The sequence below is a fragment of the Camelus bactrianus genome, chromosome 1 (assembly GCF_048773025.1).
Source record: "Camelus bactrianus isolate YW-2024 breed Bactrian camel chromosome 1, ASM4877302v1, whole genome shotgun sequence".
Taxonomy (NCBI): domain Eukaryota; kingdom Metazoa; phylum Chordata; class Mammalia; order Artiodactyla; family Camelidae; genus Camelus; species Camelus bactrianus.
The window spans coordinates 101,966,835-103,050,621 of record NC_133539.1 but is presented as its reverse complement, the minus strand read 5'-3'; the positions used below and the strand labels follow the sequence as shown (position 1 = coordinate 103,050,621).

Here is a 1,083,787-nt window from a genome sequence, read left to right as displayed (position 1 = left end):
CATGACAAGGATACAAAATGATCAATTAGCCTCTTTGCTAAGGAAAACAGCTCCAAGGTGGTCTTTATGTCTAAGGGTCCAGAGATGACATAATGTATGCCGAATAAAACCAACTCCACTCACCTGCCCACACTGGAGAAAGACGTCAGCAGCTTTTTGCTGTTTGGATGAAACTTTGTCCAGTGGAAACACTCCATGATAAATCATCATCATCATCCCTAACTTTTAATGAGTACTTATTATACACCAAGAACTCTGACATAAGTGCTCTGCAGTTATGTCTCATTTAATTCTCTCAAAAACCCTGTGCAGTAAGAGAGATTATCACTATTTTACAGGTGAAGATTCCGAGATTTATAGAGGTTAACCACTAATCCAAAACCTGCGATGTGTAAATGAAATGCTTGGATTTGAACCCAGGCTGACTGGAAATTTCAAGCTCTTGATCAAAACTGCACACCCATCCAGCAGAGCCTCTCTTGGGACCCAGGAGTGCTCAGTGTACATGGAGATGGTGTGGGTAGTGGATGGATAGATGCTGTGCATCCACTTGGGACCACTGATCCCAGTCATTTCTCCTCCAGCCCATAAGGCACGTGACCAAGGACTGTCCAATCGGAGAGCTCTCCCAGGACTTTTCTACTGGAGGTATTGGGGGAAAGGGTCTCCTACCCTCTTTCTTTCCCTGGAAGCAGCTTGTAAGCAAGTGTTACAGGATAGGAGGAGCAAGCCTGAGATGAATGCTTCTGAGTAATAGGACGCCCAACTTCCACGTGAGGATAGCCCTACAAGAATTTGAAAAAGATTCTATTGAGAACCCGGATTCTACCATATAACATGGAGACCTGAACGTGTGAAAAAGATGCAAGTGCTAATCAAAAAACTAATTTGATCCTAAAAAATTGATGGTAATAAGGGCCATGAAGTGAAGTGTATAATTAACAACACCGCCAGATCAAACCCAAACACTTGGAATTATTTTATTATGCTGACTTTTGGGGATAAATCTTTTCCTATAAGAATGATTAGTATTAACTGTAGGTAAGAAATGTATTTTTATTTGTTAGATACACTCCATATTTAAATAAGCTCATGGTATAATCCCCATATTTCAGTAACCTCAATAGATTGATCCAGTTAGCATTTGGGTGCTCTTTGTAGCTCACTCATCTGGCTGTCTCACTGGGACTCAATATTACTCCTAATCTTGAGTCCAGGCCAAGCTGGTAGTTGTCTTCAAGGAAAGTAATGCAATGGGGTCCCTTGCAGGAAGGGCTGGGACTCCAGAGATGAGAGGAACGCCATGATGACTGCCCACTAACAAGGACCCAGGAGTCTGAACCAAGAAATGCCCGAGTACCAGAGGGTGTTAGCCCAGATCTCGTTATCCCAGATGACACTGGGGTCCCTCTTCCCTCCTCAGTGATTCTCAAAGCTCCAGGCAAGACTTTGCTGACAGCACCCAATGCTAACCAATGCCCAGCAATGAAAACTGCAGCTCTCTCTCAAGCTGTGTGGGTTTCCATCTTTGGTCACTGTCTCTTCTTCTTTTTGTTTTTTAAGTAAAAATTGTCCTGAGGATAAAGGAAATACATGCTTATTACATAAAATCGAGAAAATATTAAAAAGAGAAAGAAGAAAATCACCATGAACTTTGCCACCCAAAGAGGACACTAGTGTCACTTTAGGTTCCCGTCCTTTCTGATGGGCTGCTTCTACTATATAATTATATCTCAGGATTTGAAGAGTTTGCTTTAAATCCAAGCCCTTCTTTGATTTTAGGAAAGTTACCAATAAAGAAAATCAATGATAACGATTTTATAGTGTTAACATTATTGCAGTGACAGACTGAATATGACTTCCCGAGGAATGGTAGTGGATCTTTTTCCATTTTAACTCCATTCACAAGTAACTTCCTGCTTACTCATCGCTCTTCTAAACTGCTGTTTGGAGAAGCCAATTCTAATCACAGGCAGAGCTGACAAATCTACCTCAACTCAAAGAGTCTTCTATTTGTTCCTCAGGGAAAAGATTCACATTCCTTGCTCATTAAACATCTAGAATAAAAGAATTTGTATTTCCAATATGAACTTGGTTTGTTATGAGTTGCAAGATTGCTCAAGGGTTATTGTTTTTGGAAAAGTAAGATAACTACCTAAAAGGCATTATCCAAATAAATACTATATGCAAACAAAGACATTAGAACTATGAGCCTGAGTCATTAAGAGAGTCTTTAGAGTTCTATGAATTTGGCAGTTAGTTTTAAGCATTTCTGTAGAGTATTCCAGATTTAAGAATCAAAGAACAAAGGGGAGGGGATTGCTCTGTGGTAGAGTGCCTCCCTAATATGCACAAGGTCCTGGGTTCAGACCCCGGTACCGCCACTTAAAAAATAAGTAAATAAATTAACTTAATTACTTCTTCCCCTTTAAAAAAAAAAAAGGGAATGGAAGTTAAATTAAAATTTAAGAATTTATCCAAAAACTTTTAATATAAAGAATATATAAATATAAAAATCATATGTAAAGAATTTATATGTAATTAATATATGTATATATAATATATAAACTTATGGGTATGAACACAGTTATACATCCACGCTATTAATAAACCTAGTTTAAAGTATGTGTCCTGAGTCCTTCACCCTCAGAGTTCTAAAAACATTTTACAATCATGTAAATGCTTTTGAAATAATCCCAACAAAAACTTCATTTTTCCTAAGAAACAAGTCGAACTCCGAATACACATTTTTCCACTAAGATAATTGCAAAAGAAGATATGTGTGGAAAAATACCACTTTCAGTACATTTTAAATAAAGCCAAAATGCTGGAACATCACCACATATTTATTGTAGATATTAAATGGTGATTCATTTTAAAAATTAGCAGGAGACTTCTTTGATGGAATTTAATAGGACTGCTGCTCCTGATACAGTCCAGAGCCTTTTCTCAGGGATTCTGCAATTGCCACTTCTTAACTGAGGGATGTTTGCCAGACGCCTGTGACAGGAGTAGCCTGGCCTGCTGTGTAGAACTAATTGCCCAAATGGGAAGTTGTAGCAACAAAAGTGCTGTGTCTGGGCCTGGAGCTGGCGATGATCTGTTTTCTCAATTGGGAATGTTTCCATTGGCTGTTCTAGAGGAGATTTTGTTGTTTGTTTCATTTTCTTTTACCTTTGTGGTATGTTTAGGTATTATTGGCATATACTGAGAATTCTGAGGAAAGGAAAGGGTATATGAATGTATGTGTGATATACCTATTATTTCCCGCAGGTTATCATTTACGTGCATGTAGATGTGGATGTAGGTATTAACGTGTGCATGCATCTGTGTGTGTACACAGCCTCCCCAGACAGTGCCTCTCCAGACACTAACCGATTTTTACTTTTTGAAGTTCCCTTCTCTATATTCCAAACTGACCACCCTCTTCTGTCTACATGTTTTTCCTTCTAATGCTACAGTTTGTTTTTTTTTAACATTCATGAAAGCTTGATTTGCTTTTTAATCCCAGCTCACCCCAAATCTTCCCTTCCTGCCTCCCTTCCTTTCATGAGTTTTTGACAGCCTGTTTCATGCTTTGTACCAACTGCTGCACCAGGACCTGGAGATACGGTGTTGAAGAGAACAGATCCAGGTTGTGTCCTCACAGTGGAGAATGCCCTTCAAGGTTATTTCTTTAAGTGGTTAATCACATTCATTTTGCCTTGTGTTGGTTCAAGTCCTCTGGGAGGCAGACAGCAATACAGACTTCGATGTGCAAGAGATGTATTGGGAGAAACGAATGGGGAGGGTAAAGGGAAGAGGAGGCCTGAGTAGGTGGGGAGCCTCAGGCTGCAGTGCAGGTCTGGCACCTGGGAAAGGACTTAGAGAGGAAAGGGGAATTGGGTTGGAAGAACGTTACATGACAGTACAGCCCTGAGTAAAATAGCTCAGGCGGGGCAACGAGGAGCTGGAGCCAGGAGCCTGTGAGAGGAGACCTGTGTTGCCTAGGAACAGCCCGGCTCTAGTCCTCCCGCCGTGGGCTGGGAATAGCCTGGTGGCCTTGGCACACATCCTACTGTAGATCCCTAAGGTGCAGCAGCTGGAGGCTGCCAGCTCGTGATAGTTCGTTGTTGTTGTTGTTGTTGTTGTTGTTGTTTTTAATTTTATTTTTTATTGAAGCGTAGTTGATTTACAATGTTAGTTTCAGGTGCACAGCAGAGAGGTTCAGTTATACATATACATGTATATTTTTTTCAGATTCTTTTCCTTTATAGCTTGTTACAAGAAATTGAATGTAGTTCCCTGTGCTACACAGTAGGTCCTTGTTTTTTTAATCTATTTTATATATAGTAGTGTGTATCTGTTAATCCCAAACTCCTAATTTATCCCTCCCCCACCTTGCCCCTTTGGTAAACATAGTTTGTTTTCTATGTCCGTGAGTCTAATTCTGGTTTGTAAATAAAATTTGTATCTTTTTTTAGATTCTACATATAAATGATACCATGTGATATTTGTCTTTGTCTGACTCACTTCACTTAATATGATCATTTTTAGGTCCATCCAAGTTGCTGCAAATGGCATTGTTTCATTCTTTTTTATGGATATATACACATACCATATCTTCCTTATTCATTCATCTGTCTATGGACATTTAGGTTGTTTCCATGTAAATAGTGCTGCTATGACAGTGCTGATCTAGATGGCTGATTAGATTTTAAATAAATTGTCCTGGTATTCAGACAGTCAAACAGCTTCTCACTTGCAAATGGTTAAATGGTGCATTTGCCTTTACCAAATGCTTATAACCTCTCTCTTTGCTGTGAGAACTCCTCTCCTTGCTTTCCTTCCTCCCTTGTCTTTCTTTCCTTTCCTTTGTTTATTCTTCTGCTGTCTAGTAAATATTCTCAACAGGTTTCGCCTGCTCCTCCTGCGTCTGGTGTTTAAGCCCAAAGGAAAAGCTTGACTTTAGATCAGTTAGAGTTTCATAGTAACCAACTGGAGATTTGTACCTTTCCTCTTGGAAGTGAGCTTTCCTTCTAGGATAAATTCAAGCTTTTCAAATTAAACAAAATCATATTATCTTAATTCCCAAGTAAACATTAAAAAATTATATGATTTATTTACCCAAGTAAACATAAAAAAGAGCTTACAAAAAAAGTATATTAAAGTCAGGAAAAACAGCTTTATCTTTTCAGAGGGGAGAATTTTTTAAAAATCAATGACTTCTTTCTGAAGACATATTTCTAAAACTTTTTACAATGTGTAAAAATCTTACCAGCATTTTAAAGAAGTCAGAAATATTTTTATATTTACTTTGGTCAAATGTCACATTAGGTTTATTAATTAATTAATTAATGGAGGTTCTAGGGATTGAACCCAGGACCTCATGCACGCTAAGCAGGCACTCTATCACTAAGCTATACCCTCCCCAACCCCACACTAATTTTGAATGGAGCAATCTTTACACGAGTAAAATCATTCATTTATTTGATCAATTGTGCAGAACCTTATAGTGGTAGATCTAGATGTCACAAAAATGGAACTTTCTCTTCTCTTCTACAGCTGACAGGACACCATCTCTCAAGCCCTCAATTTCAGAAAGCCTCATTTTACCTATTGAGTCTAAACCTAAGCCATTACCAGATTCTTCTCAGTTTATTCTGGGTAGTTACTCAGGCAGTTCAGTGGTCATCACTTCCCTTCTCTTCCTCTTCTTCAAGGAGTGATCTCATTCATTCATTCATCAAACAGTTAGTGAGCTGCTGTTTACCAGGAACTAGGCCCTAGGGATATGGTGGTAAATAAGACAAAGTCCTTGCTCTTATAGAGCATATGTTCCAGTGAGGAGGGAGGACAATGAGAAGGCAAACAAATAAATTCATGAAAAATATTGACCGTAGTAAAAGCTCTAAAGAGAACTAAACAGTATGTTAGTGTAGGGAGGCCTGCGTGAGCAGAATCCTCACTCGTAGTACTTAAGCTGAGAACTGAATAATAAGAAAGAACCAGCCATGAAAAGGGGGAAAGAGAGCTTCAGGTGAAGGGAACAGTAAGCAGAGACTCCAAGGTGAGGAGGAGCATGGCTTCTGGTCTCTGAAGGCTTTGATGGTTTCCAGTACTCACTGAGGGGCGGTGCACCTCCTCCCTGACCCAGAGCTGCGCATCAGGCTGCCTCAGTAAGGAAGGGACTTGGGCAACTAGCAGCTTTTAGGGAAGAGAAACTTTAATATGATCTTAGACTTTGACTACCACACAAGAGTAAACATTCTTTGATAAACTTGTGCTCTTCTCCCCTTTTATTTTATATTCCTTGCATTGCTTATTTTTGACTTTTAGTAGAAAATAGAAATAATATTAGGAAAGTCTAGAGCTCGATATAACATAATTTGAAGTAAGAGCCGAGATGATGCTTTTTCTTTCACAGGAGCATCATCTTTCTTGCAGGACCACACTGGCCGATTGTCACTTGCCTCAGTCGAGCACCTGAACAAAACAATATATATTACAAAGTTGTTAGGAAACTTCTTTATGCCAATGTGAGTTTTTAAAATATGTAATTAAAATAAATCTAATGTTCTCCCTATAGTCTTTATATTATTATTTATTCCTTGAGGCCGTGTCATCCATCTATCCATCCATCCATCTATATACACATCTGTACATCCATCTACCTTTTGGGCAGATTACACTGAACATCCAAGGGTGAGGTCCTTCTCCACTCAGTCCTCCTTTAACTCTTACTTCTCTCCCTTCCCTAAGAACCCATATAGCCCTTTGTCCATGTGGCAGTGTAGCACTTTTTGATGTTTAATACAGGCATTATCCATTCTGATCATTGCAGTGGTGGCAAGAATTAGAGCAGATGTTATTCCCATCTTGCTACAGGAAACCAAGGCCTGGAGTGTTGACATGTATGAGTGCTTCTATTCTCTGTTAAACATCCATCTGCTTAGTTTTAAAATTAATTTATCTTTCCTTGAAGTATAGTTGATATATAATATTGTATTAGTTTTAGGTGTATAGCATAGTGACTCAGTATTTTTATAGATCATACTCCATTAAAAGTTATTACAAAATAATGCCTATAATTCTCTGTGCTGTACAATATATCCTTGTTGCTTTGCCTAGTTTCTTACAAAGTTAAAATACACCTTTGCCCCAGAAACCCCACTCTTAGGTATTTTCTCAAGCAAAATAATAATGTATGTCCACACAAAGACTTATACGGGAAAGTATATTGTAGCTTTATTCTTAATAGCTGAAAGCTGAAGGGGCCCAGGTGTGCTGGATAAGCAAACTGCGGTTTATGCATTCAATGGAAAACTCCTCGGTCATAGAAAGGAATGGACCCCGGATATTTGCCAGAACATGAATGAATCTCAAGAACATTACGCTGAGCAGGAGAAGCCAGACGTAAAAGAGTACATATTAGATTCCATTTGTATGAAACCTTGTATCAAGCAAAACTAATGTGGAGTGGCAGAAAGCACCTCAGTGGTTGTCTGGGGCCAGAACAGGGATGGGTGGTGGGTGAGTATAGATTGCAAAGGGGCACAAGGGGACTTTCTGGGGTGGTGGCGATGTTCTATATCTCAGTTGTGATCGTGGTTTAACGGGTGTATGCTTTTGTCAAAACCCACTGAATTGTACACTTTAAATGGGTGCGTTTTATTGTATGCAATTTATGTCAATAAAAACAACTTACAAATACATATCTACCCATAAAGTGTAGATATATGTGTGTGTGTGAATAATTTTCCCCTCATCTGTATAAGAAGGGCTATCAGGTTATAGGGAACAGTATAGAAGTCAGAAAGCTCCAAACAAGGAATAAACTGTACCAAGAACGAAACCATGTCTTAGATTTGAGGATACCATGCAATGAGCTGGTAGAAATAGGTTCCAAGATATAGGCGTGAGGCCACTGCACAAACCTGAAGCTCAGCTCCTGGGAGGTGAAGCCTCAAGCTGGTTCTACTGTTTGCTCATAGATTCTAGTAAGGTATAATAGGAAATAGAGAACTGAGGTGGCACTGCCTGTGGCCTGGCCCTGGCAGGTCCTGGGAGTTGGCCAGGCTCCCCTGAGACTCCAGGGACCACTCCAGACTGCAGCTGCTCGCTGGCTCGCCTCAGAGGTGGGGGCTCTCTGGTGGAATGAAGAGAAAACCTTACCCCAAGTGTGGACTCCAGAGTAGACGATGCTTACAGGAGACATGACCAGAAATTGGTCCTTTTGAGAATCAGACTTGGTGCTGGTCACCTGGGGCTCTGTGGTGTTGAATTGCTTGGTTCCAGGTTCCTGGTCAGAATGACACCGAACAGTGAAGGTCAGCAGGACTGATGCTGAAACAGATGTTTGTGGTCAACTCCCCTTTCTTGTGATAATAGTGCCCTGATGGTCCTTCCCTACCCTTGGTCCAAGTTGTCCTGGTGAGGACAGCTCCACCCCGGCTCTCTGGAGAGAGCAGTGACTCAGGCCACAGTAAATCAGAGCTTCACACTGCCCTGGCCATCACAGTGACTTCAGGGATGGGGATATGACTGGTCCCTCCCTAGAGGCCATGGGTTGCCATGAAACATTTTTGGAGAATGAGACATTTCTGAGAAGAGTGGGACGTGGAGTACTTTTGGCTCGGAAGCTGAAACCTAAGAGGATGTAGGGTCGGATCTGCTGTCACCATCCCGATGCTACTGGAGCCACCGCAGAGAAGTCAGATGAGATTTCCAGAGAAACTGTTCCATCACCTTCCACAGAGAGCTCGAGTCCTGAAGACAGGGCTTGAGTCCAGCATCCAGCCGTGCCTGACAGATCCATCCTTGGACTTTTGTTTTCTCACTCAGTTCCCTAGTACATTCCCTTCTTGCTTAAACCCTCTGGGCTCAGACTTTCTGTCACACACAATGGCAGTGGCAAGTTGTTCTCCACCCCATGCCACCCCCACCGACTGGCACATACGTCCTTCTCTTTCAAGACTCACTTCGAGCACCAATCATCAATGAGTTTTTCCTGGCTCTCCTGCCTTAGGTGGAACTGACCCTCCCTCTATTTCCCCCCCGCTGTACTCTGTACACATCTGTATCACAGCACCTAAAGTGCTTGAGAATCCTCACTCTTCTGATTGTGGCTCTCTATTTAGGAGGCTGCAAAGCTGTTGAGGGCAGGGACTGTCTGTTTGTGGGCTTTGTATCCTTAGAGTCTAGCCCAGTGTCTGACACACAGTAGGTGCGTGACTAGCACTGGTTACAAATGAATGAATGAATGAATGAGGTAAGAGTCTGCACCCAATATTTCCAATAAGTGATATTCACATCCCAGCAGGTAGACAGAGCAAGGTTGTGGAGAATTTGGGATCGACAAGGGAAAGAACTAATCTGTCGGTTAGTCAGTCATTCAGTCAGTCTTCTGTCTGTCTGAATGTTCTCGGGCATCACTCACAACCCGGACTCCCAGGCTGGGGGAGTGATGCATGCTTGGGAATAGGAAATCCAGGGCTGTTTAAATGCCACCCACGCCTAGCACTGATTTTTGTGGCAACTCTTGCCCAACTCTATTCTCTGTCAGGTGGGGATCTGAGTGAGCAACTCTGGAAAGCCAGGGGCACAAAAGCTGAGGGAATGAGGTAGAAGGTGATGGAACAGTTTCTAAGCGTTTTATAAATTCTTATTGATCAATGGAATTTGTTTCTTCCAGGTACTTTTTGGCTCTGTTAATGTGAGAAGCTGCATGGGGTTGCAAATATGACCAATGACAGAATAAGATGACATTAGTGGATGTAAACAGAAAATGTTTGAAGCATCAGATACTTCCCCAAAAGTATTTTCAAGACAACACTATCAGTAAGTAGGTCTGATTACCTATCATGCTGTGGCTTACTCGTCTTGTTCACTTTTCCTCTTTCCCAAATCAGAAGGTCACTAATCCCAAGTTCTATCATCTACTAGCTAGGAAACCTTGGGTAAGTCATTCAGCATAACAGAGGTATAATTTTATCACCTTTTCAATGGCTCAATAAAATCGCCACCCCTATTTACATCTCATAGTTGTAATGCAGATTAAATGAAGGGAGAGACATAAACTGAAGTGAGTTTGCCTACCTTTTCTGTTCCTTACCCTGTACTGCACCTGTTGGAGACTGCTTATGTCCTGATTTTTTTGGTTGCAAGTGACAGAGAAAAACAACCTAAATAGCCTTAAGTGAAAACAAGATACATTGGCTCTCATAACCGAAAAATCCCAATAGATCTGGACTCCAATGGCAACCCTGAAACCCAACCCCTCTCTCTCACCTCTGTTCTCCTTGGTGTTGGCTCCGTTTCCATATATTACTGGCCCTTGTGGTCACAAGATGTTTCCAGGAGCAGCAGACCTCATTCATGTCTGTTGGAAAGGAGTAATTATCCTTTTCCTAAGATTCTCAGCAAAAACCTCATTGAGTTTTATTGACTCTTTTGATCACATGCCCAATGCCAAACCAATCATTGTGACCAGAAAAAAAGTCATATTTTTTTCTGATTGATAAGGTAGTCACCTGACCATACCTGGAGCCAAGGGTACAATCCACTCCACCATCATTTTATGAGGAAGAGTTGGTGATCCCCCAAGGGAAATTGTGCCCTGGTTACCAGTAGGGAGAACAGAGCTAAGTGACAAAATAACAGATGTTAATCACCCATGTGTAACTCCTTAGACCTCAGGCTACACAGGAGTGGTGATAGTGGCCGGAGGCAGATGGGAGAAACAAAGTGAGTCATGAGAGCATGCAATCTAGGATTCCTCTGGCTTTATCCCCACCTGCTGTGTGGGAGCTCCAGCCCATTAGCTTCCTCCCAAATTATTCTGGGAGACTTTAGCGAAGAGTCCCATGTGCACTTGTGAAACAATTCTTTCGATAACGCTCGGGACCTGCAACCCCTTCCCCCTTTGCTATGGCCTCCTGTGATGTTTCTATGGCTGCCAAGGCCAAGGTACCCCAAACACAGTGCTGCTGCCCCAGGCCCCAATGCCCACCAAGGCGGCAGGGATGGTGTGACTGTTTGCTGACTTTGTTCAGCAAACCCTGTAGAAGATGGTGTCTCTTCTCACTTCCCCCAAAGGACCCCACATGAGGACAATACCCTTCACTCCCATTTCTGCCATCCAGTCCCTCTCACCTGATGGATGGGTGATCAGGTGGTATGTGCCTAGCCAACCTGTAAGCCAGGGGTTAGGGCCAAGACACAACCATTTGTGGTTGTAAAGCCAAGGGACTGGATCCACGGAGCCAAAGGAAATTCCTGGATGCAGTGCCCTGTTCAAGTCCCAGTTTGTAGCCTAAGTACAGGGATGTAGGGGAGCAGGTAGCTGAGAAGCGCCCAGATGGAGAAATGGACTTGAGCTTGAGTTGATGGCCTGATGTGTACCCCCTTTCCCAGAGATGCTGGCTGGGCAGGCATGGTATTCTGAGACAGGCTGTGCTTTTTTGGCCACAGAGGTTAGTCAAACCTCCCTGTGTGTTATTCCATACTCTTTCGTGCAGTCCCCTCATGCTGTGAGTCTCTGGAGGCTGGGCTGACCATCAGTGCACAGGGTAGACTACTGAGAACCAGGCTTTTCCTACAGGGGTAGGTGATGATTGCTCTTGGGCCAGTCCCAGAGTTCCAACTCTTTCTCCCTTGGGGGCTGCCCTCTTCATGTAAATCCATAACTGGAGAGGGGATGGTAGCAGTAGTGTTGACTGCCCTGCTGGTGATTTCTTAGTGTCTTCTTTTTACCTTTTCAGCCTCCCAGTTAACAACTTTATCCCTAGTCAACGGGTTTTTTTTTTTTTTAAATATTAAATTCTCATTGCCCAGATAACTGGTATGATTTCTTGTCTCTTGACTGGCCCCTGATGGACATAGCAGTTTTCCATTTTATGAATGAGAAAATAGGGGTTTGTGTTGGTGAAGGACTTCCCCAAGGTCACAGAGTGGTTCTCTGGGAGTTGAGCCCAGACCTACCTGATGCCAGCATGGTGTGGGCATACTCTACACGATATAAAACAGCTGAGATAGGACATGTGGCTTCCACTCCAGGTCACCCTTGGGTTTCCATCCCTGCCTTGGCCTCACCCAGTTCCGTGATGGGATATACTCAACCCACTGCCCTGGGGCTGGGAACTCAGGATCTGGCATGGCTGCTGCACAGCTAAAAATGGGACATTGCCTCCAAAAGCTGTATTCCTCTCTAAAACCCTCTCTTTAAGATGATTATTTGAACCAACTTCTCAATTTTTCATTTATGTAAAAAGACGTAAATAATAAATCAGTGATAAAAATTTTAGGTGCTAGTGAATCTAGAAGGATGTGCTAAGGGTTATAAAATGATCTTGACCGAAACTGATTCTCTGGGCCTGACCCAGAATTCTGTCGAGGGGGAAGGAATCTCAAAACACAGCTATTTTAATCTCACTTTTGTTTTTAAAAGTGTTTCAGGAAACGCTTTTTGATGGAAGACAGGTGGTTGGAGAGAAGAAAGAGAGGCCAAAAGAGAAATCTTTCACATCAGACAAGGATGGAGTGCTCATCGTTAAAAGATGAGGAACCTCATTCTGATAGACTACTTGGGGGAAAGGCACAATGACATTACTTGGAATCTGGCCAAAGAAGGGACTATGACCGGCCATTTCTGACTTTGTTCAGCATATTCCTGGATCTCAATGTCTTTATAATGCCTTAGAGATAGAATATTTTCCCCCTAATATGAAGAATGCCACAGTCCACTAGCAGAAATTGAGCTATGTTTTAATTTCATCCTCATGAATATCTAATTAGAACTGGTACCCCAAAGAAAAATGAGTGGTTAAATAATGTTTGTCAAGAAATAATGAGTAACGTTATTAGATGAATGGAAAAAGGCCAACCCAGACGTGTCTGTGAAAACAGAAGAGACAATCCAGCTCCTGGATCACTACCTAGGAATGAGGGCAGGGCTCTCATTCCAGCCAGTGATAAGTTGTTTTCCTTGATGTTTCTCTAATAGAAAAACACAATCATATGAGCAAAGAATCATTTTCACAAGTTTGGAAAACGAAGGCCACCTAATTTTGTGTCACCATGAAAGAATGTTCCTAGGATACTCACTGACAAATACAATTTTTATAAAAAATTGGTGTTCAGAATCAGGCCAGGGAGTTGAACATTCAGAATTTATTAAATATTAAGTGTTGCCAGATAAAAGCCCCAAGAAAAGTGAGTATTTCTCCTGTCTAGTTCCTTCCCTCCCTTCTGGTATTCCAGTACCTTGCTTTCTCAGTGCCTGTATTCAACTTGACTATTTCTCAGAGGCTCCTGCTGTTTATGCTCTTTACTCATTACTGAATTTTAAAGAGGGAAAAATGACAGAATCCATGACTTTTCTACCAGTCGGAAAGAGCTTTCTCAAGTAGCATATTTCACAATCTTTTGCATGACTGTTACTGAGAGCACTGTTGGAGCATTTTCTAAAATTGCCTTTCTCCATTTTTCAAATCAGCAGTGAAAGCAGAGAGAAGACAACAATGTCACCGTGCTGTCCTGGAGAAGATCACAAGCCACTAAGGGCCAAGAGATCTGAACTTGGAGTTTTGGTTCAGCCATTCACTAGCTGTGTGACCCTTGGGCAGGTTACTTAACGTCTCAGAGCCTTAATTTCCTCATCTATAAAATGGGGTGATGAACCTCATAGGTGTGACGGGTAAAACAGACTCTATGCCTGACACATTGTGTGTGCCCACGGAGTCACTATTTAATGAAAATGCAGGGGCTCAAACAGGATTGGAGTGAGGGTCACCTCTTGCCAGGGCATCAGCTGTGTATGATAGAGAAACACTTCCATGAAGTTCACTGAAACTTTTCATTCATATTTGTTGAACTCTTACTGTATCAAAAGTGCTTACAAAGTGCTAAGTAAGCTACAACCCATGCTTTCAGAAAATTTGTAGTCTAGAAGGGTCATGAGGGAAAGTCCAAGTGACTTAGGTACAGAAGATAAGAAGGGATCTGAGAGTGGGACAAGCAGTGAGCTCTGGAGAGTCTCCGGATGGCATGTCGTTGGGTCCCGAGAACCAGAGGTGGGTGGTGCAGGTGGCTAGGGTTGGACCAAGGAGACGTGATGGGGACATTTCAGGGGAGCAAACAGTATAAACAAGACCGTGCAGTTTATCTGCCGAGCTAACCTGTTTGGCCAAAGCACAGGGTGATGGTGGGAGAATAGTAGGAAATAAAGCTGGTTGGAGCCCAACTTTGGAGAACCCCGAGGAGTAAGTGGATTAGGGAGTTTGGTTGATTGGTTTTGTTTTTAAATAGGTGGTAATGCGGAGCCACTGGTAGCATCAAACATGCTCAAGTCTCTGTTACTTTCTTTTTCCGCTCCAGCTAGACCCGATCTCTCTCTTCTCCCTTTCAGTCCTGCTTCTTGAAAGTCTTGCGTAAGTACTTTGTCTGAAACTCAGATGCTTCGGAACCACTGCAGCCTGGCTTCTGTCCCATCATTCTGCTTGGAGCTGCCTAATCAAGCATCAGGGACATTCTTGGTGCCACTTCGCAGTCGTATCACACTGACACACTGACTCTTCCTCCTGCACTGTCTTTGCTCAGCTTCCAGAACCCAGCACCTCCTTGGATTTCGTCTAACACCTGGAGCGGCTCTCTCTCATCTCAGCTCCTTAGCAGGCTCGTCTCTCTCTGCCCATCCTGAACTACCAGCATGCCTCGGGGATCTGACCACAGGCCTCCTGCCTCTTCCTCCGCAGCTCTTACCACTGAGGATACCCAGATCCTCATCTGCTTTCGCATCACATTTCCTTCTTCCCTTACAGACAGCTCCACTTGGGTGTTCCTCACGCACCTTAATCGCAGTGTGTCCAGCTGAACTCATTGGTTTCCCCCATCCTGTGGTCTCTACCTTAATAAACGGCGCCACAATCCACGCGCTGCCTAAGCCAGAAATTTGATGTCGACTGAGCCTCTTTCCTCTCCTTTATTTCCCACATTCAGCCACCAAGACCTATTGCTTCTGCCCTTGCCTGTTCCTTGAATCCATTTGTCTCTCTTCCTCCCCACCGCTATGCTCTTCTAGCCTCTGCTAGTCCTGAGTGGTCTTCTGTTCTCTGCCATCCATTCTTCACATTGCAATCAGTTGGTGTGTGTTTTTTTTTTTTAAATTGAGGTTTATTCAATAAATGGTTTGTTGACAATTGATCAAGAATTTTTTTCTATTTTACTGTTCTTTTTAATTGAAATATGGTTGATTTACAGTATTGTGTCAATTTCAGGTGTATAGCAAAGTGATTCGGTTATACATATATGTGTATATATCTGTATTTTTTTTTTATTATTTTGTTGGGGCTTTTTGGAATGCAAATATTGTCCCCTAATTCAAACCCTCAATAGTACCTATTACTCTTAGGGATGAGTTGCAGACTTGTCACGGCTTACAGACCCTACAGGATCTGCAGAACTGACCTTGAAATGTCCAATGGGTTTTACTCTAAGATTCTTTAATGATTCCCATTGCCCTCAAACGCAGGGAGTTCATCAGATCTTTCATTCCCTGGCTCTTGTCTGCCTCTCCAGCTCCTCCCTGGACTTTCACCTATGTGCACATTGCCCTCCAATCATCTTGAACCTTTTCTAGGTCCTGGGATGGGCTAAGGTCTCCTCTGTGCCCAATGGTGTACCTGCTGCTTCCTCTGCATGGAGAATTTGTCTTCCCTTCTGCACTTGGCATGTCCTGTTTATTTTAAAAAATTATTTTCCTTGGTCTCTTCCTCCAGGGAGCCTTTCCAGACTTTCAAGTATAGGCTAGGGGCCCTACTAAGTGCTCCAATTGTTCTTTTTGTTTCCTCTAGCATTTATGCTTCTGTATTGTGATTGTCAACTCACCTGCCAGATTCCTCTTTTAGACTGTAAGTTTGGTGTGGAAAAGACCATGTCTAATGTATTCATTGTCGTATTTCCAGCACCATTCACCAGTGCATGACCATAGTAGGTATTCAACAGATATGTTTTAGGTGAACGAATGCATGAATTCAACAAAAGTTATGACTATAATGACAAAAAATTAGACACAGCAGCTATTAAATTTTATCATTCATTCATTCAATCACTGTTTACTAAGGATTTATCATGTGCCAGGCACTGGGTTGAGAAAGTGGTCATGAAAAAGCTACAGTAGAAATAATGAAAACATGTTTGTACTGCAATATAATGTAAAATAAATAACTAAACAAAACCAGAATACCAAACTGGGTATACACTATGATTCCAACTCTATAAAATATGTGGGAGTCAGCCTCGTGTTGTGCAGTGGTTTTTAAGGTTTTTCTATTTTTAGACAAAGGCTTTTTGTCCGAATGAAATCTTAGAAGCCCAAAATATAAACCAGGAAAAAAAAAAAAAAGCAGAGATTTTCTGCTTGATAGAGGGGTGGGGGCCAGGGCCCCTGGTCCCCACCTGCACCCCCCAGCCGGAAGGCAGCCACTGCGGCATGTTCAGAGAGGATTATGTGAAAATCCCCAGAATAGACTTCTGGTTAAACACTGCCATTTAAAAACATGCACTTTTCTTTGATCCCTTCCAAAAAAGCCACTGAAATGACAGCAAACAAGCCCAAACGGTCCAAATCCACAAGGACAGAGGGAAGCGGTGAAGAGTCAATGTCAGTTCTGTGGGGAAACAGGGACAGGGGCTGGACCAGGGTGACTAACCCAGCAGAACTGAAACACAACAAAAATCCGGGTGTCGGCAGAGGGAGAGCTGTTAAGAGGGAAGGCAGCTCATGGCACCGCACCCTAGAAAGGCCCTGGAATTGGCCTCTTCTGAAAGAGAGGATAGGGGGCAGAGCTGCAAACAGGAGGTTTATGGAAAATCTTGAAGGAGCAGTCAGCAGCCAAATGGCTACCTTTCTCCCACCCCAGCAGACACCAGGTTTACTCTTTGGGGAGAGTGAACTGGATGAGGCTCCAGACTCAGGATACGGGCCAGCAAGGGTGGTAGACACACCTGACTGGAGGAGAATGAACTGATTGGTCTAGAGTTGGACATGAGACCCAAATTAGGTCAATTAAGTCCATCCTTGGTGTTTTTATATTCTGGAGTTTGTAGAGAAAGGCAGAGTTAGAAGAATGAAGTCAAACACAGATGAGAGAGAAAGAGAGATTGTGTGTGTGTGTGTGTGTTTGTGTGTGTGTGTGTGTGTGTGTGTGTGTGTATTGAGGCCCTGGCTCTAGTCCTTGAGGTGACTGGCTTTGACTGGTTCCTGTAACCCTTCCTTCAATTCTGTCAACTACCCGGTACCCCTCTGTATTAGTTTGCTGCAGCTGCCATGACAAAAGTGCCACAGACCGTGTGGCTTTAACATCAGAAATGTATTTCCTCATGGTCCTAGAGGCTGGGAAGTCCAAGGTGAAGACATCAGCAGAGCTGGTTTCTTCTGAGGCCTCTCTCCTTGGCTTGTAGGTGGCCATCTTCCCCCAGTGTCTTCACGTGGTCCCCCCTCTGTCTGTGCTATCGGCATCCCAATCTCCTCTTGTTAGAAGGACGCCAGTCAGACTGAAGTAGGGCCCCACTCTAATGACCTCATTTTACCTTAATTACCTCTTAAAGCCCCCTCTCTCCATACAGTTACATTCTGAGGTACTGGTATTAAAGTCTTCAGCATATGAATTTTGAGAGCAGGGGTGGGAATACAATTTAGCCCATAGCAACAAATATGGACTGCAAGTAAGTAGTGTCTGTCTGTCTATCTTTCTTTCTCCCTCTCTCTCCCTTTTCCTTCCTTCCTTCCTTCTTTTCTTCCTATTTCTAGTTTAGTTTCTGCCACTTGGACCCAAAGAGCTCTGATTTACCATTCCCTCATCTCTGTGTACTGCCCGGTGGACATTATTGTCTTCCTTAACTGTTCTTTAGATCTGCACAGCCGTTCACCTTTCCTGGATTTATGTTCCTTAAAATGAGAAGTGGATCATAGTTTGCACAGAACAGAGACTGGCGTATGGTGTGTGTTATGCAAGGCTGTCTATTATTTAGTCCTTCAGTAGTCTCCACAGGGAATACATGTCATGTACATGGTAGATGCTCAGTAAATATTTATTAATTCTATTTTGCAGCTGTAGGTGCTGTAACAAATGGTTCTTAAAGATATCTTCATTAATCAGTATCTAGCTATTTGCCAAGGTAGGGATATCTTTTTTTTTTAGATATTAGTTATTATTTTATTTGGAACTTAAAAATAATCACACAAAGCTAAATATTTTGTTTTAATATAATTAAATGTATATAATTATGATTCTACTATTATGATGATACTCTCTTTTTTTTTTTTCCCCGATGGAAGATTTTGGTTTATTACACATATATCTACATATCTTATTTAGCATGCACATATATTTACATGCACACATACTTTTTTGTCTTCCTTTCTAAATTTTTTAACTGCACCTATGGGTTCAATTGCTTTTTTTTTTTTTTAACATTTTTTATTGATTTATAATCATTTTACAATGTTGTGTCAAATTCCAGTGTTCAGCACAATTTTTCAGTTATTCATGGACATATACACACTCATTGTCACATTTTTTTCTCTGTGAGTTATCATAACCTTTTGTGTATATTTCCAGGGATATCTTTATAATGTTCTTTTTCATTATTTGGTCCATGGCCACTATAGACAGTGGTAACTCTGGAGCACCTATCTTAAATACTTTAAGTTGACACAATAAACAAGTAAAGGGCATTTTCTTGCCATTTAGAAGTTCTGTCATTTAGGAGGAGAGCCTGTAGTTAAAAGTCACGGTCACTGGCTTCTGGCCCTGGGACTCCCCCTACACTGTGAGGCTGGACAAAAGTCTTACGTTCTCTGGGCTCTGGCTTCTTTACTGATAAACTGAAGCTGGATTATGCAATCTTTAGGGTCTTTAACATTCTATATCACTTATCTTTGAAAGAACACCTTACCTGAGCTACTCAGATCCTTTAAAAGTTACATTTGCCCTCCTTTCCAACTTTGAATATAACCTTTAGTAATTCTAATACATAGTTAGATGTATTTTCCAGCATCAGTTATATAAATGAGCAGTAAATTATTAAAATTTGGCAAAGATTAGTATCAGGTATATTATCTTTTAATAAGCCGATCATTTTATTTTCTAATGAGTAGCCCTCCCTCCAAAAGAAATCAGCAAGAGGGTAAGAAGACAATTAGAAATGCTATTTCGTATTGAGTTTTAACTCCTTGCCCATTTTCAGTTTCATCAGAATAGGGTTTTGAGGCTTGACCTTGTAGTCAATTAGTCAGTCTGCAACTGTAAAGTCTCTGGCACTGCCAAGAGGAAGATGAAGGTAAAGTGAGGGTTAATCTCCCTCCATCGGCCTTGTGGGCAGATTCACACCCCAGCAGCAGGGGGCAGTCTTCTCAGCCGAGGCAGCTCGCCCACCGCTGGCTCTGCAGATCTACATGTGATAATTTATTAGTCCTACCATCCTGGGAGGCAGGAGGACCCACTCTGTATCTGACACACAGAGCAAATCATTGTTTAACAGACCCTCCTCCCTACATCATTTCCAGTAATAATAATAATAAAGTAAAATGATAATACTATGAACAGAAAAAAAAACCACAGTGAGATTTTTCTTTTATTGAACTTGGTATACACAATCACACCAATAAAAATAAATAATTAAGTAATAAGATAAATTATTACAGGATCCAAAAAGAGGAAAAAGTAGTGGATTAATACTTCAAAATTACATTATTATTTTTCAAATGAATGTCTTGGTCTGCCACAGAAATAAATAACATTAAGGTTAATAGTAAGTGAATAAAAATTAAGAAAAATGATGATTAAAAAGGAATCAATTTCAGTTTTAAAGATATTATTCAAATGCTGTTAAGTTTTCATGAATGAACTAAAACTTGCACTTAGCAGACAAAAATATTACACCTTGCAGTTTGCACTCTTTCACTCTTTTAAATTTTAATCACAAATTAAAGCTCCAAGTGGTCACATAAAAATGAGACAATTAAACTGAATGAGAGAACTGAAATAGTTCTAGTTCTGTTGCCGTTGAGACTGCCGCTACTTATTTCAAATCTAGCGTTTAAATGCAGAAGCAGAGAGTTGCACTGGAGTTAAAGCCATAAAGTGTGCCCAAAGCAGGCATGAATGATTCTAAACCATTAGGAACTACACTCTCCAACAGACACATGTAGATAAGGCCATTTATGCCAGGGCTTCTGTGAGTGAACTTCCATGTAGAATATAATATTTATTAAAGGATAAGCAATTAAACATGCTAATATTATTCATTATAAAATTGAAGAGTAACTAAAGAATTTTTTTAGAATTTAGATAAACAAAAGACTTGGGAGGGAGAGTATTTCACATTGTATCCGACGGTGAGTAAAATTGCGAGTGTGTTATTTTTTAAAAGTAGGCCAACTTAGTCTGTTTTTATCATTGTTTTAAAAGTCTCTGCAGACAATTCACTCCCTTATTGCCTGGGACCACTCTTATGACTACTCTCGGAACACCAATGCCACAGGAAATTAGGAAAATTAATATAGGAACTATAAACTAAAGCCAGATGTATTCAGTTTGTAACACCCTCCCTCCTTCCCCATTCCGCAGCCACGGGAGCCCCGGCAACTCGCAGGGCAAGGAGCCTGCCCAAGGTTGCTTATCATAGACTCAGAAATGACAGCAGAGGCCGTGTGTCTACCCGTGAGTGCGTAGCAGGAGTTAGGGTGTGTTTGCGTGCAGACATGCATGTTTGCCTGTGGGCGTGAGGTTAGCAAGGCTGGTAAAGAGCCCTGAGAATACACATAAAATGAATTTGTGCCCTCTCCTGGAAACAATGGGAAATTTTGGTTTTAAAATTAATGTGGATTTAGACAGCTTCTCCAAGAAGTTCAGAATACCACACAGACACCATTTAATTCGTATTCTCAGTTTTCCTGTGAGTTTGGTCAGAGATTCCTATAAGCAGGAGGAAACTGTGAAGGTATATTCAGGGATTTTCGCCCCCACCCCACCCCAGGGTGAGTTTATTCAACAATAGCTGAGTTTTAGATATAACCGTAGGAAAGGAAAAGAATGAGACCAAGTCAAGAAGAAGAAATCATTTTGGAGTATAAAATTTGACAATACCTGGTACAGTTGAAGACAGTATTCCCGATGATCCAGCCATTCACTTTTTAAAAATCTGTATTTTAATATAATTTTTAAAGGTTACTTTTCATTTACAGTCATTACAAAATACTGGCTATATTTCCCGAGTTGTACATTACATCCCTGTAGACTGTCTTACACCCAATAGTTTGTACCTCCCACTCCCCCACTTCTGTATCGCCCCTCCACCTCGCCACTGGTAACCACTAGTTTGTTCTCTGTATCTGTGAGTGGGCTTCTTTTTTGTTATCTTTGTTAGTTTGTTATATTTTTAGATTTCACATTAAAGTGCTATCATATAGTATTTGTCTTTCTCTGACTTACTTCACTAAGCATAATAGCCTCCAAGTGCATCCATGTTGTTACAAATGGCAAATTTTCATTTTTTATGGCTGAGTAGTAGTCCATTGTATATATGTACCACAGCTTACACAGAACAAACTAGTGGTTTCCAGAGGGGAGAAGGAAGCAGGGAGGGGTAAGATGGGCAGTGAAATGGAGCAGGACCCTATGGAGCCTTCCCAGGACAGACCTTCCCACCATGTCCTCTGCCTGCCTCTTGTCTGTAGAAAGTCTTTAGTCAAAGAAAAAGTTTAATCAGAGAAATAAGAAAATACAGAAACAAAGGGAAATAGTCAAGTAAAGCAAAATGATAATAGTTCAGTCATTAAGCAAAGTCAAGGACATTTAGTTCCTCCTCAAGGGCTGTAGATAATATTCTGAGCCGTATCCTTTGAGCCATCTTGTAGATACTGAAATCCCCACTGGATGGAAGAAGTTAACTATTTGTTGACCAGACTGTGGCCATGACATAAGTCTCCACTTTCTGAGAACTGGTCTCAAAGAGAGGGGAACAAACTGACCCTGGAACTGAAGATTAACTGCACTTAAAACAATCAAGATGACACTGATCAGACCACTGCAGGACCAATTTTGAGATGACTGTCAGAGCTGACTGTGCTTTTCTGCATGTAGTCCCCTTCCTCTGCCTATACACTCCTGAAACCCCCCTTTAAAAGCTCTTGCCTACTGATCGGCAAGGGAGGAGATGTCCTCTGGACACGAGTCCTCCCTCTGCACCCCCCCCCCCGCTGTTGCCAGCCTCCTGAATAAAGCAAACTTTACTCTCTACCAACACATGTATTGGCTTTCGAGAGGCAAGCAGTGGACTTAAGTAGGGGATTAAGAGGCACAACCTATTATGTTTAAAATAAGCTAGAAAGACATATTGCACAATATAAGGAATATAGCCAATATTTTATAATAACTATAAGTGAAGTATAACCTTTAAAAATTATGAATCATTATATTGTACACCTGTTATGTATACTGCATATCAATTAGACTTCAATAAAAAAAAATCAAAGAAAATTAATCACTCAGAGGTAAAGGATGGGGAAGAATCCCTGGATAAATTCTCCTTCCTCTCCCCTAAAGTACTCTTTTGAGAAAAGTTTCCATGTGGCCTCTGGACACTTCCCATGTGACTACGCATCCAACTGTACCTTCTTGCGAAGTGGGGCCAGCTCAGTCACACACCACTTCCCATCTGCTTCCCCTTCCTCCTGCCTCATTGCCCCATTCCCCTTCTCACTTGTTTCCTCGGGTTTGCATTCTTCCAATAAAGCTTCAGAATGTAAAATCTGTGTCAGGTCATAATTGCTAGGGAACTCAACTCAGACAAAGAATGTTTACTGCAGCAAAATTGTCACAATGCTCAGACATTGTTTTATGGTCACAAAAAGTAATTAAATCATTAGCAGAAGGAAAAATAGAGGATGAAAAAGGGGAATTTCAAAGCTGGAAACTGAAATGAAAACAGACATGGACTCACAGGGCAAAGAATAGCTTCTGACGTGGAAGAGATCACTTCTATTATCTCTGCTGCTCACTTGCAAAATGTCCTTAAACCTTTTATTTTAAATGATCACAATATTGTGGAAAGCTTTCAGTTCTTTAAAACCAGCTTCAGTGTAAGGATGCTAGCGACTAGTCTAGAAAAGAAAAAACAATATTCAGAAGAGTAATCATTGTTTTAGGTACAACTTTAATACATTTTATTTTTGTGAAATTGACCAGAGTTTCAAAGGTTGAACCAAGAGTTCTGGGGTCAGGTGACCTGGGATTAAAAACCTGGATCTAGCCATCACTTAAAGGTTACTCTATCCCTTCAAGCTTCAATTTTCTCTTTGTTTAGATAAGGATAGGAGAGTACCTATGTCATACTGTTGTCATGGGTTTTAAATGAGATAATTCAGTGTCTAGCACATATTGCTCAATGATCATTATCATCACCCATTGCAGTCCCGATGAGGGAAATCAATTCTTTATGAGCAAAAACTGGTGCTGAACATGGCTACATCTATGCTTATCTTGAGATAGATGAATTCCAGTTGGAGCTTTTACCATAAGAAGAACATATGATTTTTTTTCATCATTTTAAGTGTATGCGTTTGTGTGTGTGTGTGTGTGAACTCACTCAACCCATTTTATTGAGCACCTATCTTAAGCCTGGCCTTTTTCTAGGCAAGAAGATAGACAGAGATCCAGACAGACGAGGTCCCTGTCCTCAAGGATTTCTTGTTCATGAAACACAGCTTGTTCTTGTTTTTGTTTATTTGTTTGCTGTTTTAGAAGGAGGTGGTCAGCACTTGACAGGGTGACAAGACTAACACTCCAGGACAGAAAGAAAACTTGGGGTTTGTATTTTTGATGCACCAGGTACTCTTTTGAAGGAAACCAAGAAATATCTGATGTCTAAGAAGGTCTGGAAGGGGCAGAAGGAGACCAGAGTCCAAATGCCAGAGGGCACAGGTGTGGACAGCATCCCTGGGAAGTGGTGGGGCTGGGCCGTGAGCAGGACCACAGCAGGGAAAGCACTGTGTCCAAAGTGCTGTCCAACCAGGCTCCTCACTGGGCTGTCTGGCCCTCGGTGGGGGACTTAGATCACAGGCCCCAGGTCCTGTCCCAGCTATAATGTCTGCCTCCCACAGTTAGGGGCTGGAGAATTGGCTCCTTCTATACCAGTGGGAGCAAAGTATAGTTCTGCCTCCGTCTGGTTGCCTGGGGCTCACCTCCCACCTCCCTGTCACAAACCACTTCACCAGAGCCTGGAAAAGACTTCCCCTCTTCTTGGGAATTACTGGTTCCCAAGGAAACTAATTATCCTAAACCATATGTACAGACTTTGCATATGAGCATAGGCCTTCACCAGACCATCTTTTAAAATGAAAACTTGTCTTCTATTTTTTCACTGTGCTCCAACCACACTTGTTTCCCTCCCCCCCCCCCCATTCCTTGAATATAACATGTTGCTGTTTCAGGGTCTTAGCACATGCTGTTCCCTCTGCCAGTAATACTCATCCCCAGATCACCGTATGGCAGGCTTCAGCCTAAATGTCACCTCTTCTGAGCAGCCTTTTGAGGACAAGCCTATTTCCTGTTAATCACCTCACCAGCAGCCCAGACACCAGCTAACAAATTATCTTTTTCCTTTCCCCCCTCCCTCCTGCTCCTCCATTCTTCCCTTCTGTTCTTTCTTTATTTTGCTTAACTCTTGGGTGGAAAGTCATATACTTCAATTCATGGTGTACTATAATTACTGCTTTTTCATGGATATTTCTCCCATTCATCCCTGGTTTCCATTTCCATTCCCTCTTCTTCCACGTATGCATCCGCTATAAAATATTACATATGTATCCTTCCACATAAGTGTAATATTGTAAAATATCAAGTTGTTGTGTATGTTTTCAATTTTTGTAAATAGTTTTGTGAAACAGAACTTGTCTATTTCTTGTCTTTCACTCAACAGTGGGTCTTAAACATCCAACTATATTTGCTATACATACCTCTGATTCATTGCTCCCAACTAATGCCTAGCACTTTGTAGTGTGTTTTCATGTCCCCTCAGGAGGCATCCAGTTCCCAGATTCCATATACAGCTCTGCACTGAGTATTCTCATCTTTGTCCCTTTGAGGATCTGAGTGAGAACTGATCTGGATAATATCCAAGGGAAGGATTGCTGGGCCACATGTATGTACATACTTATATACATATATGTTCTAAATGCTTTAAATGTGTTAAATTATTCAGTCCTCACAATAACCTCATGAGGGAGGTGTTAATATTATTTCCACTTTACAGATGAAGAAACTGAGGCACAGAGTAGTTAATGGCATACTTAAGGTTTTAGTGGCAGAGTGGGCTTTAAACTTATGGGTGACTCCCAGTGAGTATAAGAAGAGCCTGCAAGTGGGGAGAGTGTAGCTCAGTGGTAGAGCTGCTGCTTATCATGCATGAGGTCCTGGCTGCAATCCCCAGTACCTCCAGGAAACAAACAAACCGAATTACCCCCTACTCCCCAAAAACCAAACCAACAAAAAGGGAACAAAAGATGCAAAAATTTGTGATGACGTTCAGGAATTTTTATAAATGTGTATATGTAGAAAAAAACTTAAAAATAAAATGTCTAAACAAAGGAAAACAACATATCTCCATACAGAGAGATTCAAAATAAAATAACTAGAAATTGAATTGGATTAAAAGTGGATTGAGAGTAATGCCCTGTGGTCACATGCAAAGACGATTCAATCTTAGGAAGTATATCAACATAATTCAATATACATTATTAACTAATTAAAAGTAAATAATCTTATGTTAGAATAAATATATGCCCCTACAAGAGGAATTGATAAAATTCAGAAACCATTCCTAACATATAAAGAACTTTTAAAGTTCATGGAAAAAAATCAGCAACCAATTAAATTATTAAAATTAAATTTTAAGCAATTAAAAAATATGCCAAGGACCTGAAGAGGTTAATTGCAGAAGAGGAAAAGTAAGTGGCCAATAAAAATAGAAAAAAATTCGTATTGCTATTAAACTGTTAAGAAAACACAAGTTAGAGACTGAAATTCTTCATTTGTCACATCTGCAGCTAATATTCTCTTCTGGTCTGATTCTGGTTTTCAAATTTTTTGCCTTTTTTATTGACATGCAGATTTAAAATGTTTCTCATGTATGCAGACTGGTTATTCTTTTTATAAGCGTAGTATCATTTTTTAATCTTGAGATCGGCAAAAACTGAAAAGATTATGATAACATATATAATAACGTTGTCAAGGATGTGAGGAAACTGACATTCTCATCCCATGTTATTGATGGGAGTGCAAACAACAGATTTTGAAATACAAAAGCTGTATGGCTGTTAGCATAACTAACGCCATCTTGAGCTTGTTGAGTTCCTCCTGTCCCTCCACTGATGCTACCTGGGACTGTACTGTGTGGTAAATCACTTCTCTGTTGTCAAGGGCTTTGTAGTTAATGGAAATTGTTTAATAATCATTAGGAGCATGTGGCTTCTATGCTCTGTTAGTCCCCAAACAATGATGAAGAGCTTCACTGATGTATTCCTAGTGCTCATGGGACTAGTTACCCATTCAAAATCTTAGGAATGCATGTCCTCTTTCCAAGCACCTGCCCCCATACCCTGGATTAACTATAAAATTGTCCCAGTGGCCCCTTGGCGGTGCTGAGTGCAGCTGCAAATGCTAGATCTTTGTCTGCCAATCCTGATCCCACCCTGCGAGTAAGTTACTTACGATCAACAGATTCACTGATGATGTGGAGCTGTCTGCGTGTTTTTCAGTCTCCAGATGCCTTCCCAGGGTTGGTGGGCACTCCATCCTCCAGTATCAGGTAGCAAATATTAAAACATTAAATGTGTTCATCTTTTGAACTTTAGGAATCTATTTTGCAGAAATAAATGAACTAGACCATACGAAGATGTTACCTGCAGCACTGTTCCCTCTGTGGGAAGTGAGGGGGGAGCAGAGACAGCTGAACATCTGTCAGTAACGAAATGGTATGTTCTGTAGGGATTTACAAAAAATGAGGTGTTTTTTCCCATTATTGACATTATCTGTACATTGATTACTTTATAGGGAGGGATGTCCATGTGGTACTATTAAATAAAGAAAGAGAGATACAGGATATAATGGACAATATGTTGTTTCTGCTGACCCAAGATTCATTAACCTTTCTGGTAAATCAGAACCTGGGTTCTTTTGGGAGTGTTATGAATGGAGTGTTTATGTCCATGTTCCCCACCCCATCAAATTCATATGTTGAAAGAAATCATAACCACCAGTGAGATGATACTAGAAAGTGGGGACTTAGATACTAGTTCATGAGGGTGGAGCCTCATGAATGGGATTAGTGCCCTTATAAGAAGAGACATGAGAGCTTTCTCCATCTCCTCCTCCTCCTTTTCTCCCACCTCCCCCCTCCTCCTCCTTCATTTCCATCTCTTTCTCTGTCTCTGTCTCTGTCTGTCTGTCTCTCTCTCTGAGTCTACAAACCAGTCACTAGACATCAGATCTTCCAGTGCCTTGATCTTGGATTTCCAGCCTCTGGAACTGTGAGAAGTAAATGTTTGTTGTTTAAGTCTAGTATATTTTTGTTACAAGAGCCCAGACCCAGACCAGAAGCCTATTCTCAAACCATGTGTGCCCAGGACACATGCCTGGATGATCACAATGAGAGCATTCCTCTGGCCACAGGGATTGATTCAGGAAAAGACATTTGACTGATCCAATCAGTGAATTCAAAATCTCAGAACTTTTCATTGATTCTGTTGAAAGAGAAACAGACTCTTTTCTTCCTGGGTTTGGATCTGTGAAGATGTAAACTTGAAGCTGTAGCACCCCTCTTGCCACCACAAAGGGAGACTTGCTCAAGAATAGAACAATATAGAGAAGAACAGAGCTAAGGCAAAGCAAAGCCAGGTGCCAATTTAAGTCCCTAGATCCAGCTAAGCTTGAAGTCTTCTCAGTTCGGTGAACCAATAAATCCCCTTTCTTACTTAAATTACTTTCTGTTTCTGTTACTTGCAACCAAAAACCAAAAATGTAGAATGATGTAAATGATTTGATTCTTATATGAAACAGAGCCTCTGTAATCAGGCACTTGTGTTCAAATAAATGCATATGTACGTATTTGGTGTGGAGAATATATACTAAAATTTTAACATTGGGTTTCTCAGGAGGATAGGATTCAAGGGATGTAGGGAGGGAAGGGAAGTTTAATAACTTTTTCTTTACATACATCCATAATGTTTGGCTTGTACATAGGTGTTCATAGCTTGTAATTTTTAAAGCCCTGTAAATTTTTAAAATGAGTGTCATATATTTTGTGGGTTTTTTTCAAATATGGGTTTTTTTTTATAGAGGGGGAAATGACGTAAGTGATCTGGAAAAAAGGAAAAAAGCTTAAATTTGATACTAGAAACATTTTAAAACTAATAATCATAGTAGCTGATAAAAAAAAACCTAGAAAAGCTTTTCTGAGTAAATTATTGATTTCCAAACTTAAATATAATTTATTATTGCTTTTTATAACTTTACCTTTAATATGCATGATTAACGCTCTTTGAAATGTCCTTCTTTCTAGTTAAGTGGATGCACCTGTGACAATAATCCAATATATTTAGTAACTGGAAACAGGATTTCTCCTCAACGATTAAAATATACCCACCCCCATGTTAAGAAAACAAAAAATAAAGTATTTCACTATTGTCCTAGAAATTTGTCTTTCTCAGATTCTGAGTTAAAAACTAGTTATAAGTTCTTATAACTTATTGTGAAATATGCTTTGAATGATCCTTTATGATAATATTTGAGATTGTTTTTCCACACTGGCATCTTCCATTTCTTTTCTTTTTTCTTTTTTTCTATGTTAGGTCCACTTTATTTTAAAACATGTTTCCATGCAGAAATATGACAAACAGTGGGTAAAAGTGTTGGGCTGTCCCCTCCTGATATTGTCATGACTAGATACATCACCTTTCCACAATTCAGATTTTTAGCTTTCCTGGTGGATAATGAGTTATGGGAGTGAAAGTACCTCGTTTTAGCTCTGTGTCAGTACTAACTACTATTCATCACACATTTACTAGATTAAGCAATATATTCAAATAAGATGATGAATCACATGTTTTAAGAGCAGAATGGGCTCTCTTTGTTGAAGAAAACTATGCTAAATTTTCATCAGAAACATTAAAGAGTCATATCTTGTAGTGGAGTTAATTACATATAAGTGTTTCCTGGGGCTAAGATTTATTTTAGAAATAAAGTTCCTCTAAAGAATTTTATTTTTATCTAAAAGTAATAACAGATAATATAGTACATGTTATTAAAATATAAATAATCCAGATTTGTTTTTTTAATGTCAGCTATTTGATTTAAATTTCTTGAGTCTGATTTCAGTATATTATTTCAATCTACTTCACATTCATCTCTTGAATAAAAATAAAAACTATTTTCATCTGTTTGCATATGTGTTTATGAATTAGACTTAGACATTCTAATACTTACAGGGTGCTAGTAGCTAACAAAGCTCACCTAGGGCAAGTCTTTAGTCTTGACTTTCGTCTTAAAATCTTTACTCTTTAATGTCAATATAATTGATTCCTTAGTAAAGAGCTATCATGTCAGTGACTTCCTTAGAGCACCTTCCCTACAAATTGTTTGCAGATTTCTCATAATTCAACAAGTTGGAAAAATGTGGAATGAATGGGAGACTGAATATCTTTCATTTCAAAGTGGATACAAACTAAAAGATTTCAAAAAGTTCATTTCAAATTCTACATCCAGTTGGAACATACCTCTGTGATAAAGGGATACCTATCTTTTCCTTTCCAAAAATTAAAGTACCAGGTAACCCAAATATGAGGCAAGTGTGCTCTTAACAAGGTAACCTAAAGGTACCAGTGCATTAGTAATTTTTAAAAAGTGATACAGAAAAATAAATGTGGGGCATGAGAAGGGCCATGTGCCAAGTCTTGGTGGAGCCCCTCAGATGTGCCCTGCCAGGTGTGGGTCTTTGGCTTTGTGCAGGAAAGAATTCAAGAGTGAGCTACAGTTGAGTAAAGGTAGATTTATTCGGAGAGATACATACTCCATAGACAGAGTGCAGACTGTTTCAGAAGGCAAGAGAAAATCCAGGAGGTGTGGGGGTTGGGTGCTCAGTTTAAGGTGAAAGTAGATACACACTCCATAGACAGAGTGTGGGCTGTCTCACTCAGAAGGGAGAGTGACCTTTTTGTTTTTTTTTTTTTTTTTTTTTAATGGAGGTAATGGGCATTGAACCCAGGACCTCATGCATGCTAAGCACATACTCCACCACCGAGCTATACCTACCCCTTGGCATTTTTCATTTCTTGATTATGAATGTAACCAAGTATCTGATCTGCCTAAATGATCAAAAATCTTGATGTTATAATTTTATGAAAACACAATTCAATCTTATAGTTTTATGAAACCACAATTTGCGTATGTTGTTACAGTATTTACATTTGCATTATTTAGTAAGATGGTTTTTTCCCTCCTGGAGGTTGGGAAAGGGAGATCAGTGAGAGAACATAAGACAGAGCCAGGAGAAAACACTGCCAGCTCTTGTCTTCAAGTGGCATTTCATAGCTCTTTACCTCACAGCCCGTTTTAAACCAACAGAAGTTCATTTACCTTCTCTTACAAACCTTTAACTCACTTGAGGGATGGGCTTAGCCAAAGTTAAGCCCTTGTGAATTGGTAACCTGGTTTTGAGGAAAAACTTACATAGTAACTAAGGTGTTGGATAAACAGACACTTACCATTTATTTGCAAAGAAGCCCCGTGGCTAGGATTATTATTTTGATTGTTTCTTCATAGCACAAGATAGCTGTCTTGAAGCTCCTAAGTATAATTAGAAGTTGGGAACTGTTTCCTTAAATTTGGATATCAGGTTATTACACTGTATCTGCAGATCTGGTATATCAAGCTTATAAGTAGAAATAACTATGTCTGTTCAAAATTTATAAGGAAAATGGGCATTTTTAGCAGAATAGGACTTCTCATGTATCATATACTAAATATGACCCATTAAATCCATCAAAATGAAAAACTTGATAAATGACAGTGAATGAAGTAAGTAAATACTGCCCTCTGACAAAGCACAGTGATATGTAAATAATTTTTATCACATAAAATCTACCCCATAAAGACAGCATAAATGATTTTATTGATTTACAGTACCATCAACATTCTCATAATGTAAAATTTAGTAGCTAGCCTGAACATTAAATTTTAAACTCAGAATCATCATCAATCTTTTATTTAGATCTGATAAGCTTCTGGGGTTGCTCCAACAGTGGAATCTTAATATGTTTCACCCACATGGAGAGAGATTCACCTTCAGGATATCATGTCCTCTTTTACAAACCTATAAGCAGAAGTATTGCCTAGTATCATGGAAATAATATACGACTAAATTGTTTTCACTTTGCTTTGGAATGAGGATTATGTTGCTTTGATTAACAGCTTATACTTTTTTTCCTTGGCTTTATTAACTCTAACCAAGCCCTTTATTTCCATGAATGGAATTGAAAACGCTATTCTTTTAACCTTCTGGGTTGAATTCTGGGCCATGTAAAGATTAAGTGAAGTGATTCCAAACCTAAAATCCTGTAATTATGAAACATCTGTTTAAGCTGATGCTTGGTCTTCTTTTCCTGCTGCTTCTAAGTTGGGAAGAGAGCTTTCTGAACTGCAAATTAGGATAGTCTTGGCTTGTTCATTGTGGTAAAGTGAACAGATTTAAAAAGGCCATCTATTTAGTTACCATTTGTTTTGTTTAATCTGAGATTAGACCTAGGTTTACCCCCCAAAAACCTACTAAATTTAGAGCAGACAGGATGCTTGAAGACAGCATTACTTGAGAGTAGTTTCTTCCCACAACCTCTTCTGAATGGCTTGTGAATGAATGGCGGGGGGGAAGGTACATAAACTCTGACCAATTTGAGGATGCAGTTTTAGAGGGAAAAGAAATATCTATAAATTGATCCAATAACTTATTAAAGGACTTCTAAATGGCGGTATATGTTCTTTAACCAATTTTTAAAGACACTGGTAATAATTCCTCTAATGATCTACTGAATGTATGTTTGTTTTTTTTTCTTTTTTGAATTGAAGTGTAGTCAGTTTACAGTGTGTCAATTTCTGGTGGATGGCATAAGAGTCATACATATACATACATATATTCGTTTTCATATTCTTTTTCATTCTAGGTTACAAAAGATATTGAATATAGTTCCTGGTGCTATACAGAAGAAACTTGTTGTGTCATGTGTTTTCACCACTGACCATCACCTAAGGGAAGAATGGTCATGTGACTCATTACTGTAACAGCCCATGTAAAGAAACTCCCTGGGGAGGAAAGACAGAACTACAACCTCAGTTTTAATTGGAGTGCGGTGAAAACGACAACGAGTCACAACCGGAATGAGGGGTCAGGACAGCTGTTTGCCTGTCTGGGATACCTTGTAGTCTGCAAAGCTTTGCATCTGCATCTGAGACAATTTTTACAGACATAGTGTAAATTCTCAAAGGGACCTAATCAAGGACATTTCCTAGATTTAGAGTTTGGCACTTAGTTTACGATGGGTAATGTGACCTTCCACCTTGGAGACAGTATTATTAATTCATGAAGGGTATTAGTTTTATTTTTATAACTCTAATAAACTTAAAGAAATGTCTTAGTGGTCACTGAAAGTGGGAAAATGTATTTATGATGCTGTGCTTTTCTGCTTGTTGCTTTCTCTGCTTGGAGAGCCTGCTGGGAAAGGGTGAGGAAGGAAGGAAGGCGGCAGGACTCAGGGCCAGGCAAACAGACAGACCTGCGCTCCTATTTCAGCTCTACAGTTACTGGCTGGATGGTTGAAAGCATGAAACTGAGCCTCTCTGTTTCCTCAGGTGTTAAGTGGAATCAATGATAATTATATTGAGGGGATGTGGAAGTAATGAACATACACAAAGTACCTACAGCATAGCAGATGCTCCAAAATGTTGCTTTATTTCCTCTTTCTCTATGTCTGCCTGGTAAATCACTCATCTTTCAGAGTAACTCAACAAGTCTCTTACCTTCCAGCTCTCAAGATCCTTCTCTTATCATTGAAATGGAAAGGTTGGACTGCAGTTGGGATTATTATTCCCAGATGGTATTTGGAACACAGAGGACCATGGTCCCTCCAAAAGACACAGAAGCAACTGTTTTCAAACAGCCAAGATTTCATCCGAAGCTAGATCTTCAAAGAACTGGGTGCCTGAGTCATTTAAGAAATATCTCTTGTTCTCTTTTGTACAATTCTGTCGTAAGTTCTGTAAAGTCAACTGACTGATAAAAAAAGCTCTGCCTTTATCATTGACCTCCCAATCTAATAACATTTCACTGACTAATCTTCCCACTTGATTTGTCCTTTGGTCTAGTTTTCCACTGGCTGTTTGTCTACAGAATCTGACCGGTCAGCATTCACACCAACACAGGTTGCTACACTGGCCATCCTTTTGATAGATTTCCCCCTTCATCTCCGATCTCCAGAGTGACCCTCACTGCCCAGCATAAGTTTCCATCATACTTCCATGAAAAGGGACAGTTAAATCAATATTTTTCATCTGTTTTGCTGCCAGAATTCAATGATCTGTCACAGTTCTTGCCGAATTCACCTAATCATTATTGTTCAAATGGTTTTAGCCTTGTTTAAAAGTATTGGGTTAACTGGTTTCATAACTAAACTACGAAGTATAATTTTAGCAACATTTTCCACAACCCAGAGCACATACTATCTTATGCCTAATGGTTACTCATTAATTGCATACATCTTTTGCAACTACCCTCCAAGATTTTTCCAGTATTTTCTACCTGGGAAGGTTTTTAATGATAATCATGCTGTCCTGAATCAGCTCATAAATCCTTCTGTCTTACATTACGTTGCTCCTAACTCATAGACCAGGCACAGCTGACGCTAAATGATACTGAATAAGATGCTACAATTCTATAAAGTCTTTGATATTCATATCTGAATGCAATCACTTGTAGATTTTCATAAAATAAACTTCTCACTTCTACAGTTGGGATTGTTTATAAGTTGTTTAAGTTAAACAATTCGCCTAGCATGCTTTTCACATTAAATAAAGTAACCCTTTCAATTCAGTTTTCTGTGGTACCTATGATGTTATCATTTGATAGTATACGTCAGGGTTGGCAAATGTTGTCTGAAAGGCCAGATAGTAAAGAGTTTAAGCTTTGTGGACTGTACAGTCTCTGTTGCAACTGCTCAACTCTGCCATGTAGCAGTCACAGACAACTTGTAAATGAATGAGCATGGCTGTGAACAATATAACTTTACCTGTAGATACTGACATTTGAATTTCATTTAATGTTTGCATATCATAAGGTATTATTCTTCTTTTAATTTTTTCAGCCATTAAAAGTGTAAAGACTATTCATATGGGCTGTACAAAAACAGGCAGAGGGCCAGATTTGCTCTGTGGCTGTAGTTTTCTGATAACTATATATATATATAGTTGTCAGAAAACTACATATATATACTACTATATATATATAGTTTACCGTCAGAAGCAGGTTTTGTTAGGAGAGAGCCCTTTACAAGGGGACCTTCTTTTAAAAAAAGAAAAGAAAACAAAATTACAAATATGAAATTAGATACAGGACTTTGGGAAGGACCCAGGCAGTAGGGAAGCCCTTGACAATGAAGCTTCTTGGTGTCCTGGTGAATCTGCCTCTGGTGATACTTGGACAGTTCTGCTGCAGAGGTTCCCTGATTACTGGAGACACCAAGAGCATTTTCAATGACAGGTTTCAAAGTCCCAAGAGAATACCTGCATTAGAATCTTTGAGGAGGGAGCCCAAGAATCAGCTGTCTTGTGAAGCTCCCTAGGCAATTCTACTGTGCAGCCAGGTTTGGAGACCACAGTTTTACTAACTAATTTATAAATAGTGAATAAGTCCATTAGAACTGGTACTACAAACACATTTATGGCCTTAATTGTGTAGCCTGCCCAGAAATAAGTTTTAACTACTGTTACCTACTCCATAGCCCAAATGTTCAGTTTTATCAGGAAAGTGTTGGTGTTTTAGCGGTCTCAACAGAGCTTATATACATACTCCTATGCCAGCCCATCTGCTCTCTCTTTCATGAAGGTTAACCCATCAATAGTTGGCTGACTCTTCACCATTTGGGCTTAGTCTAATATTTTTATATATTAAGTTTTATTTTAAAAGCTCTTTTTAAAAATCTTAAATCTTTGAGTTCGCATTACATTTCAGATAATTTATGAAATAAATAAAGGCTGTTGAAGGACATCTGAAACTCACATTGCAGTTGAGAGAGTTTTTAAACCCAAGCATAAAGGTGGTAGCTGAGTCACTCGTCATTGCCTGATTAATCGTCAAACTTACAGAAGCCTGTTTTCATATCGCTGCATCCTGTATTCTTCAAATATAATATTATTGTGTCCAGGATGCTGAGAGCTCGTCTTAGTCAAAACCAGGTAGTTCTGTCTGTAGGATAGGTAGATACTACCACATGCAGTCATCGATTCGTTTGTTAACTCAACAACTCACACATATAACAAGTATTAAACAAGTGCCTACGGTATGCCAGGCACTGTGCAAGGTACTGAGGATCCAACTCTGCAGTCTTAGATCGTGGATTCTAAGAGGAAGAGAGAAACAATAAACAAGGTGGTTTCACACAGTGATAAATGATGTGTAGGAAATAAAGCAGGGTGAAGCCACAGGGAATGCGTGTGTATGTGGGAAGATGGATAGTCAAATGTAGTGGTGATGTTTGAGCTGAGACCCAAATAGTGACAAGGAATCTGACCTGTGCTGTCCAGCACATGGGAGATGGGAGCCCTTGAAATGTGGTGTGTGTCATGTTGAAATGATATTTTGAATACATGGTGGGTTAAATAAAATATATCACTGAATTTAATTTCACTTGTTTTTTTAACCCTTTTAATGTGGATATTAGAAAATTACACATATGGTTTGCATTATATTTCTATTGGACAGCACTGATCTAGAAAGAAAGTTAATTCAATTCCACTTTTTTCCGGAGTGCACACATGCCCCCAAGGATCCTTATGGACTGGGGATGTTACAGGTTCTTAAGAGTTTGAGCTAATATAACCCTACCTAAAATGTACTGGAGAGTTGCCGTGTGTCAGGCACTGAGTAAAATCTTTCATTCATGCACTGAATCCTCACACTACTATGAAGTAAGATATATTTCCAACTCGATTTTACAGACGAGGAAATGGAGGGGCCAAGTAAATTTCTAAGATGATAAGACGAAGATATCACGGTGTGAGAAGCAAACCCAGTCCAGATCTGATGATGCAAGAGGCCAAGAGCTGCAGTAGGAGGAGGCAGGTGCTTAGAGCATGGACAGGGTCAGGACCATCGCCAGGTCTCCTGTAACCTCCCTGGTCCTCGAGTTTCAGTCCCCGGGACCCCACCGCCATCCCTCCATCCTGCTCGCGCTCTCTGCTTGGCTCCCTCGGGTGGAGGCCGAGGCCGAGGCGCCGATCTCCCCGAGGTCCAAGCCGACCCCGCCGCCCGCGCCCGCGCCCGCGCCCGCGCCCGCGTCCCGGGGGGACCCACCTGTCCGGCGTCCGCCCTCTCCGCGGCTGCCCCGGGCGCCGATGCCCCGCGACCTGCGGCCGTTCAAACCTCGGTCCCCTGGTGACCTCTCCCGCGCGCACGCGGGGAGAGCACCCCTCATCCTTCTACTGCTCGAAATATATTCCCGAGCCCGCGTCGGCGCTGCAGGAATTCCTGCAAAAAGCCCAGCGAGAGCCATTTTCCTCTCCCTCCCAGCTCCTCATCTCCCCGCCAGCTCTGCCTGCCTAGGTTCTGAAAGAGGCCTTTCTGGGGATCTTGACCGCTTAGGGGTCATCTCGCCATCTCGAGGGACCAGGGTGTTTGAGTTTGGGATGTGTGTGTCCACAACTCTTTAGATACCACTCTCTGAAGGGGCAGGATCCCCACTTCCACACCCTCCCCCACAACTTGGGGGTCGAGCTTTTTCTTCCCGGTTGTCAGGAACTTCAGGCTGCGCCTCCGCAAGGTTGCCTGAGTAGGCAGTCATCCAGCTCCATGGCCGCAGCGGGGACAGTGGGGCCAGAGCACCAGACACAACAATCAGGCTGGACGCGAAGATGCCCCCGAACACCTGGGCAGCGATTCCAGATGCAGCCTCCTGTTTTATAGGAAGGCACTTGTTTAGGATCTCTTCGGAGGGACTGTGAATAGTCATCAGCTCTTGTTGGGGTGGGAGGGTGGGGTGGCAGCAAGCCAGGTAACACTGCGGCTTGACAGATGTCTTTATCAGAACTATTTATGGCACTGGACAGCAAGGACAGAAAGGAAAATGTTTAGTTTTTAAAGTACCCTGGTATTCATATGACGAGCCCCGTTGTGTTATGCTGGTGTTACGTTCAGAAAGAAAGGAAGAACTTCATCTTCACCAGACTTGAGTCTGACTCACAAGATAGCTGCGACTCATCCTTCTAGGACAGCTACCCCTGCCACGATGGAGCAAATGACCGCCCCGGAGCTAAAACTATTCAGTGGACCAGAAGGATGGCGAGACGGTGTAGAATTGCCACCCAGTGCTAAGAAAAGCCCTTAACATTTCCTTTTTAAACTATTATTTTAAAATTCACTTTAGCTTGATTTCTCTTGTGTAACAAAATTTAAGGGACCCTCGAAGATTTATACTGCTTACCCTGGATCTCTTTATGCTTTCATGTGATAAATAGGCACCTATAAAATAACAAGCTTTGCATCTGGTAAGATGTAGGTAACACTGGAGATCAAAATGAGGGGCTTCTGACAGGATTGCACATATACCATTTTTTATATTTGACCTTTTCTCTGAGATCTAAAAGTGACAAAAGGAAAACACCATAACCGAAAGCAAAAAATCAAATGAAAACCAAAAAAGCAAACCAAAACAAACAACAAGAGATAATGAGGACATGCATCTTTTTCTTGCCTTGTTTGCAAGATAAGATCATGGCCTTCTTATAGTTGGTATATTATATGCATCTATCTGTAGAATACTTATTTCCTTAAACTCATTTCTTTCTGTACTTTTGACATTTCTGTGTAACTAAAATATGAATATGACAGAATTCTAAACTAATATTTATAGATTACTATCAAAACAGATTTATAGAGAGTAAGGGTGCAATAATACAGTGAACCACTGAATTACGAACAGGAGCAAAACCCCACTCAGATCACCTTTAATTAATAATGTAGCTCTTGGTTGCAATGTAAAAGAACTGGGAAAAAATATGTATGTATGTATATGTATAGCTGAATCACTTTGCTGTACATATGAAATTAACATTGTAAATCAACCACAGTTCAATAACAATAATAATTTAAAAAATGTAGCTCTTAGAGAATTACATTTTGTACTGATAAGTATTCACATGCTTTCTCCCTACCTCTGTTTTCTACATATATATTTACAGTTATATAGATTCAGGATAGGAAGGATGGAAATTATGTGAGCAGGCAGGATGTGGGACTTCTTTTTATTAATCTTATGATTTTAGGAAGTACTTATAAATTGCAAAGTTAATCAGGTTTCTTAAATTTCCACCATCTTTTTGGAATTCTTTCAGCTCTTAAAAAAAAAAAAAAAATTGGAGGTCAGAAACTGATAGTGGACTCCTAAGACAGGAGAGAAAGATATGATTTCCAAAGGCTTCAAAAGTCATGTCATGTCTATGAGCAGAATTTCCTTTCTACAGATTTTGAGTAGGTGTTGTATCAGGCACTATGCTCTGTTCCTTTCTCTCCTTTTTCTCTGGTCGTCCCATTACACATATGTTACAATTTTTGTGGTTGTCCCAGAGTTCTTGGATATTCTTTTCCATCTTTTTCTCCAGTCTCTTTGCTTTTCAGTTTTGGAAGTTTCTATGGATGTATCCTCAAGCTCATTGATTCTTTCCTGAGCAGTGTCTAGTCTGCTAATGAGTCCATCAAAGGCATTTTTTTCACTTCTGTCACAATGTTTTTGATTTCTAGCATTTATTTTTGATTCTTTCTTAGAATTTCCATCTCTTTGCTTACAATTAGCCATCTGTTCTTGCATGTTGTTGACTTTTTCTATTAGAGCCTTTAGCATCATTGCTTTAAATTCCTAGTCTGAGAATTCCAACACTCCTGCCTTAACTGAGTCTGGTTCTGATGCTTGCTTCTGGCCCTTCAAACTGTTTTTGCCTTCTAGTAGCCTTGTAATTTTTAATTTAAAACTAGACTTGATGTGCATCAGTAAAAGGAACCCAGTACTTGTTCCCACAGAAGTTTCTGACTGTGGATTCCTAACGTGATAAGTTTTAATTCTCTGTATCCACCTGTCTGGATCTCTACTTTTGAGGACAGTGGTTTGCCCCATAATCTCACTTCTCCGATAAATCCAAGAAGAGTTGTTGACATTTTGTTTTATTCATATTTTTAGTTGTTGTTAAGACAGAGTGACATTTTGTAAGCTTCTTACATGCCAGACCAGACACTGGAAGTCCTCAGTCAATATTCTTTAGTTGGAGGCAGGGGGAGGGTATAACTCAGTGATAAGGTGCATGGTGCTTAACATGCATGAAGTCCTGGGTTCAATCCCCAGTACCTCTATTAAAAAAAAAAAAAAAATCTAATTACCTCTCCCTCCAAAACCGACAACAAAAGAATTCTTTAGTTGCAGGAAATGTAAACCTTCTGGCTAACATAAAAAGAAAAAAAGAAATAATTTATTGAAGACTATGGGTGGCTCACAGAATTGCATGAAAGCATGTGCAGGGAAGTCGTGGTAAGTACAGAATCTAAAGAAGCTCCGGGCTTGCAGGCCTACCTTGGGTCACATGCGAGTCCCACCTCCCCACCCCAGCCAAGGATAGCAGTCCCACCAAGGTTCAGAGAGGGACTCTCCCTAAAAGGAAATTTAGGGTACTGCTAGAGAAAGGAGGGGGAATGCATTACAGGGATAGAAGGAAGCCAAGGGAAAGAGAAAACCAAGCAGCTGCTGGCTCACTTCTGAGTGCCTTTCACTAGGATGGAGGACTACAATTAATTTTTTACATCAGGCACTTGTAGGCTTCCTCTCCAATGTTATAATTCTGTGTATTTTTATATTTAATGGGTTTTTGGTGATTAGGAGCTGAATCTCAATATAAAAATTATATAAACTAGGCTGATAAATGGGAATGTCTCTTACTATTTTATGGGTTTTGTTATTTTAGATTTCTTTTACTTGATGTATATGCTGAGTATGCATATTATGGCTCCTTTCATCTATTTAAAGTCAACATTAAGGGAAAAAAAAAACCTAGGTAGTTCTTTTTCCCATGTTCCTTTTTTCCTTTGAAATAGAATCTAACTCTCTGAAGAAGCTGCCTGATCCAGAATCTGCTTTGTCTTCCAAGGAGACTTAAAGGTAAAGAATCAGAGGCTTAATAGACTACTTGCCAATGATTGGTTTGGGGAATAAAGAGCTATAGCTTCCCATTTCCAGCACTCCTCATCACCATCTTTCTCTGCTTAGCTGATGTATCAATTTGGCATCAGTTGCAGACAACAGAATCCACTCAAGCTACACAAGCTACTTGAGGCTGAAGAGGATTAGTTAACAGGCACTTGTTGGCTAGAAACCCACTGGAAGGACTGGAGGAGTAGCAGGTTGAGCTTCCTGGGGCAAGAATGACAATGCCTCTGCTGCGAGTCAGAGAGCTGACAGGAAGTAGCAGAATCAGGCTGCTAAGTGAGCCCCCAAGGTATACTACCGTAGATGGTCTGTGTTCACACTTTGAGAAAATTGATGTCAGGCATGACCAGGGAAAGAGAAGTCAGCAAAAGAGGCTATGAAAGAGTAGTCACAGAGGTAGGAGGGAATCCAGGGAGTATGGGGTCACAGAAGCCAAGGGAAGAGTTTCAGCAGAAGGGAATGGAAAAGAGGATCTAAGAAACACCCAGGAGTCAATAAGGAGGAGGTTGGAAATCTTGTAAGAACTGTTCTAGTGAGATTAATGAAGCCAGAATGCAGTGGGTGAAGGAGTGAGTGGGAGGTATGAAAACAAAGACAAGTGTACACCACTCTTGCAAAAAGCCTGGCTGTGAAGGAGGAGAGAGCAGGGGGTGGCTGCTAGAGTGTGACACAGTGGGGAGAGGGTGACTCTTTTTGTAGAAGAAGGGAGAGACTAGTAGCACATTTTAAAACATTCAGAGGAAAAACCATATTGAGTAGAAGTAGTTGAACACACAGGAGACAATGTGCAGTAGATGGGGTGTGAAGAGATGGAAATGGTCAGGATGAGAGATTTGAGAAGTGGGAGTGAGAGGATCAAAGAGATGAAATACTTGCGATGGGGAACAGGAGGGTCCCTGGGCAGCACTGAGCCCTAATATAGAAATTTAAGAATGAATTATTTCAAACATCTAATATGCAGACCCTAAAATATGGAATTGTCTGAGTGAAGGCGGAATGGGGGTATGCAAATCCTATTATACATTCCTAGGATGTTAGCAAATCATATGGATCAGTTAAGATGCTTCTGATTATATGCAATAAATACAACTTAAACTAGATTGTATAACGAAGGGAATGTATTGACTCATAAGGAAAAGTTTAAAAATGGGTAGGCTTCAGGCACAGATTGATCAAGGCTCCCTTTGTGCTTTACTCTATTTGGCCCCACTCCATGTTCTGGTTTTATTCTTGTTCTGGCTTCTCTCAGGGTTACATTTGGACAGGCAGCAGCAGTCAGGATTAGGGATTCCAGAAAAAATTGGAACCACAAAGAAGAGTGGGGAGAGAAGGGTAGGAAAAAAATACCTGCCTTCTTCCTTCCATCCAATCCCCCACCATTTCTCCCCTTCGCAGGACCTAACAAAAAGTCAAGGGAAGGAGGCCTAGAATCAGCTCCAGCACAGAACAAATGATGGGAAAGATGGGGAAATGGATCCAAAGGCAAACAGGCAGATATCTGGCACAGGCCCAGGAGATGAAGTGGCCTTGGAGCGAGGTAGACAGAGATCCTCCCAGCACATGGAACCTGAGGAGCTCAGCCCACAGCCAGCTCATGGAGGGCTTCTCCTTCCGACATCAAGGGAGGTACAGCTGCCATGTGCTGGTGGCACAGCATGCTATTAGAAGTGTATGCTGTTGTGAGTGGGAGTTTGTCTCTCAGTGATCCTGTTCTTCTCTGCCATTGTGCATTGAGTTGCGGGGGGTGGCTGAATGTCTTGCTGAAAGAAATTCATTAACATGGAGAGCCTGGCTGTCGGGAGGTGGCTGCAGCTCTAAACGAGGACTTCGGGTTGACTTGGGGAAAAGGGGCAAGAACACAGATTACACAGGTAGCATCTGTATTTCCCACGGCAAGCATACAGAGAATGGAAAGTGTGAGCTAACCAGCCAGTCACTGGGCTGTGGTTGCTATAGTTCTGGATTTCAGGCAGGATTTCCCTCCTTCCTTCTGTAACCAGGTGCTCCAGAACTTGGACGGCAAGCCCACATTGGTAAGACACTGGGCTTGGACAAGTACTTTACATAGTACCCATCAGCCCAAACCTTCAGTCTCCCATCGTCCTTGTCCTCATGCTCCCCAGAAGTGGGGATTACAGAGGTATGTCTGTGTACAGACAGCCAAGGGGATGGATGATGCGGTGGACAGCTGTTGTTTTTGTCTGCCCATCACCCTTTCCTTTGGGGAAATAATCTTTCCCCTCTCCATGGTTCTGGAAAGGGCTGTAAATCACAAGCACCCGTACCCTCGGTCACCTGAAGAGCCATGTGACCTAAGCCAAACCAATCAGATACTCTCTCTCAGGAATCTGATTTGAGGACAGATATAACAGGGTCAGAAAACAGCTGAAGTTGGCTCTCTCTGGTAGCAGTACCCTGGGGAGCCGCTGACTTGGGGCAGGAGTTCCCAGCTGGAGTCTCCAGTTCTGCCCTGGTCTTTGACCTTCCTGAGGTCAGCTCTGTGCATTCTGGGAACTCCCCAGTATCCTGCCTATGAACCTTTACATGCTGAATTCAGAGATTTTTCTGTTCCTCATAACCAAAAACCCCTACCTGAAACAAAAGTCAACATGATTTAAAGGCTTAGCAATCACCACAGAGCTTAAGAACTGAAGTTGAATCTCCCTTGCGAATATTATTTGGGACCGAGACGATGCAAAGTTACGCATATCACAGGGTTCTGGGGCAGGCTGCATTTGCACAGAAGTCTGTGGACCACATGTACCCTTGAAAAATAGTGAGGTGTCAGGAAAAGCTTCATTACTGGGATAATGTAAGTATTTTCTTAGATGATATGGTTTCAAAGAAACTCATGACTTTTCTTTTTCATTTAACTAAAACTGTAAAGGTAATATCCTAACGGTGCTTCTTCAGGAAAAACTTACATTCTTCCCTTCTGCCTGCTGATATTGGTAAGAAAAATCTTGTTGTTTCTTTTTTTTTTTTTATCATGTTTATTAGTGTCATACATACTATTAATTTAGGAATAATCTGTTGGCTGAAGGATATCTTCTGAACATACACAGAGTCATACAAATGCAGTCCTAAACACGATGCTTACAAATAATTTATTCTTATTCCATACATTTGTTTTTTCAGCAAAAAAATGCATAGTTGATTGTTTCTACAGATTTTCATATTCAAGATCGTAGGGAACAAATGTCTCAGAAAACCAAAATCATAGCAAACTATACAACAGAAATGAGTCACGATTTTGTTCAGTTACATGCACAGAACTGACCAAGTGATATCTGTTTCTATGGAATATTTCCCTTAATTTATCAGGTAATGTGGAATTATGATTAAATAATGCTTTTCTGGCAGAATTCACCAACGGTTTGAAACCACACTGTAGTCCCTGCTGGAAGTCCACACATCCCAAGAAAGCATCGCCAGCTTGCTAAACACGGCTGTTTAGGATGTAGGTGGCGACTGGAGTTAAGGTAGCCTAAGAAGAACTGATTTAGCAAACAGTGGGAAAACATTGTTCAGTTTCTTTATTCGTGCCTGCATCATCTTTTACTTCCTTCTTCCTCCACTATCACCATTAAATGAACTTAAAAAAACAAAACAAAACACTGACACCAGGAGGTCTCTATTTGGTCACTATTAAATCCTCCCTCTGCCTCTGCCCTGAGGAAAAAAAAATGAGTATGGCCCTTCAACTAATGCCCTTTACTGCAAAAGGGGACCTGCTGGTTGTACATTCTGGTAAATCTGAGTACAGTAATTGTGTTTAAATCCTTCGTTTAGAAATGGATGAACTTCCTAAGGCAGATGGTTTGAGAAGGCTTAAATACACAGGGGGCATCCTTTTAGAAACCTTCCGTCTTCAAGGCTGAGTTTGTGGAAAGTGAAGGCTTCAGGGCTGACGGACATGGTCTGGTAGAAGGCTGAAACGGGGAGAGTTCAGGGCTTCCATGCGCTTTACTCAGAGGAAAGCGTGGCCACGGCATCCCCCGACCCGTCCCCCAGCCCTGAAACACAGACAGCATTTTCCTGGCCTGTGGGATGATGGCTGGGGTATTATTCTTCTTTTTGCTCCAAAGAAACACGGAGCAGAGAGTCTGCGGCAGCACATTTCACTGGCTGTGATATTCACTGTGATTGCACCCCCATTAAAGTCAACTGAGCCTCATTTCTTTCTTGCCTGGGTACTCAGTTGCTTAGTTGGAATCATTTGGCTCATAGCATCCATAAAAGAAAAGCTCTGTAGAAAATTAGACCCTCTGTGCTAAGCCTTGCTGGGAGAGTGAATTTAATGAAGTTTCTAACTATAATTTTAAAAAGACTTAAATTTAGCCTTGTTACACACCTATGACATAACTGACCTATTTTCTTCTTTTTTAAAAAAGGGTTTTATCCTTCTTGAAACTATACATTATTTACATTTTTAAAGACCTACTAGGTCTTTATCATTTGGGTAAGAGCTCAAGGTGATTAAACTCCCAGGACAAAAGATGAGGCTTTCCAAAAAGCTCGGTTCTCATCTATGTGCTAAGGCCTGTTTTTACAAACAAACTGCTGCTATAAACTTTTAAAATATAAAATTAGAATACTTCTCTAAAAATTTTTCCTGTTAAGTTTTCTTTTTTGCATCCAGCATATTAAAAACAGATCATGCTTTCTAACTAGAGATGGAACTAACAGAAGAAATGAAATTAACATTTCCCTGTCCTCCCTTCATCCAGAAACGAGGGTTTATTTACATGGTGTCCTTTCTCAATGTTGGGGTGAGCCGTGAGGAACAGGGCTGTCTCTACAGCTTGGTTAAAAAACCAACTGAAGACCCTCCGCTCCTACTTGAGTGCTTATTGCATATTTTAGGTGGAGTATAAGGCATGAGAAAGGTGGCCAGCCACTTTTACACATTCGAGAATAATTCTGCACAATCAAGAAGTGCCACGTTTGCAATAGCTTTCAGAGATTGTTCAAGAACAAGAAGTATCAAAGATCATGCATTTCATTTAGAAGCACAATACATTGGAGAACATTTTCAAAAGCTCAAACCAAAAGCTGTTCTCCATGGAGGTAAATAGTCAATAAGTGAGCATTTTGCTGCATCTAGGTATGTGTTCAGAGCCTTCCGAAGTCACATCCTGCCACAATTAACAGCCAAATGAGCATTTTTGGCCTCGACCTATAAATAAACACTCTAATTCTGCAACGCACTCACAGACTCTTAAGAAGCTGGTCTGAAAAAAAAGCCCACCAACTGGTTAGAAATCTGCAAACCAGAAATACAATCCATTTGTCCTTTTTTAACGGCAATAAAAATTTGTACTAGTTTTGGAATAGTGACTAAGAAGAGTGGACATCCATTTTCACAATGAAGAAATAATTATTCATCATTATTGAAGGAATAAAATCTTCAGTAGGAAGATGTGCGTCCCATCACAATGGAATACAGTGGTGCTCAGCGTCCACCAACGACTGCTTCCTTTTTTCCGTTTATCTAGACTTGTGCGCTTTTTCTCTGGCGACATGTCAGAGAATATTGGCAATCCTTCAAGAAAACGACTCAAAAGGTGATTTACAATTGGCTGGTGCTACCTCCTAATGCCTTTTTGCTTTATGCCTTAATTTTATCAAAACAAATTAAGGACATTAAACCAGAGGTAAGTGTGCTACTCAAAATATACCTAGGCACTAGAGCTCAGGTATATTGCTACAGGATGTGGTCAGGCTGCCAAACAGAATTCCTCGCTTGCCTATTTGAGTGCTAATGCCATGGAGGTGCACATGCTTTTCCAGGGACAAAATATCAAATTGTTTATGGTTGAACTTATTGTCCCACTCTAATTGTTTGAATCTAATCCTCCTGGTTCCCTGCTTCCCACATCTTCTTCCTATTTTAACATCTGATACTTTTTCGTTATAATTCCCTCCAGATTAATTTTTTTTCTATGACAGTTTTCATAGGTTACGACACAAAGACCTTAAAAGAGGGAAAAGGCTAAAGAACATGAGTTAATGTTAGCTAATCTTTGGAGATAGCAGCATTTAAGCTCGCTTGTTTGTTAGCTCGCATTTTTTAAAACTTCATCATGCTATCTATGAAATGCAGACAGTTCATGATGACGTCGCAGTTTAGGCACTTTGGATGAACCTTGCTTCATAGTGCTGTGAATACTACTAACCTTCCAAAAGTGATCGATAGTAGTGTCTTTGTTAATTAGGAGTCACAATAAATTTTTCAACATTTACGTATGCCTGCTCTCCCTTCATGTGGATTATACATTGACCTTTCTAGTTATTTTTACCAATAAAATTCACATAGGCCTAGAAGCAGATAGAAAAAAAAATAAAGAAATTGACTGTGGGTAAGTTAGCATGTTAATTGAAATAAAATACTATGCATAGCTCTTAAGCTAACAGACGGAGAAACAACCAAGCTCAGCAGCTTAGGCACCGTGCTCACGGCCAGGGCCAGAGCTTGGTCCCTGGCCAGAGGGCCTTTCTGGTGCACCTACGTCTCTCCCACCAGCAGACAAAAGGGTAACCGCTGTAATCGTACGGATGGATCCTTGCCTTGCCTTACATGCAAAAGCTGCTCAGTGATCACTAAAGGGGTTACATAAACCAACAAATGAAAAGCAATGGAAAGGACCCTGACAGAGTGAAGTCAGCGATGGCAAACTTCAACAGATGAACAATCCAAGGAGATAAAAACTACCTAAGTGGCTGATCACATTTTAAAACTTAAATTCAAGGATAGCCATATTTTACTTTGCTCTGTTTTATAATTAAAGGGTCATTTAAGGGGAAAAAAATATATATATCCAATTAGTGTTGATGTACTTGGCCAGGCATCACAGCCATGCGAACTACGAAGCACACCATCACCTCCACATTCTAACTCTGTCACCTTGGACCAGCGGTATAAGCTTGAAATGAAGATAACTCCTCCTGTACTTGTTTCCTGCTATAGCTTTGTGCAGATTAAATAAAGTTGTGAAGAGATTTGAAGATTAGAAATCCCTGTTTATTATTGCTGTTGGCTCTCCAATTCAGCACCAAATTAGAAAAAAATTACTAATAATCACCACCATCCCCCAATTTTGCAGTCTTCAAAATGATGATGAAATTAGGTGAAATGGTTTTTGACTGCCATCACTTAGAGGCAGGACTTATGAATGGAAACACAAGAGGGCCACTCAGGCCAGCTCTGAAGCCCCATCCTTTCTTCCTGGGCTATTTATAGAAAGTGTATGGCCAGTGGAAAACATCACGTTTATTTTTACAAGCCAGCCATGACGTGACCAAAGAACTCACTTCCTCTCTCTGGGAAGGTCATCCTCTTCACCTGAAGGTGCAGATACAAGAACGAGAGAAGAAAGGACCCCCCCTCCACCTTCCTTAGCCATCTAAATCAGCCTGAGTCAACCTCAGAGACCAACCCACAGGGTGACAGGCATGGAAGTCAAACACCCTCATTTCCCAGGCATGACTCTCTGATTCTGCTCTTTGAGATGTCATCTAGATCATGACTAACACGGGAAAAGAAGATGCATTACATAATAGGCTTCAAAATTCTACTGCCAAAATCGTTGGTACAGAGAGAATGGAGTCATTTGTCCTACATTTCAAACAGCTAACCACAATCAACCAAGCCTGAATTTTAAAGGATGTGGCAAAATGGACAGAGTGAAAAAATATTTTAAAAGAGATTTTATCCAGCTTGCCCTAGTACCCCTGAAATATGTAATATACCTGGATAGCTCCATGTGAATGTGGAGACAGAGTAAGTATTTGCTGATTCTAAAATATCATTTATCCTGACAGAAATCCGATAAAATTTAGCAAATAACACCTAAAGCTGCACACATCATCCCTGGTCTTAGGCAGTGTATACAGTACCTATTTGGAGATATGAAGTGAAGCCAAACCCCTGTTTTCAACTAGAATGTCCTCTGTCAATGTTGTGTGTGGTCTATAAAAGCTAAGGTGGAATGAGAAAGGGGAAGTGCAGGAAGGAAAAGTCTAGGAAGTAAAGTGAGCTTTCGCTGCTGAAACCTTCCAGGAGAAAAGCGTGTCATCTTACTGGGCTCATGCATCATAATCACTGGAAAGTGATATGGGTATAATTTTATCCTTAAGTGGCCTCTGCTTAAGGACAAAGACACAGAGCAAGAAGAGAATTCCGTCTGAGGACCCGGAAGTTCTCCAACAAAAATTTAAAATGACAGATACAGGGTTTATTTCCTGTTCTCAAACTCATCGACTCTTTTCTAACAGTCTGTCTCTAGAAAGTTTCTTTTGAAAAAGAAGGTCCCATTTTACAAGGAGGATCCAAAATACTCCTCAACCTGTTTTTCTAGTCACCAAACTAACAGTCTCTGGGGCTCCAGAAGAGACAACAATGACATGCAAGTTAAGTTTGCCTGTGGAAACATCCTGATTTCCACAGTTGTCCTTGAATGCAGGTACTGAATTACTTCACAGCTGAGGAATAACAACCGTGGCAGGCACAATTATTCAGCCTCTGTAACCTGAAAAGAATCTCTTGCACTTTGCGAAAGAGACACTGACACCCATCAGCAAACGTGCAAAGTGTTATTTGTGATCCCATTAAGAAGTCCTAAGTTAAATATAGCCATATATAGTTATCTTCTGTATGCAAATGAACACACAAGGATACTGGTTCCTCCGGGGAATTGTGCTGAGCCTCCCTGTTTACAAATACAGTAGGGATTAAAAGCATAAACAAAAACAGCAGTCTTGGTAGGAGTGCCAGCCTACCGCTGCTGAGGTAAGTGTTCATCCACCTTATGTGCTTTATCTAAATCATACCACTGAAGTCAAGGCTTCCTCATTCAATGACTTATTCGGCTCTTAACCAAAAAAACTTGTCAGGAAGTGCGATAAGTATTTAAATTAGCCAACTTCGTGGTTTGTGTTCATCTAGAGTTGCCACTTCAGGTCCTGGTTAGCGCTTATTCTCGTAACACTGGCCAATGTGGTTGTCAGACAGGATCTCAGGAGCGTGTTCACTAATTTTCCAGCGATTTAGGGTGCCTGCCATTCATCTCCATGGTCTGGATCCAAACAAGAGTTTAGTGCTTAACTAGGCCAAGGTAACCTTATGCAGCTCAAAATTTTCAGTTACGACCCAAGTAACATCCTCCTGACTTTCATAATATAACTGCCATATTTATTCCTGAATATTACAATTTTAATTTTAAGCAAGGCTAGATGGGCTCAGTCTAGAACAGTGTCCTCTCACCTTTCATGATGGCTGCATTAAGAACCACAGCCACAGTAGTGGGCTGGCGTCTTCCCCTTGCAGAGAAGTCAAATGCTCTGCATGTCCTGGTAAGCCACTTTCGGTCCTACCCCAAACTGACAACCAACAGCACCTTCCTTCCCTCCTGGGTGGAATGTCAAACCTTGATTTGTAAGGAAATACGAACAGCTTACTCCTACTGCTCTCCCCATGCAAGAAGCTGTGTGTGAGGACCAGTCACTTGGGCATTGCTTCAAAAGGCACATTTATTCCAGTGGCAATTTAAATTAGTAGAGAAGGAAAAATTAAGATTAAAAACAAACAAACAAAAAAATAGGATGGGATTTGTGGAATACATGAAAGTAAACAGGAAACTGGGATCTATACAAACCGAGCTCCTTTCCAATAGTTTAACCAGAGTTCCTAAGGTAGGAGAAATCACAGTTATATCATGACACACACAGGCCTTCAAAAAATACTGTTTAAAAAAGTGAGAACGCTCAAGCAGCTTGCCCTGATGTCCAGTTCAAGAGTACGCAGTGCAGACGGGCTGCAAAAACTCAAAACTACATGACAAAGAAAATTCAGTGCAGATCACGGGCTTTCATAAATTACGAAAAATCGTTGTATATATTACTATTTAAATAATGTATGAGAAACATTTTGAAATAATTAACGTGTGTTCACATTCCATGCATTTTCTAGTAGGTTAAGCCCTGGGTTTGTGTCTTCATGCTTGCGTCCTACAAAGCTCTATTCTTTGACAAATCCAAGCATTCCTCAGACTGAAATGGAAGTAGCCAGGGATTTTGTCTACTTACCGTCTTTACCGCAGGCCTGACCTCACAAGAGCTACTTGTTATTACCTCTGGCAGAGAAGATGACGGGAAAATCGAAATGTTTGGGGTTTTATTCGCTGCCTTAGAAAAATCCCTGGATGTCACAGACACCACCTGAATTTTTTTTCAGGGGCAAGAACCAGCTGCTCTCTCCCTCCTGATTAACCCACCTCCATCTTCCAAAGGCCCAAAGCACTGAGACCCCCTTGAATTTTTCCCTGTGGTTTTGCAGCACCGTCCTGGAGCAAAGAAGGAAACACAACAAAACTTGAAAACAAACCAACAACAGCAACAACAGAAACTCCAAACAAACAGGTAGGCTGAGCCGGCCGCCTCCTCGGAGGCGGAGGCTCACTTTTTACTGCAGAATTCGGCGCTGCTGAGGAACTTCTTGATGACCAGCCCCAGACAGACGACCAACAACAGCATGTAGCCCACGGTGCCCAAGAAGGTGGGCGCGTCAGGTGGCGCCTTGAGGAACTGGCGCAGGCCCTCCTCTACGTAGTACACCTGGTCGTAGATGCTGAGGAAAGTGAAGATGTGGAAGAGCTGGTGGCTGTGGCCGATGATGTCGAAGAGGCCTGGCTGGATGCGCTCGGGGATCTTGCTCACGTTGAAGAAGGCCGCCACCACCAGCCAGAAGTAGCGGCGGTAGAAATGCAGGAAGAGCGTGGGGTTCTCGCCGCGCAAGTCGAAGAGCCAGCTCTCGAGCATAATGGGGCAGGCCATGCTCAGGGGCATGATGAAGACAAAGGTGCGCAGCGCGAACGGGTAAGAGCACCAGTCAGTGCGGCTCTTGCAGCAGGCCACCGTGCAGGTCACGGCCAGCACGAAGGCCACGGGCAGCACGAGCGCGCGGTAGGCGGCGATGAGGCCGGTGCAGTCCACGTGCCAGCCCAGACGCTGCTGTACGTACGGGGTCATCACCCTGGCGTCCAGCAAACTCAGGCCCGGCAGCAAGTAGTAGTAGTATGCCACCGTGCTGCCGAAGCCGTAGTAGCTGATGGACGCGTAGTCCAGGTAGAAGAAGGCGGCGCGCAGGCGCAGCGACAGGCAGCTGAACACGTGTGCCGTGCAGCTCATGGCGAAGGTCAGCAGCACCCCCGACGCGTAGCACCACAGCGGCAGCAGCCATGGGTGGTGGAAGGGCACGTCGCGGCCGCTCAGGAAGAACAGATGGCAGAACTTGCTCAGGAACAGCAGCAGCGGGATGAAGTGCGTCCAGAAGTTGAGCGTCTCGTTGGTAGGCTTCAGCACCGAGGCTAGGCACTCCTGCGCCGTGCACGGCAGCCGCCGGTAGCCCGACAGGATGAAGCACTCCACGAAGTCGTCGGGCACCTCGTCCCAGCGCAGCAGCGGCTTGGCGGATGCCGGAGGGTCCCCGGGGGCCGAGGGGTGGGGGCGCGAGGCGGCCTCTGAAGCCGCCGCGGTCGTGCCGGGCGGGCCTTTTGTGCCCGCGCTCCGGGGCTGCAGGCGCCGCGGCATGGTGCCCGGGGCTTGACTAGGGCGCGCACAGGCGACCTCTGGCGCCGGCTCCCGCGGGCTCGCCAGTCCCCGCCGGCCGCCGTCGGAGCCTTTGTGCACGCGCCGGGCGCGTCGCTGCAGGTTCAAGGGAAGACCTGAGCCTCGGAGCAACCGTTCCTAAATAAAAAAAAAAAAAAAAAAAAAAATCATCAATTTCTAAGCCGCGCAGCGACTGGCAGGAGCGCGCCGGGCTCGGCGGCCCCTTCGCCAGGCTCCCTGCTACCTGCTCGCGGCCGCCCGCGCTGCGGCAGCAGCGGCGGCGGCGCGGCTGACTGCGGCGGCGGCGGCGGCGGCGGCGGCGGCGGCGCTGCTGCGGTGACTGGGCATCGCGCGGTGCGGGCGCAGCCGCCGCCGCCGCCCCCGGCGCGGGAGGCGGGGATGTGGGAGCCGAGGCGCTAGAGGGAGGGAGGGAAGTGCGCACCGAGGGAGGGTGGGGACCTCCCCGGCTAGTGTTTCGTGGCCGCCTCGTGGGATAGAGTTGTCCCCTGTCTCGAGTTCTGTACCATCCCCCCTGCTCGGGTCGCAGAAGCCCGAGCTGGCCCGTTAATGATAGATGCGGGGGCCAAAGTCTCCGCCGGCGACTCGGCAGCCCGCGCAGAGGGCGAGAGTCGACGCGGGGATTCGAAACCCGACAGCCACTTGGGCGTTCGAGAGGACACTGGGGAGCCGCGTTCGCGGTGGGCGGGGAGCTGCGGTCTCGGGGTGGGGGGTGGTAGGGGAGGGCGGCCGGCGAGCGGGAGCTGGGCCAGGGCGGAGAGATGTGCTAACAGGAATCTCCGGAGGGGGTCGGAGCGCTCCAGAAATCGGGGGTAGGGGAGAGGGAGCTTTGAGGCCGTGTCTGGATTGGGACCATATCATTGTCAGATACCTGGGACTGCCGTTCTTTCGGGGTGTGTGTGTGCGCGCGCCTGCGCGCGCGCGGTTCCCACTCGGCACCATGTCAAGCATTAATCTCCTTTCGTCTAGCGGACTTATTCAGGTGCGTCACTAACCTTCCTTAGTCCTTGTCCTGTCCAAACGAACCGTCCTCTAAACTGACCTGTGGTCGCGCTCACCAGCCCTCAGGGGCCGCAGCTCACCCGTACTCCTGTTCTTGTGTCTTTAACTAGGAATCTTGTTTGGAGCTCGAAGTCCTACCATTCAGGGCAGGCTGCTCAAACTCCACGTTTTAATGAAAAAATTCAGATGAAGTCCAGGCGATTCAGAAAGCTTGTAATGAGTTGTGAGATTTATTAAAAAGGGATTCCCAAGCAGAACTGTGCCCGAGTCAAGAGGTGATCACAACGGGGAGCGTTGAGAGGGAGGATTCAGGGAGGAGGTGCATTCTAACCTGAACTGAAAAGAGAACAGAGATAAATTCGTAGGGACTGGGAGGAGTGGCTTGAAAAAAAACTTTTGCATAATTAAGCAGAAGTACCTGGCAGGCTAGGTTGGATGGCTGGAGGCCAGAAGAAAGGAAGACTGAAGAATGGAAAACGGTTGTGATGCACTACGGTGTGAAAATATGCCCTTGAGCCTTGTGAAAAGAGGGGCAAAAAAGCCTGCCTCCTGTAAAATGTTTACCATTTCAGGGAAGTTTCTCTTAGTGATGCCCTGGGGGTGTGACTGAGTCTGCCTTGCATCACTGATAAGTGTCATGGGAGCAAGAGCTAACTTTTAAGGAACCAGGCACTATTCTAAGTGCTTTTACAGTTTTAAATCTTTGAGGCATTATTATTTTTCCCATTTTGCAGATAAGGAAGTGGAGGCACTGGGACCACAAATAAAATGCCCACTTGGTAGGAGGGGGATTTGACCCCAGCAAGCTGCTTCTAGATCTCATGTACTTAAAGCAGAACATCCAACAACCTGATTTGCTCAAAGGAAACTAGTAGGGAAAGGATAGTCTGGTTTAGGAAAAGGCTTTCATTTTCATTTTATAAATGAAAGGCTACCTTCATCACTACAACAAATCCTATAATTAGATCAAGGAAGATTTACTTATTGGTGGCTCAGAAGGACTTAAGTTATGGATAAGAATTATTTATAACTAAGAAATCATTTAGTATTGTAAATGTCTAAATTTACCTAAGGCTACTAGAAACAGTCTCTTTAGAAGTTTCAGCTTTCTCTTTCAAAAAATAAAAAAAAATGTTTTCCACTAGTTATTGATATAGCAAACTCTTACACAATTAGGCCAGAGGTACACTTGGGTCTTGTGCCTTTCTGAACCATCACAAATTCCTGATTAATGGATTTTAAATAAATGAGATACTGTTGTAGTTACTTAGCCAGTATTTTTGTTCTAGTAATTTGTTTTGCCACTGTCTATAGCCTTGTTGTTTTAAAGCCTTATTTCCTTTCACATCTGGACTAAGGACCCAGGCTAATTTGTAAAAGGAATTACGGTTCAGACATTTATAAATCAAGCCTAGGAACAATAAAACTGAATCCAGGGCAGACCAGAAAAAGATTTTTTTATATTCTCTTTGTTGCTCCACAAACAACCTGAGCTGTAGCCTTTAAAAAAAAAGTTGATCTTATAATAATTCCCATATTTACCAACCTCTTAGTTGTATAATCAGCTCACTTACATAATCAGGGAGGATATAATAGAAAGTTCACATCAAGTAAAATAATGGAATTGACTGTAAATGGATGTAAAAAAACTGGTTAGATAGAAAAACATTTATCTTTATGACTAAGAGTGGTGAGACTGGCTATAATAAGGTACTGTGTCCTTTAAAGCACTCAGTATTTTATGAAGTCAAGAAAATCTCGTAACATTCCTGTGAGTTTTTCAGAAAGTCTTTGTGATTTCTGCTTTTCTCTTTTCTTATCCATTGCCCACCCCACATGAGGCCTAAAATCAGTTGCTGTCATGACGTGGTGTTTCTGAAAGCTCTCTGGTGCCAACCAAGATAGGTGTTCTGGCTAAACCTTGACAAAGCCAAGTCAAAAGGAACTACAAAAGCAGCAAAATTGACCTAACTTATTTAAAAAAGCCCAAACCCAGCAATATGACTTTTCCTCAATTACTACCAATCTATTGGATTAATTTTTCTTAAGGTTTTTCAGATGCAAAACACTGTTCACCAAATCCTACACAGGCTGGGTTTCATAATTTATTTTAACTCCAGTAAACTAACTCCCTCTTGTCAGTGACAGCCCCAGTCATGTCCCCTGGGCTTGGCTAAACAGATAGAAGCAGCGGGCTGGCTGCCATTCCCCGAAGGTGCCCCAGGAGATAAGGCATCTCTAAGGTAACCAGAACTGACTACCAAGTTCTTGACAGAGAAGAGTCACCAGGTATCAGATTGGAAAGCCAGTGCCAGCGTTTAGAGGCAGAAACCAGCTAGTTCTTCCAATTGGAATCTTGTCAAACTAAGGCCACAAATATGTTTATTGCAATTCTGTGGAGGCTCTGAACATTTGGGTACTAAGGGGTCCTGGCTGCAAAAATCAATCATATATAGGAACTGTAGCAAACAGGACGAATGCTTTTGCCCTGATGGTTTGCTCTGGTGATGTTCTTATAGACCAACTATAGGTTTATTTGTGTTTCTGTCTATAGTAATAAGATAAAGCATATATAAAAATTCCACAGCAAATGTGATGTTTTCTAATAAGGATTACGACAGATTTGTAAAACTGCAAAAAAATAATATGCTAGGATATTTGTTAATACTCCAGCTGTTTTGGGAGGAAATAATTTTTTGCTAGCCTCATTTTTAGCCAAAACCAACCAAACAGACAGACAAAACCCAGTATGGACCCAGTGCTTAATTGCACCACGACTCTCTACGAAGAGAACTCCATAAGGTTCAATCCCTCTCTTTAGAATATGCAGCCGAAGCGGGAGGGTATAGCTCAGTGGTAGAGTGCGTGCCTAGCAAGCACAAGGTCCTGGGTTCGATTCCCCAGTACCTCAATTAAAAATAAGTAAGTAAATAAAAACCCAATTACCCCCCAAAATAATAATAAAACAAATAAATTTAGAACATACAGTCTAAGCAAAATGCTTCCTTTCCCTCATGTTGAAAACAGTTGTCATGGTATCATCCAAACTCTTCCATAGATATGGTCTCTACCAGATTACAGGGTCCGCAAGTGGCATCAGCTGTCACCATGGCAACTTTCAGGGCAAAATGCAATCCAAAGTCCAGGTAGAGGGCTGGAAGTGAGAGAGAGAGAGAGTGGTGGGAGACTGAGTTCTTATCTGACACTGTTCCTGCCCAGTTACTGACATGGGTTCCCTTTCAAAGAAGAGCTAAAGGAGTCCTGCAGAGGGTGTTTTTTTCTTTTGAGGTTCTATGCCGGGAGTGACAGCTCCATACTCCCCTCTCTCCCACACAAGTTCACCTGCTCTCTCCCAGTGTTCTCTAAAGTCGGGTGCACCAGAAGACTGATTCAGGTTAAGAATAACATGTCACAACTTCTGTTTCAAGAGAATAACATGTCACAACTTTTAAATGCCTGTACTCCGGGAAGGCTGTATCATACACTTAATATGGAGTCCATGCAGGTCATTTATAAATAACATGTTGGGGCACGAGGAACAGCTAAACATTGGTTGATAAAGGCTCACGATCAAAACTGTTTGTTGATTTCTGCCCTATAGTCCATTGCTCTGGTTTGTCCGGGTGCTTCCATCCCCTTGCCCATGTCCAGGAGGTACTCCGCTTTCCTGCCTCTCAGGTCACTGGAAGGGGTGTTACAGGGTCGCCATCTGTCAGCCGACGGTCCCTATGCTCTGACCAGAACTGCCCAGGCCTTCAGCCCCACCTGCAGCTTCCTTGAGCTAACAGTCTCCAGTCTGGAGTTACTTCTCCCAATTCTGCCTTTCCTGTTTCCTGACTTGAGCCTGACTTGTCTTCCAACAAAGGCCTCATATTTACATGTTATATTCACCCTAATTCACAGTTACTCTGTGGGGAGGAGGATTTCTGGGTAGGGCCATTTAGGTGGCTTCCATTTATTTAACTTTAAAAACAGTGATACAAGTGTATAAGCTAGATGATTGAGTTCCTGTTCCTCATTATTCGTGGACAGTTTTCCTTGAGACAGCATGCTCTGCACATAGTAAGCACACAGCACCTATTTGTGATTGGGGAAATTCTTTTCAGTACTGTAAATCTTTAACAGGTTGGAATCTTAAATAGGGATGTCATGTAATCCTTTGGTCATCCAGAGAGCTGGTCATCTAGTCCAACTCTCTTCCCATTTATGGTAGTTGATTCAATTTATTGATCGTATACTGTATTCAGGTACTGGGATAGACCCTTTACATATATTGTCTCTAATTCTCAGGATACTCTTTGCAGGATAAATCCACTCTCCCCATTTTCAGAGAAGAAACCAGAGGCTCTGAGATGTGAAGCAGTGGAGTGGCAGACCCAGAGGCAAACCGTTAATTCCAAACACTCCACTCTCCTTTACAGGGTGCTGCCTCCTGCGAGGCTGTTGTAACCAGCCTTGAACACCTCCAGTAAAGGCACTTACTCCCTCATATGGTCCTCACTTCCATTTTAAGCTTTTAAAATGGTTGTTGTTGGAAAACTTTATAAATACTTAAATAAGCACAATGGATGAGAAAAAAGAAAAAAACCCACTGTTGCACCTTGGCCTAAAGCTCAACCATAAGTGTTATTGAATGTGGTCACCGGTTTGATCTGGTTAGAAAGTCCCCGAAAAGAATGATGCCGAGTAAGGCTTGTGTGCATGCAGTATGTGACAACTATATATTGATCAGGCATGGCTGGAAGGTACATTTCATGTAAAGAGCATTTTCCTGTAAACAATTAACATCTGTTGTTACCAGGGGGCTTCCCATAACCCAGATCTCTACAAAGAGGCAAATAGCAGATTCTATGATTTTATAGATGATCATTGCATTGAGTTCAATATTATTGATTACAGTGATTGGTTAATACGGAAAAGAAATATTCTGCTGTGGTTTCATTTAGTTTTTTTTTTTTTTTTTTAAATTTTATTGAGGTGTAACTGACATGTAATGTTATATTAATTTCAGGTGCACAACATGATTTGCTGTTTGTATATATTGTGATATGATCACCACAATACGTCTAGTTAACATCCATCTCTATACATAGGTACAAAATTTTTTTGTGTGTGTTGAGGACTTTTTGAGACTTACTCTCTTGGCAACTTTAAAGTATACAATAGAGTATTAATTATAGTCACCATGCTGTACATTATATCCTGGATGCAGAAACTGGAAATTGATTTTTTGACCCCCTTCACCCATCCTACCCACCCCTACCCCATGCATATGTATCTGTCGTTTTCAGTCTGACTTATTTCACTTAGCATAATGTCATTAAGGTCCATTCTTGTTGTCACAGATGATAAGATTTCATTTTTTATGGCAGAATAATATTCCATTGTATATATATATACATATCTTCTTTATTCATTCATCCATTGATAGACATTTAGGTTTGTTTCCATATCTTGGCTATTGTAAATAATGCTGGAATGAACATAGGGGTGCAGATATCTTTTTGAATTAGCATTCCCATTTGCTTCGGATAAATACTCAGAAGTGGAATTGCTGGATCATATGGTAACTCTATTTTTAATCTTTTCAGGAAACTCCATACTGTTTTCCACCATAGCTGCACCAATTTACATTCCATTTAGCAGTGCACAAGGGTTTCCTTTTCTCCACAGCTTTGCCAACACACGTTATTTCTTGTCTTTTTGATACTAGCCATTCTAACAGGTGTGAGGAGATATCTCACTGTGGTTCTGATTTGCATTTCCCTGATGGTCAGTGATGCTGAGCATCTTTTCATGCCCCTGTACATTTGATTTTTTAATGTAATGATTTTCCTCTTCTTTGAGGTGCAATGTCTCTTGAAATTATTTATCAACATAATTATCTTGGGACTGATCACTAAACTAAGTGACAGTATCAAATCTTATATATATCGATTTTTCACAGAGTGTATTCCAGTGATGTTTCATTCACTTTTTTCCCCATTCATATGAGAACCACAAGAATGTAGGGTTACCAATAAGAATCTCCTCCTCACACTTAATTCATTTCTACACAATGAACAAGGAGCATTTTCTTTAGGAACATGGGTATTCTTGTGGTCACCCATTGGGACATTTCCTCTGAGCTGCCTGTTCTGAGAATTCTATGGTCAACATGCATTAGTTTTGTTTTATTCTTGGTCCCTGCCCTGCTCCTCCAATCTTCCTCCTTCCTTTCACCAATCTCAACTCTAGACCCCGTATTATCATGCACACTTAACTCACTGACTAGAGAGATCCCAGTGATGGGTAAGGATTATGGAATAAATCTATAGCGAACATTCAGGAGACAGGCCAGTTGTTTATTTAACAAGCAATCATAAACCCCACCTATGCACATGGCTGTCTCAGGGCCTGGAAGAGCATAGGAGCAAGTTTTGGAGCACAACAAAGGGAAGTGGGAACCATCCCTATCTCAGTTGTAGGGATGATGGGCCCACAATATTTTAATGCAACCACTTTGTGATTATTCATTTAATGTAGTCATTTTGAAACAAGGAACATTTCAATGCTGCTTCGAACACCCTTAAGCTTCCAATGTTTTTACTGTTAAGTAATGTGCCGGACAGACACCTGCACCCTGCCCACAGAGGTCAGGGCTGGGGCGAGGGTTAAGCACCATCTGGCAAGAAAACCATGTAAAACTAAGACTTCTGAGCCATCTGCCCTTGTTCATCTCAAAGAGAACTGTCAATCCTGGATTATTTGTTTGTCTGTCCCTTAGTTTGCATTTCGGTTCTCTCATTTCCCCTTCACCATAACAATGCCCAGGCTCACTCACTTCTAATTAACAAATAGATTTGAATGCTGGGGAAATGGAATTTACTTTGTTTTCCATGGTGAATTGCATGAATGGCCACTCCTATATTTTGGAGGCTTCCTGATTATACTGACTTTATTTAATTGGGTCAGTGTTGGGAAGGGAGAGGAGCAGGAATGGAATGGCTCGGCGGGCGGGCTACAATTCTATCTCATATTCCCAGCTCCAGGCTGCATCGGAAATCCTCAATGAACATTTCTCACCGGTCCTTCAGTAACGTAAAGACCTTCTATCCACTGGCATCAAACTCCTTTGTAATAATTTAGGGAGGCAGGCTAATCCAGGTCTGGCAGAAGTCAATGCAAGACCACACAACGCTTCGTTTTCTCATAGTATTAAAACAAATTAAAACAAATAGTGAGTAATTGGACCTGGGCTCATCAAAGCAGTAGATTTGTAAGATATTTTAAACAATTCAGAAATAGAGTAGAAAATGAACATCTCTCATAAAGAAGGAAGGGGGTTAGAGATGGAAGAAGGGGTGAGGAAAGGCTATTTGTCTTGTTTTCTTCTGTAATTTAAAAAACATTAGTGACTTTACACTTACGCCAAGAATATTTTGACATTGCTGCGCAAAGTGTGCGTCAGGAGAGACGGGCATGGTACAAATGCTATACAGGAAGGAATAAAATGTGGAAGGGAGGAGAGAATTGCTCTGTGTGAGATGGGCATGGAAATAGCCAGCCTGAGGTTTCCAATTTGGAATGATAATGTCATGAGAGCTGATGTGGTTCTAAAATTCTATGTCAGCCTCATGGTTGATGGCAGAAAACCATTGCCCCAAAGGGGGATAGAGGGGAGTCTACTTGGTGGGGTGGGGGTGGGGGTGGGAGTGGGGAGGCTGCTCCTAAATCCTGTCCCATGTGGTTGGTTGGTGGTTAGTTCATATGTGAAAAGGATTTTTAATCTAAATCACTCATCTTTTAAGACTGAGGTTGCTGGTTACCACTCTCCCTCATTCTGTCTTCTCTCTCATCCAACTGTACCAGCCTTCCTGCTGTTCCTCTAAAAACACATACCCTAGGAGAGGCTTTGTATGGCTGTACACAGGCTGTCCCCTGCACAGCAGCCCGGCAGAGGGGCAGTGAGGCCTGACAGGCAGTCCGTCATCTGCCGGCCACACCCTGGGCCCAGGCATGGCCTATCTGCCCAGAAGAAGGGGTGCCTTTTCCTGATTCACTGCTGGGCTGATAGCTGCCCCTGGATCCTTGCACTTGCTATGTCTCTCTGCCTTCCTCTGTCTCAAATGCTTTCTGCCCTGACGTTGTCCCTTCAGTCAGTTTTCTGTTCAGCGTCACCATCTCTTGGAAAACTCGGACACCCACTTGATCTAAAATGACAGCCCCATCACTCTCTGCCTCCTCATCCTGCTTTATTTTCTTCGTATTTCACTGCCCAACACCATGCAGTATATGACATAATATGTATTTATTCCTTCTTTCTCCCCTGCTGAAATAGATGCTCTGTGAGGGCGAGGGCTTGCTCTCTGCTCTGTCCCCAGCGCCTATCAGAGGGCCTGGCACATAGTAGGCACTTAATAAACATCTGTGGAATGCTTAAAAAACATCCATCCCCAAGGCTTTCTAAGCCCAGTTAGGCTCGGTTCAGAACATTTGTATTGACCCTGCTCAAGCAGACTCTTCTCTAATTAACTGATCTCCACAACCCAGAAAAGCTAAACCAAAAATAGAAAACACAAAAGCTGTTGGCTGTGAACCTCAGTGACTAGGGCCATGGTTTCTGCATTTCAGAATCAATCACTTGGGGATCTCAACAGCAGAACAAACCCCTACCCCTCCTCTCCCCTCAGCTGAACACTTGGTGGACTAGTAATTTATCTGGAAAGAAACAGTATATAACATGGGCTATTCTGATAGGAAAGACACAGTGTTTTGATTTGAATTTTAAAGGTCAATTCTAACAAAGTAGTTTGTATCAAAGAGAATTCCTCAAATCTCTTCTATTAATAGCATCATTTTGCACCGCGGCAGCTCCGCAGAGCCTGTTTAGGATTCTGTCTCACCATGGTTTCACCTTAACTGAGATAATAAAGAAACAAATGTCAGTGCGGATATAGTGCCACAGAGGTATAAAAAATTTACACCCTCTTTGCCTAAGGCCTGAGCTTTGAGAACGTAACACATCCTTTTCTTGAAAGTCTCGTTCGGGGATTTGCAAACGTCAAAGAGCTTTTAAGAACACTGCAGTAATTTAAAAAAATGTTTTTAATTGAAGTATAGTTGATTTACAATATTACATTAGTTTCAGGTATATGACATAGTGATTCAATATTTTTATAGATTATATTCCATCTACAGTTATAAAATAATGGCTATATTCCCTGTGCTGTACAATATATCTTTATAGTTTATTTTATATGGAGTAATTTGTACTCTTAATCCCCTACCCCTTTCTTTCTCCTACCCTCTTCTGTCTCCTCACTGGTAATCACAAGTTTATTCTCTATATCTGAGTCTGTTTCTTTTTTGTTATATTCATTTGTTTGTTTTATTTTTCAGATTCCACGTATAAGTGATAACACAGAGTATTTGTCTTTCTCTCTCTGATTTATTTCTCTAAGCATAATACTCTCCAGGTCCATCCATGTTGTTGCAAATGGCAAAAAATCATTCTTTTTTATGACTGAGTAGTATTCCATTGTGTATATATACCACATCTTTATCCATTTGCCTGTTGATGGACACTTAGGTTGCTTCACCACTGCATTAATTTTTGATCCACTAATGAGGGTGCAGCCGAGCTTGCAGCTACAGAGAGAAACTCTGCCTTGTACAGAGTCTCTTCCCAACTCAGGCACCAACACTTGGGGTGGCCTGTCTCACCAGCACATATGTGGCCCTGAGGCATCTCAGTTTGGGGAGAACGGGGGGAGTAGCCAAGCCTCGGCTGTAAAGTGAGACTTGTTGGGGGCCTTCTCCACATGCCCTCTCCCGGACGGGGCAGCTCCAACAGGTGCTAAGTGAGCTGACAGCCTCCCTCGGAGAATGGAGGCTAAAGGCTGAGTCTAGCCCAGTGCTGGCTGCAGATTCAGAGGGGAAAACATCTCTGGGAAACGGGAGAGGTGGAAGATTTGAGTTCTGCATCAATAACTGAGGGGTTGAAGCTGAACTTTAAAGTGCCTCCTTGAATTTTTAAATGCCTGATTGAGGTTTCATTTCATCTGATGTGCTTAATAAGAAACTTAGGAAAGTATTAGCCTTGTTTTCAAAAGGGGTGCTTTTATATCTGTGTGTGATGACACAGGAAGGCTGCCCCTGGTGGTAGCCCCTGGGAAAAGAACCATCTGTGCCTTGTTACCTGACCTTTCCAAGGCGAGTGGCTGGGATAGGTGGGGAATATTCCAGACGTAATGCTCCCTCTTGTTTGCATCCTGTGTATTTTCTTTGATGACAGAGGCTATGACAGTACTTAGGTGTGTGAGCGAAAACTACATCCAGATACATTTCTTCCTTCCTACCCTTTCAGCAAATTCAGAGCCTGTCCCAAGAGGACCTTCTCACCGCTAATTCTTCACTCAGGGTGATGGCAGCTAACGTTCCCACAAGGATTTTCCCCACATCATGTCCATATTATACGGGAAGGTCTTGGTATTGCAGGGCTTGCAATTGCCAGCTGAGAGCTCTCTATCAGAAAGGACTCTCTCTACAAGTGTGGAAAGAGTCCTGTGCTCATTTCTTCATGTGACAACTGGGGGAAGTTTGACGGTGCTGACCACCCTTAGCCCTTTCTCCTTTTCTCCCCTGTGAATGGGTAGCTGCCTGAATGGTGCTATTGGGCCCCTGTGGTGGCCTGGCAGTGGTCCTGGGATGAAATGGGAAAGGAGGGCCTTTGGAGACCCTTTTTGCCATTTCTTCATCCCCTTCTATTCCTTCCTACTGGGCAGCTTTTTAGGTCCAGTTCCCTCATTTTACATATGAGGAGACCAGAACCCAGAGAGGTTAAGAGTCTTGTGTTCAGCCACACAGCAGGGTTTCTGACTCCCAGCCCGGTGCTTTCTCTGACACTCATAGGGTACACATTGTGACCGTGTGAGGTGATTGAAAGGGCCCTGGCTTTTTTTTTTAAATTGAAGTATAGTTGATTTACAATATTGTGTTAGTTTCAGGTATACAGCAAAATGATTCAGTTGTATATTTTTTTTCAGATTTCTTCAATTATAGGTTATTATAAGATATTGAATATAGTTCCCTGTGCTATACAGTAAATCCTTATTGCTTATCTATTTTATGTATTGTAGTTTGTATCCATTAATCCTAATCTACTCCTCCCCTTCCTTTCCACCTTAGTAACTATAAGCTTGTTTCCTATGTCTGTGAGTCTGCTTCTGTTTTTTGTATAGATTCATTTGTATTTTTTTTTAGGTTTGACATAAAAGTGATATCATATAATATTTGCCTTTCTGTCTGACGTACTTCACTGAATATAATAATTTCTAGGTCCATCTATGTTGCTGCAAAAGGCAATATTTCAATATGGCTGAGTAACACTCCATCTTCTTAAGCCAGTCATCTGTTGACAGACACCTGGGTTGCTCCCATGTCTTGACTATTGTAAATAGTGCTGCTGTGAGCATTGGGGTTCATGAATCCTTTCGAATTAGTTTTCATCTTTTCCGGGTATATACTTGGGAGTGAGATCACTAGATCGTATAATAGTTCTATTTTTAGTTTTTTGAGGAAACTCCATAACTGTGGTTCATTGTGAGCCCTGACTTCTGAATCAGATAGGCCTGAACTTGAAATAAAACTTTGTTATATACTAACTGTGTGACCTTGGACAAGTTGTTTAACCTCTCTGATCTGCAAAAGGAACACTTTCTTGCAAGTTTATTGTAAAGATCGATGTGTCAAAAGTTCTAGACACAGACTAGGTATCAATAAAAAGCAGCTGTTATGTTGTTCCTGCACCCACCCCCTCACTTACTCAAGGAAAAACAAACCCAGCCACAGATATTACAAAACACTACTGAAGAGTATTTTTTAGTGGAAATCCTTGAAAATAAAAAGCCATTGGATATAAAGAGTTGAATGTGAGCAATGAGGTGGACAACCGAGCACAATCCAGCTACAGGCAGGGGGATGGGCTAAGTGGTAGGGAAAGGGTTTCCCCTGAAGGTGCCAGGAGGGGATCTGGGTGAGGAGGACACGTGAACAGGAAGACAGATAGAGTGGTGTCCAGGGCTCCAGTCAGCCTCAGGGGAGGTAGCCATATTCAGATCATGCCATCTAGTTAGCCTGAAGAGGAACACAGCACAGCAACCAGAGACCCAGAGGAGCTGAGAAGCACGCTTGCAGGTCTAACATCAGGGCGCTCTGTTGAGAGGTAGGGGGACCACAGAACCTGGTCTCATGTGTGGTCCTGGCGAGGCTGACGGTGGGCCGACTGACAAATCCCAACACACAGACAACTGCTTCTGGGCTTCCCTTTTAAGTCTAGCAAGAGTAGCTTGTGTAAGTCGATGTGTCAGTTGCCATTTATTTTTATTCTCATAAAAGCATTAAAAGAAATGGAGAATTCAAGGGGAAAAAACTAATTAAATTCTAAACCATTAGCAATATTCTAAATGCTCTTCTAATCTTTCTCAATAGTCTTACAGATGTTTCACATGATTACAATCCATGTGTGAATTCCATCTTCTGTTCTAAATGGAGATATTTCCGTGAATTAACATTGCACACATCCTTTCTATTTTTAATACCTCCACAAGGCCTCATCCAGATTATATCACTGTCCTCCACTGGACGGATTTAGGATGCTAAGAGTTTATCATAATTACCAATTGCACTATTGTGAGACTCTTTGGACATTTTTTTTAACATTGTTTCCTTGCCATAAATTCCCCTAAGTAGATTTTAAAAAATGTTTTTGTTTTGTTTTGGTGGGGAGGTAATTAGGTTTATTTATTTATTTATTTAAATGGAGGTACTGGGGATTGAACCCAGGACCTCATGCATGCTAAGCATATGCGTTACCACTAAGCTATGCCCTCCCCTAGAATTTTCTTTTTATGCTCAGCACTTTAATTTTTTTTTACATATATATATATATATTTTCAGATTCTTTTCCATTACAACTCATTACAAGAAATGGAATATAGTTCCCTGTGCTACACAGTTGTTGTTTATCTGTTTTATATGTAGTAATGTGTTAAATTCCTCCCAAGAAAATTATGTGATCAAATATATGAACAGTTTGGTGGCTTCTGTTATGAGTGATAAATTTCTTTTGGGAAAAAACTGAAATCTCTGTCCTCACTACCCTGTCAACCGAAAGCCCACATAGGTCTCACACCCCGTATTCCACAGGGACGTGCCCCCACCTTTGCCCTGGACCCCGGATAGACACACTTCATGTGTGCAGCAGGGTTTTAGAAGGCCAGCCTCGAGGCAGAGGCGAGACTTGGTGCTGGACAAGTTGACTCACAATGGCCTTGGCTCCAGGCTGACCTCAGCCTGGGAGAGAAGGCAGAGAAGAAATGCTGCTCATTCTGCTTAGAGAACGTGTGGAGAAGGGGAGCAGGATACAGAACTGAACTGGAAAGGGCCCTCCCCATGGATAGTAATAGAATTTCCTGTACTGTCCTGTTATCGGGTTGTTTCATGTTAAGAGACCCTACTTACTCATTTAGAAGTGGAGATAACCAATGCTTCATTCACCAATGGCTCTCCATTGGGTTGTTCTGAAGGAAAGTGATGAGTCCATCACAACTGCATCACAAATGTGGAGCACTCTGCTCAGTCCACTAGTCTGTAAGCTCCATGAGGGTGGTACCTGTCCAGTTGTGCTGCCTCCCTGTCCCCGGCAGCTGGTACACAGCTGAAGTGCAAGAGATCTTTGTAAAATTCATAAGTGAATGAATGTCTTCCTAGAAAGAGGAAACTTCCAATCAGCAAGACAACCCAGTTCTTTCTCTCCAGGGGACTTTCTATCCAAGCTGCATGTGGTGCTTTCTTTTTTTTCTTTCCTTCCTTTTTTTTTTTTTAAATAGGTAACAGTGACAGCACAACATTTAGGAGACTAAAGTGAACACCAACCATGCCCTGATGTAAAAACCAGCTCAAACAAAAGGAAATTCATTTCAGAAATTCTCTCGTGAAATGCAATTTACTCAGTACCTGTTAGGGAAAGGACAGGATGATTGTGAATTTGGTTGGTGCCACTGGTTCTGGTTGTGAAAATGAAGATCTGGTGAGTTAGCCGTGCACCCAGGACTCTATCTCTAAATGGCCTTTTTTGAATTAATCATTAGACGATACACAGGGCCCCACCCATGTGTACTTTCCATTTTCAAGATTATGTTTCACAAATCTCCAAATAACATAGAAAATAATTTTTTTCCAAAAAGCCTATTAAAAAAAATAAAACAATGGCATGAATAGGATTTTTCCCCCCATTTCCAATTCTAGCCGGTTGTTGTTAATGTATAGAACAGCTATTGATTTTCAGTATGATTGATTTTTGGTATCTAGCCTTTTTCCCCCCAAATCCTTTACTCTGGTATATTTTTGTTGTCGAATCTCTTCAGTCTTTGAATTATACTCTCATATCATTTGCTGTCATACTTTTAACACAGAGCTTGATTTAACTGGCTAATGTTTTATTTAGAATTGTTTATCCCTATCTTCAGAAGTAAAATTGTTCCATAATTTTTGTATTATATATTTTGTAGTCGGTTTTAGTGTTAAGGATATAGTAAAATCATATAGAGGACTAATGTGCTTTCTGCCTTTGTTCATGGTCTGGAACGGTATGGGAAACAGGAATAATCATGTAGTGCTTATTCCAGAATTATATCACTTTATAACATTAGGAAATATATCAACATAATCTAGAATATTATCACATTTAAAAATTATGTGATTATGGCAATAGAGATGAAAAGATCTGATAAAGTTAAGTAGGTTTTCTAATAAAAATTCCAAATATAATAGGAACAAAAGGAAACTACTTAAGCTTGCTAAAGACTATGACTTGCAATCGGCAACATCATATTATTTTGTGAAAAATTGAAGCTGCCGTTATGAAAATCAGGGACAAAGGTAGGACAGGCACAGTCACTACTATTCAATATGTTTTGAAATTTTTAACTACTGTAATGAGACTCCTCCATCAATTTAACAAGTGGTATAAATATTGGAAAAGAGAAGAAATTGTTTGTGGTGTACCTAGAAAATGCAAGCCTCCATTAAAAAACAATGAGAACAATTAGACATATTAGCTCAATTGCTGAATACCGGATAAATTCACCCAAATGACTCTTTCTTCTATAGTAGCTATTGCCTATTAGATATGGGGGGAAAATCCCATTCAAAATGATGACAAAAAGAGCAGCTTCAACGATAAAGGCACAAGAATTCTATTTTTAAAAACTCTAAATTTTCTTGAAGAACTTAAATAAATTGTACGTTACACCATGTTCGTGAACAGAGAGATATAACATATTTGTCAATTTCTGAACAAATTAATAGGCACATTTAATACAATCCAAATCAAAAAGATACATTTTCTTTGAAATTGAGCAAGTGATTTAAATGTTTGTATGGAATAAAAATATTTAAAAGTTTCTTGGATAAATTTAGAAGATTAGTGAGAGAGGACTTGCCTTACCCGACAGAGAAAACATACTATAAAACTACTAAAATTAGGGTTGGGGGAGGCTATAGCTCAGTGGTAGAACACGTGCTTAGCATGCATTGAGGTCCTGGGTTCAATCCCCTGTACCTCTGTCAAATAAATAAATAAATAAACCTAATTACCACCCCCCTCAACAAAAGAATTTAAAAATAAAACTACTAGAATCAAAACAATATAGTTGTGAAACAACTACAATAGAATCCAGAGATGGACAGACTCTATTTGAGAACTTGTATTATGAAATTCATGCTTCAGTTAAATTGGAAGGATATTTCTTAAATGGGAGTGGCATAATTAACTGTTCATCTGGACATTTAGAAGGAAGAGGTCCTGAGTGATGTTGCTGGGGTTCACATTTCAGTTTTGTGCTTTAGTGGCTGTGTTCCTTAAATTCTCTAACCCTTAATTTTCTTTTTTTTAATTGAAGTATAATCAGTTACAAGGTGTCAATTTCTGGTGTACAGCATAATGTCCCAGTCATGCATATAATACATGTATTTGTTTTCATATTCTTTTTCATCAAAGGTTATTACAAGATATTGAATATATTTCCCTGTTCTATACATACATTTATTTTTTTTTTTTACTCTATTATATAGTGGCTAACATTTGCAAATCTCAAACTCCCAAATTTATCCTTTCCCACCCCCTTTCCCCTGGTAACCATAAGATTGTTTACTATGTCTGCAAATCTGTTTCTGTTTTGCAGATGAGTTCATTAGTGTCTTCTTTTTTTCTTTTTTTAGATTCCACATGAGTGATATCATATGGTATTTTTCTTTCTCTTTCTGGCTTACTTCACTTAGAATGATGATGTCTAATTCCATCCATGTTGCTGCAAATGGCATTATTTTATTCTTTTTATGGCTGAGTAGTATTCCATTGTATAAATATACCACAACTTCTTTATCTAGTCATCTATCAGTGGACATTTAGGTTGTTTCCATGTCTTGGCTATTGTATATAGTGCTGCTATGAATATTGGGGTGCATTTATCTTTTTTTTTTTTTACATACTTTTATTGAGTTATAGTCATTTTACAATGTTGTGTCAAATTCCAGTGTAGAGCACAATTTTTCAGTTATACATGAACATACATATATTTACTGTCACTTTTTTTTTTTAACCGTGAGCTACCACAAGATCTTGTATATATTTCCCTGTGCTATACAGTATAATCTTGTTTATCTATTCTGCATATGCCTGTCAGTATCTACAAATTTTGAAATCCTAGTCTGTCCCTTCCCACCCTCTGCCCCCTTGGCAACCACAAGTTTGTATTCTATGTCTATGAGTCTGTTTCTGTTTTGTATTTATGTTCTTCTTTTTTCCTTTTTAGATTCCACATATGAGTGATCTCATATGGTAGTTTTCTTTCTCTTTCTGGCTTACTTCACTTAGAATGACATTCTCCAGGGACATCCATGTTGCTGCAAATGGCGTTATGTTGTCATTTTTCTGGCTGAATAATATTCCATTGTATCAATATACCACTTCTTCTTTATTCAGTCATCTGTTGATGGACATTTAGGCTGTTTCCATGTCTTGGCTATTGTAAATAGTGCTGCTATGAACATTGGGGTGCAGGTTTTTGAAGTAGGGTTCCTTCTGGATATATGCCCAGGAGCAGGATTACTGGGTCATATGGTAAGTCTATTCCTAGTTTTTTGAGGCATCTCCATACTGTTTTCCACAGTGGCTGCACCAAACTGCATTCCCACCAGCAGTGAAGGAAGGTTCCCTTTTCTCCACAGCTTCTCCAGCAATTTGATAAATTTGTGGGCGTTTTGAATGATGGCCGTTCTGACTGGTGTGAGGTGATACTTCATCGTAGTTTTGATTTGTATTTCTCTGATAATTAGTGATATTGAGCATTTTTTTATGTGCCTATTGATCATTTATATTTCTTCCTTGTAGAATTGCTTGTTTAGGTCTTCTGCCCATTTTTGGATTGGGTTGTTTGTTTTTTTCTTATTGTCGTATGAGCTGTGCATTTATCTTTTTGAATTAAGGTTCCCTCCAGATACATGCCCAAAAGTGGGATTGCTGGTTCATATGGTAAGTCTACTTTTAGGTTTTTGAGGAATCCGCATACTGTTTTCCATAGTCCTTAATTTTCTTATCTATGTGAAGTGTATTAAGTGCTTTGTAAGCAGTGAGCACCTGGCACGTAGGAATTGCTCAGTAAATGTTAGCTATTATTGTTGCTCATTATTATTATTTCTTCTCACCAGATAAAAATAAATCCCAGACAGGTTAAAGATCTACGTTTAAAACCTAAAACAAAAAAAAAGAACAAAAAGAAATATAGGAGAGGATTTGTCTAGCCTCAGTTTGAGGGAGACAGCCTATAGGAAGACAGAAACCCGAAAGCCATAAAAGAAAAATCTGATGAGTTGAACAACATAAAAACTAGAAACTTCTGCCTAGCGAAAAATGGTAATCAAAGTCAATACAGGACAAACAAGAAATTAATATCTTTAAAATACAAAGAACTCATACAATCTGATTTAAAAATAGGAAAAAAAATGGTCAAAGATATGAATAAGAACTAAGAATTCTTGAATTAAGAACTTTATATAGTAGATAAATGTATAAAAAGATGCTCAAATCTACTAGGCCAGGGAAATGCAAATTATCATAGCACTGAGATGTCTTTTTTTTACTCCAATAGACTGGCAAAAGTTGTAAATTTACGATGTATAATACTGGTAACATACAGCTCTGGCCAGAGGCTAGAAAAACAGGTGGTCCTCAATGTTGCTGGCCGGAGTATATCAGTTACAACTTCCTTGGGAAAGTTAGATCAGTTGACTAATTAGTTAAAATTAAACTTGCACATACCTTTTGACCCAGCAATCTCACTTTTGAAAATCTAGCCTGTAGAAATAAGAGCATAATTAAAGGATAGGTGTATAAGGAAATTTGTTGCACCATTAAAAAAATTTTTTTTTTGGTGGGATAATTAGGTGCATCATTTTTTGTACACCATCCCCTCAAAAAAAACAAAAACAAAAACAAAAACAAAAACAAACTGGAAATAAGCTGAAGGTTTCTCAAATAAGGAAATGGATAAACAGTTTAGGGACTCTCATGTCTACAGAAGAACACATTACATGTTCTGTATTGATCTGGAATAACAAGCAAGTTCCTGAGTCATGATGAGACAGGATGGAAGGGGGCAGGGCACAGCCATTCAAGGAATGCCACAGCAATTAACATCCAAATGGTGAAAGATTCAACCCTAGTAGGCCTTGAGGCTCAGGATGATGAGAGATTTAACTTCTAGTAGATCTTGAGCTTCATTATAAGACCCATTGTACTATATTAACATGGTGAATAACACACCCACAGGCACCACGGCAGTCCCAAGGCTAGCCACAGAAGGTCAAAGAGTGGGAAATGGCCAACTTCCTGGGAATCCCAGCCCCTTCCCCTTAGACTGGTCCTTCCACTTATTAGCATGTGAAACCACCAAGCCCATAAAAACCAGCAACACTGCGCCTCATAGCCGTCACTCTCTCTCCCTCTTCTGAGATGGCCCACACTCTGTCTACGGAGTGTGTACCTACTTTTAATCTGAGCACCCAACCCCCACACCTCGTGGCCTTTCTCTCGCCTTTCAATGTATCTCTCTTAATAAATTTATTTACCTTAACTCAACTGTGGCTCGCTCTTGAATTCTTTCCTGCGCGAAGCCAAGGACCCACACTTGGCAGGGCATGTCCCAGGGGCTCAACTGAAGCCTGGGACACAGCCCTTCTCATGCCCCACATCTGTTTTCCTGCATCAGTGACATAATGACTAACATTTACTGAGTACTTCCAGCGTGCTAAGCCATTTAAATATGGGCTCTACATTAAACACCATGGCCAGGGTTCGTTCTCACTGTATCTGTATCTGCATCCTCCTCCCTGGTGTATTCTGGGGTTTGGCTTTTTCTGCTGTTTTACCTGACTTATCTTCCAGAAATGATTGTCCATTGGTGGCATCCTCTCCTGTTCTCTTTGCTGTTTTAATTTTCTCCCTCCCTCCTACCACCCAACCCGCTGCCAGATTGTCTATACAGTAATTGTCTCTGGAACAGCAGGAGGCAAACGTCTGGTCCACTCTCTTGAAGCAGAATCCTTTAATTTCATGTTGTTAAACAAGAAATAGAGGGGAAAACCCGCCTTACATATGCGTCCACTGATTTGTACAGATTCGACTGAGGGTAGAGGAAGGTAGGGAAGGGTATACATGAAGAGTATTAACATTTGAATTGACACGTTGGTAATCTATTGTCCTTGAGTGGAAAGCTCTGATGATTTTGTAAATAATGCTATTTCACATTACCACTGTGGATATGACCTGAATCCACCAGGTACTGTATCTATTATCATCCCATTACTCTGTCAGTTTTGAATTATACACTCGCAGAGAAGGCAAAACTCCATAACTGCCAAAACAAATCATCTTAATTAAGCCCTCCAAGCCAAAGAAAGTCTTTTAAAATCCCAATAGCTAGGGATAACTCCTATTGTTTCAGAATTTAACAGCACTATTCCTCAGATTACTGTTTTAAATTTTAAAAAGATCTATAGAAAAAAAATTTGTAGGAAAAGGAAATTACATTTAAGAACATCTTTGTCACATATTCTGAGAGCGTAAGATTGAAAAACTACCTAATTTTTCTTAATGTGCATACATTTATAAAACAATTCTCTTTGCTTTTCTGCTAGTCAGCCAAATACGCTCATTGAAAGTCAGTGGAATTGCCTGTTCCATTATCAGCGCACTAAACTGATGTAGAAAAATGGATGTGGGGTGTGAGGATTGCCGTGTCCCAAGCTTCATTTGAGCCCCTGGGATGTGCCCCCTCAAGTGTGGATCCTTGGCTTCAAGGAAGAAATTCACATGCGAGTCACAGTTGTGTAAAGGTAGATTTATTTAGAGGGATACATTGAAAGGCAAGAGATAGGCCACAAGGTGTGGGGGTTGGATTAGAGCAGATTAGAGCAGAAGTAGGTACACACTCCATAGACAGTGCCGCTGTCTCTGAAGGGGGAGAGAGGGCAGCCACGAGGCACTGTGTTGCCAGTTTTTATGGGCTCAGTGGCTTCATATGTTAATAAGTGGAAGGACCAGTCTAACTAGCCCGGGGAAGGGGCTGGGATTCCCAGGAAGTTGGCCATTTCCCACCCTTTGACCTTTTGTGGCTAGCCTTGGGACTGCCATGGCACCTGTGGGCGTGTTATCCACCATGCTAATATGTTACAGTGAGCATATAACGAAGCTCAAGGAAGTCAAATCTCCCACTATCTTGAGCCTCAAGGCCTACTGGGGTTGAATCTTCCGCCACTCTGGTGTTAACTGCTGTGTTATTCCTTTAATGGCCATGCCCTGCCCTCTTCCTGTCTCATTACCCGCTCAGAGATTTACTCCTATAATCTTATGAGGTTGCAGAGGGGTGATAGTCCGTCTTCTGAAACTACTTCCAGGATGAGTAGGGGCGTTGACCTTGCCAATCAGGGAGTAAAAATCTCTGAATGTCTAATCTAGGGGCCCCAGGGATAGGAGAGCCTTTTGTTTTTGCGTCTGAGGGGAGTATGTGCTGGAATCCTCGCATAGCCATCATCTGACATGGGAGTGCTGTAACCCACTGTTTTCATTGACTTTTGATGAGTTTTTTTAAAAGATGAAGCATCTTTGTAACAACAGTTTGACAGTCTGTATCAACAAAAAAGACTTAAAAGGCATGGTTAAACATCTGTAATTCATAGACAGATTTGTTTGTAATTACTAGAATTATGACTGATTATATTTAATTTAACATATTAAATAATCATAGTTAACTTAACATCTAAGATGCCTCAGGTTTTCTTTGTAGCATCTTAAAGTGAACTGGAGCTGTGAAGAATTTTTAGAATTTGTTAAATACTTAAAATCCTGATTATGCATGAAATTTTTAGTATTTCTTTTTTACAAAACTTTTTTTTTTTTTACTGAAAACATACATCTTACTTTTCCACTGTATATTGAAATATTTCTTATTTTAGGAGCTTTAATTACATATATTATAATTTTAGCCCTTAAAAACCTTAAATCTCTGGCAAAAGTCAAGAAGCAAACAACTGTGAATTGGTTGTCATATCACCGTTTCCTGACTAGAAACTTACGTTTTAGTTTTTTTCTCCTAAGGCAAAGGTAGATAAACTTAGACCTGCCCAGCAATTAATGTTTTAATGTTTTATAAATGATGCAGGTAGTCAGCGAACCTTTTAACTTAAATTCAAATTTTAAGTACAATAATTTGGAGACAATTTAGTTAGATATTTCCAAAATAAAACTCCTATAGAGTTTACCCCAAATTTCTTATTTTGTTTACTTTTTTGAAAAATTTTTTTACATTGAGTTACTTTTTTTGTTGATAAATTTGTAACAGATATAATAAAGTCTTATTTGACCTGTATAAGCCTAGGCACAACAGAAGTATTATACTTAACACTGATGTCTCCAAAGACGTGTTTATATTAATTAAACCAACAAGCTTAAGTTAGTTTTAATACCAATACCAGTACTGAATACTTTTTAGATAATGTGAACCCGAAATTTATTTTGGCCAGTTTTCTCTGTGTTTGAGTATTTATATAAGTACTTAATTTCCTGTAAGCCAATTAAGGAGCTTTTTTACCATTTAATTTTGCCAATACAACACATCTATGACATACAAACCATACACCTTATAGTTTTTATTTTAAAATTTTAGTCATGAATCAGATATAACAAAGTAAAACCTATTGGCTACAAAAGAGGTTGGATTTAAACTGGGAATTTGGGCAGATGGAACAAATCAAAGTTGCCCATCTAGATGGCTAAGCCATTTTACTAATATTTGTGAAAAAGAGATACAGTTTTAACTTGTCCTTAGCAAATTAAGTTCCAAGTTGTTTATTCCCCCTGTTTTTGAGATTTGTATTTTAAAAAGATGGTGAGATCAGAGTTCTTGGAGAAGACAAGGTAGAATATTTGTATCTCAAAGGCATAGGAAGGCAAGTTTCTCTGAGAAAGACTGTTTCTTTAAGGTCAGAAAAAAATATTTTTTGAATACTTGTCTCTTAAGGTAAATACTTAGGGGAGGTTTTGGGAGTGGTAGAAGGATTGGTGGTCTTTGTATCATTTTGGGGGCCACACCTCTGGTCCTGTAAAGACTAGATTTGTAGTACAAAGACTTTTGCTTTTTCTCACTTAGCTTAGGGGAGACTTTCCCCAAAATTTTTTTTATTAGGCCCCAAATATCAGCTATGGTCAGTTTAGACCAACCAATGGCCTCCCATTTGGCCATCTATTTACAAACACTTTTGAGGAGCCTTTCTGGGTTTGAGAAATTTTTAAATTAAGGCTCTGGTTTGGCCCTTGATCTGAAGAGACTTGCCTATAGCCTCATGTGGTCCCATTTCTGATGATAACCTGACAATAGTAGCTGTATCAGGGACCTCAGTTTCTCAGACAGCAGGGTTTACCTGAGAAACAATACGGGGTGGAAGGGAGACCTCTTCTGGCTAAGGACTGAGGCAGGCTCCCAAAGCTAAGAGTAGACATTTTTCTTTTGGTGGGTGTCTTTCATATGAGGATCTTTAAATTGGATCATTTTTGGGGGTTTACTGAGCAAGTAGGTTCCTTTCCAATGAGGGGATGGGGCACTCAGCCACCAGCAAAAACCCAGGTGTATAAGTAAATTTTGTAGTAAGCACTTTGTTTGGGGACTTCTATTGATCCCTGTCAGTACACAGGATTGGGAAGACAAGGGTCCAGGGAAATCAGTCAGCACAGAGTCGGTGGCTCCCTTATCTAATAAGACAATCTTTTTTTTTTTTAACCTGCCACATCAAGGGTTACCCGAGGCTCCTGGGGAGAAATGACCAGGTGTCCTGTGGGAGCCAGGGAGGGTCCTGGGCCCTGTCAGTCTTTAGTCATCTCAGCCATCATTGGTTTGGGAACCCCAAGCCCCCTTGGGACAGGGGGCAGTCCCGCTTCCAGTGGCCTTTTTATTTGCGTATGGGGCAGGGTCCTGGTGGACTTCCCCCATACATGGGACATTCGTTTTCCCAGTGGCCCCTCTGGCTGCACTTAAAACAGATCCCTTTTTGGTGAGACAGTGGCTCTGATCCAGGCATCCTGGATCCTGTCCTTGCCATAGGTCTTTGTGGAGGGTAAGTAACCCTTAGGTGGTACAGGGATTAAAGCTCCTGCTAAGAATTGTGCCTTTTGCTGTTATCCCTGAATCCTTTTGGCCTCTTCAACCCTGTCTCTATTGTTAAATACTCCAAGTGCCAGATCCATGAGCTGATTCATGGGGACCTGGGGTCCCCAGCTGCCCAGAAGGGGCCTTAGGGGTAGATGACTGGGAAGGTTATCCCCACCTCAGAGTCGGGGGAGGTAAAATTCCTGGCTGTGGACCTTGAGGAGGTGGACCCATAAAGGGTCATCTAAAACACTGAGCTCCTGCGGGGAGCCGCTTTGAAGGGGCGTGAGCCAGGCGTATCCAACAGGAGTTCCATAGATCTGAGTCTTGGGATAGGGTCAGAAACATTTGGATGTATAGGACTTCCCCCCGTTTATCTCCTCTTTTACAAAATAAGTCTAGCTGTAAGATGGCATTGTAATTTAATGACCCATTCTTTGGGCAGACCTCTTGGTCCCCTAGTTTGTATAGGGGCCATGCAGTATTACAAATGAAAGTTAATTCCTTTTTCCTTAAACTACCCTGTTTAAACTTCTCCCAGTTTATTAATATGTATCCTAATGGGGAGTTCTTTGGGATACTTGTCCCCATCTTGGTTAGGATGCCCTGTCCATGAGCTTGAGGTGGCTCCTTCGGACTAGTCAAGGAGAGGAGCAAGGGCAAGCGGGAGAAAATGTGACTAGAGCCTCAGGGTCTAAATCCTCTAGAGGGAAGGAGACCCAGGTCCTGAGTCAACTAAGCGGATTACCTTCTGCGAGAGAAGGGGAAACAAATTAGCTTCAAAAGGTAGCAATCTAGGACAAAACAGGAATGCTATAGCCACAGTGTTTCCCAGACTAGAGATCCTTCAGCCCACTGAGGGAGTGCCTGCCTGTAATTTCCACTCAGTGGTATTGTGAAGGAAAAGCTGGGCTGGAACTCATAAATCTAAGTTAATAAGTGTCAGTTTGCTGATTCTCTGCTCGTGTTTTTTTTTTTTTTTTTTTTTTTTTTTTTTTTTTTTTTTTTTGCTAGCCAGCTGGATTTTCAGAGGGACATATCTGGCCTTAAAATGTTGGTTTGCTGCCTCCCTGCCTCTACTTTTGTGATAATGATGCTGCTAAAGCTGTTCCATGCCTACTGGCCAAATACCCCAAGCTTGTAATTAACCCTATAAAACCTCATGCGCATGTCTTGGAGGTGCTCAGAGCTTTGGAGCAGAAGCCCCTCTGAGCCCGCTGGCGTAATAAATCTGAGTACTCCAACCCTCCGAGTGGTGCTTGTTTCTTGGCTGGCCTGTCATTTCCATAACATTTCTGGAGGCCCCAGTGAGATACAACCACGCTGGCCCCTTGAGCCGCTGGACTAGTGGCTCCGGCCGACCGGGGGACAGGACTCCAGCAGTGAATGAGGTGGCGCCGCCCAACAGTATTCTGGGTTCTCTTTCGTGATGGTGACTTGCCCCCCCCCCCGGGTGGCTGGGCTACAACCAGAGCCAGACTCGGTGGAGGGACGGACAGACTTGGACAGACTCACCACGTGGCTGTCCGGACAAGGTAGGAACCCCCAGGGAGAAATCAGGTCCTGTCCCAGTGGACAGAAGAGGAGGCGGATCCCCTCCTACAGGAAACAGGACATTGGGATTGGTGGGAGGACTGTTGTTAACCTCTGTGTGTGCATGTGTGAGCGAATGTGTGGCTTGTGAAGCACGTGATCAGGCTCGAGTTTGTAGCTCCATGGCATTCTGCTATTGAGTTCGAGTGAGTCCCAACCTGCCATTCTGTGGTGATCTCATACGGCTCAGGGTGGTATCGGTCCCTCAGGGTCCCGATCGGAGTCAGTGGCTTATACTGACCCACCAAAGCTAAGAGGCACCTTCGTCCCCATGAGGGGAGTGGCCAGCCAGATGCAGCTAAAACCCTCCCTTGTCTTGTCTGCGACACCGGCACAAGGTGGCTACACTGGGAGGGAAAAGGACATAAAACAGCCAATGAGTCAATGCCCCTGTGCCCTCGGAGGCTAGGATGCTGTTTCTTTGAGAAAGTCTCCTACCTGGCTCTGTCACAGAACACCCGAGACTTATTGTTCCCCTACTGAACTGACCCAGGGAGTGCCCCTTTTGCCTAGCCTCAGACCCCCAGGACTTGAGTTTAGAAGATGAATTTCTTCAGGACTGGGCTCACCTGGCCTTGGAGGTTGCCTTTCTAGTCCATTTGTTTTGCCATCAGCTGTCAATTCCATGCCCTTGGTATGTTAGTTCAGGATATAGAGAGGATTTAATGAGAAAGCCCCTGGAACTGCTTGGGGCCTTGAGCTCCAGAGACATCAGCTATGACTGGAACCCAGACTCCCTGACCAAATTAGCCTTCAAATGACTCATAGAGCCAGCAAGAGAGCAGTCTTTCCGGGAACTCCAGTGTTTTGAAGAGTGAAGAAGGAAAAGACATAAAGGCTACCTTCCTAAACACCCAAAGCAACAGATCTATTATTCTTAAGCATATAGACAGAATGGGTGACTCGAAGTTGAAACCCATCATCCTAGACTACATGATTAAGAATTTCAAAAAGGGTTCTCAGGAGACTATGGAGTTTGAATGACCCCTGGCAGGCTCCACACTGTGTGAGCTTGAATGGCCGACCTTTGGAGTCAGGTGGCCCTCAGGAGGAACTCTGGACCTAGTGTGAGCAGTCTATCAAATAATCACTGGAACCCCAGGCCACCCAGATCAATTCCCTTACATTGACTCCTGGCTGAATATTGCCCAGACTCTACCCTCATGGATTTGGTTCTGCTCAAATGGACCTGGGCAATGCAAGATATTAGCAGCTCAGCCAGTCCAGGCCAAAAAGACAGACAAAGAAAAGCCTATATTCCAGGGAGACACAGAGGACGAGATGTGCCTGCCCCCTCCGTATGCCCCCGGGGCACCGCCACCCTAGTCCCACTGGAGACACCGCCACCCTCTGTGTCACCACCTCCCCAACCTGAGGACCCAGAGGCAGAGCCCAGCTCCCAGCCTGAGCTGGTAGGAAGGAGACTCTGCTCAGCACAAGCCAGGAGACCAGCACCACCGGCCCTCCAAATGCCACTGCCGGAGACACAAGGGCTGCAGCAAGTTGGGGAAGACGGGACTGTTCATCCTGGGCGCGCCGTACTCTGCTACCAACCCTTTAGCACTACAGACCTTCTCAATTGGCGCCATCATACTCCTTCCTACTCTGAAAAGCCGCAGGCATTTCAGTCATATTATGGTCTGAACAGAATTAAGAAAAAGAGCTTCCACAATAATAGCAGATGAAGAGCCACTGGTAAACTGGTAAATACTGAAGAGTCAGTATTTTTGGCCTGCCCTCCAAAGAGAAGGAGCAAAAAGTGTCAGAGCGGGCCGCGGATGACGTCAGGGGGAGCTGCGCTGAGTGGCGGCGGCCGGCGGAGCAGCGGATGCAGCCGTGGCCGCCAGGTGGCAGCAGCAGCAGCCCGTGCAGCCCCGGCACCGCCCCCACCTCGGCCGCCGCCGCCGCCGCCGCCGCCGCCGCCACCACCGCTGCAATGGCAACTGAAGGGGAGCGCCGACCTCTGCCCAGTCCCGAAGCGATGCTGGGACAGTCATGGGGCTCTGTCGTGAAGACATGCCAATGTTTGGTCTCTGTCCAGTCCACAATGGTGTGTGATGTGTGTAATCAGGTTGTCAAACCGCAGGCTATGATTGACCTTGTAGAGTCTGTCTTCCATTCTCACCAGCTCACCTGGGAAGATGTTCACCAGCCGCTTCTGACTCTTTTCAATATGGAGGAAAAGAGACACATTCTCACTGAAGCACGAAAATGGCTGCAGGACTAGCTCCCAGGGACACACTGGATGTTGAGGGGTGGGCCATGACACGGGCCCCTGACACCAGACCAGACTGGGACTTACTCTTGGAGTCCTGACTCAGAATGTGGGGCCATGGCAGTGCCCTGTGGCCTATTTGTCTAAAAGACTGGACCCTGTGGCATCAGGATGGCCACCCTGTCTACGGGCCCTCACTGCCACAGCCCTCCTGGTCAACGAGGCAGACAAACTGAGACTGGGACAGACTTTAAATGTAAAAGTGCCCCATTCCGTGGTGGCCCTCATGAATGGCCCAGGTTACAAATGGATAACTAACACAAGGATGACCCACTACCAGGGGCTTCTATGTGACAATCCAAGAGTCCATCTAGAGACTGTGCAAACCTTAAACCCAGCCACATATTTACCTGAAGGGGAAGGGCAGCCTTACCACAACTGTGAAGAAATCATCAAAAAAAGTATATGCAAGTAGGCCTGATCTAACTGACAAGCCCCTGCAAAACCCAGACCTGGAACTTTTTTACAGACGGCAGCAGTTACGTGCAGGATGGACAACAGCGAACATGTTACACTGTAACAACAACCCAAGAGGTAATAAAGGCAGAGTCCCTTCCCCTAGGATGGTCTGCTCAGCGAGCAGAGATTTGGGCACTGGTCCAGGCAGGCACTAATGGAAGGGAAAGGAAAATGAGTCAATATATACACCAATTCCAAATATGCATTTGCAACCTTACATGTACATAGAGCCATCTATAAGGAGAGAGGACTTTTGACTGCTGGGGGAAAGGAAATCAAAAACAAAGAAAAAATTTTACAGTTACTGGAAGCACTATGAGATCCAAAGGAAGTGGCCATTATTCACTGTAAGGGACACCAAAAAGGAAATGACCCTGTGAGCCAGGAGAACAGGCTGGCTGATCAAAAGGCAAGAGAGGCAGCCACCTGGGAACACCCAGTAATTAATTATGGCAGCGCCAGAGCTACCCACTGCCCCAGAATCTAGCTACAATGAAAACAAGTGGGCACAGGCTGAACAAGGGAAAGAAAGGAAAGGATGGATGGTGGATCATGAAGGATGGAAGGGTTTTCTTCCCAGAACGACTACCTTATTGCATAGTCTGACAACAACACGAAGCCACACATAAGGGAAAAACGGCTTTGGAGGCCCTCCTAAAGCTGTATTTCTTGATTTCTCATCTTCCTACTCAGTGCGCATCAGTCTCCCAATGCTACTTGCTCTGTGCTCAAAACAATCCAAAACAAGGGCCCACTGGGCCAACAGGAGTACAACAATGCGGATTGGCTCCCTTCGAAGATTTGGAAGTGGACTTTACTGAACTTGGGCCCAGTAAGGGGTATAAGTACCTGCTGGTTTTTGTCTGCACCTTCACAGGGTGGATGGAAGCCCACCCCACCAGGACAGAGAAAGCAAAAGAAGTAACAAAGGCTCTCCTCAGGGATGTCATCCCTCAGTTTGAAATGCCTACGTCCATCAGGTCCAACAGTGGACCCGCCTTTGTGGCAGAGATTGTACAGCAAGTGGCAAAGACACTGAGCATCCACTGGAACCTGCACACAGCATACCGGCCTCAAAGCTCAGGGAAGGTAGAACGAATGAACAGAACTCTAAAACAAATGATAGCTAAAATCAGCCAAGAAACCCAGCTCCCCTGGGTGGACATTTTACCCCTGGCTCTGTTGTGAATTAGATGCACCCCAAGATTTAATATTGGGTACTCTCCCTTTGAAATCCTCTATGGGCGACCACCACCTTTAGTCAGGATGGGAACTCCCACCCCAGAGATAGGAAATTTAGGGCTCCACCAACAACTGTTGGGACTAGGACAAGTACTACAGGAAGTCTGGGGTTGGGTAATAGAGAAAACCCCATTTGGTTAGGAGTCCAAGTGCATCCCCATAAACCAGGTGACCAAGTATAGGTAAAGGATTGGAAAAAGGAACCTCTCAAACCAACACGGAAGGGATCATATTTAATGGTATTAACTAGCCCTACAGCTGTTAAAGTTGCAGGAATCATCCCTTGGATCCAACACTCCAGGGTTAAGAGAGCAAATTCACCTCAGACAGAGGGTCCCTGGAAAATTGAGAGTGTCCTGGGAGACCCTCTCAAGATCAAGATCAAGAGGGACCAGAGAAAGATCGATGATCCCTGCTCTAGCCACACCCGGAAGCTGCCTAGTCAATGCACGGCCGAAGCTTGAGGAAGGCTCAACAAAACTGTTAAATGTATTCCTCTTGTGCTCCCTTGCCTCTTTCCTTGTTTGCTATACCAGCCTGCTTATTGGCAGTGGGGCTGGCCAGCACCGCCCCACCTGACTGGACTATAGGCCATAGGATTCTGATAGCGATTTTATACCTTGTTATAACTAGTGCCATCACCGCAGCATCATGTCTAAGATAATCATAAGGCTGATGATACTGATGCTAATGCCCTCACTCCCCTTGGCTGCACAATGCACCTGCATGGAACTGGGTGACAGGTTGTCCATGTCCTGACCTGTATTTTCAGCTTATACTTATCAGCTGAGTCGATGCTATGACTCTGCTTCAGAGTGCACATATCAGGGCAGATCCTACTGGATCGGCATGATTAAGGCTTATTATGTATCTGGCATCAAGTGCTATGGCACACCAGGCAAGCTGGTGTGCTGGCTCAAGCAAACACATTACGGGATGAGTGATGGAGGAGGGGCACAGGACCAGGCACACCGGCAAGCAGTCCAACAAGCAGTCCAGAGGCAACACCAGAAATTATTACCTACCTGGGAGCCAATAAACCTTCCATCTTTAGCCAAGCCTCAGGATCTGGATCCACAAATAAAAGGGTTGTTAGCTGCAGTCCACAGGATTCTCAATCATTCCAATCCAGACCTGGCTAAAGATTGCTGGCTTTGCTTGCATCCCGGCCCCATCCAGCACCTGGCTTTATTTACTTCTGACAAACCTCACTAAGACTTTCACTACGACTAATAGCGATGTTGCCTCTACCACTAGGAGTTCCAGGCTGAACTGGGTACAGCTCGCCTACAAGGCACCAGAATGTTATTTCAATAATGGAACTAATCCTTTAGAGGGCAATCTAACTATAAAACAATGTATTAAAACCTCACACTGTATGGGTCTAGGGTGCCAGCCCACACAAGGATGCTGTTCTAATAACGGGACTTATTTTGTGTGCGTCGAATTTGCCTACTGATGCCTCCCTGCTGGATAGGCAGGGTTAAATTCTTTGGCTTATCTCACTCCCCGAATGAACACTATGCCTAATAATCAAAGTCTACCTGTCCCTGTCATAACTCACCAGCATCCACGGAGAATAAAAGGAGCCATACAACTGACCCCCTTGCTAGTGGGGCTCGGAATGGCAACAAGGGTAGGCACAGGAGTCGGTGGCATAGCCTCATCCTCTTATTACTATTACCAGCTTACAGGTGAGTTCAGCCAAGATCTCCAACGAATAGCAGATACCCTGGGAGCTCTGCAAAATCAGATTGACTCTGGCCAAGGTGGTCTTACGAAACAGGAGGGGTCTGGACCTACTCACGGCCAAAGAGGGGAGAATACGTGTCTTCCTAAATGAAGAGTGCTGTTTTTATGCCAATCAATCAGGAATTGTCAGAGGGACGGTTCAAGAGTTACAAGCCGAGTGGAAAAGAGAAAACATATTTTAGACAAGAGCCCATGGACAGGCCCCTGGGGCTGGACCTCCCGGCTGTCACTGTTCATAAGTCCCTTGCTCCTGATTTTTGCAGTTCTGCTGTTTGGGCCCTGTGTCCTAAACTTCCTGACCTGCTTTGTCAGTGAGTGGATAGAGGCTATAAAACTCCAGATGTTAGCCTCCAATTATGAGCCCTTGCAACAGGTAAATGATGATGCTTACTCCAACAAGGTTGTGAAAGCATCAAGAGGTGGGAATGTGAAGGAAAAGCAGGGCTGGGCTAACTCATAAATTTAAGTTAATAAGTGTCGATTTGCTGATTCCCCTACCTACACATCACAAGAAAGAGGTAGGTTTACATATTCTGACATTAAAAGGTTTGCAAGACACTGGTTTTTAAAAATTTTTTTTGGGGGGTTTGGGGTAATTAGGTTTATTTATTTATTTTTAGTGGAGGTACTGGGGCTTGAACCTAGAACCTCCCGCATGGTAAGCACGTGCTCTATCACTGAGCTATACCCTCCCCCTTTGCAAAACATACTGTTAAGAAAAGCAAGTTGCTGAACAACATGCACACGCATATCAAAGTTTAGAAATACAAGGACTAGGGTTGGGAGAAAGGCATGAGAGGGCGGCCTGAGCGAGGGGGTGGGCTGGCCAAAGGGGACTTTCTTTTCAGTTGTGTGGTTCAATTCTTTTTTTTTTTTTTTTTTCCTGAGAAGAGCATAGTATGTATTGTTTATGAATGAATTATAAATAAAGGAATAAAAAAGATTTCTTGGGTGGGGTGGAGTGGTGCCGGGTGATGACCAGCTCAGTTTCTGGGAGTAGGTGGTTGAAATGAAGTGAGGGTGAGGTTGGAGTTAAGGAGGTACCAGAGATAGTCAGCCAAGCTGCATACCTAGAGGTATGCAGGTGGTGAAAAGCCCCAGGGTGATGCTGGGAGCTGGGGTTGGGGACACCTTGGGGCAGCGCTGAAGGCTCTGAAGGATGAGGAGGCCCCTCTAGTAGTCTTACTTAGGAGAGGCAGCTCCATGCCTCCTGGGAGGGAGGTTCTAGAGCTGCATGGCAGAGGTCTCCAAGGAGAGAAGTCTTCATCTGGTGGTGGAAGAGAAATACTGTTTAATATGGTGGCCACTGGCCACATGTGGGTCCTGAGCACTAGAAGTGTGGCTAGTGCAACTGAGGGAATGAAGTTTTAGATTTTATTCTGATACATTTAGATTTAAGTAGCCACATGCTATTCGTGTTTATCACATGGGACAACGGACTCAAGCTGTGTGAGGAATGGGTTCCGGTTGTTTGGGGTATAGAAGAATGAGTGGCCTGTGCTAGAAATGCCAAGGGACGGTGTCATGACCTTAGGAGTGGGCCTGGGTCCCACTGATGCCAGAAGAGGAAAGAAGTGCTCTGGGGAAAGACTGAATGTAGAGGAGGTTAGAGGGTATTTATGGGAACAAGGATCTGCCATTAACATCATTGCAGAAAGTTCTATTGGACAATATTGGTCTAGCCACCTGCTGCTCCTGAGCCCTTGAGATGTGCTGTAAGCATAAATACACAATGGATTTCAAAGACTGAGTCCAAAAAGAAGAATATACAATAGTAATGGTTTTTAATATTGATTACATGTTGAAATGATAATATTTCGGATGTATTATGTTAGATAAAAATATTATTAAAAGTAATTGCAACCGCATCTTCTCTTTTAATGTAGCTCCTAGAAAATTTTAAATTACATATGTGGGTCATGTTATATTTCTATTGGATAGAGTTGATCTAAAAAGTGCAGGGGGAGGGGGCAGATTATAGCTCAGTGGTAGCATGTATGCCTAGCATGCATGAGGTCCTGGGTTCAATCCCCAGTATCTCCATTTAAAAGACGAATAAATAGATAAACCTAATTACCTACCCACCCCCTAAAACTCCACAGTAACACATAGAAAGTGTAGGGGAAAAGGTTGAGAGATGGGGAGCAGGTCAAAGCAGGGCTGAGATTGTGGGGACGAGAGATATTCTGGAAATGATGGGTTCGCTTTGGTGCATTTTGATCCCAGGGGGTGTCTGGTCTTCTCTCAGTTTGATGGGGAGGGCTCCTACGAGACCTGCCAAGGCGCTGTGGTCCCAGCATAGAAAGCAGTAGTATGGCTTGGGGTGATGTCGAGGGCCTTGTTTACAGGGTCAGTTCAAGACTTTCACAGATTCTCTTTTCCCATGAACATGTCCTCCCCTCTGGTCTTAATATGGGTGATAATATCTCCACATTCTATCCCTTTATATAGTAGAGTTCACCTTGATTAAGACCAGCCTTTCCTTAAACATGTGAAAAAGAACTCAGCTCCCTTAAGTTAAGAGAAACAGAGCAAAATACAAGGAGATATTTTTCACGTAGGAGATTGGCCAAGATTTAAAAAAACAAATCAAGTACAAACTGTGTGGGCAAGGTACGGAAAAACAAGGTGGTAGGAATTTTGTTAGTACTACCTTTGTAGAAGACAAATTGACAGTCTATCTGAACTTTAATTGTGTATATGCCTTGACTCAACCCTGGTATTTATACTCCAGATATGCACAGTGCAAAACAACCTATGTGAAAGGGTATTCATTGCAATTGTGTTTATAAAAGAAAAAAATTGGAAGTAACTTAAATATTCATTTATACAGAGTGATGAAATAAATGATAGATATAATTTCAATAGTTATAAAACAATAATGTTACTTCAATAGCAAGCAGCCACTAAAGATAATAGGGCAGAAATAAGGTACAGAGAAGGGTCTCCAGGATATATCATTAAGTTAAAAAAAAAAAAAAAAAAAGAAGCAAACTGAGAGCTGTGTAGGTAGCACACTGCCATTTTTGTAGGGTGGGGAACTCAATATATATGTCCAGTTACATGTTTATAAATTGTAGGTTTGTTTGAAAGATATATAAAAAATTAGTAACAATGGTGGCTTCTAAAAAGGGGAACTGTATCGTAGGGAGAAGGGAGACTTACTATTTTGTACTTAAAAAAATTTTTTTAATTGAGGTATAGTCAGTTTACAATGTTGTTTCAGCACCATGCTTCAGTTATACACGAACATACACATATTCATTTTTATATTCTTTTGCCTACACTTCACAGTATAACTCTTTCCTGGTGCTGCAACTCTCTCTCCTTTTTCTTTTCTTTTCTTTTCTTTTCTTTCTTTCTTTCTTTTTTTTTTTTTTTTGCTTCCTAGAGAGTTAGATTTACCTTCTTACCACTTAGGAACTGAAGAGAAAAGTGTCTGCGTTTATTTATTTGATTGTCAAGTATAGTACCTGGATTTACCAATTTTTAGGTTTTGAGGATTTTCTTTTCCTTTTATTTTGGCCCTTTCTTCATGCTTAATCATTTACTGCTAGTTTAATGAAAGTTTTAAAAACTATTGACATTGAAAAACTCATTCTTCTTCTTATTCTTTGACATTCTCTTGAAATAAACATTTAAAATTTCACACAAAAATAAAAATAAAAAATTGAATTACACAGAATTAGAATAAAAGCAAAACAGCCAATGTAGTGTGCCCTCTAGTGGTTAAAGAAAACACTTTCAAACTTACAGCTCTTCATTTTCTTTTCTTTTCTTTTTTTTTGTTCGTTTTCATATTCTTTTCCATTAAAGGCTATTCTCATTTTCTTAAAAGTCAAGAAATTCTGTGTTTTAAAAAATCTGAGTGGGGTGAAGGGTATAGCTCAGTGGTAGAGTACATGCTTAGCATGCACAGGATTGTGGGTTCAATCCCCACGATCTCCATCAAAAAACAAAACCAACCAATCAAACAAACAAAAAAACTCACTACAAAAATCTGAGTGAAAATTCTAGGTTCTAAAGTGAAAAACAGAAAGCAATGAGAAACATAAACATAGCAGGTGTCTTAGTCTATTTGGCTAGTCATGGTCATCCTACCCACCTTGCCATCAGTTGGTTTAGGAATGGGCATTGACCTATTTCTGGCAAATAAGACAAGAAGAGGAAGCCTGCTCGGGTGGCTTTTAGGAAGTTTTTTTCTTAGTCTTTAAAAAAAAAAAGGCATACAAACTTTCAGAAAGAAAGGAACACTTCTTCCTCTGGTGTGATGTTTGGAGCTGTAGCAGCCATTTTGTGACTGTGAGGGAAATTAGCCGAGGAGCAGGCTGACCCACTGAAGATGGCAAAGCAGAGAGGTGGAAAGAACCTGGGTCCTTGATGAGACTGAGCCACTAAATTAACAAATCCTGGGACAGTCTTACCTCTGAACTTCTTGATGAGTGAAATAATAAAATTTCCTTGTAGTTTAAGCCGCACAAGTGATGAGACTCCCATCCATTGCAACTAAAGTGCTTCCTAAGTTGATGTAACTCCTCAAATATCTCTTGTGAATTTTAAGTCAAGAATGTGACCTCTGTATGGGCTAACCATATCCACTGCTCCTGCTCTGAGTAGGCACTGGGAGTAGGGGAGTGAACAGGGCATGTAGTACCACAGTTTTCATATGCCTGCCTTCTATCCCATCCCCTCTCATCTCCAAGGAGCTCCCTGTCTAGTAGGGAAGACAGAAAAAATGACGTGACAGTGGGTGAAGACTTATCTGAGACTCAGTGTAAACTACAGGGATAGCCCGAAGAAGCAAGAGACCCACTTCTCTGGCATGCATATCCAGGAACAGAATTGCTGGATTAGGAGGTATAGGCATGAGTGGGGGTTGGGGCAGGAGTGGGAAGAGGAAGAGTCTGGAGTTGGGTATTCTGCACGGGAACGAGCCAGGGGAGGGGCTGTGGGGGGATATTATTCCAAGTTGGGAGGAGGTGTGAGTTAAGAGACAAAGATGAAAATAGGTCTCAGTGGTGGAGCTGGGACCCTGGGTGTGTCTGGAGTACAAGGTGATCAGGCCACAAGGGGCAGACAGAGGGACTGAAACGAAGGCATTTTCCTGTTCTCCCAAAGAGGTGAAAGGAAAGAGTCTCCTTTTTTATGTGAAGTGATATGATATGTGCCTAAGTTAAAGAAAGTATGAAAAAGCTTCTTTGTGAGTAAGTTGTTAATGTATGTAGTACAGAAAAAAAAATTCATATGAGAATTTTAGAAATGAGCCTTTGGAATTATTGTTTATTGGAGGATATTAAAAATGTTGTTATCTGTCTCTTTGTTCATTTGTTGAATAAACAATAGACAGAAAGGGATCAAAGTTTCTACAGTAAAAAGTAAGTTTTCCCTCACCCCTGATAGCCAGAATCTTAAGTTTCCTTCCCTGGTGGGAAGTACAGTGGACACTGTTGAAAGAAATATATTGTATATATGCATACATTTATTTCATTAAGGTAGATTTGTTCCACTGTTAAACAGTTCTAGAGATTAAAAATTATTTTGCACATTGAGTTGAAATCAGAAGTCTGTTGTTCTGTGTCCCCACCCAACACTTCCTCATCTGCCTTATAGACTCCCAGGGGAAAAGTCTTTCTTCCTTGTAAAGAGGTCCCATAGCTTCCTTCTGTATGCTTTTCTCCAGGCTGATGACTTTATTTTGCATCATTCCTTCTTCCCAGGAATTGATTTCCAGAGGCACTACCGCCCTGATTCCTCTCCTCTGAACATACTCCTGTTCTAAGATTCAAAAAAATGTCAAGCACAAGGGCACCCATAGTGCCAGTTTTTCTGATGATCTTCATATGATTGTGAGTATACTTTTAAGACCATTGATTGAGAACATGCATAACGACAGAGAGCTGTTGTGAATTCAAGAGTGCTTTGATATAGAAAAACAACAGGATCTTACAGTTTAGCCCAGGGAACTATATTTAATATCTTGTAATAACTTACACTGATAAAGAATATGAAAAAGAATCTATATATGTATAACTGACTTGATATGCTGTACACCAAAAAACTAACACAACATTGTAAGTCAACTATACTTAAGTAAAAAAAAAAAAAAGGAATGCTTTGATGATGTCCATAGTAGCATTATTCACAATAGCCCAAACCCAGAAGCAACCCAAATATTTATGGATGGATGAGCAGATAAACAAAGTGTGGTATAGATGTACAATGGAATATTACTCAGCATTGAAAAGGAAGGAAATTCTGACACATGCTACATCACAGATGAACCTTGAAGCCATTATGCTAAGTGAAATAAGCCAGTCATGAAAGGACCAATACTGTATGATTTTATTTATATGACATGATAGAGTAGTCCAATTTATCAAGACAGAAGGTAGAATGATGGTTTCCTGGGGCTGGGAAAGGGAAGATGGGAAGTTAGTGTTTAATGCATACAGTTTCAGTTTGTGAAGATGAAAAACTTCTAGAGATGGCTGGTGGTGATAGTTTGCACAACATGGGAATGAATTTAATGCCACTAAACTGTATGCCTAAAGTGGTTAGAATGACAAATTTTATGTTACTTGTCATTTTACCACAATAAAACAAATTGTATCTTATCAATCCCAGCAGCATCTCCACACATTTGAAAAATAATTGCATATGTATTTGAGACCTATTATTCATACACTCTAGAGTTAGCTTTGGCTCCTCCCCTTGCCCCTCCCCTGAAATCTTCATTCGTCCTACAGTTAGCATCTGGGAGCCATTTGTACTATTGGCCCTATTGGCTGGGCACAGCTGATTAGGCCAGAATGAACAGCTAATCTGAGCTGGACTATTCAGAAACTCGCTGCTGCAATTTTGGAATTTGGTTCCAGGAACTTTTTATTAGTCTCTGTGTAGGGTGAGTGGCTCTGTGGCTGGTAGCTAGAAGGAAGCCATCTTCCATGTTCATTTCTTATTTATTCAACACAGGTTTATTGCTTGCCTACTGTGTGTACAGTAACAGCTGCAGGGATTCAGTCCTGCTGCCCTCCTCCAGAAGCAGGGCAAGCCCGACTGGAAAGAGATGATCTCTAGTGTCATCTCTAATATTTTATCTCTGATATTTTTGTGGACTGATTCTCTCTAAATGAACAATACATTATACCATTGTTTTATTGCATTTAACTTTCCTTTCTAAATTATTTTCAGCACTGGAGCTAGCACAACTGATCAGTGACAGGATATATTAGGAACATTTTGAATTGACCATAAAACCAAAACCACTCACAGATGTTCCAGGTGTGTTGAGCAGACACCTACAAAGGATGGTGGGTGTTTTTGTTTACCAGCTGCAGCAGCGCCACCATGTAGCTAAATAGTAAACGATGTTTGCCGTCCCTTGAGCCTGTCTGTGCAGAAATTACACAATTATTGAAAAACACTTTTTAAATTAGGGATGAGAGGAGCTTCGCATTATTTCAAAATTTGCACACGAAGGGAGACTTTTCTGTTTAAAATTAGCAAAATTTGCATTTTCTTAAAATGAGACAACACTGTACCAAGGTCTCCATCCTGCTCTCTGAGAGTCTCTAGTAAATCCTGGGAGTTAGTCCCAGAGGTGACCTCTTAAGAGCAGGACAGATACCCCTACAGGTTCTACAGCATCTTCACCAGCTCTTTCCTGACTCCTCTTATTCAGCGTCGATCTTCTGTGTGCCCCCCAAAAAACAGCCTCTGCTGTAGATTTCACTCATTAACAAATATTCACTGAGTGCCTGCAGGGTACTGACCCTGTTCCAGGCACTGAAGATACAGCAGTAAACACATCAGACTAAAATTTCAGTCTTTACTCATTACACGTTGTGACACATCTGGATCGTTTATTCTCTGTAAGTCCTCTTATAACAGGAACTTGTTTCATTCCATCTCCCTGGAACCACACCTTCTACCCATTTAATTCTGCAATAACAATTTCAGAACTCAGTTGCTTCGAGAAGACTGTATTTATTAGGACCATTCCCATGTCAGTTTTCTGGTTGGACCAAAGCTATGCCTGCCAGCCAGGGACAAAATACAGACACAGAGAGTTAATTTTAGATCCTATGGTAGGCTGAATAATAGTCCTCCAATGACATCCACATCTGAATCCCCAGAAACGGTGGATGTGTTAACTTATGTGGCAAAGGGACAGGGGTATCCATTAGCACCGTTCTTACTTAGTTACTCTGGAGATACTGGCTAATGCTATTACACGAGAGAAAAACAAAAGATAGGAAAAAAAAAAGTGGGACAAGATGAAGTAAACTTGTAGTTATTTGCAAATGAGATGGTTGTATACCTGGAAGCCCAAGAGAAAAAACTGAAAAACTATACCAAAAAATAAAAGAATTTGGCAACGTGGTTGGGCACATCATTCATGTGTAGTAATCAACAGATAAAGTCACTTAGCACACATATGAAAAATGGGAAAACGTTCTATTGCAGTAACAACAGAAAAGATTAAAAAAAAACACCCTAAGAATTAGGGTAACAAGGGATGTGCAAAGTGAACATGAAGGAAACTGAACAAAACTTGAAAGAAGAAAGGCGTGCCGTGTTCCTCGAAAGGAAGACTTTCCTGGACCATCCTAGGTTTTACTATCTCGTTGATAAATTGGTTGCTACATGGTAAGGGTAATCTCCCCAGGAACATAGCTGATATTTTTATTATCTTCAACATGTCGCCAGACCATTCTTGGGTTATATGCTTTAAAAAATTTTTTTTATTGAAGCGTAGTATTTTTATAATGTTAGTTTCAGGTGTACAGTGAAGTGATTCAGTTATACATATACACATACATATATTTTCTTTTCAGATTCTTTTCCATTATAGATGATTATAAGAAATTAAATAGAGTTCCCTGTACTATACAGTAGGTCCTTTTTGTTTATCTGTTTTATACATAGTAATGTGTATCTGTTAATCCCCAACCCCTGATTTATTCCTCCCCATCCTTTCTTTGGAGGTACTGGGGACTGAACCCAGGGCCTCCTGCATGCAAAGCATGCACTCTACCACTGAGCTATCCCTCTGCCCAACCCCAAAACCTGTTTATATACCTCTTACCTCCCTAGCATTGTAGTTTTTTTTCCACTAGGAAAATACAATTTATTGAACCACCAAATTGACAGCTTGATAACTTGTTTTACAACATATTACCCTTAAGCAACAGGTAACTGGTTATCTGAAATGTTTGAAAACAAGTTCATTAAATGAAGAGGGATATCAGTAAAGAAAGATATACTCTGAAAAACTTATAACCAAGTAGAGAGTAAAGGTGAAAAAAAAGACCTGAATTCCTGTCACATGACAATATAAAAGTCTGAACTTCTTTTTCCAGTTGGTAGGTTTTCTTTTTTCAGTTTTCGGTTTTATTAGGTCAAATTGATACAATGAGTGCACATATACAGTATATTGCATGTAAATACATATATACAATATACTACACGTATTTTTTAAAATTTACAATATACATACTGTTCATCGTTTCTAACAAGTTTAAGCTTTAGCTTTTTAAATTTATATAGTTATCAAAGGGACAAGCACTGTAGTTTTAAACAATACCACTGCTAATTACTATTGTCAAAGGAAATCCAGATATCATCAATAAGTTGGGGTGGGTGTTTTTTGGTGGGGGAGGAGAGTAAAGGGAGAAGCTGTTATTACCACTGAAATCTTACTCGTCAGGCTAGCGTTGGGGGCGGGGTGGGGAGGGCAATCAAGGTAATCAGGAGGACTCTTCCCTTCCACACAGACCACACCCTCCCCGGAGGCTGCCACCTGACTATTCCCAATGACAGCTAGGATCTCTCTTAGCAGAAAAGCTAAGTCAGATACTTGGCTCTCCCTTTCTCCCTTTTTATATTCTTTCTTCGGGAGCCTGGCATGTGCTAGAAAGTCATTAACTGCCAAAGGAACAAATGGATGGCACTGTCCTTCTACCAGCCTACGTCCTGAAGCCTAAAGAGCAGGGAGAAGCTGCTTAAAAATTCTCTAGAAAGAAAGTGCCACCAAGTAGGAGCAGGCACAACACAGATGTTAGCTCTGGGGCAATCGTTTTCGAGGTCTTGCTCTTTTATTGTGTACATTGTGAAATGCTGCTTTTCTTTCAGCCTCTTCACTCCGCCTTTGTTCCCTCTTTTTAAAAAATACATTAAAACATTTTGGAGGGCCCCTAAAAGTAGATGGGTCCCAGGCCCTGAGCCTTTGCTGCCTCGTGGGTAAGTCAGTTCTTGTTGCTGCCGGGGAATTGGTAATTAAATGTTTTGATCATCACCCCTGCTGAGACTTACATTACACCTGAGATATAGAAAACTCCTACGCCTGCCTGCAGGCCTGTGTGGGGCATCTGTCCACCCTGTGTGGTGAAGCCCTGATGAACCCAAGGCCTCCTTCCCAACAGCTCGGTGTGGCTCGCCTCCACTGGATTGTAGCCAGACTTCTTCATTTATCAAGAAAAATTGGAAATCCTGAGTGTAAAAAAGCAAAGTCTCCCAACTGAAAAATGCTAGCTCAAATTTCAAAGGAAAAGCATCCTCCCTGCCTGAGCCAATCAAATCTCCTCTGTGGCCTGTATCTGCCACTTCATCGTAATCTCTGTCCAACAGAGCTGCAGGGATTACGCTTAAAAACAGTTGACAGGTGTGGGATGAGAGATCAGGTCAGGAAGAGAAGAGTGGCATGGTTTTTAACGTGATTATAAAAAAGTAACACTAATTGCACTAAATTGTATGATTTTCTTACTATTTATGTGTAAATGTGGCCGTGGTAATTGTGAATCTAATTAAAAATTTCAGGTTCTGTAAAATTACACTTGTGTTTTTATTCATGCTATCTCATCTTCCTTAATTTGTGGTTTGAGTAATAGGGCCATGATTTCATGACTTGTATGTAATAAGGAAAACTCTAATCTTAATTGTGATTGTATTTTTAAGAGGGTACTTAGACCTTAATAAATAAATGCCTATGTATTACTTCTAGTCAGGTCACATTTGTTTGACTTCCTTTGGGGCTTAACTGTGTGAGAAAGAAGGGAGGGAAGAAGTCTATATTCCTTTCTTTTTAAGTCTTCAGGGGTAAACATTTAGTAAAAAGTATTTTTATGAGAAGTAGGACTTTAGGGATTTGAATGAAAATCATGTGTGTATACACACACACACACGTATATATATATACTCACTTTATACACACACACACACACACACACACACTCACTTTATAGCAACAAAATCAGCCTGCAGCATTGCCAGAACGTGACTAGGCACAGCCACTCCCACACTTCTCCCTTCATCTCAGCTGATGATTTCACTTTCTAATCCTAGATTGTAAACAGACAATTAAGGTCTAGTATAATGAGCACCTTGAGTGGGAAAGAGATTTCTATGGAAACAGAAGCAGAGTCTCTAACTCAGGCTCGGTGGGGGAGGAAATGATATCTTCAATAAGAATAAAAAAATGGATTAGCCTTCAATTAAAGGCCAGGATGAGGGTGGGGGGGGAGGGGAGAAGCCCAGAGCTGAAAAAAAATCTGGGCTTGAAAATAAATACAATAGCACTGGAAGTGGCAAAGCATCATTCCATTGTAATTTCTACGTAGAACACTTGTTACTTTCAGATCATTTCTTTTTTGCTTATTTGTTCACTGTCTGTTCTTCTACCCTTATCCTTTCACACAGAAGAGGAGCCCTACCTCACCTGCTGATTCCTCAGCACCTGACACACGGGACTGTTAATCTTTCCATGTGTCTTCCCTCACCACCCCCTCCAAAAACCTCCCTTCCACTACACACCCCCCTTACCATGCAACAGACAAAATTCTACTTCTTCAGAGTTGGCGCAAATGCCTCCTTCTCTGTGAAACCTCCCCCATCTCTTTACTCTACCCCTACCTTCAGAATTAATTTCTTCTTTCATTGCTACTGGTCCTTCCTTGAAGCATCAATTTAATTCTACATAGTGTTAGTTTGTTGTTCCCTTGTTTCTCTTCCCTATTCCTCATTAAGTTTTAAATCAAATGAAGACAATGTGTTTTTGTCTCTGTAAGCCACTCAACACTTTGGGCAGGCTTTTATAACACAAAATGCAGCTCAAAAATATTTTGAATAAATGAATTAGGGAGAAGGTCATGAACCCTAATTCTTCCTCCCTTCCCCCAGTGATCAGAGAAATCTTTTAAAACTTCAAAATCTGTTCACCCCATAACCCTACTTAACTGTTAAAGGCCACTCTTCATCCTTGGAATAGAATTCTAACTCCTATCTACACTGGTTACCTCAGGCCCCTTATGAACTTTCTCCTATCCATCTTTCCAAATCTGATCTAATAAAACGTGACTGCTCAACGTGACTGCACAGAGGGCTGTACTGATTCATGCCACTAGGCTTCTATTTCAACTCTTCACTCTGCCTGGAATGCCCTTTCCATTTTCTTTGCCTGGTTTGGCTCAGGAATGACCTTCTCAAGCAAGCTTTCCTTCTTTGAATATAGATCCTATTAAGAATTAAAAAAAAAAAAACCCCAAAAAACCTAAATGCAGAGAATTTTCTGGTGCTCCCCTCCATTTACGTGATTAAAAACGAAAACAATACTAAACAGTAAAATGCAATTCTTAAATGACATACAACTTACATGGATGCTAGATTTAAAATACTGTCTATTGTGGGGAGGGTATAGTTCAGTGACAGCGCATGCTTAACATGCATGAGGTCCTGGGTTGATTCCCAATACCTCCATTTAAAAAATAATTAAATAAATAAACCTAATTACCCCCCAAATAAAATAAATAAATAAAAAAAAACCCAGAAGAATAATAGACTGGAAGTAAAAAGAGCATAAAAAATAAAATAAAATACTACCTATTTATGATTTTTCTCTCATTCAACTTCTCTGCATGTACCCATTTTGTAGACGCCCTATACTGAGTCTGATTAACTCCACTGCTGGATTCTTAGATTGGGTCAAATATTCCCCTCCTGTGCTTTCTGGGCATTACTCTGCGTTAACTTGAACAGACTGCAAGTTTGCCTTTCCCACTGGGGTGTGAGCACCAGAGGTGGCGCGAACACTGTCTTTGTCCAGGGAGCGCCGGACGCCTCCCCCCCCCCCGCCCCGCCCACGGTCGGCTCTAGACTCGAAGAGCTCCTCCCCAGCTGATCATGCATTTCTTCTCTAAGGAGATTTTCCCTCCCCGCCGAACAAGAGCTACTGGCTCACATCAAGCGGTGGCGCTGGGAAAACACTGAAATATCAACCGGTCCTGAAGCTAGGACAAGATTCTCTTAATTCCCAGGCCCAATAGCGCGACCCGCTAAGGAAACGCCCACAAAAAATTCGGCAGAGAGGGCGGGGCCGGGGGAAAGACCGACACCGGAAGCCACGTGGGTGGCTCTCCTTGAATTCTCCAAGTCGGCAGTCGACTATTCAGCCTTGTAGGCGCCTCTGGCGGGCTCCACTGAGATCCACTCTTTCGGCGCTTGACTCGCCCGTGCTGCTGCCGCCGCCGAAGGAGGGGCAAAACTCAAGATGGCGGACAAAACGCCAGGCGGCTCTCAGAAGGCCAGTTCAAAGGTAATATCTTAGAGGACTTCGTAAGTCAGTGAGTCTGTCACTGTCGTCTGGGGACTACGGACGCTTCAGACCAGCGGGAGGAGATTGGGGTGGGAGTCCGCGTTCTGGTCGCGACGGTAGGCCGGGGCGCAGACGCACCGTGGTGCGCAGGTTGAGAGGCCTGGTGGCTTCCCTTAGTCCTAGCCTAGATTCGGCTCGAGACTGGCGAGTCCGGGGCGGTGGCGTGAATAGTTCGGCCCGCGCTTGGCACTGGAGTGAAATCAGGGACTTCGATTGAGGTCTGAAGCCGTGAAAACGCGCCTCTGTATTTCAGCTTGTTGAGCTCTGAGGCGGCGGACAGAGCTTGGGAGAGGCGGGAATCGCTTCCCGGTGTTTATGTGTCTGCCTCTATTTCCTCAGTTCTTTGGTTTTGGATTTCACACGCTTCCGGCCTCCCTCAATTTCCCTCACGTCCTTCAGGGACTAAATAATCTCTAGGGCCGCAAGTTGTGAGGGGAGGACCAATAGTGGAGGGACCCGGGGTGGGAAGTACAGGGGCGGTGTTGCATCGCCAAGGTTAATGCTACGGTCTACACGTGGTCTTACCTCACTTAAAAGAGGAAGTATAAAATGAGCACTTCTTTGGAGGGCTCATTTTCGAGGACTCGGGGTCTTCTGCAACTCCTGAAAGGACACCTTTCATAGACTTGGAAGCCACCTAAAATTAGTAAATTGCTTTTGAGTTTTCAGGAAAGCGTGTGTGGGTATTGCGAAACTGTTGAGCTGTAGAAGTAGTTTAGCATTAGTTAGGTAGTGGTTATCATCAGGTCCTAGTTGCCATCTTGGACGGGTCATTTAATAGTTTTTTGCTTCAAGTTTCTCATCTCCAACACGATATTAAAAGTAATAGGTTCTGCCTGAAGTAGTTGTTAAGCTTTTTGATGCTGATGCAAGTAGTTGTGTGATACTTAAAGGTTCTAAGGACTGTTACATCTTATAGAGTGTGTATGATTTTAAGTCAGTTAGGAAGTTATGTTTACGGTAATGGGACTACTCCCGTGTGTAGTTTGTTCTGGGAAACATAACCTGTTATATACTTGGCTTTCGCAGTTCCTAATAAATCAGTCTTTATGCCATTTGGTGAACGATGCTTATGATTAGTTCGTAATTGGTAATGGATTTACCAGAAATCCTTTAGTTACGTAGAAACTGTTAGAGGACCAGTCTTGGCTGCTTTACTTCCTGCGTTTACTCCTTGTTTCTTCCCTTCCCCAGTACATTTTCCCTTGGAGAGGAAGGAAATAGTTGAGTACATCACTGCCCATTTTCTCAGTAGACTAGTGACAAAAACAGTCCTCCTTACCATTAGGAAACTATTACTAAAGCTAGCTACATCCATAAAATTCATGCATAAGCTTCACTATATTTGTTTCTTCTCAAAGTAATATTTAAAGTATCTCCTATTTGAAGCTTTGGATACATTGAAAACATCTTAATGTATATGTTCAGGCTTTCTTCTCTAATAGTAGTTCACATGATTGTGAGTCTCTGGCTGTTACCTACAAGTAAATTGTTGGATCTTCCAGTGATAAATCTTTTCAGTTTCTTTTTCTTTAAATTATCATCAGTTGTTGCTATTAAGAGATTTCCTACCGATGTATGTAAATATCTCAGGACTCAAATGATAGTAACGTGGTTTTCTCCAATAATATGGAGGGTGCATGATATATTGGAGAGATTATGGATTTTGATAACAAAGAGATTTGGATTCAAATCCTGACTTGGTAATTATTTGTATTTGCGATATCAAAGCAGATTGTTTAAGCTTTTAAGCTTCAATTTCCTCGTTCGTAACATGGACATAGTCCCTTTTCTTAACAGGGTTGATACAAAGATTGAATGAGTGAATATAAAGTATGTAAAAAAATCTTAATTCCTGTCCTCTCCCCTTTTGTTTAGAGGAAATGAAAAGTACTTTTCAAAATATCAGGATAAGTTCTAATCTTGAGATTTAGAATCTAAGTCATCAGTTTTCATAATGACTTTCTATGCTGCTTTTTACTTCTAATGCAAGTCCAGAATTTATTGGAGAGAGTATAAGATCATTTTGGCTAATACTGTAGTATTTGGAATTTCTAGCTTTTGATCTCTGGTTGATTTCCCTTCCTCTGGGGAGTGCACATGAATGACATGTTCTGTGATACAGATGGAATGAACAGATTCTTCAGTTTAATGTTCATTTTTACTCTTTGGTAGTTAAGTTCTCATTTATACTGGTGGGGATGCTTGTTAATCATGTTTCTAGACACTGAGGAAAATGTTAATTTAAAAATGTACGAGGGGTTGTAATGTACCGCGTGGAGACTAGTTAATAACACTGTATTGCATGTTTGAAAGCTGCTAAGAGAGTAGATCTTTAAAGTTCTCATCACAGGAAAAAATTGATGCCTATTAACTAGACTTACTGTGGTGATCATTTTGCAGTGTATACAAATATTGAAGCATCATGTTGTACACCTGAAACTAATACAATGTTGTGTGTTAATTATACCTCAATAAAAAGAAATTAAAAATTAAATGTATAATAGACAGGGTTTTTGCTATTGACAATGGCAAAATTATTTGATGGATCTTGATTATAAAATGAAGAGATTAGATAACCTCTGCAGTTTCTTTTAGTTTTAAAAATTGCATTGTAAGTGTGTATAGTCAAATGATTTAACTTTTATGTGTAGTTTTCCCTATAGGGGAGACCCCCTTGTCCTTTATTTGCTGTGTAATTTTGCTGTACTTTTCATTTTTAAGCCTGGGAAATGTGGGAGAAATTCAGTAAATGTTTTAGGAATTAACTAAAAATTTCCTGTGCATTTATTCCTGTATCACCAGACTGAAATAATGTTTTGGATGAGAGGGATGTTGGTGCTATTTTGTATTTATTATCTTGGGAGGAGAGACAAAGAGCCATAATTGTTTGCTTAGAAAAATGTTAAACATATTTCCTTAGAATTTAATTTCTAAAAATTAATTTATTTTGATTTTAAGAGTTCTTTGCTCATCAAAATGAAGATATGAAGATAAATGTGGCATTATCATTCCTTCTGCATTTCCAGTGTTGATAATACTGCTAATATAATGGAATTGTGTGCCCTGATACTTCACTCTGACAGTGCTGTTTTTTTGCCATATTGTCAAAAATTGGGTTAGAGAGGTACATAAGCAAAGTAGAAAATAACTGCTGGATTCCTTGGACACCTAGTGCTAAATTGGTGTGGGAACTGTTTTAATTGACTGCTGATTAACAAAAGTGTTTCACTTGTATGAAATAAATAAAACGAGGATCCATTCAAGGCTTGTGATTCTTAGATGTATATTACTGCCTGTGTACTTTTTTTTGGTGGTACCTTAATATATGTAAAAATTAAATATGGGAAACTCCAAACAAAACACAGACCTTGAAAATTAGGCTCTTTGTAGTTTGCCAGTTTTAGTTTAAACTGAATCTTCATTATGATATGGTTGTAACCATAAGACAACTACCTTAAAATATAAAGTGGTTAGTTTTCTGGGTGGAAGGCTGTGTTTTTGTGTGGAGAGAGGAATTACAAACTTTTGTTTTCTTGATTGATGTTTTTTAGAAATTTGAGTATTTACAGCACTAGTACTTGTATATGACTTTATATGGTTTTAAAAAATTCCCATCTTGTTGGATTGAATTGATTGTTTCCTAAAAGTCCAGTTTTTTCCTTCAAGTTTTTAATTCCTGATTCTTTGTTTTTCCTGGAAAGTGAGTTGACAAAAGCTACTTCTTTACCTTGCTGGCAAAGGAGAGGAGAGTTCATTTGGTATGCAGGTTGAAGACTCCTGCCTCTCTCTTTTTATAAAGAGCATAATTTTTTAAAATAAAAAAACCTTCCTACAGGGTATTAAACTCAAAAACATTAATATTACAAATAATTTGCCTCATACTATTACTAAATAGCTTTAGCACTTATTTGCAGATTGGTCACATGCTAGATATTTTGCTGAAATAATTTTTTAAAAAGCAAAGTGCATTTGCCAGTAGCATTTGAGGCTCTTTGATACTGTTAGATGTCTCTTCCTTGAGTTTTTTTTCACTAGGCTCTTTCTCAGTTTAGATTAACTACAGATCGTTCAAAATATACTTATAACGTTTCATATATTGGTAGTGTTTTGGATGTAATTTTAAGTTTGTTAACTTTATTAATAGTTACAAATAATATTTTATAAATTAATATAAACTTAATAAATTAACTTAATTTTAGGTTATTTAACTTTATTAAAGTAAATCATGCATGTCTCAGTGATTTTATGAAGTTTTTTTGAGAAGTAGTCTTTGGTTTGTCTTGAAGAGTAGTGTTCAGCCAGGTACTGCCACTTGCTAGTGAGTGGACAGCAGCTTAGTATGTTGATAGTGTGCAGTGTAATTTTGTTGGGTAGGTACTTGTTCCAGCAGGTTAAGTCAACAAGTATATTGAGGCTCCTTCACTTGCCAGATCTTGTGCTTGATTCTGAAGAAGAAAACATTAAATAAGACAGTATTCTGTTTTCGGGAATATGCTATATAGTAGAGGAAGAGAGTCAACACATAACAGTACAAGGCAGAGCTATCAGAAGCATCTTAAAGTTTAGAGAAGGAAGTGACAGTTGAATGGAGGGTGATGGTGGGAGGGCTTCAGGAATAGAGGAGTTTGGTTAAGTCTCTAGAACAATGAGCAGAGTTTTGAAGGGTAGATATAGGGGTATGAAAAGAGATGGATGGGTAAGGTGAAGAAAATGAATCACTGGGAAGTGGATTGATAAATGGTCTGGTTTAGCCAGTGTATAGGGCACTTGCATAGGGAATAAAAGTTGCTGAGTTGGAGACGTAAGTTTGAGCTAAATTGTGTTTTCGAAAGCTGTGGAAAATTAGAGGCAGAGAAGTCGTTTAGGAAAGCTATTCTGGGGACATAGTTTTGGAAGGATTTGAGAGTGAGGAGGACTAGTCTGAAAATTTTTGCAGTGCTGCTGACAAATATTGAGGGTTCCTTCAGAAATCTCACCTCAGATACTCTACCGTCTCCCCACTCCTATTAAGCATTTCTACCATATCTCCACTCCCATTAAGATTTGCTTGCCCTCTGTGCTTTTGTGGTATAGCCACATTGTTCTCTCTTTTTATTAGCTCCCAAGGGCAAGAGCAATGTCTTGCTTTATATCTCTCATGCATGATGAAGTACCAGAAAGTGGTTGCCTAGTAAATGGTTGAAAAAAGGGAAGATCTGAACCACGATAGTGAATTTAGAAAGAAGAAGGGTCCCTGTAGAAAAGCTGCTATATTAGAGGTGGGATGAACAGAATTTGACGCAGTTGATTATGGGGATAAGGAAAGGACACCATGTTGACCCTGTTAGAATGCTGCTGGCTAACCCTCATTGAGCAGTTGTTAGGTAACGAACACGGTTCTTAGTGCTTCACCTGTGTTTGTCCTGCACAACAATCCTGTGAGGCAGGTATGATTCAGCTTTACAGATGAAGGAACTTACAAAGCCAGTAAATGCTAAAAACAGGAAATCTGATTCCAGAATCTGTGTTCTTAACATTTTACTACTTACAGATTATGAGTGATTGAGAGTTACCATTCAGTGTCAGGAATAAGAAGGTCAACAGGAGAAACCAGTTTGGGAGGAATTTTGGGTATATTAGATTTGAGGAGCTTGAAGACATTCAGGTGAAGATGCCCAGGAAGTTGTTTAAGAACATATTGGAACCCAGGAGAGTCATCAAGGTAAGGAATTAGGAGTCATCTCAGTATGATAAAGGTGTTGATATGTTTCCTGTGGGAGTGACTGTTAAACTTTTGGAGATGTAAATTGATGCTTCAAAGGATGTGAAGAGGGAGATGTGGGAATGGAGATCTGACTAGGCAGAATGGAGGTGTTGGAGAAATGTTGCTGCGGGTAGTTTGCTAATTTGAAAACGTAGGTGTAGGGGTTTTTCAAATGAAGTAAAGTAGGAGCAGCCAGAAAAAAAGTTTTATGGTATAATTTAGTTGACTTCACCTTTATCTGCTCAGCAGCCATCAGAATGATATTTTTAATTTAAAAAATTCTCTTGCTGTCCTTCCCTACATTTGTACTGTATCTGCTTTCTCCTGAGATAAATTTCTCTTGTGTCTGCTTCTTTATTGCCTCAAACCTCCCTTGTTTTACCCTTTTCATTTTTTGCTTTGGGTCTTTTCATTTGGATGAGGATTTGTGCTGTGGAATTCAGAAGATCTTTAAACATCGTTACTTTGCAGTTCCTCAGTGAAAACGTAAAACCCAAACCCAAGGCAAATAATACAGCACAGTTGCAGTTTAAGTAGAGGGAGAGGTTCAGCTACTGAAGTAGCATTACATTTACTGTTTACCTGGACCCATTTGCTTTAGAAGTTGATTATTCCTTTGAAATCTTTATTAACTACTATTTGCATCTCTCTAGCCGTTCTCAAGCCTAAAAAAAGTTTCATTCTGAATGCTATGTAGCTCTAGCTGCGTATCAGTGGAAAATGTCTGGTTTGCAGTAAATATGAACAGTGTCATCTTAGGTTAATTGGAGTCAGCTGATGCATCTTCCTCAGCCATGCTGTTATTTTTAAATCCTAGAAATGATTTGGATGAGGTGGCATAGATTAAAGAAAGAAAGGCTTGCACTTTCTTAGCTGCTTTGGGTGAACTTTGGAATTATTTTTGGCAATCCCTCTTGTCCCCTTGCAAAGACTTCACTTTGAGATTTTTGAGCTTTTGAATGAAAATGTATTAAATATATAAATAGCTTTACGTATAGTTGACTTTGTCTTAATAATGAGTTTTCGCCTCTAGGAATGTGGTGAATCTTTCCGAAAGGTGACTTGAATAACAACTCTTTCATGAAGTTTGTATTTTCTTCGTGTAGGTTTCATATATTTTTTAGTTGGTTTCTAGGTGTTTTATGGTTTTTTTTTTTTTTTTTTACTATTATGATTAGGGTGTTGTTCTTGTTACCTTGCAGGTTTATTGGAAGGCAGTTGAATTTTTTTGTCAATTCATTCAGTTTCTTGACTGAACATTTTTTCTTTTCTAGAGAAGTTATTTATTCCCTTGGATTTTCTTATTTCTAAGTGTCTGCAAATGGGCGTATTTCAAACTGTGAGTCAAAGTGTGTTTTACAGGGTTAAATTTAAATATCAAAACATTTCTTCCATGCCATCTTGCCTTTTAAGAAAGGTTAGCAGGGAGAAGAAAGTTAATGAGGAGGGACACAATAAAAGTTGGGGGAACAGAAAAAAGATGAGTAGAGAGAATGGAGATGGGAGATACCTTGGTGTTTGGTTGTCTTGGGCTGATTTGCCCAGGGCCCAGTAAAATGGAATTCAGAGGAATAAATTGATTCAGTATGAAAATCTGACCAGCTGTTCTTAGCCTTAAGTTTCAACAAGATAGGTAAAGCAGTACTGTGTGGACCCATATGAATCTTATTTACTCTTTTCTACATCATACAAATCTTCAGTTTTCTCTTAAAAATTAGTATATCATCTTGTGCACTTTATTTCAGATCTAGGACTGAGCTAGGGTCAGGTGAGATATTTGTGATCTCAAGATTCTTGATTTCACTTTTAAATACTTAAATGTATGTAGAATAAGTGAAATATCAATACCCAATACCTTAAAAAATAAAAACAACTCAGTGATAGAATTAAATTCTGGGCCTCCAACTAAAAATTTCAGAAAGATACCAGATATTAGTTAATAGCCCTGTAGCTTGTCTTCTTCATCCTTAGATGCATAGTGGAAAATCAAATGAATTATTATATGCCATATGTAATCTGAAATGTAGACCAATTAAGAAAAAATAAGATGAAGTTTAACGTTTGACTTAATGGGAAAGTGCCATTATGTGAAGACTGAACTCTTTTTTATGCAGCAGTTGGTAATAGTGGCAAGCTGACGTTAGAAGTGTTTCCCTAAAACAAGTTGCAAATGGTGGCCTTTCTAAGATTTCATAGTGAGAGTTTCTTTTCCTTGAAACTCTTTCCCCAATAGAATTTGTACCTTTTACTAGACATCAAGGGATTAGGTATGGGTTTTCTTGCTGTTGGAATCTGACTCTTAAGAGGTTTCTTTGTTGTGTAGCAAGAAGTTTTGACCATCAGTGTTATGGGAGTAAACAGTGTATCTTATGACTTGGAAAGAGCTATGGAACAAAAATTCTGTTGTAAAAATAGTTAGGTTTTCACTCTATAGTGTAAAAGGTAACTATGCCTCAGATATATCCCAGCTGAGAAGAAATTGCTACAGTGTGGAAAGATTAAGTCTGTGTAACGAGAAACACTTGTTTGTTAGTGTAATTCATTTTCTGATTATTTAAATGTTGACTTTTATTTTTAATACTTGCAGACCAGATCATCAGATGTTCATTCGTCTGGATCTTCAGATGCACATGTGAGTATAAAAAACAATCTTTGTCTTTTTTCTTTAAAATTTAATTTCTCTTTGTATATATCCCTGCTTGATATATCCCTTTTGATTTTACTTGATAAATAAATGTGATTGAATTGGTTGTGCCTGTTTTCTTTCACCTTTTTCTGTTAGATGTTCTGTGTCCTTTTTTGTGTTCTATTATTTACATAAGTTGGCCCCCTCAAACCATGTTAGAAACCAAATATGTATATTTCCTTTTTTATTGTACTTAAAAAGTTTTGTACATGCACACTAAGTGTGTACTTACACATTTTTTAAAATAAGGGTTTACATTATGCACAGTCACTGCACAATACACCTGTTGGAAATCCCTGCAGGTCAATAGATATAACTGTAATCTAGTCTTTCTGTGGGATCTTAATGTTCCATGGGGGAAGTACAGTTATTTATTAAGCTATTTCTTTGTTTATGGGCATAGACATTTTGTTTAAAGCTTTTTGACATTTTGAATAATATTGCAATAAACATTCCTTAACATGTGTTACTACAGCAGCACTCACAGTGTGGTCTTCAGACCTCTGGGGTCACTGAGAACCTTTCAGAGGATCTGAGTTCAGAAGTATTTTGTAACATTACTAAGACATTGTTTGCCTCCATTATGTTGGCATTTACACTAAAGGTGCAGAAGTAATTGGTGGGTAAACTGTTGACACCTTAGCACAAATCAAGGCAGTGTCACAAAATGTGCTAGTAGCCGTTTTATTCTCCCCCACCAGGCATGGTAAAAATACGCTAGTTTCATTTAAGAATGTTTTTGATGAAGCAGTAAAAATTACTAATATTAAAACTTGTCCTTGTGTATGGATCTTTTTAATGTTCTGAGTGATGAAATGGGAAGTACATATAACACACTTCTGCTTGCCAGACTGTGATATTTGTCCTGAGGAAAATTATTTATGGGATTATTTAAATGAAATAAAACTGGCTCCTTTTTTCATGGAATACCATTTTTACTTGAAGGTACAATGGACAGAAAACTATGGTTAATAGCCTTGGGTGTTTGGCAGATATTTTCTTGAAAACTGAGGAAATGAACCTGTTACTTCAAGGAAAACAGCTATTTGTTACCAATATCAAATCTGAGCTTTCAAATGCAAGCTAAAATTATTGAAAACTTCTTGTGCTTAAGCACTTTTCTGATGAAATCAGTGGTGGTATGAAAGAGATGGGATTAAGGGATCATTGGTGATATATTTTTATACAGTGTAATGAAGTTTGTCAGTATTTGAACATTTGAGTTGTTTCTAATTTCAGTGCTACATATATAAATTTTAAAAACTTGTTTTTACTTTTCCTGAAGATGGATGCGTCTGGACCCTCGGATAGTGATATGCCAAGTCGGACGCGACCTAAGAGCCCAAGAAAACATAATTATAGGAATGAGAGTGCCCGTGAAAGCCTTTGTGATTCTCCTCATCAGAATCTCTCAAAAGTAAGATGAATAAAGAAAGAAAGGATAGTTAATGATTTTGATCTGTCCTGGATTGAATTTGGTAGTTGAATATTTTGGTTTCGTACTTACTGTTTCATCTTGTACTATTTGAAAATAGCATTCATTGTTCTTTTTGGGTAAACAAGAAACTCAAACTCATCTAAGGAAATGTTTTTTAGCTCATATGTAAGATAGATTTCATTTAAAGTTTTAAAATTTGATTAAAAAAAAAACCAAGGAGTATTTTGATGTTAAATGGCAAATAAATTTATAATTTTTCCCTTATACCAATCATTTACTGAACCATGTTCTAAATGCTGGTCACTGGAAATACACAGATGATTAAAACACACTTCAAAGATGTAGTCCCACCCTGGGAAGCAAACGAGCGGGTGCTGTTCATTCTGGTCAATGCAGTGCCCAGGGTTACAGACAAGGAGCATCTTTACTGCTTGTGTCTGCAAAGTAGTCTTGTGATTTTTTTTTTTTGGTCCCCCCCCCCCCCCAATTTCAAATGTTTTCTTGTCATGATTAAATTTGGAAGATAAAATAAAGAAGACAGTCATTACCAGCCAGTATTAAAATTGATAACTTTTCTTTGAAAACCGATAAATTTATTTTTCTTGTTTAATATTTGTAAGCATAAATATATTTTTACTTTGCTGAGGTCCATTTTACAGGAATGCATTTTAAAGTATTCTTCAGTTCTGATTTTTTTTAATTTTAGGAAAAATTCTGTAAACAGACTTTTTAATGGATGATTAATATTTTTTGAGTAAATATTCCATAATTTCCTTAACCATTTCTCTCTTAGGTGTCTAAGTTTAGCTCTTAGGATATATATAAAATTGAGCTGTTTTGTAAAATTATATTTTTCATTGAATTTATATGTAACTTTACCATTTGTTTAAACTTTAGAAGTTGAAACAAAAGGTACTGAATGATGGCAAAACATTTTCCTTTCTATTTTGGGAAAATTTTTACTTTGTCTCTGTTTCTAAATCCCAATTTTGACTTTTGAATTATGAACTGCTTTATTTTTTCAAAGGGATTTTAATGTAACTTTAAAATAGTTTGCAGCAATATTTATTTTCCATTCCGTATCTCACAAGGGCAAGCCTGTTTTAATAACCAGGGGATTAATAGTCTAATTTTGTAATTGGTTAACTTCTCATTTTGACAAATGAGGGAGAAACCTTTAGATTTCAATTGCTGATTAGTATTTTAGGTTGTATTCAATAAACATTACTTTCTTAAAAGTTTATGAATCAAAATTAACATTCAAGTTAATAACTGATTAAGCAATTAAAGGTTTGAAATTTATTTAAGCCATATTTCAGAAGGAAATTGCTTTTAAGTTACATTAATGAAGACTTTATTAAAATACTATTTTCTCATATTCAAATTAAGTGATGACTGTTTACTTGCCTGAAACCTAAAACACTGATATTTCCCCAGCAATGAAAATGAAATCATTATGTTCATAAACATGAGTTTTATTGATGAAGAATAAGGTAATTTACTGAATTATAAAAGGAAGTGATGCAATTTGTAGTGCCTGAAATGGGGGTTCTAGATGGTAGTGATATCTGCTATTGAACCATGGAAACAAACGTCTCCTTCTCCCTATTTGAATGTCTGTTTTCTGTAACTGCTTCTTTTGCCCCAAAACGTCTGTACTTTCCCTCCTCAAGTGCTTTTATTCTTGCTGCCAGCAAGTAGCTTGAATGAGTTCAAAGCCTTGGTGTCTTTCTTTGTGTTTTATTTTTACTTAAAAAAAAAAGCCTTTTGTATGTTATTAACCCTGAGGTTATTAACAGTTAAGTTGATTGTGTTATAGATAGCATTAAGAATTTGTATATGAAGGTATGCTTTTTATTTCTTTTCACAGCCTCTTCTGGAGAACAAACTTAAAGCATTCAGTATTGGAAAAATGAGTACAGCTAAGCGAACTTTAAGTAAGAAGGAGCAAGAAGAATTAAAGAAGAAGGTAATGCTTTTTAAGTCTTTTTAGTTATGTTTGTCAATAAATGTGTCTAAGGGGGCATTAAGTGTGTGGACGATGGCGAAATGTTTTTACAAGATTCTTAACCTCCAAAGTATTCTCAGCTCCCACCCCAAAGTTGTCTACAATGCAAAGTATATTCAGAGGAGTCCAGCTTTATTCCTGTCCCGTCCACCATTTCATCTCTTCTCTGTAGCAGTTTTGAACATTTTCTGGTATATTCTTTTTGGATAAGCGAGTGTGTATAAGTATATGTTGTGCCTATTCTTTTTTAGATGAACAATAAATGGCATGCTATATACAGTATACTTTTCTCTCTTGCTTTTTTCGTTTAACTTTATATCTCAGATAACTGCAAGTGTATCTGCTTATTCTTTTACTATTCCTTGTTTTTTTTTTTTTAAGCAGTATAGATATTCAGTAGTTTTTTCACTAAAATCCTATGAGGGCATTTGTGTTTTTTCTTTTGCCTTTTCCAATAGTGCAGTTATGGATAATATTATGCATATGGGTTTATTCCATGTGTATCTTTTGGATCTATTCCTATAGGTGAGATTACTGGGTTGAATGGTACATGCATAAACATAGTTCTGCTAGATAGTGTTAAATTGGTCTTTATGGGAAGGTCCATTTTGCATCCCTGTAAGCAGTGTATAAGGGGTTGTTTCCCCATAGCCTTGCCAACAGAGTGTTTTTTGAAAAGGCTTTACCAATATGCTTGGTGAAAACTGGTACCTCATTGTAGTTTTAAATTTTCATTTCTCTTGTAAGTAAGGTTGAACAGCTCTTCTTGTGTTTCTCTGAACTGTCTGCTCATAGCTAAACCAATATTTCCCTAAGTTAGTAGATTATCTCTGTTTTTGAAACTCCTGTTGTCTGTGACACAGGGTATAGTGTTTTTTCTCAGTTAGATAGATTGCCTTTTTATTTTGCTTCTGTTCTGTTTTTTTTCCCCCCACGCAGAAACTAGTTTTTGTTGTACAGTCAGATTTATTATCAGTCTTACGATTTCTGGTTTGTCAGTTTAGGTTTTTCCATTCCAAACTTATAAAGGAATTTCCTCATGTTTTTTCTAATACTTATGTTTTAAAATTAAATCTGATTTATTTGCAGTTTCTCCTGTTATATGATATGAGGAATTGGTTCATTTTTTTTTCCAAATAGCCATCAGGTTATCCCAACATTCATTGAAAAGCCCGTCTATTCTTCACTGATTTGAGATGCCTCTTTTATTGAATACTAAATTTCCACATGCTGTTGGATCTATTTCTACATTTTCTATTCTATTCTGTTGGCCTTTCTTTTCATACATGTTTTGGGGACATTTAGAATAGTTTTAATTGTCAAGGTTTTTCTGAGGTTTTTTCCTTTAATGCCAACTGTCCAGAGATATTGCTTCTTCAAACTTCTAATACTCATGTCTTCGGTGGTTTGTGAAGGAGATCTTTATATTCACTGAATTAGATCATGCCTTGGTACTATCATAAACATGAATAGGATAATGTATTTTCTATAGTCAGTTGTCATACAGTTGGACCCTTAAATTGTCTCTAAGCAAGTTTACTTAGTGGATCATTTTCTGGTTCCACAAATTACCAGTAGAGTAGCAGAGCTCCTCTTAATTTTACTGTTAATTAGTATCTAATATCTATTAAGGATTAGATATTATTGTCTATTAAGACTGCTTACTAACCTTCTTTCCTCAGTGGAGGGAGAGGTTTTGTTTCCATTACTACTTGATGAGTTTCACCCTGTGTACAGTAATATCAAGTGACGTTAATATTTTCATGTGTATTTAGGAGGATGAAAAGGCAGCTGCTGAGATTTATGAGGAATTTCTTGCTGCTTTTGAAGGAAGTGATGGTAATAAAGTGAAAACGTTTGTGCGTGGAGGTGTTGTTAATGCAGCTAAAGGTGAGTGTGAATATTATAGTCCTTGAGCAAACCTAAAAGTCTTACTTGAATGACTGCGGGTACTTATTAAAGAAGTTTGATTGCTTGTAAATTTCATATTTTCCTTTCTGTCAGCACCCTCTGGTGGTGATATTAATAAAATAAATGGCCCAATGTGGATTAATGAGATATTGGAGCCAGTTAAGTTTTAAAAATATTTAGTACTTCTCAGGTTTCAAGATGGTAGAGAACTCTGCAAAAATTTTAAGGCATATGATTCAATTAGCATTTTTGAGAGTAGGGTGCTAATATTTGAATTTAATTTCATATTTTGTCACTAGTGATATACCTTAGTACTAAAAGCATTTTACTAATTTTTGTTTATTTTTAAATAAAAATAGTAAAATTACATAATGTTAAATAAGTTTTGAAGCTTGATATTTTAAATTTCAGAAGAACATGAAACAGATGAAAAAAGAGGTAAAATCTATAAGCCATCTTCAAGATTTGCCGATCAAAAAAATCCTCCAAATCAGTCATCCAATGAAAGACCACCATCTCTTCTTGTGATAGAAACCAAAAAACCTGTAAGTCATACTTAAAGAAGTGTCCATTTAATGTTCAGAGATAACACTGCCAATGATATTTTCAGTACTTCCACTGTAAGCAGGACTTTGGTTTCTTGTTTTTAATTATTTTGGGAGTAGATGTTGAGTTTTGATGCTTCCTAGATGAGAGATAATAAATTAGAACACATAGATGATACTCTTTTTATCTTCTTTGAGCACTGAACATGTGCTGTTACTTACTCATAGCATTTTGCAAGTAAAAAGTTAACTGTATTTTAGGTATAAATGTGAAATAATGGGATTGTCTTTTTGAGTAGTGCTGAACTTGGGTATTTAAATCATATCAGCATGTAGTATCAGTTACTTTGGAAGACTATATGCTGCAGCAATGTGTCTGTTGCCTGGAATATTTTTGGAATTTATTTGGAATTACTGTCAGACACTTTATATATACTCAGTGTTAGGGAAGCTTTATTTTTTGAGAGTGGGGTTTTCATGGGAGATGGTAGACAGACATGGGTCATGTCATTTGGAGCCAAAATTGGTGAAGAAATGTGACTGATATTTTGTGTGTGTGTGTGTGGTGTGTGGCTTTTAAAGTAATTCTTTCAAACTCAATAAAAATAAAATAAAATAGTTCTTTCAGAACTATTTAAAAAAATTAACAGCTCTATTGAGATATAATTCACACACCATAAAGTTCAGTGGTGACAAAAGCATTCTTTTTAATTTAAATAATTAGACCATAATTGGCACTAAAATAAAAATTTATTTAAAATGATCTGATTATTGAACCATTAGTTTTGTTTAAACTTGTTTTGTTGGGAGTATAACTTATCATATCCTTCATAGCCACTGAAGAAAGGGGAGAAAGAAAAGAAAAAAAGCAATTTGGAACTCTTCAAAGAAGAATTGAAACAGTAAGTTTTATAGTGCTGAGAATGGTATCATGGTATCATAGGTATTTTGAGCTGATACTTAATAGATGCAGGTATGGAGAATGTAGTCTACCAGTTAGTTTTTACTAACTGGCTTACCATGACGATGTTTTAGGTATTCTGGTGGTATTTTGTGGGGTACGTTTGAAAATGAATTAGCGTTTTGTCCAGTGTCTAGGTTGCTTGCATTATGTGGATGCAATTCAATTGATATAACTGATGTCCGGAGTCCTGTTTGCAGTGGAAACAATATAGTCACTGAGATGAGGTGAGGAGTGGTTGACCTTAGCCAAGAAAGAACAATTTCAGTGGTTTTAATATTGAATTTTCTCCTCATCTTAAAAGTAGGTGTTATATTCCATTACTTGTATGATATATCAGAAATTTGCTCATGACTTGTAGCTGAGGAACTCTCTAATGTGATTATCCGAACTGGCATTACACACAAATATTTCAGATTATTTGAAGATGGTATCTGGATAATGTCTGTTATTAAATATGAACAAACAAATTTTGGTTTATTATCACTGATTACATATATTTTCAACAGAATTCAAGAAGAGCGTGATGAGAGACATAAAACGAAAGGCAGGTTAAGTCGGTTTGAGCCACCTCAGTCAGATTCTGATGGTCAGCGTCGTTCTAGTAAGTGACATTTATTTTAATGTTTGTATTTGTGATGAAACTCTTCTAAAAACTGAGAATTGTTTTCTTTTCCCCCTTTTAAAGTGGACGCACCTTCAAGAAGAAATAGATCATCTGGTGGTAATACAGTTTTTTGCTTTTTCAATTCGTAGAAATTGTCCAACTTTTTTTTTTGCAGGTTATAATTTTTTTCTCTCTTTGTCCTAGTTCTTGATGATTATGCACCTGGCTCGCATGATGTAGGAGATCCAAGCACTACTAATTTGTACCTTGGAAACATTAATCCACAGGTAATATTAGAAAAATAAGATGAATGTTGGCTCATGTGCTTTATACTTTTGGAGGAAAACTTTGTTGATCAATTAAAAAATAATGAAGTCAAGAATCTGAAGTAAGCAGATTTAGTGGAACTAGATAAGTCTCTAAAATTATCTTTTAAAGTTGAGCCTTACTGGTATGGGCTGAATTTTTTGGTTGCAATTCTTGAGGGCTTGTCTCTTCTTTCTGTAACTGAACTGTACTCTGATTTTGAAATGTTTTATGAGGTGCTGATTTTATTTATCAAATCAGGATATGACCAGTGGTGGACAGTATTCTTTTGAGATTACCCCTTTCTGATGCATAGCTTGCTTCCTTATGGATTTCCTTTTTCATTTTTTTGTCCTCATGATAGCAGACTAGTATTTGTGCTTTTTTCTTTTATATTTTAAATATTTTCCCTGCTTCAGTGCTAATCGTTATGGGGAATGTACTGATTATTGTGCATAATATGATCTTCTAAAAATGTATATATTTTGGACCTCATTGCATATTTACCATTTTCTGTTTTCTTTGTTCTTGATTACACTGGTAGCTGGGTGCTGGAATAAGAAAAAGTTATCATATTATTTATTCTTTCATTGCCAGCAAATATTTCCTCCTTGACTTAAGTGTGGTAATCATTGCCTAAAAAGTATTGCTAAATGCCTGAACAAACCTTTGCTGTAGAACAGCTTATTTGAGATCAGAATCTCAAAAAGAGGAATAGTGAAGGTAAAGGTGTGCTTTTGATTTCTTCAGCCACCCAGCCTCTTTATTCAGTCACTTGTTAGTAAAACGGAATGTTTCTGGTATGAAAAGATTTGTGAGTGCCCCATGAGGGCATGATTTTTTTCTCTTTTTACCCTTGTAGAGGTCCCAGTACTTGAATGGATAACTGTAGTATTAATAAAAAACTTCCATTTTACAAAAACTACCTTGCTTTCTGTTGCATGGATTTCTTTTTTCCCTTTCTTTTTTTGCATACCAAAAACCTCTTGTGCCTTTTAATAGATGAATGAAGAAATGTTGTGCCAAGAATTTGGGAGATTTGGACCATTAGCCAGTGTGAAAATTATGTGGCCTAGAACTGATGAAGAAAGGGCAAGAGAGAGAAATTGTGGCTTTGTGGCCTTTATGAATAGAAGAGATGCTGAAAGAGCTCTAAAAAATTTAAATGGTAAGAAAGTCCATTTATAGAATTCAGACATTGTTTTGGTTTTGAAAAGTATTTGTAAAAACTCTAGAGGAAAGATGGACCAGAAATGTAAAGGTTAAAAATGAAATTTAATTCAAATCACTAGAGATCTTTTATTTTCTTTTGAGACTTATCAAGGTGACTTTTCTTTTCTTTTCTTTTAGGAAAGATGATTATGTCTTTTGAAATGAAGTTAGGTTGGGGTAAAGCTGTGCCTATTCCTCCACATCCAATATACATTCCGCCTTCTATGATGGAACATACACTTCCCCCACCTCCATCAGGACTGCCTTTTAATGCGCAGCCTAGAGAGCGGTTAAAAAACCCCAATGCTCCCATGTTACCACCACCTAAAAACAAGGAGGATTTTGAGAAGGTAATTTAAAAAATGTACATAGGGCCGCATCTAATTTGTAAATACTAAATCTGTGGTAGTATTTCTTTTCAACAATTTTATAGAAAATGTGTGTGTAATTCTGTTTGGCAACTCTTAAAGAAAAAAAAATAACTAGATGTGTTCCCGGCCTTAGCCCATGGAAACCCTGTATTGGGATACTAGGTCATATTTTTATTTGTGGCTACCATTCCTTTTTTGACCACTTATTATGTTTTTTTTTTTCCTTTGTCCACTGTTGTATCCAGGTTTGCTTAAGTGTACTATCTAAATTTGCTTTGTTTTGAGAAAGTGATACTTTGTATTTGGTTAAGTGCCTTTTCAAGTAGAAAGACCTCCTAAATAGTTAAATTGTTTGGATGGCAGCTAGATAATAGTTCTCAAGATCTGAGGTATTAGAATATTTGACAGCATATGTGGTTTTTAAAACGTTAACTACTCTAGCGAAAGCAAAGGGTGAGTATTTTCTTTTTATTAAACATAAAACCAACTTAATTTCAAGTTATAAAAATTTGTTGGTTCTATTATGAATTAATTACACTTAAAATGACAGGGCTGGTTTTAAAGGCTTGGGAACAAAGTAGCAAACTGTATGGTCAGAGTCAAACAGTTAATTATTTCACAAATTAAAATCTTTATCTGATAATTCTCAGTGTAGTACCTATTTCAGTGCATTGATGTGCATTCTGGCAGGAATGTTCTGATTCTTTGCATTTGGTGAACGTTATTGTTCACTGAACACATCCATTTGCATTTATGTAATTGCTTAGTATATGATTACTTCAAATGCAGTGATTGCCTGCAAAACTTGTGATTAGATGTGTAGTATTTTCAATGCATATGTATATTTTTGCTTGTTACTTGTTAACAATACTCACATATTCTATGTTTATTATCTGATGTGACTTCATATACAGACTCTGTCGCAAGCCATAGTCAAAGTGGTTATCCCAACAGAAAGGTACATGTTTTTCTTTATTATTACTGATCTAAATATAGACAATATCCCCTTCTGAATTAAAAAAAAATGGTGTTGAGGAAAAGGTAAACTCTTGACTGAGCAATGGTTCCTTCCCAATACTTTTTGGGGGGATATGTGAAATTTAACTAACTTTAGTATACTTTGCAATTTTATGTCATAATCTTTTTTGTTTTTTATTGTTACCAATGTAGGGTGTTTTATAGCTTTAGTAGTTAGAATGTGTTTAATAGATTTAATCTGGAGTTGTTGGTCTAATCATAATAGACTGTTGTGATGGGAAAATAAGTAGGTGTTTTATATGTATTTTAAACTTTAGGTAATGTTACAATTTGACCCAATCTTATTTTTTCTTGGTTTCTGAATGTTTAGTATTTGAATTTTCCTTATTGAAGACATAGCTTTTTTTCCCACTCTGATTAATTTTAAGAAGGAATTTCTATTATTTTCATGAGCACTGAACATACTAGAACCACTTTTTTCATGATTACAAAAGGGGTTTGGAATTCTTTTATTTTCCTTTCTTCTTTTTTGTTTTTTTCTTTTTCAACATAATGTTAAAGCAGAAGAATTCATGCTCTAGGTATGCTCTTGCTCAGTCAAGCTAAGCCTTTTCCCAAACACAGGAACACAACACTGGTTGAATAATAAATGAACACAAAAGAATACCAAATTCTCTTTGACATTGGCCTTGGTGAGCAACACCAGCTGAACTGTCTGCGGCAGCGGGGGACCAGGAAAACATCATGGGATGGATTGGGAAAGTATACAGTTTTTGACCAGACATTGGTACGATCGACTCCAATAAATGTGGTTTTATTATAACTGAGAGACAATTTTTGGTTTTTTTTTTGTTGTTGTTGCCCAGAATAAGATAATTACCATTTTAAAATAAAATAATGCACTTTAAAATATATCATCTTTTTGTACTACACTGTTTCATTTTGATAGAAAAGTCACCCTTTTAAAAATAAGAAACACAATCCTTAAGGAAAAAGTGTGATTACAATTCTTTAGTAATCTTGAGCTTAAGTTAGCAACAACTAATTGTCAGATTTTGATTTTAAATAATCATGAAAAAACTTAAAACTTTTAAACTGTAAAATTTCTAAGAATAGATTTATCAGTTACAAGCCTGTTTAAAACTATAGTGGGTTTTTTTTTTTTCCACTGATAAAGCACTCACAGGAGAGTATTTTTGTAGCACTCAAAAAGCATATATCCAGTATTAGCTTTACTTGTGGCTCAGCTTATTGCTATACAAAATATTGAGTATACATTTTGCTGTGAAATCTTGACTCACCATTACAATGAATCATTTGTTTTAAACTTGCTAAACCATTTTTCATCTATCTATAATATGCAAGTCAAGTTGCTTTTGACTTAATTCATACAAGTTTCTGGATATATAGCATTTGTCCAGCTAGTAATTGATTTTACGTATTATGATACATAAAATTTCCCTACACTTTAATTTGACACATACCAGTGGGAGTTTTGGAACTGAATCATAACTTTACATTATCTCCCTTCCTTTAAAACAATGTCATTAACCATATGGATGCTGAGAATACATTCTCATTTGGATATCAAGAACTGCACATTTGCAGAGCAATTAATACTTCTGTGAAAGAAAAATGATTTTTAGGTTTAAAATTGAGTGATGCTTTTGGTTTTTTGTTTTAACAATTTGAGGTTGAATTAATAGTTTTAAATATATAGTTTCCCCCTTGTTTAAGATTAGTAAACCTTCATATAATTTTTTGACCTGTTTTAGGAGGTCAAAAAATTCATTATTTCACAATGTAGAGATTTTGTCCACTTAAGTAGGTTTGTTTGAAAACTGTGAGAAAATAATTATAATTACCATGACATAAATTATTTCATGTACTCTGAAGGAGGGCATTATAGAGCCAAAAAAAAAATCTGTCTTATTCTGTAACTACATATTTATTTATGTTCTAGCAATTATATGAACTTAATTTGAGCTGGGAATGCTAAAGGTGTAATTTAGTGTGTGCCTTGTACCAAGAGCCAATATCCTTTTGCTTTCCCCAGTTGTTATTTGCCAGTTCTGTTTGCTGGGGGACTGGTGAAATGAGAAATCACAAGTAGCTGTGATAAGCTGAGTCAGTTTTGCCTGACACTGTAATCAATTATAAAAATGTGTTTGGAGTCTAATAAAGTATCAGCTTCAGATTTTAAAAATAAAGAACTTTATAACTCCAACCAATAACATGACTACTAAAAAGTTACTCACATGTTTACTTTTGGCTTAAATATTGGAAAGTAATTGTTATGAAAAATTGGAAGGGCATATCACTATGTCCCTTATTTTGGAATATTTTGGAAAGAGGACTCCATTCATTTGGCAATATAATTGCTTTATTGATTCATAACACACGGGCGAAATTATACATGTCATGAACTGTGTGAACTAGTTTGAAGTGTGATCCAAAGGGATGTTGCCTCATGAAAGGTCAGATTCAATAAAAACTCCATCTGCTATGTGTGTACCAGAAAAGCACAGGAGTTGGATGGATTTTTTAAAAATTAAATCAGGCCTTAAACTTGTTAAATAGTTTTATGTTTTTATAAATTATAGTTATGTATATAGCATTTCAATATTACCACAAAAGTGCTTGGTTTAGGAATGTTTTCTTTTAAAACTGAGATAGTGTGTAAGTTTTTAGATGGCTATAACGTGTAAGCTGTAAGTTACTGATTTTATGTATTTGCAGCTTTCCAATTAGTTGTGATTCATAATTTAATGTTTTACATTTGGAAAATAAAGTTAAGTGGCATTTAGAAATTGAAATCTTAATTACTATGAAGCTGTGTTGTGGTTTACCACCCTCCCTTATCTTTCCTTCCCCTCCCACTCCCTTATCCCCATTGCCCCACTCCCTCTTAATGCACAAGGTATTAACAATATGCTCCAGGTTACTTTCTTGGTATAAGATTCTGCATTAGTCAGCAGAATAATCTTTTCTGCACAATTATAGTAACTTAGGTCAAGTGTAGTTTTATATAGTGGTAGGTCTGAATCCATTTTCTTTAACTGTGTTGTTGTTGTAGGAATTTGCTCGCCCTAATACATCGAATGATAGAGTTTGTTGTACGTGAAGGGCCAATGTTTGAAGCTATGATTATGAACAGAGAGATCAACAATCCTATGTTCAGGTGTGTATTTTTTTATTGCGGTAAAATTTATATATAACAAAAAGTTATAATTTTTACATGTACAGTTTAGTGGCATTAAGTACATTCATGTTGTGCAACCATTACCACAACTTTTCTCATCTTCTGTAATGGAAACTGTATCCTGTAAACAGTAACTCCCCATTCCCTTGGTTTCTTAGCCTCTGGCAACCACCATTCTATTTTCTGTCTCTTTGAATTTGATTACTCTAGTTACCTCATCTAAGTGAATCATACCTTATTTGTACTTCTGAGAGTGGCTTATTTCACTTAGTGTAATGTCTTCAAGGTCCATCCTTGGTGTAGCATGTGTCAGAATTTCGTTAATCTTTTAAGGCTGAATAGTATTCCATTGCATGGATATACCACATTTTGTTTATCCTCAGGTGTACATTTAAAAAAACACTTGAAACTTATTTTTTGGAATTAAAAATACTTCAGAAATAAAGTTCTAGAAGTCTGAGGTTATTTTTGTAATGGGGTGAGGAGGCAATTTTAGTAATTAGACTAGAATGTATTTGAGTCAATTTTCAATAATTTTTCAGGATTTTAGTTAATAACATAGTATTGTTTTTAGCATTCTCTAGGAGGAAAATACTTTTTATTACATTTTCAATGAAAGAGTCTTTTGTAAATAAGGTATGGTAGAATAAATGAGGTTAATAGAAAACTGCTTAACTTCTGAATAGCTATGGTATCTAACACATTCATTTAACAGTTTTACTTAAGTCATTTAAAAACGACTGCTTTGAAATTATATTTTGGGAAAACCTCTCCATTGCCAGACACAGTAGCTGACACATAAGTGTTCAATAAAACTGATTATGAGACTCGGCAAGATGCGTACATACCTTCTGAGTATGAATGTCAGAAAGGCAGTCTGGGGTTGGAGTGAGGAAGGGGATAGATGGCAGTGGGTGAGGATTTCTCTTCAGAGATATTTGCTTTTGGCTTTATTTAGGGCCAGAAAGGCAACTGATACTTTCATTTGTTTATATTTACTTGAAGACCGTTCTCCATTAAAGAATATGCTTAATTTTTTGTTTTGTTTTAGGTTCTTATTTGAAAACCAGACACCAGCCCATGTTTACTATAGGTGGAAACTTTATTCCATTCTGCAGGCAAGTATAATCAGTTACTTTGTTAATTTTGACTCTGAGGTATTAGACCTTTCTAATAATATTCTGCACACTTACTAGGGAGATTCACCAACTAAGTGGCGGACGGAAGATTTTCGTATGTTCAAAAATGGATCTTTTTGGAGGCCGCCACCATTAAATCCATACCTGCATGGAATGTCAGAAGAGCAAGAAACAGAAGCTTTTGTAGAAGAGCCTAGTAAAAAGGGAGCACTTAAAGAAGAGTAAGATTTTTGCCTTTCTGTTTATATATTCAAAAATGTTGCTTTAATAATCATTTTAATTTAATGGACTTATAAGATGTGTTACTCCTAAAATAAAATGGTTTTCAAAATTTGTGAATTTTTAGAATAGTGACATCTCTTAACACATGCGTTGTAATTTTAAACATCTTGGCAAGTAGAAGTGTGTGTCCTACTGAACTTGACCTCCTCCTACTATTAAAAATTAATGATGATCCCTTAAGTAACTCTACTCCAGCAGTGGAATACTTCAGATTCTTACAGAAATTATCTCTGGGCCCTTATAATTCTTGCCTCTCTGAATGCAACGTAAAGAGGAGAAATTATTGTATGGCTTAGTGAAGTCAGATGGGTGACTGTGCAAAGCTGTTCCACAGAGTGCAATGTGTGGCCACCATGGAAGCATGTTGTTAGTGCTTAGTTAGTACTGGTACAGTGCAGTTAGCCTGGTTTAAGAGGCAAAAACAGATTTAACTATTGAAATATTCGGAGAAAGTTTTGTATACTTGATGGGAAAGAAAAAGGCTAAAATAATTTTTAGCATATAGGATTATATACTTCACTGTATAGTCTATAAATCTTAATGCTGGTTGCATTGATGCATTGTTTGTGAGAGCATATGCTAATGGAGAGCTATAGTATTTGAGAGTGTATTTGCTTCTGAAGGTGTATGTTCTTCATTACTTTTGCCCAGGGATCTGCAGCCTTAGCCCATAGGCTAAATCGGGCTGCCTCCTGTTTTTGTAAATGAAGTTTTATTTGAACACAGCCATGCCCATTCCTTTATATGTAGTCTGGTTACTTTGATGTTAATAGTAGCAAAGTTGAGTAACTGACAGACTGTATGGCGTGTAAAGCCTGAGATATTTACTATCTGATCCTTTACAGGAAAAGTTTGTCAGCCCTTGCTTTAGCCTGTCCTAATCCTATGCAGAAGTGCTGAAGTGACAGACTTCCTTCAAAGGAAAGTAAAGGACGTGGAGGTTCTTTTTCAATGTAATAGGATAATAGGACTGGCACACTCTCAAAGACTCTTGAAAAATGCCTGTAATTTTAAATTTACTTAATTTGTAAAGCAAAATTCACTCAAATAATTTATTAGTTCTTGGAAAAATATTCCTTCTCATATCAGTTCTTTTAAAAAATTACATTTGGAGTACGTAACACCAGTTAGACTTAACACAATTTAGTCTTCAGAATTTTATTTGAGTGGGTTTTAAAGAAATTAGTTTGTGAGCGGAAACTATAATGGCATTTGAAATTTGTATCTGTAAATATTTATAAGTAAAAAAATTTGTATTCAGACAGAGGGATAAATTAGAAGAAATTCTGCGGGGGTTAACTCCAAGGAAAAATGATATTGGAGATGCAATGGTTTTCTGTCTTAATAATGCTGAAGCTGCTGAAGAAATAGTGGATTGCATCACTGAGTCATTGTCTATCTTAAAGACACCCCTTCCCAAAAAGGTATGGGAATGATTTCTCTTTATGGAACATTTAATTAAGTGAAAGAGAGAGAATAGTTGACTTCTTTTTGGATTAAAATTGGTTTCCCCTTTGAATGAAGAACTTGACTGAAGAAATCTTTCCTATGCAGTTTTATTTTCCTTCTGCCTGGGTAACTTATGTCAGTTGACACAAGTTACCAACAGATTGAAATGTAAATGAATTACTAATTTTATGCCTGCCAAAGTCATGGTTGTGGTGATACTGAATTTCTTATACCTCTTCTGATTGAGATTATTAAATTATAGCTAGACATTGGCCTTATATCATTGATTTAATAAATTTCAGTATGGAATTTTTTAAGAAACATTTGCTGTTGGTTTTAATTTTTAATCCATTTTATGTTACCTTTTGGTATTCTAGATTGCCAGATTATATTTGGTTTCTGATGTTTTATACAACTCTTCAGCCAAAGTTGCCAATGCTTCCTATTACAGAAAATTGTAAGTATAGTGGTGTAAGCTAATATTCCTGAAATAAAATATTAAAGGCTAAGGAGGTCAGAAAAAAAGGATAGTTTTATTAGTTAATACCCTCAATAATAAATAATTTGAATTTCATCATAGTTTATAGGATTTTCTATAAAATTGGAATTTATTTATTGAATTAAACTGGTTTAAGCTAATTATCAGAATCTTTTGAAAGTTTTCATCTCAGTTTCTTAACTGTTGATGATAGAACAAATAGGAAGAGTTAAAAATAATTATTTCTATTGCATATTTAGGCACATGTATAATAAATAAGCTGAAACAATAGAAATAATGGCAAAAATAAAGGAGAAAACCAAAGACAAAACATTAGCTATTTATGGAATCATTGTTCTCTGATCATCATTGTATTGGTTGTAGTTCCTTGTTGTTGTTTTCCTAGGCATAGGGAATTATGTTGCTCAACTATAATTAATACATAACTCTTCCTCAGTTCCCCGTAGTTCCTTTTTGGTGTTTATTTTATGAATTAGGGAAATTTTTCTTTAGGAAATCACTCTGAAAGGAAATTTGGAGATGTGGATCCTAAGCTTAGCTCTGCTGTTTGTTTGTTTTTTGCCTTGGACAGGTCATTTAACTTTTCTGTTTGTATTTTATAAAACAAAAAGTTTGGGCTAAATGGCTCAAAGTATCCTAGATGTAAGTTTCCTTGCTAATCAAAGGAAATAGTTATTAATACTCTTTTTGGGGATTTTTGCAGAAGAAAAATTCAGAATAATAGGAGTTAAAGTTATAGTTTTAAATACCTAGTTCTTGATTTTTTTAAAGAATTGCTGGATTAATTTTTTTGTATATTTTTTTGAAGTCCAGGAGTGGTTTTCATTGGCTAGCATGCTGAAGTGGGTAGGGATTTTAAAACAAATTCTATTGTAATAAATATATTATTTGAATTTCAGTTTTGAAACAAAGTTATGTCAGATATTTTCAGACCTCAATGCTACGTATCGTACAATTCAAGGCCATTTACAGTCTGAAAACTTTAAGGTACGTGTATTATTTTTGCCCTAGTATTTTAAATGGGTCTTAGGGTCTAGGAAGCACATCTATGGAAGACAGGTATAAGACATAACTTGTATGTTTCAGAAATAATCGTTTTAAAATTGACTGCCATTTTATCTTCAGTATCAAAAAAAGTCTGAAATTTTAAAACATACATAGTGTTATTTTGTTGGGTGCCTGTTTTAGTTTTAAGCATATAGTCTCTACACAGAAAACATTCAGATCACTTCTTCTGTAGTGATATTAGGAGTATACATCTTAGTTACTTATGTTTAGAAAGTATATAAAGTTACTAATTTTTTATAACCTCTTAAGCTGTGGACCAATGTTAAAAAAAAGCTGAACAAAGTATCTTACTTACAGTTGAAAAACAGATATACTTTCATGGGAAGAGACTCATTAAAAATTTTTTTTTTTAACCTGGGAAGATGTCCAGTGACCCCACCATTCAGCAGACTGAAACAACTCCATTTAAAATTTTTTTGACCTTAAATTTTGACCATAAAACAGAGCTTATAGGAAAGTTTAAGGATGGGACAGAGAGAAGTGTTAGCCAGAATCAGGAAGTATTTTATTGGACTATAAAGGAATTCAAATCAAAATTTGGCTACCTTGAGATCTAGCTTTCTGTAAGTTTCTAAGGTAGTATTTCCCGGAATGTGGCCTCATGTACCACCAAGGTTATGGGACCTAGATCTTAGGTGACTAAGAGCAAACAGTTACTGTTTCTTTTTATCTTGTATTTACTCTTAGTTTCTCTCCCCTTTCATTTGGAAGGTAACATTGATTTTTTAAAAATATTGTAATGATAGTTATTTTTCTTAAATTTTAAAAAGAATATTGGTTTAAAGGAAAATTCAGATTGTGATGGTCATTATTATGAGATGAAGTTTGATACATATTGCCCTAAATAATAATTCGTTGTCTTTTTCCTATTAGCAACGGGTAATGACCTGCTTTAGAGCATGGGAAGATTGGGCAATTTATCCAGAACCATTTTTGATCAAACTACAAAATATTTTCTTAGGACTTGTAAATATTATTGAAGAAAAGGAAGCAGAGGTAGGTTCTCAGTGTATACATGCCTTAATATCTTAAAATTTATTTCTGGGGATGCTTTGGAGGTGTGATATATTACATACATGAGTAACACTTGTTTGTAAAAAATATGTACTGTTTGTCACAGAATAGGATTTTTGTTGCTGGAGCCCTGGAGGAATTCGTGATTTTGTGTCCTTATGTGAAGATTGGTGACTGGTTTTTTATTTGATTACATGAAATGATTATAACATATTAGAAAAAAAGCAAGTAGTAGAGCAATATATATACAGCATGATTTCATTTTATTAAACTAAAGATAGCTATATGTAAGTCAGTATTTACATAAGAAGATGCATCACAGTGGTGGCAGATTCTGTTCATCACCATTCTGTTGGATTTCTTTTTTTTTTTTTTTAACCTATTCAGTAGTTCTTAAATCCTTCATCTTCATTTCTGTCATCCTAATCCAGCTATCATATTTTCACTTTCACTTCTACAAGATACTCCTAATTAGCCTCCCTGCTCCAACCACATGGTCCTTGTTTCAGTTTCTTAAATATATGTTTCCTCCTACCATGGACCTTTGTACATGTTCTTTCCTCTTTCTGGGATATCTCTTTTTCTGAGACTCAGATGTCAGTTTGAGCATAACTTCATTGAGCCTTCTCAGACCTCTTAGGTGAAACCTACTTATTACACATTCTAATACTATGGCACACCTCTTGGTTGTAGTGGTCATCGTGTATTGTGATTATCTGATTGCCTGACTCCTTCTCCACCCTCCCTCCCCACCCTCGCTTCCTAAAAATTCTACTAAGCTCTGTGACAAGAGGGACTGAGGGACCAAAACTCATTTTTGCTCATCATTATATCCTCAGTGCCTCACATGGTACCTGGCATCTTTAAGTACTTGGTGACTATTTGATAAATATTGCACAAATGACTGCCTCTTTGATAAAAATATATTCTTATTTTTTTCCTTTTTCAGTTATATTAGGTAGAATTCTTAGTTTGACTGCACATATACATTATATTGCATGTAAATGCATATATACAATATACTGCACATTTTTTTTTAGTTTACATATATGTGTTGATCACTGTTTCTAAGTACAGATTAAAGCTTTAGCTTTTTAAACTTACATAGTTATCAAACAAATGAAGCCAACCACAAAATAAGAATCAAGAGAATGCGATAATCCAATCATAAAGGACAGTCAAATGTACTTATGCTTATTCAAGAAATCAGTCATCTAAGTTATAAATAATAAGTAGTTCATGTCCTTTTTTTTAAAGATCCCACATATAAGGAATATCATATGGCATTTTTCTTTCTCTGGCCCACTTCACTTAGAATGATGATCTCCAGGTCCATCCATGTTGCTGCAAATGGCATTATTTTATTCCTTTTTATGGCTGAGTAGTATTCCATTGAAAATGTACTTAACTGTGTCCTCACATTGTGCCTGGGAATGTGGATATCTAGCTGATTGGTTTATACTGTGTTGCAAATTAATCTTTTAACAATATGACCTTAGCATGCAAAAGAAAATTTACAGTAGCATGTGTTTTCATAGGATGTACCAGATGACCTTGATGGTGCCCCCATTGAGGAGGAGCTTGACGGTGCACCTCTAGAAGATGTAGATGGAATTCCTATTGATGCTACTCCCATTGATGATCTCGATGGAGTCCCTATCAAGAATCTTGATGATGATCTTGATGGAGTGCCATGTAAGTTGAAATTTTAAACTCATTAAATCTAGCTAATAAATTTGTTCGCAGAACTCTTTAATTTCCACACACACTGATAAGGGGAAAGGTTATAATTTCTGAGTAAGGTGTCAGTCATTAACTTTTTGCTGTCTTTTATTTCTGAGTTGTCAGATACTCAGTAATACATTGATTGTGCCAAGAAAAAGGTTTTCTTTCTGGTCACATTTCTTTGTTGGGACAGTCAGCCTTTTATAAAAACAAATTTCTTTTGTCTTAATTGTCTGGAAACTATATGCAGAATCCTGTGTTCAGTTGTATGCATGATCCCAGGTGCTTGGTTTTATTTTTCTGTTCTTATTATTAGTTTCCCTAACTTACAGGTTCAGTTTTCCTAGCTGCCTAAAATCATCTTTGGAAATAGGAAGGGTACATAATCTTCAATACCTTTGGATTATAAGTTAAAATATTGAATAATATATGAATTCTACAGTTTAAACAATAATTGGGTAAAGGTACTTCCTCAGCTTCTCCATTTGCTTGAAGTAACCATGTCTGTGTTCTGGGTTGGTTGAGAGAGACAAACATATATTATATACACACACACAAACACACATATATATGTATGTATATATTTATATTTAAAAGTTGGACCTCAGGTGCAGAGAGTTGAATTAGTCTTGAATTAGTCCTAATCCTTGTTCTTGACATTAGCATTATTAGTCCATGTGTGGCCTTATTTTACTTTTTAATAACATAGTACTCATGAGCTCTTTAAATCATCTTCTGATAGTCAGGTTAATGCCTTATGTTTCTTCAATAGTGGATGCAACTGAAGACTCAAAGAAGAATGAACCTATATTTAAAGTTGCTCCATCAAAATGGGAAGCTGTAGATGAATCTGAATTGGAAGCACAGGGTAAGTAAAAGTACAGCTAGTGAAGCTTTGAAAAATTGAGTACTTAACAACTTTACCAAGTCATTTGTTTGTACGTGTACGTTTTCCTTTTGTATTTTACATGTTTCAACCTTAAGACCCAGTGTTATATTTTACGTTTAGTGGCTAAGTTTTCATTGTGGTTGCTGTTAAACTTTTCTTAGATCCCTTCAGTTTGGATGCTTTGAGAGTAATCAGAGAGAGAAATCACTAAAAACCTTTTAGGTTAAGCCATTTTAGTAGAAAATGTAGATGGGAAGCTGTATGTATTTGGAATTTACTTAGAGGTCAGTTTCAGAAAAACCAAAGCTTTGTCCCTCCTGTATTGCTTGACTTGTTAGATGCAGTTTAGCCTTTCATACTTGCTTTGACATCTATCCTAGTGCTTATAATCTGTAATTGTTAATATTTGTAGGTTCTCATGAAATAGATCTTACCATCTAGCACAGAAATAAGAATGACAACATTATTCACTTCATGAATTTGAATAAAATTACAGTGTAGATGTGAGGAAAGAAATAGATTTAGCACATATTCAAGGAAAAGGTATACCTAGAGAACTTCTGTAATATAAACTTTCAGTTCTGAAGCTGGGCTTCTACTATGCCACTGCAAAAATGCTAATTTACCTTATGGAATTACATCCTTTTTTCCCCTTCCATTCAGCTGTAACAACTTCTAAATGGGAATTATTTGACCAGCATGAAGAATCAGAAGAAGAAGAAAATCAAAAGTAAGAATCTAAGTTTCGAATATACTCAACTTTCTTATTGCATGTACACTCCCTTTTTCATTAAGAAGTGTGCTTGAAATAATAGTGAGGAGGAAAACTTCACTTTTAAGAAAAACTTGTTAAGAGAATCGTTTTTAGTTCTTCATTGGTTTTCCTGTGAATAAAAAGCTTTTGGTTTCTGGTCTTGATGCATCTGGTTTCACTTTGCTTTTGAGTTTTATTTTTCTATGCTAGGTTATACATTTTTCACCTTGTAGTTACTAAATGGTCACCTGCATTTATTTCAAATCTTTGTCATCAAGTATTATTTTGGCTTCATAAAAAGTGATTTTAAAAATGTGAATGGCGGGGAGGGTATAGCTCAAGTGGTAGAGTGCATGCCTAGCATGAGCAAGGTCCTGGGTTCAATCCCCAGTACCTCCATCACAAAAATAAATAAGTAAACCTAATTACCTCCCCCTGCAAAAAAAAAAAAAATAGTGAATGGGAAGATTATACTTCTTTTTTGGGGGGATCGTACATTACTTAAATAAAGGCATTATGACCATTCTGTTACGTTGTTTAAATGTAAACATTTTAGAAGAACTAAGAATAAATAAAAGAAAAAACAGCACTTTCCTTTAATGTATAGAGAATGTATAATTTTGAATTTTGCTCTTTGGTAATTACCCCCAATTGTTTTTGAATTGAACACTGAATATGATTATAGGAATTCCTGCTTCCAAATTCTCCTGCAAGTTTATGATAGTAGTTTTTAGGTAGCTCTTGACGCCTTTTTAAATCATTGCAAAGGAAGTAAATTTTTTTTAAAGAGATGGCATCAAGAACATGAAACAGAGGTTTCTGGTTTTTTAAAAATCATTCTTCTTGTATCATTTTCAAATGGAAGAGTGAACAGGAGGAAAAGTCCCTTTGTGTCCCAGCAGTTTCAACATTTGTATGCATTCAGTAAATGAGTATTAGTAGCATTTAGATTTAAGGAAATATGATTGATCAGCATTTGTGGAAACACAGTTTAATATGATGAGGAAAACTTGGCAACAGTGATGTCTGTCCGGAAATGGTGTGATCAGAACAAGTCAACAGTGTAACATTGTAATACTGTAAATATGATACCATATATACGAAATACAGATGTGGTTCACTGATGGAAATTCCTATCTGAGGCTGTTCAGGAGTACAAGAATTGGAAATAGTCCAGTTTGCTCTCTTTTTTATGTTTGCAATCCCATCATTAGTAACATCTTTTACCATTGTAGAATTACTACTTTTTAAAATGATTCCGTGTACCTATAATTACTTAAGGAAAAGGAAGGGTAGAAAAGCCATTGTAGAACTTAAATATTGTTAAGTGGTTTCATTTCTAAAGGTGCTAATTTTTTCGCAATAAATTCGGTATTTATGTTAATATTTGAAATGTGAATGCTTTTTAGTGTTGATGGTAATCATAAATTCATACAGTGAAGCATGGATCACTGAAAATATATTTTTGATTTTTCCTAGGAGCTCCAAATAAGTCATAACATTAAAATAACTTTATGAAAGTATGAAGCAGGGAAAAAATACTTTTTCATGTGCAACTTTCTGGTCCCTGAGATTTTCTTAGGCCTCACTACTGCTCTCTAGTGGCTGAATCTAAAATGCCTTTTTTTACCAAGGAACTGCTTTTTGACACTAATAATTGTATTTGTAGCAGAAATGGTGATTTAAAAAGTACATATATAGCACTACTAATGCCCTGCAGAAAAGTTCCAGGTAGTAATTTAGTTTCGTTTGTAATGAATTCTGTATGTGTTTAGAGTCTTGAATTTCTGTTTCTTTAAAAGAAGAGCAAGATGAAGCTGTGGTGAGATCTGAATCTAGAAATAGTAACTAATAGCTAAAATCAAAACCAATTAAAACAGACTGCTCAGGTCTTGCAAAATTTAAATAGCAGCTGTATAATTTGTATATATTTTGAATCATCAAACTGCAACTGTAAAATTTGTATGTATTTTAAACCATCAAATTGTAGTGTGTTTCATTTTAAAGGTCCTAATATGATTAATGCTTGGCATCAAGCCACGTAGGTCCTTTCTCTGTATATATAAAAATGCATATCTATTTAAAACAAATTATTGCATGCTATTCTGTGATCCACGTTTTTCTCTCAGGTATCATGGTTGTTATTACTCCATGTTAATCCATATGTTAATCTGCTCTGTATTCATCTGTGATTGAAAAAGCAAGCTTTCAGATAAGTGTACAAGGAAATTTATCAAGGAATATTTCTAATTGCAGGGGGGAGGATATAGCTCAAGTGGTAGAGCATGTGCTTAGCATGCATGAGGTCCTGGGTTCAATCCCTAGTACCACCTCTAAGAATAAATAAATAAACCTAATTACCTCCCCCCACCAAAAAAAAAAAAAAGAAAGGAATGTTTCAAATTGCAAAAAAAATTTTTTTTAAATATTATAAATAACAGGCTGGAATTGGTTAAATAATTTCCATTACATAGATACCACAGTTTCATTAACTGTGTTGCATTTTTATTGATTGACTCCAGAATAATCCTTCAGTTAGTTAATATCTGTATTTACACACACACACACACACACACACACACACACACACACACACACACACACACACACATAGGAATTGGAATTGCATCTGACAAATTAATGAGAAATAATAAGTAAAAAGTTTATTTCTGAAAAGAATATTATACATATTTTTTAATTATTGGTTTTTGTCTTTTTTCTCTTTTTTTCCCCTCACCTAAGTATTATATTGAGTTGTAAGAATGTATGCTACTAGTCTGTGGGGCTCTGAGAGTATAAAATTTGTGGAGTATTTTATTAATATTCCAAAAAGGAAATTAAAAAGCTAGTAGCATAATCCTCTCCTTGTTTTTGTTTACCTTACTTAGTTTTCTCATTCAGTGTGTGTATCTTCTTATCAGACTCTAAAATAATTAAAATTTTATTTGGAAATAATTTGATTGTAATTGTTTTTATATTATTGTGAATAGTTTTAAATATATACTGAAAGAACTCCTATTTATGGTAGAGTGTATTTAGTACCCAAATACCAACTTGTAAGGGCTTATCAGGTTCAAATATTAAAGGGAGAACGGCACATTTTCTAGGCTATGCTAGTAGTGTTCATACCACAATATTTTTAAAGGAATTTTGTTTTTATATACATAAACATTCTGCATTAGTTTGTACATGGAAGACTTGCCTAGATTTACTATATACACACACAAAGCCCAGTCCCAGAGCATTCTATCTTTTTTTAAAATAAAGGTCCTTTCATTCCTTTTACTTGAAGAACATTGTTAATCCTATTTTAGCCATGATGAGCAGCTTTACAGAGCTGTTTGCCTGTCTTTTCTATTAGATTGTTTCTAGGAGGGCAGGAGAATTTTTCTTCTTTGTGTTCTTAGCTGTAGTAGTCACTTAGTTTTTCATTTTCTTTTTATCTGAGATAGAACAGTATAGCTTTCGTAATCGACTGACTTGAATACTAATGTGTGCTAATATTTAAAATTAATGCATTGTTTTGGTATTATGTGTTAATTAGATAATGTCTTTACCTGCTGCTTTGATTGTTTTATAGTAACTCTTGTGTGACTCAAACTCATGTATCTTCTAGTTAATAGGCTCTGCTAAAGGATGGGTAAACAGTTGGCTTTTTAAACATTAACTGTCATGAAATCGCTCTAACTACAAAATATGCAGAAATCACTGATTATTTATTTCATTTAACTGCTGCAAGGAGAGTTTGTTGTAGAATAAAGGCACAGAAATAACATAAGCAGAATTTTGATAAGTATGATTATGTTGAAGCTCAAACATTTTCTGTGGAGGAAACATAAGTTTATAAATTTGTCTATATTATTTGATCAATATTTTGTAAAAAATCTTAGTGATAAATTGTCCCTTATGTTTTTGTTAGCATTACTTAAGCTCTAAGGCAATCAAAAGCCAGACTGTAAAATGTAATTTTTTTTTTGCTGCCTTGACTTACGATGTGTTCTGTTTATTTCCAAAGTCAAGAAGAAGAAAGTGAGGATGAAGAAGACACTCAAAGTTCCAAGTCTGAAGAACATCATTTGTACTCTAATCCAATCAAAGAAGAAATGACTGAGTCCAAATTCTCTAAGTACTCTGAAATGAGTGAAGAAAAACGAGCTAAACTCCGTGAAATTGAGGTTAGTATTGCAGTGAAGTTTTAACTACACTACACTGGCCTTCTTTTACTTTTTCCACCAAACTGTGCTCCCTCGTGGCATCATACCTTGGTTCATACTCTTTCCTCTCTGCTTAGAAACCTTTGTACCAGCTGCCTTTCTTCAGGCCTCTTAGTTCAAGTGTCTCTTCTCTCTTCGTACCCTTTTCTTGACCTTCTGGATTTGTTTTCTTCTTGTTTATCTGTGTTGTGATTTTACATGTATTGTATGTGTATTATGTTTTTTTTCCTGCTTGCTTAATGTCTGTATTCCCCAGTAGGCTTTGGTTTCCATGTCTGTTGTCCATCATATCTCCAGTCCCTGGCACATAGGGGATCCTCTGCAGAAATTGATATAATGAGTAGATTATATCTTGCATTATGAAATCCATCACATTTTGAGTGTACATTGTATGTAACAAAGAAAAGTGAGATACTTTCTGGCATGTTCATGTTATGTGTACATTGTACTATAGTAGACTTCATTTTAAGTGTCTGTACAGGTGGTGGGGAGAGTAGACACTGAGTGAGGCTTAACAATACAAGGAGGGGAATAACTCACAGAGAGTATAAACTCTCAAGACTTTTCTCTCCATCCCTTCTCCTTTTTATAATGCCTTTTTTTTTAATTACCAAAAGTATTCAGACATGTCAGGGAAAGGAGGGTTTTGTAATGAAAACCTACTTTATTCCTTGCCCCAGGTGATGAAACATTCCCAGTGAATGTTAGCAATAGTGTAGTAGTCAGTCCAGAATCTCAAGTGTGTGTGTGAGAGGGAATTTTAATACTCTGTCCATTCATTTAATAGTATTTTATATGCCTACTCTGTGTCAGTGCTATTTCTCTTACTGACTTTTAGATACTATACCTACCATATTAATTACTTTACTACTACTTCTCCAGCTTCTCACTGTTGGGTTGGTACAAGTTCTTGCCCACCTTTGTCTCGGATACCACCAAACCAAAAAGTTAACAGAGAAAACGCTTTTTTTCAAACTTATGCAGGATCAGTATGGTGTCACTTATCAGTGACCAGGAGGGATTTTCAGAGTTAATAAGTTGATTCATTTTTCCTGAGATACATACATATACATTCTTTATAAAATGTTTAGGGGAATAAGATGTATATCAGTGAATGCACTCACCTGGGGACCTTTTTTAAGCTGCATATGCTCCTTCTTAACTCTGAGAACTCCTCCCAATCTTACTGAACTCTGCCTTACTGACCTGATGGAACTATTGGAGTAGAAACAAAGACTGAGTTCAATAAAAAGTATATTTTCTCGATAATTGAATTACCCTCTTGCAAATGTCAGAACAGCCTGATGGTTCCTAAATGTTCTATTTTTTCATTGACTTAAAAACAAAACAAAACAAAAAACACATGATTCAGCTTTTTTTGTTAATTTGAATGGTTCCACACTGTATCTGTATATATGTGTTGTACATGCATGCACATACATGTACACACCAGCACATCTTTTATACATACATACATACATACATACATACATACATTTCCCTGCTTCATATGCTCTTTGATAATCTGGCCTCTCTTTGTCAGATAAAGTTCTAATTAGTTTTTTTGTATACTATAGTATATGTAGTATGTATAATGTATATATAATGTCATTTTTCTGTTTAAAAACATATATGTATCTTTTCTTCTTTCCCAAATGTGTCATAATGAAGATGTCAATAGCTTAACCTTTTTTTTTTTTTTTAAACCATGGGATTAATAAAAACCAAAGGATTCATGTTATAAAATACTGGCATTCTCAGCAAAGCACATAGAAAACATGAGGCCATGTGATATTACAGTGTTTACTGGAAGGAAGTTTTTAATCTTTCAGATACCGCTTAGAGCAGTGCCTAGGTTGGCATTGTCTTTTCTCACTCTAGTGTTACGTCCATTTCTACCAATAAGGGTTGGAGGAGTGGAACACTAGGTAGGGAGCCAGGTGAAGACCCTTTTTTGTTGTTGAAAGAGGAAGATCCCTTTTCTGCTCTTTTCTGATTCCTGAGGAAAGAGTGAATAGTTGAGTGGGAAAGTGATACTTGGCACTGTCCTGCAGCAACCAGGGGATGGTTGGCTAACAAGCTGTTGCATGGGCTGCTCTGAGTTGTGACCCGTTTTTTTTGTGCTTGTGCCTGAGTTAGGCCACATCAGCAGAAACTGTAACTAAGGATTTTATAATGATTTTTTAAAAGGTGCTCTAGGAAGTAACCAATGTAACATTCTTAGAAGAGCAGTGGCCAGAATGCTGCTGCTGCTCTTTTTTTTTTGATAATTGTCTTCTGTGTTTTGCTGGCTGTCTTATCTTGCTGAAAGTATGCTTGCCTTTAGCAACATTGCCTTTCTAATTTGGGGAACCAGATACCAAATTCATTTTCACTGTGTTGAGGAATAAGTAGGTTCTCAAGGGTATATACCACAGGTCATGGTTTTTAGGTCGTCACACGGCTGTGTAGAGAGCCTGTGGGCCCACGCCTGATCACTTGAATTCTGTATCATCAGGCTTATCTGACAAATGGCCTTCAGATTAGGGAGTTACATGTTGATGTTATATTTTGACTGAGTCCTAATCAGTTACTGTCCTTATGTTTTATGTTGCTATATTTATGTTTTTCCTTTTTACACACTTGTTTCAAAGAAGAGAATTTTTTAAAACAGAGCAAAGTAATGCTTGAGAAGCTATAATGATAAAAAGATTTATTTTAAAAATATCTTATTTCACAGCTCAAAGTTATGAAGTTTCAGGATGAATTGGAATCTGGAAAAAGACCTAAAAAGCCGGGCCAGAGCTTTCAGGAACAAGTAGAACACTACAGAGATAAACTTCTCCAACGAGTAAGGAATAAGTTTACTCACTAACATGCGTTTTCCAGAGTTACTTGTTTGCCTACACCATGGGCATGTTGGTATACTTCAGGAAAAGTGTATTTCAGATTAAATCCTTTGTATAAATGCTGAATACTGGTAGACAATTAGGAACATTTGAAATTTCACGTTTTACAATTATTTCAACTTGGGAAAAAATCTTAGGGCAACAGCATGCTGTTTTTTTGTGGATACTACCTGTGCAGCAGAAAATCCTGCTAAGAGCGTGCTTTCAAAACTGGAAGATCCTATAGGAAGAGTCACATTTGTGACAGTGAGACACAACAACCCCGAGAAGTGGCACAGAGACAGAGGTGGAGTTAGGGTTTGGGAAGTTCATTTAGGACTCCTTTTCCATTGTGTCCAAGGACAGGTAACAAGTGGTAGAATACCTCATCTGTGAATTTTAAACTTTAAGAGACCTTATAGTCTTGTGCATAAAATAACATGTAGGGATATACAGAGAATTTTAGAACAAGGAGGCCCACATGATAATTGTTGAAAGAACCCAGGAATTACATTGGGACTGCTATTAATTTTTACCTGTATCTTGACTGTCATTACAAAGAAAGATTTTATAAGAACAACTAGAGAGAAATAGGAACAAGCAGAAGGGAACTTAAAGTTACACGAAGCTGTTAATGGTGATAGGAGCACCAGCCCGTGTGGTAAAGCAGGTCTGTCGCCACTCTGCTGTGTGCACCCAGGCACATCCCTGAAACCTGCCTTTTCTCTGTGACACTGGGTTATAGTCCCAATTTTTGCAGGATTGTGAATTAAATAATTGTTACTATCACTCTCTATTATTGAATTAAAATGTTTAAAATACTTCAAGTATTTTCACTGTAGCCTGATTCCTATAAAATTATCAATCAGGAAAATACATCCTGCAGATCACCAGAGGAAGTCAGTCTCCTCAGCTTCACTTTTTAAATTTGTACTCAATATGTATAAAAAAAGATGAGATTTAATTTAATGAGATTTAAAAAAAAAAGATGTTATATATCTGAACCCCATGAGTTCCTATGGAGATAGTGGCAGATTTTTGACCTGCGTGGAAGACTATACCTCAAGATGCCAGCTGGGCCTGTTGGTCGTAATACATGTATTACCATTTTAGTCTCCTTGCATCCCATGGTTGTAATTGGAGAGAAGAGTGGTTTTCGAAGGTGTATACCAGGGGTCAGCAGACTGGCCATCACCTTATTTTTGTGAATAAACTTAATGGAACACAACCACGTCCCTTCACTTATGTATTATCTGTGGTGGCTTTTGGACTACAGTGTAAATTTGAATACTTGTGAGAGATTGTATGTAGCCCACAAAGCAGAAAATATTTACTACCTGGCCCTTGACAGAAAACATTTGCCAGCATCTAGTATAGGCTTTTTATTAGCTGTCAGTTAGCTTTCTTGATGCATACAAATCATAGAGAAATTCATTTCCTGTTGGTGAAGGGTAAGTTGGCTCTGTGGGTTCATTGTCTGTAGCCATTCCTTTATATTATAAACAGAAGTCATAATTTCAAGTGATAAGGGGCAACTGTAGCAGCTGGGAATAAGCAAATGTTATTTTTCTGGTTTATATTGTTACGTAGTCCTGTAGTCAGTTTATACTTTTATAAATTAGGACTTAATATTTCCAATACGATTGGGAGGTGTTTCTCACTGGTTAAGATTTTCTGATGGACAGTTATTGTGAATAGCTATTTCTCTTTCTCAGTATATCACACCAATAAACACTTTCCTTTGATTAAATCAACTTGCTGTGCAATTAGAACTACTGACAGTTTTTATTGTAATCTGAGATGGAAAGGTCATTGGATTGTTAGCTTTTTCCAGTTTAAAAAAAAACCAAAACTGCATTCTATAGGTAGTTAAGAGCCCTGACTTTAGAGCTGGGCTCAGATTCTGACTTTACCATCCTTTATGACTGTGGGCATGGTACTTAACCTTTCTGAGCCATACTTTTTCATCTCTAGAATGAGGATACTATTCCTAGGCATGTTTTGAAGAATGACATGAAGTGGTATACGGAAAGTTTGTTAGTAATTGCTTGGCCTTCTAGTAATGGTGGGCACTCAGCTGCTGTCACTGGTATCACTCTTACTCAGTATAAATAGAAGAAATGATTAGTTTTCTGGAAGGGTGAGTATTAAAAAAATAGTATTAAACCTTTAGTAGTGATTTAAAAATAGCTAAAAAAAAGTGATTTTAAAATATTGTTACATAAATGAGAGTAACCAGATTGGTATTCTTTAATGACTAAATATTCTTTCTTTTAAAAAAAACAGGAGAAAGAGAAAGAATTAGAAAGAGAACGAGAAAGAGACAAGAAGGATAAAGAAAAATTGGAATCTCGATCCAAAGATAAGAAGGAGAAAGATGAGTGCACTCCAACAAGGAAAGAGAGGTATAATAATATTTCTCACTTAATGCCTATAACTGGTTTCAGGATTTGGAATCATGTTTCATTCTGTAATATTTTCAGCACTGTTGGTAACAATTTGGAAAAGTATTCTTTGTGATAAACATGTTTGGCTTCTGCCTGCAGGAGGCAGAATTAGCTGAGAAATGGGGCAGTAAGTTGGCACTTGGCTTAGTTATCTGGGCCATTATCCCTTTACATGGTTCATATGGTACCTTGGCCTTAGTTCAGTGCAAGAATTCAGTTACTCTATTAGGTATCGAACCTAAGGCTTAAATAACTAAACGACTTGCTAGATCTTACCTGTAGCCTCCAATACAAGCGTTTCTTCTGTGCTGAGGCTGCTACCTGTAAACTTGGTCTCCTAGTCCTGTCTTAAAGGGAGATGGTGTACGTAAACCATAAGGACTTGGTCCTCACTTTAAGTCTTTATCCTAATCAAAATTATTTCTCTCAGTTTTATAGTTCCTGAAACTCTGATTAGTAGAGAAAATTACTTCAGTTAACAGAAGTGAGGTTTTTCTAATACAAACCAAGCAAGTGCAAATCAAAAATTTTTGGCATAGTCATTTTACGTTACAGTTACAAATAACATAATTATACTAATAGGTTAAATAATAAATTTATTACTTTTTTGTTTTTTATTATTATTTTGATATAATTTCAGATTTACAGAAAAGTTACAAGAATAGTATAAAGAATTCCCAGATATCCTTCACTCACACCTCCCAAATGTTAAAATATTTCTCCTTTTGCTTTGTTTTCTTCTTTCCCTTCTTTCCTCTCTCCTCCCCAGCCATTTAAGAGTAACTTGCCAACATGATGCCCCATTTTCATACTTAACTGCAATAAAAGTTTCAAGATCAGGAGATTAACATTTAAAAAACACTGTTATCTAATTAGAGGCCTTGATGGAATTTTGTCCATTGTTCCAGTAATCTCTCTTAGAGCAGAAGAAAGTCCAATTTAGTTGAATTCAGTTTTTGTTTAGATCAGCCTATCTTTAAGACTTAACAATTGTTCTTGGTATAAAGGGCTTTGAATGTTGTTGGAAAATAACATTAATAAGGTTAGTGAAAATAAAGTTAGTGTAAGCTGGTAGGAAGTAAAAGCTAATTTAGTAAAAGGAAAATGAATACCTGATCCTTTGCTCACTTATGGAATGTTTTGGGGGCTTTGTTCCATAGGAAAAGGCGACACAGTACATCCCCTAGCCCATCTCGCAGTAGCAGTGGTAGACGAGTGAAATCCCCATCACCAAAATCGGAGCGATCAGAGCGTTCAGAAAGATCTCATAAAGAGAGCTCACGGTCCAGGTCATCTCACAAAGATTCTCCTAGAGATGTTAGCAAAAAGGCCAAAAGGTAAACACAAGTCATTTTCTGTAATATTTCAGTTGCCAGTTTCCTTGTCATTCCACCAGCTTTTGAAAATAATTCGGTTGGCAGCCATTTTTAAAAAGATTTCAGAAAACCAAAGAGATATACTTTCATTTTAGATTCTTCCTTCCCACCTCCTCACCCTAGTCTCCTCATGACTAAAGCACAAGAAGGCTTCCAACAAGTAAAGATGAGCCAAGAATTGTAAACATATCCAGTTTCCTGTGGAATAGGGATAGCTGCTTTACTTTTCTTTCTGTTCTTTAGTTTCTGTAGAATATTCTTTGATTTTTGTCAAGGCTGAAAGAAAAATGCATCTTCCTTTCCCACCCAACAGTAGTAGAAAGTTCTTGGGTAGAGACTTGTGGACAGACATACCATTTCTTCAGTGTATAATTTAGTGTGTCATGTACCTTTCTCCTCCGAGTTCCAGAAAGGTGGTTCAGAAATGTTTTATTTATCTGGTGTTATATAGAGGGATTTTCCTGAGAGCTAAAACTGCTTTTTATCCTAAAACTTTTTTATTATAACCATTTTTAGTAACCTCTCTATAAAACAGATAAGTCTCTCTTTCTAAATGGTACTTGCACATATATATATATATTTTATATATATATATATATACACATACAATGTATTTATTTGTTCTGGTAATTTTCATGAGCAGCACTTGCAAAGCCATGCTGTCGTCATGACTCCCTTGAACAATACTGCAGTAGTGGGTGCTTTTTCCCTCAAGGAGATAGGCTGCAGAGCTGCTGTGTTCCTAAAATTTTGTGGTTGATCTTAGATGCCATTTTGCACTTTGAAGCTTATATAATCTGGGCAGCTTGTTAAAATGCAAATTCCTAGTCCCTGCCTCTTGAGATTTTGTTTCAGTAGAGCAGTGGTAAGACTCAGGAGTCTGCCTTTCTAAGCATGTTTCCTATGCACCATGCATAAGAAGTACAAAATCTGTGTGTGTACAGTAGACAAAAGTATAAATTTGGAGCATTTACAACTTTTTTTTTTCAATGTCATTGTGCTTTGTTAGGGATTGTTTTAGATAATTTAAGGATAGTCAGTTTTGATCACATGAATACTTTGATAAATTGTTTTTGTTTGTTTCCTCAGGTCACCGTCTGGTTCAAGGACACCTAAAAGGTCTAGGCGATCACGGTCTAGATCCCCCAAAAAATCAGGGAAGAAATCCAGATCCCAGTCCCGATCTCCACACAGGTCTCATAAAAAGTCAAAGAAAAACAAACACTGACATAAATTTTTAAGATGCTGTCACTTATTGGAAATGCGATTTTGTTTTGTGCCTGAACGGTCTGTTTTTTAAAAAAAGCAAAAAACGAAAAATCTAATGAAAGAGCATTCCTGGGGTTTTTATTTGTTTGTGAATGCATGTGTAAACTCATAAGTAACTGCATCTGTAGACCTGTCGTTGTTTTATATTGTATAAATTACTTTTGTTGTGGCTGTTTCTCAAGATGAAATTTTTATTGTGCTAATGAATTTCATCAGAAATGTGTATAATGGATCTGCTGGCAGTAGTAGTATTTTGTTTTAGGATGTTGTGACTTAGCAAAAAATAATACAGATGTCTTCCCCCCTTTTGTAGCTTTGACAATTTGAATTAGATTTCAAATAAAATCTGCACAGAAAACTATAATGTTGTTTTTTTGCCCTATTGATAACACCAAGTCCTTTAAAGTCCTACTAAGTTTAGCACTTCTGTTGTGTTTCTTATATAAGTAATGCACTTTACAAACTCCATTGTTTAAGTAGCTAAAGTTTTGTAGTGACTAAGATGACTATCAAAATGTAAGGGCCTGAGCTACTCCTATTTGGTAGGTTTGCCAGCCAGTTTCTTTGATAAGGTTCCCTTGGATAATACTCGTACCCAGAGATCAAAAGACTAGGTGGATGTGACATGGTCTTTTGTTAATGGAAGCTGGGCTGAAATATATTTTTCTTTTTTCACAGGAGCAATATGATTTCAATACACTTAATTTGTGTTCTGAGCAACTATTTATTTTCAGGAAAAAGTAAATTTTCATCTTTTGATTTCATCTTCTGTCATTAAAAAAATTATTTACAAAAGAAGTTTTCTAACAATAGTTGGCCATAGAATTCTTTGTATAATAGTTGCCCTTTTATAGCCCTCTGTAGGCTGTCTTTCAAACATTGGTATCAGTATATTTCTACACGATTCTGTTCAAAGCACCTTAGGTTTCCTTTTTTCCTTTTTTTCTTTTTTTAAGATAGAATTTAGTTTTAGGTTTAGCTTTAAAAAAATTTAAAAGTAAAATTTTCAGGAAAATTGAAATCCAATGGTTTGTAAATTCAAGGTGCAAAGTTAATTTAAACCATTTGCAGAGTTGAAATCTTATACAATGGGAATAAACTGCAGTATGAGGAAGAAATAAGAAAACTTGTATAACATTAAACATACTATTGCTATAATGTAATAAAGAGTTATGTAGACTTGAACTGACACTACTGCTATTTGTGAATCTTGCTTTTAGGTTTTCATTTAGGCACCTTATACAGTGGTTTGATGTTTCTTCCCCCTCCTCCCCTTAATAGAGAGTAGAAAACTGTTCTAATAATGGATTGTTTTGAGTTAGCTTGTTTTTTAAGAATATCTTTTCAAGTTGTTTTACTTAATCTTGCCTAGTAGCAAAATAAAAAAAGTTATACCCGTGATTTTAGGAGTAGATATATTGGCTGAGCCAGTGAGGCATGTTATTTCCAAACTGGGCAAACCTGCAGTAGGTGTAGAAGTGAGCCAGTCAGATTATTTTACTTAGTGGTTCTTATCAACATGTAATATTGCTTGAAAGTTACTCCCTTATCATTCACTCTTCTGTTTGTCCATGTTGTTAGGAAATGTTAATTACTAATTGTTGCTCAGAATAATTAAATATGAACATTTGGTGCTGGTTTTTTAAAAAACCTACAAATATAGCCATTTTTGTGACACCTTTTTCTCCCCTGTTCATTGCCTGGGAGAACGGAATTTTATACAATTATTTTTCTTTGCAAAAATAATAATGTTGAGTTACTGGTGATTTGGGCATTCCATCATTCATTTGTGTCTAGTATAGGTTTAGAGATAATTGGTCAGGTAGTGATTTTGCCAGTTATGTTGCTGCAAAGAGTGCTTATTTTTCTGTCTTTAAAAAAATATACTGGAGAAGCAGGAGTGAGTAGAAATTGTTAGATCAGTCTGGGTGCTTATTTGTAGTATGTTTTCTACTGCAGTGGAATTTAGCAGTTCTTTTAATCTGGATGCAGATATAACGAACATCATTTATCTTAGAGGGGGTAAGACTGACTTCCTTTTGGGTGATGATGGGTGGGTATCATTTAGGCTTGCTAGAACATGTATTCTGTGAAGTTAATGTGCATATTAGATTGTATTGGAGTTTTTTACCCTGGAATTGCAAATGGTATTGTTAGATAGGTTATATCCAACTTTGCTTAATGAGAAAATATCTAGAGCAAGCGTGTTTAATTCTCCATAGATTCTACGAAAGCTTAACAGTCAGAAATTATTGTAAGGGGGAGATATTCTACCATATTTTTATAATAGCATAATATTCACCTGTTTCCTATCTAAAGAACAGTTAATTAGCAGAATTTCTACAGGTTGACTAAAATGTTCGTAGGCATGGCCATCCAGTTATAGGAAATACCTTGTTCAGCTTTATAAAAGACAGTTACCTTCCACCACAGCTACATGCAAGAGGAAATTCTCTGTTGTCTACTCTTTTTATTAAGGGTGTGGCTTAAACTCTTTCCCCTCTAATATTTTTATACAGGGATTCCTTATCATGTTAGTATCATTTAAGCTCCCTGTCTTCAACAGGTGAGAGAAAGTAAAGAAATGGTGGTCCGTTTCTTACCAAAGAGAGACCGATGATTAAAAAGAATCATGTTTGTGAATCTTTTCTTTGACTTTGTATTTTCTTATTACTGTTAGTAAGAGTACAGGCACTTCTGAGTTGTAACATGTTGAGAAGTTAAGAGACTAAAGAACTAAAACAACAAAAAGCCCCGACCCAAAATAATGCTTTTATTCATTGTAGAATGTCATTGGCTTTTCTGCTAAAGTTTGCAGAAATGACTACATACTGACCTAACTTTTCTTTATTGCAGACCATTCCTGTGGGCTTACCCTGAGACTTTTATCCCAGTTAAAGGATCTTAGAAGGAGGAAATACTTGCTTATGACTTCTGTATTTTTACCCCCAATCTTTAATATTTTTGTGCACTTGAAAATATTTTAAAGAAATTCTAATCATGACTTAATTTAGGTTATTAGAAATATCCTGTACATATTTGCTTCCATAGTGGTAAAAGTTTTGAAAAATTATATGGCCATGAAAATAGTTTATCATTATGATTATTAAAAATGAGATAGAATAAATCTCTATTGCCAAAGTGACATAACCTGTTCTGATGACCACAACAGTGTAATCTCTTTAGCAGAGAAAGTTGTTTTTAAAAATAAATAGTACCACTTTTCTAAGGAAATAAGAGCTTTTTTTCTTCAATTATATATTAATGGAAAAGCTATAGAAAATTCAGCACAGGTACTAATGAAGACACGAGTGTAAGTTTAAAGGAATGTGTGACTAAAAACTCACAAAGTGCTTGGTTTCTTTCTGTTTCACATGCATGTTTTAGAATAGATCTTAGGGGGTATTTAATTCATTTTCCTTTTGGCATTTTCTTTATTTTGGTTGTCAACTTCCCAGGGCTGAGATAATACACAGATACAAACCCCAGGGGCAGTGTTGTGATGCTGGACTGAAAGGTGGGAATGTGCTGCTGTCCAGAATGAGCCATGTTCCATTGTTGAAAATTCAATGCCTCAGTGTTTATTCAGTACCACCTCATGGAGCTTCAGAGTAAACAGAGTGTGTGTGTAATTGGTTATTTATATAGTTTTGTAGCTCTAGCGATAAAATGCCTTCATTCATTTTTGTATGTAATTGTGCTTGGGAGTATTTGTGTTTTATTCTTTGACTTCAATAGGCTCTTTGTATGTTATGTCTTTGGTGATCGGAAATATCAGGAAAGACAAATTTTCAGGAATGAGAATAATATAGTTGAAATCAGCTCAGCTGAGACATTATACGGCGAGACAGTTTCTTTTGGTGAACTGATTCCATAATTTAGTTACTCTTGATGTTAAGGATTACGTTTATTGTGGAGCTGCTTTCCAGACTGTCACTTTATAGTTTTTCTACATAAAGATTATATAGTTGCAAACAAAGGTTGTGAAATTTCCCTTTTGTTGTTGTTTTTTGACTTTTAATTACTTTAATAAAAATACATTGTTTTCATAGCAAACTTTTAGACTGTTCATGTAATTTTCTCCATATAGGTTGTCTTCTGTAAGCCCAGTGAACCGTGTCCAGATTTCAGCAGCTTTCTCCCAAGCGAAATAAGTGATGTCATACTTAACAGTTGAAGCTAAACTGCATTTTACATGTTTAGATCATAATAAAATATTTTCATTATAGATGATTCTCTTGATTAGGAAATTTCATTTCCTTATTGGTTTCACCTTTTTTTTTTAAAGAATTATTTTGTTCTGTTTCTTTCATTGAGGAAAATTTCAAACATACACAAAAGCAGACTAGTAAGATGAGCATCCCTAACACCCATCAGCCTGCAAATACCGACTTAATTAGTATGTGTCTCTAAATGTTTTATTTTTAAACCATAACCACAGTGTCATTATCACATTAAAGTAATCGATTGGTTCCTTTAAAGTTTTTTAAAATTGTGATAAAATACTCATAACAAAATTTACCATCTTAACCATTTTTAGGTGTACAGTTCTGTAGTGTTGTGTATTCATATTGTGCAACCTGTCTCCAGAACTTTTTAATCTTACAAAATTGAAACTGTATACCTGTTAAACAGCCTTTCTCCCCATCCCTGCCCCCCGCCCCAACCTGGCAACCACCGTTTTACTTTGTGTTTCTGTGAGTTTGACCACTCCAAACACCTCAAAAAAAAGTGAAAACAGGCAGAATTTGCCTTGTGACTGGCATGTCTCACTTAGCGTAACGTCCCTTCAGGTTCACCCATGCAGTAGCACGTGCATTGGTTCTTTTTTAAAGCCTACTTTTTCTTTAAAGTTTCTGTATTTCCTTATAGAACTTGAAAAATTTTTTCCTCAAATGGCACATTAACATTTTCTATTTTGAGTAAAAACTTAAAAAAAAAATCAAAGTAGTACCAAGTATATATGCCAAGTACCACTCGTTTAGACCATTTTGATCACTTTTTGTGCTGTGTTCTCTTAAATGTTTATGTATGGTGTGCTTTCACATCAGCACTCCATAGTATGGGGTGCAAAATATAATTTCAGAGCACATGTGATTTTAAAGTTGTAGTGTGTTAATATTAATGACTGTACTCAAATGCTTTTTTCTTTGTAGTTTTATTTATTGCCTAATGAAAAGGAAACTAAAATTTTGGGATTTAGTATACTCAGTGTTTAGATACTCATTTTGCCACAAAGGAAGGGGAAAAAAAACCTTTCTAATATTTCTTAGTTATTTTTTTCCTATCCTGAGAAAACATAAAGCATCAGACTGTTTGATTTTTAAATGAAATGTGGCATGGCACGGTGGAGGAAGAGGCTGCGGCATCATATTTGAACTTGAACACCAGCTCTTTCCCTCTACTAGCTGTGTGATCCTTTGGAGCTTATTTTTCTTGCCTATAATATTTCAATAATGTATGTTTATTTTAAGGATGAAATCGCATGCAAATCACCAGCACATAGTTGTTATTCAGTGATCGTTAAAATTAGTAACCTTTCAGTATTCCTGAAAACGAATGATGGGAACATCTTTTAACTAAAAGAGTAACACTACAATTCCATAGCACCTTTAAACTACCTTCAAAAGCGATTTTCTTGTACTTGATTTGTATTTAGTTAACATAATTCATGAATTTACACACTTAGGAATATGTTGTTGTGTTTGCACACTGATATCACTTAATAATTTGCTGTCCCAGTCTTACTGGTGACGTTTAATCTCCTTTGAGAAAAACACTTTCATTAAGTAGATTTTTAAAAATACTTTTTATTAGTTCTCATTTATTATTGTAGAATTCCTATAATCAAAGTTCCTGAAAGGAAGCTTGTATAGCAAAACCCAAACGGGAACAGCTTCAACAGGGTATATGTGGAAGAAGCCTGGCAAGTAGTGTAAGATAGGATGAAGCCCTGGATTCTTTGCCCGAGTTCAAAGTAAAAAACAACAGCAACAAAAGACTATACAAATTACCAGAGCTGAGCAGCAGTGTAATTTTCACAGAATGGACAGAGAACAGCATGAGAGAAGACTGGAAAAGAGGCTTGGTAATGTGAGTATAATTGAACCCTTGTATTTTGTGTATATTTGAAAGTTACAAATTTTGTATTTTCAGATTATGCAGAAATAAGAAATCTACCCTGAAACTACTTTTAGAATGGAGAGCTGAAACTATGTAGAATTTGAAAAGGGAATTGCACTTGAAATTCTACTCAGAAATAATGGCTTTGTAGTAGTGTCTTCAGGACATTTGTACACATCTTTGGAGTTCTTGCAGCAGCACAAACAATCTGGAAGAGTACGACTTTGATTAAAGACACTATTTGGTCCTCCATGTAGCTGAAACATTGAAGCTGAAAAGAATGAGTACCTCACTATACACCGACTACCTTAGCAGCTAAATAGCCCTATTACATGAAGTGCTATTAGATGATTTTTCTTTCCGCATATTTTGTTTTATTGTGCTGCAATAGCTCTTGGGTGTGAGCAGTTTGTTAAGAGCATTTAGGAAAGATGCTTTTCAGATGGTTTTTAGCCATGCTAACATTTTAATAAGGGATCTGTCAAACTCTTCACTCACTCCTGGGAAAGTTAGCTATCTGGGCCTAATATCGGCCTCCCTCACAGGGTATATAGTGCGGTATCAAAAAAACCAAAAGGTTTCTAAGTAGGTTTTTTATCTTTGTATTCTCCAATCACAACATTTAGCTAATGTGAATTTCAACTCTAAATTTCAAGACCACATATTACGTGTACCTTATGTATTTCATAGGGTGCTTATCCTCAACTTCTGATAAATCCATCTTATTTTAAGAATGTGTCCTCTCCAGAAAAACCTGCGGCATGTCCAAACCTGTGCCAAATCCTATATATGTCTGCCTCAAAGCAGAAGTATCACTCAAGGACTTCTCAAGAGGCATCGACATCTAAAACTTCTGGTTTAATGCTGAGTTGATTGCCCTAAAATCATGCTTAATTTTACTTAACTAGCAGGCCTATGTTAGAGAAAGTTTTTAAGCAGGAAATGATCTTCTTGTTTATTCTCTTGATGTGAAAGACGTGAAACTTGTCGAAATTTCTCAGAATATTCTTTATTTGCATGTATTAGCAAATCTAGTGTATTCTTATTCTATTATATGATAAAACCATGACCAAGAATGAGAGGAAGTTTTGGTGCTAAGATAAAGAATCACCCTGCCCGCTGTATATTCCAGAGCTTGTAGTAATAATAATCTTCGTGGTTAACCATCACAGTCCAGACACAGATACTGTCCTACCCAGTGAAGAGTTCAGATGGTTCCCTTCAGGTACCAGAGCCTATCACAATGGAATTCGAAGTACTTAGCCACACAGATCATCACATCATGGCTTTCCTTGTACCTCACGCGTCCTTATATAACTTGGATTATAGGGAAAAGGCCTTGAAGCTATTTTTAGTGCCTGAGTCTCCTAATACCTACCCCTCTTTATCCTAGACCTCAGCTTTTTGTCAGCGTATCTTAATGTCATCACACGCACCCACTGGGGATCCACAGAGGACCTTGCAAGACCTTGCAAATCTCCTTATGTCTGTGTGGAAGATGGTTTATGTCTGTGGAAACAGACCCTTGTGATGAATATGCAGGAGGATATAATGTACTTTTGGAGAAATAGAGGATTTGCCTTGCCCTCCTTATCTCTTCTGATTGCCTTATAGTGCTTCTTTTTTCCCCCTTCCCACTTTCCCTGAAGCTTTTCTGTGCAGAATGTGTTGTGGACAACAAGGTATATATGATAAAATGTCTGATCTTGGCTAAACGATGTTTCTCTCTGATTTGTACAGATACTTTGACCCAACACTGCCCAGTGCAAGAAAGAAGACTAGGGCAAAGGCACGAAGTATTAGATGTAATCACTCCCATAATCTCATGTCTGAATGAATCTAGCTGTCAAACCTCAAGACCTTAGGGCTCTTTAGATATTTTGGGTGGAATGTGATTTCTAAAGATGAGTTTCTGACCTTGGTCATCTTTAACAAATCTAGATGAGCTCCTTCAGGGCTTGATAGGCAAAAAGTTCACGGACACCGAGTGCCTCCTTGGAGACCCAGCTCTTTGTATTTTGTAGCCCAGCGGGAGTTGGCCAAACCAGACAACATAATGCCTGGACTCCAAAGACTCCCTTCGGCCTGGCCTGGTTGCAGAACAAGGCTTCCAGTCTCTTCCCTGCTGGGTGGCGCTGGCCAAGATGCCTAACTGAGGCATCCTGAGCCTGTGTCCTCATCAGCACGAGTGCACCATCCACTTTGCAGGATTCATCCGCAATCTGAGCATTTACTAAGCACCTGGCACTATTTTCTAGGCACGGGATATATGGTGATGTATAAAACAAGGTCTTTTGTCGGGAAATTTACATACTAGTGGGAGGAGCCAGGTGAAAAATCAAACAAGATCGTTTCTAATAGTAAAAGGTACTGAAAAACAAAAAACAGGGCAGTGAGACAGAAAGGTAGGGTAGTCAAAGAGGGCCTCACAGTGGTGGTAAAGTTTGGGCTAAGATGAGAAATAAGGTGGGGCTGGTGGTGTGAAGACAGTGCACTGACAGCTCCAGGCCAAGGGAGCTGCAAGTATGGACGGCTTAAGGAGGGCACAGTGCTGGTGTGTTGAGGAGGGAAAGCAGCCAGTGTGGCTCCAGTACAGTGAGGAAAGGAGGGTGCAGCAGGCAGCGAGGGGAGGTAGAACTTGAACAGTCTTAAGCGAGGGAGTGATGGAGTTTCAGATCACTGGCCACTGTGCAGAGGTGAGCGGAGAAACGGACCCTGGTTAGGAAATTCTTGGCTATGAAGATTAAATGAGATCATGTAAGTGTCTAGCATTGCCCCAAGCACAGAGCAGCTCTCTAATAAATAATTCAACCTCTCCTCTTGTCATTTTCTTGGATCTTGTGATTTCTTTCTTCCCAACAGAGGCTAAGCATTCGCTTTAAGATGAACTTCACTTGACCTCTCAAACAAATTCAAACCAGATCAGGACATAGCACCCCTGTTGCTCTCAGGCTGGTTTATGAGGAAATTATAAGTTGTGTAGACTACATAAGCACTCTTTCATATCTATAGTTTATTGCCCCCTGCTGCTACTACTACCGACTGCACTGCAGGGCGTTAATAGGCGTTGCTTGGAAAAGGGAGTGGTGTGGTCAAATCAGCTGAGCAACACCGGGCTCAATAGGCTTCTTTACAGCAGTACTTCTCAGCACCTCGAATATGGACTACGTATCCCCAGGCAGGCGACAGAACGTCCTGTTTCCCAAACTTACCTGATCTCAAAGGGCTAACGTTCTGCTGAACGTACTTTGGAAAACATTTTCAAACTGTGATCGGGAAACTTTATTTTTCCAAGTCTGACGATCTGATTCTTGGGTCAGAGTCCTTTGGCACAAATAACAGACTATCCCTAGTTAATTAAGCGAAAAGAAATTCAACGGAAGCCCATGTAGGCTCCGAGAACTGACAATGCCAGGTGGAGAGGCAGATGTGGGGGTCAGCAGGACGTGGAGGGCAGCAGACTGTGGGAGCTGGAATCACGGAATGGACGGTCTGGCCAGGCAACCACCACCCCCTGGCCGCCCCAGGAACCATCACGGCTCCCACCTTTTTTGGCCTCTTTGTACTTCTACTGGAGGTTCAGATTCCAGGAAAGAGGCAGCTGATGGACCCAGCTTTCCAGTCATAATCTTTTAGAAAATACAACTTTAATGGCCACAAACAATAATTTTCTATAGTTTGCTAAGACTCCATTGTTAGAAACTTGGGTTGTTTCCACTTTTTCTCTATTCTAAATAATGCTGTGATGAACATCACTGTGCATAACATTTTGGTTTTCATTCTTTTAAAAAATTTTTTTGGATTATTCCCAGATATGGAATAATTGAGTCAAAGGATGTAGGCATTTTAAAGATCATGTGATGCATGTTCCCAACCTTTTTTTCCCAAAAATGTACCATTTTAGACTTTTGTAATGTTGGATATTACACCATGCCTTTGCCAGCACTGGGAATTTGGGACATATTATTTAAAAAAGTGATTCGAATTGGATGAAATGGCTTGCTCCTGGCTGTGGAGATTTCTGGACTGTCTAAAACGGAGGGTGATTCTGGCGGGCTGTGTAGACGAGAGAGGTAGCTGATCTAGTCATCTGAAGAAACGAGTGAAGCAATGCCACTTGCACGGGCCTTACTGGGGGGCGACAGTATCCCTAGATCTGCACAGTTTCCTCTGACATCCGAGGCAGAAGGCCAAACACTCTCCATAAGGATCTATTGTAACTCAGTTAAAAAAAAATCACTATTTTCTGTAACTTTTAGTAGACAGAAGTTCTATAATAACTTAAATGTAAGTCTTTGCATGACCTTAGCTGTTTTCAATTTTTCATGTAATTTCACCAGGTTAGTTTTTCACATGCGTACGTGTCTAAGTATGGTTACGTGTTACAGGAGCAGGCCCGGGGGAGATAGAATGGAAGACATTTCTGGTACATTAAGAAATCAAGCAAGCAATGCTATGTATCCTCTTTTCCAGATAAGGGACCACCTGGGCGGGTTTCCATTTTTCTGCTCTATCTTCGCATGTGGTTAAGAAGAGACTTGTCCTTCTCCCAGGTGACTCAAGATGGAATACTGTGAGAGCCTCTTGCACTGAGTCAATAAAAATTTGGTCCTTAAGACTTCCAAATCTTGTCTTGTGTTTGATTAATCTAAAGAGTAGCAATATGGAACATCAAACCTGGTAGGTAGCAAGGCGGGAGGGCGCACCATACCTCCCCAAGCTTCCTACCCCCGTCACCATAGGTGATGAGACACCTCCAGCTTCTGGGAAGGGGGGAGCCAGTGCTTCCAGTGTGGGTTTGCCTCCTTAACAACATGGGTCAGGTTAGCGTGAACCTCCCTTAAGCCTCTACCCCCATCACCAAAGGTCAAGGAGAGGTCCTCATATCTCCTGAGGTCAGGAGAAAACCACAGACACCCAGCCCCCCCACCACCCCCCAACTCTCACAGCTTCTCACAACCGCTCCTACCATTGTTTTTCTTTAATCCACCAAGACTGAATGTACCCAATCCTTTATCCCAGGTTATGGCAGTTAGGAGAAGCCCCAGACTCCCAGGCCGCCCTTCACCTCCAACATTCTAGTATTCCTCAGGCTGAATATTCCCTATTCTGTCCAGGATTCACTGTCCAACAGAAGCAAAGCTTCCCATGTCCTCAGCCTCCTTTCTGCATGTTCCTGTTGCCTTCTGGTTTCCATTCAAGCAGAAGGTAATAAGAAAGTTCAGAAAAGATGTTGAGGATACAGAGGGTTTTGCTGCAGCTGGACTGTGAATCCTGGAGGACAACTAGGGAAGGTTTATGATCTCCATGTGGAGATAACATCGGAGGTCTTAAATTTGAATTCCTGTGTGCAGATGTGGCTCGAAATTCCCCTCCTTTACTGTAAAAGACACGGAGGTCCTCACCCATCAAGTAGCCCCATGGGGCTAGGATTACAGAGCGATGAAAGATCCTAGATCACTCCCAGGATGCCTTCGGACACGTGCATTTAAATTGGGTCAAAGCATCACATTGCCTAAGAGGGGACTACATTCAGGAGGAAGGGCGTTTGCATTCAACAGGCTGTCTATTATTCAGAAAAGGATCCTGGGTCAGAGTCGAGCAACTTGGGTTCTTCCATTAACTAGCTGTGTGAGCCTGGGTGAGAAATGTACTGTCCTTGTGCCTCAGTGTCCTTGTGAGTCAAACTCCTGCTTCCCAAATACCAGCCCACAGACTAGCTGCATCAGAATCACTCAGGACATCTCAGCACTCAGGTTCCAGGTCGCACCTCTGAGATCCTGGTTCAATAGGTCTGGGCTGGGACTTAAGACCTGATATATATATATGTGTGTGTATATATATATATTTACTCTTAATTATGGAAAATGCAAACATATGCAAAAGTAGAGAAAATAGTATAGTGAATCCCCTTGATGAATCACCCAGCTTCGATAATTATCCCTTCGCAGCCACTTCCATCTGTATAAATCCCAGACATTTTATTTTAATCATACGTATTTCAGTATGTTTCTTCTCTACAAGATACAGACCTAAAAAAAAAAAAATCCATGATCCAGTTATATATCAGAAAAAAATTAACAATAATCTCTGGATATCATAAAAATCTTGGTGTTCACAAATCCACAATTGCCTTCTTAAGATTTTTTTTCTGTTTGTTTGAATTGAAATCCAAGTAAGGGTCCTGCATTATGATTGGTGAATGTATCTCTTAAGTAAGTTTCATCCTTTGGTGTCCCTCATTTTTCTCTATTTCCCTTTAAATCTTTTGTGGAAGAGGCTGAGTTGTTTGTCCTGAAGACTTTCTCAGAGTCTGGATTCTGTTGACTGCACCCCTGCCTCCTGTTGTGTTTATTTTCTGTAAAGCGGTAATTTAGAGGATTTAAAGGTTCGATCTGACTTAGGTTTAAACGTTTTGGCACGAAAACTTTGTAAGTGGGGGTGTGCACTTCCATCAGGAACACATAATGTCTGTTTGTCTCTTTTTGTGACATTAGCGATGGTCGTTGCCTGTGTCCATTCATTCATTATGACTCCAGATGGTGACATCCTAAGTTTGTCATTCCTTTTTCATTTGTTAGTGGGGATAATAGAGAAACTGCCCCTTGTCTGCTATGCTCAGCCCAAAGTACAGTTCAGATGGGAAAATCAGCCTAAATGCTTGATTTTTTTCCCCTTTATTTTCCAGTTTTCAAAGTCATTTTGATGCAGGGATATCATGACCATTCTCCAAAGTGACCATTAAAATTTTATTACTACTATTATCATTAGCATCATTATAACCTCATGGATTTTAACATATTTGACGTGCCATTGGCTCCTGAGTCTTTTTGACATTGGTCTTTCATAGCTCCCTTGTTTTCTGAAATGACAGATTCTCCAGACTCATCTTGTACATTTTTGACTCCAGACCTAAAACAGCCATTTCTCAAGCTTTGGTGGAACTCATATTATTAAAAGACTCCTCAGGAGATTCTGATGTGCAGCCAAGTTTGGGAGCATCTGGGTTGGATCTGAGAGTCCTTCCAACTCCAAAATGCAATTTTTTTTTCCTTCTTGCCAGTTAAAGTAGCAAAAATATATTTGAAATGATTTTAAAATATTTATATGAAATAAAAATATATTTTGATAACTGAAATTCTTTTCCTTTGTCACTGTACTTTAAATTGGTACAACTTTTTAAAATGCCTTTTGACCATGCCCTGAATATTTCCATACACTTTGACCCAGAAATCCCACTTTTAGAAATCTGAGAAAATAACAGAAAAAAAATCTGGAAAAAGATGCATACACCAAAGCTTTATTTGCAAACTGTAAAAAATTAGACCTAGCTTGAAATTCCAAAAATAGGGGAGCAGTTTGATAGATTGTGGAGAATTTACTGGAAGGAAGATTATGAGGCCATTAAATGATGCCTGGGAGGACGATGCAGCCAGATGCAAAATTGTATTTATGACAGTATGTTAGAATATGCATACAAAAATGTTTAAAATGGAATATATCAAAATGATAGCAGTAGGTTAGTAGACTTATGGGCGATTTCTCTCTACCATCCCACTTTTCCAATTTTTCTTCCAAAATTACTTTAATATGTATTTTCAGATTCTATGAGTCTGTGATATGTCATGGTTAACTGACTTGCAGTGCCTTGTCATTTAGAAACAACAGGGCTTAGGGAAAAGGGGCCCAGAGCATAAGGCAAAGCCCAGAGTTCTGGGGGTTACCTAGGGAGGAGCGGGGGAGGGGATTTGAGCACCTGGCCGAGAAGGGGGAGGTGTTGACATTGGACGCTTCGATCTTGTTACGGGGGCGGGGGGTAAATTAAGTTTATTTGTTTATTTAACAGGAGGTACTGGGGATTGAACCCAGCACCTTGTGCCTGCTAGGCACTGACTCTACCACTGAGCTATACCCTCCCCCTGGGCAGGAATCTTTCAGACTCCGAGTCTTCTGGTTGGACACCTTAGGCATCTCATCACTGGGAGGACTGTGATCTGTTTTCACATGGAAGACTTTGGTAAATGTGACTTGATGGCAGGGACAACTGTTTAGCCAGGCAGGCTGAGGAATTTGGCCTCAATATATTCTGGAATCCAAGGGAGTCGATGAAAATTTCTTTGGGGTTTGTCTTTGTAATTATTTAGATTTAGAACAGGCTCCTTTGTGTTGTATTTTTTGGTGTGTGAAGCATCTTTTGAGAAAGACCACTCCTCGCATCTGGAAAGCCTTCCCAATTTTCTCTTTCTCTTGATGAGAGGTGGTGCTGAGGCTGAGGAAGGGGATGAACCCCGGCCACCTGCCAGCATCTAACTGGGCCTTTTTGACCTCATCTCTCTCTCTTTTTTTTTTAATTCTTTTTTATTTTGTTGGGGGGAGTGGGTGTGATTAGGTTTGTTTGTTTGTTTGTTTGTTTGTTTGTTTGTTTGTTTGTTTATAATGGAGGTACTGGGGACTGAACTCAGGACCTTGTGCATGCTAAGCACCTGCTCCACCACTGAGTCATAACCTCCCTCCCTTGACCCCACCTCTTAACGTCTACTCCTGGGTGCTGATCGCCCCAGCATTTCCCCCTCACAGGAGAGAAGACATTGTGAGGGGTTGGGATGGGAAGCAGATAGGTGCTACATTACAGGACTTGGAATGCCGGGATGAGAACTTTGGACTTTCCTCTGTGGCAAGTCTAGGGGATTTTGAGCAAAGGAGTGACGCCATCTGACCTGTAATTATGGAGAACCACAAGGCTGGCATAAGGTAAAGTCGGTCGGAGGGCAGCCAAAGCCGGGGGCCAGGTGAAGAAAGGCCACCAGAGTTTGAGCAGACTTGGCAGCAGCAGAAAGGGGTTCCCCACTGAGGAAAAGGCCGCTACTATTTACCAAATTCGGTTGCCTTTTCCTCCTTGGCTCAGAGCTAGACCACGTGTATTAGTTCCATTGCCACTGTAACAAATGACCACACTCTGAGTGGCTTAAAACAGCACAGATCTGTTCTCTGACAGTTCTGGAGGTCAGAAGACTAGAACCCAGGTGTTGGCAGAGCTTTGTTCCTTCTGGAAGCTCAGGAGAGACTCCATTTCCTTGCCTTTTCCAGCTTCTAGAGGCACCTGCGTTCCTTGGCTGGGGCTCTGTCCTCCACCTTCAAGCACGTTGCTCTGACCTCTGCCTTCATCTCCATGTCTTCTTTTCTGACTTTGACCATCTTGCCTCTCTCTTCTTAAGATACTGGGATGGCACTGGGCCCACCCATATAATCCAGGACAATTTCCTCATCTCAAGATTCTTAACTTAATCACACATGCAAAGTCCTTCTCGGCATGTAACATAGCACCCAAAGCCCTGGGGACGTCTTAGGGGGCCATGATTCTGTCTACCACACGACTCATCCCAGGCTCCAAAACACTGTGAGGTTATGACGCCAAGTTCTGGCCGTTGGAAAGTGACCGAAGGAGTGTGGTTCCTTCTCTTCCCTTCTGGGTCCGTCCGGCCCATCGAATCTGCCCTCCATGCTCTCTCCCTTTCTCTGTGCTGAGGACACAAGGGAAGGAAGGGCCAGAAGATGGCAGCACCTGGGGCCCTGGATGGCCAAGTAGAAAGCTGTCTGCCAGCGAGGAACGTCCACATTGGACCCAGCTGAGTGAAAAATAAACCTCTGTGTTAAGCCACTGAAATGTGGAAGTTTGTCGTTAGCTAGCCTTACTCACCCTAATATCTCAACTGACTGCCTGTTATTCAGGATTGAGAGTGAGAAAGAGGAATGGTTTAGAGCCTCAGGAGGTGGGGAGGCTGAGGTCTCTAGCGAAGATCAAAGTTCAGCTTGGGATGTACCTGGAGACACCTTTGACCAAAGGTGAGCTTCCTGACTCATACTGAAAGTCCAAACATGACAGTAAGGATGCACTCATCACGTCCGAGTGAGAGCTAAATAAGGCAAAAGATCTGAAAGGCATTCCATAATTGCTTCTTCGCCATTCAGTGTTCTTGTCAGGTTTTTACAGGAGCTCATTTCTGGGGAGAACTGAACACATTTAGAGGCAGCAGATTCAGCTTAGTCTCTCTTTGATCAGGTCCCTGAGAGTCTTCATGGCAACAGGAGCAGAGAGTGGCTGGGATGGGACATGTAACTTGCAAAGGACACTCTGAAAGGAAGAGGGAATGGAGAGGGAGCAGTCTGCATGGTGGTCCAGGTTTCTGGATGAAAACAGTTTTGGTGGGGTCTTAAGTATTTTTTAGTTCTACATTAACTCAGAAATAATAAACAAAGTAATTTTTAAAATTTAGAGTTTAAGAGTAAAAATTCCTAGTGGTAATGGCTAACAATGTATTGTTTAGATTTTCTAATTTTTTTCTATTCATGTGCTAACACACACATACACGCTTTTCTCCCCCCCGCCACCAATTCTCAACGCGCATTCTTTTTTTTTTTAAATTGAAGTATAGTTGATTTACAATGTTGTGTTAGTTTCTGGTGTACAGCATAGTGATTCAGTTATATATATACATGTTTGTTTTCAGATTCTTTTTCATTATAGGTTATTACGAGATATTGAATATAATTCTCTGTGCTATACAGTAGGACCTTGTTGTTTATCTATTCTGTATACAGTGGTTTGTATCTGCTAATCCCAAACTTCTAATTTATCCCTCCCCCACCCTCCTTTCACCTTTGGTAACCATAAGTTTGTTTCCTATGTCTGTGAATCTGTTTCTGTTTTGTAAATAAGTTATTTGTGTCATTTTTTTAAGTTCCACATGTAAGTGATATAATGTGGTGTTTTTCTTTCTCTTTCTGGCTTACTTCACTTAGAATGAAAATCTTTAGATCCATTAATGTTGCTGCAAATGGCATTATTTTATTCTTTTTTACGGCCGAATAGTATTCCATTGTATAAATAGACCACAACTTATTTATCCAGTCATCTGTCTGGGCATTTAGGTAGTTTCCATGTCTTGGCTATTGTAAATAGTGCTGCTATGAAAATTTGGTGCATGTATCTTTTTGAGTTAGAGTTCCCTCTGGGTATATGCCCAGGACTGGGATTGCTGGATCATAGGGTAAGTCTATTTTCAGTTTTTTAGAGAGTCTCCATTACTATTTTCCATGATGGCTGCACCAAACTACATTCCCACCAGCAGTGTAGGAGGGTTCCCTTTTCTCCACACCCTCTCAGCATTTATCATTTGTGGACTTTTTAATGATGGCCATTCTGGCCAGTGTGAGGCATACACATGTATTTCCAACTTGCTTTTTGTAGTTACTACATCTTGAGCACACTTCCTTGTCGTTGCCCACAAACCTGCTTCATTCTTTAACTACCATTAATAAACACTTATTTCCACCATTTTTCCTTCTTGCAAACACCCTGTCGGTGAACATCCTTTGAGCACTGTAAGAGCACTTCAGGGAATCTACCCACTGGAGGACAAATAGATCCCTTGGAGTGGAATTGCTGTGTCGAAGTGTAGAAACACTTTATAATTTTGATGGGTATTTAAGTTTCCCTCCAAAAATATATCAATACCCCTGTTTTGAGGGACAGAAGTTGTGGAGTCAAGGAGGTGGGGTGTGGTGCAGAGAGAGGGTGAATTCTTGTCTGAAGACATGAGGGAGATGGGACGATGGGGCAGAGAGAGACTCAGAACCTGCTGGTCTGCATGTTGGGGTTCAGAGACCCCACCCTGGGAATAAGGGGATGCTTGGCTTAATGCTCTGTTGTCACTGTACTGAAATTCTTAATTTTTGAATAAGAGGCCCATGTGTCCATTTTTGCATTGAGCCCCACAATTTAAAAAAATTTATTATTTATTTGGGAGGGGGATACAATTAGGTTTTTATTTATTTACTTATTTTGATGGAGGTTCTGGAGATTGAACACAGGACCTCGTGCATGCTAAGCACACACTCTACCACTGAGCTATATGCTCTCCACCACTGAGCCGCACAAATTCTGTCACTGGTCCTGGCAGGGGAGAAGACGGGGTGGAGCCAGCGAGCAGTTGTCCTAATGGTGAGGGGTTGCGGCAAGGACGGCACTTGGCCCTGAGGTCAAACGGAACATCTGGACTTCTGAGGAGGGGTGTCCACAGGGACCTGAAGAGCAGCTGGATGTCCCTCAGAGCCTGTATTCACTGGCCCCTTGAAAGTGTCCTAAAACAGGGACCCATCCTGGAACCCCACTGGTTCTGAAGTGTGGTCGCCAGACCAGCAGAGACAGCATCTCCGGGGACTGGTTAAAAAGGCAGATTTTCAGACCCTACCCCAGACCAAACTCTGGTGGTGGGGGGCAGTCCAGCCATCTCTGCTTCAACCAGCTAGCCCTCCAGGAGGTTCCGTTAGGCTCAAGTCTGGGAACTCCTGTCCAGACCATCCTGGAGCCTCAGGAGAACTCTCAGAGCTGGTTTCTAAAGCAGCATAAGCCTTTTGGTCTCTCAAGGGCAAAAGTGAGCCAAAGGAGAGGAGACACAGGAGCCTGACTCCTTCCTTGCCCAGGCTGGGGCGTCTCCCACCTGCTTCCCCCTGAAGGAGAAGCTTTGGAATATTACAGGTCTCCTGAGGGGGTTAACTTGTGTTCTTTCCCTCTCTATCATGAACATAATCTATTGGGCTAATAAAATGCCACGCAGACCTCGTTTCTGTAGTCCCCTGGTGGATCTAAGATATAGTCTCTAATAAGTCTTCCTCACATAGGGAGATGAAGGCTAGCTGCGCAGAGATGAATATCCTAAAAGCCTTATTAATGACGTGATTTCTGCTTTGGAGAAGCTAAAAACAACTGTATTAGCTAATAGCTCTGTGATCATATTTTAGACTCCTGGAAGTCACACATATCTAAGGTAAATATCTTTGTCAGGAAAGAGGCCCCTTGGGATGCCCAGAATATGAGAATATTAGAATTGGAAAGGGCAGCTGGAGATGGTAATAACGTTGTGTCTCATCTAGGAATAATATTGAAAAATGCTAACACGAATGGTTTAAACTCTCTGAAGAGTCAGGATGTACTGTATAGAGTGAAAATTACAGGGACAGGTGGGGCCCTGTGGTTGAGCCCAGGTCTGCATGGTCCCCTCCATGTCCCCACCCGCGGAGAGGGAGAGCGGAAGCCATTTTCACTCATACTGGCTGAAGCGCGGGGCTGCATGCATTTTGAATGCATGCAAAAGAAGTGCCCATCTCTGACTGAGTGATGGCCTTTCACTGTGTCCTGGGTGAGGAGCACAGCAGGCTGAGGGCAAACCTGGGGTGCCCAGTAACCCCTATTCTGGGAGCTAGGGCACCCCAGACACCTGGCATGGACCTGAGGCTAACCTGGGGAAATCACGTTCAACTGTGACTTCAGAGCTGCAGGGAGAGGTCAGAGCAAGACCCTCCTCACTGCCGGTCTTCCTATCTCTTAATTCTACAAGTGCTTGTGAGTTTGTCTGTCTGCTGGGCACTCCCTCCAGGAGTGTGGAAGGATGAGCAAACTCAGCCTCAGAGCGGGAGTACGGCGATGCTCTCCCTGCCCTTTGGGTCCTGTGAGAAGGGCCTGGTTCCCTGCAGACAGCGGGAGGTTTGCAGGTTTCCCTTCCGGGCACCCAGACTTTGACAATCTTTTGGTAGCACCTTCCCCTAAAAGGAGTCTCTGTGTTTGCCTCAGGCCAGCTGCTGATGCCACCTCTGTGCCTGTGCTGGAGACTTGCAGAGGGCGGGCTGGCGACAGACTGATTCACACAATTGTCTCCAAGCTGCAGGTGTGAAAAGAAGATGGGTTCAGAGTATCATCACTGAGAAAAAAGGCTTTGTGGAATAGAATCGACTTTCCAAGTCATTGACACCAGCAGGGAAATGTTACCTCTGGTCTGACGCCCTGCGCTCCCTGGGGCTCCCTCCTCCCCTGTGGGTGACCCAGGACGGGCTCTTATTCATTGTCTCCAACACACTTGCAGCAAGAGGGGACTCAATGCTGTTGGATGGATTTGCAAACAGAAGTGTGTGATATTCTCTAAAGGCTGCGGGTACCTCAACCTTATAGGCTTTGAAACAGTCTTAATGAAGGAATAGTCTCTGAATGCTCATTTTCCTTTTTCCTTTTCCCCTGCAAGTACCCTTTTCTTCTAGGAATGGGCTTCAGATGTGCGGGGTTTCCTTGTATTTGCTGCCTTTTTTTTTTTTTCTTTTTTCTTTTTCCCTTCTGGGCTAATACATCATGACTAGATTACCACGTCCGCAGCCTCTACCTTGGATGCTACAATTGGAGGTTACAGCTGGTGCGAAGAAAAGGCTCCAACAGATGTATTCTTAAGAGACCGTGGTTCTCTATTTATCTCAGCAGCTTGAAAAAGAAAACAGGGGAAGGAGACACAGAGATGCGGTGACACACGGGTAGATTTGTGGCTAAGTGGGATGCTTCTCTGAGCTTTAGATGGCATTGCTGGGTCTGCGAGAAAACTCTTCCCTTTCCTTAAGTGGCTCCGTAACTTCTGAAGTCCAGTCAGGCTGCAGTATGAGCTGGATTTCCACTTACTGCCTGAAGGACCTGGGACGCAGATGTGGAACAGCGTTTCTGCCTGGAGCCTTTTTTCTTCTCCTCTAGTATTGAAATTTGCACTCTGTTTAGTAAAATGCGCTGGTCCAAAAAGCTTGTACACGGATGTGTTTTGGCCATGTCACTTAATTCCAAAGGACGTTTGCATTTTGACAAATTATTCTTCTCAGGAATTCAGTGGAACAGGCTGGCGTTTGTAGCTGCATGTTCTAGGTGGGAAACAGGCACATTCGAGATCTGGAGTCTGAGCTCAGTGTTCTTGCTTTCCTGGATCAATAATGAACGAGTCAGGATTTTTTTTTTTAATTGAAGTATAGTTGATTTACAATGTTGTATTAGTTTCTGGGGTACAGGAAAGCAATTCAGTATATATATATATATATATATATATATATATTCTTTTTTATTATAGGTTATTACAAGCTATTGAATATAGTTCCCTGTGCTATATAGTAGGATCTTGTTGTTTATCTATGTATGTATAGTAGTGTGTATCTGCTAATCCCAAACTCCTAATTTATCCCGCTCCCAGGTTTCTTTTTTAAAGAGTCCATAAAAAGACACCGTTTATTAATAAATGATTTTAGCATATGATGAAAATCATATTATATTCTGATGGAAATCATATTATATTCGGATGATGAGCAGATGAATTATTCAGCAAATTAGGCTAGAAGAGCTAAATGGGTAACTAAAACAAATCTTAAGATTTAAATATAAAAACTGAAAGCATAAATAAATGAGGAAATGAAAGATTTTTAAAAAATTCTTAGAGAAAGACGGTTTTTCTAGAGATAATATAAAACACTTAAAAGCTATGAAAGAAAGGATATATAACGATATAAAAACAAAAGAAATATGAGAAGATAAGATGAAGAAAAAGAAATACAATTGACAAAAGATGGATTTTCTGACTACATTTAGTTTTCCTAAAAATGTTAATTTCAGAAAAAGACCAGTAACCCAGTAAATGTGTGACAAGACAATGAAGAAATGGTAGATAAAGGGGGAAATGCAAATTACTCTTAAACATGTAAAAAGAGCCTAAACTTCACACACAATGAAAGAAAAGCAAATTTAAACTGTAAGGAGCAAATGTTCATGTGTAAGATTGGCGGAGATTCTTAAGAAGTTGATACACTGTTGGTGACAGTGCAGGGAAACAAGCCCTTAGAGTTATTGGTAGAAATGTAAACTGGGACAGTTCTGTGGAGGGCAATTTGTAAAATCGATCAGAATGAAAAAATATACATATGCTTTCACCACCGATATTGCTTCATTGTGTGTGAAGTTTAGGCTCTTTTTACATGTTTTTTAGATTCCACATATGAGTGAAATCATGCAGTAATTTTCTCTCTCCTTCTGACTTATTTCACTTAGCGTAATAGCCTCAAGGTCCATCCATGTGGTTGCAAATGGCAAGATTCCATCCTTTTTATGGCTGAATAGTATTCCATTGTGTATATATATCTTTTTTACCCATTCATTCCTTGGCACGCGCTTAGGCTGTTTCCACATCTTGACTATTGTAAATAATGCTGAGCTGAACCCTGGGTGCATGTAGCTTTGTAAATTATTATTTTTGTATTCTTTGGATAAATACCAAGAGTGGGATTGCTGGATCACATGATAGTTCTATTTTTAATATTTTGAGAAACCTCCATACTGTTTTCACAGTGGCTGTACCAATCTACATTTGCATCAACAGTGTATGAGGGTTCCCTTTTCTCCACATCTTTGTCAACTAAGTCAGAGTTTTTAGTTGAATGCAACAGAAACTGACTAGTGCTGATTGAGGGGACAAAGAGTTACTGGGCAGCTCCTGGAATCAGTAGGAAGGCTGTGAGCCAGGGTCAGAGGATGGGTGGGAACAGAGGTGCTAAAGGCATAGACCACCGTCAGACTAGATTCTCGACTGCTCAGCATCTGCAAAGCTGGTTAGTTGAGCTGAAGTCACAGTCCTGGGCCATCCACGCAGAATCTGGGAACATGAGTGTCAGCCCTCTTTGGCTTCTTGAGCAGGATGGACCCATGTTGGTGAAGTTTCCAAATATGGGAAAGGGATTTGGTTGCTGGTGAAGTGTCTTTTCATATCTTTTGCCCATTTCTTTCCTGAGTCGATGACTCATTAAAAAGAAATTCTTTTTGAAAAGTCCTTTGTCAACATCTATCTTTGGGAAATTTCTGGGAAACAAGAAAAAGCTTAAGAAGCTGAGAGCTTATCCCCAACCATACATTTATAATTAAATATATTTATTTCTCAAACTAAATTATTTATGGTCAGCAGTGTATTATGTAGGCTTATTTGGGAACATTTGGTGCATAGAGTTAATAGGGAGCCCTGGGATGCCTTCATCTCTCATTTTTCTAGCTATCAGACACAATCCCAAAGGTGAACAAAAGTAATTAAACAATTGAAGGAAAAAAAGCATCTCATTTGCTGTGTTTTTGATTTTCAGGAAAGATAATGTGCTCAAGTCATAACCTCAGAAAATGAAGGAACACTTTATTTGGAGTTCATTATTTGAATCTCTTAGTTTTTCTGTAATTGTAATCAAACACTTAACCTAGAGTGCATTGATTTGCTAAAATTTCATACCACTTGCTTTAAGCTGCACAATCCATTCTTCCTACCACATCTGTTAACATGGATCGAACGTTCAGAACAACCTATCATTAAGGAGACGTAGAAACACCCAATCTCCAGGTACTTCCCAATTAGGTGAAGAGGGTCGGTGCCCCACGAGAGCCCTGCGTTTAGCTACTGCATTTCACGAAGGAGTGGGACTGTTCACCCTCCCAGCCTACGGAGAAGTCAGGCAAGGACCTCCCCACTCGATTTCTGCCTTGATGACCTGGTCGGGTTACTTCGCAGGCTTTCCCAAGGCGTACATCTTGGGCTCTCGCTGCCGCCTGGGCCCACCACCATTCTGGTCCTCCACTTTCTCCGTCACCGTTTCCCTCTTCAGACTCTGTGCTCGCCTGACAGCCAAGGGGCAATGGCCTCTGTCAGCGTGTTTTGTGAGAAGCGGGAAGGAGCCGCCCATCCTTAGGCTTAGAAGACCGGTGCCCTTCAAATGCAAACAAGGGAAAACTTGAAAAGCTCCCAGATCAAGAAAACAAAATCCAAGGACCCCTAGGGGACATCTAGGCATCTGGGTGGAGTGGCATTTTGCTAGGCTTAGATCAATGCTATTGTCCAATTGTAAGTTATTAGTTCTGTGATGGGTTATCTGGTAGAAAACTTGTAGGCTTGCATCCAGGGGCCCTGGGACCAGTGCTGTGTGAAGAACTGATTTCTGTGATTTCAACTCTGTATATTAAGACTGTGAGTTTGTGGGAACTGGTGTGTTCAAAGCGTAGGGGTCCCAAGGACTCCCAAGAACCCACTTATTCTCCCCTCTTGTCCCCAGCCCCTAGTAAGCCCCTCTCCTCCTGCCTCTCCCCACAGAAGGAGGGAGAGGGAAACCTCCCCATCTCGCTAACAGCTTTCTCCATCATCTCTCAGCTTCCCTCCGTGAGCACCCTCAAGGTGGTATTGGGCTAAGGACTGCAGTTTTTGAGCCCCTCTTTTGCAACTCTTTTGTGGGGGGTCTGGTACCAAACTGTGAAATGTGGGAGTCCTGGACACCTGCTGATTTGTTCTTGACCATGTGGAGTTTGGGCCAAAACTGAGACTGAAGGAGGCCCGGCTTAACATCCTGTTGTGTGTGTGTGTGTATTGTGCGTCTTCATCATTCTCTCCCCCCAACTTGGTATGTATCATATTTAAGGTTCCTTTCAAGGATACAATATAGCATAAAAGAAAGTAAGTGGAGTTTGGGAAGGGCTGATGGAAAGCAGAAAAACAAGTACGGATGTATAAAAATGGAACAAGGCTAAAAACCAGCACAGCTCCTATCAGTGGACCCAGATTTGGCTCTGAGCTTCCTAGTTAAACGAGGACAAGCAGCTGCTCTTAGAATATGAGCCAGAAGGAATTTCTTCTGGGTCCAGGTTATCAGTAGATTGTGATGATTCAAGTCTTTTAATTTATTTAAATTGGATTTATTTTTTAAAGTTGGACAATTATAGTGTTACTAATGTCCTCTGTGACTCAACCCTCCTCCTAAAAGTCTCCGACATCAAACAAACATAAAAATCCCTGCAAAGAACCAGAGCTGCCCCAAAGACAAAAACCGATTTCCGCCTTCAGTGTAAAGTTGGTGAAACACTCTACCCCTGAGTATTTCTGCAGAGGCAGTTTTCAGTTAAGAAGGAAACAAGAGTAGATATTGGGTTTTTTTTTTTTTTTTTTTGGGTGGTGCTGCATCTCTTTTATAACTGGCCCTGAACCCGTAGCTAAGAGGCGGGCGAGGGAGCCGAGCAGGATGATGGGAACTCCCTCCCCGGAATTTGAATCGCGTTTTGATTTGACGTAGAGACAGAAAATATTGGGTGTCATTCACTCCAGTGGCTGTGCCTCGTGGGGCTGGAGCACCATCTCCTGGGCACCTCTCTCTCTCCACCAGACCAGACCAGACTGGGACTTCTGTCTTCCTCTCTCTGGTGAGACCCGCCCACTGTGCCCCCAACCACCCTCACAGGGCCCTAATAACATCTTCATTTATGGGGCTCAGACTCAGTTCCCCTTTCTGGCAACCCCCATATTCTGACACGTTCCCAGTGGGGCTTCACAGTGAGATCCAGCCAGCGGGGTGGTTTGAGGTGGCACACAAAGGACATTTACATTCTTCAGCTGTGTAATTATTTTAACGCATATTGGGAAAAACTGTAGACAGCACATCAAACCCACCATGTCATGGATATTATTGCTTAGGACGAGGAGACATTTAAGTCAGAAAGTGAGCCATTTTTTTTAAGAAAAGTGCACAGCGATAGTACAGGTGACTGTGGCCGCGGAAAAGGAGATCGCATGGGCGGGGTGCAAAGAGCTGGTGGAGGTCTGTCCCGTTTTTGCAGGAAAGGGAGCAGCAGATTGGGATTTTGGGGAGTTCCCGCTGTGCCACTGTGGGGGTGGGTTAGAGAGAGAAGAGACCAGGGCAGGCCAGAACTGGAGAGGAGCCGCTGGCTGTGTCCCCAGGGAGAGGGGCCCCAGGGGTAGCAGCAGGGCCAGGCCCTCGCTGGAGAGGAGGGGCTGAACCCTTCTGAGACCCCGACCGGATCCTTCGTCTTCTGGCCTGCAGGTACAGAGAGACGAACAGAGGCAGGTGGGAGAAGGGGCACCTCTGGAATCCTCCCTGGGCTTTCCTTGTTTCCCTCTTCCTCCTCCTGCCGCCTCCCTCCTTGTCTCCTCTAGTGTCTCCTGACCACCTCACTCCCAGCTCAGGCTGCTTGGCTTTGCCAGCTGATCAGCTAGGGCAGCGGCTGTGGCAAGTGGGGGGCTTCCGAGGCTGCCTTGCCCCCAACGCTGGGATGGACGTGGAGAATGACCCCAGGTCCGCAGTCTCTCAGTTCAGGCTCAGGTCATGAGCGGGGGATCCCCTTGCTGATTTCTGTTGTTTCTCCCATTTGCCAGCCTCTGAGCTCAGGCTCCATGCATGAGGTGGGAGGTTCCTCCAGCATCTGCAGGCTGGTCCTCTCCACCCCCCACTGCCCACCCCCACACATTAAGATTGAGGATCCCGGGTACTTGGCCAAGTCAGGGAAGGGTGGGCAGTGTGACAGCTGCAGCCTGAAGCTGGACCTTTGCTCCACCTGCGGCTCTGGGCCCCTGTCCTTCCAGGGTAGGGTGGATGCAGGCCCCGCAATACTAGTGGCTCCCTGAGCACAGGCATTATTCTCTCTCTAGCAAGAGGCTGGGTCACAGTGGCTCTGTCTTAATTTTTTTTTTTTTTTTTTTTTTTTTGCCTTTAAGGACCTGGTGAGTTGCTTTACTTTTAATTCTTTAACTGTTGAATTAGTGGGCTGTGCCGTCTGAGCTCTGTCTCAGTTATGGCTGCTAACAAACCACACGCACCTCGGTGGCCCCCAAGTCGTGCAGTGCTGTGGGCGGACGGGGCTGGGGCTTGCTGGCCTTGCCCCGTGCACTGGTGACATCACTCAGCTGGTGCGTCGGCCGGGGGCTGGGCTCAGCTGGGACATCTGGGACGCTGGCTTCCCTCTTTACGTGACCTTTCATCCTGGGCTTCCTACTCTTTGGAGAGGATGAGTCTGGATCCTGTATGATCTCTTAATGCCTAGGCTCTGAAGTCGCACACATTTACTTCCACTACATTCGTTTGGTTAAAGCAACAGATAAGGTCAGTCCAGACACAGAGATCTCTAACATCCAGCTAAACAAAGTTCTTTAGAGGAAAGTGAATTTTGAAATCTGGTGAAGGCCATCAAACTGTTCTGTTCAGTGTGTTCCTATTAACTGCTTTTGAAACACTTTGGTGAAGACGAGAGGTTATCAATGTGATGATTCATCTTTTATTTTAAAGATTCCATAAAAACATATGCCTATGGTAAAATAATACATTTCAAACATACAGAAGAGTGAAAAAGGAAATTAAATACCTCCTACCTCAACTACCAGGGTCTTTCCCCAGAGGTAACCACTGTGAATAGTTTCTGCCGTAAGTTCTTGGGGCACTGACTACCATAACTTTATGTAATATGCTTATACCTCTGCTTCTTGACTTACTATCTTTTAACTCCCCTCTATGAAGAAAGAAGCCTTTAGCTCACTCATACATCTGTCCCCTTCCCGCTCTCCACCCCAGCTGCCTGTTGTTTGTAATTCTGCCCGAATCTTTTAGTGGTGCCTCCAACAGCTGAGAGAGTCCTGCAGCCAATCCTCCCATCTTGTCTTCTAACTCTCTGTCCACTTCTCTCTCCACCTCCCAGTTTATGTTTGTTATATCAGTGTCATGCTTTGCCACAACTCCACTCTGTTCATGGAACTATAAGTAAAGTTTCCATTTTCCCTTTAGCTTAATTCTAAAGCATGAAGGTCTATTAACCAGCATTTACAATCATGTCATTAGGTGCTGGTCATTGTAGAGTCAACTCTGATTTGAGTCACGTAGTAGAAAATACAATCCTTCTTTTAAAAATCTTTGCTCATCGAAGAGTTTTCCAAGCATCTCATCTGAATGGATTTCCCCTTAAGCTCTCCTAGTTTCCTTCACTTCTCTGAACTCATATTCAGTGGCCGATCTTACTACGCAATGTAGATTTATTTTGTTTCGTTTAATTTTGCTTGTTCTTTCATATGAAGTATGTGCGTGGTAAATCTTTTGGTACTTATTAGACTAGAAATATTTTAATTTTACTCTATATTTGACTCAGTTTGCCAGGGCGTAAAATTCTCTGTAGAAAATAATTTTTCCTTAGACTATGAAATATATTTCATGATTGTCTTTTAGAATCCAGTGTTGCTTAAAAGAAGCCTGATTTTTGTTCCTTTTTGGTAATATGAATTTTTTTTTCTAGAAACTTTTAGGATTTTTTCTTTGTCCTTGGCGTCTGGAAACAGCAGCATGTCTCCAGATGAGGGTCTTTCTCTTTAATCTTGTTGGAGACTTCGTGAGGCCTTTCGATCTGAAAAACCCTGCTTTCTTCAGTTCAGGGCATCTTCTTTTATTATCATTTTGATTATTTCTTCTCTTCCGGAATGACTGTACTGGAATTACTATTAGATACACATCAAACTGCCTGAATATTCTCGTTCTCTGCTTTTCTGTCATGTTTTCTATTTCTTTGCCTTTTTATTCTGTATACTCTGGGAGATTTTGACTTGCCTTTAAAATCAATGACTTGTTCTTCAGTCTTTCCCACCATCCTTCTACTTTTTTTTTATATTGATGATCATGTATTTAATTGATCTCTCTTCTTTTTTTCTGATTGACCATGTCCCACAGCTCCCACTCGCCCATATGAGTTAGCTTTGCAGACGTGTTGATCTGAGTTTTCCTGAAACAGGAGCCTCGTGCTTTCATATATGTGGGTGGGGCACATGGACAACCTGATAGGTGAGTTGACAAGTCAAGCCGGGCAGGTGGCTGTGGGAGAGCCGTGCCGGCCAGCAGTAGGTGGTCGTTCTGGGGTGGAGTGCTTTGCTGTGGTCGGCTCTCCCTGGCTCCGTTTCAGTGGTCACTGCCCAGAGCCCTGACCACCCTCAGTGCAATCTGATGACTCGCCCCAGGACAGCCCTTTGTCTCTGGCAGAACCTGGAGCTTCCCCAGAGTTCCCTTTGGCTGACCCTTACCCTCCACTTACGTCTACTCTCTGGCTCTGCCTTTTTCTCTGCTCTTTGTCCCACAGTCAAACCATTTCCCGGGGATTCCTCAAACTTCGGTCTGCTGATACCACCTTTCCTGGTGTCTGGGGAAGAGGGTGAGATAGACCAGTGTCCTTGGTCCACTGTCAGGAGCCAAAGGGTTGGAAAGTTTTTATCTTGTTCAAAATTCTGCTATAAAATCCTCCCCCGCTGGCTTGGAACACTTTCCACAAAGCACTCTCCAGTTTATCTGTAGGCTAAATTTCTAAGGTAGCAAACATGCCTGGCGTCTAGATGCCCAATTAGCAGGAAGAAGATGCAGCCTCCGCACATTCTTTGGTTAATTAGATCTGCTATGAAATCATTCATTTGATGTCCACCCTAATGAAGCTAATAAAAGCCTCCTCTGAAGCAGTCTATTCTTTGTACCTTAAGTACCATACCTCGCTCAGCAACGCTGGCAGCAGAGCTAACAGACTCATTATCTTCCGAATTCTGATGTCTATTTCCATGCTCTGTTGATTTCATTAGATACAAAATAAAATCACTGCCTATTAAAATTGCATTAAAGTACTAACTTAAACTGACAAAAGCTTAGAAATTTAGAGCTCGAACTGTTGTTCAGCCTCTTGTCTATGAGAAATTCCTGCATTTTGAAGACAGAGTGGACTGGGCCTGGCCCGTCCTTTATGGCCTAAACGTTCGGCATTTCCCCAGGCTGGGTGACCGAGCCAGCAGTGCAGGCTGCCAATAAACTCACTTGGTTTCTCCTTTGTTAGTGACTCTATAATATTTTAATGGTTCAGTGCTTATCTTCTGATTTCCAGAATCAAATGAGGCAAATGTGAGGATGGGAAGGGAGCTGGGTTTTCCGTGGTCCACGGCAGTGTCTTCAGAGATCACCAATGGAGACGTTTCCACGGTTGAAGCTTTGGGGCTGTTTCTGAAGAGGCCAGTATGATGGTTACACCTCCATATCACACGTCTTCAATGTTACTTTCCTCAGAGATTTAAAAAACAAAAATTAACCCAAACCAGCCTTGTTGCTTATAAAAAATGGGAACAGAAGATGAAATGGCCAGGACTTTTCAAAACCAATGTGGTCCCCGGCTGTATCCAGGGAAGAGAGGCAGAGAGGGAATCTCAGGGAGATTTGGAAGCGTGCAGCTAGCAGTTGCTCAGGGGGAAAGGTGTTGGTTGAGAAAAGAACTCTGTTCCTGGCCCAGATCTGGGTGAGCTGGTGACCTTTGGCCAGTTACCTTGTGGACTTTAGCTTCCTCAACTGTAAAATGGGGCTATTGCACCATGTTATACTATTACTCTCACCAGACAACTCAGTGTGTGTGTGTGTGTGTGTGCGCATGTGTGCATGTGGGTGCATCCTTGTGCATGTGTGTGTGTCCTTGTGCATGTGGGTGTGTCCTTGTGCATGTGTGTGTGTCCTTGTGCATGTGCGTGTGTCATTTTTAAAAGCTCCCCTCCCCCAAATTGAGTACCACACTTCTGTCCCATCCCTCCAGCTGTTGCTACCAGGGCATGTTCCCTTTGGGCCCCACATGAGGAGTTTTATTCTGATCACCTTGAAGATACTTTGTAGTTCTGACAGCCTCTAAATCTGTGTTCAGGAGGCTGGGTGGCTGGTGGTCAGGCATCAGAGGAGGGAACACTCCGCCTCCTCTCCTCCCTTCTTCCCACATTTCCCCCCCCGCCCCCCCCGATTTCCACTTAGACTCTACCAGCTGATTCCTGAAGTTGGGACCTCAGGGCAGGAATCCAGGAGATGACAGGACACTGTCCCCAATGTAAACACTGAGAACCTGGCAGGTGCAAAGCTGCTTTCTGGGGGCCGTGACATTCTAAAGAAAATTGTCATGCAGTTGAGGAATGTAACACAAAAATATTAAAGAAAAACTGACAACAAAGGCTCTGTTTATTGACCATGTGTTGTGTACGAGGCACTGGGATAAAAATCCTTACACACATTATCTTGAGTCCTTACAACAACCTAGTAAACATTATTATCCCATATTACAGATCAGAACACTGAGACTTAAAGAGGTCAGGCAATTTCCCCAAGTCTCAGAGCTTCCAAAATGGCTAATCCAGGACTGCAGAGCTCCTTGCCCCCTGACCAGACAAACCGGAATCACAGAGCAGAACGTTTTTCAGATTGTGGGGGTTGTAAACAATGTATGGGTCATGAAAATAATTAGGGGTTAAGGACAGTATTAAAAAAATAGAATAGACTAGAAAAGATCAGAGTGCATCTCATGTTTTGTGAATTGTGCACACGTGCAAACGAGTGGGGAGGTGTGTGTTTGTACAGGGTTGTAATGTAAAGTTGGTTTCCTACTGTGTTTTGTGATTTAAAAAAATGTTTATAAAACTCTGGCTTGGAGAAGTTAATGAATCAGATGGAGTCAAAAGGGCTAGGTGTTGGGGAGTCCAGGTTTTCCCTTTCAGAAATTGACCATTGACTAGTTTTGTGATTTCAAATTCTCTCATTACATTTCTCTGTTCCCTTCATTATGGTTTTTTTTTTTTCTAGCTCTGAAATTCTGTGCTCTTTTGAGAAGCACAGACAATTGATTTGTGTCTTAGCAGTTTAGAGCATGACGAGGTGATGGGCACTGAGGAGCCCTCCAGGGGCGGGGTTGCCTGAGCAGAGAGGAGAGGCTGGGGGCCCGGGCTGGGAAGGGCCACCAGCACGAGCCTGGGGGTGAAAGTGGGGCTCTGAGAGTGCAGGACTGGAGGGTAACACGGTTGGGGTAAGAATGCAGCGCCTCCCATGCTGGGCTAAGAGGGTTGGGCAAAATCTTGCTGGCAGTGGGAAGCAAATGAAATCTTTGTATCAGAAGAACCGATTGATAACAGTGCATCTGATGCTGGGGTGGCCAGTTTCTCAGAGGCTTGGCAGGTACCATGAACAGATGAAAGGGACCAGGTGGGGGCTCTGGGGAGCTGCTCATCACATGGCCCTTCTGAGGGGACAGCCAGCACTCGGCTCTGGAACATTATCTTACGAGCATACAGTTCCAGTGTCACCAGATCTTCAGATTTTTCAACAGAAATCTGAATTTTTATCTGAAATCTCCTGATTTGAGGTGTAGACAACTGTATTAGTTATGGTAAAAGGCAGTGCTGCTCTCCCAAAGACACTGCAAAATATAGTGGCTTTAAGCGGATGGACATCTATTTCTCCGAGGTGGTGGCCCAGGCTGGTGGGCTGGGAGACTAGGGGCCAGCTGGGCTCCATGTGGTCAATCAGGGACTGTGCTCCCTCCACCTTGCTCTGCCATGCCTGAGAGGACTGTCTTATCTGCATCGAAACAGGTCACAAGCCTGCCTTCTGTCCAGCAGCTGGGGTCTTTCTGCCTCCCGTCTCTCTCTCATTTTTCCCTCCCTCCCTTCTTGCCTTCCTTCTTTCCCCTTTTATTTCCTTTCATCTTATAAGAAAAGTACATAAAAATATATGTTATAATGAATACTGATAAAGACAAACACTCAACTACCACCATCTAAGTTAAAAAATATAATAATGAGAGTACCGGGGTCCCCTGTAAACACCCCCAAACGCCTTCTCAGTCACCATTTGCCTTCTCCTCCGCACAGGTAACCACTAACTGGCTTTTGTGGAAAGCATTTCCTTGATTCTAAAAAAACGTAATACTGTCACCCTATACATCAAAAGAACAGTGGAATTTCGCCTGTTCTTGAACTTCATAGGAATGAGGTCGTATTTCATGTCTTGCTTCTTTTTGACTCAATGGTGTCTGTAAGATTCATGTTTTTGTTTAGACTCTACTTCATTTCTTTTCATTTCATATTCCATTCTTTGACTGTACAATTTATTGATCTATTTGGATATTTTTAGATGTTATAAACAACGTTGTTTTGAGGATTCTGGTCTGTCTCTTCTCCAGAGATTCTCTAGCAAACATCCCCTATGAGTGGCACTGCTAAGTCATAGGGTATGAACTTTTTCAAGTTTATTGGATAATATCAAAACATTTTTTCCAAATTAGCAGTAATTTACGATTCTCACCAGCAGCAAATGAAAGTTCACACCCTCACCAGCAGTTGGTGCTGCCAGATATTATGTTTTCAGCAATTTGGTGGTGTGTAGTAATATCTTTTCGTGGTCTTTAATTGCATCTCCCTGATTACTAATAAGATTCAGCACCATCTTGTGTATATGGACAATTTCAACCTATTTCTTCGCGAAGAGCCTATTCAAGTCTTTTGCAGTTTTTTTTATTAGGATACCTGCCTTTTTCTTACTAAGCTATGGGAGTTCTTCGTACAATGTGGACTGAAGTCCTTTGACATTTACATGTGTTGCAATATCTTCTCCTGTTCCATGGTTTGTATTTCCATTTTCTTTATGCTATTTTTTTTGATGAACAGAAGCTCTTATTTTTTAATGTAAAGGCATATTTTTTCCCTTCATGGTTAGTGCTTTTGTACATTTACAATTTTTTTTATCTATTGCGATCACTAAGTTTTCTATATTACACTAAAGGCATTAATGTTCTACCTTTCACATTGAGGCTTGTAACTTAGCTGGCACTGAGTTTTAGGTATAGGTGTTCAGTGTCATTTTTCCATACGGACATTCAATTGTCCAAGCAACATTTATTGAGAGACTGTCTCTGTCCTACCCTTTGGCAGTGGCAACTTTGTCACAGTTCAGGTCCAGATATGCATGAGTCTGGGATGGATCTGCCTGGTCTCTTCTAGTCCATGGTCCATTTTTCTGTCCCTGCACTTCTGTCACCCTATCTGAATAACAAGAGCTTTATACCAAGTCTTTTTTCTTTTTTAAAGGGGGAACACTTACAGGGTTTTTTAAAAGTATTTTTTATTGCTATTTTTGTTTATTTTGGGGGGCGGTGGGGAGGTAATTAGGTTTATTTATTTATTTTAATGGAGGTGCTGGGGATCGAACCCAGGACCTTGTGCATGCTAAGCACGCACTCTACCACTGAGCTCTACCCTCCAAGAGCCTTACCAGGCCTTGTATCTGCCACAGCATGCCTTCTGCTTGTTCTCCTTTGAGGTTTGCTTGGTTTTTCTTGGTCCTCAGCACTATATAACTGCCACATTTTGTAGTTAGTGGGTGTGCTGATCTGAATAACCAAGCTGATCATTAGTGGAAGCCGTATCTCCTGAGTGGCACATTTTTAAGATTTCGATATATCATCCCCAAAAGGCACTCTGGAAAAGGTGATACCAGTGTGAACCCCCAGAATCAGGTCAGAACAAGATGGAGCATGGAAGAGGACTATTTATATGTTTTGTGATTTAATTAGGTGGTGATACAGTGTTGACCTCATGCCTCCAGTAGCTGCTCAAAAATATGTGCTAAATATATGAATCTTCTGCATGAATAAAAATGCCAAGTGTAACGGCAAGCAGAATGTGTTTTTCCTGATCATCAGAACCGCATGTGTGGTTCCCACGTGGCTTTGATGTTTGAAAATAATTGATTATATACTGTTCTGAAAAGAAGGCCTAGATGCTCTCAAAAGCAAATGAGTGTCTTTAAAAGCTCTTTCTTAACTATAAAGCTTAACAACAAAAGCAAATTGTATGTATGGATATGGTTCACAGAAGCATTTCAATGGAATTATCAGATTTTGGATGCACAGAGTTGCTAGCATCTTTTGCAATGCTCATGAGCCTGGAATGGAAATATTTACTGTTAAGTTAATAAGGAAATAGCATGAAGAAGTTGTTCAGTGAGCTGGAGCTAGAGCTACAGGTTGAGTGAAACTGCTTTTGGCTGCCCAGGCATAAACACAAACCCTCAGCCACAGAGAAGCTAGTGACTGGAGGGTTAAAATTAGACACACAATCCTAAACCAAGACCCGCACGTAAAAGCCAACCAGTGGCTCCCATAAACCGTGTCTTTCATGACCTAACAATAATGAATGGGGTGATTTGGCATACAAGATGGAAAGTGTACTAAACAAGCAAACAAACAACACCACTTCTGCCTCCGTTAATGAGCATTCTGACCGTAATCAAATCACATGCAAATCGGGTGCTGTCTGCTTGAATTGTGTAACTGGAACTCGCCACAAAGGGGAAGGAATTCACAGAGTAGAATTTGTATTGTACCACGGAGACACTGAACTGAACCACTAAAGGTTAATGGAGCAGTTAAACTGAAGAAAGTTGCAAAATCAATTTTACAGCTAAGATGTTTGTACATTCCTTCATTCGTTCACTCAACAAATATTTGTTCAGTGCACTCCATATGCAAAGCACTTGTTCTAAGTCCTTAAGCCATTTTAAAGATGTATGGGACAGTATTATAAAATGTTCTGACTGGTTTCTTAAATGGCAATACATCTACTTTTCAACTGTTACATTTCCCATAAGATAGTCTTTGAGAAACTTTCAGTTCCTAGGGCAGTGTTTCTTAAAGACTAGGAACCCTACCACTCATGGTATGTCAGATTGTTTTCAGAAGAATAAGGAATAATTTTCAGTTTCAGTCTGGGGCTGGTTTGTCTTTAACTGTTTTTAATACTTGCTAAACATCTCCTCCTTTAAAAATAGGACAAAACAAACAAAAGAAAACCCCAAAACAAAGAGAGAGCATGTTTAAGCCTTTTACAGGCTATAATCTAACTAGAATTTAATAACTTCCTTTTGTTTTTTGTTATGTTTTTTTTTGGTTACTTTTCATTTGTAAAAAAATGATAATGGTTTTCCATTTATGGTGGTGATACACAATTTCTATTTAAAATAAACATGGGTTAGGTCTTGAACAGTGAATCAGATAAAAGAGAATGTTAAATAAGCAATAAAACAAGTGGTATCCGTACATGAGAAGAAGGAGTAAAAATGAAGGAGGAATGAATGAGGTTTGGAAAACTGCCCAAGGAGAAGACAGACACACATACACAACTCTGCACAGCTAACTCAGTGGTTCAAACATCAGCTACAGACAGAAAGAACTCTGGACATTGGTTGTTCTTCTTCCCGTAGTAATCACGGAAACCTTCCTGGAGGAAGCTTTTCAGCGTGTCTATAGATGGGGATTGGAGCCAGGAGCCTTGCAAAATGGGGAAATGACTGAAAACCTGAGGGTCAAGGCATGCACTGCAGTTGACAGGGGTCCCCCAGTTTAAGTGTGCATCTGAATCGGCTAGAGGGCTTCTCTAGGACCCTACCCTTGGAGATAATGATTCAGTGGGTCAGGAGAGGAGAGTGTTTAAATGCCACTTTGAGAAAGTCCTTGGAGCACAATTTGAGAGGGGCTGTGAATCTAGAGAACAGATACAGAGCTGGAGGTCAGAACCCTCTGAGCACAGAGTCAGCATCCCTCTGGTGATCACAGACTTGTAATTCCCCTGGGTGGTTTCCCCTTTCCTGGGCTCTGCACTGCAACCCTGGACAAGATCAGTTTCAGTACGTGTATGTATCTCTCACATTGCCCATGAAGCTTAGACACATATTTGCTACCCATCTGGCGGTGTTTTTGTGGGAGAGATTGGGAGGAGAATGCTTGGATGTGGGAAGGTGGAGACAGAAGATCTTCTTTTTTGAGTCGTCATTTCATGCTTTCTCTATAAACCTAGTGCAGGGCTAGGCATCCAGTGGTCCTTGGAGGACACCATGAAATAAGGATGCTAAAATTCTACTGGACCTAGCTATTCATGGGCAAAATTAGTGCTTCATTTCCTGTCTTCTTGGAATTTCTACCCTTCTCTGGTGGGAGGTTGCCAGGGTGAGCATCTGTAAATTGCTTTGAAAGTGAACCATGATTGTGCAAAGAGATGACACTGTGTATCTTCTACTGACAGCAAGAACTGGTGATGTGGGGAGACTTGTAGGTGAATAAAGGCTTTCTGAATCAAGAGGAACCATGGGATTAGATTAAATGTGAACCCCCAAAGCACATAGTGCATATTCAGCACTTTGACTTGAACTACCAGATGGATAATAATCTGTTAGGGGATATTCTGAGTGGGTTATTTAAAAGGATGCAAAAGACTGCTGACCCAGGCTGGGACTGTGGGCAAGCTGTGGGCACATCTGCAGCGACTGAGCACATATTTCCGAGGGTTTCCTTCAGAACATAAGTAAACAGTTGCCTGCCTGAGTGACATGGGAGTTTCACAAGGGCTGTAAACACACAAGCTGATGGCCAATATGGTTGGACAAATCCAGCTGTTTGCAGAAACAATGCCATTCAGCCAAAACATACCAGATGGCACCATCTCTCTCAGGCTCTTCTCCAACATAGCACACTGAGCAGAAGGGCAAAACTTGAGAGATGGACCCCCAAGGGCTCTGATGTGGTGACACCGGCAAAAATGCTGCAAATAGGGGAAGGTGCTGTGGCTTCCACATCATTATAGACAGAATTCAACAGGCCAGCGATCCAGAAGCTTCCAGAGCAGTGCCATGCATATTAAGTGAGAAGAATTAATTTCACCCGAGGGAGAGGGCTTCCTTCTGCCATCAGTGACTGTTAGTTCCACTTTGCCAGCAGTCAGAAGCAATGCCACGGGTTATGATGCTGTCCATCAAGTCTTCATTCTCTGGGCAGAGTCTAGGCGGTGGCGATGGCTGGACGTTGGTTCTCCATGATGAGCAGAAAGCGATGGCCCGAAACAGGAGGTCTAAAGCCCACCAGCCGCCCACGCTCTGGGCAGAGGAGATTTGGGGGAGAAAGAAACAAGATAACCATCACTAAAATGGTAATGGAAAAATACACCTAGATGAACCCAGGTATTTGTTATAAAAATCAAAACAGATATGTTAGTACAATACATCCTTAATTTCTTGACGTTGCATTGGAATTTCAAGTCAATTAAATCCTGAAATAAAGAGAAATGAGGCATTGGCTGGAGAGGAAAAGAATGATATATTTTCATACGAAGGCTAGGAGTTTAGGTATTTATTGGATTGGAATTTGACCTGGGGTATTCAAAAGCAGATTGTCTCCCGAAACTGTAAGTGGAGCATGGATTTGCAGGAGAAACTTTTCTGCATAATGTGTTGCGTCCTAACAATGAAATCTTGCATAAAAATAGACAGTTAACAAGAAAAAGGAAAAGAAAACAATTCAACAAATCAACAAAACATTCTGTGCTCTCGAAATGGATGTGGCAGAATCTGTGCTTAAGCAGAAAGGTTGTTCCTTTGAAGTAAGTCAAACCACATGTTATGTTGTGACTGAGTAAAGAGAAATCTGGAGAAGGACAAAGCATTATGATCTGAAAATTAATGAGACGTTACATTTTGAGCCAAAATTGCATCCAACTTTTCGGCATGTAACAAGGCAAGATCTGAGCCAAAGTATAAAGAATTGACATCAAACTTTGGGAATTCAGAACTCAGATGCTGAAATAGATGATGAGTGTGGGGAGGACCAACCACAGACTGAGGAGATGCAGAATGAAACAATCTAGGTTGAGACCCCTTTTCCTCCTCTGAAATTTTTCACCGATTGGATTTTCTATCTTGTGACTGCCAAAACAATGTATGCGTGAAATTGTACATTCTCCCTTGTTCACCGATGCACCATAGAAATGACACACATAAGCACGAAGGTCATCTGTGGAAAATTGCTGTGTTTCTGCGTAATAACCTGCCTGTAAGTTACAAGAATGGAGGTAATGCTGCCCGGAATGGAATTTGCTTTTGTTCGTGGCAACGAGCACCATGAGACTCAGGAAGGGGCCCAGAAAAGCAACCGATGTACAGTGTATTGCTTCTGTAATTAAGTGCGGCCGTAATCTCTTTTTCTTTCTATTTAATGCAAGTGAGGGAGCTATTTCTGTTGTTTTTGGTAAATACAGAAGCTGAGAGTGATGGACGAGTTTTGGAAACGTGTCAGTATTACTTTACTTATTTTTGTGCCAAGAACAGGCCCTCATGTGGTTGTGCAGGTTTCGCTCTGCACGAAGGCTCCTGCTCACGAGCTGCGAGCCCTGGTCCGCACCTGGGGCAGGGACGGTGGGGAGGAAGGCGTTTCTTATTAATATGTGTGCTAGCAGCTGTGCCAGATGAAGCCTCTACTAGCCACCTGATAATCTTATGAAACAGAAAAAAGGAGTGATAAACCAGCCCCCTACCTGCGTGACCCTAAGTTATTTATTATAGATGTTTCCACTCATTTAAATACCAGAATGGCTGCTACCAGGCTCCCCAAACTCTGATGTGCAGATCAGTCACTCAAGGATCTTGTTAAAATCTGGATTCTGATGGAAGTCATCTCGGGCCTGAGATTCTGCATTTCTAACAAGTTCTCAGGTGACCTTGATTCAGCTGATCCACCGACCACATTTCGAGAAGCAAGTCCCAGGGGATGTCAAGTCCCACGAATCCCAAGGTCAGCTCCTGCTGCGAAGTCCCCATCCTCTCTTCTAACCACTGAACCCTCCTCCCCATCTTCTACCCTTGCAAACTTCAACCAGAATGCTCCCTACCTTGAAAAAAGCCCTCGCCAAACCAGACCCCCAAATGTCCCTACCGAAGAAGGGGTTGAGAAAATGATATGGCGTCCTTCTTTCCTGCAGACCCGGAGTTCATTCCTCCTGAAGGAGAAGAGTCCTTATTGTTTTCTGAGCACTCTGAGCCACGCCGTGTGCCTCCTATACCTGGATTTTTCTAGCCATTTGGAGAGACAGCTATTAATATCCTAATATTACAGATGGAAAATTGAAGCCCAAGGAGATGACAGACCTTGTCCAAGAACATAGAACTCGTAAGTCAACTTGTAGGAAATTTAATCCAGGGTTCATTTCAAATTCTGTATATGAGTCACTACATCTTGTTTCTGAATCTCAAGGAACTTAATTTCTTCTGTCAGTAAAGAGAGAGTTTTCCAGTTGATAGCCTTTTATCAGAGATAGTGGTACCTGAGGTAGAAGTCACATTGAAGGCAGGGGGTATATCACACTAGACAGCCCTTTATTTGTTTTAAACAGAATTCTATTACTGCACAGCCATGTGGATGTCCCATGGAGTTTCTATTAATGTGATGTTATCTCTGCTTCCTCATGACAGTTGATTTTGGTGACTGGTTGATTATTTTTAAAGCACTTATGATCATGGACTAAAACCTCAGTGTCAAAGCTCCTTCAGTTTTTCAAATATTGTGTTTCAAAATACAGTGAGAGCCGCTCCTGACTGATCAGGACCAGGTGAGAGATGGATCCAGGTGAGGGGTTGGCCATCGCCTAAGGGGTATAGAGAGGACGAACCCCTGAGTACCCAACTGTCAGGGGACAGGCTGTCCATGGAGAGAACAGGTTTGCTCCAAGGAGCAATTTCTGGGAACTGGAGCTCCAGTCTGGGGATGAGGGCGGTGGTCAGAGCAAGGCATGCTGCACACTCCCCAGTCAACCCCATTTAGTGTGTTCTTAACTCCTGAGTCCTGGGAAACTGAGGGGGGAAGTAGGGGGAATTAAATGATTTTCCAAATGCTTCAAGACCACTTTCTAGCTGAAGATAGCGCAAGACACAGCTCTGGCCGCTGCTGGGAGATGTTTGGCGTGGAGATGCAGGAAGAGTTGACAGAAGCTGAGTCTCTTATTTGCAGGCAGTAGTTTCTCCAAGTAGCCTCTTCCTAGAGGAGATTCATCCCGGTACACGTGGGCATGATGATAGCTTCACGCAGCCTGCGGAGATGGGGCAGCGGGCCCTACCATCGGAGGGTGGACGTAGCCCGCACTAAAGTACCTTTACTGAACTGAGCGTTGACGTTACAATGTTAGATTGCATTGACGGCCTATAAGAACCAGCACCTTCTGCCCCAACTCTACAGTTATTTTTATTGTAGAACATAGAGACATATTTAAGGAAACAGGGCACTTTCTATACTGCATAATTCCTTTTTAAGGACCCATAGTAAATTAGCCAATAAATATTGTTTGAGCACTTAGATGTCAGATACAGTGCCAGTGTTGGGAATAAAGCAGTGAAGAAGGAAATCACATGAATGCATTTTCTTGTATTTATCTTTGCGGGCTACCTCAAATTCCTACTATCTTTTTTGAATGTGGGGCTGTAATTAAATGGTAATAAAAGGGCCCAGTACGTCACAGGTTGAATAAGTGCCCCAATCAATCTTAGTGTGAGATAGTGAGAAATATATATATTGGTCTCTGCCCCAGGACACAGCACTGCTAAACCATTGTAGTTTCCTAAGTCAGAAGAGCACTAGGAACATCTTTTGTTCTAATGAAGTCACTCTGGGTGGGCTCCTGGGTGGCTCCTGGATGGGGGCTGGTCACCAGAAAGACCAAGCCATGATTAGACACTTAGAATTTCCAGCCCCAGTCCACATCTTCCAGAGAGGGAAGAGAGGCTGGAAATGGAGTTAACCATTGGTCATGACTACATGAGGAAGCCTCCTTGAATTCCAGTAGCAGGGGCTTCAAGAAACTTGCATGTCGTTGGTGGCACTGGGAGGTGCTGGGAAGACGGTGCGCCCGCAGGGGGCGTCTCCCCACATACCTTGCCCTTTGCATCTCTTCCATCTGGCTGTTCATCTATATTCTTTATCATAACCTTTTATAATAAACCAATAAACACAAGTAAACTTTTCCTAAGTTCTGTGAGCCGCTCTAGTAAATTAATTGAACCCGAGGAGGGGGTCGCCGGAACCTATTACTTATGACCAGTTAGCCAGAATCCCAGGCAACAATCTGGATTTGTGATTGGCAGCAGAAGTGTGGGGCAGTCTAGTGGGACTAAGCCCTTGACCTCTGGGCTCTGATGCTATCTCCAGGTAAATAGCATCAGAATTAAGTTGCTGGACACCACCTGGTGCCACAGAATTGCTTGGTGCGGAGGGAAAAAAATCCACACATTTGGTGACCAGAAGTGTCAGAAGTGAAGTAAGTAGTCAAGTGTTCTGTGAATAGTAAAGGAGAAAGACACTGGTGGAAAACTGGCTTTTTCCAGTCCAGTTGGTGATAAATGAGTCCAGAGAAAGGTGTGAGTGGTGAGGTCAGTGATGCTGATGCAGAGGCTGGAGTTTCTTAGGATGCCTGGCTGGCGAGATCCTAGAATTTAAAGGTGGGAACTCAAAAGAGAAAGCACTGCTTTAAGGGCAGATGGAGAACAAGGCACAAAGACAAAGCATGAATGAAATCAAATCTGGAATTAGGCAGTAAGTCACTGTGCCAACCACGAAGTTTTGTTTGTAAGTAACAGAAGTTGACTCTCACAAATTTAATGGGGGGATGGGGAGAGGAATTTGTGGATGCCTTTGGAGTAGCTCACAAAATTTAAAGAAAAACCAAATAGTGGGCTTAAAAGGGACAGGGTCCCTTCTGAGAGAATAATGGGACATCTCTCTAGGGTCCACTTTTGGGATGGGAGGGCAGCAACTGTTTTCCATCTTTTGGTCTCTCTGATGAAGATATAGATTGCCTGGGACATAGTAGGAGCTCAGTGTCTACAGACTGACTGAAAGAATGAAAATGAATGCAACTTTCATCTAATTTGCTGAGCCCAGAGCACATACATTCCCCCTGGGAGGAGGGGGGCGGGTTTCTTGGTCGAAGTTCCCACCAAAGCCACATACAATGGGGTGGAGTCTTTCAGACATTGTTACCAAAGGAAGGAAGAATGGATGTGGGTGGGCAGAACCCAAGGGGATGCCCACTACAGGCAGCAAGAAATGGCTGGCACACTAGAGAAGATGGTGTCTAGTCTGGCAGAGGAAAATCTCTCCTGGTCCAGTTAGCCCATCCCTGTCTGCCAACGTCTGGGAGGGAAAACTGCAGAAAGAAATGCCAAGGTTTTGTTGCCAATCTTCGAGGTGAGAGCCAGGAGGTAGATGGCTGGTCCAGGTCTCAAAGGCAAAGATGCAGAAAGGCTGAGCACATGCGGGTGGAGCCTGGGGAGGAGAGAGTGGTGCTCAAACAAGGACAACACCTGGGGGACACGCTTGGTGATGAGCACGTAAGTTGCCGGAGAAGTAAGCCTGAGCACTCTTCTTCTATAACATCGTTTCCGGGCTTCTTAACAGATGGCTTTTCGAAGTCTAATGTTAAGGACATCTCTTCAGGTATTGTAAAAATATCCCCAGGGCTTCTGCACTTGCTGTATCGTCTGCACGCAATGCCCTTCCCTCAGTTTTTTTTCTTTTTTTTAAAAAATGGAAGTATAGTTGATTTATGATATTGTGTTAGTTTTGGTGTACAGCAAAGTGATTCAGATATATATGTGTGTGTGTGTGTGTGTGTGTGTGTGTGTGTGTGTGTATTCAGATTCTTCTCCATTATAGGTTATTACAAGATATTGAATACAGTTTCCTATGTTGTAAGTAGGTCCTTGCTGTTTATCTATTTTATATACAGGAATGTGTATAATGTTAATCCCACACTCTGAGTTTAACCCTCCTTCCTCCCCCTTTGGTAACCATAATTTGTTTTCTATGTCTGTGAATCTGTTTCTACTTTGTAAATAAATTGATTTGTATTATTTTTTAGATTACACATGTAAGTGATACCCAGTTTTCACCTGGCTGCCTCCTTATTCTTTGCAAAGGTCACCTCCCTTTGCAAAGGTCACCTCCCTTTGCAAAGGTCACCTCCCCTTTGCAAAGGTCACCTCCCCAATGTAAAGGAGTTGCTTCCAGTCACCTGCAACATTGATCTATTTTATTTTTTCCATAGCACCTATCTGTTGAAGTGCACGTATACCAAGTCTCCCATTCCAGGGTGTAAATTCTGTGAAAGTAGGGACCAGGCCTGTCTGTTTCACTTTTGCTTCCCACAGAGTTAGACTAGCACCTTTTAGGTGCTTAATAAATATTTATTAAATCATTCTTATATTTCTAAGACAAACCTAGCTTGATTGCCACACTTAGATTTGTTTTGCTGATATTTTATTTAGGAGTTTAACATATATATTAATCAGTGAAAAGAACCTATTTCTCTGAAAACCCTCTCTAGTTATACCCTTGAATGAGCTGGAGAAGAAGTCCCTCTTCTTCTATTCTCTGGAAGAGTTTGTATAAGGTGGAAATTATCTAGCCCTTAAAAGTCTGGTAGAACTCTCCCATAAAGCCCTCTGGGACCGTTATTTTTCTTATTTAAAATGACTGACTGCTTCATTTCCTTCACAATCATAAGAGTATTCAGGCTATATCTTTTTGTTTTTTTTGCATTTAAGGCAAGCCCCCCCCCCCCCAATTCTTCCCCCTTGGACTTGACTATTTCATTTCAGTTTTTAAACTAAATTAAATAGACTGGTTACCTCTGGAGGTTCCTGGGCTCCATAATGAATTCATGAATATTCATTGTATTATTTAAAATCATATAAAATAGAAAAGGGCCACCCTCTAACTAATGGCAACTGTGGTTTATCCTTTCAATCAAGGATTATGATTAATCTAATTCTGTGCACTGAAGTTCCACTGAAAATGCATGTTTGCTGAAACTGAGTGACTGAATCTATCTTGATGTCCAGGGGCAGGCATTCCTGAGGTGAAACTTGCAGCTCCCCAGCGACACGGACAGGCCTGGACAGGAACTGTCCGGGCACTGCAGCCTTACATCTTTTCCCAGTGCAGACTATGGAGGAAGGTCTGGGAAGATCTGTCACATTTCACAGGTGGGGCACTGGGCCTAGGGCACCCCAGAATGTTAGGTCCCCTCTCTGCCCAAGATTAGATAAAAGCCACAGCAAGTTTCCAACAGCAGTTTCCTTTCCACATCCCAGATAGCAGAGAAGAGAGAGACCGAGGAGCATCCTGGAAAAGACTGAATTGCAATGAACTCAACAGTGAGCTGAAGGACAGACCTGTGGCATGACTGGCTTCGCTGCCAATGAAATCATGTAGCTTATTATATGCCTGGGTCATGATTGTACTAAAGGGATAAGTGGATTAAAATGAAAGGACTTGCTGAACAAATGTGGGAAGGAAGGCATTATCAAGTCTTTGGATGTCATCAGTTGTAACAAAGTTGGGAATTAACTGACATGGGGCAATATGGCAAAATATTTGCAAACAAGGAGAGGGTGGAGATGCTGGAACCTGTACATTTATGCCAGCTGAGCGCTCACTGTGGGGGCGTCTGGCAAATGGATTTTCTATTTTGCCAACTTCAGCGAAGTGTTACAAAAGTGCAGACAAAATTGTGTCTATGCAAACAATTGTTTAAAAAAGGGTCCATCCATCAAATAACTGCAATTCACATGCTTTCTGAGTAACCACAAAGCCAGGGACTAAATTTAAAATATTAGACATTATTTTTTTTGGAACCATGCTGAATACTAACACTGAGATTTTCTTTTCTCCTCAATTTCTTCTCTCTTCCATCAGTTTTTGAATGTGTCAATATCACTTTAGTTTTTGTGGGAAAAGAGTAGAGGGAAGAAGTGACAGGGATAGAGACAGCACAGGAAGGAAAGTGGGTGGGTCTAGAAATGCAGAGACGTGATGTCACTCAGTTAAACTATCATCTTCGCCTGAAGACAGCAGTTAAAAACGTCTGTCTGTCCTGAACGCTCCCAGAGATAATGCTATGCTACTTGGGAAAGCTGCGTTTAAAATTCGATCTCTATTATCCCACTATTTGCATAAAATCTGTCCTAGAAACATCTCATCCTTATACTTTATTTGAACCACAGGGGGAAAAATGATCTAAACTCTACTGTGGCATTATGGATCTTTCTGGGAAATGAGGCTAAGTCAAGTTCTTTGAATATTTTTCTACCCTGAAACCTCAAATGAATTAAGTCACTTTCCAAGAATCCTTGCACTTCCAAGATTCTGTAAGACTCAGTGTAGAATAATGGCACAAACAACATTTCAAATTTAGAAGGATCTTCTGGCTGAGAGACGCTACATCAAATAGTTCAAAAATAAATACGCCCTAACTTTGTCAAACTTCTAAAAAGTCCATCGGGACAGGACGCAGAAAAACGCCTCCAGGAGATCAGTCTGTTAGCTTCTGGCACCGTGGCGATTCGTAGTGATTCAGCCTGGGGCTCACGTGAGATTTAATCATCTGGACATCTAACTCCCCATCACTGTTCAGTTATGGAGGTTATTACAATTGTCTCCATTTCGCGGATGAAACTGAGCTATGGCTTAGTCTCCTTTGGTGAGGCGAGGCGAGGCGGGGCGAGGCGGGGCAGGGGAGAGAGAGCGAGCGAGACCCACACAGAAAGCGGTTCCTCATTGTCTTAAAGTACTTAAACCAACTGAAAATGATCTACTTCCAACAACGGCGTTTCCTTTAGGGTCAAGTCATTTGATCTCATCTCTAAAACCAAGAAGCAAGATAAGTATTTTACTGTAAATCAGAACAAAGAGTCACCCCCGACCCCCATCACCCCAGTTCCCGAGGACGTCAGTCACAGAGGACGCAGCATCACGAGCGGAGCTTGGGAGAGCGTCTGGCTGCTGGGGGCGTAATAAAACCGAAGAGGCCCTCTTCATAGGTGGAGTAAAGCTGGGAGAAGACGCCCCGCCGGCACACTCCTCCGGAAAACTGAAGCGTCTTCTTTGACCCCAGGGTCAGAAAGATTTATTACTTCCTCGGTGAGGGAGAAGCCTTACGCCAGCTGGAACGGGCGAGCTGGGAGCGGGAAGCCTGAGAGCGGCGCTCGGCGTCCTCGGAGCGCTCCGGGGGGCGGGTGCGTCCTCGGTTCCCGGAGGGGCCCGGCGGTGCCGACCCACAGGAAGAGTGGAGTGGGAAGCCGCTGGGGAGTTTCTGCCCAAACTTTATCGCTAACTCTTTCCGAGAGCAAAAATGTGCGGTTGAGTCCGGCAGCCGCACGCAGAATCCAAGTTTCCCAGAGGTCGGGGCGCCCGAGCGCTTCGAACCCCGTGTCCACGCCATGGCGCTTGGCGCACTGACTGCTACGGCCTCGGCCGCGCGGATGGCGGCCCAAGCGGCGCCGCTGTAAATCGGCACCCGCATCTCCAACCCCCAAGGCGGCGGTGGCGGGAGTTGAGTGCCGCGAAGGGGGCGGGCACGGGACGCGCGGAGGAGGAGGGCAGCGCGGTGAAGGGGAGGAGCCGCAGCGACAGACGGCGGCGCGCACCAACCCGGCGTCTGCTGGCAGGAGCCGCGCAGAGGCTGGCCCGAGCGCGTTGCAGCGGCTCGGCGTAGGGAGAGTCGGGTAGCAGCATCCTCCTGGGCGCTGCTTTCGCGGGGCGGCGGCAGCGGCAGCAGCGGCGAGGGCTTTCTCTGCCCAGTTACCTTATTGGCCTGAAGAGTCTGGTGTCGGGTGCGGGGTGGGCAAAGGAGCGCTGCGGACCCCAGCTCCTTTGCCTAGAGCTGTGTGTGTCGGGGGTTTCCGGGCCAGTCGGAGGCTACGGAGCGGCCGGGGCTGCCGGCAATGCCCGCCCGGGCATCCTCTGGGTGATGGAAGAAGCAGCTGCCGCCACCGCCGCTGCAGGGTCACGCTGCGCCCCATCCACCGCCGCCAGAGAGATGGGAAGATTCGGGGCGCGGAGGCCGAGAGCGAGAGAGGCGGAGCCGCTTTGCCGGGAGCTGGGTCCCGTATAAGCCCCCTTCCCCCCACCTCCCCCAGCCAGCTTCGTCCCCCAGAGCGAGGAAGGAAGCTACACTCCCGAGAGGGCGGCCGAGCGCCGCTGGAGCCTGGCTCACTGGGCTCAGCGGAGCCCAGAGCAGGGCTCCGGGCCCGGTGAAAGTTTCCTTTCCTCAGCCGCAGGGCGTCCGCTGCCCGGAAACTCTGCCCAGAGGTTGGGCTGCCGACTCCCGTAGCTCCCTCTGAGGCGCGGGGACCCCCAGCGGAAAACAGCGCTCGCGAAATCAAGGAACGAGTGACAGCAGGACAGACCGCCGGGCCGTAATCCCGGGCCGTTCCGGGGCGCGCCCGCGGCTCCAGGTGAGCGGGGGAGCCAGGCAGACCCGAGGGTGGGCGTTACTTAGGGGGAAGAGGCGGTTGGGGAGGAGGACTGGGGCGCACGGGCTTACTCTGCTTCTCCTGGCAGGTCCCTCTCGGAGCCGCTGCCATGGGAGAGCCAGCCCTGGGCGCCGGGGACCAGCCGCCGTTGCTGCCGCGCCCGCCTCGGAGCCGCGGCCCCAGTCCCCGCGCACGAAGCCGGGCCGCTACGTCCCGCTCCCGGGTTGCACGGCCGCCTCCGCCGCGCTGCCGGCCGGGGCAGTACCTGTGATGAGCCGCAACCCGCCGCGAGCCCTGCCTGCCGGCGCGCCCCCTCGTTTGCTCCCGGCCGCGCCTGCTGCCGGGCCGCGCGCCTTGCTCCCGCCGTGGCCCCGGCGCCCGGGTCGCCGCTGGCCCGCCTCCCCGCTCGGAATGAAAGTGTTTCGTAGGAAGGCGCTGGTGCTGTGCGCGGGCTACGCGTTGCTGCTGGTGCTCACCATGCTCAACCTCCTGGACTACAAGTGGCACAAGGAGCCACTGCAGCAGTGCAGCCCCGACGGGCCTCCGGGTGCAGTGGCAGGCGCGGCTGCGGGCAGCTTGGGACGCCCAGGGCCACCTCCAGCCGTGCCGCCCCGCGCACACACCCGCTTGGATCCCCGTACCCCGTACCGCCTTCCGGTCGCCGCCGTCGGAGCGGCTCCGGCAGCCGGGGCCGGCGCGGCAGGGGCAGCAGTCCCTCCTGGTAATGGTACTCGGGGCACGGGGGGCAGCGGGGACAAGCGGCAGTTGGTGTACGTGTTCACTACGTGGCGCTCAGGCTCGTCTTTCTTCGGCGAGCTTTTCAACCAGAACCCCGAGGTGTTCTTCCTCTACGAGCCAGTGTGGCACGTGTGGCAAAAACTGTACCCAGGGGACGCCGTTTCTCTGCAAGGGGCGGCGCGGGACATGCTGAGCGCTCTCTACCGCTGCGACCTCTCGGTCTTCCAGCTGTACAGCCCCGCTGGCAGCGGGGGTCGAAACCTCACCACACTGGGCATTTTTGGAGCTGCCACCAACAAGGTGGTGTGCTCGTCGCCACTTTGCCCCGCCTATCGCAAGGAGGTCGTGGGACTGGTGGACGATCGCGTGTGCAAGAAGTGCCCGCCGCAGCGCCTGGCGCGCTTCGAGGAGGAATGCCGCAAGTACCGCACGCTGGTCATCAAGGGCGTGCGTGTCTTCGACGTGGCCGTGTTGGCGCCACTGCTGCGCGACCCGGCCCTAGACCTCAAGGTCATCCACCTGGTGCGCGATCCCCGTGCTGTGGCCAGCTCACGCATCCGCTCGCGCCATGGTCTCATCCGTGAAAGCCTGCAGGTGGTGCGCAGCCGGGACCCGCGAGCCCACCGCATGCCCTTCCTGGAGGCCGCTGGCCACAAGTTGGGTCCCAAGAAGGAAGGCATGGGAGGGCCAGCAGACTACCATGCCCTTGGCGCCATGGAGGTCATCTGCAACAGCATGGCCAAGACGCTGCAGACGGCCCTGCAGCCCCCTGACTGGCTGCAAGGTCACTACCTGGTGGTGCGGTATGAGGACCTGGTGGGAGACCCCGTCAAAACCCTACGGAGGGTGTATGACTTCGTTGGGCTGCTGGTGAGCCCCGAAATGGAGCAGTTTGCCCTCAACATGACCAGTGGCTCGGGCTCCTCTTCCAAGCCTTTTGTGGTGTCCGCACGCAACGCCACGCAGGCCGCCAACGCCTGGCGGACTGCCCTCACCTTTCAGCAGATCAAACAGGTGGAGGAGTTTTGCTACCAGCCCATGGCCGTGCTGGGCTACGAGCGGGTCAATAGCCCCGAGGAGGTCAAAGACCTCAGCAAGACCCTGCTCCGGAAACCCCGACTCTGAGAAGGGTTCCAGGGAGACCTGACTCCCTGTGGAGACACCCTCAGGAGGATTGTGGTGTGTTTCAACAAAAACAGCCCAGATCCAAACTGAGGAAGCCCACATATTCTGTTATAGATACGTAATATAAATAACCACACAGGCACTTGCTGTCAATGTTTTGAGTCATTGAGTTTCAAGGAACAGCCACAGTACACACACATCTCAGAAAAGGCAAGACTTGAAAGTTCAGACCAGCCTCCCCTCCTCTTCTCTGCACTACCTTTTCTCCTTTCCCTTTGCTCCCGTTTCTTACCCTCTCCTCTACCTTCCATTTTAAAGTGGGATGTTGATTAAATCAAGATCCAGTAACCCCGATCTTGTTTACAAAATGTTCCTTTATCTGTGAACATGTAAAAGAGTCATTTGGATGTGGAGGTTGGGGTGGAGAAAGGGGAAGTGGTCCAGGAGCAAAATGCCCCATTGGGCAAACTAAACCAAGGAGGCATTCTTCTAAAGTAGACTTGTGTAAAAAACAAAGGTTATATGTGAGTATTAATAAAGAAGGTAATAAATAATATTCCTTTTTTTTATATTTGCCTCCGTTACTTTGGATTTACCTGTGTTACTTGTCCTGTGCAGCTTCAGACAGAATCTGCTTCCCCTCCCGCCACCCCTTCTGCCCGTTTGTTTCCTAGAAAACAGCCACGATGGGTGGGAACAGCTTCTGATTCCTTGATAAGAACCTTGGAGTTGTTTTCTCACATGTAAATCACAGCCTGTCAGGTGCCCAGGAATGGGAACAAATCTTCAAATTCTAAAGGCAAAAACCAAGCAGGGCAGCGGAGGAAAAAGCACAGGGCTACTTTCCTCTTCCACTTGGAGCACAGAAAGGAAGAAGCAACCTCTTAGGATTTGAAGGCACTCGGTTTTGATTACTATTGAGACGGGGAAACCTTGAAGCAGAGACTGATGTTTTGGTCCTGTGTTTAGTTCAGAAAAAGGATTTTTTTTTTTAAAAGTATGTGATTTAAGAAACTTACGATGATGAGAACACAAACCTCAAAAATTAGTGTGAACATTGTGTTGGCAACAGTAGCAACTTCTTTGATTAGAAAAGTGACAGAAAGTGTATGTGTTTGGAGTGTGTTTCAGCTTCTGGCACAGTCCATGGAGGCATATGAAAAGGGAAGTTTTATCTGAGAACTGTAAGGGCACCTACAAGCTTTTCCCCTTTTCTTGGCTTCCCAACCAAATTAGTGCAAAAGAGAAATGTGAATTTTTATTTATTTATTTATTTTTTATTGAAGTATAGTCAGTTACAGTGTGTCAATTTCTGGTATACAGCATAATATCCCAGCCATGCACATGTATACATATATTTGTTTTCATATTCTTTTTCAGAGAATGTGAATTCATACTGGTTTACCTGGAATGTCCGGGGGGCCCATTGCCTTTCCTTATAATGTTTCCTAAAAGTAAAATTGCAAAGAAGTTACAACATGTTGCTGACAGTATAAGGCTTCAACCAAGAGCTCCTTTTAGATAGGAAAAATAAGTTACAGGAAAGAGGAAACAAAAATGAATTATGAATTAGTATGTTGGATTTTTGAGATTTGTTAATTTCCAGGGGAAAAACCATTGCAATTTTCCTGCAGTGGTACTGGTGTTGCTGCTGTCCTGAGCCCATTTGTACTGAAGCATTCTGCAGAATGTTGTATTGTGATAAGCAGTTATGAAGCCTAAATAGGAACAAGAGAGTATAGTTATATATTACATTAAATACGGTACAAGTTCAAGCTCATTCTGACTTTATTTTACAATAATTGATTGTGAGATCTGTGCAAACCAATCTATCGGTTAAATGCTGAAGATTTTATTTCAAGGAAAATACGATGAAAAATAATATGTACATGGGAAATATTTTAACACAAGATGAATCTTAAGTATAATTTTCATTATGGTGTGCAATTAACTACACTCAATTTCTGAGATAAAGAAGCACAGAGGTTAAAAAAAGGATGTATTTAGCAGTGGATTTTATAGCACATTCTAGAATGGTTATTTCTTGATTTACTAAAATAGTTTATAGTGTGTTTATTAAGCCAGATTACAGCTTAGTAACCAGATTGATCATGGTTTCTATGATATTTTCATGGTAGTGTCTATACTGAATCATCTTCAGCAGCAGTGGAATATCTGTAATAGCTTTAATTTAAGAATACTTCAACATTAAATGAACAAAATAAATATTAATGTTCAATGACTATAGATGAAACAGGTTTAGCAGGAAATGAAGACAGCATCATTAAAAAGCAACCACTCTGAATAAAAGAACCATTTAAAAACAAATTTCATGTGGCATTAGAATCAACTCTTTTCACTTAATCACAGTAAAATTCGTGCTGAGTTTTTTGGAGTGACGGATTTTTAAGCAGTTGAATTAATTCATTTTTCTCTCAGTATATCCAAGGACTTTGCGTGACAGTGGAATTTAGCTCTTGTATGTTAAATCTTTTTGGCTCTTGTATATTAAAAAAACGTGAGATGCCACGTAGAGGCTTTGCAGCCGGCAGCACGTTCGTGGTCTCTGCTCAGATGAAATTTTAAGCAAAACATCAACAGTTCTCCCCTTGCTGTGTCTGTACGGGGTTTCCGCCTGTAATTCCCTTGTTTTGAAGCAGCTGCCTTCTCTCCCCCCACCACTCCCGGGCTCTGTAATTTGACAGGGTGAATTGTTGCTCCGGAGATTTGTACCAAGCTGCATTCTAGGAAAGGGAGACAGGTGTAGTTCCCACTAACGGCCAAGATAGTCATATCAATGACATTCAGCTTCTCGGGTTTGAGAAGGAAAGAAGCAGTTTTTGGCGTTAATAAGCTTCTGTCAGCCCTGGTACAGGCAGACCGGGGCCACACCAAATTGCTACAGCGCCTGTGACAATTTCTGAGACAGCAAATGTGAAAGAGATCCTTTCGTGGTTCCCGACTGGGCAATATGTCCACTGGCAGGAGGAAATATTCTTCAGGGCGGGTTATCAGAGTGATTTTTATTTTCTGATTCTGCTCCACTGATAGCATGCCTGACTTACCCCTTTGACTTTGGAATGCCTGTGTTAATTAGAAAGCTCTATTTATAAAATGAAGTCTAGCCAGTGCATTTAGCCAACAAATACGAGTTTGAAGCAAGGCAGCGGCCCGGGCTGGGGGCTTGAGTTTCAGGGAGCTCCGAGGTACTCAAAGGCCTCATTCAGGCTGACCCGTGGGTACCTGGCGGGTGGGGACCGGGGCAAATCCTATACCCTTCAGTGTCTACCACGCCCTGAGTACTTGATAAATATTCATTAAGTGAATGAAACAGGTAACTATCCAACCTGAAAGTGGTCGGAAGGGAAAGAGTGGGAGAACAGGTTACCTGTTGGGAGAAAGTTCCAGGCTGTTCATTAAGTTTGCTGAAGAGAGTGGGTGAGAGGAAGATCTTCAAGGTTTCCAAGGGGTCTATGTCTAGGCCCACTGATGAGTTAGCATTTCTGAATGTGGGGAGATAAAAGTTTCCAGATGAGGAATTCAAGTTTTATTATTTATTTTTCCCGTTGCACAAACAAGAGAAAGGTCAGGGATCAGAATATACCTGCAGACTGAATGCTGCCCTGGTGCTAAAGGGAGAACTGTGACGTTCATGATTACAGAAGCCTGTGATATTTATTTATTGTCTGAAGCGCTGTGCCTGTGAGGTTGGGAGGACTGTGCGGTGGATTTCACCCAGGCATAGACTGGCCCCTCGCAGGAAGTGAGTCCTGCTGTGGACGCTGAGCGAGACAAGGACTGCCTGTTCCCCTGCGTCTCTTGCCTGGTCCTGGCCAGTTGTGTCCAGATTTCTGTTGCACACAGGATAGTTGTGGCTGGATTACGCTGTCCATCTGAAATTAATATCAATCTGAGCGAGGCCATTAAATTAATATTACCTTGGTCTGAGCAATGAAATAAAGATTTCAGAAAAACCAAGAGGGAAGTAAAAAGGTGTGCCTTATCTGTAGTTGTGAATAAGGATGACGTGTCACTTTACCTCCCTCCCCACTCTTCTTCCTTCTCTATGCACAGCTCCCCCACCCCTCCCCATAAGTGAGTTTCTGCACTGTCTTGATGTCTAGAAGAGAGATTTTTTATTTATTTATTTTTTGTGCCAGCTAACAGTCTGTTGGGAGGGACACTTTTTGATCTCAGGCCTCTGAGAGCACATGAATGATTATTCTGTCAGAACTGGTGACAGTAAGGATCCAGTGTGGGCAGGTAGAAAATGACAGTTGCAATCGGAGGAATGGCTTCAGGTGTGTAATGGGATGTCCCGAGGTCAATGCACAGTTTATGGACTCCTCAAAAGAAGTCCTCACTCTCCTTGAGGAGGGCCCTTTCTGACCTGTCACGGCTAAGCACACCATTGGTTTCTGTACCTTCCCTTCTTTCTGGCTGCCCAGCTGCAACTTTCGCAGTTCAAGTACGAGCCACTGAGCTGCTTGGGTACAGGATCTGGTACAAGTGTTTAATAATTGAAATGACAGGGCTTGACTTTTATTACATCTGATGCAATTCTGCATACCCTTAACCAAATTATGCTAAGGAAATCGTTAAATTCTGAATAACACGTTAAGTTTATAAAATGGGAAACTTTATGAACCAGAGTTTGGGGGGTGGTATTGTTTATAAACTTGAAGGAGGCTTGAAGGAACAAGAGCCTGCCTGCCTACCTGGCAGGATGACAGGGGCTGGCCGGGGCCAAAGCTTAGCTTGTGGCCCAATCAGTTACTTGTAATCAGATGTCAAAAGAGTTTTGGGAATGTCTGAACTTTCAGGTTTTTGACAATCATCCTGCCAAGTAAACGACGTGAAAATGATCACCGTAACCAAAGGCTATACTCAGAACCATTCAGTAATGGCTCCCGTCCTGAGTGTATAGCCAGGGCTTGATAGCAATTCACCTTGAAGCAGTTAGTCCTCTAGACAGGACCAGCTGCAGAGTTTGTGGGGCTCAGTGCAAACTGAAAATGCAGGGCTTCTTGTTAAAAAACAAATTATTAAGCATTTCGATTCCGCAACAGCAGAGAATTAAACCAAGCCTGGGCCCTTCTGAATGTGGGGCCCACAGACTGCACAGTTCCTGGAAAGTGGCTGCAGGGGGTTGTGCATAATGCTAATTAAAACTCAGACATCCTAGTAAGACAAGTGCATTCTGCCTGATGATGTTCTAAGGAGGTGGTGCACAGACGACAGATAATCCTTGGTGACTGCAGCAAGCGATTGACATGCTCTCTGAGTCATCAGTTGGGCTGGAGACCCTTGGGGACCAATCCTGTTCAGGACCAGGACAGCCTGTACTGTCAGGGGATCCTTCTCACGAAGACAGATGTCTTCTGTGAGGATGGAGAGCTTGACCTCCTCGTCCTCAACTGGGGATGCTGGCAAGTTCTGCTGATGACGATGTTCCCTTCCTTCTGAAGCTACCGTGGGGCTCTCTCCATTTGCTTCATGTGTAACAGAGGGGAAGTCTATGTCTAGAAAAGCAGAAGGTCAAGTCACAATAAACTCAAGGAGTCAGGATGTCAGATGCGCTCAGCCAGCTGTTCTGCCTCCTCGTTGTGCTGAGTCTGGTCCACTGCGTGTACTTCCTTATGGGTGTGGTGTGTTATGGGTGTGGTATGTCTCGCTCTCCTCTGGGTGAAGTTCTCCACACTTTCTGCCCCTCTCCTGCCTCCCATGTCCTCTCGGCTTTGTGAATTCCTGCTCATTACTGAAGATCCTGACTCTCTTTGAAGCTTTTATGTATCAGCCTTGCTCCAAGATTTCGTCCCCTGGTCCCTCTCACCACCTGATGTGTTGATCTGTTGCTGTGTCTCCCTGCAGACTGGGATGCTTGGTTTCTAGCCTACATCCTTTCCTAGTCATGGTCCTTCAGGAGGGAAGAGACTGGATCCTGCTTGTGTGTGTGTGTCTCCCCAACACTGAAACAGTGCTTTGCTAGTAGGTCCTTAGAAGGTGAGTGCCGAGTAAAAGAAGGCGCCCAAGAAGTCTGAGCAGAAGGGACTGAGGGACTGACACTGTCAAAGAGGCTTTAGAGTCACTAGGTGACGTTCCACCATGGCCTGAGTTTCATATGTGTGGTAGGCAGAAGCTGAAATAGCCAGACAAATTAATATGGGCAAAAGAAATGCCACATAAGGCTTGTGGAAGGCCTCAAATGGGGACTTTCCATATTAATGTTTGAAACAGAGAAACAATAAATTGAAGCCCCCGAAAGAATGGTAAGAACTGAATTAAACAGAAATGATAGTTTTTTTGTTGTTGTAGCCATGCACCGAATGTATATATTTACACATTTAAAAATTTTTATATAATTTTACAAGTTACTTTCTATTTACAGTTATTATAAAATATTGGCTATATTTCCTGTATTGTACAATACATCCATCACCCTGTCTTACACCCAATAGCTTGTGCCTCCCTCTCCCCGACCCCTATATTGCACCCTCCCACCACTGGTAACCACTAGTTTGTTCTCAGTACCTATGAGTCTGCTTCTTTTATGTTATATTCACTAGTTTGTTGTATTTTTTAGACTCCACATATAAGTGATATCATGCAGTATTTGTCTTTCTCTGTCTGGCTTACTTCACTTAGCATAATGCCCTCCAAGTCTATCCATGTTGCTGCAAGTGGCAAAATTTCATTCTTTTTATGGCTGAGTAGTATTCCATTGTGTGTGTGTGTGTGTGTGTGTGTGTGTGTGTGTGTGTATCTACTTTTTTCCATTATTTTTTTTCCAGGGTTTTATTTTTTATTTTATTTAATTTTTTAAAATTGAAGTATAGTTGATTTACAATGTTGTATTAATTTCTGGTGTACAGCATAGTGATTCAGTTATACACATACACATATTCCTTTTCATATTCAATTTCGTTCTAGGCTATTCAAGATACTGAATTCAGTTCCCTGTGCTACATAGTAGGACCTGGTTATTTATCCAGTTCTTCTTTATCCATTTGTCTATTGATGGACATTTAAGTTGCTTCCATATCTTGGCAGCTGTAAAAAATGCTGCTAAGAACGTTAGGGTGAATGTAGAAATGACACAGGTTTTTAAGGGCCCACTAGGAAAACGTGTTACTGCCCTGCAGGCTGAACCTGTGTAATTGTTTTGATACCGTCAGTATGATCATCTTTTAACCTTTACAGGGACTGGAAAATTTTCAAGGAACAACGTGGAGTTCTGAATATTACATTTCTGTTTGCAGATGTCCCAGTTACTCTGGCAAGCTCTTATTCTCTCTAGGACTGAATTAGGTCCTGGGAGGAATGAAAATATTTGATGTTCTCATATTGGTGCTCAGTATCTTTAGATGGATATTGTGCTATTCCTTTTTAAAAGAAAAATAGAAATGAAACACATTTTCTTTCTGAAATGACAGCATTCACATTTACACTTTTTAGCCCTGTTATTTAACCAGCCCTCCTTGCTGGTGAGACCAGTATCCTCTTAGGATGTGAGTTCTGAGTGCACTTTTTGAGGTTAAGTCTTCATTTATATTTTTACATTTCCCAAGTGACTCCTCGATGTGCTGTGCTCGTTATAACTTTCTATCCCCATTTTAATTTCACTTTCAAATGTCCTAACAGTACTGTCCTTTACCCTTTTGTAGAGCATTTGTTATGTGCTGGTCCTCGTGCAAAGTACTTTATTTATTTAATTTATTTAAATAGAGATACTGGGGATTGAACCCATGACCTCTGGCAGGCTGACCACATGCTCTACCACTGAGCTACACTCCCACCTCCTGCAGAGGACTTTCTAGTATGATTCTATTTGATTCTCATAACAATATTGTGATATTAATAGAAGTATTATTATTGTCCTCATTTTTTCTTCCAATTTTACTGAGCTATAATTGACATATAGCACTGTGTAAGTTTAAGGTATACAACATAATGATTTGACTTACATGCATCATGAAATAATGACCACAGTAAGTTTAGTGAACATCTGTCATCTCATATAGACACAAAATTAATGAAATAGTAAAAAACAATCTTTTCCTTGTGATGCAAAGAAATATCCTCACTTTACAGAAAGGAGATACAGGTTTAGACGGGTAATTTTCCTAAGGTCACAGGGCTTAGTAAATGACAAAGCCTCTTTCTTTTTGCATGGTACAGGAAAGGTCACACTGTTTTCATTGAAGGGATAGCAACAAAATAGCAAAGGTTTTTGTCCCAGACTAATGCTTTCTGAGAAATGCTTCCTAAATGCTGGAGGCACTATGCCTTCAGCCTGGGAGCAGGTGTCATCCGTATCATTGGAGATGTTTTTTTTTTTTTTTCAGTAGAGAGAAGTAATTGTTGGCTTAAGTGCTGCTGGTTAAAATTCCTCTTAGAATGACCTTTGTTTAGCAAAACAGGTAATAGGTCATTCTGGTGGCAGAAGAATGCTGCGTAAAACCTCAACAGGCAATTTGGGGGTTGGGAGAAAGAGAGTTTGAAAGGAGAAGGGAAGAGGTCGAGGGAGGGATAATAGGAGACCCGCAATATGACAGGATGCGGGAGCCAAGGAGATGATGCTACAGTGATGCTCCTAGAAGAGAAGGGAAAGCCAGTGATGGGAAAAGCCACGTTCAGCATGGAGGTGTTTGCCCCACCAAGTGGCAGTGTGGTAGCTTCTGTTACCCTAAACTTCTAGTAAAGGCTGCTACGTGCTTTGCCTTGAGCGGGTAGTGCTTTGTAGCTGAAGGCGATGCAGGAAAAACGGATGTGGGGCATGAGGAGGGCCACATCCCAGGCTTCGGTTGAGCCCCTGGGACATGCCCTGCCAAGTGTGGGTTCTTGGCTTCGTGCAGGAAAGAATTCAAGAGCGAGCCACAGTTGAGTGAAGGTAGATTTATTCAGAGAGATACATTGAAAGGCAAGAGAAAGGCCACGAGATGTGGGGGCTGGGTGCTCAGATTAGAGTAAAAGTAGGTACACACTCCATAGACAGAGTGCAGTCTGTCTCTGAAGGGAGAGAGAGAGAGAGGGCGGTGGCCACGGGGCACCCTATTGCCAGTTTTTATGGGCTCAGTGGCTTCATATGCTAATAAGTGTAAGGACCAGTCTAACTAGCCTGGGATTCCCAGGAAGTTGGCCATTTCTCACTCTTTGACCTTTTGTGGCTAGCCTTGGGACTATCATGGTGCCTGTGGGCATGTTATTCACCACGTTAATAAATTACAATGAGCGTATAATGAAGCTCAGGATCTGCTAGAAGTCAAATCTCCCACCATCTTGAGCCTCAAGGCCTACTGGGGGTTGAAACTTCCACCATTTTGATGTTAATTGCTGTATCATTCCTTGAATGGCTGTGCCCTGCCCCTTTCCTGTCTCAAAGGAATCAGAGCTGTGCCTCCCAGGCTGGCACGGGGCAAAAAACTGCAGGAGGTGAAACGCAGGGAGGCGACTGCAAATTCAGTGGAAGCAGAAACTCAGAGATAGAATTGATCTGTGGATGCGCTGGCTCAGCCCAGGAGTCCCTGGAGGTGTTGAGCAGGGTGGGAAATTTCTCTCCAGTTGTGAGATGGGGCTTCTGGGCAACCTTATTTAAAATTTAAAGGAAAAAAACGTAGGACTGTCCGGGAGGTTGACATTGCTGGTGACTCTAAGGCTTTGCAGGTAGGAACTTAGTGGGCAGCTGGAGACCTAGCAAAGTTAAGTAATTCTGGTGTGTTAAAAGCTGATGAGATAGAGTCAGCTCTGTCATTTACAAGTGTGGAAGTCGAGGTGCAGAAAGGCCGAAAGATGTACGCCGAGTCTCTAGTCAGAGAAATTGTGCAAACTAGAAATCACAGCTCCTGCTTCCCAACTGGGGGCTGCCTGACACGTCCTCACCCTAAGGCTTTTATTTCTTTGGTTCCTCCCAGTCTTGGCCACTCCATGATTTCGCGGTATCTCTATAGTGTCTGGGGATCAGAGAAGAAGTGCCCTTTGGGATTCTGGTCGAGCTTTAGTAGGAGATGAGGTTGAAACCAAAGCAGACAGCTGAGATTCCGGGTGATCTGCAAGTGTCATTCTCAGAGGCATCAGTCAAGGTTCTTTTGTTGAAAAACTGACTCAGTTACATTAAACAAAACAGGAAATTAACCGGAAAGGATTTGGGAGCCCAGAGAATTGAAGAACAGCTACAAAGCAAGGCTGGACACTGGTTTTCTCATTTCTTTTTTCATTCCTTCCTTCTTCCCTCCCTCCCACTCTCCAACTCCCCTTCTCTGTCTCTGTCTCTGTCTCTGTCTCTGTCTCTGTCTCTGTCTCTCTCTTTGTCTCACTTCACACATTCAGAATTCGAAGTCCTGGAAGAGAGAGTTGCATTGGCTGAGGCAGGGGCAGGTGTCTTTCCTTGGCACCTAAGCAGGGCACTTTGACTGGCAGTCCCACCAACCTGCACACAATGTGGGGAAGTAGTTTCCCACAACAACAGCAGGGTGCAGTTATCAAAAGTACGGGAATAACTGTCAGGTGGCCTTAAACCAATAAAGATCTTCTATATTCATTTACACGCTCTCTTATACTCTCCTGTTACCTTGAATAACTGGGGCCAATCTGCTTTAGAGCCTGCTACGCAAGAGCTGGTTGACTCTGCGTTGCTATGTTAGGATGTGGGCAGAGAAGTGCCTTATTAGTTAATTGGGCTGCCCTGCTTGTTGGATGTAAATAAGAACATTTACTTATTTAAGTGACGGGGGTTAAATCATGGAGCGGAATTCATGCAGTTACTGTGTTGTGTGATGTGCTTTCGTTCAGGGTTTATAATAATGCTGCTTACATGTCTATGATGCTTTTTACTTTACCGAAAAGTACGGCAAATATTGCTGGCTTCCCACCTTCTCCCCTTCTTTCTTACTCACAGAATCTTAATTTTGTTCAAGGAGGCAATATGCTTGGCTAAAAATATTTCCCAGTCTCCCTTGCAGGTAGAGATGATCACGTGGCAGCTAGTGAGCTGTCAACAGAAATCTCCTGGGGATTTTTAGTTTAGTTTCTGATATAAACAGAGCTTTTTCTTGCCTCCTTTCTTTCCTCCCTTCCCTTTTTAGTTTAGTTTCTGATATAAATAGAGCTTTTTCTTGCCTCCTTTTCCTTCCTTCCTGCCTCCTTTCTGTCTGTCTGTCTGTCATGAGCCTGGAAGTGGGGTCTTTGTCTTGTGACTGAGAGGCAGCCACAAAGGTAAAAGCCACTTGCAGAAAGACAGAAGCTGGGGATACTGAGGCCACCATGAAGCCACCACACCAGCCACAGACCACCAGCCTTCCGAATACCTGCGGTGTGGGAAGAAGAAATGCTTAATTGTTTAAGCCGTTTTTGTTACTCACAGCCAACTACAATCCTAATGAATACACTACATAGTCTCACTAACATTTTATTAGATCATTTGAAACTTGCCACCACTAAGCAGAAGTAGGATTATGATCCACCTTTTATGGAAGAGGAAACTGATACCCAGAGAGGCTAAGTGGCTTGCTCAAGGTCAAAGTACAGTGAATGTCAGTTTTGACGTCCAAATTAGCACTCTTTCCATCAGCCAGTGGTCCTCAACTATTTCTGCAAACTGCTTGGAGGGGAGTATTGAAGACCAGTCTTTAGAAAACTGTGTGTGGTTATGTGTGTGTGTTTTGCCAGGACGGGGGAGTGGTAATGGCATTTGGGGAATGCGAGCAGTATTGCTGAATGTTCTGTTGAGCAGAGAACTGTCCCAGGTAATGAAGAATTGTCCTGCTCCAAATGCCAATAGCGTTCCTTTGAGGAATACTGAGCAAAATTAAGCCAAAGAGAATTATGTTCTTACTGATTCAGAGCCCACAACAAGGCTGCTGCAAAATGATATTCAATAAACGTTAGGTGATAATGATATCACCGCCGTCGTCAACATCCTCATCATCACCGTCATCAGTCATCATTGCTGTTTTGGGCATTTGTGGCTATAATGAATTTAAAGGTTGCCCGTGCCTGTAGCTACATTCTGCTGCTTTGGGTTAGGCGTAGAGAAGATGGTTGATTGGAGGATGGGTAATGGATAGGGAAGAAGTAGGAGAGATACCGGATTGAAACTTTTAATGAGGACAAAGATTTCAGATCATATATGTATATATATACACACACACACAGTTCTGGCAGGACAGAGTGTAGCACAGGTAGGCAGGAATTCTTGAGACCTCCGTTTCTGAGATGGTACATTTGTTCTTGGGTCAGGGTTAAGGGAGTTGTGTTGGACTGGAGCTAGGATGTCAGATGGGTTCCCACCATGGGTACTGCAGTCAGGGTGGGGGCCATAGTGGAGAGGTCATTGATCTGGGCACTTGTCCCTGGTGTTGGAAGATGACACTGTCCTCTTCTACAACTTGTTTGGTCCCTTCCTGACCCAGTATACAAGCCAGCTCACCATTGCATCTGTATTTTTTTTTTTTTTTTATTGAGTTATAGTCAGTTTACAATGTTGTGTCAATTTCTGGTGTACAGCACAATTTTCAGTCATACATGAATATACATATATTCATTTTCATATTCTTTTTCACTGTGAGCTACTACAAGATCTTGTATATATTTCCCTGTGCTATACATTATAAACTTGTTATCTATTCTATATATACCTGTCAGTATCTACAAATCTTGAATTCCCAGTCTGTCCCTTCCCACCCCCTCCCCCTGGCAACCACAGGTTTGTATTCTATGCCTGTGAGTCTGTTTCTGTTTTATATTTAAGTTCATTTGTCTTCTTTTTTTTTAGATTCCACATAGGAGTGATATCATTTGGTATTTTTATTTCTCTTTCTGGCTTACTTCACTTAGAATGACATTCTCCAGGGACATCCATGTTGCTGCAAATGGCATTATGTTGTCATTTTTTATGGCTGAATAATATCCCATTGTATAAATATACCACATCTTCTTTATCTAGTCATCTGCTGATGGACATTTAGGTTGTTTCCATATCTTGGCTATTGTAAATAGTGCTGCTATGAACATTGGGGTGCAGGTGTCTTTTTGAATTAGGGTTCCTTCTGGATATATGCCCAGGAGTGGGATTGTGCATCTGTATGTTTATGCCTGTGGAAGCTTCTATTCCAGCTCACAACAATGCCTCCTTTCTTTTAGGACAAATTAGTGCTCAGCTACACAGTATTTTTTGCACTGGCTTTCAAATATTTAGTGTGTTAATCTCGTCTATATTCCAGTTAACTCTAACCTCAGGAACAATGAAACCATACTTTCTACTTCTCAACTCCTGCACAGAAAGTAGTGAATGAAGTATTTCTGGAGTGACTGAACTATACCATGGCTGAGGTGGAAGGATGCAGGTGTTGTGTTAAAGGCCCCCAAGAAACCAATCAGTAGTCCTTTCCAGACTGGGCACTGTGTGCACTTTGCCTGTGGCTGGTGACACTCACACACGCACACACATAACACACGCGCTTGCGCGCGCACACACACACACGTTGTGATGGTATTTATCAGGCACCAGTGTTTTTCTCCATGCTCACTGCCTGTGATTCTATCACATCTCTGTAGTGGTGACTGTGGGCTTTTGGCTGCCCAGCATTCAACCTCTGATTCTTGTGGGAATCCACGCCTCCTGCCCTTTTGGTACATGGGGTTCTTTTGGCGCTAACTCCTCCCTAAACTCTAGGGCTTACCATGATGGAAGTCTGACTTCCTGGACACATAGATTGGTTCAGAGCTGAACACATGACCCAGTTAGAGCCAATGAGATACCCTGAGATTTCTGCTGAGACTTCCTGGATAAGAAGGCACACTTATTAAGAGGAGAAAACATATGGACTGGTATCTATGTTGCCTCCAAGAGAAGGGAGCCAAACAACAGGAAGCGGAGCCAAAAGACACAGAGAGAGAAACCAGGTGCTAGTGACATCATTTTAGCCCTGCTTCAAACTGGATCGCAAGTCACCTTACCCAGGCTTTGCAATTACAGGAGCCAGTTACATTTTTTTTTGCATGAGCCACTTTGGATGGGCTTTTCTTCCTGGTAATGCAAAAGATCCAAACAAATGCTGAACTTTCCAGTGTGTTGTAAGCTGTCTCTCCTATTGCACAAGCATCTCTGGGGCAAGACCCTTGCTTTATCTTTGTGTTTCCAGCAGAAGGCACAGTGCCTGGCACCTGGGATGCCTCCAAACCATGTTTATTTAATTGTGAACAGAAGTAGGGTCTTCAGATCCGCAGTACTGGCCCCTCCCTATCCTGCCAGATTGGAATCTGCATTCAATAGGAACCCGGTGATTGACGTGCACATTCACATTTGTGTAGACCTATGGGCAATTTCATTTTGCAAACATTGAGCCTGGCAGGGTTCTGCACAAGAAGCACCACCTCAGTTTAGTAATTCTGGCTGCATGTCAGGCTTCTTACAGTGGGCATCTTGCTCACAGGGTTCCATAAAGGTACAGATAAAGATGCTCAGAAAGACAGGAGCAGCATCCACAGTGGGTCCATTCCCACGGAGTGAGGGAAGTGCAAGCTCCCCACGGCTTCCCCGTGGATGCCTGGATCCCTCCCATCCTGGCTGCTCGTCAAAGGACCAAGTATTTGTTTACTTATGAATATGTTAACAACCCACTAGACTCTTCTTGGTTTTGGGAGCCTGAAGAAAGCTAATTGAAACCTGAATTCTGTCACAGTCTAGGGACGACTACATGTTAAAATGAATTCTGGGCTTCGGTCCTGCAGCATTTTTGACAGGTGGCTGACTCCAGAATTTTGATTTTGATTTTGAGTCTTTTTGAGTATGCATTTTTAAGAGGGCAAAAGGCAAGCAAGCATTGTATAAATAACAGAAAAAATGACGAATACTCTCCTTTCTTAGCTTGTTTTCAGGTGATAAGCATATTTGACAAGCCAGACCACATAAAAATTATGTTAGCTATAAATGACAATGTTGGTCTTGTTCTTTTTTTTTTTTTTTTCTGATTTCTGCTTGCCTCAATTTAGTAAGACTATATTTCTACCATAAGAATTTTGCACTCATCATAATTTGAATTTTGAGTGGATTTATAAAGGCAGTCTCATCTAAGGATCACATATGCATGTTTTATGCATATGTACATGTGACATAAATGATCTGCAATAACACAGGGCAGAAGGAATGAGTCATTTCTTTTCTGTAACTTAAGAATTTGTTTAAAAACAGCTGGTTGGAGACTTCAAGCTGGGAGCAGGAGAGGAACACAGTCATATCCTTCCTAGCTGCGGTTTGCTCTCCTGGAAGCGGGAGTGATGACTGACTCAGCATCGTCCCTTGGGGAACATGGTCCTGGCATTGCCTTTGGCAGTTGCTCTTCCAGCCTCTAGTGTCGAGCTGAGCATTGGCTGGGGATCAGTTCTCTGGGTTGCAATGATATGCTGGTGCCTGATAATACTCGAGGGCTTCTAGGAATTCCTAATGGCTTATAGATTATCACCTAACCCCTCTGATGGAAGTATCCCAGTGTGGGAACTTGAACTTTGATACCCAACATGTTACTCAGCCTTTGTTTCTTCGTGTCAAGTTAAGTGCCTTCATTTCCACCATGTCTAACAGCCAGCATGGTTTACAGCTCCAATTAATGGTCGAGAGCAAAGCACTGCAGATTAAACAAGACACACTGTGGGACACGCTGACCTGGCGGCAGCCTGGAGGAGGACTCACTGGGCGAGAGCTCGGGACAGCTGGCCACTCTGGTTCTCACTGCTGAGGGTGGAAGACAGCCCTCAGAGTGCAGGGGAAAATCAAGAGTGGCAACAGATAGTTATTGATATGCTATATCCATTTATCTGTATAGACACACACACACATATATATGTTTGTGTGTATAAATGTATTTTTAAGCTATTTCAGGGACAAATAGCATTTTAACATGTAAGAGCTGAGCAAAGAGGGGCTAAACACTCCACCTTGGGCTTAAGTACACCTAACAGCCAGCTGGCGCAGGCAGTGCTTCCTTCCTCCAGGATAGGTACCAGCCCCTTTAGATTTGCCAAATTGGTGGCTGGTTCACTTTTCCAAAGCAACTTCATATTGGCCGTGAATGGGTAGAAAAGATCCTTTGACCTTCAGAGGATGATCACTGCTGACCTCTACTGAGTGTACTGTTCCGGCCACTGTGCTGTGCATGTATCTCATCCCCACAGTGACCCTCTAAGGTGGCCACTAGTTTTATTCCGGCTCTCAGATGAGGCCCAGAGAGGTAGAGTAACCTGCCCACAGTCACACAGCTTGTAACCAGTAGAGCAGGCAGTCTCAGCCCAGAGCCCAAGATCTTACCATTTAACTCTTTTTTTTTTTTTTTTTAAAGAGTTTATAGTTGTTCTCATTTCAGGCTGACACGGCTACCTTTGGTCAAGTTGAAAACCTAGAACAGGGCTACTGATTTGCCAGGAAGAGGAAAACGTCACACAACCCCTTCCTTGAGTTTGAATAATTGTGGAGGGATCTTTGTTTTTTGCTTTTACAGGTTTTCTTTTTTTTAAAGAAAACTTCAAATTGTCTAATCCAGAGACCCAATTAGGATATAATTTCTGATCTGAATCATCATCATCATGTATTGTCCCTACTTTGAATCAAATGAACAGTTTTAATGGAAACGTCCTATTTGGGTACAAGAGGAAAGCAATTATTTCTGTTTTCATGCCATTTAGAATCAGCTGACATCGCATGATTTAGGAGGACTTATTTATGTGTTTTCTTAGTCAGACGTGTGGGCAGGGGACCTCAGTGACCGTGTTGTTAATAAAGATGCACATTGAAAACTTAATCTCACATAGATGTCATTTTTTAGAGATTGAATCCTCAAGACATTATGAAAATATCCTGTGATGTTCAGAGCAGGTTAAAAAATTTTTTTTTCAAAACTGTCATCTTCCAGAGTATCATGTACTTAAAAATAAAGATAAAGACATTGCGTTGGTGTGACAAGTATTACTGTTTCATGTCATAGCTCTGTTCACTGACAGGAGACAGTGGAGGGGCACAGATTTGGTTACCCAGGGAGTACACACAGATCATGCTGGCCTGTTGAACAATCAGTAAGAGGCAAGAAGTTGGGGGGATTTTGATTAAGAGTAGTGTTATGGGGGGGGGGGTGACAGAACAGACGAGTATGAGCCAAGGACCCAGAGTGATCTATGGGCTTATTAACTTCCTCAGGAAAGAGTCTTTGGGGTTCCCTTCACTTTCCCTGAGCAGCCAAAGAAAACATTAAATCTTGGTGTCTTTTTCCAGGTGGTGGTCTCTGATGAAGAGACACTGTCACCCACCAGCTGGGGACCTTTTTTAAAGCCTGTTTTGTTATTGACTTTATCTCATTGGCAAAAAAATTAAATGAGATGAGACTCCTTGTAGACCCTGACATGTAAAAGTGCCAGATGGTCTAATACTGAAGGAATTCTTCCAGAAACGAACAAAAGCAAGCCCTCCATGGACAAACTTGTTTAAAACTGATTTGGGAGTGAGGGAAATGGCATCAGGGAGGAGGAGAGGGTGCGCAGGGGTTATAAACCCGCGAGTAAGATGTGAGTTAGGATGAGGTTGAAGATTCGATTTCCTTCAATACAACATCCTTAGTGAGCGGTAACTTCTCTTGATCCTTCCATCCAAGCTTGATATTTTTCTCTCTTACCCTTTGTTGAGACTTAGGCAAGCAAAACAGCCCAGAACGGCATCCTTCACTCCCTTACCACAAACAAACAAAACAAACATTAATTCCACAAACATATATTTAAGACTCAGATTTGGAACTCACGGAAACGGTATCAGGCAAGGAAATTAGGAGTTTTGGCTGAAACGCCCCTTCTCCTTGGCTCCTATAGTTTTGCCTACAGCTTGCAGGGCACTGAAGGAATTAATTTGGGGGAAAAAAATCAAAGGCTTTTCACATTAAACAGCCTTTTCATGTTCATAAGCCATCTGTGCTGTGACTTCAACCAGCAGGGTCTTGATGTTGCCATGTTCCCTGCCCAGGAAGTGAGCTTGTACTGTCCTGAGGGCGAGGCGGCCCCCGGGCTGGCTGCGCTCACTGAGGGAGGCGCTGGTGATGGGGCTCTGTTGTCCTCCAGCCTGGCTAGATGTAAACAGGAGTCAGGAGCCGGACAAACATTCCCAGGGTCCTGTGAGGCCCACAGCATCTGGATTCCTTCTTCTCTTAAGCAGCGGGTCTGATTTCACTGATATCTTCTCTACTACTTACCCGGGTCCGGGGTGCTCCCGTTTATGCCAGGAATGTTCTTGTATTGGGCAAAGCTACAGTAGCTTAAAAATTCAAATATAGATTCTCAAAAGTATATATACAATAATTCAGCAGAAGTTTCAAGCGCTGTAATGTGCAAGGGACAAAGACAGATGGATATTCTCTGCCCTTTTGGAGTGAAAAGAGACAGACTAATAAACAGTTTAGACACAGTGCCACTGTAGGGCAAGATCAGGGATAGAGGAAGACTTTCAAGGAGGGAGGAGGGGCTAATCCCCACTGGGTGGGGGTGCTAAAAGGTTTCCAAGAGGAAGTGATGTCTCCTTAGGGGTCTGAAAAGTGAATGGGGATTCTCTGAAAGGGGTGCCGTTGAGGCTGGGCTAGGGCACTGGACAGAGGAAGCAGTGGGTGCAAAGACCTGGGAGAAGTGCTGTGGGGCCAGTGTCTAGAGGGGGAGTGATGAAGGTGGAGAGATTGGCAGGACTGCTGGTGGCTTCCCAAATGCATCATCCTCTTCCTCTGCAGTCACAGAACCACCAAATGCTAACAAGGCACATGGCTGCCCAGAATAAAGACTACATTCCCCAGCCTCCCTTGCAACTGGATGTCACCCACGTTCAAGTCCTGGCCAGGGAGGAGGAAATACAAGTTATATGCGTATCCTGTTGGCTGTGCCCTCTTTAGAGTGTGTCCTTCCTCTTTGCCCTTCCTGCTTCCTGTGGGCTTGTTGCAGCAAAGTGTGTTACAGCTCAGTGTTACAGCTCAGTTGTGACAGCAACCTGGATCCGGGCGAGAGACCAAGCAGCACTTGAAGGGTTGGAGAACGCAAGTTTATTACGCCGGCAGGCCCAGAGGAGTTAGCATTCCAAGCTCTGGACCCTGTCTGTAGGTTTACACAGGCCTTTATAGGCTGCCAGTCTAGACTTTGCAACATCATACACAAATAAGATGTAACAAAGTTGACTAATTAGGAATGAGCTTTGTAGAAATGGACCCATCAGGAGTGATAGAAATGGACCAACCAGGAGTAAGCTCCATGCAAATAAGGCACTACAAGTGGACCAATCAGGAGTTAGCCCAGGGAACCAATAGAATCTTAGGGGTAAGTTCCGCTTTCCTAGAAGCAAGCCTTTTCAGAGACAAAAAGCGAGATAATGCTGCTGGGCCAGGGAACTGGATGGTGCTGGCAGGAGAGTAGTGGCCCTGTCTGGGGATCTTGCCGTCTTTTTCATGGGGCGTCCCACATCAGGCTGGAATGTGAATGAGGTCATGAAACTTCTGGGAATGGCTCTGCCCCAAGAGAGGATCTGGGTCTTGTTCCTGGAAGCATCTTGCAGTCATGGACAGCTGATGCTCAGATGGAGATGTGAAAGAAAGGTAAACTTCTGTCTTATTTAAGTTACTGGTAGTTTGGGTCTCTGTTACAGCAGCTGTCCTTCTATTCAAAATAATTTAAGAGGTAAGCTGGGCCAGATGTTTCTTTCTTCCATTTGAGTAGCACATTTATGGAGGGTCTGCTCTGTGGATGGACTGTGTGAAGCTGGGACTATAGCGGTGACCAAGCTGGACAGAGTGCCCACTTCCATGGAACTAGACTCTAGTGAGGCTGTTTGTGGGGCTTTGCTAACAGAGTAATAATGATGATGAGGATGAGGATGGGAACGAATATGATGGTTAGAGTAGCCAAAGTTCATCAAGAGCTGTCTCTGTGCCAGACACCATACTAAGTACTTTTCATGTTATTTCATGTAATTCTCATGACAGCCCCATGACATAACTGATATTATGGCCCCATTTTATAGATGGAGAATGACGAGGTTAAATACCTTGTCCAAAGTCGCATGAAGGAGTTTGCTCTCCATTTTTGAGAGCTGTGGGAAGCAGGCTGGAATCTGAAGCATCTGTGGATGTAAATGGGTAAGTGTGGCCATAGGTGTGGGTTCAGATTAGTAGGTTAGTTTAGGGTTTAGGCTTTATCTAGACCCTGAACTTTCAGGTTGCTGCTACCTCCTGTTGGTGGCTGACCCCTTAGCTCTCTGACAGATCACACAGCTGGTCTCTACACAGCTGGCTATCCCTACTTGCCGACTCCAACCACAACTCCATCCAGAACTATTATGAACTTTTTCTTTATTTTTTAATGTTTAATTTTGAAATAATTTCAGACTCACAAAATGGTGCAAGAATAGCACAAAGAATTTTCCCCTTTACTCAGATTCCCCAAATGTTAGCATTTCATCTAGCCCCAGTAAAATTATAAAAACCAGAAAAGTAATGTTGATGCAATACTCTTGCATAATCTAGAGACCGTATTCACATTTCACCAGTTTTCCATCTAATATCTGTTTTCTGGTCCAGGATCCAATCCAGGATAGCATGTTGCACTTAGTCGTTCTGTCTCCCAGTTTCCTTTAATGTGTGACAGCTTGCTCCTTAGTCTTTGTCATTCATGACCTTGACCTTTTTTGATGAATACTGGCCAGTTATTCTGTGGAGTGTCCTTTCATTGGATTTGTCCAGGTTTCCTGGTGATTAAATTCAGGTTACGCATGTTTGACAAGAACAGCACAGAAGTGATATTGTGTCTTTGTGCAACATATCAGGAGGCACATGAGATTGATTTGATCCATAACAGGTGGTATTAACTTTGGTAACTCAGTTAAGGTGCTGTCTGACAGGTTTCTCCACTGGGAAGTTACTATTTCCCCCTCTGTAACTGGTAAGTATGTTAGGGGGAGATAATCCGAGACCATGTAAACATCTCGTTTCTCATACTCATGCCTATTAATTTTCACACCCATTGATAATTCTTGCTGGGAACAATTATTCCTGTGGTATTTGTCAAATTCTCTATTTCCATCATTCCTTCTACATTTATTAATTAGAATTCTACTGCAAGAGCTTTTCCTTCATTCTTATTTATTTGTTTATTCAATTATTTATTTATATCAGTGTAGGTTTATGGCTTTTATTTTATTCTATGGGCAATTATCTATTACTATCATTGTTTACTTTATGGCTAAAATTATCCCAGATTTGGCCAGTTGGTTTTTGTGTCATTTTGACATAGTCCCATCACTTTTTTGAGCCTTTCTTACTTTTTGGCATTGTAAGGTGGTCCAGGCTTGTCTTTTACTTTTCTTTCCCTGTGCTGGAATCAGCCATTTCTCCAAGGAGTCATGGTTCCTTTTATTGGAGAATGACATTTAGAAATTAAGATCTGAGTGCTAGATCTGGTCATCAACCGGAACGCTTGTATGCCTCTATACAAGGGGCTTTGGTTGTGTATTGCCATTTCTCATTCTTTCCTGCTCAGTTACTTCTTTATCATCAACTTATTTTTATGGCCCGTGAGAGGTTGAGATATAAGCTAATGTTCTAACAGTTACAGAAACTACCAGTGTGCATATTTATTTTTATTTACTCTATTTCAACAAATATTTATTGACTATTTACTGTTCTAACAATTCATCTTTTCCCCTGTGAGCACCAAAATTGATTTCTACTATAGCTGAAAGGAAACTAGATTATGGATAATCTAACTCTGCTTATGTACTTGTATGTTTTGGTATGAATAGACTAGATCTATTTAATTCCTTATCAACTGGTTAACTCAATCCATTTGCTCAAGCTACTGGACAATTTAGTGGAGGAAAAATCAGTGTGGCTGGTTGTTTGGCAGAATTAGACCCTAAACAACTAACTGTATTTTTCATTTTTTAAACAACTGTGTTTTTGTGTAGATATAGCTTTAGTTAGAAATTCAGTTGCCCAGTTTGTGATGTATTTGCCAAGATGGTTGAGTCATATCAAGTCAGCATAGCTTAATACTCTCCAGTACACCTTCCCCTGAAGGATATCATAGTTATATGCATAGTCAACAGGTGATTTACGAACTTCAAGGCCAAATATCCCAGTGCAAAAGCTAATCTGTTCTGTTTTGGTGAAGGATATCTCTATTTCATTTTCTATGGATTCCTCGTCAAATTCACTCTATAGATCAAATAAGAGTGCAGTGAGGAAACCCTTGGAACACGATTCAATCATGCTGATTTAGCCAACAATTTCCCACGTGAGTAGTGCTGTTGGAGCAGTCATATAAATCAAAACACTTAATTCTTCTTATCTAGAAAGTCAAAGACTTCCCTACATTGTATTTGATGTATTTGGTGGCGGATGACAGACTAAGGAGGAAAAATGCAAGATTTCAAAAGAGAAGTTGGGAGGAATTTTACATATTCTTATAAAAATTTTTTTTTCTGTTGTCCAGAGCCACTTCCCCCCAAAATGAGCACTTCCTGGTATGATCAAACCTGGGTTGTGACTATAAAAATAGTTGCTGATCAAGAGATATGCTTGAATGGGATGGCACCAGACTTGACCATGGCACCGTCCTTTCAAAGAGAGGGGCATTCCCAACAGGCTTAGAAAGGACATCTGGATATCTCTGATACTTCCTGTGTGCCTCTCAGAATTACTTCAACAGAAGAGTGCTTTTTATGAGTAGCTCTTCCCTTAAAATTGTATTCTGAAAGAATAAGATCCATTCCAGTCTTCCATCTTAGCCTCTCGAGACACAATGTGATACCATTCTGAAACCACTTGGGAGCATTATTTCTTCCTCCAGAGCTCTTGATGAAGAAAAAGTCAGCCCCTAGAGACTTGTCTTCCTGTTGGCTCCTACTGCTCCAGTGGATAGGCCTCAACTTCAATTCCCCTTGGTAGATTACCCCTGTGGGCAGGTATTATTGCCATCATGGGAATTGTGGGGCAGAGCAAAACTCGCGACTGACTCAGATCAGCCAACCTGGCAACAGAGTATCCTATCCCTCAGTATATGTCAAAAACCTAACACACAATCTGGCGTTTGTCAAACACCTTCTCAGGACCACCTCCCACCTCCCACGTACACTTTAATTCCATGTGTTGTTTCTGTAGGTAATTGCCCTAGAGGGTTTAGGGGGATTCTGCAAACCAGTTCTTGTACCTTGGAAATAGGACTTATGTTTTCCTCCTCTCCTGGGATTCTATGCCTGTATGATCCTCTAGCACTGCATTCACTTCTTCAATAAGGTGGTCGTTTTCTGCATTAGAAACATGCCCATGTTCTTCCTGGGAGAGCTAGGCCATCTGTCCAAGAAATGCTGCAGTGAGAAGATCTGACATGACATGGACCTGCTTTGACTGTGAAAGGAAGGAAACGTGGCACAGGCTCACCCCAGGGCCTTTGCACTTGTGGTACCTTTTGCCTGGAATGCTGTTTCCTGAGATTTTTTGGCTGTTCCCCTCGTGCCATTCAGGTTTCAGCTGAAATGTACCCTCTCCAGAGAGTCTTTCTTGACCACACAGGCACTCTCTTTCCTGTCCCAGTTTTATTTTCTTCATAGCACTCATCATTACCTGATATTTTGTTGGTTCCTTGTTTACTCGACACTTAGGGGGCTAGACTAGGAACCTCTTGGGAGCAGGGTTTAGAACAGGAATAGTGAAATCTGTCTGATAACAGGTTCATGATGCTTGTGTCTATTTGTAGACAGAGCCATCAACTTTACCTGGAAGGAACAAGTCTCTGGGCCTCCTTGACTGGTATGCTGTGGTCTCAGGTCCACCACCAAATTGTAAATTCACACGCCCCCGTAGCTATCTGCCTTGGAATTTCATGATTATGATCACTCTCTTTGTAGAAACTAGGAAAGATGAATTTGAGTGGCAGCGAAGGGTCGTCAGCCTTCTTCCCTAGCTGAACGTTACATAAATTAAGCACTTGCAGTGTGCAGACCAGCAAGTTGTCACCCGCATGTGTAAGGAACTGTAAGTCAGTTCCTAATGTGGGGGTAAGGATAAGATTTGCTTTACTCTGACATCCGGGTCTGGCTGCTGCTTCTCAGGGGCCGAGGCGGGTCTGTGCCACCCGGCCACCCCCCGGGCCAGCGGGGCGGAGCCCTGCCATCTGACAACTCTCCTCACCCCAATTACTATCACGAAAGGGCAATGTTTATGCAAAACCACATGCCGAGTGGCCTTTCGCTCCTAATTTAAACTATTAAAATGCCATTAAGACTGGCACGGCACATTTCAGCGCTGTTTTCCTTCATTATTTCTTGTTGAAGAACAGCCATGTGGAAAGGAATGCATTTTTGTTTCTGTGCAAAGTGGAGCTTTTTATTTATTTATTTTCTTTTCTTCAGGATGGTTTATGGTGCACAATGGTGGAATTTATATCCCCCAATCCAACCCCTCTAACTCCAGAGATGGAGTTAGTAGATACGATTTCTGTCAGTGAAAATAAAAGTGATCAATACAAACATACCAAGGCATTTATTTTAAACATTTGGCTGAATAAATCATCGTGGCCCCCACGCTGGAGACAACCTTCATTTCAACCGTGGAATGTTTTGGTATTTCTATTCCGCTGGCTTGTTTCTTCCTCCGTAAAGCATCTGCACTTACCCGACCACGGCAAGTACCTCCTCAGAGGCTACATCTGCTGCTCAGATGCCAAGCTGGTTATCCAAAGACCAGCTCCTGTGTCATGGGACACTCTTCATGAATAGACAGTCTACCCGCAGGGCTTGTTATTTTTGAGATTTTGGCCCAATTTACATTTTTTGGAGATTAAAACACACGCAGTTTGATCTCAGCTTTGACCTTTTAAGTTGCTACAAGTTAATCTTCGGCTAAAAGCATGGAGAGTGGGAGTAATTATATTTTGTGAAAGAAGCAGGTCATGTGCACAGAGGGTGACTGCAGTTATGGTAATGTGTCTCTTAGACGACGTTTCGATGCTAGAAATGGTATAAACAAAGAAAAACAGTATTTTCCTGCGTTTTTATTGAAGAAGTATGCTTAGAGGCTGGATGGCTGCTTTGCAAACAAGCTGCTCTTGGAGATTTTCTTCACTCTGTTTTCTTCGTGGGAGGGATGGTGCCCCTCGGCAAACATGGCCACGGCTGCTGTGACCAGAGGCAGGGATGTTCCCAGCTCCCACACCTGGCGAGGTTCATTCAGGGAGCCCGTGTGGTTCAGTCTAAAGTCAGGGTCCCTTTAGGCAATGTCTTGCTGACCTTTGAAGGGAGAGCAATTTTTGTCTCCTTTGCCCCGTGAAGTCCCCACAGTGGGATGGAGGTGACTCCTCTGGGACCCTCCACTTCCAGCTGGAAGGGCAGAAATAATGGGGAGCTCGCTCAGTGCCAGCACTGCGCTAAAGGCTTTGCAGCAGGAGCTCCTCCAGCCCTCACGCCCACCCCTGAGTTTCGTACCAGTTACTCCATTGTATTGGTGGTAAGAAACTGAGGTTTTCCACCAGGCAGGTGGCAGAGATGGGAGCTGGACCCAGGTCTGTCTGCCTCTAGAGCCCATGGCAGTCTCCAAGACATTGTGGCTGGTGGCCTGTCATCTAAGGGATCCAGAAGGTCCTTCAATCCCACCATCTGTTTGACTGAGGAAATGAGCAGAAATCCTAGAAGTCTCTAAGCCCCAGTGTCCATGGGAAAACGTCCTACAGAGAGGGATTGAGGATAATTCTCCCTGGGGACAAGGACCGCCAATGACATCTCATTTCATACAGTGACATCTCATGAGTTGTGACTGTGAAGTAAATCAATGGCTTTTTAACATACGTAGGTGTGGCTTCCCCCAAAGTCAAAACCTGAGCCAAGATGGGCTGATTCCAGTGATGCCCCCAATGCCTATAACATGTTCTCTTTTTCTCCAACTCCTTGGCCTCTATAACCTGTCCTGGACAATGAAGCTCTTCTTAGAAATTGAGGAAAAGCACGGGGTGTAGTGTTGGAAGATGAGGGGTCAAGACTGGGCTCCACGGATGACAAAATAAATGACCTCAGGCCCTTGACTCAAGCGCTGAGTCTTCATTTCCTCCCTCATAAACTGGAGATGATTACAACCTCATCATCGTCTCTAGTGACAGGCCAATCTTTATCCTTTGAAGGTGGGTTTGATTTTTGGAATAGAGCTAAAAATCCTTTATAGAAAGGAGCTGCGAGCAAAGTGAGCTTCCTCTCTGGGGGAAGTTGGGCGTATGCAATGAGACGGCCGAGTCACGGTGCTCCTGTCCTCGTGTGCCCTGTGACCTGGCTCTATGGAAATTTCAGAAGTGCCTTTCTCTTGGCACAATTGTTGGAAGAAGTACAGCACCTTCTTACTGGGGTGAAGGAGTTCTGCTTGTTCAACTCTCTTATGGGGCATGTGACGCCTATGGAGTTTGCTTTTCGTTGAGACGGTGGTTTAACGTTTACTGTCCCTCAGGTTTTCCTTGTGAAGACCTCAGGTCTGGGAAGGCACTTAATCCTTTCACAAAATGGTGAAAACTGGTGAACGGGAATACCGATCCTCCACCTCCACCTCATGACACACCTTTGGACAATTCACTTTAACCCCTGAAGGCTGTCTTTCTCAACGCAGAAATGGAAAAGTGCTGACTTTGTACAGGATTGCTGAAAGGATTAAAAATAACGTATGAGCAGTGCCCGGCACGCTGCTGGCATGAAGTAGTACCTACTTCGATCAATTATATCTGCCATCACTGAAATTCCCTGAGCAGAAAAGGATAACTATTTTCACAGCTGGCTTTGAAAATGTAGGTTATTTCCAACAAATGGTGACTCTCCCGAGCACTTAAGGACTGTAATGAAGTTTTTAATAAACATTTACCGGTGCCTATCATGAAGTGTTAAAGGAGGGCCAGGGTCACTTTAAGCAACGGGGAGGAGGGAGAAAAAGATTAAGAAGTAAGGATAACTGAAGAGCTGAATGAAGTCCCGAGATAAGGTGTCAGGAATAGCAGACGGGCAGTGATACAACGCACCGCACGGTGTCGTGGAAACTTCTACAAGGTGGAGGCAGAACGGAGCAGGGACTAACGTCACAGCTCCAGAGCCACTGTCTGGCTTTGAGTCCCAGATCTGTCGTTTACTGTGCAACTTTAACCTCCCTGAGCCTCAGTTTTTGCATCTGAAAAATGGGATGACAGCACTTACCTCAGGGTTGCTGTAAAGTTTAAATGAATTAATCTATGTCAAGCATTGAGAATCATGCCAAGGAATACTCAATAAATGTTTGCTTAAAAGTTGTTGGGCTGACATTCATTGGGTGTCTCCTCTGTGCCAGGCACAGGAGAAAGTGCTGGCAGGGTCCTTGCCCTCATGGAGCTGTTAGACATGTGAGCCACCCAGGTATGGTAGAAGCACCTGGTAAGGAAAATAAAGGAGAGCAAGGAAACAAGGAAACACCAAATGTGTTAGGGAAGGTGGCCGGCGAAGGCCTCTCTGAGAAAGTGATATTTGATAAGACATATGATGGATGCAGGGTGACCTTAGAGTCTACATCAACAGCTGGAGGTAGAGAAAGATGAACTTTCAAGAGAGTTTCGCCTGTGATGTAGTCCTGCAGTAGGATGTCCCTGAGATATTATGTCGTCCCATAGCTACTCCTTTTAATGGCATTAGAAACTGAATAATTATGGAAACAGGTAATCGCAAAGTGTAGACTCTATGAAGCTGTGGAGGAAAACTAAATCAGATACATGTTCCATATTGTTAGAAGGGCAATTTGTTCCTTCTCCTCACCAGATAATTCCAACTCTGCTTGGACCCATTTTATAGATGTAGAAAGCTGAGTTACTGATGAGACTAACTCGTATATGACACACGTATCAGCATTATACATTAATATAAAATGCCAGCATTCTTCTGACAGCTCTCTGAACTCAGCCGATTGCAACACTGGCGCTGAACCACAGACCTGCTAATTGTCTGGGCTGGTGCTCGTGGTCGTGTCTAGTACAAGTAGCCCAATCATGGCAATGGCCCTACTGTTGCTTCTCCAATACGCACTTTCACTTTATTGATAGAATGGTGATTTTGTGAGGGGGTGGCAATGTGTTCCACTAAAAACGCACACCTCTCAGACTCCCTTGCTGCTGAGTGGCCATGGGACACCACTCTGGTCACTGAGCTGTAAGCAGAATGCTGCTAAGGGATTTTTGGATAAGCATTTGCTTTCTGGATTCAAGTGCTTCCCTTTTCTGGTTTTTTTCCTCTTCTTCCTGCCTGGAATGTACATGTGATGACTTAAGATGCAGCAGCTTTTTTGGCGCTGTGTGGCGACAAGCATGGAAAAGGAGACCTAAAATATAAGGCTTGTGGAAGAGGAAGAAGAGAAGAGACTGGAGTCTAGACGCCAGTGTTGCATTTCTGAGCTATTGCTAGACTGAAGACTCCCAGACTGCTTATCGCCAAAGACCAATAAATCCTTATCTATTTAAGTCCCTGGTAGTCAGGTTTTCATTTATTTGCATCTGCCACATATTTCTAACTGATACAAATAGCTTCCATAACAACAGGCTAGCAGACAGCAATAAATTTCCCCTTTTTGAAATGGGCTCTAGATTTTATGTGAAAACAAAGGGTGTATGAGCAGATAATGAAAACGATACACAGTCTAGTTCTCTGTAGGAGAACTGGCCTTTCTAGCTACTGCTTTGTCTTAAATTATGGCATCTGGCCTCTTGTGTCTTGTGTTCCTTAAAAAAAAAATTTAAATGGAAGCAATCCTTTGTGAGGACGCCGACAGGCCACTTGCATCTCCAGATCTGGCAGGGTTCCCTCTGCTCCTATTTAGCCTAATTTCTTGTCCTGGCTCTTTTCCTCTTGGTCACATCCCCTGGCGTCTTCTTAGCTCTGTTTGCCACACAAATATTGTCCTCCCTGCAGTAATGGTTTCAGAGGCTGTCCTTGTCCCCTCATTTGACAGGGAGTGACCTGACCTAACTCCAGGAGAATGGCCAGAGAGAGGCCAGCCGTGGTCCTATTTGCTTTTCTTGGCCCCTTAAAAACAAAATTCAACAACCAAAGCATTCCTAGGTAATTGTATTAGCTTAACTAACCCCCTTATTTTAGCTGCTGATTTACTGGAGGAGAAGGAGGAACGTGGTTTTGGGCCAAGGTCTCCTGGAGTGCAGTTACAACTCGGGGACTGGTGCTCCCCTACCTGCTCCCTGGTGTAGCTTGGTAAAAGCCAGAGACTGCTGGAGACAGCATATGCCCGCTCCTTCAGCCGTCAGCAAACAGGGACTCTGATGTCTGCCAAGATGCGACCCAGCCTTTAGACTCCTCTTTGCTTATGCCTACATCTGCCCAGAGATTTCCCAGAGAAAAGAAATTCACATATTCCCTTTCCCAGAGTGATGCGAGGCACGTGGAGAGAGCCTGGGGTGAGATGCAGACGTGAATGTGGTCTTTATGAACTGCTCTTACACACGGGAAATAATCACCCTCTGAGTCTTTCCTTTTCCAATAAACATATAATTGCCTTCTAACTCAAGACGTGCCAATACCCCATACCTGCAAAGGCCAAAGAAAAATCAAATGAGATGGGCCTCTCCAAAGACATTTTGCTCTCCTTTGTGCTCTGGCAACCACAGCCTGCCGAAGGGCCTGCCTGCCTCATCTAAAGTCCTGCTTGTGCAAAAGAGATCTTTTTTCCCAGTCTCCAATTTCGTTTTCCTCTCCCCTTTGTCCTTGTGTTATTGATGGGATAAGGCTGGGAGTGAGTTGCTGAGGCACTTTTCAGCATATGCTTCATAAGTTTTATGAACCACAATTGAATTTGCTTTTTTGTCTCCCTAGTCTAGGCTGAATAATTCTTTTCCAGAGTATAACCTATCTGCCTGCTGAAGCCAGCGAATACACCCGCCAGCCCTCCCGGCCAGCCAGCCTAGATGCTTCCCAATCATTTGTTTCACTTCCTGATGCGATGGGGCACCTGAAATGGGGCGTGTCGCTTCAGCTGGAGGCTGTGGGACGGGGCATCCGTCATCTCCTTGGCTCCTTAGCTCAGTAAATACTCGTCTCATGGATGCCGCTCCCCGTGCCTTCTTCAGAAGTGAGGCTGCCTTTTCTCTGTGGAGCCTCCCTCCCTCCTTCACGTGGTTTGTGAAGTTCTAAGCTAACATGAAGTGCTCAAAAATCAGAAGCAAATGAATTTGTTAGACCTACAGGCAAATGGACAGGCATGTGGGACATTTTCAATAACCAGGTTACATCTGAGTTGAACCAGCCAAGTGTGGTTGACATTGATCATTGCTGGCTTTGTCAGTATCAAAGCACTCTTCTTATCTGAGACAGGTCTGTGCTTGTGGGGTCTTGGAGTTGGGCAGGTCCCAGATGTCTGTGACAAAACCGAGGAGAGGGACAGATGCTCTTTAATCCTTATTCCTTGTTTTCTTGGCAATTAAGATGCTTCCACCAGGATATGGAATTTTCAGGGAGTGATGCAAGGATGCAGGGTCCTTTGAAGAGAAGTTGAGGCAGTCAGAGGTGGGTGGCGTTGGCCTGGCTGGAGATGACCTGACAACATCCCATCTGGATGGAAACTTGTTGGTGTTCCTGGCTGCTCGGCTAGCCCTTTTCTATCTGTTTTCCAAGTCCATGCCTTCAGTTTTCCAGTGGATTCAGAGAGTGCCTCTGCCCTTTCAATACATCCCTTTCGGTATGACTGTAACTGGCTCATGAAGGAAAAATTAAATCTCCACTCCTCCCTCCACCACCCAACCCACTAGAACAAAATCAGGAGACGCTGGCTTGGTGCTCCCTTTCAGTCATCCTCTCTACCCGAGGTGAACAATAGCTCATTTCTCATACGAGAAGAATGGTGCTCCTCACCCATCCCTGTCACGGTCTCAATTAAGGTCAGGCTTATTTTCTTTATCCATTTTAAGGAGAGATTTGGAGGAGGTCACCCATTACTCCTATTTTTACTACACAAGGAATACAAGAATGCATAGTCCTCATGAAAGGTTCAAACAATGCAAGAATATTCAGAGGGAAACACGGCAGCCTCCCAATGGCAGGCATGTCCCCATCCCTCTTGTCTCTTGCCCCAGGGGACAAGCCCTGTGACCGCTGCTTTGCATTCGTTCGGTCCACACACTGTAACACATATAAATGGGACAGGCTATGGGCTTTGCTTTGAGACTTGATTTTTCATTAAAAATTTGTCTGGGAGGTTTTTCCCCAAAGGCTCCATATATTCTTTTAATTATTGCATGATATTCCATACCATGTTTTATTTAACTTCTTTCATTTACAAAATAGAAAAAAAATTTTTTTCACTAGTTGAAAAAGTGCTCCTGTGAACAACCTTGTATATTTACCTTTGTGTTTATGTCATTTTCTTTTCTAGACTAGATTTTTTTTTTTCCAGAACTGAGTTGTTTTTTCAAGAATGGAATTTCTAAGTCAAATATACATACCTTTACAATTCTGATAGGCACCCTCTAACAGGTTTTGAAAAAGGCTTTACCAATTTACAGTCCTACTAAAACAGCCTAGAACCCAGTTCTCCAGCCTTTTCCATGATTTTATAAGTACTCAATTCTCTTTCCACTTAAAATTGCCAAAGTAGCTTTGATTTCCTGCAACAGGCTCCTACCTGATATATCATGCTATGATCACAGGACTCCTCTGCTTAAAACACTTCTGGGTACCAAATTCAGTCCAAACTAAAACATTCTGTGCTTCCCTTGAGCCCTACTTTTTTCCTCAAGAACCAGCCACAGCTTCCCTTTCCTCTGGCATCCTGAACAACTCAGGCTGCCTTTCGGTCTCTCCAGAACTTGACTCCATTCCCAAATCAGTCTGTGTGGATCTGTTGTTTCCTCGCATTCATCCTGTGCTCCCAATGAATGTGCCTCCCACTGGTCTGCTTTTATCTGCAGAAAGAATGGAAAAATAAGTGGAGATAGCTGGCGTCCACCCACTGGTAATCCTGTCTTCACGCCTTTGCCTCTTCCTTAGTTGGGCTTCCTCCCCACTGCACCTCCCCCAGCCCCGCCCCGCCTCGCCCCGTCCTTTCCTAGCTGGTGCTCACCACGCTCAGGGCAGCCCCACTGCTCTAGAAGACCGCCCCGGGGGATGCTGGCCCGCATTTCTCCCTTCTCTACTGTGCGGGTTGTGCTCTGGTGCACACTGTCCCACTGTCCAACAGAACTCAGCATTCGATTGTATCAGAGTGTAAAGCTGTTCTTTGGTCGTTATTTCACACCTGTGCACATTTGGTCTCAATCTAGATTATAAGGCCCTGATGTAGAAGGGGGCACATTTTGTTCTCCTTTTGTATTCCAACATGTTTAAAACAAGAGAAGAGAAGAGAAAGGCTATTGATGGCATACCTGTGATGGATAAAGTGCTTTCTTAAGCATGGCCTCATTTAATAGGCACAACGACTCTGGAAAGATCTTACTACATTTCAGAGGTCAGAAACAACTTTCCCCGACCAGTTCCCCAAATTCAAATTCAGATCTGCCTCAGCCCCGTGCCCCAGTGCTTCCCAAATACAGTGCCTGACCAGTGTCCCTTCAGGGCTCTGTACTCCTGGGTGGGAGAGACAGTGAGTTCCTGCCATGAATTACTAACTCACGCAAAATGAAAGTGTGCCTTGTTAGCTTAGAAAGATGACATCTTGGGACTCTCAAAGTATAGACTTTGTGTGCTTTTGTTTTCCTTCAGATATTTAAAAAACGTTTAATTTTGAGATAATTTTAGACTGACAAAGAAGTTGCAAAAATAGTACAGAGAGTTCCATTTACCCTTTATCAGGCTATTGTAAATGTTAAAATCTTACAGAAATGTAGCATAATTATGAAACCTAAGAAATGGACATTGGCACAGTACAATGAGCTAAACTACAGATGATTGTAGAATTTCTCGTTTGTCTGCTAATGTCTTTTTCTGTTGCAGAATCCAGCCCAGAAAGCTACACTGCACTGAGGAGTAATGTCTTCTTAGTCTCCTTTGGCAGACTGGCAACCCCTCAGTCTCTCCTTGCTCTTCATGGCTTTCGGAGTCTGGAAGAATACTGCTCGGGGACTTTGTAGAATGTCCCTCTGTTTGGGTTTGTCTGATGTTTTCTCCTGACTAGACCGGAGCGGGGGATCATTGGGGCCAGCACCACGGAGCTGATGCGCCCTTGTCAGTGGGTCGTATTGGAGGGTACATGATGTCATAATGACGTCACTGGTGATGTTGGCCTTGATCAAGTGGCGAAGGTGGTTTCTCCGCTGTGAAATGACCATGTTTACCTTCGAAATATTTATCTGGGGGGAGATCGTTTGACAGTCTGGAAATATCCTGTTTCTCCTTAAATTTTCACTCACTAATTTTAACAACTATTCAGTGGGTTGCGCCTCTCACAGGTACTGCTGTGCTGTTCTAACAGTGATTTCCCATTCCCCCAGTTTCTCCTGCATTTATTTATTGGAATTCTTTTGTAAGGAAGCGTTGTCCATTTTCTCCCATCTGCTTATTATTTATTCAGTCAACCATTTATTTATCTTACTATGGACTCAGGGAATTTATTATTTTAATTTTTGGGCTATGATGCAATACTATTGCTATTTACTTTGTTACACAAATTTTTCCATCTTTAGCCTTTGGGAGCTGTTTCAGGTTGGCTCCTATGCTTTTTAACATGTCCTTATCTTTTTTTTTTAAAATATACATCACTTTTTAACTTTACACCACTGTGAGATATTCCAAGTTCATCTTATATTTTCCCCACTTCAGACCTGGAAACAACTACTTCTCTAAGGGACACAGGTTCCTTTTAGTAGAGTGTGGTGTTAGAAACCAAGATCAGGGCAGTAGGTGTGCTCATTGCTCCAGGGTTATTACTACTTCCAGGCCCTCTCAAGTTAGGACCCACATGTGTGTATAGTAATCTATGCATACACATACATCTATATTTCTTTGGCTGTACATGTGCCACAATTAATCATGAGGCTTGATAACAAAGCCAAAGACACTATAAGAAAAGAACAATGGGATAATGAGTATGTGTTTAATGGGTATAAAGTTTTAGTCTGGGATGATGGGAAAGTTCTGGAGATGGATAATGGTGATGGCTGCACAATAATGTGAATGCACTTAATGCCACTGAATTGTATGTTGTGTAAAAAAATAGCTGTAAATTCACATTGCTGCCTCCCACTCCCATCTAGCCAGACAGGGATTATTCTAGTCTCCCTCTTGCTTTATTTGTAACTTCTTTCTCTAGCAGCAGGATGGTTCTCATTATTAGCAATATATTTTCTCATTTGTTCAACGCTAGCATACATACAGAGTCGTTTCAGAATTGCTAACCCAATACTCCAGTGAGAAACAAATTTACCAACTAGAGTATAATGTTTATGTATAGTCTTTGTGTCTTTAGCCTTGCAGTACCCAGTTAAGATGATATTTACCAAAGTTACTTGGCTCTGTTCCTTTCCTCCCACCCTTTTCAATGTGGTTGTGTCATTCATTTGTAGTACCCTTGGACTCATTTGTCACGGGTGCCTGCTTGACGGTCAATGAGATAATGCATGTGGAGTGCCTAATGCACTACCTGGCATGGAGCAAGGTCTTAAGAAATATGAGCTGAACCAGTGGCAATGATTAGTGTTGTCCATCAACTTCATTGCTCCTGCCCCATGAAATGTCAAAAGAGCTTTGTTCAGGTTTCGTGTGCATTCTTGTCGGTGACTCAGAACTAAGGTACCCAGCCCACAAGTCAAGTCAGAAGTGCTGCCCTCATTAGCATCATGCTTTAGACAGCCGAGCTGCTTCTCGCAGGACAATAAATCACAGGTTTAAATGATGAGTAACTGTGAGAGGTGTGAATCATTCAAGGGATGGAGTATCTGTGGGGTGTAAAACTATGCAGAAACCCAACAAAATTAGCACTTGTTCCCTCATCTTATTGTCTCTCTCTCTCTTTTAAAGAAATCTTATTTATTTATTTATTGGGATGTTAATTTGGTTTATTTATTTATTATTTTAAGGGAGGTGGTGGGGATTGAATCCAGGACCTCGTGCATGCTAAGCACATGCTCTACCACTGAGCTCTACCCTCTTCTACCCCATCTTCTTGTCCTGAAACAGCCCCCAGTTCTCCACTCATTTGCTCTGTCACATCAGTTAGTCTGACAGCTTTTGTAGTGGACTCTGATGCTGAGATTCACCAGTCAGGAGATGCCTTCCCTTGGCCAACCTGAGATTCGGTTTGGGGTTTTTTTTTGGTTGCTGGCAACAGAAAACAACCCTAGCTACCTTAAGTAGAAAAAGAATGTGCCGGAGGATATACGGTTGCTCATAGAGTGGAAGAAAAATCTGCTGGACCCTGCTGCAGAAAGACAGGGACTTAGAAGCTCTGGGAATCTCCATGGCAGGAACCAACTGTCACGATGTCCAGGCCATGGTTGTAAGAATGAATCAACTTCAGAAATTTGCGTCTCTCCATCAAGACTCAGTTTCTGGGAGTGTCCTATTGGCCTAGCCTGAGTCAGGTGCCCACTCAGGTTGTGGGACGGCAGAGCACCTTTAGCAGAAACCCACCGATGGGGAGAGGGTGGTAAACTGCCAACAGCAGAGGCCTTCTACCCTCTGTGATGTGCTCATCTTCTATCTATTGTGAGCTCGGAGTTAATTCATCAGTAAAACAACAGAGCAATAGACTGTCTTTCCCCACATTCCCTACGGGTATTCACTTCATTTTTTAAATTTTTAAAAATTTTCAGATTAATTTTTTTTAGTTGAAGTATGTATTCACTTTGTTTTTTTTTTTAATTGAAGTACTGTCAGTTACAATGTGTCAATTTCTGGTGTACAGCACAGTGTCCCAGTCATGCATATGCATACATATTGTATTCACTTTAAATCCTAGATAGTTATCCCCTCCCTGCCAAGGTAGGTGTGAGTCAGATGGTGATACGTGGTTGGCTTTGCTGTCAACCAAAAGGTGCTCTGAGCCATCCTTCAGGGCACGGTCAGGGCAGGTCACTCAGATGTCCATCTGGTTTCTCTTGAGGTAGTCTTTTACCGTGGAGTTTGGGTGTTGGTTTGAAGCCCTGGGATCTCCCTGATTTCATATCTTATGAAATCTTCAAATAAAATGCAGATCAAAGTTAGGGTAGGTGTGAAAGTCAATTTAGTACAATGCCAAGTTGAAGAGCGAGGAAACTTGGAGTTAGAAAGACTGGAGTTCAAGTCCTGATGTGGCCCCTTCCCAGTTGTGTGTCCTTTGATATAATTATCTTCTCTAGGGCTCAGTTGTCTCACGTGTAAAATGTGGGGAGGGTTTAGTAGTTAAAGACACAATGAGATCAGGCACTTGGGTTGATTCTGTGGCCCACACTCCGTAGCAACAGGACCATGGGAAGTACATTTAGTGCCTTTAAATTTATTTAGCGTCTTTAAATTCTTTCCTTATCTATAAACTAATGACAGTGCGTCACTCCAAGGCTTGATCCGAGAAACAAATGAAATCGTTTACATCAGTTGCCATTGATATTATTATCATAGAATTTTTTAAAGGATTAAATTCCTGTATGTGAGGTGGTTGGCATAGGGGCTGCCCTACTGCACTAAACTTTTAACAAATGGTGGCCACTGATACTACGTGGCTTCATGGCTGTTTGTGAATTACCTGTCCTTCCTTTCATTTGTGTGGGTAATGAGTTCCTGTGTTGGACATACATTTTAAGCAAATTGCCTTGTATCTGGTGAGAAACTCCCTGTTGCTGTTATTGTCTTTAGAGGATAATAAAAGATTCCAAAGACCTGAGGAGAGTTTTAGAAAAGAAATGTTTCATGAATTGATTTGACTCAACAATCTAACTTTCTCTTAAGCTACTGAAGTGGTGAGCCTTGTGTTTAATTGCCAAGTTCTATTTGTTGAGCTCTAAAGGTAGAGCAGAAGATACATCCTAGTAATTCGGATGAAGAGAGCAACAGACGGTCCTTTCTTAAAAAGCCTGAATTCTTTGTGCCCAGTTTCCCAGAGATTTGCTGAATTCCCCATTTTGCTTGTGGAGGCAGAAATGTTTGTCTGTGTCCTGAGAGTAAGGGAGGTCCATAGATCCCAGGAGAATGATTTTAAAGCTGAATTCTTCACTGGTTTCTGCATTGGTTTCTCTCTTCCACTTAGATTTCATATCTTCATCATGAGTGCTGCCATTTTGCTTTTTTTTTTTTTAAATTGAAGTATAATCAGTTACATTGTGTCAATTCCTGGTGTACAGCATAAGGTCCCAGTCGTGGGTATATGTACATATATTTGTTTTCTTTAAAAGTTATTACAAGATATTGAATATAGTTCCCTGTGCTGTACAGAAGCCATTTTGCTTTTTAATTCCTTCTGAATTCTTGGACATTGTCCTTCTGTCCTTGATTGATCACCTCTATGTTTCTCTAGAGGCTGCCTTATCTCTTCCCTGGAGACTTCAGCCTCTGGCCCAGTCATCCCATGATTTCCTGCTGACAGTGTCTTTGGGATGGAAATCACTCCAACAACTCTTCCAAGGGGTAGGCAGTTTTGAAGGACTGATTTAACTTCTCAGTAACCGCATCATCCTGTGGGTGGGCTGTGGCTTCTCTGACCCCTATTCTCTGTTTTGTAAGTAAGTTCGTTTGTCTTTTTTTTTTTTTAGATTCCACATATAAGTGATACCATATGGTATTTCTTTTTCTTTTTGTGGCTTATTTCACTCAGAATGACAATCTCCAGGTCCATCCATGTTGCTGCAAATGGCACTATTTTATTTTATTTTTTATGACCGAGTAGTATTCCATTGTATAAATATACCACAACTTCTTTATCCAGTCATCTGTCAATGGACATTTAGGTTCTTTCAATGTCTTGGCTATTGTAAACAGCGCTGCTATGAACATTGGGGTGCATGTATCTTTTTGAATTAAGGGTTCCTCTGAATATATGCCCAGGAGTGGGATTACTGGATCATATAGGTAAGTCTATTTTTAGATTTTTGAGGAATGTCTGGACTATTTTCCATAAGGGCTGCACCAAACTGCATTCCCGCCAACAGTGTAGGAGGGTCCCCTTTTCTCTACACCCTCTCCAGCATTTATAGTTTGTGGAATTTTTAATGATGGCCATTCTGACTGGTGTGAGGTGATACCTTATTGTAGTTTTGATTTGCGTTTCTCTGATAATTAGCAATATTGAGCATTTTTTCATGTGTCTATTGGCCATTTGTATGTCTTCATTGGAGAATTGCTTGTTTAGGTCTTCTGCCCATTTTTGGATTGAGATTTGTTTTTATTAAGTTGTATGAGCTGTTTATATATTCTGGAAATTAAGCCCTCATCAGTCTCATCTTTTGAAAATATTTTCTTTAAAATTTTTGTTTAAAATATATTTTTCTTTTAAAATTCTTTTTTGTTTTGTTTTTTTGGGGGGAGGTAATCAGGTTTGTTTGTTTGTTTGTTTGTTGTTTGTTTGTTTATTTAAATGGAGGTACTGGGGATTGAACCCAGGACCTTGTGCATGCTAAGCCCACACTCTATCCCTGAGCTATACCCTCCGCGTTGCTCAGAGGAATTTAAATGTTGCAACCATTATGGAGAATGGTTTGCCAGTTTCTTACAAAGGTAAACATGCATCTACCCTATGACCCAGTAATTAGACTTGTAGATATTTATCCAAGAGATATGAAAACCTATGTCCACAAAAAGATTTGTGCAAGAATGTTCATAGGAGTCTTATTCATAACAGCCAGAAACAACCTACATGTCCTTCAGCAGGTGAAAATATAAGCAAATTGTGGTATTTCCATGCAATTAAATACTACACAGCAATAAGAAAGAACAAACTACTGATACATAATAACATGGGTGAACCTCATTATGCCGCGTGAAAGAGAACAGATACAAGAGAACATACAGCGTGATTCCATTTCTGCTAAATTATAAGACAGAGCAAGATGAATCTACAGTGATAGAAATCGAACAATGGTTGCCTTCGTGGGTGGGAACTGACTTGAGAGTGACCCAAAGCCATGTTGTGGGGTGATGGACATAATGTCTATCTTTGCAGGACTGGTGGTTACATGAGTGTATACAATTATCAGAACTCACTGAGCTGAACATCTAAAAGATGTGTGCATAGTAGTGTATGTAAATTATCCCTAAATCAAAAAGGACAAGGAAGTAAAGGGCACAGGGTAATATCTCAGGGGTGGTGGCTGTGGGTATGACAGGCATGGACAGCAACACCAGTGGTTTTAGTTTTGATCTGCTGCCCCAATAAATCAGCAGAGTTGTTAGCCACCCACTTTGCCTAGCAGGGCCCTCTGGACCCAGTTTTGGCAGATGTTGTGATGTTCTTATTGTAACCCACAACGACGCACCTGAATTCTTGACTCACACACACAGACACACAATCATGGACTGTCCATCCCTCCCTCCCTTCCTTCCTTCCTTCCCTCCCTTCTTCCAATTCATTTCTCATCTTTATCCCACCTCATTCCAAAGTCAATTTAATGTGGCTTATAAAAATACATGTCAGCCACTGGATAAAATGGTGTAGGAAGTAAATGTGAACCCAAAGCCACAAATAAATAGACACCATTTGGTCCTGAACCCTTACTAGACGCAGGTTTATAGATTTGGCTCCGAGCTTCCTAGCCACAGAGACAAAAAGGGAAACATGATTAGTTACTAAACAGCCCACAGAGCAGATTCACAGATGCACTCAAGCAGCGTCTTGAGCTGAGATCTATTATTCAGAACCCCAGGTGTCCGATTTGTTTGCCCGAGTGGTGGATTAGTGGTGAGGAGAGAAGGAACTGGAGATTTTTTTTTTTGTTCTTGGCTCGGTTTTCCTGGCAGGAAGACATGAAGGTTTCCTTCTGGAAGTGAGTGGCGCCAGGGCTCTCCCTGCAGTGGAGACGACATTATTTATATTCTGAACCTCTGTTGTCATCCTCTGTGTGATCAGCTTGCCCCACTGCACAGTTCATCCTCACGCTGTTTTTCTGCAATTTCAGTTTTAATGTTGACACCTTTTCTTGAGTTATATTCTGGCAAGACAAGCTCGCTGCTGAATGGCCCATCCCAGCAGAGGTCTCTTTCACTTGTCTTGGCTGTGTTTCTTTGATTATGGTAGACTTACCTTTTCCCTCCCCTTCTCAGTTCTTTCAGACTTTAAAATCTCCTCTTAGGGTTTCAGCTGAGCTCTCAAGTGCGTGGATGCAGGAATTTTTTTAGATGGAGTGCTCTCTCCCCTTGACCCTTTTAAGAATGAGTTTTCTAAGAGCAGGCAGTCACTGGCCTTGTGATATATTACAGATCCATCTTCCTCTTGTCTTAAGGAGTTACTTCCCTTAAGAATCTGCTGTTTGGTAGCTGGAAATGAGATTTTTGGACTGCTCACTGGAATTAAATCTTGACTTCCAAGAATGGGCAGATTGTAGCGTCAAGTAGACCAGACCGTCAAGTAGACCAACATAGTCAAGTAGACTATGTTGGGGAACATAGATTTCAGGTTAACTTCTGGGGCTGACCCGCTGTGTGATGTTAGGCAAGTGATGTAACCTTCCTGGGCCTGCTTTCCTCATGGTGCAATGGAAGAAGTAATCTCGGAAGGTTGCTGTGAAGGTCAAACAAGATATAACACTTGAAAGTGCTGTGAAAATCTGAGTGTTTGAAATTCTAAGTCTGTAATGGAGAGGGAAAAAGGGACATATATTTTCACTAGTATTGAATTTGCAGTTTGTATTCAGTGCCTTGGTGGGGGGCGCAAAAGTTTTAGGAAATACATTTCTTATCCTGAAGAGTTTTATATAGAGTTTGAAGGATGTATGCAGAATGTAAAACTTTTTTTTTTTTTGATCTGAAGATTTTGGAACCAGACTTGTTTCTTTAATTTTTCTTTCTCTAAATATTTAACTTCTTCCTCCTAGCACTGATATTGAGGCTTTGCAAACATAACTCTTACCTCTCTTGAGTGGAGTAGTATGTTTCACATAATGAATTTCGTAACTCGCCGTGTTTCTACTTTTGCTCTGGCTACCAGCAACCTCAAAGCTACCACTATTGCTTAGTCTAAATAATCGTGATACCCGAGGTGCTTGAAGCATTTCCTCTTGCTTCTTCTTTTTCCTACCTGTCTGATTTTTCTTCTTTTTCTTCGAACACCCTTTATTGACTATCTCTCTCTCTATTTTTTGTTTGTTTGTTTTTTTTGTCTTTTTTCCCCTCTCTTAACAGAGGCATTGGGAATTGAACCCAGGACTCTGTGCACGCCAAGCATGTGCTTTACCACTAAGCTATACCCCCGCCTGAATGTATCTCTTTTGCTGCAAGTTGTTACAGATCATTTTTGGAAGTGTAAATAATTTCTATAAATTAATTTGAAATACCAAGAAAGCCAATGCACAACAACATGTAACAAACCCTGGCCAATGGGAAAGTGCATTCTGAGTTGTAATTCAGCATTTTTCCTGCTGGCTCAGTGGTTGAAGAGAAGGCTGTCTTGAATTCCAAAGCAGCCGTAGCAGTCAATGGCCCCCACTGAGGGAACTAAGTGCCAGGTGGGAATTCTGAGAGCACCAGCCACTTGAGATTTCTCTAGGTTTATAGGGAAGGACAAGCTTAGGACTGAGTCTTTCTCAGCAGCTCAGAACGGCCCACTCAAGCAGATTTCCTGGTCTCCATTTGTCTGTGTAGTCAATGCTTGGCACTCAGACCTGGACTCCTCAGTCTTTAATATGCTTGTGAATCACCTGTGGATCTTTGTTAAAATGCGGATTCTGATCCACCATTTGTGGGATGCGGTCAGAGAGTCTGCATTTCTAACAAGTTCCCAGGTGATGCTGATGCTCTGTCTGTGGACCATGTTTTCAGCATGGAGGACTTAGAAGTCACTCAACACCATCAGCTAAATGGATGGCTCTGACCTGTGTATGAGACATCCTTCCTTATTTTAGAGCTGACTATATCGCTAGATCTGTCTTCTCTTAGGAACCCTAATTCTTCATCCCCTAATTTCTATCTATCAGTTGGGCATTTTCCATGAGTAATTTGTGATCTCTTCTACCTCTTGATGAGCTTTCTCCTTTCTTTCCTTCCCTCCTGACCCACATCAAACTCTGAAGTCCGTCCCTGAAGTCCATCCCCTAAAGGGAACATGCTGTGAGGTCAAGTGCCATGGGGTGAGTCCAGCCTCTCTGTCTTAGAGGTAGGCTGGCTTGTGCTTTTCCTTAGAACTGGGGTTGGGGGTACCCTGCAGGGTCTTGCGCCTAGTGGGTGCTTCTTAGGTTTTTGTTCCTTGATTGATTTGCCTGTGACGGTAAATGTTTTCAGTATCCGAGAAGAGACTGAGAAATTGACAAAAATTGTCTGTCTTCTGCCAGCCTCTCCCTGTTCACAGAAGCAGGCTAATGGATGCTGTGGTGATTTAATACATCACTGTGAAGATTAAGGCCCTAATCTGCAAGGGACCAAGGGGTGAGAATGGATATTGGTGTCCAAACACTGGTCCATTTGGGTCAGGCTCTCAGGCAGTTCTTATAATGCTGGTTCACCACATATTAGGTCACAGAGACCAAAGGCACTCACAACTTAGCAGCCGGAAAACGCTGTGAAGTGTGCTGTGAGGGCTGCATGTCTGGCACCATCCATACTCCCTCTATGCCACGTGCTCTTTTCCAGTCTCCTGATTCTCCATCACTTTCTTCCCTGCCTCAGAGAGGTGACTCAAAAATGCAAGGTGCGATTAGTCAGGATTCTTTAAACCTGCCCACGTGATACGTGATTTAGTAATACAAAGTAGTACTTAATGCTGGCATCTCAGCACTTCTATATCTGCACAAGTGGACCTCTCTCTACTGAGTTCTTCGCCTTGGAAGGAGATTGTAGTTGCCCCAGTAAAGGAAAGGTTCTATGTGTGTTGTAGAACATCAGTCATGAGCTGTGTCAAGTCTAACTTGTTATTCGTTGTGCTAACAATATATATTTAGAAAAATAAATTGGAGTAGATTTAGGGGTTTCTATGTAATAATTTTATTCTCATTGGCTGATATTTGATACGATCTCATGAGGGAGTGGGAGAGAAATGTTTTGTGGCAGTTAGTGAGTGGTAACTTGCATCTACACTAGATGCTGAATGGCACTTCTGCTGGCTCGAGAAATTCAACTAAACTCCCAAAGCCAATAATAATAATTGAATGATAAGTTCCTAGGGAGTTGCTGCTAGCCATGGTCCTGCAGCACCTACTAAGAGGGGCCCAAAGCACTTAGTATGATAATCTCTCGGTCCATCCATGTTGCTGCAGATGGCATTATTTCATTCTTCTTTATGGCTGAGTAGTATTCATAAATCAGAGAAAGACAAATATCATATGATATCACTTATATGTGGAATCTAAAAAGATGATACAAATGAACAAAACACAAAGAGACTCACAGACATAGAAAACAAACATATGGTTACCAAAGGGGAAAGATGGGGAGGGATAAACTAGGAGTTTGAGATTGCAGATACAAACTATATATACAGAATAAACAACAAGGTCCTACTGTATAGCACAGGGAAGGGAACTAGGTTCAATATCCTGTAATAACTGATAATGAAGAATATGAAAAAGAATGTATGTATATGTATAATTGAATCACTATACTGTACACCAGAAACTAACACAACATTGTAAATCAAGTCTACTTCAATTAGAAAAATTAAAAAAAAAAAGAAGAGGCCAAACCAGCCCAGTGAGCTTCAGCCAATGACCACCTTCAACTTACCTGAAGAGAAGACCAGAGCTTCAAAGGGATTAACAAGGAAATGAGTGATGCTCTGCGTGACAGAGTTTTGGCTCTTGCCTCTGAGCCTGGGGTGGAAGGTCCCCCAGGGTGCCAACACTGAGTCACAGAAGCATCAATCAGGGAACATTTGCATGTCCCCTTTGCACCATCCCCCTTTCCCTACTCCTACCATGGAAGAGAGCTGGGCAGAGGTGGGGGAGGCGGGGAAGGGTAGCAGAGACACACACCACTCTCCGGCCCACGCAGGTCTGGGTTAAGCTGGGGGGGAGGGGCGGTCAGTGGTTGAGGGAGAGGAGGCTGAGCGTTGACTGCACGGGACTGCAATTTCGATTTTGGTTGGACCAGGCCTTCACTATCAACATGAGGCTTGCTCTTAGAAATGTCAGGGAAGTTATGGCATCAGCCAAGAGTGTCGCCGGGGGGGAGGAGGGAGGTCTGCCAGGGCCCATCTGAAGGCAGCGGCTGGAGGACAACAACGCTGTTTCCTGTTTGAACCCTGCCTGCTTCAGTCCGTTCGATGAGCTGGTTTCCCACGTGAGCCTGGGTGCACCCACGGGAGGACGTTCTGTCAGTGACCGTCATCTGCACCCATGGGAGGACGTTCTGTCAGTGACCGTCATCTGTCCTGGGTGCCTCAGGGGGAAAAGGGAAGGGAAATCTGGGGCTAGACCTCCTTTATTTTGCAGGCCAAGCATCCTGGCATGGAAGGAGTGGTCTGAGGTGTATTTGGAGGCCCTGTCCCAAGATACATTCCTTGTAAGTGTTCTCTCACTTGACACTTGATGCCTATTTCTTTGGATTAACAAACCCTTTATTTATTTATTTTTTTGCCTTTAGGAAGTTTTTAATTAAAATATGAATATTTCCAGGAGGACCACCCCTGAGGCAATGTTCACGAGCGGCTTCAGGGGATGGTTTGGTGGGATGGAGGCTCCAGCCACCTTCAGTGGCCCCCCAGTGCCCACGTGATTAAGTCTGCACAGTCCAGCCTGGCACACAGTGGCTGCAAGAACTAGTGCCAGGCTCCTCTTCTGGATCAGACTCCTCCTGAACTCCCCGTCCTACCTTATGTGTGGACATGCAGCTCTCCTGGAGTCTGTGCGGCTCCTGGAAGCTGCTGCTCCCTTTCGCCATGGATTCCCATCATGCTGTGCCCCCATCACTGCCTTTAAAAAGTCTGCGCATTGGGCTGGATTCGTACACCACCTCCTACATAGTCTTCCTGCAGCCTCCCAATTCCTTTCTCTCCCCCTTAGTCATCCTTAAGGCGGAAAGCAGCTCCAACTTTCATAAGACGACCTTATGGAGTTTTACAGAAAGAAAACGTTTCAGCAAAATGAAAGCTCAAGAACATTTTGTTGAACAAATGCTGGGACTTTTTTTCAAGTGTACTTTCTTCAAACACTACCCCCTACCTCCTTCTTCTTTTTGTAAGCAGTTGTAAGCTTTGCTCTTCCTTCTCATATTGAGTCTAATGAGATCTCCTCTCCTCTGAGTGCCATCCTGGTCCCCTTTCCCCTGCTGATCACAAGGCTGTCCTCAGAGGGGCTCCCTTGTAATTCTGTGTGTTAACTGGCTGATGAGCCCTACTCTCCTCCCCTCCCTGCAGATCTTATACCACTAGGCTTTGAAAAATTCCTGTGTCTGTGGACTCACTATTCGCATCCCCAATAGCTTTGTCTGTACCCAGTTCTAGCACACAGTACCGCCTGCCCGCCTGAGAATTCTCTGTCTGTCTGTCCCCCTGACAGGCTGTGCACAGCTTGGCAGTCCCTTCACTGGGTACACAGGTTCTGTCTGCTTCGTGTGGAGGACTTTGTAGGGGCTTAGTGAATGTTTGGTGAATGACCACCCATGAGATATAAATCTGCAGAGGAAAAAGTCCAGAGAGAAGCTAAACGAGAGTGAAAAGAGAGCTGCGGGAGGCGGGGCAGCACGAGGAGCTCTGTGGACCACCTCCATCGTGCCGCCGTCTTGCCTGGGGTTGGCCTGGACTGGGGCTCTCCAGACATCCAGCCTATGGGGACTTTTACACCTCTCTCCTTGCGTTACCTCTTCATGCCCACTCAGGCACTCGTGTGTGTGTGTGTGTGTGTGTGTGTGTGTGTGTGTGTGTAAGATGGGGGCAGGCAGCACAAACGTGGGCATGGGAGTGAGGGAAGTTGCAATTTTGACCATTTACTCCAATGTGTCAGGAAGAGGGGTTGACTTCTCAGCCTGATCTAAACACCAGGTCTGTAATGCTACAGTCTTCCCTGGCTGGTTGGAAAAATGCACCACACAGGTTACATCTGGACCAAAGATTGTATGAGAGGCACACTAGTGTTTCCAGGGTTAAACTCTCCCTTCTCCATGAAGCCTTCAGATCTTTGCAGTCCACCCACATCACTCCTTTACAGAAGATCCTACAGTGCTTTATCCTTGATGCTACTCCAGCCCTTGATGATAGCTATTTTTAGTTAGTTTCTTTAATAACGTCTTTCATTCGCTTCAAAGCTCATCTCTTCCATCGCTTCCTGTCACATGAGGCAGAGTTGAACCCGTAGAAGGAACTCAGTAACTATTCATTGTTTCACTCTCTAATTAAACCCGCGTTGGGGTAGATACCAAAGGGTGCTGATTTTCAGGGGTGTCGGAAAGTAATTTGGGGGGATCATCTCCAAAGACCAAATGTGTGAAGATTAACTGAGGTTGCTTGTCTCTAGTCCTCAGGGGACTTGGTGCAGATCAACAGACTTTTCAAGAAATAAACCACAAGTAGCTGAAAAACACAAAAGTTCAAATTGCATCCGGTGTAACTCTGTGAGAGAATTTCTGCAGCAGAGGAAGTCTGTTACTCTTGACCTGAACTTCAGTATTCTGCAATAATGTGGGGGCTGCAAAAATGCTTCTATTCTCACTGACAAAGTTATATTCCTATCCATAAATCATATCTGAAATGAGAGGAGCCAACTGACTGATAGCAGGGAAAAGATTTCCCCAGCGACAGTAAACAGTGTATGTATGATGTGTGTGTATATATATACATATATATTTAAATCAAAGTAATTGGTTAATATTGTGGAAACTTCATCTCAGTTTTAAGTGGTGTTTTTCTTAATTTGATGTGCATTATTTTAAGAAACATGACACCGATGTAGCTTTTAAACCCCTCTGTGCCTCTGGCATTATTCATACCGAAGCTTTCAACCAGCCGACTTGGAGAGAGCTTTTAACTGCAGTTCACATCATTAGTGTTTCTGCTGTCTAAGCAGGAAAAATTGGGATGCGGCTTAGCAAAAGGCTGAGGAAAACAAAATATGAAGGGTAATAAATATCTGTTTCTCAAAGAGTTTTCCTATGTACCGAGCATCTTGATGATTTTTTCAATTAATATAGTTTCACATATCTCAAAATGAGAAACCCAAGAATAGATTGTTAGGATGAACTGTATTTCCTGAGACGTGTTTGCTTTGGAATGACTGGTCTTAGCTCTTGCTCTGCCAGGCAGCCCCTTCTGGGCCCTCAGAGCTTGGTGTCAGCCCCTGATCTTGCTTCTGGGGTCCAGACTGGGTTTTTCAGTTCCCTAAGAAACATTTCAGAAAAATCCTATTGGTATTTCTAACTCAACAAACTAACAGTGACCTCATGATATTAACTCCAACAATATTTGCATTAATACCATTGACATCCTCTACACACCGGAGTCAATCTTGACATTTTTCTGTCTCCTACAATCCATGGTGGACAAGACCTGTCGATTCTGACTTTGAAATGTCTACAGAATACTCTCTTTGGATTCCCTCTCTACTTCCACTGCCATAGTTCTTGCTTGCCCAGGCCAGGACAACAAATAATTGTCTTGGTTGGTCTCATGGGCTGCCATCGAGTCCTTCTCAAAAGTACCTTCACATTCCCTCTGGGCGCTCTTCCTAAAGAACGACTCAGATGCTGCCCCTCTCCTGCCGAAAACCTTGTGGTGGGTCCCCACTGCCTATTGAATCTGTTTCCAACCTAACACTTCAGCCTCATTTTCTGCAACCCTCCTGCGTTCTCCCCACACTGAACTCCAAAAGGCAACTCACTTTGCTCAATGAGATGCCCACAGGGCCTTTGCGTGGGTTGTTTTCACCCCTAGAGCCTCCAGCAAGACGACAAGCAAATGTCCTGCGTCTTCCTTAAGCCCCTCCCCACCGTCTTCCCCAAGCATCTCCCATCCTCTGTTTTAAAAACAACCCCCCTTGGCAGGCTTTATGGAGACTCTGCTTACATTTCTGCCTCTTTTGTACACCAGGCGTGAGCTCCCAGGGAGCAGGGGCTGTGTCATTTTTATCTTTTTGTTAAGATTTTACTTAGTGATGGATATGTATTAACTGCTCAGTGAGTCCTTGTTGAATGAATAGATAAATGAGTTGTACTTCCTTTGGGAATCTTTATCTGATCTTCCGAAGCAAAAACTATTTTTCTCCTTTATGGAACGATAACATTTGCCATATTCCTCCAAGTTTTTTCTCTTTGCATTTGGCTTTTAGCAGTTCTCTCTGATGTGGGTTGGTCTGTTCTTCTTTATATTTATCCTTCTTGGGGCTTGGGGGACTACTTGAATCTGCGGCTTACTGTCTTTTGTCAGCTTTGGAAAATTCTTATTTCTTCAAATATTGTGCTGACCCTTTCTTTCCTTCTTCTCTCTGGGACTCTAATTCTTTAGGTTAGAGTTTTATACTGGGTCCCATAAGTCTCTTTTAATATTTTCCACCATTTTTTCCTCCTGTACTTCATTCTGGATGATTTCCACTATCGCATCTTCCAAATTATTTGTCCTTTTCCCAGCTGTGTCTAATCTGTGAAATCTATTTATTGAGTTCTCAGTTTCTGACATCAGTTTTAGAATTTCCATTTCATTCTTTTTTAGAGATTCTAATTCTCTGATAAAATTCTCAATCTTATCATTTATCCTTATTAATCTATAAATACTCTAAATTTTCAGGTGTGTTTCTTTCTCCCATTTATGACTTCCCTGAGAGCAGGAACAGTTTTTTCTTTTATTTATCTTTTATAAAATGTCAGTTCATTCATTAATTCAGTCAATAATTTTTTTCTTTCTTTTTTTCTTTCTTTCTTTCTTTCCTTTTTTTAAGCAGCTACTGTGGGTCAAATGCTGAGGATACATTGGTGTATAAAATAGACAAGGTCTCAGCAGTTTTGAAGCTTATGTCCTGATTGGGGAGAAGGTACCCAAACAAACAAACCCTGCCCCCAAACCAAACAGTGAAAGATATTTTCCACAGGATTAAATTAGAATGTTGGGGTAGAAGGTGAGTCCCCATGAAGCTGAGACCTGAATGATAACAAAAAGTCAGCTATCAAGATATCTGGAGAATTCCAGGTAGAGAAACGAAGCAAGGGGCGAGGGAGAGACCCAGTGTGTTTGCTAAAGGGGCTGAATTTTGTGAGATTCTAAATTAAAAATTTTAACATGAGCTTTTTCTCTCCCCCCTTTTTTTTTTGAGAACATTATACATTTTGAAACATTTCTAATTTTTGCGAAATAACTGTGTCTGGGTTGTAAGCATGTGCCCTGTACAAGGTATTTTAACTCATTTAGGAATCACGAATGTTACTTATGAAAGAGTTAAGATACCTGTACTAGGCTTACGTCCCTGTAGAAGGGTCCCTCACTCACCAGGGCGGTAGAACTGAAAAGAAGCAATACTTGGCTTTTTTCTTACCTTTGAGGTTATAGATATGCAAATATGCTATTTTTGTTTAATAATCACATTAATTATAATTGACATGAAAGTATTAAATTTTTACTAGGGCTCTCTATCAGTCCAGATCCCAGCAAAAGCAGAATCCCAGGGACAAAAGTCAAGAGACTGCAAAGAACAGGCTGTTTACAGGGATGTGGACAGGGCTCAGGTCCCTGAGACTAGGAACAGTGAGCGCCATCACTGCAGGCTGGCAGGGCCACGGGGCTTTACGAGGCGCCTACTTGAGTCTGGTGCAAGCTAGAGTCAGGGAGGGATGCGGCTGCTGCGGGAAAACATGGCCTGGCACAGGGAGGGAGCAAAGAAGAAATGCCTTGTCTTCTCTCTCCTGTCTCGCTTTAAGGTGTCTCCCTTGGCCAGACCCTGCCAAGAGCCAGCTGGGAGCAGAGCCTGGTTGATGCAGCCCATGGGAGTCGGTCTGCAGGGCTCAAAGCAGCCTGAGAAAGACCAAGATGGCCCCGGGAGGAGGCAGCCAACCAGCCATAACACGCTTGCTTTTGCAGGCAACAGTGAATCCAAAGAGAGTGGACAGGCTTCATTGGAAGCTGCAGCCTCACTAGATTTGCGTGATCTGAAGTGCCTTTCCCAAACCAAGGGTAGAGAACCCAGAGGATTTTCAGTCATGTCTTTGAGGACAGAAAGTTATTTTGAAGGAAGCTGAAATGAGCTTGCGAGAATATGAGGCGATGGGGTTGGAGTGCTCAGTGGAGTTTTGAAGGATTATTTTAAGGCAGAGTCTTGCATTTGTGCTGATGGGGGAAGAGATAGACCAGGGGAGAATGAGCAGGAAGGTGCAGCCTGGAGAGAGGGAAGAAGGGGCCCGTGGTGGGGCACGGATTGCCCAATGTAAAATCATCGGTAGCCCCCACACTGAATCTAGACAGATGCTGAAAATCTGCTTATTAATGACGGGCTCGTGACACTGATGGTTTTACGACACATAGTTATCTTTTAAATCCAGCAATTAAAATAGCAAAATCTTAAAAATGTTATTGCCCAGTGTCTACAAAAGCACCCAGACATGCGGGCCTGCATACCCTCCTCCACAATATGTCAGGGTTCCCAGGCCCGAAGACTCGGTGGATCGTATTTAGTTCACATCGGATTATTTTCTCTAAAACATCCCAAACTGAACATTCTCTCATTCTGCATCTGAATATTGTATAACTTTTCAGCTGATTGTTTTTTTTTTTAATGTCTAACTCCAATTTCCACTGTTCCTTTTTCACATTGAAAACGAGACGGTTCTCAGACAGAGAAGGGCAATGGGACAAATCTCACTGGTTCAAAGGGTACGTACGCCATTTTGCTCCTGAGAGCTTGAAACGATTTGCATCACATACTACTTTCCGAAGGCTTAGTTAGTATTTACCATCCTAAGTACTTTATGCAATTTTAACTCATTAAATTTCAAGCAACTCTGTCAGCAGGGGCTATAATTATCATCATCTGCATCATACACACGGAGAAGCTGAGAACGGTGGCACAGAGAGGTTAAGTACCTAACGCAGGCTGCACAGTTAATAAATGAGATTAAAACTGGGATTCAAATGCAGGAAGTCTGGCTCCAGAGTCCGTGGCCTGAAACTCTATGCCAGCCTGTCTGCATTCAAACGCGGCTTGAGTTTATGATAATTCCACTACTGCGGGGTTCAGATGTCCGTATCGTGAACTGACATGTTTACCAAACATTCAAACCATGATTTTCAAAAGTGCCCAGTATATAAGTCCTTACCTTAAAAAGACGGTTGATTAGAATTTGACCACAAGAGACTCCATTAATGTTTCTCTGGGCCAATAAAAAGGAAAGACCTAATTAGCATTTCTCAAAATGTGTTCCTTGCAGGAATGCCCCTTCAGGATGATCCCTGTGAAGTGGTTTCTATCATCAAATAAGTTTGGCGAACTTCACATGCTGTATTGGTATATTTGAGATTCACCAGATACATACTAAAGGTACAGAAGCGTCCCTCAGGAAAGACACCTGGTTAACTTTTCTCAACCTAATTTACCAAGTTAAGCTGACCAATTTTTGTGAAATTATATTCACAAAATAATAATATCCTGTAGAACCAGTGTTATATAACTTCAATCTGATTCCTTAAAAATCAAAGAAGACAAGCAAAAAAGGGCTGGAAAAAAAATGACCAAGAAGTGAAACCATGATACACATGGTTGTCTTTTTTGCCTGTGAGGTCTAAATTCATCTTTTAAGGTCTATGATAATCTGCTGAGCTGACATTTCCCACTGTGGACTGACACTGTTGGATTTCTTCCCGACGCGGTCAGCTCTCGATGTGAGTTTGGAAGTATAGTGGTGGACCTCACTTGCCCTCCCTGTGTGTGCTGCAGCATCTCCTCAAATAGCCGTGTTTTTTTTTTTTTTCTTTTGACATTTTCAAGTGATTTCTAAATGCTCAAAAAGGGCAGATTCTAAACGCAGATATGGTGAGAAATTCTGTTACTTATCTGAGAGGAACAGCTATAGAGTGTGCACGTGTATGTGAAAGAGATCTTTTTAAAACACAGAAATGAGAGAGAGAGAGAAAGAGAGAAACTTGATGTAGGGATTTGTTATTTACTGAAGACTCTGTCATCATCACAATCACTTCATGTTTGAACTTGCCTACACATCTGGGGGCTGGAATTCCCAGCCACATTCTAAGACTATGGTTAAGAACTGTAGTCTATCTCTGCTACCATAACACTCACTCTCTCTTTCTGTCTCATCACCGTCAGGTTTAAGTTTACTGTATTTTAGACAACTGGTTCCCACTGTGTTCATTTCTTTGTTTCTTCTTCCTCTTCCTGGTGGGAGTCACCTGACACCCCTACCCCGGTCTCTTGGTCCCTCTGAACAAGCCAGCAGTCCCAAGAGCAGCATAGAGAACGACTTCCCCCTCTCACAGTCATCACTGTGGCTCCCGTTTCTCCCCCTCAGCCGGGCTCCCAAAGTTCGGGACGGTCAGGAACCACTGTCACGTGGACCCTCAGTGCTGTTCTTCAATTTTCCATTAGACTTGGGCCTGCTCTGGCAGGGAGGAAACTGCTCTCTGGAAGTAAACTTGTGACCTGTGCAAAATGAATTCACTTTTCCGCGGCACCAGAGAGCTATTTAGTAAATTACTTTCATTGCACAGAACACCACGTTGGTGTCCTGGAAGATGGAACTGGTGTCACACAGGTGAGCTACTCTCTCCCCAAGCAGAAGTGTTCCTCCACAAAGGGCTCGGGGTACCGACAAGCCTGAGGCCCCCAGCTGCCCTGAGGGACGCTTGGCTGAGGGTCTGCTGGGGCAGGGCAAGCCTGGGGAGTGTGTTTGACCCCTGAAGCTTCTAGAACTGGATGAGGAGGGTTTTCGGGGGACGCTTCAAATGGAATTCTTGACCACAGTTTGCTGCAGTGACATCAGTTGTGATGACAACAGCAATGGTAAGAACTTATTTAGCTCCTATCAAATCCCATCACAGTGGAAATACTTCACAAGCATATGTCAGTTACTTTAGCAACAACAGTGTGAGGTAGGTTTTGGAATTATTTTATGGATGATAAATTGAGATTTTGAGGGTTAAGCCCCACACTTAAGGTCATTCATGTAAGAGGGGAGAAGGGAGGAGAGTCCAGGAGAGGGGGGAGAGGGACTGAACTCAGGCATAACGGTAGAGGTGGCGGCAGCGTGACAGACTGTCGATCATGGTCTTGAATTTAGGGTGGGACCTGTCAGCCTGTTGGTGTGCTTTTCTCCAGCCACATCCAGCTGGAGTGTGTAGGCGGGAATCAAGGAGAGTGTGGGATGTCACTGGGCTGTGTTTTTTTCAGATGAAAAAGAAGAAAGGAAGAAAGGGAAAGGGAGTGATGACAATGGTGAACCATCCAATCTAAGTTGTGTAGGGAGAGGAGTGAGAATCTGAGCAGTAAAAATGGTAGGATCAATAGATTTTCTCCTGGTGGAGTCAGAGTTGTTGCAGTTGGAGTATCAGAGAGATGGATGAAGAGATATAATTGTTGAACAGACAGCAGGAGATTTAAACTGAGATCATAAAGAGCATGTGATTATTGTTACTGGCAAGATTTAATGTGTGACTATGTGCATGGATAGCTGAGGTAGGTCAGTGGTGGGGGGAGAAGGGGAGTTGGTCTAGGAATTGGGAAGCCAGAATATTGGAAGTTTCCTTTATGTGGATCTTGAAATCAACCAGTCTTAGGACAGACATGTGCTTTTTGTGAACTTGGAGCTAACAGCAATGAGGGAGTGTGACGAGGGTCTAGAGGTGACCTCAAGAGGAGAGGCAGTGGACGTCTAGGCTGCTGTCCGGCCACGCACATCTGGGATATTTAGGGAGAAGCGAGATATCAGTGAGGAGCAAGTCCACCTCCAGGCCCAGGGATATGATGACCATGAGGGGGAAAATAGCCCATGACATGTGAGGGCCGAAGGGAAAGCAGTGCCCTCAGAACACAGGCAGTTTCCGTTGGAGCGGGGAGGTGACGGGGTGTTCAGAAAAGATGTTGCGGTGTGCTGCGGGATTCTGTTGATGTGCAGTGAGTTTCAGCAGACACAGCAGGAGAGTCTCAGGAGTTGGGGACAGGTGGGAGAGAGAATCAGACTAGAGGATGTCTGAGGTGGGAGCTGGGGTGTAAGGGGTGACCTGGAGTCACCTGTCTGTGGAGGCTGAGAAGCAGGGGGGAGAAGTATGGTGGGATTCATCCAGATGGGCTCTCCAGCAGACAGTGATGTCGAGGCTGTGAGTGTTGGTGGTGGGAGGGAGGTGGGAAGGGGGTGTGGGTCCTTCCCAGGAACACACAAATCTCTGGGGGCTTTTCTTGTTCTTTGCCAATGAGGGGGTGGAGTCTAGGGCTGGGTGGGCGTATTCAGAGCACGTGAGCCTTTGACCTCGTTTGCATTCCTGAGGATGGACGTGATGAGCTGGGTGCCGGAGATTGGGCTCAGCAACAAGGACCACAAGGGGGACTGGTGGGCTCCTGGGCTACAGCGTGGTGAGACTGGACTGTCACAGTGGGTGTCCTGGACAGAATAAACACTGTTGCCTAGCCACTGTCTCTTCATTTCTTGACTCTGCTTTCCTCTGAGTTGTCTTCATATTCAGGAAGGTTCTCTCCATGCCGTGGTAAAGTCAGACTAGCAGCCCCAACCTTACATCCATTCACATAACCACATCTTAAGACAGAAATCTCTCCCCCAGTGATTCTCCAGAAAGATGCCTTGGGATCTTGTCTCTGCATGGCTTGGATCACATTCCCATTGCTGACTCAGTCAATGTGGCCAGGAAGATGTGGGGCTGTAACCGGCCAGGTACACCCTCACTCCTGGAGCTATTTCACATGAACTGAGGGTGTGGGAGGAAGGGTCCTCAAAGGAAAAGAAAACTAAATGTTTTGCACCACATTTATTTGGAGGAAATCTGACTGAGGAGATTGAGGCCCGTGGGGACAGTGTGTTCAGCCTTCCTCTGTTATCCTGAATGATTCAACATTGGCCCCAGTTTTGCATACACGTTCAGCCGAACAAAAGCCCAGCAGTTAATCAGACTTACCCACCTTGGAAAGCAACTTAGACATCATCCATTGTTAATTATCTCTTTCCAATATCAGTCAGGATAGTCTAGGTTTTGTCATTGGCACAAATAACCACCAAAATCTTAATGGATTCAGCTTAATTATTGCTCATACATAGTCCACTGTGGGTCGGCAGCCATCTGTCACTGATTCCTTGGGGATCCAGGATGCTTTGGTCTTGCTCGTTTCCCCATGTTGACAGGAGACCTCCCTAGGAGCATTGTAGCGGGATGGGAGGAGATTGGAGAATAGCAGGGGGGCTGTGACTGCCTCTGGGCAAAGTGACACACTTCTCTTCTACTCACATCTCCTTGGCCAGAACTTGTCATATGTCTGACAGGAGATGCAGGGACTCCTCTTTGCTTCCACAGCTACCTGTGCACACCTTTGTCATAGCCCCTGCATTACAGTGTGGGAACCAGCTTTTTCTGGGTCTGTCCTCCCCCAAAGACCGGGTTTCTAATTCATCTTGGTGTCTTTGGTGCCCAGCACAAGTGACAGACACATAAGAGCATTAGAAGATGTATGAATTGAATTACCCCAACTATTCATCTGGCATATGAGCCAAGTAAGACCCCTAAAGATGAGTGAGCTTGGAGAGAAGAAGTGATGGATCCAAGGTTGCAAAGTGAGAATCAACACAAGAACCCAGTGCAGCTGAAGTTCGGTCCACGTCCAGCAGGTGCCACCAGGGATGATGTGCAGGCTGTGCACTGTAGAGGGGCCCCTGGCTGAGCCCACATCAAGCTTGATGTCCTTGCTATAGGCTGTGTCTGCTCAGAGGAAGCAGGGCCTTTTTCTTCCTATTTAGCCCCATGTGCTGGTCCAGCCATGTACCTTGGAAGCTGCACCTTCCAGGAGAGAGTGTCTTTTCCTGATTTGCATTAGGGCACTGCTGCCACAGACTGAATGTTTGTGTGCCCCCAACATTCGTATGTTGAAATCTAATCCCTAATGTGGTGGTATTAGGAGGCAGAGGACTTTGGGAGGTGATTGGGTCACAAGGGTGGAGCCCTAATGAATGGAATTAGTGGCCTTAGAAAAGAGACCTCTGGGGGCTTCCTGCCCTTTTTGCCATGTGAGAACACAGCAAGAAGACAGCTGCCTGTGAACCGGGAAGTGAGCCCTCATCAGACTCAATCTGCTGATACCTGGATCTTGGACTTCCCAGCCTCTAGAACTGCAAGAGTAAATGTCTGTTATTTATAAGCCACCTAACCTATGGTCTGTTTGTTACAGCAGCCCAAATGGACTAAGTAAGCTGCACTGTGAAGACCAGTAGTGGTCACTTTTTGCTGTGAGACATGTCAACCACCTGGTTCCCTTGAATCAGCCAGGGTTGCTTGGCTTAGCCCCGGAAGAGAATGATCACCCTCTGGGCTTCCACGAATGGATCACAGATGGATGCTCTAATTCCTTCCAGCCAAGGAGAGATGGGACGAACACCCCCTTCACCATCACCCCTGACTTCGTACCTTTTTAAGGCTTGCATAGGAACCGAATTGCTCAGCAGAGAAGCTCTGAGGAGGCCTCCACCCTCCCCTAGACCCACAGATCACTTTGGGCCACAAGAATGGACAGCTGGTTCTGGATCTCCCTGAATTTCTTCTTGAGAGACTTTTCGGACTGACCTCTTGTGGGTCGTGAATACGTTTGCCTTAACCCTTAATCCCCATCAGATAACCCCTCACTGCATGTTCCCTTGTCCCCACCCTGCTCTGTGCATCCTGAAATCTGATGCTTCTCCCATCTGTCCAAGCCTTTCCACCATGCCCTTTGGAGCTCCTGGCTTGTCATTATCAGACATAAACCCCCCTTTTCCCCAGAATGCTCCCTTTATTGTCTCACTTGGACTGGACCCTGGTTCTCCCTGAGGACTCTGCTTCCTCTGCAGCCCTCTCAAGGAGAGACTTTGATTTCATGCCTGAAGGATCTTAAAGCCTGGAAAAAGGGGAAATCTCTTCCTTACTCGCTCTTTACTGCTTCTAATTAATCATTGCTCTTGCTTCCAACTTCAAAGACCAGAGCCCCTTTGAAGCACATCATCAGATGTTACCACCTGCTCCCCCACCTCGTTGCTGTCATTCACTGACCTTAGTCCTTGGTGCCTCCAGTGCCTGCTCGGCTGTCTTTGTCTCCACTGCCGAAGACAGCGACAAGGAGAACTTGCATTTGCCAAGCCCCCTCTCATCTCCTGGAATTCTTCTAAGCACTCTAGGAACATTACTGTATTTAATTCCTAGAACACTGGGAGATCGGTATGATCATCGCCCTCATTTTATGGATGAGTGAGCTGAGGTGCAGCGAGTCATCTATTTTTCTTAATGTCACACGCAGTTAGTGACAGAGTCAGGGTTGGACATATAGTCTGGCTCCAGAGCAGGTGCATACAAATACCGTGTTAAGCAGTTTTCTTGTGCACGTTCCTGGCAACCTTAACATGTCTGCAGACAACCCACTTGATACCCTGGCTATTCTGTCCTTTGATTGCCTTGGTTCTACCACCACGACCCACGCCTGTGGTCTTTGCTTCAGTTATAACAGCATTATCTCCAAATATTGATTTCAAGTTTTCCCCTCTCTGGCATCACCTCCTGTTTTTCCAACCCTCTACTGTAGTAATCCCACTTCAGAAGTTTCTTGGCCTCAAAAAAAGCCTCAAATCCAACTTTCCAGCATCCCTATATTACTTCACTTCCAATAACACCCCCTGAAGTCCTCATTTCCCTTCAGTGGACGATGGTAACAGGCTGGTGGAGCAGTTACCAATTCAGTTATTTAACCTGTGTAACAAATCACTCCAAAGCCTGGTGGTTCAAAACCATAAGCATTAAACTTGCTCACAGTTCTCTGGACCAGGAATTTGGACAGGGCTTGACTGGATGGTTCTTCTGCTCTGCATGGCATCAGCTGGAGTCTCTCATGAGGGTTTAGTCAGATGGTGACTGAAGTCAGAATGTCCCACATGGCTTCAGTCTTGTGTCTGGAACCTTGTTGGTGATGGCGGGGGCCTCTTCCTCTTTCAGTTTGTACTGCACTGCAGATGTCCGTCTTGGGCATCTTTACACAGCAGTTGGATCTCATGAGTGAGTATTCTAATTAGCAAAGATAGAAGCTGCAGAAATTGCACAACATCTGAAGTTACACAGCATCCCTTCTGCTGTATCACATTAGTCAAAACAAAATAAAAAATATGAAAACAAATATATGTATATATATACATGTATGATTGAAACATTTTGCTGTGCACCAGAAATCGACATGTTGTAATGGACTATACTTCAATTAAAAAAAAGAAAGAAAGAAAGAACAAAATATATGGTAAGCCCAGATCCAAAGGTAGAAGAATTACACTGTATCTCTTGGTGGGCGAGTGGCAAGATTACACTGCAAAAGAGCATGTCGAATAGCGGGTATTGTTGACGCCATCTTTGGAAAAAATTTGATCATGATGCAGCAATATAATTTCTCCACTGACAGCCCTCATCTGCTTCCCCTTCTTCCATGCCTGACAATATTCCTGACCTGGTCAAATCCAATTCTCAGTTGACTCCATGTATGCACCTGAGTAGCTGAATGTTTCCGGAGAAAGATCACACAACTTTCTAGCTAGTTTGTTTCACTTTTATTTTACTAACATGAATCTCAAATGATCTCTGAAGACTTCTAGACAATCTCAGCACAGTTTCCTGCTGTTCACCTTCCCACTCTCCAGCAGGACCATGTCACACGTCTTCTTCTTCCTCAAATCCCCAGCGTCATTCTATCCCTCTCACTCACCCCGGGGTTAGCTTCAGCTCACAATTTATATACGCAATCAGATGAGAAATGCCTTATTTTCCCACTACCAGACCCATCACCTTACAGGAATCTGCACTCACACACCTTGTCTTCCATTCTGCTGAAGTGGAAAAAGAATTTCTGGTCTGATCCAAGGCAAACCCTTCTCCTTGTGCATGGCATCCTTTCTCACCTCATTAAATATTTCATTCCTGCATCTATCCCTCCTTTCTCTAACATCATCAACTTCTTGATGTCTTCTTGTTTCTGTTTGCACTCTCTTCTTGGTGATCACATCTAATCTCCTATACAATCCATCCTCTGAGGACTCCTGAACTGTACCTCTCTCTAGGGCTTTCCTCCTGAACTCTAGGTTTTTATACCTTGCTGTTCATTTTATGTCTCCATTTGAATGTCTAATAGGCATTTCAAAATCAACTCAGCTAAAACAGAACAATGGATTTTAGCCTCCCACCCTGAACTGCTGTTCTTCAGCCTCCCACTGGAGCAAAGGCCAACATCTTTTCTGTTCCTTAGGATAAAGATCCCACAGTCCCAATAGATTCCTTACTTTTCTTCATCAATCTTTTCTTCATCCATCTGTCCATCTGCCCTTCTGTCCATCCACCCACCCACCCATCCATCCATCCTTCAATCCAAGTCTTTCCCTTCTAGCTCCAAATATTCTGAATTTGACTGTTTTGCCATCTCCGTTACTGTCATCCCAGTCCAAGCCACGATATCACCTTGCAGCTGCTCACCTTTTCTTCACTAATTGGGTAAAGATGTCACTGTGTGGTTAAAAGCACAGCCAATGGCCTCAGATTGCCTGGTGCAAATGGCAGACTCATCAAAGTGAGCGTCAACTTACTAAGGTGAATATCAGACCATCTCACTCTCCTACTTAAAACCCTTTCATTACTTTGTGTTGCAACTGAGCAAAATCAAATGGTTAAGCATGCCTTGAAAGAATCCAGCCAAACTTTCTAAACTCAACTGCTATTACCTCCCCTTTACCCATTCCGCGCCAACCAGCTGGTCTTTCAAGCCTGAGAAAATGCCAAGCTCCCTCCAGTCTCCATCCTTTGAATGTGATGCTTCTCCAAACATCTGCACGGCTGCTCTGAGAGCATCATTCACAGCTCAGTGCAAATCATCCCCTCCCAGAGGCCTTCTCTGATTACCGCAGATAAAGGAGATTTCACGTGGCCCCCTTGTTAAACTTGGTATCACATCCCCCCATTTTCTTCATAGCAGTCACTATCTAAAATTTGCTTATTCATCAAATTTCATGTTTACTCTTAACCTTCCTCACCAGAATGTGAGCTTTTTGAGGGCAAGGACTTTATCTTGTGATTCCTGGAAACTAGACAAGGCCTGGCACAGAGTATGTCTCTGTAAATATTTATTAACTGACTGGACCAGTGCGTTTTGATTTATTGAATAGTATGAGTAATTCAAGTGCATGAGAAAATTTTCAGATAACACCAAGGAATAAAATGAAAAGTAAAGTGATCTTCCTGCCTCTGTGCAGGACCTCCCTCTGCTGGTCCCACTCCCAAGAACTAAGTTGGTTTTGGAAGTTTGTAGAATTTAGCATTTACCATCACCCCTCTCCATTTCTTTGTCTGTTTTTAAAAGTTACATGATTGTTTAAAGTGTCTTCTTTTGGTTACCTTTTTAACCATAAATAGTGCATGTAAACCACTATTTCTTGTCTCCCCTTTATGGAAGAGGAGAAAATATACATAGACTCCCTTCCCCTACCCCCTGCCCTTCCCTGCTCAGCTTCAGTCGTTACTTTTACATGATCAAGGTTTATTACATTTATATTCTGATCTGTGACTATAATTAAGTCTTCTGTGCTTTGATGATAGGTTAGTTTCTTAAAATCGAATATCATTAAATGGCAATTGGAAATTATGATTATGTAAATATTACTCAGTGTAGAACCAAGTACTTTGATTGGGCTTGTAGAAAAGGAAAAATAATCCTAAATCACCAAACTCATGACACTCAAAGGAGAAAAATCCAGTCTTCAAGGTCAGATGAATTCTCTGTTTTCCACTCCATATTCCTTTACTTGCTAAAAATCACACTGCAGTTTAATTTGCTTTGATATATGACATTTCTTGACGGCTTTATTTTGTCTTTTCCCAAATCTCTGATTCCTTTGCTTTTTTTTTCTTGTTGATATGAAAATTATAACAATAAAAATAAACCTTTTTAGAGAAGTTGCTGAGGGCCAGGCACTAAATATGTTGCATGTATTATTTTGTTGAAAACCCACAATGAACTTATGAAGTAGAAATTATTTTTATACCCGTTTTTCAACAAGAAAACTGAACCAAAGAGAATTTAAGTGACTGCTCAAGGTCACACACATAGTTTGTAATTTGAACCAAACAGTCTAATTTTGGAGACTGAGATTTTAATCATGTTGTTATGTCTTTACTCAGTAAGCATCTCAAACTTCTTAATTGCATTGCTATTGAAGTAAATCTATTTTTTCCTAAGTGAAGACCTCTTGTGTGTGTGTAGGGATGGTTCTGACTCCGTTTCAATGTAAACTTTCAGGTTTAGTACTGCTGCATAGCTGTATTTTATTGCACTTCCGGTTTGGTCCGCGTCTTCCTCTTTCTCTTAGGTCTTTTAAATTTGTGCTGGCATGCAATGACAAGCAATTTATTCAGAAAGGGTAACTGGAAAGTAAAATTTCTGAGTTCTTGTATGTTTTAAAAGTCCTTGCACTGCATCACTCTCCCACTTGATTGATGTTTTGGCTGGATATAGAATTTAGGTTGGGATGAACTTTGCCAGTATGGCTCCACTCTCTTCTGGCATCCAGTATAGTTGATGAGAAGTCTGATGCCACTTCTTTTGTAGATATTTTATCCCCCCACTGGAAGTTTTATGTTCTTCTTTTTATCTTTTACATTTCAAAGTTTCATAAGAATAGATTCAGTCATGGGCCTCTTTGTTCAGTAATTGGTACATCCCAGACTTGCACTTGCTTCTGCTCTGGGAAATTTTCCTCTATGGTTTTTTTTTTTTTTTTATGATTTCCTTTTCTTCTAGTTCTTTTTTTCCCCTCTCTTACTGGAACTCCTGTTGAATTGGTGTTGGAATTCTCAGAATGAGGTTAGAGCTACCATATTGCTTAAGTTTTTCTCTTTTTTTCCCTTACACATTTCTCCTTCTATCTCTCTTTTTAATCCACCATCTTTCTTTGACTTTGTCTTCTAGCCCTTCTAGGATTTTTCTTTTGACAATTATGTATTTCGTTTCCAAAAGATTGTAGTTGTCTCTGCACATGTTCAGGTATCCTACTCAGTTTTGATGGGTGCAGTGTCTTTTTGAACCTGCATGTGCATCCTTGGGGATGAGTTGCTCTATTTCTCTTAGAGTTTCTTTCATGTTGTTGATTTCCTCAACCATTTGCTGAGTCTTGGCTGCTTGTTTGTATTTGTATAAAAGGATTGGATTCTCTACTGTAAGCCACTAAGGTAAGTTTCTTCTGGAGCTGAGTAAATCTGTTTCTACAACAGATCTCATGATCATTCCCTTTCAGAAAAAAAATCTCTGAACTATTTATACTCTAGGGGCAGATCACACTGCTTGCTCTCCATATATAACCCCTTGTACTTTTATCCAAGTGCAGCCAGAATAAAGTGAGTGTCGTGGGAAGGCTTAAGAGAAAAAGGCATTAGAAAAAGTCAACGTGTGGCTTGAGGGATAGATGTAAAGAAGGGAGTCTGTCTGTTAGGTGGTGGTTCTGTAATAAGTTGGTATTTAATGTGGCTGATTGCATACAAGGGAATCCTAGAGGTGCTCTTTTTTTTCCCCCAGACAATTTTTTGGAGCAGTTGAAGGTTCATAGCAAAATTGAGGGGACGTTACAGAGGTTTCCTCTATACCTCCTCTCTCCATACATGCACAGCCTTTCTCACTAGCAACATCCCCCATCAGAGTGGTACATCTGTCACAAATGATGAGCTTACACTGACACATCACTATCACCCAAAGTCCATAGTCTACATTACAGTTCATTCTTTGTGGTGTACAGTCTATGCATTTGGACAAATGTATAATGACATGTATCCTTTATTCCAGTATCATACAGAGTATTTTCACTGCCTTAAAAATCCTCTGTGCTCCACCTATTCATCACGCCTTCCCCCTAACTCCTGGCAACCACTGGTCTTTTTTATTGTCTCCATAGTTTTGCATTTTCCAGAATGTCATATCACTGGAATCATACAGTATTTAGTTTTTTCAGACTGGCTTCTTTCACTTAGTAATATGCATTTAAGTTCCCTCCATGTCTTCTTTTCATGGTTTGAGAACTTATTTCTTTTTAGGGCTGAATAATAGTCCATGGTCTGGATGTACCATTGTTTATTCATCCATTCACCTATTGAAGGACATCTTGTTTGCTTCTAATTTAGAGGATTTTTAATGATGGTCCATTTTTTCCTCCCCCTTTCAAAATTCAGCAGTCAGAACCATCTCCTCCGGCCCAGCCACAACCATTAGCAGCACGACAGATCTCCAGGACTCAGTATACAGAGCAACTGTTTAAATATGTGTTTTCTAGAGAAGGGGCTGGGCATGCTACCTCTGGACCAGCTCTGGCCTCTTCCTAACTTGGTATTCTATATTATTTTACTACTAACATTTTGTCTTGTGAGTATAAAATCATTGTGAAAATTTGAAAAATTCAGAGTTTAGAAGATTAAATATCACTCAATATGAAAGTTTACAATTTCAGTGTATATCTTTTCCAAATTTTTTGAGAAGAAATAGGTAGTCTGTAGTTTTTATTTTACTTTAGAAAAATTTGTAACTCATGTCTTTAGATATTCTTCCAAACATGATCCTTGCTGTTACATGATATTTATCACATGGCTACAGTACAGTTTATTTGGCTATTCTAAACTTTTGAGTTTGGGAACATTTCTAAAGTTTTTCTATTATGAATCATATTATAAGAAATATTCTCTTTCATAAAGCTTTCCCTCCTCTCGCTCCCCTCCCCCAATCTCTTAGTTCCTTGGATTAATTCTTAGAATGGCAGATATAGGCCAAAATGTTTCAACACATTTTAAAGCTTTTGATACATACTGCCAAATTGTCCATCTGTCGAGACTGTATCAATGAACACATTTTTTGTGGGTGTGTAAGCATTCCCTTTTGACTGAACTAGCATGTAACCTTGATATTATCCTAAAAAAAAAAAAAGAGAGAATGAGAAAAAAGATCTTTCTATAAGCATGATAGGAGGACATATTTTTCAATGTTTCTCTTTTGTGTTTTTTGGATTCCGACTGAGATTAAATATCTGTCTGTCAATCTATCTATCTATAATATTTACATTTCTTCTTTTGTAATATTTTTCTGCTCAGATATTTTTGCTTATTTTTTTCTGTTAGTGTGCCTCATTTTTAATTAATTTATTTCTAAGACTTTTATGGGTTAAATATTCTTCTCTTACATAGAATTCCAAGAATTCTTATAAATATATATATGTATATATACTATATTTATGTGTATATATGTATATATATTCAAACAATATTTTTAGTCTCTAACTTTTGTTTTAGTTTTGTTTAGGATTTTTTAAAATAAAGAAGTTTTAATTTTTTTGCATGAATCCATTCTCTTATGGCTTTATTTGCTTTGGCACTTTTGAAATTTAAATCTTTAGATCATCTGGAATTTACCTTTGTGCAAGTGTGAACTAGAGATCTAACATTATTGTTTTGCTAAACAGATGGCCAAATGTACCAACACCATTCACTGAATAATATTTTATGTAAAAGAACTGTTATTTTTGAAATATATTTAATTCTTACACGCATTAGGATTCACCTCAAGGATATCAATTCTTTCCTATCACTGTATCTGCTTACCAAAGCAGTACTACACTGTTCTAATTATTGTATTTTTGCAGTGTATTCTTAAAAGTAGTAGTGAAAATTCCAATGAGATGCCTTTTCCAAATATTTAAAAACAATTATTCTTTCATATGAATTTCAGAATAACTTAATCACGCTCTTTCCTATCCCCAGTCTACTGAACCTAATGTATTAAGCCTATAAATTAATTTGAAGAGAAGTAACATCTTCACATGACCCAGGCTTCTCTTCCCAACATGATCAACCTTCTCATTTATTCAAATAGCTAACTTGTTGTTAGGTATTCAGTAAAATACCTGTGCAATATAATACCTTTTTTTGCATTTAAAAATTTTTATTAAAGTATAGTTGATTTACAATAATTTACAATGTTGTGTTAGTTTCAAGTGTACAGCAAAGTGATTCAGTTATACATATACATATATATATATATTCTTTTTCAGATTCTTTTCCACTATAGGTTGTTATAAGATAATGAATATAGTTCCCCTGCTATACAGTAGGTTCTTGTTGTTTATCTATTTTATATATATCAGTGTGTATATGTTAATCTCAAACTCCTAATTTGTCCCTCCCACCACACCCCTTCCTCTTTGATAATCATAGTTTGTTTTCAATATCTATGAGTCTATTTCTGTTTTGTAAATAAATTTATTTGTATCATTTAAAAAAATTCCACATATAAGTGATACCATATGATATTTGTCTTTCTCTGTGATCTGATTAAATGATTTACTTCATTTAATATGATAATCTCTAGGTCCATCCATGTTGCTGCAAATGGCATTATTTCATTCTTTTTTTATGGCCCAGTAATATACCATTGTATATATGTACCACATCTTCTTTATCCATCCGTCTGTGGATGAACATTTAGGTTGTTCCCATGTCTTGGCTATTGTAAATAATGCTGCTGTGAACATTGGGGTGCAGGTATCTTTTCAAGTTAGAGATTTCTTCTGATGCAATATAATATTTTTGATAAGTATCTTTGATAAAATCACACAAACATGATTTTGTTAGTGGACAGAGAAATTTCCAAATTAGAAACCCACCAAAAGTGTGGGTCCTTGCCCACTGGTTGAGCAGGAATTCTCAGCAGAGGCAGAGAGACAAAGTGAAAGATTGCTTTATTGCTCAAAAGAGAGAAGGGAAAAGCAAACTCTCATTGCAGGGAGGCCCCACACAGGTAACCGTTAGAGGCAACTTCACCTCCAGATCGGGCTGTGGGGCTTTTTTATTGGAGGGTTTTGTCATCGTTACCTTTATTCCGGTGATGTGGAGGCCAATCACCTTCTCTCTATTACAGGCTTTTTTCCTCCCTTGGAGCTTGCCCTACAACAGAAACTTCGGAGGAAAAGAGAACAAAGACAAAGATGTTGGCTTATATCCTTGGGATCAAGGTGCTGGCTGTGGAACATAAAACGTCTTGTTACACGGCTATGTCCTTGGAATCAAGGAGTCAGCTGTGGGATAAAAGAAATACCGTAGTTTTTTTTTTTTTTTTTTTTTTTTAAACAGGCTAGGATTTTTCTTTTTTTTTCCTTTCCCTTGTTGATAATCAGCCAGGATCAGCAAGCCTGCCTCATCACCGCTCTCAATTTAACCCAAGCAGTCCTGGACCAGAAATCAGAAAACCTGGATTCTGGCTATTCCTGTTCCAGCCCTGCCACCAAATGGCTGTATGAACTTGGACAATGAACATCTTTGGGCCTCAATGTTTTCACCTGTAAAATGAGGAAGGCTTGAGATTTCTCCAGCAACAGCAGCCTGTGATTCCATGAATCATGATGCAAAATTTGTATAGCAAGTGGTCCCCCACAGGAGGAGAATGTTACTATAGCTCACTGTCACAGGCGTGCACAAAAGTTCAACTGCACACATCCACCCACCCACCACTCCTTAGATGAAAGTCAGTAAGAAATAGAAGAACTGTGCACACTATGGAATTAGTTTCATTTCTTACATTTTCTAGCTTTCAGTACTGTGATAAAAACAAATTTAAAACCACCGCACCATGCCATTGTTGCTGTTCCAAAGCAGGGGTGAGATGTGAGCTCTCGGTGGGAGGAGGTGGGCCTCACGTTGAAGGCATGGAGCCGTGGGCACTGTTACCATTTTGCAAAGCTCCAGGGAAGCGAAACAAAAGAAATGGAGCTGCTTTGAAGGTCCCTGCCAAACTCTTCTTAAGAGCAATGGGATTAGGAGGAAAATGAGGCTTCTAAGAGCATGACCAAACATTTAATACCCCCTAGGAACCCACAAAACAAAAACACAATCATCTTCATCTCACCATTAAAAAGAAAACACGAAAGACAGTGGCTTTGCTTGATCTCATTAACTGGATTATAAAGCTCCGATGGAAATTCTTTTTCAACCAAGTAGTAGCCCAAGCTTTATGTCCAGGACAGAATAACTCAGAGCAAAGCTTCAGGTCCACCCAAGATCTTTCACCCCTAGAGAAATGGGGCTTAATTTCTACATCATAAATTGTTTTAATCTGCACAACTTTCCCTATTGCTTTTGAAAACAATTTAGTTCCAAGAACAATGGAAGCTTGCACTCAGTTTGGTGTTGGCCATTAATAGCTCTCATTTAGATGGATATTTTGGAAAGCTCTTTTTCCCCCTATTGTCACAAAAATGAACTGGTGACGCATAAGCCAGCACTGGGAGAAGAGCTTAATATATTGGCAGATAAAGACACAGCGCATACTGAAGGAATGCATTATGGACATAAGCCATAAAAATGTTTTCAATTTCTTTTGGTGTTAAGCTACAGAGCAAGAAACTAGTCAATTTCTGGAGAGTCACTTGAGGCAATTTGCATACAGAATGTTTATTGCAGGATGGCAGCTGTGACTGTGAATAAATGCAGCCAGTTCTCGTGAATGCTGCCTCCCTTCTCTGTCCAGGCTACGAGCATCTGGAAGGTGTGGCCACGCTGCATTAGGAAAAATGATTCAAGGGACTGAGAGACAGGATTAGGTTTTCCCCACAAAGTTTATATAATGTTAACTCAATTTGCAGCTAATTAATGTAGTCCTGTTAGAGGTTTCTGTGAGGTGAGTCCTCTTCAAGAACTCTTTCAACATCAGGAAGAATGAATGTTTTATCGCAGCCCCAGAACCTTCCTTTTCTTTTTCTTTTTCTTTTTTTTTTTAAAGAATAGATTCATCCTGTCTATACACATTGAGATCCTGTCCCATTTCATTGTGGAAGATAGCTTACTGCGAATCTTCCTTTATAACTGGATTCTGGGGAAGCATTTAACTACCCACCAAGGGAGGAGGGTGGTTCATGTGGATAAAAGAGTGATGAAAATGCTATGAAAAGTGACAGGATTAAAAGAGAGGATAATATCGCCAAATTACAAAACCAAACAGACAGATTTCTTTGACTTCATTCTGGACCGGAGAAAGAGGGAGTATCTACAAACCATCTTGCAAACAGGATGCTTGTTTTCCCTGGGGACCCCGGGAAAGGGAAGGGGGCAGAGCCAGACCACAGGCTGCAGCCCCTGTGGATTTCTCGGTCCAGATTCAGTGGCAGCAGTGGACCAGCTCTACTTTCGCTTCCAGTTGCCTTTGGGGTCAGGTCCCCACAATGCTGAGCTGCCCGTGAGCTCTGCCGCCAGCATCTTCTCCTGCTGTCCACAGGCTCCCAGTAATTCCCAAGAGCAAATGTCACTCACTGAGGTTGGCCTTCCACAACCTGCCGATCAATCCCAGTCAGGTCTCCCAGTTGTATGCACTCCCGGCATCCTGCTGGCTTCCCAGCTGCCTCCCTCCGCTGTCTGTGGAATGACATTTCCTTGCGTGTTTACTGGTTTCTCTGGAAGGACTGTACATCCCCGTCAGGGCTCTTCTGCTGCTCCCCCAGCACCTGGAACAGGGCTGGCACAGAGAGGTGCCCAGTAAATCCTTGGTGACAAAGGACTGAACCTCGTGGTTTTCCCAGGAAGACCCATCTCCGCTCCCCTCCCTGCCTTGTGCAGGCAGAATTCACCTACAGCTCGATCTCCATCTGTCTCCTTTTTCACTTTCTCACTGCCTTCCTCTGTCCTTCCCACCTTCCCCTGTTCATTTGTTACTTTATTGGTTTCCTTGTCTTTTATTTCTCTCCCATGTTTCTCTAGAAGGAAACAGATGGGTAGAGGATTTCAGATGAATACTGAGTATCACATCCCCATTGATGAGATCATTTCAGAATTTTCTAAAATTACTCTTCACGGTTACATAGACAGGGAGAAAATACCCGCGGGTTTTCTGAGGGTGGGGGTGCTGGTGCTGGTGCCAGGTTTAAATCATTATTAAAGAGACAAAGACTCACCAGGATAAAGCTGCTGGAAGTTTTCTTTAGCAGTAGAGTGTATTCAATACATAGTACTCAGCTGGAGATGTGCTGGGCGAGAGCTCCTTCTTTTGTGTGTGTGGGTAATTACTTGTCACTGTATCTACATGTCATATCTGGGAGGAATTATCTTCCTTTAGACATTTCCAGTAGCAGCCACCTTGGGGCTGCCCTGGAAAGAGTATTTTTAATGGTACATATTAATAGCACACAATTTTTTTCTCCTCCCTTTAAATGTGTCAGAAGGGCAATGTCATGCCTGGAGCATATGAGAGACATTCCAGGTATTATTACCTATTACCTGCTTGTTACATTTGATTATCTCATCCCTTACTCTCTAGAAAATGAAGTGCCTGTGGACTGGGCTCCTTCAGAGAAGCAGTCTCAACTTCGTCAGGGTTAAGCCCATCAGCTGGGTGTTGAGCCGTCTCTGGCATTGATACTACAGTCTGAGATCTTAGCTGCAAAGAGCAAGCAAACACTGCCATGGTACTTGGTAGCTAAATACCCTCTCTTCCCAGTGACGTTCATAGCAATTTGACTCGAGGTCCGCCACCTCTCTCCCCTACCTTCCTCTCAGCCTGAGAAGGGCCGCCCTGGTGCAGAGCTGCAGCGAGACTCATTTCAGTGCAGATGGGGAGGTCTGTCGGTAACCTGGCAACGTGGCAACAGAAGCATCCTCGTGCTGTTTAGTTTTTCAAATGATGAAATGATAGTTGCAACATTTTGCATTTACACAGCACAGTTTCCACGAACCTTACAGTCTGCTGTAAAGAGGAAAAAGAAGTTACAAGGACCTGCTTCCCCCGGGGATGGCTAGCTCCATTTTACAGACGCCTAAGCCAGAGCAAACCCGCACAAGGGTGCATTTGACCGGAGCGGCAGGATGAGCTGGGAAGCATGCAGAGAGAACTTCCAACCAATGGAAAACGCTAAAGAAAAGGAGTTGTAAACCGGCTCATTTTTTCTCATTAAACTTTGCAACTCCTAGGGAGCAGAGAATGTGCTCTTCATATATTTTGAAAAGCACCTGCCTTACTGATCGCTGAATTATAGATGAAATCAGTGGGTAGGTGGTCTGTCTTGCAGCCTCACTGCTGGACGGAGACTCAGCTCCAGGAAAAGTTTGTGAGACGTCGTTAGTTTTCTAAAAGTGTGGTTATTCTGGGGTTGTTTTCTGAAAATGAAATTCATTTATGATCTGAAGGCAAATGCTGTTATTATTCTACTCCTTGTGTTTTGCTAACAGTGGGGGTTTTAAAAAGTTGCCACAACTCTTTGGATACTCCTTCCATCAAAAGATAAGGTCTTTGTAATCTCCCCTTGAAGTCTGGGTGGGCTTTTGACTGATTCAACCAACAGAACATTGTGGAAGTTATGCTAGATGGTTTTCTAGGCTGATTCCTAAACGGTGATACAGCTTCCTCTCTGCTCACGGGGACACTGACACTGGGAACCCAGGGAAGCCATGAGAGAAGTCCAACTACCGTGAGGCCGCCATGCTGTGCGGAAACCCAAGTCACACTGTGTGGCTCTGTGTAGGCATTCTGGTACCCACCCCAGCTGAGCTCAGCCTTTGCGTCATTCCTACCAAGGAGCCAGACATGTGAGCGAAGAAGTCTCCAGATAATTATTCTGTGTCCCCTCCCCCCACTGCCCCAGCCATTCTGATTGTCCCAGCTGAAGTCCCAGACATTGAGAAACATGCTAGCTATAAGAATAATCAAATCATTGTTGTTTTATGCCACTAAGTTTAAGGGAATTGCTTCAGGAACAGTAATAGCCAGAAGAGTGGCAGAATCCCAATTGTTCACTCTCTTCTGCATGTGTAGGACCTGAGGGAGAGTCTGTGCTCCTTTTGTGACTTCTGAGGATGAGTATTTATTTGTCTAAGGCAATTAAGGCCATCTCGTTTCTCTTACTAAGTGTTTAGATTGGGTATGCTCAGGGGATGCAATTCTGCTCAATACGGTGAGTGGAAGAGTTGGCTGGGGCTGGTTTTGGGAAAATTTCCCTTGTTCTCAATAGGGGTTGAAGGACAGGGTGGTTCTCAGGCTACCGTTGGATGCTGTTGTCTGCATTTGATGCCTCACCTGTGGTACCCATCCTAGGACCATCAGGGAGCCAACAGCCCAATAGGAGGAGCCACACACTGAAGGGGACAGGTCAGAGGGAAGGACGGAGAAGCCAGGTCCTTGATGAAACTCAGCACTGACACGGTCAAGGAACTACCTCCACTTCTGCTCTCCGTGGTTTTGCTACTTATTAGCTATGAAACTGAGTTATTCTGACTCTATTTCCTTAGGATAAAAAGGTTTCCATCATTGAATTCTTGTGAAAATACAATCATTCATGCAATTAAGTATTTCTTAAGTGCCCGCTGTGTGCCAGGCGCCATTCTCGGCTCTGGGGAAACAGCGTTGTGTGAGACAGATGAACTTCCAACCCTCCTGGTGACTAGATTTGTATGAGGCAGACAATGAGTAAGTACACAAGATAATCTCAGATAGTGACGAGTACAACAAAGATGAAATGAGATGAGATATGCGAACTGCTTAACACCGGGCCTGGCAAACTGGAAGGGCTCTTATCACCTTTATTACTAAAGTTAATAGAACTCAGATCGCCATTAGGGAAAGTTAAGTGGGCACGTGGGAACTTTGAGTTTGGTCTGAGGATCGCACAAAAATGAAGTCTGTTCCTTCCTTCCATTTCTGTCCATCAGAATTAAGTGGGTGGGACCCACTCTACAATGCGTTGGTCTGAATCTTTACCTTCGGGATCGCAGAACTGGCTCTTTCCTCGGCGCTGCCCCTCCCCCAGTGAGCCCAGGAGAGCAGTGTGGCTGGTGTGAAGGGGGCTCCGTGGAACGGCCCCCGCTGGCTCTGTTCTGACCCTTGGGCAGCCGTGGCTACTGACGCGTGTCAGATGGAGATGGCCAAGTGCCTGTATGTCCCCCGTCCCCTGCCACCTGCCCCGGGTGGTGCAGCTGTCAGAGTGGGCAGATGGGAGACACGGCTCCTAGTGTCCACGCCGAGGTCCTTCACTGGGAGATGCGAGGGCTTGGCTTGGGATGAGGCATGTTAAGCCTTTGAGCAGCAGTTCTCATCCAAAGTATCCCAAATACCTAGAAATTGAAGGATCACGACAAAAACAACTCAGTATGGATTTTTGTAGGGACCTGTGGGGCAGGCATTTGTGAAGTGTTTTTTTTTAATTGAAGTATTGTCAGTTCACAGTGTTGTGTCAATTTCTGGTGTACAGCATAATGTTTCAGTCATCCATATGCATGCATATCCTTTTCATATTCTTTTTCATTATAGGTTACTATAAGATATTGAATATAGTTCCCTATACAGTGCTATACAGTAGAAACTTGTTATTTATCTATTGTAAAGTATTTTTTAATGGTAGTGGTGTCCAAGAAAGATTAGCATAGGACATGTCCTGACTTCCAGCTCAAAGTAACAGAGCAAGCTCTCTCATGAGCTGGCCCACTTCTAATCCTTGTCAGTGACAGACTGGACCACATTTTTGCACTGTCTTATTTCTCTATGACGGCATCCAAATTCCCTTTTCTTGTTTGCTTTCTCCCTCATATTCACAGCTTGTCAATGATAAATAGTGCTGGAGAGCAGTTCTGGTACCTACCCACGATTCCATCTGAGAGACTTCGTTGAAGGGCTCTTTGCCTGTGTGTTTCGAAGCATTGCTAATGCCGTGTGCTGCCTTGACCTTGGTTATCCCGAAGAATAGCCCCTTCTTACATTTCAGCTCTCTGAGCCGGGTTGGAATTCCATCTGGCTGGCTTGCCGGGCAGCCCTTCAGACCTGACTGAGGTCTTCGGACGGCTGCTGTCAAGGGTGGAGAAGAAAAACAAGTCATGTCTGCCCAGGCCTGGCTGCTGGGCTCCTGAGAACGGCAGCTGTGCAGCCATGGTGTCCTGAGAGACGGACCACGACCACTCAACTGTGCAGTCTCATCTCTAAAAATGCACATGCAGCCCTTTCTTTCTGTGTTGGCATTTGCATCTGCTCACTGAGGCATGTCCCTGGAGCCCAGGATGGTGCAGTTTTTTTTCAAGGGGATTTTTGGTTTCCAGTGCTTCTTGCAGTCTTGCAGAGGAAACCTGCTGAATCACCATGGGTGGCTAAATGTAGTGGCCAGAGCTAGCATCTGATGGCGTTTCTGATAGAAGGATCACTGACAGTTCCAGCCTTAGGTCTCTGTCAAGGGATGAGGTGGTCTTACTAGGAAGGGGCGTGGGTAAGTGGTTGCCTTCTGGGATGCTACCTGTCACCCACTGTTTCCATCTCCTTCTTCTGTTACAGAGAAAATACCTGGGCTCATAAATCAGACAGATCTAGCTAGGTTTTAAAGCTGAATTTGCCATTTAGATACTGTTTGACCTTGGGTAATATACTTAACCTCTCTGATTCCGCTTTTTTTTTTTTTTTTTTTGCCTATAGAAATGAAAATAATGCTTAACTCACAGGGTTGCTGGAAGGATTACACGAGCTCACTGCATAACATGGGGCCTCAATAAATGTCTCATTGTAGATGCCCTCTTTGAAAATACAAGTGTCACATCAAGGATTCCTATAATACAATGAGTGCTTATCAGTGAGTACTCACTCATCACTTAATGATAATTAAAGCAATGATTGGCAGGAATTAAGCAGAGAGGGTCAAAGGGGAGAGATAGAATCTTGTAGGAAATGGGTGATAACAGCAAAGATATTGATTTCTTGCAGCTTTCCCTGATGTCAGGGCTTTTACGGGAAACATATATATAATAATTAAATGTATACATACATAATATTATATGTTATATATATATTCTTTTTCAATCAGTTCTAAAGTTTCCTAAGTTCTAAGGTGACTTTTTTTTTTTCACAACTTAATCTCTGAATTTTGAATTCATTTGACAATTTATGGCATTTATAATTACAGTTTTTTCCCTATGGTTATACAAAGTAAGAATGTAACTTGTAATTGATGGCATCTTAGTTTGGATGAATATGGTAATACTTTTTATAAAAAAACAAAGGTTTCAGGAATGTAGGGCCTTCATTAGAATCTCCTAGAACTGTGCTGTTCAAAACTGTAGCCACCAGCCCCATGTGGGTTTTGAGCACTTGAAATGTGGCTAGTCCAAGTTGTGATGTGCTGCAGCACAAAACACTCACCAGGTTCTGAAGACTTGCAAATGGAAAAAATAATGCTAAGATTCCCCTTGGAACTTTTTTATTGACTCCATGTTGAAGTGATAATATTTTGGATGTACTGAATTAAATAAACAGTTGATTTCATCTTTTTTTTTTTTTTTTTTTTTTACTTTTTAAATTGGCTACTAGAAACTTTAAATTTCCACAGGCAGCTCATGTTAACGTTTCTCCTGCCTTAGAACCAAGATCTCAGAGACGGGCTGTTGTGACCACCCTGCAGAAACTGGATGGACTTCAACCCCAAATTTGGTTCAGATTCTGAGACTGATTACATGCCACATAGCAGGAGGGCACAAAAAGTTTGCTGCCCAAGTAGTGAGGCTCTCTGGGGAAGGCAGGGTAGGTCCTAGGCAGTTCCAAAATAGCCTGAGAGCGCAGGGTTAGGGAGCTGGCTTGGGGTTTTTATGGCTGTTAGGGGGTGGGAGGGGGGTGAGGGTTCCCATGTGGCCGGCAGAGGCTTGAGTGACTTGAGACTCCCCTGAGGGAACATCTGGGTGTTCTTTTCAGCTTTTCCAGATGTGGGGCAGAAGGGGAAGTGGGAAGGATGAGGTTAAAAGCTGTCAATTACAACTGCTGCTGTTCAGTCAGACTTCTTAATACATGATCTAATCTTGTGCCTTCATTGTGCCAGAGAGGACGCAGACACAGAAAGGGGAGGGGACTTGCCCAAGGTCACACGGCCAGCTAGTGGCAGTGCTGGTCTTGGAATCCAAGCTTCTGGAGACCAGAGATCTTTCCTCCCCTTCACGGCACCTTATGGAACATCTCCTTGGAGGACAAGAAAATTCTTTCTCCAGGGGACAGTCTCCATGTTTTGTGTATCTGTTGGGAAGGCGGAAATGCTGGAGGGTGGTGGTCAGTTTCAGTAGCAGCCCTCCGGGATGCTCTCTTTCTCTCCCTCTCTCCCTGTCTCTGTCTGTCTGTCTGTCTGTCTGTCTGTCTCTGTCTCTCTCTCTTGGGCAGCTCCAGCCAACTTGGATGATGCTTGCTGACAAGCTAGCTCAGGAAAGTGTCTTGAAAAGTAAATATAAACTCAACAGAAAATGAAAAGGAAATGAAGAGTCTGAAAAAACAGAACAAAATAGAAAACCCCCAAACACAAACAAATCTGTGGGAATGGAGTAGGCATTGTGCGCTCACGTTTTTGGACATTAAAGTGGGTTTGAATCAAGCCTGGAATCTCTCACACCTACATTTTACATGAGGACTGAAAACTTCCAAGAGAGGTTATTATTCCAGTGACAGAGATCTCCCATTGCCGGTGCACAGCTTACATGCTTTATGAAGAAAAGGAAGTCAGCTCGTTAGGGTCTGTTTGAATACTTCCAGGGGAGTTGTTTTGAGTGTACAGCATGCATTTTGGAAGCCCGAGTACTTAAAAACATATTTGGGAAGGAATTGGTTTTAAAATCTGAATCTTTGCCTGGTTCTTGGCTTCTCTGGAGTGTCAGGAGTCTAGTGTTTTCTATTTATTGTATCACACAAACATCAATCTGAATTTGCTTTGATTTTCCTGATTTTCTCCCACCCTGGAAGGAAAGCAACGTTCCTGGTGGAAATGACTTTGGATAAAGTCTCAAATAATTACCAGTTCCAGATGATCACTTGCTGGGCTCCTGGAACACAGTCTATCTGCTGCCTTCCAGGAAGAGCAAAGGATGGAAGGAGTTGATTAAGGATGAGATAAAGAACTCTTGTATCAGGGCCAATCAAGAGAACTTCATCACTATTTGCATGTAGAGTCAGCCCACAATTGTCTGGCAAATGGGACATGACAGTTAGAAGAAGGTAGAAGCTGTGGACAATACCCAATTACTTACATTTAGCTTGGAATTGTCTTCTGTTGGGTACTGTCTTTTGAATATGGGGAATTTTATGGCTACAGCAATACCAACATCGATCAAACTATGTCTTCTCTGCCAACCCCGGGGCACAATTTGTGATATCATCTCTATGACTTAATATGTGAAAGGCTTTTTTTTGCTTGCAGAGGAACACTCACTACTACCTACCTTTCCTTTCATGCTCAGTTTATTCACTTTTTTGACTTTATAAAACAATAAGCATTAAAATGATTAAATAATTAATCTTCTTCTAAATATTTACATGCAATTTAATGTCAAAATGTAGGAATTTGAGAAGATATTTCCCCCCTCCACAAACTTAGAAAGTTATTTGATTGAACACTTTCACACAGTAAATCTTCACAAGTCCAAAGTATCAGGATTCTCTTAAATGATCTAAACACCCCGAGAGAGAGAAAACACTCAGAACAGCACAACGATTGTAGACCTTATTGTTACGATTACACAATTTTTAAAATTGAAGTATAGTTGGTTTACAATGTTGTGTTAGTTTCTGGTGTTCAGCAAAATGGTTCAGTTACACACACACACACACATTCCTTTTCATGTTCTTTTTCATCATAAGCTGTTACAAGGTATTAACTATAGTCCCCTGTGCTCTACAGTAGGACCTTGCTGTCTCTCAGGATGCGTACACTACTCATTTCAATGTTGTATTGTTTCTATCCATATCTCTGTCTTCATTCTCACTTGTATACTTTTATCTTCCCAGGGTAGCAGTGGAAGTTTACCAGACTCACTGAGATGGCAGGTTCTGGGAGGCACCAGTGGATTCTTTTTAAGCTCAAGATAATTTAAACCAGAATTGTGGTCAATGGTCCTGGCTGGGTCCACTTTTTAACAGTTTCTCTTGCTGGTCATGAGAGTTTAAGATTTGGAGGCTTTGAGGCTTTTGATATTTGTTGTCTTTCTCTCTGTCCCACCGTTGTTGCATACCGGCCAGGTCTTTAAATCTTATTGGAACGTAGTTACGCTTTCCCAGAATCTCATTCTTATTAATAAGTGCATTTAGAAGATTAGGTTTGTGCAGTCAGTTCTCTTCTTTGATCTACATGGGGGATGCTGTGATGTGCCTCCCGGCTCCTCCCCCGAGGACTGGGCATCCCTTCCCCATGCCTGCCGATGGCAGAGTCCTTCCTCAGGAGTGATCCTGGGGCAAGGGGAGCTGCTTTGCCCGCAGAACAGGTCAGTGTGGTGGTACAGAAGCCAATCCTCTTGTTTCCATGTTCCAAATCTTCAACATGGGAGTCATGCCAGGAGCTGTGCCCTGCGGTCCCGAAGAACATTTCCTGTCTCTGTTTCAAGCAGCTCCCTCCACGCTGTACGTGGGAAGTGTCATTCCTAAATTTAACTTCTCTGTCATTTTCTGAGCTTGATTTTGTACTGGCTTACACCATCCTAGGAGCAGGTAGGTCGTCATATGCCTAAGGCTGAAATGACTCTCCTGATAGTTGGGTCTGAGTGTGGCGAGAAAACGCCAAATCTCCCTTCTCAGGGGATGGAGTGGTGTTCAGATGATGGTACAATAACTGATGACCTTTTTCTGATCTACTGGCTTGGATGCTAAGGTTTGCACATCTTGTGGACAAGAACTGTTGTATCAGTTATAATTCATCCTCAACTATGTAATTGGAATTGTGAATCCAAGAATCCTGTCCAGAGATGGCCAGGCTCTCACTGCAATTCACATTATCTGAGGTAGAATATCTTATCTTTCCCTTATTAAGAGACTTGAGTAGCTAGTTGGTTTTGTCCTCAACTTGATTAGGTACTTTGGCTCTCTTCCCGGCTCACAATAACATGCTTTCATAGAGAAAATAAAGTCCTAGATTTGACTCACAGGCTCTTGTCCTGCCAGCCAGGTTTGTACTGCCTGACTCTGCCTCTCTGGCCACGGTTGGTTGAAACAAAAGTGGGGCACCTGATCCATGCTGAACCAACGGTATTTCTTCTCCTGGGAACTTGGAATTGAGAATGAAACCCGGTCAGTCTGGGCTGGTCTTTTGAGGAGAGAGGACAGAGTCTCAGGAGCTGGGATACGCTCACTTCCTGCTCATACGTGCAGAGAAAGCACCAAAGGCTGGTCTTCAGAGGGAAAAGAGAAGATTTCAGAGAGCTTCCTCCTTTCTGGCCTCCACCTCTCCCTGATCCTCCCTTCCTTTTGCTCCCTGAATATTCCTCTCTCTTTATAAACTACCCTTACCTATAAGCCCGCGTGAGTTATTTTCTGTGACTTCAAACCAAAGAGACGTACCAGGCAGAGACCCACTTTCCCGAACATACTTCTGGTGCCCACCTGTTGCTGCAAAATGTTCCTTCCTTCTTTCCTCCCTCCCTGCTCCTTTTCATTTTTTTTCTTTGAATTTCCCCCCAAAACTGCACTATCATTGTGTATTCAGGTTACAGAGAATCCCTGTTCTCACCCAAAGCCATTTTCTTGCCAGGAATCCCCTAGCTACAAACCCTCAGCTTTGAAGGCTTAATTAAGCTGAAGGGCATACCTCCCAGAGTACAGCTCACAACCTATTATCTGAGGGAAATAAGCAAAGGCATTGTTCTTCCCTGAAGGCAGCCTTCCCTGAGCTAAGTACGGATGTCGGGTTCCATTTGCGTGATCTTCAGCAGCTCTTTGAGCGGAGAAGGGGATAACAAACACCCGGGGACAGGGGATAGCAAGGGGCCTTTGACACGAGTCTCATCACCCGTTGTCGATGGGCTTCACTAGAGAAGCAGAGACAGTGGTCCCTCCACCTGCCTGTCAACGAGAGTTAAAATGTGACACGTTTATTTAAACTTGTTTGATAAACCTCCACTCAAATTCAAGTACTCTGGCCTGTCATGGCAAAGAGAAAACAGCAAAACCCGGGAAAGAGTGCACATTTTCAGAAATAAGATGGTTGGATAAACTGTGACACACCCACACTTTAGAGAGTTGAGCCACTAATAAAAAGAATGATGGGGTATTAAAAAGAATGGTAATTAAAATGGGTGACATGTATTATAGTAAGAGCTCCACCTGGGGCAAAGGCTGTGTGTTACCTCCCCCACACCATCTTCCCCAAAATAAATCTATCCCTTTCCATGATTTTTAGCTGGGCACATGGCTGCCAGGCAGAAAGACTACATTTCCCAGCTCCCCTTGCAGCAAGGTGTAGCCATGTGACCAGGTCCAGGTTAATGAGATTAGAGGGCCAGTGAGATGGGCAATTTCTGTACTGTGTTCTGGAAAGGAGGGCGGCGGGGCGTGTCCTTTCTTCCCTCTTTCCTCCATCTTATTCCCTGAACGTGGCTGTGATGGCAAACTTAGGCCATGTGGATGAGGGGTACTGCGTGGGGAGGGTGGGTAACAAGACAGAAAATGTTGGATGCCTGGCCCACTGCCTGGGGTGAGCTCCAGAAGGCCCCTTGACTAGCTACCCAGGAACTGTTAAGTCAGGTAGAAAGAAACTTCTGTCTTCTTCATTTGGATCTCTGTTATCTGCAGCCAGACTTACCGCTCAATTAATACCTTATATAAGCAGGAAAAAAAATACAGTTGTAGAGTAATATGTATAGTAGGATATGATTAAGAAATAGTTGTGAAAGAATCTGCCTTGTACATATGCACATATATTTGTAAATGTTGAAATGATCATGAAGAAAGGTGGGAAAGTATATGGCCAAGCTTCTAACTTTGATTTTCTAAGAGGTGGGTAAAGAGAAACTTTTACACTTTTTAAAAATTGAAATACAGTTGATTTACAATGTTGTGTTAGTTTCTGGTGTACAGCACAGCGATTCAGTTTTTTATATATAAATTATATATATATATAAATCTCTCTATATAGATTCTTTTTAATATTCTTTTTCATGATAGGTTACTATAAGATACTGAATATAGGTCCTTGTGCTGTGCAGTAGTTCCTTGTTGTTTTTCTATTGTATATATAGTAGTGTGTGTCTGCTAATCTCAAACTCTTAATTTATCCCTCCCCACTCTTTTCCACTTCGGTAATCATAAATTTGTTTTCTATGTCTGTTGATCCTGTGGCCAAAGCTCAGGGTGAGAAGGGGAGTCAGAAAGCCCTGAAGTGACTGCCCACAAGTTCTACAACAACGACACCCACAGGATGTGAAGAGATTTACACACTTGTTGATATGGCCCCCCCTCGGAAGTGGAAATTGGGAAACCCCAGACTTCCGCGTCAGTGACTGGCAAAAATCTTTCAAGTGCTTTTTCCCAGCGTTTGCTGAGAAAGTATTTTTTCCTTTTGTCCTCCACCTTACCTCCCCATTTCTCTAAGGAAAGAGTGATGCCACAAGACTACAGTTTGACAGTGGTTAAAACCGCATAATTCCTTGAGTAGAGGAGCTAATTAAAATTTTCCACTTTACCAAGGAAAGAGAAGCCAATAGCTTCCTTTGTTTTTTTCCATCTCTCGGTAAAGTGAACAAAAATCACCAAAAAGGGGAGGATGCGGCCACACATATTTAGAGACGCTTTTTCCCCAGGACCAAAATGGAGACTATCAAAAACGTACTAAATAAATTCTAAATGGCATCCTTAATTTCACACAGATAGATGTTTTCTGGCTTAGTAGAAAGCATATGAAGTTTAGAATCAAGTAGATGTGGGTTCAAATCCTGAGTTCCCATTAATGCCAGTGTAATAGGGTGTTAATACAGAACTTTTTTGCTATCAGTTTTGGCCAGGGCTTCAAGATGATGATATGAACTTATGCAACCAAGTGTGGTATGAAGCCACCACGCAGGACTTGCCAGGAAGTTCAAAATCAGTTTTGGAACTCTTACCCCCTCTGCCTTTAAGGATATGAAAGGATTGAACAGAGATTAGGATAGTTTTATTTGGAAAAGTGGAAGATTTTTCTTTTATCTCAAGCCTTTTACCTCAAGAAGGTCTTCAATGGACCCCCAGTGAGTCTGACATGTGTCCTAACCGATTGATGTTTGAGCCACGCTGGAGAAATCAGAAAAGCAAGAGGTCAATTTTGCTTCGCTTCACTGGAGAGGAGTGAAAAGATGTTGCAAAGGGGATGGCTTCCTGTCTCCAAGCTGATTTGGGCAAGAAGATACGTTTTCTTCTGATCAGATGTTGCTCATGAGGGTTGTTTTAGATGCCAACCAGGAAGGTTGCCTGGAAGGGCAGGGCGAAGTCAGCCGAGAGCGCTGGTGGGTCCTGCGGCATCCAGGTTTATGGGAGAAACCCAGTCTTAGGAGGAGTCTCTGAAGAACCCACAAAATTGCCACTCAAAACCAAGAATCAGTTATCTACAGCTGCCAATCCTAGGAAACACTGGTGTCAACTGCACTGATGGTGGCTTGTGAGGTGTGATCACTAAAGGAGGCTCACAGGACCCCAACTGTCAGTGCTTGCCTGTCTACAGTTCATGGCAGGAGAAGAAGGAAATTGAGCACCGGCATTAAAGCAAGGACATCCATCTCAGCCGAGGGCTGCCTCCCAGCAAGGGGTCAGGGGAGACCAGGTACAAGCCCCAGACGTCATTCTCCGTGAAGGCCGAGGTGGGATGCACCTGCCCTCTCAGTGCAGGAACCACTGATGTGTGCACAGAATACGTAGGAGCTGGGGAGCCCAGTGGAGAGTCTGGACCAGGGTTTCTTATACTCTGCTTGTCACTTGGGTATATTTTTGCTATGCAACCAGCCTCAATGGCCGAGACTTTCGGGGGCTCTCACCAAGACCAGGTGCAAATCATCAATGACACTGTTATCACTAAGCAATGCTGACAAGCTGGTACAAAGCACCGAAACTCCTCAGACACATGGTTTTAAAGTGACACTATTAATCATGCCTGGACCAGGAGTCAGTGCCACACTGGTGCATTTTTTTATTTGAGTAAAACAGCTCAGGTTTAGTCCAGGCTCGCTGGCATCAACCTTCTCCGTGCACAAGCTCATGACAGTATCTGTCTAATAAGAATGTTTTTGCCCCTGGCCTCTCCCTGCTCTCTAAGCCTAGACGAGGCGAGCACAGCCCAGAGAATGGAGGGGAACAGAAATTCTAGGTGGAGAAACAGAAAAGGAGTCAACCACATCCATTTCCTTCTCAAAGCATGTCTGACAGGAAGATTTCATTCCAAATGGAATCGAATCTTGTGACTATTCTATAAGACTAGATATTTTAATTATTGAACTAAGGCTACTTTCTTTTTTTTTCAAATTCGATAAATCTGGATTTTTTTTTTTTGAACTAAGACTATTTTCATGACTATAAGTAGCTGGAAAACTTTTTTTTTTTTTAAATTGGTGATGCTTGACCATAAAACCATGACACTTGTCTTAAATTTCATCTAATGAGCAGGGGGAAAATTAGGCCCCAGAGGATGGGTTTGAATAGGTAGGAGGAGAAAATGATCAAGCCACACATGAGTTTGAGTCTTTTACTGTTTGGCTGACGTGAGAATATCGAAGGCAAAATTGACCATGTGTGAAGGAGTGTCCAAGAAAAATAAGAGGTGCTAAGTAAGTAAATAGATGATTAAAACTCTTCCTTTCCCACTTTGAACTTAACTAGAAACAAGCACTGGAGTCTTTTTGCTTTCTGAAAGTAAAATGTTTACACACGTTGTTTGGATTTACAATGGAGGAAAAGGGATTAAGATACCAGTTGCATGAGTTTAAGAGCTGGTTTGCAGGATTAAGAGATAGCTTGGACAGTTGGGAAGATTGCAGGGTTGACATGTGAAACACACGCTACCAGGCCACTAAGGCATGGCCCCAGCAGCAAAAAGAGAGCGCCTTTTCCCCCGGGCCCCTGGCAGTTAGCTGGGTTCTGACCATCCGACGAGGGTGGAAGTGGTGTAACCGCTTGCAGACCCTGCTCTTCAAAGCCTGGCCGACTCTCCAGGTTTTCCTTTCTCTGCTACTGTGCAGTTTTCTAGATGAAGATGAGACAAAGGAAGTTCTCCTGATCTGTAAAGGGCTTTGTGTGGGCAAGCTCAGCCCTAGAGGTGCTGGGTTAAACCATAGGTTAAACCATCTTGATTAATATGTGGGAAAAGAACAATGAAGAAAGGAAATGAAGCAGTTTTCCCAAACACAGGCCTAGAGGTGGAATCAATATTTCTTTTCGATCAATGTTTGTTGAAGAGAACAGGGGATAGGGAAAGAAAGAAGAAACGACGTTAAATAATTTCACCTTGGGGTTACATTAAAAAAAAAATTGATGGGAGGGTAGAGCTTAGTGGTAGAGTGCGTGCCTAGCAGACCCCAGGTCCTGGGTTCAATCCCCAGCACCTCCATTAAAAAAATACATAATTAAAAATAAAAAACAAATAAAAGAATTTTAAAAAGTGACAATAATACTAAAAATTAAAAAAAGATAACATATATAAAGAAATGTACAAAAACCATACAATGCTTTACCAACTGATTATGTTCATGTAACTGGCTCAGGAATAATAATCACAATAAAAACCCCAGAGAATTACCAGGATCCTAGACGTTCCCTTCATGGCCCTTTCAGTCATGAACCCACAGAAATACCTCTGGCCTGACTACTAACGCTGTGGCTGCATGATGAATGTGAGCTCTGCTTGACTGTGTGATTAAAAAAGATCACACCCCAGTTCCACTTAGGTTTCTGTATTACCCAGAAACTCTAGGCTTCTTGAAATTGCTTAATTTTTTGTTTTCATAACTAGTAGGAAAAAAAAAATAAGACAGTGAGGAATTGAATGAAACAATTATCAAACTGATTTATTCTTAGTGAATTTTATTTTAATTAATGTTAATCTTGTTTTCTTTGGATTAATATTACACATTTTTGTATGTCCATAAAAATTTATAAAACTAGTTTTATGTTACCCAAAAGGACATCTTACTGCCTTTTAAAGGTAGAGATTTTACAAGGCAAATTGTGTGGTCATAATTCAATACAATTAAAAGCCAAGACTGCACGAAATATCTTTTTCCATCCCCTCACTTTCAATCTGTATGTGTCCTTTGCCCTAAAGGGAACTGTATTCAATACCTTGTAATAGCCTGTAATGAAAAAGAATATGAAAAAGCAATATATATGTATAACTGAATCATTATGCTGTACACCAGAAATTAACACATTGTAAACTGACTATACTTTGATAAAAAATTAAAAAAAAATAAAAAGCTAATTCCAATGGAAATAATAGATGAAAAATGTCGTATTGTAGCAAAGTTAATTAAAAAAAAACCCCAAAGACTGGGAAGTAACTAAAATATCACTGCATGGATAATAAAAATAAATAGAAAATTCTTGGTATAATCAAAACTCAAAATTGAATTTACAGTCTTTTTAAAACAATGAAAATAACGCTTTATCCTAAAACCTAATAGTCACTGCAAAAGCTATTCTCATAGAAAAACTCATAGCCTTAAATATCTTCATTATTATAATAGGACTAAAAATAAACTTATTGCCTATCTTAAAAAAAATACAATAAATCAAAATAAGCCATGAACTGAGGATTACCACATTTCATCTGTTCTAAGGCTCACTTTATTTATTTTGACATCTCTCAAATCAGAATATGTCCTCAATTTCTATTGACCATGTAGCAGTGTGACCTCATTACTGCCTATGCATGTGAGACCGTGGCTGTTCTTCCTGGTGGTATGATTGAAATCCCCTGGGATGTCAGTCACAAAACCATCTGAGCACTGTTTGAGAAGGGATGTGAATAATAGTTGATGTCTGAAATACTTTGAATGGCACTTCTAGGAAGAGAGAACTACCATCAGAACTTAAAGAATGAAGATCAGCAATTTGGAAGAAAGTCATAGAAACAACACTGCAATGCTATTTTAGGAAATGCTGTGTCACCAGCACAGAGGACAAAATTGTGTGGAAAGATTGGGACATTGATGACTGAGTGGATGGTGATTTTAAAGAGCCGGACTCTCAATGAGAAGACATCTTAGAAGTATCTTAAGTGATTTTATATTTTCTTTTATGAATGCATGAGATAAATATGATTAAAATGTATGCCTAGTGAGTCTAAAAGAGCTCATCCAATAAGTATAAAATAAACATTCCAAGTGATAAGAAAGCCTTATGTCCCAGATAATGTGAAAATGTTCTATTTTTCTTAGTGGTATCCAAAATAATGATGAAATGTGGTAACACAGCCAAAAGCTAAAGTTATGAAATAGAAAACTAAAAGAGCAGAATGAATAAATAAATACAAAAACTAGATTTTTGAAAAGATTGGTAATGTATACGTAAACTCTTCATGAGGCTGATTAAGAGCAAAAGTGACGTGTGAGAGCAAAAATACACAGGATTAAGAAGAGACAGCTAACAGAGAGTGCAGATTAAAACAGTAAGGGAAAATTGCATGCAACTCATCAGCAACCTATCTGAAAATCGAGAACAGGGGTTGGCAAACTCTTTCTGTAGAAGGTTGGGTAGTAAATATTTTAGGCTTTGTGAGAGGTAAATTGAGGATATTATGTAGGTATTTAAATAGCCATTTAAATATTTATAGAGAGAGATGTGGCCAATATGATGGAGTAGGAAGACTCTGAGCTCATCTCCGTCCACAGGCGCACCAAGGTTACCACTGCTTACAGAGCAGCTAGTTTTTCCCCCCTTTTTATTGAAGTAGAGTTGATTTACAACGTTGTCTTAGTTTCAGATGTACAGCAAAGTGATTCGGTTATACATACATATATATAGACTCTTTTTCAGATTCTTTTCTATTATAGGCTTTTACAAGATATTGAATATAGTCCCCTGTGCCATACAGTAGGTCCTTGTTGTTTATCTATTTTATATATAGTAGTGTGTATATGTTAATCCCAAACTCCTAATTTTTCCCTCCCCCCTGACTCTTCCCCTTTGGTAACCATAGTTTGTTTTCTATGACTGTGAGTCTATTTCAGGTTTGTAAATAAGTTCATTTGTATCTTTTTTTTTTTTTAAAGATTACACATATAAGTGACATCATATGATGTTTGTTTTTCTCTGTCTGACTTACTTTACTTGGTATGATAATCTCTAGGTCCATCTGTGTTGCCGCAAATGGCATTATTTCATTCCTTTTTATAGCTGAGTAATGCCAGGGGCTTACCTGCCCACCGGCAGGCTGGCACCAGCCTTGGGACCCAGCCCCACCACCCATGGGCCGTCACCAGCCTCAGACACTGGACCATGCAGCCAGCTGCACCCGGGGGACCTGGCCTCGTCCACCAGCAGGCTGGCAACCACTAAGCAAGGCAGAAGTTGGCAGCCAACTGGGCTGAGCCAGTTTCGATGGCCAGTGAGTCCACTGTAGTCAGCCTCATCAGAACAGAAAGGCCCATGAACCCAGATAAGGGCACCTCTAGAGAATATAGCTCCGGGGACCAGAAGGAAGTGTGCTGCTGGGCCCCATGGAATGTCTCCTATAGAAAGCCACTTCTCTAAGATCAGGAAACATAGCTGGCCTACCTAATATATACTAATAAATACAGCAAAGTATCAAGTCAATGGTGTATAGTAACCTAGGAGGAAAGGCGTGGTTGGATATTAAGAAACTTATCAATAATTAATCATATCAGCAAATAAGAGAAAAGCCATATGATCAGAGCAATAAATGCTGAAAAAATTGTTTAAGAAAACCCCCCAGCAGGGGGGAAGGGTACAGCTCAAGTGGTAGAGCGCATGCTCAGCACCCAAGAGGTCCTGGGTTCAATCCCCAGTACCTCCTCAAGTGGAGATCTGTGGAGATCAGTGAAGAAACTAGTTACCTCCCATCTCAGAAAACAAACAATACAAGTAAAAAAAAAAAAACAAAACAAAAACCCAGCAGTTATTCCTAAAGAAAAGCCCTCTAAATAAGTGACAATAACAGAAAGCTATTTAAACATCATTAATGATTAAAGAGAGTCAAAAGGTACAAACTTCCAGTTATAAAACAAATGAGACCTGGAGATGTAATGTACAGCATGGTGACTATGTTAATAATACTGTGTTGCATATTTGAGAGTTGCTAAGAGACTAGATCTTAAGAATCCTCATCAAAAGAAAAGAAAAAGAGGGGAAGGGCATAGCTCAAAATGGTAGAGTGCATGCTTAGCATGCATGAGGTCCTGGGTTCAATTCCCAGTACCTCCTCTAAAAATAAATAAATAAACAAACCTAATTACCTCCTCCTCAAAAACAAGAAAACAAAGAAATTAAATTGATATAAATCAGATTAACAGGAAAAAGAAGAGAAAAAACTTGTAAAAATGTAGGGGGATGGATGCTAACAGGCCTTACTGTGGTGATCATTTTGCAATATATACAAATATTGAATCATTGTGTTGTACATGTGAAACTAACATATGCCAGTTATACCTCAATTAAAGCAAAAGGTTATTTTTGAAAACAAACTAGGAAACATCACCCTGCGTACTGAAATGATGAACGCAAGCTAACGAAATTCATAAAAGAGGCACCAGTGACTACCTTTACTAGTCTGTGGTGTTTTGGAGGTTCTATTGTACAGACTAAGACAAAATAATAATCAAATAGTACGTATAAGCATTGGAGAAAAAAAGAGCTAAACCATTCATATGATTTGACACCTAGAAAAATCAAGAAATTCTAGTTTTAAGTATTTTGTAGGATTAATAAGAGAATGTGGTGATGTTGGGCATAAACTTTCCTTTATTCTAGAAATGAGATCTGGAGATGGGAAAGCATTTCAGTTATTACACCAACAAAAATTTTATTTATTTAAAAAATTTAAAATATAGGTAAGAAAGGAATAGAACCTATAAAATAAATGATAATATGAGATGAAAGGATGTAAGTCGACATCTGAATAAACGGGAGAACTTATGTTCTTGGATGAAAGTGTTAATATCACACATAACCTATTATGTCACTATTAATATGTCAGTGTGATTCCAATTAGAATTCCAGTGAGGGCTTTTGAGGGGATAATTGATGATGATGATCTAAATTTCATATGGAGGGAAAAAATGCCTATTAACAGTCAGTGAGTGTAAAAAGATGCACAAGAAGGAGGCATCTGCTTAGCTTGGTATTAAAATACTAAAAAGCCGCTGTAATAAATCAGTCTGATACAGGCATAGGGACTGCAGTACAGATCAGGACACAGATGGACAATTCAGAAACAGATCCCATTTTATAGAAGGATTTTATATATGAAAATGTGGCATTTCGATTGAGTGGAAGAAGAATGATTTATTTAATAAGTGATGTGAGCCCAACAGGCTATCCACCTGGAAGAAGATCAAAGAGGACTTGTGTCTAGTAACATTCATGAAGATAAATCCCAAATGAATGAGTGGAATGAGACTTGCAGGGTTTCTTTAAATGGACGGACCCCATATTTTGAAACTCTGCTTTGGCTACCAGTCACCCTGTTGGAAGTCCTCCTGGGAGGAAGGAGGAGCTGGGATCGATGCAAGGAAGTGGAGACTTTAAACATGATGGAGGAGGATGAGGAGAAGGCATACTGAGGGGATGACTGGTGGTGTCTGCTAGAGAGAGAGAGCACGCGCACGCGAGAGTTGATGTCGGATTATTTTTGTTATTGGCTGGGATCTGTTGCTGTTGCTACAAGACAGACTGGCTTTCCCTGCCTCTGATCAGCTTTGGCTTCCGGCCAGGTCTTTACTGAGGTACCTGCAGCCCCTAAAAGGACAGGGAGACGGACTTCTAGCTCAGCTACTGAGGGGAAAGAGTCCAAATACGAGGTCTGGGACCACCCTGCCTCTACCTCCATAGAACCGCTCCTCAGCAGGAGGGGAAAGAAATGTAAGCACCGCTGTCTCTTTCTTTGTACTTAAGTACTTTGAAGACAAGGGGATGGAAGCCAGGACACTAAGCAGAAGACCGGCTGCTTTCTGCATGCACTTTAAGGGACACCCGAGACAGGTGTGGGGTCGTTAACATCTCCCCAGCGGCCTGCACAGGAGGACCCTTGGATGGAGTGCCTGGAAGTGAGCCATGAACGCCCATCACTCTTTAAAGAGTCCTGTTCCCTGTACTTTTGGCACCTGGTCCTGAGAGACAGCCGATGACACCTGAGAAGCAGTGGGCGTGGGGAGAAGAGGAGAGGCTGGTGAGCTGGGTGAGCGGCAGAGCCTGGGAGAGGCCCGTCCACTGTCCCCTTAATTCTGGGGGCCGCTGGGGGAGCAGCTGACATGAGCCAGAGGGAGGGAAGGAGCCGTCAGCCATGCTGCTCAGGGATGTGGAGGACACTGAGCTGGATCCCCAGGCGGCATCGGTGCAGCTACAGACAAGTATCTGCAGGACGAGAGGGGCTGGTGAGGGCTGGGGTGGCGTTCTCCCCAGACGCCAGATAACCCTGCCCTCGTCAGAGAGATGTTTACTTAAGGGCAGAGACAGAACCCATCCGGAGCCTTCCAGGCCACCGTTGGGGGCTCTCTGACAGAGCTGGGGCCTGGGTGGGCCCTGTGTCCCCAGATGGTGACAAAAAGGCACAGCACTAACAGCCCCCCTGCACCCCGCCCTGCCTGCTGGCTCTGGCTCACACAGCTGCCAGCTCAGAGGACTTCCCGAGCACACAGCGGGCAGCGCTGGCTGCTCCTTAAGAGAGGAGAGAAGTGGGGTTTGGGGGTCAGGCAGAGCTGGGCTTGAGTCCCGAGTAACCCACTCGCTAACTAGCTGTCTGATCTCGGGCAGGTAGCCAGGTGGCCAGGTGTCCAGGCGCTTAAGCCTCAGTTCCCTTGCTGGTCATATGTGACCTAAGAGACCCCCGTCAAGAGGAAGGAATGACATAGCGCTTGGCACAGTGTGGCACGAGGTAGGCACTTAATGTGGATTTTCTTCCCTCTCTTTAAGGAAGCAAGGAGGCCTTCCAGGCATCTTGGACATCTGTTTTCCTTTCGTTGAGCTCACCTGGCCCTGCCTACGGGTTGGGGGGAGCATGGCTTAGTGACCTCCCCTTACGTTACATTGCTACCTGCTACCTTTCCTAACTTCTGTTGTACCCCTTTGCCTAGGAGAGCACCTAGTACATGGTAGGTGCTCAATGAAAGTGTTCAGTGAATGGATTCGTCTCTTTTATCCTTAGACTGCTTTGAGTGAAACTCTCAAAATTCTATCATTTCACCTGAACGATTATTGTCACTTAGAGATCCATCGCTCGTTTTCAGTTTAGAATTTTCACAAAGTAACTGTAACGTTCTGAGGTCAGCACCAGGTTTCAGACCACATTCAGACATCATATGTATTAATACACACATATGTATTAATTAACACATTAATTAACGTATCAATGTGTTAATATTAACATGATATCAGACATCTTATGTATTGATATTAATACATGCCTGCATTAAAAATACATCTTTTGCTGTAAAATAAGCAAAAGATTTCTTTAGAAATTATTGGCTACTGGAACCTTCCTTCGTTGACAATTTGCTAGGATTTCCTGGCAATCATCCTGCCTGCTCTGGAGGTTTTGCAAAGTGAGCAGATCTAACTTACAAATAGTTTTCAATGTAATGGAATTTTTATGAGTACTAAACTGAATTAAAATAATGTTGTATTTTGGAAATTAACATGTATTAATTTCCATTTTGCTGCTTTCTTTTCACATTTGGGAGTCAAGATTTTATATTCTGGCCTCAAACATTTTTACAGGTCCCCGAAAAACTCAGGTACTGGGCCGAGAGCGCCTGATGGAGAAAATAGTCTCTCAGGATTGTAGACTCGGTGCGTTTGTAACTTACTCCCCTCTGGATTGGGCCACTAGCTACCTTGATAAAGGGAAAGGACTGTCTTTTAGCTCTAGCCTCTTCTGCATTCAGCCCTGATTGTCCTTTTAGTGTCTTACCCCCAACTGCCTCCTTTTGGTTTTCACCCTCAGTACCGAAACCTATTACATCACCTGCCCTCAAGGCCACAGGTCCTGGCTGATCAGGCACGAACATCTGCACTATTAAATTCTTGCAGTGGTGGGCTGCATCATTCAGTTTTGTATTCCCTTAGAAAGGACAGTTAGTAAATGTAAGTCGAAGGTTAGAAATAGTAGATGAATCCTTTGCATCAACTAAAAGGCATCTTCCCCTCCCAGGTAACGTGGCTGCCTCCAATGGCCTTCTGGTGAAAGTGCGCCTACCTGGACATCCTCTCGGGGTCTCTCCTCCTCATCCTGGCAAAAGACTCCAGTCTTGTCCCTCTTCAGAGAGTGGACAATGGAATGACGGGGGAAGGAATGGAGAGCCAATATATGAGACCGGTTTATCCAACTGCCTTATGAGACTGCTACTCAGACTGTGGTCTGAGGATAAGTAGGCTCTGTACCGCCTGAGGGGCTTGTTATGCTGAATCTCAGGCTTCATCCCAGACCTGCTGAGCCAGAAGCGGCATTTTAACAAAGTTTCTGGGAGAATGTGTGTGAACATGAAGGTCTGAGAAGCCCCGTACCAGAAATCACAACTCGGATGTCCCTTAAGTACTCAATGTCCACTGGCCCAGATCTAAAATGGTCATCTGCCCCCATAACCCTGCCGCGTCCTGAGGTTCCTCTCTTCCTCTAGGTTCCTGCGGTGCTTGAAATTATATTTCATCATAAGACTTGTTTTTTGTCTATTACGTTGTACTTTTACTGCTTTCTCCCTGTTAGATTATAAGTGTCTTGAAGACAGGCATTATGTCCATTCATAGAAAATCACCAGCAGCTTTTGCTGAGCCTGAGACAAGTTTGGCTTCTCTGACCTCAGTTTCCTTATCTGGAAAGTGCAGGGGCTGGCCTCCATCTCAAAGACTCTGCCCAACGTCACGTCCTGTGCTTCCATGATGTGCCCGATGGAATCAGAATCGCAAGGTTGGGAAGCACCTCGGAAGACACCTGACTCAACAGCTCCCTCCTGCCACGCCCCATGCCGCTAGCGCATACGCCCTCCAGCACATCCACGCCTAACGACCGTCCGGCTTAAGCGTGGACATCTCCAGTGACAGAGAAGTTAGTGCCTCTGCAGTCAGTACACTCCATTTTTAGATGACTACATTTTTGGAAACTTATTTTTATATTTTTGAGGCTTTGCAGCTAACCTGAAAGAGAATGAATGACTGTGTGAGTTGAACAGACTCTAAGATGACCCCAGGACCCTGGTCTCCTGGTGTTCATGCCTTTGTGTACTTCTCTTTCCTTGAGTGTAGGTGAATCGGTGACTTCTAACAATTGAATATGGTAAAAGGAACGGATTGTCCCTCCTCTGATTACGTTACACTGTGTAGCAGGGTGATGTCCCTCCCTTCCTTATGTGACGCCCGTGATACTCAAGACTCCATGTTCCCAGCAGACCGCCTGCTATCTTCCATGCTGGCTCTGAAGAAGTGAGCTGTGAGGAATTCTACAGTCATGAGGAAATACATTCTGCCACCAACCTGAGAAAGCTTAGAAGTGGACCCTCCTCCAGACAAGCTTCCACATGAGAAGCCATCTCTGACTGGCACCTTGATTTCAGCTCTGCTGTGGACCCAGCTAAGCCGTTCCTGACCTCCTGACCCTCAGAAGGTGTGTAATCCTATACTTGTGTTTCTTTAAGCTGCTATTTGCACAATTTATTACACAATCAAGAAAATGAATAACATACTATACAATCTTGGGCTTTGTTCTTAACTTCAGTGATTTTCTGTAAAGCATAATAATATCTGCCACAAAGGGTTCTTGTATGGACTGGAGATTATTTGCTCGCTCATAGTGGGCGCTCCGTCCATGGAAGCTTTCCTCTTTGTTGTTATTGTCTTCTCCTTGTACCTCCCGAGGCTTTTCATAGCCACCTTCATCAGAGAGTTTTCTCTGGGAGCTGTCTCCGCTCCCTTGCCTCTCATTCCCTGCTCAATCTTCTCCCATCTAGTCATTGTCTGCATCATTCCGTTGTCAGGATAACCTCTAGTTTATAAGTCCAATGCCTCCTTTATTCTGTCATCTCAGATGCGTTTGTTATAGCTGACCACTCATTTTTTTCTTGAGATACCCCATTGACTTCCATGATACAACGCTCTTCTGGCTTTTCTCTGACCCTTTTTTCCTACTGTCCTTGGCTGATAACCCTGTTCTAATCAGACTCTTAGTTCCATACAGTGCAGTGTTATGCCCTCCTTTTCTTTACATATTCTTGCCTTCTATTACTTCATCCACTTCCCTGCCCCCCACGGGTTTTAACAGCATCCGCAGGCCCCCAGACACGTAGGTCCTCTGTACAATCCTCTGAGCTCTAGCCTCATATATCTAACTGCCATCTTGACTCCTCTATTTGGTTACCTCATAGACATCTCAAATTAACATGCCCAAACTGCATGCTCTATTTCCCAACCCCCGGACCTAATCGCCTGGCCTTCTTCCTCGTCGTGATAAATGGCATCACCAGCCACCAATTTGTTTCAACTAGAAATTAGAGAGTCACCCTTGACTTCTTGCTTTCACTCATCCTTCCTGCCCACTCCCACTCCCTGCAAGTCCTATTTATTTCAACTAAAAGAGTATGTCTTTTTTTCTAGAGGGAGTTAATTAGGTTTATTTGTTATTTATTTAATAACAATGAAGGCACTGGGGATTGAACCCAGGACCCTGTGCATGCTAAGCACATGCTCTACCATTGAGCTATACCCTCCCCCCACTAAAACAAAATGTCTTGAATGTGTCCCTTCAGCTCCCTCTGTCTTGCCAGCACCCTGTCCAAGCCTCCCCGAACCACCCATTCAGCAGTGACAACTCCCTCTGACTGCTCTCTGCTCTTTCCCTCAGGCCTCTCTTCAAACTGTTCTTCAGGCCATAGTCAGCGATCTTTCAAAAACTGAACTTGAATTATGTCCCTCTACTTTTAAAAAACTTTAAATGGCTTTCTTTGTATTTAACATAAAATTCAGACTTTCAGGTAGCCTAAAGCCCTATACGGCGTGGACCCTCCCACCATTTTCCTGTTCGTTCCTTCCCCATCCTCTCATTCACTTGGATACATGAGTCCCAAATCTCTTCGGCCCTTCCTGCCTCAGGGCCTTTGTACATGCTGTTATGGCACCTTAAATATTCTTCCCCCCGCCCTCTGAATAGTGTCTTCTTTTTGTGTTTTGGCTTCAGTTTAAACCTAACTGCCGCAGAAACATCGTGTGTCTCTCCGTTTACTTTAGAATTCTGCCCGTCTTCTCTCTTTCAGGGCCTTACTTCATTTCCTTCCTTGCACATTTTATGCTTTGTAATAATTAACTTGGTTGCTTATCATCCATCTGCCCCACTAGGCCATATGTTTCATGAGGGCAAGTTCTGGCTGTGAGGTGGCAGCTTGGGACATCTTTGTTGAATGAATGAATGAATGAATGAATGACAATAGTGTGTTCTAGTCTTACCCTCCGGGGCCACCCAGGAACAACAGCATCCTGCTCACACGTGCTGCACCTTCAGTTCCATGAAGACCCTGTCCTTCCCTACCCCAAACAGGGCTTCTTTTCCCCCAAGGTACAATATTATCCAACTTCCGCTTTCTTACGTGATTTTGATATCACTGTATAATCCCGGTTATTCATTAACAGATCCACTCAATAAAATAACAAATATCAGTCACTCTTCTATGAACAGGCCTCAGCCTTATTGTGCCAGGTTCTTCCTAACACATGCTCCGCTTCCCCTCATAACTGGGTGTTTCCTAGCTTGCAACAACCTCCTGTAGATGTTGACTGACTAGCTCGGCTCGGCGTTGACCAGCACTCTCACATCCCTCATTTTAGAGTCCGTACTTCTATTGACTCCTCCCAGGTGGGAGTTTCAAGAAGTCTAGAAGGCACGGTGGCACCTGGGAAGTAGTGGGGAGGGCAGAGGGTGTCAGTCACATGACTTTGGGTGCAAGGAACAGAAAAGCCAGCTGCTAACAGTGGGCTGAATAATGAAGATGCTTAATAGCTCATGTAACCAGAAACCAGTCTCTAGGCTTGGTTAAGAAAGTGGTTCAGTGCCGACGTCGAGGACTTAGGTCTTCTCCGTCTGCTTCCTCTGCCACCTTCAGTGCGTGTCCTGTCCTTCAGTTTGCTTCCCTCCTGCTTGCAAGCTGGCGAGGGCCACTCCAGGCATCACCAAGCCCAGAGATGAAATAGACACCTTTCTTTTCTTCTCATGCATCTTTTTTTTTTTTTTTTTTTTTAAGATCCTAGAATTCTTCCCTACCCTTCCATTCCCATCTTTTCACATCTCATTGGTCAGAACTGGGTCACATGCGACCCCCAAAACAACCAATGGGAATAAGAAGGACTCATCATTGTTGGGACTGATTTATGAAGATTCTCTGGAGGGAAGAAGGATCAAGTCTTCTGAAGCACAGGGCCCTTTAAGCATTGAATGAACTCTGGGTCCTTTTAGCAAGAAAGACAGGGTAGAGGCTGACAGCGAGCACCTGCTGCAGGGCGGGTGGTGTCTGTGAGTACTCAGACCTACCTCTTTCTCTAATCGAAGTCTGCAGGGGCTACTCTCTCCTGAAGTGTGAAGTTTCCCTTTTCAAATTCTCAAGCACATTAAAGAGCAGTTATGTGTTTTCTTGGAGGTGAAATTTATTCTTGAAATCCTGTATTTCATCAAACCTAAGAAACCATAGAACCATAGGACAAGGATCACCATTATCTTGTGAACTTCTAAGATGAAAAAGTTATTCTGAACTCATATAATGTCTGAACTGTAGTTCTGTATGGCCCAGGAGTCGGTCACACTAGCCTTCTTGCTGCTTTGAAATGACTTTCACCTCTTCTGAAGGAGTCATCAATTACTCCTGCTTTGAGTCCCATTACTGAATGTGGGGCAAATGTAACTGCTTCATTTCTTGTAGATTTCATCTTTTTTTAGGTCTTGAAAGTGGCTGATAGTTGCTTTGTGAGAAAGTACTGAACGGCAGTTGTTCCTGTAGCAACAAATATTTGCTTCACAAATGTCAAATTTACAGCCCCTACCTTTATTCCTTTTTGGATACACAATAGCTCACTGAACGCCAAAATATAGGATACTTTTTGGAGGGCCTTTTAAAAGCCATTGAACCTCAACACCCGTGGTTGCAACGATGTATTGAACTCAGTGAAGTGATGACAACATGAACAGCTGGGACCAATTTCGCCACAGAGGCAATGATGACGAGCTCATGATTGCTTTGAATGTTGGGGGGAAGCAGGTCTCAGAATCTATGAAACGTGGTCCATCTAAACAGCACGGTTGTCTGTGGCTTAATCAAAACTATTGATGGTTCCATATCCCTCATTAATGGCCAAGATGGTCACTGTGCAGGATAAAAATGCAGGGAAATGCTGGGCAGTGGGGGCCCGAGTGGTTCTAATTAGAGAGATGTGGAGCAGGGCTCTTTGCTGAGCTGGCTGTTCGACATGAGTGGTCATCACTGCACTTGTGATTTTCGCATTGCTAATTGGAGAAATGCTTGTGTCGCCTGTCACTTCCTGCATTTGTTTTCTGCTTCACTGCACCCTTCACCAACGCAGTAAGATACGGCTAGAAAGGAAGAGGTGTGGGTGTGTATGAGAGAGGAGAGAGGCTTGCCAGCCTTGAGTTTAGTGAAGAAAAATGCTCACCTTTAAAAAAAAATCGGTTCCTGAATTGATGGCATCCAGTCAGCCATGTGAAACCAAAGAGGCAAACATGGCCCTCGGTGGAGTTCTGGGGGAGGGGCTCGTCGGCACAATCTCCCCCAGGACTTCTCTCTGAGACGAGGTTAGGCTGGGTCTGAATGCTGAAAATCATAGAAAAAGCCCCAAGACCAGACTGCCCTGTGGAGACACATTTTTTTCCAGGGGGAAAAAAAAAGGAAGGAAAAAAATGTGTGACATCTTGTCTGATGTTAAGCAAGTGAAAGGCACTTTCTGGATGATTTGCTGAAGAAGATGCACTGTTTCAGCCAAGTTCTCCTCTGCCTCGAAGTTTGTGGTGTAGCATCTCAGTCCCTGGTCCACTCACCCTGCATCATTCTTTGTTATGTGGTGCGAACCATTCTAACACATCAGCAAGGGTTTGTCAGGTTCAGAAAGGAGGGACCAGACTGCGATCTGTTCCTTACTGTGCCCTTTGCGCCCCAAGCACGGGCAGACTGTGGCTGAGGTAGTTTCTGACTCGATTTAAGTAAACCATGCCTTTCTTCTTGGTTCTCCTGTCCTCTAAGTCATTGTTTCTTCTTCTAACATTTGCATTTTAAAATCTCACCTTTTGTCCTGATAAAGAGCAGAGGTAAAGTTCTTCTTCTTCTTCTTCTTTGCAAATAGCATGTGGTATCTGACCATCCCACGTCAGTTAAGGTTTGTGCTCTGCACTCTGACAGCGCTAGGTTCAAACCCAGCTCTTTCCCTCACTAACGTGTTACCTGGGGCAAGTCCTGTAACCTCCACAAATCTAGGTTTGCTTATCTGGAAAATGAGGATAAAAATGGGAGGCATGTCCCTGATTGTTGGAGGGTGGCGTGGGGTCACTCATGCACTGCCTGGCACCTGCTAAGTTTCAGTAAGAGGGAGCCAGCACTGGTCTATTATGTTTGTACATTTGGGGGCTTTGAGTCATTAGTCATTACAGAGTCCATCACTGTCAACCTTTGCTTTCCCAGAGGGAGGATTCTGGTCTTGGCCACCTTCTCATCTCATGAACACGCTTTCTGTGGGCAACTGCATCTCTCTCCATCCTGTATCCTTAGTTTTGTACTTCTACTGTGGTCAAGCCTCTCTTCCCAGTCCCAGATTCACAGATTCACCTCCTTTTAGGACCCAGCTTGCCACCAGCACTAAAATTGAACTCCCTGCCCTCTCCCAGATGTGCTTTCCTCCAAGGTTTGTCTCTCACCTCCACCCCCGGTCACCCAATGCGGAAGCTGGGCTCACCCCAGCCCCCTACTTTCTCTCTGACTCTCTCCTCCTTACTCCTGTCCTGTGCCCCTTGATTTCTGCCATTTTACGCAACAAGCATCCCTGACCGGCTTCCTCATTTCCATTTTCCCCATGTTCCCAATCCATCCTTCACTGTGTTGCTCTTATCCATTCATAACACTGTTGAAAGCTTTGGTGGCTCCACATGACCTTCAGTGTGAAATCTGAACTCCTTACTGGAGCCCTCAGAGCCTTTCCCGATTTGGTCCACCCTTCCTGCTCATCCCAGCTCTTTCCCTTTGTCTTCAAATTCCACACACTCAGCCATATTGGAGTGCCTGAAACACTCTTTCTGATTGATGGGCATCTCTTGGACTTTGCATAAACTCTGCCCTCTGTCTGAACTGTAATACCCATCATTTTCTCACTGGGTTACTCATTTCATCAAGGTTGATGCTCCCAGAGAGCCTTTCCTGACTGCACCCCTTAAATCTGGATTCAGTTCCCCTCCCACTGCTCGTGGCGTGCTAGGCATTCCTTAGTCACAACCCTTACCACGCTTTTTGAATGAAGGGATTTTTTTTTTAAGCTCTGCATTATCCACCATACCTATCATTAAGTCTGGCACACAATAGAAATACAATGTGTTTCCTGAAAGAGTGACTAGCAGAAGGAAGGAAGAAATGAATCATTCTGATGGAAATAAATCAAGAAAGTAGATGGTCCTCCAAGATACGATGTCTGCATCTCAGTAACTGCCACAGGGGACTGCATCATGAGACGAATTGCCTGTGTTCCCTCGGCTACCTGTACGTGGAGAGACCCTCAGTTGCTTACTGTGCTCTCCCGAATCAAATGACATTGCCCACTGGGGTCAGGTGCCTGGGCCTGGGAGGAAGGAACCAGCCTGCTTCCCAAGTTCTGTCCCCTTGACGATGGCGACCAAATTTAAGAGCTCACCTGGTCAGCTACTTGACCTGCGAGAACTGAAGACTTAGGAGGACTGAATCCAAGATACTGTATGTCAGCTCTGATTCTGGTCTTTCCTGCTAGAAATTATTGTTCGTTTTTGTATTGGTTTTTATTGTCAGGAAGCCTTGTCATGGTTAATAACTTTCCACTATCATTTCCTGTTTCTCTGTAACAAGAAAGACATGTTGACAATGCATGAATTCATCTGTACATATGGGGTGGGGGGGCTCTTTGAAAGCGTGTGGGTTTTTATGTTTTTTAACAGATTGTTGAGACTTGTGATTCTCTGATTTACCCTCATCATATTTCAACTCTGAGTGGCTTTGATCATCTTCATTTTCAAAGCATTTATCTGCAGCACATGGAGGGAGTTTTAATATATCCGTTACCTAGTTTCGTGCATTTTGTTAGTTTTGTCTTTTGTTGCTGCAGAGAGAGAAGGAAAGTGATGGGAAGGGGGGGTGGTCCCTCCATTTATCGGGGGGACCTCTCTTTCCTATCAACAGCTTCCATGGCCTGTTTTTATCATTCATTTATTATAGGTCAAAAGTTATTTTTAGATGAGAGCTAATGCCTTTTGTTTCTTCAAAGGATCTTTAAAGTGCCAAGAAGGCCCAACCTAGTCCTCAAGTGGGTAAACTTGACAAGAGAGGTTAATAGATTTATCTGAGGTCATATAGCAAATAAGTGTCAGAGTCTTTGAAGAACAAACACTTAAACACTCAGACCCAGAGGTGCCGTCACTGTGAGATTTTGCTAACTGTACCCTGATGGTCTGACCCTTTAGAGTTTAGGGGACAGACTTCCTTTATCAGTCAGTGTCCTCCTTTGTGACTAGACAGAGTATTTTTTTTCTCATAAGCACAGACGTTTGGGTCTCCTTTAAATCTGACCTCAGGATCCCTTAATTCATAAGCTCATCACTCTCAGGAACTCAACACAATGAGTGGGGCACACATTTCCTGGGACGTTTGGCAGATGTCTTTCTCTAGGTGACACCAGCCTGAGGATGAATCAGAAATGATGACCTGGACCCATGCCGTGGGAACCCCAGCTTCTTGTAATCAGTAGTTCTTAACTTGGCTGCATGTTTAAAAGAAAATTCCAGAATTTAGGCCCCAACCTTAGAGAGTTGTATTTAATTGGTTTGGGGTGAGGCTCTGACATGGTTATTTTAAAAATTTCCTTAAATGACTTTAACGTATGTCCAGGGTGAAGATCAGATGCTCTTGGCTAGCTCGTCGATTCGGTGGGTGGCACTTCACCCTTAAAAGCAGGCTTTGGGAAGGGATAAATTTGGGAGTTTGAGATTTGCCAATGTTAGACAAGATATATAAAAATAGATTTAAAAAATTATTCTGTATAGCACAGGGGACTACATTCAATATCTTGTAATAACCTTTAACAAAAAAGAATATAAAAATGAATATATGTATGTATATGCGTGACTGGGACATTGTGCTGTACACCAGAAATTAACACATTGTAACTGACTGTTTTTCAATTAAAAAAAAAAAAAGCAGACTTTGGAGAGCTGAGGACAAACGGGCCAGTACCTTGTTCTGTTTTTAATTTAAGCCACATGTATGGTACTCAGCAGAGGCTGAAGAAAGAATTGCATCCTTGGGAATCACAAACTGATGATACAGCTCCCCTGTAACGAGGCCGAGACAGACGAGGTAAACTGAATCACTCAAGAGTCTTCTGAAGCACCTAGATGGGTGGAATTTGAATGGAACAAGCTGGCATGCCTTTGGAGTGAGTAAAATTATGCCTCTTGAACCCGTCAGAAGTCCTTGAAATAAAGCAGTGGATAAAAGGGACTTGTTGCTATAATTTATTTAGTCTTTCTAGAAGCCTTTGATAAAGTTCTGCATAAGACAGGAATTGGTAAGTGGGGAGACTGCATAGCTGCCAGGGATTAAGGACTGATCAGGAGCTAGGACACTTCAGGTCAGGAACAAATAGCTGATCAGTGTAGCCCCCTTTCGTGGGGACCCGATCAATGATCCGATCAACAAACTTTGTGATTTTTAAGATTTTTTTTTTTAAACCAATTTAAAGCATCCTTTGACAAGGCTTCTCAAGCAAAGGGGTTAATTCCCAGCTCTCTGCCCTCCACCCCATGCAGGATAGCCCGTCCAGGACAGAGCCGCAAGTTTCAGTGGCTTTTTGTCTGGCTTTAACCCCAGATCTTGGTTCACCCTCTGAAGATGTAAGATCTTCTAGAGTCTTGTAAAGAAGATGAATCATGGGTTTTCTAGAGACTATTTTGAAAGGCTGGTGGGATGTGGTCCCCTGCTAATCAAAGGGTGGGTAAGAACTGTAAGCAGAGGAGCTGCTTCTCCTGGCATCTCTAGGAGAGACCACGGGTTGCTCAGACAGCCCAGGCCCTCTGAAGAACTGGCTTTTCTAGCATCTACTTCTGTTTCTTTTCACCTTAGCACTTTTTTCTTTCTTTGGCAAATGACTCATCACCCACTCAGTCCAGGTGGGAGCTGTTAATAAACAGCCTCCCCTACTCTGCCTATCTTAGCTCCAAGGTGGGCCTGTCCCGTCCACCTGGCCAACAGCATATTCCATCCCTTTGGCCCCGGGGACTTGTGTAGGGCTGGTTGCCTTGCCCAAGTTGGTCCAGTGAATTCTGACCGAGGGATTTTGCTGGAACTCTTGAGAAAGAGGCTCCCTCTGTCCATTGCGTTTGCTAATCTGGTGACCAGGGGCCACTCCGAGGAGGGTCACGTCTTGAGACATAGAAGAAAGTAAAAACAGAAGAAAGCAAAGCCAAGAGGTGGCTCATGACACTCTTCTTGACAACATCTTTGGAGTATCTGGATCTGGTCATATTTACCAGATTATGCCCACTGGACTTTTCAGTTATATTAGCCAACAAATTCTCCATCCTACATGTCTTTCCTTAAGCTTCTTAAAACTGTGTTTGTTACTCACAGGATCCTTTCATGAGAGGTAAGTACCCTCCTACACACCTTAATGGCCCACCCCATTAAAACTAGTCTTTCCTGCCCCCTGAGGGACAGGCTCCCAGGGCAGTGCTGATGGCGGGCTCATCTGAGCAATGAGTCTGTACTGCTGAGCCGATGGGGAGGGCCTTGTCCCAGGGAAAAAGGTTTACATTTTGACAGCATTTTTCTGGAGCCAACAGTTCTTTTTTTCTATTAACCCAACAGAGTGATTGTGAGGAATGCAGGGCAGAAGGGGACTAGGAGTGAATCGTCACTGAGCGTCTTCTACATGCTAGGTCCCGAGTGAGGTTTTTAACACGCAGTAGCTCATTTGTACAAATTGTGTGACTATTATTATCCTTGTTTCACCGATTGGAAAATAATATCAATGACGATAACAAATAGCTACTATTTATTGAGTGCTATATTCTGTTGTTAGCTATAATTCTACATTATTCATTGCAATCATAATAACCTGCAAGGTAGAGATTAAGAGCTATTTTGTATGGATGATGGAACCAGGAAGGTTAAGTTCACCATCACACAGCTAAAAACAGGGCAAATCAGTATCCGGACAGACCCAGGCTGGAAGCCAGCTGGATAGGAAGCAGGTCTTTGTTACAGGCTTGTGATGGGGTTGTCTGGGGAGACGTTTTGCGCTGAGTGTCTCTCAGCGTGGCTCACATTGGAAAGAGAGGCAAATCATAGATGATGTGCGATGCTGACCTGAGCTCCCCAGCTCAAGCCCTGGCAGAGTGACCACCAGCTCTAGCTGGGACCTCTGGTCAGATTACTTGCTTAACAAGCTCTAGAGGAGTTTCCTACCCTGGACTTCGTAAAGACAACAAGAAGGAATAATTAAGAACACACGGAAGGACACAGCTTTCATCCAGCCTATATATTATAAACTAAAACCCACCCAGACCCTAAACATCCTGGATGCTTCTTAATCTGGGGTGATTACCAGTTGGTGAATGTGGAGGCGGCTGGGATTCGGGGGTGTCTGCTGGGTGTTGTTAGTGTCCTCTCCCAGGTCCTGGGAGTTCTGCTGATCTGTGCTGACGTCCCGAGGTGATTTGTGTCCCACAGGGACCCATGCCAGCCCACTTCAGACATGCTCTTCTTTCTGAGTCAGAATCGATGTCCGAGGCACAAAGAATTCTCTGAATTTTAGAAGGCAGCCCCTTGGAGCTCAGTCTTTAAGGTTTATCAATTGCATTTCAGTTGTGCCATTTACTCCTGTTTCAACTGTTCCATGATTTAAACAAGGAGGCCATCAGACGGGCTCTAATGCCTTGATGACCTATATAAGCAAACCCATCTCTGAACCCGTAAATGCCTCCCAGTTACATATTCAAAATGCCGAGGCCCACCGATCACCAACAGCCAACCAGGATCTCACTCCCTTTGTGACATCACTCCCTTTCTTTGTGTTTGCACCATCCTTACCTAAGTCTCTCTCCGGCTTCTGTCTGCCAAGGGCCCCAACCACTTCAGGTTTGGTGCTGCCCAAATAGAATAGATTTTTGCTCAAATAAACTCTTAAAATTTTCACTCTGCCTCGGTTTACCTTTCAGTCCACCCATGGCTGTGATGCTTGCTGTAGGCTGAGAATGGAGATGTCCAGGCCCTCATCTCTGAAACCCTTGGACGTTACCTTGCACTGAGCAAGGGACTTTGCAGGTGTGATTAAGTTAAAGATTTTGAGAGTAAGCGATGACCCTGGATAACCCAGTGGGCCCGATGTAATTACAAAGTCCTTACAAGAGGAGGGATCAGGAGGCTCAGTCAGGAGAAGGGAATACGGTAACAGAAGTAAGAGGTTGGAGCGAGTACAGGGAGGGGTGATGGACCAAGGGCCGGGGCAGCAAATGGAGAACAAGGTGGAGATCCTCCTCCTGACCCTCCAGGAGCAACAGACTCTGCCGACAACTTGACGTGAGGCCATTGAGACTGATTTCGGACTTCTGACCTCTAGCACCATAAGATAACAAATTTGTGTTGACTTAAGCAACTGCACTGGTGGTAATCTGTTATAGCAGCAATGCTCCACACCGATGCTTACATGCTGGAGGGATTTTTTTTTTTCTTCCTCCAGCCAATGCCTTCTGCAAACATCTGCCACAGTGTTTGAGTGATGTTCCTGAAGGTGTACAGACAACTTCTCCTGAGCCACCTGGGGAGTGGCTTCCTCTGAGTTTAAGAGGAAAGAATCACTTTTGGTTTGTGTGCATCCTCAAAAATGCTCCCCTTGCTTTCAAGGCTTTGATTCTCCACTTGCTTCCTGTGTTGCACCAATAATCACCCCCCAACCTACCTCTGCCACAGCAGCTGCCAGGAAAATCTGTCCAGTTGCTCCTTCTCTGGGTTTTACCGTAATAGAAGAGTTTTTGTCAGTTGACGAATACGGAGTTAACCATTTAATTTTCACACTTCCATGTTGTAACTTGAAGACAGCAGTGGAAGGCCAGCTCCCACGAGGGTATCGAGGGCCTCAGCCGGACAGGAGGCTGACCTGACTTGGGGTAGGTCCTGGGAGTCACTGGAGCCAATTAAACTCCAAAGAGACTGATGACTAAGCAGGATTTTATGCATCCATAATTGGGCACACTGAATGCTGGTGCCTCGTACTGATACAATTTGGAGCCCCTTTACCTTTCGTAGAGAAGAATTATCAGAAACTTGCTTAGTAGCTATGAAGTCAGAGCAAAGGGAAGTATTAATATATCAGAGGTTCTATAGCCCAGGGAACTATATTCAATACCTTGTAAAAGCCTATAATGAAAAAATATGAAAAGAAATATGACTGAATCACTATGCTGTACACCAGAAATTAACACAACATTGTAAATCAACTATATTTCAGTAAAAAAATCAGAGTTTGGGGGCATTTAATTCAGGACAGTTTTCAAAAGAAGGCACATTTTTTAACAAGAGAAGTCTAGTATGTGTGAGTTATTGAGGGAGAGCTGTTTTGCGTGCATCTGGTGGGGGGTTTCCTCCCCACCTGTGGTGGCCCCGAGGGCCCTCAGACAGCACCAGGGCTCCGTCCGGGACAGGCCTGATGCGTCAGCCCAGGCCGTGGCACAATGCCCCTCCCTGTTGCCGCCAGCTTTGGAATCTCTCCCATCAAGCCCGATGGGCCTGAACAAACACCGTCAGTGATGGGGTCCCTGTGCTGCCCCTTTGGGAGCTCCAGGCCAGCCGTGCCTCCTGTGTTCCCGAGGCTGTTCTTCAGCTGGGTACAATACAATTGATTAGGATTGATGTTCCTAAATTACAGTTACAGTTCGGTTTTGTTTCTTTAAAATCACACACTGGTCCCTTTGACTGGAGTTTTGAATATTCCCAATCTTTGCAGTCACACATTTACAGGCTTTTGGTTGGTTTCCACAGACGGCTGAACTCCTGCACTGTGGAGGGGACTTACAGGTGGTGTCTCAGGGGGCAAGTTTACTCTTGAATGTTTGCTGGGTTCGACGGTCACTCCCGTGCTGTATCCACATGTGTGGTCCCGGCACACCTTTGAGCGGGAAACCAATCCATTAGCTTAGCCAGGGTGCCTGTGAGGGGGAGAAGACCGTAAGTGTTGAAGTTGGATCAGAACTACCCACAGCGTATAAACTCAGCCTCAGAACTTGAGAACGTTGCGTTGTGGCTCTGTTTGCTCTGCAGCAGTCCTAAATGCCCCTGCTTCTAACCAGTCTAGAACAGAAGAACAAAGAAACACAGGGAACGCTCCCAGGCAGCTCAGCTGATAATGACACTTCCATCCCCACCGCCCCTTCCCCGGTGTGACCGCGCTGACTCAGCTTTGCGCGGCTCAGCACCCATATTTCTCACTCTCTTTCAGTCCATTGCGATTTCCGCTGCGGTCTCGTAATTGTGCTTAACCAACATCTTTGTCGAAACAACCGTTTTCTTTGGCCCCGACGTCCTTCCGTGGCTGTGTGTGTATTACAGCTTCTGGTCTGGCCGCGCTTCCTCTTCGCTCCACCGCCACCCGCTCTGCCCTCACCTGGCTCCGGGTTCCCGTGAGAGGCCGCGGGGGAGGCGCAGCCGCACGGGCCACGCCCGACACGTGCTCCTTGTCCCGGCCCCCAGACACGGGAGTCACACGTCATAAGGCTCAAACAATTGTCGCGTCTCCCAGGGCATCAGTGTTGGTTCCGAGACCTCAGGGTTCCCGCCCCCTCTCCACCGAGGGCTCGCTCGCGTCTTCCGCAGCTGTGCTGCCTGCCTTCGTCACTTGAACTTGACCTACTGATGCTGCCCTCGGGGGGATGAGCGCAGTGAGGGAGAGGCATCAACGCGCTAATTACACATGATGGAGACAACTTCACCCTTCAGAGCGCGGCCTCTTCCGAGGTTAAAGCCACCACAAGTGCTTATGGAATGCTGATCACCTCCCCCTGGTTTCCAGGCCACATGAGAAAGCTGAGTCTAGTGGGTGTGGGAGGGAGAAGCCGTCGCTGTAACAAGTGTGATGGCTAGAGGTCATCTTCATTGAGCTGCTAAATGGAGTTGTGTGTGTGTTTTTCTTTTTAATGTGGACGGGTCACTGTTTTCATGGCTGTCCTTATTTCATCTTTCTTCTAACTGGCTTGGCTTATTGGCACCGCTGGGTGTTGAGGACTGAAAATTATCGCGAGTAATTTTTCTTTTCCTTCAAATGGAAAGCCTCCCCTACTTCTTCCTCTAGCTTAGCTGTCAAAAGTACTTAGTGTAACCTGACTGGCGGTAGGTGAGTGACTGAATTAGATTTACTTGTGCCTTCTTGGCATGTGTTTCTCAAAACCTTAGCCTATAAGAATACCTAGCAGCCGCTGATACACCCATGGCTCACAATCTTCAGAGAAAAAAAGATGGAACACAATTTTTAAAAAGTGAAGTGAAAAGTGCATTCACAATGAAGAACAATTGCTTTGTCCTAGCAAGAGACACATGGTAAGTTGACCATCCTTCACTGACGTATCCATATCTGTAGACAGATCCCTAGAACGTATCAGTGGTGGAGAGTCTGAGCCACAGATGAGTTTCCCTGTAGTCCATTGCTTTTTAGTTTGTATTTCTTCTAAATTTGAAAATCCTTATTCATAATTATGTGTTGGGTAGTGGAGGGTCATGAAGGGTGGCTCTGTTGGATGGTTCTGGGTATCTGACTAGGACAGGGACCCCGCATGACAGAGCACTTTCTCAGTGTCCTCATGTCCATCAGCCCCCTTGTCAACTAGCATGTCCTTCTGTGGCAATAGGGACTTTCAACCAGGGAGATGCTGGTGAACGGATTCCTTATTTATGATTTAGTTTTATTTGTAAGTTTTCTTTATAATCTTTTGTAACATTTAGATACAGCTTTTCAATATGCCATATATTTCTCTCTCCAAAGAAAAAAGAAATTGTTTTGGAAAATAGCTATTTCCAGGGATAGATTCGTCTGCACCACTGTTTATTTCTTAAACATCCAGATGTCTCATTTCTGATATTAAAAATATGGCATTTCAGCTCTGAAGTGATAGGTTCAGGTTGTTCAAGACATTGAATATGTGACTGTGACGTGTAACTTTAGCAATATGATTGAAATGATTAGTTATTGAAATGGTCTCCGCTAGAATCCAGCATCAAAGTTAAAAAAATTTTTATCATCCATTTTAAAAAAAACCATATAAGCCCCTTTCCCCTTGACATTCAGAGTATTTCGGAGCACAGAGGACTCACCACCACATGTACCCATGTGGTAGCTACAATTTGATTTGATATGCAACTTTTTTTTCTTGTTAAATCAAGATTATGGCTTAAAATACCATCTATATGCCAATGATTCTCATGAAGAGAAAATTCCAGGTCTACCTGCTGGGCCCAGGGAAAGATGGGAGGTGCAGCAAGGCTTGACCAGTGGGACTAGCCAAGTAGGACCCAGCCTGGATTAACAGACACCACCCCCCAACAACGAATCATGACACACAAGCTACATAAATGCTTACTGTTGTGTTGCTGAGATTTTGTAGTTGTTACGCAGCATTAGCTGACCAAAATACCTTATTTCTCTCATTACCTCCCTAGAGCCTATTTTCAACACAGTAGATGGAATGATCCTCTTAGAAACCAGATTTTGTCAGTTACTTGTTGCACCCTGCAGTTGGTTCTCATTTCCCTAAAAGTCAAACAAAAACCTTTATTTTCATATATAATGTGAAAATATAATTTCATATAATATGAACTACCTCCTTGCCCTACTAATTTCATCTCTGACTATCTTCCACAACCTTCCTCCTTGCTAGCTTTGCTCTAGCCACACTCACTTCCTTGCAGTCCTTGATCATTTGAGACAAGACTAGAATTTTCTCCCTGCAGGTATCTCCATGGTTTGCTCCCTCACCTTTGTCAAGTCTTTGCTCAAATGCCATCTTCTCACTGAAGCCTACTCTGATTATCCTATTTAAAAATCCCAACTTCCATCCTACTCCACCCTATATTTCCAACCTTCTTCTATTTTCCCTTCGTTCAGCATTATCCCGTGGTAATCTACCAGATATTCACTGTTAGAGTCTACCTTTCTCTGCTGGAATGTAAATGTTTGGAGGGGAGGAAACTTTGTTTTGTTTACTCAGTATTCTAAGCACCTGGAACAGTGCCTGACATAGTGGAGATACTCATTAAGTATTTGTGGAATACATAAGGGTCAAGAGGTATATTGATGATCACCAAGGTTCTCTCTGAAGAATGTGGTGAGTGGGTGGACTTTTCCATTTGCCGGAAAAAGCCTCCTTGACCACCTAACAACATTTTGTCAGTCTGATCCGAACACGCCTTTCCTGGTCTACCTCTTCAGGCACAAAACAATCGTTTTCGAAAGGGACAGTGTTTTCTGTAGCAAGGGCTTTTAGTAACAAAGAGAACAAAAACTTACAGGGCATTTTTACTTCATTTATTTCACATAAGCTGAGAGCTGATTTATATTCTATTTGTTGGTGCTGTTGTCCAACCAAAGACAAATATCCACTAGCAAACACAAGACCACAAAGGCTTTTCACCTTGCAAATTGTGTCTGAAAGTTCACTCTTGTCTTCCCTCTAAGCATAAGATTTGTAATGAAACTGGTTTAACAGACATTTTGGCAAAAGTAGAGTTCGATCCTTCTTTTTTTTTTTTTTTTTTTTGCTGTTAGGCATACAACTTTTAATGATGTTTCTCTGCCTTATGACTCTTCTTCAACTTTGGGCCAAATCTGTTAATTTTGTCCTGGAAGGTATTATTTTGTACTTGTTCTAGCAAAACAGAAGAATCTTACCACAGAAGTTAAAAGAAGTTTCCCTCCTTGCTCTGAAGTGAAGGTAAAGCTTTACGCTCTCTGACACGTCTTCTAACAAATGATGTCCCGCAAGGGAGGGGTGACCTGATGATTGCCGAGTTTCAGCTGCACCTCCTCTGGCTGCTTATGTGAAGCGGTCATCCTTGTGGCTTCACCTGCCTGCCCAGACACCAGCACCCCAGATCGAAGCTCTCCCTTGAGTCTTGTTTGTATCAACATGTATAACATTTTGAATCATAGTCTTTACATTATTATTTCTATTGCACTTTTGTGCTTCAATGAACTACTTCTGAGTCTAGATCCATTTTTAGGACTGTGGTGACGCCATACCAGCCACAAAAATGTGTATATGACAAATGCAGCCATTTTGCCCAAATAAGGAGAAAATGTATTCATCAAGATAAGCTCTGCTTTCTTACTGAAGATCAGATATCTGAAGGATTAGCTAACTGAGGAGCAGCTGGGGCAAACTCAACATTCTCATCCTTACCAGCCATGGACAAACTTTAAAAATAGAAGGATTTTTGTAAAAGTCACAGTTAATACTGCATTTCATCTGAGCGCCCTGGCTGTGAACCACATGGCTCTGTCACTTAATTTCTGAAACTGCCAAACTGTTTGCAGATCCCTTGACAGATAAGGACCACCTGTTAACCCAGTCTCAAGTCTGAGAAACACTGCTCTGGCCCCCGGTGACGCCAAGTGTGGTCCAGGGACCAGCAGATCAGCATCACCCTGGAGCTGGCTGGAAATGCAGAACCTCAGATCCCATCTGAGACCTTCGGAATCTGAATCTGCATTTTAACAAAGTTGTCAGGGCATTCAGATGCAGTTAAAATTTGAGAAGTGATGCTCCGGACACCCCTTCCTAAGACAGGCGTCAGGAGGGCGTATTTACTCTCCTAACAAGGAGCAGCAGGCGCACAAGCCCCTGAGGATGGCCGTCCACGCCGCCCGCACGGGCAGCCGAGGAGGGGCAGAATCGGCCACCCGAGGAGGTGCCACGCCGGCATGTGGATTCTTTCACGCTGAGGACATTTGGGGCCCGGCAGACTCCTAAGGAGCTTTGTACCTCCCACTTCACTGCCTAGAAGAATTTAGATAGGGGGCCTGGACCAGGAAGACGGCTATTACCAGAGAGAGTGTTTATAGCCGAAGGACTTATCTACACGGCGTGGCAAACATTTGTTCCCAAACATCTGCTCTTCCCTGCTTCTCTTGAACTGCCTTCCTCCTCTTTGAAGCCCCAGGCCCCCGCCCCCTTCTCCTTAGCTCGGGCTGGTATGTAAGCCTCAGTTACCTGACTGCTGGGGAGTCTCGTCGTTTTATGAGGCTCCCAAACGCACAACATGTGTTTTTTTCCTTGACTCTATCCATGTCAACTTAATGATTAGACCAGGCACAGAACCCAGAAGGGAAGGAGGGAAGCGCTCCCCACCCTACACAAGCCCTGAGTGAAGCAACAGGCATCTCTTCACTGGAGCTGGTGCAGACTGGGGGGTGGGGGGTGGAGGGCGGGGCTGGCTCTCTGTCAAGGTTGCACCGGGAGAAGGGTGCTCTTGGAGACCAAGGCCAGCCCCTGATGCAGTTCTCATCTTTGGATCCAGTGTTGTGAAGAGGAGACAATTTGAAGTGATTTGGCGGATGACGTTGTGTGGTCATGGGGGCTGGAAGGGAGCAGTTATTTTTTCTTCTTTTGTTCAGGCAGCAGCTGCGGCTCCCAAATGTACTGCACGCCAGGGATTTAAAACTTGATGATTCACAGGTTTTGTGAGTTGGTGCTTTTCTTGTTGGACAGTGGTCTCGGCAACATACTTAGTTACAGCCTGAGGGTTGAGAATTAGATGCAAACGAGAGCAGCATCCCCATCGCCTCTGTTACTTCTTAGCCAATGGGTGGTTCCTTGTTGCTCCAGCAGGCGGGAAGCCATCCCACCGGCCCTGTGGCACCTGCGGCTTGCTCCTTATCGTCCCTTTCCCCGACTGCCCCCCCACATTCCCAGCTTTTACAGCCCATTCCTGCCACCACTTCCTCTTTGACAATTTCCTGCACCTGGATGACACCTCGCCCTCCTCCAAAGTCCCTGCCATCTGGTGGTTGGAAACCTTGGCTACCCATTGGAATCATCTGGGAAGCTTTAAGAAATCCCCATGTTCAGGCTACAGCCCAGACCAGTTAAGTCAGGTTGGTGGGGGTGGACCCAGGCATCAGGAGTTTGTACAGCTCTGTGGGCTGTCCAGTGTTTGGCCAGGGTGGAGGATCAGTTCCATAATCCTTTTCCTTTCAGGGTTCCTCTTAAGCCTCATGCTGCTCTGGATTACACAAGAAACCACTGTCTTCACTTGTTGCCTCTGCCCAGAGTGTAAGCTCCCAGAAGTCAGGGGCAGAGTTTTCTCATCTCCTACCCCTCACAGCATCTGGCACGGACTCAGTGGACATCACACTGTTTCTCCATCCAATGCTTCACCTGCGGTGGGCCCCTTGGGTGACCACTGACCCTGTTCAGAGGGGATGTGGTTACTGCTGCTCTTGCTGTCACCATCACTTCTGTTTCTGGACTCGAAGATTAGGGGCAGGGAAGTCATATATGCATGAGATGAGGCTGAGAGAGGCAAGAGCTCTGAAATGCTAGGGTCTTTCTTATTAAGCAAAAGATTCGACTCTGCTAGAAAAAATTGTGCTTAAATGTATAGATGGCTACAAGCCTCTTTTCGTCTGTTCAGGAAATTTTCCTTTGAACGATCTATTGCTCCCTAACAAATGACTGCAAAATTCAGTGGCTGAAAACAATAGTGCACGCTTCCTGTCTCACGTAGTTTCTGCGGATAAGGAATCTGGGAGCAGCTTAGTTGGGGGGTTCTGGCTCAGGGTCTCTCATGAAGTTGCAGTCAACTGGGCCTGGGCTCATCTGAAGGCTTGACTGAAGCGGAGGGTTCACCTCCCAGGTGGCTACGCACAGGACTGGCAAGGTGGTGCTGGCTGTTGGCAAGAGGCCTCAATTCCATGCCACCCCACCTGCATACGACTGACTGCTTGAGTGTCTACGACATGGCAGCCAATCTCCCTGCAGGGTGAGCATCCAAGAAAGCAAGGCGGAAGCTGGAGTGGCTGTAAGAATTATGTGCTACCATCTCCACAACACCATATTGGCTACACAGATCAATGTGAGAGGGGACCTCTCAGAGAGGACTTTTTTTTCCTCCACTACAAGAGCTGTCATTTGAATGGTTCTGTTGGTCCTCCACAGGATTATCAGCAGTATACTGTAAGTGTTTAACAAGTATTTGTCAAACTGAATGATTGACAGGCTGATGGACAATATCTGGGAGGCATGTGGAACCTTCCACAGACAGGCCTCTTAGTCCTTGCAGCCTGCGCCACACCCAGCCTGCCAGCTGCCTGTGCTGGGTAACAAACACACCTGAATGCTTGGCTAATCTCACAGGCACTTCAGGATTGTGCTTTTGGACCATCTTTATGCCATCGGTTATTCTTCAACTGTGCTATAGATGGAGAAGGGGTAGGGGACCCGGTCAACACTATGATCAAATCAGAACGTAGTGTGGAATGTGGTTTGTTAAAGAAACAAATCCCCAAAGTACTCCTTTCAAAACTATTGGAATTTATCAAATAATCAACCTGTTTCATTTATTTTTGCATGAATGAACATGTCTTTATCTTTGTGTTCCAATCTGGAGGGTGAGGGGAAGAGAAAAAGGGAAGGGAGAGAGAGCTGGGGGAGGGAAGGAAATCGTGGCTCAGGGCAGGCATCAGAGGGGCCGCCTGGAACTCTCTGGAAGGGGCTGAAACTGCAGCCATAGGCAGAATTTCTTCTCCTCAGAAACCTCAGTTTTGCTCTTGAGGCCTTTCAACTGATCGAGTCAGGCCCACCCAGATTATCACGCCTATCTCCTTTACTTCAAGTCAGCTAACTGTGGATGCTCATCACATCCACAACATCTGCATTCACAGCAACACCTACATCAGTGCTGGATGGAATCATGGGGGATTATCAGTGAGCCAAGCTGACAAATGAAACCATCACAGCTGAGGAGAGTTAGGGCCATTGTATGAGGCCACCAGCACAGTAACAGTAGAAATCAGTACTTCTCTAATCTAGTTCCCTGTCCCCTGGGGAATGCTGGAGCTTCTTAGACTCTCAGTGAGGGCTTGTCTAGGGCTCTTTTCACGAGGGCACACTCTGTCCATTCGCTGAATGCAGTGCTTTTCAGCCTCTGTCTGATTCCCTCTTCTTCTTGTCAGTGGGTCTCCCCAGGGTTTGAATGAGAAGCATCTGTGGTACCTTTTGAAGAAAAATAGGCTTGTCTGCTCGGAGTTGCTGACATGGTCCTTTTGTGGGGAGGGAGTATTAGAATTTCTTTCTTAGAGAAAGGTGAGGGAGGGCATGTGGCATTTGCGAAACTCTTCAGTGAAGCTGGCATGCACAGCTCATCCCTCCAAATATACATCTCCAGCCTGGAGACTTCAGTTCCTTGTAAACCTCTGGACATCTGTCTCCACGCAGCTCTGCATAGGAACTTCAGACTCACCGTGTCCAGAGCTGAACTCATTGGCTTTTCCCCACACCTGTTCCTCCTCCCAATACACTTCGGTGAATGGAGCCTCCAACCTATTGTCATCTAAGCCTTAAACCTGGGACCGTTCTGGGCTCCCCCAGCTTCCTCACCTTCCATAGCCAATCAGCTACCAATTTTGTAGATTCTAGGCCTGAAACTTATCTAGAACCTGTCCTCCCCTCCATCCTCCTTGATTCTGCCTTAGTCTCTCATCATCTCTCTCCTGGGCTAGTGAAATAGCATCCTAACTGGGCTATTGTACCACCTCCAGCCTTAACTTGCACTCCATCTCCTCACAAAACAGGTCATTATCTTCCCTGTTGAAGAGATTTCAATAGCTCCCCATTCTCAGAGGATCATGGCCCAGACTGCTTAGTTTGATCTACAGCTCCAGAACTGTCTCATATTCTTCCATTTCCTACACTCAAGCCCCTCCAGGAGCCGTAGGGAATAATTTGTAGTTCTTCTAACATCCCAGGCTGCTTCACATCCCTTTGTCTCTGCTCATGCTGTTCCCTTTGGCTGGAATACTTTTCCATATTCTAGTGACCCACCCCACCTCCTGCCCCACAGACCAGAGCCAATCTGCTTGCTTTGTCAAACCCTCTCATCTTTCAAGACCTCCCTCAAATGTAGCTTCCTCCTTGAAGCTGTTCTTGACTACACTTTAATTCCCTTCCTCCATCTTGAAGCCAGAGCCACTGTCAGAACTGACTGTACATGAATGTGATCTCATTGTAAAAATGAAAATTAATGCAGATAAAACAAAAGGCTCTTCTGATTCAGCACTCCTATTCCCACTCCCCTTTTGGTTATCAATCTGCTGTGCAATCATTCCAGGCTGTTTTTTTTTTTTTTTTTTTTACTAGCAATTTATCTTGGAAATATTCCATGTTGAGTGCATGCATGTAAGTACATCTCTACACAGAGTACCATTGCTGCAGTGAATTCCATAGTATGGGTATAATAGTTTAGTTAACTCTTCTTCTATTGGTGGATATTTCCCCCCCTAATATTTTGCAATAATGGTGTCACAATAAATATATTGTGTGCCTCCTTATGCATAAATGCCAAGTATTTCTCTTCTACAGAGATGCCTAAAAGTAGAAGTCTGGGTAGAAGCTATACATATTTGATTCTACATATTCTTGACATATTTTTGAATTCAGTAGTTCCTATTTTTATGAAGTCAAATTTATCATTTTTGTTTTTGATTTGTATCTTTCTCAGGAAGACCATCCATATGCCAGAGTTATTTATATATTCTATTTTATATTTTTGTTACCCTGTAATTTTATTTTTTACACTTAGCTGTTTGAGTTATTTAGAATTTAATTTTGTACATGTTCGAGGGTACTACCTAGTCTTCTTTCTTTTTCCAGATTGACTATTTATTGAGTAATAGTCTATTCAACCATGCCCTTAAGTTGAAATGACATTTTTTATGAACCAAGTTTCTAAATATATTCATGAATCCGTTTCTGTCCTTAGTAGTAGATTTTCTTGATCTTTTTGTTTATTTCTGGGTCAATACTGTATTGTTTTGGTTACTATAGCTTTATCATATGTTTTGGTACCTTATAAGGAATCAAATGTATTTTAGCTGTCTGTCTTCTACTAATGTTGACGGATGGGGTTGAGTCATACGTCTTTGAATTTTAAAAACCTTTTACATAGTTTGCATCCATGTGTGTTAAACTGATACAAATGAATAAATCAGAAGATGTCGGTGCTATTGATCGTGTACTTTGCATTCTCAAGGTCTCAAAGATTGTGGTGAAAAATAACTTTTCCAGTCTTTACCTCCTTTTGTAGCTCAGTACCTCAATGGGTTATTTCGTAAGCTGCTTCTTACTATTATTATTTTGAATAAGCAATGCATCCACAGTGTACAAAACCCCAAAAGGTGTAAAGGTGAGAAGCTGCGATACAGCGGAAGTACCTTCTGTTCCGGCCTCTTGGTCTCGGCTGCAGAAGCGAGATGACGAAGGGAACGTCGTCGTTGGGAAAGCGTCGGAGTGAGACGCACACTGTGGGCCGCCGATTTGGCTGTAAGGCCCACCATCTTCAGAAGTCTACCTGTGGCAAATGCAGCCACCCTCCCAAGTGAACGAGGAAGTGTAACTGGAGCGCTGAAGCTGAAAGATGGGAGTACCACCGGGACCGGGCGAATGAGGCGCCTAAGAACTGTACGCTGCAGACTCAGGCACGGATTCCGTGAGGGAAGGGCTCTCTGAGCCCAAGAGGGCAGCTGTTGTGGCATCCAGTTCATCTTAAAGATTTCAACGATTAGCTGCACAATAAATGTTCTGGCTTTGAAAACTAAAAAAAAAAAAAAAAAAAAAAAAAAAAAAAAGTGAGAAGTCTCTCCTCAGTTCTTCAGAAGCAGTCATACTACCAGTTTCTTCTTTAACATTCCAGGATGGCGGCACCCCATCTACTGTGCGCCTTGCTCTTTTTATTTGATGATAAATCTTGGAGATCATTCCATATCAGTCCATATGATGCTCTCTCAAGAGGGGGCTGTGCCATGTTTTATTTCACCAGGATGACAATTCAGTAGTTTTAATAAATACCCTTTATATGTATAAAATTCTCCAATATCTGGAAAAATTTTTCTGCCCATGAAACTGCCCATGAAACGTATTTGAATGTTCAGCTTTGATTCATATCATTAAGTTATATTCCAGGAAGTTTCTAGAAACTTCCTGAATGAAGACTGTGATGGAATTTGCTCAGACATGTGCTGAGGACCCAGGGGAACACTGCAAAGGGGCCAACTGGGACCCTGACAGTGAGAGGAACTGTGTATGTGTACGTATGTGTGTGTGATGTCCACACAGTAAGAAGTTCAAGGAAGAACTGTAAGCCAATTAATGAGAGTCCTTTAAAGCTCTAATAATGAGTGCAAGCATTAGTGGTTTGAATAAAGCTCCTTTGCCTTTATTATTCATTAGGAACTGGCAGTAAATAATAGGTTTGAATTTCACAGTCCTGATGCTGCTAATCAAAGCACAGAGCATTTCTTAAGATCATAAATTATTATCCTTCACAACAGTAGCATCAAGGGAATTTGATTTTTATGAATTGCTAACTGGGACACTGGGTAGCCTCCATTTGGGTCTTGAGCTGATTCAAAGGGAAGGAATCTGTTTATTACATATGGAAGCTGGAACCTGCTCTCACACATTGGGTGGGACCCAATTTCCTTGAACTCACAATATCGTTCTTACCTGGAGTCAGCTGAGGTGAGCAGTCCAGCCCAGATCAAACAGTCATGCTCCATGTTGGTAGTGGGTCATGATATTCAACTGGAAAGAGATTTTTTTTTTTTCCCAAGCAGGAAGAGGGCTTTGCCAGTGGGGCGTGAGGCTATTTGTGCTCTGCCCTCTTAGCGAGTTGGTTCCAGGTGTGGACGGGGTACCTTCCCCTCCCCTCCCCACCTCACCTGCATCTGGTCTGTAGTATCTCTCCCCTTCTCTCCACTTCTGCTCCCGCTGTCTGGGGAGACCATCTCTTTCCCTGGTGTGTCTTTCTCCACGCCAAGGGAAAGAAACAGAACACCGAGCTCTCATCCCTTCCTTTCATGTGATAAGGGCAGAAATAAGATGAATCTTCCTCTTCTGCCTTTTCTTCTTTCTACTCTACAATCTCCTCCCTCATTTTTGAAGCTCTTCTGGATTTCTGGTCCCCTGCATTGTGAAAGAAGGGGATGCATCCCTCTGCCTGACCCAGCCTAGCCCAGCCCAGTGCGCTCTCTTCACTCGTCATGGACTCGGTGAGCAGCCCCTGCGGCTCTTCCTGGGTCAGAGGACCCCAGCATCTCCCTGATGTCACCTTTCGGTGTCTGCTTCTCCTGGCACTTTGAGAGTCAGGGCTTAGCACTGCCAGTTAGCATGGACAGAGAAGATGTCTAAATAAAGAACTGGCCAACACCATCTTACTGTATTACAAAATTTTATTAGGATTAAGTCAAATTAGAAAACTTCATGCTTTGCCATTTGCCATATCTACCTGGAATGCCAAGTTATACTTAGCTGAGTACAAAACAGTTTGTGCCCCTGGATTTTACTGTTTGGAAAGCAAGAGAACCCGTGTGCATAGTGGCGTGCCTGACACCACCATGGTCTGTATTTAAAGCCTGACAACTGGTCAGCAAGCATATGTTACTTCCAAACTTTGGGTCCCAGGAAGACGCCATTCTTGCCTCCCTCAGACGCAGACTCATCAAAGCCTGGGCACCCGTGAGTGGGGCCTGCTTTTTGGAGTCTAATATTACATCTGTATTTCAAGAGAAGCTGGGCTTGAGGTATCTTAATGGCTTAAAGGCACAGGTCATGCAGCTGAATTCAAAGCTATTGTGTTGGTCTCTCCTCCAAGGGCCAAGAGCCACACCGCATAAGGGGAGGTGGTCCTGATGCTGCGTCCTTGCCTCCTCCGTGTGGTCCCCACACATCCTCAGCCCTGCTCTTCCCGGTCCTGCCCTGCACTGCTATTCAGCCGTGAAAGTTAGGATTGGAGGACAGGTCCCGGCTCCTGCCCGGGGGAGAGTGCCCTGTGCTATGGGATCTCATCACCTCGCAGCCCCCAGAGGCACCTGCCGCAGAGCCAGTAAGTGACTCAAATGCAAGGACAGGAAGGCTCATTATTCAGGTGAAACACGGTACTGGGAAGAGAACCCAGCTTTCCCTGGACGGGGTCCTAGCGAGGCGGAAAGTGGCACCGTGTTTAGAGCAGAGTGCACCCCAGCTGTAGCCAGCCCCTTCACTCAATGGGAAAAGCGGTGTGAAAAGGATGCGGAGGAGAACAGGAGGTCCCCACGAGCCAAGGGTTCTGTGAGGCGTCAACAGTGCTGTCGGGCACGTATCCGGGCTCTGCAAATAGCCCTACTTCGTTAAGAGCAAGTGGGAGCCTAGGTTCTAAAAATAGAAAACCTATCACTTTCTGAACAACTGGGCATTCCCTTCAGTTTAGGAGCCACACGTTTAAGCTCAGAAACTCTTTTTCTTATTTTTTAACTCTCCCTAATGAAGGGAATAAAAATCCAAAATCTGAGTGAAGGAGAGCTGCCCACAGACAAGAAACCCCCTGCAGACACAAGCACATCCGTCTCATCCTTCAGCAGCTAGACTCCTGGCGCCCCTGCCCCTCTCCGCTCCCCACCCCCAAGTTCATGAATAAAAATGGCGCTGTCAAAATCTTAAATTCAGTTGCATGATATAGAGGGCTGATAATAAATTCTCATTTCTTCAGGCACCAGAGGATACATGTGACAAGGTTTTGAATCTCTCCAATTTATGCCCTCAATACATCTTCCAGCCTCCCCTCTGCGCGGCCTCACCAGCGGCTCGTATCCCTCCGCGAGCCTCGCACGGCCTGCGATCACCTCGGCGCTGTTCGTGCCCGTTAGTTCAGCTGGGACTGACCCGGAGTTTGCTGGAGCTTGAGTTCATAGCCTCCTAGGCCCAGGTCCCCCTCATAGATGTTCTCCTTGCTCGGAGTCTGGGGCGAAGCTTTCTGGTCCAGATCCAGCCTGGCGGGAGGACTGCAAGGTGAGGGGGCTTGTTCCTGGAAATTCATGGCCAGCTCGTCCTGATTTACGATGCATTCTCCATCATCCTCTTTTAGCTGCTCCTGGATTTTGGAAAGAGAGAGAGAGGTCACTTCCTGATAAAGGCAGAAAACAATAGCAGTCCTACGGTGTACGAAAATAGGATGTTCGTTTTCCTTTTTTAACGGCCCGGTCTTTGCTGAAGTTTCTGCTAGTGCCTATGCCCCCTGCATGTCGTGGGCTTTTGAAGCGTTTCCCCGAGTCAGCACTGGGGACTCACATCATCACATGGCCATCAGGGTCTCCAGGCCTAGCCGGTGAGAGTTAGCCGTGCTAACTGAGCGCCTCTGTGGGTTAAGGGAGTTGAAATTAAACGCAGTGGATGCTTTGAATTGGTACCCAATCTGGGTGAGAGGAGTTAGGAGTCTGCAGAATCCTGTGACCTCATAGCACCGAATGGTTCTCAGTGTGGGCTTTGTAATCCTCCTGCCTATCACAAAATTCTTAAAACACAGTTTCTCTTATATTTTCTTTGAAAAATAAGTCCTCACAGTCTGTTTCTCGGGATGAGGGTCACAAGGCTAAACATGGTTGGAAGTTACCATAGTGGATGATGGTGGAAATGAACTAGGTCTGGCCAACAAGTTCTCCTCAGACAGAGCTTTCCTTGAAGAAGAGAATTAAAATCTCAACTCTTCTTCCACTTGTTTGGGGAAACCCAAACAAAATTACTTGTAGAATGGGCCCTGGTTAGGTGACCTCAGGTCAGTGTTTTCCAAGTTTAGCCTGTACTGGAGTCACCTGGAGGGCTAGTTCAAGTACAGACGCTGGGCCCCTGAGACCGAATTTGCATTTCTATTAAGTTTCCAAGTGATGCTGCGGCTGCTGGTTTGGGGACACACTTTGATGACCACTGCTTCAGACTGTTGTGCCCTGAGCACATCAGAGACTTGAGAGGCCCTTTTTCTCTGTTTATATGAGGGGTCGACCAGCTGGACAACCTCCAAAGGTGCCACAAACTCCAAGATTCTGCTCCTCTCCAATTCCTGGCACTCTGATTTACTGGTAATGAGTCTAATTGCTTCTCAGTGGTTTTTTTATTCCACTCCCTTGAGCTACAAAGCACAGGCTTAATAGTCAAAACCTCAAAACACAGCAGTTTGTGAGGACACATGACTTCGTTTATATTTTCAAAATCCATTTTATGGCTAAAAATATTGGTCACCATAAAAAATCTGCATTCTTAAAAGAAGAATGAGCCCACATCAGCTACAACTGGAGAGAGAAGAGAAATGCTTCTTGGTGCAGTGAATTTTAACTCCTTCCTCCTCAAGCTGGGAAGTAATAGCCTCGAGGTTGCTGGGCTCATCAGTATTCACCAAGCCTGTCCCTCTCGGGATAGTTACTCACCCCATAGGCCTGAGGACTGGTGAGCAGTCTGGAAATTGGGCCGCACCACTCAGGTAACGTTGTGGTCAATGGAGGACCAGAGTGGGTTAAAATCGGTTTCAGGTATCTGCGAGGCCTGTTAAGGAATCCTTGCTGGAAGGAAGGTGGGGTTTAGTTTCTCACACAGCACTAACATTTGCATGCAGTGAAAGGAGACAGTCATTCTTACCTCGACATCCCTACTCCCCCTTGTAGGAGGTAATTTGGCCTGCAAAAATTACTATTTATAATCTTGGCTCCACACACTTTCCCAGCTCTCCTGGTAGCCTTTCATCATGGAGAAATGGAGCCTGGACTAGCCAGTATCAGAGAGATGTGGAAACGGTCCTCTTCCCTCCCCTTCTCCCACTCTGTCTCATCTGCTTAGAGAATGCATCCTTAAGCATTATCTTCAACAATAGCATAAAGGATTGTGTTTTCTTAAAACTGCACACACAGCTTAAACCACCAGTAATTTTCACCAAGAAGCAAGAGGCATTTCATAAAATGTTCAGTCATTCTCAAACTGGGTAGTGAACAGAGACTGCCAAAATACTTTATTTTCCCCATTCAACGCAGTCGGTTTATACTTCATACCTCAGTGCATCCTGATACAAAATGTATGTCAATGAGCTGGTGCCCGGTTTATTCTATTGTCTGTCTTTCTCATCTCTTCATCCCAAAGTGCTCTACCAAGTTAAAAGAAAAACCTGTCCGTATAAAGCCATTATGTCTCCCTCCGATCTATCAATAATGAAATCCCTAGAGGCTGCCTCAGGTGGCCTTAGTCCTTTTCTTTTTTCCCTCAAAGAAAAGTAGTGAAATTATTTCACCGTTCCATCAGAACTAACTCTTAGGCTTTATATAATTTCCTCTGCTGGAGAATATTTCACCTCATCAACTTTCTGAAATGCTGTAATAAATAGGGAAAGGGGAAAAAAATGGAAAGAGGTTAATGTTGGCTTGTAGAGATACAGTCACCCCCAGGCACTCAAGACAAGAGATTATCTTGGAGGTGGTGCTGCTGGAGCTGGTCCACATCTGGACAGTGCCACTCCGTCATTCCTGGGATGCCCTGAGTGTGTGGGTCAGAGGGCGGATGCAGCCCGCAGGAGCTGGGAGTCTGGTTGCCCCTGGATTCAAACCCACTCACCACCACAGTGGGGACAGATCGGGAGAGGCTCCTGAACGTAGCCTAGTTATGATGAGAGGACAGCAACTGAAAAGATGCTTAAGAGGGTCTGTAATTCCAACTGCAAATGGAATACTTGATAACTCCTTTCAGATGAGCAACTGTTGTGCTCAGTTAAGGACCGGGAAGATATTAAAGTTCAGAGCCTGGCATTCCCTGGAACACCTTGTAAGTATTTCTACAACTCTGGAAAGCCCTTGATGATTTTCCATTAATTTTGATTACAGAGTGTTATTTCCTTCATTTGTTGGATAAAGGAATTGAGGCCTAGGGATATGATGATTTTAAACAATCCAAAGTCTCCCTTTGCTATTTGAATCCACCTTCAGCATATCCCAGCGGAAGGTGATTTATCAGGGCAGAATCATGTGCTTGACCAGCTGGTCCTCTGGAGAGAGAAGCTTGCAGACCTCACCCTTGCTGGTGAGCTGCGGACCCTTTCAGCCCGGGGCACAGGAGGAGGACATGTGGTCTTTTTTTTTTTTTTAGTTCCCAAATCAACTATTTTTTTTTTTTTTTTTGCTTTTTAAAAAAATTTTTTTAAATTGAAGTATAGTCAGTTACAGTGTGTCAATTTCTGGTGTTCAGCACAATTTCTGGTGTTCAGCACATATATTCGTTTTCATATTCTTTTTCATTAAAAGTTGCTACAAGATATTGAATATAGTTCCCTGTGCTATACGGAAGAAGTTTGTTCTTTATTTTATATATAGACATGTAGTTGTCTTAGGGTTTATGGTGGGCATATCAGTTTTTTAGGGAGGTGAGGCAGACAAGATACATGTACAACTGGAGTATAAATCAAAGAAAATCCTACAAACTTTATTTCTGGATAGAAAAGTGACAGCAAGTAAGCAACATGTTTAGAGACGTTGTAGAAACAAAAACGAAGGGGTTTGTCAGGGCGCTAAGAGTTAGAAAGGCCCTGGCAACTTTCCCGGCTTGAGGGTCTTAATACACTGAAATATCAAAATGCCAAAATAATACTACAAAAGTAAAACACAAATTTAAAACTGTGTAATGAACATTTTCTTCTTTTAATCCTGATGTGGTATCTCTGTAACTCTGTGTGTAATGTTGTCAGAGCTAACAGTGAATGACTGACTTTGTAACTTTTTGTGAATGTGAGGCCTGGACCAAGCCGGCTACCATTTGTCCTCCTCTGGACAGGCTCTGTGATTTCTGAACTCAGCCTGCAGCAGGAGATCCCAGGCCTCAGCCTACTTAAAAGGCTAAAAGCATTTATCAACCTGACTTTAAACTGTACAAGTTTTTCTCTAGAGCTGTTTCCCACAGAACACCTTCTTATGCATTCTTTGTTCTAGGTACAAGAATATTAAGAGTCCCAAAGCTGGAGGTGAACTTCATACCCAGAAGAGGGAAGGGGACCACTGCATCTGCAAAAGCAAGAACAACTTTGCAACAATTTGTTACTGTGTACATGATCTCTATGGAAACTAGCTCTGCCCCTTGAACTCTTAAACTTTCCCTATAAAACCCCCTGCCTTCTCTCCCCAGCAGAAATAAAGCTGCCTTTTTCTACTTCGTCCAAAACTCTGTCCTTGAGTCTCAATTCGGTAAGTGGGGTACAGAAGCTGTTTTTATTTTTGGTGTAGCAACACTACACCAAAAATAGCAATTTGGGTTAAATGTTGTGTAGGGAGCTAGTGTGAGGTGGTAGGTGAGAGGTGGGGAGAACCTGTTCATGTAAGACTCTTCTAGGAAACTCGTGATGCTATTCTGGCTGCCCTGGTATCTCAGTAGCTGTGAGTCAGAGGAATAAAACATACACCGTGAGGCAGTGAACGGATTGCATAAGCACCATCCACAGACGCGGCAGGCGTGGGGCAGAGTCCGTTTTCTCTGATGTCTTGGTTTGCCCAGTGCTTGCTGTATATTATGGGCTCAATGGATGTTTGTTGAATGTGTAACTGAAACTAGCACTGTAAACTGACTACACGTCAATAAGAAATAAGAATAAAAATTTTAAAAAATTTAAAAAAGAAGAAAAAAAATATTCAGGAGTGTTATGAGTGATGGAGGTAGATTCTGAGTAACTATGCCAAGAATGAAGGGGGCAGATTTACAGCCAATGAATGAGGTTTTCCTGAGGGTAAAAGGCTAAGAAATGTCAATTCAAAGGTGGACTTCTTAGGCCTAAGTTATTAGACAGAGGGGATGATGTGGTAATGGCACAGAATAAAGAGGCTAAAAACAACTTTTATGTGTCACTCACTCAGTCCCTCCTGTGTTCTTGCATATGCTCATATGTTTTTGTTTTATGTGCTAAACTAGTGAGGCATCCACATAAAGAAATGAATACCTATATTATAAAATAGAAAGCTCCCTTGTCTCCAGACAGTGGTTTCCTTGAGGGCAGGGCTGTCTCCTTCACCTGGATACAGTGCTTGGCACATTTTGGATGTTCAAGAAAAAGTTGTTAAGTGAATGAAGACCACAGGCTCAGAGAGAGTAAAAGAACCACTCAGAGGAACCCAGCCAGTTAGTTATCGGCCGAGCTGGGCCCCAGACTCCAGACATTTCCACCACTTTGGGCATCCTCCTTCTGCATAGAGACACGGAACAACAGGTCTCATCTGACTGAATAACTGATTTGGAATCCGGGAATCCGTGACTTTCTCGTTCTTCACTACCGAGCAGTGTCTGGAAAGTGGCTGGATCTCTAGGTTTACCTGAATTATTAAAAAGTAAGAAAACTCTTTTGATCTCCAAAAAACCCCAACTGCCAATTTGGCAAAATGTGTAATTTTTCTTATCAGGTTCTAGTGTAGGTTTGGAGAGAGAGATTCCCCATTGGATATTTTTGGTACAGCTAGTTTTGCTTCCCTAATAAGCTAGAAATGCATTGAGATGAAATGTTGAGCTCTGGGGGAATAAAACAATAACTTTTCTCATCTTTAAAGGGTATAAGTTTGGAAATAACAGTTTGGTTCAGGAGATGTAAGTAAAAGCTGGAACTCTACCCGGAATTTAACATGTGTGAAATAGGGAAGACAATTACCTCAGGCCAAAGGAGAAAGTGCATTGCTATCATCAGGTTCAGAACTAAATTCAGTGCTTAACTGAACTAATATTTAAAATATGCAGTAACATGAATTTCTCGTTTTTGTTTTGATTAAATCCTCGTGTTTTGTCGATTGTAAGTTGCCAAAACAATTGGGTGCACAGCTTGCTCATGCCTATGCCTCGTATGACATGGTCACACACAGATTGGTGAGATGCAAAAGCCCCAAGCAAAGATCCATGCCCTCTACTGCACACTGAATGTTTGTGTTCCCCCCAAATTCACATGTTGAAGCCCTACCCCTCGTGTGATGGTATTTGGAGATGGGGCCCTTGCGAGGTAATTAGGGTTTAAAGAGGTCATGAGGGTGGGGCCTCTATAGAGGGATTAGTGTCCTTGTAAGAAGAGACTCTCTCTCTACCTGTCCACAGAGAAGGGGTCATGGGAGCACACAGTGAGAAGGTGACTGTCAGCAAGCCTGGAAGAGAGTTCTCACCAGAACCTGACCATTCTGGCATCCTGATCTCAGACTTTCAGCCCCCAGAACTCTGAGAAAATAAATTTCATTGTTTAAGTCACCAGTCTGTGGTATTTTGTTATGACAGCCTGGGCAGATTAACACACCCCTCTTGCTGGTCTTCATAAAAGTCTTTGATTTGAGAACCCTAAAGAGCTATGTTCTATCTTGGGTTTCTCTAAACTTGCCTGATCATGAAGATAATCTTGGCATCTGATAAAAATTCAGATATCCAAGTCTTCCCCTGGAGATTCTGACTTGGCAGTTCTGGGAAGTAGCCCTGGACTCTGTACTTTCAATACAGAGTTCCTGTATTTCAAGTGTCCCAGGTGACCAGTGATCAGGCAAGTATGGAGCACAGTGGTCTCTCTCCAGTGTATTGCCCTCTATGTGGGACTCAAATCTCAAACAGGAAGAAAAAGAACATGGCCTCTTATGTTGTAAAGCCATCATTTTTAGCGTAAGGATAGGCAGAAGACCCATCTGCCCAGAGCCCAGACCTATCCGGTGCCAATTGTTTCATATCATCTAGGGGATGGGCTGGCAACTTGGCTTAACAAGCTGAAGTCTTGATGATGTAACTCCTGAGAGTGGATTAATGAAGCATCGCACGTTGGCTTTTGTAGGAAGACTTTGTGTCTACCAAAAGCATCTGAATGTGTTTGTATGTATAGGCTTGATAAATGGTCTTCTTATCAGGATGAAATACTTGTTAAAGCAGAGGTGTGTACAGAAGGAAAGCACATTTATCTTTTCAGTAATACACCTTGCATCTTTTTAGTTATAAGGCATTTCTATATGTCTTATTTTCTCTTTACAACTATAGGTGGCTATTACAGTCCCATTTTACAGATCAAGGCAAGTGTAATCCGATGGCTTTTAAATTCTCTTCTAACCTACCTATACCTCACTTTCAAGAGTGCATTTAGCTTTTAGGGCTGACGTGCCACCAGTGATGGTCAGGGGTCAATGCCAGGTGGTGGGGAAGGATAAGCACATCCTGGAGTGGAAGCCAACCTTGCCCTCCAGGCCCGTATGTTACTGCAGGAAACCAGGTCCCACTAGCTATTGACTTGCTATGTCCCCACACTGCTATTTACACAGCACCCATGCACAGGACTAGCAGAGGATACCCCCAAATTGTACACACCCCATCACTCTTTGATTCCAATATACAAGTCACACCCTTCATGCTTTGTTTCACAGGAAACGGGGACTAACAAACTGAATGTGTTCTCCCTCTTTTCTTTGGATATGTTGGATTCTGTAATTGGACATTCCCTGTCTTGCCTTTTTGCTTAAGATTGTGATAAATCATTTTGCTGAGCTGTAGCTGGTGTTCAGATTGGAGCAAGGCTTTAAGAGTCCAACCAAAAGCCCTCCTCTTTAAGCTGTTTCATCAATTTGTTCTCTCTAGTTCAAGGAAGGACTTCTGATTCTGCTCTGCACACAAGTAGAGAACACATGAATGGGATCCTGTCTTTGCTGCAGCCACTCTATTTCAAGAACAAGCTATCAGGATGGTACCTTCTCCTAGGCTATGCATGAAGCTCTGGTTTAAAAACAAGGAAAAGGTAGAAACCCACTATCCACACACACAGGTGAACATGTGTTCCTTTGGTTGACCTTGCCCGTTTTAAAGGAAATTGCCCAAGACGACTGCTGGGGCAGAAAGGAAGCCTGAATAAACCTGCTGGGTCAGCAGAAAAAGCTGGCCAGGAGTGACTGCAACCCACTTCAGCCTGGTCTCGCTCTGCTATTCACGTCTGTTTGATGAATGGCTCTCCCTTCCAAGCCAAGCTGGTGTGTCCCTTCCTCCCCTAGCCTCCTCAGATCTGCCATGCCGAACTGTTTCAGCTCCATGGCAGCTCCAAAGCAACGTGTACATACCTGCCTGATAGCGTTTATCATGTCGGAGTGAAGCTAATTGCTTACATCTCCGTCTTCCTCTTTAGACTCTAAACTCCTTGAGGGCAAGAAATTTATTATTAAATAAAATCTTTTTATTGTAAAATGAAAAAGGGCTACATCAAACCTCACAGATCCAGTGTATATCTTTACATCATTACCTCATTACCTTATATCATTACAAGATGAGGAAATCTTCCAAGTTCCAGGAAATAGAACTTTGTCGCCTACCCTTGAAGCCCTTTCCAGGTGATTCATCCTAATCAAAACTTCTTTGTCTCCCCTAAAGCCAGTATGATGATTTTTATACTAATCACTTCCTTGAATTTTTAGTTACAGTTTTATCACTCAAATGTGCATTCTGGCACACTACAGTTTGGTCTTGCCTATTTAAAAAAATGTGTTATGTCTTTTAAGCTATAGATTCCTCTTCCACCCTTTTCTTTACAATTTATCTGCTGAAGAACCTGGGCCATTTGACCTGTGGACATTCCCGTGTTCTGAATTTCTGATTGCAAACTCATGTGCAGCCCAGCATGTTCCTCTGCCCTTGGTATTGCTGCAAATTGCCAGCTGGATCCGGAGACTGGGTAAGATTTAGGTTCTAATTCTATCCCTTTGGCAAGACTAAAGATACCATATCTGGTTGTCTCTTTTTGTGTGATCTTCACGGCCAGTGATGTGTAATACCTCTATCTATTTGCTCTCTGGGATGCACAAATGATGAAATTCTAATTTTATCTTTTTATTATTTTATTAGGTAGAATACTTCTATAAAGAGCCACTTTTCGTTTGTCTGACTGGGATATTCTGTGGAATAGTCAATATAGGAAGAGCAAGATAAATGTTTGATTTACTCCATCTATTTATTTGTTTTCCGGGTAATGATTGGTTATGACCCTCTGAAAATAATGGATTCTTTGTTTAAATATCACTATAAGGTAATGAATTTAAATGAAGTTTATTGTAATTATTATCACTATTGAAGCTCAGACTGACCCTTCTTTGGTCAGCGGGTGTCCTCAGTGTGGCTTCTGAGTCCTACTGACATGATACCAGTATCTCTGACAGCTTCCTGGTCATCTGTCTGACAAGGTGTTGTAGGCTCATCTTGTACATTTCCTGTTTCAGACCTCAAACCAACTACTTCTCCAAAATTCTCTGGATTCTTTTAGTGAGAAATGGTATTTTAACTGCACCATCTGGGCACCAAGGGTTGCAATATACAGTATTGGTAAATGTTTAACAACGGACTCTCTGGAAAAAAGGGCAGATCTGTAGCATTTCCCAATTTCTGTGGTGTAAATACTCCCATTATGGCTGATTCCAGTACACCAGCACTAAGTCACTAAATGTGGAGTTTGAACAGGATGTGTTCAGTCTGTTCTCACCAGCTGTTGCAAACCAGCTTTACCACACCACTGGTTATATATGTCATGAGTTCCTATGGATACTTCCAATTCAATTTCAAGCGTTTCTGATTCTCAAGGACATAGGAATGATAGAATAGTCCATAGTTACTCATTTGTTTTATCCATGGTATTACACTTACGGGGTCTCATAATAAGAATACTGATACTACCACCATAATAATTACATAATATGTTAACATTTTTTGCTTATCCTCCCTCCATTCTAACATCTCATTAAAAAAGGAAAATCTATAGTACAACTATACGTAGTTGGACTATATTTACATTGTCAGATCATATAGCCATTGCATTCCATACTCTCTCTCTCTCAGCTCTCACTTAATCTTAGCTCTACAGGTAACTGTATATTTAATGCTCACTTTCAGGCCTCTTGTCAATGTCTTTCTAGTCATTTTGATTGTCTGAAGCTTGTTCTTCAGTAGATTTCTCAGTAAGGACTCACGGGAACATTCTCTGAGTTCTTGAGTATTGATAACAGTTTGTACTCTTTATACATTGAAAGTCCATTTTTCTGGACATAAAATTGTTGACTTGCATTTTCTTTACTTGATTACTTAAATATGTTTCTAACTTCTTTTGACATAAGGAGTTTTTCCTGAAAAGTCTAATGAAAATATAGTTTTATTTCCCTTCTAAATCACATGTGTTTTTTTCTATAGATGCCTGAAGAATTTTTCTTTAAAGTTCAAGAATTTCACTAATTTTTTTCTGATGTTGGTTGATCCTAGTTGATAGTCTTAGGTACATGGTGTGTTCTTTCAATGTGTAGTTTCAAGTGTGTTAAATGTGTTGCATTTCAGAAAAGTTCTCTGGAATTAGGAATTATTCTGTTTCCTTGCTTTGCTTTTCTTTTACAAGAATTCCTATTTTCTGAATGTTCAATCTTCTTTGCCTGTCTTCAATATTTGTCATTTTTCTCTTGAATCCTTTTAATCTTTTTCTTCATTCTTTTTGATTCAAAAAACTTTTCTTTCTTTTCACCTGATATTTCCTCTCAAGATATTAGTCATTGTGTTGATTTGCTTTTGTAGTCCTTCTAATTTACTATTCATGTCTGAAAGGGTTTTTAAATTTTAAATTATTTACAGAGGTTCTTTTTTTCTAATTCAGATACATCTTATATCATTTTCTTAATGTCTTTTAACTTGTTTTAGTATAGTTTGTTGTAGTTTTGATACATTATGGGCACATCTCTCTGGCATGCTTCCATTGTTTGCAGAGATGTTATTCTGGCCTTTTTTCATCCTTTTTTTTTTCTTATAATAACACTGTATGGGTTTTGATTTCTTTTCTGTTGTTCCTTTTTATGTGAAATTAGTTCTCCTGAACTTATAGAATGAGGCCAGGTTCAGGAAAGCTTTTCTGACTCCATAGGGTTCCCTCTTCTGTTATTTTCATATAGTGGTAGACATGGTGGTCTACCAGAATTTGCATTCTGAGCTTTCCTGCCATGTTTCCCCCACTAACTGGTCTGGACCTTGTCTTTCCTTTATCACTATCGTCTCTATGCAGCTCAATTTTGATTCCACTCCAAGGATGTTTCTCCCGAGTGCAGGGCCCTGACCTGGAAGAGGGCCCTGGGGGATCCATTCTGAGAGCTCTTGGGAGTCTCAACTGCCCCGTCCCCTTCAGGACCTCTTCCTGGGGACTTTTACTTGCTCCTCTCAGAGAAAGCTATACCCTCACTCCCCACCCCAACACATGTGTTAGGAACATTTATCAAATTGGTCCAACTACACTTTCCAGGAAATACTATTGGCCATTTGGCAGATCTCCTGATTTCAAGTCCGTCAGATGCTACCTCATTGCTTCCTTTTCCTCCTGGATGGACACTTGAGCTATGGGTGGTTCATTTCTACTCACTTGTCATTTGGAGTTTGTGAGAAAACTTGCCCCTAGTTTTGTTGTAAATGTGTCCATGGATTTTGGCATTGTTATCTAATTGTTCTGCCTATTTTGATGCAGGGATTTGGAGGGATTGAAAGACTGCTGCTGGTACCACTGCCATCTTCCCAGAATCCTCCTGGAACTGTATTTTATTTGATCTCCTATTTTTGGTGATTAGTATCTAGCATATTACATGTGAATGGAGATGTGGTCTAGTTAGATTTGTAAATTGTGCTCTGTATGAACTGCCTTAACTGACTGGAAACTGTCTGTAATTTAACCAATGTAGCTTAGATCTACCAAAATGGACTTCCTATGTCACAGCTGGTGAGTCAGGTGGTACCTAGAGCCGTGATTCTTACCCTTCCCTGGCCTTGGACTGGTGTCTCTGAAAAAAATGCCCGTGTGCTCATTATTTGCATACAGTTTCACATGACGTTTCAAGTGCTCCCCTAGAGCCCCTGAGCTAGGAAACTCTGGTCAAGGGTGATTAAGTATTAAGCGTGAGGGCCGACTGAAGGCAGATAAAGCGGTGTGCCTGCTATCCTATTTGCATTGGGAGCCAGTTTTATCAGGTATCTATAGGATCTACCTATCAAATGTTGATAGTTCTCTTGGGCTCTGCCATTCCAGACAGACAATTCAGGGACAGAGAAAGGGCAGTGGAGTTCATTGGAAAGGTTAAAGGAAAGAAGACAGTTGTAGGAGACCAAAGCAACCAGCTAAGTAGGGCAAGTGGACACAAGATAAACAGGGAGAGATGTTGGAATCGCGAGGCTGGAGGAAACCTGAGAATTCACCTGATTCACAGCCTCAGCTCTAAATACAAAGGCAAGTCCAAACTTGGGGCTTCTCCAAGTGTGGTCACCTGATCATCTCCATCAGAATGGCTTTTGCTTGTTAAAATGCCGTTCTGGGCCCTTGACCCTGACCCCCTTGGGTGGGGGCCTAGTGATCTGCATATTAACAATCCCTTGAAAACCACTGGTCTAAGTGATGCAGAGGAGAATGGCACCTCTGCTTTTAAGGGACTCTGGATGTGGAGGGGCCACATCCACGAGCCGCACGGTGCAGGCATTCAACAGGAACAGTGACGACGACAACATTACTTTTACTCTTACTACTATCGCTTCTCTTCCTACTATTGTGCCCTTAAAATTTTTCCATTTGGGCACAGGATGGGATCACCAGATTTCCAGGAATCTTTGCTGCCTGTCAGATGCAGTGAAATCCATTTGCACCGTATGGAATGGGACATTTGGCACACTGTTTTGTGAGAAAGTGGTTCTGGAGAAAAATGCTGCTGTTACTCACATGGAGTGGGTCTTGGCTTTTCAAGGCCTTCTGGTTAGAGGAAGGGCTGCCCAGATCCGGAGCCCCTGCTGGCTCATGGTGATTTTGACAAAAGGACTTGACGGGTCACCTCCCTTGCAGCGTGTTGGAGAACTGGGCTCTCTGAAGTAACTGCCCCAGCGTTCCAAGTCTCCACGCTGGTTTGGAGGGAAATTTCTGTTTGATTTCTGCCCCCAACACTGATTAGATAAGGTCATGTGAGTATTGGAGCCTCAGCTGGCTCCCTTGGACGTCACATTTAAGATGGAGATGGCCAGGCCTGCCCGAGCCCTCTGTGGTTCCTTCAGTACCCCATGGGGCTGGGCCCTTCCCTCGATATCCAGAAGCGAGAGTGGGTTAGAGGGGCCTGGTCCCCATGTGGGCATGGGCAGCAAGACCATGGGGATGCGTGGCTCTACTCATCTCCTACCTCCGGGGAAACAGAGACAGTCACTTCTGCACTGGCAGCCTCAGTGTGGACTCTGTGGGTCAGGATGCTCAGAGCACAAAGCTAAAGAGGAAACTATCTTCAGTGCTTTCCTGGGGAAGAAGACAGCAGACACCAAACACAGATGGCTGGGGTTCTGGCTCTGTGACTGCTTCTCCATTTGAGCAAAGGTCTCCAACTCTTTGTGCCTCTGTTTTCTCATTACTGAGGAGAGACATGATGCTGTGTTAGATCTGGTTAGGTAATTGTTTAGAGATTACAATTATCTTGTGTCTTTGTTTCCGAGGGCTGTGTAACAAAGCACCACAAACTGAGTGGCTTAAAGTAACAGAAACGTATTGTTTCCCAGTTCTGGAGGCCCGGAGTCTGAGATCAAGGTATGGCCAGGGCTGGTTCCTTGTGACGGCCATGCGGTCCCAGGCCCCTCTCCTAGCTCCTGGATACGGCCAGAACTCCTTGGTGTTCCTTGGCTGGTAGGTGTACCACCCCCTCTCTGCCTCCATCTTCCATGCTTTCTCCCTGTCTTCACATGACTGTCTTTTTATGAGCAAACCAGTGACGCTGGATCAGGGACCCACCCTATTCCAGTATAACTTCATCTTAATTTAACAAATTACATCTGCGACGAACCTATTTCCAAATAAGGTTACATTGTGAGGTGCTGGGGGTTAGGACTTCAATATATCTTCTTTGGGGGGAAACTATTCAGCCCACAACCTCCTGCTCCTTCTGGATAATCCTAAATCTTCTGTTTATGTATGTATTTATTTTGGGGTAGGAGTTAAAAAGACAGACAGGCTGGGTTTGAATCACAGATCTGCTACTTCTTCTCTGAGTGTAAGCAAATTTCCTAAGCTCGTTGAGCCTCATTTTCATCATTCAAAAAATGGAAATAGCTCACAATAGTGACCTCAGAGGGGAGAGGATTAAGTGAGATAAAAATAGATCCATTTTTTAGCACAGGTCTGGGCACCTAATAAGCATAGACAAACATTAGTTAACATTATTATTTTTTTCCACTGTGCCCTTGGAGGAGTTATAAGTATTAGAAATCTATTTCAAATATCCCCAAGTCAATTTGCTCAGCCCCCACATGCCCTGCGGAGTTCCTGATTTTCCTTCTGCTGTCTGCTGGAGCCCTGAGAAAGAGATGTCCAAGTTTCTCTCAGAAGATTCCCTTCTATTCTTGGAGAGGTGCCCCTTACACGGGGGTGTCCAGGGAGGCTCTGCTCACTGCTGCATGTCAGCGGGATTTCCATGGAGTGCTTACAGTTCGAGGCTCCTCCATGGGAACGAGGCACTCACTCAGAAGGTGGGGCTTTCGTATTGGGCATCAGGCTTTTAAGGTCACCTTAGAGTAACCCTTTCTCATCATCCTATTTGTTTTTCTGGGCCCTGGTGGTCATTGAGGCCAATCTGACTTTCCCATCCTCTGAAGACACCACCTCTTCCAGGGCATTTAACAAACTCCTTAGTAGAACGCTCTTTGAAGAAGACAGATCGCTCCCTCTCTCCCTCCCCTTATCTCTCTCTCTCTGTCTGTGACTGTCTGTCTGTCTGTCTGTCTGTCTCTCTCTCTCTCTCTCACACACACACACACACACATTGACGGTGACTGCTTTAACCCATTGAGTTTGTTACGCGTGTGGGAGTCAGGATAAGTGACACTGGGCTATTTTGCACTATGGGATGAAGCCCATTCAGGGGACATCACAAACTCTATTTCCTTTGACTGAGAGGACACCAGGGGAGAGCCCTTTACTGTTACAAGGTCGCATGTCATAAATAATCTCATTCTTATCTCCAGGCACATTTTTCTCTCAGATGCAGTCACTTTCAAACTTTTTTTTCACCTCAAACCCCTACCTGGAAATACATTTTACAACTGCTCCTCAGTACATGTCCTAGCATCTGCTCAGTCTTACAACTAAAAATACTTCTGTGATGCACTTGGATCTAGTCCTATTCCTATTTTTATTCCTAGCCCTATTCTGTCCCATCCTACCCTGTCCCCTCTGACTGCTGTGTGCTTCTGCTCGGCGTTGCTGGTAGGCACTGGTATCCAGATATCCAGTTCTAGTGTCACTTCTACACTGACGCATAGAAAGCCAGCAACCCCCCAGCTGATGCTTTCCCTGCCACAGAGGCCCAAGGACGCCTCGGGTTGAGATGGTGGGGCCACACATCAAAGCTTCCTGGATGACTAGTTGCCACATGGTAGACTGTTGCCCTAGAGGCTCATGTACATCCTCAGCAGCCTTTAAGTGAGAGAGAAATAAAAGTGTTTGCTGGGCCCCTAAGATCTGGGAAGTGTTTGTTACCACAAGATAGTCTTACCTATTCTAACATGGTATTCTGTCTTATTCTAATTTTTCTTTTCTTTAAGAAATGCAGGTCTTGAGTTATGGGTAGCCTCCTACAGTTTGCAAATCATTTTTCCAAAGCATTTGCCACACTGATAGCCCCAAAGTTTAGACAGAGCGAGAACTCCACAGAGGAGGGAGAGCACGTAGCAGTGCCGTCTCTCCTCAGGGTTCCACCTTCCTAGGATTGGTTGGCTTAAGGACTGGATGATTGTGTGACTTGGGACATAGAGAGTCAGGCTGCAGTAGCTTTGACTGGGGAGTCACTGGGAACAAGTTCCAAAGGTGACCGAATCGTGGACTTGCCTTCCTGTGGGACTTTGCCTTTTGGCTCTATGTGCATCCAGATTCAGGCCTCATGTATTCTGTGTTTTATCAATAGGCCTACATGCACTGAGAACCCAAATTACAGGTGTATCCTGGCTATTACTAAAAGAAGCTGGAGTACAGATGCATGGTTGCTACCACTGTCCTGTGGAGTGGAGACGTCAGTGGCCTCCATCGCGGCCACGTCCCTTGCTAGACACATGAACTTCATTGTCCTCAGCTGATCCCACAGCTTTCCAACCTTGTTCCCCACACTCTCCTCAAAGCCTTAGTTTCTGGTAAGGGAAATTGGGCCCTGATTCCTGTTTACGTATCCCTTGTCCCCTTGGGGCCTTTCCCTCTTTCCTCCATTTGAACAGCTTTTCTTTGCACCTTGGCACTTGGAAATCCTAAATCCTTTCAGACACAGATCAACTGTCACTGCCTCTGAAACCCCAGGGATCTTTTACTTACTCCTCTCCTAGGACTTGCTACTTTCTACCTAATGGTTAGTAAAGTACAGTGCTCCTTGTCTAACCCCACCTTGAACTAGAGCTGTTCTCTTTTAGCGTTTTCATCTTGGGGTTCCACACAAAATTCCATCCAAATAAAAGAGTCCCTATGACCTTTAACCATAATAAACAACAATAACCAAAACACATACCCCAAAGTTAGGAAACCCACTGACCGAAAAAACAAGGTTGATCGACTAAGGCTGAGAGGCAAGGCCTTTGTAGGCTACTCACATTTCCCACATTGACTAAGTACTTTTATCTTTGCATGCTCTGTTTCCTTTACCAGGAATGCCCTTCCTCACTTTGTCTTTTGGGGAGGCCTATTTATTCTTTAAAGCCTGTGGGATAGATTGCTTTCTGCCTAGCCAATATCCAGTCTCCCTTTCCTCCTTACAGTGGGCAGAGATTTTATTTCCTCAGCAGATTTGGTGGCCAATGGAATGGAAGAAATTTGTTGGGTAGAATTTTGAGAGAAGCTCTGCAAAGAGAGCATCAGTTTTGTCCTTTCTCCCTTCTTGCCTGGAACTGGAATGAGCCGTCTGACGCTCCAGCAGCCATTTTGGGGCCATGAAGTAAACTTGAGGCTAGCAGCTGTATACTAAGGATGGTAGAAAAGAAAGATAGGAGGACCATAGAGATACTGATGACATCATAGAAGTCTGTTACCAGCTGTAGACTGTTTAATGCTGAACATTTATTTTGATTAAGCCATTGTTATTTGTATTTTCTTGCTATATGCAACAAAACATAGAGAATTTCTTTACTGGGGCTCCCATAGGCCTTCACTCAATTTTCTAATTGTATTTGTCTTAATATATAAGAACTATTTGACTATATATCTCCTGTCCTGTTAGACTGTGAGCTCCTTAAGTGAGGAACACATCTCATTCCTTTTTGTGTCTGCCGTGCTTAACGCCCAGTACTCAGAAATGAGTTCTCTCAATTGATGTTTGTTAAATTCAGTTAAGACTTGAAAAAGATTTGGGGTTTTCTGTTAACAAGCAAATTCTTTTGGAAAGGGTATTATCTGAAACCTGAACCTTATTTGGGATTTAGTTGGCAAGAAATAAAGTCATGAGAAATGACACTGGACAGGGCCTTTGGGATAAGGGTGAGAGGGATGAGTAGGGGCTGGGCCGGCCACTGAAGGAAAGGTGGGGAATACCGCAGCCGTGGACTCCAGCCTGTCTGGGTCTCCCTCGGGCAGCTCTTGTTTGCTGTTAGGCTTTCCAGTCCACAAAACCTAGCTCCCCTGAAAAGCCCTGAGAGGAGGCCGTCTGCACTAGGAAGGCTTTGAGTCGCCCCTCCTGCCTTTCTGAGAGGCAAAGCTTCTCTCCCGAGACCGGGTATCACAGATAACTGGCTCCTTGGGCATGCCTGCAGGGGCCTCCTGTGTGCCTCTACTCTGTCCCCTTGGTCCTCCCAAACCACTTTGGAAGGGCCTGTCACTCTTGAGTTGCAAGATTAAATGAATGCATGTTTGGATAAGATGCTTTTGGGCCCTAGATCAAAGTCTTCCCTGCCAGGGGCCCAGACCCCTTTCAGATCGAGTATAAAACCTGCCCCACCCTTTCCAGTGAATTAGGGGTGCAGAAGGAGAGAAGTCCTGCATACCCACTATATCAACACATCTTCTCAGGGGCAGAGCTCCGGGGGCGTCCTCGGAAACTGGTGCTCTCAGAAAATGGAAAGGTGCACTTTCTATTAAAGCTGCTGAAAAATTTTATTGGCATGGACAAAGATGATTCTGGCTAAATAAAACCACTGGACAGCAAATTAAACCATGCCACACAATATGATTATTTTTTCCTTGTAAAAATAATAAAAAATATTTTGGTAGGTTTTGTGTGTGTCAGTGTGTCTGCTTTAATAAGTGGTTCCAGGCACCAACCTGTTTTTTTTGTAAGTCATGGGTCTGGATATAAGCCAAACCAGTGGCAGGAGCTGTCCCGCTTGCCACAGAAAAGGAAGAAAAAGCACCGAGTCGTTACACAATTTCACTCTCCTAAATCAAACCTTCCATTTGCCACGATTATTTACCATTGCTTTGTAATTGTGAGCAGACAGCTGAGTGGAGCTGGAAGTCTATTCATTCTTTAAAGTGACATAAAGTGGCACTTGGAGTCCCAAACGATAATTGTTCTTTTCTCCTTGTTAATATCTAACCGCTGCTAGGAGTTCTGTGCAAGATTCATTTAATGCTCCTGAAATTTCTGTGGGATTTGGCTCTTGGCCTCTTTTTGAAACCCAATTTGAAATCACCCTGAGGAACTGGAAAGGCTGAATTGATTGTGACCTTCAGTCAGAATTCCTCCCTAAATATTTTAGCAGGATGGAGAACTTTCCCTCATTTACACCCCTCTATGACTCAGTAGGGTCATAGGTGAGAAATATTGGCAGTTTCTCAGAAATACGATCACTTTGAGGACATTTTCAGCTCAACTGGAATCCGAGGAACTGGAATATGGTAAGGAAACTAGATCTTATGAGATTTCCACCTAACCTAATTGGACCTCGGTGTCCAGACAAAAACTTGGAGCCCACGGGAACCACTCTGGAAGGATGGGATGGTCCTAGCTTTTTGGCTACTCTCCCAGGGGTTCCCCTGCCCCACACAGCAGTGAGCATTTATGGGTAATCTGCCAAGCCTAGTAGAACCATCTGTCGACAAAATGAGTGATACGAATCGGCCGTGTCCTTTGGCTCTACGTGGGGTTTCAAGTCTCTTGAGATTCCTGTTGCTCGACTACCAACTGGGTAGAGAAGGTGGGTATATGCTGGTGTTAGTGGGCCTTTCTGTAGTGTGGGTGAGTTCCTGTAACTCCTGCTCTCCAACTTCACGTTCTGTGCAATATTGTTGAGTTTCTGCTCTGGGTTAGAATCAAAAGCAGTAAGCTCATGCCTCTGGCTCAGAATTGCAAATTAGTGATGTTGGGCATTTATTAAACACTTAGGCACGTGGGCACTTCTGTGTTAAGTGCTTTACATGAATAATCTCCTTTAATCCTAGGAAGTAGCTCTATCATTATCCCCATTTTATGGGTGAGGAAACTGAGGCGCTGGGAGATGACTAGGAGGTGGTGGAGCCAGAACACGCACTCAGGCTACTGCACTGCCAGCCTGGCTCCCCATCGCTTTGACTCCGGAGCTCGGGGCCACACGGTCACATCGCTGGCCTTGGAAGGAGTCATCAGAGGTGCCTCTTAGAAAAGACCTTCCCTTTCCTGCATCCTCTGAGGCTGCCTCAGCACCATTCATACCTGAGGCCATCAACCCCATAGGTGACTGAGGCCCGGGAACTCTGTGGCATGATTCATAGGCTTGGTTTGGGAGCAGTATTATTGGTATGAAAAGATTTGCCATGCGGGAGTTTACTGGAGACTTCCGTTTGCAATGGTTGGAGTTTTAACATTTTGTCCCATGTATCTCTGGTTCCTTGAGGAAAAGGCGGAGAAGGAGAGGAAAATGGGGATACCCTGAAAGAGGAACTATGCTCTCTCACCCTCCCCCCTTTCTCTCTACTACTTACAGTTTTGAGGTTCTATTCACGAGCTGTAGTGACACTTTTTGAGCATTTTAGGAATTGAATACACCATTATGGAGTATGAGATGTGGCTTATAACCCAGAATCCAAGAGAGGTTGGAATATAGAGGTTAGTAATGTACCCGGAATGGAAAGATTCCCTTCTCTTTCAAACAGCGAAAGGGAAATCAAGAACATTCAAAAGTTGGTGACTTTGGAGGTTAGAGAATTTTCACATTCCGCGCACCATCTGCTGATTGAACACAATTAACATTTTCTCCTAATTGAGCTTCTTTTTTGTTGCTGATTTTCAGAGTGTTTGCAAAGAAAGGTGGGCATGTGCTCCCGAGGGGGAAGTGGGGAAGTGGTGGGGTTTCCACAAACCTGTGAGCTCCAGTCAGGCCCTGGGCCCGTGCACCAGTGTCACTCGACGCAGAGGAGCTGCGACTTTCCGGAGGATTTCGAGGAGGCCCAGCCAAGCATTCTACAGTTCGTTCTATTGGCTTCTGTGGGCCCACAGGGCTCCTGATGCCATGCAGAGCCCTTGGAATAAATCTGATATTTTGAAATGAGGCCAAGGCATTCTCAGTGCAGGCGGTGCCCAGGGTCCCTGGTGATCACTGAAGTTGACAGCCTGGTGACATCCCCTCCACCTCCCACCCTTCCATTCGCCTGGGGCCTCACAGGGTGTTCCTGATCAGGCTAAGGCTGCATTGTTTCGTACTATAAACTGACATTTTTTTTCTCCCATTGATTCTTCCCAGTTCAGGGATGCAGCTCCAGTTATGAGAGGAGCTGGAGATAGTCACCCCAGATCTCAGGGACTTCAGTTACCCATCACTGTGGCGTCTTCTGGTGTCTCCCCCAGGAAGGAAATAACTCAGATTAACTCCAAACTCTTTAGAATAAAACTTCACAGTGTCTGACAGACTGTGAACACTGGTGCCAATGCAGGTCCCCTTTGAGTCATTACAGCCTCGGTTGTCAGAAGTCTGAAAGCAAAATGTGGTCTCCCTATTTCTGAACCTCACAAGGGATGTGTCAGCCAAATTCTCCACCTCTCAGGCCCTTCTCCGTCCTGGTAGCTGGGCCAACGTGGGATGGGGGAAAACTGCTGGCAAGCAGGGGAGGCCCAAGAAGGCCAGCTAGGCAGCTCTCAAATGGGCCGTGGGTGTGACTTGCACAAGGCAGAGAAGCAGGTACCATTTCCCACTCTCTGTGTGACGCTAGGCTTGGCCAGCTCACACCTGGGACAAAAGTTTTGCGTTGCCAATTTGGAAAAGTGCTAATAAAGCAAACTATGAAGAATTTGATGACTCAGAAAATAGCCTGTTAAGAGGCAGACCTCAACTTTATCCTCCGGGAGCTTCTCGCCCTGAACTCACCATTGCCAGCTTCTCTTGTGACTTCGCATCTTGTTTCTAGGATTCACAAGAAGAACCGGGAGCAGATGGCCCACTGTTCTGAGTTATCCCTGCAAATTCGCTCCCTTGCCGGTCACAGTGAGGGAGCTGACGGTAGCTACTCCCTCGGGGTTTGGAGTCATTCCCGTTAGGCTATTCCTGCAACCAGTGCAATCATTTCCCCACTTTCTGCTCAGCACCTTGCCCTCCACCGGCCACGGACTAGCAGTGAGTTAGTTTATAGACTCCTTGTATCTATAAACCTTTGCACTTTAATTAGGAATGGCCTGGGCTAAGGGGAGAATTCGCATGAAGTGAATGCCAAAGGGGATTTTAGACATGAAAAAATTTCACAGAGGTGAACTATTTGGTTTTGCCAGAAGGGCTCAAAATTATGCCAAGTGCTGACACTCAAGTGTACCTAGGATGCTATCCTCTGGGAGGTTCTGGACGGTCCCAAAAAATGTCTTCCTGGAAGAAAAACAAATTTAGGCTTTTGATTGATTTGTTTTTATTCAGAAATGCTGAAATGGAATTAATTTTATATGTGGAGAACTGGTCATTGCTTCTGCTGCTGACAGTAAGTACTACAATAGGAAAGAAATGGAACATTTTCTTCTGAACACAATTGTAGTGAATTGAGAACTAAAGAGCTTATGGAAAATAGCTTTCAAATGATTATTTTTGTTTGCTTAAATGCTTGATTATGATGATTGTAGTTCCAGCTCTACACAGAGAGAGCATGCAAAAAAAAAGCTAAGCCCAGACTCCTGCTATAACAAAAACCAAGGAACACATCACACTTCATAAACTCCAAATGCTTATAGGTTTCTTGGGACTGCTAAGTAAAATATAAATACAGTTCAGGTTCTACTTGTTTGCATTTTCAGGGCCAAGAATTCTTTTTAGGCTTTCTTTAAAAAGTTTACCTTGGCCCTGGGTCACTGTTACAGCTTATGAAATGAAACTTGAACTTGGAATTTGCTTGCTTTGTATGCAAAGGCTGGCCCTCTGGACTACAACAGGAGGCCTTTGGGGGTGACTAATACATCTGCTGATGGCTCAGGGTTTCAGACAACAGAATCATTCCACTGCCTGGACCGGACTGTTTCGGGTGAGGTGATTTCACTACTGCTACAGAGGGAACGCCTCCTGCTACGGCATCACTATCAGGCAGAGCCCCGTTGACAGCCATGGAGCAATTTTTCTTGTTCTTTGCTTGGAAAGGGTGGGACCGTTACAGACATGCAGTCACTTGAACTTCTCAGGCCATGACCGAGATGCATAATGTTAATAAACCTTGAATCAATAGCTGAAAGACAAAAATGACTGGACAATCAAGCAGGGAATGCCATATGGCCTTGGAAGATCCAAGAGCTGCCATGGCAGTTTTAAGCTCTGATTCTCTCTGGCCCAAAGCAAACCAAATCCCCTTGTCTCTGCCCTCATCCAACCTGCACAATGGCCCTGGGGACAGTGAGGAAGCAGAGGCAAGAGAACTGACACTGTTGGTGGACGGCTCAGGGGGCTGGTGAACGGCTTCGAGAGCATTCCAGCGTCAGAAGGAAACCTGCCTCAGGCTGGGGAAGGACTGAGGCCACTTAACAGCCAGTCCGCTCGGGGGACTGTCCGTGGTAGCACAGGCGGCAAGTGGAGGGTCCTGTGCTCAGGGTGGGCGGGAGGGGTGCTCACAGGGCCGTTGTCCACACCTGCTCTGCTGCAGGGCTAAACAGAGGAGCTTGGTGCTGGAGGCTCAGTTCCCTGCCTCCCAAACAACAGCGGCCAGTGACACATCGTGCCAGTAACAAGGCTGCTCCGGTACGCTGTGACTTGGCTTTTTGTTTCATTCAGTTTCAAGAATGTTTCTGAATCATTTTAAAAAAAATGCCCCTTTGTCTTTACCCTTTTAGCCTTGAAGCTTTGAAAAGGCCAAGACACGCACATATGTCCTGACCAAAACTGGCCTCCTTGTCTCCCTCTCCCAAGACCTGTTCCTCCCCCTACACTCCCTGTCTCCTTGAAGAAGACTCCAGCATCCATGTTCATGCACAAGCAAGGGTTTCACCTTCAACTCTCTTTTCCCATCCCCACCACAGCCAATCAATCAATCAATCAATCAATGAAGACCTCCCTATCCATCCATCCTTCCATCCATCCATCCACCCATTTATCCGCCCACTTCTCTCCAGCCCACAGCTGTGGTCCTCACCCAGGCCGTCAGCTCTTCTCCCCTGGGTGGCTGCAGCAATCTCCTCACTGGTCTAGGGGCTCCTCTGACTGTTCCCAGCTCACTGCCCCACCTCTGCTCCCATTCACAGCCAGAGTGGTTCTTCAACGACGTTGACTCCATCTAGGCACCTCCTTGCCTACAACCCCACCAAGGTCTTCCCAAGGCCCTGAAAAGTCTCAGCTCCTTACCATGATATAACTGAACTCTTCAAGACCTGTCTCCTGCCTCCCTCGACGTAACCACATGTGCTGAGCCCTACTATCTTCTCTCATCCTTTGCACTTGCTACTTCTTCCACCTGAGTGCTGGTCCCACTGTTGTCCCTGGCTCCTCCTCCCCCTCAGATATTCAGGACTCTTGTCAGGTCCTCCCAGAAGCTTCCCCTGGCCCTCCCACCTCTGGACTTCCACAGCCTATAGCCATTATAACCAGGGGGACCTCGTAATCTAACGTCAGAACTAGGACACCTAAGGGAGCAGAAAGGGGGTAGCCGTACGCACTATGCAAGGACAACAGGCATAAACAGGGGCTGAGTCAGGCAAACCAGGGTGTGTGGTCACCCTAAGCATGGCATGGGCCACACACACCTTCAAACGGCTTGTTAACTGGCCAGGTCACCCCAACCCTGGCTGGCAGACTACAACTTCCCCAATGACAGAGAATGCCCAGTTTTCAATGTGGTTGCTTCCACAGCAGGTGCTCAAAACGTATTTTTTTAAGTAAAATGAGAGAAAGGATGAATATGATTGATGCAAATAGGAGTCTGGTCATGTGGTCCCAGACTCCAGAATCTGATGTGAAATCATTTGTCCCCAAACCTTCCATGTCTAATGGAGCTAGGAATTCTCTGTTTTCCCTCTGAAGAAGCCCTCAGCTATCAAGAATAGCACAGAAAAGGGGTGTACTAGATTGCCTTTTGAACACCGCCCAAATTCTGAATTCCAGAGCACATCTGGCTGAAATGAAGCAGACGGGTCAGGCCCCAAAGTGTGTTTCCTGGTAGATAAGCACCTTAGGATGTAAAACATATTAAATGGTAAATGGGTTCTGGGCCCAAATAAGTCACGGAAATTAAGCACGTCTCTTTACTGTTAAGACTTTTTTTTAAAACACTGTGAGAAAAGTAGCGTTTCTCAAATTTAGGTAGACAAAGAACCTCTCCCCCTTCCCTGTCCCATCTCCCAGACTTCCTGTTCCATGGAACCTGCTCTGAGAATCAATAAAGTCCTGTCGCCCAGACACCTCTAGGTAGATGAAAGCTTTCTGTCCCTGAAGGCCAGGGCTGTACTTGACTCATCCCTCCCCATTGCCTAGACCAGTTGGCACACAGTTGACACTCAAAAAAAGTTTGTTGCATGTGGCCTAGAATGCCATGCATTCAGCTGAGGACCGAAGAGCATGGGGTGGGGGAAGCCAGGTAACCTGCCAGGCCAGCACTGCAGGTGGCCTAGGAAACGGGAGGATGCCGACTTGCCTGAAAATGACATGGGGCACAATGAAGTTGGTGAAGCTTGTCTGTCACGCCCCACACCCTCCCTTCGAGCAGTGCCCTCCTTGGCCTCATACCCTGTTCCCAGCCCACCTCCCCGACGTCCACTCCCACGGGGCTTGGCTGTCAGTGTCTATTTACCAAAGTGCTAAGCTGATGAGGCTCAGCCTCACCCAGTGCTGTTTGCTTAGATGCTTCCTGCTGACTAACACCCTTCTGGCTTCAAGGGAGAGCAGCTCGAGTGGCAGGAGGCCAGTGGCAGGGCTTATTTTGAGCAGGGTCCTGCCGCCCCATGATGGGACATTGTATTTCTCACTCCACCCACTTGTGAGGTGAACCCTGATTAGGCACCCAAGCCCAGTGCCCTCTCCATCACCCCAGGGGGCCTCACGGGGCAGAAAGGAAGAGGACAAGGCTGTTGGTGTTCCCAAGACATCAGGAAAGAAAAGCCACTTAAAACCAACTTAACACCACCCAATAATGGAGGCGGAAAAAAAAAAAGATGGCACTCAGAAGTTCAATCCAGCTCGCTGGCAACAGGTTTAAAAAGCTTGTCTTGAATAATCTTTTTGCAAAATCTTTGTAACTTTGATTTTTTTTTTCTTCTGAGATACTATGCCTTCTTTCAAGTTAATTATTTATTCCAGAATGACAGAATTTCTTGAAGCTACACGCTGAGTCTCCTCCTTTTTCACTGTCCCTTTTCCAATCTAAAAGGGGAGAAAAATCAGAAGATGCTGTAGTGAAATTTTGCAGTTGAGCTGATATGAGGTGCAAGCCAGTCCAGCTGGTGGGATTGCCACCTGCACCGCTGCTCTAAGCCAGTGCGGGGGGGTGGGGGACAGGGGACCCACTAGGGGAAAGGGGGGTCCCTTCGCAGGGAGATGAATTACTTTAAGCTCTTGGGATATGAATCAGTCTGACTTCTCCCTGTGCCTTACTAAAGAATGCTTTAGACTTTCAGAGTTTAGATTTTGACACCGCTTCCCCTACCCCCACCCCCCCACCCCCGCAAAAAAGAAAGAAAGAAAGAGAGAAAGAGAGAAAGAGAGAAAGAGAGAAAGAGAGAGAGAAAGAGAGAAAGAGAGAAAGAGAGAAAGAGAGAAAGAAAGAAAGAAAGAAAGAAAGAAAGAAAGAAAGAAAGAAAGAAAGAGCGAGCCATCCTCTTGGCCTAGCCTACTCCTTCAGCCAGAACAGCAGGATGAGATAGGGGTTTAGAAGTATGGGAAGCCTCTTCACTGAGCACATGGGATGAGGACACAGAGCCAGTGCCCTTCCTGCACTGCCCCCGGCGTGGTGCTCGGCCGCGACAGGATCAATAACGACCATCTGCAGCCTCATCATGTCAGTCTTTACCTCCGAGTAAGCTCAGTCCGGGCTGACTTTTGCCACCAAAGAAATTAGGAAACACTTCTGGTTTTCAGGGCAGCTTGGATTTCTGAACGCCTGAAGACAGGTTGTGAATTTATACTATTATCTCCATCAGACAGGTGAGTAACCTGAGGACCAGAAAGGGTAGGGATTTGGCTCAGTTTATACATCTGTGATCTGAATACAACTCAGCCTGGTTCCTGAACCCTTGTTCTTTCTGTTACCTCTTGCCTCTTTCTGGCCACAGGGAGGTCCTCTGTTGCGTTTTCCTGTGTTTCTGGGGCAGTCTTTGTGGCTGGGGGATGTCCCAGAGTTGTAAACGAGAGCTGTGGATTGGATGATCTAGAAGTTTCCTTCTTGACCTCTCATTCCATAACTCTAAACAAACAAGTTCCACTGTCTAAAATGGGGTTCACATCTAAGTGGATGCCTAGGGAGGGAAATCTGCCTCCCTTTCTCAAAATGCAAGACCCTGGTGCTTTTTGGACCAAGTGACACACGTGAATCCCCTGATCCCTCTGTGCCCTGAAGGCACTGCTCTGGCTGTGGCATGGGTGGTCTTAACTGAGACAGGAACCCGGGGCTGGTTAATGCTACACTTGCTGGGGGATAAAATAGAAGGCACTGAACTGCATTAAGGCCCTGGAGCTGTAAATAGAGATCAGTTTTTTTTTTTTTTTGGAGGGGTCAGGGTGGGGGTGGAGGAAGAGACTCTTTAAATTGGAGAATGTGTGGGTATAAATGTCTCTTCCCATCTCTCTTTATTTTGGAGTATGTTTAAGGATAAGTGTAATATGCTTTCCTCTCCCCATGTATCTCTACGCTTATATCAATTCATAAATAATATATACAGCTGCTTGGCTAAAATGTATCACTTGTCTGCAAGATTTCTCCTGCAGGTTAATGTCTCCTGCCAGGGGAGCTGCCCTGGTTTGCATCGACTTACAGGGACCTACTTGTATGCACTAGTTCGGGCAGGGTTTAACAAGTGGGCTGGCAGTTATGTGCATCTGCATGTATTCCTCATTCTTAACATTATTTTCATATTATTTGCCTTCACTCCACCAAAAATCAATAGTATGTGCATAACGTTAGCTTTGCAATCACACCTTTGGATGGGAAACCTGTCATGAGTGGATACTTTTGGAAACGGCTTGAGAGGGGAGACTAATCCATGCTGTTTATCATTCTCTGGCTGTGCTGTTATTGTCTTAATCGGCATTTTCCTGCTAATTGTCTTCAGGATCCTCGGTGCTTATGGGAGAGAGGAACTTCAAAATGGAACCCACCTGAGGGCTGCACATCATTGTACAAGTTCCCTTTCTGTTGTTGAATGTGATCTGAGATGGAGGTTGGTGGCTGTGAAATTTAGTACACTACTGTCAATCATGGGAGCTTATCTGAGTCTTATCTGGGCTGGAATTGGAAATTCCTGAATAATGTGACACTGAAGCAGCGGGTAGTCTCAGAATCAGAAGGTGGTTTAATCTCCATGATCAGATTTTAAAATGTGATTCCTACAGTATTTATTAGTACTGAAGAATTCCATCTTTTAGCAAAAGCCAGTGTTTTGAATGCCTCTGTAATCCTTATGGGAGGTATTGAAATGCTTGGTTAAAACTGAACATTCAATTAGGGACCAGACAGTAAAAAAAGGGAAGAAAATTTTTATAATCTTCTTTTCTTATGCGTATCTATACAAACAAATAGAACAAATAAGATGAGATGATGAAACATAAATTCATATGAAATGCTGTAGAATATACTCAGCCAAATCAAGAACTTGGTGCCTTGTGAATAACTGTTTCTTACAAACTAAATTACAAAACATTAGATAAAAAAAATCAATGGACTATTAATTATGTTCCATTTAATCTAGGTGCTTTAATAATGTCTATCTGACCAAATACAATATTGATTTTTCATTGCTGTGGGATTCACTTAACCTCAAAGAAAACTAAAGAAAACTAAACCCCAGGTTTCTACCCTCTCTTGTAGCTGCTGGTGTTTACAGTGGGGAAGAACATGTTGAATTTAGGCAACTGATGGGGGAAGGGGAAGAGATGTAGGCACCTTGGCTTTCTGCCTGTTTTCAACTGACAAAACACCTATATTAGGTGTGAGATTAAAGGCAAAAAACCCGTATGTATATATATGTCTTTGACCCTGGTTCCTGACACAAGGCCTCCTGAATCCCCTGTAAATTTCTAAGGGATAAGAGCACTAGGAGCATCTTTTGTTCTAATGAAGTCACTCTGGGTGGGCTCCCTGGTGGCTCCTGGATGGGGGCTGGTCACCAGAAGGACTAACATGACTAGACACAGAATTTTCATCTCCACCTGACATCCCCCAGGGAGGGGAGAGGGGCCGGAAATGGAATTAAAAACTGGTCATGACTCCATGAGGAAGCCTCCTGAAATCCCCTCTAGCAGGGGTTTGGAGAGCGTCCAGATGGACAAACATCTACACCAGGAGGGCGATGCACCCCAGCTCCACCAGGACAGACGCTTCTGTGCTCGGACCCTCCCAGACCTTGCCCTGTGCGCTTCTTCATCTTCTGCTTGTCTGTATCTTTTATCATATCCCTTAACAAACTGGTAAATGTAAGGATTTCCCTGAGTTCTGGGAGCCTCTCTGGCAAGTTGATCAAACCAGGGGAACTTCCAATGAATAGCACAAGGGATAATGTGGGCTTGCGACCCGCATCTGAAGTGGGGTGAGGGGAGTGGTCTTGTGGGACTGAGCCCCTACCTGTGAGATCTGATGCTATCTCCTGGTAGATGGTGTCAGCACTGAGTGAACTGTAGGACACCCAGCTGGTGCCCAAGACTTGCTCGTTGCTGTGGGGAAGCCCTCCTCCACATCTGGTGACCAGAAATGTCGGAAGTGAAGTGGGCTGAGTGACTCACAGTAAAGGAGACTCACAGGGAAGAAACACAGAAGGGAAGAATTTGGCTTTTCCCCACTCAGGAAGGAAAAATCTGGGTTCTTCCTCTAGAGTCGGGTAACGCTCAAATCCTGACTGTGCATTTTCAAATCATGATAAGGCAAGACGACAGCCAAACAAGGGGCCCAGTGTGTGCCAAGGACGTGCAGAAGTCTAGTGCAAGAGCCTGCTTCAGACAAAAGTAGAAGTTCCAGTTTCTACTTTACATTCACTTTTTGAGAAAATAAGTTGTATTCTAAGTGGGATGTCCCAACACCCAAAGAAAAGAAATTTACAGATGAGGGAGGGTAGAGGGGTGGAGGGTGGGCAGTGGCAACCCCTAGAGTCTTGCCTGAGCTCTTTCTGATGAGCTTCGTATACTACAACTTCTAATAATTGCCTTATTTAAATCTTGTTTCAACTTTATAATTCACATGTCAATGTCTCCGTTTTGCAGACGAAGAAACTGAGTACTCAGAGAGATTAAGTTGCTTGCTTTAAAGTCACACCACTCCTACTTAGCAGGACTGGGATTCTAACCTTGAGTGGATGACATGTTTTTTCCTACACATGTCCCATATAGGAAATAGAATTATGTCAAAAATAACATTATCTGAGGATTGATATTGACAATTTCAATTAGTGTTTATCCCTTATTGTAAAATTTTTCATGTACAAGATGAGGAGCTGATCAGATCATGAAGTCTTATCTGTGATAAAATGGAAAGATTTGATGTTATTGGTTGAGAAAAAGCTGAAGTTACCTCTGGAAGTCCATGAACTGAAATTAGTTTGCAGATAGGTTTTGTTTTGCCTGTTGATGGAACAGGTAAACATCTGATATTTAAGATTTTTTTTTGAGCTAACATTAAAAGAAACTAACAGGAAACCTTATATGAAAATCTGAACAATCAGCAGATCTGGCAATCGAGTCTGCACTCCTGAAAGGTAACAAACAGTTGGTTCTGAGTACCAGCTGTTCACTTTAGATGTTGTCTATAATTTTCCACTTTGCCATAGTCCCCACCAATCCCTAATATCTCCCTGACACTGAAGCCATATATTGATTGCTTTTACTTCACTCCCCCCACCCCCTCAAATCTGGCAGCTTCCATTTATTTGCCCTGTCTCCCCTGTCCTTGTAGGCACTTTTAGGTGGGTTTCCTGATACACAAAGCAGTAGAAGCTAAAAGAAAGAGACCTGCATTCAAGGATCTCCCATGCCATTAATCAGTTCTGTAATCTCAGGCTAGTCCATTAACCACTGTGAGCCTCATATTCCTCATCTATTATGTGGGAATGATAAATGGTTTGGGAAAGATTAAATAAAACAGCCCATGAGACTATGCTCAGTAAATGTTAACAGACTCTAAGACATTCTTGAAAAATAGTTCTTAAAGAAACTTTGCCCCACCAACAATCCACCACTGACAGTGTATCTGCAGCCTCTCATATCCATTCAACAGCTAACCTTTTTAATCACCTATGCCCTTTTCTAGACCATTCTCACCTTTCATTCTTCTTTTAGTCAAGTGGTTTTTTAATTATACTTCAGACCATTTCCAATATTACTGTAATTACATAGCAACATCTTTTCATAATATGAAACACAACAATTGAGCTAAACATACAAAGGCTCCTGCCTCTCCAACACCCCCTCACATAGCTGCTCACGGCCCCTGCTACTCACTGGGAAATGAAGCCCCACATTCTCTGACATGTGGGTACCATTGTGGGTCTTTCCATCATCACTCCTGTTTCAAGGGCTTACAATTGTTAATCGTATTATTGTAATTGTACAATTGAGACACCATTGTCCATCATGTCTGAATAACTTTTTTCTTGACTTTGAGTCGGCCATAGTATGTACCTGGAAGGGGCAATGGGAAGTGGAACTTGGAGTCCCGATATTGGCAAGTACACGGTAACCCTTGCGCTGGATGCAGATTTTCAGAATCCCTGACTTAACCTCAAACAAGGGGGAAAACGGCCCATGGAGGTCCTTACAGAAATATTGATCTGCATTTTGACCAGAGCATCTAATCCAAATAAAATTACTCTTTGCATGAGTGAGAAGGGCTGAGACAAAACTTTCTCTGTAGAACTTATCTACCTGGACCAAGTGTCGGAAGGGCTTCTCACATCCTGGGGTCCAGATTAACCAGGGTGTGTCTGTCCCGTGGATGGACATGGCAGTCAGGAAGTGGGTGTTCAGAGGTTGTGCTGGGCAGGCACTGGGGCAAAGAGACAGGGAAGGAAGTCTGTACGGATCTGCAACCCATTGCTACCCTTTAACCAGACATCTGTCTCATCCTGTGGTTGAATTCACTGGTGTCCTTTTTGTTGTACTGGTTGGATCCTAGCTCAGAGCCTTGTTGCATTTAACAGCACGAACAAGAGCTCTTACTGGGGAGGTGGGGAGGCCATGGCTCACTAGCACTGCCTCCATGTGTTCCTTTCTCTTGGGAGTTCATTTCCCAAGTTTGAGATGTGGCCAAGAGGTTACCTGGTCTTCTGAAGAGCAAAGCTCAAGGACGCGTAGCAGGGTCTTGGCAACGCAGGACCTGCTGCCTTGGAACAGATGCTGCCGGTTAAGAACAGATTTCTAAGTGTTTCAGGGTGCTCGAGCACAGCTGAACTATTTCAGTTCTCGTGGTCGGTCTGTTCCATGCTTTGAGAGCGGCTTCCGTGGTGCAGTGAGGATACAGAACATAGGGCTGTTGAATGAGGCATCCCAGGGGCTTTGAGTAGGTGGAGCTGTTTTGGGAGCTTGCTCTGGGAATTCCGACCCAATCATTCCAGACACTGCGTGTGTCCTAAGCTCTTTACCTTTCCTGCTGGAGGGCGAGAAACACCAGAGCACAGGCTGTTGGAAAAACCCTGGGGCTACCTACCATTGCCACTTTGTGATTTCAGTCAAGTCGCTTTATCTCTCTGAACCTCAGTTTCCTCATTTCTCAGGCAGGGATCAGTCTATCACATGAGATGATGGGTGAGCAAGGCATATATGCTGTATCACAGCACGCCTGATGCTTGGCATACAGGAGGTGCTCAAGAAATGCCAGTTCTCTTTCCCTTTTCTGATGCCCACGTGTTTGCTGTCCTAGCAGAAAGTGGGCTGAAGGCATGGGAAGAGTGCTTAATATTTCATCTGTTATCCATCATTTTCTTCCTCTGTTCTAGAGCATGACAGTTCTTTCCTGTCATGGGGGTAAAGAAGCCCTAAGAAGATTAAATCAGCACTTACATTTCAGCTTGGTTCAAAGCTAAGCCCCGTAAGAAATCTTTATTTTGCAGAGAAGCTGCAGCCTGTAGCAGGGGCTCACGCCGGAGCCGTGAGCCCGCACGCTGGCCGGGCCGCTGGGGCTGCTTGCCTTAGTGCTCTGGCTCTCAGAGAAGCAAGCATCGGGCTTGTTAAACGGCTTGCGGGGTGGGACCTGGACATCTGCATTTCTCACAACCCCCAAATGCTGCTGCCGCCCCTGGTCTGGAGACCACACTTGGAGAAACGCAGCCTAGTGGGAGGAGACATCAGGCAGTTGGGATTCTGGGCTCTGGGCCCATCCTGGCTTTGCGAGGCTGCATGACCTTAGGCAAGTCTCTTAAGCCTTAGAAGACACAGCTTCCTCTTTGTCCGACAAAGGGCAACAAGTATAATTTGGAAAAAGTGTAATTTAGAGTGGAGCCACCTGATCTTTTTTCTGTAGTGGATGTCCCTCCTCCCAGGCCCCGCTAGACTGACCGGGGACTGAGGGCACCAATATCTTGGCACATCTGTAACCCATTTAGAATGTTCGGCTGGGAAAGTCAGACCAAGTGGTTAAGAGCGTGTGCTTTCAAGGCCTGGAAATCTTGTGGGGAGTCCTCCCTCTGTCTATTGCGTGGTCTTGCAGCTGTTCACCTAGGGCCGAGCAGAGTTGGGTCAGCTGTGAAATGGGCACGGTGCTTGTACCTGTATCATAGGAGGTGAATAGCAAACAAAGCAGGGCAGGTGGAGTGCTTGGCATGCGAAGTAGCTTGTATACAGTGAATGCTAATAAATGCTAGATACTATTTCTTATTACTAGCTGTTATTATTTCCATTTCTAAAATCCTGCGATTCACTCTTGTGCCTATTCCCTACCTTATTGGAAGAAGGAGATAAACCTCCAGTGTTTCAAAATGTAAAAACTTTTTTACTTCCTAAATTTTTTTACTTTGGAAGGAGCATTGATCTAAAAGAATGCTCCTCAAACTTGAATATGCAACCAAATCACCTGAGGATCTTATTAAAATGCAGATTCAGAGTCAGCAGGTTTGGGGAGGGGCCTGAGATTCTGCATTTCCAAAGGGCTCTCAGGCGATGCCCATGCTCCTGGTCCAGCTCCTGGTCCATGGAGCTATGCTTTGAGTGGTGAGGCCCCTCAGCAGCCGCTCTTGAACTTGGTTGCATATTGGAATCATTTGGAGATTTTTAACAACCGCAGACCACACCCCGAACCAATGAAATCCCAATGCAAACATCAGTCATGGTTGAAACTCTACAGCTGATCCCAGGGTGTGGTTCCGACAGTGCTGGTTCTCAAAGTTCACTGTGTATCGAAGGGTTTTAAAAAACAATGGTGCTTGGGTTCCACTCAGAGTTTCCAATCTGGTCGAGGGTGAGGTCTGAGCATTAAGGTTTTCAAAAGCTCCCAGGTATTTTAATGAGCAGTAAAGTTTGAGGACCTCTCTCTAAAGTCCAAAGCACTCTTTAGTGAGGCAAAAGAAGTCGGATTGATGCATATTCCAGGAGCTTGAAGTAATTAATTTCCCTACAACGGGGCCCGCTTTCCCTAGGAGACTGGCACTGAAATATGGCCAAAATAAGAACATTTTTACTCTTACTTTAATGGCGAAAACCTGTTTAACATCTGCATTCAGGAAGCTGTGTTGTACAGTAGCTCAGAAACAGGCCCAAGAGGGAGCACTCAGCCCCTAACCCTCTCCATCACGGCCTTCAGGGCGACCTTGGAAAATCTTTCAGTGCTTGTATTTCCACATTTTCTCATTTGCGAAACTTGGCTAATCCTACAAAGTGACCACAGGACTGGTGTATGGTCAGCTGTGGCTTCAAAAACACGCCTTCGTGTCTCTCAAATTGTTCTGACTTGCTGACTAAATCTGGACATCTATGCAAAATGCATATTTTGGGAGTCTTGAAAATCTGTCACATTTAAACTATAGGTGTCTCTCTCTCTCCTTTAAGGGTACGAATTCCTTCCTGTTCTATTCACGCAAAGTTTAGACTTAACGCAACCTGGAGATTCAGAGAAATCAACAAGAGAGCAGAAATGGTTTCTGAAGAGCCGTGGTGAGGAGACAGACAGGCCCTGCGGGGTCAGTCTTGTCCTTGACCCCTCGGTGGGAACGTCCCACAACTTTCCAGCGGCCCGCTCGGTCCCCCCGCCCAGGCTTCTCTGGATGATGGCCGTGCCCGGCTTTATGAAACAGGCTCCTGCATCTTCGTTTCCCTAGCACTTGGCACACTGCCTGGAACACAGCAGGGCTTAAGTGGTGCTGGTCCAACGAAGGGACGCAGTGGCAGAAAGAAGTCAAGTCAGGCAGCGTGGCAGAGCTGAAGGGTCCCAGAAGACAAAAAGGAAATGATATTGAAGAGAAAAGATATTCATGCTAGCAAATATTGAAGGGAATGAACTAAAGGGCTGAAAAAGCCCAATAAAGGAGATGCAGGAAAGGTGAGGGGGGCCTGAGTGAGGTTTGCGTGGGGACAGGGCCCCTGAAACAGCCAGAGGAAAGGGGGGAAACGACCAGAGAGATAGAACAGAGGTGACCAACACGGACTGAGGGCAGCGAAGACAGAGGACGGGAGCAGGGCGGGGAGGAAGGAGGCACGGAGGCAGGGAGCGCGGCCCTAGGGACACAGCTTCCCTCGGGCCAGGACGGTTGGTCCCCTCGCTGAGGATGGAAGGAGGGACTTGGCCTGATGAGGCAGAAGTGGGGGGAAGGGTCAAACTGGTGTGAGTGAAGTGGGTCACTATCAGGGTGGACCATGTTTTCTGGAACTGGAGATTTTCAAACTGCATAATCCTCTTTGTTCTCAGGGATCTTCTGTGAGACAGCACAGTCCCTCCCACCTCACAAATCCACCTCAGTTAAGCCCCAGACTTCCACGGCTAACACCACAGACGGCTCCTTGGCAGCCTCCCTGGCAACTGCCGGCCCTTTCCAGCCACCACATCCTGCCCCTCCCATCACAGAGCCCCCACTGGGTCTCTGGGCACCTCCCCTCCTGACTTCCAGGCTCTTCCGTCCACTGTGACACATGAACTCTTAAGCCACCTTCCTGTCCCCACGGACCCCCGTTCTTCCAGAGCCATGGGCTGCCTATCCGCGGCCTTTGTGCAGATTGGACACGGGCAGATGAGTTAGAGAAAGTGCAGGGAGCATAAAACAAGACCTGAGTCACAGAGCCAGAGACTCTGCGAAGACGCTGTGTGTGTGTGTGTGTGTGTGTGTGCGTGTGCGTGTGTGTGTGTGTGTGTGCACGTGCGCCCAGGAGCGTTGGGGGAAAGCTGCTCATTGAAAGTGATGTTTGAACTGAGTTTTCAAAGATAAGCAGATGTTTCCCCGCTGCAGGTGGCTTTTTGGTGGGGAAGGTGGGATGAGGGGAGAGAACTGCCGTGGAGCAGGAACAGCAGGTGCAAGGAAGCAGAGGTGGGAAACAGGACAACAGCCAAGGCTGCCGGAGAGTTTGTGCGAATGGCCGTTAAGAGGGGACCCAGTGGTGGGGATGAGGTTAGAGCAGGTGGGAAAGGCCAGGTAGTGAAGGAACTTGAAGGCCAGGCTCAGAGCCAGACGTCACCTTATAGGAAATAGGGAGTGTCCGGTTTGAGGCAGGGATGAAACATGGAATTTGCATTTGAGGATGGTTACTTTGGAATGGTATCACTATTTGTTTTTTATATATGAGCAAACTCAGCCTCAAAGGGGTATTTATAAATGATGTGTTCCACGTCACATCTTTCAGGTCATGGCAGAGCCAGAACCTGACTTCATTTTGTTGCGCTAAACCTGGTGAGATTTTCCCTTGTAGAGCTTGCTAGGCCCAGCAAGGGCTCAAAAGCCAAAAATTGCTAGATTCAGACCTGTTCAGATAAGGCCCCTTGGGCCCCTAAAGACGTGATTAAAAAAAAATCTAGTTCCTTCATTTCTCAACAGAAAGACTTTATTCATACCAGGTTAGTCTTTAGAAAGCTAAACCAAAATGCTCCGCTGGGTATGTACTGGCACTGATTTCCAGAAAATATTTATATTGTCAGCTAGAAGAGGGAAACTGGGGGAAAGAGGACTCAGTGAGGTCTTAGATCTCTGTGGGGAGACAGCAACTACAGTCAGTTCTCAGTGGCCACTGGAATGATGTACCCAATGGTTTTGGTTTGTGACTTAAACATAACTTCGTACGAGGTCTGCTTATGATAACAAAATGAAATTTCTTCAGTGTTTTTCTCCTTTTCCTGTTTCCTGTACACAGGTGAGATTTCTACCAAACAGCCTCAGGGAAGAGAGAGATGAGAAAGAGCCTTGAAAATCCAATTTCTGGGGTTAATCTTCTGAATCACTGGTGGCCGAGCCTTCCAGGAAACACCCACTCTAACGGCTGTGTCTGGGAAGTGCCTTTGTTTAACTCGAGAAGCGAGAAACATACGAGTTAACAGGGGACTGCATCCTGTGTCTGAGGTGTGAAACATAGAGAGGAACCCAAAGTCTCTCAATCACCTGGAGTTTTATAAGAGAGGCACTTTGGGGTAAGTGGGAATGTTTATACCTTGTTTACACTTGACTTCATCTTGGTGGCATTCAGGCCTTGGTCAAGAACTTGGCTGCAAGTTGACAGACTTGATAAAAGTCCAGCCAAGGCTGGTTCATAAATGAGACATCCAAGGTTTATCTTCAGAGTAGCCAATAAAATGCTATTATCACCGCTGATAAGGTTGAGTCTCTGAGATTTCTCTCAATAAAGATAATGCAAATAATAATGACTTCCCAGAATGTTTCCTCAGACATTCTAAATCTATCTCTTATCAGCAATTTTTTAAAAAGGCTGGTTTAACATCTTCCCTTCCTTCTAAAGTATTCCTATTAAAATTTAAGTCCAGTGACATTAAATGCCTCAGTTTTAAACACAGATCTTTCCAAAGATTGATTGTTTACAAGACCAGATGAAGAGGATTCCCACCCTTAGGTCACAGCTCCTCTATACACACACACACAGACACACATACACAGACACACACACAGACACACCCACACACACTGGCAATCTAACTCCTCCTGCTGGGTGCCACTTGGCTCTGCTTATACCTTTATTCCTCAGGGTCAACCAGTTGATTTGGGTCTATGAAGAACAACTTTGGAGAATAATTTATATTTTGATATCTGATCCTGGACCAGATGTCAAAATGATAATTTTTGGGATTAAGAAAAAGATTCCCTTTCCCTTTGCTCAGAAGGTGACAAGACAAAGTTACAGCTTTTATATCCATATCTGTGTGCTTAACAATCCTAATGCCGATGTTGTGGGCCATGTGGGTAGACTGGGAAAGGAAGAGTTGGGGCCAATTTTTTAAAACATCTCCACTTGCCAGTAAGCTCCATGAAGGCTGGGACAGCCTTCTCGCTGATGAATCACCAGGGTCTAGCACACGTATAGGTACCTGGTACAAGCTTGGTAAGTGTCTCTTCAAAGAATTACATAAAACCTGGCCCAGGACATAAGCATCTTCTACCTGGGATGCTGCCAACGCCTATCTCCCTGCTTGCCCTCTTGTCTCTCAACCCAGTGCCCACACTGTAGCCAGAGTGAAGGTTCTAAAAAATATGTAAGTACTATGGTCGTGGAAGCTGGGGAACTTGGCGCCTGCTCGGTCTGGTCTCTGCTTCCCCACAGCCTTGCCTTTCCCTGCTCCGGGCCTTTCTCAAACATGTTTTTTTTCCTTTCTTCTTCCTTCTCTTTCCTCCTGGCCTGAAAACATGCTGTTTTCTTCCCCTGGTCATGTCTCTGCCTCCTTCAGGTCTCAGCAGAAATCTTCTTCCCCCAGGTGACCCTCTGCTCTCCGTCCAAAGTTGTATCGACCTGTTTTCCCCTCTCCATCTACTTCTATAACACTTTTGGGGTCAGAGTTTGTTCTTTCTAGTAGAGGGTAGCTGGGACAGGCTCCTTAGAGCAGATTCAGCACAACTTTTCCCAGCTCTGTATTCAGATACCTCACATTGGTAGACTGACATCAGCCTCAGTGGAAATAGTTACATCATGGAAATTGGCATATGCTATAATGTAGTTTTTTACTTTTTCTCCAGAAAGCTGGTTGTTAAACATTTATTCGCACACCATTGGTTAGTCCCACAAGAGCTGAAGTTATCCTGGTCCCTCCCACCGAGGCTGGTTCATAATAGGGTTCTTTAAAATTTTATGGAATTAAATAAGCATAAACTGAGAGTTTCAGGGTCACCATATTGAATTGTGCTCTATCTATCTATCTTCATATAAATATGTGATCTTTCATTTTGATAATAACCTTATGAACTTAGTATTGTATCTCTTGTATTTCAAATGAGGAGGGTTAGGCTCAGCAAAGTCAGTGACTTCCCCTAACGTCAGAGAGTGAATGAGTTGAAGATCCCTTGAGTGTGCGCCTTGGGGCTCTGCTCCAGCCTCCTGCCTGCAACTCTTGGCTGACTGCACCCACGCTGTCTCCAGCCTGGCCAAGGTACTGAAGATGGACTGCAGCCTGACTGTTCCCACACAGACTGGTCTCTCTGGATTCACTTGCCTGGTCCCCAGTCTCACACTGACAGTGGGTTGACTGCCCACTCTCTGTCTGGGTCAAGGTCTCCAGATGGCTTTCTGGATGAGCCCTACCTTTGGGGATCTACATGTGGCCCAGTGGACAGAGGACATGGCACAACAGATGAGGTCTGGGAAGCCTCCAGAGCTCCAGGCCTGCAACTGATCAGTAAGCATCTCTTCCCAGTTTGCCCTGAACTTCCCCAATGTTAGCACTGAAAGTCCCATGTCCTGGGAATCCCCTACAGTCCCAGGTAATCTGGATGGCTAGTCACCCTACTCAGAGCACAGAGCAGTCTGAAGCCATCAGAGGAAGGGACATCCCAAAGGGGCTCTGACAGCACAGCCTCCACTTAGCCACTCCCTCGGTCCACCTTCACACTGCCTGTGACTCCGCGTGTCTGCGTCCCTACCTACATGAGTGGCCAGGACCAAGAATAAGCCATTTAATTTCTCTGTCTCTGTTGCTACATCTATAACACGGAAATAATGAGGACCAGGTACATAATTTGTGAGGCTCAGTGTGAAATGAAAATGTGGGGTCCCTTGTTCAAAAACTATTAAGAATTTCAAGATGGTGACTGCAGACCCAGGGCCCTTCTAGGGGGTGGGCCTCTCTGTGACTCCACTGGTCTCAAGCCCATGAAGCTGGACCTGGAGATGGATAACACCTCTCATCCAGAGTTGTGGGGCCCAAAGCATCAACAGCACTGAGCATGGTGCCTTGCCAGGGAATGTTCAGAGGGTGGGGTGACTGTTGCTGAGGTCTGGCCTGGCTTCCCCGGCTTGCTCAACCTCTTTTGGAACAGGTTCCTGAATTCTTACCTTGACAGTAATGTGAATTGGGTGATCTTTTGTAAGTCACTTCAGCTTTTCTAGGCTCAGATTTTTCCCTCTATAAAACATGGGGATTGCAGGAAATCTCTAAAGAGCTTACCAGCTTTAAATCTGTTTTGGCCAACTCCATGACATTTATACATCCGAGCAAGGTCTTAATGTTCTTTTGAAAGCAGTTTCTCCCTCCCTGGGTTTGCTGAGATTCTATTTGGCCTTCAAGCTCCGTTCATATCAAAGAGTCTCTCTTTCCAACCTTGAATACATAAATCAAGGGTTTTTAGATTATTCCTAAAGTTCCTCTAATTCAAAGGTCAACCCATTTTACACGTGAGCAGTCTGAGGCTTGAGTTGGCTGGCTGCCTCGCCTGGGGCCATGTAACAAGATGGAGGAGGGCAGGGATCAGCCCTGCTCCTCCACAGTACTATACGACTTCTTTCCTGGCTAAGGAAACACCAGAGGACATCTTTATAATCATACTTTGCCATTATTCTTTCCTGAAAAATTTCTCATAAAAACAAAGAAGTAGAAAAACAAAACAAAACAAAACAAAACAAAACAAAACAAAACAAAAGGAACTTCATTTAGGCTGGTTAGATGATTTTTTTTTCCGAGTATTTTTGTTCCTGTTTTCTCAAGCCTAGTCCACCTGACCCAGGCTTGCTTTCAGAATTTCTCTAATAGTTTCTACTTAGTAAGGACAAGGGTTTCCCCACTCCCCATCTGAGGGTAGGATTCCCAGACCCTTTCTTCTCACGTTTCTGCACTCTGGGGCGAACAAACAGATGTTTCTCTAAAAGCACATCTTCTTAACCTTTTTTTCCCCTCTATCTCAACTGGTCTTTGGGGGATATCTAATCCCCCCCTTAAGAGAAAAGGTTGAAATGAAAGAAGGAATGTTCTCAGCCATGCCCTGGGTCTGGTCTGAGTGAATTCCCACTAGATCTCTCCATGGGGCATCTGGTCATGTGCCTGGTGGTTGGAAAGTTTTGCTCTTCCCAGGGGTGAGAGTTAGAGAATAAAAAAATGTCTCTGTTCCTGGAAATACTGTTACTCCCTAACATTGTGCCCACCCTCCTTCGTGCCAGTCCTCTCACTGAGGGATCCTTGGCTGGACCATGGGCTCCAGCTCACTTTTTTAACTGATATATTTTTCAATTTAAGGTTGTGCTTTTCACATGAACTGGCTCAGGGCCAAACAAAACACGTATTGTTTCAGTGGGAGTGAAGACTGTAATTTTAGGCTCTTTGTTTCACCTGCCCTTCTTCTGCTGCAGTGGTGCTGAGCTGACAGATGCCACAGGGTCAGCCGAAAAGGGTTTTTTGTGCCACCCTCAGCATTCACTGAGATTTAGGGCAATATGCCATTTTCTTCATTTTCAAACAGCTTAGAAAGGAAGCCCAAAGGCTCACATTCCAAGGAACTCTAATTTGCCAACCAGTGCGGATCAGCCCGCGAATAAGGTTGTAAACTAAGAACAGTTTCCACTGGGCACTCTCTTCCTTTTCCATAGGGCTGGGTAATAATCTCCTTTCTAGGAGAAAGCCACATACAGCTGGAGCTGCTCTGAATTTTCAACTGGTATCAGGCCAACGTGAGGGCTGAGAAGCTTGGAGTGAAATGCGGGGGTGGTGTGGCCTTTACAAAACAAACCCAGAAAGTCTTGCACTTTTTTTTTTTTTTAAATGATCCCAGTTTAGAATCTAGGTTTGCACCAATTTCAGAAATGGATATTTCCTGCTTCCTGCTCCCATCCTGACACCAGGGATGCTTTCTAGTTGTAGAGATTGTAGAGTTGTGGAGTTATGGTTGTTTAGGTAGATGGAGCATCCCCTAGGGGACTGAAAAAACGAAGGTGCGAACCCTGTGTGTGCAGAGAGGGCAGCCCTGAGAACTGGTGTATCCACAAGGACCTGTGTCTCCCAGGCTCACGAGACTGTGTAAACACTACTAAGTGCAGGCGGTCATAATTTTCATGAATACAAAGTCAGAAGAAAAATTGAAGTTCTGGAAAACTATTCTCGTCCTCACATCCTCCAGGGATGCTTGAATGTCCTCAAGTCGGGCTGGATTGTTTATTTGGGAGGACGTCAGATGTCCTTAGCCTCCTCATATTAGAGATCAGAAAATGGGCACCCAGAAAGGTTGAGTTGCCCGAGGTTGTAAAAGCGCTCTGTGTAAACAAGATGATTTCCAGAGAACTTTCCCCACCTAGTACAGCCAAGACTAAAACTGGCTTCTTAAGTGCCCCACGCAGTTAGTGGGAGATGGCGGTCCTTTCTTTAAAAGTGAGTTTGCTGTGCACTCACTGGCCCTTGGTCAACTGCCTTGTTTCTAGTGGCCAGGGTTCTTACTCGCCCGACACCTCTCTCCTGTAGGAGGGTTTATACTTTAGCAATAAAGGGAAGGATGTCTCAGTGAGCAGAAAAGATAGTGAAACACTTTTAATAGCCAGAAACCAAAATAAATATGCCTTGATAGTTCAGATTTCAACCTTTTGGGTCTCCCTAGGGAAGAACTTACACGGCTGGTGAAGTGGAAAGACAGATTATTTTGATATGGGATCATAAATATTCTACATTAATAAATTAATGTACCTACTTTCCCTAGGTTATGACCTTCTCTTACAGTTAGCTGGGAAATTTAATGGAACAAAACTATTTAAATACCATGCACTCTCATACATTTGTATAGGACTTAACAGTTTAATGAGAATATGATGTTTCATCTACTCTAAATGTCTGTTTTGTGAGGTATGTGTTCCCATTTTCACAGATAAAGAAATTGAAAGCATGGGAAAGAATGACTTGCTCAAGGGCATACGATTAAATGGCAGATGTGAGACTTGACCTAGGGTCTTTTTATTCCAGCTCAAAATTGTCTTTCCATCTTAAAATAATGCAATTTTTCTAGGTTATGAGAAATTCTTCTCTTGGATCCGGGGAAAAGCAGCCTTCACTCCCAGGCAGGTTGGATGCTCCTACACCTTTTACCTTGTAGAACTAACAACAGGGGGATTAGGACAAGTGAAGTTGTATTAGAAGCAGGTATGTCGTGTCTTATTACATGAAATAAAAATATTGGGAAAATGCCTCTTTTAATTATGTTGACAATGGTGGGGAGAGGAGCTATGTTCTGAATGTTCTTTTGTTTTGCCTATTGCTCTGGCTTTGCTCCCCTGTGGCCTGAATACCAACACTAAACATTATGAGACTCGAGTGAGGGCAGCCAGTCCATAGTTCAGTTTCTCTGAGATCCTCCTAAGTTCAGTCTTAGAAAATATATTTCAGTTTCCTACCCAATGGGGAAAAGTTAAATGCATTAGTCCTATTGAGGGATGAGACACATTTTATTTGTCTACCAGAAGGTGAAAAAAGCATTAAGCTCCAATCCTCCTGGAGGAACAAAATCTGAATGCTGACAATTTGGTCTGTTAAATCTTTTTCAAGTTATAGAGAATCAACCCCTCTACCCCAGAAAAATACTCAGTTGCCCTCTTTCAGTGCCAGAGGATGTGGTGCAACCTACTTCTGTCATTTGCTGAACAAGGACTGATGGGTAGGTGTGTGGGTTAGGGGCAGTGCTGGATGGTTGAAACTGTATTGCAACAAGGCTCAATCCAACAGAAAGTCAAAGGAGCAGGAATAAACTTTGGAGGAAAAACAGAAATGGTTGCCAAAAAGTTGACCCTCAGTTGTAATGTCACAAAAGCACCTCTACAAAAGGTCTGGCTTTGATGTTTTCAGAAGCATGGGTATTTGTCTGGGAAAAGACTGTTCTCAAAGCTTTACTCCAACCTCCATCTGACTACCTCTGAACTTGTCCCAAAGGAGAGAAGCAGGTTAGCTGCTTGATGTCACACAAAGGCAGTACACATGGCCTTTCCAAGTTGGACACTGGGTGGTCAAGAGGCCAGAAGATGAGGGGGGACCCAGTGAAGTCATCTGTTCCATCATCCTGCCTTTCTGTCTAGTAGATGAAGACCTACCTTGCTTTCACAGCTGATAGAGAAGTAATATTCTATACCCTCCTCTGGCAACTCATTCCTTGGGTAGCAATCTCAGCTTCCTAGAAGATCTTCTAACTTTTAAAAGGGTCTCTCATATTGCACATGCCTTCAGTGCAGCTGGCTACTATTTTCTGATATTATTATTATTATTTGGGGACTAATGTTATCCCCCTCACACCTCTGACCATTGCTCAGCCCAAGATGGCATCTCATGCTTGTGACAACACCTGTCTTATGTTGCTGATTCAAAGAATTCCCCAGTCAATCTTCCATCCCAGAGGACAAGCTTTTCTTAAGATTACACCTCTTCTGACAACCTAAGGACTGAGAGAAAATATTTGCAAATGATGCAACTGACAAAGGCTTAACTTCCAGAATATACAAATAGCTCATAAAACTCAATAATAAAAAAACCAAACAATTGAATCAAAAAATGGGCAGACCTAAACAGACATTTCTCCAATGAAGACATACAGATGGCCAACAGGCAAATGAAAAGATGCTCAATATCACTAACTATCAGAGAAATGCAAATCAAAACTACCATGAGGTATCACCTCACACTAGTCAGAATGGCCATCATTAAAAAGTCCACAAATGATAAATGCTGGAGAGGATGTGGAGAAAAGGGAACCCTCCTACACTGTTGGTGGGAATGTAGTTTGGTGTAGCCATTATGGAAAATAGTATGGAGATTCCTTAAAAAACTAAAAAAGAGTTACCATATGATCCAACAATCCCACTCCTGGGCATGTATTTAGAGAAAACTCCAATTTGAAAAGATATATGCACCTCAATGTTCAAAGCAGCACTATTTACAATAGCCAAGATATGGAAGCAACCTAACTGTCCATCAACAGATGAATGGATAAAGATGTGGTACATATATCCAATGGAATATTACTCAGCCGTAAAAAAGGAATGAAATAATGCCATTTGCAGCAACATGGATGGACCTAGAGATGATCATAGTAAGTGAAGTAAGTCAGACAAAGACAAATATCACATAATATCATTCATATGTGAAATCTTAAAAAATGAGACAAATAAACTTATTTACACAACAAAAAGATTCACAGACATAGAAAACAAACTTATGGTTATCAAAGAGGAAGGAGGGAGGGATAAATTAGAAGTTTGGGATTAGCAGATACAAACAACTATATACAGAATGAATAAACATGGTCCTACTGTATAGCACAGGGAACTATATTCAATAGCTTATAATAACCTATAATGAAAAAGAATATGAAAAGGAGTATGTATATATGTACAAATGAATCACTATGCTGTACACCAGCAACTAACACAACATTGTAAGTCAACTATATATCAATAAAAAAAAGATTACATATCTTCTTTTTTCAAATTTCCTCTTTCAGGTTATTCTCTGGGCAAGAGGTCTAATTCAACTTGTGAGATTTTGATGAAGCTAATAATATTATACAGGAAACAGCACAAAGGCTGAGGAGGTTTTAAAAAAAAAAAAAGAAAAGAAAAAGAAAAAAAAGAAATAATTGATCTTCTACTGTGGACCAGGTAACCCTCACAGCTAATCCTCAGGATGGTCCTTCAAAGTGAGTTTGGCTGTTGCTGGTTGCGTAGTTGAGGAAATGGAACTTCAGTACCACTGTGAATAGAAGAACCACAGTTCAGTGTCTTGCTGATTCTAAGGCCAGACACTCAAGGAGGATGGGGCCCAGTGATGGGAAAGGGGCCCATCCCCAAGGTTAAATCCTGTCCCTGCTTCTTTTTTTTATTTTTTAGTCTGCCTGTAGCCATAGGAACATAGCTCCACAGGTAACAGAGCCAGGGCTCAGCTGCTTAGATCAGCAGAATGATCTAAGCTACAGCCCTGCTCCGTCCTGGAGTCACAATGGCCAGAAGGCAGGCCACTGCTGCCTGTCATAAGATTTCTTCACTTTCTCTTACCAGAATGTCAGTAGTTCTATTTTTTCCCTGAATCCTCCCCAAGTGTTACTACCATTCTACAGATAGAGAAACCCATGTCCTGAGAACAATGAAGGAGTGAAAGTTCATAATCTTTTGACCTCTTGGCTTTCAGGGAACACTTGGGTCTTCCTCATTCTTCCATTCTGGGTCGAGGCCGTGCCGCATGCCTTGCTTCTCCTGGATTGGTCCTGGAAAATGGCCCTGGCTAGGATGCTGGCCTTCAAAGTGGAACTGCCACTCATGGGAAGTGGAAGCACAGAGCGGGGAGGCAGAGAGTGGCAGACTCGGCCTTGATCCCACACGAGCAGAAGCTGTCTCCAGGGAGTGGCCATGCCCGGCCTCGGCATGGAGCTGATCACGCCACGAGACCTGCCTCTGCGAGACTGAGGATGTGGGTGTGCACAGGTAGGGTGGAGAGTGAGTTCAGCAATCCCTCGGGAGCTTCCGCTGTCCTTGTGTCCACCTCCATCACAGGACTTAACTCCCTGAATTATGACTTTCTAAGCTCATCTCCCGACTGGACTATGAGCAAATTAAGAACAAGGTTTATATCTTCTCATTTCCATCCCTAGCAGGAGGCATAGTTTTTAGCACATAGTAACCGTTAAATAAATAAGTATTGGACGAGTGGAAGGAGAAAGCTGGCTGCCTCATGTAGCTCACCTTCCTTACTGCTGAGGTCACACACTGCTCTGTGTCACTGGATGTCAGGGTCCCATGCCCCACCGGCTCGCCTACCTCTCCCCACAGCGGTCTGGCCCTTCTCCCCCTGAACTGTCCCCACTGAGGGCTGGCCCGGGAAGAGAGGGAAGCAGTCCAGCAGACAGAGTCATATGAATAGGCATTATGAGTACGCTTTGGGGGTGGGGAGCGAATGGTTTGAATTATAGTTTTCCCCATTTGGAAGGGGGGGGGCTGTGTGAGTGACACACAGCAGCTGTTTCCACTTAAAATTGATTAGCAAGTATCACTACAAATGAACTCAGAATTTAAAACAAAACTCCATGGAAACGAATCCATCTAAATCATTCTAAATGGGTTGCAGGAAAGAAGTTGCTCCAGCTGAAGCAAAAAGAGCTCCCTTAGTCCTGCTTTTCCCCTACTGGCCAGCCTGTCTGGAGGCTATGGTTCCCCATGTCACAGAGATAAAACGAATTCCGATTTTTTTTTCACTGGCTGCTTGTCCCAAATTTTAACTGGTCCTGAGCAAATTCCCTGGCACTATCTGTAAAGCTGGAAGTAAAATGCCACCTGAGACAGAGGCAGCCAGGCTGGCCTCACTCCGTTTTGGGGCAAGAGCCACACTCTTGTTGATGAACCTCAGAGCAGCCCTTGGGACTCTCAGAATTGGTCTGTTACAGCACTCAACAGTGAGTAGCTGGTAGGCTGGGGGGCTGTGCTGTTTCCATTAGCCCTTCAGCACCTGGGAAGTTAGACATAAAATACTGTTTGGCTTTTGAAATGTCCTTATTAGAGAATTAAGAATCTAATTCACAGAAACAAACAACCTCGAGGTGTGATACTCAAGGAAAGTTCAGAGAGTCCTGTGGTTATTAATGGTCATACAATGGGCAGTCTTAGTAGAAAGCCTGAGAGAGGAGGCGAATCAAATAAAGAAAATCAATTTTTGGGAATAAATTAAATTTAAAATGCATCAGCCGTAAGGCCCCAGCAAAGACAAGTTTATAGTACATTTCTGGTCGTCTAAGTAATGGAAGTCACATTTTATTCCCATTATACGGGGCACATATTACCAAGCTCTGATCTCTCTAAAATTAGATCTCTGCAAAGATATAGTTGGCTCATCCTGACAGGGCTGATGGGTGGTGAGAGCCTCTAGCAGCAACACACTCCATCTGGGAAGATTCTGTTCTGCTCGGCTGTATAAAGCATTCTTTGTGTTTCAAGAGTTGATGTACTGCCGCGTGGCATGACAAAACAAAACCCAGCGGTCCGCTTCTCTTCCCTCTGCTGCTCAGCGCGCAGAGTGCGTACACGGCTGGCCCTAAGCAAACATCCACGTCGCCTCCCCAAGGAGAGCTGAAAGAGGTCACCTAGTCCCTTTGCTACCTAGCTTTGCTTAAAACCATGTGTGAGGATCATGGCACAGGAACCGTAAGACAATAAAGACCCAGGGGGTCGCCTGTCCTTTTGTCGGAGACTTGACAACTCTTAGTTATTGTCTGCACCAGTTTCAGGCTTTCACATTATCTTCTTTAACTGGAAGAATTCCCACCTGGGCAGAGCGAAAATAAACCCAGTGTTTGATGCTTCCCTGGGGTAATGCTCAAGTGCGCATTAATTGCGTGCCGGTAGGGTGAACGTGATCCCACGGCCCCAGCTGGGGAGGGTCCTGGAGAAGGTGAAGCCTGGGTTCTAGACAGAGAGAAGATGCCTCCAAAGGGCAGCCACAGAGGATCTGCGGCTGATGAAAGGAGCCAGGCGGCAGCAAGGGGGAGGCCGTGACATCCAAGTCCCCTTGCCCAAGGCTACGGTCAGAGGATTCTGTGAAATGATCCTCCAACTGACAAAATGGGTTATACTTAGCTGAGGCAGCCTGCACTGAGGGACACTGAGGCTGGAGTTGAAGGGTTTGAAACTAGATTGAGGAGGAAAAGACCCATTGTTGAAACTGCACAGGCAAAGACATTCTTCCACCTTTGAACATCGAAAACCACTCCCCACGCACAAGACCACAGATTCGGCCACATGGACAAAGAGGGTTGCCAGCTTTATTTCATTTTCATGATCGATCCACCCAACATTTATGATGTGCAGTTACTACATGTCAAGGAGCTTGTTAGCCAATGGTGATATGACCATTATTACAACGTAGTGCTTGCCCTCAGACTTGCTCCTATTCTAGTGAGGGAGACAGAAAACAAACCGGCAACTTCAGTTCCTGTGCTCAGTGCTCTGAGCGGGGCTAGATAGGAATCTTTGGGAGCACACAGGACCAGAAGTTATTCCCAAACTCGGCGGCAAGAGGCCCTCTCCCACACTGCAGTGCTTCCCAGAAGAGCTGGCATGCAGCACAGTGCCCAGTAGACAATGCTCCATGCAGTGAATTGCCTTGGAGATGTGTCTTTAAGACTGCACAGACACCGATACCACAATGATATTAATAAAATATTTAGTTGGCCACCTACCAGGCATGTAAATATGAAGTAGTGCAGTCTCAACATTTCATAGAACCCTGGCCATCTCACATGGATGAAAAACAGGACAGTGGGGAGAATCAGCCCTCCTGGGAGTCAACAGGATGCAATGGACACAGCAGAGCAGGAGCAGAGAAGAATGGTACTGACAATATTAACAGCAAATGCATATTAAGACAATTCACTTAAAAACAAAATTCACTTAAAGCAAATTCACCCAAAACAGTTTACAAGTGTTACTGCATTTAATTCTCCCAACAACCCTCCCAGGAAGAAACAATCATTATTTCCATTTCAGAGATGAATAAACTGAGGCTCAGAGAGGTCAGGTAGTGTGCGTGGGCACAGGATCACACAGATACTAAGTGGTGAGCCTAGGAGTCAATCTTAGTTCTGATCCTCAGGTTGGTAGGAGAACTAAAAATGTTAATACTTGCAAAGTGCTAGGAATGGGCTCAAAATGGAGCCAGCACTCGGGTGAGTGTTAACTATTAATACCAACACAGACAAATCTCTCCTGCGGCACTCTTCCAAGAGAAAGAGAAATGATCTCCCCTCAACTAACCAACCTAATGCAGACCCCTCCGTGATTAAAGACATGAATTACCTGCCTCTGAAGGAGAAAAGAAATGAGGTAGGAGTTGCTAGCTCCTCTGGACAGCCAGGTATCTGGTTCTGGTGAAGTCAGAACATGATGCGCTTTGCCGGCTCCGAGGAGGAGATGCTCCCAGCTCACGGAGATCTCAGCATGGCTCTCCCGGAGCGCAAGGCTAGCCAACTCCTGCCTCAGTTGCCCCTTCCTTTTCTCTCAGACTGGATGTCTCAGTGTTACTGAGATTAAAAGACATTCTTTAGTCAAAATCCTCCTGATTCCCATGCCTGCAGGAGGGTGCGAGGTCTTTTGTGGGTGGGGACAGATGGGATTTGTTGAACCACATTTGACACCTTCCAAGACTTAGACACCCTGGGCAGTGAAGAAAGCAGACATCTATTACCTTTCTTGTAAAGAAAGCGGTGTCTACAAAGTTCGTTATTTCTAGAGATTTGACATGTTCTGTGTTTCATTTCTTCCTTCTCTCTCCATCCAATCTCTTTATAGGTTTTGACACTCAATGCGATTTCTGGAAGATTGTTACAACCACCAGCTGTGGGGCTGGATATTGATATAGTCACCTTTTTATTTTTACTTTTTAAAAAATAATCTACTTTCAAAAACTCTATTTCAGGTTGTTTCACCATATGACCAGTAAATGCTCCTAAATGCACTTTGCCCTTCTTTCAACAAACCAGGACTGGGATATTTCAAAGGGAAGATGAGAAAAAAATTAAAACTATTGAGAAGAGGCTGTCGCTACTGCAATATTTAAAATAAGAAAGATAAGCAGCATTTTTGTATTATTTCTTTGAGGAACTCAAAGTAACATTCAATTAGCCCTGCGAAGTAAATATGAGAGATATATTATTAGGTGTATTTTTCTTATGACGAAACAAACATGGAGAGGAAAAGTGATTTGCTTGTTCAGAATACTCAGTGCCGTCAAGCAGAACTTGTAACGACACACAGACCTCACAATTAGTCAGTAAATGTCATAGTCAACCGTCCGGAAGCATGCATTGGACCGAAGAAATCAAAACCACCCATCAGTCACAAACGGCTGCTCTTTATGGGGCATGAACTCTGGGCTTGCCAGAATCCTCGCCACTTCTCCCTGACGTGTGGTGGAGTCTCGCTCATCTCTCCTGGTCTTTAGTGAGCCTTTGATACCCATTTCTGTTGCCTGCCTGAGAAGAAGGTATAAACAGTGGACCCAGGTGACCGGATCAACCCAAACAACGTGACAGGGAAGCACAGGGACAGGCGAGGACTCAGCCCATTGCCGTGTTAGGAAAATAGAAACATAAAATAGGAGAGCATTTACCCACCAGCCCCTCCAGGCTTCTACTCTCTGTGCTACCATTTTGCCCTAATGATCTTGTAGATGTTTCTTGCATGATTTTAAATTTCAACTGCAACAGAAATCCTTAGTGGCTTGTCACTCTCACCACTTAGCTTTCCCTCTAGTACATCCATCCTTTAGGAATTTGCGACAGACTGCAAATGTCAGCTTGGGGGAAAGACAAATGATAATAATACACTGGGAGTTGCAGCCTCTGTGCTAATTCACCGAAGCTGTTTCCAGAAAAACACCGCCCGCTAATTAAACAACCCCCCTCCTTTTTTTTTTTCTTATTCTGACAGATGAAAACATGGGGAAGATCTTATCCCATCAGATGGAGAGCAGCCACTGCCCTGGGAGGCGGCCTGGTTTTCTAAGGGAATGGACTTCTTGGGAACAGCGGTAAAAATCTTTTACAGGAGATAAGCGCGCTGGTCTTCAAACCACTTGACAAACATTAACTAATTAATCTACACACACCCCGTGGGGCGGTATCATGCGTTAGCACCAGTGCTTCAAGGGCTTTGCTACCGCATGCCCGGTGACATCGGAGGTCCGCTCAGCCCTCCACCACCTGGATGGCCACCTGGGAGCAGCTGGGATGACAGTTCTCACCGCTCTCTGAAGTCACTCTGCTTGCTTGCTTGTTCACTCTCTGTCTCCCTCCACTGCACTGTAGAGGACACAGGGAATAAGGCAGGAGAAATAAGGCTGCCCCATGACGAGGACAGGCTCCTCGTCCGTCTTACTCACTATGGCATCCTCAGGGCCTGGGACGCTCAGTAAATATTGCCTGAATGAATTATTGCCTCTCCTCTACATACTATCATGCCGATGACAACAAGCTCCTGCTCAGAAGAAGAGAAAGTTTCTGTATTTGATGTATTGTGGTTGAATTGTATCCCCTCCAAGATACACATTCAAGTTCTAACCCCCTAGTGCCAGTGAACATGACCTTATTTGGAAATAGGCTATTTGCAGATCTAATCAAGTTAAGATGCAGTCATACTGGATCAAGGTGGGCCCTAAATCCAGTGACTGATGTCTTTATAAGAAGAGGGAATTTGTACATAGAGACACAACACGCACAGGGGAGAAGATGATGTGAAGGTGCGGGCAGAGATTGTAGGGAGGCAGTCACAAGCCCAGGAATGGCGGAGATGCCGGAAGCTGTCAGGCGAGGCAGGACTCTTCCCAGGAGCTCCTGGAGGGAGCAGGACCCCGCTGCTGCACTGATGTCAAACAGCTGGCCTTCAGAACTGTGAGGGAATACATTTCTGTTGTTTTAAGCCACCCAGTTTGTGGTACTTTGTTATAACAACCCTGGGAAACAGAGACGTGAGGGTTATTACAGATCAACAAGAGACCCTTCGGGGAGTGAGACAGGAAGCTCAGTTACCGCGCAGCCTCCCCGGCAGAGCCAGGCAGTAGGTCATCAGTCAGAGCGGCTTTGTCAGAGCGGTAACAGATGTGGCTGGGCAGAGAGGGAAGTGTGTGGAATTTACTGGGGCCGTTTCTTTGTGCCAAGGAGCCCTCTGACCCTTGTGGGTCAGTGCGGTCCTCAAATACGGCCATTGGAAGTCCTTCCTGTTCCAGGAGGCGTTTCTTCCAGGGTTGGCTTCCCTTGGCATGTTCACCATCAGGGACCCACCAGTTACCTATCGACTGGCTGCCTTTCATTTTGGAGCTTCAAGTTCTTACTCTGTGTGGTCTATTCTGTTTCCAGTGAGCCCAAGGGGTCGGCCATGGGCACTGTGGTCTGTCTGTCAGGCATGCTCTGGGACGCTCCCCCTCACATTACTCGTAAGCACTAAGGCCCAAAGATATGTCCACTGCTTTGAAGTATATCCCTCCTGGTAACTAAGGAATATTTAAAAACTCCAATTCTAGTAATTGTGGAATGTCAAAAGTTCTTGATTCAGATTTTTAGTTTCTCAGGGAGGCTCTGCTCACTCTGGAGCAATGATTCTTAGACTTGGTTTGGTGACAGACCCTTTGAGTGTCTGGTGACATTATGGAGTCTCCCTTGACAGGTGAACATCCACACAACATGTGGATGATGCTTTAGGCCCTGGATCGCGAGTCAGGAGCCCCTGCTGTGCCCCAGGCAGATCGTCTTCTCTCTCGTCTCAGCTTGTCTAAACGGGAAGCTGCTAGGCCCTTCCGCTGACTTCTCCGAAGAGGAGGGGGTTGCGGTGGAGTCCTGGCCTCTGGCTTTCAGGAAGATGGTGGAGGAGCCCTGACCTATTGGTCGAGCTCATCTGAGTCTTTTTCCTTTATTTACATAATTCACCAGTATGATGGTTAATATTAAGTGTCAGCTTGACTAGGCTATGGTTGCCCAGAAATTTGGTCAAACGTTATTCCAGCTGTGTCTGTGAATGTTTCTGTATGAGATTAACATCTGAATTAGCAAACTGAGGAAAGCAGACTGCCCTCCCCAGTGCAGGTGGGCCCCATCCAATCAGTTGAAGGCCTGAGTAGAACAAAAAAAGCTGACCCTGCCAGGAATAAGAGGGAACTCCTCCCACCTGACTGCCTTTGAGGTAGGACATCCATCTTGCCATGCCTTTGGACCTGAACTGAAACATTGGCTCTTCCTGGGTTTTGATACCACCAGCCTTCAGACTGGACCGAACACCATCAGCCCTCCAGGGTCTGCAGCTTGCTGACTGCAGATTTTGGGACTTCTCAGCCATGTGAGATGATTCCTTAAAACAAATCTCTCTCTCTCTCTAAATCCTATTTATTCTCTTTCTCTGAAGAGCCCTGACTAATATAGCTAGGGAAAGAAGAGTCAGGATCCTCATTTTGCCTGTGAACTGTTTCTTCCTCAGTGGATCTAGGCCTTTGTGTGTGTGGGTTTGTGTGCCTGCATGTGTGTGTGTCTTCAAAGGGTTACTTTTAGGGTATTAACTAGTACAGAATAGGATGCCTATAGATTAAAAGAAAAAAGATGTCTACTAGAGTGTTCCATAGGCCAAGACATCCCCTTGGGCTCTGTGGGGTGTTCATGAAAGCTCAGGGCCTCATGCTTGTCAAGACTATCAGAAGCAGCATCCAAGGGGATTGTAGTGGACTGTTTATTGGGGCCTTGTCAGTAACTGTTTATAGTGAATCCTGCTAACCTGGTCTCTGCCTATAGGATGAGCTCAGGGCCAGCACAGAGGGGTGTGTCAGCCAGCACTTGTGCGTGTTCTGGAATGTATTGACATGCCCTCAGTCAGTCCTTAGGCATCATAATGTGTCCTGGCTTAATATACTGCTTTAAGAAGGATGAATCTGTTTTTTATGGTTGAAGCTGTAATAGCACTTGGTATTGGTTTTCTGTTCATGCATGCAACTGTCCTCTGAGCACTTTATGTATCTGGTTGCACATGGATATTCATATAAAATTCAATAAAAGTTGTTAGTGATCATGGAAAAAAATCTTAGATGTGCAGTGAAAAGTTTTGACTGCCTTTGGATGTAATTATTGGAGAAATGAATACTTTGAAGGAGAAGGGGAAGACTTAGAAGAAATTTGCCCCTGCACCCCTCCTCTGTCCGTCTTCCTAGGCATCCCTGGATCCTGGGTACATTTCATAGAGAGCTTCTAGTCCTGGCAGGCATTTCTGAAGCTGCTTAGTGCCAGCACCTGAGCGGGGAGATGTTTTCTGGCAAGTAAAGGGGCTTTTTCTGGAGGAAGCAAGAAGGATCCTCTCTCTGGACAGCGTTGGAGAAAATTACTCAACTGAGTTGTGGTAACAGACCTCCTCTGGGTACTCAACCCTGCCACATGATCCTATTGTGTGTTTTTTTTTAAGAAGATTTACTTTTCTTCCCTGAAATGACTTGCTGTTCTCTCCTCTAGCTTCCTGCTCTACCCTCACTGTCAGCCGATGACCTTGTCACGTGCTGTGAGGAAGATAACAAGAAGCCACCCGATGGGGAGACAGGAACCACCTCCCCTTCCCACCATCAAACTCCCACCCGTCTGGGAGGCGCCCTCCTCCTCTGCGCCTCTGTCTTCTGAGTGTTTGTCCCGCCTCGTCAAAGGCCTGTGCCTCCCTCTGGGACCTGGATTCCATCCTCTGACACCTTTTCAGGGAATTCCTTTTTTACTCACTCTTCATCACTGCTGTCTCCCTCCCTCCTGAGTCATTTCCATCAGCTACATCCAAACGTGATCCAGTATCTTCCGTATTTAACTCTCCTCCATATTTTGCCCCATTTCTTTGCTTCCTTTTAGAGCTCAAACACCCAAAAGAGTTAATTTATGCTCATTACCTTCACTTTCTCATTTTTATTCACTCCTCAATCTACCCCCAGCCAGCTTTTTGTTCCTGAATTCACTCCACTGAATTTGCTCTTGTTAAGGTCAACCAATGACCTCTGTGGTGCCAACTCCAAAGGACTCTTCTCTGTGTCCTTCAGCCCCCGACACCATGACCACATTCTCTGTGCCGCGCCCTCAGGACCCTGCACCCTGCTGGCTGGCCCCCACCCTTGGGCCTTTCCTCTGAAGTCTTCTTGGCAGATTCCCGTCCCTCTACTTAGGTCTAAAAACTGGTATACCTGGATGGTCTGTCCTACCTTCTCTCTTCCCCCAAAACACCATCTCTCTAGATGATCTCATCTATGGCTTTAAATAGCACCTAGAGGTTAACAAATCACATGTACAAATGTTATATCTCCCTGTGTCTCCTGAGCTCTAGACTTGTATATCCAGCCAGCTACTCACCATTTCCACTGGCCAACCTCAAACTTATCCCTCCCTGAATTCTGGAGCCCTCCCTGCTCCGACCCAGCCCTCCCTGTCTCTGTAAATGGCATCGCCATCCACATGGTTGCTGAAGTCGGAATCCTGGGAGTTAGTCTTGATTCCTCCTTTGCCCTCTCCCCACTCCCCACACCAAATGCATGAAAGTCCTGTGATTCCGCCTCCAGACTAGATTCAAGGTACCACCATCCCCTGCATCCAGGCCACCACTGTCTCTTACCTACAGTTACACAGCCGCCTCCTAACTGGCCTCCCAGATGCCATGCTCATGTTCCTACAGTTCTCCACGGCATTCGCACAGTGATCCGTGAAAAAGGAAATTAGATTACACGATTCCTCTGCTTAAAACTCTCTGATGGATGCCTATCTCCCTTAGAATAAAATTTACCCTCCTTAGCCTGGCCTCCAGGCCCTGCGTGACCTGCCTTCCCCGCTGGTCATGCTCTCCCTCGCCACTTTCCAGCCACCTTGGGCGCCTTTCTGTTTCCTAGACACACCAAGCTCTTTCCCTGCCAGGTCTCTGCACATGCTGTTCCTTCTGCCCGAAGCCTTCTCCTCGAAGCCTTCTCCTCAAAATGTTGGCTCCTTCTCATTTTTAGTTGCAGAAAGCCCTTCCTGACGACCTTCTTTAACAGAGCTTCTCCCCTCCATGGTTCCTGTCCATCATGGTAAACAAAACAGTGCATGGTACTTGGTAGGCACTAAGTAAGTACTTGGAGCATCAGTAGGATGTTATACCTCGTGCACTTAAATCAGTGGCCACGTGTGTCTCTTGGTCAGGGGTCCACGTTCTCTTGCCTTGTGCTCAGAGTTCTTATCAGTGGTGACAGAGGCCACTCATTTATCTTGTGGTGAAATTAAGTAGTTTTTTTCCTCATCAGCAGTAACGATCCCCTTGAATCTGTCAGCAGATACACGTTTAGAAATAAGTAAGTCTTCTAAGGATAATTTTAGTTGAAAATGGTCCTTGCAAGTATTCTGAGAGTACAGTGGAGAGCTGGAAACATATTCCTCTAGAATTTCAACTAAAGCTCTCACTTGTCGGGGCTTGTTCAGACAGGAAAGAAAGAGGAAGGAAGTCTAAATTCTCCAAAAATTGCAACTGATAAATCCAAATGAGAGCTAAGCTTCCTCTCTTAAAAAACCACCACCTCCTACAATTAAAGAAAAAAAAATCTATAAAAGTAGACATGTGGGGGTGAGGTAGAGTGGGGTGAATGAACAGTAAAGGAACTTGCCTATTAAATGTGGGGAATAAAAAAGAAAACCAACTTAGACACTGGATCAGACAGTACACAGAGGAGAAGTCTCTTAGTACAGTGCCATCTGGAACAACTATGAATTTTAATTAAGAGGAGGAGACATAGCTTTTGTCTGTTTAACTTTTTCCATCTCTTCTTATTATTACTAGTAGATTGATTCCATTTCTTGCACCCTGAGGCTTTTTTTGTTTCCTATCGTTTGAACTTAGAAGTATTTTCCTCTGCCCCTGACCTCTCCGCCCCCTCTCCCCTTCACTCGGCTTAATTCTTCCACAAACATCCTCTGTCTATGGCCACCTACTGGAGATACAGAAATATCCCTAACATCTTTCATGGTCAGTGTACTTGGGGGTGATACTCTGAATGTAATACAGGAGTAACAGGACATTCAGATCTCAAAATTTTGGTGTGTTCCCACACTGTTCTGGGATATGGTAGTAACAAGATATTCCAGGCTGTCTAGGGGGCAGATCCAGTACCTGTAGCAATGTCTATGAGGAACAGTACCAGTTCTTCCAAATTTGTTCTAAACTCAGTGCTAACTAGTCCAATCCCCAGCTTTCATGTTCCACTGGAAGTTGCAAACCTAGATAAGCTGTTCTTGCCAAGAAAAGAAAGGTTCCGGGAGGCTCCTCCCTTGCTGCCAGCAACGTGTGTCAACAGAGGAAGTATTTCCACATGGACGTTTCTGCTGTGTGTACAAGTACTGTCTGTTTTCCCTGCCTACCTGGGTTTTCATCAATAATAGCTATCTAGAAACCAGAGTCTGAGCTGTCTTTGAAAAAGTAAACTATTACATGTTACTGTAACAGTGGATACACGTCCTTACATATTTGTCAAAACCCATAGAATGTGCAACACAAAGAATGGACCCCAAGGCAAACTATGGACTTTAATAATAATGTATCAATATTGGCTCATCAACTGTAACAAATGTACCATACTAACGCAAAATATTAAGAACAGAGGAAACTAAGTGCAGAGTGAGATGGAGTATCTGGGAACTCTGTACTTTCTGCTGAAAATTCTCTAAACCTAAAACTGCTCTAAAAAGTAAAGCGCAGTAATACAAAGTCGTTTATCATGTCTTTGGTTTCAAGATCTTCGATAATACTAACGTTTGTTTCACAGAACCATTCTGAACAGCCTGAAGTGACAACAGTGAGCCACAAAGAAGCGAGGAACTTCTGCCATCTTACAGGGGACACGAGTCGAGATGCCCCTGCTCACGTTCATACACCCCCTCCCTCCACCTCCGTGATTCAAGACCCTACACAGTATTCAAAGCCCAGTTCCTGCCCTCCCGTATGTCAGAACACCCAGTTCTCCCCTGGGAAGTAATCTCATCCTTCTTGCTCGAACTTTCCCAGCTCCCACAGGTTGCAGGCAGGGCTTCTCTTGCTTCTATCACAGGTTAGTGTTAGCTGCTGGAGGATGTCTGGGTTGTGCTCCCCGATTAGCTTGACCCCCTCCCCCATCACCCTATCTGTCATGGAACCGAGGGACTGAGAGAACAGTGCCTGGATTTTTCCTCTCTGGTAATGCTGTTCTTGCCTGTCTGCAAGTGTGCATGTTTTGTGCTGGTTTATATTTTGCATCAACCCTGCTTGACCTCATTTGACCCATTTAAGGATCTTGTCAAAGAGCCCTGAAAATATACCCTTATTGCCTGTTGGGGGCCCCAGACTTTCCACTCAAGTTGACCTTTACATGTGGTACTTGCTCTAAAAAGGTCAGGAATGTTAAGAGTTGGCTTTCAAGAATTCAACCATTTAGGAACAGGGAGTTTGTTTCTGAGCCTCAGTACAGCCATTGCTCCCTAATGCTCACAATAAATCCTAGCGTATAAGGGATGTTTCCTAGTTAGGGCAACTTTACAGATCTGGTAATTTATTGTCCCTTGAAGGGTGTGTGTGTGTGTTTGGGATGGAAGTGGCAATAGGGGAGTAGATGGGTTAGAGAAGAAAAAAGAGAATCTGAGACCAGGAGCAGAACAGGGTACTCAGCAGAGTCATGAGTGCCGAAATAGCCAAAATGAAAAAGTAAATGTTTGTAGACCCTGTAAAGAAAACTCCCCTCTGTTTTAGTATCAGTGGATCGCTAGTGGGATGAAATCTGAAATCACTGATTAGCAAAACAATTTTGATTTTCCATCAAGTCCTTGGAGGGAGGGGTGTTAACACTGGAGAAGCTGGGCTCACCCCATGTGACCCTCTGCTCCAGTGCTCTGCTGGCGCCTGGGCTGACCTGCATGGCTGCTCCTCTTGCCTGGTGGGGTCTCAGGGCTGATACAGACCTGCTTGCTTCTAGGCCGAGGAGCATGGTTTCCATTCCATTCATCTCCCCGGGATGCCTAGCAGTTCCCCTTTCTGGACACACCAGTCCCCTCCTCCCCAGGGACTGGGGTCCTCACTGGCGGGGCCTGGGAGCCCGATCCGGATCCCTCAGTGTTTTTCTCTTTCCCACTAGCTTTTCTTCAGCACCTTTACTCCCTGCAAGCTGGGCTGTGTGGTTTTTTTTCTCCATGATATAGTGGGGGAGGTAATTAGAAGGAAATCCTGAGAAAGAGCTTTTGAAATACTTTTTAAAAAATGCTGGAGGCGCAATTCTTGGAAAAGAGGAATTTGGCCGGGCTGTGACCCACCACACCAGGATTTGAGCCGGGGAGGAGGAAACAGCTGGGGAGGTGAGGGATGCTCTGTGCCACCTGATCTGGCCAGAGCATCGGCAGGGGCAGTGTGAGCAGAGGGCAGCCCAGCTGCATTTAAACCAGCATGGACTTTAAGGCAGGAGAATAAAAGGATAAAGCATTATAAATGGGAAGTCAAGATGTTTGTGAATGGAACGAGCTCGGTCGTTTTATTTTAAATCCAGTGCCAAGTGGTAGGGAGTGGACTTTAATAGCTTCAAGCCTCACTTTCAACACTGGGGACAGATAGCGCATCAGAAACTGAAAGGGACAGTCTTCAGAGAGTCTTCATCTATTTCTGAGGATTGTGCCCACGGGTCAACTAATCAGACCTGACTGTTAAATAAATGGCACCTGGAAATATCTCTTTTTCATTAATTTTCATTTAAAAGTAGACAAGTAAGTGGTTTGGGTATGATTATCAGAGAGTCTCTCTAGGTACAAATTTATTATCAATGGCAAATATTTTAGGATATGGTTAGTTACATTTTCTTGGGTGTGAGTACCTGCCGTTTCCTGAAAATCATAAAATATCTTCCTTCTACTCGTAGCAGCAGTGACAGATCCCATTGTCTTGTTTCCACAATGCTTAACTGTGTCATAGCAAACGTCAATAGCCAATTAACTATCCCTTTGAATGTTTCAAATGTGACTTTTAATTAAGCATGTTAACCCGATGGATCATCGTTTGAGCAGCAACTAAAATAAGATTATAGGCATTTTCAACTTTTGGATGCCCACAGAGCATGAAGAGCACTTTATGAAGCTTGCATTAATGCATAGTTCATTATAATGTAATTCTGTATTAGATATTCAGCTTATGCAGAGAGCCAAAATAGTTTCTGCTCTGTAGCGATGCCGATTTAAATGAGTAAACCACAAGGAATCCAGGAAGCTTAACTCTTTGTGCATCTCGCGCTTATAAAAGAATTCTCTTGGGGCAGGATTGCTCCTTTAGTTAGTGGAGAGAGCAGAGCAGTTATATTTCAGGTGGGAGAGGGTGAGAAAGGACAGATGCGACATTTCTTCCGCACAACAGTAACTGATTAGGGACAATCCTGAGCATACCCTGAGCGCCTTCCCTTTACTCTACGTAGACAGCTGATCAGTTTCACTGCACTGAGCAGTCAGGAGGCCGAGTTGCACATGAGAGGGACGAGAGAGGCTGGTGGGCTGCCTTGACCACATGGATAAGAAAGCATGTGCAACACAAATGCATAAAGAAACCCTGGGGAGGAGATGGATGGTGTTGTGCAAGGCTGCCATAAAGCATCCTGCACACTATTGTTAATAGACCTTTTACAATTTTTATAGCTTCCCGAGTTATTTTTGAATCAGTGCTAGCATTCAATTATTTCCTGTTGAATAAGGAACAAAACAGGCCTGAAGACTGAAAGGAAAAGCTGCTGTGGGGAGTGATCTCTCCAGATGGAAGTTTTCTGGCAGATTGTGATTTGTGACTCAGAATGAGCCCAGATCATGGTGCCATATGGATGGCAACGGAGCCTTCAGACACCAGCTCAGTCACTCAGCAGACTCCTGAGTTCCTACTATGCGTCAGTTACCAGCTGGGCATTTGGGAAACAAAGATGAGTAAGGGATAGTAGCTGCAGCCAGGGAGTCCATTCATTCATTCATTCACCGTTTACTGAGCATTAATGACGTGCATCGTATATTAAGGACTTGAATATATAAACATAGAGTAAATGACTATCTGGCAGTATGACAGTCAGCTATAAAAATGGGGAAAGGCTTCACAAGCATAGAAGTGGAGAGAGAGACTAATTATATCTGGCAGAGTCATAGGAATTTTCCCAGGTGACAAAAGGTGACATTCAGCCTGAATTTTGAAGCTGGATAAGGGGGTTAAGGGGAGGTGATGGGGAGGGGGGAGAGCAAGGGCCTTTCCTTTCCCAGCAAAGGAATAGTATGAGCAAAGTCATGGAGTTAAGGATTCATGCTTGGGAGGGAAAATAAGAAAATAAGAAACTGATTGTGGCTATAGCTTGTGGCTTCGTAGGTAGGAAATGGAACTAGGCAACCTCTGTAGGATCTTCGATGTCATGTTAGAGCTTCAGCTTTATTCTATATGCTGGGAATGGCAAATCCCAGAGCTCCCCACCTTCTAGCCCTGTGGCAGATGTCCCCAGTCTGCCATGAATGGCATTCTTTCTTCCTGAGACCGAGCCAACCCATGGAATCATTCTCTGCCAAGGACTTTGGGAAGCTACCTCCACCTTACTGGGTTTGGAACATAGGAAAAGTATATTTACTGTCTCTGCTGTAGGCAAAGGAAGCTATCTAAGGTTTTTAAATACAGGAATGACAAAGTCAGATCTGATTGTTGGGAAGACTATTTTACTAGTAGTTAGGACTACTAGTCTTTTATAAATACTAAGACTATTTTACTAGAGAATAGATTAGAGTGAACAGAATCTTGGTTGAGAAAAACCAATAGTAAACGTTTAATAGCTTAAGCTCTCAGCCCCGGGTGCACATTGAAATACTTGGGTGCTTGTTAAAAATATCACCTAGGTCCCACCGCCAACCAGTGAACCCAAATGATTCGCATGTGCCCAGGGGTTGAGATCCACTTGTCTTGGTATTAGTTAGGGAGAATATTTATTAAACAGAGAGGTTTTATCTCCCTTCATGATGAGCTTGGAGAGGAGAGAAGATGACTTGGGGAAGAATGGGGAAAGGACTGGCCATTGTTTGGCCTTTACTCAAATAGCACTGCTAATAGTGACTGTGTTTTCTTGGCCATCGACAATGTGTTTATGTGTTTGCTAACTTGTATGCAGATATATCGTTTCATTTGATCCCCATGTTAATCCTCTAAATAAGTATGTATCATCCTCAATTTACAGCTGAAGTGAACAAGTCTCAGAGACCTTAAGCAACTTGCTTACAGTCACAAGGAAATCCGATGCTAAGAGTTACAGTCTTTTCACTCCCCCACGTCACTTTCAGGACTTTAGATCACATGTAGAACACGGGAAATGCATTAGAAGAAATAAGAGCAGCTGGGGAGTATGTTGTTACTCTTACGTACGATCAAGTTCACTTTAGGAACTAAAACCTGAGCCTCTTTTCTGTCAGGGAGGCTGGGCTGGCCCTGTGATCCAGGAAATGGGTGATTTTACACCTACTGAAGTCTTTCTGGGGAGGACTGAGGGGAATGCGTGTCTTTCTGGTCCAGACAAGGTAATTCCCACCCACCAGGACCTGTGTTTGCACTTTGTGATCTGGTTGGCCTAAATCCTTACTGTACGCGCATCACATCACGGCCCTGACCAGGCGAGTTTGCTTGGTTGTGATTGCGGAACAAACGGTACAAAGAAACCTCTAAAATTAAGAGACACGTTGGCTCATTTTAAATGTCCTTTTGCAAATGTCTAGAAACCTTGGATTTGTTTCACCAACTGTTATTTAGTGACCAATCAACACTCTGTGGCTGCCTAACTATTTGGGTGGTTTCAGGACTAGTAAAGAGGAGACTGGTGATAGCAGTAGCACGCACAGTAAACGCTGGCCTGAAATGTCAATTCTTTTATCTCTGCACAACCAAGGCAGCCACATATGAGAGCCAGTAGCCGCGATGTGTGTTTAATTTGACAACCGTATCTCACCTACAAGCCAGCAGGCTGCTTCCTGGCCTGGGTGATAGACCTTGAAAGTTGGGCTTGAGGAGAAGCAAGTTATTGCAGTGAGGTGAGCCCCATGGCTTGCCCTGATAATGAAAGACCCCAGCAGAGGAACACACGACAGTGCAGAATTCCTAACTCCAAGTCTAAAGTCTTCAGTTATCAGATAGTATTAATTTCTAACAATGGAGCTAAGTAAGGGGTGTTTTATTTGTTTGTTATGATTTACTCCCTTGGGAAAATCTTATGCATGCCATTAGCATCTGCTTTTTTATCATTGGAAGGAGACCCTAGAACCTTGGCTTTCCAGCTGTGTTCCATGGACCTCCAAGATTCCTCAGTGTGTAAGAGGGACCTCAGTGGATGTCATGGGTGGGAGAAGAAGGTAGGAGAGAGGGCTGGGCTCTAGGCTCTAGGATGTTCATCCCATCCCATACCAACCAGAGAAGTTTTGCTTTTACTAATTTTACATTTGAAAACAAAGAAGAGCGCGGCACTAGACCTAAGAAACCCCTGGGTAGAGCATTTGCATATGTCGGTCAGTTGGACTTCTTTTAATTTTAATTGTCTGGAAATCCAATTTCGATTCTGTGCATGTCTGGAAAAAGTAGCAGATAAGAGTTGTCACAAAGCCCATGAACCTGACTCTCAGGAGAGCTCTGGATCTACCTACATGCTCTTATACCATGGCCATGGACTTAAAATGGGTTTAAAGACAAGGTTTTTGATTTAACAATCCTGGTTATTAAATTTCAACAGCATATATTAGCAGAGACCTGTTGGAAGCTGACGTGTTGAAAACGAATACAAGCCACAGCAGAAGAAGTGAGTTGAGACTCAGTTACCCACCGCATTGGAGGGACTGTCTCATAGTGGGTCAAAATGTGGACTCTGGAATCTAACAGATTTTGGGTCATGACCCAATTCAGACCTTTACTTGCTTTTTGACTCTGAGCCTCAGTATTCTCTTCTGCAAAATGGGCACAGTGGTCAGGCTCTACTTGAAACTGACAGAGGACTTCTGGACTTTCCCAAAGCTTTCTTTTCATTTGCTCTAGCAGAATTCCCTGGGATACTGGTTAAGTGTACGGATCACCCTGCCCTACCCCAGGCTCCCTGAATCGGAATCTTTAGGGGGACAGCCACCAGTGATCTGAACTTTTACTCAGTGCCCCAGGGGATTCTGAACTGCCTCCACAATTAGAAACTACTACGTTAGAGGCAGCCTGAAAAACGGTGATGAAGGTTCTTGTGAAACTAAAGAATGAGAGGGGAATCTCCAGCCTATGGTGACCTGGCCTTGTACCCAAGTCCCTTTCTTTCTCAACCCGTGTCATCTCTGTTGGCAGAGTAGCACCTGCCTCGGAACTTTGAAAATCAGAGCCCACTGCTACTTCTTGTCAGGGCCCGAGTGGAACCAGTCATGACCCCATGAAGGAGAGTCATGTGCTTTTTGCTTTTCTGTCCTTAAGAAAAAGGGTAAAAGAAGCCACGAAGGATACTTGAATATCATTTAAGTGACTTTTGTATATCAGAGTCTAACATGGACGTCTCTTTGAATAACAAGTCCTATTAAAACACATACTCCCGTGTATTTGGAGAGGTATGGAATGTCCTTCCTGGACCAGGCTGAAAGCTGGCTGTAATATCATAGTGGTCTTGCAGAGTTTCAAAAAGGGAAAGAGCTCTCATTTTTGACTGCAATGTCAAAGAGTTATGGTTGTCAACCCAGTTGTGTCTAAATACATTTTAAGAGGCTTCATTGTCAATAAAACTGAAGTGTAAACATTTTCGGCCCAATTTGGTCTGTGTTTTTCTGTGTCAGACTGAAATTCCTGACAGGCAGACAGGGCAGTGTTATATTAACAAACACCTTTGTGAAACCCTTGGAAAGAGAGGGGGAGAGGGAGCCAGTCAGCTCTGTTTAATCACTTACTTTTGATCTAACTCACTCCCAGCCCACACTGTGTATACAGAACTTGGGATATGCGTACTCATATTTTTAAAAGATCCTTTAAAAACGACAACACACCTGACCACACCCAAGCCAGGTGATGGCTTACAGGTGCTTGCTTCTATTCCCAGCAGCCACTGGGTAGAGGAGAAGAATCAGAATGGTGCAGGGCAGATCAGTCACCTTTACATTAAAAAAAAATAATCCCAAACTTATAGCAGCCTGAGGATTTTATGTCTAGGCTGCCAACTTACCAAAATAGTTATGAATGTGGGTATGGTGGTTGGCACTCTCCCATTATGGCAATAGCTTCTTCCCACTTTGGAGATTAGAAAAAAGAGATTTAAAAAAGTTAAGTGACTTGTCCAAGCCACTCAGTTATTAAGTGAAAGAGACAGGAGTCTTAACTCCTGTGTTTTGAATCCAAAGACCTTTTAAGTTGCACAAATCACACCACCTTTAACTTGTAACTTATGTGATCTGAAAGTTTATTCTCCTCTACTAGGCCTTCCTAGAATGATAACCAAGGAGTGGTTGAGACTGCTGGGAAACTTCAGATTCCATAATTTAAATCTCACGGACGTCTCCTACACAAGGCTCTGTGTCAAGCGACAGCCCGCGGGATAGAATTTGGGCTTCCCTATGCCACTATCTGCCACTCACGGCCTCACTCTCAATCACCATCAGTAATTCTCCGAGTCCCTGGAATGCCACCGTGCTCTACCTCACAGTCTCCCCATTAGTGCTCCTTCCCGGTGGGGAGGCTCCTCTTGCTGCTCCCTGGGCAGGTGCGCTCAGCCCCTTCACTGCTGGGCTGCACTGCTGTCATCTTTGCCTTTTGTCATTAATCACAATTTGCTGCATGGGAGCCGAGTGGCTGGGGGGAAGAAAGGCAGTTTCCAGCTCCCTTGCTCACCTACTCTCCTCCAGCCTTGGATGAGAATCTTCTCTGCTTGCGTCCCAGGCTGCTTAATTCTCGCTCAGAACACAGCGTTCCTTTCCCCTCCTGCCTCCCTTACATCACATTCCCTCCTGCATTGACTTACTACTTTGTTCCTAACACGGACAAATCACTTTTCAGATCCTTTGCACGGATGTTCTGAAGGCTTTCCTTCACACTGCATTGCCACGTCGTTGAAGACCGTTGTTGAGCCTGGTGAACAACAGTTAAAAAATTACCCAAAGAGCAGACTGTTGAGGAGTACTCCGGAGTTCTCAACAATCACATCCACTCGGATAATTTCCGTTCCTGTTCCGAAGCTGAGCTTGGCCGTGGTCAGTTCTGATCATTACGTTCACGTTAACAACTGTTGCTCAGTTCACTGTTTTCTTAACGATTATTAATGTAACTCTGGGAGTGACAACTGCTTCAGTAAAAGAATGGTGCTGCCTGAATTATGGGGTGTGCTATATACAATTACAGCTCCCAAAAAGGTGTTAACTGCCATGGCAAAAAAAAGCGATCAGGTCAAAGACTGATGCATAGGAGAAATCTCAAAAGCATTAAGGACCCACCATGAGAACTTCTGCATTGTGACATTGTAAACAAAATAATAAGTGACTGAGAATCATGGTTGATTACATTCCTGTTAGAAGCCCTCAGTGCTGTCGTATCATGCTTAGTCTCCCAGGCATCCTTGCATGTTGTTAGCCAACAAACTATAATTTCATGCTTGACTGGCCTAATACAGACTTAGGTTCCAGAAACTGTGCACAGCCATTCCACGCCACAAAAATGAAGTGAAAAGCAAATAAATAAATAAAATAGTGGGCAGAGGTCAAGAGACAATGCCCAACACTAACCTGAAATACAGCAAGTTGTTTGGTGGAATATATTCGTGTTTTTACTATCATTTAACTGCAGGACCTTTTTGATTACCTGCTGATAAGACATTTTTGAGAACATGTGCTATGTGCCAGGCATGGTGGCAGGCCTGGAGGCTAACTTGGTGAGAAAACAGGCACTAATGAGTGGTTGGAATTTTTCAGTGGAAAACCAGGATGGGTTTCCATCTCAGCCTCTCTGTAGCTGGTGGAGTCTTTGAAGAACTCTGTCAGTGAGGTTTTGCTTTGGGCCGTGGCGGCTTCCCCAGGGCTCTCTGTTTGCTCCTTCTTCAAGGTTTCTTCTGGAAAAGGGCACCAATCCTTTTTCAGATGCAGTTCATAATAATTATTTGCCCTTCGTCTAGTCATCTATCTGTATTTCAGAATATACTCAGGAAAGGTCTTCTGCCCAGATCTTATCTCCGCTCAGGAGAGAGTCTCTTAAGGTCCAAAAATCTGTCTGCAGGCGCCCTTTCATTTACCCTAAGATGACAGTACTAATGGGTTGGTATGAGGAATGTAAAGAAGAGAGACAGGGAGTTTGTTGAAATTCATCAGTCATCAGGACAAAAGGTTTTTTTTATTCATTTCTGCATATTTTGTGCAGTTAGGATCATCTGAACTTTATCACTCTTGTTCGTAGCGGAATCATAATTAAAATGGAAAAGGGTACTTAGTTTGAAGAAAGTTCTTTAAGAAATCCTTAATGGAATTCTTAAGACTATCCCTCCCACCATCATTTAGGCTGAAAATTCTGCCCAAATGCCTTTTGGCACTTACATCGAATACAATCAATTCTTTTTTCTGGGTTTATCTCAGGATAGTATTCATTTGCTATGAGTGGGAAGTAGTTTTCTTTGATTAGGATGGTTTTCACTGGTTTTAGTGCCTCTGTTGTGCAGGCCTTTTGGAGGAGAGGGCTTATGGGTGCATCTGAGAATGTACATCTGAGATGGGACCAGATTGGGAGCCTCCAGTGCTTGGTTAAGGATTTTCGGTGAGGGAGATTCCTCAGGAGGCCACTTGTAGAGCTTTTGTGGATGTATTCCCGTTTATCATTGAACTGCCCGAGATTTCAAACACGCCACCCTGTGCTGTTATCCATGTAGGCACCAGAGTGATATTCACAAATAGAATAACCTTCAGGACCAAACAGCTGCCAAAAACTAGATTCGTCAAGATTAACTTGAGCAAGTTGTTAAAATTGGGCAATGCTTGTAGACACATATCCCTGTGGACCCCATATCACCTTATTTCAAAAGCCCAAACAAACTGAAAATTAGCTGCAAAAATTCCTATTGGGTGATCTGTTTAATCACTTGGGTAGGCGAGGTTATGTCTACATTATGTTCCAGCTGGGACATACACACATAAACATGTCTGTCTTCGTGAAAAGACTGTTCCTTCTTTCTGTCTTCTCTCTCTTTGAACAAATTGTCAAAACAACCCTCAAATGCTAGATAATAAAATCCTCAGATGCTAGTAATATAAAAATGACTGTAATGATACAAGTGGTATTATAGCCATCCACAGCACTGACGCTTTTACTGTTTTTCAAATCTGCAACTATCCTATTTTCTAGTCTTTATTCTTTTATTCACTGAAATAACTGATATGGGCAGTTTTGACACCCAGAGGAGGAGATAATGGTTTTGACCTTAGTAGATGATTTGCTGTGCATCACATCTGGTAGGCTCAATACCAAAAAAGGTGAGGGATGCTCTTTTTCCTTGGTCTTCTCCTCCTTATTAGGAAAGGACTAATTCTGTGTGATCATGCACACACGAGCACATGTGTGAGAGGAAATATTAAATTTCTTTTGAATTTTTGTTTCGTAGTGATAGAAATAGGAGGCCATATTTTAAAAATTCTTTTCTAGGCAAAGTTTGGGAATGAAGGAATAGAGTAAGCCAATTTTCAGAATGAGATGTTCCAGCAAGATGTTAAGAGGGAAAAAAGTAATTTTCAACAGCTAAGAGAGAACTGTCACAAGTGGTAGTCGATCAAATCAATGACATGGCTTCATAATGTGGTCTTGGATCCGGCAAGAAAATGCTCTGGAGAGAAAACTGCAGGAGTCCCTGTTGTGTCCCCCCCAGATGAATTTAAAGGGTCCGCTGGAACTTGGAGGGCTGTAAAGGTGGTGTGACTGCCACTGATTCTTCCTATGGTGTCAAAGATGACTCATGGTTATGTATAAAAGGAATATACTTTTGTCTCCTATCCATACTTTAAAAATGACACAGGAGATACATTTTTATCTAGGCTATTTACCCAGCATTGCTTCCCAGGAGTTCCCATTTAACTAGTCTCTCTCTGTGATCTGAGCTCTGAAGAAGGTTCTGAGCCGTCTGTCTGAGCAACAAACAGTCTAAACTAACAGCCAGGTGTAGTGATCAATGATCTGAACAGCTTGCAAGTTATGGCTGAAAGAATAGCTTACCCATCAAACCCACATAACTCCCAGAATAATGATGATTCTAGCTTTGGGGCTGAAAATTATTTAAATGAAAGATTATTTACAAAGGGAACAGCAGGGAGAAGAATCATGTAAATTAGATTCATTAAGTGGACAGATTCACTCACAGTTCATTTCGGGATAATTTATGCTGGTTTTCTCTGATGTCATCTGTTGTTCAGGTTAATAATTAGTCATGCTCATTATTAACTGATGGAGGTTGCTTTGTATTTTGGCAGAGGGAGGCATATTATTTGGGAAAGCTCCTATGCATATTCAGCTTTCAATATAAGTAGAGGGTTTATTTGCAAAAACGCAAATCTCATTTTCCCAAACAATTCAATACTCTGATGCATTTAGTTCTATGTTCTCAGGAGGCTTTGCAGAGGAATATATCATTTTTTTTTAACTAGTGTAGAAACGATCAAGACCAAAAGAAAACAGAGTAAAATGTTCCTTCCAACTCTGCAGTGCTTTCTGCTGAGAAGTAAAGATAATATTTTAAAATATATTAAGAGACATCTCTTTTATAGGCCAAGTCACAGATCCCCCGAGAAATCCAATATGGTGATGATGACCATTTGCAAGTTTTTATGATCAGAAAATTAACTTTAAAATTCTGTTTTACAACTCTACCAAATGGAAGAAATATGTAGCTACGAAGGTGAGATATTAATCCATTTAGACCTTTTGAAATTCTTGGTGTAGCTTGTATCCTTTATGTGTCTCAGTTCTGTGTAGTTTAGTGACTCTGACCTTGAGAAGGTGACAAGAATGATGCCCACTATTAATGTTGTTTCTTTTTTAAAAAAACAGTATTTCCTGACATGTAATTGTTTTTTGTTTTTCAAAAAATACTTGACCCTGTGCAGTATTTTACACTTACATCATTTCCCATTTATAATTCTTTCTTGTTTCAGTGTGTTGGAGGGAAAAAAAAAAAGATGTTATGCAGTTCTTTTAAAACATTCAACCAGACAGTAACAATCAGAACATTCTAAGCTACCCTGAATGTAAATTTTGAAGGTAGTAAAACTGGTGAGAGATGATTTGCATAACAGCTGGATGAAGGGGAGAGTATCCAGGAAAATGCTTGAGCTTTTTGTCTGCATAACAGAATAGAGGGACACTAAACGTGGATTAGGTCTGGAGAGGAGATTCCTGAGTTTAAGGCATATAAGTGGAGACATCAAGTCAGTTGCATCTAGATACCTGGAGTTTGACAGAGGTTTAAATTTGTGACTTATCTCTGTTTCTCTGTTATTTTAATCCAGGAGTATGGATGGACACTTAAGGATAGAGAATAGAATGAGAAGAGAAGAGGACCTTGGGTAGAATCATGATTAATTTCGGCATTTAATGGACAAAGAAAGATGAGCCTGAAAACGATTGGCCAGAGAGATGGGAGGAAACTCAAAGGGAGTGTTGAGTCAGGGAAGACAAGGGAAAAAGCATTACAAGAAGGGAATAGTCGACAGTATCATATGCTGCTAAAAAGACACGTCGGAAGAGAACTGAAAAATACCTGTATGGTCTAGAGATACGATGGTCATGTTGACCTAACATACTGCTTTAGTGAAGTGGTTGAGACGGAAGCCGGAACTGGGTGGGGTGAGGGCTGAGTAGAAGAAGAGTAAATGGAGACAGTGAGTTACAGCCAATTTTTCTGAGAATTTTGACTGTAAAAGGGAAGATGAGTGATGAAGGGGTTGCAAGGCTACCGGAAGTTTTCATTTACATGGTTGGTATTGAGTGGTTAAGACTTAAGCGTGTTTAGAGGCCATTTCAAAGGATTCGGTTGAGAGGAGTGGTCAACAAAACAAAAAAGAGAAAGTGTGTAAGTAGGCTGATTTTCATGTTTGATAGATGAGAGGAGCTCCCATCTAGTGGCTTCTACTCTGTAAAATGAGGTGGGCTCATTTATTGAGAGTGAGATGGAAAGTGGGAGAGTTGAAGTTTGAGGAGAGCATATACAGGCTTGAAAAAGTAATTAAAGGTAAAAATTGGGAGATGTCAAGTAGGATGTGTGGAGCAGTACAGATCCATTTGAGATTGGTGATCAGTAGTTTATAAGAGAACCAGTCTTCCCAGGTGTGTAACTCTAACAGCTCACCTACTCAGATGTGATTTTCTTCAAAAGTAGAGAGTTGGGTTCATCACTGCTTGGGGTGTAGCCAGATGGGTGTACTAAAAGGATAATGGATAAATAAATCTAGAATTATTGAAATGATAGAGAATGGATTCCAATCTAGGTTAATAGAAGAGTGGAGAAAGGATAGACTTTAGTCAACTGGAGTCCCTATCACATCAGGGTGGGGTCCCATCTGGGCATATGTCCCCCTTAATACAGCTTGTCTATAGGAGAAGGAAAACTTATGTCTTGTTTAAAGTTATAATTATTTAAAGCCACTGACTATAAAGAACTTCTTTTTGATTAAAGGACAAAAGGGAACTAAGTCCATTTTTAACTACTTCCCCTTCCCACAAATTTGTAGGAAGGTCTAAGCAGAGACAAAACATATTTCAAAGAACAAGCTCAGACTTGTATAAGTTCTTATCTGAATGTGGGTTTCTCCCTACATGCCAGTTAAAACTCTCTCGGCATAATAAATTTGTGGAAAAATGCTCTCTTTTCATTTGGCTAAGGGTAAAGGCACACCACTGTGTACAAAGAACTGGAGTCCAGATGAGGGGAAAAAATGCAGAAAGAGGATAGAAAGCATAACTTTGCTCCAAGGGGAGCCTCATTTCATTTAATTTTCTCACTATTCTCAGCAAAATGAATGCTGAGCTAATTGTTAGAGAATGTTGATATTTTTTGTTGTGAAAAAGATACTTAAAAATAATCATACTAGTCTCATTTCTTTTTTTGCACTATGTGGGCTTTTAATATTATATTATTTTTATTAAAACCTTTGGATAAAATAAAAAGGAAAGAAAGAAAGCCCTAATTATTAGAAAACAAGAGAAAAATCATGAGAAAGAACACTGCATTCAATCTCCACAAAACTTTTCAGATGACTGTTGTCAATTTCCTTCACCAAATAATAAGTAATATCACGGCCAAGGTCAAGTCTAATTTTTTTTTTTTCCCAGAAGGGAAAATGACTAGTTATTCCGGAACAGCAAATGAAAGGAAACGGAATTTTCTTCTCACAAACTAAACCTCAAATAAACAAAAAGCATCTAACAATCCAAGGACCTGAAATTGGACCTGGTAGGAGACATATTGGAGCAATTGCTATTATTCCAGAATGTGCCAATCTGTGAGCCTATCAGATAATGGATAAAACTTTTCTCAGCAAGGAACGTCCAAGATGTGTTTCATCACCGAATTTGGCCATGTACTGGCTCGAGAACTTTCACAGGCGTGGCAACTAATCATCCTGGGCTTTAATAGTGAAGCAGCTGTATGTATGGTTTAATCAGATGGTAGCATGGGAAAGGAGAGGAATGGTTTTGTTCGTTTGCATTAACAAATGGAAATGATGAGATGGAGAAAAGGCGAAATCAAGAAAATCACTCAAGGAAACAGATTAGTGAAGGAATAAAAGTGAACTTCAAAATTCCTCCAAAGAGTGGGGCGGGTATAGGTCAGTGGTAGAGTGCATGCCTAGCAGGCACAAGGTTCTGGGTTCAATCCCCAGTACCTCTATTAAATAAACAAACAAACAAACAAACCTAATTATCCCCCTCCCCCGCAAAATTTCTCCAAAGAGAATTTGTTACAAGAAAATATAGACCTTTTTGGCTAAAACAGAAACCACAAGGGAAGCTCCTTCCAGTTGGTCCAGAGGAATAAAACACAAAACAGGGAAAAACCTCTGGATGGGGGTGTCCTACACCTTGGGTTTTAGTCCCTGTTATGTGAGCCTCAGTTTCCCCACCTGTGAAGAGGGAGGAGTGCCTCCTGCTCTGGGCTAAACTGAGAAGTCCACCACTGCTGTCACCTGCCCTCTCTCATCCACAGCCAGACTTACATGATAACCTTTTCCACCCTTTTCCCAAATACTTGAGATGTAGTTTAGAAGTACCCTGTGAATGAGCAGCCATTTCTAACTCTGTCTTGAAAGAACTGTTTTAAGATGAAAATGATGAAGAGGATCCAGTTAGAAAAAAATATTTGTAAAGTGACAGTTTAAGGAGCATTCATAAAACGATGAGTTCATCACTTGTCAGAAGTGATGCAAGATTTCCTCCTTTGTTTCTATCAGAAATAGGGTAAAATTGGGTCTTGCCAGCAGCTGGATGAGAACGTAAGCCACTGTTGATGGTAGCTCATTGGACTTTATTCCATTTATTTCTTTCATTTTCATGTATGCTTCCTGTGATTGAATCAAAGGAAGTTAATAGGTCAATTATTTACTTTCTGGGAGTCTTAGAAAATACTTTATTTACTACATGCCATCAAAATGGGATATTATATTTTGTTGAGTTTGCAAGGATAAAAGCATGACAAGTGTGCCCTATTTCTGGAAAATAGATTCCAGGTGTGCAAGAGACATTCCAAGGATGTCTTTACTTTCTTCACACAAAACCATGGGAGACTATACACTCCTTTTCATAAAAGTGGATTTTAGGGGGCCAAATTCTCACAGAAGAATTTAAGCACTTCCATTATGCAACATGGTATTGGTTGGAGGCATTAAATAGACATGAAAGACTGAAAAATGAGCTCGAATTTCCAACCCTATTAAGCCTATTAAAAATGTGGAGGATACTGTGTGGGACTCATGGGCTGTCAAGGCCCCTGGTTCCCAAACTCACGTAAGGAGCGTTGTGTGTTGGGGGAGTTGTTCTCCTTGTCAAAGAACAGGAAAGGGCACTTCACAGATGGGACGACTGGGGCTGGGAGGGGTTGTCTCAAGTCACATGGCCAGCAAAGCTAGGGTCCCAGACCAGGACTTCTGACTTGTAATCCTGCTGCTTTGTGACCTTTGGGACCCAACTGCATACTCTTTGACTGTAATTTCTGGTTTAGCTGGTGAATGTCTGACTTTCTCATAAGGAACACTCTGTTCACTTAAATCATTGCTTGAATGTAATTGCTTGCAATCATATTTTATGATAGAAAAACAGGTAGTTTATGTCATGGACAGATGGGATCCCCAAGGATTCTCCTGACCGTGGGACAGGACGAAGCCAGCTGCCCCAGGTCTCAGCTGCCTGCAGCCATGGGAACCCAGTCTTCCCACAGCACCAACCCCGTGCCCCCGGCTACTGGGCAACCCAAGGGGTACACACATAGTCCACTTACTCCTACTGAGGGACATGGTGGCATTTTTGGACTGTTGTTGAGCTGGAACAAAGTTATTTTGCCTAAAGAGCCTGTAGATGGCCTTCTAGATGTTCACCTGGGAGGAGAGGGTCAGGAATAGCCTTTTCCAGGTCAGCCCTGGAAGGCCCTCTGGGTTAAACCTCATCCCACGGAACTAGGGAAAAGCTAGTGTGTGGCTGGAAGGAATGTGGAACACATCAATCCATATTCTTGAATAGTAATAACAATAGCAGCCCTTTATTGAGGGCCTATTTTTCCTAGGCCCTATGCTAGGTGTGCCGAACATTACAAATCTTACAACAGTCCTGAAAGATAGGTATTGTTATGATACCTAATCATGATTATCATCACCATTTTATAGATGGGGAAATTAAGGTTCAGAGAGTTTGAGTAGATTCTGCAGTGTCACACAGCCGGTAAGTGGCAAAGACCTAAACCTAGCTATTTGACTCATCCTCCATGTTGCTCCAGGCTAAGGAGTTTGAACTTGACTTGGTAGGATATGGTATCAGGGCTGTGTTCATAACATAAGTTAACCTGAGGGTTAATTTAAGTGAAGTCTACAAATAGAAGACAGGTTAATGAGACTGAGTTTTCACAAAATACTACAATAAGTGTTCTGCCTTCTTTTGAGTAGAATATTAATTGCAGAATATCTCTCTGTGAGAGAGCAGCTCTGGAGAAAAAAACAAGTTCACTCAGAGGTCTAGCGAACTCCATTTGTGAGGCAAGACTGGACGAGTGGCCTGACTGTCCCATAAAACAGGCTCAGCAAGAACACAGAGTAGGTTCATATAAACAGGTGTCCACCTGGGGGAACCAACCCCTTGGCTTCTCCCCGTGAGAGTAGTCCTCCTGCCTTCCACTCCTGTGACTGGCAGAAGCAGAAGGTTGGAACCCCCCAGCGACCTGCAGCCCCCACCTCCTTACAACTGCGCCCCCCGGGGCGCTTCCTCTCTGTAGCCCCGATACCCCCAGTACGGCAGTGTCAGATTCTGTGGATTTGGGGCCAGAGTTTTCTAGCACCTACCCCTTTCCTTTTTGGTCCCATTGCCACTACCTTCATTTTGGCCCTTGTGACTTCTCCCTAATCAATGCTGTTAGATCAATCTTTCTAAAACGAGACTCTGCGTCACTCCTGTGTCTATAAATCATTTGATTCCCCATTATCTACTGCGTCAAATCCAGACACCTTCACCTGATACTCAAAATCTTTCCAGATTTCCCTAAGCAAATCCCTTTCTCTCTAACAGCCAGTCCCGTGCGTGCCAAGCTGCCGCCCTCACTTTATCCCAGGTACTTTCTCTTCTTTACTTGCGACCTTTGCTTTGCCTGGAGAAACTGAATAAGCATACCGTGTGTTTGCTTGGTAAGTCCTAGTTTTCATAACGGTTTCACTTACCTTATTCTATTTGAAAACTGTAGTTACTAAGTGGGGCAGATATGATTATATTCATTTTGCAGATTAGAAAATATTGGCTCTGAGCCAGCCTGGAACCTGAGGTTCCATGGCTGAGGGGCCGAGGCAGGCCTGGGAGCTAGGTCTCCAAATTCCCTCTGTCCACAGTCCTGTGAGGCTCTTCTCTCTCCTACATCTGGGCTTTCCTCTGGCCCCCTCCAGCTTCTCCTTGTCAAGTTCTGCCTTTTTCTCAAAATCCAGCTCAAATCCACTAACTCCACGAACTCTTTCAAAATAACCCATATGAGTTTATGGCTCTCTCATTCCTAAGCTCTGACAGCTCCTTGTCTAACTCCCCTGGCACTTAAAGCAGTTCTGTGAAAAGGCCTGAGAGTTCCTGGATAAGGGCTTGAGGCCAACATAAATCAAGGTTTTAAACCTTTTTGATTATGACCTCCACTAAGATACACATTTTATATCATAAACTAGTATCCGCTCACACACACACATGCAGAGCTGAAATAAGTTTCATGAAATAGCATTTACTTCTAATTCTGCTATGCACTATCATATTCTCTCTAGTCTACTTTCTTTTATTACAAAGTGCTGGTTAGGAACCCACTAAATTGATTTTGAGAACTACTACTGAGTCCTGATCAGCAGTTTGGAAAACTCTGGTTTAAACTGAATCTGGCCTTTCAAATGGCCTAGACAACACCGTCAAAGATTTGTAAAAGACTGAGCTAGCAGTAGAGCTGTGGTCATCAGGGGTTTTATCTGTAGTCCTAACAGGAACACCAACAGTTCTCACAATGGCTAGGCCAGGAAGGAAGGGCCTCAGCTGGAGAGCACCAGCTTCTACTTGCTGGAAAGTCAAGAATAAGGATTTTTTTCCCCCAGCTTTACTGAGGTATAGTTGACAAGCAAAAATTGTATCTACTGAAGATGCACAATGTGATGCTTTGATGTATGTATACATTGTGCAATGATTACCAGGAGCAAGGTAAGTAACAAATCCATCTCCTCACACAGTTACCATTTTTTTTTTTTTTTTTGGTGGTAAGAACATTTACTCTCTGAGCACATTTCAAGTGTACAATTATTAACTCATCACCATCCTGTAAATTAGATTTCTAGAACTTACTCACATGCATAGCTGAAACTTTGTACCCTTTGACCACCACCTCCTCAGTTCCCCCAGTCCCCAGCCCCTGGTGCTAATCACCATTACACTCCATGCTTTTATGAGTTTCACTTTTTTGGATTCCATGTGTAAGTGAGGTCATGCAAAGATAGGAACTCTTAATGAGCTAAGAGATGGAGGACTGGGGTACCTCCACTTCACAGTGGATCATCTTCAAAAGAGTGAGACTGTGAGTGCCAGAGATCGGGGGAGAAAGATTTCTCAATAGGGCACATCTGTAGACTGAGAGGAGACTTGTGTGCACATCATAATCTTGAATATAGCAGGAAATCAGCTAGAATTTAAAAATAATAAAAATGTAATGAAATTCTTTGTTTATATCTGCATAGTGAGTCTGAGGGCCTTCGGGCCTATAAACCTGTCACTGAATTTAGTATCTTTCCAACTTTATGAAGCACTTGATGTTTGCAAAGTGCTTGTACAATTACCGATTACCATAATGTTCATCTTTTGAACACTGCAGTTCAGAGAAGGCCCGAGGACTTCAGACTAAGAGTAAAAATTTAAAAATAAATAAATAAATAAAGGAAAAAAATAGTGGTCAAGCTAAAGATCAGGCTTCTGAGCTTATGCTGCTGGAGCTGTTCTGGGGTACCTGCCTCTTGCTTGGGGTCCTCTCTTCCTGTGGTACCTGCAGCTGGCCTTGGCACGCTGCTCTTGGGAGCTCCACACACAATCTGTGTCTTCGTGAAGCAAGGGAGGGAAAGGTACAGGGCTTGACACCTGCAACCCAGGTGCTCCTGGCGGTGAGGAATGAGGGAAGGGGTGTTTGCGGCTGCTGGGAACGGGTAGTGAGGAAAGGGACAAAGCAGTCTTTCCTGCTCCAGCTATTAAACATAATAAAGGACTAGGGACAGACTTGCTTAGGAGACTGTAGGTATAAGCCGGACATCAGCTCTGGCTCTGTTTATAGGCAACAGGTCGGTAAAACTCAACACACCGGTGGATTTCAAGAAATTTCAAGGAAACAGCTTCAAGGGATGGCAAAGCCAATGCTTTGAGGATGTGTCTGTTTCCACTGGAAGAAGGTTAGCTCTCCTGTGCTGCTTCCCCTACATTTAAAAGCATCAGTTACCACTGGCAAGTGGCTGACCCCAAGGCTGAGTGTGGCCTGAGGCCCAGGGGTATTCGAATTTATCAGTTCAGGAACAAAAAGCAGCCTTTTCTTTGAAAGTGATTTTTTATTCAACATCTTCTGTTAGATTAGGTAAAACCTCTGTCAGAAGCGCTGCTGTTTCTGACGGTGATAGGTCATGAGCTGAGAGACTGTGTTGGCTCTTAAATGGGAAAATGTCCTAGGAGACCCGCACAATTTCACCACTGGATCATTTTTCTTAGGGGAAGCTTAAGAACCAATCTCTTAATGAAATGATACCTCTATATTTTAACACATGTGTATTTTGAAATGCATACTGAGTGTTCCAAAATGTTTTTCAAAGAAGAATGAGGACATTCCTGTCCTCGTTTTTATCCGCATAGAAAACGGGTGGGGGTTTTCAAGAGCATCTGTCCAGAATCACTTTAAGTTCATCGTCCTCCCTGTCGCACCACCGTCTGCACAGCCACGAGTTCTCGTCATGATAACCAACAGGACTGTGTGACTCTCTGCTCAACGCGCTGTGTTGGTCTGCTGCCGTTAACAAGATAAAATCCACTTTCCAAACCATGGCACACATGGTCCAGCCTAATCTGTCCACACGATAACTCTCTAGTTTTACTTCTCACTGGTCTAGTCGCACTGAGACTCTTACCATTTTCCAAACACCCTGCACCTGGTTTGTGCCTTGGCCTGAATTGTTTCCATTGCCAGAATGCCTTTCACATCTTCAGCCCAGCTCCTCCTGGCTTCAAAGTTACTTGTATGTGGCTTCTCTGATTCTCTAAAGCTCATGAGTGAACTGACTATCCCCGCCTCTGGGTTCTGCAAGACTTTCTGTTCATAACTTTAATATAGTTCCTAGTGAACGGGTGGCTGCTGTCTCTACCTCGTTAGGATGCCGGCATCTTGACGGCAACCACCATTTCTTATTTATCTCTGTGGCTTCAGAAGAAGCTAAAAGACATACTTACATATTTTTTTTCTAGAGAAGAAGCTTTAAAGCTAAATTCAGTTAAAATAAAAAAATTAAAGAAAATGTAAACTAAATGCTTATTTTTTTCCCAGGGGATATATTAAAACTAAATTTAATTTTGAAAGAATTAAATGTGTAGATATCTAACAAAAGACTGTCATACAGATAAATCAGATTTGTGATTGAAAGGAAACTCTAAAGGCTCCTTAGCTGGTGACAGATTGTCCTGTCGTGAGCCACCGAGTAACCAAACCAAGAAATAAAATTAATACCAATAAGAGAGAATTCTGATTACGCGAGGTGTAGGGAATAGAGTTTCGGCCTTTGCTTCAAAGGCTGACACTTGTTCTCCAGAGACTCCCTCCTCTCTCTTTTTCCAGTTCTGTGCCCAGATTTACTTGGGCTCTGTTCAGCTATTCATGCCTCACCCGTCATGGAAACTTCCTCCACATTACCCCCTCTGCTCAGAACGCCCATCCTCCCTTCCCATTGTTTAATTTCATGTTGGGAAATCCCGATTCCTCCACAGACGCTTTCCCACGTGACTGGAAGAGCAGCAGTTGTTTCTGCTACAACCGCCCCCCCCCTCCCCCCCCGTTAACTGCCAGTGCATGTATCTCTGTGCCCGCTCTTATTTATGGTTTGGTTTGGCAGACGTTGAGGCTATGTCATCACCATCCACCTCGTGAAGTGAACTTTGATTAGCGCAAGGCCGTGTCTGCCCGTGTGCCTTGTGTTGTGTCTACCACAGCTTCACATGCAGACAAGGGCTGAGGACCGCAGTCCACGAGACAGACTCGGCCCCTGTCTCCCTGTCAGGTGATAACACGTGAGGCCGGCAGCCACGGTCCCTGCTGATAATGTGTCTCTGGTAGCTCATGAATTTGTTGCCAGCCTGAAAATGCCTTGGCTTCTTGAGAAGGAGTGACCAAGTAGCAGTTAAAGAACACTTACCCAAAATTCTCTTCTTTTCCCCTGGGGAAGAAATATTGAAACTGAATTCAAAACTAACAACATTCAGGTAACACATATATATATATATATATATATATATATATATTTTTGTCAGTCTTAACATTTTTTCCTTCTCCTTTATTTCTGATAAAATGATTCAATACGTACTGACCTAGAAATCTTCAAATATACCATCACATCGCTAATGATAAAATACGACGGCTTTGCCTGAAAGGTGCAATTAAAAGATTTCCTTTATCACAAGAAGGTGTAAGAGAAGTAATTATCATCAAAGGCTTGTAGCGCGTCCATTGTGGAACAGAAAAACTGCTGCACTTCTCTAGCAAGTCAAAAATTGCTATCTGTGGTGTAATTTTCAGAAAGATAACTATGGGCTGATGGACTATAACTTAGAAAACTCATAGATGAAACAATCATATGTGCAGAACAGGGGTCACAAAGGAAATGCTGAACACCTAGCTACAGCCATTTACTCAAGATCAAATTAGAAGAATTCTGTCTGATTTATAGCCTAAATGGAACCTTTTGTTTATGGAGACTGAAAACTTTCTTATGGTATTAAAATACGGCTGTTGCAACTCCAAATTATTATAGGCATACAGACAATGCATGCTTTGGTCACTCAGAGGTAATAAATAACAATAAATACTAAACACACTGCATGATGCCTCCCTTTAAGGGAAGCAGACATCAACAGGTAGTAGTGACAATAGAGCTAACATGACCAAGCATTTTTCTAAGTGTTTTGTGTCAACTCATTTAATTCTCAAAACAAACCTAAGAGGTAGAGACTTGTGTGAGAGACTGAGGCTCAGAGAGGGTAAGTAACTTTCCTAAAATTATACAGCTAGGAAATGGGTAGGCTGCAATAGCAAATCAGTAAATCTGGACCACTGAGCCAGACCTTCCTCTATTTGATTAAAAACCAATAGTGGGCTGTCTAAGTGTATCTTTCTTTATACCACAGTCATTTCCTGAAAAGACATCTGTAAATCAGAGACTTAAAAACAGAACCAGATTGGAATGTAAGCTCTGGGAGAGTCTGTCAACAGCTGCATCCCTAGTGCCCAGTAGAGAATATGGCTTATGCTAGGCTCATGATAAACATGTGCTGAATAAACAAATACATAGAGATAAGAGTCTAAAATAGTGCTTTGCCATGAGAGAGTCCTCAATAGATTTTTAAAAAATTAGTTTTAAAGGAATTTATTTTATGAATCCATTCTAGAAGAGGAAGAGCCACCTTCTGATTTCTTGTTTGGGTAAACCCAGATTTTCATACTGTTTGCTTACTGTGAAGATGAAATGAGTAAGCATTCTCATTTAATAGAAATATTATTAAAACTTTTACAGGGGAAAAACGCAAAACAAATTAGGGAGGCCCAAACTCTCATAGAATCCTAGGATTACTGTGGAAAACTCAGTTATCATCTGGGGACTCACAACTTTTCACATTCACAGTGGGGGACCCAACGTGTCTGGGCAACAATTCACAATATCATGACTGTACTCACTTGTCAAGACTCCAGGAGAGTTTTAGTCCAGTTATGGAAATTGCAATGTATTTACGCCATTGCGTCTTGAGAAAATGGCACTATTTAACTGTTTTAATCATGCTTTAGCTCTGAGAGGTAAGTGAACAAGTTATCATCAGTAGGAAGCTGTTTTAATAACTAGCCAAATTTTCCAGGGGAGTTAGCCAATACAGAAGATAGTATTTATTATTCCCATTATACAGAAGAAGAAATCATGGAAGACCCTAGTTATGACTTGAACAAAAGACAGCTCATGTTTCCACGTACTAATAACATCCCCCTACATTGGTTCTCACCAAAAAGTCAAGAAACACAATGATCCAGGAAGCTAGTGTTTTCTTCTAGTGAATTTCAATTTCATTTCACTTAGGTGGCTAAGTCAAGGGTTATCTACAAGATCTTTCTACACCAGCATTTGTGAGGACAAGGATGACCAAAAGCCAAGCTGTACACTCAATGGATTAACCACCTGGGAGGGAGTGCTGGCTTCACTACTGCCCAGTACAAGCTCAGCTCCTCCCTGCAGCCAGCTTTCCAGGAGGGAAGGAGTTATAACGCCATGGGAATCCTCATTTGGGATACTACTGGGGATGTCTTTAGAGAGAGTGTTTAGAAAGCTGATTGCTTATGTTTGTTTCAAATATTTTGAAATTTTGGTGTTTTCTGAAACAACTTGTGGAGTTATATGGTTACATTTTGCAAGGGAAGGTTACAAATGATTTTAATTTATGTCTCCCTGAAGAGTCCCCCCACTAAACTCCGGTGATGCCAGTGTTCCTCTTTCCTACACTAAGGACCACCTGTCATTTCGAGGGGTTTTGGGGCCATGACTTAATGAGTCAAAAAAGCAAGACCTCATGAGAGTCAACCATTCCTTCCCTGTTTGCTGTTGGGCCCTCAGTACCTAGTATATTGTCTGGCACAAAGTAGGCGCTCAGTCAAGTTGAACAAAAGGCATCTTAAGTTACATCCTCTGCTAGCCCTCTGGCTCCCTACCTCCAGACCGGTGAAGCTTTTGCTGTGCCACCAAAGAAGCTATCCCGTAAAACTATCTGACGTATGCCAGGCACACTTACAATAACGGCATCACACACATATTGATGCTGCCAGAGCTTAGTGGACGGGCTACCTGAACCAGGATTCTTCGGGTGGACACAGCCCACTCTTTGCTGATTATGAATGCTGGTTCCAAGTCCATCACTGACCTTGGATGTGTCTTTTCTGTCCTTTGGGCTCAGTTGCCTCATTTATAAAATGGGAATCACAGAGCTACAATTCCTTGCTCCTCTGAGGGTTTTAGTGAAGTAAACTCAAGTCATTCACAAGGCCACAGTACCAACCCAATAAATAATTCATAGCTGCTTTTCTTACTCTGATGCTACTCAGAATAAGAAAAAAACTGCAATGCAGTGATCATCATTAAAAATGGAAATTGCTGCTCACAATATTCATACCTGTGATCTAAAATGAGTGTGACTGTGTGGGATATAATGAATTCTGTCAAGTTTTAGGAAAAAGGAGTTTTTTTTTTTCCTTTTTGTTTTTTAAAAGACTATAACGCCATTACCTGTAAATCCATGAAATACTTGGTTCCAAGTATCGTTTTGAATGACCCTGAGATTCCTGAATGCAGCCCCAGCCTGGCACACTTTGGTATAGGAAGGGGTCTGGTATCTGCTACTTTCCTTGCCGGACTCTTTAATGGAAAACTCAAAAGCTACAGCAACCACACATCTGCCATGGGCCTTTCATTTTGCTGGTAACATCTCAGAGTGCAATCCATTTCAAACCAGGGATGGGAAGAAACTCTCCGTCCATGTGACTTTATGTAATTCTGCTACTGTGTCATCTTGCCAATCCATTGTTATCTCTGGGCTTTCTTTACACTTAAGTAAAATGTTGGCAACCACAGGATAACTCCTTATTTTCAGTTGATGTCGGTAGACAGCTAAAAATGATTTTAGGCTGCTTTGGAAAAGGTCATTCTTATCCTGTGTCACTCACATTTGTAGGATGAATATACAGACATGCTGAAGGAGAGAGATGATAAATGATAGACTGGATGGAGAGGGACCATAGGAAGCAGACGGTCCAGCAGGTCCATGAGTCACCTATGAATAAGGCAACCTATGATTCCCACCCCAGCTGTAACACTGTGAATCTAAGCAAATCATTTGATCTGATGTCTTAAAGTCTGACTAAGGGGGCATCAATTTCTGCTTCTTATCTCATTATAAGAAATTGTCAGTGAGGATGATAGGTGATTATAAAATTCTGAGTTCTGTATACAAATAAAATCAACACAATTGGTGAGAGAAGATACAGTCACCCAAACAGAATGGCTGCTAAGCCAGAGCCAGGCTTGAATGTATGAGATCAGATGTACTAATTAAACCTAAGGAAGGATGGACCAACCATAGCGAGGAGGTCAGTGAGGCAACAGGGATCCAAGTCTGCTGTGGTGGCTGTCCCTGCCCAGGGAGAGACACAGTGAGGCTGGAGTGGGGGTGAATGTCTACATGGGGTGTGCCTTTCATATACTGAAAGGCAGCCTGGTTGAAAACACTAAGATTATCTGCTCTGCCTTGCTCTGCTTTCAGACTCACTTGGCAACCTTCCGATAATTAATTGGATTTTTCTGTTATATCAATGTCTAGAATGAAGGTTCCCTGGATAGAAAATATTTCTTGCTTGCTTGATTCATTCATTCACTCAACAAATATTTATTGAGTGTCCACTCTGTGCTAAGCACTGTTGTATGTTCTGAGTACAGACTCAAATTGCTGTCCCCAGAAAGCATATATCCTGGTTGGAGGAGAGTACTATAACAAATAAATAAAGTACATAGGTGTGAGATGGTAGTAAGTGTAATGGTGAAAAAAGAAGCAGGGAACAGGTGAGGAAGCACACCTGTTGGGGCTGCTAATGCAAATATGGAGCCAGGAAGTTCTCACTGCCAAACTGGGTGAAAAAGGTGAAGGAAGGAGGCACACAAATGTCAGAGGGAAGAGCACCCCGAGCAGAGGGAAGAGGAGCCAGTACAACGCAGGAACGTGCTTGGGGTATCTCAGCAAGGCCAAGGTGGCTGGAGCAGAGTGAGCCAGGGAGCAAGAGCTGGAGAGGATGCTGGAGGGATGTAGGGACCAGATTGTGACTTGACCCTTCTAAGGGCTGGGAAAGAACATTCCTCCCCACAAGGACATGTGTGATGATTTAGGAATTTGATGTCTGGTTTATACTTGTGCCTCTTTGGAGTTTGGCAAAAGTGCATCCATCTCTATGAAACTAGGCCATTCTTGGAGTCTTTGGGATATAGAACTTTCTGCCTCTGAAAAGCTGAGGACCTAATTCAGAAACTTGGAGACTCCATTATGGTGATGTTCTTAGGGTGATCAACCAGGACCCTGAAACTTATCACACCATTTATCTTCAACAGATGTTTTGAGATGTGAGCTCTGCACTATATAATGTAAACAGTCAGAACGGTCACTGCTTTAACAGTGACATTCTGAACACATGGAGATGGGGTTTTACATGTAGATGAAGGATATCACAGACACAGAGCTGTTGATGATAAAGTTCATTTAAGTATATTTATGAACTTCACAGTGAGACAGATCTGGGCTTGAATTGCAGAATTGACACTAGCTATGGAACCTTAAGGAAGTTATTCAAGTTCTTGGAGACTTTGTTTCTTCCACCTCAAAGAGAGTGTTTGTGAGAATTAAACAAAAAGGGTGGCTATTAGGATTGAATGAAATAATGTTTTCGATGGCAAAGTGTTGGTACTGAGTACCGAGTTCCGTTTCTCATCTCCCCCTTCTCAATTCCTACTTTGCGCTGCATGACTCAGAAGTGCTGCGCATATGGAGCCACAATGAAATCTTAGTTAATCATCGATTTTGGCACCACAGGCTTCCAACAGCGTTCTTGACCAGGAGAGCTCAGGTTGTTTTGTTGGAGGCTGACATAATCAGCAGTCTATTTGGGTTGCATTGTACTCTTAGACTGTCCCACTCTCCTACAGAGCTGTGGAGCTGAAATAAAATTATAATGTAAAGTACTCAATACAGTCCTTGGCCATTGTTCGTCCTCATGGAATGTTAATTTTTATTCTTTGTATTCTTCTGTAGTTTCTGGAAAAAATTATGGAAATGTATATGCGTGTTCATTATGAAAAAGTGAAAAAAAAAAAGGCAAGAAAAACTATATGAGCAACAGTGGCTTGTTTTACTGATACCAGCGATGAATTAAGAGGATCCTTCTATCTTTGGGTCTGAATTTTGGGCATAAATTAAATGTGAATGGAGTATGGTGATGCTTAGTTGTACGTGTTAACTTGACTAAGCTACCTAGTTATTCAGTCAAACCCTAATCTAGGTGTTGCTGTGCAGATATTTTGCAGGTGTGGATGACATCTACAGTCAGCTGACTTTAAATAAAGGAGATAATTCTCAGTAACGTGGGTGGGCCTCATCCTATCAGTTAAATGGACTTAAGAGCAAAACTGAGGTTTCTTGAGGAAGAAGAAATTTGGTCTCAAGATGGCAGCATCTCAGCTCCTGCCTGAGAGTTTCTAGACAGAGAGCCTGCCCTACAAATCCTGGACTTGCCACCCCTACAATCACATAAGCCAGTTCCTTAAAATAAATCTATGTGTATATGTAGGTATCTGTATGTGTGTATGTCTAGGTAAACGTATACATAAATGTACGTGTGTGCACGTGCGTACCCCTTACTGGTTCTGTTTCTGTTTCTCTGGAGAATCCTGACTAATGAAGGTATGTATGAAGGCTTATTTATTCTTCTTTTTCTTTTGTCAGTAATTCTTTCTGATGCCTCATTTGCATGATGCAGTTTTACTAAAATGAAACTTGAGCAGCTCCAAACTGCATAATCCATTTCTTTTGGTCTCACGACAATTTCTGTTCTGCCCCGGCCGGGCAACCTGACCCCAGGGTGGGGGGAACCATCCCTACACTGATAGCGACTGGCACAGTCTGCTCATGGGGCTCGTGGGGCACATCACCTGAGTTCTGGGTGGACAACAGAACAAACATAAATGCCAAGAGGGTAACTGGTCTTTAAAAATACAGATAAATCAAGAGGTTACAGAGCGGAAACTGGTTGGTTTGCTATTCTCTGGGTATGAATTCAGAGCATAACTAGGATATAAAAACTCTGTTGTCTAAGTGAAAAATATATTTACACAGTGACGGTAGCCCTGCAATTTTTAGAATGAATGCACAGGAGGACAAGTTACCGTGAGAAGAGATATTACAGAGAGGGTAAGTCTGCTTTCATTTTTTGCTAGTCTGTCCATAATCATGTGGAAATCACCCCCTGATGAAATGTGAGGCAAAAACGATGACATCATCTGAATTTAGTGTAACTGCTCTGAGCTAAAAATTTGGGTGGGTTCCCTCTTTCATTTTCTTGTCTCCAAGTTGTTTTTTTCCATTTTGTCCTTTACTTCGTCATAAAGCATTCCTCACAACATTGTCAGAATTTGAACAAAAATATTTTTTACCTAATTTCTGATTTATCATTTTGTGATGTTGTGATTTATAACAAGAAATACATATTTGGTCTTCATCCCCTGCTTTGGTACAGAGCTCCTAAACCCCCTTGGAACTTTCTAATTGATGAAAACAACAAAGGCATCCTTTGTGATGTTAATGGTGATGTTTGGACCCCACTGTAGGTTGGGGGCTGGTTGCCAGGAGAACCAACTGTATGATTAGAAGGTTGTAACTACCAGACTCCGCCCTCCCTACCTCTGGGGAAGAGGGGAGGGGCTGGAGATGGAATTCAATCACCAATGATTAATGATTCATCAGTTGTGCCTATACAATGAAGCCTCCATAAAAACCCAAAGGATGGGGTTTAGGAGAGTTTCCAGGTTAGTGAACAGGTGGAGATTTGGGGACAGTGGTGCACTGAGGAGGGCATGGATGCTCCAAGCCCTTTCCCCATACCTCGCCCCAAGCACCTCTTCCACTTGGCTGTTCCTGAGTTACATCCTTTTATAATAAACCAGTGATCTAGTAAGTAAAATATTTCTCTGAATTCTGTGACTTTCCTAGCAAATTAATGAAACCCAAGGAGAAGGTCATGGGAACCTCCAACCTGTAGCTGGTCGGTAAGAAGCATGCGTAACAAGCTGGGCCTGTGAGTGGTGTCTGGGGGGTGGTGGTGGTGGTGGTGGTGGTGATGGGGAAGTCTTGCGGGACCGAGCCCTTTCCTGTGAGATCTGATACTTCCTCCAGGTATATAGCATAGGGATTGAGTTGAATTTTAGGACACTGAGCTGGTGTCTGGTGCATTGCTTGGCTGTGGGGAAGCCCCCGTTCCACAAGTTGGTCCAGGAACCCCCAAAGACAGTTTCTTACTGTACATCTTGTCATAACTAAGCAGCCTTTGTATGTACCCTTTAGCCAAGTTTTTATAACTTCCTATAAATTTGGTCATCAGATACTTTGAGCAGTGGCAGGGGAAAATCGTGTTTCCAGAGGAGAAATCAACCTGGAACATAAACCAGCATAACCTGCTAAGAAGCAGTTTCCTGCAAAGAGACTAGGAAGGCTTTGGGTGGCTAATGAGGTACCAGAACCTCCACGAGGCAATAAATGGCCAAGATGGACCGCTTTTAAGATGGTGGCAACCTACACTGCCTGTGAAAACGCAGGATTGAGGAAAGCAAGGTATTCGTGCATAGACAACGTTAGTGTGGAAAAGCAAAACTGTAGCCTCAAAACACCTCTACCTTCCACATCTCCATTTCATAATTCTTGGAATGCTCTACTTTTTCAGAATTGCTTTCTAATTTTAAGCTTGTTTTACTTTTGCTTATCTCTGCAATCTTTGGCTGGCTTCACTTCATTCTTACTTAATTTTTTTTTTCCTACAGTCATTCCTCTAATTTGCTTTCCTTTCCTTCCTGCTGTGAATTTCTTATATTTCTCTTGCCTCCTGTCCCCTTTCCACTTTTACCTCCTCTTTATCTTATTCTTTGAATGTCTTTCCCCCTGTTCTTAATTCTTCTTCCTCTCCTACTGATGGAGCTTTAATCATTGCTGAGCTGCTTTCAAATCACCCAGTGACTGGCATTTTCTCCCGGAAAGGAGAGGGATTTGTGACTGTGGAAAACTAACTACAAAGACCCAACACATTCAATTTTCAGCACAGTTCTCTCCTTTCTTCTGTAATGCTTTTGCCTGGGATTAGAGCTGGACCGCTTACTGCAGCTCACAATGGCAAAGCCCTTCAGGCCTGACTTCGCAGCCCTGTGAGTCACACGGCAAGGTGTATCCGAGCCACTATGTTGACACTGATTGCTAGAACTTTAAAATTGCCCTTCACTAGAAAAAGCTTACTCAAGGGTTTCCTGGAAAACAAAGTAGGATTATTTTACAGTGTGGTGACCAGACTCATTCTTCTCCTTGGGCCATTCGTCCTCTCCTCTACCCCCTCCAGCCACTTCATTGTTTACAGCGTGAAACAAAAACACATAAATAGGTTCCTGGGAGAAGGGTGAAGGAACTTTTCACCCTGGCCAACTCCGCCAGAAGTAAGATTTTTACAAAGGGACGAACGGTAAAATTAGTCAAAGAGATCAGTTTTTCAGGACTATGATTTCATCACCTGGCATTAGGAAAGAGTAGATTGCCATGAACGCACCAAATTCATTTCACTCTGAGAGATTTCACTGTCGCTCTTTGTAAAACCTAAGTATGGATTACACAGCTTTTTAGTTTTTGAAATCACTCTTTTTGATAAGTTTGGCTGTGAATTCGCTTTACCTTTCTGTGTTTCTTGATGAGCAGGAGTGCGTACCTCGTGGGTTAAGTGCTGGATGTTAGCCTCTGCTGTGCAGCAGGATCTGGGAGATCATCTTTATCAAAAAGGATACTTGTGGTCAAAGCTGTACCACATTCTGAAGAGCCAGGCACTCTCCGTTTTTGTCGTGCTTTTATCCAAGTCATTTGCTTCCTGGAGGGAGATAATAGAAAAAAGGCATTGGATAAGTAATCAATATAAATATTGATATATACTATAAACAGTAATATATAATGTGTATCTAATAGTATATTTTGTATTTTAACTATAAAAATACACGTCAAACCAAATTAAACTTAACCACATTTTAAAAAGACTTTCTAGACACAGGCATTTTCATCTAAGTGGTGAAGCAGCTGCCAAGCAAATTAGCTCATAGATCTTGCCATATGGATGAGGCTCCTGTGGCATAATTCAACATTTACTTTTCTTAATAATCCCTATTTTATTAAACAGCTAAGAAATGCCACTTTTTTGACACCAGTAAGAATGATATTTCTGTCAGATTGCAGTTGTGGGAATTTGGCAGTTACTTCTGTCAAATTTGGATGGTATTTATTTAGGACTTACCAAAAGGTCAAGACTAAAGGGATGATAACAGTCTAATAATTGTTAAACTAGTTTTCATTCATTTTCTTTTGGATAAATCACTACCAAAGGCTATGGTTAATTTTTGATATTTTCCCTCTTTGATTCTTAAGTTTCCTGCTAGAAAGTCTGTAATAAATGAACGTGCCGCTCTCTCCTCCAACTCTTTTTTTTCTTTTATTTTTTCCAAAAGGACCACAGCGGGAGGCAGGAAGAAAAGGAATTAGGAAGGACAAAGGAGACAGCATTTGATGGGCTTTTATGTGAGAGTAGAGGATGAAAATGTGACAAAGAGAGAAAAAGGTGAAAATTTTTTGTGATCTTCAGAGACAGATGATAAACATTGCAGTGTGGTAAGAAGGAGATTCAGTGACATTTTTACTTCTTCTGTGTATCCCATTTTGTATTTTAAGAAAAGAAAATTCCAGGCTTCAATTGGTTGTAATGATCTCTATCATTAAAAGTACTTATATCTGAACATCAGCCGCATTGTTTTGTCTGGGCCCTCAGTTTCCATTCCTAAATTGTATAAGGAGCTCACAGTCCAGTAATAACATGAACATTCTCAAGAAACCATGATGCCTGGAAGACAGGGACAAACCACTGACTGCTCCAAAGCCAGCCTTTACATGAACCCCAGTTGATGTCTTTCATTTTACTTTATTTACTTTTTTGCCCCTTCCCAGACAGCTCCACTGATGGTTAATGATAAATAACTGAACACAAAACGCTGCAGTCTGTTCTCTGAAACATGTGACAGCAGATGATGCTGTTCCACCCCGCACAGCTGAAACGGGAAAGCAAGAAAGCTACGTGTGGTCCATTTCTAGTCAGCCGTTTGTCCTCTGTCTAAAACGGTGGAAGCAGAGACACACTAAATTTAAAAGCCCAACTGGCGGCTCTTCTCATTGGCTAAGATCTCTGATTTCCAACACTGTACAGCTTCCTAAGCATTGTTCCTTAGTATGCCACGTGATGTTGATGGAAACTCTGTGCCAATTGTTCAGGAAAGGATGGGTTCGAGAGTGTTAAACAGGTTTGTCGTATACAGAAATTTTTGGACTCCTTCATTTATAAATAAGCAATGTAAATCTTCGAGATGGAAGCATTTCTCAAACTAACCTGGCCATGGACCAAAGGCCCCATTTCCAAACCCCATGGTGGGACATCTATGATCTTTTCATGGACATTAGAGTTATGCAGATCTGTTTTCTGAGAGACCCAGAGTACCATGCTCTGTTATCTAGACTTAAAATTTATTCATCATATGTTCACAAAAAGGAAACCAGGGTGTCTAGTTCAGTTTCCATCTTTCCCTGAACCTTTCTGTGGCCATTTCTACTCGAACAAAGGTGTCAAATTTGAAAAGTCACTGCTACACATTTTGCAACATTTGCGAGTTGCTTCTGAGTCACCATCTTTCAAACAGGTCAGCATGCTGGGGCTCAGTTGGCAGAGTAAAACTGTTCACCCTAAACTAGTTAGAAAGGTGCTGGGGAGTTCTCTCTCTCTCTCTTTTCTTAAGAACAATAAGGACTTACAGAATTCTATCCATCAAGAGGCACAGGTAATTTTTGATAGCTGATAGTACCTACTGATAAGATAGTGACAAGACAGTCATTGAAGAAAACTAATAGAAAGGAATGTAAGAAAATTCCTATTTTTGTCTGGAGCAGCCCACTTGAATGACATGGGTAGTACTGACAATCCCCAGCTATGGGATGCTCATTAACTCCTAGGCAGCATGCTGGTCACATGATCCAGTCATTAACTTTTTCAGTCATTATTTTTCAGTTTTCACAATAATCCATCAAGGTAGATTGTGCCATACCTGTTTTGCAAGTGAGGACATAGAGAGGCCCCGAGAAGGGAGGAGATGAGTCCAAAGTCACCCAACTAGAGAGCTACAGGGCTGGAATTTGGGTGCAGGACTGCAGGACTCCAAAGATGCTGTTCTTTCTGCTAGTGTCTCAGTGAGCCTTTAATGGGAAAGCACACACATTGTACGACAGGCTACTTGGGCTGCACTTTCCTCATCTGTAAAATGAATCAAGGAGATTGGACTGGCTGGTCTCTGAGGTCCTAATCATATGGAAAATACTGTATTTTCATTAATGACAACAACAATAACAGCTAACACCTCTTGAACGTATCATGTGCCAGACACTATTCTAAGTGCTTTTCATAGATTATTATTCCTATTTTACAGATGAGGAAACTGAGGCAACTGGGCACAGAGAGGTTTCCAGGCACACCTGTGGCCTCTCAGCAGCAGCTAAGATTCCTGTCATCTTAGATGGGGCACCAGTGAAGAGCAAACTAGGGCAAATGGGTATCTGAACAGGAGGGGAGGTCAGGATACTGGAGTGCTCATGGAGGGTGAGAGAGAGCAGCGACCTGTACCCCAAGACAATGAAATGCATGGCTGCCCTCAGCTGGGTGAGCTGCTGACGGCTCGCTGAGTGTCCCTACAGAAATTTTGGTGTTAGGAATTTCTCTAGACTCTTAGTTTCAGGGGTTTTTCCAAGGTCTTAGAAACGTTCACTGCCTTTCTCTTCCTTTTCCCTCTCCCTTTAATTTTATTTTATCTCCTGACGGGGGATGCATCAGAACTTATAAGCACTCCTGAAAGGGCTTATACTAAATTTCTGGTAAATCTTGCAGGGTTTTTTTTTTTTTTTGTCAGCTGATGAGAGCAACACATACTAGGTAGCATTTTGGAAAAATGGTCACATGTGTAATCTATTTTTCAAACTTTAATTTACTCAGGAGACTGAAGATGTTATTCATTTCTCTACTTTGTAGAGAGATAAACTAGGTTCCAATTAGAATAAAACATAGAACATGTTTTTCCAGGTGAGGGAAATACCACTGATGACCCAGCATTGACTTTTCTGCTGATCTTAGATAAAATGTTCAGTGTATGTCTTAAAGATCTGTCGGCCCAGTTCTGGATCCATTCATTTATTTCTCTGAAGTTATTGATGACTTAATAACTCGGTTATGAAAGGCCATCAATAAATGAGTAGAAATAAATGAGTTAGTCCACTGTGTGCTCTGCTTGTTCACTGGGGGCTGAAGATAAATGTGCCAAAGGAAGGCCAGCCTCTGCAGTCACCCTGGAACGGGGAAGGTCTCTGATGAGGCAGCACAGAGGGCAGGCCCCCGGGGGGGCCCAGTGGGCCGAGGACAGCAGGTAGCATCAATGTGCCTGGATTATTCTGAAGCAGAGATCAGCCCACACCCAAGGACAATGGATGTGTGCAGTCATCAGCAGTAGAATCTGGAACTTGGTGATATTTTCTTTATCACTAGCAATATATCTTCTCTTTTGAGTTCTGTGATCCCAGAGGGGAGGTTGTGTCCATGTTAAAACAAGCAGAAGATCCAGAAACTGATGACCAAGATTTGAGCTCTGACTCTCTACCATTAACCATTTAATAATAATGATACACTTTCCAACTCGGAGCCTCCTGTTTCACAGCTGTGCATGGGAACTGGCGATTCAAGGGCATTGAATCTTAGCTTTTATTTGCCCTTGATACTTCTAAGAAGCAGAGTGCTTGATATATGTGCAATTTCTGGTTCTTTTATTAGCCTCTATTTCTGGGAAAATGTAAAAGTGACTGGGGCATTTGATGTCTTTCCCTTTTCTCCTTAAACAAAGGAATAGGCCAGAGGCTGGGAAGTGACTGGGTGCAGCAGGGAGTGAGTAGGTGTCTTTCAAGTGACCCCTCACTCTTAGCACCACCCCAGAGAGACAGCAACAGGAAAATTATGAGGGGACTCTTTGTTTTAGACTTTTTTGGACCCCTGGGAGAAAACAAGAGGCTCTGGCCAGAAATCTGTGAAAACCAGACACTAAAGCAAGAGGGGATGTCTTGTATTAACCTTAATGAAAAAGAACTGAGCAAATGTAAATACATTCCTCTATCAATATTCAAATGAGGGGACTTTGCTAAGTGAACTGGATGAACTCTGCTCTGGGATAATCATATGGGATTGCTCCTCATTTCAGGGGGATTCAAAGGATTAAGAGAGCCAAGATTTTCCTTTCTATTTCTCAACCTTTCATATTCAATACTAATGTCAACGGAAGTTACACAGAATGATGACAAAGACAAATAATTAACGTAACAAATCTGTAGAGTTCCTTATGGGTTCCAGAGCACTTTTTCAAGTAGTGAGTGTGAATGGAATTTGATAGCAGTACTTTTGCCCTGCCATCTCCCCCAGTTTGGAATGTGTTCGTGGAATAACTTCAAGTTTATTGCCTTGATTTTCTGATTATCAAATAGAGGACCAGATTCTGTTCCCCTAAAGAGAAAAATGTCTGGATTTTGAAGAGGGAAAACATAATATAATTAAGAGTCAATAGGAATTCTTTAGGATTTATGTTTTAAAAGGTAAAATTAATCCTTAGCCTCCATATAAATAGTATTTTATACAAATATTCTCACCTTCCTCATGCCATGATAAACTCATAAATGTTCCCAAGAAGGTATGGTCAGATAATAAATGCTTACAGAGAAAAAAATGAAGAAAACAACTAGATAAGGATGGGTAAAACTGTCAAGAGGACATGTGGACATCACAGACGTCACAGATGTACTACAGATGGGCTAAACTCATGGTTTAGCTACCCTCCACCACCCTCAGCTCCCCATCAAAAGGCCTGGTTCAAGTAACTTTGTCCATTCAAGAAATCCAAGTTAATCCATGGAAAAATAAATTTTTTGGTTCATGTAAATATAACATGATATTTTGGTGATTAAAAAATGTACATTCACAAATTATTTGATATGTCTTCCTTTAAAAGATGGAGACTAATTTCCCTTCCTATTGAGTGTGGACTGTACTTAGTGACTCATTTTTAATAACAGAATGGGGCAGAAGTGATGGTGATATCCAAGACTAGGTCACAGAAAAGCACTGTGGTTTCCTCCTTGCCGTCTGTCTGTCTTGGACCACATGAGGGAAGTTAGTTACATGTTGTGAGGAGACAAACAACTCTAGGAAGAGATCCATGTGGTAATAAATTGAGTCTCTCTGCCAATAGTCAACAAGGAGCTGAGGCCTCCTGTCATCGTGGAAGTGGATCCTTCAGCCTCAGTCGAGCATTCAGATGACTGTAATTCTGGCTGACATCCTGACTGCAACCTCACAAGAGACCTTGAGTCAGAAACACTCAGCTAATTTGCTTTCAAATTCCTGACCCATAGAAACTGAGAAAACAAATGTTGGTTATTTTAAGCCACTAATTTTGGGGATAATTTGTTACACAGCAATAGGAGGCTGATACTACTATATACTAGAATCATAAGTTCTAGATAAGGTATTGGAGTGGGAATTGGGAAGAGATAATAAAATGGTGAGGAGTAACTCTTTGTAGTTTACAAAGTGTATTTGTAAAGGTAACATATTTGTGGTATAGAAGACATATTTTCCCCTTAAAAGTACATAAAAAATTATCCTAGGTCAAGTATACCATGTTACTGATTGCAGATTGAATACCAAGACATACAATGAGGGACCAGATTACAGGCAGGAGCAAGTTCATATCATCTCACTATACCTGTTTCACAGTATTCTTAACTAATGCCTGATTTACAGCATAATTTAGCTATTGTGCTCTTTTATATATATGCACACACACACACGTACACATGCACCCATATACACAACCACCTAATGGAAAATGGTAGATCCCACCCAGCTCATGCTATCCTCCAGTGACAGTGCCCCAAACCACAAATGCCATAGCAAAAGTGAGTCATATGTTTAGACTTATGATGTGAGTATACTGTATTATGTTTTTGTCTGAAAACAAAACAAAACGATGTTTCCCCCTAGAAAACTACTGCAAAGTACATACTGGCTGGCCATGATAAAATAATTGATATCATAAATATATGATAGAGTTCAGGTGTTGGGTAACAGGCAGCAAAAGACTGTGATCCTTGAGAGAAGGCAAAGAAACGAGGTGAGCCCTATATTCTTGTTTCTTTCTGCCTGGAGGCCCTTCCCCAGTTGTAGTGCAAGGAAGTGCAGTCAAGCAGAGAACAGTGCAAGCAGCGAGCAACAGTCTCACAGAGTTGGGGAACTAGACATTGGAGTTTAGGTGTTGTTGAAGTGGCTGGAAGTTTTTGGTGTTGTTGTCTTGGGAAAGTTACTTTAATTCTTTGAATTTTAATTTCATCATTTACAAAATGAGGTTCGTAACTGGTATCTTGGTTGGTCAAGGTAAAAATTAAATATGATTTTATATATGACATCTAATGTATAAAAAGTGTTTGCTAAATTGTAGCTGCTGTCTTCCTCCACTTCCTCTTCCTCATGATTATTTCTATTTTCTAGAGCGTGTAATTGTAGAATCTGAAGGTAAGAGATATATAATATATATATATATATATATATATATATATATATATATATATATATATTTAGTCCTAAGCAGTAAAAATGTAGTGAAGAGGGTGTATACTTTTGGGTGTATAAGCCACAAGTAAATATAACCCCAATAAATTCAGTGTTGGCCAAGGGAAAACCCAAGATATTTGCTCTGAAATAGTCATTCCATTTTCTCGAAGTACTATTAGTTGCAACAACATAAAAAAAAAACAAACCCTCATCTAGGTCAGATCAATTTTAAAGCCTAGGATTCTATTTCTGAAATATTTGTAGGGGTCTAGTGTGGAATTTACATCCTATGAGGCCAACTCCAACAGCTTAGGGACGAGTATGAAAAAATATTAATGATTGTTAAATCTGAGGTCATATATGTGGGAATCTTTATTCTGTTTTCCGTAAGTTTGTCAGAAATATTTGAAATATTCACAAAGAGAAATTAAATTTTATTTAAAGACTAGATGACCTGACTATTTGCTAAGTAATCTCTTCCCTTCCTGAACCCACTTGTCTCCCCAGCCCTTGCCACTCTAGATGACTATAAGTATCAATTGTACAGAAGAACAAATACTTTATTCTCCTCCAAATGGGCTCCTTCAGGTTTTAAGGGTACTCCAGGTTATGGTTTTCTTGGATTTGGCAAACAAGTCTCCATTCACCTGACTCACACACTTCATATTTTTACAGACACTTTGCTGTATCCCTTCTTAGTGCTGGGCTCTCTGCTGGAGAAATCCTAATTCTTTTCATCTCCCTCTACTCATGGAAGCTGCCCTCCTCTGGACCTTTCTTAGCTTTGCTTTGACTTTCTTGAGCTGCAGTGACCAGAACTGATCCACCCAGGTTACACACAAGCACAAGTGACAAGCAAAACTAGAATTTCAACAAAGGGACTTCCGGAAGCAAAAATAAAATTGGAAGTTAGCTTTAAGGGAGCACATAGAGAAGCCAGCATACGGTTAAAAGTAAAATTATGGCAGAAAAGATAAAAATTAACCTCATTGTAACAGTTGGCAGAGTGGAGATGGAAGAAAAAGGAGTTTTTAAAAAGGGGTGATTCCATTATTTCCAAGCTCCAGAGCTGCGACGAGAGTTCTTGCCTCCATCACACGTGGAATGAAATCAAACTCACCACCATGGCCAGTGATCTGGCCCCTCTCAGTCTCCCCCACATCACCTCCACCCACTCCCACCTCACTCACTCGGCTCCAGCCACATTGGCCTTCCTGCAGCACGTGGAGCACACACAACCCACTGCAACACCAGGGCCATCATCCCTGCAGTTCCATCTGCCTGGACCATTTTCACCCCAGAGGCCAGATGCACATCTCACTTCTGTACATCGTTCAGGACTCCCATCAAATGCCACTTCCTCACAGAGGACTGCCTTGGCCAGCCAACAGCCTCTCCTCCATTGTTCTCCATCTTCTTACCTGCTTCATTGTTACCACTCTCTGAACTTAAGACTATGTAGCTGTTTACTTTTTCTTCTCAGCATCCTGCATTAGAGTGTAAGCTCTGTGAGGGCGAAGACTTTGAATTGGTAACTGCTGCATCCTCCTCACACTTGGAGTAGTGCCTGACATGGACGCTGTATGAATGAATGCATGAATGAATGCATGCACGCACGCCAGGTAAAAGTGGACGATCTGGACCCGGATTGTCTGGGTTCAAATTTCACCTCTTCTGGGCAAGTTATTTATCTTCTCTGTATACAGTTTCTTTATTTGAAATATAAGCATAATAATAGTGCCCACTCATAGGTTTACCTCGGAAGATAAATGAGTTAATACAGGTAAGGTGCTGAGAACAGTGTTAACAGTACTCACTACTCCACAAATATTAGGATGATCTTGAAACATGGCAAGAAAGGAAAAAGAGAAGCAAGAGTGGCAGCCCTTCTTGGGTGGCAGGCATTTTCTACTGAAAGATTAAGGCGGGAGTGACGCTCCAGCGACTCTCACCTTCTCTGTAATGCTGGCTTCCAAGGACCCAGAATCGACTATACGGAAAACGTGGGGCAGAGGGTGTCTGAGGGTGGTTTGTTTGTTTGCTTACATTTAAGAGACATAAAAATTCACAACTGCAATACCTTCCATTTCTCCAAGTGGCACATTTGCATGGAGCATGTATTTGCAGTTTGATACCTGCATGTGGAACATGCTTTTTAAAGCTTCTGGGTCTGGTACAAGTAACAGCGTAATATGTCACACTTTCAAGGTGTGACAAGGCAAAAAGGAAAATCATGAGATTGCTAGATAGTCACAGCCACCAGTTCATATTTCCCAAAGGTTATTTTATTCTCCATAAACACAGAAATGGGAGATTCCTTCAAAAATATGTACATGTCATTACATACGGGTATTATTGATTTTGAGAGTGTCTATCAGTAATTGCTGTAATTATCTGTAGAAGTTTTTTTGTTAAGTAAGAAGAAAGTCTTTTGTTTTTTAGAGGTCGACCAGTGCAAAGATTATCCTATTTGTTAACGCAAGGCCAGTTTAATAAATGCAAACGGAGTGGGAAAATGCAATCCTGCTAAGAATTAGGTTTGTGCTCTGTAGTCAGAGCAACAGATGCTGATAATAAGCAACAAGCTGTCAGGCAAAATGAGGGCAGAGAGGTTCTTGACTCACGGTTTGGAAAGTACCAAAAAAACCTGTCTGTCCAGGCTGAGGGGCAGCTGCATGGACACTGTGGTTTGTTACTTCTGGCCTGAGCCCACTGTTTCCTGTACTTGGCATTGAAAATAAGAACTATTCCAAGGTGTGGAGAAAACCTCTTTCTAACATGTGGTCAATATCATGAATAAGAACACTTGCAGGATGCTTCTTAAAAATAAAAGTGTTTTTTAAGCAGCAGCAGATCAGTAGGAACCGTGCAAATGATCACAAGGAATCTCAACTCGTCCTCTCCAGGAAGCCCCAAGTGAGAAATTTCTTTTGAAACACTGTAGCCTGTGAAGTTTTGCACAGCTTAAGGAGACAGTATAATTTTTCCCTCTAATGATAATAATTTAGTGTATCACTGATTTTTCTCCCGACTTTGGCTACCAGAAAGCTTACTTGTGGTTCAACCCTAGCAAGCATATAGGACCTTATGAGCTGCTTATTCACGATCCTTTTTATTCCTCTGGTTTTGACTTTCTGCTCTTATTAATTATTATTATTTTTTTTTTACTGAATTTTACAATTCTTAAAAAATTTTACTATTTTTTATATGTGGTAGTGTAAGCTGCTTCACCAAATCCTTCATAAGATTGTTTTAACAAAATTAGTTAAGTTTGATTAATTAAAATCTGGTGAATGTAACAAATATCTCAAAATCTATAAAATACACGATATTCTGATTAATTTACTGCCCAGTTTTCATAAACATAATTTGGCTTGATTGTTATAACCACCTGGAGAAGTAGATGTTATTATCATTTACATTTTACAGATAGGAAAATTGAGATCCAAAGATGTAAAGCACTTGCCCATGATCCAAACACCACGTAGTTTTCACTGTAATATGTTGTACTATTTCACTTCTCTAACAACAAAAAAATACTTTCTACTGGTTTACGTATCTTCAGGTAAGAGTTATTACTGAATTGACAAAGGTGTGAGTGAGCTAAAATAAAATACTTTTAAATTATAAAAGAAAAAAGTTAGGCTAGCACATAATTATATGTGATTGTAAAATATTAGGCAGTTAGAGGAAGATGATAAATTTTCTTTGATGAGTTTTCTTTTTCTGTCTTTTTTCTTTTAAAGAAAAAGATGTAAGAGAAGGATACAATTTAGATAAAAGTCCTGCCTGAAAGTAGGAGGATGGATTTGTTGACCTATGGGAGATAAAATGCTTTGTAAAAATCGCCAGGGCTACCACCAGCCCTTCCTAACCACTCATTAGTGCCCACCAGTATAAGGAGATGGGCTTTGATCTCTTTTTTAAGGTCACTGCTCTGGCCCTAATCCCAGTTCGCTGACACTCCTGCTGGGCTCGGTCCTGCAGTTAGGTGTCTTTCCTGGGCAATAAAGTCTGTGAAAACAGCACCAGGCTGGCCTTGGAACACATGTGACAAAAAAATTCAAAGTACATAAGAGCCAGGATCGTCGCCAACTTAATTTTGCAGCCCTTTTTGTAGAGCGTAGCATCCTTCCTTTACGTGAACCAGGAAAGCAGCAGTATCTTGCCCAGTGGCACTAATCAGCTGCACCTCATTGGGCATTGGAGGGAAAAAGCAAGAAATAAAAGAGAGATGGCTCCTCCTCAAATCCAGATGTGATCAGAACCACAAGTCATTAAGCAGCGTCGCTTACTTACAACGTCGTTCCGGCATGTCTGTCTCCCTGTGATTTCAGCAAAAGGTGCAACATTTTTACACAATTGTTTGCTTTAAGTACTGAATTAAAAATGACTAGAGCAAAATTGCCGATGACGGGCTTTACTCTGATGTTAGATTCAAGACCAGAGTTTGGAGAATACACTTCCCTCACTTAAGGCGATCGCACGTTGTTCTGAACAATTTTCCCTAAGGATTTTCCGGCTGTGCTTTTGCAGATTTTTCAGTGTTTCTGTATTTCTCTACCCCTAGACCTGATACATGAGAAGTCACGCAGGAGAAGCAGGCCCTGTTGCGTGCCTAACATGCGTGCAACAGGCATCAAGTAAATTTCACTGAGACGGCCAAGCCAGCAAGTCGCTGGGCAGGGGTTTGAATCCAGGCTGCCTGATTCCAAGAGCTGTGCCTTTGCTCCTGCACTGCAGAGCTTTCAGGCTTCCTGTTGCCACGAGGAGGGCACACGTGTATGCTAGTTCTAAGCTCTCTAAATTTTACGCAAAGGTTATCGACACCTTGTAAGTCTCACATATATTTCAGCCGTCTGATTTGTTTTATCTGCAGAGGCAGCCCTCCCTTTAGAATGAGCCCCTCAGCCATGGAACAGAACATCTCCAGCCTCTATAAACTCTATGCATCGGCCTCTTTGACTTGCCTGGTGTGAGGAGGGCTCCTCCTTCCGATCTTCATCCAGGTCCACACCCACTCTGTAAAAGAGAACAGAAAAGTGGTCACGGCCTTGCCGCGGGTGAGACAAGACAGTCTCATTTGTCAGATCACCCGACCCAAATACGAAACAGAGGAAAGGTTTGGCAGAAAACCAGCCCACCTCTCCCTGAATCAAAAGAACTTCAGATGGATTTACGGCAAAAATGAAAACTTGTACATCTGGGCCTCAGCACAGCTGGTGAGATCAAGCACCAGCAGCTGTTCCTCGTTGTTGTCTTTCCTCGGCAAGACCAGGAGCCTGAGAACCTGGGCCAGGAGCCCGCAGAAAAAGGCTCCCAGGGAAACAGGATCCTGGAGGAAGGCCACCTGCTACCCCCGCGGGATCACTGAACAAACTGCTCTGGGAGGCGGGGGGGGGGGGCCCAGGCTGGAGCAGGCTCCCCAAGACAGAAGAAAATAGGTCCTTTGTCCAGATGCTCATGGAAGCTTTCGCTAGGGAGTATCCAGCTTTGTGGGGTCTGAGGCTTACACAATTTGGGGGGCTCTCTTTAAGAAAATTAATACAAAAATACAAATACAAAATTAGGTATGAGAGTGACTCTTTAGAAAGAGAAAATGAATTATAAAACACTTCATAAGTTTAAAATCTGGCAAATGCAATCGACATCTCAAAGTCTATAAAATACATAATGTTCTAATTAATTTACTGCCTGACATGTCTCTAAAATAACTTTTTCCTCATAAGTTTTGCCTGCATACTTTATATGATAATGGTTTTATATAAGAGAGAATAGGCAGATAAGGTAGTCTTTTCTTCCAGCAAGACTGATCAGAATTATTAATAACTGGGAGGCATTAAAGCATGCTTCCTTACACACAGACACGCTTGCTGTGTGCAGTACTGCTAAAGCTTAATACCCTGAGAAGACAAGATTTCTGATAAATCTCATTTCATGCAATTCTCAGAAACAATGCCCATTATGCTTATTGGGTATATGCTGCATCACTGAATATCCGTATCCCTGATTTCCATTTTGAAAGGGCATCGGTGAGAATGGAGTCTTCCACTTTGAATTTTCCACATCTCATAGTTGGAAGGATTATCCATAGACTAGCTTCTGGCTCAGTGCATTTCAAGCCTTGTTTTTTCCTCCACTACGCACAGACTTGTGAAGCCAGGCGCCACAGGACCTGTTCATCTTTGATCAAACCTTGTGGCACTATTCCTGCAGGAGGATGACCAGAAGTGACTTGCCCACACACAGAAGTGACTGCAGACCACACAGACGCATCCCCCTAGAGAGAAACTAAATGCACTCCCAATCTGGCTTTCCCTTAGTTGGATCCCCCAGACGCCCAGGGCCACTCCAGAGCCCACTGACCAGGGGAGAAGCATGATGGACAGGAAGCTGTGGTGGAAAGAAACAGCGATCATACCCAACAGTGGTTAAAATATATTCCTTTTGCAAATCTTACAAAAACATAGGACCATGGGAACACAATGCTGAGGCTCTTCCCAGGACCTTGGTAGGGCCAGAGCAAGTGGGGGCCCGGAGCTTGAACTTCCTCTGCTCGGGAGGAGAGTGAGCCTCTGTCTGTCGGGGGTGGGGTGGGGGTGGGGGCACAGCTCAGGGCCACCTGGCTCAAGCTCGAGCAGAGCCTTTCCTGAGAACACCACAGTCTGTAGAACTTTAGAGTCCTTCCCTCCACGCCTGCCCCTGGAAACACTTCTTTAGTGCCCTGGCTGTTAGGTTCTCCAGGTGGGAAGGGGAGTCAGGCCAGAAGCCACCAGCTCAGACGACAGACGTGTTAACACGTGAAAGGAAAGCAACAGTGGAGAGGCAGTGTGTTTAAAATACCTCTGATTTTTCAAAAATTAGTGTCCTCTGGGCAAGAAGAACCCCTTCTCTCTAACCCAGGGGGGGAAATGGGTAGCTATTTATCATATGCTGATCTTTTTGGCCTTCAGGTAACCAGAAAGGGACTTTGGTGAGGACTAACCTTTGATTTTTTTGAGTAGAAAGAGCTATTTGATCTATTTCACTGAAGTTGGAGGGAGAGAAGAAGGGAAGAGGGAGGAAGGAGGGAAAGGAGGTCAGGAAGGAGTAAGAGGAGAGGGAGGAAAGAGAAGTGAGAGGGGAGGAGAGGGCAGTGCAGGGAGGGGGAGGATGGGGGGCAGTGGGGAGAGAAGACTGGGGAAGGTGAAGGGGGAGGGAGGGTGGGAGGACAGAGGCAGTGAGAGTCAGGAAGGATCTTTTCCAGAAGGGCTGGGAGAGAGACAATGGAGGGGAGGTTAGGCCCAGCCTCCTAAGGTGAGTCTAGGCAGTGACCTTGGGGTCCGGTGACATGAGTCTAACCTCTGTAAACACTGAGGGCCAAGTTGGAGTCCCCATCCCCCTTTCTCACGGGGCTGGTCTACCTTCAAGCCTCCAGGGGCTCTGAGCTCTCTGGGGAAGCTGGGGCCCCCAGAGGCCTTTATTACTGAGTAAGCCAGAACCTCCCAGCCCCCTGCCCCCAACCAAGGGCTGCCTGGCACCCACGCAGGCTGTGAATTGAACTGAGGGTCTTGAAGTTCCCCCTGCTGCATCTGTTTAGCGCTTTTTTTTTCTTTTCTTTTCTCTTTCTCTCTAGAAAACTGGAGAGAACAGAAGTCAAATTTCACAAGAAACCCAACATTTAAAGTTTTGAGGTAGTACTGAAGTTTTCCATTAAAATTTAAGCCTTCCTCCCTAGCAGCAATCACAACAGACATTTCTAGTTTCAATTATTCCAGAAGCCAGGTGGAGCAGAGGAATGATAGCAGGGGATTAAGTTCTTCAGTTTCTGTGGGACTTGGTGACAAGCACCTCAGGGACCCAGGAGAGCTGCTCTTCTCCCGAACAGGAGCGCTTCTCCTGGGGCCCGGCCTGACTCCCTTCCTGCCTACAGCACACTGAACATCTCAAGAGGTTCGAGGAAAGAGAAACTCCCCACCCCCAACCCCGGGGCAGCTGGGGTGAACAAAGCAGGCAGAGTCCCTGCCCTCACATGGCATACAGTTTGGTGGGTTTCATTCGAAAAATCTAAACAGTTCATTATAATTTAAAAGTTCTGAAGGAAAGGCAGGCAAGAATGATACCTTCTCTCATTTGTGATTTTGGCTCCTTTTGATAGAAGTCATGCTAAAATATATTACCTGGCTCCCTGCCTCCTAAACCATAGTGTAATGGGGATACGCGGAACTTGACTAGAGGTCTCAGTATCACCGCTGGCCCCATAAAATCTAACACTCGCTGTGTTATAATGATTTCTGAGAGGAAAGTGAGCCTCTTTATGCCTACATTAAATGGTCCCTGGCTACTATTCTTTTGCTTTTTAAAATTCTTGTATCTGCCAGTTAAGAGTGCCGATTTCCTGTCTGCAACAATAGGTTAGCATATTGTCTCTATATGTCTTTAGTTTAGTACAGATGGGACTGATAGCCTGAGAGTCAAGTTTTGTGCATTTTTTTCTTTTCAAGTTTATAATACACACACACACACACACACACACACACACGCCTGCACGCGCACACACGCACATATGTAACAAAACAATACAATTGAAACATTATATAAGGGCTTACAAGAAAACATAGTTATCTTCTGCCACACCCTGCACACCCCCAGACTGACTCTCCATTGTTTCTGAGGGCAATTTGCCGGCCTTTCACAATTGTGACATATAATCTGACACCAGCATGCACAGCACATCACACAGCATCCCTACGGTTAAGCAAACATGCCAGCTGTGTCTGTATCTCTTCCTCTTCTCTTCCAGAAAGCAAATCAGAGTGTGAAAATGATATTCTTTTAGGATTAACCTCGAATCCACTCCCTTTTAAGCATAAAAGATCATTTACACATTAGGGGTTCTTGAGGGATTATCAGAAAGAAGACAGGATGTTGTCCTAGCATGTGGTGCCCCATGTGTATACAGCAGCTCCCCAGGTGAAATCACAGGTGTCTGGGATGAGGTCCCACTTCCTTGGGTGACATCTAAGGCTCTTAAGCGTCTTTCCCATAACACTGAACTACCCTTGCTGCTTGTCTCCTCTGGACCCAGTCCCCCAGGGCTGGTAACTGGACCTGTCATTGTTTCCGAGACCCAGTATCCCTGAGCTCTGGCCTTGCCTAGATCAGTGCCTCTTCCATCAACTGAATCCCCTCTCTCCAAACTCCATTTGGTGGCTGGGGCCCTGTTGACTATCACTGGCCATCGTGATGCCCCACCTACTTTCCTGAACTTCCCACTACTGCCATTCTTCTTCTAATCACCGTGGACCATTCATCTTGGTGCCCTAACTTGGTTCAGATGCCCCATTGCTTAAAGTTTTCACTGACTTGGACTGCAAGTAGCTGGCACCTTCTACTCTGTACTCTGCTTCCTGACGGAACCCCTCCTGGGGCCCCTATGATCGTTCTGCTGGGGCTATGACAACCCTGGCCCACCCTGGGTCCACCTGTCTGGTTACGCCATGACATGCTGCATCCATGGCTGCATGTCACCCTGGGGCTAGCTCTTCAGGAATCCCAGGACTCCCGCTTACCCTGTGGTTGTTGGGGGAACAGGGCTGGTGAGTGAAACCCAGCTGGCAAGAGCCTCTCACTGCTGTGTGACTGCATCACTCACTGCCTCGGCTTTCTTGTCAGTGCAATGGGGATGATAGCAGAGCCTGCTTCCCAGGGTTGTTGTAAGGATTAAAGGAGAAAACACTAATAAAGTGTTAGCTTAGGGCCTGGTACCTAGTGAGTGCTCAAGAAATGTTAGCAGCTATTGTCCTTTTTGTCATTTTTATTATTATCAGTACTTTTTAAAATCAGCGGGGCCAGAGCTCAGTACCACCATGGTCACTGCTCAACCCTTCTTGTCCCCAGTTCTGCATCGGGTAACCCTTGGATGTACACAAACAGCTCCAGCTGAGCCACAAGGAGTGGCCAGGGCAAAGCAGGGATTTCTGGTTTCACAGAACATGATTTCTATTCATGGAGGGCCACGTTTCCCGGATTGGAATTTACCTACAATTTACTGGTAGGCTCTGGAGGTGAGAGGGCAACAAAGGAAAGGAAGGTGTCTAAAGAGCAAGAGGAAGAGGGGGAAGGGAAGAACTGAGCAGAAGGAGAGCAAAGAGAAGGCAGGTGAAAAGGAAGCAGTACATTATTATAAAGAATAGGGGCAGGTGGTGGACGAATAACCAGAAAGGTACCTGCGACTATAGAAAGGGAAGCCCAGGGTGGATGGAAGAACCACCACACAGCTCAAAAAATTTTCTAAAAATATAGAGAATGAAGCGCCAGTAAAGATTACAAAGCAACTAAAAAGACTGGTTAAAATTTTATATGATGTTTTGCATTTCTGATGCACCTTTTAATTTTAAACAAGTCGAGTGCTGCCTCTATGGTATTCAGATGAAAATGAAAACGAGCTTTGCACATATTCCCAGCTGTGCCCTCCAACATCTCACTCTGGGTTCCTCATTTACAGCAAGCATATAGCTCCATTTTCAGAGCAAAACACATCTCTGTGCAGCACAATGCACCTCCCCTGCCATGGCAGCTCCATTCTTTGATGAGTCTTATTAGACGTATTAAAGTCTCAGGATGCTCCCATATCCAACCACGGCAAAAAGAGAGAGCTCCAAAGTTGGGTTTCTCTTAGAGGGGAAGCAAGGTAAGCAACTAACAAAAGGTTCACTTTTCCCATTAAAGCCAACAAAACCCATTCTGATCCTTATCACTTAGCACCTCCGGAAAGGCAGTGAAATATTACCAGGGCTTAATCTCATTGTGTGAATCCCAACAGTCTTATGTTCAGTTTTGGTTCTTCTGAGTCCCTGGCTGACAGGGGCGGGGTGGTGGGGAGGGGGGGTGGGGGAGAAGCCACTTCCTCTAAGAGCTGTATTTGATGGCTAAACATAAAAAATGACATTTTCAGTAAGAGAAGAGTGACTGGATACTGAGCACAATAAATACAGCAGGACAGTGGAGGAGTCTGAAAGACCCCTGCTGAGGTTTGCGGGCTGTTGGGTAGCTATGAGAACATCATGCCAAAATCTGGAACTTTGCCCCATCCCCACCTCGTATTATTTGCATAAATATTAGTAGAACTTGTGTATGACCCAAATTAATCTATTATAATTGATTTTAAATTTTGGGGGAGGGGAGATAAAAAAATGGACTAAGGTAAGTGGAAAACTCGCCTCAGTTCATTTTGTTATTTCGATGTGGCACAGTAGCTAAATGAGTTGGGACTTTGAAGCCAGGCTGTATGGGTTAAAATCTCACTTCTATCATTCACTATATTTGTAATTTCAGGACAAATTACTTAATGCCTCTAAATCTCAGTTTTCTCAACTGTACATGGGGATAAGTATATATTTACTTCCGGGTTATTTTAAGGATGAAATGTGTTAATACATATATGTGTGTAACATATTGGCTGCCACTTAGGAAGCACTCATGAAACATTAGCTGATGTTCTTGCCATTACTGGTGTTATTCTTTTAGGGAGGTGTTGATGTCCCCTACACCGAATGGTAAATACCAGATAGGGTAAAGCCAAGGGTAGGTTGTCTATAAATGATAGATGCTAGGATATAAAGGTTGATGACAGGATTCATGCCATCAGTGACCCCAGATCTAATGGGAAAGACAGCTGTTGGAAACAAAGAACCAGAATGTGATGAGGTAATAAGCATTACACACGGAATTACTGAAACACAGCAACAAAAAGTCCAACCAAGATGGGCTGTGGAGAGGTGGGGCACATTTCAAAGAGGAAGTGGGTATTGAAAGGGGAGTGTAGTATAGGTGCCTGACATTAAGTTTTTGATCACTGAGGCATTCACTTCTAAAGATATCCATCTTCCATAAACATATTGCCAGCCATACAATACAGCTCCTAGCAAAACAGCCAGATGAGGAGTTAGGCAGCCCCCACCCATAAAGTCTGTCTTTTGGAAAGCCCTGGATAACCCAGATGAGTAAGTGCTTGAAAGACCCAGATTTTCCTTTCCTGTGCCCAATTTCCTGCTCTTCTGCTTTATTAGCCAATAAGGAGCGAACACTTCAGCCCCCAACCTCAGGCCTAATAAAGGCAGAGCCTCAGGTCCACACTCTCTGTCTCCATGACCTTGCTGTGTGACCTCAGGCGTGCCGGGTATACCCTCCAGGACCTGTGAGAGCAATGAATCTTTTTCCTTAAAGTTCCCTGATGGTTTCTGGAAGTGTATCCTGCAATCATAACAAAACTCACAAGAGCTGGTCTAGCCACAACATTGGCCCTCGTGGGAAAGCATCTGTGGGGTCTCTGTCTAGAGAAATACGGGTGAGGAATGTGGGCAAGTGCCTCAGGCATTCCTAGCTCACAGCCTCACTATCAGTGGGCTGGGACTCACACAACAGTGAGGAAAAGTTTAACCTTTGGTGAAAGGGAGGTTGGGGAGGGCACACCAGGAGCAAAGGAGAAATTTGAAAGAAAAAAAGTAGACTTGGGACATGATAATGTGGGTAGACTGTGACGGTTATGCACGTTGAGGTGGGCAGAGTTGCTCTGGGTGAGATCAGAATGTAATTTGAGGCCAAATTATAAAGGCTCTTGAATGCTATGCTTAGGAAAGTATTTTTCATTTTGTTTTGTTCTCCTGTAGGCAGTAGGGGTTGAAATAATTAGATTTATGTTCTACAGAAACCACTGGGGGCAAAACTGTGATATTAAGAAACTGGAGGCATAGAGGTCATTTAGTAGACTTACAGCAATAGTCTGACCAAGGGTCTAAACTAAGACAGTGGTGGTGGACAAGAGATGGAATTGAGAGCTGTGTGCATGGAGGGGGGGTGGTGGTGGGATGTGGTGGACTGGCTGTGGAGTGGAGAGGAAAGTACTGAGATGATTCCGAGTTTCTACTCCTGCCCTTAATGTTTCACCCCTGCCATTAGCCGCAGACGGGAGGAATATGTGTGAGTTTTCCCTGAGGCATAGCCTCCTAGAAAGGTGGAACAGAAGCTCGGCATCAGTGAGTTCTGAGCATCTCTATTGTGAGTGTAGCAAGGTCAGCTCTCTACCTTCTTATCAGCTCAAGAAAAACAGCCCTTCCCACACCCTTAAGAGTTTTGGCTCTTTGCTTGTCTGAAGTGGAGGTTGAGACCAAACTGTAAAATCCAAGGAAAAAGGGAGGGGAAGTGGGTTTTCCAAGGGCAAGATCAGTGGCCTGGGAATGTTCATGGAAGATGGAGAAGGGTGTATCTCATTTAGTATTTGAAGACAGTTTGGACATCATATTTAAGAAAGGCTATAGAGAGGCTTAGGAAAGAGGCTCAGGAGAGTAATTTATCACAGTCTCGAAGAAGGTGAACATTTTCTGGATGAAAGCTGTGGCAATAGACATAGAAAAATTCCTGTTTGGATTAATATCTGTTATGTGGGACCATACCACATGGGAATTACCCAAATGTTATCAGTGTGGGCTTGGTATCAAGAAAAATAACCTCTCCCATTTCTTGTTTGCCTTCAAGCAAAGAATGATGGATCATGTCAGAGGTGTGATAGTGAGTCTCTTGGCCAGTAACTGGGTGGCTGGTTTTACACATCTATCCGAAGACTGGTTGTAGAGCACACAGGTTAACGTGTACTCAGAAGCAACTCTGATTTTGAATTTGGGGAGGGATAAGATAATACATCTGCCAATGCAGTGAAGGAAGAAAGAGAGGTTTTATAATTTGGGGACAAGAAGCATTTGCTATGACTGAGCAAACCGCAGAAGAGTAAGAAACTGGGAAGTCTGGGGATGTTGCTGAGAGCGGAGCTGTCCCTCTGGGTTTCCACCGGTGCCCGGATGCACTGGCGTCTGGTGGTCCTTCATGTGCTCTGCTAGGTTACACTTTCCCACCCCTGGGATCTGGCTGATTACCAACTTGCTAGATCAAGGGTTCATGTGACATTCCTGTGCTGGTGTCCTGGGGCTGTCCACATGACATTTTTTTATGAGATTATGGATATGGGACAGCTTCCTTAGGTCCCTGTTAGGCTGATCAGAATAGAGAAGGGTCTGGCCTCTCTTGAACTCTTTGCTGACATAGTTTACTAAAACTACTAGGTGACTGCTACCAAGAGGCACAGAGCACAGAGCATAATCATTAGGAGTTAGACACCTGACAAGCTGGTCCCACCATTCACCTGTGTGACTACAGGCGAGAAGCTGTGCCTCCCTTTCCCTTTCCCTTAAAATGGGATATAAGTAGTGACTATCCCACGGGGTGCTTGAGAGATGATGCAGGTAGGAGGTTCCGCACAGGCTGCACCAAGAATTGCTCAGGAGTGGCAGCTGCTGTTCTAGTGGTGGTGGGTGATGACGGTGTTCTTTTTGCTACGGAGGTCTTCTGAATTAAGATTGTACTGTGAGCATCTCCAGCATAGGAGCTGTGTTTCCGCCCTCCCTCTCTTGACCTGAAAGTCAGTTCTCCATGTGATGTCTGGTTCCAGTGGAGGCTTATTTATAGAGTTCAGACTAAGAGTAGGTGTGCCCTGGATGCAGAGATGAGTCACTGAGCTGGTGTTTCTCACCTCTGACGACTCGGAAGTATGCTCAGGAACATATACGTATGCTGAAAACATAATGTTCTTTGAAAAATAAACACTAATAAACAAGTACAAGTCACCGACACAAATGCAGATCTACATCCTGTTCTTGAAGTTTGGCAAAACTTCCCTTGAGTGTGCCATGTTTAGTTCTGCCAAGATGTAAGCTAATTTCAGGCTACAGATAAGAGTCAATTAGAAACAGGATTGAGACTGAATACACAGGCTAATTTCTTTTGACCCAAGCCGCAAGCACACTGACACACTTTGGTGAGAAGAGAGATGTAATAACTTATCAAGGCATCTGGCCTGTCTTCCCTAAGGCTTCACTCTGGGTGCCCTGTCTGGGCAATTAGGGATTTATCCTTTCAAGTGGATTAGCTTGTTGAAATTCTAGCGTGTTACCAGGTGGGGCGTCATCTCAATGTCAAACTGATGATGGGTGAGAAAAAAAAGAGACTTTTTACTACTGAATATAAAATGGTTGTAGGAGTCTGCTTTGTATGTTGGTGTGAAACCAAAAGTGGTTGAAAATAAATCCCAGACTGTCGGCGGTCTGAGTGAGAAGTAGAAAATTTAAAGCCTGGAGACTATTGTGGTTACTTCACAGTCAAACACATAGGCTCACATGACAATACCAGACGAGCATCTCCTTCCTTCACTCCAAACCACTCCGGCTACAAGGGACTCCAGGTGGAACTGCGGCAGAATCCCAGCTCTCCGTGAAGGCCCACACTGGGTGTGCAGTGTGGGTCTGGACTGCCACCCCAGAGCAGGCCTTCATATTGCTGTTCTCGGATGTGCTCAGACTTCAGAGGGAAGGGGCTGGGATAGGAATGTGTTCTCTTGATGCAAAAATCAACAATGGACTTTGACAATGAGGGGGAAGTATGTGGAACATACATTTAGGGAACCATTAAATTCTATTTACAAACTCTATTTACAAACCAGAAACAGACTCACAGACGTAGGAAACAAACTATGGTTACCAAAAGGGAAAGGGCAGGGAGGAATAAATTAGGGTTTGGGGATTAACAGACACACATTACTATATATAAAATAGATAAACAGTAAGGGCCTACTGTATAGCACAGGGAACTATATTCAATTTCTTATAATAACATATAATAGAAAAGAATCAGAAAAGAAAATATATATGTATGTATATGTATAACTAAATCACTTTGCTGTATACCTGAAACTAATATTGTAAATCAATTACACTTCAATAAAAATTAAAAAAAAATAAGAATGGACTTTGACAATGAGGGAGAAATAAATGGAACATATGTTTAGGGAAACGTTAAATTCCTCTAGGCAAAAATCCAGGAGAAAAGTTGACCCAGCCAAAGTAAACGGTGACAAGGAAACATTTATGTGGAATGATGTCCTGGAAATAATCCTGAGAAGAGAACAAAAAAGCTTTGCAAGATTGATAGATGTTTATCTACAGTACAGCTGAGGCAGAAGGTGTAATTTCAGTGGCTGGTTCTGAAATCTCCATCCCAGATTGGCTTTAGCTGTTGGTAGGGCAGGTAATCTACAAGATGTTTTGAGAAGGCTACTGCCCTGAATCATGACCATTTCTAACTTCTAGTGCCTGAACTTCCTTAGCATGAGATAAAGTGCTTCATTCCCCATTGAAGATCGGTCCTAAAGGCAAGGACTTGGTAGAGGCAATATTTGGACTTGTAGTCAAACAATGTACAAGTGATTGGATCAGACTTATTCCTGAGAACAGAAAGAGGTGAGAACAAAAGCCCAAGGGCAAAAGGTCACCACGGTATTGAGAGAGGATGTAAGGGAGGCAGAGTGTGAAAAGGCAGCTGGAAACGTAAACTTAAAATCATAGTAGCAGCTAACATACGTTGAGTGTTTATGGAGGGCTAGAATATGCACTAGGTAGCATTCATGTTTTATCTAAAGCATATGGAGGTTGGGAAGAGGATCTAAAGTTATCACTGTAACACCATGTATTTTAGTATTTAAAAAAAAACAAACTATAACCCATTTCTTAAGTTATCCATTCAAAGGCACTTGCGACTGGGTTCTGTAATAATTTTGCACCAGTACATCTGTTGCTTCTGGCTATCCATCAACAATGTCCTGCAGATAGTACAGAATTATTAATCATGTGGACATAAACCACGAACAAATAGCTAGAAAAGATTGTTTCACCAACACTAATAAATCACTAAAACTGAAATTAAAATAGATTTTGGGTAAATAATGATTGCCAAAACCATTACTTAAGCCCCAAACTGGAAGTAGATTGTGATTCATAATCTCTACAAATTAACAACTGAAATCTTATTTTCCTTCGGGGTGGTTAACACTTTTTAAGGCCATGTAATGCTGTTAATAGTTAATAATCAGCTTTGTGATATACATATATTTACTTTTTTTAATGAAAAAAAAATATTCTTTATTCTCAGAAGAGAGTGAAGTCAGAAATACCAGTCTCAATATTGCATTATCTTGCTTTTGCTAAGAATGAATAAATACCTTAATTTTTAGAGGGAAATTGACAGGAAGAGATAAAGGGTAAGCGAGGAAGCTGTTACTGCATGACTCATCAAAAAGAAGAAAATGATTTTCATTTCTTGGTGACAGGGATTAAAGTAAATCACTAGAAAAATGTCTTCTCTGGCCAAACCAGCAGCTATTAACGATGAGGGGCATGCTCATGCAGGACTGTGTTAAAATAAAATGAAATGCTTAAAGTAAAAGAATTCATGGTTAATGCTAGAATTACACTGACAACTGCACCTTGATTTCAGAATTAAAGGGTTAAAATCAGAGATGTGAAAACAGAATTAATGAAAAGGCTGTTGGGAAGAAGTTATCTTAGAGCATATGAGAAAGAGGAAGACAAAAGGAGTGAGTAAAAATCTGCTGTAAAACAGGGTTTCAAATGATCATGAAGACTACAGAAAGTGCACAGCGTGGAAAGAAAATTAGCATCAATTTGGCAGAAAATGAAATAATGAGAGTTAAGTGAATGCTGATGGCTAATGCAACAATCAGGCTTTTTGCCTATCATTCCAGAAGATCATAATGATATTTTAAACTGTTGTATACGAACTGATATTTTTCCTGACACCACACTATCCAAGCCCTGCAAGTAAATATCAGCTAGGACAGGAGGACTCCTTCATTCATTCCCTCCTTCACTCACTTATTCACTCATTCATTCAGGAAATCCTGGTTGAGGACATCCCATGACCATTATTACCTGCTAGATGTAGATGTTGTAATAGATATGAAAAATGTGTTAAGCCCAGATACATAAAGTATTTACAGTGAATTTAATCAAATCAAAGATGCCATCCATTATAAGGCACACTATTACTTCATATACTTCTAAGAAAAATGCTGCTAGTTGTACTCTGACACCATTGATTATAACATTGACTTCAGAAATGTTAGGATGTGAAAAAATGTGCAGTTGGAATCAATGACACCCCCACACAGAATAATCAAAATCCAGAGCTCAGTGCCCATGCTGGGCCATTAAGCACTCTAGCCTCTGGACACTTCACGTATAAGTAGTGTATTATCTGCCTGGTCCTTGGGGAAAAAGTCTAAGAGATTTGCAGATGTTAATCACTATATATAAAATGAGATAAAAAATAAATTTCTTTTGTATAGCACAGGGAACTATATTCAATATCTTGTAATAACCTTTAATTAAAAAGAATATGAAAATGAATATATGTATATATATATATGTATGACTGGGACATTGTGCTGTACCCCAGAAATTGACACACTGTAACTGACTATACTTCAATTAAAAAAAAGATATTTAAAAATTTTTAAACAAATGGTCTTTTTATACTTATAGACTAAAAGGTAATACATCTGTTTCTTAATTCTACTGCAAAGAATCAAGTCTCTCAGTGAAATCAGGGCTGGGACTAGGTGACCTCTCTCTCCAGGCTAGGCAAGTGCTGAAGGTTAGCTTGATCCTGAGAGTGAGCATCTCCTTAAATTGTGCATCCTAGGTACCCTGTTTGCCTCACCCTAGTCCTGATCTTGGGCAAAATACCTTCACGATTGTTTTTGCTGCCCCACTCCTGGATTTGGGAAATGTGTGACTTTTTCCATTTGCCCCTCTACATCTTCTCTTCCTCCTTCTCCTTACTGTTTTGGGCTCTGAGATGCTCAACAATGTGAACAGCGTCTCTTGCTCTCTGGCTTTGGAACGGTTTTGGCCAAAAGGAAGTGCTGGCAGGATATTGGAAAGAGGGAGAAGAGTGAAGACAGTATTTATTTCTCAAGCTCCCTTCTTGCCAGGTCACCATGGCGTCTGTGTCCCTCTTTCAAGGGGAGCTCCTCAGCTTCTAATTGGCAGCCTTCTCTGTACAGCTACTCTCTCTGGGTCCTGGTCAATATTCCCTCTCCTGCCCTTTCGGGTACAGAGTGGTAACTGGTCTCCACCGACTCTATTCCAGGGGTACTGCACTATCCCTTGCTGATTTTCTTAGGCCAGCCCCTATCTTTGTAAATACTCCTTTTATTAACTTTCTTTAAATGAGTCAACTTGAATCTGCCACTTGTTTCCTGCCTAAACTGGGGCTAATACAGAAAATTTTATATCTGTGAGTATGCAGCTGTAGAAAGTTTTTACTTGGCTGGGAACTTTGTTTGCAGGCACTTGAAATTTCTTAGGGAACTCCTGAATATAATAAACAAATCTTAAACACAGTTTCATTTCCAGCCATAAAAGTTAGAATTGTGCTTTTAACTGTTTCTCTAGGGCATCTGCATATTCATGCCCAACTTGACAGAAACTGCTCCCAGCCCTAGGCCGGCTCAGATTTTCACCAGGATAATCTGCTGACTGCAGATATTAGGAGCGTAGATCATACCACAGATGTACTAGGACCTAAACAGGAGGAGATAAAAGCATTCCAGAACTAGATCCATTTATTACAACCAAAGGCAAAATATGCTTTATTAAATGTTCTGTCTTAAACTACTGAATTCAGGAAAAATGTTAAAGAGCTGGCAGAAGTCTTTCTAGAAACTAAAATTGTAACCTAGTGAAGCCATGAGGTAGATCTCACCAACTCAGCAATCTGGCTCCTGCTGACCGTCCTGATGGTGAGCTTGGTAAAAACAGTTCACACCAGGCTCAGAAGGGACCTCAAATGGTATCATCCTACCACATCAAAAGATGAGACTGCCAAGACCCATACAGAGTATTCGGCAGAGGTAATTAGGTTGTAAGTAATAGAAATAAGACGTAAACCAGTTTTTAAACTTAGGTTGTTTCATTTCAACTTTCCATGCTGCCTATCTCAAATAAGCAAATGAATAATGATTGGGGAGATTATAAAACCTCTTTTATCCTTTGGTGAGAGGGGACTTTCAGAAGGAAAGATTAAAATGAAGAGGTTAGTGGAAGATACTTATTGTCTGAGACGTCAGGATAAAACAATACAGAGTGAATTTGAAATCTGAAAACAGTATTGGCTGTAATGTGGTTTGATGTGATATTTCTCAAACTCTAGTAATTCAGATAGCAGCTTTGTGATTGTTTTTTACATCAGTGAAAGCCACCCGTACCATTATTTCTTTAATATTTTCCTTTAAATTAACTTCTCTTCCTTCCATTCTGTCAATTTTGCTTTATGTATTTTGGGGCCTTGTTAAGAACATGTGTTTATAATTGTTATAGTTTCCTAATGAACTGACTTTTTTATCGTTATAAAGGAGTCTCTATCGAAGTGCGTGTGTGTGCGCGCAAGCGTGTGTGCGGTAGTCCATTTTGTCTGCTGTTAGTATACTGCTTCAGTTCTCGTACAGGTGCTATTTCCATGGTATATCTTTTTCCATCTTTTGCCTTTGAGCCTGTTTGTATCTTTGAATCTAGTTGGATCTTGTTTTTATTTTTTAAAATAAATCCAATAATCTCTGCCTTTTGATTCAATTGTTTAGTTCATTCACTTAATGTTATTATTGATAAAATCAGGTTTACCTGTCATTTTGCTATTGCTTTCAATATGTTTCATGTATTTTTTTATTCCTCTGTTCTTCCTTTATTACTTTATTTGTATTAAATGGATATTATCTTTGTATCATTTTAATTCCTCTAATAACTTTTAAAATATATATATATATTTTTAGTATTTTCTTAGTGGTTGTTCTGGGGATTACAATGTACATCTTAACTGATCAGACTACTTCAGATTTATATTAAATTAACTCCAGTGAGATATAGAACATTTGTTCCACTCTATTCCCACTCTTTTGTATTATTAATACAATATACATCATATCCATGTATGTTACAAACCCAAAAATATAGTGTTATAATTGGCACTTTATATAATCTTATATTAAAATTATAAATATAAGATTAGATAAGATTGATAAATTAAGTGTATTATAAATTATAAATTAATCTTACATAAAATTATAATTTATGAATCTTTACATGTCTTTTTAAGAAACTAAGGAGAATACAGAAAAATATATTTACAAAGTTTTTATTGTAATCTTCTTATTTACTATTTCTGGTACTCTTCATTTCCTCCTGTGGACTTGAGTTGCCATCTTATGTCACTTCCTTGGTCACTAAATGTAGTATCCTTCCCTCCTTTGTTCTTTGCATTATTGTTGTCAAATACATATCTCTATATGCTATAGAACACACAATTCAATTTTATAGATATTGTTTTATTGTGTTGTCTTTTAATAAGTTAAGAGAAGAAAGGAGAAGAAATACTATCCTCTATAGCTAATACATAATTTCCTCTGCCAGCATTTTTTGTTTTTCATATGGATTAAATTATGGTCTAGTGTTACTTCCTTTCAGCGTGAAGAATTTCTTTAGTATTTTTTTGTAAGTCAGGTCTGCTGGCTACAAATTCTCTTAGTCTTTATTTATCTTGGAATGTCTTTATGTCTTCCTCACTTTTGAAGCTAACTTTGCTAGATATAGTGTTCTTGGCTAACAGTTTTTTCCTTGAAGCACTTTAAATATGTTATCCACTAACATTTGGACTCTATTGTTTCTGATAAGAAATGAGCTGTTAATGTCATTGGGATTCTCGTCTATGTGATGAATGATTTTTCTCTGTTGTTTTCAAGATTTTCTCTTTGTCTTTGATTTTCAACATTTTGACTGTGATATCTTTAGATATGTTTTTTTTTTTGTTGTTGTTGTTTTCTTTTTGGAGTTTATTAAACTTAAATGTGTAGATTAATGTTTTTCATCATATCTGGGATGTTTTCAGCCATTATTTCTTTGAATATCTTTTCTGTCCCTTTCTTCCCTCTCCTTCTGGTATACTCACATGTTTGTGTGCTTAATAATGTCTCAGAGGATCTATTCATTTTTCCTTTTTATTTTTTTCTTAGTTCTTAAGATTGTATAATTTCTAATGCTCTATCTTCAAGTTTGCTACCTCTTTCTTTTTCCAGCTCAAATCTATGGTTAAGCCCCTGTAGTGAATTTTCCACTTCATCTATTATACTCTGCAACTTCAGAATTTCCATTTTAATATAATTTCTGTCTCCTTATTGATATTCTCTATTTGATGAGTCTCAGTCATCATATCCTCCTTTAATTTTTTAAACATGGTTTCAGTTAGGTGTTTCAACTTATTTATAATAGTGGCTTTGATATCTTTGTCTCCTTTCCCTGGACCCCCTCAAATGCAGTTTTTACTGTTTACTTGCTGTTTTCCTGTACAAGGGTCACAATATCCTGTTTCTTCCCATATTTCATAATATGTTGTCAAAAACTGGACATTATAGATATATATTGTACCAATTCTGAATTCTGATTAGCTCTCTCCCTTTCCCAGGGCATGATAATGTTGCTATTTTCTTAATTTGTTTGTTTAGTGGATTGCCTGGACAAATTATGTAAAGTCTATTTCCATTTTGGAAGTCCTGCTCAACTGATGTTTTACAAGCTTAGTTTATCTTAAACAACAGTATCTATGAAATCATGGTTTGATATGCTAGCTATATATTTAAATATCCATTTACGCTAGTATACTATCAGCATCCATTGGATCTAAATTTAGTTTTTGAGTTTATTTTTGAGTAGTTCTATTTGTAAGTGTTGCTATATCATGACCTTCTTCTTCTTTCTTATGTCTTCCAAAGGACAAAGGTAAATCTAACATATTAAAAAAATAAAATAATACTATTTTTTTCTTGAAATTACCACATATGTCCACTGGACACCTTTAAAAATCTAAGATATATTATAAAATTTTAGTGATCTTATTTTGCCTGTATCTTGAAAAATTTTGCTATTTTATCATCCTAGAAATTATGTCCTCATCACTTATTATTTCAAATGATGCTAAAAAACTACTGAATTAATAAGAAAACAAGAATACTGATGGGATCATTTAGATACAATAGTGAAATGAGTCATCATTATGTTATCATCCTTCAGTTATCTTATGTTGCCTAATATATTGCATCACCTGTCAAAAAGGTGTAAAAGACAGGAGGTACTCTCTTTATAGACATAGTCTGCTTGTAGCTTTCACTGGACGCAACTGAGAATTCAGAATTTTTTTCATTTCTCACCCATAATGACAAAAAGAATAAAATTTACAACAGAAGATATTTCACAATTATTAGACAGATGAGAAGACAAATGCAAAGAGACAGCAAAACTCTATTCTCTAAGGATGATGGTCAAACTGTATTAGCAAAATCTTAGACCATAATTTTTCAGATAACAATATCCTAGATGAATTGTTTTAAACTTAAGAATCCATGAGTTTATGAATTATGATGAATATAATTCTAAGAGCACAAAGGAGATGTGGTATTCTCATCCATTGAGTCACTGAACAGGAAGAACTTCCTCATGCACTATTTCATAACAAGAACTTGGGTTATCCCATGTTTCTAAAAGGACATATCCCTTATTTGTTTATACTTTATGATGCTTTTGTGCCAAAATTATTTGATATGATTTGTAAGTAGACAAATGCTGAATCAGATATGTATACAAAGATGAGTGGAAGAAAATTAAAACAATTCAATAGACATTATTCTAACTGCTATTTGTAAATCTAAAATGGAAATATTTTGTAATGTGAAATTAGAAATATGGCCTCTTCAACAAAATTATAATAAATCAAAATTATTAAAAAAACTTGAAGTTTTCCATTTTCATGATGAAAGTACAAAAAGAAGATCCTTAAGTAATTATAAGCTAGAACCTCTTAGCGATGCATTTGAAATCTGGAATATGTTTTTGGTACATGCATGACAGTTGACAAGCAATTAATTGAACTCAGAGGATGTTACTTAGTTCAGATTTCTCTCTCTCTTTTATGTATCTAAAGAGAGAAAGAGAGAGAGAAAAATATATAATAAAAACTGTGTTTGTGTTCTTACTGAATTTTTGAATTAAGGTGTTTTTCATTAGCTGTTTATTCTTGCAAAAATTATTTGTAAAATGTTTTACAGAAACAGACTCATAGACATAGAATACAAACTTGTGATTGCCAAAGGGGCGGAGGGTGGGAAGGGACAGACTGGGATCTTAAAATGCAGAATAGATAAACAAGATTATACTGTATATAGTACAGGGAAATATATACAAGATCTTGTGTTAACTCATAGCAAAAAAAAAAATGTGACAAAGAATATATATATGTTTATGTATAACTGAAAAATTGTGCACTACACTAGAATTTGACACAACATTGTAAAATGACTATCACTCAATAAAAAATGTTAAAAAATTATTTGTAAAATGTTTTAAAATTTAAAAAACAAAAGCACATTGGCTCTAGATGGTAAATAACAATGAGTATTTTCCCTGTTATAATAGGGGTTAAACATACACGTACAACTTAAAATATTTTAAGTTAATCACTGTACCTCCTATAATACTCTTGCATTCATATGTATCACACTTTAGACACAGGATGTGCTAGAATGCCTAATGGTTCTGGAACCAGGATGACCCAGGTTTGAATTTTGGCCCCATTCCTTTCAGCTGTGAAACCACGGACAAGAAACATCCTTTCTATGAATACTAGTTTATTTGTCTATAAAAAGAAGATGATAGAACCTACTCTGCAGAGTTAACATCACACTCAGAGATGAAGATAAGGCACCCAATGTATTTACTAGGAAACATCAGGTGCTCAATAAATAAATAAATGCTTAATTCTCCCTTCTTTCCTTTTTGGTATTAATAATCTTTGTTGAGGAGAATGCATGACTAGATTAAGACTAATGGAAAAAAAGGCTTGGCTCAAAAGAAACATTAAAAATAGAGAAATGGCATCGTGTGTGTGTGTGTGTGTGTGTGTGTGTGTGTGTGTTTAATATGCTTACTCATCATCTAAGGATCTTGTTAGGATGAAAAGTCTGTTTTAGGAGGTCCCTTAGATAGCTTGGGCTGCTATTACAAAATACCATAGACTGGGTAGCTTAAACTTCAGACATCTATTTCCTACAGTTTTGGAGGCTGGAATGTCTAAGATGAAAGTACTAGCTGATTTGGTTACTAGGGAGCTCTCTCCTCCTGGATTGCAGATAGGTGCTTTCTCACTATATGCTCACATAACCTCTTCTTTGTGTGTGTGCAAGAAAGAAAGAGCATGAGTTCTCTAGTGTCTTTTCTTATAAGGACACTAATTCTATTGGACCAGGGCCCCATCCTTATAATCTCATTTAACCTTAATTACCTCCTACTAGGCCTTATCTCCAAATACAGTCACATTGGGAGTTAAAGCCTCAACATATGAATTTGGGAAGGTGACACAATTCAGTCCATAGCTGTAGGTGTGTGTGGGGCCTGAGATTCTGCATTTCTAACAAGCTCTCAGGTGATGTGGATGCTGCTGGCCTTTGGACCACATTTTGAGTATCAGGGAACTAAAGTCAAAGGTCCCAGGTCCTGCTGCTTTAGGACAGAGAGGGGGTGCTCAATGATAATGGAATGACACAGCTAATCATATTAATAAGGCTTGTTCAGGAATGATGCTGATGAGAATAACAGCACTGCACCTTATTTTATACATAAGATATCATCAAAGAAAGTATAAAGACATGACCAGATTACCACAGTAGCAGTCAATTCTTTAACAAATGACTCTAAGTGGAACTTCCTTAAACAGTATCTTTCAGATACCTGGACCTCTTCTAAGACATGTGAAATTCGCCAGATGACATGCTTCATGCTTTCAAATCTAAAAGTCTATTTCCAAACACCCCTTCTCTGGAACAGTATAAAAAGTTCATTTTCAGCTGATGCAAAGAGACAAAACCATAGCACCATATGAGAAAAATAATCTTAGCACACAGAGGGGAAAGAATACTCTACCTGAATCTCCAAATATGTACTACCTTAAGGGATGTACAACTTCAAAAAAGATGAAGAATCAGGCCATTTTGCCATCATTTAATTTGGGACTGTTGATAAGCATCATCAGCCAGGAGAAAGGAGGACTGACTTTACAAAACGGCTTTACAAGTAAGAGGAAAAGAAAGAGAAAAGAGAATGCCTGCCCAGTTGTATTTTGACAATTTCCTACAAATGAGGCAAGTTAATACTGGGCTCAGGAATACCATTTTTCTCTAGTGATATGTCAGTGGTTCTCAGAACTACTTTCAATTTCTGTGCCTTTACTTTCCTTGAGTATGAATTGGGCTCATTTGGATGTGAGGTCAGGCCACTGTGCTCTCTGATGGTATTACCTCAAAGAAAAACTTTAGAGGCTTCAACTGTAAATAGTGTGATGTCCTGTTATTTCTTTTGACTGAAAAGTTGTAGGCATAAAAATAGTTACCCAATCTTCAATGGCTTTAACTTGGGAGAACACTTTCTGGGACACTGCACAGACCAACCTGTAAGTATCTCTAAGAGTAGAATAGTAGGTTAGCCTCTCAGTCCTTTGTCGCACAGCCTCAAAGAAAGCACCAGAAAGTTTGATCAAAATTAGCTGCCAATATTCAAAGTTCCCACTTCATTCACAGTTTAAACCTTCTCACCAAGACTAAGTCAACATGGCACAAATCAGTGGTAAAGAAGTAAGCAAATATACTTTGCCTGAAACTATCTTTCTGCATCAAAGGGAAAATCAAGCTGGCCTAAGGAGAGGCACAGAATAGAAGAGTCTTTCCAGGATGCTTCACCGCCTGGCTCTTTTTCTTCCCCAGGCAAATATTATCATTGACCTGCTGCTTTTCTAGAAGCTATGCAGGAAGACTGACTTGGATGGAATCCAGAATGTTTGTTACCAGATTTGTTTGAAAGAGTTATCTGCATATTAAGAGATCTTGACCAGCGATTCTTTTCTTTGATTCCCAAAATCTAGAGTTCTCAGTGATGTGTGGCTGGGGTTCTGGGCTGCAGGGGCAGGAGGGAAGGACAAAGAAAACATAAACTGAGCTGTATTTAACAGTCATTGAGCTACAACTGTGACGTTGTGTTTAATTACTTTAGGAACAAGTCTCTTGAGAAGCTCACTTGTTCCCTAAGTAGGGCGTTTGAGTTGGATAATGAGGCTGGATTGAGGAAACGCTGACCTCGCTTGCTTCTCTCTGCCCCTGCCCTCCATTCTCAATCTCCGAGGACACTCCCTCTGAACTGTAGCAGAGGAGAGGGCTGGAGAGGACAGAGTTTTCTCTCTCATTCTGGAGCTTCGCTGGACATTCCTGGGATCAGCCTATATTAAACATATATATATATAGCTTGTTTGCCACCTTGATATGCCAACTGCAGACCTGGACTGGTGACACAGGAGTCTGGGTGAACAGGGGCATATTCAGATCTGTAATGAGTACAGCGCCTCATAAAGTGCCTTGCCCATCTCAGGCACCTCAAACTGTATATATTTGAAATTGAACTTCATGTCTTCCCTCCCAAGCTTATTCTTCCTTCTCCATTTTGTCTTACTAATAGTATCACCTTCACCTAATTATCCAGTCTCCAACTATCACTCCTCGTTGACTCCTTTTACCTCCAATTTTCTGCTTTCAGATGCCAGGATCATTTCACTTCCAGAACAGCTTCTCAATCCAGCTGTTCTTTTCGATCCTGCTGCTTTGGTATTTCTGGCCTTTATCAATTTGCTTCAGAATTATTTCCACTCTTATCCTGGGGCATTTTTGTCAGAATTGTCTTTTTTTTTTTGTACTTTATTATTCCTTTTCTAATTTCTGAAGTTGAATAGATAAATTTCATTTATTTCCAGTTTCTTTACCTTCCTTTTAATTTTTCTAATAAACATACTAAAAGCATTCAAAGCTTTACATTTTCCTCTGAATACAGTTTTAGCTGTGTCTTACACTGTTTAGTATGAAATGTTTTCTTTTTTGTTACTCTCTAGATAATATCAAATTTTAGCTAGGACTTGTCTATTATGTCAAAGAATATTTCTTAATTTGCAAGTAATTACACTTGTTTTGGGTAATCATTTGTTTTGATTTACAACACAGTAGACCCTTGAACAACGTAGTTTGAACTGCGCAGGTCCACTTCTATGCAGATTTTTTTTCAGTAGTAAATACTACAGTATTGTACATTCCACATTTGTTGGAATCCCTGATGCAGAATTGTGTATATGGAGGAAACTTGAATATGGTGGGCAAACTATAAGTTATATGGAGATTTTCAACTGTACTGAGGGTTGGTGCCCTAACCCTCATGTTGTTTAAGGGTCATCTGTAACTAGAGAATGGGGCCAATGACATTGCCTTCTTTTCTCTTTCAAATGAATGATACTTAGGCTAGATAAGATTTTAGGATCATAATGGTCCTTTTTTTTAATATTTCATTTTTGATTTTAATGTTTTTATTAATGGTCCTCCTTTCTCTATATAGATGCTATTTCAGTGTTCTTTAGATTCTAATACTTCAGATGATGAGTAAGTCACATGTTCTTTCTATCAGAAGGTTTTCTCTCTATCTTTGAAATGTAGAAATTTCACTACAGTATGTCTCAGCTTTTTATTGTTGTTGTTTTCCTGTCTTAATTCATCTTCTCTAAGACTCAGTGGAGCTTTTAATATGAAGGACCAAGTATTTCTTCAGTAGGAAATCTTTCCTTCTCTTATTTGCTTATTGCTTTTCATGCACTTGTTCCTTTGTGTCCTCTGGTGTTCCCATTGTTAACATGGCGGGTCCTCTGGGTGTGTCTTCTCAGGCTCTTTTCTTATTCCATGTACTTTCTACTTTAGGGACTAGTTCTCTCTGTCTTGAGATATTTCTTAAACTTGATCTCTCAGAGCACAAATTCTATTCTCAGCAGTGAACATTCATTTTTTTTCAGTTTGTCTACTGAACTTTTAAGATTCAGAAATATCATTCTTGTTTCCAGAAAGCCTTTTCTGTGCTCTAATTATATCTTGTTCTAATTACTTTTATTAATGTCTCCTCTTTCTCTCTTCCATTAGCCCCACTATAAACGAAGTCGCCAGCTCTACTTGCTCAGCCTAGTCTCTCTCCCTCTGGCCATGGACTCCGCTTAAGTAGGTTGTAATTTTTCATTACCTGCTGATTTTGTGTGCTCCCTCAATACCTGTTTTGATCAGCCTGTTGGGGAATTCTAGCAGTGATGGCAGAGCGGGGGGCATGGCAGTGCCCATTTTTGTGGGCTGTGGACACCAAGCAAGCAAACTGTTACCTTCTGCTGAGGTTCTGATCGAATCTTCTCTCAACAGAACAGACGAGACCATTTCAGCCCAACAGGGAAGTCCTATGTAGGTCCAGGAGAGTGAGTACAAGTTGATGACCTCTTTGAATTCCACACCTGTAGTCAGGATAGATGTAGTCCCCCACTAAGGGGACAGGCAGACATCTGCCAGATGGGATTTTCAGAGAGTCACAGAATCCAAGGTCTTCACTTTAAGGCTCCTGTGCTGCTGTTGGTCCCCAGGTCTTGTTGGCTGCCATGGAACCAAGAGTCCCCATCATGCTCTCTCCTTGATGTGTCCTGTGGGCCCTGACTCTAATCTCACTTTTATTGACTCTAGAGAAGGGCTTGAAAAGAACAGGGGACAAGGACCATACTTTCTCTCTGGCAGACACCTTCTCAGATTCCAAGTTATTCTCCTAAAATGTAGGTGTGATAATCCCAATATGCTCAACTGGGTCCCCATCTTCTAGAGCGCAATGTCCAAACTCTGGGTCCTTCGAGCTGAACCCTCCATAGGTTGGATGCACTGAACCCTATGCTTTCTGTCACACCTGACTCATCAGTTTCTCCAGATCCATGCAGTGTATTTTCCCTTCCATGTCAGCGAACACTTTCCTTTATCTAGAAGTTCCACCACTTGCCCTATCTCTGACTTTCGGCATCCTCCTCATTCTCTGATTCAGACACCACCTTTTACAGAGAGCCTCAGTTAGCATCTATTCCTCTGTCCTCAGTGCCTCTATCGCTCCTAGTTGTCTCAGCGGCAACACTTAATACAACCAGTGTTTTCTTAAATGACCTGTGCACCTCTTTCCCTCTCCACCCCAGACCCTAAATAATATGAAGTGAGGTTCCAGGTCTATTTTATATTATCTCTTCACACAGTGTCTTCCATAAAATGGATGCCCAATATTTGTAATGTTGAATTGACAATGGAAAACAATTAAACTGGACATTGGCGGCCCCACCCTGAGCTTTTCTTACTCTAGGTGGGAGATGAAGTCACGAAAAGCTGCTGGAGTTGAACAGAGGAACTGATGTCCTCAGCGTCAGCTTGCAGACTTTCACCTTCAGAAAAGGCTTCTGTATCCCACGGGAAGGATGTCCTATTATTTTCTCCAACCCCGTGGAGGTGTTATTGTACAGAGATGTGGAGTAACAGCATTTGGGGTCAGTCATGGTCACTGAGTTTCCTGCAGAACCTCTCCTCAGTGGCCTGATAGTGTGCAGGTTGGTAAAACAGAAGATGGCCAGCTCAAGCAACATCCATCCCAGACCAGAAGTCTGTGCTTTTCAGAAGACCTGTTATGTGTGAGTCATTAAAAAGATAAGCTCTGAGGAGGAAATATCATTGACATTTCAAGAAGTTTGACAAGATGCATCATGTTAAGAAGTAGAAAGATTGGTCCAGCATGGTGCAGTCCTACAGAATGCACAAGAAGAACTGGGAGGGGCCTTTTCAAAGGCAACTCATTGTAATGAAGCAAGACTCACTCTGCTCACACCTGATTACAGACTCCCACCTAGTAGAGAGAAGCTGGGCCCAGGGCAGCGGACTGGGACCTACTGTGCAGAGTTGTTGTGTGGGAGGAGGGGAGGCTGTGGAGGGAAGGATGAGCCACTACTTTCTAGAGAATTCTTCACCTGTCACCAGACCTCTGTGCGACTTGAAAATGAGCAAAGATAATGCTATTGGATAAGCAATAGCCTAAGCCGGGCTTGTCTAACCATTTTTCTGCTTGGGGCCCCTTGAAGTAGCTGTTCTCATGGCGTCATTTTCTTGCTCTTGCTCTGAAAGCCATGTTGAAGGTACTCAAGTGCAGAGACCTGTATCATCAGCTGAGTGAGCGTGTGCATGTGTGTGTGTTTATTGTAAAGAGGTATTAGCAGCAGCAATTCCTGGAAAGGAGCCTACTGCCCCCTTTAAGAATCCCATTAAGCATGCTGTCACTCTAAATGGACCATTTAAAGGCAAGGACCAGTGCCTCACCCCAGGCCAGACACAGAGCAGGCTCTCGAAAAACGTGCTGAAAGCAGAACAGTCAGTATTCGGTGGAAAGATAGAAACTCAGTCTGTTCATTTCCTTCTTTTTGGCCTTCACCCCATTTGATTATATAATTGCATTCCAAATCTTCCTTTCCTCTTCACACCTCCTCCAAGACTATATGTGTATAGATGTGTGTGTTTGTATGTGTACATGTGTTTAATGTGTATGTGTGTATGTGCTTATGTGGGCCCAGTTTTACATGCCTTTATGTATGTGTGTGTATCTGTATACATGTCTATGTGTATGTCAGTATATTTTTGTGTGGGAGTGTGTGTGTAAATCTATACATATGTGTGTATGTGTATATATTTGTGTATATATATATCTGCATGTGGATGTATATGTGTTGGTATGTGTATATATGTGTGTATGCACACATTTACTATGTATAATTTAAATATACATTTTATAAATTAAAAAATCAGATACCCACAACAGCTTAATGATCAAGCCATTTCTTCATAAAAGCTAGATTGAAAAGAGTCTAAATGCCATCTTGCTTGGGTTTTTTTCCTGACTCTTATAGCACTGCTGTAGGAGGAAGGGGAAAGGGTAAAGAAGAGACAGTCATTTTAGTGGAAGGGGTAGAGGAGAACATTTTGAGATGCTGGTACTAGCCCTCCACTCTAAAGGGAGACATTGATGGTATAGGAAAGAAGGAGAGGGGAGCTGAGGGATGGAAGATCTGAGACGTGAGTGAGGGTAGACTTCAGAGTTCAGGGGAGAACGCCTTAGATAGAAGAGGCAAGTCTTCTACTGGGTTAGGAGGCTCTTTCCAAGCTGGGCCACCCTGTTTCACTGCTCCTGGGGCAGTAGAACCTGTGGCAGAAGGCTCTGGAATACTCCTTGTTATGCAATGAACTGTGTCCCCTCAAATTCATATGTTGAATCCCAACTCCCAATGTATTTGGAGATAAAGCTTTCAGGAGGTGATTAAGTTTAAATAAGGATGTATGGGTGAGGCCCTAATCCCACAGGATTAGTGGCGTTATAGGAAGAGGAAAAGCTGTTTGGTGCCTTGTGAATAAACACTCTCTTAACTGCGAACGCTCTGAATCTCAGGGTGTAGGCTTGCTGCCTGTTAGACAAAACAGACCTGGTTCAGTGACAATGTGTTCTGAAAAAAAAAAGGGGAATAAAATAAGCAATACAGGATGCACAGAACGCATCTGTGACCCTACAACCCAGAAAGAACCACTTAGGACTCCTGCATTGCACAGCTCTGGGGCTGCCATTCACACAGAAAACAACACGAGTCATGCAACATGGTGGTCTTAACCTCTATTCATATTTTTGTGAATATCTTCCAAATACATCTATCCTTCAAATTGAATAGATGGCACATACTGTCTTAGAAACTGCCTTTTTTCACTGAAAGATATAATCATGAATACTTTGTTTTTAATGTTTCTAATCAACCATCTTGTTTTTAATCACAGCACAGTGGTCCGTTTTGTGGATTTATTATAATTTAAGAAGTCCTATATTATTTGATAATTTGGATACGTAGTTTGGAACACATAAGTATTATGGTAAACAACGTAGCAGCTGTCAACCAAAAGAAGAGGAAGAGAGAGAAAGATCTCTCTCCCACTGCACACACTGAAGAAAGGCTCCGTGAGGACATAGAAGATGGCCATCTGCAAGGCAGGGAGAGGGCCCTCACTAGGAACTGAATCTGCTGGGACCTTGATCTTGAACTTCTCAGTCTCCAGAACTGTGAGAAATACATTTCTATTGTTTAGGCAACTCAGTTTCTGGGTATTTTGTTATGGCAGACTGAGCGGACTGAGACACTCCTCAAGGACTCTCATCAACCTGTGCAAGGGTAGCCTCCAAGGTCCAGAGGGACTCTAACTTTGATGAAAGCACATCTTTGCTTTATGTGATGGTCACAGAGGCTGGGACAATGGGAGACCCTCAGAGGAAGGAGCATCAGGGTTCTGCAGTCTTACCCTCCAGGGCAAGCAATTTCATTACATGCATTTCTTGTGGTCCCCATAACATTCTATCTGGTTAATTCCTACTCAATACCCCCAAGAAGGAAGCATACCCAACAGGAGGGTCTGCTCTGAGCACCAAAAGGTTGACATAAGAATTCATGATTTATTACCTCTTCTTCTCACAACTGCTACCCACACGTCATGGTGAGGCTGTACCGGTGTAAGAACTCAGTCTCTGGAGCCAGATGCCTGGGTTCATCACTTACTGGTGTTGTGACCTAGGGCAGGTTGCTTAACCTCTCTGTGCCTTTGTTTTCTCATCTGTAACGTGGGGATAATAATACCATCCACGTTGTAGGCTTATTGTGGAGAATCAAGAGAGTTAATATATGTAAAAAATCTTGGCATGTGGTAAATACTCAGCTTTGGCTCTTATTACCTGTGCTGCTCCTCTCCCTTGAGTTCATTAGCATGGACCCACGGCAGTTCTTGGAGCCGAAGCATGGGCAGCTCAGGCCTAGGCACCTGCTTCTAGAGGAAATGCTCTTGACTGTATCGGGAGGAGAAGACAGGAGCAAGTGAAGTTGCAGTGGCGGGTTTGGTAGTGGAGGGTGAGGGGGTGTGAGCCTGCTGGTTTATGTTTCCTCAGTAAAGCATGAAGCAAGGTCATCAGCTGATGGGGAGTGTGGAGGAGGGGCTGTGCGAGGCTTGCAAGGGATGGAGAAGGAATGAATTAGATGCCTAAGAGAGGGGGAAAATGAATTTTCTAGAGAAACCTAGCGAGCTTGCTGAGCAATATTGAGTGCCAATTTGAATCTTGAGATCATGAATTTAAAGTGAAAACAGAGGCTTGATTGTGTGCATTTCTTCCAACATCCAGCAGCCTGAGGTGCTGGAGGCAGAAGGCGCGGAGCTGCTTTCTGATCGATCGTCCTCATTTGCAGGGGTGCGTGTCCACTGTGCACTAAAATCTGCTTTTATACACAGCAAGTGTGCCAATTTTTTTTCATAACACATGATGTTAATGATGAAGGGAAATATATTAGAGTCTTCTCACCTTGTGCAACTTCATTTTCATTTCCTTGTCCCTTTCCCCTGAGACTACATGTGTAAATTACTAGTTTATGGTAATTTAATTTGTGGAATGCTTTGGACAAAGAACTCATTTTCTTAGTTTATGTGGCTTTAGGTACTACATTTTCTTTTTATTACCCTATCAGGGTTTTAATCTCTGCCCAAGCAACAAGGGCACAAGATGACAATGGGACTCATACTTATATAGCCCTTCCTATGTGCCAGGCACTGTTCTAAGCACCTTACGTATATGAACTCACTCATTTTTCACAACAATCCCAGTTTACAGGTAGGGCACAGGGAGCTTTAGTAACTTGCATGAGGTCACACAGCATTAGTAACTATCAGAGCCAGGATTCAACCCAGGCAGCCTTGCTTGGATTCCATGCTGTATACACTCTCCTTGCATCCCCTGAACTCAGTCTAGCTGGGGATCAAATGGACAGGGGAAGTACAACAAAGGACACAGGTAAACCTGCAGAGACACAAGACCTTATGAAAAACAAGCTACAGAAAGAAAAAGAACAGGTCGATGATGCTGAATTTATTTCATTCTCAGTGGGAGCCTTTTTAGTCCCTGAGCAGATACCAACACTTCTGGTTGTGTTAGAGAAATACTCTGGCAATAAGATGCCAAGAACTCTAGTCATTGTGCCCTTGAATTTCCCCAACATGGGGAATGGGGAGTGCTGAGAACTTGAGGTGATGTTCTGAGCTCATTGTTGGCAATTTTAATTTGTCACTTTGACCAAATGGAGCATGGTCAGAGTTCCACAAATCAACTGGACAGGGTCACATCCCAGGCATGTTTCTCATGACAAGTAATGTGACAGTGGGCTGAACAGAAGGTAGGTCTGGGGCCCCTTGCACATTGGATCCAATCTGGTCCCAGTCATTTCTTGGCTATGCAGCCTTGGGGAAGACATTTAAGTTTTCCAAACTACAGTTTTCTCATCTATGAAATGTACCTTCCTTGCAGGGATGTTGTAAAGATTAGCAATAAGTTTGTAAAGTTCTTGGTATAAGATACAGTCAATCATCCCAGGCAATGATTATCTATTATTACACAGAGTTAAACTGCTATGGTAAAAATTGTTTTAAATACATCCTTTATTGCTGGAGCAGTCATCTCTTCCTCCTTGTTCTATCGCACCTTGGGAATATTCAGAGAGGGTGAAAACACCACTTACTACACTCAATTGTTATTTATACAAGGTCATCTAAGTGAACCATACTTAAGAATTACATGATCATTTTAACTTGTGTTGGATTTTCTTTTACTGTTTATATAGGTATAATCATAGTTGTATTATTATTATTATTATTATTATTATTATTATTATTATTATTATTATTATTATCATCATCATCATTAATTTTTATTACTTAACATTGTGGTGAAGAGAAAGGTGAGGGAATAATTGTTTATTAATTGTTTCTATCTACCAGGCCCTATGCCAAGCAGTTTTGCATATATTTAAATATTACAACCACTTGGGAGCTTGGTGGTAGCATTATTTACATTTTAAAGATGAAGAAACAAGCCTCAGAGAAGAAGAGTCATTTTTTCAAGTTCACACAGCCAGTGAGTATCAGAGGCAGTCTGGCCCCAGGCCCTTTGCTCTGACCCCCTTGTGGCTTCCTGAAACAGGTATTATGGTCATAGTTATTTTACAGATGAAGAATGGCAAATCAGAGCAGTTAAGTGATTTGTTCAAGATCATACAGCTATTGAAGAGAAGGTCCAAGACTCAATCCCAATTTTCAGTCTAGTTTTCTTCCTCTCCCTTGAGCCCCAGTGGGGCAGACAATATAGTAGAATGGTTAAGAGCACAGGCTGTTAGGTTTCTCACTCTCAGAGAAGGGAGTAACAAATATGGAAGGGAAAAATAGGGGGAAGGTATAGCTCAGTGGTAGAGTATGTGTTCAGCATGCATGAGGTCCTGGGTTCAATCCCTAGTACTTCCATTAAAAAAATGAGTAAACCTAATTACCTCCCTCCCCCCAAAGATTAAATAATAATAATAAAATTTTAAAAAGATTATTTAAAAAGACAGGGTAAAACTAGAATGGTGTTAGACTAGAATTGAAGGTACTGGTGTGCACTCATATATAAAGGTGTATGTTTCCATGTGCAGATATAGAAATGAACCTAAATGTTAATCTCTCTTCACACACACACTCAGCTCCTAATTCTTTCCACCTAGAGGGCCAGCTTTGCAGCAGCAATGAGCATACCTAGCAACACATCTTGATTTCCAAATACCATTCTGAAGAAACCAGGAGTCCTTGGAGAAATGGTTGGTGCCAGAGCTGGAACAGGGAAGGTACAAGATAAGCCTGGAAGATGTTATTGTGCCAGTTAGCAAGGCAGTGCTCCAAAAATGCTGGGAAAATTCAAAAAGACAAAGCAGACAGGTTGAAGGGGCTCCCAATAGGCAAAGTGAGGACAACTGGAACAACAAAATAAATCACAGTAGTAATACATTATAATCCATTGAATAAATAGAAAAGCCTATGCTGATATTGGCAAATAAATGAATTTCTTGAAAGTTGATATGAACTGGAATATTTACATAGCTTCAAAATACCTCCCCACAAAGTACTTATTAATTATGGGGGGTAAAAAGAGTAACTTTACAGTGGAGAAACCAGGTTGACATCATCTTAATTAAATGATCAGAGTGAAGATTATGAGCAATGTGACAAGTCCAAATTCTGTGTCTCCTGATAGCACACAGTGAAGAGACTTCAGCATCATTTCTGTGATATCCCTGCTAAAGATGCAAAAACTGAATCTAGTCATGAGGAAATAGCAGATATTCCCAAAGGAAAGATCTCTACAAAAGATGTGGCCAGTAATCTTCAAAGGTATCAAGGTCATAAAGGTTAAAAGATTGAGATAACTATTCCAGATTAAATGAGACCAATGAAATCAGACAAATAAATGCAATACATGACTTTGAATTGCAGTCTTTTGCTTTAACAGCCATGAGTGGATGAACGGGTAAAATGTGAATGGGGTATGAGGAATGGATGGAAGCAATGTTTTAAATGTAAAATTCCTGATCCTGGTGGTTGTGCTTTGGTTGTGTAGCAGAATATCTATCTGGTTTACCGGAATTACATGCTAATGTATTTCAAAGTAAAGATGTATCAGGTGAACGACTTACTCTTAAATGGTTCAGGAAAAAAGGTCTTTGTGTTGTATTTGCAACTATTTTTAAACTGGATTTTTTTCAAGATAAAAAGTTTTCTCCCCCAGCAATAAAAATCTCAAAACAGAGACAACGATAAAAAAAGAAACACAGATGGTGCAGGCAGGGGTTCTAGTAAAGTGGTTAAAAACACTATTTAGGCTCTGGATTTGAATTCCGGCTTTGCCACTTACTAGCTGTGGGAACCTGGGGCTAAGTTATCTAGGACTTATTTTCTTGGTCTGTAAAATGGGGATAATAAAAGCACCAACATAGGTTCCTTGTGGATTTGTGATTGGCAACCATAAAGTACTTAATATCGTGAGATCTATAATCAGTGCTTAATGTCACTGGTTGTTTTTATTACACAGTAAGCAGTGACATGATTCTCTGTGATCCATTTCCCCTCAGGGCATATGCCAGGGGGAGAGATCTGGTGCACCCCGACTGACTTGTACAGCTAGAAATAGGATTAGCTAGCAAACATTTGCTATATGGTCAATCCTATTATTCAGGCAGATGGCTGTAGATTTCATAGACTGAGAAAGTTTAAAATAACACTGATATGTTTATCATCTTTGGATATACACTTTTTGATGTGGGGCCCAAAGGGGATTAGATTTTTTTTAAACTATATATAATCATCCTATCAGGTCAAAATACTGTGTTAGGAATAATGTAAGCATTAGTATGAAGAAAAAGTGATTATTACATTGACAAGATGTTTCTTACCCGATTTTAAAAATATACATGCAAGGTCTATTTTAAAGGATTAAAGTGTATCCACTACCAAGAGTGGCTAATTCAATTAAAAATGGAAATTAAAACACTGACATTAAAACAATGTTCTGATTGGAAAGGAAATGCAGATAGCAGTTTGATGTTGATTCTTTGAAATTATTCCTTTTCTGCCCTTTGGATACTTAATATCGAGCTGGAAAAATGCAATATGATGAGTCTGAGGGTGGGGAGTAAGGCTAATATTTTTCTAGTTATCTTTCAATACATATTTTGGGGGTCCATCTCTACTAATGAAATTCAGGTTTAAAAACGCTGAGTTCTTTTTCAGTTAGCTTTGGTTGACATGAGAGCAGATGGGCTCTGACAAAGCCTCTTTGCTCTCTCATTTGGCAGTCTTTTAAAATGTTACTTTAAAGCATTTTAGAAGTTCACAATGACCATTGCTAACATAAGCAAATGGGCTCCACCCTATCCTACAGAAAAGAGTGAAAACCTTCAACTGGGCTGAACATTGACCCCGGGATGCCCAGTTGGAATATACCCCTGCTTCAAATCAAAGAGCCACACTGGCTTTTTTTTTTTTCCTCTCAAAAGGCAGAGAATTTTTGATGTACCTTCGAGATTCCATTTATATCAGTGACATAATGGTGTCAGCTCTTTGAAGGAAGAAAGGAGAACAGGCAGCAACTGGTATTATATCGTTAAGTGCCCAAGAATCAATTACATCCTTGCTGAGACAAGAGGCAATTTTCCCATTTAAACTTCACAGATGTACGGACTGGCAAATTATTGTTGGGTTGTTGCTTCTTTTATTATAATTAACAATTAAAAAACACACGTTATAATGTAATTAGCTGTTTACTGGCTATTACTGGCTCAGGTCATAGCTGAGACTTTACTTTCAAGGATATGAACTCCTAAAGAAGTATTTTAATCAACCCTTTTATATTCAGTCACTAGTGTGGAACCATTTTGGCCCCTCACAATTAAGCCACTGGAAATTTTCAAGCTGATCTGAGTTTATAAGAAGCATCTTGTGGAAACCTATCAGTTTCCTTTCTTAAAACATCCAGCTCGGGGTTCACTGATTCTTCATTTCAGGGAAACATAGCAGCAATTTTCTTGCCCCTCCCCCAACCTTTTCACTCTTCATCATTCCTAAATAAATTCTTGTCTCTCAACGTAGACTTATATTCTTAATATTTTCCAAACACACATACACACGTAGAACAAATAAGAAGCTACCCATCAAGGTCAAGGTCAACTAGAAATTTTATGATTACTCTTAGGTGGACAACCTATTTGATGGAAGATAATAATTTAGATAATAAGCAATGCCATGTTGGAAAACGGCACTAGAAATGGAAATTAAGTGGAATGGTAGAAGACTGTTCATAATTAGAAGGGCTAACACTTACTGGGTGCTTATTATATGCCAAGCACTGTTTTAAGGATTGGTTATGCTGTCCACAATTTCACTCATTTAACCCTCACAACGACCCTCTGAGGTAGTTGCTACTATAATCCCCTGTTTATGAAAGAGCAAAGGGAGGGGCCGAGAGGCTGAGTAATGAGGCCAAGCCCACAGAACTTGCAGGTGGCAGAGCTGGGATTCACACCCAGGTAGCTGGCCCCAGAGCCCATGCTTACAGCCAAGACCATCTACTAGTATCTTCAGAACAGAACACGATGACTGGGTAAGCAAAGTAGAACCAATGTACGGGTTTTTGTTTGTTTGTTTTAAAATCCATAAACATGAAGTAAAAGAGGTTTGAGAAGCAACTTCTTCATATCCTGGTTGACAACCAACACGGACAAGTCCTGGGGAAGGTTCCATTTGATTACTGAGCACTTCAGGCTGAAGCATGAAGTAGGTTAAATGCCCAGAAAATATCCACAGAAATAATGGCAAAACCTACACTTGTGTGACACATTCAGGCACACAGGTTACTGGAGTCACCCAGGCCTCCTTATGTGGTCCCAGACTCTAAGAAAAGAAACCACCACATTTTCATGAAATTAAAATAATAACAATAACAATACTAATACTAATAATTATTATTATTATTTAGAAATTTAGGCTACTTTTTAGGTATTTAAAACAATTCTTGCATCAGGGCATCCTGTGTGGAGTAAATGGTCTCTAATAATTATCAAGTCAGGTACTTCTTGTCTGTACCCTATTTTTTTACAAAATGGGAGTTGAGGCAACTTACAATACAAAGTCAAGTAGTTGAACAAGGACAAATGATGTCTATGATAAAGGGGATGAGGTGGGGTCAGAAGTGGGTAGAAAATGGTGGTTTCAGAGAATTTAGGGCCTGACATAGTTACTGCACCTGAGCCCAGGACTTCGTGCTTCATTGGCACCAGGCACTGGTGCGACGTTGGTGAAATGTGTCTTGGCTTCTGATATTTCATCTTTTATCCTTGTTCCCTGCCCAGCTACTGGCACTTAATGCTGATGTTTCTCTCAGGCCTGTCTCCTAAGGCTCTTTCCCTCTAGGGTCTCTTAGCTGGCTGTCAGCTCATCTCTTTGAAGTCACAGCTTGGTATCAGCTTGAGACACTACCTCTCCCAAGAGAGTAGGAATAAATGAGAACACTTGGAAGACTTGAAAAGGTGCTACAGGGATTTATTGTTATTATTAATCAGACATTCAAAGCAGTAATATCTTTAAACTAGGGAACTGACTCCTGTGGTGTCTCAGGCAGCTAGGTAGGCTGTGAGGATGTTTGGATGACATTTGGGGTGAGGTGCCAACTTGGGACTCCCTAGCAAGACTGTGTGTAAAGCAGGCGTTGCCTTGCATTAGGAAGAGAGGAGAGGAGAAGGCAGGTAAAGGCAGACCCCCACTGAGTCTGTTTGCAAGAAGAGGAGTGGAGAAAGAGGCCTCTCCCTGCTGTCCTTCTAACCATGGTTAGGACAGTTCATCTTTACAAACACTTATGGAGTGCCTGTTGCGTGCCAGCAATGTGCTGGATGCCAGAGGTACCACAGTGACCCAGACATGGCCCTGCCCTTGACAAGTTGATGGTCTATCAGACGACACCAAGAGGCAGTTCCTCTCCATGGCTGTTCACACCCAGATACTCACTTTTAGAGGGAATCGGGCAGAAATCTGGGAGGAAGGGGGTGCACACCTGGCTGGAGATCACCCCTGCAGAGGGAGAGGCAGAGTGTGTGGGGTCCTGGTAGTCAGAGAGGGTGTAGGACGAAGTCAAGGCCAGAGTCACAATGTCCTGTGTTCATTAATTGGCTTTTCTGGCCATAGAGGGCATCTCCTCTAAATCTGTTGTTTTACAGATGAGGCAGCTGAAGCCCATGAGACATACTGATTCACTGGGCAGAGTGGCAGAGCTAGAAATAGAACCCAGATGCTCTGATGCCCTATTCATGCCACATTTAGGCCTAAGCCAGAGGGGCTTGGCAGCTATTTAAATGAGGACACACCTAGGGGAGGGGACATTTCAGTCTTATGAGTCATTTACACTTCAGGGTTAGTGACTTTGTCAGAGCCTGTAGGAGAAAAGATTTGGAAAGAGGGTGAAGAGAGATGAGCAGCAGGCTGGGGTGGGGAAGAGCCTGGTGGCAGCCACTGAAATCAAGTTCTGCAGACTCACAACGTGACTCAGTCCTGCACAGCCGCGGGTCCCTCACACGTGTGCCTTACTGCTCCGTTACTTAGGCTGACAGGACAGAAACCTCCTCTGACAAAAGAAAAATAAGCCCTGCAGTCTTTGAGAAATTCTGACTGTTATGTCCATTCATCCAACCCTCTTCTCCACAGAGAGACAGGTCCCAAAGGCAGCCCAGGGGCCCAGCCCACAGCTGAGTCAGTGATGCTTACAGATACGCAGGAAAGGCGGGACCCGGCAGCCCTGCCTGGCCCACCTGGGGCCCCGTGGGGGGGGGGGCAGGGCAATGACAGCCAAGGTGGGGACTGGGTGCTCCCAGGCAACTCTGCTTCCTCTGAACCCAAACCCTCTGAAGAGGTGGGGAGGCCATGCAGCTGCTTGTGGCCTTCTGGGAAAGCATCCTCTCACTTAGATCAGCTGCACTGAGAGCTTGTGGCAGCACTGTTGGTCGTGGCAACACTTGGTCCACCAGCCCCTCTGTCCAGCCACCTTCCAGGTAGGGATGGTCATGTGACCCCACTGGGCCAAAAATACGTAAGCAGAAGCTGTTGGATGGGGCTTCTAGGAGATCTGCTTTCCAGGTTAAATAAAGGAGGTGACAGATTCATGTGTTACACGTGCTCTCCCTACCCCTTTCTCCTTCCGAGAACATGGATCTGTGGCAGCCTTTTATGATCATGACAAGGATGGCAGAAAGAGCCTGAGTCACTATTGTCATCACCAATTTTCTGTACAAGCTCTGGACTGATCCTCAGATTTCTTAAGGGTGAGGCCAATACAACCCTATTTGTGTAAGTTACATAGTTGGGTATTTTCATGGTTTCATAACAAGAAACAATCCAGGGATTCAAGGCAATCTGATGCCACAAAACCTTTCCCATCTCACCTCCTGCCACAGTCTCTAAATCCCTTTCCTCCAAATGGAACATCACAGTCCTCCCCTGAGAAGTCCTCCCCTGACCTGGTTGCACGCCCTGCTCCACACTCAAGCCTTGTCGTACCAGCACCACAACACAGAAAACCACCTCTTATCTGTTGATTTGCTCAGATGCTTCCAGTTGCCTCCTAACTTGACTCCCAGCCTCCACCTTTGCCTCCCTACAGTGTATTCTCAGGACAGCAGACAAGAGGTCTCTTTAAAACACCAGTCAGATCAAATCCCTGTTCTTTGCAAAATCCTCCAGCGAAGCCTCATTTTTCCAAAGTAAAAGGCAAAGTCCTTGCAATAGGCTATAAGGCCCTGTATGACCTTCCTTCCCCTCTCCAACTTCACCTCCTACTATTCTCCTCCTCTCTAACCCTTCGCCCCTACTGGTCCATTGATGTTCCCCTAGAGTGTCAGGCACTCTCACCTACAAGTCTGCATAAGCAGGTCCCTCTGCTAAAATGCTCCCCCTCCTTGCCTTCTTTCAAGTCTTTGCTCAAAAGAGACCTTCTCATCAGGTTTACTTGGACCACCCTAATTCACATTGCCACCCAAAGCCATCCCCTACATTCAGCCCTCCACTCTCCCTTACCCTGTTCTATTTTCTTCTATTATCTCTCATTCACTACTAATATATTATAAAATTTACATATTTGTTATGCATATTGCTTATGGTTTATTCCCTCTTGCCAGAATGAAAGCTCCCTGAGGGAAGGCATTTTTGTCTTTTTGTTGTCGTTGTTGTTAGCTGATTTCTTTTAAGTGACCAGAATAGTGCTTTGTATATAAATATTTGTTGAGCATATGAATAAATTGATTCATGTAAGATCACTATGGCACTGAGGACCTACTATGTGCCAAACCCTCTGAGTCCTGGGGATGTGGTGGGAACAAGATATGATCCTGGACCGTGGAGAGTCTACAGCTAAGTGATTGCTGACCATCCCTGTTACGTGACTTGGACAAGTCTCACTAATAGGCAGAGGGTAGATTTATCACATAAAGGAAGGATAAGAACTGAAATATTAATTTCTGCAGGGCTACTTCATTACAGTCCCATCCATAATTCATACAGAAGGGGAAACAGATTGGGTCCAGGGTTTGAAGAACTTTACACAGAAAGCTGTTACTACAACGAGCAGGCTGACCAGGGTCGGAATTTGAAGGGCTTTTTCTCCCTGAGAATGCAGGCCAGCCGGCTGATCTTGCCCACATTTTATTCCAACAGAAGGCACTCTCACCTTTTTGACTATGGCTGAAAAAAAATCAGAATCCAAAACATGATGTTACTGGACCAACGGCATCAACCAGCTCCCTTGGGTATGAAGTTACAGCCATGGTAACTTTCTTTGAACTTAACAATGAAGGGGAGAATTTAAATAAAACCCTTAGGCCAGTATTCCTTTACATGAAAATCTAATTGGACTTGATCATAGGATTCAGTTTTGATAAGTTTGCTGTTGAGTTTTTGGAAGGTTGGACAGTTCCAGTAAAGGCTGCAAAGGTTTCCTCCCTTTACTCAAATGTGTAAGGGCAATAAAGCTTCTTTTTTGGTTTTTTTTTTTTTGGAGTTTGTGCCTTTTTTTTTTTTTAAAGAGATAGTCACTTGGTCTTTTTGTTTGTGGGGGGTTATAAAGCATAAGTATCATGGAGATTTATTTACTTTTATTAAAAAATATTGTGATGAATAATTTTTATTGTGTGTTTTGACTCTGCTTATCTCTTTGACGGAAAAGTACTTTATAACTGATAGGCATTTCAGCAGATCAAGGAGATTCATTACCCTGGCGGTTTTTCATTTTCAGATAGAAATGAGTAGAAATTATCCAATTTCTCTTTTTATAATAACGTCCAATACATTTAGTGTCCAATTTCACACTGCCCCTTGATTTATAGCATTTGCCAGATTAATCAAGATCTGCTGATATTATAAAAGGTTGCTGTCTCTTAACCCTATAAACCCCAAGAGGCAGGCATATCAAACAACACAAGGAATAAACCTGTTTGACTCTCAGACACACTCCAGAAAGCAATTCATCTGTATTCTGTCTACTCATGTATTTCTATCTTGTCCTACCCTGTCCCAAATCTTGAGGAAATGTGTAGATTCTTGGCAGCGGCAGGAGTCTCTCAGAAACCTCGATTAAACCCCCTGAAAAGCAGAGTAAGTAGGGAGGTGCATACCAAGCCTTTAGAGTTTCAATGGGTTGGAAGTTTGATCACCCATATTTTCCTTATCTTTGCACATCAAGTTTTCATCTAGGTGCCTTCCAGCCTGTGCCTCACTAGAGGGTGATGTGCTACCAAGGGCCTTTGGATCAGGATCTCCTGGCTATGCCACTTACTGGCTGTGTGACTTTGAAGAAGTCAATTAAACTCTCTGGGCTTCATTTCCTTATCTTTAAAATGGGCACAATAACAAAAGTCAAATATATGACACATAGTAGCACTGCATTCTGATACCTGCCTTCTCCTCCCCAACACACACACACACTTAGTTTCTCCTAATTTACACAGTGTTTCAAGTTTGCTTCAAGTTTCAGCATCTTTGTCAATGCAGCCTTTATCATGAACTACAGTGTGTGATGCTATGTTGATATGTGGATGCCGTTCTATCTCTGCAAATATATTGAGAATATTTGAGAATGGTGATTAGGTGTTAAATTGTGTTTCTTTGATTTCCTACATCATATAACTGCTTTATGGATATTTAGTGACTATTGACTTAAAAAAAAAGGAGGAGGCAGACAAGAAAAAGAAAGAGAAGTCTTACAGGTTATCTTTTTGGCTTATTTGGAAATCCTATGTTTAGTTTTCATTATGCTGGCATCTCCTGCCGTTCCTCTGCACTGAAGTTCTCATGGAAGAATATCCTGTAATTTTCCTCTCGAGCCTCTGCATTGTGCTATAATTTTCCTTTCCTGTGTCCTACTGCCACTACAAACCACCTTGGCCTTCTCTTGCTGGCCCCATACAATCTGAGGGCACAGGTTAACAGAAAATTCCTTATTTCTTGGGAATCTGCTGATTCTGTGTCTGAAATGCCCCCTGTGCCTGCCCCTTCTCCCCATCCCCACAACTACTCCCCTGGGTCAGGTATTCCTCTTATCTCATTTAAATTCAGTCCCACAAATGTCCATCTCTCCCCACCTGCCCCATAACCTCTGCTGCTGGACTAATTTGACTTGGGGAGAGCCCCCAACATCTCAGTACCTCTGAAGATGGAATCAAATCTCTCAGTCTGGTCCCCAGCACCCTGCATGACCTCTCCACACCCAGCTCTTTCAGCCTCACCTCCATCTCTTCATGCCTCCCAGGCTTCATGCTAACCAAGCTCATGTGATCCATCTTACAAGCCTCTTCTGCCCTCTCTTCTACTGCTCATGTCAACCCGTTCCTTGGTTGCCCGATATTGCCCTTGTCTGCAGCTCTGGATCCTGTTGGCTTTCAGGCATAGCTCCTGTGCCTCTTTGCCGTCAAGCTTCTCCAACCTACAGCTGGAGCAAACACCTTTTACTGGCAACCCTTAGGCTTATGAAGACATCTTTTAAAACATTTATCCTTCTCAATCCTGTCTTATATTTAATATAATATTTTATATATTTTATATTATAAAATTTCTATTTTTGGATGTCTTTTCTCTCTTACCTGACTATATTGTAAGCATCTTGAGGACAGAATGCATGATTGTGTCTTTGCTTTTAAAAATTTCCTTAATTTTTTCCCCCATTATAAACCCAATGCATTTGATTTTCTGAGTTGGAGGAAAGACACTTGTAAATAGTGAGAGAGCTGGAGTCCAATAGCCTTGTAGTTTCTTGGTGAAGGAGATAGCAAAGTCAAGGTTTTAATAAGAGTTTTGAGAAATCTTTTTTTAAAAAGTAATAATAATTTGTTTATTTATCTAATAAATGATCAGCTTACATACTTCTATTTTCAATTATAATTCTATAGTGAATTCTACTATCCAAAAAATTCTGCAGGCACATTACAGAAAATATGGGAAATTCAGAAGTCAGAGCAAGGGAAAATGTCTTCATATTGTGTCTAACACATTGCCTGACACATTAGACTTTCACTAAATTAACTTGGAGGAATGAATCGATGAAATCAAGCTTTGAAGGAGATACAGGGCTTTGGAATGAGAGGACCAGAAGCATGGAAGCCTAGGTCAGGCTTCCTGAACAGCCCGTGGAGTAATAGGCATGAGGGGTGACAGGAAGCCCCACTTAGATCTCTCCCAAAGATTCCCAGCTTGAGTGCCACTCAGTCCGAATTGGCATATGAAAATCCTTTTCTCTACTCTGCTTAGTCAAACCACTAATAGACCTGGAGGGCTAATGCAATTTTACACAAACAAGCTTGTGCCACAGTTTTTGCATCCTTTCCTCCCTGGAGTGACTTCCTAGGTCCAGAGGTAGGACCAGGAGGAATCACATAGAAAGAGAAGTCACAGACATTGACAACAATCCTTTAAGATGACCATGCCAGCTTTTTGTCACTCTAACCAATCCCTGAGGCCCAACCCACGTTTCTCCTTGCCCTCCCTCATCCCAAGGACAGGACTTCCCTGTTTGCCTCTAGTCTCTCTCTGCCCTTCTCTGTCACTCAGCCCTTATAGCACCTCTCCAGACACAAGAGCCGTGGGGACTCCTCCTGGCACGGGGAGAAGTGGGTTTCAGTCTGCCCAAGGCTCACACTTGGTGTCTGTGGCGAGAGCACCGGCTGGTGGGCACAGGCTCAGCAGACTCCCCTGCACCCCGCGGTGGCGTGCCCCTCCCCCACCGCAGCTGGCTATTGAGCCAGACCCCGGCCTGTGAGAATTTCTTATGAGAGCAGTTAACATTAGCGTGAGACCCTGTAGCATGTCATGCTCACAAAACATTTTGAGGCCTTCAGGTGGAAAGTGCTATAAATGCAAAACAGCCTCTGCCAGATCTCTTTCAGCCCATCAGCAAATGATGGGTGAGTTACTGTCCTGTCCCAATGAGTCCCTTGCAATTTGGTCAGATGATTTGTGAAAATCGGAGCAGAAGCAAGGTCCTCTCCCTTGCTTTCTTTGTGGTGCAGATGGAAGAGGACACAGTGAAAGTACGGCTGCCCTGATTCTCAGTCTAATACAGCAAAATAAAATATTTCCTCTTCATGGACAGTAATCTGTGATTAATTAGATATAAATGCATTCTGGCTGACCAACTCCAATCCAGAGGTCAGCTGCTATGTTTTCTATGGGATCAAAAAGAGAGAAGGCAAATGCTCTTCACAGGGAAATGAGCATCCTTACCTGGGATGCTTGGCTGAGGCTGTATTAGTATCTGTCTGGATGGGTCTGCCTGGAGCCATCTTCCTCACAGCTAATTCATCTTTTGTGAGTCCACTCAAAAACCACTCCCTTCTAAAGGCTTTCTCCACCCCCTGCTTTCTGTACAGCCAGGCACCAGCCAGAGGATGTGTCACAGTCTTGTGTGCCCTTCGGGCATGCGTCGCTCCTTCAGTGTTATCATCTCACACATCATTCAGCCTGTTCCTCCCACTAGACTTGGACCTCCATGATGATAGGACTAGGTCTGCCTCAATTCCCCGTTACTGCTGCAGCCACAGCGGCTGCTGCTAACAGAGGCTCAAAAACTTGTGCATGAATGAATGTCGCAGTGTTAACACTGGGATGGACAGTGAAGCCCCCAGAGGTGACACATTGTGACCAAAGACACAGTATTCCTTGTGTTGAATCGTATTTTCCCGATTTCTAGTCTTATGCTCACTCGTGGGCCCCCTCCCCTCAGAATGAAAGGGATCGCTCCCAGAACCATCCTGGTCCTTGGTGCAGCCTCAGATTGCAGGACGGTAATTAGTGGACATGGGGTGGCAGGAGGAAGGAGACGCCCAGCAAGGGTCCTGTCATATTCAGCTCCCTCAGACTGTTAATGCAACCTGCTTCCTTTGAGGTGCTGGGATACTGTGTTGAGCTAAAGAGCTAAGCCTTTAACCTGGAAAACAGTTGATCTCTAATAGAAGAACATTTTGAGGCCTGAGGCAGCTCAACAGGCAGAAAAGTAGGTCAAGTTAAATTCTGTACGCAGGGAGATCTGTGGCTCAGTGATGGGAGGTGTGCTATGATCCCACTGATAGGCTCTTGGGGAAGGAAAGATTCTCCACCCCCATGTCACCAAACTGGAGGTGGGAAAAAATAAAAGGACTTTACTGACTAGAAACATCTCTTCTGTTTAGGGAAGAAGAAATAGCTCTTTAGAGTGTTCAAAACATAATTTCCGTCAAGAGCAAGGCCACAGACGTAACAGCATGAATGGTGCAGAAGGATGTAAAGAGCCCGGTGGGCCAGGAAACACACTGTCTTTAAGTGAAACAGCTGGGTTCTCTCTTATGGTCACTAGAAAATTACAGAGGGGAGTTGTTAGCTTGGAATTTCCTTTTTCAATAGTAAATCAATGAATCCTTCATTTTCACTAAATTGTTTTCCTGCCCTCCAGGGAAAATATGACACAAGCATAATGCAGATGTGGAAAGGAAAGGCTGGGCTGGGACAAAACATTTAATTAAATCCCGTTTTATAAAACAACCTTCCTTCAGCTTGACAAATGGTTGAAGCAAAATGTGCTTATACAGGCAAAACAATTATCCAAGTTCATAACAGTTTAGAACTCGCAGGGATCAATCGCAGGTAGCAATTCATCCTACTGTTTGTCGGGTGTGTGCTGGGGAGGGGCCCCGGCGGGGAGGCCGGTCGCCTCAGGAAGGTGGCTTCAGAGCAACAATGCTGCACTCCCTCCATGGAGCAGAGGTTTGTGTGGGATTTGGAGGGGCCCAAGGGTCTGTGTTCAAGGTGCAGGGTGGAGTTGGGTTCTGCTGAGTGTCCCCACTCCCGCACGTGTGTGTGCGCGCGCGCGCGTGCACGCGTGAACGTGCACAGTAAGACTGGGAGGGTAGTGTTGGGAGCTCCACACAAGAATTACACTCCAGTGCACAGCCCGCAGTCATCTCTGACTTCCAGCCTGAGGAATTGTCTAGTCTAGTTGTTCAGAAACCCGTGTCTGAGATTCACAAACACCTGGGGAGTTTTAAAAAACACAGATCCCCAGCCCCACTCCAGACAATGAAATGGGTCTCCCAGGGAAGAGGAAGAACATAATTTTACACGCCCTCAGCCTGGAATGACCCACAGGATTTGGGGCCCTTGGTCTGTCCGGTGCCTGCCTTTGGAAGCTGAGGAAACCAAGGTTGGGATTGCTTGAGCCACATGGTTCTCAAACCCCTGATGGCAGAGTGGACCCCAGTCTCCAGTGCCTCAGCCCCTGGGGCCACCCCAGAGACACACCCACCGTCTGTCTCCAGGGATGCTTGCTAGAGGACTCAGAGGCTCCTCTGACTGAGGAAGTTCAGGCTACTGGCTGAACTCAAGCCTCCCAGTCTGGGCCCAGGGCTACTGTTACAATAAGATGCTGCTTCCTGTGTTCTCACTAAGGTCCTTTCATTTGTTGATTCAGTCACCTATGCAGTTGTACAATTTGTACAGCATTAAACTTATGTGACTGCCCACTCTGTGCTCCCTATGGCTGCAAGTGCGGTGGGGAGATAAAGATACACGAGCAGTGTCTGTCCCGGGGAGACCACGCTGCCTAGCAGGAATGACAACAGTCATTACACCCAACAATTAAAAGAACTTATGCAAGGCACGATTCGGAGCTGTTTCTGTTAACTTAATGCCCTGCGAACCCTGAGCAGTAGGATTGTCCCTATTTTATCCCCATTTTGCAGATGACAAAACAAAGGCACAGAAAGACTTGCCTCAAGCCACACAGATAAGGAGACCTAGGATTTAGTACTTGCTAATCGGGTTCCCGAGCCCATCCTCCTAGCCACCACCTCGCAGTGCCTCTGGCTGAGTTTGCTGTATTTTCAGAGTCCAGCAGAGGCACGGGGAGGAGGGGTCAGTTCTCCACAGAATTAGGAAAGGTTTATGGAGGAGATGTCACCACAACTCAGCACCAAGTAGAAGGTAGCATAGGAAGAAGAATTAGGGCAAGAGAGGCAGCCTGAGCTGGGGTGGGGTGTTTCGGGAGCAAAGGCTGGAGGGACCTCACAGTGGGTTACCTGTCAAGCCCTGGCTTGTGGAGTCATGTGGCTTTCCCACAAGTGTCATCTGTCCCCTCAGTCAGGGGCCAACTTTTGGGACCATGCCATTCCTCTCTGTCCCCCACTCGTCATTCCGCAGAGCACCCAGTAAATATCAGGTCAATGAAAAGAGAGGATGGGACAGAGAACACAGCTGACTGAGAGGAGGTGGCTGAGTGAGTGGGCTGTTATGAGCCCTGGGAGGTGGGGAGGAAGGAGGCAGTTCAGGGGCAGGCGTGGCCACTAGGACAAAGCAGAAGCCAGTCATGCTAGAGGCAGAGGTGGCTCTTCTGAAGCTCTGGCACCTATGTCTGGGCTTTAAGATTAGGCCCACAAGGGCTTTATGGGTCCGGGAGTTCAGAGGCTGTCCTTGTGCCCGATTCAGCCTGCCCCTGACCTTGTGGGCTTCCCAGAGCAGCAGAATTAGCCAATGTGATTTGCTTTGTCTTCATGCTCACTTAAGCCACATTCCAACTGCGCTTACAGCAGGCAAGGGACAGTTAAGATGGAGTGAATGGTGCAGGAAACAAGGGAAGCACAGGCTGCCGCTAGTTGAGAATGTGTCTGACTCTGCTTTGCCCCTTTCCTCTGCAGGAGACCCACCTAAGGATTTTACAGGCTCTGAAAACACAGCAATTTCAGAATGTTTCCTGTAGGAAATCAAAAGGTCTTTTAAAGCATTCTAATGATTTCTTTAATCGCCACTCTGCTAATGTGGCTTGAATTCTCAGAGTTTCCCTATTGTTTATTGTTGGCAGTGGGGCCACACCCCACCGGGTACATGAAGTTATTTATGAAACGAGCCATAGGAACCTGAAGGAGTTCACTAAGGGCCTCAGCAAGCCTTTGCTTCCAAAAGCAAGGGCTTCTTTGAACATAGAGATTCTCTCTGTCTTTGACGCCAAATTCCAGAGAGATCACAGAGGGCTTTGTGGCAGAAAACCACTTGAACCGTACAAGCCCCAAAGGAGTTTTGCTGGCAAATTTGAAACTGTTTAAATATGTCCACATAGAAGAGGCTTTAAAATAAGCCTGGCATAAATTTTGTGGGTTGTTATTCTACAGAGCTTGGTCCAGAACTATAGATTTTAAGATGCTGTTCTTGGGAATTCTGTCCATGTACTGAACTGAGCACCCAGAGTGGTGTGGCTTTGCTGGAGTGAGAGGAGTGGGAGGTTGGAAGGGAGCCAGGGTAGCAGGGGCAGGTGCTGGCACGATGGAACGTTACCTTTTAATACCACATGAACCAAAATGGACGTACAGGGACACCTGTATACAAACAACAAGATGGACTTCCTATAGAGCAGTTTCTGAAAGGACTCAATGTGTGTTAGAGAGCAGCATCTTGGCGGCGACCTGTCCCTGGTTCAATTTAACAGAGAGAATACATTTTCAGCTCCTCGGTTCAGAATGCTCACCACGCTCTCACATGCTTAAAAAGCAGACAATTGCAGACTTCTCAGCTTTTCTAAACTGCTTGCTACTCACACAAATCCGAACTTTTAAAAGCCACATCTTTCAAGTACCCTTTATGAACAGGGTGGAGTGAAACAGGATTGGTGAGCCCAGTTGGTAGAGATTAACAGAGGCTTGCTTAGGTGAGGGACAGGATGGTGAGGGATGGTAAGGAAACTGTGTGGGTTTGTGGGGCCAGGTCGGGGCGGGGAGCTGGGGATGAAGGGCAAGGATTTTCCTACTTCAGTTGGAAGAATGTTCTCTGATGTTGAGGTCCTTTGATTGTTTCCAGTACTTAAGCATCACCAACTGCCATTTAAGCCATGTTAAGTATGATTAAGGACTCCAGTTATAGCTTCTGGGAAAGAAAGACATTTTGGAATCCCCTGTAACCCTTTCTGGTTGAACAGACACGTGAAAGCAGGGTGTACAACAAGCCACCCTACAGGCAAACAGAGTAGGGCAGAGGTGCAGCGGGATGGACAATTACATTTTGAAGCAAGGTTTAGAGTAATTTTATTATCACATTCTTTCCATTTCTGATTTCTCAAAGTCCCCACAAGGCTCCTGCACTTCTTGCCTGGGTGCTGGCTATAATGCTGAGGTGAGCATCACCTTATCCTTGTTTTAAGGTTTTGAGCATAATAGTGTTTTAAGATGTAACCTCATTTGCTGCTTTGTAATGTTTTATCTATTTTAATTACTGTTCTAATGTGCTGGTTGTACCCCGTGAGGTGCTTCTGTGAAGGGTACCATTTTAAGAAGTGAAGAACTAGATAAATAAATCTACAGGTGAGGGATCATATTAGTCAAACCTGTATCTAAATGAGCATTTTTTAAAAGTTGCCCAGTGTTGAGTGTTAATGAGCAACAGCCTCTCTTTCAGGTGTAAGGACTGAGATGTGATGTCCAAGGTCAGACATGGAGCACGGGTAGAAGCGAAGTGGAAGGCAACATTCCCAAGGGCTCTTTTAGTTTCCAATAACTAGAATTCATGCTATCATGTTTAAATTTGATCTTATGTTCTCAGCAAGTCTTTAAAAGTAACAATAGCTCTAATGAAGGTAAAAGTACGTATTTTCCACCTAACTCTAGCAGCAATTGAATTGTAGCTCTCTTGGCCAGGAAACAAATTCTATAGATTCAGTTCTTAACCTGACCCGTGTCACCCTCAGTCACACACTTGATTGCACTCCTTGGCTTACTAAAGTAGGAAGTGGATGGTTGGCTTGAAGTTTCCTGACCTGAAATAGGTACTGTAATGATATAAATGCCCCTCTACTCCCCCATGGCCCCTTGGCCAGACCAAGCTTTTAATTACCATATTTAAGCACAGGCAAGGTCAAAACAATAGATGAAATTTCATAAAACAGTAGTACTTACGCCTAAATGTTTTTACTGACTTTCTAAAAACATGTCGGAATCAGCTCCAACTGTGTTTATAAATGAAAAAGGAAATGAAGTTCAACACCCTCGTCGCAGAATTCCTTGGTCCTGAATTGGCCAGATGCCCAGATTTCCTTTGCGTAAACAGGGTCAAATGTGAGGGCAGCCAATTGTAAACTAAGGTTCTGGCCTCCTGGATCATCATGATCAAAGATGTCAGTGAAGTTGCCACAAAGTCTTGTTACAGCTTCTTAGTATGGAGACAACCCAGGCAGATGGAAGCAACCAGCCCAGGAGTCCTTGCAGCAAATGTGGTTCAGGGAGCAAGAAAGAAAACACCTTTATCACCCTCCTTTGCCTCCACCCAGCGCACACACACACACAAACACACACACACACACACACACACACACTTGCTTCTACAGACTCCCTCTCTGGAGCTGGTCCTGTGACTTTTTCCTCAGATAGCTTAGAAAAGAGTCTTCTGGTCACTTGTAATCACAGAAATAGTCTCAGGTAATAAGTATGTTCAGTTGAGTGTAATAATATCAGAAACTGAATTTCATTAGAAGTGAGTTCCCTCCACCAGCTTGGACCACTGGACCAGCTGCAAGGGCCCCCCTCTCTTTTCATCCTCCTGCTCCTGCTGTTTCTCACCCCACTCCTACTGCTAGCTTGGCTTCTCCAAGTTTAGGGCATAGGAAAAGGAGGAGAAATAAACAGGCAAGAAAGGTTTCGCTCATCAGCATGACTAAGGCGCCGCTTCTCTTTGGCTGTGATGGATGTTGGAAGCAGACTGGTGTGGAATTCGTGAGGGTTTCTCTGGAAGCCCAGAAAGCTCTCTAACCAGCGGTTTCCTAATGGATTGTTCATTCCACCCACCCTTCCCTTGGCCCTTGAACATCCAACTGTGTAGACCTGGTGTTCTTCTGCTGTGATCTCCTGGCCTGTCCAGGTGACATTCTAGGGCCAGGTCTACGATAGCGCCACACAATAGGATCAGTCCATTATACTGCACAATCAGTCAATAGGAAACACACTCCTTAAGATATGTTCTTGGCGGAAATGTATCAGCTTCCCACATTGTGGATCTTACTCTGCTGCAGGCTGCTCCTGCCAGTCCCTGGCCCTTTAGATTTCTCAGGTGAGTCAGGTAGCAGGTCTGACACTGGGTCCCTCAATCCTCTGGGGACATGCATCAAGCTTATCAGTAGTCTTCCTGGATCCCAGCTCATGGGCTTAAGATGAGGGGATGTCTCATTCACATTATCCCTTTCTCATAGGTGATGGGACTCACAGATTTACTTTGCCCAGTAGAATGTGAGTAGACACAATACACACCACATTCAAGTGGAAGCTTTTAGAGACTTTTGGAGTTTCAGCCCTTTCTCTTGTCTTCTACTATGAGAGAACAGCATGTTCCAGATAAGGCTGCCCCACTAGCTTGGGTCTTAGAATGAGAAAAAAGATGGCCCACCTCCAGCCCAACTGCAGCCAAGAGGAGTTAAGCCCAGCTGGGCTGCAGCTAAGTAGAGCCCAGTAGAGTCAAGCAGACCTGTAGGTGACTCCCAGCCTTTATGTAACTTGAACAAGAAACATCTTTGTGGTGGCAGATCATTGAGATATTTGGGCTATTGTCTTTGCAGCAAAAACTGACTAGCTCAGTAGTGACCTGGAAGGCATTAAGAAAATTGGTGGGAGTGTGTCATAGAATCTAAGTGAAGAAGGAGGTGTCAAGTAAGAAGGAGGCTCAACTGAGTTAAATGTTGATAGTACAATAAAATGAAAAGTGAGGCCTGACCATTGGGTTCAGTAACATGAAGAGGAGCATAACAACTGGTAAGAGCAGTTTTGGTAGAATAATGAGGGCCCCCACATTATCAGAGTACGTTCCAGAGAGAGTAAGGGGCGTGAATTTGTAGATATTGTGAGTCGGAAACTCTTTTGAGGGATTTTGTTACAGAGGACGGCAAAGAGTGAGGCTATAGCTGGAGGGGGATGTGCGGGCAAGAAGGGTTTTTTATTTTTATTTTTTTAAGATAAGAGTAATTAAACTAGGTTTTTAAATTATTTGGTGAAGGGGCAAATGATGGTATGAATGAGAAGAGACAAGTGCTGGAGTGATGTCTTCTAATAAGTGAGGGAGGATGAGACTAACACACAGATTGAAGTATGGGCCTTAATTGGAGTAAGGTCAATTTGTCCCTCGTTATATAATGGAAAGTGGAGTTTAAGGGCATTGATGCAAGGAAGTAGGTAGATAAAGGGGAAACTTGTGAAGATTTATCTTCTGATTGCTTCTGTTTCCTTAGTGAGTTGGGAAGGTCATCAGTGGAAAGAGAAAGCCAGGGCAGGGGTGCAGGGGGCTTGAGGGGAGGAGAGAAGGTATGAATGAGCTTGTCTGGCAGAGGAGGGGTGTTAATGAGCTAGGGAACTTTAGGATGGTTGCTGGGCAGCCCATGATCCTGCATGCCAAGCGTGGTGCTAAAAGCTAGGAGATAAAGGGACAGGATCCAGACCTTACCTCCAGGAGTCTTATGGTCTAAGGTAGAGAGATGTCATTCAGATACATAAGTGGGGCAAATGACTTCTATGAGGTATGATCTATCAGGAAGGGATGCATCAGGACCATGGTGGGAGAATGAAGTAGGGAAAGAACCTATTCTACCTGGGGGGCAGATGTTGCTGATGAGAGAAAGGTTCTCAGAGGGAATGACTGACTCCTCATCCAAGGAATAAAGGGGGACTGGGAGTCGTCTAAGTAATGAAGGGGAAAGCCTGTCCTGGTAGAAAGAAAAGCCTGTACTGAGGTAGTGTGGAATGTTTGCGGGAAATGAAAGTATTTCAACATGGCTGAGATATAGGATGTGTGTGCGTGTGTGTGTGCGCGCGCGCGTGCACGCGCACAGGCCCATATCTGTATGGACTCACGTGCACACATGTTTGGGAGAGGGGTATATGCATGACCAAGCGAGTCCCAGACACACATGTGCTGAATACACCATCAGCAACATTCTGCCTTCCCGTTTCCGTATGACGTGCATCGCACACTAGAAACTACCTCCGTATCCACCCCCAAACCCCACCTATCGCAAATGTGCTTGGCAGAAGACAAAATTACAAAGTTATTTTTATAGCATGCATTAGAAGTTATGGGGCACACTGAACAACCCAATGACAAGTTAATTGTAAAATGTAAAGCCAGGCCAGATTTTCATTCACCTTGGTGTCCTACTGAGTTATACAGACTGAGGGTATGGCTCAGTGACTGAAAAAAAAAATTTCTAGTCAAATGTTTGTATTGAGGATTGGAAGCAGAAATTTTAAGTAAAACAAACAAAAAAATCAAAACTATACTATCAATATTCATCAGTAGCTTGACAAAATACAATTACTACAGCAGTTTCATTTGTTGCCAACAAAACATTATCCAAAATGATTGCCTCCAAGATTACTTGAAAAAAGGAAACAGCACAAGTAGAAGTCTGCAAATGCTCTGTGTGACTCCTGTTTGAAACAGTTTCAATTAGCAGTCCCTAATGGTACCCCTCCTAACTTCCTACCAAAACGCTTTTGAAGGCCCAGAAAAGGCAAACAACTCCAATATCATCAAAAACCTGAAATAACGGACAGGCTAATGTTAGAATCTTATAGGAGTTGGCTAATGTTAGAATCTTATAGGAGTTTTCAATAATCGTAAGGCTGATAGAGCTATTCTGAGAAGAGCAACCAGCGGCCTATGCCTACCCCTCCCCCACCTCATGGAATGCAGCATCCTTGCCTTTCAACCTCATCTGCTGCAAGGCAGCAGAAACACACTTTGTTCTTAGCCTCACCACCTGCCCCAATTTAGAGAACTTGTATCAATCAAAAAACCTAGAGCAAAAAGTCATAGGGTGGGGTGGAAGGTGGGAGTTGGGGGTGTTGTATCAGCTACACGAAGGCAGGGACTTTTGTCCCTTCTCTTCTCTGCTTTATCTGGTGGCTGGTATAAAGTAGAAGCTCAATAAATATTCACTGAATGAATGTGAATGAGAAAAGGAAAGCATTGGGGGCAGAGGTCAGCATTTGCATTGGCACACTGCATTCTAGGGGGTATGTATGTCCCACAAGCAAGGTGGTAGCCCAGGGTGGAGGTAGGGAGATGCCAGGAACAGAGTGTGAATTCAGAGGGCCTGTAGCCTGAGCAATGAGGGCAGCACATATATAAAACTCTACACACATAGGGCATAGGTTCAGAGATGAGTATTTGCTTGATCCTAGAGCATAGATTATAAATGTTGCAGATTGACTTGCTGGCTATGGCTCCAAGAAGAGAATGTGATGAACAACCACATGGGCACTGAGGGGAGCCAGGGGCAATCCACACACTTTCTGTTGGAAAATACCAGGTCTGGAAAGCTTTCTCCATACTAGCAAAGACAAGAAGAATTGCACAGAATTTATCAAGATACTCTGTAGAATGAAGAAAAAGGAACAGCTTCCTGAGAACCTAGAAGGAATGAGCTTTTGGAATCAGGGCAAAATTTCAGAAAACTATTGGACATCCTTAAGAACATGCAATTAACCTGGATTAGAAGAAACAGGTTGGAAAGTCACCAAGGAAAGAACAGATTACATGGCTGGTGCTTAAATTAACTCATCCTTCCTAGAAAGCAGTTTTGCAAAATATATTTTGAGCTTTAGAATATATTCTACCCTTTGACCCCTTAATCTCATTTTTAGTGATAAAAAAAATCAGAGATACAAATATTTGTATAAATATATTTATGTATGTATGTAATAATTACAGCATCATTTATAATAGTTTAAATAATTTTAGTCTAATATATTCTAATATCAATTTAAGTAAATAATTTTGGCCTGCTCATATGATTTTGTTATTCAGTCCTTGAAAACATAATTTCAAGGGATAGAGAAATAAAATTAGAAAGTTATCATGCTATATTTTTAAAGAAAAAAATAACAGCTCTCAATTTTGTCAAAAAAAAATTGATTGCCAAAATAAGTCTATAGAAAAATCTACTAGTGTTAGTAATAATCTCTTTGTAAAAGAACTTCAAGTGAATTTTATTCTTTAAAATAATTTTTTAGTTTTCTAATTTTATAAGCATATATTAGTTTATACTCAGAAATATTAAACACCTGCTTAAATGCCTAGTATCGGTTTATGAAAAATAGAACTAAAATCACAGTTTGGAACATTTACATCTTCTCCCCTTTGAGAATTCCATTGAAATGAAAAGAGTGCTGTACAAAAATGAATAGATCCATGGTGACAGTAAAATAAAAAAAGAAAAGGGTGGAATTATTTTGATGGCTAGACCAGAATAAACTGCAATCCATGTGGACAAATGCTGCAGGTGGGCAGCTGTTTTCTTTGGCAAAGCTCGGAGAGAGCCACGCAGAAGCGCAGGTGAGGACATCCAAGCTGCGGTGGCCCGAGCATGGGTTGAACCAGACCCATTCCCAGCATTTTAGCTGGACTTTCCAAACAAAGATAATCATTTGCTTGGTGGGCACTCCGGCAGGTGCTATGACGAAGGAGAAAGAGAGATAAGGCTGTTCAAGGGGACATAAGGTGACCCTTGATGTTCACATTGAATCCTGCAGAATGTTAAGAACTAAGTAGCCGTGCCACTGAGAAGTAACGAGATGCTTTTCAACCTCATCTCCAAATACGGGTGCCACTTCGTTACTGGCCAGTCTTACTCTGCACTGCAAATCTAGCACTGGGAAGGATGCAACACTCTTCTCATTAAAAAAAAAGAGAGAGAAGAACATGAGAGCTAATATTCTTCCAAACATTCCTTGTACCGACTACAATGAAGTCTGCATTAAAGCATATTTTGCCTCTAATCGGCAATGCACTGTCTTAAGCAATTTCTTCAAAGTGACTCTGTGTGATAGAATCTGGCACTTATTTTTAAAAACTCCAGTTAAAATCCCATATTTTGGCTATGCAATTGATCCATAGGGTAAATACAAAATGGGAGTTTTATTGTAGCTCTTTGGAATTTACACAGTAATTTTTCTTAAATCATTTCATTAAGGTTTAAAATGCATGCTAGCAGGTAAAAGATGATAATAGATTAAAAAATAAGACTTTATTTTCTGAAGAGAAGGACCTCAGGGAATGAAATAATGTTGATCAAAACACTGAAATCTATTTCAAGCAATACAAGCTCACTGCTCACTTACAACCAAAATGAAATGGAGGAAAGAGGGAATCCCCACTGTCTGGTACTAATGAAAATGACTTTTCTATATTACTTTCCCTCTGTATTTTAGGATTCCATATTATAAGAACTAGAGGACAGAAGTGGGGCATGAACATAAAAGAAGAATATAACCATTTTAAGTTTTATTTCTGGGACAAGAAAGACATACCAGGCAATTTGAAGATTCTCTATAATGAAGTGGTATACTACACACAGGGCACCAGAAATATACAAAAGACTATATAAAGTTAGAATGCAGGACCTTGATTACAAAAATTATAGTGGGAAATTTAATGTACATCTTTCAGACTGCTATCTAGTAAAAAATATAGGTAAGGATATAGGAAATCTGAGTAACATAATAAAAAACTCAATTTCTTAAAAATAGAAAATATACTTTTTTCATGTCCATAGAACATACACCCAAGTCAGTGATGTGTTTGATCACAAAGAAAATCTTATATTTTAAAAGTAGAATCATTACAGATTACATTCTCATAATTTGATAAATTAGAAATAAATAATAAAAAGGTAATCAAAAATTGTAATCATTCTGCAAACTAAAAAACTCTCCCTCCAAAAAATTATCAAAGGAAATTGGAACTGAATTATCTCAAGTGTAATCACTGAATCAGACAAGGATCATCAGTGGATGCTAAAAACAGGGAGTAAAGAATGTTGGTAACAGAAGATTCACATAGCACTCAAGTATTGCCCCATAGATTAAAAACTAATTACAAAGGTAAAATCATACTTTTACAATGGAGGTTACCGCTATAACCATATGAATAAACTTAACATCACCAATAGTGGGGCAACTCGACCTTATGTGCCTGTTGATATGAAGTACATGTTAATTTTTATTTTTGAAATACACATCATTAAGCATATAGCATCACCAATGAATATTCTTGCCAAAAGTGTTCAACCCGAATTTCAAACCTTGACCTAATTTCTGGTTTACAGGAAATACAGCATAGAGAAGAACATATTAATTGATGCTATGAGGAAGCAAACAAGTCCAGAATGTGGAATAGTGTGCACAACAACTGACCTGGTTTCTTCTAAAAATCAATGTCATGGGGAAAAAAAAGGAGAGAAATTGATTTAAGGAGACTAAAAAAAAAAAAAAAAAAATTGACCAAATGCAGTACATAACCTCAATTGGATAATGAATTTAAAAATGTCTGTACATGATATGTATTTTTTGCAATAACTGGGGAACTTTGAGTATGTACTGATAAAATTGTTAATTGTTTTTAGTATTTTTAGTATTTTGGCTATCTAAGAGAATGTCCCTATTTTTCAAAGATGCATCCTTCAGTATTTAGATAAGAATTGTATGATGTCTGTTTTTACACTTAAATGATTCAATGAAAAATAAAAGAATAAATAACAACATATTTAATATATGTAATATATATGTATAAATAGAGAAAGGCAAGGAAGCAAAATGGGCAAAATATTAATAGTGGATAAAACTAGGTAAAGGGTGCATGGATATGTATTTTACTATTATATTGAACCATGTGAAATTGCCAATACTTGACCATTTTTTGAGCTTAAAAAATGACAATTTTACATTTGAATACACAAATTACCATAGGAAGCACATGGAAAGGTGATTAAAGACCTAGCATTAAAATGACTGCAGGAACCAGATAGTTTTACAGTTGACTTCTAACTAGGTTTTAAAGCCCTGATCATTTCTGTGCTATGCTATTTCAGACCATGAAAGAGTAGACGTCTTTAGCGCATGCTTTGACTATAGCACATCCTTAACATTATCTAAACCTAATAAAGACAGCTCCCTTTCCCCAAAGGAGAAAAAGAAAACCATAGACTAACCTCAGTTATTATTACAGATAACAGAATTGCAGGAAAACACTATCCTGAGACTGTAAGAATAATTCAGTACCAGGATATTTATCAATATATTTCATCACATCAATTAAGTAGAGGAAAAAAACTATGTGATTATCTCAATATATGCTGAAAATGCTATTAAAATTCTTCTGACATTTCTAATAAAAGCTGTGAGTAAAATAGGGTTATTAATGAGTGCTCAGTTCTGCTCAAAGGATTTTAACATGTATTTTCTTATTTAATGTTCACACATTTAATCTTCAGAGATAGATGCTGTTATCCCCATTTTACTCTCTAGGCTAGGAATCTAGGAGAGGGAATGCTGAGTCACATAGTAACTGTATGTTTAACTTTTTTAGAAACTGCTGAAGTGATTTTCAGATTGGCCGTATTGTTTTGCATTCCCACCAGCAACGCATCGACTCCGAGAATGTAGCTTGCAATTTCATTCTCTTAACAGTGTCTTTTGCAAAGCAAAATACATTCATTTTGATGAAGTCTAATTTATCATTTTTTTCTTTTTTACATGATGCTTTTGGTATAATATTAAAGAATCTTTGCCTAATTTAAGGTCATGAAGATTTTTCTCTTTAGTTTTCATCTAGAAGTTTTCTAGTTTTATATTTTACATTTTGATTTATGATCCATTTTGAGTTGAGGTTTGTATAAAGTCTGAGGTTTAATTCAAGGTTTATTTTTTGGCTACGGATATTGTATTGGCTTTCTATTGCAGTGTAATAGAATCACCACAGTCTTAAAGGCTTAAACATTATCTTTTTATTAGCCCACAGTTCTCTGGGTTGGAAGTCTGGCATGGTGTGACTGGATCTTTTGCTCAGGGTATCACATTGGCTGAAATCAAGATATGGGCTGGGCTGAATTCTTGTCTGAGGCTCCAGAGTAAAATCTGCTTCCAAGTTCATTTTTTTTTTTTTTTTTTTGGCAGAATTCCATTCCTTCTGGTTGTAGGCCTAGGGCTCCCTTTTCTTTGTCAGCTGTCAGCTAGGATCACTCTCAGGAACTAGAGGCTGCTTGCATTCCTTGACAAGTGGCCACCCCCATCTTCAAGCAGCAACAGTGCATCAAATCCTCCTTTTGCTCTGAATCTCTGCATTCCTCTTCTATGACCAGCTGGAGAAAACTCTCTATTGTAAAGAGGCTCCAGTCGGCACCTCCCAGGTCATCCCCTTATTTGAAAGTTAATCATGCCATTTAATGTGACCTAACCGTGAGAATGAAAATTCATCATATTTGCAGTTCCAAGGGTTGTGCAAGGCACGGACACCAAAGTGGAAAGGGATGAGAAATGTGAGGCATTTTAGAGTGCTGCCTACCACAGATACCCAATTGGTCCAATACCACGCGTGGAAAATACTGTCCCTACTTCATTGAATTGCCTTTGTACCTTTGTCAAATCAATTAGCTATATTTGTATGGGTCTATTTCTGGAATCACTTCTGTTCAGTTGATCTATGTGTCTGCCCATTTGCCAATACCACATTGCAGCAGCTTTATAGTAAGTCTTAAAATCAAGCAGTGTGAGTCTCACAACTTAATTTTTCTTTTTCAGATTTGGTTTAGTTATTCTAGTCCCTTTGCCTTTCTTTCTAAATTAAAAAAAATCAGTTTGTATCTACAAAATATCCAGCTGGAATTCTGATTAGAAGTGCATTAAATTTATGGATCAGTTCATGGGGAATTGATATCTTGACTATATTCAGTCTTTCAATCCATAAACAGAGTGTATTTCTCCATTTATTTAGGTCTTTCTTTATTTCTTTCATTGGCATCTTGTATTTTTCAGTATACAGATCTTACATGTGGTTTGTTAAATTTATTCCTAAATATTTAAAGTTTTTGGAGCTATTGTTAGTGTTTTTGTTTGTATACATGGGATTTTTGAGCGTTGATTTTGTATCTTAGAACCTAGGTAAACTCACCCATTATCTCTAGAAGCTTTTTTTTTTTTTTTTTGATAGATTCCTTGGTTCTACATAGGCAGTTATACTGTCTGCAAATTGAGCATTTATATTTCTTCCTTTCCAATCTGTAAGGATCTTACTGATTTTTCTTGCCTTATTGCACTGGAGAGGAATACCAGTATAATGTTGAATACAAGTGGTGAGTGGACATCCTTGTCTCACTCCCAATATTAGGAAAAAACATTCAGTCTTCACCATTAAGTATGATGTTAGCTATGGGAGTTTTCTGATGCCCTTTATCAGTTGAAGGATGTTTCCTTCTAGTCTTAGTTTGCTGAGTTGTTTTTTTTTTTTTTAATCATGCATGAAAATTAATTTTTGTCAAATTGCTTTCATGTCAATTGATATGATCATGTTTTTCTTTAACCTGTTAATAGATTTCATTGATTGATATTTGAATATTGGACCAATCTTGCATTCCTGGGATTAATCCCATGTAGTTTCAGTGTTTAGTCTTTTTGTGTATTGCTGGATTTAATTTGCTAATGTTTTGTTGAGGATTTTTGCATCTAAGTTCATGAAAGGTATTAGACTGTAGTTTAACTTTTTTTTGTGACACTGTTATCTGGCTTTCGTATTTGGGTAATTCTGGTCTCTTAAAATGAGTTGGAAAATGTTCCTTCCTCTTCTGTTTTTTAAAAGAGGTTGTTTAGAATTAGTGTTATATCTTTTTCAATGAAAAATTTGCCAGTGAAAATATCTGGGTCTATAGTTTTCATTTTTGGAAGGTTTTAAACTATGAATTTGATTTCTTTAGTAGATACAGAATTCAGTTTATTTCTTCTTGAATGAATTTTGGCAGTTTGCCAAGGATTGTTACATTTCATCAATTTTGTTGAGTTTATGTAGATAGAGTTGTTCACAGTATTCTCTAATTATCCTTTTAATGTTTCTAAGGTCTGTCATGAGGTTCCCTTTTAGTTCTTTTTCTTTTTGTCAGCATGACTAGAAATTTATCAATATTATTCATGTTTTCAAAGAACCAGATTTTGGTTATTGACTTGTTTCTATTGTTTCCCCATTATCAATTCCATTGATTTATATTCAAATCTTTTATTATCCTTCCTTTTGCTTGATTTGGATTTAGTTTGATTTCTTATTTTTCTAATCCTGGAAGCTTAGATTGTTAACTTGAGACCTTCCTTGTCTTCTAATGTAAGCATTTAGTGCTATAAATTTTTTTCTGAGCACTGCTTTAGCTGCATGCCACAAGTTTTGGTAGATTAGATTTTTTCATTTTCCTTTACTTCATGATATTTTCTAATTTCCCTTGGGTTTTTATCTTTAAACCATGGATTGTTTAGAATTGTTTTATTTAATTTCCAAGTATTTGGATATTTTCCAAATATTCTTTGTGTTATTTACCTCTAGTTTAATTCCATTGTGGTCAGAGAACACACATTATATAATTTCAATTTTATTAAATTTGTAAGATTTGTTTTATGAACTGGGATATGATCTAGTTTGCTGTATCTGTGTGCACTTGAAAGAATGTGTATTACACTGTTTTTGGGTGGAGTGTTCTATAAATGTCAATTAAATCCAGTTGGTTAATGGTATTGTTCAGTTCTTCTATACTTTTACTGATTTTCTGCCTATTTACTATACCAATTACTTAGGGATGGTATTGCGGTTTCCAACTGTAAGTATGGATTTGTCTATTTTTCCTTTTAGATTTACTGGTTTTTTCTTCATACATTTTAAAGCTATGTTATTAGGTACATACACATCTTATATAGTCATGCCTTCTTGGTAAGTTGACCCTTTTACCACTATGCAATGTCTTTCTTTATCCATGGGTAGTTTTCTTGCTCTGAAGACTATTTTGTCTGATATTAATATGGCCACTCCAGTTTCAGCTTGGTGTTTACATGGTACATCTTTCTTACATCTTTTCCTATTCTTTTATATTTAATTTAACTATATTATTATATTTAAAGTGTGTTTCTTATAGAGAGGATATCAGCATACAGTTAAGTCTTGCTTTTTTGTCCACCATGACAATCTGTTTCTTTGAACCAACATCTTTATATCATTCAAATTTAATATAATTTTCAATATGCTTAGATTTAGATCTACCATCTTATTACTTGTTTTCTGTTTGTTCTTTTGTTCCCCCATCCCCCATTTCCCTCTCTTCCTTTCTTTGGGGTTATTTGAATTTATTTTGTATTCCATATCATCTATTGGATTTTTGACTATACCTTATTGTTTAGAATTTTTAATAGTTGATCTAGAAATTACAATATAAATACTTAATTTTTCACAGTCTACTTACTAATATTTTATCACTTCACGTGGAATGTAGAAAACTTACATCTTACAGGTCCCTTTATATGTTCTCCTTTTACAAAACTCCATAAGACAATGTTAACATTTTTCTTTAAACAATCATACATATTTGAAGTGTCTTAAGGGGAAAAAATAGTCTATTATATTAAACTAATATTTACTATTTTTGTTGTTCTTCCTTTGTTCCTGGTGTTCAAAGTTGCCCTTTAATATCATTTCTTCCACCTGAAGAAATTCCTTTGGCATTTTAATTTTTTTTTAGAGCAAGTCTGCTGGTGAAAAATTCGATTCCCACTTTTGTACAAATTGGATAATATCTAATAATGTGTCTTCAAGCTCACTGACTCTTTCATCTGCCACTCTTTATCTGATTGTTAACCCAATCCAGTAAATTTTTTGTTTTGGTTACTGCATTTTTTGGTTCTAAATTTTCCATTTATTTTTTTTTTTGTAGCTTCTGTTTCCCTGCTGATGTTTTCCCAATTTTTTCATTTGTTTCCATTGTGTTTACTCTCACTTCTTGGGGAATAGTTATAATAGGTGCTTTAAAGACTTGGTCTGTTAAAATCAATATCTGTGTCATCTTGGGTTGATATGTTAGTTGTCTTTGTCTTTACCTTTGTGAAATTTTAAGATTTCCCTGGTTTTCATATGCTGAGTAATTTTGGATTTATTCTAGCAACTTTGAAGATTATGTTAAGTGACTCTGGATTTAGATGTGTTAAGTGACATAGGTTTCCTCTATGAAGAATGTTGATTTTTTTTTATCAGTCAATTAACCACATTAGGTCCAAGACACAAATTCTTACCTGCCTTCTTTTATCTGTGGTTCCAATGTCAGTTCAGTTTCAAAGTCTTTGCAGTGCTATTCATATCTGTTCTGCATGTGTGCCATCCAGTGTCTAGTCTGGGGCCTGAGTGATGCTCTCCCTTGTAGTTCATTTCTCAAAGACTTTGGTGAGCTCTTTAGGGTCAGATACATACTTACACAGCTTGGGGGTGAGCTCAAAAGTTTATATACAATTTTATAGAATCACTTTCTTGTGCTCCCTCCACTCCACAATCTCCTCCACATTTTCTGGCTTTCCAAAGCCCACAACTTTAGTTTTCTTACACTGCTCTGTGTTCCCTATGATTTTTCCATAATATTGGGCCTGCTTTTAAGGTTAAGCAGTGAAAGGATTAAGAGTGAAAAAAGCCCAGTGGGAATTCGTCCCAAGGTCCCAGGACATCAGTTCCTCTGGTTGGAAATTTAGGGGTCTGCCCCACTGTTGCTGCCATCATCACCACTGCTGCCTCAGGTGTGCCTGGCACTGGGATGAGAATGAAGCAAACCCAGGGGATTCCTCTCATCTTCTGATCCACTGGGGTCCTCTTTCCTGTTCCTTATGCCCAAAACAGAGAATTTATTTTGCAGTTCTTTCTGTTTTCCTTGCTGTGCAATTCTGGCCTTTGAACTGCCTTTGAGTTCAGGTCAAGAGATTCCAGAGAGTAAAAAAAAAAATGGGAAATTCACCACTGGTTTAGTAGTACTCCGAATTCTTGTTTCCTTCCCCAATCTGTCTGCTACTATTTGATTTTAAGAGTCCTCAGGTAACTATATACATTCTGTCCAGGGATTTTAATTGCATTCAGTGGAAGAGGCAGAGGGGAATAAGTAATCTTACTCCATCTCGACCAGAACTAGAACCTCCTCCATAGCCTTTTGAATCAAAAGTTTCATGTATTGAATTTAAAATATTTTTTTCAGAATTCATCTACTACCGAAAGTAAAGATACATCTATTACTTTAAGTAAGGCATCTATATTGGGTCTTACTTTATGATAGCAGGCAAAAAAATTCTCTTCAATAGAGCAGAATGTTCATTGTTGGGTAAACTTAATAAATGGGTGAAGCTTATTGATACTGATGTTTTCAAGAGCATGTTGGAGAAGATAAATGAGAACTTGCCTAGTGGAGGGTAGCTGGCAGTTGTGAAGATAAAGACTGTTATCTCTGGAACTGGGAAGATGCTGTATACAGAAAGAAAGCATATGAAAGAGCCCAGATGGCATTGGAAGCAAGTTTAGGAGCCGCTAATTCATGCTTGTTAAGAACCTGGAATTTATTTAGGTCAACAACAGGTTACTAGAGTTATCCAATGTCTTCAATAAAATATGCCAAAGTAGATTGGCTTAAGCAATACATAAAAGTTCTGAAACTTTTTTAGAAGAACCCACAGAAAACAGAACATAATTTTCAGTGGTAATTATAGGTAAGAAACACTAAGTGTAAGTTTATATTCAAATGGATAAACTGGTTTTCCATGTTTCATGTCAGAGGGTATTTCTTGGGCTTGGCAATTAATACAAATCGATACAAAATATACAAATTGGTACAAACTCAATGCAAAATAATAACCCAATGCAAATCAATGATGTGGTGCAAATTAAATACCTGAAAAGATTCTAAGCAAGGATTATTATGTTAAGAAGAAAATAGAAGCATGCTCTAGAAAGAATCTTTCTGAGCTGTGGTATAAATTTAATGCTTTTTGTGAGCATTTGTCTTTAAGAGGTTTATCATTTTGACTGCAGAAATAGGAGCTGCCTGTAAAATTGATGAGTCCAGTCACTACATAAAATGAACTAAGCTCCCCAGAGACTCTTTCTTTATATTTCCCATGTAAGCCATGCTTTCACAAATACAATTAATTAGTAACACTTTATGTATATGTATGTGTGTATATATATGCCATAGGCAGTAAAAGAGTGGATAAGAAAAGGTTCGTATGTGGTCATTTGGGTATTGTTAAAGCAACATTTGTTGAGTACTTACTGTGTGCTCTAAATTTATACATGTAATTCTTAATTCATGTAACAATCCAAAGAGGTAGGTATTATTATTATTCCAATTTTACAGAGAAGGAAATTGAAGCATAGAGAGGTTGAATTTATTGCTCAAGTTCCCACAGCTAGTAAGAGAGGGAGACAGGGTTGAGCCCCACACCGTCCACCTCCAAAGTGTGTGTGCTGATTTACTACATTAATATACCACTGAAGCAAGTTGTTAAACATGCAAGAGACTTTGGATGCTAGAAAGAAAACCAAACAGAACACAGCTAGTGAGGGAACATGATTATATGTATGATTCCATTTTATTAAATTGATATTTCCTCACCTCAGCAATACAAGAAGTCTGTAGGTAAGCAGGTATATTTAAGTGTTATTGTTTAAGATTAAAAAAATATTACTAAAAATAGTTCTCTCTTTACCTCTGTCTATATCCCCATGATGGCTGTTATTAAAAATTTTGTAACCAGTGGGTATATATGGTAAAGAAATCATTCTAGGATGACATAAAATGGGATGGGCCCTAAACCCCAAATAAAATTTAAACTCTTAACTAAAATAATGATAGTTGAGATCTTGCACTATCTACAAGTTATTAACTCTGCAACGGACACAGGGCAGTTTGTGCAATTTTTTTGTTTGATCTGTGGGTGGAAGAGGCCGACAGCTGGCTTACTTGGGATTCCAAATGGGGTTGGAAGATGAGCCTGAGGGTAATAAATTCCTCTAATTCCAAATTCCTATAATTGAGGAAGACAAACTTCCCCGCTTGGCTACCTTAGATCAGGGCTGGCCTTGTTTACCTTTAACTTTTCTAGGTCAAAGAGAAAAATCTGCACTGAAAAATGTCTGTGCTGTGTAAGTCAAACCAATCACTCATGATGGATGAAGATTTCCTGTGTTTCTTTTTAACAGGCCTGTCTTGGTTATAAAAGTACATCTCTTTTTCCTCCAGAGGATTTGTTAATCACGGTAGATTGCAGAGAAAGCTCATTTATTTAGGGTGGCAGAAGAATGAACTAGCTGGGACTGCAGGCCCTGGGCTCAGGCTGCCTCGGCTTGGAGTCTGACTCTGCAGCTTGACAGTGGGACCCCGAGCCACTTCTCCCGGCCTCAGGCATCCTAAGATGTCGCTACGACTATCATCCCCACTTGATAGATTAGAGGCTGGGTCACAGGGAGGTTTGTGCCTTGCACCTTATTATCTAATATCTAGCACAGAGTAAATAGTCAATAAAAGCTGGCTATTACTCTTTAAGACATAAGCAGCAAAAATCTTGAAGCTGTAGACATCCTCTTGATGAGGGCACTTTCTCATTATCATCTGGAATACAGGTTCTGAATTGCTCTGCTGTGCAAGGCTTTCTGTACTGTGATTCAGATATTTTGAAGAGATGAGTCCAGCATTACTATCTGGGAGAAGCCAGGAAAGGTTTGTACTGTTGTATGGGCTCCGTTCTCATGAGATTTGTTAACCCCATGTGATGCTCTACTCTAAACTAAGGATGGGGTTATCACCCTAAATTAATTACCACTGCCTGAAAGCTCTGCCTTATTGGGTTTTGAGGCTTATTTGTGAGCATGTATGATCATTTGGTAGATAATACTGTTTACTGGCCTCTGTAGGGCAAAGCCTGACACTTTGATCCCTTGTTTCCTGGCCAACAGCAGAGCTAGTCCTTGGAGACTGGGGGTTGGGTTTTTCTCACCACCAGTATTAATGTATTTTACAGAAGAGAGGAGATTTGAATTCTAATCAAGAAACCATTCTACTTTCTTTTACATGAAAATCTCCAAAATAATACAGGAAGAATCTTCTTTTTCTCTAGAACTTTAAGAAACAAAGACCTGTGATTTATTTCAAATGCTGAATTAAAAATATCTTGTTATTATTTAAAAAAAAACAGCTTTAGGACAAGAAATTTGAATGTGCTTAGGACAAGACTTTACCGATGGAGAATTTGTTTCCTATGTAAAGATCATTCTGAGTTTCTCTAAGCATGAGGTCATTGCTGTTTTGAAGTTATTTCTATCAAAGTGCAATTCATACTAATATTATCAATTTTTACCTTATATAAAACATTTTATCTACATCTTACTGTGGTAGTTTGCAGCTGAATAGCAAATTTTATAGGGATTGAAAAAATAGCTCAAGTACATACCTAATAATTTAAGAGGAAAAAATCTAGAAAAAAAATCAAGAAGGGAAGACAATGTAAAGTGTATAAATAAATCATAACCAAGTGAGGATGTCTGAGTTCATTCAACATCACATTTGCATTCTTGCTCCTTGGGTTTCCCTTTATGTGTCATTTTATTAAAGCTCCAATTTACTTACATTGTGGTATTTTATGGAAAGAGTCAGACATGAAAGTTAGTTAATGAGATGTTGCTCTGTAAACAAGCAAAGTCTTGCTAAATATAGTGTAAGTGATGGACAACTATCATTGAAAAGCTATAATAAGATTGAGGATTTCTTTGATAGCATTATAAACCATGACAGGGAAGTGGAGCATAAGACGGTGTCACTGTAACATGGTCAAACCAAATTTATGTCATGCTTGTGTGTGTGTTTGCACACACACTAACTTATGGTCCTGTTCTTTTATGTTTATTCTATTATGTTCTATTTCCCTCCCATTGATGAATGCACAGTGGCATTTTCTCCTCAAGTGAGCACCTGCTTCCTTCTGGTATAGGTCCTAAAATATGTGAACTGAAGGCTCAGGTGTTCTTGGCCTTGGGCAACCCCAGCCAAATCTGACAGTATTTAATACCAGCCCCATCTCCATGTGGGGTTATAAGTCTAAACCAGTGGTTCTCAAAATGTGCCTAGAACCAGCAGCATCAGTGTTACCTGGAATGGGTTTGAAATGCAAGTTCTTGGGCCCTGACCCAGACCTACTTGATCAGAAGCTCTGGGGCAAGGGCCCAGTAATCTGAGGTTTAATGGCCCCTCCCAGTGGTTCTGATGTTCATTAAAGTTTGAGAGCTTTTGGTCTTAACTCGGTCCTCCTGCCCTGTGTCCTGTCTGCCTGGGTTGACTTCCTGGGTACACACATCCTTATAAACCTCACTTATCCCCCTCTGATTTCCTCATGACCAGATCTCTGGTCTCTCTAACTGGGTTTCTGCCTGACTTCAGATTAACACTAGTTCCCAGCTGGGACTTCCACCTGGCCTGCTAGACTGGAGCCCTGTTGGCTCCCTTCCCTAAATACATCAGGGTCCTGCTTTCACTGCTCTCCCCTCCTGGCTGGTGGGCAAGTCTGGCACTGAATCAGCAGGGCCATTTGGGGCCAGTTCTCACTGAGGCATCCATGACCTGGCAACTCCATGCTGTGCCCCTAGCAGGCCATAAGGCCATAATAATACTGGCCTAAGATGACCTCCAGGCCCCTCTCGTGTGGGCACTATGGTTGACATTACTATGTTTTTTTATTAGGCTCTGTTTTATAACCTGAATAATCTCTCTAATCTGCCAAAACCCCCACTGTTATATTACCCTCTCCCTGCTGACCCAGACATCAAGAGACTGCATAAGCTATGACATCTATTTGAAGCCAATGGATACGTTTGGAAAACACCATAGGAGAGCTAGGTAAACACTCTAAGGTAAAACATGTTATTGATTTGGGGACAACCTCTTTAAGCGTAAAAAGAAAGACAACAGTAGAAAATAAGTTATATTTGAATTACTTCAAGAAAAATGTTGACATCACTACTTTATATTCTGAATATTTGAATTTACCTGATAGAGCCTTCAATATGTTTATCTGCTGGGGATTGGTCTCCTCTAACTCCTGCTTTCCAAGTCCTAATTTTTCTATGCATGGATCCACCTACTGAATTTTACTTTCCAGAAACCCGAACACATCATTATCTTACTATCAGTTTACATGGGACCCAACACTATAGCATTTAATGTCATATTTGTGCTCATCCAGAGCACTGTGAAAGAAATTACAGGTCACATTTTGCCTGGAAAATTGTCCAGTGAGCATTTCAAAGCTCTCTCCATTTCAACCTTTGGTCAAAGTCCTTTTTTGTGTTTAGTAATATTCACAGTACTTTAAGGGGTCCTTTTCCCCCCCATGAATATGGCTTAATGCATAGCAACTTGGCCTAGTTTAGACATAAGCTTTCTTATACTAAATTCATGAGCCCTGTTTCTGCTTCTATTTGTCAAATAGATAGAAATTTGTCAGTAAAAGCCTAAAAAAAGGAATTTACTTGTGTGGTTATGTTCATTTAATTTTTTCACGTAGCAATTATTTATTCAGTTCTGCCATGTGCCAGGCACTGCACTGGTGCTCGAATAACAGAGTCCTTGTCTGGAAGAATTTTCTTGGAAGTCCCTTTCCAGTCAGATGGATCTTTTCCTGCCACATGTAGTAGGTACAGATTTGCCTAACAGAGAATGGGTGGGGACCAGGGAGGGGCTGCTTGATCATCAAGATATATGGCTTTGGGAAGTGAAATGTGATTTACGTAAAGCACTGTTACATTCTGGGAGAATGAGGACCCAGGTCAAAGAAACACTTAAATAAAGACAAGAACATTTTACAACAGATTTACCCCTTTTCACAATTGGCACCAGCTGTTCATTTTTCATCAAATTGTCTACTCCCTGAATACTTCAGTTTTATGGCAGTCATCTCCCCAGCACTGCTCATTGGAGGGCCCCTGATGGAAGCCTTGACCCCATCTTCCTTTGAGAAATTGTCTAGTCTGTGTCTATAGCATCCCTCGGGCTAAATATATGGCTCACTAATCAAATACATTTAAGCATTTCCTGTGTCCCTAATTCTATCCTAAGTGCTGTGAGGAATTAAAAATAAAACAAATTCATTTTCTCCTTGGTATTACAGCTTTTTCTGTATTAATCTCTTTGGATCATGAAGATCTTGAGGCCAAGACCTGGGTCTTACTCAATTTTGGAAACTCCATAGCATATCAGATTGTACTCAATAAATGTGGCTGGAGGGAAGATATCATAGATAAATAAATTCATTCCTAGGGACAGACTGGAAACAGACATCATCCGAGATTTCTAGAACTCTTGGAAAAGTTCAGTTCTATTGGTGATGGGTCATGTTGTTTCACCTTGTCTGCTTTACCCCCGGGGAAGTTAGTGGACAGACATGCCGTTGCACTCTGGACCAAGTCAGCAACACAAGAACAGCAGTGCAGGCATGCCTCGTCATGATTTCCTTCGTCAAGCAGCGTCACTCACCTGATCTGAAGCCAAGTCAGCATGGGGGTCGTTCCTCCCCCAAACACCCAGACTGTGAAGAACACGAGGAGCAGCGTGGTGGAAAACATCATTTGTTTGGGCTGAGATTCTGTGTTCCGAATAGCTAAGGCAAAGGCGATCGCTCCTCGCAAACCTTACAGGAAAAACCAAAAAAAGGAAATAAGGATCCGCATGAGTCTCGTTCTCATTTCATTGAATTTATCTTTACAGTTTATTGAGAAACACAATCACTTTTTAAAATTAAACTTTTTATTTTGGGATAATTGTAGAGTCACAGGCAGCTGCAAGAAATAATAGAGACTTGCTGTATGCCCTTTTCTCACTCCCCCCACCCCGTGATAACGTCTTTCAAAACTCTAGTACAAGACTGCAACCAGGATTTGACACTGATACAGTCAAGATTCAGTGCATTTCCATCACCACAAAGATCCCTCACTTTGCCCTTTTATCACCACACCTACTCCTCTCCCACAAACTCCCTCCTTAACATCTGGCACCCAGTAATCAATTTCTATAATTTTCCCATTTCAAGAATGTTATATAAATGGAATCATGAAATATGTAGCCTTTTGGGATTGGTTTTTTTTTTTTTTTTTTCCCACCCGGCATAATTCTCTGGATAGTCAGCCAGGTTGCCTAATGTATTGATTGTTTGTTCCTTTTTATTGTCTAGCAGTATTTCCATGGTATGGATGTTCCACCGTTTGTTTAACCATCATCTGTTAAAGGACATCTGGGTAGTTTCCAGGTTTTGGCTATTACAAATAAGGCTGCTGTATGTGTGAACATAAGTTTTCATCTCTCTGAGATAAATGCCCAGGAGTGCAATCACTGAGTTATTCATTATTTGCATATTTTTAAAAGAAATTACCAAACTTTCCCAGAATGGCTATACCATTTCACATTCCCGCCAGCGATATATGTCATTCAGTTTCTCTGCACCTTTACCCACATTTAGTGTCGTCACTATTTTTATTTTAGCATTTTTCTGTTGGTGTTGAATATTTGTTAATGTGCTCATTTGTTATCTGTATATGCTCTTGGGTGAAATGGCTCATGTCGTTATCTCATTTTCTAATTGGATTGTTGGATTTTTGATTGTTAAATTTGGAGAGGTCTTTATATGGTCTAGATAACAGTCCTTTGTTGGGTATGTAGTTTGCAAATATTCCCTCCACTTTGTAGCTTTTTACTGTTAAAACCTAATCTGTTGATTTTCCCTTTTATGAATCATCTGAAGTCAAGTCTAAGAAGTCTTTACTTAGCTCTAGATCCCAAAGATTTTTCCCTGTTTAAAATTGTTTTCCTAAAAGTTATATAGCTTTACATTTTGCATCTATGTCCATGCTCTTTTGAGTTAATTCTGGTATAAAGGGCAAGGTGTAGGCTGAGGATCATTTTTTTTTCTTTTTTTTGCCTATGGATGTTTAATTACTCTGTTGAATTGCTTTTGCACTTTTGTCAATAATCAGTTGGGTATATCTGTGTGGTTCTATTCTTGGGTTCTCTATTCTGTTCCACTGATCTATGTGTCCTATCCCTTTTAATGGTACATTGTCATATTTATTCTGGGTAACCTTTAATGACAGAGAGACTGGTTCTTATATTTCATTTTCAAAATAGTTTTAACTATTTTAGATCTTTTGCCCTTCCATAAAATTTTAAAAAGAATATTGTCTGTATTTACAAAAAAACTTTCTGGGCACAAGTACTTTTTAAAAATTGAATGTGTTAGACAACAAGAGAAAAGCTTATTGGAACACTGAAAATTAATAAATAATTAAATAACATTTAAGATTTACTCCAGCCTGATAAGACACTTTTACAAAGACTATAATCTAAGCTGATCTATGAAAACCTGCTTTATTTGTTTATTTTTCTTCTTTAATAACAATATCTAATGAATTTTTATGAATATATTAAGTGTATTTGTAAGAAGAGGTATTAAAGATTAAATTGCTAAAATTTCAAATCAAAGTGTGATGACATAAAAACAGATGTAGATTTCAAAGCAGAGGAAATAAAAGCACAAGTAGTAAAGTAAAAATGTTAAAATGGACAGTCTGTCTCGGGTAACACAAAACTTACAAGACATTTACACGCTCTGTTATACCATGTAACAGGGGAGATAAACATTTATAATGACATCAAGTATAAGTCAAAGAGGTAGTGATTCTGTTATTTTTTATAGGAAGGTTCAAGTCATATACAAAAATTGTCAATGGTCCACTCTTTATAATATTTACTGTATCATTTAGGTTTCTACATTTCCAAATTTTTATTCATACATTAAAAGACTTTCAGACATTGGATATAGGGGAGGATGAGGAACACTACAAGCACTTTGGTTTTTACCCTTGGATTAGCAGCTTAGACTACAATGCTCCTTTCTTAACTCCACACTGAGAATATCCAAGAGACAAGTGACATAATACAAGATCAAGAGGATTCGACTAGAGATTTAATGTATTTTGCCTGAAACAAGGAAGCTTCAGAAAGAGAGGGGAACATGCACTCTGATTATAAAATTACCTTCAAGGAACAAAATGTAATGGAGGAAGAAAATTATTCTAAATCTCCATGTAGACAAGGAAATGGCCCAAAGATAAGGAAGATAACATTTGAAGTAGATATTAATAAAAAAAAAAGTTCTTATACATCAGAAATTCTGAACACATAGATGATTGTACTCAGGAAGGAAAGTTTCCCACCAGAGATGTTCAAGCACTCAGACCCAGCTGAGGACAAGAGAGTGGGGATATTAATAACCCTTAATACTGGAGAATATTTCAATAATGTCTCCAGGAAATACAAATGGTGTCATTAGGAAACGAGAATCGAAGGAAACAGTTTTGCAACAGCCTTCTGTATCTGAGGAGAAAATGTATAGGTGAAGGTAAAGCTCCTAGCACTGTTTAATTGGTACAAGCTTGGAGACAGAAGGTGATCTTTCCATTTTCTCTTTTCCTTAAGCTCACATTGCCAGAAATGCTCATAAAGCAGCATCGCCCCACATTAAGTGGTGTGTATTAGAAACGCTGAGTGATGAGGCTCTAAGTATTTATTTTCGCTTTGTTGAATATTCGTGTGTATGTGTGTGTTGGTTTATCTTTTGTTTTTACTTTGAATTTTGTGAGAAAGAAAAGAATAGAGACTGGAATAAAAGTTAAAAGTTGCTGTATCATGCTTATGGTAAACTTTCCATGTTAGATATCAAGGGCAAGGAAGGACATAATGTATCTTTCTAAATATGTTTAACACTGTACTGTTATTATGTGAAACTAGCGTAACTAGGTTCTTAAATCTAAATTATCTATTCATGGGCAGTTCTTGTTTTAAAAACATACTCAGAAGATATCTGTTTACACACTACTGTATAAAAAAGATAAACAACAAAGACCTACTATATAGCACAGGGACCTACATTCAATATCTTGCCATAACCTATAATGGAAAGTAATCTGGAAAAGAAAAAAATATATATATCTATAACTGAATCACTTTGCTGTTCACCTGAAACATTATAAATCAACAATACTTCAATTAAAAAAGTAAAAAATAAATAAAAATTAAAAAAATAAAAAGTTGAATCAAAAAAAGATAACCATTATTCTGACTTCTAAAAAATCTATATCCTATATATAAAACTCTCTATATTTACAGGAGATGCAATACGGAGATCTCTGAAAAAAAAAAGAAGAAGAAGAAGAAGAAAGAAAAGTGCAGCCACTTCCTTGTACTTGTGGCATATTAAGGAACATTGCTAATTAGAACCAACTCCAAGATGGCCCTACAAGAGGATGCCTTCTCCATATAATGACCACTTAAAAAACCACAAAACAATGTATGTTTTGGAGAAGAGAGCATATGTCTGTAGCCCTGGCCACATGTGGCAAATATGGTACATGCCACCTGTGAGATGGCCTGGTAGCACGGGAAGCCTGGAATGGAGCAAGGTGAGGTCACTAAGTGGACAAAGTGAAGCAATTTAGAACTCCACATAAGGACGATTGCCTATGTACCACTCATCCTTTATGATTCCAAAGTTACTGATTATACATTTGGAGCCTAGAAAATTGTCAAGTTAATGGCCATTCATTGCTCCATTTGAGACATGCGTCTTAGTCTGCCATAACAAAATACCTTCATCTGGGTAGCTTCAGCAACAGAAATTTCTTTCCGGCCGTTGTGGAGGCTGGGATGTGTAAGATGAGGATGCCAGCATGGCCAAGTTCTGTCCGAGCCATCTCTGGCTTGCAGAAGGCCGCCTGCTTGTTGTGCAAGAGCAGGCTCAGTGGTGTCTCTTCTATTAAGGGCCTTAATCTCATCATAGGGTTCCCACCCTTCTAACCTCATTTAAACCTAATTATCTCCCAAAGTCTCCATCTCCAAATAACATCATATTGGAAGTTAGGGCTTCAGCTTATGAGTTTGAGGGGGACACAATTCAGGCTAGAGTAGTATGTGTTGGTTATCTGCTGTGTGGAGGTTCTGGGCACACTTCTCCTGTCTTCTTCACACCGCAGATTTGGGAAACAGAGGACTTTAGGATTGAAATAAATTACTTAGGCTGCCAGCAAAACACCAGAAATGAAAGATTAGTATTGACTTAGGAGTTTCTTTTAGCAAAACACTATTTCCAAAGAACACATGCCATTTTGCTTAAAAAACAGGTAATTCAGAACTCACTGTCAAAACTTACACTTTGGTTTGTGTCATGGATATGTTGACTCTGGTTTTACCTTTCTTTTTCTCTTTGTTTTGGCCAACTAAAGGACAGAACTCTATACTTTTGGGGACTGATAGACTATACCATTTCATTTTAGATGGGTTTAGATGTTCAGAGACTTGACATATTTCACATACTCAGTTGGAAAAGTTAGCATCATCTTGGGGAATAAAAGAATTACCTGCAATTAAAAGTGGTTTCATTTAAAATTGGCCTCTAAGGGATTCTTATGTTAATTATATTGATGTTCTATTCATAACAATAGAAGACTATTGAACCAAGGAAAGCTTTCAGGCAAGGACCCCTGCTGCAGAAAATGTGTAGCTTCCTGTTTATCTTTAAACAGCAAAGGTGAAACTAAATCTGTTATAAATTTGCAAATGTGTTCTAAATGGGTGAAGGTCATATATAGCTGCATTTAAATTACAGGAATTTTAAGTACCCTCTCAGGCATTTTTATTGAAGGTGCGAAGCAACAGTCAAACCCTCAACTTCTACTAAGCACATGTTACCCAAGACACGGTAGGAGAATGCTATGATGAAGAAGCTTAGGTTCCTCTGTACCATGATTCACAGTCCCCTCAAAATGACTCTTTTAATAGGTAAACTATGATGAAGAGTATTAGGGGTATAAAGAGCATGCTTTGCATGTATAGTCTGATGACAGGCCCAAATCATGACCATTGTCAGCGAACGTGCAATGTTCAAGGCGCTGAAATCAATGGTGGGGTAAAGAGATCTTTGCATACATGGTTTTCTATACTTGAATCATTTTTCCCCCATCCAATTTCTCTCTGGTTCTTTCTCCTTTAACCCTCACCCAAATTTTACCTAATTCCAACTGCTCTTCAGAGCTCAGCGAGCCTCTGATTTCTCTATGCAGCCTCCTCTGAGGCCTGGGCCTTGGTTGGGCTAACTTATATTCCTAGTACAACCTGTGCTCAGCCTATCAGGGGACTTATGACTTTACATTGTAATTGGCTGGCTCTTTGTTTATCCACGACACTTAGAGCAATGCTAAGCACATAGTAGGTGCTCAATAAATATTTGCTGAACAAGTCAATGAAGGGATGAATGTTCTAATTCTTCATGATTCTAGATTATATGTGAAAAACCTCTTAGTTTAATGGAATGGTTGAGTGATTATTTCTGCAAGTTTGGCTTCTGTTCTTTTATTTTTTACTGAGACCCTTAAAGCCTTGTATTGACAGTCAAAAGACCTGGGATCTGTTCTCAGGCCTGTCTGACAGGTTGCATGATCATAAGCAGGTTGCTTCATCTGGATCTGTGTTGTCTCATCACTAAATAGAGGTTTTAAGACTAGCTTATGGTCTTTAGCCAGAAGTGCCCATCAGAATGACACTTACAAATACAGGTAGTCACTCATGCTAGTGTCCTGCCTCTAGAGATGTGGATTCAGCAAAATGAGTTAACAGATAGCTCAGGCTCCTCTCCCTTCCCTCTGTACCACCTTGGTCTAAGGCCCATCACCTCTCATGACCTCTGACTGTGCCCTTGACCAACATTCTGGTCTCTTGGCCTCACAGCCCCCATCCTTTCCTCCTTCTAGACTATTGATGTCCTTCTGAACATTTTCCTCAAACTCTAGCTGTATGAGGTTGTGATCTGACCCAGTAACCACAAGTGGCTTCCTATAGCCCACAGAAACCTTTCAATCAGAACTACATTCTGCTTTTCCTGTCTACCTCCTCTTGTCCACTGAGAACTTTTCATACCAACAATGTGGTTTCCTTTCTCTCCATAAACAATTGTTATCCTTGCCTCTGTGCTGTGACCCCACCGTTAACCCCTTGTTTTACTTCTTTCTGCCTCTATTCCATCCCATGAAGTTTTCCAGGAATACTCCAGTCCATATTGTTTTCTGTTTCTTGGAAATCCTATAAAACATATTGCTCACACCACTCGTATTATTCAATGATAGTCTGAGATGAGTCAGTAGCTTAATGTGATTTCTTCTTTATCCTTAATTCTTAATCTTTTAAAAGGTTGGAATTACTTCTTCTTTACACAGTTCTTGTATCTCTCATAGTACCCAAAACATGAAATTCAGCAAATGCTTTTGAATTGAATGATTACAGTAGTTTCAGATCCTCTAGATATTAGATGGTGGTATTCATGTATAAATTCATTCATTCTTTCATTTATTCAGGCTCCAGGGGACAGAAGAAGTCAAGAAAGTCTCTGCCTTAAAGGAGCTTCCAGACTAGTTGAAAAAAAAGAAAAGAAAAGAAAAAAGTATGGAAGGTGCTATGAGGAAAACTAAAGCACAGTAAGAAGATAGAGACTGTGTTTATGTGAAGGGTAGGGGTGTTTAGGAAAGCTGTTTTGGTAAAGTGACATTTGAGCATAGACTGTAATAGAATGAGGGAGAGGCCATGTATATCTGGAAGAAAGACATTTCAGGCTTTTGGAATAGTAAGTGTAAAGGCCCTGGGGCAGGGATGTACTTGACATGTTCAAGTTGCAGCAAAGTGGCTGGTGTGGCTGGAATGGAATACATGTGGGGGGTGGGAGAAGGATGTGGATGGAGATAATGCCAAATTGGTAACTGAGCCAGATCATGTTGGGCTCTTAGAACAACAGACTTTTGAGATGAAATACTTTTGGAAGGTTTTTGGCAGGGTAGTGATAAGATCCATTCTATGTTTAAAAGGTTTTGTCTGGCTCTGCTATGAAAAACAGACCTCCAGGACAGAGGTAGGAGGTCAGTGCTGCTGCATTAATCCAGGGAAGAAGTGAAAGTGAATCAGAACAGGTTGGTAGCGTGGTAATGCTGGAATAACATCAAAGGTCCACAAGCTAATGGGTTGGACGAGGGGTATGAGATGAAGAGAGAACTCCAAGAGCTAATGGAGTTGAGCTGAGCTACTGGAAGAAATGGGGGAAACTGTGAAAGGAGCATGTTTGGGTGTAAGGTAGGGAGAGGTCCAGGGTTATGTTCTGGCCATGTGAAGTCCAAGATACTTATTAGTCATACAAGTGGAGAACTTGAGTGGGTGGTTGGATCCAAGAATCTGGAGTTCAGGGGAGAGGGTACAATCTTTTTACTGGAGAGAGTGGGAAGATAGGAAGAAAGTTTGGTTTGAAAGCGTGAAAAGATAAATTTTATTTTAAAGCAAGTTTGATCTTGCTTCAAGGCCTTTGTACATGCTGCTTCTCCCACTTCGAGGGCTCCTCCCAGGCTGCCCCCGACTGCTCCTCCTCATCTCAGTCCTAGGAAGGCTGCCCTGAACATGCCATCTAAGTGCCCCCCACTCTAACTCATGTCTTTTTTGCATGTCTATAACTACACTTATCACCATCTGAAATTATATGTTTACTTTTTAACCTTTAAGACCTGTGTCCCTCCACAAGAAAGCGAGCCTGGTGACAGCAGGCCCAGGGCCAGGATGCTGCCTGTCATAGAGCAGGCCCTCTCTAAGCACTGCATGAATGCATGAATGAACGATGAGGGAAAGGCCATATTTTGCATTTGAAACCGAACTGGAACCCAAAGGAAAGCGAGCAGTAGTGCGACAGAGATGCAGAAATGTCCCTGAGAAACTGACCCATTCTTTAAAAGAAATGTCCCTAAGATGGGTTATTTTGCTGACTCTCTTTCCATTTGGGATATAATCCATTGCAATTCTCCTTTTTCCATTTACTTCAAGTACTGTGAGAGGGCTGATTCCAAAGATTTAACACATTCTTATCATTAATCTGATAAATCAAACCCTAGTTTGGGTCTACAATTGACTAATGTATTGCTTTTACACTTGCTGAAGTCCCGTGACCTTGCAAAGAGTAACTACTTTCAGCAAAAATGTCAGTCTGATTTCAAAGTACATTTTCCAAGATTGTACAACCTTGTTACACAGTCCCATTTTCAGTTCAACATCGTTTTATCACATGGAAGTGAAGCCAACAGATTGTTTCAGTGAAAAAGCCTTCTGCATTCAAAAATAAATTGAGTTTTCCTGGAAACTCAGTCTGTGTTAGGCAAGCAGAACTTTCTCTCCATCTCTCTTCCTGAACTTGAATCATTTAAACTAAGACCACTGAGAAGGAATGCAACATAAATTCAGTGTATTTTTTCATTAAATAAAGTTTGTTTTTGGACACCCTGGGCAGCCAGGAAGGGTAATTGTAATTAGGATTAGCTCTGTCACAGCTCTGAGTTAACATGCATAGATGCCTCTGGCTTTGGAGGCTTATTTTTATATGGGTCATGGGGATGTGATAGGAAACTGTGGAATAATCCTTGCCACTAGCTGAAATCTTCAACAGAGGGTTTCAAGACAAAGGCTAACAGAGATCAGAAGAAAGTCAACATTCGGTGAGCAGTACCCAAAAATGGCCAGGATGTGTTCCAAAGGTCTGTGTCTGTTTAGGTCAGTGGTTCCCAACTTGGGTGACTTTGTCCCCCAGGAAATATCTGGCAACGTCTGGAGACATTTGATGGTCCACAGCTGGAAGGTGGGAGGTACTACAACTAATCCAATGGGTAGAGATTAGGGGTGCTGCTACCATGTACAAGACAATCCCCACAGAAAGGAATTATTGGCTCCAAATATCAATAGTTGTTGGGGTTGAGAGACCGTAGTTTATAGATACTGGATTGCTTTTCCCCATAGAGGTAATGTTATGAATATTGATAATGTTCCTACTGCAGAGGCTATTTTGGCAGAGATGGCTATCCATCCACTGGTACCTATTTTTATCACCCATGTCATGCTGCTATAACTGCATGAACTATATTTTCTAGCATCTCTTGCAGCTAGGAATAGCCATCTGGCTGATTCTCACCAGTGAAATGAGAGCAGAAGTGATGTACGTCATTTCTGGGCTAGGCTTTTAAGAAGCAGCTGTTCCTATTGCAGTCTCTCTCCCTTTCTCCCAGCCAGTTATCAAACATGATGAATTCCTCTAGTGGTGGTTCCCACACTTTAGCTACATCAGAATTAACTGGAGAACCTTTTCAACCTGAGACTGCTAGGCTCCACCCCCAGTGTGTCTGATCCAGCATGTCTGTGGCGGGGCCTGAGAATTTGCATTTCTAACAAGTTCCCAGGTGTTGTTGCTACTGCTGCTCCAGGGACCACACTTTTAGAACCCTTGACTTAGGGGATTATGATGCCAGAAGGTAGAAGAGCTTGGTGATACCTGAATCACCACCTGAAGGAGAGGCATCCGCTCCCTACCCCCATATTAATATCCACCCTGGCCTGTGACTTGAACCAGAAAGGATCAACACTATGGTTCAACAAATGAATTTAGAGAGTCTGTGTGTTCCAGCAGCTCAGCCTATCATAAGGCTCTCTACACCTACCTACCCTACATCCTTCTCCCCTACATGTCCCTGTAGAATCAGAATATTTTCTTAACAGATGAGGAAATATGGGCTAGGAGGAATAGCGTGGCCAAGGTTACATAGTAAATGGTATGGCTGGTTATTCAATCTGTGTCTCATCCCCCCGATTGAATATATAACCTGTAACAGAGATTTAATAAAATGGCTATCTTAAGAATTTGAATTTTCAGGAAAGATGCAAAGAAGAAAATTTTCTTCTCCTTTCCTAGGTAGAAGATCAACCTGAGGCAACATTTTGAAATAGATGTTTTGCCTTTGCTCTCCCTCCTCAATTCTCTCTGTGCCTTCTGTCTTTGTCTCTGTCTCTGTCTCTCTCCCTTTCCCGCATCACTGATATCAGGGTGCCCTCCACACCCCAGCCCAGGCGACCCTATTCTAAAACGATCAGTTTATGACTTTCCAGTCAAACCTCCCATTTGTGCTTGCAGCCAAAATGAGCTTCCTGCCAGGAAGAAAACAACCGGCAGGAAGAAATCTGCTGAGGAAGGATAGCACACAATTCTCCCAAGGAGTGTGCATTCTAAATTCTCGTTAACATGCATGCTTTCACGTTTACTGGTGGAATTTAAAACAGCTCCAGGAAAGCCCAGTGGCCTTTTTCAGGCACTGAGGGGAGTAGGTGGTGAGTGGGAGGGAGGATCCTGTAAAGGGAGATCAAGGTTATTATTCACAGGCAGGGCACCTGCCCCTGTGTCTCCTGCCCTTATGTGTAATCACAGGGCTCTAAAAGTTCCTGGTGCTTTGGGAAGAGGATCAGTGGTGGGCTGGGCAGTGGGGCTGGGACCCAGCCCTACACACAGATGTTTGGTCTGTCTGGGAAGAACTTGGTGGCCCAAACAGCATTTGGATGTTCCCAATATATCAGAGCAAATGCCAAAAATTCCTAAATTACATAATGGCCCTATGGACATTTAGCACAAGGTATTTTTTTTCCTTCAGTTTTTTAAAACATATTTTTATTGAGTTATAGTCATTTTACAATGTTGTGTCAAATTCCAGTGTAGAGCACAATTTTTCAGTTACACATGAACATATGTATATTCATTGTCACATTTTTTTTTTTTTTTTGCTGTGAGCTACCACAAGATCTTGTATATATTTCCCTGTAGCACAAGGTATTTTTAAATGTAACTGCTTCTTGCTCATTTGCACATTATGATTTACTTGAGTCAATCTTATTGACTTCTGAACTCTATCCACAGAACCTGAGGGCAGAATTAGAGGGATTTATGCCTGGCAACAGACAGACTTATTTTTTGAACTTGGTTCGTGTGTCTTGATGGTTTTCTAAGGTTATGTCTACCTAATGTCAAAAACAAGCAAGCAATTAGTAAGCCAATTCAGGCAGAAAACGGGGAAATAATGTAGTCCATTTGTTTGCCTCAATCGACAGACTAATTTGGTTAAAACTATCAGTCAGATATTTGTGGTTATCTGTGACACTCTGGACATCCTGAAAGACTGAAATGTACACATTAACCTTCTGAATTAAATGGTAAAAATACTTATTTTCCTTTATCTTCTTAAGACCTTATACTTGAAACACAGGGAGAGGTGACAAGCATTCTGGGTTGTCTCTTTTTATTACTAAGTGTCTCTGAGGGGCTAACACGCTCTCGTTGACTGTACTCCCTCCCTATATAGCGTGGTTGGGTTATCTATAAGGTCTTGACATTTTTTCACACTCCATAAACGTCTGAGTAGGTAGTGACATTTTGCACGTGTCAACTTGGCCCAGAAGGGGCTACAGTATATTTTCCTTACAAAAACTGGTACTTTGAGTTACAACATTTCGTGTCTTAGTGCCAGGTCTACGTCAATGCTGGAACTGAAAGAACACAAACAATTGTCCTTAAATGGGGGGTGGGGGCAGGGGAGGGGGAGCCTTGGGTCTTGCCTTCCACAGGTGTGTCACTAGCACTTATCATCGGCCTCAGACTAGGTCCTTAGCAGTGATCTGACAGTCACACCTTCTTTAGAATGAAAACCTTAATCTCTGATAGGAGGTTTTTCTGAGAGCAGTTGTGAGTGTATATGAATCACGTCTCTGTGAAGCCCTAATGGTAATCTCATCTTAGGTGGTTAAAGAAAGTGATGGAAACTCCCAACTGTTGAAAGTTTCCTAACTGGCAGTCCCTGTGCCAGGCATTTTATACGTATTTTCAAGTCTGGTTTTCAACATTGACCATCTGAGGTAAATACCATTTTACAGCCAAGGGAGCTGAGGTTCACAGAGGGTTAAACCTCTCCACATGGCTGAGCCTACTTCAAAGCCTGAGCTCACTGCATTTCACCAAAACAGTAGTTTCTACTTAGAAAATATTGTGGTGTGCCAAATAGCACAATCCAATTTGCTGCTTAAAGATGCAAGAGCTAATAACTTTTATTGTAAATTTATTTTGGAACCAAGTGGAGAGTAAGCAATTTTGACCTAATAGCAGGGGGAAACTCTGGGGCTGGCCACAGTTCGAAGCTAACTCTCAGATGTTCTGAATTTACCATAATCACATAAAATTTTCTCAGCACTCAAAACTATGAGGACTTAATGGGATCTGTGATTCACATGGGCCTAGCATGCTTGCCTACTTTGTCACAGCAATGCTGTGCATGGTTATTCATTATTCGAGGTGCCTCTTTCTGTGATTGCCTGATACACTGGTTAGAACATTTTTCATGATTCATTTCCTGCATAAGCTGGTTAACCCTGTCCCATTTGAAGACCTCAGAAGACCTTCTCCAATCAGCCACTTTGCTCCCGGACGCCCACCCCAGGCCACAGTGGGTACCACGTGAGAGGGGGAGGGGCTAGGTGGAAGTTCATCTCCTCTGATGGAGAAAAGGTCCTGAGCTTGTGCCTCATTACCTGGTTAGTGGCATTGTACTAGTAAGGAAGAGAGAGTGACCTAATCAGTTGCACAAGATATATCCAGAGCGGGAAGGAGATATAGCACTGAAGCCCGCAGAGAACTGGATGCTGGGGGAGCGGGCTGTGGAGAGGTAGCCTTGGCAAGAAATGCTTGACAGCGTGACGGTTTCACCTGGGCTGTCTCTTTCTGGAAGTGTGAACAAAGGAAGAGAGAAGGAGAGAAAGAGTCCTGTTGCTTAGAGAACTCAGACTCTCAGATAACCCTTGTGTATACATTTAAAGAAACCTCTTCCTTAAGCTGAAGTTAGGTTTAGCCCAATTCTTGATTCAAATCGCTTGGCTCACATAAAAGTCCCAGGGTATTTAATGATATCTTAAATTTTTAATTGGAAATCAAAAACATCCCCCCAACACAAAGCAAACAAAGATCTGAAAAACATTCTCATATTCGAATGCCACTTTTGAGGAAGTGTTAACAGTGTTTACTGTTATGAACACTCAGGGAAGGCTTTTTTAGCCAGAGTAAGTAGGTGAAAAATACTTTCCCTCATTTCAAAAACAAAAGGTTTTATTTGTTGATCCCTTTCCTTAAATTCATTGTTGCTTAGCTTCCACCTGTAGAACTGGGCAAATCTAGTCTGAGAGTTGCTTGTGGGGCCCATTCTGGACCTGGAAGTTTCCAGGGCTGATAGGACAGAAATAGATAGTCCTTAAGTGGCATTTTAATGAAATGTACAAATTTAGCTGGGCAGACAATGTTGTAGGTTGTTCATTCATTTGCCTAGTCATCCTTCAATCATTTTTGGAAGGCTACTCAGGTTCAAGTAGTGTGCTGGGTGCTGTACAGAGTGAACCAGATGGAGAACCATATGGCCTCACAAAGCTCCCTGTCTAGAGGGGCACACAGGCAGGCAAACCAAAAATCATGGTAGAATGTGAAGGGTAATAGGAGAGGAGAAGGACTGGGTGTTATGGAAATTGATGAGAGGGAAATCCATGCGGCCTGCAGGAGTGACCAAAGCTTGCTACAGGAAGTGCTGTCTAAGCCGACATCTGAAGGATACAAGGAACTGGCTGAGTAAAAGAGTGAAGGTGGATGGGCATGGAGAGGGGTCTGGGCAGAGTGAGAACCCGAGTGAATGGGGGAAAGACCGCCACATACTAAAGGAACTGGAAGAGATTTGGTAACTGAATAAATATTGTTGTGCTGATCAGATTGGCAAATCGAGAAACAAGAAGCAAGACTGGCCTCCAGGAGGGTCTAAAGCAAAACAGAATAAGGTAGGAGGACTGGATTGATGAGAGAGGCTCAGGACAGAAACCACGAACTGTGATTATGTTCTGGGACGTGCTTCTCAAACCTGCCCGTGCACACAAATTACCTGGGGATCTTGTTAGAAGGCAGTTTTGGACTTAGTTCTTCTAAAGAGATCCCAAGTGATGTCAAAGCTGCTGGTCCCAGGACCATACTTTGGGGTTTCAAGGATCAAGAAAGCATGGAAGTGCCCCTTTTACATGGTGGCTGGTAATTGTCGTGGGACAGTCCTGGTGGCTTAATAGGGTTCCACTAATGTGAGTAGTCAGAGATACAGATTCCTGTTCTTGGCATTGCTGAAACAATAACCTTCAATCATCACTTTCCTGAATTTCACTTATGTTTACTTCCTGGCTGTCACTGATGTGTCAACCGGGGAAAACCACTTTTTGGTCAAAGTCCCAAATTGGCTCTGTTCAGGGCCTGATTGGTGGCTCACCAAAAAGACACTGAGAAATGTGGTCTCCTATACCTTGGCAGTGGTTCTTAAGCCATCCCTCCATAGAACACTGGGGTTCTATGTGGAGCATAGTGTTCCCAAAACTTTAATAGTAATGGCAGTCTTCCCATCATTAAGGGGTAAAAGTGAATGCTAATGGGAAATTTTTCTTAATTTAAAGGTTTTCTTCCATGACTTTCTCTTAGTTCTTTGAGAAAGAAGCTATTTGAAGGCTATTGAGCGCCAGTGGACAACCAAGTGAATGACAAACCACATCAGCAGCAGAGACTGGCCATGTGGGTGCTGTTGTCTTTATGGCTATGCCAGCTCACGGATGAGGTTTTATACTATCTCCGTCCCCTGCCGTCAAGATTCTCCTGGGTAAAACTCTTCCTAGTTTACGTGATAGGACACATCAGGGTTGCAATGTCTCTTCAAGGTGCAGAAGTGGACAAATTGGAGAATCATGTTCTTTGACGCACTGTTGGGCTCCTCCTTCAACCTGCCCGGTACTTCTGGGCCTCCCTTCTGTCTGGATCAGCCCAGCAGCTCCGCACGGAGCCTCTGTAGCCCAGCAGGCTACAGGCCCGGGTAACAGTGATTTCGAGAAGGCTGCCAGGGCTCAACTGGGCTTGGCATTTCCCCTCCTTCCAGCAACTCCCGGGCTCTTATTTAGTTTTAAATTAAATAAAAATTGCAGCACATGGATTTGAATTAAAACAAGAGGCCTGATCTTTGTAATATGCACCACATCAATAGGAAAGCTAATTTGTGCAAAGCACATCTCCTCCTTTAATTTAAACCACAGAGCTCTGCCTCTTCAGTTTCAAGGGAGCTGAGCGCTGGGCGGGGCAGCTCACTCCAGGCATTAACTAGGGCTGTGCTGAGAGCGACAGGAACAGTTTCAGGGGAGCTTAGCGTTCCTCTTAAGCCCTTTGTGCTGGGTGTCACACGATACAGCAGAGCAGTTACGAACTTCTGGCCTTGAATTTAAAGAAGGTCTTAAAATGTCTCATGGTAAACTTCCCCCATTGACTCTTAGCTGCAACCTAGCTACCAAAAACAGAATTTGCATTATTAAAAGCTTCTCAAGACAGAGAGAGCAGAGAGACCACTCTACTCCTGACCTTAAGACTATTCCTCATTTTCAAGTTCCAAGGCTGTGTGTGTGTGTGTGTGTGTGTACTACTAGTCTATACAAAACAAATTGGGTAGGGTCTGTGCTAGGCAAGAAATTCAACCTGGGCCCTGACAGTCGCTTCATTTAGTTTAACTGGCTCTAGGGGCCAACAGTGGAGGCGGCCATAGAGGTGGTGAAGGTAGCAGTAGGGTGACCTTTACTCAGAAACACTGCTGAACCGCAGCCATCTACACAGCTCCATGCCCTTGCTTCAGTGCTCTCTGCAAGTAGTGTGGGCCCACCACCACAAGCGAAGTCATGTGCAGCCGGACCCCTCTGCACACTGTCACCTCCGCGTGTATCCAGATTTGGAGACAGGTCTGATTCAAGTTTTATGGGGACTGAAACTTATACACTGGGGACTCTCTTTAAGAAAAATGATACAAAACATCTTACAAATTTTATATGCCACCAAGACACACTGCTAGGACCCATCTTAGGGTCTTGGAAGGGGGACATGAAGGAGCCTGAAGCTCAAGCTTCTTTAACTTTACAAATAAATCCACTTCTGTTTGGAAAGCATCACCAGCTCTCCTCTGCCCAGTGTCAAAGGGGCATGCATAAGGTGAGGGTAATGATGACAGAAAAGGATTTGTCAAATGGTAGGTGTAACTGAGTAAGACAGAAATTCTGGTTCTTATTTGATTGGCCTTTGAACCATCTGTGATGCGAGGTCTTGGTGGACCAAGCTTGGCCCAAAGCCAAGCTCTCTCTCTCTCTTAGGCCGCAAGCCACCTTAAGGGCAGGGCTCACATCTTTGTCTTTGTTCATTCAAACACCTCCCCAAGAGAGCCTGTCAGGGAGTGACTGCTGAATGAGTAGCTGCGTGATGGATGGATTGAATATGTGAATAAATTCACACTCCCATTTTAGATTGAGGGTCATTGTTGTTTACCTTCTCTAAAGGACTCTTTGAAGAATGTTTTGAGCTATGTAAAAAAGACTCCATCTAAATTTTTAGTAAGGTATGAACAACAAGATTCTGCCAGAGAGCCTCTAAAGTCATGCTTCTACTGGACGACCAAAACCACTCTAGGCATAATTAAGAACATTAAACCACATTACGCTGCAAATATTCCTTAAGGGGGTTGGCTACTTCTTCCGGTTTCAGCAGCTGTTGTGCCCACACACCCAGAAAAGGCTAGACGGTGTGTCATTTGATCTGCTTTTCACCTCCTTCTCTGGCTCACGTTACCTTAAGTTGACCTTCTAAATTCTTTATTTCTTGGCAAATAGATTTTAAACTTTAGGTCCTGAGTGAAGTATGGTATATCAGAGTCCATGCAGAAAAGCAAAGGCTGGTCTGGAGCATTTTCTTTTGAAGAAAAATACAGCCCTGCACATGGTGAGCTCCCCTGATCCTTCTTACATTCTGACGAGGTGACTGGGCACAGCATAGAAACTGAGCCTGCAGCTGGGAGGGGTGTCGCCCTCGTATGTGGTTTATTGTGAACTGGATGGGGGTCAGGTTTGCATGAGGGCAGTGTTAGACATGCTGGAGTGGGCCTGGCCTAGAAAAAGCACAGTTCTGATTTAACTTTTGTTCTCATGACCTTGAGGGTAAATCTGAAGTGGTGTCATACAGAGAAGAAGGCTCTACATTCAAAGTCAAGAGGCCGATTGGGTTCAAGTCTCAATTTCACCTCTAATCGGTTGTCAGATTGTGAACAAGCTACCCAAATTCTGCATGTCTTTCTCTCTCTCCTTCTCTTTTTTAATCTGCAGACAGAGACCAGGAATGCTTATCCTGTCTTGTCCTGGCTTTGAGTCTCAAAACATTGCTCACAGAAGGTCTTAGAAAGGTATAAAGCGACTTTTGAGTCGAGCATCTGTGATTCCGTTACACAACCATCTAACACAGCAATCTCCTTATTTTAAAGCTAAGACAGCATTTTAGTGGAAAACCCAATGTTCTTAATGTTAGCTTTATTCCCTGAATTAAACTAATAATGTCAATTCCATTAATGTGATGGGGTTATTGATTTCCTTCTAGAGGGTGAAGATGCTTTAGAACAGGACCAGATAAGTAAGAATTTTAGGCTCTGCGGGCCATATGGTTTCTGTTGCAACATTCACCTCTATCCTTGTAGCACAAAAGCAGCCACAGACAGGGTGTAAACAGAGGGGTACAGCTATGCTCCAACTTTATATACAAAATTCGTGTGAGCTAGGTTTGGTTCAAAGGCCATAGTCTGTTGACTCCCTTCTTTAGAGTATCATAAGGTAGCACCAAATTCTGGGTTTCCTCACATTACACACCATACTGCTGGCCTCAATTTTTAATGCAGCTCCAATCCAACAGCTAAGCAAACATGGAAGGTGCCAAACCCAGAAAACCATCAAGGCACAAGGTTATTTGGGCAGATACTTCACATCCCAACATGGCTATTTAAAACTTTGCACTTTTCTCGAAATCTTCTTTGTAAAATAAAGCATTGTTTAAAATAATGATATCCAAGTTTTAAAAACAAGCCACCATTCTCAGAGTAGAGCTACTGATATTTTGATGGGAAAGAAGGAAAAGTGCTTCCCAACTCCTAGAAATGCTTTGCAAAAATGCCACCCACTGCTGCCTTCCTATTTGTGTGATTCACTTTTCCCTTTACCTTCCCATGATGAAGTCAACTCATTACCAAAGTTCATGACTGTTCTAAGTCAAAGACCACCTATCAGTACAACTTGTCCTCCGTGTGACTCTCTCTCTCATCCTAGCATGTCTGGAAATGTAGAGAAGCACTGTCAGAGGCCCACAGAAGGGCAATTTTTAACTCTGGGTTTCCATTTGCCCGTATTTGATTAAATGACTCATTCTCTACCTGGGAGCTGCACTCTTCGCTATGTGGAATGAGCCAGGAGAGAACTGAAGGTGAAACAAGCCTCTTATTCCTAGTTCTACTTCTAAAAATGTGAATTTTGGACACTTAGTTGGGTTTGAGGTGAAGTCTCACAAACCTGGGTTTAGGAATGGTTTCATCCTTGGCCAAGTCACTTAACCTCTTTGAGATCCTCAACCTCAGCTTTCCATCCAAGTTGGGTTAATATCTGCTTCACAGGATAGATATATATAGTGAGTAGTGAATAGTAGATATTTAATAAATGATAGTTTCTCTTACTTTTTCCATATCTCCCTGTATACTCCAAATTTTGTTTGCTCTATTCTGAAGCAGTTTTTTGTTTTACTCTCATGTATCTTCCAATGAGCTGCCTCTGGGTGTAACGTGAGTGTAATGTAAGGGTACATACACACAGAAAGCATGTAAGGGGAAATGTCTCCAAACAGGGAGAGACTGTTGGTAGGAAAATTAATTGAACAGAAAGAAACACAATCCCCAGAGTAGTTCCGGTCAGCAAATTCATTTTGTTTATTTTCTATGGGGAAAAGGAACCTTCTGGTATGGTTTGAGAGCAGAGACCTTGTCGGTTTCATCCACCTGTGCCCAGAACTGCTCTTGGCATCAGGTGAGTGTACAACTAATATTTGTTTTCTCAGCTGACAACTGAGCATACCTGAATATGACTCACTTTTGTATTAACCATGGGAAGTCCCTGGAGCTTTGCAATAGGGGAGGAGCAAGGGTTCTAAGGAGAAGGAGCCTTAACATTGGACAAAAATGACACCACTGACACCACATACACACAATCTACCTTCAAGTATGGAATTTGTGAAATGATGATATAAATTTCCCCAAGTGAAAATTGATCTTAAATAGGTCAGGGGAAAGTCCAATGCCTATTCTAGGCCAGCTTCTGGCAGCTACTGAACATTGAGGCCATCCCAACAAAATCCCCTTTCATTTTGTTTCCTTTCTGCAAAGGAACATCCCGCTGTTGCTCAGAACTTACAGATAGCAGCATGATAGTATGTACAATAGGATGAAGAGAAGTTATGCTTCCCCAGAAGGTCTCCAAGTATCATTGTGGTTTCCCAAGAGCTGGGAAAGAGCAGCAGCACTAACATGTAACGTAGAACATTAGCACATGAAGAGCAGTGTGAGAGAACAGCAGCACTAACTTGTAATATAGCTCACGTACCTGAGAACATCATCATGTGCTGAAAGTTCCAGGGGATCTTCCGTTTCCGGCCCAGATTCAGGAGGAAGGAGAGGGGATATATGTTGCAGGCTCTGGCTACAAAAATTGCTAGCTGTAGATGAGCACAGGGCAGCATTGAGGAAAATGTTGTTGCAATAAAGGTGAAAGTCCTTGAGCTTTAAATATTATACCCTTAAGCTTCTCTATATTATGACCCAGAAAACAAGGATAAACATGTCAATACACGTATGTCCAACTTGGTTCCAGAATTCGTCTTTCAATGTCAGCTCCTTTCCAGAAATAATGGAGAACTCTGTCTTCTTTGAACATATACTTCGTTTAAAATTGTTAACCCAATACCATTTCCATCACTGTAAATTTTCTCATCACATTTATGTTGCAGATAACTGACTCTAGGCTCAATTCTGCTGCAAGATGTGAGGCAGAGATTGTTCCGAGGCTGTGGCATTATCCTCTCAAGCAGCACGTTAGGAAGGATAAATGTGCTTCGGCTCATGATTATCATCTTACTTTCCATCAGTTTATACTCCCTAAATCTAGCAAGCTTCACTTATTTTTTTCTTTAAGTGGATTTAATTTTGAGAGGAACTGCCTGTCTAAATGTATAACACAACTGCTACGTTAAGAGATGTTTCATTGGAATCCAAGCTTTACAGTTAAAATCTAGGAAAATGTTGGTGGTAGTCATCTCTTCCCTTTGTCATCGTGGACTCCACCCCTGATCGTCTGTTCTAGTGTGTCCTCGGATGGGATGGGGTTATTTGGGAAGAGGGAGCTTCTTTCTCAGATACAGGTTTTGGACGGAATTTGAAAATTCACTTGACTGATGAGTGAAAAGAAAACGGGAGGCAAATACAGTTGGACCGGGGCTTCCAGAGAGGAGGATTCAACTCTTCTGGCTGTTAGGATCACCTGCCTGTGGTCGAGGCGGCATCTGCCCATTTTCCAAGTGGCAAGAAGGACAGAAGCTTTTGCTGTCCCTGGGGACATCTGGAGTAGCTCTGTTTTTTCAGATAGACATCCACTGGAATGCTTACACCCCTGGCTTAAAGCTAGAAAAGCCCTATGCATTCATTAAAAGTGAGGTCTAGATTCTACCTGTCCTACTACTTATAGGGAAGGGTCTGTCTTATTAAAATAAACTTACATGTGCACAATGCTTAAGATATTGAAAGCACATCCATCATGTTAATTTCACTTGGTCTTTACTCTGTCTGTCCTATTTTCAAAGTCCTCATTGGAAAAAAGATTTTACCATCTTGGAATAAAAAATATTTCTAAAGTTCTAAATTCTGGCTCTCTTCAGATACACTCTAATGCAGATTAAATATATTTCTCTATAAAAATGGATTGACATAATTTTTTATGTAAATGATTCATAATTTTAGTTAAACATATTTTGAATATTTGAAAAATGTCATTCTCCTTTATTTTTCCCCCTTTATTTCCCTCAGTATTTTCCAAACTTCTTATCCTGAATCATAAGCATTTAATTAAGAGTCTTAATTTCTTAGGATACTTTTCTCCTCTAATTAGATTTACTTACCTGCCTTGAATTTGAAATTACTTTAATAATTTAACTGAATAATCACTAACGGTAAGTAGTTTGTTCTCTTCTCTCATCACCCCATGCTCTGTATTTCAAAGGATACAAAGGCTCCAAGTATGAAAAGAGCATTAAAGATATGATTCTGGAATGTGAACATGGCCAGGCCCATGTAACAGAAGATGACGTTCTCAGCCAAGAAGTTCATAAATTCAAACAACTGAAAATAAAACAGAAACCAAAACCCATTAATTATGACTCAGCTTTGAATCCACTTAATTTCTTGTTATTGTATTTGGTGCTTGGAAGGGAAAGCCATCCTTTGGCCTCGTGCTCAATCTCTGGAGGGGTGGAGTGGTCCCTGCCTATTCTGCCAGGCCAGCTGACTCTACCCTGGCTCTCCACTCAGTGACAGATACCACAGCCATGTCAATATCCCACCCTCCTTTCCAACCACAAGGCTGCCAGAGATACCTCTGGGTGAGATTAACCAGCATGACCTTCCGTGGGACAATTCCTACTAGGATAATAGAATATTTCCTATTACAGAAACAGAGACTACATGATTTGCTCAACATGTACTGTCATGAATGATGCAAAAATTGTTTAGCCCCTTGTAAACCAGTAGGTACACTTGAGTTCCAAGACCCTCAAGAATTAATTAAAAAAAAAAAACAACTTAGCTAAACTACTTTCCTTTGGCAGGCAGGAGGGACAAACTTGGAAAACTTAGAAATGTGTAATAAGGATGAATGTTGATTATATTTCAACATTAGAATGATCAGTATATTTCAAACTTCAGACAATGAGACTCATTAAATTGACTGATGTAGGTACATCCATTAAATGTCTACAATTTCTAGCTGGTAAAAAGAAAATGATTAATCCCAGGGATCAGTTTATTCAGCAAGAACACAATAGATACATCAAATTCAGTCAGAGGAATAGAGTAATAACACGTTATGCTGAGGGATCTCCCAAGACTTACTCTTAGACCATTAACTAAACAATTTAAGTTAAACATGCAAAACGTTCTCCAACTTCCAGATTAGAAGTGAAAGGGAAATGTATCCAGGGGCTATAGCGAAGGCAGGTTTGGAAGAGGCTTTCGATTATGTTCCAGACTTTTCATGTGGAAGTTTCTGAAACTTCATTCCGAGACCAACATAAATCACCCTGTTAAGTAAACGTCTCTGGAGGCATTTCTCTTGACTTTTTAAGGACTCATTATTTTTTCATGTAATGTATTTACAGCCCCACAAATAACGCCCAATACTTGTTCACTGACAGTTGACAGAGGGAAAAGCAGGATCTTGTCAGACACATTATTTAAAACCAGGAATAGAAAGAAAGGATTAAAAAGACACAGCTCCTTTGCTACAGGATGGTCTTTCTGCAGCAGCAGTGATCATCAGTTATCCTGAGCACTCACTTTGCATTCGAGGCCAGCTCATCTAAACAAACGCTGTCACCCACATAACTACAAGCAACTTGAAGACATGGGGGGGGGGGATTTGGGGATGGGAGAATATTTCCTACCTCATTGTATCCTTACTTTTTCAAAATTTGAGATTTGGCCACTGTCTTAATCTGCCAAAACACGTTGGGCTGCCATAACAAAATACTATGGGCAGGGTGGTTTAACTAACAGGAATTTATTTCTCATGGTTCTGGGGGCTGGAAAGTCCAAATTCCAGGTGCTGGCTGATTTGGTTCCGGTGGGGGGCCTCCTTCTGGTTGGCAAACAGCAGCCTACTTGCTGTATCCTCACATGGCAGAGAGCAAGAGAGATTTTCTCTTCTGTGTCTCTTCTGAAAGCACTAATCCCATTCACTGAGGGCTCCACCCTCATGACCTGATCACTCCCCAGAGGCCCTGCCTCATGTTCCATCACGCTGGGATCAGGACTTCCACAAACGAATTTGTTGGGGTTGGGGGAGAGACATTCAGTCCAGAGCAGCTACCCAGGTTTTGAGATTAATAATCACATGTTAGGGTTAAATTCCCAAGGCCTCTCCTTCTCCAGCCTCCATCTCAAGTGTGTTTTACTCTAGAGGGGACATTTTGCTGACTGGGATCCATTCAGCCTGTTCTTAGTGGTCATATCCCCAGTTTGCCTCTGGGTTCCACCTCTTTTCCCAATCTCAGCCCAGTGTGTTTGGTTCAGAAATGTGTATAATGAATTCAGTAATTATTAGCTGGAGTTAGAACTTCTGATTGTGAGATGCAAAAAAGAAAAAATATAAGTTAAAGAAACAAAGGATATGTTTGTGTATGTCTGAATCCATTAAGTGTATTAACATATACATTTACACATAATTTTTATTTCACTTTATGGATATTTGACATCTGTATCAATTTTTTTAACCATGAACATGTTACTTTTATAGTTTAAAAAATTAGATTAAATTAGAACAAAAATTTTAAAGTAGAATAAAATGTTTTCCAAATGTTTTCTTCCTTTTAGCATTAGCAACTCTTCATTTGTTTAGTTTCAGGAAATTATCAAGCATGTATATCTAGTTTTAATATTTTTCTTATTTTCTTTAAAAATTATTTTTAAATGAAGAAAAATACAAACAAACAAAAAACACACTTATCTTTCTGTGGAGCATCTTTTTCAGTGATCTCTTCATTCACAGATCCGAAGATTATATAGACAACATGCATAGTGCTACATAAATCTGACCATATTTTTATATAATTTACTTTAACTAATATTTCATAAGCTTCTTTTCATGGCAATAAATTTGAATCTGCTAAACCATTTTTAATGGCAGCATAATATCCCTTTGTGTCTTTGTACCAAATTTTATTTCACTGTACCTATTATTACCCATTATTGGATATTTGGTTGTTTCAGATTTTCCTGTTATAAACAATGCTGCGTTGAGCATCTTATACAAATATCTCTCCTCAGTTGAGTGATGACTCCTTAGGTGAAATTCCTAGATACAGGGTACTTTTGTCAAAGGATATACATTCGTTTTTCTTTTTCAACATACTACTAGTCTGCCCTTCAGAAAGATATACCAATTTACATCTCTAATAATGGTGCAGAGGGTGCCCTTTTCCTCACACACTTGCCAAAATTAATTTTTATCAATTTTACAAAACCTTTGTCAATCTGATAGACTCACATTTTAAATTGTAGACGGTTGTTAGCATTTTAAAAAAGGTTCCCTTCATAGCAAGGCAGCAGCGCTGATTAGCACTCCTCTTCTATTTATAACATGTAACAACACTCCTCTGAATGAATAGCTTCATAATAACTTCCTTCTTGGGGGCATTTACTGAAAATGTGTGGGCAAATTCAACTTTGGGTTTCACATGCAAAAATCTCCTGAAGACATGTTTCAGAGGAGAATCTACAGGAAGGCTCAGCTGACAGAAACCACCAGTTTGAACATGAAACCTTTATTGCCTGAGTCTGACTCAGAGTAGTCAGTTACTAAGGGAGCAGATTTATTGGTCAATTCTGAGAAAAAAAAAAAAAAAAAAGAAAAAAAGAACCACCTCCACCCCAAAACCAATAATAATAATAACAACAACAACAGACAAACTAGTCGATTCAGTTTTCAATGTGAATAATCTCAAATCTACGTTTTTTCCACTCAGGGTCAATGAAAAATAACTTCAATCAACATTTTATTTATCCAGTACAGTAAACAATATTTGTTTTACTTCCATGAATTCACAGTTTGTGAGCCTTTGGAGGGGACCCAGGTTAAAACTAATCTTTGCTTAGCAAAGCTTTTCTTCAGAGAGAAAAAAATAATAAGCAAGTTAATAGTGCAAACAAGACCAGGGAAATATTTAAACTGCATAAGAGGACAATCTGTGTTTAAAAACTCTGAAAGTTCTTGGTAACCACTCATATGTTAATTGAACAACTTAATCTGGTCAGCAAATCATGTTCTCTAAAGACTTATTCAATACTATGCTTTTAAGTCGGTGTTCCTTACTAGACACTAGAAAGTAAAAATAAAAAGTCATATCTATTTCATAAAACATGTTTATTATTAATTCTGATTGACTTTTTCTCCTATTAGTAAAAGAACTTTCCTGCATTACTATGATTCATGGACAGAAACACTACAGCAGTTCACTCTACCCTGCTTAACTAATACTGCTAATTAAATTCACATATATTCCTCAACATGGCTTTAATTTGGCTTAGTAAAGTTTGACCCAACCTACTGACTTTCATCTACTTGTCCAAGTAATGCACTGAGATTCATTTTAACTGGGATGTTAAAGAAACTGCAAAGCTGTAATAAAAGTGAAAGAAAAGGTAGAACTATAAATATTCTTCTATTTTCTCCATAATTTTGTCTCCAGATTAATTTTTTTTTTGTTTATAAAATTTGCCTTTATTCCTAACTGGCAACTTTCTTTAGAGGACATCTCAGATTTCACTTTTCATACACTATTGATTGTGTCTATAACTATTCTAAACAAACTGGAGTATAAGTAAACAATTTTTATTCCCATATTAGGGAATTTGTAAACAAATATTACAATATATTTATTGAAATTTTAAACCTTTACTCCTGGGATTCTAATATTTTCTTAGTCCTGAGTCACCAGGAACCCAGTAATTCCTGTGGGCTCTAGAGGTTAGCATAGGAGATACACTGTACTGAAGACACATGATCTTTCCCACTAGGACATACATGACCTGAAGGCTTTGCTGTCAGTCAGGGTCATGTTCCCAGAGTATAGCCTCTCCTTACAAAGCTGAAGATTTGTAGTTACATATAAATACAAGTGCAGTCCTTTGAAATCTTTTTCGAGATTTAGGACATTTTAATAATATCAATATTTCTACTTCTGAAATAGTAACCATGCTAGTGGGATTCATTTTTTAGGACTTAAATTGTTCTAGGGAATCTGTTAAAGGTTTTTGCTTACTTTTAAAATTTTTAACTATTCATGTTATAATGACTACAAAGCTCATAAATTGATAATATTATTTCTATTTTATAGTTGGGGAAACTGCACTCAATGGTATTAATGCATTTGCCCATGTAAATAAACCACAATAAAGGAAAAAAAAAACAGTTGTCCTGAGTTTTTTCCAAAGCCCACACCACTTCTGCCAGACTAGGCTGCCTCTCCATTATATACAGTTCAGGGACAGCAAGATGTTTGTTAATAATAATATTGATGAATGTTTGTAATACATTAGAGTCTGCAAAGCATATTTTCATACATATGTTTGAATCATCAGAGCAACTCTTGATAGGCAGGAAAGATATCTGTGTTTCTAACCACATTTTCTTCAAGTAAAGAAACTGAAAGGTAGATTTCTTTGTACCCAACTAGTGGAAGCAGGGGGTGAGGGGGTGGGGGGGTGGACACTTATTCTCTGTTATTATCCACTCACCCAAGTCAATCTCTAACCTTCTCCTTCCTCTCAGAAAAAAAGAAAAAGAGTAAAAGCAAAGTTCTTATAATGCTTTTGTAACTACAAGACAAATCTCCTTCCCAATCACCCCTTTCCAACCCATTTCTCCCTTAGAGAGATTCTGGACTTTATACTGTCCCCTATGGTACCATGATAATGATTATATGTGGTTTTATCTATACTACTATGCATATATTATATCTCTATCCCTATCTATCCATCTATCTATCTATCTATCTATCTATCTATCTATCTATCTATCTACCTATCTATCATCTGTCTATGGTCTAAAATGAGACAAATTTCATTCAGTGTGGATGTTCTGTCTCTGCTCCATTTGCAGGACATGGGTTCCAAATTCAAGATCAGATTCTTTAAGGTTAGGACTCCATTGGCCCTGATGTAAAGGAGGTGTACCACTTAAGTGCTCAGAGAACTGCTTCTTTGTCATATATTTGTTTGTCTGAGAATTCTTGGGTTCCATATGAACTCCTGGCTACTACCCAACCTTCTCCCACTCCCTGCATTTTTCATTGTCTTCTTTAAACTTAATTTGACTTTTTAAAAACATGAGAATTTCAAAAGCACAGCCTATAAAAACACAACAAAACACATTTTAGGAAGATGAATAGTCATCATTAAGTAAGTAAAGGTAATATAGGAAATAATTGTAGTTATAGCTACAAGGAGTTGAGTTCCATTAAACTGAATAAATACTGTAGCCAGATTTTCTTGAAATCCTTGAGGTTATAACTTAAGGGGAAGGCTATTTTCTATGAATTTGCTAAATTACTTTAGCTAGTAAACACTGATGATAATGCTCTTATTTCTGGAGATTTTCCACTTTTGATTCTTCCTTTTCAGGGGGACTATTAAGGTGAAAGTGCAGAGTTTTATAAGGCTGTATTTAAGTCTATATACTATTAAGAATAGCTTCTCAAGTCTGCAATGTCAGAGTGCTTATTATCATGATATTGATCAGAAATATTGGTTCCCCAAATAAGATTGGCCTCAGACCTATTTTGGTGAATTTAAACACACGCACACACACCACACACACACACACACACACAATACAGTAGCACAAAATTTCAAAGGCAGAGTCATCTTGTGATGTATGTAGTTCAGACATCTAGCCAATGCTTGACTGCTCCAGCACTCTTGTTAAGGGGCTTTTTAGCTTGTAATTGAACACAGTCAAAGGCAGAAATCTCACTTCTTTCCCAGGAAGCAAATGGCATTTTGGTACATCTGTGACTTAGAAAATCTCTCCTTATGTCGAGAGATTGAGTCCACTTCTCCGACTTCTACTTCTTTAGTTTATTAAAAAGAGAAAGTCACACAGAGTATCATTTTATTCCATACTGCTTTCCTTTAAAGCAGAAAGGGGATTCCTATCAGAAGAGCTGCAGTAGTTGGCAAATCTGCAGTTCAGGCAGCAACTGCCACTTTTCATCCCATAGTCTTGTTTGTCTTGAAAGTAAACATTTTACTAGGAGTTCGTGATTGGCTTGTGGGGCCTCAAGTCTAGAATACCTTCAAGGGTTGGGGGACTGCAGTAACTCTAATTTTTTTCAAATAAGTGTTCTCCAGAAGGATCTTAGTAAATCTAAAAGTACTGGCCCTTAGGGGGAAAAAAGACATGTGGCATAACACATTAATTTCTCGGTAGTATTGCCAATAAATACTAGCTAAAGAAAATTTACTAGTTGAAACAATATATTTTCTTTGTAGAAATTAAAACCATGCTTTAAAAAAATCTCTTAATGAATAAACCAAGAGAAATACTGATATTGTTGGGCATTGGTTTAAAAAATTCACACAGTATCAAAAAATTTAAAGGTTTATATACCATTTATTTAGCTTTTTTCATTTAGCTAGTCTTAATCTCCTTTCTTATCCATCTTGTGTGTCTTTTTATCTTTATAATTAACCTATGCTGAATTCTTTCTTGAGTAGGAGTGTGAAGAATGTACACAGAAAGGGAAGATTTCTAATGATTTTTTTTTTTTTTAATGTCTCTGAGTCGAATGTCAAAACCTCAGCCCTTGCCACTGATCTGAGCGACAACCACCCACACCATGGCGGAGGACATTCTACTCCATCTGCACTATGAGAACAATGTGCTCCTTGTACCTGAAGAGGTACCACTGGCAACATATAGAATATGGAGCCTCAAGCACTATGAGCTGTGTTTGACTTCTCCATGCCCTCCCATTGCCTTGATAAAAGTGCTGCAAAGTGAAACACCTAGGATGGAGGACATGATTCTGTGTTGTTTCATGATCAGCTATTTCACAGTGTAATGCAGTAGAATATTCGGACAAATGTGAAACACTAGAGTCAAACCAGTATTCATTGAAAAAAACTTTGCCTCAGGATTTCAGAGTGAGAAGTTGAAGCATGTGTTTGTATCACTAGCTTGAAAATTTCAAGGGCTTCTTTGCTTCATATTACGTTATTCCTAATAAACCCTGTCATTTATGTTAGTGCATCTATCATATTTGAACTCCTTTGATAAACTTTCTAAAGCAGCTAATTTTGAATACTCTGCTGTAGTGGTACAACAGTAATCAGAACTTCTCAGAAAAAACTATTTTACAAACATTATTCCATCTTCTATTTTTGAGGGAAAATAATTTGAAGACTGATTCAACTGATTTGCTATTTAACCTGACCAAACTCTTTGTTCAATTTTTCCTTTTGCTTTGAGGTCATCTTTTTACAATACATGGAGGTAGATATTGCACAATTTAGAATGTAAAGAGGTATAGATTTTTTTCTTGTGTATTTCAATATGACTTTAAGTCTAATGCATATACATAACATTCAACTTTATACTATATGTAAACGGTAAGGTTCAAACTCTTAATTTTATGTTTTTCAGATAGTTATAGAGTTAATTGACTTCACTGACAAAGGAAAGAAAAAACAAAACTAAGAGTTAAAAATCATTTCCTTTTACAGAAGATTTTTAATTCAATTTCTGAATTATGGTGAATTGGATTATGGAAAGGCATTCAATAGAAGGCTTAAAGCTTAGAGTAGAACATTGATTGTGCTAAGCATGATAAGAAACTGGAGAGTGAAAAAGTCTTTATAGATCAGAGAAATCAATGAAAATGAAGACAACAAATACATGACATTTGACTAATGCCATTTAATTAGAAAACAGCTACCAAATGATTTTTATGAAGGCGCAAATATCGATAAATCAATAGCTGATGAAAATTAAGTTTGTTTGGCTTGTTTCTTTGTAATGGGCAGTTAAAATGCAGTGAGTGTAGATTCTCAGTGCTTGTATTGACCTCCAGAAAACTCTTATTTTACACCAATTAACTTTGTTGAGCTTTCTTTTTCAGCAAGATTTATAAAACCCCCTCCTTAAAGCCTCTTTGCTACTGTACACCCTGGACAATACAGGCAAAATGTCAAAAATTATGAATTATTACAGTATGAGAATGCATTTCTCTTTGTTTCCAAGGAAAGCAGTTATATTTTCACATAAAAATCATGCATGCGTAAATCAATTCTGAATGAGAATTTTAGCTTTGACTTACTTTGGTGGTTTGGAGCTAATTTTATTATTGTTCCGAACTCTTTAGGCACTCTACAAAGATCCCTCAGAATGTTCTCTTGGGCTACATGTGTATTTTTGATGATGTTCAAAATGAGTTTATATGTAAAGCAAATCAAATATAGAGAGGGGAAGACTCTGCTATAGATGTGCATTAGAAGCTCTTAATCAGTCTCCAGTCTCTTGCTTATCCCTCCATTCCTCCTGGAAAGCACAGTGACCAATGCTTCCTGCACACCTCATGCAGATGGCACTAGGTTACTCTCCAGTGTGCCCAAGTCAGTTCTGCTCCCACCACAAAAACTTTAGGCTTAACAAGAGCCATTTCCACTTGTTCCAAAATCTATTTATCTTTGCTTTAAATTGCTATTTGTAGTTGTTAATTTAACTATGTAGATTTAGTATGACTATGAAAGAAAGAGTTGATGTTTTTCAAAAAAAATAAGTTAAATGTGTAGAAAAGACTTGGTAAAATTTAGTTGCTTAGAAAATGCTACTAAATTGGTAGTGAGCAGGACAACCATAAAATGTTACCAAAAATATATTTAAATATAGAAGGATTCTCAACTTACATGCTTTGCTGATGTCTTTTAATTCTTGGCTCTGAACTAAAGAACAGAAATAGAAACTGGAAGTTCTGGTAGATATATTTTGGGTATGCTTTGTGCAAGAAAGACATCCTAGAACTCTAAGATTCAAAGAAAAAGCACTGAATCTTTATCAAAAGATTGGCAAATTAATATGCATTTATACAAGTGACAATTAAATGTTGGAGATATTTGTGTCATTTTTTAATGATTTCTTGCTTTAACTGACTTCCATTAATTGACTGATTGTAACTTTGTTTGAATAAAAGTGGTGTCTGTTTTTCTCTATTTTAACTTCTTTTTGTATTTAGTATTTCCATTTGCTTAGTTGTACAACATCCTGTACCTGTTCCGTGTTACTAATATTCTCCTTTATCTCTTTAAGGATACTAATTCTGCCTGTTATAAATTGTCAGCTTGTCTGTTCCAATAATGTTGCTTCTTGTGGTTCGTGTCCAAATTTTGGTCTCTGTTTTATAGTGGTTGTGCTCATTGGACATCTTGTTATTTTGGCCTGTGAGCTCATATTTTCCTGGGGTCAATCCTGTCTGCCAATGTTATGAGGAAATGTTATGAGGGATACACACTAGAGTGTCCCCTCAGTGATTTTTAGGCTATGGGAAGGGATGAGCTTCAGGGAGGAGGAAGCCCCCCAGAACCATCACATTTTTTGATCACTCCACAGAAATTGAATTGGGTTCACTCCTCTGGCAATTCCTCTGTCAGGGACTCACCTTTAAATCTTTAGAACAAAGCAACACTGGGAAGAGGCAGTCTCTCTAGGTCATTTTCCACCAGCCAGGGGTTTTGGAGGCATAGGAGATGGAGAAGATACTCAAGGGCAAGACAACTGGTCACCCTGCACTTTCATCAGCTTCTTTACTGCCCAGATGCTACTCCTGACACCACAGTGGATGCCCTAGGCTATTGCTATTATGCGGGTGAAGATCACCCCAAAACGGTGAGGGCAGGAGGTGAGTGCAGAAGTTAAAAATCTCTCACTGATCCTCCCTCCTGGCTCCTGCTTTGGGCTGCTGTGCAGGTGTGGCCTCTCCACAACACTTCAAGACCACCTCTGGCCTCTCCAGGTGTTCTTAGAGTTTTTATTACTTGCTCAGTTCCATGTTTCCTCTCAATTATGTAGTGTCTCCAGGTTTGATTTGGGAGGAAGGAGCCAGCAGCTGAAGCTAGTTCACTATCTTGTCATCACCAAGTTTTGTATTATTTTTTTAAAGTGAAAGTTGCTGACTGAGAATGATAAATGGTATTGAACCTCCTCTATAGGGGTTTCTGAGTTTAATCTGAGTCAAATTACTGCCCACATCAGGAGTGCTGCAGAGCCTGCTCAAGGCAAAACTGGGACTATGATGCAGTCTGTGGCCTGTGCCCTTGGCCTCTCGGTGTGGGGCACTGCTTCCCTTTCTAAGGGTGAAAAATCATATATTTCAGACTCTTTGGGACCGACCTATTTTCAAATACTTTGTTCTTTTGTCCCCATCTAAGTACTGTTGTGCTTTCCACCATCTGTTCTATTTTTGGTTTGGAAAACAAAGTCATTTTACCCAAAGAGATCCCATTCCTTGTACCTCTATACTTCAGACGCCAAATATCCTAGAATCTTGCTTTCTGGGAAATCAAACTGAAAACTCAGAAAACTGGGCAAAGTCCCAAACAGGCAATTCCTTAAAGAAGATGTACAGATGACCCCAAAACTAGTCGTAATCTCCAGAAGGGGGCCGAGCACAATTTTTGTATTTGTCACTGAACATCAACTCCCAGCAGAGAGCTTAGCATATCATAATGCTTAGTAAATATCTGTTGAATACATAATTAAATAAAAAGGGAACTCTTAGGAACTGCTTTGTATCACTGTAAGTTTGCACAATCTTCCTTTGTGGAAATTTAGGAAAATACAATAAAATTTATAGGATGTACCTTGATCAGAACAGTTCTATTTCAAGGAATTTTCCCTAAGGAAATAATGTGACACGTATACATAGATTTACATCAAGATGTTCACTGATTAAAATAGAAAAATATGGAAGACAACCAAAACATACATCAAAAGAAGAATACTAAATGATTTAAAAAGGATTACACTTCTGAAGGTTCACTGCCATGTATGATGTTTCCTATGGGTTTTGGCCAGATATCTTTCATCAGACAAAGGAAATTCTTCCCTTCTATACTTTGCCAAGAATTTAAAAGACCAATATGTGTTGAATCTTTCATATTCAATGCATTTTCTGTATCTACTGAGATATTTTCTTTTCATTTATTTCTGGGTAAATTATACTTACAATATTCTAACATTAGAACATACTTACATTCCCGGGACAAACCCAGCTCAGTAATAATGTATTTTGACACTGGTGAATTTGGCTTGCTGGTATTGTGTTCACAACACTTGCATCTATGTTCATAAGTGAGATTGGCATATACTTTTCATACTTATTACTGCCATTGACTGGCTTTTATTTCAGGAGTATTATAATAGCTCCATGAAATGATTTGGGGAGCATTCCTCCTTTATCTTTTTTTTTTTTTTTTGAAAGGTTTGTATAAAATAGAATGATCTGTTTCTTGAAAGTTAGATAGAACTCACCTATAAAACAATCTGGACCATGTGTTTTGGTGAAGGGATTTTTAGCAACTAATTCCATTTCTTTAATGACTATAGGTCTATTCAGTTTTCTCCCCTTCAGACAGTTTTGATAAGTTGTATGTTTCTAAGAAATTGTCCATTTCATCTAAGTTTTTAGATTTATTTGCATCAATTGTGCATGACATGTTCATATCTTTTTAACTCCACAGCACCTGTGGCTATGTCCTTCTTTTCTTGTCTAACATTCTTAAGTTTTGCTCTCTCTTTTTGCCTTATCAAGATTGTCTATTTTTGGATGGACCTATTATCTTATTAAGTGAAGTAAGTCAGACAGAGAAAGACAAATACCACTTATACGTGGAATATTTTAAAAAATGACACAAATGAACTTATTTACAAAATAGAAACAGACTTACAGACATAGAAAACAATCTTATGGTTACCAAAGGGCAGGGAAGGATACATTAGGAGTTTGGGATTGACGTATACACACTATTAGAAAGACCTACTGTATAGCTCAGGGAACTATATTAAATATCTTACAATAAACTATAATTAAAAAAGAATTTGAAAAGGAATATATATGTATATACTTAACTGATTCACTATGCTGTATACCTGAAACTAACACAGCATTGTAAATCAACTATACTTCAATTTAAAAAAAAATTGTCTACTTTATCTTTTCAAAGAAATAACTTTTGAATTTGCTGATCTCTACTGTTTTGTTTTCTATTTCTTTTTTTCTGCTTTATCTCTGTTTTTTTTTCTTAATTTTATTCCTTGCATTTGTTCTGCTTGTTCCTTTTTTAACCTCTTAAACTGATACTCTAACTTATTAAATTTAAGTCCTTTGTAGTTTTTAATATAAACATTAAAGGCTATAAGTGCTCTAATTTCATGTAAACACTACATTAAATTAGCTGCAAATTTTGGTATACAGCTTTAATTATATTTCTTTTGTAAAATTAAATATAATTAAACCAACAATACATAAATATGCTTAAAAATAATTAGAACATTACAGATGAGAGAATCCCCTTTGACCATCCTCCTGGTCTCTCCCTCTCTCATCCCATGTAGTCTACTTATATCTAGAAAGGTATACTCATAAAATATTATTTTTTGTATGTTTTTCAAAATGGAATTCTTTTGAAAATATACTAAAGGAAAAAAATGGTACCACTTTGAAAATTTGCTGGTTGTAGGTTTACACATTAATTTAATAGATACTACCAAATTTCCCTCTAAATGAGTATACCTTCTTACCTTTTCATGAGCAGTTGATTAGAATATCTGTTTCTCTAAAACCTTAAAAAGACCTAACCTGGTCAACTTTTAGAATTTTTGCCAATCTCATGAGTTTATCTTATTATTATTTGATTTGTAGCACTGGTTAATAGTAAGTTTGGGCAACCTCTCATGTTTATTGACCAATTGGAATTCCTGTTCAGTGAATAGCCTATCTTTTTCTTTAATCATTTTCTTTAGATTTTTGTTTAAAATCATTTTTTCTTAAATATTGAGTAGACAATATAGAATACTTATAACTGTGAAATAAAAAAGAAGTAATATAACATATGTCTATGCATTCTCTACACAGTTAAAGAAAAAGAACATGAACTTTACATTTCAGAATTGCTCTCTGCTCCTCTGTGATACCATCTCTTCCTTTCTGCCTCTGTGGTAACCACTATCCTAAATTTTGTGTACATTATTGCCTTGCTTTTCTTTACAGTTTTGCTACAAATCTTAACATCTCTCTACAATATATTACTTGGTTGTTATGTTTCTCAAATTTATATAAATGAAATCACATTGAATATATTGCTCAATATTCTGTTTTTGAGATTCATCTGTGTTGGTTTGCTACAGGTCTGATTCATTCATTTTCCCTCCTATATGGTATAAATAAATGGAAATGCAGCTATCTATTCTACTATTAATGAACATTTGGGTTGTTTCCAGTTCTTTGCTATTGCAAACAGTGGAGCTCTGACTATTTTTGTACCTGTTTCCTGATGCACATATGATGCATTTAACTAGAGAGTGTCTCTCAGGAGTGGAAATTGCTGGTTCAGAAGGTACACCCATCTTCCACTTTATTGGTACTGTCAAATTGCTTCTCCAAAGTCATTCAAATTTACACCCTTGCTGGCAATGTGTAAATGTTCTAGTTGCTCCACATACTTGCCCAAACTAGACATTCATTCATTCATTCATTCATTCACTCAACAGAAAGTTATTGAGGACTTAATTATGTGTCAGCCACTATTCTAGGTGCTGGAGATGCAGTAGTGAATAAAACTGACAAAAATCCTTATCTTTTGGAACTTAAATTCTGTAGAGGAGACACTAAACAAGAAAAATAACTAAAATATATAGTATATTAGTGATATGAGCTAAAGGTAAAAAAATAAAGCAAGAAAGGGAGATATAAAATATCAAGTTTTTTTTCCCAAGGAGTTCACTCTGCTGCCAGGGAGATGAGAGCTGCAGCTATTAGACAGCAGTCCCAGCTAACCCCCTCCAAATCCCCCCCTCCAAAAAGAGGGCAAGACTGATGGAGAAAATTCAGAGGGAAAGTGCCGAGGTCAGAAGTTACCTGATGTGTTGTGTGGCCAAGACAGGAAGCTAGGTAGGAAAAAGTGGGGTTATTCAATGTGTTGGCTGAACACTGCCTTTGGCCCAGGAATTTCAATTGCTTCAGGTTATTTTTGGCCTTTGGTTTCCCCTCTCGGAGGTTGAAAAAAACGTATCAAGGTAAGTGTTGAAATTTTAGATAGTGTCCAATGAAGTTATCACTGAAAAGAGACTTTCAAGTAAAGACTTTAAAAAAACAGTGAGGCAAGCCAAGTGGACATCTGGAAGAGGAACAATCCAAGTAGAGTGAGCAGCAACACAAAGGCTCTAAGGAATATCAAGGAAGCCAGTGTGGCTGGAGCGGAGAAGCAGAATGGAAGAAAAACAGATCAGAGTGAGAATCAGGAGCTCACAAGGTGATCTAGGGATCTGTAGGACTTAGTAAGGATTTTGGCTTTTTCTAGGGACCATGGGAAGGCACTGGAAGATTCTGAAGGATAGAATGGCATGGTTCTGATTATGCTTTAGCACCATTATTCTGGCTACCATGTTGCAAATAGCCTACAGGGGCCAGTGCTGAAGTGGGAAGGCCAGATGGTTATTATAATAATCCACGATGAAGATGTCAGTGAAGCTGGACCAGAGTGGGAGTGATGGGGCTTGTGAAAGGAGAGAAAATTTTGTATACATTTTTAAAATAGAAGTGAAGGGATTTGCTGAAGGCCAAAGATGACACAAAGATTTCAGCCTAAACAAATGAAAATCTTAATGAGGTTAATGTCTTCATAAGGCAGGAAGAATTATTAGCCTTTTTATAAGCAAGGAAACCAAAGCCCAAAGAAGTGCAGTAACCTGCCTGAGAACATACAATTAGGTATGTGGATCTGGGATTTGAACCCAGCTAGGCTGACTGCAGAGTCTGTGCTCTTAGCCAATAAATTATATATTTCAGTATTTTTAACCTGTAGTTATGGTTTTAATTTGAATTCCCTATGTGACCACTAATGTTGACCATTTTGTGATATATTGATGGCTATTAATATTTCTTCTCATATTAAATACCTAATATCTTAGTCTAGTTTTCAAATTAATGGGTAGTTTATTTTTCCTTATTGATTTGTAGGAATTTTTATATATATTCTGGATACTGATCATTTGGCAGTTATATGTCAAATTGCAAATATTTTCTCTTGTTTGTGACTAGACTTCCTACTGTTTTTGTGATGTCTTTTGATGAACAAAACTTCTTTATTTTAGTGAAGTCAAATTGATCAGTCTTTTCCTTTATATACTTTATGTGCTTTAGAAGTCTTTGCAAACTCTGAGATCATAAACACTGTCTTCTGAAAGTTTTATGAGTTTTACTTTACATATGTTCATCTTTAATCTAATCTAGAATAAAAGGAAGAATTAGTCTATGATGTTAGAGTCAAGATAGTGGTTACTCTTTTGGGGAAGAGCAGGGAAGTGACTGAAAGATGCATGAGAGGGGCTTCTGAGGGTCTGGTAATGTTTCTTAACTTGGGTGGTGTTTAACACAGTTGAGTTCAGTTCACAAAAATTCAGTAAGCTGTGCACTTATACGCATTTTCCCTTCTATATTCTATACTCCAGTAAAAAAATTTAAAAGTTAGATCTGAAAGTCTCTTCCTTTTAAGTCATGAGTTTAGTCCATTTGCCTACTATTAATGTATTTGATTTTATTTCTGTCTACTTTCAAATTACCCTGCTTTTCTATGCTTTGGGGATTTTGTTGTTGTTCCCATTTCCTGTCTACATTTGTATGGATTGACTTTTTTCTTCTTTATTTCTTCACCAGGTTGGAAGTTATGCATTCTATTATAACAAACATATTTTACATAAGGTGGATTACTGTTAATATTCCAAGAACTGAAAATCCTTTGATCTGTTTGTTCCTTATTTTAGTAATTTATTTTCCTTTCTTATTTTTGCTTCCATCTTCTACTTCTTTAATCATTTTAAATATATACATTTTATTATTCTTATCCAATTACTCATATATGAAAATCTTGGTGTCTAATTCTGTTGTTTGCTATTTCTTCTGTCTCTCATAGTGGTTTGTTTCCTTGTGGATTTTAAATTTTGAATTATGAGCTAATGTTGGTGGAGTTTTAGCAGAGGTGGTATCTTTGTGACCTTGGCCTAGAAAGTGGACTCCAAAGATGCTTTGTCTTTGTTTTTGCCAGTTTTTCTAGGGATATTTCCAACCTAAGATCATGTTTTAAACTTATTTTTAAGTTTGGGTATTGTTGATATCATAGGAAATATAAATTTAAACCACGAACTCTCATAAGGTCAAGGCTGAATTTTAAATTTCTCAGGGGATACATCTTTTCCCACCTAGAAACCAACAATATTTTCTGAGATATCGTAGATTTAGTAGCTTACATTTAAGAACTATTTATGAGACAACCCTAGCCCATAAATCAAACTTGAAAATAGTTTAAAATCATTATTTGTACTCTTAATTCTATTCCCATCTATTTCCGAATATTGGTCAACTGTTTACCTTATGCTAAAGCTAGCCACTGGAGATACAATAAGGAATAAAACATAAGTCTTGTCTTCTAGAAGTTAGTAGCCAAATAGAGGGATTTACAGCCTTGTTACATGGAAATGGCCAAACCTGGTGGGAGCACCACAAGTTCTCTCTTCTATGCCCATGACAGGCATTTAACTGGTCCCAGTTTTCTTTCCCATTGATTTTGGAAACAGCCATAAACTCTATCTCTACATTGTATTTTCAATTCATCTGAGTCATCGTATTTCATCCCTTCTTATCTTCCCTGACCTAGGAGAAAGCATCTAGTATTCCCCTCAAATGTAACCAGCTTCCAAGATCAGAAAATCCTGGGCACCAGATCTACCAAGGATTTCCCTGGGCTACTTTAACACTGCCCCGGGTAGCTACCTACACCGTGGTACAGCCTTGCCACTTCATGCCATTATAATCACTACATTAGAAAGTTATAAGAATATAAGAAAGTGTAAGTGAAAACATGCTTAGATTTCAGCAAAACACAACCCAAACGCTACCCTGAAAAACAGAGAAAGGGTAATACAAACAAACAGAGTCTGGAATATGAAAAGGAATGTATACGTGTGTATGTGTGACTGAAACATTACGCTGTGCACCAGAAAGTGACACAACATTGTAAGCTGACTGTACTTCAATTAAAAAAAAAAAGTGGAAAAAACAAAAAAGAAACAGATTCTGTTAAGTTTCTCGTTAGGCCCACTGCCTGCCTCTCACTATGCACACCTCCTGATTCTCATTAGACCTGCTCCGATCTCATTTGGTCCTCAGGTCATTGCTTATTTTCCTATGGGGGCTATGTAACAGGCTCTCTTCCAGTCCCAAAATTCCATGTAGAGAAAGAGAGAAAATGTCCATAATTAATGAGCTGTCGGGGAGACACAGCTTCAACACCTCCCGAATCATGTAAAAATTCCTAGTCTACAGGTCTTAGGAATGACCAGCAAAAGGCCAGCATGTAACTTTTCTGAACGTATTTTCATATTTCTCCATAAAATTATGCTTACCTTTGCTTCCAAAGTGCGTGATTTTATAAGGTAGCAAAAATTGATTTATAAATTGAAATGAAAAATGTGGAGAGGAGTGACTTCTTTTTACCTTTTACAAAACTCAAACTTTGCAGAACTTCATATTTTTCTTAGTTTTTAGAAAAACAAATGAATAAATTAAAAAACTACACAATTAATTTTATCAAAACTCAGAGCTAACCCCAGTAATCACCCCTCCTCATAATTTGTTCCTCTTAGGAGCTGTTATATGTGCTCAACACTTAGTGTTGAGTCATAAAAAGAAAGTGTCAAGTTATAAAGACACAGCTTGAATCCCAGCTCTTTGGTCGCAAGCTGTGTGAACTTGAGAACTTGAAGCCTCAACATCATTCCATGTAAAATTGGAGAACTTAATACCTACTGTGCAAGGTTGTTATTATGTAAACCTTCTGGCAAACATGAGGGGCTCAGTGAAGGGTAACAGTTATCACTATTTTTCTGTACTCCCCTCAATGTCTAGCACATAGGGATTCTCAATTATTAATTGTTGAAAGACAACAAATCATGACAACATTTTGTGGATTGTCTATACCTAAGGCAAGAAGGTAAAGAGAAAGAAACACAGTTTTGATGGTACATGTCTTTACTTTTATTTCTGTCACATAAGCTATATAAAGAGAAAAACGAGTTGAATATAGCTGTCTCTTCCATCCAAGTCAAACAATGAAATTTAATGGTAATGTTATATTTCTTTGACATGCTGAAAGGCCATGACTTGGGGGATCCTTTCTAAATGTAGACTTTAAAGACTCAGCAAAGAAGATGGAAGACTGAGAAAGGAAGACCAGGAAAGGACTGACTGTCTCAGATAAATCAGAGGTGGATTGAAGAATGTATCTGTTATCTATAATGAAAAACACTGTACTGAGGAGAAACAGCTAGAAAGGATGGAGAGGTTGACGATACAAGTGGGGAAGAAGATAACCCAAGTTCCTGAAGAGTCCCAAGACCCTGCTGACATAGGAGAAGAAAAGGATAGAAGCTGAACTGAGATGGGGGATCAAGGGTAATAGATTCTCCATCCAACTGATGGCCTCAGTTGTCTGAGTCAAGCTGAAGGCAAGGCAGGGGTGGGACTGGAGAATGTGCAGAGAGGAGAACTGGGTCAGCTTTAATAATCAGGAATGAATGTGTGGTAGCCATGTTGTTTCTTTATATGTATATAGTTGTTTTGAAAATGCTTGACAGTACCAAAATCAGTTTTTTCATATATTTTTGGAAACAAGCGCCTAGAATTCTATCTACACTAATCGTTTGGGTTTCCAGAGTGTCCATCATTATGACCAATTCATAGATTTCTTGAGACTCTACATCCACACTTGACCAAGATGAACAAAGTACACTGAGTGCTATACAGATGTCAAAAGGAATTGTCAGCCCAGGCAAAATACGGGCTACCTGCTTAAAAAATGCTGGCTAAAGGAGGATGCAGTTAATTTAGGAACTAGTTTTCATATTATTAAGGCTTTTGAAAATGGCATTTCCCTATTTTTATATTGTTTAAATTAACAGAAATCCATTACGAAAAGACCTCATCTTGAACAGGAAGGATAGAGCTCCAACAAACATCGATTACGTGCGAAACAATGCTCCCACGTGGGTTAGGTGTTACTTCTCCCATTGCACAGATGAAGCCTCTGTGGCTCAGCGAAGTGACATATTTAAGATAACACAGCAAGTAAGTGACAAGTGAGGACTCTGGCTCTGCCAGCTTAGTGATGGATGCCTTCTCTAGATGCTGAAGTAGCATATGAATCTCATCCTCCAAATCTCCCCCACAATCTTCCTTTGCTCTGTGACTCTCTTGGGGAAACATTTCTTCTTTTACCCTAGGAATCAGCACTCAAATGGCATTACAGTCAACCTCAGAGTGTATTTCTGGGCCTACAGTGAAGAACATTTTATCCCCTTAAAACTTAGATGGTGTCATTAAGTTGTTGTGGAATCTGATGTAATTCGACACATAAATAAGAGAGAATAAAATGATAAAAATCCACAGGTTTTTAAGAGAAGAAAAGTAGATGGATCTAGACACACCTACTTGGCCAGCGATGACAAAACAAAGAAGAAGACAGAATTACTGGGAAATGCTTAGGCCATAACTGTCAGGTAGATGGTGCAGGATACAAAATTACACAGTTTCTCCTCGACTAAATTAAAACAACTAAGAAAGACTGGAAGGAAAAAATGCCAAAATACTAGCAGATATAGCGGTTGCTTTTAGGCAGCAGGATTTCGTTTTAGTCTCATTGTTCTTTTTCGTATTTACTGGTATACTATAAGAATTATGTTATTTTTATAAATAGAAAAAAATAACAAAGTCAAAAAATCATCACTGAAATATTTGATGGAGGAACTACACCAAACCCGCAACCAGAGAATCCCTGCTTGCGTGGGGCAGAGAGTGACAAAGCAGATGCCAGAAGCACCACAAGGAGCAGTCTCTCGGGTCTGCTGTCCTGTTCCAAGGAACAGAACCGAAGGCAAGTCTGACAGGATTGTTTCAATTCACCTGCCATTGCGGCGAGGACACCCAGAAATGTTTCAGAGCAGGCTGCTCCGTGTGCACAGTAATAAAAGAAAACAGCCAGTAACCTCTCAGCAATTCCAGTTGTCTTTAATGTAACTCCAAGCTAATATACTTACTTCCTGTATTTTAGCATTTATACTGGGTTTAGAGAAACAGACCTGCCAATAATTGAAGAGAACAAAGGCCCCTCTCAGCCCACACGCGCCCTACCCAGCATTGCACCCTGCCTTCTCACAGCAGCGCTCACCTCTAGTAATCAATTCCATTTCTAAGGAGACAGAGAACAATTTATTCAGCTTCTACTTGCTGAGAGGAAAATCTCCTATTCTCTAATATTAATTCTTGAAGCAGATTCAAAACCAATTTTTGTTCCTTGCCAAGGTTTGGGGCTTTGAAAGATATTAATGTAGACAGTCTTTGAAATATTAGGATTTAGCAGCCATTGTAAGGATCTTGAACTTAGCAAGGAAGTATCCGAGCAAAGTATATGCTATCTTATGTGTTGAACTACATATCAAGCTTCCTGTGGGGTGAGGGGCTTGGGCACGCTTGGGGAACTATGGACACATACGTAGAAAAGTGTTGCATTCATTTAAAGCAGATCTACTTCATAATAGGAACCAGGGTTATTTGGGGAGAGGTTTTCTCATTTTAAAGTAGGTTTAAAATAAAGCAGGCTTTTACCTCTCTAGTTTTGAAACCTTTTCCACGCAGTTTTAGGTAACTCTGCTTGGAATCCACAAACATATACAGAACTGTGGTTTGATAGCATATTCCAGCACTTGTTTCTCTTTCACAGATTTAACATTTTCATTTTTGTTTTTGATTTTCACCATTTTTCATAGATAGCATGAAATGTGTTCCATCATTCTTTTTTAGGTCTTAATATAAGATTAATAAACTATCATTTTCACTAAACATATTAGCCATTTTGGAGCACCGTATGATCCAATCTAAACCTAAATTTAAATCTAAACCTAATCTGATCTAAAGTGTTTGACACTTGACAAAACTTGACAACTTGTATTTTTTTTTTTTTTTTGTTAGAAATTTCAATCGGTTCAGGAGAGTAAAAATCAGGGAACATGACCACAAGGCTGAAGTAACTGGATTACGCTGTCCCCCTACCCCCCGCACTTAATTGACTAGTTGTGTTGGTGCCACACAGTACACACTGAGTGCTACCGCATCAGAATTGGTCAGCTCTCATATAATGAAAGTAATCCTATAGATTCCCTGCTCCAGTCCATCTTCTGACTCATCTTCCTAAAACACAGTGTGTTCATGCCGTTGCTTATAAACTTTAGCTGGCTCCTTACTGTCTATCAAATAAAAGCCAAACTGCTTAGCACGACTTTCAGGATCCAACACTCTCCGAGACTGAGCAACAGGCCCACCTCCTGATGCGTAACTCTCCTCCCCTGTGCCCTTAGCAGTGGGGACAGCGGGTGGCAGGGGCCGCAGGTGAAACTGTTTTGTGGGAAGTGGTGGTCCAGGCAGAGGGACAGGCTTAGCAGACAGAGAGTGACATCTCATGTTAAGGGCTGAGCATGTGCATCTGGGACAAGGTGAGGGGAAGGTCACCAGGTCGGGGCTGGGCAGTGACATGACCAAAAATAAGTAGCTGTAATGAATGCTAACACTCAGGGCATGGGTGTGGGAGGAAAAGGAAACAGACTAAAGCCAGAGAAGGACAGAAAAAACAATTTGTACTCCTTTTCCTCAGAAACCACTTTCATTGGCCAAGTTTGCAGAAACTATAGACACCCAGGGAAGGGAGAAGTGAATATTTCTCCTTTGAGCACTAACCCTGGATTCAGAGTCCTTGTGCTCAGCTCCCTCCTCCACCACTGCAGGCTCTGTGACCTCAATCAGGTTGCTTTACTTTTCTGTGCCTCCATTCACCCACTGGTGAAATGGAGACAAGAATAGTACCTACCCCATAGGATTACTGGAAGGATTAAACAAATGATCTCAGGTGTCTGCACATGGTGGGCCTTCAATAAACCTTATTGATGATTATATTATTATGAGAAATTTAGACATTTTTTTTCTTTACACTTTTAGGAAATAAGAAAGCACAGAAAGCAAAATTTGACTGCAGTCTAATGAGGAGAGTGACCAACTTGTCCTGGTTTGCTGGGGTCTTTTCCAGCTGTAGCACTGAAATCCTATAGCCTAGAAGCCCCTCAGTCTTCTGCAAATTAGGACCACTGGTTGGCTACCTAGTAATGAGGGTAGGAACTCTTAACAAATAGAATGTCCAGCTGTTTAGCAGCACAGACTTAGTTGAATGGTATGAAATTGCCATTTTTGTAGGTCAAAACCTTCAAATAGCAGTCATTTCACATAGTCCAGCCTAGAAAAAGTCCTAACATATCTAGGAGGGGGCTAAGGAGAAGGGGCCTTCTATACTTCAACTTACCCCTCTAGCTCAAAAGAAAGAAAAGGCAACACGTATTTCTTGAGCATTTACTATCTGCAGAGTTTGGACTAGCTGATAAATCAGGAATTTATCTTCACTTTGGTTGATCTTCATGACTCCTAAGTTGAGAAAAACAACATCAACAACATTAAAAGACAGAAATATGAAGTCAGCAAGGATCTTATCTCTGAAGAAAAAGAAAACAAGCCTGAAGGAGAACATGTATGTGTATCTTAAAGATGAGGAGAGAGGCAGGTGATGGTGGGAGGAGACAGAGCATCTGAACACGGTGCAGTGTCTCCTGGGTCATCTAACTTGTCCAGGTTCAGAGACCCGGTCAAGCCTCTTGAGCAACAATCACAGTATCTTATTTCAGGGTGGGAAATGCCTTTTGGAAGGAAGTCAGTGTTTTATGGCCTAAACCACAACACTGAGATAGTTAACAAAAACACAAAGTAAACTTAAAAAATTTTTTGATAAAAACACAGAATGGAGAAAAAGCCCATGTTCATTTGGCTTTTGAAAAAGATCTAGAGGATTTTTTTTATTCATCTGAAGCATTTTGGCCTCATTTCTAGTAAAAAGTTTTTATTGTGTTTGATATGTAATCCTCTCTAGGGGGTTGGATAAAACAAGAGCATTATGAAGTTTTGCTTAGGGAATGTCAGCCCATAAAGGGATCTGTGTGGATTTTGGAAGGATCCAACACTGTTCTGTTGGATAGTTTTATATATTGGGTGAACTGAACACATTAGAGCAGGAATTTTTAACTGTTAAGAAAACTTGAAGTAAATTTTAACAGAGAGGAAAAGGAAAGTCATGCTTTTAATTGTAAGGATTCTGTGACCTATGAATGGTTACTATCTTCTAAGGAGAGACTGAGAAGGCAGAGGATTGTAGACAGTATTTGATATTTATAAAATTTACATGGTATTCATAGAGTATTAGATAAAGCTGTTGATACATATTAAAAAGCGAAGAATTCACAAATGGAAGACTAAAAAGATTGCACACTATATTTGATGTTGTACTTCTAGTTAATTTAGCAAAAGAAACATCTATCAGAGTGCCTTACTTTGATTCAAATTAATGATGAGAGAAACAGATGCACCTCCATGACTCCAGGATGGAGGAGTGAGAAACTGGGGGTTGTGTTTGCCCAGAGTTGAACCTGAGCATCACCTGTTCTTGAACCTGGCCAGCAGCTGCAGCCTCGTTTTAGGTTTATGACTTATTTCAGCCTGCATTTATCGAGTATGTGACATGTACTGCACAAGGAGAAAGGAATGAATATCTGCTTTCGAGGAATGGAGAGGCTTTTGGCTAATAAACAAGAAGTGGCTAATAAGCAAGGAAATTATTACGAGTGGTAGTCATTTATCAAGTTACTTTATCTGGTCAAGGTTTTTCCTTACTGACCAGATGGAAGATTGCCCAGGCATTTTCTCAAGTCTGTCCAAAGTCCCCCAACCACTATCCAAATAGTTGTTGCAACACAGAAAACAGAGACAAGAATCAGGCAGCTGTGCAAAGAGCAGATCTGGCCTCTCACTTCTCTGTAAATATGTGCGTTCCTCTCTACCCGTTTTCTGATCCAATGGGCTTCAGGTTGCTCACTACTCTGTCTAAAGTCATTGCAAAATTGCTATACTATGATCCAGGATTTGCCTATGTCAACCTATCGTCTTTCAGCATTTTAAATTTGATTTCATGGAATAAGATAATCCCATTACAAACTGGAAGCTCAAACTGCAAGACATAATTACGAATCCTAATTCTAGCACTCAGAAAACAAAACAAAATAACCAAAACAAAACCTAACATGCATAGAGTGCCACAACACTGTTAAAACAAGGAGTGTGTGAAAACAAATTGAATCCTCACAACAGTTCTATTCATTCATCAACAGCATTTGGTGAGTCTTGTTATAGATTTCTGGGCCGTGAAGTAGAAGCTGTCATTATCCCCATTCACAAAAGAACTAAATTCACCCCCTCAGGCCTCCTCTTGGGTGTCTTGGTCTCACTGAGCTCTTGAGATTTTGAATGCTCTATTGTTAAGGAAAGCAAACCGCAATCCCCAGGCTTCCTCTTTACTGATCTCTGCTCCAAACTCTCTAGAGCCCGCAGTGAATGCAGCTGAGTTTTACCAATTTGAATTCTCCCCCCAAATAGTAAGGGCATCTTTTTATGTCCTTGGGGACTGGGATTCAGATGAGGGAATGAAAGAACAAAAACCACAAGTGGTCCACAGCCTATCCTCCTGCTGGAAGTGGCCTTAACACCGGGAAGACATTAATATGGGAAGATTGTCTTAAAAATCTTCAGAAAAGGGCAGTCCATGCAAACCTTCCTTCAAGAAGAGGGAGTTTCTTCTCCTGTCCTCTTTACAGCCTAACTCTGTATAAAAGACAAGATATGATAAATTATGAGAAATGGTAGGAAAAACAATACCAAATGATCTAGGTAACTATCACTTAGCATATATACACAAGTCTCATTTTAATGAAGGACATCTATATTGTGGCCTAGAATGTTGCCCATGACATAGTAAGAAAAAAAAAGCATACAAAATAGTAAAGAGTAAAAGAAAAGAATCTCTTGTATCAGAAGCTACCACAAGTGCATGAGCTGACCCAGGCTGAGAGCCCAGGGTCTCCCAGGTCTCCCAGTTTCAGTGTTTGCCATCCAACCTGCCCTACTTCCCAGATGCCAAGGTTGTGTGAAGACTGACCTGGAGACATACAGGATAATTCAGCACTTGTATTCTCTCGTTTCTGGGAGGCAATGTGTTAATAATTCAAAAGTCATGGCTCTAACCCAGCAGAAGATGATTTGAAAAGGACAAACACACTGAAATCTGGAGAGGTGCAGTTAGTGAGGCTAAACGGATAGAAGCAGTCAGATATATGCCACATGCAAGACATGGCTAAGCTGACCTTTGTTATGCTACTGATGCATAGCCATGAAAAAAAAAAACCCTACATTTTAAAATCTCATGTATCTTTGAATCACCTGGAGGTAGAGGTATTTTAAAAATGTATCTGAGAGAGAGAAAAATAATTCAAACAGACCACTGTAGCAAATACGCCTTTGTCAAGGAAAGGTCTTTGTAGCTAAAGTGAAATGGCATTTCTTTTTTAATGAGGTGAACATTTGTGAAGAGCTATTATGCATATTTTTCAAAAGATAATAGTGTAGATCTATCCTGTAATGCAATAAATGTCTGAGTTTAGTCCACCTAACCTATAGTCTAAAATACAATGCAATTTTTAACATAAGTATCTATGAACAAATGGAGTCATATATTGCAGGTTGAAACAACTCACAGAGCTATAGTAAAAGCTTTTTTTTTTTATTAAAGGTTTCATATGGTAAAAACAGAGTGTAATAATTATCTTGCCCAGATTTCACTTAAAAAAACAGTTCTGTTTGTGGGAAGAAAGCCCATATTTTACACATTGAAAATTAATTCGGTTATCAGATGATACTTTGAAACTCAAGACCAGCTTATAATAATTAAAAGATAATAATGTTTTGAGATTTAAGTAAGTCTGAAAGTCAATAAAACACAAAAATGATTTTTTGGTGCTTTTAAAAAATTTGAAAATAAATTCTAAAATTATTTTTAATGATGTGCAACTTTTGTGCAATAGAGTCACAAATCAAATCATCTCTCTGTTCACCTAGTTCAAAGTCTGAAGAGGTTAAGTATGACTTTATGAAGTTGATTGACTATAAAATGTGAATTTTTTACTGGTTTTCTCAACATGGCCACCATGAAGTCTAAAGTTTCTGTGGTAATGGCTTTCTCCCGGAGCCCAGTGCATTGGGCACCTCTCTCAGAGCCCTGGAACTACTCCTCACAGGGTCAGGTAATGATGCTTTTTGGATGCAGGTGGTGGGTGTGTTTTAGCAGGCAGATCATTGGTTCACGTTAAAGATCATGGGTTCATTCAGACACCCCAGATTCTTTTGGTCCACAGAGTTTGGGTTTAACTTTAGAAAGTGGCAGCAGGGCAGAGCTGGGGGGCCAGCCACCTGCCTGAGCCCTGTGTGGTGACCAGCAAGGTAGACTTAAGTGTTTCTTTATCTACCCTAGTGGCTGCTTGGCTTGATATTTGGAAACTGGTGGAAGAGTTGGAAGGTTGGATAGTAGTATCAGAAAAACATATTTGGAGTAAACACATTCAGTTTGGCATGAGGCATTCTTTGAATTGCAACCCTTACTTAAGTTATTGAGGAACTTATGGTACAGCTAACATTTTACTTAAAAAAGAAAACAAACAAGAACTTAAAAAGCAATCACTTCTTGTGTTCTGTGTAATAAGCGGAAGCTTCTAATGCAATTTAAAATCAAAAAGAATTTTCTTTTCAAATAGAGTCTTTAGGTTGAGAGAGGCCTTTAAAAATGATAGAAAAAGTAACTCTAACCGCATAAATCATTTGAATATTTGGGTGAACAATAGAAATGAAATCAGCTCTCTTTTAAAAGCAGATCTCAAGTTTAACTCCGTAGGTTACCACTTAAGTCGTCATAATAAATAACAACCAAGAAAAACATTTAGGAAAGAATCAATCCCTTAAAAGTGCTTAAAAGTGCTGAGAAGACATGTAATATACATACTCAAGTCAGTAAAATTCAGCTACTGATGAACATAGAGACTGGAGAAAATCTTAAGACAACTCAAACCACTCGAGTTCTGTCATAGAAGTTTCTATATCACAAAATCCACTAGTACATATTGTTTCTGAACAAAAAAAATCATGTTAGAAGTAGAAACATGGAGTCAGGTTCAGTCCTATCATTTTCTGCCAATGATACCTGGGTGTTTTATTTCCATGTCCAGTTGAACATTGTCAATGAATATACAACCTTTTTTTTTTCTACACAAAAACATTGTGTAAACTGCTTGAAATTAAATACTAATATACGGTTTTATTACCATAAACCACAGGATTTTCAAAATCATAGGTTGTGATTTATTATGATGTTTTAGGTAACCTATAGGAGTTAAACTTGAGATCTGCTTTTAAAAGAGAACTGATTTCATTTCTATTGTTCACCCAAATATTCGAATGATTTATGCAATTAAAGTTACTTTTTCTACCATTTTTAAAGGCCTCCCTCAACCCAGAAATTCCATTTGAAAAGAAAATGCTTTTTCATTTTAAATTGCATCGGAAGCAATTTAAAATCAAAACAGGATTTTCTTTGACTATTTTCAAGTAGTTGAATATGTTCCTTATGGTGATATGAGCTTTTGGAGTATTTATAACTGATGATACAAACGTGTTCTTTGTGGGAGAGGGATTCAGTGAGTAGAGTAAGGTGTTCTAAGATGAAAGCTCTTGAGAATGTTAAAGAATTAAAAATTCTTAAAATAAACATGTACACTATTTGCACATGGATTATAACTTTAAACACACATTTGATTCTTCTTTACACATTTACCTCATTACATAGAAAACATTTCACTTTCTTCTGTACAGTTCTGAAAATTATCAGAGCGTGCCTTCTGAGGAATAGACACGGCACATGTTTTCCCAATTCATCCATGGGAGAGTACAGTAATTAGAATCACTGTCATTTAAGAATACCACCTCTTCAGCTGGTGAAATTAGATTTGATCTCAATACTCTCAAGAGTATTGACTCTAGGAAGATGTTATTTATTGGGGCTCCAAGTAAATTTAGGTGGAGAAAAAGTGGAGAAAAATCCTCTTTCCTAGAATTATCTATGGTATAGGATAGTATAGGTAAGTCTAGATTCATATACAGAGCCTCTACTTAGCAATTTTCCAAAAGTATTTCATGAAATTCATCCCAAACAAATTACCATATGAAAGTAAAGCTGGCAAATGAGAGTTAAGCCGTGGGATGCTTTTAAGTCCATAAGTAGAGATGGAAGAAAGGCAGCTTGGTGATGTGGGAAAAAAACTGAAGTTGGAATCTGTCCTAGTCCCATTTTCCCTACCTATGTCTATTTGTTGTACGATCCCATGTAAATTAGTTACCCTCTCTGTGTGCCAGTTTCCTCCTCAGTAAAACAGCTGCTATTAAGACCTAACTCACCAGTTGTTGTCATGAAGGTTAAATATACTAATTTTCACCAAACCGCGTTAGACAGTGACTGGAACTTTTTAGATACTCAATAAATATTAATCAAATCTGCATTCTCCCAAGTTAAAGATGAAAGAAGTGAAAATAGATAGCCCTAAATAGCTCATTATATTTGAAGTCCCATTTTTTATGTGGTATAACAGGTTTGCAGGCTGTGATTACGACAATGAATCTGTGAATCTTAAAGTGAAAACTCTATTTGTTTGCTTCAGGTAGGTGAGCAAGTCACCTATAAAGGGGCCTGCCAGTTGTTGTTTTTGATTTGTCAATGTGACTGTCTTCCCAGATTTAAGAACTGTGGAAATGCTTATCTGGGTAATGTCTCTGAAACACCCTGACTGCAAATATGAAGTATAAACATCCAAATCTGGATGGCTCTGAGCCTCCACCTACTCATACAGAATATAAAATTCCTTCCAGAGTTTCCTTGTCTCTTGAATATTTACGGGAATCCCAAAGGGGAGTTTTATGAGTGACTTCAATGTCCCCTAGGTCAAGGGTTCTCAAGTGCTGCTGTGTTTTAAATAGCTCTGCTGCCTGGGCCATCCCACCCCATACCAATTAAACCAGAATCCCTGGGGGGAGGCACCAGGCACAACTCCACGGGTGATTCCAGTGTGCAGCCTGGTGGGAGAACCAGGACCCTGAGCCCACTGTGTGCGATTCCCACCCCACATGAAGTCACTTGAACAGTTTGGCCCCTGGGCCTCTGTCTGCTGGATCATAACCCCACCTGCCTAGGGACAGGCCTTCAGTCCTTCCCTGTCCAGTGTCCTTCTAGAGTCTCAACTTTGGTCACTCATTAGAATCACTTAGATAAAGTTCAAAAAAATCCTGTAGCCCAGGCCTCACCACAGAGTAAATAAATCAGAATTCCTGGGCACAGGGCCCAGGCATCTGGGATTTGTAAGCGCTCCTCAGTGATTCTAACATGCTCCCAGGCTTGGGAATGACTGCTCTGGGGGCTTCTAGGAGGAGGGAGCAGGGGTGGCATGTGACCACGGTGTAGAACTTGCCATGCCTCAGTGCCAGCTGCCCCGTGGGTGCTCTGCTCAGCCACAGCAATGCTGCCTGCACCGACCTGCTCTGCTTTACTCCAAGGGGATGAGCAGGCGCTGCGCTCCACTCTGCCTGCGCTGCAGCTGCCAGCCACCTGCAGGTGCAGGATGGCCTCCCTCCTTGGGACACCCACTATTTTGCCTCCTGGTCGCTGCCACTTATCCATCACTCCAACTGGTAGCAGAGGCCTTCATTTTCTTGTTCCCAGTTCTTTTAGAGATGGTCCCTTAGTAGAGTTACTTGGACACCCACTTAAATTCTTCCTAGTTTACCACCCACCATTTGGGGAAGAGAGGAAGGTCCCAGCAGGGAAACAATGCTGCCTCCCTCACTCCCCTTTTACCCATTAGTGCTATCATCTTCCAAGTGCAGGCACGACCGACCGCAGTGGGGTGGGTTGGGAGGGCCACGTCCATCCTCACAATGTCCCACAAGAGGATGTTGACCCTCAGGCTGTACCAGATGCCTTCCAATTGATAGGAATTTGCCTCTTAAGGGTTGAATTATTCCTCTCTGCGCCTGACTTCTGTCATTAACCCTTTCCTCACACATATATCACTCTATGCCAGAATCCCAATTAGGGATAAAATTCAAGCTCCTTTTCTTGGTTGCCTGGACTTCAGGCACATAAGGAACCAGCGCTAGATGCCTGTGCTAGTGCCTGGGAACATTCTGGAGCCTTTAATAAGGTACTTTCCCCCCAGAACATAGGGAAGACCCTAAAGGAACGTTGCCTTATTCTACAGGCCTATACATCTGAGTCCTAACAACAGTCCAGCCATTACATGAAACATTCAGTAAAGCCAAGGAAACTAGAAATGTTCCCTTAAGATCAGATTACTTTTTCCCTGGAAGGTTAGATGGTCTCAAACTCTTTTGTCTCTAATATACTTGGGTGAAGCAAAAGACGCCTGTAGGCCACCTACCCCAACTTGGTATTATAAAAGCAAGCAAAAAACCAAACACAAAGGGGAAGAATGGTGGTGTTTTCCCTAAGAAGGTGGTGTAAATCATTAATTTATTTTGGGGTTGAGTATAGGCAGTGTCATAAAATTGAATCATTATGACATCAGCCTGCAAACTACCACTGGTGAACATCTGCAGAAGGGTATAAACAGTTAAGCTATGGTTCACCTTGTGGCCCTAGGAAAGACCCCCGAGGGCTGCTCATAGAAATTCTGCTGTGTCAGAACTCAGAATACTGAAACTCGGCTGGTTCCCAGCCCACGTGCTACCTGGAGCCCCTCACTGCCTGTCTGTTTCTAGCTGTCCAAGAGATGTTCTACCTCAGCCCTATGTTGTAGGTCTCTATGCTGTCATCAGAACAGAATCTTTAGAAAGGAAAAGTGTGTCAGAGGATGACATGTGCTGAGTGAAGTATGAAGTCATTGTCCTAGAAACCCAAAATAACACTTTTTTCCAGATCTGAGTCCTGACAACCACATTTTCACAGATCTCTGGGGAAGAGAAGAGTTGTGTAAATTCAGTCACCTACAATGACTCAGAAAAGATTAGACATTCTTTCTCAACAGAAGACTTCCTTTATTTTCTATCAGGTATCTTTGCCCCTCTGATTTGTCCTTGAAATTTAATGTGAATGGAGCAAGACACAGTACAAAAAGGGAGAAGAAACATGTTTTCAAGCACAATTTTTAACAGCTTGGAACCAATGGAAGAATGTATCAGGAGTAGCTTGTTATTTGGGTGTTCACTGCTAAAACAGGTCCATTAGAAGGGACGTTCTCTTCTCCCTCAAGAACAGAGCAGTCACTGCTGACTGCAGTCAAGTTCTTTCTCAGTGTAACCCAGAACAATTGCATTAAGCGGCTTTCCTAAACCCAAACTCTCGTTCTCATTCATTAGAGCTCCCTCTCAGGCACTTTGGAGTTCCCTATCTTCTCTCCCCTGATGGGCTTCTTTGGATTTTTCAGCTGTGCCTCCAGAAGCAGTTCAACTTCTCTTTGGAGGGAACTGCATAAAAGACTCAACATTTTATTAAATCCATTTGCTGCATCTTTCAAAACCATCAAGGAAATGGCATCCTTAAATTTGGCAGTATTCTTTAACAAACACACACTCAGGCACATGTATTCAGCCTCGATGTTTTCTGTGCTGCGTCAGTAAAATTTAATTAAAATGAGTAGAAAAATTACAGTAATTTCCATTTATCATCCCAAAATGCCATTATGAGACCAAAGCCCTTCATACCTGCACCTATCAAGCAGGGTGATAAAACTATAATGGGCTATTCAAAGGGGTTATGCCATTGCCATCCTGAGAAATTTTAAGGTAATAATGAACAACCATCTGTCTTGAATGCCATCAAAGTGGGTACCAGGCCAGCTGATCTCTTAAATCCTATTCAGATAAATTTTTCCATTATGCTTTGAATCAGACTCATACATAGAAGGACATGGACTGTATGTATTTATATGTTGATACTTAAACATGAATGATGACTTTTTTTTTCCTGAAGGTGAAAGAAATGAGAGAAGAAAAGAGTGAGACAAAGGGCAGGAGTGAGAGAGGGATTGAGAGGACCATCTCTCTGAGAAGCTGAAGCTCTACAGGGTGGTGTTTTCCCTATAAATAAATTAATGATTTACAGTGCCCTCTTAGGGAAAACACAGAGTAGAGAACATAAAGCCATTATTTTGGGGGAAATGTAGTAAAAATTAAATTTTAGAAAATTCTGAATGAAGAAAGTACCCTTTCTTGGGCTTTTGAAAGATGAATAAGACAAAAATTAAGAGAAGACTCGGAATCTTGTTGGCAAGAAATGTCATGGTGAATTAATATGGGCCACAAAAGATGTTGCCTATCGGGTGACAGTCCTGACAGGTGACTCAGATACAGAGTCTTTTATTATTGGGATGAGGAAGCAGAAGAAAGCAGCAATAATGCTCAATTACTCTTAGCTACATGGAGCACTGATGAATCCTGAGGAAAGAGAAAATCAACAGCGGCAAAGTGGAATAAAATATCTGTTACAAGATAAAGAGGTGAATAGAAGATGTGATAGCATCAATACTTTGGTGGAAAAAGAAATGACATCCTTGGCTCTACCTGTTAAGGCCATGTCAGGTTTGGTGTTACGGTTGAGAAAGGAAAAGAAGAGCAAAGGGAGGAGGGTTGGTCAGCAGGGACAAGGTTACTTAGGTGCACTGTCATCTATTAAAGGGAACAGGGTAGAAGCAAAGATACCCAATGGGAGGAAGAAAATGGTAGTGATAAAAGGAGAAAGGAATGAATTAGAGAACGTGGTAGTGGAAAGGATAAACAAATCCAAATGCTGTGTCTTAAAATGATCAGTATAGTATGCAGTTAAATTAAAGAAGGGGGAAAACACACACACATCATTTTCTACAGGAAAAGTCTATAATCAAATAGATGAAAAAGACATTAAAAACAATGTGTTATGATGCACAATCCCATTCTTTAGGTAACCATGTTAACTTGTCTAAGGCTTAAAAAAATCTGACTAATACTACTATTTACCTCATGGATTTTTTATGAATATTAATTAGAATAACTTATATGAAACATATATTTATAGTACCTGGCACACTGTAGTGTTCAACAGTTGTTGTTATTAAAATTTTTGAAAATCTGGAGAGACTAGATAGTACACTAGGAAAGTAAAGTTGACTAAAGAAGTAGAAAACCTAAATATTCAACCATATAAGATATTGAAATTATTATAAAAAAAATTACTTCCAAAAATGACATCAAGTTCCATGGTAGTTTTAAACTATGCCCACAATTCTCTGATACTCCTCTTTGCAAGAGGTGGAGCTTATTCTCCTCCCATTGAGTGTGGACTGGTCTAAGTGACCTGCTTCTAACAAATAGAATATGGCAGAAGTGACAATGTGTGACTTCAGAGACTAGTTAACAAAAGGCATTGCTGCATTCTTCTTGCTTTCTCTCTGTACACATGCTCTGGGGGAAAGTAACTTTGACATCATGAGGACACCCAAGCAGCCCTATGGAAGACACATGGTGAAGAACTGAGGCCTTCTGACAATGGCCATGTGAGTGAGACATCCTGGAGTGGATCCTCTAGGCTCAGTCAAGTCTTCAGACACTACACTACTGGGCCAACAGTTTGTCTGCAACCTCATGTGAGACCCTGAGCAGGAACTACCTAGCTAAGATGATGCTCCTAGATTCTGATCCCACAAAACTATATGATATAATACAAGTTTGCTGTTTTAACTGATAAATTTGGGGATAACTTGTTATACAGCAATAGATAACTAATACATCAAAGGCTACTTTTAGAGGTGGGTACTATGTATTTTTAGCTTACAATACGTATCTCTTGAGCACTGTTCTATGTCCAGGTTGGCCCCTGGGTCAACTGATTCTATCCCTCATATCCTCAAACTTGCTTGGGCTTCAGTTTCCTTCAACAAAATTCTGGGTTTAAAAGTTTATCTCTATAGTTCCACCTTGCTTGGAACCTCTTGGATTTTATGACTTAAAACTTCCAACTGCAATTATATACTATGATAAACAAACACAGATGTGTGGTTAAAAGAGTAGCTAAAATTTAATTGAGAAGTTACAGTACAGTTATAGCTTTATCATAGAAAAAATTTACCTGAGAAATTTTCAAGGGAAAGCACATCTCATGTCTTACTTAGCTTTATTTCTCCCTGAGTCCCAGTACCTGGTGTATAGGAGATACCTAATATTGAGGTGCCTAATGGTCATTTGTGGTTCTTACTACATTGCAAGTTGGTTGTGGTGTAAGGCTTCTTAACTAGTGGTTCACAGACAATCATTCTTTCTGGGCACTGAAAGTACAGTGTGTTCTTGCCATGATGTTGGAGCTCCACTCTCATTAGCATTTAAAAGAGAACACTTATTAGCTGAACTACTAAATGTCCTTTATACAATATAATGAGTTTCATTGAAAAGAATCACCAGCTTAGCTAAGGAGAAATTTAAACACTTTGCCATCATTTATGAATTCAACCCTTCTAGGATGGTATTTTTAAAGGTACTTTGAATGAAAGGAAGAAGAAAAGTGGTAGAAATCTTGACAAAAGAAATGTAATTAGAGTTTTTAAAAAAGGCAATTCTATGCTTTATGAAGATATCTTTGATCTTACTTCTCAGAAGCCAGGGAGGCAGGGGCATTGTTGCCCACAATTTTCTCTCTCCGCTGTGCCTCAGAATAGGTAACTGGGATGGAACGTGCCTGCTTTTGTTAAAAGTGATGGAGAAAAATTACACAAAGCCATAATCAAAAATCACTGTAATGCAAATCAATAAGGCAGAGGCACACTGCAGGAAACTCACACAAGTAATGGAATTATACTTGATCTTCCTTTCAATATCTCAGGATTACCCTAGACATTTGCTTTATACATCAAACTCATTATATTTAAATTAATGCATCATATCAAAATTAAATGAAACCATTAATTAGCAAATATTGTTTCCCCTATTTTTTATCTTGGAATGTTAATGGTTACAATTCATTCATTCATTCACTTGTTAACTCAGCAAGAATTTAATGAACTCCTAAGTTCAACACAAAACCAAATGGTAAATTTCCATAAACTTTCATATAGACCACAACATCTTAAGACATTAGACAGGACAAAAGTATGTCTAGAGCTACAGAAGGTTAAGATAAATTTAGATGTTACACATGTAAGTATATATCAAAAGGAAGTGCGATGAGCAGTGAGATTGATGCCATGAGTTGATGTCATTTCCTCCATGATGCTATCTTCATTATCTTTGCAAGGCACAGATCTGATTATTATCATCATCTCCATGTCTAAAAGCCTTAAGCAAGTGTTAGTCTTATAGAATATAGTTCTTTTAAATCTGAGACACTAAAATGTCCACCTGAATTCACCTCTCCATTTTAATTTTCAACACACTCCCACAGCCTTCCCTTTCCTGCTCCACAGCCTGTACCCACAGCCCAAACACTCCTACCCACTTCCCCAAGGCAACCTGGGCCCCAGTCAGAGTGTACTACATCTTTGTTTCTGGGACTTGTCAAGCTCATTCTTAGTTTTATGCCTTGGCATACTCTTTTCTCTTTGCTTTCATTCCCCAAGAAATCTGGAAGAAAATCTCCTAATTATCCTTAGACTCATCTCCAAAACACTCAATCCATAATCAGCTTCCCATGAACTCCTTGCCTCCAGGAAGAAATGCAGTCCTCTGGTTCCCATGACACCTTGTGTATCCCTCTATGTTAACATCTGCCACATGGGATTCTTGTTTGTGCATGTGTGTGCGTGCATGTATGTATATGCATGTGTCCCCTGCTACATTAGGAGCTCTTAAGGGTGAGAATCATTTCTTATTTGCCTTTGCCTCTCTGGCTTCTAGCATGGTGCCTGCCATGCAGACATATGGTGCTTAGTCCACACTCAGTCCAAGCTTGAAATGAAGGGCTGGGAAGCCCTTCATTCAGACCCCAATACTGAGTGGTAGCAATGTAAGCTCTATATTCTCTACTCCAAGGATGCAGGCAGTACTTGAAAAACCCCATGCAATAACTCAGGAGCAGAGAATTTTTCCAGGAAGAGGTGTCCAGCCCTCAGAGAAATTTTTCACCCCAGAGTGAACCAGGGCCTTTGATGTTTGATCGCTTCATCCTTGGATTTGATTTGACAACTTATTAAAATGGTCTACCTGATGATTTGCCAACAAGAGCAATGTCTCCTCTCATCTCTATGCACTGCAGTCTGTAAACCAGCGCTCCCTGCCCAATCCTGGTCTGGAAGAGGGAACCAGATGCATATCTTGTGCTTTGTGCCAAGTCACAGAATACTAGGTTTAGAGGATGTTTCTTAAAATCCAGTCATATAGTTCAATCATTCATTTTATAAATGAGAAAACTGAAGCTCACAGGTGTTAAATTAATTATCCAAGGCCCCACAATCAGTTGTAGAGATTAAGGGGCAAACCCCAGCTTTCTGAACTTTTGGTCAAGTGTTCTTTCCACCATATCATTCAGCTTCTCCCACATTCCAGATTTCTTTTTTCTTAATTTTCTTACAAAGTCATGCACAGCACATCCAATTTGGCTCCCACTGTATTGTTTTTAATCAAAAATTTAAATCTGGATTTGCATTGCTGCTTTTCCACTTAATGGTAATAAACACTCCAAATATCATCCAGGGGGAATGGAAATAAAATAAGCATCTGGAAAGAATGTGCTGTAATGAAATGTCATTGTTTGCTCATAAATGGTAGACAAGGATCTGGTTTCTCAAAATAAATGCATTAAAATATCTATGTCCATCCCAATCTGTATTTTAGTAAAAATAAACAAACAAACAAACAAATAAAATGCACTGAAATTGTTAGACTTTCAGAGATAATAGAATTAAATATAAGATAAATGTCTAATTAGCTTAAAGTGCAACAAAGATAGCAAAACTTCATTCATCTATTTATTGAAGATTTACTGAATAAATGATGCTAAGGCCCACAATTGCTATTAATCCCATCCACTAATCAAAGAACATTATTAAGAGGCAAACTACAAAGTAAAACTACAAATTCAAAAATTCTAAGTTCAAAATTTACTTCTGCCACTCATAAGTCTGGGCAAATCCTCTAACACACAGTGTTCTATACTTTATTATTCCCATCCACATACAAAAGTACTGTTACCTCTTCCATCTTAAAAATAAAAAGATTTTTCTTTTAGCCTCATTTCTCCCTCCAGCTATCATCTCACATCTCAGCTCCCCACCCTTTGAAAGACTTGTCTGCACACACAGTTTCCAACTTCTTTCTTTCTATTCTCTCTCGAAGCCATTATATTCAGGCTTTTACCTGACACTCCACCAATATGGTTCTTATCAGCGTCATCAATGACGTTCATGACCTTCATCTTACTTGACCTTTCAGCAGTATTTGGCACCATCATCGTGCTCCTTCTTGAGACATTCTCTTCATTTGATTCCCAGGACACTATATTTTCTTGATTTTCCTTCTCCCTATTGGCTACTCCCTCTCGTTCTTCTTTGCTAGTTCCTGACTTCTTACACCATTGGAGTGCCTCAAAGCCTGGTTCTTGGATCTTTTTTCTATTACTCCCTTGGAGATCTCCTCCAGTCTCATGTTTTCAATATCATTTCTACACTAATGACTTCCAAATTTATACTATTATACAATAGTATAATATAGTATTACATATTATATATAATATAATAGTATAATAAAGTATAGTAACATTTTATAGTACAATACATAACAGTATTATATATTATTCTAGTCTAGACTTCTCTCCTGAACTCCAAAATTCTATGTTTGAAACTGGCTATCAACAGCTCTGCTTTATTGACTAATACATATCTCCAGTGTAGCAAGTCAACACTTGGTTCTTGATTGTCCCTCAAACTTGCTATCTTACAGTCTTTCTCAGCTAATAAATGGCACATCTATTCTTTTAAAACTTAAATCATATCATGCCATGCCTGAACGTAAAATCCTCCAGTGTTTTCCCAGCTTGTTCAGGCTTTCCAGGACACATCCCTTGTCACTGCTCTGATATTGTCTTTCCTATTCTCCCGTGGTCCACTCCACCTTAGCCACATTGGTCACCCTGTCCCAGGATGCTGTTATTAATGTATTGTTCCCAACCTCTGGATAGCTCTGCCCCAAATACCCACATAGATCTTTTTAAAATTTCTTTCAAGAATCACCTTCTTATTGAGGCCTTCCCTGGCCACTCTGTCTCAAATAGTAACCACCCCCACCCCGAACACCAAAATAAACAAATCAACAACAACAACAACAAAAATAAAATAGCAATCTGCCTCCCCATACACACACTCCTACCTCCCTTTCTTGCTTTATTATTGGCCTTATAACTTACCACAGATGCACTATATATTTTGCTTATTTATTTTGATTACTATAAAGCTCCTCTATTAGCAATTCTTTTTGGTTCACTCTTGTATTTCAGCACCTTGAAGAGTGGCTGGCACAAGGCAGGCTCTTAATAAATATTAGTTGAGTGAATGAAGGTTATCAGTGATAATAAGGAGAGCTACCTCTTAGGTGGAGAAATAAGGAAAAATTAAATAAGTAATTGTACATGTTAATGTATCACAGATATTAATTATTTCAATTAATTTCATATGTTCATGTGTATCTGTTGGAAGTAAATTTTAGGTGGAAACTGCAGGAAGAGAAGGAGAAATTCTAGTTCAAAGGAATAATAAAGAAGTACATGGTTTTGCAAATCAGCCTCAGGCAAGGTAGAGACAGATGATGGAAACACCCTGGAGTCTGGCCCAGATTACCGGCTCCTAAGCCTCCCACGAGGGAGGAAGCGAGTGGGAGGCAGGCTGGGGTTTGTACGAGTGGGGTCATGCGGTCAGTATGCAGTCTTCAGATGGTTCAGTGAGAGCTCTAGGCTCACAGGCTGCGGTGTGCTGATGTCCATCTCTAGCAGTTCTCAGTTTCTAGGGCAAGAGTCACGGCTTATAGTATCTGTCTTCTCTAGGGCTATATGTGCACACCCTAAAGTAAGCAAACCGCTCCGAGTCCAGGGAAAGGGACTGCTGCATATATGCTCATGTACCTGTCACTAGAGTGCTTTCCTATGAAAATATAAATCCTTATGGTAGGTAGCAGCTCCAGGGTGTGTTTATTATTCTGCTTTGTGCCTTACACACAGTGATGTTACATGTTTCTTCATGAGCTGGAGTGAAAATTAATTTGCCTGCATCTAGATGGTCATTATCAGTTACAAAACATATTTTAAAGTAAAAATGCAATTTTAAAAGGCACTCTGATTCTTGAAGCTATACAGGATATATTAATTCTCAAAGGTCTTTGTATTCAGATGTAGCTATTTGATTAGCTGCTATAGGCATAGTCCATGAATAAAATTCCTCTGTAAATCATATCACCTAAGGATTTTATAACACAAAGTTGATTTTCATAGATTTTCCTTAGACTTCACTAACTGACTTCCTTTACATCCCATTAAACAGTCCTGGGGATGGAGGCAAAGAGGCTACTTCTCCCACTGACAATGAACAACTCAGGGAGATGCAGAGGGAGATAACGTATTCTGTAACCATGTGTCACCATATAATACTTTCTAAACCTTTTCCAGTTTCAGAGAGGAAATAGCCACAATCTTAATACCTGCCTCAGCTTATCTTTACAATTTGTAATTGGTTTCCCACATGGAGTTTAAACTTTGCCTGCTACATTGGTGCAGATGTGGCCAAGGACTTCTGATCTGTGAAGTTAATTAAAGGTCTTAATCTCATTATTTTTACAATGAGATCAGACTGTATATACCAGAGTGAGGAATATGTGAGTAGATATATATATATATGTATGTATATATATATACACACATGTATAAATATGCACATATGCCACATATGGCTATATTGAGAGAAAAAAATAAATAGAAAATGAGAGATCTTGAAAGAAAAGAAGTGAGGAAGGGAAGGGAATTAGCACTCATTAAGTGCCTACGATGAACCAGGCACCAAGGAAAGAAGGCGACGGGGGGTACAAAGATGGAGGGATGCAATTATCCGGATGTTAAAAAATGAACTTGTAAAAATCTCCTTCCCTAAGGGAGACTACTGTAAAAATGGATGCTGGCAGCCCATCAGGGAGTGCTTGTCAAGCCATTCAGAGGAGAACAGAACACTGTGGGGCACTGATTTTGGCTTTGTCTCCCCTAGGTGCTAGGCTGCTGTCTCGCCATGAGATGAGTTATCTTTGAAGTTCTGCCGAGAAGTCTAGATAGCATGACTTAAAAGTGTAAGTCCCTCAACAGAGTTCAGCTTCCAAGAATACAAATGCTCAGAGAACTACATGAGGTCAGGGAAAACCAGCTCAAGATATTTTCCTTTAAACTCTAGAGAATGCTAGTTGTCACCATAATTAAAAGGATCTTAGAAGACTATACTGGCGGTTTCTAGATATTAGTATCAATTATTTGTTCATTTTTTAAAAAATCGGGGGTCCTTAAAATTTCTGTAATTGCATTTTCTGAGTCCTCTGGTGGGCAAAGGGTAAGGGTGACCTTGAAGAGTCCCTGGGTAGGTGGGAGGCGAGGTCAGGTCCAGCTGAGCTTGGGACATGACCAAGAGAGAGGGATGAAAACAATGACCATTTTAGAGAATTTTAAGGTAAGTCTTCAAAAATCGTTTACACATTCCTAGCCAATTACAGGTTTGCTTAGCTATCACTTCGGCTTTTGCCACTGCCACTGCCCCAGTATCACATCAGATGTCCTCAACATCATTGGGCTCATTATAAGGAGCCTCTCTACCTCCATTTGCACTTTGGGATAGATTACAATCATTTGGTCCAATTCTTCATCATTTTCTATATCCATGTTCCTTGTCATATAACTTTACAGTGCTCTCCCACTGTGGGCTGGTGACCTGTTCAGTCTCTTGACCTTGGGCTCAGCCATGTGATTTTTTTTGCCTGTAGAATGTTTAGGAAATGTGATGCAAGCAGAGGCTTGAAGTGAACTTGCACAGTGGGCTTGTTCTTTTGCCAGGAGAAGAATGACAGACACATGGCACTGGCTACGGTGCTCCAGCCAAGCCTACCCTAGAATAGAGCCCCACCAAACCCCCAGACAGTGAATCAGCCCAGTAGAGACAAGTAGAGCCACACAGATCAACCTGGATTAAAAGAGCTGAACCCTGCAGATGCATGATAAATAAATATTGTTGGATGCCACTGGGGTTGCTTGTTACATAGCAAAAGCTAACTATACAAGTGCCATTTGAATCATGCTCTTCTTGTCTGCCAGAGTGATATCTAAAGTAGAACTTCAATTATCCTAAAATTATTCTACTTAAGACCCTCCAGTGACTTCCTGTTATGGGCTGAATGATGCCCTCCCAAATTCATGTGTTGGATTCCTAACCCCTAGTACCTCAGAATCTGAACTGTATCTGGAAATAGGGTCATTGAAAATGTAATTAGTTAAGTTGAATATTATTCAACTATTCTAATATGACTGATATCTTTATCAAAAGTGGAAATTTGGAGACAGGCATACTCATGGGATAAATACTGTGTGAATGTGAAGGAAGAGATTAGGAATGATATATCTAGAAGCCAAAGAACACAAAGATTGCCAGAAAAACACCAGAGGCTAAGAAAGAGGAATAGAACAGATTCTCCCTCAGTGCCCTCAGAGGGAACTAATCCTGCCTGTACCTTGATCTCAGACTTCTAGCCTCCAGCAGTCTGAGACAATAAGTTTATTTGTTTCAGCTCCTCCCCATTTACCTTTAGGATAAAGTCTAAACTTCTTCACAAGGTTTGGAAGTCTGTTCATGATCTGGTCGCTGGGTATGTGTGTGGTCTCATCCCTCACTGTATTCCACTAGCTTCAGCCCAACCTCATTCACTAGCCACATAGAGCTATTTAAAGTGCTCCAATCATCTGCCTCAGAGCTTTTGTCCATGCTACAACCTTGGCCTTGAATGCCCTTCTTGCCACCTTCTCATCCCCCAATGAATCCCACATCTTTATCTAATTAATTTCTATGTGTATTTCAAGCTCCAGATCGGGCTATCAGCTCTGGAAACTTTCTCCTCACCTTCCCAGTCCTAACCATGAGTGGAGGCCCTGCTGAATTCTCCCAGAACAATCTGTACAGATATTTCCATCACAGTACTTATCACACTGTGGATAATTAATTGTTCATTGCATGTCTTTATCAACAGATTTGATAATGACCCACTTAAAGGTATCTGCCTTTTTATTCCTAGTCCCTAGCACAGTGCTTGGCACAGAGTGGCTATGCAGCAAATGTTTGTGGAAGGAATCTGTGAGTGTTTATGTGCAAATATTGAAACAGATGTGTTCTTGAGAGATACATCCTGCTTGTGTGACAACTGGCAGTTGAGTTTACTTGGAAGCAAAAGCACCCAATTAAAAACCAAACATCACTTGCTTATTCTTCTCCATTTCCTTCTCTCTATGTAACTACCCAATCGCACACGCTTTATAATGCTTTTAGATGTAAGTGACTGTGAGTTATTACCAACAGTGAGACTTTCATCTTCAAGACTGACAGTCTACGGTCCACATTTCTCAGGAGGGAGAGACTATTATAACTATGTTTTTGCTTACCAAGAGAATTGTTAATAGTTATCCTGAAGGAAAAAAAAAATCTATAAATATCTAATCTATAATGAAGCCTTAAGCTTTTTTTTTCTTCCTTTACTAATGAAATTCTTCCCGAGTGCATTGCCAGAATTGCTACATAACCATTACACTGAGAAAAGAGACAAAGCCTGTAGTGAGCTTTTTCTTTTACCTGTTTAGTCCTGGTTTTGGAATCCAGCGACAGATTGTTGTACGTATAATGTGCCTGTGTGACTCCACAGAAGAGAACGGCGACTATCCCTGAAATTTAAAAACATACCAGTTAAAAACAATTTTCTTTCTCATCTAAGTCAAAGGGTAGTACTATCCCAGCTAGAAAATGGAGTTGATGTCAGTAGAGTTAAAATTGCTAATAATTATGATATTGAAACCCAGGTAAACCTTGCTACTTGCTTTAAACATGGAGCTTGTAGGCTTAAAGCTAAAGAAAAGCATTAAGGAATAGATTCTTCCCAGGGATAAACGATAGTCTGATCATGAGTTGGGAAATTTATACTTGGAAACTCATAAACAAAAGACTGTACAGTCAAATCCAGGCCTCTCCTAGCGAGTGCCAACTACTTTGCTGTATTTTATAGGAAATGCTGGCATATTTGCTTAGACATTTGCTTTCCACTGTGTGCCTTAAGGAGACTGAAGAAGTTTCTCTCATACTGTAATTTAATATTAAAAACCATAAGTCATAACCCTAAGACAACTACAAGGGTTCTGTTGCCTCTGCCAATGCTCCTACTTTCCAAGCACAGACACAGGTCCTCGTTTGCCCCTTGCCTCCTTGGCAAAGCTGGGGGCTTTGTCTTTCTGCTGCTGACTAATCTCATGAACACATCCAAGGCACACACTCCTTGAAGATAAGCTCGTCTGTTCTTGTGTGCTTCCTACCCACAGTGGCCCTCCGCTGCTTCCTGGCTGGTTGCACGAATTATTTTTTAAGCCATCATTATACCCAGCTTTAAACACTACGTGAAGCCACACATACGCTAGATGCTGCCTGGGAACAGAGGAGTAGCAACCATGGGACAAATGTGTTATTTGTCCCCGGGCTCTGTTATTCTTTGTGTTATTGCCCTGAGCTGGGGTGGGGAAGTGGTGGGGGCTGCATTCTACTTTGAATTAAAGATTTGATTAATTATGGGAAATTGGGCATGAAGGAGGGCTTTGGGAAAAACACTAGATGTAAGTATTCCTCAACTCAAACCAAGGGGATTGAACTGAATTTTAAGCAGCAGAATCTTCCAACTAAAAACACTCATAAATTAAATGCTGATGATTCTTAAGAGTATAGAACTACATGAACTGAATATTGACATTTCAAATGTATCTGCAATAGAGAATTTAAAGAACCAAGCATATTTTTAACATGCAGACTGTATGCTTCTATCTATATGTTTGTTATTTTGAGGGTTGGCTTTGGATAAAATATTGCTAAGATGTATTTATCTAATATAAGTGCATAGATATTTTTATCATTTATTTCCTCTTAATATTATGTTTCAAAATTTTAGGCAAAAAGAATAAAAACAGCTAGGAAATTTTGCAAAGAATATATATGTAGTAAGCATTTATACAGATTTTTTGGGCTAACTTCTCAGCTTTTTAGCCTGTCTTCAGAAATTCTAAGGAAAAAAAAGCTTGTGAAATATTATATTTCACTCTTCACAGAATTTCTATTAAAAAACAACCAGTAACAGGAAAACTTTTAGGGTACCGAAGCACGTCAAGTATTTTGAGGAACTGGGAGGATTGCCATGAATGTTGTTTTGGTATCAAATATTTTTCTTTCTTTATTTAAAAATGTTATTTGTCTATTTCTGCCGATTGCACAGTCTGTTGGAGGTTTTTCCACAAGAGCTTTAGCTGACCTCCTACTGTTGCGGAAATGTTTTGACTATGTATTGATCTGTGGAGAAGTAGTGAATAAAAAGGGAGAGGGGTGTGAGCAGTGCACAAATGCATTCTGAGAAGAAGAACAGGTAACAAAGGATTGTTATAAAGGATAGGTAAGTGGCCTAAGATTGGCTGAATGCCTATTGTGAACAAAGAACACATTAGTTTTATTTACACCACCTTATTTCATTGTTTTATTATCTCACAGCAGGCTTCCACTATTGATCAGCCCCTCCCACTATCTTCCCCTTCTCAGTAATGGCATATCTATTTTTCCTGCTGCCCAAGCCAAAACTCTGGGAACACCCTTTTTTCTCTCCTCTCTCTGTACATCAGCAATTTTGTTGACTTGTCCTTCAAAACTTATCTGAAACCTTCTCAACACCTCCACCCTAACACTCTTTTTCAAGCCACCTTCTTTTTTTGCCTGGAATGACAGCAACAGCTTCCTAATTGGTTCCACCCCCACCCACCCCTTTTCCACTGCTGCCCCTGGGGCCCAGTTTATCTTCTACCTAGCAATACTGGTTCTTTTAAGACAATTCAGATCATGTCAGTCCTCTGCTCCCAGCTCTGTAATAGATCCCCATGACTAAAAGGCAGGACCTAGATCTAGACCTAGATCTAGACCTAGATCCCTCCTCCCCTCTCCACAGCTCTCTGACCTCCTCTCCTACCGTGCTCCCTGCTTCCTGCTCCCTGCTCCCACTGCAGGGCCCTTGCATGTCTGGTTCCCACTGCTTGGAAAGTTCTTCTCCAAACATCTATATGGTTCCCTCCTTTCCTTAAGATGTCACATTGTCAGACAGGCCTTTGCTATATACTCTACAAAAATAATCTCTCTCATCATTCTCTACTCGCCTACAATAATCTATTTTTTTAATATTATTTACTGCCACCTAACATTTTATATATTTATAGGTTTATTTTCTGCCTTCCTGCACTGCAATGGAAACTCATCGAGTGCACAGTGATTCACTGGTCCCCAACCATTAGAGCAATGCCAGGCACATGGTAGGCCCTCCACATATTTGTTGAATAAATGAACAGTCCTATCCCCATGTAACGAGAAACTAAAGTAATTTACTCAAGGTCACCTTGAAGGTGACAGAGCTGAGATTCGAAATTCCACAGACTCCCTGTGCTTTTCTCCCTGTATTAGACCATCCGTGAATGTTTAGGGTAATCTTAGCTTATCTAAAAATGTCATTTCTGATGTCCCAGGGAAAAAGTCAGAGATTTGAAGATGAATATTATACATGTGATCTGCCTGGATGTCTCCTTTGAGGATATTTTCCCCAGTAGCTCCACTGGTTTTTGTTTCCTTGCTTCTGTTAGAACACTAACAAAGTTTCTGCTAATATTTTTTGAGTTTTGTGTACAGATAAGTCACACAAGCAACAAACAATGAAGAGGGTGCCTATGTGACCAGAGTCTTAGTGTTGTAATTAAAATAAAACAACTAAGTTGATCCGACCCTTAGTATCAGTATACACAATCATAATTCTATAGCTTGGTAATTAATCAACTCACACAAATTAACTATAATTAGTATGACTTTTACAAGCCAAAACACATTTTGAAAATGTCTCACCTAAATACATCTATTACCTATAAAATTCTTTGCCATCTAAACAGATTTAGAGTTAGCAGTTTTCTACCTTACAAAAGTGCATTTTAATTGCCATTATATTTGTGCATACCTGCTAGCCTGAGCCATACCACTGTAAAGGAGGGCCCTAGACAACCTCTTACATGCTCTGGGTCTCAGATTCTCAGGTGTAAAAAGGTGGGGGAGGAGGACCAAGTGTTCTTTGGGTCAGTTGGCAAACTACAGTGTCTCAGCGCATGTGTTGGCTCTGTGTTTCTGGGGTCGGGCTTTGCAGACCGCATCTTCCTTTGCTGGAGCCAGCTAGGATCTGTCAGTACGGAGCCCCTGAGGGAGACCAGGATGCAGGAGAGGAGAGAAGGTGTTGCTTCTCCCTGGTTGCCTGCTGCTCCTCTCGGCTGCATCTTAGCAATGGTTCTTGACCATAGCTTTAGCAGTTGGTCCCAGGCTTGTTTTCTGTTTTTTAGCTTCACTCTGGATTAGCCTCCTGGGACCCCCTCAGAGAAAGTAGCAGCAGCCAGGCAGTGTCCTCAGAGGTCTGGTTCCCAGCTCAGAGGTTCCTTCTAAGAAGCTTCTAGATTCTCTTTCCTTTGCTCCTCCAGTCCTAGGGTTCACACTTGCTTCCTGCAATTACTACCTCTGTGTTGCCTCAGTGCCCGCTTTTTACTTTGGCAGCTCTCTACCACCTAGGTATCCAATTTCCTGAGTTAAACTCTGTCGACAACCAGTTGGTTCCTCTCTTCCTGACAGAAACCTGACCAGCAGTCTCTTGTGGTCCTTTTGCATTCTAAACTTTCAGGTTCTCTGAAAACATCGAAGCTGTGTTATCAGAAAATAAGATTCAGCCTGTATTCTCTTATTATAACTGGGACCATGGAAGATGCCAATGTCAACTAAGACAACATGCCAAGTCCCAGAGGACTGGACTCAGGCTCATTTCAATCCTACCTATGGCTGAAATTCATATTTTTAAAAAGTGATGTGAGTTTGAGCCACTAGATTGGAACAAGTGGCTTGGGGAGAGGAGTAAGTTAGGCGTAGATCTATTAAAGAGGGGTGGCCCAGACTCCGACCTGTGTCTTCTGATTCCCAATCACAGGATTTTTCCAAAATGTGAGAACAATCCTACAGTGGGGTGGCTGCCCTGAAGTGTGAAAATTTCGCTATAATGGGAAATGTTTGGGCTGAATAATCATCTGTCAGAGGTGTTATAGAAATAAATTTTTTCATAAAGTAGAAATTTAAATATCCTCCAGTTCTATGGGTCTACCATTTTCCTATATATTATTTTATTAATTCACTAGGATTAACATCTCAATTTAGTTGTTTTTTTTTTTTTAAGTTCAGGACAAAGTAATAATAGTGGCTCCAAATGAAACCTATAGACCTTTTGAATAAAAGCAGCCTGACTTTCTCAAAAAGTGAAGACAAGATAAACTTAGACACTTTCAAATATTCTTTCAATTTTAGATAGACAACCTTTCTAAAGTAAAATTTTAAAACATATCATCACCATACCCTCAAATCATAAAAACTTAATTTTTTCAAGTAAGCTAGAAGGTTTAAAGATGAACTCAGGAAATCTCCTCTGTGCAGAAAATGTGGTAAATCTGTAGACCACAAACTTTCAGGTCAAAGGGCATTGAAAATGGTGAATTCTGATATCTGTGCTCAGGTGCCAGACACAGTTCACCTCAGAGGAACCCACTTCCTTTCTTTTTCCTTACCGCTGCTTCTCACCCCTCTGTCTCGCTTGTCACTCCCAGACTGTGCTTGATTTACAGTTTATCTTGTCATCCTCATGCATCAGAAACCACCTGACCCCACTGGAAGCTCAGCTGTGGCCCAAGAATCTGCATTAGGCAAGAGAGGTTTCTGAACTCCACCTCATGCCTTTGGAAATTACTAAACATTCAAGCCACCTGGTAATCTTGTTAAATGCAGATTCTGCTTCAGTAGGTTTCGTATAAAGCCCACGATTCTGCATTTATACTACCAAGGACGCCCATGCTACTAGTTCTAGGATCCCACTTTGAGATGTGAATCTCTGACCGACACTTTGGTATTAAGTCTCAACTCCCCTTTGCAATGGCTTGGCCTTGATCTCGTATGGTCTTAAAAAAGAGATTTTTGCTTTATTCTTGCCTTTTAGCATCTTGGGACAATTAGAAGACAGCTCCAAAGAAGCAACACGTTTTTAATTATCTTTTTTTCTCAGTTCATAAACAACTTTTGATAACTAAATCATTATTTGTTGCCTTCTCTTCCACATTAACTCCCACATCAAGGAAGAGCAAGTGAAAATGTGCTCCTCCCTCCTAGAAATCCAAACCTAGACAATTCTCAGTATACTATAGTTAAGGTACCATATTTTTGCAAGTTAGCTAGGGTACCTGCTATTCCTCCACTCAAATGTTACTATCTACTGAGGTCATTCCATGAGGAAAGCATACATTATGGCTATGGGGAATGCAAGGATGAATAAACCCAGTCCTAGATCTCAAGCAGTTTTATGTCTCCTACCAGAGACCACGTGCATACAGAGACACCTAATAGGGGGCAGAATGCAGTAGGTGATAAGAACATAGGAATTCTGAGAGGGAGTGATTTCTTTTGGACTGGGGAAGGTGGGAGAGAGATGAGAAACTTTTCCTAAAGGATGCAGAGGCATTTAGGTCTTGAAAAATAAGAAGAATTTGGAGGTGCAAGGTCAGGGGTAGGGAATTCAATCTGAGTGAAGGGAGTGAGGTAGGAGACTGAGGGGCATGTTTGAGGAACGTGCAGTTTACCAGCATATTTTGGGTTTTAATCCATTATAGGTTAGGGAATAAACACACATTGAATCAACTAATTACATTTTTTCTAAATACAAAACTTAGAAGAAACAATGAATATGATCCATGTTTAAATAGTCTAATTATTATAAGTATGAAGGTATTTCTCTTACATTTTAAATTAGTTCTAGTATCCATAAAATAAAACTATGAAACAAATAGTACGTCTGTCTTCTGCTGTTAAAACATTACTTCATTTTCTTTCCCAGCAGAAGTAAAATCTGATCATTCTGCTTCTACCTCTTCCGCAAAAGCAAGCAGTCATTAAATGCAACTACTAGGCTGCACGTCTAAGGTCTTGGTTTCAGGTTGTATTTATGGGGTCCTGTGGCAATGACAAATGGAACCAAATACATATATCCGGTCCACAGGGAGTGGAGCATGCTCAAAAATAGCTGAGAACTAAAATAAATTAGGAGCTCTGAAAGAAATCAAGAAGTGGCCTAGAGAAAATAATAATAAGAGTTTCTGACTCACATGTGTGCTCAAAATTGCCTTTCAGTTTGCACAGCAAGCTTTCAGGGGTGAGCAACATCCCTGAAGGGCTGTCTGCAAGGACTCATTTATGCAATTTTGAACAAGAACTAAAACCAACACTTTATGACACTAACTAAAAGAGCTGTTTGAGAAACCACAAAGAGGTACACAGTTAAATTCAAATTAATTGGCAAGCAAAGTAGTTTAGGAAACAACACGAGGTGGTCCATAATTCTTTGGGAAGAATAATGATTCTGCTAGCCAGTAAATTCTTTCCAGAGAATCAATTTTGAGAGGACAATTAACTCTTTTTGGTTACCAGAGAACCATTTATACTGTTCTCTGTGATTTCTGTTTCTGGACCCTCTCAGAGAGCTCTTGTGTTACTAAATATTGTATAGGTATATGTATAAACATGTGTACATGATTTCACGGCTCACTGTGTGGTTCTAAATTATATAAAAAACTGTACTACAATGGGTGCCAGGAGACCTGGTATCTATCTGGTCATAGTTCAGACACTTAGCTAGTTGAATGACTAGTGCAATTTAAATTCATTGCCTGGCCCTCTGTTTTCTTCTCAATGAATTGAAGAAGATGGTCTGCATTAGTGTTCTTTAAATTGGAGTATACAAGAAAATCCACCGAAGGGTGGAAGAAAATATAAGAACCTCATAATTTTTAATTAGAATTTTTGTGTATTTTAAAGTATATAAGTACCCTTGTGGGCAAAAAATTATGCTACATGCAGATAAATGCGTGATAAAACTATTTTATTTTTTCCAACAAGGGTCAAGAAACTGGCAAATACTGCTCAATGATCTCTAAGCACCTCCCCATTTTAAATGTGATCTGAATGGTTGTTTTTACATTTGCTCCAAGGTCTGCATATATGGAATTGAAGAATTATAAGTCGCCTTCCCTGTCCCCCTAGCTTCAGGTTGACTTCCTGACAACTGAATTACCAGTGTCCTTTCTTGACCTTGATCTCCTGAAGGGCTGGTCAATGACCTCCCTCTTTGAATTGCCCCCAATTCCATAACAGTGCCCAGCAGACATCAGACACTCAAATGCAGGTTTGTAAAAGGAATGAAACTCTATTTCAAGAAATATTTATCTGCTCTAAAAAGAGAATGCAGGAGAAATTATTTTTGATCCTCGCATAGAAATAGATGTTTATGTGAATTTATTAGTGGCAGGGCCCATTTTCTTCTAGTGTTTAAATTTTCTTATTCAAGACTATTGTCACCTACAGTCTCTACTACTGATAACATTATTCAGTAGTTCTTTTCTCATTAAAAGTTGATGAAGCCTTCAAATACAGCAGCTGAAAAGCAAACATCTGTCACATGGAGCATGATTTTCTTTGACATTAAATGCAGACTTGAGGGGTTTCTAAGACCAGAGAATATTGCATTTTTGGACAGGAAATATTGATTATATCATCAGAACAAAGAGCGAGAGCAAGCGAGAAAGAAAAAAAAAATGTGTCTTCCTCTCAGACGATACTCTGAGGGGTTTTAAGGTTGATGGGTTATTTTTCCATGCCACACTTTTATTTATTTTTGATCTGGTAAAAAGAGACATTTCTGACAGGTTTCCTACCAACCACTGCTGAACGTGAACCTGGAACTGAAAAGTCAAAGATTTAGCGAAATAGAAAACTCCTTCAGGGAATATGAAAGATTCCAAGTTTCCAAAGCGTACAATCACTGTCTAGTTCACCATATTTGGCAATGCCACAGTCCGCAAATTAATCATGAGTCTGCGGGATGTAAGAGTATCAATTCAGAAAACAACACACATCTATGCTCTTATTTCTAGATTCTTCAATGCAGAAGGTAGGCATGCATTTAAGAGTTACTTCTTGTCAATGCTGCAAGGTTTATAAATTTCCATTTAAAACAAAAATCTCCTTCAATAATGTAGTAGTGAATATTTATGCAAATTAACTTGAGGCCTAGAGAAGAAGAAAAATCCCCTTTAGCTTAAATTCCTGGCTTTTTACCTCAAATGTTGGTGTTTGTCAGGTTTGTCCCTTCTTTTCAGTTTCCATTTCCTTAGAGTCAGCTGGACATCGTCACCTAAATCTCTAATCAGCAAGCTCACCCCAGGTGTTCATGTCCCATGGCCCACTGTACTTTTCCATGTGAAGTTTCCACACTTGTGTAGAATCCAGAAGATTTTCTTCAAATGAACCAGTTTTTGTGTCTCCTTTTCTACTACATGTATTTATTCACTTACCGCCCCCAGTCTGATGAAATGAACCACTGATCCATTTGCTATAGGGACTGAGAATGATCGTCAACCCCTCTTTCTCCTTCACTTACATGTTAGTCATTTGTACCATCTATCTTCTGACAATTTTCTACATACCTGTGCAGAACACGGGCAACTGAAAAAGGAAGAACTTTCTCTTTTCCCTAAGCCTTGCTGACACCATGGGGAGATGTTAAATCATGACTGAAAACATTTACAGTGAAGAAAGCAGAGGTGAATTTGTCCACTATTCAAGTTACATGTGCAAGGTTGTCTGAATATTGAAATGATGAGCTGTTTGGTTCAAGAAAGTGCAGCTGTGAGTTAATATGTTGTTATGCGAGATGTACTTTACACCCCTGCTTTTATTGCGATGGCATCGTTGAGCGTTTGCCCTTGGTTAAGCAAGTTGGTTAACTAATCCCCTTGAGAACTTTGGGTGTCTATTGCTACAGCTTGAATGCCTAATATTTTGAGCCTCCGGGTTTTATTTTTGGCTTGGAAAACACTCAATGCCCCTCATTTGCTGGTGAATTGTTGGCTAATTAATCTGGATTCACATGGTCCTGTCAATATGAAGCAAGAACAGTCTAAAGCTGAGATGTCAGCTAATGACATGTATATAGAAACTGAAACCAGCCAGACTTGAATCGAGAAATAATTCAAACTAAGTCCCCTCCTGGTGATTTGTTTTATTTACTGAGATCTAGAAATATATTTCCCATCCAGTCATGCGATGCATCAGTAGAAAGCCAAACAGAACACATTCACCTCTGAACTAGAAGCCTTCTTAAGAGTTACAGACAAGTTTTTGCCAAGCTGAGAGATGATGGTGATGAGAGGTAAAAAGCCAACTTACTCAGATCAAGTGAAGTTGCAACATGTCCAGTAATAGTCATTTCATTTGGAAATCTTTCCTCCTTATCTATTGCAAAAAAGAAAGACTTCCCCAGGCTTCCCTTCATGACTACTTTACAAAAGCCTTTCAAGAACTGACCTGACAGATAAGCAGGACTTGAGCTTTCAAGTGTCAGCTTTTCCTTATCATGACAATGTAATTAGGCCTTTGTCATTTGAGACCAACAGGAGAAAAGGCCTGGTTGATGGGATTGAGATGAATTAACTGTTTATATTGTGCTTGATGCTTGTGTGTGCTAAATTCTTCTCTCTTTCAGACATCTTGGTCAATTCCTTAGTGAATGGGCCAGAGTGTCACTTGTTTTCACCCTTCTGTGTTTAAAAAAATTCTTCAGTCTCTTACTCTCTAGAATCAGACTACAAAGCCCAATAGCATTGCTTAGTAATGAGCACTTTTCTTTCAGACTTTTACATGTTTGTTTTCTTAGATGGAAACCATTCTAAGCTGTGTAAACAGTGGGCTATACAGTTCTAACTTTTTGCATGAGAAAATGAGGGATGCCAATGGCCCCCCTCCTCCTCTTTCACTTCCAATGGACATAAAATATGCCCCAGGAATCTAAAAATGGAAGCTGTCTTTATTACAGCAGTGCCTGGAAGTGGAGAAATCATTAGACATGGTGTCAATGTTGCCATTAGAAATCTTGCTCTTCAGGTGTTTAGTGACAGTCCCTGAAAGTTTGCTTCTGGCAAAAACCTGACCCCTAAAGTCTCAGCTGGGAAACAGATTATAAAAATGAATTTTCAAACAACCTGTCCAGCTGTGCTTTTGGGTTATCTTTATAAACTGAAAAGCAGCTTCTATGACAGGATTCAATTCCACTAGAGATTATGCTATAAATAATACTGCTGAATTATTTTCAATATTCAATTTAAAATAATGGCTCAGTAACCTAATGACTTTTAGAAAATAGGACTCTGCAAGAAAAAAATTCTGCTTGATCAGAAATTAGGTATGCATGTGTTCCAGGTGCTTCATGGAGAGAATACCTCAGGTCATGTGTTTACTCAAAAGCCACATTCTGTATGTGTAAGTGTCCTTCTATTACAAAATAATAAAAATCCTTTTACCTTGGCCGTAAAAAAAAACCGAGATACCAATTAACAGGGAGACTTATTCCAATCCCTCAGCAAGTTAGCAGAAGAGCTAGAAGCCAGAGACATATCCCCCAGGGGCTGATTCTGTAATTAGGGCAGACACTTTCATATAAATTCCCTTCTTTCTATGCAATCCTGGCTCGTGAGGACTCCTTAAAATCCATTTCTATCTACACATCCTCATTCTCCAGAAAGACTTTTCACCTGCATTTGACATTCTGCCCAGTCTTCCCATATAAAAGTTTTCTTAAACTGCACTTGTATATTTCCAATAGCAGAGCATCAGACTTCTGGGTAACAGAAATGACAACCTTCATTTGCATGTCTAAAAGCCACTTGTTTCCATAAAACTAAGTTCTTCTACGTGACTACTGAATACTTGCAGGTGCAATTTCCAAGAGACTGAGATGAGGTGGCTGCAAATGTGGCCCTTGAAGTAAAAGATGATCAAAATAAATCAGATGATCATCATCAAATTAGTAACAACTGAAAGTGAAAGCAGAAGATGTGGTAATGAGCAAGCCCCCCTCACAAAGAAGCGTTCATAATGAATCTTACAAGAAGCTGAATTGAAAAGGATAATGAACACTGTGCAAACTGTCTTTAAAAGCGTGATTCTTTTTGTCTATCAGTATGCACCTGGCATAAGATGGTCCCAAGCATCCAGGCCTAGAGGCTGTGCTGTCTTTGAGCCGCTCTTCCCTTCTGAATTGTCACCAAGTTATGCAGCTTCTTTTGTTGAAATACCTCATGGATTATTCCTTCCCTCGTACTATTTAGGTTTCTTTGTTTATAAGCAATAAAAACTGATTCCGGCAACTGTAATCAGAAAGGAATTTACTAGAGGGAAGAGGCAGGAAGGCAGCTCCAGGGATCTATGGCAGAAATAAATAGAGGGTCCCAACAGTGTTCCACTCTTGGAAATTATGGGTGCCAACAGTTATAGACCCTTCTCTCTCCCTCCTAAAGTTCACATCCTGGGGGAAGAGTTTCTGATTGACCTAGCTTCAGGTGTCCCTATTATCTTTTGTAGGGGAGGGGAGTGGGAGGGTGGGGTTTACAAGTTAGTATCTGATGGAGGAGGGGTAGTTCCCTAAGTAACAGGAGGATGCTTTATCAGTAAAAGTGAGAATGGGTGCTGGGCAGCCAAAACCAACATATGCCCACCATATTCTTTTAGACTATGCTCTTGTTTCCTTAGGTCACATGTCTCTATTTTAACTTAATGGTTAGAGAAATGAAATTGCAAATTAATGCAATTTATTATATATCCTTTAGTTGGTGTATGAATCTGCTCTGGAATATCTTGACCAGAATATAAAATCTGCAAGAATATTTCAGGCATAAGGCACTCACTACCTTATAAAATAGTCTGTTATTCAACTTTTGGAAATATTTCCTTTTGTTGAGCTAAAATCATTCATTCCACTGCTCAAAAGACACTGAATGCCTAGCATGCTTCAGCCACACTGCCAATGATGATACAGCCCTCATGGGCCTGATAGTTTAATATAAGTTTGATCCATCAGTCCTAATTCTACACATCAGCCCATGTTCTCTATTTCAGAGCTGCAGAGAGTAAGTCAAATAGTACAGTGAAGTCTACATGCACATAAATAAACTATAGCCGTCTAGAAACTATAATGGAAGAAGCTTCCACTCATCACAGTAAGCCAAAATATAAAATAGCTTAAAAACTACTTAACAAGAAATCTGTAAGTCTAATGTGAAGACAACTATAACAATTTACTAAGGGCCATAAAAGATGACTTGAATAAATGGAGAGATATAACATATTCCTGGGTAGGAAGACTCAATGTTGTAAAAACACCACTTCTCCTCAAATTAATCTAAAAATTTAAGACAAACCAAATCATCATCCTAAAGTTATTTTCTGCTTGAAACATAATGAAACTATTTTCAAAGTCATTCTGGAATAATAAAAATGAGTATAGCAAAGAGGTCCTTGAAAAGGGGGGAAGGGGTTAAGAAATGGATCTATTAGATATTAAAATGAAACATGGAGCTGAAATGATGAAAACGGTAAAGACCAAAACCACAAGCTCAGTGGAACAATAGAAAGGCCAGAACTTGCACATATATGTATGTACCTACACATGTGGACACTGTAGTATAAATTCATAGGTTAAGGTCGAAGGGTCTTAGGATGAGTGAATAGAATCAAATCTCCACTATATACTGCACCTTATATCAAAACAAATCCCAGTTGGATTTCAATGCAAAAATAAAGCCAGACAACTATTAAAAGAAAGTACACATTATTGTCAACAAACACTGGGCTTTCTAAGTAGAAATTAATAAAATCTTGGGCTTTCTAAGGAGGAGATAAACTTAACCATATGAAACTTGAAAATGTCTACATCAACCTAAACAAAAAAAACATATTTGAAAGGTAAAACCATGAATTGGAGACTATTTATAGCCTACAGGACAGCTAAAAGGTTAATTTTCTTAATAGATAAAGATCTTCTAAAATTTAATGTGACAACTATCAGCGCCTCGCTAGAAAAAAGGACAAAGGGCATAAACAGGTAGTTCACCAAAGGAGAAATACAAATTGCCAATGACATAATTAAAATGATTTCCTTGGTGAAAATATAATAAATTTAAATCAGAATGAAATGGAACTTGATTATCAAATTAGCAGTGATGAAAATGAGTCAGTGCGGTGAAGATGTGAGTGAATGAGCTCGCGCTTACATTGCTGGCGGAAATACAAAAGGATAGACATTTTCTGGAGGATAACTTGGATGACATTAAAATTTTAGCCTTCTTATTAACTCTACAACTTTATTTTAAGGCAGTTAAATAAATAAGAATCCATGTGTTAATATATGAGGATTACCATCACAATCATAATAATGTTGAAAACTATAAACAATCAAAAGGTTGATATAATAAATTATGGGAATAATTAATATGATATGGTATTAGGCAGCCATTAAAAATAGTAATATAGAAGAATATTTAATGCCATGAAAAAATCCATTATAAATCGCTGAATGAAAAAAGCAAGTTACTTAAAAATAAAAATATAATCACATATATGTATTCATGCATATGTTTAATTAAGTACATGTAAATGCATATAATTAGATGGACTCAGATAAACACTAAAAACAGTTATTAATAGGCAGTGAGAATATAGGTAACTCTAATTTTATTTCCTTCTGTGAATCTTCATTTTACAAATTTTCTACAATGTGTATACCTTACCTTGGCAGTAAGAAAAAAATTTAAAAATGTTCTTAAAAACAGATGTATTTTGTTTAAAGCAACAGAAATCTTTTTTTCAAATGAAATCTTGTGTGAAAACCCAATTCATGGAACCAGTAAGAGGTGTGATGTGGGGATGGCCTAGTGGGCATCCTTGAGCACCCACCTAGCACCGAAAGGGCTGGTGGAATTGTGTTGAGAAACTATTGTGCACCTTTCCTAGAACTTACATGATGTATTGTTAGTGAATCCATGCAAGGCCTTGGGATTGCTGGTTACTGCTACAGTTACTCATAAACTACTTGTTAACTCAGTTCATTTAGTTTGCTGTATTCATTCTCATATATTCATTTGTTAAGCACTTTTTAAAAAGTCTTCTAGATTTTAGCTTTGTGCTATATTAGTTTACTTATGGATTAGAACTAGAAGGATTTTCCTATTACATGAAATATCAGCAGAGAATTGTAATTTAATACCACACCCTCAGATTTTATTGATGGTTGATATGGGAAATGACTACATGAAGAATGGATTTCCATCTTCCCTAAGACAATACATTGTCTGTTATAGTGCTCAAAGGTCCTTATATAAATATGCATGTGATAAATTTCCTTAAAATTTTAGAAAACAAGGTTGCCCATTTTATAAATAAGTATGACTTCTGTTTATAATACTGTATTGTTCCTACATAAGTCATCAAGTTTCCCTTTTGGCTTTGGCTGCCAGAAAGCTCAGAGCTATATTTATTGCCAAGCCACAGCAATGAACAGCTGCCTAATTTTGCAGAAAAACTCTATCCCAAAGCACTTGAGTGTCTATCCTCAACTAAATGGTCCCATGATGTACATGGCTCCTGTTATGAGTTGTCTCAAATCCAATTTAGAAATAGGCAAGGATTAAATAATAAACAAACAAACACATAAGCCATTTGGACTAAGCAGGCTTGGTCTTTGGCAGGACAAAATGCTCACACCTAAAGTTTGGTTTGTATCAAACGCCTGCTGCGCATGTTGCTTAATCTGGAGGACTGTTCTGGACTAGTGCACCTCTGGGTGCAGCCATGGAAGTCTGAGTCTTCCTGCTACGAGACCCATACCTGCATCCACCCATCCCACGATGCTAGCTCCTTAGTGGCAGGCTGCACGGTATCCAATAAAGATTCCAGGTTGAAAGGGGTGGCAAAAAAGCAAGGCACAGACAAGCTAGAGATTTGTAAGTGAACCACATCCTTTTAATGAGTTAAGAAAACAAGATCTTGCTGAAATGGACCAGGAAATAGTAAGACAATTTTCACACAGAAACAATCTTAGGCATTGGTGTGTGTGTGTGTGTGTGTGTGTGTGTGTGTGTGTATTTATTACAATGTTCAACAGGAGACTAAAAAATACCAAGTGAATTAAGATACTTTTTTTACCTTTCTGGAAGGTCAAACAGCTATTCTTATTGTTAACATTACTTGCGTCATTTTACAACATGTTAAGTGCTGAAAAGGGCACAGAATGTGGAAGAAAGGGGACCACAAATTTTTGAAAGACAGATGTAAACTGTTTCCTGCCTTATTTCATTTAAGGGACACTAGCATTCTCTTTCTCTGGAATGCATAAGCTCTTCAGTAACCTCTCTAATAACATGGTAAGGCACTAATATAATGGATGTCGTGCTGGAATGACTTGAAATGATATAAGGGCCTGGTGGGGTGGACTCTGGTAATGTAGTCTTGATTATAGTGTCATAAGAACTGGCAGGGTGGCTATCCGATTCAGCAACAGACACACTCAGAGCCTGTGGGAATAGCTTGGTTCCTGTGGCTATGAAGTCAGGTGAGTCAGCTGCCCAGAGCAACAGGTTACCATGGCAACAAAGATTTGCTCTGGCTTTCCCAGAAGGGACAAAACCAACTTAGAAGCAGGTGAGCCTGGCAGGCTCCTGGGTCTTCCTACTCTTGGGGGCTTGCCTTATATTCCATAAATAGAATTTCATTCAAGATAACAACGCTTGGTACCCATGAGCCCAGGCTCTGGAATCAGATCTCCTAGTTTTAAATCCCAGCTCCACCACTTACTGTTGGCTGAGTAAACTGTGCATAATCCTTAACTTTGAGTCTTTCTGTAAATTAATGAGAACATTCACAAAAGGCAGTTAGCCAGCACCTGGCTCATGGTACATGTTCAACATATGTCAACTTTTATTATTATTTACACTTAAAGTATCATCTATTCAAATTCAAACACCCAGGGAGACACACTTTGTTCCCGGCTAGTACTTTGGGAGACAGGGGGTGTCTCACCACTTGAATGTCAATTAAGGTGTAGTTAGTGAGTAGCAAGGGATCTAGGATTGAAACCTGGGAGAAGCGGGGAACTAGGCCAAAGGAGAGAAATAGCTTTGACATTTTGCTCAGAGCTGCAGTGATTCTTCTACATGGAAAAGCACCCAATTGTTGCAGCCATCCAAGCGCAAACCCTTGCTGTTGCAGGAAGGCAATCTAATTGCCAAATCCAGGTACAGGATGCGTGGCCCTGGAACCTTAGGGACTGCCTCTTTGTCTATCAACTATTCCACCTCGGAGGACTCTACATACAGACTTTCTGCAGTAGGAGATACCAAACTATAGAGTCACCACATTAGCTCTCTGTTTTCTGGCCTGTGATGGAGTGAATGCAAAGATTGTGAACACTGTTGTGTGTGGAGATGTGCACACCCCAGACAGGCTGCTTATGCAGGCATAGCTGTAAATAGCCAATGGAAAGCCACCACCCTTTCCCACAAAGCAGCTGTGCGTCCATTCACACTGAGCAGAGACTCCCATTTGTAAAATCATCCATCACCTCCACACATCAGTCATTTGTAGATTTCAACATCCCCTTCCTGACCCACAAGGAGAGAAGAGGAAATGGCACTTTGGAGGCTTCTGATTGAGCTATTGGGTAAATGGATGAATTTTTTTTCTCCCCAGGGTACCCAAGAGAGACTGATTCTGACACAAACCTATAGAAGAGAGACTTCATTTCACCTGCTGTGCAGGGAGTGGGGCACAGGGCAGGGGGTGGGGTGGGAAACACATGTATTCACATGCCCAGTTTGTTGCACAGAACAAAGTACTGACCTGTTAGGCCAGCAGCCTCAGCAGACAGGAAGGCACTCCAAGACAGGAGGAAAAACAGGCCGGTTTCCAGCATTGGGAACTCACACAGTTTGGTAAATTTGGTCAAGTGACAAAGACGTGTTAAGGGAAACAACAACTGCTTGTACAGATAAATCTCCTTCTTGGCTGAGAGAAACTAATCTAGTTGTGATAGTTTTAGATGAGAGAACTGATTTTCAGACCTGACTGGGAGGCTGTAACTCTCACTGAGACTTACTTTGAAAGCCAGCATGAGTTTCATGCTTCACTGGGGGCCGAACACTCTTGCAAAAATTCAAACTGGTGTTCAGAATAAAAAGATGTCTTACTAAGAGGATAAAATCAGCTAAGTGCAGGCAAAAAACTTCTTAAATTTGGCCTCAGCTCTTGGGGTGTGCCCCTTAAGAGACTGGCAGATCTAGGGGGAAAGCCAAGGAGATTGTGGCTGGAAGAGATCCTACCAGGGCATAAACACCAAAGGAGGCCACTGCTCTCCAGGGAGTGCTGGTCTGTGGACAGATCGCCTTGAAGAAACTTCTCTCCTGGGGATGGAAATTGGATAAGAAGCATTCATGTTCAGTGATAGGGAAGCTGCCTATGCTCTCTCTGTATAAGTAGGATGGAGGAAAAAGTATATTATTTCTAGGTCAAGCAAGATGCCCTTTGGCGAGCAATGGTTCATTTTGGCCAGGATGACACTTGGTCAATAGTCTATAAATTGCAAATAGAGCAAAGGCACAGTGATCTGAGTCATGCAGAGAATGGGTTATGAGGAGATGATTAGGAGCATGTGATGGATGGGAAAGGACTACACTGCAGCTGTGTCCACTGTTAGGCTGAAAATGCCTTGACAGAAAAGGAGATGCAATGTTGCATTTTTGTGCTTCTAGAGCGAAATCTAAAGAAAATTCCACATTAAGAGATGTTTAGCAGCAGGGCAGGGAAGCAAAAAGCATGACTCCTGGGATGGAAGATCTGGGTTTGAGTCCCAGTTCTCTAAGTCACTGGCTGTGTGATTTCTGAGCAGTATGTTTATCTCTCTGAGCCTTATTGGTATCCTAGGTGAACTGGCGATAAGAAGAATACCTACCCACACAGTGTGGAGAGTAAAATGAGATGAAGTATATTAAAAATGTTTTGTAAAGTCTTAGGACTTAGAAAGCACAAAATACCAAGGGTAATGTCATGGTTGGGAGTATGGCTACTAGAAGCCAACTCTATCTTGGGCTCTGTGCCTTGGTTTCCCTGTCTGAAAGTGGGCATAATAATGCAACTGATTCTCTAGGTATATAAACCAGTTACAATATGTCGAGTGCTCAGAAGAGTGTGGGGTATATGACAAGGGATGTGTAAGTTTTTATATTAGTGTGATTTAAATTAATTTGCTCTGCAAAACATTTTCTGAAAAAAGATTCAGTGAGGATCTGGAAACAATTCTTCATCTGGAGGAAAAAATGGGCTGCCCTTGGACTCTTCCAGCATCCTTTCTTGTTACTTGGAGGAAAGGCTTTGTTTCTAGTGGCGTTTGTTCCTCTGAATTCTCTCTTCTAATGTGCTATAAGGAGAAGGTTCAGGCCTATTTGAATAGCAGAGCATCCCCTGGACATAGGGTGTTCTCCTTCTACTGCCGCCAGAAAGCCATTCGGTTCTGAGCAAGCTCCACGCTAGTCCAGAGCCCTGGAGCCTATACCCAAAGGAGGTTTGGCCGAGGCCCCACCTCCATCTCTTCCTTCTCTCCACCCTTTTTCCCATTGAAGGCAGGGTCCACGTTTTATTCATCTTCTGACTTGTCTTAGAAACCCTTCATAGAACCTAGTCTTTTAGCAGTTTTCAGTCAACTGCTGGACCAGCTCTCATGCAAAAAGACCTCAACATTTCACTTTCTTTGCCTTAATCCCTGACCCCTCTTGCACCTGTCTTCTTTCTTCCTTCTCTTTTCCCCAAGGTCTTTGATCCTTTGCTCTGCCTCTTCTTTGTGACCTCTGTTAAGTCCTCATACTCGACGTTAGCCTTTTGGCTTTCCTCCTCAAATCTGACTTATTTTTGGTCCATCCAACTGCTCTGAATGAATAACCCACCAGACCAGCTCCTTTCCCTGGCTTGACTCCTCTAGGAACTCTACCCATCCTCTCACCTCTCTACTGAAAAGAGGAAATGAGATGACTGCCCAGATAACAGCAAACATCATTTCTGCGTTGCTTGCTGTTCCCTTTCCAGAAAATAGCTATGGATGCTTGTTTAAACCCATAGTGATCATTGGCTCAGCCAACCCTGTGAACTAGTGATTGATACAAGTTTGAGAAGGAGGCAGAAAATACTTAGTTTATCATTCACAGTCAATCCTGTTTTATCCTTGGCCTTGGATCTTTAGTTCTTCCTCTTGACCCTAATGTAGTTAATCCTGATGCCCCCCTTCCCACCTATTTTCTCAGGTGGTAATTTTTAAAACTGTTGATATCCTAGAATCAGAGAGTATCAGCAGCAGTGCTAGAACTGTCCTTAGACAGGAAAAGAGCCTGGGCCCCTCTTCCACTGGTACCTATGCCTTGAGGGTTGACTCAGAATCAAGATGGCCCCAGTGGTGCTGGATTGCACTTAAACAAGACTATCTAGCCATTTTCTGGCCTGGAGTTTGTCCATCCATAGAAACATTCCAGGGACATTGACTGCTCTTAACAGCCCCACACAGTCCCCAGCTTTCCACATCCAGACAAAGGATATCAGTGCTGTGACAACAGCATACGCAGACCCCATTGCAAACGAGCCGGCAAAGATCCCCAGGAAATTCCCCACGGACTGGAAGAATGCTGCAGCATCAAATGCATTTGGATTCTCCTTGGGACTGTAAATGGATATAGAACTGAAAAGAGAAGAGGGTGAAGGTTAGTCAGTGACTTCCATCTCGTGGCCCAAACCCTAGAAGTTACAATTTAGCACCCACTTTCGGGGGGAGGACACCTTCTCCTATGAGATTAGGTGCTGTCTGGAAGAGTTCAGGGGAAACAAATGAGGACCAAGAGAGAAGGAGAAAGCAGAAAGCTCTCCCCTTCCATACAGCCCTATCCCATGGTATCCATATATTGCTGCCAGTCAGTAAACATTTTTATATTGGAAGGGTCATAAAGAATATTGTTTCTGAGCAAACTAGGCATTAAAACATGGTAGGTGTATAAGGAATCTGCTGAGGAGATAGATAACTGTGAATTATTTAGTGGCCATATGTCTTCAGCGCTGTTATATATTCACAAATGTTCCTGATAAAAAGTGCACTTTTATGGCCTGTGCACAAATGGGCGATACAAATCACAGCATGCACAAAATATTCTGCTGTGATCCTGTCATAAACCACAAAGCATTGCTCCTCTCCAGTGTAACCCTTCAGAAACAGAGCCCAGATGACGTTCAGAGCATCACAGCATTAACCCCTGGGGAGAGACAAAACCCTCGTTTTCCCACTGAAACAAATAGCAGCAGCTGCCTCGGGTCATTTTTCATACCCCGATTCTGGTGGTTGCCAACAGATTTATATCCATAGAGGAAAAATCAATCCACCAATAGGCAGTCTTTTCACTTAAATATTTTTGAGGATTTTATATTTGCTATTTTTTTTTAACCAAGGCCTCAAATCCCAGACTATTCATGTAAAGGACAAGGTATGTCTTATTTTAGGAAACATGGACTCCATATTATAGCATTAAAATGAACAGATGTGCTAGAGCCAGTAGCTTTGGGGAGACTAATGAATTAACTGTTCAGATTTTTTGTTGTTGTTGCAGTTTTTATTTTAATACGAGGTCTTTAAAAGTAATCAGACAAAAACAAGAGTTTCTCAGCAGCTTCTGGAAGGGACTTTGTAGCTGTGTAGAGAGCAAACAGTACACTAGACACACTGACTTAAGATTAGATTGGATTTTACAGAGATGTAACTGAATCTTTTACCGGCTGGATGTTTAGGGCACGTTAACTCTCTGACCTGACTTTTTGTGTCTAGAGACTAGTTAAGAGAAAGCAGGGGGAGTGGATTCCAATTCTCCTCTAGGAAGATGTCTGGCATAGAAAAGGTAGTTTTAAATGTTTTTAGCTTTTCCCTGGATGTCTTTAAACCGCCAAAGTAGGCCAAACCCTTCTGCTTTGATCACGTAATTGGATAAGGAAGATGAATGTGGATCTCAAATGGAACCCTGAAATGTATGCGAGAAAGGGATTGCCTTTGAAGTGTTTTTCCTCTTTGTAAAGTGTGGTGCTTTGCAGGAAAAAAAAAAAAGAAAGGAAAAGCAAACCCATATTTGGGTCCATGGTAGCTGACAGGCCTGGGAAAGTGTGTGAAACCCCTCGTTGTCATGAAACTTGGTGCCTAAGGCCGTGTACGTGAGATGTGAACATATTTCTTCATTCCAATGAAGAAACAATAGTAATGAGAAAACATTCTAGTTGCAGTGTGCCTTTCAAACACAGGTTTTTGCACAGTAACACAGTTTTTGTAAATAATTCTGTTAATTCCTCAGGCTGCCCCCAGCAGATCTGACTTATAGAACAGGACATCTTCACCCCCATCTTCACCTCCACATTCAGCAGAAGTGTTTTCTCTGTCCCCATGACTATTGAGCCCGAAGCCCCACCAGCCCACCTTCTGGTCATATTCTGTGTCATTATTTTTGTGATGATTTTCTCTAAATCAACATATTTTTGTTCAAATGTAAATGCTTTTATTAAATAATCTTTATGAAATCATAGATTTGATGTGCTTATTATATTTCTTTCTAATACAAATGAGATTATGTAATTATAAATTTTGAAAAAAAAGAAGTTCACCTGTGTGTCACTTAAAATCATCTGGGTATCCCTATGGGTTGATAGTCTGCATTTTGGGAAATGTTTTCTTCCTGGGCTCTGATCCCCACCCAACAGGGTACAGCCTACCTTCCCTGTGACGTCAGATTTAACTGAAAAGAAGAGCTTAAGTCTCCTTGACCTATAGAGGATTGCCCATTGAATTTGCCAGCCCTAAAGCACCTCAGGATGTTACCCAGGATGCACTGGGGACCTGCTCTATACCAGGAGATGCATTAGGTGCAAGGTGTTGGGGGCAGGCAGGGAAGGGCATAGAAAAGAGAAGCAGAATTAAGCTAACAAACATTTTATTGACCACCTGCAAGGCATAGGCAGAGAAGCCTAAGATATAGATGACAACTAGCTATAGTCATAGTGCTGAGTGTGACTTTGTGAGAGATGTACAACATTTATTGGGGCAAAAGAGGAAAGGGAGACTATTTTAGAATAGAGGGGGTCATGTTTGAGCAAAGAAGCAAGTCAATAGTCAGTGATAGGGAGAGGGTATTCCAGGCAGTGGAAAGAGTGGAAGCAAAGGCAAGGAGGCAGGTGAGTTAAGGGCACTTCAAGGTAGAACCATATAGTTACGGCTAGAGCCTAGGGGCATGTATGTGGGCAACTGTGGAGGGGTAAATGTGGGTAGGTGGCATCACCCAGAGCTTTAAATTCCACATTAAAAATATACAAAAGCCCTCACAGTTACATAATATTTAGTTCTCTTATGCCTGCATTATAACCTTATTTGATCCTATAAAATGTATGCTAGATAAATAGAGAGGTAAGGTTAACTTTTTCTTTCTCCCGACTCCCGTTTTTTAAATAAAATACATCAAATCAAGACTGAAGGTGACACTTGGGACTCTCAGTTTGAGCCTCAAAGATCTGATCCTGATTGGCTGAAAGGCCTTGGGTAAGTTACTTCATCATACTCAGACTCAGTTTCAAAGTCTGTAAAGTAGATATAATAGTAAGTACTTATCCCCCAGAAATGTGTGAGGATATGAGGTACATTTAGAATCTGTATATTTACCTTGTGGGTTGTAGGGCCAGTCATTGAGTGCTGATTATGTGCACAAAAAATTAACACTCAGTGAATGTTAACTTCCATCACCAACACCATCATCATCATTCTACTAAGGACTTCCACAAGCTCCTGAGGACAGAGAGCAGAGTGCCGTGGCTAAACCAGGCCTCGGTCCCCACTACGGGCCAGTGGGGTATGGCTTCCCTCCCAGCACCATGTGCTTCCAGGTTGCTGCAGGGGAACCAGTCACTTTTTCATGGGAACAGATGGGTTTCCAGGGAGGAACTGGCCACAGAAGTGAGGCTAGCAGGTTGTCATGTTTAGTGCGGAGCTCCTGGCTCTGAGAATTAAGGAGGAAAGGAGTGTCCTCAGCCGTCTGGACAGGGATCTGCCCCAGGACAGGAACAGGCCAGGAGACTGGGCTTGAGTTGCATCTCCCCAGGTTTAGCAGGGGACGTTCTGCAGGCAAAGCCCTCTGGCTTTTGGCGAGGAGTGAGGTAAAGAAAGCAGGAGCCTGTGGTTCAGGGATGTTGCATCTCTCCCGACTGCCAGGGTCTTAGGAGGTGGTTCCTCCAGGCTCTAACTCAGCTTCAACACTAAGCCTCTGGATTATGGCACAGCAGCTGCAGAGGGTGTTTTTGGAAACAACTGAGGGTTTGGGTAGTGGGTGTAGAGTTTTCCAACTTCAACCCGAGAGAGGAAGGAATATCATGTTCCAACGGTTTCAGCACTTTGGACTTAAAAAGGAAACACCTCCTCCTCTGCACCAAGGGAGAGGCTTGAACCACTAGTGGATGCAAATACCAAAGTGGGGAGAGGTGAGGAAGAGGAATTAGACGTTCTGCTAACCTGTGGTGCTTGTTCTTTGGGACAACACTCTGAAGAGGTACTATTCATAGAACAAGCTGGAGAAGATAGATCTGTGGCCCCCAGATTTCTGGAAAAGAATATTTGAGTTGGAGGGAACCAATATCCTTGAAAATGGTATGACCAGAAATACACAGTGGTGTTTAAATATTCATCTCATAAATTGGAAATAAGTCCAGGTTATTGATTCATTCTGTTCAGAAACAGATTATTCAGCAAAAACTAGTTTGATGATATGTATTGCATCCAGTCTCAGAAATAAATGTGTATATCTTTTACTCAAAAGTTTTGAAATGTATGAAATATCCTAAATTCCTTTGATGAGAGCAAGTTGAATAAGGATCATACTACTCACCAGATCATTTAAGATTCATAGACATGAGGGAAACTCCAGTGTTTCTCAACAACCTATCTTTTCATCTTTATAATGTTCGTGCAGGGAGCCCCCCTGGCAGCTTAGGTAGCATTACGAGCATAGTATCTGAATCTGAGATCTGGGTGCAAATCTCAGCTCTGCCACTTACTGGCTGTGTGACCTCAAGCAAGTTACTTAAAGACTATATGAACCTCAGTTTCATATCATGATGATGGTTAAAACATGATAATAAACATCAGGATGATAATAATTGTACCTGTCACATAAGATTGCTCTGAGAAATCAATAAATTAATGTTTTTAAAGCATTTGAAGAAGTACTTGGCACATATTAAGAACTAGGTAAACATTTCTTAAGTAAATCACTGTTTTTCAAATAACCCATCCCTCCTCCTCTCCTCTTCCTCCTCCTCCTCCTTCTCTCTCTTTCCTTCTCTTTCTCTCTCTCTCTCTCACTCAGAGCTTGGTTTCATTCTAAAAGAAGTATCTCAAACTGGATGTCCAATCAGTACCTCAATCAAAACAGAACTGAGGCATCATCACCTATCTCTCTCATGTGCTGACTGGTCCCTGGTCTAGAATCTATGGGTTTCAGGGACCATTTGAGCTTACCGATTGTGAAGAATGGCATGGGGCACATATGCTCAACAAATGCTACTGATGAAGAAGAAGGAGAAGGGGAGAGGGGAAAAGAAGTAAAATGAAGAGGTGTGTAAGAAGGTACTGCAATTATGCTGAGTGAAAATGAGATAATGTGTGGAAAGTAGTATATAAATGGTACCACCATCACTGCCACCAATGCCATCCCTTCCAAAACTCTGGCCATCTTCCCATTCTGGACCCTATGAAGTCATTTGTTTCCTGATTCTTACAATCTTTCTCGAGACCACCCCATTTCCAACACCACCCACTCCTGTTACTCTTTACTGCTACTGCTAAAATATTTCCCCCACAATTACTCACAGATACTACCCAACAACCTCAAATTACCAGGCAGCCATTTTTTCATAACGATGCTCTCCTCTGACTGGTCCTCCCAGCTTCCATACGTAATCTACTCACTGTCCTGGGTGCCTGATTAGGACAACCTGCTTCTCTATCTCCCAGTCCTGTCTCATTTCTTCTATCAACATGAAATCAATGCTACTTTAAGAATTTTAGAAGGAAAGTATTATGCAAATACATAGTATCCTTTTTAGAATTTCTGTGAATTTAATCGTTAAAGAAAAAAAGGGGAGATGATTACTATAGCCAAAGATACACAAAAGAGCCTCCCATTTTTCTCTGCCAAATCTTTAATCCCTAACAATTTTTTTTTTTAACTGCTGGCACCAGTTTATTGCAGAGTTTTTGATTAGTTGGGACATATACATGAATATTTTTTTCCAATCACTGATTCTAACTGTACTATATTGAATCCCTCTTTGTGCTGGGTGTATAGTTTAATTAATGATGTCTTGGTCAAATTCCATTATCCAATTCCTTTCAGTTTTTAAAACTTAGTGCTGTCCAGCTTAAAACCTAAATCATCAAAGCAGTATTCTTCTCCCTGCAGAATATTCTAGAGCAGCAGGCAGGATGATTTAGAACGAAGGAGAGGCAGAAGAGGTACCTTCCACCACCTTCCTGGGTACCAGCACCCCCTGGTGATGGAGGCATGAAGGATGGATGGGAGCCAAGCTCTCCATCTTAGGTGGCCCACTGCTTGTCCATAGTGGTCAGGGGCCCCTGGCCTCACTCTTGTTCCTGCTTGATTCTTCTCTTGGATGCCTCTGCTGACATGGTGGCACTTCTATTTTTTTGAGAGTCCCCTCTCTGGAGCCACTCAATTTTCCATCTGCCCTGCCAGCTATACACATCCCCAGCCCTTTTCTTTGGTTTGGATCAGGGGCCACTTGGGCAGGTCAGTGGCTCTCACCTCTCTCTTGATCGCTCCCCAAACACAGCAAACCAGGAAGCGTTCAGGTCCTGCTGACACAGAAGGCTCCTGCTGATTCCTTTCAGAAATCTCTAGGCCAACCCTTGTGTTCTCGTGCTCTCCTATTCCAAGAAGCCACACACAAGAGTTCCCTTCTCTGCTCTCTTTTGGGAGGACCTCAGCCCCCCTGCAGTTCCCTCCATGGGGGATGAGCTGGAAGCCCTTTTCTCACAGACAGTTCCAGTCTATCTGGATGATTCCAGGGGGTTCCTTCCACTTGACTTAGGGGAGAGGAATCTCTTTCATGGGGAGGGGTAATAGCTTCACATTTCAACCTGCACTCTCTCCAAGGAGGACCCCCTTTCTTTCCTATCCCTTTTATATACTGATTTGAGACCAGGTTGATGAGGTAGAAATGGGAGGTAATGAGGCTAATTCTGTTGCCAATTAAGCCTGTTGGGAGGTGTGTGGTCCTAACTGCTGGGCAGCCCAGAGGCTCCTTTTAGTACTAAGGCATTTAGCAACTTATGTTTTCAGCTCTGCTCCCTAAACTCAATTTGGAAAACCAGAAAAGACTCACATTACAGGATGCTACACCTTTTGACCTTTATGTTCAGGTGCTTCTAGTTTCTTTTCTCCCCAACTATCGGGAGCTGCCTTGCCATTCTGCTCTGAGGGATGCATTTTAAGGAGAAACACAACACAAAGGGGTGATGGAAATTTGTAAAAGCTGCTCTGTTTGGCTGGCCCTAAGTGTCACAGGTAAGAAACAAAGTAGAAGAAAAACTAATTACAGTGCTATTTTGTGTTTAAAATTTTTTATCCTCCCTCCAAAAAAAAGAGAAACAAGTAGATCTTTATTTATTATTTATCTTTTAATAACTGTATCAACCTTCCCTTTCTCAAGAAGTTGCTTAATTATGAATAACGAATTGATTTTTACGGGGCCAAGAATTGTGTGTACACATTGGAATTCATTCTGGCATCTGCTTGCCCATTATTCTGGCTTATGTTCTGCCAAAGGCCGATGAAGCTCTTTCAGGAGAACCTGCTGTAAAACATAATGACTTGAGGAACTGGGGGCATTCCAGGCACCCTGGGAGTTTAGAAGAGCTGCCTTTTAATAATAAGAGGAGCTGGCCAGAAGTTCGCTGAGCTTGAGTTAGAACCATAGGATTTCACCTTTCCAAGGGCCAACAACCCTGCAGGGTTAAGAGCTGTGTTTGGGGAGGTACATCAATTAACTCTTTCGGCTTCTGGAGGACTGTTTAGTTAATGACTGCTCCCTGAGAATCCAAATTCATACCAAAGAGTGATTTCCCAAATCCTGGACAAAGATCATTTTGTCATTTTGAGGTCTGGCACAAGAAAGAAAAAGACAAGAATTCTGTGAGAAGTATGAGTTAGTATACCATGGCTGCCTCCAGAATAATAGGATCTCAGGCTGAATTAACAGATTCAGTCCATCCACATATTTACTGAGCACCTACAATCTGCAGACATTGTTCTAGGCACTAAAGATACAGAAGGAAACACAAAAAAGCTTCTGACCTCATGTTCCTTGCATTCCAGTGGAGAAGACGACATAATAAATAGCTAAGCAAATAGACATATGATTTAATGACAGAGACTGAAAAGAAAAATGAAGCATCATGAGGGGATGGGATAGAGTCTACTGGGGGTGCTGCTTTAGTTAAGGTGGACAGGAAAGGCTTCTCTGAAAAACATTATGAAGTGGAGTCCTGAGTGGAAAAAGCGGGGTGAGCCTTCTAGTCCCTAAAGCAGAGCTGCCTCGGTAGGTCTGAGGAGCCTCAAGGAGGCAGGGTACCTGGAGGGCAACGAACAAGGGGAGAGAGTGTGGTGGGAGACAGGGCTGGAGATGGGGTTGGGGCCAGGTCTTGTGGAAGCTTTCAGGACTTTCTCAGGACTTAGGATTTTCCTCTAGGGGTGAAAGGGCTTCCACTGGAGAGTCCAGGGTAGAGGAAAGCATGGTATAGAACATTCCAGGTGGAGGCTATGTTATAACATCTGAGGGAGCTGGAGTCAGCATGGCCCCATTGTACTCCTCAGTGGCTGGAGCAGACCAGGCCTCTCTTCACTGGTCTGGATGCCACCACCTGAATGAGACCTGACAAACCACAGCAGACCCCAGGAGAAAAAGTAGGAAGGAAGGTGTGGGAAGGAAGGTGTAAATAAGGAGGAGAGTTTAAAAGACAGATGGACTTAGAAACAGCTACAGTAAGCACTTGAAAGGTGATCATGCCGAGGAAGGACTGGCCTCGTTCTTTGTGTTTCCAGAAGGCAAGATAAAGACCCCAAGTAAGACATCAGAGGGAGAAAGAGTTCAGCTTTATATTCTATTTCAGAACTTCCTAATTCTTAGATCTGATGGGAAATGAAATGGGATCTATAAAAGCAAGTTCTCTGTCATTGGAGATACTTAAACACAGCATGAAAGAGTTACCTGTCAGGTACTATGGAGGAAATTCATGCACTAGACAGTGGCATAATGGGGCCTCAAGGAACCTCCCACCCCAAGAGTCACCGACTCTCTGTATTTTCCAGCTTCCTCCAGGACTATCAGGAGAGGGATGGAGAGTACTCAGCTTTCTGTGCCAAACCAGATCCTGCCACTAGAAACGGCTGAGTATTTAGTGAGCAGTGGGGAAGCAATGAAGGCACCGATGATTGAGGCTGGAGCCAGGTTGATAATGACATCAAGAACAGTTACAAATTTCAGCATGGAATAGTCTTTGACGGAGTCCTAAGTGGCTCTGGTCCATTAAGTTCCAAGTTTAAAGTGACAAAGAGAGCTCTGTGTTTAAAACTGGTTAAAGGGAAGAAGAGTTGAAGGAGGTTTGTTATGAATTATATGTGCATTTCCTTTGAAAGGAGATCTTAAATTACTTTGCAATTTAGCCTGAAAAGTCTTGTCAGAATTGAGTTAGTCTGTGGGCTTTGAGAATTTTTCTCTTACACCTAATATTGAGAGAAAAGTGAATTTGAGATAGTCCTAAATATAAAAGTAACTTGCAAATACTCTTATTTCATTTTCTTTCTTTCTTCCTTTCTTTCTTTTCTGAAGCAGAAACAGGAATTTGAATCGCACTACCGTGAGCCTATTTAAAAGAGAGAGACTAATTCTCATGATCTAATGGGAGCTTCAACCCCCTTCTCCAACTTTTCAGTTCCTTTAATCCTTGCTAATGAAATCTTAGCTCCAAAGAGTACTGTGATATGTGAAACTTTTAGTCATAATAGATATAAAAAGACATAGAAAAGTAGGTTAATAGCCACTAAAGATGGAAATCTAGTTAAAATTAAAATATAATCATTAACAGGCACAAGAAAGACCAAATATTAATCCCCAAGGTTGAAATGCAGAAGGGGGTCAGGTGCTTCAACATTTTCTGAGCACTCAGAATACTTATCATTCTCTGCATTCATTCCTACAGAGCATTTAAGAATTTTTATCAACATTATCTCATTTAACCCTCACAGGGGCCTCCTGAAGTAGCTGCTATTATGATTTCCATTTTATAGATGAGGAAACCATGGTTTAGAGAAATTCAGTAACTTTGTATATTTTACTTCATTTAATCCTTCCAACCATCTAATGAAAATATTTGCCTTTTAGAGATCAATAGACCCAGGGATGGTAAATCACTTGCCCCAAGTAACTCCCTAGTAGCTGGAGGGGCAGGCACTCAACTCAGGCCTCACTGTTGAGAGCCCGTGCACAGCCACAGATGGGAAGTGAGAACACTTGGATCTACTGCCCGAGCGTGCTCACGGATAAACGACTCAACAAATATTTCACCTTCCTACCATAGAGGCAGACTACTCTTGGAAGTTGAAGGTTTTAGGACTTCCAGTACTAACTTGTGAGAGAAAAATCACATTAGTGAATATAGCCATTTCCACACAAGCTGTTTTGCTGACAACCTAGTGCTGCTCGCAGGCTCGGACTTCTTCAGGGAGGCCTCTTCTCCATATCCAGTGAGTCTGTTGTGAAACTCTGTACACTCCACGTCTCTAGGTGTTCATGGCAACACCAGCTCAGGTCTCATTTCATCTCATTTCATCTCGGCTCACCCTGTGTTGCCATGTGGTGACTACTGTCTCTTTAGAATAATTACTTATCTGTGTCTCAGTGTCTTCATCTAATAAACGGTGATGATAAAAATTGTGCCTCCTTCATGGAGCAGGGATTAACTGGGTTAAACATGTACAGTGCTCCTACTTGGAACATAGAAAGCACTCCATAAATGTTAGCTGCTACTACAGTTGTTACTATTACTCGTATTAATATTATTGTTGGAATAATTACTCTATCTTTCACCATTTGCTCAAAAGAAATCTATAAAAACTGAGGTCTACTTCTAAGAATATAGAGGCATTTAGGAGTTCCAATTAATGTGTCAGACCATTATAAGAATTTTCTGGGGTGGAATGAGTAATAAAGTTTAGAGTTAGATCAAATACTGAATTCATCTTTTTCTTAATGAGGCCTGTAAAGCACAAAGTTACTGGGACAGTATCAAAAAAGGAGATGCATATAAATTGTTAACAATAGTTAAGATCGAAAAAAATCCACAAGTGTCTTGCAAATCCAACAGAGCTGATCTTCTAGCAGCCTTGCTGGAGAAGGGGACACCAAGGTAGACAGACCACAGAAATCCCATTGCTATACCTGAGGCAAAAAGTGTTCACAAACAGAGGGTGTCTAAGGAAGTTGTGTGGAATTGCTGATCAGCAATAATCAAGGAATCAATGACATTTACTTTCATGGCGATCACCAATTCACAGTTCCCTGCATGTCACTTAGAGATAAAGAAGAATCTGAAAGCAGGCACTTGCTTGCATAGGGACCTGCAGTGCTCCACTAATTCTGTGTGCTGAGGACAGAGATGAGGGGCTGGATGAAATGCCAGTTTCCTCTGGTTGCATGAAAGGATTTACCATAGATAATGTCCTATGAAAAGCTTTTCTAATCTGGGCACTTTTCATTCCTGCATTAAATAAACCTCACTCCTGTTACAAACAGCTCTCTGAGACAGCCTGATGGAGTTTTACCTGGTGACAAGCCAACCTCCAGGAAATGTTCACACTGATCAACTTGTAGCCTCCGATCCTTCTCTTATTCTTCCATTTATTAGCAATTAGGTGAGCATCTGGGCCCCAAATCACAACTTAATTGAGAATCTGCATCCATCTTTTTAGAGTTGCAGATAATTTCTTGCTTGAGTACAAGGTTGTCTTTGGGGGCAAAGCACACAGTTATCTTCCTAAACTCATGTATTTTACCAAAGTACTTGCCTCCCCTCCACAGATTTCGATTTTGTGTTTGAAGCATGTGAGCTACAGACCAACAAATCTTATCAAAGTGGGTTTTGCTTCCACATAATGCTTTTAAAGGACATTACATGTGTCTAACAGTTGCTGAAAAGTAGATATTGCAGAATGCTAGGGTTCCACAGTAGGGTCATCTCTGATACTGGATCTTCAGGGCACAGCTTTATCCAGGATAAGAATGTAGACTTTACATTATATCTGAATCTCAAACCAATACAACTTGTGAAAATTGAGGGATTCCTAACTCAAGCAACAGGCAGGTCTTTCCCATTTTATGCAGCAAAGATAGTTACTAAGACTTGGAGTCGAATGCCAAGCACAAGCATTTTGAATACTTCATTTACCAAGGCTGTTGCTGTGGAGGAACACAATCTACTGTGCAGTGCCAGGAGCTGGGGCCCTGGGCCCTGAAGCAGTCTTGAAGAATCAGGTGTGTGGTTTTTGCACATGTGGCCAAAAATAGCTCAGAGGCTGGGAAAAATTCAGGTTGGAAGACTGAGTCTGAGAATGGTGTAGAGGGAGGTCAGTGGAAGGCTTCAAGTTAGACCAGGTGAGCAAGCCAGAATGAGCACAAAAACAACCAGCAAGATGGCCAGGAAAGCAATGATTTACGGAGTCCAGAGGTGGATGTAAACTCAAATAAACACACACACTCATTTTGCTGGCAGGAGAGTCCCTAATTTCATACACCTTCTCCATTTAGTCCATGATCTCAAAAAGGTTAAAAACCACTGAAGTAGGCATATACAAATAGGTAGAACAAGGAGGGAGTGGTCATAAGCTGAAGTGAATGGTGATCACAGAAGGTGAGATGAAAGACAATCAGATAACAAGTGCAAAGTCCAGGAAACAGGAGTGGGGTCGTGGAAGAAACCCTGTGCTTAAGCCATGGCCTTTCACATCCTTCCTGCTCACACCGAAATCGTACATGGCTGCTGTGGGCTAGCAGGCAGTGCATAGGAGAATGCAAGTGAATAACGACATCTAAGTATACCTGGAGAGGAAGGTGAGGTTTGGAGAGTTCTATTTACACAGGAGTAAATGGCAGAGTTCGGAAGTATAGCAGATAACACCACGATGCATAAATTAACTGTGACTTGAGCCAATCCTGCTCCCTATTTATGGTTTAGCTTAACTTTATCAACTCAAAATATCCAAAGTCACATGCCCAGACTCACCATCACCATCACTACTACCAGGACTTGGCTCTTCTTAGGTTGCCCAGGATGTGTGAGACACAACAGCTCCCAGGCTTTGCTCCATGCACCCACGGCTAGATCTTCAGAAGACCCACTACCTTTGTCTTTGTTTATGTGTCATGAGAGCAAATGGGAGAAGCAGGACACTGCTCCTCCAGGAATTTGGGGGAGAAATGTTCCTTGATGGCTCAATTACTAAATAAGTAACATGTTGGTAATAAATAGCATTTGGGATGCAGATGTCTCTTTCTGAGATGGGTTAAAAACTAGTGAATTGTTCACATTTTTCGTTAGGGAGGAAGCTAGTAGCCAGGGTGGGTTGAAAGGAGGAGCTGGTACAAGATGCCAAGTAGATCCCCCTACTTGGAGGGCATGCAGCAGGTGGTGAGGGCTACTTTGTGATAATTCCCCTCTGTTCCTTTTATGGTAGGAGTCAGTCTCGCTGTCTCTGCAGTTTTGTTTTTTGTTGTTTTTTTTTTATTCATTTGGTCAGGTCCCTTTTGTATTACCATTCTGCCCACATTACTGAGCATGCTACCAGCTAGTGTTGAACTTTACTTCTAAAGAGGGACTAAGGTTATAGAGAAACTGCAAAGTCTTTGAAAGAAAAGGCAGAATTCAATAATTATACCTCAGTGTCTCCTCTGGACTAAGTGTATTCATTATATTTTTATTCAAACCTATTACCACCTTCTTGGAAAATGCAGTTAAAAAAAATGCCTCAGGGCCATTGTTAGCAAGCATCCAAATGGAAACAGAGGTGAGCCAGTGATAGGAGAGATGAACACCATTTAGATGAAAACAATAGAGGACTGTGCTGCTCTCATATCCATTCAGTGTGTGTGTGTGTGTCTGTATGTGTGTGTGTGTTAGAGAGCAAGAGAGAAGCTCTAAAAAACTTTATGCTGAGAAATAGCAAAATCCAAAATTCATGTTTTTGTGTGTGAAAAGCCTGCTTTGTCACTCAGTGCTCTTGAAGCATCATCAGCAAGAGGTCAGTGCATAGGTAGAGACTAGAGCACCATGGATACATACGAAATGTGATGGTGACGTCCCAGGTAACTTCATCACAGGCAACGTGTGATAATCCCACAGACCTAATGCCAAAATGTGGGGACTGTAATGAAAACGAGTCTCAGAGAACTGGATGAGTGCCTCTGCCACCTTCTGCCTTGGAATTACCCGATAATCTGTGACTCTGGCACCAACCACTCTGTGTAGGTGGCAGTGAAGAGGAACAAGATCATGGTTCTGTTGAATTACCTACATTGAAAACATTCAGCCTTCAAAATTCTGGATTAAAAAAAAAAAAAGAACTTAGTAAGGTACCAAAATGACACAGAGAAAAAATAATAATTTCTGGCATTTAAAACCATAATAAAATAAACTAGGAAAATATAAAAAGATAGTTTGCTGGTAAATTGAGTGATCAGCCCATGCAATGCCAGTGTAATTTTAGAGCCTTAAATACTGAATTTGGAAAGCTGTATATATATGGGCTGTTTCTGCAAAATGTTCAGTGTTAGTATCCTCTTGGACCCTGTGCTTCCTACATTGCAGTGCTAATAGCTGCCATTTATTGAGGGCCTCTTGCAAGCCAGAACTGTGAGAGGCATTTTGTAACAGCATTTGTAATCGTTACAACCACCCCACAGAAGACATAATATTATCCACATGTTACAAGGAGAAATTGAGGACACTGAGAAAGGTTAAGCTATGTGGCCAAAGTCACATGGCAAGTAAATGGTAGGACTGGCATTAGAACCCAAGTTCCAAACCTCCTGTGTTGCCTCTCCCTCACTGCCTCCTCCCAGTAAACTGTCGGCGTGTCTGTGCATCAACAAAAGGTAAGTTATACCTGATGGTCCCAATGAGTAAGTTCTTCCCTTAGGTAGTCTCTACTGGGGAGGTGAGGTCTTCAAAGCATCTAGCTGCATATTTCTTTAGTTCTTTCTTTGTGTGTTTATTTAAGAGCTAACCAAAAAAAGGCCCCGGGGCCACTGTACGGCTATTGTAACTGAAGTAGAATCAGGGTCAGCTCTCCTCCAGACTTTCCCTAGGCTTAACAAAATGTTTGTGTTTGAAAGGTAGAATGTCTTGCCTGGTATCTGGCAGGAAGTAGCATATCTGTCTTTGGCTGCTCCTAAATTTTATGGATAATTAAAACATTATTTTTCTATCAGAATGGAATGTGGTACCAAATGTAGACTCTTCTAGGGGCAAAATGTTGGAAATCTATACCTCAAAGCAAACTTGAGGACATCTAGATAGGACGCCATCAAGAAATGTGACCCTTGATGAGTTCTTGAACAAATGATTTGTGCTTCAAAGTACACAAGGATTTGGGGGCAGTGGTTCCTTCTGACCTAAGCACACCAACAAAGGTTATAAGTGGAGTTAGAGGACCAGATCCTCCTTGCAGATCCAAGATCCTCCCAACAGACATATTCCTTTGGCTTCAGAGGTGGTTCAGCAAAATTGAATATACTTATTAAATGAGAAATTAATTATACTAAGATGCATTTTATCACCAGATGGTAATTCCTTCTCTACCAACAACTCTTATCAGACATCTGCCTGAGGCTACCGTATTCAGGAAAATGTATTGACTTCTTATGAAGAGAAAGATTATCTCCCTTCTTTATTGCTGCATTCCTTTCAATGTTCCCTTTTTCTGCATCAAGATTTAAATCAGCACGCCCTTCCTTTTTGCCTAGTTTAGTGAATATAAAATTGTTGAAGTTACCTTCCTCTTGAGTCTCTCAAGTATGATACAATGCAATGCCATGAATAAATTGATTAGAGTGGTATGGATGAAGTATAGAAATAAAGGGGACTGGTAAATCATGAGCACTGAAGATTTCTCTGGACAGATTCCATCCAATGGTGTTCTAGCCTATTTTGTGTAACAGTTGCTTGGTTGGCTTGAATGGGGAACAAATTTGGCAGCAGAAAGGAGAGAGATGGGACATACTGCTTGCTGCACAATAGATTCTAATATGCTGCTTTGTCTTCTAATGAAAATAAAACAATCCCTAGTGACTGGATTTAAAGTGGGGGGAAGTTTTTGTTTTTCAGTCATTTCTTGGAATAGGATGAGATGGAGCCTTTTTGCAATATGTTTCCTATAGCCCAGGGCAAAAAAACTTTCTCCATGGGCTTCTCTGCTTCTTCTGAGTGATGGGAGGAAAACAACCGGGGCACAACCTAGTTGAACAAAGCTCAGATGAAATATAATTTTGGTGGTGAAATATATACTCTAAAACTTCAGGGCCCAACAACCAAAAAAAATATATATATATCCAATATATATATATGGAATAACTTATTTAAGGGATTTGAACCTTGCGACTCTCTCAGAGACAACAGTACACCTGAAATCTCTCATCAGGTGTCAGAGTTCTTTGGAAGTGAGTGAAAAATTCTGGATTTGATAGATGTTTGTGCCATGCTCAAGGCTTATTTATCTGTAGTCTTAGAGACACAGCTTATTTCCATAAGTTACACAATACTGATATCACTTTTCTGTGTTCCTTATAGTTAAATACTTCCTGTTAAATTATCTGGCTGCTTCCATCAAGGACATGGTCTATGGGATCATTAAAATGATATGACGTCATGTTTAGAGAACATGAAAAACTCATTCAAAACTCAGCATAGGATGCTCCCTCCTTAATGTATAAAGTCTTAAACACACGTCATGGCAAATCTTTCTTTGTTAGGTTTCCTCTTCACTCTCCTTCTTAATGCTTAGCAAAAAAATATTTAGCATGAGCCTATGAAAGATGTTATTTACCTCAGAACTGAGTTAAAAGAAAACTGAAGCTTATACTTAAACTACTTTAAATTTATTGGCTGAGATGAGGGCACATTGGTTCCGATAGTCTCAAATTTAAAGGTTCCTCAAAGCTGTAAGGAAGGTGTGATGTGAAAAGAAGCAGAAAACTGGCTTTAATTAATTCTAATCATCCCTGTCATCGCAATTAAGCAATCCTGTTTAGAGTACCATATTAGGTACCACGGGGTTAAAAACAAATAATGAGCGCTGCCCTCCCTAGAATCCCAGTGTTGAGATTGCCAGTTGGATTTTTAACTCAGGGGCCACAGTTAAAAGGCTCCGTTCCCACTTACCAATTCCCTAAGTTCTCCAGTTCCCTGGTAAATTTCTTTTGGACACGTTTTTATACCTTTTGATTTTTCAAAAATGGAAATGTTAGTAGGAGAAATCCACTCCATTGTAAGGGGCACACTATTCTGAGAGCATAGATTTCCTCACAAATACCGGCGTCACTTCTACTGCTCTATAATAAGTGCCTGCAGCTGTTGCCATGGCAATTTCCATTTTTTAAAAACTGTATCCACACAAAGACAGGCAACACAGCTGTTTCCACGAGGCATCATAAAACACGCTGAGACGTAATGATGCTCCTGCCTTTTGCCAGAATGAGAAGGCCATGTCTGTGAGTCCGAGCAGAACCAAGGATGGACTGTGGCCAGGCTCCCTTCAGGGCTTGTTGGAGGGGAATTTAGAGGTGATGAGAGTTCAATGTCTACCCGGTTTTCTCAGACAGATACTCAGCACTGGGTCATTGCTGTTGACATAACTTTCTCCAGTAGCTGCCTTTAAAAAAAATACCCTCACCTGCCTCTAATCTCCACATGCTACCCCAGAACATTCCAGAAGCAAGCGCTACTGACAGCACTCACTCAGTACTTGTTCATCTGAAGTTCCATGGCTCCCCATCATGAGTTATTAAAATGCTGCAAGAAGGTCAACACAATGTATTTAAAATCATTCTCCACTTTCCAGTCACAGCGAGTGTGCTGCCTGCTGCTGTCCTGGTCCTTCAAGAGGGAATTTGGTTTTCACTGTGTGGGACAGCAGGCACCAATCAAGACAAGAAGACACCTCTGGAGCTGCCATTTCTTTAACAATGACAGTATCTTTCTCAGGGAGCAGGATAATGCTTTTGTTTATTGTTTCATTTTTGTTTTTGTTTTTAAGCCCTTGATTTGCTTGGCCAACCAGCTACTGAATATTATGCGATAAGAACTCACAGCTCTGAAATGTTGGTGGCCTCAGTCCCTCATATCCCTCATTCTAAACAAGACTGAAACTAGTTATCCCTTCATTAACCTGAAGCGACAGTTCCTGCTGAAACACAGGTGCAGTGGGGCTGTGGCCACAAAGAGGAAAAGAAAGCCTACCAAGTGCCTCACAGGAAAAGGGTGTGAAAAGAAATTACATTCCCTGCCCCCACCTCACTCCATCTCATATTACCATTTAACTCTCAAAAAAAAAAAAAAAAAAAAGATTCCGGATTTCTCTGTATTTTATCAAACAGTTGGTTACAGCAATTTTGTTATTACTAAGAGCATTGAATTATAAATGGTATAAATCACCAAATGCCCAGGAATTTACTAATAAAGGGACTATACTTGGAAAGCATAAGTGGTTCTTTTATTCCGTGAGGAAAGCCTTTGTTTGCAAAGAAATACAGCTGTGCTTAACATCTGAGTAATCAGCAATTTTCATGGCGGTTGTTACTAAACATAAAGTAGAGATGCGACCCACAAATCATCCAGGGAAGCTGTGGGACTTTGAGGTAAACAACTGCCTGCATTGGGTCCTAACTTGCCACTGACACTCTCTGTGACCCAGCAAAATGTCACTCACCTCTCTCTGTGCTACTGCAAAGCAAATGAGGTAAGGCTGACCACGGACAAGGGCTGTGAGGACCAAGGAATCCAAATTCCTTCACAGTGCCCTGAAGTGTTCAGTATCACCCATAACAAAAAAGATAATAAAATGGAAATAAATGAAAGAAACAAACAAACACCTATGGATCCCTCGAGACCTGTAAGGGATCAAAGTGTCCCAGAACATTTCACCTGTCTTATCATCTCTCAAAGGAAATCAGGGGCTCATTCCATTTTTTCTTTCAACTCAGAAACCAAAGGAAATATGCAGAATGAAGTCACTTGTCCAGGGTCATGCAGCTAATCAGTAACTGTCCCAACGAGTGTTTTCTTGGCCTCTTACCTATCAGCCCAGTGCTGCTTGCTGATAGTCTGCTGCCCTGAAATGCAGCAAATCAGAGAAGCTCCCTCTAGACAGATTAGAATTCTTTAAGTGTGCAAAAAATAAAAGTAGGACATATTAACTTATTAGACTTAAATATTAACATTGGTAACTCAATCCTTAAAGCTAATAAACATTATTAGCTTTTTAAATATTGATGATGTACAGAGACTGGTGACATTCTTGTTCATCAATGGATTTGACATCATGTCCCAAAAATGACTGCCAGTAAATCAGAAAAACTGATCACTATGAAAACACTCATGTTGGTCAGCAACCAGGACTAAGGAAAGAATTGAGAAGTTATTTTACAGTCATTGAGAGGAGCTAAGGTAATGAAATACGGGTGATACAGGTGGTTAAACAGACCAGAAGGCTGAAATATTTTTTTCCAACAAACATTTTCAACTACTTCAAATCCTCTTTTTCACGGTGCCCAAGGCTGAGAGAAGAGACCCACTGGGCAGTCTCTAGCTCATGACAGGACTTGCTGAAGATCAGAAAACAATACGGGGGTGAAGCTCTGTGTGATTTATTTTAACTGGGCATAAGAAAGTGGTGACTGGGGATAAATGGAAATGCTGCAGGTGTATTTGTTTAAGCACACATTTCATTTCCCTTAGACACAGGACACAGTCTCAATCATGATAGTATAGGTGTTATTTTTCAAAATTTCTTCTCTTTGATAAAATTCCAGTATGATTATTTCTATTGGTGTTCATGTTTATTCATCTGATGAATATTTGCTGAGGGCCTAAGTGCCTGGCACTGTTGTAGACCGTGATTATGTAGGTGAATATGAGGGGGAGGCAACGAGACAGACAATAAATATGTAAACCAACAATCAGTATTTTGAGATGGAGAGTGACCTGTGACCCTCCTTACACAAAGATTTGAAAGAATTCAGAATTTAGAATTCTAAAGTGACTTCACAGACAGTATCTTATCTGAGTTTCATCGTATTTCAATTAAATAAATTTTGTGGTAAAAGCTCCATTTTGTAGATTTGGGGACTGAAATTAAGCAAAGTTCAGTGACTTAGCCAAATCCATTTAAACAGTGAATGGAGAAGCCAGGGTTTAAATTCAGGACACCTTTCTTCAAAACCTCTGCTCTTTTACTGTATCATACCACCTTCCCAGATTGATTCAAAATTTTGTGTACCTACGCACAGTTTCCAAATCCAGTATTAAACAGTTTTCCAAATTCATGTATTTAACTCTCCCACTCTCTACTGCTAATTTATAGCACTGAAGTTTAACCATTGCTTTCAAATTTCACTGTGGAGAGATAGGAGGGCTGGTGCCATATCCTCTAGGTTTGAGAGGAGTTCCGCCACCCTGGAGGCAGCAATTTACCGGGCAGGGTCACGCAACATCTCCAGTACAGTAACTTACAGGACTGCAGTAAGGATTCAATGGGGTAAGAGGCAAGGCATGACACACACACATGATGGTTCCATATGAAAACCGGGGGAGTTACTACTACTCTTCTTTGCCTCTACTGGTTCATCTGTGAAAAGGGAATGATAATGATGTTAGTTTACCTTATTTATTATATTGTCATGAGAATCATATTGTGCAACAGATGTAGGAAGATTTGTGAATAGTGAAGTGTAATTATGGCTAAAGGAATCCTATAAGACAGATGTCTGATAGAAGACATGTAGCTGGACTAGGCTTCTCATTATTTTCATTCATGAACAAGTGTTGTGTTGAAATTTGGGGCCAGTGCCATGGTGTGAGCAGAACTCCAGCAAATAGACCAGGTAGTCTAATTCCTAGATCCTCAAGCGCAGATGCCTATGAAGCACACTTTTTGGGGGCTATTTATTGAACCCGTTATCCAGCTCTCACATAAAATCACCCAGAAGGAAGACATAGTTCTACATTATTTTGAAAGGCGCCTAAACCCGATGGAATGTGTCCAAGTGGTTTGCACAAGAGTATCTCTCATTCTGCAGACTCTTCTGGAGGAAACACCCTCCCTGGGCCCAAGACCCTCTCACTCTCCCCTACACTGCTCTCATGTGCCCCTCCCCTCACTGTGTCTGCACCCCCCCATGCCCATCTCCCATCCAGTGCCCTCATACTCCCCTGGCTAAGACTTGAGGCCCCTGCTGGGGAAACTTCCTGGAGAAATTCTACTCTATTGCATTTCCAGCCTGTATATAACAGTTTTCCAACATCCTCTTTCCTATTTTTAGTCAATGCCTTTCTTCAATTTTTAAAAACTTTTTACTACTACAGGTTTTATTTGTCCTTAACACTACCATATAAAAATTAACTTTGCTATTGTATTATTTAATGTTTCAAAGCATCCAAGAGTCAGGGGAGAGAGGAGGGTGGTTGGACCAGTGTGCTTTGAAAATTCGCTGGCTTGCTTATTATGGGACCAGCAGCACGTAGGCAGCCCCGCAGCCAATGGCCTCTTCCTGTGCATGCTCTGACGGGGGCTGAAGGCTCTGGCTCAGACCCAAGGACTTTAGGTCAACACCTCTCAAGATTTCAACGGTGAGATCTTAGTTAAAGTCTGCCTGTTAAGAAGTTCTTCCCTGTGAGGAAAGCCAGCTGTATCAGGTCAGTTCCTCCAAACATTTACCAGCTGCCTATAGAAGGACGTAAAGCGATTTTTTTTACCCTCTAGAAATTCTTGATACTTAAGTACATTACTTTTTCTCTATTTAATACTAGCTTTTGTGTTTTTAATTAATATTTCATTCATTTTTAATCGTTTCATAATTCCTTTTAAAAGGCTAAAGAAATACAGGCATGAATGGGATAATTCTGCATGTAGTCTAATATGACAGAGCCTAATCTGTTTCTCCTGGCTTAATATATATGATGCTTAGCTCTGGAATATTGGGTAAATTACTTAATCCCCCTGTACAATAGGGATGATAGTAGTACCTGACTTTTTCCAAAGGAGTCCCTTTAACATTATAAGACAGTTCTCTTCTTTAGCTCTGTCCCTGAGGACCATTTAAGATGCAGTCCTTACACTGTGCTGTACATCAGAAATTGACACATTGTAACTGATTGTACTTCAACTGAAAAAAAAAAAAAAAGATGCCGTCCTTAAAATCAGGCATTTGAAATAGCATTTCTAAGACTTGTGGCTGAGAATGCCTGTGACTACACATGTGCTTAAAGGTTTTAAAGCCAAGAGTTTTTCTTCCATATTTTATGTGCAGAAATCTATGTTCAGCTCTTCTAAGTACTTGAACATAATCAGATTTCTTCTGAGGATACTGTTGGCTTAATCACTGCAAGGATAGGAAAGAAATATGCACAGCAGGCCTGCACATTTTTACCCCATACCAAGTACATTTGTCTCCTGGGACTGGAAGTATATATATCCCTCATTAATCAACAACATAAACATTGACTTGCAACCATAGAAGTCGACTTTGAATGGTCTTCATGCATTACTTAAAAGTGCTCACATCTGAGATTCTAGAAGGACCATCCAAAGTATATGAGAACCAAACATTCTTCAGGGTTGCTGTGACAGCCATCCTTTGAGGTGACCTCCAATGATCCTTGACATTTGGTATCCTCTCCCTTGTGTAATCCCCTCTCAGACTATACCAGAGTTGGTCTGTGTGACCAATAGAAGTGATAACAGGTCACTTCCAAGATCAGATTTAAACAGTCCCCACAACTTCCATTTTGGTTGCTCTCTCATTCTCTCATATGTGCCACATCATCATCTTTCTCCTGGATTGTTCTCTGTGGAGGAAGCCAAGTCATAGCCAGCCCTACAGAGAACACATGGCAGGGAAGTTAAACATTCTGCTGTCAGCGATGTGAGCTTGGAAGTGGATCCATCAGTCCCAGTCGAGTCGTCAGAGACTGCAGCGCTGACCGACAGCTTAGCTGCAAAGTCACAAGAGCTCCTGAGCCAGCATACCCAGCCTACATGGACCCTCAGGAATGGGAGATGAATGTTTGCCATATCAAGCAGCAAAGTTGTGGGGGTAATTTGCTACACAGCAGTGGATAACTAATAGTTACTTAAGCTCTAACTTTGTTCCACGTCAGATCATGAGGAAACATCTTTGAAGAACTATTATAGCAGTGGCTTTATTTACTTAGGGATTATTGTTTTACTTTTAGCTTTTGTAGAGGGTAGATTTTAGAAGGTCAATCTGAAGAATAATTTTGTGTCTTTCATAAGCCTATAGTCAATAATATTGTCTACCACATCACCCTATGCCTTGTTTCTCATGGAGTTCAATAACAAAGCAATACTGGCAGATGATCTGTGTGTTTTCTTTAACTGGCTTAGAGAATCATATAAACAGATGTACTTTCCTTTTCACTTTGTTGCCAGGAGGCTCTGAGCAAAATTTAGTGCTAAATTAAGGATCTAACTGGTGCCCGATACTCATTTTCTCATTTCTTTTAAAAGACATCTTATCAGTTTTTAATCTTATTTATCCATTTTGAAAATAAATGTTCCTTAGGCCCGTAAACTAGCTCACATCCTTTTCAGAAGTAATTAAGATTACTTCAAGACATTGTGAGTTTGTTGAGTACCTGTTAGGTGCTAAGCAGGGTACCAGGCTCTAGAAATACAAAGATGAATAAGAGAAAAAATAGGTAGGGCTTGCTTTTAAGAAGCTCAAAAACTAGTAATGAACAGCTACTTGGAGAACTAGCCATAAAACAAGATGACAGCCATGCTCTTCACAGAGTGAATAAAGCAGGATGATAGTGTTAGTGAGAGAAAATGACTTCTGACTTGAGACAAAACCAGAACTGGGCCTGATGAAGAGGGAAAAGCTGGCATTAGGTCTCAGGGAAGTAACAATCATCTAGGATATGGTGAGAAGTTCAGTGTAGCTCAAGTAGGGGTGAAGTGGAGGTGGAAGTGTATGGGGTACAAATCAGAACAAGTAATGTGCTTCTGAGTATCCAGGAACACAGTTTATATAGAAGAGATTTCAACACAATAAAGACTGTTTTTCCATATGAGTACTGACCAAATTAATAAATAGTAACCTACAGGGAATAATAAAGCTCTTCAGTAACATTTTACAGCACTCCCACTCAGCTGTGATACTGCTGAATTCTTGCAAAACTAGAAAGAAGGAATAATTTAGACTTGGAACATGTCCAGTTCTTACTAATTACCCACAGATTCTGTCAAGTTTCCAGCAAGGGGCCCACCAGCTGAAACAAGAGTTAGAGAGAGATCTGGAGGCTCTGCTCCCAAAGAAACCACGAAACTTCAGAGATACAAATGTACCAATACAAAGCCAAAATGAATGCCGTTTCTGCTCTTTCTGCTGGTCCAAACCACACTGGAACCCACTGTGTCCATAGTTACTCTAGTTAATGTATAGGTTTTCTTTATAGGACCTCGGATTACTCTCCAAACCCTTGGAGATTACCAAAAGAGGAGATCATCATTCTGACCATAGTGAGCCAAAGAAGTGCATACATGCTAAAGCAGTCAGCAACTAACCACATTAACCAGCCTTTTACATATTTATTAGGATCTGAATGGTGATTTATCTGATGGCATTCTACAAATTTTTTACTTCCTTAAACTAGAAGTTACAAACTCAGGTGCCTGCAAGGCCACATCTATTATATAAAGGAACAAGCTGTCTGTGGAAACAAGGGAGAAAGGGTAAGAACTCTAACTTTCAGGACTGGCACAGGAGTGCAGGAGGAACTGCATTTTTCTGGTTATTTTCTTTGTAAGACACACTGAAAAATCTTAACCGTTATGTAAAATTGACCAATTTTTAAATGTAGGAAACATATAAAAATTTAAACATTGTGTGGACTAAAAATATGTCTGCAGATGGGATCTGACCATAGACCATATGTTTGTAACTTTAGCTTTGGATAACCATATTAGCAGATATTATCTTTGGTACATAATAAAGGAATTGTACAGAAACCACTTTTAAAATTTCTATTTGTCTTCAATGACTTTTGACATGATTGAGTGCCGAGAGGAGTACAGAGCAGTGTTAAGGAAGTTAAGTGTCCTCAGAAAGTCATTAATATGTGGTTCTTGCAATTAGTAGAACTAAACTAATGTAAAGTTTCCTCCTGTATTAGTGTATGTAAATTTATATGTAAATTACAACTTTTTTAACTCATAGCTGAATGCAAAATAAAGAAATAGAAATCCCCAGGAGAAAGGAACAAAGGAAAACTGAAAGCAAGAGGGATGAGCTCCATTTGATGCTATTCAAAAAACAACACAAAAACCTCACAAAAGATGAGTTGTCGTGCTTTCTGCAACGGACCCCAAGAAGAATTGAAACCAATATCCTTCTCTTTTCATTTTAAGTTTGTTTAACAAAAAAAATTAAAAATATATACATAATGTAAAAAGAGAAACTCCTATGAGGGAGAGGCAGAAAATAAAAATATTTAAAAAAAGGAGAACTAACTAGAACCATAAGAGATAGAAACAGCAACACAATCTGTAAACCCTCCAAAACAGTTACCTTTAAAATGATTAATGATATCTTAAAAATAAATATAAAACATAACAAAAGAATATAGCCAATTTGAAAAAGAAACAAACCAAAATCTGGAAAGACAACCAGAGGTAATAAAATTAAAAACTCAGTTGGCACAGCTCAAAAGAGAATCAGAGAACAGGATCTGAGGATATAGCTCAATTGATACAAAGAGAGAAAATATTTAAATGAATAAGACAGATGCAGAATAAACTGAAGATATCCAGCATATATCTAATAACAGTTTCAGAAGAAAGAAAAGAGATGAGGGAGAGACAATATTCTAGGAGAATATTTGTAGAATAGAAGAATCATATCAAGCTCTGAGTGAAGCAAAATAAAATTAATAAGCACTTGGACTTGCTATAGTGAAATTGCACAATTATAATATGTAATGAGAAAACCAAAAACCAACCAGAGAGAAAAGACAGATTAGCTTTAAAAATGATAACAATCACAGAGCATTTTTTAATCAATAGCAAAAAAGTCCAAAATACAGTTTTCTAATATGTCCAAAGTTCTGAGGGAATATATTTGTCAATTTTGAATTCTATGGCTAGATAAACTGTCTTTTAAAAATGACAAAATAAAGAAAATTTTAAGCCAAAAACTAGTAATTTACTGCTAAACTACTAATTTACTAATCTCAAAAGAATCACAACAGCAAAACTTTCAGAAAGAAGAAAACTAGACACAGAAGAAAGAGTAGGTTTATGAAGCAATGTTAATTAAAGAAGCTATTAAACATAAGCTAAAATAAACATTAACTGTAACAGCAACAATTATTATTAAATAGCTAAAAATGAGGTGAAATTAAAATACTAGACAATTACTAACATGAATGATGGGAGGAGTAAGAAGAGTTAAAGGATTTTAATTTCTTACTATTATCCAGAATGATGCTAGAGATACTTATTTATTTCAGACTTTGTTAATTATGTATGCTATGAATTATGTATTTATAATTTAAGGATAATGACTAAGACAACAAAATGAACCAAAATGAATCACTCCAGAGTAGTAGAATGATGACAATATAAAAGGGACACAGAACATTCAATAATCCAAATGAAAGCAGGAAAGGAAAGAACAAGAAGCATGGAAGGTGGGAGAGCAGGATAGTTCAGTGCTAGAGTGTATGCTTAGCATGAATGAGGTCCTGGGTTCAATCCTCATTAGATTTTTTTTTTTTTTTAAAGAAGCACAGAAAAGAATCTACATTGAAAGCACAAAATAAGGTATATGTATGTGTGTGCATGTAGAGATGAAAATGATATTATCTACCATCCTATTTCACTATTTATATATATTTTATATATAACAATATGTAATATACTATATACAATATGTAACATGTATTATGTATTACAGCATTGTGTAATCTATATGTATTATATATAAAATTCTCACATGAGTACAAAGAGATAGATATATATATATACACACAAAGATTTCATTTTTCAAATAGTGAAAATATGGCAACAATTTAAAGGCCCATCAATAGGAAAATACACAAATTTTGATAGATTTATATAATGAAATGCTACTCAACAGTTAACATGAATGGATTATATCTAGAATTACCAAAATGAATAAACTGTAAAAAACATGATGGCAAATGGAAAAAGCAAGTTTTGAAAGAATAATAGCATGGCTGGCTACCTAAAAGTTATTAACAGCCCCCCTTTTTCCCAGTGACTTTCTCCACTAAGGAAGATGAAAAACTAAAATATTCAATACTTTGCCCTCTTTTAAAGCAAAGTTTTAAAGTATCAGTTCTAGCAAATGAGATGTAGTGAAAATATATGGGTGTCTTTACCTTCCCAAATAAAAAGACAAAACTTAACAGGAAAAAGGCTTTTGGCTGTTGCCTTCCCTCTGTCCTCCTTGGAGTGTGAACTCCTGAGGTTTTGTCACCGACTTGTAACCAGCAGGTTAAGAATTACTCACTGGAATAGTAGAGAAGGATGACAGAAAACATCACTATCATCTCTGATGACATCACTGAGCCACTAAATGACCACCAGACCATCTTTGCCTAGACATCTTTTTAGTGACACAAATAGCACTCAATTATTTAATACCCTGTAGAGTATTTTTCAGTTAACTTTGCATCTGAATGCAATCTAATGGAAACAAGTAAGTACAGTATAATACTATTTTTGTAAAATTTTTAAAACACAGAAATGGGGTACATATTGTTTACAGGTATATACAGATACAGAGCACAATAAACAATGGTCAGGAAGGACAAACACTGACTTCATGGTGGTGGTTACCTTCAGGGATAAGGGAGTTGGGGGAAGGAAGAGAACAGGAAGGAATAGGACTACAACAGGAGCTGTAATTTTATTCTTTTGAAAGGAATTCTAAAGTAACATCGATCCTTTGGGGAAAATCTGAGAAATGGGTACATGTTTTTTTTTCTGTGTACCTTCATATAGCTGAATCATTTTAAATATTTTCTCTAAAACAAAAGAAATGTGAGATCATGTAAATTCCCTAGTTATCTATGATAGAACATGGCTTGTTGTGTCCTTGTAGGCGGTGTTCTACAACTTCCTTATCTGACCTATTTCCCCACTCCAGTGAGGTAAAGGTGGGGTGGAGATAACTATTCTCAGTCAGGCTGTTCTACATACAGATCTGCTGCAACTGTAGCAAATGACTTAAGAGAACAGATATCTGGGAAACTTTTATGTTGCAACTGGGTAAATAAATAAAAATTGGGGAGAGAGGGTTCCAAGAAGTAAGTAAGAAAACATGATAATTGGCAGATGGAGCTGATGAAGGCAAATATATGGGATGATGACAAGCGTGAAGAAATCCCAGCTCACGGGCCAATTTGCTATAGGACAAACCAGCCTAGAATCAATATTTTTTCAATTACATTTAAAAACTGTTTTGCAATCTAGTATTTGGACAGCAAGCTAGCAATTTTGTAGTTATTAATTTTTAACAAAATTTTAGCTATACAAGATATGTATTCTCATAGGAAATTTTTTTTTTAAAAATTAAAGAGTGCAGAGGGTATAAAGTGAAAAGTGAAAGACTCTTTCCCTCCCTCTCCAGGCCCTGATTCCCACTCCCAGATGTACTATTAATATTTCTTATGCTTCTAGAACTTTTAAGCATGGATTTACAAATATATACCCTCTCTTTTTTTAGAACAAATATGGGATAATATCGTACATATTATTGAGCAACTTGTTTTTTAACTTAAGTGATATATTGAATATCTTCCAAATGAGCTCACTCACACATAATTATTTCATTCTTTTGAACAGTTGCAAATATTGTATTAAGTTATTACATTTATTAAACTAATTCCATATTGGTAGACATTTGGGCTGTTTAAAATTTTTTGTTTTTATAAACAATGTTGCAATTAATATCCTATTATAATTCATCTTTTTCCCTACAGATATGAAAAGCCACTTTTATTATATCCAAAATCCCTACATGTGTTTGTTTGGATTATTTTCTGACTCTGATTTTCCATAAAGCTACAGTCTTTTCCCTCACAGCACCAAACTTTGATGGTTAGAGCTTCATAATACATTTTAGTGTCAGGTAGATCTGGTATTCTAGTGTTCCTCAGGACTTTCAGAATTTTCCTTGAATGTTCATTTTTCCAGATAAACTTTAGCATCATTTTGTTAAGTTTAAAATATCCTATCTGTTTCTCTGAGCAGTCAGCCAATCTCATGCACTCCATCTCTGAAGGATTTACTTTCTTAAGAAATTGAACCAGAAAAGTTCTGAAATGGAGACAAAAGGCACAGGAGAGGAAGAAGGGGATGCAGAACTGAATAGAGGTGGGTTAAATGAAAGTCCATACAGTGAACTGTGAGGACCCCAAGATCCTTTTCCATTCAGTGTTCCTAAAATGTTGATAATTTACTTATACCTCCTATTAGAACAATTATTTGGAGAAGCTGCCTGGTTCACAGATATTTAGATTTAGGTTACCCCCAGATAAAGGCCAGGTTCCCCAGTTACCCTACAATGAGGCTCACCAGTTGACAAGCCCATAATTTGCCCCCGACCCACATCCTGTGCGTTCTTAGGCTTTCTTTTTTACGTCCCCCTTTACTCTTAAACATGGATATTCAGCCAACTTTCTCTAGAGAGGTGAGGAAAAGTGGAGAACAAAATGAAAAGATGGGGAAAAAAAGAATTTGCAGAAAACAGACAGAATTTAAGGCATTGAAAAATTCTTCTAAAATTTATTATCAATATTTTGAGGCAAGAGAAAATATTGCATTCATGGAAACAAGCATAGGACTCTAGAAAAAGAAACAACCAGAAAACAAGAAAGGGCTTTTAGAAATTAAAAATACAAGGGCTGCAATGAAAATTTCAAAATTGGAACATAAAGTTGAGTGAATCTCCCCCAAAATGTTTATATTAATAGATACATAGATGTTTAGATAGATATAAATAAAGAATTGAAAAGTACAAGAGAAAAGTTGAGAAAATGAGATGAAACATGTAAAGCTGTGTTTACCAGGCAATGTCTCAAAATAATTGCTCTTTATGCTTCCTTTGCAGAAACATACAAAAGGATATGCACCATGAAAGTATAGGGCAGTGGGAGGGGATAGCTCAAGTGGTAGAGTGCGTACTTAGCATGCACGACGTCCTGGGTTCAAAACCCAGTACCTCCTCTAAAAATAAAATAAATTAATTAACCTAATTATCTCCCCTCCAAAATGTACCAAAAAAGAAAATACAGGGGAAAGATGAAATAGAGGAGGGATATGAAACCATGAGAACAGATAAGTTGTTGAAGGGAGTACATGCCAAGAGAGAAATAGAGGTGAGGACAGAAACTTAAGCCTCATTAATGTTTGATGAGGAGGAAGAGATGCGGTTAGGATAAAACACAAGAGGGTTTAAGGAAAGATGGGTAGAGAGCTAGGTTAACGCAGTGTTGGGAATAGATGGAAGTGGGCAGAGTCCTAAAAAGTAAGGGGTTAAACAGTTCTTGATGCTTCAGAGAAGAAGGCAGCCAAGTTCTTGCAAAGCACAAAGTTTGAATAGACTAAAAGGAATGGAGAAGCAGGTTTGTTGAGTCAGTGGGACAGAAGTCAATTTACAGTGGTTAAGGAGGGATATGAGAAAGTAGAATAGTATAATTCATTTACTATTTTGGGGGATGCAAAGAAAAAGAAAAGTATATTTATAGTAAAAGTAGATAGTAGAGACAAGCAAAAGTACTATTTAAGAGGGGAAAATTAGGGTATATCTGAAAGAAGAAATAAAGGAGATGATACAGAAGAAAAGATACAACAAAGTAGAGGAAGAGATGAGTTTAGAATCACATTTTAAAATGGACACAAAAGGATGAGAATCCAAGTGAAGGCATTCCCTCTAACCAGCCGGACTGTTTATCTGAGACTAAGGAAAAGAGTAAGAAGATAAAGGTAGGAACAATGGTATGTCTGATTGATTCTGTAAAAGTTAATTTATAAGCAACAGCTTGGGTATTCTTATAAATCAGATCAGGCAAATCTCCTTGCCTGAAGGAGAAACTCCAGATGGAGGGTGGAAGAATCAGGGGTTTAAGGAGCAAGAAATAGATTTGAAATATGGTAAGTGGTAGAACACCTGGGGCTCAGAAAGGACCACTTTCTGAGTTCTTATGAGAGCCAGACACTTGCAGCAAAAAATGTAATGGGACTCAATAATGGGACTTGATGTTAGAAAATTGTTCACAAGTAATTTGTTGAACAAGATAATTTAGTCAAAAGGATGAATTGCTGGAAAAAAATTATCAACAATACTTTTTTTTTTTTCACAAATAGGTAACTTGAGTACTTATTTAGTTTTACAATGTTTTGTTTAAAAATATTTTTGTCCATTTCAAGAATATTTTTATTTCCTTTTTCCTTTCTTAAGTTTTTAATTTCTATTTTTATACTTATTACTGTACCTGTTTGTAGTAATAAAAATTTACCCACACACGTAAATAAAACTAATATCCAACAACAGATGATTGGCTAAATGTTCTCATACGCTAGGTATGGTATGGTATAATTTCTGAATAAGGCATATATATGTATGTTATATAGAGGTATGAACAAAGAAATGGTATACATATATATATAAAATGGTGGTTGTCTCTAAGTAGGTTGGATCATGGCAAGGGTTCTGATGTACTTTTTACTTGTCTACAATTTGTCATTTTCTTCTAAAGTGCATAAATTACTTTTGTTTAAAGGTGAAAAGAAAGAAAAATACAAAGAAAGAAAAAATACTAAAATTTTTCAAACTTGGGCTTTTCAGATATTTTTCTTTAATTTATAAAGTTTGAGTTAATTCTTGGTCAAGTATGTCTACTCAGGTATTAGGCCTGTTCTGCATTCTCCTCATATACTACCTCATGCCCTTTATACAAAAAGTTATGAAATCATGATATAGTGAAACATTCATTTTAAACCAATTTTTACCCTCAGTCTATTAAAAAAAAAAACAAAAACCTTTCCAAACAATTTTGGTAGGCATCACCCCCAACCATTGAGTATTTAGGTTTTTTTCAACTTAATACATTTTTTTTTAATATTTAGTTGCCCTTGTATTCTAGGAGGAGGGTGGAGGGAAGCAGAGGAAACAACAATAACAACAACAACAAAAGAGAGAGACGATCAGAGAAGACAACAAAGCATATAAAACTGATCTGTGGCACTTCAAAAATCAAACTGATACATGGGGAAAAAAGCCAGAATGGAATACTCATTTATGGAAAAAATCATTCTACTGATAGATCAATTTGTTTGCAGCCAATTGGTCTCCAAAGCTGTTTTAAATTCGATCCTGTTCTGCAAGATGACTAGGAAGTGCTCTAGGGTCTGGGCACATGGGTGAAAAAAATACAGAGTAGATTCACGCAGAAGGGATCTTGGATGGATAATCAAGAGGTTAAAGACAATGACATTATAGAGGTCAACACAAGCAAGTGGAGATTAAAGCAGGGGATACGTTTAAGTTAAAGCTTTGGGTAAATCATCAGTATTAGAAGCATCTAAAAGAGAGATAGTGAGTGCTGGACTTCGCCCATGACAGCACCTCAGTCTGCTCCATGTGGGGTGTGTCACAGTGGGGTAGCCCGGGGCCCCGTCTCCACAAGCAGTGACTGCCTTTGGCAGTGAAGCTTGAAGAGAGGTAGGTACCACTACGTACAGCAGAACAGCAGTTAAACTCGACATTTTTCAGCCTGTTTCAAAGTCTCAAACCCTGAACCCACGAGAATTTGCATGAGTGCAGCCCATTTAAACAGAATAGTATCTGCAAGGTAGAACCAAATCCTAAGCAATCCAGTTGCCTTCAGACAGACTCTCTCACTCATGGGATAATCTTACATGAAAGAGCAAGGATCTGGCCTTGCTGGCAATCTCACTGACCTTCAGGGCGGTGCCCCTGTCCTCAGACAGGTTTGCAAAAGGGGTTAAGATGCCAGGCCGCCAATATGGATGCTGGATTGAAAACAGAAGTAAATCATTGCTTCTCTGAGGTGGTTTCAAGGATCTCCAAAAAAACTGTGTATTTATCAAACCTCCATTTCATAGTATCCTTTGTTTATAGAAAAACAGACCAAAATACCTGCAACTAGTCTCAGCAGATTTGAAATGACATGCACGGGAACTCCCAGCTAATTTGCACCAAGTTACATTTTCATACATCCTTGAGGGCAGACTCTGTGACATCTCTCGCAGAAATGTTCCAGCCTGCCACATAGAGGGAAGGACTGTGATTTCAATCTGAATATTATGTGTAAACAAAAGGAATTACCTCACTAGCAACATACTTAAAGTACTGTCTTAGAAACCTGAAGCACTTTAAGAAAGCTAAATCAGACCAGTATGGATTTTTTTCCCCTAATGTAGAAAAAAAGAAAAAAATAACACAGCAGGGGCTAAAATATGTGACAAACAATTTGGAAATAGCTGTGCTGATTGCAATAGTCTCCCAATAACACACTGCTTGTATTCTCTTCTCAGTTTGATTCCTTGACTCCAGGAAGTACTGAAAAGATACAAAACATTTTCTTATGGCAAGCTGCTGGTATAGTGATCAATTACCTCTCCTTCTGTACGGGATACTGTGGTTAGAGTCACATGATTAATGTCTAAGGGGGCAGAGGGGCAGGGCCCTGAGGTATGCTTCTTTTTTTTTACTTTTTTCTTTCTTTCTTTTCAAAAAACATCTTAGAATTGAAAAGAGTGGAAAAGAAATTCCAAGTATCAGTAACAAATGATTAATTTTCTGGCAGTTATGGTTAACTTACTAAAAAGAAAATTAAGTACAGAGTCATGAAGAATTTGTGAAACATTCTGTAATTTCAATATGTTTGAAGTCCTGGCAACCAGAGTCTTCAGAATATGTCGAATCTTCTCAAATTGTGCAATTAAATCTTATGACCACAAAATCGTCCAGAAATATTTATTAAGTGCTAATAGGTAATTTTCAGTAGTAGTAAAGGTAGTATTTCTGATGAGTTTACATACCTTTTTTTTATACATCATCTGGAATTTATTTTCATGTAAGATATGGTGGTAGAGTTATAATATTTTTCTTTCGCCTTTTTATAATTAGCCAGTTAAATGGCCCAACTTCATCTTCTTTCTCATTTTTTACTGAATTGTAATGTTACCTTAAACATATAACATATGTGCATGCATCTCCACAGACACACATCTGTTTATTTCTGGGTATTCTATTTTGCTCATTTGACCTGTCTATTCCTGTACTGGTACCATATTGCAATAATTATAATTATATCATTCCATTATGCTTTCTTTTTCAGGATTACTTTAGACATTATTGTAACTCATTTATTCTCCTATACGAAATTTAAATAATTTTATCCATTTTTTAAAAAAGTGGTCATATTAAATTTGGGAATTGCGTTATAGTTTAAAATTAATTTGGGGAGAATTAGCAGTTTTAATAATGAGTTTTCCTATGCAGTAGTATATCTCTCCCCTCTTCAAACTGTATAATTCCACTCCAGTGGGCTCTGAGAATTACCTCTGCTTGTGTTTTCAGTTGCCCACCTGCTCCGGAGCAGCAACCAATGGCTTGAATGAGTCTGGGTCCTTCCTTCGTTTCCTTTGGGGGAGTCTTCAACAAGCCATGTGGTGAGTACACCATTTCTGAGGGTTAAGACTAGCGTTTCCTAGGCCTAGGTTCATGTTCCTGCTTCTGATCAGCTCTCAAAACAAATCCCTTTCCTCATCTGACGTACGCTTGTATCAATTTCTGACCCCTTTTTTTCCGCTCTCACCCTTGCTGTGCATCATTTGGTAAGCTGTATATTTAGTTCTTTGATCAGTCTTTCTGGCTCTCAATCATTTCTGCCTCTCTTTTCTAATAAGCCACAAAGCGTATTCAGGGATACCTCTAGCTTGGAAGAAAAATAGACTGTGCAGAGCTCTCTTCCAATTCCAGGCACTTTAATTCACAATCTTCCAACAGACAATAGAGTACATCTTACTGATTGCCTAATAAAATGAGGAGAAATTGCTCTCTGAATGTGCTATAATTGGATCATGTCTTTGCTCACATGGCATTCAATAGGGATCTAGGATGTTTCAAGGGTTTTTTTGGTTTGTTTTTTGGGTTTTTTTTTTTTTTTTTGGTCGTCTTATTAGTATAAGAAAGATATAAACCATAGCTAGGACATTGGAAACTTTCCACTCCCATGATGGGTGGTGGAACTATCAATTCAGATTCTACATTTATGGGATCTTCTTACATGTCAGGCGGGATACTTGGTGTTCTCTCAGATACTGACTATATGACAATCTCAGGTTTTCAAAAGGCGAGTGTATGAGCCTAGACATTTGAAATAAAAAAAAAATAGGTCATGAAAACTTAAGTCCATATATTAAAATTATCACAGGAGATAACCCAGAGTCAACAGTAATAGTAAAATAAGTATAGCAAACATCATTTATTTAATTTTTATTTTGCATTAGATGCTGTAAAAAATTACCATTATTATTATTACAAAAACTGTGTGAGGTATGTAAAATTATCCCTATCCTATAGACGAAGAAAATATGTGTTCAGAGAGAATAGGTAATTTCTCCAAGGCTGCACATTGTGAGTTATGGAAAGAGGAACTGAATTCTTATCTGACTAACATTTGTGTTCTTTTCTGTACAATAATCTGCTTCCACTGATCCTTACTATCTACATAATTCTAAGAAGTTTAGAGCAGTTGATTACCTAGTTTTATAATGTAAAACATATTAGAAATGGCAAATTGGAGAGTTGAGAGACTTCTAGAAGTACAAAAACTTAGAACTGAAATTTTAGGAGGAGAAAACTATTTTACAGAAAAATAAGATGAGGACATTGAGTGAAAAGGCAAATAGTTCTGTATGTCTGCCAATAATCTCTGGGCTTATTACAGGATTATGGCATTAAATATATTCACTGTTCTGCTTTAAAATGTTGAGAAAAGTTCCCAAAGCATATTAGAGATGGAAGGGACATTTATGGATCATCAGGTTGGGCTGACTTTACAGATATAAAAAATTGATGTCCAGAAGGTATCAGAGTTGACTCAGCCAAGTGCTGGTCACTGGCAAAGCTGAGCAAAGACCTCAGTTTTCCTAACTCCTAGCTCAGGAGGCTGACAACTCCTCTAGGCTCTTCTCCCAAGGATGCTCAGTGACACTTCTTAAGAAGCCTCTCCTAAATATGAATTAAAAAAAAAAAAAAGAAATCTCATTGTTTGGCACTGTTAAATCAAATATTTAACTTTTATTTATATATTATATCCTTTTTACTCGATAAATTAGCTACAAATGCTTGCCTGAAAGATGATCATGGTCTAGTCAGAGAGACAGAGAAATGAAACAACAAAGAAAGTCTAGCATGATAGAAAGAATATTCAAGGTAAAATGGGACCCCAGAAGACACCCAGCACAGCTGGACTTTCAAAACAATCTGGCATGGTTTCCGAGGCAGGTGTTCTTGAGTTCAGTCTTAATGGGTGCCTGGGAACCAGCCAGGCAGATGAAGGAGGAGATGGTATTTCAGGCAAAGGAACAGAATCTACCATGACATGGAGTCTGTAGAGAAATATCAGACACCTTAATTTGATAAAGCAAGAGTCAGCAAACTATAGCCAGCCCATGGGCCTAATCCAGCCAACTATCTATTTTTATAAATAAAGTTTAATTGGAACACAGCCATGTTCATCCATTTACATAGTGTTTTTGGCTGCTTTTGTACTACAATGATGAAGTTAAGTTGCCACAGAGACCATATGGCTTGTAAACCTAAAATATTTACCATCTGACAATCCATAGGAAAAAGTCTTCAGAACCCTGGATTAGAGTAGATGGAAGCAGGGTGAACAAATTACACACTGATGGCCTATGGGCTTCATCTGATGGCCATGTTTTATTTGGCCTATATATTATTCTTTTGTTTGTTTAAAAGAAAATATGAAATACTTTCAAATTTTAAAAATTAAGAGATTGCACATAAAAAATCCAGATTTGTATCTACTCTTAAAAAATCAGAAGTTCTACCAGTTTTGGACGTACTTTTCTGCATGGCAAGAATCAGAGCTGAGTAGGAGCAACCCCTTGCAGATGGGCATTAGCTCTCCACTTTCCCATTGTCCTTCCGCTTCCAGCCTCATTCACTAATCTGTCTACTTCTGCCCTGTAGGAATTTAAGTTTACAAATTCCAGAAGAAGCTGGAGATAAAGATAGTAATGAGTCATTGAAGAGCTAGGAATGCCCTGTTGAAGAACTTGGACTTGATTCTGAGGTGGTGAGGAGCCACTGAAGGGTTTGAAAGAGCCCACTGACCTGAGGAGACTGGCCTTTTAAAGAACAAGACTCTGATAGCATCATGAAGAATGGACTAATAGAGACAAAGACCAGAAGCAGTGAGACCAGTCAAAGGGCTTTTGAATTCAGAAGTCTAGTAAAGGATTGAGGAATATCTTAACTTAGTGTCAGAGGAAAAGTAAAGAGGAAATGGATATTAGGAATATTTGCACGGCAACCAAGAGCACAGCTGGGACTGAGATACAAGCAGAAGACATTAGATTGACAAAAGCTAACCACTTCTTCTCTTACTAGAATGGTATGGGGAAGACCATTTCCTGAATCCCCACTTGGGGATTCTCAACAGAGTCCTAAAGTCAGTAAGGGCCTGCTTTGTATGGCTGACTGATCGACCTTGGGTCAAGACAGCTTATGCATCAGGAATCTTGGGGATGACAAGTGTTGAGGTGGGACAAAGAAGCTCTTCAGAAGACACTATAGAACAATATCTGGGACTAGTGGCCATCACTTTACATTATAGGTAGGGGTAGAACATCAAGGTGGTTGAAGGGACAAGTGCTTTAGCAGGAGCCATGGGGTCCAATATACATCCCAGATTTGTAAAGTCTGGTAGATAGAGGCAGATATGAGACCTCACAGGGGCTCAAAGATAGTATCCAATCCATGTGCCTCTTCCCACTCTTTCCTAATTCTGTCTCCAAAACCAAGAGTGGTTTCTGATGGAGAGAGAGGGGCTGCCTCAGGACCAACCTAATACTACATCAGGAGACATACCATTCTTCTCAGCCTCTTTAGATGCACAGCAGGCAAGTCACTTCTTGTCTGTTAGAAAGACTCTCTTGAGCTTTCCGATAAGGATCTATCACCAACTACTAGTGAGGAGTAGCATCTTACAGAGTTGAAAGGCGACTTTCACTTGTGAATGGAGAGATAATCTCAAAACAGTTATTTATTTGAAGAAAAAAACAAGTACCAGATAGTATTTTCTAAAGATTTTGACCAAGTGGAGAATAAAAGACAGAGGGTTTAGGCCATATCTCTGAGCAGAGAAGAGATGGCAGTTTTCATGGAGCATCACATCAAAGGGACTCAAAGCACAACATCCTGAATTTTGAAAATTGTGATAGCTTCTCCAGTCAAGTTCATCATAACAGTGAAATGAATCTTACAGGGGAGAAAAGATTTTTCCTTGACAGCCCACACACCTCTATCTAATTCATTCAGAAGCGTAGCTGAGGCAGTTTTCTAAGCCCTATACTTTACTAACGTTAGAAAGAGATGCTGAAGAAGGTCCACAAGGAGTAACTGAAAGACAAGAGGGAAAGAAAGAGGTTAAAAAGGAAACCTAAGAAATGCTGTCACTGTAAAGATTAAAGTTTCTGAAGCAAAATCTCAGGCAATGCTCTGTATTTGAAAGAACTTGTGATAAATGCTCTGAGCAGAATAATTGTGCTTGTGTATGGCGAAAACAGAAAGAAAACACATTTCCAAACAGTAACTAATATTTAGAAAGGAAGCTTACTTGAAGCAAACCAGAACCATTATGCTTGTCTGATGAAAATGGGATTTTCAAATTTGCAAAAATTTGCATTTTATACATAATGCACACACATTTTCCATGCACAGCATTCAAATATTAAAATCTTTATAGACCTTTTATTTTAGTGTAATGCATTTGTACAATGTTTTGTATTGCCCCAGATAAAAATTCATCTACTGGTGTCGTGCTGTGTCAATCCTGAGGAAAGGCACACAAATCCTCATTTTACCAGGACAATAGCTTTGAGTAAGAGGATAAACTAGTCCTCCTTAATCTCCACTACCCTGCAGCTGACTCCAGAGGGCCACCCACACGGCCAGAGATTTGGGGAAGAACTGAGATTTGGGGAAGCACTTCTAAGAATGCCCTTTTCTTTCTCAATATCTCAACAAGTTCCAGACAAACTAAAAGAAGAGGTCAAATAATAAATACAATTTGTGTAGTGTTTTACAGTTAACAAAGAGTCTATCTCATTAAGTTTTCATAAAAGTTACAACTATATTTTGTGTCAGATAGGTTGAGTAACTTGTCCAGGATCATTAGGAAGTGGCAGAGGTGGGGCTTCAATCCAGGCTGTCTTTGGGTTGTCACAGCTGTGCCTTGGCCATGGAACAGCAGCAAGACTGGGGGAACCCCTCTTCCTCTCAGTGGCCCCTGTGTCTGGGAGTCATGACATGACCCTTTGGTTCATTTGCACTTCTCCTACAGGACCTCTTTCTTTTAACATTTATTCTATATATCTCATTTCAAATTGTACCAAATATCTGTGCAGTGGCTCCAATACTAAGTTCTGCCACTTTCTAACTGAGGAGTTGTAGGCAAGTAGCTTAAGCCTAGGTTTTCTCATCTATTAAATGGAGATAAGAAGTATCTATTGTGTAGTATTGTTGGGAAGATGAAATGTGATGGTATGTGTAAGTTACTTATCAATACATAACACATAGTAAATACTCAATAGACATTAACATTTTAAAAAAAATGAGCAGGAATCTGGTAATACACAAGTTCAGTGAAGAACATTTACTCTTCCAGTTAAACTGCGAACTGTCAGGAGGGCAGGCCATTATTTATTTAATGTATTTTATAATTTTACAATGTAGTCTATATTCTACCCTGGGGCTCTACCTAAGAATATGCTAATCCCTTCTACACACTCTTAGGGAAATATTACTTTCTTGCTGTTTGTGACCCTTTAGAAGGAGCAGAATCTTCTTTGTTTAGAATGCGAGAACCTAGCAGCTAGAAGTTATTTTCCTAAGGGACAGATGGATGTAGATGGAGTGATGGAAGGATAAAAGAATAGAGTACCATAACAACTCACTCTTAGTACTCATTGTTAGTAAAATGGACAATATGGCTTATTTGAGTCATTTAAATTGATTATTTCTGTTAGAACAATCATTTTCTGAACTATGAAATTATTTTCTGAACTATAGTTTGGTGGTATCAGAGTTACAGTACATAAAATAAGAGGCATTTAGTCAATATTCATTTTACAGACGATGTAAATCAGGCCCAAATGTTCAAATATGTCTTTGAACTGTCATAGTCAAACAATCTTATTTTCTACAAGATTAATGCATTCAAAATCCTTCTTGTGCAAAAAATAAAATAAATTAAATAAATTAAAATGTAGCTTAGTTAAGTATTTTTCTTTTGCTAGAAATATTAAAACAGACAAATACCATCATCAGAGGAACTTCAATATCAATGTTTTACTAGTTAAAATCTCTTTTGGGTAAATCCATGGCCATTTCTCTGTTTCCTCTGGATCACCTGCACTTAGAGAGGTCACCTTTTTGGTGACATCATCAAAGGAAAAAGGTAATATTCTTCAAATATAACTGACTGCAGTCAGTCATCAAGCGGTGGGCGGAAACACTAATCAATAAATTGTCCACTCAACTCATCAATCAATTAATAAAAAAATCATTTATTAAGCTTGATAGATAGCTCATCTGATCTCCAAACTACTCACTCAGCAAATATGTATGGCGCATCTACTAGTGCAAGGAATTGTGCTGAGTGGTAATGATATGTTGGTAAGGAAAACAGACATGGTCCCTGCCCCCATGGAGTCTGCAAAATAGTAGGGGATGATAGACAATAAATGAGTAAATAAGTGAACATATAGTTGTAAATCATGGTAAGTGTTGTGATGAGGGCACCATATTTAAGGTTGCTATATTAAACTTCTATATACTAAAAAAAAGTATTCATTATTGATCTGAAACTCAAATTTAACTGCAGGCCCTACATTTATTTATTTATTTAATTGAAGTATTGTCGATTTACAATGCTGTGTTAATTTCTGGTGTACAGCATAATGATTCAATTCTATTTTTTTATTTGCTATATCTGGAAACCCTACCAGTATATAGAAAATAAATGTGTGTGCCTGTGTGTGTTGCAGAGGGCAGGAGAAAAGATACACTAGCTAGGATAGTCAAGCAAACCTCACTCTAGACAGTTTATTTAAACTGAGATTGGATAGATGAAAAGGAGACAGCCAGGAAAGAAAGCAGGTGGCATGGTGGGGTGTTGTAGGTGCAGGAAGGGATAAAGAATTCCAGACAAAAAGAACAGCATGTTCAAAGGCCCTGAGATGTCCATTTATTTCAGCAAGTATTCATTGAATATCTATTATGAGCCAGGCACTGGGCACCGGGGATACAATGATGAACAGAACAGAAGCATTCTCTACTCTGGTGGACCTGTAAGAGTTCTTTAGAACCAACTAGGATGACAGGGCACAGCAGCAGTGAAATCATATTTAGTAAAAGGATGGAAGATAATCCAACTATACGATTTTTTATTCCCTTCGCTGTTAATATGAGGCTCAATGAAAAAAACAAAAATGTGTATTTTTGTTAAATTCAACAACCATTTATCCTCAACTTGGCCAGGGGAAGAAAAGAAGAAAAGAAATTGGCTGACAACCTTTTGTTATCCTTTACAATAATTGTCTTTGGGTTGCTCATCAATAAAATGCCTCAAAATCAATGAGAAGTAAAATGAACTCTCTAGAGAAAATTCAGACCCATTTAAATAACTCCCTAAACCAATCAACTCAAGTATGGGAGGCGGTGGGGGCAGGGAGGCAAAAGGCACAAAGAAAACAACAAAAAACAACCACTTGTTTGATCTAGTCTGCCTTAAGAATATCAAGAGATGCTCTGGATATGAAAAAAGAACAGAAAACAGGATAAATTCTATAAATGTAGTCATTTGGAAGGTGCCAGGATAACTACAAATACTCCAGTGAATTGTCTTTTTGTTCTGAAAATCAGTTTATTTGGAGGCGGGGGAGGAATGATTCTTATGGAAAAGAGCACAGAGCCATTCCTCTTATCACAGAAGCTAAGGCAAATTCTTTCTGTCTTGACAATTATCTGTGAGATTTTTCAGATAATATCTACTATATTAATGATAATACAGTTCATGGGGAAAATGATCAGAGATTAGTTTTCAGGCCATGAGCTGAGTTCATTACTTGAAAATCTAAGAAGAAGGAACAGAATTCTGATTTACAGCTCAATTTTTAATTTGATTATTTGAATACATTAAAAATGAATTCATACTCCAATGTATTTTCCGAATATAACAGGTTTTTAAGTATATTTCTCTGGAAATGCTCTTCCCTAGTGTTACTCATCAGTTAATAGCTGAAAACAAAATAAAATCTGATAGGATGATTATGATATAATAATTAATAATTCAGAGACTAGTTATGTCAAACTAACCTTAAATACATGTGGTAGTCTATTTTTCCAGCCTGCTGCTGGAATCTCAGCATCTTATCAGTATATCTGCTATATCTCTTAGATTCATATCAACTGCAAATTTGACAAGGCTGTGATTTGTCCCTCCATCTCAGTCACTGATAAAAATATTAAACAGAATAAGTCCCCAAATAGAGCTCTCTGCCAAGCTACTAGAAATATTGACTTTTGCTACTTAAATGAATACCCAATTACTTAATTTTGCTTATTACTAACTTTAAGTTCTCCATATTATTCCACAAGTTTCTGATGAGAGGCCAAGCACTTTGCATAAATCCAAACAAAATTTAGTAGGGATTAACAATAATCCCTGCATTTGGGTCAAAAATTCTAATGCACTTTTGAAAACATAGCAGCCAACTCATTCACAGCAGAGCAACTGGGATGATGAATGAAATCAGAACTACGTCGTGTAGAACTGAAATAGGGATTGCAGAGGAGAAAACCTTTAATTCTTTTCGGTAGTTTTATTTTTTCTAATATGTTAGTGCAGCTTTTACATGAAAGAGAGGGTACTGTTCTTCAATACTAAGGTGGCCAATTCAAATTTCCACAGAGGTCTGGCCGGCAATGTGAGTGAGGGAGGACAGCCTTACTCTCACTTTTCCTCCTTTGATAAAGACATTAGCACAAGGAATAATGCCTTTCCTCTTAACTATCCCGTAAAAAGTCACTGTGCAAACTCAATAGCCCACAGCTAATGATCCCTGGGCTCAGCGTAGGGGCGATACTATGACTGAGGTGTTGTACTTCGGGGAAAGAGGAGGGCAGCTGTTTCCTAATGCCAGTGAATTGTTGTCAGCGGAGATGTTATCTATGCTCTCCCAGTGTTAGTACATCTAACAGATTTTTTCAAAAGTAACCAGAAACCTGCATTTTTATGTTAATTTGCTTGATTTTTAAATCTTAAATAAATTCAGATTTGTTCTAAGAAAACACTTTGCCAGTCAACACAGGAGAGTCCCAACAAAACCAAACTGCTAGTTACTGCAGGACAACCATGGGGTGGAGCAGGACCAATGGCTTGAAGATACAGGGAATCAGGTAGGAGATCACTGGAAGGAAGCACTCACTGCTCTTCAGAGTCCCAGCTAGGAGTGACCGCTTGCTGGTCATGTTGGAAGGCAGTCTAGTCTGAGACTGGATTGATTTACCTTGAATGCCCTTTCTCACTCTGAGAGTCTATGGTTCCAAATAAAGCTTTCCCTACGGTTCAGAGAGGGGAATCTATGCCTAGAATTTTCTTGATAGTGTTTGTTGGAGAGGTAGGATGTGATCTCAACTTTGTAAAACAATAACCATTTGGAGACTGAAGACTTGGGAGGGAACTCCTAGCTGATAACACAGCAGGCACAAAAGAATAAAGGTAGAAATGAGGATGGCATGAAACGGGGAGGGCAATGAGAAAGTTCTAATGGTTCATTGTTTATGTCAAATAAACCTAGGGTCACAAACTGGTCACCTCTAGTTATGTTTGGCTATCACAATGTTTAAAATTAAAATTGAACCTAAAGTACTTTTGGAGGGCATGCACCTTCCACTTAGGCACTGGCCCCACCATTTTTTGTTGTCTTGTATCCTAGACCATCGCAAATTTACATCACCTGCTTTGTCTCCAAATACTTCAAATTGCATTATCATTAATACAAAGGCAAAAAACCTAATTTTATGTAAACATATTTTCTTGAGTCAAGTTCATGATGCATACATCCTATACCTCTTAAATGTTATTATATGGCTAGGAATTTGGAACTTCAAATTAAAAATGATCTAAATGGACTGGACAAAGGTTTCAATTTTCAGTCAACTGTTCTGGCAGAGATACACATATTTCTAGGGTTTTACTCTTATAATTTAAAATCAGGTTTTGCTGTCACACAAATACCTGTGCTTGTGTAAGTCTTTTATAACCATCCTCCCATTGGATCTTACCACAACCTTAGTCATTCATTCATTAGACAGAGATCTACTAACAAAAGATTGCCAACTATTATGCCAGTTGTGGGGTGCTCAGAATGTAGCAGTAAACACAACTTAAAGCCTCTACTAGGTGAGGCACTTTTATTCCCATTAAAAATGCATTTACTACCAAAGTAAAACAGAAATACACCCTCTATATTAAAGGTTAAGGCAATGCAAAAATATAGAATAAAATGTGAAAGCCATTTCCTTACACTTATGTGTACTTATATACAAATGTCAATTTTTGTATAAATGCTATTATACAATACGTATTTTTCAGAAATGTTATTTTGCAACTTAAAACGCCTTAGAGATTTTTCTATGTCATCTACTTTTTAAAGACTCCACAGTTTTCTCCAGTTTGTATGTAGTACAATATACTTAATCTCCTTCATCAATATACATTTTTGGCTGTTTATATTTTTGTTGTCATTACACTGATGTACGGTATAGGTATCTTTGTCTGCATAAGGAAATATTTCTTGAGTTATATTACTAGAAGTAGTTTTACTGGGTACATTTAACATGTTGGGTGATACTGACAAATAGTGTATAAGAACGCCTAAGGCTCTTTATTCTTGCCAATACTGAACTGAACTTGAAAAAATCCTTTAAATTTTGCTAATTGTATAGATGTAAAATGTCTCATTTGAATTTATATTTTCCCTATTTGTAAATAAACATCATTTTACCTCAGTATATGTATATATATATGTACACGTACATGTATATACACACATACAGAGACCTGCAAATTATTTGTTCGTATTTTTTATTCAGATTTTTATTGTATTATTTTTTCACACTGATCTGTAGGTGTTCTTTGTGTATTTAAAATATTAAGACTGTCAAAGATGTCACAAATATTTTCTTCTAGTCTGTCATTTGTCTCCTATTTATGCTGTTATTTACTTTTTAAAATTTGTGTATAAATTGGTTAATTTTTTATTTTACTGTTTTTAAGTTTTGAGTCTTATTTAGGAAGACCATTAACATTACAAAATTATAGAAATGGCTTCTAATATTTTCATAGTTTTTTCTCAACATTTAGTTCTGTAATTCCTCCAGAGTTTCTTTTTTAGAAATGATGTGAATTAGGCATTTAACTTTTTCTTCCAAAGGAATAGCCCATTGACTCACACTATTTATTAAAACACCCAATCTGTTGCCTTTATATGGGAAGAATAATTTGACTTGGGTTTCACATTCTGTCCCTCAAAAGTGAAAATGTGTGGCCTTTCCATCTTCTGAAATTGAATGTCACTGTGGTCAAGTCCCAGGCCAACCTAATCATTTCTGCTTTTGTAAGTAACTTGGATTTTCTGTCTTTCTTTAAACTTGAAATTCAAAAACTTTGCCATTTTACCTCATTGTGTTGATGATTCCAAATGACATTTTCCTGGCATCCAGTGACTCCTTTAAGTCTTTTAATTCACTTATTACATAATTTCAGGAGAATATTGCTTTATTATGTTTTAAAATAATTTCCATGTGTTTTCTTCTCAAAAGCACTCAATTTTATCTGTCATCCAGTTCTATCATATTCCCTATAGTCATTATTATATCTTTGTTCTTTTCTTTCGTTATTTCCTCAAGTCTATCTTCTATGTTCCTGACAGTGTTTTCAGAGTTCATCATGTTTTTGTTGTTTCTAAAGTGTTTTTTAAATCTTGTCAGTGATTTTATCTCTCCAGCTTTTCTCCTGAGTTCTGCCAGCACACTTTTAATCTCCCTTGATTATTTTATGTCTCTCCCATGAAATCTTGAATCATATATCTGTATCTATATCTAGAGGGAGAAAGAAAATTCATATTGTCCTTCATAATAGTGGAGAATTCTTTGTTTAAATTTTTCTTTAATACTTTGGTAAATTGGGGGATTATGGGCTCTTCTTTGGCTTAAATTTTAAAAAATACTTTGCAGTTTTGATGAATATGTCCTACTCCCTGCTTTCTGATTATCATTCATCTTTAAAAGAGACTGGCTGTTTATTAAAGAATAATATAGTGCAGGCATACAGGGAAATGGGTGGAATAGAGTTGAGTAAACTGAAGCCAACTGAAGTTTTAATTCGGGTTTGGTTCTGGTTATCTATCGTTGCACAACAAACCACCCCAGAACTTAGTGGTCTGAAACAACAATCAGTTGTTTTGCTTACAGATCTGCAAACTGGGCAGAGCTCAGCAGGTTCAGCTCATTTCTGCTGCAGTGGCATCAGCTAGGGCAGTTCTAAAGATACACTTCAAGGATGAACTACCGACACATCTGGAAAGTGGGCTGGCTGTCATTCCCTCCCCAGGTGGTACTCTTCACAGAGCGGCTTGACCTCACAGCAAGGTGGCTGCGTTCCAAGGGAGTGTCATAAGGGACAGGAAATGGAAGCTATTAGTTTCTTAAGGTCTGGGCCTGGAAACTGGTACAGCATCCCTTCGTCTGCATTTTACCCATTCAAGAGGACAAGGGGAGGGAACACAGGCTTCATCTCCCTGTGGGAGAAGTGTCAAAGAATGTGAGGGTCATGTTCAAAAACTGCCCCAAGTTGTCTGTCTTATACATTTGTCATTAAATCTGGTTTCTTTCTGTTGGGAATACATCTCTTTGCAGTCCACAGAATTCAAATTGAGTGCCATAGAGAAAAGACCCATAAGTTACAGACAAATTATATTTTGATTTGGAAATTGTTTTCCCTTTCCTCCAATGCAAATAGCCTCCTCCAGTGCCCTAGCTAGGAAACTAGAATGTAGGTCAGCATGATTTCTACTCATCTTTCATTCTGAAAGGTCAGATTATTTTCCTCCATTTCTTCCTTGGCCCATCCAACCTGATCTTATCTGTGCTCAAAATAACAGAATATTAAATTAGCTGCTCCTTTTAGTGATGTGATATGCTGTCAGGTCCGAGAGGAACTGCCTTGGCTCAGCATCTTTCCATCTCTTGTTCATGATTTCACATTATTTGGCAGCAATACTTCATACTTAAATATTTCATAGTTTATGGTTTGGAGGTGGGACTATTTCACTGTTTCATGTGCTATGAAAATTTCCTATTTTTCAATGGTTTTCATAGTTCTACTTTGTTTTGAAGGCATCTAGGAGAATAAAATATTTTGTCCTTCTGTTTTAAGCAGAAGCTCCACATGAACTTTAGAATTACCTCAAAAAAATCTGTTGAGATTTGAGGAGTGAGATTATTTTGAAGGTTACTTGGGGGGAGGGTTAACTACTGTACAATATTTAATCCTCCCATCCTATTTCATAGTAGGTCTCCTCATTTATTGAGGTTATCTTTTTTTGTCCTTCACTAAAGTTAAGATTTTTCTTCTCACATATCGTTTATTATTTAGGGATATTCTAGTTTATTTAATAGAATAATAGAATATTTAGGGATATTCTAGTTTATTTAAAATTTTAAATGCTACTGTGAACTAAATAATTTTCCCATTACATTTTATCATCAGTTGTTGCTGAAGTTTAAGAAAGCTATTTTGTGTGTCAGTCTTCTGTCCAGCCAGATTTCTGAGCTCTCTAAATTTTGACATTTGAGTCTCCTGGGTATTTTTTTTTTTTTTTTTTTTAGGTTTTTAATGGTGGCATCAATTTCTGCCATCATCTCTGCAATGTAATATTGGTTTTTTTGTTGTTGTTGTTTGTTTGTTTTTTTAACATTTTTATTGATTTATAATAATTATACAATGTTGTGTCAAATTTCAGTGTAGAGCCCAATTTTTCAATTATACATGAACATATATATATTCATTGTCACCTTTTTTTCTTTGTGAGCTACCATAAGATCTTGTGTATATTTCCCTGTGCTATACAGTATAATCTTGTTTATCTATTCTACATTTTGAAATCCCAGTCTATACCTTCCCACCCCCTGCCCCCTTGGCAACCACAAGTTTGTATTCTATGTCTGTGAGTCTGTTTCTGTTTTGTATTTATGTTTTGTTTTGTTTGTTTGTTTTGTTTTTGTTTTTTAGATTCCGCATATGAGCGATCTCATATGGTATTTTTCTTTCTCTTTCTGGCTTACTTCACTTAGAATGACATTCTCCAGGAGCATCCATGTTGCTGCAAATGGCGTTATGTTGTTGGTTTTTATGGCTGAATAGTATTCCATTGTATAAATATACCACCTCTTGTTTATCCAGTTATCTGTTGATGGACATTTAGGCTGTTTCCATGTCTTGGCTATTGTAAATAGTGCTGCTATGAACATTGGGGTGCAGGTGTCATTTTGAAGTAGGGTTCCTTCTGGATATATGCCCAGGAGCAGGATTCCTGGGTCATATGGTAAGTCTATTCCTAGTCTTTTGAGGAATCTCCATACTGTTTTCCATAGTGGCTGCACCAAACTACATTCCCACCAGCAGTGTAGGAGGGTTTCCTTTTCTCCACAGCCTCTCCAGCATTTGTCATTTGTGGACTTTTGAATGATGGCCATTCTGACTGGTGTGAGGTGATACCTCATTGTAGTTTTGATTTGCATTTCTCTGATAATTAGTGATATTGAGCGTTTTTTCATGTGCCTTTTGATCATTTGTATGTCTTCTTGGAGAACTGCTTGTTTAGGTCTTCTGCCCATTTTTGGATTGGGTTGTTTGTTTTTTTCTTATTGAGTCGTATGAGCTGCTTATATATTCTGGAGATCAAGCCTTTGTCGGTTTCATTTGCAAAAATTTTCTCCCATTCTATAGGTTGTCTTTTTGTTTTACTTATGGTTTCCTTTGCTGTGCAGAAGCTTGTAAGTTCTATTAGGTCCCATTTGTTTATTCTTGCTTTTATTTCTATTGCTTGGGTAGACTGCCCTAGGAGAACATTTTTGAGATGTATGTCAGATAATGTTTTGCCTATATTTTCTTCTAGGGGGAGTCCCTGTATTTTTAAGTAGATAACCATATCAGCTCATCTACCAAGTACTTCATTTTGATTTTTATATTTTAAATTTCTATGATTTTACTTTTAAAATTTCAACTATTCTTGTATTAGGGATATAAATAGTCTTTTATTCCATCTTAGTAAATAATTATACATGTCTTGGACTTTGGTTTTCTATAGTTTCATTTCCCCATGACACTGATCTCATCTGTTTTCATAATCTATATCGTCAGTGTAATCTTGCTTCTAAAATCCCAACAGATTTTTACCTTTTAAATTGGGATAGATGTATGTCCCACTTCTTTATCCCACTGAAGCTTCCATCTTGATGAAATTAGAAAGCAGACTTGAAGAGGTGCACTGACTTGCTCAATGGCATGAAGTCAGTAAATGATAGAGTCATCATCCAGACTCCCAGCCCAGCCTTCACTTCACGGACAAAGTAAAACACACGATCTACACATGAGGTATGTTCTAATTAAAATTCCTCCACCAAAACTTTTACCAGAATGACTAATAAAACAAAATTGAATGCATATATGTATATATTTTTTAGCTTTCACAGCTTCGTCTTATAAACATGCTAATGAAAAGGCTAAAAGCAAACTGCTATTAGAATGATAGACAATATCTGAAAGTATAAGTGGTCAACAGTCACATCATTGAGAATTAACTCCACTTAGAAGATGATATCCTAATGTTCATAAAAACAAAGTAGGCAGGTGAAGGTGGAGATGGGGTTAAAGATCAAAAGGGATAAACCTCCAAATATATTATGGTTAGGATTTAATTTAGTGGCAGCAGGTAAAGCATGCTCACATCAATGGCATTAGATCAAATCTGACCATTTAACTGCCATTCTGGGAATAAGCTATTTGGCACAGGCTTCAGAATTTGACTTTCATATGTTTAATTGAATGAAGTACCTTTAAAAAAATCAGGTGAAGCCACATCATGATTTTGCTACTATAGGATAATGCCATCAAGCATGTGGTCTGGATTTTATGTTTCACTTCATATAAGAATTCACTGGGCACTCACTCCAGTTTCTTTTGAAATGAGAAACTCTTGCTGTTAACCCATGAAGAACAAACTAAATAGTGAAAGAATTTTTTCCTTTTCACTTCAACACTGCCTGCCATTCTGGCAATGAAAAAAATGATGTATTTGAGGACCCTGGGACAGGAAAATTGATAAGAGCTCCCAACTTCTTTCCCATAAACAACCAATATTTTAAAGCTATTAACACAGGAGCTGGCCATTCAAAGACAGTTCATTTATCATCCAAAGCTGGCAAGGGTGTCAGGCGTTATAGTCACGCTCTGAAAAATAGGCCCTGAGTTCACCCTCTATGGCTGAACAGCTGCTCCTTCCCAAAGTTTTAATCAGATTCCCTGAGAATTACATGCCACGGTAATGCAGAGCCCACATAAAACCTGCAATAAGCCTGCCATGTAAATTAATTATGGAGCCCAAGTAATATGAACAGATTATATTCTCCAGGCCAAGAGAGAGCTTTTAATTTAGACCAAAATTTTGATTGCATATTGATTTGGCCCCTTGTTCTCTGGAATATATTTTTTCTTGGAAAATTTTCAGAATTGATCACCTCAAATAAATGGTTCTTAAGAATGAGAAGTCAAGCTTAAGCACATGGGAAAGGAAATATGCCTGAGGACACACAAAAAATCTTAACCCAGAGTTCTTAAAATATAAAGTCTTGTCTTTCTGTTTAGATTCACTTCCCTCTACCTCTGAGGTGAGAGCCATAGTTTTCTTCAGATTCTAAAAGAAGTTTATAACCTCCTCCCCAAAAGTTTAATGTGTAGCGTTTTAGATCATGTTATTAATAAAAGCCAGTTTGACAACCTTTGGAAATCTTAGCTCACGTGAAGCCAAAGCCAAGATTGATTCTTCTCATGGATGTCCCTGATACATAGTTATGAATTATTCCCCATCACTAGGTCACTGTGTTTGAATATATGCCACTGGTCACAACACAGAGAAGGAGAGGGAATCACTATAAATCCCCCACCAGATATTAAAGGATATTAAATAGAGACAAATGGCATTCATGTATAGTGATAAAAGTGGAATGTATCACTTTCTCCCCAGAAGAAGGACTGATTAGTCACAGAAGAATTGTGAAGAATCACAGAATCAAATACTGCAAATGACCATCTCAGCTTTATGTAGTGGGGAGAGAGCAAGATTTACTTATCCTAACAAACTCTGAGTAGTTTTAAATGCCTAAATGTTGCTATGGATTTGGTGGGGGAGGGGTGGTTTCCTACCACTTCAAAATTCCAAGTTCCATTGGGGGAAAAATACCTTTTTTGTGCGAAAGATGCAGATAAACATAACTCATCGGTCTACCTTTCATCTGTCCCCTTACTGACCATATAACCCTCTGGATGTTATTTGTCTTTATATACAGGTCTGCCTACAAGGGAAAATTGCATTTATCATATGATCTTTGGGGTACTTGAAATCCCGGTGACAGTAATTTCCTGTGGCGAATTAATAAAGTGGATGCTAATTATGATTCAGCTTCCTAAGTAGCTTAACTATAGAACAAAAATGAACTATCTTGCTAACATGGATATTCTGGTTCATAGATCAGTAATTTCTTGGTGTTTATTACATCAGCACCTTAGTACCCACCTCTGCCTCACACATACTTTTCATACTGCAAGTCACTCTCTTAGTACATGGCTGGTCATCCTGGGCCCAGACTAGAGAACATCACCAGGTTCTTCAATGTAGAGAGAGAGCCAAAATTTCAAACAGAGGCTACCATGAGTAAGGAGCTACCATGACTTAGTGTCAGAAGACAGAACTACCTCTTCCAGCTGTTTCTCAAAACTGGTTCATTGCCTAAAACGTTGGCTCAAAGTCACTTGTGTACATAAAGGACCATATTTTAAAGAATCTCCATCATACAGCTGATGGAGATATCAGCAACTGGTGTGGCAGAAAATGTCCCCCACTTTACATCTAGGGAGCTTTCCTCTTCCTAGGACTTAGCAAGAACTGAACAGATGAGTTCCTAGTGTGGATCATAAATCTAACAATAAAAGAATGCAAGGCAATCAGAATAGAGGGTAAGCAAAACTAGGAAGACAATGAGAAAGATGAACAGACTCCAGACAGAACATGACAAGGCCCACACTTGAGACACTAGGGGTACAAAGGAGAGAGCCTATAATATTGAACAGAAAAATGGAAAGGTCCCAGGGAAGGTACTTTACCAGCTCCCATTAGAAAGATACATTATTATATTTCTAAATTCTATACATCAGTATAGAAATACTTTGTACAGTTTGAAATTATAAATTGATTCCAGCATTTCTAACCCAAACTGGAAAGAATTATCTGTTGTTAGACTCTTTTGTGCCATTTTGAGAAACATTTTGATGAACATAGCTACTTGAGTGAGAATTGGATTGCTTTAAAATAGCTCTTTTGCTGTGTCTCCACTTCCTCTACAAAACATCATCTCTCCTTTCACTATCATTTAATGTTCACCATCTTTGAATATTATAGTGGATAATATTATTTCTACCATAATTTACCCCTCCCCATTAATCATCATCATTATTAACACCACAGTCATTCCTTATTATATTTATGGTTATTGCATCCATTTATTTGCTCACCATGCCTTGTTTTCCATTCCTTTGTGAATTCAGTTTCCTATTTCTATCATTGATTATCTATGAGTGGTTAACTGTCTAGTTGAAAATTTCTTTATTTCATCCTTTCCTTTGAATGGTATTTCAGTTGAATTCAGAACCTTGATTGCAGGTTACTTTCCCTTGATATTTTGTACATATTATTCTACTGTCCTCTGGCAGCTATTACTGCTAATGAGAAAACTGCTGTGATCCAAATTATGTTCCATTGTAAGTAATTCATCTTTCCTCTCTGGTTGCTTTTTAAGATTTCACTTTGTCTTTGATGAGCCTACATTTCACTATAATATATTTGGATGTAGGTTAGTTTTAATTTATCCAGCTCTGGACATAATATGTTACTTCACTTTTTCTCTTCAATTCTGGAAAATCATCATCCATTATCTCATCAAATATTGCCACAGATCAATTTTGCTCTGCATTCTGGGTCATTTGCAAACTCTTTCTTCTGATTAACCAGCTGGATTTTATATGACATTTATCTCATCCACTTAGTTTTTAAGGTTTTAAGGTTTTAATTCCAGTATCTGCATTTTTCATTTTGAAACATTCTTTTGTTTCCTATTTTACTGTTCTTTCCTAACTTTTTTCTGCTACTCCATTTATCTCTTTAGTCATTTTAATATGCTCATTTTATAATTTATCTCAAATTTTGTAATTTTTGTTTAGTTCCTTAGGGTGCTTATTCTTTTGAGTTAATATCCTGAAGTTTCTTCATAGTGGAGTTACTTCCTTTGTGGCTTCTAAATTTTTATTGTGAATTCACTTTCAGGAAGGGTTTTTTGTTTTTTTGTTTTGTTTTTTTAACTGTGGGATTTCCATGTGTTTGGGTTGAAATAGTATCACTTCAGAGCAGTTTAGCATATTTGGAAATAAAGAAAGGGAAATAAGACTGGGGCAGGTGTTTTAATAGTCCTAAAAACTTTTAATGTTATTTCATTGGCATATATTTCTTATATCATAACTTCCCAAGCCAGGGATTTTGATGCAAAATCCAGATAGATGGCAAATTTCCCTACTATTTCTTAAGGCTGATGGACAGAGCCTGTGTGATGGAGGGAGCCCTTTGAGACTGCAGGCTCTATTCAAAGAACTTTCCTCAAGATCTGTTACCATGAGTGAGCCTACAAAAGACAGGGTTCTGATTTCCACATGGAAACGGCACTCTGGCTCTAAAACCTCTGGGTCTATGTCCTATACAAAATCACATGGCCACTGACAGTGGTAGCTTCTCACTCTTGCCTTGATTTCTCTCGGTTCTCATACCTAGAGAATTTCCTTTTCTCTTCTTCAAATCGAATCTGCATTTAGAAAATAATTTTTGCCTTTTTACATGAAACTTTTTTTTTAAGCTTGTAATGACATAGGGACAGCTGATTCACTTTAATCCACCACGTTCTGAACATTCTATTATTGTGAAATATAGTAGTTGTTCTGGGATGCCCATTATACTTGTCTTCCAATTGTTTTCTTCTGACAATACAGTCCATGCAACTGGCCACAGGGATGGGGATATGATTCAGATCTGGCCAATCACCATGTGTAATTCCCATGGAGTACTATGTGATTGGCCTAGGGGTGATCTTCTGATACAAGCAGAGCCAGTGGGAATCCTTTTCTGTGGCTGATATGCAAACATGGTGAGAATTAAGTGTCACTTTGAGCTAGAACCATATAAGCCTGGAGATGCCATTAGTCATCCTCTCCTGCTCTGGGGTCATCTATCTGCACAGTCATCTATCTGTACTAGGAAAAAATGATACTTGCACTCAGATGGAATCAGGGCCAAGAAAGAAAAAGGAAGAATAGACACATTCGAATCCCTAAGTCCCAGCATGCCCAGAGTCAGGGCAATCCCTGTTAAGTAGGTCAGTGAATTCTGCTTAAGCTAATTTGAATTGGGTTTCTGTCACTTACATCTGACTTATACACCAATAAATTAAAGTACAATGGAGTTGAGATAAGAAGGCATCAACATGGGTTTCTTATATTTATTAATTTTTGGCAGGTCAGTTTGTCGTGCTTGGCTTGACATGAAGCAAAGCAAGTTCTGAGTTCCGGAGAAGCGGTGAGTAAATGTCAGATCTAATCTGAGAGACAAGAGGACAGAGTCACAGGATAAAGCCAAGGTCAACTTTCAGTAATCTGAATGGAGACATTAAGAGCTAGGATAGGGGAGATGCCAGTCATAGTCAGGAAACAGGAAGCAGGGATCAGGAATGAGAAAAAACTAACAAAGCTGAAGCAGCAGGCAGGGGTGTGGGCCACAAACACTGGGCGTTCTGACTTAAACTGGAGGTCAGCTGAGCTTTGCCTCCCAGCTGCTTCTAAAATGCCAAGACGTATTCCCATTCCTGCTAGGTGATGCCACCTGGTGTCCAAAGAATGAAGCTGACATAGAATTGACTGCCAGGGCAAGGAATCCTTAAGCAAAAAGGGCCATAATTTTTTAAAAATTATGTATCACAGCAGTATCTGGACAGGCATCAAAATAAATGCGTTTCATGCTGATTATCAGTTTCCAAGGCAAATATCAAAGTGAATTACCTCAGAAAGATGTGTCAAGATATAAGAAATTTGTTTTCAAGTTAAGCAGATCCATGAGAAATAGTATACTTTCTGGTTGTGATAAAAGTTTCGGTTCATTTCTCATCAAAAGGAGATACCTTCTTATCACCTCCGTGTGTACAGTTATGGGTCAAATGGGAGAAGAAGTAGAGCTAATGAGGATAACTAACAAGGCTTTCCAAATATTTGAAAGAAGTAGTATGAAGAATATTAAACATCCATCCTCTCGATTTTAATGAGAGGATTAGTAAAATGTCCCCACCTGTATTTGAAAGGGTATATTATCTCACTCATTCAGGGATTATTTGAGAACCTTCCAGACAATTAGCTGCATGTCGTGGGGGTTGGAGAAAAGTATAACTTGCCTTCAAGGAGCTTGTAATCTACTTAGAGATGATGGTACCTAGAGAAATAATAGATTTCCTTAGTGATGTATGTTTAGAACCAATCCCTACACAGCTGTTTTCTGGGGTAATTTTTAGAGCAAGTTTTTGTTGCACATATTAAGTCCTGCTATAGGTAACATTTCCCTACTTCAGTGAGGAGTTGAGGCAGGGACCGGTGACTGTGCCTGCCCATCCAGCTGTATCACCAACACTCGGCATAACATCTGGCACATACAGATCCTTAGTGCATTTCTGTTGAACAGCTGGATGACATCTCAGGGTTCTTCTTAGTTGCATGAACCTCACAGCCATCCCATTAATTTTCATGTTAAATTTCCCTTAAGATGCATAGGCTATAAGAAATGTGGTCTTTCAAAATGTCACTCACTCTAAGTGCCAAGCATTTGGCAGTTACACACTTTAAATGACATTTTCTAGCAAGAACCTGTAACCAGCTTAACACTCTTACTCAAAAAAGAGAAAATCAGTGCTTCATTTCTCACTCTCTTTTAATAATCTGCATTGAGTTTCCTTAGAAACATTTGCTTAACAGACAATTAAAAGCACCTAGTATGTATTTGCTGTCATCCAAGAGTCAGCTGTTTAATGAGGTTCATATTTTATCTCTGAGAAAATCTGGAGATATTTACAAACTATGGAATTATTTCACAAGAAGATGTTTCAGTACAATGCTGGCAATATTTCAGTTTTGTGGATAAACGGCTGAGAACACTCAACATCTTCTTTCTCCTATTTCATTGGTAGAAAAATATTTCAGACTTAAACCTCTGTAGAATCTACATTTAAATGAAGATTGCCAATTATCAAGTATGTTAATGGAGGATTCTTTGGACCAGGGTTAATCATAAGTAGTTTAATCTATCCCCAATAAATACATATGAGCAAAAAGAAGAAAATAAAAATCACCTGTGACTCCCACCTAACACTATTTTACATACAAATTATACTTGTCATGTGTTATACACACACCCTTGCATGCATACACATGAATTTGGCTCTGATTTTTTTGAACCAAAATAGTATACATCATTTTAAAATTTTCCCATTTTCTTTAAAAATGTATTGTGAATATCTTTTAACATTAATACATTTTTTTCTATCTTTTTGGATGTCTGCATAGGATTTCATGATATTAGTATATTCTAATTTATTTAACCATCTAGTAACTTATGTACAACTTCTTGCTCAAATCAGTGCACTCATCTTCATGGAGAAGTTTTTGCACACGCCCTTAATTTCTTCTTAGGATAAGTTTCTAGAAATGAAATAAATGGATGGAAGGATTCACAAATTCTAATGACTCTATAAATGCTGCCATATGGCCCTTGTAAAAGTTTCATTCCTCTTCTCTTTCACTAGTAATGTAGGAACGCTCACATTTCCCTAAACTTTGATTTACCCCAATTATGACTGATGTGGTTTTGGTTTTTTGTTGTTTTTTGGGGGGGGGGGGTTGAGTTCTGAAAATTTGAAGATTTGGGAGGCAAAGCAGATACTCCATTGTTGGTTTAATTTGTTTTATTACTAGTAAAGCTGATCTTATTTAGTAGAGTATTGGCCATTTATGTTTCTTCGCTTGCTCATTATCTACTTACATCCTTTGTTCATTTTTCTATTATGCTTACCTTTTCTTTATTGGTCTTTTGTAACAGGAGTAACAGCAGTAGCTAACATCTAATGTTTATTGAGTGTTATGAGCCACGCCCTGTTCCAAGCGTTTTACGTTTAATCCCACCCAACAAGGTAAGTGCTGTTACCATCTCTATTTTATAAATGACGTGTCTGGGGTACAGAGAGGTTAAGTACTTTACCTCAGGTAACATTACTAGTACGTTTGGTATGTTAAAAAGATGAACAATTCATTATGTATATTATAAAGACCATTAACCTATCGACATGTGTGTTGAAACTGCTTTCCTTGATTTATCCTTCCTCATTTAATTTTGCTTGTAGTGACTTTTGCCTGCTAGGATTTCTTAACTCTATTGCTATCAAATAAATTGCCTTTTTTTTTTTTTTTATAGTTTCTACTTTTGATATTTGATCACCTGAAGAATAGTTTGGATAAATATAATTCAAATACATACAAATATTCAGACAGTATGAAAGGATTTGAAATAAAGAATTAAATTATCTTTTCCCCCTTTATCATGGTCCTACGTAGCAAAAGTATCTCCTTTTAACCATTTATATATTTATTTCTTCCAATAGCTGCCCTATGACCCTAAATAATATATATAACCTCCATTTCTTGATTTATCAACTTCACATGCATATATTGAGTTCTTACTGTGAGAGATGTGGCCTTTTAGGTAACAGTCCTGTCTTTCCCTCTCTCCCCACCAATTAACTTCCACAAGTGATATCAATTTTGGTGGGAATACCTGTATAACTTTAAGTAATACATTTCAACCTCTAGTTCTTGATTTATCAGCTTCAAACAGGATGCCTTAACTAAGTGGTTCATTCCTAATGGGGGAAATCACATGTAAAAATTGTTATTCTCCTATTCCTTGGATCATAAAATACCATATTTAAGAAGGAATGCTTCACTAGAAGCAGGTCTATCTTTAGTCATTTCAATGAAACCAGAGAGAACTGTGTAAGTAGAATGAAGGATACTGATATAAATGACTGTATAAATTATACTAAGCATATACTTACAAGCATAGACTATGTAGATTATATAGATTATAGAGCCTTTCCAACTATATTGCTTTATTTATTGCCCAGGATAATTTTGTAACATATATAGAATGACTGTTTTTACGTATTATAGGTAAGGAAATAAGCGTGAAGAGTTTTGGGCCATATAAAGTCACTGTCGTGGTCTTTTAGGTTTTGTTTTGTTTCTAAGCAGTATCCACTTCTCCTTTTTGCGGCAGCTTCACTCTCAGCAATAACCCCACTTTTGCCCAGGCTCAGTTCATGTGCTTCCAAGTAAAACCAATTATTGCCTTCAACTCATGAAGAATGTGACTTAGACCTGAAACAATAAATACCGCACATTTCCCCTGCCACAAGTGGGTCTGGAAATGGCATAAGAATCTGAAAGATGTGCTAAGATTTGGGCTGGGAATAATGGGCCAAAGATTCCTGCTCTATTCTCCTTAAGAGAGATACAGCCCAGGGAGATGCTGGCAGCCATCTTGTGACCAGGTGAGGGAGGTAACCCTGAAGAAGCTGCATAAGGAGAGGATCCTAGTATTTCACTGGATCCTTTCCTGAGCCATTTTGCCTTTTTTTTTTTTTTTTTTTGCAGGGTGAGGAAGGTAATTAGGTTCGTTTATTTATTTATTTATTTATTTATTTATTTATTTATTTATTTATTTATTTATTTATTTATTTCAGTGGCAGTACTGGGGATTGAACTCAGGACCTCATGCATGCTAAGCATGCCAAGCATGCCCTCTACCACTGAGCTATACCCTCCCCAGCCTGAGCCATTTCTACTCTGGCTGCTCAATTTCATGAGTCAACACAGATTCCTTTTGTGTTTAGTCCAGTTTGGGTTGGTTTCATGTCAACTGTAATAATCACACACTTAATTTACGGCAATCCTGACATCAGCTCTTTTGACTTAAATCTAGGGCTCTTTCTACTTTGCCATGATGCTTCTGAAAGTAAGATCTTTGTTCAGGTTTTGGGAACACATACCCTTCAAGACATATTTAATATATCTTTGCCTTCCTTCATAGCCTATTAAGCAATTTTTAGAAATGCAAATCCATCACGTGGAATTCATTCACTCATGAACATGGACACATGACATATTTGGGCATGATACTCCCTATATACTTGAAATAACAGTATGGATCAGAGACAACCTAACTTCAAAACTTTCATTAAATTAAGTTACTTTTAATTTAAAATAAACAATTCTGGATCGTTTTAAGACATAATGCACCATCTAACACCCACTGCTGTGTGTAAAAGTTGCAGTCATAAAATTCAATTGTACCTTAGTTGTCTGAAATTCAGAGCACATTTAACCTAAGAAACAGTATTATAATGAGTTATTTACTTCATAGACTAGCACAGAAAAGCTGATTTAATCTAAAATGTGGCTAGGTTACTGTGTATTTGAATGAAAAATACTAAAGCACAGTACTGTCATAACACTAAAAATGAAAAAAATTTAAAATACTAAGAAGATGGTTCTTAAACAAGGAGGTTTGCTGGTGGAAGATGGGAGAGTAAATGAAAGTGTGTGGCCATTCCAAAGAGGCTTTGGAGGTACTGTCAAGGCCACAGTGGTCGGTGATTTAGGTTCTTTCCCTGATTTCACATCAAAATGTGTAACTTTTCTTTTTCATGGTACAATAAAAGGTCTATCTCTATTCTTGAATTTCAAAACCACACAAAGGTGGAACTGAGAAAGGAAAAATACAGAAGACATTTTCATTTGCTCTTTTAATGTATATTTCAAAGACTCCATCTTCAAAAAGTTACTATCTAGAAACACAAATATATGTGTAAACTGAATATTGCACTGTTATGCTGGAAGCACATACAGGAGTGGAGTAGGGACGTAGCAGGTGGCCTAGTGGTTCCTGAAAGAGGAGATTGAGATATGTGGTGAATGACTTGATTAGGAAGAAACAGAAGTTGGGAAGGAGACAGCTTTGTGTGTGTAAACAAAGCCAGGTTACAAGCCAGAGAGTTGTGTCTGGGCACTGTGCAAAGTTTAGAGTGAAGGAAGAGAAAAATAGAGAGACAAAGGTTTGAACTTCTGGTCTGAAAGTCATGGAAAACTTAAATAGGGATCTTCCATGTGAAGTAGAAGATACTTGGAAGAGAGAGCATGGGGATGTGGCATTAAAAGGAGAGGGAATGTGTGTGTAAGTAGATGCATCAAAAGACATTGTCATAAGTTCTGTAGACTGTTTAAGGAGCAAGTGAGAAAAGCAGAGTACAACATGTGGAAAGTTGTGCCAGGTGAAAGAAGAAGTGGTCAACAACAGTCAGCACTGGTGGACAGAGTCCAGACCCAGGACAGTGTAGGTACAGGTGGCCCTCCGTATTTGTGAGTTCCTAATCGAACTATCTGGGGTTAGTTGACAGTGCAGATATGGAACCTGCGGATACAGAGGGCTGACTGTACTATGCTATTTTGTATATAGGACTTAATCATCCATGGATTTCGGTATCTTCAGGGGTCCTGGAACCAATCCCTTATAGACAGAGAGCTGATTGTACATAACACTCAGTAGAGTGCTTGGAAGGGGCTGGTGGAGTCCAAACGCACCAGGCGGAAGAAAGAGCCTGCAGATTTCAATGTGTGGAAGTTTCTGGATCAAGTATTCCTAAATTAGAGTTACCATGATTTTAAAGTTGAAATTCATTAGGTTCACTCTGCGTAACACTTGAATTGCCAAAGCTGGGACACATGAGATTTTGGCTAGAATGGCAAGTGTCTGGTGCCTAGAAAGGCAGGGATACTTGCCATGGTGGGAAAAACATTTTATTAAGACATGAAACGCCGGGTAGGGGAGTAGAAAAGGCGCTGCCAGTAATAACCACCTATTGACCTGAAATATTAAATGGACTGTTTCAAATGCCCCACAGGCTTGTGCTCAACAGCATCAACATTCATTCTTGGAGTTTGCCTTTTTAATGGAAAACCACTGTGAATGGTGGTGCTAAAAGCGGAAGGGCCAAACCTTTCCTTGGTTGTAGCTGCATTATTCTTTCCCAAGCTCATTTGTGCTTTAGTGGTTCTGCTTTGCTTGGCCTTTTATAACTTGGCAGCCCAGGAAGTAAAAATGAGGGACTCAGCAGATTTTTAAACATTTTTACTCCAGAAGTTCCTTTAACACTGTTATTTCTTGAACAAAGATTCCTGATGTTCTAATTAATTGTTCTTGGTGTTTCTTTAAAAACATCCTTCAGCATTTGTGAATCTGCCTTGGCTTTTGCTCTTAATCTGCACTTTGTGGTATTTTCCCTTAATGCGGGAAAGGCACTTCTCACTAGCCAGGTGAAATAGAAGTTTATTTGGAGACTTTTGCTTGCAAGTTGCTGAATTCAGTGATAACTTTGGGGTGGCAGTCTTAAGAAATGTCAGCTGGCAGGAAAAAGAGTAGCACTGCCCTGCTGTTTCCTACTCCCCTCTGTGAGAGCTGACTTTTAAAAATCCTTTATGACTTCACAATACATTTTCAAATGCATTTGAAGTAATTAACACCCTGAATTGAATCCTGTTGTCACATTTAATTATCAGATAGCTGCTTTCCTTTGGGGTATTTGACAGTTGCCCAAAATGTTGGTCTTAATCTAAAGCCAAGAAGAGACCTCTGACATAGCGAAAGGCACCACAGTGGCATTTATTAAATACAAATGTGTCGCAGGGGGAGGTGAGGAAAGAGCACTCGTTCTCATCTCAAGAAGAAAATTCTTCCAGGAAGAAGGGAAAATTACATTAGCTCTTAGCTGAAACTCCATCAGTTTTACTTGTCACGTGATGATTTGAAAACGTGTGTTTCTATAATGCATTACATTTGCATTGATAAATAAAGAGTATTCTGACTCAACTTCTATCTCCAATTTGCCAAACTTGCTACAAATATAATGGTTTCTGCTAGTCTATTATCTGGAAAATGACTTAAGGGAAAAAAATTAAATGATATTGATTAGAAATGAAGAAAGCTTATTTATATGCATTTTAGGAACCCTAAGTGAATCAGCTAAATATATGCACTGAGAAAAAAAAAAAACAGTACCATCTGAGTAGTATATTGCAATAGGCTAGAAACATGAAACTTATTACTAGTGTTGAAATTAAGTTCCTAATGAATTATACCCATTATTGGAGATTTTCTTTGGTAACAATTCCTTAAAAAGCTAGAAATTGCCTGTATCTCTATGCCATAAGAGAAAAGTCACTAGGAATTATCACCAAACAGAAGCATATTTCACATGGTGGAAGAAGCACAGGCCAAGGTCTGGTACTTACTATGTAAGGACTATGGCGACTGCATCATTCAGCACACTCTCCCCAAACAATAGTGTGTACAGGTCGGGGTCAACATGCAGTTCATGGAAAATGGCCAGCACCGTCACTGGGGAAGAAACACACACAAATATGCAGCGTTAGCTGGATATAGCCATTGACTTGTCCTTGGTTGTGGTCACCTGTATAAGGTACTCAGTAAATGCTTGTCTTCTCAAATCCATCTCTAAAAACAAACCAGAGCTTTCATCAGAAAACAATCTTGTGGGGGAGGGGATAACTCAAGAGGTAGAGCACGTGCCTAACATGAACAAGGTCCTGGGTTCAATCCCCAGTACCTCCTCCAAATACAAACAAATAAATAAACCTAACTACCCACCCTCTCCCCGCCAAACACACAAACACACACACACACACAAACAATCCAATCTGGCATCCCCTTCCTTAGAGATTTCTCTGGACTCCCACTGCTTACCGAGAAAGTTTGAACTCCTTGGTACAAGTCTTGTATAATCTGCACTGTGTTTACCTTCCAGCATCTCCATCTGCACCGCCTGCTCACCCTTTGCTGCCTCCCTCAAGCCATACTGATTTGCCACAATTTCCCAAACACATTGTGTCCTTTGTAAATTATTTTTGCATTTTGGTTCACTTTACCAGAGCAGATATTTCTTTCCCATTCAAGTGCTGCCATTCCCTTCCTTCCTTAAATACATAAACACACATACACACTTCTTGCTACAAAAAAATTTTATTCAATCTTTAAAAGCCTTTCAAGGGCCCCCCCAGCCCCCTGATCCTTCAGCAGTGACCCAGTTCACTCCTTTTTGATCCCAGATGTGGCGAAAATAAGAGAAATTATCACAGAAGAAACTGTGAGCACTTGTCAAATGCTCAATAAATATTTGATGCATGAATGACTAAGTGACTGACTGAATGAATGGTGTCCCAGTGGCTGACTCCTGTGGAAGGAGAGGCGGTGGCACCTGGCTCTCATTCTCTCGTGATCAGATTCATCCATAAAGATGGAGTCAATGTTCCTAAGATCAGGACCTCAGGATTCGTATTTGGCAGCCTGCTGCCTGGCTACTATATATCACATACTTGTATGCAGCTGCCAGGAGTTCATCAGGGCAGTAAATAATCATACTCTGATTAACTGTGTTCATCAAAACTATTCAGTGTCTTGATATTTGAAAAAGTTATGCAAAGTGTGAACAGCCATCATTAGGAAAATGATCCACTGAGCTGATTGCCAAAGGGGGAGAAGAGGGTGGTTGAAAATGATACTGATGGTAAATTTTTAAGGCAGAGTGGGCATTTTCATTTCTGTTCTTTCCTTTGCTATTGGACTGTGAGGTTAGTAACTGTGTTGTATAAAAGCATGCTGAGGGAGAAAAAGCTGAGTTGAAATGTTTCATAAGTAGGGTCAAGAACTTTGGCTCTTGTCCTGCCATAATGGAAGGGTTTTAGTCAGAGTGACACAATCTGCACTTTGGAAATAAAGTGCAGGCAGCAGGACAGAGGGCAGAATGGACATGTGGCTGGAGGCTTTCCCAAATGTTCTGGCAAGAGATGAGCTGTACCAAGACAGGAAGAGTCCTAGATTCAGGCTCTTAAACTCTTGCACATCCTGCTCTGCCCTGAACAGCCACCACCATGGGTTCTGACAGGTCAGTCACCACAGTGCTTTGTACTTCACTTATTCATTGTTTCTCATCTTCCCTGTGTATCACTAGCCCTTAGCACAGTGCTAGAATACAGTAAGCTTTTAGTGGGTGAATGCACAAAAAATAATGTCAGAGAGGATACAGCAGAGGTGACAGCACCCACAACATATTTGGGATGAAGAACTGGTGGGTCTTGGTGCCTGAGAGACAGCAAGGAGTGACCTGGGTTTCAATCCTGGGCAGCTGGTAGATGAGCTGCATAAGAGAAATTAGTTTGTAGACAGGAGAATTTTGTACGTTTGGTTTTTGACATGTTGACTTAAATAGCCAGGTGGAATTTCAAGTGGAAACTTCAGTAAAAAAGCTGAAAATAAAAGGCTGAACTACACAGAGTCAAAGCAGAAGAAAGATTTTAGGGGTTATAAGCATATAGATGGAACATAAAGCCACAAGAGTGGCTGAGATTGCCTAGACAAAGTATATAGAAAGAGAAGAGAGTTCATGAGAGATCCCTGGGGGACACTTACAGCTGAGGGGTAAGTGGAGAAAAAGAAGCATGAAATATACATGTGGTATATTTGCCAAACCTGACCCTAAGCATGAACAAGTCGGCTGAAAACCATATCCATCATGAGTAGATTTTTATTTACTAAAAACTATCTTAGGGAAAGGAGTATTGAACTCAACAACTAGCTTTGGGGTAAAGAGACAACAGATAGAAAATGTCATGAATCGGCATGATAATTAGCCAAATCCCATTTTACTAGGCATAGAGTCAATTTCATTATTCTAGCTGAGCAGATCCTTAATCGTGACAGGCAGGACGGCAGAGATGTATTCTCTACCAGTGTGTGGCTGTTCACATTTGCCACCACCCTTGGCCTTTGCAGGTGGTGGTGGGAAGGGGCTAACAATTACCTCTGCTAAGTAACTTCTTTCTGCTGCTAGGATAGAGTCAAGACCCTGCATCTAATCAAAACAAAGAGGCTTCATCTGGGGTTTCTAATGAATAGCATTTTCCTTTTGCTAGGATCTTGTGGAATAAAAATAAAGCTATTCTTAAATTAGAAAATTCTATCATAGAAGCTCTATTGAATATTGACTTTAATCTCTGCAGTTGTTTATTTGTATTTCCAACCTTTGACAATGACTTGCAGCTTGTCTGCACTCCCAGATGGGTTTCCTAGGCTCACAAGTAGGGAAGTAAGGTCCTGGGTTTCTCTCCCCACTTCCCTATGTACAAAGTCCACCCTGTGCTGGAACGGACTTTGCATCTTTCCATTGAGAGCTGTGGACCTTTGGAGGCTTTTAATTGAATATCCAGTTTTGTTCAAAACTGTTCTGACATTCCCACAATTCCTCCTGCACGAAGAACTGAGCTCCACTTCATAAACGCTGTCCCACACGAAAGAGAAAGCTATTGCTCGTGCATTCCTAACTACCCTGTGAAGAAATGGGACAGCTTCGAAATAAAGCCAGGCAGTGTGTCCTACAAGAGGAAGTATTTGCTGGGACCACAAATGAGTTGAATAGGTGAGTCAGGAAATTAGCCACCCACTTTTGCTGCTAAGCATAGAGCTTTTTAAAAAACTCATTTAATTAGCTCGTTGGCAGGACTCAGTCTCACACACAATGTCCAAAACTCTCTGTGGCACCTTCCCAGGAGAGAACCTCTTGGAAGAGCTGTGGACATGCTCACATTGGCTCTGACGGCACCTTGCTAGGTTTATAAGGACAACCCGGGCCCAAGGCTGGGCAGAAAAGCAATGCATGTTTAGGTGAGCCTTCTGTGACAGTGTAAAGGGAACACTCTAGACACCAGCTGGGTAGGAAGGGATGAAGACATAATCCAACTTCTTAAACCTCTGATTTCTATCAGGAGATTTAGTCATTTTTGCCTTTGTCGTACTTTAGTTGTACTCATCACTTACGGGCAGGTTCTAATGCTCCGCTTGGGGCTCCTCCTCCACACACCCTCTTCCCACTGACTTTGTAGCTAGAGAAAAACCCACTTTGTCTCCCAAGTTGGTAGTAAGGGATACAAGCGCATATATGACCTCATGCTCAAGGAGATGAACACACATACACACACAACTACCCCCAGGTAAGAGTAGTGGATGATTGAGAGATGCCATTGAATCACTGGAGATATCTGAGAAAATAGTTTCAGCAGCCAAACAGCAAGGAGTGATAGGGGATGGATGGGGCAGTGGTGAGGATGGCACTTCTGAGAAGCTGGTGATAAAAGGAAGCCTATGGAGTATAAAGCCAAGCAAGGCTTTCTCTTCAATTACTAATTTACAGATTGAGCAGAATAAGTGGAAAGAGAAGTTGAAGACAGAGGGGACAGAAGGGAAACTGTTGAATCAAGGTCCAGAGAAGGCAGAGAACAACCAAGGGGCTGAAGTGAGGTTGTCTTCTCAATAAAGCAAGATCATTTGCTGGAAGCCAGGGGAGCAGGGCATGAGTTAGAGGCTAGAGGATTTTTAAAAATGTCCAGATCAGCTGGGGGGGGGGGGGGGATGAAGTCAAGTTTTATGAAAAAATTGTTAAGGTCAATTATAGGCTAATTCTCATTCTTCTAGAGAAAAACCCTAAGAGTGAAGTAATATGATATTTTGATAAATTTTTTCATCATATCAGGAGTCTTATCCCCAGTTACAACCCTATTACAGCATCAAAACATTTTCCCATCTCAAATGTAATAACCATATCTGGAAATAAAAATTTAGATAATGACTGGTTAACCCCATCAGTATCTCAATGTGTTGACTCTTAAACAATCAGTCTGCCTTTCTTTCTTTCTTTCTTTCCCTTCCTTTTTCTTTCTTTCCCTTCCTTTTTTTCTTTCTTTCTTTCTTTCTTTCTTTCTTTCTTTCTTTCTTTCTTTCTTTCTTTCTTTCTTTCTTTCTTTCTTTCTTTCTTTCTTTCTTTCTTTCTCTTTTCTTTCCCTTCCTTTCTTTTTCTTTCTTTCTTTCTTTTTCTTTTCTTTCTTTCTTTTCTTTCTTTCTTTCTTTCTTTCCTTCCTTCTTTCTTTCCTTCTTTCTTTCTTTCTTTCTTCCCTTCTTTTCCAATGCCAGCTTTTGAACTGACCACTTTCCTAATGCTTTTTCAGTCATTTCTAAGTCTTCAGGGTGATTTAGTGATAGTTCCTTCCCTAGAATCTCCATTAGCAGCTCTCTGACTCATTTTTTTTAGTGTTTCACAAGGAATTTAAATTTCAAATGATATTTTAATGCAGTAGCTCTCAGCAACCTGGCACAAGACCTGCCTGGGTCTGTGGACAACACCACACAGTAGTTCCCACCCCTGTTGTTCTAAGTCGTCACTCAGCCTTGTCAAAACGCTGGCTCTCCCTGGAGAGCTCACTGTGGTTTTGCTCTCTGTGGTTGCAAATCAGTATGTCTGACATTTGTTCCTGACACGTGGAGAATCAAAAATGTCTCCGGCTTGTGCAGCTGAACCATGTCAGTCCTGACAGGTGAGGAAGCTGGTAGTCTTACAGATGAGGTAGCATTTTTCCATTTCCAAAAAGTGATTATGAGGAAAATGTAGGTTTCTTTTTCCCTCCTGTAATTCCTGTACAGGAAATTCTCCAGTACCTTTTTCCACTTTTCTGAAATATTGTATGTAGTGAGATTTCAAGGAAAGGCTTCCAAAAAATTGAGGTATCCTAGGACAGGCTGGAATACTGGAATTATTCTGAGCCCAAACCTTCCCAGTGAAGACTTGGCAGCAGAATCAGTGCCTGTTGGTTTTGCTGGTCAAGCTTTGCCAGTCATGTTCTAGAAATAAAACTAGAAAACCTAACCCTTCTGAAGTAGGTCAGAGAACAATGCCAAATCTAGAAAGCTAACCACTAGATGTTACTTCACTGAGGTCATTCTAAATTAGAAGTTATACAAACCATCATGAATGATTTAGCCCTAAAACACTGCAATTTTATTTTGGCCATCAATATATCATTTTGGTACAGAATTAGAAATAGAGAAAATATTATAGGCAAGCACACGATTGCAGACCTCTTCACCGAGAATCCTTGGGAGAAACCAGCCCTAATGCCCCAGGGCAATGGTTTCAAAGTATGGCCCAGGGACCCCCAGGAGCTCCTGAGACCTACCCAGGAAGATTCCCAAGGTCAAAACCATTTTCAGAATGAAATGACAATGTTACTTGCATTTTTCATTCTTATTATTTCTTCTGTGTACAGTGGAATTTTCCAGAGGCGATGTGATGTGATGTGTGCTAGTGCAGCTGAATGCAGAAGCAGATGTGAGAATCCAGCTGTCTTCTACTCCACCACACATTAAGGAGATTTGCAAAGGTGTAGAACAATATCTCTCTTCTCAGCAAGTTTTTTTTGTTTGTTTTGGAAATGAATTTATTTTTTATAAAAATATGTCATTTAACATGTAAAGGGTGTATGTTTGCTATTTTAAATAGATCATTAAAAATATGTTAAAATGTTTTAAAGTTCTAATATGGTAAATATTGATAGACATAAATACTGATATAACACCCATAAGCATAAAACTCCTTGAGGTGTTTCTTAATTTTGAAGAATTGTGGTTTGTGACACCAAAAGGGACTATGACACCAAAACGCTTGAGAACTAAATGCATTTATTGTGTGTAATGAATTAACTTACATGCTACACATCCAGCTAAGCATCATCTTTGAGAGAAAAGGGAAAACAGTTCCTCACATAATTTTCTGTAGAGTTTAGTTCTCCTGTTGGATTCCTGTTGAGAAAGGCTCCCTAGATCTTAACATCTCTTGCCACACAATAACCAGCTGATTCTTTTGGCATACAGGTACAGGTACAGGGTTTCTAATTACTCTTATATAAGGAAAATTATTCTTTTCACATTAATTCCACCGTATTTCTGTGAACTAGTATTTGTGTTTGTTTAAGTCCTTTTTTGGAATGTAAGTGCTTTGTAGGAAGAGATTATTTCCTCAGTACATGAGTGCATAATAAAAACACTGACAATCACACATCCTTTTCTTGATTTCAAACATGGCTGAATGGTGTTCTAGAACAATCTACTTCCTCTTTTACTGTAAGGCCAGAAGTACAGTCCTTAGTAGCTACTGAGAATATAAAAAAGATAATCTGAAGATCACGAGGTTTGGCATTAAGAAAAGAAAAATAAATAAGATATATAAAGATTAAAAAGAGAGAAATCTGAGAATAAATACCAGGGTAGGAGGGAGATGTTTTCCAGATCCCGAATTTGGGAATTTATGAGAGGAGATCTGTTGGCACTTTAGCTAATGCTTCAAAAATTTCCCCAAAGGTATCTACAGCAGAAATGTTCTAAATTTAACATTAGCACAGAACATAAACATTTAACAAAGGCTCAGTTTTCTCACCAATGGGGTTTAATGAGCCATGGTGCAGTTTAATGGGGAATCTTTGCTGTGTGCTCAGTATCTGAGTGAAGATGACTCACCCTGTCCTACAAGGATTCTCCAATCAGGATTATGACCTAAGCATTTTGCCATTTAAAAAATGAATGAGGTAGGCAGGGGTTTGCCTACAAATCATGAAATAAGTTCAGAGAAAAGCTCAGTGGAGCCATAAAGCAGACAAAATTTGGATGGGTCAACAATCAAAGGTAAAAACATCACTGTGACCCATTAAATGTAATAATTGTAAGGAAAGAGATGATGGTATTAGTCATGATCATGGGACACATAACTATATTTCACAACTAAATTTTTCTCTTGCTATAAAAAGATATGAAACAAGCAGATATCTTATACCATCATTTCCCCAACCTGTGGATCCAGACCCTGAGGGACATTACAGAAAGGTTTCAGAGTAGAGCGTGCATATTCCTGTATTTTAAGAAGATGAGCAAAGCTGCTAAGGGTAAACAAGAGTAATACTGAGAAGAGTCAACACCGGGCCTGTGTGAGAGAAAGGGGGAAAGAGGCAGTAGGAGAGGGGTCATATCATGAGTCCAATCATTCCTGTTATCACTCTGTGTGGTAGGCTGAATGACCTCCCCACAGATGTCCTGGCATTAACCCCTGGAACCTGTGCATATGTAACTGTACATGGCAAAGGGGACTTTGCAGATGGAAGTAAGATTCCCTTAAAATGGGAAGAATTTTTTTTTTATTTGGGTGGGTCCAACCTGATCACACAAACCCTTAAAAACAGACAAATTTCTTTGCCTGGAGTCAGAGATGCAGCTGAAGAGAAGGCAAGAAGAAAGACTTTAAAAAAGGGAAGACAGGGAGATTCCATGTGTGAGAAGGAGTACACACACCATTGCTGACTCTGGGATGAAGGGGTTCACCTGCAAGGGCCAGAGAGATACTTCAGGAAGCTAAGGTAGTCCTAGCTTTCAGCCAGCAAGGAAACAGGTACCTCAATCCAACAATGGCAAGGAACTGGATTCTGTCAAAAAACTGAATGAGCCTGGGAGGGGATTCTTCCTAGAGCTTCTCAGTAAGAGCTCAGCTAGTCAATATCTTGATTTTGGCCTTGTGAGACCCAGAGTAGAGAACCCAGTTGAGCCAGCCTGGACTACTGACCTACACAACTGTAAAACAATAAATTTGTGTTGTCTTAAGCTGCAATGTTTCTGGATAATTTGTTACAGCAGCCGTGGCAAACAAATATACTCTGCTCACCTCTCACAATAGAAACTACAAAATGATGGGCAGGCTAAGCCCCCAGGCCTTTGATTTTGCAAAACATGAGTTACTGAGTGGGAATGAGGCCAGAATGGTCCCTCAGTCCTCCCTGCCCTCTACCCTACCTCTGATAGAAAAGAAGTCACTTAGACAAATTCATGTCTTATCTCATGCTTAGCAAAGAAAGCCTGAACCAATGAGAAGGCTGTGGGTTTGTGAATATGTGTGCCTACGGAGCCCTCCTTGCTGATTAATTATCCATGTGTGTCCCCTTCAGTACGATCATCACACACAACCGATCACTCATATACTCAGAATGTATTATTTTATAGCTTAAGAAATCAGTTTATTTTCCAGTGTTTATCTGGCCTACATTATTGAGCTCAATCACTATGGAGGATTAGTGCTGAGAGAGGGAATGATGATGTCCAAACCAGGATGGAAGGTTAGCACCGCTGGGCAAGCCAAGCTTGAGGAGGGCAAGCCAAAAGTCACAAAGCAGCTCTTGTGATAAAAGCAAGCAGTGACATTTTCATTTTTCTTCTTTGAACCTTTTTTTTTTTTTTGTATTTTATAAATGTTCTACAATAAGCATGCACTATTTTTAGAATAAGAAAGAACAAAAAGCCATTCTAAACACTGGCAAAATTAGTAAGAAGATAGAGTATGGAACGCAGAGTCTCTTTCCATGGCCTAGGATGCCATGTGAGGCCTCCTCTTCTCCTCCCTTCCTCTCAGAACTTTCTCGCCAGGCTTCCAGACTGTTGAGCTCGCTATGTGACATGACTCTGCGGACCCTTCTTGTCTCTCCAAGTGCCCTCCTCCTTTGTGTTGGGAAGACCAACTTCTCCTAGTTTCCCTTCAACCCCTCTAGCCTCTCTTTCTCTCTCCCCTTTGTAAACCCATCCTTTTGATACAGATGTTGCTCAGGAACTCCTCCTCAGTTCCCTTCTCCCTGGGCAAACTCATCCACACTCAGTAATCCCAGTCTCCAGTCTATCCCTTCCTCTCCTTCAGCTACAGACTCCCATGTCTAGCCTTTGCCAAGACAACTCCACCTGGAGTTCTTCTACTGGAACAAATACATATTAAACATCACTGCATGCCTGGCACTTGGTATGGACGTACCATAGATTTTCTATCCCCTAACTACCTCGTCAATCTGCTGCTCTCGCTCTTGAATTGGTAAGAAATGGCATCCTGACCTACCGAGAAACTTTTTGTTTGTATTATAAAAATGTGATTTATCTTATTTACAATGGAAAAACCTCTGGCATTGTAGGATATAATATCAAGATACAAGCCACAATTTGCAATTCAGTAGTTTATAAGGTCAGTCAAGAAAAGAAAAAGAAACCAGTTCCAGAAGTGCTATATACATCAGATACTGCATTATGAACTAGTGTTGTCATATCTGAAATTTTAGCCCTCTACAGTAATCCTTTCTGAACTGGAAAATAATATAAGAATGCAGAAGTTCAGTTGCAGATTAATGTTTTTTTCTTATGCGAAAGCAGTATTAAAAAGAACCCCCCCCAACCCCTGCCCAAGAAATAGCCCGCAAGCATCTCAACTTTTCTTTGAATTGGTCCTCTTAGATAAATAATTGGTCATCACTGGTATTGGTTGTTCATCTGTGTATGCGTTGATACCTTTGATAATTTCTGGCAAGCAGCAGTCAATTAATTCTGTTGATTCAGTGAGTGAAGGAATGAATGAAACTTGAAGGTCACATGCCATGTGTCTAACTCCTTGAGGATCAGACCAGCCCCTGCCACTCTTGTGTTCTCCCATTGTGATCAATGACTTCTTTGCCCACTCACTGACCTGACAGCACTTGCCATAAAAAGCTATCTCCATTTCAGGTCAAAATAATACATTGAACAGTACAATGTTTTTTATCTGTTGTACCCAGGTAAGAGGTCAGTCTCTTCCCTTTCTTGGCTGTGTTTTAGAAGGAGAGAAGCCACTTCTCAAGGAATCCTAACCCCAGGGGCCCCTGTGGAGCTTTGTAGAGCAAGGGGACTCAATCCAGACTGCTGCTCAACCTCCTGGCTCCCGGGGCTTCTTGCCCTCAGGAAGTCCCCGCTTTCAGGTTGTGTAAGTGCTGACTGCACTTACACGACTTTGAGAGTGAGTGCTGCCTTCAGTATGACTCACTAGTTGCCTCACTGCCCCATGGTTTTGCCCTCAGTCAGCTAAGCTGAGCCCTCAAGGGAACCAGCCTCCTGTCCAAGGAAACACTCTAACAAATTTCTGAATCCAATTTACCACAATATGAAACACAAAAATGGAACGTGTGGGCTGGACACTGACTTTCAAAACTTCTGTCCTGCAGGTCTGTCTTTGAGCACTGCTGAGAATGAACTGCTTTCATTTAAACAGAGCCATTCTGTTCCCCAAAGCAGTGAGCCAGAGAGGTCTGTCAGCCACAGCTGTTTCCCAGCTGTCCACAGAGCTGTTCAATTGCTTCAAATGGTTTTTCAGTGTGTTCTTGAAATCCCATCCTCAGAACACCTGGAGACTTGCTTTATCCACTTTCAATATCCCGAGGCATTTATATAGTTGGTTGTCATCCATTATCTGCTCTAATTCTGTTCTAGGGAGCTGACTTCCCATAACTGGGCTTCTGATTTCTGAAGGAAGACCTTTGTGTCGAGACCCTGCTAATCACAACTCTGTTTTGAAGTAAGATAATGGTTAGGAACTTAACTCTGATGTCACACCAACCTGTGTTCAGATCTCAACTGCAATGCAAATGAACTTGGTGATCTTGAGCCAGCTACTTAACCTCACTAAGCTTTCAGGAAGCTTCATTGGCAAAAGGGAGATAAAAATATTCCCTCCTTCATAGGTTTTTGGGAAATGATTAAGTGGGATAATTTATGTAAAGTGTCTGGCATATTGTAGTTCAATTAATGGTGGTTACTATTAATGCTATTATTCATGTCATCAAACCATCAGAGTCCATTATAAAATGGAATGACTCCTTCTACTTGTGTGTTTTCCCTTTGACACTCAAAAGTGCCTTCAAGAGATAAAAATAGATATTATCAAGCAGAGAAGTGATGAAAACTTCTCTTAACCTCCCAAATTTCTCACAAATTATTCCTTGAGTTTCTGCACTTGAAAAGAACACCTATTCCTGTTCAGTGTACATTTACTTTCTCTTTCTGAGACTCAGGGTCCCCGTCTAAAAATGAGGTTAGAGAGGTTGTCTTCAAGGTCCTTTCAAAGCTAAAATTCTATGGCTTTCAAACCTAAATTCTAAACTGTAGACTCTAGGTGTAGAGAGTGCATATTTTCCTAATTATGCTGATGGCGCCTGGGTGCAGGACTGGGACCACGGGTTGCAGCAAGAGGTGCAGAATAGCGTGGAGGACAAATGATCATGAGTGTGACTCTTTTCTGCATAAGTGAGGAGAGAGCTGTCATAATAGCAAGTGTGTGTGCCTTCGATCTGACCCTGATCCCCAGGATTATCAAGCCAGGACCCCTCCAAAGGGAGTCTGAGCCCAGGCAGATCTTGCTGATGTTGAGCAGGTCATGTCGTCTGTGGTCTGGAATGGGAACAAAATATACCCTACTCATACAGCTTTCTCTTGTAGAAGAGAAACACAGTTTGGGGCTCCTCCAACTGACATGTCATCTTCTTCAATCCAGCAAAATATTACCTTGAAGTGAAGGAGGCTTTATGTCTTCCCAGAACCCTCTCCCCACCAGAATGATACAGTTCATGGGGCCCTTCCTCCGAGCTTACAAAACTGCCTGACTACCTCTGCCCTATCTTTTAAACTCACTACCGGTTGTTGCATTTATATACCCCTTTAGACTAGAGTTTCTCGAGGGCAGGATCTGTGTTTCTCACCCCCTCCCTCAGTCACTCCTACAATGCCTAGTGCATAGCAGGTGCTGAATAAATCTTTGCTAAATGAAATCAATAATAAAGTGAGAACTTGACTACTGGGTTTCATTTTGTGCTAAGACTGATTGGCACCTCACTGTTCTATTTTGAGAAACAGCAGAGGTGTAGGACAAAGAATATTGGATATGCTTTGTCTCTCATCTCTGCCACTTATGAGGCTTGTAGACTTAAACAAACCACTCAAGTATTTAGGATCTTAACTTTCTTAAAATGGAAGTAATTGGCTGTAGTGATGATCAAATTAGATGATATATGTGTACACAGTTAATGGCTCTTATCACTAAATGACATACTCTTTAGGTAGAAAAATTCAGATGGAGTTTTTCATTTGCTACCAATTGGTGGCTATGGGTTCTAAATATTGACTCAAGTGCACAGTTGCTTTGATGGGTAGAATAAGGACATTACTGATTTCATAGTTGGCTGCAATCAATAATATATTTTGATCACACAGATGTTAGTGTCTTACAAAAAATATAGTCTAGTCATCTAAGAAAATAGAAGTCCTGGCTTTTGTGTCAATCTCTCATTGACTTACTATAAAATCTTAAGAAAAACATATCCTTGCTCTGTGCCTCAATTATTTCACTTAAGAAATGGATCCTCTCTACCCAAGAAAACTGTGTGAAAGTAACAGAAATACTGTGTATGGGAGCTTTCTGAGTTCTTTGAAAGAGATATATACTGTAAATTCAAGCTGTTCTTTTTATTTCTGGGTAAATTTACTCAAAAATAGAATCTGGGTTTATATGATGGTGTTTTATAGACCTGGGTTTATGTCGAGGCTTTTAAACTGATGCTATCCCAGTGTGCTTAACATGGAATTGGACAGACACAGAAAATGCAGCTGAGTACCATTAAATGTCATTGGGTGCATGTTTGATACACAGATTGCATGGTGAAAATGGTATGTCTGCAGTCTCTAGAAGCCTACTGCCTTCAATGGGAAGTACACTGGTCTACTATCCTCTGACTTCCTCAGAGGTGTAATAACCCCCCCTGGAATTCAACGAAAGCATATAAATAAAAAGACCCTGAATGATCCCTCACAGCTTCCCTTCTGCCACAGCAATACTAATACAATACTTCTCTACCAAATATTAGGTAATAAAAAATAGAGTCACCCAAGTTTCTCTACAGATAACTATGCAAATAATTTATGGACATGGACCTTATACTGTATGTGAACTTTCTTTCCCCCTAGAGTATGGCCATAAAACCATCTCAATCTCTTCCTATGCTGCTTAACATTAAATGAATGTTGTCTTTGTTCTCAAAGCAAGCCCTGGTGCTCAAGGGACTACTTTGTAAATTACATCTTATTTCTTTTTTGTCTGCGGATAGAAAGTTATTCAGTTTTCTCTTGAATTCCCTTATAGAATGCTGATAACACCAGTGATGAGAAACCACTAACTTGCTGTATTCTGAAACTCTGAAATGCAAAGGCAGAGAGGACAAGAGGTGGAAAAGAACAATATATATGACTTTAAAAAGAAGATATAATACAAGCAAAAGAAGTGAATTAAGACCACTATTAAATATTGAAAACCAACAGTGAAGAGAGTGTGTGATCAAAGGGACTCAAGAAAAACAAAACTCAACAATGAAAATTCTTCTGATTATGACAATGTTCGTAATCATTTCTCCCATGGCAAAAAAAAAAAAAAAACCAAAAAAAATCAAAATTCTAACCAGAGAGTTCAATGACAAATGAAAAAATATGAAAGACAGCCCAATTAAGTCACCCTTACTGAAGAGGCTTTTCTCCAAAAATAACAGTTCTGCTTTTAATTATAGGTTCCTGGGTCTATTAATCAGCTATCTTCCTCAAGGCTAAGCTTGGTGCAAATAACAGAGAAGGATTCAGCAAAATGCCCTGTTTAATTAAAAAAAATTTAATTAAAAATATTTTTATACACATGACCCATCACCATTATTTATGCAGATGTTCTCTCACACTTCTTTGGAAAGGCTTTTTTCTTTCTTTTCCTCCTTTTAAAAAAATGCTGTTTTTCTGCAAGAACTACTGTGAAATGAGAAGCACTATGACTGGTAGTTAATACCTATTTTTATCAAAACAGCAGTGTAGCTCGCACATCACTCGTGCAGCCGTAACCATAGTAACCCCAAATAGAAAGGGTCTTCAGATTACCAACATGATCAAAGGTAAGATAGTTCATGTGCCGCTGGAATAGTTACACTGCAGCAAACTTTAAAGGATAAAGGTGCCTTTTTCCCCCCAACAACTTAAATGTTAAATGAAAACAGTGACTGGCAAGTATGGTGTATACAAACGCCTGTCATTTTGGGAGACTTTTATTTCCTCAAAGTGTTAACAATAGGAAAAAAATAAAAACTCAATGCTGCTCATTTCCGATAATAATCATTTTGCCAAGTTGGAGAATTTGCTACAGAGAAAACCCTACCCTTGGGCGCCCTGCGGGATGAGAAGCTATTTTTTGTGTCCATGCACTCAGAGATGGCTACTGTCAATGGTGATTGCAGACATACATTACGTGGGATAAGCTATAGTCAGTGACTCAAGGTGTGGACTGGCAGTCACATTACAAAGAAAAGGAGCCTTTAATTAGGGAAGTGGAACCGGTTTGAAAAAGCAGTTAAGTACCAACCCAAACACAGATCTGAATTTGGCTTTATAATTGTGGTAGGGGTAGAAAGGGATGGAGAGGGATGGGTGAGTAGGGAATAAAAGGCTAGAGCACCCATGCTCAATTACTTCATGATCTATATAATGCAAAACAGAGGCTGCATACAAGCCCTTGTATTCCATTTTGTAATGCCTGATATGACTACAGGAGCAGCATCTGGAAGCATGGGGAAACTATTCTGAATTTTAAATATTTAAATGTACAGTGAATACTACAAAAAGTAGAGAATTCACACAAGGATAAATTAAATTATAATTATTATTTCTTTTAAATCTTTTTACCTTTGGGATTTACCATGAAAGTGGATGGAGTAGTAATAAAATAGGAGAAAACAATTATTTCTTCATGGCTATTTAAGAAAAGAATGGATATCTGGCAATTTTAGGTTCAATTATAAACAAATACGAATGTTATGATAGTGTCATCTAAAAAGCCAATAAGGTGACTTAGAAAAACTCATTGTTAGTAAAAATTTGTTTAATGACACCTAGCAATTTATGAATAATTTTCTACGCATTAAATTTGATCTCATAACAATTCTGTCAAGAAACTGAAGGTACTTCATGTTGTGTTTTGTTTTCACAGTATCTATTTTAAGGACATGCAAAGTGAGGTTCAGAGAAGTTAAATCACTAAAATGTGGTGCTCCATTCACCCATGACACTAATCCTGCCTTAATGAACAGACACTTCAATATTCAGGATAATTTGGTCACTGGAAGGCCCTATCCTGACCTCATTTATAGGTAACTCTCCTACACCATCACATGCCTATTCTATTTTTAGTGGCAATTCCTCTTGGGATTGAAAGTTTATGATCCATCCCTAACTGTGATCCTTTTATATGGAGAATTTGCTAGGCACTCTCTTACATGCTTTAACCCACAAACACAGGAACTGGTAACGCCCTAGCGCACACCTCCCCTTGAGACCAAGGGCTCCATAATTAGAGCGACACCTAGCTGTGACTTTAGGAAGCACATGCTGGGAAGGCTGGAGTAAGGGAGACCACCAGGAAAAGCGGGACTGTGGCCATCTCGAGAGGGAGGTCACTATTCCCAGAGGTGGAAGTCTCAGAAATTTTCTAGCAGCACTTTCTACACTCCTGCAGTCTCCTGCAAAATGAGACTTATACAGTCACATTCTCTGAAGAGGGAACATATATGGGGAAAATTTTATCTTTACTATAATTACGCTAAAAACTCAGTTTTGCCACACTTGAAATTACATGTGTCCTACAAGTGCGTGAACTGATATTTACCTCAGCCTAAAAACATCAGTATTGAGCCTACTTCACTCTCTATGATTCACCATGTTTACTCAGAAATGCAAATATTTCACTCATCAATTCTTAATTTATCAGGCCTCTGGACTAGCATCATTAGCATCAACTGGATACTTGTTACAATTATATAGTTCTGGACCCCACCTGAACCTACTCAGAATCTCTGGAGACAGAGCCCAGTAATCTGCATTTTAACAAACTCTCTAAGTGAGTTTTATGTACACTCAAGTTGGAGAACCACTAATGGAGAACAGGAAGTGAGTGACCTCAGCAATGCCTCTCAGAATATATGAGGAAACTAAGCCTAGAAGGGTTAAGTGGCCACCTTAGTTTGCCCTGTGAGTTAGCAGCAGGAACTGAACTAGATCTCAGATCTCCCAATGCCCAATAATAAGAATAGCACGGTGCTTTGGCACTTGCCAAGTAGAAGCTGGTTGGGCTCAACATTAGCAAAGCAGAGACTTTGTATCTATATTCCTGTTGGCTTCTAACTTCAATAAATGAATTATCATCCACGCATTTAATTTAGGCTCCAGACAGGAGAATGCCAGAGGGAATATTCTAAATTCAATTAACATGAGCCAGTCTCCTTATGAAAGCCAACACCCAGTACTCAGGGCTTCATCAAGCACTTAGGATTCTTAGCACACTTCAGCCGCCAGAGCAAGTCAAGATGTGTGACTTACATGTAATATGTGAACTCACTGGATTTTTTTTTAACTCCATGGTATGCACAATATCATACTGAGTCTGGATTCACACTTCATAGTGATTTACTAACAGGATATAAAAAATAATTGATTTTCCCATTTCTATGAAATTTTAAAGTTTTATTTTTTGCATACATAGATGTGCTTCCATACAAATGCATAAATGTGATCATATTATATACGCTCTGTTTATTTGTGTGCTTTATTTTAATAGTCTTTTTTTTCTTCTCCTTTTTGGCATGTCTCCCTTTTCTCCATCTCTTCCTTTCCTAAACTTGTATCTTCCAACCTCCCAAGTAACCCAACTTTACAATCTAGTATATGTCCCACCAATGTCTCTTTATACTAAAATTCTCTGTATAATAATCACATACACACATTTATAACAGATTAAATCAGAAGTTTAAACTGAGAAGCAAAGAAAAAAGAACATTTTCCACAGTGAGATGTACAATTTTAAAGTAGTTATCCAGGGGGAGGGTATAACTCAGTGAAAGTGCTTAGCATGCACAAAGTCCTGGGTTCAATTCCTAGTATCTCCATTAAAGTAAATACATTAAATAAAAACCTAACTACCTCCCCCTACCAAAAGAAGGAAGGAAGGAAGGGAGGAAGGAAGGAAAGGAGGAAGGAAGGAAGGAAGGAAGGAAAGAAGGAAGGAAGGAAGGAAGGAAGAAAAAGAAAGAAAGAAAGAAAGAAAGAAAGAAAAAAAGAAAGAAAGAAAGAAAGAAAGAGAGAGAAAAGAAAAGAAAAGAAAAGAAAGAACTTATTCAAAAATCAGTTACATGACTCCCTTAAACCTCTCACCTACATTAAGAATGTCGAAGTGTCTCTAGACTCTAGCCTAGCAGTTAAGATTTGTGAATGGAGTTTGTCTGCTACTTGTAAGTGGTGAATCTCACACTCCCATATGGGGAGGGATGGGGGTATTTGACTTCATCTCAAGGCTATGAAAAGGAACTTTGCCTAGACCATTAAACAGCTTAAGATGTGACCCCTGGAGTTTGGGAACACAGTGGAAAGCTGGTTGACTCTCACCTGAGAAATCTAATGGGATGTGACTGTTCAGCTGCTCTAATGGTGGCTTATTTTCAATCAAATAAAAATTTTTCTTACTTCATTTCTGCCCCCATCTTGTAGAAGTCAGAAACTACATCTAGCAAAGGGTAGACAAGGCATGTGAGGAAGAAACCCGAACCGTATCTGCCTTCAATGGGCTAGGAGAGGTGGGGCAAAGTCTTAAATTAAATTGAAAACTTGACATATCATGATATTGGACATGCACATTGTGAATTGAGTCTCTGATTGCAACTTAAATGCCAAGAGATTTTACCCAGAAGATGGGAGAGGAGTAGTACTGCTGAATACTTTTAAAGAAGCAGTGGGAGGAGAAAAAAAAAAGCAGTTTCTATGGTTAACCCCATGAGTCCTGATTTATACATATATATATGTATATACAAGTACAGGCATGGAGGTTAGTTATTTATATACAAATTCATGGGCGTGACTGTTGCTTTAAAATTTTTTGAATCATATATTATATATACTTTTCTGCATTTTTCTTGACTTAGTCAGCAATGCCTCCTGGAAAACTCTCAAGTCAGCTGGAAGAGCACTAATTTACCTTTTTAATGGCTACCTGACATGGCGTAGATGTCCTACACTGTATCCAACAATTCCCTTATTGATAGGATTCACTTGCTGCTTTTTTTTCCCCCCTTCAGTAAAAAAGAAAAAAACAAAAACCAAAAAGCTGCAGTAAACATCCCTGTCCATATATCCCTAAGGACCAGTCTTTTTACTTGTGTAAGACAGCTTCTTAGGAGTCAGATCACTGGGAGAAGGGGTTATGTATTTTAAATTCTAAAACTGTGGCCAAATGGCTTTCCAAAAGTCTGTTAATGATTTAAATTTCCACTAGAAATGGGTAAGAGTCCACTTTTCCCTGCCTCCCTGCCAGCAATGACTGTTACTTGGTGTTATAATTGTTGCCAAACTGCTAGGGGTAAAATAATACGCTGTTACTTCATTTTACTTTCTATGATTTCTGGTGAGTTTGAATAACTTCACATTTGTGGTCTAAGTGGATTTGCTCTTCTATGAATTTCCCTTTTATAGTCTTTTTTCATTTTTCAGTTATTTATTGCCAGATTGTCTTTTTTAAGTGTTCTTTGTATATTAGAGAAAGTAATACTCTGTCTTCTAGGTTTAAATGCTTTTTCCCAATGTATTATCTCTTTATTATCTTTGTTTATGGTATTTTTTCTCATTTAAAACAATTTTATATAGTCAAATGTAGATTCTGGGTTTCCATTCTTTGCTAAGAAGAATTTCCCTATCTATAATCTGCAAGTATAAATTTACAGATTTTATTGCAGAGAAGTTATTTTACTTTATTTTTTCATTTACATTTTAATTCTTCTAGATATACTTTTGTAAATGGTTAGATAACTGTGCAATTTTAACACCTCCTAAATGGATAGCCAGCCAGTTGTCAAGTACCATTTATTAAATAACCATCTCTTCCCCACTGAATTGAAATACCACCCCTGTCAAACCCTCATTTATACTGAAATTTGTTTCTAGATTCTCTATTCTTTTCCACTGGTCTCCCTATTCCTCAGCCAATACCATATTGATTTCATTATAATAGTTTTGCAGTATATTCTTATGCCTGATTAGAAACTTCCCCTCATGTTTTTTTTTCTACTTTGTAAACTTTAAGATAATTTTATCCAGTTCCAACTTTTAAAGTGTTAGGCTGTCATGGGAATTACATCAAATTTTTATAGTTATTTGGGGGGAAAGTGGCATTTCTATCAGAGCATTTTCCCCATCATCAAGAGGGTAAGCTAGCATAATCTACTGACTTCCTCCCCAAAATCAATAGTAGAGAAAGTATACAAAGAAAACGGAATTAAAGCTAACAAACAGTAAGAATAATACCAACAAAAGCCATGAGAAATCCCTGGGAAGAAGGAAGCCTGTTTTGAATTGCTGCTTGTGGAAAGGAGGTGAGGGAAGTGGGAAGGGTACAGCTGACTCCAGCAAAGGGCAGCTATACACAGCAGTGAACAGACAAATTAGAAAAAACAATTTAAGCTCCATCCTTTCGGCTCACTTGTATTCCATGGAGTAATTACTGCTCAGCTCCTTGCCACACAAAACACACACCATTAGCTAGACACTAGGACAGGTATTCATGCGAGTGATATCAGGGCAGTGCAAAAGATCTCCTGGGGTAAGAAGTTGACGAGAATCTTAGCTATTCTCTTTCTGTACAAATCCAGGGCTGGTCAATTACCAACATTGTTTCTCCCTAAAGGTCTAAACCGTGACTGGGGAAATTGGCTAACACAGGTTTCTCAGTCTTGGAACTATTGACATTTTGGACCAGAAGATTATCTGATTTGGAGGGAAGGTCTTGACTGCATCATCCTCTTCTTTAATTTATTTACTCTATTGTTTACTTGGAATTTTATCTGCCCTTGATCCTCCTGAGTTTTCTTATAAGAATGTTGTTCAAATTGTCCTCTGACTACTTCAGGAATTTATTCTGTGTATGTGTGTTTGTTTTGACTGATCTTCCTCTCTCAGGCTGCTGAATAGTTACGTTGTGTTTTCTTTTTTAGGTTATTGGTGCTTAAGACTGTTTGTTGGACTACCCTCCAAGATAGTAGCCCTATAAGGGGCAGAAGGTAGGCCAGTGGTGTTGAAGCAGATGGGCTACTCTCAGACACCTGAAGGAAGCCACCCCCGTATCCAGTAATCAAGTTCACTCATGCATAGTCAAGCAGGTCAACCTATTCCCCCTTTCCCATCACCAAGAGCCACAGATTTCTACAATCCAGACCTTTGCTGAGTATTCATAGCTTTCCTGTCTCTAGCTAAAAACATCTGTGAAGCTGGCATCTAGACGCCCATGGTAGAGAAAGCTCAGTACTTGTTTTTTCACTTGTTGTGAGCTCATGGCTTCACTAGCACTTGGTTGCATAGCAAAATTGGGTAGATTGGAGTGGGTAATAAAAGCCAAGGAAACCAAGTTAAAGTCATCGCTTTCCCAGAACTCACTGAAGACCTTTCTGAGTGTGTTAGAGTGATTATAATGTTGTTTTGACATGACCATCTTAGGGTCAAGTAATTCACGTCTAAACCTTAGTTTGCTCTTTTGTAGAATAAGAATGTTAGATTAAATAATTTCTAAAGTCTCTTCCTGCAAAAATATCCTACAATTGTATTATTTAAAATTATTCCTTGTATCATCTGAAAGCAATGGCAGACATTGTCTTAATCCTTGGTCTAATAGAGCAGCTGTAAAAATTTTTATGAGACAATTTGGGGAATTTAAATCTAGCTATAAATTTGATAACACTTAAAATTATATTAGTTTTCTATGGTTGCTATAACAAATTTTCACCAAGTTGGTGGCTTATAACAACACAAATGGACTATCTATAGTTCTGGAGGTCAGAAGTCTGACATCAGTCTCATGGGATAAAAATCAAGGTGCAGCACAGCTCCATTCCCTCCTGGAGGCTCTAAGAGAGAACTGGACAAGTTTCCTTGTCCTTTTCAGCTTCGAGAGACCATCCACACTCCTTGGTTAATACCCTCTTTCTTCCATATTCAAAACCAGTAAAATTTTTGTCTCTCTGTGCCTTTATTCCATAGTCATATCTTCCCCTGATCACAGCCAGGAATATTTTCTCCACCTTTTAGGGACCCATGTGATAAGACTGGGCCCACCTAGATAATTCAGGGTGATACACACTGCAAGGTCTTTAATCACATCTACAAAGCCCTTTAAGCAAAGTAAGATAAAATGTTCCCAGGTTCTGGATATGGATGTCTTTGGCGACCATTATTTTGCCTACCACAAAAATTATTGTTAATATTTTATGTGTAATGATGGCATTGGGGTTACGTTTTAAGCCACATGTTTAAAATGGAAATTTGTTTACAGCTGCTTCATTTGGCCAAAGATCCAGATAAGATCTACACCTTCCTTTTAGATGAAATGATTGGTTCAAAGTAATAATATAGGACTTTTTTTGGCTGCAATAATAATTTTAGCAAATAATTTGAAAGAAATGATAAATTCTAGCAAACAATTTGAAAGAAATGATAAAATTAGAAAAAAAAATCACATTTTTTCAATTTTAATGAAACTAATAAGACCAGACAATAAGCATCAATGAATGAAACCATTACATGAAAGTTTCATGGGGAAATTCACAAGGAGGAATCACCACCTGAACCTAACTGATCACACTTAATATCACTAAAAGTCAACACCCAGAGAATGTATAACTTCTGACATGGTGTAACATGAACTATAAACCATCCCCTATGCAATATTTTTGCAAAAACTGGCAAACTTGTATCTAATCAAGATTTTGAACTAACTTTCACAATGGAAATACAGAAACAATAAAATGACATCACAGGTAAGTGAACAGACAAATCTAGAATGTGGGACATTCTACAGAGTTGACCAATTTCCTCTACAAGTCAATAGCATAAAAAGTGTGGACTAGAAGAGGGGAACACTGCTCTGGACTAAAAGAGAATGCAGAAATATTAACAATTAAATGTCCAGTGGGAATCTTGCTTGAGTTTTGATTAAAGTAAAAGGCAAAAATCAGAGAAATAGAATATGGACTGGGTATTAGATGATATCAATGGATTACAGAAAATTTTGCAGGTTTGTTAATGGCTTCATGGCTAAATAAGAATAATATTCATAATTATAGAGATGCATACCAAAATACATGAGGATAAATGGGAATGTCTGGGATTTGGTTTTACATATTACTATCTTTGACCCGTGAAATGTAAATATAAAAGTGTATTTGTGCTTTATCCAAAGTAAAATTACCACATTATACATATTACACTCCCAACTCATGAGCAAATGTAGTTGGTCAAGTGAACATTCCACTAATCGAGTTGTAAAATTATGGAAATCCATTACTGTTACCAGGAAAACAAGCAAAAATGTGCACGTTTCACTTGCTGATGGGAAAATAGCAGCCTTATCCTAATATAGCATAAAAATAAAAATAATAACTTAAATATATTATCTCATTTAACTCTTATAAAGAACCTTTAAAATAAATCTTATTATCATCATTTTATAGCTGGAGAAACCGAGGCTCAAATGGGCCAGACAGAATGGGGATTTAAATGCAGGCCTATCCCACACCATATACAGTGTTCCTAACCAATATTCAATGACTGCTCTATTTATTCAATAAATATTTACCATGCACTATGCAAAACTTAGCAGACCTTCTGTATTTTGAGACATCTGTAGATGCTTTCTTAGTTCTAGTCTTTAAATATTATTTAATGATGATAAAGATCAAGAAATGGCATTATTAAGCATTATGTATATTTTGACTTGTTTAATTGGAGAATCGAACTAATAATTTACATCAACTGGATTTTTAAACCTAATGAAAAGAGTTATGGACTGATTTTTCCCAACTGGCAACACAGGTAGTCTCTACTTACTCCTTTTAGAACAATATTTATTTCTGATATTAGGCCTACCTAATTTAGGGACATTAAATGCATCAACTTACTTGGAAACAGGGCTAACAATATAAATGTCAAGTTTCTTGGATTTCTGACATGCTATAAGAAACAAAACAGTAATGGGCATTAAAAAAACAACTCTGAGATTATCAGGCTTGGGGACTTGTTATTTATGTTTTACTAAGGGACAGGAACAAAATTGAGACATTTGGACAGAAGTTTATTTAATCTGCTTCTCTCAAGTCAGAGGTTGCTGTATTTATGATTTTGAATGGCATATACATGCCATTTAAATCATACAGATATTTACTCTCATTTCGCTTTGTTTTACTTCTGAAGCATGGGTGTGAACTAGTTTATGGGTTATTATGTATTGGAGCAGAAAAATAAGACAAGGAAAAGAGACTTTAAAAAGAACATTTCAGACACATTAGTTCAATCTTATAAAAATAAATGGCCTGTTTTTCAGCAAATGCTATAATTTGTGCAGTGTGTTATATCTGTGCTTAATTTTTCTACTCAATTTAAAACTGTGATATTTCTATTAAGGATCATATTTTTGTGTGGAATCCAAAAAAGCTGAACTCATAGAGATAGAGAGTAGAATGGTGGCTGCCAGGGGCTGGAAATAGGGGAAATGGGGTACAAATGTCCAGCTATAATATGAAGAAATTCTGGGCATCTAAGATAGAATATGGTGAATACAGTTAACCATACTGTACTATAAACTTGAAAATTGTTAGGTGAGTAGATCTTTTTTAATTGAAGTATAGTTGATTTACAATGTTATGTTAGCTTCAGGTGTGTAGCAAAGTGATTCAATTATACATATACCTATCCTTTTTCAGATTATTTTCCATTATAGGTTATTAAAAGACATCTAATATACTTCTCTGTGTTATACAGTAGGACTGTGGTTTATCTATTTTATATATAGTAGTGTGTATATGTTAATCCCAAACTCTTAATGTATCCCTTCCCCTCCTTCCCCTTTGGTAACCATAGTCTGTTCTCTTTGTGAGTCTATTTCTGGTTTGTAAATAAGTTCAACTGTGTCATGCTTTTTTAGATTCCACATATAAGAGATATCATATGATATTTGTCTTTGTCTGATTACTTCACTTAATATGATAGTCTCTAGGTCCATCCATATTGCTACAAATGGCATTATTTCATTCTTTTTTTGTGGTTGAGTAATATTCCATTATATATATATGGGCACCTTCTTTATTCATTCATCCATTTAGGTTGTTTCCATGTCTTGGCTATTGTAAATAGTACTGCTATGAATATTGGGGTGCATGTATCTTTTCAAGCTATAGCTTCACTCAGATATATGCCCAGAAGTGAGATTGCTAGATCATACGGTATCTTTATTTTTAGTTTTTAAAGGAACATCCATACTGTTCTCCATAGTGCCTGTATCAATTTACATTCCTATGAACAGTGTAGGAGGGTTCCTTTTCTCCACATCTTCTCCAGGATTTATTATTTGTAGACTTTTTAATGATGGCTATTCTCACTGTTGTGAGGTGATATCTCATTGTAGATGAGGTATCTCATTGTAGGAGAGTAGATCTTGAATGTTATCACTACACACACACACACAAGGTAATTATGTGAGAAGATAGAGGTGTTAACTAATCATACTGTGGTAATCATTTCACAATACATACAGGTATCAAATCATCACCCTGTACATTTTAAACATTTCTATGTTATATATGTCAATAATATTTTTCAGCTTGCCACAGTTCCATATCTATATTGCTCTATAGCAGTGCTGTTCAATCAAAATACAATGTAAGCCACATATGTAATTTAAAATTTTCTAGTGACCACATTAAAAAAGTAAAAAGAAATGGGCAAAAGTAATTCTAATGGCATATATTATTTAACTAAATATTTAATTACTGCTATAATTTTATAGCAGTAAAATTATAAACTGGGTATTTTACTTTTTTTCATTTTAAGTCTTTGAAATCTATGGTGTATTTTATACTTACAGCCTGTCAATTTTGACTAGTCACCTTTCAAGTAGCTACATGTGGCTTATAGAATTATCAACTGGGTATTTTACTTTTTTTCATTTTAAGTCTTTGAAATCTGTGGTGTATTTTATACTTACAGCCTGTCAATTTTGACTAGTCACCTTTCAAGTAGCTACATGTGGCTTATAGCCACCAAACTGGACAGAGCAATGCTTGAGTAAGCCCTATTTGAGGTTACCTAAATCAGGACAACCTGGATTAATTTTCTAGAGAGAAAATAGGACAACTCTATGAAGTAAGAATTATTTTCTAGTTTTAAATACTGGACTAATACTTCTGAAGTTCAAAATAGTGCAGCTGTATTTGAGTCTCTATGCAGCTGCATCATATAAAATTAAGGCATTTTAATCCAAATAGGAAACAAGAAAATTGATAAAGTGAGAAAATGCATAGCCCACGTGTGTTTGAATGAATGGCTTCCTGGAGACCTTGGAAGAAATGTCAGTCCTATAAATATCAGGATCTGTTTCTGGCGTCTTATGGGTGATTACTACTTAATGTATTGTGTTGAGTTCTTCCTTTTCCTAAAGGAAGCTCCTATTTTGGACATCTTCCAACCTGAAAAAAACCCCACACTTTATATAGAACTGCTTCTGCAAGTCTACAGTCTATGGCTTGGTGCTCTCTGGAAAGTGTTAAGCCATTGACCACTGGTGAGTAGGGAGAAAGAAATATTGGCTGCACGGTTGAACAAAAAGAAAGATACATATTTTTATGTATGTTCATGTATAACTGAAAAATTGTGCTCTACACTGGAAATTGACACCAGACTGTAAAATGACTGTAACTCAATAAAAAAAAAAGAAAGATACATGTTTTTGTTTTGGTTGAATATCTTTTTTTGGAGGACAGAAACTAATATTGCCACTCAGCTATGTGCTGGAAGTTCAGCTATGTGCTAGGAGGTCCACCTTCATCTTGAGTCACTGTCCCTCCTGGGGCCATGAGACTCCTTATCTCCAAGGGTGATCTGGGATACTAAACTACTTCACATTTCATATTTGAGAAGAGACACCCTTCACATTTTGCTCTAGCAGTTTCTTCCACAAATTTATTAATTCATTAATTTAACAAGCATTTATTGAAAACCTACTATTCTAAATACTAGAAATATAAGAGTGAAAATAAAGGGAAAAAACAGGAAAAAAGCTCCTCTTTCACAGGAGACAAAGAAATAAGGGGAAATAAAATAAATACATAGATCAATAGTGATTGGTGCTGTACAAGAATGTAAGTCAAGAAAAGGGGATGGGAAGCCAAGTGATTTGCAGGTGACTGTATAGGGGGATTATAAGGTAAAATTTTTGATAGAATGGTTAGGGAAGGTCTCATTGAGGTGGCATTTGAGTAAAGGCCCAAAGAAGATGAAGAGGGAGAAACAACAAATGCAAATGCCCCGAGGCAGCAACAAGACTGGTGTGTTCCAGATAACGTCATACTCAATGGTGAAAAGCTGAAAAGCTTTTCTTCTAAAATCAGGAACAAGACAAGGATGCCTACTCTTGTTACTTCTGTTTAATACAGTATTGGAAGCCCTAGCCATGCCAATCAGATAGGAAAAAGAAATAAAAGGCATCCAAATTGGAAGGGAAGAAGTAAAACTATCACTATTTGCAGATGCAATGATGCCATACACAGAAAATTCTGAAGTCTCCACCAAAAAACTTTTACACTAATAGATGAATTTAATAAAGTTGCAAGATGCAAAATCAATATAGATCAATCTGTTGCTTTTCTATACACTGATAATGAACTATCAGAAAGGGAAAGTAAAAAACAATCTCATTTAAAATCACATCAAAAAGAATAAAATACCTAAGAATAAACTTAATCAAAGAGGTGAAAGACCTATACTCTGAAAACTATAAAACACTGATGAAGGAATTTGAAAATGATAACAAAGAAATGAAAAGATATCCCATATTTCTGGATTGGAAGAATTAATATCATTAAAATGTCCATTCTATCTGAAGCAATCTACAGATGTAATGAAATCTCTGTCAAAATACCCATGGCACTTTTCACAGAACTAGAACAAATAATTCTAAAATTTATATGGAACCACAAAACTTATATGATTCCCAAACTGCCAAAGCAATCTTGAGAAAGAACAAAGCTGGAGGTATCACACTCCCTGACTTCAGATATACTACAAAGCTACAGTAACCAAAACAGAATAGTACTGGCACAAAAACAGACACACTGATCAATGGAACAGAATAGATCCAGAAATAAATCCATACTTATTTGGTCAGTTAATCTATGACAAAGGAGGCAAAAATATACAGTGGAGAAAAGACAGTCTCTTCAATAAGTGGTGCTGAGAAAACTAGACAGCTGCATCTAAAAGAATGAGATTAGAACATTTCCTCACACCATATACAAAAATAGATAAAAAATGGATTAAAGACCTTCATGTAAGATCAGAAACCATTAAACTCCTAGTAGAGAACATAGGCAGAACACTCTTTGACATAAATTATAGCAATATTTTTTGTATCTGTCTTCTAAGGCAAAAGAAATAAAAGGAAAAATAAACCAATGGGGCCTAATTAAACTTAAAAGCTTTTGCACAGCAAAGGTAACCATTGACAAAATGGAAAAACAACCTACTAAATGGGAGAAAATATTTTCAAATGATATGACTGCTAAGGGGTTAATATTCAAAATATATACACAGCTAATATAATTCAATATCAGAAAACAAACAACCTGATTAAAAAATGGGCAGAAGACCTGAATAGACGTTTTTCAAAGAAGACATACAGATGTCTAACAGGCACATGAAAAAACGCTCAACATTGCTAATGATCAGAGAAATGCAAATCAAAACCACAATGAGACAATCACCTCACACCTGTCAAAATGGCTATCTTCAAAAGTCTACAAATAACAAATGTTAGAAAGGATGTGGAGAAAAGAGAACCCCAATATACTGTTGATGGGACTGTAAATTATTGCAGTCACTACAGAAAATAGTATGGAGATTCCTCAAAAAACTAAAAATAGAAATATTGTATGATCTAGCAATTCCATTGATGGGTATATATCCAAAGAAAATAAAAACACTAATTTGAAAAGATATATGTACCCCTATATACAATGGAACACTACTCAGCCATAAAAGAGAATAAAATAATGCCATTTGCAGCAACATGGATGGACCTGAATATTGTCATTCTAAGTGAAGTGGGCCAGAAAGAGAAAGAAAAATGCCATATGGTATCACTTATATGTGGAACCTAAAAAACAAAAAACAAAAAATTAAGGACACAAATGAACTTATTATTTATATCTTAGATGATTGATTTCTTGAATATGTGTAAGCACATTTGACTGGCCTTTATGATTGGATTACCACATTCTGTTGATTCTTATTTTGTGTTGGCTTTATTCCTTTGATAATTATGCAAGTTAAAAAAGCTAAAGCTCTAATCTGTTCTTAGAAACAATTATCAGTACATATATGTAAACTAAAAAAAAGTACAGTATATTGTATGTATGTATTTGCATGAAATATAATGTATATGTGCAATCCAACTGTAATAATTCTACCTAATAAAACTGAAAAAGAAAAAAAAAAGATATATGTACCCCAATGTTCATAGCAGCACTATTTACAATAGCCAAGAAATGGAAACAACCCAAGTACCCATCAACAATAGTAAATAAATACAATGGAATATTACTCAGCCATAAAAAGAATGAAATGCTGCCATTTACAACATTGTTGGCAGACCTAGATGGTATCATGCTTAGTTAAATAAATCAGACAGAGAAAGACAAATATTCTATTATCACTTATATATGGAACCTAAAAAATAAAACAAATAAATGTATATAACAAAATGGAAACAAACTCAAGGACATAGAAAACAAACTAGTGGTTACCAGTGCAGGGGCAAGATAGAAGCATGGGATTAAGAGATACAAACTAATATATTATATATATTTATATATATATGTATATATATATTTATATATATGTGTATATATATATAAAGAAACAAGGACATACTGTACACAGGGAAATATAGGCATTATTTTGTAATAACTTTATATAGAGTATAATCTATAAAAATATTGAATCACTATGTTGTACACCTGAAACTAATATACTATTGCACATCAACTATACTTTAACTAAAAAAAAAAAGACTAGTGTGTTCAAGAATAGCCCATAGGTACACTGGGATTCCCAAGTGTCTTTACATACCCTAAACCTCTCTATCTCACCCACCCCATATAAAGGGACATTTCAGATTTATTAATAAAAATAATTATCTTGGATAACCTAAATTTTCCAAACTTGGACCCAAGTCAATGCTGAAAGAGACAGGAGGGTAGTATGAGGTCAGAAGGTTCTCTAATGGGCTATGACTATCTGTAAAATGAGGGATATTAACTCTAGCATCAATTTCTAGTTGTTGGGAAGTTTATTCTATTGTCATTTTGTTGATCTTTTCTCTCCCCTGCCCCATCCTCCAAATTTTCCTTGTCTAAACACAACTGAAGATGAGCTGGCTCATTGATCAGGCCCACTAAGAAGTTCTCTCTTCCCCTACCCTGTAATTTATCATACATGGTCTTTTGTGGGGGGGGTCTGCCTTTAGTTATAAACTCTTTCTGTCAAATGCTGCTGATGACCTTTACATCACCAGCAAGATCTTCATCAGTGAGAAAGGGAGGAGATAAAATCAATCAAATAATAGCCAAATCATCCTTATTGGAAATAAACTGAAAACTGGCTGAAGAAAGTATGAAACATGCAAGAAGAATTAGATTTAAATATAAATGTGTATCTATAAAAGAAAAATATGAAGAGTTAATAACACTTAGCTAAGATTTAGCTAAGGCTAAATGGGAAAGAATTAATTTAAAGAAGGCCAAGAAAAATCAGACCTGGAGAGCATAGGTTCTCTTTCATAAATTAGTGAGTCACAATAATTTAGGCAATAAATGAATAATTGTGGGGTTAGATTAACTAGGTGTTTAAAGGTTGTTGAAGATCTTAAATTGCACCAATTTAGCAGAGAGTGGGTTCAATGTGTTTTAATATAAAAATTAACTCCCAGAAGAGAAAGGAGCTTAAGTATTTCTGCTCATGTGTGGGTCTCTGCTATATAAGATCTTCTCTAACATTTGCTGAGTTGGGGTTAGAACCCCAGAATGTCTGGGTGGGGGACTCTGGGTTGACTTTTAACTTTCTTTAAAACAAAAGCTTATTTTAAAATAAAAAAAAAAAACAGTATCACAGAAATAAGAATCATGACAGATACTGTCATGAAATTTTAGAGCCAGAAAGGGCTCTAGTCGAAACTTTTCATTTTACAGATGAAATATCAGTTTCTTCATCTATAAAATGAAGGGGTTGGAAGAGACGAGATCGAATATCTTCCACTTCCAAGAACCCATAAAATCTAGAAAGGCTAAGTGGTGCTCAAAGTTGCACAGCTGGTCTGTGCCAGACTTGGAAAGCCTACTTGGTTCCCAGGATTCTCATTATGGCTGTGAGTCAATTCCGTGTTTAAAAATCCAGTCAGCTCAGCTGTTTGACACCATGCAGATAAGTAACCATCTTACTAAGCTAGATATTTTTTTTCTATTTCAATCAGACTTCTTGTGTTGTGTAAACATAACCTCAGGAACATCACTAGACACAGAGGGAGCAAAGCTTTAACACAACACACTTTTGTGCTTGGAGCTGGCTGAATCACTCAATAGAATGCAACAACTCAGCCATTAATGCTGGGACCAGGAAACAATGGATTCAATGCTTTTCAACATGCAGATTTGTGCAAAGGTGACCTAAAATGGGACCTGACCATGAGAAGCAAAGTATCCATAAATGGCGTAAGAGAACAATCCTAGAAATCACTGATGGGTTGAAAATATTTTATCTCAAGTCCATACTTCCATGGATGCCAAGGGACTTCTGCATTTCCCTGGGGCTGGGAGAGTGTTGTGTAAAATGTTTCAGCAAGGACTTAGTGGCCAGGTCATCTCTAGGCCTGAAGATGGAGTTGTCTATTTATGTACATCATTCTGGAGCTCTGATTCTCTAATTTACACCATGGGTTTCAAATGTGATACAAACTTTCATTTCATCCTCTTCCAGGAAACAGGTAAACATCATACATTAAAAAATATTTTTTCCTCCTTCATCCCATAAGCGAAATAAAACAGGTAAAAAACTGGGAAAAATACTTGTAACTGATATTACAGACAAAGGGTTAATATCCCTAATATATTAAGGGCTTCTAAAACTTGAAGAATAAAAGACCAACAGCCTCACTGGAAAAAGGGCATCTTATAAATATTTGATTTTCAGGAAAAAAAAATGCACATGTTGCCTAAATGTATGAACAAATGTTCAACCTTACTCATAATAAGAAAAGTACTAAGTCAAACCACAGGGAGATACAAATCCTCACCTATTGTATGGATAAAAACCCAAAATTGTAACAGAATTCTGAATTGGCAAGGTTGTGAAGAACAGATACTGTCATACACGGCTGGTGTGAAAGCAAAATAGTACAAACCTTCGGCAGGGAATTTGGCATCTAGGAAAATTACATATACATTTCAAACTGTTTTTAGAAATCTATCCTAAAGAAACACTGGCAAAATATGAAAAGCTATTAGTTTTAAGGTTATTAATTGTGACACCACTAGTAATGCAAAAGACAGGAAAGAACCCAAATGTCCATCAACAGACAACAGGCTGAATAAACTATGAAGTATTCTGCAGCTATAAAAGAGAATGAGAAAGATCTTTATATGTTGCTAAGGATTATTCTTGAAAACACTGTTAACTAAAGAAGAGCAAGGTGAAGATCCATGTGTATAGTAGTATACAGTAGAGTGTGCTCATGTTTGTGTATTTGCTTAGGTTTAAAAGTAGAAGGGTAAAGTAAAAACCAATCAAAATGGTGGGAAAATTAAGATAGACGTGATAGGGATAAAAGCTAGATTTCTCTTGTTTAGTTCTATGGTTTTCATTTTGGAGTTCTGTAGATATTTAATATAATTTTAAAACAAAAATTAAAAACAAAATGAAACAAATGAACATTATTGTATATTGACCTGCAGCTTAAACATACAGAGGAATTATTTTAAGAACTCTTTAAACAGAGTAATTTTAAAAAATTCCTTTATTGTGGTATGATTCCTCTACAGTAAACTACACTTATTTCAGATGTATAATATGATGAATTTTGATAAATATATATACCTGTGGAACCATCACCACAATCAAAATAGCCAACATTTCTATCACTCCCCAAGAGGTGCAAATTTTGAATTCTCAATTTATCCCTTCTCACTCCCTTTACCCACTGGTCACCATAAGTTTGTTCACTATGTCTTTGAGTCTGTTTCTATTTTGTAGATAAGTTCATTTGTGTCTTTCTTTTTTTTTTAAGATTCCACATATAAGAAGTCATATAGCATTTTTCTTTCTCTTTCTGGCTTACTTCACTTAGAATGACTATATATAGGTCTATCCATGTTTCTGCAAATGGTGTTATTTTATTCTTTTTTTATGGCTGAGTAATAGTCTATTGTATAATTATACCACATCTTCTTTATCCAGTCATCTGTCAATGGATATTTGTGTTGTTTCCATGTCTTGGTTATTATAAACAGTGCTGTTCTGAACACTGGGATGCATGTATCTTTTCAAAATATATTTTCCTTCAGATATATGCTCAGGAGTGAGATTGCTGGATCATATGGTAAGTCTATTTTTAGTTTTTTGAGGAATCTCCATACTGTCCTCCATAGTGGCTGCACCAATTTACATTCCCACCAACAGCGTAGGAGGGTTCCTTTTTCTCCACACCCTCTCCGGCATTTATCATTTGTGGACTTTTTAAAATTTACCATGTGTGAGGTGTTATTGTACTTTTGATTTGCATTTCTCTAACAATTAGTGATGTTGAGCATCTTTTCATGTTCTTGTTGGCTAACTGGATGTCTTCTTTGGAGAGATGTCTATTTAGGTTTTCTGCCCATTTTTGACTAGGCTGCTTTTTTTTTATATTAAGCTGTATGAACTATTTGTGTATTTTGGAAATTAGTCTCTTGTCAGTCACATCATTTGCAAATATTTTCTCCTATTCTGTAGGTTGTCTTTTTGTTTTGTTGATGGTATCTATAGCCATGCAAAATCTTTTAAGTTTAATTAGATCCCATTTGTTTAGTTTTTAATTTATTTCCTTTACTTTAGGAGCTGGTTGAAAAAAACTATTGCTATGATTTATGTCAAAGAGTGATCTGCTTATGTCTTCCTTTAGTAGTTTTATAGTATTTGGCCTTATATTTAGGTATTTAGAGGATGTTCTAATTTCAGTCTTCTACAGGTAGCTGTCCAGTTTTCCCAGCACCACTTGTTGAAGAGAATATCTTTTCTCCATGTATATTCTTGTCTCCTTTGTCATAGATTAATATATCATAGACCATAAGTATGTGGGTTTATTTCTGGACTTTCTATCCTGTTCCATTGATCTATGTGTCTGTTTTTGTGCCATACCATACTGTTTTGATTACTGTACCTTTTAATATAGTCTGGATTCAGGAAGCATGACTCCCCCAGCTCCATTCTCCTTTTTCAAGACTGTTTTGGCTATTCAGGGTCTTTTGTAAAACAGAGTAATTTTAAACTGCTCATCCTACTGTCATATGTACAAAGGTTAAAAAGAACCACAATGAACTCTAAAGCAGTTTTCAATAATCATATTTTAATAGTAATGTGTATTATACTGTTGAAAAAATATATTTAAAGGAAGTAAGAAATTATATTAATGTAATAGAAAGAAGAAAAGTAGGAAGAAGAAAAATATAAATGCAAATAAAAATTCAAGGCAGTTAAGTAAAATTCCTGAAATCCTAAATTGGAACTAAAAATATTAATATGAATTTGTGATATTATTTCTCCTTCAAAACAAATAAAAATATCTAGAAACAATGAGCAATCCAGTAGCAATGAGAATGCCTAGTGCCCACATTTTGGTCTTTAGATACATTTCCCTCTTAGAAAGAACCAAGCCTCTTGGAGAAATGTCTGGTCTATGTCAGAGTACAGGAAACATACAAGATAAGGTTGGAACACCTAATGTTTTTCCAAAACAAGAAATCTATGAAAGACCATTGGGTTCATGACAAAAGGATGCAGGAGAAACTTGAAAAGGCTCCTGGTTGTCAAAGATGGAATATTTTGATCATCAAAAAAGTATAACTACAGTAGTAGATTATAACATATCAACTATGTTTAAATCCATGTGTTGATATGACACTCATAAAAAGCCAACCCCACCCATATCCTTAGTCATATGTGGAGGATGCTAGGGAAATAACTCATTATTTTGAAAACAGAAAATTAGTAAATAAACAGAAAAAATAAATAATTTATCCTGATTTTTTCCTCAGATAATATCACAGGGCACTCAAATAATGGATCTGGAAAATTGTTTCTTTTAGGAGAATACCAGGTAATACATGCAAAAGGTAGGATAAAATTAGCATACCACTAGTTTGTAACCACTAATAATACTAGACTAAGCAGTAAGCATCAATTGGTTCTAAAGCCGTTCGCTAAAATGGGGAAGTCTGAAATGTGGTTCTCAAACTTTAATGTGTATATAAATCACTTGAGGATATTGTTAAATTCTAGAATTTGATTTAGTAGTTCTGGGGTTGAGCTTGAGACTCTGCTTTATAACAAGCTACCACATGGTGCCAATCAATACTGCTGGTCAGAGGGCTATTCTAAGAAAGAGAAAAGCAGCTCCTGGCACTTACGAGCTGGCCTGGTATATTAGTTGGGCCTTGTTCTTCAGCTGAATGTAAATAATTTCACAGAAAACATCAGACAAGTTCACTCTGTGAGCATGGATCAAGACAAAAATAAGACTACTACATAATCATATCTGCATAAACACAAATAATGAACACTGTCCAAACAACAAAATTGACCAAAGATCCCCCTATCTTGGCTATTATAAATGGCGCTGCTTCTTTACCATTTGTAGCCTTAGGCTCTATTCAGTCTTTCCTCCTACCGGATAAGACTTACTAAAATGCCCAATTACTCATGCTTCCAGACAGCATCTAATCCAGAGCAAAGCCCCAATTCCTTAAGCTCTCCCTAAAATCACTAAGCATAAGCCCAAGTCCTATAACAAGTCCTTTCTAACACCCTCTGAGAGATCCCATTGTTTCTCTGGTGAGCAGTCTCTTCACTACAATAAACACATCTTGTTCAACTACAGGTGTGTTTTGGTGGTCTTTGCTGGAGTAGCAATTCAGTAATGTGATGGATCAGGCTGACAGCTGAGTCACTAAACACTACACACTTTCCGATATGATTCTATAAAGACTCATAGTAAGCAAGTAATCTTGCCAAAAAAGAGGAACCTGAATCTGATTAAACCTCTAGATTTAATCAACAGTTTACAAGAAATACAGAGGATAGAGAAACACTTTAAGTACCATATTTAATTCAACCACAAGAAAAATTGCCTTTTTCCCCCTAACAAATAAGTGACAAGAAAAATAGAAGAGAGGAGGAACATATAGATTAAAAGAAACTCAATAGTCATAACCATCAATTGTAATGTGTAGCCCTTATTTGGGTCCTAATTTGTACACATTACTACTCAAACTGATAATGATGATGATAATGACAAAAAGACTATTGGGGATATCTGAACAGAGGCTAGCTCTTTGATAATATTTTTTAAATGATTATTAATATTTTTAGGTTTCATATTGACAATGGTAGTTTTTCAAAATATTTACAAATAAAATATGATGTCTGGGATTTGCTTTAACATAATTCAGTCACACTGGGAATAGTACAAGAGGGTATAGATAAAAATATTGATCATATTTGATAATTATCATAATTTGATTTGAAGTATATATGATAAATCTTTTTACTATTCTCTCTTAGTTTCAAAAGTTACATAGTAAATAATTTTCTAAAAATATTTTTTACTATTTAATTCAGCAAATCATTTTTGAAAGAAGTTAAACAGAGAAAAATTAAGGACCATAGTTCAAAATGGCTGCATATTCTAGAGAAATAAACTATAATGAATTTTAAAGAGTCTTTCCCATTACTAAAATTGCTTTCAAAACCATTTTTTGAGAGCTGTTAGAAAGTTCACCTGTTTCTTTTCTTATTTTTTTTTTGTAATCACTAACATGTATGTCAATTGCAAATGAAGAGGAATAAGGAATTATTATTATGCAGGCTCAGGTGATGGTCTTTAAAGAAACATTCAATTTACATGTTTGACTCTTAAAAGAAGAAAACATTATTTGGGCAATTACCTGGATCTGTAGCAGACATCAGTGAACCAAAAAACAAACAGTCAGTGAAATGAAAGTCTCCATTTTTCAGCTGGTCAGCATATACCATAGCCTTCACAAAGCCATAAATAATTAACCTGTTGAAGAGAAAAATATGATCTTCAAACCTCAAGTTGAATCCTGTATAAACCCATGCAATCATAGCTAACATTCTAATGTGCTTCCTGAATAAGGATCATTGCCAAGTTACCACTACTCTACCAATTCGTAGCCATACTAGTTCTCAGTACATTGTCTAAATCTCTTGACTATGAAAGACACTTTTACCAAACATCACAACTCCTTCACTTGGCAAAGGTAACAGAACATTTTAGAGTATATTTCAATGAAAACAAGATAAGTCTCAAAGATACAAAAAATAATCTGTCAAATATGGCATAGCAAATCAGGCCCACAAATGTGGTGGCTGGCTTGACAACTGTAGATGGCTCGCTTTTTTCAGGTTGTTTTGTCTGCTAGGAGATGTCTGAAAAGGGTTAAAATTTCAAGTCTCTCAATGCGATGAGATGGATATTATCTGCTCACAGGGGACCATGTCAACCAGCTAATGTACAACAGATGAGTCTGTACTACTGCTGGTGTCAAGACACTTCCACACCAGGTGGAGAATCACTGCTAGGTTAGAGTACCCGTAACTTCAACACGCTGTTGAAAATGAATCCTGAAAAGGTTACATTTGACCTTGCAAGGAAAGATGTTTTTTTCATGAGATTTGCCCTTCTACAGCTTATAAATTGTATTTAATTATTTAACTGACTGATTTTGCTAAATCCTACTCGAGGAAATACAGAAATTGCTGAACTGGACCATAATAAAATCACTAAAAGTGAGTGTAAGAATCCTTAGAAACTACAGACCCTCAGACCAATAGATGGTGTTCAAGTATTCACATGCATTTAAAGTTAGTTTGTTGAATGAAAAAAAAATGTTAAAAAAAAAGTTTGTTGAAAAATGTTCTAGGGCTGTGAGCATGACTAAAAAGAGTGTAAATCAGATATTAGAAATTGTAACGTCAATGAGAATGTAGATGTTTCAAATTCTGTTAAAGATTTCTCCATGAGAGACTATTTTAGACACACCTGCATTTAAATCCAGTTTCTACTACTCACTACCTATGTGATTTTAGAGCATTACTAAAACTTTCTGAGCCTCAATAGCCTTAAGCATGAGGTAGGGATAATAGTAATGGTTAGCCCATAGAGTTGTTTTAAAGATTATTTTAAGTAATATAAACTTGGGTTTTGACACATAGTAAATTCTCAATGAGATTATTATTATTATTGCTAATAATAATTATCATTAGGTAATAGTCACTTACTATTTCTACTTCACAAGTTTTAACTCATTTCATCCATGCATTGATCCTATAAGGCAGGTACTATTTGAATTTTACAGATGAGAAAACTGAATACTGGGTGATAAAGTAACTTGCTCAAGGTAACACAGTTGTTAAATTGCTGAACCCAGATTTGAACTGCATTATTTGACTCCAGTTCCCATGCTTTTAACCACCACATCAGATTGCCTGACAAACAGTTCTATGTTTTACATTATATGTTATCTCATATAATGTACTCTCAACTAGGCCATAAGGTGGTTGTTCTAGGTAGTACAAAGGGGCAGTAATGGAGTATTCCTAAGAACTTGGAAATAATACTACCTTCTGAGTTGAACTATTAAGACAATTTATAATGGGTTGGAGCACAGAGACCCAACATTGCTGTGAAGAGTGTGGATTCCCATAAGAAAGCCTGAATCTTAACCAGACTGCAGGTATTAACATAACTGAGAAAGACTCTGTGATGGGACACAGCAATGGTTTCTGGCAAGAGGCACAATCATGGCGGGTCACCTACATTCATCCCGGGGAGGCAATTCTGTTGGTTAACAAGGTGTACAGCCTCTGGACAGGTATAGGTTAGTTTCATTCAGCTTATTTGTTTATTCAATAGATATTTATTATTGAACCCCCACTATGTGTCAGGCTCTGTGCCAGGTACTTAAAATACATCAGTGAACAAGATAAAGATTCCTGTGCCTGCAGAGCCTGCATTTTATAGCAAGATAAGTGGCAATAAAAATAATCATAAATATTAATTATACATGTTGCCCACATCACTCTTTGAATTAGACTGCATGTCTGATGAACATTGGGAGATCTGGACAGTCCTGACTTTACCAGGGAAATGCTCTCCCATAGTCACCCCCTTCAGTCTCTTTGCATGTTAACCAAGTGTCACCACAGCCCTTTCTCATTTCAGCTACACTTCTAATATGGAGCATCAATAGGCTCTAGAATCAATATAACTTGATGACCTGTGACTCATATCTCTAAATTCTATACTCATTAGTTAATTTTATGGGTTGGGAATCTGAGGCTCAGCATTAAAATGACTTGCCCTATATTGCATAGAACTCATTAGATTGGGTAAGATTGAAAAAGTATATCCATATATATTATCCAGGCTCAGCAAGGTTATATGGAAACTAGAAGTCTCATACACTATTGATGGAAATAAAATTAAAGTCTTTATAAAAGCCAATTTGACAATTTATTTAAAAATTTTTTTTATATTCTGCAGTTTATTAAATGATTTCCTATAAATTTTGCCAAGAAACTACTATTATTTATTAATGAAAAATTCAAAGCAATCTAAATGTCCAGTGAATAAATTACAGAAGACACATATGATAAATATGCAACTAATAATACCATGTATGACAGTATATATTAGGCACAGAAAAGTAAATTTATAAAGCAAATTATAAAGTAATAAATAATAATTTCTAATTTTATAAAAATTAAACATAGGCACACACATAAACATAAAAAACTAGAAGCATATAGTCTAAGATGTTAATAGTGGTTATATAATGGAATTAAATGTGACTTTTCTTTTTTGCTTTTCCACATTTTCCAGTTCTTTTAAAATAACAGTCATAATAAAAAATAGCAATGCACATTAGTGAGTGCTGTTATGTGACACAAGAGACGTTTATTGTGTCATCCAATCCTTACCATTCTATGAGTTAGGTACTATAATTATTCCTTTTTACAAAGGAGAAAATTAAGATTCAGAGAGGTTAAATAAGTTTCCTAAGGTCACAGAAGTTAGCTTCTGAACCCAGGCTTTTGGATGCCAAAGCCAACATAACCACTATTCTGTAAAGCTTTTGAATTGTTTGAAATCAGGAGAAACACACACCCCCCTGTACACACTGTTCTTTTTTTAAAGAAAGTAAATGACTTATTCACTCCAAATCAATTCCTGGACACAAAATTACTATATATCCAATAGCTTCCCTGAGATAATAACAAAAAAAGGCAAAAAAAGGGAGACCATTTCAGTACGAGCTCAATATATTTTGTTATATTACTAACAATGGTCATTATCACTGGTAATTATAATAAGTAAATAATCAGTGTGCATCTACTAAGATCCAGGCACTCTTCTATTGATGATAGCTATTGACATTGTTATTATATTATTATAACTAACTAGTTATAACTATATTAACTGGGAGGATAAAAAATGAAAGCAAAAGCACCACCATAGTCTCACAGAGTGGTACATTCTAGCAGCACTTCCTAGAAAGTATTTCAGGTGGCTCAGAAGACAGGAAAGACGTAGTCTAATGGGGAGAGGGAGTTCAGTGAAGTCCAGCCCATGCAATGCCATGAAGATGGTAGATCCGAGTGAAATGCCTTCCTGGGGTCAGTCTGTGGTTAGGGGCAGCCTGGGCCACAGGGATGGGCAGAAGCAGAACTGCCATATAAAAAGCCAAATTGTTGATAACATTGATTCCAACAGACATCTACTTGGTGCTATTCTTTAAAAAGCAGAGTGCTTATGCTATGGAGGATACAAAGGTAAAAATCCGTGACCTGCCTTCAAAGAGTAGAGTATCACAGGATGAAAGTCATGTCACTTATGCTAACAGAAAGCACTGGGTAAAAGAGAATTTGGGGAAATGCCCTACACAGTGCTCCACACACTCACTTTATCGAATGCTTGTGATACACATACTGATTTTAAATTTCATGAGCTTGTTTCACACTATTAAAGCTCCACACCTAAAGACATGTTGCAAAAATGTTTCAAAATAAAATGTTCCAGAAGGCTCAACTGCTTGGATGATTTTTAAGTATGCCATCTTAGTCTTTCTCAGTATTTTTTAAAAAGAATGCAACTTAAAAAAAAATAGTCTTGATCAAGCTATGAATAGATCTACTGGAAAAGGCAGTTTTTTGAATTGCTAGAGATAAGCAAGGGAATTGCTGTTAGTTTGGAGACAGCTGTGTGGACCAGGCCTGTTAGCTGTCAGAAGAGCCACATCCCTGCCCGTGAAAGCATGTGAAACAGACCATTACATGGAGCCCAGTCTGCAGTGGGAAAGCCCAGCACCAACAGGCTCTGGAAGCAACACGAAGACTATAATCTGCATTGAGACTTCTGATTTCTATACTGAGACATTTCCCTTGGATAAGTATCTTTCCTTATTTATTTGTTCACATTTTATGGATAGTTTCAATCTCAACAGTTTCTTTTTTTTTCTGGGACACTTGTGTGGTAAGAAATTTTAAGATCTACCTCCTAGCAACTTTCAAATATACAAGGAAGTATGAACTATAGTCACTATGATGTACATTACATCCCCAGAATTTATTCATATTATAACTAGAAGTTTGCACTCTTTGACTATCTTCACTCAATTCTCCCACCTTACCTCACCCTGTGCCTCTGGCAACCACCAATCTGTTCTCCTTTTCTATGAGAGAACTCATAATTTATTAATGTTGGGATGGATGGGATTGGGAAGGCCTTCTAGACACATTCATTCACTGATGCATTCATTAATTTGTTCATTAAGTCATTCTTCAACAAATAAGTACTCATAGACATAATTCTTTCCCTCAGGGAGCTTATATATTATTGGGGAGCCAGATGTTTAATAACTAATTTATAATTTTATCAATATCGTGGCTAAGTCCTATGGAGAGAAGTACAGATTGCACATGTGCACACTTTGATCAGCTGTGGAACATTAAAGGGAGACTATATTTTATAGGAAAGATCACACGTTCAATTTTAGAAATGTTGAGGTTGAGGAGTTGGTGAGCCTGTTAGGTATTCAGAGTTAGACTTAATGACGGGGTTGCCCAAGGGATAGATTTGAGAGCAGAACGGTGTGGTGTATGTTACTGCAGCCTTGGATATGGATGAAAGTGTGATGAGAACATAAAGTGGAAGAGGGCCCATGGCTGAGGCCTGGGAACGCTGGCGTTCAGCATTTGAAGACGAGGTGGAGATGATGCGGAGCAGAGGACATCAAGAATCAGTCAACAGAGACATGAGTGTAATCTAGTGGAGAGTCTCAGGAGTCCAGAGAAGAGTGTTTCAAGAAGGAGGGTATGATAAATAGGGATGAATGTTGCCAAGGAGGGCATTTTACTTGGTGTTATTAGGACTGTGGAAGCTAAAGTGGGATTAGAATGGGTTGAAGGGCTCACAGAAAATGAGGAAATTGAGACAGGCAACATACCCATCCTTCCAAGGAGTTTGGCTTATGAAAGGGGACTGGGGTGAGATTTAAGTCAATCTTAGAGACATAAGGAAGAATTTGTGAAGAAGCTCACATCTCATGGCTGCTCACGAACAGGAGTTACAAAATAATAATTCTGCTTCATCAAGAGTAGTGGCACAAGGTGGTAAATATGAATTTGGGTGAAATTGTATGGACTTTAGAGGGTCTATAGAACCATCAGCTCCTACAGGTGTCAAAGAGATGAGTCTCTTATTTTTTCATTGTTTCTTACTGTATATATATATATAAACACACACATATATAAACACATACATATATATAATAGTAAATACATACAGTATTTACTGTCATAAAAGCCTTTACTAAGTCCCACAAGAAATGCAAAGATAAGTGAGGCATAATTTTCATCTTCAGGAAGGAGAGACAAGTCACATACAAAAGCAGAATGTGTGGTAGAAGGTGCTAAGTGTCCCAGGAGAGGTACAGATCAAGTGCACTGAGTTCACAGAGGAGCTCTCTTTACTTGGGGACTCAGGAAAGGCTTTGAGAGGAAGGTGGCATATTTGCTGAATCTGAAATACACATTTAAGTTAGGAGACTGCCAGCAATGTCTCATCTAAATGCGTGATGCCCAAACTACTGATTTTTTCCCCTAAAATGCAAAACCATTCCCACTGAAGGTGGTTTCTTTTTGACTCAGTACAAAACCCAAAGGGCAAAGAATCAAAACCTTTCCTTTAGCAATCTGGGGAATCATTTGCCATCTGCCACTCACTGCAGAGATGACAGGGAAAGGCCTGTCCTGACTGAGCTGTGGCTGTACATATGGCTTTTACCTTGGCACCCAGTATGGGGAGTTGTTGCCCCAAGAAGGCTTTTGTTACTGAATCAGGTGTTAAGATTTCACAAACTAGGCAACCTCTTTGGCCCATTCTATTTTTCCCACCAGTCTGAAGACATTGTTCCTTCTGTTTTATTGAAAGTTGGGGAGAAGAGGATGAAAGTTGGGGAGATGAGGAATCAATTGGGTGGCTTGTGGGTATGTTAACAGAAAATAGGGTATCAGGTGAAGCCCCATTCAGCTTGGCTATGGTGAGAAGTGAGCCCCTGCCCAGTTCCTGTATCAGATATCTTGCACAAGGAATCGGGAAGACTGCACACTGCCTGCCCTTTATCCTCTCTCCTCTGAAAGGGGTAGAGAGAGACAGTCTTTAGAGGAAGAGAAAGGTTGCATCCAACTTTTCTGTCCCTAAAAGTATAAAGGAGGCTGTTTAGAGAATGAGATGGGGTAGGAGGAAGGGGAGAAATGAGGGAGGGTTCATTGTCAAGGGCACAAATGTGTGTGTTGAGGTTGGGAAATTCTATGCCAGGACATTTGACCACTCAAAAATTTTTGTTTGCAACAGCCATCACCAAGACAACTGCACCTCCACAGTTCTCTCTATCCATGTCCTCTACTTTTTTCTTAGCTACCAACATCATGAAACCTTAATTCTTCTCAAGACACTTAATCTGTCATTGGGTAGTGGGCTCTCTGGCTCTGAGATTTTAAGAAGGAATAACAGTAATAGGAATAAGGAGGAGGAGGTATAGCTTAGTGGTACATGCATGCATGCTTACCATGCATGAAGTCCCAGGGTTCAATCCCCAGCACCGTCACTAAAAAAAAATTAATAGGAATAAAAATGGGGGGATGGGGAAGGGAATGAACATTTTAACATTTGTTGAGTTCTACTCTGTATCAGGCCCTATGTTAATGCATTTTATATATTTTTTGAATCACTCACACACACACACACACACACACACCAGTTAGTTGAGCAGCTATCATGAATCCTATTTTACAGACAAGGAAATCCAGCAAATGATAGAAATGAGATTTAAATACACGTTCCTTTCTATATTTTACTATTGGACACTAAGTAGAAAATTTACGATATCTTTGCCTTGGCTTTCCAAATTTAAAAAGTCGATTACTATATTATTTTTTTCTGGTAGAATGTTTTTGAAATGATACATAATAAGATCAGCTTTTTGAGGGTTAGGAATGGCCTAGAAGACCTTGCTTTTAGGCATCAAATTTGGCTATAAGAGGATATGGAAAGTGCCATGCCTTCCATGATTTTCCCTTTAAGCCAGTTCTATATCAGACTTTCTATGGGCCTAGAAGAACACATGGTCACCGTGTTTTTTGTTTGTTTGTTTTTCAAAAATAGAGAGGCTGCAGAGAGGAGGTTGTGATGAAATACACTATTCTTTAACCATGGCTGGGGTCTAGGGCTCTGGGATCTTGAGACCCTTGGAACAAAGTTAAATGAGTCCATTTCCCCACATACTCTACTGACCACTGGACTATCAACTCACCACCTTCTTGGGCCTCCCCTGGAGGCCCTCCAGCAATCTGTGTAGCTGCCTGCAGCGAATCAAGCCTCCCTCCTGCTAAGTGCTTCACAGCTGTTAAAGGAAATGTGATATAAATCCCAAGCATGAATATGGAACGGGCGTAAGTGGCGATGCTGAAATGCAGTAGGAGGTTCAGATCTACTGAAAGGTGAACTAAGCACAGTATTGAACTTAACCAGGCATCCTATTGCGTGTCTACTTATATCCACTTTCTGGGAGCACGCTGGCTCATTCAGGGGTGAAGGGATTGCTTCTGGGAAGACTGAGAGGAGCAACGAAGGCAGTGTAGGACTCAGTCACACTCACCAAAGGCATCCTGCACCCCAAACGACAACCTCCCTTGCAGAGCTTGTCAGTCTGAGCCAGCATTCTGGAATGCATGAGTAATCATAGCTCTGCTCCTCTCTCTACAGCCTGGGGATCCTGCCTTCTCCCTTCAGAACCCCATGTTAGTGCTTACTGGATATATTCACTGCTTTCTTGTCTCCACCCCTCTTTCAACTTGTATCACCACTGTCCATCCTCTGACGTGGTTAACACAGCTCTCGCCTTTATTTCATCCAGATATTAAATTCCACTCATGCATTCTTTGTGTGTCCATCTTATCTGACCAATGTAAAGAGAGATGGCACCTCTGGGCTGTGCTGCCTTCTGCCCTCTCTGTTCCCCTCTGCATACTACCCAGCCTAGCTAGATGCTAAGATAAACGTGATGTGGCTTATGTCTTTTAGGAGCTCATAGCTTAGGAGAAGGGATAAGCAACACGTATAAATAACTGGACTACTACGTGAGAAATAAGCAGTTTGGAAGAAACCTAAAGATAAAGTGGTATGGGGTTGAGGGGAGGAAAGGAGAAATATGGTCTGGGGGAAGAAAGCATTGGAGGTGAATCTTTCTTGAAGGGCCAATGGGGTGAGACATGAGTTGTGATAGGAGAAGGAGGAAAAGGAGGTGGTCACTAAGGAGTAACAAGGGCCACCAAAGCAACACATGAGGTGATGGATTTTTCCGCTATGAATTGCTATATAGTCTAATTCAGTGGTTTTCAAATTCTGCTGCATATCAGAATTGCATGGGGAGCTATGAAAATCATGATGCCCAGGCTACATCCCAGACCAAGTGAGTCAGAATCTCTGTAGATGGGACCCAGACATCAGTATTTTTTTTAAGTTTTTCCATTAGTCCAATATGTAGCCAGGATCTAGAACAAGGGTTCTAAATCACCACATCATGTCTGTAATGTCCAGACCAATCACCTGAGGATCAGCAGGTCTGAAATGGGCCTGAGATTCTGCATTTCTAATGAGCTCCCAGGTGCCAATGCTGCTGGTCCCATGCCACACCCTGAGTAGGAGACTCTAAATGAGGAGGCTGCTAACTAAGCAAAATTGCTCAGCCACTTGTGTACATTCTAGCCCTGATGGTAAGTTCCTTAAGGGGGCAGCACTTTGAATTCACAAATAGAGCTTGCCTGAGATGTAATTAATACAGGTTCACATGCAGATAAGCACCTAATACCCACGGCTTGGTGACTTCGTCTCCCTGCTGATTTGTGACTGAGTGGTGAGGATTATTGAATAGCATGTAAGGATTCTAGTTTTCAATTTGGAGCTTCTTGTAGAAGAAAATTTAAAAAGAGGTGGGGAAGGGGAAGTGAAAGAATGTCTCTCCCACTAAAATGTAAAATTTAACAGACTTCCATTATGCCTTTGATCTACAGCTCCATGGAGACTTCTTTCCTAGGTAGAGACCCGCCCTTCACTGACACAGGGAAAGAGCTGGATGACTGCTTTGGTCTCATCACATCTGAGGCTGGTCACTGCAAAGTTCTACTGAGTTTTCAAAAGTGGTAAAAGGAATCCTCAAGCTTTTCTTTCTAAATGTTTTTTTTTTTTTTTTTTTTTGTCAATCCTAGCAGAAATTTACAGGTTTGTTAAAGGAATACTGTGACTATTAAATGAAATAACAGGTTTCTTTGCTTTGGGCTGAACTATATCAAATCAGAAACTCTGATTAGTAGTACAAATACGTATGTGTGTATTACACATGCACACACACACATATACATAAATATGTAGACGTATGTATACACACACACACACATATAATCTTTGATCAATAACAAGTAAGGAAGCTTGGACAAAATATCTCCAACTATGAAATTCATTCAGGCTAAAGCAGTAACAGACGACCTGATGCCCCGCACAGTCAGGCCCTGGCCATTCCTTTTCACCTTTAAACACATGTGCGTGACTGTTGCCTCATCTGCTCTCACCCTTCCCAGGAGGTGGATGAAATAAAAGTCCATCATTCTCTTTTCACAGATGAAGTAACTGCCACAAGGAGCTTAGAGGCCTATGCACCACTTCACAGCCTTTGTTCCACTATTTTCCCAAAGGTGCGAAATTGAAACCCCTTGGAAACAGTTGCTTAGACCAGGAAAAAAAAAAAAAAACTTAAAAGTTATTCAACGCAGAATCTCTATTTAAAAACATAAAAACCACGACCCACCCAGGTTAATGACTTGGTCAAAGTCACACTGAACCTGGTTGGTAGAGGAGATAGGACTGGAATGCCAGTTTTCTCCTAAAGAGATTTCACTAGAACTGGCAGATTCCACAGACGATCTGCTGCCTGGGATTTCAGCAAAGGGAATAAAGCCTGTGATTTGAATATAATTTGCCTAATTTACTATTCCCAGAAAACTTCCCATCTCTTTTCATATTCCCTAAAGCATATTTATGTTCTTCAGCTGTACCATTTGGAACCCTAAAGCCAACTGCTGGTTGTAATCGAATGTAAATAGCAAGAAAATGCAACTCTCTGGATTTTTCCCCAATCAGATCAATTTTCCAGCAAGCAGCAAGCTCATAAATAATGTAGATGTTTAAGACATATTTAGCTCAGTGTAAGATGTTACACTATTTACTGTTTGATTGATGGCTTTAAAATATATTACCATTATTGGTGACAAGATAAAATGAACCATTTATCTTATGAGTGATGAAAATCAAACATTAATTCCTTGGCCTGATTCTTCCTTTTTCAACCATGTCAATATATTTTTGAAAACTTTTTGATCTAGAATGGAGAGATTCAAAATGGCCTGTTTTGCTTATGATGCATGTAATACAACTTCTTACTTGAAATTCCTTTGTAGTTATAAAGTGAATTTCTTTCGCAATATTTCAAATCACCTTTCAGAGCCCAGAGACATTGTTCTCATGGGTTTTTCTTCTAATAACAGAGTTTACCAACTAATCAAATATAGAAGAAATCACCAAAGTGATTTAGAGAACAAGAAAACAATAAAATATTTAATCCCATAAGGTAATTAAGTATTCCTTTACAGAGCCTGAGCTTTGAGATCACTGCTGCTGCTTCCCATCACTCCAGCAGCACAAGCATTTGCTGAAAAAAGATCATTTGGTTTGCTAAATCTTGCTACTCACAAGTGTCCCTGTCATAATATTAACTGACCAGACTCCAGGGCTAGATCTACATTAGGCCAGCCTGCACAATCTATGAGAACATTTCTGACAAATCACCCAGTTATCTGGTCTATACAACACCAGACAATTGATAGAACTTACTCTTCATCTGTGCCCCTACTTACTGTCAACTAACCCCCATCCACTTGACAAATGGACTGGCTTTACACTATTAGGCACTGAACTGAAGGGTAGACAGTTTGGCATACTCCCATGTGATTTGAGTTGAATTTTAGCAGTAAGACATAACATGGTGGTTTGAACCAACTACAGATGATTCATCCAAGTAAATGGATGAATTAAGAGTTAATGATTCGATTTCTTAACAACTCCATTCCTCTGGAGAATAAAACATCTGTTATTACCAAGTGTAATCTCTAAAACCACAACATAGAAGGAACAAGTGTCTTCTTCTTTATAAAAGTGAGTTTCAGAGAGAGAGGTAAGAATCAAGTTTATATGTGAAGTCATACAATGCACTGTTTTTTAAATTGAAGTATAGTCAGTTTACAATGTTGTGTCAATTTCTGGTGTACAGCACAGTCATACATGAATATACATATGTTTGTTTTCATATTCTTTTTCACTGTAAGCTACTACAAGATATCGAATATAGTTCCCTGTGCTATACAGTATAAACTTGTTTATCTATTTTATATATACCAGTCAGTACCTGCAAATCTCAAACTCCCAACCTACCCCTTCTCACCCACTTCTCCCCTGGTAACCGTAAGTTTGTTTTCTATGTCTGTGAGTCTGTTTCTATTTTATAAATAAGTTCATTTGTTGTTTTTTTTTTCAATGAGTGATATCATACGGTACTTTTCTTCCTCTTTCTGGCTTACTTCACTTGGAATGACAATCTAATGACAATTTCCAGGGGCATCATGTTGCTGCAAATGGCATTATTTTATTATTTTTTATGGCTGAGTAGTATTCCATTGTATAAACATACCACAACTTTTTTATCCAGTCATCCATCGATGGACATTTAGGTTGTTTCCATGTCTTGGCTATTGTAAATAGTGCTGCTATGAACACTGGAGTGCAGGTGCCTTTTTGAATTAAGGTTCCCTCTGATATATGCCCAGGAGTGGGATTACTAGCTCATATGGTAAGTCTAGTTTCAGTCTTTTGAGGAATATCCATACTGTTTTCCACAATGGCTGCACCAAACTGCATTCTCACCAACAGTGTAAGAGGGTTCCCTTTTCTCCACACCGTCTCCAGCATTTATCATTCATACAATACACTTTTAATTGAGCACCTACTATATACTCAGCACCCTGTAGGTACTGGGCATAAAATGGAAAAAAAAATAATGGGCATTCTACTCAGGTATGTAGAGAAGTAAACAGACTGTTGAAATCAGTTATGGTAAATGCCTCTGCCACTTTCTAGCTCTTTGATACTAGGCAAGTTATCTATCTCATCTTCTCCTCAGTTTCCTTGTCCATAAAATAGATATAATAGTCCTCCTTTTGTGTTATTACTAGAGAACCACTGCTGAATGATCCAAGGGATTCTTTAGTTCTTCCAGCTATCACTTTTGTCAGGAAACACAAAAGGCCACTTAGCACTAACATGTCCCTCAGAGAATCAGCAAACCAGGAGGCTCAGATTTGGAGCTACCAAGAGAAGCTTTTAATAGGTTGTTTTAAACATAGAAACATACATTTTCATCTAATTTCGCAATAGAAAGTTGCTAAGAACTCGTTGGCAAAGAGAATACTCCTTTCAATGTTTCTTAATACCAGATCTAGTGTTGTCAGCCCAGCACACATCAGAGAGCCTACCTCTGCTGACACCACCACATCCAATTTCAGGTGCCCTGAAGAAAACAGGCAAGTAGCCAAGCAGAAGATGGTGAAGGGAGGCTTGCCAAGAAGCCACAAATAGCTTAATAGGTTTGGTCATCCACATAATGAAAATAATCAAACAAATATCACAAAATTCCCAAAGCCTAGTGACTTGACAAGAGAAGATAATAAGAGAGGACAGATGTATGGCAAAAGTAGTGGAGGGAAAAGATATTGTATCAATGGATGTATATTTGTGTAGGTCTTGAGACATACTAATTTCACTGTATTCAACATTGTTCAGATCTCAGCTAAAATATTTTCTTATTCAAAGTACCCCACTGGAAAATGCCTCTTAAGACACTGAGGGGTCAGAAACATGTTAAATGGGCAAGAGATGTAGAGCTGGGTTTGCTACCTGAAGAAGGCCAAGAAGCAATGTGGCATCCAGAGTTTAGAACAGGAAGGTGATCATAAGAAGTAAGAAAGAGAACTTAATCTGTGTTCCTCCAGAAAATCAGGGAAAAAATGGTGGGAGGGGGGTGGACATTACAAAGAGTCAAATCAGCTTATTGAACAACTATTCAAAGAATGAGGTAGAAATGCACTATTGTGGGAGGTAGTGAATTTCCTTCCCTGGAGGCATTTAAGCATTCCTTAAGTATTCTACTAAAAGGATACTAGTTTATTATATGAAAAAAGATGAAGGCATACTTGAGGAGTGAACTTGGGAGGTAGAACTAAATACATTTTAAGGTAGTTTCAAATTCAAACTTTATGATTTTATAAAATCTGAAAAAAAAATTATTTTTTTCAATAAAAGCAAAGACCAAGAGCAGAAGATGGGAAACTCTGTAATTCACAATATTTTCTAGCATTTAGTCAGTTATCAAAGTCAAAATAAAGACAAGTTTGACAGGACCCAAAGTCTGGCACCAGGAACTGCTTTTGTTAATCAGCACTCTTTTCCTAACTTGACAGTAGCTTCTTCACAAATGCTTACTCTGAGATTAAAATGAAAATACGTGAAGTTATTCTTGTCTGTGTCAATACCTCAACCTTCCTAGGAGAGGGGAGGAATATTCACAAAACTCATTTAATTCCCCCCAAGACTGGGGAATAACTCACTTTTTTCCCCCCAGATGACTCTAACAGGATATCTAGCAGCCTCTCTACCACATCTAATACCCAGGCTCCTGTTCTGGCTTCTAAGATGATGAGTAGGTACCTTAAACTCAGCAGCTTTAATCCTGAACACAAGATCTTATCCATAACCCTGGGGTTGCTCCAGAGTCTCTTTTCTTAGCAAAGGCAGCATCTCCTACTCAGAAAACTGGAGGTCATCTTAGACACATGTCTACCTCTTCGCCATGTGCCTCCCCATAGGCAACTCATCACTAAACTGCTATTTCACTCTTGAACTGATTTCAGATATATCCAACATCTAGCCTAGACTACATCTCCTCTAGATATTCCTATGCCTGCTGAAATAGTCTCCTTGTATCCCCTCACTTTCTACCAATGTATTGCCAGAATCATTGTAAAACACAAATCTGACCATGTATCTCCATGTTCAAAATCTTTTCATGAGTTCCCATTGCTCTTAGATTAAATGCCAAAATACTTGTGGTGGTTATTCCTCTCCAGATCCATTCTCTATCCTTTCCACCCTGCTCTGTGCCCCAAGAGGCTACCATGTATGGGCTCTATCACTTGGCTCCCTTATTCTCTAGATTTTGGTTAGATTTGACCAATGGGTTAGTGGGGTAAAGGGACACTGGCAGGAGATCAGAGTGTGAGAGAAGTGTAAGAGTTGGGTATTTATTCTTTATTCTTTCAGTTCTCTCCCTTCAGGGTTTATATGGGCTCTTTGTTCTTCAATAAAGGTCACAACTCCATTCAGTTGGTCCTGTCCACACAGATCTCATCTCAAGTTCTAGTATCACCTCATTCCTTTCCCCCTCAGATTATGATGCCCCACTGTTAGTAGCCTTGGAAACTGGACTATCCTTACAGTTTTTCTTTGCCCTGCCCACATCTTTTAAATAGTTCTCAAACATCACTCTTTCAGGACACTATTCTGGATCCTCCTGCAAGAGTCAGATCTGCTTAACAGATCTTTTAATAATGCTTATACTTCTTCATAGCACTCACCATAGAATTAAAAGAGTAACTGTGTAGCAGACTGTCTAATCTCTGTCCTTCCTCCTAGGAAGAGGGTAGGGACCATCTCTGTAGTAGCCATTCCCAAATCCCTAGAACACTTACACACAAGTGCTCAATAATTATCTATCAAATGAGAGCGCTGGTGAGAGTGGAGAAGAAGAAAAGATAGAAAGGAGGGACGAGGTGGGAGTGAAAGAGCCCCAGTCAGAGCCAACAGAGCCATCACCCACCAAGGACGTCCACGCTGTAAGGCCAAGAAGTGAGGGCAGCAGAGGCTGTCCTCTCGTTGTTGTAGAAAAGCTGGGGGAGATATGACATCAAAAAGTTGTTTGGCAGGATACTTTTCACAAAGAGATTGTTTGTCAAAGAAGATATCTTCAATTAAATGCATTTTCATAATGTGAGGTTTATCCCCAAAGAGTAAGTCACTTCCTGTTACTGCAGCTAAGCCACCATACAGCAACTTAGCTGGATTTGGCACAGTTGTTACCTGGAGATGTTTTCAAAAGAGAAATGGCGTTTTTTTCTTCAAGGCTCAAATGTCAATATTTTTCAGAAAAACCACCTACTTAATTTCTTATTAAGTATTACCTGTTAATTATCAGTTCACATCAAAGAAGAGATTAATTAAAGAGTCTCATCCCAGACTCCTGACAAGTGGAGAAGTGGCCACCAGTGCCCAAAAGCCTATGCTGAACTCAGGCAAGTCTCTCCTGTTACGTGGTTGTGAGAGGAGGAAGGACACTCCAGAGAAGCATCCTATGGGAGTACAAGGTCAAGGTTTGGAAATCAGACCAGAATGAAGTTGTCAGCTCAAATGGTGTTGGACAAAGGCTAAGGCAAAACAAAACAAAACAAAACAAAACAGAAAACAAGTAAGATGATGGCCAAGGGGGAGGTGGTAAGTAAGGGAATGTGCAAAAGGCAGAGGGAAAAAAAGGAGAGAGAATTATAGAATGAAAGTGAAACAGGTTGCTAAAGCCCTTTATGTGGTTCTCTTGCTGTTGGCTCAGATGTCTGGGAGGTCGATGGAGAGCAACAGCCCTGTTTTCTCCAACCACAACTGGTGAGACCAGGAAAGGGGCAAAGGAGGATGGGAAGAGATGAGGGAGAGATGACTACAAATAAACCACAACATTCAGCTGCCTGTCTGTAGCTTTTAGAGCTAATAAAGCCTCCTTTGGTGTCTCCTAGGATGGGTGAACCGTGGTGAAGTCCCCTTCCAGAACATCAGAGTTGTCCTTACACCAACCATCACCTTATACTGATATCAGGGCTTCTCAAATTCTGATGTGCAGACCAGTCACATAGGGACCTGGTTAAAACACAGACACTGATTCAGTAGGTCTGGGGTAGGGCCGGAGATTCTGAATTCTAATTCATTCAGATTTGAATACAGTGATATGAATACTGCTGGTCAATGGACCACATTTTAAGGAGCAAGGTCCTAAACTACACACATGGTATCATTTTCCAATGAATAGTGCTATCTCAGCGTGGCTTCTCTCTTTCATTCCTCACCTACCACAGAGCAGCAGTTGAGTGTCTTGAAAATTATCAGGATTAGTAGCTAATAGTAAAAGATGACACATAAAAATTTAGACTATGAAATTGTCTTGGAAAATAACATCTAGCAATGTTGGACCATTGCTCCCTCATGGAAACAGCCCACTGGAACTGGGTGGTGGCTGCCTGCTTCTGCTTTGCCACAGTCTGAATTACTCTTACATCTAGGTGGCTTCAATCTTTTACATCCCCTGCCTCATCCCCCTCTGCATTTGTGTCTGTGAATTCTGATATACTAGTTTGAACTGAGATGCTCCCTGTTTTTTGAAAGATAATTTTGCTTCCAGACAAGTCTTTTTAGTTACCAACATAATTCTCCATTTTAGGGAGCTATGTCACTGGTATTGAGGAGGCAAACAAGTGCAGAAAGAACACATCTTCTATGGACAGGTGGCCTTATCCATTTGCAGATAAAGAGAGAAAACATGATTAGTTGAATCAACAGCGGCAGGGTTAGTAGGTCCACACATCACAATGTGGATGTACCATTCTCAAGCGGTAAGAATTAAGCAGCTAATCATGTTCAATGAAGGTAGAAGGATCCAGATGGTGATGGAAAGTTCAAGCCACAGAAGTTAAAGATCAAATAGGTTACAGGGAGATAAACAAGGGAGAAAAGAACGACTGAAGCTAAGAAGGAAAAATAGATAGCGAGTGCATCCCACCTAGGCCATTTCTTAGGAATTGGCACGTTTACAAGCCTCTGACTTGAAAACATTAAAAACAAAAAGAAACATTCACAGAGAACAACATAAAGCTGAAATAACTCCTTTTTCCTCCTTGCAATCTTTGGATGTGCAAGCTCGCCTACTGGTTTGATTTGCACTGTTTACTTACATTTTTCTGTTCTCCTTACATATTTCTCTCCCCCACACATTCGATTTGGAGAAGAAACTCAGGGGAAAATGTTTTCCTTGCATAATTCGTCCTTGTTTTTGTTGAAACCATATCCAGCAGAGTCCTCACAGAGGGAACATTTCTGCCCTTGTTATAGAATCAAGAGCTTTGAATGAAAAGTGCAGGCAGCACAGTGCCAGGGGGCCTGGATCAGGTTCAGTCAGGTCCCTGCTGTACCAGCACCTCTCACTTGGAGCTGAGCCCCTCATGGGGTGAAATGCCTCCCCCTCCTTCCCAGCTCGTTCCCACTCCCAATCTGGACAGGCAGGCTCTGCTGTTGCCCTTGAGCCCCGCATAGCTTTCCTGCAAGGGGCCCAGGCCCAGCTCTGCAGCAGCTCACCTGGCTCAGCCCGCCCAGGTGGTATCACATGGATCGAAATGTTCCTTATCTTTTCTCCTCTTATAAAATTGTTTCATCGTGAATTCCATTCCTTAGGACCCTGCTTTATGAATTTCAAGGTGAGAATTGAATATAGGGAAAGGGGCATTTGACTTGTCAGAAACTCTGGATTCAACTCCAAGCACTGCTATTTAGGAGCTATTTAAACTAGGACAGCTTAGTTTCTCAGAACGTCAGTCCCCTTCTCTGTACAATGAGAATAACCCTACCAACCTGGAAGGCTGCTGTGCTTACACACAGCTAAATAAATGGCTATTGAATCTTTTTTTTTTTAATTGAAGTATAGTTAGTCCACAATGCTGCGTCAATCTCTGGTGCACAGCACATCGCTTCAGTCACACATGAATATATATATATTCATTCAGATTTTTAAAAATCCATGCTAATGTGTTCATGGACATTAATTTCTTACTGTTTTTTTTTCAATTTGTGTTTGCTTCCTTATGGAACACAATGCACATTATTGAGATGCTCTAACTGGGAATTTGTATTCCATGGCAGATAAAGGGCCCTGATTTTTCTCATGCAGACAGGTGACTTGCCACTTTCTATTTTACAAGATTCTTGGGCAGGACTTGTAGCTGCCTCCAAGCACCGCCATTCCTGTGGGGAGACATCTGGGCTGCAGCAGCCCCTGGGCACCAAATGCACAGGCATGATGCTGGATGATAATAAACTGTAAATTTAAATTCTGTTTTGCTTGAGAAAAAAGTCCCTTTTCTTGTATCTTTAATAAAAACACAGATGAAGCCACAGAACAAAAACATTCTTTAGCTTTCAAGTAAGCCCTTTCAGGAATGAAAGAAATTAGTTAAAAAGACAGTTTGGGATCTCCAGCTTTTAATTATCTTTGTCCCAATTAATCTAGTCACTATTTTATTTGAATATTTGCTTGTTTTTCCTAATAGGGAGATGGTGAGAGTCTTAGCAATGTGGAAGATGGTGGTACTGGAGAAATATCAGAGCCCATATTTTTATTCTAAAATAAAATAGATGCAAGTATGCATGCAATGTTCCTTGTTGAATTACACGTAAGGCTGATAAAATTTCACCTTGGTACTTGCTGTTTCCTTCACATGGAATACCTTCCACCCCCACCACTACCACCCTTGGATAGCCACTGAAATAGTCCTACCTGTTCTTCAAGTTTCAGTTCAGGGGCTGCTATCTTTGGGAAGCCATCTGGACCTGTCCATCGTTTACACTGGGTCTTCCAAGGTAGTGTGCTCTCCTTTCTTCTACCCCTGATTCCCTGGTAGATGTAGCTTATCTTTTCGTTTTGTAACATTTGTACATTTGTTGCAGCTAGGCTGTGGGTGCCTTCCGGCAGGGACAGCGTGTTTTTCTCTTATCTTCAATACCTAGCACGCTGCCTGGCGTTTAAGAGGTGCTGAATAATTGCTTGTTGAAAACATTTATGATAAATAAAAAAAGCAATACTTGGCAGCAGTATTGAACTATCTCCATTCCTAGCCACGTATACGCCCTCTTGTCATTCTGGGATATCACCTTCCATTTTTCACTCAGCCACCCATACGTATATAGGTCAAACATGGTAATACTTTTTGCACACTAGCTTTCAATCAGAGAATCAGAAGTCCTCCTACTTGGAGACTCCTTGACGTTCCCTTCCGAAAAACTGCTTCTACTATTACTCCTACTATTGAGTAGATGCCCAATAAGTACACAATTAAATAAGTAATCTACCTTTTTTTCCCTCTCATGCTTGGCTGTAATTCCTAACCTTAAATAGCTGGCAGTATTTTTAAGTGGCTTCCAAACGAATGTTCTAAATTAAACCCAACTGATTTTTGTAAAGATTCTGATACACACACACACAGAGCAACATGCCACGCTTGGGGTCTCTGCGGGAATTAAGAGGCAGGTATTCCAAGGGTTCTGTCTATCTAGCTATACACATGATAAATAATTTGAAAAAACAAGACAGATTTCTACCTAGGCCCAGGGTTTTTCTTTGCTGTTCTTTACCTGACAATCAAAGTCAGGACTAACAGTGAGGCTGGAGGCCACCTGAGGAAGATGCATTCGGCTGCCAATGCCTCAGGCCTCACTTGCTGAGGAAAGAACAAATGAGCAGGTGCAGAGTTTCACTTTTTTTAACTCAACCCTGCTGTACAGAGATGACAGGAAACCAGGCTCTCCTGCCAGTATAAGCCTCCTCAAAATGTGACCTAGAACTACGGGTGTCCTGTCACACCCTTTATAACTGCAAAGAGCCAGCGTCCCTTTCCACCTCCACCTTCTGTTGCTTCCAACAGTCTCAGCTTCCCCCTCCTCTCCAATGCCCACTCACCTGTCCTGGAGGAACACACGTAGCCTTCAACAGGAAAATGGGCAGAGCATTGAAAAACGCCTTCTTAGGTTTTCATGCCCAAGTCTCTCTTCTAAGTCCAGTTTAGGAAGGCAAAAGAATGGGGAAATGAAAATGCTGGCTTTCTAGGTACAGGAAGGATCAATTTAATATTTTGAAGCTATAACCCATGTATAGTTCAGTCCTTAAGTATTTTCCTTAAACTTTATCGTTGTTAAAAGAACAAAGTCCAGGTCATCAGATTTAATTTTTTCACCTGAAAAGGTCCCAACAAGACCTCTTAAAAATCCCCCCTTACATCTCCTACCTACTGCAATCACACCCACATTCTCAGAGCCTCTGGGAGGAAGCTATTTGAGAGGACCAAGTCAGAAACCCCTCATGTGGGCAGACAGAGGGAGGAGAAATTTAGGAGCTTCCATTTATTAATCTTTTTAATGGCATGGTATAAAGAAACACTTAGAAGTGGTGAGCTTCCACTCTCTGAATCTGGAGATGCCTGTGAGGGAGCAGGAGGGGAACTTCTGGAGAAAGAGGTAATCAATAAGAAGGAGGGTAGAGGAAAGAGTTGGAGGTGTGCCTCAGTAATCCACCTCAGGCCCCAGGGAGAGGCATGTTCCAGTGGGCTGCGGAGGTGGGTAACGTCCCCCCGCCAACCCCATCCCCCCCACTTCTTTCCAACAGCCCAGGCTTTATAGAGTCCTTCACAGCAGCCTTGGCCAGCAGTGAGGTCCCGAACCACTAGTGGTTGTGGTTGTAAGGGTCAGCAGTGGTGGAGACAGGAGAAATTCCCACACAGTAGCAGCTCAGCACAAGGGGGGAAAGTGTGGAGCCCTTTCTGAAGTGACCTTTAACACCGAGGGTCAGATGGACATCAGACAAAGGCAAATGAAGAAGAGCCTAGAAAAAATCATTTTTAAAAACAGATGGTTTGCTTCTATATCTCAGCAATCTGACTAGTCAGCATCTAAAACAAACGCATTATTGAAAACATGGCCTTTACAAAGAATTTTGTAAGCCAAAAGTAATTTTTTTAAGTGAATGAAGGGAAGCAGTATCATGTTAAGTTTTAAAGAATTTGACAGATGGAGGGGTGGGCAGTAGGTGTGGAAATGAAGTGCAATTTTGCCAGATGTATATCTGGTAACACTCTCCTTCCTCCTGAATTCAACAGTTTTCTGCAGGCCAAAATGAATTGTAATCATCAATAAAAATGATGGTGCACCTAGGGCCAAGCCTGTGTACCGAAGGTCTGGCCTCCAGTCCCACACAAACTGCAAGATCACACAGAATGCAGGCTTCCCTCTCTCTGCTTGGTCAAAAATTCTTTGGCTTTAACTTTCTTTTCCTTTTGTCCTCCTTCCTGGGAAGAGGACAGTTTCTTTTCACTCCCCAACTCCTCTTGAATTTCTTTTTGATTTTTAGTCAATTTTGTCTTCAGTGGCCACTAATTAGTCTCTGTGCTACGGTTTCCAAGACCATTTTCTGCTTATTTACCCATTCACTATTCCTAAGGCCCAATTATTTTTGATAATTGGTATTTTAATATTTGCTGAGTACAAACAGGGCTCAGAACACCAAAACCTTGGCTGTCTCCTAACTCTCCATTTCATTTAAAAATGAGTTCCTGTGTAATCCTTATCCCATATCATCAGTTCTAGCTATTGCTAATGCTCCCTATTCTTTCTGTACAACTTTCAAATTATAATCTTTCCCCCAGTCTCCTGACTATAGTTTGATGATTACTCTCTACTTCATTCCTTTCTAATCAACCCAGCAGGCTGATTGAGTTCTGGAACCCCTACAGATAAATAAACCCAACAACATATAAATCTGCTCTAAGTTTCAGTATCTGCCTTTTTTAGGTGATAAAAATAATATGTCTTCCTGATATGTGATTGATGGAACAAAGATTGCTTTTAGAAATCAACAAACCAATAAGCAGAGAAAAAAAAACCTGTGTTCCTGAAAACCAAGGTCAGGACAAAAATTTGATTAGACTGCTCATGTAGAGTTAGATGCTAAACTCCCAAAATAGGTACGCTGGGTAGAGGGGCCCAAATCTACTATTGCCTCAAGTTTAAGTCCATCAGAAGACTGGGATGGGACCTCTGTTTTTTGCATACAGGTCCCTGGGGATTTAGGGCTGGAGATAATTTTCATATTTTTCATGTTAATTCAAAGGATGAGACATTTTCTAGCCAGAAGACTAGACAAGTGAATTGGTTGTCCAATGGAAAATGTATATTTCAATGACATTTGCAGACTGCTGACTCTATACTGGACTCAACTCACAGGAAGCATATTCCCTGCATAAGTTGACATTTCTAAACTATACACCTTTTATAACATAAATAACTTGAAGTAGAGCGGTCAGTAGATCAGTTATCCAGAAAAGGTAAGCTGACTCACAGCTCACCACTCCAGTCACCTGTCCAAGTGTGCCCCTGGTCCAGGGGCATCCACATCATCTGAGAGTGTGTTAGAAATGTAGAGTCCACACCAAAACCTACTGACTTGGAATCTGCATTTTAACAAGATTCTCAGGTGATTCAAATTTGAGAAGTTTAACTTGTGAACTATTAAAGAAAAATAAAATACCCCTAATGGTCAGAGATGCTAGAACAACGTTTAAATAATTGCCCATCTATTTGATCTCTGGAGATGGAAGTTTTACCATTGCTGGAATTGAAGAGATCTCTTTTCCTCTGTTTTCACTCCCTATCTATTCCTTGTTTGAATTATAACTTTCTGGACATTCAACTTCGTGAAAAGCCACTTTTGAGTAAAGGAGACCGACCAGCAGGGAAGATTATGGACAATTAAGGACAGTCTCTTGTAGCTATTGCCTGACTAGAAAACATCAATTAACATATTTCACAAAACTGAACCCAAAAGTAGCTCCTTCAAATTATTTCAAATTATGCAAATAGAGTAAAATAAAATTCCATTGATTGCTTCTGATGAGAAGAGCCTAATATGCTAAACATTAAAAAAATTAACTTTTATGAAAATGTATTTGGTGAGTGAAGTCAGACATTTTACCTACCACAGAGTAATTACAGACTCCGAAACCAGTGGCAATCCCAAGGACTAGAGCATTCATTCCTCACAAGTGAAATGCAGAAGTGTGACACCAGAAGAGCCTTTAGAAGGTAGTTCAAGCTCATGTCATAGGTGAGAAAACCAAGACAAGAGAGTTAGAAATAGAGTTTGTACAAAAGAGAGTCCAGGCCTCGTACTACTCAGTCTAGGCCAACTTCCACCCCAGCACTGCTTGCCCCACCAACATTCAATCTTTATGCTTGAGTATATCACTAACTTGCTGTTGAATTTCTTTGGAATTTTTCCTCTCTCCTATTATTGCATAAGGATTTTGAAGGCAGTAGATGTGTCTTGTCCTTCACTCTGCCCAGTGATGAGGAGAAAATTAGAAACACAGTTCTAATCAATGTTGCCTATGGCTTGGTCAAGGGTGACTAACTGCACAGGGACACCAAGGAAACGCTTGAGATGATGGAAATACACTTTATATTGACTGAGGTGGTGCTTAAATGGGGCATACATTTGTTAAAGCTCATCCGACTGTACATCTTAAATGGGTGCCTTTTATTGTATGAAAGTGACATCTTGATAAAGTTCATTTTAAAACTTTATCAGGTAAAAAGATTATCACACACATTGTTAATTTTTTGTCCCACAGTACATCATTAGATTTGTGCTGACCTCTGAATATTCTGAATATAGTCTGTGACACATCTCTTCAGTGGGTAAGCTACTTGTCCATGAATAAGCTGTAACATAAGTATGTTCAAATAGTAGGCAGGGAGAGGTGAATGGACATTTTTGCAGCCAGAGTTTTAAAAGGTATTGACCCAGTTAATTAAAGAATATCTTCATAGACTGGGAAAAAAAATCCACTCCCTTTCTAAAATGCTTGAGGGAAATACTCTGGGAGGATATGGTTGATTGGAAATGTAGTAACCGAGACAGAGATGTCTTTCCTTAATTCTAAAGGAATCCATCATTGCAAAAGAATCCAGCTTAAAATATAAAGGAATCATTCCAGTGCCTTAAGATTGGACTTACTGCATCTGTGGGGCTTTTTAATAATCACTTGAGGTTTGACATGAATCATAGACGATTTTAAATATAAGAGATCCTCACCCCTACAAAAAGTCCTGAGTGAATGGAAAAGAAATGAATAGTTAGAAAAAAAAGCCGCCTTCCTAATTACGGGGCAAACAACAATAAAGGCCTAGAGTTTTAACATGACAAAGAGAAAAAAAACCTTAATTAACACTTTCTGGCACATAGCAGATATTCAATAAATATTTGTTGTCTAATAAACAGGGATAAAAAAAATTTCTGAGTACTTTGAGAAGAGGATACAACAGTCTAAAATCTTATCTTTATTTGTAACCAAGGTAGCTCAAACATAGACTGCATTTCCAAATATAAATGTGAACAGTGAAGAAAATCTACATTATAAAATGCTTTCTCTACAAGTGCTACTTAGGGCATCAATGGAACCATTGTTACATTTTAAAAACCAACTTCAATGACCTGGTGTTGTGCCATTTGAATTATAAACATTTAGACCCAGCAATTCCACTCCTAGGTTTATATTAAAAAAAAAAAACACACATTAATTTGAAAATATACATGCTCCCTAACATCCATAGCAGCATTATGTATAATTGCTAAGATACAGAAGTAACCTAAGTGTCCAACAGCAGATGAATAGATAAAGAAGATGTGGTATATAAATAAATAAACAAATATATAATGGAATACTACTCAGCCATAAAAAAGAATGAAATTTTGCCATTTGCAGCAATATGGATGGACTTGGAGGACATTATGCTAGGTGAAATAAGTTACATAGAGAAAGACAAATACTGTATGATATCACTTATATGTGGAATCTAAAAAATACAACAAATTAGTGAATATAACCAAAAAGAAGCAGGCTCACAGATATAGAGAACTCGTGGTTACCAGTGTTGGGGGAGGGACAATACAGGGATGGGGTGTGGAAGGTACAAACTACTGGGTATCAGACAGGCTCCAGGATGCATTGTACAACACAGTGAATATAGCCAATATTTTGTAATAACTATAAATGGAAAGTAACCTTTAAAATTTTTTAAAAATTAAAATATATCTCTATCCATGCATTAGCCTATGAGGACCAAAGATTCTCAGCCCACTCTTTAGGTTTGACACTTGTTTCTCTCACTATTATTAGATTACTCTTAGTGAGTCATACTCTATTTACTACCAAGTGAAAAGGCTTCTGCCTCTCTCCTGCCAAAATTTTATGGCTAGCAGGGCTCATCATCCATAACAAATTATATCTTGGCTTCAAATTTGTACAGTAAAGAAAAAAAGAAAGCCGTGAAAATAAAACAGATTAATTTACTGAATGCTTTCCCTTCACAGAGGAAGAAAACGCTTTCAACAATAACCCGACTTGGGCTCTTAATTTTACATGCCACTATGAGGTCTGTTAGTATTGGATTGTTTGTCTATGTCAATAGATTCAGTCATTGAGCTAACATTAATTAGGCATATTTATTGATGCCCGTTTTGTGTCAGGCACTGTCCAGAGTAGTCACCATGTCCCCATGCCTGTTAAGCCAAATTTATCATCATGCTTCCATACATTTCCTGCACAAATTTTATTTCTTCTCCATATTCTTCTATATCTTATGCTGTCCCTTAAAGTTATTTTTAAGTTTCCAGTTATTAATTAGTGGAGCTGTAATTAAACAATTAACAGAAGACAACAATACTTCTAAGGACTGTGGCTATTCTGGATGAGGTGCTCAGGATAGACTGTGAACAAAACAACATGGTGCTGTCCTCTTGGGAGTTGACTACTTCTGCTGAGGATGCTAAGAAAATGACAACATCAATGATGGAGAACAACTTGAAGTAGGAGAATGGAAGGAGGAATCAAGTAAAGCATTGTTTAAGCTGAGATCTGAAAAATGGAAAGGGGGATATCATGTGAAGATCTGGAAGGGAATCATTGCAGGAAAGAAGACCAGCAAGAACAAAGGCCTTGAGGCAAGGAGTACAGCGTATTCTAGGATCTTGACGGAAGTGGCGCAAAATGGATGAAGGGGAGAGAGGGGTGAGGTGAACTTAGAGAGGAAGGCAGAGCCTTGCCAGCCATGGTAAGGTGTTTGGATTTCATCTGATACATAAGAGAAGCCACAGGAAAATTTAAAACAGAAGTGAGGAGTTAGGTGGTCTGAGTTACATTTTCAGGAGATTGCTGTAGCTGCTGAGAGGAAGTACAAGGTCACAAAAGAGGTCCTCACCATATCTAGGTGAAGAATGATTTGCTTCAACTTGGGTATTGGCAGGGAGGATGGAGAGCAGAGAAGATTAGAGACATATTTAGAAGGGAGAAATGACCTCGCTTAACTCCTGATTCATTAAGTTCGGGGATAGAGGTATGGAAAAATCAAGGGTGATTGTCAAGGTCTAGTCTTAACAACTGAGTGGGTTATGGGTCCAATGACAGATATGGTGAAGATATTTTGCAGGGAGCTGGTGATGGTGAAATGGTTGAAGTGTTTTTTGGTCATGTAGCATACACAGTGTCTGGTCCTCTCCTTGTAATTTGAAGGTCATCCATAATCTGATTGCTGCCTACGTATTTAGATTCATCTCATTCCCTTCTCTTGCCTCTTAATGTATGTGATACCAACTCTTAACTCTCTCTACCACCAGGCAGTCCCCTACCTCCACACCCCTGCTCATGCTCTTCCCTCTGTCTAGAATGTCCTCCCTTCATCACCTAGCCAACTCCTTCTAATGTTTAAAAGTTATCTTATACATACTATAATCTAGGTAGAGTGCTGGCACAAGGTCAAGGCTCTTCAAACATTAACTCTCCTTACTCCTGTCCCTGTGTCTGTCCTCTCCACTGGTCCAGGATTCTTTGAGTGTAGGGACTATGACTTTGTATCTGTGAATCCTAAAACTCCTGGACACATAGGAGACATTCAACAAACACATAATAGATGAAATTCAGACTCTTTGAGACTGCATACATTACCTTTACTGGTCCATAAGGCCCCTCCCCTCTCATCACCTCCCATTCCTCTCTCATCCACTCATGTGTGTCATCTCCCCAATTCACCTCATTGTGACTTCTTGCCCCCAGAATATTCTTACCTTAGAGGCCCTCTTCTTCTGGAGTTCTCTGTTTTGTTGATCCTTCTATTTGCCTTTTCCCAACTTGGAAACTCCTACCATTACTTATCATTCAGAATCAACAGAAATATAATCTACTGTCTGTACCTGGCCAATCTCCCTGCATTGTATCTCTCAAGGATTACACCTGTGTACATACTTCTATTATAATGTTTCCTCTTGTATGATAGTTATGTGTTCTGTGTATTTTCTCTTCTATCCTGTGAGCTCCTTAGGTATGAAGCCTGGTATTTATCTCTGTACCTTGTTCTTTAAACTATATCACATATAGCAAGTGGTTAATTACATAAATGTGTTTGGAATTTAAGAGTACATGTTAAGGCCAAGTGGGGTGGCCTTATCTCATTCTGACAATCAGAACCAGAAAGGGGGTCATGAAGACTTCAGGGAGCATACTCACTTGTTGGACCACCTTTGAAAGAGAGGTATTTTGGGGACTTTGGCATGACTGTGTTAAGTCAAGAGCAAGGATTACTCTTATAACCCACCTCCCACCCTTCCTCAAACCTACCTTCTTTCTCTTGTAGCATCTAAACTCTTTTTTTTGTTTGCCATGATCTGGACTTCCCTTATGATGTAGACAGTCCATTTCCACATAGCCTGCCTTTCTGCATGGATTTACATCTAGGAATGAAGCATCTGGGATTTCTTTACAGCCTCTTTTTGCTTCCTCAGTTCTACTCCCTGAAACATACTTTCTGCTGGGCAAGTTCTAATCAGTCTCTGTACATCCTACTCTACATCTGACCTATAGATTAGAGCTTATCACTCCCCACTCTGGACTATCAAGACATTTTGTACTTTCCTAACTTACAAGACATATCATCCATTAATAGTGCTGTGAGCACTGCAAGAGCAAGGGTTATTTCCAATTCATCTTTATATCTTCCTGGTCATCTAAATGCATACTGTAAGCACATAATAAATGATGGATGGATGGACAGAAGAAAAGATAGAGCCTTATAGAGTAAGCCAACTCCCCTCTCTCTGACCTCTACTAAACTTTCTAAAAAGTCAGCATGACTTAAAAAAAAAAACTATTGGTTAAGATGCTATAGGTTGCAAGTGACAAAACACTAGACCCATATCAGTAATTTTTCAGTTCAGTCATTTTCATCTGATCAACATAGACTGGTTCCTTTGTGGTCACAAAATGGTTGCAACATCTTGTTCTGGCCTTTATATATAGACACAACAACCTTCAAAGCGGAAGGGGCTATATCTCTTTAGGAGAGAGGAAATCTTTCCCAGAAGCCCTGTAGAGACTTCCCCGACAAGCCTCATTGGGTAGAACTAGATCACATGTCCAACCAACCTCTGGCAAGGAACCTACTCATACCTATGAGGATTTACTCTTGAACTAGGGAAGAGGTCACCACCTTCATGAGGGTATTGGGTGGATGCCTAACAAAATGGGTGTTCTGGTAGCAAGGGGAAGGAAAAGAGGATGCTGGGTAGGTATTTGTTCCCCAAGTCAAAGTTCCCAGTTGATTCCCTTATTCAAAATGCATCTCCAAACAGGTTTGAGTTTGAGTTCTACTGCTCCTTCCTGGGCCTGTGCAAGGTCTATAAAGGGATGAAGACAGTAATCCTGCTTGTTATGAGTCCTCACTTCATTCCCTCTGTTTCAATTCTCCTACTCCACAGTTTGTTCTCGCTCATCTTTCCACCTGCAGGCTCAACCTCATAATGTGTCCTCAGCCATACTTCTGAGCCAAGAAGTGCTCTAATATACCTGTCTCCCTCTAATATCAAGTATTCTTATTGTTAAGATGATTTGGGATGCAGTGCCCTACAAAGAACATGAGACTCTTAAGATGTGAAAGTCACCCTTGCTATACTCCTGACCCAGGGTAGGTCCTTAGTGCCCAAAGTTGCTCTCAGCTCTCCATATCCATTGCCCTTTTCTGAGGAGACCTTCCTGTGTCTTTTGCCTTGGTCATCTTTGAATGAAATCATTCCTTTCTGAGTGGTAATATATCCCCGTGATCTGTTTTCTTCTATCACTCTCCAACTGTCAGAGGATGTGAGACATCGCTTGAAATTGTGCTCCAGTGGCTCCTTTAAGCACTTCTCTTGCCTGCCATCTGTTCAGCTACAGTAATATGTCCAGGAATTGCCTTGATGTCTTAGTCTGGTTTGCTCTCGGTGCACAACCTGCCCAACAGAGTTTATTTACATGGCTTCTGTTCTTGAGGATTGGATCCGCTCCAGAAACCCTGTGTTGGTTACTGACTAGGAGCTGTCACTTGATGTTTATTGGACCATGTGTCACTGATTCAGAGGATGAATTTGACGACGACAGAAGGCCCAGATCTCATACTTCAAAAGCTAAGCACACTGTGCCATGAATTTAAAATACATCACTTTGTCTGAAACTTGGTGGCAGTTTATGTCTCTCTGTCAAAAATCCCCAAGTCCCTTAATTTGGCCTCCTAAATTGTATTTTGTATTTTATTTGCAAATATCTTAATTTGTATTTAAACTGCAATCCAATCATGGACAAATAGAGAGTTTACAAAGAAAAGTGGGACAGCTCTTCATCACTCTCTCCTTATGTGACAGAGATATCTCAAGTTCCACTAACCTCTTTTCTCATAAATGAAAGTGTATGTTTATGGTATTAACCTCAAAGAAAGAGCTTTATGCAACACTACATTCAGCTGCATGTATGAATATCTTAGACAGACCCGTGGGAATTATGAATGGGGATTTGAGGACAGCCTCTGACCACTTTGATTTTAACTTCTCATCAACAAAGCCTTCACTTAAATGTTTAATGTCCAGTTTTACAACAGATAAATCCATGCTTCAATAGAATCCACCTAAATACTTCATTAACCTCATCCCTGGCCATACCTCCTGTGCAATTCTTGGCAAAGAGACAGGCAATACAGCTGGCAGATCCAAGAGGTCTAGCTGTAGAAACAATGAGGACATAGTGGTCATCTGCTTGGACCAAAACTGAGAAACTACCCAGGATGCAGATCTAGCCATGGACTGTGGACAGAGGACAATGAAATCCAGATGCCCTGACTTTCCACCAACACTGTGACTCCTGGAACTTAGAGAATCCCCAAGAAAAGAGAAAGAGAACACCTTGAACTGACTGGGGATGACTTGGATTGACTAATTCAAATCTTGAATTGATTGAGATTAATTTAAGTCAAGATTTTTTTTTTTGCTTCCAGGCATAATGGTGATTTGAATTACAGGAAATAAAGTTACATGTCTTATATACCTGATTTTTTTTTAACAAATTATATGTGATCTATAATTTATGGAAAAAGAAAAGAAATACATAAAAATCCCAGAATAGTAGAATTATGTCTTATTTTTATTTCTACTTTATATATTTTTATTCTAAACATTTTTTAAGAAGCATGTGGACTTCAATATTAGAAATAAAACTATTAGTTACAAAAGAAAGAAGAATTTGATGTAAGTAACCAGTTTGTGAGCCTCAGAGAAATAAAACATCAAGAGAAGATTCTATCTAATCTCTTCCCACTCTGTAAGCTGATTAGAGACTCCATGAACACTTCTGTCCCAGGAAGTAACAGAATGTGGTCCATCACCCTAGGCCCTTTCCTTCCTGTGTTGCCAGAAGAATCCAAAGTTTGTTCAGGTGACTTCCCTCAGAGCACTCTGAGTGAGAAAGGCCTTACACCATCCCCACCCAGGGGTGATGTAGGACAATCTAAGTCAATGAAACACGAGGGGAAATCTGCTGGGGGTGGGTGGATATTGTGGAAAATGTTTCTTAGCTCTTAAAAGGACACTCAAGGTGGAGATAATCCCTGTTCCCACTTTTGGATGTCTGTGTATGAGAAATAGCTGCCTAGAAATGTTTTAGCTATTGTCCAACCTAACAGCTATTGTGAAGAAGGGAGTTAGCTTGATAGGAGGAGTCTGGAGGTGGCAGAGCAAAAGGATCAGAGGAAACTGGCCTAGATTTAAGTTGCTCAGTTAACCAACTGGAAGAATTCTAGACATTAGGTTATTTGAGACAATAAATCCACTTATTGTTCAAAGCATTTTAAACTGGTCTTATTTGTTTGATTTTTACTTTTACATGACGTACATACTTAGCACATGGTACAACCAATAATGACTCATTTACTTGTTTTCCACCTTCCATAAGTCCTTCCCTCATCTTTCCCTGCATCATGACCATCTTGAGAACACAGACCATGTATTATTTTTTCATCTTTGTATAGCTGACTCAGGGCTATGAAAATGTAAGTGCTCAGTGGACTTATGTTGAACAAAAATTATTCAGCCATAAAAAGGAGTAAAGTTCTGACACATGCTACAACATGCATGGATGAACCCTAAAAACATTAATGCTAAATTAATATGCCAGATACCAAAGAACAAGCATTATGTGATTCCACTTACATGAAATATCTAGACTAGGCAAATTCATAGGGACAGAAAGTAGATTAGAGGTTACCGGCGGGGCTTGGAGGAGAGGAGAATGGGGAGTTATTGCTTAATGGTTACAAAAGTTCCTATATGGTGAGTTGAAAATGTTTTGAAAATAAATAGTGATAATGGTTGTACAGTGTAACATTGGGAATACAATTAATGCCACTGGATTATATACTTTAAAATATTTAAAATGGTAACATTCAGTTTACATATATTTAACCACAATTTAAAAAAAAGAATGAAGGAACATTGTCCCTACTACCTCCACTCATGGGTCTCATACTCAGAATGGCCCCAAGGAGGATTTTGAAAGGGACCGGGAGTAGGGGAGAGCAGGCTTATGGTCACAAGGCTGTAGAAACCCTTTTTTTAGAGGTTCACAATTCAGAGGAAGGAATGAAGGGGGAGAACTGGTCTCCTTTTGGTCCTCCATTTGTAAGGGCCCAGGATCCACTGTAACCATTTGTGACAGGCATTTTGATCCCAGGACAAATTATCCAATGAGGTACTCTGAGAGAAGGACCAAACTGGAGCCAAAGGTGTAAGCAGCTGTCCAGTGGAAACAGAGACCACAAAAGTCCATCTACTGGAGTCAGTAATACTCACAACCATTAATTGTTCATATATTTCTACAATTTTATTTTTCAGTATTAGGAAGGATGCTCTATTTTCATTCACTCAACACTTAACTACCTCTGAGCATTAGTTTAAATTTTTGCTAATTTAGTAGAAAAACACACAGAATCATGATAGCTATTACCACTGCAGGCCAATGAGATGCTAAAAGGAAAGGCTGAGGTCTCAGCCCCTCATGTAACGTGCTCAGAACTAGTCCAGTTTCTCCATGGGAACACCGTGGGAGCTGTGAGCTGTCTCCAGCAGAATGCCTTTCCCTCCTGCCTTGGCTGCAGCCTCCATTCCAGGGCAGTGATGATAAGGAACGAAATATCTGTGGCCCAGCCTCCTACATGCTAAATCCTGGGGAGCTGGCACAGCATATTCCACAGGTGCTGCAGAAGTGAGCATTTTGGTATCCTTCTCTCCTGTTATTCCTTCTCATCACTAAGCCTCTTTGCAAAAGGATTTTATTCTCTGCGACACCTAAATCTGTTTTAGTGGTGTGATTATTTCTAAAATTATTATGCAATATTTAACCTATTCAAAAAGAAATAATAAATAAACCAACACACAACTATAGTAAATATATACTCACCCAGCTCAGAAATAACATGTTGTCAAGACAGTGGAAGGTCCCTCTTTAATCACGTCTCCAATCTCTTTAATGTTCAAGAAACATAAACACTAGGAAATTATTCTACATTTGCTCATTAATTCATGTGTGCTTTCATTCAACTAATTTATCAAGAGTCTAGTGTATGCAAACATCATGGGAACAGCTTGTCTAACCTCTATTCACCATCCTATATTATAGGCCCCAATTTTCCTACTTTGTATTCAGTTAAATAGCAAACAATTGCCATCTTTAGGATAATAACACTTCATACTGCAAAATACCATTAATAAATTGTCTTTCTTCTCGTTTCTAATATTATGAACCTTAGTCTCTATAGTCTTCCATTTCAAAGTTCATTCTTCAACCTTCTAATTAATCTTGTTTTCCAATGTTCTCGTGTCCTCCCATGTATATGTGTTATTACACTAATTAGTACCTAGGTAATAATGTTAGTGTCAGCACTTAGCACTTACTGAGTGCTGATTTCGTTCTGGTTACGTTATATACAGGTACTATCTCTAATCATCACAAATCATAAACCTGCTGGGGAGGTTTGTGGATGAACAGACCCTATTATGGAGCGATTCAGTAATGTGTTCAAGTTACATTGGTGACAGAGCTGGAAGATGAATTAAAACTTAGGTAACATAGCCATGCTTTTTCCTCTACTCCCCTTCTCTAAATGACTAAAGAAAACCCCAGGTGAAGTATCTTCTGGCTAAGTCATAACAAAGACGATAAGATTGTGCATTGCGTTGTCACCCATACTTTGGTAAACATGCATCAATTCAATCTGGCTACAGCCCAACTGAATCCATTTAACAAATGACAATAAACAGTGTACTCAAATACTTGCTTTGGGTAGAATGAAGGGTCTATTCACTAAGACATAGAATGCAGTCCCTGACAAAATCAACATTAATACCTGTGAGAGCCACACTTCTTGCCCTGTTGGAAAAATAAAAATGAAAATAAACTCTCTTCTTTCTCCTCATTCCTCAAAGAGAAAGTAATCACTTTTGAGGATCAACTACCTAAATGAAAATCTTAATAATGATTAAAGCTTCTGCAATCAATGATGTGAAGCAGAAAAGTCAACAATAGATTCCTAAAGTCCTCAAATAAAAGAACTCCTGCCCTTTAAGGAACTCCAGGAATTATTCAAGTCATTTTTGTTCAGCCCTGGAATCCTAGATTTAAAAGATATGCTATTCCAAATGAACCTATTTACAAAACAGAAAGAGACTCACAGGCACAGAAAACAAACTTATGGCTGGCAGCCAAGATGGCAGAGTAGAAGGAGCCAGAGCTCACCTCCTCTCACAAAGACACCAAAATCACAACCATTGATAAAAAAAAGACTGGAAAAGATCTTCCATGACTAAAGACATAAAGAAGGAACCACAACAAGCCAAGTAGGAGGGGTAGACTCCCAATATTTTCAAGTTCCACACTTCCCATGTGGCAACCCACAAACTGGAGAATAATTATATTGCAGAGTTTTTCCTATAGAAATGAGAATTCCACATCAGGCTACCCAGCCCAGGGAACTGGCACCAGGAAGAGGAGCCCCTGGAGTATTTGGTTTTGAAGGCCCAGTGGAGATTAATTGCAGGAGCTCCATGGGACTTGGGGGAAATAGAGAGTTCGCTCTTAAAGGATACACACAAAATCTCATGCTCACTGAAACCAAGGGCAAAAGCAGCAATTTTATAGGATCCTGAGCCAGGACTACCTGCTGGTATTGGGGATCTCCTAGGGAGGTGAGGAGGGGGTGGCTGTGGCTCATCCTAAGGACACAGACATGGTGGCAGACATATTGGGGAGTATATATCTGTATAAACTCTCCTGGAGGCTCACATATTGCTTGGATCATTAGCACCAAGACCCAGCCCCACCCAACAGCCTGTGGGTGACAGTGCTAGGACACCTTAGGCCAAACAAATAACTGGTGGGGACACATCCTCACCCATCAGCAGACAGGCTGCCTAAAGACTTCCTGAATCCACAGTCACCCCTAGATATGCCCCTAGACACACTCTTATCCACCTGAGAGCTAAGACTCAGCTCTACCCACAAGTGGGCCGGCACTGAACCCTCATACCAGGAAGCCTGCACAGGCCTTTAAACCAGTCTCATCCACCAGGGGGCAGACACCAGAAGCAAGAAAACTGCGATTCTGCAGTCTGTGAAATGAGTACAAAAATGCAGGCCAGATTTAACCCCAGGATTAGCTGGCCCTTGGGCAATAAGAAGGGAGTGCACTTTTGGGATGCCTAGGACATGTCCTACAGAAGGCCACTTCTCCAAGGTTGAGAAACATAACTAACCTACCACATACGCAAAAATATAAATAGAAATTTAGACAAAATGAGGTGGCAGAGGAATATGTTACAGGTAAAGGAACATGATAAAATCCCAGAAGAATAACTAAGTGATGGGGAGATAAGCAATCTGCCCAAGAAAGAATTGAGTAATGATTGTAAAGGTGATCAAAGAACTTGGGAGGAGAATGGATGCACAGAGTTAGAAGTTAGAAATTTTTAACAAAGATTTAGAAAATATAAAGAACAATCAGAACTGAAGAATACAATAACTAAAATGAAAAATACACTAGAAGGAATCAATAGTAGATAAATGAGGCAGAAGAACAATCAGTGAGCTGGAAAAGAGTAGTGGAAAACACTACTGCAGAACAAAAAAAAGAAAAAATAATGAAAAGATATGAGGACAGTTTGAGAGATCTCTGGGACAACATCAGGCACACTAATACTCACATTATAGATGTCCCAGGAGAAGAGAGAAGGGGCCTAAGAAAATATTTGAAGAGATAATGGATGAAAACTTCCCTAACCTGGGAAAGGAAACAGTCACCCAAATCCAGAAAGCACAAAGAGTCCATATAGGATTAACCCTAAGGACACACCAAGACTCAGTAGAATTAAAATGACAAAAAATTAAAGATAAAGAGAGAATATTAAAAAGCAACAAGGGAAAAGCAACAAATAACATACAAGGGAACTCTCATAAGACTATCAAACGATTTTTCAGCAGAAATTCTGCAGGCTTGAAGGGAGTGGCACAATATATTTAAAGTGAGGAAAGCGAAAAATCTACAACCAAGAATACTCTAACCAGCAAGGCTCTCATGCAGATTTGATGGAAAAAGCAAAAGCTTTATAGACAAGCAAAAGCTAAAAGAATTCAGCACCACAAAACCAGTTTTACAACAAATGCTAAAAGAACTTCTCTAGGAAAAAAAGAAAAGGCCACAACTAGAAACAAAATTATAAAATGGAAAAGCTCACTGGCAAAGGCAAATATTCAGTAATGGTAGGAAATCATCCACACACAAACTAGCAGCAAGTTTAAAAGACAAAAGTAGTAAAATGATCTGTATCCACAAAAAGCACTTAAGGGATACACTAAACAACTAGATGTAAAATATGATATCAAAAACAGTAATTGTGAGGGGAGGAAAGTACAAATGCAGGGTATTTTAAATGAATTTGAAGAGATCAGCAACTTAAAACAATGACATATATGTATGTTTTATATGTATATGTATATACACACACACACACACATACACACAAGTTGGTATACCAAAACCTCATGATAATCACAAATCAAAAATCTATAATAGATAAACACACAAGAAAGAAAAACGAATACAAACATAACACTGAATACAGTCACCAAATGATAGGAGAGAACAAAAGAAGAAAAGGGGGAAAAATCTGCAAAAAATAAATTCAAAACAATGAACAAAATGGCATTAAGAACATATATATCAATAATAACCTTAAATGTAAACAGACTAAATGCTCCAACCAAAAGACACAGACTAGCTGAATGGATACAAAAACAAGACCTATATATTTGCTGCCTACAAGAAACTTTCACATATATAAAATTGGCACTCTTCTTCCTTCCAAGTGGATTCTCCTCTTCACTTGTGGAGTTTTCCCCACTTCAGTATCTTGCTGAAATCTCTACTTCTAATCTTTTCACATCACATTTTCTGTATTCTTTCTGAAGCCTGTAAAAGCTCTGTGCTACACAGTATTTACCACTCATTAATCATTGACTCATCTAATCTATTAATTTTTATTGTTAATACAAAATATTTCCCTTCTTTATAACTGTTTACCTCTACTTCATGTTACCAATACACATTTTCTTTGAGGATGTTTATTTAGTAAAAAAAAAAAAAAACCTTCAGATCTAGAGACATATACAAACTGAAAGTGAGGGGATGGAGAAAGTTATTCTATGCAAATGGAGATCAAAAGAAACCCAGAGTAGCAATACTTATATCAGGCAAAATAGACTTTAAAATAAAGACTGTTACAAGAGACAAAGAAGGACACTATATAATGATCAAAGGATCAATCCAAGAAGAAGATTTAACAATTGTAAATTTATATGTACCCAACATAGGAGCACTTCAATATATAAGGCAAAAGTTAATAGACATTTAGGGACACATAAAGGGACAAATTGACAGTAACACAATAATAGTGGGGAATTTAACACCCCATTTACATCATGGACAGATCATCCAGACAGAAAATCAATAATGAAACACAAGTCGTAAATGACACATTGGACTAGATGGACTTAATTGATATTTATAGAGCATTCTGTCCGAAAGCAGCAGGATACACATTCTTTTCAAGTGCACATGAAATCTTCTCCAGGATAGATGACATGTTGGCCCACAAAGTAAGCCTTGGTAAATTTAAGAAAATTGAAATCATATTAAGCATCTTTTCTGACCACAACAATATGAAATTAGAAATCAACCACAAGAAAAAAAAAACTGCAAAAAAAAAAAAAAAAAAACACGGAGGCCAAACAATATGCTACTAAACGTCCAATGGGTCACTGGAAAAATCAAAGAAGAAATTTAAAAATACCCAGAGACAAATGAAAATGAAAACATAATGATCCAAAACCTATGGGATGCAGCAAAAGTAGTTCTAAGAAAGATTATACCAATACAAGCTTAACTCAGGAAATAGGAAAAATCTCAAATAAACAACCTAACCTTAAACCTAAAGCAACTAGAGAAAGAAGAGCAAACAAAGCCCCAAATTAGTAGAAGGAAAGAACTCAAAAAGATCAGAACAGAAGTAAGTGAAATAAAACCTAAATAATACAAAAGATCAATGAAACTAAAAGCTGATTCTTTGAAAACATTAACCAAATTTATAAACCTTTAGCCAGATTCTTTGAGGAAAAAAGAGAAAGGGCCCAAATCAATTAAATCAGAAATGAAAAAGGAGAAGTTACAAGTGACACCACAGAAATACAAAGTACCATAAGAGGCTATGACAAGCAACTATATACCAAACGGACAACCTAGAAGAAATGGAAAAATTCTTAGAAAAGTACAATCTCCCAAGAGTGAATCAGGAAGAAATAGAAAATATGAACAGACCAATTACCATTAGTGAAATTGAATCAATAATTTTAAAACTCCCAACAAAGAAAAATCCAGGACTAGATGTTTTCACAGGTGAATTCTACCAAATATTTAGAGAAGAGTTAACACCTATCCTTCTGAAATCACTCCAAAAAATTGCAGAGGAAGGAACACTCCAAAATTGTTCTATGAGACCATCATCACTCTGATACCAAAATCAGACAAAAATATAACACAAAAAAGAAAATTACAGGCCAATATCACTGATGAACATAAATGCAAAAATCCTCAACAAAATACTAGCACATCGAATTCAACAATACATTAAAAGTATCATACACCATGATCAGCTGGGATTTATTCCAGGAATGCAAGGATTTTTCAGTATCTTCAAATCAATCAGTGTGGCACACTCTATTAACAGATTGAAGAATAAAAACTATATGATCATCTCAAAGATGTAGAAAAACCTTTTGATAAAATTCAACATCCATTTACGATTTTTAAAAAACTCTCCAGAAAGGGGGTATAGAGAGGGAACATACCTTAACACAATAAAGATCATATATGACAAAGCATAACTAACATCACATTCAGTGGTGAAAAGCTGAAAACATTTCCTCTAAGACAAGGATGCCCACTCTCACCACTTCTACTCAATGTAGTTTTGGAGGTCCTAGCCACATAAATCAGAGAAGAAAATGAAATAAAAGGAATCCAAATTGGAAAAGAAGAGGTAAAACTGTCACTGTTTGCATGTGATATAATACTATACATAGAAAATCCTAAAGATGCTATCAGAAAACAACTAGAGCTCATTAATGAATTTATTGAAGTTGCAAGATAAAAAAATTAATGTACAGAGATTTGTTGCATTTGTAAACACTAACAATAAAATATCAGCAAGGGAAACTGAGGACACAACCCCATTTACCATCACATCAAAAAGAATGAAATACCTTGGAAAAACCTACACAAGGAGGCAAAAGACCTGTACTCCAAAAACTACAAGATACTGATGAAAAAAACTGAAGATGACACAAACAGATGGAAAGATGTATTGCGTTCTTGGATTGGAAGAATCAATATTGTTAAAATGGCCATACTACCCAAGGCAGATTCAATACAATCTCATTCAAATTAGCAATGGCATTTTTCACAGAACTGGAATAAAAAATTTTTTAATTTGTATGAAAACATAAAAGACCCTGAATAGCCAAACACAATCTTGAGAAAGAAAAATGGGGCTGCAGAAATTACTCTCCCTGACCCCAGACTATACTACAAAGCTACAGTAATCAAAACAGTATAGTATGGGCACAAAAACAGTCACATAGATCAATGGAACAGGATAGAAAGCCCAGAAATAAGTCCACCCACTTAGGGTCAACTAATTTATGGCAAAGGAGGCAAGATATACAGTGGAAAAAAGACAGTCTTTTCAATAAGCGGTGTTGAGTAAACTGGACAGCTACATGTGAAAGAGTGAAATTAGAACATTCTCTAACACCATATCCAAAAGTAAACTCAAAATGGATTAAAGACCTGAATGAAAGCCTAGATACTATAAAATTCCTAGAAGAAAGCATAGGCAGAACATTCTCTGACACAAATCACAGCAATATTTTTGGGGGGTCCATCTCCTGGAGTAATGCAAATAAAAGTGAAAATAAACAAATGGGATCTAATTAAACCTAAAAGCTTTTGCATGGCAAAGGAAACCATAAACAAAACAAAAAGACAACCTATGGAATTGGAGAAAATATTTGCAAATGATGCAGCCAGCAAGGGACTAATTTCCAAAATATACAAACAGCTTATACAGCTTAATATCAAAGAAACAAACAACCCAGTTATATGGATGTGTGTATATTATATTATATTATTATTATATTATTATTATATTATATTTATAGTGGAATATTACTCAGCCATAAAAAGAATAAATTATGCCATTTGCAGCAACATGGATGGACCTAGAGATTGTTATATTAAGTGAAATAAGTTGGAGAAAGACAAATATCATATGATATAAATGTGGAATCTTAAAAAACTTTTACAAATGAATTTATTTACAAAACAGAAATAGACTCACAGACAGAGAAAACAAACTATGGGTACCAAAGGGGAAAGGAAGGGAAAGGATAAATTAGGAATTTGGGATTAACATATATGCACTATTATATATAGAATAGATAAACAACAAGAACCTATCATATAGCAAAGGGAACAATATTCAATATCATGTAATAATATATAATGGAAAAGAATCTGAAAAAGAATTTGAAATCAATTATATTTCAATAAAAACTGACAAATAAATAAATAATAAATAAAGATATACTATCTGTAAAATTAGATTTGCATTAACTCTCAGGTTAGCCTGAGAAAGTAAAGTCGGAAATCAAGACTTCTCATTGTCTACAAAACCCAGGGAAAGGAGTGTTATGAATCAATGCTCAGCCCAGTTCCTGGGATACAAGAGCTAGGAACTGCTGACTGAATGAATGAAGCAATGAAACTGCAGAAAGCTAAAGGGACCATAGGATTCTATAAAAACATTTAAACTATAGGCTCCCTTTTCTTTTTTTAAGATTTCATGCTCACCAAATAAGGCTTTGAATAACTCGTGTGATTTCTCAGGTATAATAATTCAAGGAAAGGATGATGTAAGTGGATGCCTCACAATACTGCCAAGAGTTAGTGTGTAAGATCATGGGTCCCAGAGTAAGAGAGAGGAGTTCAAATCCCTGATCTCTCATCTGTTACTTGTCTAACATTGAGCAAGTTACTTAGCCTCTCTAAGCTTTAATTTCTTCAACAATGATTTTTTTTGCCACTTTCAGATTCCCCTTGCAACTTACTTGTTCTTTCCCCATGTCCTGTTACTTCTCTTCTTGAGAATCATGACCATGAAACTGCAAAAATTAGTCGATTATGCAGTTTCCCTTGAGATATTTTAATACATGATGCTCTTCCAGGAATCCATACATTTATATATGTTGTGTTCTTTTTCTGGAACCTTTCATTTGGCTTGTTATATTCCTAACAATTCTTTAAAATCTATGCTTCCCCATCCCTGGGGAGTTTGCTCTGTCCCTACCCACTCCTGACGCCAAATTTAGTCTCTCCCTGACTCACATTCTTTCTTGTACCTATATTATAATAATTCATCACTTACTACTGTGTATTTACTTGTTTATGTATCTGTTTCTCTTCTAGCCTAGGAGTTCCCCAAAGGTAAGAATAATGTTCTCTTTGTCCTTATACACCAGCCTCATGTCAAGTGTTCATTTATTCATTAAACAGACGTTTATTGAGTATCTACTACATGCCAGGCAAAATTCTCAGAGTGTGGATTTCAAGGTAATCAAGATAAAACCCTACCCTCTTAGAAGTTATATTGAAGTAGAAGTGGTATTCAATAAATGTTGAACAGACACAAAACACACTAAATACGAGGCTCTGTGAAGGTAACTATTTACTCTTTTCAAGTTTTATCTAAATTTTGAGGTATTTTTAAAGCAATAGCAAGGAGGTCTAAGACTGAGGAAACCTCTCTCCTATTTGCTCTTAGTTCTCATGATATTCAAAATAAATGACTATGGTAGGTGACATCTGTAAAAGAGGAACACACCACAATTCTATGCTCCTGCGCACTAAGGAGAGGGTAGTTAATTGGCTCACTAATCAGTTTTTGAGCAAAGGGCTAACACAATAATGGGCCAGTAATGAGATGACTCTTCCAAGCCAGGCTGCCAGCTAATCACATCTGGTTTGTAAAGTATTAATCAGCTCTGAGTCAGTGGGTAGGGAACATTAAGAATGTGGTTACTTCCTAAATAAACTATTTCCCACTTACTCTGACAATTATAATTGGAGTATTTGAAAGAATTATTTTAATACACTAAGTAGAGCAAAGCTCAGATATTGAGTCATTTTAATAATATTTTTTTATTAAAATACCAGGTTATAATATTTTTACATTACTAAAGATTTATGGTAATAATAACTCAGTAGACCTCATGCCACATTAAAAATGTCAAGGCAGTATGTCATATTTTAAAATTCATTCCGGAAGTACCATGCTTTCTAGGTCTTTACATCATTTCATCGTGAAAACAACATTTTCTGCCCCAGTATTCTAATTAGTCCTTTAACTGGAATTGTCTCTCTGGGTTCACTGAAAAATTAGCTCTTTTCATCTTCCTATTACTCTTTATGTTCTAGGTACATTTAATGTTCTTCCTGTTAGTCATTTGCCTTTTCCAATTTTTACCAAGATGTTCTCACAGGAATTGGATGCACTTTTATTTTTGGAAGACAGCAGGTAGAATAATTAAGTCTGAATCACAGAAATAAAGACTTGATTCAGAATTCACTCAATACCTAAAATAAGAACCCTACTAAAGAGGGTTTAAAACTCCCATGAATGGCAGAACTAGTGAGGATTGTTCAGATGGCATGTATCAATCTCAAGTTTCAAACATGTGCAGGATGAAGGTCAATGTATTTGGTTTGTGTAGAAAACATAATTTGCTTGTAAATTTATATATAATTTCTTCTAATATGCTATCCTATACAAATATTTTATATGTACCTACAGAAAATGATTTCCTGGCATTCATGTTGGTATTTACTTAATTTTCTTCCAAATATATGCAAGGTTTTACTGTAGAAAATTTGAAAGTGTGGGAAAAGTATAGAGCAAGATAGACTATCCATTTTTTCCCTCACCCCCTAAGACCTTACACCATCATCATCAAGAATGTTTACACTAACTAAATATTTAAAATATGCTCACATGCTCTCTGTTAATACATTACATGCATTTCTCATTTAATCCTCACAGAAACCCTATAAGATAGTATGCTGGAGATTTAAAACTATTTTTAAGCCATTAGCATGTATTCCCATGCTTCTTTGTGCTTTTCCCTTTATCACAGGAGTTGGAAGACCAAGAACTATGTGTCCTAGACTCCATTGCTACCTAGGTTCTGCAGGCAACTTACATTTTGCCATTTAGTGAGATGCACTAGCACTAGGTTTGGGAGACAAGAGGGAGTCAGAATTCATTTTTCTTCCTCCTGCAGATATGTGGGCCTTAGAAGAAATTAGTCTTTCAATGGCTTCTGAATCCCCTTCCAGTTACATGCAACAGGACTTAGGTATTACTGGGATAACAGCAAGGTTTCCTACAGTCCTCCACCACTGGATGGATCTCTGGGACACAGTTGTAAAATCTAGTGGCCACCTTCCTGACTTCCCTCTCCAGCCCTTCCAGTAGTTTTGTAAACCCCCAAGTATTATTACATCTTTTCTACTTGAAATATCTAGAGTCAATCTGTTTTCTCAAGTGAACAATTAGTGTTACAGTTAAATAATAATATGACTCCTGGCGTATTTTACAACACCAAAAACCAATTCTCCAGATCTCTAGACACCAACAGATGTCCAACAATTCAATTCAATCTGACACTATCTACTGGAGTTAGCATCAAATTCCACAAGTTAAAGGGCTCAGTCCCATAAGACTGCCCTCAATTCAGATGCCAGTCACAATTCCTAGGCCACTAGTAGTTCTGACCTACCAGCTATAAAACTGGGAGTTTCCATAATCCCCTCTCAGTTCAGTAATTTGCTAGAACAGCTTACAAAACACATAAAAACTTTTAACTTACTATCACCGGTTTATTATAAAAGATACAACTTTGGACCAGCCAAATGGAAGAGATGTATAGGGCAAGGATAGTGGTGGTAGTGGAGGGCAGTGGGTGTGGAAAGGCATAGAGTTTTCAAGCCTTCTCCAGGTACATCACCTTCCCAGCACCTTGATGTGTTCACTAACTTGGAAACTCTTTGAACCTCATCATGCAGGGTTTGTATGACGGCCCAATACACAGGCATGGTTGATTTAATCACTGGCATTGGTAATTGAACTTAATCTCCATTCCTCACTTCCCTGGAGGTCATGGGGTGGGGTAGAAAATTCCAAACTTCTAATCATGCCTTGGTCTTTCTAGCAACCAGCCCCCATCCTGAAGCTATCTACAGGCCTGCAAAAAATCACCTTAGAAGCATAAACTCACATATAGTTAAAAGGAGCTTGTTATGAATAGTGACACTCCTATCACTGAAAATTCCAAGGGTTTTAGGAGCTCTGTACCAGGAACCCAGGATAAAGACCAAATATATATTTCCCACTGTACCACAGCTTCCATTTCCCAGTAGAGAACTAAAAGAGATTAATAAACTCATTTAAGGCCAATGGCTAGAAAGTGTTAGAACTCATTCAGTCTGTATCCAGAGGCAGCACTTTTAAGCCCTGTGATATATTGTACACAACTTTAGCACATTTTATACCAATCTAATTTTTATGCGTTTTAACCCATTTGTGACCCCTACCATTTATAAAATGCTACAAATTCCTATTTTTCACTATATAGAATTTTCTTTGTCATTTACACATTTAACTTGTAAGGGTAATGGAAAATTTCATTTTATTTAACATAATATATTTAAGTAGTCCTTTAATATTGAACATTGAGATGAATTCCAATTTTCACTCTTAAGTCATACTCCCAAGTGTTGCCTGCATTTCATATTATACCATAAAAAGAAATTCCTAAAAATTGGGTTACTGTATCTGAGGCCACAAATTTCTTTAAGATTTTTATATTTATATTTTATGATAAACTTCAAATGAGCAAATGAAAAATGAAGCAAATTTGAGGTATGTTTTCAAAATAAACAAAGTAAAAAAAAAAAAAATTGAAAAAAATTTCCTTCTTGTCCAAACCATTTGCTCTTATTAACCACCACACCCAAAATAACAAAATGTCCCTGATTTAAAAGAGGTCAAACATAAATAGAACGGTTATTTAATACTTACTAAAAGTTTGCCATTAAAGGAAAAGGATTATAACAAAGATGATAATGTTGGTAATTGTCACTTTTATTAAATTTACAGGTTAATAACCTTACCTGATCTTGCAATCAATAACCATAATAAAATTAAGGGAACTCCAAAGTTCAAGTTTAATTTCATTTATTTCATTTGCCTTCAAGCAATGATATTTTCTATAATAACATATACAGGGTTCATCTGTCCTTCCTTTAAGCCACTACCTGAACATATGAACAAATGGTTCTCATAGTGTTTGGTAAACATGGGATTAATTAATTTATTAAATGATCACATCTCTTCGTTAGAGAATCCCAGGGAAAAATGCAGACTGTGAAAAGAGTATGTAGCTGTATTAAAAATGTATGAAAAAACTCACTAACAGAAGAAGGGGGAAGGGACTGACCTAAAACTAAAGGCAAAAGGAACTGCACCTAAATACTTCATTCTAGTTAATAAAATTGTTTTCCATAGAGGTATGGGTTAAAAACTCTGATACTACTATACACATAGACTGGAATTAAATAATGAAATGGTTCTCCCTATTGGAGGGAAAATGTATAGGTCAGCAAGGAGAGGAGGCTAAAACAATCCTTCCGGTAACAGATTAGAGTTGGAGACACTGGTGAGAACTCATGTTTAAGTTAATATAGATGCAGATGGTTACATATAGAGATATTTATAGACATATGTATATACACAGTTAGTATACACACACATATTTCCTTGCCCTCTCAGCTAAGAGGCCTAAAAGAAAGGACTTTACCTAACCCTCAAATCTTGGTTTCTAATATCATTCTGCAATAAAAGAAACCAGTGTTCTTTGGATAAATGGATGCTTCTAGCACTGGACAGGAAATATACAACATAAGCCTGGAACATCTTGTAGAGCCAGAAAGTAAGGAAGTGACCCCCACCCACAAGGAACCCAACAATGATGGGAATTTGTCAACAGGTCATAGGAGCCAACCAAAAGAGTTCCCAATGGCTAAAGCTAAAATAACTTGAGCGAAAGAAAGAAAGAAACAAAGAAAGAAAGAGATATCAGATATAAACCAAAAGGTTAAATAAATATACATGAGTCCATACTGAAATAAATAAATAATTGAATAAATTAATAAATGGGGGAGAAGAGACAAATCTCTCCATGTATGTAGAATTCCAAAAAATGATGCAGATACTCCATGGAAAGGAAAAAGAACATGACTCTTTACCCCTTAAGTGTGGGCTGCACATAATGACTTCCTTCCAAAGAGTACAGTATAAAAGGAGGGGAAAAGAGTAACTTTATAGTGGAGAAAACTGACAAACACTACCTTAGGCAGATGACCAAGGTCAACATTAAGTCAAAAATCATGTTGAGAGTTTGTACCCTTGATATGATGTGATGAAAATGGCACATTACCTCTGTGATCTTCCTCCCCAAAACCCATAACCCGTCTTAATCATGAGAAAAACATCAAATTCCAGAAGGACATTCTGTCCATAGATGACCAGTACTCAGGATTGTCAGTCATTAAAAACAAGGAAAATCTGAGAAACTGTCACAATCAAGAGGAGCCTAAGGAGACATGACAACTAGATGTAATGTGATATTCTGGATGGGATCCTGGAACAGAAAAACGGTAGTAAGCTAAAAACTAAGGAAATCTGAATAAAGTATGAACTTTAGTTAATAATAATGTATCAATATTGGTTCATTAGAGTTAACAAACATACCAAACTGTTAAAAAAGAAACAACAGGCTGGAAATGAAGTCACTTGTCATAAGCCTGATGTCATCAAGTCAAGACTTAATACCTACCCTAATTGCAGTTACAACCTCTCCCAGGAATATTGACTTAACTGGTCAACCTAGAATTTTCAGATCAGTCTGGAATTTTCTGGTCAGCACCAATGAGGTAATCTGCCACACAGACCCCTTCCATCCCCCATAGGTAGGTACCTAAGCCTGAAAGGACTTACTCTTCCTCCTCTTCTGCCTATAAAAGTCTTCCATTTTGTACAGCTCCTCAAAGCTCCTTTCTGCTTGCTAGCTGGGATGCTGCCTGATTCATAAATCATTCAGTAAATCTTTAAAATTTATTCGGTTGAATTTTTGTTATTTAACAAAACTAGTGTGAGATGTTAATTATAAGGGTAACTGCATGTGGAGGGGGGATGGGGGAGATATAATGAGAACTCTCCATACTATCTGCTTAATTTTTCTGCAGATCTGTAACTGTTTTAAAATATAGCCTATTATTTAAAGAATTATATATACATATTATGTATATATATATTTTATATAAATATATATATATCACAGCTCTCCAAGAGAGCCTGCGGCCTGTTCCCAGAAGGTTACCTTCATTTCATTCCAATTTATGCCAGTTGTGGAGGGTGATTGGGGCTGAAACCCAACTCCCACTCTGCTTATACAGCTTGTGGCCCAGGTAATAGGCTGCACCACTTCACAGGGGGCAGCTTTGTGTAATTTGCATAAAGGCATTGGTATGTGCTTATAATTTGCATAAATGCATTAATATATGCTAGTTCCTGTATTAGTTTCCCATGGCATTTCTCATTATTTCAAGAGTGAAAGCATGAGGGTGAGAAGAATATTTTTTTCTGCTGTACAATTCTTTAGATATGAATACAAGTGAGACATTTAACTTTAATATATTCTGACACTTTAAGCCCCTAAAGGCAGAAGTTTCGACCAGATGACCATCTAGGCTTCATGAGCCTGTGGATGCAGGTGGTGAGTAGCTAATATAATTAACACCAATAACAGTAGTTAGCATCAATTAAATACTTGACTATGTCCCCGGCACCAGCAATATAGAATTCAAGGTAATTTCTGAAAAGTCCAGAATCTTTAACACCTCCAGGTTAATACCAATTCTCAATTTTGCCTTAAAGCATAACACCATTCCTAGGCTCCAGTGTCCCCAGACATCCACTCAGCTGGTGGAAACCTGCTGATGCTCCTGTCCTCTTTAGGAACATTGGCAAAAGCTGCTTCACACCCGTCAAAGACATCCCTCATGGTGCCTCTTGGCTGCAGAGACTGACCCTCTAACAGGCTCCTGAGTGTGTCTCCCTCATCACGGGACTCTAGGCGGTGTTAATCAGAGATGACAGTTACCTCTGCATAGTCATTTCCCACACAGGTGTCCCTAACACAAAACCCCTTCAGAGCTGAGCCACAGCAATAGAAAACTTGGCTTCCTTTCCCCAGGGCCCCATCCACTCACTTACCAGCCTACCCAGGCCCTGCATGTGTTCCCCTCACCATTGAAAAGAACTTCCTGATTCTTTTTTTCCCTGTCTTATTTAGATAATAATTAGAGTTCACCATTTTATGCTCTAAAGGTTTTAACAGGCTTAAAAAAAATCTCCACTGGTCTTGTAGCTTTTTTAGTCAAAATGATTAACAGCCTTAAATGTTTCCTGAATTACGCAAATGAATAATGATTAAGTCTGATTAAGTGGAGAATCAGAGGAAAGGGGTGTGAGCCAGGGGTAGCTTTTTACACGAGGTATTTACTGTGCCAATATCCAGAGGAAGTTTTTAGTGAGAAAGGAATTAGATGATACTTATCTAAAGTGAACCCACTAATGGGGAACTAGCTTAGATTTGGTGGATACCCAGAATGCAGAGTTAGGCATTCGTTTTTAAATCATTCTAAGTCTAATGGCCAATTAAGGCCCATTTGTTCAACTTTGCCATGCTCTTTTGTTGTTTATTGCTTCAACTTTGAATGCCAGAAGCTTTTTAAAGAGAGCTTGACCTTTACACAAAAGAGCTTTTTCATTTTAACCTCAAATTTAATATGACTGGCATACAAAATATACTAGTTTGATGTTCAGGCAGTAACTCAAAGGAGAGAGAGATGGAGCTTCCAGACAAATACAGCATAGAGACTGATAAATAAAAAATACTGACCAGTGAGCATTTTAAAGCAACGAAGACATGTTTTTATAATAAGCTTCTCTGACTGCAAAGTATTTACAGATATTTTTATTGTTGCAGTACAGAAAATATTGTCCAGAGAAAGAAAAAAGAAGAGATTTTCAAATAACTATTTCAAATTATCACAATTTTATCTCCTGCTGTGTTCTCATTTTAAAGTGATACTGTATTTTTTAAGTTCATTTTTACTCCTGTATCATAATTCTAGCTTAATGACTAGCCTAGGAGTCTGGAAAGTATACTAAAATCATCCTTCCTGAAAACTTTATAGCCATGCAACTTGGCCTTTATGGGATTAATTCTTAAGCCTACTTAAAGGACTGGGATAATAATGTCATCAATGCCTACACCACTAAGGTTTGGTGTGTATTTTTCTGGAAATTCTTTTCATCAAGGCCCTGACTTGGACAACATAGAGTTTAAAATTTCGTATCATGGCAGGTGTCAAAGTTTATCTCTATCTTGTGGCAAGCAATGAGGATAAAATGTTGTATAAGATTAACACAGTCCTGCCTCAAGGAAATTGCATTTCAGTTGAAAAGAAAGAAAATAAATACAGGAAATCACTCTGGACATTTATACTTGACACCTGAGCAGAGACTGGATGAAAAGAGGAACTAAGATACAACAAAAGAATAGCAAAAGCAAAGGCCCTGAGGCAGGAATAAGATCAGGGTTTCCAGGAAGAGAAAGAAGGCCAGTGTAGATGGAGAAAGATGAACATAAGCAACTATCAAAAGATAGGCAGGGGTAAACCATGTCCCTGGTAGGCCATGGCAAGTAAATGGAATCTTATTCTCAATATGGTAAGAAATGAGAGAGTTTTAGGCAGAGAAGGCAGAGATTTCCTGCATGGAGAAGGGATGTGGGGGAACAAGAATGGCAGCAGGGGACTAGTTTGCTGGCTATTACTGTGGTTCAGGCAAGAGATGATGGTAGCTTGAACTCACAGTGAGGTGGAGGAGGTGTTAGGGAAGAGAGGGCAGTGGTCCATTCATTCAAATATTTATTGAGTGCTTCTTGAGTGTCTGATGGTTTCCTAGGTTCGCCTTTTTCTCCTCTTGGATCTTTATCCTTAGCACTTCAATCATATCCATCTTACAGCACTTAACACACTGTAGTTTCATTTTCTTAATTGTTTGTTTCTGTGTCTCTCTAGCAAGCTAAATTGTGAGCTCTTGAAGGACATGTATGGGATATAATTTATCTTTCTATTTCCAAAGCCCAGTGCCTGGCATCTAGTGGTGTCTCAATAAATAAATAAAATGTTGAATTGAATTCAAGACTCCTATCTCAAATTATCAAGAATAAAGCTTGTCATTAGGCCTTGCCTATTTGAGTACGTTCACCATTTTTTTAAGCGCTCAAATAATTTCTTTCCAGCATGATGTGGCTTGCCACCTGCCCATTCCAAATAAAAATAGTGCTGATTAATACAAACAAAATTAGAAAACAGTTGGCTAGAAATCCTTGCATTCTCAGTCATCTGTGATCAGTTTTCCACCCAAAGTATAAAAAAGATGACCAAATAGAAAATTGTTGTCATCACTGATGATGGTCTTGATAGCATCCAAGATGAAAATATTTATCTCTTTGAACCATGTGACAAATCTAATTGCTTTTCCCCTTTAAAGTAATATTTTAAAAAATCCCTTTTGACCAAATATTATAACTTGAACCACCAGACAAAGACAATGCTGTGGGAGGCTGAACAATGGGCCCAGAAAATATCAGGTCCTAGTTACCAGAACCTGTAAACATTACCTTATATGGACACAGGAACTTTGTGGGTGTAATTAAGTTAAAAATCTTGATGTAGGGAGATTACCCTGGATTATTCAAGTGGGCTCTTAATGCAATTACATATATCCTTATAAGACAGAGGAAGAGAGAGAGTTGAACACACAGAGAAAAGGAGATATAAAGATGGAGCAGAGGAGATTTAAATATGCTGACCTTAAATACTGGAGTGATGCAACCACCAGCCAAAGAATGCCAGCGGCCACCAGAAGCTGAAGGAAGCAAAGAATCAATTTCCCCTAGAACTTCTAGAGGAAAAGCAGCCCTGCTGAGATCTTGATTTTAGCCCAGTGAAACTGATTTCATAATTTGACCTGCAGAACTTTGAGACAATACATTTCTGCTGTTTTATGCTTCCAAATTGGTGATAATTTGTAGAGCAGCCATAGGAAACCAACACAACAATGCTATGCTTTAAGTTATTATTTTTTTTAAAGAATTCTCCTTGGGGATCTGGTCTGCTTTCTGTCCCCTGTAGCTTCCTACTGCACCTCTCAGCTCACTGGACAGGCAGCACTGTTCCCAGACCTGGAGAAATGACCACGTGTCCAAGGTCCTGTGCTCTAGACACACAACTATCGACCTTGTCCAGAGGACCCCCCACCCCCCCCTCAGGGTGAGAGTTTGTAGAACAAGGAGATGTGGCCACCTTGAACCCACAGCCCTCCTAGATCACACTCTGGTATCTGAGACTCCGGGATCCCCTACCATTAAATGGTGCCACGCTTGCTCCTGGGATTCTGTGGGCCCCTTTCCTAAGTCTGAGATGGAGCCAGAGTGGGCTGGCAACCAGGAATCAGAGACACACTCTCACTGCCCCTACATTCTGGCATTGAACTTGGTGTCTTGAGAATTCCAAATTGGAACTAACCTTCCAGGTTAGTTAATGATAAAGGTATATTTGTCAAGGTAGAAGTATGAACATATTTATTTAGCAGTCTGTTGGCTTGACTTTTAATTTTAAATATTTAGGCAAAAGATACATGAGTATCCATCTGTGCTTTTATCCTGGGACCCACAAATGTTACAGACCCAGGAATAGGTCTGGGCTTACTGCGCTGACATCATGTGACTTCCTCTGCCTTGCCCAAGTCTGAGTGTCTGATAGCTAGTTTAAAGAGCATTCCACATTCCTGATCTTCTTCATCAGAGTTCTTGTACAAGTTCCTGGCACATTACTATAACCAACGAGGGGAGGATCCAATAACCAAAAGAACTGGGGCTTTGGAATCAGACTTTGCATCAAATCTGTGCCCCATGACTAATGGCACATTCTTTAAGTTCATGGAGCCTCAATTGCCTGTCACCTGCCCCACTGCAGTGACCTCAGTGTCTCTATTCTTATTCCCCACAATCCATTTCTCATCCAGTGGCTTGAGTGATATTTTTAAAGAGAAAATCAGATAATCATGTCACTGGCAAAGACTCTCTCCTTGATCAAACTTTAGTCAGGCTCCTGCTCTTTTCTGACTAGGTCCAGCTTTAGGACTTTGTCCTCAAGAGCAAGTATCATTGTAAGTCAATTTTTGGAGAAGCCTTCACCCTCGATATCTGATCATGCTGGCCTAGCTTCAATAGGAAGTCTGCTGAGTTAGTTTAGCAGAACCCCACCCCTCTTAGCTTTAATGTTGCCTCATAATTTTTTTATCCACAGCCCCTGACCCTGCTTATTGGCTAAATCCCCTCTTGCTTTTGTATTCAGAATTGAGCCCAGTTTTATGTGAGGTCTCCTTCCCCCTCCTGCAATAGTTACTGATTGAAATCAGTTTTGATCATGTTCACTGCTGCATAGCTTGCGTTTTTCTTTGACATCAGTCCTCTGCAGAAAACTACCCAAGTACTTCCCGTCACACTTAGAAGAGCCAAACTCTCCACTAGAGCCCACAGCGTGGCTCCTCTTCCTCTGACTTCCTATCCTCTCTGCTATCTCCTTGCTCACCTTTCTCTAGACCAACCTTCCTTCCTTTTGTTCCTTGAAGATGCTCTGTTCATTTCCACTTCAGGTCCTTTGTATCTGCCTGAAATGTTCTGCCCTCACATCACCTCAGGAATGGACCCCTTCCTCCAAGTACCTCTAAGCTCAACTATCACTTCCTGATGTCCCACTCCCAGCTCATTCACTTGTTTGTTTCCTTATTGACTGTGTTTCTCCTAGTGGAGTGGAAGCCCCATGTGGGCAGGGATTCACTGACTGGTTCCCTGCTATGTTCTTAGTGCCGAGCATGGTGCTGGCTCTATAACTTACTCCTGAATGAATACTCGTCAAAGGCTTGCTCTGAGGGGTCAATGAGTCCATCATTCACCTCACATGAGATTTTTAATAAATGCTGGTCTTCTTTGCCCCTTTCGCTTTGACAAAATATGTGATTCATGATCCTCTCGGCTCACTGCCTTTTGCTTCACGAATGTTCACGCTTTATCTGGCACCACAGTGCTTCTCTTTCCCATCATAAACAGAAAGAATTATCCCTCCTATGAAGCTTTCTGAGACTTGATTATTTTACTCTTGCTGCTTTTGATTTTGCTGCCTTGATAACAGAGAGGACCTATCTCACGGGAGATTCCTATTCTTCCTTCAGGCCTAAGCACAAGTATTTCCAGAACTTGTCTCATGGAACAGTGATAGCTTGTATACTATTCTGTCTTTTTCCATCGACCACAAGCTGCCTGAAAGCGAGGGTCACATCTTATCATTCATTTTGTTCCTGCAAGTGAGAAGCAATCCAATAAGCCTAATAAATATGTATGTTGATTATATACATTTAATACATATAAAATCTAAGAACAGCTTTCTTGCTGATTGCATTCATTTTTTCATTCAAGTACAGCCATGTAAGAGATGCAGGGCCACGTATGCCTACACATATTTTTAAGATGTCTTTGTTTATTTACTTACTTGCTTGCTTTTTACCACTATCCTCCTGCCCAAACATACACACATGCACACTTACATACACAGTCTTCAAAAAAAAAAAAAAAAGAGATTTTAGAAGTCTTAAAGGGGTAATGTAAAATATGAAAGATTTATTTCAACTATATAAAATAGTTGAAAGAGGGGTAAAAAAGGTATTTAGAAAAAAAGATGGTACTAACTAAAGACAGGAATAAAACTAAAATTGCAGTCCAAAAAAAACTCAAACATAATAAAGATGTGAGTAACAGCATTATATGAGGAAGTGAATAATAAAAGTGTCATTTTTTTCACAGAAAATAGTTAAATATGGCATATATATTTTCTAACTGAACTTAATTTTTTTAAATCTTGATTTCTTTTAGACTTTCATTTATTTCATGGATGCAAATACAGACTATTAAAATTTTTTAAGCATTTTATGACTATAAATATTGTGAACACATGGTTTTACTTATTTGCTTGTTATCTTAAATTGATACTCATAAATATTGCATAAATCTCTTTGCCCTATTGGAGGCATTGAAACTGCTGGGATGTAAAAACAGATAGATATGGTGTCATTCTTTATCATACACAAATGAGACATTTTCTTCCTCTACTCTTTTTTTTTTCCTCTACTCTTTTTTTTTTCTTCCTTTTAGAAAACTGTATCCATAGATAAGTTAAGAAGAAAATTAACTATAATTTCAATTTCAAAAACACTATAGGAATTTGAAAGTCACAACCCATAGCAAAATGCTACAGCATCAAAGAGCTAGGCTAAGAATTCCAGATCTGGAGACTTGGCTGGAATTCCTTTTCTCCCACTAGGAAAACATTCTTTGATGCTGAAGATTAAGCATGCTACTTTATGGGACAAATGTTAAATGCTCTCTACTTCATTCAAAAGTATAAAGCAAATCATTCATAAGGTTCAATACTTTATCAGTAGCCTAATATTTGTGGAGGAGAATGACTAGTTGGATAATACTTTTGATCATTAGGCCTTGATTTCAAGGCCTAAGTGGCTCAATAGTTGAGTTGATTCTTATAATTCTCAGATAGCTAAGATTACCCTTGAACATCCCTTAATTGGTCCATGAGGTACAACTATCCTGATTTTAAGAACATATTTCTGTACAGTAATCCTTGAGCATATCACTGAAGTTTGAGAACTACTGGCCAGACTAAAATAAGGAACAAAAGGAAGATCTACTTGCAGATGCTTAAGCATCTAAATTACTCTGCCTCTCAGATATGATTGAACCCTGGCAGTGAGTAGGGGGAGAAATCTAAATTATGCAGGCTCCCCTACAGGTGGTACTCCATTTTTTGGTAAGATTAAGCCTCCATGGTCTTAATATTTGTTAGTAGATTTATCACTGTAAGGATATAAATTTGTAGCAGCAGAAAGAAAGAGAGAGACTCTCAAGTCAGCTTCTTGGTTAAATGCATGATACTGTATTGCCTGGATATTGCAGTTTAAAATGGCTCTAAATTCAAACAGAAGACAATTAATGCATCAAAGAGGTCTTACTTACAATCCTATCTTCAGTTATAATCATTCATCTTGAACTTTGTTCTAACTTTCAGTTGAGCCTTTAATGGCTTTAGTAAATGACAATGCTTTTGAATTTTCACCGACATTTTCTATTTTCACCGACATTTTCTATTTTCACAAGCTTCACATTGCTTCAAAGGGCCCCAACCTTGGTGGCATATTTTTTGTAATACCTGTAATCAGTGCCTTCACCCAGGTCCTAAGTAAAGCTAACAAATAATTATCCTTCACAATAGAGCTAAAAACAGGAGTCTAATTAATTAAAGCACTAATTGAACTTCCCCATTACTGATACATTAGTTCCTGCTCTGACATAAACATTAATCAAAGTCATTGAATAATTCAGCTCTCCACTTCCCCCACCTGTGTAGATGAATCTACCCGCTACCTGTAATGACAACATAGAAGAAAACGTTTCATAATGCTGCCTGGTAATGTCTTTGTTAAGTACCAATAATGCATAACTGTTCTATTGCAAAGCAGGAAGTAGGTACAGGGTAAAAGCAAAATGTATTCAAATATAATATATATAATAAAAATATTTTTTAATTTAATTTAATTTAAATTATAAAAGTATATTTATATCATATAAGATATATTTATATGTTTCCACTTTAAAAAAATAAATCCATGGAGGAAAGAGTCTTTTAAGGAAATAGTTTAAAGTATTTCACAAAACGTTTGCATTTTAATGAAGTGGGCCATTTAGATTGCAACTGTACAGGGACAGTGGATTTCCTTTAATTAAGTGATTAGATAAATATTTATGTTTTTATCTGTGTTGAAATTCAGGCTTCCTGTTGCGTCTAAATGTTAGGTCTCTACTCTCCAGCTTGCAGAACCAGGGCTCCTGGAGAAGATGCACATCAGATAAGAAGTCATTATGGACTGTTCTGGTTTTGAAGCCAGGCTAACTGGGACCCCAGTTTGGCATTGCAGGGTGACTGGAGGTTACTGTTCTTACCACTGTTCAGTCAGGTTCCTGCTATGTGGACAAGAGGATGCACACACTTGAAGGGCATCTTTCTAAGCACCTACCACCTTAAAATCACTGGTAGAATGTTCCCAGCAGGCCCACCTAGTGGTCTAACATGGGGACTGTAGTAGATGATATGATGCATGGCCTCATCTCCCTTCAGGAACGTAGGGTTTACTCCCCTGCTGCTGTCAGCCTCCCTGTAGGGATTGCCTTGGCTGAAGAGATCCATCTTGTTCAGGAGCATCCTCCTTCCAGGGGCAGCCTGCATCCAATGAGATGAAGAGGACAAAGGCCTTGGCACTGTGTTGTCACTCAACTTCTCCCCCTGCCCCAGGCTACCTGCTTCCACAGGCCTGTATCATAAGAATGCTCCCTAATCTCTGCACACTAACCTCTGCTTCATAGATGGCTTCCGAAGGAGCTGGCCTGTGACAGAGATGACACGAAGTTCCCTTCCACACAAGTAAATGGTATGACGCTGATCAAAGTCAGAGTAACGAGGCGGATATGACATCAACAGGCAGATGCTGAAAGGATGTGTAACAAAGTGGCTGAAGGTACAGGAAAGAAGTAGGCCACACTGAAGACTAAAACAGAGTAGGTAATGTTTTCCTTTCTCCTCAAACTGAGTTGAGTCAAGTCAAGTGGATTCTGGACCATGAGCCTGGGTCATCCTCAGTGAGTTCGACTACTGAAAAATCTTTTCGCACCAACGTGGCCTCTGTTGAGAGGAAAGGACAACTAGGTTTGGGAGGAGAAGCGATTCCTCCATCCACAGTCTTTTTAATCACCTCACAGACGCTCATCAGACTCTCCAGAAACAGCTTCAGAGTTACTTCAAAGAAGCCTTACTTCAAAGTGATGTTCAGAGATTTTAAAATAAACTCCAGAGTTCTCAGAAATCTCCTCAGCGGCACAGCAGAGTGGGCGCCACTCCTGCCTTTATCATGGAAGGGAAATGGCAGTCCAGGGATCTGTCTCATTAGCAGAGAGAACAGCAGCCCATCTTTAGCATGCTTGTGTGGAAACAAACCAGTCACAGAATTCTAGCAGAATCTGGCCACCAACCTGTTCTGAATTCTCCTTTTTATCATCTTTGCCACAGGTGGTCTAGTGGGTCTCCGGATGAGACTATGAGTTTTAGACACCACGAGCTGATGAAACTGAGACATGATTTAACACAAGAGACCTTCACTGGGCTTTGCTGGACAACGTGCAAAGGAAAGCCATCGTAGCTGCCAGCATAGGCCTACCTACCTGGGAGGAATAGGGGTGGGTGTGGGGAGAAAGGCAGAAGGTTAGAGGTAAGAGCATGGTGGCAATTTCAAAGAAGAGTAAGTGCAGACCTAATGCTTGGTGATGCCTTTGTCCCCAAAAGCCATCTCAGGGCTGGCTGTCTGCACACAGCCATATCTCATGAAAGGGCACCAGGAGAGCGGTGTGAAAAGGTTCCTTTTCTTTTTTTTTTTTTTTAAGTTATCTGTTAGATGCCCTGAAAAGAGCTTTTTGTGTTGAGCTTAAGGCAGCTCAGTTTAACTAGCAGTAGGCAGAGCATTGTTAAAGTGGATAAAAATGGGAGATAAGCTTTGCTCCCACAATCTGCTTCCAACGGATATGGAAAAGAAAAGAAATGTCTCCTTGGAGGCACATTGTTGCTGCACTTCTTGCACTCAAAGGCCTTCCTCTGGAATTAATATTTACCTCCAATTATAGTTTCCTGGGGTAAGGAGTCCCCACCGATGATCCTGTTCTGAAAAGCTTTGATTTGTTGAAGGGGTAGGCAAATCCACTCACTTCGGCAGCCCCTCACAGAAAGCAACCAATGAAAAGATTAAAATCAGAGCCAGAGGAATGTTTTATTTACATTTCTTTGAAGTTCATTCCTTCTCTTTCCTCACTCCCTCGAGCAGAATGGCTCCAAGAAGTTTTGCTCTGCTTTTAGAAAGCTCACATCTGCCCCTAGGCTGTAGTTTTGCCTTGTATTTTGCCGCATTTGAAAGGCTTTTCTGCCTCCTTGAAATTAGATTTTGGCCTATGTGAAAAAAAAGGTGTAGATGTATCACTTTGCTCACTCTGCATGCATGCAAGTTGGGGGGTGGCAGGCTAGCTGAATTTTACGGAGATACCAAACACTGATTGAAAGCTCTGCTTTTTTCCCTCTCCAACTTCTGTTAATTGCAGCCACACGGAGATCCAGTCCCTTCTTTGAATGGTTGGGGAAACAAGGTGGAATTTTCCCTCCAAAAGAAGAAAGAAAAGGAAGCCAGTGGAGGCCATGCCCTGGGCCTGATGTAACACTGGCCTTTGTTCTTTCCTGGTGCCCCTCAGGGCCCTCGTGGGTTATCACAGTTGAGTTTCAAACTGGCGACCACTGACAGCAACCTTAGAGGATTTCCAGGAATGATGCTGTCCTTCACTGCAGCAGCCCCTAGAGCTTTTTGAGTCCCAGTGGCCCCTCATGCAGATGGATGTGACTGAGACACGCCCTCACCGTAGATGGACGTGTAGCTGGAGGGGACTTAGTCCTCTCAGGCCTCCAGCCTTGGTGATCCCCAGCCTTGTCAGGATCACTTGCATACCAGCGATGCCCAGAAGGGCGTGTAATAATAATAGATAAGAAAATGTCTTGAAATTTATTTCTAATTTTTTAAGTGGAGAGAGGAAGGGAAAAATGTTATCAAAGAGGGAAGATTTTTGATAAAGAGAAAAATGAAATAAAAAACCAGAGTTTGCTTGCCGACAGGAAACAGACCAACGTATGTGCTGAATCTTCCCCTGTAATCAGGCATGTCTGGATGTTTCAGGAGTTCTCTTTCTTTCCTAGAAGCCATGAGAAGGGCTTAAAGCCCAACCATCCTCCACAGTTTTGCATAGGCCTTTCAGAGATCACATGGGGAAGACTCTTGAGACAAAGGTATGGAAAAGAGACAACCAGCTGTCAGGATTAGCCCACCTTCCGCAATAGTGGAAAAGTGAGACTAAAAAGAAAATAGAAAATATAGAAAGACGTAACCACTGAGGTGATAAAATAGGGGAAAGTGTTCTTGCACCCAGTCTCTATCTCTCAGTAAAATTTAGGTCCAATATGGTAACCCCAGCATCAGGCTATGATGCTTTGGGACTTTTTCCTGCTCTTATCCCTCTGAACAGGAGTAAGGTCTATGGCCAGGAAGCTCCTGACAATGAATATTTTCCATTCTTCCTTTATCAGGGTTTTCCTTTTCAGGCTCCCAACAAGATTATTTTGCCAGGGGAGTGTTTTCTTGTGTGTGAATGGTTTGGGGGATTGTTTGTTCTGAAAAGCATCTGCAGACAATAATTGGGAAATGTGTTAAGCCTGCCATCAATTTGCTTTATTGACGTGGAAGCCTCAGTGGGTCCCTGAACAGAATAGACTTTTCCCCATGTGAGCAAGCGACTGAAAAGGCTGAGCCACCGAAAAGGACGAGTCAGACAGAGGCAGGCACCTCCAGGAAAGGAAAGTGACAAGGGGAAAACAGAGGGGTGGAAACTGAGCCAGAAGTCCTGAGACAAAGCCGGGGCTGAAAACAAAAGCTTCTCTAGGTGTTCAAAAGGAAAGCTGATTATCACAGAAGTTCCTCCAAAAAAAGGAATTTTCAGGGATTAAGACAAAGGTGGGTGGTGAGGAGAGATGAGAAAATATGTGTATCAAAAGAACTTCATCTGGGTGGCATGGTTCCTTGTCTGTTAAGCTGTTCAGTTTTTACAAAAGCATCCTCCCCCCATTACAACATAGCATTTAGTTCTGCCATGGAGAAATTTAAAGTCTCCTGACTTGGTTTATGGCACCTGGACAAATGGTAATTAGCCTGTAATTCCCTTGAGGGGAACTGGTGTTTCAACAAATTATAAGAGCTCAGCTTGAGTGGTTTATAGCACCATCAAAAACTTGCTATGGGCATATAATCTTATAATCACAACTTGCTAGTGAATGGGTATTTGCACAATGGGTGATTTAGGAGCTTCCAGCCCTTCTGGAAAGCACTAGGGCTGGTGGGCTCTCTCCAGCTGCCCCTAAGCCACCCTTGAATGGAACTGAAGGCACTTCCCCTCTCAGTAGGTTGCCAAGGCTCACTGTCTTGGCTTCTCAAGATGAACACATTTGGATCCACACTGGTATGCACACCTATAAGATTTGCTGATTGCCCCAAAATAGTGATCCTCGAAATGACCACAAGTGTGTTCTCAAGTGTTTAACATGTTCACAGGCATTTCAGAGCAAGGAGGAATTTTACAGATTACATCCAAGGACTCAGGGAAAGAGGGAGTGCCTAAATCAGTATGCAACCATGGTAATTTAATATTAAAATTTATAAGATCTGTTTTGAAAATATGTTGGAGCCCCGTTAGAAGCAATAGGGTTCAAGACATTCAAGAAATACTTACTGTGAGGCTCCTATGTGGCCACATAGAAGTGTCCTGTTAAACAGTTACGTGGAAGATAGAAATAAGGCAGAATTGCTGAAAAGCACTAGAAAAATCCTAATTTATTATTTATCTAACTTATTTATCATATATACTCCTCTGACTTCCAAAAATAGTTTGAAGTCACTTAGAATATAATGTCATAATATATATTATGCCAAAATATATTATTATGTATATGCAAATATGCACGTGCGTGTGTGTGTGTGTGTGCACGTGTGTGTGCGTATGTGTGTGTCTGTAATTTTTAAAATGTAACAAAGGGAAGAGAATTGTGTCAGATATCAAGAAATAAGTTAAAGAAATTTGGCTCTATACTTCTCTTTGAGCCTCACAGAAGAAAAGAAATTTAAAAAAAAGAAAAGAAAAGAAAAGATGATGGACACCATATAACCTTAGGGAAACTAAGGTTCCAGTAAAAAACTTGCTCAATGGCACATCCTAGGTGACGCAGTGGTGGCTCCAGAGATCCAGTCTCTAAAACACCATGGTCGGTAAATCACCATTTTTCACTAATCAGGTCCTCTTCCTCCTCTCTGCACCCAAACAACATCAAACAAATCACTTTTCATCTATCTCACACTCTCATAAAGAGAAGATATCTAGAGGCCTTTCTGTGCCTGTGGTCATAAAACATGAAGGCCACAATCCCATAATTACACCTCAAGATTCAGGTGGGGAAAGCTCTTCTTCACAGAACAGTGGCAGTACCCAGGCCTTATAAATCCTTGGAATAAACCAATTAAAGCCATTGACTCACCAGACAAGGGCTTTAGCATGAAAAGAGAGTTATTGCTGCCATTTCCATACACTATCTCATTCTCGTACCATATTTTCAGTGTGCTTTTTAAAAAATATCTGTGCCCCAAATTGCTTGAGAAACTTTAACACAAACATTCATTTGCTTTGTAATCATTGCCCTATATATGTAAAGTATCCAGAGATTTTCAGAGGTGCTTATTTTCAAAAGCATTCATTGGTCCTCCACACTTTTGAACATCAGAAACCAGGGCATTCTGGGGAGAGTGTTGGTTTGTTGAATGGATAATCCATTTTTGTAGCAATAAATAGAGACAGACTGAAAATAATTAGAAATAGCCACAGTATAAGTAATAAAATATTTTTAGACTTCAATATTAGCTTCATTATTAGCTTTGTTTGGTGAGGTCTGACTCACCAAACAAAGGTGTCTACTTCTGTTAACTGGGCAAGAGAATTCTATAATCTATTCTTTGGTTTATCCAAGGAGGCACAGAGTTAAATTAAATATCTGACTGAAGGAACAAATTAATCCTGGTAGTTCTAGTCCTTTTAATTGATCTCTTAAATGGTTCTGTTTCTATTTTTAATTATCCTGTTACGGTAAGCTGCCTCAAAGTCTTTTTTAAAAGATCTAAGTCATATATAAACAAATGTAATAAAATAAAAATGTTTTCCACAGGGGCTTAAGTAAAATGTATGATGAACAAATAGATCCCTATCAGGGCCCAGGAGAAATGAGAAAATAAAGGCTCCTTGTGATATCCCAGAAACTGTCCCCCGGAGCAATGTCAGACACAGTCCACAGGGCCAAACAGTCCACAGATGCTGGAGAAACCAAACCAGTAACAGGGAGAACTCAGGGTTCACTTTTGTTTTGAATAATATAGATTTGAGACATCTAAACCAAAAATCACCAGGCAAACGTAAATGCCTTCAAGTTCCAAGTGGGTGGTATAAATGAATAAGAATGAAGTGGTGAAAAACCAGGGAAGGGGTGGCTCATGGGGAAATGGAGTATGTGCCTGCCCATCATTCAAATTTATATTTTTTTCAAACATGCTTTAACTCAGACAAAACACATCTGTCGACCACAGTTATTGGCTCAGTAGCTATACTGAGACCTCTGGTCTAAAGAATCAATATATTTCACTCCACTAAAGTTTCTCAACAGTGGAACTACTGGCACTTGGAGTGGAACAAGTTTTCACTGTGCAGGACTTTGCCGTGCATTCCAAGTCTATGAACATTCAGGTCTCAAAGGAACCAAAAGCTGTAACACCATTCAGACAACTAACAAATTTCAAATATGTGTTTCCCACCCTCCCGAGGTAAGAACCATAGTGTCTAGATTCATGGCTAAACTATTCTACCTCTTGATAGTTTCATATCTCACCCTATTTTTTTTTCCCTCTTCACAACATGATTTTCAGGATAAGAAGGACAGTATAAGAGCAGGTCCTTTCCTTTGTCTTACACCGGATTAGAAAGGGTACCATGAAGGGGTTGGCAGGAAATATGAAGATAATGAGATGGGGAGGAGGAGAAAATGATCAAAGGACGAATCAATGCAGTCACTAGGCAAAGGAAACAGCAGGGAAAGTATGTGGGGAGGGAGGCTGGACTAGTGATTTTTATTATTACTACTACCACACAGTTTTTCAAAGCTGCTCTCTTTCATCCTCTTCCATCACCTTGGAACTTTCCCAGAATGCCCAATTTGAGAAACTTTGCATTTATATCTTTGGCCCTCAAATAAAGTTAGAATCCTGTCTTAATGACTACCATTTATAACATCTAGTTCTACATAATGAGGCCATTGCCAACTCATGGTCAATAGCCCACACTAACCCAAGGTTGCTGCTATGGATATAATTAGCTCCCTTAAATGAAAAACTCATGTAAGACAGATGTATTTCCAAGTCATTGTCCTTTTACCAGTCAACCTAGCTAATATACCTATTGATGTAGTGTTTCATTCAGAAATAGAAATTACCTATGGTTGATTGCATGTTATAATATCCTGTGTAAATCTGGCACCAATTCTCAAAGTAGGGTTTTTTGTTTCCTCTGAGTGGAGTAAGCTACAACCTACAAGGACTTAATGACTGTAGAGATTCCCCTGATAGAGTAATGGCCCTCACATCTGTAAAAACGATTAGAAGGTATCAGGGATATGCAGACTTGAAGATGTTTGGAATAAAACTGTTGTCAGAGAAGAGAAAATGAATCAAGTTGGGGGTGGGGGAGGTATATATGTGTTAGACAATTTCAAAAGTTCACAATGGAGGAGTGTCAGACAGAGTTAATGCAGGGTGGAAGACCCAGGGGAGGGAAAGGTCAGGAGGTACAACTGACACTAAGCTTAGTCCTAAAGACTAGCAAACTGGGTGTGTGTCACTGGGGAAAGAGGTGACATGGCTGGGGAGCGGGGAGGAGGAAGGAGTCCTCTAAGCCTTGGTATAAAGCTAGGCTTTTAAATGTAATGTCCATGATTACTGGCAAGGAAGGGAGGATTGCAAAATAAGAGGTCACTAACAAGTTCCTATAGCCTCAGAAATGAATTCAAACTCTTGTTATGCTTTTAAAATATCTGTTCCTTTTAATAATTATGATGATGTCAACAACTAATATTCATTGGTTATGTTGTAGGCAATAGTCTATCAAATTTACACAGATTAGCTTTTTTTCATCTCAACACTATGGGCATCCTCATTTTACAGCTGAAGAAACTAAAGTGGAGAGGGTGAAATAACTTGTTCAAATCACAGGTAGAAAGAGGGATATGAAGGCAGGCATCTGGTACCAAATCCCTGTTTTTAACCATTAGGTAACAATGCCTTCTGTCACACCTGACACTCTCTACTATTCCCTGGATAACAGACCCCGTGAGAACTATCTCCATCTCCCCACGAGGGGCCCCAGAAGCCCTGTGTGCACTATCCCCTCCCAGGACAGAACTGTTCAAATTAAGGAGGGCATCTGGCCCCAAGTTAATCCATTCAGGTTCTCTCTCTCCTTCCCAGTAATTTGGAATTGGGATAGAAATAACCAGTCAGTTTGGATCAGTCTTTTTAGCTTTAAAATGTCAATACAGGGGTACCAGGTGTCTGCTGTCTTCCCTCTGTGCCTACTAAGAGACAGAAGATGGGGAATGAGCAGAAGGACATAGAAAAGAGAGAAAGTAAGTATTTCTGAGGTCCTCAGTGGTTGTCCAGCTCATTATTTCAGGCCTAATTGAGACCAGGTTCTTTTCTGACATCAGTTCAGTGAGATGCCCTCTGTCCTCATTATAAGCACACTCTTTTTGCTTAACCTGCACTGAGTTGGTTTCTGTCACTTACAACCAAAGAGATGTAATTAAAACAGCATAGAGATACCAGTCTGTAGTTTCCTCCTCTTATGTATTTTACTTCCTTAAGCATTTATTCTTTTCATCAACATTTTTCTGTCTCCTTTCAGATGAGGAATCTCCCACTGAGATTTAGCCTTAGAACAATAATATCATAGGCATCAGAAGACCTCTATCTCCTCCTAGAAAGACTGGGAACAAAATAACCACAGAGTGTTGCTTTATGAAAATGACTTTAAAAATAATAATAGCCACTACCATCACATCTAATATCATAAATACTCTTCTTCTTTGTAGAGTGGACTTTAATTTTAATGGTATTTGGACTATTTTGATAGTCTACCAATTTCATTAAAAAGGAATTCTACTGCAATCCTGGATAAATAATTAAAATAGCCCCTGATAGAAGTTTAACTTTAATACTCCCAAATAAAACGTTGCAATGAGTTGCTTTAAGAGTGTAATGATCCAGAAAGCAACTTTCCCACATGAACTATGTTTTTATGAGGACCATGGAGGCAAGGATACTGCCTATGATTATTTTCTCAAGTTGACTTGAACTTGCTTGAGCTATTAATATGCCTGTGGATGAATACAAAATAGAACAAGGAGACTTTCTTCTCCATCATCCTCATTTTACAGATGAGGATGTTGAGGCTTAAAAAGCAAAGTTACACAATTTAATGGCACACTTAGCATTGGATCCTGAGTTGGTTGACATTCCTGATTTAAAGCTCTTTACATTTCACCTCTTTGAGAAGGCTTTGTGGCTTTTACAAGCTTTATAACATTAAGAGGAAAACTAGGGTTTGCCTCTTGAACTCAGATCAATACTGCTAAGAAAATGTTTCAAAAAAAACAAAACAAAAACCTCAGATCAGTTGAACTCAGATCAATTCACATGAGAAGTAGCCAGTAGAATGGCCAGGCACCGGATGGGGAGTTCTGGTCCAGCCTCTGCCATTTATGGAGCTATGCTTTTGGGTTCCATTTGTTAAAATTAAAAAAAGAGAGAGAGAGAGAGAGAGAGGGAGAGGACTAGTTCCAATGGTTTCTTGACATTTTGGAGAGTCCTCAGATGCCTCTAGAACACCTGGCTAGCCCCTCATTGAGGCTTTTGGTGGCAGCTTCTACTGGCTTTCTTATACAGTGGGCAGAACTAGAAATTCATACTCTCTCCTTGTGAGCCAAGGAAGTCCCCCAACCCTGCCTTCAGAATGCAGATAATGTACATGAGAGACAATCTGCAATGACACTCAGATATGTGTCAGTCACTAAAGCAAGAACCATTTAGTTCACAAGCCTTGGAAATTTACATTGTTCTAGTTTTTTTCTTTTTCATCATACATTTATTTTACTAAACTCTATACAAAGAAATTTTGAATTAAAAAAAAATCCCATAATCTGATTTAAAGTAAATGTCTTTATAAACAGATAAGTTCAAATAACTGATGCATAATTTGGTCACTGTGGTTCTGAAACAAAGCACAAACCCTTGCACTTCTCTTTTATAATAAAATACCATCATGGATTTTACACTCCTAGTTTCTGGTATCAATTCAGCCGCCTGTGATAGGTGTTACTAAAAATCTTTGGAGTGCTTGTTTGTACATGCCAGATTTTCTTTAATATACCAACTGATAAATAATTCTACTCTGCAATCTTCCAATAGAAAAAAAAGCCACGAAAAATGAAGTAAAAAGCAAAATTAAATATTTTTCACATTTCTTCATTTTTTTTTGTCATAAAGCATGGAAATATGGCTCAGGATCTCCACCTAGTGGAATGTTTAAGGTTTTAACTCTGTTGTAGAACTAAAAATACAAGAAAGGTGGGGATGGGGCCATAAAGTCAGATGAGTTTTTTCTTTACTACACAAAATGTATTTATTGAGAGTCTAATATGATAAGTCAATATTGCTCCTTTTTAACTTGGAACATTCACATTTCCTAGGTTATTATTAACAGATCTTTTTCTACTAAGACTCTTGATCCTTGAAAGCCATTCTTTGTCAAACCATAGCTGGGCTCTTCCTCATTCCCTTTGTCAAATTGTTATTAGAAGATTTCACTGCTTTTAAAAAATCCAGTCTGGGATAGACGGAGAAGATGGCGGAGTAGAAGGACGCTCGCAGGTCACCCTCTCCCACAAATACACCAAGACCCACATCTACAGACCCACTCAGCCAACCAGAGCACCTGTGGAACTCCGACAGAACATCGCCCTCTTCAAAAGATAAAGACGCCAAAAATCTGGTAGGAGAAAAGGAAAAAAGAAAGAACAAAAGGCAAAGCAGCGCGGGACGAGTCCCGCGGGGAGGGAGCGGCAAAGGAGGACTGGCGCTCGCTCGCTGGGTCTCCCCTCTCCAACTGAGGCCAGCGGGACGAGTCCCGCGGGGAGGGAGCGGCAAAGGAGGACTGGCGCTCGCTCGCTGGGTCTCCCCTCTCCAACTGAGGCCAGCGGGACGGAGGGGGAGCCTCCGACGCTCGGATCTGTACAGAGCAGCCCTTGACTAACAGAACTAAGTTAAACGGGCACAGAGCTTCCCCCCGACACCCAGCCTGAGACGCGGGCCGGCAGCCGCGGGCAGGGCCAGGCTGCACAAGCCGGGAGGAGGACGGAAGTGGCTGCACGGAGGCAGCCCCGGGGGAACGCAAGGGGCTGCGCGCCGTGGCTGTGGGTGCACAGGGCAGAACAACCTGGGCCCTCCATAAAACAGCAAGGTTGATGTGCTCTCAGGGGAAGGGTGCACACCCCCATCTCTGAAAACCCGCGGAAAGTTTTCGGGGGAAGAGAGGCGGGGCTCAGGCACAGCCGCCATATCCTCCGCGCTTAGCACTCAGGCGGGGGCGGGGGCGAAACCTGCATCCGCACGGAAGGGCTTAGCAGCCTCAAAGGCCAGACTGAGACTGGCCTGCAGCCCGGGGCAGATAGGATCCTTCCATCCTGGTCCCTCAGAGAACTTGCTCCACAAAGACAAACAAGGAACTGGGTTCTGGCTGGGAGCAGGGACAAGGCTGTCCCTCGGTCTTCCCCGAGCCCACCTGCGGAGCGCAGACCAGGGCGGAGCGCGCAGCCGTACAGAGAGCGGAGCTACCGGCGGCGCAGGTAGAGGGAGAGCGGCCCCCCCGCCTTTCGGGCAGGAACACAGCGCCTGACCGAGGTGCTGGGAGGGGGCACGACCCGCCCTCCTACCCGGCCAGTCTGCAACATCTGACTGCGGCATCCGGAGGGGCAGCGACCCGCCCGCCCACAGCAGAGAGCTGCACCTGACCCAGTGTTAGGAGGAGGCACGATCTGCTTGCCGACAGGTGCTGGGAGCAGCACAGAAGAGGGCGCCAACGGAGGGCCTCTGAAAATAGCAAGCTGAGCTTCCAAAACAGGACGAAGACAGAAAGACTTCACAGTAAAAGCACACAGACTCCAGGAGAACACCGACAAACCACCCCCCCCCCTTTTTTTTTAATCTGTTTTTACCTGTTCTATTTTCTATTATTCTCTTTTTACTTCTTAATTCATTTCTATTTCTCTTGGGTTTTGATGTCCTGCTATTGATTAGACACAGGTTTCAAATACATCTATTCATCTCCCCCCCCCCCTTTTTTTGTAAAGGTTTTAAAAGGACGTCTCAACCCGATTAATACTCTACTTCAACTCACTCTTCTATTATTCATTATACACTGTTTTCAAACCCTCTTTCTCCCTTCTTTTAAAATTCTTTCTCTCTCTCTCTTATTTTTTTTTCTTTTTTTCCTAAGTTCTATTCCTAAATAGGCATTAGATAGATAAAATCCTTAAGGACCAAAATAAACAACTGATACTCCATAAACCACAGTGCCAAAGAGGTATGAGCAAGATGAAGAAGCAGAAAAACCTTTCCCAATTAAAAGAACAAGAGAAATCCCCTGAAAGAAAGATCAACGAAATAGACATCAATAGCCTACTAGATTAAGATTTCAAAAAAGGAGTGATCGAATTGCTCAAGGAATTAAAAGAGATAGTGTTTAGAGATATAAAATATGTCAAAAATGAAATTGAAGCTATAAAGAAGAGCCAAGTAGAATGGGTAAACTCATTGACAGAGATGAGGAATGATCTAATAGCTGTGCAAAGCCGACTAGATAATGCAGAGCAACGAATTAGTGATCTAGAAGACAGGGCAATAGAAAGCACCCATTCAGAAGAACTACAAGAGAAGCAAATAAAAAATAATGAAAATAGCATAAGGGACCTATGGGATAATATAAAGCGTCCCAATCTTCGCATAATAGGGGTCCCAGAAGGAGAAGAAAGATCAAAGGGGATTGAAAAGGTTTTTGAAGAAATCATGACTGAAAACTTCCCAAACTTAAAGAAGGAATCAGATATCCAAGTACAGGAAGCTCAGAGGGTCCCAAACAGGAAGAACCCAAATAGACCCACACCAAGACATATCATAATCAAGATGGCCAGAGTCAAGGATAAAGAAATGATTCTAAAGGCAGCAAGAGAAAAGCAAAGAGTAAGTTACAAGGGAACCCCCATAAGGCTCTCAGCTGATTTCTCTACACAAACACTACAGGCCAGAAGGGAGTGGCAAGATATATTCAAAGCCCTGAATGAAAAAAAGATGTAGCCTAGGATCCTTTATCCAGCAAGGCTATCCTTGAGGATAGAAGGAGAAATAAAGAGTTTCACAGACAAAAAAAAGCTGCAGGAGTTTAGCAACACTAAACCCATGCTAAAAGAAATATTGAAAGGGCTATTCTAAATAGAAAAGCAGCAGGATGCTACAGAAATGAGAAACACACAACTGGAAAGGTGATAACTCATGAATTACAAATAAAGTAAACATGAAATTATAAAAGAAGACATACAAATCACTGAGAGTGGGAGAGGGAGGCAGGGAAATATAGAATATTTTTTTCTTTCTTTTTAAAAAATTTTTAACAGTAGGATGGGTTTGAGATCATATTACTATCAGTTTAATAAAAACAGTTATAGTAATGGGTTGATAGATTTACATAAAAGGGTAACCACAAGCCAAAAATTTACAAAGGAGTCACAAAAATTAAATAAAATCCATGATAATACAAAGGAAAATTACCAAACCACAAAAGGAAGAAGAAAGGAACAAAGAGGATATACCAATTCAACTGCAAAGATAAGTTCAAAATGGCAATAAACACACATCTATCATTAATTACTGTAAATGTTAATGGACTAAATGCTCCAGTCAAAAGACACAGAGTGGCAGACTGGATAATAAAGCAAGAACCTTCAATATGCTGCATACAAGAGACCCACTTTAGGGAGAAGGACACATATAGATTGAGAGTGAAAGGATGGAAAAGGATATTCCATGCAAATGGAAAAGCCAAAAAAGCAGGTGTTGCAGTACTGATTTCAGACAAAATAGACTTTAAAACAAAGGCCATAAAGAAAGATAAAGAAGGACATTTTATAATGATTAAAGGAGTGATACAAGATGAGGATATTACACTCGTTAATATATATGCACCCAATATAGGAGCACCTAAGTACATACAAGAATTACTAACAGAGGTAAAGGGGGATATTGATGGGAATACAATCATAGTTGGAGATTTTAACACTGAATTTAACATCACTAGACAGATCTTCCAGACAGAAAATAAACAAGGCAACAGAGAAATTAAATACTACAATAGAAAAACTAGACTTGGTGGATATTTTCAGAGCATTACACCCCCCAAAAATAGGATATACATTCTTTTCAAGTGCACATGGAACATTTTCCAGGATCGATCATGTACTTGGGCACAAAAGAAACCTCAACAATTTTAAGAAGATAGAAATTATCTCAAGCATCTTTACTGACCACAATGCCATGAAACTGGGAATCAACAACAGAGAAACAAAGGAGGAAAAAGGAAAGCATGGAGATTAAACAATATGTTATTGAAAAAACAATGGATCAATGAGGAAATTAAAGCTGAAATTAAAAAATACCTTGAGACAAATGATAATGAAAGCACAACCACTCAAAACCTATGGGACACAGCAAAGGCAGTGCTAAGAGGGAAGTTTATAGCGATACAGGCCTTCCTCAAAAAAGAAGAACAATCTCAAATAAACAATTTAACCCACCACCTGAATGAATTAGAAAAAGAAGAACAAAAAGCCCCAAAAAGCAGCAGAAGGAAGGAAATAATAAAGATCAGAGAGGAATTAAATACAATAGAGATTAACAAGACCATAGAAAAAATCAACCAAACCAAAAGCTGGTTTTTTTGAAAAAGTAAATAAAATCGACAAACCTCTGGCCAAACTCACAAAGAAGAAAAAAGAGAGAGCACAAATTAGCAAAATAAGAAAGGAAAATGGAGAAATTACAACAAACAAAATAGAAATACAGAATATCATATGAGAATATTATGAAAAACTATATGGAACCAAACTGGATAACCTAGAGGAGATGGACAAGTTTCTGGAAACATACTGTCCACCAAAACTGAATCAAGAAGAATCTGAACACTTGAACAATCCGATCACTAGAAAGGAAATAGAAATAGCAATTAAAAACCTCCCTACAAATAAAAGTCCAGGAACGGACGGCTTCACCGGGGAATTCTACCAAACATACAAAGAAGAACTCATACCAGTCCTTCTCAAACTCTTCCAGACGATTGAAAAGGAGGGAATACTCCCAAACTCATTCTATGAAGCCACCATCACCCTGATACCAAAACCAGGCAAAGACACTACAAAAAAAGAGAATTACAGGCCAATATCACTGATGAACATAGACGCCAAAATCCTCACCAAAATTTTAGCAAATAGAATCCAACAACACATAAAAAAGATTATACATCATGACCAAGTGGGGTTCATCCCAGGGACACAAGGCTGGTTCAACATACGCAAATCAATCAATGTAATACATCACATCAACAAGAGAAAGGACAAAAACCACATGATCATCTCAATCGATGCAGAAAAAGCATTTGATAAAATTCAACACCCATTTATGATAAAAACTCTCGCCAAAGTGGGTATAGAGGGAACATATCTCAACATAATAAAAGCTATATATGACAAACCTACAGCCAGCATAGTACTCAACGGTGAAAAACTCAAAAGCTTCCCACTAAAATCTGGGACAAGACAAGGATGCCCACTATCACCACTCCTATTCAACATAGTCCTGGAAGTCCTAGCCACAGCAGTCAGGCAAGAGAAAGAAATAAAAGGGATCCAAATTGGAAAAGAAGAGGTAAAAGTGTCATTACATGCTGATGACATGTTACTATATATAGAAAACCCTAAAAGGTCCACACAAAAGCTACTAGAGCTGATTGAAGAATTCAGCAAGGTAGCAGGTTACAAAATTAACGTTCAAAAATCAGTTGCATTTCTTTACACTAACGATAAATCAACAGAAGAAGAAAGTAAAGAAACAATCCCCTTTAAAATAGCACCCAAAGTAATAAAATATCTGGGAATAAATCTAACCAAGGAGGTGAAAAAATTATACACAGAAAACTATAAACCATTGATGAAGGAAATTAAAGAAGACTTTAAAAAATGGAAAGATATTCCATGCTCTTGGATTGGAAGAATCAATATTGTCAAAATGGTCACACTGCCCAAGGCAATCTACAGATTTAATGCAATCCCTATCCAATTACCCAGGACATATTTCACAGAACTAGAACAAATCATAATAAAATTCATATGGAACCATCAAAGACCTAGAATTGCCAAAGCATTACTGAAGAGAAAGAAAGAGGCTGGAGGAATAACTCTCCCAGACTTCAGACAATACTATAGAGCTACAGTCATCAAGACAGCATGGTATTGGTACCAAAACAGACATATAGACCAATGGAACAGAATAGAGAGCCCAGAAATGAACCCACAAACTTTTGGTCAACTCATCTTCGACAAAGGAGGCAAGAATATACAATGGAATAAAGACAGTCTCTTCAGCAAATGGTGTTGGGAAAACTGGACAGCAGCATGTAAAACAATGAAGCTAGAACACTCCCTTACACCATATACAAAAATCAACTCAAAATGGATTAAAGACTTAAACATAAGACAAGATACAATAAACCTCCTAGAGGAAAACATAGGCAAAACATTATCTGACATACATCTCAAAAATTTTCTCCTAGAAGAAATAAAAGCAAGAATAAACAAAGGGGACCTAATGAAACTTACAAGCTTCTGCACAGCAAAGGAAACCAGAAGTAAAACAAGAAGAAAACCTACGGAATGGGAGAAAATTTTTGCAAGTGAAACCGACAAAGGCTTGATCTCCAGAATATATAAGCAGCTCATACGACTCAATAAGAAAAAAATCAACAACCCAATCCAAAAATGGGCAGAAGACCTAAACAAGCAATTCTCCAAGGAAGACATACAAATGATCAAAAAGCACATGAAAAAAAAATGCTCAATATCACTAATTATCAGAGAAATGCAAATCAAAACTACAATGAGGTATCACCTCACACCAGTCAGAATGGCCGTCATTCAAAAATCCACAAATGACAAATGCTGGAGAGGCTGTGGAGAAAGGGGAACCCTCCTACACTGCTGGTGGGAATGCAGTTTGGTGCAGCCACTATGGAAAACAGTGTGGAGATTCCTCAAAAGACTAGGAATAGACTTACCATATGACCCAGGAATCCCACTCCTGCGCTTGTATCCAGAAGGAAATCTACTTCAGGATGACACCTGCACCCCAATGTTCATAGCAGCACTATTTACAATAGCCAAAACATGGAAACAGCCTAAATGTCCATCAACAGGTGACTGGATAAAGAAGTAGTGGTATATTTATACAATGGAATACTACTCAGCCATAAAAACCGACAACATAATGCCATTTGCAGCAACATGGATGCTCCTGGAGAATGTCATTCTAAGTGAAGTAAGCCAGAAAGAGAAAGAAAAATACCATATGAGATCGCTCATATGTGGAATCTAAAAAACAAAAACAAAAACAAACAAAAACAAAGCGTAAATAAAGGACAGAAATAGACTCACAGACAGAGAATAAAGACTTGTGGTTACCAGGGGGGTGGAGAGTGGGAAGGGATAGACTGGGATTTCAAAATTGTAGAATAGACTACACTGTATAGCACAGGGAAATATACACAAAATGTTATGATAACTCACAGAGAAAAAAATGTGACAATGAGTGTGTATATGTCCATGAATAACTGAAAAATTGTGCTAAACACTGGAATTTGACACAACATTGTAAAATGATTATAAATCAATAAAAAATGTTAAAAAAAAAATCCAGTCTGAATGGGCAGGGCAAGGGAAAGGGACTATTGCTCAGAAAAGGCCATTTTTCTCCTAGTTATTAATTCTCATCAAAAGTTTGATGGAGAAAGTTGCTGACAAGGTGTATAACAGGTGATGTGAGTGTTCCCAGGTAGATTAAAGAGACATCATAAATCCTGGGGCTCCCATCTATGTCTCAGAATAAAGACAGATTATTTCCGTACAACTAACTGAAGAAATTTCAATGATAGCATGTCATTTTCCAAATAAACCACTTCTGATCCTTTTTTCCTTTGAAAAGTAAAACTGCATGTCATGCAAGTTACATTTCCACAAGCAGTGCTAACTGCTGCCCTCATAGTAACTTCTGGAAAAGATTTGGGTGCATTGTCACCATCTCTTGTGGCTACCCCAGTGATCTGGAAAGGCTAAAAACGCCTTTGCTGAATTTTCCACCTTCTCTTCCTTCTGTCTGGCATTTTGTTTCTGGCACCTGAGTCCATCACCAATGATCCCTGAGAGATCACTGAACCAAGCGGGATCCCTGTTTTCTAACTCCTTGAGTTCAGACCCTATGAGTCTGTCATATTATACATATGCTGCTGGAAAGATGGGAGACATTTGAAGTTCAGTAGGGATCTCATCAGAATTATGCTACTCAGTACGCTAGCTGTTTATTCATGACTAACATATCAATTTGGTAAATAAATACTTATTAAATTGAATTAAGTAGCATTAAATTTATATAATAATTGCCTTTTACTCCAAAACCAAAAAGCATCAGTTGTCAGTTGGTATAAAGACCGCTGTCTATGAAAGATACAAGTCTGCAATTGCTAATATAAATCACTGATGTAAGTCTGTGCTTCATAGTCACCCTGGCCTCTGTGCAACCAATTTCAATATTACTTTCCTGTCAGATTTTGGTGGGAATGATTGCATTAAAGACCCCACTCTTTCCATCACTCTTCCGTCTGTTTGCCATGCCACTTTGCAGTGCCCTCTAACTCTGCCTATGGCCTCAACCCTGTGGCTTGCTTGGCCACAGGATATTAGCAGACTTGGCTCAGGCAGAGACATGACAAGGTACTTGCACAATTCTGCCTCCTCTCTCACAGCGGTTCCATCACCATGAAAACATGTCCAAGCAAGCTTGCTAAAAGATGATGAGAGGTAAGTGGCCCAATCACTATCGTCACCCTAGCTGAATATCAGATATGTGAGTGAGACCAATTGACACAAGAAGAACCAGCCAATAGAGCAAAGGCTAAATCGCTGACCTACAGATTCCTGAGCTACTATCACCTTAAGCCACTGAGACTTGTGGTGGTTTGTTGTGCAATATTACTGAAGCAATAGATAACTGATAGAGAGGATGCTCACTAGTTTGGGGATGGCTTAGGGGTTAATGAGAAGAAGTTCTTATTGGAAAATAGTAATCTGAGAGCAATGAAGAACTGTAGTTTGGGATTTTGAAAAATGACAGCTAGAGGGAACAAAAGTGAGAAAGTTCTTCATGCTGAAGATAAGCTGACATTTAAGAAAGTTGAAAAGGAGAGAGAGAGAGAGAAGCAGTAGAATAAAAAATAAAATATAATTAAAAAGCAATACGACTATGATCTGAGTGTATCTGAACTGAAGACTACCTCATGAGAATTATGCTAATAATATGGTTAGGGTGTTTAAAGCATATGTCTCATTCAGAAAGTGTGCCCCTTAATTGAATTTCTAGATGTCTCTGCAGGGGAAACAGTGAAAGAACTGGTGTTTGACTAGATAACATGGCCAAACTTCAAGCACGTTATTCATGCTGGAGTATCTTCAGACAGGACTGAGCAACAAGACCTTTGAAGATGTGGCTGATCCCCCACCTACATGCAATTTTCCATTTTATTTACTCCCTCCCTATCATATACACACATGAGACGGTACTGCCCTTCAGATGATTTGTTTACTGAAACAGAAAGATAGTGTGCGTATGTGTCACACATGCACAAGAAAGTGGAAAAAATAAATTGACTTCAAGGGCTACCTTAACTGACTATTATGGTTTGGTGGAAGAAGGATAGTTTAATGGGCAAAAGTCTCATTAACCTCAACTAGACAGCTCCCTGTGACCAGGGACTCCTCTCACTCTTAAATACCTAGAGCATCCAAGTCCACTGGAATAAAGATTGTAGACCCTCAACAAATGTGTTCTATTGTTTCTACTCTTTTGTAGTAAGGGACTTTTAGTGCAGCCTTGTTTTTATAGAGGTGAAAAGGTTTAGAATTTTCTCAACAGTAAGTATGAATCTTCCTCTACCCTTTACAGCATGATTTTTTAAAAAATTCACTGAATGTTTAAAAATAACAGTCTATTTCCTTAATGAAATGGTCATTTAGAGGTCTGGTTTCCCAATCATCTTCATCACTTCATGCATTTCTGTGACACCTCTCTATCTTATAACTAAATGATTATAAAGGGGACCCTTAATGATTTAGAATTAACTATACAGACAGTAATTACATCTTTCTAGCCTCTCACTCCCTCAGAATTTTCTAATGATCAAAATATATCCTCTTGAAGAGAGCTGGTATAAAATCTCATCTTTGCTCTGTTTGTAGCAAAGTTTGTACAAGGCAATTAAAGGCAGATAGATGACAGCTATAGAGATAGTCTCCATAACCACTGTGCTCCCTGCTTCCAGCCGGACCTTTCCCTTTCTTACCATTTTCTTTCCCCTCTTATTCTTCACATTACCCCTTCTTCTTGCTTTCATACAACGTTCACTAATTAACTGCTACACACTAAAGTTATACACCGGAAGGGCTCCTCTCTCTCAATGATTCTCAGTCAGGAGGAAAAACCAGCAAAGCATTTCTACCTATAAGTAATAACAATGGCTGTAATAAAAAGCAATCAGAACACCACTGACGGAGGGGGCAAAATGTGTCTGGCATCATTCTAAGAACTGCATATATATATATATTCATATATATTAACTCATTTAATCTTCACAATAAACTTGCCTTTTATTTTGTCCCCAAGTTACAGATTTGAAAAAGGTTGTTCTATTTTTTTTTAAGAGAATGAAATATTGTTCTCTTGGAATCAGATGCACCACATTGCTCTGAGCATGTAACTCTAGTAATAGAATACTACTTAACAAGGTATTGGAACTGGATGGAATGTATCTCATCTAACTAAACACAGGAGGAGCTGGCTTAAGATACCAAAGGGCTGTTTCAGGTAAAAGAACTCTTACTCATGCATACTAGAAGACACAGATTCTTTATAGTAAGGCTACTGAGATATGCAGTGCTTTGCTTATTATAGATGCCTTAAAAGTAATTGCTGAATAAATGGCATGGCAAATTAATGGTCTATAAATATGTCTTCACTCAGTAAAATGTGGGAAATGGGATTCCACGGTAAGGTTTCTAATTCCAAAGTACTAACGCTATTTTATTTAAAACAAAATTATATATCTTTATGCAACATTTAGTACAAATGTTTATATTTTGCTTTGAGAAAATGTTTCATATTGAAATATAAATAGTTAAAAATAATAAGGTTTTGAGTCTGTTATAAAAGGTTAAGAATGGATTAGTGGTTAAGAGTTCAGCTATTCACTCAGGTTCCTTTATTTACTGTCTGTGTGACTTTGGCCAAGTTATTAAACTTTTTTAAGCCTAGATTTCCTCATCTACAGAGTGGGAAGAAACAACATGATAATAGTTATTCAGATTCAAGGAGAAAAGATAAGTAAAATACTTAGCAACTGGCACATAGTAGATAGTAACTACTGTTACTGCCGGTTATTAAAGAAGAAGCAAGGAGCTGTCAAAGTAAACAAAAATAAAATTATATTTTATAATCTTAAAAATATAGGAGTGGTTTCTTCAGCTCTTACTACAACCTGAACTTGCTTTGCGCCCTGCTCTGCATCATGCTGTTTCTATGCCCAGAAACCAAAACTTCTCTTTATTCCCCTCAGAGAATCTATACAACCCTTACTCATGTTAACATTAGTGAAAACAAGCCCGTATTGAGTTCAGTTGCTGATACCAGCCTAGTCTATTTAATGTTTCATTCTTCAGTCCCTAAGGTAGTCTTCTGAAACAAAAGCAAAATCGGGAGAAAACACTAGAAAACATGAGAACTGTTTCTTTTCCACACTACCACAAATGCTCTCTTTTGCTATTTTCTAAGAATAGCCTTGTGGGCCCCCAGATCTCCAGGAAGCCATGCTAACTTGTAATTCCATGTGCACTAATGAATAAAAAGTACATATAAACATACAAAAATATAAAAATATAGCAGCAAGTTAGGCCATTACTGATCTGAAAAAGTAATACTCTAGGAAAAGGTCAAGAAAACACAGCAATCTATTAGGTAAATAAGAGCATGTGCTCTGGCTACAATCAAAAACTTTTTCCCCTCAAATGTGACACAAGGATGGATGATGTTTATAAGCAGAATACACACCTTTGAGTACACAGATAAGATATGCCAAGAGGTGTGTGGAATTCCTAGGTAACTAGTTGCCACTGTGATCTCTTTTTCTCCAGTTTAAGAGAAGCTGGATCTGTATGCAAGTAAGCGTTTACAGGTAGCTTGAAATTAATTCTCACTATATCAAGAATATAAATCATTATCTCTCATTGATACTTCATTCATAATCAATTATTTGCAACATATATTTCTTAAATAAGAGGACTCAACCACATAAATATACAAATTTTTCAAAAGTTAATTTATAAATTTAATAAAATCCCTGTTAAAAAAACTAGTTACATATGATTCTGGTACAAGATTAAATAGGTGATTCATGAGTTAATATTGAAAATAAACAAAAAAGAATAGTCAGAAAAATTCTGGGGATGAAAGGAAGAGACACTAGCCCTATCATATATTAAAACATATTTTACAGCCATGATAATTAAGATAGTGGTGTACTGGCATTTAAAAAGAAAGATAATCAATATAACAGGGTATATTGTTCAGGGGAAAACCCAAATAAATGTGTATATTGGTATATGACAAAAATAGTATTTAAGATAAGTGGACAAAAATTTAGATTGTTCAACAAACACTACAGGAATAAATGGGTAACCACCTTGTGTGTGGGATTGGAGGGGGGAATAAAGTTAGAGCCTTACGTCATTATCTTTTATACCAGGAACTGAAGATAGACCATATAATTGATGCAAACACAAACACACATGAAAGCACTTGAAGACAACAAGGAAAAAAAGTTTAAATAAAATTTAGACTGGGAAAAGCTTTGTGAGAATGACCTAAATGCCACAAAATAAAGAATCGATAACATCAATTCTATGAAAAAAAAATACTCTTGGAAAAAAAAAAAACTCCTATCATAAACAAATGACAAACTGGGAAAAATAGTTGCAACTCATATCACTATAGACCACTCTTATTGATGTTTTAGGGTTCCTACAACTCAATAAGAAAAAGGCAAAATAGACAAAAGTATGAAGATCATTCAGTGAAAGGAATTATAAATGGCTCTTAAACAAATGTAAAGATGTTCAGCCTTATGCACGAGAGGAGTCTAAATGAAAATTACAAGTTGTTATTTTTCACCTATCAAAATGGCAAAGATCAGATCAAAATGTTTGTAGATGGGAAAATGCCTCCCTGTTATGTTCTAATTGGAGCCTTGATTTCAAATACACATTATATAATATTCCAGCTTGGGCTGCTATAACAAAATACCATACACTGGGTGGCTTAAACAATAGGCATTTATTTCTCTTAGTTCTGGAGGCTGGAAGTCCAAAATCAAGTTGTCAGCAGATTCTGGTCATGATGACAGCCCTGTTCCTGACTTGCAGATAGTTGCTTTCTCGCTATGTCTTCACACTGGCGGAGAGAGTGAGACAGAGAGAGAGAGCACGGGGGCGCACATTCTGCTTCCTCTTCCTCTTCTTATAAGGACACTAATCCCTTCATGGGATGGCACCTTTATGACCGCATCTAAATTTAATTACCTCCTAAAGGCCCCATCTCCAAATATCACTTTGAAGGGTTAGGGCTTCAACATATTAATTTTGGGAGTGGGGCACAAGTACTCAGTCCACACAACACAATGATGCAAAGAAGCAAGGGGATCTCATAACAGACCTGGATTGTAATGGCTGATGAGAGCATCTGTAGAGAACAGGGAAAGGAGTTCTCCATATAGAATCTGAACACCAACCATGTTAGGGTGGAGTTGTTCTTTGTGGTATTTATTTTCTTTTCATGACATGCTAGATGGGATTCTGACTCAACTGCATGTAGTGCTTGGTGTGTATCAAAGAAAGAAAGTGACAGAGTGACTATATTGAATGAAGCCTGCCTTTTTCAAATTAATACTATCCTTATTAGTCATACACACATACATGTAGACAGATACCCTGAACTTGGAGAGAGTCAGTGCCTTGGGGAAAGGCTGAGATGTCACATTTGAGGATAAAGAGACTGAAAGGGAATCTATCCTCAACATCGAACATTTCAGGCTAACTTGTAATTGAAACCCCAGGAAACTCCTTAATTATAAATAGAAATTTTATTGACATGGGGGTGGACTCAGTTAATAAGACATTATGATTTACTTTCTACCCTTGTTGCCATTCCTTGCCATATTTTTGGCTGTGAAAGTAGCAGAAACCACTCAGATTCTTTTCTTCCTCTTGTCATCACTTGGAGGCAGCCAGTAGAGGACTTCAGCTCCTCTTCTCACTCACCAGGGGGTGGAGAAGTGACCACATCCCATTCCTAAAATGACACAGAGGAAGCAGCAGCCTCCTTTCCAGACTACCCTCCAGTCTGAGAAGCAGAAATGGAAGAGGAAGTACTCAAGAACAGCCAGATGGTCTGCTGAGCCTCACGTTCAGGCAGATGGGTCCCAGGCAGCCTCAGAGGATCCCCAGGGTGTGTGTGTCTGCATGTTGAGGGGTGGGGGCAGCAGAACGTTTCTCATGGGTCCCAGAGTGGCACACACACGGCTGCTGGCAGCCCCGGTGAGACTTTGCTGCCAGGACAAATAAGGGTATACAAGTGAAATGTGTAGACCAATGTCTGAAGTCCAGGCTATGGTGTCTCCGTGAATGCCAGCATGCCCAGAAAACATCCAGGAGGCCCCCACCCTGGATACCCTGGTGCTACAAGGTCTCCTAGCACTGGACATGATCTCAGGCAGAAAGATTTAGTTTTGGCCACCCAGACAGAATATTAAAGCCTCAAAACAGAAAATAATTTTAGTTATAGAAAAAGAGTAAAGAAAAATTTATTTCTGGTACACTCAAGCTTGTGGATTAAAGGACAGCCAGTCAGTATAATCAAACACTGATATTTGAGAAGGAAGGTTCTAGTTAGAAGGGACTCAAATTCGAGGTTGAGTCATGTGTAAGTTTAACCTATAAGCCCAGGGACTCTGTGGTTTTTCCAAGTATTCTCTGCCTAGTTGTTACCTGAAGTGAAAGCAGGTTCTGGAAGGAACTATAGCATTTAAACTCTATTAGTTAAATACTTTCAAAAGGACTTTTCACCTCAAAAGAAGAGTTGTGACCACTATTGTGAAGTGCCGGTTAGCAAGCTGATGGTTATTCCAAAGTCAAGTTTGTGGAAAACTGTCAGATCAGAGCTCTGACTGGAAACATTTACAGGGATACTACTGCCCCCAAGAGGTCCAGCCCAACTGATTCCAATTTCAGAAGTGTGGAATCAGTTCTGTATTTCCATCTGTAAATTTCAGAGAAAAATGGAAATGGAGTTGATCTTAACTATGTTGAAGGATAATTGTTACAGGATAATACTTGAAAATTATCATTGTCGGAGACCATGGTGGGTTTTGATGTTTGTTCTGTTCAACTTCTTTTTTTAATTTTAAGTGTATGTATTGATCAAATCACTAATTACATTAAATCAAGCATTTTTTTTGCTAGAGATTGTGTATTGATTTTCACTGTAACTATTGTATATGTGCTACCAAAAGTTTAAAAACTAGCTCTTTGGGGAGAAAAGCCCTGATTTATATATAGCATTTGCCGATTTCCATAGTACAAATACACAATGGCCAGTTTCAAGCTACCAGTGTGAAGTCTCTGAAGTAGAGTTGGGAAGAAATGCACAATTGCTAGCACATTCTTACACTGTATTTCCACCATACAGATGCAATTGTAAATAATATCAAGAGCAAAAAATTAGGAAGTGATAAGTTCTTAGTATTTATTAACTTTGTTATAATATAATTTATATACTTGTACCTTCATATAATTTAATTTTTAATAATGGTTGTGTTTGACAGCAGGCTTATGAAAGTCCTGAAACACTGACTGTCAGCTCTGAGTCAGTACAAGCCACTTCAGTGCACCTCTGACTGTCGCCACATGTCCCTAGCGTGGTGATTGCCACCCAGTAGGCATTTTACATACGTTTGGTGAATCAATTGGTTCATCTATTAATGAGTAACTATCAGAGCCTGAAAGTCTTCCAAATGTAAAAACAATAAAAGATTCAGGTTTGTTTAAAATCAAATAAAGGGTGGGTGGAGTGACCCTTAGATATAAGATAAAAAAGTCATATAAAGAAAAAATTCTGTTATATTGGCCTCAATAAATAAAAAATCAACTAGTAAACTTCTACGTTCACTACTGTGTAGCAATCACGTACATTCATCACCTGGGTTTTAAACTCAGCAAGGCGTATTAACCAGCTGTCGGCCAGTCACTTAGCCCTTCTGGGAAAGGCTCTTTCACTAGTTGGGGCTTTCACTGGCACTAGCGATGCCTGCCCTCTTTAAAGTTGAGCCGAGGGTTTAAAGGTGTTTGATTTATTATTATGCTTCATAACTTCCTGTAGGCATGGCATATTGGTTAGGAGCACAGGTTAAAGCCAGCTGGCTTAGGTTCCAACCTCAGCTCTTCACACTAAACGTCTATGTGACATCTGTCATGGTACCTGCTCCCACTGAGCTGAGGTCTCCTCATTGGCAAATTGAGGACAACAGCGCCATCCTCTCCATGGGGTGTGTGTGAGGACTGCATGGGTTGAGATATAGGAAAGGCTTAAAACAAAATACCTACATAAAAGGTGGCCTATAAAGTTAGCTATTATATTATTATTATTATGTGCATCATGTATCATATTATAAAGAAGAAAAAAAAAGACAATTTTTTAAAAACCAAAAGTTGAACTACATATTGTTGCAATATTTTTTAATTCTAAAAATGTTCATATTCTATACATATTTGCCCACTCTGGACCTTTCAAATTGACCTGGCATATGTGGGCAAGCCCATCCCAATGCTGTGTGAAAAAGCCCCACTCTGTTCTCCCCACCCCAGGACCCTGCCAGCCTCTTCTCACCTGCCTCTGGTTCATTTTCTCCTCAGCTTTTGCAGCTTCACAAACCTCATGGCAGTTCTCTGTCATGGACTTTTGCCCCACCTGGCCCAGGACAGGTGACCTGGAGTTGGATTTCCCAATCCCACTGCTAACTTGTGTGAAGGACCCCAGGCCTCAGGCCTCTGGTCTCACTAGCCAGAGAGACCAGCATCTGCTGGGACCTACCCCTTCCCTGCTGATCTTGTCACTCCTTGGTCTTTCTCCAAAAGGGGACAGGAAGGAAATAACATTTAAAGCTTGTATTTGCAAGAATGAATAAACTGGAGATGTGGTTTTAGCACTCGGAAGACCTTAAGGTAACAGGGAAATTATTGGACTAAATTCAGAGTTAATGAGGTTAAATGAAATGATGCTTATATAGTGTCTGGCACTTAAGAGGTATTCAATAATTAATACGTTCCCCGGGACAGGAGAACTGAATAATAAATAGTTCACTTCTCTTAAGCCAGACTAAATTATTTATCATCTCCAGGTAAAACTGGGAGGTTGGATTAGTTGATACCTAAGGCAACTCTGCCTCAAAAAGTCATCATGTATTTTCCCTTAGGCTAAAATTTGATTATACATAAAGCCCAGAAATAACAAACCTTGTTGAGTCAGTTCAAAACTGTTAAAATTGTGGTTTATAAATTTTCCCACCAGAGGGCACAATATAAAAGCCAATGGTTGCCGAGCTACAGCTGGTGTATCGTTTACTGTGTATAATTATTTCATTCTGTTGATTTTGGAATGGAGTTTCAGCTTCCTAGGTGGTGATAGTTGCCCCCTCCTGTTTAACATCCATTTTAATATAATCCACACTCCATTCTTTACGTGCTTAGGGTTTGCCTGAGTCTGAAATCCGCAAATAATTTTACCAAAATGGCTTTTCACATCTGCTTATTGAAACAGATCTTTTTAAAGTTACAGCTTTTCTTTCCAATAGGCAAAAGATTGTAACTTTGAAATGACCTTGAAATGTAAACTTACAATAACACATCGTGGTGCCTTTAAGCACTGCTAAAATCCGGCTTCAACTCTGCTTGGGCGTTAGTGGTTAAAAAGCAAGGGCATAGCTTTATTTGTTCTGTGCTCCAAATCTAGTTTATATGCAAATCCTTGGAACACTGAAAAAATATACACATCCTTATCATGTTCTAAATAAAATCTATCATCTTCAAAATTTAAATGTATGTTCTTTAAATCCAAAACATCACAATTTAAAAAAAACTAATTTACTACTCTTTTCTGTTTTCTCAAAACATGTGTTTATCTAAAATACTGGCGGTTTAATAGGATTTAACACATACAATAGTAAGCTATGTGTTATTCCCTTTCTTCAGAAGGAATATGTATAAAGATTATTATTAGATCATCTATCTATCTATTTACCTATCTATCTATCCTCATGCCAATCCAATTATCAAACTAAACTTTGTCAGGGGAATTTCTCCCTAGTACTGAGATGTTCTTCATAGTGATTGAATGGACTTATCCAGTGAAGTTAAGAACTAGTAAGTAAACATCTGAACATCTGAAAAACTGAACAGCAACGTGGGTGATGAAAACAAACTCTAAAGCAATATAAAGTCAACTCTTCAATTCTAAGGAATGTAATTTTCTCCCTCCTTTTCAAAATGGATAGAGCAGGAAAATTCCATTTAAAATAAAAGTTATTTCTCATAACTATGACTTCTCCTACAGATTTATCAATTTTTAAAAATTGTATAATGAGAAAAAAGATAAAAATTTAAATTAATAAAATAAAAAATCTCATAAATATTATTAGATGTTAAAATTTTAAAATCTGAGAGAATCTACAAAGGGAGGCTAGATTTTTGGATCAGAATTCTTTTCAATTATAAGTTATGTTCTAAAGCAATATTTTATTTCCTCTTCAACATGCATGAATTCCACACCACAGTAGGAATGTTGCTTCAACTGAGGAAAATCTACCCCTATGTACAGTTGTTATTTTAGAAAGATTGCAAATTTTGAACACCTCATCATAAGAATTTTGTAAGCTCACTTAAAGGGAGTGCTAAGATATATTCTCGATATAAAAGCTTTCTTTTGCAGGAGCAACTTGCAACATTCAGGAACTGAGTATCTATTCAGTGAAAGATACACCAGTTTAGTTCTTTGGGGTACCAAGGAGGCCACTAAAGGATATTTTTGTCGCCTCTTCCTGGGCTCTATTCTCTCTTTTTCAAAAATACTAGGCTGGTGTTGGCATGCCCACCACAGAGATCATTCCTGAAGCTCAGTTGTACTGGGCCCTTCCTAGAAAACATCCATTTTCATTAAAAACTGGATAGCCAGAGTGACTTGAAGCTCAGTTGCCTCAAGGAAACTTACTTAAGATGGAAAGTTTATGGCTTTTTGTAGTTATCCCTTCCAATCCAGTAGCACCCAGCTCCCAGATCAGCATGGGTCTACAGACAACACTTTCAGTAGCACTGTGCTCATGGCCTTTCCTCTTATAGCAAGGTTTGTAAAAAACTTGATATGTTCTCATAACTACATTGTCTGAAGAGTACCAACACTATTCAAAAAAAAAAAAAAAAACTACTCAAAATATGTTTCAAAGAATCTAAATAGCTATGACTGACTCGAGGTTTAAGTAAAGTCCCTTTCATCTTGTAAAACTTTAAACCAAAAACCCCATAACTGCTACTAAATTATGCTGAAATTTATCAATATGGGAGGAATGGAATCGGAAAATGGTTTTTGGAACTGTATATCAATGTCCAATTATGTCCCTTGTAAACTTATCCATCTGTGAGGCAGGGAGGAAGAGAAAAAGGGGGTTTAGAAATCATCTGGCAACTATGTAAGAACATATCTTTCAAGAAATCTGTATTTTCCTAATCTGATATATGGAAAGTTAGTTAAATTTAGAAAGAAAAAGAGAAAAATCTTTGGGGAGATTTCTGTACTTTTTTCCAACAGGAAAATCAATTTCCTAACAAAAAGTTATTCATTAGAAGTAGCCAAGCTAAACTGCACATCAGTGGAAGTAATAGATCAGTTGAGTCTAAGAAAAGATTAGAGACACAGCTCCTGAAAAGTGTAACTTGGGCTGCAATTGAGTGAGTTAATGCTGGTTGACTTGCATGCTCTGTGTATGTAATTTCCTCTAGAGATTACCTAAATACAGTTCTCCAAACTTCCATGAACACAGCACTTTTTCTAATGTAGGACTCTTGCAATAACTTGAAATTACACCTCCAGTGTCCTAAAAAATTTCACTGGATTTATATTCACTTCTTGATCTGGCTCAGGGATGTTTTGGGGGGAAAATCTTACATACCAGCTGGCTTGATGGGCAGTTAAAATAACAGATTTTTAAAAAATTAATTAAAAATTGAAAGTGGTGTATATGTATGTGTATGTGTGTATGTGTAGTTATGTACATGTATATAAATAGTGCGTGTAATATACTGTTATTATTTATCATGTCTATTATAAGTCTTAATTGTTGTATTGAGTGATCAACAAGAAAGTAGATTTCAAGAGATGGGTAGGCCCTTAACCAAGGATGAAAAGCATTTGAAGAGATCTAAGAATTAGAAAAAATAGATATCATCCCCAGTTTTGACAAATACTAATGAAGAAAGGATTTGAGAAAGTAATTTAACTTCTCTAATATTCAGGTTTCTTATCCCTGAAGTAGGATCATTTCTGTCCCTGTCTGTCTGGTATGGTTATTGTAAGATACAAATGAATACACTTTGAGAAGAGGGTAAGGAACTATGAAAATTGTATGTTTTACCTTTATTTCTAACATTAGAATATTATTCCTATGTAAATAGGACATTTTAAAGTGAAGTTCTTTCCTAAATCCTGTGCCATCCACAATAACCACTTATATTTTTCCAAATGAGTCTCAATTTACTTTCTACTCTTAAAGGATAATGTTTACCTTTTCCTAGACTCTTAATTTCTCTCTGCTGGGATAAGACTATAATTGTATTTCTCTCTCTGAAGCACAGTGGATAACTTGTTAAATAATCAGGTTATTGATTCCTATAGAAGCCTTAAATTTGTAACCTAGAATAGATACATATGCTGCAAATTAAAAGGAATGCCTTCACAATCATGTAAGCAATTTATCTACATATGTTAGGAGTCATAGGTTTACCTGGATAGAGGAGAGTCCAATAACAAAAACCAAGCTATACACAATCAACAGGAAAAACTAAACACATAAGTAAATTTTGAAACAAAAGTGACATGTATTACTCAGACAGAAAGAGTCAATTAGTAACAGATGATTAAATTATGCCTAGTATTTGGAGGGAAGAAAACATTGGCACATTACATGCAACCAAAAAGCATAATGAAGACATTATGATCACAGCCATGGAGAAAATTATCCTGAGAAATGTGATTACTCAATCACAGTCAATTAGAGATTTATGATATATTATGATCACTCTCATGAAAAGCTTTTATTCAATCATGACCTTGTCAATAGTGTAGCTTGGACACTTACAAAGGAGAAGCAAGGAACTCATGAGTGCTAATATCCATTCTGTAAAATAGAGGAAATGTGATTTAACTTAGGCAATTAAGAAACCATCATCCTCATAATATTTATTCTAAGGGATTGAGAAGGTGGCCACTGTATAACGGAGGTGAACAAGAGGGAAAGTTTCCCAGTAGTCATACAGAATTTAGTTTCTACTGCTTTCCTTAGGACCCCTAATACAATGATAGAGATGAAGTGTGATAGGGCCACTGTCAAACTGGTCAACCAAGGCACTACCCCTGAAACAGACTGAGTGGACTTTAGGAGTCCATGAGCTCAAAAGAGTTGGAGTCCAAGGTTTAGGACCTCCAATTTTTATTCAGTCTTGAACCTTTGGAACCACAGGAAATATCTGGTATATTCTATGTGTTACCAAAGAAAGAGGTTGTGTAAAAGATTTGTAATGTGGACATTCTTTTTTTATTTAATAGGCTTTATTTAATTTTTTGAGACATTTCAGGTTTACAGAAACATTGAGTAGAAAGTACTCAAAATCTCAAAATATGTGCCCATAGACCCCTCACTCCCCTTCAGTTGCCTCTATTACAAGTCAATATTGATACATTATTATTAATTAAAGTCCATAGTTTACATTAAGGTTCACTCTTTGTCTTTGTAGACATTCTTTCTCATGAATCTTAAACTTCTACTGTAAATTGACAAAATGTCAACAAAAGTCTATTTTATAAATAAGAATATTTATGAAAGTATTTTGTTAACTTTTTGACATTCTAAGAAAAAATTAAAACTTGTTTAATAAAGAATATAGACATAAATATATATTCTTATGATGAGAAAAAATCTTTAAGTGGGGGATTGGGGTAATGAATGAGCTTAATGCATGTAAAGTGCATGTTAGTGGCTGGCACATAGTAAATGCTCAATAAATGCAAGCAATTGTCATCATTACAGTCAATAGTTCTTATAGTTGTAGTCCATATTTGAAGACAGGGACCAAGTGCTATGACACACTTGAGAAGTTAAGGAAAAGATTGAGTAATCCACTTCACCAAGCACTAGAACAGAGATTCCAAGAAAAATCCAGTTAAAATCAGGTTAATTCATATAAGTGTTGAAATCACACTTACATTTTGGAAAAAGGAGATGCAACCACAGGGCAAATAGTCACAGTGTATAAAAAGAGATCCTAGGTACCTATAATCCAGTAGCAATGACCTTCAAGATTAAACTTGCTCATTGAAGCTAAAACAATGATGTCATCATTCATATTCATGATTCTGTTGATAATGTAGCTTGCCTATTGGAAACTTTTATAGCTACCTCTCATGCAGCAGGAATTCATAAGTGAGGGTGAAATAGAGCAATAAAGCATCTCAGAGCTGTGGTTAAGATTGACTTCTATTCCTTTTATTGGGGCCATTTCATTTTAATGACATCAGAGTATAATTGCTAAATCAGGATGAGCACCTCCCACATTGATACTGCTAAAACCTTTAGACCAGAACATTGGGCATTTCTCACTTAGTTGGCTCTGTGTGCCTAATAGTAATCTACCAACTATCCTCTACATAACATACATACAATATTTGATGAGGACATGTGCACAGACAGAGATAGCTATATAAATCTTGTGGATATAAATTATAAAATTAATTGATTTGGTTTAGTTTCAATGATGCCTGGGTAATATGGATTAAATGCAAGTTTAAAATTATCTTATTTTCTATAGTTTGTTCTTACTAAATCCTAAGTAAGGTATTAAATCTTACTACCAGTTTGTAAGTGCAGCATAGCAAATTTACCTAGGGTTTTTGTTAAAAGGCAGATTAGGATTCAGGAGGTGTAGGGTGGCTCAAGACTCTGGAATTTCTAACAAGCTCCAGGAGCTGCTACAGGTCCAAAGATGCAATTTAAGTTGCAAGGATGAGTTTAGCATATAAGCTCTGGAGTCAGTCACAGCTTAGAAAAATTACTTAAGCGATGTGAGCCTCATACTTCTCACTTACATAAAGGGAACAATAGATATTATCAATCTCTACTGTTTATTGAAAGATTAAATAAGATAATAAATACAGAATGATCAGTTCAAGGCCAGGAACATAGAAAATGCCCCAAAAACTAGCTTTGGTGGTAACTTGTTATTTCTACCACCTCTTTGTCAACAAAAGGATATGCAATTCTCAAATGTTTTCATTAACTCATTCATTCATTTGGCAATATAGTTATTGACTTTTACTGAAAGTAAAGGCATGATAACTACGAGGTTACGTCTACTAGGGAACATAAGACACGGATGGAAGGGGATAGCACATGAGGTCCAAATTGTGCTAGATCTGACAGTCAGATTCAGAGTGAATTGGCTTATGGTTGTAGCCAGAAACTTGAGAGTCACCCATGATGGACTTTATTTCTCTAAATCTAATCAACAGTCACGTCCTGTCAGTTCCACCTCCCAGTCCGCTCTCAAATCCAGCCAAGTAGTCTCCCGGTTTAAAGTACAATCACCTATCTCCTAACTCCTCTCTTACTTCCCATTTTGACCTTCTCTCTTCCATTTTCATATTCCAATTGGAGTGAATTTTTAAAAGTACATATCCCCTGCTTAGCAGTCTGCAGCCTACAGAGTTACATCCGAACTCTAGAACAAGGTCTCAAGTCTTTGGGATAAACTCCCTCCTCACCGTGTGTATCTCCTACTGTTACCTGCCCACACTCTGGCCTCCTTGGATGAAAGCCAGAACTGAAGTTCTACCTTGCTGTTGGCCTCCCATGTGCTTCCCTCTCTGCCTGGAATGTCCTCTCCCAGATCTTTGCCTGGCTCCCTCCCTTGAAATAAATGTAAGATCTCAGGTTAGAAGATACCTCTTTAGGAGCCTCTCTGGCCCTCTTAGTGTGCTCCCTCAGCCTCCTCAATCTACCCCATCACAGTTCTTGTCACACCAGGCCCAGCCCTCAAGGAGACCCTCCAAGTTGCTGATCTTTTTGTACCATTCACTTCTCCTCACTCACACTCACTGCAGTTGTACTTTCCCAAGTGTTTGTGTGACTCCCTCATGAATGTTTACCTTCCTTGTAGTCTGTAAGCTCCAGGCCAGCCAGGAGTGAGCCATTTTCTTATTCATCAACACTGCTAAATTGCAACACTAAGAAAATAAAATCTTCATAAATGAAATATTTATAATATAGTATTCTTAGGAATAAATTGCATAAAATTTGTGCAAGACTCTTACAGTGAAAACTTTCAATCTTTGTTGGAATACTTAAAGTAAACATGAGTAAAAGGGATATCAGATTTCAAGACTAGAAAGACAATATCATAAATATGTCAGTTTTCCCTAAACTGATCTATAGATTTGATGCAATTCTAATCAAAATACCAATGCAGTGAGTCAAAGAATTTGATAAGATGATTCTAAAAATTTTACAATGAAAGAAAAAGATCCAAATAACTATGACACTCAAGAAGAATATTGTAGGGCAGGTACAGTGGAGAGGTAAGATTTGTCCTATTAAATATCAAGAGTTAATTAATTACCAAAAGGCAATGGTAATTAAAGTAGTGTGGTACTGTTACAGGGCTAGACAAATTGATCAGGAAGAAGTCTGACGATACAAAGCACTGGTGAGGATGTAGTGCAATGGAAACATGTACACCAGCTGGTAGGGATATTACTTTGGAAGACAGTTTGGTATTGTGCATTCCACTCAACAGTCATTGCTTAAAGAATCTTCTACATGGGCCCCAGGTGACTTGTACAAAAATATTCATAGATGGAAGCAACTCCATCAGTAAGAGAATAAGTAAAGTGTGAAATATTCACATATTTGCATATTATCAATGAAATTGAAATATAGCTGAAAACCATGACATGGATGAATTAGAAAAATTATGAACAGGGGAGAAAAGAAAATGGCTTGATGATGCAAAGCACGACACTGATTTTATAAAATTCAAAAGCACATGGAAAAACTATAAATAAAAATTCCTCATGAGATTTTACCTCTGGGGAATGAGGAAAAGGAGAATGGGAGGAGCACACAGATAAATTTGGCAGTTTTGACAATGTAGTTTATAGTATGGTGAAGGATTCATGAGTTTCCATTTTTAAGTTAATCTTCAAGGCCCTGAAAAGGTGCAATAAAGGCCATGTGGCATAACTCCTTAATTTTATTTCTTCTTAAACTGTTCAAGCAAAGTGAATAAGCTGCCAACATCAAGCTTTAGTCATCTTCAAAGCTCCACCCTTTCCCAAAGCACTACCACCAGCCAGACAAATGCGGATGCAAGCCAGGCTTGATCTGACAGCCCTTGACAAGCTACGAAAGAAGCCCCCTCAGCAGAGATGTTGCCTTTACAGCTAACATGGCCACACCTTCACCTCCGTGTTCTCTGGATCACTGCTGGGGAAAAGTGCAAGTGAAATTCTCAAATTAAATAAAACTTTTCCATAATTACCCACTCTAGCTGAGCAGGGGTCAATTTTTCCATGACTGCCTTTTGCTTTGGTAGCATAAAATCTTAGTGAGCTATGCTTTCTACTTTATTTCCTTTGAACTTTATGCATTTTTTTCCCTAGAAATTTTATATCCAAACATAGAACAAGATACTTCTTAGAAGTCTCTTAAGTCATCATTATTTCTAGTTTCAGAATATGAGGAAGTCTAACAGTGGAGGCCAGTGAGTCAGCCCCTCTAAGGCCGACTTGATTCTCCATCATGCTTTCCTTTAGTAGCCGTAAGTTTCATACCAAGTTCTGAGTCCCATTTTTAATGCACGTTCTTACTTGATAGCTCTGAAGATATTTTATAGTTTCTTCTCATGGCAGGTTATTTGCAAAGATGACCATGATAATTCTTCCCATCCCTGTATGCATACCCCTTTATAATGTGAATTATCACATCTCGCATCAAGAGCTGGAGCCTATTTCCCCGTGCCTTGAATCTTGGCTGCTCTTGTGATAATCTGACCAATATAATGCAGTGAAAGTGATACTACAGGACTTCTCGGTCTGAGATTTAAGGGGCTTTCACTTCTGTTCCCAACATCTTGGAATGCTGCTCGGAGACCACCGTGGAAAAAAGCCAGGGCTAGCCTACTGGGAGATAAGAGGTTACATGAAGCAGAGCTGAGCCCCAGACCAACCAGCTAACAGAATCAGCTACCAGACATTTGAGTGAGCCCATCTTAGACCATTCAATCCCTCTCAAGCCCCAAATGACTGTGATCTCATGGGTCACCTCAGATGAGAACCATAGAACTGCCCAAATCAGTCTAATTTAAATCATTGAGCCACAGATTGTGAACTAATAAAATAATTGTTGTTTTAAGACACTAAATTTGGAGAGTGGTTTGCTACACAGCAATAGATAACTGATGTACTTCCCTTATTTTTTTTATCCTCTATCTGAATGGGATGAGGGGTGTGTATGTATGTATGTATGTATGTATGTAGAAGCTGACCTACATTTACTGTAGCTCCTCCATCAGATTTTGGTCAAACTGAGAAAAAAAAAATATTTGGCTTTGTGCCTAAGGGTACTGAAGAATGAAAGTAAACTGGGTAATTACAAGATCTGAATATTTCATTTAAAATGAATTCCATAGTTAGGATCTTTACGATACGCTGTTTAATAATAAGACTTCTCAGGTAAATTCTTTTTCAGAATAAAGTATGTTTCAGTTATTTTTATATTTTAAAAATTATTCTGTTTCTCTTTTCTCACATCAGCAATTTCATATACCATTTTGTTCCTTCTACATGGCTTTTAACATTTCTCTTCCTAATTTAGAGTTGGGTTTATTTGTTTTCCTTTTTGAATCTTTTAGAATTTGTTTATTTTCTCCTACCCTGTCCTATCATTCTTACCCCAGACATCTTCAAGGTTGTGATGGAAGGACTGCATTGGTGACTAACGCATAGATCCATGTGGCTCTGACGACTTCACCTCCTTTACTTCCAAACTAGATCTCTGATGTTTCCCACAGTCCCCTCCTCCCTCCCTTTAGTTTCTTTTCCTCATAAACTTCACTCATCTCTCTGCTGCCAGACATACAGCCCAAGCTTGCTGTGATATGGATATGAGAAACCACACTGCTAAGCAGCTCGGGCTGTACTTGACAGATTAGAGATTATTTTTTTCTTATTTGGCTGTGTCAGGGCAGCAGTGTATTTATTTTTTCTCTCTGACATCAGTGACAGCTATTACTGTGCCAGCTCCAAATTCAGAGAGTAAATGAATGAATGCACTGAGGAGTCACAGGGCCTTCTGGTCTGACTCAACACAGCCTCCCTGAGCTCTGCTGTTTTGCAACCTACTGAAAATGGAGTCTCAGAGAGCAGCAGCCCAGAGAGTCTCAAGAGACAGTGAGAAAAACATGGTTGGGAAGGAGGGAGAGAGAGAAGGGAGAAGGAAGAGGGAAGGTAAAGACAGAAGAAGAGAGACGAAAAATATAGGGCTTTGTGGTTGGTAAGAATTAACCAGGGGATATTGGCAAATACACACTTGGCGCCTTTGCTTCTCTGCTACTGCCTGCCAGCCCGAGTTGTTCTTATTAAAACACACAATTGTAGAATCAGAGTTTCCCAGAGATGGAAGTAAGCAGAATAATCAAGCAGGGCTTTATAAATCTATTAAATAGCTCCTTTCACTTGTTTCCCCCTTTATTTTTACTTTAATATAACTGATACATGCAAGAGAATATATAGAAGGATTATACAAGTTATAAATTATTAAAAAAATACTGAATACCTGGAAACCCACTCCAACCTATGAGCCAGAATGCTACCAATAATTTATCTCTTCCATGTGTTTCTTTCTATTCCATTCTTTTCCCTCTTTCCCAGAAATTACCACTTCGCTGAATTTTCTGTTTTTAATTCCCTTCTTTATTACACATATGCATATATGCATTCTCACCTACATGCATGCATGCTTAAACAATATTGTTTAACCTTGCTCATTTATGAACATTATAAAAATGATGTCATACTGCATGTAATCTTATGGGGCTTGATTTATCGATCCTACAATATATTTCCAAGATTCACCTACATTGTCATAAGCAATTTTATTTCATTGTTTTTCCCCACTGTGTAATGTTATGTTATATAAATTCATTTTTCTTTTCTCCTTTTAATGATACAAGTTGTTTACAAGTTTTTGCTACCATGAATAATGTTGCTACAAAATAGTTTTATACATGGTACATGTGTGCAAGTGGGTCCCTTGGAAAATACTCAGAAATATAGTTATAAAGTATACAAATATGTACAAAGAATATAAGAATATATTTATAAATTTTCAAATTATATACTCATAAATATACACATTGAAATAAATTTATGTTCAAGAGTAAAGAACTAATAACAGATAAGGTACTCATGAAGAAGAGTATCCTTTTAAGATATAAAGACTTATTATGAAGCCATCATAATTAGGGCAGTGTGGTATTGGTGCAGGGATAGATATTGGCCAGCCAGATAGAATTAAGTGTTTAGAAACAGAAACCACAACAAATGGCACAGGAGGCACTGTAGATAGACCCTGGGGAAAAGTGGGACTAGACAATAAATGATGTTATAATAACAGGCTGTCCCTTTGAGAAAGAAAAATTTAATTGGATATCTACTTTATATTGTATACAAAAATCAATTCCAGAAAATGGACTTACTGCAAAAGGCAAAACTTTAAAACATTTTAGAAGACAATATCTTCCTGACTCTGGGGTAGGAAAGGATTTATTAAATAAAATACAAAAGTGCTGACCATAAAAGGAAAAAAAAAGTTATAAACCTGACTACACTAAATTTAAGAAATTCTGTTCATTAAGAGACATCATGAAAAAATAAAAGCACAAGACTAAACTGGGAGGAAATACTTGCGGCATATGTAACTGAATATGGATTACCATGTAGAACATATAAAGAAATCAGGCAAACTAATGAAAATATGATAAAACAACTCATTAGAAAAATGGACAAAAAATTTGGTCTGGTATCATATGAAAATATAATTAATTTCATTAACAATCAGGGAAATATAAATAAAGTCCACAGAATAATTTCATTTCACACATATTAGATAGCCAAAAATTTAGAAGAAAAATTGGCACAACTGGTTTGGAAATAATTTTGCATTATTTTATAAAAACCAATTCATTTGTAGACTCTCCATCCTGGCACTTCCACACTTAGATATGAATATAGAAGGGCCACCAAGTCTGGGAACACAGACAATTATGTAATAGCTGGTTTATTGTTATTGCATTATGATACATGATAAAATAATAGCATGCATATTTCAATACCTTATAGCTACCCTGAATGCAGTCGAGATAATTCTTCAGTCCTAATTAACTATGGAGATATAAAATCCTTCCTTTCCCAACTCTCTCTTTGCTTAGGCTCTTGAAAAACACACTTGTCCTTTGTAATTCCCTAGCAAAGCTGATGAAACAGTGAAATCTATGCAGACTCTCTCCCATGAAAAATTCATGGATAATTTAAGGGGGTTGACTGCCTTCCTGAAGTCCTTCTATGCACCATCTAAGGGTCTGTGTTTCCTGGTTAAGAATTCTGCTCTAAGTCATTCTCTTTCCAGTGTTAGAGCTTAAGACATTGATGTATCTATCACTTGGACTCCATCTATGAACTATACCTCTTCAGGATTTGGTTTTAGTTCCTTGTCCCTTCTTTCAGGTTTAGGAGTCAGCATTTTAAGACTACTGAACCTCGCCATACCTTATCCTAGTTAAGGACAGAGCAACAGCAATTCCAGAACCAGCGCCACTGGCACTTAGGCCTGAGGTCCCCAGGTCAGCAGGCACAATGACACAAGAGGGCAAAGTGTCAGGTGTGCTTGGTGGTTTATTAAGGAACCCAACAGGAAAACCAACATTTCAGAGGAATGTTGATTTGAATAATATAAACAACCTCACATTTCTGAAGCCAGGTTTTCCAGAGTGTATTACCCAGAGTCTAGCAATTCTAAGCAAGTAAAATGGACTTAGACTATCCCTCCAAATACCTCCAATAAGAAAAGACAGGTTCCATTTCTACTTTGCAATCGTATTCACAGCTCATTCTTAATGTGCAGATTTTTTTCATAATTGCTAGCCATAATGATAAATGTATGAATCTGAAATTATTTAGGGCTTGGTTTGTCTGGCAGATATAGCTATTCATCAAACTACAGGAAACACTACAGGAAATGTAAGGGCCTAACTCAGGAGGGGGAGGAAGACAAGGAGATTTTAAGAGTGTCTGTTCTGAAGTCAGACTGGCTTTGCCATTTATTACCATTTACTTACTGTGTAACCTTGAGCAAGTCTCAACGTCAGCGTCCATGGATATAAAATAAGGATAATAATAGTATCTATCTCATAGGGGCATTACAGGAATAAAATGAGATAATGTGTGTAAAAAGCATAGGTCAGTTTCTGGCACATGGGATGCGATTTAAAAATGAGCTATTTTAAAAACCAAAATCCCATTCTTCATCATTTAGATCCATGTCTTTTTCTCCAAATATTTTTAGAACTGTGGCATTCGTTTTAATTCCTCATTAACAGAGAAGTCAAAAGGATATCGTTTTCATTGCTCTTAAAGAAGAAGCATTTCATGGTTACTAATAAATTCTTAGGACAGACATGTATGTGCTGACATAAGCATTAGGTAGGTTGTCATTGAGATGATATATCTGTGTCACCATAAGGGTGGAGACATGAAATCAAAGATAAAGGAAAAGCCCCCAAAGATGGAGCAGGTGAATTGAGAAATAATTCAAATACATGGGTTTTATTTTAAAACAGAGATGTATTTAAAACATTTCCTAAGTGATAGAATGGGTGAGAGGCCAAGAAAGGCAGTTGAATTCTTTAAGAATAATCCAAGCTTAAAAAAAAATTTTTTTTTAAGATTTCTTGATTTTATTGGCAGAGAGATATTGTAAAACTTTCCCTTGTAATATGAAAGATGCTTTACATCCAATTTTTGAAATGAAATGAATTTAATAAAACTTAAGAACTCTTTCATTTAAATGGACCCAATGATCCCAATTCCTATAAAGCATCTGAATCCAGCTCTAAAACCAACCTGTATTTTGATTAGACACAGTCTTTACCTACAGAACACTATGGCCCACTAGCCAAGTTTTCATTCACGTTCCACACTCCCTCTTCATGATCTTCACATCCTTATACATTTCTGATCCTGGGCTTTATGGCCATCTCTCAGCTGACTCTCTGGCATCAGTTTCCACATTCTCTTACACTGCCCTGTGAAACTTACTCTCCAGCTTGGAAACTTGCACAGTATTCCCCATATGCAACAGGACTAATGCACCTGATGATGGAAAATCCAACTACTCACCCCTCTTCATTAGATGACTACCTGCTTTATAATTTTATTCTCAGAGTCCAATCTAACTGACTGCCCTGAATCCCTCCTCCTGCCCATTTCATGCAAGTATGAGTATTTCTGCATAAACTTGGACATCCTTAATTCCCCTTAAAAATCTGGATTCCTTTCAGATGGGATCCCCTAATAAAAATATCTTATGTTTGTGAGAACTTCTAAAGGGATAAATGAAGAAACATGTCGCATGTTAGTAACTATTGACTGGTTTACACCATTTTATTTTCTAGTTTAATATTTTAAATGTTATTTTTAGTGCCAAAAATAAATAGAAGTAAAGCGCATTTTTGGAATTTGACTCTGGAGCCAAACTATTTAGTTACTAATACCAGCCATATTACTTACACTCATTCTCTCTCAACCTCAGTTGTCTCAATTGTTAAATGAGGGTAATAGCAATATGTGCTTAACAGGATTATTTGGAATGAATGAAATAATCCATGTAAAGTACTTTTAAAAGGGTATGGTACACATCAAGCACTCCATAAATGTTTGTTGTGTTGTTTTTATCAGCATTAACTTACCAGAAATACATAACTGGTCATTTTCTAAGGTTTAAGGGTACGTTTGAGTGACACACAATGGAAGTCACCAAAATATGAAAGTGTCAGTTTGGTCTGAATTGAAGTTTGTGCCTTTCCTTCAGAATTTCTGAAATTGTGTCTGGAGATCAGCATAAAAATAAAGTGTTGTTTCTCATCGTACAGTATCAAAAACAACTGACCCTACCAATACTCTTCCTTTATTTCTGCCCACAGGATGGATGTGTCAAGTCACCCATCATTCCCTAGAGGTTGAATCCAGTGGATACCTACTCCTATCCCCCTTGACCCCCCCCCGTGTGTTAGACACTGTCCATCCTCCATCCACGTCTTCCTTTGACTTTCAGACACACACCCTGCTGGTTTGCTTCCTGTTTCTTTGGCCCAGTACTGGATAGTGCTTGGTGGGTACCTCTTCCCTTTCTTCAAACAGTGCTACTGCCCAGGTACCTTGCTTTTCTCACTCCACACACTTGCCCTGGATGACCCCATTCTCTCAGGATTTTAACAAGTTAATGATTCCACATCCACTTTTACTGCCACTGCCTGAGACTAGGCCCTCCTCTCTTCCAACCCAGCCGGGAAATTGTCTCATACACAGTCCCCTTGCTGTCTTTTTCCCAATTCAAAATTTCTCGTTTACATGGCCACCAGAATGACCTTCCTAAAGTGTAAATCTGACCTTGTTACCCTCAAGCTAAAGCTCTTCAGTGGTTTCCCTTACCTTGCTGGATAAGATCCTAAAATCTTAACTATCTATCCCTTCTGCACTTTAATCTAATGACCCTAATGACCCACATTAAGAAGACATCCTACAAGTTTTTGTTCTTCAAACAAAGAACATGGTTCTAAAAGATTTTATTCAAATCACTCTCCATTACAAATTATTGATTGTAGCTTAAAACTCAATTAGAAGAGTTTCTCAACTCCAGTAAATACATATCACTGGATCTCCTGAACTGAAATTTTTAAGAACAAGTCAATTATATATGATGCACATGTGTGAACACATACACTCACACCACACAATGTTGTGCTTTAAAAAATAGTTGTATAGATTTTTATGATAGTAAAAGCATATTATATAAATGCATACACTTAAGTATACTTAAAATCAGCTATGCAAAGGAAACAGGGTAATAATGAAACTGATTATTCTATAATTTGACAACATTGTCCACAAGTTTAGAATTTGGATCCATTATAAATTTCAGATTTCCATATTGTAGAACTGCTAAAGATCAATCTTTGCTACAAACTGATAAATATTTGTTGAGAGTCCACATATCTCAGAGTCTTTTGTCAATGTATAGGAACAATGATTAGGGAATATAAGAATTCAAGAGAAATTGCTAAGTGAAGAGGGGGGTTGATAAGCCCTGCTGGGTCAAGAGCAGAAGTTCTGAATTTTTTCCTGACCGATGCCCTACTTCTCATAGATGGTGAGACTGAAAGAATTAATTTACCTTTTAAGATGTTACATTCCTCATCTTCATAAGTAGGAGTTTTAATTACACAAATCTCTGAGGCCCTTGCCAGCTTTGAAATTTGGATACTGAGCTATGGCATACCCACAGAACAGAAAAACCTTCCCTGAATGTGCTTTGAGAAGGATCAAATCCACTGTGTCTCTCAACCACAAACAGTTGGCAGACCTTAGCTGTCCAGACTTGATGGGGCTCCCCAGTCTGTGTCTCGGCAAGCCTCCACTTACAGGTGCTGAAATTTTCAGCTTCCTCACTGTCTTCATCATACCGGACATTTCCATATAACGTAGCCCGAGTTGTTCTAGGCTTGAATCAATAAAAAATTTACAAGAGAATTCAATATAACCCTGTCCGGCTTTCAGGTCCAAGTAATGATAACTTCTTAGCCTTCCAGTGACACGCACTAAACACTTCATAAGGAAAGGACTGGATGAGTGACTAATGTGTATTTTTAGCCTCAGTTTCTTGTGTTAGGGATGTAACAACTTATGCAATAAAATTCCAGGGTAGAACTGGCTGTGTCAGACAATTTAAGACATCCACACCACCACAGACATAGAAGCTGGCCATGTTTTTTGCAGTGGAGATTTAATGTATTGGATAGGATTATAAGTGAATTGGATTGGCTTCACCATTTTGTACCACATTTTACTTTATGATGAGCTGCAAGCTAGAGTCTGTATAGTTAGACTTGGGGCTTAGCAGTATAGCCAATAAAATGTAATGAGAAAAAACAAGTCTGCATTCTACAGTGTATCAACCGAAAAGCCATCCCAGCACTAAACACCTCTGCTGATCTTTGGAGATGCCTGTCTCAGACTGCTCTCTTGCCAACTTTCCCTTAGAAGTAAAACCCTTGACATATAGTTACTAATGTATTCCTGTCAAATAGAGGTAAGGTTCCGCAAAGAGATGGAAAAAGAATACAATATGCTTATCTGCGTTATTTAAGCCAAAAAGGGAAAAAAGGCATTTTGCTTCTCATACCTTAAGCCAAATTATCCACATTTCCTAAGTCAGAAGTCCAAAACTCACAGAGAAAATCCAACAATCTAATTCTAGTTTGCTTTGATTTGCAACGAAAGGCATGAAGACACGCAAGCCTTGGAACTGAGTCAGAAAAATGTGTAAAGACGTGATACACTGAAAAAACTAGATAATTCATACAGTCAGTAAGGGTCCAGGAAATGTGAGATCCCTCCCACAGACGACTGGCCCCACAGCCTTCTGGAACTTGAGTTCTGAATGTCACTTACCCTATGACGATACAGGAGATGGCAGTTCCCAAGAAGGCATATGTTAAAATAGATCCAAGGTTTTGAAAAAAGTGTCTCTGGGGATAAAAAATATATATATTTCATATAGCACATCAGGGTTTTTTTCTTAGTGTAACAGGAAGTAAAAATAAATATATGAGTTTTCACAGTCTCTCCCTTCCTTCACTATTTCGGCAAGTTTTGTTTTTGGAGCCTCAGTTCCTGGCCTTACTGTATAAACAAGACTTAAGATTTACACTGCAAAAGATGGAGGGTTCCAAAGAAAAGGGAAAAAATACTTCTGGTAGGTGACAGGGTAGAGAAGAGAGAAACGACTGCCAGACCTGGCTGGACCCGGGAGGGAGGGACAGGACTGGGGCAATGGCCACGCAGGACTCTGGAATGATTAAAGGAAGACAGAGTTTTTAAGAAGTTCTGTTGTCACTGGGACCCCTTTAGCACTTAAAAAATACCATTCTAAAAGATTTAAGTTGCCTTTTGGCTTTTATTGGATCTCTGATTTATATTTCTTCTGAATGTGATGAAACAAAAACTTAATCACCTACAACAGTTTATTTTAATGAATCACACAAAAATGCTGCTTAGTCTCGGGGCTGTGGAGGAGAAAGCACTATGGGAATGAATCCAGCCTTCTAAATATTTTCCAGTGCTTGCTTGGGAAAACTCCCTTCCGGTTCTGCAAGTGGTGTCTGAGTAGCCAGAATTGACAGCAAGAGGGAGCCTGGAGAACACCAGAAAATCAGGTCTGTACTGAACAAGCCACCCTGGCTGCTGGAGCCCAGAGGCCAAAGGGAGGAGAGCCGCAGGAGTCTCCGGAGCGGGGAGTGGGCAGTAGAAAAGCAGCTCACTACCTCTGCTTCCCAAAACTCATTCAGGTCAGAGCCTCACTTTGTGGCACAGGGGGTGCTAGCATTTAAACTATGATGTGAATTCCTAATCTGGGAAATGTGCACATTCAGGCTGCACCTAAGCAATGTCATGAAAGTGCATAGGAACTGCAAAACTGGACTTTCTCTCTGTGAGCATCAACAGTTGAGTATTAGCAAAGCAATCTTAAGTTGTCACCTTGATGGTTAAACCTGATGTTAATTAATAGCAAACTCTTTGGTTACAATCATCTAGAATAATATTGCCCAATAGAAATACAATGCAAACCACATATGTCATTAAACTTTTTCTAGTAGCTGCAATAAAATAAGTTTAAAAAAAGCAAAATGAATTTTTGATAATATGTTTCATTTAACCCAATATATGCAAAATAATATCATTTCTACATGAAATTACTATAAAGCATTACTGACATATTTTACCTTCTTTTTCTAACACTGAGTAAAATTCAGCGCATATTTTACGCTTAAAGCACATCTTCATTCAGACTAGCCACATTTCAAGGGCTTAATAGCTACACATGGCTAATGGCCAGTGTATTGGACAGAACAGGTTTAGAAGAAGTCTAAGAATGTCAGATTTGAATCTATATTACATGATCTAAGATAATGATATTCTTACCAAATAGGTAAACCAATAAAATAAAATAATTGTTTTTTCATTAGTGCTGGCAAAATTCTCTACTTAATGATAAAAGAAGAAAATAATCACTGTATATTTACCTTCTTTAGGCTATATCCTGCATGAAATATAATTGGTGGCAGTAAAACATTGAAGAAGATTTCTGGGTCAAATGTCATCTGCCAGAAAAGACAAAAGTGGAGTTAGGAAGATGCTTCTTGGTGCTACTAAAAATAGGTTTAAAAATAAAACAAAACAGTTTTGGTCACCTTTGCTAAGGTTGTATGAGACATATTAAAATGCTATTAAATCAGCAGAGATGAAAATAAGAGAAAATGCAAACTTAGAAATTCATAATTGAATACAACTGTAAAGTAATATTTTAAATGTAAAACTTATACTCAATTCTGTAGCTAATAAGAATAATAACAACAAAAAACTTCAATGAAACCTCTCTAGGCAAAGAAAACTTTTTCCTTTTACTTTGATTAATTATTCATTCCTCATACGTTAAATGCTTTTATTCTATTTTGGTTTTTTTTTTTCCTGGTTGAAGGGTCTGGTAGCGTTCAAACATTTTAGCTTTTGACAAGGATTTATTTAAAGTTTTCCCCAATAAAACAGTTTTAGAAATTTAGTCTTAGTTTTCCCTATTTTATCCCTTCCAATGTTCAAAATATTTTCCAGATTCTAGAAAAAAACACATTTAAAAGTGAAAATAGATTTTTCTAGTATTTGTTTATTGGCTTTTACTTAAATGTTAAAATAAACTTAGCCCAAAAAATAAATATTTCTTGGTATGAAGTAGGATGAAATGAGATGTAGAAATTCTTGAATCCAATATCTGCTATTTACTGGGCAGTCTGAAAATGAAAACTCATTTAATCTTTAAAACCTTCCTTAGACTCAGTCTCTTCTTCCTTATTTTCTCTCTCTCTGTGCCTTTCTCTCTCTCTCTCCCCGCCACCACACACCCACACACACCCACACCCACACCCACACCCACACACACGCTGCCCTTCATTATTTCACCACTAAGGCCTCCTTATCATTACAGTGCTCATCAAAATCTTTCAGATGTATGAGTTTCACAACTATAATTTCTAATTTCCTCCCCCTTTTATGCCTGAATTCTTACTCCTCTCTGAAGCTGGATCTCAAAAGCTACTCCTTTCTGAAACATGCTTTCATTTCCCCAGTCAAAACTGACCAATGTTTCTTCTATGCTCTTTCGGCACTTTGTACCTTCCCTTATAGCATGTGTTTTTATATGATTGTTGGTTTCAGCTTGACAGTTTTCCCCATTAAATTGGGAACCTATCAAGGATCACAATGATGCCTTCCTTCATCAGTTCTGTGTTACTTTCATCCCTCCCAGTGCTAGCCCATTGCTCGATATACATTTTCTAAATTGGAAAAAAAATACCTTTGAGAATCAAATCTATTAAAATAGAATGAATTATATATGGCCCTAACAACCTTACACATCACACATAGGAATTATTTAAGTAAGATTAAAAGATTTTCTTAACTGTATTTTCTTCTTTGGGCCTAGCTGACATTGCTGGAGTCCTTCTGCTCCTTTCCCCCTCCCAGCCCTTCAGCTCTACTCAGCCACTATTTGGGAAGGGATGAGTGGGTGAAGTAGGAGCTGCCTGGGTCCCCTCTTCATAAACCTCACTGATGCTACAACCTTTCGTACTAGTGAGCATTCAAGTAGATCAGCTTGGCGCATCCATAGGTTTCTGTGCCTTACTTTCTCTATCTTTAAAATGAACATAATAATTTGATACATAATTCTATGGTAGTTATAAAAATTAACTGAATTAATGTTTGCAAAGCCCTCATAGCATTGCCTAACAGCTAGTAAGCATTTGTAACTATTTATTACTAAAGAAAATTAAATATCTGAATAAATATTTTCAAGTTATGATATTTGAAGAAATTGCCCTGTTGTCAGGAACTCTTGAAGGTTAAAAGTGAAATATTTGGGCAAAAATATTACTTTTCCTTTTAAGTTTACTATTTTTTCTAAAATTATCTGAAATACCATATTGATCTATTTTTATGAGGCCTCTTTGAGAGAATATCAATTTCATCTTTGAAAGTTTTTAGCAAAGAGATGTATTTCTGAGTTCTAGAGGAGTGAAGCAATGCAGCTGTGGTCATCTGGGAGAGAGAATTACAGTGGCACAACATCTTGGACAAAAAATTCCTTGCCTCAGCAGTTTTTCTGCAAAAATCAGGTTAATCACTCAACCAGAACATTTCAATAATCAGAATGCCCCATTCCCTTCATGCAGGTTAACTAATGTGCTATTGAATTATATTTTCTGGAACAACCAGATCAAACTGGCAGGCTGAGAATGGCATCCAGCATACGAGGATTTATTTGTATATACAAAACAGATTTGTGTTCCTTTCAGACTTGCTATAAGCTTAGAAACTGCTAAATCAGAGTTCTGGGAGTAACTCCAATCCTAGACAATTTCTCAGAGATGTCTGGATCTGCTGCTGCACCAACCTCCAGATGGCGATTCCACACGTCATTTTTCTCGGACTTTGTGTTCAAATCGTGGCCTTGGAGGTGAGACTGTTTTTAAAACCCAAACAACTAAAAATTTTCATTACAGCATGAGGAGGAAAAATCTAAGATAGATGTGATTTGGAAGAACAGAAAGTTAAAGAATATTTCAGCTAAAGACATTAGTCTTAAGACACAAATATTACAGACCAGCACTGTCCAATAGAACTTTCTGTGATGGTGAAAATGTGCCATTACTGTACTGCCTAATACAGTAGCCACAAGCCACATGAGATACTGAGCAACTTAAGTGTAGGCCAATGGAACTGAGGGACTGACTTTTTTATTTTCCCATCTAGAACTAGTAACTGTGGACAGAACGTTTATAGACAGTTACTAGAATTTAAAAATGCAGAACATTCAGTTTTTAGATGGTCTATCATCCTATACAAAGAATGGCTAATTTGGAGAAACAGACCTGAAACCCTGAGGTAAAAGAATTATGGATGCTTTAAGTGAGATTTTTAAATATTGGGATTCAGTTTTTTTTAAATACCAGATAACATAAGGGACAGAAAAATATCAATATATTCAACTAGTACAAGTATTACCTATTGTCTCATATATACACCAGTATTTGGCTGGGAATGGGCCGGACATATGTTCATAGAGATAATCAACTTGAAAACTTCCAAGAGTAGAAAGGAAAGGTACCAAGTTTAGTTCTTAAGTTAATCAGAAGGTTACAGATACAAAACTCTGTTTGGACCTGAGTATTAAGGCACTCAGCAACTCAATATGAATTATCTAGGAAGAAATACCAGTGTTCTATGCAACTACTAAATAACCAAGTACTAAAATAACCACTCTAATGGGGACTGTGATTTATGGGGCATATTACTTCCAAAGAGGCCTTTTAGAAACATCGTTTCATCAATTCTGACAACATTCCTGAGTGGTAGCTGGTAAATGCAGTTATTCCTGCTTTCCAGAGACAAAGAAGAAATGAATGGCATGCCCAGTGTCAATCAATGTGACAGGGACATCACTGGGAATGGGGTGTACATGCATGGGCAAACTAAACGTGTATTTTCCAGGGGAGTACCAGGCTAACACAACTACTTAAAGCGAGATTTAACAGTGTTAAAGAGAAGTTGGGACTTAGAAGAAGACTTTCATTGTTTTGGCAATTCCCAGTTCTTTTGGAAAAGTAAAAATGGTTAACACAATAATGTATTCACTCATATTCAATGCTTTGTTCATTAGAAATCTAACAAGCTTCTTCTCAGCTGCAAACTTCTTGAGGATATATGATAGATGGACTGAATCCATGAAGGTTATAGTCAAAGATAGGAAAGGTGCTGTGCAGTGTCAGTACAAGGCAGGGGGCTAAGCTGTAATTCCGAGTTCTCTAGGACAGAGACACCTGTCTGGGCTTGCTGACCCTGTAGGGAGGCTTCACGTTGAAGCAGCACATAAGCTGGGTTTTGAAAGACAGGTAGGAGCTTCTCCATGGGGCATCAACATTCAGAACCATGCTCCTTTGTCTGCCCTGGGAGCAGTGAGCCAGGGTTCACTAAGCCACAGAGGAAACTGGCAGCTTCCTGGAGTTTCAGTTATATTTGATACTAAGCAATTTGAAATATTTTAAATATTTTTAAAATGCAGGCATATCTAAAAGTGAAATTCAAAATTTGTATGCATTTTTATTATAAATTGGGGACTTCAAAGAAAACTTGTCTCTCTCAGGGCAGGCAGCTGTGGGAACGTACCTAGAGACAACTCAAAGGTGTGCATTTCCTTTCCTCTGCCCTAAGTTATGCTTTGCTGTGAGCAGCACTAGAGTGGGAGAAAAAAGAATAAATTCAGAATGTCTGAGGAAAATACATCAGCTACTAATCAGATGAGCTTAGTCTATTTACTTAATCTCTCTGAGCCTTAGTTTCCTCATTTGCAATATGGGCATGCAAATACCTACTTCCTAGAATTGCTTTTGAGGATTAGATGTGATAACAGATGTAAAGAATTCTACTTGGTACCCAACCCTGATTGTTTCTCAAGAGATGTTCACTGTACCTGAATCTAAGTGAAAGAAACTGTTGAAGTAATGGACTGAGGATTGGAGGCCCAGGGTGCACTTGGAGCCCTTGGAGAACAGAAATAGGCAATGTAAACCTCCTAAGTGATAGGAGAGGCAGTTAAGGCCTGGCACGTGGGTACTACCCAGACTATGAACCTCTCTCTGACCCGGTGTAAATAAATTGGAACTATATTTGTTCAAACATGGATAAAATTAGAGAAGTTTTACACAGAAGGATTAAACAATAAAATGGCTTTGGGGAATATAAATTTGTATAATCTCTTAGTAGGGTATTTTAGCAATAGATATCAAAATGTCAAATATCCATACCATTTGATTCAGCAATACCTCATCTCAGAATCTGTCCTGCAGATATGCTTGCACGTGTGTGGAATGACAGGACAAGAGCATTCATTGCAGATGAATGAATGGGAAAAAAAGAAAGCATTGAGGATAATTGAACCATGGATTAAATAAATCATGGTATAAATAAATCACAGAATCATGGTTAAATAAATCACAGTATACAGCTGACTCTTGACCAAGGTAGGGGTTAGGGGTGCTGGCCCTCCACGCAGTTGAAAATCTGTATACAACTCACAGTTGGACCTCTGTACACAAGGTTCTTCCCTTTCTGCATTTCCTCCTTATCCACGGTTCTGCATCCACAGATTGGACCATGTAGTGCTGCAGATCGTAAAGTACCATAGTATTTGCTATTGAAAAACATCTGCATATAAGTGGACCTGTGCAGTTCAAACCTGTGTTGTTCAAGGGTCAACTGTAATCTATAAAACTGAATACTATGAACTGTTAGAAAGGCTGAAGAAACTATCTACGAACTGATATGGTTGCTTTCTAAAGTCTGTTGGCAAGGTAAAAGTGCAAGATATAGAACAGCATGTCTGGCATGTGTAACAAAAATTGCCATAGCCTCACCATATATATATATGGAATGGAAAGAAAGGAACACACCAGGAGGAATCCATTCATCCAGCAATATTTACTTAGAATAAGCCAGGCATATGGCAGGGAGGATTGGCAGGGCTTGCAGGTGAAATAGAGAGGCAAAAATACAAAACCCCAGAAGGAACCTATGTTTTTGTACCTGGGTGACTGCCTGAGTAAAAATGATTGAAGAGGAGCTGACTTGGCAGAGGTAAGAGGGGTCAGAAAAGTTGAGGGCTAATTGAAGCCTCTGCTCACTGAGGCTGAGGTGTCTGTGAGACATTTGGAAAGGCATACTTGGGGACGGTCAGCGCCAAGGAGAAATGATCCAGAATCGTCAGCATGGAGGATGACTTATAGATGGGATCTCTGAAGGAATGAGTGCTGTAGGACAGAGAAGAGGGCCAAGAATAGACCCTGGGATGGGAAGAGGTGGTAGTACCACGGAGAGAGACAGTGAAGGAACAATCAGAGAGAAGAGGAGAATAAAGTTCATGCACAAAGAAAGCCAGAAAGAAGTACGGTGTAAAAAGGAGGTGCTGCTCCCTTTTGCAAGACTGTCAGATTTAGCAAATAAAAATACAGGACGCCCAGTTAAATGGGAACTTCAGATAAACAGCAATTTTTCAGAATGATTTCTTAGTATCATATTTGGAACATGCCTTCCCCAATAATTTATTTATCTGAAACTCAATAAATAAAGAGAGAGGCAAAAATAAAAAACCCAAAACGAACCTATGCTTTTGCACCTGGTTGACTGAGGGAATGATAAAGCAGAAGCTGACTCTCCATCCTGGGATCAGTGACTGAGAACAGAATTTTGAGGGCCCGGGAGAAATCTTTTAATTTCATAGTTGAGAAGTGGCTGTTGATCATTTTCAATTGATTCAATCAAGAAGTAGGTTCAGGGAGTTAAGGAAAGAGTGAGTGATGAGAATGTGGAAGCAGTGGGTTCTAGGCCCTTCATTTGGGAGGCTGAGTGTCAGACTCTCTCAGAAACCTGATACATGGCTCTAGGATGAGACAGAGGGATGAAGGAGGAACAAAGGGACAAAGGCTGAGGGAGGAGGATGCAGGAGAGCAGACCAGGACATAGAATGATGAAGGTATAAGTGGAGAGAGGTAAGGAAGTGATACGAGCAGCAAAAAGTTAGTGAATCAATTTTTTTTTTAATGGGGAGAAATCCTACTCTCAACATTCAAATCTGAGGAACAGCCAGATTAGGAGATAGTTATTCACAGTGAAAAGTATTTTTCCACCCCTCCAGATGGTCCCTACAGAGCCCTTATACGTGGCAGGCTCTCGTCAGAGAAACAAGCTTTACCTCAAGTAGGCCATTGTTTAAGAAAAACAGCACCGCAGACAGGTTGTCAGAAGGAGAAGCTGTCTTAGAGGTCACCCATCTGGGGGTCTGCAAACTGATCTCTGCTGATCCCTGGGCTCTGTGGAGGATGCGGTGGTGATGGGAAGTGGGAACAACTGCACTGGTGCCCACCCTGGCTCTGCCCTCCAGTTTCTGCCTGAGCAGTTTTGATTTCACCCGTTTCACATGTTGGGAAGGATTTTCAGATTTTTTTTGCATGAAAGGTTCCTCTGCTAAAAAGTATTCAAAGCCCTGACCTAATATCATCCCCTAGAGAGCTCAAGGGAGATGTGGAAGGTCACTGGGTCACTCAGAGGCACTACTGAACTTAGAAATCCTAAATTAGAGTTGTTTCTCTTTTTATTATATTTATGTCTTAAATTTTGCTTCAAACAAGTTTTAAATGATGTGTCAGACTTGAAGACCTTCCCTCTACCCTTCTCCAGAAGTAATAAATACTCTGAAGTTAGAAAGTGTTCTTTCTCCCATGACTGTATCCTTGTACTTCATATATATGTATTCATAGCAAAAATTAGTATTTTTATTTTTAAATTTTATCAAAATTTAGCCTTTGTATCCTGCTTTTTACATTCAGAAGTGATTTACCCACATTAATACATGTGTATTATGTCCATTCACTTACACTGCTGTGTAGCCTTCTATTGGTGAATGTATCATGATTGTTTTTTTCTTTCTCTAACAAGAGAATTAGGACAATTAGGTTGTTTCTTATTTGTCACCATGACTAAAAGTAACACGACATATGTTCTTGAACTTAAGTCTTTGCGTACAGGTATAAATTTCTCCAGAAGTAGAAAATACCTAGATATAGAACTGCTGGATGATAAGGTATACTAATCGTCAATATTAGAATGTACTGACAAATTACTTAAAAGTGGTTATACCAATTTACACTCTGCAGGAGAGTATAGGAGTATTTCCCCACATTCTAGCCACCGCTTAATACTGACAAATTTCTAATTTTTACCCACAAGGTTAAGTATAAGCTGATGTCACATTATTGTTTTCTTTGCATTTTCCATTACTAATTAAATAAGCATATTTTCCTTTGTTTATTGGCCTTTTTTGATATCTCTTTAGTGAATTTTGGATCATATCTATTACCCAGCGTGACTTTTTCTTGTTTATTAGTTCTTCATACAATCTGGTTACTATTCTGTTTTGGTTATTTTTTTTTTAACATTTTTTAATTGCATTATAGTCATTTTACAATGTTGTGTCAAATTCCAGTGCAGAGCACAATTTTTCAGTTATACATGAACATACGTATATTCATTGTCACTTTCTTTTTCCGCTGTGAGTTTTGGTTACTTACATTTCAAATACATTCTTCTATTCTCTCACCTCTTTAAACTTTTTGACATTGCCTTTTAACTTTATCAATTGTGTCTTTTTCATGCAAAATTTTTCAGTTTAATGTAGTAGAATTTACTCCATCTTTACTTTAATTCAGCTTTGGTAACTTTAAAAAATTTTCCCCTATCCTAATGTCATAAATATATTTTTTTCCTGAAGTTTTATAATTGGCTGTTCATCCTGAAATTTTAAAAGCCTGAGGAAAGGTTTAGGTTATGATAATAAATAAAGTAAGTTATAGTGTTTTAAAGACTATCTGATTTAAACTACATAGGAAAAATGTGAAATATATGTAAATATATTTATTTGTAATATTACATGTAATAAGCATAAATTATCATTGAGAAATTGTAAGAATATTATACCATAAAACTATGATGACTTTTTTTATTATTGTTGTCATTTTTTTTCCTTTTTCAGTTTTATTAGGTAGAATTATTACAGTTTGACTGCACATATACATTATATGATGACTTTTTATGTGATTAAAGTTCCAGAAGTTAGAAATACACTATGTGAACATTATACATGCAAAAATGACAGATATAAACACTGGTATTTCATTGGAGGTAGATAATGTCTATAAACCCAGGCAGACTTAAGCGGAGAATTGTGAACAAAACATTTATATAGTTCTAAATATTGAGTTTGGCAGCATGGAGTTGTGGAAAGAACATTGAAGTTAGAGTCAGGAGACCTGGTCCTAAGACCAGTTCTGCCACAGATCAATATTGATCAAATCATATAAGCTTTCAAGAGCCTCAGTTTCCTATTGTGAAACATAGGAGTAACATCTGTTCACCTCACAGAATAATGGTGAGATTGAAATGGAAATAACAACTACCCTGGAAAAGAGAACACACAGTCATTAAAATTTAGGCAGGGCTGAAATTCAAGGTCTGTCTTCCTCACTTATATACTAGTACAGTTACCAATCATCAATTAATCATAATAATAATTAATAATAAAAATAACAACTGACATTTTCAAAGGCTGTTACAGTTTTAAAAGTGCCTTCATACACAGACTCTCATTTTTTCTTCACAACAACCCTAGTATAAGTATTGTGAACAGCTCATTTTTACAGAGGTAAAACCAAGGCTCAGAGAGTCATGTGGCTTTCACAAAATCACATACCTTGTAAATAGTAAGACTTAGACTCAAATCTTAGCTTCTAATTGTGAGTTCATTGCTTTGTTGATAAAAATAATGATAATAAAACTAACAGTTAACATAACTTGAGTGCTTACTATAAGCCAGCACTATTCTAAGTGTTTTACATGTATTTTCTCATTTGCAAATCACAATGTAGTTAGGAATATTCCATTTTATAAAGGGGAAGTTGAAGTATAGAGAAATTAAGTAACTCATCCAACGTCGCACAGCTGGTGAGTAGCATTTGAAACAAGTAATACAGTGCCAGGGGCTGCCTTCTTAACTACAATATTCCATCTGCCATCCACCTGTGGGTTCGGGTTACCCACTCCACTGCTGGATGTGCCCTCATTGGCTAAAAATACATAAAGACCACCTAGGTTTTCTAGATCATTGCCACAGCACCTAGACACTGATGGCCAGAGTTTCCTATGTTTCTGCATAAGATTCTTGACACATGAAATTATGTCTATTATCTTTGTGAGCCTTTACTAACATAACCATACCTTCTGGTTTGACCAGAATAGTCCCAGGTAATACTTGTTGTCCTGGCCTAATTATCATGGCCCCATTCACTCTCAAGAGTTCCAGTTTGAAAATCAAATGATCTGGTTTCCTCCTTTGAACCTAGGCACCCAGACTCCAGGCCTTTTAACTGCCTACACACAACTTCGATTGGCTGCTGGTCCTTTGTGGGCCTGCCCTTCATTGTATGGATAGCCTACCTCCCGCCACTAGCTGTGATATTAAAATGACGGGGGTGGGAGGGTGGCGTGGGGTGGGGAGGCTCCTGTTCTAATATTGGCTCGATATAAGCAGGGGAAGAGAAAATAACAGGTGGGTGTGAGAAGGGACTGGTCCCCATCTCACCAAGAGTATTTACTCCTCATTACCAAGGTAAGAATTACAAAAGGAAAGGCATCCAACACAATTGAAAACTTGTGCATCAAGAGTGATTTTCCCCAATCTGGAATTGGTCTTAATCTTGGCCAATCTTTATATTATAGGCAAAAGAAACTGTGCTTTCCAACCCTCAGAACATATGGGAGCACTGCAGCCCCACAGTTTCTTTTTGGCCTCACCTAACTTTGAAACGTGCGGGCAGCTTCCCCATCACAAGACCTCACCAGGGAGCAACTGGCCTGGGGAAGCTGGACAGTGAAGGGCTGAGTCAGCAAGGACCGCAGTCACAGCAGGCATGCTTGAGGGGATTTGGGGGAAGGAGGAGGAGGTGCTGAAATCAGCAGAAGATAGATGCCAAACAGCCTGATTTAAAATTAAAATGATGTGTTTTTCAAACAGTGCATCTACCTTAAGTATGATGAATTAAAAAATAACACCAAAGTTCCTCCAACATGCCTTCCTCAAATTTTGCCCCAAGAGGGGAATCCATGCTTGCCAAGGGCAGATGTTAAGGAAGCAGAGTAATATTTACAGCACACCGAACACTAAATGTAACTTTTTCTCACTTATTTTGTAAAGCCATCCTCTAACATGGGTAACACTGATCTATTTCATAGATGAAAAAAAATATGAGAAGTTAACTTTTCAAGATCTCAGTGCTAGAAATGACATAGATAGGATTCAGCTCTAGGTGCAACTGCAAAACTGCAATGGACTGAATATTTGTGTCTCCTCAAAATTCATATGTTAATCCAACCCCTAAAGTGTTGGTACTAGGAGGTGAGGCCTTTGGAAAGTCACTGGGTCATAAGCGAAGAGCCCTCATAATGGGTTTAGTGCCCTTATAAAAGAAAACAGAGAGCATTCTCATTCTTTCTACCATGTAAGGACACAGCAGGAAGACAGTCATCTATAACCAGGAAGCTAGCTCTCACCAGACACCAAATATGCCTGTGTCTTGATCTTGGACTTTCCAGTCTCTAAAACTGAGGGAAATAAGTGTTTGTTGTTTAAGTCACCCAGACTATGGTATTTTTGCTATAGCTGCCCAAAAGGACTAAGACAAAAACCTTATGCATTTATCTATATCACCTTAGAAGCAGTCAGTTTAAGCTGAAGATATGCAGCTCTAACAGTGGAATTTTAAGACAGTCATCATGTGGCAAAGAACTTTTTCGTGAGATGAAAAATGAGGTGTATGGTATTTCCAGTTCTCCTAAAAATGCAATGATATAGGCATATTTTCACTGGTGTGCTAGTAAATCATCTCTCTGGAGGAAAAAAAAAAAAAGCCCACAAGCTCAGATTTGTAGGACTTGACAATTTCTGTGGTCTAACTACTCTTACCATGGCCCATTTCAAGAAGCCAATGTTTGAGCAACTGGCTTGCAAGATTCCTAGATACCTAATAAATAATCAGCTCTCAGAGCATGGACAAGCCTGTTCTAGCACTCTACTACATTATTTGACTCCAACTATGTTTTAAGTCGTGATTTGGGTTCTCTTCTTGAGCACTTAACCTATATAAAAGTTCCCAGACCATGGAAGGTGTAGAAGACCAGAATATATCCCCCTCAAAATATGCCTTTTGTAAGGGAAATTTCACTAAGGAAACCTCTGCTTTAAAGTAGGAAGAGAAGGATGACTCTAAATCATGAGAAATTTATCAATAAGAAAGGCATAGACTTAAACCTTAGGACCTTACCCTTATTTACCTTACATTTCCTGGCCACTCTCCTAAAACTTGCCTCCTCTATATCCTTTCCCTTGTTTTAGTTGAAGATGATATTAAAGCCTGAATTCTAAGCCATCTCTGGGTTACTCATTCCCTAGATTTCTCCCAGGTATATATGAAATAACTATGTTAATAAATTTCCATTTATTTCTCTCTTGTTAATCTATCCTTTTTTACAGGGGCCCTAGTCAAAAACCTAGATGGGTAGAAAGAAAAATTTTTCTTCCCCTGCAAAGGTCAGTGTGTTGGATACTGGGATCCCCTCCAATGAAGGTCTTGTTATCTCTGCCACTTGGAATGCTCTCAGCCCCTTTAGAGATTGCCAAGACTAAAAAGAGCTACCTCATCTGAAGCCATGCCCTTTCCAGAGTAGCCCACATCCAAAGACAGAATGCTTTGGTATTTTAGAGTCCAGGCCATCTCGGACCAACTGGAGATGACCCCAAAGAGCCATTCTAACTCCAGAGCCTCCTGAGGAGATAGAAAAAAAATTGTTGAGCCTGCATCACAGCTTAACTTCACCCTCGGCCCACTCAGGCTTCCTTCCTCTTTCATTTAGTAAGTGTTGATCTCAAGGGCACTTAACTATCCTGCTCACTAAATTCCACATCAGAGACCACTTCTTTAAGAACCCGATAGTCAGAAGGAACGGTGGAGAACACCTGAATTTGTAGGACATTCTTTCTCCACACGCCACCACCTGAAGCGAAACTCTGTACAGCAGACCATGTCCAGTTAGCCTTATAATTGGAAATGGATCTGAGAGGAGCAGCTGGGAGACTCTTAACTCAAGACAGGCTCAAATGGCATCAGGAGACAAGCCAGTTAAATGCACAGCTTCCTTAAGGTTCCCACCCTTCCTGACGGTCCTCATCCCTCCAGTGCCGCTGATGCGTATCCTAACTTCGGACTGTATAAGCTACTAATGAGGAGCTTCTTAGCTCCTTAGGGAAGAACAAGGAAATGCAGTTGGATGAAACCTTATATAATTACTCGCTGGAGATCAACGATGATAAATGTGCACTCTCAGCACAGTTTAATGTTTTAGAAGGAACAAAGCAAAGGGGAAAGGAATTGAAAGACCTGTTTTAACTTTTACCTACTTAAAGTCTGATGAGAAATTTCTTTCTCCCTCCCTTTCTCCCCCCCTACTCCCCGATTGTCTCTCCTGTGCCCAGCCTCTTCTTCTCCCTCTCCCTCTAGCCTTACTCCATTATTTGGAGATGAGACTGCCAGCAGTTCAACCCTCTGAGTAGCAAAATCCACCACAGAGCCTGGTACTTCACTCTGAGGGGGAAGCTATGATAGATACTTGGATATAAAATGGCCAGCAACTAAGACAGGATTGAGTACTAGGGAGAAGTAGCAACTGAAAACTGGAGAATGATGCTTCATTATTTCATCCACTCACTTGCCAGGGTCCACAGAGTATCAACCATGTGCAAAGCACCCTGCTGTGAGCTGGGAATACAATGTGACCACAGACAGACTTAGACCTGGTCCTTGCCCTACTGGAGCCTACGACCTAGTGAGGAGATAGACATTAATCCAGCATCACAGATATAAATATTAACTTACCACTCAGTTAAGATACAGTGGGAGCACCCAAGCTGGAGCTACAAGCTGATAGAACCAGATACTGAAGTATGGCAGTGTGGGGTCACTTGGGATGGGAATCAATGTTCCCACAAAGCTAACAGCCTCTAAGAACATCCTTACCTCAAGCCAAGAGCCTATGTATATACTGGTGCTGCTGAAACTCAGAATACAGTAAGATTTCAGAAAAGAGCGGAATTTTTCAAGAAACAAACAAAAATAGTTAAAATAAAAATAAAATGTTAATAAAATATGAGCTATTCTACTGGTCTTTAAGTTGGGGTGTACATATGTCAGGAAGTGAACAAGATGATCCCTGTGGGAGTGCAAAGAACTTTTTATACTTTTTTTTTAAATCACCATACATGTTAATGTTTAAAAGAATATTTAGGGTTTGTTTGGTGAAAAGTCACTTAGGAGGAATAATTTGTTCTGAGATAACACATAATACAAGATTTATTGATATATATAGAAAATAGTATCAAATAACAAAGTATGAGTCAGTTTTTAAAAGATTAGCCTCGCATGGAAAATATTTCACCATGATCTTGAGCTGCGCAGGATGGGGAAGTGGAGAGAACAGTCTCAGAACCCCTAGCTACGCACTCCCTCCACAAATAGCTTTAAAAACATGTCCTCTGATATCTAATCTATGTGGATGGCTATCAACATCCCAAATCACTAGTCCACAGTGTGCTCTGCCATGCTGGCTCCCAGAGTTCTTAGAAAGTGTGTCTGTGCTACAACCTTAAGTCCCTTCTGGAACTAGGAAATGGATGACCAGATGGATGATCTAAGATGGTCCAAGACCAGGCAGTAGGCAAGAGGCAGGGGAGACTGGGAGATGGGTGGGCATCCCAGTTGTTTCTCCCTGTGGTGCTCTAGGGTATTTTCTAGGGCTTGAAGCCAGAAACCTAAGACGCCATCCCTTTATTCCACAGCCACTCTCCTCTTTTCAAATTCTGTCATGTCAGAAAGAGGACCAAGGCCAGTGTTCAGCCTGCTCACACACTTTCATATGACTGCTCTCATTCCCCAGCCAAGAGTGAGTGTGAGAGAAACAGTACAATCTATGCTCAAATCACATGGCACTCCAGTAGACCACTGCCACCAAGAGCTTCTATGTTATTTTGAGTAGCTAGGATTTTTGGTAAGAAATAAAATTGGACTGCTGGTGGAATGCAATCCCTGCCACAAATCAATGTTCCAGTGGCCAGTTTCCTTAGAACATGAGTCCTGAGTGATGATTTGTGAAGAATAAGAAAGGAAGTCAGAAGAGTTTTTGAGTGAGGTGTCCATGGCCCTGTCTCAGAAAGCCAAGCTGCAGTCCAGGTGGCAAGGGCTTGACCCCAACTCTGCCAAACAGATCTGTCCAGGTAATTCTTAATCTTGCGTTTGGGGTGCTCCAAGATACAATCAAAGTGCAGTAGGACAACTCTTTGGTGTCTGGCTGTGCATTCTGAATTCAGGATTGCAAAAGTGGCCAGGAAGCTAGGCAGAGTCTGCCAGCCTTTGGGGCATGATGTTCCTGTTATTTCTGCATTTTCTGCATTTTCACTGCCCATTTCAAGTAGATGTCTCTCTTCTTCTCCTCTACCTTTCTTGACCACAATAAATGGGATTTTTCCAGAACTTTTTGTATAGACAAAATGGTCTTAGATATTGAAAAATATAGCATAGATCTGGCAAGAAAAAAATGACTTCCAGAAAGCAAAGGCATCTAATCTTATTTAGTTTTGCCCTCTGCTTTGAAATTCTCTTCTTCCAGATCTCTGGGTGGCTCACTCTCAATTTCATTCACATCTTGGCTCCAACTTCACCTCCTCAATGAGGCTTGCAGGACATATCTCAATGTACTTCTCTCTCCATCCTCTCATTTTGCGAACCTTTCTTCATAGCATGTCTCCACCTGACATTAGATTATAAATGCTATAAATGCTTGTCTGTCTCTCCCATAGAATCTAAGCTCCATGAGAGCAAGGACTTTGTTTTGTTCACTGATAAATTTTCATCACCTAAAATAAGTGCTTGGTATATGATTAGTGCTAAATAAATAAATACTTGTTTAATGGCTAAATGGATAAGGAAATCTATGTTGTTCAATGACTAAATTATAACCAAATGGAACTAATCATCAGGGAAATAAAAATCAAAACCACAAGGAGATAGAACATATCACCTCACATCTGTTAGAATGGCTATTATCAAAAGAGAACAAAATATAACAAGTGTTGGCCAGGATGTCAATAAAAAGGAACACTGTGCACTGATGGTGGGAATGTAAATTGGTGCAGCCACTATGGAAAACAGTATAGAGGTTTCTCAAAAAATTAAAAATAGAACTGCCGTATGATCCAGTAACCCCACTTCTAAAAATCTATCCAAAGAAACTAAAATTAGGGTCTTGAAGAGATAGTCACACTCCATGTTTCCTGCAGCATTATTTACAATAGTCAACACATGGAAATAATCTAAGTGTTCACTGATGGATAATTAGATTAAGAAAAATGGTGTGTGTATGTATATATATATATATATATATATATATATATATACATACACACACACACATACATACACATACACAATGGAATACTATTCAGCCATACAAAAGAAGGAAACTCTGCCATTTACAACAACATGGACGGACCTTGAGGACATTATGCTAAGTGAAATAAGATAGAAAAAGGCAAATACTGTATGATGTCACGTACCAGGAGTCTAAAAACAAAACAGAACAAAACAAAAAAACCAAACTCACCAAAACAGAACAAACTGGTGGTTGCCAGAGGTGAGAGATGAGAGGTGGGAAAAATGGCTGAAGGTAGTCAAAAGATAAAAACTTCCAGTTGTAAGATAAATAAATCCTGGGGATACAATTTACAGCATGGTGACTACAGTAAATAACATTGTATTGTACATTTGAAAGGTGCTAAGAACTTGAAAGTTCTCACCACAGAAAGAATTATAACTATATGAAGTGATGAATGTTGACTAAACTTATTATGATAATTATTTTGCATTTGATATATACATATATATCAAAGCGTTATGTTGTATACTTTGAACTAATATAATCTTTTATGTTAATTTTATCTCAATAAAACTGGCAAACATGTTTTAAAAATGGAATACTTAGTGTCTTGAGACATTTCTGAAATCATTTCTCAGGCCAACTTTCTGCAAAGAGTTGAATAAAGGTGGGAAAAAAATAGATAAGACAAATTTAACATGTTAAGTTTCTTTATTAACAATAGATCTCTTAACTAAGGTTGAGGATGAAAGTAGCTAAGTCTATCCAAACAGCCGCATCCCAAGCACTGCCAAGCTTGATATTCCCTGGGACCATCTCATGTGTAAGAGCCAAGACTTGTCATGATAGAAAAATATAAATCATGAATCCTTGCTTTCTGCAGAATAGAGAAGTAATTGATAATATCCTACAAATGCTTCTCCAGACCCAAAGTGCTGATTTATTGTGATGCTTGCTCCTCTCATTGTGCCTAGAATAGTTTTAGAGATTTCTTTCCTGTCTTTTCTTTATCCTCCCCAAAAGTGTCCCAGCATTAACTGCACATATTTATCTCGTAGTCTAATGACTCTTTCTGGTCAAGCTGTTCCTGTTACCAGAAGAGTTTTTCCTTCTGGCCTCTGCGGCCAGAATAATAAAGCAAAGAGAAAGACTGGAAAGAACAGAAATAGTTTATAAACAAATTTATGAGAATTAAGATTCTGAAACACAATAAGTCAAAATAACCATTAGAAAAAGTTGGACAGAGAGAAAAAAATTTAAGACACTGATGTTTTAATGCTGCAAATACAAAATTACTTTTTATGGGTTTTGTTTTTTTTAAATTTTATTTGTCTTTCAAATTTCCTCTGTATAGCACAAAATTATTTTTTAAAGTCATATAATTAGCTGTTGCTGTAAGGACTTCCTTAAAATATCTCAAAAAGCACACAATATTATCAACACAATTGATAACAGCTTCAGTGTGACCTATTTGAAGCCTGGGAATTTTCTTTATTGAAACAATAGACAGGACAGATTATTCAGCAGTGTAACTTACTCCAAAATAACTTTCCTTACCAAATGATAGTGTCACTTGTCACACAGGAAGTGAAGACTAGGCAAACTTTTCAATGGGTAGTTCCTTTGACTTTTCACATTACAGTCAACTGATTTATAAATTATAGGAAGTATAAATTTAACTGTGCTGACAACTTTTTGAAAGTTTACTGGGTCTGCAAGACCTTTCCAGCCAAATGGCCTGTTCACCTTTCCATATCAATGTGGAAAAACATAATGTGTTCAATCAATGGTAAATAAATTAGTGATGAGATAGATTGATTCATTCATTCATCAGTTTTAAACTATACTTGTGATTTTCAACTACAAACCAGCTCCTTTCCTTAATTTCTAAGTTCCCCACTTCTGTCTTACCACTCTCTGTGAACCCACAAAACAGGGTAGCAGAATAAGCTGTTCTTTCTTCCTCCTCATGCCCAGTTGCTCCAAAATCTACAGCATCTTCCTTCTTTGCTTCTCTTCAATCTGGCCCTTGGTTACCATCCAAGCACAGGTCTCATCTGTCTGCCTGCTTTCACTCTCTACCTTGTACACAGCAGCCTAACCGTTCCTTTGCTTTTGTCAACATTACATTCTTCCACTGACTACAGATAGAGTAGGCATTTCTCAACCTGGCATTTAAGGGATTCTGTAACCAAGCTCTGCCCTTATTCCCAGCCCCATATGTTTCACTGGTCTTCCATACTTCAACAAACTGGAAATACTTTTCTTTCCTGGAATATTCTCTACCCCTTTTTCCACCTCCACATCATGCTTTTCCTACTGCTTGGAATGGCTCTTCCACCTCCACACACTACATATATCACCACCACAGTCAATCAGCTTCTTTGAAATCTTCCTTATCACCTTAGTAAGGATTAATATTGTACCCTCTGAATATCTGTGGTATTTGACCCACTCCTTTAATACTTATCTTGTGGTCTATTTATTCATTTATTCATATGCTGTGTTTTCCCCAGATTTACCAATAAACTCCTTGAGACCATTCCTTATTGCAGAGTTGAGGCGGGTGGAGGGTATAGCTCAAGTGGTAGAGCACATGCTTAGCATGCATGAGGTCCTGGGTTCAATCCCCAGTACCTCCTCTAAGAATAAATAAATAAACAAACAGACCTAATTATCCCCAAAACAAACAAAACAGAATTGATACTGATGGGACTCAGTTCACTTGCGTTGAAAGAATGGATGAGTGATGGAGAGAGCACTTTTATCATCTGCTCTTCAAAACCAAGTTTTAAACTTTCTATTGATATGAAATTCAGAAATGCTTAGTAGATATTTTAGTATTCCTAAATATTCCATAACAAATCAATGTCTGTAAAGCCATTGTGTAACAGAATATAGGCCTCATTCAGTTAAAACTAGGTAAGAATACCTTGGATCCACAGAACAATTTGACAAATGGTTTTGGAAACATTAACTGGATAGACACCGAGCAACACTATCTAGTTTTATTCTCTCAGAAGGTTGTTTTGAGAACATCAGCTGCTCACAATATATAGAAAAAGTGTTCACTGATCTTTAAGCAAAAATATTTTTTTCTTTTCTACACTTTTATCTGTATCAAGCATGAACAAAAGAAGCTTGGCATACGGTATTTCCTGAATTTTTTATATTTTTACAACATAGCATTAAAGTAGAATACACTGCTGCTTATATAATGCCAACAGCTCTCATATTTTCCAGTTTTATACCTTCTTATTGGAAGAAACTTAGCAAGCCATCAAGCTCAATGCTTTTTCCAAGCACAACAATGCCTAACCATCCCAAAAGTACAAGTGCTCTTACAAGTATTCCAAGAAATGATTACATTGCACAGGAATTTATTCCAGCCTCTCCAAATCCTTAAGTCAAGAATTTCATCCAAGCCCCTAAACTACATTCTTCTGATTGTAAAATTTATTACCTCATCCTGTAACTTTTAAAAACAAAGGCCAAATACTCCTTTTAATCTGTACCATAAAGAAAAAGGAACCAGTAGAGTCACACCAATGGCTTCTGCAATGCCACCATGCTGGACTTCTCCCCATAATCCCACCCAGCTTCTTCTCTCTCCAGCACTGGTCCTTATCTCCTTCCACCTGTGTCACTGTGAGAATCCCCAGGCCTCAGCCCAAGGCACCCTGCCCTTCCTCTTCCCACAGGGCCACTCAGAAGCCTGTCCAGTGGTGTGGGGTATGATAAACCACTCAGGACTCAGGGTAAAGTGCCGTGGGTCTCAGTTCTGCCTCTGATCAGTAGTGGGACCTTGACCCACCTTGTAATTTCTCTTGATATACCTTATACTTATATTACACAACTAAAATTAGATAATATCTTAGTTTCTTCAGCCATTAGGCATCCAGAACAATATTCTACCAACTCCAAGGTGATAACTTCCAAATATTCTATCTGTATATGCTCCACCAAGCTCTCAGACTCTTTCATTTATTCGTTTATTCATTCACAAACTATTTATTCAGCAGCAGTATGCACTGGGCACTATGGTAGGTTTTGAGGATACACTGGTCAGTAAAAAAGGCATCATCCCTGCCTTTGTGAAGTTTACAGCCTAGAGGACATTAAACAATGTAAGAATGATAATCAGTAAGCAAGAAAATACATATAAAATTTCAGATGGTGCTAAGTACTTCGAAACAAAAGAGAAGGCAGGAAAGAAAGAGAGAGAGAGGACACGGTGTGAGAAAATCACAGGGCAAGCCCTCTCTGAAGAGATGGAATTTCAAGACTCTAGGGATAAAAAGGAGCCTGACAACTGAAGAGCAGGAGTAAGACCATTTTAGGAAAAAAGAGTAACATGTATAGAGGTCCTGAAGCAAGACAAGTGCTTTGTGTGACAACTAATCTGTAAAGTTTTAAAATCCTCATAGTCTATGTGATATAATCAAGAACTAAACTATATACTAGCATATAGTATACATTAGTATATACTTATCTCCCCAGGATGTTAAATAAATGGAAAAAACCCCAAACACACATTTCATTTATCCCTGGCATACATTAAGCATTCAAACATTACCTAGTAGCAGCAATGGTAGCACTGATGTTAGAAGTAGTGTAGTAGTGATGGTACCGGTACTGGCAGTGGGTATTACCAGTGGCAGAGGAAGTGGTAAGTAGTAGAGGCAGTGAGAGCAGGTAGTGAGAGAGGTAGTGAGAGCAATGTAAGGGGCCTTATGGTGGGTGGTCAGGCACTTTATATATAGTGTCTCATTTAAACACTAAAACAATCCTACAAAATAGTCCTAATCTCCCCACCTTACAAACAAGCAAGTTGGAGATTAAGAAGTTCAAGGAACTTACTAAGGATGCATGGCACATCAGTCTGGTGCAGGATTTTTTCCCCATTACCCCTTGGTGACTCCCTACAAGCCTTCCAATAAACGGGCCTTTTTTTGGAGTTCTTTAGCATCTGACACAGATTGATTGATTGATTGATTGATATGAGCAGTTGCATGCAGTGGAGAATTCCCAGTAAGGAAGACAGACAATGGGTATTCCATTTCACAGACTAACTAGGGCCCCCCAACACTGGCACATAAGCAACAAATGTGTGTTCAGATATACTCTGGCTATTTATAAAAAAATATCCTTCCCATTAAAAGTCGCCTAGTATGGTAAGTGTATAAGTGGATGCCCGTTTCTCCACCAGCAGTGGGGGCGGTGGGGGGTTACCCTGGAAACTGAGTCACCTATTGCCAATCTTGGATACCTGGAGGAGCAAATGCTAATTGTGACTCAGTAAGTCATATGATCTAGAACTTAATCTATAAAATAGTTGAGCCATTTAAGGTCCATTAAATATTTTCTGTTCAGAACTCATAATCTATCCAACGAAAAAACCAAGAGGGCTCCAGAAACTTAGACATTTTCTCCATCTCTTGCTGTAATTTTTTAAAAAGCAAACACTAGAGTTTGCTGATAAAGAAATCAGTATGTCAATAATACAGGAACAAAATTCCTGATCAGGTGTTTGCTGGCAATCCTGTTAGAGAACAAATTGTTATAATAACAGAGATGATTATCAGCATCTTTGGGGGTCAACCTGTTCAGAGAAATAATATTACTTAGAAATGCAGATAAAAATAGGTAAAAGAGTGAGAAGGGAAATAATTTATGCTCTGGTAATAATCAAAGGTAAAAATGAAGAATGTATTTAAATCCTATTCTGCTCACAAGTTCATTTAAAAGGATTATTTATTTCAAGATAGATAATTTTCTATTACCCATGAAAGAATTTCTATTACCCAGAAAGAATCACATGGAAGAGATCACCCAAAATAGCAGAAGATCTACATATTGCTCCTATTTACTTCAGAAATACATTATTTAATTTGCTTTTTGTGTGCTTCAATTAACTTTCCTAAGTCTGATTTAGGATAATATTATAATTAGTTTGACTTTTCTGAGCCTCACCAAGTGCTAGGAGGAAGTTAATCTAGAAATGTGCTAGTGAGAGATACTGTAAAAAAAAAAAAAAAAAAAAAAACAACTTAAAAATTACTCGTCTTGAATGAGGAAAAACAGGAGATCACACATTTCCCCTCCTGTCCCAAATCTCTCAAAATGAAAAAAAAAAAAGATGTATATGTTAAGAGAAAATGAAATCCATATGGGATTAAAGTGATAAAATGCACTTCCATAATTTCAAGGAAGTTCTCAGCTCTGACATAAAAGGATCTAGAATAAGTCACTTGAGATCCTGGTTCTAAGCATGTACTTGTATGGTTAAACACAAATTCACTTATTCCAAAGACTGACCCACACACAAGGCACCACAAAAGGTAAACTTATCTGTTTTCTGAACCAGAGTCCTGGGGGCAGAAAGACATTTTCCTTCCAATAACTGAAGCAGTGCACACATTTGGAATGATGAAATAAATTTTAAAAGATGAGTAACTTCACAATTTTTCTTTTTGCAGTCTAAGATCCCTAATTAAATTGATGGAGTTAAGATCTCTTGAGACTGACTGTGCGTCAGTGTATTTATAAACAACCAAGTGGCCAGTGTTTTGCATTGGCAGCCAGAAGTCAGTCATTCTAGATCAAGGCTTGCAAGTGCAATTTTTTTTAAAAAATTCTCTTCCATTTTTATTTTGACTTAAGGAAGATTTGAACTGAGTAGCCAGCTGGTAATATATATATAATGACACAAAACACACATGTGAAAACTTGAATCAAGTATCATGAAAGGCAGAGTCAGCTGAATCATTATTATGTTTTTACCTAATATACCTGTGGCTTGCAAAACAACTATATTAAAAAGCATTCTTTTATAACTTTTAGAAAAAAAAATACAGACAACTGAGCTTATAATAAAAGTATATCGAGGTTTAGCTGTTTAGTCAACTAAATTGCCCCATTAGTGTGGTGTTGAAAAGAGGCATAAGTGTGTGTGTGTGTGTGTGTGTGTGTGTGACTGCATTATATATGGTGGTTCACATATGATGCAATTATTTGTACCGGAAAACAAAAATATATGACCAGATAGGATCCTTACCTTTTCGAGTATAGCATTGCCTTGGTGAGGACTGATGTTGTGCTGGCTTATTTCTCTCTTGTATTTATATTCATAAACTTGGTCACTGATATTAATCAGCAGAGTTGATGGACTGAAGGCCAGTTTTCCACAATCATACACAGTTCCACTTTCAATATCAGTTGGTGCCGTAGCATATCGTAAAATTAATCCCATTACAAGGCCTAAAATAAAGGATAAATAATTGCACTGGAGGAATGTAATCTAAAATGTTCAGTACTAGATGCTTTTAAATATGTGATTTAGAACTTGTATAAGTGGCAGGAAAAAGGGTCATTGCCTGGTTTAGAAAAGTGTTCACTCTTCCATAGATATCAGTTCAATAGATTGTACTGTTAAAATATTTGTGATGGACACTCTTAATATTCCCCCTGTTCTCCTTCCTAATGGACCCATAGATTTTGGAGAAAAGAGCTATCCACCTTTTCTATCCATCCAAGTGCTTCAAGGAAGCCTTGGCTCTGTGACAGATACTGAGTAACCTAATCAGGCAGGAGATGGAATTCCCCTGGAGAAAGCTTCTGGTCCACAGATCAGCACATCTCTGAGACAGCCCCATCAGACTACAAGGTAGTACTTATATGCCATGGTTAGGGGACAGGTGTTCTTATTCTCTCCCTTAGGACATGATCAAGGCAATATGTTTATCCATGTTTTTGTTGTCAGGTATCTTGTGACCTTCAGGGGATATAGTCCAAAAACATACTGAGGATGGAGGACTGAGATATAGACAGAACCCAGGTCCTGGATGACTTCACTGAGCCCTGGATCAATCTATCCCAGAGCTATACTAATTCTAGACTTCTTGATATGTGACATACATTTTCTAAGTTTTCAAACAATTTAAAATCAAGTTTCTGTTCACCTGTAGCCAAAAGCATTCTAATGATTAAATATTTCTTTTATTAAAGAGTTGAACCCAAGTAACAATCCTTGACTTTTAAGTTTATAAACTCTGTAAGGATGCTTGTGGTAATCAGATAAATGTGAACTCTCTTAATATTGTGGATTTATTAACAAATAGCAAGGAAGCCCACACATTCCTCGATTTAAATTTAGGATTAATGTATTTAAGATAAATCCACAGTTCACTCTTTAAAACATCAAATGTTGAGGGTTTTACCATGCTTTTGTGAATCTAGTCATCTAATTGCCTTTCATTTATTCAATAAAACATTCATTGGGTGCATATTTTACACCAGACATTTACAGGCTTAAAATAAAAATACAGCCCCAATCCTACAGGAGCTGAAGTCTGTAAAATGAAGACCCATTAGAAAACAAATATAATACAACATGACATGTGCTATGACAGCTGGTAAGGACTCTGCATTATATGAGTATAAAGAAGAGACATGCCAAAGCCCTTTGAATGATGCAAAGCTTTAGATGAATCTTAAAAGGTCACATAAGATTTGTCCAGATGAGCTGAATCAGGGAATGAATCAGGATCCAGGCTGCACATGTGGGTGGCAGCACGTGAGTAACAGCAGAGACAGACAGCTATACATTCCCTAGGATTTTTGTTCGTCGATGTGTAGAATAGTTGTAGGGAAGTGGCTGCTCAGCCAGAGATTGTATTTCTGGCTGTCTTGCATCTCGTTGGGTTCCCACCAAAGGAACGTAAGAAAAGTGGTATGTGGCACAGTACTGAAGAAGTAGGTGAGTTTTCTCCCTTCTCTTTCCCCATCTATCAGATGGGTGGGGAGGCAACAGGGCCCTCTAGATAGACAGAGTCACTACGCTGAAGCAGCCTGGGTCCCTGAGACATCGGGTAGGGAAAAGACATCCACCAACCAGGAAAACCTGCACTGGACTGTTATGTGAGTGAAAAGTTAACTTCTCTTGTGTCACCAAAATGTGAGTGCTTCTGTTGTCATTAAGATGACCTAGGAATACAATGTATACAGACAGAGGGACTTAAGAAATCTGACGGGTTTAGAGTATCAGCAGTGGAGTAAAAAGAGAATAAGTGGAAAGAGAGACAGACAGGGAAAGAGACAAAAAGAGAGAACACCTCTAGACTGCAGAAGCCAGATCATAAAGAGGCTTCTCTGTCAGGCAAAGAAGTTTTTCTTTTTAACCCAATGATAATATAGAACTATTGAAAGATTTCAGGCAGGAAAGTAAAACAGTCACATTTTCATATAAGAACTATCACTTTGGCAATAATGTGGAGAGCTACTTATAGTGAGAGATAAGAATAAAAAGAGATTTCTTTTAAGAATATGTTACCTTACTTATTTCTGCTTCAGTGTGTGGTCCACTCCTCCATACTAGTGAGAAATATTTTATCCTAACCTTTGCTGGCAAGAGAAAGTAAGTGACGGATATGTAACCACCATGGGTGACGGGCCCGCCACAGAACAGTGGGCAGCCTTCCATGTGCAGCGTCAAACGACCACAATAAAATTAGTCAGGAAGGAGAAAGGAAGACACGTCATGTACACTGCATGTGGTTAGGGTGTCTGAGTAAGAACATCATTTTTCTAACACTCTTTGCCTAGGAAGGATTCATTTCCTAAAAGTAACTTGGCAGGTATGGTGAATGATACTATGACCTCTGCTTTCTGCTGAGTGGAATGGAGAGAACCTGTATTAATACTATTTGAAATTCCCAGAGGGTGACATGCTTGTTTTCGCAAATGCTTTCAGTGCAATAGCAAGAAGTGAACGTGAAGTGTCCACCATTTTTCCCAAGCAGGGAAAACAGGCATTTGTCATAATAGCAAGTGCTTAGTACCTGGTCTCTGCAGTTAAATTCATACAATGCCTCAAAAGCTAAATGGCCATGCCTGGCCCCCCATACCAGCTCTGATCCCAGCCTTTAACACGTGGCACACTGGTGGAAAGCTGCTTGCCACCAGAGGTGACCAAACGTAATGGCCATAAAATACACCTTTCAGATAGATCTCCCACGATAAGGAGCACATTGATGATGGTCTGGAATCTGGCTGACCAATGGCTGACCACAGCAGGGGCACTAAGACAGGGAGATGGGACTTCTCTGAAGGGCCACCATAGTTCAAAGACTTCTCATCAGCCTGGCCAAACCTTTCTTAGAATTGCACCACAGCCTAAACCTTTTCCTACCCAGCATCCCCTCCTTCCCTCTCTCCACAGGGGTTGGCTGGGGCTCCACTAAGGCCTGATAGCTGGCCCAGCATCCACAGGCTCCCTCCTCATTTTTCCTCAAAGGAATTTCCCCCAATAAATATTTTGCACAACTAATCTCTTTCCTGCATCTGCTTCTTGGAGGACTCAAATTAACACAGTAGACAAAAGCCCCTGGCTCTGCTTCTCCTCAACCTCAAGGGTTGAGAGGAATCAACATCTTGGCATGGTGGAAGGGCCAGTGGGGAAGGCACTCAGTTAACAAACATCCACCCATTTGTGCACCCCAGCTGCAATAGCAGCAACTGAAAAATCCTTGATGTGGAAGGCCTGACACCTACCCACGGAGCTTCATAATGCCTTTGACAGCCAAACATCCACTCAGAGCTTTAGCCATATGCTGACACAAATGTGGAGTCTTGAGCTATTGTACTCCAGCCCAAGACTGTATGAGAGCAGGTGACAGATAAAGTAGAATTGCTAGTAGAAAGAGTATGCTAATAAAGGACGGTGGTTTTTACACCTCAAAGAGATACAAGATAAAGAAAGCATCAACCACCCGTGTACACAAGAAGGAAAGAGGGGACTGTCTACCATGACTTATGGACACAAACCACAACACTCTCTTTGGTAAGCCATGAACCAGAGCCCTACCTGCCCAGGGAGAAAAGGGGGCAGCCTGTACCAGCAGAGCAATACCACCAACATCTGTGTGGACAGCCCGGGTTCCAGGTTGTATCCTCACAAGCATGACATTCCATTCTGCTGAGCTCGGTCACCTGGCCAGCTGATGACATTACCTTCTCTAGGCAGGAACTCTAGTCCAGATGTATTCCCTGGGCCTACAAGTCTGAGCATCTGGGCAATTAGGGTGACAGTAATGGGAACTTGACCTCACCCCAACAAGCCCCAAGATGGAACTTGGACAACAGACCTCATCCCTAAAGCACTCACAATCCTACAAAGTCCAGCTCACGTCCCACCTGGGGGGCCTGTGCTCTGATGCAGCTTATGCTCACTGATTCTCTAGCCTTTGAGTTCTTTCAGCACTCACAGTTTGAACACACTGTTTATGGACCAATTTTGTAAAGACTTATATAGTTCAGCTGTGCTTTGTAGACCTTGGTTTTGTCACCCCCACTAGACAATGAGATGGTTTAGGGCAGAGACTGTGCTATTATTCATCTCTTTTTTCTCTAGAAATGCCAAACACTTTAGGCAGTTATAACCCAACTTTCTCCAAGTCCACAAACTCCCTTGAATTCAAGAAGAAAAAGATCTTCTGAATTTATGTAGTTAGTCAGTGACCAACATTTAAAAATGTCATATGTATGGAGCATCACAACTGCTGCGATGTCCCTTTCCTCACAGAGCTTGCAAAAGAACTCTCATAACAGATGCCTGACATACAGTTGACATGGTGGTGTTTGAGGGAGAAGAAAGGAGGGAGGGAGGGAGGAAAGAGGAAAGAGAAACATTTCAAAATATAAGCCTCATCCTTCTGGATGACTCTCACTTCATTCTCTACATTGAAAATTACGAGAAAACCCCACTCCCTTCCTCCCTCATTCTGCTTTCATGCTACAGACATGCAAATCATTGCTCTAAGGCTTGTGGGAGTTATAAAAATGAATAAAATATGGCCCTGATCATAAAATATTAAAATATTTTAATCTTACTAGCCCTTTTTCTCCTGCCCAATCTTGTGATCCTGATTTCCAGTAAGAATAAGGTACAAAAAACAAAAAGTGTTTCCTCAGTGTTTTCTTATATTAAGCCTTCATTTCATAACCAATTTCCCTGCATCTTATTGACAGTCTTTCTACATGATGCTGAAGTGTTATCCTAAAGGGCCTTTTCTTATAGGAATATGGATGGGGATTTACTTTTATATATAATGATTATATTTACATATAATGAAATGGCTTACAGAATGGTTTTGAAGATATAAAGTGTTGCAATGTCTTTGGCTCCGTTCAAACTGATGATTGTGTTCACACACTATCACACACACTGCCACACTGCATGGCCCACTCCAGCAGGCTCCCTTCAGGCTCTTTTTCTGTCGGACTGGTGTTCCCCAGGAGTTGTGCAATGCAACAAGCCCAACTATACACATGCATCTGAACAGACTATTACACATATATATATTTAAATGCCGCATGGTATCGGAGAGAATTTAGAAGCCTAAAGAAAATGTAGTTAATATATGAAGACTGTAGAACAACAGAATTCTGTAGTTTTTTCACTCTCTATGCACTAAGGGGCCACCAAGAATAAGCTACAGAAATGAGATATTGTCCCTTACTTAAAAAAAGAAGATAAATCCTTATAATATGTAATCTTATATTTCACCTTGATAAGGGCACCAGAACTGTTGATTGCCAATCCAGCATCCATCCTCCCCTTTCCCCGCAACAAAGACCTGATTCGTTCTGCTAACCACCCCTCCCCACACATGCTCAGGGTAAGTTGCTCTCTCTCTCAGTTCCAAGGATGTTTCCATTCCCCTTGCTGATGATTGGTACTAGAAGGCATGTGAATCTATTCCAGTTTACAATAAAATGTGAAGGGAAGCTTGCTCAGAGGTCTCTTAGAAGTTTTGACATCCTAAGAGAAGAGGGGGAGACCAGATGAGCTCTCTTCTTCCTCAGGCTATTCCTGGGCCTGGTTAGGACACCAGGAACCACCATACCAACCTGGCTCCTAGCCTGATGTTGAAGTCAGGACTGGGAATGGCAGAGCAGAGCAAAGGAAAGGACCTGGGTCCTTGATGACAATAGTAGACTGCCAGTCAGCCAGCCCTGAAAACTGCCTTTCTCTAGACTTCTAGTTATGGGAGATTATAAATGTCCATATTGCTTAAATCTGTTTGAGTCAGGGTTTCTGTGACTAGTATCTGAATATGTCCTAATAGATACATTTTTTTTAACAAGTAAATGTACAAAGCCCCAAGGAATCTTAAAGAAGAGGTTAACTAACTCCACCCCTAAAGTGTTAGGGAAGGCTTCACAGAGGAGGTTCTTAAGGATGCATAGGATTTGCAAGGTAGAGAAGAGGGTGTGGATTTTCTAGGGAGAAGCACATGGAAATCAATGAGTACAGGGCTAATCAGGCGCTTCAGGCAGTTTGGGATGGCCCACTAGAGCAGCTGGGGCAAGGGCCCCAGAGCAGCTGAGAAACAGAGCATGTTCAAGAGGAGGAGATGGTTGCCAAGATCTTGAAGAAGAACAAAGTGAGCTCCTTTGGGGAGGTAGATTTGCTCTGTCTTGGAGCAGAGGAAACTGTTTGGAGACAATTATCTAAAGAGAGAACTGAGATAGAGTGGGAACATGGAAAGGAAGTTAACATCAGAATTAGTTTATATTTATGTGAAAAAAAGAATTTAGCAGAGGAACTTGAGTCAAGGAATTTCAAGATAACAGGAATAAAATAAAGCCCAAGGAAGCGTATCCTTGACCACTTTTAAGACTTTTTACAGTGGGAGACTCTGTAAGGCAAGGAATCTAAAATGTAATTTCAGTTGCTCAGATTCGAAAAACATGAACTAGGGATTCAGGTGTGGAAAAAAAGAAGGAAAGAGTGTAATTAAATATTGGAAGGAAGCCAAACCAGTGGACACCATTTAACTGTCTGTAAGATAGTATTCACAAATATTAGAGATGAAGTGGCAACTCCACAATTTTTAACTGTTTACATGATATTAATCCACCTCCACCATCTTACCAAAGCGTTTGTCAGAACACTGATTTAGAGAGATGACATGGGTTTGAGTTTCAAATGTTACATGCATTCCCTAACATTTTCCTTTAGCAGTTTAGTTTTACACTGAGATTAGTCAGCTATAGAACACAAAGTAAAAATATACAATGCCTTCTGGTTATTTAGGGCTTTTGTTTTTTCTCTGCCCTCCCACAACCTTCCAAATTCAAAGAACTAAAGGAATGTGTGAGTGTTGCTAAAAGGGACACATTTTATTGCTTTGTGCTATCAACTTGGTTTGAAGAAAAGTGTCTCATAAGGATTTCAGAACTGCTCTGGAGCATCTGCCAGCAAGAGTATCCCATGATATTCCAAGGTGGAAAGTGGTCCATGAAGCTGGTCCACCTTGGGATGCCTCATCCAAAGTTCTATCTTTGGACAGGTTAGAGTCATGGGAAATAACAAAGAGTCTCAACCATGAGATTGTCCACTATGGTAGGTTGTCCAATGTGGACTCCTATCCTTGGGGCATCCCAGACAACACATGCATGCACACTATATACACAAACACGCAACACACACATTTCACAGCACTCTGGGATTCTTAACACAGCACTATAGGAAACTTTTCTCTAGAAACTATTTCAGCCACCAGCTTATATTTAGCTAATACCCTTAGGAAGCTTACAGAAGAAATATAGAGATAGAGATATCTGACTAGAAACATACTGACTAAAACGAAATGATTCTTACTTTATAATATTTACACAAAGCAGACTTTTTTTTCCTCAGACCAGAGGTGGAAATGTCACAAAGTACTATAGATAGTGAAAGAGGAAGGGCCTCTCCAATACATGAAGGTTGTCTTCCAAACTCCTTCTTCATCACAGGAGGGTAATGGAGTGAGAAAGAAAAAAGATAGAAGAAAACAAAGGAGACAAAACTAGGAACTGCATGTTCAGTTTCATTTTCCTGGTGAAGTAGTTCTCCTACTTTAGTGCATCAGAACCCTCTGGAAGGTTTGTTAAATCACTGCTTTGTTGGACTCCACCCCAAGTTTCTGACTTAGTAGGTCTGGGTTGGGCCCTACATCTTTGCATTTCCAACAAGTTTTCAGGCGATACTGGTATTGCTGGTCCTGGGACTTCACTGTGAGAAGCACTGCCCTGGAAAACAAAGGTTCCTACCAATATGAGTGCCACCACAGTCATAGAACTGTCAAAATCCATGCCATCTCAGGCTCATGCACACAGGATTTATTGAGCTTGGAGAGCCCAGAGCATAATTAATGCTTTTATTTTCAGTCTCTTCCAAAAATTCAATTCCATTAAACTAACATACGATGAAAGACTATTTTGCATGTTCCACATGATTTACAGTAACTTCCCCACCCATTCTGACAACCACAGGCATTTAAAACCAGAATGGCCACAGACTTGCAACATCACCTTCCCTGATGCTGGGGCAGGTGTTTCCGGGTCAGCCTCATCACACTCCGTGGGAAATTTCAACCCAGCTGCTTGGCATGTATGTACTTTCACATATTGCTCCCACTGTCTTTCCCATTCTGGGCTTTTTACTATAGACAGTATAACATTTCTGAAGCTCCAAGGTAAATAGAAAACTTAACTACCTCACCTCCCTTCCCCAAGGTCTCCCCACTCCTGACTTCATGGGAGAGTTACATACCAACAGCAGACTTTAATGAGAGGACCACTGTGGCCAAAATCTGAGAGCATTAACTTTCAAAAATGCTGTTCTTGACAATTATTGTGTGCAGCCTTGGCCAAAGTTGTAAATTTTTGAGTTTCTGTTTCCTTATATACAAACTGAAGATCCTCATGCCTATTTTCCATGGATATGGTGATTCGCAATGAAGGTTAGTATGTAGTGAGATCTCTGAATCTCTATCTTTCTTCTATAAACTTTCTGAGATACTATCACCTGGCACAGAGTAGACATTTAGTAAATAACAGCAATTCTTCCAGGGCTAAATGTGGGATATAGGTGAAAGAACATGAGTTTTATGGTCCTTGGTTTGAAGGTCAGCCCAGCAAGTCACTTTATGTCTCTGAGTGTTGCTTTGATTATCTGTAACATAAAAATGATAATACCTCCCCCATTGTAACACACACATGCACACACAAACACACCCTTGTCTGTGATACGCAGTGACCTCATGGAGCCAAACTTGCCAAGGTCTGAGTCCAGCTGTGACATCTAGTAGATCTGTGACATTAAGCAAGTTACTTTATTTTTAATTTCTCAGTTTTTCCATCTAAAAAAAAATCGTTGTTGTGAGGATTAAATGAGCTAATATATGTAAAGTACTTATGACAGCAAAGTTCACACTGTAAATGCTATTTGTGTTAGTGATTTTTATTAGTTATTTCTTAAATTCCTTTTTATTATGTTATTTTGATATAATAAATGATTAAGAAATGTTAGTTCGTCATGTCCCCACGTGCCTAGTCATGTAATTTTAATTCAAGTTAGACTATATATAATATCTAAATAAATAGTTTAAATCATAATTCATTTTCTTGATGTGCATGCTCATTAGCCTTTAAGACCTGAGAGGGGATCCTTTGAGGCAACACAGTGGTTTGCTCTAAGATCTTCCTCTATAGCTCCTTAGGGATTCAAAGCACAGCAGAATATATAGCAGATTACTCTCTTAAAATTAACTTTTAAAAACTTACATAGAGCAATATACCTTCAATTTTCCCACTTTTCAACCTTTCTTTGGCTAACACTTTATAGCATGGAAAACCTTGCCATGATATCTGAAAATCAATCTTTTTTCACTGAAAAGGAAAACAAGTTTAGTTCATTAGGCTCTTAACCTTAATTACCTTTCCTACAGATCTCTTCAAATTAAACCAGAGCCACTCTGATCTTCATATGATATGCATCCACAAACCCCCAAATTCATAGTCAGCCCTCACTGTTCTGATGGTATAACTTTCTCTCCTTGTCTTTCTAACAGGAATTCAACAGCATTTACTTAGCACTCAATACACAATCAGAGCAGGACTGGAAGAACTAAGAATCATAAAATAACACTAACCAAGATCCCATCTGGGAGAAAGACTTAGATGTCATTTAAGGCTGGTAGGGTTCTGGGAAGAAAACTATTGGTTTGGGTTCGAGTGGCTGAGAGATGCCTGGTTACTAAAGTCAGTCTTGACCTGAATTTTGAAGGGCTTTTGTAGCTGGAAGGAAGGTTATTGATACATATTTCATTTCTTCCTCATTTTAGATGAAAAAAGTAAGGCTAGAGGTTAAGTCATTTGCCCAAAGTCATGCATTTAGCGACTGGGGAAAAAAAAAAGGGAAGTCATAAGGATTTAAAAACCAATCCAATGCTTTCTCCATAAAGCATGCCACATTTGAATAAATAAAAAGCCTCAGAAGGGCCTTCCAGGCAGGGAGAAGGGTGTGAAGTAGCAGTCAACATCTCCTATTGGCCTGGCAGTCAAGCGGCTGGACTAGAGCAGAGTAAAATGGATCAGTAGGGAAGAGCCACACCATGTCCAACAACCCAAGTTTATCCTGAGGAACCTCCAAGCAGTGCTAGGATAAAATTAATGTCTTATGATTTTTCAAGAGAGATAGCTTTTAAAACCTTGGTGATCGACTATGTAACTATGTTTTCTTTAAATCTTGAAAAATACGCTGTTGAGTGAACTCAATTGGCCCTATTAAACTTCTAAGTATGTTATTAGAGGATCAGACATAGTTTAACAGTTTAATATAATATAGTTTAATGAATTCAAAATCTAAACTCTGTGGCTTGAAATTTCCCTTCAGCCCACTAAATAGTGAGTGAGATTTCCATGTGTATTTAGAGACTGTCCTTTATATTGTAAGGCTACGAAATCAAAAGTAGAATTCTAAGAGGTTTAAATTATTCTGTCCCTAAGCTCAGATCCCAACTCTCAAATGCATGGCATTATAAATGTCCTATAAAGTAAGGTAGCCCTCAGTGAGGAGTAATGGAATTGTTAATGCTATCAGGGAACAAGGAGCAATTTTTCTTTTATGAACAATGAGTAAGGGATACGTTGCCCTAAGTGAGCAGTGCAAAGTGCACCATCTGCTGTCAATCAATATTTTGACCATTAATAGTCTTTAAAGCTTTTAGTCCAATTTAAATGAACATTACTATGGGTTGTATTTTAAACCAGTTATGGATTCTAATCCTTTGATTTTGAAATAATAAGAGCTATAGGATGTCATGAGACACAATTACAAATTGCTATTCCTGGTGAAGCAGAAATATTGTTAAAATGCTGCCACTAATTTTTGCAAGTATCCTAGGACTCTTGATACCAAAAAAGAAGCTACTTTTCATATAATGGATTATTTGTATTTTTGGAGTATCAGATTTATCTCCAGTAAACACAGAGTCAAACCAAATACCACACATGATTTTTCTTCACCTCTACAACCCTTCATAGGATATTTTAAGGTTAACAACTTGGAAATTGTTTCTAATAATAACTGTAAAAGAGTAGTTAAATGTTCTGTTTTATCACTTTTCCCCTAACTTTTCTTTAATTGCTCATTTCCTAAGCCCCTGCTCCCTGGAATTTTCAAATTGGATTTCCTGGTATACTGATAAAATGCATCAACATCTATTGTGTCTTCTAAAGGATAACTGACACATGCCAATGGAATATGAACAGAAAGGCAGATAGCAGGCCGGGCTGAGGGATTACACAAAATCTGGTGCCTAAGAAAAATATTTATGATTCTTGACACAGAGGAAAATGACACATTATGCAAATAGTTTATGAGAGTAAGAGCAATAGTTCAGTAGGGGGACTGTTAGCCAAATTCATCGATAAGTAGTATATACAGGACCAAGAAATCTTAGAAGATATTTCATTACAAGTGTATCTATCTGTAAGATGGAGATGACTGAGGTGCAGTTTACTCTTCAATGGTCATCCCCTTTAAAACAAACAAACAAACAAAAAACCTTTTAAAAGCTCAAATTTGAACCACAGTTTTGTTTCTTTTCTTCTCCATTTATTATCATCATGCCCATGGCAGGACTCTCACAGAAGCATAGGTTCCATCCTCTGATAAGGAAGGGGTTTATATGGTCTTTCTCTGAAATTTCACTCTTTTGGACTTCCTGGAAAATAGAATCTATCTGACTTATCTTGAAAGCAAAAACAATATGAGGATGCATCTGGATCTCACAGATACATCCTCTCTGCAGGACAATCACTGAAAGAATTTATTTATTTTAAAATACATTCAGCACCTCTTAGTAGAGATAAAAGTTGAATCCCGGCTCAGCAGCTAACTAATTACATGACCTCACATCTCTAAGTCTTTATTTCCTCACCTGTAAAATGAAGATGGTGGACTTATGATCTCTAAGACCCCTTCCCAATATAAGAATTTCAACATTTATAGCTATTGGGAAATTCATTCGCTTGGCATTTCCTTTCCTCTTACATTTAAAAAGGTTTATTAGACTGTCCCATCTTATTTCTCTGTTGTAGCTTCAGACTATTTTATTACATCACTGACAAAGTCCCTAATAAATATTTTAGACATAACATTTAGATCATCCCTTAAGAGGAAATATGAGAGGTCACTAATGCCATCCGTATGGACTATTTGCAGAGACTATCAGTGGCAGCTCTTCTAAGATGAACATGAACCTTATTAGGCATAGGGATGAGTAAATCACACGGATATTGCTATGAGTGGCGATTCAGTTTAGGGGAAGTTACTCCCCTTCTTTGAGATTTAGTTTCTTCCTCTGTATAATGAGAGGGCTAGAAAAAATAACCTCTAAGATCCCATTTAATTCCAACAATTATAATTCTATGCCAAAAAAATTAAATAACACTAAAATAAAAATCTTTTCCTTGATTTATACAGTTCAAGATAACTCAAGGATACTAAAAATTCTAGTAATCAAATACTCATCACATATATGCATGTCTCCATAATTTTTTATAACCTTTGTATATTACATTGTTTCAGAACTTGCTTTTAATAACATTCGTATAGAAAATCCATGAAAGAAGGACAGAACTTTAATCCCACACATAATAAACCTTAAGCCTAAAATGCCTTAAGCATAGCAATTTAGAGAAATGCTACCTCAACTGTTGCTCAATGTGCTAATATTTTAGGACTTTAACCACAACTTAAAAGTATTTAATGGAGTTTTTGAGTATTAAAGATAATCTGGAATTTTTAAGGTTCAAAAGTAAAAGTTACATTTATGTCTTATGAACACAAAGTATGTCTGAATTTTAATAGGTCACCAAAACCTAATCAAAAGTTTAACAAAACAGTATCTCCATCATAAATAAGCTGAAATTGGTAAATCAGTCATAGTTCAATCAAATTCAAGGCTATGAAGAAATCTTTCCATCTAATAGAAGTTTGTAATTTTAAAACCTATGTTTTGCTAAACCATATATAGCCCTTTAATTAAATTCCAAGAATTACACTGTCTCTGGCTTCTCAAATTACTTCCCATATCCTCTTGATTAGTTATTAGTCAAGTCAGGAGCAAGAGCCTGGTCCATTGATGATGGACAAGGGCAATGACTGGCGCCTAGGGCTTTACATCTGATGGTGTCACTTCCCTTCTCTTTGACTATTTCTCTTTAAACTGATTATGAGTTCCTCCCCTCAAATAAGAGTTTTGTTGTGTGTTTTAAGTCCCTCCATGCAAAGGAATTTAGCTCTGTGCTCTGAATGGATCAGCATGCCAGTCTCCTGACAAAAATTACACTGCTTAGCCTGAAACTTCTGCCTTCTAGCTCAAGTATCTCACAGTGGGATCCAGTTAAGGCATAGGATTTCTTATGGTCTCAAATCATGACTGTACATTGTTATCATCAGGACATCATATGGTTAGCATATAAAATGTGCATTGATCCTCTTCCCTGAACCTCAGGGGTATAAAAGGCTTCAGGACTTCCAAAAATAAGGGAAGTGAAATACAAAAGTCTATCCTTTGCTATGAATTATAGCAATACCTCAGCTCTTTCCACTGTGTTCAAAGTTCCTATCCATTATCAGACTGAGATAAGAGTGGTAAAGTGAACTATTTCATCAATCAGGTCAGTTTTAAACCTGTCTTCCATCTTACTTTAAAAGGTGAGAGTATAGCCTGGATAATCTCTGCCACATTTTATTAAACTTTCTGAAAGGCATGGCATGGTAAATTGTACAGAAAGAGCAACTGGGAGTTTAAAATGTTAAGTGCATTTCCACACCTTGTCCCTCCCTCCAAAAAAGAAGACACACAGCAAATAATACTAATAATGACAATTATTATTAATTAGAAAGTGTGAAATCAGGCTAAGAAATGAAGAGTACTGCATAAAGAAACTCTTGTGTATTATAAGAAAATAAAACATGTTCATGTAATTAAAACAGATTTGAACAAAATTATCCCAGTAGGAGGGGTGGAATGCATTTCTCCAAGTTTTCTTCTTAAAACTAGTTGATCTAAGAGGATTTACCCAATACATGTTTAAGTGATGCTGCTTCTAGAACTTTATAATGCTCATCAGCCCCTCCTGTGAAAAAAGGCTGCTCTTTGTGCCTCAGAGCCATCACTTCCCAATATCTATCATTACAAAAACAAACAGCTAGCCTGGTTTGGCTCCTCACATGACAATGGACCCACATCTGTCAACAGACTCTCATTATGTGCTGCGTGAGAACACAACTGTGACATTTACTCCTGTGACAAGGCAAATTTCGGCAGCTCATCTGTAAAGAGATGAGCATTCATTATGCTGCAGCACCTTTCATCAAGCTAATGACATTTCAATCAGCACATTTTCTCCAGTTTCGATACTTTGCCATCTGAGCACAAGTCTCTAATTACGCCCAAGCAACAAGTTTCACATCAATCCTACAATTTCTTCACTCACCGTACACCATCGCTCCTCCAGTTTCATGCAAGAAGCGAAATCGATGATTTTTAAATAACCAGATTGTCAAAATGGTAAGGATGAGCAAAAAATTAAAGACAAGCAGCTCCACTGCTCCCTGATGTTGAAACTGATATTCATCCTTCTCTGACATGAACCTTCGCTGTCTCTCCATTCTTCTGTCTTCTCAGGATTCCTTAGATAAAAACCTGGATAAGGACTATTTTATCAAGGTTTGTCTAAGACGATCTGGCTGCCTGAGGATTTCGGGATAAACACTGCCACTTAAGTTGCTACTTCATGAGCATTCTGTCTTGGCTTAGTATTCAGATGGCTTCTAGTTACAACTTCCTGTTTCTCTCTTAAAGCAGCCCCGTCTCTTTTCAAATTCCAGAGTGTGGTTTCATCATCTACTCTTACTGTCTTTAAATGATTCATTCCATGAAATTTCTTTCATATTGGACAAGCCTGCAAGGAATCATTCTGAGATCTTGAGTCATGATCAATCTTTTCGAACAAGTCTTCTGAAGCTGCATAATTGGTGAATTGCAGATTAATAATAAAACAGATCACCTTAAATTAGCAACACATTTTCTAAGTTCAAAAAGCCAATTCCTGAATCATAACCTCAGTCACATGCGAGATTTTCCCTCCCCAACCAAAGCCTAGCAATGTGATGGGTTTGACCTAAGATGATTTCAGGAGGTTTTTGTGTTTGTTGTTTTTTTTTTTGAGAAGCAAGAAATAATTTTGTATGTGGCTCGCTATCTCTCTCTCTCTCTCTCTCTCTCTCTCTCTATCTCTCTTTCTTTCTCTCTCTCTCTCTCTCTCTGGCTTTATATAACTGGCAGTCACAAGAGCAGTATTTAAACTCTGAATCAATTGCTTTCCTTTGAACAAGAATAAATGAAAGCATAAGACAAAAAGAATTTTGTCCTCATCTCTGCAGCTGCACTGTTTTTATATGATGAGTTAAAAAAGAAAGAAAGCTAAACACGTATCTTTGAAGTAAGAAACCATACAGCCATCCTCAGTAATGCCACATACGTGGATTTCTCTTTGTAAGCTCCTGTCCACACGATCAGGACCCATAGAAATCTGCTACAGATCACAAACCTCCTCTGTCCTGTGGCAAAACAACGTGGTTCACTGAGGAACAGTCTGCCACCAACAGTGAAGTTTCCAGAATCCCAGGGCACAGACAGTGATGATTCTTCAGACCATCTTCCATTTGGCAGGTTGGTTCTGTTTGAATTAATATCTTTATGCTTTTTGAAAAAGTTCAAGACAATACTACCATCAGCTCTGCTGCTTTTTTAATAATCACCTCGTATGTCCATACTTGACAGAACTGGTATTCACTTTAGACAGTGTAAGTGATTCATTGAGTAGGATGAGTCCAAATATATCCTCAAAACATCTTGTCACCAAAAGCTGGAGGTCGAACATGCAATATATTGGGAGCTAACTAGCTCCTCAATAACAGTTGCACCCACAGAGGAAGTCTGTCAACCACTTAATATAAAACTCTGCTGTTTCAGCTGCTTTGCCTTCTGCAACTTTTGAAGTTGATTTCCTGAGTTTAACTCAGTAAGGGGTATTTATGTGGGCTGCAGATGTTCTTTTAACATACTACCCTTTTTGGCAGGCATATCTGTGATGACTAATATTCAAACTGTTTTGAAATCTGTCAGATGATGCTTGCAAGCATTTCATGAAGCTTTGCTAGCAGGTTCTACCTTTACAATTTTGCAACCCCACAGGTTTAGTCTCGAGTCATGAGAGCTACAAGACAACCCAAATTCAAAACTTCGCAATTTCTTATTTTTTTTTTCTTTTCAGTCACCATTTAATTACTTTGGTTTCCTTTCAATAATGATGATTATTCCATCTGGGCAGAATAAACTTTCTTTGGTTGTCTTATTATGACACCTAATTTCCCTCTCTTACTCAATGAAGCAACTCAGTGAGAGGATTAAAGGCCAATGGAATGTTTTGACTGGCTAATACATTGTTTTTTTTAAATCTTAAGCTTGATGTCAACATATTTTAAGAAGTATATTTCACATAAAAGATCATAGACATGGCTTCTCTAGAAAAAAATGTTAAGTTCTGGCACACTGGGCCCTCCTTCCCATGTGGCCACAATCTGTTAGGGCTGGGGGTGTTGCCTGTTTGCCACAAGTCCCATTCACCCCATTTCACTCATTCATGTTCCCTGCATGGCCTCTACAGTCACTTGAATAGGTGGCCCCTGGTTAATTCCAAGAATGGAATACATTCACTATTGCATTGTCCAATTCTGATACTGTTTTACATTAAGACAGAAAGCTGAGAGGAAAAGGGAGCTCAGGAAACTTCTCCAATTCTTGCATTCAGAAAAGTATTTCAATTTCTCCTATTTTGTGTTTTCTTCTCAGAATATCATTTTATATTCTTCTTTACCAATGAAAGTAAGAAAATGAAATAAAAACACATATTAATTTGGTATCTACATGTACCAGAAAATATGCTGGGAAATTTAATTTAGTTTAATGTAGTATTCATAAAAACCCTTCTACATGTGAGGGATTTAAGGCTCAGAGAGGGCTGCTAATATATCCAAGGTTACACAGCCAGTAGGAGTTAAATTTATGTATAGGGTTTAATGGCCTTAAGATGGCATTTCATCTTAGGGTGATCAATTCATCTTGGCTTGTCAGAGACTGTCCTGGTTTTAGCACTGAAAGTCCTGTATCCCAGGAAACTTTTCAGTCACAAGCAAACCAGGACAACTGGCCACCCTAATAGCCAAGGTTCCCCCAACTTACAAATCCTGTACTGTCAAAAATGATTATTCTTTATGAGACTCCTGAGGCCAGATAGTCACACAAAGAAAAATATCAGTTAAAAATTAAGGCACTTTTATTAGCTGGTGACATAACCCTTAGCGCTAGGTCTCTGATGAAGTTGGGATGAAACTCAAAACTTAAACACAAAGCCCAAAGGAGAATTCTTGATTGTCTCTTAATTTAGATCTTAACACCTGCTAGCTGACTGAGTCAAAGGCTCTTGCTGCAAGATACAACATGTAGGTGAGAGGAGGGAAGAAAAGAGAAAAGCAGGATGGCCCAGCTTATTGCAGTGAGTATGCCCTGCCTCAGCTTGCCCATCCAGCCCCATGGAAGGAAAGACTTGAAGGGAGAAGAATTCCACGCCAGATAACCTTGTGTAGCACAGTAACCCCACGCTGTGAATGTGACCAGTTAGAACCCATAGACTGTGTTTCATGATCTAACCAACCATTTGAGAGTCCCTTGTTCTTGGAGAAGATAGTGGAGACTGTGGGCTTAGAGAATTGAGAAGGGAAACTTCCCTAGGGTGAGGAGAGATGCTGAGGGTTCCTCTTCCCTGCTCCCTGGAGCCCCACCTTACCTTAGCTCTCTCTCAACATTAGACTTAACAGAAAATACTGAAGTCAACACAGACCCTGGGTTAGAGGAAAATCCCATTGTCTCATTCACTCGGCCTCTCTCTGTGTATTTATCCTTCTCTGAGACCAGTGAGGTGGGAGTTTCATATTTTGCCCACAAAGGTTCTAAAAGAGGACAGGACAGGACAGGACTGTAATTAAGTTTATGTGAAGGTCACACAATGCACTAAACCAAAGATTCACCACCTGTTCTATTTTCAAACTTGCCATAAATCCATTAGTTAAAGTAATTAACTGAGGCAACCATTAGACTGGGGTGACTCTGATGCCTTGGTCACTTATGCAAACAAACCAAACCTAAGCCAGAGTCAATGTGCTCAAATCTGAGAAAATAAAATTTAGGAACAACCAATCACAAATGGCCAACTAAGGTTTCCCAAATAAGGTGACCGCTTTAACTGTAGCCAATCAAATAATGTCCTTGCTTTGTTTCCCAGTCTTTTCTATAAAAAACTTCTCTCCTAGCTCCTGTTGGTGGAGTGCTCCTAATCACTTTCAGCTTGGTGCTGCCCTAGTTTGAACGGATGCATGCTCAAACAAACTCTTGAAAATTTTAATGTGCTTCAATTTATCTTTTAACATATCTTAGCTTCCCTTACCCACCAAAAGTCACATGTTACCATAAAAATGCCCCTAATTTGAATATGAACCCCTCCCATCAGTAGATTCCCACAGAGAAATGAGAGTTTAAAAATTTCACAGAAAGTTAAATTTCATGATAAACATTTGGACAGTATTAAGTCCCAGAGAAATTCACTGCATAATACCTGGTTTTTGTCTTTAGCCTCTGCAGATTCTGAGTGTATGGGACCAAGGACCTTGAACTTAGGACATAACCCCCAAGGCCATGTTCTTTCCACTGATCTCCATTATGTTGGCAAGGTGAAATAAAGGTCACTGAAAACTAGTGAAAATGAGAGGACTTGTATAATTTTATTAAACAACTCATATGAAGAAACTTGTGTACATGAATGAGTATCACTTCCTTCTACCCACACAGTGTGTTTCAGCCATGCTCTGAGGAGGGAAAATGGGTACAGACCTCACTGTTTTCCCAGGTGAGGTCTTATCCCTGGATTGTTCATCCTTGAAGTGCAGGAATACATAATAAGGTCCCCTGACCCGTGCTGACCAGAGAAGAGGGAAATCCCCTAGCACTTGCACTGGATGCCACTTGTGAGACCAGCAAACACATACTGTATCCCACTTTTTATTTAAGCATTTCTCCACTGAAGAGTCCCAAAGCTGTGCAGAGCTGAAGGGAGGCAAATCTGGCATTGTGCCTGTGATCTAGCCACATCATCCCTATGCCATCAAAGGTCAATGGCCTCACAGGTAAAGTCTCAGAGTGAGGAGGGTCCCAGGTGAATATCTTGATGCCTAATTCTACTTCTTCTCTCCCTTTGTCCCTAGACTTCTATCTACAGCATATCACCCCTTTTCTTTTGGAGAGAGCACCTTTTTGTGAATTATACATGTCAATTATATCTCAGTTTAAAAAAAAAAGTTAAGAAAAAAGAAATAACAAGTTTCAGTTCACTGGTCCCCTCTTTTGTCTTGAACATATTGAAAGGTCAACTGTGAGAAGAATGTCACTCATTGGCTTTTTATTTTGTTCAGTCTCTGTCAGCAATTCATAAGGCAGGGTAAGTGCAGACTGGCCACAGTGGCTGAAACCTCCCCCACAACCCAGGATGAAGGCTTCAGAGTTGTAAAGAAGTATGCGCTCTGGAGCCAAGGACAGGGAGGGCATGATGGAGAACTGCCACTCCAGGCTGCAGCATATTTTATTGCAAATTTACTGCAATCAAAGACCTGAGAAAATTCATTTCTTTGATCTCCTAAGTGTCCACATCATAAAGTCACATTCTATAGTGAAAACGAATATGAAAAGGAATATATGTATGTATATGGATGACTGAAACGTTATGCTGTACACCAGAAATTGATGCAACATTATAAGCTGACTATACTTCAATTAAAAAGAAAAGGAAGGTACAGAGATTTCTCATATTCCGCTTGCCCACACACATACACAGCTGCCTCATTATCAACATCATTCATCAGAATGGTATATTTTTTACCAAGTATGAACCTTTGCTGACATATCATAATCACCCAAAGTTCATAATTTACCTTAAGGTTCATTCATGGTATTGTGCAGTCTATGGGTTTGGACAAAAGTATAATGGTATATATCCATCATTATAATATCAAACAGAATATTTTCAGTGCCCTAAAAATCTTCTGTGCTCTGCCTATTCATAATTCCCCCTCCCCACCCTCCTGCCCCTCACTAGCAACCACTGATCTTTTTATTGTCTCCATAGTTTTCCCCTTTTCAGAATGTTGTATAGTTGGATCATACAGTATGTAGCCTTTTCAGATTGGTTTCTTTCACTTAGTAATATGCATTTAAGGTCCCTCCATGTCTTTTCATGACTTGATAGTTTATTTTCTTTTGGCACTGAAAAGTATTCCATTGTCTAGATGTACCACAGTTTATTCATTCACCTACTGAAGGACATCTTGGTGCTTCCAAGTTTTGACAATTATGAATAAAAAATGCTCCAATCATCCATGTGCAGGTTTTCATGTGGACACAAGTTTTCAACTCCTTTGAATAAATACCAAGAAACAGGATTGCTGGATGATATGGTAAAATTATGTTTCATTTCATAAAACAAAAAAACAAACAAAAATATGGCTTCCAAAGTGGCTGTACCATTTTTCATTCCCACCAACAATGAATGAGAGTTCCTTTTATTACACATCCTCCTAACATTTGGTGGTGTCAGTGTCTCACATTTGGCCATCCTAAGAAATGTGTAGTAGTATCCCATTGTTGTCTTAATTTGCATTTCCCTGATGACATATGTTGTGGAGCATCTTTTTATATGCTTAATTATTATCTGTATATCTTATCTGATGAACTCTGTTCAAATCTTTTCCCCATTTTTAGTTGGGTTGTTCATTCTTTTATTGTTAAATTTTGAGGGTTCTTTGTATATTTCTGGGTAACAGTCCTTTATCAGGTGATTTTTGCAACTGTTTTCTCCAAGTTTGTGACTTATCTTCTCATTATCTGGACATTGTCTTCTACAGGCCAGGAATTTTTTATTTTAATGAAATCTAGCTTATTAATTATTTCTTTCATGAATTGTGCCTTTGGTGTTGTATTTAAAAAGGTATCATCATACCCAAGGTCATCTACGTTTTCTCCGATGTTAAATTTTCTATGAGCTTTATAGTTTTGTGTTTTACATTCAGGTCTTTTACCCATTTTTAGTTAAGTTTTGTGACGGCTGTAAGGTCTGTGTCTAGTTTCTTTTTTTTTTTTTTTTTTTTGCATGTGGATGTCCTGTTGCTCCAGAACCATTTGTTGAAGAAACTATTTTTGCTCCATTATATTATTATATTGCTTTTGCTCCTTTGTCAAAGATCAGTTGACTATATTAATGAGTTACTGTTTCTGGGCTCTCTGTTCTGTTCTATTAAACCATTTGTCTATATTTTGTCAATAACAAACCATCTTGATTACTGAAGTTTTATACCAAGTGTTGAAGTTGGGTAGGGTCAGTTCTCCAATTTTGTTTCTCTCCTTCAATATTGTGTTGGCTATTCTGGGTCTTTTGCCTCTCCATATTAACTTTAGAAAATGAGCTTGTCTAATCCATTAAATAACTTACTGGGATTTTGATTAAATCTATAGATCAAATTGGAAAGAACTGACATCTTGACAATATCGAGTCTTGCCATTCATGAACATGGAATATGTCTCCATTTATTTAGTTCTTCTTTGGTATTATTCATCATAGTCTTATAGTTTTCTTCATATAGATCTTATACATATTTTTTAGATTTATACCTAAGTGGCTCTTTTTTGAGGTGCTAATGTTAATGATATTGCATTTTGTATTTCAAATTCCACTTGTTCATTGTTTGTATGTAGGAAAGTGATTAAGTTTTGTATATTAACATTGTATACTGGAAATTTGGTGCAATAGCTTATTAGCTCCAGGAGTCATTTTTCATATTTTTAGACGTGAAAGAATATTGTGGTTAAATTTTGCTTTTTAAATCATTATGTCTTTAAGATAATACAGATGAAATTATATGGTGTCTGAAATTAACTTTAAAATAATCCAGCAGGTGATCAGGGGCTTGGGGAGGAATGGAGAGTTACAGAAGAATTGAGAATGATCATATGTTGATAACTGCTGGAGCTGAGAGATGAGCACATGGAGATCATCATATTATTCTCTATTCTTTGGTATACACTAGGAAATTTCTGTAATAATTTTTTTTTTTTTTAAGAAGAAGGAGAAAAGGAAGGGGAGGGAAGGGAATGGAAGGGAAGTTCTCTTTCAAAAGTATTCTCTCTCTGGGCTCTCACTGGGAGAGTTAATCCAGTTAACTCTCTAAATATCTTTTCCTTTAGTTGATTTCTTAAGCTCCTCAAACTCCTTGATTAACAACTGAAATATTTCCCTTTTTTCCTAGTCTCATCTTTTTTCAAGAATTCAACCTTTCTCCAAATGTAAGTAGATTCTCCATCTTTGTCTTCTTTCTAAATGCCATATGCCTTCATTTTACTTTCACTTTTTCTCACTGATGTTTTGATTGCAAGATCAAATCTCTTTCCAAATAGTTTTCTTTCCTCAATATTTCACTAAGCAAACCAAATTCCAAATAATAGAGTGTCCTGGAAGGAAATCTTGAAATTATTCCTCTTGCCCTTTGCTTCATAATGAAGATGGTTTTGTTTTTGCTTCTACTCCAGCTTAAAAATGTGACATAGCTCCTCTGGAGAAATTCCATATTCCTCTTTGCCTGTTGCACAACCCTTCCATGGTTGAAGTTATAATTGGGGTAAATCCACACCCATAAGCAGAATTCCTAACATACCCATTTCAGAGCCAATTTACAACTCAGAGGCAGAGGTTGGATATTCCCGGAACTCTATAAAGGAGACATGAGTCCAAGAGACTATTTGGCTCCTAATTAGTTTAAATTAGGATAAAGAAATCGAAATTGGGAACTGATCTAGAGCTGACACTGAAGCCTGATCCTAACAAGCTGGAGGTCAGAATGGACACATGAGTGCCCTGTGCCACACGTGAAGCTGAGAATCCGGCTGAGAAGCACTATGTGGAGAAAAAAGACACTATGAAAGTGATGATCATTCTTTCCACAAATGTCTAAAAAGGCCTCACATAGTGAAGGCCACATATTTTGAGGTGGCACTTGACCATAACTCTGCTTCTGAGCATCCTTGTGCCTGATGTACCACCTAAGACTATGTTACAAACTACTGCGAGCTGTCCCAGCCCAAGCTGACGACCAAGTCCCACACTGAGATTCTGTCTCCCTAGGTCAGCTTTTGCTGCCCAAGTGTCCATATTATGTGTATACTTGTTTTCCAGCCTATGTTTTAGAGGTCTTTTTGATCTAAAATTCTTTCTTTCTCCCCTCCAGAGTGCTGACTGATGAAACAAAGAACCGATAGCCAGTTGTATTAATGGTTTAGCAGGACTTCTGCTAAAGCATGTTGGAGAATGCAACTTCAACCTGAAGTTTTCTTAGATCTAGGATCTGCACATTCACACTGGGACTGTGTTCAGGTTGCAGATAAGACTCTGTGTCCACTTACCCAGCCAGCTGCAAGGACCAGTCTGCACTGTGCGCTGTCTCCAGCAGGAACTGATGCCTGTGGAAGGGCACTACCCCAGGTGGGCTTAATGCACACCCACAGAAGTGCAGGTGAGCATCCTTGCACCTGAGAGCTCAGGGGAGTCACAGAGATAAAGGTGGCCCCCTTCTCTTTTATGGGCACAGTCCTCACAACCAACATAGCCCAGTGAGTATCACATGCAGTCCAGAATAGATGTAGGGAGAGGCACAAGCTTTCTCACCAGAACTATTCTGAGAAGAGAAAAGTAGTAATGAACATGTCCTCTCTGGGCCAAGATGGGATTAGGTGAAGAAGAGGAAAAATTTTCCTTCATAACTCTTCTTTTTTAATTGAAGTATAGCTGATTTACAATATTGTGTTAGTTTTGGGTGTACTTCTTCACAACTCTTAAGTTTGAGGTTTTAAAATTGGGGAAACTATAATGGGAAGACCAGAACTTAAGAGAATCATCTAATCAGAGAAAGTCACAAATTCAGAAGCTTTCCTGAAAAAATGTCATAGAACTCTTTGATTTTACCATTGATTTAATAATCTAATTGATAATTGTCTATAGTGATGCTTCTAACAGTTTTTCTAAACCCTAAAACTTCCATCCTTGGAGATACAATTTTAATATCTCAGCAGTAACAGCATTTGTGCCCAGTTGGAACACTCTACTGTGTGTCAGATCCTGTGGTTCTCAAGTGAGACCCGGACCAGTAGCATCAGCTTAACCTAGGAACTTGTTAGAAAGGCAGATTCTTCCACTCCAGACCGCTGCATAAGAAACACTGATGGGACAGAGCCCATAAATCAGTACTTAACAAGCCTTCCAGATGGTTCTGCTGCTAACTAAAGTTTGAGAACAACAGATCCAAGAGATAACTTGTTAGACATATGATTTGATAGAGCAATAAATGATTCATAAAGTAAAAGGAGCCAATATACAAATAAAAAAGTGCTAAAGTCTGGTTTAAAAATAGTAAAATAACTGGTATATAACATCACATGTAGATAATATCACACATGCCAAGTCCTCAAGGTGACAATCAACCCAGTCATGGATAAATCAGATATCAATGTGTTCTTCTTTAAGAAAATACTGTGTGTTGCCAGTGCCATCATTTTTTTTCCTTTTTTAACTGTGCAAAAAGGTAATAAACATCCTGCTCATTCTCACAGGCATTGCATCACTTCCATTCCCAAGTGATCAGCATCAGTGTCTCCCCACAGTGTCTCATAGGACTGGCCCCTTATCTCTTCATCATTTATCTAATTCTCCTCCCCCTCATAGACTCTGCTTCAACAGAAGGCATCGTTATTTTGAAATAATATTGGATGTGATTCTGCCCACAATGCCACTAAGAGCTTTGACAGAATAGACATAAAAGATGATTATTAATCCAGACATCTGGGATGACAGTGTTTCCTTATTCCTCTAACCTTCTTTTCTCCTACCTCTTCTACTCTCACGATGCCCTCCGGACACAGTGTCCCCTCTCTCCCTTCTTGTACCCAGTTCTAGCTCAACACTCCAGTCCAAGCTTCTAAGTGACGTCTTTGTGATTCCATGCTTGTCCCATTCTCAGCTTTCTTTTCTTTCTTCTCTATATTTTATCTAATTTTCTTCCTTTTTTTGCTATCTCTTTCTCTTCTTAATTTTCCCTCATTCTTCTGTATTCTTCCTCAGTTCCCCCCTTTTCCCTGTTGTCTTCTCTTCCTCACCCTTATTTCATTTTATTTCCCCTATTTTAGCCCAAGTTACTCAGAAGAGGCTGCGCCACCTGGGAGGCAGACAGGAAACACAAGAGATGCTCTTGGGACACTGAGGACACTTGGCGTCCTGAGGGTGAAGGGCTCTGTCCTGTGCTGGGTGCATCAGGCAGTAACAATATTTGGAAGCCAGGTATGGCTTGACATTTATGTTCTCTTCACATTTCTTCCTGGAGTTTACCTAGTTTAATCCTTCCTGTTTCAAGTTTGTGCTTTCTCTGGCTTCATTTTCCTATCTCTCCCCCATTCTAACACCACTGCATCTTGAAAATATGTTACATAAAAAAGGCAAGATTGTAACCTCACTCCCCTGTTGTAATTGTTATAAAACCTTTGCAGAAGAGGTAGTTAACAAATAAAATGTACATACACAACAGGCTTTAAATCACCGGGTGACAGAGATCTAAATATCTTACAGAATTCTTTCTCCCAGGGTGTGTGCTATTCCCATAAACTCATAAGCCTCAACAAGAATCAAGAGGGCTTATCAGAGTTCTACTGTTCAGGCCTTCTGGAAAGTACAGTTCTGGGAAGCCATCCCCTCCTTGTTGTGACAAGTAATAATCCCTTAATAATTTTTGATAATTTTCTCCTATTTACAGTGGATTTCTATTCAGGAATAGCCCTGTTTCTTTGCTGACCACCACCCTCCTCATTCCTCAAATTCACTGTGTCCTCTTCAATCCAGTGACCATTGTTGCCCTTAAGAATGGCAGAACTAGACCAAAGGGTGCTCTTTGTGACCGCTCAAAATCTGCCCCGTAGTATTTTACAAAATGTATTTGACATAGGTCCTGTAACTTTGTAGTATTTGTCTTAAGAGTCCCTTTTTCAATTGTGCCTACTGTGTCACGGTTTTTATAGATAGTAACAATTGCTAACATTATTGTTACAATAACCATTTCATACAATCCACTTACCCAGCCCATGAAGGTACTAGCATTATGCCCATCTACCACTTGAGAAAGTTAAGTTCAGAGGGAGTCACTTGCCCAAAGTCCCACAACCAGGAAGTAGTGGAGCTGGGATATGAAATGCCTATACCACCCATCTCTGGATGTGAAAATAAAGATAGTAATAATATAGACTTAAGCCTTTTTGTATTTCTGTCTAAGCTCTTTTTTTCTTTTTCCTCTCTTTGACCTCATATCATGTAAATCTTACTAAGAATTTGTATAAAAGAGTTTAAAATGCATAAATTTGTTCTTGAAAATAACACCATTAATTAAAGGCCAAATTTCTTTTCATGGAACAAAACATGATTAAAATTGCCAGAGCATTTCCTTGGGCTGAAGGTGGAGGGAAATTCTGAGCAGCACAATTCTCAATGAGGCTTTGATCACCAATTATTCCTTACTTCCTTTTTTAAGCATGAATCTACTTCCTTCTTAGGGAGTTATATATCTCCCATATTTTGCCCCTGTTTTTTTTTTTTCCAACTTACAGTATCAACATAACTACCTTTTTAATGCTTATAATGATGTACATCAGGAAAATAACAAAGTAATCTGACCTCACTTCTTTTATGCCAGGATTAGATGGTGCTTTCAGCATGTGTCTTAATTTGAGCAGCTGAAACAAACAGACTGAATGATTTATAAACAAATAGACTGAAATTTATTTCTCATAGCTCTGGAGGCTAGAAGGCTCAAGATCAAGGTATCAGCAGATTCAATATATGGGGAAACCTCCTTCTAGTTCAAAAATTGCCACCTTTTTGTGTTCACATGGTAGAAGAGACTAAAGAGCTCTCTGGGGTCTCTTTTTTTAGGGCACTAATTTCATTCATGAGGGCTTCACCCTCATGACCTAATCACCCCTCAAAGACTCCACCTCCAAATATCATTACATTGGGGATTAAGTATAACATATGAATTTGGGGGGCACACAAAACTATTATACAGTATATAGCAGCATGTAAGTGGACTTAAGTTCACTACTGGTAGAAGATATTACTTTATTGCCCTCTTCTAATGTTGTGCATAAAGGCATTTTATCCACACATATATAAAGTATAAAATATATGGATAGCTGGACTTCATTTAGAATACACATATAAGTGAAACTTAAAATGCTTAGGGCATACAGCTTCCTTGGGCTGTGTCATGCCCTGCATATCAAACTTACATGAGAAAGCCAATTACACACTGGAGTGTTAGATTCTTTGATTTTTAATTCTGAATCTGCCACAGGCATATGTACCTCTGAGAAAGTCTTTCAAAAACCTTGTTTTCATTTTGACCCTTGTAAAATGAGATTTTACAATCTGCTAGGAAAATTCTGAGGATTAAATATCAAATGATAGTAAAGCACTTTGAAAGTACTAAATGGGGTTGTTAATAATTTAAGAGAGAAGCAAACCTTCATCTGAGTTGCTGAAAGGAATATGTGGTGTATTTATTTCAATCATTTATCATTTCACTGAAATTTCTTCTATCTTGAGCTACTCAGAAAACATCTGATTCCCTTTAAAATAAGACTTTAAAATTAGTTTTTTCAGAGTACTCTCACACCAGTTATTTTGTTGGGTCCCCACAAAACCCCCAGGAGATATAAGTGACATATTATGTAGAAATAAGACTATAAGGACTACAATATCCTACCAATACTTAATTAAACAAGTAGAGGTTTATTATTCTCACTTAAGAAAAAGTACAGGTGTAAGAAGTTCAGGGCAAATGCAGAGACTTGATGGTGTCATCAGAGATCTTGACTCCTGTCTTTTTCCCTCTATCGTCTTTGGTGAATTGGTTTGTCACCTCATGTTCACAAAATGGCTGCTAGCATTCCAGATACCACGTTTATTTTTAAGATAGAAGGAAAGAAAGGAGGGCACTCCATTAACCATGTCTTTTTTTATATATATAAAGAAAACAAAAGCTTTTCTAGAAGCTACCTCAGGCAGGGTTTCACTAGATCATATGACCCCTGCTAGGGCAAGAGAAGACAGGGCAGTAAGTGTATGGCCTTCTATCCCCTGTGGAGGGAAACAGTAAGAAAGGAGGGAGCTGAGAACCTTTGGGGAACCTAATACTAGTGTTGATGAAGAATGACAGGCATTAAAAAGTTAATTTTTCAAGGTGGCATAGCAGAGGAGATAAAACAGATCTGAATCACTCTGCTAAAGTGGAAATATCCAACAATAACTTGTAAAATCAACTAAAATTCTTTTGGGGGTAATCATGCTGAGGATTACTCTAGGTTCTCTCACTACATGACCCCCCCTGCACCCCAATAACAGTGCTGTAGCAGAGGAATGGCTTTGCCTGTGCACATAATGAACCTGTTTGTCATTTTTTGAGGAATCACCCTTTATCAGCAATCCAGCACCTCAGCCTGCACTCTCCTTTTCTAGCTTTCCTCCATTATAAAGAGAAGCTCAACAAGGTCACACTAAATAAGTCGAAAAAATTAGTCACTTGACTGAGGACTGCCATGGAGAAGACAACTTCTGTGGCTCCCTGTCTGAATCAGTCAGAGTTTGGCTGCAAGAAAAGGAACTGAAAGGATACAATGCAGGAAATTAGGAGCTTACATAAGTGTTGTAGGGGCTTGAGGAATGACTCCCAACCAAATTATATAACAGTCCTGCCAAGAGAGCTGCTACCTCTGACACATTAAAAAATGTGGGACTTCAGGAGATGACATTTGGATTGGTTGACCTCAAAACCCACTGCCACCTCCTGTGACCCAGAGATCAGGAAGCTGCAGCCACTGCCCTCCCCATCACAGTGGCCTTTCAACACACACAGAGCCAATGAAGGACCTCTCCAGAAAAACTCAGAATTGTCACAACCATGTTTGCCAGTAGAAAGGTCTAAAGCAACAGGAAGATGGCAGTGCTCATTTTATGTCCACCTTAAAGACTGCATAAGTGCATCCAATTAAAGAGTCTAATCTGTGCCCAGAACACCAGCTGTGTGGAAGTTTAGGGAAGGTAGGTTTCAGTATGCCAGTCGCTGCATGACTCCAGGCACATGTGGAGGAAGTTAGAATGGATAACGAGTGCCAAACTACTATATTCATAATGTTCCACCAGTTCCAAATATGGACAGGAGACAGGGACCAAAGGGCAATAGAAAGGAGTTTCCTATTAGCATCTAATTTTTGGCTGGATTTGCTCATACTTTATTAATTTAACTTGATTATAAATTCTAGTGAAAAAGACTTAATCTATAAATTCCATAGGATATCAAATCTGGTGTCCAGAATATAAAAGCAAGAGTCATTATTCACTGAGGACTCATTTTGTGCCAGACACTATTATTAGTGCTTTGCAAGAAATTTACTAAAACCCACGATAACCATTATGGCAGGAAATGTTATGATAGCCAATGTCCAGGAGAGGACATCGAGGCACAGAGAAATTATTTGCCAAATGTCATAAAGATACCAGTGGTGGAGCCATATTTAGCAGAGCAGTCTGACTCCAGAGACCAGGTTCCTAACAATTATAATGTATTGCTGCTCCATAAAATTAGTCTAAGTACAAAGCCACGTTGGATAAATTTGCCCTTCACAATATCCCTTTTGATTTACCATTAACATCCTGCTAGCTCCCTAATCAACTGATCTTGATGACTTTTATTGAAGTATCCAAGATGGTACTGTTAGAAGAATTCCTGTTAAGCTAATCCTATTTGCCACTGATTTCTATCATAAAATTAGAGCTGCATTTTGCTTGAGATTCTGAGATTTAAACTTACACAGACAGTAATTTATTATTTTCCTAACAGCTCCCCCAAAGTCAAAAGAGAAGACTACTCATTTTGCAATTTTCTCTTCTCAGAAAACAGCCCCAATTCTCTGGTGGAGCCCCTAGAAGCCAAATGTTGTTATAGGACCCTCCCTTTAGGCACATTTGATCGGTCCAAAGTTGTTCATAGGATATTGAAACCTGTAACTGAGAAAAGAGGATTAGTTATTTTTAAGGGGCCAAGCTGTGAATTGGGAGTTGGGAAAGCATACCATGTAAACGAAGCTAGATGATCTAAGAAAATGATATCCAGGAAAAGAGAAGCAGCAATGACCAATGGATGAGGAGAAATTGACAAAGAGAGGGGAAATCGTGAAAGTGACCAATCTGATTCTAGCTGTGCCCAACACCAAGCTGTATGCCTGCCTTTATTTCATGCAAGTGCACCAGAGGTCTTCTCGAAAACTTCTAACAATTTCCCCTCTGTTCTAGTTATTCATTCATTGGTGTGTAACAATAAACCATCCCAAAACTTAGTGGCCTAAAACAATGTATCATTTATTTTACTTATAAATCTGCAATTTGGGCAGAGCTGGGAGGGGACAATTTGTCTCTGCTACAGTCAGCACCAACTGAGATGGCTTGAAGGCTGCAAGAGTCTGAAGGCTGGCTCACTTACTCCCAAGTCTGGTAGTTAATACTGGCTGTACCTGGACCTCATTTGGAGCTGGGGTGGAAACATCTACACAAAATCTTTCTGTGGGGCTACTGACTTCCTCACGACAATGTAACTGGACTCCAGGGGCAAGCATTCCCAGAGAGGAAGAAAGTCTGGGACAGCTATATCACCTTTTATGACTTAACCTTGAAATTCAAATAGTCACCTCCACGTGGTTCCAGGCCCACCCAGAGTCAAGGGGAGTGTCAGAATTATATTGTAAGATGAGCTTGTGACGTGTGATATATTGATATAGCTATCTTTGGAAAACATAATCTGCCACATCCTCTGTAAGGTGATGTGTTACTGTGATGCAATAAATATATGTTTGGTCTTTGTCCGCGGTTCTTGGCAAACAACTCCTAAAACCCTTAGAATCTCTGGAGCCATAGAGTGTCTTCTGTATCCTAATGAGATGACTGCTGCCTGAGGGTCCCTAGATAGCTTCAGGATGGGGCTGGTTGCCAGAAAGACAGAAAGACCTAGGCACACACAACTACAGGGTTGGAACTTTCAGCACCATTGCCTAACCTATAGGAAGGGGCCAGTGGCCAGTGGCCAGTGACTGAGTTAATTCCTGGGTTGTACCCTGTATAATAAACCAATAATTGGAAGTAAAGTGTTTTCCTGAGTACTGTGAGCTGGTATAGCAGATTAACAAACCTGAGGAGGGAGTCATGGGCGCTCCCAATTTATAACTGGTTAATCAGAAGTAGGGTGGTCTAAGACTTGCAACTTGTGTCTGAAGTGGGGACAGTCTTCAGGCTTCTCTGGGAATAAGCCCTTTACCTATGAGGTCTGTGTCAGAATTAAAATGAATTGTAGAACATCCCGTAGACAGCTGGAGAATTGGAGAACTCGGTGCTGGTGAAAACACCACACATTTGGTGTCAGAAGTTGTGAGTAGAAACAGCTCACAGTTACTGAGAAGCAAAAGTGTTCACTATTTACAAACAAAAGTGTATGTAAGGTTTAAATAGACAATATATTTGTATGGTCCAAAATTCAAACAAAAAATAACGTGTGTGTGTATTTGTATGTGTGTAGATAGACAGAAATATAGTGAAAAATGTCACGCCCTCCAGTTCTCTTCTATGGGGGCAACAAATGCTATCAGTTTCTTATAAGTCTTTCCAGAGTTATTTTTTGCTGCTATAAGAAAGTGCTGTACATAAACAAAGCCCTCTCCTTTAATTATTTTTTTGCAAATGGTAACCGCCTCCAATATTTTGCTCTTTTAACTTATATTTAGAGATCATATGTATCTGTGTATATTTTCTCAGTCTTTTAAAGGCTGCTTAGTCTTCTACTGCAGGGATGTACTATAATTTATGCAACCAGTGACCTATTAATAAACATTTAAAATTGTTTCCTATAGACCTATTAAAAACAACTCTGGAATAAACTTCTACATCTGTCACTTTGCATTTGCGTGAGTATGTTTATAGTATAAGTTTATTGGAAGTGGGACTTAAGGGTCAACAACTATATGCATTGGCAATTTTGTTAGATTTTGCCAAATGTCAGCACCAAAGGTGATCTATTTTCCAATGTATTTCCTAACACAGCATGTTATTAGAGTTTCTGATCTTTGTCAATCTACGGGGTGAAAAATGGTATATCTGATAATATGCATTTCTCTCACTATGAATGGTGCTAAGCATCTGTGCATGTGAGTTAATAGACATTTACATTTCCTTTCCTTTGAACTATCTGCTTATATCCTTGGCCCTACAGACAATGAAGCTAAAACTTCATCATCAACATCATTATCATTTTGGTTTTTTGCATTGAACCGGCTCTCATGCACTGGCAGACAGCTGCCATGACTGCCCTCAGTGCCTCTCCCAGTGTGGGGTAAGAGGCATAGACAGAAACAGAACCTAGATGGGCAGGACCTTATAATAATGGGAATCAGAGAAGAAATATCTTTTAAAGTGTTTGCTTTTTTGTTTTTTTAATTTCATGATTAGAATGTTAAAATGCGTCTAAGCAAATCAATGATAAGAGGAGAATTTACTTTTAGTAACTTAAAGAAGTAGTCAAGTACATGACAATATTCAAAAAGGAAGAAGGGAGAAGACCATTAAATACTAACTTAGATGAACTTCCAACCTCTAGAACTTTGCCTCTAGGGCACAATGAGATTTCTTGAAGGGTAGTTCCTCCCCTTAGTTGAGCCCTTCAAAACAGGAAAGAAATGAATATTACAGGAGTGTGGATTGTCTGTTGACTCAACTTCCAGGCAAGATTGTTTTGATTAAAATTATTATGGTAATAATACTGAAAGCAAGCAGGGCCCTGAGGGTCCCTCCCAGGCACAAAAGCCTATCCATGTTTCCGGATTCTTGTTTCTGTTACCTCATTATCAACCAATCAGAAGAAAGGCACACACCCTGCAGTCCTCCCTACAAATTTTACCTTTAAAATGCTTCCCTAAAAAACCATCAGGGAGTTTGGGTCTTTTGAGCATGAGCCACCCTTATTCCTTGCTTGGCACCTGCAATAAACGTTGGTGTTACCACAACATGGTGTCGATAGATTGGCTTTGCTGCATAGCAGGTGAGAGGATTCAAGTTCAGTTCCGTAAAAATCCTCAGTGAAAAGCAATTTTTCTAGTTATTCTTTTCCACTGTAAGCAAGCAGCAGAGTCTTACAAGTTGAACAGAGTTAAGAATGTGAGTCTAAATGCTTTGATATAAAAAGGGAATATTGATTATTCCTACATGAGGAAAACATAACCTGAAATCTAGATATGTGAACAAAATGAAAGGTAACAACTAAGACTTGTTATCATTAGCCTTATGACTCCAACAGAGAAATTAAACTGCAAGTATATTCCTGTAAAGGTAGCACAGCATTCCCTTTGTGCAATGAGAGCATTCATATTAGAAAGAAGAGGGTCTTCTGGGTAAAATTCTGATACTCTCACTGACCTTCTATGAAATCCCTTTCTGAGTTCTTTTTCCCACTCTCACTTGAGACACACAAGTGAACTGTAGCTAAAATGTCAGCTTTTGATGTTTAAGATTTTACTTTCAGTAGCATGGAGTTCAACAAGGGTCCTTTGAAACCCAAGAGCCTTCCAAATGCTGAATAGCAGAACTTAGATATTAATAGCTCTTGAGTGTGTGTTTGCAGAATGGGAAAGGCGGGACCATTGACTAAGACACAAAGGGGTGCTTCCAGGTAGGGATGGCCAGGCTAGCATGGACCTTCAGGGTTGAAGATAAAATAAGGAGCAGGGTAATGTCCTTTCTGTGTAATTCAGGTGGTTTTTTTTTTTTTTTTCCTTCTTTAGCTCTTCATTATAAAGCCAAATCCAGAAAAGCAACAAACTGGTAATACCTGAAGTTAAGAAGACTTTTTTGAACTTTTTTTCCTAGCAAGATTTTTTTTTTTCCTCCTAATAACCTGGCTTTTCAATGGTTTTATCAAATATCTCACAGCTGGGTTTTCACACATTAAGATCTAAAGCTTGAAGATCAGACAAGGAGGAAAAAAGACAAAGCTGAAGAAGATACATCTTGTCCAGAGGCTAGAGGAACAGAACTGGGAAGAAGTTCTCAGGAGGGCATGCCCTGGAAAATTGAAGACAGTGGGACAAATTCCCTTCTTTCCCTATGACGACCCTGAGAAAACTACCACCCTATCATTACTGCCTCCAGTTCACCCTGGGCAAGGTAAGGCAGCGATGGTGGGGGATTCTAGGTACAGACTTGTACCTAGGTATGAGAACAACCTCATAGGGCCCAACTTTTCCTGTGGAAAAGCAGTCAAGGGTTTCTGGAACCTTGCAGAAGGGGTCCCAAGGAGATCTGGGGTCAAATGAGAAGGCCACAGTGTGAGGGAACCTGACAACTGGGACAGTGGCAAGGTCCATGGTCATTCTGACCTTGACAGTTACAGACTGTGGGCAAAGTACTTACTGACTCTGTTCTGCAGTCTCCTTATCTGTATCTATCTCACAGAGCTGGGATGAGAATTACACAAGCTAGTACACCTCAAGTTGTTAGAACAATGCCCCTGCATATGGTATGTGTTCAATAAAAACTAGTTGTTATAAGCATTAGTTGGAAACACTGCCCCAAACACCAAATGAGACCACCCTCACTTCCATAGTTGATGGAACAGGACTCCAGTCACTAAGGAGCCAAGAGACACTCTGGCAGATGTGGCAAGTGGCCAAACAAAGTGAGATACTGTAACCAGGTCCAGCAAGGATGAAATGACATGTTTCTAGAACAAACTCATGAACCACATCCCCCAGATTTATATTAACCAGAGAAGAAAGAGACAGAATAGCAAAGACTAATTACCCAAAATATACTATTTTAAACTATATGAGATGGAGACAACTTCATCTGACAGATCAAATATGTCCTATCATAAGAGGCATAAGAGGGTGTAGATTAAAATGAGACCAGTTACAAAAAACAAAGTTCCTCTTTATGCACATCTGAGCCACAGGAGTGAACTGCAATCTTGTTACATGGTTCTCTGGCCTTGTTGTGTAGGAAATTAATTTAATTTTATGTACATTTGAATCACATTCATCAATTCACTGGCCCACACCTGCCTGTGGAAATGTTAAAGACCACCAGCACTCATTGATCAGTAGTTTCTCTATCACTACAATGATTTTAAAAATAAATTTTATATGCTTTTCTGATTCTAAACTTAATAAAATTTGAAATTTAAACAAAGTATAAAAAAATTTAAATCACTAGTTATCCCACCAACCAGAATTAACCATAGTTAACATTGTAATGATTTACTCCAATTTTTAATTTATGCATATGCATTATTAATTATAATTATATGAAATCTAAAATTTTATATTTTGTTCTTTTATTTAGCAATCACACAGAAGTAAAAACTTGTCTGAAAATCACTATAATTAATGCCTATATAATATTCCATCATGTGAGTAAACAAACATGTATTAAACTTCCCCCTATTTTTGGACATTTAGATTATTTCAAAATTTTTATTATAATTAATAATGCTATAATAAACTCTTTTTACCTAAATCAACTGGTATGAATATTCTGGATTCCTAGAATTGAAACTACTAAATCCTAAAATGATATGAACTTCATGTACTTTACATTCTTATTTCCAAATTGTTTCCCCAAAATATTGTTTAAATGTATATGTCCTGAAGCAGTACAAGAGAGTGCCCTTAGCAACTAGCCAAAGATGAAAATACCCTTTTTTAAAAAAACTCTTCACATTTCATTGGTCTTTTTGCTTCTAGTCGTCCACTCATTAATTCATTCACTCAACAAAAATTTAGTGAGTGTGTGCTCTGTGGTAAGCACTGTTGAGTGATGGCAATAAACACAGTTTCCGCTCTCACAGAGGGCTAGGGTGTGAGTCAGGTCAGAAGTGTGGCCGGCACCAGACGGCATGAGGCCCTCTGCACCATGGCAGGTAAGGACTTTGGATCTCACTTTCAAATGTAAGGAAAGCCATAAAGAAAATTCAGATAGAGCAATGATGTGTTCACATTTTAAAGGATCATTCTGACAATGGTGGTGAATAGAACATTGGGAGACAACAGAGGCATTCATTACCCTAAATCTCTATGCTTTCAGTCCAGGAAAATTGGTAAGAGTGATTTGGACAGGGGAGGGGCCAGGTACAGGTGGTGAGATGTGGACTCTAGAATATTATTTGTAAAAGTGGGTTTTTTCAAACATAGTTATGTTTATTAACCTCTTATTTGTTATTTTGTTGGAAACACATTCTTACTTGTCTATTAATTTTTAAATTTGTATACAATTTTTGATGTACAGAAACAACAATTCCAAGTATCAAATCAGTTATTTTCATATTTCATAGTCCTCTCTTACCCTGAAATTTTCTTTTTTTTTTTTAACATTTTTTATTGATTTATAATCATTTTACAATGTTGTGTCAAATTCCAGTGTTCAGCACAATTTTTCAGTCATTCATGGACATATACACACTCATTGTCACATTTTTTTCTCTGTGAGTTATCGTAACATTTTGTGTATATTTCCCTGTGCTATACAGTGTAATCTTGTTTATCTATTCTACAATTTTGAAATCCCAGTCTATCCCTTCCCACCCTCCACCCCCCTGGTAACCACAAGTCTGTATTCTCTGTCTATGAGTCTATTTCTGTCCTGTATTTACGCTTTGTTTTTGTTTGTTTGTTTGTTTGTTTGTTTTTGTTTTTGTTTTTTAGATTCCACATATAAGCGATCTCATATGGTATTTTTCTTTCTCTTTCTGGCTTACTTCACTTAGAATGACATTCTAAATGTCATTCTGAAATTTTCTTTTTTTGTGGTTAATGGGTTTATGAAACTTGATATTAAAATTTTAATTCTTTTTGTCACAGTTTTCTTCTGAGGCCTAAAAACTCATGACTGAAAAATGGGTGGCAGGTGCTCCCACATTCCAAAGTAGTGCGTAAACTCCAGTGCCTCAACAGCACTGCAAAGGAGTGATAATCACCAGTGTTGCGGCCCTTTTCCTACCATAGAAAAAGGCTTACAAGGATTGATAATGAAAAAGCCTGGGGGGGGGGGCGCTCTTTAGAGAGTTGTCAGTGCAGGTCCCACACTTACTCTGAAGGGAGGACCTGGGGACTCTTCCCCTTCACTTCAATCCCAGTTTTGGGCTTTTAAGAGGCCACTCTGAGAGCCTGGTGTGTAGTTTCTTGGTACCTGGGGACACAAGGGACCAGAGTAAGATTCAAGCCACTTACCAGTGACCCCATGGCAGCACAAGACTGTGTTTGGGACATAACAGTGGATCAAAAGTGCTTATTTTTCAGGGGCCAGATGTAGACAGGCATGGTGGCACAGAAGTGTTGTTTAAATGGGAATGTCTACAGTGACCAATCCTCCTGGTTGTCCACAACTGTCCTAGTTTTAGCACTAAAAGTCTCAAATCCTGGGAAACCCCTCAGTCCCAGGCAAACCAGGTCACCCTATACATTGCCCAAGAAGTTATGAAAAAAGAGGGAAAACAGCATTTAGGAGAGGCTAAGGTGGGAGGCAAGAACCAGGATAGGAAAAACTCTGCCCCTCAGGGGATCTGCAGTGGAGGGATCCAGCAGGACTAGTGAGGGTAAGCCCCAGAAAACGACTGCACAATAAAGAGCCAGCTTTAAACACCTGCAGGCAGGAGGAGCCAATACCAGAGCACCTCTGCCTGTCAGAACTTTCTACTCCTTGCCACTCCTACTTTTATGACTGAATGTGACTGGAGGGACTTACTACCTAAAAATGGTTGAATAATTGATGGGACCTCCCTGACCAGGACAGTACTCAAATACACAGGAAAAAGGGGTTGGTCTGGCAGCTTTGCCAGGACGATGGTGAGAAAGTGTGAAAGTGACTGACGTTGTCTCCCCTCTTTCAATGTCACAGTCACAGTGAGTCACAGGAAGATGACAGTCTCACTGGATTCCGCCCCAGAAGCCAGTTTTGCAAGGATGCATTTTTCAAGTTCTAGTTCTTCTTTTCTGGGTGTGTATATTAAGCTCTGTTAGGGGCTATATTTGATTTTCTATTTCATATGAAATATGCTATTTCAGCTGTGGAGTTTTACTGCATGTAGTCACATGTTTGGTCTTTAAGATACGCTTTAGAACAGTCTCACAAATTTTCATATTCAACCCATTAGGATTTTAACTGAGATTGTATTAAAATACATTAATCTAGGGAGACAACATTTTTTAAAGTGCAGTCTTTCCAGACTGTCTGGGTTTGAATGATGGCTTTGCCACTTGCAAGGTATATGGCCACCTACTAGCTATTAAGCTCTTAAGGCTCAGTTTCCTCATTTGTAAAATAAGGCTAATAATCATACCTACTTCAAAGAGTTGTGGTGAGAGTTAAAATGAGTTAATAAATGTAAAATGCTTAGAAAAGTGTCTAACATGTAGTAAATGTTGTTGTTTGTTTGCTGTTTTATTATAACTAATATTAGTATCCATAGACACAGTATGTATGGTTGCTTCATACAGGGTCCACTTGGCTAGGCTGGAACTATGCTTCACTTTCCTTCCCTATTTGGTTCTGATAGGGTTGGCCAAGAGAAGTGTATGAAATGAAGCAGCATTGGGACCTACAGAGCCACCGGTTAATGCCTGATCTCCTTGAGCTCTCAGAATCAGCTTCATGTGCCAGCTTCACCATGGTGAAGGGTGCCAGTTTTCCTGAAGGCCACCCAGGTCACTGAGGTTGGCGGAGATGAGGGGGAAAAGTGCAACTGCCGGTCTTTCCCTGCTCTCCCTCACTTAAGACCATCTTTCTTTACCATTTGCCGACTCTACTGACAAGAGGCCAGCACCAGATGCAGAAACAACTGCCACATGTTGACTTCTCAGCGGTTCACAGCTGTATGTAAGGTCCAGTCACTGAATAAAGCCCCGACTCTCCATCACTCATAATGGTTCTGCTTCACTGACAGAAGCCTGACTGATAAAACGTCTCTCCATTTATTCAACTTTTTCTCTGTAACTTTCAGTAAAATATTGTGGTTTTCATCATGTCTGTTTTACACATTTCTTGATAGGCTCATTCTTAACTATTTTATGTCTTTTGTTGACACTGAGGATGGGATCCTTCATTTTCCTTAGAAATTAATGAGTTTTGTATATTTTATATGGTATCTGGGCCCTGTAGCAAACTCTGAACAGTTCTAGAGCTTTTTCAGGTACTCTTTGCACCACTTAGGAAAGGAGAAAGTACTGGAAGTACGAAAACAATGCCCTTCACTTTAGGCATGTCTCAGCCCGTTCCCTGATAACCCCTTTTTGTTCCTTTCCCGGTCCTCCTTCCTTTTCGCCATGGCAGGAAGTATTTCTCCCTTCCTGGTTCTTCAGCCTTTTTTTTTCAGTTGTTCTTTGGAAAATGGTGTTTATGAAACTCTCCCATAATATTCCACTGATGAGAAATAAAAAGAAAGCAACTACCATTGAGACTCCCAGTTTTACCCAGCCCTTGGAATGGGTTATCCAGTTCAGCCCACATTATAAAGCTCTTAGTGTTTCTTTTCAGCCAGTGATAATCAGATCAAATTGTAGACTTGAAATGTAAATGACTCCAAATCCGAATGAACTCACCCCTGGTGAAATTTCAGCCCCACAGAAAATTGGGTCTGCTTCACTCGGAAGATCCAGTACTAAGCCAAAAGAAGCCAAAAAGGCTGAAAAGGGGGACAAAGATTAAATAACCAAATCATAAACACTTAAGGAAAAGAATAATTTTCCTCAGTACATGAGCCTATTAAAAATTCAGCTCTTAATGACCGGAACACAACAGCACTGCTTACATGAATAGGGCTATTCTTCATCCACAGCTCTTCTTAGCTGAATCACTGGTGTTTAACACACAACACAAGTCATACTGTAAAATGTTGTAAGCAAAAAAAGAAGAAAAAAGAATGGTTTTGCTGAATGGAAATACTGTGCTTCTGAAAGGGAGCAGGACCCTGGGCACCACATCCACCACCCCTCCCCAGTCTTGTTTATGGAAAACCTGAACTCTCCCAGTCCTCCCTAAGTCTTAGAAGAGCAAGCTCGCAATTGATTAGGACAAGCCTACAGGCATTGGGGGATGGTAATGACTCTGACCTCCTAGCTCAGCGATTAACTGAGATTACTCCCCCATTTCCCTCTAAAACTTTCATGGCTGAACAGGATCTTTGGATGTGGTTTTTTGGGGGTGCAGGGGGATGCCGGGTCCTTCAGATTCTAGGCATTCTGGTTAAAAGCAACTTTCCTTTTTGTTACCAAGGCTGTTGCTGCCAGGATCATACCCCTGCCCCTCCCTCGAATAGAAACTAATTACCCTTATCCAAGTCTCAGGAGGTAGTTGCAAGGAGAATAAACAAAAATCATTTAGAATAGACGGAGTCCAAGATAGTGGAGGATTTGAACTTCAGTGGACCTTGAGCCTCATTATACACTCACTGTAAGGTATTATCATGCTAAATGACACACCCACCAGTGCCCTGACAATTGACGATCTCCATGACAACAACTAGAAAAGTCCATGCAAGTGCTGAAAAGCCCATACAAGGACTGATTGGCTCCATCACACACAGAAGGCGGACGCAAGGGCAGAAGCCTCCCATAAAAGTCCACATGGCCTGACCCGGGCCAGAGCTGTCCCTTCTGCCCATCTTGGCTGACGATGGCTCCTTGCTTGGTGGCTTCCTTTACCTGCTCGAGCACTTTTCTTCCCTTCTCCCTGCTCGAGGAGTTTCCTTACATTTCCCCTTCTGAGCAATAAAGCGGCTGTTCACATCATCCCTCTGCTTCTTCTGAGTGAATTCTTTCACAGATGGTGGCAAAGACCCACACTTTGGTGGGCCTCCTAATTTAGGGGTCCCTCTATCTGCTAACATTTCTTTTAAATAGATAGAAGCAAAACCCCTTGTATTCACTGGGACCATGGGCCAAATTAGGCCCATCCTCTTATTGTATAGGTTGCAGGGCAGAAATAGTTTTTTTTTTGGTTTTTTTTTTTTTTTGTATTTTTAAATTGTTGAGAAAGAAAAAAAAATCACATGAAGAATAGTATTTTATAACATAAAAATTATATGAAATTCAAATTTCAATGTTATTAAAAGATAAGTTGATACATATAAAAAATTTTTAAAGTGTATTTTAGCGAAAATTGATTCAAATGAGGTATCGCCAAGCTAGAAGTGGTCAGGACAGCTCCACAGACAGGAGCTTGGGAGAGACTTTTACAGAGAAAAGGTGGAAGCAAAGAGAGGAAATTTTTGATTGGCTACAGCTTAAAGCCTAGGTAACTGTGATTGGTTGTCCTTAGGTTTCAATTTTGTAAACTTATAGCATAATTTATAGAATCAGATTTTGGTTTGCTTATGTAGGCAGTCACAGCATTACAGCCACCTCAGCTTAATGGCCTCCTTGCTTAATTAATTTAATAGTGACAATAAATACAATTTTATTGGAACACAGCCACAATCATTTGTTTACACGTTGTCCACGGCTACATTCACATTACAACCAGAGTTGAGTCATTGCAACACAGTATGGCCTAAAATGCTTACTATTGGGTCATTTATAGAAAAAATTTGCTGACCCCTGGGTAGACTAGTTTCAAAACTGTGGCGCTAACCACCCTTCTGTCTCTTACCAAAAAATGTTTCCAGACATTGCAAATGTCCCCTGAGGGGCAAAAATCCTTCCTGGTTGAGAATGGTCACTGGCAAAGCCCACTGAGGTCCCCAGGAAAAATAAGATGGAGTCGAGCTGATAAGATAGGATCTAATCTCTTCTTAGTGCTAAGTCTACTTTCATTTGCCTATAAGGGGCCATGTGCAGAGGCCTTGTACCTAACAAGTCTGATTAGAGTTCCCAGCCAGAAATGCTGGGCCCGACATCCCAACTTGGTGGACCACGTGCAGAAGTGCTGCCCATGACACTCCAACTCAAGATGGTGATAACGTACTCTGTGCAGAGATGCTGCACCCAGTATTTTAGTCTGGAGCACCCTGAGCAACAGCACTGCTCCCAACCCACAAGAACTCCGCTTCTCTGTCCAAAGACAAGAATCCTATAAGGCAGCCTGCTAGAGGCCTGTTGGGGTGAGCCTGTACTCTAGAGTGGAAGCTTGCACCTCTCCATTCTTTGATCAAAGGATAAAGCTTTCCTTTGCTTCTGAATGGAGTTCGGTCTCATTCTGTTTGCTCAAGTGACACCAGGCAGAAGAAACCTTGCTGAGCACCGACTCAGACTCAAGAGGGTCAGTAACAGAACCAGTGTTGTGAATGATGAAAACACCATCCCAGTAATTTTCACAAGGCTATAAGGATGATTCAGGTTGCTAAAGGATAAGAAGAAGGAAGGGAAGATGAGGGGATGAAAAGGAAAATGCTACTTTACTTCTTGCTGAGTTTATTAAATACTATTTTTAATTTTAAAACTCCCCAAGTAAAAAATGTATACTAGTATTTAAAAATACAACTCACATGGATTCTGAGTACGCAGGGATTGTAAAGTTACTTTTGATTCTCAAGACATCAGCCTTCCTCTTGGCAGCCTGATTAATGTAATATAGCACCTCTTACTTACAAAGACGTTTTACATGTTAATTTTATGATAAAATTTCAATTGTATGCTGAGGATGCTACAAGTTTATTTTGCTACAGGCTGTGACCTTATTTCTTTAGTTTCCAAAAAGTTCTATGATGAAAGAGAATTTCCTCAGTCCCTTTAGTGAGGCTTAACCTTGTTGAACTTTTTCTGACTGTAGCCTCCCTGACTTTACCTTTGCTGTGAACTCAGAGGCCAGCTTCCCACCTGTCTCTAGGAGACCCAGACTGAGTTTAGCCTGGCATTTCTGGAAATTGTGTAGTGGGCTCAGAAGCAGCCTATTTCCCTAGGACCAAGCCTCCTGAGGGAGAACGCGTCCTGAGAGAAATAGGGGCCAGTCGTAGGGGGTTTAGCCCAGGAACACCTGAAGGGAGAGAAGACTCTTAACACAGTGAGTCGTCTGCCATGTACATTCATCTCTGGGCCCAGCTGCCATTTGAGTGGGACTCATGTCCCTGAAATAAACCTGGAAGAGCTACTGCCCTAAACCATCATGACATTGGGCATTTGTCTTCCTAAATAACAAATTTGGACACCTGAAAAGTGTTAAATTTTCTATTTCAATTTTCAAAAAGCTAAAAATGTCACTCATACCAATATAGTGACATGTGTCAAATAATTTTTTAATTCAGTGATTAAAAAAAACTAACAGGACGAGAAAGAAGCTGGTTCAAAACGGAATATGAAAAACTAACATAGTGAATCCTCAGTACTTGCAAATTCCATATTTGCAAATATATCTACTCACTAAAGTTTATATGTAATCTTGAAATCAATACTTGCATCACTTCATAGTCATTTGTGGAGTGTCTCCTAACACATAAGTTCCCAGCTGAGGTCAAACAAGTAAATGCTCTTTCTTCTTGTTTCAGTTCTCATATTGTAAATAAATGTCCTTTTTGAAGTCTATTGCCACATTTTTGTATTTTTGTTGGTGATTTTATTGTTCAAAATGAGTCCCACAAGTAGTGCTGGGATTCTGTCTATTGCTTTGAATTCAAGAAAGCTGTGATATGTCTCACAGAGAAACTATGTGTGTTAGACATGCCTCATTCAGGCATGAGTTACAGTGCTGTTGGCTGTGAGTTCAATGTTAATTAGTTAACAGTATATATTAAATAAGATGCCTTTAAACAGAAACCCACATAAATCAAGGTTAAGTCTTGATTAATTGATTAAAATGTGACCAGAAGCTTGAAGGAACCTAACCCTATATTTCCTCTTGGGGCAGTGGTTTAGTATTCACTAATTCAGAGTTCACAGTGACTTTATAGAACATAACTACCACAAACAATGAACACCAACTGTATACATATTCAGAGAAGAAAAGAATGCTGGAATAAAATTACAAAGTTAGATTTAAAAAAAAATGGTCAATGACCATTTAGACAATAAAACTTTTGTACTAGACAGAAATCACTGGCAGCTTATCAATTTTCTATAAGTTAACAACCAAATTTACATCTGAAGAACTACTGAATTGTAAATAGACAGTCGAACAAAGTTATTGTCCCCTAGAGCACCAGATGACACTTAATCAGGCTTGGTAGATCATGCTCTAGTACAGTGTTTCTCAATCTTGATACTATTGACACTTTGAGCTGGATAACTTGGATAACTGTTGTAAGGGGGTTGTTCTGTGGGCTGTATGACGTGCTACAGAACCTCTGCCTCTACCCACAGGACACTAGTAGTACCTCCCCTCTCAATCATAACAATTAAAAGTGTTTCTAGATATTGCCAAATGACTCTGGGGGACAAAATTGCCCATGGCTGAGAATCACTAGTCTAGTATGATTTTGAAAGAGCATACAATTATCATCTTGCCTTTTTTCTAAGTTTTAGATTTTTTTTCTTAATACATTCATAAAAAGACGGAGAAAGATGTACTTTTACCCCATAACACACAGGTTTGAAACCTTCAAAACATGTATCATAATTTGTAGTCATATATATATTTAATACTTCACTCAGTTATACTCTGTCTCACCTATTGTGGTAAATGAAGCACAGTGCCAGGAACACAGAAGGCATTCAACAAACATTTCCAGTAGGAAGTCATGAAGTTTGAAGGCTCCAGGATTTCAGCCTGGGTGAAACAAGGGGTTTGGGGATGGAAAGGACAGGTACCTGAGGAAAGATAGCCCTAATGAAGCTGAATTACTGTTGTCATCTCCCATAAGGACTGGAGGACTACAATCTGCAAGAGATGAGACCCTGGATGATCAGGAAAGGAAGGGTCCAGTTGGAATTGTAACTCTATTTATAGATATGGGCTACTAAGATCTGGGGAATTAGGTGATACTGATATCAGCCAGTGATATCATCCCAAGGATGGCTCTAGGAAGGTTGTACGGCTTTTCAGGGATCAGAACCTGGAGATGGAATGGATACAACTCCTAGCTCTTCCACTGATTGGCTGAACCTCTCAGAGCTTTGATTTCTCCATCCTTAGAGTGGAGATAATAATAATACTGCTGTGAACTAAATTGTGTCCTCCAAAATTCGTATGTTGAAACCCTAATGCTCAATGTGATTGTATTTAGAGATGAGGCCTTCGGGAGATAATTAGGTTCAGATAAGGTCATAAGGGTGGGACCATCATGATGGGATTAGCGCCCTTATAAGAAGAGACACCAGAGAAGTTGCTCTCTTTCCCCACCCAAATGCACCAAAGAAAGGCAGTCTGAGGACACAGGGAGAAGGTGGCAATTTACAATCCAAGAAGAGAGCTTTCATCAGACATGGCACCTTGATCTTGCACTTATAGCTTCCAGAACTGTAAAAAAATAAATTCTTGTTGTTTAAGCTACTCAGTCTATGGTATTTTGTTATAGCAGTATGAGTTAAAACCAGTATTAACCCCATAGCATTATTGTAGGGATCAAATGAGAAATATATGTACATTTCCTAGCACAATGTCTAAGAATTCTCTAAATCTCAACAAATGGCAAGTATAGGAACTCTCTATGTTTTACCAAAAGGAAAACAAAAACCAAACCCAGAACCTGAAATGACAGTGGATAGAGGCTGACTGTTAAGCTGACTTGAAATTGCCCCATACACAGTATTCCTTTCCTGTTTTAGATCCAAAGGTGCATTTACAACAGCAGAAGCTGCTATTTTTACTAATATATTTTGAAATTAGAACTGTGAAGCAACACCAGTCCTCAGTGTGCAGTCTGATTATTTTTATAGCTATCAAAAATGTATCAGGCACAATCTACAAGAGAAGATAAATAATAATCCAGTGTTGCCTTTTTGAAGAGGTGCTGCATGTTGTATTCTATTTATGCCACATCTAATAGAGCACCCAAAAGAGCCATGTATTATGTGACTTGACAGAGTTCATCTATGTGCAGAAAGTGAGGAGTTCGGGCCTCTGCACAAATACTGTAAAGCTTAGGCAGAGACTAAACTTGGCAAGTTGTGTATCAAATATTTGTGTGGTCTGTACACAGCAGGATATGAATTAATGATCCAGTGTGAACACCATGCTTTTATTATAGGGACATTTTCCACTTTCTTTCACAGTGGTTTATCTCACTGTCAATACCTGCTAAGTCTTTAAACCTTATTTATATCAACCTCTCTTTCTATTGTCATCTCCTTTAAATGTAATGACCATCTCATTCCATGTTTCTGTGAAAATGGCCAGAAAATAATTCAGAAAACAGACATTATTCTTGGCTATGCTTAGAAATTCAATCAATAAAGAACAAGCCAAAGCCAAAACAAAGGGTAATCTTTTAAGGACAAAGAAAAGCATTATATGACATACTCCGGACATTTTGGAGATTTCCCTGACAAGTTTCCCAGAAGAAACTTTGTCCCAGAAAATACTTTATTTGGGTAAGTACATAGAAACAAAGTTTCTTTGTTTATAATGTTTGGATAATAAACATTTCTGATTTAGAACATTTGTTTTAAATATCTTGGCTTATATAAAATGGCCTTTTTGTTTGGGAGAATCGGGGAACAATAATAATTTTTGCAAAAGATTTCCACTGTTGCTTAAATGTAAAAGTGTTTATAGAAGTGCAACAACAGAGTGTAGCCCTGAGGTCTAGACAAATGGAGGTCTGCTGATCCGGGATAGCAGGCCACCTCCCTCGTAACCTCAGAACACTTGCACCAGCTGTGCTGGATGGGAAGAGGGTCAGGATCATGGGCATGGCCTTGAGAAGTGTTCCTCCAGCCCCAATCTTCTCCCAAAGCTAAATCACAGGGCTTGTAAATGACCTTTTGAAGTACTCTCCCTGTGGCCTTGGAAAGATGTCCAGGTATAAAGAGAAGGATTAGTGCCCTAAGCCAATTCCTGGATAGCAACTTAGTCAATGAAGCATGTAGAAATTTTACCCTATAGTCCCAGATGTGCAAGAATGTCATTTTCTTTATTCAAATCAAATTCAATCTCAATCTATGTCTTGATTGGTCAGAGCTGTTGGGAAATCCAATCTAAAGATTATGAGGTCCACTCATGAGGGCATGGGAAGGTCCTGAAGACTTTACGTAAAGAAGAACATTTCAAAGGGTGAGAAGGAGCCAGGAGTTTGGTCCCTTTTTGTTATGTGTGTTAGCAAAGCCCAAATGTCCCTTGAGGGCAGGGGCACTGCCCCTCTTTGGGTGAAGTCAGAAGACTCTGATAGAAGCCATTATGTGATATCTCTCCAGGATACCTAGCAGGCCTCAGGTTCCTAGGACCTCTGACCCCTTCTTAGCTGGAGGAAACTGTTTTCCCTCCTTATGCTGCTTCTGAACTACTCTTGGAACACTCTCCTTCCCACCTTACCTCTCTCATGTCTCTAAGTGTGATCTTGAGAGCAGCAGTGGCAGCAGTACTGGGGGAGCTTGTTAGAAATGTAAATTATCAAAATCTCTGATGTAAAGACCCAGAAGGAAGTGTTTTAACAGATCCTCCACGTGACTCTGATTTGAGGCTACATTTTGAGAAGGACTGACCTAGCATAATCCATTCAATTAACTGAGATTTTTGAAAGCAAGAACATAGGTAATTTCTGTGTTTAGCCTTCAATATAGCATCTATCCCAACTCACGGCCATGGAAGGAAAAGATGTGACTATAATAATAAGTAAATTGATTAATAAATAAATAAATCTTAACATAAAACATAAACATCTGCACAGCAAGGGATCTGAATAGAGATTTTTCCAAAGAAGACATACAGATGGCCAACAGACACATGAAAAGATATCCAACATCACTAATCATTAGGCAAATGCAAATCGAAACCACAATAAGACATCACTTCACACCTATTAGTATGGCTATTATCAAAAAGACAAAAGGTAACAAGTGTTGGCAAGGACATGGAGAAAAGGGAGCTCTTGTGCACTGTTGGTAGAAATGTAAATTGGTGCAGCCACTATGGAAAACAGTATGGAGGTTCCTTAAAAAATTAGAAATATAACAACTATCATATGATCCAGGAATTCCACATCTGGGTATTTATCCAAAGAAAATTGAAAACACTAACTCAAAGAGATACATGCACCCCCATATTCATTGCAGCATTATTTACAATAACCAAGATAAAGAAACAACCTAACGATTCATTCATCAATGGATGAATGGATAACAAAAAAGTGTGGTATATATAGAATAGTATTCAGGCATAAAAAAGAATAAAATCTTACCCTGAGGGTATTATACCAAGTGAAATAAGTCAGACAGAGAAACACAAATACTGTATGACCTCACTTATATGTGGAATCTAAAAAAAATGAGCCCATATATATAGATTTCAGACTGGTGGTTACCAGAGGTGGAAGGTGGACAAAATGGGTGAAGGGTGTCAAAAGGTACAAACTTTCAGTTATAAAATTTAAAAATTCATGGATACATAATGCAAAATATGTTGATTATAGTTAGAAATACTGTATTACATATTTGAAAGTTGTTAAGAGAGTAAATCTTAAAAGTTCTTATCACTAGGAAAAAAATTTTGTAACAATTTATGGTAAAGGGTGCTAACTAGACATATTGTGGTGATCATTTCACAATATACAAATATTGAATCATGCTGTACACCTGAAAGTAATATTATATGTTGATTATATCTCAATTAAATAAATAATAGGTACTCAATACACATTTGGAGAATAAAAAAATAAAAACATAAGCATCTCTGTGATTTTTCTGAAATAGGAAAACAAAAACACTCAATTAATATCTCAGTAAATATTTAGATAAATTATCTGGCGACAGGGATTAACTTTAACAATAATAAATTTCTAAGCAAGCAAGTTCCAGGAACAATGAGATGTGGTAGATGGGGTGATTTGGCATCAGAAATGAGTCCAGGAAAATGAGATAACAGATGAAAGAAAGATGCTATATCAACAAAGCGGAAGAAAAATGACATTTTCCTGGACCAGCATGAACTTCTAGAGAAGCTGGTCATCAAAACCTTTATTTCCAAAAGGGAGGCCTCCGGATGGCTCTGCAGTAATGATTTTAGAAAGGCAGTGACTTACACTTCTCAAAAAACAAAGTGTAAAGCATAAGAAGTCCTTGAGGCTGTGACAGACAGATTTCCATCATTCCTTTTCTGCATGTAAATGCAGTCTCACTTGCACATGTAGCCACTTAGCTAGGGGCTACCATATCGCAGGCCCCTCTGCATCTAAGTGTGACCGTGGAGTGTGAACAGAAGTGATGTGTGTCACTCTGGGCCTGGGCCTTATATATAGTCTCCTTCCTGCTTCTTGTTGCTGTGAACTGAAACAGGCTGGTGCCTGTGACCCACCTTTGACTATGCAGGCAACAATCTACAGTGGAAACCAGAGGGAAGGAAGCTGGGTCCCTGAACAGTCATGTAGTGTGGAGAAGCTCACTAGGTAAGAGAAACAATCTGACTTAATCCACTGGTTTATTGGGCTCTTTGTTACAGAATTTAGATTTTTATGTAATTAATACAAAAATCTAGGGCCCATGTGAAAGATCAAGGCAATGCTTGCAATTCACTGAAGCCCAATAACACCAAAGCCCCTACAAAAGGCACTTCAAAAATAGTTACTAAAGGAACAAATGTGGCACCATGAGGAGCTGTTGGGACAATAGATGTCCAATTATCTCATAAAATAATCTGCCTGAAAGTAAATCTAAGTGGCAGGTTGCAATCTACAATGCCAAGAGCAAACAGCACACAGATAGCAACAATGGGTTAAAATCAAATGGGAATCCTTGTGTGTAAAATCTGGAAATGATTGCTAATTATAGAGCAGTCATTTAACTGATTTGCAAATAGTAATCACAGTCACTGTCATTTTCCAAAACAAAAGATTTATACATGCATAGACATACACAGACAGGTAAATTCTTCTTCTAACAAGTTTGATGAGACAAGATGGCTATGCTGTTCATGGTCCATAAGAAAATGAAAATCCATTGCTACAATATGCAGAGTGAATACAAAGTAGCCTTTTATATGCTCTGTAAAAGGCAGTTTTTGGTAGCATATGGCATATAACTCCAACTCCATATGCTGAACAGTTCTGAGGACCTACTATGTGAGAAGTATTACATTAAATATAGTGAACAATTCAGAGATACCAACCAAAACATTAATAAAGATATCAGAGGGAGTATTACATAAAACAGAGATTTACATTTCTAATAAATGGCAATTAAAGAGTGCTTAAACCACTTTATGTTGAAACTTTTTGTGGTGTCTCTGTTTATGCCTATCACAAAAGTTGTTCTGAGGCTGAAATAACATACATAAGGCACATGGCGAATTGAATGAGCCCCACCAAATGCTAGTTCCTTTCTTCATACCCTGTAACATAGTGTCTTAAAAACTTGAAATAGTTTTCAAAATATTTCATTGGTGACTTGTTCTAGAGCCATAAAAAGTAGTTTTGCCTATCTCAGGCCCCCACATAGATGGGGTACGATCACAGACACTCTCCATCCAGAGCAAGTGCAGAGTATTGCATTTTGCAAACCAAAGGATAATTGGCCATGATGGATATCAGGGGTTTTAGAAGCAAGCAAGAAAATCCCACTCTGGTCATTTACAGTTCTCCCTAGTCATGGGGACAGTTGTTATAATATCACTGTTGGCATCCCCACCTTAAGACAATAGATGTGTCCTTAAATAATCTTCAATGGTTTCCTTGACTACCTACTGGCACCAGAACCAGTTTCCATACCATCCCAGAGCTGCTGGGCCCTCATGACCTCAGGCCTGAGCCACTTGCCTGGCTTATTAGACAGAGAGCTCCTCATGCAGTTGCTGTGGTGTTAGATGCTTTGCTGTAACATTATCACATCTCCTATTGCCACCTACTTTGTCAGTCTCCCCTGAAACGGGAGTAGGTTTTACATGGCCAAAGCAGCTCCAGGGCCAATCCAATCTGTTCACATACACAGAGCCTTCTATAGAGCTGACCTTGAGAGCAGGTTAACACAACCCAGAAGTGTGGGAGAGTTAACACCCAAATGAGGAGAACTTTGATCTACAGGAGATGGAAGGTAGGAAGAGGCTTGCAGGTAACTCTCTTCTCTGCCCCTGCTGGACTGTTTTGACACAGAGCTCCGTGCACACACTGTAGTCATCTCTCACATAACTGAGCTACCAATGGTGTCTTCCTGAGAAGCTGTGGCCAGATTTGTAATGCATCACTTTGTGTTTTCTTTCCCTCCTACCCTGCTTCACTTCCTTCCTTCTCCTCAACCTTGTCTTCTTGGGAATGTGCCTCCTCAATAAGAACTAGGCATCTAAGATTCTTCCCCAGGCTCTTTTATCTAGGGAACTGGTGCTAAATCAGTGTCACACCCTTTCCTTTCAAATTTCCAGGCTGGAGCCATCAGTTGATTAGGCTACAATTCTCATATCCTGAACTAGCAAGCTGGGAAAAGGAACATCTGCCTCACTTATGATGCTATGGTGAGAGGTGAAGTCCTGCCTCTCATCTTTTTGGAATTAATCCAAAATAGAAAACAAAATGTTTGGATACTGAACAGTCACAGAGGTGACAAATATCCCCTCTGAACCAGCTTGGCCTTAGTAGCTCCCTCCCTTCCCCTGGGTTTCTCCATGTGATGTGTCTTCCCTCTGTGCAGCAGCACCCCAACATATCTCCTCCACTTCCACTTCCTGACCCTGCCAAATCAGTTTTCATCTGTTCTAGACTCTCTGCTTCTATTGTGCTTGTTATTCCCATTTTCCCCATTAGACCAAATATTCCAAATTGGCCCATTTTCCCTAGTTTCCCCCACTCCCAAATGCAGAATTCAGGTCTCCTTTCCATGTCACAGTCCACAGGCCAACCAGCCATCGCTCACACTTAGCCCTGGCACTTAGTTTAGCATTTAGTTTAGCATTCCAGTTCTCTGTTGCCTACAAAGTAAGACTAGATGGTTTTGGGTACAAATAGAAAGCGCTAGACTTCTTGTATCTTTCAGGATAGAAGAAGATTACGCCAGAGTCAGCAAGGATCCAGTTCTTTGGATTTGAACAAAGTGACCAGATATCTCAGCCTTTCTTTTTTAAAGAAGTGCAGTGGGAAAGTCTTGGACTGCCTTCAAAGAGGACTTTCCTGTAACTGTAGATGCACTAGACTACAGCTGTAGTCATCTGTATTGCTGCCTAGTTTTGTGAAGATGTATACTTTGTGTGATTGTTTGAAAATATCATCCATTCATGCAAACAGAAATGGTAATGTTCTCTTTGGTCAGTCCTAATCTGCTCTGATTAGCAGGTTCTTAATCTCAAATACTTCTGGGGATTCTCAAGGTATGATAATGCATTGCATCTTTCTCTCATGACCACATATGCTGTGTACAGTTATGTATGTCTGTAATGCATAGGGGACCACATATAAAGGGGCATCATTCCCATTGTGGACGTCATAAAGATAATGCAACACTTTTCCGGCAGGTAGAAGTAAAGAGTTTGCTTTAACAAATGAAGTTATTGAGAATTTAGCTAAGTACTTCATAGTATTGTTGCCTCAGCACTCATTTTGTTTGACCAAGCAGACTGCAATAATCTTAAACCTTAAAAACACCAGCCCTGTCATATAAGTACAGCCTTAGATAACAGCCCATAGAGTCAGAAGCAAATGTTTCAAGTTTCTGATATGACTTTCTCAACATACCCCTTTTGATCAACAGTCTCCGCTGCCTCCCAGTGTTAAGATCCTCAGGGGACTTACCAAAACCCAGTTCTTTTGGTTTGAATTGACCAATCTGACCCTTACTTGGGAACCCTGAAGCACTCCACTCATGAACCTTAGTAAAGGCATGTGCCCCAGGTCCTGCCTCTCTCTCTCTCATTTGACCTCCCCACGTGGCCCCTCAAGATGTGCCAGGTCCTTCCTTCAGGACCTGTGAGTAGTAAACTTCTCCATTTCAATTTCTCCTGGGTCTGTTGTTGAACCACAGCTCACCATCCAGCACCCTGGGCTGCACTTAACAAATGTTAATTTGTTAACATAAGTATATTAGGTCAACTTCCTGACAGAGTTAAGTAAGGGGTACTGAAGACTGGGCACCGTCTTCTGATTTATACAAGGGTGCCGTAAGAGCTAGTGGCAGCTCTGTCTGCTGCTCATCCAGCCATTTTACTCTGAACCCAGAACTTCTCAGGGCATGTGGTGAGGCATCCGCACTGCTCCTAACTAAGCTGTTTTGCCCTGAACGGACCCCACCATTCACTGCCATTCACATATGTCCTGAAAGCTCAAATGAATCCAGGCTAGAGTGATTAATACAACTGAAACTTGAGAGCTTACAGAAGGGAATTTAACTAAAGGAAAAGGGAAAAGTAAAGCTATTTGTATATCAGTGTTTTCCTTTCTTTGGGCCAATCCACTACCCAGCTATCTGTAAGTGCTTTTGCTCATCTCACAAGGAGGGAAATTTTTTAATTCCTTCCTTAACTCAATCTATCTCCTGATGTCCCTTAAATGCCACGATAATCTCTGCAAAAAATACCACTCTGATCAAAATGAAGACAATCTACTGCATGTGCTAATGCAACTCGGTTGATATCTGTGTCCTGACTTGGGCATCCTGGAATTGAATTTGTCTTTACTTTTGCATAAGTAAAGACCTAGTAATAGATTTTCTTAAAATAAATATAAGAAATTTAGCTAATGCCTCCTAGATAAAATAACAAATTGTCTACCTTTCCAACAGTCACTCCTCCAGAGTCACTGGTGTTGAGTCTTGAAGCACCTTACTACACTTTCAACAAATATTTAAGGAGCTCCTTTAGGAGCCAGGCCCTGGGCTGAGCACTAAGAACATCAATCAGCTGTGGCTCCCACTGACCTTCCAGCTTGGAGAAACTGGCAGGTAAGTAAAAAGGTTCAAGAAATTAGTAAAAGAGTGACCATTGAAGAACACAAGGTTAAAATAGTAATATGAAAGAGAAAATGGCTCTTTTCAATTGAGGTTGGAGGGGAAGGATTATAAAAGGTTCAAAAAAGTAGTAGTCACAAGCTGTTGGCATGGTAAATAAGGGAGGAAAAAGAATAGCAAATGCAAAGATGTTTTCAGAAACCCCCAAACAGCTGAGAAGTTCAGAATATAGGGATGTGAGGCAATGTCTACCAAGAGACGGAACTAAAAACTTAAGAAATAAGTAGATAGTAGAGGACCCTTTATGTTGCACCAAGAAATTTTGACCTCAAAAACACTGAAGATTGAGATGGAATATTTTAGTGATAAGAGAGCTATTATTTTATCCCTGCCACTCAGAGAATTGATTAGGTAGAGGTACCAATCCTTAGACTGTCATGGTGGGCCAGGTGAAAAATCATGATGGCTTTTACCGGGCAGCCCTGGAGCATTCCAGAAGCTGGAATTAATGGATTCAGAACATGTTACGAATTGGAGTTCAGTAGAACTTGTTAGCTTTTTGAGAGTGGTCCAGGTGAAGGAGAGAAGGAAGTAAGTATGTTGGAATCCTGAGTTTTGGGGTGAGGGAGGAGCTATTTTGTACTATTTTGCTGAGAGAGGAAACACAGAAAGAGGACAAGTATGGAGTTAGAGGAAATTTAGATAAAATTAAAGTGGTGCAAGTTCTAAAATTATCATCATTCCCATGTTCTATGTACCTGAATCCCTCTGAATCCCATTCTCTACCTAAGGAACTTTTGATTAAGCCTACCCAACTATATAGTGGTTGGGGCAGGGAACTGCTCCAGCATTCACCTTCCTACTTCAGGCTGAACAACACCCCCATGCATCTATTACTCCAGTTCCAGATTCTCTTGGTTTCCCACCTTAGCTGGCACTCCACACCAAGGTACTGACTAGAGATCCAATCTTCATAATTTGCAACCACAGACTTCAGATATACCACTAAGAGAGCCCCAGTAAAGAGCATATACAAAGTCCCAAACTCTGGAATAAATTAAATCAGCTGAGAAAGTATAAGTGATATGCATCCATATGACTATAAAACTATGGCCTATACTTTGGAGTCAATTGACACCTCCACAGTCTATCTTAAACACTAGGTTACAGTGCCATAGAGAACTTGAGGAGCAGCCACACACCCCATAGGATGGAGGCCTCCAGGAGCATCCTTAGTATATGGAGAGATTAGCCCAGCAGAAAGCAATGACATAGGGATCTCAAGACACATAGAAAAAAGTTAGATCCTATTGTTACCCAAGCCTAGAGATGAAAAGAAAATAAGCAAAGAAATAAATATCAAGGAAAAATCCAAAGCTGCCCCTACTGGAAATTTTTTTTTGTGGTAGAGGGTTAAATAGTTTCTATTTTGGGGGATAAAATACATTCAAATATTTTATCTTAAAGCCAGTAGAACTTTTTACATACACTTTCTCTGGGTTGGTTTAGTCATTCTTTTTACAAAAAAAAAAAAAAAAAAAAAAAAATTATTCCAGCAGGGGTCTCTCTCTGCACATGGTACAAAAATTCTTAAAAGCTGCAATGGAATATTTTCATTTTGCTTATCCATCTTACAATGTAAATTGATGTGGTTGCAAAATGTGTCAAAAGTAATTTCTTATACTATTAGAAAACTATTGAAAAGGTATACTATAGTGTTCCATATCATGATTTGGGTGATTAAACAAATGTGTTCACTATATGATCATTCATCAAGCAACACACTTATGATTTTTAGGTAGTTTTTTGTTTAATATTACACTTCAAAAAAGTTTATTTTTAAAGATATAATCCATAATTTGACTTCTATTTGCATATTACCTCACTTTTTTGTTTCATTTCTCAAGAATCTAGAACATTAGAAATTGGCTATTTTACTTATGCATCACTGAATTTTATACATATTTTATAAATTATGATGCTTGGTGTGTCTGTTGGCAGAAAAAGTAGGAAAAAAATTAAAACTTAGCTGTAATAGTCAAAAGAAAAATGGAACTTGAGAGTAAGTATTATCCAGTAAAAAAAACTTTGCATTGGTTTTCAAATCATGAACTTTCACAAAGAGGCATTGTCATTGTTGGCATCCCAGCTTTTGGGATGGATCCCAAAGACCAGATGGATATTCATCCCATAATGTGCTCTGGGGATTGGTCTTTACTGCTGGTGGGAACAAGTCAGTAGGGGCCTATGGCTACTGAAAACCTGGGCCTTCCTAAAGAGGTCTGCTCATCTCTGTTGTCAACCTGTTGACTCTTTCTGAACAGAAAAGAAATGGTGACAAACCATCCCTTGCCAAGTCAGCAAATGACACCTAAAATACAGTGCTTGAGAGAAATGCTTGTTTTAAAACAAAAAACAGAAAAAAAATACTATTAAAATTCTTGGGAACGGATTTCTGCAAAGCACCCAGACTGCTGTTTTTATTTCTATACTTTAATCTCAGGATTTTGTTATTTTTCTTTTGCTTTATTTCTTTATGACTGCACCTATCACATCTTTCCCTGTCTCTATTTTCATTCATTCTTTAATCTCTCACTTCTCAAAATCATTTTATTTTAAAAAGAAAAAAAGTATCAAAATTTTGTTGTACCTTTTAATAAAATATATTTTCCCTTGAAAAAAATTAATATTATGCCATAAAAAAGCTGAGTATTGTCTGAGTACTAATAAAACAGAAAATATTAACTGAAAATGTTTTATTCTAAATGACATTGCCACTTACTTTTTAATAGTATTAGAGTAATTACCTTAATTCTCTCTTGGAAAAAAAGCATCCATTAAGATCCTTTAATGAAGGAAATACACATTTGTAATGGACCAAATGGCAACATGCCCTTGTCTGAAGCAATCATACTGTCCAATAAAGGAAGATCCACATTTAAATGTGGTGCCTCTGAACACCAAATATTACAAGAATTCCTAGTCAGCGGGATGCTATGCTGAAAGCACTCTGTAAATTGGTTTACCCTTTCTTACTATCTTGTGGCCTCATTTCAAATATTCCTTGAATATTAATAGTAGCATACTGGATAGTCCCAACAATATAAACCTTAACTTATTATGTTTACCTCTGGGCTATTCAAATCAGTAAATATTACAAATCCTTCATTAGAAACACTTTTTCCATCATTTTATGTTTACATGTTTCTTCCTGCCTTCCTCTTTCCTATGCAAGCTACGTCTCTGACCTCCGTTTTGCTTATTGTTTTCTTTCTCTCTTGTTTGCTCAGCTTCTGTACAATCACTTCTCTTTGCTCTGCCCCTTGCTCCAGCCTCATGTTCATTTCAGCCTCCGCCTTTTTTTCTTCACAAACCTCTTTGATTCCAGTTGACAGTTTAAGTTTTTTTTTTTCCCCTTTTACTTTCCAGAGGCTCCTGTTGCCATAGTGATACTTGATGATGATGAAGACCATGACTGCTTCCATTGGCACTCTGGTTGCTATAACAATGCCAGTTAGCTGAGAATTCTATGGAAACTTGTGAGAAGGATGCTAGTTCACACCTTTGTGTGCAACAGCTTGACAGGAAATGTTTCTTAGTTAATGGTTGTTTGCAGCAGTAAAACTCAAGTCTATAAACTTAAGGGAAGCCCATTCAGGATATAAAATACCAAGAAACCAATGTTTACCTCTTCACACACTAAAAAATTTCTCTCCCTTCCCTGCCTTTGTTTGCCCTCCCTTCCTATTCTATTTATTCTTGATATTAAAAACATACCTGTTATGGACCAAACCATGTCCCCATAAAACTCATACAATTGAACCTTGATCCCCTATTGTAACTCTGTTTGAAAATAGAGCTTTTAAGAGGTAAGTAAGGTTAAATGAGGTTGTAATGGTGGAGCCCTAATCCAATAGGATTGGTAGCCCTATAAGAAGTATAAGTGAGAGAGCTCTTTCTCTCTCTACTGTGTGAGGGCACAGCAAAGAGGCAGCTGTCTGCAATCCAGGAAAAGAGTCCTCACCAGGAACTTTGATCTTGGACATCCCAGCCCCCTAAACTGGAAAAATTAACTTCCGTTGTTTAAGCCACCCAGTCTATGGTATTAGTGATGGCAACCTGAGCTAACTAATACAATACTTCAGTATTAACATTTACAGATCTTGTTAAGTGCTTTTGATTTTAGAGACATCAATTGCTAGAAATATAACCAAATAAGAGAATTGTAGAATATTGCAATGTGCATTGTCAATATTTCATCTTGGAATACTAGGTGAACCAGAAGAAAAATCTGACATTTATTTCCATTTTTTTGATCCTTTTTGTTGTTGTTACAGCTTTCTTATTCTCAAGAAAATATAAAGAAATGTGTAATTGTCTTCATCTTTATGGATAATATAACTCACTCATGGAAAGCTGGACAGATATGTTGTTTTGTTGTAATAGTGTCATCTCCCTAGGCTGTAAAGTTAAGCAGCTTACAACCATTCACAGTGGTCTTCCCATTTTACCAACTTGTGTGGAGTAAGGAAGCAAGCATACCATCAAAGCATGCTCAGGACTGATGTCAGAAGACCTAAAACTGCTTTTTTTTTTTTTTAAACATTTTTTATTGATTTATAATCATTTTACAATGTTGTGTCAAATTCCAGTGTAGAGCACAATTTTTCAGTTACACATGAACATTTATATATTCATTGTCACATTTTTTTCTCTGTGAGCTACCATAAGATCTTGTGTATATTTCCCTGTGCTATACAGTATAATCTTGTTTATGTATTCTACCATTTTGAAATCCCGTCTATCCCGTCCCACCCTCTGCCCCCTTGGCAACCACAAGTTTGGATTCTATGTCTATGAGTCTGTTTCTGTTTTGTATTTATGCTTTGTTTGTTTGTTTTTGTTTTTATTTGTGTTTTTTTGTTTGTTTGTTTTTTTGTTTTTAGATTCCACATATGAGTGATCTCATACGGTATTTTTCTTTCTCTTTCTGGCTTACTTCACTTAGAATGACATTCTCCAGGAGCATCCATGTTGCTGCAAATGGCATTATGTTGTCGGTTTTTATGGCTGAGAAGTATTCCATTGTACAAATATACCACATCTTCTTTTCCCAGTCATCCGTTGATGGACATTTAGGCTGTCTCCATGTCTTGGCTATTGTAAATAGTGCTGCTATGAACATTGGGGTGCAAGTGTCATCCTGAAGTAGGGTTCCTTCTGGACATATGCCCAGGAGTGGGATTCCTGGGTCATATGGTAAGCCTATTCCTAGTCTTTTGAGGAATCTTCATACTTTTTTCCACAGTGGCTGCATCAAACTGCATTCCCACCAGCAATGTAGGAGGGTTCCCCTTTCTCTACAGCCTCTCCAGCATTTGTCATTCATGGATTTTTGAATGATGGCCATTCTGACTGGTGTGAGGTGATACCTCGTAGTTTTGATTTGCATTTCTCTGATAATTAGTGATATTGAGCATTTTTTCATGTGCCTATTGATCATTTGTATTTCTTCCTTGGAGAATTGCTTGTTTAGGTCTTTTGCCCATTTTTGGATTGGGTTGTTTGGTTGTTTCTTATTAAGTCGTATGAGCTGCTTATATATTCTGGAGATCAAGTCTTTGTTGGTTTCATTTGCAAAAATTTTTTCCCATTCCATAGGTTGTCTTTTTGTTTTACTTATGGTTTCCTTTGCTGTACAGAAGCTTGTAATTCTCATTAGGTCCCATTTGTTTATTCTTTCTTTTATTTCTATATTATCTCTACTTCTCACTACAAACTTGAAAGATGAGAAACTAACAGATGAGAAATAAGGTAACTTGTCTAACTTGGTGACATTTCCGATATTTCCCCTTAAGGCTCAAAAGTTTAAACTGACAGCACAGCCCAAAACATGATCAACCCAAGGAGCATACCAGGAACCGTAAGGTTGGCCCTATATTCAGTTGCATAAATTCTAGAATCACAATAACTAAATCAAATTAGTTGAACAACTGCTACAAATGCATATTACCTTTAATTTGACTTGTTGGTTTATTTCTAGAACTATCTGAACATTTATCCCAAGCACTTTTTCTCACCACTCCCTCTTAATGAGCCAGGTAGGATGTGGCTTGAAAAAAGCAAATAGGATTTTTTGAAAACTTAAGTGATTTAAGATTGGGTTTAATTATTCAGGACAACTTGAAACCTGAAAATGTAGAGACTTTGATCTCCAAACTGCTCTGAGTGACTGAGTTGCTGTGTGTGTGTGTGTGTGTGTGTGTGTGTGTGTGTGTGTGTGTGTGTGTGTGTATGCCAGAATGGAAGCAGACTGACTCAAGAGGAATCAGGTCTGTTGCTATATTTTAATTTCATTAGTCATTTTATGAGTAACAGATTAGAAATTATTGTAATATGTAACTATGACCAATTTTAGGACATCTATATATTGCTAATTGACATATAATATAAATAAATTGTCCTGAGTATTGTGATTTTGCACATACTTTGGTCCCTGGAAACTCTAAAGTATGAATGATTCCATCTAATATCTGAGCTTTTCAGACCAAACCTTTCATGTTTCTTAAGGGGAAAAATCCCATCAATAAAATGTTCTTCAAAGAACTGTCTTCCCTATGAAAATGCTCATATTGTACTGAGCTTCTCCACAGAAATATGAAGAATCTCATATTTCTAAGAGATGCTCCCAGTGAAAGGAAGAGAGATAGGAATTTTAGGGATAGCATAGAGGAGGGCCAGACTAACCCAGTGGGCAATGAGGCAAAGGTCTATGAACTTCTGGGCTGTTTGACTCATGATCACTCAGTGGCCCCTCAGCTTCCAATTCCTTTCATATGCTAACCCCTGGTAGTGGGATCTTCCTAGTGCTAAAGTTTTGGGTCATCCAGAGTGCATCCCTTAGGTAAATGTTTAGAATATAAATCTACATGGAATGACAAACAAGGATTCTCCTTGATTGATCCCTAAAAATTAGCAAATTGTTAAGTGAACAACCTAAATACATTTCTACTCTTCAGACATGAATGATGCACGTCTTCTGGGAACGCTGATGCCAGAACACATTCAAGCGAGGAAAGGCACAGGGCTGAATGAAATAAACCTCTGGTTCCTAGACTCTAAAATCCTGATACTTCAGGCTAAGATCTTACATATTAATCTATCTACACCCCATTGTTACTGTAAACACTTTTATTTCTTCTACTTGTCTGATTGCTGTGGCTAGGACTTCCAATACTAGGTAAATAGAAGGGGTGGGAGTTGGCATTCTTGTCTTATTTCTGATCTTAGAGGAAAAAATCTCCAGCTTTTCATCATTGACTATGATGTTATCTGTGGGTTTGTTGTATACAATCTTTATTATGTTGAGATATAGTTCCTCTGTACACACACTTTGTTGAGTGTTTTTATTATAAATGGATGTTGGATTTTGTCAAATGATTTTTCTGCATCTATGGAGATAATCATGATTTTTATCTTTCATTTTGTTAATATGCTTTATCAGGTTGATTAATTCATGTATATTGAAATATTCTTTCATCCCTGGAATAAATTTCGCTTGACTATGGTGTATGATCCCTTTAATGTATTGTTGAATTCAATTTGCTAATATTTTGAGGATTTTTGCATCTATCTTGGCCTGTAATTTTTTTTCTAGTGTTTTGTCTGGTTTTAGTATCAGGGTAATACTGACCTCACAGAATGAATTTGGAAGAGTTCCTTACTCTTCAATTTTGTGGAATAGTTTGAGAAGGATAAGTATCAACTTTTCTTTAAATGTTTGGCAGAATATCCCTGTGAAGCCTTCTGGTCCTGTACTTTTGTTTGTTGGAAGTTTTTTGATTATTGATTCAGTTTTATTACTGGTAATTTATTCCTTTTGATTTTCTATTTCTTCCAAATTCAGTCTTAGAAGATTGCATCTTTCTATAAATTTATTCATTTTTTCTAGGTTTTCCAATTTGTTGGCATATAATTATTTGTAATAGTCTCTTATGATTCTTTGTAGTTCTGTGGTATCTGTTGTAGTTTCTTTTCAATTTTTAGTTTTACTTATTTGGGTCTTTTTTCTTTATCTTAATAAGTATGGCTAAAAGTTTGTCAACTTTGTTTATCTTTCCAAGAACCAGCCCTTAGTTTCTTTGATCTTTTCTATTTTTTGTTTCATAGTTTCTATTTCATTTATTTCTGCTTTGATCTTTACTATTTCATTCTTTCTACTAACTTTGGGCTTTATTTGTTCTTCTTTTTATAGTTCCTTTACATTTAAAGTTAGGTTATTTATTTGAGATTTTTCTTGTTTCTTGAGGTAGCCTCTCTGTATGAACTTCCCTCTTAGAACTATTTTTGCTGTGTCCCATAGATTTCATAAAGTTGTTTTTCCATTTTCACTTATTTCAAGGTATTTTTTATTTCCTTATTGACTTCTTTATTGACCCACTAGTTGTGGGGTAGCATGTTGTTTAGTCTCCATGTGTCGGTATGTTTTTCCAGTTTTCTTCATGTAATTGATTTGTAGTTTCCTACCATTGTGATTAGAAAAGATGCCTGACATAATTGCAGTCTTCTTAAATTTATTGAGACTTGTTTTGTTGCCTAGCATGTGATCCATCCTGGGGAATATTTCATGAGAACTTGAAAAGAATATGTATTCTGATGGTTTGGGATGAAATTTTCTATATGTATCTATTAGTCTAATGTGTCATTCAAGGCCTATATTACACTCTTGATTTTTTTATCTGAATGATCTGTCCATTGATGTAAGTGGGATATGATTATTTTATTACTGTCAATTTCTCTCATTACATTTTTTAATATTTCCTTTATATATCTGGGTGTTCCTATTTTGTTTGCATAAATATTTACAGATGTTACATTGTCCTCTTTGATACCGTTATCATTAGATAATTCTCTTCTTTCTCTTTTGTTATAGACTTCATTTTAAAACCTACTTTGTCTGATATGAGTATTGCAACTCCAGCTTTCTTTTCATTTCCATTTGCATGGAATATCATTTTCCATCCTTTCACTTTCAGCTATGTGTGTTTTTAAATCTGAATTGAATCTCTTGTAGGCAGCATATAGATGTGTCTTGTATTTTATCCACATAGCCAGCCTATATCTTTTAATTGAAGTATTTAGTCTACTTACATTTAAAGTGATTATTGCTAGGTATATACTTATTGCCATTTTGTCAACTGTTTTCTGGTTGTTTTTGTAGTTCTTCTTATTTCTTTCTTCTTCTCTTAATCTCTTCTCTTGCAGTTTGATAATTTTCTTTAGTGTTATGTTTGAATTCCTTTCTTTTTTTTAAAAAAAGTTTAATTTGTGGTGACCATGAGGTTGATATATATCTATGATATATATCTATGATATATATCTATGATATATATCTATGATACATCATAGATATAGCAATTAAACCGATAGTTGCTTAAATCCAAACACATTCTAAAAGCAGTACATTTCTACACACATATTTTATGTTTTTGACATCATATTTTACAACTTTTTACTTTTAACTATTTTTTGTTATTATAGGTGATTTTATGACTTTGTCTTTGAACCTTCATACTGGCTTTCATACTATATCTGCTCTTACCAGTGAGATTTTTTTCTTTCATATATTTTCTTTTTTCTAGTTATGGCTTTTTGTTTTCTACTTAAGACCATTAAACCGTTCTTGTAAGGTCAGGTTAGTGGTGATGAACTCTTTTTAGTTTTGCTTATCTGAGAAAGTCTTTATCTCTCCTTCAATGCTGAATGATAGACTTACTGGGTAGAGTATTCTTAGTTGTAATTTATTTCCTTTCAGCATATTAAATGTATCAAGTCACTCCCTTCTGGCCTGCAAAGTTTCTGCTGAAAAATCAGCTGATAGCCTTATTGGGGTTCCCTTTTATGTAGTTTATTGTTTTTCTCTTGCTTCCTTTAAAATTATTTCTTTGTAACTTTAGTCATTTTAGTTATATGTCTTGATGTGGCTCTTGGGGTTCATTTTATTTGGGACTCTCTGTGATTTCTGGACCTGTATATCTGTTTCCTTCCTTAGGGTAGAGAATTTTTCAACCATTATTTCTTCAAGTAAGTTTTCTGTCCCTTTCTCTCTCTCTTCTCCTTCTAGGACGCCTATAATGCAAATGTTAATATGCTTGATGTTTTCCTAGACCCCCTTAAATGATCTTCATTTTTAAAAATTCTTTTTTCTTTTTGTTATTCTGGTTGGGTGATTTCCCACTATTCTGTCTTCCAGGTTGCTTACACATTCTTCTGTATCATCTAATCTGCTGTTGATAACTTCTAGCATATTTTCATTTTCATTATTTTATTCTTCAGCCCTGAATGGTTCTTTTTTATATTTTCTAACTCTCTGTTGACATCCTGTGTTCTTCTATTCTTCTCCTCAGTTCAGTGAGCATTTTTATGACTATTCCTTTTAAACTCTTTATCAGGTAAATTACTAATCTTTGTTTCATTAGGGGTTTTTTTCCCCCTGGGGTTTTATCTTGTTCTTTCATTTGGAACAATTCTGGTGTCTTCTCATTTTGTTTGACTTTCTGTGTTTGTTTTTATGAATTAAGTGAAACAGTTACCTCTCCCAGTCTTGAAGGTATGGCCTTATGTAGGAGCATCCCCCATATAGACTGAATGTACCAGGTAGCTTTGGCAGGCCAGTTGGGGCTGGAGCAGGCATAGGCTAGGGGAGTCCTGGCACTTAGGAGGCCAGGCCAGTCCCACTATGGAGAAGTGACTGGAGCTGGAGTGTGTGCTGACTAGAGGCTTTCCCAGTGTGCGCCAGTACTGTTGCTTTGGGACAGCTGGTGCTGGAGTTGGTGTGGACCAGGGGCAGGCTGTCAGCCTTGACTGTCTAGCTAAAGCAAAAGGTTCTTTTCAAACTGCATTGGGATTCAAAAAGAATGAGTTTGTGCACAAGTCCTTTAAAGATAGAGTCTCAATTTCCTACAGATTTCCAGCTCTCCCAGATGTAAGCACTGCTGGCTTCAAAGTCAGTTACAGGTACTTGTCTTCCCAGTGCCAGTCTCTAAGTTTGGGGTGCCCAGTGTGAGGCTGGAACTCCTTACTCCTCACAGAGGACCTCTGTTTGTGATATCTCCTTTCACTTGTGGGCTGCCATGCTGGGGTTGTGGATCCAGATTAGATTAAATCTCTGCCCCTCCCACCTCAATGTGGTTTTTTCTTTACATCTTTAAATTGTTGAAAAGCTAGTCTGCTAGTCTTTAGGTTGTCCTCAGAGAGAGTTGCCCTATACGTAGCTGTAGTTTTGGTGTATCTGTAGGAGATAAGCTCAGGATCTTCCTACTCTGCCATCTTGATCCCACCTTTTATTCTGGTTTTTCTTTTCAGTCCTTTTTCTCTTTGTTTTGGAAACTTCTATTGTCATATCCTCAAGCTCAGAGATTATTTCCTCTGCTGTGTCCAGTCTACTAATGAGTCTATCAGAGGAATTCTTCATTTTTATTACAGTTTTTTTGATCTCTAGCATTTTTTATTCTTTCCTACAATTTCCATCTGTTTACCCTATCTATTTGTTCTTACACATGTCTACTTTTCCATTAAAGCCCTCAGCATATTAATCATAGCTTTAAAAAATATTCCTGGTCTGATAAGTACAACATTCCTGCCATAACTGAATCTGGTTCTGATGCTTATTCACTCTCTTCAAACTTTGTTTTTTGCCTTTTGGTGCTTGTAATTTTGAAAGGTGGATATAATGCACTCTGCAAAAACAACCATGGTAAATAGACCTTCAGTAATGTAATGGTAAGTTATAAGTTGTGTATGGAGGGAAACATTCTACAGTCTTATGATTAGGTTTCAGTCTTTTGGTAAGCCTCTGACCCTGGACTGTAAACTTCACTAGTGATTCTCATTCCCTGTCCCCCTACCTCATGTGGGATAGGACGGCAAGAAGGGGCAGGAGTTGAATACTTCCTTTCCCTCATGTAGAACACTAGTCAACTGGATTTGGTTATTTCCCTTCCTCCAGGTAGATGAGGCTCTGACAAACTCCCAGCCAGTTAGGCTCTGGTAAAATAATTTCTCCTGAGGGCAGAATTTGTTAAGAACAGAATGCTCTGGTATATTTGCAGATGGTTCCTTTTCCTCTCTCCCTGCTGGAAGCCAGAGGAGATTTGCCTCTGATATTCACTGTGAAGACATGGTAGAGGTCTTGGGGTAAATCTCAAAATATTGTGGGGCCTTCCTATGACTGGGCCTCCCTAGAGTTTCCAATTCTCAGACTTGTCCACACTAAGTCTCTAATAATTCATCAGTTACAGTTTAGATTTTCTTGTGTTGGCACCAATTCTCATGGGTTGCTGATTCAGTTAGTTGTGATTCTCTGTATCTCTCTGTCTCTCCAATTTGACAGTTAATTTTATACATCAACTTCTCTGGCCATGGAGTACCTGGTGATTAAACATCATTTCTGGGTGTCTTTGAGGGTATTTCCAAATGAGATAAGCATTTGAACCAGTGGATTCCATAAAATAGGTTGCCCTCCCCAATGTGGGTGAGCATAATCCAATTTAATGAGGACCTGAATAGAATGAAGGACAGAGGAAGGAGAAATTTGCCCTTTTTATCTGCTTCACTGTTTCAGCTGGTACATCTCATTTCATCTCCAGCCCTCAGAATGAGATTTATACCATTGGCTCCCCAGCTTCTTAGGCCTTCAGACTCAGACCGAATTACATTGCCAGCTTAGGTCTCCAGCTCACAGACAGCAGACTGGGACCTCTCATCCTCTATAATCACATGAGCCAATTCCTCATAATAAATCTCTCTCTCTCTTAACAGAAATTGGTACTACAAAAAGGGAGTGCTGCTGTTACAAATACCAAAAAAATGTGGAAGCAGCTTTGGAACTGGGTAATGAATAGAGGCTGAAAGAGTTCTGAGATACATACTACATTATGAATGGATCATTAAAGGTAATTCTGGTGGGGTCAGAAAGAAAAGAATAGAGCATAGAGAAAGCTCCAGTCATCTTAGAAAATACTTAAGTAACCCTGAACAGAATATTGGTAAAAACATGGATGGTAAAGGCCATTCTGATGAGATCTCAGATGGAAATAAGGAATGTATTATTGGAAACTAGAGAAAAGGCAATCCTTGTTATAAAATGGCGAAGAACTTGGCTGATTTATATTCATGTTGTAGTGTTTTGTAGAAGGTGGAACATGTGAGCAATAGAATTGGATATTTTGCTGATGAGATCTCTAAACAAAATGTTGAAGGAGTGGCCTGGTTCTTTCAGGCTGCTGGTCACAAGATGTGACAAGAAAGAAGTCCTTCAAAAATGGAATTGTTAAGCAAAAAAGAACTGAAACTTAAAGATCTGGAAAATTCTCAGCCTATCCATATTATAAAAAAATAGAAAGCATATTCTGAAGAGAACATTAAGGGTACAACCATGGATATGAACCATGGCCCTAAAAGAACATCTCAACAAAAGCCAGGCACTATTTTCCAAGACAGGGGAAGAATGAAAACACCTCCTCCACAAAGTGATTCAGAGATCATCAGAGCTGCCACTTCCACCACAGTCCCAGAATGAAAGAGCCCAGGTAGCAGAACTGCTTCAAAGGGTGAGGCTACTTCTCTAGTTCAGATGGGCTAGGATGCCCCTGCTCAATGCCTCAATGATAGGGCCCCAGCAGAGAGCAGCAAGGGCAGGGCCACTGCAGACAGCATAGGATAAACAACACCCCACTGAGTCTTTGAGGGCAATGTTGCTACCCCAGTGGGATCAGAGGGTAGAACATTGAGCCAAAGAGAATTATTCTTGAGCCTCAATGTTTAATGTTTTTAGCCCTGTTAGGTTTTGGACTCACTTTGAACCCATTAGGCTCTTTCTTTCCTAATTCTCCCTTCTGGAATGAAAATGTCTATTCTATGCCTGTCCCACCACTGTATTTTAGAAGCACGCCAATTTTTTGATTTGACAGATTCACAACTGTAGAGGAATTTGTGTCAGGGTAAATCACCCATTTCTGATTTAGATGATATTTAGCGAAGACTTTGCATTTAGACTTTAGAGTTGATGTTAGAACAAGTTAAGACATTTGGGGTTGTTGGGATGGAATGAATGTATTTTGCATGTGAGAAGGACATAAATTTTGGGAGGTCAGGAGTGGAAAGTCATAGATTGAATATTTGTGTTCTCTCAAAACTCGTATGTTGAATTCTAACTTCCAATACGATGGTATTTGAAAGTGGGGACCTTGGGAGATGATTAGGTAGGTCATAAGGGTGGAGCCCTCATGAATGGGATTAGTGTCTTTATAAAAGAGAATTCAGAGAGATCTCTTGCCCTTCCCAGCTATGTCTGGACACAGCAAGAATTCAACCATCTAAGAACCAGGTAGTGGGCTCTCACCAGACATGAAACCTGCTGATGCCATGATCTTGATCTTCCTCTAGAATTGTGAGAAATAAATGTTTGTTGTTCAAGTCACACAGTTTATGACATTTTTGTAGCAGCCCAAACTTATAAGACACTGATTTTGGGGGCAGTAGATTACCCTGTAACCTTACTGCTCTGAAAGATCAAGAGTTATTGATTTGTTCATGTTTTTACTTATTGTTAGGTGACTTCTAGGATCCTTACTTGCTGAGCTGTATACCAGTAGTACCTGCTGAATTAATTTTTTGGAAACATATTTTTGATTAGGGATCTTGCAGAGAAGCAAGATTCAAGGTTATGTTACCAGGCTAGGACCAGATTACTAGTATTTAGAATAATAAATATTTATTCAACATGAATTTATTCAGTCCCTTGTATATTAAAAGCTTTGTAATTGTATTAGTTACTAAGAATATAACAGGAACCAGATATAATCACCAACCTCAAGAAATTAGAGGGAGGCAAGAGAGAAGAAAATATGTAATCACATTTTGAAAAGAAGTTGTTCCAAATCTGATCCAAGAAAGAACATGTTTTGAGTGATGTAATTCATCACTTTTTTGGGGAGAAAGTATTAATTTTGATTAATTTTTAAATAATTTCCCTACAAATTTTAATAGGTAAAAAGTTGCCTTAGGGAATCAAGTAACCCATTATCATGATGACTGTCAGTCAAGAGTTTGGTGAACTTTTACCAAATGTTCTTTTCATTTTGATCTGATTCAGCAATAATTATCTAATCATTATTTTAACTATAAAATTTCTTACCAAAAAATAATTTTTAGCCAGCATAATCTTTCGTAGGCTTTTTCCCTGAAGCAAAGTTGTAATGAACTTTGACATATGCTCATAACTAAATTAGCTGAAAAGCAGTACTACTTACAATAGCTAAGATATGGAAGCAACCCAAGTGCCCAATAGATGATTGGATTAAGATGAGATATGTATATATATACAATGGAACATTACTCAGCCATTAAAAAAAAACTGCCATTTGCCACAACGTGGAGAATATTATGCTTAGTAAAATAAGCCAGACGGAAAAAGACAAACACCTTCTGATATCATTCATATGTGGAATTTTTAAAATAATACAAATGAATATTTATGCAAAGCAGAAACAGACTCACAGTTACAGAAAATAAACTTATGGTTATGAAAGGGGAGAAAGAAGAAGGAAGGGACATATTAGGGGTATGGGATTAACAGATACAAACTATTACACATAAAATAGATAAGCAACAAAGATATACTATATAGCATAGCCATTATATATAGCCATAATCACCTATAGTGGAGTACAATCTGCAAAAATACTCAATCACTATGCTGTACACCTGAAACTAATATAATACTATAAAATAACTATACCTCAGTTAAAAAAGAAGAAGAAAAGAAAAGAAAAAGAAAATCACGCTAAGAGTTGTATTAGATGTTAGCACACAGATGGGGAAGTACTTGAATTTTGGATGTATGAGTGGGTGTAATGGTGGGGAGGAATTCCTCCAGAAGTGACATATAAATTGAATACTACAGAGTGAATAGAACAAAGGGCAGTGGGAAGATGAGAGGCATCTAAGATTATCAAAGAAAAGGGACTTAAAAGATGAAAAGCATTATCTGTATCGCAGGCCTGTGGCTGCCCTGTCAGTATCCCTTGGGCTTGAAAATTTTCCAATTCTCCAGTGTATTTTCACCTGCCTGTATCTACAGCTCCACCTGAGAGTTTTCTCCCAGGTGGCAGAAGGCTCTTCTCTCTTGTAGGAAATCCTGGTAAAAAGCTTGAGAGGCTTGACATGGCCAGCAGCAGACTTCAACCAATGACAGAGTGGTGCAGTTTATATGAAAACACCCCCGTTTCTTCTCCCTTCCGGTGGGATAATTCTGAGAGTGTTTTACAGTATTTCCTAGAATTTCACCAAGGATTTAGCTCCAAACCCCACTGTGGGCACGGGCTTCCTTTTCCTGTGTCGTTTTCCTACTCCCTACCAGTGTTTTCTGCACTTCTCAAATAAAGTGCTTTCACTCCAGTCCTTGTCACAGGTTCTGCTCTGGGGAATCCAGACTAAGCAGCCTTATTGAGTGAGCTGCAAGCAGCTGAGCAACAGAGAAAACTTGTAAAATCCACAGAGGTTAAAGCAAGGTTAGGCCAGAGTATGCAGGGCCCTGATTCCTCAGATTTAGCATATAAAAATACAGAACATCCAAGTAAACTTTAATTTCAGATAAATAATAAATAACATTGTAGTATAAGTATGTCCCAAGTATTGCATGGGACATAGTTATACTAAAATTTATTTGTTGGTTATCTAAAATTTAATTTTAATTGGGCATCTTGTATTTTATCTGGCATCGCTACATGCTCAAGAAAGGATCTGGAGTTTTATCTATAGGACACTTTGATTTCAGTGTAAAGCATGACTTTAGGAAAGGCCGGGGAGACCATTAAGGAGGCCTGGCCCTGAGCCTGTCAGGGAGACAGGGAAAGTGGATGGAAGGCAAAAGGGCATTTGGAAAGCTATCTGCACATCTCAGACTAGCTGCCAGGGCAACAGAACTATATCACCGGATAGAATGGGGAAAGGCTGCCAAAAATGAGTTCAAGACGTCCTGGAAATAACCCCAGACTGTTTAGAGAAAGACACCAAACTAGCAGCGTGGGGCCTCCTTTTCCTGCTAACTTGGTGTGCTTATGCCCATGGAGTGAAACACTCTTTCTCAGGCCCAAACACCTAGTCTTCTAAGTCAGGCTTCAGGAACAGCTTTGGGCCTGACCACTCCTCCTGAGTTGTCCTGAAGACTTGCATTATAATGGGCTCAACTCAGCCCTGTCCCCAGACAAGCCCCTGACCAGAGCCTCTGGGAATTACCAGTTATGCATAGCAAAGGACACTAAGGAAAAGCAACTTTTCTGGTAACTTATTTTCTCTTTGCTGTTGTTGTTTTTCCCCAAAATGGATCTTGCCCTATTCGATCACCCCAGCCACGATGCTCACATTTCTCAGGGTGATGTCACGGAAAATCCATTCTCATTATGGAGATGAATGGGAAGCATGTTTGGAATCACACGGCCTTCTCTGTGTGAGGAATGCTGCAGTTTCATTTCAAATTTCATGAAGGAAATTCTATTCCTGTGGGAGTCTACTTCAAAAACAATATACTAAAAAAGATAAAAGAAAACTGAAACCTATTATATCAATGGTAGACTCTTTCCTATTTTTTTCTGTTTCTTCAATTTGTAAAATGCACACCAAAGACCATTAGGGAACATAATTTGAATTGATTCACTCAAAAGTTAAAATGTTGAAAGAGTAACAAAAAACTGTGCCAAAATGGAAACAAGCCTTCCTTCATTTTCTAACACCTGAATTTGATTGTAACTTTCATTTCTGAAATTGTATAGGGCTATTTCTTCAAACTAAATTATAAATACTTGTATCAGACACTAGAAAGGCACGTACATGAGTGGTTATCCAGAAGTCACATGTTTTCTACTCACATTCGCACAGACACCATAGTATGCGTGGTTTGAGTTAGCAGAGCTGTTAATCACACATTCATCCACCCCACAGTAGTCAAGTTGGCATCCAAGGGTCTCTGGTTCTACTCAGTGCCAAGGATCATTGTTGTTATTTATATGTAGTATGTATTTAATTTCCATAATAACCTCATAGGGTGGTTATGCCTCTCTCCATTTTACAATTGTAGAAACTGAGACTCAGAGTGAGTAACTTTCCCAAGGTCACATAGTTGATAAGTGACAGTTATGGGCTAAAATGCATTGCCTCCAAAATGTATAGATGAGAAATCCTAACCTCTAGTACACAATGTAACTGTATTTGTAGATAGTCTTTAAAGAAGTAACCAAGTGAAGATGAAATCATTAGGGTAGACTCTAATCCAATATGCCTGGTGTCCTTATAAGAGAAGGGAGATACCAGGGATGTGGGCCCACAGAGGAAAGTCACTGCAAGAAGGCAGGCATCTGCAAGCCAAGAAGAGAGGCCTCAGGAGAAGCCAATCCTATCAACTTTTTAACTTGAAATTTTAGACTCCAAAATTGTGAGAAAATAAATTTCTGTTGTTTAAGCTACCCGGTGTGTGGTACTTTGCTACGGCAGCCCTAGAAAACTAACGTCAGTGACTAACCCACAATTTTAACCTGGCCTGAAATCTTTTTTTTTTCACTAGGGAACTAGGCCTGGTAGGAAATGGGGTTAAGGGAGATTGATTTTACTTAATATCCAATATTCCAAGGCAAAAAGGGGATTAGCTCAAGCTGACCAAGTTATCCAGGATGGTTCAATGTGGTGGTCATGGTGGTGATGTTATGAAGGTGGGTACTCTAGGGAGGAAGAACATAGTAGCAGAAGTTTCTAGGCAGGAGCAAGTCAAACCCAGAAGAGCAGGCAGTAATATTGTTCTTCTAGGTAATCAGTTTATTGAGTCAGACCCTAGACAAGGACCAGAGTCTCAGAAGCAGAGTCCAATCCCCCTCATGTAACCCAGCACAGGGAACTAGCGAAAGTGTAGTGTGGGGCTCACATTCTCTTCCCAGGCATCTCCTTTCCCACTAATTTCCCAGGTATTGCCCTGGAGCCTTGATGGCTAAAGGATATGGCCCCTCTCCAGGTCCAACACAGATCAGCTGGGTGGGGCAGGGCAGGGCAGGGCAGAAACTGGCCCCAGGCCCAGTGATACAGAAAAGCTCCCCAGAATGCTGAAGGGGACCAGTCCTCCTCCCGACAAAGACTTTTTCTTCTTAGAATTTTTAGCATTTCCCAAAAAAGAGGGAGGGGGCACAGTTATCGATGGAATCCAGTTTGCTCAGATGCCACTTCGAATGAATAGCAGCTAGCTTCAAATAAAAACTATCCCCTCTCCCTGGTTTCCCCGGGCAGAGGCTGTGATTTTATTCTACCCACCCCCACCCCCCCGCCCACCCTCACCACCACACTCACAGGTGAGGGTTCTCAGCCCTGCATTCTCTGGGCTGGATGGACACCCAGTTCAGCTCATAAATTCCTCTCTTACAATTCTCACTTGTTCTATCAGTTACCAAACATCCAAAAGACATTCTCATAGTCTTTGCAATTTGGTACTTCTGATATACAGCCTGTCCAAAGTTCAGGGCTCAGGACAGGGGCCCTTTCTAACCAGGTTTAAGGGCTGGTACTGGTATATATGGTTCTCTAGAAAACTGGAGTGCTGAACAGAAGATTGAGGCAGAAACAGTATTGACTCTGACCAGGCCCTTAGAGCAGGGACTGATCAGAATGGAAGACCAGAACTTTCAATACACAGAGGCCCAAGGCTTGCTAAATACAGAACCTAAAACTGCATCCAATCCCACTCTACCTACCACTGGCAAGATGAAAGTTCCTAATTCCCCTCTTCAGTCCTATAATTGTCAGAATCAGCCAGAGTGGGACCCCCTGCCAGCCTCAATCCATCAGTGATGGCCTCTTGGCCTCAGAGGATTGGGTCTGGGGTAAGCAGGACTTGCCTTGGTTCATATAATCACTGGGGATCCTCTCATTTTCAGAAAAGTCTAACCTTGGAGTAGGGGACTCCCTGGAAATGACTCCAAAGTACTGAGATACTGAAATGATTCCCTCAAAGCTCCTGGTGGTCAAGATGGACAGTGAATAATAAACAACCATGGTCATGATTTACTAAGTGGATTATACCTTCTCTTACTGTTATATAGAGTTACAAATGTAGAACCATTTCCATTAATACCTGCACCTTTCTCCCCCACACGTTCATTGCTGAGGGGTGAGGTCTCTAGGTGAGAAGCTGCATTGGTCTATTGGTTGCCTTGTTGGTATGAATACTTTCTTTCTCCCAGGAAACTGTCTGGGTTATTGTCATGGAGCAAATTGCACTGTCAGAGTCAAGCGGGATCCAGAATCTCTGGTCAGAGCCTCAACTTTCAAGTGTGTAGTAAACAGAGCAATGGCATGAGCCCCTGCTGAGGGAGCAAGGCCATCCAGCCACAGAAGCCTAGGCTTCTGCTCTCTATAGTAAAGTGCTCCTTTCTATGACTGTTTCACCTAGGATTACTGCTCTTCCCACTCTTGGTACTACTGGCTATATGCAAACTAGGCTGACCTAATATCTTGGTGCTGAAAAGCTGAGGTGGCCCTTACTGACAGTAGGCAGCCTTTGTGTGTTAGTATTGATAAATTTCTGTGGTCAGAACTGGCACCTACAGTCATAATTCATATGATCATATACTCTACATACTCAATATTGTTTTCCTCAACTACTTTGTTATATATTTCAGTTGTCTGTGGTCTCTGTTCCCTGCTGATATGTCATACAGAACCAGAAAAATCCATGAATATTAGAGTTACAATGAACAGTCAGATATCATTTGAGCCAAAGTAGAGGAAAACTCTAGTGCCATGTCTCTAAAAGTTGCATCCACCCCTTATTCAATACTTACAGTGTCAGGAAGTTCACTACTTGGTGAAGGAAACTATTCCATTGTTACACAACTCTAAACAAGGATGTTTCTATTTCTTTTTCTTTTATTTTCCAAGTTACTGCCTAATCTCATAAACACAGAGGGAATATCCTGATCCTGTGCAGTTTGTGAGCACATGCCCTGAGTATCTACTCTCTAAGAAAGCCTGATGTGGCAAGTTTAAACTGGCCCATTCCCAAGAGGTAATTTACATAAGTGAAAACAAGGGGAAAAGAACAAAAGCGTAATGTGCTTTATAGCTTGCCCTTTGTTCAGAAATTTTGCATGCTTGTGATCTTGCAAACTTGTCAGAGAGAAAAGAAAGCTGGCCTCTCAACACTACAAATGAGAACAGGAAAACTGCAGATGATGCCCTCACTGTCAATTATCCCTCTTGGGTCCAAAAAGGAAAGACACCTCTTCTGAAGGGGGAGAAAGAATGAACACGTTATGCCATGAATCTTGACCATGGATGATCCTCTTTGGGTCTTTCCTTCCTAGGATAGGTTTCTCAGATCTCTGAAACAGTTGGCAGAAGCAAGGCCTCTTCTTTCAGGGCTGAGAAACCAGTGCAGGTAACACCTATTACCTCACCTTTTCTTGAGTAGACAATGAACCAATTTTATTCTAAATCTTGATTAATGATTATCTCTTGGCATTTTGAACATTTTATCTACTGCTTTATACACAAGAGTTTATTAATTTTTTTGAGACCTGGCATAGAAAACGAAATCACCCCTGATCTTTGGCCAAATATCCCCCTAAAACATTCTAGAGGAAAGAGAAGAAGTTAGGACAAAGGAGGAGGAGTAGAGAAAGAGATGAAAAAGGAGAAGAGGAGACAGGGGAAAGGAAAGGTGGGGAATAGGAAAAGAGGGAATTTTCCAGCTCTTTGGGACTAATGGACTACACTTCTTCAGTTGTCCGTTAGAGATGAGTTGTCTGTTTGACTACAGCCCCACTTAGATAATGTCTGTTGTGTTTTGTTACGGCAGCCCTAGACGACTAAGACAAAAGAGCAAAACATATTTCCACTTCACAGTTTTCCAAAGAAAACAAAAATGACACTGACTTCCATGTGTATATCATCAGACATAGTATAACAGTTGTCAAATCCAATATTAAATTAGATTCTCACTGCAGACTTAAGTGGTAAATTATGATAGTCATTTTACAAAAGGGGAAAGCAGACAGAAGGAAGGCGATTTGTGAAGAGTCGCATTGGGGATCAAAGTCTGAACTTGCACCCAGACCAATGTTCTTTGCACAACACTAAGCTGCTCTCACAACAGTCAATCTCCATACCATGATGTCATCTGCAAATCTAATAAGAAGGCTTCAATGTCTTCATACAAACATCAATAAAAAGTGTTTAAAGGGGAATTGTTAGTTATACCTTCCAAACTAAAGACAACAAATGGGCTTCATCTTGCAAGCCAATTATGATTGCTTGGGAGGGGCTACCAATCTTGTATAGATGAGGATTCTGAGATCATGTTAGGAAAGAATACCTAAATTAACTAGCAATGTTGGCCAAAGGTACAGGAAGTAGGATATCAAACATATGAATCTGGCATTAAGAATGCTGCTCTCTAACTCCCAGAACAACATGGAGTCCTCATGGATGAAAAAAGAGCTTTCAAGTGGGAAGAACAAAAATATTATAAACAAGGTGGGCCAAGGGTAATTTTTTTAAATTCTTTTTTGAGTTGCTTCTCTCTGCTTCTCGCTGATCTCTCATTCTCTCTGTCAGTATGGAAAGTTGGAGCCTCAAAACTAAATTCTAAGAGAAATTCCTCACATGAAGCTTTATATGTACGGAAGATAATGAGTGTCTGAGGAGAGATAAGGTCTTCAAGATTTTATAGTAAGTGCAGAAGCAGATTTTATGAAGAAATGATAAGGAGAAGCACAACTGGTTCCCAAGAACATTCCCAGCAACTGTTTCATGGTTGGCAGAACAACTGGATATATAATCAGGGAGTACACAACTGTGATTATAGTGGATTATACCAAGAGACATAATAATACTGCTGTAATTATACATCAGCAGTTAGGCCTCAAATTCTTATTTTAGAAAATAGCTACTACAAGTTTTACAGAAATAGATCCAAGATAATAAGAAACATAAGGATCACAGTAAAAACCCCTGGTGACTAAACAAGTGGCATCCTGCTCCTCCCCACTCCTCCATCTTGAATCTCCTCACAAGTGAGTCCTTACTGCATAGGACAATAAACTGCAAAGAATAGTCAGATTTTAACTTATTTTTTTCCAAGCATAAGCTAAATACCTGCTTTCAAAACAGGTACATGCTTAAAATGATTTAAGAAGTAAAATGGCTGAAATAAGACTTAACTAAATTAGCAGTATTTATGAACAGAAGCAACGTCATATAACTGCTTTCCTTATCAAAGCTTGTGAAATGCCATTTTCATTTACCAGAAAATGATGACAGCTTTTTTTATTGTTATGGGAACCAAAAATATATTAAAGAAGGTCATTTTAGAATAAAATTAAAACATGTTTTAATTCAATCTTGCTTATTTGTAAAAAGTTATTATTCTTGAAACTAATGCTTTTTCTATTAATTTTTAAAAGTAATTTTCCTAAAGGTCTTATCTGAGTTATGAGCCAGATGTTTGCTATGCCTATATTTATGTTTCTGAGAAAATAGATGAAGCTAAGCATCTAATGTGTTTCTTTGTAAAATGAAGATAATAATTAAACTATAAAATTATATACAGTAAAATTGAGCAAGTATGTGACTCTAGCAAAAGCACTTATATTTCAAGTAAAAACAAAGTGAGGAAGATTCAAACCCACTCAGTGACAGGTCAGACTTCAGTAAAAACATGACTCTTTTCTTATTTCACAAAGTACATATTTCCAAATTAACAATCACTCAAATATTTTTTTCTCTGAAAACAGGCCTCAAATGTTCTCAAATGGAGATGTTTCCCCATCTCCAGAGTCACAAGTTCCCCAACGAGATGCTCATAAAGATACTATATATGACTAAATAAAAGAGACCCAAGAATGTATTTTCTGGAAGAGAAGATTCCCTTTAAAAAGTTTTTAGCCAACATAATATGTATATAAATGCCTGATACAGAAGAAATAGTCAAATGTGTTCTTACAGTATTGAGTTTATCAATTTAACCACACAGACTTAAAAGCACCCGTTATAGAGGATCTATATTGCTTTTTAAAATACAGATCTCTTTCCCACTCTCAAAGTTCATGAAAATTCTTCACCTTTGACATGCGTATCTTTGCAATCAGTAGAGCCACTGTTCAATCATCTAACACAGTTCTCTAGAACACATCAAGTTCACTTCTAACTAATTTGAAGTACAAGCATGTTTAATCCAGTCAGCTTGTACTGCAATTTTATCCCAAACCATAAGAATCAACTTGTTATTTATGTTCTCCATAATGTAACCACTTAATTTATTGCTTTTTAAAGTGACCCTCAAGCCTTATTTACAATGACATTCAGCACTTGCAGTTGAGAGGGTGTACTGGGGAAAAATGATTACAGCTGGGTTAAATTTCTTTGCCTCCTTTTTTGTAACCAATTCTTTAGGGTGACCTTTCTAAATAACTAAAATTAATATCGATTAAAACAATTTCAGGCAGACTTTCCCCAAATGCTTCTTTGTCACCCACTATGAAACTACTGAAATGATGTCCTGTGATATAAGACTTGAATTTAAGGTTGCTAACTTTTTTGGAGGGGCAAATAATTTTGAAGGTTAAAAAAAAAAAAAAACCCTAACTCTGTTCTAGCATATAGGCAACTGTCCCTTAACTTTCTCCTCAGGAAGGATTGAGGTGCCAGTTGTTGAAATTTTCCTTATTACACATATATTAATTATATCATTTAATCTCCATAGCAGGGCAAATATTAATCCTATGTTACAGATGAAAAAAAAACGAAGTTCAAAGAAATGTAGAATCAGATGGCTTGACACTGGGTTATGCCTAGCCAAGTGGTTTTCCTTAGAGTAAGATAAAAACAAAATACAGAAACCTTCGAAAGTTGCTAGAGGGCAAATGCAAATCTTAAATAGTCTTACCACAAGAAAAGAAATGGTAACTAGGTAATGTGATTGGAGGTGTTAGCTAATGCTACGGGGGTAATCATCTTGCAATATATACATGTATCAAATCCATACACTGTACACAATAAACTTACACAATGTTATATGTCAATTATATCTCAATAAAGCTGGGGAGAAAAAGAAAGGTGTACAATGAACTCATAGTACTGTTATAATAATAGAAAAGTAAAAGACCACCAAATTAATTATTTTTTAAAAAATACAGTAACCTAGATAATGGCTTGAGATTAAGTGTAAAGTTTTCTAGCAATTGGTTCTGTAATATCAAAAATAAACACAACCCTTTTAAGTATTTCTTCATTATTAAACATTTTCAAATGTCCCTTGGAATTCTTTTCAAAGCCCTTTTCTTTTTAACTTGTGATAGGGTCATTTACCAAATTCAAAGATTTGAATAATCATTTTCTCTCAGTGTTATTTTTACATTTTTAAAGAATTTGTGCCTATGCTAAAATAAGAAATCACCCATTTGATATTTGCTTATTTTTAAAATAAAAATGGTACATCATTTCAAAGAGTTTCCAAGGGAGTTTTGTTTTCACTGCTGAACTGAGGTAAAGGATTTTTTTTCTACAGAATCTCAGGGGGACTGTTCAGCAAGAATGCACTCTTCTCAGGGGAGGACAAGTCAGACGATAGGCAGGATTTTGAAAGGGTCCGGGCTGAGGACTGTGAAATGCACGGTGTGTGGGTAATAGGACTATCTGCAAAGAGAAGGGGTGGGGAGAGGGACTGATTTTCAAACAGCTGCTCACTGGTGAAAATGTGGAGAAAGAAAGCTGCTAATAGATTTAGGGGGTAGTTTTTCCGTCTGATGTACCCCTTTAAGAAAATCATAACAAATGTCCAAGTCATTTTTCAAGACTTGTGTAGTTTGGTTGCTCTTTCACACAGAGGTTAAAGTACTTTGTGCTTTGTGTTCAAATCACTTTTTGGGTAAGGGAGAGAGAACAGAGAAGAGGCAGGCAAGCTAAATTCTTTAAGTAAAGGCTGGTTCACTGGACTGCCAAATCCTGGATTCAGGCCAACCTTTCAAGATTTTGCAATGGCAAATACTTCACTTTTGTCCTCATTCAGGAATGATAAGACCTGAGCAATGTTCATGGTTCCTAAAATGAATCTGAACTGGAGGAAGACACCAGTTCATGAATAATGAACTCTGTCTCACAGACTAGAGTGCTGGTCTCTTTAGCATGGTCACTTTCTTAGCTTGAACCCCAAACATTATCAGAAGCCACTTTATTAGTTCTTTTTAAGAAACCACTATCATAGCTATCAGGAAAAACCCAAATTCATACAATTAGTATCTTTTTCTTCTTGTAGGTGAGCCCATGTGAGCAATCAAATTAGGAGAAGGCCCTTTGTTCAGAAGGTCCCTTGCTGGGCTGAAAGCAGATCAAGCAGAAACACTAACTTGAACCTCAGAAGAGGGAAGGTCTTGATTTGAAAAAAAACTAAAAACACCCTTGAAAGTTCATTGGTGACACTGCCTGCATCCATAACTACACTAGGATTCGCTGGAGATCAAATACTACCAAGTCCTTGACTGAGCAGCCCCCACCTTATTGTCAAGTCTTCCTTGGTGATTCATTCAGTCTGGGGACAGCCAAGACTCCTGTCTTTCTAGTTATTTTGCACACCTATGCAATTATCCCCTCTGCTTTGATCTTCAAGTTTAACTGTCAATAAGCAATCTTGCTTCCTTCCTTTCCTACACTCTGCGGAGGGCCACACTGCAGGTGCCTGAGAAAATACTACCATGTCCTCCAAAACAGGGCTGTAATTTCTGTATGAGAATCTATGCAGTCATTCATTCCTTTTAAAAAAGAACTCTTCCCTAAATTTCTTTTTCTCATTATTTAATTTTAAAGACTCTAAAAAAACTATAAAAATTCAAATGTATAAAGTCTTATGCAAATTTAAATGATATTCTTAAAGGTGGAGGCTTTGAGCATTAGAAGCTATGGCTCTGTAAGTTTCTTTGTCAACACTTCATTTTGCTCCCTTTCAACATTTTTAGATTCAATAGCAAATTCTTCCCTAATCTCCTTTTCATTAAGTCTAGATAGAATTCTAGCCTATCAAATACTTATGTTTATTCATTTGCTTTTATTTTTGTTCTTGTTCCCCAGTAAAGTTAAAAAAAAAATTGGGGGAATTCATTTTAGAAGGCTCTGTGCTTCATGGGACAATCCAGTATCACAGAAATCACTAAGCCTAAGTGTCCCGAAAAAAACAGGTCTGGAAAACATTTACTCTGCCTATTTATATATTGAGTCTGTTTCCATGGCATTCCTAGATTTAAATAATGCATGGAGCCCTTTTCTACCCATTCTAATTAATTATTCATTCACAAATATTTACTGAGCATCTCTACTTTGTGTCAAGCACTGTATGAGGTACGAGCCATAAGAAAGAGAAAAATGAAGTTTATATCTAGAGTCAGTGTCTAAAAAACTTTTAAACTGAGCAATGTTATTAGAAAAAAAAGCAATACACCCATTATTTATTTATGAATTACATAATGTTTTCCTGCACTAATACTGTACATAAGAACTTATTAAAAAAGCTATTTTAAATGGATGAGATTTTCAAAAGGTAACAAGAATTATGTGTTTTAACATTTTCTTCCCACACTCCACTGGATCAATTTGCATAGCAATTAAGGTGTGGAAACACTGTACTTTAAAGACCACTGAGCCTGCTGGTCAATGTTTAATGCATCTGTCATTGATATTCAAATAGTGAATTTGTAAAATGGAAGTATATTTTTTGAACTATTTTATAGGTGAATAAACTTTCAAAATGTAATATGAATTTAAGAGCTACAAGTCAATGTAGGAAAACAACCTAGAAGAAATGTATTTTACTTCAAACTTCTGCAATTTCCCAGACAAAAAATTATGTTATGATTTTATATTGGTAACTTAGATAGTATACGGCATGAAATGAATATCCCAACTTGGAATTCAGACAGAAGATAAAAATATTTTATCTTACAGTTCTAAGTCTTTACCTGTGTACTAATAAATATGAATTAAATTTAATGCCATGCCAACGCAATACATAATATAGTTATTACACAGCAACTGTTATGCTAATAAAGTAAAATGTTGACTAATTAATCATTGTGATTTTTTACTAAATTCTTCCTTAACAAATAAAGGAGGTGATATTGTTTGTTGTCATAACTCATCCTATTGCTACAGTAATAATTCTTAAAAAAAAAAAAAACCTTTTGGAAGATGACTAAAAAAGACAATAGCCATAGACCTAATTGCTTAAGGTTGTGTTGGATAAAGGGAAACATCTTATCATTTTTAAAGGTACTAAAATCTTAAAATTTAAAAACATATATATCTGTAAATGAGTGTATATACGTGTGTCTGTTTGTATCTAAAAACCATAGGATTTGAAAAAAAGAAAGAAGTGATGCTACTTGAGAAATTCTCTAAGTTGGAAAGAAAACCTTTGCAATTAAAGATGAAAATAAAATACTGGAGGTCAACAAGGAGAAAACAGCTCTTTGGGAAACCTCAACAATCAATCCTCAAAGCTTTCAAAAGCCTTACTTTAGGTCTAATGTGGAATCAGAACACTTTAAATGGGAAAAACTTTTCCTCAAATGAAAATTTTCAGCTGGACTATTTTAAAAGGGGGGTGGCTATATTTGAGATCTCTGGTCTCAAGGAGTCTGTAATTCATATTACGCGGTGAAAGGCGCTTACCTGAAAAGATTACATACTGTGTGACTTCAACTGTGTAACATTCTGGAAGAGGTAATACTATGAAGACTGTATGAAACATCAGTGGTTGTCAGGAGTAGGAGGGTGACAGGGATGAAGAGGCGGAACACAGAGTATTTTTAGGGCAGTGAAACTATTCTGGATGATACTGCAATAGTGGATACTTTCATGACACATACGTCAAAACTCATAGATTGTACACCACCAAGAGTGAATCCTAATATAAACTATGGACTTCGGGTGCTTGTGATGTGTCAATGCAGGTTGATCCATTGTGACAAATGTACCACTCTGCAAGTGACTATTGATAATGAGGGAAGCCATGCATGTGTGGGAGCAGGGAGTAAATGGGAACTCTGTACTTTCCTCTCATTTTGCTGTGAATCTACAACTGCTCTTAAAAAGAAAATCTTAAAAAAATAAAGTCTACTTAAAAAATCTATAAGCTCTGAGATGCTGCCATTTTTTAAAAGGAAGTAACTTTTCCAAGTAAAATTGTAATACGCTTCCTCAGGTTTTAACAAAAACATTCCACTACTGTAATTTCAAAATGAAATTATATGACTAAAATGAGCCATTTACACATGGATAGCTTAATGAGTATGATAAATATTGACCAAGTTTGGGTTGGTTGAAGTACTTTTCTATAAATGCCATTGTCTTTTTCTGTACTCTTGTTTGAACAAATAAAAGTAATGATTAATTAGAAAACACATTTAGTTTTGTATGTCCTCAGAAAGATTTCTCAAAATAGTCAATATTAGGTCATTTTGGAGGCTGTACTTTGAAGTAAACCAGGAGACTGAATGAAAAGCAGATAATAGATCAGGTTAGAGGAAATGGATCAAATAAAAATTATTGGACATCCCCAGGAATCTTCTAATGGCTTAAATGTGCTCTACAAATAATTTCATAGAACTGCAATTTTTATCCTTAAGTCAAGATCTAAGGGGGGAAAAATGCATCACTTTTTCTGTTTCTATAGTATTTATATCATTACACAAAATTGTAAACATGAATTTATCCTCTTATAATAATGATGTCTCAAAACTTTTGATGTTGTAAGTAACAGAAAACTAAACCTAAACTGTGTGACAGACTGCTAGTTGTCTCCTAAATCTATTTCCACCTTCTTCCTTAGTTATCAAGTTTTAGCTAGGCATGCAGTTAGAGTACATTTCCCAGTCTGCTTCTTAGTTAGATAGGGCCATGTGATTGGATTTAGACTGATGATATGTGAAGAGAAATAATGTTTCCCATTTCTAGGTTTTGGCCTTAAAAACATTTGGGATATATTTCTCCAGCTTCTCTTTCCCCTTTTCCTATAGGCTGGGGTATAGGCGTGGCACTGACCCAGTTTTAACCATTCCCCAGAAGAGATAACCATAGTGATAGCAGAAGAGTAAGATGGAGGATTCTTGGTCTCTGGATAGCCTGGAGGAACAGAGCTGTTTCCTCAGCCTTAGATGGTCAAGTTAAACTATAAAACAAGAAATACACTATTATCTTAATTTAGCAACTAGTTTTTTCTGGGTGTATTTTTTTTTTTTGTCTCTTTCTTATAGCAGCTTAATATTTACCCTAAGATAGGTCAAATTTTAAAACAAAAGGGGTTAATTGGCTAATGTAACTAGAGAGTCTAGGGCTTCAGTGGACTTCACAACTGATTTGATCAAGAAGTCATTCCTTTTCAGGTCTCTGTCTTCTATGTATTAGCCTCAAACTGAGTCTGGCTTTTCTATGGTGGTATAACCTTTAATAAAGCACTGAGCTCAGAACATGAGAATATAAAATCTACTTTGGGCTTGAGCTTCATGCCCCACCCTGAAGCCAGGGGTGTATGCAGTAGTTGTAACCATCAAAATGAAAATTCAGGGAGGTTTCTAAGAAAAAGAAATAGATGCTGGAGAGAAAGCCACACCACAATATTCACTACATGTGGTTCTCAAAATTCCCATTCAGTTGGAATTTTTTTAAAAAGGAAAAAAGTATTCCAGGGTCTGCACCTTCTCGGTGACTCCAGTCCCTCTGAGAACCTCTGCCTGTGAGCTTCTTATTTGTTATTGCTTCCCCAGGACTTAGGTTATGTGCCAGGCACACAACAGAACCCAAGAAAGATTTGTTTAACTGAATTCATTTAAATTAAGTTTGAAAATAATAATTAGGAGAAAAGAAAAATAACAGATAGGAAAAATTTCAGGTATAAAATTTTTAACTTGAATTTTAAGTTTGGGACATTGGGGGAATATACTAAACCAAATATCTTTGAAAGAAAACAAGAATTTCTTGGATCAATTAATAACTAAAAAAAAAAATTAAAGGGAAGATACATGAGACATTATCCTTTCTTTCATGAGGCTTTTGTTAAATCCGCCAGGGGACTTGTGGGGTTGGATGCTAACTCCCAAAAGCAATAGGCAATATGGAATATTAGATGAAGGGATTAAACTTACAGAGGGTGTGGTCCATCTCTAGCCTGGACCCAGCTGACAATTATAGATGGAATTGTGGTGTTTAGAGTTGGAGAGCAGGCCAGGAGAGCAGCACCCTAAGAATGCTGTCTGGAGGAGCCTGTTCCATTCACATTCTGCCCCTTCTCAAAAGCAACTTGGGAAGCAAGAAAACTGTAGACCATATAAAGTATAATTATTATCATTCCAGTCTCCGAATCTTGTCTGTGAAGAAGACACATTGCAGAAAATCATGCCTTTCAGGCTTTTCCCAGAATCCGTCTGTTCAGGGCCTACAATATTCCACTTGAAGAAGAGCATTTGGCTTTTGGGCTACATCTCTGTGGCCTACCATCAAAGGAAACATCTTTTGTTTTTCTTTTTACCAGGCTGAGCTAACCATAGGGTAAGGTTTGTGGAGAACCAGATTCCAATCCTACGCTGGCTTTAAATACACTACTTGGGAGAGAAAACCTAATAAAGCAAATAGTAGTGAATGATGAAAGGCAGGTAAGTTCTACAGACATTAGATTATGGACTTCTTGACAGAAGTGCCTATGTCTAACACAGTCTCTTGGTCCTCAAACAATGAACTCAAAGAATATAAAAAAAATGTCTTTTTGTGAAAAAGTTCTTCATACAGAAAAGCTATGTTGTCTAACTGAACTGTAGGCAGAGTAAATAAAATCATAGTAGCGACTGACAACTCCTAAAGTGTTCCTAAAGTGTTGGAAGATATTTTAAAAACCTCTTTAAGAAAACACTGCTAGATCCCTAAAAGTGAGAGTTAATCATTATCATTATTAAATATATAATCACCAATGTGTTTCATATTCATTTGCACCAAACTAGTCCCCAAACAGTAATCATTCCTTTTTATATAATTGTTAACAACAAAAAAGACATAAAAATATATCTTCTATATGCAAAATTACCTATGGTGGTAGAAGTCAGAATAATGATATGAGAAGGATGGGTATCAACAGGAAAGTGCAGAAGAGAACTTTCAGTTAGGGTGTAAATGTCTAAATCTTGATCTGGTGATGGTTATGGAGGTTTATGTTTGTAAAAATTCATCACAATTTCCTTTTAAGATTTGTATATTTTGCTGTGTGTAAAATACATCTTAATTTAAAACATTTTTAAAGTATGTATTTTGCTTAGATTAAATCCTAGTGTTAGATGACTTTTGCTTTGAAGGTTCATTTTATTTGTAACAACATGAGCATAAATACTACAAGATACATTGCGGAGGCAGCATTTTCTTCACATAGTCAAAAAGTCATGTTGAAATTCTTATCACAATCCACACAATAAAGTAGTTCATTAGGTTGATTAATATCCCTAGATATCCCTAGATATTTAGGGTAGTTTGTTAAAATAGGAAACTAAGGAAATTCTGCAACTTCAGCTAATTTGCTGCAGTTTTGTGGCAGTGAAAGTATGTCTTTGTCTTTAGTCCAACCATCATAAAATTCTATATCCCTGAGATTATAATCTTGTGGCTATGATTATGTTACTGGTTTTAATATAACTCTTGTATATATTTAAATTTTGAGAATAAACATAAAATTAGGAGAAAAAATAATGTGTAATTTATTATAATTATTAATGTATAATTCTGAATACAAAATTCAGTGTTAGGATCAACTCAAAACATTATTTTGGTTTTCTCATCCCTTTTTGACACTCCACCACCACCCCACCACTACCCTACTACTCAAAATGCAAAGCCCATTTAGGAAATCAATCCCTCCATATACAATTATTTATTCAATGCTTATAAGTTCCCAGGCACTGGGGCAACAAAGAAAAAGAAAGCACTGGCCCTTTCCCCAGAGAACTTGCAATCTAAATGAGGAGACAGAACAACTCATTTAAAAATCATTACTTTTAAAAATTTAAATTTTATCCTATTTTTTAATGATTAAATTACTATTTAATTAAAAAAAACAATAAAAGACATCATACATAGTGGTATGCTGGTAAATGTTTCCTAATAACTGGCTCTCCAGGAAAATAAAAAAGTCTTGATTTGTAGCTTTTGCCAATTTCTATGTTGTAAATACTCTCACCATAGCCTGATATCAAGGTACTAATGTGAAATCAATGGGCTGGCAAAATTCCTCAGATTTTGACCATGTGCTCTCACGAGTTGGTATACACTCAGAATTTGGTGAAGTTCTGGCTACTACTGCTTAAATATTTAGTGAGAATGTCAATTATTTCTATAGACGCCTTAAACCATGGAGAATTGTCAAAGAAATTAACTCTATTAAGCAACTACTAAAAAATCAAGTACTATGTTAGATATTAGGAGCAAACATGATTATATATAGTTTCTGCCCTCAAGGATTTTATAATCCATGGGAGTTGAATTAGACAGGTTAAATCACTGACTATAAACAAGATCATTAAATGCCATGGGAAGGGAAAAGTATAAGAGGGAGCAAGGAACTGGATCATTAGTCAGAAATGCTTCCAAGTGGAGTTGATTTGAGTTGAATGTTGGACATAGGTAGGAAGTCCTTATTCTCAATCACTATTGGTTACTGACTTGAAGTCATCAGATCTAACATTTGGAGGCAGGCAAAAGTTTTTTACCAGACATTTTGGGAAATGCCTTATATTTTTGCCTTCTGTTCAAAGGTAAGAATTTTAAATAACAAATATTCAAATTAATAGATTGATAGATGACATAAACAATTGAATGAAATAGTAGCAATTTTCCTAGTGATTGAAACCAAGTATCTTAATATCTTTTACCAGCATTTCCTAAAGTAAGTTCCATGGATTGTTAATAAATCACATTCAAAATAAAATTTCATGATTAAGCAGGCCTAGGGAAAAGTTGGTGAAGAAAGTTAAACAGATTAGTTATTGCAATACTTCCCAGAGGTTTCAATCTGCTCCTGTGCACTGTGATCCTTTAAGAACAGATTATAATATAACTCTTTTACAGAGTCTCATACGATTAGGGTTCCAGGAAGCAGACTTCAGGAATTAGAAAAGTACAAATGGCTAATTAACAGAGTTCTAAAGTGATTTTTTTCCAACAGTAGATTCTTCATAGACACACAGCTAGTTAAACCAGTAATATTTCTAATTGTCATTAAGATATCATGAAAAAAAATCACCACTTTAGTTCTATTCCATCATTTCTCAATTATATCATGGATATCCTAACATCTGACAATTGAGAGTAATTTAAAATATCTCTATAATACTAGTTAAGATGGTATCAAACATGAATAAATACCACACCACTTGTTAAGCCCTAACAGCATTTGATGACATAATACACAAACCTGTGCCCCCAAATCTTATTTCATTGCCAGTATCAAGATTAACTATATGGATTATGAATTTTCTCTACGGTAGGAATTGCCATAATGGCTCTTTTGCCCTCATTTTCCACAAGGTAGCTTCTGGTACTATTTTTATAAAATCCTTCTTTATTTACTTTTTAAGGTATTTCTTGGAGTTCTCTAATAAAGAGAAGTCCCTCCTCACGGTTAGTTAACACTTAGCAGGCTTATGAGCTGTTTTTTAAGTGAGAATCGGCCAGAAGCTTGCCCTTAGAGAATACATATAGAAGCAATACACTTTAATTTGGAGGAGAGAGGAAAGATTTCTGCACAGTATGGTTTCCCTTAGAACATGGCAGTCCAGGTTTGGTAGGCAGTTAAGTATCTATGTCTGGGTGAGGCACTCCAAAGTTGAAACAGTTTCTCCCTCCTTTCAGCTTCTCATCTCCTACTAGTGTAACCCCAATGTCCAAGGGTGATATTGTCTGTTAAGGTCAGCTTCCCAGGACACAGAGGAGGGCAGAGAAGGAAGTTGGGGCACATGAAGCATAATTAGCACATCTTCAAGGCCGATTAAGTAGTGATAAGCGCTATCATATTGAAATTTCTTGTCCTAATTTATGTTGACAGATGTTTACTTGTTATCCAAAACAGGATATATCTGGTATTTACAGTGTGTTTAGACCCAGGTCAAACAAATGCAGCCCACTATTGCATGTTTTGGTAAATAAAGCTTTATTGGAATCCAGCCATGCCTATCAACTCTACAAAGGCAGAGTTGAGTAGTTCGAAGGGTGATTTTAGATTTGCAAAGCCTATAAAATATTTACTATCTGGACTTTGACAGAAAAAGTGCACCAATCCCTGGTTTGACAGTCCTTATTTTTCTTTCCATTCTAATGTTCTAAAATGTTTCCAAAGTGACTTAAAGTTTATATTTTTGAAATTGAATTTTCTCTGTGAAAAGATTCGGTTTATTTTACACTAAAAAGCAAATTGTAGTTCAGTCTGTGTAATAGCTAGGCTAGCACATGAAGCTGAAAAGTGGGAAAATAAAATGTTTGTTTTGAAAATATCCTTTTTTTAAGATCACAAACATCTGGATATTTCCCAAGACATCTGGAACGCCAACTGATTGACTGGTTTATATTTAGCCAGGTGCATTTTGTAAACACTAGAGGTAGAAACTAAGCATTAGAGGTAAAAATAATAATTTCATGTAACATCTTTGTACAAAATAATTCTAATTTTAAATATCAGATTTCTTGCTTTTTAAAAGTACACCAAAAAGTACAAAGAAGTATATAATTCTATCAGAGACTTTAGAGAATTCAAAGAATATGATATTGCCTTTTTTCCCTTTATTTTTTATTTAGTTATGAAATCTGTAATCTTATTGCCTGAATGATAAAAGATAATATCATTATAATGTTTCTTTAAAAGTCCTCAAAACTTAATGTATTTTTCAGTTATTATACAGTAGGGTATTAGCAAAATGGTTTGAGGAGTGTCCCATCTCTGAACAATTAAAGAAATAAAACTTGTTCCTTGGTCCCTCAATGTCAGCCCTTTTGATGTCGGAATGGCCATTGGTTAGAGTCAAATAGATTGTCAGGAAAGGATCTCAGTCTTTGAAGCCAGACTAGGGTTTGACTCCTGGACCAAATTCCTTTTAGGCTGTTTGGGCTTAAGTTTCTACTCAGTAAAACAGGGATAATATTTTTATTAGCAATGTAGTACATATGGTGCCTGAACAAGAATAATAAAACAATGGCTCCCATTTATTGACTTGCTTACTATATGCCAACCAGTAAACTCAGTATGTCATACACTTTACATCATTTAATCCTCACAAAAGCCATAAAGGTAGGTATGCTATAATCTCTAATTCAGAGATGAGTTAATTGAAATGTTAACTTCCAGTTTACAAATTCTATCCTTAAAAGAGCAGCTAGCAACCATCTACTGCCTACTACATGCTGGTGACTTGGCATTTATTTTCTCTTAAAGTTTAGAGAGGTTACATAGTTTGCTAAAATTACATAGCTAATAAGAGACAGAGCTGGGGTCAAAACCCAGGAAGAAAACTTTGCAAGGTCATTGCCTTTAACTTTTTCTATAATACCTCAGCAAAAATTAGCTACTATCATAATTATTACCATAGGTATCAGCTTAAAAAATAAACTTAAAATCAATTCACTAAAGAAAAAAAATACATCTATGCATTATGTTTGAAAGTTGACAAATGTAGTTAGGAAATCAAATAGTTTCATGGACAACCTTTTGAACTGAGAGCATCTACTTTTGTACCAAATTGCAAAGTAAGTATGAGGACGACTTCTAAAAGTCAAAATACAGCTAAGCATTCCACACCTGTATCGACTTTCCCAGGACAATCTTTCTAGGAACAAAACTTTAAATATTCCCTCCTCCTCAAAAAAAAGCTTGTAATTTTATACTCTAAAGCTATGTTCATGTCTGCATCAGCTATCTTAGTGTGTTGCTGAAAAATGACAAAGCCAACAATTGTCATCTCAAGCTCTGAGAAAGAAAGGTGCAGTAATGTTTATGAAAAAGCATAGTGCCAGATGCACTCCATGTCAGAAAAATCAATTTGAGTTTCCATGTTCTTGTATCTTTACCACAGATTGTCAGCCAGAGTGATATGTAGAAAATATATAGCTTGCCTGACATTTCCACATTTTTCTTGTTGAAATAGACTCAGACTTACGGGATAAATGGATTAAAACTTCTGTCTAAATAGACCTTTTCCTCTTTTGATGTTTGTTTTTTTCCACTTATCAGTAGATTTAGGAATGGGCTGCTAACATGTCTGCTAAGAAATGGCATATATCCAGGAAAATTCCTACAAAAATTTAATTTTTATTACAACATTTAGACAAGTTTTGAAGAAGATGTCTTCAAACAATAAAAGACAGTGTTCCAATAAAATCAAAAAATTCTGACCATCTAACTCTCAGGGAACAATTTCCTGCAAATTCTGCAGGAAGCATAGAAACCAGTCCATTCTGTGCAATTCCGCTGGGGACAGAAAGCATTAGAAATGTTAACAGGCTTTTCTGTTTTGCCTTTTCATCATTCTATTCTTTCCACAGATAGATAATGAACCATAATTGATCCCTCTTTTGATCATCCACTCATTAATTTCTGAACATATGAGTATGCCACCTGGTGGTGGAAAGGTGTTTATCTGCCATTTGCAAAGGATTGGAACTTTAGTGGATCCTTTAAGAAAAAAGGCAGTTATCCTATTGAGTGAAATGTCAGACAAAGAAAGACAAATATCATATGATATCATTTATATGTGGAATCTAAAAAAATACAGAAATACTATTTACAAACCAAAAATAGACTTATAGACATAGAAAACAAACTATGTTTACCAAAGGGGAAAGGGCAGGGAGGGAAAAATTAGGGGTTGGAGATTAACAGACACACATTACTGTATATAAAATATATAAACAAGGACCTATTGTATAGTACAGGGAACTATATTCAATTTCTTTCAATAACAAATAATGCAAAAGAATCTGAAAAGACAACATATATATGTATGTATATGTATAACTGAATCACTTTACTGTACACCTGAAACTAACATCATAAATCAACTACACTTCAATAAAAATTTTTTAAAAAGAAAAAGGCAGTATCTTGATACTTCGGCTTGCATGACCAATTATTCAACTGATTTGTTTCAATCATTTTCTTTTTCCGGAATTAAAGTCAAGTATTATTCATTATTACTGTTTAATCCTAGTTTTTGCTGGTCAGTATAATGAGCAGAAAGTAACCAGGGAGAAATAAAGGCTTATTGCCAGAGGGAGTCTTGCCTTTCTCACACTTCTAGGGACATGAGGAGAACATTCTCAGAGGTTATGAGTGTATCTCATAGGTCTTAAAAACAGTTTGAATTATGCTTTTCTTACTCTAGGGTACAAGATTTGATAGCTTGAAAGTAGATACTGAAGTATTTAAATTTGAAGTTCTCTTGGAAAACCTATAATGCAGAACTCACCTAATTTTTATACTTTTTCTATTAATACTTTAAAAATGCAAAATTAAATTTATTCCTAAGGATAATAGACTATTTTTATGGTAGCTTTTTATAGCTGAAGATAGAAGAGATTAAATTACCATTTTAACAGTGAATTGCTTTAAATATTTTAATAACACAATGATTTTTACAAGAGAACCTTAACTCTTGCCTCATCAGTAGATTGGGTTGCCACATAAAACAGGGAATGCCAGTTAAATTTCAATTTCAGGCAAACAATAAGTACATTTTTAAGTATAAGTATGCCCCTTACAATATTTGGAACATGGATTACTGAAAAAAGTTCCTTGTTCATCTCAATTTCAAGTTTAAATGAGAATCCTGTATTTTTATTTGCTAAATCTGGCAACCCTATGGGTAGACCGAGCCATTTGTATGGTTTCCAAGAGTTCAGTTGGCTATCAACATCCTTTACATTCAGCCATTCATTCATTCACTTACTCATTAATTCATTTAACAGGTATTTGAATACTTCCTATACTATTGTCAGCATGGAGGATAGTTTTACAAAAACCCCTTACTTCATAGATCAATGGTTCTCATTATTGGTTGTCCATTGTAATCAGCTTAGGAACTTTTTAAAACATGTTAATGGAGCCCTAGATACAACTCTTAAAGATTCTGAATTACTTTTTTTGTGGTCTATCCTGGTCATTAGACTTTTATAATCTCCCCAGATGATTCTAATGTATGGCCAAATTTGGGGCCCATTCGAGACAAATTAAGTTTTTAGTCCTTATTCTGCAATGCCTGCACCTGCCACCAGGTGTACCCATTAATGCTTGATTCACTCAGAACATCAACTCTCTTCAGAGAAGCAAATTCCAAACAATTTTAACTGATTGAGATTTTTCCAAAGTAATACAACTCTTTTTTTAAGCTAGCATTATGCATTTTTAAATTAAACTATTTTGCCTCAATTTTTAAGGTATGAATACTTAAGTAAATTCATTCATCCATTCATTCAAAAATACTTATTTCTGTCTAAGCATTGGACATTGTACCAGGCACTGAGGATAAAGCCATGAAAAAAGACAAAGCTCCTATTCCTGCAGGAGAGACAGACAATCAAGATGGAGACAAAAAATAAACACGTCCTATGAAGAAAAATAATCAAGGAGTCAAAAAGTATTAAGCAGTGGGAAAGGGTGGCATTTTAGAGCAATCAGGAAAAACTTCTCAGGGGACATTTGACCAGACAACTGAAAGAGGTGAAGGATTGAATCTGCAAAGTTATCCAGTGAAAGATAAAAGAAATGGCAAGTAGGAAGGCCCTGAAGCTAGAGCAAACTTGGTGTATTTGTAGGAAGATTTGGAAGGATCGTGTAGCTGGAGTGACAGGAAGGGGAGAGTAGTATAAGATTAGGCCAGACAGAAGGGTATGTAGGTCCTTAGGCCAAAGTAAAGACATTGAGCCGTATTCTGGGCTGTAGGGCAACATATATGGTCTACTTTACATTGTAAAAATATCACTCTGGTTTCCATATAGAAACTGGATGGTAGGTAATGGTCTGGTAGAAGCAGGCAGAAATTTAGGAGACTACTGCAGTGTTCAGGTAAGAGACGATGGTGAGTTAGACTAGGGTGGTAGCAGTGGAGGTTTCAAGAAGTGGTCAGGCTTAGGATATATTTTTTAAATAAATCCAACAGTTCTTGCAGACAGATTGGATGTAAAGTGTAAAGGAAAGAGAAAATAAGAATGTCTTGGATTTTAGCTATCTACTAAGATGGGGATAAAGGGCAGACACAAGGGTTCTGGTAGGGCGACGTTAAGTTTGAGGGGCTTCCCCGTGGATAGGTCGTTATGGCAGGTAAGTGTATTAGGAGCTCAGAGAAGCAATCAAGGCTGCAAATATAAGTTAAATCATCATCTATACATGAAAGTGTACCTTTTTCCTCAAGTTTAACACACTAGGTCTGTTTAAACAAAGTGGCGTGGTCATTTTCTTTCAAAGTGAATTACTTTCTCTAGGAGTTGTACCTGAGACCTTCTAAACTACATTGGCGCCTGATGACTTATAAACATTTACTACAGAAAATGTACATAAAAGGAAACACTGCCTCCACAACTTTTTAAATATCCCAGGGATCAGCACAAGAAGTAATTGTGAAATTATATTGGATGATGCATGAGGCCTTTTAAAACTATAACTAAAAAAAACCTCATGACTAAGAAATGATAATTTTCAGCTGTAACTGCTTTTTTTCTTAAAATTTTTTCACATACTTTAATATATGAGCAATCCATAAGTACTTTTTAATGTGTTTATATTAGTGACTATGTATATTGCTAAAAGTTTTTTTAAGAAAGTTAATTTTAAGTAATCAGCAAAACACTACTATTGGTCAAGTTTTAGAGTATGGAAATAGTTGTATTAAACAGCAACAGGATTCATTTCCATTTTTCTACCCCTGATCCCTGGACCTGTGAATTCTGGCTATGGAAGAAACAATATCATATACTGGGTGCTGATTTAGACACAGCCTCCTGGAGAATATGGGAGTAGCATCACTCACTGTTACTCCTAGTGATCCACTAGCAAAACTTTTGCTTCGTGTACTTGCAATCTTACACTCTGATCTAGAGGTCTGAGTTTCAAAGGGAGGAATGCTTCCAACAGGAGGCACAGGTAGAACACCATGTGAAGACAGAACTGGAGTAACGCATCTGCAAGCCAAAGAATGCCAAAAACTGCTGCAAATTACCAGAAGCTAGGAAGAGGCAAGGGAGGATCTCCCTATAAGTTTCAGAGAGAGCACAGCCTTGCAGACACCTTGATTTTGAACTTCTAGTCTCTAAAGCTGTGAGACAATAGATTTTGGGATTATTTTTATAAGCCACCTAGATTGTGGTAATTTATTATGGCAGCCTTAGAAGAGTGAGACAGCCATTGTTTTAATAAATCCTCTAGATTTAACAAGGCACAGCACTTATTTAGAAAGATTTATTATTTTCTAGGAACTATTAGCTAAGGGGCTGTGTCTCCTGTCTTTCAGAAGCAGTTAAGAAGGAACAAGAAGGTAAATTGAATCAGGTAGTATACAGTCTTTAAGTGAAAGAAATGTTTATGCTTTCCACAACAAAGCATCTTTTTTTTTTCCGCTTTAAGAGAACCATAGGCTGATTCTAGATATGGAACAAAATTGGCAAGTAGAATTGAAGACTATAAGCCAGTTTTATAAGCGTAACAGAGGATGATTTACCATCCAATGATGTACTTTAAAACTTAACACGAATCAAGGGCCTAAAAGATGGGGAGGTCATTTATGTTGCCTAAACTCCTAGAGAAATATTTGACTTGGGCCAAGGAGGTACAGATACTCCAGACAGATGGGGGAAGGGAACAGGGGGGAATTTTAATACCATAAGGAAACTTTTAAAGGAGTATAACATCCATCATTTTGTCAACAGCGATTTCGTTAAGGCTGGTATTTTAGAGCAGTTCAATTGGACTCTGAAATCTAAAATGTGGTGTTAATTTAAGCTCAAAACATATTTTAATACATTAATATAATTCATCACTTTATCACTAGGTACAACCATCAGATATTCTGCAAAAAAAATCTATAAATGTCATAGCCAGAAATTCTTTACCACTTTAAGAGAAAAAACAGAAAATTCCATTTTGTGAGAAAGGAAATCATGGCATCTGGGTCAAAGGAGAAATTCAAAAAGTGGGTCCAGGAGGTAATAACAAGAAAGATATATTCAGCAACAGAAGTGGTGATCAGGAGTTAGAAACCAGTTATTAGCTAAAAGATCATGAAGAAGCAGAGATAAGCTGCTAGAATAACAAAAAATCATAACTCTATGCCAAGAGTCAGTACACAACATAGAAAAATAAATTATTTATATGAAGGGATATGCTAGGAATGAAATCATTCTCATCAAATGAATAAGGCTTTGATGATTCAGAATTTTTACATGGTGGAAAGTAGGTAAATAAAAACAGTTTTTACATTGCACTACCCAGCAATATTTCAATATCACCTTTCCTCTGAAGTTTAGGGATATCTCATGGTTGAGAGTTGAGCAGATCAAGGCCCCAGAACAAGGAAATCACCCCTAAAAATGCTACCTTCTGGTGTGAAGGGCCATATTATCTAGAGGAATAAGTATAAACTATCAACTATGTATATACATACACATATACAGATATATATGTATGTATGCGTGTGTGTGTTTGTGTGTGTGTGTGTATATATATATATATATATATATATATATATATATTTTTTTTTTTTTTTTTAGGAAAAAACAAGTTAGTTCAAGTCATCTTCTACGGTCCTCTCAGAATTTTATGTTAGATCTTTTGCTTTTAGCTGGCTAAGACAAGTAAGTGGGAAGACCACATGAAACATTTTATTGTCAGGCCCGGAAGTGGATGTATCCTATCTACCACATTACTTTGTCCAGCATCCAGTTACAAGGCCATATCCATATTGCAATCTGGCTCAGGAAAAGTAGTCTTCCCATTCGGAAAGGGAAATGGGATTGATGAGCATCTAGCAATTTCTGCAAAAAACAAAAACAAAACAAAAACGTTGGTACATACAAACATGCACAAATATTCCCTATTTCCATTTTATTGGTATTCGCAGGTATGTCTGTGTCCAACTATTAATTTTCAAACTTTTTGAATTAGATTGGTTTTAGATTCTCTTTAATCTATAGTTTATATACTTGGGTTTTGCTTTGTGATTTGATTTGAGAGTTTCCTCTTTCACTAGGTAAGTTTATTCCATTTAAATTTATTGATCTGATAGATATGTTTGGTCTTAGTTTTGTCAAATTGTTATGTTTTATGTTTAATTTTAAGTTTGCTATAAGGTTTTGTTTTTTTATTTGGTTTAGTTTTAATCTTGTTTATTTTCTTCCTAATAATTTCAATAGTTTTCTTTTTAAAATTAATATAACTTACCCTCCGATATTTATAGGCTTGAAAAGTCTGTTGGCTTTAAACATGTGCAATAATTTGGTTTTGCATTAAATTCTTAGGATGGTCCTTCTTTTCCTGAGAAAACTGTAAATAATATTGCATCCCCTTCTAGCACTAATTGTAACTAAGATGAATTTCTATACAATTTTCTCTTTATTTTTGAAATAAGGTAAATTTGGGTGCTATTTCTTGATACTGACTTATTTGTGTAAACATGTTCTAAAACAACATGTTGTTGAAACTGCTAAATAGCCTTCCAAAGTGCTGTACTAATTCACAATTCCACCAGCAAAGCATGAGTTTCTGTTGCTTCATATTCTTGCCAAATCTTATTATTTCTAGTTATTTTCATCTTAGTCATGTGAAAGGGTATGTATGTAGTAGTAACTTACCTGCATTTCAGTTTGTATTTTTCTGATGACTATTGATAGTGAACATTTTTCATGTTTTTATTGACTACTTATACTTTCACATATTGTTTATATATACAGTTTTATATAAAATATAATGTAAGTATATTACATATATTATATATGTATAATTATATATATAAATTTGATAGATATAACATTTTCTCACAATCTATGGCTTGTCTTTTTATTTCCTTAACAGTGTGTTTTAAAGAGCAGAAGTTATCCTGAGAAAGGAGAACAAAGTGGGAGGCCTGACTTCCTGATTTCAAACTATATTATAAAGCAAAAGTAATTGAAACAGTATGATACTGGCATAAAAACAGACACACTGACTAACAGAACAGAACTGAGAACCCAGAGATAAATCCAAGAAATATTTGACAAGGGAGCCAAGAATACTTAATGGAGAAAAGATAGTCTCTTCAATAAATGGTGCTGGGAAAATTGGATATTCTCTTACAAAAGAATGAAATTAGGTCACTGCCTTACACATCTCACAAAAATTAACTTGAAATGCATTAAAGACTTCAATATAAGACCAGAAACAATAAAACTTCAAGAAGAAAACATAAAAAAAAAACTTCTTGACATAGATCTTGGCAATAATTTTTTGTTATGACACCTAAAAGCACAAGCAACAAAATCAAAGAAACAAATGGGGCTTTATCACTTAAAAGCTTCTGCACAGCGAAAGAAATTATCAACAAAGTGAAAGGCCTACCTACAGAATGGGAAAAAGTATTTGCAAACTGTATATTTGATGAGACTAATAACGAAAGTATACAAAGAACTCATACAACTCAACAGCAAAAACACAAACAATCCAATCTAAAAAATGGGGAAAAGACCTGAATAGATATTTTTCCAAACAAGATATACAAATGGCCAACAGCTACATGATGAGGTGCTCAACATCACAAATCATCAGGGAAATGCAAATCACAACAACGAGATATTACCTCCTGTTAAAATGGCTATCATCAAAAAGACAAGAAACAACAAATGGTGGTGAGGATATAGAAAAAAGGGAACACTTGTGCACTGTTGGAGGGATTGTAAATTGGTATAGACACTATGAATAAAAGTATACCGTTTCCTCAAAAATATTAAAAAAAAGAACTACCATATGATCTAGCAATTCCACTTTTGGAAATACATTTGAAGTACCTGAAAACACTAATGCTAAAATATATATGCACCCCAATGTTCATAGCAACATTTTTACAATAGTGAAGACATGAAAACAACCAAAGTGTGTCCACTGATGAATAAATAAAAAAGTTAATGTATAATAAAAATAAGTAATATAAAATATATGTAAGAAATAATATATACATAAATACATATATCATATATGATGGAATATTATTCAGTCATAAAAAGAAGGAAATATTGCCATTTGTGACATGATTGGACCTTAAAGGCATTATGCTAAGTGATAAAAGACAAACAGAGAAAGACAAATACTGTATGATCTCACTTATATATAGAGCCCCCCCCCAATAAAACCAAAAACAAAAAACAAACTCATACTAAAAGAGATAAGATTTGTGGTTACCAGAGGTGGAGGTGTGGGGGGTATTGGATGACAGTGGTCAAAGATACAAACTTCCAGTTATAAGATAAATAAGTAAGGATATAATACACAACATAATGACTATAGTTAACTATACTGTATAGCATATTTAAAAGTTGTTGAGAGAGTAAGTCCTAAGAATTCTCATCACACATTTAAAAATTTTTTTCTTTTTTTTTTTTTTGGTATCTCTACAAGATGATGGATGTTAACTAAACTTGTTGTGATAATCATTTCGCAAATTTGTAAGCCAAATCATTAGGCTGTACACCTTCAAGTTATACAGTGCTGTATGTCAATTATATATTAATAAAACTGGAAAAGTAAAGATACTGTTGCAAAATCTAAAAATAAAAATAATAACTCACTTTTTAAAACCACTCCAAAAGGAATTAAGACTGTGACTGTGTCATAACAAAATATACTGTAATACAGATTCACACTAGAAAATGGGTAATAAAACAACCCTGAGTGGGAAGCACAGAAGAAAAAAAGAAGGGCAGTTATCATCATGAGACATTTTGGCATCTCTACAGGTGCTTCAAGCAAGAAAAAACATCAAGCATGAAAAAACAATGAAGTAAGGATAAATTGGATGAGCACTGTAAACCAACAGCTAATAAGAAACTGGAAAAGAAAAAAGGAATAGGAAAGCCAAAATCATAAAATAAATAATGTTAAAAAAAAGAAAGTATTAGTAAATTTCAAGCTAGTCTTAAAACATATAGCTACTCCATTGTACCTTGGGATGAAGTGTGGTCTTATACTGCCAAACAGAGGTTTTAGAGTTGCAGTGATTTCCTCGCATTGAGCATTCCTTTGGGATGTCATCAGAGTCAGGATGCTCTCTCCTCGTCAGTGCCTGCAATTTATGTTCAAACAATTATATCTCAGAACCCACATGTTCAGTCTCCCAATAACCTTTGTAAGCAATCCCCCAGTCAATTTAACTCCTTACCTCTTAAAACGGATTTTATATATTTTACAAAATAATTTATTAAACTACAAAATTAACAATAAAAGCATTTAAAAATAAAGAACTGAATTTTTAATTTTGATAAAATAATTTTACAGTTTTCTGATTTCATGGTAAGAGCTTTTGATATTTCATTGCAAAAACTTTTATCTACTCCAGTTCTGTGAAGATTTTCTCCTCGGTTTTCTTCTAGAAGTTTTATGTTTTAGTTTTTATGTTTTGATCGATGACTCATTTCAAGTTAAGTATCTGTGGGTTTTGAAAATTAAATCAATGTTACATTAATAGAATAATTTTACTTGGTAATGTAATATTATTTTTATGTATTGCTGGATTTGAGTGACAATATTTTGATAAGAATTTTTGAATCTATCTATGTTCATGAGGGATATTGGTTTATAGTTCTGTTTGCTTATAATATCCAACTGGTTTTAGCATATTAGGATAATGTTGGCATCATAAAATAACTTGGCAGTGATTCATTAGCACTATTTTCTGAAGGAGTCTATGTAAGATTAGCATTGCTTTCCTTTCAATATATGTTTGAATCTACCAGTCCAACTTTGTGGGACTGGTATTTTCTTTGTGGGACTGGTATTTTCTTTGTGGGATATTTTTAAATAATCAATTTCCTTTTTTAAAAATAGAAGAGTTATTTACATGTGTTTTTTTCCCCCTGTACCAGTTTTATTAATTGGGCCTTCCAGGAATTTTCAATTTTATCCTAAGTAGTCATAGCTTTTAACAAAATATGTCATTATTCTTTTAATGTATGTAGGCTCCAAAGAGTTTTCCCCTCTTAAATCTTGTCTTTGGCAATTTTTGTCTTCTTTCATTTTTTTATAATAAGTCTAGCAAGAAGTTTATCAACTTTATCAATTTTTTCAGATAACTATCTCTTTGCTCAATTGATTTTATCATTTATTTTCTATTTAATTCATTACTCAATTCCTTATTTCATTCCTTCTACTTATGTTGGGTTTAAATTTCTTTTTTACTTTCTAAAATCAAAGCTTAAATCATCAGTATTTAAATATTTCCTCTTTTCTAATATTAGCATTTAAAGCTATAAATTTCCCCATAAGAATTATTTTAGTTGCATTCTACAAATTTTGATGTGCTATTCGCATTACAGTTCATCATTTCATTCAGTTCAACATTTTTTCTAATTTACCATATTACTTATTCACTGAACCATGGGTTATTTAGAACTGTGTAGCTAATTCTCCAATGTTTAGGTATTTATTTCCAGGTAAGTTTTGTTATTGTTTTCTAAATTAATTTCATTGTGGTCACAGAATACATGCTGTATGACTTTATTATTTTATTGGAACTTCTTTTATAGTTCAACATATGATCTATCTTGACAAATATTCCCTGTGCATGCAAAAAGATGTATTCTTTGTTGGGTATAGTTTTCCATAATTTCAGTTAGGTCATTCAGGATGGTACTGCTATTCATGTTTCCTATACACTTAGAAATTTTCTGTCAACTTATTTTATTAATACTGAATTGTGTTGAAATCTTCAACTACATTTATGGGTTAATTTATTTTTCCTTTCAGTTCTCTTAGTTTTTGCTTCCTGTATTTTGAAGCTCTGTTTTAGGTTCATATGCATTTAGAATTATGTCCTCTTGGTGAATTGATCCTTTAATTATTATGAGATGATATTCTTTACTTTGGTAATATTGCTTGATCTGAACAATACTGTTTTGTTTTATTTCATCCAATATGAACACAGCCACTTTAGCTTTTTTTATGACTAAAAACCTATCATTGTCTTTATATTTAAAGTGATTTTTTTTTTACTTTGGATATGTTTTTCAGGTCTAGATGTTAATTTTAGTTCTTTTTTCATATTTTTAATTCCCCTCATTTTTATGTTTTCCTCTAAATCCTTAAAAATATTTATAATTTCTTTTTAAAGAATGTCTGCTAATTATCATCTATTTTATTTGTGGCTTTGCTGCTATTAACTAACTGCATTCTTAGTTTATTAGTCGCTTTTTCCTGCATTTTGAATAATTTTTGATTCAATGCTAATGATGATTTTCATGTTGTTGAGTCTGGAGTTTTAGTTTTCCTCTAAAGAATGCGCTTTTGTATGCGTGGAGGGAGGTATAATTATTTCATCCATTTGAGGTGGTTTAAAAAGTTTTGTTCATGAGATGCTAGAATAGCCTTAATTCAGACATAACTTAGCCTTCTTACCAAGGTATGACCCTTTGGGGATCTCTACTGAATTCCTTGATTGTTCACCAATGTTTCTCCACTTTGGCTGGTCTGAGCTCAAATATCTCCCAGGCTTGTTCATGTTCTCTGCTTCCTGTCTTTCATTCTGGAAAGTGCCTTCAGTTAGAAAGGTGGAATGATTGTTGAACTCACTTAAGTGGTCTCCCTTCTCTTTAGGTTCACAGCCTTCTGTTGCCTGTTTTCCAAAGTCTGAAACCAGTTGTTTCTCATATTTTGTCCAGTTTTTTAGTTGTTTATGGTGTACAAATCTAGTACTTGTTACTTGCTTTATATTTTTTGCCTTTTTATTGTAAAATTAAATTAAATTAAACACATAAAAGAAAATGTAGCTTAGTGAATTAATGTAAAGTTAAATGCCTGCCATGCATGGTCTGAATTTTTGTGTCCCCCCTCAAATTCATATGTTAAAATCCTAACCCTCAAAGGTGGGGCCTTTGTTTAAGTCATGGGTGTGGAACCCTCACAAATGGGATTAGTGCCTTATAAAAGAGGCAATAGAGAGCTCCCTAGCCCTTTCTGCCCATTGGGAATACAAGGAGGTCTGTAACCTGGAAGAAGGCCCTCACCCAACCATGCCAATGTTGTCATCATGGACTTCCAGCTCCAATACAGTGAGAAATAAACTTCCATTGTTTATAAGCTACTCAGTTTTGGTATTTTGTTATAGCAGCCCAAACGGTCTAAGACAAAACCTTTATAACCACCACCCTGGCCAAGAAACAGAAATTGGCTAGCTATCCTGGAAGCCTCTCTGTATGCTATTCCCCATTCACAGCCCCCTTCTATCCATATCTAGTATCTCAGTTTTTGTAATACTCATTTCCTTGGAGTTTTTGAGGTTTTCAATCATCCAAGTGGGCACCCTTAGACACTATATAGTCTTACCCATTTTTGTTACCTTGAATTGTCTTGTAAGTCTCTTTTCATGTAGAGATGTTCCCTTCATCCCTTTCTTTTCTTTACTATTTATATTTTTAAGAATTGAGCTGTTTGTCTTGTCCAGTTTCTCACAGTCTGAATTTCGCTGATTATGTATTCATGGTGTAATTCAACATGTTCTGTTTTTTCTGTTTCTTGCAAGCTGTCTTCAGGATCCAAAAGCTTGATAAAACTACCTTTTTATCCCTTTGGTAAGACTATAATTTTCATCTGAAGGCACTTACAGCTTGTTTTCACTCAATTTTATGTTTGCAGCCATTTGTGTTCAATGCTTAGATTCATTGATTCATTGGTGTTTGCAAAATAGAGATATCCTAATGTTTTTATTAGCTGGAATAAGTTTATAAGAAGATACAACCTCATTTACTATTTACCAATTGGTATGGTTCATTTAAGAAGGGAGAAATGAAAGCTTACTTTTTTCCTTTTATTTATCTTTTTAAGATAATGACTTGTGACTGACTGTATTAGCTTTTTATGGCTGCTGTAACAAATTACCACAGACCTGATGCTTTAAAACAACATATATTTGTTCCTTACATGCTGGAGGCCAGAAGTCTGAAATGAGTCTTATGGAGCTAAAAATCAAGGTTTCAGCAGGGCCACACTCACTACAAAGGCTCCAGAGACAAGAAGAATGCAATCCTCATTCATGGTACATCCTCCATCTTCTCTCTTTAACAGTGTTTCCATCACATGGTAGTCTTATTTGCTGTCTGTAGTCAAATCTCCTTCTGTCTCCCTCCTAGGAATACTTGTGATTATGTTTAAGACCAACCTGGATAATTGAGGATAATCTTCCCATCTCATTACCCTGAATTTAATCACATGTGCAAAGACCCTTTTTCCACCTACAGTAAAAGTCATAAGAACTATGTATCTTTAAAGACCTACCACAGTGACAAATACAATCTTTTAAAAATATATTATGTAAAAATATATTATGAACTCACAAATTTAAACATATTTTATTGGCCTCAATCCATTTTAATTTTTATACAAACTATGGTCAATTAGAGCCTCAATTTGACTTCTGAATCCTTGTGACATGACCTTTGTAATATTCTATTTTTTCTCTGCTATACAGTATTTCAAGATGTTCTTATATTTCCTGCTATAGACTTGGAATCAGTCATATTTTGAAGAAGCCAAGGTTTCCTTTAAAAGAAAATAGTATGTCAAAAGTATAATCTGGAAGCTAGGGTTGCTATTTGCTACTTGTTGGTGATGTTTTTATTAGATTTTTCAAATTCAGGTCTACATAGTCTTTACTTAACCTTTCTTATTTTACATCTTTCCACACTAAGAATCCTCATTCTTAAGGTCACAAGTAATGATAGATTTAGAATATATCATAATTGTTCATTTGCTTTATCTCACTTATTTTTTTATCCCATTTAAGTATTTAAATATATTACTCCATTTCTTCTGGTACAAAGCACTGCTGTTAAAAAAATCTGATGATAATATAATGTGATGCCCTTATGAAATATGTGCTCTTTTCTCTAGAGTCCCCAAAACTATTTTTTCTTTTTCTTTAAAGTCCAATAATTTTACTAGAATATTTCTCAGTCTTGCTCTGGGTTAAAAATCTCAGGCAATTGTGTGCTCTTTTAATGTATATTTCACAACAATATTTTTCAGCAAGTTTTTAATATTTGTTCTATTCTTTATGTATTTTTTTTCTTTTTTAGGAACTCCTATATCTGTATGTTGAATCTTCTATTAATATCTTCAATATTCATCATTTTCTCTCAAATCCTTTTTGTTTCTTCATTTTGTTGTGTTTTTTTTAAAAACTACCTCCCTCTAATCTACTATTTCTTGTAAGGCATTATTTGTTGTGCTTGGATTTGTGTGTGTGTGTGTGTGTGTGTGTGTGTGTGTGTGAGTGTGTGTGATTTTTTTCTTCTAGTTTATTCCTCAGCTCTGAAATATTTTTTCTTTTCTTTCTTTTTGAACTGTATCGCTAATTTCTAAGTTTTTCAACTCTAATTTTTGTTTTTTTTCATATCTTGTATCTTTTCATTAAGCAATATTAAGTCTCTTAGGTCATTTTGACATAGTATGTTTCAATTTGCATACATGATGAACATGTCTTTTTAGTGTATTTTCTTTGCCTGCAGGATTATTCTATTTCTTCTTGTCATCTTTTCTTACAGTTGCTTGTATGGTATTTGGCTTCAATAGTTTTCCAATGATCATTTTTAAATAAATTTATTTTGCATAACTTCTTAGAAGATTTGGGTCAGATAGTTTTTCAAACTTCTCATGAGCTCCCTTTTCTGTTGTTTTCTATATTAGTAAAACTACAATTGCTTGCTTGGTGCAGTTTCCAGCTCTGTTTCCGTCTCCCTTTTACCTGGATTTTTTTTTTCCTTTCATTTTAGTTGTTTCTATGCTGAACAATTTTGTTTCATCTCAGCAGTTTCTCTTCAGTATAAGATCTTGTACTTGAAGGGAGCCCTAGTGTCAGTTATGAGAATTTATGGGAATAAGCCAACACTAAGACTTATCTCTGATTATTGGAATATGCTAAATGTCTCCCAGTTTTAGCTACTGTTCTCAAATTGAGTTACCATAATTTCCAGTGAATACCTTTTAGTTTATGTGGCTTTTTTCTGTTCTCAGGTCCATCAGATGCCTCACTGCTTCACATTGCTTTTTCCGGCATAGACACCGATAGGACACAGGTCTTGTGACTACTGATGGCTTATTCCACCTGCTTGTATTCTGAGGCTTGTGAGGAAAACCTGTTGTCTTGTTTGCAAATACTGTTTTTGCCTTTGTTATCTAGTTGCAATGTGCTTTTGTGTGGGAATTCAAAAGATCTCAAACCTATGCTACCATCTCTATTACCATCTTCTCACAATCCCATACAGTTACTAAAGTGAGATGACTTAATATAAAAAAATTAATTAGATATTAAAGAAAGTTGAAAAGGAACTCTTGAATATCATAGAGCTAGAAACTGTAGGAAGCAACTATCACATCTAGATATGCGAGACCAAAGAAGAGTGTACTGCTTGGCTGGTGCTGGCATTTCTGAGTTCAGATGAGGGGACTGTAGTCCTAAGAGAAGCTGGAGCACCATTGGTACTGGTTTCCCTGAGGGGCCACAATCAGAATGGTATTTGAAAAATTGCAAACTACAGTCAACTGCTGCTGTTGTAAGGAAATGTTACTGCCAGAATGAAGCTTTATTGGGGTGATGTTTATAGAAACAAGAAGCAAATGGTAAGAAAAAGAAGAGTTTCTTTCCTCTTCTTCCTGTCTTGTGATCACCCTTATTTCCCCCTATTGACAGAGCTCAACAGGGAACAATCTGACAAATCAGAAAGGCAATATCCAGAATTCTAGTTCCAGCATCACAAAATGAAACATAGAAGGGTAAAATTGAAGCTGAGAGATATTTTAAAAATTGGCTTATAATTGTTATATTCTCTTTGTAAACTGTGCCTTTTATAGTTGCATAATCTTTATCTTGTTTAGTACTTTAAACCTTTTTATTTTATCTGATGTTAATGTTCCCTTTCTTCCATTTTTTGTATGCAATTGCTTCTCTCCTTTCCCATTTTTTGTTTCGAAGTCTTCACTGCTTTGTTTAAATGTATATGTTTGTGTGTGTTTTAGGAATATATTGATAGTTTTGTTTTTATCAACTTAATCTGAGAATTTATTTTATACATTGGGGAATTTAATCATTTGTGTGTTTTAATCCTTTCACCCCACTTTGTATTTTTTTTAAGTTTTCCTTATTTCCTTTTAAATATTTCCATTACTAGTTTTCCTGTTTAATCATTATTATTATTTATCTTTTTCCTCTTTTAATTTTTTTAAATTAATTTTTTATTGAAGTATAGTCAGTTTACAATGCTGGGTCAATTTCTGATGTACAGCATGTTTCAGTCATGTATGTACATACATGTATTCCTTTTCATATTCTTTTTCATATATGTTACTATAAGATATTGAAACAGTCCTCTGTGCTATACAGTAGAAACTTGTTATCTATTTTATATACAGTAGTATCTGCAAATCTTGAACTCCCAATTTATCCCTTTCTACTTTCTTTTCCCTCTGATAACCATAAGTTTGTTTTCTATGTCTGTGATTTTGTTTCTGTTTTGCAAATAAGTTCACTTGTGTCATCTGTCATTTTTTTAGATTCCACATGAAAGTGATATCATATGGTATTTTTCTTTCTCTTTCTGGCTTACTTCAATTAGTATGACAAATTCCAGGTCCACCCATGGTGCTGCAAGTGGCATTATTTTATTGTTGTTTATGGCTAAGTAGCATTCCATTGTGTGTGTGTGTATATATATATACACACACATATATATATACACCACAACTTCTTTATCCAGTCATCTGTCAATGGACATTTAGGTTGCTTTCACGTCTTAGATATAGTAAATTGTGCTGCTATGAACTCTGGGGTGAATGCACCTTTTCAAATTAGAGCTTCCTTTGGATATAAGCCCAGGATCTGCTGGATCATATGGTAACTCTATTTCTAGTTTTTTAAGAAATCATCATACTATTTTCCATAACAGCTGCACCAAACTACATTTATTTCCATTAACAATGTAGAAGGCTTCCTTTTTCTCCACACCCTCTCCAGTATTAATCATTTGTGGAGTTTTTAATGAAGGAAGGCCATTCTGACTGGTGTCAAGTGATACCTCATTGTAGTTTTGATTTGCATTTCTCTGATAATTAGCAATACTGAGCATTTTTTTTCATGTGTGTATCGGCCATTTGTATGTCTTCATTGCAGAAAAGCAAAAGTAAAACATTCTCTGGCATAAATCTTAGCAATGTTCTCCTAGGGCAGTCTACCCAGGCAATAGAAATAAAAGCAAAAATAAACAAATGGGACCTAATTAAATTTATAATCTTTTTCCTCTTTTTAGTTAGGAAATCCTATTGTACTTTCCACTCAACAGGTGATTATCACTTTCATATACACAAAATGAAATGTATATGAAAGTAAGGGTTATATAAAAATAGGAAACCAATTATTTGTTTGCTAGGTGATCTGTTCCTTCACTGGATGAACCCTTTAGAACACTTACTTCCCCCTTTCCACCCCCAAACTCCTAGGATTCACTGATCTATTTTAATTGCCTTTGGTTAGAGTCTATTATCAGGGTTCCCTTGCAGTATGCCACTTTTATTTCAAGAATAAAGTTAGTACTCATATTACACATATTCAGCCACTCTGCATCTCTGTTTAGGTATTTCTTTAGGTAACAGATGTGCCAGAGCTCTTTCGTTTAGTACATCTTTCCATCTCTTGATGTCTGTATTTTCCTCCATTTTTTTGTTGTTTGATTACAGTCCTTTCCTTTACTATTTCCTCAGTTGTGCTACTCAATGATATATTCCATTAATCTTCACATATTCCCAAACAATTGTCTTTGACGACTAAGTAATATTTTGGTTATATTAGAGTCATTCGACCATAGTCTTTTTTCTCAATATAAATGATACCAAATTTTCTTGTAGCTTTTAATATTGTAAGTAAAAAGTGATCTGATTCTTTTCCCTTCATGATTAATTCTTTTTCCAAGGAAGATAATTACAGTTTTTTTTCCTTTATCATTGGAACTCAGAAATTTAACCGGATTATTTCTAATATGTCCATAACAAGACAGTATTAAAAGTCAGTATGCAGAGAAAGGTGAAATCTCAACCAAATGATAGGTCCTTAAGATATTAATGAAGATTCTATAACCCCTTATAATTGTAAGATAGCGGTACATCTTTCAAGTAGCTATTCTGCTTGCTAATTTGTGACTGCTGGTATTTCCTTTCTCATTAATTGTCACTAATCTAATTAAATGAGTCCTTTCTCCCCTGTTGACTACAATGCAATTCTTGGAATTGGGCTTTCATTATACTAGTGTATAAAATAAATCATGATAATTTTGATGTATTAAGAAATTAGTTGTCTTGGCTTTGCTATAGCTGGTGGGAACTTCCCTCTTTATTTTCTGCAATGTCATTCTTAGTAAATAACAAAGTCTTATTTAAAATTTTGAGTCTATGGTTTTATTTTCCACAACAGGGTTTTCTTTCATCAGTCTTACCTGAGTGAGATCTTTTATTCAGCAGATGAATGTATTTCTCCAGTTTAGGGAGTATTGTTTTTCTATAAATTTTTTTTTGCTATAAAATGTTACTCCATCATTTCCTCTTCCTCCTTTTGGAACTCTTGTTATTCAGTGTTGGGTCTTCAGTATGTGTCTTTCAGTTCTCTGTTCTTGTCTTTTATGCTTTCCAACCATTTTTATTTTTGTTCTGTGCTCTCAATTGTCCTCCTTTTAATATTTCATACTTCTAATTCTGATGTATGATTTACACGCTGAGCTTTAAAGTTTGAAAATCATGATTCAAATCCTTAGGTTTGGATAGAATGAGAAAGGGATACTAGTTAATGTGCTCCTAAAATTTCCAGACTAAAGACTCAGGCTTGAAATAAACATCTCAAATCAACAGAAATGAAAAAGGAGTAACAAATTGTTATGTTAGCTTGCTAGGGCTGCCATAAGAAAATACCACAGATTGAGTGGCTTAAATAATAGAAATTTATTTTCTCAAAGTTCTGGAGGCTGGATGTCTAAGATCAAGGTGCTAGCAATATTGATTTCCTCTGAGACCTCTTTGTCTTGCAGATGGCTGCACTCTTGCTGCCTCTTCACATGGTCTTTTCTTAGTGTGTGCACGCCCTCTGGTATCCATTTATCTGTCCAAATTTCCTCTTATAAGGACACAGTCAGATTGGATTAGGATCCATCCTAATGGCCTCATTTTAACTTAATCATCTCTTTAAAGACCTTATTTCCAACTATGATTATATTCTGAGGATTGGGGGTTAGGATTTCAACATACGAATTTTAATTAAACACAATTCAGCCCGTAACAACCATCCATGGAAAAATAGATATTTCTTTTTAACATCAACTAATTCTTTTATCAACCAGGTTTCCAACAATTCAATTCAACTCTGACAGAAGCAACTAGAGTTAGCATCAGGATCTACAAGTGTCTCAGTTCCAAGAGTGCATCCACTCGGGAAGCTGGCCACAGATGGGGTGCCAAAGCTACTCACATTACTGCTCAGCAGACTAAACATTCAAGGGTTTCCTCAACCCTCTCTATAGGTTTGGTAACTCACCAGAACAACTCACAGAACTCAGGAAAGCATTTACTTATGACTACTGATTTATTATAGAAGATATAACTCAGGAACAGTCAAATGGAAGAGATGTGCAGGACAAGGTATAGGAGTAGGGGTGTGAAGCTTTCATGCCTTCTCTGGATGTATTAACCTCCCAGCACCTCAGTGAGTTCACCAACTGAAAAGCTCTCCAAACTTCACTGATCAGGGGTTTTTAAGGAGGTTTCATTACATGGACATGATTAATTAAATTACTGGAAATGGGTAATTAACTCAATCGCCAGCCCCTCTCCTCATCCTGGAAGTTGGGAGGGGGTGCTAAAAGTGTAAGCAGATAAGGTAGGGGTTCCCCAGAGAAAGAGAATCAGGCATGACTTTCTTGACATAAGAGAAGTCATTTCTGGCCTAAGCCATTTTGTGATCTAAGCTTGGCCACAATGCTTGCCCTTAACAGGTCTCACTTATTAATGATCTTAAAAGAAATGAGGGAATGGAGGAATAAAGGAAAAATAGTCAAGAAACAATAGTTCTGTGATAAAACAGAGTCCAAGTTCCTCCTCAAGGGATATACATAACATTTTGATACGTATTTTTGAGTTCTGGGTTAAGGTCACCATCCAGGTGGAGGACGATAACTACATGCTGAGACCCCAGACTGGTTGGAACCTAAGGAATGATGAATGTTGACCTTTTCTGACCCTTGTGACTTCAGTCAACTAAAACTTGGACTTGATCAATTTGCCCCAATTCTATGCTGAATTCTTCCCTGCTTAAGCCCCTTTATGAATATGCATACATTGCCCAAGCCCCTTCATGAGTATGCATGTACCCTTGGCTTAAAACCTCCCCAATTTTGCTGTTTGGGGAGACAATGCTTTGAGAAAGATCTCTGGTGTCCTCCTTACTTGCTGCAAGAAATAAATTCTTCTCCCACTCTTTGACTTTCTTTTGTCTTTTGGCTTGACACTCAACCAAGAGGCAAACCTAGTTTCTGGGTAACAAAAGTTCCAAGCTTTTAATCATGGATTGGCCCTCTGGTGACCAGCCCCTAACATGAAGCTGTCTAAGGGCCTGCCTTATTAGGAAGGAAATCCTAAAAGTTTTAATTTTGTGCTAGGAAATGGAGGCAAAGAACAAATATTTTTCTATTATACCACATGCAAAAAGGTGATACTGTAAAATACTTTTGAGCCCTTGATTAATACAGACTGGGAAAAATGTCATTTAAATGTTATAAGTATGCTTGCTTTTTAAGAGGTTAAATTTACCTTTAGATTATTTTTCTAAGACAGCCATAAAAAATGTGCCCACAAAGCAAATGTAAATCAAGTATATACCTATTGTTCTTGGGAAAACTTTAACAATCTTGAATGTAAACATCTTAGAGAAGCTGAGTTTTGTTTAGTAAATTAAATGTATCTAGGTATCAGGTTTCTACAGGTTTTTTGGCTTCCTTGTGAAATGTGTCTTTTTCTTTTTGGATTTGGATCACCCTCTGTATTTTTTTTGTCATTTTCATTTGAACAGTTGTTGTAGGAACTCTGATACTGTAAAGAAGAAAACTCTAAGAATTAGAGAAAGCTGACTGGAAAGGCCACACTAGAATTCAGTTGCAAACTCATCCATCTTTCGAGTCTAAGCAAGTGACATAAATGTTTGTGAAACTCTTCATTCTAAAACTATATGTAGTGTGAACAGTTTAGTGGTAAAATGGGAAAGTTTGTGCCTTCTCAAGGAATGTAATTTCAAAATATTACATTCTGAACCATGGTGGAGTAACAGGGACCAGATTTTATCCTCCCGCCAAAACAAACAGAAAACTGGACAAAATACATTAAACAATGGTTTTCAGACTCTGGACAATGTCAGCACAGAATAGTGATCAATGACCCTGTTAAAAAGGAAATAAGGAAGGTAAGCCCTATTTTTGTCCAAGTTCATTTCTGGAGTTCCCAGGTTGGAGCATGTGGAAGGGTTCCCAGACAGAAATCAGCAGTCACACCAAGCGTTTGGTGTTTGAGGATGCCAAATTTTCTAGAATTTGCAAGATATGATAATGTTGAGGAGATATAATAATGTATAGAAAGTACTGCAGAGAACTGTAGAAGGCTGACCTAGAGTCTTGCTGAGGATTAAGCTGCACATTGAGCTGTGACTTAAAAATATCTGTGGAATTTGAAAGTAATTTTAAAACACATTTTTTTTCTTTTTAGTATTTTCTCTGAAATTTCCTTTGCAATTACTTCATTTTAAGAGTGAAAACAAGGTTAAAAAAATGTAATTCATTGGTAGTCATTTTGATAGAAATGAACATTCCAAAAAATGAATAAAAATACATGTTACAATTTAATAATTTTTATAGGAAAGTTTTACTATTTACTATTGGTCATCACCTTGGTATTTATGACTTTAGCACTAAATTATTTTTTCTCTCTTGATATTGGAGACTACATAACTGTTTCTTAAACTGCCGTTCATTATCTACAGTTCAATATTAAGTACTAGTGTCTCAAAGACTTGGGAATCAAAATCTACCACAAAAAAGGATTAAAATGTGCCTTTGTATAGGGTTTAAAGCTTCTTTTTAAATAAATTATAGAACTTCAATTACTGTATTTACCCTTGAGTCTGCAAACTGATAGCTGCAATTAGGTGCTATCTTATGTTAAAATGATGTAACATTTATAAAAATATACATTATTTTGATATTCCAGTTTAATCCACTAAGTTGCTATTTTTAGTTTATCAGTAAATTCTAATGGTCTTGTTATCATTGATTAGATCACCACACAATATATTTTCTTATCTGTAACTATTTAAATTATATTTTCTAAGTAGCAGGCAAATCTTTAAGGAAGCTTAGTTATAATAAAGGAATATGTAATCTTTCTGTTTCCTTTGATGTGATTTAAAATTTTAATTCTTGACTTTCAAACTGAGCAGGACCCTTTGGGGCCTTCCTGGATACAAAAGCCTCTCCCTGTCTCTTTTTTCTTGATTGCAGAAAAAAGCTTCAGTCTCCCAGGATTTCCCACAGTTCCAAAGAGCAAACTCAAATCATTACTAATTAGGAAAGTGAGGGAATGCAGAAACAAAGGAACAGCAGTTAAGCTAGATAAGTAATAACAGCCTAAACAATAATTCAGTGATAAAATAAAACCCTAGTTCTTCCTCAAAGGATATACGTAACAATCAGATGCATATCTTTGAGTTGTTCTGTAGAGACTAATACCCCCAACCAGATGGAAGATGGTGATAACATGATGACCACAAGCCATAGATCCCAGACTGGATGGAACCAGGTTGCTGGTTAAGATTCCTGAAAGGTCACCCTGTTACTGCATCACCAAGCTATCAGAAGAAAGTCCACAAGCTGCAACTCTCACCCAAAACATTGCCTTTAAAAACCCTTCCCTGAATGTCATCCAGGAGTTTGGGTCTTTTAAGCACAAGCTACCCTTTCTCCTGGCTTGGGTCCCTGCAAATAAATGCTGTACTTTCCTTCACTACAACCCAGTGTCAGTAGATTGGCTTTGCTGTGAGGCAGGCAAGTGGACCCAAATTTGGTTCAGTAACAACTTCTCAAAAAATAACTAGAGCTTTACTATTTCCTGAGGGTGAGGGCAGGGGGAGGGAAATGGAAAACACCCTGCATATCAATCTACTTTCCACAGAAAATATATAGCAGCACAAGGAGGACAGAAAAGTAGTAGACGGTCTGTCAAATCACAAAGACCAGTGAATCAGTTACATCTATTCTGAACTCAGTTCTACTGGGTATAGTGTGTAATTAGATTATACTAGATGATAAGACATCACCAGTTAGTACCTATGATATTGTGATTTATAATAAGAAATACATATTTGGTCTTAGGTTCCTGACCTGGTTCCAAACCTTGGAATTTCCTGAGCAGAGAGCAATGTGAACACCTTTTGTTATAGTATTTGGTCTTTTGTCTGCAGTTATTGAAATCACTTAGGAGCCATCACGGTGAAATGGGTGTCCTGTTATTCATAAATACCTCCCTTCTACTACAACTGGGTTTATGTTAATCAGGTGATTTTTGCAAAGCACATAAGGATGCTGCTGGTTGCCAGGGGAACCCACCTGAATAGAGGGTTGGAACTTTCAGTCCTACCCCTTGATAACGGGAGAGGGAAGAGGAACGGGGCTGGAGGTTGAACCAATCACCAAAGGCCAATGATTTTATCAGCTGTGACTATGTAATGAGAGGGCTTCATAAAACCCTAAAAGGATAGGGTTCAGTGAATTCCTGGGTTGGTGAACATGTAGAGTCTAGGGGAGTGCACACTTGAGGAGGGCATAGAAGTTCTGAGCCCTTTTCCCATACATTGCCTATGTATCTCTTCTATCTGGCTGTTCCTGAGTTATATTCTTTTATAATAAACCAGTAATCTAGTGAATAAAATGTTCCTCTGAGTTTTGTGAGCTGCTTTAGCAAATTAATCAAACCCAAGGAAGGCACAGGGTGAGAAGCATAGATGATAACCTGGACTTACAACAGGCTTGTGAAGTGGGAGGGAGAGTCTTGTAGGACTGACCCCCTACCGTGTAACCTAAGGAGGGGTCCAGGGAACCTCTGATTTGTAGCTGGTCATCCGATGCACAGGTAACAACCTGGGCTCATAATTTTCTTCTGAAGTGAAGGACAATCTTATGGGACTGTGCCCTTAATCTATGGAATCTGATGGTGTCAGAATTGAGTTAAATTGTAGGACACTAAGCTGGTGTCGAAGAATTGCTTGTTGATGCAAGCAATGCCCTCCCATGCACATATACTTCCCACACAAGAATTGGTGACCAGAATCTTTAGGTTTGAAAATGGCAATTCTTGATTACTTACCTACAGTGTTTATAAACCTTGCTATAAGGAAAAAAACAAAAAAGTCAACATATCTCAACCACATAATTATTAATACTAAATACACACTATGTTTGATATCCAAGTACAAAATGTAAATAGCCTTCCTCAGCTGTGGCTGATCTTTTTACCTGGCACAGCCATTACGGTGGAGACTATGGCAGGTTTTTTACCTAAACTGTGGTTTCCACGAAGGGATCCATACTTAGAAGTCTGAGCTTTAGCTACCCAGAAGATGCTGTAGCTCTGAAAAGGGCAGTTGGGGTTCTCCAAGCTTTCTGGAATGCTTGCTTAGAGAGAAGAGCAGTAGGCTGCAGCTGTCATCATCCAGCAGAGGTGGCAGGAACATCACTTGCATAAGCCAGTAGATTCAAAGAGTAGGAGACATAGCATGTGAGGCTTATGAGGAAAATAAACTGTCAAGAAAAAAAGAAGCAAAATTACCCTAGTGCACAAAACCTACTCTCCTAAGAAGAGTGCTATCAATGCAAAGATAATGTCTGTAGCTACAGGAATTTGTTATGACACTTTAATATTTGCTTATATCTCAGTATTTATCACAAACATGTAATAAAATTTAGTATGTATGTATCTGTCTCCTCCACTAGACTGAGAACCCAAACCTACAGAATCTTGTACTTGGGTGGAACTGAATAACGGGCATTTTCAGTATGTATGCCAACTCAAAATAGATAATAATAATGTTCATTTACATAGGTTTTGGTTTTACTTTTCAAAAGATCTTAACAATTGGATATATAAGTGACCTCTCACTGAAGTGGTATTAATTTTTTTGTCTTTGCGTATCTTATTTTCTCTGCTAAAACAAACTGGAAAAAAAACAGAATTATTAAAAATTTACTAAGAGAAAAATGTGCTTCTCTGGATTAGCGTAGTCAATGTAGAAAACTGTGCAACATTGCATGTTAATTTGAATTAACATGAGTCAAGAGTTATAAACTGCAGTTGCATTTGAACTCATTTGAATTATTCTAACCAAGTCAGAAAACTCTATGATTCAATTCTCAAAGACAAAATCATGGTTTGGTGTTTGTGAAATTGAGAAGTCTATTTTCATATCCAATGGAGTCAACTGTTTGATATTAAGCCAGTCAAAAAATACCTGTGTATAGCGTTATTGATTAAAAATTTATTTAAAATAGAATAACATGTACTTAGAATTCTATTGAAACATTGAACATCTTTTAACTATAAAACCTGTCCTTAAGGTACATCTAATGTACATAAACCAGATAATTAACATTACTTAGTAGAAGAGTTACAACTGACATTGTCAAGTGTTTAAATTCTAGGCATTGGTGTTAGAAACAGGGAAAAGACTAACATTTTGTGGGAAAATGACTGTATAAGTCTTTTAATTAGACTGAAAATAATATTTATACTTTAATAGATAACTATAGGTTCAACAGCTAAATTAAGTTTAGAAACACAAATGTGGCACTGAAAAAAATAGATGTGAAAAATTTTACTTGTTATCTTCCTCTTCCGTTTCCTTCAATCTTCCCCATCTCAGTAAATTGTAACTCTTCTAGTAGTTTAGGACAAAAACCATACAGTGATAGCTGATGCTTTTTCTTCTCTCACATCCAAACCTTGTGTAAACTGTTAGATTTGTTTTTGGAATATATCGAGAATGTTCTCAACAGCTTCTTTATTATCAGCTGTCATTTCTAGTTTGAATTGTCCCAATAATATTTAATCCTAAAGTGTTCATTGTTTCAATTGTTCATCCATCTAAGCATCCAACAATTACAAATAAACAACCACTTAAATCAGACACTGTTCGGGGCACTTAAGAACACAGAGTATTGCCCTTTTGGTCTTTACAAAAGGAATATCTCTTAACCATTCTAAATTTACTATGATGCATTGTTCCATTAAATAACTGCCAGGGCACTAAACAGTCAATACTGAGAAAGTTAACTCAATAAGGAATCATTTTCCAAGTCGGGATTCCAATGCTTTGCTTCCAAACCAAACTAAACTGGAGAGCCTAATCGATATGTCATTAAGGATATTCTGATAGATCAATGTCACTAATGATCTTTGGCAAACAACACTGAAGGAATAAAAAGTACTGGACGACATTAATGTATAATATTCTTTTTACTCCTCTCAACTTAAACGAACAAGATGTTTTATTTAGCCTTTTCATCTCTAAAACTGAAAAAGAGAAAAAGAATTGATATTGAACTCTATCAGATTCTAGCAATAAATAATACTCATCCAAGAAAGCTTTACCTAAATGATAAAAAGCCCAATTTCTTAAGAAATGTATTTCAATATTACTTTTTATAATATTCAAAGTTGATACTTATATTTTGATTAGCTGTATACTAATAACAGTTATAATGATAAATTTTTCTGAGTTGACAATGTTCAGAATATTATGATCACAAGATATGCAATAAATGTGTATCTACACTTTTTTTTTTTTTTGCTGCAGGAAAGAAATAATAACCAATAAGACTCTCATGCCTAAAACCATACTACCTAACAGTAGAATTCTGTAGGTCAGAGTTTCTCAATAGCACAGCACTATTGACATTTTGTGCTGGTTAATTCTTTTTTGTTGGGAATTGCCTTGCACAATGCAGGCTATTTTGCAATAATCCTGGACGCTTCCCACTAGATGCCAATAGCCCCCACTTCCTATTTATGACACCAAAAATGTTTCCAGATATTGCCAAATGTCCCCACCCTCACACCACGAGGCTATATTCCATGAGTACCACTGCTGTAGGAGATATAATAGCAATGTAATGTAAAAGTTTGACTGTCAAAGAGCTAGCTCATTTTTAAAAAACATATGACGCATATTAAAATAGCATGATATTCAATTCCATTACATACATTTAAAAGAGCTATTGTAAATTGACATTTTACAATGTACTGGAAATCACATTAACTGTCATTAATTAAATTTACAGGGAAGAAATTTGGGTATTAGCTTATAATCCATTAGGCAAAAGCATTCTGTAGTTTATAGATAGGTGGGTAATGTACATTAGCATTCATTTACTGATCTTTTTCTAAACCCTTACATGGTACTTTAGGACATTCTGAGTTATTCCATATAGCTCTAAGCCTCCTGCCCTCCCCTCCACCACCTTGAGGAATGTATTAAGTTCTTGAAGACTACCTTTCTTGATAAAAGTCTAGAAAACTTAACTGAAAAGAAATATCAGGGCTTTTAAACAAATGTAAAATATTTAGATACAAAGCAAGTATTTTTCAATATTCAACTTACAGGTTAATAACCTTTTTTTATTTCTACTCTTCAAATGATACCTATACAATTCCAAAGATTTGGAGGCTGAAAATAGTTTAAGAACTCCAGAGATCTTTTCTATACATAGAAGCAATACCTCTTTAATCCTGTTACTGGTCCCCTAGTCTCTCATTATGCCTCAATTTCCTCAGCTTAATCACTGGCAAGAACGACAATGGAATCATTCACTCTAACTATAAATATAAACACATATGTAGTGCTTTTATTGTTTTAAAGCAATTCCACATAAATTACCTAGTATTAATTGAACAGATCTACAGGCCAGGTAGAAAAGATGTTAGGGATAAGAAATTTGTAGTTTAGTAATAACTTGCCTAGTTTACAATTCAGCTGCAGCAGCAGCAGCAGCAGCAATGGTATAGCTGACACCTCCAGATAAATCATACCAAACTCTTTTCTTTCAAAATCCTCATTTGAGATTTTACTCACAACTTCACATTGTATGGAATTCTGGGATGCTTTGAAGGCAAGTTAAACAAATTTCTGCCAAAGGTGGCAAAAAGTCCCTCGTTTTAGTAGTCAAATTTCTTAAGCAGTCACTTTCTACAGGCTTTGAAGACTAAATCTTCTACAGACTGGTTTGTCTGTAGTCACTGCAACATCATTTAAAGATCACTTCTATGTTGAATATAAATTGTACAAAGGTTTTATTTTAGTTTGAATTCTTACATCACGAAGGTGAAAACACTGACTTCAACAATTCTTCTCAAGAGAATGGCTCTGCCTTTTACAATCAAACAGCTGCTTAGAACTCAGAAATGAATCTGACAATCCAGTATAGACGTTTCTCATTAAGTTCCTCAGAATTGATTTATACATGCCAGTAAATGGGTCTTCTAAAAATCACTGTTCAGTCCCTACAATTAACTCAGTTAAAACCCCAGATATTTAATATCACATCAGGAATCACTCGTCCATCAGAATAACTACCCCTCATTTCAACTATTCTCGCGCTAAAACTAACAAGCATGATAATTACATATTTCAGCTATTGTAGCGTCTGGGTCCTCTAAAACTTATACTCAAACAAGGCGCTGTAGTTCAGCATTTCCGAGTTATTTTCTGTCTGGCGTGAATCGGAGCCAAGGTGCCTGTGTGTGGAGCACCCGGCGGCCCCGGGCGCCCATGGCTACCGCCGCAGCAACGCGTCGCGGCCCGCGGGGCAGGCCCGAGCCTGAGGGAAAGGGCAGAGGTGGCCGCCCGCGCGCCTCAGGGACCCTCAGGGGCGGCGCCGGGACGTTCGCTTCCCCGAGTTGAAGGAAACGGCTTCGGGGCTGGGCTGGGAAGGCTGGCGGAGAGCAAGCCAACTGCTCGTCCCCGCTTCTTCGCAGTGTTTAGGGCAGAACTCCCGGCGACCCCGCCGCGTCAGTTCCCTCTTCATCCTACTTTCCTTTTTGTAACATGGTGTCTCGCGGACTTCGTTTTTTCCGTGCCCAGTCAGGGTAATTTAAGAGGCCTCCACAGATGTGACAGTCGCCAAAGATGAAGCCCACAAACGGCCTGCCACCCCTCACGCGTTTCCCACGTTTTCCCCGGCTGGGCCGCCCCCGGGGGCCTGGCGCGCGGGCCCCGGGGAAAGCGAGCTCACTCTGGCGGTCTCGCCCCGCCCCCAGGCGCGCGCCCCACCCGAATAAGGCGCGGGGAGCACGCCGCCCCGCCCACTCTGCCGCCACACGGCGCGCGCCGCGCAGACGAAAGGGTTGCAGTAGGCTTTCTCAGTTTATTTCTCCTCCCCCGCCAAGAGAATGTTTCCACAAAGACAAAAGACAGGCCCCAGTAAAAGTCAACAATCATAAAAGATTAACTATTACTAAAAGTAATTTCACCACAAGAGCTCACGAGTTTACCCTGCCTCCAGAAGCTCAGCTCCGCCCCCACAGAGCCGGCCCCTCAAAGCCGCCCCCGGGAGCCCGCGCTTACGCTTTCCGGGCGGCGCGCGACGCGCTGGCTGCGCCCCGCCAGCCACGCCCCCGGGCCCCCTCCCTCTGGAGAGCCAGCGCGCACGAACTGGGGCGTGCGGCGTCAGGGACGCGCGGGCACCTCTTCCTTCCCACCTTTCTACACTGTTGCTACTTTTCGGTGTGAGATATTCCAGCTTCTCTTTCCCTTCCGTGAGTCCCTCTTTCCCTCTTAGAGACCTCGTTCGCCCCGCGGGCGGCCAGCCCCGCCGCAGCTCTCGCGCCAGAGCGAGCAGTGCGCGTGCGCGCACGCGTGCGCGTGGCCGTCAGGTCCCCGCGCTCCCTCCCCCTCTCGCTGCTCTATAACTTGACTGGCTCGGAGGAGGCGCCGCCGGAGTAGGAGGGCGGGGAGCTCGGAGGAGGGAGCTCGAGAGTTGTGGAGACTAGTGACTGGGAGAAGTCGCAGCCTGCTCTGGTCGGTTCCTTCCCGCTCCCCGTCTCTCTTCACACACCTACTCTGCCTCCCGCCCCAACCCGCGCCCTCGCTCCTTCTCTCGCCCGGGGGCCCCTGCCGGTCGCTCTCCAGGTTTCGGCGCGGCGGGGGCGCCCCGGGGGTGCCCTCGCCCTCCGGGTGCGGACGGGCGGCGGGCGGGATGTGGCGCCTGGTGCCCCCGAAGCTGGGCCGCCTGTCCCGCTCGCTGAAGCTGGCGGCGCTGGGCAGCCTGTTGGTGCTGATGGTGATGCACTCGCCGTCGCTGCTCGCCTCCTGGCAGCGGAACGAGCTGGCCGACCGGCGTTTCCTGCAGCTCAATAAGTGCCCGGCGTGCTTCGGCACGAGCTGGTGCCGTCGCTTTCTCAACGGGCAGGTGGTGTTCGAGGCGTGGGGCCGCTTGCGCCTGCTGGACTTCCTCAACGTGAAGAACGTCTACTTCGCACAGTACGGCGAGCCCCGGGAGGGCGGCCGCCGCCGAGTGGTGCTCAAGCGCCTCGGCTCGCAGCGCGAGCTGGCGCAGCTCGACCAGAGCATCTGCAAGCGGGCCACCGGCCGGCCCCGCTGCGACCTGCTCCAGGCCATGCCCCGCACCGAGTTCGCGCGCCTCAACGGCGACGTGCGGCTGCTCACGCCCGAGGCGGTGGAGGGCTGGTCCGACCTGGTGCACTGCCCCTCTCAGCGCCTGCTCGACCGCCTGGTGCGCCGCTACGCTGAGACCAAGGACTCTGGCAGCTTCCTACTCCGCAACCTCAAGGACTCGGAGCGCATGCAGCTGCTGCTGACCCTGGCCTTCAACCCCGAGCCGCTGGTGCTACAGGTAGGCGTGGAGCCCGGGCTGGGGGCGTCCTGCCGGGAGGGCCGGGAGGGGAACGGGAGTTGGGAGAAGCGGCCCCGCCCTCGCGCGTTTCCCAGTCTGGACCCGGCCCGGCGAGACCAGGCGGCGGGCATGGGAAGGGGGGCGACGCTGGGGGACCCCTGGGCGCTGTGCGGGGTGGCGGTGGGCGTCGCGACTGGTGGAGAGTCTGCTCTTGTCACCTAGACGCGGGCGCAATCTCGGATCTGACTGCGGATCCCTCAACGCCAGAGGGAGCGCGTCTTGTACACTCCCAAAATGTCTCTCCCGCGAGTTCCTTCGGCTCTCCTCCCTCCCTTTCTGCTTTGATCCGCCAGGGCTTGCAATTCCACAACTCAGTCTGTTCAGGAGCCCTTGGACCTTCCTTAGTTCTTCTCAAGTGTTTCTACACCGCATTTGCTCTCCCTTTTAGTACCTGTGTGGCTGGTTTAACTTCGGCCTCAAAGTCTTTCTTTGTTTTATTCCTGAGCTCTTTCACCTGGCAGATCATTGAGGCAGCTAATTTGGGGACGAACTCGGGAGGATGAGGTCAGAGAATGGGGACCGTGGGCCAGGGTGAGATTAATCCTTGAGCCGTGCTTTGAATGGGATTAGGAAGAGGAAAAACTAAGGCATCGTTGGACATGGGGCTGCGAAGGTTTAAGGCCAATACATTTTCATCCTGATCCTGTGACCTGCCCTATTCCTTTGGTAATTTGGCTGCAGGAAGGAGATGAAATGTTAGGGCCAGGAGAAATAGAGAAAGGAGAGTCTCACCTTTCTCCTAATTGACTTATAGGCTCTCTCATGACTTTATTTTGAAAGCAAATGTGCCTTTTAAGGGAGTAGGTTGGGGTCTTTTATACTGGTGACAGCAAAAAAGAAAACAACCCCCCCCAACTGTGTTTTCCTTGGGAATAGTGACTGAGTTTATACACATTCCCACCACTCCCCTTTAGTGCGGTGTCCTTGGGTAGTGATTGCAGCTGGGGATTGTGATCTCTCCTGATAACGCAGGGAAAGTTACCTTGCCCCTTTTCCATACCTGTTGTGCTGTACTTCAAATGCAAGGGGGAAAAATGATTTACAATTAATCACAAGTAATTTTGGTATATTTCACTCCGTGTCTGTGCTGCTAAGAGTGTCACTAATGGCCGGGAGGTTTGTAGAGGGTTATATTGTTTAAATCTAAAGTACATGAATAGGAATGTGCAGTATTTGTTACATTACAGCTTTCTTTTCTCAAGTTCTCCACTGCCTAGCTTAGCTAAGAGAAACCAGTTTTGTTTGATTAGTGCAGCTAAATAATTTTAACACAAAATAAATATTTTGCCTCAAACAAAACTTTAGTGTTGATCTTAGTAAATTTTAAGGCATTATAGGTTGTATGTAATGGGTCACTTAAAGTACAGACTGTGTATTAAATGCTGCTCTTTTTAACAGTGAATGGTATATAAAACTGGATAAACTTCCCTGGGAGAAATTACTTTATTTGGTACTTTCAAAACTCTAAAGTGTAAGTCCATATTTATGGTATATATGTTTGATTTGAAACTTTTTTTTTTCACTTATAATGCCTTTCTCTTTGAGAAATAGATGTTTATGTTAATACAGTTGATCTCTGGGGAATGCTTTAGCAGTATAGTTTGCTGAGTTAGTCTGTCAAATTCTCTGGGACTCAAAAACTTAGTAGGGAGTTATCTTAGTAATACACATTTTCTGCATCTATAATTGTGTATGCATATTGAACGGTTTTTATCAAGTAATTCTGAGTATTGTTATGAGTATGTGTTAGAAACAACGAATATTAGAACCAGTATTTTAAGAGTGTTATATATCCAGTTCTATAAACATTTGGCATTTAAATATGAGAAACTTTGGCATTTGATGTACACTAAAGTAAATCTGCCTTATTTGGGAAGCTTTTATATTTTTTGAAGTTTGACATTGTCTTGGCTTTTTCAGTTTATTACTGAGATAGTCAAGCATGCTTGTATCTTATTTTATGATTAACTCTTTCCCTAAGCTTAGTCTTTCTTCCTGTTTTCATCTGTAGTGATAAACAGCTTTAAACAAAATCACAGTTATTTTTGTAATTTAAACTTAGTGACACAATTGCTCTGAGTGGGTGGCTAGATGGGTTATAGGATAAGAATTTTTCCTTTGTGAGGATATATATGTATCAACATTGTTCACTGTGACACTTGTAAATTGAATTTTTAATTTAGTCAACCCAGTTTTGTAACTACTTACATGCTGTATGAAATATAAATTTGAGGTCTTTAGCACTAGTCATTCATATTGGTATGTTTAGTTTTTACCTGATGAACAGCAAGTAGAATAAGTAGACTTATTTTTAAATGAAAGGTCTTCATAGAGCTGCTACTGTCCTTGTAGAACAACTTCATCTTTGGTAAAAAACTAGTGAGTGAAGTATGAACAATATAATTAAGGTTCGATGACAGTGTAAAATCAGTAAAGTAAAAAGAATCTCAGAATTCTGGATCCAATACAAAGATTGTTATATAAGAAGTCAAATCATGATGTTTATTATTTATTACTTTCTGTCAGCTAGACAAACATACATAATTTTAGTATTTATACAAGTTTCTGTGAAACTGTTAATAGCTGTTTATGGTAGTAATGGGGTATTAATTGATAATGGTAGGCAAACTCACTCAAATTGTGCTCTCTGTGTATATTTTGGGGTTTATATATCTTTAAAAAATATTATTAAGGGTACAAGTGTGTGTTTTACAGCTTAAAAGAGGAATTCACTTTTTTTTTCCAGGAGAGGGAGCTACTTATTGAATTTTTGGACAGCTGGTGACAAACTGGATTTTTCTTATATTTCCCCCAAATTAACTATTTGGGGAAAAAAAATCTTTTGAACTGAATTCATCAAACTATTCTTAACAAAGGTTCCAATGTAGTAAACATGCTTCCAAAATAAACATTTAAAAAAAATCTCTTTTTATAAGGTACTAAAGAACTGAAAATTATATATTAATTTAACCCATTAAACTTGCCTCTTGCTGATTTTAAGAAACAATAAAAACCTGAAGTTTCTTTTAAGCCTTGAAAAGAAACATGAATGGTATTAAATATAAGATACATTATGGACATACTTTATGTAAGGCTATACAGACAGATCTGAAATACAGATTTCCTGATATGAAATGATACGGAAGTACAACTCTCTTCCCATGGTTGGATATAGTTTTACTAGCTTACAGTAGCTTATCTAGCTCTAAGGGAAGTTGTTTTTTAGAATTATCTTCTAAAAAATTTTATAAACATCAAGCAACAAGATAATACTAGAACCTTTTTTTCTAGTCTGATACTTTCTCTTTTCATTGTTACCTCATCAGTAAGTATATTTTAATTACAGGTATGCCATAATCTTATGGGAAAAATGCAGAGAGGGACTTTGTAACATTGTGTATAGCATTCTTGGAATAGTCAAAAATTGAGGTGTTGAAGTATTTGGCACGATAACAAGAGGTTTTCTGTTATTGGTAAAATTTCTACCAGCATTTGTACTTACCTATTCTTGAATTTATTGAAATTGTGTGTGAGAGAGAAAAATGTGCCTGGATTTCCTGAAGTCCAAACTGTATTCTAACTTTATGACCTGGAAATAGTGAACATGATTTTGTTTACAGGGATAAGAAAACTCTTATTTGTTTAGGCATGAGAAGGTGAGAATTTGTTTTATTATATTTGTGGAACTTTGTCTTAAACTTTCTGAATGATAGTTTTAATAGGATTTCCTTAATTTTTATAGTATGTAACTATCATTGTTTAAGCTGTAAATTTTAAGCTTTCATTTCAGTTCTTATAAATGACATAATACTTGGAAAACATTTTACGTAGTGCCTGATGCATAGTATGCACTCAGTAAATGTTAGATATTAAATAAGGTTAAAAGTAATTAGTGCATTTGAATAGCAGTTTTGAAGCTTGTTTGGAATATGGATCACCTTAAAAATAGTTATGATTCTGAATATCAACCATATCTTTAGTTGCACTGATTTAATCCATTCCTACATTACAAGATGTATTTTTGCAATACACTTTGAATGTTTTTGTTTTTGTCCTTAAAAATAATTTCTATGGGAGAAGAATGTATTTTTTAAGGTGCACTGTCTAAGATGCAGCTTTTGATGTGAATAAAAGATTATGGTCTTTACCTTGGACCAGTTGATAAACATGGGACTCCCTTCACTTAACTGTAAAATGAGACTATTGGATTAGATCTTTTCCTTTTCAGCCCTGACATCCTGTGACACTCAAAGTCTTGAGAAATTATTGTTTGTTCTACTTCTGAGCTTAACTTTGACTGGTAGGTTTAAACTCTTCTAGAAGAACTTGGGGGTTTGGGTACTTTGATCTCTGCTGGAAAATATGGATTGGAGACCAGGATAGATAGCCCTGATTTAAGCTTATCTTCCTATCCCCAATTTTCACACGTGTGAAATTAGATTAAAACAAAACAGAAATTTAAGACTGCCTTTAAAGGAAAAAAATATGGAGCTAAAGGTAGCTAAGGATCTTGTGGGGCAATAGCACCTAGAAGGGATGTTCCAGACTTTGTCTCAGGGGTTTATTTTTCAACAGTTTAGGGAGCCACCTACTTCTCTCGCGCTGGCTGCTGCTGTAGTAACTGCACTCTCAGAGTTAGGCTTCAGAGATGATTCTGACTAGATAGTTCTGAATAGAGAACTTTCTATCTAATAAATTCATAAGCTTAAATCTAGAGTGATTTTTTTTTCTTTTTTTTTTTTTTCTTTTATCATCAGAGGTTTCATTGACACTTTTAACACTTGATCGTCTTGCGTGATAAAACAAACCAAAATAATAAAATCTGTTTAACTCGGGTCCAAAAAAGGAGACTTTTATTTTGGAAAGATATAGAAACAGACAATAACTCTTAGGAAAGCACCACTTCCAGATCAGTGGAGCAAAATCATTTGACACCCTGGCCTATTTTCTGGATATAGCCATATCTTTTGACCATTATTAGTTCTGAGGTCCTTTCTGTACTTTTGTCTAATCTTTGAACTCTTTTCCCTCAAATATCTCTTGCATGGATCAGCACATTTTCCTCATCCATGTTGGCTGGGAATAGAAAGCTTACTTTTTGGGAATCTGCTTTCTGGAGATAGGTGGTCACTTTCTCAGGGGATAATCAGACTTTTTTTAGTCTGATTTTCTGGCTTATTGTCTCTGGCCAATTTCCTATATTGCTGTTATTGCTGCTGACTCTTCACAAAATGCTGACATATTTTTTTTCTTTTCTTTTCACTCATTATGCATATATTAAACTAATATGACCTTTGAATATAAGCCCTGCATTTTTTCTGTATATACAATGGACTTTAGTAAATAATTGTAAAATGTCTTAAGGTTGTAAATTATTGATGTAAGATGAGGATAGTTATTCATCATTCATCCCGGTCATAGACCCTGAAAGGTTTTAAATTATGTAATCAAGTTTTTTATCCATTTTTTTATGTCTTTTTAATAGATTCTTGGTACAAAATTTTCTGTGAAATACCTGGAAGCTCTTTGGACTTCCAGCTCTGGATTTAGAGTTAGAAGAACTGAATTTTGTTTGTTCACTTGGTAAATAGTCTGTTATAAGGCATTTGGACTGAAAAGGTCTTTCTAGGCAGCAAGTAGCTTAGCTATGTAGGAGGTAGGTATATAAACAACTAATTATAATCAATATAGCATAGAAAGCCTTACAAAAACATATTGTGCACCCTGTCAGATGACTCATTATGGAGGGACATCTGCATGTGTCTTCTTAGGAGTGGATACCTGGGAAGATTTCACAGTGGATTAGAGGTTTGTGGATAAATGAGATTTTGCCCATAGATTGGGGGAGGCAAGAGGTGTGGTGAGGGCAGTACTGAGATAACATTCAGTACTACCACAAAGCTGTTGGGTGGCAATGAACAAGTCACTTAATGTTTCAGAGCCTGAGTTTTTAATCAGTAAAATGGGAATGTTACTACTTATCCAATAGGATTGTTTTAAATTATCAAAGGAAAAAGGATTATTCAGATCATATAACAAAATGTCTTTAAAGTTTTTTACAGTGTATCATTACTTTGCAAATCAGCTTATTCCATTTTTAGACAGCCATAGTAGCTGAAAAGTTCTGTAGTACACTGTGTTGACATCTGTCGTCGAAATATATAAATTTTACTCTCCTTATGGCAAATGTTCAAATGTCGCCTCCTTTACACACACACACACACACACACACGTCATAAATACCTATGTTAGCTGCTGCTTCAGGCTACAGCTTTTTTGGAATAGTAGTTAAAAGGGAGATTAGAGATTTGTTCCATATGATGAATAGAGCGAATATTGTAAGAAACCTGGTTTATATAAAGATTCAGTAATACAAAACAGTTTACTTTTTATCTGTAAATCATTATTAAGTTTAATAATTCTACTTAGTACATTGATGAATGATAATTTGAAAAATAGAGGTTAAGTCTGAGTTATTTATAGGCATTCTTAGACTCTGAGACAGAACCTTAAAAGATTTACTGTCTGAGGTAGGTATGATGTTTCAGGGTCTTCTTCATACTTTGCCTTAGTGCTCATTTGGAGTTTTAACTGAAATGAAGAGATCTGACAAGAATTATTCAGCATTGTTCAGTAGTGCCAGGAACTGACCTGTATATGCCCTTAGGGTAGAGTAAAGACAGGCCGGGCACAGTTTGCACAGTCTTTGCTTTCTGGGGCATTAGGTTTGGGCAGCAAATAAAGAGCAAGGTAATTTTAGATTTTACATACTTTAAAAAGAACAAAGCAGATTCCTGTGATGGAGAATTGGATTGAGGATAGAATACTTTAAATTGGGTGGTCAGGAAGAGTGACATTTTATCTGAGGTGTGAATGATGAGAAAAAGCCAGTGGTGTGAAGTTCTGATGGCAGAGTATTTTAAGCAAGAGATATGGCAAATTCAGAGGCCCCAAAGCAAGATCAAGCAGCAGAGTAGGGAAGCATAGTAGAACAAAAGATCATAGAGGTAGGCAAGGCCCATGTCCTGTATAGCCTTGTAAACATGCTTAATGAGTTTAGGATTTTGTTTTCAGTGCAGTGGGAAACAATAGACATGTTTTTAGCAGGGCCTGATTGGTGGAGATTGCGTTATAAGAGGGTAAGAGAGGAATCAGGCTTTTGCACCAGATTGTGGGAGAAAGCTTGGTGGTTTGTATTAAGGTGGTTGATGATGGGTTATGGTGTGAGGGAAAGAGAGAAATAAAGGATATCTTCAGGGTTTTGGTCTCAGCAACTACTGAGTGACAATTCCTTATTATGATGAGGAAGCCCAGAGAAGGAATGGCTTTGGGGTAGGGAAAAGTCAAGAATTTCATTTTGACTATGTTATATTTAAGGCAACAACAGGAAAGGAAATCTAAAACCAGGCACCAGATATTTAATGCAGAGAGATACTATGCTCCTAGCAGATATTTTGCTATACTTCTGAAGGGCTGTGTTAATTTATGTTTTAAGGGAATGGGAAAAGTTAGTACTGTTCTGTTGGCAGACTGTTAAAAAGAAATCAGATCTTGACCAAAGAAAGTAAGATAGCATTCTTAGGTTATTGGGTCCAAAAGAATTTGTTTGTATCTTTTTTCCCCCCTTTATTTGTCATTTTGTTTTACTGGAAGTAAATATTTGAGTGTCATGTTTCTAAGTATATATTTGAACTTAGAAACGTAGATCACAGTTGCTGATTCTCACAAGATAAGAAAAGGTCAGTTGAGACTAGTAAATTTATGCATATTTAAAATTTGTGGCCAAGTGATTTTTTTTTTAAGGTGGCAGAGATTATTTCTTAAGCTGTTTATTTTAAAAGATGGTTTATTTCTATGAAACTTGGTAGATTTTTTTGTCATTGATGTGTCCTGACGTTAGTTTCCAATTTTAGATACAGTTGTTGGGCATAATATTCAGTAAAATAACACAACTTTGCTATTTTCAAGGCATTGCTTAATATTGTTGGAATTCTAGGTGGGTGGAAATGGCATTCAGAAAATTATGTAATGAAATAAATGGAACATATCCTGTAACTTGAAAATATGAGGTTAAGATTCTGTAGTATTTGCAATGGATTTGGCCACTATTTGGCGGTATAAATTAAGCCAAGGTCTTAGGGAAATTTTAGCAAAAATTAGGTAACCATTAAATCATCCCAGTAATTTTACTATATTCCCCCTCCAGACAGTTCACAAAACTGTGAACACATTAGTCTGTCACCAGTACAGTTGACTAGTCTCCATGAACAGCTGTTATAACATGCGTTACTACAGGGGGATTTTGTTCAAATTTGGGCTTTTAAAATAATTTTGAAACTGAAATTAAACCTTTAAGCATTTTCTTTGTTTTTGATAACATTTTCTTTCTAAAAGTGTTCTCAAGTTTAAATTTGTGTGTGTGCACACAGAATTGCCAGTTCTGTAGAAAACCTATAACTGGATTTTAGATTGTATGTTTTGATTATTAATGGATTTTTTTTCAAGTCATAGTCTTTTTACTAGGAATTTTCTTATTTAAAAAGAAAAAATAGTCTCGTAACACATTTCTTCTTTCGGCCAACTGCAAAGTTGTGTTCCTTTTAATGGAGTGTTGTGAGATAATAAATGGCTATAAAATATTTTTTAGTATGGAAGCATTTGTGATCTTTTAAACATGATATGTAAACCCTACTTTTGGTTTTGTAAAGAGAAAAATAAAAAGATAATAGAACACAAGTGCATTAGAGTTGACCTTATTCTATCAGTTTTACTTATATGTCGCATGTCATCAGGGACTGTGTTCTGACGTAATAGAATAAAATTACCTAATTAATCTGGTAAGACAATGACTGTTGATTAAAGGATATTGTGATAATTGTGAAAGCTTGTTTTTCAGAGTGATGCTATATACCACAGAATATTTGTTAACTCCGGTATATAAGATGTTTCTGAAAGTTAAGGTTTTGACACATGCTATAGTATGTATAGCATGTTGAAGAGCTTGTATTTTATTTGTAAGTCCCAACATGATCTGATCCCAAGTCCCTCTCCAGACTGTTACCTCAAGCCATTTCCTCCTCGTTTATTTCACTGCAGCTGCCTTGGCCTTTATTTCAGTTCTGAGAAGACAGTTTCTGGCTCTAACATGTGCTGGGAACATTCTTACTGCCTCATCTCCAGTCTATGTAATATTATACTCCTCCTTGAGATCTCACCCTAAGTAGCACTTCCTTATGGAGGCCGCCCTTCACCACACAATCTAAAATAGGTCTCTACTTTTCTTTCTCAGTATACTCTATACTTTTCTGTAGTTATAACAAATTTCATAATTTATAATGTATATGTGTTTAATAACCATCTTCCCAACTCAGGCTGAAAAGCTTTCCTGAGGATAGAGACTATTTTATTTACAACTGTTTACATAGCATTTCATGGGGGAGTTAGGCTAGATCTAGGACTTTTTAATTCAAAATTTGTATTCTTTTTATTCTACAGTAACTGTCTCACTGCCTTTTACTCCAGCTACTTGTAGTAGTCAATAAAATGTGGGTTGACCTACAATCCCTTATCTGCAAATCCAAATTTAAAAACCTGTAGAAAAATAGGTTTTGTCAAATCAAAAACAAACATGTGAAAACACATAAGCTAATTTATCTGGTTTAACCCATGTGGGATGAATAAGCTTATGTTATTTTTGCAGCATAATACGTTTCTCTTGTGACATGCTGCCCCAGACTCTCCTGGGGTCATTGCATAATATGAGTATGAAATACATGCACTATTACCTTTCCAAAATTTAAAACCTTCTGAAACAGAAGGTTATTGGATTGAGAGGTTGTGTTAGCCTGACTTTGCCTCTTACTACCTGTGTGACTTGAGATAAGTTATTTAAGTTATGCTGATAAGATTTCATACTAGAATTACAACTCGGGTACCCTCTAACTCTTAACCATGTTTCACTTGATCTTAAAATTTCTATTTTTAATTTTTACATTTATAATACTCAATAGACTTTTTCTTTGGGTGGTCACTAACAACATAAAAATAAAAAAACGGTAGTGTAATAGGGAATATATTGTTTTGGAACTACTTTGTGCCTCCATATAACTTTAAACTAATACTTTGTTTTAAAAACTTTGCATATTACACTTTATGTCATACATTCAAGCCTGATGAAAAGTCTGAACAATTTTATTGGAGTGCCTCCAATCCAAGTAGAATTTAAATTATTTCCAATTTAAAGACTCTTTCCTTCAAAAGAAAGGTGTTTGTACACATTTTTTTTTTTGATTCTTTAAAATACACCCATTTTATTTCAGTTTACTTTAAACTGTGTGCCTGCTGTGTGGAATTTGAATAACTGATTTTAGGATTTTGCTTAAATTTTTAAAAATGTGTACCTTAGTGATAAACGTCTTATCTGAGCTACTGTGTTATGCACTGTGGGAATTTGGTAGTCAGAAAGTAAGAAGTTGTATTTTTTACTGCTTGATATGTTTAATAAGTCCAAGCAGTAATGTCTTTTAATTTTATCTCTCAAACTCTGCTTGAACATGGTAATTTGGTTCTAAGTCAGAACTGTTTTAAATACAAATTGTAAGTATTTTGCCTTTCTTTGAACTACAGTGTGTTCAATACAACTCCGTTCTCATTAATAAAATCTGACTATTTTGATTGTACAGTGAAAAATTCTTGTATGAGTAAGTGATGTGCACTCATTTATTTAAGTTCTTCCAAAAGATTAGGTAGCAAACTATATGAAAGAATTGTAGTGCTCTTCTTAAAATGAGGCATAACAGGATTTCAGTTAACATTGTCAGAAATCACTGTATGAATATAAAGTTGCTCAATGTGACATTTGTTCATATATTTTATCCTCTTCTATGAGGGACTTGGGTAATAAAGTGTATATTTGACTGTCGTTTGCCAGTTGGAAAGGCTCCAAAAACAAGGAGGCATTTGTACATGTGCAGATGTTGGCAGGGTTCCCTTTCCTCCTGTTGTCAAAGACCATTTTATTTTCACAAAGATATGTTTGTATCTGTTCTACAATATGGCATGTGAATAATATACCAATAGTGTATGGAGACTTCTTTTTTTTTTCTTTTTTTCTTTTTACTTTTTGTATGATAAAACTATATAATATCATGTATTTACTTATTTTCAGTGCTTTCATTTCTTTATGTCAGATTTTTATACATGAATACTTCTGGGAAACAGTTAAATCTTTTATAATCACTTTGCCTAACTAAATTTTCAAGATTGTGGAGGTATTTTAAGTTGGGAGGAAAAGTTGAAAGTAACATGAGATTGGCAGTTTTTGCACTTCACTTTGGACATCTGTCACTTCTCCCAATGCCCAGAAGAAATGGAAAAAAAATCTCAGGTATAAGATTGAAGTGTACTTTCCTCTAATTGCTAAAGTATCAGTAGATACTGTCTCTAAACAAAATCTGATCAATTCATTAACTGTATTTAAAGGTTCACACTATCATATCTAAATTTATAGTTTACATACTTAGCATTTTATCACAAAACTGCATATATTTAAATTTAAAAGAAAAAAATGTGTATGTACAATGAACAAGTACAGATATTGTGCCTTGATAGAGCTGAAAGGAAGCTCAAATGAAAACAGGTAATTATGGATGAAGTTTAGTTCTAAAAATCTCTTTTGTTTTAAAGTTGATAAAAGCTTTAATGTAAGGATATTAGAGTTTTTTCAATTTTATGAAAGCTCAGGGTATAATTAATATTATTTATTTTATTATGGGGTCCAAGAAGACAAGCCTTACGTAGCTCTTTTAATGTATGTAGATTGTTCAGTTTTTAGCAACAGAAGTAGACTACATTTATATTCTGTAGTGATTTTTGTTGTTGTTTTCCCTGCAGTTTGTGTAAACATCATCTTTGGATAGTATTTTCCCCCAATTTAAGGAGAGGTGCTAGGCTGACAAATGGCTCTTAAAACACACCTTTGGTCATGTGATCTTACAAGAAGTTGGTTGAAACATTTCATCCCATCCGTTTTTACTCGGGTGCTCATCTTGTAGGTAGGTTTTTTAGCATTGGAAAGTACCTTAGAATAAGCTTGCCATTTTACTTAGGTTGAAAATGACTTGTTCCTCCCAGTAGTTATAAAATCCATTAGAAAATCTTGCTGAGATTAGGAGAATAAATAGTTTAGAAGTTGGGTTTAAGGTGAATAGAAAATGTGGTGGCATTGGAAAGAAAAGCACGACTAACGTGGGACCAGAGGTACTTGGTACTTGGAGTGGAGGTTGCATTGATAGGTTATCAGATCGCTCTTTACCAACCTGTGGGTGTAGATTAGAAGATGCTTCCCAAGAATCCTTCTGAGTTCCACCCCTGCTTGCTTCTGGACTAGATAAGGCCCCTATTAAAGACTCTTTCAGGACCTGCACCACTTTTTAATAACTAACACTTATTACACTTATAATTATTTGTTTGGTATCTGTCTTTTCTCAAATTTTTATTTTAGAGACTGTGTAGTTCACTGTTTTTTATTGCCAGCATAGCATAGTGCCTGGTGCCTGGTAAATACTTGGTGGCTAATAGGCCTGCAGTCCTATTCATTCAAAAGAAAGGATTGGTTCAAGAAATAGGCAGAAGACCTAAATAGACATTTCTCCAAGGAAGATATACAGATGGCCTGTAGGCACATGAAAAGATGCTCAACATTGCCAATTATTAGAGAAGTGAAAGTCAAAACTTACAATGAGGTATAACCTCACATCGGTCAGAATGGCCATCATTAAGAAGTCTACAAATAACAAACGCTGGAGAGGGTGTGAGAAAAGGATTGGTGGGAACGTAAATTGGTGAAGCCACTATGGAAAACAGTACGGAAGCTCCTTAAAAAACTAAAAGTAGAATTGCCATATGATTCAGCAATCCCACTCCTGGGCATATATCCGGAGAAAACTAATTTGAAAAGATACATGCCACCCCAGTGTTCATAGCAGCACTGCTTACAATAGCTAAGACATGAAAGCAAACTGAATGTTCATCAAGAGATGATTGGATGAAGAAGATGTGTGTATATATATAGTGGAATACTACTCAACCATAGAAAGAATGAAATCATGCCATTTGCAGCAACATGGATGGATCTAGAGATTATCATATTAAGTGAAATAAGTCAGAGAAAGACGAATATCCTATGATGTATGTGGCATCTAAAAAATGATACAAATGAACTTACTTATAAAACAGAAACAGACTCACAGATGGAGAAATCAATTTTATGGTTACCAAAGGGGAACGGGGATAAAGGAGAGGAATAAATTAAGAGTTTGGTAATAGGAGATACAAACAACTATATATAAAATGCATAAAAAACAAGGGCCTACTGTATAGCACAAGGAGCTATATTCCATATCCTGTGATAAACCATAATGGAAAAGAAAAAAAGAAAAGATTGGTTGAGTCTACTTATGCAAGTCAGAAAGATAAAGGAAATCATACATACTTTCAAATCTGGTAATAAAGAAGATGTCTTGTGTTTTGTTGATCAATTTGTTTCTGAGATTTTGATAAGCATACTTATTTTATTTTAGTTTTATAATGCAAAGTTACCAATTCAAAAATTTTTTTCAAGTCCATAGTAATTATAAAAGTTAAAGAAATCAAATTTATCTCTATTGAACTGCTGAATATAACAAGAAAATCCAAGCCCATGCCTAGTAGGAATCTCTACTGAGGATCTGGGGATAGACCTAGGATAACTTCATCGGAATCGTTTATAATATTAAGGTAATTCTTTTGTAGAGTTTTCCATCTGATGAAGGTTGGCCTTTTGCAAAGTATCTTGGAGCCTGTGGAAGAATGGTGGCTGTAAATTATGTTGGAGAAGAACTGTGGAGTTACTTTAATGCACCGTGGGAGAAACGAGTTGACCTCGCTTGGCAATTAATGGAAATAGCAGAGCAGCTTACAAACAATGACTTTGAATTTGCACTCTACCTCCTGGACGTCAGCTTTGACAATTTTGCAGTTGGTCCTAGAGACGGCAAGGTAATCATCGTGGATGCTGAAAATGTTTTGGTTGCTGACAAAAGGTTAATTAGACAAAGTAAGTATATAATTTTTAGATTTTTTTCTATGTCAAAATAATGTTTACATTAATGTGAAGCAAACCTTTCATTTCCTCCTTAGATGGCAACCCTGCATCTTTCTTTGTACTATTTGACCAGTATCAATAAATGGATGCTGATTTATTATACTCACTCTTGTACTCTTAGTCACAATTTCTCCATATTAAGTAAAATATCCTTCAGGTTCAAATGGACACAGATATACTCTGTGTGTGTGTGTGTGTGTGTGTATACACATCTTTTTCATACACTCTGCTATATTCCATGGTTTAGGAGTCTAATGCAGAATTAAGTTTTCATATAGTTACAGGCTATCAGAGAAACTATACCGCTTTTGTGGAGGCCATGTTTTTCTGTAGAGTCTCTTACAGTGATATTCTGTATTCCACTGTTCTGTGGGGTCCCTCCAGTGATTTTTCTTTTCCTTTTAACCATTTAGATGATTCCATCACTACACATCTCTAACTTTGATGTGACAGTATTACATCTCATTCAAAACTTTGCTTTCCACCTATTCACAGGAGAGGTGGGCAGAGTGTCTGAAATGTTTTGAAAATTAAATGTCATAGGAATTTCAAAGTGTCACGGACAAAGCCTGTAGTTCTATAATTAATGTACTTAGTAAAAGAAACTGAAGTGTTGTTCCATGGTGAGGATCTTGTATTTTTAATCCCCTCCCATCATAAAGGGGTCTTTTGATGAACACAAGACCAGAAGTTTGAGGCACCTAGGGAATGAATGCAGTGAGTGTAACAGCAGTGTATTAGGTTGACACTAACTTTTTGCATGATATTAGCTTAATCTTGTTAAATACTCTGTTTTCCCAATACCTTCTTCTGATTCCATACTTGCCAAACTTTCTGATTATTCCTTGACCTGCCATGTAGATCCTTCCCCAGGGAGCGGATGTCCTGCTCTGGAGTGCTTCACCCTCCACTTGTCTCCTCCTACATTTTTTAATGTTGCATCAGCTTACAACATGATTTTTTCAAATTCAGTGGTTTTTATTATATTCACAGAGTTGTGCAGCTTGCCTAAACTTAAAAAAAAATTATTCCAGTATTTGTAAAACTAATTTTTTAAAATTTTTTAATGTGGGCGTTCCTGGAATACATGTTAACAGTTTTATACCAACTAATTCCTGACCTTAGATGAATACAGCATATGGCTTTTTTTTCTTGCATTTCATGCGGTGAGCATTGCTCCAGTGCTACTTCAGCTCTGTCTAGTTCTTTTCAAATGTCTCATGTTGAGCTATCTAAACAGACACTTTGCGAAAGGCTGTTATCTATTTATTCACCCTCTTTTCTGAACTCTTTCTAGTAAATGACCTTTACAGGGAAATTGAGGTTTTATAGTGGCAATTTCCTCAGTGTCCTTTCCTTTATCATCTAAACTGGTAAAAACAATACACATTCATGTCTCTTTTCCAGACAGAGTAGATCCTTCTTTGAGAACTTGTTGCGTCAGTTTTCTTCTTCAACTTCCAGCCCCTCTTTCTTAAAATCTAGTTTTTCTTACCTTCCCATAAACAAGTATGTATAAGATTCTTTCCTGCTCTCCCATTGTTTATAAAAGTATTGCTTGCTGCCTATCTCTACTTTCTAAGCCTGACTCAGAAGTCTGTATTACCATCAGCAGCCACCTAATTGGCAGACTCATGAACTGTAACAGCTTTCTGAAATTCTTTCCTCCTTTGGTTTCCTTCTACTCCATTTGGTTCCTTTTTTAAAACATAAATCTGATCTTATTGCTCCCTTGCTTAATGCCTTTGATGATTTCCCATTGTTTTTCGAGTAAAATTCGAACTCCTTGCCAGAGAATAATTTGCATGACTTGGCTCAATTCTCCATTTTTAACATCCCTCCACTGCCCTTAATGCTTCAGCTACAGTGGCCTTTTGATTTCTTGAATGACTCTTTCTACTTCTGGGCTTTCCCATACGCAGTTTTCTTTGCCTAACATGTCTCATCTCTCCTCATATACATAGCTAGCTACTTGTCCTTCAAGCCTTAGCTAAAAATGTTACCTCTGAGAGAAACTTGAAGGCTATATCTAATGGCAGAGAGGGTTTCTTTCATAAACCTTTCCACTGTTAGGAACTGCTGTTTCCTTCATAGCATTCCCCGCAATTTATGATAGATAATGTTTATTTACTTTCTTAATGTATATTTCACATACTTGATTGTAAGCCAGTGAGGACAGGAACCATGTATTATCTATTTACCATTAATATATCTTTGCTTGCCATAGAGTAGGCATTCAGATAGTTATTTGCTGAGTGAATGAAGGAGTTTCTTTCACTTAACTTCTCCTCTGCCAACCCCTTAAATTTTTTTTTTCCTTTGCTTTCAACATGCTTTTCAATATAATTCAGTTGTTCTCTTCGCTCCATCAAGCACTGATATGCTGATGCATTCTTAAGTACATGTACTGTTCTTCTGACTCAAGTCATAAGTTTCAGGTCTATTTCTAGTTGTATATATGACCTGCCTACCTGACTACATCACAGCTACTTATCTTTCAAGATCTAAATCAGTTGTTCTTCTCTTTGCAGCTTTCTGTAGCTCCAGGCAGAGGTAACTGCTTCCTCTGTACTCATGTAGCATCATGTCAGACTTGTGTGTGGCACTTCCTCTGTATCATGGAGAGTTTCACTCTACACTGAACCCTTTGGTAGAAGGGCCCTTATCTGATCCTTCTGCCTGGCATTGGTGGACTCCCAATAAATGTGTATAAATCAGTATATTTAAATGTTTAAAGTTATAATAAAATTTTAAAAACAAATACTACCATGTTAATTAGTGAAATGCTGTATTTTGGGAAGCAATGAAAACTCTTTTAAACAAATATTTTTCTTTTTCTGCTCTGTCCCCTTTTCGCAGATAAACCTGAAAATTGGGATGTATGGTATGAAAGCAAATTTGATGACTGTGATAAGGAGGCTTGCTTATCATTTTCAAAAGAAATTCTTTGTGCTCGTGCCACTGTGGACCACAATTATTATGCTGTTTGTCAGAACCTCTTATCTAGACATGCCACCTGGCGTGGCACTTCTGGAGGACTCCTCCATGACCCACCAAGTGAAATTGCCAAAGATGGCCGACTAGAGGCCTTGCTGGATGAGTGCGCCAACCCAAAGAAGCGCTATGGCAGATTCCAGGCTGCAAAAGAACTGCGTGAATATCTAGCACAATTAAGTAACAATGTGAGGTAGTCTATGGTGAACTTTTCTCTTCTCCATTTAAATAGCACTGGCTAAAACGAAACCACCAAAAACTCTCTGGAAAAATGAAAGTTGGGAGTAATACATTCAGAAGGTGATAAACTTGCACTGATAGATCTTATGTTAACATCCATCAGCATAAGACATAATTTCAAAAATCACGTGATGCTTCTGCAAATAAGTTTGGTCTTTCACTTTGGAGACTTGAGCTATCGTTGACTGCTTTACCCCCGAATGCCTGAGTGGATTACTGAATATTGTTAAGCTATTGGAAATGAGTCTGATAGTTACATTGGCTTGTGTATCAAAGGGTACTTGGTACTTGACTTAGTTTTCATTACTATCATGATTTTGTGAATCTCTTATACTTAGTTTGAATGTCAAGTTAGATTGGCCTGTTTTATAGGCCACTTATTCCTTCTGATGTGTAATGTTTGTTTGTTTTTTTTTCATTTTTATGTTTTTTATTAAATTTTACACATTCAGGTTATGTAGGTTTTCATTTACATTTGGGCTAGTTCTCATTCAGTGCTATGCGGTACACATTTACTGTTAGGGCAGGATTCCCAGGTTTACTGTGTTTTTTTTTTGGAAAGCTGAATATTTTATTATGTAAATACATTTCTTTCTACTTTCTGTGGTTTCACCACTGCATGAGATCATTTAAGGTTATTTAACAGTTACATCCCTCTCTGCCAATAATTGTAAGTGTACACTAAACATGAACTTTGGCATATTGCAAAATGTCATTTTTGTCCTTTAAAAGGCTTTCAGAGTATATTAGCAATCTATACCTTGATGTTAATTTTAATTGAGGAAGAAAACCCAGTATTTTTTAAATGCTAACTAGTCCAAGATAGTAATGCATATGCCAAAGAAATATTAGACCTAGTCCTATGGTTAGATTTTAAAATTGGTCACCTACTTATTCTTATTATCCTATTTCCAGTACTTCAGCTCTGTCATTATTAAATTCACATCTCCCTAGTTATTTTATGTTGAAAAATTAAGCTATTGCTCCCAAGCATATGTAACTTAAAGATGTCCTACCTTTTATTGATTGGTAGTTTTGCAGAAACCAACATGGTAGTCACAGTTTGAGTTTAATCTGGCATCCTAACTTTTTATTTATTGGTGGACTAGTAATATTTACTGTAAAGCAGACGGTTTAGCCAGTCTGCGCAGCTTGGTCTTCATTACCCAATTATTAAACATCAAGACATCAAATTTAAGTATGTGGGTAAAAATTAACAAGCGTGTTAAAGTTCTGTGAGCTATTTTTAAAAGTTACAATATATAAATTGACTATCACTAACATAGGTGATATTTTCCTGTTTGAAATTATAACTTTTCTTTATGGCAAAGTTTGTTCTAGTGTGCAGTATTTAGTTCTAGACTGACTTTATTCTAATCAGACAGTGATTAAAATGTGCACAACCAAAGCCAAGTTTTTCTTTTTCATTCATTCAGCAACTATTTATTGAGCATCAGCTCTGTGCCAGGTATATCACTAGCTGCTACACACTGTCTGAACATGACATATGGTTAAGTTACTTTACAGTAATTGTCAAAGACTTTAATGTAGGTATTTCTTAAGTTGAAATAGCATTCATTACATTAGAATGATGCTTTTGTGTTATCTTATTGTTGTGATGGAAATTCTGCTCGTACCATCTATCACTGGGTTGCTACAAAAACAGCAGGAGAAAATCAATAGAGTTAATACCAGTTTAAAAACTGGAAGAAGGGTAAGATCTCTTCATTATAAAATAGATTTCATTATGTTAATTTTTATACATCAGTACATTACATATATCAACTAACCCTCAAAGAAACATTTAATTGCTGGAAATTTTACTAAGCTGACTTTACAACTTTGGAAAACTTTTGAGGGGAGTGGGTAAAATTGCTAGTCAAACATTCACCTCTTATTCAAAACCTTAAATAAAATACTCATTTTCAAAATGGAGTTCCTTTTATATTTGATAAGTATTCATTACAAAACTTAGAATGCCAGTCATAGAGGAGTTGTCCTTCTGTGGTTTAGCAAACATTTATCTTACTTTTTGGAAGAGTGATTGCAGAACAGGAAGTGAAAAACACTGCCAGCAGTGATCGCTACTTGAGGTAGTTTTTTGTAACTACCATTTCCCCCATGAGATTATGTGGAATTTCTTTTATCTTTGGAAAAACTGAGAAGATAGTAAAAGAATTAGGAATTTAACATTACAGGGAAAAATAGGTATGTGAAAAGCAATAAATATTTTGTTCACTTTGCTATCAAGATGTTCACTATCAGATATTTATTATACAGCAGCAATTTATATTTTTAATCATTTCCCATTAATAGACGCAGTAAAATATTTTTGAATCAGACATTTGGGGTTTGTATGTGCATTAAAATTGTCTTTTGTACTGTAAGTTACTGTTTAATTTGAATATTTTATCAGAACTGTCTCCCTGTGCCTTTATAATATAAAGTTGTTTCTACAACTTTTAATGAACTTAATAAAGAGTACTTTAAGAATCACACTTTTCAGACTGTCTCTTTTCAAATATACGGCTTATTCTTGAGTGGAAAATAAGGTTATACAGATACAAGTTTTTTTTTTTTCCCCTCTTGCATGTATTTTAATATAATTTTCAGAAACTGGTTGGGTGTGAACTGGACTTAAGGTATGTGTGTTTTCTTCTGTTTTTCTGTAGTAGTTGGTGATTTTTTAAACTTTTACTAAAATGGGATAAAAAAACTTCATTCTGCAATTTTTCAAATGTATACAAAAGAATAATATAATGAACAATAATAAACTGATTATACTAACTTCAAAAGTTAGCAACATGTGGCCAAACTTATTTCATCTATACCCAACCTACTTTCCCCCTCCTTATTTTGAGATATCATTTGATTCTGATGTACACATTAGGCATTTTATCCCCCTCAACAAAAATTTCACATCTAAAAAATTAACAGTAGTACCTCAATATCGCTGAAGAGGGAAAGCTGTCAAAAACTCAAAGGTATTTTCTCAAAAGCTCAAGATTGAACTGCAGAGGCTCTAAACAACTAGTGATGTACATGAAATGATTTGATGATTCATAAGGATAGTAACTGAAATGGATTGAAATGTATTAAATATGTAACCTATGTATTCAAAATGATAAATGTGACCAAAAACAACAAAAACCAACTCAGTTACCTTTGGAATGATGTTGAGGGATTATTCTGAAGACTGGTAACTTGGAGAGAAAGGAGCATTAATCCTGCCTTACTCCAGGATAATCAAATTACTGAGGGGAAGAATTGGTAGAATTACTCCAGTTAATATATGCAGAAGGAGTGCTATTAGAATATCACTGTTTTTAAAGTTCTAATGAATTGGCAAGAGCTAGACAATGATCCTCAATGGCTGCCAAAGCTATTAATTGAAAAGCTGATGAACTTTGGATGGATGGATCAGGATGGTAGCACCTGATGGACTTATTGGTTAATCTTGATGTGTGTTCTAATATGACTCAATAAAAAGTACCCAGCACCACCTATGCAGTGTCTTGACAGGAGAAAAAAAATCCAGAGTCTCATCAAGCCCCTAGATCTGCCTACTAACTGGAAATACACAGCACAAAGAAACACGTTGCTGAACACCATGGGGATGCAATCAACAAAATCCAGAACACAGGCAATTCTGCAGGATAAATGGCTTGGTTTTGTTTAACAGATTACAAGGAAAAGGAAGGAGACCCTTTGCATTAAAAGAGACTTAAATAACACACAAAGTAAATACAAATGTTACCTTTGTATCCTGATTTGAACAAATCTACTTTAAAACCAAGTGGAAACAGATTTGAACAACTGAACAATAGGTGGATGTCTTGAATTACCTTATCAACTTAATTTTATGTTTGCTTTAACATGGAAAAACCATAAAAGTACTTATTCTACCTATAGTAAGTTAACTGTATGTCTAAATTTTGGATAAAATTTTGGTTCTTTTTCTTTTGAAAAGTTATTTGCCCATAGTCACAAAAATAGGTAGTGGTAGACGTGGGTCTCAACACTGATTTTCTGATTGACTTCAACATTCTAATATACCGTGTTGCAACTTTTAAGAACCATAAGAATAGAGTTGAAGGCAAGATCATTAAAATATAAGTGCATGAAACATTCACATGCATTTTCTCAAGTAAGTGGAGGGGAAGATTTGTAAGGGCAAGGAGAATTAGAGAAATCCCAAATAAGGTACAAGATAAAAAAAAAGAGGATGTCAGGGTTAGTAGAGAGACGGGGAGAAGAGGGCAGAAAGTGAGAGAAATAAAAGGGTAAGATCTTTCTCACTTCAACCTCAAAACGCTAGGCTTCTTGTAGATCTATGTAGTATTACTTAGATTACTCTTCCCAACATAAGTTTACTAATACATTCTGTCTCTAAGGATCTACCTCAAACTTTCGAGGTTTTTTTTTTTTTTTCCTTTCACCTTTCTTTATCCTACAGTTAAAATTGTATGTCATGCCTTATACCCTAAGTTCTAAGGATGTAGACTTGTAAGAAAGTCTGCCTTGTAAGGTGACAGACCATTAAAATAAGCTCAACAGTTACGCTGTCAGGCTTGGGATTTTGTTCATTTTAGCTTTCCTTTTCAATGTATATCTCAGGTGTTTAGGTGATTCAGAATATTGAAAGAGGTCACCTCTAGACTGTAAGATGAAGATAGGACAAGCAGAAGCAGTGCTCTGTCAATATTTCACTTTAATCCTGGGACAGAGCTAGTGGCCCTCCAATGACATTGAGTGGTTTCACTAATTTTCTATTTTTTTTTTTCTTTTTATATTTAAAGACATCGATTATTGGTTTTAGTTTCTTGTAATATGTATTCATTTTTTCTTTTTTAAGCTACCCAAATTACTTAATTATACTTGTAGTCTCTCCTAAGGATGTCTCAAGTAGGTTATCTTTTCGTTTTTTAAATAATCACTTGGTAATACTGGGTTGTTAGGGAGTGATGAGGAAAACATACCCACCCCTAAATGATCTATTTTCTGAGGCTTGCTTTGAAAGGTGTGTTTTCAGTTGTCTCATGATTTTGAGACAACTTCTTTTCAAATATTTGGGGAAGTAGAATAAGGTTAAGACTTAGGAGAAGTTACAGGAAGATTTTGATCTTATGAAACTAGTTAATGATACTGGTGTACTTGCAGTGATATGAGATGAAGTTTTGTGGGTAGTTCTTCCCTATCTTCCTCTGAAACTAGTAATTCTCTCTTAAAAAGTCATTTGCTATTGTTAAAGCCAGAAGTGGGAGTCTCAAACACTTAACACTCATAAATGCCCCATGGAAAAATAGTGTTTCTCTAATGTCATTTGAGAAAAGGCAGTTAAAAAAGAGAGGAAAGATAGACATCTCTGAACTTTTAAAAATGTACACTTAGATGTTTCTAAGGAAGTTTGAATCTCTTCTTTGACACTTGCCAGTTGCTTCCCTGCACAAATTATTTGACATCTATGAGATAGTGTTCACATTAAAGAAACAGAATTTCTTCTTTGACTCTTATTACAAGTTTACTGAACAGATGTGTTAATGTATGGGAAAATATTCTGTAAGCTGTGAAGTATATTGTAAGAACAACTATTGATGGTTTGCTTGGAGACAGAGGAGGCTTCATTCAAGGATTAAATAATTGACTTCTTGCTAACTAGCAGTACACAGCCACTCATGACTTTTACTTTATAACTTAAGACTCTAAACTAGTTTTAGCAGGAGAAGAGGCAGCAGATATTTTTAGAAAACTTCCTGTGGTTTAGATGAATTGCCAAAGATGTGATTCAGCATGAGAATTTTAAGTTTCCAGGTTCTTGTGCTTCATAGGATAATAATTTATTATCAGCAGGGGGGAAATCAAACGTTTGGGGGGAAGGGGGGTTGTTCAGAAACTTTACTTTTGTCAAATAAATTATCATTTTTAAAACTTAATTTTTGCATCTTTTGAAATATCAAAAATAAAAAAATGTCAGTTACTGTGATAATTAAGGTGTGGCTATTTGTTTTCAGCTCATGGTCTTATTTAGAATCTTCTTTGTTTTATCTGATCAGAATTAAATGAAACCAGTGTAGTATATGCAACTAAGTCTCACAGTGCTCAAAAGAGGAAACACAGTGGGGCTAACATGGCAAAATATGCAAGCTTATTAGTAATCCAATGATAAACCACTCATCCCTACCCTTCTCATTGGAGGGAACCAGTACCAGGGAAGATGGTAGAGAGTCAGGTGAAGAGTCTTCCTTCTTGGCTTGACAGAACGTGAGTCTAGAGCAAGGATTTAGTAAAGGGATAAAGGGTACTAGAAGGCAAAGAGAAATCCTTGGATGGATCCAGACATTTTCTTTGTCCTTTTTGATGCCTATGCTAAATTTCCAAAAGTAGTATATGAATATATGCCCATAAAAATCACCCCTCTCCCCTTACCCCAATTCTTCTCTCCTTCAAATCAGTAACTGCTGTTTGTGCTGTTTGTGTTGGGTTGCATTTATGTAAGCATACAGGCAGATTTTTCATGTAAGGGAGATCACACTAACTACATAATTGGTATCATGCTAGTCTTAAACTGGATTTTTTTTTTTTCATGGTAGACCTTAGAGTGTATCAGTTTAAATCTGCTTCATTCTTCTAAATGAGGAGTTGGCAAACATTTTCTTTGAAAACCAGGCAGTGAATGTTCTAGACTTTACAGGCCACACGGTCTTTGTTGCAGTTCCTGAACTCTGCCTTTGTATAGCACAAAATTAGCCATAGCCAGTACAAAACCTCTGAGCATGGTTGTGTTCCAGTAGAGCTTTATTTGCATAAACAGGCAAAGTTTGGCCAATGGGTCAGTTTGCCAACCCCTGTTCTAAATTACTACATAGTATTTCTGCATAAAAATAACCATACTTTAATTATTTCTGTAGTTAATTGTCTCCAGTTTTCCACTATTAAACACTGCTGTTTTGAATATCTCTATATAAATAACGCTGTACATGTAGGAATACATCTGTAGGAAGTGAAATAGCCAGGTCAAAGGTGTGCACATTTAAATATGTAAATATAGCTTCCAAACTCTCCAAAGACTTACCAACTTATACTCCCCAAAACAGCATCTGAGAATGGGCTTCTTACTGCCTGCCACCATTATTATATGTTTTTATTTTTACCAATATTTTATGTGCAGAATATTTGCCTCATTTCTAATAATTAGTTGATGAAGCTTGAGAGAACTAATAACATCCCCTTACCTTCCTGCCTGATTTAGAGTAAGTTGAGAGGCAGATTCAGGAATCATGAAGATGGAGAATATCACCTATGGTATTGAGAAAGCTGTTGGGCAGCATAGCCTATATCCATGGTAACAATCGTTTTCTGAATACTGTATCCTGGAATTCATCTTCCCTGCTTTTATCACAGGCAGAGTTGGGAAAGGGCAGTCCTGCCATTAGTAGTCTCTCCTTAGAAATCATCTGTGGAGAAGCAGAGAATTTGCGACTCATAATACAGTCATATCCCATGAGGAAAGAGAAAGTGTGTGAACCGCACACATCCAGTTCCCTTTCCCAAACTCACCAGTTAGATGAGTCACTGAGGAAGGGGAGGAGACAGATCAGGAGTGCCACTCTCAGGCAGTCTTTCCACCTGGAGACAGGAGTAGAAAGTCAATGTCTTCCCCTGACACTCCAGCTCGTTTTTGTGAGGTTGACCATCTTTCCAATAAGTTTGATGACCATTTAATTTTTTTGTGAACTGTTTGCCCTTATCCTTTGCCCATTTTTAAAAGCTGGTTTATCATTTTTTTATTGATTCGTAGACGTGCTTAATCTTTTTAAGGATATTAATCTTTGTTGCAATTACTGCATTTATTAAATCTAAGGTGCCATTGCTTGTAAGATACCATTGCTTTATATACTCCTAAGGGGAGGGAGGTTAAAAACAAAACAAAAACCCCTATTAGTTAAGCCATGTCATAGTGAGTCTTATCACTTGAAATTTTTATTTTATATGTACTGAAAGAGCTTGTTTAGACTTTTTTGAGTATATACTTAAAAGGAAAAACATAAGCAAAATAGATTGGCTAGGGTATTTGCAAAACATGTTCAGAATTCATCCACTGTCTTGACTCACTTCTCTCTTCAGAGCCCTCGCTGTACTTGTTTTCCCACACTATGTCATCCTCTCTGTCATCAAGAACATGTAGCCCCATTTCTCCAAAGAGTGCTTCGGTGCTGCTGCCAAGATTTTTTTTTACAAGCCATAGCCACCAATTCTTTAAGTTTTGATGCTGGCACTTTCTTGAACTTACCAGTAAATGTAACAAGGTTTTGGACAAAAAAACTAGAGCTCATATTTTTCTCTTTAAATGGTTCTTGAATTGTATGTTGACTGAAGTGTTGAGGGATTACACCTTTCCAATAATAATGGGAATATCAGCCAAAGTTGAACACGTGCAGGCAATGCCTCCACTTCACAACTGCAGCCTGGCAGACAGTAAATGTAAGACAATGATGGTGAAACAAATGTTGGTTTCAGGTATGTTAAAATTTGAAGAAATGTTTATGTTATCATTGATGAATTAGAGTGCCTTTTTCCAACATGTTGTTCTTCTTTTCTTTTTTTATGGTAAATATATAAAACACAATTTGTCATTTAACTATTTTTAAGTGTACAACTCAGTGGTATTAATTACATTCACAATATTGTGCAACCACCATCACTATCTATTTCCATCACCCCAAGCAAAACTCGGTACACATTTAATAATAGCTCCCCACTACTCCTTTCCCCAGTCCCAGGTTATTTCTAATTTACTTTCAGTCTCTATGAATTTGCCTATTCTAGATATTTTATATAGGAGGAGTCATACATTTGTCTGTTTGTGTCTAGCTTCTTTCACTTAGCATAATGTTTCCAAGATCCACGCTGTAGCATGTACCAGAATTTAATTCCTTATTATGGCTGAAAAATGTTCTATTTCATGTCTATACCAGATTCTGTTCATCCATTCATTTCTTGATGGATACTTGGATTATTTCTATCTCTTGGCTATTGTGAATAATGCTGAAGTGAACATTGGCATAGAGGAGTCCATTTGAGTCCCTGTTTTCAATTTTATGGGGTATATACCTGGGAGTGGAATTGCTGGGTTACATGGGAATTTTATTTTTAACTTTTTCAGAAATCTCCAAACTGTCACACATCCTTTAACTCTAACATCTGATTGACACCATGGAGAATAAATAGAAAGTTATGCATTGGGAAGGATGCAGCAATGGCTGTGAAGGAACTGGGAGCAAAGCATCTGGCAACAGTGTCCACACAGCTGTATGTCATTAAGTGCAAGAGCGGCCAGAGGTTCTTTAATTGTATCTTTAGAAACAAAGAGATTAGCCGTTGTAAATTAATCTAAGGAGTAAACTATGCCCAGAGTAACTGAACAATTCTATCTTATTAGAGTCTGGGATAGGAAGTGGAAAGAGCTAAAAGACTCTGCCTGAAAAAAGGAGAGAGACAGAAACCACAGAGATGACCTGGGGTTTGGAGAGGGAAGAAACTAGCAGAAGGAGACAGGGAGAAAGAAGGAGCAGTTGATTTAGGTCTACTGACATCATTTTAAATACCACTCCACCTGAGTACACACAAAGTGACAGGCATTGTGCTTCACATTTTATATCCAATCTATGAAGCAAGATAGATATGCTATTTCCATTTTATATGGTTAAATGCCAGGTTAACTGGTTAAACGGAGGTTAAATGCCAGCCCAAGGCCGTAGAGCTAGTGAACTGCAAAGATGGAATCCAAATACAGGGCTCTGCTTCTAGATAACCTGCCACCTCCACCCCCATCCTGCAGTCCTTTTCACTGTGCCACTCTGGCCCTATGAGTTTCACGTTTGAAATTCTTTAACCATCACTTCCCCATCTCCATAGTCAGAAAGAGGGTGCCCTCTCATCGTTGCAGGCTTGCCTTGCCCTTCCTGGGACTGGCTGTTGTTCTGTTGTGATCCTGCCCAGAGCTCTGCAGCTCCTTCAGTGTGTCTGGTATCTGGCTAATGAGGTACAAAGCTTTGTTCCCAAACTCTTAAACCATCCCTTGTGCTGCTGGTATGAATTTTCTTTTTTCTAACTTCCTCTGTCTACCTTGTGCATACTTCAGCATCAAAGTCCTGGCTCTTGCTGCATAGCGGGGCCTCCTATTTTCATAGGAGAGAAAAAAGGTAGCTTATGGGGTTGCCTTTCTAAAGTGTACCCATCCACATGCCCTATCTCTGCCCTCTGAGCAGACGCTTTCTCTATTTCCTATTTATTTACTTATTATTATATTTTAATTTTTATTTCAAATATTTTCTCTCCTAAGAGCCATATGAAGGGATCTTATTCCCCCAGGATTGCAATTGCCACTGCAGGGATTCTAAGATCTGTTTGTTACAGTTTCTCTTTCCTGTTACTCTGAGACTTATATTTGCACAGAGCACACATGTCATACTAATATGATGATAAAATGATTGTCATAATAACATTCTCCAAAACATAGTTTCCTCTCACTGACTTCCTGCTCAAGAACTTGCACTTATTTTCTGTTGTCCCAAATTTACTCTCAGTTGTCCCCTCAAGGCCATTAGAGGCCAGGAGCACCAAGGGCAGGAGCACTATTGAGGAGCCTGGATTGAGTGAAGGGGCTTCAGGGCATAGAGAAAACACTTCAGAGAGAGCTAACTCAACCCCCAAGCAGAAATATTGGGTGATATTCCAGAGAATTAGAAAAGCTAGACAGCTCCTTAAAGGATTAATTGAAAAAGGATGGTCCATCTATTCAGTGAAATACTATGATACTTTCTGGCGCTTAAAATGATAATGCAGATACATATTTATTTACATGGAGGTGGGTGAATCCAGGTTTTGCGGGTATTAAAATTTACAGTTTAGAGTACTTAAGAAGAAAATAGATTCAGATACCTGGAAAGGGTCTATGCTTATATGGGGCTTTATAGTTTAAGCTTCACAAATATACTTTGTGGGGAAAGTGGGTTTCTGAACAGCATGTAAAACTTTGTTCTTATTTCAGAAGAGACTAGTGGGCTATGCAGAGAGCTGCTAGGAGTGGTTATCTGTTCTGTTTTTATTTGTGGCATATTTTCATTTTGCATCTCTGCAATGTGATTATATATGTGTCTATATGTATATGTGTATGTGTGTGAATTTCAAATGTATATGTATAGGTGTATATGTATAGGTATATATTTGTTTTTAAATATATATATTTTTTGCTTTTCACTTATGGGTCAATGGGTCATCCAGACTCCTTCAATCCAAAGGGCTAGACAGATTAAGAGACTCCAGGTCCAAAGTCATAGGAAAGTTTGGAAAGCAGACGTAAGCAAGGTTTGAACCAGAGAACAAGAGAGTAGAAGAATTCTTTAACAGTTGGTTGCCAGGTTTGTTTTTTAATAAGCTTTTTTATTAAGCTTTTTACAGTTACAGAAAAGTTGCAAAGATAACAAAAAGAGTTCCTGTATAACCCTCACCTGGTTACCCCTATCTTTTGCATCTTTCATTATAATGGCAAATTTGTCACAACTAAGGACCCAACATTGGTACACTGTTAACTCGATTCCATACTTTATTTGGATTTCACTGGTTTTTGCCTGATGTCCTTTTTCTGTTCCAGGATGTCACATTACATTAACCCTCATGTTTCCCTAGCCTCTAGTCTATGACAATTTCCCAAACTTTCCTTGATTTTAACAACCTTGACAGTTTTGAGGGGTACTGCCTGAGGTTATTCTCATGGCTAGACTGGGGTTATGCGATTTGGGAGGATGATTACACATGTGAAGTGCCATTCTCACTACATCAAGGTTCATGTAAATACCAAGGGTTCATGTAAATACCAAGGGTTCATGTTACCAGATGACTTATCACTGATGATGTTAACCTTGATGTCCTGCCTGAGATAGTTTTTGCCAGATTTTTCCACTGTAAAGCTGCTGTTTTCCCCTTTCCTATTCTTTTTTGGAATCAAGTCACTAAGCACAGCCCACACTTGAGGCATGAGAAGTTAAGCTGCATCTTTCAGAGGAGGTGTGTCTACATAAACTGTTTGGAATTCTTTTGTATGAGAGATTTGTCTCTTCTCCCCTGTTTATTTATTTATTCAATCATTTATTTATATCAGTACAGACTCATGGATATTTATTTTATATTTTGGGTTATAACCCAATACCGTATTATTTATTTTATTGCTTATATTGTTTCAGCTTTGGTCATTGGGAACTCTTCAGATTGGTCTTGTGTCCTTGTGACATGACCACATGGGTTATTTTTTCAGTATTTTCTTACTTTCTGACACTACAAAACACTCCAGGTTCACTTTGTATATTCTCTGTTCCAGCCCTAGAATCAGCCATTTCTCCAAAGAGCACTGGTTCCTTAATTGGAGAATGGCACAGAAAGCAACATGTGGGCCCTTGGTGTGCTTGTTGCTATGAGAATTCCATTGTTTCTAAGCCTTTTCAGTGAACAGAGGTAGGAAATACATGTACGTGTATTAACACACACATACACATATGTATACACACGTATCTATGGTTATTCATGTATTTATCGGTCTGTATATTAAGCTAAACATGAGTTCACATTGATGTCTCCAAACTTAGTCCAGGCCCATAAGGTTCATTCTAGCTTCACCCTCTTATTTGTAGCCTCTTCCTCTAAGAAACCTGGGTTGGGAGAAATCTGGCTCCCATCATGTCATGCCTTTACTTTTTTGTTCAGTCTCGGTATACATGTACAGTAGTTTCAGAGTTGTTAACCCATGCCTCACAGGAAGCAACTTTATCAATCCAAGTACAGTAGTCTGAGTGAGGAAAATGCATTAAAGACATTATGGAGGATAAGCCCTCCATCTTGTACACAAAGTCCTTTTCTCCTCCTCCCCTTAAGAGATAGATTCTGCTTCCCTACTCCTTGAATCTGGGACTGGCTTTGGCTGGTAGAATGTAGCAGGGTGGTGTGACTTGGAGCCCAGGCCCCAAGAGGTCTCACAGTTTTTGCTTTTGCCCTCCTGGCCCACTGCTGTTGTTCCATGAGGGAGCCTGAGAACACCACCTGGAGACACATGACTCAGCTGACAGGCAGTACCCACTGCCAGATAGGTCTGTGAAATAAATTTTACGGCAAGACAAGAAAAATTTAAATGTAAAACATTCTCTCTGCCCCTTGGCCTCCTCTCTGCCCCCTTGTGCATTGTGTATCCACAATGTGCAGCAACTAAATGTCCCCCATTGGCAGAAATACCTGCTCAACCATAAAGAGCAACATTCTCCGAGCATCAACGAGACAACTCCTTAAAAAATAGCATTCCTTCTTGATCTTGTAAGGGGCTACCATGACACTTAGTTCTGAATTATGTAAACTTTCGATAATATGTCATTTATCGTACAGTCCTCTGTCTCCAAAATCATATATAACTGCCCCTTGACATCTAATGGGTGGAACAAGTCTCAGGGTTTTCTGAGATGCTATTCCCAGGTTATAATCCACAATTTGGCTGGAGTAAAATTTTCCATATCTTTCTTAGATGGACTGATTAATTTTTTGTTAACATATCCATGAGGTCATCATGGACCATCCTGTTCTGAGGTGAGCTGCCTAATACCTGCAGCCACATGAGTGACCTGGCAAAAGCAACAGAAAAGCTGCTCAGCTGAGCCCAGCCTAATTCCGTGACTCACTGAATCATAAGCACATAAAATGGTGGTTGATTTAGGCTTATTTATTTAAGGTCATTAAATTATGGAGTATTTTTTTTAAAGTAGTAATAGACAAATGATCCAAGCACTGATGCAACCTATGCATTTTGTAACATTCAAGGAGGTTCTATACCTTACCCCACCTAAGTTTTTAGACTGTTAGCAGTAGGCTATGCCAACTGAAAGAAAAATGTGCAATATAAAAGTTGTGAGTTAAGTTTTATTCAGGGATCTTACTGAGGACTATAGCCTGGGAGACAGCATCTCAGATAACTCTGGGGAACTGTCCTGAAGAGGTAAGCGAGGAGCCAGGATGAATATATACATTTTTTTTAACTGGAAAAAAAAACATATAGTCAAACATCAAGAGATTACTGCTAATTACAAAGAACAGATGCCTCAAGTTAATGATTTTGGTGCTTTTCCAGTATGGGAAGATACAAGAATCTGGAGTCACTGAAATTTTTCCTTAAATATATGTCTTAACTATCTAGGGGCCTGTGTATCCAAAGCACAGAATGCTTCCTGTTTTTCTCCATCCTGAATCCCTCTCAGGGTGCACTATTGATGGGTGACTGCAGTGGCTAATGACTTGATCCTTGAAGAATGGTTATGCAGGCAACGTTTTTTTCTTTATAGCTATATCAGATCAGCCAACTTTAATCACTGCAGGTCACATGATAAACAGCAATACTGTTTCTATAAATAAATATTATGAAACCAAGCCATTGATTTTGCATTTCTCCATCATACATAATTTTCATAAATATTCCTGATGCTGGATCTTTAGAACATCAAAAGATAGCTAGAGGTTCCATTTGTGTAAGTAAATGGCCAGTCAGAGCTTCCATCTCACAGCATCTCCTCAACCATCATAGCTTCTCTGCTGTTTTTTTGTACACTGATTTTTAACTTCTGGATCCAACTTTAAAATTGAAAGCTTTCCACACTTCCTGAATATGCCCATCCTTTCTGTTCTTTCTTACCTCAATTTGTATATAGATGATGATGATGGTGATTCCAATTTTACATATAATGCTTTTGCTATTTTTCTCCAGCATCAGCCTGGCCAGTTGGGACCTGCTAGGTCAGATCAGCTAGGACACTGCTGATACAGAGCTTCTCAGAAAGGTCTGCTCTCCAGTCTTGGAGGTTTCCCCATGCTACTCAGAGCATATTATCTAACACGTAAACTGATACCCTCTGAGAAGGAACATCAAAATGCAGGCAGTACCTGGATTGTAGACAACAATTAAACACAAGATAAGGCAGCCATAGAAAGAAATGGGTGTGCCAATCTTTAGTAGAAGTAATTGAATCAAGGGATTACAGCAGAGACCTTAAAAATCTCATAATGAATTCTCACTTTATAGAATCTAGAAAGGGGTATTAGCGGTTTTGTCCAGTAGTTTTTGAAACTGTAACAAGCAGAGATAGACTATTTGCAAACAAAATCCCCTAGAGATCTTGATGGATAGGGCAGATAAATGGTAGACCCACTCTGACTGCTGTACCCATCACCTGTGCCAGCCTCAGGGTGGCCCAAAAGAGGCACTTCCTCCAAACCCAATTACTTTGGAAAACACTGTCAAAAAATTATTCATCAAATCTGAATTCTTCATTTGATACATGAGAAATTATACCAGGAGTGGTTAAGGTCACTAGAAGGCAGGAGGAGGGGGCACAGTTGTTGGCAATATTTAGCCCAGAAACTGGTCTCCTGCCCCAGTTTGGGTCTTCTTTCATTACACATCCTACTTCACTTTTGATCACTTCCCACTCAACACTCTCATAATTTAAGTCCATATCACCAATATTTGTGAATCTCTTACTCATACTGTTTTGTTAAGATTTAAAATGGATGTGGTTTTTAATATTCATCATCCGTGATGATGATGGTAGGATGATGAATATTAAAAAGGAGTAGAAAATAAAATAAATGCATGAGGCAATACTTTTTTTAAAAAAAAGAATTCATCTCATTTTTAATGGTAACCACAATAGAAATTTAAGGTAAAAAGTTATGGAAGCATCTTTAAATTTCTCTCTTGATTCTATTTTTTTTCTTAGGATGCACCCTTTTCTCAAGTACAGATATTTCAGTCTGATTTTGAGAAAATGATCTGTTCACTCTTAACCGAATTTATAAAACTAAGTTCTGAATTCTAAGTGTGCTGTTACCATCTCTAAAGTTTAGATGAATCTTGGCAATCATGGGGAAAACTGTTTAGCTCTCAAAATCTTTAGCAGTGCTTTTGTGGTTCTGACAAGCTGTCCAGACTGTCAAAAACATACCTAGGTAATGCAGTCCCTGAAGAAAAATTTATTTATGTCATACCTTTGGATGAAGAAACCCCTTAAGAAAACAGTTCAGTAGTTTGGATCCCACTTGAAATTCCTAACACTTCTTTCCCCATAGTATTTTCACTAAACTAGCACTAACTGTTTTAATTCAGAAGCATTTACTTATTGCCTTTTTTGTGCATTCTATAGGGATAAAGGAATGATTTAAAAAAAAAAAAAAAACAGTGAATTCAAGCCATCAGTTTTTTATTTACCCTTCATGTCTGGTTTTAATAAAAATTCTAAACCTGAGTTTTGAGAACTGCTAAAAGTAATGTTCATATCTGTTTTGTGTTTCCTTTTAAAATACTCTCAAGTCACATGTTAGGAAATGGCCCATCAGATGAGATTAGCTTTTAAGTTTACATGCCACCTCAGGTTATATTTAGGGCTCCTGGCAAAGAATTTTATGGGTCTGCAGATCTTTCAACTTTGTTCAAGTTTTTGGCAAGATTTTTTTCTTGTGTGTGATATTTGTTTCCTCTTGGCAAGTTTCTGACAACTCGATGCTCTTAAAAATGTATGTCTGTGATGTGATCTTGCCTTGCACTGTTTTATTTTTTGACACTAAAATGTTAGCTTGTACCAGGCCTTGAGCTCAACAAAATATATGTTCATATGTGTTGCCACATTTTAAGAGGTTGTCCTTTCTTTGGAGGGCATTTCTATTTGTGGATGAATGTACCTAGAGTTACATATATGAGATACTGGAAAAAGAAGAGCTGTGGCCAGGGGAACTCATCCTTCACCTACTCGCCACCTGTCTTCAGCAAGACCAGGAAGAAATGCTGCAACAGTTTTCAGCCTGACTGTTTCCAAATAAGAGACTGTTGAAAAATTTAAAGCAGCAAAAAGCTTAATCTGAAAAAGTAGGATACATTCATTGTTTTTTTTTTTTTTTTTCCGGAAGAAAAGACACAAATCTATTCATTCCTCAAGGGCGTTTTTTAGTACATTTCAATAATTGACTGTCCTTGGGTAGTCTACATAATTTATCACCCATTTCCCAGAGCCCTTTTAGTCCAAGGAGTAACAGGACCTTATCCTTCGTAAGACATTCATGATTCATGACTAAAGAATAAAGAACATTTTTTTAATTGGAGTATAATTGATTTACAGTGTTGTGTTCATTTCAGTTATACAGCAAAAAGATTTAGTTATACATATACCTATATATTTATATATTATAGATATTCTTTTTCAGATCCTTTTCCATTGTAGGTTATTACAAGATATTGAATATAGTTCCCTTTTCTATTGAGTAGATCCTGTTGTTTATCTATTTTATAGATAGTAGTGTGTATATTGTTAATTCCAAACTCCTAATCATTATTTTTTTTCCGTCTGTTTACGTTTCAAGTCTTTAGGAAAGCAAGTTTATTTTTACCACTTTAAAGTGATTTAAAAGGACATCAGAATGGGCTGTCTCATCATAGTTAACCATTATTAGTCCCTTAGTTTCCTGTAAGTTAAAAGTTTGGGAAAATGCTAGGTTTCCCCCCTTTTTTCTCTGAGCAGCTGCCTTGTAAATAAATGTGCATGTCTGGTCAGCAGTAAGGTTGGTTGCAGGAAAGAGAATGTTTAGGACATTTTCTTTGATCTCTACTGAGGATAAAAAATTTCAAGTGTGTAGTTTCATTCTGCAGGATGCAAGGAGGCAGCCCTTGACAAAACTTTCCAATGTAATTTCCATATGGACTCCATGCCCTTAAAAGAACTCTTTCTAATCTTATGTCTTATAGTGTTCCAAATTTGAATTCCATCTGTACTCACTTTTTAGCTCCTTTGCTACCACTTCAGAGCCGAGTCACCATGAATACTCTCTTGTCTCTGAGGCTGGGTCAAGCCTGGAGGATAACATAAGAAAATGCCTCATCCTGAAATCTGAATTAGCTCTTTAGGTTTGAGAAAAGATGTTCTTTGCTGAGTGTCACTACAATGTCTACCTAAATGTCCTCATCTTAGACAATGGTGCACCAAGGTCAGGACTGCTGCAACCTCAAGGCAGAGGCTGTATTTATTTCTGTGAAACATCATTTGGCAGAGAAGATTTAAATACTGCTGTTAAGCTGTGATAAAACTAGTGGTGTCTTAAGGATATACATTCTCAGAGCGAACTTAAGCATTTTAAAGATATTTTACCCAATTCTTTAAAAAATGCAGTTTGCTGAATTATAATTCAGATTATTAAATTTTAAGATTGAAGGCCTTTGCCAAGTTTTAGAGAAAGAAGGTAAGATTTGGATGCTAGAATATTTATGATTGAGGCCTCTCTTACCTTAGAGCTGAATAATCACGGATAAATCACTTTGTCTCTTTGATTTTCAACTTTTTCCTCTTAAAAGGAAGTAGGATTAAATTATCCCTAAGGATATTTTCAGCTGCAGTTTTCTATAATTTCAAGTTGATATAAATTTACTGTGGTCTTTGTGATGTACTTAAACATCATATATTAAGATTTCTTAAAAAGTCCTTTTCTAAAATAATAACTACTCTGTGTTCTGAAATAATATGTGCTGTATCATTGGACAAGTAATATTGAACACCTTACTAAAAAGCTATTAAATATTTTAAAATATTCTTTCAATAAATATCTATGCCTTTAAGGGCCTGGAAGTCTGTCAGCATAATGGAAAGTGAACACTCATAACTAGGTGTGAAGCAAAATGGCTTGTAATAAAAGCTTGCTAGAGGATTAGATGTGTTTCGTAAACTGTAGTGGGTCTTTGTGTGAGAAACGTATTGGTGCAGAAAAAAATAAGACAAGGGATAAAGTTCCTCTAAGATCTATTTTCCATACTTTCCTGGGAGTGATTTTAGGACCTAAATGAATATACATTTGCTTTCATAGACATTTGTGTGTGTGTGTGTGTGTGTGTGTGTGTGTGTGTGTGTGTGGTGCGTTTTTTTGTCAGGGTGAGGTGTATTGTTGATGGGGATGAATGTGGAGGATGACCTTGTTGCTAAATAAGTGCTATTCTTTAGAGTTTGGTAAAGCTTTTTATTTATAAAAACTGTTTTTAAAGCATTATACATTTGTGTTTCTTTTATATATTTTTCTAAGTCTCTAAATAGCTATGCATTCTATTAGATCCTAAACTCATTCAAATTCTCATCAGATTTCTCTCAAATATTTGTAAAATAAAATCATATTCACATTTGAAATAGAACATGAATGTTTCCCTGTTGAATATGACTGTGCCCCTTCCTTGGTTTCTTTTTCTCTGTGGCACTTTTTATCATTTAAGTTCTATATGTTTTAGTATATTTTTTTTATAACTGCCACTTGCAAAAAATGGCTGTCAGGATCTCAGCCCAGTGTGTCAGGGGGCATTTCAAAGAGAATGGTGTAAATGACTAATGGGCTGGTCTAATGCTTTGAAAATAGGCAATCCCATTCAGATACAGATACAGCAATGGGATTGCCTATTTACTAGATTATCCCATTACCCACCAATTTTGGGCTTCAAACATGCCAAAATATGAACACGTCACATCTCCAATGTCTTTTTTTATACACTTGAAATTAGAATTTCCATTAGACATCACTTATCTAAATGTGTTTTTTTTTAATTAAAATATTTATAGGCATAATTAAATCAAATGTAGATGGGTTACTACAATCATCTTAGAAATAGTAACAAAGGATCATTTGTTTATACTAAGAAAGAAAGTGACTTAAATGTCTGAATCTATCTAATAATTGTTTTCAACAATTTTTTCTTCTATTGAAATTGTTTCTTGTAAGTAGAAATGATGGCTACTAAAAAATATGATCTGTGTTCTCAGGAAAACTCATTCTTATCAAGAACAGATTCTAAGTTATTTTTGTGAAAGTTCCCAGTGCTTCTTCTCCTGCAAAGTTTAGCATCTATTCCTGATTTTGCCTTCATTATGTATTTGTACATGAGATTAGAATTGATGTAGTCTATAATACCTACCAAATACCCTGAACTATACTAACAAGTGAGAAGGAAAATGTGACATTTCCTTTACACATTATTACTGATCAAAAATAGAGTATGGATATTTTGCTCTAATAAAACCCATTTAGAAACTTTCAGTGATATCAAGGCAAATACTGTAGGAAGGTTTGTTAAAATGTTTATAGGAAAAAATAAGAATCTAATGTCAAAGTGAACATTAAGAGAAACATGCAAACATGACAGAACCAGCAAAATGAACATATTATTATCAAAGTGCACAGCCATTAGATGAAAGATGATATAAATAGCAGTTGGGCAATTTCAAGACTAGATGCTTCTAGTATTATATTTGGAAAACAGTACAAGCCACTGGCATCTAAGAAATGACAGACTGTCTAGTGAAACTTCTCTACCATCAGGAAGAAAATGCATCGGAAAGCTGACCAAGTGTGGTCACTCATCATTGTATTAAATCACTGAGTGCATAGTTCAGAACTGACATTAAATAGAAATACTTGCATGGTAGAGGGAAAAATGGAGAGAGCATTATGATTAATATTCTTTGATTGTAAGTAACGGAGTAATTCAAGCTACTTTATGTTTTAAAAAAATATTTATTATAAAAGTGTCTCATACTCCAACAGCATGAATGTGGCCAGGCTTCAGGAAGGGAGTGAACCCAGGGACTGGAAAACATCAGTTTCTTCCTTTTTCTTGTCTCTGCTTTTTCCTGTAAGTGTGCTTTGCGCACAGTCTAACTCTAGGCTGGGAAGACACCCAAAGACTATACCTATGTAGACTTATAGGATAAAGCTCATGTTGTCCTTGGAATGTTGATCATCAGTAGAAGATTGGACCTGGATGGTGACTCTTGTGATAGAGGTGGAAATCTTTAGGGTTTGCACTCAACATGGGAGGAGTCTGGAGGTAGAACAGGCGTGTCATAGTAGAGCAGGTCAGAAAATCAATGTTCATGACGTCTGATGTCTGGGAGGCAGAGTCTCCAAAAAAGGAGCAGGGACTTGGCTAGGATCTTACAGGGCCTTACTTTGTCCTGCCTGTCCTTTTAATTAAGAGCAGGCTTTTCCCTGGGCTCCTTAAACGTCTTGCCTTCCATCTCAGCCCAAATGTCACCCACTCAGAGAGGCCTTCCCTGACTACTCTATTTATAGAAACCTCTACACCTCATTCAAAGTACTCTTTCATAATTACCCTATTTCATCTGCTTTAAAACATTTATTTTTCTGCAATTACCTGTTTGTTTACTCTTCTATTACCTGTTTTCACCTTCTGCTCTTTGTGACATCAGAGGCCTTTTCAGGCTTGTTCTCCTTTGTGTTTCTATCATCTAGCACAATGCCTAGCATGTAACAGGTGCACAATAGATAACTGTTGGATAAATGACTAGGAGCATCAATTGCTACTGCAGAATTGGAGCTGGGAGCAGTATGTGGTGCTAGGAGCTGGAGAGTGTATGGTGCCTTGATTCTGTAGCAGAGTGAAGATTTTTCTTGTCCTTTCAGAGGAGGATCTGTCCTCATGTTATATTGGGGCTTTAAAGTACTTATTCATTATACCTATGCTACAGTGAGGTTGGGAAATCAAGACTTATCAGGTGGTTTGGGGTCCAATCTTAGTATAGGATAGAGGATTATGTGCTCAGATTGTAAAGGGGCTTTGGACACATCAGACACCCCTATGCCCTATGAGGAAAGGCTCAGCCGTCTCTTCCAGATTACTGTTTTATAGCTATTGCTTATCTTCCAGATTCAAGGGAAGACAATGGGGGTTTTGGGAAAAGAAGAAGAACCTGGAGCTGTTACACTGGGTTTCTAATAGAGAGTTTTGGGTGGTTAATGAAGCAAGAATTTACTTTAAATTGTCCTCTACATTTAAAAGACTTGAATTAGATTCTGTGAAAAGGTAGGGTATCTGCAGGTGAGCTTGAATTTTGGTTTTAGGGTACTGTGGTTTTCCTCATGAAGTTTATCCAAGTCTTTGCTATCCTAGGAGTCAACCAAGGAAGGTAGTATTACACAGTTTTCTTTCTTTGCTCTTCCTTTTGGCCTATGTTTCTGAGGTGTGAACTCCATGAAAGGATAAGATGTATGTCCATTTAAACAGGAGGAGTTTCTCCAAGAAGGAAGTTGGAGTGAAGTCTGGAAGAAGGCAGAGAAGCTGGTCAGTCTCAAGGATTAACTTTTTCACTAGAACTTTAACTCAATTGGCAGATTTTGGTAATACTGCATTGAAAAATGTGTTGCAGATTTGTCTATACTATACCCTGAAAATAATTTTTTTTCTGAAATGGTCATTTCTTTAATTGTACTTCTCTAAGAATACACTTGTTTTTTGCACAGCCAGGAAACATTGCTCTCCAAATGTCAGTTTCAACAATCTCAAGCTAAACACATGAGTCTAATTTTAGTAACTTGTGGCTTTCACCACAGTCTCTTATCCCTATGAATCTATTATTTATACTCTTTCTTGGGGGGAAATTAAGTAATGCAATTAAAGTTAGCTTATTCTAGAAAGTGTTAGAAAAAGGGAGATTTTAGCTTAGTCCCACTTGAGTCTTCCCGTTAAAGGAATTTGCACCTTTGGATCATGTGCGCTTCTCAGGGCTGGTGTGAAAACATGTTCAAGAAGTTTGAGTATTCACTGGGAAATGGCAGTCCTGACCTCAAGTCTGCATCTTCAGTTCCAAGCTTCTACTGAAACTATGCTGAATGAATCTCCACCGACTTTCAGAAAAACTCAACCCTTATACAGAGGTGTAGGATCTAGGTCTAATATCTGTTCTCCTTTTCCTAATCGCACATTTCCCTAAGTCTCGGTATTCTGGGAATTGGTGAAGGTGGGGTCTAGGGAGACAAGAACATTTAGTCAATGGTGAGCACTCAAATGCCATGTTCCACTGAAGAGTAAAAGAGAGTAGGCAGATACGGGTTCCTTTGTCTTCTGACTGTACAATTTCCAAGTCTAATTTCTTTCAAGATTTTCTCACCAGACTTCTGCTTCTAGCCAAGAGAGAATACAGAGATTGAATTTACCTCCCTGCTGTAAACAAACAAGAAAACAAGACAAAAATATATGAAAAAATAGTTTTCAGGGCACTAGACATCAGACAATGAAAGAAGGTGACTCTTGAAAGAGGGAAAACACATGAAGTTAGTCCTACTATTGCCTCTTTTTTTGCCTGAGAGAGTTTCCAGGCCTTGATGCAGGGAAAGGAAAACAAGGCAGAGAACACTGGCTTCCCTGAGCTACTGGGAGTCCAGAGAGATGATGGTAGGTGGGGCTCACAGAGCCAGGTGTTGAAAGGAGAGAGCTGCACAGAGAGAATCTTGGAAGCCTGCAGAGGGTCCTCCTCTAGTATTCAATAAAGTACTAATCTACACATACATGGGAGGAAACTACCTAAGGTCATGGGAAGAACTGTTCAAAAAAAAAGATTAGAGGTAATTAAACCTGGTGTTCACACACTGCCTGAAGAGGGCCTGATTCCACCAGCCACACTGGAAAAACCGCACAATTCAGGGCATTGTGTAGTGTACTCAGAAGGGTCTCAACAGTGGAGAATAATTAATCATCCCTAAACTAAATGTTATTCTAATTCTACCTAACCGATCTTAAAAGTAAGCTCTAAAATGATCAAATTTCTCGAATAACTGTGTTAAAAAAGAAAGCTCAAAAAATATTTATACAAAAATGTGCATCCTTCAATCATATAAAAATCATGTCTGGCATCCAATCAAAGATTACCAGAAATTTAAAAAAGCAGAAATACATGACCCATAATGATGAGAAAAATTAATCAATTGAAGTGGACCCAGAAATGGGTTAACATAAGGGCATTAAAACTGATTGAACTAAATTCAAAAAACTAAGTAAAATATCATTAAAAGACCCAAATCAAACTTCTGGAGATGAGAACCACAATGACTGAGATTTTAACATATACTGAATAGGATAAATAACAGATAAGACATTGCAGGAAAGAAAAAGATTAGTACACTCGAAAACATAACAATAAAATTTATCCAATGTGAACCACTGAGAAAGAAAAGAACGTAAAAGGAAGGAAAAAGGCATCAGTGAGCTTTGGGACAACTTCAGGCAGCCTAATATTGTTGTAATTGGAGTCTCCAAAGAAGGGGAGGGAGATGTAGAAAAATATTTGAATAAGTTATGCCTGACATTTTTCAGGTTTGTTGAAATTTTAAACTCACAGATCCAAGAAGCTCGATGAACTCCATGCACAAGAATCATGAAGAAAACTACACCAAGGCATATTATAATTAAATTACCTAGAAGAAGTGATGAAAGAAAAATCTTAAAAGCAGCAGCTAAAGGAAAAAAGAAAAAAAAATGCACTATAGGTTAATAAAGATATGATTGACAGCAGGTTTGTCAGAAATGATGCAAGACAAGGATGTTTAGTATGGGGGTTTTGCTTCCTACTTTGCTGTCTCTGATACTACCACTGAGAGGGTTTGGGGAGCGTCACTGCAGCCTCACAAGGCTTTGTTCCTTGTCTAGGTTTCCCACTCTGCCTTTGAAGTTTTGTGGCAACCCTGCAGCTGCAGGATAACAAGTTTCTCTGTGCCATTTTTCCAACATTATTTCTTAATTAAGGTATATATAGATTTTTAAGACATAATGTTATTGCACACTTATTAGACTACAGTATAGTGTTAACACAAGTTTTACATACACTGGGAAACCAGAAAATTCACATGACTTGCTTTATCGCAATATTTACTTTATTGTAGTGGTCTGCAACCAAACCCACGCTATCTTTGAGATCTACCTGTATAATAAAAAGAATGATCTAAAATAACATGAACTCTACAAGTAAAAATTTATATGTGTTAAACATGATTCATCAGATTCAAATTAAACTTCTAAAATTGTGCTGAAAATGGAGTTTATTTTATGTGCCCTTGTTTTAAAATGATTGTTTGGGCCCATGTTGGACATTAACCCTCAGTGAAATTTATGATTTGGAATTCATTATACTGCTGTCTAGTGCTGCAGACATCATACCCTTAGCCTCTCCCGGGGGCCACGGGATCTAGGGCCTCTCAGGATAAGGTCCTTATCTTTGCTTGCACAGCCTTCTCCTTTTTCTCTATATGTTCACCCTAAAATCTGTGCCAAGAATGGCTGGAATGCAAATATGTAATTATTGGAAAATAATTTATTTTTGCCATTGTCATTTGGCATTGAGACTTTCAGTTCTATCAACTGAAGAACAGTGAAAACTAATCTTTATTAATATTCTTCAAATTGTATTTTTACAATATTTCAGGAGTTCCATTTGTGTTAAGAAGTCCATATTAAACATTTGTATAATTTTAATAAAAACTCTCTCATAAGATATTATTAACTACTAACCTATATTTTCAAAACATTTTCTTTTGGATTTAGAGAATTCTTGATGTCCCTTGGAAACTTCACTCAGAGGACAAGCCTACAGTAAATCTTTCTAACGATTGCTGTAATTTTCCTTAAAATTACATTCATTGGAGGTGGGAGTGACTGAAGATTGTTGATGGGATTGAAAACATATCCACTTGAAAACCTATAGACAGGTGTTTATAGCAGCTTTATTCATATCTGCTAAAATTTGGAAGCAACCAAGATATCCTTCAGAAGGTGAACAGATGAATAAACTGTGGTATATCCAGGCAATGGAATACTATTCAGTGATAAAAAATGAGCTATCAAGCCACAAAAAGACATGGAATAAACTTAAGTACATATTACTAAGTGAAAGAAGGCAATCTGAAAAGGCTACATACTGTATGATTCCAACTACATGACACTTTGGAAAAGGCAAAACTATATGGAGACCGTAAAAGATCAGTGGTTGCCAGGGGTTGAAGGAGGGAGGATGAATCAGCAAAGCAGAGGATTTTTAGGGCAGTGGAGGTAGTCTGCACGATAGTACAGTGGTGGGTAATTGTATTGCACAGATGTCAAACTCCACAAAATGTATAACATCAAGAGTGAATCGAATGAAAGAAATATAATACTCTGGTGAAGGATAATGATAGTGGAGGAAGATATGCATCTGTGGGGGCAGAGGGTACATGGGAACTCTGTACTTTCAGTTCTGCTTCTGCTCGGTTTTACTGTGATTCTAAAATTGCTCTTAAAAAAGCTAGCTAGCTATTTGTTTATTTGTTTGTTTGTTTGTTTTTAATGGAAGTACTGGGGATTGAACCCAGGACCACATGCATGCTAAGCACGCACTCTACCACTGGGCTACCCCTGCACCCCAAAGATTATTAATTTAAAAAAATTATTGGTGGGCTTTTGAAACCGAGAAGCCATTTGACATAATGGAAATAATATGGCCCTTGAATCAGACAGACATTTTTTGGATCTCGACTGTACCAATCATTAGTCTGAAAACTTTGTGAAATTTAGCTTCTCTGGGCCTCAGTTTCCTTGGAAATAAATTAATGAATAACATTTATTATGCAGAACTGATATGAGGAGTAATGTAGATAAGTTCCTACATGTTCAATGAATAGTAGCTGTTAGTTGTAATATATATCAGATCTGGAGCCAAGGGATTGATTCTTCACACCATTGAGAGAACGAGGAAGGCAGAAGATAAAACTACACCCTTTCAGAAGCAGTATATGGGAGACAGAGAAAAGATTAAATCTGACCAGGCTTAAGTATACTATGTTTAAAAATTTTACCTTTACTCTAGCAGTGAAAATGTCAGATCTCTTTTGATAAACTGATGGTATTTTAAAAATACCATGCATACTCCCACCCCTCAAAAAGTATTCAAATGATCTAGTATTGGAAGTGATACACAGAAAGTCTTTATTCTTGATGAGTGTTCCCTCCAAATATTAGAAATCCGACTAATATCTTTAGGAACAGAAGAAAGAAAAAATACATATGTGAAAAAAATTACTAGGAAAAAGTAGTCCCAGTATACTGGATCCTAGTTACTAATATTATTGAAAAATTAAACTTGCAATTAGGCTAGTAAGTGGGGACAAATGACAGGGCAGTCTCTTGAAATTCAAAAAGTGAAAAATTGAGGCAAGTGGAAGGAGTAGGTAACCATGTGAACTAGCAAATGGGTTCTTTTCCATTTTTTCCTTTACCCTACACCAAAAATCCCTACTTAAAAAACAAAACAAAATAAAACAAAAATAATGTCCAGTGGCAGAGCCTTTGGTCTTCAGGTAAGACCTTTTTCCAAATTCTAGGGATTGGTGTCACTGACCAAACATAATCTCTCGTCTTGGAAAGTGATTGCTTCAGAAATGAGCATGTGATATGACCCAGTTTGTGCCAGTGAGACATAAAAAAAGGTTTGCTAAGTGCTTCAGGGAAAGAAATTTTCTTGCTCCTAAGAGAGAGCCACACTCAAAAGGGATATTCTGTCTTTCTCTGGCCGTCATGGAGGTGCAGATAAAAAACTCAGAACTGCTGCAGCTCTTTTTCCATCATGCAGAAGCTAATCTAAGGGTGAAATTAATTCACAGTGGAGGACTCAGTGGAGTGAATTACAGAGAAAAGGGACTGGAGTTATTGGCTTGTTTCAAACCTATACTGTGCCCTCCCCTGGAATTACAGGTATACATATCCTTATCTGAGACAGCTTAAATCATGTTTTTACTTGCAGCTGGAAGACTTCCAGCCAATGTCAGCTGACTAATGAACTATTAAAAATGGTTATTTCTGACATGTTGGCATTTATTAACATTGTGCAGAAAAATGTTAATAAAGATATGGTAAGACCTTTAGATCATGGCATAGGATAAAGAAAATAAGAAATTTGATACCCTGGGAAAAGAGTTCTGAAAAGGTAGTTGACTTGCCTGTCTCTGGCTACCACCACTCATTTTTGAATGATTAAGCCATTATGCTAATGTCCTTTTGATTCACTTTTCTTTGACAGTTTTGTGAATTATATGACTTCATACCTCTCTGGGTTAGAGACATAGCAGAAACACCATGAGTAACTATGTAAGAGAATCAAAATAGACTCACTGGGACTTAATCATACCGTGGCTAATGGGAGCTGAGTAATATTGACAGCTATAGCAAAGATGATGGCAGGGAATTTTTTGTAAGTTCGTTTAATGCAACATTGATTCCCGATGCAACAGCATTTTAAGGCTAGATTTGCTAACAGGTATTTTTAAATTTTATTTTGGTGTATTTTAAAAAATCTTTTAAGTGTTTTTATACAGAAAGTGTATTTTTTTTTTTTTGCATTTTTAAAACACCAGGGTGTGGGGGAGAGATGCAAACAAATAAAAAAAGATGCTTTTGTAACATTATTTCCCTGTTTAGAAAGAAAAAAAACATTCTAATAGTACTTAAAAGTCCAGAGATGAAATAATTTCATTTTCTTCTCAAAAGGCTAAAAAAGGCCCCTGCCTATTACCCCATCCTCCTGTGTCCAGTGGAGCCATGTTACTCTTCTGTTGCCCAGGGTCAACAGGTAATTTTAAAAGAATAACTATGTTATCAAATTGTGGAGCTAGAATCACACTGATGTTTTCTATCATATGAAAACAACCTGTCTTGATTTTTCAATATACAAGTAATTTCCAGCATAGATGAGGACAGCACACATCCCTTAGTTATCCTGGATTGACTTTCACGTATTTTGAATTTTACTTGTACACCTTCTTAATGGGAAGGGGATTAGAATGTCGTTGATGTATGGTAAATGTAATATGCATTCATGATGAACATAAATGTGTATTGGTTGAATACATGAATGACCAAAGATTATTTTTCGCTCTTGTTTCAGTGATCGCTTAAGCTACTGGCCTATAAAAGGAGTCCTATATAGTTAAAATGCTGGGTTGTACAAACCAGTTGTGGAACGTTTCACATTACTTTATTGTCAGATTTTGCTCTAGGCCCTAGGTCTAGGTTCATCTTTCCAGATGCCTATAGAACTTTTCCACATGCAAGTCCCACTATCAGTTAAAACTCCGAAGTCAAGCCTCCCTCTTCTCCCTATCTCCTTCCCACTCCCCAGCCCTCTTTTCAGTTGGTGGCGTGCCTTTCCTCCAGTCACCAGGGATACATCCATGAGTCATCCTTCACTTCTTCCTCTCCATTATCTCTCTTATTTAATTAGCCACAGAGTCATGTTTACTCTTCCTTTACAGTGTTCCTGCCTTCCTAGTCCCATGGCTACAGCCGTCCACTGACTCACTGTTGTGACAGACATGTCATTCTTTCCCAGCTTTTATTTACCTCCAAAGCAAACCACACCAACACTTTTGCCAGATTGATCTAACTAAAACATTGCTTTCACTGTGGCTTTCTATGGCTTGAGAACTCAAAGTAACTGTACAGGATGTGAAGTTTGAAGTGCGATTGAATTTGTCATTCAAAGTCTTTTATCATCAGTCTAATATTACTTATAGAAATTGTGTTTTAAATCTCTTCAGCTACCTTCTGCTGTAGCTTGGTTACAGGTACATACTCGACACCTTCCTACACCTTTTCCTATGTTGCCTCTTCAGGAGGTGCCCATTTTCAAACCCTTCTCCAACTCAATCCCTTCCCTTGTGTTTTTGCCTTCTCGCTGACTCTCAATCCACATATCCATGCCAGGCCTTCTTCTAGGTACAGCTAAGACTTACTTCTATAAATATTTCTAACTATCTGTGTTCAGTTTTTCCATTCTGAAGGAGCATATCCCCAAATTGTTTCAAGTAATGAAATTGGATGTCAGCGTTATGCAACTTTGAAGAGAAGGAGCCTCTGCCCCCATTTCTGGCTGTCTGCTGGCAGTGGGGAGCCCTGGGGCCATGATTCCAGTCATAATATAGCTTGGTGGTTATATGCTAACTGTGGTTTTCCTCTTTGTGGCTTCCTTAATAGGAATTTCTCTAATGGAGAAGATAGTTAAATATTGGCTTAAAAAAATTGTCCTTATGCATAGATGCACTGTAGTTATAACATCTACCCTGTGTTTAGAGAATCTTTTAAGACAATTTAAGACATAATTTATATGAAGAATCTAAAAAATAATAGCAATAATAATAATGACACAAATGAACTAATTATTATTTTGATTTCTTGAATATATGTAAGCACATTTGACTGTCCTTTATGATTGGATTACTGCATTCTGTTGATTCTTATTTTGTAGTTGGCTTTGTTCTTTTGATAACTATGTAAGTTTAAAAAGCTAATGCTCTAATCTGTTCTTAGAAACAATAATTGTACATATATGTAAACTAAAAAAAGTGCAGTATACTGTATATATGTATTTACATGCAATATAATGTGTAAGTGCTGTCAAACTGTAATAATTCTACCTAATAAAACTGAAAAAGAAAAAAAAAATTTAGAAAAAGACTAAGACCGAGGCTCTTTTACAATATATGAAAAAGGCAGAATAAAAATTTGTGTGTAGTAATATCTTTAGTATATCAAAATATATGTGCTCTAAAAAAAGACTGGAATATTGATATTAACAATGGTCATTTTTGGATGACAGTATTGAGTAACTGGCTATCTTTTAAAATACTTTTTTTAAATGTGTATTTTAGTGTGTGTGCTGCCAAAGCAAGCACTTAAATGTGTATTTTAGAAGAGTAAAATAAGATATACTCTCAAGTGTTCTATAAAAGTTACTGAATTAAGGCTCAGAAACCTGCTGCTTTTTTGAAAAGCATTAAAGAGTACAAATAAAAAGAAGATACAAAATTGTTTCTTGGGACTTATGGGACAGGAAGATAGTTAAATGCTACATAGAGACTATTTTGCTTTGAATATCTAAACTAAAGAAAGTGACAGAAACAACTTTAAAAAATAACTTTGTTTTATTTGTTTATATTTATTATTATTAAAAAATTTTAAACATACTAAAAAGTACAGAGAATACTATGAATAAACACCAAGATACCTCCTACTTGGACTTTATAATTGTTGAAACATTTGTCATATTTCTATTTTTTTTCTGAAATCTTTAAAAATAAATTATAGGCTTCATGACATTTTATTCTTAAATACTTCAGAATGGATTTCTTAGAAAACGAAGGCAGTTTCCCACATAATTACAATTCATTGTTACAACTAAAAATACAATAATAATTGCCTTATACTATCTAGTACTGAGCCCATATTCAAATTTCCTGTCTTGTCCCTAGTATGTCTTTTATAGCCAGTTACTGAAACCAGGATCCTAAGGAGGGACCATGGTGCATTCTGTTGTGATGTCCCTTGTTTATTTTTATCTACAACACCCACTTTTCCTCCCTCCTTCCCTTTCCATGATATTAACTTGTTGATGAGACTAGGCCAGTCATCTTGTGAAACCACCTGCTTTTTTAATTTAATTGCTTCCTGGTGATGCTGCTTTAGCTTGTTCTTCTAGCTCCTGGTTTTCTACAAACCAGAAGTTTGATCTTTAGGAGTGATTGGATTCAAGTTGAACATTTTTGACACAAATACTTTATGAGTAATGTCCCCTAGTTCCTACTGCATCCCATCAGGAGGTGCAAGATGTATGGTGGCCCCTCCACCATCCTGCCAGCACTGATCCCTGAGTCCCTGAGGTCCCAGCCAGATCCTTCTCTACAAAGCCACATGCCTCCCAGCCAACCAGCAGTCTCCACGGTGATACCTCCCCACCGCCAAGTAGCTGAATTTTAAGATTGATTATTTGTTTTTAAAATAGAATCCTCTATACCGTTCATATTTAAATATACTTCATTTTAGAAATCCCTTGGAGTATATGAAAAATATCTTTTACTTTGAAATATAGCTACCCCAAATCAATATCCTATAAAGAGCGATACAAACACTGTATTAGACCAAGTGACTTAATAGATTAATTCATTTTTCTTTTAGTATAAGCTCAGTTCTTTCAAAACTCTCTTTTACATACTGTTAAATAAAAATATTGCTATGGTTCATGCACGCTGCAGAACTGATGGCTTCTGCTGTGTAAGCGTCCTGGGGCCTTTGCACTGCTTCTTTCCTGGGGCTCACGAGAGTGGGCAGAACACAAGTGCCCTTGTGTGTGTTTTGCTGTGCCTCTCAAGGCTCGCCTTCTGCCAGTCAAAACTTACTGTTCTGCTGTGCCAGGCTCTTACATCGGTTCCTGGGCTTTCGCCAGTTCCTAATCTTGGCAATAGAACTTGTGCTACAAAAATTTGTGTTGCTACGTTTCCCACTCACTTTAAATTCAGGGCAAAAAATATAACTCTTTGATGTTTCTTTGGGGAGGATACTTAAATACTCCTTTCAGACTTTGGGCCCTGGGCACATGTACTTTGTGAAAAGTGCTAAAATTTATGCAATTTAAGTAAAGATCTAAATGAGTGCCTATAAGAACAATTGATGGTGTGTATTTACTGTGGTTGTCATTCAGCATCATTTGCCTAATTAATGGAATACACGCTTGATTTATTGGTATTTTAGCGACATTTCAGAATGACATCCAGGATGTGGCCAGGCACTTGCTCTTGAATTTTATAATATTCTTAGTTACATTCTCCTTGGAAGTTACGTGCTTAAAACAAGTTGGGGAGTGGATTGATCACTTACTTGGTGTTTAATTTAGCAGATTTAAATCTCAGGATGCTTTGCCCTTGGGTGATTTTTGTACTAGAGAAAATACAGTCTTTTAAATATGGATTGTTGGAAAAATGCAAGTTAGAAATACTAGAAATGTAGACAAAGAAGTAGGTAGAAGTAGAAATGTTTATTTTGCACAGTTATAAATAATCTGCTTTCCTTTTTAGAAATGCCTTTGACTGGAAAGGATTATATGGTGTATATTCTCCAAACTGTTATGTAAAATTTTATTTCTCCATGAGTTCTTAAGCTAAAAGCCAAAACAATGTTTTTTTGGGCTTAAGTGCATTGCTTGATCTTGCAAAGCCTATTTCATGGTCTGCTAGATTCTAGTGGAGATGGTTGGTAATGAGATAGTATTTATTTATATAGAAAATAAATTTACAACAGAATGCAAAAAGCGTGTAAGAAAACAGTACCAGCTTTAAAAAATTCATAGTGAGACCATATGAATGTTTCTAGTTTCTGCAAGGGAATGCTTTCTCCACACACACATCCTAGCTACCTTGTGCTCATACCTATAAACATATGTATATTCCTTCTACTCAAATGTACATGAGTATTTTGGGGTATCATTGTGGGTGGTTCTTGCTATCTAATTTAAGCTGTACGATTCTTACTATCCCAAAAATTATTTATTCATCAGCTTGTTGCTTTCCTTGAAATCGATGAATAGCAAATATTGGATTTATTTGCTTAAAGTAGGTTCTGGGCACCAGTTAAGTGATTTATATATTTTACCATCTAAGAACAGTGAAAGAAACTTTTATAGTGTCTTTTGGTGACCTTAGTAGCTGATGTGTTAATAACATTTCAGACTGACAATTTGTGGCAGGCTTCTTGCCCAAAGCTCTGTAGTGAATTATTGCTGCATTGCAGATTATGGTTTAATTCCTGAAAAAAAATGCCTTGTTGATGTTTGGGCTGCAGAATCCAAAACCACACTCTGTCTGCCGCATCTTGGAAAAATCATCCTCATGGATAGAACTTAATGTGATACACAAATATGCTTTTTTCCAAAAAACATAATGTCATACCTTGATTAGTGAAAACTCTGGGAACTAGTCTCCTTTATGGTGAAATTGCACTATTAAAACTGTGGGAAGAAAAGCTTTGCATGTGGTTAACTAGCTGGACAAATGACTCTACACAGCTTTTACTTGTCCTATCTAAATGCAGGCAGCTAGGGCTTCAAGGAGCAAAATTGTGAGGCTTTCAAAATATGTCTTGCCTCCTTAAACCAGTGCCCTCCTGTACTCTTTACTCTCACCTTTGCCTAAGAGGAAGTCTCACTTCCACCAGCTTTCCTAGCTGACTAAATTTTTTTTTTTTTGGGTACAACTATGTTTTTATCTCTGTGCAAGGCACTGTGATTTAAAAAATGAACAGGGCAGCACATATCTTACAGCACATAAAATATTTTTTTATCTCCTAACTTTTTTTTAAACATTTTTATTGATTTATAATCATTTTACAATGTTGTGTCAAATTCCAGTGTTCAGCACAATTTTTCAGTTATACAGAAACATATATATATTCATTGTCATATTTTCTTCTCTGTGAGCTACCATAAGATTTTGTGTATATTTCCCTGTGCTATACAGTATAACCTTGTTTATCTATTCTACAATTCTGAAATCCCGTCTATCCCTTCCCACCCTCTGCCCCCTTGGCAACCACAAGTTTGTATTCTATGTCTATGAGTCTGTTTCTGTTTTGTATTTATGCTTTGTTTGTTTGATTCTTTGTTTCTTTGTTTGTTTTAGATTCCACATATGAGCAATCTCATAAGGTATTTTTCTTTCTTTTTCTGGCTTACTTCACTTAGAATGACATTCTCTAGGAGCATCCATGTTGCTGCAAATGGCATTATGTTGTCGGTTTTTATGGCTGAGTAGTATTCCATTGTATAAATATACCACCTCTTCTTTATCCAGTCATCTGTTGATGGACATTGAGGCTGTTTCCATGTCTTGGCTATTGTAAATAGTGCTGCTATGAACATTGGGGTGCAGGTATCATCCTGAAGTAGGGTTCATTCTGGATATAAGCCCAGGAGTGGGATTCCTGGGTCATACGGTAAGTCTATTCCTAGTCTTTTGAGGAATCTCCACGGTTTTCCATAGTGGCTGCACCAAACTGCATTCCCACCAGCAGTGTAGGAGGGTTCCCCTTTCTCCACAGCCTCTCCAGCATTTGTCATTTGTGGATTTTTGAATGACGGCCATTCTGACTGGTGTGAGGTGATACCTCATTGTAGTTTTGATTTGCATTTCCCTGATAATTAGTGATATTGAGCATTTTTTCATGTGCCTTTTGATCATTTGTGTGTCTTCCTTGGAGAATTGCTTGTTTAGGTCTTCTGCCCATTTTTCGATTGGGTTGTTTTTTTTTTTCTTATTGAGTCATATGAGCTGCTTATATATTCTGGAGATCAAGCCTTTGTCGGTTTCATTTGCAAAAATTTTTTCCCATTCCATAGGTTGTCTTTTTGTTTTACTTAGTTTCCTTTGCTGTGCAGAAGCTTGTAAGTTTCATTAGGTCCCATTTGTTTATTCTTGCTTTTATTTCTTCTAGGAGAAAATTTTTGAAATGTATGTCAGATAATGTTTTGCCTATGTTTTCCTCTAGGAGGGTTATTGTATCTTGTCTTATGTTTAAGTCTTTGATCCATTTTGAGTTTATTTTTGTGTATGGTGTAAGGGAGTGTTCTAGCTTCATTGTTTTACATGCTGCTGTCCAGTTTTCCCAACACCATTTGCTGAAGAGACTGTCTTTATTCCATTGTATATTCTTGACTAAATATTTTTTGATGTGCAAGTTACAAAATGACAATCTATATCCTGAGTGTGGCTGGCAAAACTGTTTTGTCTGCCCTCACAGTGCTTTGTTTTGTTGGCTTGAATGAATTAGTTACCAGTGTTTAAAAATACAAACATTTTACATAAATATGGTTCAGCATCTCTCTTGAAATATAAGAAGCTCTTGCAACATTTGTAACCATCTAGACTTTCCCTTAGCCACCCTTGGTTGAAGCTGGGGTATGTCTGTCCCCTCCACACAGGGGGCACCTTCTACACCAACCCCATTTTTCCCGCTCTTCAGCTGCCTCACTCATTTAAGTCCCCTGCTGACCCTTGTGAGCATTTGTTTTGTCTCTTGTATTTAATGACAATTTTACCCTCAATAGCACTTAAGTTTTACGAACTTGCATTTTATACATATACATTCAAATTGTGAAGGAAAAGATTTAGTTCCCTCTTTAAAGAATATCAGACCTTGGGAAGTAGGTATGTAACAGTCTTAAGTTGTGAGGTCTCTGGGTTATGAAAGTAAAGTTGAGTAACTTGTATTAAAAATAGGAGTGGGGTTGTAGGTGGAGGAAAGAAATAGCTGAAGCTGATTAAAAGGTACAAACTGCCAGTTGCAAAATAAACAAGTCAAGGGTATGAAGTGTACAGTGTGGGCAATATAGTCAATAACTATGCGTGATCTTTGTGTGGTGACATATCAACTGGACATATCGTGGTGATCATTTTGAAATATAAATAAATATTGAATCACTATATTAAGTAACAGGAACTAACATAGTGTTATAGGTCACTTATACTTAAAAAATAAAAAAGCATAGAAAAAGAGATGAGATTTGTGGTTACAAGAGGTGGGGGGAATGCGGGGAAGGGGAATTGAATGAAGGCAGTCAGAAGGTACAAACTTCCAGTTACAGGATAGATAGGTACTAGGGATGTAATGTACAACATGGTAAATATAATTAACACGGCTCTATGTTATAAATGAAGGTTTTTAACGCTTAGTAAATCCTACGAATTCCCATCACGGGAAAAATTTTTTTTTCGATTTCTTTGTTTTTGTATCCATATGAGCTGATGGATGCTCCCTAAACATTGTGGCAATCATTCCATGATGTATGTAAGTCAAATCATTATGCTGTACACCTTAAACTTACATACTGCTGTATGTCAACTATATCTCAATAAAACTGGGGAAAATGAAAAAAAAATACAAATAGGAGGGGAGGAATGATACTTCCATTTTTTTCCCCTAGAATACTCCTCCCAGTCTCTCCCTCTCTTTCCACTCCTCTGGGTTACCAGTGGCACATACTGGGGTGGCTGGAGTTAGATGAAACTGTGTCCTTTGTTACAGGGTTTTACTGAAAGGTGCACTGTCCTGCTCTTCAACAGATCACCTGGTGAACCTTTTCCAATCAACCTTTCCCCAAACCTTTCTCAATTACAGGCTTTAATACTGGGTTTCTTTCCTCTAATCCTTTAGCATGATTTCTCACCATTTACTTCTACACTGAATCGTAGGAGGCATATTTAATGTTTCCCAGCAGATTTGGTGCTATTTTCTTTAGTCTTTTGTCATGTTTTTATATTATTTGTCATATTTCTACCCTCCCACATGAAGTTCTGAAGCTGACACCTCAATCTTTTGTATTTTTTTCTGGCTTGCTTATGAAATGTGTGATGAATATAAGTGTGTCATTGGAACACATTCTCTTCATTAATAGAAGTATTACCGCAAGCCTGTGTTAATGTCCCACTGGAAGTAAGCCTGCAGGAATGCTCATGTTTTCAACAGGTTTTATTTGCTGAATTTCTCCCTGGTGCATTCTTTCAGAGTAAAGTAAGAAAAATGCATTTTTATGCCTGACATTTAGGTTTTATTTTAAAACTGCCCATTGTTTTTATACACAGTTGTATATACTGCTGCCTAAGGCTGCTTTGTAAAATTGCTTGTTCCTGAAACCTGTTGATCATAAAGTTATCACTTTGGGCTTTTCTGTTCTGCTCCAAGTTGGGTTTTCTGGTGAGCAACGAATGTAGTCAGACCAGCCTGAGAGCATTCTTTCAGTCTACCCAAGATGGGTTCTTGTACTATGCTTTCCGGCCTATCCATTGGGCTGTATGGTAATGGGATTTTACTAATCTAATATTTGTCAGGGGCATTGCATAAAAATAATGTCCTGAGAGGGAGAATATTTCTTTCTTGTACAAGCTTAGAGACAGAGGCTTACTACTGGACTGTGTCAGAATATGGCGTGCTCAGAGTCAGGCCCAATGGCCATACAGATCCCAGTGCAGATGCAGGAATGTGAACTGGGAGGTCCAGGAAAAGCATGTGTAGGACCAGGGAGAGGACATGTGATGGGGAGAGAGGTTTTTTAAAGCAAAAACCTCAAAGGAAGTTTGAGGGATATTCCTTTAATTAATCCACTTTTACCATCCATTTTACCTACTTCTTAAATATGTAGACATTCCCAAGAGTTTTATCCACAGTCACACTCTCAGCAAAAACTCAGTTGATACAGCCAGGGCATTGGGTCCCAAGGGTTCTTGGGGCCCATTTTAGTAAAATTTTCAATTGTATTGATTGTGGTCATTAACTAGACAATTACATTTAGAGAGCATTATGATACCAAAAAATCGCATCAGAGTAAAATTTAATATTTTGGCTGCATTTTATTAAAATGTATAAAAGTCTCAATATGGTATCCAAAGCTGCATGCCACTGGACTGCTTCTTTTTGTCTTTTCCCTTGATGAGGGAGTGTGAAGTAATAGAAAAAATATATAATAAAAATATAAATCTCTCTTTAAAAAAAAAAAACAAAAAACACGGCATGTGGTTCCTGACATGGGGCTCCTAAGACACTTGTAATTTCCTAAGTGATAAGAGCACTAGGAGGATGTTTTGTTCTTACACTTTGGTCTTTGACATCAGTTCCTGATACAAAACTCCTAAATCCCTTGGAATTTCTTGGGTGATAGGAGAGTCCTTTGTTCTAATGACTCTTGGTGGGCTCCTACATGGGGGCTGGTCACCAAAAAGACCAAGCAGTAATTAGAAGCTTGGAACTTTTAGCCCCACCCCCCACCTTCTGGGAAGGAGACAGGAGCTGGAGATTGAGTTAACGTTCCATCATGCCTGTATGATGAAGCATCCATAAAAAAAGCTCAGTACTACAGAGATCAAAGAGCTTTTGGGTTGGTGAGCACATCTACATGTCAGAAGGGAGGCACATCCCAACTCCACGAGGACAGAATTTCTGCACTGCAGACCCTTCTGGGTCGCACCCTATATGTCTCTTCATCTGGCTGTTCATTTTTATCCTTTATAATAATCCAGTAAATGTTAAGTAATCCCTGAGTTCCATGAGTTATTCTAACAAATTATGGAATCCAAGATGGGGTAGTGAGAACCCTGATCTACAGACAGTGGGTCAGAAGTACAGGTAACAATCTGGGACTTGCAATTAGTGTCTGAAGTGGAGGCAGTCTTGTGGAACTGAGTCCTTAATTTGTGAGATCTGATGCTAACTTCAGATAGACAGTGTCAGAATTGAATTGGCTTATAAGGACCCAGCTGGTGTTGCTGAGTTGCTTAATGTGTGGAAAACCCACACATCTGGTGTCAGAAGTGTTGTAAGTGTGTGAGCAAAGGAAAACACAAGAATGTTTTTCCTAGACAATGGGAAAAGTTACCTGGGAATTTTTGCTTATTATATGCCACCCACCTTTGAAGACACAGATCAAATGGCCCCGATTCCATGAAGTTTTCAAGAGCATCTCATCAGAAGTAATCTGTTCCTCCTTTATTTTCCCTACAGTATTTTAATATATCTATTTTGTCACTTTCCATTTGCCTTATGTTTGTGATTGCTTGTGTCTCTATCTTAATTCTCACAAAAGATATACGTATATATACACACACACATATTTTATATATATGCACAAATATAAATAAAATCTAACATTATATATTTATTATATAATATCATAAAAGAGTTTTTATATGTAGAGAGGACTGACAGGTTGTTCATCTTTTTATTTTCTGTAGTACTTAGCACAGTGCCTTAAGCCGAATAAACGCTCAATAAATGTTTGTAAAGTTATAGATCTTTGGAATTGCAACTTGCCAAAAAAATTAATTTGACATCTGAAATATGATGTAGAAGAAAAATATTTGGGAAGAAGTTTTAGAATTGGACTTTTGAGAATGTGGTCATTTAGAGTAAATCATGAAGAAAATACAAATTTGAAAGAGTTGGAACAGTATCAATGTGAGATTCAGGGTATAAGGAAGAACTTGGGCTGAAAATATCAGTATTTCTGATTGGCTAATCAGAACAGGTTTCTGATTGGCTCAGTAATTCTCAGCATGTATGTGTTTCACTTCAGGGAAATGCACCAATTTGTGCAGTGCAATTTAAGCACTGTGATTCAGCTATTATCTCAGGCATAATGGATATTGTGCAAAATGAAAAAGAAAATCTCTTACAACATCATATATACCCACTGTGGGGGGGGGAATAATACACACACACACACACACACACACACACACACACACACAGATTAGTAGAAAAGTTTTTAAGCGTTCTTTCAGAATCATGCAGTCTTAGTTCATTCTGGCTGCTGAAACAAAAACACCATTGACTGGGTGGCTTATAAACAACTGAAATATATTTTTTACAGTTCCAGAGGCTGAGAAGTCCTAGGTCAAGGTGCCAGCAGACTCTGTCTGGTGAGGACCTGCTTCATGGTATGCAGACAGCCACCTTCTCGCTGTAACCTCACATGGCTGAAGGGGCAAGAGAGCTCTCTGGGGCCTCTTTTATAAGCGCTCTAATTCCATTCATGAGGGCTCCACCTGTATGACCTAATCACCTCCCACATGTCTCATCTCCAAACATTATCACATTGGGCATTAGGCTTTAATATATAAGTTTTAGGGGGACACAAACATTCAGTCTAAAACACACATCATCTGCATATAGTCACCATTAATATTTTGGCATTTTATTTCCAATTATATTTTCATGCATACATATGCTTAAGCATACATTTGGAAGACGATGAAATTATCTCATTTCTGTTATTGTATCAAGTCACAGAAAGGACAGATGCTCAAGGTCTTTATTGATTTTTTAAGAAGTTTTTATTACAAAAAATTCAAAATATATGTAAAGGGAGTCATAATAGTATTATGAATCTCCATCCCCAGCTTTAACAATTATCTTGTGACCAATCTTGTTTCATCTATACCCTCACCCATTTCCCCCTCCCCCCTCCTATGTTATCTGAAGCAAATCCTTGATGCTAGTATGTGTGTCTGAAAGACAAGAATTCTTTTTTTAAGTATAACCACAAAACATTATCAGAAACAAGTATAATTAAGAATGTTCCTTCTTGCTGTCAATATTCAGTGTTCAAGTTTCCAAGTGTCTCATAAATGCCAAAGTTTTTTTGTATTTATTTACAGTTTTACTTGAATTTATTTAACTTATTTAAATCAGGTCCACACATTGTGATCAGTATGATTTTAAGCCTCTCTTATTCTATGGGTTTTGTATCATTTCTCTTTTTTCTTGTGATTTATTTGTTGAAGAAACCACATCATCTGTCCTCTACTTTCCTATAGTGAGTTCTTTATTGATTTTGATTCAAATAAAACCTCAGAGCTTACAGCTACCTCTGATCTAACATCAGAAGAAAAGGAATTAGAATTTATGGGCAGATGTACACGTACATGGGTAAGCCATGTATAGTGTCTGAAGGATAACTTCTGTGTATTGAAGTTTCATTGGTATTAAAATCATACCCATATGATCATGAAATTCCAAACACAAATTCATGAGTTTTTTTTTCAGAAATTAAATGCTAGGAAGGATATAGTCCTTGAATGGAGTAATTATACTACTGTATCAAACCTCTAGAAGTATTTGCTAAGAAAATCCAGTGCCATGGGTTTGAAGTCAATAATAAGCATAGTTTACTGGTTTTTTTTCTGTAATAAGCTTGCATAAAGACAAAAGGAAGTGGTGTACAATGAATAAAAAACTCATGCTGATTCAGGTGATAGGGATTTGTTGTCAGGATACATGGGAAATGGTAGAGGAATAGAGGGTTCCCTGTGCAATCCTGGAGGACTGGGAACAACCATATGGTCAGTACACAGGGCAAGGCAGTGATCTGGCAGCTGACCTCCCGCTCTCCTGGAGACCCGGGGCAGCTCTGGAAACTGTACTCATAGAGCTAGCATGCTTACTCTGGAGGGGCTCCACATGACAGTGACCCATCAGGCACCTTCTCTGCTTCTGTTGCTCTTGCCTGTTAGTTGAGTTCTCTCCACTCTCCTCATAGAGGCATGGTTTTTGATGCCCTGTGTCTTCTACCACCTCATGACTTCTGCAGACATACAGCTTCTTCTCACCACTTTCATTCTGGGTGTCTCTCTGCTTCTAATTCTGCTACCCACTCCTAACTCTCTGTGCTTTGCATTCAAGCACCCATGCCAGAGACTCTGATTCAGTTACTCCCCATTGTCCTTTTCCTGCAGAACATGAGCATCAGGTATGTTTTCAGTTTTACTTTCTGATTAATTCTCTCTCTTTCTATTCTCCCTACTTTAGCTAGTGGTATCAGTGATCTAGACCACAAATCTGTGACTCATCCTTTTTCTCGTCGCATCTAACCAAATGATCAGCAACTCCTATCGATTCTATTGCACGAAGTGCTCCCAAAGCATCTTCTTGGTCTCCTTGGTGACTCTCTTACCGTCTTCCATTAGGATTATCCCAGTACTCCCCTAGCAGTGTTCCCACCTCTAATTTCTCCCTTTACTCCAACCTCCACATTACAGCAAGAGTGACCTTTCAAAACTGCAACTTTTTAGAAGTGTTATTTGGGGCTTGATTTTAAACTTAAAAAATGTCTCCTGTTTGTCTGCGGGATAAAATATAAACTCCTTAGCATGCCCTCCAGGGTTCTTCACAAGTCATGCCTCTTCTCCTCTCCAGCCTTCTCTCAGGGGTGCTGTTCTCAAGTAACTAAGAATTATCAGCAGTCCCACAAACAGATTATTGCCTTTCATCCCTCTATGCCCCTTCTCGTGCTGTTCCTACTCGACATATGGACACCTTCTGCCTCCCTTCTCCAGCTATTAAAATTCCATTGCTCTTCAAGGCAAAACTAAAGGTCACCTCATCAGTGCTTGCCTCCAGGATGATGGAGCTGTTCATCTGTAGTATTTCCACAGCATTTTATATGCCTGTATCAGACCACAAGTCCCAGTGTTCTGTCAGTGTTTACTCCTATGACTGCTTCCGCCACTGCTGTGGGACCTCTTTTAGGATGTGTTCCAGGACTTATGTTGGTCTCCCCTGATGAGTGCAGAATCTGACACATAGTAGGCATATACTAGCAAGAGTATTGTGTATTGCTGTATAATAGTAACTGAAATTATCCTGTCTGCTGCAGTGCTGAAAGCTCTTTGTTTCTGTAAAGGATACAAGATATCAAGGCATCATTTCTGAAACATTACCTTGCTGAAAGATGTATAAAACAGAATTGCTGCCAGTGGCAACTCTAGCTAAAGAGGAAATCCATTCTTATTAAACTTCACTAAATACCTTACCAGCAGCAATCACAAGAACTTCTGCTTAGGAAGAAGGATCTTTTATTCTTTTGTGAGTGAAAGTTACCACTTTCTGATTAGAAAGAAAAAAAAACCACACTGAAATTTATGTTGTCATCTGAGAAGTAACGTTCTGCTTTCTGCCCATTTGTGTTTTTCCTCCCCTGTAGAAGAGATAAATGAGATACTTTTGAATCTGTGGGAAGTGATTTGGCAGCAGGTCTTGAATGAGGAGAATCATAAATATTATAATTCTTTGAGCCTTCAATACTCATGACCAACAATTACAAGCTCCTTCAAGAATTTCAGTACTAAGCTGTTCTAACTCCAGAAACTCCTTTCTATCCCTATGTCACATGCCTCTCAAGTGATTGTCTTAGTATCATTACCCAAGGGTGGGGAGAGGGAAGTAGATTGTTTTGAAAATTTGAGATTTTAAAGACAATTTAATTTTCTTTAACTAGCCCTTTTATTTTTTCATGTAAAATTACAATTTGAGTTCTTCAGATAGCTGACTTCATCTTTCATGTGACTTTATGTAACTGCTAAAAACTCAAAAGCAAACAAAGAAACTGCATCATGATTCACTTTATTTTCATTAGCTACAGCTTCCTATGGTAGTTAAGGAGTTGTAGCGGTAGGTTTATATTTTAATTCTGTGACTCAACTACGTGTGTGACTTGTGGCAAGTTACATCACCTCTCTGTGCCTCAGTTTTGTCTGTAAAATGAAAATTGTAAGAACATCTACTTCATAGGGAGTTGTGGATTCAGTGAGTTTTATTTACAGGTTGCTTAGACTGGAGCCTAGAACACAGCAAGTGTTGTGTGAGTGTTCATAAAAAACATATAAATATTCCCATAGGAGTGGATAGTGGATGTGAATGTTTTCTGTCATGTGCACTTTGGTAATGTCAACGAAAAAAATAATCAGTCAATCTAAGAATGAAGTGGAAAATTTTATTCTAGCCAAAATGAGGCTTATAACCTGAGAACAGCATCTCAGCTCCAAGAACTGTTTCACCCATTGGAAGTCAAGGCACAGTGATATAAGCTTTTTGAGACAGAGGACTGTATGTTAAATGACATATTATTGAAAATTTACACAATCCAGACCTAAGCCTCTTGGTGGACCCTTACAAGATCAAGAAGGAATGTTATCTTTTAAGGAGTTGTCTTGTTCTCAGAGAATGTTGCCCTTAATGGTTGAACAGGTATTTCTGCCAATGGGGGAGGTTTGATTGCTGCACAGTGTGGATATGCAGTGCATGGGGTGGGGGGTTGGGGGGCGGTTGGAGAAAGGAGACCAAAGGACAGAGAAGATTTTTTTTTTATATTTAAATTTTTCTTGTCTTGCCATAAGATATGAATTTAACTTCACAGTAGGAAAAACAAGGGTGAGAACTGAAGCCTTCTTTGTTTTTATCTTTTTGAAGCACTGTAAAATATATTTTCTTGGTTGATCTTTACCACAATACTCTGAGGAAAAGGAACAATAGATAAATGTATTAATATCTGAATGATTTGCCCAACGTAATACAAATAATTAACAGCATGAAGAGTGGTAGAATAGTCTTTTGACTGTGTAAGGGCATCTGTATTTTAAAAAAAGTAGATTGCATGATTAGAAATCAATATATAAATTTAAAAAATATTCTATTGATAAAATGACAAACTTAGGCCTGTTTACTTTTAAAATGAATTTAAGGATATTTAAAAAATCACTGTGTCCAACTTTATCTAACAATATACAACGTCTGTTCTCATTATTGATTACTTTTGATCTAGTTAGTAAGAATATTAATTTTTAATATAGTGAAATAGCCTTGTGCTATCACCTGAGCTGCTGAGCAATTTCTAAGTTTTTTTTTTAAATTTATTTATTGTAGTACAGTCAGTTTATAATGTTCAATTTCTGGTATACAGCATAATGTTTCAGTCATATATATGCATACATATATTGGTTTTCATGTTCTTTTTCATTATAGGTTATTACAAGATATTGAATATAGTTCCCTGTGCTATACAGTAGGACCTTGTTGTTTGTCTGTTTTATAGATAGTAGTTGATATCTGCTAATCTTGAACTCCCAGTTTATCCCTTCCCACCCTCTTACCCCACTGGTGACTATAAGTTTGTTTTCTATGTCTGTGAGTCTGTTTCTATTTTGTAAATAAGTTCATTTGTGTCTTTTTTTTTTTTTTTTTAAGATACCACTTATGAGTAATGTCATATGGTATTTTTCTTTCTATTTCTGGCTTACTTCACTTAGAATAACAATCTCCAGGTTCATCCATGTTGGTGTAAATGGCATTATTTTATTCTTTTTTATGGCTGAGTAGTATTCCATTGTATAAATATACCATAATCTCTTTATCCAGTCATCTGTCAATGGGTATTTAGGTTATTTCTATGTCTTGGCTATTGTAAATAGTGCTGCTATGAACATTGGGGTGCATGTAAAAACTTAAATATAAGGCAAAACACTATAAACCTCTTAGAAGAACACATAGGCAAAACATTTTCTAACATAAATCTTAGCAATGTTCTGCTAGGGCAATCTACCCAAGCATAGAAATAAAAACAAAACTAAACAAATAGCACCTAATTAAACTTATAAAATCTAAGTTCTTTTAATAAATGTCAGGAGCTTCTGGTCATTCAGGATCTTTTAGGCCATATCTGTGAATCAGAAAATACCTTTTAACTTATGTATTTGCATTTATTTGTTTCTATATTCTTCACTGGTATAGTAAATGATTCAATAAGATCATCTTGATATAATACAAAACAATAGAAATCAATTTTTTTTAGTTCTCAGATTATTTTGCGTTAGCCTCCCCTTCCCACCCCTTCCCCCATATATCATTATGGATTTATGGCTTTTCGAATTTAAAGTATGGCAGTCAGTCTTGGCCAATTGTCTCCTTTTGATGCTCAGATTATCACAGCTTTGTGACTAATGGGAGCCCCATTTCAATTGGCTCTGGTGTAATTTTGACATGCTCTCATAAACTTTGAATGCCGTCTTGCTTTTTGGTCAATAAGTTGATCTTCGTTTGCCTTGTAACTTCCCAGTGCAGGCATGACATCAGGCATTTTTCCGAGAAACCTGGGGAAAGCAGTATCGGTGGCTGTAGAACCCGGTGCTAGGGTACGTTGTAGAAGTGACATTGCAGAGACAGGAAACATTTTTTGGAGGGTTTTGTTTTTTAAATTTTATAAAGAAATGAGGTAATCTTGCCTCATGGGCATATTTCCCATGAGTAGTTTCCAATCCCATTCTATCCATAGAGTGTTCCTCCTTTAATTCTTGATTTTAAAATGTTACCTCCTTTCTTTCATACTCTATAACATATAGTATGCTATGTATATCTTATAGGAATCTAGATACCTAATGCAGTCAACATAATTATTAACTATACTAGCTGCAGCTTCAGAGTAAAAATACAACATTAATACAAATAATAAAACTACTAGAATAACGTCCAGACATTTCTATGTATTTCCTTTTGTTTTTAAACTGCATTACTCAAAGGGTTTGCAGTCAAATTGCTTTGTTCTAGAACTTATATAGCTTTTGTGTAGCTATAAAGTTCTGTGATGCATAGTTTAGTCCAGTTGTTTCCATTAGCTTTCATTTTGAGGGCCTTGGCATTTTATTAGCTGATAATCTAAATTCTTGAAACAGGAACCTTTTAGCTGCTAATCTTTTCGTGGTGGCTAGGAGAAAGAAAGGTCTGCTCTACTTGAGATAAAATAAAATGCAAATAGCTCAGTTTTCAAAATTCTGTATATTGTCTATAATATCATCATCCATAATAAAAACATAATTAAGCTATATATTAAAATATTACTAAGTATTACTGAATTTCTAGAATATCAGAATCTCTATATATACATTTTTATGTATTTAGTTATATATATTTTAAACTGTGGTAAATCATCTCCTGATCTTTTAAGTATTTAAATTTATTTTGCTTCCTCTTCTGAGCTACAAATTCTTTTTTATTTTACAGTATATAACATCCCCTTAAGAACTCAATATCTTATAACTTACATTGTTATATCAAGTTTACAATATATAAAACCAAATCTCTCAATTAGGATCAGGTTGACCCAGTCAAAGTCTTCAGTTTTGCTCCAGGGTTATCAAAGGAATGTGTCATGTGTTGTAACCCATGTGATTATCAAACAACAAAGCATGGATATATAGGCTTCTCAGGCTTTGCCTGGAATAAAAGTTCAAAAATACTTCACATATATTACTGATATCCTTAGTTTAATAAAGATTCTAATAAACACAGCCATTTTTCAGAAGCCTTTGGATGCAGATAAATATTATCTTAACATTTATGAATTTGGACTTCTAAAATCCAACTAAGAATGTTATAAATATATCAAGAATATATCCAAATAAAATGCAATTGATTTAAAAAAACTGGAAAATGTGGAAGATTGTATACTCAAGAAATTCAAGTGGAAACTTTTCCATGGGTTCACATAATTTTTAGATTATCTGTGTCCTGTTAGAATGATACTCAGAAAGAATACCCAGGTTTATAGTTATAATACATTTCAACTGCACTTCATTTCAAATGAAGGAAATGTCATGTGTTACATAAAACATTAGCTCTTCAGTTTTAGTGCAGAAATTCAAATTCTTGAATGAAAACAAATATGCTATGCCCAAGATTTCCAGTTTTATATCTCATAGTAATTGCTCTTGTAACTACAGAGTACAATATAAAATTGCATTCTTTGCAATTCATGTACACCAGTAGAAGTTTCATTATTACACAATGTTTTTAAAAATTATGGTTTCAGATTTAAAGATGTCAAAGTATAATACGTAGATGGTTAAAAATATGATTCTCATATAAATATAGATGGAGTCAAAGGCATGGCATGTTCAACTCATTAAAGAGGAATCCAGTGGGATGGCAAAGCTGGATCAAAGGAGTATTCAAAACAAAGAATGCTGAAATCAGAGCACTAAATTAGGTGCAAAACAGGGCAAAAGAGCTTTAATTTGGGGGGTTGTATTTTCTATAGGGCAGACATCATTTACATCTCTATCGGATCAAAATCGTTTGCAACTTACCAGTTTTCTGCAGGTTAATGGCTAACTTTACAGAGTTTGAACTTTAATGAACAGTAAATAGTAAGTCAAGCAAAGGGAATCGGCTGACTCTTATGAGACAGTGTTCCAGGGAGACAGTGAGAGGACACACACTCTTCCTTTTGTTTTATCTCCATATATTAGATACATTTTTTTTTCTAACAGGGGCATTTAAAACTGCAGCAGCAACAACAACAAAACTCCCTCAAACTGGCAATGAGTGTTTTGGAAATAAAAATGAGATAAAATATGAATATTTTATTAAAGAAGAGGGAAGTAATCAAGTCACCTCTTGCCCAGGTTTCTAGAACTGAAATTACCACTATTTGCAGGTTTTAGGCTGATGTCCTTCCTCCCTTCCTCCCTCTCTTTTGATATCCTTAGTTTAATAAAGATTCTAATAAACACAGCCATTTTTCAGAAGCCTTTGGATGCAGATAAATATTATCTTAACATTTATGAATTTGGACTTCTAAAATCCAACTAAGAATGTTATAAATATATCAAGAATATATCCAAATAAAATGCAATTGATTTAAAAAAATCAATTTTTGTTCACTCTTTTTGTTCACTTTCAGAGACTGGCCTCAGGCTCAAGCCTAGAATCAGTTACTTGGCTTGTCACTGGCCTCTATCAGACCAAAGATAACTTTTTCTTTTTTGAGCTTTAGATGATTCTTCTAGTAAACAAATAAGAATTATTTTATATATAGTTTTATTTTTATACACAGACTTTCAGTGTCATCCTGTCTTCCTGGTTAAATAAATCAATGGTCATATTCAATCAAAATATTCTAATATAGATTCAACACGTTTTATACATTTTAACCATATTCATTTAAAAATAGACGTTTTATATGGTAAATGTATTTGGAGTGCTCCTCAATCAGACAGCTCTTAAGGTTCTTAAAAAGTTCTCAGCATCATTTGTAATTCAACAAGTTTATGTTTGTAACTATCCAAACAGGTTTTTATATATTTTTTAGGATATTATTTTTCATCTATGGATGGAAGAGAGATTACATTACAACCTAAAGCAGAGTTACTTGTAATTATACCTGTTTGCATTTCAACATCTACTCACTGCTTCCTGCTACACTAATACTTTTTTTATTCTACTGTTCTTTGTAATGTTGGTCTACTTAAGGAGAGAGGTTATTTTGATCTACTTTCTATTATATAAAACTGAAGGAATGGGCAGCAGAGGAATTAATTTGCGAAAGATAAACTTATCCTGGGGATGAGTCTTTGTTCCATTTATTGTAAGTGGAGCAGCCAACACTGGCCATTATTTCTAAGGTGTGACCTCCTCAGGGTTTAGGACTTCAGTATTATTGTTTTGAATATTTGATCTTGTACTGAAGTAACTGTACAGAAACTTTCCTGGCATCCCTGAGGAAAGAAATCTAGAAGCTGGTGGGGGCTTAATGCATGGGTGATTATAAGCTGAAGAACGAAGTATAAATGTTATTGAGGTTATTGGACAGTCCTTTATCAGTGGAGTTTCACAGGGGTCCATCTCTCCAAACATAGTCTGGTGGAGAGACCTGGGTGTGTACCTCCTCTGAATGAGGAGGGTTAGAATTTTTGCTCCTGGGGCCTTTTAATAGATAAATTTATAAGGCTTGTCCCCGAGTTCTTTCTCTGTTTCACCCTGTCTTTCTTCATTTCTCTTTCTGTGGGTGTACTTAGTAAGGTTTGCAGTCTCTCCTGATTATCTGATAGGGAGTCAATTAAAGTATGGCTTTTTTTTCTTTGTATGCTTATTCTTCCCATAGATACCAGACTCCATCTGGCCAGGATGGAATTTTTCCATTAGAAAAAATTTTCTATTTTTTCTTAGATGATTCAAGTCATGATGGTCCTGGAAGTCATCAAGGGGAATACTTTGGGTCATGGCTGGTAAACCAAATTATGCAGAGTCCATTTGGTTGAAGATAACTGAGCAGGGTGGGGCTTCAGCTTCCTGACTCTTGGACAAAAGAGTGTCCACAAAAAGTGAATCTTGCCTAGGGATGAAAACAGGATACCTAGAAAAAACGATTTATGGAAACTTTACAGAAAATATATTAAGTGGTAGGGAGGGATGACAGAGGACAGACAGAACAAGCAAACACAGAAGACAGGCTCAGGATGATTCATTCCTACCTGAAATAATGAAAGCTTTTTGAACTGAAAACTGCTCAGAGAAGTTTTCTGCAGATTTTCATGAGACTTTTTTGTATAGCCAGTCTACTCTTTTTTAGTATCTGTTCTTTTCCAGGTCAGGCCAAGATGATACCAAACTGTGGTGGGAAAAGACCAGCATCACACTGGTCACTCTGGAGGATGACATGATGGGTTAGTCATTTCAGCCAGAGTCCGGGGACTATCACACAATAATTTTTAACACACCGATTTAATAGAAGTTTTTCTTAAACTTCACATACACATTTGAAAAGAAACTCAAACATTTTGAAAACAAGGGGCATCACAGTAGACAAAAATTTGAAATGAAAGGGAGTCAAGTGTTGCTTCAGAAGAACAAAGGAGAGTGTCCTGTCATGTAATATAGTCAAGGCAGTCTGCACCTTAAGAGTTTTTTTTTGTTGTTGGAGTTTCCACCTCTTAGAATATAAGACATAATAAAGTTCTGTGGATTAAGAAGTGCTTCTTGTATTATCTTCACTGATTGGCATCACTGATTGGCAGTGAGACCTTCGCCGAGTTCTGTAACCTCTCTGGCCTGTTTCTTCATCTGTAATGTGTAGCTCTGCACACCTTACAGGGTTCAGAGAGACTGCATGAGTGTCTACATGCATGAAGCATAGAACAGTGCCTGACACACAGTAAGTGATCAACACATGTTAGGCCTTACTACTTTGAAGGTTCACTCTGACATGGACACAAACCGTGTTCCACCATTCTAGCGGCCCAACATGAACTCTCGTGCGGTCAGGCCATGAGGGCAGCTGGGAGGTGGGGAGGACCCAGAACCCAATGGAGCAGTAGGCTTAGAGTGTAGCACTTGTAAGGGTGGTGGTGGCATCTGTGGAATCATTTAGTACAGGTAAACTCCATTTATTTCACTCATGAAAATTATTTTCTAAACATCCTCTATGTTCATTAACAAAAGTCTGGTGCATATTTCAGTAATGACATTTGAAGGGCTTACAAGACCTCTGTCATGTAGATTTCTGACTAGGGGTCTTCCAACCACTAACAAGCCACTTGGGGATATAGATTAAAGTTAATTTACACATCTATATCATACCATTTATATTTTAAAATTACCACATAGATTCTATACACATAACTTGACCTCTCAGTAAGTATGGAGTAAAGTTTAAGACACAAATCAGTTCTGACCCCAAAACTACCTGTTAGATTCCTCTGTCACCATAAATTATACTGGGATGTTAATAAGCAGGACCCACATTTAATATTTTTACCATTTCTCTCCTTACCAGTATAGCTGAATTGATTTAACTTAGGCATTGGGGTGGTATTCATAAAGTAAAATATTACAGAAGATAGTTTACATGATAGGAAGTCAAACATGCAAACCCTATGAAGAAGTTTAAGTCTTATTATATCAAAGTTACAATTTTTCATATTGTGTGGAGAACTCTCTTAAAAGAAACGATTGAGGAAATATTGGAGAAAATTATGATGCGATGTGTATAGAAGTGTTCTTTTTCTGAGAAAGAGACTCTGAGTCTTGAGATGGCAACTTTGAAAATACAGAAGCATGAGTTCACAGAAGATGCTTCCTTGTTTTAAAGTAAATATGCCTTCACTTTATGAAGGTGAAACATGAGTGAAAAATCTGAAAGAAATTTAAATGAAAAAACAGTGATGCAAAAAATAGAGAATCAAAACCTGAAACATTTTTAATATAATTTTATTTTAAAACAGTTTTATCTTTACTGAAAAAAAATGTGAAGATAGTACAGAGAGTTCCAATATGTCCCACACCCAAGTTTCCCCTGTCATTAACATTTACACTAGTATGGTATATTTGTTGTGATTAATGAGCCAATTTTCATAGATAACTATTAAGGAAAGTTCATTCGTTATTCAGATTTCCTCTGTTTGTAACCTGATATCCCTCTTAGCTCTGGGATACTGTGTTACATTTAGTTATGTCTTCCTTAGGTTCCTCTTGGATGTGACAGATTCTTTGACTTTCCTTGTTTTTGGTAACCTTGACAATTTTGAGTAGTGCAGTTCTGGATTTTGAAGAATGTCTCTCAATTTAGATTTGTCTGAAGTTTTTCTCCTGCATAGACTGGGGGTGTGGGGTTTTGAGAGGAAGACCACAGAGGTAAAGCGCCATTTTCATCACATCATATCAAGGGTACCTAGTGTTAGCGTGAGTGAATTATCACTGTTGAGACTGACCTTGATCATCTGGTTAAGGTAGTGTTTGTCAGGTTTCTTCACTATAAAATTATTTCCCCCCCTTTACATACTGTACTCCTTGGAAAAAGTCATTATGCAGAGACTACATTTAAGAAATAAGGAGAGAATCCTAAACTTTCAAAACTATAAAAGTAATGCAGAAGACCAGGGAAATGTACGCACAGAAGTGCCTATGCACACTATCAAATAGCTGAATTTTTTCACTTATGAATTAATTATGAAAATATTTTCATGCCAAGAAGTGTTTCTCCAACATGATGGCAACAGCTGCAGTTATCCCTTGGTGCTAATATACCATCATCCATTCAGCTGTCCACTGTTGGCTGCGTGAATACAGACTCTTGGAACAGTAAAGCCGAAGGACACGGGAATGCGGTCCTCACAACCAAGGGCTTAGTGCAGGACGACTTGGGAGAAGGCTATACATTGTCATTATTTTTTGTGTGCTATGATGCAGAGAAGCTCACCTATTTCCGAATTCTATCCTCTACTTTTATGGGAAAACAAAAAAATAGAACAATAAGGTAACACATAGAGTTTATTTAATACATTTCGAGATGCTTCATACATGCAGAACAAATATAGGCTAATCTCCAATACTGTCAGAAAAATCATTTGAGACTTGGAAATAGGTAAAAGAGATTACTAGATCTTCTTTCATTGTAATGCTGGGCTTCTATTAACTGGGCCATTTACAACTCTGTGGGACAAAGGTTAACTTGTGGATGTATGTCAGGTAATATGCAAATAATTTCTGTCCAGTTAAACAGATAACCTCAGTTGTTGGTCAATTAACCAGTTTTAAATCTAACCCAATAAACTTATCCTAATATTTTCTTGTTAAATTGCCTACATATTACCATTTCAAATGTTCTTTGAACCGTTGAACCACTTTTGGCATCTTAACTGTTCTCTCATTAAGTAATAAGTTAAATAAAATCTTTAACGTGTATATATTTGCTTGAGAGTCCTTTTGAAATTATATTTTAACAATATTATATAATGAAGGTTGTTTATACTTACATATCAGCACTGCTGTAAGATCCTGAAAGGTGCTTTGATTATGATGTTTTAGGAGAATATTACTTGCTTTTCATGCAATTTTCTATGTAATCTAATAGCACAATATTATGTGACACATTCTAGTTTAATGAATACTTATTCATTGAAAAACTGTCATACCTGATTGTATACTTAATCAGGATTTTTTATTTCCTGCATATTTGTGAAAACATGGTTTAGTACAATTAGAAAATGGTGGAATAGACCAGATACTAAAATTAGGTAAAATTTGACAACATTGTTGGATCTGATTTTTATAGTGGGGTTTGGCTTTACTCAGGTGTTAGCAAACTATGGTCCTTGGGTCAAATCAGGTCTGTCACTTGTTTTAGTTAATAAAGTTTTATTGGCTCCCTGCCATGTTCATTCTTCACTGTATGGTCTCTGGCTGCTTTTATGCTATAGTTGCAGAGTTGCGTAGTTGCAACAGAGACTGTTTCCTGCAAAGTGTAAAATATTTACTATCTGACTTCTAACAGAAAAAGTTTGTCAACTCTTGACTTTACCTCTTCTAGGTCAGGACTTTCCACTATTCTGGGGTAATGTTCTACTTTACTCAGATAGAGGACACTGAACTGCAAAATACTCTATAATAGCAACAGCTATTTTTCTATTTTGCAGTGGAAATACTTAAAAAAAATCCTAATCCATCTCTAATATTTTGTTGATCAACATACATATTTATTACATTTATTAAACAAATTATTTGAATTTCCCATTTGTGATCTAGTTTTATGTAATCAAGCTTTCTAAAGTATTTGCATTATACTGTTGACAATTGATTCTGAGTCAGAAAATAGTTTAATAGTTTAGTTTGGCAAATAATTGCTTGCCTCGGGTGTCTAATGGCCTTTGCTGAGTGAGAAGTACAGAATATTTCTGTCATTTTATCCTAGGCCCACTTTCTGATGAAGTGATATAAAGTAATACACTTTTATTAATATTTCTAAAGCTGCATTTTGGTGTGTTTTTAAACAGAAGAGACCAGATTTCATGTTAGTGCAAGAATAAAGGAGAAATACATGTTTTCACTTACTGCATATAGGACAGCTTTTATTTCATGAATTGATAATTTTCAGAATGGAAAACTTTGGGCATTATATAATTAAGAGAAGGCAATTTCAGAATATGCCAGGTCTTTAAAATCCAGGTAGTACGGATGGTAGCTTGATTAGTTTCCAAACTCACTAAGTCAACCTCTGTCTACAGTTCTTTCTTCCAGTTTTTTTGTTTTGTTTTGTTTTAAGTCGTAAGTGGCTCTGTTGGCTCCTGTCCTTTAGTCTATTGAAATGTTCCCATTCTCAGTTCTGGGCTATGTGCCTTTTCAACAGATGCTCTCTGAGGATTTCCTGGGGGCCAAGAGGTTGAGTGGTGTTTACAGATAAAGTAAACAAGAGCATAACAGGGAAAGGACCTTGCTGTACAATCTTTCTTTCTGTCTGACCAGACCCTGAGCATGACAGACACCTCACAGGCACTTATTAAGGATGATGGAGGGCACCTACAGACAACTCGTGCTTGTCAGAGGCTGCTCCTGACTCTGTGATTCTGTTTCCCAGCTGCTACGCAATCACCAAGGCTGCAGGCTTCCAGGACCCTCTGTCACAGAGCTCTCTCTCCAGCCTCCAAGGTCGTCACTGAGGAATCCATCACAGTAGATTTACAACTTGCATTAGCGCCACTTTTTTTCATTGCCCATCAGGGCTGCTGGTGGGAGGCTTAGAGGCCATCCCAGGACTCTATCTCTAAATCTGGAACTGAAGAGTTGGTTGGATTTATATAACTTCCCAGCACATGCTTGCTTTGTGTGCTCCATAACTAATGGTGTCCTGCTTATTCCTTCCAAGCCAGAGCCTAAAAGTTAGCTGGGAGTTTCCTTGATAAATCAAAGTCACATAGGTGATGGGGATTTTGTGAGACTGACCATAGCAGCTTTTAAGGCTGTTCAGCTTTAGACATATTCAAAGTTATAGAAAGACCTTCACATTGCTCTGTTTGCCCAGTATATGCCCTTTCAGATTTTTAGGGGCAACTTTTTTGGTACTCAAGAGGGTAAGGGTGAGTTCCAAAATCAGAAATGCTAGAAAACACATCATGTGCCTTTAGGAGTTCAGGAGAGGAGGCTCTCCGTCTGTGCCTGTCAATACTTTGCTCTGCTGACCCTAGGTTGTGGCTGAGTTCATTCTGTCAGTACTGTAAAATCAGATCCAATTTTTGTCTGCCTAATTGGGAAAGCGAGGCAGTGCTTTTCTAAGTAATTGTTGAAAAAATCGTTAGGATAATTAGGGTAATCTTTGTTTAAAGAAGCAAATATAGGAGCTGTAATCAGAATCATGCTAGTGGGTTAAGGAGGAAATCCTAGACAAATATTCTCCTTTCTCTGATTCCCATGCTAATCCTCTTATTTTTCCTTTGCCTAATGATATGGGTCACCTCTTGTTGACTTGACTTGTCCTTTCTGTTTCTATTGATGGTTAATCTATGAAAGAGACAGGGCACATTCAATAGCTTACAGGGCACCCAGCCTTCCACTCTGCTTAAAAACATTTCTCAGGGACAAATACATCTAAAATTGGGGACTGGTTATTCTTCTACATTGGTACAGGAGCCATTGATCATGCAATATTTTTAAATTTTCAACTTTAAAATCTCTTTTCTTTCTCATCTATGGGCATGCATGCTTATAGAGGTTAAAATAATGACCGTAAAGGAATCTTAATGTTATATTGTAAATGATACTTGAACTTGACTATAACAAAACCTAAATTACACAAGAAGCAAAAATGGAGTGACAGGTAATTTCCTAAAGTCAGTGGTATAGGCCAGTCCTAAATTGAGGGTTATTCAGATAAGGGGAACTTGGCAGGCCTGCAGACACTGTGTTTGAGTTTTGTTCCTGTCGGAGAACTCTCTGAAAGATGCCAGGTTTAATGGAATTTAGATAAAGACATTCTCATTTCAGCTGAAAGTTGAACATACTTCTGTGCCTGATTCATCCCTGTAATATTGCCAAGTCTGGTAGGATTTCAGAAGCACTTCAACATTTTTAACAGTCTCGGTTCCCGAGTAAGGCTGTCACAGCATCTCAACCTGGGGGTTAGGAGAAAATTAGGAGAATCAGAGTCACTCTAGGCAGGTGAACTTGAGAGGTGCCTAATAATGGAAATTTCTAGTATAGTGATAACATTCAAGAGCATAAATGAATCAGCCCACACAGGTGAATTTAGGCAGCATCAATGGGTTGGGATTTTAGAAGTCCAGAGAAAGCCCCCACCCTTGCTCTAGAATGTTCCTCTCACTGCCTATGAATCAAGTAGAGAGTTGTAAAATAAAGCATGGCTCAAAAAGCAGCTATTAATATTTCATGTGAGTCAGTCAACTAGCTTTCTGTTGCAGTGTTGCAGCCTGCCGAGGGCAAGTCCCTATGGGAATCATGAAAGAGTAATGGGGCACTGAGGTGGGCCAGTTCATGGGAAGCAGGCTTGGGCAGGTTACTGCAGTGTGGCCAAGGGTAGGGACAGCAATTGGGTGGGTGCTTTGGAGAAAAGGAAAACTGAAAAAGCATCGGGGGAAGAGTTCAAAAGGTACCTTGTCTGGATCCTCAGTACTCAGAGTATGGTCTGTGTGGACCAGCAACAGCAGCATCTGGTAGGGTTTAGAAATACAAGATCCAGAACAGGCATTTAACCAGATCTCCTAGTAATTCATATGCGCACCGGGGTTTAAGAAGTGCTGGTCTTCTTTTATCAAGGGCATGTTCAGTGGAGAATTGAATCGGATTCACTTTTCAGCAATGTCATTTATCTTAGCAGGTATTTTAGCAGAGAGAAAGGAAATTAAACCTTGTCTATTGCTATAAGGATGAAGGTGTCTTTGAACTACCAGAAAGAAGAGTCCATACCTGTTAAGGACCAAATCATGTCCCAAGAGAGAGTTAAATAAGTAATAGTTCTGAAGAGGCAGGAATTTGCAATACTAGAAAATTAGGAGGTAAATGTGACAGAGCTCAAGTCTTTATCATCATAAAGCTTTAGGAATTATTGAGTACATTAGGACAGTTTTCATAGTTACTAGGTTTTATAAGAGATTGGGAGAATTTTGTATCAGGAATAATTTTTAAAATGTGAAGGGAAACTAGTTTTTAAGAGACCATTCTCAATACCAAGACACGGGTTAGAGCCTGCTTAAGGGTATTACGAAAAGCAAACTTGGTAAACAGTTTCTGGATGACAGATTCTGTTGGGAGAGCTGAGACCGTTCTCGATAAGGCTGGCAGCAGAGCCAGATAAGAAGGTAGAGCAGATGTTCCCTGGGGAATAGCTGAAGAAAAGGGAGCTGCCAGGATGCATTAGGGAAGCACCACCACCAGTCGGATTCATGTCAGTTTATGGAGCCGGTATTCTCTACCAGGGACCCTGCTAGATGTGTTAGTGATAATAAAATAACCTTTCCCTGTCCTCCAGTGTTTAAGTGAAGACAATTAAACAGCACCAGCCAGTTTATGGTAAGTGTCATAATGAAGAGTCATGAGAATATTGTACTTTGTCAGAAGAAACAAAAGAGTTAAAGTGGTCAGAATAGAGGTAATGGAAATGTGAGATGTTTTGGCTTTGTGGTACTTGGGATATATAATTTAGAACCTGGCAGTGCACATACCTCACTATTTGGCTCTCTTTTCAATCCTATGAGAACTTTACAGTTTGCTACCCAGCACCTCTCAACAAATTGGCTGCAAAAAAATACCAGCTGCTGTACTATCATAATTACCCTTTTGTTTTGATTCCTTGTTGTGTCCTGGTTGCCAAGACTTGGTGATGGTTTAATAATATGGTTCTTAAATGTTCGAGTGCTTTGCATAATACTTAATTTTAACATAGTGGATTGAAAAAAAAGTTAGCAACTTTCCCCCTATACGGTACTTAGTAGTTTAATTGATTAGGGACTTATTACACTAAGTTGCCAGTCGACAATACTTGTTTAAAACAGAGCTGGCCTCCTCCAACTTTTAGAAATCAATGACACTTTGCAGCCTCGTCCCGAATACCAGGGACTCTTGCAGAGCCTCTAGGTCGTCAAAGCCGCCTCAGCGCAGGTCACAGGCTCCATTTGCATAAACAGATCCCCGACCATTGCTTCATCTACATCTGGGTTTTCCCGTGCCATAGTTCATTGCAGCTTTCTCAACCAGGCTCTCCCCTTCATTTCCGTCATCAAAATCTAGCTGTTTTGGGTTTCATTTCTGTTAGTTTTAGATTAATTCTTTCTGATTTTATGAACTAAGGCAGTATGATAACTGCTATTTTTTTTTTCCTTTCAGATAGTATAATCACATTTAAACAGTATAACTTAAACCTTTAAAGGAGCAGGTACAGAGGGAATTTCACTTCATGCGGGGATTTCCTACATCAGAAGTAACAAAATGGTGGTGGATGTGGGCTGCAACATTTTTTGTTGGCTTGATTTAATTCTCAGAGTTCTTTTTTTTTTTTTTTTAACACTAGTTGCTAATGGATTTATAAATCCCAATTTCTGGCCCTTTTTGGTGGATCTAAAGCTCTGGTTTCATCTGGTCTATATTCTCTCCTAGCAAAAGTGGGCTGTTGCTGAGTGGCAGGTGTCTGCTTTGAACAGGTCATAGCCTCTCACAGTGCAGTGCAGTTCTGCTTTTCTCGTAGATGCTCAACTTTCTTGACATTGGCAGGCATTTGTGTTTAGAAATCCTGTTGGTCTGCATTTGAGCCTAGTCTAGGTTTAGGGAGCAAGTAAAATGAAATAATAAATTAAATATTCTACCTCTTTGATGTCAAACCAAAGTATAAAATATGTATCAGCTCTTGAATAAGAAGAAAAAATTCTTTTGGATTTAATAAGTTGGCATAGTCTCCTAAAATCAGAGAAGTCCTTGCATGACTATGGTTGAAATTAACCATTATGTAGAAAATAAGCAATTTTGTCTGTTGAAAAGGTTATCATACATTGCAGATGTAATTTAGAGGCCTATTGGAAACTGAGCGCATAGTTATAAAAGGAGATGCTGAATAAATTATTTGAACAAAGCTCTGCTAACACTCCACTTTAATGAAAACTTCCGAAACTCTAAAAGTTGGAAGTGGCATTTAGCAAAATTAAAGTCTGTCAAAATGGAAGGTAGATATTTAATATCTCTTAAGAGTTGAGGCAGAAAGTCAAGTATAAGTAAAAGCTGACAGGCTTTTAATAAGGGAGGCAGTAAGATGACCAAGCAAGATATTCGCACATTACAAACTTGGTTGTGCTAATGTCTGCTTTCCATTAAAAAGCTGATTTTCCTTGTTAGTCTTTATGATGAACGTTATTAAAGATGAACTTATAATGTGAATTATTTTAAGTTCTTTGTTTCAATGCAGAATTTCTTTTGAAGCAAGTAAAGCAGATTAAAAAAAGGCTAACCTTAGGTTAAGATAGATTGACATAGAAACAAGATGTTTCTGTTATACTAAGTAGTGCTAGAGAGTTTTGATTTTTTGCTAGTAGGTATTGTCTTTTATTACAAATTTTCTATTTTGATTTCAAAAGCATGGTAGCATTGTGAGAAACAGACTTTTTTTTTTTTTTTTAAGTGGAGTGACTTGCTCCAGGCCAGAAACTCAATGACCCATTCAAAATCCACTCCATTGCTTTTTTGTTTTTTAGCTGGAAGCTATTATCTAAATCTCTAAACCTCCTCCCCAAGTGTCATTTTGATGGGAAATGGATTTGATCGTTGAGTTTTGAAACCAAGAGTCTAGATCAATTATTGTCCTTTTCTTTCTGTGGTTGTTTTTAGTTTCATTTATACCACTTTAGAAAGAAAGTGATCTGGAAATTTAAGTTTTGGGTGGGAGTTTTGGATCTCTTTTTCATCTAGTTAGAAGTTTCAGCAGCAGAATTAGGTGAGAAAATAGAGTTGCAGGTATCTTGGCTTTAGAAGTGAGGCTACACCATCTCTCTTTGCAACTCTTCTTGCAAGGGGCTTGCTTTCCTGAGCCTAGGGTTTAGTACTTGTAAGAAACTTTGGAAATTATTTTCTAGTATTCCTCCTTGATTGTGTCATGGGTCATATTTTCTCTCCCGTCTCTTCCCTGTAACCTAAATTTATTTTATGTGGTAGATACAAAGTGGAGACTGGACTTGAGAATTCCCTGAGCAGACAAAACCATTTAAGCCATGTAAGCAAAACTAAATTTACCTTGTCTCATGAACATAAGTGAAACTTAACTTAGGTTATTTCTTGTAAATGCTTCTGACAATCTTAAAAGCAACAAGTCAGATTCCTTAAAATGGTATGAGATAATCACTTTTAACCAATACTCTGCTGTCTGAAAACCTTCACTGTAATAACCAATCACTGTAAAAGGTAACAACTTTCTCATTTTCACTTTATAAGCCATCCTATAACTTCATGCCCCTGAGCTTCATATCAATCTTGGAATTTGGAAAGTTTCCAGTTTGCAAATTGTTATTATGTGCACAATAAGCTTACTAAGTATTATTTATTGATTTGATAGTTTTAATTTTGCTATTTCTGGATTTTTGACATAAAAAAATTTTGGATCAATATTTTCCAACTTTATAAAAATAAAGAAACTTGAATTGTTCAGACACATCATTTTAAACATATTTGAATTGTGAAAAATGGTTTTAATATCACTAAAAACTCTTGGGTGCTCAGAGGTGTCTAGGCAACCTCTTATTAAAATATGCAAGTAATTTATAGTTTCTTCTCTATTAAAGTTATACACAGTCATAGTAGAAATGTTGAGAAGACTTTTTAGAACATGATAGAAATCATCCATAACTTTACACAGAGATGGATTTAATATATTGTCTTTAAATATACTTTATGTGGTATTCTATATTTGTGATTTTTTTTTACAAAATTTAAAATCATGCTGTATATTTTTGTATTCTGCTTTTTAAAAATTAACATTTTATCCTGAAAACATTTTGAATGACTTAATAGCATTCTATTTATAGAAGAAACATTAACCAATTATTTTCAGTCATTTAGATTATTTTCTGCATTTTTCTATTGTATAGAATTCTGTGATACCTTTTTATTTAATGTTTTCTGTGCTCCTCTAATTTTTTCATTAGAGTAAATTCCTAGAAATAGAGTGATTGAAACTGTTTCACTAAAATTCCAGTGATCTCCAGGCTGCAAAATCCCAAGGATACTTTTCATTCTTGTATTTACCTGATGTCTCAGAAGTGTTGCACCCACATTCTTTTTTCTCCGTAATTCAGCAGTTTCAACAGCAACATCCCTTTCTCCCTCTGTTCACTTTCCTTTGCCTATCTTCTCTACTCTCATGGCTTAAATATAGTAAACCCCATGTTGACAATCCACTAGTTTATATTTTCCATGCAGATCTTTTTTCTGACCTGTTTCCTCACGTCTTTGGATGTCTCCCAGGCATGTCAAACCTAACGTCTTTGGACCTGCTCTCCTTTTCCCCCTCCCAGCCTGTGAAAGAGCCACCATCTACCCAGTTGCGTAGTTGATCACTTGCTCATGCTAGAACCTGTTCTTGATAGCGAATACCTCACATCAAGGTCTGTGAATTCTATATCCAAAACAGATCTCAAGTGCATTTCCTTCTTCCAGTCATCACCTCACATGTGACTACATTACTATAGCTATTTGTACAACAATTTAATGCCAGTTTCCCTCACCAGATTATAAGGGGAATTTCACATGTCTTGTTCTTTCTCTAGTCTGTGTTAGAGTATCTGACTTTTATTGGCATTCAGCAAATTTATCTTAAACAAGTGAAATAATTTATATGACCAAATGACCTTTCAGAAATGCTATAACAAATTAAATTCTCCTCAGCCATTTATAGTTGTATGGGTCTTCCTGAAACCTTCAAGTTGCTGGGAGAAAAATGATTATGCTTTATTTTAATTAACAGCTTTTGTTGTGGTGAAAATTGACCTTAAAGAATGTTTATTGACTATATTTATTCTTTTGTGAACTGTCATATCAAATTTCTTAACTTTTTTTATTGAGTTAAAGTCATTTTACAATGTTGTGTCAAATTCCAGTGTAGAGCACAATTTTTCAGTTATACATGAACATACATATATTCATTGTCACATTTTTTTTCACTGTGAGCTACCACAAGATCTTGTATATATTTCCCTGTGCTATACAGTATAATCTTGTTGCTCTATTGTGCATATGCATGTCAGTATCTACAAATTTTGAAATCCCAGTCTATCCCTTCCCACCCCCACCCCTTGGCAACCACAAGTTTGTATTCTATGTCTATGAAACTATTTCTGTTTTGTATTTATGTTCTTTTTTTTTTTTTTTAGACTCCACATATGAGCGATCTCATATGGTATTTTTCTTTCTCTTTCTGGCTTACTTCACTTAGAGTGACATTCTCCAAGAACATCCATGTTGCTGCAAATGGCGTTATGTTTTCATTTTTTATGGCTGAACAGTATTCCATTGTATAAATATACCACATCTTCTTTATCCAGTCATCTGTTGATGGACATTTAGGCCATTTCCATGTCTTGGCTATTGTAAATAGTGCTGCTATGAACATTGGGGTGCAGGTGTCGTTTTGAAGTAGGGTTCCTTCTGGATATACGTGCAGGAGCAGGATTCCTGGGTCATATGGTAAGTCTATTCCTAGTCTTTTGAGGAATCTCCATACTGTTTTCCATAGTGGCTGCACCAAACTGCATTCCCACCAGCAGTGTAGGAGGGTTCCCTTTTCTCCACATCCTCTCCAGCATTTGTCATTTGTGGACTTTTGAATGATGGCCATTCTGACTGGTGTGAGGTGATACCTCATCATAGTTTTTATTTGCATTTCTTTGATAATTAGTGATACTGAGTATTTTTTCATGTGCCTATTGATCATTTGTATGTCTTCATTTGAGAATTACTTGTTTAGATCTTCTGCCCATTTTTGGATTGGGTTGTTTTTTTTTCTTATTATTTAAAATTTTTTATTGTAATATTTACTTTATATTAATTGATTTTGAGTTCTTTATATGTTAAGAATATCAATCCATTGCTAACATAGATAGTTCCCCAGTTTGTCATTTGCCTTTTAATTTTTTTATGATATTATTTTGATATACATGAAGTTTTTTATTATTAAATTTTATCCATAATTTATTTTATGATTTTTACTTTGGCTCTTATGCTTAGAAAGTTTTCCTCTTCATGTAAGAGATTGAGCACCTATTTTTTTCTGGTTGGTTTAAATTTTTAAAAAAGTCTGTTCTTTTATCATGTAGATTTTATTTTGGTGAGTGGTATGAGGTAGAGTTTTAATCTTATTACTTTTTCTCACTTATGCATATTTAATAAGAAAGGAATATTTTACCTACTTAAATAATACTAAATGCTAAGAACATAAAACACAGAATTTTTCTTTAATGAGTTAAAGAATATCTTTAATTTGCTCTTAAATATTATTCTTCCTTTTATCACCCAAGTTGCTCTTCAGAGCTGGCTTTGATAAGGAATGGTGTGTGTGTGTGTGTGTGTGAGAGAGAGAGAGAGAGAGAGAGAAAGAGCATTCTGTCTAACATTGCTAATGAAGTAGGAATTCACTTTGCCATCTTTCCCATGTGCTATACATTAATAATTTGCTGTAGCTGGAAGTAATAATCATTTTTAATCTGAGTAATGCTTCATGATGTTTAAAGCACTTTTATGCCATTTTCATGTTCAAATCTCAAGTAATTCCTTGAGGATGACAGAGCAGGTATTACTCAACCCATTTTGTAGATGAGGAAACAGATAAGAAAGTTCAGTTTGCTTGCTCTAATTAGTACAGCTTAGTAGAGGGTGAATCTGAGATTAGAATTTGACTTTCTTTAATTCTCAGCCTACTATTGTTACATTACATGTAAGTAAGTAATATAGAACCTCATAATAGTGAACTACTTTATTTTTGCCATTGTTGCTCTATATTGTGAAATGAGATTGCTTATATTTCAAGTCCTGTTGGTTTTATGTAATTAAAACATTTGCTTTTTTTTTTTAACACACTAATTTGAGATTGGGAACACTAGTCAAATTCATAGCAATGCATAAAAAATTACTCTGTTTCCTCCAAAATAGACTCTGTATTTTTCAAACTTATTTCCCTTCTCAGCATTCTCACAAAATTGAATGGCTCTCATCAACTATCATTCTCTGATAGTTGCCTGGACGCACCAATCTTGGCTCAGTCTGTTATAGCAAGAGATTAAAGCAGGAGATTTTGGTCAGAACTCTGTATTTCAAACTGATACTGTGTAGTCTTTTAAGCAATGAGATTTGTCTTCTTAAAGAAAGGAAAATGATTCCGTATTTCTAATAATGCTATTGTTTCTTATACTTTGATGACTTTTTGTGCTCCAAACTTCTTGAATGGTAATCTTCATTTTTCTATATCTGGTAGGTCTTTCAATCTGGAGTTCTATTTGAATGGTTGTTCAGGGTGTTCGCAAGAGTTATATTTTGTTCTTGACTGGATTCTTGACTGGATTCTGGTTGAGAAATTGAATGGCACAAATATTGAAAGACTAGCTTTCTGTAGACATAATGGAGCAAGCAAAATGAAATCTCCCAAGGATAAAAGTGTAATGTCCTTTCCTTTTTATCTTTAAGGTACAGGCTTGTGCCACTTCAGACTTTCTAGCTGTGGGCAAAAAAAAAAAAAAAGGAGCCAGGGTGAAGAGAAGAGTTTGTATTAAACATACCAAGAAGAAAAAACAGTGAGGGTATGGTGGAAAGGGAACTGAAATGCACCTCAGGCACAGACATTGCTGTCCCTACATTTTCTTTTGAGAATTATGTTGAATTTAAATCCTTTCAGTGTTAATGAGCATTGGAGGGTATTTATTTTTGTATTTAAAAGAGTAGTTTCTCAGAGTTTTTAGCATAGTTCGTAGGGGTGAGCTCTCAAACCTGGTTTTAACAAGACATGAAAACATCTGCATCAAACTGCAGAGAGGGATGATTCTGATAATCTAGGAGATTCAACACTATGTATGGATCTTTCTAGATATAAAAAAAATTATAGCAATTTTTATTTTTATTTTAATTTCCATGGCAACACACTAAAAGAGTCTAGCCAAGGTCTCTGAAACTAGAAAATAGCATTTTCTTATCTGCCTCAACCAATTTAGTTCTTTCTTTAGGTAACCTCAAGACATAGAAATCTTGCTCATTACCAAAACGTTTATTGAAGAAATTTTGGATAATTTAAAACTATATAAAGAAAAGAGTAAACAAGGAAAATAACTCATAATTCTAACCTGTAATTCATAATTTCTACCTTTCAGACCTTTGGGAACTGGTTTTTTTTTTTGGTTTTTTTTTGTTTGTTTGTTTGTTTGTTTGTTTGTTTTTTGTCTTTTCTCTCTCTTTGTACATAAATACATTTAAAATAGTTGGGGCAACCTTAAAGTTTTAACTTTGTTTTTGTTCCCTTAATATTATACAATTTTTTTTATATGATAATCAGTATTTCTCTATAATATAAAAAGTGTACTGAACCAAGGCCAGGTCATTAATATGTAAAACAAAACCATAGAACCTTGGAAACAACTAAAACCAAGAAATTTTTCATGGTATTTGATTTGTTTCTCTGTAGATCATTGTATGTATAGGTGCTCAAAAATGTTTGTTGCATTAATATTTAATTTTAATTAAAAAAGGAAACTAGGCTAAAGGAATAAGGAGTGTTATTTTCACCTCTTTTCCCCCATTTATTATTTTGGATCTTCTGAGAAGCAGATACCAAGATGGGATTAGATTGCAAGAAATTTTTTGAAGGAATCACCTGTGTTTTAGCCCCTTTGAGCTGCCATAACAGAATACCATAGACTAGGTGAATTATAAACAACAGAAATTTATTTCTCAGTTCTGGAGGCTGGGAAGTTTATATCAGAGTGCTGACAGAGTTGGTATCTGGTGAAGGCCCACTTCCTGGCTCATAGATGACTTACTTCTCACTGTCCTCAAATCACTGTGGAGGCAAAGGGAACTCTCTGGGTTCTCTTGTATAAGACCACTGATCCCATTCGTGAGAGCTTTGCCCTTATGACCTAATCATCTTTCAAAGGCCCCTACTTCCTAATACGTCATCACATTGTGGGGTTAAGATTTCTACATATGAATTTTGGAGCTACATAACTATTTCATCTGTAGCATTCCACTGCTGGCCCCCCAAAATTCATGTCCATGGAAAATACATTCATTCCATCTCAACAGCCCTGGTCCAGCATCAACTAAAGTATAAAGTTCAAAGTCTCGTCTGAATATCATCTAAATCAGATACGGGTGAGACTCAAATTTACAACTCAACCTGAAAAGCCAATTACCCAGCTGTGAGTCTGTGAAACCAAGCAAGTTATGTGCTTCCAAAATACAATGGTTGGGGGATGGTGGGTATAGCTCAGTGGTAGGGCACGTGCTTGACGTGTGCAAGATTCTGGGTTCAATCCCCAGTGCCTCCATTGGGGGAAAAATTAAAAAACAAAATAAAACCTAAAGTAAAGCAAACTATAATGATGGAGCTGGCATAGGACAGACATTTCCATTCCAAGAGGAAGAAACAGGAAAAAAGAGCGGGGCGACTGATTCCAAGTCAGTCTAAACTCCGTGGCAAACTCCATGAGACCTTAAAAGTTTGTGAATATTTCTCATCGGCTCAATCCTTGAGGCCCACTATGGCGGCAATGCCACCCCAGGCTCAGTAGGCAGGCCCTCCAGCAGCTCCCTGTCCAGACCCTGGGGCTCTCGCAGCTTGGGGTCCTGTGCCAGAGGCTCTGCTAGAGAGTCTTTGAAATCCAGGTGGAGGCAACCATATTCCTGAGGCCCATGTGGAGGCTGCCCAGATTTGCTGCCTGTGCTCTCCAGAGGGGCAGCCAAAGCAGCTTGTGCTGCATCGGGACCCCCAGGCATCAGTCTTTTGACTTTGAAACCACTTGGCCCTTCATGCATCACTGCCCCCCACCACCCTTGCACTTTGGGCTTGTGGTAGACCTGCAGCTCTGATGCTCTCTGAATTATCTTTGAGGTCATTCTTCCACTGACTTGGAGAATAGTACCTGGTTTCTATTGAGACAGACTAGGTCCATGGTTCATACTAAGACTAATCTCTTTATCAAATGGTCACTTGACTGCACCCTAGTCAGCTGCCTAACACGCTCTCTTGTTTTGCAATATCCAAACACCTGAGAGTTTACCAAATCTCTAAGATTTAGTTTCTTTTTGCTTAACAATTCTGTTTTTTAGTCATTTCTCCTTCATCACATTTTACTATAAGCAGTCAGGGGAGCCAAACTGTGCCTTCAACACTTTGCTTAGAAATCACTTCGACTAAATATCTGATTTCATCTCTCACAAGTCCTACCTTCCACAATTCAGCCAAGTTCTTTGCCATTTTATAACAAGGATTGCATTTTATCCATTGTCCAATAACATATCCCTCACTTCTGTCTGACACCTCATTTGGATAGCCTTGACTGTCCACCTTACTGCCAACACCCTGTTCCTGGTTAGTAGGTGATCTCCAGGAAGACTGAGGCTCCCCTGCAGCTCACCTCTCCTTTGTGAGCTCCCGGCACCATTGCTCTCAACAGCCTGCTTGCGACAATGAAAGCTCTTTCTAGCATGCACCTCAGAGCTCTTCCAGATTCTCCCTGTTACCCTGTTCTGAAGCTGCTTCCACATTTTCAGGTATTTGTTTCAGGAGCACCCCCACTTCTCAGTGCCAATTTCTGTCTTAGTCAGTGTGAGAATACTACAGACATGAGAAGCAGGGTTTATTAGAGTTCTGAGGGCTGGAAGTCTGAGGTCAGGTGGCCAGCGTGGTTGGGTTCTGGTAAGGAGCCTCTCCTGGTAAGGGTTGTGGATGGCTGTCTTTTCACTGTATTGTCACATGGTGGGAGGAGTGATGGAGGTCCCTGGGGTTTTCTTTTACAACAGCACTAATCCCATTCATGAAGGCTCCGCCCTCATGATCTAATCATGCTGTTGGGAGATGGAGAAGGAATTTTGAGACCAAAAGACTAAGTGTGCAACTCCATTAAGTGCAACTATGAAGTTGTGGGTAAGTTACATACAAGTAGGAAGGATCAGGTGGGCAGGCAGAAGATCCAGAGGCATTCGCATCTGCCTTCTGACCACTGAAGGGCATACAGTGTGGCTGAAAGGGGCCAAAGCTAAACAGAATCTGACTACCGAGTGAAAAGCTTGTCTGCACCAACTGGACCCAGGCTTTTTTTCTTTCCCCTCAACGGACTCAATGACCATTAACCTCCTGTATCAGAAAAAGGCACTCTTCCAGTTTTCATATCAGATGAAGGCAAGGGTAAAAGTTGATGGGAAACTTATCTGGCTTGGGCACATTCCTTGTGAGTAGGCTAAAGCTCAGTTACACCGCGAGGAGAGAGCGTAGGACTGTGGGTCTTAGATGGAGCTGACAAATGGAGCCAGAGTGGTTTAGACACTCCTACCCACAAAGGTCTTGCCTTCTAATACCATCACATTTGGGGTTAGTATTTCAACATATGGATGTGGGGGCATAAACATTCAGTTTATGGCAACGTGTAGGGGAAAAGTGGGAGGGAGCTGGAAGAGGCTGAGAGAGCTGTAAGACCCACGGGGGACTGGCCTTGGTGAAGGAGAGAGGGAAGGAAAGAGGACTGGTAGGTGGAGCCTCACGCTGCAGTGTGGTTCTAAGAATTTAGCAAGAAGTCCTGGAGTCAAATTTGTCTCCCAGAAGAGGGCCACATTTTGCAGGAAGGGACCTGCCTTAGTAGTCCTACCACACCAGTCGTTGGCTGAGAGCAGCCTGGGGAAGTGTGGCCTTGGTGCTGACACAGTGGTGGATTCAGAGCACCTGAGCCTTCAGTCCTTATGCCCCTGCAGCAGGAGGTCCTACTGATGCATTTTAATGGACACTGCCTCCCAAAGTTGCTGGGTTTTACTATAAAAGTTAAAACTGGTATCAGCATCTACCTTATCTCCCAACCTAAAAATCTTAGCATAGTAAGTGACTTTTTAAGTCTTCAATTTTTTGTAATTAGCTTTCAAATATTTTCCTTCTTGTTCATCTCCACTACTATCACAGTGTGTCAGGTCCTTGACAGTTCTCATGCAGATGATTACAGCCAACTGGTCTCTCTTGTCTCCAGTCACTAACTACCTCAGCAGTTCACTCTACATGGCCACATATATTCCTAAAACATGACCCACTCTCTTTGTTATAATTAATTCATTATTCTCAGTTACCTTCAGGACAGACTCAGATTTTGATGCAAATTCCAAAGATGCAAACCCCTTTCCAATCTCAGCTCGTGGCGTTTAATACATCCATGCCTTGGACCACGTTCTTCTCTATCCTGGAGTTCCCTTTCCGTGCTGTCCTCTCATGCACTTAAACTTACTCCCACACCCCTAGAAGGATTAAGAAATACTAGGATTTTGTCATATTCCCTTCAAAGCTTTTGTATATCTATGTTGAGATATAATTCACATTTCATAAAATCTACCTATTTAAAGTGTTCAATTCAGTAGCCTTTAATATATCCATAATCGATTTTAGAAAACTTTCATCACTCCAAAAGGAAACATCATATCCACTAGCAATATTTCTCCATTTTTCCTCTCACCAGTTCTTGGCAACCACTAACCTACTTTCTGTCTCTATAGATTTGCCTGTTATGCGCATTTCATATAAACAGAATCATTCAGTATGCGGCATTTTGTGATTTACCTTTTTCACTTTGCATATTTTCAAGGTTCATCCGTATTATAGTATGTATCAGTACTTCATTTTATTATCCAATAATATCCCATTGTATGGACATCACATTTTATTTATCCATTCATCTGTTGAGGGGCATTTGGGTTGTTATCATTTTGGGGCTATTATTAACATTTGTATACAGGTTTTCGTGTGGACTTGTGTTTTCACTTCTCTTTGTTGTATACATACAAGTGATATTACTGTGTCATGTGGTAACTCTATGCTTAACTTTTTGAGGAACTGCCAAACTGTTTCTAAAACCTCTGCATCATTTAAAATTCCCACCAGCAGTGTACAAGCATCCCAGTTTCTCTATTTCTTCACCAACACTTGTATTATCTTTCTTTTTTATTAGCCATTCTAGTGGGTGTGAAGTCGTGTCTCAAAGTTTTAAGTTGCATTTTCTTAATGGCTTAACATGATTGTTAAAAATAAAACCCAGCTATCATCTCTTAGGCCTTCTTTGATTCCCTGGGTCAGCTCCCTTCTTTGTATTCCCATGGCTTTCTGTACATGTCACTATTTCCACACCTATTATGTTGGACAGTCACCAGAGCAATTCCTTCTCAAACTTTGAGCTCATTTAGGGCAGAGATTGATCTTTTATTCATTCTTCAGTTTAATCTAGACCTCATTTCTCCAATGTGATTGAGAATAGACTGATCTCAATATACGGAGCACATTCTTTATATATATATATATACACATACACACATCACATCTTCTTTATCCATTCATCTGTTGATGGGCACTTGGGTTGCTTCCGTACCTTGGCTATTGCAAACAGTGCTGCTGTGAATGTTGTGGAGGCAGCTATCTGTTCAAATCAGTGTTTTTATTTTTTTTTTCTGGATATATACCCAGGAGTAGAATTGCTGGAGCATATGGAACTTCTGTATTTAATTTTTTGAGGAACTACCATATTGTTTTCCACAGTGGTTACATCATTTTACATTCCCACCAACTAACTATACACAAGTGTTCCAGTTTTTCCACATCCTGTCAACACTTGTTATTTTCTGTTTGGATTTTGATAGTAGCCATCTTAATGGGTATGAGGTGGTATTTCATGATGGCTTTAATGTGCATTTCCCTAATGATTAGTGATGTTACGCATCTTTTCATGTGCTTGTTGGCCATTTATATATGTTCTTTGGAGAAATGTCTATTCAAGTCTTTTGCCTATTTTAAAAATCAGGTTGTTTATTTTTTGTTGTTGTTGAATGGGAATCATTTTCAATGGTTCTATAAAGCAGAAATTCTCAATTTTTTTGACAAGGGTGGATGTACTTCCGATGAAGTACAAAATTCTTGTGTCCCTAAATTATAGCATTTAACCACAAGCTGGTTTGTACCATGGCTAATTATCCTCAGTTGAACAAATGGAGTGCAAGGAAAGGTCATATTATTGATTCTATCAGATAAATCTAAAGTTCCTGGGAGGATAAGTAGTGCATCAGAGTCCAAGGGGGGAAGATAAGAATGCATGATTACTTCAGAAAAGCTTTAGGTGTTTCCAGTATTTATTTCTGTAACAAACCAACCTCAAATTGAGTGGTTTCACACAACAACCATTTAATTTCTCAAGATTGTGTGGGTTGGCACAGTGGTTCTTCTACTAGTCTTCTCTGGGCTCACTCAGGTTGCTGCATTCAGCTGGCAGCCCGGCTGGGTGAGAGGTCCAAGCTGGCTTTACCCACACCATTATGTCTGGGGACTTGCTGAGGATGCTTTGGAGCCTGGGAACATTCCCTGTCCACACGGTAATTCATCATTCACCCCAGCTTCTTTACGTGGTGTTTGGCTTCCAAGAAGGAAAAAACAGAGGTTGTAAGTTCTCCTAAGACATAAATCCAAAAAATGAAAAAGCATCAAAGTCAAAATAAGTCAGAGGGCCAGCCCAACTTTAAGTGGGGGGGGGGGGGGGGAATAGACACCCATCTCTTAATGAGAAGAGGGCACAATTATATTAGTGAAAGAGCATGGGGATGTGAGGGGTCATTGTCATCTTCCTGGGACATAATCTATCATGCCACGTGACTCTGAGGTCTCCTTAGGGACAGGACTCCTTGGTTTGAGAATCACCACTGTGTAAGCTCAATTACTCCAATGACTGTTCTATTGTATTTCTCTCTCTCCTCCACAGCTGCAGTGATTCTCTGTCTACTCCTTATAGTCAGTAGGAACAAGAATGATACAAGTAGGAACATGCCATGGGAGTGCATGAAACTGTAGTAACAGATCTGTAAACACAGTATCAAGACTGTGGGAACAGAAGTAGTTCCAAAGAATGTCTTTTTGTTTGTTTGTTTGTTTGGCTTTTTTTAAAGTTGTCTGTCTATAATATTAATAAAAACCCATTTTTCATGTAAGAAGGTAGGTAGATAGCTCTTGACCCAGAATTGGTAGAACATTCATTTTGAGTTCTTTTTATTGATTCACTCACAACCCTACACTGATAGGCCTCGTGGCCCACAAAACACATTTACGAAGCAGCTGCCTGGGTCAGGTGCGGATTAGCTGACAAACTGCACGAAACAAACCTACCCACGCAAAGGTTTGCAGTCCTTGCCCACTTTATGAGAAGCAGAGTAGTGGGGAGAGCAGAAAGAACCCAAGATCTAGACCTACTTTTAGTGCCAAGTTATGGTATAACCTTGCCCACGTCAACTAAGGGGTCCTGAGCTTCATTGTCCTCATTTATAGACTTACAATACACGTCTCAGTGTTGGGAAAACCAAATAAAGTGACCCGAATAACAGCCGGCAGTTGTGCTACTTGCTAGCACAAGTATAGAAACTGGCATCCAGAGCAAGTAAACCAGACAGAAAGGTTCTGTCAATACATTATTGTACATTGAGCTCTGATGCTGGCCTATTACACCTAAAAGCAATTTCCAGGTGTTTTTTCTGTTTGTATTTGGCCTCTACTCATTCTGATTAAGTGATGGCTGCGATTCCTGCTGTGGTTGCTCAGACAAGTCAAGTTTGGTTGCACTGGTGAATGTACAATGAAAATCTAAAGGAAATGGAAGTGTATTGAGCAACTATATGATCCAAGGTGGTGCTCTGGGAAAGGGCTTGAACCAGCCTGGAGAGGGGACCAGAGACTGTGAAGAGCCTCTGGGGGTTGAAAAAAATAAAGATGAGAGGATCCAAAATGTAAAAAGAAAGAAAGAAAGGAAGAAAGGAAGGAAGGAAGGGAGGGAGAGAGAGAGAAAGGGAAGAAGGGAGGAAGGGAGGGAGAGAGAGAAAAAGGGAGAAAGGGAAGAAGGGAGGAAGGGAGGGAGGAAGGGAGGGAGGAAGGGAGGAAGGGAGGAAGGGAGGAAGGGAGGAAATGGAAGGATGTAATTCAGTTTGTAAAATTCTATCTTACTATTCATCACAAGCACACCATATTGTTATTTTGTGTTTGTGTCCAATTTTTCAATTAGATTGGTTTGCTTTTGAGGGCAGAATTTGGGCGCTTCTGCTATTTGGATCTCCTGTATCTGCACCAGCCTCTTATTAAAATTTGGTGATGATCCAAGTAACTTACTGATAAAATGTGGCACAGTTCTCCTAAACTGTATGTGATATTTAGGTAGTAATGTCTTGGTTGAATTGTATCTACTCCAGATTCATAGTTTGAAGTACTAACCCCCAGCATGTGACCTTATGTGGAGATAGAATCTTTATAGAGATAATCAAATGAAAACGAGGTCAGTAGGGTGGGCCCTAACCCAACATGACTGGTGTCCTTATAAAAAGGGGAAACTTGGACATGGAGATGCACATAGAGGTAGGAAAATGTGAAGAGACAGAGGGAGAATACAGCCATCTACAAGCCAAGGAAAGGGGCCTGGAACAGATACTTCCCTCACAGCCCTCAGATGGAACCAACCCTGCTGACACCTTGATTTTAGATTTCTAGCCTCCATAACTATGAGACAACACATTTCTGCTGTGTAAGCCACATTATCTGTAGTACTTTGTTAGGCAGCTCTAGCAAACTAACTAATACATGTCTTAGGAAAATGGACAGGGCTCTGCCCAGCACAGCTTGTTATATTCAGAGAGGAGTTGTATATTGCTGGTGAACTCATTGGTGATAATCACAATGATAAATACAAATTAGGGAAGTTTTGTACCCTCTTGTGAGGCCTCTGTGCAGCTTCTCCTGCTGTCCTATTTGGTAGGTGTTTGGAAAACAAGAAATAAAGATCCATCTGAACTATCTTTCTCATCTAAGAGAAAAGTTGGCAACTCAATGATGGTTCTCATTTCCAATTTGGATTACATTCCTTTCTCTAAGAATCCTTTTTAATCACAGGGACAGCTTTTTGGCGAATGGATGGAATATGTGTTTCATAGTGACAGCAAACATTACTTGCTGAGTTGCTATCAGTGTGCGCAATTTGCATTGATGTGATCTTCTGCATGATAACAAGATAGAATGACGAGTGGTGGAAATCTATTATTTACTCATATGATAACCTGTACAAAGGTGTAGTTAACCAGGCTTTGGGGTAGTAAATGGGGACCTTTGGACACCATAACAAGGCCTCTTATTCCAGGTAATTTTGAGCCGTAACAGTGGGGCGACAACTGGCATTTTGGGTAGATCTTAGTGTTATTTTATTTTTGAGACTTTGAAGGTATCTCTTTCTATCCCTTTTCCCTTGTTGCAATGAATATCTATTAAATGCCATGAAAATTTATGCTTGAGCTGGCTAAGGACATGTTGAATGAGATGAGTATCTGTGAAACCTCCTGAGGATAATTTCATTATCAAATTCAGAGTCTAATTACTAGTCTAGTTATGTTTAAAGGCGTGGATAGCAATACTTTTTTTATTCTGTATAACTGTTACAGAAAACTAGTTACTCACTAGTTTTTAAGAAAATAAAATTGTGAGAATGTCAAAGCTTGTGGAACCCCAGTGAAAATGACACAAATTCTTCTTGCCTGGGCTTGCATAATCACCAGGCTTTAGTAAGGAAAGACATATTGTTGTAGCTTTTCTAATAAATAAACAAGTAAGTAAATAAATAGGCATGTGTGCACAGGTGTGTACACATTATAAGCTGTAAGAATGATGTAGAAATTCACTGGATCATGATTCTAAAATCTGTCCAAAATTTCTTTGAGGGAAAGGAGTGATCAGGCAGCAGTGTGAGAATGGAAAGAAACACTTTGTGAAAAGCCACTGGGCTATAGTTGTGGGTTAGAAGTATATTCTGCTAGAACATCTGCTATCCTTCAGTTCTGTTTTTACTTAGGAAAAACCTATGCTGAGGCTAGTACAATGAGATAAATTTTTCTCTCCTCCTGCAGGTCCTTTGGATAAGCTAGTTTAGAAATAGCAGTGTTTGGACCCTATAACTAATCATGAAATGTGGTAATTAGATTTTCTAGAAAGATGCTGTAAGGAGTGAGATGATAGATATGAAAACACTGTAGGTTCCTAAGTAGAAAGTTACTACTAGAGTGGGTTTCTTTATACATTTGAGTAACTCACTTTTCCTAGCTTTAAACTTAACGTGTGTGCACTATTAATTAAGGAATTGTGGCTTTGTTTTTAGAGGAAAAAAAAGTTAAGTGTTCAATTTTAAATAATAAGAAAATGCCCACAAAAAAAGTCAAATCAAGAGTAAGGATTCATCTTGTAAGAGAGAACAGAAGTGTCTGGAGAGATTCTATTTTATTTTGTCACTGTTGAGGTGAAAACGAGACTGGAACGGTCAGCATATCAGCAGGTTGTTCACACGCTAGTGCAAGATAGTGAGCTTTGGGGTAAACAGACCTTGGCCATTGGCTAGCTGTCTGGATTTGGGCAGGCTATTTAACTTTTTCGAGCCTCAATTTACTCAGCTATAAAAAGGGGATAATTTTTGTCTTATCCATGCTCAAATGGCATCCTAAAAGCACTTGGCTGTTAGTAGGGGCTCAAAAGCTGGCTTTGGGCACTTCTTGAGCTGAGTCTTACATCCTTGGTGGGAAACACTTTAGAATGAGAGGAAAAGCTATAGAATGGTTCCTGTGAAGTGGCATTTAAACAAAGAAAAAACTTTCCAAATTCACTTTATTCACTGGAATAGTCAGAGGATTGCCTTGTGAAACTCTAGAGTATTTAAACTTTCTCTTTTGTATTGGGACCACTTCAGTCTCTGATAAGAATGCTTATTTCCAGGAAGGCATCTAGATCTAATTCAAAAGATAAGGGGCAGATCTCTGACAGAAAATTGCCGTCTAATGGCAGAATTTTCCATTTGTTCAGTATAACTTATTTCAGTCTTTCACATTAGTATGGTCTTTGAAACATCAGAGTCTGACAAAACTCCAAGAGGCAATTTTTGGATACAATGTATGTCTGGCAGAACAACTTATATGATATATTTAACTGTATAAATTAATATTGTTTCTTCGAAAATGGAGATTTTTAGCTGTTCTTAGAGTCTCTCCTCCCCTGACCCCCACCCTCCTTTGTCTTTTTCTATAACAGTATTTTTGTAATTTAATCAAGTTGCAAGCATCCCCTGAACAAAGATAGACCATCACAAGTAAGTTTGTGATTTGGCTCTTAACTGCAGACTCATTAGTCTTAATTTGATTGTCTTCATCTCTCCTTAGAGATTCTACCAAAAAGATAGGCTTCCTAGGGAAACAGAGTTGAGACGTTATAGACATTGGGTTTATGTGGGAGTTGCTGGAGGGTAGTGTCTCTTACAACACTTACTGTGTTTAGCTGTAGCAGAACATCAGACCAAGCCGCATCCTTACTCACCCCTGGGCATCACTTGCTTATTTGAATATAAAGAAGAAAGAACAACTTTTGGATTTTTTTTCTCAGTATAAGACTGGTTCAAGTAACTATTTTTCAAGGTGTTTATATAAGTCGCTGAATATACACAATATAACTTTTATTTTTAGGAAAAGTATTATAAGCATCCTCTTATTTAGGTGGGTATAGCTGCAGCATTATTCATAATTCTCTATTCTAATCTTTTCTAATCCTTGATAAAAAAAGAGACTCAGAGGTTTGAGTGATTTGTGCAAGGGTGTGAAGTTGAGCCAGTGACAGAGCCAGAACTCAAATCTGAAAGTCTCACGCCAATGCCCTTTCCTGGGAACCACTCCATCTTAGAGTGGGGATTTGAGTGTTGCGGCCGCAAGACAGATTCATTTCGTGAGAAAATTTATATTATTTGAGAAAAGAATGTAAGGTCTGATGGGTCCTTGACAAAATATTTTTCTGAAGTTAGAGAAGTACAACAAAGGCTTGGCTCTGATCTTTTCCTAAAATGTCAGCTCCGTTATTCATTGTTCATCTTACAAGCCTCAATTCCATGCCTGGCATGGTCCAGGTCTATGTCAAGTCTTAAAGAGTCAGAGGAAAATAAGACACTGTTAAGGACTGCAAGGAGCTTATAATTCAGCACTGGTCTCTAACTTCCTTTCCTCCCACACTGAGGTGGAAGAAGAGCTATCAAAACTAATTTTATTTGTTTCCTAAAAATAAGTAAAACATCAGCTTTATACCATATGGATCAAAGTTGCCCACGTAAATGATGTGTAAATCAATATACTTACTTTAGAGATGATGGATATGCAAAAATTTTTACTAATAGGAATGTGTGACCGAAAATGTTTGGAGATACTTTACAGTGAGAATCTTAAATAAGCTTAGTGAATTTGGAGACTGGTGTTGGGGAAGATAATTTTCATGAACTGATTTAAATATTATAAAGGATTGATTTTCAAATAGAGAGGGGGAATATTCCCATAGTAGGTCATATTAGATACATTTTTAAGGGAAGAGTATAGTTTGAAAAAAAAAGTGGTATTTTTTTTTCCTATTGCTTCCATTTCTTTTTGAAAAGTACTACTTAATTTCCAATATAGTTATGGAATGGTGAGAACTTTTGTTTATCACTAAGAGTCACAGACAAAGGAATGAGAAAGAGCTATTAGTGAGATTTAGAGAAAAGATGGGACTTTGGAATCAACCATTAGGATTTTCACATATTTGCCAGTAACCCTGGTCAAGTCCTTTAAACGGTGGTTAACTCAGTTTTTTCATCCTTAAAGTAGAGATAACAGTACCAATGTGGTAAGGTTGTGGTGAGAATTAAAGTGAAATAAAGTGTCTGAGCACATCCACACAGTGCCTGATAGATCCTAGAAGGGGCAATACCTATTAGTGTTCTCTTGAAATAAGACAACTTAATGGTTAAATACCTATCTTACTGTTAAACATTGGCCTCTACAGTTTAAAATTCCACCTGAACCCTTCATTCTTTATGAGTAATTTTCATGTTGCCTCAAGTTACTAACTGACTGTTGACATCTTGATAAGATCTTCATATTTGTTCCATAAAGAAGTACGTACAGCAACTGGTAGCATTGTGTTGAGATGTAAAATTCGGTTATGGATTTAAAAGCAAGTTGAGAGATTAGTAAAACAAGGAAGAGAAAAAGGCAGGTCACAGCATGAAAAGAAATTAATTGTACAACATCCATACCTTCTACACTGAGAGTTGAAATGTTTATACTTTTAAAGAAATTTCTACCAAGCTGGGCTGAATGGCCAGACAGTTAACATACCAGATGATAAATTATTTAGTCAGGGCAGAGATGGGAAAGGAGCTTTAAAGACTCCCAGAACATACTAAATAGATTAGATAATTGTGGAACAAACATAGTTAATTGAGCAAAATAACAGCAGGTGAAATTCAACACAGGCAAGTGTAAAGTAGGGCACACTGAAGAATAGGCTGTAAATTACTTACACACATTGTACATTCTTAATTGATTGTAAAACCACTCAGGGCAATGAACTAACAGGTATTGTGAGTCAGGTGAAAAAGCATCTTTCCTGGTACATGAAACTCTCCATAGAGTGAAAGAGCATTTTCTTATTAATGGTGTTATCTTAATTCTTTAAAATATTATTTTAGTATTCAACGTAGAGCACTGCAAAGAGGGATGGGAAAATTCTTGTAAAACAGCAAGTGGAACTGGGGTGGAGGGATTTGGAAAGGCACACAAATAAAATTTGTTGAGTATCTAACATGTGCCAGGCACTGGGTTACCACAGTAAATTGTACTGTTTCCCCCCAATGTTTGCCATCTCTATATCCAGGCCCTTTGTTCTATGGCTTTGCGGTTTTTTCTACCGGAGGTGGGTGTATTTCCATGCTCTACTAAAGTTGTGCTTGCCATGTGGCTTGCTTTAGTTAATCAGATGTTGGCAGACATGATGTGAACAAATGTTTAAATGTGCTTGTGCATGAAATGGGCATGTTCTCATGTGTGTCTGCCACTGCTGTGAGATCATGCCTGGTACGGTAGCTATTGATCTAAGGAGAATGAACGCTCCTTGTAAACCACTAAGATTTTGTAGTGATGATTAACTTCTTGTGTCAACTTGACAGGGCCATGAGGTGCCCAGATATTTGGTCAAACATTATTCTGGGTGTCTGTGTGTGGGTGAGGGTGTTTCTGGATGATATTTGAATCATTGCACTGAGTGAAGGAGATTGTTCTCCCAATGTAGGTGGGCCTCATCCAGTCAGTTGAAAGCCTGAATCAAAGAAGAAGGCTGAGACCTGGCAAGTAAGATAGATCTCTTCTTTCCTGACTGCTTGAGCTAGAATATCAGCCTTTTCCTGTCTTTGGACTCAAAGTGAAACATTGGCTCTTTTTGGGTCTGACGTCTGTAGGCTTTTGGACTGGGACTATATTATCTGAGTCTCCACCTTGCTTGCTTCAGATCTTGGGATTTCTCAGCTTTCATAATCTCTCTTTCCATATATATGTCTATGTATGTATGTATGTATCATCTGTCTCTTATTGGTTCTGCTTCTCTGGAGAATACAACAGTTTTCTGTGACAAGGCAATTTGCTATATTAGCATTGAGCTGATACAGTTACAATATTTTGTATGTTATCTCACTTAATTCTTATGATTATCCTCTGTGGTAGAATATTCTCCCCCCTTTTTTACAGATGCAAAAACTCAGGTTCCAAATGGTTAAATGACTCATCTAAGGTCACATGACAAGTGTAACATGGTGGCACTGGGATTTAAATCTAAGTCTCTCTAGTTTCAAAACACACGTGTTCCTTTCAATATGTTACGTTGTTTTCCAAAACTCAAGGGAGATCACAAGCAGACAATATTAGAAAGTCAATTATGGTGCAGCTATAGTTCTTGGAGAATTGTTCTAGGCTCGGTTAGTATTAAGCTGGACATCACTTTTTGGTGCTCCAGGTGTGGAGTCAGCCACCTAGACTGACCCAGTGATCACTCCCGTTGGGCTAAGAAATTATAGATGAGCACCTAGCATCTGAGTTACCTCCCACCTAAATGTTACATAAGGAATGGCCTCTCCTTTGTTCTGTCACTGTCTGTTCTCTTTATTCATGACATCCCATGGGTCAGTTTTGTTTTTAATCTATATCCAAGTGGCCCTGGGAGAGTTCTCATTAGGAGAAATAAATGTCTCAGGCCAGTTGGTATAACCTATGCAGCTTCCTTCCAAATAGCTAGGAAGGAAAAATACTAACCAACTTCAGAATAACCCTAGAATCTTGTATCTCGTTCATTGTGTATTATATTCTGCTCTAGCCTAATTATAATATTACATAAATAAGAATTTCTGAGTAGACAAAGCCAGTGTATTTACTTTGTTTTTTATACTCCAGTTACATGTGACCTAACAAACGAGGTTGCTTAATTCTAGATTTAATAAAAGTGTTTCTTTTTCAGCTTAAGACTCCTCCTATGTTTGATACAGCTTTTTGTCAGGGGTTAAGAGACAAGATGCTGCCAAGCATAAAATTAAAATTGAAGTCTCAGTTTTATTACTTGGTGATGGAGTTAATTTAATGGGGCAGACCTGTACTTTTGAAACTCAAGTTTTCTCTCTTGACACTTAGTGTTATTTTTTCTTCCTCGGAGGTTTTCTCCATGTCCAGATGTATTTTCCCTTCTCTTTTAAGTATACAGAAACTTGTTATGGAAGAAGACAGATACAATGTGTTCGACTCTACCAGGAATGGGAGAATAAATAGCTCATTGTTTATAACTGGAACTATGCAGTCTTGAGAAAATTGATTCTTGTAGTGCGTCCCATTGGATTTCTATGAAGTGTGATTTTTAGTCAGTGTGAGCACTTCTGAAACAGACCTCTTTTTCCAGAGACATTTATGACTTACTATAAAAACATTTATTAAAGTTTAATAGAAACTTTTTGATCATCCTTTTTATTTTTGCATTTCTTTTCTTTTCTTTTCTTTTCTTTTCTTTTCTTTTCTTTTCTTTTCTTTTCTTACTGTTTTTCTTTTCTGTTTATAAGAGTAATGTAGGTTATAGAATACTGGAAGGCAAAAGCATAAAGGATAAAGTTCGCTCATATGTTCATAATATAGACTGAATGATTATATTTTAATTATTTTGTTTTTACCTTTTATCTATGAATATATAATTACATACATTGCAACCAAATGTATGTATTGCTTTTTTTATTCCTGAGCATTTCCCTGTCTTTATAAACTCTTTGAAAGCACTTATTTATAATTCTGATCTTGAATTTTCTTTTTGAGGGATGATGATGCTCAAATCCGTAATTTTAATGTCGAGGTAACAGCTCCTTGCCGGACATTTTGACCTGGAAAATCTTCTACCTACTTAAACTCAATAAGTAAACTATCCTCACCTCCTTCTTCTAGAATATTTTCCCAGTCTCTGTGATAATGGTGCTGAAGTTCTCTTGGTAATGCAGGTGGACAATTTTTGAATCTTCTTCCTGTCCCTGTTGCCAGTTACTCACCATGCCCCAAGGTACGATCTTGGCAATGTCATTCATATTCTTTCCTCCTTCCCATTCTCATTTGGACAATTTCTTAAATAAAGCCTGTAGCAGGGCAGTGCTTGTTCTGTGTTGTGGGAACCACTGCCTTCCTCCATTGCCACCTCCCTAGGGTAGACCATCATTACCCTACTCTGGATTATTAGAATATACTTTTAATCAGATTCCAGCTCAAGCCAAGGCAAGCTCAAAAGTCCTATAAGGACTTTATAATAATAAATTATATTCTATAATTTAGAATATCAGTGATGAAAGAAGCTTTCATCTAGGAAAGGAAATGAGGCTTAGAGAGACTAATTTTCTTGAAGTCAAATAACTATAAGTAGCACTAGAACCAGGCTATCTAACTCTTATTTTGGAATTCTTTCAATTCCATCACATCTTCCTCAGAGCTCTCTAACTAAGTGTTAAGTAAACGCCCAAATCCTTAGCCAGCAATTCAAGGTCCTCCCCAATCTGACTCCCACTTCACACTTCCAGCTTACCTCTCCTTGTCCTTTGAACACCCCTCACCATTCTACCATGTTGCTCCTGCCTTTCTCCCCATGTAGAATGGCATCGCAGCCATCATGACGTGCCCACACCCATCTCCATTTGTTGAAAAGCTTCTTATGACTCAAAGCCAAGCTGTAACCTAGCCTCTTCAGTCATGTCTTTCTTGAAGATTCCTGTTGAAATGCCTTTTTGTCTGCCCTCGAAACTGCAAATCATTTGAGTATACGATAGTTATCACTTACTGGTAATATAGATTTTACATAAAAGCATAGATTGCAATATCCCTACCAAGTTCTAATGCTCCTTAAGGACAAGGAGAAAGAGTTCTTAATCATTATTTCATTCCAAGTATGTAGAACACAGCCTCCTGTGTAGTTCAGGATCGTGAAATCTTTTTTTTTATGTATAAGTCATCTATCTGTTTAGAGACAGATATTCATTACAATTATATTCACAAAAAACATTCTAATAGTATGCAAATTATGACAAAATTACTGAATTATTTAATTTGATGTTCCATGTTAGGGTGTGTATACCACAAGCAGTGCATGATGTTGGAATGTGAGAAGAAAGTTTTAAAACTTTTATAAATGTTTATTTACCTCTTGATCTTTAAAAATATTGCTATTTCTTGTGTAGGTTTTATATATAATTTATTACTAAAGAAGCACATGTAGACAATTTACAAATGAATTTATTTGTAAACTGGATACGAAGGATATATAGGAGGATATGAAATAAAAGTTTTATAGTGCTGAGATGCAATCAGAAATCCAAGGAGAGGAGTTTCATTTCTGGCAGTGGCTGACTGGACTCTTCTGGACAATCCTCCCATTATTATAGTTTCCCCAAATAGCTTCCTATGGCTTTAAAAAATCAGGGAAGTTTCTTATGGCCCTGTGTTCAAAATAAATATGTACACTAGCTTAAGTTGTGGTGCCAATTCTCATCTTTAAGAAAATCCAGTCTCCATAGTGAATCAGGCAAAACTGAGAGTTGATCTTTATCTTGAGTCTAGTCATGTTTTGCTGGTTCATCACAGATAAACCAGGAAATAAGAAAATATATTGGCACCTCTCCTGCCGTGAAGAGGCTCCTCGTGCGTAGACTGCACTGGTGCCCCAGCCGCTGAGTGCAGGATACCAAAGTTTGCATCTCTAGACATAATCAGGTTCCAGCTGCACACTGTTGCACTGTTGTTACACTGATGATGTAAACCAACATCAACCACCCCGTGTGCTTCATTTTTAGGAAAAGTCAATAAGTAATAAGTAAAGACTGTTTTTAAGTCAAATGATCTGCTTATGTATTCTTTTAAATTTTTTTTTATATGTGCTTTTCCCTGGATAGAATTGTATATTGTGGGAATTTTTTCCAGCTTATGATAATTACTGCTACATTTTGTGAGATAAATATTGAAGCAAACTTTTTAGTTTTATGAGGCATCTATCATAACAATTTACAAGTGTTTTATTTAATTTTGAATAAGCAATGCATCCATATGGTTAAATACTCTAAAAAATTAACAAATTCACAGTGAAAAAAATGTTTCTCCCAACTCTGTCTCCCAGTTGTCAAGTTTTCTTCCACACTGGGAGTCAGGATAATTAGTTTCTAAGCTGTTCGTGAAATGTTAAGGTGAATTCGAGCAAACATTGTAAACTGCTTTTCTTGAGCAAATGTTATCATACTGTGTTCATTCTTTTGGACTGTGCTTCTTTGAGATATTTTCACATCAGTATATATATCAGCACCTCAGTTTTTCTTTTTTCTTTGCTTTTCCTCAGGTATGCTATTTCTCTGTGTGTATGCAGTATACCTATTTTTTTAAACCAATCTTCTATTGACAGATATTTCCAGTATTTTATTAAAAAAAATAACTGTGCAGTGAATTATCTTGTTACCAGGGATACATTTATAAGATAATATCTTAAAATTGACTTTGCTGTCTCAGAAGGCATGTGCATTTGTGATGTGGAGAGCTGCCAGCTCCTTACCCTCCACAGGGGTCTCCCCAGCTCCATTTCCATAGCAGGTACACATGGGGCCTGCTTTCTGGAGGTTTTGCCCATAGAGAGCATTACCAAACTTTTGGATCTTTTCTGGTCTAATGGGTAAAAAGTAGTATCACAGTGTATTTTTAATGTGAATTGCTCTCTGTGCCATCTTCATATACTTAAGAATCATTAGTATTTCTTCTTTCAGGATGTGTTTCTTTATGAACTTTACCAGTTTTTTTAATTTGATTTTTTTCTTTCCAATTTGAAGGAGACTTCCTTCTTTTATATAACTTCCTTTATATATATATAGCCCTTTTCTGTATGAACTGCAATTTTTATTTTTGCAAGTTTGTTTTCTGTTCATTTCAGTTTTATCTGAAATGCCTTTGTAGCATTAAACCACCAAGTTCCTAAATAAAAACAAGGAATACAACAAAGGGAAGAAAAATTTGAAGAGAAAAATACATTTTCATGCAGAACAATGAACAGTATGTTGAAAAGTGTCATGTGGAACTTAAGAAATTTCTTATTTTCCAAATGAGGACCTTGTGGCTCAGAGATGTTACAAACCACACCCCATCATACAGCAGTGTAGTGGTAGACTATACAGTGGGCATGGTTGTTTACCAAGGCCTTTCACTCTTCCTTGGTGGCTGATCCTACATTTCTAGGATTTTACCCCTAATGCATTGACCCAGAACTAATCCTGATTGGTCTCAGCCTTAAGAAGCAGCGTGTAAACCTTGTTGGAAACTAGCCAATGAAGTGAGAGGGGAAGTCTGTTGAAGGGCTTCAGGTAAATGTTCCCTGGCTCCACACACAGGGCTGACAGCCTCCTTTTTTCAGCTATGCATTACCAATTGAGATTTGAAACCTAGAACTAAGGCAGCCACCTTGTCACCATGAGGGGCTAACCTGAAGAGAGGGGCGTTCTGAGGACGGCAGAGCAGAGAGATGGAAATTGCTGGGGTTCTGGGAGATGTTGTTGAACTGCTGAGTTAACCAATGATGGAGACTTTCTGCCTTGGATTTCTAGTTGTACAATGCAGTAATTCTTACTTACTTTTAAGCTAGTTGAGTTGGGGTTTTCTATCACGTGCAGCTTAAGCTTTCTGATACAACCTGCTACTTAAATCTCCTATTCCAAGCTAAGTGACATTTTGAATACATTGTGTTCTCTACATGTAGATACCAGATATTAAAATCTTATCATTTTCATGAGAAGGATATTGGAAAGCCTTTTCCCCCCTTAGGATAAAATCAGGTGTAGAAATACATATTTAAAAAGTTAAATGAAATGCAAAATTCTTTACCATGATCATACTTCAAGCAGGCTAAGTCACTTGTTCCTTATGGTAATGACTTTTCAAAATGTGTGGAAAAGTTTTGCTTCTTTGTGACATTGAAGTCAAAGATGATTCTGATATTTTCATTTGGTGTTCACTTACTGTAAAAGAGCACACCTGTCTTATTTTGTCTCATCATCCTCCTGTTCTGTCAGTTGGATGTATGATATAAAATATGAACCTTCTGTGCAGCACTTGAGACCCTCCAAACTGAGCCTCAATTTACCTCTCCTACCCCATTTTTTACTATATCTCTTGATTTATCCTTTGTGCCAACAAGCCTGAATTACTGTCCTTGCCTCCCTTGGCCTCTGCGTGTCCTTGCTGCTGTGTTCACCTCATGTTGTTACTTCCTTCTCTTTGTGGGGCATGGCTTATGTCTGTGCTTGAAGTCCAAATCCTGTCTCTCTTATTTCCAATTCCATCTTCTCTGTGAAATTTTACATGTTACCCCCTTTCTCTGCTCTCAACTCAGCTGAAAGTAGTATTCCTTATTCTGAACTCCCAAAGCAATTTATCTTTACCTCTTTAATAAATTGATACCTAGTATTTAATCTTTATTTTTTATTTTTTAATTTTTTTTTATTATTTGTGGTTTTTTTTGGGGGGGGGGAGTGGTAATTTGGTTGGTTTGATTGTTTATTTTAATGGAGGTACTGGGGATTGAACCTAAGACCTCATGCATGCTAAACACGCACTCTACCACTTGAGCTCCTAATCTTTATTTTTTAAATGTATTTTTCTTCTCCCTGCTTTCCTCTGCTTTTTAAATATTTCTAAATTTGCAAGTATGACTTCAGAAATGGAAATACCTAAATAATCTTGAGTTTCCTGACTACCGTCTAAGCTCCTTAGGGAAATATTTATATTTGTTTCATATTTATGACTCTCCAATAGTGCTAACACTGAGCCTTGCCCACAGTGTTTGCAGAATAAATATATTGGATATTCTGTCATATTTTCCCCAAACACTTTTACAGCTTACTTATTTGTACTTGTATCAACTCAAGTAGCCATCAGTAAATCTCCAGAGCAGTGTCCCAGGGATGAAAAGCAAGGAGTCAGTCACACTCCGTAATTCTTCAAAAAGGAGAGGATTTCAGTAGTGTCAGGTAGTGTTGGTCAGAGTAACTGCAGCTGCTGCTTTTGCTAGCCATAGGAGGAGCCAATAATTAAAACTTGTATTTTTTTTTTATCTGAATCACTGCCCACCTCTGTCCTGTTTGCCGCAGGACATCCTAGGAGAACAAAAGGACTCTAAGGAATAAGTCTACTAAGTTATTGAATTTTATTAGCTTTTTGGGGAGTTGTAGGCTATAATTATTTGCCTCGCAGTAGACTGATCATAATGTGCTTTTAAAATTTACATATTTCCCTAGTAATATAATTAATTTATATTATATTCCAGGTTAAAAATTCCTTCTGAACAAAAATGTTTATTTCCCCTTGTTTCAGTACAGGTCCCCCAGGAAGCAGAAGCTAAGACAGTAGGAAGTACAGGGCATTTATTGGGGGCTACATCTATGAAGGATAAAGGGAAAAGGGAGCAGGGGGAGGCAGGGACGGTCTTCTATGACTTAAGAGTGGGAAGAAGGGAGGATTGGGTTGGAAGAGCCCTAGACTGTGGTGCAGCTTCAAGAAACTCTTGTCCAGACCAACCAGAAGCTCAGTACGAAGATGGCGTGTGGAGAAGGTCCACGTTGGGCAGAAACTGCTGCATCCTAGCACGCCCTCTGAACTCAGTCATTGACTGGGGGTGAATACTGTGGTAAATTGACAAGGTGCTGCTCCTGGGTGCTGTCAGCCGCCTGCACTTCTTGAGGCAGGTTCTCTCTTGAAGGAAAAGCTGAGTGGCTCCCTCCGTGTTTAGGGCCACACTAAAAATAGTATCACATATGGTCTTGCAGAGAGCAGAACATGGCTCAAGAAAAATGAGTGTATAAATTGAAACGCCATGATTTTTTTTTCTCAGTGCTTCTGTCAATGTGCTTCAGGCTATGGCCCATTTGAGAGAGTGACAGAGAATCCAAGTCTTTCTCACTCCTCAGGCTATGGTTCTTCCACTGTCCAAGACGCCCTGCCTGATGGTTTTCACACAAGTTAATATATACTTAGTATATGCAGGTTAAAATTTAAGCTCCATGCAAGAAATGAAGAGGGGCAAGAGATAAGTTTTATTGAGTCTTCCTTTACTGCATCACTGTATTATTTCAAATACTTTAAAGTGGAACGTGGCATCTCTTTAATTCTAGCACATAGAATTTGACTGGGGAAGACAGCAGTCTCCCCTTATCCCTGGTTTCACTTGCTGTGGTTTCAGTTAACCCGAATCAACTGCAGGTTGAAAATATTAAACGGAAAATTCCAGAAATAAGCAATTCATAGGTTTCAAATTGTGTGTCATTCTGAGTAGAGTGATGAATCTTGCACCATCCTGCTCCATCCCACCTGGGATGGGAACCATCCCTTTGTCCAGGGTTTCCCACTGCTGAGTCACTTCGTAGCTGTCTGGGTTACCACAGGGACTGCTGTAGTTTCTCAGTGCTTGTGTTCAAGTCACCCTTCCTTTACCTGATAATGGCCCCAAAGAGGAGTGATGCTGGCATCAGATATGCCAAAGAGAAACTGTTAAATGATTTTTTCAAATGAAAAGATGAAAGTTCCCAACCTATTAAGGAAAGAAAAAAATCATATGTTGAGATTGCTAAGATCTATGGTAAGAACAAATCTTCTGTCCATGAAACTGTGAAGAAGGAAAAAGAAATTTCTGCTAGCTTTGCTGTTGTGCCTCACACTGCAAAAGTTGTGGCTTCAGTGCACTGATGATAAGTGCTTAGTTAAGATGGAAGAGGCATTAAATTTGTATAATAAGTTACTTCGGAAAAGGGGAGTATTCACGTAACTTTTATTACGATACATTGTTATAATTGTCTTATTATTGTTGTTGTTTATCTCTTACTGTGCCAAATTTATAAATTAAATTTCATCATAGTTATGTATGTATAGGAAAAAATATAGTATATGTGGGGTTTTACACTAGTAGTTTCAGGCATCCGCTAAGGGTCTTGAAACATATCCCCTGTGGATAATACTGCATTAACAAGGTTTTGTTACATGTCATGCCAATCAGAGTAGTTAATGTGTACACATTTGAAACAAATACATTTTATGAATTTTTGTTAAAAGAGCTAGCTATATTTTTCCTTCCAGTTGGCTGAACACTTTGGGTATTTATCTCTTCCTTTAATAATTTAATATTATCATCCACTGACAGGTCTTTAAATTCACATCAACTGAAGCATTTCTTTAGAATCCACAAGTATGTGGTGTGAAAAAGAATTAATACTTAGTGGAAATTAAAAATACTGTTCAGAGTTTGTTAAAAGGAAGCTATTTCACAAGTCAGGAAACCATTTTATATTTATGGTACTCTGTCCAATAAATTGTGGTTTTGAAACAAATTCTGGCCTTTTTGTGACAGATACAGTTTAAAAATTACAGATTACTAGTAAATTATTAGCATTTTTTATTTTGAAATATTTAAATGATAACAAAGTAGTAAGCAACATAAAGAACACCTGTGTACCCATCACATTGCTCTACCAAATTCCAACATTATGCTCTTCTTGCTTCGTATTATTCTTGAAACAAAATGTCACAAATACAGTTGAAACACTTCTTGTAACACTGCTAGAACCCATTCCCCTCCCTCATTTTTAAGGAGTGATCTCTGCCATGAATTTGGTGTTTACTATTATCATTCACATTTTTATACTTTATTCCATTTATTTATGCATGTGTATGCTGCCTCCACACACAAATACATAATTAACATTTAATGTGTTGTTGCATGTGTTCAAAGTTTGTGTAAATAGTATCAGATTATACACTTTATTTCTAAGATTTATCTATTTTAATAACATGTTAACTTATATGGGATCTAGACGTCATTCATTTTAGCATTATGTAATAAACTATTGAATGCATATTGAATGTATCATATGTTAGGAATTCAATCTCCTTGATTGGTAGGAGCTTGGTTCTAATTTTCACAATTAGAAAAATGCTGCTATGTTTGTTCTTTCTTATATTTCGTGTTCATAGGTAGGAGCGTTTCTCTAGGGAGTCAGCCAAGAATGGAAATGCTGGTTTGAAGTGCATGTGCATCTTCAACTTTCACTAAAAACTACCAAGTTTTCTTTGATGTGGTTGCATCATTTTTGTTATCACAAAAATGGAATTATTAGGTTATTTTTGCTTTTTCTAATGCAATGGATAGGAAACAGCATAACATTGTCTTAAATTTTATTTTCCTGATTACTAGAGATTGAACAATTATTACATTTTTATTAGCCACTTAATGTTTCCTCTTCTGTGAATTCCTTGTTGATATCCTTTGCCTACTTTTCTATTTGGCTGTCTTTTTCTTACCAATTTGAAGAGATTCTTTAAATACACATCCTAGGCCTTTGCTATTTATTTTATTACAAATATTTTTTCCAGTCTATTTTGTCTTGGAACTTTGATTCTGGTTCCTTTTTTGAAAGAACAGTTTTCACTTTTAGGTAACTGAATTTATTAATTTGCCATAATAGTATGCGTTTGATGTGTGTTGTGTGTTGTGTTTTCTACCCTAAAGCAACAAAAATATTCTATTTTTTTCTAACTGAAAGTTTTACTGCTTTACATTGAAGTCTTTAATTCATATAGAATTAATATTTGGAGTGAAGTGAGTGGAATCTGATTTTTTTCATGTGGATAATTATTTGTCCCAGCATCACATTTAGAATAGCTCTCTCTTACTCCGCTGCAGTGGTTAATTTTATGTCAACTTGGCTAGGCCACAGTACGGAGATATTTGGTGAAACAGTATTCTAAATATTCCTGTAAAGGTATTTTTCAATCTAAGATTAACATTTAAACAATAGAATTTGAGTAAAGCAGATTACCCCCCATAATGTAAGTAGGCCTCTTCCAGTCCACTGAAGCCATTAGCAAAACGCTGACCTCTCTAATAGAGATTCTGCTGGCAGATGACTTCAGACTCAGACTGCAGCATCAACTCTTCCCTGGCTCTCCAACACCTTGGCCAACCCTGAAGACTGGACTTATCAGCCTGTACAACTGTGTGAGCCAATTTTTAGAAACAAATCAATCTCTTTCTTCACCCCTCCACTTTCTTTTTCTTCTTCTCTCTCTCACTATAGAGATGGATAGATAGATAAATATATAGGTAGATACAGATACAGACAAACACACATGTTATTGGTTCTGTTTTTCTGGAGAACCCTGACTTATGCACCCACTGATATGTATGCAGTCCCCACTGTCAGATATCAAGTTTCAGTGCGTACTTGAATCTTTTTCTGACTCTCTGTTCTGTTACATTTGTCTGTTTTTCTACTCTTTTCCAACTTAATCATTATCTAATATCTGGTAGGGTGATTCTTGCCATTTAATTCCTCTTCAAAACTAATTTGTGACCTCTTGTTCTCCCATGTGAATTTTGTGATTCAGTTAACAATTTTATTAAAATCCCAGCTCAGATTTTTATTGTAATTGCTTTGAATTTATTGATTAATTTGGTAAGAATAAAGTCTTCGTGCTGTTGGGTCTTTTTATCCATGAATATTCTATATCTCTCTTCTTATTCAAGTTTTCTGTTATATTCTTTAATAATCTATAATGATTTTCTTTATCTTTTTCCACTTTTTTGGGTTTTAGTTTTCAGTTTCTGTAGATTTATTCCTATGTATCTTACCATGCACTATAATTATTCTCAGTAGGAACTTTTTTTATTACATCTTAATGGGTTACTACTATTGTGTTACTGTCCACTTTCTATCTAAAAAATTCTGTTTTCTTTCTTCCTTCCTTCCTTCCTTCCTTCCTTCTTTCCTTCCTTCCTTTCTTTCTTTCTTTCTCTCTTTCTTTCTCTCTTTCTCTCTCTCTTTCTCTCTCTCTATCTAATGTCTATCCACTTATTTATTTTAGGAGGGGATCTGCTGCCTTAACTGGAAACAGGGTTGCCTGGAACAAAGACCGTATTTCCCAGCTGCACTTGAACTGGGAGTGGACATTTCATTAAGTTCAGGTGAAATGTATTTAAATGAATGTGCTCAGTGAGGTTTTGAGGAATTATCTTTAAAGGAGGGTGTCACACCCTTCTTTCCTTGTTTCTCCTTCCTGTTGGCTGGGATAAGATCATGGTGACTGAAGCAGTAGGCAAGTGGTTTTAAGGTCCTATTTAAATGCACTTTAAACATTACCTGGATCTTGGTATTATGGAATGGAATTTTTGGCCAGGTTGTCAAAACTGTAAGCTCTCTTTTGATTTTTTAAAAAAATATATTTTTTCTTTTGAAAAACACCTGAAACTTTAATTCTCGGATAACCTTTCTCATACATGTTTTATAACATGCTACAGAATTTTATATACTATTATTTACTTAATATTTTCAAATCTATGATCATAAGTGAGACAGATATAAATCTTCTTGTATTGATTGTACTATTACTATCCAGTTGTGATATCTAGGTTATACTGGCGATCCAAAATGAGTTAAGTAGCTTCTTCACTTTTTCTGATCACTGAGGCACTTTCTGTAAGACTGATATTATCAGTTACTTGAAGTTTTGGTAGAACTGCCCATATAATAGTCTAAGCCTGGTGTCTTCTGGTGAGGGAAACTTTTGCTCAGTAATTCAGTTTCTTCAATGGTTACTATTTTATCTCAGCTCTCCTCACTTTTTATATCTGCCTTCTCCTACCCCTCACCTCCAGTTTTTCTCTGACCCACTGAGTCTGTCCTGACTTTCCTGAATTTCCTGGCCTCATTAACCCAGACAATTGATCTCCATCTGGAATTCAAAATGCAGTTCATTTGATTTTTTGTTGCTGCCTCTCAGCTGTGCTTGGAGGGAGATAGGACCAAGCAAGCCCCCATCCTTCTCATCTCCACTTGGTATCTTTAGTCTCACCCAAATTAGCACTCCAGAGTGGGGAGATATAAGTGATTTTCTTTACTGGAAAACTAGTCCAGTTCTTTTGGACTTTCCATTGGGTCTCAAAGGGAAAGCTCTGTTCTTTTCTCCTTATCTAAATATACCCCTTCTCAAAGTAGAAAATCTGGCTCCTTAGATCATTTCTCTTTTCTTTTATTTAGTGTGTCTTGCTGTAGTGAGTACAGGGGAGGAGAGGCTTCAGTCTCATGGGTGGGGGGTGTAGCCTCTCCAGTTTAACTTTTCCTTTTGATAGTCCCTCTTTATGAGCCATGAATCATGGACTCTTAAACTGTATGCCTAGTACGGGAAGCTTGTCCTCCAAAGGTAAACTGTACTGTTGGTGAAGCAGATATTTGCTTCTCATTTTTGTTTTTGTTTTTCTTGAGAATTTAATTACTAGTAAAACCTTGATCTGCACCAGGAAACATGAGGGGTGTTTGATTTCTGTAATACTAATGAGGAGCATTTTCTCTCTTTCCTGCGTATTTCAGGAGCCAACTTGCCTCACAAAAGAGCTTCACTAGCGTCCACTGACTGTTCTCTCCCATCCCAGAAAGTGTGACCCTTATCAATTATTTAGAGTCAGCAGTCCACATATGATGGAGAGACAGAAGTAGGAGAGAGAGATGGGGGAGTTAGCAACTCCTTCCATCCTACATTTTTAAAGAGTATCACCTCTGTTCCCCAAATTTCCAGAAAGAATAAGGAGTAATGATAATAATGATGGTAATAGTGATGATAAATATGTATTCAGTTCTTCCAGGCCTTGTGCCAAAAGCTTTACATTTATTTAATCCTTACAACAACCTCATAAGTTACAATTATTATCTCCGTGCTATAGATGAGAAAACTGGTTTAGGTGATGAAGAAACTTATTCAAGCTGTAAGTGGTGGGACCAAGTTGAGTCCTAGATCTAATTTCAGAAACCACATTCTTGGCCACCAAGGGGACTTTCTCCCACTCCCTACACAACAAATAACATGACATCCCTTGTGAGAGGGAAATACCACCCTTAGAATTAAAATCTGCCTGTTTCCTGATGGAGAAAACCACCTGGACTAAGCAGCTTCAATTCTGTCACCTCGAGGCACTATCTCCTGTAGTGACCACTGCCATCACATACCGCTTTGGGTTGGGGAAGCCCATTTTTGTCTGGAAAGTTCCACCACTGAGATCAGCTGGCGTGAAAAGACGCAATTACTTTAGTCAGTGCTGAGGGAGAATGCAAGAAAAGCAAACCAAGGAAACGCACACAGCACAGAAACCTTCCAGAGGGCAGTTTTGTGATCCTACTTTCACTCATTTTCTCTCTGGACTTGTGTGTCTGTCCCTGTTCCACATCCTGCAAGGTGGTCCCAGAAGATTGGGACATATTTTTGCCCACCTTAGCAGGGGACCAGGTTCCAGCTTCAGTGGCCACAAGATTGGGAGCTGGCACCGTCATTTCCCCCAACACCTGAAGCTACTCCTTCCTGGCTCACTTTGACTGCTCTGTAAAAGAGAGCTGGGTGTCCTGCCCACCATGGGCCTCCTACCAGGTTGATTTCCAGTCCTGGGAACCTCTTCTTCCTCAAGCAGTTGGCAAGACCCTGCTAATTAACACAACAATGTGCTGTCCCTGCAGGTGCAGGCATTTGCCCTGAGCCTGAAGGCCAGTGGAATAACAGCATCTCCAGAACTCAACAGCACAAGCAGAAGTGGCAAGGACTGGGCAGCTTCACCGCCACTCTCTGCTACTCATCACTTGAGGTAAAGCAGGTGTAGGAGGAGGCTGATAGCAGCTTGTTTGTTTGACAAGTGACATTGTTCTGTAGAAGGCTGTATGCATGTGTCATGACCCAAGTGGACCCCGGTGCACCCAGCACCCCTGAGTGGGCTTTGCCAGCTTACTCTCTCTGACCCCCTCTCCACTCATTTGCACCAAGTGTGGAGAAAAGATGGAACTCAAAAGATAGAAAGGGATGGGAATGGAGTTTCTAGCAGTGCCTGTGCCTATTCCAAGAAAAACTGCATCCTCTAAATCATTCCTGACCTTCTTCATTCAGGTACCTGACCTCTCTCCATACCCTGACACCCACCCCCAGAGAGAATAAATTCAGCTACGAAGTGAACTCTGTTTCTCAGGGCAGTTGCCCCATTAAGTATCTATTAACAGATTTATTTTGGCCTTTAGAAACTCTCTTCATGGTGACTTTTATTTAAGGAGAAGATGTTGCTAAATTTGCTTCCTTCTAGCATTTCTTTCAGCAGAGCACTCAAGACTCAACTCAATTCCCCTCCTTCCAGTTGCTTTACTGCTTTTAGGCTACAAACAAGTCCCATTTTGTAAGGTCCAAGACTCAGAGGGAATAAGTAGTTTTCAAAGTAAGGTCTGCAGTTTGTTATCAAATGTGGCCCTTCCCTTTCTTTGCTTCTTTTCTTTAGTATCCAGATTTGGGGGGATTATGAGTTTAGCCAAGTATCAGTAGACTTTAAGGAGTAGAGAAAATTCAGAAGCTCATCAGAAAGTGTACATAGGAGAGAGGAGAAATGGTGTGAGGTCAGAAAGGCTGTTTGGAGAGAACCATGCTTCCCAGGTCATCGATGGTATTTTTTTCGTTTTTTGTGTGTCTCAAGAGATTCTTAAGAAGTTCCAGGTTTTTCTCACATTAGATTCTTGGTTTGTTGTAATGACCCCAGTTGCTGAGCATCAGGAAGAATCTGGTTCAGGCAGTCACTTGCCCAAGGAAGTTGAAAGCCATCTAGAATATATCTGGTCCCATAGTGCATTCTGGGACCAACCCACAGCCTGGGGCAGTCATGCCTGCAAAGCTAAAGACCTGTGCATAAGAAAAATCAATACTTATGTTGTAATCTCCTGAGTTTTGGGGTACTTTGTTATGCTGCATTGCTGTAACAGTAGCTGATTGATACATCCTCCTTCTCTCCCCATTCTGCTTTCTTTTGTGAAACAACATACTTCCTCCACCTATAGCTCAGCCTTCATTTATCTGGATCACTTGGGACACCAGAAAGAATCTAAGATCTCTTTTTCTCTTCTGGACTCTTTGTCTTGAAGCTGGGAAGCAATAGAAGACCTTTTAGGATGTAAAGTATTGTAAGCCTGAGGTTATAGGAAACTGAATGTTGTCTGTATGTAATCCCAGATGTCAAGCTATATAGCTGAAATGTTTGCCCTGTGCTCTAAGAATCATCCCTTCTACTATTGTTTCATGTTCTTTGGAAAATCACAAATAATCACTGGTACTTCTTAGGACAATCAAGTAATAGATGGGCAGGTCACCAGGTATCAGTGGAGTAAAGCTTTTGTGCTCCTCCAAAGGGCTAAACACTCCAGACATGGCAAGATTCATTTAATTAGGTCTTGCTGAAAAGAATCTCAGATGTATACATATTCTTGGCTTTGAGTAGTTATTGAAATCAGTATGTGGTATTTTATAGTTTTCACTTTAGAATTTCTCTACCAGTAAGAATGTAAAGAATGTGTTAAAAGATGGTCTGACCTGGTCCATATGTCTCTACTATGAATTACCTAAGTGAGCGAGAAATACCGCAATGGGAAAAATAGCAATTTGAATAACTTGATACCTTTGGCCATGAAATTATGGGGAACAATTTCATTCTAAGTAGATTCTTGCATGACTATAGTAGATTATGAAAAGAGAAGCGCATGATAAATGTAGAGTTCAAAAGTGACATGACTCCCTACACCCCTCCCCACCCCCCCTATTCAAGATTGATGTTTTCATCTGGGCCTTAGCTCTGTGTTCCCTCTGCTTTGAATATCTCATGCTGTTTTTTTCAGTCTACATTTCACTAGTTCCTCTTTGTCTATCCTAAATTCCACAATCTCCCATCTTTCCTGCCTCATTTTGCTTTTTTTTTCTTAAATCATGCAGGATTCTTATTCTGAGGTGTTCTTGAATTCATATCTATCTACCTACCTATCTATTATCTACCTATCTATCTATCTATCTATCTATCTATCTACATTCTCAATTAACAGAGATTAAAAGTATAATCATCATAATACAATCAGATATCTTCCCTGCCCTACACACACACACACTGGCATGTAGAAAAGGATCCTTACAGGCGGTCCATGTACATCTACAGAGCTGTACTTGGCCTTAGGTCCTCATGCCCAGGATGAGACTTGTCAATACCACACACTTGCACTTGTGTTAGTGGTGTTCTCTAATTATTTTGTAACCATAGGGCTTGTCTCTTGGACAGTGCAAGCTCCTTGAGGAAAATGTCCTCAAAAAGGACATTTTTATAGCTACCAGAGTTAAACACATAGTAATAGAAGCAAAATGAACATATCTAGTTACTTTCTCAGACACCCTGCCCCTCTGCCCTCTCCAACCACCTGCACAGCCACCCTATTCAGGCTCCATCTCCTTCATGTCTTTCACAAGCCCTATTTGAGGGGAGTTGGGAAGACACACAACACCCTTTTACCCAAAAAGTAATTAGTATGATTTTTTTTTCAGTTATCAAAAAAAAAACCTCATCAGTTCACACAAGTAAAGTGTGTGTGTGTATGCACACACTTAATTTTAGGATCTGAAAGTTCAGAAAGACAAGATTATAAATCTTCTAACTTTATTAAAATTCAAACACTCCCACCAGTTCAGTGCCATCCCTAACAGTAGTAATGATCTGGACTAACAGGTGGTACAGAAGTCCTGGAATCGACAGTGGCGTCTGGCTCACGCAGAGGGAGGCAAAGGAGCGCAGAGGACAAGCCTGTGTCCTCAGGAGCTGGCCAGGCTGGGTTCACATCCCCACTTTCCTACCACTTCTTTGTGTGCTTGTGAGATCCTGACTAAGCCATGGGTGCCTCTGGGTACCCCATTCCCTCAGTGGGTGGTAACTGTACCTCCCTGCCAGGGTTGTTGCCTGCAATGAAGTGGGCTCACACACCTACACACCAAGAGAAGTGTATGCACAGTGTGAATACTCCATCCAGTCTTGAATATTTTGTGTCACCTCCCTTCTCGGAGCTTCAGCCTCCAGAGGATAGCACCTGTAAGACTCAAAAAGATCAGATGAGGTAAAGATGTACAAGTGCTTGTCATGTGTAAAGGACTATGCACATATAAGGCATTATTATGTCTTTTGAGGTGCCACAGTGAAACATAGTACTGATTTATTTGCTTCTTGGAAAGTTCTCCCCAAAAGCTGAGTTCTTTGCTTGTGTGATTTGATAGGAGAAGTACATTAGCTATGACTTTAGACCCTATTGTGAAGTAAGAGGTGTCAGATCAGATATTTGAAAGTTAATTCTGGGAACAAGATGGAGAGTGAGGGAAGGGAAGGAAGTGAGGCTATGGGGCTTGCTGGGGAAAGGTTGAAATCACTGAAGGAGCAAAACTGGAATGTGGTCAGCAGCGCATCCTCCTCTCATGGCAATACTGTGAAACTCCTGAGTCTCTTGACAGACAAGTTGCACATGTTACAGGCATAAACGACCCAGTCTCATCAAAATCCCCTGGCTGCTCTCAGTAACCCCTCTCACCCTGGACTCCACTCCCTGCTGCCATGTGAGCCATCAGGGTCCACGGAAAGTGCCCCGCAGTGTGCAGGACACCTGTCTCATTTCACAGATGCTTGTTCTGGCTCTCTGCTGGTTGACCTTGATTCAGTGAACTGATCCACGCTGATGTGTAGACACCCCTACATCCGTGTCATTTGAAATTGCTTAAGGTGGAGCACAGGGATTACCCACAGCGGTGAATCACTTACATCTCAGCTCCCTGCCTGTCTTTGAAACGGGTTGGGCACAGGCAATGAATGAATGAAGAGGGTGAAATTAAAGGATGAAGGTCTCAGATGCCTGACTCTTTGCCTCTGCAGCCCTGTAGGTCCTGTAGGTCTATATTCTTATCCTCCACCTGCAGGTTCAGCCTAGGCCCCTGTTTGTTAGCTCTCTCCTACCTCCCTCTCCCACTCCCTCCCCTCTTTTGGCAAATATTTTTGAGTGCCAGTTCTATGTCAGACAGCTGGATTCACCAGTCCCCATCCTCAAGAAGCTGACTTCCAGTCTTAAGATAAAACCAGACTATAGGCAGTGGAGGTTTTATTATTTTGATTAAAAATATTTTTTTAAAAAAAGCAGAGCTCTAACAGGGAACTATATTCAATATGTTGTAATAACCTTTAATGAAAAAGAATATGAAAACAAATATATGTATATATATGCATGATTGGGACATTGTGTTGTACACCAGAAATTGACACATTGTAACTGACTGTATACTTCAATAATAAAAGTAAAGCAGAGCTCTAAAAATTACAGAGTAATTAATCATGCTTGGTATGGACTGAATGTTTGTGTTCTCCCAAAATTCACATGCTGAAGCCCTAACCCCTAGTGAGATAGTATTTAGAGATGGGGCCTTTGGTGAGTAATAAGGGTTAGATGAAGTTGTGAGGGTGGGGCCTTAAGATGGTATTAGTGTCCTTATAAGAAGAGACACCAGGGAACTTCCTTGCTCTCTCTCCTCTCACTTATACAAAGAAGAGGTCACATAAGCACACAGAGAATGGTGGCTACCTACCAGCCAAGAGAAGAGGGTGCACAATGGTATCTACATCACCTTGATCTGGCCTTTCCAGCCTCCAGAGGATGGGAGGTAAATTTCTGTCCTTTCAGCCACTATTGCTATGGTATTTTGTCATGGCAGTGAGAGCTCACTGATACAATACTCATTGTGAAACATTCAATAAGTAAGGAAATATAAAGCAAAATCCCACACTGGAGGGTCTGAAGGTGACATCAGGCCTGCCTGTGTATTTTTTGCCTCCTTGGTACTTTTTAAAAACAATTTTGTTGAGATATAGTTCATATACCATACAATTCACCCATTTATAATGTACAATTCAGTGACTTTTAGTATATTCACACAGTCATGAAGCCATCACCACAATCAATTTTAGGACATTTTCATTACTTCAGAAAGAAGTAGTCACCTCCTATTTTCCCCCAAACCCCTAACCCCTGGCAACCATTAATTTGCTTTTTGTTTTTATAGATTTGCCTGTTCTGGACATTTTGTATAAGTGGAATCATACAATATGTGGTGCGACTGACTTCTTTCTCTTAGTATAATGTTTTCAAAGTTCCTCTATATTGTATCATATATCAGCACTTCATTCCTTTTCACTGTCAAGTTGTATTCCACTGTATAGATATAACACATTTTTTATTTTTTAATAGATATTTGGGGAGTTTCTACTTTTTGGCTATTGTAAACATTTGTTTGTGAGTTTCTGTGTGGATTTTTGTTTTCTTTTCTCTTGCGTGTATACATAGGAGGGCAATTGCTGGATCATGGGGTAACTCTATGTTAAAGCATTTTAGAAACTGCCAGACTATTTCCAAAGCACTATTTTACATTTTCACCAGCAGTGTGTACGGGTTTCAATTTCTTTACATCCTCACCATTTATTATCTGACTTTTTGATTCTAGCCATCCTTGTGTGTGTAAAGTGAAATCCCATTGCAGTTTCAATTTGTTTTTGCCTGATGGTTAATGATACATTTTCATATGTTCATGGCCATTTTTATGTCTTCTTTGGAGAAATGTCTATTGCCAATTTTTCAATTGGGTGATTTGTCATTTTAATATTTTCATTTAAATGAACCATAAGCTAACAATCAGAGGAGTTTACATATATACCTGAATCTCAGATGTCTGATAAAAATCTCCAGATATGGCTCTTCTGGGCTCTAATTAAGGATTTGGGTGGGCTGTTCTTAATTATGAAAATTTGAAGCAAGCATGTATGCATTAATTTTAGGGAAACTTCTGTGCATTGAGGTAACCTGAATACATTATACCAGTATTCACATTTTTTGAAAGTAAAACAGGGATCTATCTGGCAAAGGAATGCTCCCACAAATGTTTTTGCATCTTTTTTTTTTTTAATTTTAAAAAAAAAATTATTTTTTTATGTTTTTGCTTCTTTAGAAGAAATATTTCTTACATCAGCTTGGTTTCCTTGGTTTTGTTGCCTACCTAGCTCTGTAGGTATTTTTGATTTCAACCTCTGTTATCCCATCTGCCTGATACAACCACTGTTGATGTTTTGGTGTATATTCTTCCTGATTATATCTATGCATAGTGAGGCTGGAACATTTTCTAGTTCCAAAATAGCCTTCACTTTGAGCACATTGATCCAGGAGGGTGAAAATTGTTTGGGGGAGGTACCTGCATGTTGGTGGGAGAAAACAATAACAACAACAAAAAAATAGGTGTGTTTAGTGACTGTGAAAAGGAAAAGGAAAGACTCAGGGCTCAGCTGGATAGAGAGCCTGAGACCAAAAAGGGACCAAAATTACTGGGTCTAGTAAAGCAATCGTCATTTTCACTATTTCCAGAGCTGCATGAGAGTGAGTGTGGGGTATATAATGGAGAAAGCCTTGGATGTGGGAGAATGAAAGGTGTGAGGGTAGGTCCAGGTGGTAATGAGCTAGTGAGGCGGACTCATGGGGTGCTGGGGAGTAGGAAGCCCACAGGCATGGGAAAGAAGGTTCCTCGTCAAAGGATGCCCTGTGAGTTCAGGAGTGTTAGTGATATGTAATGTTCGTTTTTACATTGTTCTCTGTACTAAGCTGAAATGACCCTCTACTGTTCACAGATCTTCAGTTAAAATGTACTGCATGAAACAGCCTTTGATAAATGGTGATAGAAGAAATAAAAGACAGTCCATGCTGGTGGCCAAGGGGTCGGGGGAAGAGGCCAGAGAGGTCTGGGGTGAGAGCTGAGAAAAAAACAAGCGGGAAATTGAAATGAGAAGTCGCAGGCAACCTCTAGGAGACTGTAAGCCTTTTCTCCTTTAGAAATGTTTCCTCCCCACCAAAAATGTTAAATAATTAGTGCTAGAATTATTAGGTTTGAGTATTTAAAGGAAAAGGATAAACACTAGAGGACTGAGCCATCCAGGTAAATCTTAGATGAGATTGGACTATTCATACCATTTTGCAACCTGTTTTTATTTTTAATTAATATTCATTCCTTTCTATATTCACCAAATAGTTATTGAACAGCTGCTACGTGCCACACTTTTCAGGTTCCAGGGATAGAGTAGCAAACACTAGAGCAGACAAATTGCCTGCTCTTGTGGATTTACAGTTGGAACACATACATAAGCCATATCTTTTAAATACAGTTGACCCTTGAACAATGCCACGGTTAGGGGTCCTGAGACTCTGTGCAGTTGAAAATTCAAGTATAACTTATAGCTGGTCCTCCATATCTGAGGTTCTGCATCCGTGGATTGCATAGTACTACAGTATTTACTATTGAAAAACATCCTCGTGTAAGTGCACCCATGCAGTTTAAACCTGTGTTAGTGAAAGGTCAACTCTAGTTGGGAAATATTTCATTGTATAGCTGTATTACAATTTATTTACCCAGTCACCCATTTGTGGACATTTAAGTTTCTCCCCTAGTTTTTTGCTATTGAATGAATAGAGGGAGAGAGATGAAGGTATGCTCTGGGACTCGGAGGCTCATCATTTGTGTTCCTCTTCTGAACATTACTTTGTGTCTGGTTCTCTATCTTGTTGGGCTAGCTGGGCTTCTGTTTTGCTCCTACACCTAAGTTTTCCTTAAACTCCAGGAATCATTGCTGAACAGGGGCAGAGCTCTGATTCCTCCTTGACCTGCCCTGGGACTGACTCTTCACCCTCCAGGCACTTTGCCTTGTTGGGTAAGACTGAAAATTGCTGTTGGGTGCTCTGCTCCACTCCCCAACTGGAACCCTCTTCCGCTGCCGGCTGGCTGGCATAACCAAAAATCTGGAACTATACACTGAGTTTGTGATCTTACACTGGATTTCAAGCACTGGCAAGCAGTGCAGTTCTTTCCAAGCCCAAAACTTTTTGTTTTATATTTTTATTAGTAATTTGTATTTGGGAAAATGCTCAAACTTACCAAAAAGATCCAAGTACAGTAAAAGAACTTTGTTTTTGCAGGACTCTTCAGGGGTGAGTTGCCAACCTGACACTTCATCACCTCCAAACATCTTAGTATATAAATACCACAGTCAAGAACATTCTCACATATAGCCTTAATACAGCCATCAAATTCAGGAAGTTAACATCGACGTATTGTTGACACTTAATGCTGAGATCCCATTCAGGTTCTTCAGTCGTCCCAATAATGCAGTTATGGCAAAAGGATCCACTTCAGACTCATGTGGTCCACCTAGTTGTCATGTCTCTTCGTCTCTTTCAGTCTGGAACAGTTTCTCAGTCTTTCTTTGGGTTTCATGACTTTAAGGTTTGAAGAATGGCAGGTCAGTTATTTTGTAGACCACTCCTCAATTTAAACTTGTCTTTTTTTTTTTTTTTAATGATGAGATTCAGGCATCTTTGATGGGGCTCTCTCAGATATGGTACTGTATTCTTCTCAGTGCATACTATCAAGTGGTGCGTGATTTTGAATTGTCTCGTCTGATGATCTTCACTTTGATCACTTGATTAAGGTGGTGTCTTCCAGGTTTCTCCACCATAAAATTATTCTTTTCTTCTGCAAATTAGTAAGTAGTTTTTGCAAAGATTATTTAAGACTCTGAAGTATTCTTTCTTATCAAACTTTTAATTAATTAATTAATTTTAAAATTCATTTTTGTAGCTTTTTTTTTTTGTATTGTTTTGTTTTTTTATGAGGGGGAGGTAATTAGGTTTATTCATTGATTTCTGCTTGAAGGAAGTACTGGGGATTGAACCCAGGACCTCTTGTGTGCTGAACATGCACTCTACCACTTGAGCTATACCCTCCCCATTGTAGCTTTGAACTCATGGATTTCTGTATTATTTAATTTCCATCACTATTATTATTTATTTAGATCCTAAAATGTCCCAGGTGAGATCAGTGAGAGCCCCTTCAAGCTCATAGCTGAAACTCTTAACCCCTACTTCACATTGCCCTCCTCTCTCTAACTATAACACACTGTCTATGTAGTTGGTATATTCTTTTAGTATCAACTTGCTAGCTGAGGGTGCAAGCAATGTTTTATTGATTTCCATCCCAGAAAATGTGGGTAAATTACTGCAATTAGACACTGAATGTCAGAGTATCAATACTTTTGACTCATATCAATACGTATTTTTACAGTCCATACATTAAGTTATTTTAAAAATAGCTAAAATTTTTTAGTCTCTGAGTACTTATATCCCTTAATTACAATGCAATCGGCTATGAAATAATCAGCTTTCCATTTGTTGTTTCCAAATTAGAAATATTTATGATATTTTATATGCGTTTGATTCCAGCTACCTCAAAAAAGAATCTGAATTTCCCTATAAAAGTAACATGTTTATGAAACAGGAGAGTTAAAATAAGAAAACAGGAATAGAAACCATTACTGGAGAAGACTAAATGATCCTTCCCCCCTCCCTCTGGCCTCTGGAAACCACCAGTCTATTTTTTGTTTCTATGAGTTTGATTTTTTTAGATTCCACATATAAGTGAGATCATGAAATATCTGTCTTTCTCTAATTTATTTCTCTTAGCATAAAATCTCAAAATCCATCCATGTTGTCACAAATGGCAGGATTTCCTTTTATTTTATGGCTGAATAATATTCCACTGTTAACATATACACCATGTTTGCTTTATCTGTTCATCCATTGATGGACACTTAGGTTGTTTCCATGTCTTGGCTATTGTAAATAATGCTGCAATTAATATGGGGTGCAGATATGTTTTTGAGATAGTGATTTCATTTCCTTTGGCTATATACCCAGAAGTGGAACTGTTAGATCACATGGCAGTTCTAGTTTTAATTTTTTGAGGAACCTGCACACTGTTTTCATAGTGACTGCACCAATTTATATTCCCACCAGCACTGCACAAGGATTCTTTTATCTCCACCAACTTGCCAACACTTGTTATCTTTTGTCTTTTTCATCATAGCCAGTCTAACAGGTGTGAGGCGATATTTCATTGTAGTTTTTATTTGCATTTCCCTAATAATTAGTGATATTGAGCATCTTTTCAGTATTTGTTGGCCATTTGAATATCTTCCTTGGAAGAATTTACATTTTTAACAAGTTTCCATACAATGCTGAAGTGGGTCCAGGAACCACACTTTGATAACATTGCTCTAAACAAATTGCCAATTCCGTGTATCCAAAACTCACTATTATTATTATTATTATTATTATTATTATTATTATTATTATTATTATTATTATTATTATTATTATCATCATTATCATTATCATTATTATTATTAATTTTTAACCATTGCCCCTTTGCCTGGACTCCCTGTCTCCACCTATCAAAACTCAGTGCTCTTTCTCCTCCATAGCTTATTTCAAATATGCTTCATCAATAAAACACCTGCTCTTAGTCCTAATGACATGGGCGGCTCCATCCTTCCCTGAGTCCATATTACTGCTTTAATAATAAAATGTGCTTTCTTTATTACCCTACCAGACAACACACTCCTTGATGAAAAAGGACCAAATCTTAATCTTTTTTTTTTTTAATCCTTCTAGATGGGTTCTCTAAGAGCTTATAGAAGATCTCTTATATGAGATTCAAATATACAATTATATCTATGGTGCAGTTTGGCTATTTATTCTGCCCTCATTTGTATAAAATCCAGTATTAACTATGGTTAGACCCAGTGTGTACATTTCCCAGGTTTTTCAGTACTGGGAGCCAGGCTCGTATTAAAAAGGGTGCTGTTTGTTCAATGGTTTGGACCCCCAAATCTCTTCTTTAGCATTATGCTTAATACTTTCTAAAACAGTTTGTGAGGGGAAAGGGCATGTCTTTTCAATAATCCAAATTTAATTAGGAACACTGGGTTCTAAATTTCGATTTTTAATTTTTTTTTAGGTGAGAGAATCTTTGTCCCATTCTTTCTACAACTGGTTCTGCCCTTTCCTCAACCCCCTCTCTCTTTCTGGTCATTTCTGTCTGCCAGACGTTAAATCCAGGGGATAAATTCCCAGGGATTTCATTCTTCCTGGTAACACATGGCTTTGGGCAGTTACACAGACATCTAATTACCAGAGAAGTCTAATAAGCAAGTGACTACCTCAGGCATTCCCTGAGGAGGGGCTTTTGACACCCCTTCTCTGAAAGCTCTGTCTGCATGGCGCCTGCTTATACGTGAAGAACTCTGCACTCACGCAGTTTCCTCAAAGAAGGGTAAACATGGGGGTTTCCTTAGACATGGCTTTTCCCAGAGTTTGAATACTTGCTTTTCCCACCCTTGTCCAGAGAAGCAAATTGCCAGAATGTTATGCAGGGTTAGCTTCTTGGTTATCTAATAAGAGAAAATGTCCCCAGACTGTTAACTGTGGGAAAATATTAGAAATAATATTTTTCAAATTCTGCTTAAAATTCTGTCACTCATATTGTTGTTAGGTTCTCTAAGGCAGGCAAAATATGCATTTTATTTGGAAGTTAGCCATCCGTTTTTGTCTATAAGAAACAAAAATATTTAAAATTGTTTCGTAATTTATTTACAGAAAGATTAGTGATCTAATAAAGATTAGATTAACTAAATAAAGTTAATACTATCCCCCTCCCCCTAGCCCCAACAAATCATCCTGAATGGCAGTTTCTTTCTTTGACAGAGAAACTCGAGTTCGTTTACTGTACATCAAACCTTTTGGATCTGAGCTGTGGCCTCATAAAACTTTCCCAGAGTCTAGAAGTCCAATTTGGAAGATCTCAGATGCCTTCTCAGTGTAATAAAATTATTTCTACCTTTATTGGTGCCAGATGGTTTTCAACCTCTTAGTGTATCCTTCAATGATTTAGGGCTTGTATATGCAAAGAAAAGAAAATAACATCGTTGGATTCTAACAAGATTTAAAAAGTTTGTCTACAAAAGCGTAATGAAAATGACCTGCACATAAAAGTGACTAATTCAATAATGAGAGAATATGATTTGGAAGAAAAAAGGGATCGGAAAGGATGCATTCATAAAGTCAGAAAAATATATTATGAGATACTTCATAGACCTGATTATTGTCTAGGATTTAACTTTCCAGGCTACACAATTCCTGAGACAATGTTCAAGTCAGAATTTGAAAGTGTTGTTGGAATCGACCACTAAGTAAAGAGGCTGAAGGAAGAAAATATGTAAATAAAACTCCTACAGTCCAAAACAACCAGTGTGAGTTACTTATCCAGAAAGAAGAAATAAACTTCAACAAAACCAATGTACTGATTTAACACAGTAGTGACCAGTCACTGCATCAGTGTCTGGATATTGAGGCTTTGCGTGACAGGGTAACCGAGCAGCCCATCATGTGGCTGGTGGGGTCAGGGAGTGAAGATGGAAGTGGAGCTGTGTGGAGAGTGATGCAACCTGCACATGGGCAGTATGTGTGCTATGCTGCGTTGTGCTTTTTCCATGCATCAAGCCATTCCCTGGTGATGCTCTGTTTAACTAGGTCCCTTTTGGCCTTTCCAGGGTGACAGCTTGATGGGAGCAGCCTTACCAAGTATGCTGGTTTCTTTCCTCTGATGAGGTCACGCTGAGACTCTATCAGCTGTTTACTCATCAATTTGTAGTAGAAACTAGTTCTCCTGGAGGCTAAGTAAGCAGAAATGAAGCAGAAACACTGGGCTCTTTAAGGGGCAGACTAAGTATTAGATGCCACTGCTGGGATGCAAATTAAAGTTCTAAGAACAGTGCTCAGAATGGATATCTTTATCATTTCCTCAGCTTTGCAGCATTGTGTTTGTGTGTGTGTGTGTATGTGAATTTGTTCATCATAGTCACTAAAGAAATAATCATAATAAATTCTAATATAAGCCGTCTCTCTCCCATCCAATTTTTTAAACTCTTTTATGGATATTCACAAGAAACATAAGTTAGGATTAAGCTTCATGACCAGATGAAGACTGAATCTGAATTAGAGGCAGCATTGGATAGTGAAAAAAAGAGTGGACTCAGGAGCTAGGCCACCCCAGGATTCAAAACCTGGTTTTATCCTTGAGACCTGTGTGACCTTGGGCAAAGTAACTAAATGTGTTGACCTGCAATTTCCTCATTTGTGAAGCTGAGATAATCACTCTACTTCACAGAGTGGTTCCTTGGATTAAATGTGGCGTGAATGCTCAGCATTTAACACAGTGCCTGGCTCATAAGCAGCCTGCAATCAGTATTATTTTCCTTCCCCCTTGTATTAGTGGCAAAAGCTAAATCATTCATTTTTTTCCAGCTTTGGCCATTAGGAGCTCTTTTAGTTGATTCTTCTATCTTTCTGGCATATACTTATCATAGTAGATTTTTTTTTTTGGAGTGCTTTCTTACTCTCGGATGCTTGAGATTTTATTCCCTGCCCCAGTCCAAAAATCAGCCATTTCTTCAAGGAGCCTTTGGTGCCAGAAACCAAGATCTTGGTACTAGATGTGCTCATGTGTATTATTATTATTATTATTTAAAATATACTTTATCTTTTACAACATTTTTAGATTTACAGAAAAATTGAGAAAGTAGTTCAGAGAGTACCTTCATACCCTATAGATTTCCCTATTATTAACATATTACTATGGTACCTTCATTAATTAATGAACCAATATTGATTTATTATTAGCCAAAGTCCGTGCTTTGTTCCGATTTCCTTAGTTTTTACTTCTTGTCCTTTATCTGTTCCAGGATTCCATCCAAGATACCTCATGACACTTAGTTGTCATGTCTCTTTAGAGTCCTCTTGGTTGACAGGTTTTCGGACTTTCATTGTCTTCAATGACCTTAATGGATTTGAGGGATACTGGTCAGGTGTTTTGCAGGCCTCCCCTCTAGTGGAATTTGGCGTTTTTCTCATGATTAGACTGGATTGTGCGCTTGGGGGAGTAATATCCAGGAGTGAAGTGCCATTCTCATCACAAAGTATTGAGGGTAACTTACAGTCAGCGTGAGTTATCACTTGATACTAACATTGGTCACCTGGCTGAGATGGTGCTTGTCAAGTTTCTCTATTTAAAGTCACTCTCTCGTTCCCCCTTTCCATCCTGCGCTCTTTGGAACAAGTCACTAGGTGCATCCCATACTTAAGCAGTGTGACTTTATGCTCCCCTCCCCCTCCTTGAGGACAGAGTATCTGCGTAAGTTTTTTTGGAATTCTTTGCCTGGGATCTTTAATCAATTTTTTGTTTGCTCATCTTGATTTTTCAATGCTAGAAGTGAAGTGTCTGTTTACATTGGGCAAATTTTAATTAAGCAAATATATAGTCCTTCAGGTAGTTAAATATTCAGAACAAGTAATAATAGATAAGCATACTTCTAATCTAACATTACTCACTTCTCAGTTATTAAATAGTAATGTAGTGAGCTCCGCTCTCTTTTTCCTACTTGAACATCCATTTCTTACATATCACTATTTCAGCTTAAATTATCAGAAATATGGCTACTAATGAAAAATTGCTTTTCACTTTTAATGTATCTCCTAATTTTTACCTTGCTGAGTTTTCTGATGGTTGACCATGGAAATTTAGGCTCTGATCTTATCTTAAAGAATAATTGGCCACTAAAAATATGGGGCAAACTAGACATACTGTGGAGAGCACACTTCCCACAATAATTACTAGGTTGTTTCTTAATAAATGGCAGAGCTGTGTAGCACTGCATTTAGAATGAGAATACATAGAAGCTGAGAAGAATTTAAGGTTAAAAGGAAAACAAAATGCTCCCTGGGGGTTTAATCACTAATTACAGGTCTATAAATAGCCATTTCTTGGATTCAGAAGGCATTTGGTCTCTTGGATATGATTTAGTTTGGCATATGGGCTTGCCAGGTTTTTTTCCTTCTTCCTTTTGTGAACTGCTTTGAAATGACTGGAGAGGTCAGACATGAAGACAGGTGGTGGAAATGTTCAAGGGGAAAAATACAAAAAAGTAATTGTCTGGATTTGCCGGCAGTTCTATTCAGTGACCTACAGGAGTTGACCTGGCACTATATTTAGATTTTGCAAGATGATATACCACAACACACTGCTTATAGGCCCTCATTTTCTGAATAACCATTGTGCTTTCATTGAAAAGGTTTATACTGGTTTGGGTAGCACCTGGTCCATGCAATGTATAAGCAAATTACAAATAGTTGATGAGAAATACTGAAAAAAAAAAATTCAAACCAGAGAGAAGTGTAGCTATTTCCTCTCCTTTTGAACAAAGATATCTTTGCATTTCAAAGTCAGCAAAACTTTAATATGTCTATGATAGCAAGCATGGGTGTTTTTTGAAAAAATTAATATTTTGAAATAAAATTTGCATAACCTGAATAAAGTGCTCTATGGTTTTCTGCCAATGTTTGCACTCCTTACCATTCTTCTGTGTAATTTAGGATTATGTCTATTTTTAAGACCCTGCTGGCTCTGGGATCGTTATCTATTTCCTACTATTTGAAGGAAAATTAACACCCAGATGCTAGTTCTGTCACCTATTTTGATAGAATCTAAATTCATATAAAACATAATTGGTTTCAAGGCATTTCCTGAGGAATCAGAAAATCTCATCTTGTACTTCAAAGGGATACATGGTTCAATGTGAGCTATAAGTTCCACTCGAATCAGAAAATAGTACAGTTCCTTTACTTCATAAAGATCAGTTTTCCCCTCCAGCTACTCAGTGTTTTACATAAATTATTTCATATTTTTGAAGGTGGACCAGAGTTTAATTTTTTACTTTTACATTATTTAGTCGAAAAAGAGCTTGAGGCACTGAGAGGTTTAAGTTTGTGAGTTTGCCATAGACTAAGCATTTTGAAAATTTTAATCTAGGACTCATTCTACCAACATCTCGTACTACGATTCTAAAAACTTTACAGTAATAGAGATAGGATAGTAATCTTCCATAAGACTCTCTCTGCTTTTTCCCCCCTTTCCCCAACTCATTCTGGACCTTCAGCACTAGAAGATAACATGAAAAACCTGTTGATCAATCTTGCCAAGTTTATTAGAATCTGCAGTAAAGGAGAAAACCGCCTTGATAATCTTAGCAGTGTCTCCAAAGGGGAAGCCAGGGAGGATATTTACAGGGTTTTAGGTCCTGGGCTGAGTAATTTTTAAGATGGGTCTTATAAAGCAAGAAACTGGCTGAGATTAGACGGAGTTTATCACGTAATAATTTTGGGTAGATAGCTATGTCAAGGCTATAGCATCAAAGCTGTTAGTCTTGATAAGTAAGCTATTTAGTTGGTTCTGAAGTCTTGTCTTTAAGAGTAAGTATCCTCAAGCAATTAGCTGAGTTATTTTATGCTTGTTCTCATTGCTATTTAACATGGGGAAGAGAAATTATGCCTGGACCCAGGATCCTTTAACACAGGGACAGAGATTACGTTGATTTCAGTGCCTGGTATACACACATCCAAACTCTCAGCAGGTCTTGTTGGCTTCACGTCTTCCATCCCTACTGCCCCTACTGTAGTTTCATCGCCATTGTCTCTCACCTGGAATGCCTTATAACTTCCAAAGTTTTCTGCTTTTTCTCATATTTTTCTCAAGTCCATTCTCTACACGGTTACCCACTGATCACTTTTGTCTCCTCCTAAAGTCCTCCAAAAGTTTCACATTGCACTTGTTGAGCAAGTGGCATCTTCTGCCCACTGCATCTTGGCACTGGAATTTCCAAGGAAGACATGACACCATTCAGCACTGGATAGAACTCTTTATTCACATAGAGAAAAGACAGATCAAGATCAGCTTCAGTGGTGAGTGTCATACTCCTGTGGCCAGCTGCTTCTGTCTAGAAGCCCGCAATTGGCCCACATACAACCTTCTTGTGCTGCAGCAGAAGGACCCTGTCCTCTTCCTGCAGGGGACAGATACAGTAGTGGGGCTGACCACCTGCCATATACCCACACTGGTAAGCAGAACAATGCAGGACACAACTGAGTCTGAAACAGGGAAAAATATTCCCACGTAAGGTGATAAGCCTATTGGGGGCTGTGAGGTTGTGACAACTCTTTTGGCTTGGGTTAAGGAAGGGTTCAAGGTTCATGGCCCATTCTTATGTGGCCAAGAAGGGGTTGAAGACTACATACATGAGGCTGCCTTCCCCAACAGCCCTCAGAATGAAACTGAAACTCCTTGCATTGACCTAGAAAGCCCCTGCTGTCTTCTCTGACTTGAACTTGAGCTATTCTCCACCTTGGTCCAGCACTGTGTTCTGGCCATAGTGACCTTCCTTCTGTTTTTGTCTTGAGGCCTATGAACTGTTCCCTTAAGTTTATCTGGTAGAGCTCTGCCTCCAGTCTTAGCATAGTTGTCTCCTTGTAATTCAGTTCTCATCTCAAAGAGCGTTTGATCAGAGAGAACTTCCTTGACTACTGAATCTAAAGCAGTCCCCTTTGTCCCTATATATTATGTGATCTAATTCTACTTTCCTCATATTACTTATCATTATTTGAGGTTGTTTTGTTCATTTACTCATTTACTTATTCATTCCTGACTTTCTTTGTATAAACTATAAGCAGGAACCCTCTGCTTTGGTTAACGCTCTATGCCCAGTGCCTAGAACATTGCCTTGTACATAGTAAATATTAAAAAATATTTGTTTCACCATGTTTGTGGGGATTTAGGGAATTACTTTCATATACTGCAGGTGCAAATGTAAATTGGTACAATTCAACAATATCTATTCAGATTGGAAACGTTCATGCTCTTTGATGCAGCTTTCCTATGTCTAAGTATTTATCCAGCAGGTACACTTGCACATGTGAAAAGTCAGGTTCATGAAAAGATATTCATTGTGCAGACACTAATTAACATAGCAAGTCTGAGGCTGCTATCTTAAAAGGGCTTACAGGGTGGCCTTTGGTTGGCATCCGGGAATCTGGCTGGTAAATAGTTACCTGCCCTGATTTGAAAATGTTTCTAAGTGATAAGGCTGTTGCACTCACTTGGGACATTGATGAACTGATTTCCTTCCAGAAACTTAGAATTTTGATCATGGCTAGACATGGGGGACCTGTGTAACCAATCCCCAGTGAAAACCTTGGTACCGAGTCTCTAATGGGTTCCCTGGGCAGAGACATCACACACATATTACTATACTTTTTGCTGCGGAAGGAAGGTGTGCACTCTGTGTGTGTGTCCCCTTGCAGGAGGAAGACAACCTGGGAAGCCTATGCATGGATTTCTCCAGACTCTGCTTGTGCGTTTTTTCCCTTGCTGATCTTGCTAGGTATCTTTTAGCCATGATAACCCCTAGCTGTGAGAACAACTGTATTCTGAGACCCAAGAGCCCTTCTAGTGAATCATGGATTATGTAGATGGTCTTGGGGACTTGTGAAACATTTATTCTAAAGTGTCTTCACAGGAAAATATTCAAGCAAGCAAAATGGCCATGAATAGAGGACTTGTTATGGCACACACCCGAGAAGGAATAATACTATGCAATATTCCTACGCGCAGCAATCCTATTTTCTAATGTGGAAATATTGGCAAACTCTCTGAAGGGAAAAACCAGAATTCAAAGTGGTTTGTGTAACTTTCTGTGCTGCTCTTTGTGCATAGTAATGCCTGTCTGTATTTGTAAATAGATAGAGTATCACTGGAAATATGTTCAGGAATCTGAAAATAGTGGATTCCTTTGAGGAGGGGAACTTGGTGCTTGAGGGGAAATAAAGGGAAAAAGAAGTCTTACTGTCTATCTTGCATTTACAAGTTGCCCCCTAGTCACATGTGGCTATTTAATTTAACTTAATTAAAATATAATAAAATATTTAGTTCCTTAGTTGTGCTAGCCACATTTGAAGGCTTAATAGCCACATATGGATAGTGGCTACCATATTGGATAACATAGAAATAAAACATTTCCATCATTGCCAAATGATGTTTTAGATAAAACTGACTTATATTATTCTTTTTACCATTTAATATTCATACCATGGGATGTTATATTTTTTCAAAAGTTAATTAAATTAAAACACAACAAAATATTAGTTGAATGAGTGAATGATGATATTGACAAAAAGTTCTCTATGAACAGACTACTCTGAGAATCTCAAGGAGTAGGATAAAGTCACTCATTTTTGTGGTAGAAGTTTACATCTAGTTAAAGTAGATAAGAGAAACGGCTGCTTAAATTCATGTTACCTATTAATAAAAGCAAATCTTTAGCCTACAGGCTGAAGCCCATTCCAGATCTTGGAAACCCTAGCACATTCACCGAGGAGAGTGCCAAGGAGCACAGGGTGGGATTATTGACCTCCCCCGCTCACCAGTTCCAACAGTGTGTGCCGCAGGCATCTGGCTAGCTCCGACATACTAGTACTCAGAGGAAAACAAACCTCCTTGCTGTGTTCCTCCTCCCTCCTGCAGTAAATACTGCTTGTAACTTCATGTCCCGAAATAAATTATAAACAATTTTATATGCTTAAATTGAGAGATGTCTTAATGGCACTATTAGTATGTTTACAGTTCAGTTCAGTATTTATTAAGTGCCTACAGAATAATAAATGGCCTTTACCCTTGAAGTTCTTATGGTCAAGTATGGGAGACAGAAAAAGGGAACAGACTGTATTGATATGATAGCATTTAATGGTGCCAGGGTAAAGGTTTGCTCAAGATGCAGTGGGCCATGGAGGAAGACTGCCCTATCCTGTTGTGAAGGATGCGGAAGGCATTTTAGGCACTGAGAATGGGACATGTGCTCTAGGCAGAGGCAAAGACAAGAGGGTGTGAAGGAGCCTGTCCTGTTGCAAGCACCACAGTAGCTGTAAGTCCAACACTAAAGGAGACCAGAGCCAGAAGTGACAAGAAAGACAAATAAGGGTTAAGTGGTCAGAGACCTAGTGCTGAGTGCTAGGTAGCTGGATAGTATCTGGTAGGGATCTGTAAACCTGAAAAGGGAAGGGCATCCACTTTGTGTCTGTTTCCCTGAATGCATGTTGGGATGGATTTAGAAAAGCAAAACTCAGGCAAGGTGACCCATGAAGGGACTATTGTCACAGTCCAGCTGAAAACAAAACTGATGAGGGCCTTTTTAAAATTAATGCCTTTCTATTAGCATTTCTGTATTCCATGACTCACTTTTTTTCTACTTCAATTGTGTTTCTTGAGATCACCTTTCAGATTGACTCCTTGAACCCACGTTCTTGTCTCAGGGTCCATGACTGAAAGAATCCAAAGTAAGAAAAAAAGTACATGGTCAGTAGAGTTAAATGCTGCACAGAGGACCATGAGAGAATGGAAGTTCCCAACGTCTTCCTCAATATGGAAGTCATTGTTTACTTTTGTAAAAGTAGTTTCAGTGAAGCTGTAGCAGCAGAATCCAGATGGCAGAAAACCAACAAGGGGTTTTGAGGTGAGGAAGAAGGGAAATGAGTATAGACAGAGCTTTCAAAAGGTGTGGCAAGTGATAAGGTGATAGCTAGAAGGAGACACAGATTTAAGGGTGATAATTTTCAGAATAGGAGAAGTTTTCACAATGAACAAGTCAGACAATACTATGATCCAACCCCTCACACAACTGCTTCTCAAATAATCTTACAGTGGCTGAAAAGACACTAACATAGTAAAAGAAAGGCAGAGAGATTGAAAAAAATAGATTGTTGACAGCATAATTTGAGCTGCTGGATCCAGCATTGCCTGAACCTTCTGGATTCCCCAACTCTGTGGGAAGACTTGAATAAAGTGTGTAATTCTCCATTTTTCTTGAGTCAGATTGAGTTAGGTCTTTGTAACTTGCAAATTATGAGTAGTCCAAACCTTCCTTTTCTAAAAATAATTGAAACTAAAATCTTCTTTAAGACATTTCTGTTTTTACAGCACACACACATGCACACACACACACACACACACACACACACACAATCTATTCAGTATTGAAAGGACGAAAGAGCTAGTAGGGAAAAAAATGAGGAAGTTGTACAAGACAGAGTAAAAAGTTGGTAACTGATGAAACAAGGGCTTTGAGAGGATGCTAGCTGATGAAATCAAGACCTTAGTGAAATGATTACTTATAAGTACTTTTTACAACATCTTAGCATGAAATTTTAAAACATGCAGAAAAGTTAAAAAATTGTGAAGTTAGCAATCATATATCCATCACGTTGATTCTACCATTAATATTTTGCTACATTTTCTGTGTCTGCTTTATCACATATCTCATTTATTCATCATTCTATCCATCCATCAAAGCATCTTACTTTTTGATGCATTTCGAAAGAAGTTGCCAATGTTAGTACATTTCACTCCTAAATATTTCAGCAAGCATGTCATTAACTTGACTTCCAAATTTTTTTACAGTTGTAAGTGCTTAATATTTAGAAAACATTACCTATAATGCCTCTGTTATGCTAATGAGATATCTCTTTGATCTTTTAAAATTCAAGCAGTTACTAATTTTGTACTGTTATTATATTTTAAAGGATGTTTTTACATTTTCCTCATATTTCAGAGTGTGATCCATTAGAAACAATTCTGCAAAATATAAATTTAACTTATTCCAGTAGTTTCTAACACTTTGCCTTATAGAGGAGTCAGAAATAGTCATGCACAAGGGTATGAGGTTTGACATACGTTTCCTGTTGCCTTGAAAATCAGTTGCATAGCAGAACCTCTTTCGTTGCCACGTTGCCAACAGCCTTGCAAGTGACCATGCCTGAGTTTTAATTAATACCTTCCCAGATAGAATGCTGACCCTGGAAGGCATTGTGAGCCCAGGCCTACTAAGAGCTTTGGCTTTGTAATGGAACCTGGGAAAATATGTTTTTGAGAAAATATAGAAGTTTAAATATTCCATACAGATAAATATTTCATGCAAGAATCAACCTTGGTTCTTATCCTAGCCTTTCACTGTATCTAAATACTTTGTTATCTTTATATTATTAATCCTTGCTCTCTGAGTTTGATTTCTGGATATATGTACATTTATTTCTTGGTCTAGCATCATTTGCTAAATTACTGCTGAATCTTCCTGGTTGCTCAATAGTCCATCACTGTTGACCTCGCAAGGACTCTTTGAACAGTGGCCTAATGCGGCTCTGTCAGTGACATGCAGAGGACTAGGGTACAATCCGACAACAAAGAGCTAGAAAGAAACTACCATCCTGCTTCATTCACTTTGCACAGTTATGTGATTGCTTTAACTTAAGTCTTATGTGCCATGTGTCTTAGTGTTTTCTTTTCTATGATAAGAATGAACAAAAATATTCTGTTGATTGGACACACAGAAACTGTTTGCATCAAGGACTCTCCGAATCTGAAAGCACAGCTCATCTCTTTCCTCTGTGCTTATTCCTCCAGCTGTGCTCTGTATCCCACGTTCCCTCTCCTTCCTGTGGGACTTGTAGCGTCACACGTGCCCTTTCTCTCCTGAAACGTTAGTGTCATGCTCTCTGTCGTCTATTTCCTATCAGCACTTAACTGTACAGAGATATCACCTTAAAAATTTTGTTTCAGATGTCCTCCTTTGGCCTCAAATTTCCCTCCCATTTTGCCTCTTATCCCTCCTTCATCCAAAACTTACCCACATTTGCCATCTCTCCTTCTTTATCTCTCCTTTTCCTTAGATCACTGCAAGGTGACTTTGGTCTTTGCCCTCCAATGACAGAGTTATTTTCCCCAAAGTCAATAAGTTAATGGGTATTTTCTGTCCTAATCCTGCTTGATTTCCTTTGCAAACTAACAGCTAATGTTTATTGAGAGATAACTGTGTGTTAGGCCTTAATGGGACTGCTAACCTCAAAACAACCAGTAAGGTAACTACTTTTATCTCTATTTGTTACTTGAGGAAACTATTGCAGAAGAGATTGGGAAAGGTCCTCAAGGTCACCCAGTAGTAAATGATGAAGCCAGGCTCCCAAGCCAGGCAAGGGAACCCAGAGCCTTTCGGGGAGTGTTCTGGGCTATTCTTCCCATCTTCTGACCTGTGGACCTTCTCTTGATTCTATTGTCTTTCTCTCAGACTGTTCAGTTTTCTCTACCTGGCTCCCCCTATCCTAGTTTGAAGGACACTTACCTAAATGGGATTATTTAAAATGCTTCCCAACCAGCCACTCTGCTTCCAAGCTTGTCCTGTCCAATCCTCATTTTCTAGACTATGGCCAGAATGACCTTGCTAATGCTCAAATTCCATCACAGCAATCACTGTTTAAATTCCTTTAATGGCTTTCTGGTTTTTAACCAAAAATACATATCCCTTTATGTGGTTCAAAAGGAGCTTTGAGACCTGAATCTTATCAAATTTACCTCTTTGATTTCATCTCTGACCATTTTCCACTTGCTTTTGAGGACACCAATCTACTGACCGAAGGCCCATGTTCTCTCTTGCTTCAGGTTCTTTTTTTAAAGGCTTGTTTTGTTTATTTGCTCTCTTCCTAAAAAGTTCTTGCCCTCAGCCACCTTTAGTCTGGTCTCATTTTAGACGTGCAGCACTAACAGTCTTCCCCAGACCCCCTAGCCCCATGTTCCATGGCCCCGTGTGTGCCCTCACAGCTGCGCCCTTCCTGTGTTTCAAGTCTAGGACTTCCATTCTGTTTTTTAATTACTTGCTGATGGTTGCCTTTACCATTAGAGTGTGTCTTGCTCACCTAGCCCAATGTCTGATACATGGTAGGGTCTCATTAAATATTTATTGAATGACAAAATGAGTATCAAATATTTAGCAACTTTGAATAATACTAAAAAATGGACTCCTAAATGCATTGTAGTTGGCTTCATGGTGATTCTGAGCCTCCCATTCTTCACTCATGAAATGGGGAGTGGGGATTACATAGATATCATAGTTAGTCTATACTCATGTTGAAGACACACAATTTAAGTTGCACAAATTTTATTTCTCAAAATCAATAAAGAATTTTTGTTATTAATAAGTGACAAAGAATTCAATGTTTTATGGAAATTTATATCCTCCATATTCTTATCTTTTTTAATCTCATGTTTTTTTGAGAAGTGAGTTGGTTTAGGATGAAATATTAATTAGTTGGCAGTGTGTTTATTTTATCTATAGAATGAGAGAATGATCTTCTTGATTGCTAATTCACAGGGGAAAATGACAGTAGTGTGAGAATAATGTAATGGTGCATTTTATGTATAGGACAGTGTATCAAAAACAGGGAAATTATTTCCAAATGTTTATGAAAAGAATTTAGTCTATCAGTTATTTTTACTTTGCTTGAAGAACTGTAGCAAACATAAGGAAATTTTTATTTATTAGGTTTATGCTTGTAGTTCTTGATTCACTCCTTCCCTCCAACATTTCTTTTCCCTGAGATACACTAGTTCAAGGCTGTTTTGCTGTCCTTTTTACATCTAACTTCTAACTCTTCTAGGATTTTTATGGCCTTTGTGGGTTTTTTTATGAATTTTATGATTTATATCTAAGTTCTTGAAAGATTAGTAAAAACTAAATAGCCTAAGGATAATATGACAAGTGATACATATGTCACTTGGAAGTCACATATGTTATCAGTCAGAATATTGGGTTATGCTGAGGTAACAAACAAATCCAAATGTCTGTGGCCTCAAATAACCAAATTTATTTCTCATTCAATAATGTATCTTGTGGGTCTAAAGGGGGTTGGATTCATTGTAACTCTTTAGGGACTCAAGTTGAGAGAGTAGCCGCCCGTTTTGAATGTGGCTGGCCACCATGCCAGAAGGAAAAAAGAACACTCGAGTGTCTCCCCTTGGCCGTTAAATGCTGTGATCTGAAAATGACATACTTCATTTGAGTTTATGACTCATTGGCTCCACTCATAGGGACCCCTGGAAGTTCCTGGAACACTGAGAGCTGGATATACTTGGCAAACTATGCTGATTACTTTGGTATGTCTCTATACCTTAATTTCCACAATGACTTGACTGCCAACAACTCTTTTTAACAATTTTCTCAGCATTTTCAAGGGTAATCCTTACTAATATCATGTCAGATTCCAAGACAACCTATTTATCGTATCCTGTTTGTTTAATGCACCTACACAAAGGCACAAAGTTGCTACCACTGTCTGGCTCCTGCAGTGTAACTGTGGGACAGGCTGGGACCTCGAACCTGGAACCTGGGACTCTGCTACAGTGCATGCACCTGGACGAACATAGAGTAACAGAATACAAAGAAACTATAAGGACTAAAAATAAATGTGTACATACACAGTTAGGGTAAAATATGAATAAGATACAAAAAAACCTGAAATCCCACCTGACACTTCTGAGGTGTCAGGAGCAAAACCTGTGCATGATCCCTGCACACAGCACCACTAAGGGGGTAGGCCAGCCACCTAAGCCACACCTCAGGCCTGACCCATGGATCTGCCCCCACCCTCATCCCATTTAAGGGACCAGCTTGCCCCCACTCAGGGAGCAAGCAAGGGGACTTGTTACTTATTTTTGCTCTCTCATGCTGTAGCACAAGTCCCAGTAAAGCCTCGTCTGAATTTCTCATCTGGCCTGTTATCAATTTCTATTGATTAAGGAGTCCAGGAACCCTGGCAGGTAACAACTGCTACACCACCCTGCAGCTCTTACCTGGAACTTGTTCTTATGTTTCTGAGAATCAGGACATCGCTTCTGCGTCGCACATACTTTCCTCTTTCCGTCAAGAGCACCAGCATCTGAAAGAAATGGGAAATGGTCATCTCCAGGGTCTATGGATTTAAATTCTTGTAAAGGAAATTTTGGATCATAGAATCCTACATTGCTTACACTGTAACAGAGAAGAACAAACCCGACTCCACAGTGGATCTATTCCTTTAGCTCTAACTTTTGTGCTCTCTGGCCTGTGCTTAGTCATGCTGGTTCTGCACCTTTGTGAAGGAATGCTACCTATTGCCTGAAATATATGTAATAGCCCTTTCTCAAGGCTATGCCTCCTAGGCTTGACCTTTAAAGGTATAACACTTTTCTTGTTATAGAGATAAAAAGTTGCAGAACAGAAAATAATATTTGTTCTGTTGAAGGTTTATAGAACCATTGTGACCAGTCCTATGCGGACAGGTTCAAGAGCAGAGGATTATCACATCCCCTTCCTGAGCCGGCCAGCACCAGGAAGTTTGCGATAATCAGCCACACCTCCTCCTCTTTTAGTATAAAGGAAGCCTGAATTCTAACTTGGCTAAGATGGTTCTATGGGACACTGTTCTGCCATCTTCTCAGTCTGCTGGCTTTCTGGATAGAGTTGCTATTCGTTGCCCCAACACTCCATCTCTCAATTTGTTGCCCTGTTATATGGTGAGAAGTACAAGCCTGGACTCAGTAACAACACTACTTAAAAAAGAAATGCCTCTTAAGACTGGCTCCCCATAATTTAGGATTCTAATTAGGAAACAGCAAATGTCAGTGGAGCATAAAAGGTAACTAGAATGGCAGAATGACACCTCACTGTAGAGGTTCACCACAGATAGGACCACCCATGCCATATGATATTCCTAGAGTGCACTGTATTTGTCTGTTTATTTTCTTGTTTGTGTGTTTATTCATCATATCACGAATGTTTATCAGCTGTGACCATTATTTCATTGAGAGGAATTTTAATGTGTTCTTTGTTATGGTTGTCTTACCTTTTTTTTTTCCTTCTTCAGCATCTAACATTGAGAGTGGAAAAATGGACTTACAATTGGTAATTTGGTTACTTGCATTCCAAATATGTGCGGCAATTGAATTATTACAGACATTTTCCCTAAAGAATTTTTAATTAATAGGGGCTAAACTATGGCTTTAGAAAGTTTTGGACACATGTTTGATTGCAGGCACAATGCTCAAAATTAAAAAGGAGAAAGTCAGCTTTTCTAATTTTTCCATGCTACTTTAGGGAGCTTTCTCAAGATACAATAGCCTCTTAGTCTCTGAAAAGCCCCCACTTTTTAACAACTATGACATGAGTTTTAAAAATATTTAATATACCCTTGAGCTATCTACTTGTGTTCCACAAAGTCTTTGCTTTCATCAAGTGGTCAATTATATCACCTATGAATACAGAGATCCAATGAAAGAAAAAAAAATGACTCCAGTAAGTGGCTACTTTGAGTAAAATCCTTACAAGAGTTCTTTTTTTTTTTTTTTTCCAAACAGAACCTTGAAATAAATTTGGAGCACGGAGCATAGTATAATGGTGACAGCAGTGTGCCTGCTGCCTACCAAAAGTTGAATTCTGTGTCAGGAATGATAATTACCAGCTCTGAAGCAGAAAAACTATCTAACTCTGTCCTGATTACTAATTAATCAAGTGCTAAAGGCATTAAACCAATGACTCTGTTTTCAGCAATGGAAATTACAAAATGATGCTTAAGCTTTAGAAGTACACTGGATCCTTCTCCCCGTTCATTACATCTTTAAAAGGTTAAGTGAAGTATTATTAAAATCATTCCCTGTTATACTTTGTGTGTGTATGTGTCTGTGTGATTGTTTGTCTTATTCTCAATGAAGCAGAATTCAACAGAGAGAGTGTGGTTTTCTGAAGGCTCAGTTTTGAACTGTACATTAAAAAGATCAAGTGGGATTTATTCTAGGGATGCAAGCATGGCTCAACATCTGCAAATCAATCAACATGATAGACTATATTAACAAAATAAAGGATAAAACAATATAAGTACCCATTGATGGATGAATGGATAAAGATGTGGTGTGTATGTGTGTGTGTATATATATATATATATATAATGTATTTATATGAAATATATAAATGAAATTAATCTGGAGAAAGACAAATATCATATGATTTCACTCATATGTGGAATATACAAAACAAACAAACAAAACCAAAAAGAATGAATAAACTAAATCAAACAAAAACAAACACATCAATACAGAGAACAGAGTAGTGGTGACCAGAAGGTAAGGAGTGGGAGAATGAAATAGGTAAAGGGAGTCAACTGTATGGTCAAAATGGAAATAAATTTTTATGGTGAGCACACTGTACTGTATACAGAAGTAGAAATATAATGTAGAAATGTACAAAATATAAGAAGAAATATAATGCACATGAAACTTACCTAATGTTATAAACTAATGTTACCTGAATAAAAAAAAGATTTGAAAGAACACTTGGTCTTTCTCCCCACTTTCCACACCTCCAGAAGGTTAAATGCAGTATTAAAATATTCCTTGTTAGGTTTTGTTTGTGTATGTTATCATTTGTCTTATTCTCACTGAAGCAGAATTCATCAGAGTGTGGCTCAGTTTTTGAACTATAAAATATCCTTGGAAGAGTTCTCGTGAGATTATAAAATTCTACCTCCATGTTGACAAACAAGTCAGATTTATCTTAATAGATGCTTTGTTGTTTAGGTTTTATTTTTAGTTAACACATGCTCATTGAAAAATTATCAAGAATAAAGAAAAAAATCACTCAGTGCAACTGCCATACATTTTGGTATTTATTTTCCATATATTTAATTCTTTATTGATAGATCAATTTATTAAATCACACTGTACCTTTCTTCTATAACCTAGTATTTTTATAAGCTTTTTTGTGACACTAAATTTGCTTTGTCATATGACATGATCACTGGCTAGTAATCAACTGAGTAATGTACAAAAATGTATTTACTCAATCCCTATTATTGGACTTTCAGATAGATTCCAACTCTTCACTCGTACAACACTGCAATAAACATCCTTTTACATAATTATTGGTATACATATCTACCTAATTCCTTAGAATAAATGGTTAGAAATTGAGTTAGTAGGTCAAACGACATAAATATTCTTAAGGCTTATGTGACATATTGCTGTTCAGAAACTATGTACTGTTTTCATGACAAGCATATAAAAGGACCCCTTTCCTTAACCCTTAACAATACTGAATGTTAACCTTTTAAACAATCTTTGTCAATAGATAGATGAACATGGAATTTTATTGTTTCAAATTGCATTTTATTAAGGTTGAACATTTATCAAGAATTCCTATGGATTCTTTTTTAAATTGTCTATCAATTTCCTTTCAAAATTTTCTCTTTGGGCTGTTTAACTTTTTTATTGATTAGTAGAAAATTATTTATATGTTTAGGAGATAACACCTCTTTATCTTACATAATGCAGTCTTTTTCTCTAGATTGTCATTTACACTAGAATTTCTTTTGCTTTTTTCTGTACTTTAAAATAGGAATGTTGATTTCCAGTTCTAATAAATATGTAATATAGAGAAAGGAATTTAATTTTTCTGGTACTCGGTTGCCTCATCTGTAAAATGTGTGTAGGGAGAGAGGAATGGGGGTGGTTGGGAAGAAGAAACTAGACATATTAGATGAAATGATCTGTTACAGCTCTTCCAGATCTAAAATGCTATGATTTCATTGCTTCCCAATTCTACCCCAATTACTGCATATAATCAAGCCATATGGTACTTTTTTTGATCTTGTATATTTTGGGCAAGCATTACCATTGCTCATTAAATCACAGCGCTACAAATTCAGGGTTAAATTCTTTTAATGAAGAAACTTCTGCATGCCTCCAGGGCTTTTTTTCTTCTGTTAAATTGTTATGAACCATTTCCATTTAAAAAACACCAATGGCTTTAATGAGTTAGGCCTGCCACTTTCATAAAATTGAAGCTAATGAATGACCTACCTTACAGATAGAAATGGGCAACACAATTAGAATTACCAAAGTTTTCTTTCTGACTCTGAGCCTGTTTAACTTTTTCATCGTGTGCCTGGACACACACATAGAGCCTCTGAAAATAAAATAATGCGCTTGTGGCTGCAATATTAATAGAGGAGACGGTTTATACCTGAAGCCATCAGCAGTCATCTGCTCATTAGGAGACACTGCAGCGTGTGATAAGTGATTCTCATGGTGATTTGGAGATGTCTGTATTTCTAGAGTTATGTATTCTATGGCATATTCTCTGTTTTTATACCTTAGTAGGAATAACCTGGGGAAGTCCCAAAGCACTTCCCTTGTATCAGAACTTCAGGCTTTGCTTCATGGTATTGGCAGAGTGTTGAACAGGCAGATCTTGAACCTCTGTGTATGTCTTCATAGATCATAGGAGGCCTCTGCAACGAGACAAGTGATTCTCCTTTCGTAGGCTTTTTTTTTTTTTTTTTTTTTTTTTTTGGCATCACACTGAAAAAACAACAACAAAAAAACCCTTACTCATTATGGACTCTAGAAATTGGCATTTTCTGCAGAAAGTATCTGTAAGGAACTCTGACTCCAGGTTGTTTCTCATTAAGGTGCTGTGTTTCCTGTTTTGTGCATTATAGTTTTGAAAGATCCATCTTATGGCTGGTCCCCCCACCCCAAAAAAAAAAACTTAGTTTATAATTACCTGGAATCAACACTTTATTTCTAGTTAAAATGTTTCCTCCTCCTCCAAATATCATTGGTGTGGGAGGTTTCTCTTCAGGAAAGCACTTCCATGAGCTGAAGCATGCTCTGCTACTTCTCTGAATGCTAGCCCTGAACTCAGTACAACTGTTTTTACTTTGTTCCTTCTATCACTGAGTATGTGAAGATGGTTCTTGCTGTTTTTTAGATTATAAGCTAGTGTCATACATTTGGTATTTTCGAAAGCTTCCTAATGTAAGTCACTTTGTTGGTAAGTTCTCCTCCGCTCTGTCCATCATTGTGTCCTAACCAACAAAGCTAGAGTCTGGAAGAGGAAGGAATGATGCAAGGGAAGGAAGACGGGAAGGAAAAGCAAAAGAAAAGCTCCTGATAGCAATTTCAGGATAGTGGGAGGAGGAGTCGGGTGAGAGGTGAGGGAGATGCGCTGAGACTGAACCCCCGCTCCTTTCTTTGGCTTTGGCCTGGGCATGGTGCTTAGGCAAACCAAGGGAATGACGTGGGCAGAGTTTCCCCTTGATTTATTTTGGGATTCTAGGAGAAGTCTGCCTCACAGCTTGCTCTCCTGCTGACCTGGAGCTGGTCAGAACTGAGAATGCCCCATGGCCTGAGAAGACCACCTGGGTTAAATCTCTGAGCTGCCTTAGTCAGGTATATAATCTGAATAGAATCTAGAGGTCCACACATGCTCCTGTGGGAGATGGAAGTAAGCTGTCTGCCTGGACATCTCCCTAGAGCAATGACAACAATGGTGATAAGCACTTATGTAGCACTTGTATGTGTCAGATACTGCTCAAAGTGTTTTCTCTTTAGTAATTCATCCTCACAAAACAACACTGAGAGGTAGATACTATCCTTATTACTCCCCACCCCGTTTTATAAATGTGGAAACGCAAGCACAAAGATATTAAATAGCTTGTCCAAACTCCCAGATAGTGAGCGGTGATTTGAAGACAGGCAATCTGGTGTCAAACTCTGGGTGACGATCATTGTTCAGAGTGAAGTGGTCCTAAAACCAGGGCCCGTAATGCAGAACTGCCTGGGCCAACCTCAGGATGCCCCGAACACCAACAAGAGCCAACCAGAGAAGCCTGTGGAATGCTGATGAATGAAGAGGGAGATAAGTGATGAACTGATCTTTGCTATTCAATAGCAGGTGCTAGAAGCCTTAGCAATGAGGAGTTGCACAAGGGGCACAAATAAGGAGCCAACTTGAGGAAGGAAGAGAGAAGGGTAAAGAACAGCCTTTATCAAAGCAAGACTGTGTGACCTAAGCTGATGGTTCAGTGATGGGTTTGGCCTGGGATTACTCTATTGAAAAAAAATCTATTTATTTTCTCTTCTGTCCTGTGGGTGGGGCTCAGGAGGGAAGCTGAATCAGTTATAGGTGAGTTAAGAAAACACCATTTCTCCTACACATCGGAGTGTAATGTCAGTACCCCCAAAACAAGTGATTTCCCTTTTCTGTGTATTGTGGTACTGGAGTGCAGTTTTCTCATCATCCATGGGGGAAAAATAAACCTGAGATGTATTATTATAATTTTCCGCTAACCGGAGTGAAGTATGACTCAACCCAAATTATCTTAAGTGTTTTTGTTTTGTTTTCTATGTAAAAATTACTGTAATTATATGACTCCTGTATTATTTAAGATTACTGAACTGCATTTTTCTCTTAAAATGACCATTAGAACGCAAGTCCCTTCAGCCACACAATTTATTCTGATGGCTAATGTTGGAGCCGATTACCTTTCTATTTCTAGAAGGATAGGGAATAGGAAGATGATATGGGACAATTGCGTAAATTAAGAATTGCATATATTTGTCCCTGAAAAAGACTCTCTTGACTGTTATGGAGATGGTCCAGGGAGTGGGTGGACAGTGCAGTTCAGATCAGCTGGATCCTGACTCAGCAGGATGTTGTGAACGCCCAGGGTGCTTCCCAGGTGAAAGGAAGAGCTCGATCACACTTTGGGATTCTCAGGCAGAATCTAGTGGAACTACTGGAGACCAGTTTGGGGATTAGACAGACCTTGGGTGAAAGGTGTTGAGGTTAACTGGCTTATGGTCTGGGAAGCTTTGGGGTTGGATGTGGTCCTTCATGGACTTTATAGAGGTTCCTGTCTTTTTAAGGTTGTGTGTCCCAAACTGTAAGCATTGAAGGACTTATCTTCACTGTGACCACCCATAGTGTTATTTATTTGAGACTTTGGTTTAAATTGATTCACCACATTTACTTAAATGCATTTGTTTAAGAAGGAACATTTGTATGATTATCATAAATGGTTAAAAAAAAGAAATCTTTGCCACAAACAGGTCATAATCAATATAAATACCGTTAGATTTTCTCCTTGATATGCATAGGATTGAAGAATTTAAAAGGCAGTAAGACTGTTTAACTCTGTGTTCAAGTACCACTGAAGACCATCTGCTGTACTGCCTAAAATCATCTCCATGAATTGTTTTGATGACTATGGAACTACCTTTTAGGAGAAAATATACATTCTTCTCCCTGTGACTGGTCCTGCCTCATCCAGCCAGAGGCTCTGGAGCACTACTGGGGCTGCCCTAGTGATGAGGGGCTTGGGAGCAAACAAATGCTGGGCTTTCGGCTGGAACCCAGTTGTATGGTTTGCAGAAATGCTTCCTAACCAGCACAGTCCATGGTGTAGTATATCACAGACTACCCAGGATTTTCTCTTTATTTTGAGGTAAAAAGTTTCAATTAAAGGGAAAACAGACACTTTGTACTTGGATGCACCAACCACAGTGCACAAGATGGTCGTCTTTGTGGACAGTGAAAGGACTTGCTGGTGGCCTTGAAAGCAGCGTGACCATTGTCTGGTACCATAGTCTACAACATTGAAGTAGTTAGGGAAGGTATTCATTTCTTATAACATCTATAACAAATTGCCACAAACTTAGTGTTTTCAAACAACAGAAATTTACTCTCTCACAGTTCTGGAGGCCAAAATCTAGGTGTCAGTGGGACTGTGTCCCTCCAGAAGGTCTAGGGAAGAGTCCCTCCTTGCCTCTTGCTGCACTGGGGACGGCCAGCTTTCCTTGGCTTGTGGCCACATCACTCCCGTTTCTGCTTCCACGGCCATTGAGGCCTTCTCCTCTGAGTATATAGTTTCCTTCTGCCTCTCTCTTATAAGGACACTTGTGATTGGATTTAAGAGCCACTCAGATAATCTAGGAAAATCTTCTCATCGCTAAATCTTTAATTTAATCACATTTTCAAAGACTCTTTTTAGCAAATACTTTTTATATACAGGTCCCAGGCATTATTAGGATATGGATACCTTTCAGAGGGTTTGATTTTCAGCCTACTATCAGGAGGGAGGGCTATCTAATTTCATGGAAAGTTAAGATTTGTAAAGCACCCTCTGTGAACCAGACACTGTGCTGAGTACTTTGTGTATCAGCTTGTTTATTCCTGACAGCCATCTCGGGAGGTATTGTTGTCCATATTTCACAGATGAGGATAAACTGTAAAAGAGAGCTTAAAAATATGTCCAAGATTACAAAACCAGTACGTGGCAGATGCTTTAACAATCCTAAGTTTCAGCAACCACGTCCCATTGTATTTACAGCCTCACTGATCTTACGTTATCCAGTGAACATGATCCGCTCTCCTGGATACACTGGACCCTCTGGTGTCTGCTCAAGCTCCTTGTTCTCTGCTGAGGTCACCTTTCTTATAAGCTGCCTGACAGGCCAGGAAGAGGACAGACATGATTCCAGACCACATCCTGTAGTCCTGACTATCCTGAATTCATGGGTGAATGTACACAGCCTTAAGTAAAAATGGGAAAAAAGCCCTCACCCTGGTAGCTAAAGCAGATCAAATATCTCCTTACTTAATACCTAAACTGCTTCAGAGTTCAATTTAGGAGTTTTGTTGAATTAGTTAAAGTGATAAGTTGTTTAGCTTGCCTACAGGTGGCAGAAATATTGCAATTTTTCACCTTCACGTGCACTTTCTGTGGCTGTAAATTATTTTTGGTAGGTGCTTCAATTACTGCTAAGAGCAGAGTTAACCAAGACTTCTTACATGTGAACCTGTCCAGCAGCTTTACTTGGACAAAAGTTTCACAAGGGCTATGAAACATTCAGGCAGGAGCAAACTTGCCTGAGACGCTTCATTCAAAACCAAGGTTTGGGAAAACTTTTAACAATGACTTCTATGTGTCCTCCTTCAACCCAACAGAAATTAGGAAACAAATTATGATGAAATCTTTTACTGCTATCTGGTTAAACTGTGTTTTCCAACTGCCTGTTTCATGAGTTAAGCTTAAAGAGCAAGAGTGACAAGGAACCAGTTCCCTGCAGACTGGAGAAGTGTTGACACTGTTTCAAACTCCTGTCGGGTCCTGGTTTCTGAATTCCAGATATAATGCTGCTCTGTGTGGGGAGAGGAAAAGAAGTGAGCTAGGGCATTGATGTGGGTGCTTTCTGTTGACACATAACAGAGAAACAAATCTTGGGTGGATTCATCTAAGAGACCATTCAGTATTTTGGTCCAAATATAAAAGTTTAACAACCACATGTTTATTTTTACAGAGGTGAGTCTAAAGCATTCAAATAAACATACCAATAAACCGAAAAAAATTTCGGTTGTCGTGCACATAGGGAAAAAAGCATTTCACACATAAGATTCAGAGCTGTTTGCTTTGGAAGGCTATATTTTCCCTTTGCAAGCTGGGTGAAATAAAGGTGTGGTCTCTCCAAGTCCCCGTCTTCCTACCTCCCAAACTTCAACTCCAGGTGGTTTCCCATGGTCTCCAACATCTGCTCCTTTCCAGTTCCTAAAGGTTTATGTTGTAGCTCTGTATTATCTTGGACACTCCACTGGGTTGAGCTGATTATCTTACTGCTTTGCCACTGCAGAATTTATTGAATAAAAGGGAGGCTCTGCCGGGTGTGAGCGGTAAGTCCAGAGTTTCCGAGTCTCATGAATTAGGGCACCAGATGCATAAGTAAGATAAGCCTGTTACCCCTCTAGCCCTGGGGATGAGATTTCTCTCTTCAGAATGTACCTTCTGCAGAGTTAACAATTTAGATTAAATTGGTTCAGAACACAAGAAGGCAATTTTCATTTGTAGAGGGATTTTTTTTTGCTTCATTTTTTAAAGCTAGACCAACAATCTAAACACAAAGATAAATTGAAATGGGATTTCATTTTTAAATGGCTTTCCGTAATACAAATAATAATATGAAAGAAAAGCTCTTTGGGTGATGCTGAATAGCATAAGACCATGGCATTTTAATAACGGTAGCTAATAAATTTAAGATTTCAATTTGCAATGCTAGTGTTTTAACTTCTTTACAGAAACACACCCATGTGGACTGATAAGGCCTGTTGGGACCCTTCCTCCAGGAAGACTCATGGCGGTGTTGATCTGACAGACCCCAGGGTGATACCCTAGGGCTGCACAGAGGTGAACCACGAAGGAAATAGTCTTTGGCTTAGAATAAGTTACACTCCTCGTGCATGTTAATCTGTAAAATGTTTGGTTGAATGCTTTATTCTGAGGAAACGCCTATTCATCCTCGAAAATATAATCAAATGCATTTCATGGCAATGAACTACTCAGGCTTAATGAATTTTTCTTTAAATGTGGAGTTAATGTCCTATTTTAGAATTACTTTTGTCCAGTGAGTATTTGAGTGAGTGATTACTCACTTAAATATTCTGTGGAGTCTTTCATAGGCACCGGGAAAATGGAGATAAAATGTCAGTTCCTCATTTCCATTTGCTTCAAAAAGTACAATTATTAAAGAAAACAAGCGGTATGGAGAGTCTAACATGTTGCAACAATTTATACTTTTCTGTAGCTCGGGTGACTTCTGAAGGAAATGGTGCGGTCTCTGGTTGCCACCTGCTCCTTTGGTCATAGATTAATGACATCTGACCAAGCATGAAGGCATGCTGAGGCCATCTGCTGTCACACATAGCAGGATGGGTTTCAGCTTCCTCAAGTAGAAGTCTGACTACATAGCTACACTTTTAGAGGATAGTCATCCTATTGAATTGAATGACCCAATTATTTTGATAACAATAATTCAGTACTCATCTCAATCAAGCCAGAACTACTTAATCTGCTTCGTAGTGGTTAAAGTATTAGGCCGTCTATATCATTTCAATGATAATTATGAGCACTCTTCTGTTTGTGTAGTAAGAAGATATCAAATAAGACCTTTGCATTTGTCTCTGTGCTTTGATGTGGTGCACAAAGCTGAGAAAAGTAGATACTCAGACCTTCTGCATTTTAATAACTTTGATTAGATCCTCTTTCCTCCACACCAATCCCTCACCTCCCACTCCCTTCCCCATCCAACCTCTGCCACCTTCACCACCTTGGCCATCATAATTGTGACCAAAACTTTCTTCCAGATTTCTTTATACTCTGGCCCTTTAATACCAAGGAGCCAAGAGCTGACTCTGTGGATGATAGAGAAGGGTGAGGTTTTAGAGGAGAATGTCCCACTGGTCTGTTATCCATACTATAAAGGTTCTTATGAATCAGGGACCCCACCTTGTCCTTGCCCTTCTCCTTCAAGATATGGAGTGGTCCTCAGTGGCCTTCACTGTTGGCATTTTAAAGGAAGCCCACCCAACAGTCAACCAATGCTGGGTACAGTAGAAATGACATGAGCCCAAGGACTCAGAGGTCTTATTCTTGTTCTAAATATAACTAGCTGGGTCACCTAGGAAAAGCTATTTGTTCTCACACAGCATTTTAGTTTTTTTCACTTAAAAATTAGGGGACTAGAATCAGATTGTCTTAAAATTATGTTGTAAAATTTCACAATGGTGTTTCTATGATTACTGGCCAGACGTCACACCTCCTTTTCTTCCTCATCCCACTTGGCATGAGACTACCTGGCGGCAAAAGCTGCTACCTTGTGACCAAGAGGATGAAAGCCTGCATGTTATGACTTGGGGAGCTGGGCCCCTGATGCCAGCACTTTAGTGCCATCCCTGTCCTAGCCTGCCTTTTCTCAACTTCTTGTTGTGTGAGGCAACATAATCTTACAGAGTGAAGCTACCCTTAGGTAGTTTTCTGTTGCAACGAGCCGAATGCAGTTTTAATGAATGCAGCCTTAAACTAGTATCGCTTATCAGGCAGTTCTGAGATCAATAATGGTACTTAGCATTCACGTAGTATTTTGTAACCATCTCTAGTATAGACTGTTTCTATCAGATGTTTGAAGCTTTTTTTTTTTTTCTTTTACTGGGAAAGCTTTTAGCATCCCTGCAGATAATATTGCTTTACATTCTTTTATGAATGTCTTGTTTTTAGATGACAAATCTGAGCAGAGTATTTATAATCCACCCCTTCCTTTTATACTCATAACAGAGAGGTGATTTCATAAATCAAATGGGAAATATTAAACCAGAGAAACTATTCTGTCATTGACAACTGGCATAGTTAATCATGGTGATTTTTTAGACTAAAAGAGGGGGTTGTTCTCTTACACCCTAAAATAATTAATCTAACCTCCTTATTAATTGTTAGATAAACAAACATTCATTTCTTTTTGCCTTTAAGAAAGCAAACACAGTTATTTCTTGCAAAACTCAGTGGCAATTTTAACTTTGAAATAAAACTTGGCTTTGAATTGCATTTCAACAGTGAAATTGATTTAATAAGTAAATATCTATCTTTAAAATTTTTGATTGAAATATCCTAGTATTCTATATATTAACATCTTGTTAGATATCAGTGGATTGCTAAAATAAATTGAAATGCAACTCTAGTCTTCAAACAAACACAAAAATCCTTTGAAATAAGATTCTGGCTTGAAATTGGAAAATGCTGAAGACATATTTGGTTGAAAGATGTAGTGGAAACATGTTACCTAGGTTACATGAATTTATGATCAAAAATATAAAATGGATCTTTTAAAAGCATATAATCCATCCTCCTCCAACTTAAATACATCTGAAATCTGTTGCTAATTTGATGACTCTTGCTTTATAACATCACTCATATTTTTGATATCCAAGGGAAAACATATTTTCAAGAGAGCTAATATCTCTATTCCATAAAGGGACAATGATTTACTTATAACAGGCCATTTTTATCATAGGTCACTAAAGACAGAAATCAGACTTTATACTTTTGAAAGAATTCAGAATGGAAATAGAAACAGTCTGGATTTGTTTTTTTACTAATACATTAAATTCCTATAAAATAGTTTACATTCATATAACAGGAGATATAATATAATGAAAGGGATAAAGCCTTTGAAGCCAAACAGGCTTGTATTAAACCCCAGTTCTCCCAATCTTCCTGTGGCAGACCTGTGTCTGGCTCACCCAGTGGCTTTTCCCAGCCTGCTTTCTTCTCCCCAACTTCCCAGAGAGAGCTTGAAACAGTAAGATGCTAGCTTCCTCAGCTTCCTTTCCAACAAAGTTGTATGACCCAGTTCGGTCCACTGAGCTCTAAGGGGAAGTCCTCAGGGAATTTCTAGGAAACCTTTTCCTAAAAAAAAAAAAAGACAGAACAGCATGAGGAAGAAGTCATTTTCTTTTTACCATCACCCTGTTTCTTCCTGTATTGCATCTGTAAATGGATGGTTGTGGTTATCTTCTGACCAAGAAAGGGAAGGACAAGAAGATACCAGGACCCAATCTAGTGGCCCATCTGGTTGAATCACTGACCTAGCTCTGAGGTTATCAGCTTTCTGATTCCTTGCAATGTGATTTTAAAAAATACTTTCATTGCTTGTAGCCAAAAGCATTCCTTACTGATATCCAACATTTATTATGATGGGCAAATATTTTAACTTTTCTGAGCTTCAATTTCCTTTTATGTAAATTAGGAAAAATACTTAACTCACAGTTTATAGTTACTGTTTGGTAAGGATTCACTGACAAATGTACTTTAACAGACTAACACAGTGAACACAGTGAACACAGCAGTTCACTAATAAATACCTCTTTGATTATGCTATCGGAGCTGTGTTGCCTTAACTAACTTGCAGAAGAGAAAATTGAATGAGGATCTCTTAGTTTGCAAGAAATACACAATATGTTTTAACTTATTCTTTCTCACTTAATTCTTCCAACAAACCTACAAGGAAGGCATGATTTCCCATTTACAGATAAAGAAACTGAAGCTTCCAAGGTCACCGAGTTTGCATGTCAGAGCTGGTGTTTGTGCCCTAAAAATTATCTTACCTGCTTTGGAGGCTAAGAGAACCCGGAACTGGGACCATGAGAAGGCAAACTAGAGAAACAGTGGATTTAAAACTCAGTCTGAGAGGCCCAAGGTGAATGCCAGAGAGAGATGCTGAGATTTCTGGAAAGTATACATATACATCTAAGGATGCCAGCGGGAGGTGGAGCGGAGTACTTGGGCAGCAGCTAGGATGGAGTGCAAGAGCTATGTCTGAGAAACCAGAGCCAAGAATCAGGGTCCAGAAAAGCAGATAAGGCTGGTGGCTGGCTCACTTGCCTTCATGAGCCCAGATGGTAGCATAAATGTGTGAGTCTAGTGGAAGCAAGACAAAAATGGTTGGAGGGGACTGGATACTGGAGAGGGGGTACATGCCTCAACTAAAATAATTTAAATTTTTTAAAAATGTGCTGACCAAATAAGACATGGTCTTGGAAAATATTTTGTTTCTGGCCACTAGTTTGCAACGTGGAAAGGAATGTAGCAGAAAATAGAAATCCAAGTTGCAAAGGACTTCAAATCCCAAGTTATTTTCCATACCACATATTGTTTGATATTTATTTACTCCTTTTTCACTTGTTGTTTTTACCGATCAGCAACATCATTTAGTGTCTTTGGACCACATACTGTGCTAGGTGCTGGAGTTACTGAGATGCCAGAATGGAACGAAACACAATCCCTGTTCCCCATAGAAAGAACATCGTATTCATAAATTGCAGTAGTCCATGAGGGGCCTTCAAATAGCTCTTTTACAGAGTGCATTGGAGCACAAAGGACAGAGCAACTGAATCTGCTACAGGTGGTCACTGGAAGCTGCTCAGAGGAATCGAGACTTTACTGAGTCTATATGAATAAACAGGATTTTGCCTTTGCTGCACTCTGTGCATAAGATGAGGGCAGTCGCTGGGAAGATTAAGAAAAAATTCTGCTGTAGTGACTAGATAAGAATAATATTATTTTATATATCAATGTTTCTGGTTTAAGTAATTTATTCCAGGCACAGGGAACAGTATATTCAAAGGCCAAGAGATATTAAAATGGGAGACGGGGGTGGGGTAGGGAGGGCGCTGCTTATCAAGGATACAGCCTTGAAGGAGGGCCAGATAATAAAGAGCTTCTATGACAACAAGTTAGGGTGTTTGTGTTTTATCCTGCAGGCATTTGAAGAATTTTAGTTAGGAAAATTCATGGGCAAATTAGCATTTGGAAGGGTAAGTCTTGATGCTTTGTGAAGGCTGGATGCAGAAGGGAGCAAAATTAAAGTCAAGGAAACCATACAAAGGCTTCTTCCATAGCATGAGTGAACTATAATAAGGAATTGGACTGGGGTATGGGAAGGAATGGGGCTGGCAGGAAAAACAGGGAGATACAGTGATGGGCTATGCTTATTGTTCAGAAAAGGCAGAAAAGAGAGAGAAGTCTAGGGTGGTGGCTGTCAAACTCTAGTGAGCAACAGAATTACCTGGAAGACCGCTAGTAGTTTGGGCTGGGGCTTAATTTGCATTTCTAACAAATTTCCAGGTGATGCTGATGTGGCTACTGCTGGTCGAGGTAGTATACTTTGAGAAACTCTGGTCCAGGCAACTTGCAGGACTGCCTTGGATAGATGATGGTTTAAATCCACTCTACCATGAACTTCAGATGTTGAAGCAAGTACTGACTCGGCAGCATATCTTATTAATAAGTTATAAACCAGTTGTGCAAAAATAAGTGGTCAGACAGGAAGTTTATGATTTTCCAAGTCTCTGATTCTAATACAGACTAAGATAAGAAGGTTTTTAACACCACACTGTTTTATTTTCCATGAATGATAAGGTCATTGAGGCAGAGGGTGGTAGGAACCTCATTAATTTAGGCTTCTATATTTAGGAGTGTAGAACAGTTTGGAGAGATGATTCAATGAAGTTTCTTTGTAGTATTTATCATAAGAAGCACTGTAAACAGGCAAATAATAAGAAAAGGGAAATAGTAATTCATACCGTGTAGAAAATGCTTTTTACAAGAAAATGTAGGAAATGTTATTTTCTCAAAAGAGCATCTTAGAAGTAAAGTTTGGGTTGGAGGATATAAATGATCTTCTTTCCTGAGGCATTTTGTGGATTTCTGCTGTTCTCAAGATCTCCTTAGCTCTTTGCTTCTACTTCATTGTGAGTTAGTGCAGCCACTGAAAACATATTTGGGTGTTTGATGGTGCAGCCATGGCTGCCGAGAGCCGTGGACCTCCACTAGGAACTCCACCAAAATCTCAGGGGATGGAAGCTTCGACTCTATGTTAACAACCTCCTCAGGTGATTCACACTTACACTGAAGTTTCAAAACCAATGGCATAAATATTCGTTTTACAGGGAAAGCGGTTTTCTTATCTTAAGGGACGTTCTTATACTTATGTTGTTGATCTAGGGGTCGTGTGACTTCACTGTTGTCTCTTTTTTCCCCCTCCAGTTTTATTGAGATATAATTGACATACACCATTGTGTAAGTTTGAGGTATATAACGTAATGATTTGATACACATATATATTGCAAAATGATTACCACAGTATGGTTAACAGCTCCACCACCTCAGGTCATTACATGTATGTGTGTGTGTGTGTGGTAAGAATATTTAAGATCTACTCTCTTAGTAACTTTCAAATATATAGTGCAGTCTCTTAACAAGGAATTGTGGTAGGTATTCATCTCAGTCTGCAAACACAGAGCTTAAGAAAGCACTCTTCCCCCCATCCTTGCCCCTCCCTCCTTTCCTTCCTTTCCTTTCCCTCCCTCCCTCTCTTCCTTCCTGTATCTTTGTGTCTCTGCTTTATTTTCCCTTGGTTGAAGCTTGGTTACTGTCAGTGGGGAGAGGGGGAGAGAGGAAGTATAGATTTCATTTTAAGCAAATGGTACAAGTGTTGCCCATCTCACTTTTACTCATAAACAGTTGGAGGAAATTCAACCACGTGGTGCCTCCTGGAAGCAAGGGAGCCTGGGCAGTGTAGTCCTGGCTGGGCAACCTCATGCCCAGCTAAACTCTAATCATTTGGGAAAAGGAGAGAATGGATTTTGGAGGAATAACTAGCAAGCTGCCTCTTTCCTTGACACTTTTTTTTCTTCCCAATTTTGGCCAGCCACCTCTCTGAAGGTTTACCTGAAGATTTGTCCTATATCAAACCATTCTTCTCAAAGCTTGAGCAATAGTTTTACAAGCCTATTTTCTTGAGGACTGAGGAGATGCCTGGGAAAGGTCTTCATCTATGTTGACTGCCAAGTTTAAGAAACCTCAAGGCATGTGGGGGAACTAGTGAATGTCCTGTGTGCAGTGGGAAGGGCCTCCCCAGGGAGATCTCATACTAAAGCAAGAAGCAGCCATGGCCAGCCGGGCTTGCTAGTGAGGCCTTTCACACCGGAAGGGCACACCTAGCTAGTGCAGGGTTGTGATTGTCACCTAACCACTGAGAGCACGCTTAGGTTCTTGGGAGGAAGAACAATGTGTAACTAAAACCCTAAAGTGCTATTTTAGCAAAATTTGTTACATTTTTTGGACCCAAGACACATTGCTTTTTGGGACCATTCCAGTAGCTTTCAGTGTGAATGGGAGCGCTGATTTCCTCCCATTGTACTGTAATGAACAGACAGATTGACACCCGGGAGACCCAGGCATGCACCTGTGCGGGACTGTGGCATCTGAGGGACTTCCAGGGAGGGGACCTCCAGGGAGGGGGCCTCCAGCTGGAAGTAACAAAAGGTAGCCTGGGTATTTGATGAAACTGTCATTAGCATCACAGTGAACATAATGCCTTAAAGGCACTGGTCCCAGCTGAGGATGGGGAGACTGCTGTATCCTGTTAAGCACAGCAGCCATTCCAAGGAGCAAAGCTGAGCAGATTAACAGCAGTGTCAAGGGAGCATCTTGGACAGTGGTGAGCAGGCTGGTGGTCGAGCACATGTGAGACTCCAAGAAGTCTCCTCCTGGGTGCACCCCAGACAGGGAGTTTGTCTTAAGCCAGAGCTCTTGTTTAAGCTGGCGGGTGGGAGCCAGAGTCAGGGCAGTTTGGATTCCCCAAGACGGAGAGCTGTCTGACTTAGGTCAGGTGCAAAGCATTCCCTTTTCCTGTTAAAAAAAGGACTTCTGCTTGATAAACTCCATATTTGAAAGCTCTGTAATTAAAATCTGATAAAATCTCATAATTTAAATTGTACTGATTTATACTAAAGAATACTTCCCCGACCCTAATCACATGCCTTAAACAATTTGAATTAGTAGAGAAGGAACAACAATTCAGTTGAGACAATTTAGTATGTACATTATAACTAAACCTGGAGAAGCACTAACAAATAATCTTCCCCCTGTGAGCCCTCATGACACTTTGCATTTCACCTGTGGTTCATTGCTTTCAGCCTTTTATTTTAAGTTATTTGATTTATAAATTGTTGAAGCTGGAAGATACCTCTGAGATTAATTAGTTATAGACGGGGACATGTGTAACCAAGCTCGGAGAGATTAAGTGACTTGATTAAGATCACACAGCCTCTTATTCCTTCTATTAGGTTATGATGCCTTGAGGACAGGCAGTGTGGCTTACCTGCCATGCCGTGCTCTGCACTGCACAGTGCCTTGTTCATTGATGGTACTGTAGGAATCAGCTGAAATGAGTTAAGCTGGATACTGTTTATGTGAGATGGATTTAATTTCAGGAATTAAAAACAGGACTAAAATCTTGTGAGAAGCCATACAAGAATTTAAAAGGCTCATTTCTATGGTAAGAAACTAGGAGTTGGAATCATCTTCTAATGGGTGAAACTCAAACAAAAATATATTTCACAAACATTTATGTAATTCTTACCATGTGCCAGGCATTGTTCCCACTGCTTTAAAAATTTTAGCTCCTTTGGTCTTCATCACAGACCTAAGAGTTGATTCTTAGGATCTTCACTTTATGGATAAGGAGAGTAAGGCATGGAGAAGCCAGTCACTTATTGAGGCTCATGCTGTGAATAATGACAGAGCCGAGATTCAAGTCCAGCCAGCCTGATTCCACGCTGCTTCTCCAAGGGTGTGGACTACTTCAGGAATTCTGTGTAATTTTCTCTCCCTCTCTTTAAAATGATTACTGAAGTGCAAGGCTTCCTCAGCCTGGTCACAAGCACCATGTGAGGCTCCAAGAAGCCAACACTGCCATGGCTGACACATCTTCAAGTCTGTGTCAGCACAGGATGTACCACAGCCAAACATGACACAACTGACAAGGGCCGGGACAGGTGCCCTGATAGAATCCTCAGGCAGAGTCAGCACAGGCAGAAATCTGCATGGTTTTGCTGACACAGCTTGCCAGCCTTGAGAGGCTTTTGTGGTGACCAGGGTGGCGTGGAAGGAAGTTAAGACATCAGGGGTTATAACTTTCTTTCTGCATCTTGCAGGGGTTGTAATTCATTCTGGGGAAAGCACTGGAACTTCCAGTGTTAGATCTCTGTCCTTGAATAACTTTTCTTATCCAAGATTTGAACAAAATACAAAAGTGGTTAAATTGTTGTTTAGACTTGCCAGAGAACAGAGAAATGACTGGAACAGTTTGCCATAAAAGGAAAAGTGTTCATTTCCAAAGCCTTTCCTGAAATGATTGCTTTACTCAAATTTCAGATTTTCCCCATAAGATAGAAAACTAGCCAGAGACTCTTGGTTCAGACTGAGCTTGTTTTATCTTAATGACATATGTGGATTCGACAGTAGAAAAGTGGGGAGATTTCAAACCTCAGATGCAACCTGAAGTTGGTATTTAGTGGGATGGGGGGAAATAGACTGAGAATAAATAGTGGGTGAATTCCAAAACTTAGAAGAAACTTTGAAATGTTCTTCATTGTGATTGTCATGAAATATCAGCTTTCAATATCCTTGTTTAAGCTCTTCTGAAGGCCTAGGCTGCTATGATTTGGCCAGTGTAGAGAACGGGTGTACATTCATTACTGTGTGGTAACTTCCCAGCCAAAGCCCTATCTTGGGACAGAATGCTTGTCATCTGCTTAGTTGTTTCATAGCAATTCAATAAAGGGAGCATCTTTTCTGTTATAAAAGGGAAATTCCATTTTAAAAAGCTGGGTAATTGTATGCAGTTGAAATCAACCCCGAAATAATATTGGAACCAGATCAGATTCTGAGGTTAACATAGATATCTTGGGACGTATTCAACAGTTTGGTGACAAAAGCCCGCCTCCTGGGATTTATAGCCTGAGAGACTTTCATCCAATTTGGAAGCAAATTAAATGGGAAGACTTGAGCAGAACAGGCAGCTCCCCAAAATATGTAGAGCTCAGACATTTACCAAACGTATTGTATTTCAACTAAGTGTCAGGTATAGTGTTGTACAGTACAGTTCAGTGCAGTAAGACATAGTTCTGACCTCAAGAAGTTTACAGATTAAGGAATTACTGCATAGGTTTTTTTGTTTTGTTTTTGTTTTGCTTTTTAAAATCTTTTTAATGTCATGGGCTCTGGATTGGTTAGGATTAAATTCAGCTAGAAGTGATGGAAATCTCCAAACAAACAAGGCTTAAACAAGGTTTTTTTTTCCTTCCTACAAATCTAAGCAGTCTGTAACTGGAATGTCATCTCCATGGTCATTGAGAATGTAGGCTTCTAATTTATTTTCCTGTCATCTTCAACAGTTGACTTCCATCTCCTATTCCAAGATGGCTGGTCAATCCCTGGCCATCATGTTGATGTGAAGAGGGTGGAGATAATCTCTCTTTCTTTACTAACATGGTCATCTGTTGATACTTTGCTGTAAGGAAAGGTGGATAATTGTTTTTATTCTGACATTTCTGTTCTCAGCTAAAAATGAAGGGAAGGATGGATTTGGGGAGGGTTCACAATCATCATTCTATGTGACAGTCACCTTTTAAGAATCTTTTCAAAAGCTAAGGTCCCTTTAGAAAAAATCACATTAGGTACACACACATTTTTATATGATTTTAGAATTTTTGCAGATTTCTCTTCTAGAGTCTGACCAAGTTCCCCAGGAATATGAAAATATGTAAATAACACTTTTCATTGGCACCACTGGTGTCACAAATAGGATTCTCCAGGAAGCAGATCTGAGATGGAGTTAGAAGTCTTAAAGGTTTGTGTGTGTGTGTGTGTGTGTGTGTGTGTGTGTGTGTGTGTGTTTGGTGGGGGATGGGATAACACTTGTAGAAATAAAAGGAGAGAAAATAGGGTTGGGCAGGTGTCAGATAACTATGCAGAACTGAGAAAACTCTGCTAACTCAGAGTTTTTGAGCAAAGATTGCCTGTCAGAGAAGTCTCACACCAGGCAGAAATGGCAAAGCCTCACTGCCTTGCTTAATCATTGACTGGTGGCTTTCCTGGCTAGAGTGAGACCTAGAGGGTAATGTTTAAGGGAGATCCTGAAGGAGATAAAAGCTGGAGGCAATCTGCTAATCACAGTCTTTGCAACTGGGCAGGAGTCCTTTCTTGAAGGCATCTGGGTGGTGCATCTCCTTGTCTGCCACAACCAGCTACCATTCAGAGGTTTGAATTACTGTAGGACCATCAAAGCCTGATGTGGGTGTTAATGTCACCCTTGCAAAATTATACCTCTGTGTTAGCACTGAAATTCTCAAAGATCTTTTCATTTGTTTATATTGCATGTTGAGTTCATGATGAAGCCCTGTAACAATGCCTTTGGCCATTTGTAATGAATGGCCCAGAAAAGGAGCAGGACAGCGTCACTTGAGGATAACAAATGGAGGAGAAGCTTCAGCACCTGAGCCTGCGGCTGAAACATCATCTCCACTGTCACCTACGAAGCTGAGAGGAGCTAATGCTGGCCAACAATTTGAGTCATGGACACTGCCCATAATCTGAGAGTGAGTTTAGTGGCAATGATTGCTATATCAGACCAAAGAGTGACATACCAATATTCTGTGTCTAGTTCAGGAAGGAAGAATGTAGATTCTACATGAAAAATGGGACAAAATAGCTTGATTGCTTAAAATGATCAAAATAGATCTCAGTTAGTCTTGTGGAAGTTCAACTCACCTCCTATCAGTATTTCTCAATTATTCACATAATTTAAGACCTAGGAGTTGTAGCGTAATTAGGAAGTTATCAGCAAGATGCTGCATGACTTATCCACAAACAGTGAGCTTGCTCAGTGCCAGGAAGGCCTCCACCGTGAGAATGTTAACCATCTAGCGAAAATGTGAATTTGAGATATCCAGTTTCATATTTTCTTTCTTTCCTTTTGGACAGCAAGTGCTGAGAGTTAATTATACTCTTCAGTTCATGGCATGTTAATTCATTGTATTATATAAGGCTTCATCTTAATTTAATTTTATTTTTCTCTGATTATCTTCAGTCCTGATCCTGTTCCCTGCATAGGCATTCAGTCTAGTATGTTTGATATATGTCCTTCAGTAGATCTGTATCCTTGTAAAATCTACAGATTCTTCTGTGACTTATCTATATTTTAAATGTCTGTACACACTACTTTATAGCTCTCTCTTAATTTTAAAAATCTGAACACTGTGTTTTAAAGTAATACTCATGTTACTGCACATCCATCCAGTTCTTTGCTTCTAACTGCTGCCTAAGATTCTAGAGTGCATCCACACCACTTTATTGATCCCTTCCCTAGTGATAGATCTCTTAGGTCACCTCCAACTCCTTGATGACACCATCAATGCTTTTGAGAGTCACATCTCCTGAGATAAGATGCATGAAATGTAAGCAGTAACTCATTGCCTTTAATGCACTCTAAGAGTTGGAACTACAAAAACTGTTGGAACAGCAACAAATCTGCTAGCACAGTGGTACCCATCAGGGAGCGAGGTGGCTCTCCTCAGGTCAGGAGACGTTAGGCAGTATCTGGAAACATTTTTGATTGTCGTGACTGGCATCTGGTGAGTGGAGGCTAGGGAGGCTGCCATGCAAGATAGCTCCCTACAAGAAAGAATGATTCAATCTAAAATGTCAATAGCACCGTGACTGAAAAACTCTGTAATAGCAGAATTACTTTTAACTATGCAAATGTGTTCCCTTTGCATTCTCTGAGTTTTGATCTGGTTTGGTTTTCTTGCTTCTGCTTCCTTGCTGTACTGTGACACTGACATTCCTTCCACTGTTTGTCTTGCTTTATTTATTGGCTTTGACTTCTGCTCTGTCTTGTTCCTCTAACCCTGGCCACCTGTTTTGATGGGAGTCAATTTCTGGCAATTTCTATCTGCATACCTGTTACCAGCTCCTATTTAATGGCTTGACTTTCCATCCCAATTCTTCCCATTCCTTAATATAACAAAGTAATGTTTCTTGCTGTAAATTAATAACTTGATACTCTGATTCATGCATTTGTGGAAAAGATGTTCGTCACCAAATAATCTTCCTTCTCCATTTCTACCTTATTAACTGAACCCCAATTTTATTCCATGTGGAATCAGTAAAAAATTAAATATCCAGGCCTCCTTTTCAGTTATTCATGACATGTAAGCAATCTTTTAGATGGATCTTCCAAATGGTCCTTAAAAAGAAGACCAACAATTATCATGCCCCTTTTTTGCTCTCTTCCTTTTCTTCCTTACTTCTTCCTGGAATGTGGACATCCTGGACATCTTGAATAATGTGGCAACCCTAATGATGGAAGTCAGGGGTAAGAATAGTGGAGCAGAGAGAAAGTTTGGGTCCATGTTGATAGTGCAACCACTATATCAGCCCTGGTTCTCAACTTTGGAGTTATTTTATGCAAGAGAGAAATAGTACTGTCTGATTTAATGATAGTGTGAACTTAGCTCATGTAAATCTCCCCCTCCCCCAATGCTGACAGAAGGAGGTGCTGCTGGCAGAATGGAGTCTAAACCTGGAAAGCTAACGATACTAATTCTAGACAAAGCTGGACTCATGAAAGTAAATTCTCCACTCTGAAACCTCCCACCTGTCTGCCACTTTTTCCAGGTGATAGACTTTGACCTCACCTGCCTTCAAGCTTCAAGATTCACACTGTTACAAGCCTTCAACATAAACTATCCACCCATGAAACCATCTTTTCTATTTCTAAAACATTATTTTAGAAAATGTTAACCATATATATGTGATATTGTCATGTATTATTTACCTGAAAATATTAGCGAGAAGCAATACCTCATAATCTGGAAAAGGTAACTGACCTTCAAATCTTGAGAAAACATCAAATTTCTAAACTGACCAAGAAAGTGGTCAAGAATCATTATTGATTTTAAAATATCATCTCAGGAGAAAAACTTCTTTTTTACCTTAGATGCCATCCCAAACGGACTTAATTTTTGTGGAGCTTAAGGAACATGTGAGTTTTATTCAAGAAAGCCAAAAAACCCCATGTTCAGAGGACCTGGGGCAACAGAAGTGCTAAGTCTTTCATCAAAGCCCTGCTGTGTGATTGATGGATTAATGTTGGGAGACTTTCCTTAACCGTCTCCATTCTGTCCTAGAAAAAGAAATATCATATAGTGAAGAATGTGTTATGGTGTTGTTAGATCTATAGCTGTCCTTTACAGATTGCAAGGAGGTTGTGCCATAATAGTTTAGGTCATGGATGGCCAATAAGAAAGTGGAACTGAGCTCATCCTCAATTATGATGTTATTTTTATGTGGCTGGATGAACAATGGCATTACCAATATCCGTCTCATCCAGAGATACCAAGGGTTAATATTCTGACTGGATGACTGACCGCCTAAGGATGCTTCAGAAATTATAAGATCAAAGTAACAATAATCCATCTGAGGATTATTACTGCAACTGCTGAAGTGAAATCAACTTCATGGATTTGGAAATACCAGTGCAACCACCTTAGAATAGGATATCCACTTCTATAAGGATTGTGCTAGATCAAGGTATAGAGGTATTTATTACAAGAGCTGGGGAGGCTGGGATTCATTGTCTCTAGTCCTGGAATATTTCTAGGCCAAAGTATGCAACCTGAGGAATGACCCCTTTCCTCTGTCTACCTGAAGCATGGGGTAGACCCAGTGCCTGGGGTGTACTCTATAGACATTGCTGTCTGAATGAATTAGTGCTGAGTTACCTGCATTTGTTCGGTGGAGTTTATGAAAGCCTGGCCAGTGTCTCTCTCTCTTTTTTTTTTTTTTTTAAACCATTACTGACATCAGTGGACACAGGCAAAAGAGAAGTTAGAGCCAATTCCTGGGGCAAAGCTGGAGAACAGAGACCATCAGGACAGAAGCAATAGTGTGATATTAGGAAATACAGGTGCATACCTATTGTTTGGATGGATAACCTTAAATCTTTCAGTCTCTTGGGACAACCTTATTCAAGATTTAATCAGATTACCTTGAACCCCAACCCTGTGGTCCTCCCCAACCTTTACAAGGATCTCAGAGCTTTAGTTTTCCTGATTCACTTTAGTTTTGAGTCCTGACTTCTGAATTGTCACTTGTCTGTTGTCAGTTTCATGTAGCGCCTCTTTAGAATCAGCGTCACCAGGCTGGACATTATCTACCTTATTTTTCAAAGTACAAGGAAATATGACATAAGTAGCCACCTTCTTGCAGGAAAACAGAGGTACAGAGTGGTTCAGTGATTTGCCCAAAGTCACCCAGCTAGTAAGTTAGAAAGAAGGCAACAGCATGGATCATGTTCTCAGGGACCTTACAGTCTTGTGACAAGGCAAACAATGACCATACAAAGGGATCAGAAGTGCTGTCATGGAGGGATGGAGGGTGGGGGTGGAGATGCTCTGCCTGGTAGAGGAAGAATCCCCTCAGACAGGGAGGACTGTATTACCCTGGAGACAAGACTTGAAAGACGAAAGACAAAAGCTGTGGGTCGGGGGGAGGGTAGGCATCCTGAATCACCAAGTCTAGGAAGTAGCAACAGTGGTTAGAAGGCTATTTAGATAGAAGTGTGCCATGATGAGGAGCTTAGCTTTTATACTGTGGACATCAGGAGGCCACTGAAGGATTTTATGCAGGAGCATGATGTGACTGAATTTGTAGGTTATGCTATTTTAATGAGTCCTCTGCTCACCGGCCATGCCCTTATTCCCTACTGAAGCTTGTTTCTGATGTGCTATGGAACATGGATCTGTGTACTCAGAAACTGCCAGCACACGCTGACTCACTGTGAGAATCAGCGCCGTACCAGGCGTGCCATCGTCTGCCCCCAGTTACAAGGAAGCCACCCCTTCCTCCATCACATCTCTGGGTGTGTTGTTCTCCCATGTCCGAAAAAGACAGCTTCAGTGCCCTGAGCCGTATTCCTTCCAACTGCATCTCCAGCCTCCCTCAGAAAACAGAATAATGGCCCACGTGGAAGAGAAGGATCAGCGCACCAACCCATAGGCCCTGCCGTGCAGGTGACGCTGGCCTCAGCCAAGCCTCGATGACCTTCCCAATCACATTCTCGATTCTTCTCCCTTGAAGGCTCTGGGGTCTTGAACCAGCAGCCACTTCCTTCTGTTGCAGGTGTCTCAGAAATGGGGTTACTTGCTCAGTCTGTGGCAGCTAAAGGCATGAGGTGCCCTTGAGAGAGACTCTCGCTGGTTCTGAAAAATAAGGCTCTCTGAAATATGGTGGAACTGCTCTCTTATCATTTATTAAGATGTCACAAAGTTTCTGCCAACTCTGCCCTTTCAAATCGCAACCTCAAATTCTAAACTGGAGCACAGAGCAGCAATTATCTTAAAATTCTCCTAATCATTCTGCCGCAAGTAACCTTTTCCCAGTCTAGCAGCATAGAGTTTTCCTTCAAAGGAAATGCTCCAAACTTCATTTCTAATATTTTTTCCCAAGGCAGTTGAAACTATCTGAAATGTACATAAGACTTATAAAATGGAAATAAAATTACTTTAGTGAGATTTTAAACTCATCCTGAGTTTCTGAAGTCATAGTTCTCCTCCGGGACAGGACTGAGGTAAAATGATACCGTAAGAAACATTTGCACATACCTTGTTGGCAAAATTTCTCTCGAGGATGTCTGCTTTCAGATTTTATTCCTTAGTGGGACAGTACAGTTATGTACTACCTCTCCCAGAGTAATTTTCATTTTGAGACTAATTGCTGCATTGCAGGATCCAGATTACCCTAGCTGAGCCTTGGATGAATCGAGCAGTGGGGCTGGGCAAATCCAGCCCCTCTTTAATGAATACTAATATGTATTTATTTATTAACCTAGGGATGGAGAAATCTCTAGGAAAAATAAATCTTGAGTTGTGTTCACAAATTGCCTTTGGACTTATATAGACATGCCATCTGATGGACTTGGGGGCCAGGAAGCTCGGTATCAGTAATCATATGATTGTACGTGTATATGGTGGTTTAATTCCTGTTTATCTCTCCCACTAGACTGTAAGCTCCATGAGGGTGGGGCCATGTGTGTTTTTTCCTCATCGTTATATTTCCCATGCATAGCATAGGGCACAGAAGTGTAAATTGGCATTTGTGGGAAGAATTAAATGGCCAGGAAGCTACTTGAGGGAAACACATGAGATAGACAAAGAGGAAACAGCATGTGTGTCTTAGTCATCTCAGGCTGCCCTAACAAACTGTCACAGTCCGGGTGGCTTAAACAACAGAAATTTATATTTTACATTCCTGGAGGTTGGAAAATCCAAGATTATGGTGTTGGTCAATTTGGTTCCTGGTAAGAGTTCTCTTCTTGGCTTGCAGGTGACTGCCTTCTCACTGGGCTTCACATGGTGGTGGGGGTGGTGGTGGTGGTGGAGATGTGGAGGGAGGAGAGAAAGACAGAGACAGACAGACAGAAAGAGAAACAGAGAAAGAGAAGGAGAAACAGAAAGAAGGAGAGGGAGATATCCCTTCCTGTTCTTCTAAAGCCACAGTCCTTTTGAATTAGGGCCCCACCCTTATGACCTCATTTAACCTTAATTATCTCTGAAAGACCCTATCTCCAGATATAGTCACATTGGGCGTTAGGGATTCAACATGTGAATTTTGGGAGGGCATAAACCTATAATAATAGGTTTCAGAATCAGAAGGACCTAAGGTAAAATAATGATAATTTACTTTGGATCTGTACAGTTTCAGACAGTTTAAAGTTTCTGAGTCTGTTTCCTTGTTTGAAAATGAAGATAATACTAGCTACCTGCAGGTTTATAAGAAGAATAAATAATATAAATAACACTTGACTCAGGACTCAGGACAGGAGCTCAACAAGAAGCTGTTTATTCTCCTTGCAGGGCTTGCCTGGGGCTGGGTCCAAGTGGGACTGACACATGCAAAGCAAACTGGGCAGTGGGATTCCAGAAGCCTCTTTACATGGGGATCCTTGATGTGGAAGAATCTGGGTTCAAGAAGCCTGACTAGTGAATATCATATAGGTGAGATGAGTTTGAGAATGACTAACTGGTCCTTTAGATCTTTCCGAGCCTTCATTCAGCTGGTACCCAAGTACTGTGGTGACCAGGGGCAGGAATGAAGATGTCAATAAACATGATGAGTGAGTTCATTATGAAGCCTGTGTAGGAAATATTAATAGCCTTATTTAGGTATTTCTCTAATAGGTTGGAGAGAGGAGAGAAAGAAAGAGAGATTGATTCTTTGCTATAACATGATAGAATAAAGTCCAAGTCTGGAATCTTGAGTTTTCTGGTGTCCCAACTGTGACCATGGTTGAAAGTGCCCAGTGACTATCTGATGAGAAATAGTGGTGCCCTTCTGACCTGACAGTATCCAGCAGATATCTGGCAGAAGGAAGAATTTGTGTCCAGGTAGAAGCAGGCATTTTCCAAAGCATGTCTGCTAGAAATACTGTAGCTTCTTTTCAGGTGGGTGAAATCCAACCTGAGCAGAAAAGATGGGATGATCTGGATGATTACTGTTAATATGACTTCTTCGGGGCTGGTAAGTCTAGAGGTCTTTAGCTGCCTGGTATTTTTATTGGCAATTTAGTGAAGTATACAGGCAGGAGAGCTGAATCTGCAACCAAAAGTCCCACCTGGAGCAAATTCAGTTCTGTTACTTGCCAAGTATATAATCTTTTTTTTTTTTTTTAATGCAAGAGTTAGCTTCTTTATATGTATGACAATGATCATATTATCCTACAGGATGATTTTATAGATTGAATGAGATGAAGTATGAAGCACTTAGCACCTAGTGCACAGTGGACATGTTTGCTGAATTGAGTTGCCTAGGTAGGCAAGACTCGTGGAATTTTTCCACCCTTACCATCAACTGTGTTCACTTTAGCAAGTGTTTAATGATTGCTGACTTATTTCCAGACTCTACCTTCACACTATCTGTCGATCCTACCAATTTCTCTGATTCGTTTCTACCAAGTTCTGTTTCTTTAAATATATTTTATAATTAGTAGTAGGGACTGGTTTTATGACTGCAGCTTCATTGCTAAGGCAGCATTTTGAGTGAATCCCCATGATGGTCCCAGGAAGGGCGAATCCTACTGGACTCATGCTGCATGGAACTTCTGAGAGCATTTCCTAACTGATGTTTTCCAGAGGAACTCTGGCTTCATCACTTCCTTGGGACCTTGGT

The 1,083,787-nt window shown here is 39.7% G+C and overlaps 5 protein-coding genes, 2 long non-coding RNA genes and 1 pseudogene across 15 annotated transcripts; 5 read left to right on the top strand and 3 right to left on the bottom strand.

The window, feature by feature from the left end:
• Positions 1-50,056: 50,056 nt before the first annotated feature.
• Positions 50,057-53,477, bottom strand: PAQR9 (progestin and adipoQ receptor family member 9). Of its 2 annotated transcripts, none has more exons than XM_074370132.1 (2): positions 53,040-53,477; positions 50,057-52,288 (listed from the first exon to the last, which is right to left on the bottom strand). In XM_074370132.1, exon 2 carries the CDS (start codon positions 52,130-52,132, stop codon positions 50,999-51,001), a length of 1,134 nt encoding a protein of 377 aa, XP_074226233.1. In that variant the 5' UTR covers positions 52,133-52,288; positions 53,040-53,477; the 3' UTR covers positions 50,057-50,998. The 2 variants fall into 2 exon arrangements, with proteins under 2 accessions (XP_074226233.1, XP_074226228.1); XM_074370127.1 differs by lacking the exon at positions 53,040-53,477 and adding an exon at positions 52,593-52,793.
• Positions 53,478-97,705: 44,228 nt separating this feature from the next.
• U2SURP (U2 snRNP associated SURP domain containing) lies at positions 97,706-144,899 on the top strand. Of its 6 annotated transcripts, none has more exons than XM_010952234.3 (28): positions 97,706-97,820; positions 106,214-106,258; positions 107,598-107,729; positions 109,621-109,719; positions 111,534-111,648; positions 112,084-112,214; positions 113,049-113,116; positions 113,685-113,779; positions 113,864-113,899; positions 113,987-114,069; positions 115,091-115,256; positions 115,439-115,650; positions 116,586-116,629; positions 119,726-119,830; positions 120,903-120,969; positions 121,048-121,211; positions 122,534-122,696; positions 123,099-123,178; positions 124,120-124,207; positions 125,162-125,284; positions 126,841-126,997; positions 127,800-127,895; positions 128,580-128,646; positions 132,686-132,845; positions 135,604-135,714; positions 138,038-138,156; positions 139,359-139,535; positions 140,664-141,207. In XM_010952234.3, the coding sequence occupies exons 1-28, from the start codon at positions 97,776-97,778 to the stop codon at positions 140,800-140,802; spliced, it is 3,087 nt and encodes a 1,028-aa protein (XP_010950536.1). In that variant the 5' UTR covers positions 97,706-97,775; the 3' UTR covers positions 140,803-141,207. The 6 variants fall into 6 exon arrangements, with proteins under 6 accessions (XP_010950536.1, XP_010950535.1, XP_010950534.1 ...); XM_010952233.3 differs by having other exon boundaries at positions 112,081-112,214; positions 113,864-113,896; XM_010952232.3 differs by having other exon boundaries at positions 112,081-112,214.
• A 42,849-nt stretch (positions 144,900-187,748) lies between these two features.
• On the top strand, positions 187,749-192,746 carry CHST2 (carbohydrate sulfotransferase 2). The gene is made up of 2 exons (XM_074370088.1): positions 187,749-188,537; positions 188,644-192,746. The coding sequence occupies exon 2, from the start codon at positions 188,826-188,828 to the stop codon at positions 190,416-190,418; it is 1,593 nt and encodes a 530-aa protein (XP_074226189.1). The 5' UTR covers positions 187,749-188,537; positions 188,644-188,825; the 3' UTR covers positions 190,419-192,746.
• A 113,543-nt stretch (positions 192,747-306,289) lies between these two features.
• Positions 306,290-308,008, top strand: LOC141578618 (large ribosomal subunit protein eL37 pseudogene; annotated as a pseudogene).
• A 277-nt stretch (positions 308,009-308,285) lies between these two features.
• On the bottom strand, positions 308,286-808,603 carry SLC9A9 (solute carrier family 9 member A9). Its single transcript, XM_010952224.3, has 16 exons — positions 808,256-808,603; positions 793,473-793,675; positions 770,302-770,379; positions 768,671-768,747; positions 666,215-666,330; positions 629,381-629,486; positions 566,356-566,494; positions 563,617-563,722; positions 546,343-546,431; positions 502,629-502,742; positions 500,956-501,067; positions 481,003-481,156; positions 411,787-411,838; positions 399,882-399,961; positions 311,307-311,412; positions 308,286-309,979 (listed from the first exon to the last, which is right to left on the bottom strand). Exons 1-16 carry the CDS (start codon positions 808,428-808,430, stop codon positions 309,752-309,754), a joined length of 1,935 nt encoding a protein of 644 aa, XP_010950526.2. The 5' UTR covers positions 808,431-808,603; the 3' UTR covers positions 308,286-309,751.
• LOC123616089 (uncharacterized) lies at positions 340,016-359,927 on the top strand. Its single transcript, XR_006723942.2, has 4 exons — positions 340,016-346,978; positions 352,767-352,900; positions 355,245-355,401; positions 355,928-359,927. It is a non-coding gene; the product is annotated as an uncharacterized LOC123616089 (long non-coding RNA).
• Positions 808,604-881,006: 72,403 nt separating the features above from the next.
• Positions 881,007-915,365, bottom strand: LOC141578620 (uncharacterized). Of its 2 annotated transcripts, XR_012509163.1 has the most exons (4): positions 915,185-915,365; positions 909,991-910,233; positions 894,318-894,437; positions 881,007-891,162 (listed from the first exon to the last, which is right to left on the bottom strand). It is a non-coding gene; the product is annotated as an uncharacterized LOC141578620 (long non-coding RNA). The 2 variants fall into 2 exon arrangements; XR_012509162.1 differs by lacking the exons at positions 881,007-891,162; positions 894,318-894,437 and having other exon boundaries at positions 904,319-910,233; positions 915,185-915,358.
• Positions 915,366-915,420: 55 nt separating this feature from the next.
• DIPK2A (divergent protein kinase domain 2A) lies at positions 915,421-936,273 on the top strand. Of its 2 annotated transcripts, none has more exons than XM_074370050.1 (3): positions 915,421-916,338; positions 930,190-930,493; positions 933,401-936,273. In XM_074370050.1, the coding sequence occupies exons 1-3, from the start codon at positions 915,682-915,684 to the stop codon at positions 933,730-933,732; spliced, it is 1,293 nt and encodes a 430-aa protein (XP_074226151.1). In that variant the 5' UTR covers positions 915,421-915,681; the 3' UTR covers positions 933,733-936,273. The 2 variants fall into 2 exon arrangements, with proteins under 2 accessions (XP_074226151.1, XP_074226156.1); XM_074370055.1 differs by lacking the exon at positions 915,421-916,338 and adding an exon at positions 927,777-928,451.
• Positions 936,274-1,083,787: the final 147,514 nt, after the last annotated feature.

Coding starts and splice junctions, on each gene's coding strand:
- U2SURP (XM_010952232.3), top strand. CDS start 97,776: ATGGCGGACAAAACGCCAGGCGGCTCTCAGAAGGCCAGTTCAAAG. Junction 111,649..112,080: donor TGTTGTTAATGCAGCTAAAG/GTGAGTGTGAAT, acceptor TTTAAATTTCAG/AAGAACATGAAACAGATGAA. Junction 120,970..121,047: donor AACTTTATTCCATTCTGCAG/GCAAGTATAATC, acceptor CACACTTACTAG/GGAGATTCACCAACTAAGTG.
- CHST2 (XM_074370088.1), top strand. CDS start 188,826: ATGAGCCGCAACCCGCCGCGAGCCCTGCCTGCCGGCGCGCCCCCTCGT.
- DIPK2A (XM_074370050.1), top strand. CDS start 915,682: ATGTGGCGCCTGGTGCCCCCGAAGCTGGGCCGCCTGTCCCGCTCGCTG. Junction 916,339..930,189: donor CCGAGCCGCTGGTGCTACAG/GTAGGCGTGGAG, acceptor ATTCTTTTGTAG/AGTTTTCCATCTGATGAAGG. Junction 930,494..933,400: donor CAAAAGGTTAATTAGACAAA/GTAAGTATATAA, acceptor CCCTTTTCGCAG/ATAAACCTGAAAATTGGGAT.
- SLC9A9 (XM_010952224.3), bottom strand. CDS start 808,430: ATGGAGAGACAGCGAAGGTTCATGTCAGAGAAGGATGAATATCAGTTT. Junction 770,380..793,472: donor GCAATGCTATACTCGAAAAG/GTAAGGATCCTA, acceptor CTTTTCTGGCAG/ATGACATTTGACCCAGAAAT. Junction 566,495..629,380: donor GTCGCCATAGTCCTTACATA/GTAAGTACCAGA, acceptor TTCTCTTTTCAG/TTCTATATCCATTTACAGTC.
- PAQR9 (XM_074370132.1), bottom strand. CDS start 52,132: ATGCCGCGGCGCCTGCAGCCCCGGAGCGCGGGCACAAAAGGCCCGCCC.